Source organism: Alligator mississippiensis, chromosome 2 (genome assembly GCF_030867095.1).
Source record: "Alligator mississippiensis isolate rAllMis1 chromosome 2, rAllMis1, whole genome shotgun sequence".
NCBI lineage: Eukaryota > Metazoa > Chordata > Crocodylia > Alligatoridae > Alligator > Alligator mississippiensis.
The window spans coordinates 137,169,040-138,322,472 of record NC_081825.1 but is presented as its reverse complement, the minus strand read 5'-3'; the positions used below and the strand labels follow the sequence as shown (position 1 = coordinate 138,322,472).

At 43.0% G+C, this 1,153,433-nt stretch overlaps 1 protein-coding gene, 1 long non-coding RNA gene and 2 other non-coding genes across 15 annotated transcripts; all 4 read left to right on the top strand.

Moving 5' to 3' along the window:
* The first annotated feature begins 74,857 nt into the window (after window positions 1–74,857).
* LOC109285858 (uncharacterized) lies at window positions 74,858–114,464 on the top strand. Its single transcript, XR_002093754.2, has 6 exons — window positions 74,858–75,211; window positions 77,109–77,191; window positions 79,154–79,430; window positions 92,782–92,888; window positions 93,421–93,467; window positions 104,569–114,464. It is a non-coding gene; the product is annotated as an uncharacterized LOC109285858 (long non-coding RNA).
* Window positions 114,465–245,930: 131,466 nt separating this feature from the next.
* Window positions 245,931–1,150,107, top strand: ADGRL3 (adhesion G protein-coupled receptor L3). Of its 12 annotated transcripts, none has more exons than XM_059722202.1 (24): window positions 245,934–247,078; window positions 421,768–421,832; window positions 498,905–498,983; window positions 580,213–580,469; window positions 653,999–654,212; window positions 756,550–756,659; window positions 819,083–819,883; window positions 885,850–885,930; window positions 956,988–957,293; window positions 960,022–960,125; window positions 969,999–970,184; window positions 975,550–975,588; window positions 1,005,191–1,005,374; window positions 1,006,978–1,007,100; window positions 1,014,562–1,014,770; window positions 1,015,488–1,015,664; window positions 1,035,297–1,035,506; window positions 1,037,824–1,038,044; window positions 1,051,981–1,052,047; window positions 1,053,835–1,053,926; window positions 1,075,798–1,075,966; window positions 1,082,055–1,082,180; window positions 1,086,266–1,086,362; window positions 1,119,226–1,121,545. In XM_059722202.1, the coding sequence occupies exons 4-24, from the start codon at window positions 580,415–580,417 to the stop codon at window positions 1,120,023–1,120,025; spliced, it is 4,371 nt and encodes a 1,456-aa protein (XP_059578185.1). In that variant the 5' UTR covers window positions 245,934–247,078; window positions 421,768–421,832; window positions 498,905–498,983; window positions 580,213–580,414; the 3' UTR covers window positions 1,120,026–1,121,545. The 12 variants fall into 12 exon arrangements, with proteins under 12 accessions (XP_059578191.1, XP_059578192.1, XP_059578187.1 ...); XM_059722198.1 differs by lacking the exon at window positions 498,905–498,983 and adding an exon at window positions 303,100–303,225; XM_059722208.1 differs by lacking the exons at window positions 498,905–498,983; window positions 1,119,226–1,121,545 and adding an exon at window positions 1,144,089–1,150,107 and having other exon boundaries at window positions 245,931–247,078.
* On the top strand, window positions 262,319–262,428 carry LOC132248920 (U6 spliceosomal RNA). Its single transcript, XR_009460393.1, has one exon. It is a non-coding gene; the product is annotated as a U6 spliceosomal RNA (small nuclear RNA).
* On the top strand, window positions 338,415–338,517 carry LOC132248917 (U6 spliceosomal RNA). Its single transcript, XR_009460390.1, has one exon. It is a non-coding gene; the product is annotated as a U6 spliceosomal RNA (small nuclear RNA).
* Window positions 1,150,108–1,153,433: the final 3,326 nt, after the last annotated feature.

The window sequence follows — 1,153,433 nt, the reverse complement described above, 5'->3', positions numbered from 1 at the left end:
CAGTGGCTGGCAGGCATGCTCTAGCACCCCTCCCCACCCCCCACCCCATGCCGGCTTTCTGGCTTGAGCCACTGCAGGCATATGGCTGCATATCCTGAACCAAAAGTGAATGTCTGTTCATTTGCTTATCAGTTCAGTCTCTGTAGCTTAGACTAACCTGCAAAGACTGAATAAATTCAGCCTCGGGCTTTTTAGCTGTCTGTACTTAGGCCTGGTGTCAGTTCTCATTAGTTATGTTTTAACCCAACTGCATCAAGTTCTGGGCACCGCACTTCAGGAGGGATGTGGATAGCATCGAGAGGGTCCAGAGGAGGGTCACTCGCATAATCAGGGGGCAACAGGGTAGGCCCTATGAGGATAGGCTACAGGACCTGAACCTGTTCAGCTTACACAAAATAAGGATGAGAGGGGATCTGGTGGCCACCTACAAACTTGCCAAGGGGGACCAGCAGGCAATGGGAGAGTCCCTGTACCCTCAAACACTACCAGGAGTTACAAGGAATAACGGCCATAAGCTGACTGAGAGTAGATTCAGGCTAGACATCAGGAAGCACTACTTCACAGTCAGGTTGGCTAGGAGCTGGAACCAACTTCCAAGGGAAGTGGTGCTCCCTTCTACCCTGGGGATCTTCAAAAGGAGGCTAGACAATCACCTAGCTGGGGTTGTTTGACCCCAGCATCCTTTCCTGCTCATGGGGTCGGGCTTGATGATCTGTTTAGGTCCCTTCCAACCCTACTAACTATGAAACTATGAAACCCATTCATATGAGTAGTGGATGTTCCATTGTGACTAGGTCAGCCCAGGTATTTGCCTCAATGATGACATCAAATCTCAGAGGGATTTTAAGGAAGGTATATCCCCACCAGGATCTGGGTCACCTCTCTCTGCCCCAGATACCACTCCCACCCTCTCACCAATTATAATTAGATGCATCAGATTGCTGTTGCTTTCAGAATACTGTTGCTTTCAAATTCTCCTAATTTGTGGACAGTCAAAGCCCTTGATCCTTTCAGAAAATCTTCCATTCTTCCAACTGGGCTCCTGTTGTTTCTCTACCCCACATTCTAGTGTTTTTCCTCATACTTTCCTTCTCAGATGTGTCATAGATCAGAGTACTGTTCACACACCTGGAAAACAAAACAGTGAAGAATATTTTATATAGTAGTGCACAATGTCCTGGAAAGGGGATTTCATACTGTACAGCATTGGTTCCCAACCTCAAGGCGCAACCCAAATCAGGGTTGCAGGGGGTCCTCAGTAGGGTCATGAAGGGCCTGCATACACATGCACATGCACACTCACCTGCGTGGCCTGGGAGCAGCAAGCAGGAAGGCAGGCAGAGAGGGGCCACCACGCACAAAGGGGCAATTTTGGCTCCCACGCCCCTGCCACCACTGCCATCACACTCCACTCCCAGCAGCCCCCAGAGTGCCTGTTCATGACCAGGCTCACAACAAAAAAAGGTTGGGAACCATTGCTGTACAGTGTAATCGGCGGTACAGGCCCTCATGGCAAAAATTTGGAGTAGTCTTTTTCTCTCCCCAGGATTCAAATTCTCATTGGGGAAAACACTCAAGATCAGAACTGACTGCTTTTAAGAAAAAGAAAAATGAAATCAGCTACTGACAATCCCCCCCATACTAAACATGTACCAGGACACCAGCATTTGGAAATCCCCAGGGCCAAGTCATATCACAATGGAGCTGGAGTACTGCGTCCAGTTTTGGGCTCCACAATTCAAAAAGGATGTGGAGAAGCTTGAGAGAGTCCAGAGAAGAGCCACGCGCATGATCAGAGGTCAGGGAAGCAGACCCTACGATGACAGGCTGAGAGCCCTGGGGCTCTTTAGCCTGGAAAAGCGCAGGCTCAGGGGTGATCTGATGGCCACCTACAAGTTTAGCAGGGGTGACCACCAGTATCTGGGGGAACGTTTGTTCACCAGAGTGCCCCAAGGGATGACGAGGTCAAAAGGTCACAAACTACTACAATATCGTTTCAGGCTGGACATAAGGAAGAATTTCTTTACTGTTCGAGCCCCCAAGGTCTAGAACAGCCTGCCACCGGAGATCGTTCAAGCGCCTTCATTGAACACCTTCAAGATGAAACTGGATGCTTATCTTGCTGGGATCCTATGACCCCAGCTGACTTCCTGCCCTTTGGGCGGGGGGCTGGACTCGATGGTCTTCCGAGGTCCCTTCCAGCCCTAATGTCTATGAAATCTATGAATATCACCCTAACAGTAGCACTGATGTAATAAATAATCTTCACAAATGTCTGGCCAGTGCAGAAGCCCCAGGAGGCTGTGCCTCCTAGCAGTGCAAGGAGGCCTGGAGTGCAAGGAGGCCTGGAAAGTGCAAGGAGGCCTAGAGCCCCGCACCCCCACCAAACACTGCACTTATGTCACATTTAAGAGCATTGTAGCTTTATAGAGCTATAAAAAGTGCTCTAAGGTGCAGACAGAAGTCCAGCTCCCAGCTGTAACTCAGAATGATTTTTGCAAAGCATTCTGAGTTACAACGTTACCCCGACCAAACAGAAGTTCACTGTTGGTTCTAAGGGGGAGGGAAATCTAGCTATGACTGACAGCCTGGAGACAGGTTTCCATAGAATGGCCAGGAGTCTCTGCCAGTACTCTCTGTTTTCTGAATGGGAGGGGAGGAAAGGCAGCAGAGCGAGCCCGTCTCCCCCCCCCCCCCCCCAACACACCTCAGGGGGGCTCCAGTACACCTGCCCTACCCTCCAGGGTGGCTGAAAAACCCCCAAGCTGAACTCCCTCTGCTCCCTTTCCCCCCTCCCATTCTGAAAACAGCCACAGGCTGGGAGCTCTGCAGATGCAAGTTACAAAAGATGCTACATTTTGAAAAATCTTTATCTGATACCTCATACAATGAGGGTTCAGATTTTCACTTGATTGGCCATTCTTGAAGCTCTTTGCAGTGTTTGGTCACAGTTATAAATTGCCTTCTGTAGCCAGATCAGGCAAAAATTGTCATTTCTGTCTTCACCCTTGCACAGTGTTGTAAAATGTTCATGGATCACTTCTGTACTTAACCCCATTGTGTTTCCTAGAAGTCTGTGATGTCTTCTGAGCTGTTGTAATTGTTGGAGTGATGATGTAGCTGTGATGGTGCAGGAAACATCCAAGGGGAAAGGATATTTTCAAGGGTGATGTTGGATCAACTGCATGGTTGGGAGAGATTTTAGACAAGCTTTTGAGCACAAAGTACTCTTCTTCAGGTCTGAGAAAGAAACAAGATGTGCTTGTGCTAAGCAAGAAATACAGCAATAGCCTGTGAAAAACTCCACATATAAATATGAACCATATGCCTAAATGAATAGAGCAGGTCTGTAAAAAGAGAAAAGAGACATTATTAGGATTAGCAGAAAGATAAATGCAGGAGGAAAGATAATGTAGTAAGTGAAATAGCAAGGCCATTGAAGAAAAGAGGAGTACAGAAAGATTAGCAACTATATTATAATGAGCCATAAACCCAATGTCTGTGTTAAATCCTTGGTTTTGGTGTTCAGTAAAGTTATGAATTTTTGTTCCCTAGCCTGTCTTTGGAAGGCGTTTTGTAAATTTCCTTTGAGTGCAAGGATTCTAAGGTCAGCAAGTGAGGGCCTGTTTTGCAAAAATGTCCTGCTATCCACATTTGTGGGTCTCTGTCCTTTATCTTTTTCTCCAGTGTTCATTAATTCTGTAGCATAGTTTTTGTCTAGTTTTACCCACATACTTTCTATGAAGGCATCTGGGGCACTGAATGACATATACCACATTCTGGGATAGACATTTGTAGGATCCATGGACTCTGATGGTTTTCTTGCAGGGCGGTATTATTGTGGTACCGGTAGAAATTATTTGAGAGGTTTGCATTTTTTTTTGTTAAGGCATGGTTGTGTCCCTTAAGGTATCTGTTGATCAGTGGTGAGTTTGCCACCACAGATGATTTGGGCTAGATTAGGGGATTGTCTGAAAGCCAGGAGCAGGGTGAAGGAGGGGGTCTCATGTTCTGATACTTTGGGACATTTCTAACTAGGAAAATCCAAAATGACACACCCCCCCCCCCCAACGCCCCTGCCCCCCGATTGGAAAAGTAGCAAGAGAAGGATGGTTGTAGAGCCAAAATTATTTTAAAGAGCTCTTACTACAGGACAAAAAGAGAAGTTTTATTTTTGAAATTAAGATTGGCTTATCAAGATAGTTTTCTATGCAAAAATAGATAATTGTTGTTTGATTGTTCAGGTCTTTGTCCTGAACAACAGAAGCAGAGAGTCAGTTTAGGAGTTGCATAAGGCAGCTGGCAGAAATCACTCCAAATGAGCAGGAGACCTTGAACTAGTATGTTCACTAGTATGCAATACTATGGTACTCTTAGTGGAACCCACTCACTTTTCATTTAATTTAATCTGCCATTGTGCAACCTTGTCCAGTTTCACAGAACAAACACCTCAGCATAATTCAGACTGCCAGCAAAACAAGAGATGACAAAAAATGGGTACAGGCTCTAAGCATAAATCCCTGACAGCACCTTTCTTTTGTTTTTATCCTCAGAACCTCTTTAGCTTTAGTATTAAGACTTGCCACAGTTCCACCACTGCCTGTAACACTTTGCTTTTTCTAGGTAGAGCTCCATTACATTCCACAAGTTCCTTTGTTTTAAACAGAAACACTATTACAAATGGTACAAACATTCTTGGAAAAGAAATGCAAGTATGTTTCATTATTTTAACCTTTCCTAACTCTAAAGAAATGATGATTCAGGATAGCATTGAAGCACATTAGACCTTCAGTGTATGCTTAAAGTCAGGCAGATGATTATATGTTTGTCTAAAAAAAGCCACTCTCCAGACTCAGGGCCTACCTAATTTCAATTATTTTCTTTATTGGTAAGTCAAAATCATAATCATCTAGAACACCACGACTTTTGAATTCTATAGAAGAAAGGAAAGTTGAAAAGTAACGTTACTGAACTACCACCCTGTATCTGTCCCTACTTTTGTGCCTTAGCATGAAACTCTGCCCACACCCAGAAATTGTTGACTTTTCTATATAAACCATAAAATAGGATTGAAGAGGAGAAAGAAGGAAAGAAACAAAGTGTTTGCAATTCTCTAAAAAATAAAAAACTATTTCAATATGAGTAAATTTTAATTAAGCCCATGGTTAAGATCCTCATCCCTGCTCAAGCTTCTTAGCATGAAATAGAAGTATACAAAATGTCCAAAGGAGCCCTACAACAGTGATGCCAGGTGGATGACAATGCTCCAGGACCATCCAGTAAGATGGACCATCTGAGATCAATCATTACAGCTCCTGCAGAAGAATATGCCAGGAAAGAAGGTGGGTATATTAGGGCTGTAACCCAAGCATTACAGAGATAGGGGGAAGCGTAATGCTCCCAAGGGCTTCACCAGGAACCTGCCATAAGTTACACAAGCCCTTTGGTCTATCCAGGTTCTGATGTTGGTCATTCCTCCCCTCAAATCCAGCCTGGTATTGGGATGCTAATTTCCTGTTCACTAATCCAGACCACAACTGTCAGTCACCCTCTTGACCTTTCCCAGTCCTGAATTAGGTTCATATGTCATCCACCAGACTCAAAACATCCTTCACCACACAAGTGCATTCCTGTTGGCTGCCTGATCTAGCCTTTTTTACTCTACTCTTCAGCCCCTCAACCCTCCACCACACTCTACAACCCTGTAGCCCTCTGATCCAGCATCTCCCACACCTTTTGCTAGAAGTTGTCCTTTGCAAGAAGCCTCAGTCCCCTTTCCTCCCATCTTGAAAACCCCAACCTCTTCAGGGGCTAGATCAAAAGCACCTCTCACTTCCCTACTTTCCTTGGTAGTAGGGAAGGCTGTGCGAAACAGCAACATTGTGTTTCAACTTCTGTTTCTCCATTTCAAAGGGACAGTGTTTCATTTTGCTGTTTCAAAGCACTGTTTTGTTTCATTTCATTGAAACTGTTTCACTGTTTCCACACTGTTTCAATGGGTTTCAATGTTTCACCCATAGGCTATAATGGGGAATCACAAAAATGCCTATAACTTTGTAATTTCTTGCCTGATGTGGATGAAAAATGCAAAGATGATAGCCCCTTCTTAGGGCATGAAGTCTTCCAAGTTTCAGGGAGATAGGTGCAGGGGTTTTTCTGAAGCTGCACCTCAAACTGTTCAAATCAAAACTACTATCACTTGCAGGCAGCAGCAGCCTGCTGTCATCCCGCACACAGATCTGGGGGCCCGCACCCCCCGGGAGGAGTCTGGCACTGCCCCACAACCCTCCCAAGGGGCATGGGCCCCTGGATCTATGTGTGGGATGACAGCAGACTGCCGCTGCTAGCTGGGGCCAGTGCCAACACTGGGTTCTTCCAGGGGCTCGGCATGGGTTGCACTGGGTGCACTTGGGTGCTGACACTGGCCCCAGCCAGCAGTGGCAGCATGCTGTCATCCACATGCTCCTCAGCTGGTTTGCAGAGCTTTAAAGAAAAAAAAAGAAGCCCCATGGTCACTGGCTCTGGCAGCAGCAATTCAGGCCTCTGGGCACTTGTGGTAGAGCCCGCCCCCCCTGCACAGGGCAGCAGAGATTGCACCCCCGCCTGGCACCCATGCAGCAGCTGTACCATTACATGGGTGCAGTACAGCTCAGCAGGGCACTGCATGCTGCCTGGGAGCTGGGGTGGCTTCACCCGGCAGCTGGAGCTCCCAGTCCAATTCCCCAGCTCAGTGATCATTTCCCCAGCTCTTTCCTGGGGGGCGCCCCCCAGATACATGCACAGGGTTTCAGCAGGCTGATGCTGCTAGCTAGGGAAACAGCCCAGAGGCACTGCCATCTCCTCGTCCCTGGCTCAATTTCCCAGCCCCCAATTCAATTCCCCAGCCCCTAGTTTGATTCCCTATCCCCCAGTTGGATTTCCCAGGTCTCTGATAAAGCTATTCCTGGGGGGCATGGGCCCCCAGATCTGAGTGCTGGGCTTCAGCAGGCTGCTGCTGCAGGCTGCACCTAGCAGCAGCACTGCAGTCTTCCCGATGATTGGTGCGGGCTGTACCTAGCAGCTGCTGCTGGCCCAGGCCTGTAGCAGCAGCCTGCTGAAGCCCTATGTACAAACTGGGGGGCCTGAGGCCTGCAGGAAGAGCTAGGAAAATGATCAGAGAGCTGGGGAATTGAACTGGGAGCTAGATTTCAATATCAGAGCAATCCTTCCCCACTCTTCCATTCCTTAGTTTCTGTTTAGCTGCAAGCAAGCCCGGCTTCAAAACTCAAAATGTTCCAAAACTTTTGAAACATTTTGAGTGCCCTCATTTAATTTCGAAGCTATTTCGAAGCCTTTAATTTCATTTTGATTTCTCTGTTTCGAGCTCAGAACGCATCAAAATGAAACAGCCATCAAAATTTCGCACAGCCCTAATATATAGCCCTAAGGGGCAGCGTTGAAATTAAGAGAGGCCTAGAGGACCACCCATCCTGTGTTACTTCAGCAAGCCTCTGCTCCATCAGATTTGAAGCAGTAAGTGGAGTCTGATTTTCTCACATCTGCAGTGAATGTCCAAACCATCAAGCTATTTATTCACTGTTCTGGGTCAGGTCTCCAATGACTGTGAAAGATGCTGAAAAGTCTGGTCATTATTCCCCAAAGAATGAAAACAAATATTGAAACCACTTTTTTTTCATATGTCTGGCCAGCTCTAAATGGGAGGTTATTTTTCAATTGTGTGTGCTCCACCTTTAATTATGAGAAGACCTTTTCCTGGATCCTTTTCCTCAGGACTAAAACTCAGTGCCATAGAAAATCTTTCTGTTCCAGTGATCCTGAAAACTATGCCAGCAAGAGCTTTATCTCTTAAGGTGGACCTGAGCCAGACATATCTAAGGAGAGAGGAAAAGCAGATCACTACCCCTCACCCAGATTTAGGACTAAGCCATAAATCAACAGCCTAACCTTACTACAAAATTAAGTGGTCATTTAGTGGATAGTATGATAAGACAGGGGAGGTAGAAGCTTGTCTGTGTCCTTATCTGATACTACATGAAAGGTCCATGATTAGATTTTCCTTGACCCCTAAAATGCTACCAGATTGAGATGAACCTCTCTCCTGGACCATTTATATTTGTTTCCTGATTTATTCTTTTTCCTTAATATTAAAGTAACCCAGATGGAAATTCCATCTTGGAACATGATACAGCATAACACTGACTCAACAAAATCTCATTCCTTGAGATATTAAAAAATGGTTCCAGTCAGTTTTGCAGATTCACAAAATCTGGGTGACAGGTAGAGATGAACATGGAGAAGAGAAATGTTAGTGTGCATCATCCAGGGAGTGTGGATGAGCATTTTTCAGCTGGAGCAGGATGACCATACTTCTTGAATCTCAAAAGAGACAGGTCCCTCCCACGCAACTCCCACCTCCCCACTCCTGCAGTTTCACCTGTTTCTGACTCTGATCTCAGCACAGTAAACCTGTGAGGAGGGATGGGAGTAGTGAGACACTTCGTTATCACAGACGTCTCATGAATTTCTCAAAATGACTGCTTTTGTGCCCTCCTCCTCTAGCAGGGAAGTTTCTGAAAATGGGACAAAAGCTTTCATTTGAAAAAACCAACAGGACACCCAGGACAGGAGTTTAGGACTCTCCCAGCCAAAGCTGGAACCACAGAACTTATTTCAATTTCAAATGCAGGTAGTTGAACAGGTGACTTGCCCAGAAAGCTGGCTTATATATGTTATAATTGGGTTTGTTTTTTATAAGATGAATGGTCTTTGGTGCGGGTTAGGAATTCTTTTCTCCTATTTCATTTGTTGTCCATAGTTCAAATGTAATATGCTTGTACAGATTTTAAAGTGCATTAGACAGGTTAATAGTAACCACCTTTAGATCTCAGAGCAGAAAATCTCTGTGAATTAATACATGCCAAATTGCTTGCATGATGTTGCTTTTCTTGATCCATAATCATAAGCCTTTATTTGATTTCAAAAAATGAAAGAGAGGGAAAATAGATGTGTGGGTGGAAACATGCTACTCTTATATTGAAATTGGTCCTAAATTGTTAAAAAGGCACAAAATTGTCATATCCTGTCACACTATTTATAACATATTGGATAAATGGCTTGCTTTAATGCAATTCTATTCAGGGCTATATTGTTTGTTTTTTTGCAAAACAACTGTCATGATTTAAATAAAATCTAAGTATTGTGTACTGCATCACATTAAAGCTACTACAGGTATAATGAACTGACACATAATGATATAATATTATACCAGTCACATTATGCTGATTTAATGGGACAATTTCAGTGAAAAAGTGTATAAAATATAAATGTCCTAAAACTACCCCTTTTTACCAAATCTTAGCATATTGAAATATAACTTGTTCATTGAATCCATGTAAATTAGGAACCCAGGAGTCTTCTGAAGGTCCCATTAGGCACATCTTTAGGTGAATAAATACCTTTAAAATCTGGTCTTGGAGCCCAGATTTTAAAAAAAGGTATATTTAGGTGCCTAAATACCTAGGAAAATCAACATAATTAAATATTTAAATATATTTTGAAGCTCAGGACATAAGTTTTGAGACTTAAGGGTAAACATTTCAAAAATACTGAAGTGACTTAGGAAACCAGCTCCCAATGGCATGTTGGAAAATTGTACATTTAAAAGTGTATGTTCACACGGGGGGAAAAAAAGATAATTGTTCAAGGAAAGATGACCTAAATTGGATTCACTAAAGAATAATTATTTTTAGTACTTGAACTATTAACATCTCTTTCAAGATCTTCAGTTGATATTGTCCAACTTTGTATAAATAATTAATTATTCACTGGACCAGAGGGATAGCTAGACTCAACTAGTCAAGCCATTCATTTAGGACTTGGTGGACTCATTCAAATTCTTGGTCCAAACTAGACAGAGAAGAGATTTGAACTTAGGTTGTAGATATTCTACAGGAAATGTCCTAACTATTAGCCTATGGGCTACACATAAACTTACTCCTTTCAGGCGGGGGCTTGATTTCTTCTGGATCCAAACCACTTTCCTACAAATATGCTTTGTTAAAGACCTGTTTTTCTATTAAAATATTCAGTTTTAATGGTCAGACATTAAAGATGGTGCAAGAGATGGAATTCCTTATGGAATACAATCCTACTTTATGTGAGTATAAACTCCGACACATATATTTACCATAAGTCACAACCTATACCACCTCAGTTTTGCAGCTGTCTCCCATCTTATATTTGTTTCTCATTTTCTTTTAATACTTCGGTGGGAACATAATTTGTTTCTCATTTTCTTTTAATACTTCGGTGGGAACATACTCTCCACACTAGCATTAACCGTAAAAAAAAATCTTGAGAAAGGGATTTATGAAAATTCACTAGAGATATATCAGCAGGACCCCAACCCCTCTATTTTCTACAGCATGACGCTGTCTCAGACACTTCTCTTGCCTCCCTTTGTGGGGGTAGGGAACAGTAGGAACAACACCAGAAGGAGGGGAACAGCATGGCAAGTGAGTGTAAAGGACCCAGCATGTAGCCATCCCCTCCTGCATCAGAGCCAGAAAGCCCACTGTCTAAATCACCTCCCTGAAGGAAAAGTGTGTCCACAGAGCTCACACAACTGGTCTTTCCTGTGTTGTCACACACTGAACAGGATGTCAAGGACAGAGCCTATCCCACAGACAGAGAAACATAGGAAATTAGACACAAGTTCATAGATTCGTAGATTCATAGATTCATAGATGTTAGGGTCGGAAGGGACCTCAATAGATCACTGAGTCCGACCCCCTGCATAGGCAGGAAAAAGTGCTGGGTTTAGATGACCCCAGCTAGATGCCCATCTAACCTCCTCTTGAAGACCCCCAGGGTAGGGGAGAGCACCACCTCCCTTGGGAGCCCGTTCCAGACCTTGGCCACTCTAACTGTGAAGAAGTTCTTCCTAATGTCCAGTGTAAATCTGCTCTCTGCTAGCTTGTGGCCGTTATTTCTTGTCACCCACAGGGGCGCCTTGGTGAGTAAAGCCTCACCAATTCCCTTCTGTGCCCCCATGATGAACTTATAGGCAGCCACAAGGTCACCTCTCAACCTTCTCTTAAGGAGGCTGAAGAGGTCCAGGTGCCCTAGTCTCTCCTCATAAGGATTGGCCTGCAAGCCCTTAACCATACGAGTGGCCCTTCTCTGGACCCTCTCCAGGTTATCCACATCCCTCTTGAAGTGCGGCGCCCAAAATTGCATGCAGTATTCCAACTGCAGTCTGACCAGCGCCCGATAGAGGGGAAGTATCACCTCCTTGGACCTATTCGTCATGCATCTGCTGATACATGATAAAGTGCCATTGGCTTTTCTGATGACTTCGTCACACTGACGACTCATGTTCATCTTGGATTCCGCTAGGACTCCAAGATCCCTTTCCGCTTCCATGCCTCCAAGCAGTTATTTGGAGTTAATAACTCCAAGGAGTTATTTTAAGGTCCAACTTTTTTAGCTGGCAAAAGAAAGCTACCCTGAATTCAGAAATATGGAATAACACGTAATATGTCTATGACAAATTTATTATTTAGCTTATGCGTTTTTGGCATACTGTTTCAGCCGTCTTAAGGTTGTCATCACCAGTTTGGATAGCTTGAAGGCCAACAGTTAGCAGAGTAAATGGACATGAGTCAACAATGTGGAACATTTTTTAACTTGTCCACAAGGGCATTAGTTGTCATTGTGAAGGCCCCATTCGTATAAGTTTGAGGCACAGTGACCCTGTCAAGTTCGAAAATGGTTGAGAAGTGCCCAGTAATGGCATGACCAGTTAAATCCTGGTTGACTGACTGTAGGGTCAGAGATGATGTGGGGATTGATTGGTGCTTGTGATGACCATTCTTAATGCTATTGAGTAAGAAAGGAAAAGTCAAACGGTTTTGAAAGGGTAGACCATATTGGATGTCTGGAGTGTAGCCTAGCTATTGATGGGTGGAATATGTCCTGACACACTGGCAGCATAGGATTATCATGGAGTCTGGCTAGTAAGTTTACTTCAGTATTTGTGCTGTGGAGATAAGGGGGGGAGCAATGTTACTGAGGACTAGTAACCATAGGAGTGGAGTGGGGTGGCAAAAAAACAGAAGTAAATTTTATTAAACTAAATTCCTAGTGGTTATGTAGGTATTAAGTCCTAGATGTTGGAGATGACCCATAGTCGAAATATTATGTTATTTTTTTCATATGGCCAGAGAAATATTTATGGGATTTTACAAAGTGAAGGAAAAGTTCTTGTCCATGGAAATGCAGAGATTTCTGGAACTGCTGCCTTATTTAATGGACACCATGAAATCATTCAGGCTGAAGGTGCGTTTTCTTATGTTGAAGATAAAATATTTTGTATTGATCAAAGTCTTATTCTCCTTCGGCACTTCCAGACAAGCACAGACATATGGTTCCCCAGAGACAAGTAGCAGCAGCACAAAGTGTGCTGCTGCTATTTGTCCCTGGGGAATGCCCCAACTGTGCTGGCCCCAGCAGTCTTGTCTGGGGTCCTGGGGGGCCTCCTGGGGCTGCACCCACAGCAGGAAGCCTGGCCAGCAGCTGGAGTGTGGCTCCAGCTGGCCAGGTTCCAGTTTTGGGCAGTGCTTACTGCCTCCACATGCGCTGCCCTTTTTTTTTGCTGTGGGTTTTTTCGACCCCAGGATCTCCCTGGGTCAAAAAAACCCCTCATGCTGCAAGATAGGAGTGTCGGGAACACCTGCATGTGCAGCGTGTGGTACTGCAGATGGGCCTGCGGTGCCACATACTGTATGTTTGTGATCGTTTGGATATGGTCCTTGTGTCCTATCACAATGTTCATATTTGAGTTCAGAAATGGGCACATACTATTGCTTGATTTGTGGCTTTAGTGAGGTCTTTGTTGGTGCATAGTGCCCTTATATGTGGGCAGATCAGTAGTTGTTCTGTAGTTTGAAAGTTTCTTCCACATTTGCACATGGTGTTTGCTTTGCTGAAGTATCTCCACAGTTGCATGTTAACTTTAGTCTTAAAGTTTGAAGGCAGTTTAAGCTTCTCCAGGTTGACCAATCAAGTTCTGCACCTGCAGGAAGATGTTTGGCAGTTTTAATATTCACCTTAACTCCCACCTGGGCCATCTCTAATCATGATTGCCATGGTCTTATTCTCTTGTCTTCCATCTTCTGGCTGCCTTCTACTTAGCTTGTAAGTGCTCTCCTGATGTCTGGTGGAGCAAATCCAGCGAGTAGATGGAGAATGTTGACATAGGTTGGTTTAAGGCATCCAGTATGGCACCTGCAACTTTCATTCAGCACAGTGTCAAGCTTCTTTGCATATACCAGTCTTTCCCAAACCAGGCATGTATTTCAAAGATATTTCATAGATATTAGGGCTGGAAGGGACCTCGGAAGATCATCGAGTCCAGCCCCCTGCCCAAAGGGCAGGAAGTCAGTCGGGGTCATAGGATCCCAGCAAGATAAGCATCCAGTTTCTTCTTGAAGGTGTTCAATGAAGGCGCTTGAACCACCTCCAGTGGCAGGCTGTTCCAGACCTTGGGGGCTCGGACAGTAAAGAAATTCTTCCTTATGTCCAGCCTGAAACGATCTTGTAGTAGTTTGTGACCATTTGACCTAGTCATCATCCCTTGGGGTGCTGTGGTGAACAAACGTTCCCCCAGATACTGGTGGTCACCCCTGATAAACTTGTAGATGGCCATCAGATCACCCCTGAGCCTGCGCTTTTCCAGGCTAAAGAGCCCCAGGGCTCTCAGCCTGTCATCGTAGGGTCTGCTTCCCTGACCTCTGATCATGCGCGTGGCTCTTCTCTGGACTCTCTCAAGCTTCTCCACATCCTTTTTGAATTGTGGAACCCAAAACTGGATGCAGTACCCCAGCTGCGGCCTCACTAAAGCTGAGTACAAGGGGAGAATGACATCCCAGGATTTGCTTGAGAAGCATCTATGGATGCAAGCCAGTGTTTTGGTCGCTTTACTAGCCGCCGCATCGCATTGCAGGCTCATGTTCATCTTGTGGTCAATGATGACCCCCAAGTCTCTTTCTTCCATAGTGCTAGCCAACATAGCACTGCCGAGCCTATAAGGATGCTGCAGGTTTTTTTTCCCAAGGTGGAGAACCTTGCATTTATCGGCGTTGAACACCATCAGATTCTCGTCCGCCCACTTGCTGAGCCTGTCCAGGTCAGCCTGGATCACCCGCCTGTCTTCTGGTGTGGATGCTTTGCCCCAAAGTTTGGTGTCATCGGCGAACTTGGCCAGTCCACTTCTGACTCCAGTGTCCACATCATTAATGAAGATGTTGAACAGTATGGGTCCAAGGACAGAGCCCTGGGGGACCCCACTGGTCACAGGACACCACGATGAGTGACTTCCATCAATTACTACCCTCTGGGTCCAACCCTGGAGCCAATTTTCCAGCCAGTGGATTGTGGAGGACCCAAGGTGACAATTGGCCAGTTTCTCCAAGAGGCGATCATGGGAAACCAGATCAAAGGCTTTTTTGAAGTCAAGATATATGATATCAATCTCTTCTCCCTTGTCCAGGTGATAGGTCACCTGGTCATAGAAGGAAATGAGATTGGTCAAGCAGACCTACCCACAACAAACCCATGCTGGCTATCCCTTAAGATGTTGACGTTGGCCAGTCCATTAAGGATGGCCTCTATAATAAACTTTTCTAAGATCTTCCCCGGGATAGAAGTCAGGCTGATGGGCCTATAGTTAGCCGGATCCACTTTCCTCCCTTTCTTGAAGATAGGCACCACATTGGCCTTCTTCCAGTCTTCAGGCACTACACCAGAGCGCCAAGAGTTTTCAAAGATCCGTGCTAGAGGCTGGGCTATGATGCTCGCCAGCTCCTTGAGTACCCTGTGGTGAAGATTTCAGGGCCGGCTGACTTGAAGGTATCCAGCTTCTCAAGATGTTCCTTCACAAAGTCAGCATTAATGGAGGGCAGGGGATCACCCTCACCCGGAATTCCTGGCCCTGTAGCGGGCATGGGCGTCCCATGGGGCTGATGAAAGACTGATGCAAAGTACCTATTTAATAGGTTGGCTTTTTCCTGGGCGTCAGTTGTCAGTTGCCCCATCTGGTTCAGCAGGGGTCCAATGTTGCCCCTGCTTTTCCTCCGGCTCCCCACATATCTGAAAAAGGACTTTTTATTGTCCTTGATGCTCAAAGCTAGTTGGAGTTCAGTTCCAGCCTTGGCTTTCCTGGTCTGCTCCCTACAGGACCGGACCAGTGCAGAATAATCCTCCTTGGAGGTGACTCCCATACTCCATCCTTTGTAGGCCTTTCTTTTTAGCCTCAGGAGGTCTGCTAGGTCCCTGGAGAGCCAGGGGGGCTGCTGTGCCCTCTTGCTGCCTTTCCTCCGAGATGGAATAGACTTAGTTTGTGCATTGAGGATCACTCCCTTGAGGAGCAACCACTCTTCTTGAACTCCCCTCTCCCTGTGGTCACGCTCCCTTAGGGCCTCACTGACAAGCCTCCTGAGCTTGTCAAAGTCGGCTTTCCTGAAGTCAAGGACTTGCTTGTTGCTGACTGACTTGCCAGCTTTTCGGCGGATGGTGAAGGTGATCAGCTCGTGGTCGCTGTCACCCAGCTTCCCATCAATCACTAGGTCGCCGACTAGGTCATCCCCAGTAGCCAGTACCAGGTCAAGCAGCGCTTTGCCTCTCGGCCCATAGACTTCTTGAGTCAGGTAGAGGTCATCCACACACAAGAAGAAGCTCTGCAACCACTCAGATTTTGCTGAGCAATCCTCCCACGAGATGTCCGGGTAATTGAAGTCACCCATGACAACCATGGTCCTGGAGCAAGCTGCCTCAGCCAGTTCCTGGGCAAACTCCTGGTCAAGCTCAGGACTTTGAGTGGGAGGTCTGTAATAGACTCCCATCATTGTGTCCCCTGTGCCGTATTCCCCATGGATTTTAACCCAGAGGGTCTCCAGCTGTCCACCCTGGTCGCCAATATTGGCTTGCAGGGACGTGTAGCTTTCCTTAACATAGAGAGCTACACCTCCGCCCCTTTTCTCTACACGATCCCTCCTGTACAGGGTATAGCCATCTATCCCCGTGGTCCAGTCATGGGTGGAATCCCACCAGGTCTCCGTTATCCCTATGACATCGTAATTGTTTGTACTGAGCAGGAGGATGAGCTCCTCCTGCTTATTCCCCAAGCTCCTGGCATTAGTGTACAGGCAGGCAAGTGCCCCCTGGGGGGCTCCTTTCTTGCCCACAGATTTTACCAGGGCTGGGGCAGGGGTGGGCTCCCTTAAGTGCCGTGATCCGCTGGCTTTGCAAGGATTGTTCAGCGGGCCAGCAGTGGCGGTAGTCCCCCCGTCCCCCAGCAGGCTTAGTTTAAAGCCCGGTGGAGCAGGTCATGAGAAGAGCCTCCTCCCTAGGGGAGAGAGGTGGAGGCCATCTCTTCCCAGCAGCTCGCTGCCTCTCTCGCCAAAGAGCGGGCTGTGGTCATGAAAGCCAAAGCCTTCCCGATGACACCAGCGCTGCAGTCTTTGGTTGACCACATAGATCCTCCTCTCCCTCCTCAGCCCATATCTGAGACTGGGAGGATCGACGAGAACACCACCTGTGCCCCCAGACCCTTTAGCCCCGCTCCCAAATCCCTGTAGCGCCTCATGACCTGGCTGGGAGTGCTCCGAGCAGTGTCATTGGTGCAATTGGTATATTCAGCTGATAAAAAACAAAGTGCAGTGCAGTAGTTCATCGGGTTGCTGAGTTGGCCCTCTATTTGAAGTTGATGAGCTTCTTTAATATGCTGTTCCAGGAACTAACTTTGCAATCTTCTTTTCAACATGTGCTTGATATGGAAGTGTGCCATCTAGTGTCACTCTTAAGTAGACTGGATTCAGGTAGTGGAAAAGGGTTATTCAACTGAAGTTTAGGATGAGTTGCTTAATAGCATCTCAGTTCCAAAGGTAGAAGAGAATGCTTTAGGAATATGAAATCAGGGTATTCCAGTCCTCTATCTAGCAATTACCAATCTAGATGATGCCACCACTGAAGATGGAGAGACCATTATCTGTTCTATTTGGTACTACAGAAACTTTAAAATGAATGTGAGGAGAATGCAAAATTTGGAGATACAAATGGCAAAAACAGAGAATGGACAAAATCTAGGGGACCAATAGACACAGAGATTACAAATTCCTGAATAAGGAAGTAAAGCAAACTAGGAAATATAACTAAATAATACAAAATGATGAAGACATACGTAGATTCCTTTCAATTGCATGTTTATTCCAGATGTCAATCTGCCTCTGCAACATACCAAGAACATTTTAACTCATTGAATATCTTGAATGAACAAAAGGGAAAAATTGTTTTATTCCTTTTTTTTGCACCTTACAATTTTATTCTAAACCAACATTGTTTTTGGACTTGCACAGAGGTATTATTGCAATCATGTAATTTTTCATACCTGAAATTTATTTGTATGCATGAGGTAAAATTATTACTTTAAACCAGTGAATCTAAACCAGGGTGCCAGGGTACCCTGGGATGCCATGAGATCTTTTCAAGGGTGTTGCAGGGTTCTGCATAATATTAGCACAGTTAGGTGTGCAAATGCCCATTCTTGGTTCACAAGATAAACCTAGAGATTCTGAACTGTCATGGCCTTTCTGAGTTCTTTGCAGCAGAATAATTGCTCTATTATTTTTCCATGTTTAAAAATAATAATAAAAGCTGGCAGTCTGCAAGAGTTACCTTGAGTATAAAAAGATTGAGAACACTGACACCACCCCCCGTTGCCAAATTTGTGGACCCTTGAGGAGAGCCATGGGCCAGATCCAACAGTTCCACAGGTCCAATCCAGCCTGTAGTTTGGCTTTTTTTTGGGGGGGGGAGCGGGGGGGGGGTGTCCAGTGCACACAGAGCAGGGTGCATTTTCTTGGTGGTGCTCCTCAGAACCAGTTGACATGATGTAGGCAAGTCCTCAGACTTCACCATGCAAAGTGTCCATCACAACAGGAAGACCTCACTCTCACAGTGGAGGATGGCAGCACTTTAATGTAGTATACTACTGAATGTTCACTTAGCAAAGCTAAGCCACACCATTTCCTGTTTGCACAATCACTCCATCCTTCCCCTCTGTTCACCATCTCAACTGACACCATTCTTGTACCTTCCTACCTCCCTTCTAACCTCTTCTACAAACTTTCTTCGCTTCATTCAACCCTTTACCTGACCCTCCTGTCACTACATGCTGATCAACACCCTTGCCCCACCCTAATACACACACACACCTCCACTTCCTTGCTTTTGGAGACAACCCTAACCTAGCCTCTCTGCTCCTAACTTACCTTCTCTCTCTCCCTTACTTCCTAATCTTTCACCCTTGTGCTTCCAAACTTTGTCCTGCTGCTCCTGCTGCCTCACTCCCTCTTAGTGAACTGCAGAGTGTTCCCCTGAATCAAATCCTCACCTGCTACATCAGTTGTAATCTTTCCTGTGATCTTCACTCTACCCTTGTTCTCCATTTACCCTTACATTCTCTGTTCCCACCTGTGCTCTGATGCCGTGAATGCACTGAAATGTTAAATCCCCAGGCAAGAAAGTACCTCTCTTCTGCATTTTGCCCAGCATGCTTTAAGTTGACATATCAATAAATAGATAAATAACTACAATGATGCCTTGGCCAAGCCTATAAAATATATAGCATATTCTGTGAAATGCTGAATATTTTTCACTCCATTGAAATCAGCAGGAATTGAAGGTACCAAAAACTTTATTAGGTCACATCCTAAAAATGTCCATCCCTGCCTCTTCCCCTGTTAGATACCCATTGCTTTTGAAGCATGTTTTCAGAACATGCTTGGACCCGATAGTATACGTATTGTATTTAGATATCATTATTGTGCAGTGCCCTCAGCACATGGGATGGAGGCACTCCAGAAATATTAATCAAACTTTAATACAGAGCTGTTGTTGTGCCTATGACATGGACTTCTTGCTCAGGGCTATCCTGCTATTGATACTGTGTATACCAATTGTGCTGTACTCTTCTGGTACAGAATTACAGGTGTTGAGGGAACCATAACTATGAATTTCCTGACTTTTCTACATGGAAAATCTCCAGCATAACATTTTCTTAATGTTTCCAGTGGGGGTGGCTTATCATGGTCTAAGCTACACACCAGAATGTCTACCCTCTCTGAAACCACCACAGCATCAATTCAGCCCTTTATCCTTCAAAAGCAGATAAATAGTGTTTGGGGATCTGCCAGATGAGACCTTAGAAACTGACATCCTATCTTCTTTGTGCAGATATTAAACTTCCCGAGGGATGTTAGATCAGAGCAGGGATTTGTCCTGATGTCCTTGCTCAAAATTTTGCTTCCCCCAGCTGCTGCAGCATGTGCCCCAGTTGTCTACCCATCTGCTACCCTCCACCTCAAGTCTGCATTTCAGCAATGTATTCAGTGAACAGCAGTCCATATCAGTTCTGTGTGCACATACCCTAATTTACAATTCTGGGCTGAAGGACACTAGATAAATATAAAACTTTACAATGACAGTAGTGTTTTGCCTTTAAAGTTCCTGTTCTGTTTTTTTTACTGTCAAAGGAGACTGATTGGTTATACATTTTCATAAGTGGACGATAAGGCTGGGATTTTTAAAAGCACTCATTGCTGGCTTATATCCCTCTAAACTCCAGAGGGAGTTTTGCCATTGACGTCAGTGGCAGCAGAGTCAGGCCAATGGTAATTAGTTTTAAACTGCCCACCCTAAACAATGTGGATTGGCTATGTAAAATTAAAACATGAAGCCTAGCACAGACTATTAAAAGTTTTCACTACCTCAGTTAAGAACTGATTTACTGAAGAACTCTCTTTTGACTACCTACATGAATTAGTTATCATCATAATCAATAATAAAAAATATGATAATAATGATAATGATAACATGTGTGCTGTTGTGCATCCTAGAGTTTTCAAATCAGTTCAGGGATCATTGTACACATACACACTGTTATCACTGAAAACAAACCAAATCTCCCATTAATTTCAGTGGTGGAGGATCAAACCCATATTTAAAAAATCCATAATCTGAAGAGTTTACAATCTAAATAGAAAAGACAAAACCTGGATGAAAGTAGAGTCAGAACAATTCAGCACTGAGTACCTTTTATTAATCACACCTAGTGAATGTGCCCATGTGATTTTCTTGCCTGTATTTATGAATATTCAAATACATATTAATGTATTTATAGGAATGCCTGATCGTGTAACACATGCACATACATTTATTTTAGTGTGCAGATGTTCAGATATACAGCATGCCCATATATGTGGCTATTTGACTAACACTCAGTACACATTTTAAATATGTTTCTATTCCCCACATGTAATTTTCATCCACTCACACTGGAATGTCTTTGTTTCTCATTTATTTTTTTTCAAATTTGGAAAAGCAAATATTTTGCATCATAGGCTATATATAGAATATGCCAGGTTTGAATTTGCAAATGAAACCATTTTTGGTGAGTTAAGCAGAAAATATGCAGCTCAAGAAGAAAACAATGTTGCATTTTCCCAATGTTCAAATCATTTCAAAATGGTTAAATAGATTTTCTTCAAATTCCACCCCGCCCAGCAAAAATGGTGACTTGATCTGTGGAGAAAGGAACTAAAAATATCTCAGTGTGAACTGAAAGGATAATTTTCCTTTTAACTCATCAGGGTGCCTGATAACAGAGATTTATCTTCAAAATTAAGTAGAAAGATACCAGTACTATATACAAGGTAATATTCTCTATTCAAAACACAAGACATTTTCATGTTGTCCATTGGGCTCTGTTCTAACTGCCCTGCTACTGAACTGGGATACAGCATATAAGCATTTTGTTTGAAATCACCTTGAAACAAGAAATATATCTATATCTACATCTATATCTATATTCTTCCTTTCATTCAGTAGCATCATGAGTGGAACTGGAGAAAGAGGATCTGTTTGCAGGAGAGACATTAATCAAGAGGTTTAGGACAGGGATCAGCAATTTATGGCCCAGGGGGCAGGTGTGATTCACAAACAGGTCCAATCTGGCCCATGAAAGTACAATCCAGCAGGTAGAATCAGTGGTGCGGAACTGCACTGCTCTGCTCATTTCCTCTGAAGCCCTCCTCTCCACTGGAGAGCCTGCTGCTCGACTGCTTCTGAGCTTACCGTCCCTGCAGAGGGGCTGGGGATTAGTAGCAAAGGTAAGTGCAGGCATCTGGTTACTGGAGGAACAAGTTGCAAAAAACAGACAATTCCAATAAAAGGTGCCAGCCCCTGATTTATGGAATATAAACCATATGGAGGCTTAACCTGGATAGGAGCTGTCAGGTTTAAGCAAGCTAAACTGACCTCTTCACCTGTGTAATAAAAATGTAGGTCTACATGCTAGGTCCAAAAAGTAACTTGGGTGTTGTCAAATGGAGCATGCAACGTTGAACACTTAGGTGCTAGGATGCTGCAGGATACTCCATAGCCCTGAGTTAGCTACCTGGGCTCCCTGCAGAGTTCTGAAGGAGAGTTAGATGCCTCAGGATGGGATGCAGAACAGTCACTATGCTGAATGGGGAACTGTTATAAAGCCACTAGGGAAATGCTAAAGACAAGGTTGGATCTGAAATCAACCTCTTCTCCAAAGTTCTGGGTCCTCCCTCCATTTGTGATCCATAGCCCTGAGCCTTCTCCTGAATGTCAATCCTTACACCTTTTCTTTAAGAAACAGAGCATGGGTCATAAATTCTTTTAAACACATGGCTGGAAGAGGATCTTGGGGTGGTGATATTGCTAGCAGTGCACCCTTCTAAATAAGACCCTGGCAGTAAGAGCATTCACCCAGGACATGGGATACATGGATCAGATTCCCTCATCTGCCTGATAGACTTCAAACCTAAATCTCCAGCCACCCAGGATCATGGCCTAACTGCCAGCACAGTAAGGGACACTATTAAGTCATGCTTACTGGATTGGTCTCCTCAGGGGAGAAGGGTAAGAAAAGCACAGATCATGCACAGATGTGGAAGTTTAGGAGTCTGGGAAAGTAAACTGGTGAAACCCTAGGCCTCTGCCACATGTTACATATATTTGTTATTAACTGGTTAATCACACAATACTTTTAAAAAGTGGACACTCATGCAAAGGAATTAGCATGCCATATAAATGTCCATCCCGCTATAAACAGTGCCAACCAGCTACAAAGAAAGTGCTTGAAAATGTTAACAACTTTATAGCTGGTTTCAGTCCAGCTTTAATTTAAATGTAATTTGACAGGGTCCTTAGGGTCCAGCTTTGATTTAAATGTAATTTGACAGGGTTTCCAGGGTCCTTAGGGTCCTTAGGGGTCAGGTGATCATTGAACAGAGGTTTTCAGGAGTACAATATTGTCCCTAAAGTCCTTTTAAGACTTTTCTTGTGTGGGCACGACTCTAGTTCCTACGTTTTGGGCTCTGCCCACATGATGCTTCCCATGTTACTGCTGAAACATGGTCCAAGTGATATAGTCATGTTTGAAAAGAAACTATACGACTGGATATTTGTCAGTACCAACATCACACTGTCCATTCTGTTCAGAGTTGCCTTGTAGTTGCCATATTTTACCTGATCATATCAAGTGCTCCTTTGAGAGTAAGAAGATACTTCTCAATTAATTAGGTAATGATATCCACACACACACACAAGTTCTGAAGTCCTAAATAACTCCCCCAGTGCCTCCCCCATAAACTGAATAATAACCATCTGGAGGAGCAATTTTTTTAAAAGTTTGCATTAGCCAGGATTTACTTGGCAAAGATTTTTTTTCCCCCTGAATGGGAGGAGGCAATCCTACAGAAACCTTCACTAAGCATGCAGCCCTGAATCATCTCCTCAGCTCCATCCATCCTGTGTGCTAGACAAAGCAGGTGCCCTATGGGAATTACTATACATAATAATTTATGGTAATTAAAATCTCTATCTAAAGGCAGACATGTAAGGCGGTCAGATTAAAGTTTACAGGCAACCTTACTTTTGGCATTTCCTAATCATTGAGCACTTGATTTGTCAAACTTCATATGCTTTTAACATTGTGTGTGTGTGTGTGTGTGTGTGTGTGTGTAGTTAAAATAATCATCAGAACATCCTTCCCCCTTTTTCACACTGAATTTGTACAAATTCTCATCATGGACTTTGCTCTGTTCCTCTTTTTCCACTTTCTTTGGTCTTGTTGTTGTGCACAGGAATTTCATAACTTGGCCCAAGAGTTTTGTTTGTATGTGGATACTTTCTATAATATGGAATACTTCTTGAAGGCCTCACCCAATTACCACTTAAACACTGTGGACAGAAAGCCATTGACTGCAGGCAGCTTTCGATCAAGCCCAGCTAGCTGAAAAAAGGAAAGATAAATATTTTAAAAGAGATGATTGCTATATTAGAGCCCTCATCAGCAAAATGATTTGTGAGGTGCTAAAGCATGGAATATTGTAACTCCTTCCTCCAGGTTAGAACTCTTTTGGGGAGGGATATGGAGCTGTTATTGCAAAAAGGCAGATATATATATCTATATATAGATGTATATAGATATAGAGGTACACACACACACACACACACATATATATATATATATATATATATATATATACACACACACACACACACACACATATGTACATGTATATGTATATGCATATGCATATATGTATGTGGCAGACTCGCCAACAGAGCCCAGTGTGTTGGGCTTGAGAAATCTCTAATGTGATTGGTGGAGCATTTCCACCTATCTGATGACAGATTGAAAGCTCGCAATGCTATTGGTGGCGAATTTCCATCAATTGGGAACAGATGGGGAGGAGCCTGCCTGAGAGTCTGGACCTGATTGTGAACTGCACTTTTCAGATCTGACAGACTTCGGGGGTAGAGCTCCCAGAGAGAATAAAAGGAGCAGCGTGCCCAGCATGTGGCAGATGCATTGAGGGACAAAGAAGCAAGCAGGACTAAGAAGAGCTGGGGAGAGCTACCCAGCAGGTGTTTTCAGTTGCCCTAAAGAAGCCCCAAAGACTCCCTTCGCCAGAGAGACTCAACGATCGGAACTGGCTCCAGACAGTGCACAGGCTGGTACACAGAGCCTCTGGGAGCTGCTTGAGGCAGCTTGGGTCTGCAACCCCTGGGAAGTGGCCAGGAGAGTGGCGCATGGGCCAGCGCATGGAGTCCAGGCCCTGGGAGCTGCATGAAGCAGCTCAGGCCTCCAGCCCCTGGCATGCAGCCAGGGCCAGTGCAGGCAGCACTGCACGACAGGTCCCAAGTGGGACCAAGACCCTGGGAGACATTCGAGATGGCTCAGGCCCATTACTGCTGGCATGTGGCCATGATCTCAAACGAATGGTGCACAACTAGTCCCCATGTAGGGGACTGAGTCCCAGTGTCGCATAACTCGTTCTGAGCCTCTGACCCTGGACAAAAGGCCGAGCCCTTGATGCACAGGGCCACAGGTGGGCAAGGGCCCAGGAGGCTCCTGCCAGATAGAAGCAACATGCCTGTGGGCAAAGACCCCTGACCTGGGACCCTTGGAATCAAGAGTTGCCCGGGGAAAGGGATTCCCACAGGGGAGGGGGTTAGTCAGGCAGTAAGGCTGAAGGGGAAGCCCAGACAAGGGAAGGCTTCCTTAGGTCAAGGAGTGCTCCATGGGGACATCCCTAGAGATCTTGTTGGGGCCTGGGGAAGAACTGAAGGGTTATGGGTATCTGATATTGCTGTGCCTCATATTTTGTATATTATTATATTTGTAAATTTATAGTTATAAGATCTTTGCTGGGCCTCTGCTGGACCCTGTACCAGCTATTTGCATTCAGTGATTGTTCCCCTACACTTACCTGCACATACCTGTACTTATTTGTTGTCCTCCTGTATTCCCCTATGTTAGTCAGTTTTAGGCCAGCTGTTTACCTGTGCAGGGCCTGATGCCCTTTTGAAGTAGCATAGATCCTTGGAATATAGCATCACATAAGAATGATGCTCTTCTTTTAAAGAGATGTAAATATGTATTAGTTTGATATTTTATTAGATTGTGTAATATTGTGCCTTATATTTTGTGTACCTCTATATTTGTGTATTAGTAGTTTAGTAGAGTCTACAACCCTGCTTGGGGAATCTGCTGGGACCCCTTGCTGTCACTTACCTATGTTTACCTGTCACTTACCTGAAACCCCAGTGGTGATGACCCATTGTAGAGAATAAGGTTTAGTTTTATATATATATCTATAGATATAGATACACACACACACGCACACACTGTTATACATATGTATCTATACCTATGTTTATATTCATGTCTATTTTTATCCATTTATGTAAATATTAAAAAATATGTATATAGTTTACAATTGTCCTGGCTTGGCACTATAGCACTATAGGAAGTGGGGAGACTGAGCTTAACTTGCACTTCTGTCCCACACCCGCTCTGTCTGCTGCCAATCTCCTTCCATCAGAAAGCGGAGTACCTACCCTAGGTACACCCGGGCTACATTAGAAATAGCATTCTGTGCAGGCTGTGAAGGGCAGTATTTGATAGCGATTACTCTCCAAGGAATTCCTTGTAAAGTCTATGTGTGTGTACACACATGCACACACTTTACACACACACGCACGTACTTTACACACACACACACACACAACTTTACAAGGAATTGCTTGGAGAGAAATCGCTATCAAATAATGCCTCACAGCCTGCACAGAATGCTAGTCCTAATTCTCCAGAGCCAAGCTCCACTTCAATGCTTCTATAACCCGCTGGGGGGATTTTTTCAAAGCTAATCCACTGCCCAGCTAGAGTGGAGATGACATGTCTCCTTAATAGAATGCGCTTTCTTCTCCCACAATAACTTTTCAGTCCTCTCAGGTTCCAACCTCAGAATAGATTATTTTCCAAGCCAAAGCTAAGATGCCTGTAAAGGTGCAAGGGTCTGCTAACATGGGGAAGTAAGTGACTAAAAAAAATGCTATATTATGAGCTCATCTTTTTCTCCTGCATTTGGAACTTATACCTGAGATGCTGGATGATAGAAATGGAAACAGGAAGCCACAGGTGTTATTCAACAAACAATCAGCCACATTCCCCAAATACAAATGCTAGAGAAGATGCTTTGCGAGGTTGAAAGATCACGCCATTGGATCCATTTAAGAATATCTTGATGAGCCATTTGCCAGAGTTTGCATTTCCAGTATTCTTATTTCTTTCCGAGACAATGGAAAGAATGCTTCATGTTTAAGGCAGCATCTCTCCTTCCTGCCCACAATGGAACATTGATTCGAATACTGTGTGTCAGAACTAATCAATCTGGTTTTATTTGGAGGTTACACAAGGAATTTCATTATGTCTGAGTAGAGAATTAAGGACGCAGAGCAGAAATAGGGGTCCATTGTAAGCAGAAAATACTTTGGCGCCAGTGGCTGATAATGAACCCTTAGGTGCTTGAGAAGGGCTGCTGGGAACATGCCTGGAGCAGCCATAATGTGGCTTTGCCATGTGTAAGCAGCAGCAGATTGTTGGGATGTGGTTGAGATTGTCCCTGCCAGGGTACACTGAGAATCTGATGTAGCATACCCTGTCACCATACAGCAGTAACATTTCTCCCAGGTAGAAATGTTTTTGTATATGTTTTAACACATATTTTTGTAACACACTGTCATATGACCCTTAAGATTGAATCACAAAATTCCTTGCTGCATCCCCCTAATGAATTTGTAGGCAGCCACAAGATCAACTCTCAGGCTTCTCTTGCATAGAGGGGAAGTATCACCTCCTTGGATCTATTTGTCATGCATCGGCTGATGCATGATAAAGTGCGGTTAGCTTTGCTGATGATTTTGTCACAATGATGGCTCATATTCACCTTGGAGTCCACAATGACTCCAAGATCTCTTTCCGCTTCTGTGCTGCTGAGAGGGTCACTTCCCAGCCAGTAGGTGTGCTGGATATTTTTGCGCCCTAGGAGCAGCACTCTGCACTTGTCCTTGTTGTACTGCATCCTATTGTGTACTGCCCACTTTTCTAACCTGTCCAGGTCTGCCTGCAATCGTTCCCTACCCTCCAGAGTGTGCACTTCATCCCACAATTTAGTATCATCCGCAAACTTGAACAGAGTACACTTCACACCCACATCCAAGTCACTGATGAAGACATTGAAGAGTACAGGTCCAAGGACCAAAAACTGCGGGACCCCACTACCCACATCCTTCCAAGTCGATATCGACCCATCTACTACCACTCTCTGGATGTGACAGCTAAGCCAACTTGCCACCCACCGGACTGTGTAATAATCTGTCACAGCCTCTTAATTTATTTATAAGAATAGGATGAGATACCATATCAAAGGCCTTGCTAAAGTCCAAGAGAACAACATGCACCTCTACTCCTGCATCTAAGCATTTTGTGACCCTGTCATAAAATGAAACCAGATTGGTCAGACATGATCTACCTGCTACAAATCCATTCGGGTTTTCCTGCTGTGTTATTTTTCCCACCGGACTCCCACAAATATGATCCTTCATAATCTTTTCAAAGACCTTTCCAAGGATGAAGGTGAGACTGACTGGGCTATAATTACTTGGATCCTCCTTCCTCCCCTTCTTGAAAATAAGGACCACAATGGCCCTTTTTCAGTCCACTGGGACCTGACCCAAGCACCGTGCCAGTGGTTCTGCTGTCATACCAGCCAATTCCTTCAGTTCCATTGGATGCAGCTCATCCAAGCCTGCTGACTTGAACACATCTAGTCTGTCCAAGCGACTCTGCACCACATCAGCATCAACAGTTGGTAGGCTGGTGTCCCTCTGATGCCCATCTATGAACCCATTAGGAGACTTATCTTGAGCCCTGTTCAGGAACACCGAGGCAAAAAAATCATTGAATAGCTCTGCCTTTTCACCCCTGTTGGTCACTAATTGCTCCAGCTTGTTCAGTATGGGTCCTATGCTGCCCTGTGCCTTCCTTTCACTCCCTACATACCTAAAAAATACTTTTTGCTGTCTTTAATTCCTGTTGCCAGCCTCAGCTCTGTAGTTGCTTTGGCCTTTCTAACTACCTCCCTGCAAGTGCAGGCCAAGTAGGTATACTCCTCCTTGGTAGCTCCCCTCTGCTTCTACCACCTATATGCCTTCTTTTTTGCCCTTAGTCTCCCCTGGATTTCCCTGTTTAGCCACATGATCAGGACAACCATGATTCTCCCAATGAAACCAAAACAGTCTGCCTGTTTGTATCCACTTTCTATCCATGACAGAGCTATACACCTTCACACAGGTGCTTAGTTTAATATGTGAAGCAGAATTAGACTTATAATACTTTACTTGACGCAAGTGCTACTAAAAGACCTTTAATCCTTGCCAATTTAGAAGCTCAAAATTACTACTAGACATGGGTTTTAAGCTGTTCATTTTTGCATCCATGTACTCTTTCAGTAAGAGATAAAGGTAAAACTGTGACAAGAAGCCTCAAGCAATTAAAGTAAAAAAAAAGCTGGGGGGGAGCTCATTAAAAAAAGAAATGCTTTTTCAAGCAAGCCCATAGGCCGTTTAATATCTTTAATAATTAGGATTCAAAACAGTTCTGGATCAAATTGTCAGCAAGAGTAAATTGATACATTGATGGATGTCCATGTTCATCTGCTCCAGCTGGCCCTTTGTTTTGTTTTGTTTTTTCAAACTGCTTCAAAAGTATTCGATTGACCTGTGTCCTAGTTGGGTGTTTTCTCATGTTTTAATGGGCAGTTCAGAAACTTTCAATGCACGGAGCATTGTAAGCTGTTTATTTAAAAATCCAGACAGAATGGGAGTCACTCCTTTTTGCACAGCATGCAAAGGCTTCAGGACCATAGATCTTTTCAGTCATGCTTATAGGTTACTCCATGGACCTAAAATGATTTGGAGGATCTCACAGAAGATGTAAGAACCAGGTATATGTCTTGATCAGGGTGGGCAAAATATGGCCTGTGGACTGGATCTAGCCCACCAAGTGATTTTTTTCCTGCCTGTGATGAGTCTCTTGGCCCCGCCCAGCTCAGGTGCAGGGGTAGCCCAGGCTGTGGTGCGCGTGGCTGGTCCTGCTATCCCTGGGCACATAGAGGGGCTGGAGCAGCGCCATGGCTGCACTCCCTTCCCAGCAGCCTCTGTGATGGTGTCTCCTTCTGACTGCCACAGCTGCCAGCCCCAGCCCCACTGCCTGGGCACCCCAACCCGTCTACCTGTTGCCCTGCACCCACGGCCAAGGGTGAGACCTGTGCAGGCAGGTTGCATTGCCAGGAGGATGGGATGAGGCTGCAGGTGAGCAGGGAGTGGCATTTGGGAGTGGGATAGGCAGGCAAGATAAGGATCATGAAGCAGGATCATGGGACAGTGACAGTACTGGACTGGGGCCTGGAGCAGAGCTGTGATCCACTGTTGGCACATCCCTGAGATGGGCACCAGTTCTGCAGGCAGAGATTTACAGTGAGTGGATCACAGCTGTGTCCTGGGCTCTGGCCCCATGCTGTCACTGCCCCAAGATCCTGGCCCTGGCCCTGGATGCCTGTATTACTCCCAGATGCTGCTCCCCACCCACCTACAGCCCTATCCCATCCACCCAGCTGAGCGGGGAGCAGAGCCATTTAAAGAGTTGGGGGAGGGGGGGGGGGTTGCTGACCTGACCCAAGCCAGCTCACCAAAATTCCCTATGTGGTGTTTGGGTCCAAATAATTGCCTATCCCTGGTCTTGATACTGCCCTTCCTCGAAGACTCTGCCATAACTTTCAGCGCAGATCCAATGAAGGTCAAAACATTGCCAGACAATTGTGTTACCTTCAATGATTTTAAAAACCTCCATAAATAATTATTGAATAGTCAAAGAAAAGCAAGTATTAGTATATACTGCAAACACAGTTATGCACTGCAAAGGTCATTACTTAAATGCATAAGGTCTCATTGGTTTGTGGGATACACTAATCAAAAATGTACTTGTTCACTGCAGCAAGAATCAGGGCATGAACTGAAACCATAAAAGTTTTATGGAGCCTCTCCACAGATACTGTGCATCTTTGCCTTTGCTGTTCACAATGTACTTGACAGAACAAGCTCTGAGCACTATGCTGGCATTTCCAAAGGATGGTTTCAAATTTAAATTATTCCAGTAGGAGGCTGAACCAATGACTTCCTTTGACAGCTTTACTGGTTCTTGCTTTAGTGGGAGGAATGGCAGTGCTCCGTGTAGTGTGCCAGGGGATGACGTATAAATCAGATTTCATAAATATGCACATGTAGCGTACTTAATTGACTGTAAAATAATTATGCTCTTCTGTGTAATTGTTATACTGTGGAAGAAAGCAAAGCTTCTAAACATTTAAAAGAAAATGATTACGGGACCAGAATTAAGACATTATTTTCTCCTATCATGTACTGTAAACCAACAAAAGTTATTTGTTACTACATTGGGTTTTCTCTGTAGGTTGAAGGATTCTTTCAGAAGATGTTTTTGTTTTCCAGCCCTCAAGCCATGCCTCCCTCTCTTCCACTTCACTGTTTCAGAGGCAAGCTTGCTTCATATCAAGTTTAAGCACAAAGTTATGAAATTCTTGTGTCTACTGGGGTCTATGGGAATTTGCCATTGACTTCAGGGAAGCCAGGATCTCACCCAATGAGTCCATACTCTTATCTTTCCCCTAGTGGAGAAATGTGGAGGCTTTTTGTTATTTTTTCACCAAGTTTCAAATGCTGATTTGTTTAAACTGAAGCTTTTCACAGGAATGTACCAGGGTCAAATAAATTTTCATCAGCAAGAATTTCTCAGCTCCAGAAAGGAGTTTCTGGTTAAAATAGGAGTGGACCCACACCAGACAACCCCTCTTGGTTAAGGCACTCATATGGGAAGACCTAGATTCCAAACTGTGCTCCATCTGGTTTTCAGCAGGTAAGTGTTCTAGCCCCAAGACTGGTAGGTCTGTGGGGATAGGGCTCACCTCACCTGTCCTGTTGGAGCTGTTTGACTTTGTATACATAGCTAAACATTAACTGGGCAAAAGGAGTAAAAGACAGAGACTCACAGAAGATCCCTGTGATAAAGCCCCTCACCTAAGATACAGGAGTCTGAGATTCAAGTTCCTGTTCCAATGAATATTTAGTTATTTATACAGGTGGAGTAGGTCCAACCAGACAGACTTAAAGAAGTGGGTCCCTGAGTGGCCAGACAGTAATTCATACACTTAGGATGAGAGAAGGGCAGAGCAGGGATATGACTCTGGGGTCCAGATTCTATTTCACTTATTGGGCATGTAAGTGAACGTAGGTACTGAAATGGGTTTTTATTCCTAAAAATCCATTAATACATCTACTTTTGTAACACATCATCATCTGACCCTTAGGACTGAGTCACAAGAAAGCAGGGAAGTGAAGGACCGACCCATCTTTTTCATTAATAATTTTTTAAGAGCTCAAGCGGAATAAAACAGAATTGCACTAAATCTACTTAAATGCCTAAAAGGTGGACTAGACCCTGGCCCTGGGTCCCACATGACAGATGAGTGCCTTGACTACAAATATATTAACTGTTCTGGGATCAAGGTATTCTGGACAGTTCCTGCCTAGTTCTGTTCCCTTGTGGATCTGTACTGATTCCTCTGAATTCATGTGTAGCTGGGAAAGCACATAAACTTCACCAGTCTTGGCTTTTAATTTTTCTTTTTATTATCTGCTACTGCTGTCTTAAAGCATGTCCAGATATGCAGGCATCTGCGGTTTGTGGCACCACAAACCTCTTTGTGGTGCCACAAACTGCACATGTTATATATTAGACTATGCATGACACAGCTAAATTGCAGCATGGGGGCAAAATTTGCTACTGGAATTTCCCGGTAGCAAAAAAAATACCCCAGAAAAAAAGCAGCCCAATGCATGCAAAAATAGCAGGTGCTGGGGCAAATGTGGAGACAGGGTAGAGGGCAGCCCAAGGCTACCTCCTCCTCCATCTCCATGTGCCGTTTCCCAGCTGACTGGGGTGCAGGGTGCTCAGTGTGGGGGGCTTCCTGCTGGCTAGCCCCAGGTTGAGGCACCCTGTGCCTCAGGCATCCCCCCTGGCATGGCATGGAGTCCAGCTTGGAGCTGGGAAGTGCTGGGCACAGCCCACAACAAAGGACACGTACAGGGGCATGTGGTATGGCACAAAGTAGTGGCACAATTTTGTGTCACTAGTATTTGTGCCATTGTAAGCACATGCTCCTGTTTGTCTGGATACAGCCTTAGAGGACAATCAGCTTTGGTCACAAACAGAATCACTAACCAAGTAAGCCCTTGCCATGGTAGTTAGGTATGAATTTGAGTTGGAGTATCCAGCAAGGGATTAATGTTCATTTCCATATCTATTTTCCTATTTCCTTTGGTTTGAAGTAACTAGCCTAACGTGTTCCAAGGCATTACTAGCCTGAATTTAATCAGATTATTTTTAGTTGGCCAAAAGGGAGCAAAGGAAACATATCTGGAGTCAGAAAACAAGCCTATGATGTCAACAGGGTTTGTTTTTTTAATGGTTTTTTAATTCCACCATCCTTCTCCCTCCCCCACCCTCCACTAGGGAAATCAGCAAAGGCTTGAAAAGGTTCAAAACAGCACTCAGCATACCTGCCCTTGCATCTATGAAACAGAAGAGGTTCTTCATTTTGAAGGGTTAGTTACACAATTATATTTTGCAATAAAAGCCATGGATCAATGTGATTTGGTTTTCTACCCTCTTCCATGCTATGAATCCTATTGAGGTGAAAAAGCAAGTGTGAGTAAAGCTGTGCAAATAATTGCTTCTGTTTGGAGACTGGCCATCCCACTCCCAAATAAAAAGAGAAAAAAGGTGGTTTGGCCAATCTGAAATGGAAATATATCTCAGTGGGTTCATCTAGACTTGCAAATGCTGCAGAGTGGATTTACTCTAAAGTAAACCCACCCCAGGCAGGCTTCTACATGTGCAGGGATGCAGAAGCAGATTTGCTGCTCCTGGCAGCTGTCTGCTCCTGTCCCCTCCAGCCCTGCACTGGCCCCTGGCAGCAGCCAAGGGAGCTCTAGGCTCACCCTGGGTGCTAGCCCAGGGGCTGACAGGGAGCACTGGGCCAAAAGACAGCTGTCATCTGGTGGGGGCTGTCTCCTGGTAAGAGCTGCCTGCTGCCAGGGCAGGCTCCACCACTGGAACCCAGGCGGGGACAGTGTCCCCCTGCCTCAGCAGCACGGAGCTCCCGGCCCCAGTTCCCCAGTCAGGAGCAGGAGACTTGGAAAGAGCTGCAGGGGAAGGGCAAGCCCCTGCCCCAATCCATCACTGTGTGGGGAAGACTGCACGTGCAGCCTGAAGCTGGCTGGGGACTTGCCAGTGGTTACTGTTCAAGGGAAGGAGGACCTTACTCAAACTATTGAAAGCAGATTGTTCTTCATTGGACCTCCTTCCATTCCCCTAAATCATCTCCAGTTTAGAACCTGCATTGCAAAACATGAAGCAAACCCCTTGTAACGCTTCCATGTGCAAAGGATTCGTATGCTGGACAATGGTAGAGCCAGAACCCACAATTTTTCATCTTCCTGTAGAAACCCCTGCTGGGGTGATTTGCATGAAGGTGATAGGGAAGAAGAATTTAAAAATGGAGCAATAAAGCCATTGGTGATCTAGGTTCCTTCTGTGCTACCCCACAGAGAATAAGAACATAAGAACATCAGAACTGCCACTTACGGAGTCAGACCATAGGCCCATCTTACTCAGTATCCTGTGTCACACAGTGGCAGAGAGTGGACGCTAGAAGGGAGAATGAATTGGGTATGACCTGGAGTTTTGTGTTTTTTTTCTACTGTTCCTCTCTCACTTGCAGCCTCCAGCATTTAAGGTGTAAGAAGTTCTGATTCAGAAGCTGTATCCCTTACTCCCATGCTCAATAGCTGCTGTTGCCACTGTCCTCCAAGAATTTGTTCAATGCCTTTTTGAATCTGGCTAAACTGTCCCCTTCCACAACATCTGCTGGCAATGAGCTCAACATTTTATTTACACACAGTGTGAAAAAAAACTTCCTTTTGTTACTTTTAAATTTACTACTTACTATTTTCATTTTGTGACCCCTAGTTCTTGTATTGTGAGAGGTAATAAATTTACTTTCCTAGTTTACTAATAAATACTCCCTATTTACTTTCTCTTCACCATTTAGTATTTTGTAAATCCTTATTTCCCACCCCCACCCCAAGTGTCTCTTTTCTAAACCAAATAGGCCTAGCCTCTTTAGTCTCTCCTGACATGGAAGTCCCTTCATACTGCTAATCATGCTTGTTGCCATTCTCTGTGTCTTCTCTAGTTCTCTAGTAGACACATCATGGACGTATAATGGGCATAAGGATACTTTCCGTTTTGTTTACAATTCCCTTCTTAATCCCTAACATGTTGTTTGCCTTTTTGATGACTGTTGAGCACTGAGCTGATGTTTTTAGTAAACTGTCCACAATGACTCCCAGATCTCTTTCCTGTGTAGTAACAGCTAATGTAGAGCCCATCATAGTGCAGGTAAAGTTTGATAGAAAATTATAAAAATGATTGCAATCTGAAGATGTATTATCTTCTTTTGTTTCCCTTCCCCCTGAAGGGGTCTGGAGTGTCTGGGAGGTTCTCCAGGAGCTGAGTGTAATGGAAACTGCTGTGCTGAGGAAGCAGGATGTGGTTGGTGCCTTTCCATGAGTTAGCACAGCTCTACACAGACCTTCAGAGTTGTACTGAGCTGTCTGTAAAGTTAGTCTTTTCATTGACAGCTCTCCCAGCCACCCTACCATCCTTTGAGCATTTGGTGAAGCCATGACATACTTATGTTTGTAGGCCTGACATCCATCAATTCAGCACTTAAGAAGAACTCCTGACATCAGAACCTGTGGGATTTACTGGGGAGGATGCAGTACAGCACCCACTGAGGCCAACAGAAAAAAAAAGATCATTGGATGTGAGATTGGATTTTCAGTCTCTGTTCTTCCATTTGTTAATTTTCACATCCTGCCAATTTCTAGGTAGTGATCAGTCATCAGTGAACACCTATTTTGTATAAAATTCAGTAATCACCTCCTTTCCTTCACTAGGATCTCTCAGGGATTTCCTGAACCCATTTTGTTTTTTTGTTTGCTCTTTTCTAAAAAACTCACAGTGAAGTATAACATGTCTGCCCATGCATATAATATCCCAAAATGGACAAAATGCAGCAGTCCTGAGCTTGTGCCAATATATGAGGCCAAAACAGAGAGTGCAATGGTATATACTCAGTGCCATTCTAAGACAGTTCTCCTGCACCTGTTTGTAAGTGTAGCATGCATAAAAACCACACACGTGCATCAAAATGGCATTCTGTAGCATGATAATTTAGTCATTATCCAAGTGCCTCACTTTGAATGGACTCTGGGTTTTTTTAGACCATCTTGCATAACTATGTATGTATCTACACAAGACACTTCAAGTGCAGTAGGCTAATTCTACTGCATATTAGCGCAGCGGGCAAAATCCATGCTAACACGCTAATGTGCAGCAGAATTAGTTTACTGTGCATTAGCATCACAAAAAAGCATGCACTGGCACTAATGCACAGTAGCGCCAATTACAGCACTTTAAGTTTAGTACCAGCAATTGCAGGAACTAAACTTAATACACTGTAATTACGGCACATTAATGAACATGTAAATGCATCCTGTGCATTGCAGTATAAATAGAACTGGGTTTCAAAACTCAATTCTCCTTATTCTGAGGTAGTGAAAGGTAAATGCCTCACTACATGGATTTCAAATTCATCACTGTCACTTGCAAGAATTAGTGATCTGTTATCACCCTACAAAGTGAAATTGGATGAAAAGGTGTTGACAGTGAGGACAGAATTGCTGAGGGTGTTAAAATTCCAAGAGTTCAAAAGCTGGGCAAAACTAAGGGGCAACAGTAAATAATTTTCATGGGGTTATTTTTTCCATGGGATTATTTTTCATGGGGTTATTTTTTCCCTTCCAAATTTCAGCATATCAGAATTGGAATTTCTTGTTTTCCATGTTTGAAAAGTTTTCATTGGACCTAAGTGCATCTGCTAACATTAGTTCCTTATTGAATTTCATTGCAGCAAGGAAATCATCTCCTAGTACATTCAGCATCATGCATTTAATTTCCCCAGTAATGCTGAAGACAATTTGAACAACATTTAAAACACAACCTTTCATTAAATTATGCTGCAATGTTTTTAGATCCTGAGTGCCTCCTGAGCTGCACTGAGCACCCACTGTTCCCTTACACTCTCAATGTAAATTGAAGATGATCAGTACCTTGGAAGAGTACGTCCTTTGAGATCAGTCTCTCTCTCTCTCTTTCATACCTATAATTTCTGGAACCAAAAGCATTGAAACAAAGTTGTCAACACTTTCTTTGAAATGTAGACATAGTTCCCTTCTGTTTGGTTTAGACATCTCAATGCAGGTGCAACAAGCTTCATTTGCTACGTAAAATAAGTCTCTCTCCTTCCAAAGACGATTCTGTTGACAACATAACTTTGGCTTCGGCTAGGTCTAGACTACAATTAAAACAGTGCCAGTAACACGATGTCATTTAGGACTTTGATTTTTTCCCCTTATTTATTTATTTTCAAAACATCTTTAACACACTAACGAGAGCCTTAGTGTGGATACAAGTATATCAGCAACAGCAAGGACGTACCTTATTTTATTCCTTGAACTGGCAGAAGCTATACTGGCACAAGCACCAGTTGGCTGCCATAAGTTACATATATATTAAGTGGGCTTGCCAAAATAATTAGACTAGCGTTTTTTACAGTGTGGAGCCTGGCATCCTCATAATTTCAGATTGGTAGGCAAGAGACTAGAGTGTAACTGCTTAAATGCTTATCTCCCAAATACAAAGTAAAGCTATTTTCCTGCATTTCTCTTAGGGATTGATTTGGAATGGATTTTTGTCCCTGTGGATCTCTGTGGATCTGTTTTGTACTTCAAGGAGGGTGTACAAGATCCATTTTTATTTTACCTATTTTAACAATCAAGCCAACTTCGCTGAATTTGTGCTCAATGCAGACTTTAAATATGTCATTAGAAATGTGATGTTTGGTATAAAACAGGTGTATCTTTTCTGTTGTCTACTAAGCTTGCCCAAAGGCCCAAGTTAGGAAAACACATAAGTATATGCTTTACATTAAATAAGAGCTTTCCATCCCAAAGCACAAGGTAAGCCTGTTCTTCAATTCTTTCCTTAATCAAGACCCATGGGCTTGCCTACATTTAAAAGGGTTTGCTGGTAGAGCAGTACTGGCAGAGGTAAAACAGCAACTGCTTCAATGAACTTCATCGTATAAACAGCAAAAGAATACTTGAGTCAGTATAGTATAGTCCTGTTCCTCCAACAGTCTATACACACCCAGGCATAAAGACTTCTTAGAAATACATACACGTTTGTACATGGGTTTATCCTGCCAGAGCTCTGTTGGCCAAGGGTGTAATTTTTTTTTTTCTTTTCACACACCTATCCCCTATAGCTGTGATGGTAAAATTTTTCAGTATACATTAGGTCCAAGTCTTTATTAGCCGTTCACCTTTCACTCCCAAGCCAAGATGAAAACACCATCCCTTTATATCTTTAGCACCTTGAAATGCCTCAGAAATCATAGGCAGACATGGTTCTTTGGGTAAATCTGATATATTTTATTAGACCAACTAAATTAGTTGGTATCTTTTATTAGACCAGGACATAAAATGTTCTATTAGACCAACCAATTAGTTGGTCTAACAAAAGATATCAGATTTACCCAAAGAACCTTGTCTCCCTATGTCCTTAGACCAACACGGCTACAATCAATACCCCTCAAAAAAATCATGAAATTCCTCCCTGGTATACCTCAGGAGTAAAAACATTTGAAGTTCTACTAGGAAGAGGGAATGAAAGATGTGGAATAATGGTAGACCTATTAATAGGCGTAGATTGTCATAAAGGAAAAGTGATTTATTCTTTTGATTAATAATAAATCATGTTGGCCTTTCAGGAGACATCTTTTATGCTTCATATTTGTCACATATTTTAGATGATAGAAAACTCAAAATATAAGCCATTAGCTTTGAGTACCGGAGGACATTAGGAGAGCAGTCTTTTGTATATGAACAAAAAAAAATGGCAGACAGACTTGATAAATTATTGGTCAAGGGGAATTTGAACAGCCCATCTTTCCATCCTTCAAATGCAATATTTTTTTTTAAGATCAGGGTGTATGTCAAACAGAGTTCATAAAATGGAAAATGACACTATTTACTTTCATCAAATAAAATGCCGTCAAAATTTATGGCTCTGTACCTTGGAAATCTGTCTGAATGTTACCGCCGTTTTCTGTAACACTTTAACAGTTCATACTAAGGGGGCTATAAAATAAGTTATGCCAACAAAGTTTTAAAAAAATACTTAGTTCATAATTCAATAAGTAATATTTCATGGCTATGACTGCTGTGCAAAAAAAAAAAACCCAGCCAAACAATACTACTTTCTTCATAATTAGTGAAAGGAGTTGGATTCCTTTGGAAACACTTGGGAATACCAAGCCACATTGTTAGAGGATGACACCACTGAAAGCGTTGTATAATTAAATTACAGACATAAACATATGATTTTTTCTGCCAGGAGGTTTCTTGCCTGTGGTGTATTTTTCTGTTGCCACATGTCCCAAAACCATAAAGCTAAAGGTCCTCTTTAGAAAAAGTTTGAGTAACCGGAATAAAATAAAATATGACAACCATAATTCTCAAATGGCCCATGCAATTTGGTTTCTTTCCTCCAAAGGCAGCCTAAGGGCCTTATTGCACATTTATTTTAGTCAGCTTTTGGAGCTCTTAACTTCTGAATTGTCCACACATCAACACCTGAAATTAGTTTTAAGCACACATTAAACAGCTTAAAAGTTACACCACTCCAAGACAGGTTTATCTCTGATCCATATTACCCACCTCATGTTCCATTAATGTGTGGCCATTCCCCATAGATGAGCGACCTAAATTACAGTCTTCCAGCCTCCCAGGACCTCCCCTACCCTCCTATTCCGTGTGCACAAAGTTTCCACCCCTTGAACTCAACTGCCCAAAGGGTAATTCTGGTAACAACCAAACTCCCTTTTCCAGCCCCAAGGGGTTGACCTTCCAACCGCCAGGGGTGCAACTCTGCAAACAAGCCTGCAGAGCACATGCCAGCTAGCAGGTTGCAGGGTATGAGTGGGTTCAGGATTGGGTTCTAGCAGGTAAGCAGAGAAGAAGGTAGGGGGCTATATTGGGTCCCCACGAGTTGGGACTTCCTTCCTGGGTCAGGGACAGTAGTTCCCCCAAAAGTGCCTTCCCTAAACACTCCCACCTCCCAACCACCCCAGAAGCAAAACCAGCAACCTCCATACCCCAATCCGAGTTTCTTAAGACATGAGACCTTTAATTTACTTCCTTTTAATTTCTTGTTACATTTTTTTACTTCTTTTTTATTTTATCCTTCAGTGTCTGACTTCCTTCATTTCACCAGCCTTCCCCCACCCCCATTTCCTTTCCACCCCCCATTTCATTACCCATCCCCATCCCATTCACTCTCCACCTCATAGGTGGTTCATGTTCCCAACCCCCTCCCCCAACTCATCTCTCACACCCCCAACCTAGAATAGACATAGAAACCTGTCCTGGCTCACCAGCCCTGTAGCAGCACCTCACAGCTGTAGCTCCTAGTGAGGCCCCTGCTAACCAGCCCTCTAGTGGAAAGTCACAGCTGTGCCAATGGGGGACAGTCAGAGAAGGTTTTTTAGCCTTAAGGTGTAACTCTTCCAAACTTGACCTAGCACTAACAGCTCAAACTGCTAAGCATAACAATTCCCTAGAACTAAGATTTCCTACCTGATCTGGAAAAATTATTATCTAATGTCTAGAACCATAGGGTGTGTCTATTTTAATTATCTTAGCTTACACCATGCAGGTATTTTTAATTGTTATATTTTTGTCATACTTCAGTTCAGCCACCATACTATGAAGCTTCAATGCATCTGCTAGTTTTTTAGCATTAATTCACTGAGAAGCCACTAAAAATAATGCAATATCTTTTGCTCTCCCCTTCCCTCGGGAACTGGAAAGAAGATGCATCAAGAGGGGGCAGAATGAAAAACATCTAGTCAACTGACAGGCCTGACCCCTCCATGAAATGACTGCAGTGGCAGTAACCGCATCATAAATCAACCACATAGCTTTGGACTCCTCTCTTGTGCATCTCCTATGTAAAAAAAAAACACTTGACCTAGGGCATAGTCAGGGGCTGTGTAACCTTTGCCTCTAACTCCACGGTGTCTCATTCGGCATGTGTGAAGATCTCCTTGTCTGTGTGTCCACATCCTGTGACAGCTGAAAAGTTATGTCTGTGTGATAAAGGTGCTAACTGAAGGCCCTATGAAGATTAGACCAAGTGTTTTTTTCTGTATTTGTTGAGATATTAAGCTATATGTTGTTGTTAAAAGCCTAATTAAAGTCTAAGATGTAGTGAGGCCTTTTATAAAGTAAGGCCTAGTAAATTTAGCAAAGCCTTGAAGTAGTAAGGCCCTGTGGCATAGTTAAAATTACCTTATCAAAGGAATGCAAGGCTTGTACTGCTATTGGTCAGTCTAAGGACAGTTGAAGTAAAAGATATCTGAGTGTTTATACATTATCAGAACCATTCAGAAGCTTTAAATTGGCTGGAATATCTGGAAACCATTCAGAAGGAAGATACAGCTCTGTGAAAAGGATTAGTTAGCTGTTGCCTGGATCAGTGAGCCTTTGGTCCTTGAGGAGCCCAAGAACTGCATTCCAGGGTCCTTCCTGGTACCCTTCAGACAGCGCTGTTAAGGGATGCCTGACTTCGCTGAACTTTGTGGAAAGAGAATCTTGCTGTGCATCAGGCATCAGAGGGGACTGCTGATAAGTTGCCAGTGTGAATTGCCTTTGTCTGTCATTGTTTGTCTTGTTACTACGCGTAGTCATGTTTTTGTTAAGCCAATAAATCTTTCTCACCTTTCTACCCCCGACCATACTCTCAATCCCGAACCCTCCGCAGGCAGCTGGGACAACATCCTATGGAGCTTTCTTCCTGATCCCTGTTCTAAAATCCAGACTGTTTCTGATTGTTACAGTCAGAGTTTGAGGCAAGGAAACTGGAGGCAAAGGAGCGGGGGGAAGTGGGACAAGGAGGCAAAATATGACAAAAATCTTCAAATACAGTATGTTATAATGAGAATCTCAAATAAAAAAAAATCTGTGATCACAGGGGGAAGTACAAGACCTAATGGCCTGAAATGGCAACAGGGAAACTTTAGGTTGGATATGGGAGGAGGGGAGGGGAAGGCTGACTATGGTGATAATTAAACATGGCGCCACATTAACTACGAAGGTTGTGGAGTCTCCATCATAGTAAATTCTTAGAGTGCAGGGTAAACAGACATTTGTCTAGGATGGTGCAGACAGGGATTTTCCTGTCTTCTGCCAGGAGCTGGATGAGGTGACCTCCTGAGGTCCCTTCTAGCCCTATTGTTCTGTGATTCTGAAATGTTTGTGTTGTTAGTGATGGTAGTGGTGGTGGTAGTTTTGCCTATAGAGTTCTATCAGTAAATTAGGGCAGGCATTTTTCTCTTCCTGGAATATGCTACAGGAAATGTAGGGTTAAACATAAGAGGAGGGTATTCAAAAGAACTGACATTGTCCTAACTCTGCTCCTGTTCATGTCGATGGTAAAAACCATAAGGCAGAAACCTGAGGCCAGTGCTGAGAACTTGTGAATATCCCTCTGAAACAGGACCTGGCCTCAGGGGTACCTGTTATATCCCTTAGTGATCAAGCAGCTCCTGCCCTGCTCCAGCTCCAGCTCCTCAGTACCTTCCCTTTTCTCCCACTTGCCACTCTTTGATGTAGATATTGGTTCAAGGAAAGGGAGGCTGCTCCAGGTCCCAAAAACAAGCCCTTGTCCACTATCAGACAGTGGGTTCCTCCGAAACCCCACCAATCCCCTCCCCCCACCTTCAAACACTATGTATGGCCCTCCAGGGCTGCTTGCACTATACACTTGTTGCCTTAAGAGTTAATTTCATACAATTCCAACTTCCCCTACAGCCATGTCCATGCCTCACAAGTGTTACTAGTCATCACTTAGGTGAGGCACTTTGCCCCAAGGCAATGGTAGGCCACCACAGGCCTCTACACACTTGCTGGAGCCTTGGCCTTCCCAGCCACCACATGATGCAGGTAGAAAATGTATGCTCAATTAATTACTGCTCAGTAACACATGTGTAGATGCATTACTGCACAGTAATTTAGGAGATACCCACCTGGGTGTGTCCAGCCACTAAGAGGCCAGCCAGAGGCCAGCCTTAGGGCTCCTGCATGGCCCCCTCTCCTGCTGCTGGGCTGGGATGCTCTCTGGCAGCCCCTAGCTGCAGGGTATAAAGCCTGAAGTCATTTTGTGCTTTGGGGCACACATTCCAGGGAGCCTGCAGGAGCTGCTTGTAGCTGCAGCACCCCAACAAGTCCCATGTGCCCCACTGGAAAGCCTGCAGGCTGTTTGCCTGGGCTGTCTGCCTCCTGAGCTGCTGCCTGGCCACAGGTGAGTGCTGCAAAGGGCTGCAATTTGCTGCAAAGGGCTTCAAAGGGCTGAACAGCCCTGTGATCCCACCAGGGCCAGCACATGCTCCCCACTGCTGCACACCCCCCACGTCTCTCACTTTGCAGGACCATGCTGAAGTGCCTCAGACATGTGGCTGCAACTCCCTGGCTGTGCCTCTTCTGGGGGTGCTGCTCCCAGCCCTCCAGGGCTGGCATCACAGGGCCAGCCATACAGGGTCCCAGTCAGTCGGTGCAGGGCACAACATCCTCCTCCTCTCCCATGTCCAGCCCCAGCCACATCTGCGTGAGCCCACCTGTCTGGAGCCTCAGGGACCAAAACTGGACCTAGAAGGAGGTGCACACCCTTGTGGCACTTTGGGGTAAGAAGGACATCCTGAGGCAGTTTGCATGCCACATGTATCAGGTCTTGGCAGCTGGGATGCATGTGCTGGGCCACTCCCCATCAGTGTGGCAGTGCCACATTATGGTCAAGAACCTCCAGACCCAGTGGGTGGCAATGATCGGCCACAATCGCCAGTCCAGTGGGGCCCCCAGGCCCATGACCTTCATGCAGGAACTGACCCACATCCTGGCACCCTGGGAACCTGTGCCCATGCCCCACCCTGACATCTCCAGTGACACATCACCACAGGAGGACCTCAGGCCTTCAGTGCCCTGCCCTGCACTCCTCCCCAGCTGTTGAACACACTGGCAGCCCAGGGAGTCCTGGTCAGTGGTTGCCTCATCCTTGGCCTCACCCCAGAGCCACCCATGAGCAGCCATTGGCCATGCCACCATCAGCCACAAACATCCCTGGCCTTTGCGACAGCCCCCAGACCTACAAGGGAACTCTCTGTGGCCAGAGTGCTGGCTACCTGCTGCTAGTCTTTCCGCCCTGGACAGCCCCACCCCCTCAGCCCCTTGCAGATGGACTCAGGGATGAGGTCAGACACGTGAAGTGTGTTTCAAGTTTGGGGAGTGGGGTTTTTATTGTTGGTGGGTGAGGAGGGTGGTAAAGGGGCACTGTGTGTGGAGAGGAGGGAGCTGTGTTCATTGAGGGGGGAGAAGGAATGGGGAGGTAGTTGTATTAATAAAGTTTGTACTGTTTGACCTATGTGTGTTTCCTGGAGTGGTGCTGGGGACACGTGGGGGGTAGGGGTGTGTGGGCAGTGAGGCAGGTGGGCTGAAGCAGGGAGTGCAGGAGGACGGGGTCAGCTAGAGCCTCCCATAGCCAGTGCCATGTGCCCAGCTGGCAAGTGCGTGGCTCTCCTGAGGTCTGGGCAGGGGGGGCCCCATGGGGCCTGCAGGGCCAGCATCATGGCCAGCAGCAGCACAGGGCACTGCTCATTGCTGCCAGGGGCTGAGCTGGAGCAGCAGGACTCTGGGTGCAGGTGGCAGAGGCAGCAGTAGGGGCAGCCATGGCATGGGGAGGCAGGGTGGTCAGGGAAGAGCTGCTGCGCTGCTCCTGAACTAGGCACACAGTTCCTGGGAAGGGGAGGGGCTCGGCAGAGATCAGAGGGCAGGGGTGTGCTTTTTAGATGGCCACCAAGTGCTGGCAGCTACCTCTGGCCTCAGCATGGCTGTCAAGTGCTGGCAACCATGTAACCACAGGATGGAGCTCCCCCTGTTGGCCACAGGGGCACATGACATGCTGTTCTAACTTGGGACTAAATCTAGTCCCAGGTCAACTGCTCACATAGATGTCAGCCCTATTCCTGCTTACTGAGCAGTAAATTACTGCACAGTAACTTTAATGTGCAGTAAATGCACATGTAGATACACCCACTTACTACTTTCATAGATACAATCAATTGGCATCCAGACACAAAAGAAAGAATCCATTGGCACAACATGACCTACTCTTTCCACCACCGCTACAATACAGGGAAAACTTTCAGTGCCTTGTCAGGCTTTTGATATGCTTTTAGAAAAAAGTGACATGGTTTCCAGAGAACTCATGGGATCCCCACTTTATTGGTTCCTCACATCTTTTCTCAGTATTTAAGTCAAAGGACATGAATCAGTGAGCAATTTCAACACATCTGGATAATGATACTGTTGAGCTGCACAACCCTGCCAAGCCCATCCCCCAATCCTTCACCCCACCTCCCTGTTTTCCAGATAATTTCCCAAGTTGTCAGACAAAAGTTTGTTCTGTGCAGTGTTCTGCAAACTAGTGAAAGCCTTCTGGCACAGAGAGAGATTTTCTTGACATCATATGGTATTTTCCTTCTAGTCCTTTGACTTCTACTCCATTTATCCATCATGATTCCATTTATTAATAAGGTCAGTCAAGGGAAAAATTGCTGCACTTTCATCCAGCATGTTCCAGTCTAAGCAAGAAAGGATCTAAGCTCCAGATACTCATCTACAATAGTGTCATCCATCCCAGAAATTGGTTTAAGAGCCTGGGAATGCATTGAAGGCGAAGTGCCTTCTTCACAAACTGTGGGAAGAGCAGTGATTGCAGCATGTTGGATAGAATCTGTTATTAGAAGTGCTATGTAACTCGATTTAGCTCTCTCAACCAGAACACCTGAAATAGGCATTAACCTATCAACCTAGGGATGATATTAATCTTAAGTCAGGTGATTTTCCACAAGAAGGTGAGAACTGGAGGACAATAATAGAGAAACCTGTTGCCAATGTACTGATGCTCCTACTGCATCTGTATATAGGATCATAGGGAAGTAGAGCTAGAAGGGATCTCAAAAGGGCATCTAGCCCAGCCCCCTGCTCAAGGCTGTCTACATCATGTCACAGTCTTAGTAAATGCACACTAGAGCAGGCATTAATGTAAGTAATGACAGAATGTGGGAAGTCTTTTTGGAGTTTGGCTATTGTGTGCCTGGGTAGAAAAGGCCATTGATACGATGAGAGAAGGAAGAGTTGTTGGGGTGGGGGTGACAAGGCAGCAAGCCGGCCCTGTCATGGAGCTCCAAGGGAGCAAAGGAAGAAGAGGGACTTACCAGGGCAATGAGCCCAACAGGGTAGAGAAGATGCGGCGGACCCAGAGCATGAAGGAGACATGCAGAAAGCCCGGATGGGGTGAAGAGAAAGCAGCTGTGGGAGAGGAGATTGCAGTAAAGAGTGCAATGGATTACCAGGAAGAATTAAAAGGGGGCCAGATGAGTAGTCACCTCTCAGATGGGAAACGGAAACAACCTGAGGAAGACCCATGGGAGCACAGAAGGGCAACGACACACAGCTGAGAGAGGGGACCTGAGAAAGAGTCCCAGAGAGAGACTTACTTGCGAAACCAGAGAGACAGAGCAGCAGAGACAGCCAGGCTGGTGAGTCTGAATCTGGTGGGCACAGGGTCCCATCGCAGAGATCTGGAAGAAGAAAGAGATAGAACTGAGTGGGGACATGAGTTAGGAGAGGCAGCCCCATATACCCCTATACTGAAAGATAATTGTAGGGATGAATTGTGTGATGGTTTACTTGGGACCCATGTAGGGAAGAAAAGGGCAGGCGACTGAGAGAAAGGAAGTTCCGGGCAAGAGACAAAACACAGTACTTTGAGAACTGTAGTTCCCCCTTGCGAGACTTAACAAAAATGAAGCTGTAACATCTGGTGTGGTAAGGGCGGGGTATGGGGATGATGGGGCCCTGCAAAGAGGAGTCAGCCTTCTGAACTGCAGATCTAACACCAACACTTATTTTGCAGGACTGTGTTCAGTTTTTGGTACCTTCTTTTTCCATCAAAGTCATGGCAAGCGAGAAATAAAGATTACCCAGTTTATAAAAAGCAAGAGATTGCAATTTTATTTTGTGGGCATGGCTAGCCTTTCACAGTGGGAAAGACACTGGGTTCCAATTCAGAAATGCAAAAGAACCCAAACACCAGGCTAAAATTGGCTGTGGTAGGAGCTCTAATGTCAGTTGTTACACACAAGTCTAAACTTAGAAACTTAGGGCAATTCTCAGTTAAGAAATCAGTAATACTTTCTTATCAAACAAGGATACTGGCTGTGTCTACTTAAAACGCTTTACTGAGCAGTAGACTAATCTACTGCACAGTAAAGTATCAGTCTACACATGTAGGTGCTTACTAAATTTTAATTTAGTAAATTAATTTACTGCACAGTAAAGCCAAATAGCATTAATTGCAGGTCTAGATGCACCCACTGTAAGGGTAAATTAATTTCTACATGCCAGGAGCTTATATACTACAGTGAAAGTGTCTTATGAGAGAAAATAATATAATGACTCAGTGGAGTAGTAATAGGTCTGCAGAGGGCAGTGCTCCGATTTCTAGACATTTTGACCTATTTCAGGTATTTTAGGGCTTCTTTAGCACCTTTTTCCAAATGTAAGTATTCAAGTATTTCCAGGGTTTTTCTGGTGATAAGAATATTTTTAAAAATATTTAGGTTTTATTACTCCTAAATTGCCATGCTGATTTTTCCCTTGTAAATCCAGTATGGCTCTATGGATGAGCTTCTTGTGGATCCACCCACAGTGTAAGCAGCAAAGGATGTGTGTGCCTGGCACGTTTCTTGACTGAGTAGCGACAATATGTAGAAAGAACAAGCCACACAAACTGTATCATCCTAAACATTGTGAAAAACGCAGAGTTTACAGCTGCAATGACTTTCTTAATACTAATGCAAGCACTCAAGCCAAGTTAGAAATACCATTTTTTCCTTCTCTTAAAATAGTTTGGATTGGAGCCCATCATTATTAACTGCATCTCACTATTCCAGCTAATAGATCTGTATTTAGTATGCTTGCTAATGGAAATATACTACCTGCATTTCCTATTGACGAAGAGATTGGGCAAAGATGAGCCACCAGCACTGCCCACACATGCACAAATTCATCACAAACTCCCTGTTTAATTTGACTGGTAATCAGCGTGGGTAGTTAGAGCCTGATAATTACATGGCATTGAGATGTTGTTAGCCAGATTTCTCCCATTTCAAGACACTTTATAGTCTTGTATGATGACAGGAGAGAGATTACAGCCAATCACAGGCCAGAAAGTGTATAATATTATCCTCTAAAATGAGAGTGAAACTTATCACTGATACAACATGGCCCAGATTTTCAAGTAGATATGCAAATTAGGTTGGGTCCAGGAAAGATGAGCCTACGTGTTCAAACATCATATACCTTTCACCCAACAGGATGCTGCTATGAATATGTATATACTTTAAAACTTAACTCTTCCACATTGCCCCTGGGGGCCAGAAGTATATTAAGAAGCATGTAGCATTGTTTACATAGCCTCACGAGAGAAGTAAATCATTTTGTTTTAAATCATCTTTTACATTAAATAATAGTATTTAATATTTGTTTACTACCTAACCTCAGAAAAGGGCATTCTAAATTTAAGCTTCACAGGCAAGGGCTCTCCACACACCAGTGAGGCGCACCACACTTAGATGACCTCTTCAAGATGCAGAGCAACACTAAGAGCAAGAATAGGGGAAAAAGGGAAGAATTAACGTGTCCAGATGAAACTCTAGGTTGAATTTAGGGAGGCAGAATCTAGTCTAACAGACTCATCAGGTTCATTTGTCAGCCATTAAATTGCCCACTGCGCACACACAAGAGTTCTCTAATCCTGCAAGCCCTAAGACTGACTGTTTTTCCTTTTCCCAGACATGACCATTGCTGCAGCCATTACATAGACTCTGCTGCACATCTGAGTCACAGGGGTAAGTGACTTGATGAATCAATTACACCTGCTGGCATTCTGAATACCAAAGTAACAAGCCTTAAAAAGGTGCAAACAGCTACCTAGGCACATACTGAGTGTACCTCATTAAGCAAAATCACAAGCATGAACAGCTGAGACCTGCTGCTCCAGAAAAAAATAGCTAGCACTTAATTCACCTTAAGTGGTGCCATTAGTACAGAAGAAACTAGGATTCAGCGAACCATCATTTGTACAATTTAAATGTCTGCTCATGTAACTTTAAATGGCTTGCACTACATCATTCACTCCAGTTGGAATTTGACACCATGTTTAACATCCCTACTCTCATGAAAAATGCCATAGGAGTTTTAATGACCACACATGCCCTTTTATGTCCCATCAGAAAAGGTAGCACACAGATCAGCCTGGTGCCAACACTACCATATATAGAACATACATTCAAAAATGTAACAGAAGAACACTACAATGCCATAGGTAGCATTACTTCCTACACTCATTTATAATATGATCCACAGCTCATTGATATCAGTGGGATCCTTTGATGTCAACAGGATTTGGATCAGGCCAGTCTGTAATTTCTGATGGGCATATAGCAAGTGTGGTTTCAGATTGTATTTTTTCATGACATTAGTGTACCTGCAAGAAATTACTTTTGCAATTATCAAATGCTTCAGATTCACTCTGACATTTAATCAGCCACAAACGCAGTTTATTGCTTGATGTACCCAAGTGCTGCGAATATTATCCCTTAAATAGCACCTAACGTCTTGTCTTATGGCTTAATTAGTTACTGTTAAGAGGCATTATTTTATTGTGCTCATGCTTGTCTAGATTTTCTATACTCTGTAATTAAGAACTAAAATGAAGGGACACAGCATTAACAAAAATCAAAAAAGTATACGTGACTTCATCCACCGTGTCAATTTTAGGATAAAGATATTCTTATGGAAAAATGAAAAAATAAACATAGGTTCTCAAGTAATCAAGAGTTTCTAATGTTACCTTAAATTATACAAATGAAGCTCAAGCAAAAAGTATTGATGGAAGAAAAACATGACCCTTTTGTAAAAGAGTGAGTCATGTATCAGTTTCTACTATTTTTTTAAGTCCAATTTATTTAAATAGTATAGTAAGATGACATTTTGGCTTGACATATTATAATACTGGGGTTTTAAAACTGCCCAATGCTGGCCTAATTCTTCTCCTGTTGATTTCAATGACACCAGAGTCAGGCAAATGATGATGGTTTTTGAAAACCGCTCCCATAAAGAATTGCTAGCAATATTCTTCGTGACATAGCAACAGTCTATACCTTGGAAGAGTCTGAGAACGCTAACTGTGCATATTAAAGCTGGGACATGAACACTCATTGAAAGTGAATGTTGAACTTGCATTATTTGCCCTGTAGGTATTACATATAGGAAGGGATACAAAATGAGGCTCCAGTCCAGCAAAGCCCACAAGCTAGAGCTGATATTTAATCTTACAAGTAGCCCCATTGAAATAAAGTATGAACTTTATGCTTTTTGCAAAATATCTAACTCAATGGGCCCCTGGTGTAGTTTGAAACCCCAAGGTGCTACCATGATAATGAAGTTCATTGCTGGATCAGAGTATAACAGTATAAAACTCCCAAAACTCCCTTCCAGAGCTGTAACACACTAGTGTTTAAGGTCTCCAATCAGCAAAGCAATTTAACCTGGGCTTAAGTTGGAATTTGTAAGCTTTCTTGCTGTCTAGCTCTGCTTGAATCTTCAAAATTCTTTTTGCAAATATCAAGTTTGCAAAAAATGCCATTTCAAGGAAAACCAGAATAATTTGTAAATTTAGGAAGAATCTGATATATAGTTTTGTCTGAAAAAAAGGCTGAATGGTTTTTAAATGTTTAAATACTTTTCTTTTTGACTTTTTGGAAATAAGGGAACAGTGGTTTCATTTTCAAATTTAGAATTTGAAAAAAAAAAAAAGATTTAAGTTGCATGAAGACAAAACAAGATGTTTTGTTTCAGGCTGAGTGAAATGTTTTGAGTTGATCCAAAATGACCTGAAATGTTTGGGTGGCTCCAGTGGAGGGGATTGTATTTTGTTGTTGTTCTCAATACAAAAAACAAGTATTTTGTTGTGATCTGATCTGAACAGAAAAATCCACTATTGACACAGATCTGGTCTGAGAAAAGAACAGCACTTAAAGCAGCAGCTTCCTATCTGCAATCCATGCTCTAGTCAGCCATATCTCCTGAAGACCTGTGAAGCAACCCTCTGCTATCACAAGGGCTCTGGGAAGAAAGTCCATTCTTTTACACGTTCCTCTGCTCCTCCTCTATGCTTAGTGTTGGTCAGTCTTTCCAGTGATTTGATTCTTCCTTCTAGTTTGTCAACTGTCAGTGTCCACCCTGGAGCTTACGCAACACCCTTACAGTGGAGATGCTTGATTAACTAAACTTAAAAGGGACTGTGAACATTTGTTCATCTGATTTTCTCCACTACTGTTCTTCCCCCAAATTCAGTTTGTGGTTGGATAGTCCTCACATTCTTCTAACTAATCACAGATACTATTTTTTTTTCTCTCTCTTGCCTCTTTAGTTACAGATCATGTATTAATGGTTAGCATCTGGGAAGATGTGATATGTCTTAGGACTCTGTAGCAAGAATTCACTGTGGGATACTGTATAGACTTAGACCTTTAAGGACATATCTGTGTGGAGGAAACTCTGAAGTTCATCTTTCTATGGATTCCCTGGATTCAGACAGCCACAGCATTCAGGACAGTGTTTGCCTTTAATAGTCCTAGATTATTTTTCTAATGTCAAATTTTCTGCACAATATTTGTTTTGTTATTTGCTGGCATGTAGTATAACCCAGCCCCTGAATTCCTGGTGCAGAAAGTAATTCTTTGTTCTTCCTTGCAAAAAGGAGAAATCAAACAGGTTTTATTTTGAGAGGCTGATGAAGGAAAATAAGGCAGATATTTTATTTTAATAAAGAGACTATTTTAAAGTTAGAACTTCACTTAGCTTTTCAAAAAAAAACCAAATGCAGAATGCATAAAGAGGCAATGTTAATTTCAAGCAGATGAATCCTCTAGGGATTGGCAATCCATACTGTATCATAATTAGTCAATTCATTATCCACATTACAAATATCAAGAATCAAGAGGTGAAGAGCATTCATCTCTTCTGCAATCTCTTCTGCATTCCAATTAATATTCATTTCTATTGTCTTGATTTTAGAATATAAATGTACTTAGTTTATCAAACCATAGCTAAACTACACATGGATAAAAATGGAGACATGCTGGACTAAAAATCTTCCAGTCAATCCTTCTGAAAACATTAATTTCTACACCAGCGTTACTTCCCTGATGCAACAAACCATTATTCTAATTTGTATTCTTCTAGTTCAAAATCAAACAAAAAACCGATTGAGCATCATTAAGTCCCATTTCACAGGGATGGCACAAAAAGGGGGTTTTATATCTTGAATGCAAATACATGTCAACCCCCTATAGACTGTGTGCAGACTATTTGCCATGCTGATTGCTTTGATGATTTGCTATTAATCCCATGCGATTTGTCACTGAAAATCACAAATTATCATATCTGCTGCCTTACTGGCTGACTTACCGAAGGGATAGGATATTCAAAATCACCTATGGTGGTTAGGCACCCACCTCCTTTCAGAAGTTAACAGGGATTTGTAAGTATACATCTTGACAGACTTGAAAATTGCCCTCAACCAACAACAGCTTCCCAGATGATCCCACAACATTTTTTCTTGTAAATTCTCAGGCAGATATTTGGGTGCATAGTCCTGCTGGGTTCTCATTTTGCCATAATCTATACAGGTGAAAATTGCTCTGTACAGATTATCATGGAATTCAAATAGCAGTGGCAGGAAGCAAATAGTTGAAGGGAACAAAACACTTTCACTCACAGAACTGATTGCAAATACCTGTCTACTCTCTTATCCCCAAACTGCTGTGGACTTCCCATTCATGCCACTGAACAGTGGCCTCATGTGTTTCTATGCCAGTCCCTCATCACTTACATTCTGAGAAAAACAGCAGTTCTCAAATTATTATACCTGATAATAACTATAAAAAATAAAAACTTTTCAAATTTGATGCTGTTTACATAATCTCACAAGATCCGTATCCAGCCAATTACATTTAACTAGTTTGTCACTTACCTCAGACATTAAATTTAACAATCGACAAAGGTCTTGGATAAAATGCTTCATACATGCCTAGCTTAGCATTATAATCATCAGCCACATCTGTACCTTTAAACCTAATTTAAGAAGGGCCTCAGTGAACTTTAGTCACATAAGACAAATCACCAAGCAACAGGTTGATCTAAAGATTACTTAAATAATCCAAAATGCAAACATTAATGTTACACTTACATACACACACAGACACACAGACACATTATGTTTATATACATGTGTGCTTGTATATTTCGCTCTGACTTAGAGAAAGTTGGGTAATGTGCTGAGAGTATCCAATTTCCATGCAATACACTACAGTTATTATTTCAGTCTCTGCTGCTTGGAATTAAAATAATTAGACTGGACAGCCAAACCAAGGTATATACCAAAAAATGATTTACTAGGGACCCATACATAGTCACAGGTATGAGTTAAATCATACTTGTCAGCTTTAGCATTGCAAATTAAAGAGTACTGTATCCTTGTTATGACTCCTATCAATCAGCCTCAGTCTCCTTTGAGTTTCTAGGGGAATATTTCACTTTAGGGATAGATCTGGGAATTGAAATTTGCTCATATGTACAGGAATTCAGGAGCTTAAAGCTATTTAAGGGGCTCAGGGAAAACTTCAGTTCCCATAATTCTCTTATTTTAGTGTTTTGCAGGTAAGACATTCCTTGGGGGACAGAGCTGATCATCTAAGCTATCTGACCAAATAGGGAACACATGAAATACCAGGTCTCAGTTCCAGATCTTACTCTGCCTGTGAGACATCTAAGCCTACTAGGCTGTTTGGTGTAAAAATGTGTGTCTTTGCTCAGAAAAGCAATCCTATTTTGCCTGTGGAAGTGTACAATTCTCCTATTCCCTCAGTGGAAAGTCCAGCACACCCCAGAGCACATAAGGACAAAGATGCCTACAGGCATCCACTAGGAAGTATGAGACAGCTTTGAGGGAGGGAGGAACTCTTACCCTAGAAGGACCTGCTTCAGACTGCACATTGCAAGGCTCCATCACCTGGGGGTCCTATTCTGTCCTGGAGAGACACTTATAAGGAAGAGAAGGACCTACACCCCTGTAACCCAGTGCATAGTTCTGCTCCTTGCTCCCAGGACAGTATGTGCTTGTTATCCAAGGACTATTTAATGCAAAATGCAAAACAAGCATGGGGATCATGGCCAGAACCCACCCTCCCCCCAGAGGAATGCCTACCTCAATGAGTTATAGAGTCAGCCTCTACCTTACATGCTTTCCTTCTGGCCCTATACCTCTTGCACTTATTTCTGTCCAATGGCCCAGGAAGGCTGGACAAGGCCTTCGGCTTCACCCAACTTAGAGCCAGGTGGTTAGCACACTTTCCTGGCATGTGCACATGGAACTTTAATAATAAAGCTAAATGACACCTGATATCCAGCTCTCCCACTTCCTGGGCAAGTGCCCTTGTAGAACAGTGGTGGAAGTCCACACATGAGCCATATGACTAGAGGTGAGATGTTTCTAGAGGGTTTAAACTCTCAAACTCGATGAAGTCATGGCCTACTTTTAAGGTCTGGGCATGTGCAGTATATAATGGTAATGCAACTGTTTATCAATGTCGATATGTTAATTAATAAGGCAGTTCTTGTATTGAGTTGAAATAGTTTGAATTGATTGGTCCTTTTAAGTATTACCCAGGTTTGAATTTGATTCAGTATTGTGGAAAGGGCGATGATTGGGCCATTGGGTGAGTGACAGGTGGTATGATTAGAAGGCTCTAAATCCTGTCCAGAGCAGCCAGCCCGGGGCTCAGGCTCGCTCTCTCTGGACCGTCCTGACTCCAGGCTCTAGGGGTGCAGGAAGTTCATCGATTGCAAGTTCCTTGCTGTGACCTGGTCATTGGGAAACTGCAGTTGGGTAAAGTATCACCCTTTCCCTGTTTGAGGTGCTGAGTACCTAAGCAGGAAAAAGCTAGAAATTTTCAGGGACTCTCAAAGGTTTTCTCCTGCTGATTAGGCCCAGGGTGTTCTTGCTGCCATCTGTGGTGTCTGGGTTGTCTGTGAAGTTGCAAAGCAGTTAACTGTGTAGTGACCGAAGCTCATTGCAATGTGTAGTTGACTGGTTGTGTGACCAGGGACATTGGTTTTGGGATGTGAGTCGGGTTACTGTCCTGTCAGGTGTATTTTATTGTGTTGTGGCTCAGGTGTTATGGGAATATTGCATCCGGTAGTTGTAACAGACAAGGTTCCTTGGGTAGTCGTTGCACAGGTTTTGTTGTATAATTATTCTAATGTTATAAAAGCCTAAGTCTGTCTGTTCGTAATGCTTTATTCACACTCTGATTGGCTGACAAACAGCCAATCAGAGTGCAAAGAAGCATTCTGACACAAAGCAGCCTGCCGCTACGAAGGTGGGGACACAGTGGATGGAACGAGGGAAGGGGGTCGAGGACAGCTGCACTGGCCTTGCCCTCTCCCCACCCTCCCGGCTCCCTGGAGGTGGCAGCAACAGAGTGGACAGAAGCACCCCCCCACACCCTCCCCCATCCTGCTCCCTGCAGGTAACATGGGGGAGGGGGAGTGGGCCCAGGCCCAACGCAGGGGGGGGGTGAGGAGGGAGCAGAAAGGGGAGCAGAAGGGGGAAACAGTGGGCTAGGGCCTCCCTGCCTCAGGCCCAGGCCCACTCCTCCCCCACCCCACTCCCCCATGGTGGAGCCAGGGGAGGACTGGGCCCAGGCCTGACATGGTGAGGGGGAATGAGCCTGAGCTGAGGGAAAAGCCAACCTACCATAGCAGTGGGGGAGGACAGCGGGCCTGGCCCAACCCAGTCCAACCCAGCCCAGCTCAACATGGGAGCTGCGGGGGCAAGGGAGGAGCAAGCCTCCTCCCCCTGTCAGGCCCAAGCCCATGCCTCTTGCCCCCCTGCGTTGTCCCTGAGCCTGTTCCTCCCATCCCCCCACCACTGCCAGGTCAGCCAGGGCCCGCTGCTCCTCCCGCCCAATGGTGGCAGCCCAGCTTCTCCCCACCCTTGAGCCCAGTCCTCCCCTGCACCAGGTCCGGGCCCACCTCTCCCTTCCCCCCGCCACTGCAGTGGGGAGCTGGGGAGCAGGCCCGGACCCCAAGCTGCAGGAGGGAAGTGGGAGTAGGCCCGGATGGGGGGGGCGGGGCTCTGCCCCTGCCTGCTCCCCTCCCCATCCTTCTTGATGGGCAATTGGCTAGTTCTAGTATTATAAACGTGTAAGTCTGTCTATCTGTCTGTCTGTTTGTCTGTCCATAATTCTTTAGTCACACTCTGATTGGCTGATGGAAACAGCCAATTGGCATGCTACAAGCATGGGGGAGCACTGCCATGATTCTGAAGCTGCACTGAGGACCTATCAGAGGGTGGGGGAGCCGAGTCTGGCAGCTCTCCCACCCCACTCCCACCCCACTCCCTGCAAGAAGCAGAAGAGTGGCAGCATGGGGCATCAGGTGGCGGCACTCCATCTCCGCCCCCTCCCTCCCCCCTCCCCCGTCATTCTTGATGGGAAATTGGCTAGTACAGCTTATATTGCTCAACCTACCTGTGCTTTAGTGTGTAGCTTCCCTTTCTAAATCTGAATGGGGTCAGGCAGTAGATCAACGCTCAGGGAAATGAACTTACTTTAATGGCCTGAACCTGACTACCTGTGGGTCATAGAAGATTAACAACCCTCTGGATTAATTAGTTAATTGGCATCCCCATGGGTGGTCCTTCACCCAGATCACAGAACTATTAGGTAAAAAGTAAGTCCTCCACTGCGAATCCTTGTATGACTAGGGTACTTCAATCTAAACTAAAGATCGTGGTTTTCTAGGGACTTCATCATGGTAGTATAAGATTGCACTTAGATACTTTGGGCCAGCTCCTATTCCACCTAGCAGGCATTGAAGTGCTACTTAGATTTAAAAGGCCCGGACCTCTTCTGTGTCACAGACACACAGGCAGTAGTAAGTGCCACCTACACAGATTTTAGAGTCGAATGTGCCCTGTATATAGGTAGGATGCTGGAATGTGTGTGTTTGAGGGAGGTGGGGGAATTTGGCATCTTGCTTTAAATAGTTATAAGATAAAATACAGTATATAAACATAGTTGGACAACCCCTCTCAGGGAAGTACCCACTTCACTGGGATACAGAATCAGGGTGCCCAGTGGGCCAACTTCAGCAGGTGGGGTAGAGGTTGCTGGTGGTTGTATTCCTGTTCAGGGAAGTAGGCAATGTAGGTTCAACATCCTTTGCCTGAGGAGCATCTCAAGGTCTCCCACTTCCTGAGCAAGTGCCTTAATGACTGAGCTATTGGGCAAAACATGAGCACCAGTACCTTGCAAGTTGCTCGTTGTGGTTCTTCACCAACTAAAGGTTTGGGGACCTGTGCATGGAATTTATGCACACATATGGAATGTATGCGCCCTCCCAGGTGAACTGGGATCACAATGGAGAGTGAGTGGACTTAAGGCTTTAAGGACTTAAGGCATCTAGGTGGCTGCATTGTATATCTTCTGGGCAGATCTAATTGCACAAGGTGGATCAGGAACTAAAAATTACATGAGTAGCCACATCTGCATCAGGGAGATAGACTTGGGTCTGTGTCATAGTTGTCCACTTAGACCTGTAATAGGTAGAATATGCTCCTGTTCTTCAGTACCTAATAGATGGCAAAAGATCTGGGTTGTAGTTTGCTGAAGGAAAAAGCATCCCAAATGCCTACCAACTGAAACATTTCTGTGTCATTTTCTTCTAGATAAACATGGGAGGAAAAAGTAATGGTTAAATGGGAAAGGGATTTGGAAATGGGACATACCAATTAGATGTTATCCAGTGTGTAAGGACCAGCGAAGATAGGTTCTATGAACAGCAGACACAAAATAGAGCAAGATTACATTTTAAAATCAATGTCAGAGGACTGATAGGCTTGCAGAGTTCAGCAGCCCACCTCTCAGTGCACTGACATTGATTTTAAAATGTAATTCTGTTCTATTTTGTGTCTGCTGTTTATAGAACCTATCTTTGCAGGCAGGAAATGCCAAAATGAAGTCTGCCATTTATAGAACTAAAACGAAGCATATGCTGTTTATAGAACCCATCTTTGCAGGTGGGAATATCAACATGAATACTACCCATAACTCTGTGTCCTTACATAGGTGTATTACAAGGCAATCCTTAATTATGTTATTGCATCCCACTTGTCATATTACATGGAAAACTATACCTAGTCAGAACATGCATGGACTGGGATCTTGAACTATTTTTCCCTTTGGAACTTGTATTGATATCCTGATTTCATCCCTATTCTGTACAGAGTAAATCTTTGGTTTCAGGTGGTCAGATCTCCCTAATTATTTTGGGTGATGTTGTGCCATTAGTCACTGCCTTGTGCAGCAGCACATATCTGTGTAGTTCAGTCTGGCAGGGAGAGATCCACAGTCAGTCCTTACCACGCACATATCACATTTCCCAGTGTAGCCCGCTTCTGCTATTATGAGACATGCCTGCCCAATGTAACATTCTAGCCCCTTGCAGGAATGGTGGGGCCGTATAGACAGCTTGAAGAACTTAGTGTGGGAGCCGAGGGTGGTCTAAGGCTATGGCCAGTAGCCCGGACCATCAGGTGGGGTTTTTCCACGACGGAGTAGAGTTAGGCATGGAAGCGTATTGGTTGTATAAAGAAAGTTTTACTTACACTGCCGATGGTCACAGTGCAGGAAGGAAACTTGCTTGAGTTACAGTTGCACACAAACAAACAAAAGTGAGATCTCTTCTTGCACCGAACCGAGATGAGTTGTTGATGTACGACTCCGCACACTCAACACGGGGGATACATCAAATTTTCCACTATGACGGGGAGTGGCTAGAAGCTGATCAGGCCTCTATGTCCTGCTCCAAGACACATGCAGAGTTTGCTAGGCTCCACAGCGCGCTTAGAGTTCCCCACGAGATGGTTGTGGAGTCCTCCAACTTGGGCGGAAACTGCTCTAACCTTTTATACGGCTAGCGAGCCAATTGCTAGCCACCGCATAGGAATAATTTAGAATTGACCAATAGTGGGACACTAATTTGCATACGTGTGGCGGGAACTCTTTGCACCGGGGTTTTCTCTCTGCAGCTGAGAAATCCAAGTGCAAAGAAAGCTCCATGTGGCGGGAAAATTCCAATGTGCCGAGGCACTAAAAATCATTGGATTATGACATGCCCCCTTGCCGATGGCACAGCTGAAATTTAAACCACATGCGCGTCGTTTGGGTCGTTTACGAGCTCTCTCAGCTGGTTCATAAGTTAAACGATTAAACACAAATTCAGACAACAAAGTAAGTTCGTCCTCTAAGGATCGAATCAGATAATAGCTGGTACTAACACACAGACACATAATTATATTCATAACAAGAAATTCAATTATCAGGACTTCAGTAGGCATCATGGCGAAGTCACAAGTCAAGCCCTTGTTTCTTCAATGATGTTCTCTTTCTCTCTCTTGGGACTTCCCTCCACCACGCACTTTGAGTCCTGAACCTGTGAAAGGAAAAATCCTCAAAACGATAAATTAACCTATATTAAAATATTTACATGGAACTGCGCGTGATAGGGCAGTCAGCGAGATTTGTCGCCGCTTCCTGCTTTTTCACAGCACACAATACAGGTGCTCGGGCACGGCTCCGCTTTGGATGATTTTTCTCTCGCACGCTCATGGATACAACCGACACAGAAGTAGATGGCAAACACCGCGGGGTTTTATCCACGTTCAGCAAGATGAAAACGTCGATGACAACGTCGAGGAGTCATCATCTGGCTTGTCTGGATACTTAAAACCTAGTTCATAAGCCAGTTGCCATTGGCCTGCGTCTCCCAGGATTCGAAGTTGTCGTTTAGTGAGCCCAGAATGGTTTAGGAGGAATCCAAACATGATTCGCTCTTCGGGTGTTCTCTGCGGCAACGGTGGATAATCAGATTCGCTATGGCTTGCGCCCTGAGCTTCGATCGGGTATACAGTAGATCGATGCTCCCAGTCGCTAGGTGTTCTTGACTTCATAAGGATGCACAATTGTGAAAGCTGACGCAAAAGGTTGCTTGCAGGTTGACCAATCATGGGGTTGAGGAAAATCCAGAGGACGACGGTGTTTTTTCCTCCATAGACCTCAACACAGGCTCTTACGCTGTCCAGCTTTATTGGAACCATTCCAGGAATTTGCAGGTAGCGGTGAGGCCATGGCCCTCTCTGTTGGGATGGTGTTAGTCCCAGTACACATGCTCTGGGGTTCCAGGAGCAGTATGAGATCCTGACCGTGGCCAGCAAAAGCTGCTCCGCGCTGGCTTTCTCTGGCCATCCGTCATGCCATGCGTGAGATTCCTGTCCGACTTGTCCTAGGGCAAGCACCGGAAGCAGAATGGGCCAATGAACATTGAACGTCACTGTGTTGATGTCGATGGCATGCCCTCTACTCCACGAGGCCCGCCGGATCAGGAAACTTGCTTCTTCTAAGTCCAACAAATCAGACCCAAATTCCACAACTAGGCATCCCAACCACACGGCTAGGGTCTCTTCAGGTTTGATCTTTGACTCCTCGTACAGTTCCTGCAACTCAGTTCGAGTACAAGCACAATAGGTGGTAGTACAAGCTGCACTCGATGGATCAGTTGCCTGGCAGGTGGGTGTCACAGGGCGAACTGCTGCTAGAGCCATTACTGATTCTGGTAGGAGGGGCGGATGCTCTCCTCCGCTCGATGCTCCCTCCCCGTGGCAAGAAGGCGGGGCCGCCAGAGGCAACATCACTTCAGTGGGCGGGACCGCTGGATGGATTCTCGCTTATTCTTTTGAAGCTCCGCCCGTCTTTTCCGGCTTCTCCGCGTGGCTCCCTTCTTGCTCGGCGCCACCTTGAAATGGCGTTTCAGGATCCTCTCTCACAGCCACATCTTTAGTCGCCTGAACGGCTGCGAGCAGCTGGGCTTTTAAACTTGCATTTTCCCGCATTAGAGTTGTCATAGCATGGACCATTGCACTTAACATTTTCCCCCTGTCGCACTTCAGGGCTGCCCCTTCAGCTGCGGCACGTCCCTCTGTCTCCAAACTCTCACGGAGATCGGACGGGAGCTCGCGGCTCCTCAATCTAGACAACACTGCTTGGGGAGTGAACTGATCTTCCGTCTCCTGCACATATCGCAGGCAGTGGGTATACTTTGGGTCGAGGGTAGGGTCTACTGTGCCCACCGGTTTCACTCGGATGGAGGATACGGTGCCCCCTTCCTCTTGGGATGTAAATAGGACCCGCTCTCTACCCATCACACACCCGAAAGCTCCGGGGTGAAGATGTGCTTCCTTCTCTTCTCCCTTCAGCAAAAAGTAACCGTTGATGAGCCTTTCACCCGTTCCGCCTGCCTGATGATAAGCAATATGCGCCTCTAGTTCTTAGGCATCTGTTACATGCCGTTTTCCACGGCACCAAAGGCAGTTTTTCACTAACTCTAACTCCATCGTGGTCTAAGGCTAAGGCCAGTAGCCAGGACCGTCAGGTGGGGTTTTTCCATGACGGAGTAGAGTTAGGCACAGAAGCGTATTGGTTGTACAAAGAAAGCTTTACTTACACTGCCGATGGTCACAGTGCAGGAAGGAAACTTGCTTGAGTTACAGTTGCACACAAACAAACAGAAGTGAGATCTCTTCTCGCACCGAACCAAGATGAGTCGTCGATGTATGACTCCGCACGCTCAACACGGGGGATACGTCAAATTTTCCACTATGACGGGGAGTGGCTAGAAGCTGATCAGGCCTCTATGTCTTCCTCCAAGACACACGCGGAGTTTGCTAGGCTCCACAGCGCGCTTAGAGTTCCCCACAAGATGGTTGTGGAGTCCTCCAACTTGGGCGGAAACTGCTCTAACCTTTTATACGGTTAGCGAGCCAATTGCTAGCTGCCACATAGGAATAATTTAGAATTGACCAATAGTGGGACACTAATTTGCATACGTGTGGCGGGAACTCTTTGCACTGGGGTTTTCTCTCTGCAGCTGAGAAATCCACCGTGCAAAGAAAGCTCCATGTGGCGGGAAAATTCCAATGTGCCAAGGCACTAAAAATCATTGGGTTATGACACTTAGCATTGACCATTTGATGTCTAGCTGGCAGCAAACTTGGGATCTCTAGATCTGAACATGTGAACTTTGACTACCAGAGTTAAGACACTGTGGTGTGCTGCTGAATGCCAATAACCTCTCTGTGTGGCTCTGCCACCACTAGAACTGTAACTTGTTACTACTGCACAGTAGCATCACCGGGCACTAACTGTGATATGACACTACTGTGCAGTAGTAACAAGCTACTGCACAGTAAGTATCACTAGGCAACCATGTTGGTACGCTACTGCACAGTAACACCAGTTATGCAAGTTATAACACCGGTTATGTAATGTGGCACTTGGTTATGAAGTACTAAATGGCACTTGGTATCAAAGTACTAAATGACTGCACAGTAACAACTGTGCAGGCTGCTTCTCATGTAGATGTGGCCACTGAGTGAATGTAGGTTACACCCAGGCATTAAAAGTAGGACACAAATTGCCACAGCGTAGATCTGAGTTACCCTCACTGGCACATTATACTCCACTTCTGCCTTACCCCATCCCTGACAGCTTACTTGCATGGACTGTGCTTTCCCCTCACCATTAAAGCTGGAATCCACCAAGATCTTGTCCTCCCACACTCCCCACAACCATTGTGCAATATCAGTTCTGAGGAGACAGCCAGCCGTTTGTGAAAGTAGCTCTTCACCTTCCCCTCCCCTAATTCCTACTGGGTCCTAGAATCAACACAATATCATTGGCATCAACCAAACTGTGTGGCACTCACAGTGATCCAGTGAGTTGGCTCACACTTGATCCCAGCACCTCCCCCTCCCCCCCATATACATAAACTTACATGTATTATACAATTCCATGTTCCTTCCTGCAATCACAGGAAGAACATTTCCCAAATTCATAGATTCATAGATGTTAGGAGCTGGAAGGGACCTCATGAGATCATAAGGTCCAGCCCCCCTGCACTTAGGCAGGAGAGACTATCTCCTCATTTGCATCAGCTACAGGTTTACTTGTATGTTTTTGTCCTTGAAAGTCATATTCAAATGGCACCCTTCTGAAAATACCCTAAAAGTTCTCCATTGCCAGAAGATAGATGGCTCAATCAAAGAAATAGATATGGATCTGCTTTGGTTCTGGATAAGAACTAGTGAAACACACATTAAAAATGTTACAACATATGATTCAACTGGTGCTGCTCAAGGAAGGGACAAGCATGTGAAAAGCTTTGTAGCTTCTAGTTCCCATACAGAGGTTAAAACAGTTACAATTGTCTTGACACAGAAGAACACAACATTGGTATCTTTCTCAGAAGCCTTTTGCAACTCAAACACACACACAAGTAATGAATGTCCATTGTGAGAGCTCAGATAGTTTTTAGTTTATACTCTGTCTTGCAGAAATCTGCCAGTCGTTTAATCCAGATTGGGAACCTCCTTCCTAATGTATAACTGCTACCTACCCGCACTGTGCTAGGGACCCAAAACCAGCTTATTCCCCATTCATAACTCTCATGATTTGAGCACAAATGTGATTGGGGCCAGATTCTATTTCACTTATTAAGCACAAAAATGGATTTAAGTGCCAAGGTGTAATTCTATTGCCCTCTGCTCAAGACCCTGAATCACTGGTTATCCAACAAGTAGGCATGGCCTTCTCCTCCTCCCTCCTTTTTTTTATGATCTAATCTAAAGAACCAGATGATGATGTGTTACAGAAATAGATGCACTAATGGTTTTCTGAGATCTCAGGTAGGGTGGAAAAGAATAACGCTAGTGGAACAGGATCTGGCTCTTAGTGTCTGTCTCACACTTCCATTTCCTGGAATCAAATGATTTATTAATAATCTCAGCTTTTGTTTCAGATAAAGAAAGTCTCAATTTCTTGCAAGGTGGGTCTATTTCATTTCCATGCCACAAGCAGGACCATCTGCAGGAAGCTGGCCTTGTACACTCAGTCCTCCTCTGCACGCACCAAATTCCAGGTGAGAGGCAATGTGGCTACCTGAGAGCAGCCTTGAGCACATGCCTAAGCACTGCTTTCAGGTTCTCCCTCTCAGGTAAGTTTCTTGGCACATGCTCAGAGGCATTCTAAGTCAGTGACACTGCCTCCTTTCTAGAATTCAGCATGTATGGAGCATGAGGGAAGGGGCAAAGTGTTTCAGAGTGGCACTCCCACAGACAGTACTAACATGGTGAGACAGGCCTCGAGGACAGAGGATATCTTGAAATCATGTATCCTAAAGACCCAGATATGAGGAGGCAAAAAGAATTTCATGTTTGTTTTAAATCTCATGATATTTAAGCCAATCTTGTCATTTGGGGAGCTGAAGGAGCTGAGTTATGACTCTTGAGTATTTGGAGCTGGCAATACTTCTTATGATCCTGACTGCAACTACCACTTAGAAGTCCTTCCATGACTTATTTAAAAAGGGATTCTTGTGTCTACTCACCCTTGTATAATTTTGGAAAGTAAAACATTAAGATTGCCAAGGTCACTGTGCTCTAGCAGACAGAAACACATTCCTGTTTATTGCCAATTGGTCCTCCCTACCTTGCTTTCAAATCAATTGCCTTACAGTAATCTAAAATACAAAAGAGTTTTTGCAAAACTGTCATTGGGCACTCTCAGCCCACAATGTATTTGGGAGGCATTATTCGTTTACAGGGACAGGATGGGTAAAGCACTAACCCATCCCTCCTTCCCCAGCCCAAGGGCTTAGCACCAAGAGGTACACAAAGCGGCATTCTGTCTCAGGAAGAAAGACTTCCTCCCAGATCTCCTTGGCATGAATAGGTAAAGTGCCATTTATCTCCTTTCTGGGCTGTTATATACTTCCTTATGTACTGTCCCTGATCAGCAGAGCCACAGAGGAATGGTGGGGCCATTTGGCATGCTGTCACCCTCATAGAGAAAATCAGATGCAATTGTCCTTACTCTCCTAGAAGCAGAAAAGGAAGTGGCAATAGTTCCTGGCCTTTATACAGGTTCATTGTGCTCCCCTAGGACTTCATGTATAGGTAAGAATCAGATTCAGTTTGACCCACTATGGCTGGTGTCTTGGCCTATAATTGATAGACAAAATTCAGTATATTTGGATTTTTCTTAGAAACCATGAATGGCCAAATACATTTCAAATTGCTAATCATAGCCTTGTACTATATTGAAAGGGGGAGGGTTACAAAGCCTAGGTAACACTAATGAGCTAATCTGCATCTGATGTACTCAACTGGGCACTCATAGTGTACCAGGGTATAACAGGAGTGCTGGTACATACCAATAATGCAGGGGATTGTGGAAGTACCTCTGAGAACTGTTAATGAATGCTGACAAGTGCTAAATAGTTCAACATATTTTGGCCAACTGTGTTGGAAAGGGACATTGTACAGTTTGTAGTCTCCCAAGAATTAGGCTTCCTGTTTTTATTAAAACAATCCTGCATGGCATGTTACAGACAGTATCCTCTCCATCACTTTCAAAAGAACAAGAAGAGATTATTTCATTTAATTTTCACATGCAGAATGGTAATGTTTCCAAAGAAATGCACTTAACATGCAATTCTACATGGTGATGTGCTATGGACAGAGCTCATTTAGATGTACATTTATCTAACTGAATATTTTCTACTGACAGCTGAACTAAGGTTGTATCATTTGGCCAACATCCAGGTATGAACTTGTGAAGTAATATAAGTGTCATGTTTGGTACACTCATGAGTCCTGCAATAAATCTACAAAACTGTGTATTGCAAGACTGACACAGGCTGAGGAGAAGGGCTCTGATTGAACATTAATGATCTGCATTTTCATTGCCTTTCTTTGCATTCCCAAGGCCTCATTTATGTGATGCCAGTCAAAGATGTTTCTCACTATTGTAATTTTTTTTTTTTTTTTTTTTTTGGTATTGGTAGTGGGAAATAAGAACAATAAAACATTTAATTCTCTCCCCCCCACACCTTTGAATCCAATTTCCTGACACCAATTTAATATAATTATTAATATGTACCATCTCTACAGAGGAATTTAAAGACAACTTTTGACAAAATACATGTAGAAACAAAGCATTTTTTTAATTAAGAATTTGTGAATATCACCTCTTAAGTGGTAATTTGATGAGTATTGCTAAGCCTGAAATTCATACAGCCAGAACTAAGGCATAATTCAAAATCTGACTCTTGGTAAATCAAGGATCTGTACTTCTATTTTGTTTCCCAGCTAAAGTCTCCCACATCTCTTCTGGTGCCAGGACCACAGCTTTCCATAAGAAAACACTAGACCAATTTTTCTTCCCTGTCACCAGGCATCGAATGCTCATTCTTCATATTAAACCTTCCCTATCCTCCTCTGCTCCACACAGGTCAATCAGAAAGTTGGTTGTGCAGGGAATCCTGAAGAAGAGGAATAAGGAAATATGCAAAAAAGAAGAGTGAAGTAGGTGGGAAGTTTAATGCACACTAGCAAAGAGCTTTTAGGGGAGCAATGGTTTCTAATGTTTCCAAAGAGCCAGGGACACAAAGTGATCAAAGGAAGATGCAGTTGTAATGTGTTGGAGTGGTTCAGCATGACCTCTGTCCTCTGTCTGGTCTGACTCAACTCAGCCATGTTCCTGCATGAATAATGCTGGAAGAAAGACTGAAGGAAGGAGGGAGGAAGTCTGAGATAGAGAAGCCCCACAATGTTTTGCTGACTCTTCCCTGTGGGCATGTCTACACATGCACTTACTGAACAGTAAGCAGCTTTTACACCAGTATCTACATGTGCAGGCATTACAGCATAGTAACTGTGTGTGGATTGACTTGGGACTAAAGTTAGTCCCAAATAAGCCCACACACACAGGGTTACTGTGCAGTAAGGTGTCTTCACGCGCCTTACTGCACAGTACCTACTTGGGTGTAAATTTGCTACCTGCATTATCCACAGACTGCTATCTTCCCCTGGGCAACTAAATGTCCTACTTATGAAACTTTCTTCAGTAAACAATGCTTACACTAAGTGCCACCCCTGCTCCACCAAAGTGTTCCCACAAGAGCTCCAGGCTAGAATCCAAGCCACTCCACAAAAAGGATGTGGAGAAGCTTGAGAGAGTGCAGAGGAGAGCCATGCACATGATCAGAGATCAGGACAACAGACCTTATGAAGAGAGGCTGAGAGCCATGGGAATTTTCAGCCTGGAAAAGCGTAGGTTCAGGGGCGACCTGATGGCCACCTATAAGTTTATCAGGGGTGTTCACCAGGACCTAGGGGAACGTTTGTTCACCAGAACACCCCAAGGGATTACAAAGTTGAACAGTTATAAACTCCTGCAAGGCCATTTCAGGCTGGGCATAAGGAAGAACTTCTTTACTGTTCGAGCCCCCAAGGCCTGGAATGGCCTGCCGCTGGAGGTGGTTCAAGCACCTACTTTGAATGGCTTCAAGAGAAACCTGGATGTTTTTCTTGCTGGGATCCTATGACCCCAGCTGACTTCCTGCCCCTGAGGTAGGGGGCTGGACTCGATGATCTTCCAAGGTCTCTTCCAGCCCTAATGTTTATGAAATCTATGAAAACCTTCTTGGTCACTCCAGGTTTCTCAAAATGGTCCTCACCCAGCTGCCCCCGCTGAGAACCACAAGGGAGTGGAAGCTGCTGGAACCTGAACCCTTTCTGAAAATGTGAAAACATCTCTCAGGTGCCAAACTAGAAGCTGAGCTCTTATAGGAAAACCTGTAGCTCTGTGTTTGGGTAGGAAATGGTCCCAGCTGTCAAGGAAATAAAGAGCTTCAGATGTCAGCTGAAACTGCAGTTTCTTTCATGAGTGGGAGTCTGAGCACTGTCCTTTACCCCTTCCCTTGTGCATCATCTCATCCTCCCTGATTCTTCCACATGGATCCCTCTGCTGGCTGAATGTGGCACTGTCTCCTCTCTTTCAGCTGGTGAACAGCATTTGTCCAGGTAGTGCTAGTCGCATGGGACAGCTGCAGCTAAGGGCCTTACTACACATTGGACTTCGTGCTGCTCAAATGTTGATATATGTTAGTGCTAGCTCGAGTTTGGAGCAGTTGCACCTTAAAGCTAAAAAATCTTCTCTGATTGTGCCCCACCGGCACAGCTGTGACTTGCCACAAGAGTGTCTGGTGAGCCAGGACAGGCTTCTATGTCTGCTCTAAGTGGGCGTGTGAGAGGTGGGATTGAGGGAGGTGGGAAGGGAGGGAAGCGGGAAGTACATGAAGCTGGGACACAGAGTGGTAATGGGGCAGGTAATGAAATGCGAAGTAGAAAGGAAATAGGGAGGGGAAGGGTGGTGAACTGAAGGAAGTTAGTCACTGAAAGATAAAATAAAAAGAAGTAAAAGGAAGACAGTGGGATGCTGGAGGACTGCATCTTGGGTTTCTCATCTGTGTGGAATGGCCAAACATTAATGGAACAGGAGCTGGGTAAAATGGATGAGAGATAAACCTGCCCCAGTGTAACTTTAAGCCATCTAAAGTTCACTTAAAACTATTTTCATCTGTTAATATGGGGACAAACCAGAAGTTAAGAGCTCCAGGAGCCACCTAAAATTAATGTGTACCAAGAACCTAAGTGTGCAGCTGTGGGGACACAATACAGTACTTGGGGGACTGTTACTTGCTTCCCCTGCCCTTTCAGTTCCTTAGGGACTGTAACTCCCTTCCCCTTCCCTCTCTTCCATCGTAGACTCAAAGAAGAGACACAGTTCTTCCCCCACGGGAAAGCTGCAGTCCACCCCGTGTTCCCAGATTATACACTTCTGACCAACACAGCTGTGGAGCGGAAGGCAGCAGTTTTTAAAACAGTACCCAGTGGAGCAAGAAGAATAAAGACAATTGTATTCAACTGAAGCTACAGAGGGATTTTAAGCAGACTGAAGCAGTGTGTAACTTCCAGCAGAATTTGACCAGGGGACCAAGTCAAATGGACCATGCTTTCTAGCATCCACCAGAAGTCCTAACATCACAGTGTTGGGACTCACAATACTAAAACCAGCATCCAAGTGTGCTGTTGGAGTAATAATTCAGTACTGAGTCAGAGTTGAAGAGCAACACCTCAGGTATTAAATCACTAGCATCCCTTCTTGCAAAGCAATTCATTTCCTTGTCAGGCATCTGTGATGAAGCTCTTCCTAATGCTGTCAGCTGGATGTACACAACTGGAGAAGTCTTTTAATTGGAGAATAACAGCTTGATCTTATGCCCTCTGAAGTCAACAATAAAGGTCCCACTGACTTCACTAAACTAATTTTAAGTTTTTGCAGTACCCCTCCTGTATTATATATAGAGCGAGATAGCTAATCCCAAATATTTTCTATGAATATTCATTTGAATTTTCAAAAGGAATTTGCTTTAACTCTTCATATACCCGTCATATTCATTCTCTGTGAAGACTGTAGTCAGCAACTTCACAGAATCAGAAATTTTTAAGAAATGTTAAAAAGAAAAATCTTGAAAGCAATTCTGGGATTTGAAGAAATTAATGTTCCCACTGGAAGCCCAGCTAGGAAGTACACACTACTTTCTTTCAGGCAGCAAGAATATAGGATGTGCCTTGAAAGTCTAGTCAAAATACTGATCTGAAAAATTGTTGGGGGAAAACCCACAAAATTTTAATATAATGAAAGGCTTAGTCTGTGTGTCTGTGTGTGTGTCCATAATGCTTCTGGCCAACTGTGCATGCACCGCCAAAAGGGTGAGTGGTGATTGGCTGGGTGACCCGGGCTGTGTGGCCCGAGGGGGAGAGTGGGGTTGGACCCGAAGCAGCAGGGTGGCGGGGGAGCAGGGTTAGACCCAAAGCAGCAGGGGGAAAGGAGGACCGGGACCAGACTCATCATGGTGGGGTGGTGGAGGGTTGGACCTGAAGCAGGGGGGAAGGCAGAGCAGGGTCAGACCTGAAGCACCGGGAGGAGGATGGGGGTAGAGCGAGGCCAGGTGAAGAGTGGCAGGAGGGGGGCACGGGGCCAGGCACAGGGCTCCATCCCCACCGCCCTTCCCCACCACCTCCCCCGACATTCTTGATGGGCAATTGCCTAGTATCTAATAAAATTTAGATGAACTAACACTTAACAATCTAGGAGGAGTAAGAGAGTCACAAACTGACTTGTGACCACGAGTAGTAAAGATATAGATAAGTTTATCATCACTTGGATCTTAAAATTTGAAGATACTGTTTAGTCTATACAGTAAAATCTAAAGCTTGCTTTACTTTTCTCAACCTACACAACCAAACCCTTTCAATTTGGCTTTTCAATAGGTTCACCAGAAGAGCCTGAAACTTTCTTCTGCTTTTGGCAAAACATGCTTTCTGACTGTGCTGCAGCGCCTTTATATTTTCCACAAGAGATTTTTCTCCAATTGACACCCAGTGTTTCCTTGGTAACAGAATGATGCCAGGATATTGTTCCATGGCACTTACTCATATCACTTTGGTCTCTCAGTAAAATATTTACCATGCAATAAAACTTATTTCAATGTAACTTTTGATATATGAGAAAATTCAAAAAAAACCCCAAACCCTCTAATTTCTTTGCCTGAAACATACAAACTACAGAAGAGATTTTTAAATGTTATCTTTCTGTTTGTATTGTGCAGTTTTTTGGACTTAGATTTCCTCTCAAATATGCGCAGGCAATTCTGCATGGAAACAATAGTAGTGAACACCTGGCTCCATTGAAGTCTGTAGAGAAAAAATGGCATTGGCTTCAGGGGGCCAAGATTTGACCTTCCGTGATTTGCGGCTTGCACATAAGTAGGAGCAAAAACTCAGCTTCATGTCCCTAAAATGGTAGAAGGAAATCAAAAGTTTATCAAAGGAAGAAAGAAAAAAAGCAACATTGATGGCTCTTGTCGGTACAGCGTTTGATGTGTCCTTCTCCCCAAAACTGATCATTATTTTAATGTCTGCTGGACAGCTAAATACCTCAGTCCTCCCAAACTAGGGATGCCATCATCTTAAACATTTCTGTTGCTAAGCAACTCGCTAACACCAAAGCCAGGATACTGCATTCATTGGGCTCCTGGGCTCATTCATGTGTGTTTTGTGCCATCTCTCCAATCTCAGCATGCCTTCTGTGTTCTTGTGAATTGGCTGGGGGTTGAAGCTGACAAGACATATCTACACTGTGAAGTGACTGGCAAACAGGAGACTTAGCCATTTCAGTTCTTTGCCAGCTCCCAGGAAGAGAGCTGGCAGGGAAAGTGGAGTAAGGCTTTTGCTTCCCACAAAGGGAATGTTTTTACATAGAAAATTGTCAAGGATTGTCAAATATTACGCCTGTTACTACAGTGATAACTTTTTCCTAATGAAAAATCCCACCAAATTTAACAGGTTGACCCCAATAACATTTTCTACAAATTGAAAAGCTTTCTGTAAAAATAACCTCTACAAGCTAATGTCATTTAATGGAGAAGGATATCATTTATATATGTGTTTTTTTTAACCACATGATAAATAACTTCAACAGTAAATAAATTCCAAAGAATGGATTCTGTACAGGGATTGAGGCCTTTCTATTAAAGAAGGACCTTCCCATAAAGAGCTGATTACTGGGACATGGTGCAGCAGATCCAAAGGTTAATTTATAGATGCTTTGGGAGTTGGGATTTTCCAAAGAATAACCAGGATTCAAGGTTTAGGATTTGAAAGAGCAGGGGAATAACTGTATAGCACAAGAAAGGCAGGATGGTTCTACTGTCTGCCGTGCATCTGTGACCTCAAACAAGGCTTTTACCTTCTCTGCCTTTAAGATGGGCAATAATAATTACTTTAAGGACACAGTTGTGAAGATTAATTACTTCTACCAATGTTCTTAACCCAGGTGGATCCACAGTGGAGCTTTCCCAGCAATCAGTGGTGTTTAGGATCAAAGTTTCAATTTGGGTTTGTTTCCCTTATAATACCAGCTACTGTTTTTGTAGAAAACTGGTCCTTCATGCATTTTGAATTGTACCATTGTCTTCACATATGGCTTTCTTTTCTGTAAGCACAGAAAGTCAGTAATCATCACTAGGGCACCTCATTGATTCCCTTTTGAATGTTAACAAATAAAAAGAAATTATGTTTAATAAAATCAAAAATATGAAAATCAACCTGTCGTCTGGTTGATGAATTTAGCTCCTGATTTCTAAAATCAAATCCCTCTGTGAAAGCAATGGCTGTTCACAGGTATTTATCTGTGGTGCTGGAATAAATAAAAAATGAATTGCCCCTTCTAACTGAAAAAAAAAACATTCTGGTTGCTAAGTATAGTTGTTTCCACAAGAATTACTGTACAGCTCTCTTATAGCCAGGGCAATGGATTGGCAACACCAGCTTTAAATACACACTGAGCAGCTGTCGCACAGGTATAGGTGGATACTTTACAAACTGAATGAAATAAACTGCAGAGGCACTCAGCTTCACCTTCCCAATTCTTTCCATAGGAGATTCCTTTGCAACTAATTCTGCTTGCAAGAAGAATGCAGGATAAGAATTATTCTGAATGGGTGGTCAAGAATGGTCAGCTGCCCTCAGTGAGGTAATTTTCAATAAGATTAATCAGTAGCATGGTCAGAATTGCAGTCTAGAGTGAAAAAATGCAGCTTGGCCTGTACGTCAGAAGTCCAGGGCAGAGAGGTGAAGAGACCTAACAAGGAGAGTCTGCTGAGGTACATCTGACCATTATAGAGTAACTGCAGGATCTGAAGATCTCTTTGATAGTGGTTTCTATGGCTGGACTTCTTTTTTTTTTTTTTTCCAGGAAAGAAGAGGAAATTGGGGGAAAATAACCTGTGTTAATTTAACTGGACAAGAATTCAGTGGAAAAGGCCAATATGCAGTTAGCCATTTGTCAGGCTCTGAACCAATCACAGGCATTAAGGACTGCTTGCCACATCCAGTGCCATACTGCCCTTTGAGCGAGGAGTCTAAGGGCTCAATCCAATAAGGGACTTAGCATCTGACCTTTAAGACCCTAACCTCCAGCATACAATCCCTAATGCAGGCTTCTTGAGCACTGTATGACAAGAGTTAGGTACCTCAGAATGGCTTAAAAAAACCTTGTACTGCACAGGTTGTTGCCTAGAACTAGCAAGTACAAATTATTCCTTAGTGACTGTTCATGTGATTATTCCCAAGTACTGTTCATGCATTTTATCCAATGGCTCTTTAAGGTAAAATGACTCTACAAGCAGGAAACTAGAACCCAGGACTGGTCTTCTACAGGAGAATTGGAGAATGCTCCTAGTCAGACTAACCCATTGTTTGGTAAGAGGTGTGAGCTAGAAACTCATCAGGATAAGACTGGAAACGTATCTCCTCCTTCCTAAGCACGGGATCTAATGAAGAGATTATTAGATACAAAGTGGGCTCCTCCTCTGTTTGGTTTTTCATGCAAAGTGGCCAGAAGTGCATTTTGTATGGAACCCAACCCCATTAGTCTGTGCTTGTTGTGTTTTGAGAACACCTACTAGTTTGGGAAGTGTTTCTTTTGACTAAGATCAAGTGCTGCACCTTTAGCTCCCCTATCCCCTCCCCTTCCAACCCAACCTAACCCACCCTCAAGCTAAGTAGGCTACATTCTTGCCATATAACTTAGTTGTTCCCTTCCTCCACTCACCCTCTTTAAGATACGAAGACCTGGACAAGGGTGGCTATTTCCTTCCATCCCTTCAATTCTGTACCTTCCTTTTAATATACACTAATAAAGTAAATCTGTATTCCAATCAAGGGAAGGGTGAGTCCTGAACTGTTCAGACCAGGTCAGTTCTAAGCATGCCCAGAGGCAGAATACAGGTGTCTACAGACTTTAAAGTTAAACAGGGAGGCAATAAGTTTAGATACCTCCAGGCTTAGGTAGCAGATAGGAAGGAGAGGGAGAGAGGTGGCTAACTGAGTTGCAATTTGGTGATAAGTGATATAGGTCTGCTGGGTGCCTGGTTTAGGTACCCAAAGGCCAGATCCAAAAAGGATTTAGGTATCTAAAATAGGACTTGGAAGTACTTCAGATGCTTAGGTTCAAAACTGCAATCTAAAACAATAACTCTCAGGTGAGGGCTCTCAGTCCCTGTTCTCAGGATTACTTCTATCCTCTATTCAATGGCAGTTTAATGTAAAATGCAAAAACAGTCAAGGGAGCAGGGTCCAGGATTGAGTACTGTAATCACTAGGCTATTTTTTGCAAAATTACTATAATCTTTGACCAGTCAAAAAATATACAGTCAATTGACAATATTTAACCGGTCAATTGATCGGTTTGCCAACCCTATTTCAATCATTACCAAAGTTTGTTCTGGGATATCTGTATAAACCATTGAATACCTCTCTATCTGTAGGGGAAGCTGGTCCTTCTGGTTTACATCAGGCATAAACACATATGGAGAACACTCACTTAACTTAGTTGAGGTTCTGTGTGTTCCTCTGAAGATGGAACTTGCCAATTACTGGGATGTGAAGTGTCCCCAAAAGCCCATTTTTAAATTCAGCTAAGCACATTTTAGAGGAAGTTCAGACTACTAGAAAGGTCAGTGGTCAAGCCAGGTAGAAAGAAAAGAAAGAAGGCAGAACACTGAGGTAGGTTTCTGGGAACTCGGTGCATGAGTAACATTAAGAAATAAACTTTTACTAGCAGTAGTAAACAACCACCATGAATGACTAGGGAAATGCAGGGAATGATAAAGGAAAAGAGAAGAGTATCTGAGCCACTAACCCTGTAGATGAGACACTAACCTTGTGTTGATTACAGAATACAAGAAATAGCTCTGGAAAACCACTAGTGAAAAATGAAACTAGGATTGCACACGCTGTGAAGAAAAATAAAAGATTTTACAGCAGCATAAAGGAGTAATCTTGCTGAGGAAGGCTGTAGGGTTTTGAAAAACAGGGTAGGCATACAGAACCAGCAATCTCAATGGCTCTTTTTCTTCTGCATTCACCAGGGAGATGGGAGGAAATAGGAATGAATCAGCTGCATGTGTAAAGGAAAAAGAAAAATAACTGAAAACAGAGGAAGACACAAAAAGAGTCAGAAAGGAGTTAGATTATCCAGACACTTAAGATGGTTCCAGGAGCTGACAATAAAATATCTCAGAAGGAATTAGAAACAAACTATTGTAGATGTTTGCAACTTTTCACTGACACCAGTCAGTGTCTGGAGAGCAGAGAGAAACTAATTTGACACCCTGTATTTGAGATGGGATCAAGGGAGTAACGGGGAAAATACAGCCCTATACAAATAGGTTAACAGATGTTTTTGAATGAAGTAATTAGCTGATTTTGCTATCTGCCTACTGGGAAACTGGCAGTGTGTTTGATTAATTACACGCTGATTTAATTCTTTTTTTTTTTCTTTTTAGACAGACTTCCCCACCAGAACAAACCTAGAAAGCAAGAGAGAATTGACACCTGAATAAAATTTTGTTTGGCCAGGTTTTGGGAGGTTTTTTGAGATCCATCTGCTGTTATTGAAGTCCTTAATAAGTGTTCTCACAGCCCAACTTTGCTTTTTGTTGGAGCCTGCAGTGAAGTCAGAACCCTGCGATGATGACATCAGATTGTTGCTATGGAAATGACAAACCCAGTCACAAAGTCAACACTGCTGTCTCACCACAGCTTCAAAGAGCAGCAAGGCTGGGAGGGAGCAAGTTCTTGTTGACACTGAGGACAAATATATGAAACAATATCTGAAAGGTAGTACAATTTCAATTAATTGGAGAGATTTTAGTAGTTTTAAATCCTTATCCCCTCTTTAACATGAATTAAAGATTTGTGAAAGGTGTCAGAAGAACAACACCAGGAAAGGCAATAGCCTACTTCATAAGGAACCAGCATATATATATATAATATATATATATATATATAAGTTATATATATATATATAACATATTTGAAAATAAGGCAGATAGCATGTTTTTCATATTATATTTAAGCAAGATGATATATTGGATCAGATACAAGTTTGCCAACTTTTGCACTTGTCTTACAATCTTTGAGGTTCTATGTAAATATTTGACCCCTGGCAACTGGTGATTTTAGATTAGACTTGCTTTGGCCTAAAATAAATTTGTAGAGGAAAACTTGGAAGTATGAACTGAGCATACCCTGAAAGCTCTCAAAGGGGAAGGAAAATAAAAAGAACAGCACAAATATTTCATTTTTAAATCTTAATATTTTTAAGCTAATCTTATAATTTTTTGGAAAACCAAGTCCTGTTTTTTTTTAAGAGTTGGTGTTGGCAAAGCTGTCTATATAAACTAATATGAAAGCAACCGGAGAATTGCAGACACTGTAGCTGTTCTGTTTATTTTTAGTCACCAAGGGCAAAAATCTACATTTATTAATAGCAAATCTCCCATGGTCACCTACTATGCACATTGCTTTTATTTCGACATATAACTGTGCAACTTGGTTCTGTCCTACTGTGTTAACCCTTCTGTTTCAACCTTCATTAAATTTACAACAAATGTAAGGGTGGAGGAAGTGCGTGGTGTATTGTGGTATGCTCAGCTGGTTAAAAAGCATTCTGGAGAAAGAGTATATGTTACGCTACTCAGAGGGGCCACACAGAACTTCCATGGGCAGCAAAAGCCATGGCTGGCTTTCAGCCAACTTTAAATCTTCCCAATCTTTGAGCAGCTGAGGAGTGATGAGATCCTCAGCTTCACCTAGTCCTAGAAGCCTGCCTAAGTAACAGCCATGAAGTGGTCTATAGGACATCATTTAAAAATTGCTATTCCTACTCCCTAACACCAACCAAGCTTGTCCTTTGTTAAATAGGAGGAAATGTGCCCCTTACCTAGTAGTCTAGTAGTCACCCCTTAGATCTTCCATGTATATCTACCTTCCCAAAGATTTTGAGCCTTCCTATAATCCAGGGCTGTACAACTGGTGGTCTGTGTGATAACATGCAGCTTGTGGGCCCATTTGCTGCCTCTCCCACTAGCACACAGGGTAGGTCTGTATGCCCTCTGCACAGTCAATGTGGCAGAGAGCAGGGGTCTGCACACTGCCAGCACTACATGGAGGGATGCATGCTGCTGCAATGGTGGTGGGGTGATGGGATCCCAGGGTACAGCACACCTTCCACATAGTGTGCAATTGGGGGAGTGCATGCTGGCCCCATGTGCAGCCCTTGGCCCCAGTAAAGTTGGACAACCCCTGTTATAATCCATGAGTACTAATACATGTCTATTACAATATACGGCTATTCTTGTCGGCAGCCTTTGAGCATTTTTTATTAGTATTTAATATCATAGTCTAATTGCAAAGACCGAATGAAATGTGTGATCCCTTTAAAGCAGTTACATGAGCAGGATGTTATTATTCCATTGGTTACGTAATTAAAATCTAAAGTAAACCTGAAGGGATTGGGTTTTGTTAATGATTTTTTTTTTTTAGCTTTTCTTTCCCATTGGCTGAATATGGGTGACTTCATTCTTCATCTTTCTTAAGGACTTACCAGGAGATAAAGTGTAGTACCCCACCATTCTGCAGCACATACTCCAGCTATCTAATGGAATGATGTTCCCCCAGAAATCAGTGCTTTCTTCCTCTTTTTGTATCTCACAACCTTTTGCTCTTTCTTCAGTGTGACTCCATCCTAAACAGCCAGGACCTCCATCGTAGACTCCATAGTGCTACCTCAAGCTGACTGGACCATCCCAGAGCCAGGTTTTTGTACTTTCATTGATAGGATCCCTGTTTTTAATTTGTTATTGCCAGCAGTAGTCCTACTGTTACACGGCCACTGCCAGCTATTGCTGGCCAATTGTGTTTGAACCTCCTCCTGTCAATAGGTGGTCTAATTATGATGACAGGTGGTATAGCACTGCCCCAGCATACTCTGGTGCATCCATGACAATATACTTTTTGAACAGAATCCACCATACAGTGCACAAATGGATTCTAATCAAAGCAATGGGTGACTTACTATAAGAAGACATTATAAAATGTTAGTCTAATCACATTGATGCAGGACAATATGTGCTAAATATATTAGCATGTGCCATCTTGCTTACCAGCCTGAGCATGAAAAAAGTGAAATCTGACTGATGACAACTTCTGTGATGGCCCATGGATGTTTCAGTTCTGCCAACCATCCTGTTGGTTAATGTGCCAGAGAAATTCATGGTGTCAGTCCTTCAATATTCTGTATTTTTAATTAGAACATTCTCTACACTAGGGAATGGCTGGGAAAGTTTTATCCTACATGCTGCAAGCATAAATTAGATAATGTGGGTCTCTGATTTCTCTTCAAGTTTATTAAACAAATAATTGTCCTCCTCTTCCCCTGCAGTGATTCTCAACCAAGGTGCCATGGCACCCTTTGGTGTCTTGATATCCTTTTAAAGGTGCCATGGGGTGTTGCACAATACTAGGTGTACAACCACCTATATATGATTCACAAGAGAAACACTGAGATTTCAAACAGAAATCCATAATGTCAAAACTATTCTGACCTGTCGTGGGCTTTCTGAGTTCTTTGCAGCACAAGAATTTTTCTATTATTTTTCTGTAGTCAAGAAATGAGTGAAAGCTGGCATTTCCAGAGGGGCATCTGAAGTCTAACAAAGGGTTCCTCAGGTATAATGTGGGGTACCTTCAGTCTAAAGCCACTGCTATAAAGTATGTTTGTACCACACATAGCACAATGATGCCCTGATCTCTTCAAAGGATTCAGAACACTATTGCAACACAAATCATTATTGTTATTATAATTGTTAGGGTAGATTATCTCCCCTATTTATTATTGCATAGATCAGCCTAATCAAATACAACCTATGGTTATCATGGTCAAACTGCAGTATACCAGAAAGGTACTAAACTTACAGTGTCATCAGCAACATATAAGACAACATTTACAATGGAAGACTCAGGCTTGCCTTTCACAAGATCATTTGAAAAGCAAGATTATGAATCAACATAGGAAAGGATGTAAAGAAGCATCTTGCTGTTGTGTTAGCAGATTTGGTCTATCCATCCATAAATAACATACTGATCAGACTGGGAGTTTGAGAGTATGCACTCCCTTTTGCCCCAGGAAGAAAATAGCATATGGGGAACACCTGGATTTGGGAAACTTAGGGACAGGACAAGTGACAAAGATATAGAGAGACTGGGATAGAATATAATGCTCAGACATGGGAAGATGCCAAAACTATTAAATAAAAGGCACGTGCAATTTTTCATTGCAACGTAAGCTGTAAAAGGGAGTGCTCAGCTGAACTCATTTCTTTCAAGGCTTAGTGCTTAAGAGGATGCATTTTACTTAAGTAAGATTTTCCAATGCCAATAGCAAAAAGTGACATCATTTCCAGATGTAGCTTTCAGCAGATCATGTCTTGAGTAATTAAGGGCTGTCAGATCTGAGAGGCCTAGTACCTGAAGCTGTAAAGAATACAATTTCTTGCCAAACAGTACCAAACAGTAAAGATAAAATAGAAATAACATTCTTTCACCACAAGCTTTCTATTATGGGAGTGAGCGCTGATGCACAGATTAAAAATATTCATTTTCCCTTAAAATGGAAAAGTTAAAAGAGGACAAGTTCCCAGGACAAATTCCCAGGAACATCTTTTATGGGTTTTGAATTATTTGGCTCCTTCTGTTTTTATGTTTTGCCATCATTTCCAGTTGGGAAACACACAAGCACACAAACACGCATAATGCACCGCTTCTAACCTCGTCTACTTAGCCAGAGGAGACAGACAGCTTGACTCCATACCTGAACATCAGCTGCTTGGATCCAGTTCTGCCCTGCTCAAAATAGTTTATAGTAAAGCATAAACTGAACCATCAAAAATAGAATCTCAATCCTTCGAAATGTCAGGAGATCAAGTTCACTGCGCAGCAAGAGCTGAGTGTTCAGTCCAAGAGGCTGCATCATTGTCAAAGGCTCAAGATTATTTAGGTGAGTTGATTTACTAACATGGCAACTAACAAGATTTGTGCCCTAAGTTTGATTTATACTTTGGTTTCATCTTGTCAGACCAACTGTAAACAATATCTGCTTAGAACAACATTTTAAAAGGGCTGTTTTCAGTTTGCTCTGATTGTTCAAAAATCCCCAGCTGCACTAGCTCAGCAGGAGAAAGAGAGTCTTATACATTTGGGCTAAATTCTATTTTTTTACTGGGCTGGTAAGAACAAAGATGGAGGTAGTGATGGACAAGAACTTGACTTGGCCTTGTCCATAAAGGCTGTTGAACTCCACAGCCCGCACAGGTCATGATCAGTGAGACAGAGATGCTGTCTGTTCCCCCGCCCCCTTCCGGTGCTGACATTTAGGAGCATATACTAAGAGTGAAATGCTGGCCTCATTGAAATCAGGGGCAAGATTTCCATGGACTTGTAGGAGCATTATTTTTCCCAAGGGGGAGTGTGTGCTGCTTAATTCTATAGACACACCAGGACCTGCTTCTAAGTAGCCTGCTTTCCAAAGCTCCATCTCACAAAACAGGGTAGCTCATGAAATTTCTGCTTCACTCCATTACTCCAAAACAAGTTCAATGGTCCAGAAGAGGCAAAATATGGTTCCTAAATCATGCCTCTGTCTACTTGAATACAACCATATTTACAACCAACACAAGGAAACAAAATCTTCAGTGTTACAAAACTGTTGTTTCTCACTTTCACGCCTTCATTTTTCTTGCTGCTGACCCCATCTGTAGCCCAGTGACAAATAATCATAGAATTCAATGAAAGAATATTTTTCCTGTCACATTATCTTCTTAAGTGATGTCTCTCAAGTTAATGAATAAATAAAGCAGAAACTCATTTTATAGTGAAATCAATGGATTTCCAGTAAATTTTGTAAGTGACAGTTAAGTTATAGGCAATGAACTTCAGGCAATGATCTACACGGAGCTTGCTAGTGGAACATCAGCCCTGTCTACAAACACAAAGCCAGTGTAACGTGCTGTGATGTTGAATGCCATGTTCTATAATGTTGTAACATGAACTTCAACTCCCAGAAGCCTCCACGGAACTGGAAAAAGGAACTGCAACATGCATTACAACTCCCAGAAAAAAATCAGGGGTCAAGAGAAAGTGGAATGAGCAGTGTCACATGGCAGAGAGAGAGACACACACATGGCCAGGAAGGAGCAGCGGAGCTAAGACTGCAGGCTGTAGCAGTGGGGCTCAGAAACAGAGTCCAGGCAGATGTCACTTAAATGTTTTATGGGACCAGAGACTAGTTTGGAGTCCTCCAGAGTTGTGGGAGGGCTCAAGGTTCTCAATAGGGGTCTACTGAAATTGAGGCAGGTTCCAGCAGATTTTGCAGACAGATGACAGGCTAGGCAGCCATTTTCGTGCGTGAGCATGGTGGGCCCCCCTCATCTCTGATTGGCCAAGGGACTCCAGAAGTCCCACCCCTCCCCACAAATTTCCAAATGGCCACAAACCACCGCTTCCTAATAACGCGTCAATTAATGACTTCCACAAGCTTAATCGCCCAATTAAGCCCCATGGAAGCCATTAACTGACACATTGTTAAGAATTCTAAGCCCTTCATTAAGGTCTAAAATGAAATATCTTAATAAAATAAAGCAATGCACGCCATTAATTGCAAATGATACTAACTACATACACTTTATTAACTAATGCGAACTTCATATACTTTATTAAATACCAAATTTATACATTTTATTAACTAATACCATCTAGGCACTTAATTATACTCTAAAGTGAAATATCTTATGAAAATAAAGGTATGCACAGCATGAATTGTAACTAATAGCAATGATGTACACTTTAAAGGACAATATAAAAAGGAGTTTACCAAAACTGAATGCTAACCTTGAGACAGGCAGTTCATGCTGTGTATTAAATGCAAGTATAGTGTACCCAACCACAATCACCGCAGACATCCTTTGTCTCTGTGGGGTGAACACTTGTCCATACACTGAGATGGCACACTCGCATCCACCAAGTTCATTGGAATGGTGAGACAGTGTCTTGCCAAGGCTTAAAGATGTGGAAACTCATCACAGAAAGAGTCCCAGAATACAGGCACAGGCCCAGGCATCAGGCAGTCTTTGACAAAGTTCATGTAAACAGCATATTCATTATGATGCTCTTTCCCTCATCCCAGGATTGCTTTCAGTAGCTGGGGGTCAAAACTCAGCAAATACACCTAGTTGGGGTCCAAAATGCAAACAACGCTAAGGAAAGGGGCAGATGGTTGTCTGAACCATGGTGGCTATAATGGGTCGTACCTGTAGTACTGGTTCCACTTCACTGTTATTGTCTAGAACAGGTCCCTTCTGCACTGGTTTTCACAAGGACAGCTTGACAGTTCTCAAGCATGGTCACTTGTTTCTTGCTCTGACCTTCATCCTCTGCAGCAACCTTCCTCTTCATGTGTGCCTCAGACTCCAAGTGCTGATCTATCCTGGTTTTCCTGTATCCATCCAGAGTTACACTGCAGGAGGTACAGGAAAGTACCATCTATGTGCAGGATACAGTCTTGTAGAGGTGTGCAAAATGGGCCATACTCGATTCAGATTTTGATTCGGCCTGAATTGGGGGACAGTGATTTGATTCGCTGATTTGGATCACTGTCCCAATTTGATTCAGCTGAATCTGAAGTTTCGATGTTGATTTGGAGAATCAGTGATTCAGCCATAAACAGAGCTTTATATGTTTTTTCTATGTACCTCGATGTACCAAGCACTGTTCATGAACGCTGAGATGGTGGGGCAGATAGAGCATCTCACAGAAGTGCAGGGGGGCCCTGCATATGCTCAGCAGAGGATCTGGAAGTGGACCTGAAGTACTTCCGGTCCACTTCTGGGTCCACCGCCAAGTGCATGGGGGACCCCGCTTCCGCGCCTCCCCAGCTCAGTGATCCATCCAACCCCCTGGCTCTATCCACCCCACCATCTTAGCATTCATAAGCTGCCTGGTACCTTGACGTATGTAGAAAAGACATCTAAAGCTGTGTCTATGTCCAAATCATCGAATCTCTCCAAATCTCTTTGATTTGATTCAGAGAGATTGAAGGGTCTCCTGATTCGATTTGGATTTGGAGATTCAGCCACCAAATTGGGCTGAATCTCCACCGAATCAAATCAGCAACCAAAGCTTCACACAGCCCTACTGTCATGCACAGTCCAGCGCTGAACCATATGTGGCCATCTTAGAGGATTTGTTCCCAGCGGGCATGCTGAAGAAGAATCCTCCTCAGGTGGCAGCATGCTGCAGCGGCATGCCTGTGGGCACTTTAAAAGCTGGCATCAAAACCCTTCCATTTCCATGGCTGGCCCCTGACTGGCTTCTGGACTGAGCATATGTCAGTGGCTCAGCCTCCCATTTGCTCCCTCTTCATCCCTCTGCATCCCCTCTCTCCTCGTCCCTCCCCCCATGCTTCAGGATGCAAGGACTTCCCATCACTTTCTCTGTTTGCAGCTGTCCTTTTGGGATTTTTTGTGCTTCACAATTTCATGTTTTTTCATGGTGCCTGCACTTTTTCAGAGACACCACCTGAAATCATGGTTTCCGTGAAAATTGCAAAATCACAATTTTGGTAGGTCCCTAGTTCTCAAGTGTATCGCAGTGTCAGTGTTTTTTTTTTACCAATTACCTGTTCTTGGGTGATTTCACCACAGTGTCACTGTTTACTTTGTTACCCAGATCCTACGTGTATGTATCTTAATGTTTATTTACCTGTGTCTGTCCCCCTTTCCTTAGCTCATTGTCTTGTGACCCTAATCCCCAGCATCCCCTATAGAAAAGTGGGAACTTTCCTTGCCAGCTACCTGTGCCAGTTCCTAGGGTTGTAGGATTTAGTACACCAGTATGAAATGTGAAGGGAAGCTCTTTCTATCCCCAAATTAAGACAGGAACTTTTGTTTTTAGATTTACAGATATAGTTATTAATCTACACTTTGGTTGGTTATATGATAATAGAATGGGTTGGTCATGAAGACCCCCTCCCCCACAGCTAAGTGAAGAATTTTTATAAGGTATTTCATCCAGATGTCCAGAGGTGATAGGATTATCAAGTTTTGTATCCACATTCATTGTTTAGTAGTGGTTTGTAATAGGCTGCATGTTTCAAGGGGTGTGTAGCAGCTTTCACGGGCTGCAGCCAGCTGCTTGCAGGCTTGCTAGGAGGACTAGCCCAGGTACAGACAGCAAAACCTGATTACAGGCTGCCTAGGGAATGGGACCAACTGAGGCAGATAACTAGCTGGCATCCAGGCAGCAAAAAGGCTCCCAGGGAACAGATGCAGGGGTAGTCAGGGCAAAACAGAATTGTGGGCTAGAAGCTGAGAGCTGCAAGCTGCAAGTCAGAGGGCTGCAAATGAGGATGGAGTGTTGGGTGGGAGAGAGCCGGTGGGTCAACTCACAGAGGAGCCTGGATGCTATGTCAAGAATGCCTCTCTCCCAGAGGACCACAAGTATAGCAAAGAGACTCTAAGTGAGCCCTTCCTGTGGCTGAAAGCAACAGAGAGACAAGGGAGAAAGCAGACATGTGGCAGCAGAACAATGCCTGAGGACTCTCTTCAGGCTGGAAGAAGACCCCATGTGCTACAATCCATTTGATTTACAGATTGGATTATTTATGTTGACTTCTGCTGGGAGGAAGTTTGTCCCAGAGGAATAAAGGCAGTGGCAAAAGACTGTGATCAAGCCTGAAAGACTGTGCTGAGTGAGCAAAACCCCGAACCTACTACACCAGAGCTTGTCAACTGGGGGTACACGTACCCCCAGGGGTACTTGGAAAGGTGCTAGGGGGTACACGTGGGCAGGTGGGGACAGAGCACCACCACCCACCAACCCATGCCATCACCTCCCAGGAGTAGAGCTAGGGGGGTAGGGCAAGGGCAGCGGCTCCCCTCTGCAGGCCAAACAGGTGCTGCCTGGCCAGCCAGACAACAGGGAGTGGGGGAGAGCTCACATGCAGCCACCTCTGCCACCATCCAGCACCCCGCACTGCCACCGTGTGCAAGCTCCACACCACTCCACATCTAGCCACCGCCACCAGAAGGGGTACACTTCTTAAAAAAGGTGGTTAGGTCAAGGGATGTTATTGTCATGGGTAGCCTAAACTACCCAGACATTTGCTGGGAGGAGCAGACAGCTAGGTCTGACTGCTCGCGTAGGTTCCTGCTGGTATTACAGTACCTTCACCTTGTCCAGGAAGTGCACAGCCCCACTAGGGGTAACACCTTGCTGGACCTGGTCCTGGCCACAGGGGATGACCTGGTGAGGGGACTGCAGGTCCTTGACCACCTGGGCAATAGCAATCATCACCTGATGGATTTCATTATCCAATGCAGGGCGTCTAGGGCTCACACCAAGGCTAAAGCCCTTGACTTCAGAAGGACCAACTTCAATGAGCTTAAGAGACTAGTGGGGGAGGCACTAAGGGCCCAGAAGGTAGAGGAGATGGGAGTCCATGAGGGATGGTCGTACCTTAAGGGGGCGATCCTCCAGGCCCAAAGTGTAACAGTCCCTGAGAGAAGCAAGGGGGGTAAGAGTGCTCAGAAAACCCCTTGGCTCAGCAAGGGCATTCAGCAATGCCTGAGGACTAAAAGGGGGGTGTACAACCAGTGGAAGGGAGGAGCTATCACCAAGGAGGAGTACTCTTCCTCAGCCCGGGAGTGTAGGAGGGCTATCATGAAGGCCAAGGCAGAGATGGAACTCAGGCTAGCGTCCAGGAAAAAGTCCTTTTTCAAGTAAATTGGGACCAAGAAGAGGGCACCAGGCAATGTAGGGCTGCTACAAGACACAAACGGTAATCTTGTGGCCATGCCAGACAAGAAAACTGTTATTTTTAACAGTTTCTTTGCCTCTGTTTTCCTGAACAGGGACCAGGATATCCAACCTACCAGAGGTAGGAACAATCTTGGGGATAGCTCTATCAAGCCTTCAGTCAGCACAGATGTAGTTATGGATCTTCTAGAAAGGCTAGACATTTTTAAATCTGCAGGGCCAGATGCCCTCCACCCAAGTGTATTGAGGGAGCTGGCAGGGGTCATCACAGAGCCCTTGGCCCGGCTGTATGAGCATTCATGGTCAATTGGCCAGGTGCCAGGGGATTGGAAACTGGCTAATGTAGTCCCTATTTTCAAGAAGGGGAGGAAGGAGGACCCAAGTAATTATAGGCCTGTAAGCCTCACCTCGGTGCTCGGGAAGATTTTGGAGAGAATCATCAAGAAGCACATCTGTGGGGGCCTGCAGGGGAGATCATGCTTAGGGGCAATCAGCATGGGTTCACCAAAGGCAGGTCCTGCCAGACCAACCTGATTGCCTTTTATGACCAAGTAACTAAATCCTTGGATGATGGTGTCACTGTGGACATAGTCCTTCTAGACTTTAAGAAGGCCTTTGACACTGTTTCTTACCCCATCCTCATCAATAAATTAAGCGACTGCAGCACTGATGCCTGCACAGTTGGTTGGGTAAAAAATTGGCTGGTGGGGTGCACCCAGAGAGTAGTGGTGGACGGGTTGTACTCAACCTGGCAAGATGTGAACAGTGGGGTACCCCAGGGCTTGGTCCTCGGGCCCACACTGTTTAACATCTTCATCAGCAACTTGGATGAGGGGGTGGAAAGCACGCTGTCCAAGTTTGCTGATGCCAATAAGATGTGGGGCGAGATGGACACACTTGAAGGGAGAGAGAGGCTGCAACTAGATTTAGACAGACTACAAAAGTAGGCAGATGAGAATAGGATGGGGTTCAAGGTAGACAAATGCAAGGTGCTGCACCTTGGGAAAAGGAATCCACAGCATACATACAGGCTGGGGAGTTCCCTTCTTGAAAGCACAGAGGCAGACAGGGATCTCGGAGTCATTATTGACTCCAAGATGAACATGAGCCACCAATCCTAGACCGCAGGCAGCAAGGCCAGCCATAGCTTGTCATGCATCCAAAGGTGCATCTCAAGCCAGTCCAGAGAAGTGATACTCCTCCTCTGTGTGACTTTGGTCCGGCCGCAGTTGGAGTACTGCATTCAGTACTGGGCGCCGCATTTCATAAGGGATGTGGCCAGCCTGGAGAGGATTTAGAGGAGGGCCACCCACTTGGTGAGAGGGCAGCAGGACAGGCCCTATGAGGAGAGACTGAAGGACCTGAACCTGTTCAGCCTCAGCAAGAGGAGGCTGAGGGGAGACCTGGTGGCTGCCTACAAGCTCATCAGGGGAGATCAACAGCAAATAGGCAGAGCCCTTTTCTCCCCAGCACCACCTGGGGTGACAAGGAACAATGGTAATAAGCTGATGGAGAATAGGTTTAGGTTAGAGATCAGAAGGCAATATTTTACAGTTAGGATGGCCAAAATATGGAACCAACTTCCCAGGGAAGTGGTCCTCACCCCTACCTTGGGCAAATTCAAGAGGAGGTTGGATGATCACCTGTCTGAGGTCTTGTGAACCCAGCATTCATTCCTGCCTGTGGCAGGGGGTCAGGCTAGATAATCTGTTCAGGTCCCTCCTGACCCTAGCTACTATGAAACTATGAAACTATGAAAACCCCTGAACTACACTCTCAACTAGGATCCTCTTCAGAGATTATCAGTTAGCTTTCATCTCAACACTGGGTGACGTTCCTTATGGTACATGTTTTCAATTACTTTGTTTTGATGGTTAATAATGAGTCCTTGTTTTTCAGCCCCTCAAAAAGGAATTTGGCCTTCCAGATCTTCCTTTAGACAAGGTGAACTTAGAATTTTTATTATTTGAGTTATGTATGTACAACAACAACATGCAATTCCATTCTTTTTTCAGTGGAGGAGTTCTAATTTCATGGTCATTTTGTCGTGGCCCCCACTCTTGGTGTTGATTGGCAGAGAGGCCCCACCTCTCAGTGCTGATTGGTGGAGAGGCCCTTCTGGGGAGGAGAGACAAGGGGGCAGCCACCATCTTGCTGATTGCCCTTCATGTGGCCCTGTCCCTCAGTGCTGAGTAGTGGAGAGGTTTTGACAGCTGGTGCCTTCCCCACCCAGCAGCAAGGTTTGCTGGTTCCCACTGGGGAGCCAGCATTTTATTTTAAAGTTTCTTTTTTGTGTTGATTTTGCAGATTTCATGGACGATCCCAGATGTCATGGTTTCTGTGAAATATGTGAAACCACAAATGAAATAGGTCCCTACTTATGCCAATATCTCTAATGAGGTCCTTACACTATGCATTTATCCATAGATTCATAGATTTATAGATGTTAGGGCCGGAAGGGACCTCAATAGATCATCGAGTCCGACCCTCTGCATAGGCAGGAAAGAGTGCTGGGTCTAGATGACCCCAGCTAGATGGTTATCTAACCTGCTCTTGAAGACCCCCAGGGTAAGGGAGAGCACCACCTCCCTTGGGAGCCCGTTCCAGACCTTGGCCACTCGAACTGTGAAGAAGTTCTTCCTAATGTCCAATCTAAATCTGCTCTCTGCTAGCTTGTGGCCATTATTTCTTGTAACCCCCAGGGGCGCCTTGGTGAATAAATACTCATCAATTCACTTCTGTGCCCCCGTGATGAACTTATAGGCAGCCACAAGTTCGCCTCTCAACCTTCTCTTAAGGAGGCTGAAAAGGTCCAGTTTCTCTAGTCTCTCCTCGTAGGGCTTGGACTGCAGGCCCTTAACCATACGAGTGGCCCTTCTCTGGACCCTTTCCAGGTTATCCACATCCCTCTTGAATTGCAGCGCCCAGAATTGCACGCAGTACTCCAACTGCGGTCTGACCAGCACCCGATAGAGGGGAAGTATCACCTCCTTGGACCTATTCGTCATGCATCTGCTAATGCACGATAAAGTGCCATTGGCTTTTCTGATGGCTTCGTCACACTGCCGACTCATGTTCATCTTGGAGTCCGCTAGGACTCCAAGATCCCTTTCCACTTCCGTGCCACCCAGCAGGTCATTCCCTAGGCTGTAGATGTGCTGGACATTTTTCCTCCCTAGGTGCAGCACTTTGCATTTCTCCTTGTTGAACTGCATTCTGTTGTTTTCTGCCCACTTGTCCAACCTGTCCAGGTCTGCTTACAGCTGTTCCCTGCCCTCCATCATGTCCACTTCTCCCCATAGCTTTGTGTCATCTGCAAACTTGGACAGAGTACATTTCGCTCCCTCGTCCAAGTCGCTGATGAAGACATTAAAGAGTATCGATCCAAGGACCGAGCCCTGCAGGACCCCACTGCCCACACCCTTCCAGGTCGAAGCCAACCCATCCACCACGACTCTCTAGGTGCGACCCTCCAGCCAATTCGCCACCCACCGGACTGTGTAGTCATCCACGTCACAGCCTCTTAACTTGTTCACCAGAATGGGGTGGGATACCGTATCGAAGGCCTTCCTGAAGTCTAAGTATACGACATCCACCCCTCCTCCTGTGTCCAGGCCTTTCGTAACCTGGTCATAAAAAGAGACTAGATTGGTCAGGCACAATCTGCCTGCCACGAACCCATGCTGGTTTCCCCTCAGCATAATTTGTCCTGCCAGGCTCTCGCATATGTGAGCCTTGATAATTTTTTCAAAGACTTTGCCTAGGATGGAGGTGAGACTGACTGGCCAATAGTTGCCCAGGTCCTCTTTCCTCCCCTTCTTGAAAATGGGGACCACATTGGCCCTTTTCCAGTCCTCCAGGACTTGGCCCATGCACCACGAGCGTTCAAATATTCCCGCCAGTGGCTCTGCAATGATGTCGGCCAGTGCCTTCAGCACCCTCGGATGGAGCTCATCCGGGCCTGCCGACTTAAAGGCATCCAGTTTTTCCAAGTGACTCTGCACCATCTCAGGGTCTACGCATGGTAGTCTGGCGCCTTGCTGATGCCTCTCTACAACCCCAGTGAGAGACTTGTCGCGCCCCTCTCTTAGGAACACTGAGGCAAAGAACTCGTTGAGGAGTTCAGCCTTGTCCCCCCTGTACGTCACCAATTGTTTCTGCCCATTTAGCAGGGGTCCTATTCCTCCCTGGGCCTTCCTTTTACTCCCTATATATCTAAAAAACAATTTGTTGTTGTCCTTTACTTGGGATGCCATCCTCAGCTCCATGGTAGCTTTGGCCCGTCTAACTGCCTCCCTACAAGCACGAGCAGAGGAGGTATATTCATCTTTGGTGACCTCTCCCTTTTTCCACTTTTTATATGCTCCCCTTTTGGCCCTTAGGCTGCCCTGGATTTCTGCGGTCAGCCAGGGAAGCCTCCTGGCCCCTTTCCCTCTTTTACCCCACATGGGGATCATCTCGCTTTGTGCCTGAAGGATCATTTCCTTAAGGCACAGCCACCCTTCTTGGGCTCACATCATTTCAAAACTCCTACTCTGCAGTGTGCCCTTGACTAATCGCCTGAGTTCACTTAAATCAGCTTTCCTAAAGTCTAGTACTTTCAGCCTACTAGTTACCTTACCCACTCGACGTCTTATGGTGAATTCTATTATTAGGTGATCACTGTCCCCCAGATGGCTACCGATCTGTAGGTCCCCTACCATGTCATCCCCTGTTGCCAATACCAGATCCAGTATGGCATTCCCCCTAGTGAGACCATGTACCTCCTGTGTCAGGTGGAGGTCTTGTACACAGGTTAGAAACCTGCGTGAGCAGTGGGACTGTGCTGTCTGTGTCTCCCAGCAGATGTCTGGGTAGTTTAGGTCCCCCATGACTACCGCCTCTTTAGCTTTTATGGTCTCCATGAGCTGCCTCAGGAGCCCCGCATCTATTTCTTCCCCTTGAAGTGGGGGTCTGTAGCAGACCCCTACCACCAAATCCCTTTCTCCTTGCCCCCCATGTAGCCTAATCCACAATCCTTCTACTTCCTCATCCTTGGATTCCGTCTTGATGAGGGTTGACGTATATTGCTCATTAACATAGAGTGCAACCCCTCCCCATTTTTTCCCCACCCTGTCCTTTCTGTACAATCTATAACCCTCAATATGTACTGCCCAGTCGTGGGACGAATCCCACCAGGTTTCCGTTAGCCCTACTAAGTCGTAGGTGTTTTGTGCAAGCAGGAGTGCTTGTTTCCCATGCTCCTAGCATTAGTATATAGGCACTTGAGCCCTGCGACAGGTGCCTTTGCTGCCCCCCCACTCCAAGTCCCAAGGGGCCCCTTATTATTTACCTTCTCGTCTCTTACCTGTGCCATACTGCTGGCCGCCCCATGTCTTGCAGGTTCCCAATGTTCTCTTTCTTCAGGCTGGGCTGTCCTTGTGGGTACCACATGGTTTGGTGGTCCACAGCTTCCCCCACCCTCATCTTCCCCTCCCCCCGGCGAGCCTAGTTTAAAGCCCGCCGGAGGAGATCCGCCAACCTAGAAGAAAACACACGCTTACCTTTGGGGGACAGGTGAAGCCCATCCCAACTGAGCATGTCCCTCATCGTGATGTGCAGGTCGTTGTCCAGGAAGCCAAAGCCTGCCTCGAGACACCATTGCCGAAGCCACCAGTTGGTCTCTCGGATGCAGTTCTCGTGCCGTCTTCCGCGTCCGTTCACTGGTAGGATGGAAGAGAATACCACCTGTGCACCGAACTCCCTCAGCACGCTGCCCAGAGCAGTGTAGTCCACCATCAGGTGATCGGGGGTTCTCCTGGCCGCATCATTAGTACCCACATGGACTAGGACCATGGGGTAGTAGTCGGTGGGCTTGATCCTGGCCTGGATTACCTCCTTCACATCCCGAATCTTTGCTCTGGGCAGGCAGTATACCTCTCGTGTTGAGGGGTCCTGGTGACAGATTGGCCCCTCCGTACCTCTCAGGATGGAGTCGCCTATGACGAGCACTCGTCGCCTCCTCCTCTGGGTCTGCTTGGATCTCTTGACCTGTTCGGAGCATGAAGAATGTGGTGTTTCTTCCTGCCCAAGGGTTTCCTCCTCCCCTTCCATCTCCTGCAGGGTCGCCAGGGCCTTGTACCTGTTCTCCAGTTGGACCGGAGGAACTGGTACCTGTTCGCTGCGAGCAGCTCCGGTCCTGGATGTGACCATCTGCCACTGTGCTGTGGAGGGCACTCCCCAGGATGCTTCTTCCTTAGGTGCCTGGTCCTGCAGGGAAAGGAAATAACTGTCAATTTCATCCTCTGCCTCCCTGATCCCCCTCAGCCTGCTAACCTCCTCCCGGAGCTCCCTCACCTGCGCCTCCAGAGCCCTAAGACGGGCACCTGCCGGACAGGTGTGGGGGCCCCCAATCTCTGCCTCCCCGGCCCTGCTGGGGATCCCCCACAGGCCAGAAGGTAGGGGGACATCAGCTCCCCCATGGGCTCAGTCTGGGTGAAGACCTCAGACCAGCCCCGGTCAGCCTTGTCCCCCTGGGCAGAGGCCCTAGCAGCACTCCTCGTAGACACCATTCCGAGCTGCTGTTTGTAGATCTGTGTGGTGTCTACGCCCTACCCCTACAGGAGTCTCTCTCCTGCCCCTTCCTGCCCGCCCGCCGACGCGAACGCCTGCGCAAACGCCGGCATGCTCTTATAGAGCGCGCCTGTTTGCACGCTCTGTTCGCGCTGCGCAGCTCGGGAGCGTGGCTCCCTACCGGCTCAGCTATATGGGACCTGGGGGGCTTCCCCTCCGGATCCGGCTCAGCTGTGCCGGGTCCCTCCACCCCACTTACCTTCGGGGGATCAGCTGTTGCTGCCCCCGCTGCTGTTTCCTCTGCTGCTGCTGCTGCTTCCTCCTCCACCTCAGGTCAGTAAGTTAGTTAGTTGAGGGGACACACGTGCGTGCGGGACACAAGTGTGCCTGGATCCTCTCCTTCCCGCTGCTAGTTCCCGAGTGCGGGATCCAGTTTCATCATGTTTTAATATGTACCTGTTTAATGGGGACAGATACAGAAAATAGAGCAGAAACAGAGCTCATCAAGTTGTTTGAAGGACCAATATTACAGAATCATGCAACACAATTCATGATAGGTCTGCTGTATTGGACTAAGCAGACTGATCTCGTTTCCAGTCTTTGCAAAGCTGTGGCCAAAATAAATGGCACTTTAGCAAAGAAAGAGTCTTTGTGAGATCTTCAGAAATATTACGGGGAAAATGCTCAGTTAGTGTAAATTGTTTTTATTCCAGTAACTTCAGTGAAGCTAGCACAGATTCTACAAGCTGATATCTGCCTCCAAATTTTCACTTGCCATTTTCTTCTCTCTTTCTGTGCTGACAAGTGGTGGGCTAGCAAGAAATATATATCCCTTATATGATTGGAATATTATGGATATTTATAATTAGTAAATACTGTTCAGGTGATAGCTATTCTGCTTACATTCATCTGTGTCATCAAGTACCATATTTTCTCTCATATGTCATGCTCTGGAATAAAATATGCACTTTGCTTTTGAAAGGCAGAATGAAGAAAAAAAATCTTCTCTTGAATAGCAGCAGTCAGTGACCTGAGCCTGCTCATTGTGTTCCCCCTTTGGATCATGTGCAGACTTGACTTCAACGTTTGCTCAGTAAGTGGCAGAAACTGCTCCTACCGTGTTTCCTCACATATAATGCATGCTCCAATTTCCAGCAGCGGTTCTCTTTTCCTTTTTAGAAAAAAATGTACAAACTGCATGCAAGAAAATGAGGTATATTGAAAAGATTTGGCCAATGAATGATTTAGATAATAGGCAGAATTTTTGGTCCTTGACAGTTTTTTTAAGCTACACTTTTTTTTAGAAAACAGTGAGCTTTGGGTAACTAAGATTCGTCAGGTAACTTAGGTTGCCTTGCAGTATGTTGATAAAATCCTTTGAGATGTGTTTCCTTTATTTATCATATGAGGTCTCAAACTTGTACCCATGCCACTGGTAGTCACTAAAAAGGCTATGATGCTTTTTTGCATGAGCTGGTGTGTCAGTTCTAGAGTCCCAGCCAGATTCCTAGTGTGGAGTTTACACCTAAATTCCCCAGCAATTCCAGTAGCATATGGTTTTTTTTTTACTTCTTGTCCAAATCATTGTGAAGTGATTTATACAGCTGCCATGTTTCATCATATAGGTAACTTCATTTCAGTGGTAGACTCAGATGACTCCTGTATGAAGTTGGTAAGTGTTTGGAGTCCTTTGGGGGAAGAGCAGTTCTATAATTGAGGTTACTGTTAGTATTATTTTAGTATTAAATATATCTACATTATTAGCTCTGTAACTAAGGTGACAATTATTTTAGTATTTATTGTATGTGTGGTCTCTATTCTGTTAACTAGAAAATGGAAGTAGTCTCTAAAGATACTGTGGGTTTGATTTATGAATCCCAGACTGCTTTGTGTTGCCTATGTATTACAGATGAGTGCAACCCTCACAGCCTTTTGCACAATTTGCACTCCAAGAGAGGAGTTGTCCAGATAGCTTTTGCAGTATTTTTCCATTAGCCTTTTTGCTTTGTGAAAAGTGAATATTCACAGAATGTTTGCAAATTTGTGAAGGCTGACAAAACAGTGCCAAAATTACACCCCAGACCTCCACCTTAAGTGCTAGGGAAGATAATGACTATAGACACTTTAGCCCACGATGGCTCAGCGGGCAGGCTAACTTACTACGTCAGCAGGGAATGTTTATCCTTTGCATGTAGGATCAGCTTTACCTCAAGCAGTTTGGCACAGAAGAGCTGATAAATTCACAGTGTGCATTCAAACACTGCTCTCAGCAAAATACTTCCACTTTTATGCTGGAGATGTTCAGATGTGGCTAGCAGGAGTAGTGAAACTCTTCACAAAATAGAAAAGGGAAATGGGATTGGCATTAAAGAAAAATTATAGCCAAATGGGGGGAGGGAGAGGTGGGGATGTTCTCTCATGCATGTTCTCTCAGCCATGTCATTTCCTCAGCCATACTCTTTTCACAACCAAAGAATCATCCTGTGCATAGACAACATGAATACTGTTATAAGGACAAAGTCCATACAATGATGATGAATGATAAGAGGCCAGTAGAGGCCAAATAAGTAAGTTAGTATAATTCAGCTTAGTGCAACTTCAAAATATGTGAAGAAGGGCAAAATTATACAGATCCACGAAGTATAAGGATAATAAAAACGCTATTTCATAGTGCCAAACTGAGAAAATTATCCAAAAAATTGAATGTCTGGCTCTAATCGATGCAATTGAGTGAGACAGTGAAGATAAAGGAAGTGCATAATGACTGTGGCTGGAGCACCACAATGTAATTGCAATGTCTTTTCTTTGCTGCAGCGTATCATTACACCACCTCTGCTTCTCTTATACAAATACATTCATTGAAGTGAAAGCACAAAATAAAGAAAACGAAAAGAAAAGAATACTTTTCCCTTTCCTGCAAAGTTGACATGCCAATTTATGCTATCGTGTTACAGAGCTGCATTCCTGAATCCACCATTTTAGCTGCGGCATGAGGTCCATTATTAGCATAATTTTAATATTTCCATCCCATGTCCCACCTTCCTAAAATACTCTTTTGATTGGCCAGAACCCATCTTTGCCATCCTCCTTAATCTACTCTAGCTCAATGGCTGGATTAGTGCTCCAAGACCCTAACATGACCCAGTTGATGGCAAGGGACCTGCCAGCCAGAGTCCTAGCCCCTTGTGTCCCTTTGACTACTGTACACTATTACAAAGGATGGCCCCTGAGTGCAAGTACCACACTTTGCACAGATATGCTAAGGCCCCACCCCAGTTCCAGCTTCACTCTGCATAAGAAAGCTGTGCTGAGTGCAGTGCCTGAAGTGACTCTTTGCTGTGCAGAGGGAGGCATTTTTTTCTCCAAACTCATGTAACTTCTTTATGCATGAATTTCATCAGCCACGTGCATCATTTTCCTTCTCCCAAGAACATTGTTATACTCAGCTCGTTGAAGTGCGTTGAGATTCCCCAGATGGAAGATGCTATAGAAATGCATTATCTCTTGGTTCATAACATGTGCTGGTGTTTTAACAGAATGTTGTAGGCCAGAAAAGGTCAAGCCAGACTACTTCCTTACAGAAAAAGAATCTTTCAGGTAATCCTGGTATTCCATAGGAAAGCTTCTTTTTGGGTGAATGGATGTTTTATTCCACTCCCAGCAGCCTAAAGCCCTTCACAATTCAGATTGATATAACCCTGTTCAAAGAAAACACTGCTAGTATTAAACTCATCATCATCATCATCATCATCATCCCTGCCACCTTTCTTCGTACTATTATTCTACTCAGAGGGAATATCATTTACAAGGATAAGAAAAAAAACAAAAATCAGAACTTTGTTTCACAGCAAAAGTAATAACCTTTTCTCTGACTTTCCCTACTTTATGTATTAGTTTACTAGCCAGTATTACTGGTTGGGAAATATGTCCTATTTCCTTCTTTTTTTCAAATGAAACTATTTTATTTTTATCTTATTGGAATTTTCACAAAATATTTCTGAATTGTCTTTGAAAAATTAAAAATCAGACAGTCAAAAATTTTCCAGTTTTGGAAAACTGGAAAATGTTCCTTTAAAAAAAAAATAAAGACAAAAAAAGTCTGAAAAAAATTGATGAAAAACCTATTTTTTAAGAAAAGACATTTTCTCTTGAAAATGTATTTATTAAAAAAAAGGCTTAGAGTAAAAAAGTTTTGACCCATCTTACTGGTCAGTTATATGCTAGAATGGTGTGTCTATAACACAGCAAATATGCTGTACACACATTGAAAATCCATTCTGTAATATGTGGATTTTTACTCTTCCAAGTATAAAATTAAGACAAAAATAAGTCCAGGAAGCTTCAAGTGGTAGAATTCTGCTTTTGTCCACAGGATCAGCTGTGTCAGCTCAGTCTGTTGAAATGGCATTTTGCTTTGGATAGTCTACCGGGGAAAATTACAGTAGCCAAAATGAAGAGTATCATAGAAAATTTAGCCCAGTGTAAGTGATTTGGCAAAATACATGATTTCTATCCTGAAACATTCATAAAGTTAACTATTGCATGTCCTCAAGGATATCATGTGATGGTTTGAATGGGGATTAACCATTAACATCGATAGTAAATGGTAAATGTCAACCAACAGCATTTTGGGTGATCATTCAGGTTTTACCAGAATGGGATGCACTATTGTAAAACAAAGCTTTCCACTAAAATATAGCATGAATAAACAAATCATTTATCTCCACGGAAACAACTCACCGAAACCTGAAATCAAGGAAGCACTTAGTATACACTCTGTAAATCAATTTAAAGTTTAACTTGATTTGAAGTTTATGGGAATCAAGGACATGCTTGCAGTCCTACATTTACTCCTGCAAGGATGTAGATGCAAATTATTGCGTGAGCAGCACAGAGCCTCCTGTATTGCTGCTCATTGTGGTACTTCCTTACTTTTTGCCTAACCAGTTGAAGTCAGCAGAAGTCAGAAAGTTCTGCTGGATGGCATGCCATCAGAGCTGCTGAACCCAGCCCAAGTCATGAGACACTGAGCATCTGACTGTTCAGAAATACTGGTTTCACAGAAACCTTCACATGCAGTTCTGTCAGGGGCTGACCCACATAGCAGCTACCTGTTCTCTTCATTTTTTTCTGTATCTTCAACACACAAAAGTGCATAGCTATTCCAGGGGCAGATCCTTACATGCTAGAAATTGACACAATAGCACCGAACTGTTGGTGATGCTAAGTGGTATTTGGAAGTAAAAGTCAAGCTCCCACCCAGAAACCAGAGAATGTGTAATCACAACCCAGGGACTTGGTTATCAGTGGGAAAATTCTGCTTATTGTGAGAACCCATTTATGGCAAGGAACTCAAGCTGTTATGATTTGACTTTGATAGAAGAGATGCCTAGAAATGGAACCTGGCCCTTATTACTGCCAAACAATGAGAGGAGGTAAGCCTGTGGCCTGGAGCCATCAGTGTTTAAAACCATCTCCCTCAGTTTGGTCCTAAAGGTAGGAACACAGGGACATTTTGGAACATTTCTAAGACCATTGTGCATGCCTTGCCCTTCCCACCTTTTCTGCATGATGTCCTATGTGAGGTTGAATGGTCTCCCCAGCACTGGGGAGGGTGGCAGGTCTGCAAGTAGCTGCATGGAAACAGTCATCATGAATTGACTGTGACCACTCCTCCTGGCCAAGACAATGAAGGTGCCAATAAGCAGAGATTAATTTATAACAACTGGCAGCCAGGATCAGGGGTCACACAGACCTGCTGGAGAGACATAGTTCTTAAAAGAAAGGGCAGGAAAAGAGAACGGATAGAGACTTCATCCAGGACTATCTTCCTACTGTGTTCAGCATCCAGTTGGGGACCAGTATACCACTAGTCCCCCTCTCTAGTTGGGAAAATGAAGAAAACTGACTCCATTCTCTTACCACTGAAAAAGACTCAACTAGAGTCCTCTACATGCCTGATCCTCCTCCACAGGAACTGGAATACCACAACAACTGCTCTAAGGAAACATGGAAAAGCTGTGATGCAGCAGAGTGGCTATAGCACTGGCTGGGAGCAGCTGAGTGGTGGCATTCAGGAGTGCCTGATTTAAAACCAGCAAGTAGAGCAGCAGCCCACATGCCAAAAGCTGGTGAGAGTCTCCCTTCCTAGACGCAGAGCAGTGGTTACTTCATCTGAGAGAGGTGGTAGAGCCCCAGAAATGGCATGCCCCTTCAGTGTGAGGCATCTACCTGTCTGAAATATGCATATTGCTCAGCTAGGACAATGATCTGGGAACCTATTATCACAAGGAGAGACTGTTTGTGACAGCTACCTAATGAGGGAAGTTGAGTCGGGGCTATTGTCAAAGGACCCTGGGGTTGCCTCATCTACTGTTAAGTATTGTTTGGGTTTTCCTAAGTTGTTATCTGTTGTGTCTTAACCTTCCCCCACCAAAGGCTATCTTGATTAAACCCCAGTACCCATGGCATGTCTGGTGAAATTTTGTGCATCTTGAGTGTTCAAGTGGTACAATTCTGTTTTTCCAGTTGTGGGCTTGGGCTTGGGCTAGCACTAACTGTGTTTTAGTTGAGCCCCTAGAAATTTAATCTGGCCCTTTTTACTTCCAGATAGCACCCAGTAGAATAATTACAGAAGCCAAATCCTGCCAAGCCAGGAAAAGTGAGCATAAATCCCACATGTGACATTTAGGATTTGGCTTAGAACAACTGTACCAGTGCCCTCAGTCTTCCTTAGCCATACACTATGCCATGTCCTCCCTGATTCATCAGTGTTCCTTATAGTGGCAGTGGCAGTGCTGAGAGCCAGATTGCATCAGTTTGCCCAGTTCCTAACTACATGGCACATTCTCCTACCCTGGACGGAAGCCTTTCTCCACAGCTGCTGAACAAATGCTGATGGCTGAGACCCTGGTACTTTGACCCTTCAAGCTCCCCTCAGCTCCCCTCTGGAACCTGCATGATTGAACTCCTGTTATGCCATCATTATTTTAAAAAGCAGTTGCATCTTGCCATATGTTGTAATACAGCCTCATCACATACTCGCCACTGATGTAAAATCTGAATCCCCCGAAATCTGTATCCACAAACTGGTACAGCACACATTTTGTTATGTAGAAGTGAGTAGTAGAATGTGGCATACCATATTGTTGCTTTATCATAATGCAACCCTTAGGTGCCTTGAGTTCAAATGCATGTCCTGCTACACTTTGACCATGTAGAGGGCTAGAAGGGTATGCAGATTCCTCTTCCGTCCTAGGTTGGGCTCTCTGCATTGGTGGAATCTGAGTGATGGGGAGAAAGCCTGCCATTTTGGGTCAGACTGGGCATATCCTTAGCTCTGGTCAGTGCACTGAGGCTAATTTGTATAGAGCATAATCTCTGGCAATCCCTCAAAGTCAAGGATAATTGTCTTCCGTGATTGTTTTATCTATGTATCTGAAGATGGCAAACTAGGCCAATCCAGGATTGATAGACTCCATTGCAACTAGGGCATGTGTTTCCATGCAGGGTGGGTGGCTCTGGATTCTTGATTCAATCCACAACATGATGTTTCTGCTGCTCCCACTTTTCCATCTCTTATTGTCATCATAAATTTTCAAAGTACTGAGATCCTTACAGAATATTCTTGCTCCATTTCCAGTGGTCCTGGGCAATAGTCTCCCACAAGTTGATGTCAATGTTGCATTTTTTCAAGTTGGCCTTGAGGACATCCTTGAAGTGCTTTCTCTGCCCTCTTCTTGAACATATGTCTTGACTGAGTGGGGGCGAATAAGATTTGTTTCAGGAGTCTGGAGTTGGACATCTAGTTGAGTTGACCAGTGAAGTTGATGTCAGATGATCATCATCTCAATGCTCACGGTGTTTGTTTGTGAGAGGATGTAAACGTGTTGTGTATATCTTCCCACTGGATTCAAAGTATCTTCTGAAGGCAGGATTGATTGTACTCCTCCAGTGACTTGAGGTGTTTCCTGTATGTTGTCCATGTTTCAACTCCATACAGTAAGGATCACCTTACCTTGATAAACCATGAGCTTGTTTTCAGATCTGATGTCATGATCTTAGAACACCTATTTTCTCAGGTGTCTGAAGGCTCCACTCTTACTAGAAGCTTGTTGGTAGTCAGATGTAGCATTACGGTAAGGAATATCGAGCAGAGTGCTGGAGAAATGATGCAGCCTTGCTTAACTCCAGTCTTAATCTCAAAGGGATCTGTGATAGATCTGTTACTGAGAACCACCACTCACATACCAGGATGGAGTAGGCAAAAGTGGTGATGGATTTCATTGGGCATACAAACATCAGAAGGATGTCCACGATGCTTCTTGGCTGACAGAAGCTCCACGATGCTTCTTGGCTGACAGCTTTGAAGGCTATCATGAGGTCAAAGAAGGCCATGTAAAGAGGTATATATTGTTACCAGCATTTTCGTGTAGCTGTAAAAATCATTCCATGTGTGCCTCTTGATGCCCTAAACCCACACTGAGATTCCAGGAAGAGCTCTTCAGCGAGTGGAGGGAGATGGTTCAGGAGTGTAATTTCTACAGACTAGTCTCCTTTCTTGAAGACTGTCACAATCATGGCATCCCTGAGGTCATCTGGGATTTTCTCATCATTCCAAATCCTTAAGACGAGGGCATGGAGCTATGATGTGAGTTCCTCTCCCACCTGCCTGAAGATTTCAGTGGGGATTCCATAAGCACCTGATGCCTTGTCATTCTGCGTCTGCTTGATGGCTTTCCACATCTTGTCAAGGGTTGGAGGGATTCTGAAATCATCTCTGACTGGGTGCTGAAGGATGGAGTCAAGAACACTCTCGTCAACCACAGAGTCTCAATTGAGAAGGTCTTCAAAATGTTCCTTCCAATGGGTGTTGATGGCTTCCCTTTCCTTGATCAGGTCTCTTTCATCCTTAGGTCTCAAGGGGGTTGGCCCCTGAGTGTGTAGACCATAGATGGCACTAAAGAAACCATGCATATTGTGGATGTCAGTGAGATGTTGAATCTCCTTCACCTTGTCTTCCCACCATTTGTTCTTCATATAAGGACAAGGTCTCCTTTTGACCTCTGCTGTGGCTTGTTGGAGATTCAGTTTCTTTTGCTTGGAGTTGATGTTTTTTCTGCCAAGCACAAAAGGCCTTGGATCTCCAAGTCATTCTTATCAAACCAGTCTTGATGTTTCCTGGTAAAGAATCCAAGTGTCTCTTTGCAGGCACTAATGACAGTGGACTTGAAGGCACACCAAGCACTTCCCATATTCTCCCACTGTTGTTGATTGGTATTCACCAGTTTTTTGTTGAGGCACTGGTAGAAGACATCTTGCTTGCTTGGACCCTTGAATCCTTCAGCATTGATCTTCCATTGGCATTACTTCTGCTGCAGTCATCATTTGGGAGCCAGTCTGATTAACATAACTGAGCAGATAAGCTGAAGACTGACCAGTCCAGCAATTGTTAGCTCCTACCATAGCTTGGGTGATGCAGACATCTTTGTGACCCTGGGCATGAACAATGCCATAGTCAATCAGGTGCCACTCCCTAGATCACAGGTGTTGCCATGATGTCTTGTACCTGTTTTTCTGGTGGACCAGGATGCTGGTGATGGTAAGTCCATGTTCCATGCATTTGGTCAAGAGGTGAATGCCGTTGGAGTTGACCTTTCCTATTCCTTCCTTGCTGATGGTTCCCTTCCAGAAATTTGAGCCCCTTCCGATTCTAGCATTGAAATCACTGAGAAGAATAAGTCAGTCTCTCTCTAGAACATCAGAAAGGACTTGGTCAAGGTTGGCATAGATTTCCTCCTTGGTTTTATCAGTAACATCAAAAGCTGGGGCATACGTCCTGATGACAGTGGTGTATTGGCTCCCTGCCAGTTTAAGACGAGAGTCATGAGGTGCCCATTAATTCCAATAGTGAACTCATTGAGTTGGTTTATGAGTTCATTCTTGATGGCAAAACCAACTCCATGAAGCCAGCATTTTCCTTCCTGTTTACCCTTCCAGAAGAAGGTGTAGCCACCTCCATGTTCTTTGAGCTACCCATCTCCCGCTCACCAGGTCTCACTCAGTGCAGCAACATAAAAGTTGTTTCACCTGAGTTCTTAAGCCACAACTGTGGTACAATGCTCTGGACATTCACTATTAGGGTGGTCCATGAAGGTCCTGATGCTCCAGGTCCCAAAACTGTGTGTCTTCATTGATTTTTACCACAGTAAAGATGATTCCACCAGATGTGGTTATCCAGTTAGGAAAAAGGTAGACAGACTAAGTTAGGGCAGAGTGAAAAAGGCTGCTCAGTCACTGTTACAGCTACCAAACCACACTGCTCTCCTTGTCCAAGTGCTAGATGAAGCTGTTCTTGTAACTGCCACCTTTGTTCCAGTTCATGACTAGGGGCCCCCAGATCTCACAATCCTGCTCTTGTCATCACTATCTGGTCACCAAAGGGGTTGAAAAATGTTTTGGAAAAGCCATTTTCATGGAAGATGCCTGTGCACGATTTCTTTTATTATGCAGAAGCTGCTGCACATCAGTTTCCACACATTTCTTAACAGAACAGAACCTTAATCCAGTGGGAAGGAGACCAAGATAAGTGGAGATCTTATTCCACTATAGCCTGGTGGCAGATCTGTACTGCTACGCAGCGTGTCCACAGGTGGAGTGACCTTCTGAGAAGCTTAGCTGTGAAATAAGCAGCGGTAACTTTGATGAATAAGCAGTCATGGACCAAGCAGTGGCAGCACCACCAGGATGTGGTGGGAAAGGAGACAATAAGGCCTTGCCTCCTGAAAAAACCACATAAATCCTTTGACGGTGTTGTGACATGGTGAGCACAGGTCACCAGTATAATAATCCTGTCTAGCCCTCAGTCATGGGTCTACAAGTCCTCAATAGGAGCAGGTAGAGCAGGTGGAAGATGTCAGAAGCTCAAAAAGCTGCCAAGTCAGGTGAAGCCTGCAACAGAACAAGATGAGGAGTAATATGCTCTAGCTTGGGGGTTTTCAACCTTTTTTTATAAGTGTACTCCTGATGGCCGGATGCAGAGTGGGGGAACGGGGGGAGGGGGGGTACAGTGGAGCAGTGGCAGCGTGGAGTGGTGGATGGCAGTGGTGACTGCCACGTGAGCTTCCCTCCCCACCCCCACCCCCCCACATTCGGCCAGCTGGGCAGTGCCTGTGTGGCCCACAGAGGGGTGCCTCTGCCCTCGCCCCACCCCAGCCCTGGTCCTGGAAGGCAGCAGTGTGGGATGGGGGGATGGCAGTGCTCCATCCCCACTTGCCTGTGCATACCCCCTAGGGCCTTCCCTGTGGGTACACATACCCCTGGTTGACAACCCCTGCCCTAGCTAGAGGGCTGCTACAACTTCCTTGCTTCTTGCTCCATAAGGAATCAGACAGGAGCCAGGTTAGAGTTACAGCCTGGCTCCTACACTCTGCTTCAGGCCATGCAGGTATGTACAGTCAAGGAGGTAGACCTGCTGCCTGGAGTATTTAGAAGTCAGCACAACTCAATCACCTGTTTAGCATTAATGATTGTATAAGATGGAAGGGGAAAGCACAGCTACATCTACTGCAGTTGAAATGCTAGAGCCATCAAAGATTAAGGTGACTGGAGAATTTCCATTACCACTCCTCCCAGCCTCCCCCACCATTCATTACTTCCCCACAATGTCATCAAGCTCCTCTTGGTCTGAAAATGAGCTTTTCTGGCAAGTGTAAGCAGGCCCAGTTCTGACAGTTTGCCATGTGTAAAATGTGTGTTTTGGTTGAGGAGAAGGGACTGTACTTTTTCCCATTCTCAAGGAATTTTGAGTTTTCAACAGGCTTTTTAAAGACTGCAGAAGCCAGATCCTTCCTTTGTTCACCATTGCACACTTAAAGAAGCAGGGGCTATAATGCTGCTCCATTTAGGCCCCTAAAGTGCCTGAAAAAATAGCTGAAAAGAGCAGGAAGGTTTAACATGCTCATGTAGGATTAGGCAGCAATACAGCACTGGGACTGTCAATGGCACTTCTGTGTTCCACTAATGCATACCCTCCCCATGATCCCTGTTCACAATATGCCTGCCTGAACATTGTCCTGGGCCACTGGGAGCTAGGAGGTGAGACTCATCCCCTTCATTTGCAGCAAATATCAAAGATACTTAAAAGTTGGCTTTGAGATCATGAGTAGCAGGAATCAGACAGCTGCTAAAGTCAGCAGGAGAGCTTTGCTGCTGCCCAGTTGCAGATTTGGGGAGCATAAATATGACTTAATCTTTGTGAGATTAATTCTGGACTGCTAGGCCCCTGATTACATAATTCAACAAATGTACTACCTAAAGAAAAAGTCATGCAATACAGATTGGTTCAGAATCCGAATGTTACAATACATGTTAGTTGTGCATCAATTGAAAATAACAGAAATTCATGCTTAATGCTGTTGCTTCTCTTCTGGACAGTCTGGTTGGTGCCTTTGTAACTAGGACTATTTTAGAGGCAAGTCTGTGGAAGATATCTGTGTGGTGGAATTTTGAAGACAAGCTGTGGGTCTGCTTTGTACAATAATGAAGGGGTGGAGAGGCATTTCTGAAGATGTCTGGTTGGCTGAATTCTTGTTCACAGGATTACCTAATGCTGCTCAGATTTTATTGTGTTACTAATGAGGTTAGGGTGCCTGGAGTCTTGGCTAGACATCTTTCTAATGTTTTAATCCCATATTTACTTACATGGGGTTTCACAGAGTTTAAGGCCGGAGAGAACCATTATATCAGCTTGTCTGGCTTCTTCCATATCACAGGAAAAAGCTGGAGATGCCAAGAACTGAAGAAAGGGTTCAGTCCTGAAGGTCCCTGAGTGTAGCAGAGAAAAATGCAGAATCAAAGTGCTGGTGTTTCACAGGTCACCACAAATGAAACCACCTCACCATCCCAGCTTCTCTTCCATACATTTTACAGGTTTGGAAGGATCAAGGACTCATCTTCCCTGCTTCTCCAAAGTTTTACTACTCATCTTTATCAAGCAGGCTTCAGATGTTAATATAACAACGGGGATTTTATTGTGTTACTAATGAGGTTAGGGTGCCTGGAGTCTTGGCTAGACATCTTTCTATTGTTTTATCATTATATTACTTGTTATATTAATAATATAGTCATTATATTAATAATAATTAGCTCTTTTATTCTGCCTCTAATAGATTTCTGAGAATGTTATGAAGCTAAATAAGCACTATTTTCATTATAGAGAGAGTGACTCAGAATCATGGAGTGATTAGGTGGCTTTCCCAAAGCATTAACATCACTATGATCATTATAATTATTATTCTTGATTTTTAAGGGTGTTATACTGTATTACTTGGTGAAAAACAAGGTTTGCTGGCGAGTCACTTCACAAATGGAGAGCAAAAAAGAAGGTTTGTACACCAGGTAGCTTACAATCTGAGGCCATATACACGCACGTTCAAATGATCTGGCATAATTCCCTCGGGTTTGTTTTTCTGATAGAAAAACTTACCCAGAGATGCCTGAACAGATATTTGAATGCTGAGCCCCTGAAGAGCAGATGGCCTGCAGTGCTGACTCTGCACACCCAGAGGACATCTGTGCACACATTTCAACATGTTCTGCAGGCTCTCCCAGTCTGCCTAGAGACACAATGCCAGTAGTATACAGGAAGGAGAAGTGAAAGCACAGCACTCTGGGATGCTGGAGGACTCTGCTTTGGCTGCTCTCAGAAGAGAACATTCACTCTCCTGGGAAGTGATTTAATCCTGGTTGTTCCCAGGTTATTTTTCTCCTGAAGCAGCCTTTTTCACTTTAGACAAAAAATCCTGAATGTCTATACTCTCATGGTTTCTCCTGGGAGAGAAGTGGCTCTTCCAGGAGAAACTGAATATCTATTTGTGGCCTAAGTAGCAATATGTTTGAACAACACCAGTATATAGAAAAACCATCTATCATTTTGGTCAACCTGAAATCTGTACCGTCTTCCATAGGGAATACCTGACTGTACTCATTCCTAATTTAGGGTGTTCCAGAACACACAGCTGCAATGAGCTCTGCTTAAGGCTAGCCACAAAGAACAGTTGTACACATGGTGAAAATTGGCTGTTTTTGCAGTTTAATTGCATCATGCTGTATGCACACAGGGTATTTTTATTATTTAAATGATTTTACTACATTGCAAACTAAACTTCATCCACATGTAGTTTAGTTTGCAATGAAGCTATTTGTAACATTGCAGCCTTTGACAGCTCATCCTCCTTCCCCCCCCCCCAACTCTTCCCCAAACTCGTGGCACACTCATGGCACATGGGCCAGGTCACGGAGGACTGGAAAAGGGCCAATGTGGTCCCTATTTTCAAGAAGGGGAGGAAGGAGGATCCAGGCAACTACAGGCCAGTCAGTCTCCCCTCCATCCTTGGTAAAGTCTTTGAAAAGATTATTAAGGCTCACATTTGTGAGAGCCCAGAAGGAAAAATTATGCTGAGGGGAAACCAGCACGGGTTTGTAACAGGTAGATCATGTCTGACTAATCTAGTCTCTTTTTATGACCAGGTTACAAGCACCTGGATGCAGGAGTAGGGGTAGATATCATTTACTTAGACTTCAGGAAAGCTTTTAATACGGTATCCCACCCCATACTGGTGAACAAGTTAAGAGGCTGTGACTTGGATGATTACACAGTCCAGTGGGTGGCAAATTGGCTAGAGGGTCATACCCAGAGAGTGGTGGTGGACGGGTCGGTATCGACCTGGAAGGACGTGGGCAGTGGGGTCCTGCAGGGCTCAGTCCTTGGACCGATACTCTTCAATGTCTTCATCAGTGACTTGGACAAGGGAGTGAAGTGTATTCTGTCCAAGTTTGCGGATGATACAAAACTGTGGGGAGAAGTGGACACACCAGAGGGCAGGGAACAACTATAGGCAGACCTGGATAGGTTGGACAAATGGGCAGAAAACAATAGAATGTGATTTAACAAGGAGAAATGCAAAGTGCTGCACCTAGGGAGGAAAAATATCCAACACACCTACTGCCTAGGAAATGACCTGCTCAGCAGCACAGAAGCGGAAAGGGATCTTGAAGTGCTAGTGGACTCCAAGATGAACATGAGTCGTTGGTGTGATGAAGTCATCAGCAAAGCTAACTGTGCTTTATCGTGCATCAGCAGATGCGTGACAAACAGAACCAAGGAGATGATAATTCCCCTCTATCAGGCGCTGTTCAGACCACAGTTGGAATACTACATGCAATTTTGGGCGCCGCACTTCAAGAGGGATATGGATAACCTGGAGAGGGTCCAGAGAAGGGCCACTCGTATGGTTAAGGGCTTGCAGGCCAAGCCCTATGAGGAAAGACTAGGGCACCTGGACCTCTTCAGCCTCCGCAAGAGAAGGTTGAGAGGCGACCTTGTGGCTGCCTATAAGTTCATCACGGGGGCACAGAAGGGAATTGGTGAGGCTTTACTCACCAAGGCGCCCCTGGGGGTTACAAGAAATAATGGCCACAAGCTAGCAGAGAGCAGATTTAGACTAGACATTAGGAAGTATTTCTTCCCAGTTAGAGAGGCCAAAGTCTGAAATGGGATCCCAAGGGAGGTGGTGCTCTCCCCTACCCTGGGGGTCTTCAAGAGTAGGTTAGATAGGCATCTGGCTGGGGTCATCTGAACCCAGCACTCTTTCCTGCCTATGCAGGGAGTCAGACTCGATGCTCTATTGACGTCCTTTCCGACTCTAATGTCTATGAATCTATGAATCTATGAACCTGTGTGGGGAACAGCACCCAGAGGGCTTCCAGAGTGTGGGCTTAAGAAAAGGTTGTATCTGGCGGGTGCTGCCTGCAATCTGGGGCAGCACCCACTCAGCTAGCACCCCGTCCAGGCAGCCCAGGGGGTTTGCCACCACCATGGAGGGAAGGACTGGGCCTCCCCCTAGAGCTTAGGGACTGTGTGGGCTGGTGGCAACTCATGCAGGCAGACTCCACTGAGGAAAAAAAAGGTGGTGAGGAGCTTGATCCTTTTTTTTTCCCCACGGAGCCTGCCCACCTTCCCCACTGCTGGGGACCAAGCTGCTGACGAGCCCTGAGCTGCAGGGGGCCCTGGACCTTCCCTCCACGGTGGCAGTGCCCCCCGGGCAGAACCCACCTACTTGAAGCGCACCCAGGCAGCCCCAGTGGGCAATGCTACCTCAGAGGAAAGAACCGGAGACCTCCGCAGCTAAGGGGCCATTCAGCCCACCAGCAGCTCACCCACTGGCTGTGGGAGAGGTGGGCAGGCTCCACAGGGAAAAAAAAAAAAAAGGATCAGGCCCCTCGCCATAATGGTGATGGAAGTCCCTAAATTGAAATGGTGGGCTTTTAATTGTCACTATTAAAAACCCACCATTTCAATTTAGGGGACTAAACCCCTATCACCTGTACAAGTGCCTAAAGGTATAACACAAACTGAAACTGGTCCAATGTTGGAGAAGGATTATGGGGAGAGTGAAACAGACGAAGCACACTGTTTAGATATGTTTCATTCTCTCCTGACTCCCTGTTCACTACTGGATCCACTTCAGAGAGTTGGTCCAGATCTCATAGCCCTCAACTAGCTGGAACTGAGCTGTTTTATTACCCATCTTGCCAATTATTATGCAGGAGGTTACAGCTGATATAAACTAAAGTGACAACATCTGCCCAAACTGGAAATACTATTCAACAGTTTTTAAAGCAGTTAACAGAAGATTTTCAATAACTTGGTAAACAGATAAACTAAAACAGCAGTATCTTGGCATATACTTACTTTAATGCCAAAAAAACTAAATGGAAAAAAACCCTGGTATCCTGGAACTTCTAATTCTTTAATTGCTGCATGAAATCATGTCTAAAGATTACAAATTCTGATCTGGACCACAGAGATAAAAAATATGTGATAGCCTTGCTTTATGTGAGCTCATGTGTCTGACGCACACACAATAGTCACCAAACAAAATGCTGGTTTCATGCAAAAGGCTTTCAGTCATTTAGTTCCTGTGACTGATCCAAGTTCAATCCCTACTCTGGAAGAGAAAACATTGACAGATCCCAAAGCAAACCAATTGTTTCAATGTAGTAAATTGAATCCAAACAGAAAAATGAGATCGAATGCCTGTTTTCCAGCATTATAGGAAGCCTAATTAGACCCCACAGCTGCAAACTCCAGAGAGCTTAATAAATGAGATTTGGAGGAAAGAAAAACCTTACAGGAGAAAGTAGAATAATCTGCAGAAGAACATAATGCTTTAATTTGCTCCAAAGAGAAAGATAAAAAGCATAAAACTATGGCCAAACAATCTGAACTACTAAAGGAGCAAGAAACTTGGTCAGAAAAGTTCATTGGCAAATACTCTCAACATATGAAATGTTGTTTCTTAGTGCTATAAAGTCACAGGACTAAAAATATTATTAGAATTTCAAATGTCTAAACCTGTTTGGCTGAAAATTTGACTACCAATACTCATAAGAAACTTACCATATTTGCCCAAATCCAAGACAACTCCAAATTAAAGACAAATTAAGACAAGCACCAATTATTAGATTTTAGACAGGGAAAAGTATAAATTTGGTACAATTACCCATGTCTAGAATCTAGTTATTGGAGGGTCGTGTTAAATTTGTTCCCCCACCATTACCACAAGGAAAGTAGTGGCAGGGAAAGCAGTGGCTGGGGAGCAGGCAGCCTTGTCCCGTTGTCCCTCCCTTGCCACATGCCTCCCATGCCTCTCCCCCTGCTGTCTGCCTGTCCCTCCCATCCCCATGCATTCAGTGCCTTCTCCCTGGTGCAACTTGTCCCCCTCTGATACCTGTCCCCCTCTGCCCCCCATGCTCCCAGTCGCTTACCCTTGCAGCAGCTCTGGCTCTGGCTCTACTGGGGGCACAGAGCACCTGGCCAGGCCAGGCGGTAGCAGCAGCCAGCTTCAGCCTCCAGCCTGGGTTGGGATTGAGGCCAGAGTCACAGCTGTTCCACACACCTCTTCCGCATGCTCTGCATGCTCCCTTTATTCTGCATAGCCCTTCCTCCATGCTCCCCCTGCCACCCTTCCCCCCTCCTCCCCACCCCATGCGCCACTTCCCCATACTCCCCTCAGCACAGTGCACCCTTTCCCTTGTGTATCGTCCATGCCCCTTCCCTGCACTCCCCTTGCTCCATATATCCCTTCCCCTGCATTCCCTCTGTTGTTCTTTCCCCCATGCTTCCCCTGCACCATGTGCTCCTTCCCATGCTCCCTCCACCACCAAGAACCCCTTCCTCCATGCTCTCTCCTTCACTACACATCTCCTCCTGTGCTTCCTTGCTCCATGCATCTGCTACCTCCTATATGAGCTGTCTGTAGCCATAGCAGCTGCATGCTTGACCCATACTCAAATCTAAGATGGGGGGTGGGGGGTGCCCATGCTGAACTAGGAAAAACCCTGTCGTAGATTTGAGTAAATATGGTATTTTAAACTGGGAAATTATAGCTGCAGTGCAACTAGTCCATCAACAGGTGCTTTTTAGTTGTTAATGGACATTACATTTAACAGTTGCTTAAAAAGAATAATGTAAATTATTCAGTAGCTGTTCAAAGGGTCATTATATACATTTCACTTCAAGGTACACAACCCATGATATCCTCAGCATGAGAATAATCATATCCAAAACAAGTTTGCAAGTATCTGCAGCTCTGGTGAGTTACTTGAATACATGGGATTTTGTTCCAGGAGCTTCCCTTTTCCCCACTGGGCATCATTGTAATGGGGAGAAGATCTGCCAGAGCTGCTTAATCAATGTAAACATTTCTATGCCTCTTAGCACTGGATGGAGGATACCATCCACTTTGCAAATGGGAATGTGCGATCTTGGAGCTGTCCCTGAGAATTAGGCATTGATACCGGCAGTTTGCATTTGAGGAAGCGGACTCGCAGAAAACTCAAAAGCAGAATTATCCAAAGAACAGGAAGGCATTCAGTGTTTCATTCTCACTGTAAGTCAGGGCAAGTCAAGAGTGCACAAGTGAGTTAAAATGAGTTTGAAAAGCCATGACCTGCTCACTGGAATACAAGTCAAATGTCCTAATTCCCACATGCTATTTAGTAAGCTGTTGCACACATATGTGAAGACAGATTTGTTTGAGCACTTCTGGGAGGAGAGGCAAGACCCAAGGCTCTCTCTTCCCTAAGGGAATGTCCACATCACTAGCCGACAGTCACACTCCTTCATGCGGGCTCTTTTCTTGGCCCCATTGACTCTTGTATTCCTTTCTACCCAGTGGTCCAGCATAAACAGAATGTGTGGGGGTACCACCCAAACTTTTCTACACCTGGAGGTTCACACATTTTCAGGGAAGGTTCAAACCTTGCCTCACCAGGTTTGGAAAGGCCTAGAGCCCAGGCCTCCCACTTCTAAGGCGAGTGCTCTAAGCACCTTCCCAAACTATTATGCAAAAGATGGGCATTAGCAACACCACCAGCACCAACACTTTTAAATAGGAGTGGCCAGTCATGCTGCGCCTTTGTAATAAGCTCAGTACTGTCATTGTGTATTAGACACGGTGTGTACATGCCTAAGAAAAGGAACTTCTCCAGGGACTTATATAGAGTTTAAGGGTCTCCCTAGCTCTTCTATGGTCTGCAGTGCAACCTAAGTGAGACCTATGGGCATTTATAGATGTGCTCTGGGAACGGGGGCTTGGGGGCACAGTAAAGTGCCCAAAGCATCATGTGTGTCAGTGTCCCTCTGCAGAAGAAATGATGATGGGGGCACTTTAACTAAAGCTCATTAACCAAGCTTTAGTTAAAGTGACCTCACTGGCATTATTCACTGCAGGGACACTGGGTACACGTGACACTGGAATCTGCTGAAGTGTGGTATTACCATGCTCCAGCAGAATTGAGTCTGTTCCGATATGCTGTAATTACATCGTGTTGGAGCAGCCTCCCTGCATGTGTATAGGTGCCCTACGTGCCTAACTGCTTGAACTAGGTGTGCCTGAAACTATTTAGAAGCCTAAACTAGGGTCCTAGACAATTTTATAGGCCCAAATGAGGGAAGCAAATTAATTTAGGTACCCACAGGATTTTGCAGCCACTGGAGCAGAATTGAACTGGATATTTCCTTGTGAGCTGGATGCCTAAAATTCTCCTAAATCCTGTTTAGGTGCCAAACTGACTAATTTTGATCTGGCTTTAAATAACTCGCCCAAGGCAATGCAGGAAGTCTATGTCAGAGCTGGGAATTACATCCACAGTACTCCAGTCTTGGTGCCCCAATCACAAGTCCAAACTTTATCTTCAAAGTCACCATTCCTCTCCCCAGTGAGCAGCTTAATTAATGTGTTTATTAATCTCGAAAACTTCACAGGGCTACTAAAGGCCAGGTGTGCCAGCTGGCTGCCTTGGAGTTTACTCCATTTTCTCATCCCCCAATGCCAGGCATTTAGTAAAGGGGGGAAAAACACTTAAAAACATGGTAATTTAAATATGATGCAAGGCTGAGAGAACAAAGCACAGGAAGAGCTAACTCAAAACCAACCTGACTGAAAAGAAGAAAATATTAAAAAGCAGATGAGCTATAGTCTGCATCTCCTGACAAATATATGGAACTCCAATTGGCCATGATAGTGCCACACAATAATTACGGTGACAGATCTTTGCAACAAATGGAAGTGTACATTAGACAGGTGGAACTTTAATTCATTTTAAAAATGAAATTAAAGTTGACCTGAAAAGAAAAAAATACAAGGTGAATAGAGCTGAAATCTGAGAAAGAGAGGTTGGCACTACTCTAGAGTCATACAGTTTAAGGCCAGAAAGGACCATTTTGCTCATCCAGCCTGACCTCCTGCCTCAGAGCTATGAAGAGGACAAGATTTTGAGTGGGTTTCTTTGTCTGATTTTGTTTTTAATTCAACTTCGTAAAAGGAATGAAATTGGGGCCAGTCAAAACATTTTATGTTAACGTAACCAAAATCGTTTACTTAAGTTCACCTTCCTATTTTATAAAATAATATGTAATAGCATAAAAAATAAAATGCTGAAATCAAATATCATTTAAAAATTAAATAGATTCTTTTTGTACTGCAAATATTGGAACATTTTGACATTGTTGGAACTCTTAGACACAATTCAAGTGAAATCAGTGTGATTCTGCAAAATGTTGTGGCTTTGATGCAATTACATTCTCCAAGAGAATACGGTTCCACTGAAGTTTTTCTGCCCAGTCCTACCCTGTATAATACAGAAAATTCCACCAAGTCATTCTGATAGTGACCCCACAACTTCTGGCTGAGCACAAGCAGATTCATTAGCAAGACATCCAGTCTTGCTATAAAGGCTTCAGATGATGGAGGAATGACTATTTCCTTTGGTACAATAGAACCCAGTTTATAACAGATTTAATTTGCAGCTGGGTTCAAAATTAAGAACATGATGCTTAATTATGGTACTTCAAAAGTTACTGTTTCTCCACTCAGGTAGAGTACATCAGTGGTCCTATCCAGCATATCGAACAAGCAGCACCCTTTGAAATAAAAATGGCAGCAAACAGCTGGAGCAGGGGGAGCATGGGGCCATCTGGCAAGTACCTCAATACTTTGAGTGCTACAAAAAGTACAGCACTATGGGGATATACATATTCAGAGCTCCATGGCTGAAGTGCTAGCAAGTTGCCACAAAAACATACTCTCCAGCAGGAGGGCAATAGAAGGTCCATCCTTTGTTCCTCCTGCCCTCAGAGGAGCCTGTCAGTCACCTTAATCACTGACAGCCTGCTTTCTCCCCTGCTGGGGAAGGGGGACTGGGCAGTCTGTCAACCTCCCATGGAGGGCAGTATGCAGCTGCCCTGGTACCCCATCAGCAACAGTGGCAAGCTACCTAGATGTTCCTGTTGCCTCCAAGGCAACAGCAGCCACCTCTTCTGCTACCAGCACTGGGAAAGCTGCCCCAGTCCTTGCCATTTCAGGGGCAGCTCATCACAGCAAGCAAAGCTTCAGCCCCAGGTCCTGGCTAGGGTAGAGTTCTGTTATCTGCAAGCTGTCAGAGAGCCAGCTGCTCTCCCTCCATCCCTTTTTGGAGGAGTAGCAGGGGAGAAGAGGGCAGAGCAGTGTGGGATACTAAAGGACCAAGAGATCCCTTGTATTGTTACAGGAATCTATCCACATGTTACATGTGGCACTATAACATGTAGTATTACAGAGAAGTTCCTGTTTGAAATGAATACTGTTGTGGTGCATCTGCCACTTTTGTAGCACTGCAAGTAGTACAAATGTATGCAAGCTTGCTTTTCGTACCATTAAAAGGGCAACGGCAGCACTACAAATGCAACGCATGTCCAACGCCTCAGAGATCCCACACATCTGTTGCTTTGGCTGTATACACCCCACCTACTTCCCAAATCCTGATCTTCATGGGCTAGGAACCTCAGCCTGTAAAATATTTAAGTTCTATTGTAGTGTATGAAGAGATTGGAAAATGAACCCCATAAAAATGCTACCCCAGAACCTTTCCTTTGGTATTAAATGCTTTACTAGAATAGCCAGATCAAGAAAAGGGGAAATTCAGATATATCATTTGCAACTCTAAATAATCTAGATGAGAGAGGGATCCTCTGGCATGTCTGTGTATTAAACCCATTGTTTAATAATCTGTGATTGTAAATATATTTCAGAATAATTTCTTTCAGAGTATAAACCATTTAATTATGTTTTCCCTAAGGAAGTGGTTGTGTTTCCTTTTAAAAAATCACAGCTAGAAAGCTGTCTGTTAGCCTCTGCACTATGTTCTGGACTTGCTAAGTGTCAAAATATTCCTTTTGCTTTGATAGTGCATCACCACTCTGAAAAATGACACCAGAAAACAAGTGAATTAAACTCTCAACATTGACTATTGACTTAGGACACCCTAATAGGAGACACCTTAAAAGGGCCTGATCCTGAGATGTTGTTTAGTAAATGCTTGCTGAAAAATAACACTCCTTTAAGTGGTCCTCAAGTTGCACACCCAGAAAATGAAGCACCCAAACCCATGAGTCATTTCTGTCAGTTATGGTGACACCATTTTACTCAATTCATTTGTTGTACAGCTTGAGAAAAGCAGTGTCTTCTTTAGCTCAAGCTGGGGCACCAGGTCCTGGTATAACCATCACCCATATTTCCTTTCCATCAGCAGCAATGGGGGCTGAAATGAAGTCTTGCCACTTACTCAGTTTAACACCACCAAGTTTTTGCCATAACACCTCAGCTTGCATCTACAGTACTTGGCATTCTAAAGGAGTCTCCCGTGCAGCTACAAGCTAAGCCCAAAGCTGCTTGGCTTCCATACTCAGCTACTACAGGTGAGTTAAGTCCAACAGCATCACATTCATAATATTACTAAATTCTAGATAATTAGATCTGTGAAAATCTACTGAAGGGGACAGATTTACTGAGGTTTCATTGTGAACCCAATGAAACTTGCAGGAATGCTATTACTCATGGTTATGCAAGAAACAGAAAGAACTCATCATTTCCAGAGAACAAACTTTTTGTAGGGCTAGCAGTTATGGAAACATTTATCAGAGAGATATCATACATATGGCATATCATAAATATGGGAACACAGGATAAGATCTTGACCAAGACAATTTTCAGAATAAAACTGCACATTAACTGACATAGCTGTGCAAATGCTGTATGAAATAACATTATGGTTAAATTAAAATAGAAGCTACTTCTTGCAGTTTTTTAAGCAATATTTTTATTGATTAGGAAATATAGTTTTAAATGTGAAATTCTTGAAAATTCCAAGAATTCAGATACAGAAAAGTGGGTAAAGATATTAAAGAGAAATGGTCTCTAGTACTCTTTACAGTATTTTATCGAGATTATTGGGGAAAATATAAATAATCATTTTAACTGAATGACACACAGTACCCATTTTCTTTTATTTTATATTCTCTAAATATAGAAAAGTTAATTAAATTCCTGTCATCTGTACCCCTATAACACCTGGTGTGTATATTTTAACTGATGTATCCACAGAATCTCATCCTACTATCTCAATACTTTCCTCATTTTAATTGAGAAAGTATGAAATTATATTTCTTCACATCTTGTCCTGTAAATTCATATGCTTAATTTATTTTAATTAATTATATTTATCTTAAAACAATGAAAGCAACAAGTGTGGAATACATCAGCCTAATTGATGCCTCAAACATCCACAGGTTAATCAGAGCCACAGAGATACAGTGAGGATACTACCACATAGGTTCACTGGATGAACTGCTCTCTCTTTCTCTTCTCAGTCTCCTTGGGAGGCTAGCTGTGAATTAATGAAGATATGCCTATCCAAACGCCTTTGTGTGACACAGTATGCAGCAAGCTTAAAAGGATATGGATTTATTGAGTGGAATGTCAGACCCATGTAACAAATTTCTTCCAATCTATAAAGAACAGAAGGCCCACTCCCCAATCTGAGAAAGAGGTCCAGGGACCAAGAAGTTCACTGATAAGAGGGGACAGATAATGAGAAAACAAAAAGAGAGAAAGATGGTCAGAACAAGAGACCCAGGGGAAGACACAAAGTAGTGAATTCCAGACAGCATCCAACAGCATCACATTCATAATATTACTAAATTCTAGATAAAAAGCCCAAAGGGTCAGTAGACATCTCCCAGGGGACTTCTTTCCAGCTACGTGCACAGGTAAGGGACAGGGCATTTGCAGAGAGCCTTCTAATTGAGCTTCCCCTCCTCAATTGATGGACTGCCATCTTGGCTAGTGACAGAAAAAAGCTGGTGAGGTGTTCCTGCAGTGTGGTGCCACAGATAGGAAAATGTGCATAGGACCAAGTATAATGGAAAGTGCAACCAGAAGTTCAGCAGGAAGTTTTGGAGGAGATAGATGTGGGAGAACAACAAGGCAAAGTGTTGGTAGTCATGAACCAGGGTCTCCCTCTAGCTCTAGGAGTGACAGGTGACTGGATTTTCTGTGAACTTTGCCATCCATACTCTAAAGCTGACAGAAACTAGGGCTGTGCAAAGCTTTGGTCCCTGATTTAATTCGGTTCCATTCAATAGTCAAATCTCCGAATCCGAATTGAAACAGAGGACCCTTTAATCTCTCTGAATTGAATCGGAAACTTCTGAATCAATTCGGAGAAATTCAGAAAGATTTATCGATTCAGACATAGACACAGCTTTAAATATTTTTACACGTACCTCTAGGTACCAGGCGGCTTGTGAATGCTGTGATGCTCGGGTGCATGGAGTGTCCCACAGGAGTGCAGGGAACTCCCCAGTGTGCTTGGCAGCAGACCCGGAACTGGACCAAAAGCACTTCCAGTCCACTTCTGGGTTTGCCAGGGAGCATGCAGGCCCCCTACGCCCTCTTGGCATGGTGACTGGTGCCTCCTGGGTCTGGGGGGCACCCAGGGTTCCTCTGTGGCTGTTTGCTGAGCCAGGGGGACACAGGGGGGTGCCCTGGCGTGCTCCCCAGTGGATCCAGAAGTGGACCGGATGTACTTCCAGGCCACTTCCAGGTTTGCTGCCAAGCACGCGGGGGCCACCCTCACGCTCCCCAGCATTGCAGGGTTCACAAGCTGCACCTGGTACCTCGAAGTATGTAGAAAAAACATTTAAAGCTGTGTCTATGGCTGAATCGCTGATTCTCCAAATCAGCATCAAATCTTCAGATTTGGATTCCGCTGAATCGAATTGAGGGCAGTGATCTGAATCAACTAATCAAATCACTGTCCCCGATTCAGGCCGAATCCAAATCGAATAAGGCCCACTTTGCACACCCCTAACAGAAACCCTCTTTTACTGACAGCACAAACAGTGGTACTGTAGATCCCATGAGTAGTCCTGAAAAATAGCTTCTGATTCATTCTGTTGGGACTACTTTGGGGTCAAAAGAGAGTTCTGACCCCTTCTGTCCTCATGTCAGCCTACCCTACCAGTTAAGCTGCCAGTTGGCACTGCATTTGGAGATGGTTTGGTGAGGTGCCTGGACAGTTAGACACTGGATAATGTTGTTAAGAAATAGTCATTTTCCCCTGATTTTTGTGAGCATCCCTGCTGCTATACATACTGCACTCCTGTCCATCCATCACCTGATTGCCATTTCTAGATTCAAAATAAATATTACACTTCAGACTGCAGAGTGCTGGGTAGGCTGAGCCTGGAGTAAAAGATAGTGGGCATAGATCTCTGTAGGAAACTTCTTGACGATAAGCTGCTTTATTAGGTGCAGCCAGATCTGTCTGGTATACCAATCTTGCTCCAGGTTCTGGTATGGTGAAGACAAGAGCTGGGACTTTAACCGTGCATTTGCCCCTGCTGAAATTAGGAGACAAAAGTCTTTGTGCTTTCTTGAATACAGGGGCTGCACTGGTTCCTGACAGGAGCCATATAAGTGTGAGGGAATGCTCTTTGCCTCCAGCAATGTAAAGGCCAGATGGAGTCTGGCCCCTGGTGCTTTATTACATTTTTGATGAAGGGACATGCTGTGGGAGCCCTCCAGTTGTGGAAATCCCATAGAAGTCAAAGGAAGTCTCGCTTGGTATACCCTTGTTACAGGATAGCTCCAGACGCACTAACACGCCGTCCGGCTGTGCTGGCTGATAAATTCCTGATGGGCGAGCTGACTTTATCAGGAAGCTATAACTGGAAAATACATAAAACAAGCTCAGCCCACACAGGAAGGAAAAACACTCTTGAGCTTTCTAGATCCTAATCTGTTCTTACTCCAAATCCTTAACTCTCTAATCCACACACTGTGTGGTTAGTTCTCTGCCTCAGGAACCCGTCTAGGGCATAGCACAATACATGGCCTGTTTATTTTTTTCCAAACTCAGTCTCTGTGCCTATAGCATATAGTTTATACTGATTGTTCCCTCCAACACAAGTTTTATAGGCTTTCTGTACAGTTTCTTATGAAATGAATAAGATACATTTTAAACAAATAAGTTAATGAGATAGACCTAGACATACATTTTTGGAAATAATGGTTTTATGTTGAATCAAACTTCACTTTCCCTCCCTCCTCTTTGTCCCCAAACTTGTATGAAACGACTGACAAATTTCATCCAATGCAGAACATTTAAGTGAATGGAACACTTAAGTGAATGCTGAGTTCCCTTGGCAGGCTGAAAACCTGGGTTAAGTAAGCACCCGAAATCTCAGATGATTCCATTAAGCATATTCAAAGCTCACATTGTGTGTGAACATTTGAGCTCTACAAGATTTATTGAAAACATTAATAGCAACAGTATCTACAATATCCTGCAAAAAAATGTATTAAATCTTGGAGGAAAGGGGCATCAGTAGCTCCTGAGCATGGGGGTTAGGAGTACAACCTCTGAATTAGAACTTTCTATACCTTTAATGTTGGAGGCTGCAAGTGAGAGAGGAACAGTGGAAAAAAGCCTGATCATACCTAGTTCACTCCCTTTCAGTATCCACTCTCTACCACTGTGGGCATATGTACATGGGATGCTTTACTGCAGAGTAGCATAGTTTACTGCGCAGCAAGCATGCACATCTACATGTGTATATGCATACTATGCAGTAAACCTCACTAATCACAAGTAAATTTGCTACTTGCAATTGGAATTAGCAATTGCAAGTAGCAAATTTACTTTCAATTAGTAACAGTGCAGTAGCACTTGTATAGACACCTGACCAGGAGCAAATATGCTCCTGGCCAGCTGGCCACCAGGGGGCAGGAGATTGCTCCTTGCCCCCCGGAGCTGCCTGATGCCAGGGTTGGCTGCCCCGGCAGCAGGGATTTCCAAGCCCCCCAGTCCAAGATCACAATCAGGGAGTGAGAGGCAGGGAGATCTTTGTGTCTCAGCCTGAGCCCTATGACTCCAGAGCTCAGGCTAGGAGATAAAGATGGCTGTTCCCAGCCTGTTTCCTACCCAGCTATATGATCATGGGGCTGAACAGGGAACAAGCTCCCCATCCTCCTCCCCACAATCATGGAGCAGAGTCCAAAAACTGTCCTGGTCAGGGGTAGGTCTCAACCCCATGCCCTGATCAGGTGATCAAGGCATAGGACTTGGAAAGAGCTGTAAGGGTTGAGTAGGTCCCACCCCTGCCCCGATCTGTCAGTGGGGCAGCTATCAGTAAGCTAGTTGCTAGCTGCCCCACTGGCAGTTTGGGGTAGGGGGCTGGGACCTGCCCCTCCCCAGCAGCTCTTTCCAAGTCCCCTGCTCCTGATTGTGGACCTGGGGCCAGGAGCTCCCTGCTGCTGGGACAGGGGGGACATTGTCCTTGAGGCAGCCCCAGGAAGCGGAGGTGTTTTGCTGCCATTAGACACAAATCTACTCCTGCTTCCCTGTATGTGTAAATGCCTGCCCGGGAGCATTTACTTGTGAGTAGTTTACTCATGAGTAAACTGATGCCCATTTAAATGCATCTGACACAGGATATAGAGCAAGATGGACCTGTGGTCTGACCCAGTAAGTGGCAGTTCTTATGTTCTTAATAGGGTAGGGCAGGACTGACTCCATTGTGCCAGGCACTGTACAAAAATATAACATTGTCCCTGGTCCAAAGACCTTTTAGTTTAAATTTTTAATAGCCTATGTATGTTTATTAGAATAGGAATTCCTCTTTCAGGAAAAAAATGCAAAAATATCTTATCTTTTTAATTTAGATAACAGCCACGTGTTTAGTTTGAATTCATTCCATGTCCCTCATAACAATGTAATTTTAAAATGAAAAGAATTAGAGATTATAAGTAATTTTAAAGAATCTGTAATGGATGTGGTTCCTGCATGGGTACCACAGAGAACTGAGTGGCATGCTTAAGATCACACCAGATGACAGTAGCAGTAAGAAACTGAATCTGGGTTTTCCAGGATCCAAACCAAAAATTTCACCACTGATCCATCCTTCCTCCCTGTTCTGTCTTGATAATGTCAAACTGTTATAATTTAATTTTAAATGGCAAACATAATACAATATAAAATATTGCAAATAAAAATAATATTGCAAATAACAATGTAGCATTATGCCAACGTTTAAATAAAAAGAAATGGTAAAGTAGAAGCATTATTTTTATTGTTGAAATTAATACTTATTATTTTATAACAAAAGGAAAACAAAAAGCTGAATTTCAGTTTTATCCCTCCTAAAGTTTAGTTGAAACTGACACTTTCTCATTCAATGTTCTGTATCTTCTGGTGGAAAAACATTCTATCAAAAATTGTTTTGACCAGCTCTCGTTGCCAGATACACTCAATATAGTATTAATCACAGTGTCTCTAAAATGGGGCTTGCTACAGAGAGATATGACTTTTACTGACCTGTTGTATTCAGATTGGAAAATATTGTTCAAGGTTTTTGCAGCCTTCTTGTGGGAGTTGATTCTTAAAATAAAACATCTGGACCAGGCAAGGCATCCACCACACAGGTTAATAGCAAATCATGCAAGGCAGTATCTGAACATAATGCAATAGCAAGTGAAAATGACTGAAGGTGAAAACATGTTAGCTAATAAAAGAGCATTTGATACTAGTGAGCAAAACACATTAGCAGCAGCTCTACAAAACCTTGGATTTGAAGGTACTATACACTTTAGACAAAGGACCAAGGACGTGATTCAAGGTCCATTGAAGTCAATTGGAGCCTCTTCATTAATTTCAACAGGCTTTGGCTTTCAAGTCCTAATACTCCTGCTAATCGAAAATAAAACTCTTTCAAAGTAGTTTTCTATGCAACATACTATTGTTGACAAGGTTTTTCATAGTGTTTTTCATTGCTGTAATGCCCTGAGAGTGGTCAGATTGTACCTAGTGACACCTTTTACAGAACAGACAGCACCAAACTATGGGGTATAGTAGCCACACTAGAGGGTAGGGAGTGAATTCAGGTGGATTTGGATAGACTGGGGAAGTGGGCAGATCAGAATAGGATGCAATTTAACAAAGATAAATGCAAAGCGCTGCACCTGGGGAGAAGGAATCACCAATACACGTATAGACTGGGAAGTACCATTCTAAGTAGCACAGCAGTGGAAAGGGATCTCGGAGTCATGGTCAATGCAAAAATGAACATGCGTTGTCAATGTGATGAGGTAAGGCTAACTGCACTCTTTCTTGCATTAGTAGGTGCATCACGAGCAGGTCTAGGGAGGCGATACTTCCTCTCTATATGGCATTGGTGAGGCCGTAGCTGGAGTACTGTGTCCAGTTTTGGGCGCTGCACTTCAACAGGGATGTGGATAACCTGGAAAGGGTTCAGAGGAGGGATACTCATATGGTTGAGGGCCTGCAGTTAAGATCCTATGAAGACAGATTGAGGGACCTGAATCTCTTCAGCCTCTGCAAGAGAAGGCTGAGAAGTGATCTTGTGGCTGTTTACAAATTCATCAGGAGGGGTCAGCAGGGAATAGGGGATACTCTGTTTACCGGGGAACCCCTTGGGGTTACTAGAAACAACAGCCATAAACTAAAGGAGAGTAGATTTAGATTGGACATCAGGAAGAAATTCTTTATGGTGAGGGTTGCCAAAATCTGGAATGGGCTTCCAAGGGAGGTGGTGTTTTCCCCTACCTTGGAGGTGTTCAAAAGGAGATTAGACAAGCACCTGACTGGGGTTACTTGACCCCAATGCTCTTTCCTGCCCAGAGCAGGGGGTTAGACTAGATGATCTAATAGGTCCCTTCTGACCCTAGAAATCTATGAAATCTATGAAACAGGATAAAGGCAGAGTAGTTTGATCTTCTCTCTTGGGAGCTTTTGTTTGTACGCTGTAAGGGGCAGGAAAGGTGAAAAATAAAGGAACATGTTACATTAGTGAAGGTGTGCCTTGTGTTGCTGCAAAGAGCAACACATCATCTGTGCCATTTGCACCACCCCTGGAATCATTACTCTCAGGTCCTCAGAGAGGAGAAGGCCTCTCTGTTCTGTATATGCAGTCATAAAACAGCACAGGTCCTGTTCCGTGGAAGAAGCCCCTAGGCACTATTTCAGTGTGAATAATAACTAGAGAAGGATGGGAAAATTAAGGGAATTTCAATGTGGCAGGTACTAGGTAAGGTGATGTTGCAAAATGATGGTTGCTGATTCTGCTTTGCAAAGCCACCAGTAGTAATTCTTGATTTCCAGTCTATTAGGGAAACAATAGGTAGGTACCTCAATTGAATGGTTGGCAAACAGGTAAAAATTCTCCCCCCCCCCCCGCCCCCCCAGCTTAACTTGCTCCCCAGATTCTTTAGCCAATAACAATAAAACTGTCACAAAAATTAAATATCTAGGAATGTATTTAATAAAAACTTCTTATATTCTCCAAAAATCGATTCATTTCATAACACTTAATAATGCCCTTCAAAAACTGTAAAGATGAGTGGGCTTTCCTACCACACTGAGGGGGTGTAAATATCTAATTAGAAGAGTATGATTGTCAAGGTTTAATTATATTCTGTGAAGTATACTGATAAGAATACCCAAGGATTTTTTTTTCAAAACAACTTGATTCTATCATGAATTCTATTATCCAAACTAAAATAAACAGCAAAGCATACATACATACATACGTACACTCTCGCTATATATATACACAGAGAGAGAGTGTACGTATGTATATATGCTTTGCTGTTTATATTAGTTATATATATGTTTATATATATGTTATATATATATATATATATATATATATATACACACACACACATACATACATATATACACATACACACACACACACACACACATAATATGTATGTATGTATGCATGTGTGTATGTATATATAGGGCTGGAAACCTCCTCAGATCATGTCTTACAATATGAGGGAAATGCTGCTAGGGGGAAAAATAGGCAATACTCAGACTGTAGTTTTCCATTTTGCCATAATAGAAGTTTCCCCCTTTTTCAGCTAAAATGTATTTTGCTTTGCTTTTTTTAAACATCAGAGACTTACACTTGACTAGTATCTTCATTTGGCAAGCAGCCAGCTGAGATAATTACCTACTATGCAAATCATGCTTGTTTTATCATTACATTGTCTTTCTCATGCACCTATAGTGATCCTAAAATGGGATTAGGTAGTGAGCTTGTTGGTGAAGAGGACTATCTTCTTGTATCTTTGTACGGTGCCTGGCACAGCAAGGGTTTGTTCCATGATTGGGACTTCGAGGAAGTATCCTAGGATGAAGAGTTTCTGTGGTACTGTTCATCCTGAAGGATGAAATTCCTCTTATTCTGTTGTTTGAACTCTGGGTCACTGTATGCATTTTTATAAAACCTACCAAGGGAACATGGTGTGGTTCACCTTTAAAAAAAAATGAAATGTTTCTTTGACCTTTAAGCACTAATGAAGGCAGATGACAATGTGCTCCAAGTGTGTGTCTTAATTGTTCTGGGTTATGTGGCTTCAGTGTGAAACATCTTCTAGAAGCTTAATTACTCCCAGAGCTGCAAAGGGAAGGCATTGGGTGAGACAGGAAAGGGAGTTCAGTGGTTTTGTTCTTATTTTCTGAAATCAGGTGATCAAACACTCCTGCCCATTTATTAATACAAATCATTTCCTTCCATTTCTCATGATTCAAGTGAGTTATCACTTGCATGCTGATGTGGTAGGGCAATGGGGGCTGTGTTCATAGCCACCCAATAATGGATGAGAACCTTAGCTCTGAGGCAAAAGAGTCCTCTGGAGGCCCCAAAATTTGCCAGAATATATTACATTTTTCCAGGTTTATTGCATAGCAGATGATTAATGCTGCATACTAAGATGGCCTTTTCAAAGACTGATGGGTAGGGATAGAGGGGTACCTCAGAAAACTAATTTTTTATCAGCACCTTGTGATGAAATGCATAATTGCAAGCAGTATCTTGAAAGATACAAAATCAAAGAGATATCAGAGTCCTGTGTGGAGGTGAAGGGATAGAACCTACATGGAGGTATTTCAGCATAGCCCCTGCTGAAGTTGATGATGATACACCAAATTAGATACAGGTGAGGATCTGGTCCACAAAATACATGAGTTATCTGAGAAATATGGTATACAGTAGGCATGGAGAGCTGAAAGGAACTACCCACAAAATAAAGAGGTACTGTTATAACACTGTCATAGATCAAGGACTGGTCTTATCTACTGAAACTCAGCTGCCTACAGACAGTGAAGCACCACTGACTTATTTAAGAGTCAGCTAGGTCTCTGAAGGCCCTAACTCATGGGGTAGGCCCTTAGCCTTAACAAATAAATTGTTTAATAGAAACAAGGATTTTCAATTTTTTGTTTGCAATCAGATGTGTTGAATTCATTCCCCTGTTGTTTGTGGAGTGATAGTATTTGCTGTTGGTGAATATTTCAATGATAGTTGCTTTATTTTTAAAATGTCTGTATGTCCCATTTCAGCACAGGGGACTGTTTCTCTAAAATTCTGTATCTGGAGAGCAATATTTATTATTTGATGCTTGGCCTTAGAATATTTGATATTCAGCTGTTTAAAAACTATGAGTTGGCTCATCTGAGAAAAGGGAAAAAAACTATATGAGTTAGGAAGAAGCCAGTGACAGACTATGAATAACAGAGAGCAAGTAGTAAAAATGATCATTTAGTAAAAGAAGCACAAAGGCTAGAACTCAGAACCTCATTACAGTACACTACTTCACACACTTGCAGCTGAGCAAAGTTGTCTGCTTTCTGACGTGCTCTAAAATCCACATGCACAAGCTGACTGCTTTGAAAGTGCTGTGCTGCATCATGGGCAGGTTGGATGTAGTTTAGGCTAATTTGTTTAATATCAATTAGAAATGTGCATATTAACACCTTCATAGAAATTGGGATCGGTCTTTGAACAAAAAGAAAGGGTTACATTATGGATTACTGATTTGCAGAAAATAACCCTACCTGTTATACATTTCACTTTTAGATTTGGCCTTTTTTTCCCAAATCCATTAGTTCCTACTAAAGTGATCTGCTAGAGCAGAGGAGGGCAAAATACAGCCCACAGGCAAAGGACGGCCCACCAGGCTTTCTCGTCTGGTCCATGGGTGAGCACCCTCCAATGAATTGTATCCAACCCAGCCTGCAGCTGCCCCTGCTGCACTCACATGGGGCCTGAGCCACCCCCACTCCTGCCGGAGCAGCATGCTGCTCTCCCACCCTGATGTGGGGGACAGTCCTGGCTCTGGCCAGCACACAGCTTCTAGGCAGGGCTGCTGCTGCCACAGCCAGGGCAACTGCTCAGCTCCCCCAGCTCTCCTTGTGTCCCTGCTGCAGTGCTCTGGGCAGCGGGTAGAGAAGTGCCAGAGGGCAGGGAGAAGCTGCAGCTGGCTAGGAGCATGGAATTTGGGCCCCACACACAGCAAGGCAGCAGGAGTGTGGAGCCTGAGTCAGCTCAGTTTCATCTCACTGGGCTCCCTGTGGCTCACGTGCAGCTCCCAGGACTTGTGTGCCACCAGGGGGAAGCCCCATGAGATGGAACCAATGGCCTCTGCCACTCCCTGCTGCAATGTGCAGCTTCTAGGACACTGCCAGAAGTGGCAGGGAGCCTCATGTGGTGGAGTCTGACCAGCTTAGCCCCACTCTCTGCTTCCCTGTGAAGTCCCAGGAGCTGCACGTGGCAGCAGACAGTGGGGCCAGGCCACTGGCTCCATCACAGAGGGCTCTCCCCTCAGAGTGCATGGCTCTGATCGAGTCCTGGGAGCTGCACGTGTGGCACAGAGAGCCGCATGCAATGGAAGCAGGCCAGCTTGACCCACTCCTTGCCACCACGTGCAGCTCCTGGAAGTGGCTGGAACCACTGGTGCAGGCAATGAGTTGCCCTGAGAGCCTGCCACTTGCAGCTGCTCCTGCCCCTGGTAGTAGTGGTTGTGCACCATGGGGGGCATGTATGGGGGGCAAACCCCCACACACCATCCCCCACATCTTCCCACACACAAACTGAAATCCCCCACACCCTTCCTCACACACCCCCACACACAGCCACAACCCACTGCAAATCTCACACCCACAAACCCACACAACCCCATACCCTCCATAAATGCCACACCCACCCACACACACACATACAAACACACACTACCACACACACTCCCAACCACACCCCACACACAATCTACAAGAGTAAGACTTTATTTTTGAGCTAATATGCAAGCATCTCTATATACACTATGCAAACACATGTAAATGAGGGCATACATATCTTCTGAAATAAATTAAACTATGTTACAGTACATGTTTGATTTTTAGCATATATTGGTGGGGGGGAGGGCTTCTGGTTCCAAGTTGGCAACCTCCCCTGCCCCCCTCACAAAAGGAGTACTTCTGGTGGCAAGGGGAGGGACTGCTGGTAGCAAAGATCAGGGGTTAGGGGTGGAACTTCTGGTCCCCAGATGGCAACCAAGGAGTTTACTGGTGGAGCCCCACCAGTAAAGGGGTGGGGCTACCCTTGCAGCCCCTGGCAGCCCAAAAAACATCATTAAGCAGCCTTCCAGCCGAAGTAATTCCCCACCCCTGTGCTACAGCATAGCTGAATACATATAATTTAAACACACAAACTTTGAGTTGCCATGTGAAACTTACAAAAGCATTCTTTTTTTATTATTGTTCTTCTCCCATTGTAGAAAGTAGTCTGGCCCTATTAACTAATGATTTAATTCTGCTTCTAGCTTAGCTGTAGCTATTTGAGTATCTCATTTTTTTTTTCCTTTTCTTAATTTTTTTTATATTATCTAGAGTGTGATTTAAACTCACAAATTATTCAAGGAAATTTCAAAATAGAGAATAAGATAAGGACATGACAAGAATTCCATAGTGGGCCTGTCATATGCAAATCAATAAACAAGCTGCATTAATGTCAGATCACTAGTAGCATATGCACAAGGGACTTGCATATGCAAGTTCTCTTCTAGTTGACATTAGCAAACAGTTTGTGAACAGTACACATTCCTTTGTACAGTATTTACATAGCTTAATGGAGTTTTAAAAGGTCAAAATCCAAGCAGTAGACATTTTGGAACTGTGAATTACATATAACTGTACTGCTGAATTCTTAATTATATCCTTAAAGGTTTTACACAGGAGGACTTTCACAGTGAAGCCTAGATTCACTTCTCAGGCTTCTTGTGTGTTGTGATGGGGTGAATGGACCAGCAAAGTATCTTCTATTGAGGGTGAGATGAAAGTTCCTTCCTAACTGCAGAAACAGATGGGTTAGAAGGTGCTCACTACAACAGTGTTAATGACTTCATTAACATCACCCACCTAATTCAATATCATATGTTTATAGAGAGGGTGTAGAGAGGCTGGAATAAAGCTGAAAACTAGGTCCACAAAAGCTGAAACCAGTCCAGTTCAATATGGGTTACTTCAGGGGTTGGTTGCAGCAAGTCTTCACCTTGTTTTAGCCCAGAACTCTGAAGTTTTTTATCTTTACTCCTATAAAGAAGCAGGATTCTCTGCTATGATACTCTATTTTAACATATATGGTGTTTTCCTGCTGTAGCATCTCACATGTGAACTACACTGGGCATGTTTACACTAGATGCTTTAGTACGCATTAGACTAATCTAATGTGCAATAAAGTGTCAGCTTCTTACATGTGCCGGACTTACTGTGGAATAAATTAGGGTAACGCGCCATTTGCTAGTACCAACAAATATAGGTGCTAGATTAATAGTGCATTAACTTCTGCACAGTAGCACATGTGTAGACACTGACAAGGAGCAGTTTGCTCCCAGTCAGCCTAGGCAGCAGGGGGGAGGAGCTGTCCATGGCTCGGGATCACAGCCATGGGATCACAGCTCGGGATCACAGCCCAGCTTGGAGGCTCTGGCCTGGGGTAATGCCCCATGGCCAAGCAGCAACAGTGCCCTCAGCTCTCCCCTGGCTTTGTTTGCTGAGGGGACAGGAAAGCTCTCTGTCCCCTCAGTGCCAGTCCATGGACAGAGAACTTCCCTGTCCCCTCAGCCCTGCCACTGCCCACAGAGCACATACCCCAGTTGGCTTCTGTACCCTGCCTGTTCCTGTGGGGAGATAAGCAGCACTGGGACTGGGGACAGAGAGCTCCCCTGTCCCCACAGCAAGGAAAGTGAGGGGAGAGCTCAGGGTGTTGCTGTCTCTTGACCATGGGGCATTGCCCCAAGCCAGGATCCCCAAGCCAGACTGCAATCCCAAGCTCCACATGGCTGGGAGCTGTCCCCCACTCTGGGACAACACTTTCCTGCTCCCCAGAGTCCAGGGCAGACCCCCATGTTCCCTGTCAGTCCAGGGCTGGTACCAGGGGATCCTGGAGCTCCCCTTGGCTGCAGGGGGCAGAGCAGAGCAGGAGGGGGCAGGAACAGCCCTGGACTCAACTGCTCCTAGTGGGAGCAAATTTGCTCCTGACATGGGTGCATGTGTTGACATGTTCTTGGGTGCAGTTTACTGGTCCTTTTGTTAAGGTGCATTAATTGCACATGTAAACACTCCCACTGTGTAGTATGTGGGTACCGAATGAGATCTATGTAAATGGAGCCCATGCTTCTCATCACTGTTTACAGTTGAGACCTTCAGTAATGAAAATAAAGGCTTCTACCAGTATATCAAAAGAAGATGCTTTCACCTTATGAAAGAAATGGGTTCCATATTCACAAGGGACAGTCACTAGAAGGCAGCGAATTGCATAAAAAAGATGCAGGAGTGGGGAGCTTGATGTATCATCTACAACTAATCTGCGGCATGCTATTCACAATGCAGGTTGCCTTTCATACCACTTCCAAGAGAAGGGGTTGCTCCCAATATAAGAGGCAGTTTTAGCTTCAGTAAAGAAGTCGTGTTGCACCTGGCCATTGTGTAACACTGTGCAACCATCTGTGAAACACTGCTTCCAAACTCAAGTGTGCAGAGAAACAAAGTGGAATATGAATTGTAAAATAGAGCAGATTAGATCCCCTGCTGGTGTAAATCAGCATAATTGAATTGACTCCAAGGCTAGAGACAGATATTCAAAAAGCCTGAATCTGAATTGATTCAATCTTTGCAGATTAGTCTAACCTGCAAAGCTTGAACTGATTTGGAGGTGGATAAACATTCCCTTTTCATTCTATAAATGCATGCACATGCCTGCCGTGGCTCAGGCTAGAAGTCAGGGGGTGCTACAGCAGTCCTCTCTTCCCTTCAAACTGCTGAGCTGGGGGAAGGGGTGGGGAACTGTGTGGCCAGGCCCCAACAAGATGTTCTGATTAGCCCAGCAGGAAATTGATAACAGTGTTTATCACCCCAAACTCAGTGTTTATCACCCCATTAAGAAAACAACAGAGGAACATTACCAGCGACCTGTTGATTCTGCCTTTGTCACAGCAGGGACCAGAGCAAGCATGTGGTCTGCTAGCTAATACACAGATGTCCTTCCACAAGGCAGAGGGGAGGAGGGAATTCCTGCTTAGCAGGGGGTGGTGAGGGGATGGGCGGGAGCAGCCTGCAAGTCTCTGACGGAGCTATACCCAAGGGGCAGGGGGGCGAGGCCAGCTATGCTATAGAGCAGAAAGCCCACCCAGCCCAGCCCAGAGAGCATGGCGAGATTCTGGGGGGTGTCTCATTTATCTTAAACCAGCAAGAGGCCTGGGACAGACATTGCATAAACTGGTTTGAGCCAATCAGTTAGTCTAATGCTACATTCAACAAGGTTTATCTCAAACTCTTTTCAGCCATTTTCAAACTGGTTTGTGCGCACTGAACATCTGTTCTGTTACAGGTTTAAACCAGTTTCTGATCACTTAAACCAGTTTTATGTGTAATGTCTGTCCCTAGCCCAAGCGAGTAACTTCATTTTATACCAGTTGAGGGTCCAGCTCACTAAGCTCAGATCATTCCCAAATGGCCTAAGCCAGAAGGAAACAGTAACTTATACCAGGTGCAATTTAGCCCCGTCCATCCTTTTGAGCCCCCTTTAACCCTCTTGTTCATGTGTTTTACAAAGTGAATCCTATAAAGACCTTACTGTGCAAAGACTCTAGCACTAGTACACAGAACTCAGCTGTGAAATTCCAGCTGTCCACAAGCAAGCAGACTTTGGTCTTGTCTCAGATGGCCAATCAATCAGTCCCAACACTGGCAGGACAATGATCTTAAGAGAACATGATGGATATGAGACCCTCTAGGAGAATTTGGAACCTGTCAATGTGAACATGTGAACCAAAGTGTTGGGAAATGTATTGAGGGAATATTTGTTGTGTAGCTTATTTCAGTTTCTGCTGGTTGTGGTAATGAAACAAAAACACTCCTTTAAAGCTGCTCTACATGGAAAAACTGATGTAGAGTAAGCTCTTTTTTTACAGAGTAAGCTCTTCTGCAATAGTTCCCCATATAGACACTCTGTTCCAGAAATAAAGTCATTTTATTCCAGAATACATATTCTGCTTTGAGCAAACACTAATTATTCCAGAGTAGAGTGTCTTTTATTACTGAACAGAGAGTACACATGGGAGCTATTCTTGGATAAATTTTCTGTATAATTTCTCAATGTAAGCAAGCCCTTAGGGTTTTAGGTGTATAATTCCCACAGGAATTCAATGGGAGCTGGGTATCTAAATTAAATCCATCAGAACAAAATTCCCAGTTTGGGAATATTCTACAATCATCTCAACAATTTACAGCAGTTCTGTGACAATCTAATCTGCTATTCTGTGCTTTTCTGCTTTATTTGCTAAGCAAACATAAACTACATATTTAGGCTCCCCCCTCTGCTCCCCAGAGAAATACTGGCTAGACCATTTACCCGAGGTTACTTAACAATCCAGGTGTTATTACACCATATCAAAGTCAGTTAAATATGCCTCCTTGATTTGTTTCCTCATGCTTCATTACAGGAAAAACTGAGCTAGCAAAAATGTGGAATACAACCATCTATATATGTTTTTAAAATGATAATGTTTAAGGTACAAATTAAATGAGAGAGTTCATGGAGAGTGGCATGCACAGAGTGCAACATTCAAGAACATCAATCATCTCACCTAATCTAGCAGCAAGTCTAGGGCAAGCTATTTGACATTGGTATAATCCTGCTTCTTTTGAAACTGAGGAAGAGATTAACACTGACTTCAATGGGAGCTGAGTTAGGCCTGCACTGAGTGTTTTTGTTCTTCCAGCTTCTAGTGCATTGGGAAGAGTAGAAAGGGTGCTTCTTTAAATATAATTTACCATGACACAAAACTTCAAATCCAATGTACATGTGCTCATGGTTTTTATTTTTCAAAAATATTATGTCCCTACAGTCATCTTGCAGTGAAATCTTATATGCTGTGTCATATCAGAGTTAGAAGATGGTGTTTTTCATCATTATTGTATTTAATCCAGTTATGGAAGCTTTGTTCTTCTAACTATTTGATGATGCTGTCTGTACACAGTGCCCCGTAACAGACTTTGATTTTTATAGATATTTATTTTTTTGGCTACATGCCCCTATTTATGAAACCTAAAACTCCTCCACCATTATGTATTGCAATATGTATATCATTATATGATCCTTCCTGATATATTTGCAGCCCATCTCCTCTGGACTGAAAGCTGTGGGCTTTAGTCATCCCTGAGTTATTCCAATTTTATGCTGAAATCAATGGAGTTGTGCTGGTTAAAACTGGAGTAACACAGTGGTGAATCATCTTTGCAGAAATTCAGTGTCTCGTGGGGTTATAGTACCTACCTTCAAAGTAAATTGTGCAGTGCTTGAGGGTATGCATTGCTGAAGTAGATGTGGGTGCCTAGCCTGTTTAAATTATTTTTCAGAAGTATCATAAAGAAGAATTCCCTCTCTACACTCTTCTTGGGATAGCAGAGAAAGTGTAAAAGTAAAGGTACAGCAATGTCCTTATTTATTTTTAATCTTTTCCTGTGATTTATTATCTGGGACACTGGCTTTCCCCTGGAGAGAAGGGATACTGTGCCATATGTATTCAAGTCTGCCATTTGTTCGTTTAGGCCCAGAGATCTGAGCTTACAATATCTGATGTTATAGCAAAGTTCTTGCAGGCTCAGGGAATTTGTTAAATGGAAATTCCACTTTCATTCAAAGAATTCTGCTTTCTGTGGGAAAACGTCAGTAACATCTTAATGGCTTTGTGTTTTCTAAGCACCCAATTTTTTTATCAACACATGCTGAAAATGATGTAATGACTTCATACTCTGAATATTGGTTTTGGTTCGTAGAGGTTGAAGGGGAGAAATCAGGAGTTATCACAATGCCAAAGGGTATTAACAATATAAAGGGTGATGAGAAGGGCTTAGTGTGACTACCAGCTGAGAATAAACATGAATAATGTGCAGCTTAACAGTTTTGATGCTATTTCTATTAGTCTTATCTATGAAAGCTAAAGCAAGTGCTGCTTTGCCAGTTAGCTGTCAGACATGTCCCTCATCTCTTCAATTTAGTCCTATTTGTCCTCCAGCCTCATTCAGGCTTCAGCCTAAATTACCCTTCCCCTGAGCCTGGCCCTCCTCCCATAAAAAAACATATAGCAGAAAAGTATCAGTTCTTCAGCACAAGAGCTCACTGTGCAAAAGAAAGTAAAGGAGCAAAAGAGCAGTGGATCTTTTGGACAAGGTCAAAGGATTTAAGAAAGTTCCTACTAGGCACATCTACATGAGACACTTAACTGTGCAGTAGCGTAGTTTACTGCACAGTAAGTGCATGTGTATACATGTGTGCATGCTTACTACACAGAAAAAAAACCCTAATCATGAGTAAATATGCCTACAAATGCAGGTATCAAATTTACTCGTGATTAGTTACTGCACAGTAACACACATGTAAACGTGACCCAGGAGCAAATTTGCTCCCAGGTTAGCCCTGCTACTAGGGTGCCAGCCTCAGGCCAACACCAGGGCTCTAGGCTGGGAGCCTCTCCTGCCCCAGGGTTGGGCTGCTTCTATGCCAGCCCCTAGCTCAGGCCTTTAAAAGCCTACAGGCTTTCTGAGCCCTAAGGCACACTAGCAAGGAGCCTGAGGGCACTCCAGGGCCCTATGTCCCCCTGGGCAGGCCGCAAGCCAGCTGCCCCAGCCTGCCTGCACCCCGGCACCACTGCCTGGTACTGCAGTGCCACACACCTGCCAAGCCTGTGCTGTACAGGCCTGCAAGCTGCTGCAAGCTGCTGCAGGCTCCAGCCAGACCTGCCATCCCCCAGGTCCAGCTGCAGGCAGCTTCTGATTGCCAGGCCCAGCTCTACCTGCCCACAGCTTTACCCCTAGCAGCCTGCCCTGAGTCTGCATGTGCTGCAGGGCGTTGCCTCTGCAGTGCAGTGGCCAGTCCTACGCTGGGCCCCTGTGCTGGGTGATACAGGCTGCTGCCTAGGCCTGGCAAAACATGAAATACAGCCACACAGAGGCCCAGAGAGCTGATACAGGATTCCTGATGGTGTCCTCTTTGCCAACGCCCATGCCCATGCCCATGCCCTCCACCCGGGGCCTCAACTGGTTGCAGGAGGAGACTGGTGACTTTGTGTCACTGTGGGGAGAGGCAGAGGTACAGTCCCAGTTCAAGCAGGGTGGGCACTCCAATGCCCATGTCTATGAGGGGCTGTCATCTCGGATATGGGAGTGCAGGCACAACTGATCTACATGGCAGTACTGGATAAATGTCAAGGCCTTGCGGGCACAGTGGGTGGACATTACCAACCACAATCTTTGCTCAGGGAGTGCCCATAAGTCCATGCCCTTTATGCAGCAACTGACATACATCCTTGCACCATGGGACCCAGGCTGCAGTCATATTGTCTACAGCAGCATGGGTGGCCTGCTCAGGACCCTGCCCCAGGCTGGCAACTGTGGTGACATGTCACTGGGGGAGGGCCCCTCAGGCATCCAGCAGCCTGTCTCACCAAACTCCCCAGCTGCACCCTCCAGCAGCTCAGGGAGCCCAGGCTAGCGCTTACCATGTCAGCTCTGCAGCCACAGCCCCCGCCATGAGGCGTTGATGGCCATGACACCACTGGCCACCAGCAATGCCAGCTCCTCCCTGGGAGGCGGGGGCCAAGCCAGGCACCCAGCTGCCATGCCCCACCCTCCAAGGACACCACCCGGAGCCACACGCAGCCAGGACCAAGCAGAGCCGCCAGCTTTGACATTCTCTTCATGTGGCTTCTTATGTTATGCAGATGTAAAATCTAATATGAATAAAGATGATAAAGCTATACTGCTCTTGGTTGCAAAGGACAGCTTGAAAATGTGTACCATGTGCTGCCAACAAGTTAAAAAAGTAGAACAAAAAAAAAAAGAAATGAAAATGCATTTTTATTTTAAATCCTATGATTTTTAAATCTTTCTTGTGAATTTGGAGGGCCTCAAGATTTTGTCAGTCTCAGGATCTTGCTGAAGTAGATGACATGATTTTTATACAGCAGGGCTTGGTAATCCTGCAGACGATTTAAGAAAAGGGAAGTGACTAAGAACAAAAGCAGAACAGATTGGACCATTTCCACTGTTCTAGCCAAGTAAGAAATTAGCAAAAATTAGCCAAACTCTTACAACAGTATAGATTCTTAAAATTCTTTTATTTTAAATAATTATTAGCAACACATATAAAAGGGTTTGGAGGTTTGTTTTATCTTTTAGTATATGATTTTTTAAACTTGGGACAGTTCCTCTGAGAAGTTTTCAGTTTCAAGTTGGCCGTCTTCATGTCTGAGTCAGGGATAGAAACATGATGGCAAAAACAGACATTGAAAAACCTCCCTGTTTTGGTTTTTAGCCCTACTATACACTAGAGGTCCTAAGTATGTGTGTAGATGCTCCCCATTTCAACAATGTTAAAGAGAAATAGACAACTCTATAGCATTTCTTGCGGGGAGAGGGGATTTATTGTAAACAGACTATTTTTGTAAATTGATCTCTATTCACTGGGCATGTCTACAAGAGATGCTATTGCACAGTAGTGTTGCTGGGCACTAACTATGACATGACACTACTGCACAGTAGTAATAAGCTATTGTGCAGTAGCTCATTGCTACTGCACAGCAGCATCAGAAAAAATGTGCAGGGACAGTACTGCACACTAATGTAAGTGATACTGTGCAGTACATAAGCAAATACTAAATGACTGTGCAGTAACAACCGCATAGTCTGCCGCTCGTGTAGATGTAAACAGACATCATACCCAACTGCAAAGATAATTCGGTGAAATATACCCCTATGTGGAAATAAGCTTCTGACAACATTTTTGCAAGAAAATTGTGAACTATTTTATTTTGAATTTCTCCTTTCATTTTGATCAAGTCAGATCAATAAAGTAAAAAAGTTTCAATCTGTCTTGATGGAGTAATTATGCTTCTAGTTTTATACTGACATTTTAATTTTAATCTTCTATAAATATATATTTGGCTATATACTGTTATAATATAAAAATTGAAACTAATTATCCATCAAAATGCTTTCACAATATTGAAACAAACCTTATCCAAAAAAAAAATGTTTTCACAATATTGAAAGAAAGCAACTCAACATCATTAAAATAAGATATTTTTCAGGGAATTTTCTTTTCTGGGAATTTTCACTTTGATGTTTTTTGCTCTTCTTCGGACTTTTTATATAAATATATCATCATCAAAATTCCAATTTCTGACTGACTATCCAGAGGTCCATGTTTGGCTGCAGAATATTTTTAATTATTTACTAAAGTAATATGCTATGTCCCCGACACTTCCTGTAAAATGTTTTTCAGTAATCACCTAAGCAGTACATTTTACAGCAGTGCTCACAGCTTTGGGTCCTCTGCTGCAGTAGTATTTATCACAACACACAAGATCAACATTTCTTTTACTCCATCCTTTTAGCTTGGCTTCTTACAAACAAACAATGAGACTCATATGCAGAAATTGTCCTATTGGCTTCCAACAAGCCCACCCCATTTCCCTTCAGATTCCTCCAGCTCATGCATTCTTGTTTCCCAGCCTTCATTTGTACAGCATCTCTCAGCTGGAATCTCCCTGCCCCTCCATGCTCTCACCCTTTGCATCTCTCCTTAAACAGTCTTTCTTCAACAGCTCCAGGAGTTCTAATCTTCCCCTTCAGGGAACTGTGTCTCTATGTAACTCTTAAAAAGTCTGCATCACTACCACTACCTTATCCTGCTACTTCCACCTCCACAGTGTTTTGTGAGTAAATAAAATGAATGTCTCAGCAGTGCTTTTTGTAAGTAGGATTTTTGCCTATGGGTCTGTGGGTTAAGAGCAATGTTTGAATGTCTCAATAAGCTAAACCACCCTTAATAATGGATAGGCTCAGCAGGAATAATACTGCTTTGGAAATGACTGAATTATAAAATATTTACACTGGGCAGGGGAAGCTTATGAAAGATAGGCTACCATTATTTTGAACACTATGGGACAAGCTGGCTAGAATAACGGAACATGTATCCTGGGAGAAAAACACTAGTCTTACAGACTTTGATTGTTAAAGAGGACACAGGCTAACACTGCAGTTTGCAAGGGCTCTATTTAAAAAGCCAGCCGATTAGAATATCTAGTAATATATCACCTGCTCAAAATTCACAGGTCTGCTAAATCTTCAGGTTCTAATGCTGAAAACTATTCAATGTAAAAACACAGGAAGGAACTTTGGAACTTTGTTCTGTGAAAGCCACACCCTCGTCAAAATGAAAGCATGAGGACTGCTATTTGAATGCATTATGTACTGTAGGTCCTCTTGAACTGTAAAGTCTACCTTGTGTTATTTTTCAGGTAACAAGGGAAACATATTTCAAGGCATTTCTCAGTCGTTAGATACAGGAATTTCAGCATACCACAACAGAAAAGCCACATTGCACTGGAACTACTGTCCATTCCATCCAGTGTCTTCTTTCTATAAGTGACCAGTACCAAATTCTTCAGGAGAAGGCACAAAAATGTCATAGTAAGTTGCTGTGGGCAGCAGCAGTGCTGAGGTAATGCAAACCATGTAACTGCATGGTGCCCTGAACTAGACAGGGCATTCCAGCTAGTAAAGATAGGGGTCCAAAACTGAACCTTTCACAGAGCCACAAAAGGTAAACTCCACTGATAACTATGAAATGACCTGCCCCCCTTCCCCTCCTGGTCTGTTGTATGCAGCTCATGCCCTACTCACTATCACTAGCAACACAGACCTCCAGCCCCACATCTCAGACCACTTGGTCTAAAAGGGAACAAGAAAATTCTTTCATGCAGAGGAGAAAAATCAACTGTATTTTCCTGCAAAATTGTTCAGAGACAGTAGGCATCAAGGCTGCTCAACAGAGTAGCAGAATATATGAAAAATGCCTGGAGGGTAGTGGAAGTGAGAGGAGTAGGACCAGTCATTTACATATTGACCCTGTGTGGCCATAGGGCTAGGTATCCATGAGGGGATGAAAGCCACCCCTGTGCTAAGGGACTGTACAAGACCAATGCTCCTAATCTTGACCCTCTTTTGGGGAGGGAAGGGATTTTTGCTGTGGGTTTCAATAGCATCAGTGTTAGAAAAGCACTGAGGGCTTTTGAAAGCACGGCTTTTTGTGTTTGCATCTCATCACAAATTTGCACAAAGGGTGTTACTTAAGTATATTGAACACTAGCTTATCTATACTCGTGTATTAAAATACATTTAGCCTGCCCATACCCTGTTGCTTTGGGGCATTTCCTCAGCTTGAGATCTTCAGGCAGAGAAAAAAAGGACTTGGGGCAGCAATGGAAGGAGAGCTGTGTGAAATGGTTTTGGATCCCTGACTGAGGCCAGGTCCCAGGCCAGCAGCATAATGCTGCAGCCAGATACCCAGGGTAGGTGCCACACACAGGCACAATTGAGCGGCTACAGTGGCAGCTGTTTTTTTCTGGTCCCTGGGTTGGCTGCCACTGTCTCAGGCAATGGGTGAAAAGGACTGGTTGTAGCTGTTTTAGACAATTAACAGTAATGACAGTGGTATTTTTAAAGAGGCAAACTTTATTCAAAATTTATATTTCTGGATAGAATGGAATTTATATCAAGGAATACACATTTTTGAATGTGTGGGACTTGATTTTAAAAATAGCATTGCAAGTTTCTAATGCTAATGTCTGCACTAAGTAACAGAAACCTTGGCTGAGTTGTGGTTTTTCTAGCAGTTAACAAAGTGGCTAATGCTATAGAGACTTTCTGCTGGATAAAGACCTTTGCAGCTCGCAGAAATCTTTATTGAAAAATAATTGAAAACTTCATATACAGAAAAGAGCTGGGTGTTTGTTGGGTGTTCACTGCTCTCTTTCCAGTTGCAGTGAGAGGAAATATCCAGCAGTTCCTCTCTCTCAAGGGAGTCCCAAGCAGTAAGCACAGTCTTGGTTGAGGCATCCAGGGAGAGGCTTGCATTTTTTTTGTCTGTTTTTGTTGATTTTTTTACCCTGAAATTATCATTTGCACATTAGCAAAGTAGTGAAGGGAACTGAAAGAGTCAAGAGGCAGATTAAAAACATGACTGATTTTTCTAAGGGATTTTTAAAATATCATGATCTCAAGAGCAAACCTCTCCATTTGGGGTGGGTGGGTCTGGGTCACAATTTTTGTTCTCTTGTAGCTGGCACTACTGCATAGAATACCAGCACATCAGAATTCTTCAGTTACATTCATGTGTAAGCAGGCACGCTACACTACTATATTTCTTCAGTCGGTAATGTGGCATATGTTGTTATATCTGTCCTGACTTGTTTTCTATGGCCTGTTCCTCTGTGGCCCATAAGTTCCCTCACATAGAGCAGACTGCCAAGCAGTTTTGATCTATTCAGTACAGCTGTCGGGGCCATGTCACAGGTTCACTGGCAACAGTTCCAAATCATTGGAATGTAGTGACCTATTAGGCTAGGGACAGAAGTTACACATCAACCAGTTTAAATGATCAGAAACTGGTTTAAAGCAGTAACAACAGAAGCTCAGTGCACATAAACAAGTTTCAAAATGGCTGAAACTGGTTTAAGACAAACCTGATTGAATGCAATATCAGACTTAACTGATTTGGGTCAAACCAGTTTATGAAACTTCTGTCTCAGATCTTAAAGTTAGTATGTGTTAAGAGATAACCTTTGCCTGAAAGGGAACAACTTTGCAATGCCACAAGGGCACACATTGGCAACTGGTGCCTCCAGAGTCAGGGAGGGCGCACTTGCCCCCCCCCTCCAATGGCCAGTCAGCGACCGGGCGGAGGAGGGGGTTCCCCATGGCCAATCCCACTAACCTGCAAGTAGCAGCGCTGCGCCACTGACACTTACAAGTGAGTGCGATTGGCCGCAGGGTCGTTTCTCCTGGCGCCCCCACTCCCAGGCCGGTGCTCTCAGGGGGGCACCAGTACTCTCACCTACCCCCCTTAACCAGGAATGCTGGCTGTCAGGGGGTGCACCAGCACTCTCAGGGGGTGCACGTGCACCCCCTATGCATCGCCACTGAGGGCACATACACTAAACTGTTTGAACATGTGTCTGCTTGCATTTTAACTGCACTCAATGTTACGTTGAACATGTGACACCACCCTCAGACAAAGTTAGGATGACTTCACTCTTGGAGACTTTTACCTGTTTTGTTTTGTTTTGTTGTCCTCTGACCACCTCCCCCCCCCACACACACACACACTCCCCCCATGGCACAGCAGCGGGCAGGGGTGTTCAGGGTGCATTACACTCAGCAAGGTGCAGCTCCACACACTGCTGCATGTCGCAGCGAGGGGCACAGCCTCCGCTGGGCTGCCTGTATCGCTGGTGCTCCCTGCCATTCACATGCAGCCTCTGTACTCGTGCAGCAGGGAGGGAAGCCCCACATGCTGGAGCCAGGTGCCTTCCCTGTGCTGGAGAGAAGCTTCAGGTGCTGGAGCTGGCTACCTTCCCCACAGGGGCTCTGCTGCCTGGGAGGGAAGCCCCAGATGCCATCCCCTGTGGGGTGGGGAAGGCAGCCAGTTACAGTGCCTAAAGCTTCCCTCCTGTGCTGCACAGCCCATGGGGCTCCAGCACATGGGGCTTCCCTCCCTGCTGTGCAAGTGCAGGGGCTGTGTGTGAGTGTCAGGGAGTGCAGGTGATACCGACGGCCTGGTGGAGGCTGCACCCCTTGCCATGAAGTGCAGAGCTGACCAGAACTGCACCCCACTGGGTGCCTGCACCCTGAGCACCCCATCTACTGCTGCTGCCACTGTCTGCCAGGGCTGCACACCATGAGGGGAAGAGTTGTGGGTGGATCCCCACACCCCACCACTCACACCCACATGCTGCCCACCCCAGGTCTGTGCTGCTGCCACCCCCTGCCCCCCTGGGTGCAGTCTCTGTGATGCCACCAACCTCAGCCCTACCCTCGGTGCTCCCTCCTAGGTGCAGCCCCACCCCTGCTGCTTACCTACTTGCTGCCCAGAGCAAGCAGGAGACTGGGGAAGTAGAGCAGATCCCTGGGGGCTGCAGAAGTGGTGCATCAGCCCTGCAGAGAAGCTACACGCTGGCTGACCGGGCCCTTCCACCCATGAGAGTGGGAGCCATGCAATAGGGTACATTTTGGGGGGCTGCATGTACACATGGGTGCTTTGCTCCCACCCTCATGGGCTGAAGAGCTGGGCAGGGCACAATTGGTTGGGGGGCCCTGTGGGCCAGATGAAAGTCCTTGAAGGGCTGGATCCAGCCTACGGGCCATATTTTGCCCACACCTTTCCTAGATAAAACTTCTTCTTTAGCACCCCAACCTACAATCTCATGCAAGTATATCTTTCTGTTAAGAAACCCTGCTCCCCAGACAGCTGAATGAATGGATCTTAAATGTGCATTGTTTTCGTAAAAATGTTTTTGCAGTAAGGGTTAGTAAGATGGAGATCAAACCTGTTGGTTCCATGGTAATTTGCAATAACTGTGGAGAGGATGAACTGTTCTGTTCTACAAAGCAGAGCCTACAGAAAGAACACTTTTAGTTGAGCTAGCAAGGTACTCAAAATTAAAGTGTGTATGTTTGCCTAATGGTGGCTAACCTCTAATGGATAGAAAAGTGTGTAAATCTGACAAATCCAATAAAATAAAGGTAATTATACCTTCTGTATCAGGCATTTTAGAATATGAACAATGTGTGTTCAGGATGAATAATGTTTCATTGAAATCATGGAGGAAATAATAGCAACTAATATTCATAGGGCTGTAACAAAATATTGTTTACAGATCTCCACCGGTTGTGAAATTATCTATATTGAAGAAGCTGGATGTACTCTAAACCAAAGACTGAAGGAGCATAAAACATGTAATATTGCAGTTACAAGGCACATAAAATCTTATTGGATCTGTGATAAATATTTGTGCTTGAACAATTTTACTATTTTACAAACTACTTTCCTTGGGGGATGGTTAAGGAATACAAGGATGCCTTATTTATCAGTTTTAAAGTATGGCAACTCCCAAGAATAATGACGAGGAGGGTGTACCTGCTTTCAAAAATGCAATTAATGGTATATTTTGTATTCAAAAAGCTCCTTTTTTTCTTGATCAAAGCTTTTATCAGTAGATAGATGGATCCTCCCATGGGCTGCATAAATCAAGGCAGGGAAGGTCCCTAAAGGGATGCTGGTGAGATTGAAATCATGCATTAAAGAAAGCTACCCTTGAAGAGTGGTGACTGGGGAGTCAACAGCACTGTCTGATAGAAAAGCATTAGACTGCAGTAATTTCCCTCCTCCCTTCCAAAATTCTTTGTGGGACTGGGGTAGTGGGGCAGGGGGGGAATACTTTTTTCCAAAAGTATCTATTACATGTCTACAAATATGTAAGACAGGTGCCTCTTGAGATGTTCAGAAGGCGTAAGCAGTAGGTCTGTGTGAAGCTTCGGTCCCTGATTTGATTCAGCAGAGATTCAGTCCAATTTGGTGGCTGAATCTCTGAATCCAAATTGAATCGGAATTGAATCATTAATCTCTCCAAACCAAATCAGAACCCTCCAAATCGATTCAGAGAGGTTTGGAAAGATTCGGACATAGACACAGCTTTAAATGTTTTTTCTACATAACTCAAAGTACCAGGTGGCTCATGACTGCTGAGATGCTGGGGCAGATGGAGCATCCCACAGGAGTGCTGGGGGCTCCCCAGCGCACTTAGCAGCAGACCCAGAAATGGACCAGAAGCATTTCTGGTCCACTTCCAGGTCTGCTGGGAAGTGCAGGGGGCCCCCCCTTATCCCCCTGGCTTAGTGACTGGCGCCCCCTGGTTCTGGGTGGGCACCCAATGTCTCCCCATGGCCAACTGCAGGGGGCCCCCACGCTCTCCTCAGCAAACCCGGAAGTGGGCCAGAAGTATTTCCAGTCCACTTCCTGATTCACTGCCAAGCATGCTGGGGGGGGGGGGAGCGGGGCGCTCCTATGGAATGCTCCATCCACCCCAGCATTGCAGTGTTCACAAGCCATGCCTGGTACCTCAAGGTATGTAGAAAAACATTTAAAGTTGTGTCTGTGGCCGAATCACTGATTCTCCACATCAGCATCGAAACTTCAGATTCGGATTCAACCAAATCGAATCAGGAACAGTGATCCAAATCAATGAATTGAATCACTGTCCCTGATTCAGCCTGAATCTGAATCCAGATCAAATATTCGAATATGGCCTGTTTCGCACACCTCTACTACGCAGGAGCAAGACACCTTTTAATAAGAGTTGGACATCTCAACTGCCTAAAGCCACTGAAAAATTGCACAGAGCAACAAAATACCTTTGGAAACCTGAACTCATGTTCATACCCATGGCATCCTGGGCCCTGCCTGGTGTTCATCTTCCCATCCTCACCCATTTCTCCAGAGCTGTGAATCCTTTTACCACAGAAGTTCTTCCATGAAAGCCTAAGAGAGGACCAGATGCCAGAGAAATCAATGTGCCATCCAGCTATTCAACCAAGGTCAGTGTTAGGCATGGAAGGAAGTGGAAATATTGGTTAGCAGATGCCCATTGGCGGGTGCTACCAGTCAAAGAACAGCTATTAGCCCATAATTACCTTGACTGTTTCAAAGTATGTATCTGTACCTAGAAGGCTTGATTCATAACACATTTTTAATGGGGACAGTGTAACCAATTCTGCAAGTGGTGGCCCCTATGTTGTTGTTAATTTATACTGCTGTGCTGCCTAAAAGCCTGGTTGACAACAGGGCACCATGATGCTGGGCCCAGTATGAACAGACCTTTCCCTAAAGAGCTATTTATCAAACCAGACACACAAATCAGAGGTAAACAGAGGCACAAAGAGCAGAAATGACTACCCGGGGTCATTCAATAAGCCACTAGCAGAGTTGGGATTAAAATCTATGGGCATTTTTACACGTGCTCTGGGAGGCATGGGGGAGTGCTTTAATTAGCAAGCCACACTAATTAAAAGCATCTGAGTGTTGTGTGTATCAGCATCCCCCACACTGAAAAATGGCAGCAGGGCACTTTGAATTAAAGCTCATGAATTATCCTGGCACATGTCCAGGAAGGGCCAGCAGGGGAGGTTATGCTCAGGGGCAACCAGCATGGGTTCATTAGGGGCAGGTCTTGTCAAACCAACCTGGTCGCCTTCTACAAGCAGGTCACCAAGTCCTTGGATGCAGGTGTCGCTGTGGATATATGTCACGGCGGGGTCCTCACGGAGGGCCGTGATCTCCTTGAGGCCCTCTCACCGCGCTACTCTGGCCCGAGGGCACCCTCCATTCTCGCCTGCCACGTCTTGATCGAATATGTAATAGGGAGGCTGCCTTATGTTTCCTCGGGCCTGTCAGCTCCTGGACCCCTCGTGGGTCTCCCCGTACAATGGGCGCTACCCAAGCGCCCTAGCCTTATGGGCTATGCGTGGCTCCTACCAGCCCCCGATACCATGCCCCAAGCCTCACAGATGTAATGGACGTTGTTTGGTCTATACGCCTGCTTCCCGGGCCTCCTCTCTCATGTGGCCCACTCTGGGCTCCCTCTCTCGTGCCCAGCCTCTTGCTGGGACTCTCGCCTGGCCCACTCTGGGCCTCCCCTGCCGGTGTGGTTCCGCTTCGGGACTCTCTAGCGGGCCTCCGGTCCTATGGGCCAACCGCACGGATACCCTCCCTGACTCTGGCTCCCCGCGCTGCTACTCCCTGTCTTCTCAGGGGCAACCGCAGTGCCCTGCCTTGGTCTGAGGGGGATTGCCGCACTCGCCTGCAGCCGGGCTCGCTATGCCCGTGCGCCCACACTGGGCTACTCAACAAAGCACAATGGCGTTCCCCCTTTCTGGGGCTCGCCGCGCCCACACTGGGCTACTCAATAACGTACAAGGGCGTTCCCCCTCTCTGGGGGCTCGCTGCGCCCACACTGGGCTACTCAATAAAACACAATGGCATTCCCCCTCTCTAGGGACTCGCCACGCCCACGCTGGGCTACTCAATAAAACACAATGGCGTTCCCCCTCTCTGGGGCTCGCCGCGCCCACACTGGGCTACTCAATAACGTACAAGGGCGTTCCCCCTCTCTGGGGGCTCGCCGCGCCCACACTGGGCTACTCGGTATGGCCCCGCTCTCTAGGGCTGCTCAGTATGGCGCTCCCCCCTTCTCTGGGGCTCGCCGCGCCCACACTGGGCTACTCAATAACGTACAAGGGCGTTCCCCCTCTCTGGGGGCTCGCCACGCCCACACTGGGCTCCTTAGTAATACCGCCCCTTTCCTGGGGCCGGGGGGCTATGTTCCCCCACATGCAATCCGGGGTCTAGATCCCCGTCTGCAAGCTACGGGTTGCGCCCGCAACCCACTGGCCGCGCCCCTCGCCGCCAGCTGCTTACGCACTGGCGTGCGAGTAATTGAGGCCTCCTCCAACCCCTACAGCCTCGCCCAAGCCTCCGGGTATAATAACACAAACACAAAGCAAAACCACAAGCCCCTAGGCTGTAACACAAATGCAAGCCGCCTGGCCATAACTCATCATCATAGCTCAAGCCTCCAGGGCTATCATGAGCTGTACCTGCCACATCCTCACTCTCAGAGCTCCTGCCTCCCAGGCTGGTGGCAGAGAACTGCCAGCCTGGCTTCGGCCCTGGGCTTTATAAGGGCCAGGCCCTGCCCCCTACAGGCAGCTGGCTCCGCTTGGTTGCTCCGGCAACCCACAGCTGTGCTCACTTGGTTCTGCCAGGGCTCTCTCCCTGGCAGTTTCTCCTCTCTTAGGAGCAGGGGTACCGAGATGCCCTGCGACAATATAGTCTTTCTGGACTTCAGGAAGGCCTTCAACACAGTTTCTCACCCTATTCTCAGTAAGAAACTAGGAGACAGTGGTGTTGATGCCTACACAGTCAGATGGGTCACTAACTGGCTGGAGGGCCGCACCCAGAGGGTGTTTGTGGACGGGTCTTATTCTACCTGGAGGGATGTGGGCAGTGGGGTTCCCCAGGGCTTGGTCCTCAGGCCTACACTATTCAATATCTTCATCAGTGACTTGGGCGAGGGGGTAGAAAGCACCCTGTTCAAGTTCACAGATGACACTAATATGTGGGGGGAAGTGGGTACGCTAGTAGGAAGGAACAGGCTGCAAGTGGATCTAGACAGGTTACAGGGGTGGACCAAAGAGAACAGGATGGGGTTCAACACTGACAAGTGCAAGGTACTGCACCTGTGGGAGAAGAACCAGCAGCATACCTACAGGCTGGGGAACTCCCTTCTTGCCAGTGTTGAGACAGAAAAGGATCGTGGAGTCATCATTGATGCCACGATGAACATGGGCCGACAGTGTGGGGACGCGGTCAGGAAGACCAACCATACCTTGTTGTGCATCCACAGATGCATCTCAAGCAGGTCCAAGGAAGTGATCCTCCCCCTCTATGCGACACTGGTCAGGCCGCAGCTGGAGTACTGCGTCCAGTTCTGGGCACCGCACTTCAAGAGGGATGTGGCCAATATGGAGAGGGTCCAAAGGAGGGCCACCCGCATGATCAGGGGTCAGCAGGGCAGGCCCTACGAGGAGAGGCTGAGGGACCTGAACCTGTTCAGCCTCCAAAAGAGAAGGCTGAGAGGGAATCTAGTGGCAGTCTACAAACTAGTCAAGGGGGACCAGCAGGCATTGGGAGAGTCCCTGTTCGCCCAAGCAATCCCGGGAGTTACAAGAAACAACAGACACAAGCTGGCAGAGTGTAGTTTCAGACTAGAGATTAGGAAGCGCTGTTTCACTATCAGGGTGGCTAGGACCTAGAACCAACTTCCAAGAGAAGTGGTGCTGGCTCCTACCCTGGGGGTCTTTAAAAGGAATCTGGATGAACATCTGGCCAGAGTCGTTTGACCCCAGTACTGTTTCCTGCCACAGCAAGGAGTCAGACTAGATGATCTCCTCAGGTCCCTTCCAACCCTACCAACTATGGAACTATGAAACTATCATTGAACATGCTTTAGTTCAAAGTACCCCACTGCCATTTTTCAGCCTGGGGACACTGATACACGTGACATTAGAGTCCACTGGAGTGTGTTAATTTCCACACTCCAGCAGACTTAATTAATTGAGTCTCCTGCGACGTGCTGAAATTCCAGTGCATTGGAGCCAGCTCCCTGCACGTAAATAGGAGCCCAATGTCTCTTAGATCCCATTCCTGTACTTCAGCCACTGACTCCGTGCTGGCTACAGTGCCCTTTACTAGAAAGCATGTTATGGACAGAGTTGGACAAACTAATGATTTGTTTATTGAATAAAGTTCTAATTGGAAATTTTTTGTTTCATTTTGGGCAATTTTCCAGCCCAATTTTACACGGAGATCTACAGCAGCAGCAGCTGGACCAAAAACCAGGCTAGGTTTATTTAAGAAAGTGCCTGTTTATTTGGAACACAGAATGAGTGGTGTAAGCAGTCCCAGCAGACAGTGAAGCCTCGGTTGGTTCTACACAGGGCTCTCCAATGAACTCAGAGAACTACCTATTCTTCAAAGCTGTGAACAGCTGCAGAAGCAATGGCATGCCATGAAAATGTAATACCAACTAAGGAACTGAAGCAGAGGCAGAAGCAGCAGCAGAGATGGTCTGAAACCTCCCTGTTTGGTTCTGAACTGGGGTCATTTCCCACTGTTGTAAATATGTAGTCAAACCATTACCTTCTTTTCACCCTCAAGTATTTATGGCCTTGTCTCTGTATTTATGGTCTATGAGGCTCATAGATGACCACATTGCCAACCATCCTTGCCATTCCAGAGTTACATATGAGAATAAAGCAACAAAGCAGGCTTAGGTTAGCAAATGTATACATCAGAGAAGTTAGCAAAAGTATACTTCAGAGTGACAGACTTGCACACAAAGGGATACTGAAACCTCCTCTGCCTGGTGACCCAAATCCAAGCAACCTGACTCCAAGTCTCTTTCCAGTGGTCACTGCCTGCAGATCTCCAACAAGTTTCCTGTGAAATATAAATGTGTTTCTGCCACATCAGGAACCCTGAGCAGGGCCATCTGCACTAAGATTCCTTCCCCATGACCTGACTATCAAACCTACATGTAGATCACATCCTGATTGCTCCAGGTTCTATGAATTAAAACCTATCATATATGCATCTATGGTTAGTATAAAAGTATCCAGTGGGGTACACACTATGGATAAGTAATACAGGATGCATTTGTAGGAGGCACCAAGACTGATGGAGTGATGTACTGTCAGAGTTTAGGGAGATGATCAACAATGTGTGGCTTTCTTGCATATGTACCGGCCTGTGGCTGCTTTACCACTCCATCCAGGAAGAGCACAGACCATCTGTAGACACTTCCTCAGCCTGCCAGAGGGTGTTTGTGCCTGAAAGCTTGCTAAGAAAATTTTTTCCAACAATTTGGGTTGCTCTAATAAAAGATACCAAATTTACCCAAATAACTTTGTCTGAGTTGAATTAATGTATTCTTCAGAAATTCTGCTGGAGCAGCAACTTCAGAAAGGTAGCAGTTCTGCCCATCTCTTAGGTAGTCACAATAGTTCTGTAGTTTAAATTAGAGAAGGCAGTTCTAATTCACTGCAGAAGCCACTACCAGATTCAACAGAGTGCAAAGGTGAGTTATAAGCCACGTAGAGGAAGTGTCTCTTGACATCTGTGCAAACCTGCTGCAGCCTGGGATCTGGCTGTGTATGGTTACCTTCAAGGGGGAATGGGGAGACAGGCTAAAAAAAGGCTTGGGGAAAGCACAACACTGGCTTTCCCTATATCAGCCTCCTAATTCAGAAATCTTCTCTGCCTGAAGTGGCAGTCACTTGGGTGGGTTAGCCCTTGTAGGAAAACACTTCAAGAGGCAATTTCAGTAATGAAATTGGTCTTCTAGTGAGGGTATTTCTTTCCTTTTGGAAGTTTTAATAACTGTCACAGATTTGAAAACCTTTTGATATGAATATTAGCAAAAGTGGAATTAATATTAGAATCTGGCATGCTGCCCAGATCTGGGTATAACTGGGAGTTAAGAGCACACAGCACTTCGAAGGATTGGGTTGGGCTCTTAGAACTGAGCTATAGTTACAGATTGTCCAGTCTAGATGGAGAGAGATTCTACAGCTATCAATATAGCATATTACAGTATTAACATTAAAATCAACCTTTTCAAAAGACTTGAAAACCAAAAACTCATCTCCAAAATTGTGCAAGGCACTGAGGACACTGGGTACCATTTACTTTCTTTGAAACTTTGGTGACCTGGTCACTTCTCAAAATTGATTAGGTGCTTTGAAAAAATTATATAAAAGCTTGGTGAATACTGCAACATATTTTCCCAGCATATTCACTTTTCAAACAAATTCACTTATAGGTGTACCATGTACATGAGAGTGGTAAGATGTTTCGGGAAAGCAAATTTCAAGTGTAGTAGCATGAAGAGCATTCATTTCTCCCCATTTTCTCTCCCAAGTAGACCCAAAAACATATCATGTGATCTATGGTGGAATCAAAGCAGCACATATTTTCAATAGCCCATGCTCACAATAAATTACTTGCTAGCCAAGTGCTTACCAAAAAAAATTTTTGAAGACACCATTGACTGAATAAATTATGAAGATTTTACATATAAAGAAGTTATGAGTTTTGTGACAAGTAAACAAGTACTGGAACAATGGAACAATGTCTGGTTTCTAAAGGGAACCATGTGATGTTAGTGGTTTGGCAAGGCTTTTTACCTACAGACATGCTTAACTATTGGAATCGTCTCTACTTTAGCTCTGCATCACACTGCATTGTTGACCCGTTCATATGTACGCGGATCCACAGACCCATCTGTGGTGCCACTCTGCACACGCCACACATGCAGGAGTTAGCTACGCTGCTAATTTGCAACACGTGGAGGTGGGGTTCACACTGGGAGATCCCAGTGTTAAACAAACCTGCATTTGAAAAAAGTGGTGGATGTCCGGAACCCCAGGAGGCCACCAGGACCCCAAATAAGGCTGCTGGGGCCAGTCCAGGTGCTAACTAACCCCAGCCACCCCAACCCCACCTGGAGCAACTTGCCATGCACCAGAGCACACACGGACAGACATTTCCCAGAGACAAGTAGCAACAGCACAACTATGTGCCACTGCTATTTGTCCCTAGGGAAACGCATGTACACACTTGTCTAGACATGCCCTTTGTGCTAACAGCAGACTGGAATAGACTCACACTTAGGAACTTAAATCCATCTATGTGCCTAATTGATTAAATAGATTCTGCCCCTTTGTGGGTGGGTGTGTGTGCATGTGTGTGTGTGTGTGTGTGTGTGTGTGTGTATATGCAGACTTGCCTGTATTTCACTTCTCTTGGATTGATTTAAAGTTGTAGTAGAATATATTAAATTGCAGTAAGTATCATCACATGCCTGTGCCACGTCTCTGATTTTTTTAACAAGCTAGTATGTAAATGGATTACAGTTTGCCAATCCAGATCTTTTGAAATACAAGTTCTTTTGAATATATGGATCTTCAGAATCTTCAAGGCATATGACCTTACTAAAAGGGAGCTCAACACTTCTCACTACAGCTGATAATCTAAGCACAGTATGTAAGAGTTAAATGCAAAGGAAAGAAACTAAATGCCAGGTTGCTGTAAATAACCTCAAAGAATCCTATCTGCTTAAAGTAAAAGATCTTTAACTGGCTAATCACTTTCTATTAGTTATCTGTTTAGTGCTGAGATTAAATTACACTCTTGCAGCCTGTCTAGAGGTCTTTTGCAACAGACAGGAGCACACAGACAATTTGGCCTCTGGGCTAAAGAATATCAAGATTTTCTATAGGCTGGGGCTGCGTTACATGAGATGCTACTATGCAGTTGTTACTGAGCACTTATTTAGCACTTGTATAAACAAGTACTAAATGAATGCACAATAACCCAAGTTACCACACAGTAGTTCCCATGAATGCCTTTTTTGTGATGCTACTGCACAGTAGCCTAATACTACTGTGCAGTAGCATTGTGTCATGGTTTTTGCCACATGGTGCTACTGCACAGTAGTATTGGGGTACTGTGCAGTCAGCATCTCATGGAGATGTGGCCTGGTAGGCAGAGGTAGAGAGTAACCTTCTTACCCATTGCATTTCAGGAATAGTGACTTATGGCAAATTGACAAACAAGGAAATTCACCACCAAACCTGAACATCTGAATCAGCTATTCTGGCCAGCTGCAGACTTTACTGATTGCTTGCTTCTATTTTTGTGATGCATGATGACGAGTTAAAGCTGAGCATTTATTTACTATATATTTATGTCAATTTTTACAACCAAAAAAAAGCACTTATCCTTGCCTCTGGGTGGTTTTGACAGATATTTAAATACAATTATTTTTAATAATGAACCTAGTGAGTTTGCTTCAAACTTCACAGCCAGAAATAATAAACCAAGAAAGATAAAGAAGACACTACTTTTGTGTGTACAACAACAGCCTTCACTATTCTTGCCCCACATATAGATCCCTCATGGCCGGAAAGCGTGGTGGAATAGATTGTGCTTCACATTGGGTCCTGAAATTCAACAGGCTCTGGCTATAATAGATTAAGCTTGGATGCAAGTTCCAAAGTTGAAGGCCTTTGTGGAAATCTCCCTACATTAAAATCAAAAGGGGGCAAGCTTAGGCACTTCTGAAGACTGCAGTCTATCAAGAGAAGAGGTGGTATCTCAAGTAAACAATCCCTAAGCCACTGAAGAACTTCCAAGTGAAAAACAAAACCTGTATCTCTATCCAAAGGCAAGAGGCAGTCAGTGTACTTCAGGGATTGCTTGCATTTTACATGCAAGGCACCTTCTGCACTGCCTTACCTTTTAGAAAGGCTTGAGCCAAAGACCCAATTAGAGGACTTTGCAGAAACCTTACCACTTTTGAGGTGGCAAAAGCATGAATTATGGTAGCAAAGTCCTTGTCCTGAAAGGAATGGCCACTTCACCTGGACAGACACAGATGGAAGTAACTGTGTTAAAATAAGCACTGTTAGAATCCAATCAGAAATAGGACCACATTGTGCTAGGGTCTATACACATCAACAGAAAGACCCTGCCCCAAAGAATGGTAATGCCTCTACTGTGCAAATATACTATCATTCCTGCTGTTGCTCATCCTGAATCAGGGTCTGGATATTTGGATAACTGAGGTAAACATCTATACTATTACTGTGCTTAGGCCTTAACATGGCTCCTATACCAGGGAGACTCAGTTTTGCACCTTTAATTCAAGGACCTCCAAACATTTTTGAGTATCAATGAATTACAACTTAAAATAGGTGGGGATGCATGGAGGATGAGTACCCCAGTTGTACAAACAAGACAGCAGAGGCACAGATAAATTAAACTATTTGTCCAAGGACACACACGAAATCTGTGACAGATGCACAAACAGAATACAGATCTCATTACTCCCAGTTCATCTCTTTAACAACAAGTATTCTTCCCCTTAGCTGACCTCCAGTTATAGGTGTATGTGTCCACATTTGAAATCATCCTATACATCCCACTATGCATTGCTGAAATAACAAAAGCTGCACTCCCCCATGGCAGCACTGATTAACTCAATTCGGTTGTTTTCTTTATAGCATAATTTAGTATGGTTAAATGCAACAAATATTTAAAAAAATAACTAGCTGGGGAAATACTCTTTTCATTGAATTGCCTGCTTTGAATAAAAATCAGAGTCAAGATGCTAGATCAACAATTTTCCCACATGAAATATAGGATGCCAAGATAGCTGCTGTCTTAATACAATGGTGGAATTTTCTAAGCATTTTCCTTAGAAGGACAGGCTTGGCTTTCACCAAGGTGAGGAAAGTCTTTGCTTCATGAGTGGCTTCACATTTGAAATGGACTGATAGGCATTTAGTGCTGTGTTCTGCAGCTACCACTAAGCATTCGGGCTCTCTCTAAAGATTAGCATCCTACACAGAGAGATTTACATCCTTGTAGGCAATCCTGCTCCCACTGAAATCAATGGCCATTTTATCACTGGCTTCAGCAGAAGCTATCTCAGCCCCTGCGTAGATACATGCTGATTTGCTTGGCCCTACAATCCCTTCATAAAAGTCCACTGTTTATTGCAGAAGTAAATTCAGGAACAAACACAGCCTGAAGCAGGCAAGGATCTTTGTGACCCCTGCACTTTTAATTACTGGGAAAGAAGAACTAAATTACTTTCCAGTTAATAGTCTGAAGCTAGTGGTAATAGGAAATGCAGGGGGTGGGGCAGATAGTCTGCCAGTATAGAATAGTATCACTTCACTAAAGTCAATGAAGTTATGCTGGCTTCTACCAGCTAAGGACGTGGCCATAGAGGGATGAATGCTTTAAGATGTTTAGAGGTCAAGTGCCATGTTAAGACCCAAGCACCATGCTAGGAGGTGGTGCTGAACCTTATTCTTCACAGGATGTTTCTGGAGGTGCAGTATCACTGGAAGACACCAGGGGTGAGGTCCTGACTCCCTTGAAGTCTCAGGAAGTTTTGTCATTGATCTGAATGGAGCTAGGAGTTCACCCAGCAGTATTATGGCATCCTTTTATAGTACACATTTATCCAGCAGGCAGGGCAAACTCAGTTCTCCTCTTTCAGGCCCCTTTAAAAATCTGGAGCCATGGCAGATGCTGGACAGACATTCTATACACACTGGAGAAGGCCGTGTATCTTCTCCCTTTTGCCCACAGGCCTAGGGCTGATAGCTAGCTTGTAAGCAATGGCAGAAACAAAGGCTTGATTAGGTGTCCATTCAGCCCAATCCTGCTGTTTCCTCCAAGCCAACAGCCTCTCCGCCTCCTAACACTTCAGCCTGTTTCTAAGTCACATGGTCTCATCAAAGTTATATCACTCCCCTGCATGCTAGTCCCACTAAACTTTTATTGCTTCCTAGACCCATACTCTATCTTAAAGCTCTCTGAAGAGATGAGCAAATTAGAAAAAATTAATGTACAGTAAATAATTTAATTGTGACTCTTGCTATCACCAACCCATATGTAGGTCATCTTTTTGTTTTGTTAGCACTTTTCAGTTAAACTGCTTCATTGACTTAAGTTAGATAAGCCCACAAAGAGAGCAGGAACTCTTATTGCTCTGAGCCACTCAATAAGAACCACTGCCAGCACAATATACAAGAAAGAGAGCAGCTTTTATTTACCAACCTACTTGCATGCACCAGCTCCAATGCTCAAGGCTCATGAAACCAGTGCCCTATACTTACAATGGAGGAGCATGCTATACCTCCTAGTTACTTCTGACACATTTCTTACCTACAATAAGGCCACTACAAGAAAAGAGAATAGGATTCTTCCACAGTATTTGTGAAAAGTAATGATTTCTTAGCAGCTTGTCAACCCAGGCCATGAATATAACATGGAAAGGGGGAGATTGTATATGATCCTTATTGCTAAAGTGCCTAGATTTGGTCATCCAAGTACCAACAATGCCATTTAACACACAGGTTGAATTTTTATTTCTGGCTTTGTAGCCCTGCACCAGTGGGTGACTACATATGCACCCAGTCTCGACATACGCTCTGGCAACAGTGTGTGAGTGAGTCTTCCTTTCTTTTCTCTTAAGTAGCTCATTGTCTAGAGTATACAGGGGAGAAGCTAGCAATCCTAGGCTCTCATCCCCCCTCACCCAGGGCGTTTCAACGTGGATCTTTCTCACTTCCCAGCACAGTACTCTAACCACTACACCACAAGTCATCTACTACCCAATCACTTCTCTGGCACTCCTTTTGAAGCTGGTTCCTGGGTCAGCCATGAGAGGGAGATCTATGGGAGATATGTGGGGCCAGGAGGAAGAAAGGAAGCTAAATGGTGTGTGGCTCAGGAAGATAGCTGCTTGCCTGGACAGAAGGGGATCCTTGCTGTCAGTGAGGTAGAAGTTTCTCTTCTGCACTGTCCTCCATCCATTTTTTCTAATAACTATGTAGTGGCTCAGCTTCAAAAGTAGCACCAGAGAAGCACTTGAGTGACAGCTGACTTATGGTGCAGTGGTTAGCATACTGTGGTAGATTAGAGGCATCGAAGTCCAAGCTCACTCTGGGTGAGGCTGGCTTAGAACCAGGTCCTCTCAACACCCAGATAAATGCCCAAGTCACTGAACTATGGGTATTTAAGGGACACATACCCCTTTTTTCTGTTTCTGAGTCCAAGATCAGTTGTCATGGGTTATGAACAACTTAAATTCTGGGCAGCTAAAGAAATGATGTGTCCACAAGGGGCATGCATATAGGCCCTGTCTATTAGTATGCATGCTCAGTCTGCATGACTATATAGTCACCTATAGTCATGCGCACGTCCAGGAATAGAATGCCAACCATAGATGATCAGGAAGGGAACAGAATGATACCCATAGTGTTTCCTTTGTTAAAGTTAGAAAAGAGTCATTTTATGCCATTTAAAGACTCTTTGGAAATCCTGTTCTCAGCACTAGCAGAAATCAGAGGTTGTAGAGGAGACAAGATTGGCATGGGTAGGAGACCAGGAAAAGCATACCATAGAATTAGCTCAGTAGAAACTATAAATGGGATGTTGTGTTCAGAATGCTCTTCTCTCTTGGATGGGATAAAAGCTCTCATAGGAACGTAGCAGGACTACATGCACAGAATCTAGTTGAACAAGGGATGGAGACTGGCTCACCATCCATGCCTCAAGGCATCTTCTTTTCAGTAAACACCTAGCAGAATACACTTGAATCATCACATGTTGCATGGCTGTCTGTTTCCTTAACTTCTTACATAACACAGGAGATGAAAAGAGGGGATTTTCATCCCCTTTACCATAGCAAGTGCAGAAAGAGATGTTTGGATCCACCAGTTTTTCAGAGTGGACCCAGAACAAATGGAGTGGAGAGACAGAAAAGCTGCCACAGAGTCTCTTGTAAAAGAGACAGGCCACACTTAATCAAAGCTGACACAAAATCAAGACTTTTCAAGGCAATACCTGCAGTAAAGGATAAGTATTCAGACACTGTCAGTCTCTGCAAATATCTCCTGGTGCCACCAGGTAGAAAAAAAAATCCCCATCAGCAATATGTGATTTTTATTCTGCTGTGCATGCTGCCAAACAAGTCTTTCTTTAAGTTCTGCTGCTGAAGCTTCTGAGGGAGAGTGCATTATCTAGTGCCTAGGCTCCAAAACACCACTGAGGAGGAAAAAGCCACAAGGGGCTTAATGGCCAGGAGAAATCAGATTGGAGCGGGGACAAGGGAAGATTGAGAAACAAAGCAGAATCAAAAAAACCAGGCAGGGTCAAACTCTTCTCTCTCTCAGACAGACATTCACCCTGATTGATTTCAGCATGGTTGCATGCATTGTAACCAAGAACAGATTTTGCCCCACAGACTTGAATCATTTGATGAGAAAGTCAGCATTGTGTGTGCAAGAAGTGAATAGGTGATCCTCACAAAGAGTCCACATGAGAGAGGTAAATATGGTACACCACTTGAACATAGATGAAACGGCTGCTGGAAACACTTCTCTATCTAGTTACTGCTCTCCCAAACATATTTAATTAACTGGTGCTCACTGATTCCTGGGAAAGTTTGAAATTAACATGTGATTGTCAAAATCTGAGTTTTGAAGTAAACATTATGCCACCATTTTTTTTTTAATGCACATTTTCCCCAGAGCAACTATTCAGTTAATATTCATATTTTTAGAATTACTACATGCTGGGTAACAGCATGAAAGGATTGCATATTTCTAAAACAAAACTAGCTTTTCATTAAAAGAGTTATTTACAGTGTTGCTACAAATGCAGCAGCATCTTTTCAGCCACGTTTTCAAGTGGACTTCTGACTGCATTTTCCAAATTCTTCCTATATTCAACCTGTGTTCCCTGTTTCAAATTCCACGAAGAATTCTGTGTCTTTCCTCTTAACAATGTTTGTCACTGTTCTTTCTTTTACTCTAGCATTTGTGATGACTTGCAGGGCCAGAAACTTCTCATATGTAGCACATCCTGGGAATGTAGCCTTTATTGCTAATCCATTTGGAATCACTTTCCACCTGATTCTGAGCCCATTTCCCATCTCTTGTTTGCATTGGTGGTGGGAGTGTTTTCACCCTGGATGCATCTACACATGCACTTTACTGCAGAGTTAACTAATTTGCTGTGCAGTAAAGTGCTACTGTCTACATGTGCTTCACTATAGGCCTCAGCAAACTAATTAACTCTACTATAAGATAATACTGCCCATGAATGCTACATGCCCCTGGAGGCTGGGGGGGAACAGCAAGCTCCCGTTGGAGGTGGTGCTGTCAGCAACGGGAGCATGGTGGCAGCAAGCAGGGAGCTCCCGCAGGCAGCCACAGTGCTGTCGAGCACCAACGGTTGACAACCACCCACAGATGCTGCCAGCAGCGTTGATGGCAGCCAGCAGTGATCATGGACCACCCACAGATGCCGCCAGTGGTGTCAGCAGGGGGAGGGGGGCAGGGGGTGAGTAGTGACCACCTGCAGGCACCGCCAGCAGTGTTGGTGGCACCTTTTCACAAGGGGTGCACCACCTGCTTGCACCCTCTATGTGTCACCAATGGTACTGCCCAACACAAGTACTACCCTACAGCAGAGTTTAGTGTACTGCAATGCACATGTAGATGGTGAACAGGGTTGGCTGGGCCATGAGAGCTGCCTGCAAGCTAACCCACACTGTAGCACCCTCATGCCCCAGCCAGCCCCTCCACAGCACAGTGAGCTGGGTCAGAGCAGCTCCAGGCTGCTCTGGCCCAGCTCTCCATGCTGTTGTCCTGGGCGCCTATGCAAACGCTGTGCCCAGGAGCAATAAACTCCAGTGCAAACTGCACCAAATTTATTCAACCATGCCAATTGCATGTGTAGATGTGCCCCTGTTAATACATTTGTTCTGGTCATCAGCATCCTGTTTTATGAATATAACTTGTCTCTTTTGCCTCTCTGGCACCTGCCATGTGTTACATATATTACATGATTAACTGGTTAATCACACAGTAAATTTAGACCTGCCACACACAAAAAAGTAAGACTGGGCACATATGCAAAGTAATTATCATGCCATAAAAAAGTCCAGCCAGCTATAAAAAGACAAACCAGCTATAAAGTTAGTGCTTGAAAATGTGTAATAACTTTATAGCTGGTTTCTCTAGCTTTAATTTAAATGTGTGGCAGGGCCCTCCTACAATAGACTAGCATTCTAAGTCCTCTTGATTCTGGCCCCAGTCACATCTGTCTGGATGTGCTGGTTCTTCGCTGCCATTCCACAGCTGTCTTCAGTTTCATCTTCACTTATCTGCCCCATGTTCTATGTGACCCACTGCTGGTCGGGCTTTCACTTTCTGACACTGCTTTGAGCTAGACCAGCTTACCTGTGCAGAGTGCTCTTGAGTCCTGGGATCTTTTGCTGTGACATAGCTCCCATACCTGCTCTGTCACTTGTGTGCTGGAATGCTTTTGGCTATGCCTCATGGGAAGCAGAGTCTAGGTTTTCTAGTCTCTGTGCTGGGTTACTTTCTTCTCTTTGGGGAGGATGGTGACTGCTACCTTTGCATCAGCTCTAAGGCCTCCTTTTGAGGCCTTTCCATGGCAGCTTTAGCTTTTCTTCAGGGATGTAGTACTTTAAGATTGATGCCTTATAATGATTTTCTTATTTTCAAATGCCTGCTCTTAGGTCTCTGACTATTCCCAGGTGGCGTTGTGGTATGTCTAAAGGGTCCACATTTGATTGGTGCAGGAAGAATCTGTAAAGACAGCTGACCAACCCTGTAAATCAATGGGCTGCTGTCACATCCTCTGCTCCAGGCATTTCTTTAATGGATCCTTGTTTCTCAGGTTCTGGTCAGAGTCTCCCAACATGAAGAAATATCCTCCATCCCCATCAGCATCAGCTTGTTTGCATTTAGCCAAATATTCCACTTTCAACAGCCATTTAGGAGTTTGCCCAGGCTGACAGCATGATCTAGGGTTACATTTCCCTTGACATCCCATTCTTCTTCAATGTGAATATAATTAGCTATAAGCTTGATGTTTAGGAAATCTACTCTTGTCTGGTTCATTTTTCAAAGAAACAGTTGCAGGGCTATGCCAGGCCAGCTGGGACTATACCTAGTGGTGCCTGCTAAGATGTGTGGCAAAGGTTGTCATGTAGTTGAAAGGTTCCTTTAAAAAATGTCAGAAACCCACTTTTAACATCTCCAGGTGCATCTACACATGCTATTAGTGTGTAGCAATAAACTCCAGCACATATCACACCAGAGTTCAGTGCTCCCAGGCACCACTTTTGAATGTGTATCCAGGACCACAGCATGTTAAGCCTGGTCGGAACATGCCTGGCTGGCAGGTGGCCCAGAGGGTGAGCCTGCCCGCCCAGGATGACCCAGGTCTGACCCATCTCAATGTGCTGTGGAGGGGCTGGCTGGGGTACAAGGGTGCTTCAGTATGGCGCTAGCTGGCAGGCAACCCCCATATTGAAGCACCCTCATGCCCCAGCCAGCTGGGTCAGCATACACATGCGTTGCTGCACACTAAAAAACTCCACAGCAAGATAAACTTGTATTTATAAGTACTACCCTGCTGTGGAGTTTCAAGATAAACTTGTATTTATAAGTACTACCCTGCTGTGGAGTTTATTAGTTTCCTGCAGCCTAATAGGGGTGCACCTGCAGACACTGAGATGTTTACTGTGAAGCTAATTAGGCAGCTCCACAGTAAACATCTCGTTTAGATGCACCCAGGTCTGTGCGTTTGTGAGATCTTCAGTTTACCTGGAGGCATTCTCAACTCTGCTAGGCTAGATGTACTGTGTGCTCATTTCAGTGGGCAGACTTTCAGTGGGCAGGCTTTTTCAATTCCTTCTTCAGAAGTTCTGCCACAGCAAAAGGAACTCCATTTTAGTAACCTTCTGGGTGGTACGTGGTGATCTGTTTCTAACTTCAGCTGGCCTTTTAGGTGTCCATCTCCTTAAAATGTATCATTGTAGTCTATTAATATCCTGGGCAGGGTTCATAGTGACTGGTGGCATTCCTGGTTCTTGGTGAGTCTGTGCTGGTGTTATACTGAGCTCAAAGTAGGGGTTTGCACTGCCCTGCTGACCAACAGTGGGGTGGTACTTCAGTGTGTCAACTACAATAAATGCCAAGTGAGACGGTTTCTCATTTTGTAGGCTTGTTCTTGACAATTTTGCATTTGCCAGCTAGTGTCAGAATATTTTTATTGTATATCACCATCACTTGGCCACATTTCTTCATCCTAATATTGCTGTTTTCCATGTTGCCAGGATTACACTGCAGCTAGCTTTGATCTTATAGCAAAGGCACATGTTTAAAATTAAGCACAGGCTCAACTGCTTTCCTAATTTGGGAACTAATGATGTTCCTTCACAAATTTTGTGCCTGCAAGCTATAAGCTATTCTTCCCTCAAACGTGTAAAGAAATGAGTAGACAGACCTCCAAGCTATTGCTGAATTCTGCCTTCAGTTTCAAAAGCACATCCAATGTAACTGAGGAGCTCAGAATTGGATTCTATCTAATTCTGGGGTTTGTTTTTGTTTCTGTTTTTGAAAAAAAAAGAATGATGATCAATTTTACTGTAAATATCTGTATTCTCCCTAGGCAACTACACATAACAAGCTTCTAGAACTATATCAAATTACAATATAATCATTTGGTATAGCCTCTGCTGGGCCTAATCAATGGAAATCAATGGAAGGTCTCAAGGGTCAGATTCTATTCCATCTTTTAGCAGTATAAGTGAAGATAGGTGTCTAAGTGCAATTCTGTGTTGTCCCACTCAAGTCCCTGATAATGCAAAAGGTGGGTGTGTCCTCCTTCTCCTCCTGACTGCTTTTTTCTAATTCAGTCTTAAGAACAGATGAAGGTACGTTATGAAAGACGATGCATTAATGAATTTTCAGGGACTCAAGCAGGGTGGAATAGAATTGCACTTAGGTGCCTATGTCCACTTAGATGCCTACTAGTTGGACTAGAAGCTGACCCAAAGTGACTTGAATAATGCCATATTTCCTTGCATACAGCAAACACCCTTTTCTCCAAAACTAGCTGCTGGAAATTGGTGTGTGCATTATATGAAAGAAGTGCAGTAAGAGCAGATTCTGCTGCTTAGTGGGTGAAACTGCAGTAAAATCTGCAGGGATCCACAGGCAGCAGAACAAAAAGCAGGCTCCCTAGCTGCTTTTACTCAATTGATTTATACAAGGAAAGACTTTTTTCCCTCATTCTGCCTTTCAAAAACAAGGTGTATGTCATATTCTGGGGTATGTTGTATGTCTTTCATCCTTAGGGGTGAGATTCTGCCACCTTTGCCCACCAACTTTGCCATTGCCTCTCAGTGAGCAGCCATATTATAATCATTGTAATCCCATTGAAATCTACAGGGTTCTTTGCAGATTTGATCCTATTCTGAACATGCCAGAATCTGGCTGTGTATAACCAGGGTCTGAAATCCTTGTTTTGATTATTGGTCACATATCAGCACTACCCTAATCTCACAAGCATTGGGTACTTAAAACTCCCATTAATTTTACTGGATGAAAGTAAACAGTACAGTTGAACAGAGAATAGGGAACACAAAACTAAAGAGAAATTTTTATGGCAAATGAAGCTGAACTAAGAGATTCTGATTTCAAAGTATTCAGTGGTTGCTGTTTAAATTGATGCTGGAAGTGGCTTGTGTGAAGCACCTGATGCTGTTCCTGCTCCAGCTTCCTCTCCCTGAGAAGCAGCATTCTCCTTTCAGAATATAATGTTTGTTTCTCAAAACAAGATTAAAGATTGTAGAACATGTAATTCATGTGATTCATAAACATTTGCATTTTCTAATTATTCCTACAAAAGGCTGAGATGCTGGATTCATACACTTGATGGGAAGTAGTCAGCAGACTTTAAATTAGCTTCATTTCTGACACTCAGATGTTATTTTTTTCTGAATTGTCTCCTGTTTGAATGGGAAGAAGGTGTTTGCAGAGCTCTGACAATCCTTTGAGAAAACGAGTCTTTTTCTGACTCATGAATTTGGAACTTAAAAGCTGCACCACAAAATCACCTAAATATTTTGGAAGGGGTTCAGCCTTGTACATCTTCTCTTGTGTTTATAAAAATATCATCTTAAAGCAACATTTATTTTCCTTCTGTCTTTCCTGATGTTTGTGCCCATAAATAATTCCCAAATGCACTTGCATCCTTTAAATGATGCTCTCAACTCATTTAGTATCATGTACAAAAGATCAGTTATGAAGTACTGTGTCAGATTCTCAGCTACACCATCCTCCTTCCAGAGAGCTCTCTGCGTCCCTGATTCTCATATCTGGCCTCTATCTAACCTTGCACCATTAATGTAATAATTAGAAAAACAAATTTATAAGAAAAACAGAAAAAAATAGCAAAGCCACTATTTTAAATCCTATAATTAAATTATTATTTACAGACTAAATGTTTAATAACAATCATTAATTTATCTATAGATGTTTCTTCTCAGGAAGGCTATTGGTCTAGAAGAGCTACACAAATAGGATAAGATTTCTAGAGCCAGATGCATGCAGTGGTTGCTGGCTTGGCATTCCCTATGCTTTGCCCAGCTCTTTGAATATATCTCCCTTAGATAAGTGTGCCCAGTACCTCAGAGCCCAGAACAACTGAACCTGGTCCATACTGTTCTGGCATTTGGTGTTCATCCCTCCAACATATGCATTCTTGATTATAACTGAGTATAACTTGATTGGTATCAAGCTTTGGCATTTGGCCTGTTGTTCTCTTCATTAAAGGAATGAGAGTTTATATATGACAGTGACACCATTTCTATGCAGGCCCTACAAAACACAGAAACAGACCCCCACTGTCAGCTGTAGCCTGCCACCATCCGATCTGCCTGCAGCCCAAAGCTCCACCTTCCATAGCTAAGAATGACCTTTGGTGTCTGTAGTCACACCCACATCTTTACACAACACAGACAGCTGCTCTATACCATACAAGATGAAAAGAAAACATTGTCATTATTGTGTGGAAGGATAGGAGACATCACGCAGTGTGTCTGAATTTTGCATACTACCTATTTTTCTGTCTCTGACTAAAATTCTTGGCATGGAAATTCTTAATATTTCCAAAACATGATACTTTGCTAATCTTGAATGTGACTTCACGTTCACTGGTGAAAGGACTTGATGTTTTACTTTATGAATCAAAGCACGTATCACAAAAATGTTATCATTCTCATAATCTCTTTAAATAATCGTGTGCGAGTTTCTCTTTGCAAACATTGGCATTGACATACTATAGACATGTAACAATGTAACGATTTATCAAATGCAATGATTTCATGGCTTGAGTATGCTGCTTGTTACTTTTGTTATTGCAGTGTGCCTTTCAAAGGCAAGAATGAACTATGATCCATGTTATGTCCCTTAACTTGCTTCTAGATGTTTTTTTCCCTAGCAGAGAGCTTGTTAAAGCCATGAACTGTCAGACTCAATTATTCGCAATGCATCTTAATAGGCTTTGTAGTTATTCTTAAAAACAAAAAAATTGCCACCAGGGTCAATTGTCCTTTCTTGAAAATTGGTTTCATGGAATTCATCTCTCCCCAAGAGATTTGTGGCAGTCCTGGAATTGCTGTATAATAGACAAATGTTTTCTCTTGGGACTACGCTAATGTGAAATCAAATAATGCTGTAATCCCTATGTGAAAACAAACTTCACTCATCACTTTTGATCTCTGGGGCTTGTGCATGTCACTTTAAGAACTCCTGTGAGCCAGAGATTTTCTCCTTTCATAATGTAGCAGCATTAAGTACAGCCTGTGATCGCTCCAGAACTCCTGGGTTATGCAAGGAGAGGCTGCCAAAAACAGTTGCTGCAAGGCCGCCAAAAAAGACCCAAGTGTTATAACAGTGGTGCCAGTCGTTCAGTATCTTGTACTTTTCTCCTTGAAATGCCCTGGTACCAGAAGTTCAGCATAGTGATAGACCCCATACTGCTGAGAAAAGAGGTGTCTTTTGGATTTCATGTATTACCAAGATCCTGGTCATTTACGTCCATGAAAGATTTTAGAGCATTTTTTGCAACAGATAACTTTTTTTTTTTTTTGTATTTTAAAATACTTTTTCCAATAAAAAATGGCTTTTACATCAACAGATTTTCCCCCCCTCATTTCTGTTTCTGTTTTCTCACCAAAGAAACCTCCCAGGAAACAATTTTTTGACTTTGGTTAAATTCTTTTGTTTTCAGTTTTGTTTTTCCATTGAAAAACCAAAACAGGCCATTTAAAAAGAGAGAACTAGAAACCCCCGTAAAGAATAATTGACATTGTTCAACCATCTCTAGTGGGAGAATCCCACAGGCCCCCATTCTGTAACAGGATGCACTGAGCCTAAGAGAGCTGTAGTGAAGTCAGTGGGGCTGCACATGTGTTTAGGGATCTATGCCAGCAGGAGGGCTTATAGGATCAAGGATTAAGCAGGCTAAAAGATAGCACAAGCCTGTGATGATGTTTGGGAGCTGAAGCCCTGCTTTCTTAAGTAGCACAGATTAACTGTTGAGCAATTAATCCACATACTTTTGTAAAAGGGCAGGGCACTAAATACTTGTTACAATGAATTTAATAGGCATTGAAAAGAAAACACTTCTTTTATCAACACAAAAATGTCATAGTCTGAAAACATTGCATTCTTTAAATAAGCATATACATCCAAGTTTCATGTTCAAGTTGTTGTGCGGGGAAGAGAACAGTTTTTTTCACCTATACCAGCACATTATAAATGCTAAATTATGATAGTAGTGGTGGGGACTCCTTCAGCATTCCTTCTTCAGGTGTAGCTTCCAATGAGGTAAAAAGTAGCTTATGTCAGTATTGGAACTATGGGACATCTTAGAACATTTTGTGTGAATATTTTCTACATCATTCACCAATTTGGTAGGACTGCAGTTGTGCCTTTTTGTGCCACTATTCTATAAACAGTTGATTTTTGTAATAGTATTCTTTCTGATTGTTAAATGCTACACATATGCAACAGAAAGACATGGCATGAATGTTTGCAGAAAGCAAATGTCACAAATGCATGTTCAAGCACACATCTGTGTGTGTGTGTGTGTGTGTGTGTGTGTAAATTAGCATATACCAGAAATGCTTTTGGTTTGTTAGAAATATCCCCAGATGATTCATGGAACCAATCACAGTTGACCAAGTAGACAAGTAGATAAGCCCACACAGCAATTAGAATAGCAAATATCTAGTGCTCATGAGGACAATCTGATCAATCCATAGAATTACCAGGAAAGTCATCAGAAATTCATCAGATGCTTGCTAATGGTGAATACATATGAGGAAATCAAGATTTGCTCATAGATATTCCATGAATGTAAGAAGACTGAATAAACCAGATAGATTATTTGTTGGGAATGATTTGCTTTGTTCTAACCATTATTTCCATTATATACTGTAATCATTTTTTCTTTCCCCAAATCTTTCTTTTATTGTAATTTTTCCTTAGTTTTCTCTCCCATTTGTTTGTCCATCTTATTGTATTATGTTCATGAAAATTCAATAAAAATCATGAGACACTTGAATACCTCATTAAAATCTGCTTGTAATTTTCTCTATCTAGGCAAATAATATCAATCTGTTCAACAGCTCATAAAAATAAAGTTATTTTAATCTTCTATATACTTCTAAATCATTTCTCTGAGCTATTTCCAGTTTCTCCTGTGCCTTAAGTTTAGCTGAGAACATGGTATTCTAAGTGGGTTGCACTGTGACTTTAAATGTCTTAACAAGTTCTGCATTCTCAATCATTTTCTGAGGTATGAAACACAGTCTGTTTAACCACTGCCATGTACAGGGCAGAGAGATTCATTGAGCTATCGGAAGGAGAGAGCAATCCTTTTGAAGGCAGCATTTTCATGCTTATAAATTTTATTTGTGTCATCTTGCTCATGAGATATATGCAGGTTTCCTAGAATATTTGTGACATCCATATCCTTCATTATAATCACATTGTGCCACAACCTTCACAATGATAAAAGGATTTTTTTTTCTGTGTCTGAAGAGATTAGAGCTGCTCAGCTTAATGGGAGAAGGGTGATGAATGAGTACAGATACCTATCAGGGCAAGGTTCATGGAGGAGGTCTTTAATGGAGTCAGGGCCTGTTCCACGAAGGGCTTTCAAAGGCACAAAGTGGGACTTATCACCCAGCCCCATGACTTTCACGCACTGCTTGAGGGGCTGTTTTGCCTTTGAAAACCTCCTTCTTAAAATGAACCTGCCAGTCAATAGGCAGGTACTGCAAAAAGCACATAGTAGACCCAATACAATCACAGCTGCACAGCCCAGGTATCCTCAAGAAAGTAATGAGGTACGAAGTGGTCTATGGTCTTATGACAGCCATGACCACTCTTTCTTTTTCCTGAGTATCTGAGCCCTTCACCAAAGAAGATCACACAATGACTCAGTCCTGCTGTACGCATTTTGGTAGCTCTTGCTCTGAATTTTTAATTGTTCCATTTATTCTAAAGGTCTGTAAGCTTTTCTTGATAACATCAACCTCATCACAGCTCCTTTTTCTGAAGAACATAAGTGCCATACTAGGTCAGACCACAAATCCATCTAGCCTAATGTCCTGTCTTTCATTGTGGTGAAGAGTGGGTACAAAGGGGAAGACTGTTTAAGTAGGGCCTATCTAGACTGATCCATCTCTTGCTCCTTTCCTCTTACATCTCCCAAAATCCAGAGGCATTGGAGGTTCTGAGATTGCACCTCTGCAAATACACCTTGGCCTTACCTAGTGCTGATTATAGCCAATTAACTCCACAGTGGCCTCATTTAGTGTCATCATTACAGCTGTGCTCCACAGGCTACTGAGATCCCACTGGCAGGTCATAAATTGATAAGAGTCTGCACTTCTCTCCCTCCTGGCACCTATCTGAGCCCCAACCCCACTCCTTTAGGCAGTGTTTTAAACACTGCTCTTTGAGGTATGTCTCCCCTGTCCTATTCCTATTGCCATTTGCACCCAGTCCTCTTGTTTCTTGCCATGAGCCCCCCTCAGCCTGCTTCTTTTATTTTAAGAAGGTAGTTTTAATTAAAATATCTTCTTCTGGTTTGGGAAGGCTCCATTGGTAGTCTGGTAGAGAACACAAGACATTGAGATAGCTGCCAAACATAATAAAAAGAGTAATATCAAACATTCATACAGTTCTGCACAGTGAGTCAGGTGGAGGCAAAGTGATGCCCCAGCTGGGCTAGAAAGGGGCACCTGGGAGTTCATCAGGTCTATGTAAAAGGGCTGGAAGGAGAGCTCTCACTTCTCACACAAGGATTTCCACTCCCGCCCACTGTCGCTGCTCTCCAGCCCATAGCAAATACTGAGATACCAACTCCCTTTTCTAACTTAGATATTAACTTCTATCCCCTTTTATCAGAGCTGTCCAATGTATCTTGGGCACACCTCCTTCTCTGCCATACCTTGGCACCTAATATGAAGCAGAAACACACCCATGTTTATTACCCAGGGGATTCTCGTTGCCTACAAATGAACTCTCCAGACTTTTAAAAGACAGCAGTTACTATCCTCCTTTTAGCTAGTGTGCCACCTCAGCTGGAGAACTTGTTGGGGTAAGCTATAATGGGCTAAGGACCAGCTGGGGCAGACTGAGCCCCAGGCACCAGCTGGAGGTATTCAGGAAGTCAGGTTGAGTCATCCCTCAGGAACATGCCCTGCTTACACTGGCTGTACAAGATCAGACCAGACAGCAATGAGCTGAGTGCGTATTAGCCTGCCTTGCTGTGCCCCTAGCCTGCTTGAAACTCCTAAACCTGACTCCATGCCCTGAATCTCTGGCTTGCAGTTCTGTGCCTTGAACCTCTGCCTTGGATTTTCCTACACGTTCCTACTTGCTTGTCTTCTGGATTGCTCCTGTTCCTGCCTTGGACCTCCTGGTCTGAGTTAACTGTTTGACCCAACAATGTCTTGACCCTTGACTTGCTATCGTGGACTAGGACTTATAGCTAGCTTTGACCTTGGCTTCTACTCCAATAAACCCCAATGCACGCTGACCACCTATGACTTAGTCAACCTTTACATGAGCTTTGGCATGCTCATGATCAGCCACTAAAACCTGTTTTCAGTTTAATCTTTGTTTTACTACTAAAAGCCAACATCTGAATGTAAGGCTAAAGTAGTAGTTATAGCATGAATTAAGCTGCCAAGGAGAAATTTAGAGTCAGGGTTGTCATTCTGTCCTCCATCCATCCTATTGTTCTTAGACATGGATGGGTCTCACATCAGTGTGTGATGAATGGAACAGATGAGCTGCAGTGTCCTAGCAGGAAGGCAGGTTAAGGACAGCGCAGACATCTTGACTCTGAATTGATACCCATGGTGTTCCTTTAATGTTATTCTTTGGATATCTAATTTTAAGAGGGCTGTGAATCTTTGTAAGATAACACCACAGCCTAGAGGACAATATTAAAGGACAGACACTTCTTTACAGCACAATATTATATTGTTATAGCCCTTCCAAAAACTCTTTCAGGCTGGAAGGAAAAAATACCAGAATCAGACACTGAAGTATTTACCACAGAGTCAAACAACTTAAACTTCAGCACCTGAAAGGTCAGTTCACTGGTCAGTTGAGGACTTGGAAGACCTGGGTCCAAGTCCCTGCTTTGATACAAACTTTGATGCAAACTGGTGCTGAACTCCCATTGAAGTGGTATCTTTGAGGGCCAGGGCCTTAGTTTCTATGTTCTTCATGCTCCCATCTATACAATGAGGACAAAACACATTCCAGCCTCACAGGGAGAGCTGTGAATATAAATGTTTTCAAGACTGTGGGGCTCACTTGGGGCAATAATAGAGGCCAGAAAAAACGCATGGAATAAATTATCACCTGACTCATGAAATATGGTACTTTTCTTTGCAATGTGTAATTACATTTTGCCCCCAGGAGCCCCAGATATGTTCCAAGACCCTGCAGTGCTAGGAGCTGCACCAACACAAAGATATTCTCTGCCCCACAAAGCTTCCAATCTAACCCAGGGTTGTCCAACTTCTAAGTGGTTGGGGGCCATACACCCCATAGGCCTCGCTAGCAGGGGCTATACTTGTGGGGGCCATGGGCCTCTTGGGGCCATGCGCTGCATTTCCCCTCACTGCACCATATGCCTGGCATCATCCCACTGCACTGTGTCCCTATGCTGTACTGTGCTCCCCAGTGCCCCCCCACCCTGCACTGCACACCCAAGTACTGTACAACTCCACTGCACCATACACCTAGGCTCACCCCACACTTCACTGTGTGGCCAGCCCCCCCCCACTACTGCATCATGCACCCAAGTGCTTCCTCTCCCTGCAGCACCATGCCCCCTCTGCTGCACTGAGCACCCAGGTGCCACACCTCACCCTAAGCTTCCCAGGTTTCAGGCTCCCCCAGCATATGGGTTGCTCTATAGTGCACAACTCCACCCGTGGGGCAGGGAGGGTTAGGCTAGAGCACTCTCCAGAAACCCAGGGATGGGAAAAGTAGTGACTCCACAAGAGCCTGGGGGCTGCGATTTAACCTTGTGTGGGCTGCATGTAGCCCATGGACTGTTAGCCAGGCAGCCCTGATCAAAGCAAAGGACAAGGGCAGCAGATGGGTACATATGGGCAAGGAAGCATTTGATAGTTTCTCAACTGACTCAATATGGAAATCATTCATCCCACCATTTCTGCCTTGTATTAGGCCATGTCAGTTGTGAAGCAATTTGATTGAACTCAGTAGATGTCACCACTGTCTTAAAATCACTTTTTTTTCAAAAGCAAAAAATGTAATTCACAGAAGTCTAGGGCTGGAAGGGACCTTGTGAGATCATTAGGTCCAGCCCCCCTGCTTTGGGCAGGAAAGACTGCTGGGGTCAAATAACCCCACCAATGTGTGCATCCAAACTCCTTTTGAAGATCTCCAGGGTAGGTGCCTGCACCACCTCTGCTGGGAGTCTATTCCAGAGTCTGGTCACACAAACAGTGAAGAAGTTTTTCCTTATATCCAGTCTGAAACCTTCTTCTAGGAGTTTATGGCCATTGCTCCTGGTTTTCCCTCGGAGAGCTTTAGTAAATAGTTGTATGCCTAGCCCCTGTTGCTCTCCCCTGATATATTTGTAAACTGTCACCAAATCCTCTCAACATCTTCTCTTTTCTATGCTGAACAGTCCCATATCTGTCAGCCTTTCCTCATATGGCTTGCTCTTCAGGCCTATAATCATATGAGTGGCTCTTCTCTGGACTCTTTCAAGTTTTTCCTCATCCTTCTTGAAATGTGGTACCCAGAACTGGATGCAGTACTCCAGCTGTGGCCTCACCAATGCCAAGTAGAGCAGGAAAATAACATCCTTAGTTTTGTTTGAGATGCATCGGTTGATGCATGCCAGCGTATTGTTGTTTGCTTTGCTAACTGTAGCAACATATTCATTTTATGGTCAATTATGACCCCCAGGTCCCTTTTGGATGTGGTGCTAGCTAGCATAGCCTGTAAGTTTGTTGCAAAATTTTCCTCCCCAGATGGAGCACTTTACACTTTTCAATGCTGAACTGCATCTGCTTCTGGTCCACCCATCTAACTAATCTGTCTAGGTCCGACTAGATCGCCAGCCTATCCTGATGCATGGCTGCACTTTCCCAGAGCTTAGTGTCATTGGTGAACTTTTCCAGTGTGCTTTCATAAATAAAAAGCACAGCAACATAGCATCTCTAGTAGACATGCCCCCCGGATACTAGCCCAGGGGCTGGCAGGGAACACCAGGCCAGGGGACAGCTGTTTCTTGGCCAGTGCTGAAACATTGGTTTCTGCCCCCAGGGTCTCCCTGCTGCTGGGGCAGGGACAATGTCCCCCTGCCCCAAAGACAGGGAGCTCCCAGCCCTGGCTCCTTGATCAGGACAGAGGACTTGGAAAGAGGTGCAGGGAAGGGGCAGGTAGGTCCCAGCCTCCTGTGCTGATCTGCCTGTGGAGCAGCTAGCAGCAAGTTCCCAGCCGGTAGATCAGGGCCACACACTGGGACCTGCCCCACACCTGCAGCTCTTTCCAAGCCCCACACCTCCATCACCTGATCAGGGCACAGAACTGGGACCTGCCCCTGACTGGGACAGTTCCCAGCCCCCACTTCGCAATCATGGGGTGAGGGCTGGAGAGCCTGCTCCCTGCTCAGCTTCCACGATCATGGAGCTGGATGGAGAACAGGCTGGGGAGCTTGTTTCCTGCTCAGCTCCATGGGTGCAGAGCTAGGGGGGGGACAGGCTTGAGGGCACTCATGGAGCAGAGAAGAAGCTCCACAGCCTGTTCCCCACTCAGCTCCACACTCTTGGCGTTGAGCAGGGAATAGGCTCCCCAGCTCTCACCAGCAGGGAGCTCCCAGCGCCAGCTCTGTGACCGTGGAGCTGATCTCCCAGTGGCAGCTCTTCAGTTGCAGAGCCAGTGCTTGGAGATAAGGATCTTCCAACATTGGTCCAGCAACTGCAGAGCTGCTGCTGGGGGATAAGGATCTCCCAGCCTCCTGCTCTCCAATCTCAGAGCAGGGGACTGGGAGCTCCCTGCTGCCAAGGCAGGGGGACATAGTCCCCACCTGGGCTCCACTGGCAATCCCACCCCAGCAGCAGGGAGCTCCTGGGGACAAGGAGCAATCTCCCACCCCTAGTAGCCAGCTGATCAGGAGTAGATTTGCTCCAGGTCATTCATCTACACAAGCGCTGTTGCACAGTTAGTAATCGCAAGTAAATTTGCTACTTGCATTTGCAGGTAGCAAATTTACTCAAGATTAATGAGGTTTACTGTGCAGTAAGTATGTGCATGTATAGATGCACATGCTTACTGCATAGTAAATTATGCTACTTTGCAATAAAGTATCTCGTATAAACACACCCGCTGTGAGGCAAGGGCCTGTAGCAGGGGTGTCAAATATACAGTCCAGGAGCCAGATCTAGCCCACTGACCTTGGTCATCCAGCCTGCAGACTCTTTCCCCCAGCTCTGGCTATAGTGGTGGGGCTTTCTGTGGTAGCAGCTAGCTCCCTGGAGAAGCACCAAACTGCTCCACCAGCAGATGCTTTGCCACTGTGGCCACAGCTGGAATAAAAGACTTGGCTTAGCAGGCTCTGGTTGCAATGGTGAAGCTTCTGTCCACTTTGGTACTAGAGCTGCCTGCCTCTTGCCAAAAACCAGGGCATTGATTGCTGTAGCAGGAAGCCCCACCAGTACAGACAGAGTTGACATTCTGGCCTCTGTGACAGAGTTTGTCCATGAAGCTGCTGGGGCTGCCAGGGGCTGGCTCTCACAGGAATACAGGCTACAGCTATAGAAAGTCCCACTACCATGGCAATCCACATTTCTGGTGGAGCTGCTGGTGCCCCAGGAAAAGCAGTTTGTTCTCACTGTACTGCTCAGGTTGAAGTCCTTCCACAGTCACCACCTCTCCCGTGCTCTCGGTGCCTTCTGAGACTGGGGTGATCCTGGTCTGCAGAAAGCAAGGGAAGTAGTGCCTGCTCCACACCTCCCAATCCCAGAGGGAGGAGAGAGGAACTACAGATCAAAGCCACCCCCCTCCCCCACACACACAGAGCAGTGGCTGCTCCCCTCTGCTACTGGTTTCAGGGAGTAGAGGGAAGGGATCAGCAGAACTCCTGCCTGCTTCTCACTCCTGGCACTGCAGTGTGAGAAGCAGGCAAGGGCTTCGGCTTCACACCACTGCTCCCTCTGCTTGGCTCTGAATGCCAGAGAGCCAAGGTGATGGGACTGTGAGGCAAAGCCCCTGCCTGCTCCACACACTTAGGACTCCCATGTGAGGACCAGACATGAGCTTTGTCCCACTACCCTAGGAAAAGCCTCCCTGAACCAAGTTCCCCTCTGACTGGCTTCTGCTTGCCCCTCCACCCCCAACCTCTTCACTGCTTAGCCAAGTGGGGGGGGGGGGGGGGAGTGCAAATGGAAGCTGGTAGGGAACAGAGGATTAGGGTCAAAAGAGACAACAACAAAGATGGCATCATGGTGGATCTCTGCTATAGACCACAGGACCAGGAGGATGAGGTTGATAAGGTTTTCTTCAAACAGCTAGTGGAAGTTTTCCAGTTGCAGGCCCTGGTTCTTATGGGGGACTTCAATCACCCTGACATCTGCTGGGAGGGCATTACAGCAGTGCACAGACAATCAAGGAAGTTTTTGGAGAGCGCTGGAGACAGCTTCCTGGTGCAAGTTTGGAGAAACTAACCAGGGGCCATGCTCTTCTTGAACTACTGCTCAAAAACAGGAAAGAATTGATGGAGGATGTTGAAGTGGATGGCAAGTTGGGCGGCAGCAACCACAAGTTGATTGAATTCAGGATCCTGAGGAAAGGAAGGAAGGAGAGCAGCAGAGTAAGGACCCTGGCCTTCAGAAAATCAGATTTTGACTCACTCAGGGAACAGATGGGCAGGATCCCCTGGGATGCCAATCTGAGGGGGAAAGGAGTCCTGGAGTGCTCGTTGTACTCTAAATAAACCTTACTGAAGGCACAGGAATGAACCATCTCAATGAAGAGAAAGACTAGCAAGTATGGCAGAAGATTCATTTGGCTTAGCAGGGAACTCTTCAGTGAGCTAAAACACAAAAAGAAAGTTTGCAAGAAGTAGAAACTTTCACAAACAACTAGGGAGGAATATAAGAGTTTTGTTTGGGCATACAGGGATGAAGTCATTAAGGCCAAAGTGCAACTGGAGTTACAGCTAGCAAGGGACACGAAGAGTAACTAGAAGGGTTTCAACAAGTATGTCAGCAACAGGAGGAAAATCAGGGGAAGTGTGTGTCCCTTACTAAATGGGGGAGGCAATCTAGTGACATATGATACAGAAAATGCTGAAGTACCCAATGTCTTTTTTACCTCAGTTCTCACAGGCAAATTCAGCTCCCAGACTACTGCACCTGGAAGCACAGTTTGGGGAGGAGGTGGGCAACCAACAGTGGTGAAAGAGCAAGTTAGGGACTATTTAGAAAAGTTGGATACATGCAAGCCCATTGGGGGGGATGCCACTGAGGGTGGTGGGGTAGTTGACTGATGTGATTGAGAAGCCACTGGCCATTATCTTTGAAAACTCATGGCAATTGGGAGATGTCCTGGATGACTGGAAAAGGGCGTATATAGTGTCCATCTTTAAGAGCATGAAGAAGGAGGATCTGGGAACTACAGACTGGTCAGCTTCACCTCGGTCCCCAGAAAAATCATGGAGCAGGTCCTCAAGGAATCAATTTCTAAGCACTTGGAGGAGAAGAAAGTGATCAGGAACAGTCAGCATGGATTAATGAAGGGCAAGTCATGCCTGACCAACCTGATTGCCTTCTATGATGAGATGACTGGCTCTGTGGATGCAGGGTGAGCAGCGGATGTGACTTTAGCAAGGCTTTTAATATGGTTTCTCACAACATGCTTGAAAGCAAGCTAAGGAAGCACAGGTTGGATGAATGGATTGTAAGATGGATAGAAAACTGGCTGGATCATCAGGCTCAAAGAGTAGTAATCAATGTCTCAATGTCTAGTTGGCAGCTGGTATCAAGTGGAGTGCCCCAGAGGTCGTTCCTGGGGGTAGTTTTATTCAATACCGTCATCAATGATCTGACAGATGGGATAGAGTGTACACTCAACAAGTTTACAAGTGACACCAAGCTGGGTGAAGTACTAGATACCTTGGGCTAGGATTCAGAGAGACCACAACAAATTGGAGGACTGGACCAAAAGAAATCTCATAAAGTTCAAGAAGAAGAAGTACAAAGACCTGCACTTAGGATGCAACAATCCTATGCATTGGTACAGGCTGGGGACTGACTGGCTAAGCAGCAGCTCTGCAGAAAAGGACCTGGGGGTTACAGTGGACAATAAGCTGAATATAAGCCAACAGTGTGCCCTTGTTGCAAAGAAGGCTAACAGCATGTTCGTTTATATTAGTAGGAGTATTGCCAGCCGATCAAGGGAAGTAATTCTTCCCCTCTATTTGGCGCTCGTAAGACCACATCTGGAGTACTATGTCCAGTTTTGCATCTTCCAATACAGAAAGGATGGGGACAAACTGGAGATAGTCCAGCAGAGGGTAACAAAAATAGTTAGAGGGATGAAGCACATGACTCATGAGGGGAGGATGAGGGAACTGGACTTATTTAGTCTGGAGAAGACTGAGTGAGGATTTAATAGCAACCTTCAGCTATCTGAAGGATGGTTCCAAAGAGAATAGAGCTAGATCAGGGGCAGGCAAAGTCTGGCCCATGGGCCAGATCAGGCCTACAATGGACTCCATTTCCCAGCAACTGCTGCTCAATTGCTGTGGCCAGATTCCACAGAGACCCCAGCAGCAGCAGAACCATGACAGTGCAGGGCAGGGTTTCCTTGGAGGTTGGCCCCAGCAGTGCTGGCAGAGCATGCAGCTGGGTGGGGAGCTGCTCTGGGGCCCAGAACCCTTGCACAGTGACAGCGTGATCCAGTGTCAGGGCAGAATTGTAATCTGCTGCCCGCACACCACAGGCAGGGCCATGCAAGCAGCGTATCGTGGCTCTGCCCTGGCTCCAGACCATCCTGACACAAGATCCCAGCCCTGGAGCAACTCTGTGCCCAGCAGCACACCCTGCCAGAGCTGATGGGGTCGGTCTCCGTGGAAACCCCGGACCCGCACTGTCATGGCCCCACAGCTTCTGGGATCTCCATGGAAACCAGCCACAGCAATATGGGCAGGGGCTGCTGGGAAATGGAGTCTAGCTGCCAGCTGGATCTACCATTTTGTCCACCCCTGAGCTAGTCTGTTCTCAGTGGTGGCAGATTACAGAACAAGGTGCAACGGTCTCAAGTTCCAGCAAGGGAAGTTTAGGTTAGCTATTAGGAAAAACTGTCTCATTAGGAGGGTGGTGAAGCACTGGAACAGGTTACCCAGAGAGGTGGTGGAATCTCAATCCTTGGAGGTTTTTAAGATCTGGCTAGACAAGGCCTTGGCTGGGATGATCTAGTTGGGGCTCGTCCTGCTTTGAGCAGGGGGTTGGACTAGATGATCTCCTGAGGTCCCTCCCAAATCCAAATTCTATGGTTCTGTGACAGCACTGTTCCCTGCACCCAGCTCCTAGTGCCTGAAGGCAGCTGAACAGAGAAAGTAGTGTTGCAAAAGCTTCTTACATTGGGACCTCTAATATAAGAAGCAGGCAGGGAGCAGCTGGTAGTCTATGAGAAAGCCAGGATCAGGGCCCCTCCTGGCCCATGCCTTCTCCAGTGTGGGGAAGCTTTTCATCCACTCAAAAAACAGACTATGCTCCTGCAGAATCTCTCTCAAACACACGCTGAGTCTCTACAAGGTCTAACACCCACCCACCCATATGGTGTGACAGAACTTCTATCTCTGGTACTGCTACGGTTGCCAACATGAGAGCCAGGGTGCGGCCCAGGGGCACCTGAAAACAAGGGAATGTGGCCCTTAGCTGATCTGAACTTGACACCCTGCCCAGCAGTAATTGGGAACTCCTGCTGCAGTTTTCTAAACCTGAATTTCCAGTCCTAGTTCTCATACCAAATCCTACAGCTACAGTCAAGGTACTGAGGACCAAAGAGTGCCTGGCCTGATATGGATCCACAAGTAGATGAAGGTAGAGCACTAAAAGTCTCCATAGGAGTCAGCCACAGCATGCTCAGGGCTCCTGTTATGCTAGCCATGAAGCTAGGATCCTGACCAGTGAAACTGCACCCTGCAAAGACAAGTGAATATTGCTGCTACTCCACGGTAGACTCCCACAAACTGGCCCCTTCCCCCTTCTGTACCCCGCAAGCCCCAAAGTAACCTATAAAGCCTTTGTCTCTCTGCCTCAGTTTCCCCAGCTGCTTGCCTCACAGGGATGCTGCAAAAATAATTAGGTGTTTTTCAGATCACCTAAGAATATTAAGTATTATTTAGTGCTAAGTAATATCATTAGACAACTACAATGCCTTTAAGAAGCATTAAAGTGGCAACCTATCATTCCACTGTTCTGTTCAGTTTTAAAGCTCTCAAAATTCACCAGCATCTCCTGTGTTATAAGGCAGTTGATAATGAGGTTTTCAAAGTAAGTTTACACAGATTCTCTTCTAACCACAGGAGAGGGGAAGAAGACAGAGTAAAAAAAAAGTATTCTTCTCTACTTCCCCTGCCCAGGTTTCCCCCTTCCAGGTTTCCACAAAGAAAATATTTGGTTCATAAATTCCATTGTGTCCTCTCTGCATGAAGAATTGACTGCAATTTGCAGCACTGAAAAGATTATTTTCTGTCAAGAACAATATCATAGGCTTTTCCCTGTGTTACCTCCCTCTTCTGTAGAAAGGAACTGAGAAGACAGTGCCCAGTTAAACACAGTAACTCATATCCTTGAGCTCCCTGAATCTGTGTTTGCATTTTGCAAGCCTGGGGAATTAAGTTTCACATGCAGATTTGTTTCTAGCTAAAGATCTTTTCTTTGCCTAAATGAAAATGATCAAGAAACTTCATTAACAATCCTTTAAACATAAAGGAACCAGCATAAACACTAAGGGCCAAACTGGGCCTCCAAGCAACACCTCTGCAAAGTCCTCGAAGCCAGTGTTGTTATAAAAGTATTACCAAGGGCCCATTCTGACCCACTTGCTCTGTTATTTCCCGTTGTTCAAATGTATTTGCCAGTAGAGGGCGTATATGGAGCACTCTCCTCTGCTCAGTGTTTCCTGAAGCACATAAAAAAGGCCCCACCAGTCCAAACCTGAACTAAAAATGTTTCTCCCTGGTCACATGAACAGGTTAATGTTCTAGCGAACTATACAGGCTGAGTGAGCAAAGGCGAAGGATTCTTTGTCTGACCATGGCTAGTGCAGAAGCAGCTAATGTATTTAAACAGTTAGAGCTCCAGCCGTGCAGCAGAGCAGTGATCTGGTACTGAATGCTTGAAAATCATCCCTTGGTTAATGGTGGTGTTGTTTTAAAAAAAATCTTTTGACAATTTGTGGCTTGTTCAAATATACTACTTCTCTTCTGCACTAAAAAGAGGACCAGGTATGCTGGGGAATTTTGGTCCTATGAAAGATTTAAATGCTTATTTACCTGTGTGTATTGGCCACATTCCTTGCGCACATAGAGACACAAGTGTGGGTGGTAAAGGCATGCCTGCTGAAGGGCTGGATTCTCTCTCTGTCAAGGTGGTGTCAGCACCTATTATCTTACACTGCTCATGCTGGAGCAGAAAGCAAAAGGTCAAAGTGGAACACAAAAGTAAATGGAGCAATGTCAGCATTCCAAGGAAATGCGTTACTTTCTGATTAAAATTAGTGCACTCTTGCCTTCCAACAGCTTAGTCATGGTTGTGTAAGCCAATCTAGGAGTTGTGCTGTAATTAGTTTGCTCAAAAGTTATAAAAGCCATTAAATATATATTCAGTATGCTAGTTCATGCATTTAGAAAATAGGAAAAACTACAGATTATGTTGTCCTTTCCTGCAAAACCAGGAAACCTGGCCACACAAACATAAATCCACTTGAGTGAATCGCTCCTGTTACAATAATACCAAAATCTTTACTGTTACTGTAATCAGGTAAATATTGAACTTTAATATGAGATTTAGAATTCCCTTCTGATTTGCCTGAGCAAAGTCCAATCTCTGTTTACAGAAGGGTATGTTACAGAGCAGTTTGAAAACATGTGATATACAGCATGCAAAAATGTTGGATAAATTAAATAATTTGGTTTAACATTTTTCATTGAATTTTTCAGTTTTTTGATTAAATGAAAAATAGAGGGAAAATCATATTTTATTAGAAAACCAGAAAGTGTCAACCATAACAAAAAGGATGTCATAGCCATGAGAGGATCTTCTGTTATCAAAGATGTAAAATACAAATACTTAGGAGTGGAAGGTGGGGGGGAGAGGGGGGGGCTGTAGTTCTGGAAGTTTGCTTAGATGTCCACAGCTGCAAAGCAAAATACAAACATTTGTACTCCCACTTTCTTCAGTGGATGTTGGCTCAGGCCCTTAATACAATAAGAACAGATTCTCATGGCTACAATGACCAACACCTGTTCCTGGCACAGCTGGGAAACCCTAACAACTGCATGAAGAAAAAAACAACCCAACCCAAGCCCCAGGCTCTTTCAGTGTTCACATAACAGCTTCATACCACCCTAATCATTGCTAAGCACAGACATAGATGACCAAGTGACCCGGATAATACAAACAGAAATAAAAGCTACCATCATGGATGCATTTAATGATGCTAACAGGCTCACAGAGCCCAGGTTCCCAGCACTGGAAATAAAATGAAAATTCAAAGTTATAAAGCTTAAAACAGAAAGAAGTCAAGCAAGCCAAGCACTACCTCCATCCCTAGCCCTCCACCTCTCAGTTTCAGGCCCAGCAGTAGAATTGCCTTCAATGGGAAAGATAAGATGAATAAGAGTTCAGCCACCTGGTGCCAACCTCCAGAAGGGGCAGGGATTAACCCATGAGAAACTGAGTCCCTCCACCTTTTTCCTAACCTCAACCTGAAGTGGGTTTGTCTTCTCCTGGTATGGGTTGGGCTAGTGACAAAGCTCCCTTAATGGTGACACCCTGCTTCACCGTGTTGCTCACAAGGGTTAGGGAGTTCAGGAAAATGATGGGCATTGCATTAACCCAGAAGGCATACCTGATGTTTTTGTAGCCCACCAACTTCCCAACAGAGTCAAGAACAAGTCAAAGGCCATGGACTCTTGGGAGATTTGAAGATCCCTTGGCAGACCAAAGCTGCCTGTTAAAACTAGCTGTTCTGCCAGGGAAAGGGTTAACACAAAAAAGCCTCCAGCAGCCATAATGGAGGAAGGTCTCCACTGTGAGGGTGAGAGGGGGGTAATTTAAAAATAACAAATTTAAAAGGCAGGAAGAGGAGCAAAACAAGATAAGAATGACAGAAAAATTCTAACTTAAAGGGAGCAATTTAGGACAGGGAGGAGTCTGCCAAAGCTTTAAGTTTGACTTGGCAGGGCAGGAGGTGCAGGAGAGAGCACGCTGAAACATAAAAGAGTGAAAAACACATAAAGGGAAGAAAATAAACAGATAAAAAGAATATAATCTAACTCAAGCAGGGTTCAGGTGGCCAGAAATTGCAAAGGGGTACAGGAGGAGAGGGAATTAAGAGCATTATCTTAACAAAGCTGGGAGAAAAGCAAAGCTCCTGACACATCCAGACAAACAGGCAGAGAGATGGTACAAGAAAAATGTACAACACAGGAGGAAAAGCAATACAGTCTGTAAACAGATTCCAGTTTTGCTTGGCATCCCCTTGAATTCCACACACCAAGCTGTTATCAGTTCTGCAGCACCTGCTCCTAAAAAAATGAATTGAGATGGGGACAAGGAAACAGGATTTAAAACATGAGCTTTGCCTGCCTCTCCTTGCACCCAAAGCTGTATTTACTTTCCCCCTCTTTGTGACACTCCCCCTAGTGCTGGAGCCCAGGGAAAGCAGTAACCCAATCACATCAGTAGTACTACAAGGGAATTGAATGAAGTGGGTGATGGGATGCAAAGCTACAGGACAGGTCCAGAACTCTTATATGAAGTCTAAAAGCAGAGCCCCAGCCCCAGCCACTAGGCCCACCAGGGCCTCGGCTGCCAACAGACTAGTCAGAGACAAACTTTCATGGGTACGTCCTCTCTGTGCAGACCACATGGCCCTTTCTGGCAAAGCGCAAAAACTTCTTAGAGCCGTGATTTTAAGTTTCACAAAGACCCTCTGTGAAGGTTAGGAAGCTCATCATTAAAATAGTTCCCTTTCTCCTGCTCATCTAGTTATAAATATGTTTTAACTTCACTGCAAGATTAGATATCAACACATAGGTTTGTGATGCATTGTGTCACAGACATAATGAATCCCTCATTTTCCTCTTTCCCACTTCAGCCAAGCTCCATAAAATGCCCTCGAACCATTATTTTAACAGTGTGATGACAGTTTAATTAGATCAAGACTTCAGTGAAAGGAAGAGTATTGGAACCAAAGACAGTTATGGATTAGAGTTTGAGTGTTTGCTACCTAACCCTCTTCCAGCCCACCTACATGAAGGGCTACTTCAGGAATGCCAGGAGATAAAGGCATTTTTCTTTTCCCCACAGATGCTGTATCCTGTTTGAGAGTTATCAGTTAATCTAAATGACAGGGGTTACAGTGTCAGCCAGACTTTCTTTCTTTTTATTTCTGATATCTATAATACTAGTGTTTGCATTCCAGAAAGGCATTTTCTCAATGAGCAGCCAAAAATGATAACTCAGACATATGTCTGTTAAAATCCCAACTGCACTGAAGTCAGTGGCAAAACTCTCACTGATTTCAGAGGGACCAGGATTTCACCCCCCTGGGCTTTTCAGAAAGAGCACAGGAAGGCCTTAAAACAAAAGGCTCTGACTTCAAGAATAATTATTCCTAGTATGCACCCAGTGCCTTTCATTTGCAGACTAACTGGCTTGACAGTGGGTGCATCCACGCAAGACAATGCGCAGTACACTAATTCTACTGCTCATTAGTGCATCACGGCTAAAGCTGTGCTAATGCACAGTAGAATTAGTCTACTGCACATTAAGCATCACAAAAAAACCATGAGCCTTTGCTACTGTGCAATAGTGCTGTCTAATGTGCATTTATGTAGTACCTCATATTTGATAAGTCACTTAAACCTAATGCACAGTAACGGAGGTGCATTGATGCATATGTAGACACACCCAGTCATTAGTTCATTGAGACTCTCATCACTGCCTGTGAAGGAGGAATCCTTGTATCCATTTCACAGTCATGTAAAGTGAGGCAGAGTGCGAGAGAATCTAATGTAAAAAACTAAAGCTCAGGTGTATTGATTTGCAGTCATGCACAGATCTTTCATTTTAAAACTGCTGTCAAACAGACAATGAAAAAAACAATACAAATGTAATTTCAGTACTAAGTTATGTATGGAGGCACATTTACTGTGTTCAGTATGTGAAGTCAAGAATCCCAGAGTCAGTACATTTGGCAGATCTTGTGCCAATACCCTATTGATAAAAGCTGTTCCACAATTGGATAATTATTTGTCTGCCTTTTTAAATAAAAGGCATATTTTATACAGCAGCGCTCACTCCTATCAGATACTATTTGCTGCTGTTTATTTAATGCATTATTTTTGTAGTGTTCCCAGATCCTTCTTATTGCACTTCTGCCAATTCACAAAAAATCATTTTGGAATAGTTTTATGGGTTTGAATGCAGGGTTGTCAGATGAAAGGTGCTTTCTTGTTCTAATGCTACCATTTGCTACCCAGTTTCTCAGAGAAATGGCAAACTAATCTTTACTGGTACTCTTTTTACTTCCTTGTAACTGTTAGAAAACATCCTGCCCGGTTCTTTGCTGACGCATTAGAAAGTAGAAGGGTATAAAGAAACTCTTTCACTCCTCCCCTCCTCCCGCCCCATACCTTCCATGCAGTATTCTGAACTTCTCTCTGGAGTTTATTTGGTGCCTGTTACCAGCATCCCTGGCTGCTTCATGACCTTTAATGTGCCGATCCCCACAATACCCCACTGAGGTAGTAACATGATATTTTCCTATCTCCATTTTATACCTGGGGAACTAATGTGCATAAAAAGACAATAACTTGCCTAGATGACAAAGGAAGGTCTGTTGATGAGCAAGGACTTTAGCCAAGGTCTCCCAAGTGCCATCTGACTATGCAAGTCAGACCATCTTTCCCCCTACTGAGTGACACTAGGTGCATCTACATGTTCATTAATATACCATAGTTACTACACATTAAGTATGGTACTTGGATAACCAAGTGCTAAATCAATGCGCAGGAACTGCTGCACTGTAACATCGATGCACAGGTTTTTACAGACACTAACTGCGCAGTCGCCTAATACTACTATGCAGTAGCATATTAGCACAGGTTTTGCCTGGCACGCTACTGCACAGTATTATTAGGCTACTGCACAGTTAGCATCTCATGTAGATGCACCCACTGTAAATAGCCCAGCTACAGGACTGCCTTCCTGTGGTCCTGCTCCATCTCTTATTCTGTACTCAGTGGCAGGTGTTCAATGAAGGGTATAGGCTGCTGCTGTTTGGAATACCAGGGAAAAAGGATGGACCTCCATTCCCTGCTTAGAGTCAGCCCGATTGGTGTGTGGCTGAATAGCACCACTCCAGCCCCTGGCATGATTTAAGTCAGCAAAAACAGTTCTATGCCTTTACAAGTTTGACCCATCACCCACTGAAATCAATGTGAACCTCTCCATTGATTTCTGCGAGGCAAGGATTTCACCTACTGAGCATATAGGTGATGCAAAAGACAACCAGACATGTCCTTTTCCCCATTCACTAATTAAACCTAAATTACAACTGCAGGATCAGAAGCTGCTGTCTTTAGGACTGATTCCCTATGTACCTTCACAGCTGTAAAAGATAAGTGACTTCACTAGTGTTTGCAGAGTTACATCAGGCAAAAGTGATTCAGTGGGTGCATCTATATGTGCAAATGCTGCAGGGTGGGTTTACTGTAGAGTAAATTAAAGTAAACTCACCATGGGCAGGCATCTATGTAGTCTGGGTACACTCAGGCGGTATGCCCTATCCTCCGATAACAGTGCTGGTGGTCAGGCAGGGTGCTGAGGAAGGGGTCAGCTATTAGAGCGACTTCCTCCCCTCTCTATAGAGCTAGGCCAAAACCAAGTACTTAACTATGTACAATTTATTACAAGAATAAATACAGACACTTAATATAAAACATAAAATATTTACAAGGCTTAACTTTACTATATATAATACTATAAATAATACCAAATATGAACCAAATAACTTACAACCCATACAACACAATTAACACATAGGGATATTAACCTATATAACCCAAGTAAATTAACAATAATATTTCTTTAAACCTTCACAAATACCAATACCAATATACACATTGAGACATTAAAACACATAAACCATATAAACCCCCTTAAAGAACACCTCTAGCCATGTAGCCCTTAACATGAAAACCTCAAAACAGGGAGTGCACTCAGCACCTCCCTGAGGAGTTTCCCTGAAGCCCCTCCCCTTTAGGGCCCAGGGATATGGACACGCCCCTCCCTCAATGAAGGGTGGAGGTGGCAGACCCTCCTCACCCACATCAGCCTCCCCTGCGGGACCCACTTCCCCAGCAACTCATACTTCCTCTCTGGAGAAGTCAAGGCTCATCCCCTGGTGATGAGTTCTGTAAGAGCCTCTCCCCAGCAGTGCCTTGGCTCTCCTTGATGGCCTGGCATCCTGCATTGGGCACCCAGGGCTCACTGTCTCTCATGGGAGCCAAGCCCTTGCAGGCTCCGATTCACCGGTCTCACACCGGGGGCTCTCCACTTTCCTGGGCCCTGCTCTGGGCACCGGGGCTTTTTTTGTTAAAAGTGGAGCCGCGCTGCAGGGCTCCAGTCACTTGGCCTAGGGCCAGAGCTAACATGAGCAGCTATGAGCTGCTTCCAAGGTGGTTCTCCATCCGCCAACCTGCAGACCGGGCGAGGCCCAAGCAGCCGTGAACTGCTCCCAGGGTCAGCTCTCTGTGTGTCAATCTGCATACCGTGTGGGGCCCAAGCAGCCTTGAGCTGCTCCCAGGGCCAGCTCTCCATGTGCCAATCTGCACATTGACTGCTGGGTTCACAGGCTTAAGCCACCTGGAGTGGCTCCTAGAGCCTGATCCCCATGCACCGATTCGTGCACCACTGAAGCTCAACCAGGGTCCCAAGGACAGCCATCTCCAGAACTACTCTCTCCTTGCCAACCCTTATCATTTCCCTCCAGCCTGCTGAGCACGCTCCCCTTTTATACTCTTCAGGCGCTCCACCCCCAAAGTTCTCCGGACCTGGCTGGTGCAGTTCCAATTCAGGTCCAGCTGGTCCTTGCCCCCTCCCTTTGGAAAAGGGTGGGGCATTGCTTCCCTTGTGCTGCCTCCAGATTGGTGGGTGAGCTCCACCAGTCAAACAGCAGACCCTCGATCCTGGGATTCAACCCAAGCTCCAAAAAGGTAAGCCTGCTACATCTACAAATGAGGGGATCCAGGAGCAGATTTGCTGCTTCTGGCAGCAGTCCTGGGAGATGGGTCCCTGCCTCTGGGTCCTGCCTGCTGTCAGTGGTGAAGCCCGAGTGGGGATGATGTCCCCCTGTCCTGGCAGTAGGCAGCTCCCAGCCCTGGCTCCCTGATCAGGGACAGAGGGCTGGAGCTGCAGGGGAGGGGCAGGTCCAAGTGCCCTACCCCAATCTGACGGTGGGTCAGCTAGCAGTGACCCCACAGCTGTGTGTGGATTCCCTGCCTAGCCAGGGGCTTGCTGCTAACTGTCCCACCAACAGATTGGGGAATGAGACTGGGACCTGAACCTCCACCACAACTCTTTCCAAGCCCCGTGCCTCAATCGCCTGATTGGGCTAGGAAAAATCTGCAGGGCTGGGATCTTCCCCTTACCAGGACAGTTTCTAGCCAGCCCCAGGCTGTATGGGGAAGTCTGAATGTGCACACTACCCCACATAGCCGAGAGCCGGCCAGGAACTGTCCCAGGCAGGGGCAGGTCCCAGCCAGCTCCAGTCTGGGAACAGAACTCTCTCTGGGCAGGAAGCTCCCAGGCCCTGCTCAACAGTCACAAGCTGGGGCTGGGAACAGTCCCCCAGCCCCACTCTGCAATTGCAGAATTGGGGCTAGGAGCTCCCTGCTGCTGGGGTACAGAGACATTGTCCCCACCTGGGCTCTGATAGCAAAGCCCACCCCAGAAGTAAGCAGCTCCCAGGGACAGGGAGCAATCTCCCATTGCCTGCTGCTCAGCTGACTGGGAGCAAATATGCTCCTGGTCAGATGTCTATATATGCCATACTGCACAGTAATTACTCGGCAGTTAATTTGCTATTTGCATTTGCAGGTAGCAAATAAACTGCTGAATAGAGCAAATTACTGAGCAGTAAGGGTCAGCATGTGTAGACAGTGATGCCTACTATGTAGTACAGTAAAACCTCTGTTATCTGGCATCCCCTGGGAATGGGGGATGCCAATTAATCAAATATTCCCGTTAATCAAATGTGCATCGCCTGGTTCACTCCCCAGCATCAGTGTGCCGGGGGGCAGGGAGGGGGGCCCCGCGCAGGCTATTTTGCCCCGCGCAGGCTGCTTTCTCCTGGGCTGCGGACCAAAGAAGTGGCAAGAACTTTGTTCATGGCGGCAGTGAAACCCAGAAGCGGGTTTCGCTTTTGCTGTGTCATTCAGATGCCGATTAATAGAGTTTTCCAGCTAATAGAGTGCTGGTTAACACAGCTTTTGCTGTAATCAGCTCTATTGCACAGTAAAGCATCTCATGTAGATGCATCCCATAAGAGGAAGAAAGACACTTCTGTAGAGTCCCCATCTAGAAAAAACCCCCATTGGAGACAAGGGAGCTTTGCCCAAGATCATTCTAGTACTTCTTGTACTTTTACCAAGAATGTTTTATAAGCAATTAAAAATCAGTTACTTGAAGAAAAATGGGTAATTTGTAATGCAGGTTGAACATTATCAACGGGATCAGTTAAGATGGATTGTTGTTTAATTATCTACCCATCCTGCCTTGGAGAGAGCCATCAGGATTACATGATAGGTGTGTTAACTGTAACCAGGCAAAACTATGTTCTTATCTAAACAAAAGCCTGGAGTGACTCCATGGGCTCCTGTGCATCACATTTGCACCAATGGAATTAAAAGCAGAATTTGGCTTTACATGTGACTGTGCTTATAGAAAGCTTGATGTTTCCTGCTTGCATGAAACTTGCATTTTCAGTCAAAGCACCTACAAGAAACTCACGCCATCTCCTCTCTGAGAGCTTCTATTTTTAAATTCTAATGAGCATGACACAAGAGAAAGAAATAAAATGCCACTTATTTAAATGAACTTTTTTGGGGTGCTTTACAGAAAGATTTTGTATAGCCTTAGTGGGACTGCAAGTCATCCAAACAAGCTTTTCAATACATGGAGCTCATCATGTAATGCACAACTTTGAAAAAAGGGCTTTTTATCTTTTGTCTTCTGCTCAGCTTTTCTTTTGAATGTATGGCATATTAATGGGAATCTGCTATTGAACTAGCATGAAGAACACAAAAGATCTTTGCTTAAATTATCTTTTAAATAACTATTGAAAAAGCCTAAAGGATCTCACCACCCAGGCTATCGGGTCATCAGTAATGTGTTGCTTTTCTCAAGTATTTGTTCATTCTCCCATTTAACATATACATTGCTTGCTACCTCAAAAGAATACATTCACAAATACTCATCCCATTCCTCCTTCCATCTTCAAAGTATAAATGCTTTCTATGCAAGACTGGCATTTTGATATAAACTCAAGAATGTTGCTGGAGTCCAGACTTTTACAGCCTCCTAGCCACCAGGACTATATATGGAAACATGCTGGAAATTACTTTCTTAGAAATACCGAGGTTCAGTGGAACAAATGAAAGAAAAAAAATAGTTTAAAAAATGTAAGGATAGATAAACCAGACTAGATTAATGGTCAGAGTCCAGTATTTTGTCTCCAGCACTGATTAGAAACAGGGATGCAAGAAACTCAGGGAAGGTTTCTCCCCAGTCCCAGTATTAGACTTTGGCTGATGCTCTGAAGCATGAGAATATACATCCCTATGAAAACTCTTGCATTTATTTTTTTATTGCATGCAGTACTTAATATGCAGGAGGTCTTCTTAACCACAGAAATATCTAGTTATCTTTGAATCTATGGGACTGAATGACATCAAATGGCAATACGTTCCATGGAGTACATGAGCCCTATGAACAAATATATCTTTGTATCAGTTTTGCATTTTATGCTTTCTGTTTCATGTCCCCTGGTTCTTGTGTTAGAAGAGGTAAACACAGGTGCTTCTCTGTATTATTTCCTGCTTCTTCTATATTATATTTACCACCTTGGTGGGCTGCTCCTTCACAGTTTGAAACAGAATATAACTATTCCTCCCCACTTATGCAGGATACAATGCTCAGAGGAAAATCCTACTTGGGTATATGAAAGTGGGAGAGTTTGCCGGAGTATGGTCCCTTGCTGAGGCTGCGGGACCGTGTGCTAAAATCCCACTGGGCATTAATGTTGAATGAAGTAGTGTTAAACCCTTGGGCTGCCTTCCACAATTCAAGCTCTGATGCCTGAAACAATAGAGGGCTGGAAGAGCAGCACACCAGTAGCCATCTCCCAAGGAAGGACTACCCTGACTTCTTCAAGTCTACAGGTGCACTTGGTCAGAAGGCCCTGATCCCTCCCCACTGCATGGCCCTCCTAAGAAAATATCTCAGTGAGACTTCCACGAGATGGGAATGCTGCTGGGTGTTCTCAGCCAATTTGTTTTCTCCTGTAAGTTCTTTCACGAGTGGAATGACCAAGCCCAGTAACCATGCATGTTTTGATTGAAAGTGTGTGTGTTTGAGTGCAGTAGAATGCCACCCTTATTAGCACCATAAATAGAAAGCTGCATGCAAATAGTTTGGGCACATAATTACAATGATAGAAACTTCTGAGAAGAATTATGCACCTGAGTAGGTAACTCACAACAAAGTCTGTACCCAACACATTTGAAATGCCCTGAATTTCCAAGGGCAAAAACACAGTTGTTTCAAAGACAGGAATTGTTTCATAGTCTGCTCTCTTTTGTTGTTCATAATCTTCTTAGGATCATAGGCAAGTAGGGCTGGAAGGGACCTCACAAGGTTATTTAATGCAACCCTCTGCTCAAGGCAGAATCATCCCCACCTAAATTATCCTGGGCAACTGTCTGGCCAACCTCTTGAAAATTTTCAGGGATGAAGTTTTGATGACTTCTCTGGGTAACTTCTTCCAATGCTTGACCACCCTCATAATCAGAAAGTTGCTCCAAATCTCCAATCTAAATTTCTCCCGCTGCAGTTTGTGTCCATTTCTTTTAGTCTTGTTCCCTATAGCCACAGAGAAAAGCCCATCTCCGTCCCCTCTATAATCACACTTTAGGTATTTGAAGGCTATCAAATCCCCCCACCACTTCTTCTCTTCTCCATACTAAATAACCCTAGTTCTTTCAGCCCTTTCTCATAAGTCATACCTCTCAGGCCTCTAATTATTTTTGTTGTTCTGAACTGGACTCTTTTCCAATCTGTCCACATGCTTCTTGAAGCATGAGGCCCAAAAATAGACACAGGACTCCAAGTGAAGTCTCCTCAGTGCTAAATAAAGCAGAAGAATCACTTCCCTTTATTTGCAAGTGACACCCTTGTTAATACAACTATTATACTTTTGGCCTTTCCTGCAACAAGAGTGCAGTGTTGGCTGAAATTCAGCTTATCATCTAGTGTAACCTGCAGGACATTTTCTGCAGAACTGCAGCTTAGCCAGTCACTCCCCAGTCTGTATTTGTGAATGCAAGTATTTTGTCCCAAGTACAGGACTTTGGACTAGTCCTTGCTGAATTTCACCTGGTTAACTGCAGATCATTTTTCCAGTTTAGTCAGGTCATTCTGGATCCTAGCCCTACTCTCCAGAGCATCTGCAATTCCACCCAACTTGGCACCATCTGCAAATTTGCAAAGCACGTACTCAGTCCATTCTCCAAATCATTAATGAAGATGTTGAATAATAACAGACCCAGGACAGACCCCTGGGGGATCCCATTTGATACCTTGTCCCAGCTACACATTGAGCCACTGGTGACAATTTGTTGAGCGCAGTGTTGAGTGCAACCAGTTCTTTAATAACCTTTATGTTCTGAGCCCAAACACTTCTTGAGATGCATAAAGTATTTGCTAGTTAATCTGTGGTCAGCTGTCATACAGCACAGCATCTGTTGTCCACTTCAATGGGTTGAAAGTACTCTATTTGCATAGGCACACGGTAATGTACAATTCAGTGTATACAAATATGTGCGTATGTCAGTTTGCAAACATTTTTGCCAGTGAAGCCCAGTCTCCTGCATGTTAATTAAAAGCAAACGTGAAGTGTCTAGAGCCATTGCCAGAGCAAATTTATTTTAAAATGTGGGTGAATATTTGAGGAAAAAAAGCCTGGAATGCTTATTCAGCTTTCTTTGATATTTTGGAAGCTCTCTTTGCAACCTTCTGATTCTGGTCTGCTCCAGGGGCTGGTGAGGCCCCCAAAAAAACTTTTACAGCTTTGGGATTTTGCTTAAGTTCTACCAATCTATGTGGCCTGTGTTTTGGGCTCCTCCACCGCCCTGACTCTTCACAGCAGTGCGCACTCACCTCTCCATTTCTCAGTCCTGCTTATGGCATGTACCCTGTTGCAGTGCTTTTGAGGGGTGTTGTTGGAGGGCAGTGTTCTGACTGTCTACTACAATTTCTCCAAATATGTTGTTTTACAGGTTCATACAGATCTTCTGGGGTCACTTGATACCACTACAGACATTTAACGTGGCAAAAAAAGGTCGAGGTGTTTTTTTCAGAATTTCTTCCTATATATGTACACATGCCCTCTAAAGAATGGAGAGAGATCCAGTTGCCCTCTAGTGGTTGCAAACTCAAAAACATCAGTTGCTCTGTAAAGCTTGTATTAAATTCAGCCTTATTATAACTACAATGATGTCAGTTGACTTACATTTGAGATGAATCCATTCCCTTGGTGAACTCAAATATTCTTATGTATATGAACAATTTAAGTTTCATAGCCCACCTTCAAATTGAATAAACACTGTAATTTCCTCGATAATGGGGAGAAGCATGAAGGACAAGACCACCTTGGGAAAAGATGATGCTGAACAAATGGGATTGTCATCAAATGTAAAAATTCTGGAATTTTTTAATGGGTGTTTAAAATAAATTCCAGCCCCTTATGCTCTTTTCTGGGTCTGAGGGTCAGGCTGGATTCTCTCCTGCCAAGGCTCCCTCCCCAGGGTAAAGGTTTCACAAGGTGAATTCTGCCTTCATTTACAACTGTGTAACTCCTTGGTCTCCACTGGGGTTGCATAGGTATAAATAAGAGGATAATTAGGTGCACTGTTTCTAATCAATCCTACATAGAAGCTTAAATCCTAACAGACTATCATGCAATACCTCAATGAAATCTAAGTCATCCTGCTTGGTATTAGAGCCTGTTAAAATTTTGTTATTTTTTTCCTCCATAAGGCTGCCAAAAATTTTAAAAGGTGTACAAAAAATCAAAATACCTTTGTTTTCATTTATTTGGGGGAATTTTTTTTTGACCAACTGTATTGAGTGTTTGCCTAGGTCAAGTTGTGGTACAGCAGTGCCCAGAGGTCAGAAAAGGCCATGTGTTTCCAAGGAAGCTAAATTCTTTATGGGTAATAAGGTCCTAAAATGACAGACCTAAGATAGCACTGCCTCTGACTGCACTGAAAGCCTTGATATTAGTTCCTCGATGGCCTTCCAGGCTGGTTTCTACAAAAAGCCACAATCTGGTTTCTTTGATGCTCTATGGATCCTACTGCAGCCGATGCATCAAAATGCTTAGATAGCCTAAAATTACTCAGCGGAGTTCGGAGAAATCTAGTTCTCACTCTGAAATCTCTTGCTCTCCTCCTGAGTTGCCTGGTGTCTAAGCAGGAAGGACAATATAATCCTGTAACATTTTCATTAAGGAATGGGGAAAGACAAGCCTGGAAGTGGAAGAAAATGAGCCCCATTCAAACATCAGTTCAGGGGACATAAAATGCCAAGCCTGCTATGCTCATCATCTCCTTAACCATCTAATGCCCTCATTGGTGGCCTGGTGGTCTGCTTCACTCCTGCACTTCCTAGAACCTTCTCCCCTGGTCTTTGGGGCACCTCTATGTCTCTCTTTCAATTAATTTTTGTGCAAGTCCAGTCTGGGCACTGCTGGTCCAGTTACTAAGCTCTTCAGAGGTGTAGGCAAATGACTACCAACAAGAGCTGTGAGAGCTGAGGAGTACTCTTGCCCTATACAGCCATCTCACTAACTAAGGAAAGGGCAGAGATAGCCCCTAGCCCTTGTTGCTGTTGCTAGGAAACCCACTGAGGCCTCTAGAAACCATGAATTAGAAGGGATTGTTAGGCATCTCCTCCCCAGCATATGGTTGCTTGGGAACCAGAGGCAGCTCCCTAGTTACATACTGAGGATTGTGAGATATCTCTGTCCCTGTGTCATAGAGCAGCAATAGGAGCCAATGTAGGAGGGCACAGAGAGGTTTCTGTCTCCCTTGGAAGAGCTGTATGTGTTGTAAAGGGCCATGGCAAGCCTTCCTCTCTTCAAGACTCTACATGAAGAGGAACATCATTGGATTTGTCTGTGTTTATACATCAAAACACCTGACCTTTAGTTTATATGAAAATGACACACCCCTAACTCCATTTCATAAAGCATTGCCAATTCCAAACCACACATCTCCCTCAGGCCCTGGCAAGCCCTTTTCCAATGCATTACACCCTCCTCTGCCAAATCCACCATTTGCACAAGAGCAGTGGAAACCAAGAACATCCACTCTCTGTGCCCATGCCCCATGCCCTGAGAATCCCTCAGGGCTGGAAGTTACCAAGCAGGCTCCACTCTTTCCAAAAGCAGGTTAACTAGGATTATCAGCATTTTGTCCCTCAGAGAAGAAGGAGGAACAACATTGCAAAATGTAAGCATTCCTCAGCATATGTTCCTCAGTCATGACCACCTGGAATAACCATCCAGGGGCTTCTTTGGAGCTCAGAGAAGTGAGACAATTCCACAGATTGCTGGGGAATTTTTTTTTCCATGGGGTCCTGTCTTGGATTCAAGTTCCCTCCACTTATCAAACTGAAAAGATTAATCCATCCATTTGTCGATAGTCCACATAAGTAGTGCTGTGGCAGGGCACTGTTGATGCCTGCCACTTTAAGAGCAAAGCCAAACAGCCAGCAGGTGCTTGATTGCGGTGGCCATTTTAGATCTCAGGCTGCCTTTATAAATTGAGCAGTTCACTGCTGACAGGCCAGGTAGTAATATTGCTTGGTTACAAGGCTCCATGCAACATCTTGGAGGTAAGGGCAGGCAATGTAGGGGATGGCTAGGAGGCTCCTGGTCCTGGGCATGACCTAAAATGCATCCTGCTGGGAGTGGGTGGCTTGGTGGGGCTCTCAGTGGTGCAGGAGCCCCCAGGAAATGCCAGGCCAGTTACCACCCCGATGAAAGGTGAGTAGGGGTGTCTTAACCCCATTTGTTTTCTCACCTTTGGGTAGGTTATGTAACATTGGAGGTAGCTGGGGCCAGTCATGGCTGTGGACACTGGAGTCCACTGGGGAGGAAAGCCCCAGTGAGGGGGTGGAGATGTGGAGCCCCAGTGAGGGGAAGCCAAAGTATGTCTTTGGATGCCTGAAGCTGCAGTTTGGCCCTAAGGCCTAGTAAGCAGGCTCTGTCCAAGAGATGGGGGTGAGTCCTGACCCTGGTAAGTCCTCCACTGCTAGGAGGCTGAATGTGGGTTGAAAGTAAGACCTATAGTTGAGCACAATGACCTACTGCTCTGGGGGGGGGGAAGACTCCCTGTGAGACTCTGGAGCACCAGTCATGGTGTGGGTTAAGAACAACCCAGTGAGGGGTGGCCCTAGAAAGGGTGCAGAGAGGAGGGACCGGGGGAGGGGGGGGAAACAGAGGGCTGGGAGCCCAGTATGTTTGAGTATATAGAGTTGCCCCAGAAGGAGCCAGGGCAAGCTTAAACCTGGTTGGGTAATTGGCTGGCCACTACTCCAGTGAGGGTCACAGGAGAGACCCAAATGATGGTACATCTGCCACCCAAGATATGAGCTAGCTAAAGCCTATGGCCTAAGGGGCTCGCTCTAAGAGGCAGCAAGGCAGTATAAGTTCTTGATACTTGAAAGAGACCTTGTGAGAGAGGGTGGAGTGTGTGAGGCTCTAGTGAGAGGAGGGCGGTATGAATGTGTGTGTGACCTGAGGCCTGACAACAAGGCCTAAGCTTGGTCTGGCTGTAAGCCAGGAGCATTGTCATCTGGATGCCATCTGTGAGGCTTGGGCTGCGGTGTAGGTGAGGAACGGAGCCGCAGATAGTGCCCCCTGGCATCAGGGCAAGAATAGGCAGCCTCCCGCCTTAATCAACAACTTAATTAATTAACAACAGGGAATGGCAGATGAGCCAGGTGGGTGGCGTGCCCAAAGACAAGTGGGAAACTAGCACTGTGGCTAGTTGGGGAGCCCCATGTTGCCACAGGTGCCTAAACTTTTAGCCCCATAGACCAGACACTGCTCTTCTGGACCATCTGTGGGCTAAATCTGGCCAGTGGTCTCAATCTGGCACATGGGGCAGGTATGATAGGGGTCTGATCCAAGCACAGGTGGTGTTGCAGCCTGGCCCTAATTTGGATGCAAGGAAGGACAGGGAGCAGGCTGGCCCAGCTCCAGTCCAACTCACAGGGGTTTGGGAGTGGGGTGGAGCTATTGCTATTTGGGAATACTATTGCTCCATGGACCAGATTTGGCTTGTAGCTGGAGGTTGAGCACCCTTGTTCCACATCAAAGTTAACTTGGACACACAGTGTTATATCAGGTACTTGGTTTATGTAATTAACTACACACTTTAGTTTGTACTACCTGAGCAGGTGGGCTGATTTAACATTGATGTGGGAACTTTGGCTTTCAATTTTCATGAATTCTGGATGGCATTTTATTCTCTCCTGGTTGTCTAAGTGGCCATTTTGATACCGATGTATCCAGGAGTGTTCTGTTCCTTGCACATGTGGACAACTACACAGGCTTACAAACTGAGAATAAACAGAAGATGCTACAGTGTATACGTGCACTCCTTGTGAACACAGCAAACTTAGATCCCTGAAAATGGAGTCATCTAGAACCTGTAACTACTGCATTTAGTCCCAGAAGCAGAAAAAGGGCTTTATATGCTTTATTTTCTTCTCATAGCTCAGTGGTAAGGGCACCTACCTGGGTTTTGGGTTCCAGGACACCTAAACATGGGTTTGAACCAGGATCTCTCTTACTTCCCAGGGAAGAGCTAACCAGTAGATCACAAATCAAGTCTTGCTAGTTGCTGTCCACAATACTTCTTTTGAAACTGTGCCACCAGTGTGGTCTTTGGGAGGTGGGGTGGGACTGGATTTAGGGGAAGCTCACTAGGAATAAGGACCTCACTTTGAATACAGTGCTTTCCTACCTAGTTCAGCAGCCACCTCACTGAGCCACACACACTCTGGCTTCTTTTCTCCTAGCTCCCACAAACCTCTCTTGTGGCTGCCTGGGTGGGGGGCAGTTTCAAAGAAGCACCAGAGAGGCAGGTAGAAAATGGCTGATGTGCTGTAAGGCAGTTCAAGTGCTGGACTAGAAAGTCAGTAAGACCCAGGCTCGGGACCACCCTGTGTGACATAAGCCCAAAACTTGCAGTTTTTCCAAAGGTATGTCCTAGTCCTAGATATTTGAGGGAAAAGATAGGAGATGTTTCTCATTAACATTCTGCATGTTTCCAATTTGGACACACAAGTAGCCATCCATGTGTATGTAACCCTGGACACAACATTACCCATGCCCTCACCTGAACAGTGGGATCCTGGGGTACCCAGTAACCAGTGGCCCCATCCTGCTCTCTGGGTAGCTGCTGAAGGATCCCGAGGCGGAGAGCCTCCCCTTAAAATCAAACAACCTGGCAGACCATTATAAAACTATTTACAGGATTTAATTATTTACAAGGTAACATATAACCAATGCAGTAGAACAAAGGTTACACTGCATGACCTGGTGATGGTGTCTTAAGGGCTAATGCTTCTTGGATACACATTACACTAGGGGAAGGTATACAAATTACCCACAATAAAAAAGGAACCAATGAATAAAAACATTGATACTCCAACTAGTAAACCATCAATAATTTATTTACACTGTGTACTGAGGACCTGGCTGGGTGTCTTGGGGAGCAGGACTGCATCTCTGTCCCTGGCACAGAAGCCATGAGGGGGTGCCTGGTGCTGGCGTCCCTTGCACAAGCTCCAGGGGTCTCCATGCACCAGGCAGTGGCTCCTCCCCTGCAGTCCCTACAAGAGAGCTGATTCCTGCCCAGACCTATATCCCTGGCTCAGCATGGAGCAGTGTCTGTGCTGTAGGTTGTAACAGTTTCCCCTGCCCAACACAGCCTCACAGTACCCAGCAAACACAGCCCCTCTCTGGGCCCTTCCTGCCCTGGGGCGTCTAGTGGCTGGAGCAGTCCCTGCCCCTCTAGCCCAGGGCTTCCCCCAGCTCCACCCCTCCCCTGTGCTCACCCAGCCATATGGGCTTGCAGAAGGGTCTTCCCAGGCTCAGAAGACCCTCACAGGCAGCTCCTCTCTTGTGCCTGCCCTGCAGGTCTCTGAGAAGGGAGAGAGAACAGGCAGACTTCAGCACTCTGGATGCAGCCTCTCTCTGCTACTTCTCCAGGGCTCTGCTAGGGGCTCTTGGAGGGGCAGCCATGGGGAGATCCTTTTCCATGGTCTCTAGTCCATCTCTTGCTCCCTCTTTCTCTCCTTTGTTATCCTCCCCAGGAAAACTGCTCCCCTCTTTTAACCAAGCTTTTCAGCCAATCCAGGGCCAGGACTCTTCCCGGGCTTTTACTAACGTCTCTCATTCAAGCCCTGATCGGGTTATATCACTCCTCCCACTTCCAAGAGGGCTACTTCCAAAACAGCTTTACTCGCCCTCAGGGCAAACAGTGTTCCTACTGGGACAAACTCTGTCTCTTCGCACTCTGTACTTCTGTAGGGCAGCCCTTCCTATTCCTTCAGGTGGGCCCATTTTAATGCTGCTATATATATAGGGCCATGGTTTTCAACAGTGGTCCACCGACCCCTGGGGATCCACAAACTATGTCTAAGGCATTTGTGAAAGATGACTGTGGTCAATCAGAGGTATGTGAATACTCACACTTACAATTCAAAGAGGTCCACACCTCCATTTGAAATTGCCAAAGGAGTCTGCACCTCCATTCAGCATATTTAGGGGTCCACAAATGAAAAAAAGGTTAAAAACACTGGTATAGGTTTTTGCATCCAGGAATAAAATACCCTTTGACGAATTAGTATCAAGAATGTGCTGTAGACATCCAAACAATGGCCAGGAAAGACAGAATGCCACTCTATGCATATTTAAATTCCGAATCTTAACAGTGCACTAATGTCATTGTTTGCTTTTAATGATACAATGAACAGGCTGAATAGGCCTGCCGTTTTTTGTACTCTTAAAAGTTACAATCGTATCAAAACCTCTTGCTGGTAATGAAGAACAGTTGATCACTTTGCTGCCTTTAAAACAGTAGGTTTAAACCTTGAAAAGAGTAGTAAAAGACCTGAATGAAAAATATTCATTTTTTTTAAGCATTGTGACATGGCTTTATGTTCATTTTCTTCATATATTCTTCTTTTTTGACTAGAGCCTAATTAAAATTAAAAATAAAATATTTAAAATTCTTAGTGAAACACAACTATAACAGCAATTTCAATAAATGGAATAATTAAAGATATGTCAGGAGCATGTTACTTATCCAAAATTCTCTTGGTGATTAAAAATATAATTTAATGACATTTTTTTTTTAAATCAAAGAAAACACTGTTAGAAACTGAAACATTATTACTATGACAACTACTATGAAGTAGTGCATATTAACCTAGACTCAGAGGGACAGCTCCTGATGCCCTTACTTATGCTGAATGAGCCCAGACTTTACAAGCTGTCCTCTTGACTTCAGCAAGTCTATTCACATGCTTCAAGTGTGTCTTAAACTCTTTGCTGGTTGGGGCCAGAATTCTTAGCAGCTAGCAGGATGAAGCCAATAGTGCTAAATTATGCAACACTTAACTATATTCTTAACTATCTACTCATATGGATAGTTTCATGTCCAGATCCTCAAGGTATTTAGATGCTCAACTCCCATTGATTTCAGTGGAATATCTCTGAGGATCAGGACCTAAAGGCTCACTTGTATCAGTTATGACATTGCACAATCAAGCCTATAAATAGAGGATAACAGGCATTATTTCTACAAAAAGCTTTTGCTGTGAAATGGTCTTTTGTTTAAACATTAATTTTTCATGATTTTCCAATGAAATTATTTTGTATTAAAAAGATATTCTAATGTTATTTTTTTCAAAAGTTTTCAAAGTAGTTATGGATTAAACACAGGTTTGGCTGAAAAAAATATCCAGTAACCATTTCAATAACATTTTCAATAACATTTTTGACAAAAAATGATTTTTAGTTGAAAAAAAATTTAAGTGTCCTTTACAACTGGAAACTTCAGAATTTTGGGGAAATTCATATTTCATTTTTTTAACCATTTCATGTCTGTTGTCTATATTTTAATTTTTATTAGATTTATTATGGAGACAAATATTAACATTTTGGGCTTAAAAATAGTTTGGGAGGAGAAAAATATTTGACAATGTCTTTAAAAATTTTTATTTAAAAAATTTCAGTTTTCTTTCAAAAATGTTTAGATTATACAAAAATCAGCCCAGGTTGATACAAAGACATCTTCAACATTTAAAGAAGTTTTATGAAATTGTTGTTTAATTCTTTGACCAGTTCCTATAATCATGTATTACCACCAAAGATTAGACACTTGTAATATCCAAACCTTTGTCAACAAAGATACAACAGTATAAAATGGAAAAAGAAGAAAGTACAACTCACAAAGGATCTTCAGACCTTATGGCTTGAGGGTTAAGTATAGACATTAGAAAGAATCCAATTAAAACTGAAGACGGATGTACTAAAATGCCCAACTGTAAAATGATCATTATGTATAGATAAAGAAAACACGATCCATAATAAATACATGGGCTGCCTAAACTCAATTAATTAAAAGAGATTGTTTCATTTAGAGTTGAAGAGATGTGTTCTCAGTTGAGTAGTGAGTTTGACTGTGATGAGATAGCTGATGAAGTGGGAGGACTGCAGCGAGCAGTAGTCAATAACTACTTTATAAAAAATGTAAATATCTAAAAATAAAGAAGTAAGAGTGTGAGTCAAAAAGACTCCTCATTCTAAAACTCCAAAGACCAGATGTTGTGTGTGCCCATGGGCGGATCTAGAATTTTGAAGAGGGAGGTGCAGATGGTTTGGTGTATCATCATATATAGCATGACACATTTTTCTCTAGTTAAAGAGAAACTAGAAGCTTTACTAATATGCTAGAGGCCTGCTCTTATATTATTCACTTTAAGACCCAAGCAAAAACAAATTTAATTTTATTGGAATGTTCACTAATTTTCTAGAGTACACTTCATCTTAGTCAAAAGTTTAAAAAAAACATAAGAAACACAGAAAACTAGGCAAAAAGTGTTTTAAAAAGTCAAAATATAGTGTTTCATTACTCCTGTAGTCAGTCATTATAGTTAAATATACATCTCTTATTCAAATCTGTAAAACAATATCTAGTCTTCCTGAGAGTCTTGACAGTGCCTCCTGCCACCATCAGTCATTTCTACACCTGAGTTAATAATATTACTACACCTGAGTTAAGGTTTTTAGCTAGAGCTAAAACAAATCTGCAGAACAGTGAAATAGAAAAAAGACATTATGAAGAATGGCTAACAGGAAAATTGCAGAAGAAAGGATGGTTTGAACAGTGGAACATCAAAACCATTAAAAGGGAGAGGGGGTCATTAACATTTATGGAATTGAGTGATATTAGCAGGCATCAAGTAGATTATAATGAGGCATGAAATCAATTGGCAACTTCAGTGCTACATGAATTTAAATGCTGCTGTGCCTCCCAGGTAGTTGGTTTTAAACTTTGGATGGAACAAAGGAGGGTGAGACTGCACCACTGAACCCCTCCTAGAAGCACTTCGAGGAGGAGAAGAAGGTGATTAGGAACAGTCAGCACAGATTCACCAAGGGCAAGTCATGCCTGATCAACCATGCCATGATAAGATAACTGGCTCTGTGGATGCAGTGGACATAATGTACCTTGACTTTAGCAAGGCTTTTGATACCATCTCTCACACTATTTTTGCAAGCAAGCTGAGGAAGTATGGATTGGATGAATGGACTGTAAGGTGGAGAGAAAGCTGGCTTGATTGTTGGGCTCAATGGGCAATAATCAATGGCTCAATGTCTAGCTAGAAGCCAGTATCAAGTGGAGTACCCCAGGGGTTGGTCCTGGGGGCAGTTTTGTTTAATATCTTCATTAGCAAACTGGAATATGGGATGGATTGCACCCTCAGCAAATTCACCAAATTGAGGGGTTGTAGTAGATGCACAGAAGGGTAGGGCTAGGATTCAGAGAGACCTAGACAACTTGAAGGATTGGGCCAAAAGAAATCTCATGAGGTTCAACAAGGACAAGTGCAAAGTCCTGTGCTAAGGACAAAAGAACCCCATGCACCGGTACAGGCTGGGGGCTAACTGGCTAAGCAGCAGCTCTGCAGAAACAGACCTGGAGGTTACTGTGGACAATAAGCTCATTATGAGACAACAGTGTGCCCTTGTTGCCAAGAAGGCTAACAGCATACTGGGCTGCATTACCAGCAGATCAAGGGAAGTAATTCCACTCCATTCTGCACTGGTAAGGCCACATCTGGAGTACTGTCCAGTTTAACACCCCCCACTATAGAAAGGATGTCAACAAGTTGGAGAGAGTCCACTGGAGAGCAACAAAAATGGTTCAGGGGCTGGGGCACATGACTTATGAGGAGAGGCTGAAGGAACTGGGTTTATTTAGTCTTCAGAAAGAGAAGACCAAGAGGGGATTTGATACCAGCCTTTACCTGAAGCGGGGTTCCAAAGAGAATGGAGCTAAACTGTTCTCATATTGGTGACAGATGACAGAATATGGAGCAATGGTCTCAAGTTGCAGCAAGGGAGGTTTTAAGTTGGATATTAGGAAAACACTTACTCACTAGGAGGGTTGTGAAGCATTGGGATAAGTTACTTAGAGCAGTGGTGGAATCTTCATCCATGGAAGTTTTAAGACCCAGCTTGACAAAGCCCTGGCTGGAATGACCTAGTTGGGGATGGTCCTGCCTTGAGCAGGGGGTTGGACTAGATGATCTCCTGAGGTCCCTTTTAACCCTCATTTTCTATGATTCTAAGATTCCAAACCCTTGGGAAGAGATGTCAAAATATGTAGGGTAGAAAACCTCTCGTCACAAAATCACTTTGCCCTATAAGCAGGAGTTCCCTGTTAGGTACAATGCATCAACACACATTAAGCACTAACTTAAACTTAAGTACAAGAACAGGCAATGTAACTATTCATAAAGTATTGATGAACTATTTTCATGATTGATTGTACCCTTTCAGGAAAAAATCCTGCTTTCAGGTCAGTATTTTTTTCAACACTTAGAAGAAAGCAAGATGGTTAGAGTGTTATTGTAGCTGTGATGGTCCAGGACACACATGAGAAGGGAGGATTTTCTGTGATATCTCTTATTGGACCAACTGTGTAGTTGGTAGAGCTGTTGAACAACCTTTCCAGCATTGAGTGCCTTTTTCAGGTCATTAAGTGTCCTGCAGAAAGCAGACACTCTTTTATCTTTGCAGGACCTGTGCCTTCTGAGCTCATGGTATCTTGTTATCAATAAAGGGGCCACTGTTTGCAAGATAAAAGGTTGAATTGTAGTGCCTTGACCAGATCCCAGCTTGTGTAATTGTCTTTTGTTAATTTCTCCTTTTAGTTTTAAATGAATATTTTATTCTATTCTCTTCCTGTCCTGTTTTATTGTGTTCCTGTGCCATACTCTAATTCAAGCACTGTACCTTAGAGGTAAATGAAATAAGTCTTTTGCAAGCTCTTTAAAGCTTTTGGCTATCCTTAAGCATAAAAATTAATCTAAAAGTTTAGTTTATTGTTATGATTGCTGTAACTCCTTGAAAAGCAAAGTAGTATTTTTGCAAATATCATGTTTACTCTCTTCATTGAAATAAATCTGACAAAAATTTGAACATCTATTTTGGCCACCTGTGATTATTATTAAACCTCATTCCACATAAATATCAATATGGAGATCTGTCCTAAGGCCTTAAAAAAACTGATCTGGCTCACTGTAGTCTATCTACACTGAGAGATTATATTCATTACTTAGAATACCATCTCTTCCTTGTGTGTAGTAAAAACCCAATACATATTTAATTGTTTATCAAGCAGATTGCTTCCACATCTCTGGAAGCAGAGATGTGTGAGGCCACCCAATTCAATTAAGGTTGGGGTTGGGGAGAGGAACATTTTTTGATTGATTGCATTCTCTGGTGTTTTATATGTTTTATTGTTCTGCAGCTGATGCACAAATGGATCTGTTGCCCAATGTTCTCCTCCTGTTCTACTGGTGTAGGGGAGCAATACTTAGGAGCATGGTTAGGTATAACCCCTGACCCATAGATTGGACATAGGGTACTGCATAGCCATAACAATAAAAGCCAAATGGTAGAAGAGATTCCAAAAGAGTTTAGTCCAATGGGATGCATGAGCCTTCCAGAGGAAGAGGGAGTGTAGGAGGCTGTCAACATTTGCTATCCACCCAAATCAGGAGAGCAAAACAAAATATTGAAACATTCTACAGATTTGCACAATGCACAGGGATGCTCAGCAACAACTGTGCATGTGGGAGAAGTAGCCCTACTGGATATCAGGAGCCCATAAGAAACAACAAAGATACAAGAGATGTGAAACTACAACAGCCATAAAATATCACAACTATTCAGGAAGATGCAGAGACTAAAGCTGACCCAAAACTAAACATTTCATTTTAATTTTCCAGTTAGAAAATCTGCCCAAGCTGATCTTTTCCTGAGGAGCATCTCAAGTTCAACAGGACTATTTCTCTCTTCCAAGAGGAAAATGTCGGCTGACAATTTTCAGCCAACCCTATTTGCTAACCACCTGCCTTAGAGGAAGTTGTCACTACAACTACCATGAGTTCATAGATAGCATTATATGAAGGCAGGACTGGAAGGGACCTTGTGAGGTCATCTTCTCTAGTCCTCTGCTCAAGGCAGGATCATCCCCAACAAAACCACCCCAGGCAAGTGCCTGTCTAACCATCACTTGAAAATGTTCAGGGATATAGGTTCCACAACCTCTGTAAGTAGCCTATTCTAATGCTTGACCACCCTCATAGTCATGAAGGTATTTCTAATCTCAAACCTAAACTTATTCTGTTGCAGCCTGAGTCCATTGCTCCTAGTCCTGTCCCCTACAGCCCCAGAGAAAAGACTATCTTAAAATCACTGGGCAAATCTACACATGACGCTTTACTGCCCAGTAATGCAGTACACATGCACATGTTTACTGTGCAGTGCACATGCTTATGGCACAGTAAACCTCACTAATCACAAGTAATTTTACTACCTGTAAATGCAAGTAGCTTGCGAGTAGTTACTGCTCAGTAATGCACATGTAGATGCCTGACCGGGAGCTAATCTACTATCTACCCCACTGGCAGATAAGGGCAGGGGGCCCTGCCCCTCCCTTGCAGCTCCTTCCAAGTCCCCTGCCCCTCCCTGATCAGGGAGCTGGGGCTGGGAGCTTACTGCTTGCAAGGCAGAGGGACATTATTCCCACCCTGGCAGCAGGCAGCCCCCCCCCCCCCCCCCCCAGGGGGCAAGGAGCAATGTCCCAGACCAGACCTGGCCAGGATACAGCTGTCTCATAGCCTGGTGCTCCCTACCAGCCCCTAGGCCAGCACCCAGGGTAGGGCCTAGAGCTCCCCCTGGTGGCGGCAGCATCTCATTGCAGGGCCACAGGAAGTGGGAGCAGATTTGCTGCAAGGAGCAGCAAATCTGCTCCCACATGTCTGCATATGTAGATGCCTGCCCAGGAGCATTTACTCACAAGTAAATTGAACTCGGAGTAAATGCATGTGTAGACATGCCCACTCTTCAGTTATTTGAAGACTGTTATTAAATCCCCCTCAGTCTTATTTTTCTCAAGACTAAATAACCTTAATTATTCTAGCATTTCCTCATAAGTCATGCTTCCCATGCTGCACACAGTTGACATAGAGGACTCCTTCCCTCCAGGGTTTCTTCTTTGGAGGCTTTTAATAGCTAAAATTACAGATGAAATTATACACTATTAATAAAAAAAATCTTCTCCCAAATACAAGGATGGACATTACACAGATGGTCATAAAAATGATCTCCTGCCTCTTGTGTAGTATCAGTACCACCACCACAGAAAAATAAAGTCCTTCAAGTAATTGTGAAAGGGTACAAAGAGAAAATGAGAAACAAGAGAAATTAATTCCAAATTGAACAGAACACCCCAGGAAACCTTCTAATATGACCTGTTCAATTATGCAGGCCATAGAATCCCACCCAGTGTTTCTTGTATCAGTCCCAGTAGTGTGGGTTTTACAGGTCAGCTGAAATTGTAAAATATCTTTGTTACCCTGCATCGGTAAGGTGAGTATAGACTAGGTAAGGTGAGTGCAGCCAACACTTTCAAACTCTTTGCTACCCAACATCCCAGAAGCTTTGACATGAGCAAAAATCCTAGATTAGCACATAGATTCATAGATTGTTAGGGGCTGGAAGGGACCTCGCAGATCATTGGGTCCAGCCCCGCACCTCTAGGCAGGAAGACAACTGGGGTTAAGTGACCCCAGCAAGGTGCTGCTCAGTCTCCTCTTGAAAACCACCAGGATAGGTGACTGCACTGCTTCTGGAGGGAGTTTATTCCACAGTCTGGACACCCAGACTGTGAAGAAGTTTTTCCTGATATTAAGACTGAAGCGGCCTTCCAGGAGTTTGTATCCATTGGTCATAGTCTTCCCCAGGAGTGTGCTAGTGAACAGTTTTTCATCAAGCCCCTGATGCACACCTCTGATATAGCAGTAAGCCACTATCAAGTCCCCTTTCAACCTCTCTTCTTTAGGCTAAAGAGGGCCAGGTCCCTCAGCCTGTCCTTGTATGGCTTGCTTTGCAAGTCCCTGATCATATGAGTGGCTCTTTTCTGGACCCTCTCAAGTTTTTCCACATCCTTATTGAAGTGTGGTGCCCAGAACTAGATGCAGTACTCCAACTGCAGTCTCACTAGTGCTGAGTACAGCGGGAGCATCACTTCCTTAGTTTTGTAAGAGATGCATCAGTTGATGCATGCCAGCATGTTATTTGCCCTGCTGGCCACCACATCGCACTGACAGCTCATATTCATGCAATGCTCAATCACTACCCCGAGGTCCCTTTTGGCCATGGTGCAAGTCAAGCTGTCATCACTGAGTTCAACATACATATAGGCTCAGTGGTGACTTATAAATGTCCAGTTTTTCTAGTTGGTATTGTACCCACTCAGCATCCACGGTGGGGAGCCTGCCATTCCTAGCACGCCCCCTATGAGCCTTATCTCGCTTGTCTTTCCTCTTGGTCTGGTGAAATACCAAAGCAAAGTGGGCATTCAGGAGTTGAGTTTTGGCCTGAATTTTGGTTACCAGCTGTCCCAAGGTGTTAAGCAGGCATACCACACTTCCATTTCTTTTCCTTATACTGCCTAAATACCTAAAGAAGGACTTCTTATTGTCCTTGACTCCCATGGCTAACCTAAATTCAGTCGCCACCTTGGCTTCCCTGATCATCTCCCTGCAAGTGCTGGCCACTAATAGTCCTCCTTGAGGACCATCCCTAGCTTCACCTGTGCATACACTTCTTTTTTCTTTTTTAATAGGACTGCAGTGTCCCTATTAAGCCAGGAGGGCTTGCCAGCCCTTCTGCTACCTTTCCTCTTTGCAGGAACGGTTTTCTTTTGTGCTTCGAGAACTGTATCTTTGAACAATGACCATCCCTCATGCACCCCATTTCCTTTCCCTTCCTGGTCCCACATCACTTCCCCTACTAATGCTCTGAGCCTAGGGTGGACAAGGTTCCTTGGGTGAATCTGATATCTTTTATTAGACCAACCCAAATAGTTGGAGAATAGTTATTAAGCAAACTTTTGGGTTCAAAAACCCTTTGTCAGGCTAAGGAAATTTCAGCACTTGGTGTGTGCTCTTACTTGAGCCTAAGTCAGCATTTTTAAGTCCAGGACTTCAATCCTGCTGGTTAATTTGTCAATCTTGTGGTGGACAGTGAACCTGATAATTTCAAGGTCACTGTCACCCAGGTTACCCACAATTTTCAAGCCACACACTAGATCATCTCCCTTGGCCAAAACCAAGTCTAGGAGAGTGGTACTTCTGGTTGGCCCTTGCACTTCTTGGGTCAGGAAGAGCTCCTCAATCACAGTCAGGAAACTGCGTGAATGATCTGACCTAGCCAAGTGTTTCTCCCAATCTATGTCTGGGTAATTGAAGTCACCTATGACAAACAAGTCCCTTGCACATGCAGCCTTTGTCAGTTCTTGAGAGAACTCCAGATCCAGCTCCTCCCCTTGGTTCAGTGCCCTGTAGTAAATGCCTACAATTAGGTTTCTCTCACCTTCCCACCCCTCCCCCTAGTAGCTTGACCCAGAGGGTTTCAAGCTGCTTATGTTTGGAGCCACTGTCAGCCTCCAGAGAGGTGTACTGCTCCCTCACATAGAGAGCTGCCCCTCCACCTTTCCTCCCTGCTTGGTCCTTTCTGTGCAGTGTGTAGCCTTCTGTGGCTATGCTCTAATCATGCAAGAAGTCCCACCAGGTCTTCGTGATCCCTACCAGATCATATTGCCCACTAAAGAGCAGGAGGACTAGCTTCTCCTGCTTGTTCCCCATGCTCCTGGCATTGGTGTACAGGCAGCTAAAGCCCCCAACTGACACCCTCGATTTCCTGAGACGCTGTGGGAGAATTGTTTGGTTAGCATTGTCAAAAACAGTTGTGTTAGTGTCCTCTGCAAGGGAGTGTTCCTTTGTGCCAGTCCATGGGCATGCTCCACTTGGAGTTTCCTCATCCCCCAGCAAAGTCAGTTTAAAGCCCTGTCCTTAAAAACATGTAAAAGGCTGTTCTTAAAAAAATATTTTCCCAATAGCCAGAAATTCTTCTAGTACCTTGTAAGAATCTGTCAGAGTTGGCTGCTCTTACAAAACCTTGATTTTGTTGGTGCCTCAAATACATACTTGGTTCTCATTTTAAATAGAGCTAATCCACAAGAAGACATCATTTATACCATGCATGAAATTGCTGGCATTAATGTAAATCGATATTTTTAAAACACAGGACAAAAAGGCTTTCTCTGAATGATCGAGGAATGAAAACCCATTAGCATGATTGCCAAGTTTCCTTTCCTCTTTCCGATTTTAGGAGTTGTTTCTTTTCAAGGATGGAAGGAATATGATTATAATTGAATAGGCCACTAGGCCAGTCGGACTTATTCCCAGAAATATAAAGGTACACAAAAAGAGAAGTTGATAAAGTTAAATGAAAGGTCCTCAGAGAGACAATATGTCTACCAGGAGAGAGATTTACCTACTGCCCATTCACAAAGAGGACTCAGCTTGCTCACAATAATGTAAACATGTCGGTGTGCTGGCAATGCTAGAGAGGTGTTATGGATTCCAGTTGGGATTGTGCAAAGGAAGTGATGCATCAGGGCCTTGTGCATCTCCCTTTTGGGGAAATATTAGGTTGACTTCATTTTTAGAACAGTATTTCTCAGCTGCTGGGTCAGTTCCCAAGGGGAGTCTCAAAAAGGCAATTTGGTGACTGAAAGAGGATGAAAAATGTAGCAAAAAATAAAATAAAGAAAATGGCATGTCCTACCCCTGTAGACCTTTGAGATTACATATTTCCAGTTAATCCTCTTTAAAGATGCCAAATAAATTATACAGGTTTATCACTACAATCATGGAAACATGTTTTTATTCTTACTTTTACAGTAAATGTAAGAAAGGGGCCAAGAATGCTATTTCCTTCTAATAAAAGGACATCAACCTGAAAAGACAGAGGAACAGTGACCTACAAGAAAGGAGACTTTGTTAAAGGAGTGTCTGTTAGATGATGAATAATATCTTTGGCCATTGCAGTCACTGAAGAAAAAACTCAAAGAGAATATCGAGAATAGAAGAAATTATGTAAGCCTACGCCCTCAGCTCTGAAGGAATGATCCTTCATATTCCACCATTACAGTAGAGTAGACGAGTCGGAGCAAATGAGAACCAGGACACATATGTAAATTTATGTGTCAGCAAACTATAAGCCAGAAAAAACTGATCCCAGATTGCCTGGGTGTGTTGACCTTCAGGATGTGTAGACAAGCCCATACGTTCAAGAAAGAACTTGTACAGGAAGATGGTACATCTTAGCTTAATGAGATGGTTCTCTTTTTCTTGGCTATGTTTCATACTTCTAGTTAGCACTTTTTATACTTTTTGGAGGTGCAACTCATTTCTGCACTTTATACCGCTCGTGCTCACAGTTTTGGCCCCTCAGACAAGAAGAATAGTGTAGGGCTGGTCCATGGGGTGGGCTGGGCCCTGGTGCCACCGCCATGCACCAGGATTGTGTCCCAGGTCCTTACACCACCCCTCCCTGACTGAGATCACCTGCCTCCACCTGGCTGTAACTGAGCCCCAGGGTCATGCACCACCTTTGCCTGCCCAGGATTGGGTCCTGGGGACCTGTGCCACCCCTGCCTGGCCCTCACACACAGGAATCGGATCCTGCATGGCAATTCAGGCACCATCCAGTATACAGAGCCGCAACCCATGGGACCCCACCACAGGTCCATGGGAAGCTGTACAGGCCAGATGACATTGTGCCAGGGGCTGAAATTGGCCCTTGAGCCAGGAGTTCAGCATTCCTGGTTTATACTGATTATGTATAGGATATTTCAAAGTGCTTAGTCTCAGGCTAATTCTACTACCATTGAATCCAAAAGGAGATTGAGCTTTGACTTGTGGAAACAGAGTTAAGCCAATATCTGAGTGCATTTGAAAATTCTGCCCTCTATTTTTGGCAGCCTGTAGTTCTTAAAAATATAAAGGAATGCAATTACCACTACTGTTATTGCTACTGCTACTCTTATCTCTATGCCATGGTATATTCTATTTCCTTTTATATGTTCCATTATTTATTTGTTTTCTGATATTCATTAAGTAAATCATCTGATTCCTGCTTTTGAACAAAAGAGACCAAATAAAACTTAATGGAATGATAACAAAGTCAGAATTTCTTCAGGCATTTTCTTTTTATACTGCTTCTTAGGCACTGCCTCATTCGTCAAAATATAACTAATAATATAGGACTGAACCTCTCACTGACCTTGGCTCTGTGTGACCTTTATTTTATTATAAACTCTTGAAAAGTATCTGAAAGTCTTTACCACTGGTGATCCAACTCAAACAAGTTGGTCTTTCTCCAGTTCTTACAGAACAAGTGTCTATATTGCAGAAAATACACCCATCTTTATTAGCATTAATTGGTGGCCTGGATAGCACCCTCATTAGAAAGCCCATGGACTAAATGAACCAGAAACTGATCCTCCCTGTCAGTGAGAGCTGGTGCTTCCTATTAAGTGCTGAAATGAGTGGTTGGACCACATAGAGGCAAGGAAAGATCGTAGTGCTGTTTAAGCTAAGTCTAATGTGAGGCTAAAGAGAGAATTTTAACCTTTCCTGTACATTTTTTTCCACACTCAAGAAGTTCACTTGCTTTTAGAAAGAATAAAATATATTGCAGTAATCAAAACAAAATGGAGCACAGGCAGCTAAATGAAAGGTTTCCTATTCACTTTCCCTGATACACTGAAATGATAATGTACATTTCTCCAGTTCAAAGGCTTCCACTGATGGTGTTTCCTCCCAGACTGTGATGTGGTTTTGTGTGGTGGTGTTCCTTTGGGGTTGTCTATAAATCTCCAGACTTAGTTTTTGTTTTAATCTAATCTGTATTTTAAATGCCAATCTACATTGGTGGAATACTCCATCATAAAACTGTGAAAGCTTAAGACACTAGATCAGAAATTCATTTGATAAAACTTGTCATAGATCCTTTAGCAACAGAGTTAGGGCAAGAGAAAGTAGCTGAGAATCTAAGAAAAGAATAAACAGTTTTTACAAGAAAATGTATGAGAGATTGGAAGATTGTAATTTTTTTCATATATCCCCAGCATACTTTTTACTCTACTACTGTAAAAGAAATGGTTTCTCTCACCCAAAAAGATTGTTTGCTGAATATTTTCTTCATGATCACAAGCCTGTAGCAATGAGAAAAAAATCACAAGAAAATTATGCTCTGGTGCTGGAGCCTTTATTCAGTATTTAATCAGGCAAAATTCTCACTGTCTTCTATGGGAATTGTCATGAGTGAGGACTACTCAGAGCACACTCCTAACTCATGAGGATGAATAAACATTGCATATAAGGCATAATACATTATAAAAAGTGATTAATTACAAAATAACTGCAATAACAAGCAGGCATTATCATAGATTTCCACAAGGGATCACATTTCTTTAAATTAGTCATGCTCTTCATGTACAGAAAATGATACTGTCTCCAAATTCACTAATTCACTCAGGCTCATATATTAGTTTATAATAATCTGCACCTCGGGTGACTTCTATTTTGATTAATTAATCTTTTGCTGTTAGATTCTCTCTTAGCATATATCCTCCTTGCAATTTATTTGTACTAGTTCCTTTTGTTAAATGCCGACATTAGGTGGTGTTAATTTTTTTCATCAGCAAGTAGTAATGGAAAATGCTGTTTCAGGTGGCCTGATGCTATTCATGAAAATCAAATTCTGGTGAATTTCTTCATCCAAATAAAAAAAAATTGAGGGGCTTAAGTGTTGTGCAGAGAACAAGTAGAAGGTTATGGTGTGATGCCTTCCTCTGGCACATTAGCACATGTGCCAGCTATAAGAGACCCTACCCTACTGAATGTCTCAGTACTTACATGAAACGGAACTACTTCAGCAGGGCAGGTGAAGAGACACTTGCCCCAGAATAATTTATAGCCCAGAGATAAGGGCAGTCTCTTGGGAGATGCTGGGTCAGATTTCTACTTTGAATCAGGCTAACTGAAGATCTGAACTTAAGCCTCTCTCAACCCAGGGGCATTTCCTAACTACTGGGCTAGAGAAGGTAGGAAAGCACTACTGCTTCCTCTTCCTAATTGGTTTTGTTGAATGAATGCTGATTTTTTTTCCTATTTGTCAAACATTAAAACAAGTCAGGGGACTGAAACCTCAGAAGATGAGAAAAGAAATCTGACCTCCCCTCCAAGTTTGTTGACTTTGTGCCTCATACACACTGGTGCCACAGTAGAAGCTAGTGGATGCTGAACTTTTTTGTAAATCTGCCCCCATTACTGGAGATGAGCTCTTTTGAAAACATATCCCTTCAAATAAAGTTAGTTTCAGATCCATGTCCTTAGTCTGTTTCACTGCCTGGTCCCCTGCCTTAGCAAGCCGGCATAATAGCTTGGGCATGCTTTTGCCAACAAGCTGTGGGAGGTCTTTTTTGCAAGCATTAGTGCAAGCTACTTATACTTTAGCTGCCCCTTTGCCCATTTCCCCCCCAGGCTTGGAAAAAATGGTTGAAGAAGTGCAGAAGTAGTAGAGGAGACTGGAGACAGAACTGATATGGGGGCTGGTAAGTGGGTGGAGGCAGAACTTAAAATGGGAAAAGGGGGATGTTGGAGGACAGAATAAATAAGGGAGTGGAGCAGAACTGGCATGGGGATGCAACTGGGGGCAAGGGATGATGCCTGCAGGGGGTGAGGGATGGTGCAGGGGAGGGTTGATTTGAAGCCTGAGGGCAAAGTAAACACCTGTGTGTGAGCTAGGTAGATGGGTGGGGTGTGGTGTTCCCCGTTGGCCATGTGCTGCTGGCCACCTCTACCTCCGTCCTCCCTGGGGCTGTATAGCCTGTGAGCCAGGGAGGGGAAGCCAGTCTGAACTGTGAAACTGGCAGTGTAAGAGCCCCGCAGCAAGCTAGCGCAGAGCTGGACAGCTCTTGTTGAGGAGAGTTTTCCCAGATGCCAGAGGTGCTTCTGCAGGAAAAGGGGATGAGACCCCTGGAAGGAGTGACAGACTATTGACACTGAAGGTAGGAGGGCACAGAGAATTTGGGGCTGGGGTTGAATAAAGCCTGTTAGGCTAATTGATTCAGTTACCTGAGGCCTTGGACCAAGACTTGGTGGAGGAGGATGAGCCCAAATCCACCTACTTCACTCCCCTGGATGAAAGAGGGGTCAAAGAGGCCTCCACAGAGAATCTACTGGTTTCAGCACAACTGTACCACCAAACTATGTGAAGTTTGCAAGACATGATTACCCATGCATAGGACAGCAAACAGCCTCATGTGCCATAATGAAGAGATAATGTGACCTGCTGGTTACATGGACCAAGAAACAGTTTTACAATTATAAGGTCAGCCTTGTGGCATTTGGTCCACTCTGGCTGGCTGTACACTGTAAACAAGCATGCGGGCCTGGCTACCTATATGCATGGCAGTTGTGTTGGGTTCTGATGGCTCTTGAAAAAGCAGACATGGAAGCCTGCTTAAGGAAGTGTTGGCAAATTTCCAAATATTACAAAGAGAAGGTCTTGTTGGACCCCTCTAATGAGAAGCAGCTATTAGAGATGGTGAATATAGGAACTGTGGGGCCTGTTTCGGAGGAACAGCCATTCAAGCTCCTGAGGAAACACATTTCAGCACTAAGAGGAACTCACACAGTAATATCCCTTCCGGTGTTTGGAGAGAGTCTACAGGGATGCAAGAGGGGGTAATTCTTATCATCCTCCTAGCAGAACATTCCAAAATGCTTTGTACAAAGCTCTTTCTTTTCTTTTCTATTTTTTCCTTCAGTCTAACTGCCCCAGCTCTTCCCCCTGAATGCAAGGAAATTGCTAATGATTACAAAATACAGAGATTATTAATTAAAGCTACCTTGCAGCCAGACTCCAGGGCCTGGCCAGCCTGCTATTCTTTAATGCAACTGATGTGCTGCACACACTGAAATGGCTCCCCTGTTACTTGTCTATATATTTAAGTAAGTTAAGTTATCACAATAAAAATAGTGATGTCTGGGAATTTTTTAAAGCAGAACAGAAGGGCAGTAAGGCCTTGTGCTTTTCTACATTTGTTACTAGAAATTCTACTAAGCCTGCAGTTGGCTTCTAATTTCCTCAAGTACATGAACATGTGCCAAGGAGGCCACTTCAGCATACATTATTTGCAATAAGAAACTAGGCAAATTCTGGAACCTGGTGAAAGGCCTCAAATCTGGTGAAGCTAAGCCTTCATAAACAGAGCTTTGGGGTCACTCCTGGGTATTTCTTCCTTTTATTAACTGTGCTCAGATTCTCATGCTCAGAAGAGATGCTTACTCTAGGTATAATCGTACTGAACTCAGTGGGGTAATTCGTGGAATCAGGAGAGGGTACAAAGTGAAGAAGGGCATATGAATCTGGACTTACTAATTTGAATGGTCCCACGCAGCCTTATTTAACAGGTTGTGCATGGCTTCACTGCCCCAGCAGCCTCTCTAGAAAGCAATTGCGTCCAAAAGATACCTGGTTGGGTGTTGGTTGGTTCTGCTCCCCCCCAGTCACAGATATGTTGGGAAAAACCCTAATATTCATAGATTCATAGATGCTGGGGTTGGAACGGACCTCAACAGATCATCGACCCCCTGCCTAGGCAGGAAAGAGTGCTGGGATCAGATGACCCCAGCCAGATGCGTATCCAGACTTCTCTTAAAGACCCCCAAGGTAGGGGAGAGCACCACCTCCCTTGGAAGCCCATTCCAAATTCTGGCCACCCCTACCATGAAGAAGTTCTTCCTGATGTCCAGCCTAAAACTGCTTTCTGTCAGTTTGTGACCATTGTTCCTTGTTACCCCATGAGGCGCCCTGGTGAACAAAGCATCTCCGGTTCTTTACTGCCACCCCCCGCCCCCCAATGAATTTGTAGGCAGCCACAAGATCACCTCTCAGGCTTCTCTTGCAGAGGCTGAAGAGATCCAGGTCCCTTATTCTCTCCTTATAGAGCTTGGCCTGCAAACCCTTAACCATTAGAGTGGCTCTGCAAACTCTTAATCATATGAGTGGCCCTCCTCAGGACACTGTTGAGGTTATCCACATCGTTTTTAAAGTACGGAGTTTTATTTTATTTTATTTTATTTCAAAAACTATTCCTTCATTAAATATAGACAGAGTTAAACCAGTATAGCTCTACCTACACCTATATCATTTATGCCAACTTTAGGCATGCTTATACCAATACAACTGCACCCACATTAGAGGGTTCAGATGGTTTAATAATACAGATTGAACACTACTACCAAAACTCTTCTACTGTAGACAAGGGTTAAAGCACATCCCTCTGGAGACTCTTCTATCCCAACACTTTCTTCTGCACCCAGAACTCACTGTTGCCAGCTCCTATGCAGTTGCGTGAAAGGGGATAAAGGGGGCTTTAATCATCCTTAGGGCCAAGTGAGGATCCAGGCACCATTTTTCTTCAGTGAGAAAGTATTGTTAAAGGTTTGCCTGCAATCCAGACCTCAAATTGAGTCCCAGCATGGTCTAGCTGTAGAACTTCATTGAACCACTTCCCACATCCTCACAAACATTTTCCTTCAACAACAGCCCTGCAGGCCACCAGGTTCTATTTGCATTACTGTACAAATACTTTCTGTTGTGAACAATGTAAGAAATCATTGCCCATTGTGCTTGAGCTCCCAGACCGCCTACTTAAAATAGAAGTAGTGAAACATCGTGATGGAAGCTTGGGTTTATTTCCCCTTTTTTCCCCCCCTTCCTTCAGTGATCTGGTGACAAAGTAATGGCGGCCTATTGCACAAATATGATTGCTTCTGAGGAGTCCAAAATGGAATTTTCTTGCTTTAGTAGGATACAGGTTTTTCTGAAATATGATGAAGTGGAAATTGGTGGAGATCTTCTTCAGCAGTCAGTAGTTCCAGTAGCAGACAATGAGAACACAACCACTTATAAGCTGAAATATCAGCAGGCGCACACTTTGCTCACACAGTTCCCGAACGCCATGCTTCTCAAATTGCCTGGCTCCCACCCACTGTGAAAATACCCAACATTTATGTAGCATCTCAAAGGACCCCACAGCGCTTCACAAATGTTACTGTGTGCCAGTCTGTCTTCTTGCCCATGGTAATCATTACCCCAGGCCCAGCTACTGACATGCAGCTGCTTCCAAGGTAAAAGACAGTTGCTGTTGGACAGTGCACCAGCAGCACAGTGATGTAACCCCTTTATATTTTTAAAATATATTTATACATTTTCACAATCTGTCCATCTTGGGAAGGTCAGGAAACCCTCTTGAGTATGCTCAGTGGGACTATGGTGGTGACTGGCAGCTATGCTGGGAGTAAAAACTATTCTGGCAATTAGGTTGGAGTGTGCATGGCAGTGGTGGCCGACAGGGCAGGGTTCTGAGAGAACTCTCTGTGAACACGGGCAGGGTCTAGCTGACTGAATTGGATGGTCCTGTTTAAAACACTGACTGATCAGTGCTGGATGAGCTTTGCCTCTTGCTGGCAGAGGAGTAAAAAAGAATCTGTTCAGTGTCCCAGAAACTGAAGGAGGTCGAGGGGAAATTTGAAAAACTTGTCTCTCAACCAGAGGTGTGCATTCTGCTCTGAGCACCTGCTGGGAAGAAGACATATAACACAAGCATGTTGGACCCATCCAGAGGCTCCAGACAAGGTAGATTTAATCTGCTGCTAACCAGATTCAGAGTATGAGTAATATAAGGGTTGGTGAAGCTGGTTAGCAACTTATTCACTACCAAGCAGCCATATAATGTGTGAGTATGTATAACACACACACACATACACATACACACACACACACAGTGGTTTTTAATAGTTTTTCTTTGTAAGCTCTTCTTTTGTTGTTCATTAGGTACCATATTTGTTATTACAGTAAAAAGACACATATGGATATTTTCTTTATTCATCATTATTCCCTGAGGAAAATTTGATAGCAAACATCCTACACTAGGTGCTGCTGGTTGTATATATATGTATATACCATATACATGTGTATATATGTATATACAGGGGTGTAAGTTGTAGCCATGTTGGTCTGAGGGCATAGGCAGACAAGGTTCTTTGGGTGAATCTGATATCTTTTATTAGACCAACTTAAATAGCTGGAAAAAAAATTTTAGCAAGCTTTTGGGTATACTACATATATGTGGTATATACATATATGTATATATGTATATACCACATATATGTACATATGCACATAAATATACCAAATGTACAACCCCTCTGGGTCCATATATATATATATATATTTAGATTCCCCTCTACTTTCTCAGTTTGATTTGTTATTTTGTTTCATTGTAAGAGGTCTGCCATACCAAATGAACGACCCCTCTGGGTCCACTTATCTATCTATCTATCTATCTATCTATCTATCTATCTATCTATCTAAAATATATTTATTTATAAATAAATAATAAATAAATAATAAATAATAAATAATAAAATAAAATAAATTTATTTTATAAAGATAGATAGATAGATAGATAGATAGATAGATAGATAGATAGATAGATAGATAAGTGGACCCAGAGGGGTCTTTCATTTGGTATGGCAGACCTCTTACAATGAAACAAAATAACAAATCAAACTGAGAAAGTAGAGGGGAATCTATTGGACAGGATATAGGAATATCTTCTTCCTGGTCAACACCCAGTTTTTGTGTCAGAATAACACTGTTAGAAGTGTGTTTTTTTGTACTGGTATAGTTTTACTGGCATACTGCTTAGTCCAGGAGCAGTTATACCAGTACAAAAGTTTATTAGACTTGTGTAGGTCAGTTTTCTTCTGATGCAGAAATAAAATTTACTGATATAAACACTCATATATAAGATATAGTTCCATCTACCCTAGGGAGGCTGTACTGCTTTAAGTAGACTAGTACAGTTGTACAGCTTTTTCATATACAGAAGGTGGAATCTGCTTTTATGATGGCAATGATTATTTATATCCCTCTATTAATTCAGTTCCTAAAATATGTTTGGTGCTCTAGAGAACCCAAAGCAAAGCAAGTCCCTGCCTCCAGGAGCCCTAAGCAGAAGGCTGGAATTTTCACAGGAGCCTAAGGGAATGAGGGGCCCAATCCTGTGGGGTGTCAAACTCCCTTCTGCTCATCTGAAAATCATTTCATTACCAGCAGATAAGGCACAAAAATAAGCAGGGGAAGAATGCAATATTTTTTTCAGCCCTGCTCACTTGCCCTGATTACAGTTCTTCTCAGCCCTTTGTGCTCTTGCCTTTTCTTTAACCAGCTGTTACACACATTCTTTCCTTTCTTACCTCATCCTAGCCCCCACCATTTATCTAGTGTTTTAGTTCCTAGTGTTTTAGGGCTGGCTTTTCACCTCTTTTGCCACTCTCCCTTACTTGTTTCCACAGACAATGGTGCTGGCCTCTCTCTCAACTGCTCAGACCAGTAGAACTGGTTTTAGTATGCCAGATCAGCTGATGGCAATCTTAGGACATGAAGAATTCTGGTGTATAGTTGCTCTTTGTTGCTGGCATGTTCCACACCTTCAGCTCTGGGTTTGAAGGGCCTTATTAAGGCCATCCTTTTAGGCAGGAGCTAGCATTTTCTCCTCGATTTCATTTCAGGCATATGATCAGACTCCAAATCCTGCAAAACATTCTGTGAGACCTGTAATAATCTTAATGCTCTGGATCTCCAATGACACTTGGCAGAAATACCCTGAACCTGGGATCACCTCAGGGAAAAGATGTGCCTATTCCTATTAGCAGACAAGAACTTATGAAGATAGAGAAGAAATGGAAGCTTGGAACCGAAGAGTTTCCTGCAGGAGTCCACAAAATGCAACTCTCCAGGGGAATGAGATTTCAGGAAGAAGACTTGGAAATGTAAGCTATCTAGTTTGGAAAAAGTTCATCTATACAAACCAGTTGATCCAGGTGACATGCATATCATGTTACTAAGGGGAATATGTTTTTTTAAAAAGTGTTAAACCTGGTTAGAAAACTCTCTCTTTTCAGCTTTATTTTTTATTATTATTATTATTTTAAAAACCCTGCAGAACAATATATGTTTTGGTTTCTGGCAACCAAAATCAGTCTTTCAGCAAACAATCCCATTTCTTTTTAAATGTGTATAATCACAATCTTAATGGGAAATTTTCCACCAGCCCTATTTGCTATACCACTGACAATTACTTCTGAAAACTGACAAGAAGATACCTGGGGACGTACCAACAATCTACAGAGAAACAAATATAGTATTGATTTCCACAAAAAGAAAAAAAAATAGATGTTTGCTATCCCTGCAGTCATCCTGTCTACTAAAATAAATCCCTATTCAGATAACGGGCCAAATATTCTTTAAAAAAATTACTGAAGAGATTATATAAATGTGAACTGCATGTAGCATGGTTTGCCAAAATAAATACATAAATCAATGTATCAATGAATTAATAAATCTTAAAGATTAACTACATTCCTTTCTAGACAGAATTATAAAATTAGTTGATAAAGGAAAGTTTGTAGGTGTAAAGATTTAATATATTTATTTAGCTTTTTAGCACAGCATTAGATATTATTTCTCACAAAACTGTGTTTGAAAATAAAGTGCAGACTGACTCAGAGAGAGCCACTCAAAAGGAGCCTGGTGTGTTTGTTTGAAAAAATAAACCTGAAATCATTTGTAAAAATAAAAAATGATGATGTCACGTCAACAGTAGTCTTAAGCTTTTTTAATTTGTTTCCTGCAAACATTTTTTGTGAATGATTCTTTATTTGCAAAATTGAGCTTGGGAAGCAAAAAAAACCTTACTGCCTTAATTCAATTTTGAAAAATTTCAGTCATTTTACTAGGCTGCAGAAATAATACCATGCAAGTCAAGTGCCCAATTATATCCAGAAAAAAAACATATAGTGAATAAAGTTATAACAATCAAAGCAAACAATATGACAACTGACCACAGAGCAAAATGTGAGCGTGAGCTGTTCCTTGAAAAATTTCAAACAACCCCAATTGTTAAAAATCAAAGTCTGCATATAATTCATGAAAAAGAAAAATAAAGGTGACTAATCCATTGATAAATTATTCCCCAGCTCTCAAGTGGATTGAAAGCAGACAGAAATTCCTAGAAAAGGGAAATAATGAACAATAATGCATAAAATAGGGAAGTGCTTTTAGGCAGCATGACAGAGAACAGTGCTAGGTACATACTAGTTAAAAATCTTACTAATGATCTGGAGGCAGGATTAGAGAGAGAGGGGTAATGAAATCTGCAGATAGTACTAGGCTGGGAGGAATTGTGAAACCCAGTCAAAAAGAACCCCTTGGCAAGGTTGTTTGAGCACTCATGGCACTCAGGATGGGTCTCAGAGGACTGGAAAAGGGCCAGTGTGGCCCATATTTTCAAGAAGAGGAGAAAGGATGATCCTGGTAACTATAGGCTGGTTAGCCTCACCTCTATCCTTGGGAAAACCTTTGAAAAAAATTATTAAGGATCACATTTGTGGGAGTCCAGCAGGAAAAATAATGCTGAAGGGCAACCAGCATGGCTTCACAGCAGGTAGATCCTGCCTGACTAATCTTGTTTATTTTTATGACCAGGTCACAAAATGCTTAGATGCAGGAGTTGAGGTAGATGTCATCTACTTGGATTTTTAAAAGGCCTTTGATACAGCATTGCATCCTATTCTTATAAACACATTAGGCGATTGTGGCATAGATTACTACCCAGTCAGGTGGGTGGACAACTGGCTTATGGAGTGCACATGGAGGGTGGCGGTGGATGGGTCGTTTTTGACCTGGAAAAATGTGGGCAGTGGAGTTCCCCAGGGTTCAGTCCTTGGACCAGTGCTGTTCAATATCTTCATGACACCTACAGACTGAGAGGTAACTTTCTAAGTAGCACAGCAGCAGAAAGGGATCTTGGAGTCATAGCTGACTCCAAAATTAATATGAGTCATCAATGTGATGAAGTGGTAAGTAAAGCCAACCGTACTCTTTCATGCATTAGAAAGTGCATCACAAGCAGGTCTAAGGAGGTGATACTTCACCTCTATGTGGCATTGGTAAGACCACAGCTGGAGTACTGTGTCCAGTTCTGGAGACTGCACTTCAAGAGGGATGTGGATAACCTTGAGAGGGTTCACAGGAGGGCTACTCATGTGGTTATGGGCCTATAGGTAAGATCCTACGAGGAGAAACTGAAGGACCTGAATCTCTTCAGCCTCTGCAAAATAAGGCTGAGGGAATCTTGTAGTAATCTACAAACTCAACAGGGGGTGGGGAGGAGGGAGGCAGCAAGGAATAGGGGATACTCTGTTTACCAGGGTGCCCCTTGGGGTTACTAGGGACAATGGCCATAAACTGACAGAGAGAAGATTTAGATTAGAGATTTGGAAAAAATTCTTTACGGTGAGGGTTGCCAAAATCTGGAATGGGCTTCCAAGGGAGCTGGTGCTTTTCCCTACCTTGGAGGTCTTTAAGAGAAAACTAGACAAGCACCTGGCTGGGGTCATCTGACCCCAGTGCTCTTTCCTGCCCAAGGCAGGGGGTTGGACTCGATGATCTAACGAGTTCCCTTCTGACCCTAAAAATCTATGAAATCTATGAAATTATACAAAGGAACCAGGAACTTGAGCAAAAAATTTGCAAAACAGTTTGCATCTACATGTGCAAATGCTACTGGATGAGTTTACTCCAGGACAGGTGCGGCTGGTGAACTCTGAGACAAGTGGGGCAGGTAGAACATCACACTGTATCATCCAGTTTCAAATGTATTTTATTTCATTTTATTTATTCAATTTTTGTTTGTTTACAAAAGCTGCAAACTGCCCCGCCCCCAGCTGGAGTGCCTGGCTGGGTGCAACCCCCCCCCATTAGGAGCCAAACTAATACAGTACCAAAAGATAGTTGCATTCACCCACAGTTTTCAAATGATACATTAGAAGTCTATAAGTCGAAGCATGTTTTTCTGAACTTGACCTACCTGACTGCATGTCTCACATCTAATCTTGAGACAAACTCGGTGGATAAGAGTTGTGATTCACCTTTGTCAACAGCTTGCAGGCCACAGTACTCAAATCTCTTTGGCATTATCAAGATGGGTTCAATTAATGCCCTTAGTCGTCTCTGGTTTCTAGCATAAAACTTAACCCATTCACTAGGTTGTTCTACCATTTCAGTATGTCCCTGATTTTCCAACTTTGCTTTTTATGAAAACAGTTAGAAAAGCACGAGATTCTTTTTCCTTGGTGGACAGATAATAAAAGTTACTGATTTGCCCAAGATGATGCAGCATTCTCCTCACAGACACTGGGAAACATGAGAACTCTTCCAGTGAACTGGATCTCTATGCATTTGATCATGTGGCCTTCAAAACAAACATATTTTAATTGACCTTAAGTCTAGGCATATTTTAATCATAATACGAGCAATATATTACCATTTACTATATACAAAGATCCTGATTAGGGAAAGCATTCCCATTGAGAAAAGGACCTGAGTATATGCTTAACTTTGAGCACCTGTTCAAGTCCTATTAATCCAGTGATAGGTATTGTTTTTGCCTATCTTAAGCATGCCATTTAGCATTACCCTAAATAGAAAAGCTTTAAGCACCCATTTAAGCATTTTCAGGGCTGAGGCCAAAGGGAGTGTACTTTTAATAAGTTATTTGCCTTTGTACTGTATATCAAACAAGCTTTGCTGTAGAATTCTGAAGCCTTTCCCTGGAATATTTTGATGGAGTAACATTAGAACTCCAATATCCAATTCAAAGGACACAGCATTTTCATTAACCTTACTTGGCAATTATTATTATTTTATTAGTTGTATTAAAGTAGCAGCTTGGGGTCCAGAGATGGGGTCAAGACTTTTTTGTACAAGGTATTGTACACACACATATCAAGGAGATAATCCTGTCCTGAGAAGCTGATAGCAGGGAAATCCAGGGGAGCCTAAGGGCAAAAAAGAAGGCATATATGCAGTGGAAGCAGGGGGAAGCTACCAAGGAGGAGTGTACCTACTTGGCCCGCACTTGCAGGGAGGTAGTTAAAAAGGCCAAAGCAACTACAGAGCTGTGGCTGGCAACAGGAATTAAAGACAACAAAAAGTCTTTTTTTAGGTATGCAGGGAGTAAAAGGAAGGCACAGGGCAGCATAGGGCCCCTACTGAGCAAGAAGGACCAATTAATGACAGACAGGGGGGAGAAGGCTGAGCTATTCAATTAGTTTTTTTGCCTCAGTGTTTCTGAACAGGACTCAAGATAAGCCTCCTAATGGGTTCGTAGATGGGCATCAGAAGGACACCAGCCCACCAACTGTCGACGCTGATGTGGTACAGAGTCACTTGGATGGACTGGATGTGTTCAAGTCAGCAGGCTTGGATGAGCTGCATCCAAGGGTACTGAAGGAATTGGCCAGTGTCATAGCAGAACCAGTGGCATGGCTGCTTGAGTGCTCGTGGCACTCAGGTGTAGTCCCAGAGGACTGGAAAAGGGCCAATGTGGTTCCTATTTTCAAGAAGGGGAGGAAGGAGGATCCAAGTAATTATAGGCCAGTCAGTCTCACATCCATCCTTGGAAATGTCTTTGAAATGATTATGAAGGATCATATTTGTGGGATTCCGGTGGGAAAAATAATGCAGCAGGGAAACCAGCATGGATTCGTAGCAGGTAGATCTTGCCTGACCAATCTGGTTTCATTTTATGACAGGGTCACAAAATGCTTAGACACAGGAGTAGAGGTGGATGTCATTTTCTTGGACTTTAGTAAGGCCTTCAATACGGTATCTCATCCTATTCTCATACATAAATTAACAGGCTGTGACAGATATTTACCCGGTCTGGTGGGTGGCAAATTGGCTTAGCAGTCACACCCAGAGTGTGGTAGCACTCGATACTCGATACCGACCTGGAAGATTGTGGGCGGTGGGGTCCCGCAGGGTTCGGTCCTTGGAATGTCTTTTTGGTCTCTTCAATGTCTTCATCAGTGACTTGGATGTGGGTGTGAAGTGTAGTCTGTCCAAGTTTGCAGATGATACTAAATTGTGGGGTGACGTGAACACTCTGGAGGGTAGGGAATGATTGCAGTTACACCTGGATACATTATAAAAGTGGGCAGGACACAATAGGATGCAGCACAACAAGGACAAGTGCAGAGTGCTGCACCTAGGGCACAAAAATATCCAACACACCTACTGCCTGGGAACTGACCCTCTCAGCAGCACAGAAGCGGAAAGGGATCTTGGAGTCATCATGGACTCCAAGATGAACATGAGTCATCAGTGTGATGAATTCATCAACAAAACTAACCACACTTTATCATGCATCAGCAGATGCATGACAAATAGATCCAAGGAGGTGATACTTCCCCTCTATGCGGCATTGGTCAGACCACAGGTGGAGTACTGAGTCCAGTTTTGGGCACTGTACTTCAAGAAGGATGTTGATAGACTCAAGAGGGTCCAGACGAGGGCCACTCATATGGTTAGGGGCTTACAGGACAAGCTCTATGAGGAGAGACTGAGGGACCTGAACCTCTTCAGCCTCTGCAAGAGAAGTCTGAGAGGTGATCTTATGGCTGCCTACAAATTAATTAGGATAACACAGCAAGGAATCAGACATGCTATCTTTATCAGGGCACCTCTTGGGGTAACAAGAAACAATGGTCACAAACTGAAAGAGAACAGATTTAGGCTAGATATCAGGAAAAACTTCATGGTAAGGGTGGCCAAAATTTGGAATGGGCTTCCAAGGGTGGTGGCGCTTTCTCCTACCTTGTGGGTCTTTAAGAGAAGTCTAGATAGGCACCTGGCTGGGGTCATCTGACACCAGCACTCTTTCCTGCCTAGGCACAGGGTTGACCTCTATGATGTGTTGAGGTCCCTTCCAACCCTAGCATCTATGAATCTATAGCAGTTTAGCTGCTGCATGTAGAAGGAGATCTGTATCACTGCCTGGCGACATGTACCAAGTACTCAGCCCAGAAGTCAGCAAGTCAGCTGAAATATCCCCCATCCATAAAGCCATCTATGAGCATCATGGGCTCTCTCAGGCTGGATTACTCACTGTATTATAAGACGGAGCCTCAACCATGCCATCTTTTTCAACCTTGCTCTCTTAATAGCATGTAGCTCAGACCAGTGAGAGAACAGACAACAGGAACTGAGGTCCCTTTAAAGACTATACATTCTGCATAGGTGCTGAGTGCCTACCTTGCCTTTATTCCTTAAAATTAGGATAAAGCTTTCAAGTTTGAGGGTGTTTTCTTGGTTGTGATAGTTATAATGACTCTTATCTGAACGTGGTAGTCAGAAGTGGTGGAGAGCCCAGAACCAATAACAAAACGATCCAATAACAAGGAAGGATATAGTGAAGGTCCTTAGCTATTTTACCTGGTGATGGAATGGACTTGTTGGAAGACAACTTTCTGCTGATTCAGAAACCTTCAGGAACATATTCACAAAAAGAAAAATCACAGCCCAGGATGAACAGATGGAGGAGTAAAAAGAACAGAAGATCTTCAAATACCAACTTCTAAGAATGGAATTAGAGAGGACATGGGGAAGAAGGTCTAGATCAGTACTTAGTGTCACAGGTAACCTGGGGAAGATGCCCCCTTGAAGTCAGAGACATGGACATTTCTATTGGCACCCAGAACCTTCAAAATGCTGTTATTCTGAAGACTTCTTTCATGCTGAAACATTTTAATCCTTTAAGCATCTGGGCTCATCCTAAACTCAAGATGAAAGATTGCCAACTCCTAAACAGTCTGTGAGCTTATGATATGAATGATTATCTACAGTTGTGCTGTTGTTAATACATATTGATATAGTTAAGGGGGGGGTGTGAAAGATTTCACTTGTTTTATGCTGGAGCTTGATAAGTTTATGAAAGTGATTGATTCTATAATGTAGTTTCCTCTAATTGCTGGGGACTGACCTTCATGAACCAGCAAGTCCCTTCCTGCCCTATGGTCCTTTATACATTACAGGTCTCTGTAAACATCAACTAAATAACTTTCAGGCCCACCATGGCCAGCAGCAATGTGAGCATCTGTCTTACTCTCTCCTGCTCCTGCTTCTCCATTTTCTATCAGCAGCATCTTGGTAGGCTCACGTCAACATTGAAGGTAACTTAGACTCCATATCCATGTAACCCATGAGTCCATTTAATCATGATCGTGAGTTCTTTTAAAAAACTTCTAGCCAAGATGGCATATGTGATAGCAACATTAAGCAGACCCCTGTCTCCCACAAGTTAGAATGGCCTGCATGCACTGCCATTCCTTTCCATTCCAGGTGTAGGAACTTTGCTTTAGGACCTAACATTTTCCCTTGGGTTAGTTAGTCATGATTGCTCTATTCCACAACAAGAAAAGTCAGCAAGCTGCAGGTGTTTTATCCATTGGTCCCACTTGCAAGAACTGCCATTTGTGCAAGTCAGTAGAAAAGCAGTGAATACCAGGGAACCCTAAAGCCTCTTAGCAAGAAAAACATCTACTCAAAAAAAAAAGCAAAAAAAAAAAAGCCTTGGGTGGTAAGAAAATAGAAGGCAGCATAGATTTTCACCTTTTAGACTACCAAAGTGTGTATACACACACACCCTAAATTTTTGTGTGCTGCAGCTTACTTCATCAGTTGTAGTGAAATGAGAGGAGCAGTCAGCCAGGTCGGACCATTCCAGGAGGTTCCTGGCTGAGATACAGGACCTCCACTTAACCCAGGAGGTGCACAGTCCCACCAGAGGAAATGCCTTGTTGGACCTGGTCCTGGCCACAGGTGATGATCTCGTAAGGGGGCTCCAGATCCTTGACCACCTGGGTGATAGCGATCAACGCTTGCTGGAATTCATCATCCAGCGCAGGGTGTCAAGGGCCTGCAGCAAGGCGGTAGCCCTAGACTTCAAGAGGGCCAACTTCAACGAGTTGAGGAGATTGGTGGGAGAGGCGTTGGGGTTCTCGAGGGCAGGGGAACTCGGTGCCCAAGATGAGTGGTCGTCCCTTAAGGAGACAATACTCAGTGCCCAAGGGGTGACGATCCCAACAAGAAGCAAGGGGGGCAAGAGTGCCCGAAAGCCTCCCTGGCTCACCAAGGAAGTCCGGGAATGCCTGGTTGCCAAAAAGGCGGCATACATCTGGTGGAAGTGGAGGGCTATCCCCAAAGAAGAGTATACCTCCACTGCTTGGGCCTGTAGGGGGGCTGTTAGGAAAGGTAAGGCAGACACAGAGCTAGGACTAGTGTCCAAGATCAAAGATAATAAAAAGTCCTTTTTCAAATATAGAGGGAGGATGAAGAAGGCACCAGGAAATGTGGGGCCCCTGCAAGATGCACTGGACAATCTGGTGGTTGTGCCAGAGGAGAAGGCAGGCATCTTTAACAAATTCTTCACCTCCGTTTTCTTGTGCTGGGACCGGGACTCCCCCACCCTGTTTCAAAACGGACTTGAGGGGAACGCCTCAAGACCTAAGGTTGAGGAGGACTGGGTTAGAGTGCTGCTGGAGGGGCTGGACGTGTTCAAGTCAGCAGGTCCAGATGCTCTCCACCCCAGGGTGTTGAGGGAGCTAGCAGGGGTTATTGCTGGGCCCTTGGCATGGCTTTACGAGCGCTCGTGGTGCTCGGGCCAGGTGTCAGATGATTGAAAGATAGCCAATGTGGTCCCCATCTTTAAGAAAGGGAGGAGGGAGGACCCGGGCAACTATAGGCCCATCAGTCTTACCTCAATCCTGGGGAAACTCTTTGAGAAGATCATCAAGGAGCACATCTGTGATGGGCCGGCATCGGGGATGATGCTCAGGGGCAACCAGCACGGTTTCATTAGGGGCAGGTCATGTCAAACCAGCCTGATTGCCTTTTACAATCAGGTCACAAAAGCATTGGATGCAGGTGTCACCGTGGGTGTAGTCTTTCTGGACTTCAGCAAGGCCTTTGACACAGTCTCCCACCCCATCCTCATTAAAAAAACTAGGCAACTGTGGCATCAATGCCTACATGGTCAGATGGATTGCTAATTGGCTGAAGAGTCATACTCAGAGGGTGGTGGTGGACGGGTCATATTCGACCTTGGGGGAAGCGGGCAGCGGAGTCCCCCAGGGCTTGGTCCTTGGGCCCGCACTGTTCAATTTCTTTATCAGAGATTTGGACGACGGGGTGAAAAGCAACCTGTTCAAATCTGCTGATGATACCAAAATTTGGGGTGAGGTGGGCACGCTAGTAGGGTGGGAAAGACTGCAGAAAGACCTGGATAGGTTGCAAGGGTGGGCTAACAAAAACAGGATGCGTTTCAATACGGACAAGTGCAGGGTGCTGCACTTGGGCAGTAGTAACCAGCAGCACACTTATAAGATGGGAAACTCCCTTCTCAAGAGCACGGAGGCAGAAAGGGATCTTGGAGTCATCGACTCCAAGATGAACATGGGCCGACAATGCGAGGTCATGGTCGGCAGGGCTAACTATACCGTATCATGCATCCACAGGTACATCTCAAGTAGGGCCAAGGAGGTGATCCTCCCCCTCTACGCGACACTGGTCAGGCCACAGCTGGAGTACTGTGTCCAGTTCTGGGCATCCCACTTCAAGAGGGATGTGGACAACATTGAGAGGGTCCAGAGGAGGGCCACCTGCGTGATCCAGGGACAGCGGGGCAGACCCTACAATGAGAGGCTACGGGACCTGAACCTGTTCAGCCTTAACAAGAGAAGGCTGAGGGGGGATCTTGTGACCGTCTGTAAACTCACTAGGGGGGACCAGAAGGGTTTGGGGGAGACCTTGTTTCTCCTAGCGCCCCCCGGGATAACAAGGAATAATGGCCACAAGTTGTTGGAGAGTAGGTTTAGATTAGACATCCATAGGAACTACTTCAAAGTCAGGGCAGCTAGGATCTGGAACCAACTTCCAAGGAAAGTGGTGCTGGTTCCTACCCTGGGGGTCTTTAAGAAGCAGCTCGATGCCTACCTGGCTGGGGTCACTTGAGCACAGTTTCCCTCCTGCCCAGACAGGGGGTGGGACTTGAAGATCTACAAGGTCCCTTCCGACCCTACTTCTATGATTCTATGAGAACGGAGCTGTTAGGGGGCCACTAGTTCTAGACACTTAGTAGTATTGAAATAGCTCAACACAAGCCTCTTCTAGTATAAAAACACACTCATGGGAAAGACTGGTAAACCACAGAGCTCACAACACAGGAAGAGGGAGACACAAAAAGGACACATTGCCTGGCCATATTTACACCACAGTAGAAATGTTTCAGCTTGGTGGAATAATGTTGGCATCTAGGGCTACATCCACATGTGGTGTGGACATTTGGTTCCCTGGGGAAAACTAGCAGTGGTGCATCTTGCGCCACCATTAGTTTTCCCAGGGGACTACCCATGCCATGTGCATTCTGCCATGCGGCAATTTACCTTGGTTGGGGTAGGGGAGGCTGGAGCCAGCACTGTGCTGGCCCCAGCAGCCTTACCTGGGGTCCTGGGGGCCTTCTGGGACTGTAGCAGCAGCAATTTTGCCATGCAGAGCCTGGCCAGCAGCCACAACCCAGCTCCAGGCAGCCCAGCTCTGCTTTTGAGCAGCGCATGCTGCCTGTGCATGCACTGCTCCACCTTTTTCTCCATGGTTTGACCCCTGGATATCCAGGAGTAAAAAAAACAACCCCCCACACTACGCCCTTGCAGCATGAAGAACAACTGAGTGTGTGGTACATGGCGCTATAGACATGTCTGCATAGCCACGTACTGCATGGCCGTGCTTGTCTGGACATGGCCTAGAAGTGCAACTCCCCACTGGAACCATTGGTTCCAGGGGGGAGGGAGGGAGGGAAATCTAGCTGTTGGCTGCTAGCCTGCAGCCAGTTTCCCAGAGCAATGGCCCCCTCCTCTCTCACAGCCTGCCCCTGTTTCAGAATGGAAGGGGGGAAAGGGAGCAGAGGGAGCTCATTCTAGGGGTTCCCCAGCTGGCTTTGGAGGGTGGGGTGGGTGAATTGGAGCCCAACCCCCACCTTGGGGGAGCTCCAATACACCTTCCCCACCCTCCAGCATGGGCTCAAAACCCCCCATACCTAACTCCCTCTGTTCACTTTTCCCACTCCCATTCTGAAAATAGCTTGAGACTGGCAGGGAGTGTAGACAAGTTACAAAAGATGCTCCATTTTGAAGCAGAAGTGACAATTTTCTCCTGATCTGGACATAGAAAGCAGGTCATAGCTGTAACCAAACACAAGTTCATGAGTGCAGACAGCTTAAAAAATGGCTGATTAGGTGAAAATCTAACCCCCCGCCCCATGAGGTATCAGATAAAGATGTTTCAAAATGTAGCATCTTCTGTAAATTGTGTCTGCAGAGCTCCCAGCTTGACACTGTTTTTAGAATCAGGGGGGCGGGGGGAGGAAATAGTGGAAGGAGTTCAGTCTGGGGGGTTTTCAGTCCCCATCCCACCCCCCCGAGTGTGGGACAGGTGTTTTGGAGCCCCTCCCCCAGGTGAGGAGGCTCCAATTCACCCACCCCACCCTTCAGCACCAGCTGGGGAGCCCCAAGAATGAGCTCCCTCCACTGCTTTTCCCCCCTCCCATTCTGAAAACAGGGAGCACTGCCAGAGACCCCAGGCTGTTGCTTTGGAAACCTGGCTGCAGGCTCCCAGCCCCAGCTAGACTTCCCTCCCCCCTGGAACGAACAGTGAACTTCTGTTTGGTATGGGGTAATGTTGTAACTCAGAATACTTTGCAAAAATCATTCTGAGTTACAGCTGGGAGCTGCACTTCTGTCTGCAACCTACATGACCCCTTGAGAGATTAGATTTTCACCCAATGAGCAATTTTTTAAGCTGTCTGTAGCTGTGCACCTATGTTTGGTCACAGCTATAAACTACTTTCTGTGGCCAGATTGGCTGAAAATTGTCACTTCTGTCTGTGCTGATCTCGAGTTAAGCTGAATCCGCGTGCCTCTCTCAGGTAGATAGATTCCTACCATCTACATGCACATGTAAACAGACACTTTCTTTTCTACAGTCTCTCTCAAGGAAGACTCAACTGCATCTTTATGAAACTATCTGCAGAAAAGTAGCGTATGAACTGGAGGAAGCTGATGATGGGCATCCAAGATGCTTGGATGAGTGATAAAAGGGTAGATCTTTTGCCAATTATAGCATATTTGATGATGTTTGCCTGCCAGCTCTGTGCTATGCAGCCCCTTTAAAATGTCATTAGCAAACATGTGGCACTGTATAGTAAACATTATGAAAAAATGGCCATACTGCCATTCTCTTGCTGTACAGGTCCCCGTAGCAATTTGGAATTACAGGGCTGTTAACTAGGCTGGAGGAAAACATTATATTTAAAAACCTAAATGGTTGGATCCTAAAAAAGGTATAAATAAGTATATCCCAGCTGAAGTCAATGGTTCTATGTCAATTTATACTAGGTGAGGATTTGGCCCATTGTTGTATTTATTTTTGGAAGAAATATTCTCTGTGTGGCTGTTCTGAGGTCCTAGAACCGATGGCATTTTTTAAAGGATAGGTTGTGCTGACAAGTTCTTGATTCATATATCAAGGACAGAATGGACACTATTTTCTCCTCTAAACCTAAATGGTTGGAATTACAAGTTCTAAATGCAAAGCTTTCCCCTTCTGTTTGCTCCTTCACCCAAGTTCGCAAGTAGGATGCCACTCAGCCTGATATGGAATTCTGAAGAATGAATAGATGAATGAAATCGTAACATTCTTGGGCCGTGCATTTGGGGAATTAGACTTAAAGCTTCTATTCACAGCAATAGGAGTTATCGGTCTTGGCTGAGATTTAAGCGCCTTTAAATGACTTAAAGGAGCCTGCTTTTTCAAAAAGGTGCTGAGCTCCCATCCTCCAAATAGTAAGCCCTTTGAAGGTCTCTTTGATTAGTCCCCAAAAACATGAGAGTGCCATTTCAAATACTTTGGAAAATCTCGTTCCTAATTGTCCACTTATAGGCCAATCTGTTGGCATTCTGATTTGCATAAATCACCATTTCTTGTCTTCTTGATTTTTCTTATCTGTCTGTATATGCACAAACATGCTAGGGGTACCTTTTATGCAACAGGAGATCTGACAATCTAAAAACTTCCTGGAATACAGCTGAGATGTTTATCTCATAACTCAGAATGGGGATGGATTTAAAAAAATAAACGTTACTACAGGTGCATTTCCACCCAAACCAAGCTACTGGTTAGCTGATAAGAGATGAGACACCAGCAATACACATATTTGCATGTATTATTTTGAGTGTATCTACAGTGCAGGCTTCATATGCCTTGGAGCTTTCAATATTGTTTGGAGTAAGGGCAGAATTTTCAGAAGTGCCTATGGAGTTTAGGAACACAATTCCAACAACTTTCAATGGTTTTTATGCTCCTGTAATCCTGTAGGTGCTTTTGAAAATCTCCCCCAAGATATAGATCAATGTCAGATGCTCATTTGTCCAGCAGTCTGGTATATGCAGGTGTTTTAAAAGGTTCATGTCTCTTTCTTTGTGCTGGTTGGTAACACCTTACATTTTAGCCTCTTATCCTGGATATAAATGTTAGTTACATCCTGCTTCCTTTCCTTTACCTCTCAGAATTGTATTATTTTTATGTTTTGGAGAGATATTGTCCTAAATCCCCTTTCTTTCTATGGAATGCAAAGCCTATTGGGTTTACCAGTGGCATAGCTATACTTACAAACATCTGAGGCTACCCAGTGTTTGGGCTGCCCTCTTTGCATGTCTGTTACTTTGTCCATGTCCTGGTAATACAGCACTCAGCATTTTGCACTGTCCTTCATGTGCAGCTTTGCCAGCCTTTTGTATATTTCAGTAATCTTCCTCGATTTGTTCTGTGCCCTTGTTGATACATCTGAGTGTTTTGTTTGCTTTCCTTATTGCTGCCAAACACTATACTGATGATTTTAAGATTAGATCTCCCCTCTGTCTCAGATCATTTTCCTGTGACCCTTTCAGAGGGGGCTTATAAAATGAATGAGAGACCAGGCTATGCTGGTAGGTTTTATGGGAAGGGGTAAAATAGTATTCTGATGAAAAATGGTGTAATGTGAGTTGACATTACAAAAAAAAAAAAATGTGAAGCCAAAAAGAAAAAAAAAAAATCCTGCAGAGTATTGGAAAGATGGATTGCATGTCGGTACACAATGCCTGTTTAAAGTGCTAAATTTTGGCTTAATCCCCTTGGCTGTGTTTTGACCCGTTCTTATTTGATTTATATTTTTTCACATTAAATTGTATACACCACTTATCTGGCTAAGATCTCATTTTATATGCATTTCTTTGAATGGGATTTCCTTATTTGGTATAGATAAGCCTATTCAGTTTTATTATTTACAACCCTGTATGCCTTTCTACATACTCTTTATTTCTGCTTTGTCTGCACTACAAAATTTCAAACACCAACTGAGTGCCACACCACTCAGCATTATTTGTTTCTTTCTTGTATCCATCTATCCTAATTCACCCATAATCATAGCATGTAGGCCTCAAAATGATCAGAATTACTTTTCCCTCCACAGTGTGACCTTAGTGAAAAAGTTAATTTCCTATTCAGCTTAGAATTTCACTATTAATACCAAGCATACTAAATTCATATCATCATGGTTGAAGTCTTTGGGGAGTATAGTTTATAATGTTGACTTCTTAGCTGTACTAATTTACCACTCTGGTTTCACAAATGGCTTAAAACTGTCTAATTGTGTCAGTATAAGAATACCACTTTCCCTTCTTTTCTTCTCTTACTCTTGTTTTCAAGGAGATAGGTGAGGTAAGTGATTACAGCTGATGCTAGTACTGTAGAATCTGTTAGTAGGAGGGTATAGCAAAAGCAATGTGCCCAGTATTCCCTAAAGGGCAATGTAATATTTCCTCTATGAGCTCAATATTCACTCAAGCCCAGTGAGCAATCTGAACTGGAACCTTATTCTTCCGGATGTCAGCATAATGCATACTTTATGTTAATACAGCAACACACGCTAGGCTGGATTTCCTCCCTTTCTTCAGCTGATATTTCAGAGTTTATCATAACATCCACAGACCACTAGAAGTGGGCATTCTTAAGCAGGATGGCTGGCTGCTTAATACAATGATATTACACATACTGTTCCTGCTTCCCTGAAGACCAAGGATTGATTTTCTGAGTGTTCAGAGTCTGGAGCAACCTCTCATATATAAGTTCAGTATTTCTTTTATGAAGTCCCTTTTATATCAAAGACTGGATACAAAGTCCTTGCTCCCTGAACATGGTAGAAGCAAACACCAGCAGGCAGTTTCCTTGCCCACAAATCCCCAGCCTGATTCTCTAGCTGGTCCTCAGCCACTAGCAGCATTATCTCACTGCTCCCTGGGCCATGGTCAGAACTGCTACCTTCATAAGTCATTTAACAAGCTGGAGGGAATTCAGAAAGGAGCCCAGAAAATTAGCAGTGGTTTGGAGAGGTAGCTGGCTTTTCCAAAACTTTCCAATTTTTACACATACAGCTGTAACTAATCAACCCCATTACCTTTGCATTTGGGATTATTCCGGGGGGGGGGGGGGGGGGGGGGGGGACCCACCAAACCACATAGCTTAATTCTGCTCAGGCTTTGCTCTGGATATTGCTGTGGCTCTTATTTCAGCATTTGAGCTATCCCTGCATAAAAAAGCATTTAGTTATTCCTTCCATTGAGCCTGAATGAAGTATGCTTTGAACACCCATCTGCTTTAACTAGGTTTGTACTTGCCTTATACATCAAAGGCCCCTTGATAGTAGCCATTTGAATCTCTCAGAGTAACTGAGTCTGCATGCACATGAACACACATGCACACTGGATTCAGCTTTTTTATTTTGTAAAAAAATACAGCCTATCCTTTCCAAATTTATACTTTCTGATCATACAATGAGTTTTCTGAGAATTTACAAATAAAACTGTTATTGTATTAATTAAGATTAACTACCTTGGTGTAAGTACCAGGTCATGGCCTGTCTGGCCTAATGGTTAGGCTACTGGAGGAGGGCCAGAAACAGGGCAGAGAACAAAACACACACCAAACCACAGTTCAGAAGTCAGGTACCATATCCAAGGGGAAATCTAGGGGCAGTGTCCAAGTCAAAAGCTGAATTAAATCTCAGGAGTCAAAGATCCAATTACCAGATCCAAAGGCGAATCCAAAAGCCAGAGCCCAGGAAGAAAGAGAGTAGGGTCAATAACTCAGAAGCCCTGAGAGCACAGGATTGGAGAGGCTTACCAGAGCTGACCTGCAGACTGTTGCCACAGGTGGGACTAAACAGAGAAGTTGCTCTCCCCAGTAGCAAATCAGGAAGCCTTAGCAGCGGCTAAAAGGAATCATTAGCTGGCAGTGCCATAGCAAGGGGGTGGGGAGAGATTGGGGCAACTACCTTGGGTGCCAAAGTGAAGGGGCGCCAACAGGTGCTGACCAGCCAGGGCGGGGCATGAGATGGAGCCATGACCAGCTCTTTTAGGCGGGGCACGGGGATGGGGGAAGGGTGGCTCCCGCTGCTGCATGCACACCCCGGCAAGCTTGGCGGGGGGGGGGGAGGTGTCCCCTGCCAGATCTGTGTGCAGGGCAAGGGCAGGCTGCTGCTGTGGGCTTTGCCCTGGGTGCCAAACTTTGTTTCTACAGCACTGTTAGCTGGGGTGCAGCTGCCAGTCAGAACCCCAGGCTAGTGTAGCCAACTAGGCCTGTTAGGGCCCCTGATTCTGGGTCCTTTAAGACATTCAGTATCCAAGCTTAGGTAGCAGAAGTGGGGGCCAAATGTGAAGCAACAGCAGGGTCAGAAGGCAGCCCGGCCGCAGGCTTCCGGCGGCTGCAGTGGGGGTGGGAAGGGCCATGTACACAGCAGTGAGAGAAAGAGTGGGGCTGTGGCTGGGGCAGGCACTGCACAGTCGGGGTGGGGTGGGGTGGGATGCAGGACTAAACTGTGAGCAGTTTGTCTAGGGGGCAAGGCTCCAGCTACTACAAGCACCCCAGGAAGCATGGGGGGGCATGTGCCTCCGGATCTGCACAGGACAAGGGTAGGCTGCTGCTGTGGGCTGGAGCCAGTGGCCACATTGCACTTTTCCTGGCAGGCAGGGGCTGGGCCAGGCTGCACTCAGGGTGGGCTGGCTGTGCTCAGCCAGGCCAGGCAGTGGTCAGCTGTGGGAGTGGGGTATGGGGAGGGTGCAGCCATGCCAAAATTCGCCATAGCCCCTCCAACCCCTGCCTCCCAGCGCTGCCGCCACCCACCCTGAGTGCAGTGCAGCTCAGCCCCCCCGCTGGGAAGCGCCCAGCACAGTCCTGTCCACAGCCCACAGTGGCAGCCTGCCCTTGCCCTGCTCAGATATGAGGGCACATGCCCCGCATGCCTGCCAATGTGTGTGCAGTGATGGGAGCTGCCCCCACCCCCATCCCCGGGCCAGGAACCCCCTGGACAAGCCGCTCACTGCTCTGTCCCACACCCCGCCCCAGCTGTTCAGGGCCTGCCCCAGCCCCACTCCCTTCCCCCCTCCCCCCACAACCCTTTCTTCTCCCTTGCCCCTTCCTTCACAGACTTACCTGCTGGGGGTGGGGGGTGCACGCGTGCATGCCCAGACCTCCCCAAATCATTTCCCCCACCCTCCACCTATGTATCCAAGTCAATCTTTATCTCTGCCCCAAATGATTTTAATAATGGAATATCAAAGACACTTCACATTTCCTTATGGTTAAAAATAATTGGAATCTAGTGGATAGGTGACATTTGAAGAAATTAGATTGTAATTAAGATAAATAATTAATGTTGCTGTATCTAATTGCTATAATTATGTAGATTACAGACAGACTTGGGTCAACAATTCGGGTAATTCTTAAGGGGGTCCATTGTGAGATCAGTGGCAATTCAACCAATCCGTGACTTTCCTCCAGATCTAATTTATATCCAACCATTTAACTGTTTATAGGATCATAGGAAAGTAGAGCTGAGAGAGACCTAATGAGACCATCTAGTCCAGCCTGCTGCTCAAGGAAAGATTGTCTCTGATTAAAGCATCCCAGCCAATGTCTCCCCAACCTGCTTTTGAAAATTTCCAAGGATGGAGTTTCCACAATTATTCTAGGTAGCCTGTTCCAATGCCCAACGATCCTCCAGTGCTTGAGTCACCTTTGTACTGGCTCAGTGGAAAGATAGTCTGGGCACCTGTATCAAGGGTTCTAAATGGTAGCTTGCTTGGTCTAGCTCTCATTATTATTTAAAACTGCAGGTTAGCTTGGTGTTAGTATCTGATATGTTTCCCCTGGCACTACTGCCTAAATTGCATTATGCTTTGAAGAACAGGTAAAATGCCATAAGCACAGAAATACTGGGGCAGGAAGACTGGGCTCTCACTATCCCTTACTTCAAACAATACCAGGGTCACTAACACCCTTTCAAACAACAAGTCAGCTGCACATTAAAGACCAAAGTCACCAGGATGCTTTGTGTGTTTTCAGTCACTCTAAGCCACTATAGGCCCATCTTAACTAGCTGGTGTGCTCTGGCTGAATCTTCCTCCTTTTTTTAAAGACTAAAGGTTGATACTATGTTTTCAAATCCTTAGAAACATTGCATTGTATCTTATTATATGGGTTCTTATTAAATGTGTATATTATGTTTAATTTTAATAAATCAGAGTAGTTCAAAATGAATATTAAGCAAACTGTGTTCAAATAATACTGTGTATCAGAGATGTGTATCAGTAATCACAGTGTATTTTCTGGGAGTGGGGGTTTAAGATGTAGTAGTTATCCCCAGAATAAGTACTACCAATCCAGGAATGTCTAAAATAAAGTTATATCTGAAATAAATCAGAATGCATTAATATAAAAATGCACAGTTAAGTTACAGAAACACTCGTAATGATGGCCAAATTTTGAATCATTAGAGATGTGATCCCAAACCCATGAAAATTAAGGAGGTTCTCCATTGACTTCAGTGAAGTTGAGTTCAGACTCTTGTATACAGGGGTGTGCAGAGGAGATGAGACAGTAGGCCTAAATTGAGTTGGCCTGGATCTGGAAGTATATAGTTGTTATATTATATAATATAAAGTATATTTTTCAAAAAATAAATATAGAAAAAAGAGCACTGAACAATTATGAAAATTGTGAAACAGCTATTAACTAAAAAACATATGAAGTCATACTTACAAACAAAAATATATACCAATCTGGCTCTCATAGTTCAGGTGTCATCCCACAGCATTCAGAGAGTTTCATAGATTTCATAGACATTAGGGCTGGAAGGGACCTCGGAAGATCATCGAGTCCAGCCCTCTGCCCAAAGGGCAGGAAGTCAGCTGGAGTCATAGGATCCCAGCAAGATAAGCATCCAGTTTGCTCTTGAAGGTGTTCAGTGTAGGTGCTTGAACCACCTCTGGTGGCAGGCTGTTCCAGACCTTGGGGGCTCGGACAGTAAAGAAATTCTTCCTTATGTCCAGCCTGAAACGGTCTTGTAGTAGTTTATGACCATTCAACTTAGTTGTCATCCCTTGGGGTGCTCTGGTGAACAAACGTTCCCCCAGATACTGGTGGTCACCCCTGATAAACTTATAGGTGGCCATCAGATCACCCCTGAGCCTGCGCTTTTCCAGGCTAAAGAGCCCCAGGGCTCTCAGCCTGTCATCGTAGGGTCTGCTTCCCTGACCTCTGATCATGCTCGTGGCTCTTCTCTGGACTCTCTCAAGCTTCTCCACATCCTTTTTGAATTGTGGAGCCCAAAACTGGACACAGTACTCCAGCTGTGGCCTCACTAAGGCCGAGTACAAGGGGAGAATGATGTCCCGGGATTTGCTTGAGAAGCATCTATGGATGCAAGCCAGCGTTTTGGTCGCTTTACTAGCCACAGCATCGCACTGCAGGCTCATGTTCATCTTGTGGTCAGTGATGACCCCCAAGTCTCTTTCTTGCATAGTGCTAGCCAACATAGCACTGCCGAGCCTAAAGGATGCTGCGAGTTTTTCTTCCCAAGGTGGAGAACCTTGCATTTATCGGCGTTGAACACCATCAGATTCTCATCCGCCCACTTGCTGAGCCTGTCCAGGTCAGCCTGGATCACCCGCCTGTCTTCTGGTGTGGATGCTTTGCCCCAAAGTTTGGTGTCATTGGCGAACTTGGCCAGTCTGCTTCTAACTCCAGTGTCCACATCATTAATGAAGATGTTGAACAGTATGGGTCCAAGGACAGAGCCTTGGGGGACCCCACTGGTCACAGGACACTGCGATGAGTGACTTCCATCAATTACTACCCTCTGGGTCCGACCCCGGAGCCAATTTTCCAGCCAGTGGATCGTGGAGGACCCAAGGCGACAATTGGCCAGTTTCTCCAAGAGACGATCATGGGAAACCAGATCGAAGGCTTTTTTGAAGTCAAGATATATGACATCAATCTCTTCTCCCTTGTCCAGGTGATAGGTCACCTGGTCATAGAAGGAAATGAGATTGGTCAAGCAAGACCTACCTGCAACAAACCCGTGTTAAATTACTAAACTTATGATCTTTCAGAAATCATTTTCACTGGACTAGCAGTAGTCTTGGGAGGTACCAGAGAATGTCAGAAAATAAAAGAAGCATTACCCAGGCAGTTACAATCCCCTATATCTAATTTAAATCCATAGTAAAATAATGGAACAATTATTAAAGATCTGCATCTATTCTCGGGGATAATGGAAGCATAAGCAATAAGCAGCAGGTGCCTAGAGAAGTCAGGCAGACAGACAGAGAGCAAACAGTGCCAGACAACCTTGATTGTTTTAGTTTGACAGAACTGCAAAATTAGCAGATGAATGTATCCTGACAGACTTACTATACCTGGATTTTAGCAAAGCAAGTGATATAGCCTCTTCTGAAATGAGATCTGACTTTTACAAATAATTCAAATTGGCTTGGATATGAAAATTGTCATATTGATAGGGATCTGGTTGGAGGAGAATTTTTTCCCTCCATTTGAAAGTGTTCATACCTAATGATAGCTTCTAGTGGGATACTCATTACTACTATAACTTGCATAGTATCTTTATTCATGGTCTTGAAGGAATGTTAAGGAAATATGGAGAAGATAGGTGCTGCATCTGCAAGACAAAAAAATACAAAAAAATTCCTACAAAACTAGAGATATGGGCAAGAAACAGCTAAACAAGATTCAAATAAAACATCTGAGGAACAATATCCGAAATGCTGCAAAGGAACTTGGAATAATAGGTTGACTAGTTTGTTCAATAAAACAACCTATTTTTAATCTACAGGTCCATGGTTCAAGTATCAATGTAGGTGAAAACATTAAGATTCTACTGTACCGTAGAAAACTTTGACTATTTGTCAAATTATGGATATGCTTAAAAATGTAACGGGCAGCAAAATGGGTCAATGGGCTGCGTATGTAGGTACGTCACATCATTTATCAGCAAAGCACAATTCCTCTTTGGGAAAATATGCCTGCAATACAGCAGTCTTTTGGGGGAACTTCAGCATCCATGCCAGAAGTCATTCAACAAGCTGGAGGGAACTCAGAAAGGAGCCCAGAAAATTAGCAGTGGTTTGGAGAGGATTGATATCTGAGGTAAAATTAAAACATCTTTAAGGATTTAAATGCCTAGTTTGCCTAAGGAATAATTATATAAGGGAAGGGAAACTGTTTAAAAAATATTCAAATGGAGGAATATTTAAAAATATTCAAATGGAGGCCCCAGTTCAGCACAGCACTTAAACACAGGCTTGATTTTAAACACATACTTCAGTCCATCGGTGCTCATCAAAATAAGGGAATGCACCATTTCAGTGGGGCTTAGGCACATTCCTGAAGTTAAGCTTGTGCTGAAGTACTTTGATGAATTAGCACGATAACTGCAAGTAATGGGATGAAATTAAGAAAAGGAAAATTTAAGCTGAATAGCAGGAAAATCTCCCTGACAGTGAGATATATTAGGTTGTGGAATAATTGCTCAAGGGAATTGGTCGAAGCTTCATCCCTTGGTAGCCTTCAAGTTTACTGGACAAAGCACTGGAAAAATATGCTGTAGGGAATAATCTTGCACTTGCCTCTGGGGAATAGATTGGGTGACTTCAGAGGACTTTTCCATTTCTAATTTTTATGACTGTGGTAAAGTTAACACTGACTGACCTGCAACAAGAACCAAGTCGTAACTTCAGGCTAGTGCCTTTTTGAAGTTTTTTTATCTTCCTGATTCATTCTTGTTTTTTTAATTCTTCATTATATGGAATGGTAAAAAAAACAAACCCAAAACACCTTTTTTTTCCCTACTGCTATTTGTTTTTTTTCCACTTACTGGCTAAACATTGATTTTCTTGTCCCCCCACCCTGCATTAAAAGGGAGCTCAAAGTAAGATGGTAAAAACAGTTTCAGCCTGAGACACTTTATCCCCAAAGCATCTGTGATGAAATATCATCACTGAAGTAATCATAACTCCAAGAATCATGTGCTAATGCTAGCAGAGGGAATGCGAAACACTGTTTCTGAGAGCCCCATAAAAAATGAAGGGAGGAATTTCTTGACAGTGGAGCATTGGAATGACAGTTTTGTTTTTGTTTTTTTTTTTCATTGAATCTGGAGGACTTTGCCATCAGTTTAGAATAATTTTGGTAAGCCAAATGAGAGGCCTAAAGCACGGTGGCCTTGTAATTGTTACAAAAGCTTTTCTTTGTGCAGCAAAAGTTTGTAGGTCCCTACGAACCATTAACTTGTACAGTTTTGGTGTCTATGCTGTCTTATGCAAGTGCCCAGGTGTTTCTTAATGTTGTTTGGCAGAGTTTTACTTGAAAAGGAACCTATCAAGATGGATCTGAATTTTTTAAATCTATTTTTGTTTCCCGATTTAAATTTTACTTGCAACCTAGCTCACACTCCTACTTCATTCTTGCAGGGACCTGGAATGTAATCACTGATGGTATTTCTGAGAAAGCAAAACTTTACATTTGTGTTTTCTTTTTCCCTGTCAAACATTAAAAATTACATGAAGAGCCTTATTCACCCAAGTCCTCTAATTAGAGTCAATGAAAGACCTCCAATTCAAGAAAGTATCTGTGGCCTCATAGACACAAGATGCTGGTTGCCCAGTCGTTACTGAGCAGTCATTTAATACTTGTATAAGCAAGTACTAAATGACTTCTCAGTAACTGGAGTTACTGAATAGTTGTTCCAACAAATGACTGTTTCATGGTGCTGACTGCGCAGTAGCCCATGACTGCTGTGCAGAAGCATCACATCATGCTTCCTGCCGCACAATGCTATTGTGCAATAGTCACGGGATACTGTGCAGTTGGCATTTCGTGTAGACATGGCCTGTATTCAAGTTAGACTTTAAGCCTACTCTCACCGTGTGGTAGGAAGTGTGATGTGACGCTACTGCGCAGTAGTCACGAGCACAGTCAGTTCAACAAAACAGCCATTCCTCAGTGTGACTGTGTAGTCACTCCAGTTACCGCACAATCATTTAGTACTTGTTTATACAAGTAGTAAATGACTGCACAGTAACGACTGTGCAATCAGTGTCTCATGTAGACACAGCCAGATACTTTCTTGAACTGGAGGTCTTCCATTGACTCTAATTAGAGTACTTGGGTGAATAAGGCTTTTTATGTAATTTTTAATGCTTGACAGGGAAAAAGAAAACACAAAGGTAATGTTTTACTTTCTCAGAAATATCGTCAGTGATTACATTCCAGGTCCCTGCACGAATGAAGTAGGAGTGTGAACTAGGGTGTAAGTAAAATTAATACACGTAGTTCATACAAGTACTAAATGACTGTGCAGTAACAACTGCACAGTCAGCGTCTCGTGTAGACATGACCAGTAAACTGTAGAATCAAGGTTACTGCTTTCTTACCCAGAAGTCCTTGCTTTCTAAATGAATGGTAGTATGACTCAACATACTTGCTTCTTCCTTTTTTGTTTTCTACATAGTACCTTTCAATTTTACATCATTCACTTCCCAAAACAGACCCCCTGAAAAGCCTTGAGAAAAACAGCAGCCATTGAAGCAAGCATCTTCCATCCCAGAAGCCCTTTACAAATGTGTAAAACACAATAAAGTAAAATAATTACAATAAGAATAGTTTATCTATTATTTTTTGCAGTCAAAGTATGATTTCCAGAAGGCTGCAAAGTATACCCACCAGTATTCTCCACTTTATGCTGTCATCCTGGAGAAGATTGGGCTGTGTTTTTGTCTTTTCCTTGGCTCTGTTGATGGGGAGGAAGCAGAGTATGGATTTAGATCAGCTCTAGGCTTCTTTCCGTAGAGGTTTTCAACAGTCACCACTCCCGTTCATCCATACCCCTCTCTCATCCTCACTAACCATCTATTGTTGTGTAGCTGCTTCTACCTTTGCAAGGGCTTAGGGGGATGCTGAGAGACAGGAAAAGAGAATAGGGAAGAAAGCCCGGGGGCGGGGGGGGGGGTATGGAAGGGAATTGAGGACCCAGAGACTGTGGGGGTGTAAAGAGGAGACAAAGGCTGCAGGATGAGGGATTCAGGAGGAATGAATAGGTAGAGGCTGGAAGGCACAGATGTGACAGCTGAAGGGAGTGCAGCAGGGGGAGAGAACCTGGCTACAAGATCAGTAGCTGGCTAAAGGTGGAAAGTTTGGGATCTGGGGTGAAGAAAGGGATGTGGTACAAAGCTATAGGCAGGCACCACGAGGAGGGAAGGAGCAGTAAGGGGAAGAGGCACAGCGCTAGGAGAGGTAGGGGGAGCTATGGGAGTTTTAATACTCGAGTTTAAACTGTAGGCCTGCAAGCTTTTGTAGGCAGTAGAAGAGAAAGAGCACTATTTTTTGGCTCATAAGAATACATAAGGTTGCTTGTAAGTTGTAGTATCAATAAACTTACTGTTGTTGTAGGCAGCTAATAGCTTCCAAGATTATGTCTCCTACAGTGGTGATGGGCAGTGGGAGCATTTTGAAAGCGGCTTGCTGCTAGGAGTCCTGACACCATCTGGCATTTTTGGGGAACTACCAACCTCTTAAACTCAAAAAATCATGGAGCCAGCTCTTCATCCCTTTGATTATGAGGTGAAACTGATATTGCATTTTCTTCTTTTTATTTTCTTAATGTCTAAACCACTCCATTACTGGTGGGTGAGTGGGGTGCAGGGGTGTCTAATCCAGAAGGACTAACTCACCCACATACAGAATTAAGATGGCTCTTGCTCAGCTGCAGGAGCACTTGCTGAAGAGACCCTGCTGAGATCCAGTGACCCAGATCTTTATAAAGTGCTGCCTGACAGTGCAGGGAGCTGACAGCTTCTCCCCATCCCCACACATTCCAATTAATTAATGCTGTTCTCCTCCAGCCAGGCAATCAATTACACATTGCCCAGACCCAACATTCATTTTCCCCCCAGCCACACACCTGCTCCTTCTGCATCTCCAGGGGCTTCTCATCCTCCTCCCAAGCCAGGTGATACAGCGGGTGGGGAAAGGAGCTGGGAGAAGCATGCAGACAGGGGGGAGGGAGAACAGAGGAAGGAGACTGTCTGCCCTGAGCAGCTGGGTTCTTTCTGCTCTATTTCCTCCTCTCCTTCCTGTGAGAATAGGAGCTGTTAACTCATCTCAACAGCAATTACAGAACCTTGAGAATAGGAGAAAAGGCCTTGGCTGCCTTATGCAAGAGCTCTGATTGGTTGCCTCTTTCCCAGGAGGTGGGCCATTAGGGAAGGCAGCCAATGAGAAGAAGTTGGGTGGGAAAGGCCTTGTGAAGTAGAGCTTCTCAGATGTCTCAACTCTTACTTCCTATGCTGGCCTTGTCCACAGGAGCGTGGACGATTGGTTCCCCTGGTACAACTAGCAACTGCACACCTTGTCCCTGGGGAATGCCTATGCCACGTGACCTGTGGTGCGCAGCAGGTTACCCCAGGTGGGGTAGGCCTGTTTGTCCACCTTTAAAAAACAGGTGGGCTCAGCCCACCAAGTCTCTCATTGGCCTCCATTAGAGGGAAGGCCACAGGAAAAGGGGATACTAGAGTTCATGGGACAAAGAATGAAAAAACACGGACAGGAGCGTAGGTCAGAGGTTCAAAACAAGTGTCGCCTGGGTGGTGTAGGGGAGCACTGGGCTGGCCCCAGCAGCCTTATCTGGGGGCCTCTTAGGGCTGCAGCAGCAGCTATCCTGCTGCTCAGAGCCTGACTGGCAAGTGGAGCATGTCTGTGACTGGCCAGGCTCGTTTTGGGCTGCGCTTGCTGTCCCCACGTGAGCCTCCCTGCTTTTTTTCCCCATGGTTTTGACCCCAGGATCTCCCAGGATCAACACCGCCCCCCTCCCCGTGCTGCTACCTTGCAGCACACAGAATACCCGTATGTGCAGTATGTGGTGCCACAGATGTGTCTGTGGTGCAACATACTGCATGGATGTGCTCATCTGGACACAGCCACTGGGAGCATCCTAGCAGGAGGAGCCAGAGAGGTCTAAGAGGTCATGTAAGGGAAGAGAGAGGGGAGAGTATTGGAGGGGCTAGGGTGGCGGTTAGTGGTGAGAGAAGGGAGATTCAGTGGGAGGGAAATTGTAATCAGCTAGGGAGGGCCAGGCAGGAAGGTATACATCAAAGGTGGAAGGGAGTTCTGAGATTTAGGGAGAAGTTGCAAGGGTGCAGCTAGGGAGGTTTGGGAGGGCCAGGTGGGAAGATCCACAGGGTAGGTGTAGGTGTAGGTCTGGGCACCAGCTAAGGTTTGTAGTGGCCAAGATTTAGAAGCAGGTAGACTTGGCAGACACTTGGTGCAGGTAGAGTTGTAGGAGAATGTGGCTAAAGGGAGGACTGCTGGGGAGGAGAGGAATAAGGGTAGGAGGGAACTGATGCTGATGTGGGGAGCCAGTGTCTTACTGAGAGTAGTGGGCATTGCCCACATTAACTAAAAAAAAACCCAGCCATACCCAGTTCCCTCTCTCTTTCAGCATTTGCTCCCTGCCCCTTCGTGACATGGGGCATCTTTACTGAAAGGTGAAAGATTTCTGTGATCTGAAGAGAAACCAATGTAGGACCAACTGGGAAAGATGCACCTACGGTCTGGTCTGACTCAAAGCATGGCAGCTCTTATGTACTTGACCAGCTGTGAGCACGGTTTGCCTGGTACCCTCAGCAGAGATCAGGGGCCTGGGGCTGCTGGGCTCTGCACAGCCCCCTGCCTCCAAAGGATGCTCTTGCTGGGCAGCCTCAGCGAACCCTGGCAAAGAGCCCCCTCCCTTCCCCTCCAAGGATCCATCCAGGCAGTGCCCCCTGGCACACACACACACCGCTCTCACTCTCTCTGTCTCTCATATACACACACATAGATCTCTGTCACACACACATGCACAGATGCCTTGTGCACACACACATGCACACATATCTCTCACACACACAGATGCAAACAGTGTCTTGCACACACATAGCTTTCTGCCTGACACAGATCTCTCATAACCAGAGATCTGTTGCACATACAATCTCTCACACATCTACACACACATCTACAGACACACACACAGAGCTCTCTCTCACACACATCTACAGACCCATACACCGAGCTGTTTCACACGTACAGAAATCTCTTGTACACACACAGATCTCACGCATGTCTAGACACACTCATAGAGCTGTCTCACACTCAACCTCTCACACTCATCTAGACACACACACAGCTCTCCCTCACACAGCTGTCTCACACACGTCTATACATACACAGAAGTCTTTCTGACGCACAGAAATCTCTTGTACACACGAATCTCTCACACGCAGAGCTCTCTCTGTCTCTCATGCGTCTTGCACACACACATGCATCCAGAACACACACACACACACACGGTGTGCTCACACACACATACACGAGGCTTGCTCATGCACACAGACACACACATACAGGGTGTGCTCACACACACCTGGCATGCTTGCACACAGACACACACACAAGGCTTGCTCACACACAGGGACACAAACACACAGACGGTGCCCTAACACACACGCACACACACACACACACACGCCCAGACCCCCCGCGCCGCTGCTAGGTGGAGCCCGCGTCCATGCAGCCGGCGCGGGGTCCAGATCCGGGTTTTCGCTGCTCCCTCCCCGAGCTGCGCGGCGCTCGCTTCTCCGGCTCATCGCGGCGCAGTCCAGGCATCTCGCCGGGCCGGCTCGGAGCTGCGGCCGCCGCCTGCCTCCCTCTCTCCCTCCTTCCCTCCCGCGGCAGGATCGCAGCCCGGGCGCCCCCTCCCTGCCCAGGGCCGGGGCATGCCGCTGGCGGCCGGGGCTCTGCGGACCGCCCTGGACCAGCTGCAGCACCAGCCGCCTGTGCAGCCCCCTCCAGCCACCACCATCGCTCTGCCTGCCTGCGCTCGGCATCGGCCGCCTCTCCTGCCTCGCCGGAGCTCGGAGCCCCTCAAGCAGCAGCGATGAAGCTGCCGCCACCAGCCTCCCGCTAGGCGCAGCCACCCGCTCCTCCGGCCGCCTCGCCTCGCCTCGCCTGCCCCACGCCCTCCCCTTCCAACTTGCTCCTGCCGAGGACGGAGTTGGCTGGAGCTGGGGGGCAGCAGGAGGAGGAGGACAAAAAAATCATCATCATCATCAACCTCTCCAGCCCCAGAAGAAGGAAGGTGGCAGGGGGGCAGCGCTTCCCGGGCGAGGAGGCAGAGCAGGGGGCAGCGTGGATCTGAGCATCAGCTGGTGGTGCTGGAGGAGGAAGAGAAGCGAGAGAGGAGGAGGAAGGCGGAGGAGGGGGAGATCTCTCTCTCTCGCTCCCTTTTTTTGCGGTCTCTTCAAGCAGCGGCTTTTCTCCTGGAGCAGCAGCAGCAGCAGCTCGGGCTGTGCGTGCCCGTGCCGCATCCGACCAGCATCCGCCGAGGCATCACCTTGCTCTGAAGTTGGGCAACTGGGGAGATACATCCGAGCGGGCTCCGTGCTGGGAAGGGGAAGGAGGAGGAAGCCACCGGCTCTTTCAATTTTTTTTTTTTTTTTTTTTACCCCTCCATTTCCTCCCCCCTCGGGAAACCGGCAGGAAAGGAAAGGAGACACTCCCCGCCCCCCATTTTTCTTCTCCCCTATTCTTTTTTATTATTTTTTTAAATTCCTCACCACCCCCCCCCTCCTCTTTGCTTTTTTTTTTTGGAGGGGGGGCTTGGCTCCAGCGGTCCTGCCGCCTGGTTTCCATGGCTGGATTGTGGCAGCTGCCCGTTGCAGGTTGTTGAGGAACTGATGGGGGGACCCGCAGCTCGGGAGCAGGCGGCGACTGAAGGTAACTCTCACCCCGATGCCTGGCACCCCGCTTCCTCCCTCCATGCCCCCCACAGAGGCATCTCCCCTCCCCCCCAGCCCTTGCACGCGGGGCAGCTCAAGCGTATTGTCTCCACAGCAGCACGGCGCGGGGGGGGGGGGGGGTCTCGTGGGGCTGGGGGGCGTGTGGAGATGCCTCTGTGCTCAGCTGGGAGACATGGTGGGGGGCTGTGGGGGAGAAGGAAGGAGAGGTGCTGGCTGGAGGCTCTCCCTTCCCCTTTCCCTTCCCCACAAGGCACCACAGGGTTGGTGGGGGGGGGGGGGGTTGTCTTCTCTCATGCCTCCAGTCCCCCCCTTTTTTCCAGTCCTGGAGGGAGGCTCGGAGGGAGCAGCCAGGAGGGTGTGTGTGTGTGTGTCCATGCCCAGGCGGCCCCACGGGGCTCCCAGGCTGCTGCGGGGTCTTGGGGGGGGGGGGGGCAGGTCTCCCGCCTGCTGTGGCGACAGGCAGGTCCCCCGCAATCCGAGGGGGGAGACAGCGAGGGACAGGCGGGCTTGGCAGCCTCCCCGCCCGCCTGCCTGTGGAGCAGCCGGCTCCCCTGCAGCCCTGCTACGGCGGGCTGGCATGCAGCGCAGCCGAGAGAGGAGGCTGGAGAAGGGAAATTGCAAACCTCCCCCCCCCCTTTTTTTTTTTAATTCCCCTTTTCATCGCTGGATGGATGTGCGGATCCTCCCCTGCAAGCAGCGCTTGCTGGATGGAAATGGCGTGGCTGAGGCAAGGCGGCTTGGCGTGGTACCTGCCGCCCGCTCCTCCAGTGCGCCGGGGATCCAGCTGCTGCCGGGCACGGCTGGCTGCTGGAGACGTAGGTGCAGCGCCCCGAGGACCCGGGGCTTACCTGACCCTGGGGAGGGGGGGGCTGCCATGAAGGACCATGTCGCCAATAGCAACAGCACAACCCCGGATCCTTTCCCCCTCCCCTGGAGACACGCGGATGTTTGGGGAGATGGGGAGCGGGCTCCGGGCAGCCCTGTGCCAGCCAGCCTGCTCGCCGGGCCTTCAGCCAGGGGGAAAGCACTGGGTTGGGGTGTGTGTGTGTGTGTGTGTATTTGTGCCTTCGTATGTGTGCCTGTGTATATCTGTCTGTGTGCCTGTGCCTCTGTGTTTGTGTCTCTGTATGCATCTGTGCCTATGCATATGCCTGTGTGTGTGTGTGTGTGTGTGTCCCTCCAAGCAAGTGCTTGGCCACAGCCACAACAACTGATGCCTGTTGTATTTACTTTCCCATTCAGATTGCTCATTAGGAAGTGTTAGCATTCTTGCACTCCCGGGTTTGGTTGCATGCAGCCAGCTGCTTAGGAAATGTGGAGATGGCTGGAGACAGGGAAGGAGGGGAAAATGCCTCCTGTGCCTTGCTACGAGGCGGCAGAGGCAGCCTGCTAGTCCCAATTCCTTTCAGCATTAAGATTTTTAAAGGGGGGGATATGGCTCTTCACAGAAGGTTTTCCCATTCTCATTTTGAAATGCTGTAAGGGAAGAGATTGTAGCCAGCACTAGCTGGTAGATACTGTGCGCTACGGTGTATTTTGGGCAGTTACTTGATTATCATTTTCTGGGGACTGGAGTACAAAAAGGTCAACTACTCAGTCTAATAAAATATATCATATCTACCCAAAGAACCTTGCCTGCACTGTGGATACGCTCTCTCATGAAGTTTTACAGACTCCACCCGGTGTTGTGGTTAAAGGACTGCTATCAAAAATCTTGTAGGACCCCCGTTTGAGAACGCAAAAACAAGGGGCGGGCTGGCGGGGTAGGGGAAAGAAGCAAATCTGCCGATCAACGCTAATGTTTGGTCTCAAAGTTAAGATTAGGGCTCCATTCTAGGGTGGTGTTGTCCTTCAGGTAAAACAACCCACCTCCAATTGCAGTAGTCACAATATTAAGAAGGGTTACAGTCCCCATGCAGTTCAGCCTGCTGTTTAGTTATGTGTTCTTTCCTTATTTAGTACTATGCTTTTAGTGTCGTAAAAGCGACTGTATTGGGTCACTTGTTCCAGAAAAAGGGAGATGTGAACGCAGATGTAGATCTTCTTACAGATACCTATTTCCAAAAGTTCGGAAGGAAAGTATTGAACCATTGATTAGCAGGTTGAGATTATTCATTATTGACTTAGCTGTCCTTTAGCTTTTGAGTGCATGAGAAGAGAATACACTGAAGTTGACTTAAACTGTGCTTAAATGCTGTGCAAAGGTTAAAAAAAAAAAAAGGCAAGATACCCTTTTTGAGAATGTAGGAACTTGAGACCATTAATCAAGTCTAAGGAGTTTGCATGTGACTGCCGTGCTCCATAATATAGTTGTTTTTTTCACTTTCTAGGCTTGTTGAGTGATTGCAGAATTATTCGTTTCTCGGTCTAGAAAATGCATCCCAAGGCTGTACATCAGAAGATTTGATTTCATCTATGTGCTTTGTTTCCTAGCAGCATGTGCTCCATAGTACTCATATATTCCACAGGTTGTGATGTCATCAGGGCTGTGTCCATCTGTCTGAGAGTGCTTAGCTGAAGGTGATGTGATAGGAAATGCTTGAGTTTTGTTTCCCGGCTGTTCTTATTAATTAAAGAACAGAGCATAAACCCCTTTGTTTGCACAAACTACACTTAGCTGTGCTTCCTGCAGGCAATAAGAGGAAGCATTCTTTTGTTAAATGCATGTAGAATTTAGCAAATGTACATGAAGATGCGGTGCTAATGCCAAGGTCACAGGCTTGATCCCCCTACGGGACACAAGACCTTTGCTGCCTCAGACAGGGGGTTGGACTAGATGACTTCTTGAGGTCCCTTCTAGACCTACTTCTCTGATTTGTTATGCAGAGTGTATGTTGAACCTTGTGACTGGAGAGTGCTATATCTGCATGCATTATGGCATTGTAAGTTGAAAGGCTTTGTTGGTTAAGATACTTTCTTTACCTTGTGAAGGAGACCAGAAGTTTCTTTCTAGATGGCACACATCTGAGGAGATCTAGGTTGTGATAAAGCCTGTTACATTAGTGTTTGGGGACATATTACCCCTTTTGTTTATGAAAACAAGTCCAGATGGTCCTCCTCAGAAAGTTGTAATTTTCTTAGGTAAAATTTCCAATGATCTGAGGAGGTTTAAGACTATTAACGTAGATTTATTTCTATTACTTTGCAAAGTGGAAGTTATGGAAGTGGGCAGCCTAGAAAGCAAAAGCAAAGAGTGAAGAATGGGTAAACTATCATTGCCTAGCAAGTGTATAGCACTGTAAGTATTCATGCATTTTCCCTTGGTCATTATGTCAGATCAGGAATATAAACCCTGCTGTGAGGACTTTTTTCTTTGGAAACATGAATGTGTGCAGTATAAATACAAGCAGCTATGATGTTCTGAGGGGAATGCGGTAACTGTCTCTGGAATGCTCCTTGGAACTGTTGAGTTTTCGGAAACTTGTAAAGTAAATGGAGCGGAGGCAGGTGTACGTTGATTAAAAGACTATTTCTAGACAGCGTAAAATCACATGCAAAGGTAGATGAAAGAGTTGGGACTGGGACAGCAGAAGGGGTTCTAGGAAGAGAAGGAATATGCTGGCTACCATTGAGATGTCTCTAAAATATCTCTGTTATTTGGCCCCAGCCTTTTCTTTTAAGATTCAGATGAGTTTTTGCTTCTTATTACTGCTGGAAAACATTTTTTTGCCCAATAGTTGTGGGAATATATTATATATAACTGGGTTCAAGTAAACTATCTGTTCTCTTGGTTCAAGGGAAGATCTAGAAATACCAATTGAACTTATTTTCAGTGATTATAGGAAAGTAGGGCTGGAAGGGACTGGATAAGGTCATCAAATCCAGCTCCCAGCTCAAGGCAGGATCACCCCTGTTTGTATCTTCCCAAATCAAGTGTGTCTTGAAAATTTCCAGGAATAGCAATTCCACAACTTCTCTGGGGGCTGTAAGACAGGTTGTCTTGCATGGTAGGCTCCATAACTTTAATGTGTGACTAGGCAATAACAGAGTATTAAGGTTGTTGAAAAGATACAGAAGTTGAGGAATGTTTTTCTCTACCACTGTTGCTATCAGCTGAGATGCTTGTCCAGTTGGGATCAACATGTACTGATTGCATTTATAAGCATCCACATTACTTCAGCTGAGTTTCAATGCTGATACGCTTTTCCTTCTGCCGCTGTCTTGTCAGAACAAGAATACTGAAAATGCTTCATGCAATACATCTGTATGTGTTTGCATGCAGATACCATATCCCTGTCTTAAACAGCTGCACTGTAACAAATTAGAAAAGGTTTTGCTTGTAACCATTTATTTCCCATTTTCTGTAACACCAGAAAAGGAAATTTGTTGCTTTTTAAATACAGCCATGTCACCCTCTCACACAATACCTACAGTTCCTGTTGGTCAGGATTCACAGAGGTGTATTTTACATTAGGTCCCTAAGTTCCCACTGAGCTGCTTGTGTAGGTATCCTCATTTTCAGAAGTGCTGAGAACCCAACAGCTTCCACAGATGGCACTCTGTTTTTCAAAAACAGCAAGAAGTGGTTGCTCAGTTCTGAACTTCTGAATATAAGAATACATAGAGACTTAGGTGCCTAAATCAGGTGAAGATACTAAGTTCTGCTAAAATCTTAGTCATGCTTGGCATCCAAAGACTTTCCTTCAAACTGCCTGTTATCAACCTCGCAAATTAAGATGCACTTGGTGTAATGACATTTTTCATAGCAGTTAGTGCAGACCATACTCATTCTAGAACATATGCATGTGCTGCATCCAGTCTAGGAATTTTTAAGATGACTTTGGGGCAACATGGATCTTCATGTGTGGCTGCCTCTACCTTCAGTGTCTTCATAAATTTCACTGGGTAGCAAATTCAGTCCCTGTTGCACTTTATATAAAAAACACATGTAGACAGTGTTCTTACTCTCATTCAAATCAGTGGAAAAACTTGCATCGATTTTTAATGGGAGTAGGATACAGACTGTTATATTAAACTTACTTTGCCATCTGGGGTGCGACTGGCTGAGTGGAGACAGAGGAGGGATTTGATAAATTTAGGGGCGTGTGGGTATATTAGAATTCCTTCTGTTTACTTCTTGTTTTGCAAGGAACCTGAAGCATGTAACCCACTTCCAATTTCAGTTTCAGGTCAGATGCACTGGTCAGTCAGTTCCTGAAAGGTGTTTAATTGTGGGGTAGAAGCTTGCTTTTCAGGCAATAAGAAGTTAAATTTTTGTTTTTGATCTCTTTGTTAATTGTCCTGAAGTACTGAATGGAAGGATTTTTCCTTATTTGATGCTTTGAAATCCCAACTCATTTCTCTGGGGAGAGGAGTTCAGTAACTTGGGTGATAGAGACAAATAATCATGTATGCATTCTCTTCTAGCTCCTTGTTTTTCTAAACACCTTTATTGCAAGTCACATTATGGTATACATTAATAAATAAAATATTGCAATCCTGCTGTTGCTTTGTCAGAAATTTCTTGTCATTTTTCTTTCCTCCTAATAATTGGTCTTTTCCAAGGGAGCAGTCACTACAGACATTCAGCTTCCATTAATGTCAATGGAATATGCCTGTTGACTTCCGTGTGAGCTGGATCAGTCCGGTGGGGTGGTGGGAATGGGTGCATGTGTGTGTGTGTGTGACAAACTGCACTCATGGGCAAACAAACTGCTTTACCAGATTATCTTGCTGAAAATGTGAGCTGTTAGAAAATACTGTGACTTCCACTGCAGCCTCCTGTAGTTTCATTTTATTACTGAAGAGCACAACATCTGACAGTATAGCCTATGGAATTGATTTATTTATTAGATTTGTATGCCATACTTGCCAGCAAAGGTCCAGGGTGGCCTATAGTAAGATAGAATAAATTAAGTGGAATATTAAAATGGAATATGAAGCAGAAACTTGCAGGAAATGTAACAGATCAAATCTTTAATTTCATTTTGTTTTTTAGCTTCTGTTTGGTACCATTTAGGAATGACTAGTCAGTATGGAGGAATGATTATTAACTCATGATAATTGGAAAGGACTGACACTCAAGAGACCAAGAAATAGTATTTCGTTGTATTTTCACCATGGCTGTTCTAGGAGCTGTTTTCTGATATTGTTTCAAGAAGTGGTATTTTAATTTTAAAGAATCAGTGTTCCTTAGTAGGAACTTGGAGTCTGCAGCCTGTTTGTTAAGCTCTGCTTGTTAAGATAGAGGAGGCAAACAAAAGTCAAGACCTTTTGCCATTTCATAGTCTTCATCTGTCAGTTTCAAGGGACACAAAGTAAATGATCTGAGGAAAGTAGAGCAGTATTTAGAAGCTGCTGCATTCTGATTTTAAGTTATGCATATAATTTAAATGACTCACTATGATTATGATTTATCATATAACATAGCACAATAATATCAGTTTCAGTTACACTGTTTTTTGGTACAATGTTCAGTCAACATTTCAGTAAACCCAGTAAGAGGTATTCTAGTATCTTAAACTGAATGATTCAGCCATTCTCCCCTTGCAGTCAATGGCAAGCAGAACACTGATTGATTGACTTCAGTGGATACTGGATAGGGCCCTTAGCTCTGTGCATCTGCGGAAGATCTAACGTGTTTGAATTCACCAGTGGAGCTGAGTGTTTCTAAAACTTGAACTGAAACATCATGATTAAGAAGCCTGCATTTTTTTCCCCAAAGGGAACTCTATGGTTGGATTCTTATTGCTGTGTAGAGTTAAACTGAGGTCAGTGGGACTGTTCAGGGGCATGAGGCTATCTATGCCTGTCGTATGTGCTATTCCAGGATTGCTGCCTTTTAAATGCGTACTTATAAGCTGCTTTATTGCAACAAGAACTCTCATGTAAAGAGTTTGAATATTTAACCACAGTATCCTGGAAATTGAGTTGTCCTGTTTTTAAAAGACTGATTCTCTCCAAAGGCATTTTATTTTAATAGTGAGGAGCTGAACCTCTGAACAATTATGCAAATCTACCACAAACAGCTAATTTTTAATGATCTTATACGGTGTTTTTAAACAGCTCTCCATCTACCCTCTGCTGTCCTTCTCACCTTCTGTCCCTAAGAACTGAGTAGCTAGCAACAGACACAAAAGCACAGTTCCGAATCAGATAGGAATTAGCTAATGCAATGACTCCTGTTACTTTAGTGCTTTGTATATATATGATACCATTGCCAAAATATTACACTGTTATTTTTAAGAGCAGACACTGAGTGTTGCTGCTTTTGAGTCTAACTTTGGGAAAGGGAGAACAAAGTGCTTTTAGTTGGGAAGTTGTAACTAAATCCAGTATTGTTTTCTGTCTTAATGGTGCTAATGCTCATTAGAAATCTTCGGAATACCACAGAGAAAATTTTGCTTCTTTTTTTACGTCCTAATTTTCGTTTTGTGTTCAAGTGTATAGACATGATGAGAACACAATCTTTGGTCAACATGTTCAGGTTTAGATATCTCAAGATAACTTCCTAAACTTGTATTTAGGCATCTACAGAAAAGTGACATGATCATCAGAGGTGCTGAGCACCAACCGATTTTATTGACCCCTGTTCATAGATTTATAGCAGCCCATTTGTCCTCTTGAGTAATTGGTCCCAATCCAGTCTCCACTGTGGTTGATGGCAATTTTTACATTAATTTCAGCTAGAACAGGAATGGTAGCTGTAACCTTTTTATGACAGTAAATTTCACAAATACTGATAATGACACTGAAGATTGACTTCAGGTGAGAGGTTACTGGTATGTATGTCTACATGGGATAAGGATGTTACTCTACCAGATAGTTCAAATGCTGCTAGGTAAGTCATAATGTGTGGCTACAATGTGGAGTTCAGTGCAGGCTAACTACCCAAGTATTTACTCAGTTTCTTGAGGTCGAGTTAGCAGCATGCCAGGTCCCATGCTGCTCTGGTTATGACACTAGCAATACCTGAGCTAGCATGGTTATGTCTGCACAAGCTGCAGTCGCACCTTGAATACAGTACTGGGTGAATGCAGTATAGATTGTAGTTAGACTTTAAAGCTTGGGAACAGTGCTATCCCAAACTCCTGGAAATCCCTGAAATCTTTAAATACATAACATTTTTAATAGCATGTTTATCTTCCCCTCCTTCCCACCCTCCACAGTTTTGGGGGGTCTTTTTCATAAGGTTATCAGCAGCTCTTTTAAAGACTTTGTTACTACAGTTAACCAGTTGTGGTGGGTGGGTGAGAAATACAATATTAACCATTCACTTAAGTGGATAGCTCTGAGTCCTTGAAAATTTTAATGTTTGCTTATAGCACTGCTGTAAAACAAGATGAGACCTTGAAACTCCAATGCCGAAGATGTGTTAAATTTGACTGGTACTAGGAAGGACTGTCAGGAATCCACACTTAAACTGAGGTAACTCTCAAGCCAGCAAGTGGTTTCATCATCTGGGTAGAAACTAACAGCTTTTTATTTTTAAGATGGGGATAAAACATTTAATTTAGAACAGGGACAACTGTAACTATGTCTTATAGGTTTACTTTCCACTGGCAGGAGGGGGGAGGGAGAAGCAGTAAGTTAGAGGAGACTAATGCAAGGAGCTTTGGACCAATTGACTTTTTTATTTAATGTACCGGATTTGTTGTGTTAGAGTATGCCACAAGAAAAGGGAAACATTTAGTAGAAACTACACCCCCATTCTATTTGATCGGCTTGTATTGCTGTTTACAAGTCCTGCAGAGGGAGTGTGCGTTACTATTCAGTACAGTCTCAGAAGCAGAGCATTAGCTTAAGCCTGTGAGAATAGGGGAGGGACTGAAGCCCAGTTTTTGATCTTCTGCATGGGTGGGTATCCTGAATACTAAAATGCATTCCATTGACAGCTGACCCTGTAAGGAGATTTTTTTTCAATGGCTCCCTGTTTTTTTTGGTTTTTTCCCCCTTCTTCCTTCCCTTAAAGCTATTCCAAAGGCTGCTGGGGAAAGGGAAAAAAAAAAGCCCCTCATGGCCATGTTTCTGAATAGATTTCGCTGCTGGGTATAATTGAAGAGGGTTTCAAAGATCATGTTAACTCCTTTTATTTCACCGTGCTTTTGCCTGCATTTGTGTGTCACTGAGTGACACTTTGTCATTTCAAACTATGCAAATTCCTGTCAATTGATTCAAAGGGGATGAACGTTTCTAAAATGAAACATAAATACTACACTTTTTGTATCAGAAACATCTCCCATGTAACTCTAACCTCTGTTTACTGCTTTTATTTATTTATTACATCTATATTTTTCAATAACAAATGGTTATCTGCTTTCTCTGGTATGGCTAGGTTGTCACATTTACTCATGTTGAGCAGTTTCTTGCTCTCCAAATTGGTATCATTGATGGCACAGTTCATGGCATAAGACATTCTGTGTTGCAGTATAAATTTTAGGATGCCACAATCCAGGCCTCTTCTTGTTTGAAAGAATACGGTGTAAACCTACCCCATCTCCTTTCAGAGGACTTCATTAGTGTGTTAATGACACAATGAAGTTTCATAGGGCAAATCTTAGGAGGAAGGTAATTTGTATTATTTGCAGTAGATGTGATTTTTGTTTTTTGAGGGAGATTTTAAAAGTTAAATGCTGTTTTGTTTTATGGGTTTAGATTTTTTTTTAAACCCTAGGTTCCAAAACAATGTATGTGTTTAAAATACTATCAGATTGAAATTTGCATATCACACTTGGACTGTTAAGAAATAATAATTTGTTATGTTTCCACAAGTAATCCACAGTTCTGACCTGCCATGTATTGAACAGATCTTTCTGAATGGTTTGACCAGGACGTACCCATACCAAGTCACATGTGAACACTATAGCCAGGTATAGATATTATGCTTTTACCAGTATAAGTAATTGGAAACGGTCTATACCTGTAATAGAACGGAAGTTTGGCGTGCACAGGCTGCATCTACACGAGACACTGACTGTACAGTTGTTACCGCACGGTCATTTAGTACTTGTATACACAAATACTAAATGACTATGCAGTAATCTGAGTTACTGTACAGTATCACCAACAAACCTCTTTTTCATGATGCTATTGCACAGTAGCTTAATACTACTGTGCAGTAGCGTCACGTCATGGTTGTGGCCAGGCAACTTTACTTTGGCTTTATCAGGCACACCTTTGCTATCTCCTTCAGCAGTTTACCTGCATCAGAGTTTGAGGATCTGAAAGTCTACTCCCATGTGGGGGGAAAAAAAGCTAGATTTCCAGTGGCTGCCAAAGAGTATGTGAGGGCCTCTGCTGTAGACAACAAGCTGCCTTGAGTATCCTTTTGAAAGAGAGGTGCTATTGCAGTTGAAGATGGCACAGAAAGGTTACGCAGCCTAGGCCTATATTACCCATCCATCCTGAGCTTTGGACAGGGTGGTGATGGGAAGATGGGGAGAAAACTGGACTTTCTTTACTCTTGTTTTATTCTTCCTATGATGCAGCACCTTCCTCTTGTGGATCTCAGCATCCATGAAGTATCCCTTCTGGCAGTTCAGAGGAAGTGTGTGTGTGTATATGACAGGAATGCTTTGTGGAAGAGTCTTGACTCTCTTGTATGGGAAGGTCAGCTGGAGGTGTGCAGAATCCATCAGATCTAGCAGGGGAATTTAGATTGCCCTTATAGAGCCAAAGCAGATTGTAGTTGTTATCTCTGTGTTGTCACTGGAAATGCAAAGAAATAGATCATAGACTTAAATATGTCTATGACCTTAATAGGTCATAGACTAGAATCTAGCCACTAGATGATCTCCCGAGGTCCCTTCCAACCCTAAATTTTTATGATTTTATGTCTGAATGATTTGCAAGTTATAAGTGAATATGCTATCTCCATCAGACAACGTAATGGAGATTTGGCCAGCCCTAATGGATTTTGTGCTCCAAACTTCTTGAGCTAATTATGTTCCTCTAAGGACCTAATTTTGGTGACTTCAGAGGTGTAGGGTGTGGCTTTGATTCCCTACTTGAACAAAACTGTAGTGTAGTACAGCAGGAGCTGTAACCAAATGATGAATGGACAATCCAGGAGTATTCTGTAAGAGACTTGCATCTGTTTCTATTCTACTTCTACAGCCATTTGGTGAAGATGGTTTCTCATAGTCTATTGAGGACATTCATTCTACTCTAAATCAATATATTGTGTATTGAAAGAGCAGCATTTGTGTTTTTCATCTGTCACTCTTGAAATGGTTGCACACAATCTTACCATTTAAAGTGAAGGGGTAGATATCTTAGTTGTGGGCAAAATTGTGGTTAAGTGGCATGAATAAGTAGGTCCAGGGAGTAGCCAGCATTTACCAGAAGCCCTAATTAGAAGAAATCCCATGTACAGTTGACCTTGACTATTGAGACAACACTCAAAGAAGAAAGAGCACTAAAAATTAGTATGCCATCAACACTGCACTTTTATTATTTGATGTTATTAAGCAAACTCGGTGTGTATTTCTTTTTTGAAGCGTTTGATTAAATGTGTGATCTTATCTTGGTGAAATAGCCCGCTGAGCTGCAGACAGTGGTGTTCAGAAATGAAATTTGTTTAGAGCCTCTGAACAGACATTTATTCAATGAGACCTTTCTTGAATAATAGATGACAATAAGATAGCTATGTGACTCTCTTTTTTTTTTCTTGTGTAAGGAGGGTTATGAGAGAGAGAGAGCAGGTAACACAAGCACGCAAGAGTGAGAATGGGACGTGTACACGAAGAAAATTAGTCTACCATACTGTGCAGCCAAGATGAGGAACTTTACAAAGGATTTTGTTTTCTTCTTTTGCCCTAATACTGTAATGAGTTGCATGCAGGCATTGCGTGTAGGTGTTCTGATGTAGGACTTTCTCAGTATTCAGACCCTAATGTTGGTATAGTATTAAGCTTATGCAATGCTGTGTGTGCCTGTTTGGTTATAGGTAATAAAGATGTTTGGCACAAACTATAAAAGGATTCGGGCACCTCACTACCATTCCTTTCAAGTGAAATTAGGCATTTAAGTGCCTTTAAATATCTGGTCCTTTGTTGTTTAATTGGCATTGACAACTTAAGGCTGGATTCATCCAACACTAATCACATCGAGCAGTTCTTTACTTTGGGATAGGTTCATCAAATCTGAGACACTATTTATGGAGAAAGATACTAAGCCAAGTGAGTAAAGTTGACAATCTGGCCCTTTATATGCCTGTGTTAGATCAGATATGATGGCATTTAGATGCTAAGGAAGTGTTTTCTTGTCAACTCTTCCATGTCTTTTATTTTTAATTCCAATAGCTGATGAGCGTACATTGCTTCCTTATTAAGTCACAATTACTGTGGCACCTTAAAAGTGATAAAAATGTTAAATGTAATTCCATTTATAAAGTGTCCCATGATATGCCATCTGATGCATGACATCTATACATATTTTTCCACCAATACATTCAACTTCATTGTAATTTTCCATAAAACTTCTGGGCTCATAGGGATAAGATTTCATTGCGTATGTGGATTGCGTGGGATTTTCAGCTGTTGACACATGATTATGTTCCTTGATTTTTCCCAGAGTGGGAGATAAAGAGTGAACACTGGTACTTGGAAGTGTTTTTTTTTTTCTGCAGTCAAATTATAAATATGCATTGTGTTGATCTCTGAAGGTGACGTGTGTGATTTTTGGAGCAACTTAGGCTTTCCCTGTAAAGGTGCTTTTCCCCCCTTTCAAATAGGAGGTTTATTGTGAATGAAGGAGCCCTGGAAAGCCTATGCTGTAAAACTGATCAATTCCAGTTTGCCCCCAGTGTTCCCCTGCATTGTGAAGCAGCTGTCTGGACTCGTTATTTTAGGTTAAAGTGGTGATTAAGCTGTTTCTTCTCCTAGAGATAAACCCAAAGCCATTTCTTAGATGAGTCAATGGAGGATGTGAGCTCAGTGCTTAGTGCCTTAATGATATGCCAAGGCATGGATGTTGGAGTTCACTAGTGTCTGGTACTCCAGCTGTTAACTATTTTGTGCTCCTTGATTAGTTTTGCTATTTTTCTTTAAGGCAAAATGGTCCTTACATTTTCTTTTACTTCTTGTCATGAGAAGTCTTTTCTGATACATAACTAGGGACCTACTCATAGATTTTGCAGATATCACAAAACCAGGTGATGCCGGTGACATTCATGGAAAAAAAACCTTATTAAAAATAACATGCTGGCTGCCCAGTAGGAGCCAGCAGTCCTCACGACCGCTGTGGCCCAGCCAGGCAGCCCACCCGGGGGAAGGGGAGCAGGCAAGATGGCTGCTGCCCCTGGTTCTTTCATAGTTTCATAGTGCTTAGGTTCAGAAGGAACCTAAACACATCATCAGGTCTGACCTTGGGCAGGAACAGGTGCCAGGGTCATATCACCCCAGCCAAATATCTGTCCAGCCTCCTCTTGAAGACCCTCAAGATAGGAGAGAGCACCACCTCACCTGGGAGCCCATTCCAGAGCCTGGCAGCCCTAACTGTAAAGTAATATCTCCTGATGTCCAGCCTGAACCATCTTGCTACTGATTGGCTGCCTGTTGTGTGACCCTGCCATTCTCCACCGGTCCATGTTGAGGTGTGGGGTCACATGATGGGCAGGCTTCTCTGCCAATTAGCGGTGAGGGGCAGGGCCATATGACAAACACCCTTTTAACCAATCAGCATGTAGGGAAGGGCCACCAGGGCCCCTCAGCCAATCAGTTGTGGGGGCGGGCTGCTGCGATAAGCCCAAAAAAATGGTGGCCGTCCCCAGGATCTGCCTGCAAAATAGGCTGCCTGCCTCTGTGATTTAGGTCGACCCTTGTACATAACTAATCAATATGAAACATGTTCTCATAGATTTCTTATTTTTGACATAAAATACAAGGATCATGTGTTCTTCTGGGATGTTAGATCCACCCCATTGGATTTTCTCTGCCCCTAACATGACTGGGACAGTGTGTTCTGTTCTTTTATGTAGTATAGTAAAATAACGTGCAAGTCCGTGGCTGAGAATTGATGTTCCTACCTGCACAGTGTAAATAATCCACAAGACCATGGTTTAGCGAGCATGCTTTCAAAGAGCTCTTGCATAAAATTAAAAAAAGACAGTAGAAGAGCAGTTCTGTTCTTCTGTAGAGAGAGTAGGTCAGGGTGGCACCTCATAGGTGAATTGGGTCAAAAAGGCATGCGCGTTCATAAGTAGTAATGTACTTCATCAGCGTCTGACAAAGTTGACTATGAAACTTCTTGCTTCTGAACCAGTTTAGTTTCTGAAGTGCCTCCATGCACCACTTTCTGCTTGTCAGACTAACATGGCTAACCATCTTTATAGAAATTATGAGAGAACTGGTCATGAGGAACCCCAGAATGAACTCTCATTTAAAATGGATTCCTGTTTTACCTTTTCATTGTGTTCGTGGCTAACTTAATTTATGCAATTTTATAGAATAACAAGGGCTATCAAAAGTAATGTCTCCAATTTCCCCAATCAAGCCTTTGTGCACAGTTTCTTGTTTGTAGCTATGCAGAACTGTACTACCTTGAGTGTGTTCACCCACCATTCCTTGCAAGAGCTTGCTCACTACTATTGCCCCTTTTATGCGTGAGGGTACTCTTTGCTCTCCCTGCGTCACTGGTATCCTGCTCTACAATTGTGGGAGAAAGGGAGATGGGGCCAGGTTCTGTCCTCCTGGCATTTCCCAATCCCTTTGGGGTATTATGATCAGGACCCAGTCCCTGGTGATGTTAACACAAAGTTTCTCATTGAACTCATTGCGGGCACTGAATGGGAGCAATCCATATGTGACTTAAAAAGTCAGGACGGCCCTCCTGCTTGGTTTTTGCATGAACTGAAGAAGGGAGACTTTCTTTCCTGCCTATTCACTTCCCATGCTCTTGGAAGGGGACAAGATACAATCTAGTCTTAGACAAAGACCTGGCATGCAAAGTGCATTTGTACATTACAGATACATTCTTAGGCTTACAAGAACTTATGGCCAAGTTCCATGTTGTACCATGTAAATTAGAAGGCAGTCAATAAAATGAAGTTGGAAACTTCACCTGATTAAAGTATACTTGCCACGTAATCTTCCCTAGAAGTACTTGGCCTAATTAGGTTTAGAGACAGTGGCCCTGTAGGAAAATTTCAAAGCTAAGATCCCTGTGATATTCCTGATGTGGCTGGTGAAATTTGAATGATTCACCAAAATGTTATTTTTTCCTTGTTCTGTAAACAACTCCAAAGCAGTAACATTTTAAAAATGTACTTTCTTTCTTTCTGCTCGCTTCGGCAGCACATATACTAAAAAAATTGGAACGATACAGAGAAGATTAGCATGGCCCCTGCGCAAGGATGACACGCAAATTCGTGAAGCGTCTTTCTTTCTTTCTTTCTTTCTTTCTTTCTTTCTTTCTTTCTTTCTTTCTTTCTTTCTTTCTTTCTACCTATTTTTTTTAACTACAAAACAGTTCTGCAGTTAAAAAAGGACCAGTCAAGACCAAATTCAAAGGTGACTGAAAGACAAAAGAAAAGCTAAATTTTATCTGCCTTCCTTTTGCTATTTAACAAAAAATATTTTTTTTAAATTAAATGACTGAAAGAGCTATGATCAGGTCATATCCCTTTAGTCTGTTTGCATGAGTGAGACCAGGCTAGCAACATGAGACCATTTACAGCACTGCTTCTCTTCCCTCTCCTCTCCCAACCCCCATATCCCACCAGTCCTCTCAAGTCCCATTGTAGGTGAACTAGTTTGTCAGGCTGCCAGTTCCTGTCACCTTTTACACTGCAGCTGAGGGGCAAATACCTGGGCTGCACATCTTATCTTTCTTGTGAATTTGGGGGAGAGGGTTGGTTGTACTTCCTTCTGGGCAGGGCTGCGTGAGCAGACAGAGGATCTGATCTGGTTATGGAGGGGATTAGGATGCCCTTTAGGCAAAGAAGCCTGTGACTTGAATTCTGCTCCATTCCTGGTGCTACTACAACGTTTATGAAATCAAAAAAAAAGGAGACATTAACCTTTAAGCTCCATTCTGGAGGCCATGCCCTTGCCAAACAACCCCTCTCCCAGCATGTCCCCATTGAGTTTGCTGCAGCTATTTACAGTTTACAGAGTAATGTGTGGTTCACATGAATAAAGCAATCATATTCTCAATCATTGCGAGTACTCTTGGTACAGAATGTTAAATAATGTAAGGCTACCTTCTGCCATCCTTAGGTTGAATAGCACATTACAAGGAGGTACCATCACAGAAATTGCTTGCAATGTGAGGCCTGATCCTGCATGAGTAGGGACAGCAGCCTCAAGCCCTAACGTGATGTGCATGTCTAGGGGGCCTTGTACACTTCCTTCTGTACTGCTATGGTCTAGTGATGGGGGTAAATGTAGACGGGCTGCTGAATTCAGGAGGTAAGCTTAGCCGGTAGGTATTAATGGTACCAGAATAGCATGCTTGGGTGGCCTTTGCTTTCACAAGTGTTGGCAAAAAAAAAAGCCAACACACGAATAATTTGAGTAATCAGTGAAAAACAGAGTCTGTTTTAGGAAAGACCTCTGTCCAGATCTTCATGTGGTATAAATAGGTGTATCTGCTCCAGTGAAATCAATGTACTGTAAGACTTCTCAGCAGGAAATTCCCTCTTCAATGCATGGCTACCCTGCTTCTGGTAACTAAGTTAGCTATTTTGGAAATTCCTGAGCTAGTTGTATGTGACCGTGTGTTGTTCCATGTAGGCATATCCTGACAGTAGCATGATATGATGCTTAAATGAAGGATTCTGAAGCAGGCTATGCCTCATAATATGATTTGTTTTATCATGCCACTCAGATGTCTGGGTCCCATTCAGCAGCAAAATCCAGGGCAGAATACAGTGGCATTCTTGATTTAATGTGGTAGACAATGACAACTTGGGCAGCAGCAACTATGAGATGATTGAGTTCAGGATCCTGAGGAAAGCAAGGGAGAGTATCAGAGTACAGACCCCAGACTTCAGCAGAGTTCAGAAAAGGAGGCTTCAACTCACTCAGGGAACCCATGGGCAGGAGTTCAGGGAAGTCAGTCTGAGGGGAAGAGGAGTCCAGGAGAGCTGGCTGTACTTGAAAGAAACCTTCCTTAGGGACCAAACCACCCTGATGCACAGAAAGACTAGCAAGTAGTGAAGAAGACCAGCTTGGCTTAGCAAGGAGCTCTTCAGTGAGCTAAAACACAAAAAAGAATCTTATAAGAAGTGGAAAATTGGAGAAACCACTAGGGAGGAGCATTGTTTGGGCATGCAGGGGTGAAACCAGGAAGGCCAAAGTGCAAATGGAGTTGCAGCTAGTAAAAGACATGAAGGGTAACAAGAAGGGTTTCTACAAGTATGTCACCAACAAGAGGAAGAACAGGAAAAGTGTACTTCCTCTTAGGTACAGAGGGTTGCCTTCCTCACTAAATGGGAGAGGCAACTTAGTGACAAATTAGGTGGAAAAAGCTGAAGTACTCAATGCCCTTTTCACCTCAGTCTTCACAGCCAAGTTCAGCTTCCAGATTACTGCACCTGGCAGCGCAGTTTGGGGAAGAGGTGAGCATCCAAGGGTGGTGAAAGAACAGGTTAGGGACTATTTAGAAAAGCTGGTTGTGTTCAAGTGCATGGGGCCAGATGGGATGCACCTGCGGGTGTTGAGGGAGTTGGATGATGTGAATACAGAGCCACTGGCCATCATCTTTGAAAACTCATGGTGATTGGGAGAGGTCCTGCATGATTGGAAAAGGGCAAATACAGTGCCCATCTTTAAGAAAGGGAACACTAAGGGTTCAGGGAACTACAGACCAGTCAGCCTCACCTCAGTCCATTGAAAAAAACATGGAGTATGTTCTCAAGGAAACCATTTTTAATCACTCACAGGAGAAAAATGTGATTAGGAACAGTCAGCATGGATTCACTGAGAGCAAGTCATGCCTGACCAACCTGATTGCCTTCTGTGATGAGATGAGTGGATCTGTGGATGCAGGGAAAGCAGTAGATGTGATATACCTTGAGTTTACCAAGGCTTTTGATAAGGTCTCCCACAATATCCTCACTAGCCAACTAAGGATGTATGGGTTGGATGAATGGACTGTGAGGTTGATAGAAAAATGGCTGGATCATCAGGATCAGAGGATAGTAGTCAATGGCTCAAGGTCTAGTTGGTAGCTGGTATCAAGTGGAGTGCCCCAGGGGTCAGTCTTGGGGCCAGTTTTGTTCAGTATTTTCACCAATGACCTGGAAGATTGGATGGAGTGCACCCTCAGCCAATTTGTGGATGACGCCAAGCTGGGGGGAGTAGTGGATATGCTAGATGGTAGGGCTAGGATTCAGAGTGAACTCAACAAATTGGAGGATTGGGCCAAAAGAAATCTCATGAGGTCCAACAAAGAGTAGTGCAAAGTCTTGCACTTAGGACAGAATGGTCCCATTCACCAGTATGGACTGAGGTCCAGTTGGCTAAACAGCAGCTCTGCAGAAAAGGATCTGGGGGGTTACAGCGGACAGTAAGCTGAAAATAAGCCAACAGTTGCCAAGAAGGTTAACAGTGTGCTGGGCTGAATTAATAGGAGTGTTGCCAGCAGGAGGAGGGAAGTGATTCTTCCCCTCTATTTGGCACTGGTAAAGCCACATCTGGAGCACTGTGTCCAGTTTTAGGCCACGTACTATGGAAGGGAGGTAGACAAATTGAAGAGAGTCCAGTGGAGGGCAGTGAAAATGGCTAGGGGGCTGGGACACATGATTTATGAGGACACACTGAGGGAGCTGGGCTGGTTTAGTCTGGAGGAGAGAAGAATTGGGGGAGATTTAATAGCAGCCTTCAAGTACCTGAAGGGTGTTTCCAAAGATTACAGATGTGCTAGACTGTTCTCAGTGGTGGGAGATGACAGAACAATGAGCAATGGTCTCAAGCTGCAGCAAGGGAAGTTTAGGTTAGGTATTAACTTTCTCACTAGGAGGGTCGTAAAGCACTGGAACAAGTTACCCAGAGAGGTTTTGTAATCTCCATCCTTGCAGGTTTTTAAGACCCAGCTAGACAGACTCTTGCCTGGGATGATCTACTTTATGATGGTCCTGCTGTGTGCAGGGAGCTGGACTAGATGACCTGAGATCCCTTTCAACCCTAATTTTCTATGATTTTATGATTCTATAAATACTGATGTTGGTTAAACAACCTTGTGGCAGCATTTTGTAAATTGCTAAGATATGTATATGTTTCCACATGGATAATAAATAGAGACCTACTTAATTTGATGCTTCGCAGATTGTCCGCAGAATCAACAACAACCAAAAAATCTTGATAAAAATAAAATGCTGGCTCTTCCTCCTTCCCTCATCTCTTTGTCAATCAGCACTGAAGGATGGGGCCACACAAAAGGGCAGCCAGCAATCAATATGGCTGCTGCACCCTTGTCCCTCCTTCCCCCTCCCTGCCACAGGGCCTCTCCACCAATCAGCACCACAGGACCAGGGCCTCTCCGCCAATCGGTATTGAGAGGCGGGGCCATTGCAAAATGTCTATGGAATTAGAATTTTATACTGCGATCAACCCACAAAAATTGGTGAGTCTGTGTGTGATATAGGTAGACCCCTAACAATAAGGTGTTGGAATAGGTCAGTACATCCTGAACTGGGCTAGGAGAGGTTCAGAACATATGAATCCTGCACAAAGAGTAAAGTTCAGAGTAGGGGGATGATTTTTTACTTTTGGTATTACAGTAGTGCTTGGAGGCTGGGACTCAACATTTTGTGTAGTAAGGTCACTTACTAAACTTTTGCAGCATGGCTCTTTGATTCTGTTTAGTGAGATTGCTGCTTCCTTTATGTTCATACAAATTGCACTCAAGTGTTTCTTGCATTGTTATTGCTCTCTCAAGTGGAAATTAGGCACCTCTATAATCAAATAGCATGTTCTCAATTGGGTTTGGTATTCTGTGTCAGGTTGAAAGCCTTATCTCTGCTTATTCTATTTCAAGGCCTGTATGTCATTAGTATCTAGGGACCCAATCCTGCAAACATGCATGTGGCTAACTTTTGGTATGTTAGTAGTATGACACTAATTACAGGTGTGCAGGTTTGTGGAAAAGGAGGGGTCTAAGGTGGAGATGCCAGTGGGTTAAGCATTTTAACTTTCTTGCTATTTTCTTGTTACTGGTCAAGGGGAAGTAGAAGGCCTGGCTGCATTTTTTTAAGAAGCTGGAGATAACCTTTTCTGGCCTTACCAGTGTTTTCACTTTCAGTAAAACCAGTTCTAATATCCAAAGTGCCCCTGTCTGTTCTCAAGCATACAATATCTGTTCTATTTTCTTAGTCCCTGTACTGCCATTGTCCTACTCATTGCATAAAGTGATTTTTGATATCTTGGACCTGAAACAATGATATATCAAGGCTTATACCTTCGAAATGTAGAGCAAATTATTTAAATTAAGGAAGTGAACATCATTCTTCAATAGAACCATATAAAATAATAATCAGTAGGAGTGCCACTTTATTTAATGTAGATGTGTGGTTCTGATACTCAGCTGTCATCAGCTGTAGAGGCACTTCATCACCTGATAGCATTGCTGGGAGCCACAAATTAATCACAACATGGTATCTTGATGTTTCATTGCAATATTTGCCTTGTGCCATTCTACAATATGTGATAATGTTGCATTGTAGCAATAAGACCTCAACATGGATTGATGTAGAAAGATTTAATGGTTATTTCCTATCTCCATTTTATCACTGCTGTGATGATCTAAAGAAACCAGGGATTCCCTCCTCTTATCTTTTCCCCTTGCTGTAGGTTTATGCCTTACTTATCTTCTGGGATAAAAGATGGTTTTGAAATGGACTCCATTTTCTTTCATATTGCTCAGGTGGTTCATGTTCCTGCCCAGTACACGTCATGGAGCGATAGTTCCTTCTCTTTGATTATGGTAAAATTTGCCTTCCGTTTATAGATCAGTTTTGGCCGCCTCTCTGAAATCCTCCAAAAGATTCCTTTCATGTCATCATTTGCATGGTTGGGTAAAAGACCCGCAGAGACGTTACCAAAATGTTGTAGCAATTCAGACAAATCTTTTCTGAGGGAGACTGCCCATATCAGAAAATCACTGTTAATCAAGCTTTGAAAATTCTGCTTCTGATTTCCACAGTATCTTATCTCCAAAATGGCTTTTCTCAGAACCTTCAAATGAAGTTTAACTTGGTCTTGGTAAGATGTCCTGGATTTAGTTTTTGGATGAATAAGTGTGCATTTGAGTGTGCATTTGACAAGGAATTCAGCAATGAGTTGGGAATATTCAAATAATACATGGAATGCTGGAATCCTGTCATTCCCTTTTTGGCTAGGGACAGACATTACACATAAACTGGTTTAAGCGATCAGAAACTGGTTTAAACCTGTAACAGACCAGATGTTTAGTGGTCCATACTTTTAGACATTTTCCTTGTGTAGATGGCTTTCATATGCCTGAGTATTTGTAATGAAAATGTTTGCACAAGGAAAAGAAACTACCTCCCATGACTTTCTGATCCATTAGCAGGCATTAAATACAAAGGAAAATTTGCATTTTCAGTTGCAGAATTAAAACAGATTTAGAAGATATTGTCAAAGCATTTTGAATTCAAGATCTGTTTTACTCACTGATTCACCATGGATGGTAGATGAGGCTAAAATATTCAGATGAATTACTGTATACACATTATTAATTCAACTAACCCTGCAGCTAATAGCAGCACCTAACACATGCACCTGCTCTTTGTTTTCTCTCTTTCCATTCCACCCTACCTTTGGGATCTGTGTCACAAGGAGGACCTAACTATATTCTTCTCCTAATATCTAAGTCAACATTCTCCCTGGAGACATGAAGTCCCACTGTTATTGGGCGCACAACTATCTTATTGCTATATAAATTGGTTCAATTCAGTTTCTAACCCCACTAGCTATTCTTCTTCTGGCGGGATGCATGCATGTAACCAGTTTTATACAAGTGTATTTCAACATTCAAAACTGTCCAAGGTGCACCCCAGACGGTAGTTTCTCCAAAATGTTGCTGCGCACAATTTGTCCATGGCTGCATCTTTCTGAAAGACTAGAAAATTTCTTTGATCCAAAAATAATACTGCTTACCCACTGGTTGTGAAAGAAACAAAGGAGGGGAATCTGGAGGCTGACGTTACCATGCAGGCAGAGTGAAGGTTATTTGGAAGCCTCAGCTCTGCATTTCCCTACTTATCAATGCCTGGCTTTTTTTGTATATATTTAACCTTCGCTCTGAATTTCCTGGCTTGTGATGGTTACTTTTTTGATGACTACAATGTTCTTGTAATTATTTTTTTTTTCTTCAAGTAACTAGAAAAGCCCTCCTGCAAGCAGTGCTCTGTGCCTGGTCTGCTATGCAGGCTAAGCGTGTTGGGTATGTTTAGATGCATGGGGGCCTAAAAGTGCCAGGGAAGGTGTTTGGGGAATCCCCTGGAACCAAGGGGCCATAGTATGAGGGTCTTTACTGCACACTGTTATTTTATAGAAGACTAAAATAGTTGATACACATTAAAAGGCTTTTGTTATAATGGTGGAATTTGCTGTATAGGAAAAGTTGATTCTTTTGACTTGTCCTTTTATGTAACATGTATTTACCTTCGTTGGTTCTAGTGTACTATTCTACATTCTGTCATAGACTTGCTTTTTTCAGTAGCAGGAAAAATATAAAAATCACTGTCAAGGGTCTTGCATTGCATTTCCAACTTGGATTTAGATCTGTGTGATAAACCTGTATCAAGTGCTGCATTATGAAACCAGCCACTCGGAGACCTTGAACCTTGTAAGTTTTGTTATTCAAAGGATTGGTGGCTTTTAAATTAATATGAGACATGCACTGTGGATGCTACCAAAATAAATAAAAACACAGTGGGGTTTGAATGACTGATCATTTTTCCTGTTTTGTTTTTAGTGAGTCTTTTAAAAAAAAACAAAAAAACCCAAAAAACTTTAACTGTGTTCTACTATCATGAACACATAGCTTTTGACACTGTCATGTGTGTTTTGCTACTCTAGCTCCCCTCCTCCTTTCTTTTTTAATGGAAATCTTCCTACTCTTGCACTTTATCAGGTAACATTTGAGCTAACTAATACTGGAAATGTAATGTGTGTATGTAAAAGTGAAAAAAATGGCTTTTTAAAGACAAAAAATTATATAAATACTTTTTAGGACACAGGCCTGCTTTCAAATAGGCATTGGTTTTCATGGAAGTTTTTTTTATTATTTATTATTTGTGTTACAAATGTATCTCAAAGTCCCTATGTCAATATTGTACAAAAAGTGAGAGAGATGGTGCCTGCCCCGAAAGCTTACAATCTAATTAGAAAAGGCGGACGTATGGTAGGAGTGGAAACTCAAGCACAGAGAGAGAAGGAGGCTTGGCCACGGTTGCTGAGTTGATGTGGAAGTAGAAGTCGGGTCTCCTGGGTTCTGGCCCAGTATCCTTTCCAGTGGTCCATGGGTCTCACCAGTAGTCAAATAGGTTTGTTGGGGATGCTTAGGGTTTTTCATGTCCATACCCTGCTTTCCCTTCCACCCCCATATTATATCAAAAGTCCATGTCATCAAGGCCTTGTAATCAAATTTTCTAAAAAAGTTGTAAGCTTGGGTGAAATTGTCTTACAGTTGCGGTGGGCAAGGAGAATAGAACAGAGGCAGCTTGAATAGCTGTTGTTCCTTAAGCCAGTGTGCCTGCACCAGAGGTGAAGGATGGAGCCTACAGAGGGTTCCATGGTTTTAGAGGGCTCTTAAGTACTACTTTCAAAAGGAGCAGAGTGTTCCCCTATACCAGAGATGGAAAAAATGATAGATTCAGCCTGGGGTGTGCGGGCAGCAGATTCCAGCTCTGCACATGCTCTGGACCGTGTTGTCACCACTGCAAAATCCCAGCCCAGCCATGGAGCAACTCTCTGCCCAGCTGCACACCATGGAAACCCTGGCCCTGCGCTATCACAGTGCTGCTGCTGCTAAAGTCTCCATGAAAACCAGCCACAGTGACACGGACAGGGGCTGCTGGGGAATGGAGTCCACTGTGGGCCCAATCCAGCCCGCAGGCTGGATTTTGCCCGCCCCTGCCTTATACCATACCTGCTGCACCTGACAGCATGTGTACCTTGGGTATAGAAAAGTGTAAAGAAAAGTTAGGTGCAGAAAAGTACATGTGTAGATGCACCCAATGAAGCTGGCCAGAGGCTTTGTTTTGATTTACTTTCCAAGACCTAACTCAGCTATCTAAAAGTGTTCTTATAAAAAGAGAACCAGGAGGGAAGAAACAAAGAGCAAAGGGCAGAGATACTCTAGGTGTGCTCAAATATTAGGTCAGTATTTGCCTTGATCTTTAATGAGATTGAAGGTGTAAATGAGGCAGTGATAGGGAACCAAAAGGTAATGTGCATATAAAAATGGAATGATCTCATTTAAGCTGAAGGCAAAGTTTACATTGCTTTCTATGACAGTTTTAAGCTGGGAAAGTGGAAGGAAATAACCTCAAAATATTGAAAGAACTACACACAAAGCAGCAGCTCTTGTAACATGGATCTTCAAGGAATTGGTCAGTTTAGAGGTTAGGAGTCTACATAGAAAGAGATTAACAAATGGACTGCCTATATTAAAAAAAGGAAGAAGTCGCAGGCAATTGCAGCACCTGTAGTTTGAGATCCATAATATGGCAAATCTTAGGTAAGACACTTGAAAGAGAGAAAACTCGAGGAGATAGTTAGAAAATGGAAAATGGGACCAAACACAACATAGCTTTGTCCAAGGAAGATAATTTCAAACTTTTGTCATAGGATAGCTGTCTGTTTAGATGAGAGCAATACAATGGACTTAGTCTATCTCTATTTAAGATCAATATGGGGGAAATCAATGTTAAAATCATTAAGTGTGTAAATAGATGGCTTAAAGGGAGAGTATAACAGATGATGTTAGAAGGGGAGTTACTAGATTGGAGACAAGTTGATATTGGTGTTCCTTGGAGATTGGTCTTGAGCCCCATCCTGTTACTTTTTTCTTTAGCGACCTTGGTTCAAGAACCAGATGGATGCTTAGGAAACAAGAAGATAACAGTGCTGGGAGGTATGGACCGTGTGCCAGAGGATCAGACTGTATGTGTGTGTTTGTATAGCATCATGCACTTAAGGACTAATAACAAGGACTTTTCCTTTATGAGGGGGCCTTCTAGAGATGGCAGAGGAGGACAGTGACCTGGATGGATTGATTGTAGAGTGACCAGGAGCCACCAATGTGATTTGATTGTGTAGAAAGTTAAGGTAATCTTAGGGTGCATTAGGTGGATTATTATCATTAGAAACCATATTAATAAGGCATTAGTTAGACCCCATGTAAAATGTTCACTACAGTTATGTATATTGTGAGTTTTTGTGAGGCTGAGCTCACTTCATCACATGCTATGTAAGGATATGCACAGAGCAGTAAAGTCTACCTTGCTTTCTGCTTTTATCTTTCAGACTAACATGGGTAAATACCTCTCTCTGATTCACCCATGACAGTTAGTCACCTATGTTCAAGAAAAAAGATGGATTTAAAGTGGAAAAGATTCAAAGTCCACTAGGATGGGCAGAAGAATGGAGGACTTAATGTGAGGAATTAAAAGACCTTGGCTTGTTTAGCTTAGCAAAATGAAGGCTGTGACGGGATATATGTTGAATAATGGGAAAGGAGAAAAGCTATTTAGTTTAAAGAACAATATTGTTTATTTCAGAGTGTTTTGGAGCTATAGTTTGCTCAAAGGACTAGACTGGTGGATACCCCCTTGAATCTTTTGGACAACTGGTACCCTGCAAACTGAGGGGACTGTTCTTCATGGCAGGAATCGCTTAACCAATCCTGAGCTCCTTTCTCTAGTATAGCCAGGTGAAGCAGGGCAGAATTTTGCCTTTACTGTGTACAAATGCATCTTACAGCTCATAGAGCTACAGAAGTCTGGGGAATGACCTGAAGGAAAACTGTGGTACCTTTATAAATATAGGCCATGCCTGAACCTATTGCAAATGAGTGGTGTTAAGTATACTTTCCAAATTTCTAATTAATTAATATAGGTTTACTCTGTTTATTTTTTAACTGAATCCTTGAACAGCCATTACTTTTTTAATTGTGCCAATTAGTGTACTTTCATGAAAAAAAATTCCCTCGGGCTGATCAGTTGCTTCAATGAAACATATGAATGAACTAATGCTTAGCATCCATTTCGCTTGTGAGAACTTGCATTTCAAAGGTGCTTATTTAATGCAATGTTAGTATTTGTGCCCTCTATGGTAAATGTTGCTTTCAGTTATGCTAGTCATTTCTGGACTTGTATACTATAATTAGAAGGCAGATAAAGTTATAAGCCAGCTACTGTTGTTGAAAAGCTACATTTTAGGCTTTGTCATAAAAAAAAAAGTAAAATGCTAATATATTTTGTATTCTGTTTTGTCTTAAAAAGAGATGATTTGCACAAACTAAATATAACAAAAATATATTAGTTGCTCTATACAGATAAAAAGAACCTAGAAGCATTTAAGTATAGACTTTTAGACAATTATGAAGGAATGTTTAAAACTCTTTCCTCTGAATAATTTGAAGTGGAAAAATTAAAGCAAACCAGATGTCTCTGAGATTTTACATAATTGTGGATTAAAAATTTGTGTTTTATTTTATGTACAGTCACAAATGTTATTAGATCACTGAATCGGATTGCAAGCAATGTAGGCATGAAGAAAAAAGGACTGTGTTAATTATCATTTTAGTTCCATTGTTGAAAATTAATAGTTATAGTACAGATGCTTTAAAACAGGGGTGGAAGAGGGTTGCTGGTCTAGTCTGCAGGTTCAGGCATTGTAGCCAGTCTGCATGGCCAGTCTGGCAATGCACTGCATGCAGTATGCACTATGTACTGGACCCCTGTGCTGTGCATGTGCCCAGTTAAGCTCCATGCACCACTTGCAGCATGTGCTGGCCCTGCTCTGGGGCTTGCTCTACATGCGATGTGTAAGTTGGACACAGTGCCATAGATGCTGCCCATGGATGCACCCCATGCCGGCTCCCTCTGTTGCATGTTGAGTGAGCCCTGGAGCTAGGGTGACTATCTTTTCAAAATGGAATTGTGAGGCACATGCCTGTCTCTCCTCCCCACAACCCACCAGCAATACAGCCAGAGCGGACCAGAGCTGAGCAGGGCAGAGTGGGAGCAGATGTGGATGGCCCAGTGCGGGCTCGGGGCTTTCCAACCTGCTGCCTCTTCCCATGGGAACCACATGCCCCCTGCCTCCCCAGCAGCATCAGGGGGCACAGCTGTATGCCGCCACCACCCTCACTACTGCCAGATAGGCAGGGGGTGCCTCGTCATGGTGGCACGGCCAGCACAGGGCTCCTGAAGAGAGGGCAGCAGGTCAGAGAGCCTTGAGGCCATAGAGGGTAGCCCACATCCACCCCTGCCCCATGTACAAATCTGGGGGGCATGTGATACCCCACGTTCCTCCCTGGGAGTTCACACAGCAATGGGGAGCATCCTCCCACTCTCAACCCCTGGGCAATCTACCCATGGCTCCATCCCGCTCCCCGCCCTGGCCCCAGGCTCCATGCACCACCCAGCCTGGGCAGTGCCTCAGCCCTTAACTCACTCCTGCCCTCACTGTGGGGGCTTCAATCTGCCTCCTTCCTCTCCCTGTGTCCCCGCCCCACATAGACTTACCTGCAGGGAGCTGCTCTCCACGCTGCCTGGCTGTCTTGCCAGCCAGGTGCATGTGTGCGAGCTCACACATGCACATGTCACCCCCTGTGTCCTGTTCTTTGCAGCCCCTTGAGGGCTGGAATGCTAGCAGCCTGTAAGGGGAAACCTGCTGTTTCCCAGTCCCTGTACAATGCTGTGAATACGGGACAAATGCTGTCCTGGAGTCATGCAGCCTGGGACCAGGACTTGAGGTTCCCATTCCAGGATTGTCCTGCCCAAGTAGGGATGCATATTCACCCTATCCGGAGCAGGGCTGGCATATGCTGCATGTGCAATGCGGGGCTTGACTGGCCATGTGAGCTGCATACAGGACAGAGCCCCGGACAGACTTCCTGTGCTGTGTGCTGTGCCTGTTCAGACATGTATGCAACATGAGGGTTTGGTCAGAGATTCATGGGCCGGATCATAGGGCTCCAAGGGCCAGATATTTGATATCCCTTAAAACATTTTCTTTATTCTTTAGTAGGCCCTTAGCATGGACAAGATTGTCAGATTTAAAAATAAAAATCCTTGAAACAGATAGTAAAATGTATATTGCTCCCATGCCCTTCATAATCTTATAAATCAATGTATATGTTCTGTTGTAATTATAGGTTGGATTCAGTGAGTGTCTGTTGCTTTTTCGTGTCCATGTGCTCCTCTTTTAACCCATGGTGATCTGAGGATATACACATTTACTTTTATTTATTTTTGTCTTATATTTTGTCTGCTGCTTACCACAGTTTCCATAAACTCCAACTTATAGTGGCCACATGAAATATTTTGTAGAGACCTGTCCATGTAGAATAAATTAAAAGAACTATGCGAAAAATGTGCATAACCATTTGAATAAAAATTACAGGTGTTTTCATATAATTGTACATCACAGAGGCTGTAATTAATCACTTAAGCATGAAAGGTGTGCATTCATTTCCATTAACAAAAGGTGGGGGGAAGGAGGATCTGGGGAATTAAAGACCAGTCAGCTTGCTCTTAATATATGGAAAGATGATAGAACAGGTCTTCAAGAAATCTACTGTAAAGAACCTAGAGGAGAACAAGGTGATCAGGAACAGCCAGAATTGAATTAACCAAGAGCAAGTCATGCCTGACCAACCTGGTCACCTTCTGTGATAAGGTGACAGATTCTGTGGATGGGACTGGGAGAGGGGAGCAGTGGATGTGAGATACTTTGGCAAGCTTTTGACACCATCTCCCACAACATACTCATTAACAAGCTAAGAAAATACAAACTAAATGAAAGTACTGCAAGGTGAATACAAAAATGTTTGGAACATTGTGTTCAATAAATAGTCACCAATGGCTCAATGTTTAGTTGGAAGGAGATATCAAGTGGGATTCCCCAGGGGTCTGTACTGGGTCTGGTATAGTTTAGCATAGTTACTAATGATTTGAACGATCGGATGTATGTTTAGCAAATTAGTGAACAGCATCCAATGCCAAGTTGGGTGGAGTTGCAGACACTCTGGAGGATAGGACTAGGATCCAGAAGGACCTGGACGGATTGGAAAAATGGTCCAAAATCAATCAGATGAAATACAAGGACAAGTGCAAAATCCTGCACAAGTTTACAGATTGAGGAATTATTGGCTAGGCTGAAGGACTGCAGAGAAGGCCACCAGTGTGTTCTTGTTGCAAAAAAGACCAGTTGCATACTGGACTGTATAACAGGGCGGGGTCATTTGCAAATCAAGGAAAGTGGTTCTTCCCCTCTATTTGGCACTGGTGAAGCTTTGCTTGGAGTACTGTGTCCAGTTTTGGGCCCCACGTTTGAAGAAAGCTGTGGACGTTGGGAAGTATCTAGCAGAGAGCAACAAAAACGAGTAGAGGTCTGAGAGGAAAGACTATGAAGACAAGTTGATAGAACTGGAGTTATTTCCCCTGGAGAAGAGAAAAACTGAGGCAGGAGGGAGGGGTTGATAACAGTCTTCAAATACCTGAAAGGTGATAGAGAGGTTGGTTTTTCTCTGTGGCTATATGGGACAGGACTAGCAGTAATGGCCTCAAGCTGCAGCAGAAGAAATTTAGGTTGGAGATTAGGAAGAACTTCTTGGCTATGAGGGTGGTCAAGCATTGGAACAGGCTATCTACATTTATTTCCAACCCTGGAAAGTTAACCTGACATTTTCAACAGCAGGTTATGGTAGTGTTGGGATGATATTGTAGCCATTATGGTTCAGGAATTATTTGAGAAGCAAACGTTGTGCATGATATCTTTTATTGGATCCACTCTATTTGAAAGCTTGTCTATCCCAACAATGCAGTAGGTCCAAAAAAAATCAACCACAACAATCCTTGCCTCTTGCAAGAGCAGATTACACAGATACTTGGCTAGGACTGTTTTGTCGAGAATAACCCTGCCATAAGGAGGGCCCTGGACTAGATGATCTCATGAGGTCCCCTCCATCCCTACTTTCATATGAAGTTAGTATCCATACCTGTTCAGGGCAGCGCTTGTCATATGTTCAAAACTTCCATTCAAAAGCTTGTCTAACTGTCCCAACTATGCAATTGCACTAAAACATATCATCCTAAGCAATCCTTGCCTTTCACATATAATTCCTGGACCATCATGGCTACAAAGTCACTCTAATTACTCAAAACTAAAAGTATTTAAACATATATCTTGATCGTGACATATTATTAATTAGTCTTACTTATATTTTAATTTTGACATGTTTTCCAAGTTTGCACATTTTGAATAAATAATAAAAGTATTTTAAATATAGATCAAACTTCTGGTTAGTTTCTATTTTATATTCAGGATTTGAGTGAATACAGCTTTGACCTCTTTATTCTGAGAAACAAATTGATTGAGTATGGATAGAGTTGAAGCACCATGTTAATGTCTAGGTTTTTTAAGGACACAGCTGAATGTTGGCTAAAAGCTGACTTTTTCTCAATGCCAGTCTTTATTTTTGCATATCTGCTACTCTTATTGTGAGAAACTTAAATATTAATTATTTTAATGTGGGCTTGTGTTCCCTCTGGTTTTGTAGCAGCTGTTAACGCAAACTGTTCCTAGAACTGTGCTGACTTCTGTGATGTTGATTTTTAAAGTATTTTTTAGAAAGTATGTTAATTTCAAGCTCTATTAGAAAAATTGGGGCATGGGGAATGCTTGACATACATATGTAAAAGGATAACAGTAGCAAAGAACAAACTTGTTTTCAAGCCTGTGAGCAATGAAAAGTTGAAAGGAATGCACTTCAATAATTCTTTTTTGCTTTTTTTTTTTAAGTCAGAATGCTTGTTCATGTATAGGTTGCTTTTGACTTATTAATGTTACTATGCTGCTGCTGAACTTTGTTGAGTGGTGTGTGAAAACAAGAGAGTCAAATGACAAAAGTAATTTTTAGCTGTATATGTAAAGGACATAGTCAATACTAAAAGTATATGTAGGACATTTGGAAGTCATTCCTAAGACAGAAGAACATTAGCATAGATCACCCCAAAGCTGTAGTAATTAACCAAGCTAATAAGTTATACTCATATATGGATTTTTGCCTTTTTTTAAACGGTATTGGTCAGTAAAATGTGTGCTAGTAGTTACTGGGTGGTATTTGCCTTATCAGTCGTTCTCATGATTGCCCCTTCTCATTGAAGAAAGACCTGTTCCTACAACAGGAGCAAAAAATCTTGAAGGATTACAGACGTTTGTTGGGAGCCTGGGGCACACTTGGTTACATTCCTTTCACTTTGCTCACAAGAGGCAGGCAGAACCTCTCTTTGTGGTATAAAAAGGTTGGCAATGTGGCTGGGGTATAGCCCCTTACTTTTGCAGTTCCAAGATGTCTTACATTTTCTATTTACTTGACATTTTTCACAGAGGACTTGTGGCAAGACCCATTAATCCATTTCAACAGTCATCTTTGTCACCATTCTTTATGACATCATCCCCCTGTCTTGGCACTTGCATGTTTCTATACTGCCAAAAAATCCTGTTGGGTATTGACCAACCAGGAGGCCTGTCCCCTTGTGGATAGACCCAGTAACTACATTTAAAGAGTACCAAGTGTGCGATAGAAAGTGTGCAGCATGGGAAGCAGAACATGTCTAACAGCTTCCTTTTCATCAAGGGTCTTTTCTTAAAATGTAGACCTTCCCCTTCTGTAGGTTGAAAAGATTGGCTTCCTGTAGAGCCACTATTTTCAACCTCTTTATTTCTTTTCCTTGGTGGAAAGAACTGGCTATTTTCTTGTGCATGGTGTTCTATGTAGCCATTTTTAGGTCTCTATTTTGGAGACAGTGTGCATCTCAAATAATACCCATAAAGGTAAAATTTGTCAGGCATTTATCTGCGCTTGATATTTTTTGTATATTACTCAGATCTCTTCATAAAATAATTTGTTGTTTTGGGGGGATTTTTTTCCTATTACCAGTAGAAATTTTTACGCATGAATGGTTTGGTACCTACAAGCAACATCTACACGAGAAGCTGGCTGCGCAGTAGCTTGTTACTAGTGCACAGTAGCATTACATGGCACGAAGCATGACATGACAATACTGCACAGTAGTAACGAGATACTGCGTGGTCAGCATCACCAGAAAGCCACTCAGTGATGCTACTGTGCAGTAACTTCGGTTACTGCACAGCCATTTAGTACTTGTGTAGGCAGGTACTAAATGACTGCACAGTAACAACTGCACGCTCAGCGTCTCATGTAGATATGGCCACAGTCTTGAGGATTTAAGTGGTTGACTACTGGAAAAAGAATAATTTAATGTTTTTGATCCAATTCTAGTTATATTGCTGCTTGCATGTTCTGCATGTATTTTATAATATTGAGAAATGACATTTGGTTGTAGTCTTTTTGCAGTCCTAGCTCTGCATATAGTCACTGTTTTGTGGTTTACGTTAGCTATGTTGAGAGAAGGGAATTGCAAATGCTGAGAACATCACTTTTTTTTTCATTGGTTATTAGATACTGTGTGATACTGGGTGATTAGATGAGAAACTAAGATAGGGGAGGTGTGCTTGGGCAGAGCCTTCATTCATTACAACGCAGAGGCACGTTTGCTGTGGGACTTAAATTCTCTCTTGAAGCTAAGAACAAGCCAATGTGCTTTGCTGAATCTTGGGTTGCAAAGAACCTGATCCTGCAGGAAACTTTTTCCTTTGAAGATGAAGAGGGCCCAGAATGTCATGGGAGGTGGATAGCAGCATAACAGTTGATGATGTCTCTCTGATTGCCCTCTGTTCTTAAAGCAATCAGAAAGCTTTGATTTGAAGTAAGCTTGCTTTTGAATTCATCCCATCCTATCAAACCCACACTCAAGCTAGATCTTTTCTCCTTTACTCTGTGTATTTTATATGAGCTTTTAAAACTGTTAAATAAGAAGGGACTAGTAGATTCTGTTACAAAATGGGATGTTAAATGATTTTGAACCCCTTGTAGTGCACTAATTGTTTGTTTGTTTATTGATACTTTCATCTTGCCAATGTTTAAGTACTCCTTATCAGTACTACATAGCATTTATACTGTGGTGAAACATTTGTTTCAAGAGAAACAGTAGATTGCGTACTGCCCTGTCATTGACTGCTTAGTTTTGTTTATCCTAATTTGCACTGGATGAGGTCTAAGATGGAACACAGGAATGCTCTAAAAGAGCATTGTCCAAGACCCAGAAGATATTAATTGTTGGCCTACATTAATCAGCTATGGAAAAAGTCATCCTATATGCATACCAGGAGGAGTTTAGTAGTCACAAAGTATCGTGTCATCAATATTTGATTTATTTATTCAATTTTTTTGCAACAGAAATGTCAGTAAGATTAATGTTTGACTGAATTTCATTACTTTCACTATTTTTACTGGAAAGGGTGAAGTTATTAAAACATTACCGATATAGCTTTGTGTGGTGTTTATTTCCAACGAAATAAGACCTGATCCCGGTTGATGTAGAGCGTAGGTTCCTTCAATTTAAACCTAGTGCCTACTTGTATTGTCTGCAGATTTGGTGTTGCTGAGTGAATGTTGTACCTTTTGGAAAGAGAGGATAAATTATGTGAATGCTTTACAGTCTAAAGTAATAAAAAATCTAAATTGTCACCATTTCTTCTTAATTGTAACACAAGACTGAATTCCAAGTAAAGTATGCACATAAACTTTTAGTCCACTGAAATATGCATATATAATTTAATTTGCATACATTAAATTCTTAGTTTCATTAATGATTTAAGATTCCTTTGCAGTTTGAAGGCTCTTTCACATTTTCCTGATTGAATTGCCTATTCTGTTTAAATCAGGCTTTGATAATATTGCTTGTGCATTACAGAATGATGCTGGTAACTTTGTTAGACCTTTTATCAACATGACTAATTTATAACTGGCTTCAGTGTATTATTAGCTGTAGATGTATTACGTAGTAGGACTTTTCCCAGAGTGAAAATTTAAAGTGAGGTGTGAAGACATTTGCATTAAGAGTGTCCAGAGACATAGCAGAATACAGAAAGATACAAAACAGGCATCATTCGTGAAAAGAACATTTTAATATTAACGTGGTGAAAAATGCAGTAAATCTGATTTGTGATTTTCTTAGAAATAAAAACATAAACCAGTATGCCCAAGGCAAAGTGATTTTTACTATAGTCTGTAGCAAAACATTTCACAAGAAATATTTTAAGTAAGTACCCTACTAAATGATTGAAATACCTTATTTTGTTACTGTTACAAATTTTAAATTTGCTATTTTTAGGTTTTCTTTCTTTTTTGGGGATGCAGTGGAGGGTGGGGGAAGTTACTCTGTTACAACAAGAAGACTGAACAAAGGTGTTTTGTGCCTGAAAACTTGTCAAACTTCTTTCTCAACTATAGATATCACAAAAAACCCTCTCATACATTTCCTGGACCATCAGGACTATAACAATATGAAAACGTATGCATCGCTGATTTACTTGGTCTTTAAGGCATGTATCTACCCTGTCTTCTGTCTGACTTCAAACTAACATGGCTAACTGCCTCTCTATAAAACTGGTTCTTAACCTTTTTGGACTCAAAGTATCCCTCCATAACTTTTGTGAAAAGTGGGACCCAATTAAAAATTATGGATTATATTGCTTAGTACCTAGCAGTGGGAATGATTGTCCAGGCAGAGACAAACTTGAGCCTGCCGTTATCTGTAGGGGTGCACTGATAGAAATTTTGGGGGCAGATACCGGTAGCCAATTTTTAAGGAGGCATATCAGCTGATACTGATCCAATTTCTGATACCAACCCAGCAGCTTGAAGAGCTATGTGCAGCTTGTAAGTCTGGTGTGGTGGAAGGGGAGGGGGGAGGGGAAAGGGAAGGGGCATGGGGTGGGGGACAGATCAAGGTCCCTGCAGTGAGGGAGGGTTGGGGCTGGGGCAGGGGAAGGGAAATGCTGCCCCGCTAGAGCAGGGCAGGCATGGGACAGAGCCACTGGATGAAGGTAATCTGTTCAATATGATTCCGTCTCCAACCTTCTTTTCTAAGCAAAATCATTGAGGAAGGAGTGGCAGCCAAACAGAAATCCACGAATATCCTGGACGGTTAGTGATTGACATCAGAACAGAGAAAAATACAGAGATAGCCCTAGTGGTATTTAGAGATGCATCATTGTAATACAGACCATGTTTCAGGACTCACTGTATTCATAATGATTGGTTTCAAAGTGCTGCTGACTTCTCTTCAGGTATTTCATACAGAGATGATACATCTGTGCAGTGATGCCAAACATGACTCTAAAAAATCCTACATGGCTCCTTTTCTCTTCAGAGCCAATAATGGCTTATTGGAGAACTATATATCATGGAAGACTTAGGAAGACTGGCCTTCCTAGTTTAGTAGCATGAGATCTGTAAAATGCCTTTGTTCACCACTCTCATGGATATAAGACCTAAGACACTCTCATGGACCCAGAGGAACAGACTTCCACCCTCAGCTTCCTCTGTGCAAAAATGAAGTTTATTTTCTGCCTATGGGGACTTTTTACCATCTTTAATTTTCCCTGAGCCTGAGGAAGGGCACATGTGCCCAAAAGCTTGCAGAAAAAGATAATTCTTTTTGCAATTTCTTAGTTGGTCTAATAAAAGGTATCAATTCTGAACAGAGAGTTCTAGAGTTATACATTTCTTTTTGTCTCAGACCAAAATGGCTACCAAATACACCCCTTCTTTCACCATGGCTTTTTGAGAAACTTGCCTCCTCGTGAAAGGTTTGATAGGCTTTGATCTCCCAGTACACAGGTACTTTTCCTTTGCTAAATGTATCTGCTACAACTGAGAATTTTTCTCATCACCTCCTGTATGCTGTGCTTAACCTGCTGTGCCTAGCTTTCTCTAATCAGATCTAAGGAAGAGTGTCTTGCATTTAAAAGCTTGTCTGTCTAATTTTATCTCAACTACATAGCTGGTCTAATAAAAGACATCACCTTAAGAAATCTGTGCCACTCACAAGATTTCTGGCTACAATACCATTGTCATGTTACCTATACTTTCCACATGTGTTTCAGGGGCGTTAAGTGGTTTGCGAATAGCAGGGAATAGTGGCTGCAAAGTAGGTGGTTTCTCCCTCTCTCATCTCTTTCTCTCATCTCTCTCCCTTGTGGTCAAACTTAAGTGAGTTTGAGAAGCCTTACCTCAGAGCTGCTGTGTGTCTAGTAGTTGCCACTGGTATTGAGATAAAGCATTTTTCTCTTCTCCATCTAATGTACCTGGTTAAATCCTCAGATTCTGGAATGGTGTTTACAGGAAGCAGTTAAGATATAACTAAGAACATGTCTTCATGACGCAAAGCAGTACAATGCTAGGCTCCCTGAGCTGGTACTAAACCAGAGGTAATGTAGCAAACTAGAGGCGTTTGTGTGGTGCTTGGCCTGGGCTTTTGTACCCTCTCTCTCAGCAGCCTATATATTATATTGCTTCTGACACTTGAGTTAGCATATGTAAACAGGATCTAAGGTATTTCTGTACAGTACTGCATTAAGCTGTGTAGATGCATCTTTAACTATAAGAGCCCTGATCCTACAAGGACTTGCACATGTCTTTAAAGTGCAGTAAATTGGGACCACATACAAATAAGTGACTGCAGGGTTTCATAGATTTCATAGACATTTGGGCTAGAAGGGACCAGGAGGATCATCGAGTCCAGCCCCCTGCCCCGGGGCAGGAAGTCAGCAGGGATCATAGGATCCCAGCAAGATAAGCATCCAAATGTGTCTTGAAGGTATTCAAAGTGGGTGCTTGAACCGCCTCCGGCGGCAATCTATTCCAATCTTTGGGGGCTTGGACAGTGAAGAAGTTTTTTCTTATGGCTAGCCTGAATCGGTCATGGCGGAGTTTGTGACTGTTCAATCTTGTCATCCCTTGGGGCACTCTGGTGAACAGACATTCCCCCAGATCCTGATGAGCACCCCTGACAAACTTATAGGTGGCCACCAGATCACCCCTGAGCCTGCGCTTTTCCAGACTGAAGAGTCCCATGGCTCTTAGCCTCTCATCATAAGGTCTGTTTTCCTGACCTCTGATCATGTGCGTGGCCCTCCTCTGCACCTTCTCAAGCTTCTCCACATTCTTTTTGAATTGTGGAGCCCAAAACTGGATGCAGTACTCCAGCTGTGGCCTCACCAAGGCTGAGTACAAGGGGAGAATGACGTCCCAGGATTTGCTTGAGAAGCATCTATGAATGCAAGCCAGCGCTTTGCTCACTTTACTAGCCGCAGCATCACATTGACGGCTCACGTTCATCTTGTGGTCAATCATGACCCCCAAGTCCCTTTTATCTGTGCTGCTAGCTAGCATAGCACTGCCGAGTCTATAAGCATGCTGCAGGCTTTTCCTCCCCAGGTGGAGAACCTTGCATTTTTTGGTGTTGAAAACCATCAGGTTCTCATCCGCCCATTTCATGAGCCTGTCAAGATCCACTTGGATCACCCTCCTGTCCTCAGGTGTGGATGCTTTACCCCAGAGTTTGGTGTTGTTGGCAAACTTGGCCAGTCCACTTCTGACACCAGTGTCCACATCATTGATGAAGATATTAAATAGTATAGGCCCTAGGACAGAGCCTTGAGGGACCCCCACTGGTGACCGCGCACCAAGACGATTGGCTCCCATCAACCACCACCCTCTGGGTCCTACTGCGGAGCCAATTCCCCAGCCAGTGGATTGTGGTGAGGTCTAGGCCACAGTTAGCCAGTTTAGCCAAGAGGTGATCTTGGGATACCAGATCAAAGGTTTTTTTAAAGTCAAGATATACAACGTCAAAATCTTCCCCCTTGTCCAGATGATAGGTCACCTGGTTGTAAAAGGAAATGAGATTGGTCAAGCAAGACCTACCCATAACAAACCCATGCTGGGTATCCCTCAGGATATTGCCTTCAGCTAGTCTGTTAAGGATGGCCTCTTCGATAATCTTTTCCAAGACCTTCCCCAGGATAGAGGTCAGGCTAATGGGCCTGTAGTTTGCTGGATCTGCTTTCCTCCCTTTCTTGAAGAGAGGCACGACAGTGGCCCTCTTCCAATCTTTGTGCACTTCACCAAAGCACCAAGAGCTCTCAAAGATCCGTTCCAGGGGCTGAGCTATGATGCTTGCCAGCTCCTTGATTACCCTTGGGTGTAACCCATCAGGGCTGGCTGACTTGAAGGTATCTAGCCTGTCGAGGTGTTCCTTCATGAGCTCAGCTTCGATAGAGGGCAAGGAATCTCCCTCACCCGGGCCTCCCTGACCCACAGTGGGCAGGGGCGTTCCATGGGACTGGTGAAAAACTGACACAAAGTACCCATTTAACAAGTTCTCTTTTTCCTGGGCATCGGTTGTCAGTTGCCCCACCTGGTTTAGCAGGGGTCCAATGTTGCCCTTTCTTTTCCTCCGGCTCCCCACATATCTAAAAAAGGACTTTTTATTATCCTTGATATTTGTAGCTAGCTGGAGTTCCATCACAGCCTTGGCTTTCCTGGTTTGCTCTCTGCAGGTCCGGACCTGAGCAGAGTATTCCTCCTTTGTGGTGGTTCCAGTCCTCCATCCTTTGTAGGTCTTCCTTTTAAGATGCAGGAGGTCCACCAGTTCCCTGCAGAGCCTAGGGGGCTGCTGTGCCCTTTTGCTGCCTTTCCTCTGAGACGGCATGGACTTTGCTTGCGTATCCAAGATTGCTCCCTTGAGGAGCAACCACTCGGCCTGGGTTGGCTGTATTGATACTCCCTATATTTGGATAGAGCCCTTCACACATGTAGATGATAACAGAGAGAGAAAGGGGTTAAACCAGAAACAGACAGGGTGAGAGAAAAAGTTAAGTTACTGAGAATGGACAAATCACATGCTGCTGAAAAATCTTCTCGATGACCAACAGGATCAGATATCTGAAAAAACAAAATATGGATTCTAACCCTTACTATCAAGCACTCTGTTTTGTACATGGGTTTTAATTGAACTAAGGGCTAAAATTCCTACTTTCAGTTGATTGATTTTTTTTTTTAATTTTTCAAACTGATTAATGTTTTCACTTGAATAGAGATGCTGACTCTGCAGAAGATGTGATCTTTTAATTAGCAGATGTCAGGATTAGCGTTAGTGTTGAGCTGTAATTAACATTTGTACGCATAACTAAAGACCCAAGCAAAGCTTGGCAGCAAGTAGAATGAAATTGGAGGTAGTATTCTAACTTGGTGCTTTACAGTGCATCTATAAGATTTTGTTTCCTTTTTGGAAAAAGAAAATCCATAAGTATCATGATCAACATGCTAATTCTAGCGGACTAATTTCTGATAGAAAAATTACATACAAATTATTATCCTTTGTGGATATTAACTAAGCACTTCCGTTAGCCTAGTGCAGTGTAATATAGTTAACTGTCATGCACTGCTCTTGAATTCAAGGCAGTGAAATGGTAACGATTTCTTGGCTGGATCTGCTGCAGCTTGTGTGTCTAATGTTTCCAAACATGGTACCTCATTAAACTCAGGTGGACCTTGATGCAGTTTGTAGTATTTCTAGGCTGTCCTATTTTCAATTCAGCTCTTCCCCCGCATCTAGTACATGATCACATGCTGTCATCTTTCAAATCAGTGGTGATCTTTGCAGAGATGCCTGCTTGTATGGATGCTATTTAGTCTGACTGTCCAAAACACTTCATCATACGCTGGCAGCTGGGTACCGCTTGATTGGTAGCAGGCTTTTATTTCCAATCACTGGAACAAACCTAGGTGTATCTTGGAGTGCAAATGCCTAATTTAGCAATGAATTGCCAACTGTGTGTAATGCCCAGAAGCAGCCTAAGCTCATGGATAATGCTTGGTAGATGATCACAGAGGCTTGCTAATTCTCCTTACCACCATGTTTTTTTAAAGTCAGTAGTCTCCTTCATTTATGTCTTCATTTCTCAGAATGAGAACAGGCAATCTAAATGCCTTCTTTTCTCCTTTGCTGGTTTTAAACAAACTAAATAAATACATCTAAGGAGCAAATCCATTGACAGGGAATCTGAAGTGGAAAACCCCAAGACTGCTCACTTGGCACTTCTCTGAGATGTTCTTGAGTGGTTTAAAGAGATTCTAATATGGAATGTAATAGAATTTGAATGAACGTAGAGCAGGCTTTTCTTCCTGTGGCAGTAATAACTCTTCTTTCAAAGTAGGTGGAAAGAAGAAATATATGGCTGGTGCTGGTCTTAAAAGCTGCTGTTAAGCTATGGGGAGCAATATATTAAATTACGTTTTATCCTCAAGTAAAGACAAAAAATAGGCCTTTCAATGCCATCCAGGTAATAGAAGCCAATGGTGATGTTTTGTGAACAGTGGGCAAACAAATTAAACCACTTCCATGCACTCAACTTAAAAAATCAGAGAGGAAAATCAACTTGACAAAAGGTAGTTTAAAACAGGAGTTTTGATCCTTTTGTGGGGGTGGGGGGGAGGGTGAAAGTGTGACATCCTTTGCAGGAAAAGGTTCTAACTTCAGCATTTTTCATGTGCCAAAGTGGCACCTGGGGGATCTGTGTTCCATTCAAGGCTCTGCTGCTCACTTTCTGGGTGACACTGGGCAAGTTGGTTTGCTTCACTATAGCTCAGTTCCTCCATGTGTATATTAAGGATATTGGCACTGACCTCTTTTGTAAAGGGCTTCACTTTCTACAGAGGACTATGTGCTATGTGTAGAGAGGTTTGTTTGTTTTTTATTTTTCCTGAAGTGGTTTCCTTTTTAACTTTAAACACTGAGAATAAGAGATAAAGGAGCACTCTGAGTTATGGACTAGGATGAGGCTTGTTGGACGAAACCCCTTTGCAGAAAGGAAGCTCAAGTGTTATGTACACAAAGCTTGGGTCTCTGTCTTGCTGCTTTAAAACGGGACCTAGCTGAGGGTATGACGAGATGAATCCATTATCAGGAGTTAAAATGAATAGGTTGGGGAGGAGATGAATTATGTCCCATTACTAGCTCAGTGGTAACAATTGTGTGTAGTCACTCCTAGCCTGTGGTGAATGGAAGCTGTTTTATTGAGGGGAAAACTCACCATAACATAGGAGGGGCTGCAAGAAACAGTTACAGTGGAAGATAGTAACCCCCTCTCCATGGCCCTCTTTTCCCTTCCTCTGCTCTTTTTATTTTATTAACTTGCTGTAACTTGTTTGTGTAGCTGTAGCCTCAAGAACAAGTTATACTCTCAATCTGTCTTTTTTCTTCTTCCTTTTTAAACCTGGATATTAAAGAACAGCAACAGTGTTTGTCATGGAACTGTAGAAAAGTAGGCTTGGAAGGGACCTCAGAAAGTCATCTAAGTTGGCCCCCTGTTCAGGGCAGGATCATCCCTATTTAAACCGTCATATACAAATACCCACCTAACAAAATGACATAGACAACACTTGTATGCAACTCCCAGGCACAATGCCCCAAAACTAAAAGAACATCCTAATGTGCCACAGGTGAAGCAAGGAAATGAGGAGGCTGTCCATGTCCTGCCATTGCAAGGACAAAAAGTAGTTTAAAAGAATATGCTTGAGAGATCCAAGCAAGATGAGCATGCTCCCCTCTTGTTAACCCTTCTGTTTCCATTCAAGAAAGGTGAACAAGATTTAAGATATCTTACATATACAAGTAATATTTATATTTGAAAAGAAAAAAGAATGCTAGTTCAGATCTCTGAGGCCATTACTAATACTGGTAACAGTAAGTATTTAGGCTGAATTTATAAACATCCCCTTGTATGTTGGTATGGTGGTTTATCTACAAGGCAGTTTTGTTCTAGATTCAAAGACAGTAAAAACTATGTCTTTTCAATGTGGTGTGAAGGATACAGTATTGCAGTGGGTCAATAAATCTGTGCCATTAGCTTTTCAAGATCTCTCATTTATTTGTTTCACATCTGCCTGCCTCAGTTTTCTCATCTGTAAAATAGGAATAGCAGTTGTTGCTAAGCACAAGCTTCGCTTTGTGTGTTTATAGCTCCATTTGCTTAAAGGGAAACATAAGCCTTGGTGCCTGGTTTTACTTACTGGAAGATTGTGAGGCTAATGCATGTATATTTACAAGGCACTCAGAAAGGCATCACATAACTATAATTATAAAGACAAAGAACTGTTTATAGTCTGATTCAGCAGAACAGTTTGCTTTTTTTTTTTTTTATTGCAGGGAGCAAATTTATGCAATGGTGCTTGCTGTAGAAGTCCAATATCTATTCCTCTTCCCTGCCTTTCTCCCTACCCCAACTGTGAACCCACTTTTCCTTTGCTTGCTTTAAAGCCCATGGATGTTAATGAAACTTTTCACTGACCTCAGTGTTCTTTGTATTTCGCCCATTAGGACACTTCCAAAAGTCTTGCGTTGCTTATTTCTTTCACTCAACTTTAATCTTTCCCAGTCTGTTACCCCCATTCCCCCTCCCCAGGAAAAAGTTGAGTTCAACAAATAGGATCAAAGGTTAATTGAAAATTGCCTTTCTAGGGCTATTGGGGTATCTGGGTAGGATTTTGGAGGCCTGGATCATATGAACTCTTTGTAGATCGGTGATTTTTATTTTAAGTGACATACATTTTTCATGAATAGCAGAGCCAGTAATGCAGAAAATGCATAGAAATTCCCAGTGCATAAGTTGTTGCCTGCAGGCTATGTTAGAATACAATTCCTCCAAAATTATTTCGGTGGATTTTTCTACCTGGGCTGTAAATACAGCAGTATGTGTGATTGTACATTATGTGGTTAACATTTGCCCTCTTTGCCTCTTACACATACATTCCTGAGATATCTAAAATGAAAGGTATCTCGGCTTTTACTCAGCTGGCATGATGAAGATGGATGAGTTTAAGATATGACAGGTTATGTGATGCAGAAAGAAAGTTAACCTCTTTTCTTAAGATTTGGTTTAATTTCTCTGACAGAAAGTATGCACTTACTATTACTTTTTAAATCCCAGTTTGGTCCTTCCTACAGTACTTTGCTGTTTCTGAAAGAATAAAAGAAATGGTATCAAAAGACAACGTCTTTCAAGTTGCTGACCTTTAAAAGAAAAGAGCAGGTTACATGTGCAGCAGTGTAAACCTTGAGAGATCATTCAATAAAATAACATTGAAAGCTATCATATGTCTGGTTTGTCAAATGAAGAACTAGCACATCTTGCCTTCCAGCTGAATAAATAAAACCCATAATATAGTTTAATATTGTGATCATAACATAATTGAAATGATATTATTTCAATGTGCAATTCAATAAAACTAACCACAGCAGTGGAGTTATCGATTTTAAATTCAGTTAAAGCAGTTTGCATATTCAGTTCAAAATATTCTGATGAATATCCACTCTGGTAATCTTATTTTCTTCATTCAGAAATGGAAAATAAATTTGCATCAGTCTGACTTATCTGGTGCCGTGTTGGGAAAGGGCTTGGTTTTCCTTGGTTGGCTTGTGTAACTTTTTGTAGTGTTCTTTCATATTGTGCACATTTCATATAAATGCTTTGTGTTTGCTTGTTAAAAAGTAAGCGCATGACCAAATTCCACAAACATGCTTTGCTTGAACCAGTGGCTTGTTGCAGGCGTATGAAATTTGTCATGTAAATATGAGCACAAGGCTGTAGTTTCTTCTGAATTAGAGGGAAGATTCAGTGGTAATTACTTGGGTACTTCCAAAGTGTAATTAGCCAGTAATCTGGAGTGACATCCAAGTAAAACATATGTAGTCATCTTGCAAGTAAATAAGGACTTGCATGCTGTTTTGTGGATTGTAAAATAGTGGTGTCCTTTACAAATGTTATTTGTGGTACCGAGGGCAGTCTTGCAAAGCACACTCACTGACTTTCAAGGCTATTCCTTGGCTAGTTCTAAAATGGCACTTGAAACTGTGGGAAGCTATGACCATTTTATATGAAAATATGTGGAATAAGCTTGGGGGTAGGGGGTGCATTTCAAAATCAATCCTGGGCCTTAGATGCCTCTTCTACAGTCTTCCTGCAGACAGTCAAAATAGGAAGACTTTTGTCAGAATAGCTTAGTTTTAGGACTAGATCAAGCCACATGTAGTCATCCCTGACTACTCTTTAACACATTATAGGGTTCCTTGCTGACTGATGTGGGAGAGGAGGGGAATGGGGGAGAGTTCCTATTAGTATTGTGCTGAAAGGTCAAGAAAATGGTGGGAGGGGCAGGGAAGGGTAGGGGTGCAGAGAAGGTCCAAGCAGGTTGGAAGAATGGACTTCCCAGGCACCTATACACATGCCAGATATCTGCTCTGACACATACTAATCATCACATGTCGGAGCAGACTCGGAGCAGAATTGATTAATCGAGTCTGCTGGAGCTTGTTAATTAGCATGCTCCAACAGCCTCCACGTCGTGTATTCAGCGTCCCCATGCTTCAAAATGATGGCGGGGTTGCTTTAACTAAAGCTTGTTGAACAAGCTTTAGTTAAAGCACCCCTGCTGCCATTTTAAAGTGTGGGATACTGAATACATGTGACACTACAGCTCTAGTAGCCGCTCTAATTAAAGTGCTCCCCTCTTCCCCCTCCCCCCCGGCAAGTACATGTAAAGATGCCCTTTGATTGCAATCTTGTTGCTGGGTATGAAGCCACCAGGCCACTGCTTTGTTCTTGTGGTTTGGGGTTGCCTCCATATGTCCTCCTCAGAGAAGGGAAAACAGCCTTGTGAAAACTTCCGATTTGAAATAGACCTCACTTTCCCAATGCACTTTTTCTGCTTAATTTTCTTGCTGCAATTTTAACTGAAAAATTATTTACTCTGGAAAATGTGCATAAGAGCAAGAATACTATTCCTTACTAAGCAATACATTTTTTTCAACATTTCAAGAAAAAATGCAAGAAAAACATGAAAAATTAAAACGTTTCTATACCTTTGACCAATTTATTTTGCCAAAATATTTATCAGAGAAGGAGTGTGGATGCTAGAGGAAGAAGTGTTTCAACAATCTTTTCATGAAAAAAGAAATTAGGCAGAATTTATTCCTTTTCTGGCAGTTCTGCCCTCCTTGATTTCACCTTTGCCAATCTCTTGGCCATCATCCATCCCAGATTTTCTCCTCTTGCTGCTGTGAGCCCTCCTCTAGTGACAACTCCATTGTTTCTGTACTTATTGCCCTCACCTTTGCCTTTCTGAGCATGCTACATTGCTGCTGCTTTCTAGGCCTTTCACCCCTGTAGCAAGGGTGTGCAGCTTCTGCCCTTCAAGTAACTTTTCCAATAGATGTGTAAATTTTTCCAAACAAAGTCATCTCTTTTGGGCTCCTAATGATTCAGGGAGATTCTTTCTCATTCACAGAATTGTTTGCAGCTGTGATCCTTTAAAATTAGATGGATGAAGTCACAATGCATATGTTGAAATTAGTACTTTCAGGGTGGGATTGTCAAAAATCTTCCATATTGGCTGCTCCCTCTGAAGTCATTGATGAGTTAGGTGACTCTGGGCATGTCTATATGAAATGCTTACTGTGCAGTAGCCTAGTAACACTGCACAGTAACGTGCCCATCAAAAACCAATCAAAAATAATACACTACTGAGCAGTCTTATTAGGCTACTGCACAGAAAGCGTTACAAAAAAACCCAAGTGCTGGCGCTACTGCACAGTAACTGTAGTTACTGTGTATTTAGTTAGTACTTCATTAAGCACGTACTAAAATACGCAATAACTACTGCACATTAATGAATGTGTAGACGTGCCCTCTGAGTGCTGATGAAAATCCCATTGTTGACTTTGGTAGCTTTTATCTGTGAGAGATTATTCTCTTGTTTTAGCATTCCATGGTCTGCCTATAGATCCTTCAGCTCTTCTATAACTTTACTATAGCAGGCATTTTGCTAAATCACTGTGCAAAGAACAAAAAGATGAATTAAGATTAGGGGTGTATGAAACGGGCCGTATTCCATTCAGATTTGGCTGGAATTGGGGACAGTGATTCGATTTGTTGATTCAGATCACTGTCCCAATTCAGTTCAGCCAAATCTGAAGATTTGATGCTGATTTGGAGTATCAATGATATGTTTTTTCTACATACCTCAAGGTACCAGGCACGGCTCGTGAATGCTGCGATACTGGGGCAGATGGAGCATCCCACAGGAGCGTGGGGGGGCCCCCCACGTGCACGGCAGTGAACCTGGAAGTGGACCACAAGTACTTTCGGTCCACTTCTGGGTCTGCCACCGAGCATGCAGGGGGTGCCCCCCCACTCGGCGATCGGCCACAGGGGGACCCTGGGTGCTCCCGTACACCCAGGAGGCACCAGTCACTGGGGAAAAGGTGGGGGTCCCCCGTGTGCTCCCCAGTGGACCCAGAAGTGGACCAGAAGTGCTTCTGGTCCACTTCTGGGTTCACTGATGAGCACATTGGGGACCCTCCCATGCTCCCATAGGATGCTCCATCCGCCCTAGCATCGCAGCATTCATGAGCCGCCTGGTACCTTGAGGTATGTAGAAAAAACATATAAAGCTGGGTCTATGTCCGAATCATCAAATCTCTGCAAATCAATTCAGAGGGTTCTGATTCAATTCGGAGAGATTAAAGGGTCTCCCAATTCAATTTGGATTTGGAGATTCAGCCATCGAATTGGGCCAAATGTCCGCTAAATTAAATCAGCGACTGAAGCTTCACACAGCCCTAATTAACATACAAGGTTAGCTTTGTATCTTTGTCCATATGTGTTGAATTTTACTTCTTCACAGTGAACACTTGCTCCAAGTTTGTTTCAGACCATGGCATGCCAGGTGGCAGTGATGAAATAGTTAATGTCCAAAAACACATGGATGAAATCTTAAATTAATTTAAAATTAGATTCCTTGCATTTGCCTTAAATCTCTTTTTATTCTTAGAGACACAAACCAATTTTTCTTTTAGCAGCATATCTAATCCATTTCAAACTGGGGGGCGGGGGGGAGAAAGCCAGAGCCATTGGTGAAAATTATTCCTCCTTGAAATGTTCTGAGTGCCGGAATTTATTTTACAGTTCCAGCTAAGGAAGGCTGCCTCCTGAAAAGCAGGGAATGAATAGTGTCTAAATCTGCTGTAGGAGAAAGCTTGTTTATCAGGCTACACCTCATTTTCCTTTATCTGTCACTGCGTAAATAATAGGTAGAGTTCCTTGCTTGGTTGTACTCTACGTGCACCGAATATAGCTTATAGTCAACCAGCTGTAGCCGTACTGATTCCATTGCTAGATATCTTTCTCATGGCAGATTTGTTTTTTATTTTATTTTATTTTTATTGCATGAGCTAGGCACAATTGTTTAGCTCATACGGCTGTAGGTTGCAGAAACTTGATTAAACCACAGACTGACACATGGCACCTTTTCAAAAGAACACTTTTTACCCCTGCAAATAGCTCCTGAACCCTACTGATGGTTAATGCACACCTGGAGCATTTCCACAAGCAGTCTGCCTGGTGGCTGCAGCACCAATTGCTTAAGTGCCCACTAGTATAAGAATGTTACAGTGTTATTCCTTATGATCCGCATGTGCATATAGTTTACACATGTGTAAGGTGGCACCCACACTTCACCTGTGATTATGAAAATTAGAAGTGTTTTAATTTTACCTGGCCCTGTATACAGCTTTGGCAAAGCAGGATTCTTTTAACTAGACCTGGCATTTTCAGAGAAGCATTTGGAAGTGGCTTCTGATCCCTTTGGAGCCAGTCAAAAGCAGAATCAACCATATATCTATGTTTGCTACACATGTTCATTTGCTGAAACTTACCTTCTTTCAGGATCTTGGTTGGAAATTGTGCCAAGCAGATAAAAACTGATATTCCTCTCCTCCCCCTCCCCCCCCCCGCCCCAGCCCTCCAATAAAGGAAAAGGCCCAAAAAATGGGTTGTATTGAAAACAAATCTCATTGGAGGATCCTGACATCATTCTTTTCACTAAGGGTTATGCCCACAGGAAACACGAGATTTCTCCTTCCATTTGATCTCACACTGGTGGAACTATGAAATAGTCTCTCTAAAGGGTATTTTATATAGTAAAGAAATTGGGTTCTTCCCTCCATCCCTCTTTAGCTCTTATTCCCAGCTGATTCAACTCTTTTTGATGATGTGTTCCAAAAGCTTGCCTTTGAGAGGAGACCCAATCTAAATATTTTTATTCTGAAAGTATCAAAAATAGGGTTAGAATGAAGTGGACTTATGTAGGCTATCATCCACAAGATGATAGAGCAACATTATAATTCTGAGTTTAGTTGTAAATTACACGTCTGATGTGGTCATGTTGAACTCCTGAATTTGCATGTTGATACTTGTAAATAAAAGGCTATTACAAGAACTCCATGTTTCGTGTAACTTGCTCCTCATAAATCCTTTTAAAGTTCAAAACTTTTAGATGAAGTTATGTTAGAATGTATCAAGGTCACATTCTTAGCTAGCATAAACTGGTGATGCTCCATGGAAGGCAGTGGAACCACATCATTTAATCTACTTCTGGATCAGGCCTGAAACATCAGCCTTTTAAAAATAAGAGACTACATGAATATTTGACTTAGTTTAGAGAGAGAAACACCCCCCAATTAACTAATGTACTTCAAAGGCTTTAAATCCAATCTTTTTAATATCAGGTGTAAGTGGGGAGGATATTTTTCTCTGAGGAGCAGCAGTTAAAATTTTATCCAGAAATCTTATAAAGTACAATGACATGACCAGGCACTTAATAGAGAATTAGTTGTGTGCTGGGGGAAGCTGTCTGTGGTTTCCTGAGGCCATTGGTTAGAACTCCAAAATCAAGAGGAAGACAAGATTTCCTTGCCTTTCCCAATGCTACTCAGCATTCCCAGAACTGAACTCACGAGCACAGAACAATACTTACGAACAATCAGCCAGATCTTTGGTAGGTGTCAAGTGGCACAGGTCTGAAGTCAGTGGGTCTGTGCTGATTTATAACAGTTGGTGCCTGGCTCATTGACTTCAATCAACTTATGACAGTTTGCATCTGCTGGTCACCAGACCCAGTATTTCTATAGTTGAGTGCTTCATATTGTATCCACTTGAAATTAATTCCTAGGAAAAGGACCATCTGATTTAATCCCTTCCCATTACAGGTTCTGAAGCACAATTTGTTTTGCATAAGATAAGTTAAACTTCTTGTTGTTCTGTCAATATGCTTGGTGTAGTGTTCCAGGAGTCTTGTGTAAAGCTTTACAGGGATCAGCCTTTTTGGGGTCGCTCTTATTTATTGGCTTGGTTCTGGTTTTCAAAAGCGAGTTTTGTTGAAACAGAAGCGTATAGGCTTCTTCCCAGATAGGTTCCTTCAATTCTCTGTTATGCAAGTGCACATCCCTCTTCTCCCCCTCAAGATACAGGATTGATTACAATCTAAGAAAGTACTTATTTGTAGGAGCCTTTTGTTAAGCATGTCACTGTATGGAGTCCTACTGTCTGCGCTTTAATGCAAGATGAAGTTAGAGATGATTAACGTTCATGCTTGTGGCTGTGCTCTGGGAGGTGAATTTTCTGGAGCATGAGTTATCTGCTGTCACATTGTCCAAAGTTTCATGAAGACTTGCGTTTTATTATTAGTTTAGATTTTTAAAAGAGCAGTGCTGTTGATTTGATCATCTCTGAACCTTGACTGACCATCGCACAAGTTGCAGGATAAGCAAGGTTGCAGGATAGCCTCTTTGAGACTTCCCTGTCAGCCCACCTCATGCTGTATTGCCATAGCATGGCCAGAATTGAAAATAAGTTTCATTACAAAGATGGAAGCCATTGTTTTTATAATCACTCTGATTTCACATTGTTTAACCACATTGACTTTAGTGGGAACAGAATTAGGCCCGTACATTTTATACTGCTGTAACTGTATGTGTACTGAAAAACTGGTTTGCCTCCGTCCAGTGATCTTCTGCCTGGCTTTTGGGATGGGAAAGGTGGAGGCTGGGGGTAGTGTGTCTGCTTGTGTCCCTGTAGTTTTCAAGAAATGCCAAGTAAAGCAGGAACTAAGTATATTTAGGGTGAAGTTACGTTACACTTAGACCATACAAAATCTGTGAAACATTAAGCAGTGTTGAAGTTAGAACATGCTGTGAGCAGTCACATGTTAAGGGTTAATAATACCATATCTTGCCCACACAACTTTGTCTTGCCACTAGAGGGCTACTGAGCAGGGATGTGGCTAGGAGCCAAGACACCCAGACTCTGTCCCTGCTCTGGGTGGGGGGGAAGAGGGGCTGGAAGCAGTACATTCTGAGATGCTGGAGGACTGAAAATTGCTCGTTTTATCTCCATGGAGCAGACTGAAGTTACCCTAACACAAGCTAAGTACCATGACCCAGAGTTAAGCCTTGTCTTAAGTGGCATAACTTTGAGCTGCTCAGAGAGCAGTTAACAAGCCTTAAGGTGCAGGTGCTCAAGTTTTAAGTGCCCTTAGTATAGTCTAAGTGTGACATGTAACTTTGTCCTAAAAGGAGAGGTGGGTGGATACTGGGGACAGAGATCAAAGGTGGAGAATGCTGTCTTGGAGGCTCAGGCAGGGAAAAGCAATAAGCTCTGCAATGGATGGTGGTGAGAGTGGAGAATGATTAATTTGGGCAGTGGAATTAATTTATTGGGGAGGATAGATGTGGGAGGGCTGGAATTGATTTTTATTGGTGGTGGTGGGGTGGGGAATGAAACTCTGCTAATGTAAATTAAAAGGCAAAGGGGTGGTGCTGCAACAGTTTTTGTCTAACAAAGATAACATTTGAGCAGGTGTCAGAAAAAAAAATTGCCAGCCCAGCATGTTGCCTGCATGTATAGATGCAAGCATGGACTTAAGTTAATTGAGGAAGCTAGGGGAGGTTCCTCCTTTTGAACACCTCAAACCAGTGTCTTAAGACTGGATTGTAGTCTATCCTGATCCTTTTTAGTTTGCAACATGCTATCCTTTAAACCAGAAACCACCTCGACAGACTGGCTCTCTCTCTGCCCTGGGACAGGAAGCCCTAACAGCTTTCATCTTGTTCCTTGCTCTCAGTAATACTGCCTGTCAGTTTGCTGCATGCATGAATTTTGAATGGCTCAGTGTGCTTTCCTGCGCAGCACCAAAATATTAATTATAATGCAGTAAAAGTTAATTAAAATGCAATGCAATCCCTGGCAAATCAGGTCACCAAAAATGTCTTAAAATAGAGCCCACAAGAAATAAGAGAGACTCTCTCAACAGAAAAGCTTGGCAAATTTCCTCTGCCAAGCCTCTGAGGTGCTTCCTTTTGCTATTAGTGCTCACTTGTCATTTGGATTCTCTCTGGAAACAAACACCCACCTTTCACAGAAAAGAAAAGTATCTTCCCTCTCACGCTTGTATCCGCCTACCCATTAGCGGTATTGTCTCCTTCCCTGACACTTGGGGTAGGAGTCGAAACAGTCTGTAGGGTAAGTTAGATTACCTGAGAATTGTTGTTTTCCAAGACATCTTACCTCTTCCACATGTGGCACCACCCATGGTTAGAGACAACACATAGCACCCCTAGCTGATTCAGTCTTGACAATTCCTGTATTTTTGTTATGGGTCTTACCCCAAGGCTATTTGCTCTAAGGTACTTTTGCTAGGAGCACAGTCTCCATAGTGAAATACAGATGAAAGTCCATTTCTCATATACAGCTGAAGAAAATTCTGTGAAAAGCATGGAGAAAGCAATGACCTCTAGAGCATGGTTCCCTTCTTCAAGCTCTCATCTGGTCTGCTCAGGCTTGATTTTATTTATTAATTTTCTCAAACCAGGCTTGGGGTTACCTTGCACTCCTCCAAGAAAATCTGCACATATTTCTTTGGGTGCGATGGGAAAGCTGGAAAAAGGTCAGATACCTCCAAATCTAAACCCCCCTCTAAAGGCACAGTACCTCTTGTACCACTGAAGGGTACTTGACTGCATCATCCCCAAATGCTGAAGCTGCAGTAAATGTGCATTTGAGAGTCTAATACGGACAAGAATTGAATTACTGGCTGGAATCAGACTCTGGGTCCCAATCGTGGCCAGGTCAAGGTGATGTGGGGCCCCAGGGCCTTACCCTAGTTGGATGGAAGTGGCACGGGGCCTGATCCACCCCATGGACCAACTCTGTACCATTCTTCTTGGCTGTGGGGCCAAAACACTGAATACTACTGCTGTATAGTAACATTAACACACAATATTTGGTTAACAATTAGCATCTAGCAAAATTGGTTCAAAACTGGTAGAAGGATAAAAGCACCAGTTTCACAGCAAGTTCAGCATAGCCTTACTCCATTTTTTTTTCTAGTTTTGGTAATAGTGACTTTATCTATGTGTTCTGTGGGTACTGGTCATTTTCATCTCTGCTTCCTGTGATCTTTTGAAGAAAGGGAAAGTGATTTGCGGTTAATATTATACCAAGGCCTTCTCTGGTTAACGTGTGGCTCACTTGAAATTTGCTTGTGCAAGTCTGTCACACTGGTTTAAACATAAATGAGTTTGTGAAGTACTGTATTTACTTGAATCTAAGATGACTTTGAATTTGGGACAACCTCCCAATAGTTAGATTCTACACTTGGGAAATTATAAATTTGTTATAATTTTACATTATAGAGTCTACTTGCTGGAGGGTTGTCTTTTAAATTCACGCTGCCTGACCACTGCTGTGGAAGGGAAAGCAGCAGCAAGAGACTAGGGGCCAGAGCCCTGACCTCCCTGCCAGTTGCTTCTTGAAGTGTCTGCCCTTCCACCATGTTCCCCTTGCCCCTCCTTGCCCTCCCCTGGTGCCTGGCCCCTCATTGCCTGTGCTTGACCTCCTGCTGCCTGTCCCTTCACCCGTTGGTCCCCTTACCTGTGCCTGCCCCCCCGCCACCTACTCTCCCCACTGCCTAACCCCCCCCACCATTTACCTTCTGTGATGCTCTGGGGTAGTCAGCAGTGTCCCAGCCTGGCCAAACAGTATCAGGTCCAGTCTGGGTCAGAGCTAGAGTTGAAAGTAAGGCAGGGGCATGGAGGCAGGCTGCACAGTCTCCCCTGTGCTCTTCCCACCATAGGGTTTCCCTGGCTGCAAGCACCTTCCCCTGCCAGCGGCCACACGAGCCACCCTGGCCTGGAGAAGGTTGTGGCTCAGCTTCGGCCTGGGCCCTGGGTCCAAATCCAGACCTTAGCTGCTGCTTGCACTGGACCAATACTCGAGTGTAAATGGGTCCATCCCCCCCCCCCATGGTGATTGGTGGGAAAAATCTCATCTGGGATTTGAGTAAATCTGGCAATTTATGGAAACCAGCAAATTTGTAAGTATTTATTTTGGTATACTTTTGATTTGTTTCAGGTTAGTTTAAAGCAGCTCCTAAATGATTTAAGCTACATCAAAATAAGCTGCCCTTAAACCAGAATAAGAATTTCTGCATTGGCATCTGATCTTTCTCACTTGAATTAGCTAAGTCACCTCATTAGCTTATCCGGTGAAAGTTTTTCCTCAAGGCAAAGTTCTAGAAACTTGGGTCTACATTTAAGTACCTTAAGCAGGATTTAGAGGATGAGCTGTAGGTAGGCAGGTTTGAAAACTGGGTCCAAAGGCAGCATGGCTGAGACAATGTGAGGGTAGAATGGCTTTCTCATTTTATACAGAGGCCCCTGAGTTTTAACACAGGGGTCAGCAACGTTTTTGGGAAGAGTGCGAAAAACACCTGCAACCTCCAGCTGTAAGATGTTGGCATCCCAGGAGCGGACTGGGGGGGATCTATGAGGGGCCTAATCCTTTTTGTGGCAGTGCAGCCTTGACCCCTTCCCCAAGGTGCATGCGCGAAGCAAAATGCCTTTGTGTGCCATGCTCTGGCACACGTGCCGGGGGTTGCCTACCCCTGATTTAGCATGTTGATCAGCCAGTGGTAATGCTTTAAAGGTTCAGTAGAAGTTGCAGTTATCTCCAGGGTATGGGGTGCTTATGCAAGTGGTTAACCCTTGACTGTAGGCTTGGTGTGGATAGGAACTCTCATAGTCCAAGTGTGAGTCTTTATTTATTTATATATTTACTTACTTATTTTTGGTGAGACCTGCCACACTTTTAAAAGGAAAACTGCTATTTATGAAGCTACAACTGCCTCCTGCAGATAGAACAGGAGCAAATGTGAATTGAACCAAGCTTCTGGGCACGTAGTGCAGCGACGTTTTTCAGGCTCTGGTTTCTATTTCAGCATTGTGAAGTCCTTTTCTCTGACTGAAGATAAATGGCCTTCTAAAATAGCAACTCCCAAATGGGGGTGGGGAGGGGGAGGAATGGAGCAGAGATGAACAAGATTGGAACAGTAGCAGAGTGGCCCTGTCACCTCTAAGCTGTGATTTGTCTGCTGGTTTGTTCCTGCCCTCCCCCACCTCCCCCGCCCCCTGTCCTGGCAAAGAAAAACTCGCAGAACCATTCCTCCCCTTGGTGACAAAAAGGGTGGCTTGGGAACATGTATATGCAAGGCAGTGACTCCTTTCATAGAGAATCAAAAGGATTCCTTTGGATACCAAAGCAGGGTGAAAAAATAACTCTTGGCTTTCATGGAAACCTCCGGTGCTACAGAGCTAAGAACGAATGGCTTACAACAAAGCATCAGTTGACAGGTGCTAATGCCATAGGGGAAACCTGTGGGGACAGTATAAACTTTTGGTTACCTAACCTCATGATAGCTCGAGGTGGATTTGCACGGCAGAACTCTGGCCCTACTAGCGAATTTAGAGGCCTCTACCTGTGCTATGTAGCCATTGCCTGAAGCTGCAAGTAGGCAATCCCAGGCCTTTGCTGGTTGCTTTGCCCACTGGTGCCTTCTCGGGGGGCATTTGTGCTCTGGTGATGCAGTTGCTGAGGGCAGGAAACAGGAGACCTTGCATCTGTCTAGTTTTCTGAGATTTTTTTTGTGCTGCTTTTGTGGGTAAAGGCCCAAACCTTTAGTGTAAGAGCTAGGAAATGGGCATAATAATTGCACTCCTGCCTTGGCCAGTCTGCCTGAAAACAGAGGAGGCCAGATTAAATGGCTGCACTGATACGCCACTGGAGCCCCAGGGCTGCTTTGGGGCTCTGAGTTTGTTTTTTTGGTGGAGTGAGGTTTGGTATAATAGAGGTTTCCCTTAGGAGACTGATGGATAACTGGACAGGCAAAGGTGCTGGAGCTAATAGCAGTAACTTATGTGAATGTTCTCTTGTGCTCTTTACCTTCTCCTCTTTGTCCATGAGTCTAGTACAATGCTGGTTTGGGTGGGGGCAGGTCAGAGGAAGCACAGATCCTTCCAAAGCTGTGCTGCCATGAAGGAAAAGGCTGTGATAGCAGAGTTGCCTCTCCATGCAGCTATACACATAGAAAAATCCTAGGCCTCTTGCGACACTTATGAGGTTAGGGAACCATGGGTGGAATTCTGTTTTTTTTTCTTGGTCATCTGAGAGCCTAGATTTCATCATCTACATGACATTTCTGGCATTTAAATGCCCAGAGCAATTCTATTCCTGGACATGTAGCCCTGCACGTGTGGGTCACTACAGAGGCATGCAGGCTAGACATGCACACTGACAAGCAAATGACACTTCCCGTCTTCCTTGCCCCTTTCCCTCTGCCACTTCCCCCAGCCCCCTGATGACTTGCTGAATGTCTAGCATACTCACCTGGGAAGCCAGAGGACCTGGCTTCTAGTCCCTCTCCTCCAGAGGTGATTTGAACCTGATCTTCGTGACCTTTCAATATAGCACTCTTTATTATCATATTATGTATCAGCTATTATCCAGTCCCTTCTCCAGCACTTTTTGGAGCTGGCTCCTTGGGCAGCCATGAAAGAGAGATATGGGGCAAGGAGGAAGGAAGCAAGCCAAAGGGTGTTTGGCTTAAGGAGCAAGGCCTGGGTTCTAGTTAGGGTCCTTGCTACTAGTGAGATCAAGTTTCTTCCCTATAATGCCGTCCTTTCATTTTTCTTAGTGACTATACTAGTGGCTCAGCTTCACTAGAAGATGGGACTGGATAATGGCTGGAAGGAAAAGAGGTCCTGATTCAAACACCAACTGAGTGAGGACAGCTTGGGACCTAGGTCCTCTGTCTTTCCAGGTGAGTGGCTTAACCCCTCTGCTATTGGAGGGAAAATATGTAGCTTCAACTTTCCCCTACCACTACTTGAGTCTAAATCTGGTAGTCATGGCTTTTGCTCAGTTCCACAGTTCTGGACATCTTTGGATACAAGGGGTGCATGTATGTGCCCTGGCCCCTTTTGCACCTGCTCTGTTTGAACAGCTATCTAGTCATCCATAGTATCCATGCATGCAAAGCCACATGTCCAGGAATAGAATCTCTCTGGGTGCGTAAGCACCAACAATGCCCTGTAGACCAAGAAATAACCACTTAAATGGCTAGGAAACAGTAGGCTGCCACCTCGTGTCCTCTGCCTACTGCTCAGGGGAAGGCAGGCTTTGCCCATTTGTCTCTGTTGGTAAGGTGTTTCCAGAGGTTTATCAGCAGGAACCAACAATTGGTTGGTTCCCAGCAATGCAGGATGAGGTTGTTCATGTGTAGTAATGAAAGGCTTACATATGTGCCTGTAGACTTAAGAGAAATGGAGTAAACTGCTAGCGCTGTGGTTCTCAGGCTTGGTGTTAAAACCCCAAATGGAGTCTCAGCCCCAGGAGTTGGAAATGCAGTTGCAGAAGTGGGGCTTGAAGCCAGAATTGGGGTTGCTGGCAGAATACCTCAGTAATTGTTGCTCGAGTAGTATATTTTTCTCTACTCGGGAGTGGCAAGAGCCTGAATTTTAAACTGTTTGAAAGGCATACATGTGTCAGGTGTCCTATGAACGCTTCAGTGGTAATGAATAATAAAAACCTGATCTCTTCTCACAAAAAGCTTGTTTTAAATATGAGGAGTAAATGTTTTGTATTCAATCTCTGGGCAGCAGCAAATCTGTTTCAGAGATAAGGGCACCAGAAAGAGCATGTGGTGTGCCACTGGTCATCTAATAAAAGTCATCAGGAAATGTAATGGGAGTACTACCTTAGGATACTGTGCTGCTTCCAGCTGCAGACATGCGAACAATGGCCATTCAGTGCCTAAAATAAAGGAGGTCAGGAAATGGGTGTGCTAGTGAATGGTAAGTAGCTGAATACCAAGGTGTTGCTTGGACTGAAGTGGCACATGTTAAATTATGAATGGACAGCATAGCTATTGTGCTTGCAAGCAGGCTGGTGTTTCTTTATTTATAACCAATTAGAGCACATTTGGTCCAGGTTAATTGCTTGGCTTTCATTGTACAACAACAACCCCATAAATGGTAGGTAAAAGGCTACAGAATTTTTTGGGGGAGGGAAAAAAAAAACAAATGATGAGAGGCAGGGAGTGAGGACGCGCATGAGTGTGCATAACAGCATGGAGTCAAACAGAAGACAGCAAACGTTGAAAGTTAGCTCTCTATAAACAGTTGTAGCTAGTTGCTAACTTTGCCTTTATTCTATCTAATGACAAGTACCTCTCTGTGGATAATTGACAGTTGCAAGTTCTAGTTTTATTCAGTTAAGCTGGTGGCCTTTTAAAGGTCTGCTTGAGACAAAGCCAGTAATTTTAGTTTAGTAAATGTTGGAGGCACTGCAATGGAATTGCCAGAAAACCTACCATTTTGGTTGTTTTAAATAACTTTTTATTTGTTTTCTTAAGCAGGGATCTGGTTCTCATTTGCCTCGCACCTGTGGAAAGGGAGCAGAGGGGGTTATCCGGAGCAGATTGGCAAGGTTGCCCTTATGCTGTGTAGGACATGGTGCTATGCTGCCCTGTGCACTTCTGTCACGTCATTTCAGGGTAGTGCAGAGTGAGGGGGAGTTAGAAGCTTTTGTAGAACTGGACTTTAACTTCTCTGTGACTCCATCTGTACATCTGGGGTACTATCCTGTCTGCATTTGAGAAGGGAGGTAGGAAGATGAATCCATTAAAGGCTGTGAGAGTTCTGAAAATGAGGCTGGAGACAATACAACTACCCAGAGTAGATGGAGCATAATTTAGCTGTGTTGTGCCTTTGTTTTGATTTTAGTTTTAATCCATTCATCTGGTATAACTTAAAAAAAGCATAGCTCACTCATATCTGAAACTTCCTATTGTTTTTGTGAATAAATAACTGTTTTAAAACTGTGTATAGTATAAATCATGAGCCCTTGTGATCCCTGAACATGTGCAAAGTCCAGCCGGAGGGTATGTTGCACCATGTATTGATTAGACTCATATGTTTTTTATGCAGGGTTCCAGGGCCTAAGTGATATGATGCTGTTGAACATCTAATGCCCTAACTGATCTCCTCCCTTGCAACCAGCTCCCTAAGCAGGCCAGAGAGCAGAATGGAGGGGAGCCAGAAGAAAGGTGGCAGAGGTTGGCTGGGGAACCATATATGATGTTATGTCCACAAAAAAAAATAAGTGGGTGGCCCTGCCTTACTGATATTCCTGTATGTTGCTGCTTTTCATACAGATGAGGTCTAGACTTAAGGCTGTTCCTACAGTGCTTATCACATTCCCTTCTCCTTCTGGCACATGCATTTTCATGCAGAGGCAATGGCATGCTGCACTGCAATAACCAGATTCTTTTGGTTATTGCATCAGTTTTTCCCTGATCAACCCATCCCACTCCTTTTTGCTAGAGGAGGGGACCAGTCAGCTCCCCTGGTATGTTTGGTAAATGTATAATTAGGTAGTTAAATATAGTTTGTTGAAAGCAGAAGTTGTGCAGTAATGCCTTCAAAGGTAAATGGTAAAATCTATCACTGGAGACTCTACTTTTCATGAATCATTCACCAGGGACTGTGCAAATTTCATGCATCCACATGGATCCCTCATATTTGCAGGTAAAACTCTATTGCTAAATTTATTGCACACATACTGTAAAACTATTAGTCTTACATAATGCAAACACCAGTTTCTTTTTCTTTTTTTTTTTTTGGCGGGGGCATATTTTGCTTTTACCATGTCAGTAATGTAAGTTCAGAGGGTCTGATTCACAATCTGCTGAACCTAATAGGAAAATTTCCCTCACCTTCCATAGCTTTGAATTGGCCCCAAAAGGCACATTACTATGAGACTGCAGATTTTTGGCTAATGACAACTGGCCAGATTTGACTGATAAAAGCGTTGTCTCCAGGCGGACTTCTTCTGGAGTTAGACTGGGGAGGGGGTGCCAAGAGAGAAACCTTGCCTACTTATGCCTGGTTTATGTGTAAGCACTCTTGCAGTTGAAGAACCTGAGCATGGTAATGGCATGCTCAGGGATTTGCAGGCATGTGCTTGAACCATTTTCTCTAGCTAATTTGTAGGCTTGGGTGTTCTTGGGCTCCCTCCAGAAGCTGTATTCACATAGCATGGGGACTGACTCTTATCTTGTGTTTTACATGCTCACGTATGAGAGTGGCCACATATAGTGATGTTGCCATTCCAAAGTGGTAGTACCTTATCCACGATTTGTACTGGTGCTTCAACTATGCATGGTACCAAGAGAACTGAGAATTGGGCTCCATTTGATCTAAGTTTCTATGAAAGTGGTAAAATGCTGTATATTGGGGCATATTTGTAGGTTGATCTATTCAAGATTTATACAAAATTCAACACAAATGCTTGTACAAAGCTCTAGGAGCCCATGTAGTAGCAATAACAATTAAAGAGGAGCTTCCCTCTTTTTCCACTGATAGTCAACACAGCACAGTTTTATGAAAGGCAATACTTGTCCTTAGAGAGAGTAGGATCATAAGAAAGTCAAGTTGAAAGGGACCAGATGAGGTCATTTAGTCCAGCCCTCTGCCCAAGGCAGGATCATTGCTTCCTACAGTCAAGTGTCTATCTAACCTGCTCTTGAAAATTTCCAAGGATGAAGATTTCACACTTTGTCTAATGCTCAGTGGTATTATTTACTTAAAATATTTCCATGTATGGATGTGCCATAAATACATCTTTTACTTGCATCAGTATTTTTGATGTTTTATATGCACTGAACAAGTTCTCAGAGAGCCCAATCCAGATCAGAGCCCCAGTGCTCAAGGCTCTGCACAGACACATGGTTAAAAAAAAAAAAAAAGGGTCCTCAAAGAAACAGTACATACTCTCTTTTAACCTATAGCTTTGTTCTTAATTCTGAGTAGCTCTGGGATAGAGTTTAAATGGAAGAGGGCATAAGTTGCAAAGCAAAGATGTCATCTTGTACTTCTTACCAAAGTGGAAGTCCCAATGTTACTAATTTTCCCATTTTACATTGTGAGTTTGCCATGTTTTGTTACTCTCCTAATGCCCCAACCTTCCTAGGATTACAAGGGAACCTCCACTGTCTTTGAAGGAATTTTCTAGCTCTCACACCTGTGGAAAAGAGCTTGCAAGTGACAACTGTATGGACCACACGGTTGCCTTCACAGCAGTGCTTCTTGGCAGGCTAACTTAGCTCATGCTGAACTTCAGACTGCTGCACCTAGGTGACGGGCAAGCTAGCTTGGGTACATCTACATGACACAGTATACCCTGAGACACCAAAACACAGCTGGAAATAACCCCAAAGTTTTAACTTTGAAAAGTCTTATGATTTTTTGTTGTTGTGTTTTTTTTGGGGGGGTGGGGTGGGGGGGAGGGGAATCTGACGTGATCTTTCAAGAGTTTTGCTTACCAGCTAAGCCTAGGGCTGTTTTGCATGTGCAAAGAATGCAATCCAGGCAGCCATGTGATTTTTGGATGGCACAACAAGTTTATGGTGTTGTCTTTCACCCTCTTTATTTTTTTCCCTAGGACCAAGCACAGTGGTGTGCAACAGAAGGGATATTATTGTAGTGGCTGTTTCACTTTTTCAAACACTTTCTTTGGAATTATATTTTGCTTCTTGAATGAAATGCAGCTTTACATTTAAAGCTATGGGTTGTGAACTGCTTAGGGGATATGATGATAAATTGCTAAATGTGTTGGAGGCAGTTAGCTTTTGAACAAGGGAGTAAGCTGTCACCGAGGTCAGTCAGCTTCCAATAAATGGAAGATACTGACAAAGAATAAAAATGTGGGAAGCTAATTCCAGCTGGAGACAAAGGGCAGGTTCAGGTGCATCTGGATGTTCTGTTACATGCAGATGGGCCAAGTATAGAGCACTGCAGGCTGCCTGACAGGATTTTTCTGTGACTTAGGTTATATCTGTGCTGCAGTCTATCAGTGCAAGTGAAATGCCTATAGACTTCACCCGAGTGAAATGCCTATAGACTTCACCCAAATGCCTATAGACTTCACCTAAATATGAAGTCACAGTGGCCTGGACTTGAGGGTAGGTTAACAACATGACTCTGTACCCAGGATCTTCAGTGGGTCTGTAAATCCCTTGATAAAGCTTACAGGTATTATTGCCCTGGCTAGCCAGGTTAGAATGATCCTGAGTATTCCCAGATCGTGCCTCCATCCTGCAGTGTGGTCATACCTTTAGATAGTTGGGCCATGCTCTTGTTGCTTTCATCAGGTGCAGATGAGTAAATTTTCTCAGTCCTTATTAATATTCTTTTCTCTAAATCCATGGATTAAGTGTGGGATGATGGCTGACATTTCAGATCTATCATCATATAATATTTTTTAATAAGGAGATAGTGCTCAACTTTAAATAAACACAGTTGAGTCAACCTAACTGGCTTCAGTAACTATTAATAAAGTATTGTGGTTCTCATTCTTTTCAGTATAATTAATTGCACAGTATATAAGTGACCTTTTGCTGGTATCTTTCCACAGTGTATTAACTCATAATTGTGAGTTCTTCTATAAATTGGTATGTAGAATATGGTAAATGGTACCTATGATCTGAAATGATAAACATGTTCACAACTAACAGGAATCTTTTATATTTTGCTGGTCAGACTTTGTATGAAATTCTTACCTCAGAAGGCAGTGGGAGCCTTACCATTCAATGTAGCCAACATTTCACCTTCTGTGATTATGTAGTTATTCTAGCCTTCTTAGGCAGAATAGAGCTTCAGAAGAAGGCTGATATTGTGTCAGTACACTAATTAAATTACTTATAGCTATCTGCCTTACCCCATTTGCTAAAACGAATTTGTAATCAACCTTTTAACAGGCCACAAAATGCACCGACCAACCCAGAAATGTATTTAGCTTCCCTTGTAAAATATTTTTCAACACAGTGACAAAAGAAATGTCCCACAGAGTTAATTACAAAAATGTAATGCAAACAAACATGCAAAATGGTATATAAATAATGTTCTTATAAAGGTAGTACTCTAAATTCCCCACCTATTAATAGTCTGTTTAGAAGGGATGGGTGCAAGGAGGAATGAAGATTATATATGCACCACCTACATAACCTATGGGTTAGACATTACATAGCACTGTATCATATTCATCCTACTGCTGACTGCAGAATTTCTCTGGTCTTAATTATATACCAGGAAATCTTCAGAGCATCAAGTGGTAAATAGTTTGCTAAACTGAGAAACTTGGCAATGGAACAAACTGTGATCAGGAAAGGTAATTATTAAAACTTAGGTAATAGTGAGTTGTTGCCTTGCTCACCTTCTGAGAAGTACATCAATCTTTTGTCTGATTCCCAAGATACCCTTTTTGAACGTGAAAATAGCTTTGGATCATCCAAGTGAAGAACAGACACACAATCTTCTTTTAAATCACTAAGTTTACCTAGATAAACTGCTCACATCCAGGGTAAGTAAATATTCAATTGCCCAGTTCTGTGCAATTGTGTGGAGCATAAACGTACTGGTGTGAGCATGGGCCTCTTCTCATCTATACATAAAGGACTGGGTTTTGTAATGAGATAGATGCGGTGCAGGATCAGATGCAGTCCATCAGAAATCAAGATTACAGAACCTGATAGAAACACCCAGTTGCTTGGGCATTTGGGGGCAATTTGTTGAAACAACAATGCAAACAAGAATGTAGATGCTCTTAGTGCAGAACACAATGCTGCTGTAGCTTTCTACAACCTTTGCCCCTCTCTGACAGCAAGACAACACTCCTTAATTGGAGCCTTTCACCTCTTATTGGCTCTTTTCTTGTGTAGTGACTTGCTTTCAATTCTCAAGTTGGTATGTTTGGCCAGTGGGACTGTGGTGAGTGTACAGTTCCCTTGGCCAATACAGTCTGCTGAGTACCTTCCCGGAAAACCTGACACTGCCTACCCAATGTGCCTTTGTTTTAGCCTGTACAGGGAAAAGACCTGAAGGATTTATGCTGTGAAGATCAAACCACCTTGCTTGCTAGAGCTGATGAGCAAAATGTCTGCTGCTACGATGTAGAGCAGTGGTTGTCAACTGGGGGTTTGCGTACCCCTAAGAGTACTTAAAAAGGCCCTAGGGGGTATGCAGACCTAATGTGGCTGATAAATGCCACGTGCATGTGCGCAGCTGCAGTGCAACATGCAGGTGCCAAGGAGAGCAGCCGGGTCCAGCTGGTAAGTGTGTTGGGGGGCGGGGGAGGGCGCAGATCGAGGCCCCAGTGGTGGGGGAAAGAGTGCGGCAGGGGCTGTGGCTGAGGCTGAGGCTGATGCTGAGGCTGTGGCTGTCCAGCCGGAGTGGTGTGCCAGACTGATCTGTATTGGGGGTGGCTCCTGCCACTGTGCACACCCTGAGAGGGCATGGTGTGGGCATGTGCTCCCAGATCTGCGTGGGGGAGAGCTGGATGCTGCTGTGGGCTGGGGGAGGGGAATTGGACCAGGCTGCACTTTGGGCTGGCAGTGTCGGTGCTTGGAGGGGGCTACAGGAGGGGCTTTAGCCACCCCAAAATTCACTGTAGTCCCCTGATAGCCCCTTCCCAATGGCACCGCTGCTTGCCCTGAGCTAAGCCCAGCCCCTGCTGGGAACAGCCAGTGCCTGCCCCAGTTCACAGCTGCAGCTTGCCCCACCCTGCCCCACACACAGATCTAGGGACACATACCCCCTGGCCTCCTGGGGGTGTGTGTGCAGAGGCAGAATCCAGGGTGGAGTACAGGATGGAGCTGCAGGTCTTCCTGCGGGCAGGGGCTGGCTGATCTTGGCATTGTGAACACCCCGGGAGGGCATTGGGGGGTGGGGGGGTGCACCCTGGATCTGCAAAGGGAAGGACGGGGTGCCACTAGAGCTGGGGCTGCACTGGGTTCTTCCTGGTCAGGGCTGGGCCAGATTGTGCTCAGGGCGGGTGGCAGCAGCGCTGGAAGGAGACTATGGCGGGGCTATAGCCACTCCAGAATTTGCTGTAGCACCACCATAGGCCCCTCCCAGCACCACTGCTGCCCACCCCAAGTGCAGCACGGCCCAGCCCCCAACTGGGAACAGTCTTGTGCTGGCTCCAGCCTGCCCTCCCCGTGCAGATCCAGGGGCACGCACTCCCGTGCCCCCCAGGGGTGTGTTTAGCTGTGGGAGCCACCCCACACAGCTCAGTCCTATGCCCCACCCTGGCTGGGTAACCCCTGCTCCAGCCCCATTCCCTTCCCTACCACTGGGCCAGCCCACCCTTGCCCTGCACGCCAATTCGGTGGCATACACCCCCATGCCCTCCCGGGGTGCATGCATCGGTGGGAGCCACCACTGCCTCCCCAGACAAGCCGCTTGCGGCTCTAGCCCGTGCTCTGCCCTGGCCCAGCCCCACTCTCTCCCTCACTGCTGGGGCCTCTATTTGCGCTCCCCCGCCTGAAAAACAAGAAAAAAATATAAAGGGGTATCCAAGAGAAGGGCCATGTACACTTGTTTAAAAAGAGTTCAAAACCCCTAATGTAGAGAAAGTAGGACTGGAAATTAATGTGAAGAACTGAGCTTTAACCAAATTATGTTTTGGATGTCAGAGTTGTGCTGCTTGTCTTATGTCCTTTTTTTTCCCTTATCTCATTTGATATAAAATAATAATCGCCAACTCTGAATGAAATAAAAGACACAATAATGAAACTATGCTTTCTTTCTTAGATCAAGCTTGGGATCAAGTGTACCTTACACTTACTTAGCTGTAGGCCTTCAGACCTGGTTTACCAAGAAGTGCAATACTGGCAGCAATACTCTGTTTTTTTCAACAGAAAATATTCATGGGAACTTCAAGAGCAACATCACCTTGGCTTTACTCCCATGAAGAATTGGAGCTGGAATGGTACATATTGTAATGCTGTGCCATGGTATCTATTGACTATGAGGTCAAATCTCAGCATGAGATAGCAATCAGTGCTTGGCCCAAAGGCAGGGATGATGCCATCTGAGCCATCCTACTACCTGTGTTGAACTGAGCTTGCAGGTACTTTCAGTTGATGTTCAACATTCAGCAAAATGTAGTGCTTTAAAACAACAAGTTGTATGTCCTGTGCATTAGGTTGGTACAAGACTCATTTAAACCTGACTCATATTCTGTGCCCTACGCCATTTCAGTCGTTTGATGATTCAGAGTGGAACTTATTCCGTGTAAACTAACTATTTGATTACAAACAATGAATCATGGTTGGTGATTGTGTGCTCATACCTATACAGCAGATCCATTTTATAGCCCCAGTAACTTACATCTGCGGTCATCTTTGCCCAAATTCTGGGGCTTGTCCTTGGGTTCTAGCTATTAGGGTTGCAAGTTCAGCCTCAGCTTCTGGCATGCGTGTAATTTATATAAACAATTTTTTTAAAAATCTGGATGGGACTGAAAAATTCTGATGCAATATTCTTCCATTGCAGATTATTTTGGTTGTGCAAAAATAGCAACTAATACCTACAACCTGAAATTTTTGCCTATTATGAACAGTGCATTTTCACATTGGGTCTTTTCTTTTCTTTTCTTTTCTTTTCTTTTCTTTTCTTTTTGGATATATTAACCCTGTAGCATGATGATGTACTATTTGTTCTGGGCAGGTGATATTCATTCCTTATAATTAGCCCCCCTTTTCTTCCTAACAAGTTCTGCTTTGATTTACAATGTGATCTGCATTTAATCTGATTTTTTTTTAAACAATTTCTTTAAATACAAAATTAAATATAATTATAACAAATCTGTGTTCCTCCCTCTTTCTCACTTTGGCTCTCCAGGGCTCTTCAGTCTTTTATTTTTTTTCATTTTATCCAGCAATAATAGCTTTTTCAGAATATGCCAACTGTTTGAATCTCTCCATGTCTAGAATCTTGGCTAGATTCCTCTTTCCTATAAGCAATGCATGTGCTACAGACCACCTTTTTCATCCCAGTCTTAAGCCAGAGTGGTTTGTAATAGGTTTTAAGATTATTTTAGTGTTAACATGAAAAACCTTCATCTGTTTGCATTGCCTCTGACAGATTATGCAGGTACTGTAGTTGTTATAACATCTTGTGCACTTCAGATATTAGCTGTCCTTTGATAATTTTACATAATTGTGTTTTGCCTAATTATTGGGTTCCTAATTCATTCAGGTTACATTTTGCTTCAAGATACTGCTCTGTATATGGCTTTATTTGACATGCCATAGGCTCTTCAGAAGGAATTTCAAGCAGTCTTGGTTTTTATAGGCTTGTTTGGGCTCGTGCACACTGCTTGTGCCAATAGCTCTCCATCGCACCAATTAAATAGGAGGTGGACAACTTCACTGTTGAAAACTTTGGGGCTCAGGAGGTTAATGCAAAAAAATGTGTTGGCATTTCACTGGGAAGCTAAGCTGCCCAGGTCCCATGATTTTGTGTCCTGCAGTATTGGGGGTTGGAATTAAGTGGGCGCGTCTATACAAGACGCTTAATGTGCAAAAGTCTAATTCTACTGCGCATTAGTGCGACAGGCAAAACCTGTGGTAATGTGCTATGTGCAGTAGATTTAGTCTAACGCGCGTTAACATTGCTATAAAAAAGCGTTCATCTGCACTAATGTGCAGTAGCACCTATTACAGTGCATTGAGTTGGTACCTGTCATTACCGATACTCAACTTAAAGCACTGTAATTACAGCGCATTAATGAGCGTGTAGACACACCCAGTGAGAAGCTTAGTTTCTACTTACAAACCAACCAACTACACAATGTAGTTTCTAACCTAAATGTTGTTTAAAAAGCTTTGAAAATTTGATATTAAATGCTCAAACCAGAAAGCATAAATGACCCCAAATTTGCCTCTTTTTTTGTTTGTTTGTTTTTTAAGCCTCTTGTGTTTTTTTTAAACTGGTTATTTGTTTTTTGGAAGGCCAGACTAGTGATTTAATGATGCTTAAACTTACCAAAGTAGCAGAAAGGTGGTCAGAGGATTCCCATCTGCTCTCTTCAGTCAAAAGACTGTGCTAGAAAAAGACTCAAGTACTTTTCCTTTTTTTCCAACCACATAAGGCAGCAGCCACCCCACATGCTAAAGAGCAATCTAGGAAATGCCTCCATTGTCTTTGAAAAGCCAACGGAGTGGAGCTGCAGCAGGAGATGGGTGAGGAAAGCTATCAAGGCCCTTCTTCCCAGTCTTTGTTCTTGGGGAAGAACTCTGCCATTAACTATCTGGAGCACTCTCCCTCAAACCTCTGCAAGATCTCAGTTCTCCTTATGAAACCAAAGGATGGCAGAAGTCCATTGTATGGCTGCAACTTTTAGCTCTGGATGATTTCATAGATTTCACAGACATTAGGGGCTGGAAAGGACCTCATGAGATCGAGTCCAGCCCCCCTGCCATAGGCAGCAAGTCTGCTGGGGTCAGATGATCCCAGGAAGATAAGCATGCAAATGTTTTTTTGAATAAGTCCAGAGTAGGTGCTTGCACCACCTCTGGGGGGAGTCTGTCCAGAACCTAGACACTCAGACTGTAAATGATTTTTTGCTTATGTTCAGTCTAAATCAGCCTTCCAGGAGTTTGTGGCCGTTAGACCTTGTTATCCCTTAGGGAGCTCTGGTGAACAACTGTTCTCCCAGATCCTCATGCACCCCACTTATATACTTATAGGCTGCCACCAAGTCCCTCCTGAGCCTTCTCTTCCCCAGGCTGAAGAATCCCATGTCCCTCAGTCTCTCCTCATAAGGCTTGCTCTCTTGGCCTTTGATCATGTGGGTGGCTCTCCTTTGGACTTTCTCAAGCTTATCAATGCCATGCCCCTTCTGAAGGGGGTGGGGGGGCAAAACTGGATGCTGTACTTCAGCTGCAGCCTCCCTAAAGCTTAGTAAAGTGGGAGGATGATGTTCCTGGTTTTGCTTGGAATCCATCAATAGATGCATACCAGAGTTTGGTTTGCTTTGCCAGCTATGGCATGACATTAGTGGCTCACGTTCATTTTGTGGTCAGTCAAGACCCCTAAGTCTCTTTTGGTCATGGTGCTACCAAACGTAGCACTGCTGAACCTATAAGTACGATGCTGGCTTTTCCTCTCAAGGTGGAGTACCCTGCACTTCTCTGCATTGAATGCCAACAGGTTTTGGTTCACTTATGATTAATTTAAATGGGATTTAATTTTGTTTTCAAGGTGGGGGGAGACTGGGAGGAAGGAATGGTTGGCTGTACCTTGTAGGGGATGGTAAAGGAAGCAGGGGGAAAAATAACTACCTAGGAAAAAGTGTGTTTTGATTGCTTTGAGTTTTTGGAAGTTACAAGACATGGCAAAAGTAAAAATTTGGAAGTATGAAAAGTGAGGGGTATATATGAAAAGCAAGAGAGAAATAGAAAAAATAAATAAAATAAATACAAATGATGTTGCACTAGAGAAAATAGGGAGATGGTTCTTAAAATAAAAATGAATAGAGGTTTGAATTAAAAATGGAAATAGACAAAAAAAAAGAAGAAAAAATGTTGTGGGGGAGTTACAAAACTTTATAGGGGTTTGCACCTCTGCTTGTGGCACTTCAATGGTGCTCATACCAGAGACTATTTGCCATCTTGGGGATCTCTCATGCTGTCCAGCCAAGGGGTTGGACCAAGGTGGCCAAAGGCCCACCACACCAAGGTCCCCGCCCCACGAACCCCTTGCAGCCCCAGTAGAGCCTGCTAAGCTGCCAGCTCCAGTAGACAACAAAGGCTCAATTATAGCTACTGCCCCCACTTTCCCTAAGAAAATGCAAAGTGTTTGTCATGGGAGACTGCATCCTGAGGGGGACTGAGGGGGCAATCTGCCACCCTGACCCCTTAGCCAGGGAAGTCTACTGCTTCCTGGGAGCCCATATCCGAGACATCGTGGAGAAGATCCCTGAACTCCTCCAGTCCACTGACCACTACCCTATGCTCCTTATCCATGTGGGCACAAATGACATGACTTGGAGAAATCCCAGCTGAGTCATGAAGCATTACAGGGATTTGGGAGCAGGGCTAAAGGGTTTGGGGGTGCAGGTGGTGTTTTTCTTCGATCCTCCCAGTCTCGGGCTATGGGCTGAGGAGAGAGAGGAGGATTGAGGTAGTAAACAGAAGACTGCAGCACTGGTGTCATCGGGAAGGCTTCAGCTTCCATGACCATAGCCTGCTCTTTGGTGAGAGAGGCAGCGAATTGCTGGGAAGGGACGGTCTCTACCTCTCTCCGCTGGGGTGGAGGCTCTTTTCAGCCAGACTGGCTGACCTGCTCCACTGGACTTTAAACTAAGCCCGCCAGGGGATGGGGGAACTACTGCCACTGCTGGCCTGCTGAGCAACCCTTGCAAAGCCAGAAGGTCAAGACACTTATGAGAGCCCACCCCTGCCCCAGCCCTGGAACAAGCTGTAGGCAAAGCAAGGGCCCCTAAAGGGATACTTGCCTGCTTGTACACGAACGCCAGGAGCTTGGGGAATAAACAGGAGGAACTTGTTCTCCTGCTTAACACAAATAATTAAGACATCATAAGGATAATGGAGACCTGGTGGGACTCCACCCATGACTGGACTACAGGTATAGACGGCTATTGAGTGGACAAAAGGGGCGGGGGTGTAGCTCTCTATGTCAAGGAAAGCTAAGTGTCCCTGCAAGGCAACATTAGCGCCCACGGTGGATGAATGGAGATCCTCTGGGTTAAAATCCATGGGGAACATGGCACAGGCGACACAATGGTGGGAGTTTATTACAGACCTCCTACCCAAGATCAAGAGCTTGACCAGGAATTCGCCAGGGAATTGACTGAAGCTGTGCGCTCCTGGTCCATGGTTCTCATGGGAGACTTCAACTACCCTGATATCTCATGGGAAGAGCGGTCAGCTAAATCGAAGCAGTCGCAAAGCTTTCTCTCGTGTGTGGATGAGCTCTACTGATGCAAGAAGTCAACGGGCTGATGAGAGGTAAAGCATTGCTTGACCTGATACTGGCTACGGGGGGGGGGGTGACCTAATCAATGACCTAATGATTGAAAGGAAACTGGGTGACAACGACCACGAGCTGATCACCTTCCCCACCCTCTGTAAAGCTGGCAAGTCAGTCAGCAATACAGAAGTCCTCGACTTCAGGAAAGCTGACTTCGACAAGCTCAGGAGGCTTATAGTTGAGGCCCTAAGGGACCATGACTCAAAAGCTAGGGGAGTTCAGGATGAGTGGTTGCTCCTTAAGGGAGCGATCCTGGATGCACAAGCTAAGTCTATTCCGTCTCAGAGGAAAGGCAGCAAAAGGGCACAGCAGCCCCCTTGACTCTGCAGGGAACTAGCAGACCTCCTGCATCTAAAAAGAAAGACCTACAAAGGATGGAGGACTGGATCCACCTCCAAGGAGGAATATTCTGCACTGGTCCAGACCTGCAGGGAGCAAACCAAGAAAGCCAAGGCTGCGACAGAACTCCAACTAGCTATAAGTATCAAGGACAAGAAAATTCCTTTTTTAGATATGTGGGGAGCTGGAGGAAAAGTAAGGGCAACATCCAACCCCTGCTAAACCAGATGGAACAACTGACAACTGATGCCCAGGAAAAAGCCAAGTTGGTACATGGGTACTTTGCATCAGTTTTTCACCAGTCCCAAGGGGCGCCCCTGTCGATTTACAGGACAGGAACACCTGGGTGAGGATGATTCCTTACCCTCCATCAATGCTGACCTTGTGAAGGAACACCTTGAGAGGCTGGACACCTTCAAGTCAGCTGACCCTGACAGCTTACACCCCAGGGTACTCAAGGAGCTGGCAAGCATCATAGCTCAGCCCCTGGCACGGATCTTTGAGAACTCCTGGTGCTCTGGTGAAGTGCCCAAAGACTGGAAGAAGGCCAATGTGGTGCTTATCTTCAAGAAAGGGAGGAAAGTGGATTCGGCAAACTACAGGCTCGTGATCCTGACCTCTATTCTGGGAACAGTCTTAGAAAAGATTATCAAAGAGACCATTCTTGACAAACTGGCCGATGGCAGCATCCTGAGGGATAGCCAGCATGGGTTTGTTGCGGGTACGCCTCGCTTGACCAATCTTATTTCCTTTTACAACCAGGTGACCTATCCCCTGGACAAGGAAGAGGAGATTATCGTATATCTTGACTTGAAAAAAGCCTTCGATCTGATATCCCACGATCACCTCTTGGCAAAACTGGCCAACTGCGGCCTTGGCTTCACCACGATCTGATGGCTGGGGAATTGGCTCCGTGGTAGGACCCAGAGGGTGGTGACTGACAGAAGTCAATTGTTGTGCCCTGTGACCAGTGGGGTCCTTCAAGGCTCTGTCCTTGGGCCAACACTATTTAACATCTTCATTAATGATGTGGACATTGGTATCAGAAGTGGACTGACCAAGTTCGCCGACGACGCCAAACTCTGGGGTAAAGTGTCAACACCTGAGGATAGGACGGTGATCCAGGCTGACCTCAACAGGCTCAGGAAATGGGCAGATGAGAACCTGATGGTGTTTAACACTGAAAAATGCAAGGTTCTCCACCTCAGGAAGAAAAACCCACAGCATGCTTATAGGGTTGGCAGTGCTACGCTGACTAGCACTACAGATGTAAAGGACTTGGGGATCATGATTGACCACAAGATGAACATGAGCCTCCAATGTGAAATTGAAGGGTAAATGCCCTTGTTGGACCTGGTCCTGGCCACAGGCGACAACCTGGTGAGGGGACTGCAGGTGCTTGAGCACCTGGGCGATAGCGATCATCGTCTACTGGAATTCACCATCCAGCACAGAGCATCAAAGGCCTGCAGCAAGGCAGCAGCCCTGGACTTCAGGAGTGCAGATTTCAATGAGGTAAGAAGACTAATCAGGGAGGCACTGAGGTCCTGGAGGGTAGGGGAGTTGGGAGTCCAAGAGAAGTGATCGTTCCTTAAGGAGACGATCCTCCAAGCCCAAAGTGTGACAATCCCCATGAGGATCAAAGGGGGCAAGAGCACTCAAAAGCCTCCATGGCTCACCAAAAGCATCCAGGACTGTCTCAAAGCCAAAAAGGAGGCGTACACCCAATGGAAGGGAGGGGCCATCACCAAGAAGGATTATGCCTCCATTGCTTGAGATTGTAGGGGGGCTGTTAGGAAGGTTAAGGCAGAGATGGAACTGGGACTAGCAACCTGGATCAAGGATAACAAGAAGTCCTTTTTTAAATACATAGGGAATAAAAAGAAGGTACCAAGTAACATGGGGCGTTTGCAGGACATGCTTGGTAATCTGGTGGTAGCACCAGGTGACGAAGCTAATCTCTTTAACAGTTTCTTTTCTTCCATGTTTCTGAGCAGGGACAGGGATAGGGACATCCCCCACACTGGGAATCTGGATGGACCCAGGGGAGGCGCAGCCAGACCCAGGGTCAGTGAGGACCTAGTCAGGGAACTTCTGGAGGGACTAGATGTGTTCAAATCAGCAGGTCCCGACGATATCCACCCCAGAGTGCTGAGGGAATTGGCAGAGGTCATTGCCGGCCCCCTGGCACAGCTTTACAAGCACTCATGGTGCTCTAGTGAGGTGCCGGAGGACTGGAAAAGGGCCAATGTGGTTCCCATTTTCAAAAAAGAGAGGAAGGAGGACCCAGGAAACTATAGGTCCATTAGTCTTACCTCGGTCCTGGGGAAGCTCTTTGAGAAAATTATCCAGAAGCACATCTGCAAGGGACCAGCAGGGGAGATTATGCTTAGAGGCAATCAACATGGGTTCATTAGGGGCAGGTCCTGTCAGACCAACTTGGTTGTCTTCTACAACCAGGTCACAAAAGCCTTGGATGCAGGTGTTGCGGTGGTCATAGTCTTTCTGGACTTTAGGCAGGCCTTCGACACTGTCTCTCACCTCATCCTCATTAAAAAAATAGGTGACTGGTGTTGACGCCTACACAGTCAGATGGATCACAAATTGTCTGGAGGGCCACACCCAGAGAGTGGTGGTGGATAGGTCATTTTCAACCTGGAGGGACGTGGGCAGTGGGGTTCCCCAGGGCTTTGTCCTCGGACCCCCACTGTTCAATATTTTCATTGGCGACTTGGACGTGGGGGTGAAAAGCTCCTTGTTTAAGTTTGCAGATGATGCTAAGATGTGGGGAGAAGTGAGCACGCTAGAAGAGAGGGACAGGCTACAACTGGATCTGGACAGGGTACAGAGGTGGGCAGATGGGAATAGGATGGGTTTCAATACAGACAAATGCAAGGTATTGCACCTGGGGAGGAAAAACCAACAGCATACCTACAGGCTGGGGAACTCCCTTCTTGTCAGCACAGAGGCAGAAAAGGATCTTGGAGTCAGTATTGATTCCAAGATGAACATGGGCCGCCAATGTGGGGATGCGGACAGGAAGGCTAACCACACCTTGTCATGCATCCATAGATGTATCACGAGCAGGTCCAAGGAGGTGATCCTCCCCCTCTATGCGACATTGGTCAGACCACAGTTGGAGTACTGCGTCCAGTTCTGGGCACCGCACTTCAGGAGGGATGTGGATAGAATCGAGATGGTCCAGAGGAGGGCCACTTATATGATCAGGGGGCAACAGGGTAGGCCCTATGAGGATAGGCTATGGGACCTGAACCTGTTTAGCCTACACAAAAGAAGGCTGAGAGGGGATCGGGTGCCCACTTACAAACTTGCCAAGGGGGACCAGCAGGCAATGAGAGAGTCCCTGTTCCCCTGAGCACTACCAGGAGTAGGTTTAGGCTAGACATCAGGAGCTACTAATTCACAGTCAGGGCGGCTAGGAGCTGGAACCAACTTCCAAGGGAATTGATGCTCGCCCCTACCCTGGGGGTCTTCAAAATGATGCTAGACAATCATGTAGCCAGGGTCGTTTGACCCCAGCATCCTTTCCTGCCCATGGCAGAGGGTCGGACTTGATGACCTGCTTAGGTCTCTACTGACCATACCAACTATGAAACTATGATGCTGTGGCTAGTAAAGTTAGCAAAATGCTGGCTTGCACCCATAGATGTTTCTCAAGCAAATCCCAGGACATCATTCTCCCATTGTATTTGGCCTTGGTGAGGTCGCAACTGGAGTACTGCGTCCAGTTTTGGGCTCCGCAATTCAAAAAGGATGTGGAGAAGCTTGAGAGAGTCCAGAGGAGAGCCACGTGCATGATCAGAGGTCAGGAAAACAGACCATATGATGAGAAGCTGAGAGCTATGGAACTCTTCAGCCTGGAAAAGCGCAGGCTCAGGGGTGATCTGATGGCCACCTATAAGTTTATTAGGGATGCTCACCAGGATCTGGGGGAACGTCTGTTCAGCAGAGCGCCCCAGAGGATGACAAGGTCAATGGTCACAAACTCGTTCAGGACTGTTTCAGGCTGGACATAAGGAAGAACTTCTTTACAGTCAAGCCCCCAAGGTCTGGAATAGACTGCCGCCGGAGGTGGTTCTAGCACCTACTTTAATTACCTTCAAGAGAAATTTGGATGTTTATCTTGCTAGCATCCTATGACCCCTGCTGACTTCCTGCCCCTGGGGCGGCAGGGGGCTGGACTTGATGATCTTCCAGCCCTAATGTCTATACAATTTATGAAATCTTCTGAATGCATTTATCTTCTTGCTACCCCGTTGATTATGCTAATTTTTCACCCTGAGAACTGGGACCAGCTAGCTTGCCCAGGGTGAGCTGGGAAGTTGTGTTGTGCAAGGGATAGAGATGTCATGATACACGAGTCGAATGGTTGAGAAGACAGGCCCAAAACCAAAGGCTTCTAGAATAAGCAGCCATGGTTGACCCAAGTAATGGCTTTTTCTTGATCCCAGGATGATGAGGCTGATTGTTCAGGTCAAAGGGTTCTATGGCTGCTAGCAGGTCATGTAGCAGGAGAAAAAAAGAGAGAGAAAGAGATCAAAGGACCAGATGAATTTAACCTTTTATTAGAAAACATAATGATAGACTTAAACAGGCAATAAATTGTTAGGCTACAGAGTACAGCAGATGAAGTCAGCTATTTTACCATGTTCTGTGGGGCCCAGGAAAGATACATGTCAGTCAGCTGTGGATCCTTTGGCCTGTTGGTTTTGATACCTTCCAGAACTGCTCTAAACTTCCCTTTTTCTGTATGCACATTTACCTCAGCTAGCTATGGCATTCATTTCCATCTTACCATACTCACCTATCAGAGAGAAGCTATTTGAATAGGATTCTAGCTTACTATATGTAATTTCGTTTTTCTTCTAAAAAGACAAAAAAATCATATTATTACGAGGTCTTCCAAAACACGGTTATCAGCACTTGGCCTAGATTGCCGGTGGCCTCAACTGTTTTTTTTTTTACCTCTTTCAGGTTGCAGGAAGTTTGCTTTTATGGAAAGTCTTATTGGTTATAGCCAAAACTGTAGCTTCAGACTCCTAATACACTCCATGGTCTTGCTACCATCACTTTGGTCTTCTTCCTTAGTCCATCTGAAATTCTGTTGCTGTATCATGCCTTCTAATGAAACTGCATGCTCTTTGGGACAGGGAATTGTTTCTTATGGCAGCTCTGATCCTGCACAATTTATGCATGTGCTTAACTCTTCTCTGTGTGTAATCCCACTCAAGGCAATTGGCCGATTTGCAAACCTGTACAGCATTAATCAATGTGGCTAGGTACAGACATTCAAAAAAACAGTGGCAGAATCACTCTAAGTTAATGTGTTTTTTTGTAAGTGGTGTAGTTTAGATTGGTACTGAACAGAACACACATTCACCCTTTGGAGTGGGGGCAAATCTTAGACCAGATGCTGCCATTTTTAAACCAGTCTAGGTGTGCTGAACTTCTGTTCTGTTATGGGCATAGATGGTTTCTGATCACATATACTAGTAAAAGCGTAATGCCTATGCCTGGCCTGTAAGACTGATTGCAGCCTACCTTGGTATTGTGCTTAGCTAAGTGGGGTTGTTGAGTAACTGCAGAAGTAATAACTGCTCATGCACTAGCCGGCTATTTTAGTGGTACTACACTGTTTTTGCAGAGTATTTTTCCAAGACAGTCCTACATGGGATCTATAAGTCCCTCTGTGTGCATTCGGGAGCAATTGCCCCTTTCCCTAATTTCTGTATGCAGTATTAAAATGGGTTTTCTGGTTACTGTGCTGTTTTCCAAGATGGAGGATAAGCAATCCAGACATCCCCACCTAGAATCTTTGTCAAAGTGTCTTTGTGAGCAGCAGCAGAGTCAGCTCTGAAAATCAATTCTTCCTTTCATTAGAATCAAAGCCTCACTCTCCTCATTTTATCTTTGCCCATGTCATCCCAAAGAGGGCCAGCTGCACGCCTTTGATGTCAAACAGTCAATTAAATATTACTGGAGTAGGATTGAAAGTTTCAGGAAATTAGATGTCTTATTCGTACTGTGTGGAAATCATAAACTGGGATCTAAAGCAACTATTTCCAGGTGAGGGAAGCCTACTGTTGATGGAACCCTGCAAGTTTTAACAAGTATTCTCAAGGAAGCAGCGTCAGACAAGACCCTTTGTGGCCTCTTGGGCAGATAGAAATCAGACTTCAGATTTGTGCAGAATGACTTTCTGGTGTTGCAAGGGGCTGTGACTGCTGCTGCTGCCCATTCCCTCATCCTACACACCTTATTTAATAACTTTGCTATGGTGATTTTTTTTCTTTTTTAATTTCTCTCCCATATGCTTGTTCTTTCCAGGATTATTTATTATTATTTGAATTATGGTATGAATGAGGAGCCACAGACATGGGTCTTGACCCTTTTGTGATAGGTGCTTGTACAGATGCCGCAAAAGACAATCATTTCCTCTCTGAGCATTTTGCATTCTAACAGCATGTGTCTGGCTTGATGTGTACTGGCACCTAAGACCATGTCAGCATTTCTGATATCATAAATGGGCATTCTCTGTATTATGGTATCCAACAAAGATAGATGTATGGGTCTTTTTTTTTCCATCTACTATATTTGTGAGATGCAGGTTTCTCCCCCCCCCCATGTTTTTACGTGAAGTTGTCAGTGAATTCAGGCTAGATGACACTGAAAACTTGTCAGCAAATAAAGCTTCTTTTCTGTCATCTGGTGGGTAGGTCTTGTTCCTGGAGTGTCTCTTGAATATCAAAGCTACTGTGTGTGCGTGTTGTTTTACAAGGAAGGAAAATTTATCCAGATTACTTATCAACCTTGTTATATGTGGTTGGTCTTGCAGTTTGTATCTTTTTAAAAGAGCAAAGTTACTCCAAATAACAGGATTAGTAGTAGTCAGAGTCCCTTGTAAAGTAATTTTGCAATCATTTTGCTGACTGAGATGGCTGTGCATTATATTTCTGTTCCTGCTGTCCCCTAAGACCTTCATGAAATGAGATCTTCTACCTCATGGGCCTGTCAAACTGACTGCATTTTAAAGTTAATATGAAGACATCAGTGAATATAATGTTCTTGGTGTTCAGTCCAGGCCTAATGGCTTTGACAGACTGCTCAGTTGATTTTGCTGTAGGTTTGCTTTGTAATCTGTCCTAAGGAAATGACTATGAGTTGATCAGATTTTTCTCTTTGGGGAAGGAAGACTTTAGTTGCGGATGCCTGTCTGCTCTTTTCACTAACCTGACGACAAGCAAGTTTTTGTGCTTCAGGCTCCATGCAATGTCTTTGGATTTAAATATGGGGCAACTGTGACAACAAAAAATCTTACCACAGTTTCAGGTTTCATCCCGGCAAACAGCCATGGCATCAGTTGCATGCATACTGTTCCTGGTGGTTCAGAAGCTCTCTCTGTATGTGGCTGAGACCTGAATATAAGTCAGGAAGCCCAGGATCCACGTTCGTTAAGGTTTTGCAGATACGCTGCAGAGTCCTAATCTAACAAGGGTCTGATGGAAGGCTAGAGAGTCATTGAAGTTATGCCATCCTCTGGAGCATAGCATCCAGCTCGTCATTTACCTCAAAGCATGCTATCTTTCTTGCATCTAAACACTATGTGTGACAACGTATTGTGTCAACCATCAAGCTGTTAGGTTGGTTGTACTCATCAGTTTGGTGCTTGCATGGTGCCTGACAAAAGGGCACCTATGCATTGCTTTTCCAAGCCAAGCTGAGCTCTGGTTAACGCAAAACAGATGAAACTAAGACAAGAGCTCCGAGAACATTTCCACTAGACAGTTCTGCATTTTGTTGTGCAAGCAGTCATCCATTGGTGAATGAATTTCTGACTGCATTGTCATTGATCAAATAAAATTATTTGTAGTGACTCGATATTTGAAAGCTTTTACTTCAAGAGAAAATACTACAGGTATCTCAGGCAGCTTCAATAAAAGGAAGAATGGCTATATCATGAATAAAATGGTGGGGATGTGATAATAGCTGACTAAACCCTAAAAGAAACTGAATGAAGCAGCAGTACAAGATTCAAAACAAAACTTAACGATCTTGGCTGAACTATGAACGACCATTTGAGATTTACTAAATTTCCATTTAGGAAATGGTTTAAAGCAGAAAAGATATTAGGAAAAGGTTGCCCTTTATATAGAAGCAATAAAAGTAAAAACAACAGCAATGAGGATAGAAGTAAAATGTGAGTGAAAGTAGAGAATGTTAATAAAGCAATGACATTTGATCTTGGGCAACAGTGCGTAAGTGGCAAATATTTGACAAGAGAATCTCTCTCTCTCTGCTTTTTCTGAATGAAATGTCCTCAGTTCTTGTATCCCTTCAGTCCCCCTCAAAACTGATCATCCTGTTTGACCACCACTCTTTCCATCCTGAACTTAAGAACTGTTTAATCACTCTCCATAGATACATTTAAAAGACACAACAGTTAGAATTTCCTGAGCAGTTAAGATACCCAATGGCTGTACGAAGTAATTGGATCTGTGATTAATATACTGCATTTTGTATTTTAAAATGAGTGTTTTTTTAACTTTGTCACAAATGTTATTCTAAAAAAGAATAATTATTCATCATTACAAGAAACAAAACAGAACAAAAGGTAATTGTCTCATCAGGATAACTGTTGGCTCTTTCCTTTCACCTCGGTGTGATTTTGGTAGATCCCTACTTACTGAAAATGAAAGCTTCTTTAAAACAGTTCTAAAGAAAATGGTACTTTTTGTACCATTTATCATAAAATTAACTTTTTATTAAAAAATTATTCAATTTAAAAAAAAATATATATAATCTATTTTTATTTCCAAAAATGTTTTCAGTGAGTAACACATTTTCAATACCATTTCAAATAATTTTCTTTTTAATGTCTTCAGTAAAACAATGACAAAAATAAAATTCTGTTGAAAAAGTATTTTGGGCACTTTATTTGGGCACATATTTGGGCACTTGACTATATTTGGGCACTTCAAAGTGAAACATTTTGCTGTGTCACTGTAATCTGCTTTTTCTTTTTCCTTTAATTTATTTATTATTTATTTATTTTTTAAAAGCTGTTCTTTGTAGCAACTACTGACTAACTCTAGGGAGCAGAGCATTTCTTTATTCAGATCGTTGATTTTCATATCTGAAATGTTTGTTGACAATGAAAAATAAGATAAGGACAAGTGATACTTCACCATGTGCTACAGCTAGATTATGGTTAGTGGAAAGAGAAGTATCATTAGAAGTGTTGTGAATGTGGGGAAGGAGCAAACGTTTATCCAGATATGCACATCACATTCAGAATTTTGATACAGGTGAAATATATTAGTTGCTAGCATTTATTACTGCAATTTTAAAGAGCACAAGGCAATTTTGAGTGGCATGCTAACCATTGAACTGGAGTTTCAGAAATAAAAAGGGTGTTTTGTTTAATTTGGCATATACGAAACTATTAATTACAGAATTCAGTGGGTGTTGGGTGCTGATTCCCAGAGTCCCCTCAAAAAGTCCAAACTCTAATGCATATATTGTATTGTACAGCTGACTTTTCAGGCACTACAAGCAAGGATGTTGTATTCTAAAATCTCAGTAATTATCTAGCCATCTTTTAATTTTTGTTAAAGCAAAGTACAATCTTAAAAGCTGAAGGTACCTTTTAACAAGTGAATAGGCACATTTTTTCATTAATGGGAATGAAGCACGATGTTTCAACAGGATTCTTTGTGTTGAAGTGTTCTCTCTTAATGAGATTGCTTGCTCTGAGTGAGAAGCAGACCAGAATGAGTATGTGAAAAATGTTACAGGAAGTAATAAAATCAGATGTTTTACGCAAAAATCATAATAAGTCGCCCCCCATGCACATTATTATGAATATTTATCTTTATTTTCTGTGACCATATTGTTTTCAGTGGTGTTATGAAAATCAATGACCCAAAAGGAAGTGTTTCTAGCAGCATAGAAGAAGGGTTTTGTTTTGTTTTGGTTTCCTTCTTTGTCATCTGAGGGAGAAGGATCAGTAATTGTAAAGAAGACTTTATCAAAAGTCCTCTAGGTGATTTACGCACCTAAATCTTCATTTTCAAAACTGTTTTAGGGAAGGCTTCTTAAAATATTTGTATGCCTAACCTGCTTTGATCTTATTGCTGAATAGGTGCCTAAATACCTGTGCAAATCTGGCCTTAAAGAGACTAGGGTTCATGGAACGTCTGTGGCAGATGTGTTCAACTTCAGCCCCATGGGCCAAATACAGCTCACAGACCCATCATATTTGGCCCACTGGTCTTCTCACAGGTCCAGAAATTTGGCAGCAGGGGAGTAGTGGCTATTATTATAGCCTCCTGCCAAATCCCCAAACTCCATTCCCTACCCAGCTGGTCAGAGTCAAGCTACAACCGGGCACAGGATCAGGAGCACCAGCTGGATATGGTCTGCGAATGGACCAAGTATTGCCAATCTGGCTTGCCAGGCAAAATGATTGGGCACCACTAATCTATGGGATAACATTTTATGGACAATCTTTAGGATCATAAGACCCTCCTTTCCCCCCTCTCCTCTTGAAAGTCATGGGGTCTGTAATCCTATGTCCATTAGGCATCTATGAACCTCCCTTTAAATGATTAACTGGAACCATATCAACCTCCCCTTGGCCAAGGGTCATTTTTCAGTATAGGTTTTAGTTCTGTTTCATTCAGAATGTAGAAGCTGTCCATGTGTTTTGCGTGTAAGCCTTAGACAGGAGACTATAAGCTAGTTTTCCCTATGGTAATGTAGGAACTTTAATTATGGAGATTTAGGAAAATAAAAAAAAACCATGACTGCTAATACAGAACATATTATCACTCCTTAGTCAACCAAGGAGATCAATTCTTATCTGATTTTTCAAATAAATTTACAGGCACACTGATCCAAGATTGAACTTCATTTGGGAAAATACTGCTTATGAGCTTGCTGTTGTCCAAACTAGGTATGTTGTAGTGGGTTTGCTGCACTTCCATAGTTCTTTCACAAATGACTTCCACAGAAGGTTAATGTAGAACTAGAGTCTGCTTTTTAAAATGCTCATTTGGTACTGATTTTGGGCCTGGGTCTGTGTAGATCCCCATACGTAGAAAATCTCTGATTATGGATGGGGTAAGAACTAAACATAGAGTGAGCTTTCTTTTGTTTTTACCGTGTTGACCTTTTGCAACTTGGCAGGTTCCCATGTGCTAGGCAGCAATGAATTAGGCAGGTGAAGGGGTATTGAATTTCTTGGGGAAGAGGGGATGGGGGCGGGGGGTGCACATGATATGATACTGCAGTATACTAGAATGGGCTGCCAATGCAGAAAAAAATTCAGGCCACTTTAAATGTTGCCCGCTGTGCCTGTTGGCACGGCAGGGTTGTTTTTTGTTTGTTTTGTTTTTTTTAAAGATCCTTACCTAATCTCCAGTCTGCCTTCCCCATGAGATCAGTTTTCTTATCCCAAGTGTCTGCACAAATAGCAGACATTTAGCTAGACCACAGTGTTGGCAGGGTGGAAGAAGAGAGTACAGCTGAAGATGCTTTATTGGTTAGGTGAAAGAAACGGGCAGAAGGAAGGCTAAGTAACTACAGACTACTTACTGGCAGAAAAGGTCCTTGTCTTGTCTGCCTATGTCCTTAGACCAATATGGCAACAACCAACACCCTGCAATACAGACTATTGGATGATTTAGAGAACATCCCTTGGCACTCTTAGAAGTAGAATCAAATCCTTCCAGTTTTGAGAACAGTTGCTAAACCCATGTGGGTGCTGAATGGGCAACATGATCAAATTCAACAGGAGCATCAAGAGATCGTGGAGAGCTAGTTTACCCCATTATCATCTGTGTAGATACAAAGCAATATGTGGACATTGCGAAGCATGAATGTCTCTAAAAACAAGTAAGGCTGGATTTTCAAAAACATTTAGTACTCTCAAGCTCCTCGCTGTCTAAATGGGAACTGAGCTTTTTAAAAAATCTGGGCTTGATTGCAGTGTAAGAACTACTGCGAGGGAGGGAAGGGTAGAGATCTAATTTTCTGTCTCCAATAGTCTTAGGTCCTAATTCAGCAAAGTACTAGAACCCAGGGTTGTACCTAAGCATTGGTATCAGTATCTTGCTGAACTGTGGCAATCTTCAAGAGGATTTTGACCATTTAAATACCAGTATACTACATTATTGCATTACTAGTTATCAGGGGCTCCACCAAGATGAGCCGGTAAGCTCTTTCTGTGCTTATAAATGTAAGGCTAGAACTCCCTGATAGTTTACATTGAAAAAAGAAGTTAATAACTTGTTGTGTAAGCTCTGAAAAAAATCAAATGTAATATTTGGCTCTGGAGATTCATTTTGCTGTTAAGGTAACTGGCACTTGTTACTGACTATGAACTCATGGCCAAAATGGTGCTTTTTGCATATTGCTGTCAGCTGACACATGGCCTGGGATCTTGTACAGAAGCTTAGTTATTTATCTATCTATCAAATTCAGCCCTCTATTTGTGAAGACATCTTACTTTAATCATCTCTTGCATATTTTTGAACAACTCTGAGGGCTATAGCTGCTCTTAACATAGGAGTGAGGATTACATAGAATAGATCATATAATTCCCATTTCCCTCTCACTGATCCAACTTACCTACATTCTTCAGGTTTCTATTGTACCTCTCTAAGGTTTTTCAAAAAGGCAATGTTGGAGAAATCAACAAATGCTTTCTTTAAAATATTTATCAAGACAGAATATTCTGGAACAAAGCCCAGCTTTTACAAGAACATGTCAGCCAGGTGCAGGAGTCTGGATGATTCCAGCAGAAAAGAAACCCAATAGACTAGAATAGTGTGATAGACCTATTGCTGTAAGAGCCTGTATTTAGTGCAGCAAAGAGAAGGTTCATGGGCAGCCCTTGTTGTTTTATTTTATATCATGATCCTAGTGCCTACCTCATAGGACAGTGTGAAAGTGGTCACACTGGGGAAGCTGGACATTGGGAGAGGGGCACTGAATGCATAATTCCTACCAAAGTAGCAACTGCTTTGCGGTGCACTGTTTTCTGCACAGAGGTTGGGTTTTTGCATCTCCTTGCTATCACTTTGTTGAATAAAGATGACATCATCCTCTCTCAACTAGTCTTATATTTTAAATAAATGTTCAATAAGCAGTTTTTATAGCACTTCTAATTTATCTTCCAAACTGTCCTGTTTCATCACTTTGATTGCTAAGAATTTTTGAGTGATATTATGAGTGTTATAAAGCAGCGAAATGCTGTTGACTTTCATATGAATACAAGCTGTATTATTAAAGACTAAATTACATCAAGAGTTTTGAAAGCAAGGCACATATTTACTGCAACACAAATTGATTCTCAGCTGTAATACATTCCCAAAGCTGGCTAGAGTTTTTGTTAAGCTAGGTGGCATTTTCATAGTTGATTTATCTCATCCTAGGAATCAAAGAAAATGCCTAGTTCATGTCATGTTTTGTTCAGATCGACAAGTGTCCAAAAAAAAAAGGACATTATACAATATGGTATCAGATGTTTGGCTTGCTGCAGTACAAAACTTTGAGTTAATGAGCTATAAATGTCTCATAAGCTCTTGTTCATTAGTGCAGCACACTACAATTAATGTTTTTTAGACCTTATGATATGAAGACATCCTCTTTCAGGCTGTATTCTCTCTGGATAGGAATTGACTGCTGCTTAAACATTAGACAGGAAAATATGACATTTTCTCTCTTGAGTTTATTCAGTTGAGTCTGGAATATTTGGAATGACTATTTGTTAAACACATGCAAATCACACCCACTTTTAAATATATTTTAAATAAATTAACATTTTGGGTGAAATTCTGGGTCTATTGAAATCAGTCTGAATAATTCACTCAAATGCAGTAGGGCCAAAGTTTTAACGCTTTAATATAAACACAATTTTTAGATGGAGAGAATGCTTCCATAGTTCTCCAAGACTGAACCTTGGTAATATGGCTGTATTACCCAGAAACCTATTTCTTACAGAATTGCACCACTGAATCAGGGCCTTGTTACACAGTAAGTTTGGGTGGTTCCTCTGGAGCTTTTAACAGCTGAATTGTCTGCACATTAACACCTGAGCAGGATTATCTCTGATTTGTGTTACCCAGTTTGTGTTACACTAAGGTATAGCCATTCTAGGCTATACCTCTGCGTAAACACCTCACCTGCCCTCCCTGCTAGCCTGGATTAGGCACACTGCCCCCTCTCCTCTCCCCACTCCGCCCACCCCCCGGTGCTTACTTGTGGTTGCCTGCACTGTCTGTCTTGGGAGAGGAGGAGGGGAAGGGTTGATCTGCCAGCCCAGCTGCTGCCCCTGCTCTCTGGACTGGGCTCAGCCCAGAGAAGAGCAGCATCCTGGCCAGCAGTAGCAGTGGGGGCTTGGCAGGTCAGATAACCCTTCCTTGCCTGCTCCTCCAGGACAGAGGGCATGGGCAGCCACAAGTAAGTGTGGGGGGGGGGGGTAGGGCAACCCCAGGGAGAACTGGGGGAGCCCTGCAGGGCAAGGAGACAGCCTCGAAAGGGATAGGGATCCTTACCTTTCAGTCTTCCAGGCCTCTGCTGGCCCAAACATGTGGCTGCTCCAAACTCGAACTAGTACAAACTAACTAATAGGGCTATGCGAAATTTCAACGGGTATTTCATTTTGAAGCTGTTTCAACACATTTTGAGCTTGAAACAGCAGAATCCAAATGAAACAAATGGCTTTGAGAAAGCTTTGAAATGAAACGAGGACTCTTGATATGTTTCAAAAGTTTTGAGTTTTGAAGCCAGGCTTGCTGCAGCATGGGCCCCTGGATCTGCATGTGAGATGACAGTATGCTGCTGCTGCAGGCAGGGGCCAGTGGCAGCAGCATTCTTCTTGGCACTTGGCATGGGCTGTGCCCAGCGGCAGTCCCAGCCAGCAGCAGCAGTCTGCTGTCATCCCGTGCGCAGGTCCAGGGGTTTGTGCCCCCTGGGAGGAGTCTGGCACAGCCCTACAGTACTCCTGGGGGGTGCAGGCCCCCAGATCTGCACGCAAGGTGACAACAAACTGCTGCTTCCGGCAAGTGATACGAGTTTTGCGTGTCAGCAGTTTGAGGTGCGGTTTCCCAGAAATTCCTGCATTTATATCCTTGAAACTTGGCAGACTTTATGCCCTCAGAAGGGGCTACCATCCCTGCAATTTTCATTTGAATCAGGCAAGAAATGACAAAGTTATAGGCATTTTCATGATTTCCCATTATAGCCTATGGGCAATATGTCAAAACAGCGAAACACTTTTGATGAAACAAAATGGAACAATGCTTCGAAACTAAATGAAACAATGAAATGAAATACTATCCCTTCAAAATGGCGAAATGGAAGTTGAAACAAAACAGTGCTGTTTTGCACAGCCCGACTAACTCAAGCTAGTACGGTTCACAAGGCAAGATGTAACAAAGCCCTTATTCTCATTTTATGCCAGTTACTTTTCCATTTCATATATGTATATGTGCAGCCACCATCTTCCATTTTTAATGCACTAAATGCATCCCAATGAGAGCTAAGTGACTGCATTCAGATGAAATCAGGAATGCCCCAATCTTTCTTACTGAAGTGATGCTAAATATTGTGGAAGTTCATGGGGTCTCATTGAACCCCTTCAGAGACCTCCAAAACTTTGTAAGAAGCTGTTCCAGTTGCCAGGCAGGCTGTTTTAGTGGTACAATGTTTAAAAGTTGGATTACAAGGGGCCAGCACAGCATACCTACAATGTTCCATCTCTGTCCTCTTAAGTCAGTTCTGCTTTTCCTGGGAAACCTAATTATTCCTGTGAAATCTCAATGAGCTATTGACTGTCTTATTGGTCATTGGCTGTTTGGAACAAATAGCTAAAGGAGATCAAAAATGGTCTTATTACAGAGGTATGTCATGTTTGGAGAGAGGCAAAATGGGACAGATACTGGACTGTAGCTGGTGCTGATGGTGCTTTGGCTATAGTTAGTTGTACTGTTTGCTTTCTTTTTGGAGCAATAAAAAATCCATTGTACACCGGCAGTCTTGCAAAAGTCTTTTGTTCTGACTGTTGTGTGGGGGAAGGTTGCAGGGGGAAGAAAAGAAGAAAATCATTTGCACCAGAAGGTATTTAATTAGGAACTCAGAACTTTTAAGAAGACTGACTCATTCACGGGCTGCGCTGCCCAAACGTCTTAAATGGCGTGTGTTTAGGGGACTGAGCCCTATTAGCTAAGAAAATTTTCGGGAGGCTAGGTAGGTCATTAACAGGTGTGGGGAAGAGGCAAGCCCTGTAAGTGTTGCTGTGATCCCTCTGGCCTCATAGACTGATGGGCCTTCTTTCCCTTTGATTTCCTTTCTACTACTGTAAGTCTTCAGGGGGATGTTTGGCAAGAACATTTTTCAGTAATCTGTGACGTTATATTTTAGCCTTAGTTATGCTAGCTGACCTTGTCCAGTGTTGGTGGCTGTTCCTGTCAGCTTCCACCTGCAGCAGGATCTCTCCCCTGTCAATTGGCCAAGCTGTAAGAATAGGTTGGAGATCTTTTAGCTGATGTGTTAGCTGTGAACAGCTCACCTGAGGAAATCATTCATGTACAGCAAAGCTGTTAGCAAAATTGCAAGACAAGCTATCATCAGCTCTCTTCCTTATTTGCTCCAGGGCCCTTAACTTCTGTTTCACTCTGGTAAGCTAACTATACTGTTGGTTGTATAGATCTTTATGATATAATTCTGTAATAATATTATTAATAATAATAGTAGTTTTCTGTTGGTGGTGGCTCATCATATAATTCTGTAAGTGCATGGTCTGCTGTTAGGGGCACAGCAGGTGCAAATACCTTGGCAGGAAACATAATGCAGCAAGAAAAGTACTAGCCTAGGACTTAGTTAGCTAATTCAGTTCTCTGCCCTGATGGACATCCAACTGTAAGGCACTTGAATGCCATCCTGTGCACCCCTGTTTCATTTCCCAGAAGGACTGTCGACTCATCAACTTTACCAGTGCATTTTCACTTTAGCCTTAAGTCTACATCACAAAAAACAGCAAGGAGAAAGAGAACTCGGTCACCTGTTGTGTTAATGGTGTTTTTAGGGACTCGAACAGGATGAAAGAGGATTGCACTTGGGTATCTTGAAGGTGAAATAGCATTTGTGCCTGAGACCTGCAAAATTTCAATAATAGCATTGTCCTGTCTCACAGGGGAGTTGAGAAGATAAATATGTTCAGGACTATCAAATGCTTTGATATGACAGCAAAAGGGGCCAGATAAGCATACAAGATGCGTAATGAGTAGTGCCGTGTATAATTAGGGTTGGATTTTAACTTTCATATTCCATTAATCTTCCCTCACCCTCTTTTTGTATTATTTGTAATAGACTTAAGCACATTTTCATCACATTTTTCTTGAAAGAGTTTAGCCCAGATGGGGATTTAAAAAGGCAAGTTGGGAAAAAAAATGTTGAGTAATAAACATTATAGAACTCCCTTTTATATATAATATTCATATTGGTGAAGACTTTAAAAGTTGACTAATGATTTTGACCTCCAGTTCTTGTGGAATCACCTTGAAATACTTTTACAAGATCCTGACATTTGAGCCCTCAGCTATGACATTCTGAAATATAGGTTCTTTGGAATATGTCAGTCTAGGCACCTAAAAATCACTTGCCCATCCGTTTTATAATCAAAACAGTTTGTTGTAGGAAACACAGCCAGCCAATATCCTAATCACTCTTAGCTGATGGTTGAATTCAGACCAGTGTGTTATAATATTTCTTAATGACAAATAATGATATAACCAAATGAATTATTTGACCATTGAGAAGGTTAGCCTCAATACAAAATATATGAAAACATTACGCTGTGTTGTATAGTTCAGATTAATAAGAAATGCTTACCTGCGCAGTAAGCAGTCTTTTATAGATTGCTCAAACACGAGCTCGATGATGCATTGTACACAAGTTTTAAAAAACTGTAGACCTAAGCAAAGATGTACTGTATCAGCATGTGAGTGAGGTGAGGTGAGCAGAGTGCTGCTGAAGTAGAATGTGCCAATTCTATCACTGTATCCATATGGAGAATGGTGTATCTTGTGATGTGACAGGGCCACTGTCTCCTCAGTCTATCAGAACAAGTTAAAGACAGCCAGGAAAATTATTGGAAAACTCAAGTGCCATTTCCCATGCTAGTCACCAAGGGCAGATATCTGCTTTTCAAAATGAAGAGCCAGACTGTGAATTTTTTCTGATTATAGAAAATCTCGAGTAGCAGCCAGAGGGTATAAACAGAAGTCACCATTGAAGCAGATCAGCTCTGCCAGAATGTCCCAGCACAGCTGATCCACTTCACTGGGCAAGACAGATGTTGCCTGTTGTCCCACAGGGTTGGCCCCTGCTGCACCTGGGAGCAGTCGAGGCCCAATACTGCGCGGAACACTAGGGGTGCATCTCTGTAATCAGGGGGGCACCTTTGGTTTCCTTGTTTGTGGAGACATGTTTCAAGTTGGATTCCCCAGGAGTGTCTCTCTGCAAATGGGGGAACCAGGCAGGCACTCCTGGGGCTTCAGGGTCACAATTCCTCATACCCAAGGCAGCTCTGGACTTCCTGTGTTCTCCTGTCATAAAGCAAAGAGATTTCTGTCAGAAAAAAAGCAGCACAAATTTTTACCACCTGTGGCAAAATTTTAGGCTTCTGTGGCATGACAAGGGGCATGGATGTATATTTGCTTGGCCTTTGTGCTGCATCAAAAATGTATATGTTGGCACAAAATCTGTATCTGTATCTAGCCAGAGGTGTTGTTAGGCAGGCTCCAGTTCCACAAAGCATTGGTGTTCATGCTTCGGTCCGTCTGTGTTCAGGGAGATGCTTAAACATAGGCTCAATTTAAGCTTAGGTGCCTTCCTGAAATGGGATTAACTGCTGCATTAGGAGAGAAAGCAACTCATGTCAGAAAATGCACCAAGTAAGCAATTAAAAAGCAAATTAAATGAGAAAGGTGTTACGAGTAGCAGGCCTTCTATATGTTGATGACAGTGCTTTCCAGGCATATATTGTCTTTTAGCTCAAGTAATCCTAAAACCCTTAGCAAGTACAGACATACAACCAGTGAAAGTAGCAACTATAGCACACAGCAAACCATACAATAGAAAGAGGGAGAGAACATTTTTGTGAAGAAAACCAGGGCAAGACTTCTGCTCTGATGTGCATTATCATTCTTAAACACCAACCCTTTGGCACTGTTTAGCTACAGCTATTGTTGTTATTAACAGCTAAATCTTTTTAAAGCTGCACAATGTTCCAAACTGTTAAAGCACTGAAAAGATCTGCATCTTTAAATGGAATACAAGTGTGTTTCCTAGCTCAAAAGACTTGAAAGTACTGAATTGCTGTTATTCAAGCCTGACTTGATTTTTATTTTTCCCTTTAAGATTTATGAAACAAGTCAAAGTTGAGAAATATTGGTTTGATAGTTTTAAGTTATGAACCTCTAAAATTCAGCAACCATATTGTTAGATGGAACATTATTAGCATATGAATCCTGAAAAGTGTGTTCCAGATACACTGGAATACCTAACAAAAATAGCCTAATGTAGAAGACTGGCCATTTTAAACACACCAAAGTCGTGAACTACAGAAATAATTTCCTTCAAGCTTGACAAGACTTTCAAGAGACTTGTTACCTCTACTAAACATAGTTTGAAGCTTCTAATTCTGCATTTTTCAAAACAGGAAAATGATGTCTTGAGCAGAATATATGCAAAAAAAATGTTTTTGTTCCTAGCTATATAACTCAAACTCATTGGAACTGATCACAAAAATTTAAAAAGTATTAAAATTAATTGAATAAGATAGTGCTTTCTTCCCTTTGCCTTGTTGTTATCTGGTTTCTTAGAGCACAAGCCTGTCATTCTGATTTGGTCATTTGTGGATGAGCTTGTTTTATCAGGTATGTCTGGCAATATATTCAAAAGGAAGTGAGTTTCAGCTCATCCTCATCTGCCATTCAAAGCTCTTCATATTGAATGCTGTTTTCTCTGCTATCAGTGAAACCTGGGCTCCCATAGGCGTGTTTGACTCTGGGGTAATCCTAGGAGAAAAAGGTGAGTTCTCAAGTGCTTTTAGACTCTACGCTATTCAAGATGGGACCTTCAGTTTGACTCTCACCCAGTGGACTTGTATATAGCTTCCAGTTTAGATGAATTCATTCTAGTCAGACCCCCTAAATTTAAAATGTCTCTCATGATTACAGTGATCTGTGTGTTGCCCTGAAAAGAGCATTCTCCTGTAAAGCAAGACATCCTTTTTAGTTTTAAAAATAATCTGACTGATGAATTCTAAAATTTCAGAAGGAATTTATTTCCTCTCCTTCCCCCACTTCCCCTGTAAGGGGGCTGGGGATTTATTTATTTATTTATTTATTTTTTAAAGGAGAGTTTGCTATTTTTTATAATTTGCTGTTCTTTCTTTCTTTCTTTGCCTCACGCGGGTCGAGCCCTGAGGCTCCCCATGGGTGTCCCCGCTTGCAGAAATGTAAATATGTAAATAGACCTTTGGCTCGCTATGGTTTTTAGTCTAGAGTGTACAGGCGGGCCTTGCAGGCCGTGAGCCCAGGACCATGTCTGTGAGGCCCAGGTGTTCGGGCCAACCTGTTCATACTCTTTACTGGCCCCGATTTGTCACCCTCCCTGGAATAAACGCCTCTTAAAAGTAAAAATAAATAAATAAATAAATAAATAAATAAAAGGTCTGTCTTTCTTTCTTTCTTAGCACATATACTAAAATTGGAACGATACAGAGAAGATTAGCATGGCCCCTGCGCAAGGATGACACGCAAATTCGTGAAGCGTTCTTTCTTTCTTTCTTTCTTTCTTTCTTTCTTTCTTTCTTTCTTTCTTTCTTTCACTGAAGTCGCTGCCCACTCACTGAATGCCAGTATCAAAAGCCAAATTAACTATTTCCTGAGTTTACTTTTCTTGAGCCATAATGTAAATAGTTCTTGAGAAATGGCTGTTCCAGATTGGCATGGATAAGCATTATGTAGCTTGCCATCACGTCACCTGGCCACTTACGGCAGAAGTTTTTAATAAGAGAAAAAGTTGTTATCATATTGCATCTTGTGGTTGTTGCCTCCTGGAGTATAAATACACTTAATGATGTTGTTTAATATGATGCATCCTGTTTCACCATATCAAAATCATTTTAATGCAGTATACCTGTCTGGTATGACTAACTTTAATGTGCACCACAACCATAAAAGTTATCAGCAGAAAAGAAAAACAGCCCAGTTTAAGAAATGATAGGTTGTTGAGTATAGTACTATTTCTGAGAAAGTTTTATTCATGAACAAATGCTGCTTTTTTTCAGAGCTTGTACAAACCTTGAAAAGCATCCTGTAACCAACTTAATCACATGGCCATAGAAAAGATGTTGCTCTACCCGGGGGGGGACGACATCATTCATTTTTATTAATTTAGGCTGTGACTGTTTTAAAGAAGACACAGACACAGGGAGCTGAGATTAAATTATGCTTTGGCCCATATCTCAGGACGTGAATTTAAATCGTTATTAAATGAGTTCTTAGCCTTCTAGGGATAATACTCCACCCCAGAATATTTTCTTGTTTTCATAGATTTCATAGACATTAGGGCTGGAAGGTACCTCCGAAAATCATTGAGTCCAGCCCCCCACCCCAGGGGCAGGAAGTCAGTTGGGGTCACAGGATCTCAGCAAGATAAACATCCAAATTTCTCTTAAAGAAGTCCAGAGTTGGTGTTTGCACCACCTATGGTGGCAGTCTGTTCCAGGCCTTGGGGGCTTGGACAGCAAATACGTTTTTCCTTATGTCCAGCCTGAAATGGTTTTGGAAGAGTTTGTGACTGTTTGACCTTGTCATGCCTTGGGGTGCTCTGGTGAACAGGCGTTCCCCCAGATCCTGATGTACACTGTACCCGCCTCCGTTCGATTAGGAGCTCGTGCGCCGCCTTAGCCCGGGCTCAGGATCTTGTGCCCCCGAGCTTCGTTGGTACGCCCCAGGGTTTACCCTGGCTGGTATTAAGGGGGACCCTAGAACTCGCCTGCCACGACTTTGATGACTCTCTCAGTGGGGGGGTCTTCCCTTGGGGTATCCCCTGGTCACGGCACGCCTCTTCGCAGGTACTCTCGGGGCTCCGTCCTCCCCTACACCCCGGCCATACGCCACCTCAGGTCTTCCTGTCCTGGCCTCTCACCTGTCCTCATCTCGTCCTCTCTCTCGGCTCGGGCACCCTAGCCCCTACAGGCTGTCTTCGGGCCGGGTATGCCTCACCCAGTTGGAGGGTGCTGCCCTGATCCCTCCTTCCTTGGGAGGCAGCCGTCCTCTCTGCCTCCCCCAATAGTCTCGGCCGCCGTTACCCACTCCGGCGGCTCCGCAATACCGGCTACAGCTGGCCCCGCTCTCAGGGTAGCTGCTACGCCTCCCGCTGCCTCGGGTGGTGAGTTCCCCGCTGGCTGCTGCCCCGCCTCTGGGGCTGACTTCTCCCCCTGTCTCTGCCCCTCTGGGCTCTCCGCTGCGCTGCTCGCAGCCTGCTCTGCCTCTATCCGGCGGCGTCCCGCACTCCGCGGGTGGCGGCTGATCCCCTGCTCGCTGGAGCTCCGTGCTCCTGCTCTCTCCCTCCAGCCGCCCCGCTGCTTCGGCGGGGCCGCCTTTTGTTCCTCCCGGCCAGCGTGCCCCGCCCCCGCTGCTCAGCCGCAGCCGGATAAATGCCTGGCTGATGGCCCGCGCCGGCAGCACCGGCGCATGGAGTTTCTTCGGGTCTTCCGGCCCTGCGGGAGGTAAGCAGACCCCTTGGCTGCCGCGGGGGTCTCCCGGTGCCCCCGCTCCCCTGGGACATACACCCTTTATATACTTGTAGGCAGCCACCAGGTCATCCCTGAGCCTGCGCTTTTCCAGGCTGAAGAGTCCCGTAGCTCTCAGTCTCTCATCATAAGGCCTGTTCTCCTACCCTCTGATCATGCGCGTGGTTCTCCTTTGGACTCTCTTAACCTTCTTCACATCCTATTAAAATTGTGGAACCTAGAATTGGATGCAGTACTCCAGCTGCGGCCTCACCAAGACTGAGTACAGTGGGAGGATTACATCCTGGGACTTGCTTGAGAAGCATCTATGAATGCAAGCCAGAGTTTTGCTCATTTTACCAGCTGTGACATTGCACTGGTGGCTCACTCATCTTGTGGTCAGTCATGACCCCCAAGTTCCTTTCGGCTGTGGTGCTAGCAAGCATTGCACTGCCAAGACTATAAGCATGCTGTGGGTTTTTTTCCCCCCAAGGTGGAGTACCTTGCATTTTTTGCTGATGAATGCCATCAGGTTTTCATCCGCCCATTTTTTGATCCTGACTAGGTCGGCCTGGATCACCATCCTATCCTCTGGTTTTAAGCAATGAGGTACCATTTAATGCACCGCAATGGCAAAGATGGTAGAATTTACCCTGTCAATATTGCTATCACTTCCAGTTGGTGCTTGAGAAGAGCACTGCTAAGATTAGAAATGTGTGCACCCCAGACTGCTTAGTGAGAAATGCTGGACCTTGTGTGCATGTTAAATTAATGTTTCAAAGTTCCTTGGACAAAGGTTTAGTATTCACGTTCTTAAATTAATAAGAAAGCAGAGTTGCAAAGAGGAAAGAAAAATGCTTGCAAGTTTGGTGTGCAGTACCCACTACTGTACTGGGGCACTAGACTGCTGTGATGCTCTGTGGCTGAGATGTCTTAAAGGCTCCTTTGGTGTGGACGCCCAGTTACCATTAATTTTTTTTTAAAGAGGTTTGGGCATCCAAGTCTCTTAGGGAGCTTTGACATCTTAGCCAAAATGTTCCCAGGTGGTCAGTTGTATGCAGGGTGTACAATGACACGCTGGCTAATGCTGAAGCCATTTCAGTCTTCAGGCTTTAATCTCTGGCAAGCTCCCAAAACACATTTGCGTGCATGGCTCAAAGTAAAGCATTACTGCCAGACGGGAGGAGAGGGTGTAAATACTCTAGGGACAAGAGCTTCATAGACACAATGGACTATTAGAGTCCTTCCCATCCTGGCTCCCAGAGGGCCCCTCAGTATAGCAATGCCAAGCTAACTATGTCCCCTGAGGCTCCCTTGGCCTAGTCGTTGGGATGTCCCTTCCTCTATCCACTCTTGTATTTGAGAAAAACTAAGTGTCAGCCTGGGGATTTTCTGGGGGCCCTCTCGCAGTTGTCCATGTAGTGTTTGCCCCACTGCTATGCTTGCAGGCTGCACCTGCAGTCTTTGAAAGTGGTCCTGCTCCAAGCCTTCTCTCTAGTCTTTAGCCCTGATCTCCACTACCAACTTCCCATCTGCAGGTGGGAATCTGCCTGCAGCCTTCTATTCTGGCATCTCTTTCTGTCCTGTTTTCAGTGGCTGTTTCCTGTGCCTTCCAGACATGGCTCCTGAATGTCACGGAGGTGCTGAATTTGGGTCATATGGCTTGCCTTGGGGTGGGAGCAAGTGATTGCTAATGAGCTGGTTGGTTCATTAAACCTCTTGCTTTCCTGTTTCATTAATTCCTCACAGTCTTGCTTCCTTCATAGGTCATGTCTTGTCAGGCTATGGTAACACAAAAAAGGCCTATTTACATACTTTTCAGTTCTAGATGCATTAAATTGTGCTACTTCTTGCAGCAAAGTACTGCAAGAAGATAAAAGCACAGACGCTGTGTACAGAATCCTTTTGATTTAAAACCTTTGGGTTCATCTGCTTGGAAGCAAGCACCTTGTTGGTCTCTGCTGCTGTGGTGATAGGGCATTTAGGACAGCTCACTACAGATCTAGAGTCTAGGGAACCAGAAGTGCTAAATTGTAAACTCCCTTCTGTGGTGTTAGCTACAAAAGCTGATGTACCTTAACCAGGTGAACCTGGTGTGCCTTTGGCTTTGGGTGGATCTTTTGACCTCAATGTACTTCTAGCCCCCTGCAGTGCATGTTTCCTTCTGAACTCTACTCCCCATTTTGCCCATGAGGAACCAAATTACAGTAAATAGCTTAGAATGGGTTATTTGAAATGTGGTTTTCCTAGCCTGAGGTTTGGTTTTCCCTTCTTCCCTGTCTCCTTGATGAATAAAGCTAGCATTTAGATTAACATGGCTCTGATACTGCCACCTCACCATGCCCTGTGCCCAGAAAACAGACTGGGGTTTTGCCTAAATAAGAAGGTAGTGCAGCTAGCTCATTTGTCCTTTTAGAGAGGGTAGGTGACAAAGTCTGAAAACCAAAGTTTAAAGAAATCCCTGTAAAATCACATCAGGCTCAGGGGACATCTGTTCAGCTTGCCCTCTAGTTGAATGGACCCTTGACCTCATTGTGATATCAGCTGAGCGACCTCTGACCCTTCTGTGACATCACTGTGCCCCCAGGCATCACTACTGGGGCATGGTGGGGGTGAGGGAGATCCACTCTCACCAGGGTAATGGAGCATGAGGCACAAATGAATGTGCTCCTCTCCCTCCATCTGGAGATGCACTTGCTGCTGATCCTGTCCTAATGGCCTCATAGGCCAAAGCTTTACCTGTCTCCCCTTCCTTCACTGTCACACCTAGAAGGAGGGAAGTGAGATACTGACATAATACTCCTTCAGGACCCACTTTCTTTTACCCTGACACATTTGTGTCCTGAAAATGGAGGCAGCATTGCGAAGAGGTAGGGAGACCAGCAGGTAATGCGAGAGTTGGAATGAGAAACTTGGGACAAGGAGAGATAAGAGAGAGAGAGTGTGAAGTTTGGGAAGAGGGATTCAAGCAGGTTCTATGCTTATGTCTAGTATGGGGGGGAGGAAGCTGTGCAATAGGAGGTATTTTGCAAGGACTGGGTAGTTTAGACAGCATACAGGTATTGTGGTTGCTGTCAACTAACTGTAAGATCCTAGAGGTGAAAGAAAAATTGTGATTTGTTTTTTCTTTTTTAGTCCTCTTGATAGCTCTGCAAAGAAGCCTCGCTTGCAATACAAAATTTAATAGACAGTGCATAAGGGAAAATTTCATCTCTGGGTGTTTTGAAAAAATGAACTCAAACTGCTAGCACGTTGCTTTGTGACAGGCATCTATATTTTTCCCCCATGCCTGTTCCCTGCGGGCACTATTTGTACAGTGTAGTATGCAGATTACCCAGAACCTTGATTTTTTTTTAAAAATATATACACACATGCATCTATGGAGCCGTGACAAAGTAAATTCATGATGCTTGTATATGAAAAAACCATGCTGCCGAGGAAGCAGCTATTGGGGCTTAATAAGTGTAAATAAGAATTGACATGGTAGGCAGGAACCGCTCTGAATCAGCCATTATGTTCCATTGTGTCCTTGTGCTGATTAAAGGTCATTTATAGGGCACTGCAGCGGGACAGAGTGGCTAGGCCTATTGTGTCAGCCTGCAAATTAATGACCAGTGAGATCAGAGACAGTGGAAAAATTGCAGGGCCAAATTCAGTTTTCATGTCTGCTTGGGCAAATGCAAAGTGACTCTTCTGAAACCCATGAAGTTACTCTGGGTAACTAGATAGGTGAGTTTGTTTCTGGATTTTTTTCCCTTTAAGATATTGCTGACTTGTGCTACTTTATTATTTCCTCGTGCTGCCCTGTCTGTACTCATCTCTTGTTTGTGGTCTTGCACTGAGACAGTGTGCCATTTGACTGGTCATATCTTTCAAGCCAGACATGAAGTGAGAGGTCAGGTAGGTAGGTCATTACTTCTCCCCTGATTTGGTACATGTCTGCTTGTGGCCAAATTTCTTAACACTGGGGGGACTGAAGGTAGACTGCAGTACTGGACTCTTTCTATCTTATAACTGGACTCTTTCTATGTTACATCTGAGGTTCCAGTACTCCATACGGGAAGGTTTGCAACATGAAGGAAATCAGGGAAGTTCTTTCTAGTTGAAAACTATTGCATTGGGTTTTGTCTCCCTAATATGGTGTTCTTGATCCTAGTAGTACAATAATTTTCCTGCTAGTTTATAACTCATTTCACTTCACGCCAGAAGAACTTGGTAAATAGGTAAATTGGCAGCTTTCCATTCTTGCAGAAAGAGTCAAAGTGAAGGGGAGAGGTCTGATCTTATAGTCCAAGTGTGAGACCAAGAGCTAGACATTCGACTATTCCAGTTTCAACTATGCCATTAATTTACCCTGTGGCCTTAGATGAATTACTTAATCTTACTAAGCACTTAGTGTACATAGCATTGCCTTTCTGAAAGTCCTTAGTTGCTCTATAAATGTCATGATGTGTAATTCATTAATGTTTATGTGAACTAGTACCATCCTTGGGTTTGGGTGATCTACATGAGGGGTTTTTAGGTTGTCATAGTTACCTTGGTGCAGTTATATTACTATAAAACTCTAGTGTAGATGTGCTACACCAGTCCACAGAGGAACTTGTAATGATGGGTTCATTTTAACACCCAGGCTAAGCTGTATGCCCACAAAGATCCATAATAAAAGCAGGTCCTGTGGCTGGGTGAAGTGAGCTGGAACAGAAGCCAGACTTCTTGGATTCAGCTTCTGTCCTGTACATGCATCATTGTTCTCTCCTGCTTATCTTCTCTTTGTTTTCGCTGTGTGAGAAATGTGTCTTTCTTTATGCATTTCATGGTTAGGTAGGGAAGATTCATTAGTAAACATTTCCAAAGTGCCTTGAAGATGGAGGACAAAATGCAAGTATAAATGCAAAGAGCCTGATCCTTTTTTATCATGTGCCAGTGGAAAACTGTTGTGAGGTCACTGATTTCAGTGCTGTTACATATATAACTCAGGTGAGAGGAGATTCAGAATGTCAGAGTTAGAAGTAGTTGCTGAACAACTTTTTTTTTCCAGCTCTAAAACAGCTGCTTATAATCATTCTCTCCCCCGTCCCTTCCCAGCTATAGACTCAAAGTATAATCAAGAATAAAAATAGATAGGTTTGGGTTTAACACAAGAATTTTACCTCCTTTAGTTTGTTCAGCTTTGGGAGGTAGAAGGGTGAGAGGGTTACATGCCTTGGCGTTGTGCTGGAGAGCACTGATGAAAAATCAGAACCAGATCACTACTGGTTGAGAGGCACAGGAAATGAAACAGAAGGTAGAATGACCCCTTTCTGAAGAACAGGTCTTTCAGGTTGATGGAATGTCAGGAGAGAGGAACAAAGGCAAATTCTTTACTTGTGCTCAGTAAATGTCTTGCAAATGTGAGCATGAGGGAGTCATTGCAACCTCCCTATGCCTTTCTGCAGATTCTGTACATTGGAAAAATGGAAATCAGCAGCTAGAGCACGGTCGCTGCCATGCTGTATATTTTGATACATAAATTACCATTGTTGTAGACAAAAGATAAAATGGGGTTGACAGTGGGGATAATAGGTCTTGGTCTAGAGAATTAAGAGTTTTCATTCAAACAGTAAACTCGGATTACTGCACATCAAAACACAATATACTGAGCAAATGTAAATAACAGAAAGCTTTCTTTTGGAGACCTTTAAAGTGGGTGAACCAGGACTGTGGTGTTTCCATAGTTTAATATCAGTGTCAGATATGATATTGTGTGATTATAGCTAAGGCTGAAAAGCAAGCTCATACAGACATGCCATAGAACAGAATTAGAAACAGGTGTTAAACCACATTTCAAAGACATCACAACTGGAAAATATAATGTCCAGACCTGTATTGCTTTGTAGGCCTTTTACTCCATGCTGTGTATAACAATTGTATACTCGGCTTCTGAATCTAGTACTTCTGGGTAAATTCTCAGTATCGCTCACAACTCTTGTGATTTGGGTCTTAGCATTTTTAAGTGTTTCTTTTGCTTTATGTTTTTCCCCCATAAAGCCCCCAGTTGTTTGAAGCACTATATTGCAGAAGAAATTTAGTTTTACTTAGAAATGGAAAAGGAGTTTTTTTAGACATCAGAGTTATAGGGGAAAGTTTGAAAACATGAACTGAGCATTCCCTAAAGGCTCAAAAACCAGAACAGATATAAAAAGAACCCACTGTTTATTATTATTTTTCAAATCTCATGATTTTGGAGAGGAGTCAGACTTATGACTTGAATGTCTTGGGGTTGGTTATACTGAATTCTGCATATATATACCCTCTGATATCTCTTACCGGAATCCACAGGAGTGATGTATGAATATTGGAAAATAGAATTTGACTCATTTGGATTTACCTTCTTCACATTAAGCAGGAAGCACAAAAAAAGGAAGGTGCATCCAAGGTGTAATGTGAACATTTTAACTAATTGCTCCTTTTCTCATGGTGCTATGACTACCAATGCCTACTTCACATGCATCTGCTTGCTTCCCTGGCAGATTTCAGAGCATGAGGAATACAGGTTGGGATTGGAAGTGGCTTTTTGCCTGTTGGAGGCTTTTCACCACCACTGTTGCACTTCTAAATTAACCAGAGGAAGATTCATTCTCTCTGTAATTGGTCCTCCTCCTTACTAGGGGGAATTTTATAACCATTGTATCTGATGTATTGACCACCTTTCGCTGGAGTTGACTAGGTTCTCACTAAAGTTAGAGGCATTGTTCCTGCTCATACTAGAGCTCAATTTTATTCTAAGGGTGAAATCCTGGACCCTTTGATGGGAATGGCAAGATTCCCATCAACTTCAGTGGGGCCAGTGGTTTTGCAGAAAGAAAATGTTCTGTTTAATGGCAATCATCAAAATGTAAATAAAAGGAAATATTGACCCCAGGTACTGCTAATTGCACCAGGGAGGACTTTGTTTAAAAGAGCTATTATGTAAATGCTCTGAAATATTTTAACTATGTTTGAGCTTGAACAGTGATTTCAATGGACTGTGCACTGTATAATGTTAATTGCTTTATTTTTATGTAAAATGTGCTTTTACAGGACAGGTGGGGATGTTGCAAAAAGCACCCCCTCGGTTTACCAGCAAACAAAACCTATGACCTCCCCCCCCCCCGTATACCGGCAAACAAAACCTATGAAGTATCATCTGTCCTGGGTTTTCAGACTAGTCTTTCATGCTGTGGAAAATGCTGTGACTTTATTGTTCCATCTAATAATCTCTTCACTTAAATTGGGGTAGAAAATTAAGTCATCATGGGCGACAATGCTCAGCCCTCACAACTGAGCTTGATTTTCAGCACAGTTTGCTCTGAAACAGTGGTCTCTGCTGTATGCTGAGCCCTTCTGAAAATTCGGTACATGGAAGTCTTCATTTAGGTCCCTAACTGGGCCAGGCTGGGAGCTGGATTCATGGAAAATCTGGCTCTTAATAATTGTTACCTTCCCATTTGTAGTTTCTCTCCTGTTTTAGGATGCCTAGTTCTGGTTTAGCATCAGACCTGTTCTAGCCTGAGGTACAATTTCTCATGCATGACAACCTTCAGGATAATACATATTTCCCATTCCTTGGTCTAACACATTTCTTTTCTATTTAAGTGTACATTTGTTTGGGTAGCAGCTGTCAGGATGGCGTGAATCTTCATCAGGTCATGTCTTTTACTGAGTTAACGTGTAGCTCTGCAATGTACTCTGGAACAAAAAGGCTTGTTTCATGGCATGGTGAAATGTATCTCTAACAGGGAATGTATCTCTAACAATGGAATTCTGGCCCAGGAAAAGGATTCTGAGGCACAACCACAGTACGGATAAGAAGTGTCAGTAAAAACAGAACATGTATTGACAGTCTTAATATTGCATTTGAAATAATTGATCAGGGGAAAAATAACTGCATTTTTGTTTTTTATGTACCAGAAGAAACTGGATGAGCCAGAGGCTCTCCGTACATGCAGGGATATGTTTAAGTATTTGGTTCTTTACTTTTTTCATCATGGGAAACCGGAGTCTTCCCTGCAGTAAACAGACACAGCTCCCCCAGAACTCATGGAGAACTGAGTCCCCTTTTCACCAAGGCTGAATTTGGTCTGAAAGGGCTCAGGGCCTTGAATTACTTACATAGGAAACACCATAACAGCACTGGAAATGAAATAAAAGAAACAAAATTGTAGTAATTCAGTTTACAATATGTTCACCAGAATACATTCACAATTCTTTCTACTTAGGGACACAATCTGCTTGCTGTATTATGCCAGTAGAGATAACCCTTAATTCCTCTCGTATCCTGTTTTTGAATCATTTTGTTAAACAAAGGCCTTTGAGTCTTCCTTTGTTGCTGAGAACAAATGATGAGATTTTTGGAACTGTAGCTACTTTTGTTATTCACAAATTCCAGAGCCTTTCAAAATTCATCATCATTCACATTCTCAGCTTCACCACACAATCAGTCATTATGTCAGCAGCTGCCTGGGGAGTCTCACTTCAGCTCATTCAGCCAAATAATAAGCATCAGGACTACTGTGTCCACATTAAAATAATAATAATAGTAAGAGTAGTAATGATAAGGTTCTAGTGAGCACAGAGCAATGTGGCTATACCTTCTTCTTTTTGATGCATCCTTGCCTAAAAGTCAGCCTATCTTTGTAGCTCATTGTTTTACATACAGGTTAAGGTAAATCTGCAAATAAACTCATTTTCATCTGTATGGTGCCTCAATAGTGCAAAAGTATCTACAGACTTCCCTTCCTGAACGAGTTACAGGGCTCATTCTGTGGTTCTGAGTCAGGCAACCCTCTTGCTGACTGCAATGGGAGTTTGATCTAACTTCTTCCCCATTTCTGGATGCATTTAGAAGAAGTTATTTGATACCGGCACAACTTCAAATATAAGCTCACAGAAGAATATGTAACAACTGTAGCACCTTTCCTAACAAAAAAGCATGCATTTGGGGATATGCTGTTCATTACATCCCATCAAGTGATGTACCAGTATGAGTGAAAACTCACTAGTTTGACTTTTTATGATTTGCCTTTTTAAATTAAGTATGTGTGTGAAAGGAAACACTCCAGTGCTGAAACGAGATGATATTGTTAGTGGGAGTCTTCTTTCTTCTTCTCCGTTATGGCTAGGAATGTAATTTACAAAGGAAAGCAGGATGATTCCTTCCAGCTTGGCTTGCAGTGGCTTCCTGTACAGATGTATGCAAATGTAAATGTGTATCAGAAGTTAGGAGTGTGAGATTTCATTGCTGTAATCTACACAGTTGTTGACTAATCCAGGCTGGCTCTCTCCAGATGTCTCGCTATGGTAAAATCTTCAACAATAACTAGAGATACATTGTGCCAGTGCCATTGGGTTGTTAATGTAAATAGAAATAAGATTTAAAAGCTGGTTTGGAGGAACAAGGTAAAGCTGCAGTTTGCTTTTCAGTCACATATAGATTGGGATGCACTGTCCAGGCAGTGCACAATGTTGCCACCTTCTGCTGAACTGTTTGCATTCTTAGTAAATTTCTGCTTTCTGCGTGGCTCTCATTCAAACCTGTGCGAATGAGAATCAGAAGAGAAACTTCTGCATACGATTCAAGATTGCTATGGCTTGTGTGGGATTGAATCTTTATGTTCAGAGGAAGCGATTTAAACATTTTTGGGGGGTGTACAGAAGAAAATTGTATAGGGGTTTTTTAGTATGTATGATGACAGTGCTGAAGCAAACAGATGTCCAGAAAGGCTCATGTTAGTCAACTGCTTGTTGTTGGCAGTTTATAAGAAAAAAAATAAAAGTGATAAGAATAATTTTAGGTCTTGGATGCTCCTCCATTTTTCACCATTGCTGGCTTTTTTACACATTTCTACCCTAGAAAACTTGATTACCATTTTTAACTCAATGTAATGTAGGAGTAATTTGTAAAAAGATGGATGAGACTCTTTAACTGTGAACTCATTTAGAGTTTTTCTAAATGACATCCTCCACTGGTTTCATTAAGGCTTTTAATAAACTTACGGGTGGACGGGGGAAGAAAATGCGACTGAATTCTGTTTGTGGATGTGGTCTTTTTTGTTTATTAGGGTAGAGGAAGCTTTTCTTTAACAATGGCATTGTTTTTATTTAGACATGACCAAGCCCAGCAATAAGAGACCTCTGGAAGCTGCAGCTAGCTACAGACTGTTCTGCCCCCTGCAGTCCAGAGCAATGCCTTTCAAAATAGAGGACAATCTGTGCTCTTTTTATCTGCTTCCACATGAGTCCACATAATCGCAGCCATTCCACAAAGTGGCTAGTTGACTTTTACTTTCAGACTCTGACCTTACCTTTTACTGCTTTGCTTTGGAGAGCAAGAGCATGCTTCTTTTAGGTCACATAGTGATTTGCTCTTAAATCTTCATGCCTGATAGCGGTGCATTAGATTGGAAACTCTTTCTGAAAGCAGCATTCCTTCCTACTTCGGCAACCACTAGTGCAAGTGGAGCCCTTGTTTTGGCTAGGGTTCCTACTGTCTTTCTTAGATCCTATATTTCTTTGTGATATAAGGCTTTGAGCTAGTCAGGCATTAAATCTACTCATATCTTTAAATGTGTATGATTGAATAAGACAGTAGTAGGCAACTGATAATTCTCTGGATCATGGGTGCGTGTGTAGGAGGTCTTGTCAGGTGCCTCATGAATCTGCTTGTACAGCGTCCTGTGACTATTGCACCAAGACCTTCAATGCATATGCCTAGGCAAAGGTATGGAGGAGTAGAGGCTGTCCAAGACCTACCATCCCCCCTGTAGACCACTGAGACAGAATCCAAAGGCCAGACCGAGTCTAGCCATTCAGTTTCATAGATTCATAGATGTTAGGGTCGGAAGGGACCTCAATAGATCATCGAGTCCGACCCCCTGCATAAGCAGGAAAGAGTGCTGGGTCTAGATGACCCCAGCTAGATGCTCATCTAACCTCCTCTTGAAGACCCCCAGGGTAGGGGAGAGCACCACCTCCCTTGGGAGCCCGTTCCAGACCCTGGCCACTCGAACTGTGAAGAAGTTCTTCCTAATGTCCAATCTAAATCTGCTCTCTGCTAGCTTGTGGCCATTATTTCTTGTAACCCCCGGGGGCGCCTTGGTGAATAAATCCTCACCAATTCCCTTCTGTGCCCCTGTGATGAACTTATAGGCAGCCACGAGGTCGCCTCTCAACCTTCTCTTAAGGAGGCTGAAAAGATCCAGTTTCTCTAGTCTCTCCTCGTAGGGCTTGGTCTGCAGGCCCTTAACCATACGAGTGGCCCTTCTCTGGACCCTCTCCAGGTTATCCGCATCCCTCTTGAATTGCGACGCCCAGAATTGCACGCAGTACTCCAACTGCGGTCTGACCAGCGCCCGATAGAGGGGAAGTATCACCTTCTTGGACCTATTCGTCATGCATCTGCTGATGCACGATAAAGTGCCATTGGCTTTTTTGATGGCTTCGTCACACTGCCGACTCATGTTCATCTTGGAGTCCACTAGGACTCCAAGATCCCTTTCCACTTCCGTGCTACTCAGCAGGTCATTCCCTAGGCTGTAGGTGTGCTGGACATTCTTCCTCCCTAGGTGCAGCACTTTGCATTTCTCCTTGTTGAACTGCATTCTCTTGTTTTCTGCCCACTTGTCCAACCTGTCCAGATCTGCTTGCAGCTGTTCCCTGCCCTCCGGCGTGTCCCCCTCTCCCCATAGCTTTTTGTCATCTGCAAACTTGGACAGACTACATTTCACTCCCTTGTCCAAGTCACTGATGAAGACATTAAAGAGTATCGGTCCAAGGACCAAGCCCTGTGGGACCCCACTGCCCACACCCTTCCAGGTCGAAACCGACCCATCCACTACGACTCTCTGGGTGCGACCCTCCAGCCAATTCACCACCCACCGGACTGTGTAGTCATCCACGTCACAGCCTCTTAACTTGTTCACCAGTATGGGGTGGGATACCGTATCGAAGGCCTTCCTGAAGTCTAAGTATACGACATCCACCCCTCCTCCTGTGTCCAGGCGTTTGGTAACCTGGTCATAAAAAGAGACAACAGTGCCTCAATGGTTGTAGCTTCTGCCAGAGATCAACAGATAAGAACTGCTGCTGACTGCCTAATACCTCAGTGAGAGTGTGTTTCTGTCAGGGTGAAGTCCCCTAGCCTTTCTCCAACCAAGAAGTACCTTGCAACATTATGGTATTTTACAGGAGCTACCCCGCCATGAGTATCCCCACCTCATTGCCACCAGGCCTTCCAGTTGGATGCAATTTACTGTCATGACCAGGATCAATAATTAATAGGTTAATAGAACAACAGGGCTGGAGTATACCAAATAGCTAGGACCTGAATATCAGACCCCAGTAATGGCAGTCTGCATCTGAGTAAGTAACATAGTGCAAATATTTATATCTTTATTTTCTGTATCAACTATACAACTGTTTATATTAATACATGCTTCCTTTTGTCTGAGATGTATGGAAGCCATTGGGAATATGTAAGAAAATGTATAGTACATGTTGAAAAACAGAACCAGAACAATAACTATGTAGACTGTACAGATTGTGCTCATTGGGCACTCGTATCTATGGCAGCATTGAAAGAGTAGGTGCCTGAGGGTGAAATTAATATTCTTGGTGAAAAATTGCTCTCACATAGAGGCACAAGCATAATTTTTTTCTTTACCAGGAGTCATATGTGCTATCTTGTTAGATAGGCTAAAAAGGTTTGAACCTTTTTATCTTGAATAATAGTATTTATCTAGGAGTGTATTTAGTGGACAACTCACTTCCTAGACTTTCTGAACTAAAAGGATGAAATGGCAAGTCTCTATAACTGTAGGAAGTTTAGCTTATTTTTCCCCTGGTAATGGAAAAGTACCTGGTTATCACTTAGCTGTAATTTTCCCATCTTCCTTTATCTCTTCAGGTCTCAATACATACCTGAGCATTTCTTACCTTTCCTTTGTTTCCACTTTTCATTTGCTGAGCTTGCAGGCATGAGACAAGGAACATTTGTCTCCTCAGGTATTTGAAACAGTGAGGATTGTAAGTATGGTTCATTGGAGCTGGGTGCCAATGATGAGTTCATGTTATGCTATAGTTACACAAAATGCAACAGAGTTATACAAAGTGTACCATACGAATGAATGATCTTTTTAAAAATATGCATAAATCTAAATAAACTTCTTCCTCAGGAATTCCCTCTCTCTCTCTCCTGCCTGCTCACATCAAAGGAAGGGACTAGGGTACACAGAAGAAAGCCCTAACTCCCAACATTGCAGTGCTGGAGCTGAAACTCTAAAAAACAAAAAAACAAAAAAAAACCCCAAAAAATGCCACATGTTTGAAATAAATGTGGGGAGGTGGCAAAGGGGAAGAATAATTTTTCATTAGCATTTTCCATGCTTTGATGAAAACAAAAATTGGGTGGGGAAAAAAATAATTTGTGTTTTGGCTTCAAGAAAATGAATCAAGGAGAGCAAAAAAAGAAAAAAAAAAAAGTCAACCAGCTCTACTTTAGGGCTGTCCCAGTGCTGGTTGGGAGTGCTCAGACAGCTTGAATCTGTGGCACCGCTAGTCAGAGGTCACTGACTAAACTGGTCACAATGCCTTTGGTGGCCAACCCCACCCTTCACACCTGCAAATGGTATCAATCTTTTAAAGAGGTCACTGTAGTAGCCCCCACCTTATAAATTGTGGGCTAAATATTCAAACTGAAATCTGGACAGAATGTTGAATGGGGTGGTCAAGGAAACTACAAGGGAGGCCAGAGGACTCGTCTCACACTCCCAGAGATCCCACTTTCATTTGGGGTAACCTGGTTCTCACTTTACTGAGGGTAAGAGTATGCACGGGGACAGTTATCATGGAGTAGCCAGTGCATTGTAAATTCACATCATCTGGGCTAAATAGAGACAGTCAAAAAGCTTGAGGCTGAATCGATTCAGTCTTCGCAGGTTAGTCTAAACTGCAGAGATTAAACTGAGAAACAACTGGACAGACATTCACGTTTGATTCAGGAAATGCAGCCCCATACCTGTAGTGGCTCAGGCTAGAAGCCAGAGGGCACTAGAGCAGTGGTTCTCAAACTTCTTTTTCTTTTCAAGGACCACTTGAAAATTGCTGAGGGTCTCAATGGACCACTTACATTTTTTTGTTGTTGTTCTAGAAATCAAAGCACACAACTCATATTTTAATATCAGTAGTCTTACCTTACAAGTACAGATTGTTCTGCAACCTTTCTGCAGACTACCTGAATGGAGTTCGTGGACCACAGTTTGAGAACTTCTGCACTAGAGCATGGCTGTCTGGCATGTAGCCAACATGGGCTGTGTGTTCACTTCCTCTTTCTGGTGCCCTAGAGATTTTTGGGATTTGTAGTCCAGAATCACAGCAACAGGGCTCTGCAGGATTGGACATTATTTCCTTTTCCTGCTTCCAGGTGCTTCTGGGATTTGTAGTCCACAGTTACAGCCAGCAGTAAGTTTTCAGCAGGGCAGGGCAGCTCTGTACTTGGGGAAAGGGAGGTTTAACCCCTCTGCCTGGCCTCAGACCCTATCTGGGGTTTGCTTGGTGGGGGGGGCAGTCCCTGCCTCTTTCCCTCCTCCCAACCCTTCTTTGCTAGAGGAGAAAGCCCAGCCCAGGGCTGGAAAGCATGCTGGCTGGGGGACTCTGATTTAGTTTGAACCAGGAAGGGGTCTGGGACAGAAGTTTCATAAATTGGGTTGACCCAAATCAGTTGAGTCTGATACTACATTCAACCAGGTTTACCTTAAATTAGTTTCAGCCATTTTGAAATTGGTTTATCTGCTCTGAACTTCTGTTCTGTTACAGATTTAAACCAGTTTAGGATGACTTAAACCAGTTTGTGTAACTTCTTTCCCTAGCTCTACTTGTAACTTGTTTTTGTAGCTCTACTCTGAAAAGGAGAGTTTCTCCTGATTTCTAAACCCGCTCCTGGTTAGTGTAGGGGTTGTATGTTCACGTCTCTCCCACCTGGCCACCTCAATGGTATGTGAAGGTGTGTCTGCACCTCTTTCTGTCTGGCAGCCTCTCGATTTTTTCCAGGGGGGATGGTCCTCTGCAGCTACTCAAAAGAAACAGCAGTGTAAAACTGTCATTGCTCTTGTTGGTTTCACTGGTGCTCATAACCTTCTGAATGTTACTTCTGTAACTTTTTGGCAACATTTTGTGTAGGCAGAGTGGTGTCTTCCTGCAGAATTGGTCAAAAATACTGTATCAGTTCACGTTCGCTTCATGTTTTCTGGGCTACATTTACATGGACTGGAGCTGAAATCAGGCAGCCTGGTTCCCTTCTCATTTTTGTCAGTTTCAGGCTCGTTACTTTGCAGGCTTTAAAGGGAATTATTCCAGACTTCCCCTGATGTAAGTAGGATCATGTCTTTTAAAAGACAGAAGCTTCAATTCCACAGAAGCTGGTTGAGTCAGGCCTGTCCACTTGCCAGGGAATGTTTACTACCTGTCACTAGAGAGTGGGTGAGAAGGCCTTTTTCAGCTGCTCCTTTGAGAACAGAGGGTTTTAAACTTTACATTGAAGCATAGATTTAAACCTAAAGTCACCCTGGGATCCTGCTGGGCTAATTTATTTCTCTTGGGGCACATGCTTTAAATACTGAATACTGTGACCATGGATCCAATCCTGTAGTCTTATCTCTGTCCTAAAATGGGATTTTTTTTCTATAGGGTTCATCTTGAACTGACACCTGGAGTGGGTTCCTTTACTTGGCCAGCTGTGTGGAATTGCTTCTTTGTTTTTCTATAAGAATCAAAGTCTCATTTTAGACCATTGTTTTGTTTTGTTTTTCCTCCGATGCTCCTGCTTGTTGATGTACTGTATTGATATAAAACAATGTCACCGTGGAACTGGGATTAGAGAATTTTCTGTGAAATAAATTAACATTATCACATGAAGTTTCCTCTGTTTCTGTCTGTGAGTTAGAACCTGTCACATGCTTTGAGAACATGTTTAGGGGACAGAAGTAGGAATAATGTCCTCAAGCTGCAGCTGAGGAAATGAACTTGGAGATGAGGAGGAACTTTTTGACTATGAGTGTGGTTAAGTGTTGGAACAGGCTGCCTAGAGCAGTTGTGGGATCTCCATCCTTTAAAATTTTCAAGAGCAGGTTGGACAGACACTTGGCTGGAAGAGTTTAGTCAGGGGCAATCCCACGTTGAGTAGGGGGCTGAACTAAATTACCTTGTGAGTTCTCTTCCAGCCCTACTTTCCTATGATTCTGTGATCCTATGCATTCCACTGCTAGGTGGACTTAAAAGCTATTATAGCAGATCGTGTGGAGCTCCATAGACATCAGATGTATTCATATCGGAAACACTGGAATAGGAAATGCTCAGTTGCTGTGCTTTTCCCAGGCAGTTAACTAGCTTTATGAAGAGCACTAAAGTTGTATATATTATATTATTAGAAAGCCTATCTGGTTCTTTTAAAATTAAATTTACTGTGAGAAAAGCAACAAGTAGCATATCTACTGTTATAGTTATTACAATGAGCAGGCTATGGGAATGTGTGAAATATAGTTTTAAAGGTATTTAAGTACTAAATTAGAATCTCTGTGTGCAAGGTTATAATGAAACACTATCAATTGACTGTATTATAGTAAATTGAAAACTGCTATGCATATGGCTGGATTTTGTGGAGGAGTTATTTGTAACGTTTGCCATGTTTTTCAAGGGTGAGAGCATCCTCTTTTTCTGATGAAGGTAGCAGCTGTGATTGCTGAGCACAGATGTGAAAGAAAACACTCCAGGTAAATGAGAGACTGCAGTGTTGTTTGAGGAGCAGCTGCTGTTAATTGCAGAATATTTGTGCACAACCCCTCCTACTTTGCTGTGCAGAAACCCTGATGGAGAAGGTTGTATGGTTCTTTTAAATAACCAGGTCAGTCCAAGTTTTCTGTAGTCCCCCCACCCACCTCTCCCCCCCCAAAAATCCTTCTGTACATATACACATCACTTCAATCAGGGGTGAAAATCCCTAGGGAATCCCACTAATGCCACAGACCATTCCTATGCATAGGTTTAAGCTTCTGCTTTTGGGTAACTGTGACTTCTTGTGCAGTGATTAACACCACACCCAATCTTCATGTTGTGCTTTAAGGAAAACAGGCTCCAAATTAATTACAGCTTGCTGTGTGAGCTAGTTCTTTGCCTTCTCACCTGAGATTTGGTGCCCTTAGTAGGAACAGTTACATACTTTGGGAAGGCATTGAATGCTTAGTGAATTTTGACTGTTTTCCTGTGTTGAAAATGAAATCCTTTTCAGAAGCAGTTAATTTTTGGCAGGAAGTTGGAGCGTGGGGAGGAGGTTGCTTTGACCAAGCTTTATAAAAGGAGTTTTGGCCCACTCTGTCTGAAATAAGAGCCCTTGCCTTGGTCTCCATGCCTTGCTCCTTTCCCCTTTCCAGATTTCTGACTCCCCAGCTCTAAGGAAAGTGGCCACTACTAACAAAGTAACACGTTATCAAAGCCAGAGGTATAGCTGACCTCAAACTTGAAGGTTTGAGGGTTTCTCATGCAGGCAAAGAAATCAAGGGGCCCCTGACAACCCAGTGGATGAATCAAGTCAGACAGTGAACAGCACGGACGCCTGTCTTTAGCTTCTCTGTCATTGGATACTGGTGCTTGTGGCCCAGTCGAAGAAAGCAGAGCCCCAGGCCACAGTCACAATTCATTAAAGTGGAAAGCTAGACTTAGGTATGCTTTCTTTTTACAGTATCAAAGGGACATTGTATTTCTTGTCAATCACAATTCTTGCTTTTACCCAAACTATTTTGGTGCATTTCCCTTGCAGTAGATTTGCTGCAGCAGGGCTAGGGGGACAAACCTTAACTAATGTTCTTATCCAGGTTGCTTGAACAGTAAACCTTTTCTTGTTGGCTCCAAAACCATCCTAAAAATGTAAGTTATTCCAACAACAAAGAGAGTTTATTCATTCTAAACCAGTCCAGCATAAAAGCACCTACTGTACCATAAAGGGGATTTACTATGGCTACCCTGATTTCTCTACTCAATACTACTTGCTTCTGTTATCACCCCTCTTATTTGTCAGGTCTCCTAAATTATGAATCCCAGTCCTACCAATCTCTCCTCATATAGCATCTTTTCTCTGTGCCTCTCATTATTCTTAATGTGAGTCTCAGGGCCTCTTTTGTTTTGCTTTTCCTTTTTCTTTCTTTTAGACATGCTGAATAGAACTGGACATAGCATTTCAGGTGAGCTTTTCTGCATGGGCCACATCCTCTTGAGTTTCTCCGTTCAACACCTTTCTGATCCAGCAAGGAGCCCCACCTAGGGTCTGTCTCTCACTCCCTGTTTCTGATCTATCCAACAAAATTTAGTGTTAGGATTTTTTTGTTATGTCTGGCTATTTGCTCTCCAGGTTCCATCTTATCCCTCCTAAATGTATCTCACATTTACCTACCACAGGTTTGTACTTTGGTGGGGCTGTCTTTTGAACTGGATTTCATTGGCCTACAACAGTAATTTTCAATCTTTGTAGACTCAAGGCAACCCTCTATAACTGTTTTGAATTTAATGGCACCATATATGAGAACCACTGTTGTACTGTCTCAGCCTACCTGCTTGATCTGGTAAACTTAATGTAGGCAGGAATGCCTGCTTCTGTGCCTGCTTTTACCACAACTACTTCCTAATCTGGCTCTGTGTGTGCTTCTTGGAAACAGGAGCATGCAGGACAGTTTCACTTGGCTCTGGCAGCGACAGTGCCAGCACCAGCACTGTGGCACCCTTGAAAGGGTCTCGTGGCACCTCAGTTGAGGACTACTGATCTAAAAAGATGCCTGTTTGACTTAACTTCTTGAACCTTGCTGTTTCACTATGCTGGTATTCCTCCCTCTCCCCTTCCTGCAACTTCCTGCCTCTATTTTCAGGTTAAAGGTAACTTGTATCTTCTGTGATTCACTTGTGGCTTGCTAAATGAGACTCTATGCTAGACCTAAGGACTTCGTCATTTTTTAGTTCTTCATCATTTCTGAATCCCCCTTTGTTAAAGTTGGGCAACTTAGTTTTTGGTGACTTTCTTCCCTTGAGGATATTGAACCTAATTATACTGTGATGTCTCTTAGTTTGTGTCTCGGTTGTACTTTAAGGACTAACTCCTGTGTCTTACTTTGGACTAAACTAAGAATAGGCTCTCCTCTTATATGTTCCAGAGCAAGCTTATTACAAGGAGTAATCCTTTAAGGTATCAAAAAAGTGCTTCAATAAACCCTCTCTGACGTTGGCCTTTGATCCATTTACACACAGGTATTTCAAGTCACGCGTTATTACTATTTTCATAGCCTGTAATAGACAGCACCATACCACTCATCTTTTTTCCTCTGATCATAAGGTTCTGTTTAGAGCTGGCAGAAATGCTTCAAATGAAGGTTTTTTTCACTGAAAAAAATGATCTCCCTTTGAAATCAAAAGTTTACATAAAGTATAGTCAGCATTATCGATATTTTCTATTATTCACAAACATGTTTCACAGTGTTTGAAGTTTAAAATGTTACCAAGTTTTCCTTTCTTATGACTTCAGAAAAACATCTTGTACTAAAAATCCAGGTTTTGGTAAGCAGAAACTGCTGATGTGACCATACATGCTGCAAAAATGTTGTGGGTCTATCTCAAATTCCCTAAAGGGTGTTTGTTTTATGAAATGAATGCTCCTTACACAGGCTCGTTTTACTCCCCAAATCTTCATTCAAATAATCACTTAGACAACAGCCATATTCTATGCCTGCTTTCACTTTGGCCAAAAGGAAAACCACCCCTTCTTGGTAACCTCTGCCTTTATCAAAAAGTTGTTCATCTTTCTGTTTACATGTGATCCCTGAAGTCTCTTCTTGCAGGTCTCCTGTGCAGAACCGGGTTAATGTAACAGAAAAAGGAATGGCATCCTTTCTTTTTATTTTTTTCCCCATAAAAAAACAAAACACAAAAACAACAAAACCCTGGAGGGACTGAGTATGCCCGGGGGGGGGGGGGGGGGTCAAAATGTAATGTTACTATGGCTAGGGACAGACATTACACATAAACCAGTTTAACTGATCAGAAACTGGTTTAAACCTGTAACAGAACAGATCTTCAGTGCACATAAAACAGTTTGAATATGGCTGAAACCAGTTTGAGATGAACCTGGCTGAATGCAGACTTAACTGATTTGGGTCAAACTGGTTTATGCAATATCTGTCCCAGACCCCTTCCTGCTTTAAGTTAAATTAAACTCCCCCAGCTTCCCGGGATGCTCTCTGAGCTGGGTAGGGCTTTCTGCTCCAGAGAGTTGGACTGGCCCCTCCCTTCTGCTCCCTGGCTGCAGCTCTGGCAGAGACTGCAGGTACAGTGGGGTCTGCCTGGCTTTTTCCTGCTCCCCTCCCCCCACCACTCCCTGCTCAAGCAGGGATCCCCCCTTCCTCTCTGCCTTACACAGACACCTCTCAGCATTAGCTAGTATACCACATGCTGGCTATGGTTTGTGCTGTGGGAGACAGGACAAAGGCAGACAGGACAGTGTTGACTTAGGGCTCTTTGGAGCTAATTAACACATAGCTGGTAATGTCCCTTCCTTGGAAAAAAAGTTGTTTAAGAAGAGCTTGAACTAATGAGAGAGGCTTTGTTTTGTTTGATAGGGTAATAAATGCTAACAGTTCTCTGTTAGTTCTCAGTTCTCTGTGTAAGTCAATGCTCTGTTACAATTCCCTGCTAGCTCCCTGGCTGGTCAGGAGGGGGGGAAACCCTTCCCTAATCAGAGCATCTTGTTGGAGCCTGGCTACACCTCCCTCAGCTCAGCCCTATGGAAGGGAAGGGAGGGCTCCTCTAGCACCCCCCAGCTTCTAGCCTGAACCACTGCAGGCATGTGCCTGCATTTCTGGAATGAAAAGGGAATGTCTATCCACTTCCAAATCAGTTCAAGCTTTGCAGGTTACACTAACCTACAAAGATTGAATCAATTCAGGCTCAAGCATTTTGAATCTCTGTCCCTACCCCATAGGGCGAATCCTGCTCTTTCAGTCCTGACTACTCGCTCTCTCTATGTAACCTTTATATTTGATTTAATACAGGTACTGATTAACATTACTGTATGGCAGCAATTACAAGGATGGGGCTAGAAAGAAGGAACCACATAGATATTATACAGGGCTGCTTTTCATACTGGGTTCTTGGCATTGACGCATAACTATGGGGTAGACTTGGCCCAGGGTATGGCCCCAGTTAAATCTGCTTTATAAAAATCAAAGGACGGGAGCAGTGAATTGCTTCCCTGGTGCCCTTTTGTGCACTCCCAAGATGCCCAGATCTGTCTTCCTGCTCCTGTTCCTCACCTGCCACACTTCTAAGCCACTCTGGGAATTCCCTCTCCTGATACTCTTAAGCTCTTGTTCTTCAGTGTGACTGAGCAGCAGCTGGGTGGATTCTGTGTTTTGATGGATGTGGAGTGGGACCAAGCTGTGAGTGGGCTTTTGCTTCTCAGTGGCTGCTCAGTCATGCTGGGATTATTCCTAGCTTGTGCTCTGGGGCTAACTGGATATTACCACAAACCATAACTGTTTTATTTCTTTCCATTCCATTATTTAAATTATAGGGCAACTTTTTTTCTTTCTCCTGAACATTCACTAGGGGCCTGAGTCTGTTCCTATGGAAAAGTAAGGGTGAAATCCCAGCCCCTTTTGAAGTCAGTGGCAAAACTCCCATCGACTTTGGTGGCACCAAGATGTCATCCATTGTTGGGAATGTTATTGACTACAGTGGGACCACTGTTAGACTAGTTACTTTGCAAATCACGGGCACATCCTTTAATTTCACATTAGCATAAGTTTTGCTGTGTTTAATAGTCAAGGTGTCCTTTTGTGTAGGAGACACGCTTTAGAAATAAGCACTAGGAGGTCGCAAATTATTTCCTTGGCTTGTTATTTTCAAAGTAGCTGACATAGCAGGGTGTAATGGAACTTTTAAATTTGCAACTGTGTATCAAACTGAAAAAGACCTTGTTTTCATTTGCACTGCTTGTCACATGAAGGAGGATGCACAGACTTAATTTCATGCAAGTGTCATAAAAACAGCTTTTAACTATTTGCTCACAGGACTAGAGAGCCAGGCATTAAAGACTGGGATTCTAATCATTCAAACAGGCTTTACATTTAGGAAAAGTTATTGACAGTATATTTGAAAGGGAATTGACTTTTGTCTAGAAAAACATTTAAAAATGTAACTATTCTTCCTAGATTAATATTTTTTTTTTACATCCTCTGACCTTATTTAGCATCGGAATTCCTTTGTGTGGCTGGCTCTTTTCTTGTGGTTGCAGTAGAATTGGCATCCTTTGGAGTCAAGTGACATGAAAATGTTTGCATATTCATAAATTCATCTTTTTAAGGTTTCCCTGTGGGACTCTTAACTCTGTTTAGTCTATTTATTCACTCAAATCCACTGCTACAGTGCTTTCAAACTTGAGATCATAACTGCATCTAAATTTCACAGTGAAATAAAATATCGTAAGTGAGGACACATGTTAGTAATCAAAACCGATTCTTTAAAATGGGCCCTTGTATTGCAGTAAAGGAAACCACTTTCAGAAAAAAATATTGACAGCCTTTAATCAGTAGAATCCTAGGGCAACATTTTCAAATGTGGGTACCTAACATTAGGCACCTAAAAACACATTTATGTGCTTAAATAATTTGGTCTGGTTTTCAGAGGTGTTCAGGTCTGAAAAGGAAGCCACATTTCTTAGTTTCTGAAATGCAATCTGGATACCTAGTTTGTCACTTGGGTTTGATCATTTTGACTTCAAAGGGTATAATGGCATGGCTACAAATGTACAACTCTCCAGGAGAACCCCCTGGAATTCTGGCTCCTGTAGTTACCTGAGGTGCATCTTACAACTCGGTCCTCAGCTGTGCACTGAATACTTTTGTTCTGACACCTCGTTACTCTGGCTGAGTTAGTCTCCCGTCCTGTCCCTTTCTGTTTGTTTCATTTCTGAAATTTGGGACACTGAACTATCCTCTGAGAAACTATGGGGCAATTTGGGAAAGTTAGGAAGCACAGCCAGAATTTTCAAAAATGATTAGCAATCCTGAGCACTTCAATTACTAGTTATTAGGAATTTGAGTAAAAAAAAAAACTTTAAAGAGGCTTAAGAGGCTTGTTTTTTTTTTTTCTTTCCCCAAAGGGTGGATGAAAATCAAGTGCTTTTATGGCTTCACATCAGTATCACTAGTAACTTTTGAAAACCTTTGGCTTGTGTTTATTTCCCTCTAGCTATGGGAAGTAAATGATGTAGTGTTAATTATTAGAAGTAATGGAATCATAAAAAAAGTAGGCCTGGAAGGGACCTTGGGAGGTCATGTAGTCCAACCATCTACTCATGGCAGGATCATCCCTGTCTAAACCATCCTCAGGGAAAACTTCTAAAGAATTCTAAACTAAAGTGCATGTTAATGCTTGGGGAAAATACTGGGATATATTGCTAGGGAACATAACATGGAGCTAGGAACAAAGGCAGAACATTCTTCAGAAATGGCTGGAATTTCTGCCTGTCACTGATAAGGAGAAGCAGTTCATCTTGACCGTTATATTGTCAAGGTAGAATTCCCAATTTATTCCTTGGTTTCTCAACAGGATCTTTGTGATCAGCAAACCCAGGAATGTGGCTACAAAGCACAATTAACCTGAGAAGCATAGTATGGAGTACTGGTCTAAGCACCCAAAGTAGCTTGGGTATCTCTCCATGCATTCTGGCTTTATAGACAAGACTTGACTTCCTCTGTGACTGTGTCCAAGTTGCTCCAAAAAGTTATTTGGGTACCTAAACTCTCATTGAAATCCAAGAGTTGGACCTGGTCCTCTGTTCTCTCTATTCCTCAGTTCTCCATCTGTATGATGAGTATAATAGCACTGACCTACTTCACAGAAATGCCTGGCAATTCACGGCATTAAAGAAGGGGGGTGCCCAGTCTGAAAATGGGGGTCATGCGACTGGAGAGGGGGCATGTAAACATCTTAGAGACAGGTATAGTCACTGAAGAAGTAAAGCCTACAGATTATCTCTGTGACTGTCTTAGCCACCAAACTCCTAGTTTCATGTGAAAACTACAATGGGAGGATCAGAAAGACTCCAAGGAGGTGCTGAGTGGGAGCTCTGTTGGTCTTTATTTCATTTGCTTTATAATGACAATGAAGCTAGTGATTTACAAATGAAAATGATTTGGATGTTGGCCAAAACAAAATACTCTGAACACTAGTGTCTGCCTCACTGTTTGGATGTGATGAATAGTAAACGCAAAATATATAAAGACCTTGGGAGCCACGCCATAGTTCTAGAGACAGTCCCTGGGCTTTGGGAGTTTGGGGACAGCTCATGGGCAAATGCTGGAATAGTGTCGCCCCTGGGTGGGATATTTGCTGTGTGGATTGAATCCAGGGTGTTAGCAGAAACTCATATCTGTCAATCCCAAACTGAGCTAAAATCCCTAAACTACTGGCCAAAGCTGAAGCCTATTTATCGGTCTCTTCATGTGGGTTCGTGTGGCCCAATTATTAGAAAGGAGCAGTGAGCATACTGGGTGAGTGCTGGTTTACCCTACAAAGAAAAAAAACATGAGAGCTTTCCACATATGCTGGATCTCTACCAATGCTAGAATCTCCTGTGCCACTGGAGACTGCTTAAGTCACTTGTGGCTCTGGGGCCTCACATAGAGGAGGGCTCAATATATGGGCCTAAAATATTCAGCTAACTCCTCTTAATTCTGTTGACTCGGTGGAACTGTGCTGATTTGTAGCCAGGGATCTGGACTTTATTACAAATAAAATATTACCCCATGTACATCAGACTGCTCTTAACCTATTTGTAGGTACAAAAATAGTGAGCCACTGAAGGATAGAGGGCTAACCAACCCCCTCCTTGTTTGCAAAATGTTCTTCATAGTGGATGGTTGATTATACCTACATTATTACTTTGGCACCAGGGCCACCCTCAACTCCAAACCCAAGGATTTACCAGCAGTGAAAAAACCTTGTAGTTTGATCTCCCCTCCTTATATGGCCATCCATCCCATCCCTGGGATATGATAGTACCTTAAGGTCAAAAGTCTTCTTTCCCTAGCTCCTTCCTGCATTGTATTTGGAACTCTCCTGAGCACTGCAGGTTGAATGCACAGAAAATCCAAGAGCACCAATCCCACAATTCCCTGAGTTTAAATTTGGGCCATAGTTCTGGTCTCTGCTGCCCATAATTAGAGCTATGTACAGAAGGAATCAAGTCATGAGCAGATTAATTCCTAGAAAGGCTCTGCTTGAGAAACAGGAAGTTTTTGCCTCATGTTCCTCAAGTCCAGTTCTTCTAGGTCTCAGTCTCCCCTGCTTGTCTTTCCTTGGCTCTGCGTGCAGCTGCCTCAAGTAGAGACATTGATGAGAAGAGGTGGATCACACGGGTCAGGCTAGTTCTGGGGTCAGTCCCCAACTAGTTTAGACCTAGCCTGTGGGTATTTCCTGCTGAGGTCTGCTAGCCCACCATGATGAGGCCTTTGATGTAGGGACCTGAGTAGAGAATCCAAGGGCTTTTTCCTTTTGAGCCTGCCATTAACTTGAGTGAGAGAAGAATGAGGCTGGTAATTTCCCCAGTTGTAAGGCATGCAATTCTACGCAGGAAACATGCATGTAATTCTATTCCGGAAACAGCCCAGATGTCATAACTGTATCATTCTAAATTGAACAAGAATGCACCTGGCATAATTTGAAAATAGTAGGCCTGCTCTGCCCCTTTTCTCCTACCATGGCTCATAACCATGACATCATGATCCTCTTCTCACTTAGTGCAGATCAAATAAATTGTCCAGTACCTATTTTGTGGCCTTGAACTCATTCACAATCTGGGAAATCTTCCAATTTCACACTGGGTCAGTGTGCCTATGCTCGTCTGGTCTCCATCAGCACAGGGTGGTGGGCTGATATTCCCTCATTCATGCTCTCCTATTTCCCAGCTGCTGCTTGGCTTCCACATCCATTCTCTCCAGAAGGTCAGTGGACCCACTGGCTGACGAGTACTGGAACCACACCAAAAAAGCTTGCCCCTCAGTGCTATTGTTACACGAAGAGTTAGGAATCCTGGAACAAGAAATCGCACTATACCACAAATGTGGTAATTTAGACAGAAGGGGTGAGCTGAGAATGAGAATAAATTCTACCGTATTTTCTTGCTTTTGGTCCATTCACTTTCTTTCACGGGGTAAATTTTTAGCACAGTATGTGCTGGGATTGAGCTGTGCAACTCTCATTGGAGCTAATAGGAATCTGTTGGCTAAGTCCCCACATGCTGTGCTGAAAATGTACCCCCTAATGCTTCCATAGTTTTTAGACTATCATAGACTCTAAACTAGCACTATTATAGTTTGCGGTATAAATACATAGTTAGATTTAAAAGGCATTTGCTCAGCAGACAGAGAAGAGAGCAGTTATGCAGGTCTTAGAATTAGTGCTCTGCAGTGGATAAATCTGTCGGGTGTGTGCTGACCTTACACAGTATGAGTGAGAGAAAGCTGATCTGTTTCCTTTTGCAGTTCTGCTTGGTTTGTGGCGCATGCAACAAGAGGCTCTGAAGATAGCATAGACTGGACCCTGCATATGTATTTAAAGAGCATGCAGCACATTTTAAGACTCCTTTGAGGTTTTTCCTCATTGAAGCAAAACTAAGCAGTATTCTGGGAGGTTTGTCCTCCTCTGAGCCCAGTTTCCAAACCTGAGCGCTAGATGTGGCATAAAGATTCTCAGTTCCCTTGAAGAGGTCAGACCCAAATAGAGGACACTGAAGAGGACAAGGAACATGTTTGTATGAGCATGTGGGTCCACACAGCTCCATTTGCACAACCCTGTTTCTCTTGATACAGCTCTTTCCCTCCTGGCAGCCACATCCTTCAACTGTGGAGGGGTAGAAATATATTCAGTCACATAGGGAAGCCGCAACTAGTTTGACTGATGTTGATTACTGTTTTGCTGTCTAGTTAGAATTGTACTAAATTGGATGGCAATGACCCGTGTGGAGAGGCTGGTCACCAGCAGGAATCTTTTCTATCAACCCAGAAATGTAGAACCCCATGGCAATCCATGGTGTGTAGGTGAACAGGGAGAAAGCTCTTGTTCTCTTCTCACCATGGTTTCCCTGTAGCATGATATTCTGCCCACCGCACATCTGAGACTCATGGACATGTGGTAATGAGTGACCTAAATGACATGGTCAGACCTGATATCTGGGTTCTGCATGTTGTCTTTCATTTGCCTAAGTGTTGTTTTAAGTTGATAGGAACCAGATTCTGATCCCACTGTAAGAAGTTAAAACCAGAGTAATGCTGCTAAAGTCAAGAAGGAGGAGCCAAGTGGGGAAACCAGCCCCAAGAGTCCTATTTTTATGCTTTTTTGCTTTGATATTTTAAGGACATATTTTATTCCATTATACTGAAGTTACTCCTTCCTAAGACTGAGGATGGTGAGAAGTAAACAGTAATCTGTAGTGGCAGGTGGCAGACCTACAAAGAGCGTGCCATCACTGCCCATTTTCCTTTGACAAAGGTAGCACCAGCATGCATTAGTATTGTGCTCTGAGCATCAGAAGATGTGAAATACATATATTTGGGTGGTTGGGGTAGGGAGAAGAAATCAGGTGCAGCAAAAACTACAGTATTTAGTTTAATTGGGAAATATTATTTCTAACAAGATGGAAGCAAAGGATCAGCAATTTGGGGATTGTTTTATGCAATGTACTTTCCATAAAGAAGTTGGAGGGGAGCAGTTGGAGGGGGACAACTTAATTTTGGTAGTGTTAATGATATAACAAGGCTTAATGATGTAATACAGTCTTTAGAATTAAGAGTTTGGCTTTTGTTTTTGTTTTTTATCATAGACTGTATGTTTAAAAACATGGTGGAGAGGGGAGGGGAGGGGAGGGAGGGTGGAGAGAGGGGAAAACTGTGGCCTCTATGCATGCTGGCTTTTATTTGACATGGTTGGGCAGACTATTGAATTCCTGCTCCTGCCTTAGCTTTGCTGTGTACTATTTGTGCTCCCCAGTACCTCAAGCTGAAAATTGATCTCTAGTCAATACTGTGCAATGATTCAACCCTCTCCATAATCAGCACCACTCTGTGAATGAAATTCATCGTGGGAGGCCTGATGATTGTCCATTAGGACTGACCTGATTGAAAGGGCTATCAGGTTGTCTGAAATTTGGACCCTTTGGATGTTTGCCATCAGGACTTATCTGCACTCACAGAAAGAGCTAAATTGAGCAGAGATGAAGTGCTGGTGTTCATTGATTTTTTTTTTCTTCCCCCCACCCTCCCTCTCTGCTCCTGATGAGGTAAACCTGGGGAAGATGCAACCCTCTCTTGCTCTAAGTAGTGTTGCTGGAGCATGCATAAAGCTCTCCCTGACCCTGGTTCCTGTTTTATTTCAGCACAGGCTGGAGGATTTCTTCCTTTTGTAGGGGAAAAAAAGATGCTTTTGCCACACAGAACTTTGCTTACAAATTTAGGGTTAGCTTGTGCCATTTCCTACAGATGGAAGTTGCACTGGTAAACTAAAATTAGTTGGAAAAATAATTAAATTAAAAAATGGTGTCAACCTTTGGAGAAAACCCCTATATTAGCTTTAAATTTGTTATACTGTTTTTGTTGTAACTCTGTAAATTATGAATGGAAGCTAAATTTATATATAGATCAACCTTCTATTGGTTCAAGTTGATCCAGGCAGAGGTTTGTTCCAGTCTTACTACCTCAGTTTAAAATCATACCTTGAGTTAAACTGGTGGAACCTTGTGGGTAGAGTAGACTTTACTCATGGTCTTGTTGTGGCACAGAAGTACATTGGGGCCCAACCCCTAGAAAGCATACTACTTCACAGTTTGCTGATGGACTAGAGAGGTGGGAGGCAATAGTTTACAACGTTCCTGTGTGGCATACTGCATTCTCACTCTTTTTCTCTTTTGGGGGTGCAGAGGGAAGAGGCAGAGCTGTGTCTTCAATTCCTTCCCGCTGCTTTTCAAAGCCTTTTATGAGACCTCTTCCCAACGAGGAAGAACTCCATAGTTGTTCCCAAGCCAGTATGAGCACAAGGGTTGTAATTCTCCACACTTTAATATGGGCTACAGATGGTGTCTAATATGGACTACAGCAGATGTATATGTGTGTATAGTTCTCTTCCAGGTCCATGCAGAACCAACTTAGATAGGGGAACCATCCAACCTTCCATTAATACTGGAGATGCTCATTGTATTAAATAAAAGTCATCCTCTTGGCAGGAGGAATGATTAGAAACAGTTCTCATGCTATAAACATTGCAAAATACAAGCCAAATTATCTCTCATCCCCAAACAGGGCATGTGATTTGTCATTTAAAGCAGATGCTCCTTCAAGACAACTTTATCCTGTACTAAACTGTTTTAAATGTTGTAGTCTAAAGGATATTTTGTGTCAGCACAGCAAAGGGCTTGTTAGTGTTTTTGCTGTGAAATGCTGCCACATGTTACTAATTTTTAAATAATTGATCTTTGCTTATGTGGCCATAAATTTGCCCTTTTCCCTCAACCCTTGCAAAGGGTTAGTAGAAGTTCAGGCAGCTTTTTCCCCCGTAGTGGTGTAATGATTTCAGCTATGCTGAAGATATATATTTTATTGACAAAGTCCAGTTTCTGCTAACATGAATACATGGCACTGACCTCGTTAAACTTTACTCTCTAAATTTCTTGAACGTATTCCAATTGCCCAATTAAAAAAAAAAAATCTAAAGTGACAGACTATGTTTATTTACTAGCAGTGCCAATATATTTTAAAAAGTCAGGATTGGAGCAAAGGAGTATCAGATTTTATTTATTGCTAGCTGGCTAATGTAAAGCTAATGTAATGTTAGGTTAACTGGCAATGTTGTACCACACAGCTTTGCCAAAAAGAAGAGTCAGATGGTTTATGGCTATATAGGCCAGTCCTATTTGCAGGGTAGGACTGCAGAAATTCGTCTTTGTAAACACCTGTACTGCCACCAGCTTGAGGGATTGGGATGAAATCCTTGCTCATTGTAATTGATGACAAGCTCCCAGTAACTGTTATGGAGCCAGTTTTTACTCCACTTCTGTTGGATTTAAGATCTCACAGTCTTGGCTTTAATATGTGCAGACCAAGGACTGACCTACAGTTTAAGGTTTTGGTGTCCAACTTTGTCATTGAACCCATTGGTGATACCGTGGTCCTTCTTATTCAGTGCAAATGTTAAAAGGGGTTCTTTTTTATCTTTGTGTATTCAGACTGTAAAATGGAGCCTCTTGTTCCTCTCCTCTGTGCCATTGTGGTAGGCTGAATACATATGTGTGTGTTATTGTGGAAAGTTTCTTGCTTGCAGAGTTGGCAAAAACCCAAACCAAGCAAAGCAACCCCCAAAAAACTAACACTTGTTTTAGGTTTGACTAGGACGGTGGTCAAAACTGGTTTCAACCAGCTGAAAATAGTTTTCACCAAGCTAATGGTCTCAGACATTCCAGAAACTTCTCTAACGTTCTAAACTGTGAGGTGAAGAGTTTTGTCCATGGCAGTGAAAATGGTATTATAAGAGTGGCAATCAAGTGGCCTGCAAGAACCAAGAAGAAACAGAAGAGTATGACTATATATAGATATTAGGGCTGTGTGAAGCTTTGGGTGCTGATTTGATTTGGTGGACAAATCTGTGAATCCAAATCAAATCAGGAAACCAATAAAAAGGTCTGAAAGGATTTAAAGCTCTCCAAATCGATTCAGAAAAAAAAATCAGAGAGCTTTGGCGATTATGGCAGTGCCCACTCACCACCACAGGGAGCTAGACCGGGACTTCATGCTGGTAAGTAGGAGCAGGGGAGGGGGGCTGAAGGTGGGTGGAGGAAACAATGGAGGGACCCCCGCCAGGCCCCATCCCCTGCCTGCCCCCCTAAACGCCCTCTGACTCCTGACCACTCTCCCAGCCACCCCATGACTTCCCTGCCTGCCCTAGCTCCCAGTTCTTTAAAAAACAAAACAAAAATAAAACACCCCATGCAGCATGGTGCAGCGGAGGGCAGCGGGGATCACCTCCCTGCCTGGCAGCAGCCACTAAGTACAGGCCTTTTTCTTTCTTTTTTTTTTTTAAGAGCCAGGAGGCTGGGCTCTGGACGGGTCAGCTATTGACGGGGCTGAGAGAGTGGGCAGGGGATGGGGCCTGTCTGATTCGGAGATTCGGCCAAATCACTGTCCCCTGAATCAGCTGAATCCGAAGTGAATACTAGCTGCTTTGTACAGGCCTAATAGTTATATCTGTCTATCTATATAGATCCATACCTATATCTTGATAGATGGATATCTAGAGAGAGAGAGAAATAATCTATATCTATCTATATAGATTCATAGATTCTTAGATGTTAGGGTCGGAAGGGACCTCAATAGATCATCGAGTCCGACCCCCTGCATAAGCAGGAAAGAGTGCTGGGTCTAGATGATCCCAGCTAGATGCTCATCTAACCTCCTCTTGGAGACCCCCAGGGTAGGGGAGAGCACCACCTCCCTTGGGAACCCGTTCCAGACCTTGGCCACTCGAACTGTGAAGAAGTTCTTCCTAATGTCTAATCTAAATCTGCTCTCTGCTAGCTTGTGGCCATTGTTTCTTGTAACCCCCGGGGGCGCCTTGGTGAATAAATACTCACCAATTCCCTTCTGTGCCCCTGTGATGAACTTAAAGGCAGCCACAAGGTCGCCTCTCAACCTTCTCTTGCGGAGGCTGAAAAGGTCCAGTTTCTCTAGTCTCTCCTCATAGGGCTTGGTCTGCAGGCCCTTGACCATATGAGTTGCCCTTCTCTGGACCCTCTCCAGGTTATCCGCATCCTTCTTGAAGTGTGGCGCCCAGAATTGCACGCAGTACTCCAACTGCGGTCTGACCAGCACCCGATAGAGGGGAAGTATCACCTCCCTGGACCTATTCGTCATGCATCTGCTGATGCACGATAAAGTGCCATTGACTTTTTTGATGGCTTCGTCACACTGCCGACTTATGTTCATCTTGGAGTCCACTAGGACTCCAAGATCCCTTTCCACTTCCGTGCTATTCAGCAGGTCATTCCCTAGGCTGTAGGTGTGCTGGATATTTTTCCTCCCTAGGTGCAGCACTTTGCATTTCTCCTTGTTGAACTGCATTCTCTTGTTTTCTGCCCACTTGTCCAACCTGTCCAGATCTGCTTGCAGCTGTTCCCTGCCCTCAAGCATGTCCACTTCTCCCCATAGCTTTGTGTCATCTGCAAACTTGGACAGAGTACATTTCACTCCCTCGTCCAAGTCACTGATGAAGACATTAAAGAGTATCGGTCCAAGGACTGAGCCCTGCGGGACCCCACTGCCCACACCCTTCCAGGTCGAGACCGACCCATCCACCACGACTCTTTGGGTGCGACCCTCTAGCCAATTCGCCACCCACCGGACTGTATAGTCATCCACATCACAGCCTCTTATCTTGTTCACCAGTATGGGGTGGGACACCATATCGAAGGCCTTCCTGAAGACTAAGTATACGACATCCACCCCTCCTCCTGTGTCCAGGCGTTTCATAACCTGGTCATAGAAGGAGACTAGATTGGTCAGGCACGATCTGCCTGCCACAAACCCGTGCTGGTTTCCCCTCAGCATAATTTGCCCTGCCGGGCTCTCACAAATGTGAGCCTTGATAATTTTTTCAAAGACTTTACCAAGGATGGAGGTGAGACTGACTGGCCTATAGTTGCCCGGGTCCTCCTTCCTCCCCTTCTTGAAAATGGGGACTATGTTAGCCCTTTTCCAATCCTCTGGGACTTGGCCCGTGCGCCACGAGCGTTCGAATATTCCCGCCAGTGGCTCTGCAATGAAGTCGGCCAGTGCCTTCAGCACCCTTGGATGGAGCTCATCCGGGCCTGCCGACTTAAAGGCATCCAGTTCTTCCAAGTGACTCTGCACCACCTCAGGATCTACGTATGGAAGTCTGGCACCTTGCTGCTGCCTCTCTACAACCCCAGTGAGAGACTTGTTGTGCCCCTCACTTAGGAACACTGAGGCAAAGAACTCGTTGAGGAGTTCAGCCTTGTCCCCCCTGTCCGTCACCAATTGTTTCTGCTCATTTAGCAGGGGTCCTATTCCTCCCTGGGCCTTCCTTTTACTCCCAATATATCTAAAAAACAATTTCTTGTTGTCTTTTACTTGGGTTGCCATCCTCAGCTCCATGGTAGCTTTGGCCCGCCTAACTGCCTCCCTACAAGCACGAGCAGAGGAGGTATATTCATCTTTAGTGATCTCACCCTGTTTCCACTTTTTATGTGCTCCCCTTTTGGCCCTTAGGCTGCCCTGGATTTCTCTGGTCAGCCATGGAAGCCTCCTGGCCCCTTTCCCTTTTTTGCCTCGCTCGGGGATCGTCTTGCTTTGTGCCCGAAGGATCGTTTCCTTAAGGCACAGCCACCCTTCTTGGGCTCCCATCCCTTCAAAACTCCTACTCTGCAGTGCGTCCTTGACTAATCGCCTCAGTTCATTGAGATCAGCTTTCCTAAAGTCTAGCACTTTCACCCTACTAGTTACCTTACCCACTCGACGTCTTATGTTGAATTCTATTATTAGGTGATCACTGTCTCCCAAATGGCTACCGATCTGGAGGTCCCCTATCATGTCATCCCCTGTTGCCAATACCAGATCCAGTATGGCATTCCCCCTAGTGGGACCATGCACCTCCTGTGTCAGGTGGAGGTCCTGTACACAGGTTAGAAACCTGCGTGAGCGATGGGACCTTGCTGTCTGCGTCTCCCAGCAGATGTCCAGGTAGTTTAGGTCCCCCATGACTATCACCTCTTTAGCTTTTATGGTCTCCGAGACTTGGCTCAGGAGCCCCGCATCTATTTCTTCCCCTTGGTGTGGGGGTCTGTAGCAGACCCCTGCCACCAAATCCCTTTCTCCTTGCCCCCCATGTAGCCTAACCCACAATCCTTCTACTTCCTCAACCTCGGATTCTGTCTTGATGAGGGTTGATGTATATTGCTCACTGACATAAAGTGCAACCCCCCCCCCCTTTCTTCCCCGACCTGTCCTTTCTGTACAATCTATAGCCCTCAATATGTACTGCCCAGTCATGGGATGAATCCCACCAGGTCTCTGTTAGCCCCACTAAGTTATAGGTGTTTAGTGCAAGCAGGAGCGCTAGTTCATCCTGCTTGTTCCCCATGCTCCTAGCATTAGTATATAGGCACTTGAGCCCTGCGACTGGTGCCTTTGCTGCCCCCCCCGCTCCGAGTCCCAAGGGGCCCATTGTTTCTTACCTTCTCGTTTCTTACCTGTGCTGTAGTGCTGGCCTCCCCATGGCTTTCAGGTTCCCAATGCTCTCTTTCTTCAGGCTGGGCTGTCCTTGTGGGTGCCACATGGTTTGGTGGTCCACAGCTTCCCCTGCCCTCGTACTCCCCTCCCCCCGACGAGCCTAGTTTAAAGCCCGCCGGAGGAGATCCGCCAACCTAGTAGAAAATACACGCTTACCTTTGGGGGACAGGTGAAGCCCATCCCAGCTGAGCATGTCCCTCGTCGTGATGTGCGGGTCATTGTCCAGGAAGCCGAAGCCTGCCTCGAGACATCACTGCCGAAGCCGCCAGTTGGTTTCTCGGATGCAGTTCTCCTGCCGTCTTCCTCGTCCGCTCACTGGTAGGATGGAAGAGAAAACCACCTGTGCACCGAACTCCTTCAGCACGCCACCCAGAGCACTGTAGTCCGCCATCAGGTGATCGGGGGTTCTCCTGGCCGCATCATTAGTACCCACATGGACTATATATGTATATAGATATAGATATATCTATACTTATATCTATATCTATATATGTGTGTATATATATAGAGAGAGATGTATAGATAGATTTTTTTCATGAACCTTCTGTGAAGCCTATTCTTAGTCAAATGATAGATGTTTAAAAATACTTCAGAAACCACCATGCTGCAAATGTCTACCTTAATAATAATAAGGAAATTGCCAGGACAAAAAAGGTAGAACAGTCCAGTGGCATGCCTTGTCCAGTGGCATGCCTTGTCTCTTTTCTGAAAAATCTTTTACATGAGTATTGTAGTTGAACATGAATGACGTCCAGGGCAACATAATCAAAATCATCAACAATATACAGCTGTACAAAGAGGCAAAGCACCTGTGTCAGCAGCTAAAACTAACAGCAGTTGCTTGTGACCGACTCCAGAGTGGACATGCCAGATGTGCCGATGTAACATATGAGTGCCTACGTGTAATACATAACAAAAATCTGAAACCATATGCAACGCTGATCGAGTCAGGATTTAATGACTGTGTGTGACCCCAGCTTACTTGCTACACACTTCATTGACGATACATGGGGATGAATTTAAATGCAGAACTAGAAGCTGCTCACCAGTGGATTTTGAAAGATATTAAACCTAACTTTTTGCCCCTAATAACTCAGTTCCAGGCATATGAAAGTCCCTACCCAAAGTGATTATGCTTGGAGGTTATGAGGATGAGTGTAAAACCAGCAATAAAGTGGTTTTCATTGAAAAAAGAATACTTAGCTCTAAAGTTTGTTACGTTTAATGATTCATCTGCAAGTATTTGTAGCAGTATCTAGTTCAGTAGAACTTTCCCAAATTATAGTTTCATTCAGAATATATTAAAAACAGGTTAGGAGGGGAGATAGTAAGCAAAGTTATAAGTTGTATAAAGTACTTAATGCTAAGCCTGATGGGGAAAAATGAGGTTCCGAATCAGATTATTGAAGAACAGAGTCAAGAATTAAAGGGCAGTGATTTTTTTCCCCCCCTGTATGTTAACCTATTAGAAGTAAAGTATTTTTTAAGACTATCACAAGAAGAATTTTTTTTCACTTTCAAGAATAAAACTGTATTAAACCCGCCAAGTAGTCAAAACTTGATTAAAATCAGAACTGTTTAAACTAATCGTTAAAACCATAGTTATTGAAATTGTCCAGTTCTGCTCACCTGAGGCCTGGATTGTTGGACTTTTTTTCAGGCTGCACAGAAGAGGTGCTTCTATGGTCATGATCCCTCCAACATTCAGACCTCACAGGATGTTGAGGGTATGGGATGAAGAGAAGGGCATACATATGTCATGTCTTCCCCACAGTTAAAGCTCCATGGGGTTTCCAGGAAGATGAGGCTATGCTAGCTTCGGAGTTGAACTCTCCATGCTGGAAACCACCCCTCCCACTGTGGGATAAGATAACCATACTGTCATAATGGCACTTAGGGTTGCCAACTCTGTTTGAATCTATTCCGGGAGGTTTATCACATGATGTAATGACATTAATGAGTCATTACCTCAGGAAAGCAAATGTACATTACTATTACATGTTAAAAACCCACTCGAATACCGTATACATCGGATTCAACGTTTAGTATCTATTTTAATGAATGCCCTATCACTTATCTCCTGGGTGACTTTCAGGTGTCTCCTGGAGATTTATATCTAATTCCTGGAGACTCTAGGGCAATCCTGGAGGGTTGACAACCCTAATGGTACTGTGCTGCAGCGGGAGTGGAAGATGCAAACAACCCCATGACTCCACTGGCCACTGATCGCTTGAGATCCATGCAGGGATTCTTAGTGGGAACAACATACTCACTCAATGAAACCCAAACTCCACCTCTGACAAAAAGATCTGGGGAATGTCCTCTTTGCCACTGTTCTCTCTACTGCCATGTTTGTTTGTTTGTTCGTTTTTTCTTTTGGGCATCTTTCTCTGTTCCATAGGCCCCAACTTGAATCAGACCAGGTCCTCAGCTGGTGACAACTGGCATAGTGCTATTGAAGTGAAGTGACCTGCTGCACTAATTTGCATCAACTTATGCTCTGGCCTAAAATTTTCTTTATTGTAAAGAAAATTCAGTATTCTTTGTATGGCCCCCCTCCATGCCTGCACCCTTTGTACCTGAATTTTAGGTTGCAAAGATAGGATTTTGATGGTCCAGGCAAAGGAAAAGGATTTTACAATATGTTATGCTGTCAAAGGTAAATAATTTATAACTTCATAAAGGATTTAATGAATGGGTGCTGGCATGTATACTCTGTAGAGTAAAAATCTGCATCCCATTAATGGATGAACTTTTCACCTATATGATAAACAGTGTGATTGACAAAGAAGTAAAGTGACAGGATTTATTCGCTCTGCTATGATCCTAGGAAACTAAGTGCATTTTTGCTGTCTTGGTTTTAAAAATCCATTCAGGAGAGGAATATATACTAAAATGTCACATAGCAAAATCAGTGTATTGCTATAAAAATGCCATTTGAATATCACATTTAAAGTGAATTATGCCCAGAACAACTGTTAAAGCTTAGCTTGGTTAAGTTTAGGAAGACCTTAAAATAAATGAAATACAGGAGCTAGGATTCTCCTAGTATCCTAGGAGAACCTGTTTAATGAAATTATTGATGTCAAATGGGAGGATACAGAAAGTGTATCCCTAAAAGTATGTCTGCCTCTGAAAAGAGAGACACCAGGGGAGCTATTGGGCCAAATTCTGTTCATCTTACTCATATTGGCTACCTTACTGAGTCCCATGATATGACTTGTACAGGGAAGCACTGAGACTACTTCCCTCCCAAGCTTGTGATTTCTTAGCATTGTCTACAAGAACCCTTCTGCAATTCCCTCTTTCACCTTGAACAGAGGTGCATGCCCACTCTCAAATATAGTGATATAGTTAATAGAATTATTTTGCCATGACATACTGTATTGTCTCATATACACAACACAAACCTGTCCCCCCAAAATCAGCCCCCCAGAATTGGAGTTTTAAATAGGGAAGCTGTTTTTTTTTGCTGAGAGAGGTAATCCTGGAGGCGCTGTGCATGCCATGTAGGTAGCAAGGCGGGGTGCAAAAATCGCAGAGTCCTGTGCAAATCCTCTCATAGCCATAGCTATTTGCCAAGCACTTTGCCTTATGCTGGAGGCAGCAAGTTAGCTGCTAGTAGTAGCTTGATGAAGCATGTGATGTGGAAAAAACCAATTTATTTACAGGAATTTATATAAAGAATTACTTACAGTAAAGAATTAGCAGTCTTGCTATTGCCCTTGCAAGGGTCTGGGGCCCAATTGTGCATTACAGTGTACGTTCTCCTGGAAACATGGGGATCTGGGACAGAAGATCAATAAACTGATTTAACCTAAACCAGCTAAGTCTTATACTACGTCCTTTTAAGTTTACCTTAAGCAAGTTTTGGCCATTTTGAAAGCAGTTTACATGCACTGAACTTCTGTTGTGTTTGTTACAGATTTGAACTGGTTTCTGATCACTTATACAGGTCTATCTGTAATTTCTGTCCATAGCCAGAATGTCCAGGACGTATAGCATCCCAGGCAAGAGTCTAGGTGAGGCAGTTTGTCAGCCATTACTTTCTATAAAAAACAAAGAAAGAAAGAACCCCCCCCCCCCGCCCCTTTCTAAAAAGTGCATGCTTTATTTGGGGGTTGTTTTATTTGACATAATGAAGTAGGGGTTTATTTAAAGAATAATGACATAAACATCGCTGACTATAGAACTGACTTTCACCTTAGTGAAAGGTATCTTAGTTAGGACATGGATGCTTTAACCACTTACTTTTAGCAGTGGAGACAGATTTTCAGTAAAACTAAAAAAGCAACAACTAAAATGTCACCTAAACAGCCATCTTGTCAGAAACCTATTTCAATCCGCATCCAGTGACCGCTCCTGCCATTCCATCACGTGTTTGTGTGTAAAATATGACTCCAGCCTGACATGGCCACACCTGGCACACCTAAAACTGAAAATCTTTTTCCCTTCTGCCTTGATACCAAACCTGTTTAGACTCTCCAGGGGAGAAGACCCATTGGTTGGCCTTGGTTTCTCCTATGAATACTCTTGTATGGACCGGGAAAACAGGTGCCATACTCATCTCCTTGAAACAAGGTTGAACTCATCTGCTCAACTCAGTGGCTGCCTGGACCATACACTAACCCCCTAGTCTGCATGCCCTAGCACATAGACAATTGCCAGACCTTAGACAAGTTGTCATCACTCTTAAGTTTGCCTGGCAAGCTTTCACAGATGACCCTAAGCTGTTACATCTCCACTAGATCAGTACTCCATTTTCAAAATGGGAAGATCACTGCACAAATGTCAGCATTCTCACATTAATAGAATAGATGCCAACATTAAGACCTGGGAGGAGCTGGCTGCTAACTAACTCCAGTGGAACCTCAGCCTCAACAAATTGTTTTGCCCTTAAAGCAGAGAAGTGAGAGTGGAAGAAGAGGAGAAATATCTTGGTCTGTGGCTTGCTCTCCCTGGCAGAAAGATCTGCAACTTCTGTGTATGGAACTGTGGCTCAAGGATTGGACTCTTAAATCACCTTAAGACCCATCAGTGTGCCAAAAGAGTGCCAGTGATGATAACTCCATTTTCTGGTGCAAAACAATGTCCACTGGTAACCTGAAAGTCGTAATATATTTAGGGGAGAAATCTTGTATAGAATGGCAAATAGCATCACTGATCCTTTGACATTGCTTTACAAAGCTGACTTGGACTGTACTGGACAAGAATGTTACTGGCCTTTTCTATTTACAGGTGATCAGCTTCATCTGAAAGCTACAATGTTCATCCTTGTGGAGTGGAAGTATTAGTGGGAAGGATAAGTAATTACAGGAATCCATCCCTGCACCTGCTTCCTTTTCCACTTGAACAAACAAGAAGGAACATGTTGACCTCTAGCTCCACTAGAATTGCCTTAATCGTGCACTAGCATGCCCTTATTTCTTCCTTGCATTGTGACTGTGGAACTGTGTTGCAGACTAACTCATGCAGTGGAACAGTGCCTATCTCCCCCTGGATATAAGGACCAGCTATTTGTTATAGCGCCTGAATACTGAACACTGTCTTCTACAGTTGAGAGTTTGCTACAGTTAGTCCTTGGGAGTTTTATGCAGGTTTTTAACACGTCTGAACAGGAGATTGCTGCATCTTTTTGTGATGTTGAATATCATTCACTTTGGTACAAGAGGATGCACCAAATCCATCTGGTATTTTCACCTTCAGCCATTTCCTAAAATCTTGAAGACAGCCCAGAGTACAGCTGTGTGTGAAACGCTCACCTTTTCTTTGCAATCAACACAGATTCTGCCTCTCAGATAAGGTAGATGAATGTTTCTTTCTAGAAGGAGATGTCACATGCCTTCACACCTGGGATCTACAAGTTTAACATTACTCATGTAGAATTCTGAGAGTGAGGGTGATCTGGGGACTAGATCCCAAAGCAGTTCTCATTTCCTGACTCTGCAATTATGACCTTGGGAAAGTGACATTATCTTTCTCTGGCCCAGTTCTCCATCCACAGAACAAAAATAACAGTACTTTCTTTTTCAGAGCCTTTGTTTGCTCTTTTCCTGAAGTATTTAGATTGGACTCTGCAGAGCGGAGAGGATCTTTTGCTGTGTGTATTCACAGTACTGATCTTGACCGGGGTTCCTAGACACCACCATAATACAAACAATATGAAATAATAACCCAGATCCTGCTCTCCTCATTCTTGATGTCATACAACCAGTATAATCATCTTTGTGCTACCTGAATAGTCACAAATATGTTTCCTGGAGTTCTTAGTCAATGCAACAATCAATAGGTGATGCAATGGATATGTTGTCCCAGATGAGCTAGATAAGGATAAACATTGTTTAACAGTGTTTTCTTTCATTGCCAGCTAGAGCTATGCTTATCTGGGAATAATATCCCAGTCTGTAATGCCTCATTTCATTTGGAAGGGCTTTTTTAAATATATATTTTTATCTCTTCAGTTTAATGGTTTTGGATATAGAGAATACACTTGACTTGCAGTAGTCCTTGAGATGCTCCAGGTACTATGCTAGAATTAGGAATTATTATTGAATTGTTTTACAAAGTTGCTCACATCACTGCTCAAATGCATTTATTGGCGCACACACTTGATCACTTATTCTAAAATCTATATTTAGCTTTGCTGGAGAGCAGTTTCATTTGTTGTCTTTATTTTGTTTTGTTCTTATAGATGTGGAATTAAGGAAATGAATGCATATTCAGGAGCTACACAGAGTTATGAAGCATGTTAGATGAGTGGGTTTAGAAACATTTTAAAAATAAAATCATCTGACTCTCAAGTGTTCATTTTGGAGGGAGTCATTATGGGCTAGGATGATCGGTTTGGATTAGTATTTATTAGAAGTTATTTGTGATCCATTAAAACAAATTTTCTTTTTTGATAGCCAAAATCTACATCCCTTTAAAAATAATTTGGCAAAATAAAGGATGTGTTACAGGATATCTATATCTTTCTATATAGCTATAGATGGATATAAATGATGTGAGTGTGCATGTGTGTGTGTGGAATGGAGAGAGACGCATATATTCAGGATATCTACATTCTGCAATATGTATCATTGTCTTTCCATCTTATATATAAATAACATACATTATATATAAAATGGAAAGACAATGATATATACTGCAGAATGTAGATATCCTGAATATATGTGTGTGTGTGTGTGTGTGTGTGTGTGTGTGTGTGTGTGTATCTTCATTCCACACACACACATGCACACTGACATCGTGTGTGTGTGTGTGTGTGTTCTGGATGTCCAGGGACATGTGACTGAGCATGTCAGTCCAATGTCTTTCCAGCAGCTGTTGAGCACTTACTTTGCAAGTTCCATGGAAAGCATTGAACACCGAGTGGCTTCTCTAGGAAAAACCATATTCAGCCTGGAAAATAGAATCTCTTCCACTCAAAATAATGGGAATAGTCTTATTCCATTTCTAATCAGCAGCTGAAAATTTGTGATGTCAGTGATCTTCTGTGCTTAATATTTTGTTGCAACTGATACAGATGAGTTTGGATACTGTAATTTAATTGAATGGTGATTTCCTTAATTTCAGGTTCAGCATGGTGTGCTTCATTCTTTCATAAACAGTAAAAGGATTAATTTTTATGGCTGTATTCAACATTAACTTGCAGTTCTTCTGGCTTACATTGCATCCATGTTAACTGCTTGTTTGTAGCTAAAATCAGTTGCACTGTGTTCATAAAGTTATAAATACATGAAGTGCTACAACACAAGCAAGTCTAGCATATGTGTTTTTTATTTTTCCCTTTGAATAGTATCTGATTTTTTTCTAACTTCTTAGAAATGAATTACCGACCCCATTTCATCAGAGGTTGATTTATTTGTGTTGCTTGAAGAAACAGTTTGAAAAGCCTGTTATATACTTATGAGGGATGAATATAACCATATGATCTGATAAGCTTACTTGACTCATGTCCTTTTAGGCACATGGACAAAACCTGAAAAACAGTGTGATAGTGCACAACAACCATTATTCATTTCATAGGCAGGTAGTCCCATTTGACTTTCTTTTGGAATTAGTCACATCTTTGTCACTACTGATTAGGATTGTTCCAGTAATGAAGAATCACAACATGAATTTTTAAATGGTTCTACTTTGTGTTTTCTTTTTTTCTGGGGTGATTATAAATGTATGAGAAAATGTATGGCTATTCAGGTCAAATTATCCTTCAGCAAAGATTTTTATGTTATAAAATTTACTCATATATGCATGTCAGACTGTTGAAGGAAGGGTTTACTTTTTTGGATCTAAACAGCATTTCCTTCCCTTGTAGGGAGCCGTTTCAACCTTAATGAACACACTGTTCGTAAGAAGTGAGACCAATAGCTGGAATGAAGGTGGCAACACACACACATCCCTGTGTCATACTTTAGTGACTGAGTTTAGTTTTCATATTTAGCACAGTGATTCTTTGGAAAGAGAACTGGTTTTCCTTCAGTACTTTCCTGATAGAATATTTCTAACTTGGAGAGGAAAATACCATTTTTTTAAATCTCCATGAGTCTGATGCAGTCCACCATCCTAGAGTTACAGACCTAGAGATCCTCTCAAATCCCCACCCTGAGCCCTAAACTCTGGCTAAGTAGAGGCAGTCAAAAATCTTTGTGGGTTTGTCTAGTCTTTGTAGATTGAACTGATAAGCCAGTGAGCAGACATTCGCTTTTGGTTCCGGAAATGCAGTCACATGCCTGCAGTGGCTCAGGCCAGAAGCTGAGGGGTGCTAGAGGATGCCTCCCTGCTTGACTGGAGCAGACAGCTCGGGTCAAGGTTAGCCCATCCACCCTGTGAGGGGGAGTTTGTGGGTGAGGTGCAAAGAATCCTGGGATGCCGGGGGACTGTGAGTTAACTTGAATCTGGAGGGGATCTGGGAAAGAAGTTCAATAAACGAATTTAACCAAAATCAGTTAAGGCTGATACTACATCCATCCAGGTTATTTTAAACTGGTTTTGGCCTTTTTGAAAGCAGTTTGGGTTCACTGAACTTTGTTGTGTTACAAATATGAACCAATTTCCAATCACTTATAACAGTTTATGTGTAATTCTTTCCATGGCCTCTCTTTTCCCAGGACCTTTGACATAAGTCATTCTGTGGATTGTATAATGAAGCATACAGAATTATTTCCATTACTACTTATAGTTGGATTTAGTTCTGGAATGAGCAGCCAAAGTAGTACCCATATTTCTTCTTCAATACCATCTTCCTAATAGGTGGGAATATAGAAGTGTCTTTTTATGTCCTGAAGCACAATGGTGTATATGTGGTACATGTGCCACAAGTGGCATGGCTAGCCTTTGTGTGTGGTGCAGATCAGTGGGGTGGATAGGCACCACAGTGGAAATAGGGCAAGGAGCAGAAAGCAGAGCGACAAATCAGGCAGGGGAAAAGGATCCGGGTGGCATTCAGGGAGGGTGCAGGGCTAATTTTTCGGCATGCCTACCAAAAAGTTTGCCCCCCACTGGTTTATACCCTTTTTAAATGTTATTCAACATCTTAATGTACTTGTGGCTGCTCAGGCTATCCATGTAGATGTCTACTCATTTCATGAAACCACTATGGTCTTCACCTATACACCATTTTGTTTTATCAAGTTTCACAAGATAATTTTACATTGTATTAAAAATAAAAATCCATTCTGTGTTTGCTGCCTTTCCACTTCATGGGTCATCCCCTTGTTCATATATTATAATAAAGGACAGATATAAATGTCAGCTTTACTTTCTGAATACTCTTTATTATGGCATATGCCTCTGTCTTGTTCTATTTTATTTCCATTTACTATATGCCAAGCAGAACCAGTCTTTTCAGTCTCTCTTATACTATTGAGGCCTCCAGCCGTTTTTCTTGCCTGCCTCTCTACCTTACCTCCTCTATATCCCAGCAATGTCCGGGTCTCTCTCTTGAGATGTTACAATAAATGGTCCTTCTCTCCTGCCTTTTTCTCTGATTCCTGGCTATGTCCCTAACCAGGCCACTGCCAGCTCTACCTTTCTGTCTCCTCCGTAGCATCTATGCCCTCAGTTGCTGCCCGTGTAAGACTTGACCATCTTGGACATGGGGAGTCATGTACCCTATGACACTTTCAAGGCTTATCTCTAGCAAGCTGCAGGGAATTCTCCTTAATGAGAACCTGCCACCTTGGCTCCTTTGGCTACTGTGGCTGCAGGTTTTTCATCTACTGGCTCTCTCCCACCATGCTGTAATCCATGTTATCAACATGGGACAGGAAGTAGATCCAGATACAACTGCCTGTGCTTTTAAGTTTGTGGACCCACTACTGGTGTTCCACAAAAGCACCTTGGTCTTCTCTGATCAACCAATGGACAGTGCTTCCTCTTCCTCCCATGTACAATGAAGAGTATCATCTAAAGCCTATTGAAGTCCGTGAGAGTCTTTCCATTGACTTCAGCTGGATTTGAATTGGACCTTGAGTCCACAAACATAGCTCAGGTTTAATACTCATTCAGCTCCAAATCTCCTGTTTTACTTTGACTTTACCATGAGAACACACGTCTGTAGGCAATTTTTGCCTATCTTTCCTTATTTGGAGACATGGATGTGTGTGTTTTCAATGTGTGGTTGTGCAGGTGTATATGGTGGGTAGGTTAGACAGTTCGACTATGTACATCATTCATTTCTACAGGAAGAAATTTATTCTGGTGGAAAAAAAAAGCCCAGGATATGGCCTGTAAAGATCTTCCTCTAGTCCCATGGCTGGAGAAATTAACAGCCAGAGGGTAGTAGAGGTCTTCTCTGCCCTTAGGGGAGTCCATTAATTGACAGCCTGCCCTCTCTCCTGCCTGGGAAGGGACAGGCTGTCAACTGGCACTGGGCAGATTCTGAAAAGCAGCAATTTCCACAGACTGTTAGGGAGGATTCCCATTGTGGGAGAATGGCCCTCCCATCTCATCATTTAGCTGATTGACAGGAGAGGGGCATTTTCTTGTAGTGAAAACCCTACACTCCAAAAGGCTGATTTGCCATGCCTTGTGCTGCCCTGGGATGACCCAGAGCATTGTGGGGCAAGGTGAGGGAGTTGCTACTATTTTCCTCTTGTCACTGTGGGCCTTGTCCTGCACTGCTGTGGTGTAGCTGTGTGGTGCATTTGGCAATGGGAAGCTGGAGGGTCTTGGAGTGGGGAGCCAGGTCAGGAAAATCCTCCACATGACTGGCTACCAGCCTCTCCAGCTTCCCTTTGTCTCCCTGCCCTGCAGCTGGGCTGGTGTGGTGGCAATTTCAAAGCTGGTGGCTGGAAATGGGGTTCCTGAGCTCCATTTCCAGTTATCAGCTCAGCCAGGTGGTAGGACAACAAGGTGGAGCTGGTAGGAGTCAGGAGCCAGGCCAGGGAGAATTTCTTGAAGACCTGCTCTTGGCTTCCAGCTTTTAAATCACTACTTGCTGCTCAACTGGGTGGTGGGGGCCACAAGGGGAAGCCAATAGGAGCCAGTGAAGCTTCCCACCTCTTCCAAAATCCAGGGACTGCCTGATTTGGGGAATTTGGCAGGGAGTGGTGTATGCTACTCCCTTCACTTGGAGCAGCTGTCCCCTGCACCTTTCCAAGACCGGGCTGACACTGGTCACAGGAAGGCAGGGAGCCTTTCCCCTGGCTCCATTCCTTCTTATCCACAGGAAGAGTTAAGCTGGGGGAAAGTATATATACATTCAGTCTCCCAGAAGAAAGTCAGATTATTTTTCTCCTGGAGCAGCAGTTTTTCCTCTGGAAGGAAAAGCCTGAATATTTGCACCCTTTTTTGTTTCTCCTGGGAGAATAGTGATTCTCCTGGTAGAAACTGAACATCTGTACCTGACCTTCATTTTAATGGAGCCTGTGTGTGGAACTGAGGAATCCATGAATGTTTAAGTGAGTTGAGGTTGATCTGGGTGTAAATGCATGCTGAATCTGTGATTTCCTAGATTTTTAAGGTTATTGATTTCATTCAGATAACAGTTGCATAAGTGAACAAGGGCTTTAGGATCCCAACTCCATGGACTTTCAAGAGGCATTTTTTTAAACTCTTCAACAAGCTTCACTCTGCTACACCCACATCAAGAGCATTTGGTCATAGTTAAAGACCCCAAAGCATTTTATGCAAGAGTAGGTAAATCAGTGGCAGTCCCCTAACCAGATTACTTTCTGCTTCAAATATCCATATAGTCTGACTCACTGTGGTATAGTCTAATTTGCTTCCCACGCATAATTACTGTATATTGTTGCTGTTCAGATTTTGAAGGGTCACCTATAAGCTTTAAGTCCTTTGATGCACCTTGATCCTAGGTTAGCTGCTTTTCTGTAATAGGGAAATGATCTTATTGGGCACCTATACATGAGCAGCAAGGCTGCTCCAATGTGCTGGAATTACACTGAGTCGGAGCAGACTCGATTAATCAAGTCTGCTGGAGCATGGTAATTACCACGCTCCAGCAGACTCCAGTGTCTCGTGTATCAGCATCTCTGTGCTTCAAAATGGTGGTGGGGGTGCTTTAAGTAAAGCTCATTAGGGGAAGCATTGCCTGAAAGTTGCAATATCATCAGCAGTCCCTGGCAGTTGAGGATGATTGTCTTTCATGATTGCCTTGTGTTATCTGTGGGTCAAGTTGCAATTTAAATGTTGGTTGTCATCATTATTTATTTTTGTTCCATTTTTCTCTGGGCCTTCCCTTTACAGTAGCATAAAATGGACCATGCTAATCTCAATTCTGATCTGACCTGTTCTTCATTAAGATCTAGATAGGGTAATCTGCCTTGTGAAATGGTTGGTTAGTTATAAGATACTATCTTGGAGTTTATTTTTTTCATAGCATACTAAGAATTTCCTTGCCTTTGGCAGTACAAGATATTGTCAGGCTATTGGTATAGTGGTTCCATACAGAGCTTTATTTTGTTCTGATCTTAAATGAAGTAAAATACAAACAAACCTGTGCATATTCTGTACCTTTATTGTAACCTTTACAAATAAAACAGAAAAATCTCATATTTGGGAGTAAATATTTGCATTCCTCATTACTATACTCCCACCAACACCTTCATCCATAGCTAAAACAATTTTTAGAAAGAACCTCTATGTACAATCAAGGGAACACCATCAATCTGCAAATTATATAGCTACTTGATTTATTTTTTTTAACCTACTGTTGTTGCAAGAAATATCGAAAATGACTGTGATTGAAAGAAAACGAAAAAAGGTTTTATTAGTGTTTTCTTTGTCTGTGCTTTGCAAACAATCCAGTTCACATTCCTCCTCTATATTCAGTTAGGCAGTTTGTTTCCTACATAAGAGTAAGGGAGAAAATAACATTTTTAGATATGGGAAAGTATGAGTGTAAAATGGTGTCTCTAGTGGGTTATGGAATAGAGAAAATCCCACACAATTTACTGATTCGTTTTGATGCACTGGCTGGGGGAGTAGTTAGCTGATTGCACTATTTCACAATGATTACACACTTAATTTATACAACACAATTTTATTTTAAAACTCTTTGCTACGTATATAACACTGCTTAGCTTTAAGAAACACCACAAACATTAAAAATACAATAATTACATATATCAGAAACAATGCTCCGAATGCACTTCCTTCCCAAACAATACTATAAGAATTAGTGTTACAAAAACAACTACAATTACAACTAAAAGTTAAATTTGAATCAATACTATTATTTTTCATATTATACTTACAATCCTAGAATTCCAAGAAGCCAAATACCAAAATATGGTTTAATTCCTCAGTAGTACGATTTAATGGGTTGGCCTCAGTAGTACGGTTCAATGGAATGGGCTCAGCAATACAATTCAATAGGCTGGCTTCAGCAGTGATAGGACTAAGTCCCCTTCCTTCAGCCCCTTTCAGGTGCTCCGCGGCTTCAGCGTGAACTAAGAGATTCGTGTTCACGGAGAGGGTGGTTCAGGTGATCAGTCTGGACCCGGGCTATACTTGCGATTTTTCCTTCGGTGTTCTACAAGTATAGTCACCTCCAAATTGGCACAGTAAGTTACAGTGTTGAGTGTTGAGTGAGCTGCCATCAGCGGGCTCCTCCTACTCAGTATGTCACTGCTCCCAAATTTGGGCTCGGATCTTACTCAACAGATTCTTTTACCTTTGTTGAGCATTTTAAATTACCTTTGGGAAACTTCCATATCACTGCAAATGCCCTTTTCTTACTAACCTGATCAAAAGACCCCAGGGTTTGATCTCTTGGAATTCAGGATATTTGCTCTTTTTGTAAAAGATTTCTAAAAGATGAAATTTAAATTAAGACTTTAAGCAAAGTCAGGACCTTTTGCACGTAGTCCCAAAACAATGAACTAGATAAGGAGATAAATCTTATCTTCTTCCTGAAACTGGCTAATGGGCAACCTTTACAAACATTCAAACTATTTCATTCAGTATGACAAATGGCAAACTGGGAGGTGTAATACTGGAAGATTCTGTAATACCTTTTCATCATCATCATCATCATTATTATTATTATTATTATTATTATTAAAATAGAATATATTCCAAGTTGATGTTATCCCTTTAAACATGAACTTCGTAGCCAAACTGAATTCCAGGTGTTCTGATGTCTAGGTACACAACCTCTACAAAATTTAAATAAACTATTTACAAGGTGTTTAACTTGGGATTACATCATGTAGCTGAGGTGTGCCGAACCCTTTTTGCTAATTTTTTTTCTTTTCTTGTAAAGAAGCCAGGTACCTCTATGGCAGTATTTGGTCTATGTAAAATGATCTGCCAACTTCATGATAGCTGCATTCTCTGGATTCATTTAGCTGCTGAAGTCATGCATTCATTAGTACAGTTCTTTACAATATACAGGCTACATAGGAATAAGAGAACATAATAGTACAACATAAACACTAAGGGTGTGTGTAGACAAAATGGGGGCCCTAAATTGAAGCGGTGGGTTTTTTAAAACACTGCTTCAATTTAGGGCCCTTTAAATCCCTGTGTCATGCACACACCTGAATTTACCTGCGCCTCCGGCAGCAGGGAGGGGAGGGCAAGTTGCCGGCCTGTGAAGCAGTCCCTGGGCTGCAGGGTGGGCTGGTGCTTCCCTCTGCAGCAGCGCCACCCACACCCTACAAGTGGCACCCACCCACAAGCACCTGGCTTGAGCAGTCCCAGGGGGCTCCGCAGCTGCAGAGGAAACCACTAGGCCTCCACATAGCTCAGGCAGGCAGGCTCCAGGGGGGGGGGAAAAAAGATCTTGGGTGGGGCCTGCCTTCCTGGGCTGCTGCCAGGCTGCCTGCACAGGCTTCTCCAGAGCCCCTGAGCTGCATGGAGACTGGTGCTTCACCTCACGGCTGTAGGGCAGCAAACTAAAACTCCTTGGAGTTTTAGTTTGCTGCACCCCAACTCATTTAAGGCACATTACACCACCGGATTTGCTACAGCTCCTGGAATTACTGCACAATACGCTGCCGATGTGTGCAAACACCAACACCATTAAAACAGTGCAAAAGCATTTAACTTGCTTTAAAGTGCAAGGCACATAGGCCCCTCATTTCATCTACATATGGCCTAAGGAATCATGATTTTAGGTCCCCCTCTTGAGGAGCACAATCCCCCTTTTCTTTATTTTGGTATGATATTTATGAAGCGGGATTCTAAAGAAGAAAGAGATGACATGGCCCTTTTTCTTAGTGCGTACCTGATTAGGTGTTGCTTTAGTAGGCTTATTGCCATAGGGGATGAACTTTTCCTCTATGCATACACGTTTAATTTAATTCCATAATCTGCACAGGATAAACAGGCTGCCAACTCTGAGTTCAGGTGCTTGGCACAGCCCACATCAGTCCAGTGCTTCAGTGGCATGGGAAGTTCTTCTCACATGGGGCACTGGAGCACACTCAGTCATAAGTGGACCCACAATTTTACAAAGGGGGTGCACAAGCATCAGCTGGTGTTGCAGGGGTGGCTGCACCCCTTGCTTCCAGCATCCTACTTCCTCCAAATCCAAGGTGGGTAGACAGCATCATAGGAGTAGAAGGTGGGGACTTTTTTAGGTCTCTAAAGCAGGTTAGTGTTCCCCTCCCTTCCACTCCAGCCAAACTGTTTTGGGGGCTGGGCCTAGCCTGGGACTGCAGTAGTGTTGGGCAGGTGGGTTCTGCCTTCTTGCACTTGTTCCTGGGCTGGCAATGAATGCCTGGTGGGACCAGGCAGAAAGGGGGAACCTTTTTATCCACTGTTACTGCTGCTGCTGTTGCAGGCTGAGTCCAGATCTTGCGCAGTGCAGGTGAATTACCACAGGAGCCCCATTTGCCCTTGGGATAGTGGGGACAGCAGCAGTAGCAGGTGGGGGATGGGAGGATGTGCCTGTGAACATGGAGGGGAAAAAAAGGGGGAGAATTTTTACTGTCTTTGGGGAATTAAAAAGTCCCTAGCTACTGCTCTTGCCATGTGGTCAGAACAGGGGGTGTGGCTACACCACTGCACCCACTCTGGATCTGTGCCTGTTCAGAGCTGATGAATTTTATAGGAAATTGGCCACTAAAATGAAAGAAACCTCTGATGAGCATGTGGTCACTGTGTGCTTTTTTTTTTTTTTTTTTTTTTTTTTTTTTTTTTTTAAGGCTAATAGTTTGGCCACACTGCCCACTGGCTCCAGGGCTATGCTGGTGTTAGCACACAGAGACCTTCTGGTGGGATGCTGCATGAGTGCAAACCCCATGCTAGCTGCCTGTGCTACGTGCAGTGCATGTGGACAATCCAGGGTGCATTGTTCCAGGGACGCTGCACAGTGGGTTGGGCCTGGGCCTGGGCCTGCACGCTGGGTCAGGCCCAGCAACCCTCATGCAGCCCATGGGGCCAAATGAGCTTGACACCCTTGTTGTAAAGTTTTTAGAGAAAGAAATATGCTGCCAGTCTTCATACACTTGTTTAGAGCCTTTGTTTTAGCAGAGAACAAAGTAGCACAATGGGTGAGCAGGACACTTACTCTGGTTGGCACCTCAGGGGAGGGACACCAGAAGGAGGTAGAGGGAGCTTCACTTTTCCATCTGAAAATTGCAGCAGTGTGGGCAGTGTGTGTCATACAGTGCAATGTGTTTTGGGAATCATGGTTTGTTAGAGCAGCAGTGGAGTTTACTGCTGCTGGAGAGAGAATAGACTCCTTTTATGGCTACAAAAATCAGCAATTATTTTTCTTTCCTGACATGGGCTTTGACAGGAAAAAAATGGGGTTAATGTTCCCCCCAGCAGGAGTCGACTTCACTGCCACTCCAGAAAACTACAGTTCCCAGAACACCTTGCACTCCATCACATAATGCCCGTGCTGCTGCTTGCTGCCGCTCCTCCTGCGTGCTGTCTCTTGGAGAAGGATGAGAGAGGGCTGCCCTGGATGCATTCTTTGCACATTATGATTTTGAGAGGACATGCCATTAGAAGACAAATATGCCTGACCTTATACACTAGACAAGTGTGGAGGGTGTGTATTTAGATAAAGGAGATTAGTAGAATCTGCCATAAAATGTACAGTGGAAAATAAACGCTTGAAGGGAAAAGTTTTATTAATCTCCAGTCTTGCTCCTTCTCCTGCACCAAATGACATGGAAATGCTTGTTGCTATCCAGGCTTTTGAACCTGAGGCCAAACATGCCATTTTAAACAGCTTCTGACACATTTTGTCTGCGTTATACTGCTTAGCACGACCAAGCAAGTGAAAGCCACCAAAACCCCCTATGGAGGGCTCACTTGGCCTGTGAGCAGTGCTCTGGGGAACAAAGAGCTGCCATAGTTGTTTCTTACTTCTTCCATACTGCAATAACTTAGGGCAGAAAATGTGCAGAGGGCACACAAGTGCACAGCAGAAGCCTGGGATGCGGATTGAAGAGTGAGATGTGTTCCAGCTCTACCACAGGTGTCATAGGCAGCCGGATCAAGTTAGAGCAACTAGAAGGGCTTAATGTGAGCTGAGGTACAGAATTAGGCTGCTCCTGGTTTCTCTGTTTTACCTTCATCATGAGGAACTGCTGGACCTGGTACCCTAGGACTTCACTCTAACTACACAGAAAAAAAATGGTAGTGATGGAAGGAAAGAAAGTGGATAGGGTGGCAGATAAATATCTTGTGATTCTTGTCTCACATAAACTAAAACTGGATTAATTTTTGGTAGCTACAATCAAGCTTCATTTCCCCTTGCAGAGGATGGAGATAGATCCAAAGAAAAGGAATGCTGTTTTCTCTCCGTTGGCACTGCAGTTATCTCAATGGATTGGATCCTTTGTTCTTGGTTTACTTAATACTGCTAGGAGAAGACTGGCACCTTTGGCAACTGATGTATAAAGTTAGGTGCCTAAACCTGGAAAATGTTGTCATTGCTGCTTTGTGTCTGTAAGCATTCTTATGCTGTCCCTCAGCAGTGTCAAGGAAGAGCCACACACTGCCTTTTTTCCAAGGCATAGCAGGGCTCCTTCAGTTCTGAACCTCTTTATTCTGCTGTGCTCAGTTCCTTGTTCTGTGGTCAAATGCCTTCCTGTGCTGTGATTATTCTCATGAAGTTCTCTTGACACTCCGTAGAATGGAAACATTTAGCAGACAGCTTTCATTACCTGTTTTATGCTGGGGTCAAAAATAACTTCCAATTTACCACATAAATTATCTTGCTCAGATAAGTAGAGCAGCCTTCATAATGGCTCTTGACTCTATAAGCATATAATCAACAGCTCCAGGCACTTCAGTACAGAAGATCTTATTTACCTGTGTAAGAATTTAACTAAGACTTTATGTTTTGGTATCTCCAAAACCTGAAACAACTTCTGGCAAACCTCCAACTATAGCAGAGAAAGGAAAGCCTGATTAAGCAATAGCTATTCACCCAGCCATGGAGCTTCACATGGAGAAATACATGTTTTGTTCCAGATGCAAAATTTGCCCTGCTGAGTTGCCTGGGGAGAGAGTTACGTGGGTTTGATTTCCCCACAGAATAGTGCAAGACAGCCATTTTCCTGTGCCAGTAACTGGCCTTTTCTTCTAGAAGGCAAAATTGTTTCTAGGATGAAAAGAAATGGGACATCTGACAGAAGTCTTTGTCTCAGGATCTCTACTGTCTCTTGCCGCTTATTTCTCCTTTATTGCATGAGAAATGCTCAAATGGATGGGAGAACTGTACCCCCAGGTACAGGAAGTTGGGCAGCAATTCTGAATCATCCAGTTCCCTTCCAGATTGTCTTTCATCAATACTAAGCATTAAATGGCTGTACAAAGGACTCCTCACTACACTTGGCTTGCAGTCTAGATGTTCCTCTGTTGTTGAACAAGAGATATGGACACTATGTTAAATCTAAATTTCCTTGTGTAAGTGGTTTGGAGACTGTTTGGAGTAGAGGCTTTCTAGATCCAACCAAACTTCTATAGTGAGAATGTGTAATGGACATTTCTTTCCCATTTTTTCTTGTTCTCACTAATTCTTCTTTCACTTGAGACATCATTGTATCATTTCAGTAATGCTGCTATTGCTGATATGGACAAGTGATGACTGCAAGAGACTGGTGAATGTTTTCTGAACATCAGTGAACAAGGAGAAGGAGCCATTAGTTCTTCAGAAACCAACAGACCTATCAGCTTGAGAATTGCTGTGTTCTACAGTAAAGGAAAAGGGCATTTACTCTAAGGCAGGAGGCCATGGTCAAGATAGTTTGCTGTAGTTGGCTTGAGAGATGCCTTGAAAATAGCATAGAGTAGTTGACTCCCCATGTCCAAGATTGCTATGTCTCACACAAGCAGCAATTAAGGAAACAGGTGTTATGAAAGAGACAGAGGTAGGGTGGGCAGAGCTGCAGTGCAGTGTGGTATGCCAAATTTTTGGGAGGGTTTTTATGCTGATTTGCAAATGGTCCTTCCCAATTTTAAGGGAGCAGAAAGATGACACTGTTTGCTACAAAGTAGGTTTTTAAATTGGTATGGCTGGCTTTTAAAGCACTGGGTGCACCTGAAATGTCTTTTTGGCTTAAGCCAGGGGTGTCAATAAAACAGCTCATAGGCTAGAATCAGCATGCAGAACCCTAGTATCTGGCCCTCTGTGCTGCTTGCGGCTCTGTGGGTCTTGGACTGGACCAGCCCTGCACATGGGGCCAGATCCGGTGCACACTGCTCATGATGTGTGAGGCTGGATCTAGATCATACTCCATCTAGTGCATGGGCTGGATCTGGCATGTACTGTATGCTGTGCAGGGCCCTATTTAACACATCCTGCACACATGGCATACAGGTTCCACACAGTGCATGGGTCTGGCAAGCACATGGCATATAGGGCTAGTCCACGGCATTCATGATGCCTGTGCTGGACCAGCCTTGCATGCTGGATCCAGTGCACAGGGCCAATCTCTGGGTCTGATCCACCCAGTAGTCTGGCCCCTTGTCACTCATGAAGCCCCCTGAGCCTGATGAGCTCAACACCCCTACCTTAACCCCCACATCATCTTTTAATTGAACAGAGGGGTTGCTGTCTAATTCTCATGGGATCTAGGGGTTGAGATCTTTGGTTTCCAAGATTTGTGTTGGTATATGCTTGTGCATATGTGCTTTCTTAAGCTTTTATGACATGGGGAAGGCTGACTGATAAATGTACACCCAGATCTTGTACCTGCTCCCTAGGACATCAGTATGGGCTTCTCTTGTTTATTTCTGTTGGATTTCAGATCTGTCTGGCTGACCCATAATGCCCATTTTATGATGGAGGTCAGAAGAAGAGGAGAAAGAACAGGAATTGTTGCATAATCTGCGAAAGGATTTGCTTATCTAAATACTATGTAATAATTCAGTAAAAAAATTATAATGCTTTATTGGCAGCTATTGCCTGTAAATCAATTTGGGATTTTTATATTTTCTTCCTTCTAAGGTCAGCTGGGTAGCTGGCATCAGCCCCCTGTCTTCTGGAAGATAGTTTTCAAATCTTGACATTTCTTTGGTTTGGGAAAACCAATGCAAATATATGAATGTCAACAATTTTGCAGTGTCAGGCTTTTAGAGTAGGAAATAACTGATTTGGCTCTAGCTTTGGGGTAATGAGAGCTTGCATTGCTCATAAGGTGGCAAATAGCTCAAGGTACATCAAAGAACCTATGAATAAGAGAACATTAGTAATGTATTGAAGCTCAGTTTTTATCAGCTAGAGGTAAGAAATGAGGAATTCCAACCTCACCAAAGGCTTTTTGTCCCCTTGCACTCCAGCTATAATACTGCTGTGCCCTACAGCCAGTTTGAGCATCTGGAAAGTTATTTTTGCTTGTGCTGGTAGGTGAAGATTGAATTTTGTACCTGCAGGGTGAAATTCTGGCCCCAGTGATATCAGTTGCAAAACACCCATTGACACGAATGGGGTGCTGCCCAAAATATTTCCTGCACACTGTCACATGAACCAAATGCTCATGAATGGGTGTTGCCCAGAAGTTTTGCAATACTTTCAAACTTTTGTTCTAACATTGGGATTTCCTTTAATGTCCAAAAGCTATTAGTCCTTTGTAATTCTGATTTCAATTCAGTACTTCATAGCAGGGTATTTTTCCAGTTAAATGGTTCTTAATTTGTCAGTTGTTCAGGAAAAGAGATGTATATCTTACCATTCCTTCCCTCCATGTGTTAAATGGATTCTTACTGGGACAACATGCAGGCTGCCATTTTCAGAAGTACACTTACTGAAATAATTCTTCAGATTTAAAGGGGGAAGGTGAATTCCCCAACCCCCACCTCCCCCCAAACCAAGCACTCTTCACTTTCTGTTCTGCATCATTTTCTGAAGGGAGAGTCCTGCTGATGAGAAATTGTAATAAAGCAGTCTACAGAATAAAATTGAACAAACATTGTAACATTTAAATCTTGCCCACAACTAAGCTTTAGCAAGTTTTGGGTTCAAGTCATAGAAAGTGTTGCTTGGCAAATTCATGTCAGCAAGTTCCAAGGCCTAAACAAAGCCCAGCAAAGTAGTGTTATGTTCTTCTGGGACAGAGCAGAAAGTGCTCTCTTTGAAGGAAAAAATATAAAAATCCCAAATTGATTTACAGGTCATAGCTGCCAAGCATTTTTCCCCCCAGAAGTATCAAATAGTATTTGGATAAGCAGATCCTTTAGCTGGGTTAGATAAAGTTTAGGGTGGTGGTCAAGGGTTTAATCTATTAGCAGAACTTCTTCACTAACTTTTCAGGGGAGCTCACAGCTTCATTGTAAGAGGAGATAAACCAGATGAGTCAGCAAGAGGAAGGGGTTCAGTGCATGATACTAAGCAACAGGACCTGAACAGGGTAGTCCTCCCTCACAGTTAAGCAGTATATAACTGATCTTATTGTGAGACAATTTAAAAGCTGAAAAATGAAGGGAGAGAGGTAGTTCAAAGCTCCCTAAAGGATTTCCTTTAGACTTGTATGGAGATTGGGCATGCAAACATGTAGCAGTTTAGAAATTCCCACCCAGGATAGGAATCCATCTGTTTAGGTCACACCTCTCTAGACACCATGTTTCCAGATATGTCATCATCAGGGATCCGGGTTTTCTGTTTCCCACAGAAAAATGGGAAAAAAACCCACAGATTTTCCCTTTTATCCAAGAAAAACATGGATTTTTTTTTTTCATTTTAACAGAGAAATGTGGATTTTGCTCTTTTGCAAAAATCTCTGTGCAGGCTGGCAGAGTTCCAGCCTGCAGGGGGCTCAGGGGAGCGAGAAGAGGGCTCCCTCAGATAAGTTGTGGAGGGGAAGGAGGAATTGAGGACCCCATAGGGAGTGAGGTTGTTGGGCAGGGCAGGGCTGGGGCTACTGCCCAGCTGGGCAGTGCATGGGGCTTGGGGCTGCAATGTGTAGCCACAGGGCCCTAGCAGGAAGTGGGATGGGGCCATTGGCTGTGTGCACTCCCAAAGGGGGGGGGGGCGTGCCCCTCAGATCTGGGCATGGGGTGGGTATGGGCTGCCCTCTGTGGGCTCAGGCTTCCCATCCTGCTGCCCTCCCCTTGGGGCCTCTACAGTCCAGCAGGTGGGACCCGACCACAGAAGGGCAGAGTGGGGACATGTAGGGAAGTTCCTTGCTGCTGTGAGCTTCATGCTGTCCTAGTAAGGTATCCCCTGCATGCCCAGCAGCAATAGGAACAGTGGCTTGGGGTTGTGGCCCTTGCTACTCCGAGGAGGGCATGGGGCACATCACCACTGTAGCGCGGGGCTCGCAGTGTTAAGGAGCTTTCCCGCCAAGCGCCGGTCTGCCCTGCCAAGCCAGGTCCTGCTTGCTGGGCTGCAGAGGCCCCAAGCAGAGGGCAGAAGGGCAGGTAGTCCGAGCCGGTAGTTGGCAGCTCACCCCCACCCCACGCACAGATAGGGGGGGCATGGCCCCCCTCCCCCCCTGCCCTTCAGGAGTGTGCACAGCAGTGGGGAGCCAGTCCTATCTCCTGCCTGAGCCCGCAGCAGGCAGCCTGTCCCCCGTCCCATCCCCCCCCCCCCCAACTCTATTCTGGCCATGCCACCTGCAGGGGGAGTGGGGAGCCGGGCTCCATGCTCTGCCACGTCAGTTGCTGCCTTCCATGGGTGGCAGCCAGGGCTTGGGTGCTGCTACAGGGGGCAGGGGGGCTGTGTCATGGGCCCTTTGCCCCATAGCCCTGGCAGCTGGGGGGCCCCCTCTGGCAGGGTGGGGGAGCAAGGGGCTGTGGGCGGAGTGTAAGGGGCACCAGCAGAGCTGGGAGGACTATGGGGGAGAGTGAGGGGCACCAGCAGGGCTGGGGGGGAGTTAGAAGTACTAGCAGGGCTGGAGAGCTGCGGCTTGGGTGTCAGGGGCATGGACCTGGCTCCTGGTTAGCTAAGGGGGCAGGGGAAGCTTGTATTTTCCATGATAAAAAACTCAAAATCAAATACCAAAAATTATAGGTACTTCAATTTTTTTTACTATAGAGATTGAGGCACTGGCAGGCTTCCAAATTACTTTAAAATGGTAAATATATCAATAAAACATTGTGTTCAGTTGATACCTATTTTTATAGTGGCATTTAATTTTAATTGCAAATTTGGGGGGGTTTATCAGAGAATTTGCAATTTTTTTATCAGGGAAAACCAGGATCCCTGATTATCATTTTATTTCAGACTTACCACAGTCTACTGTAATGTGGTGCCCCTTCACTTCTCGTATGCATACCCAAAATAAAAATTTGTGAAACAAGCTATAGATGAAGCTTATATATACTGAGGGAAGGAGCCCCAACCGTATTAGGTTTCTGCACCAAACACATTTTTTTTTTTTAAGTCCTCATTTGGGCTGGGACAGGCTGAGAAAGACAGGGTCATGTTACAAAAATTAGTAGAAAGACTTAAGGTTGCCTCAGCTTCCATCACCTACTTTAGGTTTGGGCAACACAGAGGTTTTGCCATCCGGTCTGTTTTAATGAGTGTTGGCTCTAGTTATGATTCTGTTTCTACACTCAGCATAAATTCACTTTTCCTGGACCTTCTAACTTTTAGGAAATGTGTTATATATGCAAGCAAGCTCCTCTCTGCTTTCTCCTATTCTGTCCCTCACCCCTTCAGAGGATCCTGTTAGTATCTACAAAGTGATCTCATGGTCCTCCTCCAGATCCTTCCTTAAAACTGTCTTTGTTGTGGACTGGCTAGGCAGCTTGTGAGCTGAGGCTGCTGTTTTTGGTGTTACCTAGTATGGTTTCATTGTTTCCTTATACTCCTTAGTCCATTGTATTTAGTGGTTGTTTCTGGTTTTATTCTTAGATTGTAAGACTTTCGGGGTGGGGGATGGGGATCGGGACCTGGTTTTGTTATATGTGTGAGGATAATGTGTAGCACAGTGGGGTCCTGGTTCATGCCTGTGATTCCTGTAGACTACTGCAGTAGCCTACAGGAATTCACAATAGTGATCGGGTGAATACAACAGAATGCCTTAAAAGTAGCAAATGTCTGATCCATCCTTGAACCATATAAAGCATTTCTTTGACATTATGTTCAGTAAGAGAACTTGTAGCAGCTTGTAACGGCTACTTCTAAGCAGGTTCTGTTAATTGTAGCCACTATATCTACTTTGCTTATTCTATATGACAAAGCCTGCAAAAGTTCCCTTCTTTTTTCTCATTTTACAGTTGGATATATGCCTGGTGATGTAGTTAAAGATGTGTAGAATAATTAAGCCTATTTACTCTCCTACTAATTACCACTTTAAAGATAGAGCAGAATTCTGAGTATCTTTGAGGATGAATATAAGAAGTTCTTTAATGTTTGACAAAATAGACACTGCTAAAATGGATCTAAGAGATCATATCCTTAAAGTCTTTTATTTATTTGTTTCTTTCCTCCTTTTGTTTAGTGTGTGAGAATATTATTTTATGAACACATCCTGGATGCCAAGTAATTCAGATTTGGAAATGGCCATGAGAATTAAGGGAGAAACTAAAGCAGACTTATTGCTGTCTGCATTCTGACACATAGGCTAAGTACAGACAGTCAAAAAGCCTGAGGCAGAATTGATTTAGTCTTTTCAGGTCAGTCTAACCTGCATAGATTAAATTGAAACAGAAGTGAACAGACATTTACCTTTGATTCAGGGAACGCAGCCACATGCCTGCAGTGGCTCAGACCAGAAGCTGGGAGGCACTAGAGCATGGTTCTCTGGCACAAAGCCAGCATGGGCTGTGTGTTCGCTTCCTCTTCCTGCTACCTCTGAGGTCTCTGGGATGTGCAGTCCAGAATCACAGCAGCAGGACTTTATAGGGTTGCTCATCACTTCCTCCCTCACTGCTCCAGCCTTGCCTTCTGGATGCTGAGAGGATGCTGGGGGACTGTGATTTAACTGGAACCAGGAAGGGGTCTGGGACAGAAGTTTCATAAACCGGTTTGACCCAAATCAACTAAGTCTGATACTACATTCAACCAGATTGACCTTAAACCAGTTTCAACCATTTTGACACTGGTTTATGTGCACTGAACTTCTGTTCTGTTACAGTTTTAAACTGGTTTCCAATCACTTAAACCAGTTTATGTTTAACTTCTGTCCCTAGCCATACAGAGCCATTGAGACCTTATGTGTTAGTTGAGGATGTAGCTTATGTCCTCATGTCACAAGTCAGACTACAGCATCAGGTCCAGAAAGAATTAAGTCTGCAAGAAAATTGCTTGCAGACATAGAAAACAAACCAAAAATGGCACTTTAAATTAAACTCGGCACCTTGTGCTAAGCCCAGCACATGCCCAGAAAAGGCAGTGTTAGCTGCATCTGGCTTTCCCAACGTTTGTATAGATCAGGTGCTTTAGTGGGGCCTTTTTGGTGCTTTAATCTAATAGCTGATTGAATCAGCTATTAGATAAAAGTGCCAAAAGGCCCCACTGAAGCTTCTGATTTATACAGATGCTGCGGAGCTTGGTCAAACAAATGTGCTGCTGCTTCCACTCAAACGCAACCCCCCCACCCCTGCCCCATGTCTGTCAGTGCCATGAGTGTCGTTCAGATACTTGGGAGTGAGGAAGCTACCGAATTTCTATCTAACACCGTAAGTTATTCATTTACTTGCATTTATGCATCACCTTAAAATTGAAAAACCCTGCATAAATGCAGTTATACATTACCATTTATTAGATCTGATTGATTTTTCTGAAAATCCTGGCCTAGACAAACAATTCTGAGGCCAAATCCAGATTGGTCAATGAAGTTCCTAACTTGGATGTTTTAGGTAGAGGTGAAGTGTATTAGTCCCTTAGAGTGACTGGAATAATCTTGTTCCAGTGGTCACAAAACTCAGTAGTGTCTACATTAACTCAGTTCCTACAGTTTGAACTACAGAGATCCCTGTGTGTTTCACCTTGGGCTTCTGGGCATGCTCAGTAGTGATCCAGTCTGGGCACCCAGCTCCTTTTTAAGATCCATTGAGTGCATGTACACATGCACTTTACTGCAAAGTTAACTAATTAGCTCCCCAGTAAAGTGTCACCATCTACACTTGTGCCCATATTAGGGCGCAGTAAATTAACTCCACTGTAAGATAGAACTGTGCTAAAGTTTATTGTGTCGGGATATTTGCACATGTAGAAGTACCCATTGTGATCCAGGGTTGAGGTGAGGAGATACCTAAGCTCTGTCTAAGTCCCTGGTGGGTTCCAAAACGTAAGGCATGCTCACAGCATGTCTAACACATTGATAGCCTTAAGAGCACAGTTCAGAAGCCACCATGGCCCACTGATGAGGATACTCTGCTGGATGAGGCAGAGTCCTGGGTTCAGGTATCCATTCCCAAGACTGTTTAGGCAGCTTACATTAGACAGTCTTTAGTTCAGAAACAAAGAGCCCTGAGAGAAGGTTCCCAGTTCATTGCTACCAAGACCCCCCTAGAGCATAGGCAAAACTCCCCCCATCCCCATGCCCCAGTCCTCCTGAGCAACTTGGCATCACAAAGGGGCATGCTGGGTGTACAGGAAGTAGGCACCAGCATTGGTCCCATGGCTCTGTAGACATTTTCGGCTGGGCTGCTGCTTATAGGATAGTTTGCTGGAGCTTTGGTAAGCCTTACACTGGGACCTTTTAGGCACCTGGGGTCAGGTGAATGCCAAGACAGCTGCAAATTTGAAGCTTCACCTCCTCTTCTCCCCACTTACTCCTCCCTCCCCACCTTCCAGCCAGTGCAGTGCAGACTGATCCCTTACCATTTTTCACCTTGTTTAATTCAAGACATATATTAATACAGAGAATATGAGTCATCTGGCATATTTAAGAGCAAACCTTGGAAGGAGGGCTCTTAAATTGCCTTTTACACTGGAAGCTGATATGCTTATTAAATATGCAAAAGAGAATGCATATATCAGACAAAGCCGATATATGACCAGGTAGAGTGGACCAGTCTGAAATATAAAATATGTGTAACAATGAATTTAAATACCTTACTAAATCATAACTGTGCCATTTTATTAGACATTGTTTCATAAACTATGAAAGCTTTAGCTATCATATAAATCTGTCCTTTAATAGGCAGTGGTTACATTTCTTTATAATTTATTTTTCTGACACTGCTCAGCAGAAATGCACCTTCAGTATTGCTTCATCTATACCTACATTTTGTTGATTACTGCATTTTATTTATTAATTTATGTATTGCCATTCCCTTTCTACTGGTGCCATATAGAGAATTGAGTCTTAATTGTCAGAGGAGAGGGGAAGAGTTATTTGGACTAATTTAACAGTACCCTGCTTTTTCTTGTTGGAGGCAGGTGAATGGGATGAACTTTTCAAGTTGGTACATGTGACATGTTGAGGTATTATAATTAGGATAGACTTGAACAGGTTTTTAGGGAATTCTGATTCCAGTTTAGGACAGGTAAAATCAGAAGTGTGGCTTATTTTCCTTTTAGCCTACATTTTAATGGTAAAAATAAAATGCCTTTGGTAGGGCTGAGCCAGTGTGATGAGAATAAAAAGAAAACCCCAATTGTGAAATAACAAGGTGGGTTTCATTTCAGTACAATCTAATTTAAAAATTAGCAATATAATTTTAACCCCCCATTTTACTGCCAAGACAGGGGATGGATCCAGCTATTTGGTTGTATCCCTGCACCTTTTTGCCTGGGTTGTACATGAGCTATGTGTGCGGGCTCTGGCTGCCTTGCATCTTTAGAGCCCAGGGGTGAGTACTGCTGCTTCCCCCCATCCCCTTTCCCCTGATCCTAATTTCTGTGGGAAGGGAGAAGGAGGGGAAGGGTGAAGAATAACAGTGTTTACCTCTGGAGCTCCAGAGTTATGTGAAAGTTCAGAAATCAGTGTGTTTGCACAGTCAAAATGGGGGTGACTGACTCGTCCTTTCCCCATTTATTGATCCGGTGCTGCCCCCAGAGTAATTAAAACCATGCCATGGACTATCTGTTCCTGTATGTTTGTACAGTATCTTGCTTAGAAAACTCTATTTTTGATAATTTCTGAGTAGTACTCCGAACATGAATAATGGTGGGCATTTATACATGTGCTCTTGGAGTTGGGGGAGGGGAGGCACTTTAATTAGAGCTGCTCTAATTAAAGCACCTGGAGCGTCTCATGTACCAACGTCCCTGGGCTTCAAAATGGCAGTTGGGGCATTTAACTAAAGTTTGTCAAATGAGCTTTAGATAAAGAGCCCCTGCCATCTTTTTGCAGTGCAGGGATATTGATACACATGTTGGAGGCTGCTGAAGCCCAGTAATTACCATACTCCAGCAGACTCGATTAATCAAGTCTGCTCTGATGCTCTGTAATTACAGTGGGTTGGGGCAGCCTCCCTGCTCACGTACAGGTACCTGGTGATACTGATCATCTGTGGATATAACCTCACTTGAGACTATGTATTGTCATAATTGAGCACTAATATAACTTCTGAATGCTTTACACAATCCATGTCATGAACATAGAAGTTGTTGTGGGTCTCTCTGAAAAACAGTTTTAAGAGACTTGGATTTACTAGACCCTAGTTAGTTGAAGTTCAGTGTTTTGTACAGTACCAATAAGAAAACTATTGGCCAACTTTGCATGCTGTCTGCCTTTAAAAGTGCTTTCTACTTCATATAGAATGGTCACTTTACAGCTGTTCACTTTGGAAAAGCTGCTGAGCATCATAGGGTTGGAAATTAAGTCTTAATCCTGTTCTCATTGAAGTTGATGTTTTACCATTGATTTCCACTAGGCTGGGATCATGCCAAGAGATTTTTTTTTTTTTTCCAGAAGGTACAAGCCATATCCCCTTTGACATTATTTCACTGTTTCATCTTTGAATGCCAAAATCCTAGGTAGAAGTAGCTATACCCAAGTTATGGAATTCAGTTCTGAAAACTTGAGAAGGAAGATGACCTACAATGGAGCCTGCTGCTTATGTACCTTATTTCTATTGATTTTGAACCTATGGTTAAACTGTATGTTCTAGGTGGTATGTGACATGCTCAGCAGTAATAATTATTATAGTCTGAGGTGTCCATACAAAATATACATGAAAACAGATTTTTTTTTTTTTCTGAGGGGGTGGATTTTATTGAGTGTAAATTTACATAAAGTCAGATAACAAGATTTCTTCAGAGTAAAATTTTGCTAATACCTTATGAGAACATATTGCCATCCAATAGTCTGTTAAATGACTACCAATGTCTTTTTCATGCTGTTTAAATGATCATGTTCTCCCTTTTCATTCAATAGATGTTTATTATAATACGTGTTCAGTATCAGTGGATAAGTACCAGCATGAATGGGTATAAGCAAAAATGTATCTGTGTAATACAACAAAATGTATCCATTTTGACTAAATGGTCTTTGTAATGATTCATGACAGAAGGCAGAAAAAGGTAGATGGGGAATTTCTTCGGCTCCAATTACTAGAGGGTTTTTTTTTTTCCTCATTTCATATCAGAATACCCATGAAAAATGTTTCTCAGCCTTTCAATAAACCAGTTTCTGCCAGCTGTAAACATGTTGGGTGGGGCTGATTCTTCTATGTATGGAAAGGCTTAATGAAAATGCTCATAATCTTAAAATAATAACAATTTTAAAAAAATGAAACTTGACTTACTCTTAGTGACATCTAAAAAGATAAGTCAAGTTTGCATAGAACATTGATGCTTTTGAAATTTGCTTGTGCAAAATTTGCTGTAGGCACATATAGGGAAAGTGATATATTTAAGCATTTTTTCAAAGAATATTACATTTTTAAAACATTTTGACTTCAGAATTGCCAAATCAGCTTTTTATCCTAAAAAAGAATGAAAAAGAAAAGAACATTGTGTTTGAGTGGTGGCCACACATGGAAAACATCAAGCCACAATGTATTTAGTAACAAATTTTATGCAAGAGACAGGGACAGTGGTTTTCAACCTGAGGTCTGCAGACCCCTGGGAATCCACAGACTCTGTCTAAGGGGTCCAGGAAAGATGACTATGATCAATCAAAAATATGTGAATAGCTACACTTGGTCTGCACTTCCATTTGCAATTTTGTAGAGGTCCACAAACGAAAAATCTCTAGTAATGGGAGCTGAATGTTTCAAAATGCTTGAAAACCACTGTCTTACGGTGATAATGTTTATTAAACTAACCATGTAACTGGGATAGAGTTAGACAAGCTTTCAAACGCAAGACAGTCTTCGTTGGGTCACTCTCATCAGGGACCTGACAAAGAATGTCTTGCCTTTGAAAGCTTGTTTAACTCTATCCCAACTACATAGTTGATCCACTAAAAGACATCACCCTAAGAAATCCTTGCCTCTTATATAATTTCTGTACTATCATGGCTACAACATCACTCTTACACTACAATTCCACTTTTTAGTCATACACATGGACTTAGCTGCCTGAGTGCTGCCTACCCCATACTGCCCAAATGGAAAAGGTGGGTAGATCCTCTTCCTCCTCCTTGCTGCTTTTTTTGTTACTAGTCTTAAACATAATGCAATGTCTGCATCAATACTTTAATTATAACTAACTTCAGGAGAGATTCTTCCCTGTAGTTTAATTCTGGTGTCTTTAACAACAGAGGTTGCCAGAGTGGGGAAAAAGTGGATTCACCGGATATTAAATGTAAAACTGAAACCAGTCCAGTCATTGTGAAAGAAACTATTTATATAATGTAAGTGAGTGTATTAGGCCTAGGTACACAAAGAGACTTATGCTTGGCAGTGCTAGTGTCACCACACTAAACTGTTGGGTGTCCAGCTCCTGGACTGAAATTCTTAACCCTGATTTAGGCACCCAAATTCTATATGCAGTGAATGTGGGGACTTAGTTACCCTTGACTAAGTATGCTGAGTTTTGAAAAAGTCAGCATACTGAGGCAGGTAACCTAAGCTAGCCAGGAGGGGTGGCACCAGCCCCTTCCCAGTGGTGGGGCTGGGCCAGGCTGGTAGTGCCATGCCTCTGCTGGCTGCATATGGGAGCAGGGCCAGCTCAGCTGCATGGGGCAGATGGGAGGCAGCAGCAGCTCTGGGAGGGCTAAGACAAATTTTGGGGTGGCTATTGCTACCACCCCAGTCCTCCCCTAGCACCACCCCTGTTAGCCAGTAGGAACCTGTAGAAGAGAAGGGTACAACTGAAATTGAGTCTTACTCATAGATATAGGCATTGTCGATCCAAGTTAGAGAGCTGTGTGAGACTGGGATGTTCATAGCCTGAAATCTTCCCCTGGCTTTAAGCAGTACAGTCAGCCCTTTGGGTATGGACTGCTGGATCAATCTTTTCTTTTAAGACCTAGCTCAAAAAAGTGGAAGTGCCCACTTTTTATATAATAGCCTCATGTTTAGAGCATTTGCTCAGAAAGTGAGACCTAGATTGCTCTCAGCCTGAGGTGGTTCAAACTCATCTCTTCAAACCAGACTAACAGGTAGGTTGGATGGTTGCACTTTCCTTGCCTCTTGTTGAAGCTGAGCCTCCAGGCAGGAAAGTATTTCAGATTAATAGGGCCAGAGAAAGAAAGCAGGACGGAACATGCTGAATTCAGTGCTGTCTTTGTGTTCTAGGCATAACCTGAGAAGGCCTTCCAGATCAAGACCCTCGGGGGGAGACCGTTATGAGGCTGCCTCTTTTCCGAATCCCAAATAGGCTTAGGTGGGAGTTAGGAACCCACAGGCTCAGTCCTTCTAGGACTCTGGGCATGTGCACTAGCAAAACCCTAGGGAACCCAGAGGCCTACTGGTGAAAATTGTGGTGCCTTTGGACTCTCAGGAGCCCACGTGACAAAGCAGGGGTTTTGTGGCTACCTCACTTAGACTTAGGTGCCTATATTCTGCCATAACATACTTTAAAAGCAGCTAATGTACTTACCTGAAATAAGTGCAGAAGAACATATATTTTAACTTGTATCTGCTTGTTATCTTAAAAATATGCAAAGCTACTAGTAATAGCACATAATGAAAAGAGTATCTGATTACAAGATTTATAACAAATGCAAATCAACTTGCTAAAGCTGGGCATGTTTGTGTATCTAATGTGCTCAGTCTTTTGTTGGAGAAATATATGTAGGCCCCAATCTAGTGAAGTGTTTAACTGCATGCTTAATTTTAAGCCTATCCTTACTCTTATAGAAGCCAATGGGCTACTCACAGGCTTAGAATTGAGTGCTTAAGTGCTTTCCTTTGGTGCTATATTTATATCCCTCATAAAGAATGGCATTGAAGCACATGCTTAGATCCTATTGAATTCAGCTGGGCTGAAGTGCACCTGCTTAAAGTTAAGCATGTGGGTAAGTGCTTTGCTGAACTGCCTAAACTGGGAGTGCATGGGTAAGTTAAATATGAGATGAGTGCTACCTGTGGGCATGAGGTAATGATCCATCGTATTTGAAATACAAAAAAGGCAAAAGAAAGCAGCATTTCAGCTATTTGGTCAGGTGTGTCAAATGGAAACTGTATCTTTGCTGCAGCAGAACACTTCTGTCACGGACATTTAAGCAAGTTATTATAACACTTATTCTTGTTCCTTCTATGAAAAATTATGGTAAATATTTGCAAGATACCTTGTTTATGCTAACTGCAAGCAAAACTTTATCACTGGCTTTTTAAAAATAAAAATTAGAATGAAACCAAGCAGAGAAGTGTAAAAGGCAGAAACGTAGGCTGTTTAAAAGCAGTGACTGTTGAATATGCAGAGAAAATGGATCTGTCTGTGTTTTAGTTCTGTGTACTAATAAAGGTGGTGGTTAAAGTATCCACTTCATTTTGCTGAAATGAGAAATGTAATTGATTTGCTTCTAGGTTGTTACTCCTATATCACAGCTCTCAAATTTTGTCATTTTTCTTTTCCAGAACAGGTGGCAGCTTTTCTTTGAAACCTGTTGGAATATTCAGATTGTTTAGCTTTCAGTTTCATGTATTAATAGCATGGCAGTAAAGGGTCTATTTTGTTAATGGCTTATTCTGGTCAAGGTAGACCCCTTAACATGGTATTTTACAGCATGATAAATGGTTTTAGTTTTCAAATTTGGATGTCTACATCCATATTTAAATGCTTAATTAAAAATGGCCTTATTTGCTTGGTGGTTGAGCATCTGTAGTTTCCACTTTTTAAGTGGAGTTATGAGTGAAAATTCACTAATTTTTATTCACATAGTTCATTAAGGATATAGAGGATTCAACATTACACATGCATGTTCAAAAATGTGGGCCTAAGTCCTATACTTCTTTTTCCTTTTTGGGTCAAGATCCATATGGCTCTTTGTAGAACTGCTAGAAGTGGAGGTGATTGTTTAAATAGCTTTCCCATAAATCAGACAGTTTGCAGTTTGGAGGTGTGGTATCTCATGAACTACAAGGGTGGCATACTGTAAAATTGTTATATGGAGACCAGGAAACTGTGGACTCTGTTTTTAATCTGGGTATATCTGAAAGCTGGCAGTTAAAGAGATTTCAGATCTTAAAAATATCATCAGTTTAGAGCTGGGGTTATCAAGTTTTGTTTTTAAACTCTGCTATCCTTTGATCCATTTTGGAGGGTAAAAAAGAAAGTATTTTTGTTGCAAGCCCCCCCCCTTTTATATATATTTTAAACTACAGCTTTTTGAAAGCTGCTCAGAGGTATAGTATATTAGAAAGAGCCTCTTCTGAAATGGATTAGGGAGCAGAGTTCAAGTGAGGAGGTCAAAAGTGAGAATTGAATGTAATTTATCTTAGGCCATTGCTGTTTATCGCATGATTGTAGAAATACCCTCAGCCACACACACATGCATTCACAAATGATAATTTGAGAGGAACTGAAAAAAGGCTTTGAAGACATTAAAAGGCTTCTGATGACATCATGTTATATGGGAGGGCAAACCAGGGTTGATTTAAATTAGTTTCAAAAGAGCTGTGTATATAGAGAGGTCTTTGTGTTTTTTCATGTTTTTTCTGTGATGTTTTGTATTTCACTGCTCAGAATGAAACTGTTGCATGCTAGCATGTTAATTAGTGAAGCCTTTTTGTTGTTTTCTATTGGTGGATTTTTTTTACAGCCGTACTTATTGTTTTGAACTCTCTTAGTAGCCATCTTGATTTCATTTACAGAATTCTTAAGCTTCTGTGGGTGGCCTGCCACCATAGAAAAGCTGATGGAGAGAGACCATGATGGTGGCGAAGAGAAAACTGTTAAATACCCTTAGTCTTCCATATGAGTCTCCTCTGACTTCTTCAAAAGGGATGGTTGTCATTTTCTGCCCAAGATGAAGCAAGAGAGCTAATCCCCAAGTTCCACAGGTCACCCAACAGCTGCATGGCGCCAGACCATCTGCAGAAAGAGGTTGTGTGTCTCCACATTGGTTTTGGAGTCCTTCCGCCCTTTCCAGTTCCTATTAGAACGTTTAATATCACCCCTTGTGTTACTGTGAGTTGGATTTAGAATTCCCATGTCACTGAGATATCAAGGACAGGGTGGGTACCATAGCTTCTCTATCAGGTTATTTGCCAGTGCAATACTACAGTAATGGTTCTTCATTGGCAGGGTATCTTCACAACAAAGGCTAGAAACTTAAGAAAACCCCCAAACAAACACCCCCCCCCTCCCCCAAAGCTCAAATTCTGCAAAATGCTGTGGAAATAGCTCAAACCATTAGACATTCTCAGGATTTTTTGATGTAAGGGAATTGCTGCCCAGAAAGTTCAGGTGTGACGTTTCAGCGCTCTGACTGCTCTACTCAACATCCTGTGCAATCGCCCGTAGTGCACAAGTGGAGGATAACTTCCTGTGCTTGGCTTACGCCACTGTTAGGGCATCCATACAGGGAATTAGTACACTGTAAATTTGTACCTTTGCTTACTGGGCAATAACTTCCCTGGATAGACAACTCCTTAATCTGTAGTGTGGAGCCTGTACTTCTATGAACCCCACTCTTCAACTTGTGTTGTGGTTGACCCTTCATCATACATTCAGGATTTTAATTAAATAATTTGCAAGGTGTGGCACAGCCCTGCTAAAAATAATTTGTTGTTAACATGATACACACTCTCAAAAATCTGGACATTCTAGTTGCTTCAGGTTGGGCTGCATTGTTCTAAGATGACGCTAGTTTTGAGTGAGCTTTCCTTTTTTGTTGGCTAATAGTGGCTTTTGGATGCTATGTTCATATACATGTAAGAATGTGGGCACAAGTGTGATTAAATCATTCTGTCCGTGGGAAGAGCCTTTCTGATCATCCTTATCATAGTTATGTGCCTTGTTTGCTAATGGCACAACAATGGAACAGGAGATGGCTGCTCACATAAAGGAAGGACTGTGACTGCTAAAGTGCGTGGAATAGAAGGTCAAGATAATTTTACATTTCAGTCACATTTGATGCTCATTTTAATGATAAACTACATTTTTGGAAGTCTCTTCAGGTGGCATAAATTTCAGTTAAGGATCTTGGTGTCACATTAATACTACTAATAATAATTTAAAAAGTGTGACAGACCTATCCAGAGAGATACCAACTGTGCAGAAAATCTTGAGCTATATATAAATTAGGAGACAAGCTTTAGAGAGAGTTCAGTCTTGTCAGCTGTGGAAAAGCATTGAATGAATGTAGTTACTCAGTTTCTGGCTTTTTTGTGCCATCTGTAGGCACCTTAAAGAAATGGGGCATCACAACATTGGTGTAGGGGAACAGCAGAGTATTAAAATCAATGGAAGAAAAACTCCTGCTAAAATCTTCAGACACTGAATGAGACCCTTGGTTCAGATGGTACTGTGTCTTTGGGCAACAATGGAGAAATGTGTTGCCCCTATACACCTGATGCATCTTTTTCATTGTAATGTCAATTTGATAGCTTTTGTGAGGAGCCCTGGCAATTTCAGTGACTTGTTTGTTTCAACAAGACATGATCTCTTCATTAAAAAAGAAAAGGAGTTTGCATGTTTGTAACTTCCTTACCCTGACATATCAATTGTCTAGGGAACAAGAGCATGTAATCTTCAGCCATGTTTTTCCAGCTTGCATATTTATGGCCAATTACCTTTACAATAGCAATGAATTTGGTGTATGTGAAAAGTAGCCAAACTGGTAGTGTAAATCTATGCATCTCCATGCATCACTCCCACAGTGCTTAGTTGTACTACATGGGAGAAACTACTGCAGAAGGAGGTAAGATTTTTAAGTCCCTGTCTGCACAGTCTTATGCTGAGACTTTTAACAAGAGCACCCATTAATATCAGGTGTATGAACATCTTTTGTGTATTGAACTCTTGTGTAGTTCAGATGGAACCAATGGGAATTAACCACCTCAGTCACATACTAATTTGGTAGTTGAGTGTCTGACTCCTTTGAAAATCTATGCTTTGGCAACTACACCAAGGTCACTCATGTAGTCTCATATATCAAGGCACAGGTGTCGGAAGACAGCTTCTGGTCAGTAGCAGTATAACGTAAACTAGACTCATCAACTAAAATGTGCAAAACTATCCTTTTACCAATTCTTGAGTTTGGTTAGTTCATCTTAGTTCATCATGCAGTAAGCCTAAAAGATGTCATGACTGAGTACAGATCTAGTGATTACGGATACCCATTTTGGAAATGGACAAAAATCTACAAATGAAAATTAAGTATGGCTTCAGATTGATTTACAAGTGAAATGCAAGGTTTGTGTAAGTTGTCTGCATAATTATGATAATCCTGAAACAAACCATGTTTTCCAGGGTTGAGTGAATGGTTCTTTCAGTTCAGGATTACAGGTACCCAATGAGTTTTTTGGTGTATGTTTACTAGCTTTTTGTGGGCATTTTAAGGGTTCTAGATTTGTGTAATGCTACACATTTTACAGCACATTTAAATGTCTATAATATAAATAGCTTTACCATCAGTAGGCATAAATGTCAGTCTATTGACACATTATAAAGACACAAATGGAATGTAGCCTGGCATGCTGGTGTTGGTGTTGAGATTTAATGGTACATCTGTATCATTTATCCTAGTGGGAAATAACACAGGATGTTGCCTTGTAATTTTTTACTACTGTATAATAAAATGTAACCATAATAAACAGTGTCTAAGCAAATAACATGGCAGATTCTGGATTACCTCCAATTTGTCTTTGCTATTTAATTTAGCTTAAGTTTTCCTTGAAGCAGGCATCTATTTCTGACTGGATACAAGTTGCATTTGGGTTTCTTTTTAATGTTGTGTATACATACCTAGATAGCAGGGGGAGAGAGAGGTTTGCATCTTAAATCATGTTCATCCCTTGTCCAACTTTGTTAATCACAGAAGCTGGTCGTCTGTAATTTCTTTTGCAAAATAAACCCAGGATCTGGGATGATCTGCATTATTCTGGCTCTAGAAGTTTACTCCTACATTTTAACAGTTTTTATACAATCTCTGCCCCTTCCACCCACACCCATACACACCCACATACCAGGTTATGAACTTCTCTGCAATATAAAGTTCTATGTGTTCCCCTGACAACAGGCAGAATAGACAGCACCATGTGAACAAATCGCAGGATTGGTTTTGGTCATGTTCTATGATTTACCAACTCCTTGGGCTTTGTCTTTCTGATCACAAAGCAATGCCTTGGCTTTGCTTATTTATCCCCCAGAGTGTTAGAATAGGGTATGTTTTCTGTATTCCATATAGATGTTGCTCAACATTTTAGAGCATGAGGGTAAAATGCTAGCGCCCGCTTGCTCTTTGTTACCTGCCCTGCCTCTAAGAGGTTTCAGTTTTTGGTAAGCATGGACGGGCTGGGTCACAGGTTAGGTATTGGTTCTGCATGCAGAAGCCACGCCTAGTTGATATAAGTATACATCTAGAAATGTCCATTTTTCCTCTGTCCTATACTGATCTGTAGACAAAGTTTGTCCTGAACCCCAGTCTGTTCCCTTTCTCTCTAATATTCCTGTTGGTGTTTTTGGGTACAAACCTCTGTGTGGCTGGAGAACAGCAAGACAGCAAGTTGCTACTCGGGTTGGGTTGCCTCATGGCTGTCCTTGCACACATGGGCATGAATGTATCTCAGAGTCATTGGTACAGGCATTCCTTTAAGATAGTCATCTCCAGCCATATGTGTTTTGAAACACTTCTTTGCACTTCACATGCAGGCAGCCAGCAGGATCTAGGAAATGTTCTTAGTATTTTTTTTTCTTTTTGGCATTTTCTACAGACTGGGAGAAACAGCATAAGATCTGTCTCTGCTTAATGCAAAGGTAGAGACCCCTTTAAAGGCACTGCACATATCTAAGGCCCATTGCTCCCAACAGCTATGTTGGAGATGATATGTTCCTCACCCTGTCCACTGCTATGGGCTTCAGCTTTGATCCACCAGTGAACTTGGGGTTCAGATGTTAAAAAGTCCTGAGAAGGACACTTGAAAATCAGGTCTTGTTTAAAAGCTGAAATAGGTGCTGAACACTTTCTAACATCTGGCCCTTTATGTTCCAAGTGGAGAAAAATATGAAAACATTTTTCGGTGTGTACTAGAGTATTGCACATTTGTAAAAAGACAATTAACATTGAAATGAGAGAGGTTTGGGATTCATCAAGTAGATTCAACAGACTGTGTCATTTCCTTGATTTTCATTTTAATTAGGAATAATCAGTTTTATCTCTTGGATTCTTTGCCAGGAATTCACATGAGGCAGAAGAGTTTGGTCACTGTTGTGCCAACAGAGTAGCCAGTCCTTGAAGAAGCAGTATATATTGTCGGTAAATTGCTTCCTAAGTGAGCAGGAGGTGTCACACACTTCCAAAATGGAGGTGAGATTCTGCTCTCAGATACTTATTTATGAGACTCATTGACTTCAGGCAGTGTTATTTGGGAGTGAAATACTGGGCTTGTGGCAGTCGGTAGAGCTGGTAAAAAAAAAAAAAAAAAAAAAAAAAAAAAATCATCAACATAATCTAAAAAATATTTCCAGAAACATGTTGATTTGGATGAAGCTTCATTAGGAATTTTTCTTAGGCTCCCGATAGTCTCTCCATCCCATCTCAGAAATTCTGAGAGAGAGGAGACCTCTCAATACGCAGCATCCTAGTAGGTAAGGGCACTCATTCACTTGGGTAGTAGGCAAGTGCTCTGCTTTCTGGTTTGGAATAGGGTTTTGAATCTGGGTCTCTTGCATTCTGTGGTCTAATCACCTGGCTATTCTGGCACGTCTGGGATGTCCACTCTCTCCTGTTTCTTTTTCCCCATGGGGACAAGAAAAAAATCATTGGAAGATGACACAATGTAAAACAAAAGCAAAATTTGAATTTTGTTAACGAACTGAAATCTTTTTTTTCTGACTAGCCCTAGTCAATTGGGATGGTACTGTATTTTTTTTTTCTGAATACCTAGGTGTACAGATTTGATTGACTACATGGCATTTGTTGGTTATGTAATTCCCCAAAAGCCCAATAAAGTACAGGTTACCAGCCCAGCAGCTACTTCCTTGGGATGCCCATGCTCTGGCATGTTCTCTTCCATGTCTTTCCTATAGAATTCACTTTCATGGCTGCCCAGGGGGGCAGCTTTAAAACAAGTACCAGAAAAAAGGTTGGAAAACAGCTGACCTGTATGTTGACATGTTTGGAACGCTCTGTTGGGAAGCCAAAGGGACCCAGACCCCAGGTCCTTGGTTTCCCAGGTGAGTGCCCTAGCCACTATTTGGGGGAGGGTGGGGAGATGGGAGCTTGCACACTTTCATGTATTGTCTTGCTCAGAGTGTATAACCAGACTGGATGTGTACGTAGTCATCCTGGTGTGTAGGGCTATGAATGTATAATAAAATGCCAGTCTGTGCTTAAACTGTTTTGTTTTCTTGGGGGCGGGGGGTTGGGGTGGAGCGGAGGGGTGAGACTTGTATAATCAAATCTGGATGTCTAATAAAATAACACCATTTGTGCTATATGTTTTCCAGCTGGGAAAATTTCACTTTGGGAGCTACTATGGGTGGCTTTCTGTGTTGTATATTCAACAGCAGGAGTCCCATTCTGTGAAGGAAAACCTTCATGTGGGCTGAAAGTGGAAATTCTACCCTGTGATTTGATCCTTTTAATAAATGCACACTTTTCATAAACAGTAGAACATATATTTTCTTGTTAACTAAAGTAGAACTACATTTGGTTTGTGATGTTCTCGATAGTGTCATGGATACGTTTTAAGCTCCGTATATGTTCACAGAGCAGATTTAAAGACTTCAGGCATGTGAGGAAGAAAGAGGTGGAGACAGAAATCCAAAATTGTTGAAGGGGAAATTGTACTGGAAGCCACCAAGTAATCATAGGGTTAGGGAATGGGCTGCTCTGTTCTTGTAGCACCAAAGTGTTAAAAAGAGGGCAGGCAACCCCTCTACCACAAATCATTAATCTACTGAGTTTGTGCTGTATTTCGATTGCCAGAATGAATCTTTTCCCAGATGCTGTGGGCCTGTGTCTGTCTTTTCCTGTGGATATTAATGGGAGTTTACCATTCACTTTCAGGATGACAGGACTGGACTTTCTCTCACTCTCTTTTGCTCTCTGTAAAGTAAAGAAAGTTCCTGCCTGTCGACTTTAAATATTGCATCTTTTTAAATTTTTTGCCGTGGAGTCTGTCTAATTTGCGTGACTGTAATATACCACGTTAGACATTTGTGGAGGATAATGTACATTGCTGTGATACACGACCATAATGGTAGACTTTAATGTCTTTAAAATGGTAAACCAGAGTAATCTATATTATGAGCTGTAGCCAGTTGCTTCCAATTCTTGCCAAAGATTAGTTTAGCATCACTTTTAATATTTTATGTGCTAGAATTGTTTGCGAAGGCTAAAAGCTTTATATTCTTTTTGCACACATTTACTTTTATCTTTCCTTTATTTGTAAAGTGCACAATGCTCTCCTCTTTACAAATTAATTATACAGAAGAAAATTTAATAATTTTCCAGCTTTACTTTCTTTGAAGGACTTTGCCAGTAATCTGTGAAAAGTAGATCATATTTATTAGCATATTAGATTTCAGGGGAAAAGTAGTTAGAAATGTAACCCTTTATAATATCACTATCTGTGTGTTAATATTTTAGGTATGTAAAACGCTTATGTCTGAGTGACTTAGGAGTTTTTGCCGTGCAAATGGAACTGTAGATTTTTACAGTGCAAAATCCTATTAAAATTTTAGAACATAAGATAAAAATGGCCCATTTACTTTGATATTTGTGCATACCTAATTTGTCCATTTCTTAAAAGTTGTAAACACAAGGTGGAGAAGATATTTTTTATTTATTTATTTATTTATTTTTGCAGTGGCTTTCATTATTGAAAGTAGCAACTAAAGAAGAAGCTAATGAAACGGACATCTGTAATGATTACAGAAATTCCTAATGCCTCCCTTTGGAAGGCAGGAGGGGGAGAGAAGGCTATGGTGCATGTGGTGAGAAGGCAATTTTTTTCCGTTACGCACGTTCATTAGTAAGAAGTCTGAAAGGGAGGCTTGCTGCAACCAGAGCAGTGCACTGTCATAGGTCTTAATCCATCTTGTATTGTCAGAAAACCCTGTATAGCCTTGGCTCAAATGGGAGATGAAAGCAGTCTTGTGAACACAGCCCCTTGTGTGGGAGCTGAGCACTCTTGAAAATCTGACCCCTTGAGGTTTTGTTCACCCACAGAACCTATTACTTTTCACTTTAAAATTTAGCCCAGTTTGAAAAGCTAATACAAAATAAACAGGAATGTTGCAGGAAGGAATTGCAACCAGTTTTCATCCATGTTGAGGTATTAAGAGAGCTGGTTATAGTGTTATGGAGACATAATTTGATTTCATCTTGGTTGTTGATAAAGCTTGTTAGAAGTTGATCAGTTTAATACAGAGTCTGAATGGCCTTGTGGACAGGGTACTGATGGGGGAACTGGGATTTATCTTTGGCTCTGCCATTGACTTCCTGTTTGACTCCAGGAAATTTATTTCACCTCTTTTTTCCTTCCCTGTCTTGCCTACATAGATGGTAAGCACTTCAGGGCAGGGGCCATCTCTCATCGTGTCCTGAGAAGAGTGAGGCTCTGGTTTCAGCTGCATTAAAAGTTAAAAATTATAATTTGTAATCACCAGCATCAAAAAGAGTTTCACAGTGGAGAATGGTAATTTGGGGTGCTTGGAAAGCATACACTGTGTATGTGCATTAGTTCTAGTTGGGAGAAGTTTTCTTGATGTCCACTGGGCCAGCACAGACAGGGCAGTGAGAGTGGGAACTTCCTTGTGCTGTGTCCTGATTGGTTTTCATCCTAGAGAAAGTATTTCAGTTTCCAGTGCCATTAAGTCCCCTCAACTTGTAACTGCAGAGGTTCTTGTGTTATGGGCTGGAGCAGTAATATAACAAGGGGTGGGTAACTGGGGCACCAGCCCTGGAATACCCAGTTAGAGTGGGTGCACGAATGATGCCCACTGCTGCCCAAGGTGCAAACCCTGATGATTACATCCCTGGGCTAAAGTCCATTATATACGAGACCAACCATAAGTGTTACAACATCTCCTGATTAAAAGTGAACTGCATCCCTCAGACATGGATAGACTACCTTGTTGTGTAACATCACTCTCATACTCTTCATCCTGCATGTTCACTTATTAATTTAAATGGGAGTAAAATTGTAAAAGAGATTTTTGACTGTCTAACTTGAGACACCGGGGGGGAGGGAGGGGATGTCTATACGTGTAATTAATTCGACTGAACAAACTCTGGCACAATTTGAGCCAGAGTAAACTAATCCAGATGTCACTGTCTACATGGGCATTTAAATGCAGTAATTTTTTTCTGGTGTTGAATAATAGGCGTGTCTGACAGGACTATCCAACTGCAGTAAATTAGTCTACACCAGCCTAATTGCCATGCACGTGTAGACAGCGATGCTTTTTTTTTTTTTTTTTTACTGTACAGCAAATTAGTCTGCACAGTAAAGTGCATATGTAGATGCCCTCTGGGAAGGGAAGGGTAGGATTTTCAGAGGTTGGGTGCTTGGCCCCTTTGGGAAAAGAGGCTAACCATTCCAGCACCTCAGGTAGGGCACATTAAAGTTATTAGTCACTTCTGAAACTTCAGGCTTCTGGGTCATTCATGGGAAGGGCTTCTGCACTTTGCTGTTTGGCATTCTTGGAACACATCATGTGCTTATGCCCTTATATCATGATGTGTTTTCTTTCCAGTTTTTGGAACCAAAGAATGGAGAGTGTCATTGCTCCATCTCCTAGCAGCTTCTAATTTAGCACGGAAGTGGAGTAGTTTTTAGTTTAAATTGCCTTCACCTTGGCATCTGGAGTTGCAGAATAGTTTGCCCTTGATTTGGTTAGCGAGATGCATTTGTCCCAGTAGTGGAGGATATGAAGACCGCCTTAGAACACCAGCAGTAGTGTTAGTAGAAGTTGACTGTTTTGAGGAAGCTATGCTATCCAGATAGAATTAATCTCTGCAGGAAGGGGAGGCTATTTAGGTTGTCTCCACAATGTAAGAGAGACGAGATGATTTCCTACTTCACTGAGCCTTGAGTGATGCTACTTGCTGAATGGCACTTTCAGTTCCAAAGTGAAACCCCGCATCTGTTTGGTCAGGCAGTCTGACTCGTAGTGCACTTTCTAAGGCATATTTTAGCAGGTGCAGGGAGTGGAGGATGGGGACCTGCGAGTGGCCAAGCTGAGGATATGGTATGAAAGGAAACAAGCAAACAAAATATAAATTTTGGTGTGTGCATAAGCATGCGGGAGGGAATGAACTGTAACTCCTTTATAGCATACTCCTAGCATAACTCCAATGCTAACGGAGTTTGGAGCTAAAACACCACCCACTTTTTTTAAATTACATCTTGGGTCGGACAGGACAGGGCAGTAATGCACATGTTTTGTAGTTGCAGGGCTTAGGTAACTCAAAATCCAGAGGATGGCTGTGCCTTTAATTGTTGCTACCTTTGTAGCTGTTGGAGTCTTTGCAGCCCAAGGATCTGTGGGTGGTTTCCTTAAGTGATTAAAATAATAACAGGGATCCCCAGACAGCATTTGAAATCTGCACGTGAATAGCGTATAGGGAAGATCAGCACAAGGTGATGCATTTGGAAGTTGGAGGGAGAATACTCATCAACCAATGCTTCTGCCTTGGCATAAAGAAGAATGTAGGGGGAAAAACATGCTCTGAATCCTAAACTGACACAGTAGAGCCATAAACCGCTGTATATTGTGCTATGTGTACAAATTTATATTTAAAAAGATGTGAAATCAGGGACATCATAAATGAAACTAAGAGCCTTTTGTTTGAATTTTATTTGAAAACTTGCAGCAAGGTAATCGGGTAAAAAAAACCTAATATTAACTTCTTGAGACTGTTATGGCAAGCCATTGTTTCTGCCATAAAATGCGCCAGTCAAATCAAAGTTTTTCTCCAATGGTTTCTTGAAAAAGAATGTAGTTGTTGCCATAATGTATAAGGAATGTAGTCCAACCAAATGGCACTTTTCCTAGAAATAAAGAATACTGGTTGCTGCTCTTGAAGTATTGCATAGCATACTCTGCAGTCTGCACCTGTAAAACTAAATTTCCTTCTCAAACAATCCATTGTTGATCAAAATCCAGGACTGTAAACAGCACAGTAAAACAGCAACCCGAGCCAAGCCAGAACAATCAGTGAATCTAAGTGTGTGATTTTTTTACACAACTTAAAATTCTCTTGTTGGCTATAATAGCAGTTTTGCCCAATTAAAAGCTGCAGGATCAGGCCCCTATTTCTTCTTATTCACATATACTTATACTTTTCTAGTCAACCATTCAAAACTGGTGACATGAAGACTAAGCTCTTGAGCCTGGATTTAGGCTTCAAATAACCTTCCCTGATTTCCCCCCCACCCCCGAACTGCTGAGTACCATCAGCTGCAATGGGCTGCTTTTTAGCATCTCTCTAAATATAAGGGGATTGAACCCAGCTTTTCTGAGGGCCTCTTCCACAAATTTGTCCAGGCTCTCATAATGATAGAAAAGCAGAGGTCTACTGAAAAATGTAAATATTTGGGGTGAACTCCTGCCCAGTGGCAAAAAATACAATGACTTCAGTGGGGATATGATTTTACCCTTGTGTAGTTTCATTAATGGACCAGCTAAATATTGCTAACATCAGTGCAACTGTTCATTTACTCAACAGGATCTTTGTGGACAGAGTTTACTACTCAGCACAAGGCATCTTAAATATAATTTCAAAAGAGAAGTGGTCTCTGCTGCCTGAACTGACTTTACCCTACAGGCAGAACCCTAACCCCATCAAGTCTGTGGGGTAGTTTTACTCGAGACTGAGCTTTCTAAAGCAATGGTCCAAGGAGCAGCTCTGGTCTCCAGCCTTTACCATATGCAGAATTAAATTTTCTGAGAAGCACGTACCAGAGAACTAGGAGGCTGAACAAGGAGGGGGCTCAAGAAGGAAGATGCAATATATTATAGCCCATGTCATAAAAGATTTAGAGAGTCCCTGCTCTAGATGTCTCTTTGGCAGTGACTGCATTTGATTAACAGTGGGTTCCATCTGACTGGGACTTAGCAGCTGTTAATTCTTATTTGTCATTTTAATATACTTCTAAACGAAGTAATTCATTGTGTTCTTCCTTCTACACTATAAAACTGAGCTAGACCTATAGTTACATTTGGAGACTAAATTAAGGCTTGGCCACTTGTTGCTGCTCCTGTTGAGTGGAATTCTTCAACAATCACTTAAATGGAAAATTGGACCCTTGGTTTATACATTGATCTGATATTCCAGGTACATTGTCCTTTCACTGCCAGTGGTCTGTCTCTTTCTTTATAATTGACATTGATGACTGCCACTATTTTCTTCAATCATTGAGGATTGTACATTTATTTTTTGCTTTCAGAACAAATGTGTTGTATTAAAATTAATATTATTGTCCTTTATAAACCAAATATACTCATCAAATAAATGGTACTTATTGTTGTATGTTATAAATGCATGTAAAAACACTTTTCATGACTGTAATAAATCTTCAGCTCAAATATAATAAAATTATCTTTTTCTTTTTTTCAGAAATGCTGAATTCAGAAATCTGCAAAAAATAGTGAATGGATTTTAGCAACTGAAGAACATAAAAGGTAATTTTTAGATAGTAGGCTCAAGCCTTGTTTGTTAGCTGTCGCACAATGTGTGTAGTGGGTGTTCAGATAACTGCCCAACCCTATCATACTGCATAGGCCTGTGACATTTTCAGTGCTTCAGGCAGTGCTTTCACACTTTCAGCTCAGAAGCCATCACAATTCTTTACAATAGTTCTTTCCCTAAAAGTAATACAGAAACAAAAGCAGCCAAATGAGATGTAGATGAAGAAAGGAGGTGCAGAGTGTCATACTGTGAAATTATTCAGTGTGCATAAAGGTTAAACAGGTGAAAGAGAAACAAATGCTAATGCATTCCAGTGAAAGGGCTGTGAAATCATCTAAATTTGCTCTGTTCTCTTAGGATACCTGTGTAGGTCATTGGACAAGTGGGATGCTGTGGGCTTTTAGCTCTTCAGGGCTTTGGTCCAATCCCTGTTGTCACAAAGAACTGCAGTCTGCAGTTTGCCCAGGGGCTATCCGCTACAGGGGGAAGATCTGACAGAAGGAGTGGAACCAATGCAAGTACTAGTATAGCCTCAGTCTCTAGTTTTTATGTAATGTTGGGATTGTGAGATTCCTTGCAGACTTGGCTGGCTTCCTCACCCTGCATCTCCTATATAAGTGGTATAGGGAGGGCACTGTTCACTTAGTCACAGCCTATATCCACTGATGCAGACTTCCATCTGCACAGGGATGGAGTGGAAGGGCTAGTAAGACTGGAGGACATTCTCACAGCATTAGTGTGATTCATTACTATGGCCTAGTGATCTGAAGGGATTTGGAGAGGGCTATGCTCAGGCTTTCACTTAGCAAATGTGCCTAAAAGTCACGGTGGGGGAAAAAAATCCCACAGAGGCCATAGCATTTAACATGAAAAGAAATTCATCAATTTAAGGTGGAGATACTTGGGCATAAACAAGTAGACTTTATAAGAATTACAAACCTTGGAAAGTATAATAAAATGTAGAGAACATAAGGAAAAAATGCATGAGTCAGGAAAGACGCTGCCTAAATAGTAAAGGTATTCTTATAAGAGGTATTTTTTATATTAAACAGGCATAGGGTTTAATAGGCTCACCTGACGTCTGTATAGATCAGAGGTGGGCAAAATGTGGCCTGCGGGCTGGATACGCCCTGCCAGGCCGTTCCATCCAGCCCGTGGAGCCCCTAAAAAATTTAGAAAATTTATATTTATCTGCCCTTGGCTGCCTGTCATGTGGGCCTCAATGGCTTACTAAAACTCAGTAAGCAGCCCTTCACCTGAAATAACTGCACACCCCTGGAATAGATTAAGCTCTTTAGTGGGGCTTTTTTGGCACTTTTATTTAATAGCTGATTGATCAGCTTTAGATAAGTGCCAAAAAGCCCCGGTGAAGTGCCTGATCTATACAGGTACTGCAGAGCTGGGTTAAAGTAATGCACTTCTTCTTCCAGTAAAGCGTGGTTTTTTGTTTTTTTTTTAACATCTGCAAGTAGCCTCTGAATCTACCTTGCTGCACAATTGCTAATTACATTTTGGATGGGATGAATAAACAAAGATGACAAAAACAAATAAGCTGCACTATTACATCAATATATACATATTCTAATGCGTTAGAAGTGTGTCTTCCTTCTCTTGAAGTTGAACTAGCCCTGAAATTGTCCAGGAAGAGTGCTGAAATGTACTCAAGGGTACGCTAAGGCTAGGTACAGACATTACATTTTTACTGGAATAAGTGATCAGAAACCAGTTGATACCAGTAACAGAACAGAAGTTCAGCACACAAAACCAGTCTATACCCAAAACAGAACAGAAGTTTGGCACACACAGACTGGTTTAAAAATGGTGGAACCCAGTCTAAGATTTGCCCCCTCTCCCAAAGGGCAAATGTGTGTTCTGGTCACTACTAATCTAAAATTGTCACTTACAAAAAAACCCGCATAATTTGGATTTTGCCTCAGGCTTTTTGGATGTCTGTACCTAGCCTACAGGAGAATTGTGCTTTATGGTCTTTAATTGGCTTTTAGTAGTGGACCATATATACAGTATCTGTTTAGTATAAAAAATATCACTAGCAAGAAAATGCTGGGGGAAAGCGTAAGGAAAAATGTACTTGGCCTCCAAAATGAGTCAAGTAATAAATGTGTTGGACATTCCACAGAAGTTAACCCTCTCTATTTCTGCTCCTGCAGGTTTCAGTTGTCTTTCTAATTATGGTGGTTGATATTCTGTAGCAGCTAATTGCTTTAGCGACTTTGATATTGTGTAAAGCTTGAGGATAACTTGTCAGTGTCTTTTTAGACGGTAACATTGTTTACTCTAGCATACTCTTTTCCCTACACCTGGAATGATGATTTTGTGATATGTTATCTATGAATGGTGATTTGGGATATCTGTAAGTTACGACTTGAACATTCATTGTTCTGAACATAAGATACATTGTGCATACAAAAAAAGGAGACTCAAAATCCAGTCCTCCTAAAAATCATTCAAGGCATTACATTTAAAAAGGAGTCAAATAGAAAGGTATTAATGGGCCCAGTAGGATTTTTTCCAGATACCCTGAAGGTTACAATGACAAACTATATGTTGGCAAAGAGATAGACTATGCATACACTGTTGTATATTACTTGATATGTAGATTGCTTGGTGCTCTTTTATGGGAAAGTGATATATTAGTTCCCGATTTTAGCTGAACAGTTTAAAATAATTTCAGTGAAACCATTAGTTTGTATTTATTTATGCTTTTGAAATACCTGTAGTTTGTGTAAAGCACATTTAAAAATATGTCTGTTTTTAAATAAAGTAGGAAGCTAAAAATACCACCAAAATACATCACGGTTAAATACTTTCCAAGGACATAGAAAGAAATCTTGTATACTTTAATGGGATGTGGTTCAAACTGCTCAATTATTCCCAGTAGGTTTCTTAAAAGCTATAAACACTATTGTTTTAAAGTTTAAGTATAGGTTGTATTGCAAGTCAATAAGGCCGTGCAAGGTGCAAAAAATGGTTATTGGTATTTTATATTCATATCTGTATATTTGATCACAGTATAACATTTCTCAGCCTCTCTCATTCTTGGTGTGCAGGAGAGGCAACAGGCAGTTCATTTCAGCTGTGAAATGGTTTCTGGAGAGTCATTTAGCTGGATAAACCATAGGGATAGGTCTGACTTAACAGCATTTCTTTCATTTTGAGCAGTATGGGACTAGGTTAGAGCAATGCAGGTTTCAGTGTGTTTTGTATATTTACATTGTTCTCTATCATGTTGAGTAAATCCCAGCTGCTGTGTGTGTGTGTGTGTGTGTGTGTGTGTGTGTGTTCTTGCAGGACAAGATTTTTTTTTCTCAACTGCCAAGAGAAAGAGTGCGGGTCTGATTCTCCCCCCATATTAAACAACTTAGGGCTTTCTAGAGGTGCGAAGGTTTTCACTTATCATAATGATCTATTCTATCTTTTCTTCTGCTGTTAGTATCAGAAGCTAGGATTACTCAAAAATACTGGATTCTAGAGACTGGGCTGTGCTTCAGCCTCCATGTGACCAGGTCAAAGTAAGAGATTCTCTAGGGCTCAAGGGCATTAATAGACATCACTACTCGTATCTTCTTTTGTATTCAGTATCTTTTTTTTTTAGCTGGCAGATTTCTAATTAATTTAGAAACCACAGGCAGTTGAAGAGTGAACAATGTAATAACTGGCCATGGGGCAGAATAAAAGTACATCAATTATTCAGGCAGTCATTGCTGCGTATTCCATTCCTGGAGATGTGCTTGCTGTCAATGTGTGTCAGCCGTACTGCTAATGCCCTTTAGAATTTACATGCATAAACAGTGGCCTTTAAAAATCTGCATGAAGGTAACTTCAGCATTTGGAATGAAAGCTGCTAGTACAATGAGGAAAGTGCGAGCTGTCTGGCTGCTGATTAGTTCCTTTAACAGGGCTTGGAGTCACAGTGTGGCTCTACAGACAACTATCTACCAGGAATCTTTGCAAAAAATGAATAAATCCTCTAAGAGATGAGCCACAGTCTAGTCACTGGAACAAAGGAACAGAACAGTGCCACACTAAGCAAGTACTAAATGACTGTTCAGTAACCAGCGTTACTATGCAGTACTGTCACTGCACTGTTTTTTCCCCAACACCACTGTGCAGTAGCAACAAGCTATGACACAGTAGCTCATTCCTGTTGTGCTGTAGCATCTCACCCTATGTTGTGTTTTCTATGAGCAACTGAAGACCAACATCTTTTATATAATATCATCCGCTGTTGTTTCCCTGAAATCCCTGAGGTGCATAGTACATGGATTTCACAGTCAATTCTTTGGGAAACTACTTTGAGAGGAACAAACCAAGCCAATGAATTCAAACAACCATTAGTAAGCCAAGCAGCTCTCAACCAAATGCAATCCTTTCTACTTCTTTGCATTTGTGCTCCACTTGATTGCATGTGATTCAGCTTGGAAGTATGAGAGTTTGAAAACTAAGAAGCACATTCATATTATGAATAAAAGCATGTGAAGGGACACTTTTGATCATCTCTCTTCACTTCCTGCATAAAACAAAAACAAGGAATTTCTATCCAGTGATTCCTGCATCAATCTCACTATCTTGGGGCTGAGGTAGGACTCATCTTTTGGAAGAACTAAATGATAGGTAAACCATCAGAATAATGGAGAAGAACGAAAAATTGGAGGCCTCGTCCTACTGAAGGTATTGGGAGCTTTGCCATTAACTGTCCTTGCAGCAAGAACACCTATTTGAATCCAGCCTGCTTTTGATGGCAGCCATCTTGCTTTTTAAAAGTGAAGTGATTCATGATAGTGGCAAGGTAGGGCTGGTGTTACTAGTTATACAACATACTGGCAAAGTGACCACTTCTTGCTGCAGCTTTGAAAATGACAGTTGCATTTAACAGTGGAAGCTTAATACTGTGATTCATGTGGCCATTAAGACTCCTTTCCCCACTAGATCCCTTCAGACCTGTCTCCCTGTGAGCCTGGGTAAAACAAAGAAACTGGATTTGCTTTAATTGGCTTGGCTGTAACTTAAACACTTGAAGCAGTATTAGACATCTTTCTCTGTTTAGCATTTCATGTTGATCCTGATGATATACACAGGATCAGTATTCATTAAAATGAAGAAACTAAACTCTGTAGACAAATGTGTTGGCTAAATGGTGCCTTCAGTGTACTGAGAACAAGAATGCAATTAGCTGAAATGTTTGTTTACAAAATTTAATTCCTGGGGAGTATCTTCTCAAATTGCCTCTTACACTTTCTTTGGCTGGTTTTGTTGCCAAGGATTGTAATTTGACAGATTCTGTAAAGCTTGGCTGTAACACGCACATAATAGATCAGTTAAACACTCCATTGTAAATCAGAATAAAACAAAAGAATATCATTTTTGCAGACAGAGAATTCAGCTAGATGCCCCCTCAGTGTTTCTAGAAGTAAATAAGAGCCTTCCAACTTGTAAAACTATTCTAACAAGAGGCTTTATAGATGCATTTTTCTGATTTTCTTTGAAACTGAGCACGTACTAGATCCAGAAAGCTATTTCTGAATGGCAGGTTTTATTCTCCTTGGGAGCTGTGGATCTGTGTTTTCTACCACCAGATCAGGATTACTACAGTACAAAGGAACATATGATTTGCTCTGATTGGAAATAGGTGATTTCATCAGATTAGGGACTAAACTTTGGGTGGCATTGTCCCAGTCAGCACTGTTATCCAAGGATAGAAACTACTCCAAGTTAAGTCGCACACTTTTCCAAATCTCACCTGTTGGCCTATGTTTGCAAAGGTGGCTGACAATTCCTGGTGCCCCTGTTTCTTTGGATGCTTGTGGCACCTTAAAGGGGCCTGATTTTAAAGAAGGTGATTTACCAAATATGGTTGCCCAGCATTTCCTGAACATCGGCCATCGTTCAGGTATCCCCATTGTGCAACCAAAGTGGAAGTATCAAGAACCACTAGCCATTTTAGAGAACATGGGTCTTGCCTTTCCATTCTTATGAATCAGCATTTTAAAGGCTACAGATTTAAAAGTTGCTTTTTAGGTCAGACAGGAGATGAGCAGCTGGTGCAGGGGTGAGCCAGGGAGACTGATTACTTCTCTGACTCCCAGGACTCATGCAGGGGTAGAAAAATGGCACAACAGAAGGTTCAGAAGGCGCTCTCCTCTTCCAGTGTCTGTCCAGTCTAGACCTGGGTCAGAGAGCCAAGGAGACGAAAAACTGCAGAATGAAGGAAAGGCTGTGTGGGGAATGTCTGGGTTATAAGCAACCCCTTCGATCAGGAAACCGGTGGATAGAGGCTACTTTATCTGGACTGGCCAGTGCGCATTGCTGCAGCTGCTCTTCCTCTGTACTACGCAGTTACCACACAAGCTCACTGGGGCAGCACACCTCTGTATGGCCTGCAGGGAAGAACCCCAACCTAGACGGGCATCATCTGAGCCAACGGGCTGATTCAGCGCTTAATCTTTCTATTCAGCTTCCCTTGTAAGGCTTTAAAGGAGCTAGGAGGTTAGTTAGGCAGGGGTGAACAAAAAACAACAGATGAGAAAATTAATATAGACTTTATGAGAGCCAATGAGGAAATTGATCTTAACAAGAATAAAGTGGTTTGTGATGCTTTTAATATTTGCCACTATTGAGTACTGGAGAGGTGGGAAGGATTGGTATGTGCTGTTTCTTTCTTCTTACAAATGGTGAAGTGCATTAAATAGATTATGATTTGCCACAGAGGTTGTGAGGTATAAAGGATAAGGAACACTGAGTGTATGTTGTTAACAACAAAATGGTACTTATTAATTTTAAGGCACTGAATAAAATGCAGTTTTGTGTGCTAAGGTATACAGTGTGTCATTATTTATTAGCTCATTTATTTCCTGCTGTATGCCATCGTTCAGCTTGTGTGGTTTTTTAATGGCTTCATTCAAATGATTAGAGTGTCTGGGTGTGCATATCACGAGACACTGGGCAACTAAACACTGTATAGGGCAAGCTTGCCTTGTATATCTAGTGGCCAACATTAGGCAGTTACCAAAATAATTTAATTTCTTCCCCACTTGCAGAGTACCGATTAAAAATGAAATAAACTACTGCCAAGCAGATTAACTATCAGCAAATTAATTGATGGGGAAACGGACTAATAAAGACCCTGGATATACATGGGGGAAAAAAGGGTTACAATTTGCAAGCCCCTCAGCAGTTCAGATAAAACATGGCTTTATTTGCCCAAGTCACATTATAGTAGCTATGAGGTTCCACAAAGATGTTGCAGTGAAGCATACAGTGCATTGAATGTTAAATGTAATATGGTTTTAAAAGACAGCAGTTTTCAGTATTCCTGTGTGATGTGCTGATTGATCCACAGTCTTCCCTTGGTGATACCACTGTTAACTTGAGGTTATGCCATTGAGTTTATTGGACTGGATGAGATAGAGAGGCCTAGTGGGTAGGACTGAGACTGTAGAGATGCAAGTTCTGTTCCACACTCGGCCACTAATGGGCTCTGACATTGGTGCAGACTCTTCACCTTTCTGGGTCTCGCTTTTCCCTTCCGCTCCTTGTCTATTTTGTCATCTAAAGCCGTATAGATCAGGGGGTATTTCTTATTGTGTGTTTCTACTGTGCACATCACAATGGTGTCTCAGGAGCAGATGAGGCATCTCAGGGCTACTGTACTACCAGCAGTGCTCAAGTATCACTTTCCAGCAATGTGACTGAGAAGGGGGCGTGTCACAGATTGTTTGTTTGGTAACTGGCCATGGCCAAATCCCACAGGCCTTACAAGGCCATGGGTCTTGGGATGCATGTCTCTGTGTGTGACTGGGATCCCCAGGTACAGTGCAGATCTCATGGTATACTCTGGATCTGTAGGCTTGGCCCCTGGCTTGTTCTGTGAGGTATGAAAGGAGAGGGGCAAATGCCAGTAACTCAACAGCATAGGGAAGAGGCAGCTCTTCAAGGGGGAACCCTTGAGTAATAGCACTTACTATTTCTTGTCTGCTATAGGTATATTAAGAAAAAGGAGTACAATCAGAATTTCCATTATCTCAAAGTCCTTACTCAGGCAAGCACTATGTGTAATTGTCAGGGGTTTGCCAAGCCAGGGTCTCTGTTTAAGCTCAATATGATGCTTAAAATTTGACAGAAAAAATAACATTCTTAAAATACCAGTGTTGTTATTCCAAATGCACATTAAAATGGAAAAACAATTGTCATTTTGAGTGAGTAAGGTATTCCTGAAATGTGTAGATATGTAGGCCTGAGAGCCTATTCTTCAGACAATACATGGGCATATATCTCATGAAGCTATTTGCATTATTGGGACGATTGTTGGCTAAATTAATAAGGTATATTTATTTGTGTTGTAAGAAGATTTCTGCTGAGGTGGCAGAAATCCTCTATTTTGTCAAATTTTCTTAAACTCTGACCCCTTCCCCCCCCCCCCCCCCGATGTCAAAACTGTTCTTGAAATCGAAAATATTTAATCAGATCAAGATACAAAAATGTAACTGAAGAAAGAAAGCATGTGAATGAACAGTAGTGGAGTTCTCCATGCAGATGGCTGGGGGGTTATGTTTTCATACAGAAGACAGCATTCATTAGGAAACAGCATGGTGGCTGGGTCACATAAGATAACTTGGTAAAACATCTGGACAACTAGAAATGTAACATTTTCCCTTAGTGCCATTCTCCTGTTCTCTAAGAGCTCAGCTACATCTTTGCCACGAGCCCTAGGTAAGACGCAATGTTTTGTTGTAAGGGGCAATACAGGGAGTGTATCATCCCTCATCCCAGAATAATTTTTTTTTCTGGCCCATCAGTTGATACTTTACTTTCATTCATGTGCCAGCTGACAAACTGTGGCTTTTGCCTAGATTTGGGGGGGGGGGGGTGCACTCACCCCTGCCCACTGCATACGATAGAAGGAAGGAGCAACCTCATGGAGGTGAATCTCTCCATGGACATAATAAACACATTTGCCATGATGCAGGTAGTCTGTACAAAGGCATAATGGCATCAGTGGAAGTAAAGGGTGGTGTGACTGGGGCAACTGCCCCAAGCACTGCTTTGAGGGGTGGCAGGAATAGAAGCCACTTCTGTTGACTGGCTGTTACCACTGGCAGCTGGGTAGTTGCCACTGCCCCATGTGTTGCCATTGCCTGTGGCACAGAACTGCCCTGTTCTGCCTCTGCATAATGGAGTGCTTTATATTCACTAATCCCATATGCAAGAGAATAAGGCTGCACAGAGCTGAGCCCTAAGGTATCAGAATAGGAAAGCTGTCTTTGAATAAAGTCTAAATCAGAAAACAAGTTTAAAAACAAACTGTGTTTCTTTCCATTAAAAAAAAAGAAAAGAAACGTAGGGTTTAAATGCATTCAGGTTGTCTCGGAGTCATTTCCCTGAAGTTTATTACTGTACTTTTATAGGTAGGCTGTGTACTCTGTTAAACAAATGATATTAACCCAGTGATTTGCTTTGCAAAAGTTATGTGGTTGAAGACTGAAGCTTGAAATACGGGTTTGCTTGAGCATTGAAACATTAGTGCCTTTGAACTGTGAGGCCTGCTCTAGCTACTGTCCAAGTTGATGGGTAGTAGACTAAGTTAGAAGGGGCAAACTTTCTGTTGTGTTGCAGTGGCCTTCAGCAAAGTAAATGACACACTGAGCATGCTTCTATCCTGCACAGCAAGGAGGATGGGTAGGGTGGTCATTGGTCCTGTTTTATACCAGAACGTTCTGCTTTTAAACCCTTTGTTTCTAAATACGAAATGGACAGCAAAAAGTCGTGTTTTTTTTCATTTCATTGCTGGAAATGCGTGTCAGTCATTTGTCCTTGTGACTCTATTGGCTGTGTGTAGAGGTAGGGCAGTGCACAGCCAGGAGGAGTAGGGTTCCAACCAGCCAGGGAGGGAGAGAAGGGAGGTGGTCTTTGTCATAGCCCTGCCCCTTGCTGTTGATTTGGCCAAGGGACCCGGTGGCCCCACCCCTTGCTGCTGATTGGGAGGGGGCCACTGCCTCCTTGGCCATCACCACTGATTGGCCAAGTGGGCTGATGGTTCTTCCTCCTCCCCCACCAAGGGGATGCCCTGTATTCAGGGGATGGGTCAGTGGCCACTCTAAGGAGGCGCTGAATTTTTTGCAAATCTGCCTGCAAATTTGGATGCCCAACTAAAACTAAGCCACAAGTAATCGAACCTTTGGAAAATTTAGGGTTAGCAGTCTCAATGTCTAGAGGCCTAAAAATAAGATCAAGAAAAAAAATCCAATTATAATACTATAAAGCTATTTTAAATATAATAGCTTTAGGTATGTATTTTTCAGTATAAATATACCCCAAAGGAATCATTCTATTTTTAAGAGGAGTTTGGTATTATGATAATATGAAAGAAGTATATAATTTATTATTCCAGTTGGTGGTGAAGAAATTTAACATGTCAGGTTCTCTATTCATTATTCCAGCAGTCAGGACTAACAGGCTGTTCTTTCACCTTTCCTGTCAGTCATTTAGATAGACCAATTATAGATTCATTTAAAAAAAAAAAGAACAACACCTTTTTTTTTTTTTTTTAAAGGGAAAATGCAGAAGAATGTAATGCAGATTTTTTTCCCTGTTAATATACTGAAAAGGGAACATTCATGCCCACATTTTATAAGCTTAGGGGTGAAATTCTAACATTTACAGTAAGAATCATCTTTGCTTTGCTATGGAGTGTCTAGAAGCTCCATGTAGATTAATTTTAGACATGATTTCCTCATGTATCAGTGTAGCTCACAAGCGTTGTTAATGTCAGTCAGCCAATCACTGTGGTCTTGTACCAGTTAGAAGTGTCTGTAATAAAAAACCTGTCCAGGATTTTCAAAAAGGATGGCTGAAAAGTTAGGTTTCCAAATCCATATTTAAACTCTGAGTATGTAAGAACTTACACACATGCCTAATTGCGAGGAGTCTGATTAACTTCAGGGACACAGCTATATAAACAGGAATCTTTGCAGGATCAGGACCATAGGTTCTGAAATAAAACTCTGAAGTCAGTGGGAATGTTGGCATTTATTTTAGTGAGGACACAGACAGGCCCAAAGTAACTTGATTATCAAACATGCCAAGCACACAACAGCTTTCTTTGACTTTCATAGGTACCCAGCACTTTTGGAAACAAGGGAATTTTTTCAGACTATAGAGATAGGGTAGGGGAAGAGTTTACTAAACTCATCTGAAAAAGAATAAATCTATGAGATTTATGAGCTCTATGAGAAATCTACAAGAATAAATTTAATATAAATACATATAATAACAAATGATACATACCCAAATGTATTATACTGAACATAATATGAACAGATCTGAAGAGGAAGTAGGTAGTATTAAGTGCTTTTGAAAGCCTCACCCAGGATTCCTGAGGATTTAGGCCAAAAATACAGAACTTCATCTGGTTATGCCTCCTCAGCGAGGAAGAAAGGATAATTCTCTAAGTAAAGACATTTCTGTGGCCACGTCTACATGAGATACTGACTGCGCACTTGTTACTGCACAGTCATTTTGTACTTGTATCCACAAGTACTAAATGACTACACAGTAACGGGAGTTACTGTGCAGTAGTATCATCAAATGGCTTTTAGGTGACACTGACTACCACTGTAGCTTGTTACTACGGGCACTCAACGTCTTGTTTAGATGCAGCCACTGATATGTAGAACAGAGAAAAAAGACAAGTCCTAAGAGCCATTTCCCCATTAACAAGTACCAAGCTTTGAGCAGTGTCCTGCGTTGAATGGTTGCATCCTGAGACTTAACAGGTTCAACTATACTTTCAGCTTTTTGGCACCACCTACCCCAGCTGTATATTTTCAGAAGAAGGTGGTAGCAATCCCCAGGCAGTCGCAATGCTGTCACATCTTACTTGTTGAGCAGTGATGTTGCACTTCAGGAGTCTAGGCCAGAGTCTTCAAGCTGGCAGCTTTTGCTTTCATCTTCTCCAAAATGAAGATAGACGGAAATCCAACGTCTCTGGGAATTTTAAAGTGACACTCCCTAAAATCTTTTAGAGTTGGAACTGGCTTCTGATTTTCCATTTAATACTTAAAATGTGCAGTATGGCTTCATGTAACTGAACATGTTGGACTTCGCCTCTCTCAAACATTTGTATAAATTAAGGGCTCCTTTTGCACCTTTGAGATCATATGCAAATGGTTTAGTTAAGCTTTTCAAGAAGGTAGCCCTTTCCATAGCCTTATTCCTGCAAACATATGCGCATGTGTAGCTTTTAAGTATCATCTCATACATATGAATGAGCTGGGATTGCACCCTGTTTAACTGTCTGGAACCCTTGATCACACAGAGAATCGTGACTCACCCCATTCCTAATGGCAAATTCTGTAGGAACTCTGATTAACTCCAGGCCAGAAACATTGATTTCAATGGGACTGCTGCTGAGTTAAGCACCTATGTGTGCTTTTACAGGCTATTTGTAATTTTATTTTTGTACTACAAACATGGCTTGTCATATTTGTCTACATGTACTGAAAGCTTCTGAGAGAGAAAATGAAGTGGAAGTTAAATGTCCCATCAGTTGAAAGTCTCTCAGGGCATGCATTATGATGATTTCTGCAGGCATCAACATACATTTCAATAAGGCAGTAGTTTTCTTCTTCTTCCATTTAATATAGGTCAGCCTGGATCCTTCTGTGAGTTTGTGGGTACTCTCTGTTGTTGAGATCAGATGTTTTTGAAGGCCTTGCCAAGTGGGTTATATGCGTTCACTGTGCTATATGCTATGCAGGAAAAGCAAAGTGGACACCACCCTTCCTATAAACATAATCATAACAGAAGCAGTACGTACGCACTAACAGAAGGCCTAAGATTTTGGACTACCTACCAATGATCAAAATGGTAACATTACCAGAGGATGTCTTTTATCTGCCTTCTCCAGCAAACACATTGCTCCATTAGCTTGGATGAGATAGTTGAGAGCTATGTCAGACCTAATCAGGAATCATCTAGCATAGTTCCATTGACCTTGATCAAATTTCATGTTAGAAAAGTGGGTGTTGGGTATACATGCCCCTGACTGTCCCATGGATACCTTCTGCCCTTCCAACCAAATCTTTGCATTCTTTTTCAGGGATCTTATTCGTGTATTCTTGGTATCATTAGATACAAACCTGTTGCTTCTCTTAGGAGGTAGAGAAGGGATTCTGCATGAGTACAGGGAAGAAGGCTCCTATTCCCAGTATTTCTTTATCCCAAAGGAAAATGGGATTTTTTATTATTTTTTGTCCAGTAGAGACTGAACAAATGCACAGGCCATCTCATTTCCAGGATGGTAATGCTGGCCTCCATCATTCCATTTTTCCTGGCTCCAGAACAGTCTGTGGCTCTTGACATTCTCCCAGCCACAGAACCACTGAAGAACCTTTTTGTCTTTTGAGAATTCCCCATAACAGACTTATTTGTTGCCAAGTACAGTGCATATTCAAGAGGAGACCTGAGTTGAGCATTGCTATCAAATGTCTTCCTCCTACAATGGAAGGAAGGCTTGTTGTATACCTCTCCACCAATTTCTGTGATACCCAGGATGATTTCCACACTCAAAAGAGAGAATGCCAGATTGTTCTGTTGGCTCTTTTCCAGCTAAGGTGGTTCTGGCTGATGGTTCTAATGTAGAGTCTCACTTTGAAATATTCACTCCAACCACAGGTTGTTACTGATGTCGTGGCTGTGGCTGTAGGACACCAGACAGTAGCTATTCCTGCTATAAAGCAGAAATACATCTACCGGGGAGAGAGATTCTGCAAAATGGAAGAAGTTCTTGATGCAGACACCCCAGAAAGATATTGACTTTGACAGTATGGGCCTTTGACTGGCTACTGCCACTCATGCATGTAGGTTATCTTTTTCTCTATTTGAGTTCACCTCATAGTGAATTCAGCTTGTCATCCACCAATGAAAATGGGTTTTGTCTTTTCTCAGCCCACAGGACTAAAGCTTCTTGAAAGGAGGGCTACTACACACTTGCTAATCAGTCATGGAACTCACTGTTATGGAGACCTCAGTGTTCTGCAGTCTGTGTAGTGTTTATCAGACTGCTCCTTCAGTCACCTCACCCTGGAGATGATCTTTATGATCACTGTTGCTTCTAGTGTCTATGAATGAACTCTTTCTCTGCAACATTCCACAGGGACGAAATGGTGCTGAGACCTTGCCAAAAATCATCCTCAGTTTCACCTGTGACAACCCATCTATCTGTCCTGAGGTCCCACTTAAGATGGGAAGAAGAGAAGTTATACAACCTAGATGTATCCAGGATTCCACTTTATAACACTAACAGCAGTAAACCAATTCAGAGTTGGGACCTGTTTGGGTGTAGCTAGGCATTAAAAGTTCAGTTCATCTAGTTGTGCAGGACACTGAAACTCTGCCAGCCTCACTGGTCATCCCACTAAACACTGATCTCTTACCCATGGGACCCACAGTGAAATCCACATAGGGAACATCTCAAAGAATCGCCCCATTGCTAGAGGCCTAGTCACCATTGTTTCAGATGTGGAAAAGGGCTCTTTTTGATCTCCAGCTTTCTTTACTCAGGTGTAACTCCTTTAACTTTGATGCAGTTATTCCCAAATTTACACTACTGTCATTACATATACATTACATTACTATCAGTGAGGCCAGAATTGGGCCTACTGTCTTAATCCTGGCCCTTGGGAAAAATAGTCCACCTATTGAAAAGGAATAAATGTGCTAGGAATGCCTGGTGGGCTGACTGCATAGGATGACAAGTGCATTTCCCTTTGCCATGCATATGTACAACACAGCCCCATGGTCTCTAATTTTCTTTCTCTTTGCATGCCAGGCTTATACAAGAAGAAAAAAAAAATCTAATTTGAAGACACCATGTGCTGTTGCTGAACCTGCCGTTAGCGTATGTTTAGAGGATGAAGATGCTTCTCCTGCAGTAAGCTAGGGCTTCCTACTGTGAGATGTATGCAAGCTGCTTGTGTCTCTTCTCTTTCCAGGAGCAGCTGTGTTGTTGTAAGCACCCTGAGGAAGGCAGGCCTGCCAGTCTCTATAATATTTAAAGAGTCACTTTGTTTCTTCTTATAACTACTGTAGTTCATTCAAGTGATAGACTGATTTGCTGATGAAACTTTCTTTTGAGCCACATGTTTGCAATTTTAACAGGTTTCTATTATGAAGAAAAAAATCCAACATGAGCAGTTAAAAAAAAATCTGTAAGCACACTCTATCTTCTACAAATGTGTGTAGCTATTTCACATATAACAGCACACATTGAACCTCTTTGGCTTACTACTTGTGCTCTAGAGTTTGATACACTCATGCACGCATCTCTCCCTCATATAGATCTCTAATTATAGGCAATTAACAAGTGTCTTCATAATATTTAACCTGGAACACAAACTTTAATAGCACATTTTAGAGTATTTGAACTGTAATATTCTACAGAATTTGCAAAAGACTAGGGTAATTTTTTTTTTTTTTTAAATGGGGTGGTGGGTGTTTGGATGCAGGTCACCACCGTACATATGTACATGCATACATACATACAACAGGGAGGCACTGCCCCAAAGAGTCTGCAGTCTAAGGATAAGATGAGAGACAACAGGTGAAGGCAGGAAACAGATGGCAGAGCTCAAAGTAACAAGGAGATGCTTATGATAAGTGTGACATGCAGCAGTCGCAGCACACCAGCTGCCTTGTCATTGTCAAGTGATTTGTAGACATCACAGCAGAGGTGAGTTTTAAGGAGATTTGAAGGAGAAGAGTGTCACAGCTGTGAAAATTTTTACAGGAAGAATTTTCCGTGTAGAAGAGGTGACAGAGGGGAAAGTATAAAGGTTATTACTTGCTTTTATTTATTTGCATACGGAATCTTGATAATAAGACAAGACGATAATATCAGGGCCAGGTCTTTAACTTTAAATGGAGTTCTGCCAGTTTAAACCAGCTGAGGTCCTGGCCCAAGGTTTAGCACTCACATAGTACATTTCATCTTCAAAGTGCTTTGCAGGCATCAATTAATCCTGCTGGGGAGCACACCAGCAAGTGTTGTTCTAATCACTTTGTAGATTGCAAAATGGATAGGGATGGCAAGGGCAGTATTTCCATGCTAGCAAGACCTCTGCTGAGGCATCTAAGCCAGAGATTTAGATCCCTCAGGTCAATAGAGTAACTCAAAGAGAGGAGCTGAGGGTATGCAAGCACTCCATGGCATCCTATCATCAGATGGGAAGGGGAGCTTTGCTTCCAAAGGAATGGGGCAGTGATGCCCAACTCCTTTTGCCCCATGGGCCAGATGAGTGACTCAGGTCTGGTCTGCAGGCTGGATATGATACATAGGATTGGTCCACAGGTTGGATCTGGTGCTCAGGGCTAGTCTGCAGGCCTGTGGAGAGCTCTGCGGGAAAGATGACTTAACTCTTTGGACTAGATCTTGCCTGCAGGCCATATCTTAGTCAGCCTTGAAATGGGGTCTGCCTTCATGCCAGTGCAGTAACTCCTTGTCCCTACAGTCTACCTTCTGCAGAACCAAGCTACTTGAATTTTCCCTAACTGAAGCTATCCCAGAGACCACCCTGGGTGATATGTCCACATAATGTTGAACTGGCCTCGTGTATTTGCATGTCAGGCATTCATGTGCATAAAGTAAACATTAAAAATTATATGGTGTGCAGTTTCACATATATCCCTTTCGAAATAAGGTCGCGTATTGTTTATAGTTGTCTGAAGAACTTTAGATTTGATGTAAATAGAGTACAACTCTGATCCCACAAACCACTATACCTTTGCATATATTTTGCTAATGTGAACAGTGATTAACTTGAATGTGATCAGTCGTGAGTAAAAATGTGTGTGACTCAGGGCTTGCAGGATCTGGTCTTAAAATAAAAGACTCTATGAATTTGTTATGAAACCTGATCATTAATAAAAGAACGAAAGTAGTTAGAGTTACTTTCATGCTCCAAGTCTGTGTTCCTCTACATTGGACAAAGAGCTAAACACAAGCTGTTGCGTGGTAACAATGAGGCCTTTAAGTATCATCTGAACGTTGCTTTTTGCTAAGAAACCTGTTACATTTGTGTAATATGCAATTTGCTGAACTAGTCATTATATCGTTAAAAAGAGCTTCTAAATAATGACATGTACCAGCACAAAATAATAATTAGTCAGCCCCAAAACCTTTATATAGTTTGCCTAACACAGTATCAATCAATTTGAGGCTGGAATAGACACTTCACTGACTGAGTTTCCCTGTCCTTTAGGCATGTTAGCAAGTGAAGCAGTTTTCTATTACATTCAGGATTACTGACTTTTGAAGACTATGGGGAGGCTGCTGTTGGGCCTGATTCTGCTCCTGCTGCAGTCCATGGAAGATTTGCTGTTGCCTTCAGTATCAGCCAGACTGGTCCCACTGGCTGCATCTACATGAGACGCTGACTGTGCAGTTGTGTCCCCAAACATCTTCTTGGTGATGCTGACTGCACAGTAGCTTGTTACTACTGCAGAATAGCATTGTGTCAGGCTTCATGCTGTGCGACTACTGCTCAGTCAGCATCTTGTGTAGATGCACTGAGTCAAATCCTGAGCTGTAGGTGAAGAGTGTTCAGTGCAAAAGTAGTAACGATTTGTCTTCTGCAAGTCCTGGACTGCTCTGCTCCAGCTTGTGGAGGCTGCTTGCCACATTCTGGCAATGGCCACAAGGGGCATTACTACAGCTAGGGATCTGCAGGAGATAAGGCAGCTTTGTCCAGGGCCAGGATTCACCAGATGGGCCCAGTCCCAGCGTCCATCCAGCTGTCTGGGTTTTCCTGGACATGTCCTGCTTTTTTGATCCCCTGTTGTCCATGCAGGTGGTTTTTTAAACTGCAGGGAAACATCCGGGTTTTTGCTCTGCCTCTGCTTTTCCCTGGTGCTTGCGGCTTGACTGCTTAGGGCTGGGAACAGTGGGAGCAGGGGTTTAGGACTGAGGGGCAGAGGCAGGGCACTGGTATATCACTGCCCCCCCCCACCCCCACCCCGCTTTCCCCTCCCCCAGTCATACCCCTTTCTCCTCTCCTGCCCCTCCTTCTTGTCTCCCCCTCCTCCCCTACAGGTACCCTTTTTTTTGGAAATATGGTAACCCTACATTCCGTACATTAGAGCTGGCACTGGTTAGCGCCACATGCTTCAGTGGGAGGAGCAAGAAGCCCTGCAGTAGTAGATTGCTTTGGGCTGATCAGTCTCGAGGTAGATTTCTTTCTATCCCTGTTAGTTCAAGGTTGGTGCGTGCCCTGAGAGTGGTGGGTCTTATAAGTAAACTTTTAAGGCTTACTGGTCTTGCCTCTTACTACAGCAGCTGGGAGGTGTGGGGTCACACAGGAATTGCTATGCAGAGATATATTCTATGCACTCAGGGGAGCAGGGGAGACATTATCTCTGCTGACAGTGTTCATTTTAGAGGTTGTTCACCCTGAGAAACATTTGTATGCTGTGAAGCTGGCAAGACTTCTCTGTTGTCTGGTGCATCTATCCTGGCACGAAGAAGAGAAAGCGGCTAGGGATGTTCTTTAAATATTGCTCTTCCCTCATACTTTACTTCTTGGTATTATAAATGTTGGGTTTGGAGAATGAAGGCGAGATAAAAAAAAATGGGGAAGCTTCCTTTCAGAGCATAGCAGGACTCTAATACTATTTCCCTAGTTGAAAATCATTGGCAAACTCGAGTCTTACTCTACACTTTGGCTTGACAATTCAAGCCAAGACACCTTTTCAAAATGGATTTTAATATATCACCTCCCACTCTGTACACCTGACAGACCTGACTGGAGACTGGCTCTGCTGAGGCAGATAAAACCAAGACATCCACAGTTTTATTCATGTAGCATGTTTCATGAAAATAGCAAGAACTTTTGGGTTGGCATGAGGACAGTGGCATGGCACAGAACCAGGCCTGTTGCATGTTAAATGGATTTTGGCCTGACTCTGCAAAACTTAGTCAAATGAGTACCTTGCCCTTGGAAGTTCCCTGCTACTAATGGGAATTAGTATTGCGTACTGTAATGTAAACACTTTTAACAATGTGTATAAATGCATTTAAAATAGTATATGGATGTATGTGTATGTGCAAGTGTGTGTGTTCACACACCCACCCACAAGCACATGCATGCATGCACACACATGTTCATGTGTGAAAATGAAGTGAAGGTACCTAAATGGAAGGATCCTGACTTCAGTATATTGTATGAAAATATATTTGTGTACAAATTTAGAATGATAATACATTCAATTTTAGGTATGAAGTGGACACTAACTAATTCCTGGGACAGAAGTTAGAAGAGAAAATGTAGGCATGAAACTTTTTTACATTTTTTGTGTGCCTATTCTGTGTAGATAAGATACCTAAAACCGTCAATGCTCTTCCCCCTCCCTTTTAATCTCCTGTCCTTTATAAAAAAATTAATGCATTTCTGAGTGACTGAATCTTTCTTTTTCAAGCTCATGACAGTGCCATCACCACGTTAGCAAAGAAGGTGATGGTAAGATCTCCTGAACCTTGCAGGCTGTAATCAGATATATTTATATTAAATTTTAGTGTTCCAACAGATCTTGCCATCTCAAGAGTGAAAAAATAAACTTAATGGACCTAGATCAAACACATTTGTGTTGGCATCCCAAAGAAGAGAAAGGGTTTGCTAGTCTCTATGATTTTGCTGCTTGTTTCTAATTTTATTGGCCTCTTGTTCAACATTTTCTTTAGAATAAGTAAGATTTGTATTAAATATTAAACAAATGGGATGATGATTCATAAAGAGGGTCAGGAGCTCCATATGTGAGTTAGAAATTTAATCTCTAGCTGGTCTCAGTATAATCCTTGGTCATATGTCCAGGATCAGAGAACTCCTGCTTCTTCAAATAATTAGCTGGTAATCAGAACTAGAGCTAGTTGAAAATGTTCTGTCATAGCAATTTTTTGTCAAATATTTTAATAACAAATATTGTTATTAATTTATATAAATATTGATGACATTTAATTTTTTTTAAGTTTAAAAAAAAAAATCAAAATATCCTGTCTCAGCATTCTTGGCATTCAAAGCCTTTCTTTTCCTCTCTTTCTTTTTCCTTCCTTTGTGTTCTCTTTCATTCTCTCTTCCTCTGCCGTGCACATGTGTGCAGCCACACACACGACTACATGCTTGCTTACAATATCCCAATTTGAGACAAAAAAATTCTAAATAGCCAAGGAGAACATAGGACAAGGTGCCACCTTAGAGACTAAGGTGGCTTAAGTATAAAACAAAGCATAGCATGAAAAGGATATAAGGTTAGCCTTTGGAGTCGTGGTCTAGTGCAGTGGTTTTCAGTCTTTTCATTTGCAACCCCCTAAAAATTTTCCAGTGGAGGTACAGACCCCTTTGAATTGTAAGTGTGGGTATTCACATATTTTGATTGATCATAGTCACCTTTTGTGGACCTCTTAGACATAGACTGTGAACCCCAGGGGTCTGCAGGCAACAGGTTGAAAACCACTGGCCTAGTGTTTAGCACAGTTGTCCAGGAAGTGGGACATATGGGTTACAGAGCTTGTAGGGTTTTAAACCCATGTCTCATGCTTCTGATACCATAAGCCAAGCCAGGCTAGGTCAGAAGCATCCTTCACCCCTCCTGCTGAAGCTAGTTCAATGGACACCCAGGCCTGAAAGCTTCCAAGGGCCAGAGGGAGAATAAGCTACATGGATTGCGGCTCTGTGGCCTAGTGAGTTGGTCACTATCCTGTGAGAGAGGTATGGAATCACATTTAGCGACTAGATAGTTAAAAGTACCCCCTCTTCGTATTACATTTATGCCATGATTAACACATTAATTGTACCCTAAATGGCAGGGTTGCTACACAGGTACCCAATCTAAGGTGCCATAAAATGGCATACCAGCCAAACAAATGTTCTACATCAGGGGTTAGGTAACCCATGGCATGGGTGCCATAGCATTACACATGAAGGTATTTTGTTTGGCATGTGCACCTTGGGGTGGAAGGCAAGGAAGAGGCCAGGGCTGCATTGCCACAACAAGGATCAGGCCCTTCATGGCTCCTCTGCCATCTGCTTCTGGCATGCCATCATCTTACAGGTTGAGGTTTTAGGTGTTTTTGGCACTCTGCCCAGAAACTTTGCTGACCCCTGGTCTACATATAATAACATAATGTTGAACACTTTTATGGCTGGTTTGTATGGTGTCTTAAATTTGAACATGTGGCAGAGCCAGCAAACAGCTGACTTTTAGCCTTGGTCACAAGACCACAACAAAATCTCAAATCAGGCCTGGTGTGGTCCCTAGGCTGGGCCAGCAATCAGTGCAGTCCCATGGACAAAGCTGAGGTTTCAAACCATGCACTGATGTGGCGCTGGGGCTGAAATTGATAATCAGGTTCTTGGTTTGGCCCTGGATCTGTGGGTACTGACCTTTTAACTGGATCATGGTTGTGATCCTGGGTTCCCCCTCCACTAGCAAGTAGAAAGGCTGTATGATTACTAGGATCCAAAATTATGCCTCCTGCAATGCACATGTAGATTAGTAGGATGCATGATTGTTGGGATTGGGTGTTGGATCCCACAGTGTCTTTAAATGAAGCTGTGCCAGGGGCCTTTGAAACAGAATAGGACTTGGGCCTGCATATTATTTTGTTGGCTCTCAAAATCTCTTTCCCTGGGCTCCTGAAAGGAATACGGTGTTTAGCCTAGGTTGCTAGCAAAGATTACAAAAAAATGTCCCCTCTAGCACTAGTCTGTTTTTTCCTTCACGTCTTTAGAAGAACTCAACTGGAGAGAGACAGAAAAGACTCCCCAAAATCAGATTCTGCTTTCCTGCTTTGTCTGACAGTCAAGTGTAGAGTGGGAAATCAGCCTGTGAATGCAAATGGATCAGTGTCAGGAATAACATTTCAAAGAAAAAAATTATCTTCTACATAAAATGCAACACCAGCAGATCAAATTCCCTATCTACCCCTACCCATGCCCTTTTGCTACTGGCAGTTTCTTATAATAACCCATTTTGCTCCTAGGAATCCACAGTTTTAATTTAGGAATAAAGTCCCATTACTGCACTACGTAGTATAGGAAACTGTTCGCTACGTATAGCGCCTCTTCAATATTTACTGAAGACTGCTGCACTTAAAAGCTTACAGAAATCCACCAGACTGTGGCAATAGAGAAGCTGCACCTCTGATTGCTGGCTAATGACAACTGGTTTCTATTATGTATTTGTTGTATATTCCCAGTAAATACTGATAGCTGTGCTGTCATTCCATTTGCAAGCTGGTTGCTGGTATATCTGAAAATCTTTCTACAGTTCTTTGTCACAGTAGTGATGCTACCTTGTATTATTATCTGTTTGTGTGTTGCTTCCAATTCAGTCACTGTGTGAAAACAGGATGCCTGCTGGCTATGCAAATTACTTTCAGAGCATTGTTTGTTTGTAATCTGCAGAAAACTTAACTTATTTGACAGTAAAACATTGTCTTGGCTAAACATGGAAATTCTGCTTCTGGCCTGTGAAAAGTCACTTTATTTAAATAAGTAAGACATTTGTGATATGTTCTTGAATATATTAGTGGAGAAATAGCCCCAGAGTCTACACTTGGGTTCTGTTTCATTGCAACTTTGAGCTGCAAAGTATTTTGGCCCCCTTTGTCTTGTGTCTGTTAGAGGTCTTATCTATATGAAACACAATCAAGGGCCAGATTTGTCATGAAGGCAGAAGGCTTGCATTTGGGGTGTTGTGGAGCTACAGTGAAACATAGACCTTGATAAAGCAAAGCACTTTCTTATCTATAGTATCAGTATATGAGTAATTATATTGAAATAAGTAGGGCTGCACACATCCTTATTAACATTTTATGCTTAAAGTTAAGCATGTGCTCCATGACTTTCTCTAGAGCTTGCAGTGGACAGTGGTGAGAGTAGTTATTGCACCATGTGCTCCCCTTTGTACTTGGTCAGTGCAGATAGTGTGCAGAGTGACGTGTTCTTCCTGGCATTCCCTTTTGGAGCACTTGAACGATAGAATCACCACAAGGATTCTAGCTGAATCTAGAAGGACAAAAGCAATGCCTGCTACTGCATGTACCATTCTCTATGTAGGGCAATAGGTAAAACAAACAAAAAAACCAACTTCCTGGTGTGCATCTCTGGCCTGGAACAAACTACAATCTGACTCAAGATAGGAGAGACCAGTTTAAACTCAGTCAAATAAATGGTCACTTGCAGTAAGGTCCATTTTTTACATTTTTCTTTGGGAAAGCTTAAAATAAGAAATACGTGCACAGGACTGATTAAGTAGGGGGAAAGAAAATCCAAGGTCTAATTTCAAGAATTATTTAATCTACTTAAGTGATAAAAACATGCAATTAGTGAAGTATGCAAATGATTACGCAAGCAGAAGTTTAGCATCTAATTGTAAATTATATAGACAGCTGCAGAATATCGGTAGACATATGGCAGAAATGTAAATAATTTGCTTGCACTTTAGTGACATCCTAGGAAGCTGCATTTAAACTTGCCTAAGTGAAGACAGAAAAGATGACTTACTGGGGGCAGAGAATTTTCAAGAGAAATAACATTTAATATAATAATCTGTATCTTGTAGTAGATGATAAAAAAAAAAAAAATCTTAGGTTTAACAACATTATTAAATGCAGCCTTTGATCAGAATGCATTTTCATTTAGTAGTTGGATACCATGCAACAACTGAAACATTTTTAGAATGTACTGATTATTGCCAAAACAGCTCAAGATCATAGCTAGCTACTTGTACATGGGATTTGTATGGCAACTTTAGTAGAATCTTGTGTCAGATGCTTTGTGTTTCTTATGATTTAAGAGAAAGTCTTGAGGGTGGTCTAATAGTGTGAGTAACTCAAGAATGTCAGATTCCCAAGTGTAAATTTATATACCATTGTTGAAATTCTACATTCCTTACGCTTGGAAATCTCCCATCAAAATGAATGGGAGATTTGACTGTGTACCAGCTGAAGAAATTGGTATAGCACAGATTAAAATGTAATTTTCAGAGGTATTCCTGTTTGGTACGTTGGTTTCTGTGTATGAAATATGTATGGAATATAACGGACTGCCTTGGCTTTTGTATTGCATTGCAGATCAACTGAACTATTAAAATATGAAATACTATTTTGTTAGTGGCTAGCCACAGTATGTTGTAATTCTTCTATAGCAATAATGAGTTTGGCAAAGAGCAGAGTAGATTTGTACCTTATAGACCAACAAAATCAGAGAGAGAAAGCATAAGTTTTCATAGGCAGAAAGCTTATTTCATCAGCTGTTGTGAAGAGTTTACCACTGTATGGTTAAACTATGCAACGTATGGTTACTAATCTATATATTTTGAGCTATTTTCAAAGACAATCCTGCAAGAGTAAACCTTACATCATAATAATGAGATCTGTGCCAATTTCTTTATATGCCTTTTGTAATTAGAATAATTTTTTTGCAAGGAAAACTGGATTCAGATAACACATTTTTTCTACCTCACTGGTAAAGTCAGATTGATTCTTTAAAAACTCAGGAGGAGCCAAATTCTGATTTAGTTGAGATTAATGATAAAACTCCAGTTTGAAGATGTTATTGGGATTCTATCTTTCAGGGCAAACTTTGATCACAACTATGGGTAATCCATACTCCAGTTAAACACCCTGGTCTATTTTGTGTCTGGTGGGTTAATATTTTTAAATAGGTATTTCCTACCCTACTGATCAGTTTGCTAATCAAGATCACTTTTGAAAGTTACAGAGATACTATTTATACAGGTAAAATGGAGAGAGAAAAGAAATCAAAGAAATCCAGACATGCTAATGTTTTAAAAGTACATGTCATTCAGGAACCTATCTTAAATATCTTTCAAAGATGACATGATGGAAATTTGGTTATTAATCAATGATGCTATCCCTCTATTGGTCTCAGAAACATTTTAAAAATGAATATTAACATTTGATTCTATCTACCAAGTATTTCAAGAATTGTAAAACTAAGTAACCATGAATTACTTAACAAAATGTGGGGAGGATTAATATATAAAAAAGAAAAAGACAATCACTGCTAGCGTTTTTCTTCCATTGGTGAGGTTATCACCTATAGTTGTCAAATTATGTCACTGGTATTTCCTTACATTAATAACTGCAAAACACATACCACAAATTATTCCTTAGAATCAGCAGACATAGAAATATGTTAGAGGGTTTCATATTACACCTGAGATTGAGAGCAGCGAAATTGATCTTTAACAGAAAAATGACTTTATTATGTTCCGAGTACCTGACATTGAATTGGTTCATTTGAAATGTTATGAGTCAAGCTGTTCTGTGATGTTATCAGCAGGTTACTATAATTTTACTTCTATTTATGAAGACCTAATTTATAGCATCAAAGTTTTGCCTAGTGCCTATAAATAAGAAATTGGAAACTTCTGAATATTTAACCAGATCCATGGTGCTTTGTGCTCGTGAAGTGGTCTCGTCCATGTTCGTTCCATTTTAGTCCATTCCCCACTCAGTCCCATATGCATGACTCTGCTACAGAGGTTTTAATTTTTTTTTCAAGATTTCAAGATACTGTTTTTATTTCCAGTGTGCACATCATCCCATGGTATGGAGAAGAGCCATCCTGGAAGAAAGCTCCCCCATTATCTGTTTGGGGGACAGATTTCTGGTTTTATCCATTTACAGAAACAGTGCTTCGCTGAGCACTATCTCCTCTTCTCTGACCCCAGATTTCCTCTCTGTCCTGTGTTTGCCAGGCCTTTCTGGAAGGAGAAAACACAGTACGCACGTGCCCGCTGGAAAAGAGAGAGAAAGAGAGAGAGATGTACCAAAGAGCAGTCCCTGGGTACAAAATGGCCCCTTCAGAAATGCAGCTGTTTTTCTTTCTGAAATGTAAAGAGCCAATCTTAGCAAGACATGTTAGGGAGGAAGGTGAACACCTCCAAAAGGACAAACTGTCTGGCCTAGTTTGTAGTGGCCAATATTGTGTTTCTAGGTCATAGCACTGATCAATTTTGATTTGGGGCAAGCTTATAGTTCTGGCAGCTAGTGGAGTGAGTGGACAGTTCTCTTGCAGGTAATTGAAGGAGTCTCTGAATAATTGCTTGTAGTAACCCAGACAGTCTTTAGTCTTCCAGATGAGCCCTGCCTCTCTTGGAACTTCTTTCAGGAGGAGAAACCAACCTCTCAAATGAAGGACACTGTGTGGTTTACATACCTATTGGGTTTGATTGTCTCTTCCTGCCCTCCGTGTATAACCCACTGCTCCATGTATGTAAAACACCCCATTTGTGAGACACACACACAGGGCTTGGCTTGTTAGAGCCAAATTACATGTTGTGGCTCTTCAGATGGAACTCCTGAAGTTTGGGAAGCGTGATGTCTGTCCCCAGGAGGTGGTCCCACATAGACTGCAAACTACTGTGGTGTCCTAACTGGCAGTCTAAGTGAGAACAAAATAGGCCTTGCTGCTCCGTTATTCTCAAAGTGGAGGAGGGAGTAGACCTGACCTGACTCACTTGGTCTGCACAGGCTGTGAGGCTTCATGGCTTCCTTCTCTGTGTGAAAAACAGAGAAGCCTTGATTGTTCCTCTTCTTTCTGAAAATCAATGCCCATTCTTTGGCAGCTGAGCTCCCTGTCTGCACCTCAGGGCTAAGTACAGGCTGTCAAAAAGCCCAAGGCTGAATTGATTCAGTCTTTGCAGGTTAGTCTAACTGTGTAGATAGAACTGATAAGCAAGCAAACAGACAATCACTTTTGATTCTGGAAATGCAGCCACATGCCTGCAGTAGTCCAGGGCAGAAGCTGGGAGGCACTAGAGCATGGCCCCCTGCTGTGTTACAGGTTTGAACCAGTTTTCAATTACTTATACTGGTTTATGTGTAATTTCTGTCCCTAGCCCAGAGGGGCAAGGGAAAACAGTTTGGAACTAGAGCAGCTACAGTAGGGACCTCCATGTTTGATGGCAGCAGTGAAGCCCTTCAGAGAGGTAGGGCCATATTTGCAATTACTGTTATGGGGGCATGGGTAAGTTCAATTACCTGGGGAGATGAAAGCAGAATGCCTTGAACTGGAACGGGGATGGAAACTAGGCCTGTACGAGTAGGCAGCTATTCGATCCGATTTCAGATCCGGCTGCATTGGATGCCAGGGATCCAATCCAGAGATCCAGACTGGGTTCCCACTTCTATCTGGCCGAAGTGGCTCCAAACTTTTGGAGCCGCCTTGGAGATCCAGCCATAGGGTATAATGGGGAATCAATGAAATATCTATAACTTTGTTGTTTTTTGTCTGATTTGGATGAATTGTGCAGAGGTGGCAGCCTCTGAAGAGAGCATGAAGCCTGCCAAGTTTCAAGAATATCAGTGCAGGGGTTCGGGGGAAACTGCACCCCAAATTCTTGAAAGCAAAACTCATGTCACATGTATGTGTTACACCACGGGGGTGAAAACTGCAGGGGTGGTAGCATCTGGTGAGGCCACAAAGCCTGCCAAGTTTCAAGGAGATAAGTGCAGGGGTTTGGGGGAAACTGCACCTCAAGCTGCGGACAAGCAAAACTCTTGACATGGGTGACACTGTGCGTATTAAGGCACAGGAGGGTGAAAGCTGTAGGGATGGTAGCCCCTGCTGCAGCCATGAAGCCTACCAGCTATGAAGGAGATTGGTGCAGGGGCTTCTGGGTTCTGGGGCCCTGCATCTCTAGCTGCTGACAAGCAAAACTCATGACATAGGTGCTTGTGCAACTGTGTCTGTCTTGGGGCACGAGGTAGGTGGCGGGAACTACTGCGGGCCTGGCTGCTAAGCTACTGTGTTACCAGTTACCAATTAATCATGATTCACTTGGGGACCAGCTCAATATACAGTATCTAGCTACTACGTAAAAACTTAACGAACAATGATTAACACCTACAAAACAACAGACTAAGTAGAGGAAATAATCAATATAGACAATCAATGGCCTAAGACAGAGACAGGCAGTTGCACAAGCACCCATGTCACGAGTTTTGCCTGTCAGCAGCTAGGGGTGCAGGGCCCCAAACCCCCCCTACACCAATCTCCTTGACAGCTGGCAGGCTTTGTGACCTCAGCAGGGGCCACCACCCCTTCAGTTTTTAGTCCACTGAGCCTTAACACACACAGGGTCATCTATGTCATGAGTGCTTCCTGTCAGCAGCTTGAAGTGCAGTTCCCCCCCAAACCCCTGCACCTATCAGCTTGAAACTTGGCAGGCTTTGTGGCCTCAGCAGGGGCTACTACCCCTGCGGTTTTGACCCCTCTGTGGTGTAACACATACACATGACATGAGTGTTGCTTTCAAGAATTTGGGGTGCAGTTTCCCCTGAACCCCTGCACCGATCTTCTTGAAACTTGGCAGACTTCATGGTCTCTGCAGAGGCTACCTCCCCTGCATGATTCATCCAAATCAGACAAAAAAGAATGAAGTTATAAATATTTCATTGATTTCCCCATTATACCCTATGGCTGGATCACCAAGGTGGCTCCGAAGCGGTTCAGAAGCTCCGAACTGCTTTGGAAAGCCTAAAAAAGCTGTGCTTCGATCTGGACACGCTGCTTCAGATGCTGAAGTGTCTGAAGCTTCTCTGGATCCAAAGCATAGTCTGAAGCCTCGCACAGCCCTAATGGAAACAGTCTGAGGTAATTTGCATTGGGGTCAGGAAGAAATCCAGTGCTCCCCGCCCCACACTCACACTCACTCCAGTCTCTAAATATTCTGGCATTTGTAATAGACATTTGTAACTCTCAGAGTTCCAAGTAGTGGCTTTGTGGCTTCCCTTTCTCCTCTAGCTCTTTTAGCTCTTTACTGCCCTGGCCCAGGAACTCAAATTCAGTGGACTGACACCCGTATCTGTAACTCTGTGCATATAATTTGTCCTCGATTAGATTTAAACCTTGCAATAACCTACAATTTCTTCCTCAGGTTGCGCCAGCACTTGCATTTTCTTTAAAAAGATGATAGTAGCAGTAGGAGTGTACCAATGGCATTATAATCTGAAGAAGCCAGTTGCCCATCAAGAATGATTGGGAGGGGGTGGGGCTGCGATGGAGTGCCACCACCTAACACCCCATGCTGCCGCTGTTCTGCCTCTTGCAGTGAGCGGGGTGGGGGAGCTGTATCCGGTTCTCGGCACGGCTTAAGAATCATGGCAGCGCTCCCCCACGCTTGGAGCACTCTGATTGGCTGTTTCCATCAGCCAATCAAAGTGCGGATAAAGTGTTACAGACAGACAGACAGACAGGTTTAGGCTTTTATAATATTAGAATCCTGCTTAGAATAGGTCAAAACGACATGGTGACAAAAATATCAGTGGCAACTTGTACTGGGTCTGTGGTTCCTGAAGTAGTAACAGTAATAATGTAAGGTGGGGAAAGTTGTAGAGCAGTAGATAAGACGCTGATGCCATCGCTTGCTGCTTGAATTTATTTTAATAGAATGCAATAACACACTACCTGCAGTTGAAACTAAGTATGCTTCACATGCTTCAGTCTCTTTGTCTTCTATTATTCTGTACAAAGCTATATGGAAGACATGTGGAGAAAAGGCTCCAGTCATCCTTAGGATCTCATGCTGATCCTTGCAGTTACAGCTTGTAGCCTTTGATGAGCAAGACAAGAGTTGGTCCTATCCCTCTTGCCAACATGGAAGACCTCGTCACCCAGAAATCCTTCAGCCTGGCACTCTGATTGCTTGGCCAAGGCATTTTTCTCTGTGAGGAAAAAATAAGATGTCACCTGTGTTTGAAAGTATTTAGTCTCAAAAATGCATCTGGCAGCATGGCACGATTTTCTAAAGACTCAAAATCCTGGCAAGCTGAAAAGCAGTTGTTGGAGCAGATGCTCTAGGAGCTGTGAGATAAGGTTGAGAATTAGTAGCAGTATTCTTATAGGAGCATCGATTAATATTTTTCTGATTAGGAAGATCTTGAAAATGTCTTGGGTGAAAGGTTTGTGACTGTAACGTGGGGCCTAGAATGGGAGAAGACTTTGGATCCTTATTGAAAAGAAAGTTTGCTTTGAAACCATCTTTAACCTATATAAAAGTAGAAGTGAAATAGACTGTGCTTTAGCTACCTCTGCTGCAAGAATTATCACTTACTATTTTAGACACTATAAGTAAGGTACTAAAATGTGGGGAAAAAAAAAGAAATTTAACGAACACAAACCTGTTACTTGTTCATTATCTTTGATTGCCAATGAAGTACAAAGAATACATCATATGCCAGAATATGTGAATGGCATTACAAGATGCTGCTAAATCAAGATGCAGTTTTCATTGTTTCCTAAGAAAGTTGTGATAAGCTTCAGACGCCCCTCAGCAGAAAATAAAAGGTCATGTTACTTCAATGTGAAGAGACCCCACATTTATTGCTTTTGTTCCTCAGATGTGAGTAGCTCATTTGTTAATCCTTCCGCCTAAGTCTATCGTCTCACTGGAAACAATGGTTCCTTTTTGTAGCATATGACAACAGCACTTTTTGCCTCAGGACTCAAAGCATCTTGCTGCTTTGCTCCTTGATTAGTCTGTTGTATCTTGTAACAGAAACATAAAGATGCATTTAGCCATATGTATTTTTAAAGTACACGTTGTATAAAACATGAGTGGTGCTTTTAGCAAGGAGCTAACTTTCTAGATGGAAGTGAATACCTTTGGCAAAGAATATATTGCAGTTCAAGGTAAAAGCGTGGCTGTGTAAAATCCCAAGTTCTTATGACAAGCTAGGCTTCTTGCTACTATATACTAAATGCTCTGTGCTATTTATTGTGCCAAGAAGCTCTGTTTAAACATAGAAAACCCCAAACTTTTTTATGTCTGCAGACAGATCATTTTAGTTGCAATAATGATCATTCTTCAGTCCCACTGGTATCTCTGTTTGCCTAAGCAATGCAACGGAAATGGTGTGCGGCCGGAAGTCCCAGTCGGACCAATACAATAAACTGCGTTCTTTTCAGGATACTTCAGAGACCTTGGCAGGAGTCAGACTTATGCCACACACATGACCTTATTCTGAAGATGCTGTAGAAATGAGTATATAAATATCCTTTAGAACAGTATTCAAGTGCTATTTGTGAGTTTGAGAGAGAGCAATCTAAAAGGTGGTCTGGGTAAAAGGAACCTGATGCTATCAAGCTTAGGGAATTTATGGTGAATGCCATTATTCTTCTGGTGAATGATCCAGCACTGAAGGAGTCTCACTGACTTCAGCAAGCTTTGGATCAGGCTCCATAAGAACACTTAAGAATGAATTCTTCTGCTGTTAAAGCATGCTTGTCAACTTCTCCAACAGCCAGTGAGGGTGATGTAATTTATGTGGTGTTGTCACTAGTTCAGCTGTCATCTCCCCTTTCTTTCCCACCCAAAGATTCAAGTCTGTTCTATATAGGTTCTTATACTGCCCTCATCGGCACAGTATCTGAGTGCCTTCCAACAGCATATTAAGTGACTCAACTAACATCTGTTGTTGAGATCTTTTTGGATTTTTTTTTTTATTTGGGAGTCATGAAAGGAGGGAAATGAATCTACCATGCAATCATAGATTAAAAGCATCCTGTGATGTATTTTAAAAATTAATAGATTCCTGCATACTCTTTTCTTTCCCTGCCTTTGTCATTTTTCTCTTGCTGTCGTTGATGGACACTCCTGTTTATTGCAGAACCTTCTCAGGATCTGTTCTCCCCTAAAGTTATGTCTGGTTTCAGTGTCTCTGTAGTAGGGACCCAGCCTGGCCCTACACTTACTGGGGCAGTGAATGTCAGGGTGCCCACCCCACAGTCTGTAGGACCCTGAACCATCCCGACAGCAGGTAGCGGACCTATGAGTAGACAGTGTCCCCCCCGCACACCTGCCTCTGGGCAGGGCTGGCAAGTGGCAGACAACATATTCCGTGCATGCCCACCCTCTGGGTAAGGCTGAGAGCTGGAAGTTGGGCTCCACTTTAGCAGGGATGAGAACAAATGGCAAGCATGCCCGGTGCTGCCTAGAACTCAGAGGATACAGATGCAAGCAACGATGAGCCCCACAGGGCTTCAGCATCTGTTGGCAGCTGCAGGGCATGTGGGGTCATTCAGGCGTCCAGGCTAGCTCCAACTTGGACCTTCCCTTATAGGGCAGTGACAGCCTCAGAGAGGAGGAGGTGTTGGCATAGGAACTGGGCCTCACTGTTTCCCTCCACTGGAGCCAAGGATGATGTCTTGTTGGAGACCAGCTTGATCCTGGCTTCCACCGCAGGAACCTGACTACCCTGCAGATGCTGGATGGCAGGTACCTGCAACGGCTTCATGGGGGTTCATAATACCTTTGTCCCCAAACTACCAACAGGGGTTAGCCCAATACAGGCCTGGTCTGTGAGTTAGGTTCATGACTTGGGGGCAAAACCCAAAGAGCCTTAGGCACCTGAGGAGAAAGTGGATTCTCGTTGCAAGGCCAAAGCTAGGCTCATAAGCAGACAACAGACATGACTATTTATGTTATATTGCTTTATTAATTTCTATGTGGTACAGACGTTGTTGGTAGTAGACCCTTACCGGTCACAAAGCTTGGCCAGCTCACATTGGTCCCAGACCACTTTGTTTTTCTTACGTCGGACCTTTCTTCCCATCACTTGAAGACAGGTGCCTGGGAAGGCTAGGTGCCTACCTTGATCATCATTGGAACACCTGGGTGGAAAAGGATGGGGTGTAGGGGTGGTGGAGCCCCACAGAAGACACCTGGATGCAGACCTGTGCCCATCTCAATGAACCCCATACAATCAGGTATCTCCTCCTGATATCCTTTACATTAACATCAAATTGTGGCAGGCAGGATATAGAGTTAAGGGGGCGAAACATGTGTTGAGTGCAGCACCTGGGCCCCACCCCGGTGTAACCCTTTGGCCTGGGTCCCACTACAGTCTTTTTCCCTTCCCTGGTTTCTTCCTGGTTATTTTTTCTTTCCCTTTGGACCTTACCACAATTTTCCCCATCCACTTCCCTTGGAAGAGTGCCCTTCTGGATTCTTCTCTTTGACAGAGGCTTTCATTTCTTTTCTCTCTTAGACATGTCTTCCCCTTCCTCTAGCTGGCTGCAGTATAATCTGGATTGCCCTGGTTCAGAATACACCATGACAGAGCAGTGTACAGATTCAGTACCAATTTACCTTCTCATCTACAGCAGTCTGTGCCATCGTGTAGAATAAACAGCTGGCTTGGAAAAGGGAGAGAAACTAGGAATGTCTATAAGACTGCCAAAAGACAGTATGGTTAAACTGTAATGCCTTATGGTTAAAACAAGATCAAAACAGGACTGGCAGATCACACATGGCATCCTTCCAAGCTGCATTGCTACTCCTTCATAACATTTCCCATCATACACCACAGCCATTTGACTCTGGTGATGTACTGCAGTGGTAAGTGGAGAGGAGACCGTAGTGCATAATAGGAGATGTGGCCCCAATAAAAGAACAAAGGAGCATTAGGTATCCAAATTGCAGCTCTCCTGCAGTAACCACAGCAGTTCGCTTCAAACAAATCGTGCCAGTGCATGGGATGTTATCTCTAACTCTGCCAAAATGTAATGTTCTGATTGGTTTCAGTGCAATGAAATATTCTGATGCAGGTCAAATCTATAAAAAATGAAAGACTTCATGTAGATTTTTCCTGATCTTTCTTTATTTTTAAAACCATTTTATTTCTTTATTTTGGATGCTTTTGGTGAAAAGTTGAACACTTTTTGGTAGGGAAAAGAATTTATTGATGATTTCTTCCTGCTTCCCCCGTTTTATTAGAAATTGGTTGTGGAAAACCCCATTTTTGCCTTTTCATCTTTTCTGTCCATGACTCTGTGAAAGGCACCCTGAGGAGACAAAGGGTAAGGGAAGTGATGCTGAGGGGACAGTACTGACCCCTTCTGCCTCTCCTGCCCTGGGAACCACTGACATTTCCTCCCCTTTTGTGAGCTGAGGGAATCATCTATACCTGAAAGATGAAGGGCCAGATTTTCAAAAGAGACAGCACCCAGCTGGGGACAAAGGACTGGAGGGAACCTCTCAGGGCACCAAGCACAGTCTTGTAAACTCTCTATCCCAAGTGTGGCATCAATGGAAGTTGCTGTGTCTAGAACATCTGCAAAACTCATGATGTTTTGGGGTGCTTAACACTTCTGAAAACATGGCTCTAAATTATTCCTAATTTTTTCAAATTGCATCATCATCCAATTTTACTAGAAAGGAAAAAAGATATTAATGAAATTTGGAAGATTTTTTTTAATGTGTCCCAATCTGTTTCTAATTTCTGCTTCTTAGTTGTCTTGATAACTTATCATCTGGATTTGTGTAGCTGAAATTTGCATATAAATTACATGTTTACTAATGCAAACTTTTCTTTTCCATTGTTTTGGACTGTCAAATATTTTGTTCTCTGGAATTTGTGTTATTTCCTATCCCTCAAACATCCCAAAGTTTGCTGAAAAGAGCTTTTCTATGCTTATTTCACATTTGAAAATGCAATTGTGTTTATATGTGGAAAAATTTGGCACCATGGTAGCCTGCAATGCAATGTGCAATTTGCACTTGTTCACTTTGTTGTGTCTGTATATAATTTGTATGTGAAACGTGAATTATGTTCAGATTTTAAGGAAGCTAAAATAAATCGGTTAGAGCTACATCCAATTATGTAATGAATTCTTCAGTGTAAAATTTACGGCAGGGGTATTTCAAAGTAGAATGTTGATAAAAGATTTCTAAAAGATTTGTTGCATTACTCTTTTATAAAAATAAACCTTTGTCCTTTTTTGGCATAAATAAGCATTTTGATTCAAACAATAAAATTTTTAAAAGCACACTGAACTATTTTTCCTTCTAGTTTAAATAGCAGTACATAGATCAAGGGAGTTAAAAAAAACAAACAACCCCCCCCTCCCACCCTTTAATCAGCTGAGCAAAAGCTCTCCTTCTTTACCTCATAAAGAAGCTATAACTTGCTTTTTTGAGAGCAGTGTCCTACTTCAATCTGATGGCCTTTATTTTGAGATGGCATTGTCTGACCTTAAGGCTTGACTTGTGTAAACTGTCTGGTGAACCCTGACTTACCTTATAAAATGTGGCTAGCCAACAAACTTTTATAACTAGGGGAAAATGGCCTCCGACACCACCTGAAACGCTCATAGTTTCAGCTATGTTTGTAGAATCGATTTATTTTAATAGATTTTTGTTTGCATTTCCTCCTCGGTGTTTCTTGTGGTTTTTTTGACCTGTTGCCGGTCGTTCATTTTTACATCAATAATCAGCTAGTCTGGGGATGGGAATGCAAAGACCATCATACTGTTGACTTTGTTGGCAGGAACATTGTGTATGCTGCAGTGGGAAGTTCTCTGTTAAAACCAGTGCCATAACACAGTCCAGGACATTTCAGGAGGTGAACTGGTGTAGGGGACAGGTTCAGGAGTACATTCCAGTACGTTATAGGAGTATGTGTAGATGTGCACCCATACTACTCAGTAATTTTGGTTACTGTGCAGTAAATGTGCATGTGTAGACACACCCAGTATTACCTTACTTTCCACAGCTTTCTAAACCCTTTTTTCTGGGTGTAATACTAAATTTGAATCCCTCCCTTTGTTTTCCACAGATATTGTAAAGTACACTGCCAGTAGATTAAAGGAGGAGAGCAGCTGATAGTTAAAAAATCTCAGAACAGTGACAGCTGGTTTGTATTGTGTACAACGATGGCTAGGTATCCTAGGGCTCCATTAAGGGTGTGCTTTTATTTCTTATCTTTCAGTGGCCTAAGAGGACTTTAATAGTTTCCTGTGCTATCAAGGTTGTGCCTACATAACACAATGCAGTTCCACATAGCAATAACCAAGCCAGGTCAGGTACTAGGAACAGCATGGCCACATTAGCATGCTCCACCTGGACTAATTTCATCTGCTTCTCAGCATGGTATATACAGTATTGCTTCCAGTACCTGTGCTAGAATTTGGCACTGAATTGTACAGCCTAGGCAAGTCCAAGGTGATGGTTTTTCTCTTTGTGTATTCAGATTTTTAGAACAGTGGATAGCTTGGTACTCTGCTGTCAGCCAGAACTCAGAGCCTGAACTAAGTCTATTCCATCTTGGAGGAAAGGCAGCAAGAGGGCACAGCACCCCCCCTGGCTCTCCAGGGACCTAGCAGACCTCCTGAGGCTAAAAAGAAATGCCTAAAAAGGATGGAGGATGGGAGTCACCTCCATGGAGGATTATTCTGCACTGGTCCGGTCCTGTAGGGAGCAGACCAGGAAAGCCAAGGCTGCAACTGAACTCCAACTAGCTTCGAGCATCAAGAACAATAAAAAGTCCTTTTTCAGATATGTGGGGAGCCGGAGGAAAAGCAGGGGCAACATTGGACCCCTGCTGAACCAGATGGGGCAACTGACAACTGACGCCCAGGAAAAAGCCAACCTATTAAATAGGTACTTTGCGTCAGTCTTTCATCAGTCCCATGGGATGCCCATGCCCGCTACAGGACGGGGAAGTCTGGGTGAGGGTGATCCCTTGCCCTCCATTAATGCTGACTTCGTGAAGGAACATCTGGAGAAGCTGGATACCTTCAAGTCAGCCGGCCCTGACAATCTTCACCCCAGGGTACTCAAAGAGCTGGCGAGCATCATAGCCCAGCCTCTAGCATGGATCTTTGAAAACTCTTGGCGCTCTGGTGTAGTGCCCGAAGACTGGAAGAAGGCCAATGTGGTGCATATCTTCAAGAAAGGGAGGAAAGTGGATCCAGCTAACTATAGGCCCATTAGCCTGACTTCTATCCTGGGGAACATCTTAGAAAAGTTTATTAAAGAGGCCATCCTTAATGGACTGGCCGACGCCAGCATCTTAAGGGATAGCCAGCACGGGTTTGTTGCGGGTAGGTCTTGCTTGACCAATCTCATTTCCTTCTACGACCAGGTAACCTATCACCTGGACAAGGGAGAAGAGATTGATGTCATATATCTTGACTTCAAAAAAGCCTTCGATCTGGTTTCCCATGATCACCTCTTGGAGAAACTGGCCAATTGTCACCTTGGGTCCTCCATGATCCACTGGCTGGAAAATTGGCTCCAGGGTCGGACCCAGAGGGTAGTAATTGATGGAAGTCACTCATCGTGGTGTCCTGTGACCAGTAGGGTCCCCCGGGGCTCTATCCTTGGACCCATACTGTTCAACATCTTCATTAATGATGTGGACACTGGAGTCAGAAGCGGACTGGCCAAGTTCGCCGACGACACCAAACTTTGGGGCAAAGCATCCACACCAGAAGACAGGCAGGTGATCCAGGCTGACCTGGACAGGCTCAGCAAGTGGGCGGACGAGAATCTGATGCTGTTCAATGCCGATAAATGCAAGGTTGTCCACCTTGGGAAGAAAAACCCGCAGCATCCTTATAGGCTCGGCAGTGCTATGCTGGCTAGCACTATGGAAGAAAGAGACCTGGGGGGTCATCATTGACCACAAGATGAACATGAGCCTGCAGTGCGATGCTGTGGCTAGTAAAGCGACCAAAACGCTGGCTTGCATCCATAGATGCTTCTCAAGCAAATCCCGGGACGTCGTTCTCCCCTTGTACTCGGCCTTGATGAGGCCGCAGCTGGAGTACTGCGTCCAGTTTTGGGCTCCACAATTCAAAAAGGATGTGGAGAAGCTTGAGAGAGTCCAGAGAAGAGCCACGCGCGTGATCAGAGGTCAGGAAAACAGACCCTACGATGACAGGCTGAGAGCCCTGGGGCTCTTTAGCCTGGAAAAGTGCAGGCTCAGGGGTGATCTGATGTCCACCTATAAGTTTATCAGGGGTGACCACCAGTATCTGGGGGAATGTTTGTTCACCAGAGCGCCCCAAGGGATGACGACTAGGTCGAATGGTCATAAACTACTACAAGACCGTTTCAGGCTGGACATAAGGAAGAATTTCTTTACTGTCCGAGCCCCCAAGGTCTGGAACAGCCTGTCACCAGAGGTGGTTCAAGCGCCTTCATTGAACACCTTCAAGAGCAAACTGGATGCTTATCTTACTGGGATCCTATGACCCCAGCTGACTTCCTGCCCTTTGGGCAGGGGGGTGGACTCGATGGTCTTCCGAGGTCCCTTCCAGCCCTAATGTTTATGAATCTATGAATCAGTGGCTCTAGTTCAGATACATTCCTGATGTTCCATGGTCAATAAAATAGAAGATTAGTCTTTTTAATACCAAACTGTTAATTCCATGGTCATAGATCAAGATTAAAAAAAATTAAAACAAAAACCAAAGCCTAACATTAGGTTTCTAAAAAAAATAAATAAAAGAAACAAGTCTATTTTTTTTAAAGTGCTGCCATGACTTCAGAAGGAAATGCAGCAATTTTAAGAAATCTGTCTCTTCACATGAGATTCCCAGAACCACTATGTGATATAGGGGCCTATGTCCCATTGGCTTTAAGTGAGATTTATATTCCCAAATTGGTTAGGTGTGTGTGTGTGTCCCAAACATATATCGGGGGGGGGGGAGAGCAGAAGGAAACTGCTATTTGTTTTAATGGGAATTTGCCATTGACTCAATTAGCCAAGGATTTTACTGTCTAGGATTAAAGGGGCCATGTGCTGTGATTCTTTTGACGGTCACAGAATGAAGGAAAGCTTAGTATTTACAGAAGCAGCCTGAAGAATCCAGACAAAAAAACTCCTACATGGTATAATGTCATCCCTCCTGACAGCATCAAAATGGTCTCACAGAAAAGAAACCGGAAAGATCCACAGAAAGCCCAGGCATGGGCTGGAGATGTATAGGATTATAACTGAAGCAACAAAGTCCAACAATTCTTCTGTGTGATACAGTCTTTTTCTAGGCTATTTTACTACTGGAAGTGCAGAGCAAGTTATTGCTGTTCTGGCCAGAAGTAACTTGCTCTTGGCAGAAATCCACACCTTGGATTGGGATGAAAGCATGTAGGGACATCTGTAAACCTAGGCTGTGCAGGGGCAGCACCTTCCACTGCCAAGGTCTTCAAGATATTATTGATTAGAAGCACTCAGAGCCTTTAATCTAAATGCTGTCTTATGTGTCACTGTGCTCCTATGGCAAGATGGATACCTGTAGTTTTAGGGGTTTCTAATGAGGAGGCTTATTGTAAATATTATTTATGTAACCTTATGTCAAGCTGTAAATCAGGGGTCTCGTTCTCTGAATGCTTACATACATGCATAGCAATTACTCATCTGAAGACTAACATACAGATATGTGATGTGTACATACTCTTCTCTGCAGGATGACAGCTATAGCTTCTGCAGTCCTATTTTAATAGATTACTTTTTTTGTCAAATTCAGTGATAGTGTTTTCCAGCAGATGATAGATAGTATATATATATATATATATATATATATATATATAATGAAGGGTTATACCCCCCAGAAAGGATGTGGCTGCCTGAAACAAGATGTAAGCAGACTTCCAGCTGAAAGTAGTAAGTCCAGGGTTTTGTCCCCTCCCCTAGGTACTGCTTATACCGGGGGTGGTCAATCCCTGGCCTGCAGGTCAGATCTAGCCTCCGGAGCTGTCATCCAGCCCTTAGGTTGAAACCTGATGGAGGGGAAGTGACTGTTGCTCCCTGCTAACAAACTTTTGGACCTCTGGGGAGCCCTGTGGGATGGATAATATAGTACTGTAGCTAAATTGGACATACAGGGCATCACAGAACCCAGTCCCAGGGGGCAGGGCCAGGCAGGGGCACAGGGACCTAACTCAGGTGTGCAGGAGCTGGCTGAGGCTGCATGGTGAATGATCGTGACATGTGAGGCCTGATCCAGCCTGTGTACCAGCCCTGTGCCACTCATATGGCCATGAAGCCAAAAGGTAGGGTTTATACTTTCTACATTAGACAGCCATTGAGGAAAACATATAAAAAAAAAAAAAATTGTCCTGGGAGTAGGACCAGATACTGGGACTACCCCCTATCAGTCAGGCAGTCTCCCTGATGATTGGCCTTCCTCTGAACCTATGAGACTATAATGCTTGACTGCCCAGAGGCCCAGCTTCTACAGCAGTGGTGGAGGGTGGTTCTCCCTCTGAGACATGGGTTTGAGGGCCTATGAAGCAAAAGACCTGGTTCTGGATGAGTGCTCTGTTTGGGCTTTCCAACTTGCTCTTGGGAGGCACATGACTTTTGCACTTACACTGTAAGATGTTTTTCAAGAGGTTGGTGGTTTTTTCTAATTGCAGAGTTGTTATTCAGTTTTTATTAATTTGTAAGAGACGTTCCTTCCTTAGTGGCTTGTTATATTTGGAAGAGAACTGCCGTAGCCCAGTCTAATCAGGTTAGGGTTGCACAAATGTTTCCTATTTTATAGAAAAAGTAGTTCTGAATTTTAGCAAAATTCCAGATTCAGGAAGTAATGAGATATAATTGGCCAGAGGATGTTGATTCCATGTATAGGGTTAAAAACAAAAATCAAAACCAGAATGGATATTTCGTAATAGAATCTATTAAACTGACTTTAATTAGTTCTTTTTGTGTATTTTTCCTTTTGCAGTGACACAGTCAAGCTTTATCATATATGATCAAAGTTATCTGGGACAAGGCTGTTATTCAATCTATATGCAATCTTACTCATATTAAATTTTATCCTGAATGATTTGCAACGTGATGTGTCAGAATGGAGGTGACAGCTGTTTGATATCCACATTATCAGCTCTGCTTTACCATGCAACTCGGTAAAAGGACCCCGGATAAATTAAATGCATCTTTGACATCAAAAGCAAAACAATTAAGCCACGTTGTATAGTTTTATGTAGGTTTACTGCTCCTCCCCCCACCCAACCCTTGACTTGGCAAAACTTGATTTTTATTTATTTTTTAAGCACAAATTCAAACTGAGGTAATAATTAGTGTATTGTTTGTTTTTCACCTGGAAGAAAGAAAGGTCAAGTGCCGTCTGAATGAGAACTATTTTGCCTTTTCCCCCCTTGAAGCGTTTAATTAGATTTTTTTATGTATGGGAAAAAGGATGGTGCTTTGAATAAGGAAGTCACAGATGATTTGAATAGCTTATCCATGAAAAATATTTTTTTTTCTGTCTCTTCAGCACGTTTGTTTTTTTTCTTAACAGGTTTACCTTTTATTTCCCCCACTTTTTTTGCTTCTTGCTTGTGAAGGTGAAGGGTTTGAGAACTGTTAATAATTCTTTGCACAGAAGTACGTAACTCTTGCTATTCTGAATCAACAAAGGTTATACAGTAAAATAAATGACTGTATGGTGTAGTAAGAGCCCTACAAGTTAAAGGACATACTCAAAACAGAAGTATGGGAGCTTCCACATCTTTTCTGCATGTATAGATTTGTATAAACAATTCTTTTGAATTCATCTTTGTTTTAGCACACCTGTAGCCAGGCTTCTTGGTGTTCAGTGCAGGATATGTGCAGAATGTGCCCCCCCCCCCCCCCTTGTGCTAAACCAGGGGTCAGCACTATTTTGGAGCAGAATGCCAAAAACGCCCACAACCTTGACTTGTAAGATGTTGGCATACCAAGGGTGGATGGCGGAGGAGTTGTGAGGAGCCTCCAGTCTTTGTTGTGGCAGCACAGCCCTGGCCTCTTCCCAGAGGCACACATGCCCAGCAAAATGCCTTGATGTGCCATGCTCCGGCACACATGCCAGGGGTTGCCTACCCCTGCACTAACATGTTACATTACTTCCAGTTGATTTAGCTCCCGTGATGTAAGGATGCCCAATGCCAGTGCACTACTGGCACTGCTTTTGCTACAATACTGTGCTAAGTAAAGGTTTCATAGTTGGTAGGGTTGGAAGGGACCTAGACAGATCATCTAGTCTGACCCCCTGCCATGGGAAGGAAAGGATGCTGGGGTCAAATGACCTCAGCTAGGTGGCTGACTAGCCTCCTTTTGAAGACCCCCAGGGTAGGAGCAAGCAGCACTTCCCTTGGAAGTTGGTTCCAGCTCCTAGCCACCCTGACAGTGAAGTTGTGCCTCCTGATATCTAGCCTGAATCTACTCTCGGTCAATTTATTGTCGTTGTTCCTTGTTACCCCCTGGTAGTGCTTGGGGAAACAGGGACTCTCCCATTGCCTGCTGGTCCCCCTTGGCAAGTTTATAGGTGGCCACCAGATCCCCTCTCAGCCTTCTTTTATGGAGGCTGAACAGGTTCAGGTCCCGTAGTCTCTCCTCGTAGGGCTTGCCCTGCTGCCCCCTAATCATGCAAGTGGTCCTCCTCTGGACCCTCTTGATGCTATCCACATCCCTCATGAATTGTGGTGCCCAGAACTGGATGCAGTACTCAAACTGCGGCCCGACCAATGTCGCATAGAGAGTGAGGATCACCTCCTTGGACCTGCTTGTGATGCATCTATGGATGCATGACAAGGTGCTGTTAGCCTTCTTGACTCTGTCCCCACATTGGCGGCCCATGTTCATCTTGGAATCAGTAGTGATTCCAAGATCCTTCTCTGCCTCTGTGCTGACAAGAAGCAAGTTCCCCAGCCTGTAGGTATGCTGCTGGTTTTTCCTCCCCAGGTGCAACACCTTGTACTTGTCCATATTGAAACCCATCCTATTCTCATGCACCCACCTCTGTAACCTGTCAAGATCTAGTTGTAGCCTGTTCCTCTCTTCTAGCGTGCTCACTTCTCCCCTCGTTTTAGTGTCATCTGCGAACTTGAACAAGGTGCTTTTCACCTCCTCGTCCAAATTGCCGTGAAGATATTGAACAGCGTGGGCCCAAGGACCAAGCCCCAGGGAACCCCACTGCCCACATCTCTCCAGGTCGAAAATGACCTGTCCATGACTACTCTCTGGGTGCAGCCCTCCAGCCAATTTGCAACCCATCTGACTGTGTAGGCGTCAACACCACAGACGCCTAATTTTTTAATGAGGATGGGGTGAGAGATAGTGTCGAAGGCCTTCCTAAAGTCCAGGAAGACTACGTCCACCGCAACACCTGCATCCAAGGCTTTTGTGACCTGGTCATAGAAGGCCACCAGGTTGATCTGACAGGACCTGCCTCTAATGAACCCATGTTGATTGTCCCTAAGCATAAACTCCCCTTCTGGCCCCTCGCAGATGTGCTCCTGGATAATTTTCTCAAAGAGCTTCCCCAAGACCAAGGTAAGACTAACAGGCCTATAATTTCCTGGGTCCTCTTTCCTCCCTTTTTTGAAAATGGGGACCACATTGGCCCTTTTCCAGTCATCAGGCACCTCACCAGAGCACCACGAGTGCTCGTAAAGCTGTGCCAAGGGTCCTGCAATGACCTCTGCCAGTTCCCTAAGCACTCTGTGGTGGAGATCATCAGGACCTGCTGATTTGAACACATCTAGTCCCTCCAGAAGTTCCCTGACTAGGTCCTCACTGACCCTGGGCCTGGCTGCACCTCCCCTGGGTCCATCTGGTATCCCGGGGGGGGGGGGGTGTCCCTGTCCCTGCTCAGAAAAATGCAAGCAAAAGTTTATGTTTGGGGTATCCACTTCAGATTTTATAAAAAGGTAAGACATAATTAAATCATTGGAGTTGTGTATGTAACCTGGGAAAGAGTTTCAGGCCTTACAAACTACATGTGTATCTTCATTATGTGAGTGTATATATGTGTACAGACACGCAAGCCAGTAAATGTATTTTGGTAGTTCTTCTGAAGACCTTTCCTTCAGTCTTTAGAGCTGATGACAGCAAAGCCACACCTTACCTCCCTGCCTACACCTGAATATGTCATCTGGTGTATAAAACTCTGTGATGCCCTTAATAGAAAATAAAGGTAAATTAACCGAGTATTTGAGAGACCTCTGCTCATCCCTTTCTCATCGTAGTATGTTGATGCAATTTGGATACTCATACCTGAGAGATTGCTTTAATTGCCTTCCACTGGTCTGTGCCCTAAGAACAGCTTCTCTTCAGAGTTACAAGGAACTTTCATGCTGGTGTTATAAATTTCTAGATGACTTGTAGGAATTAAGTATATAATATTATTTTTATGCAGCAAAATTCATCCTGTAAAACAAAACAGAAGAAAACAGCCACTCCTCCACAATTACCTTTGTAGGATACTTGGTAAATTAGGGACTGGCAGTACAGGATGTTTGTAGACTATTGAATAAAGTTAAAAAACATTGAGACCATCTAAGCCACTAACAGATAAAAATGAAAACAAGGTTTTGTTCATAGCATTCTATAACATACCTTAGAGTGTCATTGGGCCTGCTCATTTCACATGGATTTTTTTAAAGTGCTTCACGATTTAATTTACAAGGGCATTTCAGAAATTAACAGCAATTTCAAAATAAAACCATTTTGTGTGCAATGAGTGGGAAACCACACAGCAGCAGGAAACATTGATGGCAGCATTGTCAAAGCACCCATGACTATATAGAGAAGTGGTGTAGTCCAGTAAATGATCAGTGTACAGAAAATAGTTTTATTTTGAAATTGTCGTAGCTTTCTAGACATACACCCTTGTAAAATAAATAGGAATTTTTCTTTATGTTCAAGAGGCTGATAAACAAGGTTTTAAGTTATATTTGTTAGAAAAAAATAACTTTTATATTGTATATGCTCCTGCACGTGTGCATTTTTGGTTGCATACAGTATGGTTATCATAATCTAATGGCGTACTTTTAGATTATTGATTGATCATTAACAAAAGATTCTTTAAAAAAACATATGCACTGATTAGCTAAGTGGGCCCTAAATTATTTAGGACAAAATTCAGTCTTTTGCTGTGCAGGTTTGCTGGGGAGGGGGTGCAATTGGGACACAACAGCAGGTTCTGATGTTAAATCCCACGTCTATTAAACCAATGCCAAAGCTTCCATCAGCTTCAGTGGGTGTAGAACAGTATCTATAATTGCCCACTGATCATTAATCAGTAGATTTGCTGCTCCCTCAGCTGATATGCCATGTGCTACAGGCTGCCCACTCAACCTCCTGGTGCATATGATGCATTGGTGGCATTGGCTAGAAGGAAATAACAGTGATTCGTTTTTGAAGCAATAATAAGGTATGCTCCCTATTACATCGTTTTATACATATAGCTGACTAACCATCTTGTCATTACCTGACTGAAGTGGCTGGGTCACTTACCCCAGGCATATACCTATTAACAATAACTTAAAAGTTAAAATGTGGCAGCTCTGGAATTTACTTATGTATGCACTTAAAAAAGAGAACACCAAGAAAATATAAATTTAGATTTGCAATGTTACTGACTTCAGGTCATAATGAAAGCTATAATTTCACATGCATTTCTTCCCCGTGGCCTCTCCCCATAGTGTTTTGTTTTCTGAGTGAGTCAAAGTTTTCAAATGTTTTGAACTCAAGTTATTTTTAGCATCTTGGTAGTTTGTCATTAGTGCAAAGGCATCAGAGAGGATTAGCCTATTTAAAAATTTCGAAGTTTGACCATCAGAGTGAGTTTCGTGTTATGGTGAAGGGAACACAGCAAACATCATCTATGTTCTTTTTTGCATATAACTTGAAAAGTCTTGCAGAGATTTTGCTTATACTTTCTAGAAAAGTTCACCACTAGGGTATGACTAATTAAGGAAACTGTCAATTCACAAGGAGAATTTTCGGAAGGTTTTGAACATGTGAAAACAGGCTATTATAACGAAAGTTCCTGCGGAGCTTTAGGCAAAGCAGGTTCTACCAGTACCCTGTTATAATTAGTATAATTATCTGTTATTAGGCCTAGCTTTTATGTGGCCTGTCTCCTGTAGCAGGAGCCAGAGCACCAAGTTTCATGCTTAGGCCCCTTGTGAAATGCATGGGGAGAGTGAGATGCTTTAGACTGGGTTCCACAGGAGTCAGTAGGACAAGCTGGAAGCTGCTTGTGTTGACCTGACATGCATCAGATCAATGCTCAGGATCTCAATATCATGTTGTTAGGCAGGAGGGCATGACACAAAATGATACACACGCACACAAACTGCACATACGACACTATGGGTCCACACACATATACATATACACACATGCAAATGCGCTTCAGTGCCTGTGTGTGTAAACACTAGGGGGCACTTGGGGGTAATTGGGGTACTTAGTGACTAGGGAGCACTTGGGGCCCCGGGTAGAGGAGGCGGTGGAGACTGGTCCAGGAGAGCTGGCCGTGGGGCGAAGAGAGTGGAGGCAGCAGAGGTGGAGGTAGGAAGCTGGGGGGAAAGAACCAGCAGAGAAACTGGAGAGGCAGTGGGGAAAGCCAGCGTAGAGAGCCGGGAGGTGGAGGCACACAAGAGCCGGGGAAAGAAAGCTTAAAGCCGGGAGGTGGCAGTGGTGGAGCAGCAGTGAGCCAAGGGAGCAGGAAGCTGGGACTTGGAGAACTGGGATGGGGGTCAAAGGTGTCAGAGAGCCAGGACAGGGAGCAGGGGGATGGGAGTTAGACGTGAGGTTGGGCCAGAGGTGGGGGCAAACAGAGCGGCAATTAAGTGGGGAGCCTGCAGCAAGACAAATACCAGCTCGTGGTCCAAAAATATCAGTTTTATTAGACCAGCAACACAATATACAGACCATGAAGTTATTGGTTCCCATACACACACACACACACACACACACACACACACACACACACACACAAACTCCCACATGCACTCACACAATGGTAGCAGGACGAAAAAGGCTTAGGAGAGGAATTGGAGTCAAGGTGGATATAAATGGAACTCAGGTTTCTTGCTTGGGGGAAGAAGGTGGGTGATAGCTACCTCTCCCAGACTTAGAGTTGATCTTCGATGGCCAGTCGGGGTCTTCTTCAGCAAGGTGTTGTCCAGAGGAGGTCACTGGCAGGGCCTCTGGGTGGGTACGTGGCATGGCATAGTGCTGGTCCAGATGGAGAAGGTGTCCCAAGAAGGTGGGCTACCTGTTACTCCAATGGGGAGGATATGCCCAGGCAAGAGCCATTCCTGCTCAGATGAGGTTGTACAGTTCCAGGTGTCCTCACTGTCCAGTGGGATACAATGGTGGAGTTGCTGGTTTCTATTCTGTTCTTTGTTTCCATGCTGCTGCTTTCTTGGAGGGTCTTTATCTTTCAAATATTGGGTTTTGTCTCTGGTCCTGGGAGTAGGTTTGTGGTTTCAGAAAGAGTCAATGCAAGGTGGTGGTAGGGTTGTTAAGTTGATGGTCCAGTCATTATGATGATGGTCCGGTCATTCAGTAGGAGCTATTTTTAGGCCTGCTACCATTATGTCTCAAGCACTCTCACTCCCATTCATCCAGGAACCGATTTACATTGGAGGCATAGGTATGAGTCACAGTTGCAACATAATTACAATTGGGACACAACAATTGGGCATATTTTTTTTTAATGGGCAGGGGATACAAAATGGAGACTTGACATTACAAGATGGAGACTTGACATTACTTTGGCTAACTTACAGGAACAGGCCTAAATCCTACAATATCAATGTAAAACAGTAAAAATCAATACAAACATAATAGGAATACATTAGAAAACAGTAACAGTCAATAAAAAAATAACAGGACACTATTTACATAAAAAGGGGCTTGTTACAATGATGGCATATAAGAACTTAGCTTACCTATGACTACCTATAACTACTTATAAGGGGTAGAAATGGCAGAGAGAGAGCCAGAAATGGTTGGGGAAGGGAATGTATTTTTAAATAAAAAGGGAAAACCTTGGGGTTTTGCTATACTTGTGCTAGGAAATGCTGAGGACAGGGTGTGGGCATGTCTATATGAGACATTTACTGTGGAGCAGGCTAATTAAATCTGCAGTACACATCTCAGAGTCTACAGGTGCAGCCTATAAAAGTGCAGGAAACTAATAAACTCTTCATCTGCAGAGTTTTTTACATTGCAGCACCACACATGTAGATACTGATGTGGCTGGCTGGGGCACCAGGATGCTTCAGTGCAGGGGCTGCCTGCTGGCCAGCCCAACACTGGAGCACCCTCGTGCCCCAGCCAGCCCCTCTGCAGCACATTGAGCTGGGTCAGAGTAGCCCCAGGTTGGCAGGCTGGCACCCTGGCCCTCCTGCCAGCAGGGGTTCCTCTGATCTGGCTTAATGTGCTGTGGTTCTGGGCACATATATAAACGTGGCACCTGGGAGCAATAAACTCCAGTACGATGTGCACCACTGTGTATTGCTTTGCATTAATATACACGTGAAGACATGCCCGGTGTGTCTTTAATTCTGCCCTGCTCCTGGGTTTCAGCACCTGCTTTAGCATTGCGGGGAGCCATTGCCTTCCTACTGGGACTCTTAGCCTGCAAAAAGTAGTTTCTTTCAAGGAGGGAGCAGGGAGTTGACCCTTTTCTTTCACTAAGCATAACTAGAGAAGAGACATGGTGGTGCCGTCTTATTAGACAGCCAATGGGTGAAAGCTTGCACTACGAATAGGGAGTCCTGGGTTCAGTTCCTCCATCTGTATAAGGGAATTCGAGCCCAGATTGTGGCATTTTCCAAGATATTCATTAGAAAAAGTGACATACAAAATCCATATATTACAGCACATAAACCAAGCAAATGCCAGAAGTGGTGTGTGTGTAAAATGAAGAGAGGGATTCAAAGTTAGTATTGCAGCCAGAAAAAAAGAGATAGAAAGCTGTGGAAAGTAATGTAATCCTGGGTGTGTCTGCACATGCACATTTATTGCGCAATAACCTAAATAATTGCACAGTATGGGTGCACATTTACATTTGCATGCCCGTACTGCACAGTAAATATAGTGATCTATGCTGACTTGGATGTAAATTTGATACCTGCATGATACAGGTATCAAATTTACGCCTGATTCATTACTGTGCAGTAACACACGTGTAGACTCCTTACTGTGCAGTAACACTGTGTGGGTGGACTGGATTAGGACTAACTAGTACCAAGTCAGTCTACACAAAGCGTTAATGCGGTTTAATGCCTGTATGTGTAGACACCAATGTATTCCCACTTCCTTCACAGTAACTTACTAAGCAGTAAATTTAAGACAGCATAAAACCACATATAGACATGCCTGTTGAGTTGCTAATGACTTATCACTAGGGATCTGGGTTTTCAGTTTGCTGTGGAAAAAAATGGATTTTCTCCTTCAAAAGAGAAAAATGCGGGAAACTTCAGGTTTTCCCTTGCAAGCTGGCAGAATTCCAGCCTGCAAAGGGCTACTTGGGTCTGGGGGGAGTGGGACACAAGGGGTGCCACATGCATGAGTGTACATGCACACATATGCACGTGGCCAGCAATACAACCAGGCAGTGGTGGAGAGCAACTCCCCCACCTGCCTTGTAAGTAAGTCTATGGGGGGAGGAGGAATAGGAGTTGTGAGGGTGGGGGTGGGCAGATTGAGGTGGCGGGTGGCCATGGTGAGGGAGGGAATGGGGCTGGGTTGGTGGCTGGGACTGGGGGTGCTACCCAATTGGCATGGTGCCCAGGGCTGCAGTGGGAATATGCAGCCATGAGACCTGGCTGGTGGAGCAGGAGAGAGCCATGGGCAGCTCATCTGGTTGCGGGTTGGGGGGCTGGGTCCCCTCCACTGCACACACTCTTGCAGAGGCATTGGAAGACATGCCCTCACAGATTTGTGCACAGGGTAGGGGAGGATGCAGGTTGACTGCTGCCCTCCCCCTGGGGACTTCTGTAGGCCAATAGGCAGGATCCAGCACAGGAGGGCAGAGCAGGGCAGGGAGGCTTGGTGCTACTGCCACCACCACTGGGAGTCCTGTGCAGCAGTGGTGGGTGGGGAGGGAGGGTACAACTCCGTGCTGCTACCCCTGCTGCTGCTGGGGAGCATGGGACACCTTGCTGTGGCACCATAGCTGGCACAGGGCTCTCAGCACTGGTGGCAGCAGCACCGAGACTCCCCATCCCACTCTATGTTCTGCCTGCTGGGCTGTGGAGGTCCCCAAGGGGAGGGCAGCAGGGCAGGGAGCCCCTAGCCCCACAAAAGGCAGCCTGCATCCACCCCCACCCTTGGCTTCCATGGGTTGCACTCTGCTCTGACTGTGCTGCCCATGGTTGGTGCCACAGAATAGAAAGTGGGCAGGATGCAGTGACCAGGTCTTGCAGCCCTGGCAGCTGGGTGCCCCCTTCAGCAAGACTGGAGAGCAGCAGTGGCCTGCAGGTTGGGAGTGAGGTGCCCTGGCAGGGATAGGGGGACTGCAGGCCAGGAGTGAGGGGCATCAGGAGGACTGGGGGAGTGGGGAGCTCTGTGTTGGGAGTGAGAGGCATCTGCAAGGCCATGGGCCTGTGGGTCAGGAGTGAGGGGCACTGGAAGGGGGGGGGGGGGGCTGTAGGTTGGGAGTGAGAGGCAATGGCCAGGCCAGGGGGCTGTGGGTTGGGAGTGAGGGGAACCAGCAGGGCTGGGTGGTCTGTGGCTTGGGAGTGAGGGGCAACAGCATGGGCAGGAGCAGGGCACCAGTATATCAGGGCTGCTCAGAGCCACAAAGCAGTAGGAGGAGAGCTGCAGCTGGACCCACATCCTAGTGAACAAGAGGGGCAGGAGGGAGTTCTGATTTTCTTTGATAAAAAAGCCAAAATCAAACACTAAAATATATAGATTTTTAGAATTTATTTTATTATAATAATTGAGGCACTGGTAGGCTTCCAAATTGCTTTACAATTTTAAATATATCAATAAAACATTGTGTTCAACTGATACTTATAGATCGATCAATTGATCTGTCTATCTACATATAGAGCGGTGTTTCTGTTTAATTGTAGAAGAACTAGCATTTGGGGGTTTTAATCAGAGAATTTTGAATATCTTATCAGAGAATTTGGGATTTTTTAAACAGAGAAAACCAGGGTCTCCACTTATTACAGTCAAAAGAATTCCATGATGCCTTTTCAGTGACAGAAATATATCAAATTATTTCTGAATAACACATCAGTATTATATTCAGATGTCTTGTGTGTGGGATTTCAGTTATTTCACTTAAAAAAAGATTCCAACTGAGAGTCTACTAGGTTGTTGTTAGAGCTGAGGGAACAGTTTGTAATGAACAATTTAGGCCAGGACTACATAACACAGTCTTGGTGGTATAACAAGGGTGTGATGGGGATGAGCCCATCCTGAATGGATTTGTGCTGGTGAAACCCCTGCCATGGATGCAGCTTATATCAGTAAAACTGTTCTTTTGGCTGGTGGAAGTAGTTTAACTTAGTATATTTCAGGGGGTTGGAATAATGTATACTGGTAAAAGCTCATTTCTGCTGGTCTGAAGTGTATGCCCGTTGAACTAGGTACTTGCAGATAGCATAGTATGTAGTATAGCAACACTTTGTGCCAAGCATAGAGTTGGCAGGAGTCAACTCATTTAGCCCATTATTTTCTTCTTTGCTCTTTTTTTTTAACTTTATGAATAATTTGTCTCTGCAAGTATTCAATACCTAATCTGTGCTGTGATGGTTAAGTGTGATTATTTTAAGTGGGTATGTACACAGGTAAATCTGACATATGCAAGATACTGATTCCACAAATCTTTGGATGTGATAGTTTCATTTTCTACTCATGGTTGTGGAAGTAGAACTCAATCTGTGGTTTTATACAAAAAGCAGATGGAAAGCGGGCCTTGAAAGGTCAAAAGTGAATTAATTTAAGAATTCAAAGAACGATTCATGGGTAACAATTTTGCCTGATGATAGCTAGTATTGTATTTGACAGACACCTTGAGAAGGGCATATTACAGTATGGTTTCATGTTAATAACTTTTAATAATAAAAATCTCCCCAAATCTTTCAGAGAAGATACCATATAGTTACTACTAGTTGGATCTACTAGACATACGCTTGTTGGAATCATTGGTTAAAAATCATTGCCAACGTTTTGTCTAGGAAACTGAAGGGGACATTACAATGTGCAATAGGGCTTTGCACAACAGCACCATTTAGTTTTGACTTCCATTTTGACGGGACAGTGTTTTGTTTCCAGTTTTGTTTCATTTCAAAAGCACTGTTCTGTTTCATTTTGTTGAAACCATTTTGCTGTTTCACCGTTTTGCCCATAGGCTATAATAGGGAAGCATGGAACTGCCTATAACTTTGTCATTTTTTGGCAGATTTGGATGAAACCAGCAGGGATGGTAGCCCCTTCTGAGGGCATGAAGCCTGCCAAGCTTCAAGGAGATAGGCGCAGGGGTTTTGGGGAAATTGCATCTCAAGCTGCTGATAAGCAAAACTTGTGACGTGTGACTGTGTGTGTTAAGGTGTGCCCTCGCTGGCACTGGGGCCTCTACACAACACGGTAGTATGCCCCAATGAGGCCTCCTCCTCCCCTACAGCCTCAGTCCAGTCCACCACTTGAAATGACAACAGGTAATAACTTAATAAGCAGGACAGTAGCACCAGCAGCATCTCAGGCAGCCAAACAGTCACAGTCAATATCAAAGCTGTCCTTCCCCCCTCTTTACCCTCCTCTGCTTACTTTCTGTTTCCCTTCAGGCAAACCCAACTTCAGCCTTGAAACTCAAAACGTTTCAACTTCCCTCGTTTTATTTTGAGGCTGTTTTGAAGCCCTTCATTTCGTTTCAATTTTATTGTTTCGAGCTCAAAACTAGTCAAAACAGCCGGCGAAATTTTGCACAGTGCTAATGTGTAATGAATAGCCATCAGTTGGGTTAATGGAGAGCAAAAGTGGTCAAAACAAAACTGAAGAAAATATTTGCAGGGACTCAGCTGTGTTGTCTGTCTATCAACAGAAAAATATTTGTCTCCATCTTAAGATATCTTAACTCTCTCGCATTTTAAGTTGCTTTGAAAACCAATGTGCCATTGTTACAATTCATACTAAGTGTTATAGAAACTTGTCTTCATGTTCCTTGTGACTTACATTGGGAAACTGTAAGGTCTTTGGGGCTGGATGTAACTGTTTCATGTTTCCTCAGCACATAAAACAGAGGCTTTCTGGTCCATGACTGGAGCTCTTAGTCATTACCACTGCGCATGCATGCGTGCTCTCTCTCGCTCTCCCCCTTTCTCGCGCGCGCGCGCGCACGCGCACACACACACACACACACACACACTTTACAATATTTAGCATAATTATATTATAATATTATAATAATAAACGGACACTTTCTGCATCTCAATTAAAACTAACAGTTAACAAAAAGTCTTCCTTTGTTAAAGGAATATAAGAGGTGTTTTCTAGGTTGTATGGACTCATTTACTTGGTTGAGGAATACAGTGTGCGTGTTTGCCATAGCAGCCCTCCATTATCAGAAATATATAGCAACATATGATATGGCTCAAGAAAGCAATTTTTAATTAGTCTCTGATGATAGCTCCATTTCCTTTCTATGTTTTAAGCAGAGAGGTTTTCTTTTAAAGCAAAATTTAATTTTAAGGTGTGGTATGTGCATTTTCAGTTTCATAGCTAAAAGGAATAAAAGGGCTTGAAATAAATTACAGTAATTTTGCATTTCCATATTGTCATTTTGGTGTATTAATTTCAGTCAAAAATGTAGTATGCAGTCTATACCTAATGCAAAGGAGCATCCAAGTCTTCCTTTAGTTCATTTTCAGTGTTAGTTCCATTTAGCTAAAAATGTACCAATTAATAGCACAGACTGAGGGCAGGATTCAGACATGGTACATCATTAAAAGTGCAGCTGTAATTCATTTATGATATATTAAAAAATAAAAAGCCTCACTAGAGGCTGTCTTATGTAGTGTTGATTGCCTATTCCCTCCAGTATAAATGCCATCAGATGCATAAAGTTACAAATTGCTTTAATAACTTTCACAACTGATTGGTAATCACTCTGCAGTTAATGGAAGAAGGAAAACACCCCTTGCTAAATGCATTGTCTTCATTTCCTCCTGTATAATTTCTATTATGTATAGATCATATTCTACATTGACCAATAATAGCAGCACTACAAGAAAGGGCATCTGGTAAATTTCAATTATATTGTTGCTTATGTTTCTCTCTTTCAGTTAAAACATAAATACGCTAGTCAGTTCTCTGATGTCCTTTTGTCCGGTGCTGCTTTAGCATTAGCACTTTACTGCTGGTTAGTTTCCAATAAATCTGTGCAGCTAAATCCAAGTGATATTACATACAAGCTTGCCGGCGGCAGTCCTGCAAAGGAGTTGAGTTCTGTATGCTCAGTCAGATGGAGAATTACATTCTAAACTGTAGTAACATGTGACTCTTAATTGAATAGCTCTCCACCAATACTGCATTAACTGTGCAGTCAGAGAACCTTTATAGATGTAGTTCAGTTGGAGAATTTCAGCTCGTGATCTAATAAAGTCAAGTGTCTTTTTCCCCACATTCGAAAAGTTGAAAGAACAAGCCTCTGAAAGTCCCGTAGAAGAATATTGCCACTTAATAATAAAATTAGTGGCTGGTAGTTAATGACACAAGAATTAAATACCTGACAGTGAACTTGAGTGGAGTACTTTACCTTTATCTGTTGATAGATTTCATTGGCATTCCTATCCCTTAACAAACATTGGTAGGTAATTTGCAATGGTGGAGGAGTTTAGAGGAAAGTGTGTAGTGGTATTTTATAGTTAAGATCACCTATTTATTAGATATCTATGACAGAGCGTGTAATTATTTTTTTAAGAGTTTATACTAAAGGATACATAACTAGTAATACATATGGCTTGTTATAAATGTTTCAGATATACTGTGCTGGTGCAAAATTTAAGATAGTGACTTAAGGGGGAGAGGGTGTTTGTTATTCTTATTATTTCTTACGGAATAAATGGAGATAGAACAGAGCTTCAGATTCTGACAATTTAGGACCTGATTTTCAAAAGAGTTTAGCGTACATTTAGGCATCTAAATAAAGTGGCCAGGCTTAAACACCCAGGCCCTGGTTCAGCAGAATACATAATCATGAATTGGTGCTGCGGCACTTCTTTTAGTTGTCAGGCACATTTGCTGGATACTGAACTCTGAAAACCTGGCCATGCCATGTTGGTACTTAAGTGGGTGTTGAACTCTTCTGAAATTCTGGCTGTTAACTTTTATGTGATCCATACTTTTATATTCAGTGTATTGGAATAATAGATGCAATTCATACATGATCATGCACACAGCAACAGAGGGAGAATTTCTAATATAAAACCCAGTGTTATTTGTTATGTTCTGAAATGTTATTGTTGCATAGAATAATTCAAATATTTATAGCTAGTGTTTCAGCCAGCATTTTGCTTGCAGCACTTGCCATCTTTCAAGTCTCAGTTGAGTCATTTCTCCTTTTTTCCTTTACTTCGAGAATTTCTTTCTGTGCTCTGTGGCACCTTCTGCTGCCATGAAACTCAAGGAATTAATTGAGCACAGGGAAAGCAGTAGAAAATTTGGTCCCAGTCCCGAGCAAGTGTACATGGAGTTCTTTGGAACTGCTACTAGTTTGAAGGCCTTAAAGTTACACTTTTTGTGTGTGTTGGCTAGAGGAGGGTGGGAATTGCTCTCTTTCCTATGGGACCTTTATCAGACTTCTTAGGCCTGAGACAGTTTCTCCAATGACCAGCAAATAGGTTTTTAACCATTAGTGGTTTTGTCTTACACTAGATGCAGCATTTTACTAAAAAAAACATGTTGATGAGCATTAATTTCAAAACAGTTACTTTCTTCATCTGCATAGGTCTCAAGCTCTGGAGAATTTTTAAGCAACTTTGTGGCAAGTCCGCAGACATCCCTGCAGAAAAGATTTTTCTCTTAACTCCAGTCCTTGATGTAGACTTTCATTACAGACAGAATGCTTGAGCTGGATACTGAAACCTGAATTTGTCTTTTACACAGGATTTAGGCAGTGTATACGATCCCTTATGTTCATCCTTTATACTGCAGGCTGTTAACCCTCTCTCGACATTACACAAATGAGGTAGTTATATGTTTTACTTGCCCCTCTTTCATCCTGTATTTAAATTCCTTTCTTTTGAATGGAGAAATAAAGAAACAGTAAAGTTGTCAACATTGAGGAGTGTGCTATAATATTAAAAGGCTACAGTTTCCATTGAAAAGATGATGTCAAGAAGTTACTTTAATGGTTTTGTTGAGAACTGTGCTTTCAGAGTCTTTTAAATTATTGCAGACTTTACTTCTGGGATATATATGGGAAACAGCCATTTTAATTAGGAAGATACGCTTGGAAATGAAGTCATTTTTTAAAGGTAATTTCCTTCGTGAGTGTTTTACTGACCACTAGAATTTATTTACCATACAGACCTAGCAATAAAATAAGTATTTATGGGTTAGTTTTTAATTAGAAATAATGGCTTGTAGAGTTGGGGTGATTAATCATTTTATCCCTATAGGCTGCAATAAACCAAGTGAAAGATAGTCTATTGACAACTTCAAGAGTGGTCTAAGTAAATGTTGTGAAAGGACAACATTCGAGTCCAAACTTTTCTTTTTCTTTTATTTTTTTTATGTGAAGGTATGTTTCTATCACACTCAAGCAAATCTGAGGCATGGATAACCAAGGTTGTTTTAATGAGTCTGTGCTTAAAGATCAAAGTACATTTTTTGCTTTTTATGTGCCACTGATATCCATAAATAATGATAATTAAAAAAAATCAGGTGGTGGCTTTATATTTCTGGATGTAAATGGAATTTGGAGGGAGTCAACCAGTGATGATAGATTTATGATATAAGCATGCATGACACCAGACTGGCTGCTGGGTGGCTGGGCAGATTCAGAGTGAACATTATTTCAGAAGACAATGTGATTGACAATAAGATATATATTTTAAAGTGTAGTCGAGATGGATAGGGATTAAAATAATCTACATTACCAGCTTCAGTCATCTCATTAGCAATTGCTTAAGAGTTTTAGGAGTATATCCCTATTTCATAGCATGGAGATTTACACACAGAACTCCAATTAACATTATTAAGTCCTCTCTGAATTGCATATTCCCTTTGCCCCATCTGCCTCAAGATTTTTTTACCCCAATTAGTATTGTAAAATGCAGAGTAATCTACATTTTAACATTTAAGAGATGAGAGTTTGTATCTAGCATTTTCTGGAGAGTTGTAAAATGTCATAGGTTATGTACTAAATAAATGAATTTTCGACACACTTCTAAGAAATTGGTATAATGATAAGATACTTCTCTTTATTGAACTGTCTGGCTAGAAGTTCTTACACATAGTCAATATTCTAAAGCGGATGAACCTGATAGAGCAAGCACTGAGAGAGGAAGTGTGTGTATTAGTGCTGTTTGAAAAGCCAAATATTCCTTGGGTGCCTTTTGGACAGTAGTTGACTTGCTGTTCCCCGAGTGCAGCTGTCAGTACTAAACCATAGCCCTTTCTGCTACGTGGAGGAAAAAGAAAAGCAGAGGGGTAAAAATGAGTGAGAGAGGAATTGTCTGTCTTCTCTTACTTCCACTCAGGATTGGTTATGGTTATACCTGAGCCATTTCCCTCCCCTCTCGCCCCCTTACTCCCCCTCTGATCTTCACATTACCAATTTTTTTTTTGTTTCTGTGTGTGATGGGGTATAGTCAAGCAGGAGCCCAGTGCACTGATGTGATGTAACTGGGCCAAACCATTCCTTTTACGATACGTTGCCCTTGTGCAATCATGTGTCTCCTTCAGAGTCAGACTTGGTAGGTGTCAGCAGATTGTAGGAAATAGTTTCTTCAACACACCTCCTTCAGATCTTGTGTGACCACACTGGCTAGTTCATGTCTTTGGTTCCTGTCCAAATACTTGTCAAGCCTTTCCACCAGGGCCTGCCTGACTTTATCATCCTGCTTCTTTTCAGTCCCCTGACCCAAGCATAAGTCAGTGGTTCCAGACTTTACTGGTTTTTTGGAGTGTTTCTGGCTGATACTCCTAGGGAATATTTACATGTGTTATGGAACACGGCGCCGGGTGCTTTAATTAGCAAGCTGTGCTAATTAAAAGTGCCCATGCATAACGTGTACCAATGTTACCGTGCATGTCCATGCTGAAAAAATGGCAGTGGGGCACATGAACTAAAGTTTGTCAAACATGTTTTTGTTTCCAAAGTGCCCCACTGCTGTTTTTTTTCATCACGGGGACATGTGGCAACACTGCACATGACATGGAAGGCTGCTGGAGCACATCAATTTTCATGCTCCAACAGACTTGATTAATCAAGTCTGCTCCGGCACGCTGGATTTCCAGTGCATCGGAGTAGGCTCCACACCCATGTGTAGGAGCTCCGAGTTCTTAGTTCTGCTTTAACCATTGTTCTGGGCAGCACATGGCCTGGATATTGAAAGGTGGAAGATAGATCTGCACCCTCTACCAAAGCCAACTTGTCAACACCAGTCTACGGCAGCTGCTGGCAGTACATCACTGTTACTTGTCCTGGAGGTCCCTTGACCACTAGGACTAAAAAGAGTTCACTGGACATGATACATGAGGCTTAGCATCTTCAATGGGCCACAGAGGGCAGCAGAGAAAACATCCTCTCACGGACAAATGTAGATAGGCAAGTACCATGCTAGACTGCACTGGGGAGCACTGGCGTGAAAACAAAACCTACCCATTTAATTCCACTCTGCAACCTGAAGAAGGTGCAACGTTTCCAGGTTTTGGCATGTAAGTGGAGCATTCCCTGTGCCAGGCATGCTTGTTAAGGTAATGCTTAACACTGCTGTAACAGCAGCTGTGGTACATCTTTTCAGTATTTGATGTGTGTGGAGCTGGAATGAGAGATGGGAATGAACACTGCCCATTAGCCTGCACGTACACTCATGTGCTATGCTGCAATTAGTGGCACAGTGGGGTTTGTTTACACCAGGAGATCCCAGTGTCCAAAATCCACTGCTGAAAAAGTGGTACAGCACATGTGGCAGTAGTGTGCATCGCCAGAAACTGGAGCCTGACTGGCCAGAGCCATGCTCTGGCTGCCAGTCAGGTGCCGAGGGGCTTGCTCAGCACTGCTGTTGCCCCGGGAGGACCCCAGGTAAGGTTGCTGGGGCTAGCCCAGGTGCTGGCTGTAGCCTCCCCTACCCCTTTGCTGTGCACCAGAGTGCACATGCAGCAGTGTGCCTCAGGACAAATCACAGGGGGACAATATGTGCCACTGCAATTTGTCCCATAGGGAACATTCACGCCTACATGTATGCACTCATGGAAATGCATCCTGTATGGGTGGGAATGGAGCTCTACTGTCAGAATGAAAGCAGCAAGGCAGGAGAAAGATGGGCCAGAGAAATGCCCAAAGATGCCATCTAGAAAGAGGTCCGGTGAGATTTTTATTTGGAGGTGTGAGCACAAACATTTGCTGGATCCAAATAATGAGCTATTTGGTCCTCTCTAATAGCTTCTTTCTATCTATTTTTCACTTTAAAAAATATACTAATTATCCTTAAAGAATCTATAGAGGTTTTTTTTTTCCTTTTCAAAGTCCATAGGAGCCCAATAGGGATGAAAAAAGGCTGACATTCTGATTCTCTGCTTTTGTTTCTGTAATCAAGAGTAAAGATATAATGGACACACACAGAGCAGTTTCTTTCAATTTTCTCATCATTGCAAGCTTTATTATTACTCTGAATCCCACTGGCTTTTATTAAATTGTGCTTCTATTTGAGTTTGTAATATCAGTGCTTCAAGAAGAGCCCTCTGCAGCACAGTTTTTAAGTCTCCATTTTCCTGCTGGTTCATTGTTCACTGAGCCATCTTGAAAATGAACAAACTTTTCATTTCTCAGCAATATTGCTAAGTTGGCTAATAAGACTGATTTTGTGTGTGCATGTAGATCACACCGACTGAAGCCTGTTCTTACAGGAACAAGGTGTGCACTCAATAATTTCCTTAACAAAATAGATTTGCAAAAGCAGCATAAATTTTATTTGCATCTGTAAAATAAAAATGCTGTGCAGAATGGTCTGCTGGAATATTTCCTTGCCACTCAAATTCTTTCAGAAGTGTTAATCAAATATTTGGTTGCAGTGCACACATGGTTTCCAGCTTAGTTATATCACTTCTGTTTAGTTAGTGTATGAAAGTAAATTATTTTTGTTACTTGTACCTTGAGGAAATACAGTGACAGGACAACTGGAATATTAAACTGCTTTGAAATGGTGTTTATTGACTTGAGAACTATTTTAAATTTCGTTTTCTGTCCTCTAAAACTTGATGTGGCAATCCACAAATGTTAACAAGTGGGGCTGCCACATCCTGTTTGTGGATGGTTGTATGGATGGTATTGCTATTCCTTAGGAGGATTTGGATGCCATTAAAATTAGATGAGAATGAGGCCCAGAACCTGGAGATACCTGGGAAAACGTCTGCCTGGTTCACTTCTTCATTCTTCTTTTTTCATATCTATAATAAACATTTAGTGCCCACACCTGTAGGTTAAGCACACAGCCCAAAGTTGAAATTTTCTACTGGGGTGCTCCTCATGGAAGCAAAGGGAATATAGCGCATCTACACAGGACTTTTTACTTGAGATTAGAGAAAATTACTGCGCAGTAAGCATCACTGTCTACACGTTCAAACACTTACTGGACTGTAATTTGCTCTAATCGTGAGTCAATTTTGCTACCTGTAAATGCAAATAGCAAATTTACTAGCGATTAGCTACTGCACTGTATGGCACCTGTAAACGGCTGACTGGGAGCAAACTTGCTCCCTGCCCCTGAGAACTGCCTGCTGCCAGGATGCCAGAGTCCAGGAGGGGACAATGTCCCTGTGCCCCAGCAGCAGGGAGCTCCCAGCCCTTGCTCCCCAATTGCTATCGCAGAGCCGGCGCTGAGGAGATTGTTCCCAGTTGCAACTCTGAGATCACAGAGCAGGGGCTGGGAACACGCTCCCTAGCCCCTGCCCCATGATTGCAGAGAAGGGACTGGAAACTGTCCTGATCAGGAGCAAGTCGCAGCCCTATGCCCTGATGGGGTGATCAAGGCGCAGGGCTTGGAAAGAGCTGCAGGGATCCCAGCCCCTGCCCCAATCGCTGCTAGCTGCCCCACCGGTGGATCAGGGCAGGGGCCTGGGGCCTGCCTCTCCTCTGTAGCTCTTTCTAAGTCCTCTGCCCCCAATTAGGGAGCCGGGGCCAGGAGCTCTCTGCTGCTGGGACAGGGGGTCATTGTTCCCGCCTGGGCTCCAGTGGCAGAGCCCACCCCAGCAGGAGGCAGGCCCCCGGGGGCAGGGAGAAATCTCCCAACCCCATCCTGTTCCTGTGCTCCCTGCCGACCCTTGGGCTAGCACCCAGGGGGAGTCCAGAGCTCTGTCTGGGTGGTGCAAGGCTGGAGGGGGTGGGAGCAGACTGCTGCCAGAAGCAGCAGATCTGCTTCTGCATCCCTATAGGTGTAGACGCCTGCCTAGGATGGGTTTAGACTAGGATAATTTAGAGTAAACCCATCCCACAGCAATTGCACGTGTAGACATGCCCAGACACTCCTTTTTCAGATTCCTTTGACTAGTCCTTGGTGTTCAAAATCCACCCTTGGAAATGGGAAGATTCATGAGGCAATTGATCTGTTCTCCTTTACTCTTTTGCCCTTTGCTTAACCTCCCTTGGCCTTTTTCCCATCCTGTGCGTTACCTTGCCCTCAGTTCCTGGGCTGAGCTGATCTCCTGCCATGTATAACTTGCATAGCCCCTTGACACCTTGCAGACTTCCTCTTCCATACAAAGATCTGGAATTTCTGAGTTTGGTACTGGATATGCACTTAAGTGATTCAGGAGAAAAGCTTTCAGTGCTGTTCTTGTCTCATGAGTCGTATCTCATATGATTTGTGCTAATAAAAAACTTTTTTGTTTATATTCATATTTTTCTGTGGTTTCAAGTAAAATGAAAACCAACAGCTGTAGCAATGCTATAGTTAATTGTAAGAAGACTCACTTAACTTTTTATTTGTATATCCATTTAGATAACATTGTGCTGTGGTGATGACTTTAAATGTCATTTTCAGTTTTTACTCCCTGTTAGACCAGACTTTTGTTCTGTGCAACTAATACTACTCTATTGAATTCAGTCTGAGAACCACAAACACAATTTATACTAAAAAAGACTGCCATTTTATAGGATGAATATTCTTATACTTCATTTCAATCAAGGGATTTCTTTCTTGCTGTCTGTTATGAATGTATCCTGGGACAATTGGCCCCTGAAACTCATTTCCACAAGATGTTCCACTTTAATCAGCTTGACTTCTTATACTCTGTCACCATGGTTTCTGAGATCATTGAAACCAAGAGGTTAGCAAGGTTTGAAAAAAGACTGGCTAGTTATAGGGATACATGGACTTATTATAATAAAGAATTTTTTTTTTAAAGTGAACCTGGCCCCATGGAAAATGGTGACAAAATTCCCATTGACTTCAATCACAGCTAGGTTTCCACAGCAAGAGTTTTAGAAAGAATTCAGTCCATCATGCTTTCTATGAACTAACTTCTAAATATTGGGAGGACACTTTCCCTGGGGGAAGCTAATTCCAGATAGGTATGCAGGATTTCATTCCTCTTCCTATTTGCCTCTGCCAGATGCAGGATATAGAGCTTGGTGGACACATGATCAAGTCCAATCTAGACATTCTTGTGTCCTTGGCCTTCCAAACAAATTGACATATCTGCATCTGAATGAAAAACGTTTATCAGTTAAAAAGGTGCATCAGGATACAACCATACCAGCTTCTGTTTAAAATTACACAATTGACATGCATTCCTTTCCACAAATGGAAGAAAGGACCACTTGAGGGGTGGATTTCAGATTACTTATTGAACATTTGCAGTTTGACTGACTTGTGGGTTTTGGATTGGGCCCTAATATCTTTTCCATAACTTCTTACATACATCTTTAGGCGTGATATGCTCTATGCATGCAATTCTCATTGAAAAGCTATTTAGGGAAGCGGGGAGGTGGGGGTGTTGGTTTGTCTTCCCTTATTCATCAGACTGAAATCCTGTTTGGTTTTCTTACAACCAGTCTGCATATAGTAAATATAGTTTTCATTAACCAGCAGAAATGTATCTTATCCCATTGATCTCATCTGAGGAATTGGAAAATATTGGCAGTAAAGCCAATATTGTGATACATTTTTTCCCATTTAATATAAATCTCTTACTGTACTTTGTAAAGTGCTTGAAATTTTGTGTTGGGTTCATCAGAACTCAGCATGTTCTTTTTTCCCCCTGAATTATAGCCCTTATTAACTTTTCAACTTGTCAACTACATGGCGGTTTATACAGTTTTAAAGATAGTACTTGCTGTGTGGGGATGGCAGTGATATAGTAAATGTCTGAGTGCATCCTGAGATGAATAAATCATGAAGTTGTGGAAAGTTGCAATTAAAGAGGCAGGCCTTGGATGCTTGAAATATTGTGTTGGGGCTCATCTGGTTTAAAAAAAATAACCAAAGCTGGAAGTGGTCCATACTTGAATGGAGATAGCCAAAGGAAGGAAAAATCTGTGGAGTGCATTTTTCTTCTTGGGCATCAGACTTATATTTACAGATCCTAAAGAACACTATTGTTGACAGAAAAATCAGATTCTCCTTCAGTTCAGTGGATAAACATGTTGCTTTTGGATGTGGACTTCTGTGGTTCAACTTCTTGCTAGAATGGCTTGCTCATATGTAAAGATAAACTTTCATTTGATGTTTACTCAGTTAGTTACCTTCCTGTCTTCTGCAGAATCCATACAAGGTATCACAGGTTATATTTATTCTTGCTAGAAGAATTAGCTTTTTCTTTGTAATTGGGGGTTAGATTTGGGAATTTCATCACTAGCTCCTGTCTTCAAGTATTTATAATTTTCTGAAAAATGTAGTTTTGGGATTCAGTTCTGCATTCATCTTCCCTGCCCTTCCCCCACCGACATCCTTGGAAAAGTGTAAAGTAATTCCAACCAGTTGTTACTGAGGATTCAGCAAGCCAGGAAAAGGCCTCTCCTTTTCTCAGAGATAGTCAGCTTTGCCATTAGTATCAATAAACTCAGAATGAGATTGCAAAGCTTTAACTTTCTGTACCTGAATAATCCCATTGGCTTCAATAGGATTACTCAAGTGTTTAAAGTAAGAATATGTGTAAATGTTTGTAGGATTGGGGTTCCAAATAAGTATGTTGATTGACTACTCATTGAAATGAATTGTTATTATTATTTCAATTTCTCGTTTTCTAACCCTGAAAAATCAATAAAAAATAAATGCAAAACATGCAAAATTAAATATGAGATTTACCTATAAATGTAACAACTTTCTTCTTTGCAAATGTGCGGTATAAAAGTCTCATTATTCTCTAGCCCAACATGCATGCATTTATATAAAGGACAAAACATGGATGATTTAAATTGAAACTAAACATACAGAATTCAATTTGATTGGTCTGATCAGGTCAGATGTTCACAGCATCACTGGTTTTATGTGCGTTTGTTTGTGTCTGTGAGCATGACTGCTCTGTTATGTTGTCTAAAGCAAATTATAGCACACTTATCACTGTATTTTTGTAGTGTCTTCCAATAGCTCAGTAAGGGGTATAACAAAATTCTGTCTTGTTCTCTTATCCTCTCTTTAAGGGAAAAAGTGTGTGCAATGGGAAACTTTGTTTTCAGAAATGTACATGTATGCATTTTATACAGCTAATTATATAGCTAGTTGTAAGCCAACCTGAGTGCGTGTGTATGCATAAATATGAGCACATTGGTATATGTTTCTTTTAAGGAAGTCAAAGTCAGAGAACTGAAACATGCACTGATAGTAGAAGGTCTGTGTTGACCCTTAGTTGGGAGTTCATTGTGCAGTACCAGACTAGTGGCCTTGAAAGCTCAGTCTCCTGCACAGCCAAGCTTGAGCCTTATTTTGGAGTGTTTTGTTGTCCCTAATGGGCAGATTTGTCAACTGCAGTCTTCTCCCAGAGCTTTAGGTGGTCTTCTGGATATCCTAGGCTCCAACAATTGAAATTAAGGACTGAATTTATCATCTTGATTCTTGGGAAGCCAGTGCAGGCTGCATGAGGGAGGCCTGATGTGCTGGTGAGGAGTCATAGCATGACCAGGTTTGTATTTCTCATACTGTAGTTCCAAAGTGTCAGTCTAGACCCTGCTTCCCAGATCTACATGTGGAGAGAGACCTTTGGGATATAAAGCTCAAAACTCCCCCATGCTGCAGACCCGAGCATCATTCGTCTGTCTCTACCTTTCTGGAATGGAGGGCTGAGCAATAGGGCTGTGCGAACTTTCACTGGCAGTTTTGTTTCGATGCTGTTTCGACTTGTTTTGAGCTGCAGCGGAGAGTGGTAATGTCAGGTGTGTATCGTGCACATGGGGGAGCATGCTGAAGTCACAGTGTAGATTCCCTGTACTTTGCTTCTTCCCAGGGATTTTGCAGTGGCAGCAGTTCCCATTGTTGCCCTGTGGGGTCAGGCCAACTCTCAGGATCTCAACATTGCGCTGTTAGACAGGAGGGTGTGACACAATTGCATATATACAAACACACAAATCAGTTTGGTGCATACACACACACACACACACACACACACACACACACGCATGCACATACACTACCAACTCAGGCACATTCACATCCAAACCAGCCTAGGCACATGCATACCTATCACCAATTCAAGCACATACACACTACACACACCAAAAATTAGACAGCAATCAGCTGTCAATACCCACACACTCCATATACATACATGGATCACTAATTCGTATATCACTCACATGATGACAAATATATATTCACCAGTTCACACACATACCACCCACCCACACATACACAGAGGTGAGTTCCTAACTTGGATGGTATGGTATGTATGTGTGTGTTTGGGGTCCTTGGGATACCTGGGGAAAGGTTAAGGTGAGAGAGAAAGTGTAAGGAATGAAAGTTGCTGGAACCAGGATTAGAACTGGTAGACTAGAGAGAAGCTGGGCTGAGAAACTGAGGATTGGGGTTACTCAAGGTCACTGGTGTAAGGGAAAAAGCCTGGTGGCAAGGAGGAGACAGCCAGGAAAGAGAGAGGCACAAATCTGGGAACTTGGGGCTGGAAACTGAGGCAGACAGCTAGGAGTTTGGGGCTGGTAACTGAGGCAGACAGCTGGGAGATCAGTCAGCAGATAAGTGGTGGCAAGAAGGAAACAGACAAAAACCCAACTCAGGGTTTCAAAATAACAGGTTTATTAAATAGACAACACACTACACAGCCCCATGACGTTATTGGTATACACACACGCACACTCACAATGGCAGCAGGAGAGAGAGACTCAGTGGAAGGGTTGGAGTCCAGGTAGGGAAGAGAAACAGAGTCCAAGTCCTTGGTTGAAGAGAGGGTGGGGGTGATAGCTACCTATCCAGGCTGGAAAGGGGTCTTTGTCCAGTAGGTGTTGTCCAGAGGGGGGGGTTGCCGGCAGGGCCTCTGGGTGGATAGGTGGTGTGGCATGGTGCTGGTTCAGATGGAGAGGGCATCCCAAAGAGTCACTACCCCTTTTAGTGGGGCAGACTACCTCTGATCTTCAATGGGGAGGGCCTGTCCAGGCAATGTCAGTCCTATTCCAGAGGGCTCCAGGTGTTATTACTGAGCATGTGTAGCCTTGGCACAATGATGGGTTGCTTCATCTTTTGTTTCTTGAATGCCGAGTGTGGTTCCAAGGGCTGGGTCGTTGGTCCAGGTATTGATGTTGATGGTTCGGTCATTCAGAAGGAACTATTTTTAGACCTACTGCCATTGTCTCTCAAGCACCCTCATTCATCCCCATTCATTCAGGAACCAAGTTACATAGGAGGGGTAGGTATGAGTCATAGGTTACAACATACTTGCACAACAGGGCATGGGGACAAGATGGAGACTTGACAAACAAAATGGAAACTTGACATGACTTATGCTAACTTACATATGTAGGCCTAAATCATATAGTATCAGTATAACAGTAATATGGAACAGTAAAATCAATATAAACATAATAATTATACAGTATAAAGAAGGAGAAAAAACAAAACAAATACAACTTGCTACCAAAATAAAATGCTGAAGCTTATCCTATGTCTTAGCTCACTTATACTTATCTACAGGGAATGGAGAGGAAGAGAAAATGTCAGAAATGGTTGGGGAAGAGGAGGGAATGCATTTAAAAAAAAAAAAAAGAAGAAGAAGAAAAACTGGGGGGTTTTCTACACCATCAAGCCTGTAACATTTTATTATTTGCTATGTGGTATTTCATGCTGCTGTTGTGTTCTGGTGATAGAACTAAGCTACCTGCTACCTTCTCCTCCTTTCAGAATACATTGCTGAATGGTGAATGTTTTGTGGAGAACCTTAAGTGTGAATATTCTGAATTGTGTGCAGTTGAAACCTCTCCCTTGCTGTCCCATTAATGGTAGTGTTGCAGTGATGTTGCCGCAATGGTCCAGGAGATGCATGAGAGGCAAGAACTCAGAGGCCTGAGGAAGGGTACTTTGATACCCAAAAGCTTGTCTGTATGTATTTGGACCAACCACATAGTTGGTCCAAAAAAGATATCACCCACAAGAATTCTTGTCTGTTCCATTGTAATTTATTTGCCTTTGTGTGTGTCTGCATGTCCTTTGTTTGGGGCAGAGGGTTGGAAGGAGAAGTCTACAGAAGTAAAGGTGATTGAAACATCTCATTTTGTTCCCATGACAAATTTCAAACAAAACACTTCCAACAAAATATCACACTGAAATAAATTTCGTTTTAAAAGAAAGAAAATGAAACTGCATTTTTGTGTTTTTAAACCTAGCATTGTTTACATTTTTCATCTGAAAAAAGAAAAATCAATATCAGTCTTTTAAAAAAGCATTGCATTTTCATTTAATTGCATTTTTAAACAAAATAATTATATAACTAAAACGTAATTTAAAATCTGTTTCCAATTTGTTGCTGTTAAAAACAATGCTGTTGAAACTGATCTTGAAGGATTTGGGATACTAATGGCATACAGATATGTTTGCCTAAAATAAATCTTGGCTGAGAGAAGAAAAAAGGCCGGGGGGGGGGGGGGGGGGGGAGCGCGGTGAGTCTTTGGCTATTGTCAGTTCAGATCAAATTTGCATTGAAGCAACATGCAGTAATGGCAAGGATGTAATTCTTGTTAGGATTGTAGAAATAGTATCACAACCACAATCATTCCCAGTAAAAGCAGGAACTATTTGTCTGTTTTCACATCTGTTTTTTTCTGTAAAGTTTTCGAGCAGGTTAGTTCATTGAACATCAGTCAATCGTGTGCTTTAACCAGCTTCATGAGAGATTAATGTGGGGCTATGGTAATTGTTGGAGTTTAGAGAGAACTGATTTGGCAAAGATGTGAAAGAATTAAAAGTGATTGCTTTTCTATCTGTAGAAACAATGAAGCCTAGAAATTACTAGTGTTATTTTGCTTTTTGTTTAAAGTTTTCTTTTTTTTTTCCTTGTTAGGAAAACAAGCCATGTGACTTCAAAATTTGCTGGTCAAAAGAAATTCAGCTCACATGATATGTAAAATAGCAGAATTTATTTTGTCAAGAGCTCAGTAATAGATTCTTTTCACATACTACCTTTCCTCCATGGACCAGTGGTGTTCTACAAACTAGAGGGTGAGAACTGCTTTTATTTTAGATGTAGGCTTCAGCAGAGGATCAATTTAATGCTGAGCTATATATTTGCACTTGCTGCACAGTTTATCTTCAAGTGTTCTCTTTGCAGATGAGGTTAAGGACAGAAATTACACATAAACTGGTATAAATGATCAGAAACTGGTTCAAACCTGTAACAACAGAAGTTCAGTTGCTTTCAAAATGGCCAAAATGAGTTTAAGATAAACCTGGATGGATGTAGTATCAGACTTAGTTGATTTAAGTTAAATCAGTTTATTGAATTTCTGTCCCAGATTCAAGTTAACTCACAGTCCCTCAGCATCCCAGGATGCTTCGGACCTCCACCACCCTCCTGTTGGGCGGTGGATTGGGGGGAGGGAGGCTAGCCAAGCTGTTTGTTTCAGCAGAGTAGGGAGGCATGCTCTAGTACCTCCTGGCTTCTGGCCTGAGGCACTGCAGATATGTGGCTGCGTTTCCAAAATCAAAAGTGAATGTCTGTTCACTTGCTTATTGGTTCAATCTACATAGCTTAAACTAACCTGCCAAGATTGAATCAGTTCAGCCTTGGGCTATTTGACTGTTTGTTCTTAGTCTTGGAGCGCTACTGTTTACCACTGAACAAGTTAGTTGAAATGCAGAACATACATGTATAAAACTACTGTAAATGTGCTAAAACTTAAAAAAAAAAAAAAAAAAAAAAAAAAAAAAAAGGTCCTTCAGTGATTTTTTTTCAATGGGACTAAAGGGTCCTGGTCATGTAAACTACATTAAACATAACTTGCCTTAGCTTACAGAACTGAACAGTAGCTAGGAATTTCCCTGACTCTTTACCATGCCTGTGCCCCATGCAGAACACCATACCCCATGCTGCATTTCCGAACAGCAGGTCCCCGGTTCCCCACATAATCCCTGGCTCCAAGCACTCTCCAGCCCTTAATACCTGTAACCCTGTTGCCCTGCTCCATCAGCCAGCTGGTTACTGTTGAGCAGACTTGTTGAATGCTACCATGGCACTAACTCTCAGACTGGCAATCACATGATTTGTAGAGTGGATTTTAAGTGATGAGCAAATGTTTTGCTTGAGTTGTTTTTCTTCTTCTTTTTCTTTTCTGTTTTGTAAAAAATTACCATGTATACTGCCTTGTCATATAAATGATGCATTGTGCTGAAGTGTTAGTAACAGCTACCCTTGAAATCATCTTTGATGCATTTTCTTGGTGATGGATACATACAGCACAACTTCATTTACCACATTTTCTCACATTCTGTGGGCCCTGTAATAAGGTACGCACCTTGGTTTTGAAAGGCGTGATAAAAGAGAAAAAAGATCCTTCCTTGTAGTAAGGAACTATGTAGCAGCAGCTTTGGAGTCGAGCTTGCTTGTTGTTTTGCTCTCCGTGAATTGCATACAGATTTTACTGTTACTTCTGCCCAGTAAGAGGCAGAAACTGATCTTGCCATATTTCTTGCATGAAATGCGTACTCCAGTTTTCAGAAAATTAAAAAAAAAAAAGAAAAAAAAAAGATGCATGTTGTCTGTGAATAAATATGGTACTATCAAATTCCATAGAAAATCTCCCAATCCTTTTACCCATCTCCTACTTTCCTGCTATGAGATTATCAAATGTATGATAGACCCCATTTTTTACTTAGCTCCAGTTTTACATTTGTCCTTAGGCTTGAACATAAGTAATAAAAGTCTTTATAGGAAAGAACCTTAAATAAGCTATGATTTCATTTGGGGAGGGGGAAAGAAACCCAGCCACTACATGTACACAGAGACAAGCTCATTGTGAACTTTTCAGGGTGAGAATTAAGGTTCCTCACATGACCTTAACTCTAGTTGTCTGGCTCTCTTGCACTGTCACACTTCTCTCTTGTGTTTTTACTCTACTTCATGTGTGGGCAGATTGTTGAAAATGTGAACAATGAACTTAGAAATGGTTTTAGACATCTCTGCCACTGACTGTTTGATGTTTTGTCACCACTGTAAGCTCTGGATTTTCTGTGCAAGTGCCATAATGTCATCATCTCATCCTAAGAATTTGAAAACATATGCACACAAGCTGGATGTCTAAAGACACATGTCTAAATGGTGAAACCTCAGTGAATAGGAGGAAATTATTGCCTCCAGTATAGCCTTTAAAGAAGAATACATACAGCATATATTTCTTCCCCCTCCCTCTTCAGTCATTGTGGTCTGGGACAGACATTGCATAAACTGGTTTGAACCAAATCAGTTAATTCTGATGCTACATTCAGTCAGGTTTATCTCAAACCAGTTTCAGCCATTTTCAAACTGGCTTATGTGCACTGGATGTCTGTTCTCTTACAGGTTTGAACCAGTTTCTGATCACTTAAACCGGTTTATGTGTAGTGTCTGTCCCTAGCCTGTTTCTGTACAGAGAGAAAGCGTAAGGACTTTACATCCTCTTTCATTTTTGTTTTGTGGTCTTGCATTATTGGATCACATATATGTAGACCTTTATGGTAGATAATTGGGTTGCAGAGCATCTTGTTTTCTGGGTTCACAGTCTTGCCAAAGATAAGGTTGCTTGGTGACCTCACTTTTCGGCTTATTGTAGTTCACATTTTGGGTTTTTTTCACCATTATTTTTGTTTTTAAGAGAAACCTTAACTTGTAATTTCTTTGCTTTTATGAAGTGGGACATTCACTAGAACTTGGAGACTTATAAGGCAGCACCCAGTCTATAGGATTTGGGCACCTTATTTTCCTTTCAAAAATCCCACTTTAAAATGTGTGTGTGCATGTGCTTGCACATGCATGCATGCATACAGGCTTATGTACATTTTCTCTTTTTAAACTGCTTCTAAGGCTTTTTCTAAAAGGGTAGGTGGAATATCACTTGAGCGCTAACTCCCCGGTGATGCTTTCTCTTGTGTGGCTTCTGTATTTATATTTTCATAGAATTTAATACCAGGAGGACACTTATATTCAGCTGGTCTGACTTTTTGCATAGTATGAACCACTCTGTAGTCCCTGCATCATGCAATTTATGGCCTATACACCCACTTACAATAAATCAAATTATCTTCTTGACTAATGTCTCCCATTTCTAAATCCCCAGACATCCTTAGATACATTTTATGCTATCTAAAACTCAAATGAAACGTCTTGATAGGGATAGGCGGTGATAGAAAGGTGACAAATATGAAATACTGGGCATAATGAAGAGCTTTGTTGGTGGAAAATCTGTTTAAGGGCTAATTGTTTCTACAAATTTAAATTAATATGTTAATGTACTTCTGGGGTGCTCTGAGAAACTTCATTAGTAGGAATATGACAATGAGAAGTAATTTTACTTACACAGAATTAACACTTAACATTGATGGCCACTGAATAAAGAATATGTAGAGAAATGAGATGAGCAGCTCCTTTTTTATTAATTGCTTATGTAGTCTGAAACTTCTTCAGAATTAACCTTCTTGTTCCTATTTGTTTGCTTTTTGTGAACTTGTTGCATAGTATTACACCTCTATCCTGAATTCTTGTGCAAGTGTGGCTACAATGTGGCTAAGTGCAGCGGTGTACTGGTATGCTGAGTTATAGGTAAGCATTAATGGCTTGTGTTTATGCCAGTAATGACCAATTAATGACTACTGAGATAAAGCATCAAGAAGCCCTGACTTATTAGTCTAACTAGTTATTCCTGATCAGCAAGGAACTACAGACAAAGAGTCTATTATTTCAATGTTTTTATTTAATGGGTATTTCAGATCAGTATTGAGCTGATTGCACAACCCAGTGAATTGCAGTCACACTTTGCATATAGTCTGTGTTATCTTTGTAACAGCACCTAACAGTAACTGTAAGAAAATACCGTACAGTGATAGGAGATGAAGAGAGATCATTAAGCAACCATTCAAGCTGGCATGCAGTCATTCTAAGGCTAGTTGATAAGATTTTCAAATGTGCTTAGCATTGTTCTAACTTTTGCTCTGTTTGAACTCACTGGTAGCTGCTGGGTATTATGGAAGGGATCTAGGAAATATAACTTTCTGCTCCTGTTTTGGAGAATCTTGGCATATACATAATTTGAAGTGTTCTGGCATGTACCTGCATTCAAGTTCTAATACATGCGTCTACTGTATTTTGTACCTGGGTGAGTGCTGTATTCTTCTTTCTCATTATTGACAGTCAGTTGTAGCTACACTGATGTCAGTGGAGCTGCAGTTTTGTAAGAAGAAATACAGGCATGTTGTCCTCCTTTTATTATTACAGTATAATCTATTTAAATACAGAGCTTTGGGGCTTAACTGAAAAACAGATAAAGCATGTTAGCTCTAATGTAAGCGATAGGCAAAAAATTGGTACTGGCATTATGGTATGCTGTTAAATAATGTATATAGTTGATATGTATGTATGTATGTGGAGTTAACCGTAGTATTATAGTTGTACATAATGACAATAGGACAATAATATTATATCATAAAATATTACTACTACTAAGTTGCATGTTACCCTTAGATCATACTAAGGGCATTTAAAACATGTGCATCTGCAGGTTAAAGCTCATTAACTCATGCTAAATGCCTTCTTAACATTTCAATTACAGCACTTGAGGCACAGGTTAACTCTGGGCTCTGATACCTGCTCATGTTAGGGTAACTGTTGCCCTGTGGGATCAGGCCAACTCTCAGGATCTCAATATTGCACTGTTAGACAGGAGGGCGTGGTGTACAATTGCACATGCACACACTCAAAAATCAATTAGGTGTACACACTCACACACACACACGGTGCACGTACACACACTAGGTGCATGCACCCCCACCAGGCATGCACACACATACTACCAATCCAGGCACATAGACATCCAAAATTACCAGCCTAGGCAAATGCACACCTTTCACCAATTAAAGCACCTACACACACTATACAGACCAAAATAAATTAGACCAGAATCCATTATCAATCCCTGCACACCCAATACACATACACGGATCACTAATTCGTATACGCAGATGAGTTCCTAACTTGGGTGTTGTCATGTGTGTATGTATGTGCTTGGTGTATTTGGGACACCTGGGGAAAAGTTAAGGTAAGAAAGTGGAAGTGTAGAGAGTGAAAGTTACCGGGACTGGGATTAGAATCGGTAGACTAGAGAGAACTGGGCTGAAGAACTGAGGTTTGGGGATTACTTTAGGTTAATTGACCTTAATTGATTAAAGGGCAATGCCCAAAGCCTGCAGAACAGGGGAGTGATGCCAGAGAGAAGCTGGCACAGAGGTTGGGACCATAGCCGGAGCTACAGGGGAGCCAAAAGGTAAGCGGGGAGAGGGAAACTGGGACAGAGGGTGCAGGGGAACTAGAAAGGGTGCGGAGGAAACTGGGGGCTGGCTCTGGGAACCAGGGGAGGAGCTGCCGGTGCCGGGAGCTGGAGAAGGGCTCCGGCTGCTGGGAAACCTGCGGGGAAGTTGGTGGCAGGCCAGAGGACTGTGGGGGAGAAGGGGTGGCTAGAATGGGTGTGGGGGAAAGCTGGAGAACACAGATGAAAGGGGAAAGGGGCAGGAAAGGTTGGGAACAGAAGGAGGAGAGAGAGATGGGGAGAGACAGCAGAAGGCAGAAATGAGCGGGGCTGAGAGGCTAAAAGTGGCAGGAAGAGCTGTCTAAATACACAGGAAGGAGGCAGTGGACAGCAGAAACAGGGCCAGGAGGCTAGAAGCGGCAGAAATGGTGGGAAGAAGGCAGTGGATGGCAGAAATGGGACTGAGAGACGGCAGAAAGCAACAGGGCCAAGAGGCTGCAGCAGGGGAACAGAGAAGAGACAGAGAGGAGCTGAGAGGTGGCAGGAAAAGTGGCGGGGGGGGACAGAGACCGGAATTTAAGATGGGGAAGGGACCGGGGCTCAGTAACAAACAACCCAACTTGGGGTTACAAATGACAGTGGTTTTATTGAACAGGGGAGATGCGCACGCGCACACACACACACACACACACACACTGGCAGCAGGGGCTAAAGAGGCTTGGTGCAGGGGCTGAAGTCTGGGAGGAGAGAGAAAAAGAGTCCAAATTGGAGAAGGAAATGTGCGGGTGAAATCTACCTATCCCAGGCTGGAAGTTGGTCCTTGATGGCCAGTCAGGGTCTCCTTCAGCTCGGTGTTGTCCAGAGGGGGTCCATGGCAGGGCCTCTGGGGTGGATAGGTAGGATGATGTGGAGCTGGTCTGGTTCAGATAGAAATGGCATTCCCATTGGGTCTGTCTTCACTGCCCCTTTTTATAGGGGCAGACCTTGTGTGACCCTAGTGACAGGAGGCATGCCCAGGCAAGGGTCAGCCCCTGACGTACTAAGCATGTGTGCTCCATGCAGGGATGTGCAGTTTTGGGTGTCTGTAATGGTGGGGTACAATGGTAGATTTGCTGGTTCTGTAGGGTCTTTTGTCTTTTAAATGCTGGGTTTTTGTCTGTGTTCCTGGGTGAGGTCCATGGTTCCTGGATGAATCAATGTGAGGTGATGGCCTGGTCATTACAGGCCATTCAGAAGAGGCCTGCTACCATTGTATTTCAGTCATTCCCAATCACTCTCATTCATCCGGAAACCAATTTACATGGGAGGGGTACATGAATCATACGGTTGCAACACAGGGGATGCCCGGGCAGAGGACACAAGATAGAGGCTTGACATACAAAATGGAAACTTGACATGACTTGCACTAACTTACATATATAGGCCTAAAACAGTAATCACACAATATAGAAGCAGTACAAACATAATAATTATCACTTATAAAACAGTGGGTATTGATATCAAAATAGCAGGGAACTTATATGCAAAGAAGGGAGAGAAAAATAAAACTTACTACCTAAAATAAAATGTTAAATCTTATCTTACATCTTAGCTTACTTATACTTATCTATAGGGAATAGAGAGGGAGAGAAAAAGTCAGAAATGATTGGGGAAGGGGAGGGAATGCATTTTAAAATAAATAAAAAAAAAAGAAAAACTGGGTGTTTTGCTACAACTTCTGTCTGCCCCATGGAGATAAAGCAAACAATTTGCAGTCCTTCAGCATCCCAGGATGTACTGCTCTCAGCCCCACCTTTCCCCACTCAGAGCAGGGATAGAGCCTGGGTGTCTAGCTTCCAGTCACACTCCTGTTTGGCAGTCCTCTAGTGGCAAGTCATAGCTGCTCAGGCAAGAAACAGGATTACCTTGTAACATGTGACTGCTCACATCATGATATCACTTTAACACCGCTTAACATTCCACAGGTTTAGTATGGTCTAAGTGTAATGTGCATCTTCACCCTTATAGCAGTCTGCTGCTTGAGGAAGTGAGGAGACCAGTTCTTTGTCTGTAGGGAAAAGAATGGATCCCAGTCAATACCCAGCTACACTTTATGCAAGCCATTAGCTTCAGTTGGGTTGCTCCAGTTAAACTGAAGGCAGGCATTGTAACTGATCCTGCTTTCAGTTGCTGAGATCCAACTGCTGGTGAGTTTAATAGACACTGCCACATGCATTTTGAGAAATGCAAACAAGGCCACCAAGTGACCCAGGGTGATTCAGGAATTCCATGAAGGTTGGGGAAATAGCTCTGGCTTCTCACTAGCATGAATGAATGCAGAGTTTGGCCCACTCACTGTTTGTACAATGTGGCTTTTCCATAGCATTTCTGGCGTTTTCTTTAGGTTTCTGCAACGTTTGATGTTTGGAAGATGTCTCATGGTATCACTCGAATTCCAAGTGCATTCCACTTTTTGCTTAGTTTAGTTCTTTGTGGGCACATCTGCACGAGATGCTACATTGCTGTGTGGCTTTGTGTGGCTTTGCAGGACTGCATGTGTGGGTGGATTATTGAAAATGGGAACAATGAGTTTAGAAACCATTTTAGACATCTCTGCCTCTGACACACAACCTTAACTGTAGTTGTCTGGCTTTCTTAGATTGTCACACTTGTCTCTTGTGTTTTTACTCTAAAACCAGTACTAAGAGACAGTTGGGCACATGTGTAGACATGCCCTGTTACAACATTAGGCAAAGTTTCTGCCCACTTAGTGGTGCCATACTTCTCAAATCGTACCATTGATTTCAGTGGGCCCACTCATGGGGTAAGGTGCTAATGAATAAGAGTGACAGGATTTACACCTCCTGAGACTGAGATGGAAAGGATTGCATATATCCATGTAATATGATGTCCACTGAATATCATTGGACCAGAAATGGAGTGATCAACTCAGAAAAATCTCCCATCTGTTTCATTACTCTCCTTTTATAATAATAATTGACCTTGACTATGCTCTTTGACAGATTGAAGATAGGAGTAACCCACTGAAGTCAATATAATTGCACCTGTGTAAACTAATGCCAGTGAGAGCACAGTAATCTAGTCCAAAGTCTTCCGGCCTAAATTAGCTGCAGCTGGGCTGAGATTTCATTTACACTTAAACTATGTGGCCCTTGCCAATAGCAGAGCTATTGGTGTAAGACCAAGGCCACAATCACAGATGAATATAAATGAATACCCTGACAAATGACAATTTTTGTTTTTCTTATCCTGTTATTTTCCAACTTCGATATTGCTGAGAATTTAGGGACAATTCCTTTCAGCTTTAAGGGTGCACTTAATTTATGGTCAACTTTTCTACTTTTTCTTAGGATTATTTCTATTCTGTGATCTCTGGAAAAAGAAAAAGCATGGGAAAGTAAAGAACTATTTGGTGCTTACTGCACTCTTGTGAGTATAAAATAAAAATCTCAGGTATGGAAGGTTTTCAGATACTGCACTCCAGACTCAGAGAGACCTTGGATGGAAGGATTCCTGGCTTTCTTGGCATCAGTGGGAGCTTTGTTGCCAACTCCAGTAGGACCAGGAGTTCAGCCAGCTGTTGAGAGTTCTTTGCCACAGGTGACAGGGTCAAGAGGGCTTGTCTCAAGGCTAGATGCTTAATGGTTTCTGCTAACTAGAACTATTCTCCTGCTGGCAAGGCAGGAATCAAAAATTATTTGGTCACAGGATACTGCCTAAACAGTTACTGTTGCATGTTTGAAGGGTTGCATATTTCCAATATTTACATATTTGAAAGTTTCACATATTTTTAGAACATAGGAGTTTTGATTGAGTTAATGGGCGACTGTGGGGATACTCCAAATGATACAAACACCATGTGTGAATCTGGAAGGAACTTTCAGACTACAGAACACCTACTGGCCTGTCCATGTATAGGGGAACCAGGCACCAACAAGGACCACACTAAAGCTACAGATTGAGCAGTAATGCATGCTTGTTTCTGGACCCAAACTTAAACATGTTGACAGGAGATGAGAAGACTATGAATATTTTAGAAGTTCAGCTCACATACTTGTTTTTTCTTGATATGAGAGCACATTTCCTGGCTTTGACTTGAACAGGCATCTTTATCAGTTCACTGGTCTGGGCACTGTGTTGCCCTGTTATTGTTGAGATGACATCACCTCCATGAAGAGCTGTGCTTTGGCCTGTAATGAACATTATGGAAAGAGAGCCATAACTCCTGCCACTGAACATTTACAGGACGCAGGCTAATCAGTGCCTGGAGGACTAGTTCAGTAGCAATGGTATCTGAGAAGGACTTGGGACACCTGTGTTCTGTTCCCAGCTCTGACCTGCCCCTGTGCCTGTGAGTCAGTTGCTTTCCCTGTCTGCTACTGTGCGTCTCCTCCCATCCTTTGTCTGGCTGATTTATGTGTCTGTATAATGCTAGCACAGCGGGGCCTTAATCACCACTGTAAAACAAATAATCAATAATAATAAGTACTCAAACATCAGGAAGACAGCACGGGATCTTCAGCAACAAAAGCACAAGCTGGAGAAAAACCTATGGTGCACAGGCTCCAGCTGCTGAGTACGTACTCACTGTGTAGGGCTGCTGTGGCTTCGTTGCTGTAAACAGGCAAGCTAGCTAGCTTAAGGCAAGTTCTGGTGCATCTACAGATGCTACAGTCACACCTCTGATTGCAATGGAGAAACAGCCAGCACCTATGTTAACAGGAGTCATGTATGTGCAGAGATAGAATGAGCCCCTTGTTTTAAAAAGTCAGGCTCCATTTTATTACTTCCCACAATATAGTCTAGCTGCCATATACAATACAACTGTGTGATAATTCCTGGGTTTAGAATATGGGTTTCCTTGCCAGTGTGTTTTATAGTTTTTATTAATGAGCTCTTATATGTGGCTTGGACTATACAAAGAATTAGGAAACGTAGGTGTATGTTTTTTTGAATTGCCCAGACAGTAAATAGGAACACTTTGTAATAACAGACAGAGGCCCTTGTAAATGCACTTATAAAGGGCAGGAGAGGTGATCTGAAACATAAACGATTTATTTTTGTGGCTAGAGGAGAAGAAAACAATTAGTTATTTTAACACATGGCCCTAACAGTTGCTGCTATAATAGGATGTTGGGAATTTCTCTGTGTACCTCTTTGGATATAGGTTTTGTTCAGTGGTTTCTCTTTCATAGATTCATGGATGTTAAGGACAGGAAGGTACCTTAAGGAGAAGGAAAACGCTGAGAGGGAACATTGGTGTACCTAACTTTGGGGTTGCTGGGGAAAGATCCAGTATACAGTAATTGTCATTAATCAGTAAAAAGGGGGAATCGCTCTTCAGTGATATGTATGTGAAAACTTCCAGGTTTTTGCTTTGACAGAAATGTGTTAAATGCTAGCCTGTGATTTTTGTTACAAGCACTGAATTATGTAATAGAGCAGCTATTAGCTGTCCAGGTTCCATATTTTAAAATGGGTCCTGGTTAAAATCCTACTCCCCCATAGTAGCTCAGTTTTGCTGGCTTGCATGTAGAGGGCACAATCAAATCTCTCTTCCTTACTTGCCCATCTGCAGGGAAAAGAAAGTAGCAGCCTCAAGGGAGCTATTATCTCTGCTCCCTGCTACCTGTGATAGTCACCTGTGCAAGGGAGTAGAGTAGGTGGGTGTGTACCACAGAGCATGATTGTGCCCAGTTATGAGCTCTGTGTCTAAAATGAATGATTTTTGATGGCCTCAGCTGTGCCACTTTGCCTGGGGGTAGAACAAGAAACTAGAGATGAAGGTAGTGTGGTTTGCTGCTTAATATTATTGCTCTTTGATATGGTTTAGGCTCTTCTGGTTACCCAGGGAGTAGCCGTGGCAAGACGCAAATAGGCTGCAGATAGCTTCAAATCTCCAAACCCCTCTCTTCATTACTATGCAGTGCAAGTGCCTGTTGGCACAAGGACAAATTCCACTGTAAATTATGCGTGATTTACATGAGAAGCTCATTAATTCTCCAACGCTGGATTTAGATGGTTTCATTTGTAAAGGTTGTCATTTTAAACACTGCCCAAATATATTTGCCACTATCTGCTGACTCAGAGTGTGTGCTAAAACGTGATAAAACAATAAAGGGGGTATATTCTTTTTAAAAAAGGATGCATCCCTCTAAGTGTGGAGATTGTGCCTGTTAGACACAAATTGAGTCCCTTTGTATTAATTTTAACCATCTCAGCATGTGGATGCAGACCTGAGTCAGTGCTTCCAGAGTTTATATTCCCATTTATAAGCAGAAACCTTGTTTTCTTTCAAAACTCTCTCCTTAGGCTAAGCCAGGGTCCTAATATTTATTATATGTGGGTCTGAAATTTCTTGTTAGGACTTCCCATTTTCCCCTTCCTATCTTTAGTTGAGGTGGGTGATGAGTCTCCGGGTATTGCATGCTGGAAAACAAATGGTGATGCAGCAGCAAGATGCCAAGAGTGCCAATTAAGCTTTGAGCTGTGGCTGTGATACACATCTTGCCTGAACTCCAAGCAGCAGCGCTGCTGCATTTAAATGGCTGTGTGTACTGTATACGTTGGTTGCCTGCTGAAACAAACACATTGTCTCTTCGTGTAGTAACAGCACTCATCGATTTAGAATTGTTTTGTGGAAAGGCAGAATCCTTTAGTCAGATTGGTATTTGTTTCAGTTGTCATTATGGTATGTGGGGCAGATTCTGTTCTCAGTGACAACAGAGTAAATTCAAAACAATTTTACTGTGGTCACTAGAACCTGGTGTTATTTTAAAAGGATATAGATGGCCAGGGTGAGATCTTTAATAACAGTCGATCTTGACCTAAGTCTGTTAATTGTTAAACTCATGGACTTCTGTGGAATCAAAAGTAGGTTAATCCCGAGTGCCTGCAAAATCTTGCTCAGACAGCACAATGTGACGTAAGAGTATGAAACTCATATTTAAGCTTATTTCCATCCAGAATTATTTTCACATATAAAGCCATACAAATAGGCATCCAACAAGTATTCTATGCCCTCTGTCTTTCCTATCTAATAGCCTGCTCCTGTTGAACTCTGCAAAAAGTTGTTTTGCTCCTATGAGCAAAGATCTAGCTAGATCTTAAATTAAGCTGTGTATATACATTAAAATAATCTGGGACATTTCTCCCAGGTTAGTTCTGCTGGTAGAGAAAACTTCCCAGTCATGCATGCAGATATTTGAATGCTGAGGCCCTGAAATGTGGAAAGCTTGCAGTGCTGACACTGCACAGCTGGGTGGTGTGTGTGCTGTGTACACATTTCAGCATGCTTTTCAGGTTCCCTTTGGAGAAGGGAGCAGAATTGCATAGGGCAGCTTTGATTGGTTGACCTACACTGTCTCCTGCAGGCGGAGTGGGGATTCTGGAGGACTGTGTTCTCTTCTGAGAGATGCCACAGCCCAGAAACTCTCCAGGGAATGAGTTAATCTTGGTTGTTCCCAAATTACTTTTTTCCTGGAGCAGCCATTTTTACCATAGGAGAAAAAGCCTGAACATCTCAGGCTTTTTCTCCTTTTTCCAACTCATGGTTTATCCTGGGAGAGCAGCAGCTACCCCAGAAGAAACTGAATGAGTGTACAAAACCTTAGTATCACAGTATCCTGGGTCCCTGCACATCAATAAGTATGTTTTGTGGGGTGAGGGGTTGCAAATTAGAGAGAGAATGAAAATAAGTACATTAAGCTAGAACTTTTTTTGCAAAAAAATAGCTCTTCTGTGTGCTTCTTGGCTATCACATGGGGTATAAATTTGTCAAGAAAACTGTTGTTCATAGTGGTTAGGCAAATAAAAAATCCTATGTGGACCTGCTTTTGTTTTGGAATGTGTACCTGTAGCCCATAGGTGTTATTTTCCTAGGACAAATATAGTTATAGTCATGATCAAAGAAATCACTACTAAAAGTTTGCATTGAGTCAGTGCAGTTCTTAACTCTTATTTAATCATACCACTGCACTCAGCAACAGAAATCTTTCCCATTAGCTAAAAGGACTATGTGTTCATTTGCAACTTTTATTTATTGTTTTAATCCAGCATCTGGATTCAGTTGTTTCCTGATGGAGACCTGGAACTGAAAATCAGATGATGGCATAAGTGTTCTATTGCACGTTAGTATACAGTGCAGTTTTAAGTTGCAAATGATAATTATTTAAAATGGGGAGTTACAGTTAGAATTTTTTTAAGGATGATTCAAACAACAAGAACAGGACAAGCTGCCAAACTCACCTTTGAAGCCTCTGGCCTAAGGAAACTGTTTCTTGACATCTCATTATTTTTCTCCTGTTATTAGAAACAAATGTAGACTTCCTGCACATCTATTAAATATGGCATACATTTAACAAAGCCCAGCTAAACAGCAATTCAGAAAAAGAAAATATGCCACATTGTTTTGTAGCCTCATTTGTCAGGATATCATTCTGAGCTTTTTTATGATTTGTGAGATAGAGCAAGGGACATTTTTTTTTTTCTCTATGTAACTATAAATCCACTGTGATTCAAGTTCTGCAATCATGTATATGTTTAAATAGCTTCACGGAGGGGAAAAGTGCACACATGCTTTTTAGTCAGGCCAAGCATCCACCATGTAGGCCTCACAGGAGTATGGATTAATATAAAAATTGATTAGTGCATGTAGAAATCACACATAGGCCATGATAACAACATGAATCAAAATAGGTCCCAATGAATCTGAAACTGGGCGTACCATATATGGCTTGCACAGATGTGCTGGAAAAAAGTAGCTTGTTAGTTTTCGAGTTGCCTCCATGGCCAACAGATAGAGAATTAATTGAGAAGTCCATCATAGAACACCAAAAACAAGGATCAGAGTGACCTTGGCAAACAGGTGTCCCTCTCTGGTGGGAAGATTGCCCTAACTGCAGAGAAGTGGAATGTGGATGATGGTGGAGAAAGATATTTTTAATAATTAGTGAGGACTAGGATGTGTATGCTGTAAACGTGAAGTTGTTTTAAAAAGGAACCTGGGAACCTTTAATACTGTGCCTGTACCATACCTACAAATAACCCAGCTAGCACCATCGATCAGCTGGCCATGAATGCTAGTGTTTAGACTAGTTTGTAGACAGTATACCCAGCCAAGCTTTTTGTCACTAAGAACAGAAGTCTGCAGTCTCTTTCTTGTAACAATGAGCTTGTTAGAGGCACAACATCACAGACAGTATCCTAACAGTGCTTGTGCAGACCATCCAGACTGAGGGAACCTGGCATGACTGGTTCACCTAATCCCTGAGCAACACTAATAGTCAGATGGAGTGCCTATACACATGTTCCAATGAATTCTAATTAGAACACATTGGAGCAGACTCAGTTAACTGAGTTCTAATTAGAATGCTCAAGCCTGCTGCAATGTCATGTCCATTCAGCAGCCCACATTTCAAAAGGGTGGCAGGGGTGTTACACGAGCTCTAGCTAAAGTGCCCACACCATCATTTTGAAGCATGGGGTGCTAAATACCTGTGATGCTGTAGCGTCTTAATTAGAGTGACTGTCTGGGAACTGCTCTAATTAAACCCCCCTTCAATGCCAGAGCATGTGTATAGACATCCATAGAGTCTTCCCAGACAGCACTGATGACTCCCTGGAGTTCTACACATAGTTGCTGTTCTCATTACAGTGGAAGGGTGTTTTCTGCACCTTGAATGAAGCTAAGGAGCCCTTCGGAGATGGGGGAGTAAAAATCATCTCAACTTGTAGGCAGTATACAACTGACCTTCCATGACTTTTGTTTCCACCGTGAGACTAGCACAGATACTATGATGATGCTGTACCTCACATGGAGTTGATGGCTACTAACTTCATGTAATTACATATTATAGCTGGTTGGAATGCTTTTCTTACTGTGAGAATTCCTCCCCACTGCTGCAACAAAGTGTCTTTTCTACCAAAAGCTTAAAAAGAACCGTGTTCATTTTTTATTGACTACAAGATTGTTATAGGAAATTTAACTAAGAAAAAAAGAACCTCTCCAAAAGAGATCAGTTCTCTCTCAAATCCAGTAGCTATGCTTCATCCTCTGGTTCAGCTTCCGTAAGATCTTAAAGTGAGTGGCAATCAAATGGTGGGCTACATGGTATTGGAGTATGAATTGTTTGGAAAGCCAGCCTGGAGGGCATCACTGGCTTCCATGCAATAGCACTGTGGTGATTGTGCTGTAACTGGGGCCTTCCAGAACAAACGCATACTCCCTGAGTGACTTTCACTATATAGGTGGCCACTGTTCATAGACTCAGTGCATAGTTCATAGGCTCTGTTTGTTGCTTGTTTGAGAATAGCTGTTACTCCAGTCCCAGTTGTTACATTATTTTCTGAAACTTCTAAAAAACATCACAATTAAACCCAAGAAATGGGAGAGTGCCCTTTTTGCTGGCCTGATGCTCATTTGATTCATTGTCTATCTCATTTTTTAATAAAAATTACCTTATTATCCCAATTTGTTGAAGAAGCACAGGGCTACTGAGATTTTTGTATACTTCTGTAACAGAACAACAACTTATAAAGGCTAGGAACCGGATTAGGCCACTAAATAACAAAGGTGATGTTCTTTTCCCAGGTCCCATCCATCAGCAGGTACATCGGGGGCCAGATTAAATCTTTCCCCTTACTTGTTTTTTGTGGTCTCACATTCACCACCTATTTGACCATGACTCCTTGGCTTTTTGACTAGAGTACCAAGGATTGCCCTGTGGTCTCTCATCTAGGTAGCAACCAGACCCTGACCTGGTTAGTGTCTAAAGTGAGACGAAAGTGGGTGTTTTCTGTCCTGCATGGCAACAGACCAGTGCTATCTAATGCAGACATTATAAGTGGAAAACTGTCACTTAAAGCATCTGATCCGATAAGTACATCCAGATCAGAGGAAACCTGAAGCATCAAGAGATGAACAACTTTGACACTGTGGTAACAATGCCCACTATACATGTGGATTTAAAATATTCTCTGGTGTGTAGCTCCTGGCATTTGCCCCATACCTTATAGATAGTTATCTCAGTATGTCAAGCCATTACCACCTCCTCCTTGGAACCAACCATAACACTCCCATATCCCACAGTGCCAAAAGGAGTGAATTAATATTCTAAGTGAATAGTTTTTTCCATGATTGCTGTACTTTTTGGGGGGAGGAGAGAGGGTTCTGCTTAAATTGCGACTCATTTGTGTTTGTTTTTCATATCCCTGTCCAGCAAATACTCATGCATGACTTTCTGTATGTGAGTACTCCCATTGCAACAGGAGTAGATTGTACATTGTTGGGGGAGGAAGCATGCTCATTTCTAAAACCGCATAGTTGTTGTTTCATTGTCCTGTGAATAAAATGTAAAGATTGTGTCCCTGATAAATAGAAACTCTTTAATTCAAGGCAAGAAGGACCAAGAGTGAGGTATGGAAGAACTGTATAAAGATATGTAATGTTATTCAGCTACATGTGTGCTGTGTCCTCCAAGAACAGAATAACATTTTAAATCATTGCTTTTCCAAGGAGGTACCTGAGTTCAACACTGAGCAGGTGATGTCAATGTGGGGAGAACCAGAGTCATAGTTTGAGCCCAAAGCATGTGCAAAACCTCTTATAAAGACTCTAAGACTGATATCTTATGATTACGGATCTACCCTATTTGCAATTTCACATTTTTTGCAGAAACTGAGAAAAAAGCAGTTTCTATGAACACCACAAAAATGTTAATACCTGCAATTTTGGCATGGAATTGCCAGGAAAGAAACACCTCTAAAAATAAAAAGCTGGCTTCTCATTGGGAACCAGTGATTCTTAGGGCCTCTGTGCCCAGCATCGCAGGCTATAAGGAGGGGTGGGAGCCCCTGGCATGAAGGGGAACAGAAAAGATGATGGACATCCCGCCTCTGCCCATTGCTGCTGATTGGCCGTGAGGTCTGTCTGTCATGTAGCCCCCATCCTCCACCAATCAGTGATGAGGGACAGGGCTGCTGTGCCCCTTGACAAATCATTGGGGGGGAGGGGGAGGAATGCCACAAAAGGAGTGTGAAAATGCCGCGGGCCTTTTTCCCTTGCCTCAGCCAGAATTAGGTAGATCCCTACCTGTGATAGTTATAAAAAGCCTGTATCTTAGGAGCGCTTTGGTAAAATGACCCTAAATTTGGCCTGCTAATCCTTCCCCATATCTGTATGAAGAACATTAATTTTTAAGTGTCTCTGAGTCAGTATGTGGATTTTAGAGCACTTAAGAATATCAGCTGTTAAACAGCAAGCCAGCTTTAACCTTAACTATTATGTTGCTCCTGCCCTACTATAATCTCTCTAGCCTTCAATCCTTACCCTGGTTCCAAGGTCATACATTAAATGGGAGTTGAACATGTGCAGTGGAGAGCAGAAATTGGCCCAAAGTGCTTTAATCATGAAGTACAGACATGATAAATATTCATTCACCGCTGAGTAAACTGTCGACATCTTCTTGTCTCTCAGTGTTCACTGAGCTTATTAAAAAAGCCGGGATGGATTTTTTTCCCCCCGAGAGCAGTCTCTCCTTTGGTTCTTCTGAAGTGCTGGTTGGGAATCTGGCTGGGATAGCCCCTGTAACTGCATTGAGTGATTTTTTTTTTTTTTTTTTTTTTCCGAGGGAGATCTAAATGGATGTTTCCAATTCACTGTGGCAACATTTCCTTAGAGGACATGCAGGAAGTCAAGAGGGAGAAACTGTTCTAACCCTCATAATCTCTTGCAGAAATTAGGTGCTATGGACTGGCTGCCAAAGTAATGACCCACTGTGCCCACAGAACTATCTTTATAATCCTACAGACAGTTTTGTGTAAGATCCAGAGGCTTTGTTCTTGGTTTTGTTGGGGTTTTTTTTTCCCCTTTTAAAATCATTATGTTGAATTTGCTCGGTTGTTAGGGCTCAGACAGCAAAGGAATAATTTCACAAGTGGAGAGAAAAGAATTTCCTGTCAATTCCAATACCCTTACATCTAGTGTGCAGGAAACCAGGTGTCTGTAGCTCAGACAGTTTATGATAACTTATTTATGTTTTGAAAATGGCACGCACAGAGGGCAGTTACAAGTCTAAAATGGGGGATGTGTCCTTACTGGGCAAAAGGGTGTGTGTTTATTATGTTCTAGTCTAGGAGTCAGCAACGTATTTGGGCAGAGTGCCAAAAACACCCGCAACCTCGACTTGAAGATGTTGACGTGCCGGGGGCAAATGGTGGGGGAGCTGCAAGGGGCCTGATCCTTGTTGTGGCTGTGCAGACCTGGCCTATCCCCTGAGGTATGAGTGCCAAGCAAAATGCCTTTGTGTGCCATGCTCTGGCACATATACCAGAGGTTGCCTATCCCTGTTCTAGCCAGTAGGTACTAAAGCTGCAGAATAGATGGGGCCAGAGGCGTAACAACATTTCTAGGTACCTTAGGCAGCTGCCATACGCAGAGACAGAAGTGACTTCTGGTTGGCACTGGGTTGCTAGCATTTTTTTTTTCCTGTCACCTACCCACAATGTAGTGCCCAGGTCAGCTACCCTGATCAACTTCCATAGATGCACCATTAGAAGAGGCAAGATGTATTAGAATTCTCGGTAGTTGGTAGGGCTTGATCTAGGGGTTTATTGTCCTGACTGGCTTATGAATGTTAAAATATGAGTTGCTCTATCTTCACTAAGGTTTTTTATTTAACCCATGGTAAAAACACAACTTCTATCCAAGCAAGGAGAAACCCATGGTTTTGGAAGCATCATGAATTGTTGCAGACTCTGGGTCTGAATCTCTGTTGTGCCCTTGCGCCTTGCATCTTGCTGTCATTTGCATCCATGCACAAATATGTTGACCACACAAAGTGCAGAGCAGTGGGGACTTAGACTCTGTATGTGTGTAACTGTTTGTTTTTCTTTCATTTCTTTCCTCTGCTTTGGGAACTTGACTAAGCCTTTTCCTTCTATCTCAAGCCTTCCCCTCCGCCATATCTTTTTCAATAGTATGTAGCCCATGGAACAGTCAAGAAGAAGGAAACATGTCATGGAAGTAATCCTTCTTTCATTTCCACTCCCAAAATCAGATACAAAGCTGCATGTTCCACTCCATGCAAAGAAATGGAGCAGAGCATTAGGGCTGCATTGTAATTCTGGGGTGATGGGGGTTTTGCCTCTAGGATATTCTAAGTATGCCAATTATCAAACACCTTTTGAACTATATTCTTTCCGCAAACATGTAATCACTGGGAATTATGCACATGTCTCCGTTAATATATCCTTGAGTGGTCATACATAGCATTTTCCTTTCTGTTCATATTTTCCTGGTACTGCACTCAGGAGTGTACACATTCATACCCTACTGATAGGCACTAACCCAATAGTTTTCAGTATAAAAAGGTTAGTGCTGCTTTGTGGAGCATGCCAGGGTAGAAGAATTATCTTTAGCCCAGGGTTAGCTACAATATGCTGTTTTCAGACTAATTTGACACTGTTGTGCTTTAAATCTAGAAAGTATTGACTACTTTTTCATTAGATGCTACCCATTTCGAGTGTTCTGCTTGCGCTCCTTCTGATCAGACTGATGAACCAGTCAGAATTTATCAAATTTGGGAGCTTCTGCTCTCAACTGCTTTGTGCTTTGGGCATCCAGCTTTCTTTTCTGAAAGCAGGCAGGGAGAAACTGGGAAATGTCACCAAGTGCGCAGAAAATGCAAATTGGCTTCCTTCTCTTATTGGAGCAGTTCTTTTCCTCTGGTGGAAAATGTAAAATTTAGAAGGTGCTTCTAATGCTTGCATTAGCAATTTGAATCTCCCTGCAGAGGGTGAATAGCATCTCTTCAAGTGTCCTTTGCAAGGATGAATCTGAAAGTTCTGTATTGTTGTTGGATTTCTATTGCTATTGCAACTGCTTAAAAAAAATTACCAGAGCCAGGTTTGTTTGGTTTTTATTTTTGCAAGTCTACCTTTACCTTCAGAAGGTGATGAACTACTGCAAATAAGGGGAACTGAATTGCAAGTTGGCTTCTGTTGGTTAAACTCATTAGAAGAGGATTATTGCACCTTGGAAAATGGGGTACGGGCCCATCATGAGTCAGGTAGTGGTAAGTAATAAAAAATAATACCAGCCTATCTGTGATGAGCAAGTCTGTGCTTCAATGAGTTCTCAGGCTTGAAGCCTTGGTGCCAAAAGACAACTTCAAGGCAATGGTGAAATAACACTCTTTGAGACTGACTCCAGGTTAGAGGTTTGGGCAATAGTGTTTGCATACCTTACTCTTTAGTTTTATGATTAGCTTAATAATAAACTTGTTTCATCTTCCTTTGCCTTTGCTGCTTGTTACACTAAATAATTATGTTACCAGAGAGAGAGAGAGATTTTGCTATCACTGATATCATGAGTCATGAGTCAGGAGGATAAACTTTGGACCATTGTATAGTAAAAAGAAAAAAGTTAATTAGTCGGATGCCTTTTCAGTTTTTCTGTCTGTAGTAAAGCCAACAAAATTCCCTTAGTGCAGTAAGCTTTTGGATATCTGCAAAAATCACTTTATTTTCAGCCATTTTTCATTTAAAGATCAGGATCTGTCAGCAGTGAATAAAACAAGCTGAATTATGATCATCCCGGGGTTCTTATTTTTCTCAATCTTTCTCATATGAGACAAGATGAAAGGAGAGGTTTTACCAATTTAAGATCTACCTTTTTGAGAAATGAGTGCATCTTCATTGATTACACATAAGGATAAATTACATGTGGACCTTGACTTCTGATTGCTTTGATTCAGATGATGCTTACTCATCTTAGGGGAGAAGGATGTTCCCTGACTGAGACCTTTTTTAATGAATATGGGGAGATTTTTTAAATTGATGGCCTATGTACTTGCAAACCCCTCTGGGCATAGAACTAAATAGCTATACATTGTTAAAGATGGAAGAAACTTACAAGGTTATCCAAACACCCCATGTATGTTCTCCATGGTGTTTATATTTTAGTGTTTCTTACAATTGGATTTCAGTAAACTCACGTGATTCCACTCCTATCACCAATGTTAGGTGCCTATGACACTATCTAATTGAGTGATGGGAAATACCATAACATGCCTTTTACTTCTATCAGTTACACAAGTTTTAGACTCACTGAAGTTAATTGAATCTTTTACTTAACCTTTGTACATGAGGACACATAAAGTGTGTATATATCATTATGTGCAGTGTGTTTGATTGTACATGTGTGTATATAATAAAGTATGTGTCTGTGCATCACTTGAGGGCCGATAAATGCCTAAGGGAGGAAAAATCTACTGCTTTATTCTAAAAGAAGCAGGATATAAGGAACCCCTTTAAGAGCAGAAGTTAATATCTTTGAGAGAAAAAGAATTGGATTCTTTATGGTATTTCTAAATCCTTCTCATTGGAATAGAATTGGCATAATCAATATGCAGCATTTTGGATGCTAACTATTCAAATCTAACTGAAATCACATTAACTGCAATAGGTCATATTCCTGACTTTAGCTTAACTTTCTGGAAATGAACTGTTTGGGAGCTGCCAAATCTTAACAAAATTGCTGCGCCTGTAGCCATAATCAAACCAAATTAATGTAGTTTCTTTATCAGTACCACACTATGTAGGATGGTTAGAGACAGGCATCTGGGAGCCATGATTCCCAGATGCTGTTCCAGGTTCTGCCACTGATTGCCTCAGATGCTTGACCTCAGTCAACTTGCCTAGGCCTTGTTTATCTTAGGGAATTTGAAGAGGAAATTTCTATTAGCTTTCACTGGCCTGAAATTTTCTAATGCTGGGAAAAATTCATGGATTCTGTTTCTGGCCTCAATCCTTAGCAGAGCCCAAAAGGCTGCATTTACAAGGTGCTTAGTAGAAATGGCTGTGGGTGGCCTCAAGTGGAGCCAGGAGCATTCATAAGCACTGTAAAGAATATGTGATGTTTGTCAAACTGTACAGGCAGAAGTAGAGGCATTCTTGAATTAGTGAGCACTTTTGAAAATGAGGGCTTTACCACATTTGTTAGATGAGGATATTTTAACAGTTGACCAGCTCTGAAAAATAAGTGGAGATATTCAGTGTAAATGCTCTGTACATAAATGCTGAATATTTCGGGAATATGTCAGCAACCATCTTCTCTAAATTGCATGGCTAGGACATTAAGTAGTTGATCCCATAAATACTGTATGTGCTGTTATGTGCAGGAAGGCAGCTTCTTATTTTCATACACTATTGTGAAACTCATTAGTGGGTTAATTCACTACACAGTTGTTTACATGTCACCATTTCTACATGCCATCAGCTTTATTTCACTCATGGAGAAGTTAATCCTGACAGAAAAGAGACCTCTTGGCTAAGTACAGACAGTCAAAAAGCCTGATGCTGAATCAATTCAGTCTTCACAGGTTAGTCTAAGCTGTGTGGATTGAACCTATAAGCAAGTGAAAAAGACATTCACTTTGATTCCAGAAATCCAGCCACATGTCTGCGGTGGCTCAGGCCAGAAGCCAGGGGCCACTAGAGCATGCCTCCTTGCATGGCTAGAGCAGAAAACTTGCGTTAAGGCTAACTTGCCCACCCTGCAACGGCGGGGGGGGGGGGGGGAGTGTGTGGAGGAGGTTCAAAGCATCCTGGGATGCTGGGGGATTGTGAGTGAAATTAAAACTGGAGGGGATGTGAGACAGAAGTTGCACATAAACCAGTTTCAGTAATCAGAAACTGGTTTAAACCTGTAACAGAACATAAATTCGGTGCATATAAACCAGTTTCAAAATGGTTGAAACTGGTTTAAGATAAACCTGGTTGAATGTTGTATCAGACTTAACTGAGTTGGGTGAAATCAGTTTATGGAACTTTTGTCCCAGACCCCTTCCTGTAAAGACTGAATCAATTCAGGCTCAGGCTTTTTGAATGTCTGTCCCTAGCCCTGTTTTGTTACATATTTGAACCAGTTTCCAATCGCTTAAAGCAGTTTGTGCATAATTTCTGTCCCTAGCCCTTAGGTAACATTTAACATTTGCTTTGCATTGTATAACTAGGTCTGGCTCAATTATTTCATCTTCCCCAAGCTCTCCCACCAGAAATACTCTCTGAGTTAATTCTCCAATCAAAGTTTCAAACATTTCAGAAGCATACATTTTATGAAAAATCTAATTTTTTCTCCCTATTCCTTGGGAATGTCCCTGATTAGTTGCCAAGTTACTTTTTTCTTAAGACACTGAATATCCGTGGTAAATAGATCAGTGCTGCAGACTGTCTAAATAATTTTCCAACAGCTGGGGTGGAGAGTTTGCCTATGGGCAGATACTCTGATGCCATGACAGTGTATTATCATGGTCCAGTGCAGGCTCATGAAGATGCATTGCAAGCTGCCTATGTTACTCCAAAACATGATGTTAAGTGAATGGAGTCAGTCTTAATCTTTGCAATTCTCCACCCCACCCCCCAACTTCAAGCCTCATGACCAACTTCCACAATTAGCTTGCAAGTTGTGGAATACATCATGTTGATTATATAGAAAGGGGAAATGAGAACCAGCAAACCCAAGTGCATGATAAGAAATTCCAAGCTAAAGCCCTTGCCACGTGACTTTGTGGAAAAAAAGGAATTGCAGAAACATGTGTCAGTGACATTTTGCCAACTTTAGCATTTAATTCATAGCATTCTGTAGGTTTACAAGATTTTTTTTGACAAAGATATTTTTGGCATTTAATTTTCTTAACTTTTTATTTGAAGGAAAAAGATCAAGAAACAATTTTACATTATGGGAAGCATATAAATCCAACATCCAGTCTTTCAGCAGATAAAATATAACTTTCCATTAAAGACATTTTTTCCTTGCCTTTAAAAAATGTCCAAAAAATATTGCAAAGGAATGCATAATTAAATCCTTTCTTTATTTGCATTTCTATGACTCTGATAAATAACTCTTTCAGGGATCTCAAATCAATAAAATATACATTTTATGATAATGTGTATTATTTACGAAGACTGGAATAACTTTATCATTTCATGCTCCATTTTAAACCTATAATGATATATTTTGAACATTTCTGAGGAGCTTTATAGAAAACATTTTAAAACCAAGTGCCTAACTTGTTCCTAAAACCCTAGTTAGGCACTAAATAAATAGCTGTAATTTATAAATGTGCTGAGCACCTATATGCTGTCCAGTTCCCCTGCTACCCTGGTACATAGCTCAAAATATTCTTGAATTGAATGCTCCCAGTCTGCTTTTAACAGAGTTCCTTGATGATTGTCCAGGCAATGGACCATTTTCATTAATTCAAAAAACTGAATTTGTTAGATGTTAAATGGTGCATTCCATGAATATCTCTCTGAACATTGCAATTTCTATGGAAGGCCTTGAGGAAGATGTTAGAATTATGAGCATGCCTGGTTACCTGTAAGGTTCCTAGGAAAACTATCCAGAGATGACTGAAAATATTTCCATTTGAAATAAAATACAAAACTCTATCCTAACTCCTCAAAACAATTGTGGGGAAAAAAATGAAAGGGTCCCTTCCACCTGTAATTTGATGTTTGATTTTTCTAGAGGAGGAGATAGCCTAGGAAAAGGTTATATAGTATTTGGACACACAATTCTGGGCATAGACATTTTTTTAAAGAGGCGGGAGATCATTTGTTTTGTTTTGTTTTGTTTTGTTTTGTTTTCTCAGTTTTTTTTAGCAGTCTAGTGTTAATTGAGTGAGACATCCTACTTCAAGTAGGGCTTGGTCTGGAAACACTATATAGATTATTTTATTCCTTTTTTCTTCTATGAGTTGTAGTGAGCAGAACTGTTTAGAAGATTTGGGACAGATTATTGGAAGGGTTTGTTCTTCTTACATAGAGTAAATGGAGGGAAGCTCTTTTGAAAATCTAAGCTTGACAAAGGTGGCTGGTTGAGGTTTGTCTCTAATATTGTCATTATCTAAGGTTCTTAACAAGCCCTTAGTCAATACAGACCCATGGACTGTGCTGTCCCAACAGGTAGTTTTAAGGAGTTTGCAAGGTCTTCAGACATTGTGTAGGGAACTTACAAAGTTAATAAGCTTTTCCTGCTGATGTTATAAGGTCTGCAGGCTATAAACTCCATTGTGATTGCAGTAGGTTCCTTGTGGCACTTGCTAGGCAGGCATATAAGAGCTTGGGTTAGCCTAACTGTGTCAATGTACCTTGTAAACCGTGCAGGCAACACCTTCAGTGCAAATTAAAATACTCCATGAGCCCTTCATTTTGGGTTTTATTGGACTGACAAACTCCTCTGGTAAAATGATATGTTTTATAATCTCCATGAGTTAGTCATTCATTTCAGGGCTCATGAAATTTAAAAGCCCGTCAGGTCAGCTGGCAATACTTGTAAAGTATGTGAGTCTTGCATTTCAGGTCGAGAGATTTAAAAATCTCCAACTGAGAGCTGATGGCCATTATAATTTCCATGGACCCTTCATGAAAGGGTTTGCAGACTTCGCAAAATTATGTGGTAACTAGAAGATCTCATAATCTCACATGGCATCCAGTTTCTTTTGGTATTTCATTAGGGTTTATAATATCCCAGAACCCATCCTTTTAGAGCTTGTAGAGATTATAGATTCTAAGGGGAAATGCTGCAGTGTTAGTAACCTTACCCTGCTTTGCATTTCTGTGGATTTAGATTAGTGAATAGCCCCCAACTCCTTCATATCAGTTGATTTCCCCATGCAAACAGAAACATTTTAATTCATTGGTTACAAATGAAAAAAGAGACTTGCTTTTCTCCTCCATGGTAAATATATAAACCAGTCTGCATTTATTTGTTCAGATTGAATTAGACAAGGGTACATATATGCGCTCTTTCTGCAGATGGAAAGTTTTACCTTAAGGAAATATGAAAGGGATTGTTGGGGTGGTCAGTTTGTATAGTAGAGATGGAAGAAGGATGGGAATAATGTACAGGTCTGTTTTGAAGAATGGAAATATTTGTGGTTTTGTGATCACCTTGAAATTGAGATATGGGATTAGGATAAAGGAATACTTTGTATGTGTGTGTGTGCTTGCACATGTGTAACGTCAGCTCAAGTTCAGGGAAGCACTGTACACCATATGATTATTTCCATTACTTTTCAGAAAAGTGGTGAAGTCCTTTGCTAAATAGAGATGCTTTCTTGGATCTGGGTCATGAATGAGGTATAGTTTGTGAATATCTGAGTGTTCTTGTCCATAGGCAAATGCTGGTTGGGAGTCCTGGGGCAAAGTAAAGTAGGAATTTCCTCACTTTTAAAAGATTAGCTTGGAGACGGTGATATTCTGAATGAAATCCCTCATCTGCAGCTTTTATTAAGATAAATCAGTATATTCCTGTATTCTGACTGCTGAGGGTAAAGCACAGAGTCCCAATGTAGCTTGTATTCTTTCTCCATAAGAGGCGTGTTGACTTTTCTGACTCTTTCACATTTTAAAAATTCACATTGCAAATTACTACCAGCATTTTGACTTAAATATAAAATATTTCCTTTTAAGTATCTTTAGATTTCTTAATGAAACCCGGACAATTGCAGGCCTCATATGATATTAATGAAGCATTGAAGAATATTTTTACAGCTGGGATAGTGCGAATGAAAGTCTTCAGTGTTGGTAAAAGTTTTATATTGGAGTGGCGAGCCTGTGGAAGCATAGTGGTAGTTAATGCAGGCTCTGTTTGAAAGAAAAAGTGGCCCTGTGCTGGTGGGAAGCAGCTTCTTGTTCTTCCAGATGTTATCATATCATTGATAAAACATATAGTGTGCCCAGCCAAATGACTGGAGGCCTATAGAAAGGAAGTGCTAGGGGATTTGGAGAGGAATTGCAGCATGGCAAGCACCCTTCATTTTCCTACCAACCTGTTAGGGACTCAGCATCAAGTCCTTTCCCACCTTGTGTAGTTATTGGCAGCAGAACTGGTATACTTCCAGCCCAGGAGTAGGACAAGACTTGTCAAGAGCACCCAGGGATTCAGAGACCTTGCCTAATGCTGAGAGGTGTGCAGAGGCACTTTGCACGGCAGTGCATGAGTTGTGTTGCATAGCTGACCTGGAGATGGCAGAGTGAGGCTCATAACAATCCTTCCCTGATACCGTTCGTCTTGCTCACTATGCAGCCTGGTCACTCAGAGTTGATGCTGGGCTCAGGATTTACTCCTAAGGGCTAATTTCCTCTTAAAGACATAGGGCTAGATCGTCAGCAGAAGTACATCAGCATAACTCTGGACATGGAACTATGCCAGTTTATACCATCTGGGGATGTGCCCCATAATTTCCAAAGCTCCTGCTTGACTTCTTGCATGTTTTATTCTCCTTTAAATTCTCTTTTTAGAACATTGTTCAGATAACATACAGCATGGAATAAATATTTTTCAGTTTAAATTTACTTTGAGGGAGAGATTTATTTGGGGGTGAACAATGAAAATGTATGCAAATAGGATGTTATTGTTTGAAAGCTGTGATGTATTACTACAGGGTATTAGAGCATGGAGAGCTTGATTTATAACACTGAATAGTTAATGTGAATAAGTCATAAATTACAGCATTAGGCTTACTGTGGGTTTGATTTCCCCAGTACTTTGTGCAAGTCAGTGGAAAGAAAGAAGAACAAGTGGCCTATTTTTCTTTATTCACCTTCCAGATTTTTATACACCATTTTTATAGCATTATATCCATTCTCTAAGGCCAAAGAGAAACAATTTTATTTTAAAAAAATTTGGAAGTTAGAGGAAAAGCAGACATCTCTTTCTGTCTTTCTGTCTGTTTGTCTTTTTAATATTTGGTAGCAGCCCAAAAACCTGCATACATCAACTCAGAGTCATTATTCAATGACAGCCACAGAACAGATAAAAGGTTAGGAGGTAGCTGGAGTGACCAGCAGGATAAATTGCCTACAAACAAACTTGAACACAGAGCAGCAATTATGTTAAAGAACTTTTAGGAAAGGAGGATTGATTGGGTAACTGCATCAAACGTTGGGCTCCTTTGTCTCTTTGTAGGACTGCATTGACAGTGGTTTTCATAAGCTACATGTGAAGACATTGACTTACTTCACTCCTTAAAAATCTTCCCCCACTTATATAGTGCTTGAATTCCAACACCCTGAATGGGACAGCCAATATGTTCACAGTCCTGGTTTCAAATCTTTAAAATTGTTCCCTGTTCTCATTGGAACATGAGTGCTGAGCCCCAGTTACAGAACTAGAATGTAAGTGAAGCTTTTGCCCACAGAACAAAAGCACTGTTCTGCAGTTGATCCAGCCATCTGTCCATACAATGGCCAGTCTGGGGGGGGGGGGGGGGTCTTTAAAAAAAACTAATTTATGGAATGATTTTAAATGGAAAAAAGGAAATGGTAGGATTCCTCATGTGCCTGAAATTTAGCATGCATGTAAATCTCTGAAGGAACAGAGCCAAATTCATTTTGACATGAGGGGTTTTTTTCAGAAGCAGGATCAACATAGAAGCTTAAGGAGATCATAAAGTCAGGGGACTCTTTTTAAGTTGAGTTATTTGAAAGTTTTCAACAGGGGTTGTAGGGGGAGAGTGGATTTTGATTAAATCAAAGGGTTCTGTGGGAAGGTGTTGATTCTGTTGAAACATTGATGGATACTAGGTTGGCATGTTGGCTGGCCAGGTGGCTCTTACCTCCTTGGACAATGTTAGCTCATGCAGTCCCTGTATCTCCAGTTCCTCTGTAGCCCACATAGTTGGCTGCTAAGGAGTTGGGGCTCCATGGTCTATGTAGCTACCAGGCTCCACAGACAACCAGGTGGCCAGATCCCTGGCTATCTCACCTGCCTGACTTGCTGGAGAAAGATTGGGTGGGTGTACCTGGCTCCTGGATTTTGGAGGCATCTAGCTGCCTAGGGGTCAAACTGGGCAACCTGGCAGCAAGAGGTTCTGAGATGATTGCATTTTGGAAACTTCACAATGTATTGTCAATGAGAATATTTAGGTGTTTCTGAAATGCCCATTTGAGAATCTCCTTCCATGAGACAGGCAATTTACCTCAGGGTGTGGAGAAAAATAATCACATGTTTTGCAGATGAAAAATTAAGATACAGAACATAGTGATAACATCTTACAGCTGATGATAGGAAGGTTGTTCTAGTAAGTGTAAATAGGTAGAATATTTCTTTACCTCAAAGGAGTAGGAAGCAATAAAATCCTTTGATGATTGGGAGGCCCTTGGATGTTATAATGGTGAGAGCTATAAGTAGGCTGGTAGGGAAGCAGACAGTGAGACAAAGGGCTTCAGTTAACTAGCTGCAGGAAGGATAAATCAGTGTCCTCTATAATGAGATGTAAGGAAAGAAGTAGCCATTTGAATGGCAAAGTGTAGCTATTATGGATGAGAAGACATAGTCTGTTGCTTCAGATATCATGTTGACTCATTATGGGCATGTCTACATGTTCATTAATGTCCTTTTGCTAATGCACATTAATTTTAGAACCTCCATTGTGAGGTACTAGAAAAAGGTGCATCAGCCTATTTTCATGTGCATTAGCAAAAGCATACGGGTTTTTTGTGATGCTTTAATGCCCATTAAAATAGGCTAATGTGCATTAAAATGCCACCTTTGGTCAAATAATAACAAACACCTTCTGTCAACTTTTTTATTTTTCTGACAATAATTTACTGCTTCGCCTGTCTTTTCACCCTGTTGTCTCCAGTCTGGAAAATCAGGGTTAAGTGCTTCTGTGATACCAAGTTAACTGCTCAAAAATAAATGCTTAAGGACGGATCAAGTGTTGTTTAGTTAGGACTCTGCCCCACTGCTAGAATACAAAAGTGGGAGGAGGAGCAAAGAAACATCAGTAACACTTCCTTGCTTTTTTTATGTCCTTGCAACAACGTATTTAGTGGAATTGTCCAAATTGTTAGAATTTGATATGACTGTGCCATGAGTGCGTCTACTACGGCCTCAAACTTGTGATCTCTAGGCACTCAACTGTGTGCCTTAAGCACCTGTACCACCTCACTATAGCTAGACATTAAAATGACAATGCTTGTTTTGACATTGAAGAGCTAGATCCTTCAAGTTGTACAACAATTCCTGTAAAGTCATGTAAATTAAGTGGCCAGATTTTCAAGGGAGCTCAGAAAAATGAAAATTTGGCTCTTGCTTAGGGGTTGATATGGGAACTAAGCTTTACTGAAAATCCTGCCTTCTCTTGTAGGTGCCGGGTACCAATCTCACATCTTCTTATTCAGTTGGTTTGTTCCCTATGTTTATTCAGATGGATTTTGGCTTGCTTTATAGATTCATAGATTCATAGATGTTAGGGTCGGAAGGGACCTCAATAGATCATCGAGTCCGACCCCCTGCATAAGCAGGAAAGAGTGCTGGGTCTAGATGACCCCAGCTAGATGCTCATCTAACCTCCTCTTGAAGACCCCCAGGGTAGGGGAGAGCACCACCTCCCTTGGGAGCCCGTTCCAGACCTTGGCCACTCGAACTGTGAAGAAGTTCTTCCTAATGTCCAATCTAAATCTGCTCTCTGCTAGCTTGTGGCCATTGTTTCTTGTAAACCCTGGGGGCGCCTTGGTGAATAAGTACTCACCAATTCCCTTCTGTGCCCCCGTGATGAACTTAAAGGCAGCCACAAGGTCGCCTCTCAACCTTCTCTTGCGGAGGCTGAAAAGGTCCAGTTTCTCTAGTCTCTCCTCGTAGGGCTTGGTCTGCAGGCCCTTGACCATACGAGTTGCCCTTCTCTGGACCCTCTCCAGGTTATCCGCATCCTTCTTGAAGTGCGGCACCCAGAATTGCACGCAGTACTCCAACTGCGGTCTGACCAGCGCCCGATAGAGGGGAAGTATCACCTCCTTGGACCTATTCGTCATGCATCTGCTGATGCACGATAAAGTGCCATTGGCTTTTCTGATGGCTTCGTCACACTGCCGACTCATGTTCATCTTGAAGTCCACTAGGACTCCAAGATCCCTTTCCACTTCCGTGCCCCCCAGCAGGTCATTCCCTAGGCTGTAGGTGTGCTGGACATTTTTCCTCCCTAGGTGCAGCACTTTGCATTTCTCCTTGTTGAACTGCATCCTGTTGTTTTCTGCCCACTTGTCCAACCTGTCCAGGTCTGCCTGCAGCTGTTCCCTGCCCTCCAGCGTGTCCACTTCTCCCCATAGCTTTGTGTCATCTGCAAACTTGGACAGAGTACATTTGACTCCCTCGTCCAAGTCACTGAAGACATTAAAGAGTATCGGTCCAAGGACCGAGCCCTGCGGGGACCCCACTGCCCACACCCTTCCAGGTTGAGACCGACCCATCCACCACGACTCTCTGGGTGCGGCCCTCTAGCCAATTCGCCACCCACCGGACTGTGTAGTCATCCACATCACAGCCTCTCAACTTGTTCACCAGTATGGGGTGGGATACCGTATCGAAGGCCTTCCTGAAGTCTAAGTATACGACATCCACCCCTCCTCCTGTGTCCAGGCCTTTCGTAACCTGGTCATAGAAGGAGACTAGATTGGTCAGGCACGATCTGCCTGCCACAAACCCGTGCTGATTTCCCCTCAGCATAATTTGCCCTGCCGGGCTCTCACAAATGTGAGCCTTGATAATTTTTTCAAAGACTTTACCAAGGATGGAGGTGAGACTGACTGGCCTATGGTTGCCCGGGTCCTCCTTCCTCCCCTTTTTGAAAATGGGGACCACGTTAGCCCTTTTCCAGTCCTCCGGGACTTGGCCCGTGCCCCACTAGCGTTCGAATATTCCCGCCAGTGGCTCTGCAATGATGTCGGCCAGTGCCTTCAGCACCCTTGGATGGAGCTCATCTGGGCCTGCCGACTTAAAGGCATCCAGTTCTTCCAAGTGACTCTGCACCACCTCAGGATCTACGCATGGAAGTCTGGCGCCTTGCTGCTGCCTCTCTACAACCCCAGTGAGAGACTTGTCATGTCCCTCACTTAGGAACACTGAGGCAAAGAACTCGTTGAGGAGTTCAGCCTTGTCCCCCCTGTCTGTCACCAATTGTTTCTGCCCATTTAGCAGGGGTCCTATTCCTCCCTGGGCCTTCCTTTTACTCCCAATATATCTAAAAAAACAATTTCTTGTTGTCTTTTACTTGGGTTGCCATCCTCAGCTCCATGGTAGCTTTGGCCCGTCTAACTGCCTCCCTACAAGCACGAGCAGAGGAGGTATATTCATCTTTAGTGATCTCACCTTGTTTCCACTTTTTATGTGCTCCCCTTTTGGCCCTTAGGCTGCCCTGGATTTCTCTGGTCAGCCATGGAAGCCTCCTGGCCCCTTTCACTCTTTTGCCTTGCTCGGGGATCGTCTTGCTTTGTGCCCGAAGGATCGTTTCCTTAAGGCACAGCCACCCTTCTTGGGCTCCCATCCATTCAAAACTCCTACTCTGCAGTGCGTCCTTGACTAATCGCCTGAGTTCATTGAGATCAGCTTTCCTAAAGTCTAGCACTTTCACCCTACTAGTTACCTTACCCACTCGACGTCTTATGTTGAATTCTATTATTAGGTGATCACTGTCTCCCAAATGGCTACCGATCTGGAGGTCCCCTATCATGTCATCCCCTGTTGCCAATACCGATCCAGTATGGCATTCCCCCTAGTGGGACCATGTACCTCCTGTGTCAGGTGGAGGTCCTGTACACAGGTTAGAAACCTGCGTGAGCGGTTGGACTTTGCTGTCTGCGTCTCCCAGCAGATGTCTGGGTAGTTTAGGTCCCCCATGACTACCGCCTCTTTAGCTTTTATAGTCTCCGAGAGTTGCCTCAGGAGCCCCGCATCTATTTCTTCCCCTTGTTGTGGGGGTCTGTGGCAGACCCCTGCCACCAAATCCCTTTCTCCTTGCCCCCCATGTAGCCTAACCCACAATCCTTCTACTTCCTCAACCTTGGATTCTGTCTTGATGAGTGTTTTCAAGTGTCTTGAAAACACTTTACTGATGTAGTGCTTTTTTGCTCTTTTTTTTAGCCCTGTTAGCAAAGGAGAGCCGATCCACTGAGCTGAGTTTTATTCTGGTTCTTGCACCATCAGCAGATTTGCTATGTTTCATATGTAAAACCTTTATTAACTGTGATATCAGCACTTTAAAGAACTCACTTGACCTCTGCATTCCATTGGCAAGGCTGGTGGTCAGAAATACAATCTCTGAACTAGTAAATTTAGCAAATATGATATGAATGGGAAAATATGCACCTATTCAATCTTTCTTACATTGGAGAGCATGCGTGCAGTTCAAAAGCCATTTGTACTTTCCAGCCCTGTTCTCTAAACCATTAATATCTCTTTACCCTCCACCCCCCCCAGTAGTATAACTAAGATGGGGCAACCATAGCAACAGTCCTGGGCACCAACATAGAAGTGTAGCGGGGTGGACAATTAGTAGCTGATGCCTCAGTTGCCCAGCTGAAAGTCACGACTGCCCCTGTGTGTTACAGCTGCCCCAGGCACCCAACTACCTTGTTTTGCCTCTGACCAAAAAAATGTAATCCCCCTTTGATTTACTAGTTGGAATCCATAGAAAATGAAGATTGGAAGGGACCTCAGGAGGACATCTAATCCAACCCGTGCTCAAGGCAGGACCATCCCCACCTATATAGATAGTGGTGAAAGTAAATAGAAGAACGGTTTCAAATTATTTCATGAATAAGTGCACTCAGTCTAAATTTCATGATTCTAGTCGGAGACACAGTCCTTGACTTATGCCAGGCCTCAAGTCTCCTCCATCACAGATCCATGCACCAATAACATATCTTCTTCACCAAGCAATCTCAGGCTTGCAAGGGATAGCAGAGGTTCTGAAGAGCCAGGGACAGTTCCTTGTGCGTAAGAGTTGAACGCAGTGTATTTGGATCCACGGGCTCACCAGTATTTTGGGCGGTTGGCTTCTTTGTATGCCTTTGTCATTGTTCACATAATAACACACATTCAGTAACATCCCTTTAGAACAGTCAGTGCACTCACCATTTGTAATAAATGAGATAATTTGACTATTGTTGCTGGCAGCAAAAAAATTAGTTTTAGAGGTAGCCCAGTTGTTGTACCCTGTGAGGAGCAGCGATGATGAAAGAAACATTGCAGCCTTCTTGAGCACACATTTGATCCATCAATCATCCAGACAAAAGGTGCGCTCCTAAACCATTAAAGTGTGAAATCCTCTCCCTAACTAGGACCTTTGAGTTTACAGACTTTAAAGCAGAGCAGCAAGTCAATTAAGAACCAAACTAAAAGTACAGGGGAAAGAGAGAGAGAGAGAAAACAATTAAAACTACTAAGTTGACATACTGAGGTTTGTTTGATAAGCTAACAGACTATTAATACTTAATTTTACAAAACTGGCCTCTGTCCAACACAAACTTATGAATAACATAAGTCATATTAAAGCAAAGTTTCATTAGGCAGCAGCTTTCTTGTAATTAGTATCGGCAGAACGATATGATTTCAGAGAAATTACAGTGTTACTTTATTTTGGTAACGGAACTTTCTACTGAAGGTTATTTTCACAGGGTTACTCTAGAGAATTATTGGCAATTCATGGCAAGATAATGTGGGATATGTACATGTTGGGCAAAATCCAGCCCAGTAATCAATACTGTGTTTAGTTACAGCTCATGGGCTTGAATATCAGGATGGAATTTTGTCTGCTTGCAGCAAATGGGTGAGGCTCCTCGGAGAGTACCTGGGTCACGGTCCTTGGTGATGGAAATGCTGCTCTTAGTTACCTGCTGAATGATGGGTCAGAAAAAGGCTTCAAACAGTAAGCTAGCATTGGTCTGGAGTTCATTAGGGGTATGCAATTTATGTGCCAGGGCAGTGGAAAGGGGTGTATGAGAAGCAGACAAAAAGAAGGAAGTCATATGAGACAACCCTGCTGCTGTGTGTTATTCTCATTTGTACACCCTGTGAATGCCAGATAAGTCCAAAATTCACTAACCTACTGCTTACATGCCTCTTCTGACCCTTCTGCACTCAAATTTAGCAAATGATCTACATCCCCAAAGACTTAAATGTGCTTATTTTTCCTTTGTCTTCCCCCCGCCCCCAACCCCCATTTTTATACTCTTCGCTAAAGGTTGCAGCTGTTCAGGGGTGGTTGGGGATACAAAGGCTAAGATTAAAAAAAAAAAAAAGCCTAAGGATTGTAGATACACACATCCCATTGCAATTTGATAGGTGTTAGACATGTATGTTCTTCAAAGAGGAACCTAGATACAACTTTTAGGGTGCTATATTATATCTACTTTAATGAATTTTCCCATCACATCAAACATGGGACACATGAGACTAACCCTCTGTAGTGTTTCTGTGATAATGACAAGCATGACAGATTTTGTCGTTCTTTGGAATACGTTTCTTTTTGTTGTCTATTCCTTGGGATTCATAAAATCCATATCTAAGCAGCATGTATATTTCCTGGGCGAAATGAGCAAAGGGTGGGAAGGTAAAGGGGGTCAGTGAGTGGTGTTAGAAAGAAGTGTTTTAGATGCACCTCATCAAAAGCTCTCCATCTATTTCCAAGAGGCACAAGAGCTCACGTTCTTGACAGCTTTCCCTCCAAGGTCTTTAGTTCAACTCTTAATTGGCATGCTCATTAACACCCTCACTTGAAGGAAGCAGAGCCACATTTGTATTCTGTCAGCACTTCCTGTGAGGAGCAAACTAATCGAATAGCTTTTTCTCCCTTCATCCTTCTGATGGCTTGGGTTTGCAGGCCTGCTATAAACCCCAATAAATATAAGAGCCATTAATAACTGATTGACCAAAGGGATTTATGTAATCTCAGGATTACGGAAGCTAATTCCTTTCTCCAGTCATGGTTCTGTATTTATTGATTGGCGAACTGACTGTAAAACTGATTTAAACTAATGGCACCACAGGCAGGGGTGCATGTAACGTCACTTTGATGCCAAAATGCTGCTTGGGTTGAATGATGCTTAAGCCAGTTCTGAAATACTTACAGGGAGGGGGGAGAGGAAGTAGTTTGTGTCCTATAGACAATTCCTCCAAGAATTATACTTGTCCTTTTTAGTATGCTGCTGGTGACATAAAACCTTTCCATTTGAGCATCACTCCTTTTCTCCTGTCTATCCTTGCAGAAGAAAAGCACCCTATTGTAAATGTTTATTTTTCTTGAATATTTATATACCGCATCACAACCTTCCTCACAGGGCAGTTAGGCGTTTTGGGTTTGCTGGCCCAAGGCTGCCAGTTTAAAGAAGTTTGAATATATAGAAGCTACAGTGGAACCAAAGGATGCTTTTGTTTAGGAAGGGCTGGCGCTGAACATATAGGGAGGTCTTATTGATACTAACACAAGTCCCTAGAGTGTGTGGCACTCTGTAACAGTGGCTTATCCCTATAAGGGTCAAAGAGCTTGGGGCTGGCCAGGCCTGCTCAGTCAGCTGGTCAGGCTGGGAGGGGATTAGATGCTTGTGATATAAGGCTATGAGGGACACTATTAAGGGTGAAAGGAGGGAGTCAGGGTCTAGCAACCTGGCTCTGAAGCAGGAGGTACTGAAGGGCAGGAACCATTCAGGGCACTAGCCCACAGGGAGGCTATTGCATTGTATGGTGAGGAATAAAACTGTCCTGTAGGTGATTTAGGTGTGGCAGAGAGGGTTGCGGGGTGGGGGTTAGCTGCCTCTCAAACAGGCAGGTGCCAGTTTGCAGCTTCCCTGTGAGTCAGTAGAAAGGAAAGGCTCCAAAGCTGATTTGGGAGATCCATGAACAACAGCAAACATCCCGGTGAAAACCAGTTCACTGTCTCCTTCCCTGTCATCCTCTTCCCTGGCCAACTTTGAGGAGTGAAGCAAAGCATGAGGATAAGGAAATGCATTGGACAATTGGAGATGAGGGAAAAAAATTGCAGGGGGTCCCTCCCCTCCACCATCATATCTCACACAGGGGTGGTTGCATTGGGCTGCAGGTGCAGAACCCAGAAATCTTGTGCAAAAGCAGTAGCTTGCATCAGGAAGAGCGCACCCCCCGCCCCCACCTTGGCAAGAGCAGATCAGCAGTCCTGGCCATTCGTACTGTCTTGCATGTCCCTGAGGGCACTATGCCTGTCTTTTCTGTACACAGACATGATGCCTCCAGCCAGTACTGATTGGGTGCTGTCAGCCCCACAGGCCCCAGTGCTGCAAATGCATGCACATGTGTTTCACTTTAAGCCCAAGAGTACTCTCACTGAAGTCCATGACAATCCTCATGGGCTTACAGCGAAGCACATGTGTGTTTTCTGGATCAGGGCCTCAGAGACATGAGCAAGCCCAAAGGGGTGAAACTCAGAGTGGAACAAAATAGAGAGACAGGAATGTGCCGTAAGAACTATGGAATGGGGCTGTTATGCTGGCTGATTCCTGTCCACAAGGGCTGCCCCAGGTAGCCTGTTAAGCCAGCTTCCCATCTGCTTCCTGCTGCCAGAGTGCTGCAAAGAAGCTGATTGCAAAGGAGAGCGAGGCCAGATGTTTTCAGAGCTCTGACTGAAACCCTGAGGGTGAGATAGCATGGCCTGCTTATTTGCCAAAGAAGGAAGTTCAGAGTGTGTGGGCAACTTTGATCAGTGTGATGTACAATTCTTGTCTTTTTCTGCTGCTGTTTTTTTGTGGGAGGGAGGGGGGAGGATCTACCTAGAGAATTCAATATATATGGGGCCAGAAAAGCTCCATTCTTACTGATAGCCCTGTGGGTGCTGTGCACTATTAAAAAGCCCTAACCTATCACATCACAGCATTTGATCAACTTAAAAAGCAGAGGTGTCTGATATTTTCATTGCCCACACCTAAGTGAGCAAAAGTATATATAACTATAAGTGCTTTAAAACAAAAGGGGGAGATTTTTCAAATGTGCCTATGGGAGTTTGGAGTACAAAGTATATCAGACGTTGGTGGGACTTGAACTCATAAATCCCATAAGTTGTTTGGAAAATATTTCCTTAGAGGATCTTCTCATACTTAGTGCTGAGTTGCCCCGCTGGGCAGTGGTTCGCATTTAAGGTTCAACAGGCTGTAGATACTCTACTCTTTACACTTGAAAGACTTCATTTTTCAAAAGCTCAGTGGAATAAATCCTGATGCGGGCAAGTTTTGTTAGTTATATTGTGGATATTTCAGTATGAACAACTTTGAATTAATGAACATTACCCAAGTGCCACAAAGGGTGATTCATACTGTCTTGTATGTTGCTGCATACTATTTTGATTTGTCACTAGCTACTAAAGAACCACAACTCAAGTTACAGCTATGAGATATAGACTGATGAAAATGTATGTAGGCTGGTCTATGCTTAAAGCAGTCTGTGAGAAGCACGTCTACATCTTTTTTCCATTCTAAAGTAAACGAAATTAAGTTGAATAAATGTAGAATAGAAAACATGAGACATCAGTGATCTATAGTCAGTGTTTGCAATGAAAAATGTGCTCTTAATTCCCACAGCAGAGAATGCAGGTGGTAGTGTGCGGAATGCCTTTGAAAGAGCAACATGCCAGCTACATCTGAAAGATATCAAAACCAAATCTCCTCAACAACGATGAACACCCATCAGCTTTGTCAGACAAAATCCTCTGAAAGTGGCTGCTTGGAGAACAGCAGACAGGATGCAGAGCTGAAATGTGTTTTATCCTCATTTCAGAGCTAAATATTTCCCCAAAGCATTATTTTTGAGAACCAACATTTATGAAAATAGAGTGATCATGAAAATAAATTCATCTGGCTAGGCTCCCTTCTCTGTATAACAGCATGCAGAAAGGGACTCCATGAAAAGGTGCAGATATCTACATGCAACTGCTGCTTCTCCCTGCATTCTCCACACTGGATATACTACTGACAGAGAAGTAAAATTGGTTTGGGGGGTCAGGGGCAGTATGTGAGGTCCCCTGTTTGTGAGGAAGACTAAGGACTGTTCCACATGGATCTGTCTCTGCACTATAGTATGGCCACGTTCCTTTATTCTGCGCTGCTGCTGTGGCTGTCTGGCCCCCCTGCAGATCACACATGCAAGGTTCCAGCTGGAGGAGTACCGACCAACTGCAGATGCTTCTTCAGCCTGACGAAGGGTATTTGTACCCGAAAGCTTGCAAAGAAGAATTTTTTCCAACTGTTTGAGTTGGTCTAATAAAAGATCAGATTTATCCAAAGAACTTTGTCAGTGAGAGAAGAATATTCTGACAGTGTTGTAATTTCTCTGCTAGCCCTGAGAAAGAGAGGCTTCCTAGACAGGCTACTCCCATCTCTTATCCTTTCTTGGGATGGGATATACACTTTCCCCTCAGTGGGAGCTCTGCTCACATACAAGTATCAGTGGAGGGCTACAAATAGCTGTTGCCTTTCCCTGTGCAGGACTCCATCCCATTTCCTTAGAATTCTTTGACTTATGTCTTTCTGATGGTCTCCACTCCACTGAGTCTTAGAGAATAGAGGCCTTCAGCGCTGCGGAGTGCTACATTCAAACTTTATTAGCTAACTTACTTGCCTTTCTTACTAGCAGCCCTGAGCCGTCACAATATTATGACTCAGACCCATTAACTGAGCTCTTTCTTTCAGGGGATAACATGAATGGAGGGAGATCAGACAGGATTTATACATTGTTCTAACCTGCCTTTATTTGCAAACATATGGTGGCGGGCAGGTGGCTTGGAACACCAACCTCCATGCCAAGCATGCTCCTAGGAAAAGGAGGTGGTTTATTGCCAGTCTGTAATCCACTCTTCTGGTTGCTTGATTTATGGTTCCATGGCAGCTGGAAGACAGCCCTCCACTGAGAGCACAGTGGGACTGCATGTTTCTAGGAGCAGGCCTGTCTCCAAGTGCAGTTGGGGGTAAGAAAGAAGAATCATGCATATGAGGGAGTACAGAGAGTCTGAACTTATGTTTGAAGGAATCAGAACTCATGCTAGAGGTGATATCTTTTATTAGACCAAATAGATTTTTGCAAAAAAAAAAAAATCTTTGTTTGGTTTTTTCATGGGCTTGGTCCACGTAAGTACCTGTGAAAAGATGAAGGACAAGTAGCTCCACAGACGTCAAATGATATTTCAGTTTCTCTGCTTTTTATTGCTGTGTCCAAACTTAATTTTGATCCAAGATGTCAGTCCTCAGTGTCAGCAGCTCTCCCCAAGCTTACCCCAGAAAACTCACCGTTATGACTTAAAATCAGCCCATCATGGCATGGCTAGAGAAACCAAATTCAATATGATGGACTGGGTATAAGGATGGGCAATAATTGCACTTAAGGAAAAAGAGTGATTCTCAGAAGGTAATCATGAAAATGAAGGTGATCAAATTAATCTTTGCTGCCTGGCTCAGTCTCAAGGGCAACCAGTAGAAAAAATGAGAGAAACTTCTCATCTGGAGCGCTGTAGCAGCAGGAGAAACAAACCTCTCCTTGTAGATGTGAACACAGAAGAAAGCTGGAATTCTTGGAAGCCTTTGAGTTTGGCTAAACTCAGCCTCAGTGGGAATTTTTATGGCTGGCACCCTGATGGTTTTAGGCTCCTGCTGAGCACTGTGGACAATGCCACCTTAATAAAGCCACGTGGGTGAAATAGCAGAAAATAGCTTATGTAGTCAGAGTGCCTGGAGCAATATTTAATGGTACCTTCGATTGGTTTCATGGTCTTCTCCATTGTGACATTTCAAAGGTGCTTTTGGAGGCTAAGGTCATATGTACGGAGTAAACTTGGCACGCTCCAAGGAGGTGCCCTCCAATGCTCCATGCTGTTCCTGGAAAGCTGTCTGTTCCATTGGAAGCAGTATAGCCATCTCCATGCAGTGCTGTGGGTGGGCTACTTTGCATGGGGGCAGGCTTATTGCCACTATCACTCTGCAGCACTAATTAGCTTGCCTGAACTGCAGCATGGATGTCCCTATGCTGCTGGTGGTTTAGAAAGCTGTTTAGTCCGGAGCTGTTTACCCTGAGCAGTGCAGCCTGCTTGAAGCATAGTTGCTCTGGAGCATAGTTACTATGACAGTATGTTTCCTGTGCAGACACAGTCTCAAATTCCAGTTTCAGAAGTGACTTAGGTCTTTAGGAACCAAAGTCTCATAGAGTGTAAATGGCAGTCAGGCTCCTAAATCACTTGGGCACTTTTGAAAATGGGATTTAATCATGTCTCAATCAGTTGAATATTTTACTCTAAGGAGCAGGAGTCTCATTCAGAGTCAGTGGGTCAGTCTGTCTAGCTTGGGTATCAAAGCAGTGAAACTGAGGCCACAAAGACTTCAGTGCAGGCTTACCTGGAACTCCAGTTACTTACTTCAGATGTTAGCCTGTACTGAACTGAGAATATGACTCAAAATATTCCTGTAAAATATCTCTATGATGATCACTTTAAAAAATAAAAGATTTAGAAAATCCAAGGACTGTTTTTTCTTACGTTTGCTGAAAGGGAGGAAATGAAGGAGTGGAGAGAACTAAAGAGGATTTGTCATTGTGAATGGGACTCAGGCTTGGATTCAGCAAAACATTAAAGCATGCGCTTAACTTTAAGTCAATGGGACTTAAATACACCCATAAAATGAGGTAACTGCTGAGGTAACTCCATGGATATTACTATCCAAACTAACTCGGTTAAAACTGATGTGGGTATGTCTGCACATGCTGTGATTATCCCTCCGACTACTGTGCAAATGTAACCTTAGGCACCTAGGTTACTTTTGTGCATGTGAAAATTCTACTTATGATCCAGAAACTGGATTGAGGAATTAACCAGAATGAAGAGATGGCTGATACATTCTTTACAAGCTGAGAAATCTGAGTGCTGATTTAGCCTCTGGGCCCATTTCAACTGGCAGCAGATGCCAATGGGAGCAGGGTTGAACTTTGGTCGGTTAAGGGCACTGCTTTAGACTGACTCGAACAGGTCAGAGGTTTTAGCTTTAGAGGCCAGTAAAGTCTTATAGGCAAGTAGCCTGATCTCTTTTCATATTCATTTAAAAGTTCTTGTTCACCATACTGTCTACTCCGTAAGAACTGGTATTGTTTTTCTGATTATAAGCACTGTGCTTGAGCCTCGTCCTAAACCAGTATACCTTGCAGATGTCATCTGGTGCCTGCAGTTCCCAGCTACTTGCATTTTGCCTCCCTTTTCTTCTTCACAATCTCCTCGCTACTGAAAGTCTGGGTTAGCTTTCCTGTACTACTTCGCTTAAACAGTCTTTTCTTTTTTTGCCTGTACCTCTTAATTTTCCCTCTTGCTGCTTCTACTTAGTGTGTTCTGTAACATGCTGCTTCTGTAACTGTGTTACTTCTCTGTGCAGGCTGTTTTTGGATACACCTGGTATATGAGATGCTATACTTCACATAGTTGTTTTGGACTACATCCCTTTCCGCTGGCTGAGTGCTTAAACTCCACACACGTTCAGGTGCATCTTCGTTTATGTCAGTCAGGCTCACTGATTTGTGTTTAGAGTATGCCCCATGGTGATAGATGACTGTCAACCAATAATGTGCTGGGCACCCTCCAGTTAAATCTATTTTGACAACTCTGAATGGTCATCATAGGTATCCAAGACACGTCACACCATTTTGTTCAGTCCCAACTGCTTCCCCGCTCTGTCACTTTCTGAGCTGGCATGACTCTTTAGCTCAAAATTGCAGGCAGCTCTGACCACGTACAGAGTCATGTGTGCCTCTGTCTCTCTCCAGAAGAAGCATCACTCTATACTGTTAGGCAGGCTGCTTGTTTCAATCTGTTTACCATTAGCTTAGCTCAGGGCTGTCCAGCTTGTCAGCGACTAGAGGCCACATGCCTCATAGGCCACAATAACATGTGAGGGAGCTGCATACTGTGCAGATCACACAAATGCAAGTTGCTGACCTTGAACCACATGCTGCTCAGGTGCCCTCTAGCTGCACCATGGACAGCGGAGCCCCTGCCTCATTCTCAGGTCCCCATAGGCAGTTTCTCCAAGCCATGTGTACCCTCAGCCCCATGGGCTGCACTGTGTTTCAGCATGCCCCACCACCCCCTGTGGCAGGGGCAGGAAGTGGCAAGGAAAGGGAACCTAGAGACCAGAGTGGCTGCTGCAGGCAGTGTTGGGGGAAGCGCTGGTTGGGTAAAATCCTGGGGGCTAGAAATTAACCCCTCATGGGTTGCATGCAGCTATGGGCTGCCAATCAGACAGCCGTGGCTTAGCTTTTCTCAGTGCCTTGCCTCCTGCTTTTCTCCACTGCCTCTGTGTTGAACTCAGCCTCTAACCAGGGTGTTGCAGTCAGGCATTTTTTCCTAAGGAGGTTTTCGTTTTATGATAGATGAGGAGCACTGTGGAAATTGATGCAAGAGAGATAGAGCTACAAAGAAAAAGAAATGCAGTGTAGCTTAATTAATCTAAGAAAAGCACTGGTTTTGACATCCTTCAGATGTTCTGCCACCCGATGTTGCTAGGGCCAAGAGGTTCGACATTCACAGAGAGAACAAGCATGTTCACAGTTACCAGCATAAATATTTTTAAAGAGTTTCTGGAAAGGAGAGAAACCTTCTTGCTTCAGGGCGTAAGTCAACCTCTAACTAAAGCTTTCCTGGGGGCTGCTTTCCTCCAACTTCCTCTGAGCCACCTAATGCTCTACTAGGTAGATCTGTGCCTATGCCTCAGTGAAGCATAGAGATTGTCTCAGAAAACATTTCTCTTAGGGTCATCTCCTCATGCACAGGGGATGGATGAGACAAACCTGTATAGTATGCTGCCTCTGAGCCCCCTAAGCGTACAGGTAAGTTAACATCCATGTTCCTGGAAGAGAGCTAGATGGCCTTGCCAGCACTGGGGGCTGAGATGTGCTTCACAAAGTGCCTTTCAGGAGACTGTCGCTGGCAAGGCATCAAACAGGTTTGGGAGATGCATGGTCATCTCCTGGATGAGTGTATGAGACAGTAAGAGCAATGAGTATGCCTTTGACTTTCCCTGGTAGTACCAGCTGCGATAGTGTATCATGGACTTAGTTGACCTCTGAAGTTCCACAGGGTGGGCACAGATCTGGTGTCTGTACTGTTACCAAATTTGCCCATTACTTTGGGGTGTGCTCATTTATTAGGGATAGTTTCTAGGGTCTTAGTGATTCTGTCAATGTGCTGCTTGTGTTACTATACGGAGCTGTATTTCTCCCTTCTGCAAGCCCTCACCCCCAGTGGAGCTATCTTGCAGGACTCAATCTCAATGGGACTGGGTTCCTCCAGTCACCAAATCAGTCATACACACAAACACACACAAATTAACGTGACACGCCTGACCTGGCCGGGCTGATCAGCATGGACAGGCTGACACCCTCATATGCCAAGAATCAGTTCATAAGAGCAACAATAAAATGCAGTCAGACACAAGCACACAGGTAAACAGAATCCCTCTGAATCCGGCTGGGTGTCCAGCTGACACCCTCATGGGCCAGCATTCAGTTCATAAGGGCACGTCTGAGTCAAACTGGGTCAATCAGCCTGTACAAGCTGATCCCCTTATGTGTTTCAAACTCAGCACGTCCCAATCTTGGCCTCTTGATGAGCAGACCCCACAATAATTTAGGCTTCACAGGGATCTTTAGCATAGGTAAAAGAAGCGTTGCTGTAGAGCACAGGAGGAAAAAGAAGCAGAGAAGGAAAAATATACCCAATTACTACCAGTTTGACTATATAAGTTATTTATTGCTAAGCATATGAAATATATAATGGTACTAGTAGTAATAGACATGCAAAAGAAAAACAAACACAAACAATGACAATACTACCCTGGTTTCACTAAGTATTTGGGGAAACTTAGCTCAAGCTTAACTGATACAGTTCAGGTTCAGAAGTTTATGCCTAGAAAGAAGAGAAAACGCTGGGAATCTCACCGAGTCCACGGTACCCAGGCTGCAAAGCTGACAGGCACAGTCCGTAGCACAATCCTTGAAGAGAGAGACGATCTGTTCTTCCAGCGTCCCAAGAATGACAGGGGATGGTGTCAGCACAGGAGTTTTCTTCTTCTTCTTTCTTTCTCCTTCTTTTTCTTTCTCTTTCTTCTTTTTTAAGCACATACACTTACAGATTTTTATACCCTCAGTTCAGCTGCTTTGAAGCACCCTCAGTAGTGTAAATCATTGTCTTTTCTATTGACAAGGGGTTATCTGGTTTGGACCATCTCAGGAAACTGATTGATAATCAGGAAACACTTAAGATTAGGGAGTAACCCAAATACTTGGGAGCCAGCTTGAGATTCCTATGGATGGCAGATATCCTGATGGGATATCTCATGGTTTCTTTAGGAACAATAGATAGCTTGCAGCATCAGGATTTGGGATTTTTACTTGTTGTGCACAAGCCTCAGCTTAGCATGACTTTTCCAGATTTTACTATAGTCTTTTAACAGACTTAAAGCAATTATTGGGGTGCTCATAACCTTTTGTGGAGAGGACTCCCACCAGTCATCTCGGGAAAGATACGACAACACCTGGGATTAGGGCTCCAGCAGGCTGGATGCTGTGATGAACCCTTAACCATTGTTCAAATGTTGCCCGTACCCCCTCGGACTCGGTCTCTTGCCTCAGCATTCCCTAACCCGGCAACCGAGTTTTAGTCAATCAAGTTTAAATAGGCCTCCCATAGTGGGACCGGGGAATGTACGGCCCGAGATGCCTATTAAACTTAGAGCTGTGTGTGTGTGTCTGGGGGGGGAAAACTCCTTAGCAAATCCAGATTAGAACTGGTCTGATAAATGCTGAGCTGGGTGTGTGTGAACATGGGTTGATTAACATTGGAAGCACAGATTCCCCATCATGCAGTGCTCTCCTGCTTCTCTGGTCCCAGAATTCACTGCAGTCTCTGCTTCAGGCTTTCTGTTTTCCATCTCTCATGTAAATGAATGGTCATCTGGTTCCATCTCAGATGCAAATGAGACCGAGGGCAGTTGTTCACTCTTATCACCCTTATCTGGAGAGTTTTAGGTGCGTCTCTCACTGCATCTTAGTTTCGTTTAGGTAAAGGGGGGGGGGGGGAGTCCTTTGTGAGTCAGACAGACTGCATCCTGTGCCAGGGTTGCCCAAGAATACAGAGCTGAGGTGTAACAGTACCTATGGGACAGGGAGTAGCAGCAGGCAGTTTCCCGGCCTCATTCACATGTGCTTTCCTGTGACTAGCTCCTCAAGGCACAGATGATCCTCCTACTCTCATTTCAGAGTAAGTTACAGATCTCAACATTAACAACAGCACTAATGATAAAGCCCTGTGTAGGTGCTCTGGTTCTAGGTGTGAGAGATTAAATATAGCATGTCCTAATCATGACTCCTGTGAGGAGCACATAAAGAAGGGATAAATGGTTTTGTGGGCAGAACGCTGAAATTCCCCAGGAAATGCAGGCCATATTGTCCAGAGTATGTTTCTAAATATGTTCAAGAGGGTTCATGAAACCAGTCACCTTTACAGTTGCAAATCAGTATGTTAGACATTGGCTGTTATCAAAACGGGAGTAGAAATCTGGTCCAGCAGTTGCATGGAAAGACTCCCATATAGTCATGGAATATATTATAGGTGCAGACAAAAGGCCAACAGGTGACAGGATTCAAAGGGGCGTTACAACAGCAAGACATTCCAGACACATGTCCAGGAACAAACCAGATGACTAGCTACTCTTCAGTCCCCTTATCCAACAGCAAGAACAACCCAGGATCCGCTGTGTTGTAAGACACACAGTGGTATTTCAGCAAAGCTTGGCATATCAAAATCCAGCACAGATGTTGCTGGACATGAGCTTCAACATCAAGTGAGGAAATCCTGCCAGGTTGCTGGCTGGACAACAGATAGGATCAATAGAGGTCTCTAATTGACATCTTACTGCATCCAGTCCAAGCTCCAGCCCCGGTTCAGCAAAACACTTCAGAAGTTACTTCATTTTATGGATGTGTTTAAGTCCCATGGACTTAAAGTTAAGCACATGCTTTAATGTTTTACTGAATCCAAGCCTGAGTCCCATTCACAATGACAAATCCTCCTTAGTTCTCTCCACTCCTTTATTTTCTCCCTTTCAGCAAACATAAGAAAAAACAGTCCTTGGATTTTCTAAATCTTTTATTTTTTAAAGTGATCACCATAGAGATATTTTACAGGGATATTTTGAGTCATATTCTGCAAGCCTCACACTGGTTAAGTAACAATTATTCCTCTGAGCAGACCTAGGGATCCATCATATGGGTGCTATTTTATGATAAACTCTACTCAGAGGAGGGTGGGTGGAAGAATCTGGTTTCATTACCCTCTGTGCTTTATTAAAACTTTGTAATTAAAAGCAGGGAAAAAATAGCTTCAAAGCATTCTTTTTTTCATATCCCTATCTTGCTCAAGAAATGTATCTCTTTGAAAGGAACCTTCAGTGCTGAGTATATCTCCGTAGAAGGAAAAACAAATACTGGCTATGACATAAACTCCATTCTTTCTTGAGGCCTGTAAGATAGCAGTACAAAACATGACATTCAACATCAGCCTTTTTTAAAAAAAACTTTCCAATAATTATGAAAGATCCTTTTGTTCATAGCAGTCACTTTCAAAGCTCTTTTGCAAAATCTCTGAAGGGGAGGCTCAAGAGAAAGGAGCCTTCCCATCTGGTTTGGGAAATTATACAACTGGGTCAATTTAACATTATGCCTTACCTTGACACTGACAAGGTTCAGCTGGTGCCTGCTTTGGTTTGGAGGGGAATTGGTTTGCTGTGGTTCAGTGCTTTCTCTCACTTTCTTTCCTTGTTACTAACAAAATAAGTAGTTAATTGACAGGTAAGCCCAAACTCAGTCCATACATTGTAGGTCTCCCCATGTTATGTGTGTATGGACTTGAAATAGAGCAGTTTGAGAAGCAATCTCTTATGCCTGTTACTACCACCAAAAATGCTGGCTAAAATTCTCCTTCTGTGATGTTGTGCTCCTCCTGGTGATCCATCACATCCACCTTTGCTTCTTGTTTTATGGTGTTTTCTTGTTTTACACTAGAAACTCTTTGGAAGAGTCACTGTCTCTTTGGTGATTTAAACACCCAGAACAACATCCAAGATTGGGGCCAACAGAGGCTAGCAGAACAGGGGAGAACCCGTTGACTTTGCCATGTTGAAGTAAGAACTAAACCAGGGCGGGCAATTATTTTGGGCGAAGGTCTGCTTACTGAGTTTTGGCAAGCTATCGAGGGCCGCGTGACAAGCTGCCCAGGGCAGATAAATATTAATTTTCTAAATTTTTTAGGGTCCCTGCAGGCCGGATAGAATGGGCTGGTGGGCCGCATCTGGCCCCCTGGCCACATTTTGCCCACCCCTAATACTAAACAGTACCAAGAGGCATTGTCCAGAGTTCTGTAGATTGGGGCTCCCAAGGTGCTGTTTCATCCAATGCAAGCATGCAGTCACCTTAGGAGATTTTAAAGAAGACATTTTTGTATTCAAACAAAAAAAGTTTTAAGCCAAATATGTAGAAACTATTGTGGTTACTCTTTACAAGCACCTTGGGGTCTAACCAGGTCCCACTGTATTAGATAATGTGGCTATATGTGATGGCAGGCAGTCCCTGCTCCAAAGTGCTTATACTCTTGATAAGACAGGATGTCCAAAAGCTGGGCAGGAAAAGGAGCTTCTCCAAGCTCACACAGCAGCTCCATGGCAGAGCCATGACTAGAACCCAGGTGTCCTGTGTCCCAGACTTATTCCCTGGCTAGCCAATGTCTTACATAGTATCAGAAAGCATATTTAAGATAAGAATAGCACTGGCTTCCCAGGGACTTTGACAAGCAACAGGATTTAGTGTAAGCTATAACTTTTATAACAGAACAATGGGTTAGAGTTTGGATCCCAGTGCGTGATCAGAAGATTGTGTATTGGTTGCAAATCATGCATTCCTCCCATCCCCCCACAGGGTCACTTTGAATTCCTAGATTCAAACCTGAGAACTCAGTGAAATTCATGTCTCCAATTGACTGGAAACCACAAGCGTAGACTCAGAGTCACAAAACCCTCCCTGGGAATGGATGGGAATGAAGAGTTGTCCTTGTCAACAGCCCTTGCCCAAGAGGTGGGAGAACGTTGGTGAACCTTTCAAAGCACTCACAGTGGGTTGGAGATTTGTAGAGAAATGTGGAATCAGGTCTGTCTAGTGTAGTTTCAGCACTGGAACAAAAAATACACACAGCTCTTTTTATAAGTCTTTATTTGCACTCCAGCCTGTATTTGCCAGGCTTTCCCCAGGGTTGGAATAAACAGTGATCGTAACTCAACCCCCGAGAAATAACCCCCCAGCAATAATCCCAACAGGGTTACTCTCTCTCATAACTGGCCAGTCCAAATTAAATGATCCTGTTGACCTGTCTTTCTCTCTCTCTGGGGGACCTCATAATGTTCTAACAGATAGAGACTGCTTTTAACAACCCAGCCAACCCCAGTAGGAGGAAATAAGTGAGGGTTTATGTTGCTTCTTTTTCTTTTCTCTTGGAGAGCTTTAATGTAGTCATAGCTTCCCCATAGGTTTAGGCCCTGGCTCTGCCCATGGCTGTCTTGTTCTTATTTGGTAGCATTCCATTGAACTTCATATGGATTTTGGGCATAATGGGATGATTTGGGGTTTGGATTAACAGGTACTTAGGGAATCATGAGTTTTACTCTTATCACTGCTAATGGTTCCTTGTGCAAGCTTTGTAACTTTTTCTTGCTCCCATTTTTCTCTCTCTAAAGTAAACTAGGAATACTTATGTTCCTAATAGGCGAGTTTGTTTTAGCTGACTGTTGGATGAATGTGTGACTGAGCGTTGAAAGTTTCTACTTTTGGAACCCAAGTGGGCTGTTAGATCATCTAGTTTGACCTCCTGTAGAAGGCAGGGCAGGGAATTCCATGCAGCTCCTTCTACGTGGCACACAAGATATAAGAGCAGCAGATATAATTAATTATTGCCATTACCATTGCTAAGTTTCAATGGTGAGCTCAGGCCAGTTATTACTGTGAGCTTATCCTCATGTCTGGAAAGCATCTAGATCAGCAGTTCCTAGCCTCAAGTTGCAACCCAAATGAGGGTTATGGGGGCAATGCCGGCGAGCCGCACACAAAGGATGAGCCATGCCATGTGCTGGGAGCGCTCCCAGGCTGCCGCCACGCTCTGCTCCCAGCAGTGGATCTCAGTAAAAAAAGGTTAGGAACCAGTAATCTAGATGTTCCCACACAGGTAGTGGGTCCCCCATGGGGTTAAGTGTTGTACACAAACAAACACAAGCAATGACTCCCTGTGCCTGAAGAAGGGTGATTGCGCGCAAGCTTGCAAAGAACTTTTTTCCAACTACTCAGTTGGTTTAATAAAAGATCACCTCTACCCAAAGAACCTTGTGTGCCATACACAAAGCAGACAAATTGTCCCTGTCTTAGTTAAGGCACATGATATGGGACAGCAAGTGGATGCAGCCACCATACAGAGCAGTTTAAGGTAACAGAGACCATAGGGAGCAGTGGATAGTGCACCAAATGGGGTTTGGAGGACCTGAGTTCTGGTCTGTTCTGCCACTAACCAGGGCAAGTAGCTTCTCTGTGCTTTAGTTTCCCTCTCTATAAAATTAGTATAATGTTTCTCTTCCCCTCCCAGACCTACTGGTGAAAACAGCTTGGCATTGTTAAAGAAATTATATGTAGTGGTAGCCCACTGGCTTTCTTTAAAATATCTGCCCCTGACAACTACTTTTCTATGCACTCTGTGTAGCTTCTGGGCCTGCTATGAGGCTGGTTGCAGGACCTCAGTATGCAATGTGCTTGTGTAAGGATCCTTGCTGTGCCTGGTCTTTGCCTCTGCTAGCCGCTTCTCAAACTGGCTGTGTGCATTTGAGGAGGACCCTAGGAGCCCCAACAACCTGGCGTGGCTGGTGGGATGTAGTATGGGGAGAGGGTTATTCTCTTCTCCTAATGAGGCATCACTGGCCTCCCTTGTAAAGGAACAGGTTTTTGTGTAAATACTGTGGGGTGAGCTTGTTAGCAGCTAAATTAAAATTAGCTGCCCGCCCATTAAACTGAAAAGGAAAGTTATTCTCCACTAATTGAAACAATGTTGCTGCTACCAAAGCCTAATCTCAGGACCAGTTTTACAAGGTTATGTAGGTGCCTAACTTACATTTGATTGAGGGGAAGGGAGGTAATTAAATGCCTTCACAAGTCTGGTCTTTTGTGTAGGGACAGAATCTCTCTTTCTTTTGGACCAGGACTGTGGCATAATTCAAGAAGTGTTTGCTATGAAAAAAGCCAGCCCTGGGTTTCATCATGAGCTGTGTGCACTGTACAGAATTAGTTCCTGTTGCATTCATATAGCTTAGCTGAAGAGCTCCAGCCAGCCTAAAATGTACTGCCTTGAGGTGAAGAAAGCCTGTTAAATGGCAGGAGGGTTCACACTGCTATTCTAGTCATTTCCAACAAAACAAACTACTGCTCAGGAAAGGTAAGGATTTGAGCAGTACTAGTGCTGCATTAGCACTCACATAAAATCCTATTATAGGCCTTTGCCTTTGGTTTGTATTGGTACCTTGTTCGTCTTCAATTATGTGCTCTGCAGAGCAAAGCAGTGGATAAGAAGTAGGAAGGCAATTGTATTCTCAAATTAGAATGAAGTATGTACGTAACCCAGTGGTTGTCAACCCTTTTGAATTCAAGGCAGACCTTGGAAAATGCCAACTTTTAGTTTTCACTTTTTTTGTTGTTGTTGTTGTTTTTCTTTTTACTATGGAAAAATGTAGTAATTCTTCTGTTGCAAATAAAAGGATTATACAATATTAAGTTCACAACCCCTCTGGGTTGTGTATGTATATGTGTGTATGTATGTATTATGTATATGTATACACACACAAATATGTGTTTGTGTGTGTGTATAATATATAAATAAACCAGCAGCATGTAATGTGGTGTTCTTGGCACCAAATTTATCTCAGTGAATAATCATGATTAAAAAAAAGTCCAAATTTATCCTCTTACTACAATAACAAGTACAATGACAATAAATGAAAACCTTACTAAAAAATCCCATTAGAAATCACAAGATATATACATTATGTCTGAGAGCTGCTCTCAGGGCAGATTGAATCCACATCTTCTGGAGCCTTTGGATGGATCCAGTGCATTTGTGTTATATTTCTTCTTCCTAGCAGGTGCTCAGAACAGGGTGCATGTTTCTCTGACTGACAGAAGTAATTTGAATTTCCCTCAACCTCCTTCAGTTCCTGGGACAGTGGACAGGTTTGCCACCCCTCTGCCAGTAGGAGACTTTCCCAACCCTAATCAGTGAGCGTTTTCAATAGGACCATCCATTTCAGTCTGCCAGCCCCTGCCCCTGTTCACAGATTTCTTACAGAGCACTTTCTTCTGGGCCCCCTGGTTGCTAGGATAGAGTTTTACTCCCCTCAACCTCAGTGGTACACTGAACGTGGTCACTAGACACCATCATATCCCTACTGAGCATGCTGAATAGGGTCTCACTGATCTTCCTCAGATGGATAGCTTAGGAAAAATTTCCTCCTGCAGTACAAGGGGTTTCCACAAAGGTTTCAGAAAGACCACACCAAGTCAGAATTGTTTTTGATGCCATTTGCAATCTCGGGGTTTATCTTGTGAATTATGTGTAGGTGTTTGCACACTTAACAGTGCTAGTATTGGGTGGCACCCCATTGGGTGGATCCCTTAAAAGGATCTCATGGCTGAGAATTACTGATTTTAACTTAATTTTTCCATTTAAATGAAGGTTATCGTGGTTTTTTAAAGTGAAGAAAAAAGGAAAGCCATAGATTTATGACTATTTAGCAGTGTGTAACTATAAGATTTCAGAGGTTGGTTTTATTATTAACAGCAATAGAGTAATGCCTACCAGCCTCTGCTAATTTCACAGCCTCATTGTACTGGGTGTTGTACAAACGTAGTGATCAGCAGTTTCTGCCTGTGTTTCAAATTCACAAGACAGCAAATGGCTGGAGTCGCACACAACAGAAGTGACTTATAAAGGTCTTGCACAACTCTCTTCTGTGGATGAGCACAGTAGTTCTCAATTCAGAAGTGGGAAACATGCTTCCTCGTGAGTTCATGTTTCCTGTTAGATTGGGAAGATGCAGTGTGGATGCTGAATTTGTGGCTGTGATATTTTGACCACCAGAGTAGACATTTTAAAGTTAGCAATGGCCAGCAGGAAGTTTTTCCTTTTAACTCAATTTTCCTTTTAACTTCAGTAGGAGTGGAAGGGTCTCAGCCCATCTGAAAACAGAACTATTTATTGGAAAAATGTACAATTCTGATTAAAATTACAAGGCTCTTTGCCTTATTTGGTATGGAATTCATGTTTTCCATTTGCACTTTCTGTAATCGCCTCCATGTTTACTGATTATATATTAGTGTTCTATACTGTGATTAAAATAGCATCATTCCTTTATACATGTATAGAACAGCAGTTGGTAACTGAGCTGGTTACTTAAAGCTTAAATTTGTTCTTTGTATTCAATTAGGGCCAAGTATTGCTCATATCGAAATCATTGCAAGTTTTGCCTTTGCCTATGATAAAACTAGAAAGCAGATATTTCCCATTGACTTTGGTGAACTCTGGACTGGCTCTTCTTACAACAGTTTGAAATAAGAAAATTCCCATTCCACCATTACAGTTAGTCCTTAGCCCTTAGAGGATGATCTGCAGTACTCTGGCTGTGCAAGTAATTTTACTTGCCAGCATTGAAGTGTAGCAGTATGATTGTCCTGCCATGGGTGGGTGGGTGGGCAGCTGCCCACAGACCCTGGGGGAGAAGTGATCTGGCTAGATGTTAGAACAACTTCCCCACCCGTCCCTGGGGGTCTTTGAGCAGCTGCTGCAAATTACAGCTCAGTGAGCACATCTGCATGAGACACATACTTCAGAGCTGCCTAATTAGCTCTGCAGTAAAGTCTCTATGTCTACATGTGTGGCTCTATTAGCCCATAATAAACTAATAAATGCCATTGTAGGTTAGTACTTGTAAATAGAAGTACTATCCTACAGCAGCATTATTTACTGCATAGCAAGCAATGCACACGTAGACACTGACAAGGCTGGCTGGGGCACGAGGGTGCCTCAGTATGGGGGCTGCCTGCCAGCTAGCCCCACACTGAAGCATCTTTATGCTCCAGCCAGCCCCTCCGCAGCACATTGAGCCAGGCCGGAGCAGCCCCAGGGTGGCAGACCGACCCTCATGTATAAATGACACAATATACTCTGGAATTTATTGCTTCACATTAATTTAATGTGTAGACGTACCCAGTGTTGCCTACTCTTGTGCATTTCATTGTGAGTTTGATAATAACTGGTATTTTTTTCTCAAAGCCTCAGCTCCTGTGGTTAAGTGATTGCACAAGGCTCTCAGTGCTAGAGGGTTGTGAGGAAAAGCTTACAGAAAAGTAACTATTTAAGTCTTACAATTTTTAGGCCAGTTTCATGATTTGTTGAGCTCCTGAGGGCAAAAAGACTGCAAGTGGATTTCAAGCTCCTCTACAGTATAACAGAGAGTATGGTTCAGTGACCCTAACATTGGAGGGCAGTTGAGATGGCATTGAGTTGCCTTTGTACCACCATTTTCTGATTGGCACCAGATGCAAAGAAGTTGCTCCCTTGAACCTGGCCCTTAATTATTCTAAGATCATGGTGTTTCTTACCTGTGTGCATGTTCTATCTTCTTCTGATGCATAGAGCTGTACAAGCGAATAGCTTAGATGTCTTTCAGTATAGAACATCTTTTGAAAAAGAATCAAGGAAGCTAGTTATTAAATCCAGTCTTATATCCTGGATTCTCTTGTTTCCTTAAAGCAGGAGAGGACTAATTCAGTCCAGATATCAGCTTATTTCATGACTATCTTTACTGGGTTTCATTCAATATAATAATAACAGTAATAATAAAAAATAAAGTACCAAATAAAGAAAAATAGAATACATGCATACACTGTTTACTGTTGGTCAGTCACCCATGGGGTTACAAGTTTCATCATCATCTGAGGGCAGAGAATTTAAAACTAACAAATCTATTCCGCCTGGAGATAAGACCCATGTGAGCAGCTAATTATCAGTTCATCTATTGTTCTGTTAACATCAACTTACCTTCACAGAAGCAACTATTTTAAAACCTGCCCTGTATCAAGAACTTGTGGATTTATCCCCATGCTTGCTTACACGTTGATCAGACCCATGATACGAAGGTGTGTATATATTTAGAATTTGATCCGGTATGTCTGTGGGCATATTTCTCTAACTATTTATGAGGGTAAATTTCCATTCTAAATGAAGATTACTTCCTGCTGAAGAAATATTAGTTTTCATTGCACCTTTTCACCCATTAAAACATCATGTTGCTTTCTGGGAAAAAGAGAAAGGAACACTCACTTGCTATACCTCCCCTCTGTCTATATTCTTGGGTCTTGCATTCTGGTGGGAACACCTGAGAGCTTTTGGGCAGAAATAGAAGTTCCTTGTCTGCATTGCAGTGATGCTTAGTAGTTAGTCTGTGCATTCAGAGTCTGATGTGTTTGTTCAGTGCTGATATGGCATTGTGAATGAGGGACAGAGACTCTGCTGAGTTTTGGAAGAAAGCAACCTGACATTTTTTTTCCCAAACAGCAGAACAGTCCAATGGCAATGTTGAGTAATCATTGTTATGTTTTGAGAGCTACACAGCCCTTCATCCTCTTAACCATGTACACATTTTGCAGTACCCCTGTAACCTACATTTAGAAAGGATAAACTTGGATTAAGGACATTGCCTTCTTCTGCACTGTGCTCTGTTTTGAAAGCAGTCTTGGTGCTCAAGAAAAACTGTGAGATTCCTTCTTTATTCTTGCTTGGAGGTAGACTTTCTGTTGCAAAGATGACTCATGTTAGCACACCCTCCTCCTACAAGCCTGCCTGGACTGTACAGAGATCTCCAATCACTCAAAGAGGGAGACATAAGATGCTCAGCAGGTGTGTCCAGTCAAGGTAGGACAGTGATGGCTGGTGCTCCCATACTTCATTAAATATCATCAACTTGGTCTCCCACTGCCGAATTTCTCCTTTCCCTAGTTTTTTTTTGAACTCTTAGCTGCAGATGACATTGATATCTCCCCTCCAAACTTCGCCGAGAATCAGTACTGGATCTTGTGGAAAAAACTTCTGCCTTCTAGGCCTGTCCACACCTACAACAATAATTTTGTCTTTGTCTCATTCATCGAGTACTTCCTTCCCTCCAGGGACAGTAACACCTGGGTGGCCTCCTTTGCTTCTTGTCAACTGGAATAGATGACACCAGTCCCATTTCGTATATCTCATGCTTTTCTCTTGGGCTCCTTGCCCATCTAAAAGCTGCCCATTTGAACACCCTCTTTCCAGCCCGGGGCAAAGTTCTTAATCTGCAGAGCTGCATTTCTGGTGGCCACCTTGCCTTGGGGAAAAAAGATGGTTTTAAGACACAAATGCAAACAAACAAACAAAAAATGACACATGGATATACAGTACAGAAATTTCTCTCAAATGCATAATTCTTTCTCTCTTGTTTTTTTTTTTTTAATCTCTACGATCCACCTGACCATTTAACATTGTTACCCCAGACCCGCCTCCCTTTTATCCTCTTATTATAATTTTTCCCAGCCTAGAGAGCATAAGGCCAGTGGTCCATGAGATTTTCCATTGCCTTTTGTGCAATCTCAGGGAAACGGGTGTAATACCACTTTTCTGGGGAGATAGCTTTGTCCTTGTGCTCGTACTTAAAATCATTCGGAATCTATAAAAAGAACCCCCAGGCAAAAAGAGCAACCACATATGCTTACTGCAGAATTCTCCTCTTTTATTTTGCTTTTCTGCCATCTTATCTTCCTTTTTGCGTTATGTCTAATCTAAGATGCTCCAGGCAAAGGATCATGTCTTTCATCTGCCTGCAAAGCACTTAGCACGATTTGAGAGCAGTTTAATAATGAACTATTAGCCGTGATCCTTTCCACTCTAAAAGCTGCAAAGAAAGTGGAAATAAATGCTGAATGGAACAAAAGGTGATCCTATCTTGATGAACAAACCAACAAGCCATTAGAATAGTAACTATAATGTCTCCAGACATCTGTCCTTTCCCCTCTGCCAACTCTCCATATGGCATATAGTTTGCAGGCTGAGAGCAAAAGAGGAAATCCCCCATGAAATGTGTTGCTTTGTTTGATGGGGCCAGACTCTGCCTAACCACTGCCATGATAAAACTTTGAAATTGGCCTCCACATGCTTGGAGCAATAGAATACTTCATCATATCCAAAGCCGTCCAGGCTCGGAGCCCAGAAGGTATCTGATAGCACAGCAGGGTCCAAGTCTGTGCAGAAAGTGAAGCAGCCCATGAGCACAAGTTTGTTGTAGGGAAATTTTACCACCCATGGAAAAACCCAGATGGTTGGAATCATCTGGGTATACAGGTAGCAGCTGGAATGTAGACAAGATATCGCAAATATCCATCAATGTCTTTCTCCGGATGCCTGTGCTTTACAACCAGATAGTCCAAAGATTGATCTCTGATATGCTGCACCTCTAAACTGTCTCATCTGCAAAGTATGAACCTTTTAAAAGTAGTATTGCTTTAAGACTCGCATGTTATGCTTGCCTAGAATTAGCAACAGCAAGAAGAAAGACATGTAAAAACTAGCCCTGGGCAGAAAAAGAGAGATGGTTTCCGGGGGGAAACAATTCAATAAATGAGACCCTTTTTGCCTTCAGAGTGAGAAGAGTGAAAAAAAAATGTTGACCTGTTTGAATAAGGCCATTTGGCACAACAGCAGTAAGTGCCTGGTATTTAGTGGGGAACATGTAACTGGTGTGACATCACAACGCTTTGTTACATGTGTATAAAAGTCTTTCTTACTGTGGCCTTCACTGTTTTCTGTAATGTTCTGTTAGATCTCCAGGGGCACAGAAATTGCCAGGCTGTATCAATCCAGTATCAGCTAGCACCATGTCACTGCCTATTTAAAAGGAAAAATGCTACCAGAGGCAGTTACGGGATGACCTGCCCTCAGGGAAAGTTTCTTTCCAATTCCCAATAATTAGAGTTTGGTATATAAATATCTAATTCTTTTTAAAATCCTGACTGGTTCTTGTCCCTCTTAGTGACTTGTGGGAAGAAGTTCTATAGTCTAATTGTGTAAATGGGGTGGGCAAGCAGGGAAGGGGGAAGGAGAAAGATTTCCTTTGTGCATTTTTTTGAATTTTCAGTCTTTCAGTTTTGTTGTATGTTTCCTCGAACGAGCTTTACAGCGATGATACAAATAGCACTCCCAGTCTCCCTTCACTGTACCATTTGGTCTTCTTTGTACTCTATCAACACCCTCCTTCATGTTGTTGTTTCAAATGCAGTGTTGGTTCAATGAGTCTGGTATGAGTTATGTGCTATTGTGGTACATATGGCTCATGAGAAAAGACATCTGTAACTCACTCATGCTTTAGCAGTCATGAGTGAATGTGTCCCTTTTGTACCCATAGGATAAACAAATCTCACTATTGCCCTCTTATCTAGAAACACTGAAGATTGTCCTATAGATATATCATTCTCCCCCTTCCTCCTGTTATAACATGGCTTGTTAAATAAACATAAACTACTAAATAAATGTCCATTAAATCTTTACTAACTGGTCAGGCAATGTTTGTGGCTGTAAACAACGTATTTATTTTTACAACTCTTGCAATAAGAAAAGAAAATATTCACATTCTAAGAAGGAAATTAAAGCATGTGGAAAATAGAAGGAGAGAGAGAGGGGAAAAAAAAGCAAAGTAAACATCTTCTGGCTGTGCTATAATTGCAAATTCTGACCAGGCTTTCTGTACATGAAGGGATGGCTGGTGTTCCTTCTTATGTCATTGAGTAGGTCTACAGAATTTATTATGGGTCACAGTCCAAAAGATTGCTTTAATTCTGTTCATGCAAAAATTTATTTGAATCATGAGATTTTAAGCACAGCTCATTAGCGTAGAAAGGGGATAAAATAAATTGGGGGAGCCATTAACAACAATGATTAAAATTTATCACAGCAGTGCTATAATTGGTACCTCAACTGAGAGAAGAGTGAAGTACTCCAAGCTAGTTGTATTAAGTGTTCATTTCTAAGAGACTGACAAAGATTTATGGCTTCTTTGCTATAAGTCCCATTTAGTCTCTGTGGCACTACATCTTTCCTGATGCACATAAGAAACAGTTAGTGTTAATGGCAAGACAATTTCTGTAAAGGATATATTTAAAGTTTGAATTTTGGGGGAAAATGTTAGCAAGTCTTTAACTATTATATTTCTGAAATGATGAATTATGTCTGTAAACTGTGCTGTAGATGTCGATTGACATTCATTAAATGAAAAAATCCCATCACAACCTACGTTTTATTCATTTGGTGAATACCAGCCAAATTAGGAGCAAACTCTTCTGATTATTCTGGTTTCTTTGGCTCCTCCAGTAACGCCTTTGGAATTTAAATCTCAGACAAATTTGAGATGCTAACTCAATAATGAGACTTCTAAAAAACTACTCCTTCAGTCCTCCTGCACACAATCGAACATCCTGTACTAAAAGCCATATGGGGGTTTTATCATTTTGGTGTTGTATATAATACCTCCTGTAACTAGATATAAAAAAATACATAGGGGCTGTTTATCTTTTCGCTGACACTGGTTGGTGTAAAACAGTTTCGTCTCTTGTTTTCAATTATATTTACCCTGGTATAAAGCCTGTGTAATGAGAGGAAAACAGGCCTGCCAGCTTTCCATTTTCTGTAGCCTTTTTCACCTCTGCAGAGTGTTACAGTCAGTGAAAAACTGGGGCTCCTTTTCTTCGCTGAGGTGCATCAGGAAATCAGCCTTCAGAGCAGGTTCCTTTTTTTTAACCTCTGGGAACCCTTGCTTAATATTTGAGAAGTAACAAAACATTTCTCACCTTGGCCAACACATTTTGTGTACATGGTCATTGCAGAGATCTTTTTTTCTCTTTCTGTTCACTTTGGGAGTTGCATAGCTGGCATTTTTGCATTTGAGCAATGGGTATATTGCTATCGCTTAGCTCTTTTCTAATTGCAGCAAGGTTAGTTGTATGGCTTGTGACTGCCACAGCAGTGTGCAGAGGGCTAGCACACCACTGTTGGGTGGGGTGGAAAGACTGAGAAGTCTGCAGTTCATTAATAGGCTTTTGTGGGGTCAGGTAATGCTAGTTTAGTATCTCCTTATTTTAGATGCCAATTAGCCTGGTCCAAGGTATTTAGTAGTTCATAAAATCATAGCAAAATAGGGCTAGAAGGGACCTCTGGAGATCATCTAGTCCAGCCCTCTACTCAAGGCAGGATTATCCCTATGCAAATCATCTCATACAAGACCCTGCCTGACCTAGTCATAACACCGGAATCAACCCTGTCACACAATGGCAAAGTATATTGCCCAAAGACACCAAATTGCCATCAAGTAGTCATTCAGGGCTGTCCGACATCTGGGCAGCTGGCAGGGAGAGGGGTGGGGCAGGTGGGGGGTGCATGTTGTACACACCTCAGACCTGGGGGCCACATACAGCCCAGCCAAGCCAGCTCCCCCTGCTGCACACACAGACCACCCCACCCCACTCAGGTCCAGGCACACCATGTGGGGAGTTCACCCCTCTGTCTCCATGTGCAGCCTGGCTCCCTCCCTTGCCATGCACCCAGCATAGGCACCCTCCCCTGCCCCTCCCTTCCTGCTGTATGTGCCAGACGGGCACTCTGAGTCCTTTCACTGTGTGGCCCAGTCCCCAGGATTAAGGGCTGGAAGCAGTAGCCAGGGACCAAGGGTGACCCCAGAGACGCGAACTGCCATTAGCGCAGGAACAGTGAGGGAAATGGCAGCTAGATAGAAGTCTGCAGGCCTTGCAGTAACCCCAGGCAGCCAGCAGGCTGGCAGTTGGACAGCCCTGCAGTAATTCATGGTTTATGTGCAATTCTAGCTATGTAGTTTATCCCAACTGTATCCATGAGCACTGTAGGATTAAGATGAATCAGCTTTTGGGCATTTATAAATATGTTTGTCTGCTCCAACATGCCAGAAATCCAGTGCATCAGAGCAGATTCGATTAATTGAGTCTGCGGAGCACGCAAACTGATGCACTCAGTGCTGTGTCGCATGTATTTGTCTAAATGGCAAAATGCACATCAGCGCTAAGAAAATGGCGATGCACTTTGAAACTAAAACACCTTTGATATGTTTTAGTTCAAAAGCATACCACTGCCATTTCCTCAGTGCTGGCACGCATCTGTTTATACAAATGCATACGACACAGTGGTGGGTGCTTTTACAAACACCCAGCACTGCGTCGCATGCACGTGCCCATGGTACTCAAATTAATTGATGCTTTAAGGGAAGGAAAAAGAGAACCCCAAAACATGCTCTGAAATAAGCAATAAGCTAGACAGAAATTTTCTTTTGGGTGGATAAGCAAAAGGTGTACTAGTAAACAGGATAACAGTTGAGCAGAATTCAGTAAATCTGATTTTAATTCCTGTTTGAGGAATGCACTGATGCATTGATTTAAATGCAGTTTAATGCGTGTGTTTCTATTTTCTTCATACATGCTCCCTGTTCTCAACAAGAACAATTGTCTGCCAATCAAAGTCATAGCATATCACTGCACTATTCAACACTGCCTTGTTTAGTTATCTCAGATTGTCATAATTATGTTTTCATCCTCATAAAGATGTAGAAGAATCAATTAAAACCTGTTTTATTCTCAAAGTAGAGTATTTTGACACATTTGAAAAGCAGGATTGCCCCAGCAAAATTCCTGTGCAATTTTCTAAGTGATACATGATTTCAGTTTTATTAAAAGTATTAATTAGAGTTTGAGTCTCCAGTTCAGTTTTGGTTTTTAAGGGAATAAAATATTCCAGAAACTGGAGAGAATAAGCTATAACTTTAATACCAAGCAGAAAGAAGCAAGATGGAGCTGGAACCATTAAAGAATTCATAGGCTTACGCCACAGGTCTCTTGGTTTATCAATATTGTCCCTGAACAGTATTGATTTTTCTTTTTCTGTATCACTACAACATAGGTTTGCTGTATACCACAAAGATAGAATTCATGTGTCTCCAATTCAGGTGACTTTCAGATGGATTCCCTTTGGAATTGCCAAGGCCTAGTGACAGAATTGTTGGATTTGTAAGATGAGCTTTCACTATGCTGGTTATCCTTTAAAAAAAACTTTTCAATTTTTCCCCAGATAACTAGAAAACATGAATGTGATGTTTCTGGCATTTCTCTGTATGTGGTATGGGGGGAATACTGTGCTGACATTATTTACTTACAAAGAAAAGGAAGCATTTCTGAGGGTGGTCACTGTATTTTTTTTTCAGATTTGATCATTTTAAATCACACCTTTGAGCTGCAGAGTGGCAATAAGAAAGGCTAAAATTTAATGTCGTCTTCTAGCATGAACTGTGGTTATTTTATGAAACTATACATATGACCGTGGCTTTATGATATGGGGCAAACAGGTTGAATGACATTGAGACTGAAATTGGATAAAATCATGCAGCTCAGGGGCTGATATTCTAAAAGGAGTCAGAGGTTCTGGGGTTCCTTTGCTATAAAGGTAGTGTGATACTGTGGGGAGAAAGATAGTCAAACTGATTAAAAAAAAAAAATGCTGTGCTAACTATCTCCAGGATGCCTTTCTTATAAGCCATCCAGTGATACTGGCTTCAATACTAGTTTCTCTTGCTTTGAGTTTTGAGTCTCTAGTGCTTACGTGGACAGTTTGGTCATACATAGAGATATATTCTAGCAGTGTCTACCTGGCATTGACTGTTCTGAAATGAGAGTAGTAAGACTCAAATTGGGTTACAGAAAAATCAGCAAGGGGGGAAAAAGGCATTTAAGTCTCACATCTGCCCTCTGGCTATGTACAGACATTCAGGATGGTTAGATCGAGTTAAAAATGGCTATCTGATCCAAGGTAAGTTGGAATGGGGGGAGAGTTGGGGGATCAGGGGGCAAGCAGGTTCCACAGGAGGGATCAGGGGTATTGGAGGGACAGGCAGCATTCATGGGAGTATTGGGGGCAAGTGGGGCTGCAGGAGGGATCGAGGGATCAGGCAGTGTCTGCAGGAGGGATTGGGGTTGGGGGGGGGCAGGTGGGGTCAGTAGGGGGTTGGTGGGGTCCCAGGAGGGTTTTGCAGTATTGTGAGGCTTGTGGGGTCTGGAGCATGGGGGGAGTTCTCTTTTTAGCTATTTTTAGCCTCTCAAGCTTGTCCCTTTTCCCCCACCCCACTGATACTTCCTCAGCTCCTGGCATTTGCAAATGCATATAAAACTGGTACTAGAAGAGGCTTGTGGGTTTGGGAATTTACTGGGCTGGAGGTGGAGGAGAGGGCAGGGGCTGGCTGGTCCTTGGCAGGGGTGTGGGAGTTGTTTGTAGAAATAGCCCAGTGTCACGAGGGTGGGTAGGAAAGTGCAGCCCAGGGCTGGGGCCAGCAGCTGGGCTTTCCCAGTCTTAGGACTGTACTGGGAACTGTACAGAAGTTCAGGAATGTTAGATTGGTCTAAAAATCACTAATCTGATCTAAGTTAGACTGCCTCAGATGTAGGGTTAATTTAGATCAAGTCAGCCATTTTTAGACTGATCTATTTGTCCTAGCACTTCACACACAGATGGGCCTAACTAGGGATTTAAGTGGAAAGTCTGCATCTGAGCAAACTAAGTTAGATTGGGTGGCCATTTTTAACATGATCTAGTCTCCCTCTAACCTCCCTGAATGTCTGCACGAGCCCTTTGGAAGTTAAACATTTGTGAATGTTTCAGTGCAGGTGGCACTAAAATATATAGACAGGTAAAAGAGAGAGCCTCACAGGAGCTTGCTTCAAATGATCATGTGCTATTTGATGGTAACATTATTGTGACACCAATCTTCTTCCTTGCTTTCTTTTTTCTCTTTTGTTCCAGTAGCCCCAAAATAAGGGGCAGCATATTAAAAAGCCTGTTTTAGGTTGTCTGTAGCAAGGGGTTTTTCTGCTTCTGACCACACTAGCCGAGTAGGTGAGAGCTTGGTAGTCAGATAATGGTGAGAAACGGATGGCAAAATGGCCACTTGACTGAATTTTTAATGCTTTCACCGCTTTTCACTTATTAAAGGCGTACACTGTTTTTGTATGTACATATGTTTACCATATCCCGAGATACCATTCAGGGCTTCTCAGCCACCCTACAACTGTCTGATGTTTCTTTCTATGACCTTTGTTGCATGCAAGGAATTGGAGGCTTGGTCCCATGGCAAGAAGTAGAAATAGTGTGTTGGTGGAGTGCTGCTGTAAATTAGTTGCTAGATTTTGGAGTAGGGCTGGGTGGACAATGCTGCACAGAAGTTTTAACTGTGCTAATGGTAGAGGATGCATAAGGCAGGGGATGCTGCAGAAGGTGCTAAGCTGAGAGCGGGTGCGGTTGTGTAGGGGTTCTGTCATTGGGAATTGACTATCAAGGTTGAAATGAAAGGGAGGCTTGTTGCTACACACTCACCCCCCACTATGTCATGCGTTAGTCTCAGGGTTTTATGAGGAGGTAATAGAGAATTCCAGTCCAGTCCATACTCCAGAAAATGTGCGTGTGTGAGAGTAGTGGGAGCATTAGTGAAATATGATTATGTGAATTCCTTGCATTTTCCAGCTACAGAGGTGGGGTATCAGCTCTTGCTTCCAGCCTTGACACTCTGGTTTGCATGGTCTTAGATTGATGCAGATTTCTGAGGTTCTCCCTGAATGCAGAGTGGGCAAAACATGAAAAATAATAATAATAAATGTTTAAAAATGTTTGCCTTTTTAAAAAATCTTTAATACAATCAACCTGTTCTTGAAGGCATCAGTAGAACCCAAATGCAGTCTCTGGAAACCCTGAGACCACTACAGTCCTTAATGGGAAAGCTTTGGGAGAACCTTAATAAAATCCAGCTGCTCTGGAGGGAACGTGGGGTGATGTCCATGACTTGGATGAAATGAACACCTGCCAAACATTGTGACGTGCTCCTTAAGCTCATAAAAAAAACCACAAAAAAACAAAAAAAAAAAAAAAAACCAATTCTGAAGACTTGACATTTTTCATTTTAAAGTAAACCAGATTGCTCTAAAGGTGAACCATTTTCAGGTGAAACAATGAGAAGGAGCGAAATGTCCTAAAGGTTTCATAACCTGCTCCCTTTCAGAAGATACGTACTGCAGATTGTGATGTGTTATCGCTGTGATCAGGATGGTTCCTCATGGATGGAGAACAAATACTTGCATTTATATAAAAGTTTGTTGCTAAGTGCTTCCTTGGTTATACGAAAGTGTGCATATTCATAATATTCCCCATCTTTCACTCTGACGGCAAAATCTTGAGTGTGTTCATGCCTAAAGTCCCTTTGTGTCAAGCAGGGCTTTCTGCCCCCCTCTGTAGTTAATTCATGTCTGTGTAGTGAAGTAAGGTTTTTGCCCTTTCCTGGCAGCTGGCAGAGGATGCATACATAGGGTGACCATATTATTTTTAAGGAAATCCAGGACACAGTGTTCTCCCTTTCCCCCCCACAAGTCAATGACACTGCTGTGGGCAGGGGCAGGGGCGTGGGACGCAATTCAGCGGGGAGATGGAGTGGCAGGGTGCATGCCCAGCCTGACTCTTCCTGAGCAGCAGCTGGAGGTGGGGGGCGGTCTGGGCTGGACACTGCTCCAGTTCTCCTATCTTGCTCCCTCACAACAGCAGTGGTGCCTGCTCGCCCAAGTATCTGGAGCAACACACCACTCTTCCTCCCCACCAGATTGCGCCTGATGCCCCTGCCTCTGACTTTTCACCAACCAGCTGGGACCAGCCTACAAAATCTAGGACACTCCTAGCCAAACGCGGATGTATGGTCATCCTATGCATACAGGCACTCCTACACCTTCAGTAAGCTCCCGGGGTCCTTTCAGCAGCAAGTGTTTTCCAAGAATGCACTTTGCACTCTCTTATCTCAGCTCCTGTGGTAGAGCTGTTTGGAACCATCAGCTGTACACATATGTAGGACTCCTTGTTAATACTCTGGCTCCGTTGCTCTTGCCCTCTTCTGACCTGCCACAAGAGCCACCTTGGGTTTAAACCTACTGGGGTTTAAACCTACTGGGGTTTAATGCCTCAGTTTTACTAACCAAACTTCTTTAAGCCATTGTCAATGGACCTGTAGGGTGCTCATAATGCTCGACTATGCTTCTTAGATGCTGCTGTAGCTTTCTTATTTATGAGACAGGCTTTGGCTGGGTATTTGCTATTTCGACTTAGCTGCAGTATACTCGTGAACTAGAACAGGGATAGCTCCCCCACTTCCCTGGCATGGGTGCCAGAGCATGGCATGCAAAGGCATTTTACTTGGCACACATGCCTCAGGGTAGACAGTGGAGAAAGGGCCAAAGTTGCCCTGCCACAACAAGGATCAGGCCCCTCACAGATGCCCTGCTGTCCACCCCTTGCACGCCAACAATTCCAAGTGGGGGTTGCAGGTGTTTTTAGCACTCTGCCCAAAACGCTGCCAACCCCTGGACTAGAATAACTAAACTTGTATTAATTGTATCCTAAGGTCAGTTGGGAATTAGACAGGGAGGAGCTGGGGCAGTGAGACTAGAAGGCATTATGGAACACCTTCTGCATTGGTAAACAGATGGAAGCAAAACCAAGCAAACAAAACTTTGTGACCCCTTTCCCCATATCATTCTCCCCACAAACAAAACAAAACAAGATGAAAAAGCTCGAATGACTGGACTGCCTCTGTAATGAAAAGAGAGAATAGGGATAACCTGTCTGAAACCTGAATTGAAAAATGTTACTTTGCAGAAAATTAATTTCAGGAATCTCATTTTCTGTTTTTGTTGGTAAACTGAGATCAACTAAAGATCTTGATCTTCCTTTAATTGAAATAGATTTTTCTCTTGCAATTTAGATATTGCTTGTTTTGGGGTCTTTTCACTTATTGCCATTCTAGTGAGAGAGGCTGCTGTAAATGGAAGGTAAGCATTGGGTGAAAGGACCTTAATGTTTGATTTTTTTGCCATCAATTGGCTTTGTTACATCTAATAGATTTCCCAGCACAGTCGATCTGTGTTCTCTCTTGCTCAGTTCCTGTCTGGAGCCAAGTGCTAAACAATGACACTATATATCTTTCTGCACAATTTGCCAATTTTGGTTACTTTTGAAGACCACTGTTCCTGGTTTGTCCTTGTGAATATCTCTTACAAAGAGAAAAGCACAGACAAAGGACTGATTGCTTTAACAAAACATTAGCAGCTTTTCTTAGTATTTTATTCATAGCAAAATAAATCAAATAGAAAATATGATAAAAAAAAATAATCACCTCTGTTTGTCCTTTGTGGTTTTTCAAATTACTGACTAAAATATCACTTTTATTCTAGTTTCTTTTGCTGCTCTGATCATTAAATACAGTACTTTAGTTCCATGTTCCGCTCCCATGGAAATCAACAGAATTTTTACCATTGGCCTAGAAGGAGCCAAGTTAGACTAACATTGATCACTTGTGAAATTCTTATCCATGAGGTGTCTGAAATATGAACTTCTTGTCCATTTTTCCATGCATGTGAATGCCCCCTCCTTCACGTTTACTTCACATGACCATCATCTTATATATGGAACAAATTTTGGTCAGTAATGGCACTTGTTTGCAAAATTTCACAGCAGACTCCAATACATCAAGCTAATTAACTTGCTGTACAGTTGCCAAAGGTGTTTAATTACTTCTCTGGAATCAGACATGCTATCTCAAATTAACCATTTCACATTGACTGGTAAGTTATTTTACTTGTGCTAGATTAAAGCTCTGGATTTGAGACTAACCTCAGAAGCAACCCACATAACTTGTTTTCTTGCATATAGTGATTCTTGCATACATCATTCTGTGTTTCAAAAATAAGAAAAAAAGGTATTTTTCCTTGTAGTAAGTAACTGAGTAGTTCAGTTAGGGATATGAGCCTACCCATTGTTATTTTCCCTGAAAATCTAATGCAGATTACTTTTAGTTTTATCTGGTAAGTGGCAGAAGCTGCTCTTACCTTATTTATTGCATTTAATGCACATCTCAATTTCCAGCAGCCTCTTTTTTTTTCTGAGGTGGGGGGAGGGGGAGAGGAAAACGGATGTTTATGAAAGAAAATATGGTACTCTGGCACCTCTATAAATGCATTAGGGAATAAGATAAAAGTCCTATTAGGAAGTGTTGGAATGTCCGGATGGCTGTTCAGTGAGATATTGTATGTATATTCTTACATATATATATATATAATATGTACCTGCCTGGGGACAGAGCTCAGTGGCCCAGAAAGCCTTTTCCAGTTCCTAAGTATAATTCAGTGTCCATCTTGGAGTCCCAGTGATATGTCCCTTAGACTTCTAATAGTTTCTGATTGCAACAGACAGTAGTTATTGAATTGTGTCTTTGCTTTGCATTGTTGATTGTCTGCTATTTTGAAACTGTACATTTTAAATTATATTTATAAATAGGTAGTCACAGTTTTAAAATGACGACATCATTAAAATTTAAAATTTAGGTAAAATACCTCAAATTTTGCAAACTGTAAATGGGACTAATAATGAGGGTGTTGCATCTAATGGTTAACACTGCAAAGATTGGTTAAAATGTGAATTTCTGCAGGATTTAGGCAGGTAACTTCTATAGGCTCCTTTCTGAAAATCCCAGCTCGTGACATCCCTCTGACTTCTGTGGGACAGCTCACAATGTAAGCATAGAGTTATGAACATGCTTCAGTCTTTGCAAGACCCAACTCTATATTAAAAAAAAAAAAAAAAGGGTGGAGAGTGGCTCAGTTAAAATAAGTACAGTTTTCTAATAAGCACTGCATACCTCTTAATCTACAGGGTGGAAAAATCTGCATGGGAAAAGTATCAGAGTAAAAAAGTTCCACCTTTGCTATAAAAAATTAAAAAGAGGAAAAAAAGAAAAAAATATGTAGGAGCTGAACAAGAATACACTGTGTTTGAAAGCTTCTCTAAGTCTGCCCCCTCCATGTAGTTGGTCCAATAAAATATACGACTCACAAAAATCCTTGTTTTTCTCATGTTTCCTGGATTGTCACTGCCACATCTCTCCCAAACACTTCTAAGAATAATATATTTATTATGGGGCTCATGATATTAAACTATTCCAGTTGTACTCATGTATGAACTCAGTCACAAATATAAACGCAACTACAAATAGTGTGAAAGAAAAATGTAGTTACAACCTTTCTGTCCAATGTTAAAGCAGAAATCGTGTCATCTTCTGGAATCTTAGATACCTTCCCTTGGTAGGAACAGCCTTTGATTCCCCTTGGATCTTTTAGTGAATAATATGCTATAATGGGCTATTAAGGAAAGTGTTTAATTTGAGGCTTATCTGGGCAGTCACATCTTAGATTGCTGATTTCAAAACAGGTGTATATTCTCTTTTGGCCCATTGCTGCTGATCCTTTGGCTAGGAGGCATGACAAGCAGGGAGAGTATTTCACATTCCTTGTTCAGCTACCCATCACAGTTCACTTCTTAAAAATCACGTATGTCCGGATTGTCCTAGCAATTAATTTCTGTAAGAAAGCACTCAAGGAATTAATTAATTTTAGCCTTTCACCCACCCAAACGTTTTATTGTTTAGAAATTTTATAGTACCTTTTAAAAAGGACACCTGCTTACTAAGAGCAGTATTTTTAAAGAGTATTTTCTCTTTAAAAAAATCAAAATGTTAGACTGTTAATCTTTTAGCTATAATCCTGACCACATATGGTTGTTAAAAAATTCCATGCCATGTTTCAAGAACGGGGATTTTAACCTACAGTTTATGGCAAAATTCCAGCTTGGTTAATAAGATCTGTGTTTCTAAAACTCCCTCATAGTTTCAGTTGGAAAAGTTGGTCTTTATCTTTAAAAAAAAATGTGCATTCTTTCTGGTTCTTGTTATTGCAGCCAGAGGGCAGTTGGTTTTTAATGGTTAGTGTGGTGGTTCTTATGGTAGTCAAATGCTTTTTCAGCTTTCCAAATGAAAGGCAATTTTATTTATCAGTGATGCTGTATGAGTCTGTGGGCTAAAATCTGATTTTTGGGATCAATAGACTTGTTGTGGCCTTACCCCAGGACAACACAGTTCAGAATCTGGTTCAAAGCTTATCATGGGGAGGGAAGGTATGGGGGTGCGAGTATTAGTCAATGGGTAGTTGCTCATGGTTGGCCAAACATTTTGACTTCTTCCCTACTGATGGCGGGGGAAGGGTGGTGAGTCAGAATTGAGGAGTATAACCTGCTTTAGTGGCCACTAGGCCTGTGAGAAGTGGCTAGTATTTGCTTCGGATTTGGATTCAGCTGATTTGGGGGACAGTGATTCGATTCAGTGATTTGAACTGCTGTTCTGAATCAATTCGGCCAAATCTCCGAATCAGCCGGTCCAGGCCCATCCCCCACCTGCTCTCCTAGCCTGGCAATGGCTGCCCTGCCCGCCCCAGCTCCTGGCTCTTGTTTAAAAATAAGCCCCAACTAAGAGGGTGCTGCTGGGCAGGGGGCGATCCCTGCTGCCCCATGCTGCATGGGGGGCTCTGCATGATCCCCACCAACCCCCCTTGCTCCCTCAGCTCCCCCATGGGTGCCTCACCTGTGCCAGCTCCAGCCCTTTAAGAAAAAAACAAACAAAAAAAGCAGACTCACTGCTCCTACCAGTGGGGATGATCGCTGCTGTCCCCCATTTCCCCACACCACGTGGGGGGCTGTGCATGGGCCCCCAAAGCCCTGAGGCTGCTGCAGAAGCAGAGAGTCCTGGGGCTTTTCTTGGTTTTTTTTTCTTAAAGGACTGGAGCTGGCCCGGGCGGGGCAGCTCAGGGGGGAGCTGGGGGTTGGGGGGCTCATGGCAGAGACCCCCTATGCAGTGTGGTGCAGTGGGGGGCAGCAGGGATTGTCCCCCTGCCTGGCAGCACCTAGTGAGCACTGGGGCTTTGTTTTAAAGTATCGAGCTGGGGCAAAGGGGAGCAGCCATGGGGGGCTGGGGGAGCAGGTGAGGGGTCGGGGGGGGCTGGGAGAGTGGGAAGGTTGGGGGGGCTGGCAGGGGTCCTCCATGGTCCCCTCCCCCAACCCCCTCTCCCCTGCCTCTAGTACTTACCAGTTCCGAGTCAGCTGCAGCTCCCTGCTGCAGCCACCGGGAACGGCCCGAATCATCAAAGCTCTTCGAATCTTTTCCAAGTATTCGGAGAGCTTTGAATTGATTCAGACCTTTAAATTGGCCCCCTAATTAGATTTGAATTTGGAGATTTGGAAACCGAATTGGGCTGAATCTCCTCCAAATTGAATCACCACCTGAAGCTTCGCACAGTCCTACTGGCCACATCCACATGAACATGGACATTTGTTTCCCCAGGGACAAGAAGCAGCAGTGTACCTTGAGCCTCTGAGATTTGTCCCTGGGGAATGTCAGTGCCACGCGCCCTCTGGCACGCAGGAGGTTACCCTGGGTGGGGTAGGGGAGGCTGGGGCCAGCAACTATGCTGGCCCCAGCAGCCTTATTTAGGGACCTTGAGGAGCTGCAGCTGTGGCAATTCTGTCACTTGGAGCCTGGCCAGCAGCTAACGAATGGCTCCAGCCAGCCAGGCTCCAGTTTTGGGTGGTGCATGCTGCCCCGATGTGTGCTTCCCCACCTTCTTTTCTCATGGGTTTTTTTGACCCTGTGATCTCTCAGGATCAATCTCCCCGCAACCCCTCTCCCCCCCCCCCCCCCATCACAGAGGACACCTGAATATGTGGTGTGTGGTGTAGCAGACGTGTCTGTGGTGCCACATACTGCATGGCTGAGCTCATCTGGACATGGCCACTAGGAGTCAATATAAGGGAGTTTTGATATTGACTTCTGTGGGGACAAGGTTAAGCCCAGTTAGGTCTATGGAATTCTGCTTGACAGTAGTAACTGTGGAAGACTTGTGGGTGGTTGGTAGGCTGAAATTCAGTTATAGGCAGATTAGATTTCTGTTATTTGCATAGCCTTTTTTCCATCAAAATTATGCAAGCAAGTGGACTAATAAACAAACTATAAGAAATAAAAAAGAAACAAACAAAAAAACAGACTGGAAAAAGGTAGCATAATTTCTGATCGTAATGTGGCACTGCTGCAATCACTCCAGGCATTTCTCCACTGGGGCTTAAAGACTACTGACAAATAAATTGAAAGTTATGGCAATTGCTGTTCAGTCATATCTTGTGCATCACAGTGCCCTGATACTTGACCATGTGCATATGAACAATGAAAAGAAAATCCCACACATCACAAATCTGTTCTCTCCATAGGGGCACTGATATATCAGTGACATATTGGATCAGCACCAATAAAAGAAAAATTAGCATTATTGGCAGTCGGCTTTTTTTGTCCACAGTAACCAATAATGTCATTGATAAATGCCACATTCATGCACCCAGCTGCAGCATGCATGCAGCCAGGAATGCAGCCTAGCAGCTTGCAGAGTGGCATCCTGCCAGTAAGTCTGTGGAAGGGAGGGAAGGGGCATGCGGAGGGGCAGATCAAGGCCTCTGGAGTGAGTGAGGGAGTGGCTGTAGGGGCAGGCGCTGCCCAGCTGGGGTGGTGAATGAGACCCCAGGAGTAGGATGGAGCTGTCGGTGGCTCATCCAGGGGGTACAAATGGGGGGGGTGGCTCCCCACTACTATGCGCACCCCTAGGGAAGGCATGGGGGGCATATGCCCTCCAGGTTCGTTTGTGGGGTGGAGGTGGCCTGCCCGCTGTGTGCTTAGGGCCAGGGGCTGCACTGACCTCTTCCAGGCTGGGAGGCTGGGCTAGGGCTGCCCTTGGGGTGCGCAGGGGCAGAGCAGGTGGTGGAAGCACTGGGAGGGGTAGCTATGGGGAATATTGCGGTGGCTGTAACCCACCCCATAGGCACCCCTCCTTGTGCTGCCATTGCCTGCCCCATCCCCACCCACCCTGAGCTTAGCCCCCCTACCGGGAAGAGTCTGGTGCAGCCACTGGCCCCTTGTCCTGAGCCCACAGTGAGCAGCACACCCTTGCCTTGCGCACATGTCCAGGAGGGCACATACCCACTATGCCTCCCCTGGGGGAGGGGGTGTAGTGGCAGGGAGCTACCCACCACCCAGGCCTCCCAGATGAGCTACCCACAGCTCTGTCCTGCTCCTGGGGTCTCACTCACCACCCTGGCTGGGCAGAACCTACCCCACTCCACCCCCACCCCCATCCCTCCATCTGCCCTCCCAATGCCCCTTCCCTCCCACAGACTTACTGGCAGGAAGCTGCTCTTCAAGCTGCTGGGCTGCATTCCTGTAAATCACCTACCAGATCAGTATTGGCTGATATTGGTGGTTAATCATCAGCCATTGGTATCGGCCAAGAAAATCTTTATCGACGCACCCCTAGTTCTCTCTTTCTTTCAGACATGAATGAATGATTTGATGTGGCCAATATGATGGTTAGGACAGGAAACATTAAGTATGTGTCCAAAAATACAAAATATTCTTTGTAATTTAATATAACAAAACACCTCAAATAAACATTTATCAAATTAGAACAATATTTCATAATCTGAAATAGTATGACAAATCATGTGTTCTCAGCAGAAATCTCTTTCCACACACTGCTCAATCTTTGAATTGTTGGGTTAAACAAACCTTGACTTACTTTTTCTAGTTTTGGTTATGCAAAATGCAGTGAAGCAAAATATGCTAAAAGCCACAATTCAAATAGCAGGGGAAAATTGGATTGTGTAGGAAATGCTTTTGTTTTATGAGGAACTATGCAAAAAGCCAAAATATGTAAATAGCATTTTTTTCTTTTCCCTTTTCATGTCCTTGTGACAAGGTATTTACCAGAATTCTCTGATTGACTGGAATCTGACAGGCTGCACTATGAGTGCTTCTTCTATGGCCTCAAAATTGTGACCTCTGGTGTGCTGTCAATGGTGTGCTTTAGTGCCCATGCCACCCTTGCCCCTATGTGAATAGCCAGTATGTGATAAAGTGGAAAGTACTGTAACTTCTTTATCTCTTTAAATGTGACTGAGCCTTCATAAAATAATGAACATAACAGATAGGTTGAAGGGACAGAAAGGGTCATCCTTGGTTAAACTCTGCCCTGGGACTTGGAACTGGGTTGCATTTCTGTTCTGAGTGCAGCCTGTTTGTAGCAGAAGATCTCAGCCTTAGTGATTCCTCAGAGGTGAAGGTGTTTAGATGTTTACCCTCTTAAAATCAGTGTGAGTTGGGTGTCTGAATATCTTTGTGAAGCTGGAGCTAGAGATCAAAGCATTCCAAAAAATGCCAGAGCTAAGCTACTGTGCTCATATTCAGGCTCCAAGATACGTGGCCTTATTTCAGAAGTGCTTAACATGTTTATGCTGTCGCTAAAGCCAAATTAATATAAGCCCATTTATTTAGGTACCTAAGTTTGGATTCAGGCAACTAACTTTAAAGTTTGAAAACCACAGCTTTAATCTTTCCATATCTCCATTTCTCATTTGAAATATTTGGGCAGCCCTCCAACTGATTGGATCGAGCCTGCGGGTGGACACCTAACAATTAATTGCATCTGGTCCACAGATCCCATGGCACTCGACAAGGAGCCAAACCCATTCCCACCAGGGCAGTCTGTGCCGTACTTCTGCCCGTGCCTGCATATGGCCGCAGCTCCAGCCCTGGCCAGTGTGCACAGCTTCCCAGTATAGCTTGTCTCCCCCACCTCCAGCTGCTCTTCCTCCTGCCCCTGCTGCCATTCTGGGCAGCAGGTAATGCGGGAAAGTGGTGGTGGGTGTGGGGATGTGTGCTGGGCACTACACACCCAGACAGATACAGAGGAAGCTGCAGCCAGGTGGCTCCTGCTCCAGCATGCAGTGCTGCAGCTCCAGCACCCTGGTGCTTTCCACCCAATCCATCTACCCAGCACAATAAGCAGCCACCTGCGAGCGGGCAAGTGGGTGGAAAGCTGCTGGGAGCTGGAACCACAAACACTGGGGCAGGAGCTGGCTGGTTGCAGCTCCCCACCCTGGCTGGCTGGGCCTGTGGTGCCTGGCATGCTTCTCCATGGCCTCTGCTTTTCCCTCTGCTACCTGATGCCTGGAGTGGCACAGCAGGGACAAGTGGAGGAGGAGGAAGAGCTGAGTAGTACCAGGGAGCTGTGTGCACTGGCCAGAACCAGGGCCATTGGCAGGCACAGGCAATAGTGTGATATGTGGGCTGCCCTGGGCAGGAGTGGTCAGGGCTTGGTCCATGCAGAGTCCTGTGGGGGCAACTGCAGGATGGGGCAGGGCAGACTGCATCTGCAGCACACCTCCTGGGTGAGCTCTGCTACACATACCTCCTCCCCCAACCCGGGCCAGCTCCCAAGACCAAATGCATGGGCAGCCCCCATACACATGTGTGCTCCTTCCCCACCCCCATAATACAAGAGTAAGACTTTATTTTGAGCTATTATGCAATCACCTCTATCTACACTACTCAAAAATGCATAAATCAGGACAAAAATTATTTTTTGAAATAAAATTAAAATATAGTAGATGTTATGTTTGATTTTTAGTATATGACTTTTTTAATCTATATTTTATTAAAACGATATCTTCTGAAAGACTTTGTCTGCAGTCCTTAACAGATCACCAAGTGGGGGTGGGGGGCGGCAGTTGATTGTTGTGGCTCTGACTCTGACTCTGGCCCTGAGCCTATGTTGGGGCCAGTCAGACCCACAGCAGCCACCTGACCATCCTCCACTTGCCCTCTGCAGCTTCTGCCCGCTTCCCTCCATTTACTGTCAAAAACAGCTTGGATATGGCTCAGACTGCATTCCCCCCAGGCACAGAGCACATGGAAAACTACATCCACTGCCTGGCCAGTCAGTGGCATTGTTGCTGCTGCATGAAAGCCAGCAATGGCTGTGCTTCCATGTGCTGTGCTCTGGGAGGGAAAAGAGCCTGAGCAGCATCTCATAAGAGGGGAGTGTGGAAGAGGTAGAGACTATGGGGAGTGGGGGGAAAAAGGGGCAGAGACTGGGGAGTGGGGAGGTGCAGGTGACTGAGGGGAAGGTAGGCTGCAGTGGGGAGAAGTTGCAGGGGGCAGAGAGCAAAAGGGATTTCTGACACCCCCCACCACTGCTTTTCCTGTTGTAGCTATGTGTCAGGAGGGGTGGAGGTTGAATAATATAATCCTCCAATAATTAGTTTCTGTACCTGGAAAATTATAACACATTCATAATTTTTCCATACACAGAATTTTAATTACTGGAGGGTTGTCTTAAAGTCAGGGTCGTCTTCATTTTGAGTAAATATGGGAATAAGTAATATGCCTATGCAGAAAAATTGATGCAAGAGCTAAATCATTCTTGTTTCCAAAATCAAAGGAGCCATGCCTAATTTTAATTACAGCATGAAAGATCATTAGCCTGTTTAAATCCAGAAAATAGCATTTTTGGTTGGTAGTACACTGGTTTTTCCTTCAGGGAGCAGTAAATATTTGTAATTTGTAGCCAAATCTTGACCATTCTGTATTTCTTTTACAACTGCTTATTTAAATCAGTGGAAATACCACAGCTGATGCCTAGATTTAATAGCTATTGGAATACATATTTTCATATGCTGCTTTTTTTCCTGACCCAGAATTTTTTTCCAACATTACCTGTCTTTCTCATCTACAGTACTTTCTGCAGTGCTGACATTGGCTTACTCAGCTGCTCCTCCAAATTATGAGCATAAAAATGCTGTTTGTGTTTTTCTCCCATATGTGCTGGTGGGCTGGTCCATTGACTTTGGACATTTTATGTCAGAAATCGGAGATGAGTGATCTTTCCAATGTGGAATGCTGACACAACACTGGCACAAGACCAAATGGCTATGAACTGGTTATGAACACATTTAGTTTGGAAATTAGAGATATTTTTAATTGTCAGGGTGAAGTTCTGGAATGGATAGAGAGGGCACCTATACACATGACAAACCTCTGCTTCAACATGTGGTAATTAGCACACATCGGAGCAGACTCGATTAATCGAGTCTGCTGGAGCATGCTGTCACGGCAGGGTCTTACAGGAGGGCCGTGGTCTCCTTAAGGCCCTCTCTCCATGCCTAGTTGGCCCAAGGGCACCCTCTATTTCTCGCCCGCCACGTCTTTGATGTTCAGTAGGTTCGGGAGGCTGCCTTGCGTCTCCTTGGGCACGTAAACTCCTGGACCCCTCGTGGGTCTTATCCTGCACCCATGGGTACCTTGGGGCACCCTAGCCTTATGGGCTACGCATGGCTCCTACCACCCCTAATACCACGCCCCAAGCCTCGCAGATGTAATAGACGTTGGTGTGTCTGCACGCCCGCTTCCCGGGCCTTCTCTACAATACGCTAGTCCCCTCTGGAACGTTCCCTCGAGCCGCCAGTCTTTTAGGCCCACCACACCACTACCCTCTCTAGTACGGGCTCACTGCGCTGCTACTCCCCATCCTCTCGGGGGCCACTGCAGCACCTTGCCCTTCTCTGGGACGCTGTACTGCTAACCCTTTCTGTCTGGGTCCACCACAGCATGCTTCCCCTGTCCTGGGTTCTCCGTGGTGCTAGCCTGTTACCGGGCTCGCTCCTCCTGTCCTGGGTTTCTCAATATCGCCCCGCTCTAGGGCTCCTCAGTAATCGCCCCCCCCCGGGGCTGGGGTCCATGTACCCCACAAGTGACGCCCTTGCTGGCATCTGCTGCGCCTGTCCTGGGCTTCCTAATATGGCGCTCCCCCTCCTTGGGGCTCGCTGCGCCCCCCCTGGGCTTCTCAATAGTTCAATATGGTGCTCCCCCTCTTTGGGGATCGCCGTGCCCACCTTGGGCTTCTCAATAGACCAATATGGCGCTCCCCCTCTTTGGGGCTCGCCATGCCCACCTTGGGCTCCCTGATAAAAAAATCGCCCCTCTCCCTAGGGCTGGGGTCTACATACCACACACACAACCCGAGGTCTGTGTTCCCCGTCCGCAACCCTCTGGTTGCTCCCGCAACCCTCTGGTTGCTCTCCTCACCGCCAGTTGCTCCTGCACTGGCGCATAAGCTGCGCCTTCACTGGCGCTGTGAGAATGATGCACCCTCCTGGCGCTAGACTGTGCCCTCACTGGCACTGGGGCACCCCACACTCTCTGGGGTCCCTATGAGGATACTGCGCCCTCCTCGGGTGCTGGGGCCCCCACACTCCCATGGGGCCCTTTATGAGGTCTCCTCCAACCCCTACAGCCTCACCCAAACCTCCGGTTGTAATACACACACTAACCAAACAAAACACAAGCCTCCTGGCTGTAACTTAACTCAAGGCCGCCTGGCTGCAACAACATAGCTCCTGCACCACAGAGCCACCATCCTTCAGCCTGCTCGAGCAGTCCTGGCATCTTAGCCCCATGAGCTCCTGCCTCTCTGGGTGCTGGCAGGGAACTGCCAGCTTGGCCTCAGCCCTGGGCTTTATAAAGGCCAGGCCCTGCCCCCTTCTGGCCAGCTGATCCTTATCAGTTGCCCTGGCAACCTGCAGCTGTGCTCGTTATCTCCGCTGGGGCTCCTTATGTACTGTCAGAGTTTCTCCTCTGGCAGCTTTCCCCTCTCTAGGAGCAGGCACACCGAGGTGCCCTGCGACACATGCTAATTAGCGTGCTCCAGCAGCCTCTTCATCATACGCATTTAGCATCCCCACATTTCAAAATGGTGGTGGGGGTGCTTTAACTTAGAGGTTGTCTTGGGATGGCCCTGGGGGTACAGGTGGGCAGGCAGGGATGGAGTGCTGCCACCCACCACCCCATGACTCTGTCTCCCAAGAGCAAAACTGGGTGGAGGGGGGGGGGGGAAGGGCAGTGCCACCCTCCCTGCTCTGTGTCCAGCTGTGCACCCCCTCCCTGGCCATGTCTGGCTGTGCATCACCTCCCCCCTCCGCATCTGGCCACCAGGGGTACACTTACTAAAAAAGGTTGAAAACCCCGGCTTTAATTAAAGGTCATTGAATGACCTTTAAAGTGCACCCACCACCATTTTGAAGCATGGGATGCAAATACATGTGATGCTGCAGGTGCTTTAATTGGAGCAGCTCTCTGCTCTAATTAAAGCACCCCTCCCCCTCCGCTCCACCCTGGAGCATGTGTATAGACACCTGGAGTTCGTGGTTTAACTATTAGCATATATTCAAGTTATTTGCAATTCTGTGTTGAGGTATAGAAATAATTCTTTTTCAATGAGATAAGTGCTTGGTGATCCCTGGCTTTAGGGCTTTTTTCTAGCCATCTGCAGGGGCCATGAAGGAATTCTACCCCCACCCCTTGTGAATGCTATATTGGTTTCTGAGAGGTTTTCGCCTTCTGAATCGGACATTCACCACAACCAAGTCCAGGGATCCACTGGTGTGCTTTGATATTACCTAGAAAGTTCCTGGGTAGGTCCTCTGTCTCCCCCATGCAGAATGAAATCTTAGGAAGGGAGGAATTTATTCCTCAGATCACATGGTAAGGACTAAGGGTTTTCTATCTTCTCTGCAGTGTGGGAGATAATCCTCTTCTGGGACCCCCTGAGCATTTAGTAACCAATTATTTATCTTCCATGTCAGTGGCACAGTAATGATGGTTCTTCCTGTCTGCTGCTTTCACTTGTGGCATGTCATAGACTGGTTTTAGTGTTTCTAGTTTTGTGTCTTGTGGTGCATGAGAGTTTGAAGGGAACAATGTCTAGGTCCATTTGGATAAATGATTGCCTGCGAATGCAGGGGACTGGACTTGATATCCAAGGAGGCCCTATCCAGGCCTATACTCCTATATGTCAGGGTTGCTACTTGTATTGAGAGTTACCTCCAACTTGCTTGCTTGTCAATTCCTAGCTTTAGAGAATCTCTGCAAGATTCCTGTTTTAGATGAGATATCTTCAACTAGGCAAGGTCAGGCATTGTTCATGGGTCCTATTTCTACCAAGACTACTTCTTAATTTGTATCATTTGGTTGAGTAATATAACTCCCCTAATATTTTCCAAGCCACTTACACTTAAGTAATCACTTGTACTTATCTTCAGCTTAAACCTCACTGATTTTATTTCTCATTGAAAACATCAGTGGTGGCAAATATGGTCCTATTGCTTTGCAGTCTATTAGAAATAAAATTATATTAAATGTCTTGTGGGGTGTGAAGAGGTTAAGTCAAGGAGAGTCATCCAAGAAAATCAACCTGGTGTAAAACATAAATCTGTTTTATACTTAAACTACATGTCACCCTCTAGCCAAAAATAGCATTGATCATTAAAACCCAATTTGCTGCTAAACATTAATAGACATTTATTACATAACAGAGCTGAAAGACAATTAAACTTAACTTTTTCCTAGAGGAGTTTCTTCTAAAAAATTGTTACTCACCTGAATTATGTTGCTTCTCTTCTGTGCCAGTGAAATTTGTGTGTGAATTATAATTCACATGGAGAGACATGCATTTGTGTATGTATATATGTACAAAATGGCATTTTTATTTATTTGTGATTCTCTTGTCTTGCACTCTTCTGGGTATTGGCAAAAAAAAAAGAAAAAGCAGTTGAGCTATTTTTTAATTATAATGTAAAGCAACATAGAAAGAGAGAACTGCATTCTCTTAATGAAAAGCAAATGATATCCGAGTTATTTTCTATCCATTTGAGAAGGATAGGGAGCAAGAGTGAACTGAAAATGCAGTGATGTGACATGTATCTTACATGTATGCAAACTATCACAATCTCATGGCTGTTTTCCGTGCAGCTAGTCAGTAAAGTTCTGTAACTACTGAATGAAAAATAATAGTAAAGGAAAATAACAGCTGAGAGCCATGGGACTCTTCAGCCTAGAAAAGTGCAGACTCAGGGGTGATCTGGTGGCCACCTATAAGTTTATCAGGGGTGCTCACCAGGATCTGGGGGAATGTCTGTTCACCAGAGCACTCCAAGGGATGACAAAGTCAAATGGTCACAAACTCCGCTGTGGCCAATTCAGGCTGGACATAAGGAAGAACTTCTTTACTGTCTGAGCCCCCAAGATTTGGAATAGACTGCCATCGAAGGTGGTTCAAGCACCCACTTTGAACGCCTTCAAGACACATTTGGATGCTTATCTTGCTGGGATCCTATGATCCCTGTTGACTTCCTGCCCATGGGACATGGGGCTGGACTTGATGATCCTCCGGCGTCCTTTCCAGCCCGAATGTCTATGAAATCTATGAAAGCAGTTATTTAAAGTCTGAACCAAAGTTACAAAGATAAGGGAATCCAGGGTTGAAGATGAACCTCTGCTATCCATGACTCATACCACTTTGTCCCAAGTACTGCAGCTCATGTGTTTGTCAGAAAGCCAGGCCTGGTTGCAGCTGCCCTCCAGAACACCTGCAACCAGTGATCAGATGGACTAGAATGTCTAAGCCCACACTACAAGGCTCCACCATTGCCTGGCTGCCTTGGATATTAAGGGTTTTTTGGATTTGCAGTTTAACCGCTATGCTGACAAAGAGCTACAAACTGCACTGCACCTGGCCCTTGACCATGTGTGCTTAGTATATGAAGGTAATGTATGTAGAAGAGTCCTGCCTCCCATGACAGGCCTAATGCATGGAAAGGTTGATGATGGAAGTTGTTTATGTGATCCAGACCATTACTGGGGACAGATTGCTCTAAAATGGACACAGCATCTCTGCAGTGGCCTCTTTACTCTCTGCAGCCTGGTACATTAGGGCAGCTGTGGAGAGGTGTTACCTTTTGATTCGACTTGTGGTTAGGAGCTGGATAGATTAAGTGATCAATGAGACCATTCCAGTCACAACGCAAAAGCTTTATTAGGATATGCAATAGCAAAGACTTATTGGTACTAATAAAGACAATGCTTACGTAGCCTTGGATTCAGGAAGAACAGGTCTGCTGGCCAAGCATCTCTGTTTTCTTGGGGACTCTTGCCGAGTTGTTGTCTTTTTTCTCCTGAGCTCTGAGACAGGTCCAATTTGTTACTTGTTCCAGGCCCAATATTTATAGATGGTTGACTTGACGTGCTAATAATTGATCTCTGATTGCTTTTATTTAAATGTCTTTGTTTCACTGGAATTTTTGGAACTGGATGGAACCAGATTTTAGTGACCCTGGGAAAGCAGTAAAGGGATCAACTTAGCTAAGGTTTTTTTATTTATTTTGGGGTATCTGACCCCAGTCTGTTAATCATCTGGCAGTCTTTACTTTAATTAAGATCTTGTTAATTAAATTAAATTTATGTTTTTGAGATACCAGAAGGGCAGTTTTCTTATCTTTTTTATAGCTTGCCTTTTAGCCCGTGGTCAGTTATTTACTAACTGTGGCCTGTGGCCTGACAAGGCTGCTTTGTTCTTTTCATCTTCAAGGCTGCCTTTGTGCCTATAATCATTTCAACATATTAGCAAAACTAGTTATTATAGAAAAATAACTATTAATACATTTGGTTACCTTAGTGAATGTTTTAGGATGCAATTGTAATACAGGGTATCTGTGATACAGGCCTTTGGCTGTTCAGTCATATTTCTGCAGCTTTGACTTAAGTTCCCTGAAAATGGCCAAGTTTGACATCCAAACTTTCCCTGCAATTTGTTTATGCCTTGGATAGCATATATTTATCCAAGTTATAGTGTTGTTTGTCACCCATAGCTCATGCTGCACAGGCCTATGCATAGCTACAGAGGAGACCACCCTACATTATTCTTAGGAGCGGAACAGGATATGTGCAGGCACCCCTTGTTCCTCCCTGCCACCTCCTCTGCCCACCTCCAAAGCACCTGTGCACAATGAACAGTCTACCTGGTGCTCTGCAGCTGGTATTGTGGCTGCTTGCTGCACCTTTCAGGAACTGTATCCGAAGGACACAGACAGTCCCTACTTCTTTACCAAGTGATCTCTGTTTATGTTGCTGCAGAAACCAAGCTAAGGATCGTCAAGGGTAGTGAGCTCCCCTCCCCCTGGTCCCCTTATTAGATCTTCAGCCTTTGGGGACATTTTCCTCAGCATTAAGGAATTTCTTGGTAATCTGGGAGGAAGAGGAAAAAAATAGAATAATGGTCAGGATCAGGGAGATAGGCTAGAAAAGAAGCACAAGAAGGGAAACACGACAAAAGTGAGGAAATTATGTTAGAACAAGATGTTTTAATAGTTTATAAAACATTTTCCTAGTCATGCCTGAAGGCTCTTAACAAATGATATTTTTTTCTAAATTAGACTTCAAGATGCAGCCACTTAATCATAATGTGCTTCCCATAATTTTCCTTCATATGCTTGTTCCTCAGAACCCAAATTTTCCTTTCTGAATTAAAAGTGTGACAGTATTCAGAACTTATGACTTCATAGTTAGAGCATTGACCAGGCAATTGAACTCAGGGGCTGGGGACAGACATTACACCTAAACCAGTTTAAGTGATCAGAAACTGGTTTTAACCTGTAACAGAACCAGTGTTCAGAGCAAATAAACCAGTTTGAAAATGGCTGAAACTGGTTTGAGATAAACCTGGTTGAATGTAGACCTAACTGATTTGGGTCAAACTGTTTTATGCAATGTCTGTCCCAGACCCCTTGCTGGTTTAAGTTAAACCAGACTCCCCCAGCATCCTGCCATGCTCTGGGATGGGTTGGGCACTCTGCTCCACAGCAGGGATGGCCCCTCCCTCCCCTCTGCCTTACACAGACTGCAAGCCTCTGCCTGGCTTCCTTTTCCCCCCTCCCCCCACTCTGCTAAGCAGGGATTCCCCCACCCCTCTGCCTTACACAGACACCTCTCAGCATTAGCTAGCATACCACACGCTAGCTATAGTCTGTGCTGTGGCAGATGGGACAAAGCAGCTTACTGTGGGCTTCCACTACACTGATCACATAAGAGTGAATTTACCTTGCATATAATAAATTTTTGGTATTAAAAGGGTCACTGGATAATGAATTCACAAGTACAGAACCCGCATAAAGCCAAGGAAACCTGTATTTAAAAATGGTGCATACGGTGGTCTTGAACCCAAGTGACCTGGCACAGCTGCCCATCCTAGTCAGCTACCTCCCCAACAGAGCACTAGAGTGGACACAGGTGGCAAGAACCCTGCATCTGGGCACAGCCACATACCCATTCCCTAACTGAAGAGGTAGTGTCTTGGCAATCTTGTTCTTACAGGTTTTAGGCTGGGGCTTGGAGTGGTCTAAACCCTGTTATGGGTACACGCACAATTAAAGGGTGAAGCAGGCAGTTGTTGTGCATGTAGACCCATCAGAAAGGTCAGAGGGAACAGAAGTGGGAGCTCCAGTAGGAAAGGGAGCCTTTCATAGGTAGTTCCAGCATTTTGCAAGGGGGTGCAGATGGTGGGGTGCATCATCACATATGGAGCAGCACATATGAGCACATTTTTCTCCAGTTAAAAATAAACTAGAAGCTTTATTAATATATTGGGGGCCTAGAGCTCTATTATTCAGTTAAAGATTTTAACAAAAACAAATATAACTTCATTGGAATGAGTTAAGAAAAATCTGCAGGGCTGTGAAATAGGAATTTCATTACCAAGAGCAGCTAACAAACAACAAAATTGAAGAACAAAGGACAGCTTGCTTGGTGGAAAGTCAGGGCCATTAAAAAGGAGAGGGTCATTAGCACCTGTGGAATGAAGAGCCTAGAAGGGATCAGGGAGATGATAATGAGCCATGAAGCCAATGGATCCTCTCAGCACTGCCTGACTAGAAATGCTGCTGCCACTGCCAAGCAGTTGGTTTTTAATTTTGGGTGGAGCAGGAATCAAAGGGGGAATGCAAGTGCCCTGGTACATCCCCCCTGGATCTGCCCCTGGAGCCTTTGGGTTGGGTCAGGTGGGGCATTTCAGCCTCTGAAATTCTTCAATTGAAAAACAATCAACACTGAAATCTATGAAGACAGTGAGTTTCTTTTTGTTTGTGGTTTGGAATAAAATATGTAGCATTACAGTGTTAGGTCAGTTTCAGCTGCAGATTTACTGGTAAGTTTTCAGAAAACCTAAAATATGTGTCTGTGATTCCTTATTTAACACTGCCATTGGAAAACCTTTTATATGAATAAATGTGTCCCTGCAGTGTTTGCAACCTAAACATTACATCGATGTACAGTGCTGAATGAGAAACTGAAAACTAAAATGACTTGAAACTAGCTAAGGGGAAAAGAAGAAAAAAAGTCTTGCTTTGTTGCTGAAGTTGAAAGAAGTTTATTAAAGTGTAGCAACTGATCAGAGACAAGGAATTCCATTATTTAACAGTTCTTTCTTTTTTAACAATTTAAATTTTTTAAGCCAGTTGTTATTTTTTTTTTTTTGCTTGAGAACATCCTCTTTACATTATATTACCTTAAAATTATAGGTCATTGTTTACTGTTTTTGAAGCAGTACATTTTCCCTTTTCCTTGTTCCCTTTTTGCTTCCTAGAGTGAAATCATGAAAACATATTTGGGGAGCAGAATCCTGTTAAACAGATGTTGAGAACAGAGCACTGCATTTATGGCACTGCAGTTTCTCTGCAATCACCAGCATCAAAGGGTTAATTACTTGCAGGCATTTTTCTTTTGCAAACAGCAACTTTAATCAATATCTGCTTAAAGCATTGAACTTATTTTCTCCTAAGTAAGCAAGTTTTACAAAAGAAAGAGATAAGAAGTCCAGGGCTATATATATATATATTTATTTTTATTAAAGAATACAGATCTGTACTGTAAGAGGTAATTTAGTTGATTGAAACTATTAAACAAGTAATTCTGCCTAGCTAGAGGACTTGCTGGAGTGCAAGTGGAGAACCTAACAGGTCAAGTTCCCAGTGAAATGTTGGTGAAACACTGCCTGGGCAGAATTTGGGGCGGGGGTGAAATGCTACCAGGGCAAAATGGTGATGTTTTCCTTCCATGTTGCTCAACTGTAAGTGGTTGCATGAGATTCCAGGTAGCCGAGAGCTCAGAGACTATGTGCGTTTTGAACAAGTTCTACTTGTGCTACTTAGGTCAACTTTGAATTCAGCACATCTAGGCATTGACTAGTTCTCAGATTTCTTCCCCTTCCTTCCCTCCTCCTTTAGACTGTCATTAAAGTAACACAAGAGATCTTTCAGATGTTGGTTGACATCCAGTATTGAGGAATGGACTTTGCTAGGCATTATATTCATCAGTATATCCATAAGTCTTTTTAAGAATGATCATCTTGACAGGTGTCACACAGCACATTTCTAGTCTCCAATGCCAGAGTATCCTTTGGCTTTCTCCTTTTCCATCAGTCCATTTTTGATGAGTTGTGCTTTAGGAGCTACTAGTGTGTAAATCACTTAGCTCGATGTTTGACAGCAAATCAGGATATGTGGCTCTTGATGACAGCACTGCAGTCAGAAAGGTCAGTGTTCAGCAGAACCTTCTTGTAAATTAATACAGCTTGCATTTACTTGATGGTTCAAGTGGAGACCCCTGCGGGTCAAATGCAACTTCTAAATTGTTCACACTGAAGGAATGTCCTCTTCTTGCAACCAGTAAATACAGTATTTATTATTTAAAAGCTCATCAGTGGTCCCTCTGGTTTGGCTGCATTTTATGTCCAGAGCATCCAGAATATGCAATTAATTTTATTTTGTAGGGTTTTTTTTGCTTTTTCTAATGCTTTTCTTGAGACTGTGTTTTTCCCCACCACCTATAAGAGTTGACCATAATGATTTCATTTTTCCTTTACAAATGTTTTTTATCAGAGTGACAAAGTAAGTGCTTGGCCACATAAACAGATTAGTAAAGCTGTGAGATCAACCCAGACCTTGTAGTTTCCTACTCTTCTTTCCATTGGGTTAAGACAGTGGGTCCCATTTCTTTTGAAGAACTATAGTAATTTCTCAAAATAATGTCCTAATCCTTATAAGAATGGGTTTGTCTATATCAGCCAGTGCATGCTGCATCAGATCCAACAGTGCGTGTTCATTGAGCATTTGGGTTGATGCATGCTGTACTGGAGTCTAAAGGGTATTCTGCTTATGGAATTAGGCAAGTGTAACAGAGGGGTCTATCATCATTACAGGAGAGATTGTGCCTGTTTTGTTCAGTTGAGAGGGAAGCTTGGAGAGGCATGATGCCACAACTCCACTGCCCTTTTGATCTCTTCAAGAGGAAGACTAGAAACAGTCCTGGAAGTATGGTGAAGGTGCAGTATCTCATGGATTATCAGTGCGAGTGATATTGAGTCATATTCAGAAATGGTGTAAACAGTAAATTGATTTGAATCCCTTATCTTGGAATCTGGTCCAAGAGCTTAAGGACATTAGATAATTGGGCATTACATTTTTTTAAAATAATGGGATGAAGCATTTATTTCTAGTCCTGGCAGATAGAAGATGCTAGGAACCACATTCTGTTTTACGTATTAGATGCCAAAGTGTGATCCTATTTTGCCTGGCTTGGTTCCATGGCAAACACATTAATGCCTCCACTTTTGCAGCAAACTATCCCCCTTGTCCTAGGATTAAGTGAAAAAAAAACAGCAAGGAGGAGGAGGCTCATCCACTCTATGTTAAATTTGGGGAGGGGGAACATGAGCAGAGTGGAGTAGGATTGCAGTTATGTGCCCAAAAGATGAAATAGGATCTGTCCCTATATCTTAAAATCCTAACTTTATGATTTTATAGAAAATGTATTTTGTACCTTATACCATTAATAATATTTGAATCAGTGGTCTTTCTTTGTCCATGGCATATACATTTGCATCCTCTGGTACTGAAACAATATAGATCTGTGGATCAGGGAATGAGAAAATATATGCTAACAAAGATCTGTGATGATGTGGTTTAGCCAATACATGTCATTACTACTTCTTCCTTATTTGGAATGTGGAGTATAATTTGTTTGTGTATATAATATATACACAAATACATTTATATTATACATTTATTTGTATATCATTTCCAAAATTTGTCCCAAATGTTTTTACTGCACCATAACACTTTCTTTCCATAATATGACAATTTATAAAATTTATCTGAGTCTCTTGTTCAAGGCCTTGCTAGCTCTCCCCTGTATTCATTTGTAGTTATTTTATTTTGTGCAATTTTATTTTAAATACCTATAGCACAGAAGCTTCAGACTTTTAAAACTCTCATGATTGAGGCCTCTTGTGATTGAGACCAGTGACCTGGTCTTAAAAATACAGACATAAGTAATGGTCAGTTAATGTTAGTTTGAGATGTATTGATTACTGTCTGAAGTATAAATAGAATGCGTATTAATTCTTCCTAAAAACATAAGAACTACCATTTACTGGGTCAGACCATAGGTCCATCTTGCTCAATATTGTGTGTTACACAGTGGCAGAGAGTGAGTACTGAAAGGGAGAGTGAACAGAGTTTGAATAGGGGTTTCCCCCTATTTCTCTCACTTGCAGCCTCCAGCATTTAAGGTAGAGGAAGTTCTGCTTAATTCTGGTTAAGACCTATATGTTAAAATATTCAAGAACCTTGGTTCTGTTTGAAAAATAAGTGTAAAGTGTCACGAATGACCCTTATGGCTAGTGGCGGGTCAGAAAAACACCATGGGAGCCATCAAGAAGGCGAGTCCATAATTTGAGCAGTATGTCCACATGTAACTCACTTGACCGTCTACTGACCTTGAGCTTTTAGTCATCTCAGCTATGGAGCTGAATAAAAGCTTTGGAAAACAAATGCTACAGTTGAGTGAATTACAGAGGGTGGGAGCTAGGGGAGAATACCAGCTTGGACTAAAGTATACTAGAAGCAAACACATTTTATTGGAAGAAATGATACATTCTTACAGAGAGCTTGGGTCTAAACAATGCAGGGTTTGATTTAGTTGATGAGCAAGGATAGTAGTGCTGAACAAAGGAAAGATTGTCTTGCCTAAGGTTCAAAAATATGCCCACATTTCAATGGCATGCAACAAGTTTTTTGTATAGTTTTTGGCTTCTACTGGGTCTTGGGTAAGAACAAAAATTGGCAAAAACAGAGAGCACTGCTCAGAAAAGCATAACCTATTGTGATTAGGGACTTTGGAGGGAATTGTAATTAAATGAGGTTTGTGAAAGCCACAAAGTCTTATAGATCTGTAAAAGACTACAATTCCTTACATGTTAACAGTTTTAAGTGGAACTTGCCATTGATATTCAGGACAACAAGCTGGTGATGTGATTTAACTTTCTAGAGGTGTTTTAAATTTTTTTCCTGCCACTTTTGGCTTACTTGATCCGCCCATCCTCTAACATGAGTATAATATGGTAGCTAGCTGGAAATATTATTGAGGAAAGTCCTCACACATATGTTCTCATTTTGCTACACTGTCTTAAAAGGGTATAGCATGAGTACTTGTGGGACTGAGCTAAAGTTGAATCAGCAAGGCATTAGGTGGCATTATGGCAGGGGGTTAAAAATAAGATATATGGTCGTTTGTGATTTGATTGCTGGTTCAGAATTTCACTTGGTTTGGAATCAGTGACTCCAAGCTTAGACAAGTTTGATGCCTGCATAAATGAATTAGAAGCTTTTAGGCCACTTCTCTGCAGAAGGTCCGCACCAGGTGTAGGCACTGATTTAAACCCAGGTTAGCCCTATTCTGAAAGAAGAAATGGAACATAAGTGCTAACTTCCTGCACAGGGATACCATATTATCCTTACTGAACAGTGAATAATCATTAATTATGAGAACTCAGATTGGTCCTTATCCTTGCAGTCATGGTGTAACTTCTTGATATGAACAAAACATCTTTTTAATTTGTTACTGACCTTTCTTTTTTTCTCTCATTTTGTAGGTCTCAGACTCTGGATATTTACTGTGCTTTTTTATTTTATTTTATTTTTATTTTTGGCTGGCTTTTTTCCTTCCCCTTTCCTTTGGATGTGAATTGAAGACCTGCTGAAGGACTGCTGAAAGAGGGAACAGGAGGACACTTATTTTTGTTTTACTGGGAAGCACTCATTGCCAGGTTATCTTTACTTTCTCCCTCCACAGTCATGTGGTCATCACAGTTGCTGTTCTTCACAATACTCTTAGCACCAATAGCCCATGGTAAGTGAAGTATAGAAAGAGTTTGATGTGGGTTTGCCAATTATTATTGTTACTATTATTATAAGTACAGTAAAAGCCCTGTTATCTGGCATTTTATTAACCAGCATTTCTATTAACCGGGATTTCACTGAATAGGGGGTGGGGGGAAAGGTCTGACCCCCCCTCCCTCTCTCCTCCCATCCCCCTCTCCTTCCCCCCTGCTCCACGTCTGGCCAGAGAACTCCTGTGCCTCAGGTAACTGGCATTTTTAGACTACCAGCACCCTCCATTCCTGACTCATGCTGAAAAATAGGGCTTTTACTGTGTTATTATTTGTTTCTGTTGTTGTTATTGCTATTATTGTATATCCTGTCTAAGATGTTTGTTTAGATTCAGAGAAGCTGGATTTTGATGGCATTTTTCAAGGGGGTCTGCAGCAGTAAGGAACCCAAATCCCACTGAAATCCAGTAGATTTGTGCACCTAATTCTTTTTATTCTTTGGAAAATCCCAGCCTATGTTAAAGCAAAGTAGGCCTGAAATAACAAAAAAAAAATTTGGCCTCGGTGAAAAAGTCTTTTTATGAAGCAATCCACTTCATCCACAGACAGCCCCTCTAGAACTCTACGTTAGACAGTGTTCTGTGTGTGTTCGAGCTGAGCTGCTTCCCTGTTTTCAGCACCAAAACATAGTCAGTGTACTATTAATATCCTCTCTTGGACTGGTCCTTTACATGGGGGTGAATTTCCTCTTACCTCATTAAAGATCAGTGGATCATAGAAATTATAGAGAAGTAGGTCTGGAAGGGACCTCAAGAAGTCATCTAGTCCTACCCCCTGCCTGAGCCAGGAAAGGTCTTATGTCCCATAGTGGGATCGAGCCTGTGACCTTGGCATTAGCACCACATCTTCACTTATGTTTGCTCAATTCTACATGCATTTAACAAAAGAATGCTTCCTCTTATTGTCTGCAGGAACCACAGCTAAGTGTAGTTTGTGCAAACAAAGGGGTTCATGCTCTGTTCTTTAATTAATAAGAACAGCCAGGAAACAAAACTCAAGCATTTCCTATCACATCACCTTCAGCTAAGCACTCTCAGACAGATGGACACAGCCCTGATGACATCACAACCTGAGGAATATATGAGTACTATGGAGCACATGCTGCTAGGAAACAAAGCACATAGATGAAATCAAATCTTCTGATGTACAGGCTTGGGATGCATTTCCTCGACTGAGAAACTAATCATTCTGCAATCACTCAACAAGCCTAGAAAATGAAAAATACAACTCGTATATTATGGAGCAAGGCAGTCGCATGCAAACTCCTTAGACGTGCTCAATGGTCTCGAGTTCTTACATTCTCAAAAAGGGTATCTCGCTTTTTTTTTTGTTTTACCTTTGCACTGCATTTAAGCCCATTTTAAGTCAACCTCAATGTATTCTCACCTCATGCACTCAAAAGCAAAGGGAAAGCTATATCAATAATGAATAATCTTAACCAGCAAATCAATGGTTCAATACTTTCTTTCAGAATTTTCGGAAATAGGTATCTGTAAGAAGATCTGCATATGTGTTCACCTTCTCCTTTTTCTGGAACAAGGGACCCAATACAGTCACTTTTACAATGCTAAAACCATCCTCCTTTAGTTAGAGTGGCCTCTAGACACAAGATCAAGGCCTGCTGTAGACTTGTGCAAAAGGCTGCCCCCAGCTGACACAGCAAGCAGTGGTACTGGTACCTGGTTTTTTGGCCTGGGAAGTCAAAGATAGCTGAATGTGAGGCTAGCCACATAATCCTTTTGTGTGCCATTGGCTAATTGCACCAGTCTGATAGGATCCTTGATTGGACAGAGGATGGGATCTCACTAGCTTACTATCACTAATGCTCTTGAGACACATTTTAGAGGTCACAGAGTTCACCATATTGTATATTAATTCCAAAAGTAGAATATATTATTCAACTCAGCAGATATAAAGTCAAATCAGATGTATCCTGCTATATGGACAGAACTTGAAAGTTGGTATTGTTAAAAAGAGAGACCAGACTTTTAACATGTTGACCTCCTTGCAGATCCTCTTGGTCTCAACAGTTTCCGCTGGTTCCTCAGCACTTTTTGTAATCTGGCCTCTTCTCCTAAGCACCTGATTAGGAGCTAAGCTGTTTTGAAAGACTGGCTGTAATTTCAGGTGTCTATGCGTGGTCTTCAGCTTCTTATTTTTTTAAATCTTAACAAGTTTTTCTACTTTGCATCCACTCTGTGTGGAGGAAATTTGCAGCACAAACTTTATAAAAAAAGTGGGGAAGGAACAGAAATAAGAAGTGTATATCATTGGCTGAATATACATAGTCACACAGTGCATCATGCCTATTAGTATGAGTTTTAACATTGTGGAAATTTATACACATATTTATCGGCTCTGATGCACCAGAAACTAGGTGCATCGGAGCAGATGTGGTGCTGCGTCACATAATTTGTATAAATGGCGCAATGCATGTCACCGCTGAGAAAATGGCAGCGATGCGCTTTTGAACTAAAACACCTTTGATGTGTTTTAGTTCAAAACCACGCCACCTCCATTTTCTCAGCACTGATGTGCATTTCACCATTTATACAAATAGATGCACCATAGTACAAGCATGTGTAAAAATGCCCTGTAATGTTGTAGGGCTCTTTTTATGAGTTTTAAGCCACCCTTACCCTACCCTGCCACTGATTTCAAATTATAATTAATAATTAAACAGTCCAACAAATTGGGGTTGGAAAAAATAAGCTAGTATGGAAGGAGCCTTCTGTTTTTTCTCAGAGAAAGTTAAAAGGCAAATATTTTGCAAGAATTTATAATGAAACAATATTAATAGTTAAAGAAATCAACAATTTAAATGTGCCTCTTGCAATTTTGCTGCTATGCAGAATGACAATGAAGACAAAGAAAGCTTGCGTGATGGTTTTGCTGAATGAAAATGCCGGAATACTAGTAGCTAACTTAAAAGCACAAATGAACAGATTGTGAAGTTGCAAAATCTAATATTTCTGATATCATTGTTATGAACTGGTGGCACTTATTTATCCAGGTAATTGCAGGCACGCACATTAGCTACTTGTTTCTGCTGCTTGTTTTCAGGCTGGCTCTGTTCACCCCTTGTTCCACCTCTGAGTTCTGAAATACAATCTGCTCTTGTATGTTGGGGTCCAGGTGATGGAAAGATCACTGCTTTTTTAAATCTGGGCATGGCCAGTGATCCCATAAATTTACTTATGGGGTTATTTTTTCCCCCCTATTTCTGTTTAATGTATAAGGTTAAAAGCAACTTTGTTGCTTAATAAGACTTGTCAGGCATTTTATTTGTGAGAGCATACTGCATGTCTTGTGTTGTGATGTCAGGTGTGGGGTCGAAGGGTGCGTGACTGGAATGATTCACAAGATGAAATAATCCCCTAGAAACACTGCCTGAGTGGAATGCCTTTGTGCTGCTCTTTGTCAGAAATAAATAATAAAGGGGTAAAAACTTGAATCTCTGCACTTTCCTGGTAGCGATATTATGACTGCTACATCCTGAACACCCACACAGAGATTTCTAGTTTTCTCTAGCTCTCTTCCAACCCTTGCATAAAGGAGAAACTTGCCTGTGGGCATAGGTTTATGGCCTGCTTAAGACCATAGGAGGCTGTATGTAAGACTGTGCAAGGCTGAGTTTATCTGCACAAGGCACTTGGTAGGCACATCTACACATGTATTAAGGCACCTTTCCTAATGCATATTAAATTTAGTACCTCCAATGTGAGGTACTAAACAAATGTGCATTAGTTTACCTTAATGTGCACTAATGAATGCTCATGGATTTTAATGATTTTAGTATAATCATCCTTTTTTTATGTGATGCTTTAATGCACAGTAAAATAGGCTACTGTGCATTAAAGCACACACGTAGATGTGCCCACTGTGGAGTTGACTAATTAGCTCCACAGTAAAGAGTCACCATCTACATGTGCAACATTATTAGGCCAGAGTAAACTAATTTACTCCACCATAAGATAGTACTGCTAGACACAAGTACCATTCTACAGTGGACTAAATAACACTGCCACAACGCATGTGTAGATGGGGACCAGGCTGACTGGGACATGAGGATACTACAGTGATGGGACTGCCTGCATCCTTGTGCCCCAGCCAGCCCCCTCCACAGGATGTTGAACCAGGTTAGAGCAGCCCCAGGCTGGCAGGCTGACCTCTGTGGTCCCCTTCCAGCTAAGGCTGTGCTCAACGTGCTGTAGTCCCAGGCGCACATGAAGACACTGCACGCAGGAGCAATAAACTCTGGTGCTAAGTGCACCAAAGTTTATTCGGTTAAGTTATTTCAGATGTAGATGTGCCCACTGTAACCCATTCAGTTATCTAGGGCAAAACTTTCCCAAATTAGCTTAAGTTTCAGTGACACCCAAAATCCATGGGTTCACTGCTTCATTGGGTGAAACTAAACAAAGTTATAGAATTAGCTGAAATGGAAAGCAGCATTGCTAAGAAAAGCTATACTATACTTAGAAGGCTGTGAAATACCACTTTCCCCCCCAGGGATCTATGCTAAATGCACATTTGGGGCCAAATTGCAGCTCTAAGCAATGACTCTGGGTGCTGGGGGGGTGAATCAAGAAGGGGCTTGTCCAGTTCTTCTTAGGGGCTCTGCACTCTCTATTTCCAGGCTGGCCCCCCTTTAAAAGGAAGCCAGTGTTGTGGAGGGGTTGGTGGGGTGAAGCACTAAACAATCCTAAGCACGATTTTATTCTGCACTGCTCGAGTCCTTGAAAAAACTGTGAATGCATCTATTTTTGTAACGTACTTGAAGACTAAAACACCGAAAAGCAGGGAGTAGATCTACCCACCTATTATGCTAAGAGTTTTTCAGGGTCTCAAGCAAGATCTCACCTAGGCACCTAAGTCCACTTAGATGTCTATTAGGTGGAATAGAACCTGGCCCACAGTGACATTCACAGGAACAATTTTGCCTGTTTTTTTTCTTCCAACCCAACCCTAAACAATTCTCTCTAGGACAGTGGGAGAACAGAGACACCATGAATACCAGCATTGCCAGTCTAATGTAGAAGGCCCTCAGACAGAAACTAAACATACAGGTAAAAACCCCGAGATAGAGAAACAACACTTCTCTGACAACTGTGCTTATCACTCTTACAACTAAAAGACTGCATTTTTTTTTCTGGGCTTCAGCATAAAAATAAGGTTCAAATTTGCATGCTTCCATCCAGGAGAGCAAGGACAAGATACCACACTGGTCTGCATGGTCTAAGATTTATATTGGACTCCCACCAATTAATGGCCATCTTGTTTTAACATGTTAACAGTTCTGGAATACTACAAGCCTCTTCTGCCCTGAGATGCTTATAAATGTAAATTTTTATCAGGTACTTTTATTGCTGTTGCCATTGTTGCGTTTTTTGGATTTCTGGAAAGCAAGATGCCCAAGAGGATTTATTTATGTGACAGTCAGATCTTGCAACACAGATTTAAAGTGACCTTTGTATACTTGGGACATGTGCTGCCTTGTCTCTCTTGTTAAGAGAATTAGTCCAAGCTAGGGCTGAACTAGCTTGGTGTTTTTTTCAAAGTAGAAAAATCTGCAGTCCTCTCAGGTCCTTTCTTGCAGTCATCAGAGGGAGAGAGCCTCATCTGCTATTCTGCCTTAGCAATTCCTGAGGTATTATACGGTTTAACCACCATCTTTTGATGGACTGCTATGGTGAAGTGAGCTCTTTCTTTGCAAGAGGACAGCACACCCAGCCCAAACTGATTTCTCAATGCATTAGCAGGTCAGGATGCAGGGCCAGTTTCTGTGGTGTTTCTGTGGGAACCCTGGAAATATTTATTACTGAACAGAACTGTTAGTTGCCTGGTGACAATGATTCTGTTAAAGCAAGCTGCATTATCTTCCTTGGGGGAATATATGATGCTAGCAGGCTGGTCCTTAGTGATAGAGTGCTGTTTAATATGAGCTGAACATTTGCCTGACTACTTTTTTAATACAGTGGAAGTACTGTCACTATTTAAAATACATACTGTGTTTCTTTTATACTTGTACAAGTGTTATGTTAGCTAGTGAATGGTGGGTAATTGCCTTTTACTACAATACTCTTTATAGAGTCAAAATGAAATACAAGAGACATGTTTTATTAGTTTTGAAATAGCCAAGTTAACTTCCAGGCTTCTGCCTAACTTCATTGTTTTAAAAGATTAATCATCCTTGAAATATTTATAATATTTGCTAGGCTAGGCAGTTTGTAGTACCTGCAGCTGTGCCACCATTTTTACAGTAAAAGAGGTGATGAAGGGAAAGCTTTTCCTGGTAAAAGGGGAGGCCACTGATGTATGTACCACAGTGTTTTCATTACAAGCCCAGTACTAAATTCAGGAGTATTAAATTCTCCATCTGATGACTGTCTGATCTATAAGCTGATAGAGGGTGAAATTCAATCCTGCAAAGGTCCTCTGTACCACTTGATTCTCACTTAAGCCATTAAAGGGAAGTCTGCAGGCCCACTCTATACAGGGCTGAATTTCCCAGGGAAGAAACAAGGGGATTTCTATTTTCTTTTATTGGCTTTCTTCAGTGTTCTGCAGTTTGAAGTGGAACCCCATCCACACACATTGCGGAGGCTAAGAGCAAGAAAAGCTTATTAGCACTTTCGCATGCACTCCACAATGTTGGTTATGTGCACGCCCATCTTCCTCATGAAATGCCCACACCAGAGATGTCAGGAAGACAGTAGAGTAACCCATGAATTGAAAGAGCTTCCTTGGTATCAGCATGCAAATAAATATCAAGCAACTGCCAACTCCTTTTTAAAAAATGTATATTAAAAAAATTTGGAATGTGGGTTTTTTATGCTGGAACACAGCCTTGTGCAACTTATGTTTTGAAAGTCTGCTGTCTCTCTGTTGCGGAAGGAAAGGGATGATTGCCAGGTTAACCGGCTTGCTTCAACACATGGGCTATGGACAGAAATTACACATAAACCGATATAAGTGATTGGAAACGGGTTCAAATGTATAATGGAACAGAAGTTCGGTGCACATAAACCGCTTTTAAAATGGCCGAAACTGTTTAAAAATAAACAAACACAGATGTAGTTTCAGACTTAATCAATTTACTGAACTTCTGTCCCAGATCCCCTCCAGATTCAAGTTAACTTACAGTCCCCCAACATCCCAGGATGTTTTGCACCTGCCCCACAACCCCCTCACCCCCAAGGGTGGGTGGGCTAGCCTTGAGCCAAGCTGTCTGCTCCAGCCAAGCAGGGAGGCATGCTCTAGTGTCCCTTGGCTTCTGGCATGAGCCACTATAGGCATGTGGCTGCATTTCTAGCATTAAAATTAAATGCCTGTCTGCTTGCTTATCAGTTCAATCTACACTGCTTAGACTAACCTGCAAAGATTGAATCAATTCAGCCTCAGGCTTTTTGACTGTCTGTACTTAGCCATGATGGATGCACATCTTGCTTCTGGTTATTCATGGCAGAGGTGGTTTCTGAGACCTGGCAATCAACTGTGTGAGGGTTCTGAGTTTCATAGCATTAATTAAGACATAAGACATAACAGCATACGAGTTACAATGCAGTAATTCATGTCCAACCCATTTCAGCACAAGAATGAAGGCCAAATGGCCTTTGAGCAACCAAATGTGAATTATTGCACTATAATTTACTTCCTGTCACATTTCACTGTGATTATGCAATGTTTTGTTTTCATTTTATCTAAAAATAATGATATAAAATACAGAATTGAGAAGTATAAGATACATTTCCATGAAGAGAAGTATCCTTAGCCAATAAATGGGTTTTGTGAAGTAGACATCTACTTTCTAGACATTGTATGGAAAATAGTTTTTCATTTCAAAAATGTGAATTTACTGCTGCTTTTTGTCACAGTAGCTTGATTTCAGCGTTTCTCTACTTTTTTGTGCCAGGAACCACTTGTAAACATAGATGGCCAGTCTTGACCCAGTGTCCCTCACTTCTAACCTGCTGCCCCCAACCCCAGCCCCTGAGTGTGTGGGGCAGGGGTAGGGGAGTGGGGCATGGAGGGCCCCCAGCAGCCCCTCACAGGCTGGAACTCTGCCAGCCTGCAAGGGAAAAGTCACAGTTTCCCACATTGTTCTCCTTTAAAGGAGAATCCATTTTTTAAGTTTGTGCATGGCCCTTTCATATATTCTTGTGGCCCACTTTTGGGTCATGACCCACAGGTTGAGAAACACTGGCTTAAATGAAGCTTGAACCATTGGACTTTGAGGGCAGGACATTGCAAAGAATGGTTGTCTCCCAGAATCCTCAGGCCCTGCCTCCCTCAGATATGTAAAGCAGGTGTCCACTGAAGTATACTAAGGAAGGAAGAGATCACTGGGTGATAGGACAGAGGTCCAGAAAAATCATATACTCTTATTTATTCTTGTGCTGCTGTCTCAGTCCCTACCAGCCTCTTCCCTTGAGGTCTAGGCTCACCAGCTTCCCTATGTGTCCTATAAACATTTAACCCCAACTGAATAACAAGCAGAAACAATTTATTGCAATGCAGCCAACCTCATCAGGAATCTTTAATATCCCTTTTATCACCTCTGCAGATATGTTAAATGTTTCCCACAACAAGTTGATTGTAGTTGCATCTTAGCACATTTCCTGCTCATAAGTTGTTTGTTTGTTTCAATAGACATGTTATCTCAAACCGATTAACTCATGTCATGGTGTAGTTGTGCTACATTGCAAAGGACATTCTGTACTGTTCAGTGGACAACTCATCTTGGAAGAAAACAGATAATAAGAACATTGGAGGGTTCAGAAACCTTTTCTCACTCTGAAATTCCCCTGGATCCCCATGACCTAGTTGACTATTGGGTTGTGCCCAGAATTTGCATAGGGGTGCCCAAAAGAGCCATTGCTTCTGTTTACTGAATTCACTCCAAGCTGGGAGTTGGGATACACGTTCTGAGCCAAAGAGATGCTTATCTCTTAGTCTGTCTGCCGTATGGCCTGGGTAGCTATGTTTGGTGGGTGTTCAGATACAGCATGGTATTGGATGCATGCCTTTCATTCAGGGCAGAGATTTTCGGAAAAGTTGATTATAGCATTTCCTGCCTTCAGAAGCATTCTTAATGCTTTCTGGCATTTGACCATTTTGTAGATTTCATCCTTAAATCACTGCAATTTGAAAATGTTTGAACCTAGAAAATTGTGTTGTTGAGCCAGCTGACTCTTGCGTGTGCCCCTAAGGGGTGCAGGGTGGAATTCACAACCCAGGGATGGTGGCTGGAGGGACACCTGTGATAGTATGGGCCCTCTGGGTCTGTGAGAGTGATGGTAACCTCTCTAGGCTTTCCTGTGGGCTGCTGCCTGGAATTTGAACACATCATGAGCTACATCATGTCCTTGACATGGTCTGTGCAATGGAGCTTGCATTAGAAGAACCCTTGGAGGGCAGCCTTATGGCTATCTTCCACAGAGGAATCTTTCCTAGAGAGACAGAGATTTTAGGGTTGCTGTTCCTCTGGGTTTGGAGAACATTACTGCTCCTTTCCCAACAGTCTTTTGAGAGTCCAAAGTGGCACTCACTGCTTGAAACCCCTGCATCCACATCATGCCCAGCCTCTATGCACCTAAGGTAGATGGCTTGCACTTTCTCAGAAATCCTTTGGAGGTTTGGAGTTCAGTGCATCATATAGGAGAAAAAAGAAACTTGGTGCAGGTTGTGTGGGTGAGGACAGTTGGTTGTCAGCTCTAAAAAGCATCCTGCATCCCAGGTCACTGCTCACCTTCACACTGTTTGTAGGAATAATTAGCAGTCATAGGCCCTGCTTGAATTAGATCTGGATTACTCTTCTCTGCAATTTCTGTTGCACATTACTGTGGGTGAAAGTACATGCTGTTTTTAATATTGTAAAACTGGAGACTGCATGGGATATAATTTAAACCAGGATTCAAAATGGGCACCTAAATAAGACATAGGTAGAGATTAGCTGCCTGAGCTCCAAAGTGTGATTCAAAATGGTTCCATGCCGCCAACCACAAAACTCAATTAGGGATCTGGATTCATTAGCCATCTCCATACTGTATTTCAGGGTTCCCTAGACTGGTGCACTAGGGCTTCTGCATATGCTCAGAGAAAATTCAGGTGAGGTACCTAGGTATACACCGGTCCCAAATTCCTGCTAAAGCTCCACTGCAATTGGTGGGTGGGAGGCACCTTGCTGCTCCCCACCCAAACCCCCAGGGAGAAATCTAGTGACAGGCACACAAAAGCCAGGCCAGTCTTGTAGCAACAGCATTGAATTCAGCTTAAAGATGATAGTGGTGGTGATACTGTCCAGCTCTTGCTCACTACTGACATGATACCTCAGTAGCCTTGAAGTTGTGACTCTTGCCTTGGAGTGAGCTGTACTGGATTCCAGGTCCTGTTGCCTAGTATGCTTCTGCATTCTCATCAATGACTCTCTAATGTAACATTTAGTGCTAGGAGGAAGCAGGAAGAAGCCCATTGGTTATAGAACTCTCTCAAAGATACAAGTCCTGGGCCATGGGTTCCATTTCCTCCTGCTAGGGCTGTTTATGAATTTTACTTTAAATGTTAATTGGTTACAAAAGCAGAAATAACTCGGCCACTGCCTCCCCCACCCTCCTTCCCTCATTGACTTTATTGGGATCCAAGACACTTCACCCAATTGCACTGAATAGGCTTCCAGAGCAAGAAACCCAAGACATAGGTGTTACAACACCTATGTGTAGGCATCTAAGGAACCACACTGAATCCTGGCCTTAGCGATAAGGAGGTGGATCATGGGCAAACTGACACAAACATATTAGGCAGCACTTTTCTGCCTGGTTGGTTTATAAGCAAGGCCTTTAGTTTGCCTGCATTAGCTCAGGACAGTTGGAATGGCCCCCAAGAGTGCAGCTGCCTTCTAAGTTACAGGCACCTATGAACCTCGCTGCATGACTCTCTCTGCAGGTGGATAAAACCAGCATGTGGTTAGAAAAAGTAGGTGGCTAATAATAATCATACAGGATGTATACTATGCTCATCACATAATGCCTCATTTCTATTCCTCTTAACATGTCTGCTCTGCTGTTGGGAAGGAGCATTCAGGCATTAATGCCTGACAAAATCTCATGTGAAAAGAAATCCCCTGGTTTCCCTGGCTGAAGCCTTGCAAGACAGAAGTCAGACATTAAAATAACAACATACATTTATGGTCAAATCCTGTTTATTACTAAACCAAAGTTTTGCCAACATACTTGCCCAAGCAATAAAAATCTAAACTTACGCATAGGCAATCTGTCTCAAATTTGAATAATGTAAGGATTTTTATTAATGCTTCTGCTTTGTTGAATGAATTCAGATCTGGCCTGTCATTGGAGCTGGTAATCTTGTAGACATGTTTAATTAAAAATCTTAGTATTAGATATCACTCAGAGGGAATTCTGGGGACTAAAAAATCTAATAATATTTGGTTGTTTTACTTAATTTGATTGAAACATATAAATTGGCCTGTTGGTCAGAAGCCAAGTACATAATGAATTTGTATCGTCGGCAGAGACCTTAGCCTGTGTAAGCCATGCTGACAGAAGTGTTTGGAAATCATATATTATATCAGACAACCATAAAAAAAATAAACTTTTGTTGCTTATCTCTGTACATAGGCATGCCTAAGCAGGCGTGGGTACTGCCTTTGTGGGCTGATAAACATCACATTGCAAGTGAATATTTAAGAATGATTTTAGTCCTTCATTTTTTTCTGCTGATGCCATATGAATGGGGATCTCTGTAAATTGTGCTGGAAGTGTCCCCCACAATGGCTTCTTTAACATTTTACATTTTGCCACTTGTCCCCCCCGCCCCTCCCCTCCCACCTGATTTTCAGTTCCTCCAGGGATCAGTGACAAACAGCTTGGCTGGTGGGACCCTTCCACCAAATGTTAGAGGAGCTGCTGTGGGGGGCATTTCCAGAGCGATTTACAGAGATCCCTACTTATGAGGCATGATCACCATTATGTACTCCTGGCACTTCTTTGTATTAGGGTTGAGATATTCAGAGCAGATAAAGGAAGTTAGGAACCTGTTTTACTTTTGGACGTGTAATTCCCTTTGTCTCTTTTGAAAACTTCAGCCCAAAATATTGTGGAATTCAGTTGACCACGGTCTTATTACCAATCCACTTCTCTTGACAGGATTTTCCATTGACATCTATCAAAATAATGAAATGGAGGACTCCTGCCAATTTCTTTGTCCCATTCAGAGTCAGATAAAATCACTGGCCGGCACCATGCAGAAGATGTACATTGAATGCAGGTTATGCCCTTTTCCATGGACCACTGCAGAGGAAAAGGGCATAACCTGTGCATGTACTTATCCTCACAACAGTGCTGTGAGGTACAGAAGTGGCCACTATGCCAGTATACAGATGGGAAAGAGAGGCATGGGGAAATCGGAGAGACTTGGCCAGGCTCACAGAGGATTTCCGGCTGAGGTGAGAGTTGAATCAAGTTCTCTTTCCTGATTTACATGCCCAGCCCCTCCAACAGCTACAGTCCTCATATCCTTAATTGTCTCTGAATTGACAGCACCACAGATTAATGGAAAAGGGTGGTGACCTTCCTTGAAGAGAAGGAATGGATGATGGAGATATGGGTTCAATAGATGAGATGGGAAAGTGTGGTGAATGGGTGCACCATATTTTGTGTTTGGGGAGTTGGATTAGAAAAACTATTTAGAAAAACTCAAATTATTTTGATTAGTCCTGTGCATGTCATGTATTACTGCCTCAGAAGTAAGAAGAAGTTCCTAATAGAGTGCAAGGACTGAAAAAAAGCTCATTATTCCTGAATCAAAATATATCAAATATCTAACAAATAGTATATGAGTGCACATATATGTGCATTTAGTGGGGTAGAGGAGAGGACAAGCAAGAGAAAGCAAGACTGAGCAGAAGAAAAATGGTGGATGGCAAAGAGCTGGGATTTTCCATTATGCATTTTGCTAACATAAAACAGTATTGCTAAATATTAGTAGATTAGAGTAAGTATTTGCAAAGAAAAGTTCATAGGGTGAGTCTACACATTGCTGTACATCAACAATACTGTGGCGCCGTGCTTTAGTGCTTCCTTTTGGAGTATGCCTCTACCATGATGTAGCAGATGATCATGTGTAGACCCATGTGGTCTCTGTCACCATAGTGCACCATATGGCAACATAATACATCACTATGTCACCGTAAAGCAACATGTAGATGCACCCATCATGCAGTTAACTAACTTGGAAAGTGTTTTTGTAAATGTCCCCTTTTTTCCCCCTTCGGTTACTGCAGACTCACTCAGGTGTATGTTTTGATGGCCTGCTCCCTATTTTCTCTTTTTCATCTGCCTGGAACCTTATGTTGAAGAAAATAAGTCTGTTGTTTAAATGAGCACACAGCAATAATGAAGTAAAATATTAGTATTTGCAAGCCAAGTTCCAAATGTGCATGTGGAAAATAAACAACTGAGTAACAAAACAAACCAACCAACCAAGAAAACAAAAAAACCATCAGCACCGAAGACAAATAACATGCAAGTGCAAATAGCGTAACAGTATGGAATTCATTATTTTCCTTCATGACCTCATTTCTGTGCTGTGGTGTATATAATCTGTCTGTCTATCTATCTATCCTTTTCTGTTTTTTAATCACTAAGACTTTAAAATCTCTAGTGTCCATATCATGGGGTCATTTGTTACTGGGTATGCTAGATGTCAGAGGCTTAGTACTGCTGGAGTAAGGGTATCATCCTTTGTATTCATGCAGTCACTTTCTTATGCATACTAAACATACAATACACATAAAACACTTGATCTCTTTTGGAGGTGCTGACAGGTTGAACTTTAATGTCCCTTGTTGGCCAGCTGGCTTCATGGAGTCAAATATAACATTTTGAGCAGGCCCTGTGTATCTAGTATCACTCTGGAATGCTGCTGTGGTGAGGAGCTTAAAGGAGGATAAACTCAGGGATAAATGAACAAATACCATCATATGGGAATGGACAGCAGTTGTCAAAATGTGGTGCATTTAAAAAATAGCAATATTGTTTGGCATATTGAAGTGAATGGGAAGTAAAAGGTGGGCACACCTCTAAAAATTAGTATCCTCAGTCACAATAGTCACAATATAGAATAAAGCGCCCAAATAGTTTTGACTCATTTTTCTGCCCCTCACTCGTACACACAGACACATCCAGCACTGAATAGAAATTGCACAATTTACATTCCAGTAAAGCTGCCTATCTCTGTGCTGTGGAGGTACTGACAATTCATCTGCTTTTATCAATAGAGTACAGGTATATGTGCACTGATGTATGCATAGTAACAGTGCCTGTACCAACAAAACATTATGCATACAATATAATATCAGTTGAATGTAATAGCATCCAAATAGGTAATCTGAAGACACAAATAGCCCTAGTTAGAGCCATGTAAAAGTTTGTAGAGCTAGCATACAAACTGTATGTTTTGTGCAGAAAAAAAAATTAATTGCCTTTCCCAAACCCCCCACCACCCCCATCCCCCCAAAAAAAAGAAAAGAAAAGAAAAAAAGAAAATGCCTAGAAATATTTTTTAGGTAGACATAGAAATATATGGATTTGGCAAGACTGCTGTGGTGCTTTGGGGGAGTTGCAGTTTCTTGGCCTCCCATGTGCATCTTCCTCTGTCAGCTGAGCCCCTCATCCAGAGGACATTTTTAATGCTGTATCCCAGTAAGGGCTCCCTCTGATGGTACCATGCCACCATTCTCAGCCAGAGATTAGCTGCTTCCTGGGAGATGTAGTTCACGCAGCAAGCCTGGCCTACAGAAGAGAATGGGGACGCAAGGTGCCAGAACGACAGCTCTCATAACGCACTATGGCAGCATTTCTGAATCAAAATGTTTTGGTTTTTTGTTGAGACATATATTCAAATTTTTGCCTCTGAAATTGAAATAGGCTGTGGAAACAAATGTCATTATATTTCCTAGCTTCATCAGTAGTTTGACAGTGGTAACATCATGTTTGTGAGAGCCTAAATGGTTTGAGTAATTTTAGTAATTTATTTTCATGGTTTTAGCCATGAATGTCACATATTTTGTTATTTGCCTAGATATTTTTGATCAAGGAGGTATGGCTTCCTTTTGTGTTTGGCTTTGTCCAAGTCTAACATTCAAAGTTGAATTTAGAGGAACCGCCAAGAAGAGCTAAATGGAATAAGCTCACATATGCCACTGTTGAATACATGCATCCAGTATTATTAAGATTAATTTCCTGAAATTGCAAAGTAGAAAGGAAGGAAAGGGTAAATTATATCTTATAAAAAGGCCATTAAAAAGAAAAAAGACAAGAAAAGAAAGAAACCTTAACTGCTGTTGGCTGATGAGAAGTCTGATGTTCCTGGGGAATGATGTCATTAAATGGACTATTTGTTCAGTGTAACTTTGTTTGAGATCTCCTCAGGGACACTACTCTTTAGATTCTGCCATTTGAGATGAAGGCACTGCATTCTGATGTCAAGTCACTGTGTTACATAGGCCTTTAACTTCTTTCCATGCTGGCTTCAAGTCTCCACAAGGCTGGATTGCTCCAACAAAGTTGGAACTCTCCCCTGCTGAATTGGGTAATGACATCCTGATGTCACATTAGCAAACAGAACTGCTGATACATAAAAGCAAAGAGGATGAAAGAAGCAGTTTAAGCTTTTGGTGCATTTCTGTTGAACAATAATACACTCTTATAAAGAAAGCGACCCCTGTATACACAGGCAAGTAGTTTAAAGATGCTGTAAAGTATTTTTACTGAGGCGGGGGAGGGTGTGAAACAAATATTAGAGTGCCAATAAAGATACTTGAAACTGCCATTGAAACGAAATCCTATAGGGTGCAATTAGAGACAGGGCTTCATTTTCACAAAGTTTCTGGACTTGACACCAGTTTCCTTAATTTGACACCTCTTTGTTCATACAGAATATCAAAATGGCACTTAAATTACCCTTTGAGCAGAGAACTTAATAATAACCATGCATTATAATGTGTTTAAATCAAAGCACCGTGTTGTTTCAGTCTGGGGTTTCAGATTTAACTTTCAAATTCTTTTCATCTGTGTATTGCAAATTTGACAGATACTTTTTTTTATTGGTTTTAGCTTGCAAGGCTATTTTCATTCACCTGACCTAAAGGAAACACTGTTTATTTGCATTAGGCAGGAGTTTGTGGCACAGTGAATTAGCAGGAAAGTGATACTTAAGTTTCTGTGTGCACAGAAATTAATTCCTCTTGAGTTTTGATTGTCCGCTTTTTTCCTCTACCGTAATGTGCTTATACAACATATTTTTCAGAGCAGGGAATCCCTTCATATGCTCAGGAGCTTGTCTTGACTAATAGGGAAATTCAATAAAACCAGATGAAATAGAAATATAACAACATTTTGTGAGACTACTTTTGTGCACCATGCAGATCATTTTTAGTTCCTTAAATTGTCCATAAATTAATTAAATTGCACATTAAATTGATTCATAGTATAAATGGTAGGTATGCCTCATACAACATGTCTATACTACATATTAGGTATTCTCTGTTTTTACAATGTGCTTTTTTTTTTTTTTTTTTTTTTTAATTCCACTGTTAGCCTGCGGAGTTGGTAATAAAAAGTCAGAACATGCAAAACTCTAGGTACCAAAGAATGGCTAAAATGGCTTTGTTGCATCCCCTAGCTAATGTGTAATATAATGGAAATCTCTCCTCATCATACTTAAACTATAAGCTCCTTGGGGCACGAGCTGTCTGTTACGTTTGTACTGTACCTAGCATAATGGGTCCCTGGACTCTAGGCCTAACTGTAATAGATTTCATTTAATTTCAACCTTCAGGCATCAGCATTGGCGCACAAGGTAAAAACTAGTCCCTTCTCTTTGTTTCTGTCCTGTGCTGCTTTTTCCATTCCATCTGGTCTGCGGTGCTGCTCTGCTCTGCTCTGCCCTTCCCTCTCTCCTAATGGCTTTTCTTAGAGTTTCTTGTGGGCCTTCTCATTTCCTCCATTCAACCCCTGCCCTATGAGAGCAGTAGAAGTGAGTGTCAGTTGAGAAAGGGGAGCTCTAGCACTAACTGAACGGAAAGTGGCTTCTATCACCAAAGGCAAAAAATGGCCTCTCTCCCCCCTGACACGCGCCTATGGGAGCACTCCCTGGAGCAGTGCATTAGCATGTGTTCTATCGGTATATTCTAGATTCCCACTTCCTACTGAATAATTGTAAATATTTAATTTCCTCTGCTTGGGCTTTTGCTTTCACATCCCTCTCTTTCCCTTTGATTACTCAGATTTTCCTTCCCTTCTAGTGCATGTCTGCCTTTTCACCTTTTGTAATTCCCCCTCCTTCCTTTACCTGTACTGTACTTTCTCTCCCCCCTGCCCCTTCTTTTTCATGCCCTTTCAATTATTACCTATACATTTCAGCTTCTCCTGGCTGTTTTCTTCGTTTCCCCATGCCTTCATTTCCACTGTGCAACACAAGATGGCTTTAGGAAAAAAAACAAAAACGGAAACAAACCTTTCTTTTTTTGGTATATGGTGACCTTGAGTTTATTTTATTGTAGCATTTATCTATTTTTGGATTGGCTGTGTTGATAGCAGTCTGGGGCAGCACATCTTCCTTAGATGCAGTACATGCCCTGGTATTTATTATGCAACTCCTACCCTTACTGAGATGCAAATTCTTGTGCCTTTAACATCAAGAGCTTCACCTAGTGGAAATGCTGGAAACATACATAGTGGGTTCACCTACATGTACCTATTAATCATAGAAAATGAGGGCTGGAAGGGACCTCAGATGGTCCTCTAGTCCAACCCCCTAAGGCAGGACCATCCCCAACTAGATCATTACAGCCAGGACTTTGCTGAGCTGAAAAACTTTCAAGGATGGAGATTCCACCACCTCTGTAGGCAACCCATTTTGCACTGGAGTTTATTACTCCTAAGCGCTGTGTTTACATGTGTTCTTGGGACTGCAGCATGTTGAGCTGGGTTGGAGCAGCCTCTGTTGGCAGAGGGTTGGGGGTCAGCCTGCCAGCCTGGAGCTTCTCCCCGCAGCTCACCATGCTCCAGAGGGGCTGGCTGGGGCACAAGGGTGCTCCAGTGCAGGGTTAGCTGGCAGGCAGCCCCCAGACTGAAGCACCTGTGTGCCTCAGTCAGACAGGTCAGCATCTACATGTAAGTTGTTGTGCATGAAAAAACCCCGCAGCAGGATAATACTTGTATTTACACGTACTAACTTGCTGCGGAGTTTATTAGTTTCCTGCGGCCTAATAGGGCCACACATATAGATGCTGAGATGTTTACGGAGGTGCTAATTAGGCAACGCTACAGTAAATGTCTTGCATAGACATGACGAGTGAGAATTATTTACTTCGCTCATGAATTTTAGAAAATAATATTTCTGACTTCTAGTTTAGATGTTTTTTCTGACTGCATTAGAGTAATGCTTGTACTGATAGTGCCAGATATTCATAGTACTTATAACTTCTGGAAATCTAATAAGCATTAAAAAAAAACTCAGTTCAAATGATTTGTCTTTCTCACTGAAATGCTTCCCATGTTCCTTCCCCTCCCCAATTTTTTTGGGGGTCAAACCAAGGTTTTCATAAAACTACATATTGTTTTTCAGCGTTATTCTTCTTAAAGTTATTTTTCTTTCTCTTATATTTTTCTGAAACTTAAATATATTTGGTTTTGAAATGCTGTTTCAAAACAAATTCACAAAGTTTTAGTCATTCCAAAACTGCATTTGTCAATGAATAAGAAATTCTTCATCTGAAAAATGTCACCCTGTTCTAGGTAAGAAGGGCTTATCTGCTATATAGAGGACTTATCTGCTACGTAGTGTTGATACCATTTATATTATTTTATTGCAAATTCCTGAAATTTCAGGTTTTTTTGTACAAGATGCCTTATGTACACTGGTTTTTAACCAAGATTATTAGTATTTTTTCCTTAAAGACTCAGGTCTTGGAGTCAAGTGACTAAATGAGGATTTCAACTTTAATTTAAAAATATAACAGGTTTCTATTCCTCATACTTGTGAATAATCCTTGAAAATGTGATGGCATTGACACCAGAAGGCAATCAAAAAACACCTTGATATATGCATGCATATGCTTATGAATACGCATGCATAAATATTACTTCTGTGCTGAGTAGCAGTTATAAGTGCAATCATTATCATAGAATAGTAGGGCTGGAAGGGATCTCAGGAAGTCATCTAATCCAGCCTCCTACTCAAGCTTGGTTCATCCCTGAATAAACCTTCCTAGGCAAGTGTTTGTCTAACCTGTTCTTAAAACTTTAAGGCTGGATATTCCATGTTTTAAAGTAGCATGTTCCAATGCTTAACCACTTCCATAGTGAGAAAATTCCTCCTAATATCCAACCTAAATTGCAATCCTCTGCTGCAACAAGACCATTGTTCTTTGAAACCGATGGCCACAGAAAAGTCTTATCTCCCTCCTCCATGTAACCACCTTTCAGATATTTGAACCCTCTCAGTCTTCTCTGGACTAAATAATCCAGTTCTTTCAGCCTTTCCTCATAAGTCATGTTTCCCAGATTGCTAGTCATTTGTGTTTCTTCTCTCTTTTGGACTCATTCTAATCTATCCCTGTCTTTCTTGAAGCATGGGGCCCAAAATATTCTGCCCCTAACAGCAAACATGCAGTTCATTACATACTGGAGAAGGCAGTGGTGGGACCCACCTTCTGCCTAATGGGTTACTGGTTGGAGCAGTTTCTAGGGAAGACTAAGGCCTAGGTTCTATGTCTTCTTAGCCTAAGCCAGGGGTGGGCAAAATATGGCCCGTGGGCCAGATCTGGCCTGCCAGGCCATTCTATCTGGCCCATGGGGCCCATAAAATATTTAGAAAATTAATATTTATCTGCTCCAGCTGTCTGTCAAAGATGACAGGAGACAGGGGCAGTAGGACCCAGGGGAAGCCCCAGAAGGCTCCTGCAATAGCAGGGCCCACCTGGCCCCTCCCCACAGCCAGAAGCCTCTGGATAGCAAGGGCTTCTGGCCTGGGACCATGGAGCGGTTCATGCCTCCCTGCCCCAAGTGGGAAATTCAGGTAAGATGGGGGTTGGGGGTGGTCAGGAAGGTGGGGAAAGTGGTGGTGGGGGTGGGGGAGTGGAAGTGAGTGGACATGCAGGAGTGTGGGACCCACACTGTTGTCACTGGGCTTGCACTGGCGGGGCCCAGAGTGGGACAGCAGGAGCATGGGGCGTGGGCTGGCAGGGGTCTCTGGAGACAGGTTGCACTGCACCAGCAGGGATAGAGGGGAGCTGGCTCTGCTCCATAGAGCCCCACCCAGCTGGGTCCCTGTGCTCCTGCCGCCTGCTCTGGGCCCTGCTGGTGCTGGCACCAAAACAGGTTCCGCACTCCCACTTGGCTGCCATGTGCCTGCTCGCTCCTAGCCCCGCCTGTCCCAGCCCCACAGCACAGGTGGGGACAACCACGAGCAGCCCACACTTGCCCATCCAGGCTGATAAGCCATGGTGGCAGGGAGGAAGCTGCTGGTCAGTGCAGTGGAAAAGCGGCCCCTCCCCCTCCCACTGCTGGCGCTCCCTGCAGCAGCTGACCAGAGCCCACGCAGGGCTGCCTCTCCGCCACATCCTCACAGTGGGGAGCAGGCACAGACAGCCTGCATGGGCTTCAAGCAGCTGCCGCAGGGAGCACCAGCAGTGGGAGGGTGAGCGGCTACTTTTCTCCCTCCCCAGCAGCTGTTTTTGCCCTGCTGCCACTCAGCCCATTGGGTGACCCCAAAGCTGCCGTAGTGCCTAGGCTGCCAGTGGCAGTGACGAACAAACTGAAGCTGAGTGTGGGGGAAAAGCACCCCACCCCCTCCCGCCACTGCTGGGCAGTCTGCCAGAGTCTGCTGCACGCGCTAGGCTATGCTGTGGCTCCTTTGCTGCCAGCTCTGTGCTACCCAGCGTGGCAGCAGTGGCCGTGTGGAGCAGCCACACTGGGCAGCAAAGAACTGGCGGCAAAAGAGCCTCAGTGGAGCCTAGCATGGTGTGGGCTCCCCCAGCAAACACTGCCCAGCATCATCGAGGAAGGGGGACACTGTCATCTGCCCCAGCAGCAGTTCATGCCCAGCTGCTGCTCAGCCTGATGGATGAGCCCAGAGTTGGTGCAGGGCCAAGGCTGGCATCGGTGGCAAAGAACAAACTGCAGTTGAGCGCGGGGGGTAAGTGGCTCCTCCCCCTCCTGCTGCCGGCAGTCCCTGCGGCATCTGCTTGGAGCCCACAAGGGGATGGCTGTGCCCACTCTCTGTTGTCCCCACTGCCCCACGGGTGGTGGGGATGTGGTGGATAAGCAGGACAGCTCTGTGTGGGCTCTGGGTGGCTGCTGCCACAGGAAGCCCCAGTGGTGAGATGGGGAGTGGCAGCTTTTCCCCTGCATTGAGCAGTAGCTTGCCCCCCGCTGCCACCACTGCTCAGCCCGGATGGGCAAGTGTGGGGTGCATGGGGTCGGGGCTGCTCATGGTCATCCCTGTCTGTGCTGTGGGGCTGGAGCAGGCAGGGCTGGGAGCAAGTGGGTGCGCAGCAGCCGTATGGGAGTCGTAGCTTCTGCCATCAGTAGTTACGTGCAGGCGGTGGGGCAGCCCCAAGAGGGATGCAGCTGTTGTGTACCCTGTTCCACTCCTGCCACCATGGCTGACCCCGGTGAAGTGCTGCCCGTGCCAGGCCGGGCAGGACCTTCCACCCCCACCTGTGGCTGGAAGCCGGGGGATGTGGGCAGGGAAATGCTCAGGGCAGAGGATGGGGAGGCGATTCTGCTGCTTGCTCCTAGGAAAGGCAACAGAGCCCCTTCTTCCTGGGCAGCCCCAACTGGGTCCCCCTGAGCCACTGCCTGTGCAGCCCCCTCCCTTGTGTCCCCACCCCATCGAATCCTCTCAGTGCCACCCCCCCATAAAAATTTAATTTAAATCTGTAAATTACAGTTTGCAGGTCCACAGTATAAAATGGTTGGGAACCCCTGCCATCCCACACCCCATGCTCCTACCACCCCACTCTGGGCCCCACAGGTCCCACACTCCTGCACGCCTGCTCACTTCCACTTCCCACTCCCCTGCCGCCGCTTTCCCCACTTTCCTGCCCACCCGCCAGCCACTCTGCACCCCATGGCTCCCATACCCACAGTACAGTACCATACCCATACACACACATCCCTACAAACCCCCATACCCATCCCATACCCCCTGGCACCCATGCACACCCTACACAATATACAAGTAAGACTGCAATTTGAGCTTCTCTGCAATCACTCCTACATATACAACACAAACACGCACAAATCAGATCAAAATATATATATTTTTTAATTAAATTAAAATATATTATTATGGGTGTTTGATTTTTAGTATATAATTTGTTTTATTTTCCCCCTTAAGATGCCAAACCCTCTTCCCCAAAGGAGTACTTCCAGGGACAAAGGGAGGGACTTCCAGGGACAAAAGGGGTGGGTCTTCCAGTCCCAAGATGGTGGGGGCATCTGGTCCCAAGATGATGGGGGCGGGTCACCTGTCAAGGGGCAGGGCTAGCCATGCAGCCCTCGACACCTTGCCAAAACTTGGTAAGCAGCCCTCTGCCTGAAATAATTGCCCACCTCTGGCCTAAGCCCTAAGAGAACTGTTAACTTATCTATCCCACCTTTCAGGAGAGTGCCCTAACTGCTGGTCTATAGAATAGGCTCACTGGGTGCATCCAAACAAGTACTCACACAGCACATGCTGCATGTACAGGCATTCCCCATGCTGCTAATTTGCAGTGTTGAGGGGAGGGGCGGGGGGAGTTGACATGGGAGATCCTGTTGTAAAAAAAAACAAAAACACACTCACCTAGAGCAGCACCCATGGTGGCAGTGTGCACTGCCTGAAACCTGAGTCTGGCTGGCTGGAGCCATGCTCTGGCTTCCAGTCAGGCTCCCTGCTGCTGGATCACCATGTCTGCAGCCACCAAAGGCCTCAAGGACCCCAGGTAAGGCTGCTGGCCCCAGCCTCACCAACGCCACCCAAGGCAACTTGCCACACACCAGAAAGCATGTGCACACACGTTCCCCAGGGACAAGTAGCAGTGGCACAACTGTTTATTTGTCCTTGGGGAAACGAGGACCCACTGAAGGCATCCTTTGGTCCCCCTCTTGAAGCTGGGCTTCTGAATAGCCAAGAATGCAAACTTAATTGGGGCAGAAGAACAAGCAACAGGGAGCCTAATTGAAGAGGGCACAGCCCTGGGAGTGGGGAGCCATGGGCTTTCAATTTTGCTATCAGAATTGTGTAGATTTGAATGTCATTCGTTAAAAAAAGTGAAATAACCCTTGTTTTCTTACATGATGCTATTATTTGGACTGAAATATTTCCGGGAGACTTGACTCAAGGATCAGGGTCGCATTGTTTCAGCTGCTGTATACTCATTGGAGAAGGATAGCTGGAGGAGGAACAATGAAACTCCACTGACATGCTTCACCTCCTTCACAGTGGCTCCAGGGAACATACTCACAGAATGTAAACACAAGTATGTGCCTGTCTTTGTAGGTCCAGAGCCTGAGATGAAGGCTTACAAGGAAAAGTAAAGTAGACTCAAGCCAGGTACAGGCATTACACTTTTACCAGTATAAGTGATTGGAAACCAGTCTATACCTGTAACAGAACAGAAATTCAGCACACATAGACTGGTTTTAAAATGGTAGAAGCCAGTCTAATGTTTGTGCCACACCCTCCCCCCCCCCCCCCCCCCAGCCTCCTCACCAAAGGCAAATCCAGGTGCATCTATCTGTGTGCTTTACTGCAGAGTAGATTAATTAGCTCCATAGTAAAGCGTCACAGTCTACACATGCATTCGGGGCCATTCCTGGTGGCGGGGGGGGGGCAAATTGGGGTGACTGCCCCAAGCCCTGCGCTTTGGGAGGCGCTGTAGAGCCGGGCGGAGCAGCCGTGGCTAGTCCTGTGGGGCCAGCCTAGTGCTGGTGATTGTGTGCTGCCACTGCTGGTGGCAGCTTTGCATTCAGTCACTTGCCTCCCCCCTCCACCACCACCACCACCACCTTCTTCATGTCTGGACCCCACACCCTGCTAGGGTCATCTCTGCATGCACCAGTATTAGGGTGCTGCACATTATTTAACTCTGCCATAAAATACTACTGTCTCTGATGACAGTCATTAAGTGTGATTAAACACATGTGTAGATGGTGATCGCCAGGCACAAATTCGTCCCAGTCAGTCCACCCACCCTCCACTGGCCTTTGCTGCTACCTGGAGCCCAGGGCTGACCCCCAATAACCCCTGCCAGCTGAGGGCTTCTCTACCCTGGCTCAAATTGCTGCAGTCCTGGATATGCATGTACACGCTGCACCCAGGAGAAGCTGACTCCAGCTCGAACTGCTCCAGAGTTTATTTCATCCAGTTAAGTTTATGTGTAGGTGCACTGTGTGTTCTTTTTGCTACCAATCTAAACTATACCGCTTACAGAAAGCCATGTAACTTAGATCAGTTCCTCCGCCAGGTTTTTTGAATGTCCATATCTCGCCTCAGTGTTAGGCTCAGGAAGGGGAAAGAGTATGTTTGGGAGGGGTAGATAAAGAGCAAAAGAGCTGAGTTCTTAAAAAGCACATTTATCTATCTGATTTCTCAAGGGACTGAAGAAGAAGCTGACATGAGGCCCATCAGCAAAATCACTAACAGAAGTTATGAAGGGTATATTAAAAAAAAACAACTCTGAGTGGGATGACAATGTTTTAAAATAAATGAGACTGAAATGAAATGACCTGACTTTGCATACACCTTTAATTCTTTAAAATTCAAGCCCATGTTTCATGCTGTTGGTGACACAGGCAATGATTCTGAAGAATGCATTTCATTCATTTGACATTGCAGGGTAGTTGTGCTATGTGACACTGCCATTTAATAGTTTGCATTGCAATTTGTTCCTGTTAGTGTACAGCCGTTCTCTGAAAGCCAAAGAAAAGACATGCCACAGCAGTGTGAATCTAAAGAGTTCAGGTTATAGCAGCAAAGCATAAAGAATAGCAAACAGTGCACAGAAGGCAGCTTTCTTTCATCAGTGCAGTGAATGAGGCAGATGAGAACATAATAGACAGGTTACCTTGGTAGCATCTGGAACTGCAGAAAGTCTTAGTAACAAAAGCAACGTGTTGTTTGGTTTTTTTTGTTTGTTTTTTTTTTTTAAATCTTTCCTTGCAATTTTAATAGCTTGTGTTAATAGAAGAAGGGATCTGATGACACTTCCATTCTTGGGCCCAAGGCAAGTATGTGCCATATGAAGATCCCCATATTGTTTTCCTGTTGATCCCATCTAGCCATGGTTAGAGTAAGCTGGCCTGTGTTAGAGGACATCTGCCTCTTCTTAAGGCTTTGGGAACTAAGTGTTTGTAGCATGACAGTCGTATTTGATTAAGGGATGGGAACACCATGATGCCTGATCTTTGTGTGCTTCATAGTTTAGGAGAAGATTTGTAGTCCTTCTGGTAATCCTGTCCCGCTCTATTGTAAGCCAAGATTTTGTATAGTGGCATTGTGGTCTGAACCAACAAGAAGAGTGAAGCTGCAGATTTCTTTAGGAGTAGCAGTGTTAGTATCCTGGGTATACAGATACCTACAATTTTTCATTGCAAGAGTTACCTAGGTCTAATGTGAACTGTTTCACAGCTGATTGCTTGTGAGCAAAAAATAGCAGGAAGACCCTAAAGATTCACATCTTCTTTCATTTCACCTCAAATTTCTTTAACAAAAAGGCATCAAAATTGCATGACAGGCCACCTTTTCTATGAACTGGTGGCTAGGAATGCTTCATATACTGACCACAACTGTTGTCAGAACTGACTAGTCAAGTCTTACTTGAAATGTCAGTACCCTGCTATCAAATCTGTTCCCATGCAACATGGTACTGGGAACAATCAGCAGATTAAATATAAAATACAAGATCCAAGTGCCATCCTAATTGAAAGGAAAAGGTTATATATGTACCTTTCTGGGGCATCAGTAATGAACAAAGGTGCCAGGAAGATAAACAGAAAAGTTATAGATGTATATTTGTCAACATAGCTGTCTCCAGAAGCCTATTATTAATTAGAAAAAGCTTCCACTACAAATTATGAAAATTAGCAGGAGACTGATTTCAGTTACTCTCATTTGCTCTCATTAACACTTTAGCATAACGCACACTTCAGTCAAATAAAAAATGGAACTTTTTTGTGTCTTTTGAGAGTGCCTCAAAAAAAGGCCTTGATTTATACTCTACTTTTTAGCCTAATTAAAACTGATGATTAAAACATGCAAGTCCCTTAAGATGACTTGCTGAAGTGATTTTTTTTTTAATAAGCTGAATAAAGCTTAATATTCAGAGTAAAATAGTCTAAAAATGGAGTGACAGCATCTCGGTATGTGTGGTATTTAAACTTCAGCAATTAGCCCTGACACCTCAGCTGACTGTGACTATTTCTTCATTGTGGAATGTTGTACAAATTTACCAAAACACATACTAATGGTTAAAAAGTCACAGTCACATGCCTTCATCCTGCTGTGTTAAAATTAAAAAAAAAATATTGGCTTGAGTTTTCTCAGCTGTCTCCTGTGATGCTCAGTAAGCGAACCAAACTGATGTGATGTGTCCACACTGCAGCCAGAGATGTCACTGCAGCTTGTATAGCTCTGCCTTAGCTATATTTCATCTAGCTGGTTTGAGCCCTGGTAGTGGGGAAACATCCTGGTCACTTGGTGGCTGAACCATGTGCTACTGCAGTTTTCCTATTGTCAGTACCCCAGCTAGCCAAATAAACCACCTTTGGGTGTATTCCCATAAGCACGCACCTGCAGTTTGCAGCACTTCAAAGCTGTTTGAGGCACCGCAAACTGTATATAGTGCATGTGCACCAGTGTATCGCACTGCTAATTAGTGTGGCAGGTTTTTTGACACTGGGAGATCCTGGTGTAAAAAAAAAAAAAGAAAGCCAGCAAAAAATAATTAAAAAAAAGGCAGTAGGCTTCATGTGTCAGCAACATGTACCAGCAGAAACTGGAGCCTGACCAGCCAGAGCCACATAATCTCTGCCAACCAGGCTCTGAGCAGCCAGCTTGGTGCTGCTGCTGCCCCAGATGGCCCCCAGGACCCAGGCAAGGCTGCTGGGGCCAACACAGGTGCTGGCCCCAGCCACCCTTGCTCTACCTGGGGTGAAACACACAGGGAACATGCACCCCTACACATGCACAATCTTGGGGATGCGGCTTCTGGTTGCAGTATAGACCCATCCTTTATGCCATTTCTTCTACATCTCCAGTGTTTTTAATCCTGCTACTTTTCACACTGTGCTGGGTATTGGAGTGGTTCTGGCACTAGGTGTACAGTTGGTAGTCCAGAGGTTGCAAGTTAAAGGCCATAGCAGAAGCGCTAATGGTGCAGCCCTGGTGTCATATTCCAACAAAGGTTGATGGGGCATCAAACACCTGCAAAAGTTGTGACAGGTAATGTTGTTGCTACAGAGGAAGGGCTGTGTAACTGCATGCTCACAAAAGCTTTGCCCTGAATGCCTGCTTGTAGCAGCCTGGGAGATCTGTTCATGGAAGGAGCTGGCCACCTGCAGATCAGATTCTTCTAAAGGGCGAGAGTCCCGCAGCTTTGATGTTCACTTCCTGGAGCTAGGCAGCTATAGGGACAAATGGGCAGGTCAGAACAGGTGGGATGTGCCTCCCTCCCAGCTGGTTCCAGGGAGTTTTTTGCTTAAAATGGGCTGAGCACACAGAGCCAATAGCCAGGCATGCGGTCTTCATTCAGATTATTGTTGCAGCCTAGGGATTTCCAGAGGTTAACAAGTGGTTGGGCTCTGCTTTGCCATAATGGCTCAAGAGGAGAGTCCATGAAGGGATGCAGTATGCATAAATTTCTTACTCCGTACCATGATAAGACCTTCACCTGCATACCTTGCAGGCTGAGCTCTCAACCGTGTGAATGCAGCCAGTCTTGTGCCACTGTAACACAGCATGCCCTTTAAAATGTTGCACTAGCTCTCCTGGTTTTATGTGGCACTATAGTATAATTTGAGATTAAGGGCTGTGTTCAGATGTCACATTTATGGTGCATAAATTTGATTTAATTTTTTTTTTTTTTTTTGGTGAGCAATTTAGAAAAGCCACATAACTTGGTTTATATTCAAGATACACAAACACAGGCTTAATTCTGTGAGGTGCTGTAAAAATCCCTTTGCCAGGAGCCAAGTAACCTCAATGAGTGGTTTATATGGGCACTGAGGATGCACCTTTAGGATTATACTGCCTCACTGAAATTGCTTTGCACATTTTTGGGGTTGTGTTACATATGCACATGATGAGGAAGTAGAGCTTGTTCTTTTGAAAACCAATGACAAAAATTAAGCTAAAAAAGGCTGTGAATGTTATATACTAGTCACTGCAAATTATTTCTGATATCAAAGCTGAAAAACAGTAACAAAATAGAGCAAATTCCAAAATGTGTGAGGTGATATGTTAGAAAGCTTGGGATTCAAACTGCTTCTACTGATATAGCAGAGTCAGTCTAGGCTGGTGAGTAGAAATGGTGTTTTAGTGTTATCACACTAAATTTAGAACTCACAATAGGAATTAAACTTCAGCCTTTCTCTGTGTTTTGAATTGTTGTTGCTAAGGGATTTTAAATAATGATGCCTGCTAAAAAGTCTTCAGTGTCATAAATGAAGTGTGCAGTATAGCAGATGGGTGCTGAGAATGGTGTTAAATCTTGCTTGTCTGCCCTTTTGTTTGGGAAATGTCAGATCACCCTACATTTGTGGGAATATTCCTGAGGTCCTTTTGCACCAGGACTTACTCTAATGCCATAGTGGTCAGACCATCTTCTTTGGAGAAAACCATGGGGAATTTCCCAAAGAAATTAACTATTCTGTTTTATTCTACTCGGGTTCTTACATCACTTCTGTCCTGATAATATGTGAACATCTTAGAGTAATATATTGAGTGATAGGACCATCATATGTGGTTCCTTTTTTCTTTCATCTTCTTCACAAGGAGAGAATTGTGCATTCAGCATAGTATTTCCTTTTCTTGTTGTAAATTTATTATATTTCCATGCTGCTGTGTGTTCATATTAGCAAAAGGAAGGTCAAAGAAAGTGCCTTGCACATGGAGGAAAAGGTTTCTCCAAAGAAGGAAACCTGGGTAGTTTTTGAAGAGATCAAACTGTTTGATGTAGTGAGCTTGGGAATACTGTCAGGCCTCCCAAAAACTAGTGGTTCAAACTCTTCCCTGAAGAACAGCTTCATCCTCAGCTCAACAGATATGCAGAGTCAGCTGCTATCTGGAAGGGCTAGTTGTATCCCTCTACTGTGCTGGCAATAGGAGACATACTGACAATTTCTGCTTCGCCCTACAGCTGCTCAGTGCCAGCCATCAAGGGGACTCAGTGATGGTTGATGGGGCATCAAACTGAGCCCTTAATAAAACAGCACTGGACCTATGGCAGACCTTTGTGGACCACTTGAGACCTCTTAGCAGTCTGATATTGACCCATTAATCTTAACTCTACTAAATATAGCTGTGTCACATTTTTTCCAGTTTATTTATGAGGATGGCATGTGGGCCTGTTTCAAAGCCTTACTAATGCCCAGGCCTGTTATGTGACCTGCACTTGTATATAAAAATTAGTATATGTGTGTACACATCATATAATCATGTGTACATATTTATAGTACATCTAAAAAGGCAGTAGAAAATAAAATGCACAGAGGAGGAGAGAAATAGAAGTGGGATGCATAATACCCTCCTTTTCCCCTTCAGCATTAGTTGGAACATACATCAGTGGGAATTTCTTTACAGAGGGGTGGAGGTGAGAGAGAAGGTCCCTGGAAGCCACAGCCCATCCTAAATAAGGGTTCAGCCAAGTCTTTCCCAAAGGAGGATTTTCCTTTTTCCTCCTCCTTGTTAAGTCTTGCCTAGATTTTTTTTTTTTAAAGTGATTTCAAAATCTAAAGTTCATTTCCCCAACCCTACTCTGCTGTAAGTACAGTGGGCTGGAGGGTGTGCTTCAGTACCCCTATAAATACAAGCACTCAGGAGACCTGTCAGCTCCAAGACCCCTGTCATCTCTTCCCTATGTCAGTGTGTGTTCTCTTGCTCAGCATTTGCCTGGGGTGGGGTGGGGTGGCGGGAAGATGGGCCCCTCATTCCTTCCTTTTCCTGCTGGGAAAGGTTAGAAAATATTGAACATTTGAGGCCTTGTGTGCTATTATGTGCTGATGGTAGTTGATGGTTTCAGTCCAAAGGATAGAGAGAACCTTTCCTGGTTATACCTCTGAACAGCTCTTTTCCTTCCATTGTCAGCTCCCTCCCACTGTCTCAATGAGCGTGTGCCTATGTAGATAGATTTATTTGCTAATGGGTTGCTTTAAAACTTTTAATTTCACTGTTAAATATCAAGTACCATCATTTGATGGAACTGTGTAAAATTATTACACAGGATATAAAATAAAGAGAAGTGAAATACTAATGGTAAAATATTTTTTATGGGCATAAACTGCATTTTTTCACACTTCTGTACCCTGAAATATAGAGGGCTTAAAAAAAAAAATCTTATTAGCTTTTAAAGTTGAAAGACTCTATAGAAATGAATATCAACATAAATCAAATCTTTAAGTCTGCTGAACTGAAATCAGTGTCCTTGAAATAAATTAAGTATACATTCTCTTCCACATCTGACAGAAAACCATAGCCCCTTATATATGTCTCCTTTCGTCTCATTTATTAGCAATTTCTTTAGAGAAAATCTTATCGATTCTGCTTAGATTTCTGCTATTAGTTGTAGCCTTACAATCCTTTGTGCACAGTGTCAGATTGGCTCATAGCTCTCCACTGAATTGTTTTGTAAATTCAGGGATAATGAGGCTCATATTGAATAGGTGTAAACAGTGACTTCCCTGAGGTGCTAGCCCATCATTGAAAGCTCTAGATAAATAGAAAAGAAAATACTCTAAACTATACAATTTCTCTGAGTCCCACAATAATGAAGAATAAATTATCCATATTGTTCTGATGCTTTGCTATGTGTGTAGGATAGGCATTGCTAGCCAATACTTATGAACCAATAAAAGCAAGGTTGTGAGACTGAGAAAAAATAAAAAATAAAAAATGGTTTGCACATGTCTCTGGCATCACCAGGTCTCCATCTCTTCTTGTATTTCCATCTATCCAAAGGTTTCAGCATCAGGTCAGACCCTCAGCTCATGGAAATCTGTTGGGGAGATTACTCTGAGCATTTACCAGATTACTCCAGTTGCAGAATTGGTCTAAGAATTGGGCACACATCCATGCCATTGTCTAGACACTGCGACACACATGTTTCATGTTTAATCTCTTTGTTCAATTACATATTTTATTTTTCTAAAATACAGAGGTGACCTAACCACCAGGTGATAGACTCTTCTGCACTCTCCACTCCTCTAGGAGATGCTGTGCCATACCACAGGGAAAAATTCAAGGTTCGTTAGACCACAAAGACAGAACAGGAAGGAGCATGACTCTGTAGCCTAGTAGTAGGGGCAGTCACCTGGGACTGGGGAGGCCTGAGTCTGTGTCCCTGCTCCAAAGGTTGTTTACCAGTAAAGAGTTATTGGATAAAATTGTTAAGCAGCCATTGGAACAAGGGCCAAAACCCACATCACTCTGCTCATAGGTGGTCTCCCTTGCCATGAGGCTACAGAGTCATGTTCACATTTGCATCCTGTCTCTGGCCCAGTGAATCTGAAGTTCTTTCCTGAAGAGAAGAATAGTTTCAACAAGGGCTCCTGGAAAGCATCATCTGTTGTTCTCCTGCCCCCTTGGCCAGTCCGCTTCTGATTCCAATGTCCACATCATTAATGAAGAAGTTGAACAATTTGGGTCCAAGGACAGAGCCTTGAGGGACCCCACTGGTCACAGGGCACCATGACGATTGATTTCCATCAGTTACCACCCTCTGGGTCTGACCACGGAGCCAATTTCCCAGCTAGCGGATCATGGTGGACCCAAGGCCATAATTGGCCAGTTTTGCCAAGAGGTGATCGTGGGATACCAGATCGGAGGCTTTTTTGAAGTCAAGATATAAAACATTCATCTCTTCTCCCTTGTCCAGGTAATAGCTCAACTGGTCATAAAAGGAAATGAGATTGGTCAAGCAAGACCTACCTGCAACAAACCCATGCTGGCTATCCCTCAAGATGTTGGCGTAGGCCAGTCCATTAAGGATGGCCTCTTTAATAAACTTTTCTAAGATCTTTCCCAGGACAGTCTCTAGAGAGATGGGTGAGTTTTGATTCTTTCAGGCAAATGAGGGAATTGAAGCCAGCTCTTCCATGTTCTGATCAAGTGCTCTATCCATTAGGCAATTGGACACATTTTTTGCTGAGCCTAATCCTGAAGATGTGGTTAAGATGTATCTACCAGACCAAGTACCATAGGCAAAGCAACGTCTAGTTTCTGAATCTCAGTTGGGCGTAGGCACTCACTAGGCTCCAAACTGTCAAGATTGAATTCTTTCCAGGCACATGTAGAAGTAGATCTGTAGGCACCTGGGAAACTTGAAATTCAAAAAGTGAGATAAGCTCCTCCAACATTAGCTGGTTGCTGAACAGGGGTTTTCAGGTTCGTCATTTAGGACTTAGTCTCCTGAATTCCAGTTAAGTCCCAATTTAGCATCTAAATCCTAGTTTTTCAGAACTATCCATTTGTTTTTCTATGCCTCAGTTTTCCAGAGGTAGAATGGGGATAATAGCACTTTCCTTTCTCCCAAGAGGCTATACTAAAAATTGGGAGGTTCTCAGATATTGTTAACATGCAGGGAATGGGACATTTACAGTAGATGGTGTTAATTAATGAAATCGTGTAAAAGATAATTTACTCCCATAATAATTTTGATTAATGTTTTGGCTGTGCTAGTACAACATTTGTATTTAAAGAAGCAACTATCAGATGAGAGATCACTATTTTTTTTTTCTTTTGAAGAAGGCTAATGATTTAACTTTTCTTTCACTATTGCTACTCATGGAAGGTAGATAATTTGTTTTGCTTCCTTATTGGAGGAAGTCTCCAGTTGAAAGAAACCTGAGGTCTGTTTTTACATCTCATTCCATAATAAAAGCAACATGAAATGAGTTCCACTGAGTTAATGAAAAATAGATCTATTATAACAGCTACTAAAAGGTGAATTTTTGAATTTATTTTTTAATGAAGTTGTGGAAGGCATTGGCAGTATTAACTGTGCACTTATATCTCCTTTTAAAAAATAAAAATAAATCTGCTGGTGTCATTTATGTTAATGCATTTAGTAAATAATGTGGAAAAGAAAGAGCTCCATGAAGGAACATGAAATTAATAATCAGATAGACAAAATAATGGGGTGAAGTTGCCTGGTTCCAACGAATGATGATAATTTGTCTTTTAAATGTGGAAAGCTTAAGGACCTTATATCAAGGGTTTAATCTGCTCAGACCTCATAACTTTGTTGGGCCTGCAGTCAAGAATTAAAGAAAGCTTCAAAACTGGCTTCTTATCTTGGTAAAGAAATGGTTGTGGGGGGGAGTCAGAGTTCGGCATTAACTGTGAGCCAGCTCTGCAGGTTTGAACTCAGGGATCTGCTCTACTATCATTTACATTAAGGGAAGCAAAATTTGTTTTTTCTTTTGTATCATCTGCTGCCAAAACCTGTGTCCATGCCTTGGTCTCCTCTCACCTCCATTATTTTAGTCTTTGCTTCTCTGCCCGACTTCCAGCTGGCTCCTCATCTTCCCCTAGTCCTTCTGTAATGCTAGTACCAGTGCCACTGTTGTCTTCTGCCACACTGGTCACAGCACTTGCTACCTTTCATGAATGCCATATCCAGCTTCCTGTCTTGCAAGATACAGACAGATGTCACAATTGTATCAGCACTAAATCATACTGATGTAGGCTACTGTTGATCTTACCTGTCACATGTGCATGATTCAGTAGTGACACAGGGGTGGTAAAACCACTGCAACCTTAGCCTTGTTTCAGTTAGGGCTAAAGATACAGTGATTTACCTAACTTGTATTACCACAGGAACATGCAGACATAGCAGTTACATCACAACACCTGATGCAGGCTCCTGAGCAGCAGCTCCCCCTCTCCTTCCAAAGTGAATGGAAGGCATGTTTGCCTGTCACCTGTTATTACATCAGCCTTTAACTCCCTGAAGGGTGGCTCCAAAGAGGATGGAGCTAGACTGTTCTCAGTGGTGGCAGATGACAGAACAAGAAGAAATGGTTTCAAGTTTTCAAGTTGCAGCAATGGAATTTTAGGTAGGATATTAGGCAAAATTTACTCCCTAGTAAGTGGTGAAGCACTGGAACAAGCTACCCAGAGAGGTTGTGGAATCTCCATCCTTGGACGTTTTCAAGACCTGGGTAAACAAAGCCTTGGCTGGGATGATCTAGTTGGGGATGGTCATGTTCTGAGCACAGGGTTGGACTAGATGACCTCTTGATGTCCAGTCCAACCTTAATTTTTTTATGATTCTAGGTACAAGCCTGGGCAACTTCTGTTGTTTCCTCCTCCATTCCACCTCAATCAGACCTTTCTTCTGACTTTTTCTGATGTCTTCTCGCAAACCCTCCCCCCTCCCCCCCAACCTTTTTATGGCTTCAGCTCTTTCTCCATTCTGCTTTCTATGCTTAAGGGAATCTCTTTTAAAGCACTTTTCTTCCACAGGTTTTCACATCCTTCCTCTTGTTTTCATCGTGACCCCACAGCCTCTCATGCCGAAGCTATTGTCATGCATCCCGGTCTGTGTCAGATACTAACATCTCCAGGGCACAGGCCATGTCATTTTTTTTGCTTGATAAGATGCTGTATAAATTTATGATATTACACGTGCAATTATAAGAATGGGGAAAGCAGAATAGCAGAGTAGCTCTGAGAGGAGGGTTTCCTTCCTGCATTCCTTCCTTCCTTCCCTCCTTCCTTCCTTGGATTTATAATCTAACTGTTCCTTATGAAAGTTCTGGGTTTGTTTGTTTTTTTTATGATTTTAATAAAACTGTATCATCCTGGAAGAAGAGATTTGAGGTCATTACACAATTCACAAAATACTTTCCCTCATATCCCTGCCTAACATGCTTAGCATGATCTGGTCCTGTTGGCACCATGTCACCAGCAGGATGCTGTAGTGCCATACTAATGTCAAAGGCATTGGGATAAATGACAACTGCAGTAATTGAGTAGACATTTGGGCCAGATTTGTGATTCTAACATTTTCATAGGTATGCTAAGGGGCAGTAAGCAGCAATGTGTTGAAATGCTTTTTGTGTTTGATATTAACTTCTAAGTGCTTTAATGGAAACACAGGTGTTGTATCTGTAAGGCATTGGACCTGAGAGATAGTGTTTTAGGGTGCTGCACTCTGGAAGGGTGCACAGCTGTTGTACACATACATTTCTTTAGCTTCTGTGCTGGGACATAGGATAAATCAGGAGTCAGCAATGTTTTTTGGGCCAAGTGCCAAAAAACCCTGCAACCTGGACTTCGAAGATGTTGGCATACCAGGGGCAGATGGTGGGGGAGCTGTGAGGGGCCCAATCCTCATTGTGACAGCACAGCACTGGCTCCTTCCCCATCCTGCTCCTCAAGGTACGCATGAATCTGCTGCCAGCAATGAGCTGAGTCATAGCTCCAGACCGTGGTGCAGCCACTTGCAGCTGCCTGCTACAAACAGTCCAGGCTCTGGGCCAGGGCTCTGGATGCTATTGCACCACTTGCAGCCTCCCAGCTGCCTTCCACATCCAGCCCAGGTACTGGACAGCTGCTGCCTGCCACACAGCCCAGGCTGCTCACAGCAGGGCTTGCAGCCTCTCTGCCACCTGCTGCGAGCAGTCTGGGCTCCATGGTCAGTGGCTGCTGCCCAGAGACCAGGCTGGCTGTGGCATGCGAAGCAAAATGGCCTGATGTGCCATGCTTTGGCATGTGTGCCAAGGGTTGCCGACCCCTGAGATAAACCATTTACAAGGTGTTACAAGCAAAGCTGCCCCAGAACAGGGAAACTTTGATAAGAACAGAGTGCCTTTGGCTTTTCAGCTTAGTGTGTACTGAATGGGACATGGCTCCCCTTTCAGCTAGGATTTTCAAAGAAGCGTAAGGGAGTCAGGCACCAGGAATAGACTCCTTTGAAAATTTCAGGCTCAAACAATAACTGAGTGAGTAGCTCCTCAAGGATGTAGCCATGGCATAATGTGAGGTTGTTGGGCGAATTGGAATTCAGACCATTGCTTCAACATCAGGAGTTTCTGCTGCTGCAGGTAGTACTGTCAGGATCTTGAAGATGTGAAGGGAAAAAAGAGTGTGTTGTATGGATCCTGGGTCTATGGTGGTTGGTTCATCAGGATGCAGTGCAGAGAGTCCTTTTAACGTCAAAAAGGTGTCTGCTTAGACAAAGTCACTTTAAAACACTAGCACCTTCTTACTTGAATATGCACATCCATGCCAGTGAATACCAGCAACAAAATATGTTATTCCTGCATTTGATACTTTTGTTCACAGTGCATAAATAACAACTGTTATAAACTAGATTCTTTGCCTTCTTACACATCACAAAGAGCATTGCTTCCTAAATTCCTCTTACATGGCTAATTAGTTACACTTTTGCAACCTCAGTAAAGGCAACTGATTTGCACAGGTGATAGTCAAGGCTTGATTTGCTGCAAGGAGTTATATTACTCATGACAACGTATAAAAAGAGAAAGTTCCAGCCTGATTTTTCTCATCCCAGGTTGAGTTTGAAGGGTGGGAGCTGAGTTCATTTTTTTAGAAACGCAATCTTTGGACTTTTTAAATTGAGCAGAATTCATAATGGAAATTACTGAGAGATAATGGAATTGGAACTGCAGTGGCATTTTAACTAAGATATTTGTCAGAGGAAATAACACGTTCAGTCCCTTTACTGGGGTGGGGTTAAAAGTAGAAAAGAACTGAATGTTGGATCCAGAAACTCATAGCATTTTCAGAGGCTGATGATATTAAGGGGCCTTATGACAGATCTGATCTTACCCAAGTGGTATCTATATTGTACCCACTGGCTAGGGATAGAAGTTACACAAAAACTGGTTTAAGTCATCAGAAACTAGTTTAAACTGGTAACTGAACAGAAGTTCAGTGCACATAAACCAGTTTCAAAATGGCTTTGGTTTCAAAATGGCTTTGGTTTTAAAATGGTTTAAGATGAATGTAGTATCAGACTGAACTGATTTGGATCAAACTAGTTTATGAAACTTCTGTCCCAGACCCCTTCCTGGTTTAAATTAAATAAGAGTCCCCAGCATCTCGGCATGCTTTCCAGCCCTGGGTTGGGCTGGGCTGGGCTGTCTGCTCCAGCAGAGAAGGGTTGGGGGACAGGGGGCAGGGACTGCCCACCCCAGGCAAACCCTAGATGGTGTCTGGGACCAGGGAGGGGGGTTAAACATTCCTTCCTGGGCTCAAACTTCCCTCTGGCTGTGGCTGTGGACTACAAATCTGAGAGGCACCTGGGAGCAGGAAAAGGCAGTGATGAGCAATCCTGAAGAATCCTGCTGTTGTGATTGTGGACTGCAAATCACAGAGTCCTCGGAGGAAGCAAGAAGAAGCAGTGAATAGACAGCCCATAATGGCTGTGCGCCAGAGAGCCGTTCTTTAGCACCCCCAGCTTCTGCCTGAACCACTGCACGCATGTGGCTGCATTTCCTGAATCAAAAGTAAATATATGTTCACTTCTGTTTCAATATAATCTCTGCTGCTTAGACTAACCTGCAAAAACTGAATCATTTCAGCCTTGGGCTTTTTGACTGTCTGTACTTAGCCTCTGAGTGCAAACCAATGTGGGCATTTCCAACTCATGAGTCAAGCTTAACGTAATGGATGACTTCACTTTTCTGAGTAGATTGCTGTTTTGTCTTTTCTGCCTATACTAAATGGGAGAATCTCTAGTATAGAGGAATCAGCAAGCCAGAACTGAACACTTGGCACAGCTGGTGGACTCTTTTCATACCAGCATCTCAGAGCTAGAGGGTACTCCTCCTCCCTGCTCATGTGGAGGTCACCATCAGAGATACTAAGCTATGCACCTATTAAAAAAACAACTTAGAAAAGGTGCTTATAGTGTGAGCAACACTTTTTATTGTATCTTTAAGGATACAGTAAAAGAGATATCTGTGAGGGGAGAAAAGTTTATCAGCAGGATCATTATAACCTGGGGCTCAGGTTTTCAAGTTACAATTAGCTGCTCAACAGCTGTGACCTTCAGGAGTTGCTCATTATTGTTGATCTCAGAATTTCACTCCCACACCATACTTCTCTTCCGAAATAGTGCCTCTGACATCATTGACCCAAGGGTCACAGCCAGAAATTAGTCTTCAGATACTCATTGTGAGTCCTGCTTATGCAATGTAGCACCTTCTTGTATTAAGAACACAGTACATTGTTAATGCAGAGCCATTGCACATTCCAGCTGTTCAGCCAGATTCCAATTAATATGTTGATTTAGACTTCTGGCTACTTGTGGGAGCAGTTTATAGCTGACCAAGCTCCTAAGAGTTGCAAACTTTTTATTAACTATGGGCTATATTCTACCCTCTGTTCGTGGCTATGCACAATTGAGGTGTACATGTCAGGAGTTAGCAACTGAGAAAAGTGGATGATCATGTTTTACTCAGGTGAAAACATTTACCTTCCGGGGGGGGGGGGGGGAAGGGGGGGAGAGAGGGAGAGGAACCACAGAAATTCACCAGAAGTAGAAGTTCCTTCCCTTTACACACAATGGTGTTCCTCATCCACTTCCAAGTATTTCAGGAGAATCAGAGCTCCATGATAGCTGCAGGGGACCCTAAACATTTTTCAGTTGTTTAAATTTCTGCAATGTGGAAGGTGAGGTGAAGGTAGTTGTTCAAAGGGGCTTAATGTTTCTATTGTTTTGGGGTCTGCTAGTCCTGCTGTCCCTCATAGATCTAGCTTCGGGCTGACTGGACATTTTTTAAAGGCTTAGAAACTCTACCTTCCTACATAGCCAGTGTTAAAGACTGAAGATTACTATGGCTGGTTGAGTTTTCTTTTGTTTGGGTTTTCTTAGAGTTTTTTTTTCCTCCCATGATATTCCACTTAGTTATAAATTCAGTGTCCGATAAACGTCATCATCTTTGACATTGTGTCATGTCTTCAAATGTCAGCAGGTAGAGGTGTCAAACATTCAGCCCTGAGGACTGGATCAGTGGTGTGGGCCTGTCTGTGTGCCACACCTCACTCACAGAGTGGGTGCTGCATGCGACCCGGTCCTGCTTTGGCTACTCCAAGGCTGCACTTCATGGCCCTGGAGCTGCTACCATGTGCAGCATGAGCCTAAAGTGCTTCAGGATGGAGCAGGTGCTGTGTGTGATGTATGAGCCCATGTGGCATGTCTCACCTGCTGCTTGCCGGTCACTCTGAGACCCACAGACAGCACCAGGAGCCATATGATACAGCTTCATGGGCCAGATCTTTAATACCCCTGCTATATGTTATGCATCATGAAATATTCTTATGCACTGCAGGTTGGTTAAAGGTAGCTCTGATACTGAATGGACCCAACGAGGGGGTGTGTAACAATCTGCCTGTCAGGCTATAACAAAACAAGAAAACTACCTGAACAATGGACCAGGAAAAGCCGCTCTCATCCTGTGATAATTTTTTGAAATTTTGAAAAAAACCCGACCTGTCCCAAGTCAGGATGTAAAGTCAAAATCTCCTAAATTCTCAGCAGGGAGTAATCCTCACAAAAATATGCTGGATCACGTCAGTCGAAAATGCTTTATTTTCATAAATTCAGAATTTTGTATTTTGATTTCAATCTGTTTTCCTTTTGGCTTTAGTAAAAATTAACAAGAAACTAAAATGAAAACTCCTCTTTTGAGGTAGTGAAAAAATATATATATATTTTTAATCTGAAACTATTAAATTGAGATTCCTTGCCTGTTTCTAAACTGATTTTGAAATGTTTTTTGAAATGGGAGATTCATTAAAATTGACCCTTTCTACAGAAACATTTTGATTTTTCACAGGCTGTTGTTTTCTGACCAAAATAAATTGGCAGGAAAATTCCAAACAGATCTCTTCAGGGATATAAATATTATGCAGCATCAACATAATACACCTCTGCTTAAAAATACTCTGTCAGGCAGAGTTTAAAGAGTGCAGTTTTTGGTAGCATGTTTGTAACTGGTTCATATTTTTGTGTACCTCTGTAAATGATATGTTGACTATGTGAGGACTTACAAAATATTCTTAAAGCCAGTGACAAAAAAGATTTAAAAACTGTACATTTACTTCACCTGAAAGCCATCTGAACCAAGTTTCTTTGGGTAGCAGAAAAATAGCCTCTAAGGCTAAATGCAGACAGTGAAAAAGCCCGAGGCTGAATCAATTCAGTCTTTGCAGATTAGTATAAACTATAGAGATTAAACTGGGAAATAATTGGACACATTCACTTTTGATTCAGAAAATGCAGCCACATGCCTGCAATGGCTCAGGCCAGAAGCTAGAAGCCACTAGAGCATGGCTCTCTGGCACATAGCCAGCATGAGCTATGTGTTTGCTTCTTCTTCCTGCTGCCTCCAAGATCTCTAGGATTTGCAGTCCAGAATTACAGCAGCAGGACTCTGCAGGGTTGCTCATCTCATCTTCCTGCTTCCAGGTGCCTCTGGGATTTGTAGTCCACAGTTGCAGCCAGCAATACATTTTTAGCAGGGCAGAGCAGCTCTGTACTTAGGGGAAGGGAAGTTTAACCCCCCTTCCTGGGCCCCAGACCCCAGTCTTTCTCCCCACCACACCTTTCTCCACTGGAGTAGACAGCACAACACAGCCCAGGGCTGAAAATTGCTGTGGGACTGTGACTTAACTTGAACCAGGAAGGGGTCTGGGACGGAAGTTCCATAAACTGGTTTGACCCAAATCAGTTCAATCTGATACTTCATTCATCCAAGTTTATTTTAAACTCATTACGGCCATTTTGAAACTGGTTTATGTGCACTGAACTTCTGTTCTGTTTCAGGTTTAAGTCAGATTCTGATTACTTAAACCACTTTGTATGTAACTTCTGTCCTAAGCCTAAGTCTTTTTTTGTGGTATGGTTATGTTTCACAACAGCCTGTATTCTTTTACTCTGCAAAAATGACTATTGTACTAGTCAGGGTCCCTATGTGTGTCAAGTTCTATAAAGAAAGCATGCAGTTGTGCTTGCTTTTTTTTTTTAAACTGTTGTTCTCTTTGAAACTGACCCACTAATGCTTTCTGAACCCAACTATAAAGGTGATAACACAGCAGTGGTGGATTTATTGGGGCCCTGGGCAAACACAAAATTGGAGGCCCCCCACACCCCATCATAAACATGAATGTATCATACCACTCCTCCTCCACAGCTGGGCCCCAGATGCCTGGACTCCAGGGTGGGAGGGGCTGCTTCCCCTCCTGGTGCTGCTGCTGCCAAGGCTAGGGCAGGCCTCTTCCCTGTGAAGGAGGCTGAATGGACCCGGCTTGGCTGGGGGTGGGGTGGCACATGCCCACTTTTCTTCCTTGCTCCCCTTCCCCCCAGCCCATAGCCAGAGCATAGCTGAGTGGGGCAAGGACGGATGCAGGCTGCTTGCTGCCCCAACTACTGCAGAACAGGTGGGGGGAGGTGGGGGCTGGCCAGCGCAGGGCTCCCAGGGCAAAGGCAGCAGAGCAGAGAGACCTGACCCCACATTGAGCAGCCTGCATCGGTCCCATGCACAAATATGGGGGGGGGGCACATGCCCCTCCAGGGGGGTGCATAGAGTGGTGGGGAGCTGCTCCCCCACAGCCCCTGGTTGAGCCATCCATGGCTGTCCTGCTCCCTGCTCCAGGTTCCATGTGTCCCCAGCCCCTCCCTCAGTCCCTTTGTCACTGTGGGGGCCTTGATCTGTCCACCCACACCCCTTCCCTTGCCCACACCCATTCCCCCCCATAGACTTACCTGCAAGGATCTACTCTCCACACTACCCAGCTGTACTCCTGGCCACGTGCATGCATGAGGCTGTGTACGTGCACACAGCTCCCCCTGTGCTTCGCTCCCAGCAGCCCCAAGCAGGACCCCTTGCAAGCTATAATACTGCCCACCTGTGAGGGGAAACCTGCCATTTCCTGACTGGCAGGGGTCCCTAGGTCCTGGCCCTGCAGGCCCATCTGTTAATCTACCTCTATTACACAGTGCAGATAATCTTGTGTGACTGAAAACCAAAATTTGAATTGCTGGCATACATACCCAGCTGTACATTTAGCTGAAGTGAATAAGATCCTAATTCTTTATAATAAATTTCTTGTGCGATGTTTTCAATTAATAGATCTAACAGATCTATGCAAAGAAGGTAGGCATTGTTATCTTCATTTTACAGCTGAGGAAACTGAAACACCAGGAAGCAGAATGACTTCCCTGCAGTTGCTCTACAGATTAGTAGCTCTGATGGCACCAGAACTGGGGCTTCCCGAGTCTCACTTGATTGTTCCACATCTCTCCTTCCAGCTGGAGAAGCAAGAGAAAATGGATTCATTTAGCAAGGCACCAGTTTTTTAGGTTCTTGGGCTCTAGGACTAAGCATTTTCTCCCTTTTCCTGTATGTGTTGCCTTTACTGCAAAGCCATCCTTGCCATAAGATGAAGGCTATCCTGGGGGTAAAGGTGAAGGTGTCATTAGTATACGCGATTTGGAAAAAAGGGCATGACTCCCTCCCCTGACATAGGTTTCCTGTATGGCCGTGGACAAGTTGTGATAGGATCTGCCTTCAGAGGACAGCCATGGCAACCCCTAGAGGACACTGTGATCCCTGTCCTGCCCCGCTGATCTTTCAGGCCACTGCCTTGTATTTTCCTGCCATGTCTTGATGTCTAGATAAGATACGGGAGGCTGCCCTCAGAGACCAGAGTAAGATCTTGGTACTTTACTCAGTCTTACTCAGCTCTGGCCAGTCTCCTTATGGCCCGATCCCTGCTTCAACAAGATGTTATGCTTGGGGCCTCTCTCTCACCTATAGGATCCCTGGCCCTGCCTCACATCCCTTATTGTCTCTGCACTTCCCAGCCTTTCCTCTGGGTCACATGTCCCAGGTCCTCTGATCCACCTGCTGTTCCTGGTAAGTGCCCCTGGGCTCTAACAGTGCCAAATGGCTGTGTAGGCCCTAGAAGTGGCCCTCTAGGCTTTGACTGCTCTGTGTTGTCCAGGCCCATGGTCCTCGCAGAGCTCAACCTCTGTCCCTGCAGTCCCTCTAGGCCCTAAACCCTTGCTGGGCATGTTCCCCCTTGGCTTCAGGTTCCCTGGCCCACTGGGTCCTTGCCCCTGGCCAGACCACTCTCTCCCTTTAATGCTGCACCCTTGGCCCTGCCTCTTTGCCTCACTCATCTGCTCAGCTTTAGTCCTACACAGCTGCCAGGGTCCTTGACTCTGGCAGGACTCTTTCCCTGGGCTTTAGCCTCCCCCACACTCTGCTCAGCTTTGGCCCCACAGAGCCACCTGGGTCCCAAACCCTGGGAAGGCTCTTTCCCTGGGCCTTAGCCTCTCCTACCACAGCATGTGCCTTGTCTGTGGCTTCTTAACCATCCCAAATTGCCTGCCAGGCTATAATGAGCTGAGCAATACTTGATATCAAGGAGACATCCCAAAGTTCCTTCCTTCTTCAGAGTTGGGGCCAGCCTGAGCCACTGGCTCTGGGCTAGGCTTATATAGCCCTTCCTCCTGCTGCTTCCTGTCACTTAATTACTGGACTTCAGGGACAGGCTCAGGAGTTTCCTCTTATAGTGTATTTAACAGGCTTATTGCTCTGGCCTGCCATGTTACCTCCCCTCACCTGCTGTCTCTCCCCTGGCAACTGAGTGGTTGCCCTGCAGCTGGCCTCTGTGTGGCACTGCACTCTCTCATTTCTAGTACAGGGGTAGGGGGCCCTGCTACATAAGTCACTTGGTTTCTCTAGGTCTCTATTCCCCATCTGTGCAGTAAGGATAGTGGCACTGCTGTGCCTAACAGCAGTGGGAGGCAGGGGGGCAACCTTTTTCGTAGGCATGCCACAAATTAGCCCCATACCCTCTCTGAATTCCACTCCAGTCCCTTTCCCCTACCCCATCTGTTCCTCTGCTTTTTGCTGCTTGTTCTGTGCTCTCTGCCTCATCTGTTGATCTGCTTTCTGCTCCCTGCTCTTTGCTGTCTCTGTTCTCCAATCTGCCGTGCGCCACACACTCAGGCTACATATGCCATTTGTGGTACACATGCCACAGGTTGGCCACCCCTGTCTTGCAGGATGGTACTTGAGCTGCCTAAGTGTTAAGGAACAAAGGGCATAAGGGGCATTTGTACACATGTTTGTGCCACAGTGCCAGGTGCTTGCATTTGTATAAACAGCAAAATGTGCATAAACTCTGAGAAAATAGCAGCGGCACGCTTTTCAACTAAAACATATCGAAGATGTTTTAGTTCAAAAGCACATCACTGCCATTTTCTCAGCACTGACGCACTTTGCCATTTATACAAATGCATGCGACGCAGGGCCAGGCGCATCAGCTCGCATACAGAGCAGACTCTATTAATTGAGTTTGCTCCTATGTGCTGGATCTCCAGCACATCAGAGCAGACACATGTATATGTATAAGTGCCCAATGTGCATAGTTGGAAGGTGTCCTGCAGAGGGAGATGCTTGTGATAAATCGGTAGTTTGTTAAATGCAAAAGAATTGCTGAGGCTTCAGAAAACAGTACTGTTGGACACTTGGTATGAATCTTCTTTACCTTCAAAGCCCAGCTAGGGTGTTAGTTATCCCATCTAGAGTAGTTTTCAGATACAAAGTTACTGTCTTTGTTCAGTTGGAAATGCTAGTGGTCATTTAAACTAAGGACTTCTTATGGATTCTACACAGGTGTCTCTCTAGAAGACCCAGTAGGGTACTTGTTGAGCTCTGCTATGAGCATAGAGGGACCCATTTTGTTCAAGCTTACTTGTTCCTGGAACAGCCACTTTTGCAAGCTACTTTATCTTTAACCTTATAAAAAGGGATGAGTAAGAAACAAAAGTGAAAATAGTTCCAGAAAACTGCTGATGAAAGTTAATTCTCTACCTTTCAGTCCCTTTGTGCTTTCTTCATCGGTACTAACCAGGCACAGACCAGCTTGACTGTTTTCCAGTCACTTATCCTGGTGCTTACTGAGTTATAATGACAAGGGCAGCACATACACTGCTGACAAGAACACTCCTCTACTTACTACTAGCATGGATAGTGCTGTTTTTAAGTGTCTGTCTGCTTCTTACAATTAATTAATTGTGTTGTAAAATAGCAGAGTTGAAACCTGCTGGAGGAAGTAACCTTTATTTTTTTACCTAATTATTAGAAATAAATATGCCTTATCTTAATCTGGGTATATAGTACCCCATTGTGAGAATTAAACTGACTCCATGTGGTTTGTTACACAATATCCTGCATGCGCTGCCACTTTTATTAATCTGTGGATCAACTGTCTGGGCAGCCCTAGTTTGCAACAGCCTTGGGATGTTTCCTTAATCTTCTGGCTGCAAGCCTGGCAATGACAGAACTGCCATTGACTTCAGTGAGTCTAGGATTTCACACTCTGGGTCAGATCTCACCATCTGTGCACACACCCTGCTAAACTCCATACTGTGAATGATCCCCAGGACATAACTTCAGGAGCAAGTTGTTACTCAACGGCATCTACACGTAATAGCATCTACACATGCTATTAGCATGGGGCAGTAAACTGTGGCACATATTGTGCTGGAATTTATTTCTCCCAGGTGTGCCGTTTGAATGTGTGCCCAGGACCGCAGCATGTTGAGTCGGGTCAGAGCAGCCCCTTTTGGCAGGAGGCCCAAGAGGTCAGCCTGCCGGCTTGAGCCTGCTCTGATCTGTCTCAGTGTGCTGTAGAAGGGCTGGCTGGGGCATGAGGGTGCTTCAGCACAGGGCTAGTTGGCAACCAGCCCCCTTACTGAAGCACCCCCATGCCCCAGCCAGTCCCCTCAGCATCCACACGTGTTGCTGCGGAGTAAAGAACTCTGCAGTAGGATAGTACTTGTATTTACAAGTACTCTTCTGCAGCAGAGTTAATTAGTTTACGGTGGAGCCAATTGAGCAACTCTGCAGTAAATGTCTTGTGTAGATGTGACCAGTATATGTGTGAGGGGGAGCTGTCTGGTTACGTGGCTGGCTATGAGGCCTGATGAGACCGACGTTCGCAGGGAGTTGAGGCCTCTGACCATAAACCAGCAAATTCCTTAAGCACGTGCCTAACTTCTGCAGGTGAGAAGTCCCACAGAATTCAGTAACATTGCTTATGTGTTTACAGTCAGGAAAAGGAATAAGTGTTTGATGAATCAGGGTATCTGTTGCGTTAGGGCTTGTGAACAGCCGTAACAAAGCAGTGGAATACATGGCTAACCTGTGTTAGGCTATGAAATAATGTGAGCATGTTGGATTCATGCGAATACATTTCTGTTTTTTCTTTGGAATAATGTTGTATATATTTTGAGGGTGGTTAGTGGTTTGCTTGTTTGTATATAATGATTTAGAAACCTCTCTACAGCCATCTGAAACAGTAACAACTCTGTGTAATTAGAGCACTAATTAAAAATGGGAGGTGGAGAAGGGAGAGAGAAGTAATTCATGGGCCGGTTATTTATTAAACTGTAAATCCAGCCTTTTAGCTGATGAGCTACTGATTCTGAACCAGGGTGCTGTGGTACCCTGGGGTGTTACACGATGTTGGCATGGTAAAGTGTGCAAATACTTGATTCACAAGGAAAACCCAGAAAGATTTCAAAAAGGAGTCCAAAGTGTTAAAAGCCTTCTGACTTGTTCTGGTTTTTCTGAGTTCTTTGCTCCAATAATTTTCTGTAGTCAAAAAACAAGTGAAAACTAAGAGCTGGCACTTTCTGAGGGGGGCCTTGAGTATAACTAGGGAGTGCCTCAACTCTGGAAAAGCTTGAGAATCACTGTGGTGAGTAATTTAAATCTTGTAAAGTCTGCAACTACTGCTAAACAGAAGTATTACCCTGAAGTCTATTTGGCCATGTTTGCTGTCTGCAGCAAAGCCTCTTTACCCCCACAGCTTAGCATTTCCAGGAACTTGCTGCCTATACTTGATGGTTCATGATTGATTATAATAATTGAGGACCTCTGTAGTTCTTTTCTGAAATGACGCTCTGGCTGTATTTATGCAGTCTGTGATTATATTCACATTACAACACTTGGATAACAAATGCTGTATGCAGTTCCATGTACCACAATCAGGCTTTTTTTTTGTCATCACTGATCCTTTTATTGTCAAGTACTGTACATGGCGATCTCATCATATACAGTTTAGAAAACATGCATATTCAATTAAGGATGGCAGGAAAGGAAGTACCTTTATACACCTTGGGTAAGAGAAGCCTACCTGAATTATTGCATAGATCCTGTGTTAACCTTTGTGGGGGAAGCAGTGAAAGTCAAGTGACATGTATTAATAGAACCTGTGCTAGAGATCATGGTAAAGAATTATATTATCATCCAAAAGTACAGTATTTCACTTTTTTATGGTGTTTTAAAATTGGAAGAACAAAATGAAGCCTTGAAATTAATTTGACTGTTTAAAATGTAATTTTGCCTTGAGCTTAGTATGAGGCCAGTAGTGCACAATTAATTCTTTCTGCACATAGATATAACTGCTTGACAGCTGCACCTTCCTGTCAAGTATGGGATGCAGCATATGTGTTCAATATTTATTGTACAGTTAACCCTTAGGATGCTGGCCCAGCTCCAGGAAGATGATAGCTAGACACTCGTTGCTTTCTACGCTGGAGTCTTGTATTCTTGTGTCTAATACAAGACTCTGATCTATGGGCTAGGGAAGGAGTCCAGCAATGGGAAGTGCTTTGTGTTCAGAATGAAGTCTCCCCTCCTGTAGCTACTCAGTGGTTACTCATAATCCTTCCCTGACTTCTGGGGTTGGAGGAAGAAGCAGAGAAAGCCTACACTGATCACTGAGAGCAGTCTCAGCCCCCCTGACCACTAAAGGTATTTTGACCTTTTCTGTGAATTAGTATACCCACTTTGTATAACGAACACTGCATGTGTGGCAGCAAAGTTTTATGGATGCTATCTAAAATGAAATGGTCGTCTGGTGGGATGTCAACAGAAGCAAATGGATATGGGACAATGAGGAAAACAGGAGAAAGGTAGAAATTCATTCTTTTCTCCTTTATCACTCATTCTAGAGGCCCCTAGAAAAAAGGCAGGCTGTTAAACATTTAGGTCAAGTCTACACTAAAGAAATATTTTTATATTTTATATTCTCCTTTGACAGGGTGGTGACAAATGCAGTTGGGCTGTGTTCACGTAGAAGCTTTTGCTTATTTTTTTACACGCACTGCCATAAGTCACTCTTGTTAGTTTATCTGCATCCACATAACTGCATAACTGTCTGTCCTGGTACCTTCTGGGAAAATCCGGATGCATGTAATGTAGTTTGTCTCTCTGCTTTCATTCTTTGCTGTCTGTGTTTATGTGGAGGTAGAGCATAGCAGTCCCCTTGTGAAACATTGGCTTTTTGGAGAAGCTTAACTTGGATAAAAGCAGCACCAGATGTGCATTTCGAGGGATGAACTTTGTGCTGTACAGGAAGATAACTGTCAGTGGATTTGCAGTTTTCATATTGCTCAGTTGATGCTGGTTTTTCTCCCCCTCACACTCTTGCCTGTGAGTAAGGATTTAAAACAAAGCTAAGCAAAAAACAAACAAACAAAAAAACCCCACAACACAAAAAATCCAACCCCCTCTCTCTCACACACACACGACCCTGGATAATTGGCCAACTGAAGGCAGTGGTTGGAGTGGAAAGCCACCTGTGGTTGCAGCACCCCTGTAAATATTCCTCTTAATAACAAGCCAGTTCAGATTTAGGAGCATGGGATCCCCTCATGTTATTACCCAGCATATGGTACATGAAACAAGATTTTCCATGGTCTGTGGTACACCTGAATAACTGGGAGTATGATATGATAAATATTTTTTCACAAACTGGGGATGACCTTGTAACCCAACTGCAATGGACCAAAACAATGCCAGAAGGGGCTATCACTATGAAAGGGAATAATTTGCAGAGCTCTGCATATGTGATGGCATTCTATTAATAGGCTTCATTCAGAATAGGTTTATATTTAGCCTTATTCATTATTCAGCACTGACTGATGGAGAGGAAAGCAGACAAGACTACTTGTGATCTCTCTCTCGCAGGTGTGGCTTGGGTCACGTTTAAACCATAAACGTTGGTTGGTGGACACGTACCAGTTATTTGAGAAGTCAGGGCCACCTTTCTGAAGATGTTTAGGCATCTGGCTCCCACTATTTAAAATGTTCCCTTTGTTTAAATTGAATTTGTTCTTTTAGTCTAACCCAATTCTTTTGGCAGGCAAAGGGTTATAAGCAACTGACAACGTTTGCTTTGCGTTAATATATGCATGGACGGTGTTGTAATTATGGTTACTTCCTCATTTACCTCTGTCCAAAAGGGAGTGCAAAAAACTCCTATTCAAGAGTTTTGCACCAATTTACCCTCAGGTAGATCACTGAAAAGGCTGCACACCAAGGCAGAGCCACTCCTGCCATCCCTGGTCCTGGAACTTGCATTGTAAGGGCCAGACTCTAATCTTTCTTACTCTGCTATAAATCCAGAGAATCTGCCCATTACTTTGGCTTTCCCCTAGAGTAGCTGGCTTTTAACAGTGCCTCAGGGGAATCTCATTCAGCAACTCTAAGGTGTGTGATGTCTATGTTACCCCATCTCAGATCATTTCTGCATTCAGTTTTTTGGCAAAATGCCTGCCTCGCCCCAGGCACGACGGTATCCCAACAAGACACCCACATGCTATTGTGCCTTTATTGCCTAAATCTGTACGTTAACCATATATAGTATTATTTGTCCAAAGTAAGTGTAACTGTGCACTTTGATTGCATAGCTTATCGGCAATGTTAAATAAATATTTTAGAGTTTATTTGTCTAACAACGTTATTATGATCCACCCATCTTGTAACACATTTTCTCTTCGCCTAAAGCCTTACTTGCTGAACTGCAGCAATGCGCTCTGTGTTCTCCAGAGTCTGTTTGTATCAGCAGCACAGGGATCAGATTGGCACGTCATCTTTTCCCTGTCTAGTGCTATTAGTATTCGCATCAAAGCAAACTGTTTGGTTCTCTTTCTCAGGGGCAGCTTGCGGGAGTCAATCACTGCTCCCTGATGTGCATAGTAACAAAGGCTATGAAAACCTGTTCATTGATTCAAAGCAAAAGAGCCAAAGTGTGTACTTTGATTTCAGAGAAACCACACCCTCTGAGAGATCCACAAGGTTAGTCTTTGAGTGCTCTTATTAATTGTGACTCTTGGGACCTGAAGCACTTTGGCATTAAAGAAGAGTGAAAGAGAAGCAGTCAGGCCTGGTGGATAATTTTACATTAATAATAACTTATAAATGCCTCTGCAAGGCAACTCTATCCACTAGAATGGTCAGACCATCATTAAAATGTCTAACTCTATAGAGGGCCCACCCTGGTAATAAATGGGTTATCAACTTTTACTGCCTATTTTGACTAAAGCTACATGCTGGATCTTAGGACTCCAGCAAATCCTGGTGCCTGAGGTAATAATGTATTCTGGAAATCAATAACATATTAGTAATAAAAATGAGCAAACTATGCATCCATTAAGTATTCATAATAGAAATTTGCTTTATGTTACATGCCGTGTATACAGATTGCTGCTATTTAAAGATGAAGTATGTCTTTCAAACAGTGAGTGTCTGGGTATCTGCATTGCCTGTATTTTAAATGTGAAGGCATATTTAAATTGTATTGAAAATATAGATGTGTAAATGAAAACATCAATTTTATATTCCAAAATATTAGCAGAATATAAGTATACTGAAAAGCTACAGCCATATGCCCTGGGAAGGTGAAATCTATCTTTGGGACTAATCATGGTAATAAGCAATACATATGGCAGTAAGTGCTGGCAGCATCAGGCCCCTAGTTAGGTAAGCTCTCACTTGGCTTCATGTTTTAATCCACAGGCATTTTGCTGTGCTCACTTTGCATTTACAATCTAAATGAAAAGATGAGACAGAAAACTGAAGGCAGGGTATGCGATTGCTAGAGAAACAGGAGATCTAGTGGTCTATTAAAAAAATAATGTGTCCTTTGATTTTTATATCACAGTGGTAACATCAAAGATTATATAACTTAACTGCATTTAGAGAAAAAGCTAATCAATTTACATAATTTTAGCTGATTAAGATAACCACATTAAAAAGCTGATTTAAAATGAAACAGAGCAAACCTTCTGATAACGTACTGCATAAACTTTGCCTTTCTTCAACCCAGTTAAACTCCATATTGTTGCCAGACATTCAGACTCGAACACACCTTCAATAATGAAGAAATTCTGTGTGTCAGGGCTGTCCAATTTCAGTGTGGCCAAGGGCCGCATGTGTTCCTGGCATGGGTCCCTGGTATTTCCCCCCCAATTACTGTGCAGACAGTGCTGACAATGCGTGACCCGTGTAAGTGGGAGATATGGCTGTAGAGGCCCACGGGCCACCAATTGGCTGGCCCTGCCATTCATGATAAACAAGGGGTGACAGAACAATTCACATCCTGAAGCTTTTTTCAACATTGTACAGTAAACAAATTAAGAACCTTTGGAATTATGCAGAGTCCTGCTCTTTAGTAAAGCAGTCCCTTCCCTTGCCCCTAGAAATACTCCTTTTGGGAGGGAGGGTGGCCATCTTAGAACCAAAAAAATAAATAAATCATACACTAAAACGTACTATAATGTATTTTAATTTTATTACAAAAAAGTATTTTTGTTGTTATTTGTGTTTGCATAATGTATAAAGAGGTGATTGCATAATAACGCTGCAATAAATTCTTAATCTTGTATATTGTGTGTATGGTGAGGTGTGTGTGTATTGCAGGGTGTGGGTGGGTGTGTGTGTATACTAGGGTGTGGCTGGGCATAGGTTATGTTGGGGAGTTGTGTATATGTGGGAAATTTTGGGGGCAGGATGTGGGTATGTAGGGTTTGGTGTGTAAGAGGGTAGGTGGATTGTGGGGACTACCCTGCAACCCCCCATGGTGCAGCAGCAGGTGAGGGCACTCAGGGCTCTTGTGTCCAGTGGGGCATGGCTCTGGCGACTGCTGCACATTGCAGTGAAGGTCTCAGCCTCTGCCTGGTAGTTTGTATCGGCTGCAATCCCTATGCATGTGTACATCTCTTGCACTCGCTGGGCACAGGAGGGAAATCCCATACACTGGAGACAGCTGCCTTCTCTGCCAGGGAAAGGCACCCGGGGCTTTCTTCCCGTGCAGTGCAGCCCTGGTGAGGAAAGCAGCCAGCTCCAGCACACAAAGCTTCCTTCTTGTGTCTGGTGAGTGTGAGAGCTGCACATGCATTCAGGGAGTGCTGGTGATACAGATTGCTAGGCAGAAGCTGTGCCCCTCACCTGCACCAGGCATGAGCACCCTGAGTGCCCTCACCTGCTGCTGCCACCACCTGCCAGGGCTGTGCACCATGGGGGAGAGTGTGGGGGTCCCCACACCCCCCACCCTCCCTCACACCCATACCCACATGCTGTAAACTCAAGCTCCATGCTGCTGCCACCCCCCTGGGCACGGGCTCAGTGCTGCTGCCAGCCCCAGCCCTATGCTCCATGCTCCCGCCCAGCTGCAGCCCCATCCCTGCCACTTCCCTACCTGCTGCCCGGAGCCAGCAGGAGATTGGGAAAGTGAAACAGGTCCCCGAGAGCAGCAGCAGTGGCAGCAGCAGTCCCTCCTGGAAGCTATGTGCTGGTCAGGCAAGGCCTTTCCACCCATGAGGGTGGGAGCGAGGCCAAAAGGGTATGTTTGAGGGAGGTGTACACATGCACACCTCGCTCCCACCCCCGTGGGTGGAAGAGCTGAGCAGGGCACAATTTGTTGGTGGGTGCTGCAGGCCGGATGAAAGTGTTTGCTGTATTTTGTCCATCCCTGCTATAGCATGTGCGTTAGAAAGACACAAAGTCATGATTTAAAGACTGGAAGTAATGAAGAATACATTGCAGCCTTGGGTAAATTTTTCCAATGGTTGATTACCCTCACTGTTAGAAATGTGTGCCTTATTTTTAGTCTGAATTTGTCTGGCTTTGGCTTCCAGCTATCAGATTTCATTATGTCTTTTTCTTTTAGATTAAAGAAGCATTTATTATCAGATATCTCTCTTCCATGCTACTTCTTACAGGCAGTGATCAAGTTATCTTTTAACTTATTCTTAAATACGCTTGGATAAGCTACCCTTCTTTGGTCTCTCAGTTTTGCACACCCCAAATCATTCTTATTACTCTTTTCTGAACTCTTTCAGTTTTTTCAATGTTTTTTGAAGTGTGGACACTAGAATGGATACTAGATTCCATTGGTCTCACTACTACTGTTATATGGAAGGTAGTATTACTTCCCTGTTCCTGTGTGATATTCCCTTCCTACTCCATTCAGTTGTCACCATAGCTACAGCATCATGTTCAGTTATTTAACTATCATGACCCAAAGTCCTTTTCAAAGTTACTGTTTTCCAAAATATGGCCCCCCATCTTGTAAGTCTGATCTACATTTCTATTCCTAGATGTGAGATCTTGGATTTGGCTCTGTTAAAATGCATTCATAGAATCACAGGGTTGGAAAAGACTTCAAGGGTCACCTGGTCCAACCCCTGCATGAATACAGGAATGCTAATTCTAAATTATCTCTGTTAAATGCTTATCCAGGCCACCTTAGCAAGAGATCCATATCCATCTATATAACTAACCTGTCCTCATCATTTAGTTTAATTTCCAGCTGACTTTAAATTTTCTTCCAGATGATGGGTTAAGATATTGCATAGCATTAGACTGAAAACAGATCCCTGTGGGATCTAAATGCACTAAATACACCTCCATACATAGTTTATTTCTCATATATTTTTATATTTTGGAATTGTCATTTAGTCAGTTTTCAGTTCATTTTAAGTAGCCACCTTATTTTTCCATAGCTCTAATTTGTAAACATAGCTATAAATATTGGGATAAGATGAGATTTGTTTTCTCAAGCCCTATTTTTTTAGAACTTTTGAAAATCAATTTAAGTGATTGAGAGAATTATTTTGTTTCTTTGAATATTCCTGGGTGCAAGTTATCTGGTCCCACTGATCACTTATTGTTTAACATAATTTTTAACTACTGATGGAATAAAATCATTTTATTATCAGTATAATATATGAATACATACATTCTGCTTCTTTCCAAGTGTAGAAACAAAATATTTATTAAATATTTCAGCTTTTTTTGTAGCATGCTTGATAAATTTATTACCTTTGGTTCATACTTGACCTGTAAGGTGGCTAGGATTTAGTTTGTTCATGATTTCTTTTTTTTTTTTTTTTTTACTTTCTCTCTTACAGGCCGTAGATTTCATTGATAACTTTAGCTTCCCTCACCCTTATCTGCAGTTCTTTAATTTAATTTGGGTTTTTTGGAGATAGCTAGCTCTTTTCATTTCCCTGTATAAAGTAGGATAATTTTTAAGTAAAAAAAAAAAAAAAAAGGGGGGGGGGGGGGGGCTTTTCATGAGTGTGGGGTTTTTGGGCCAGCTAATAGAGCATGCCTAAATATTTCCTGTTATCATCAGATTTTTATATTCAAATATTTTATTTAATTGAATTTGGCTCATAATTATTATTTTTTAGGCTAAGGAAACTGTCCATGTTAAGCTCCAAAGGCAAGCATTAATAGTCATAATGATATTCTGCTTGTACAAACCAAGTTAAATTAGGTTATGATTACTTACATCTAAGTAGCCATAATTTTTAGTTTGGTGCGACTGATTAATCTTCAGCTACCAGAATTAGGCCCAATATGGTATTTCTCTTAGTTGGTTTCATTCTAGGATTACCCAGACTTTTTTTGTGCTAGAATGTTGTAATAATATCTAGTAACTCAAAGGATGCTTTATTAATGCCAATGCATAGCTAAAAAAAGATATTGGATTTCTCCTGGGACAAAGTCTTTTATTCTGGGAACCTACAATGGAGCACTTCCACCAGGGTGACCACCCATCCTAATTGGGCGGGACAGTCCCAGAATGGGATCATCAAGTCCCTGTCCCGCAGCATTGTGCAGGGATCTGGGTTTCATGCAGGTGGGCAGCATCCTAGCCTGCAAAGGGCTGCTTGGGGCTGCTGGGAGCAGGATGCAGGGGATACCATGTGCACATGTGCATGTGACCAGTAACACAGCTGGGCAGCATGGAAGCATGGAGAACAGCTACCTGCAGGTAAGTCTGGGGTGGGGGGTGCAGATCAAGGCCCCCACAGTGAGGGAGGGAGTGGGACAGGGCCTGGAGGTATGCTGTCCAGCCAATGTGGTGAATGGAGCTGGGGTGTGGAGTGGGACAGAGCCAATGGCAGCTCATTCAGGGGTCATGGGGGGAGGCAGCTCCCTGATGCTGTGCATGCTCCTAGAAGGAGTCCCTGCCCAGATTTGTGTGTGGGGTGGATATGGGCTGCCTGCTGAGGGCTCAGAGATCTCTTCCCTGCTGCCTTTCCCCTGTGCTGTAATGGTGATGTGCCCCCTGCCCTCCCAGCAGCCCCAGGATCAGTAGTGGCATGGAGTTGTGCTGCTTGCTGCTGCCAGGTGGACAGGGCATGTGCAGCCAGCATGGAGCTCCCAAGGGAAGGGCAGCAGGGTGGGGAGCCCTGACCCTGCAGCAGGCATCCTGCATGTGCCCCTGCCCCACTCAGCTCTGCTGCAGCTGTGCAGCTGATGAGGGACTGAGGGTAGGTAGGCATATATCCCACCTTTTCATTCTAAAAACGTGGTGACACTAACTCCCACTGTCCCACTTCTAAGTACCCAGAAAGTATCTAAGTCTAAAAACAGGCTTCAATTTATCATGAATCTTCTTGAAGCAGACAGAAGTGACAATTTTCACCTGATCTGGCCACAGGAAGCAGTTCATAGCTGACCAAACAAGTGCACAGCTGCAGACATATTCAAAAATGGACAACTGAGTGAAAATCTGACCCCTCACTGTATGAGGTATCAAGTAAAGGCATTTCAAAATGTAGCGTGTTTTATAACTTGTGTGTGCAGAACTCCCAGCCTGTTGTTGTTTTCAGAATGGGAGGAGGGAAAAGGAGTAGAGTGAGTTCAGTCTGGAGGGTTTTCAGCCCCTCCCCCTCAAGGGTGGGACAGGTATTTAGGAGCCCCCCTGAGGTGGAGGGGAGCTCCAATTCACTCACCCACCCTTCAGCACCAGCTGGGGAGCCCCAAGAATGAGTTCCCTCCACTGCCTTTTCTCTGATCCCATTCTAAAAACAGGCAGCACTGGCAGGGAGCCCTGGCCCTGGCTATGGGAACCTGGTTGTAGGAGCTCAGCCAGCAGCTAGGTTCCCCTCTTCCTGGAACCAGCAGTGAACTTCTGTTTGGTTCAGGGAATCGTTGGAACTCAGAATGTTTCCTGCAAAGTGTTCTCAGTTACAGCGCAGAGCTGCACTTCTGTCTGCACCTCTTGTCCTGGGCTTTGACTCCCCTTTAAAACAGGATGGGGCAGTTGTTTACACATGATGCTTTAATGACAATTAACTCAAATTAGTAACCCCCCCCCCCCATGGTCCCAGGCAAAAAGTGTAATTTCAGTACTTGACAGGTACTTAAAGGGAACAATGGGTTTGTACATCTGTAGGACCCCAGTATAAAAGGCTTTGTCCCACCTGTTTTTAGCCCATAATGCTTTTTCCCTGGGACAATTGTGTTTTATTGGATTTAATTGCTATTCAAACTCCATATGGAAACGATTGTCCTGGCACCTGTTTTGATGTGAATCAAAGCCTGGGGCAGTCAGACCCAAAATTAATTCAACATCTGTTTTTACCCTACGTTTCCCAGAGAGAAATACCCAACACTACTGGAGATATGTGTAGGGAGCTATTCCTCCTACTGCTTATCTGATTTAGGTGTTCTGTAAGAGCCCACACCAGTATCACATGCTGAGATGCATTAGTTAGTATGCTGATTCAGAAGGCAGGAACAAAGGATGGTCCTTTTGTGAGAGGCACTAGGGCCATATCCAGACATGCAGGGGCATGTGGTTCATGGTGCTACAAACCTCCTTGTGGCACCACAGAGCACATGCGGTGAATGTTAAAATTTGCCCTGCACTGCAAATTTGCAGCACAGGGTGAGAATTTGCTACTTGTGTTTCCTAGTAGCAAAAAAAGAAAAAGGTGCAAAAAGCATTGCAATGCACATACAACAAGCATGTGCTAGTACACATGGAAGCTGGGCTGTCCAGAGCAATGCTCTGGCTGCTGGCTAGGCCTCTGTGCTGCCCAACCTGTACTCCTGCTGCTCCAGGCCACCAGGTAAGACTGCTGGGGCTAGCACCAGTGCTGGCCCCAGCCTCCAGCTCTCCCTGGCTGAAGAGCCAGGATGACCTGGGCAAGGGCAGTTTGCCCAGTGCGGGATGGTTTGTCCCGCAGCAAAGCACACGTGCAGGGGTGTGCCTTGTGGCAATTTTTGCTGCTGTAAGCACACACTCCTACAAGCCTGGATGTGGCCTAAGACTTTGGAGACCCTGCACATCTTACATGACCTTAAGTAAGTCAGTTAGCCTGTGTCCCATTCTCTCATATATAAAATGGCAGTCATCACACTGGTTCCTGGAGTGATGGGTATCAGGATGTGGGTTTTTAAAAATATATATATTTTTTAAGTTTGTGAGATGCTTGGATACTGTGATAACAGAGACCATGTAATACCATACATGGGCAGGTCCCTGTTCCATTCCTATACACTGTTCAGGCCTAAGGGACATTTCTGGGCTGTCCTCTAAGGCATTATTATTATGGGCCACAGAAAACAGAGATTGAAAGTAGCAAGGTTCCCCCCAATTATGTGTTTACTTGAGACCCCAGTCTTGTTTGCTCTTTCTGTCTTTACAGTGTAAATTCCCTAATAAAGGCAATATCTATATTGCTCTTGAAGGAAATATGCAGCGTACATACAGGAGAAGTTCTTGGTGTATCTGTTCAATTAGGGGAAAACCTACTGTTATTGCTTATCCAAATGTTTGCAGGAGCAGATGTATCCAGGTACTTCTAGATGTAGAATACCATCCATGTGTTGCTGTGATGACTCTCTGTGCCCAACCCTTCTGATAGTACAACACCTACTCTGTTTCATCTATGTCTCATTCACCAGATTGCTTTATATTTAGATTGTTACTCTTTGGGGAAGGTGCCATCTTTTTGCTCTGGGTTATACAGCATGGAGTCTTGGGAGATGATTGGCACTACTAGATTCTCCCACAACACAATAAAAATGATATTAATAATTATAGGGGTTTTCATAAACCATTCTGATTGTCCTTAATTGGTACTAGTTCATCCCATATGGAGCAGAGCGTTTCTCTGATTTTTATTCACATAGGGCTCTTTGTGGTTATTCCCATTTTTATATGCTTTCAAACCCTTGCAGAAGGTGCTCAACACTTGTCTAGTCCAAAATGAATTAGGATTTTGTGTATCATGACTTTTTTCTGCTTGGTTTAAACTGATATTATGAAATCAGGGGAGAGAGAGGCAGGAAGGGGCTGGTTCTGCCTGGATAAAACCCTGCTTTTGCCCTTTTTTGACCTGACAACCAGCCTTAATGTTGATGCATTGTCACATGTTGCACTTCCTCTGTACACGGTGTTGTCTGGAGATGGAAAGTGGCTGGTGAGAACTGATGGGCTAAACTCCTGCAAGGTGGGGTTTTATGAGGCTGTGTGATGTCATAATGCAGATGCATCATGATGCCATGCGACCAGCCAGCTGTGTTCCAGTCCATCAGAGCTGAAACAGTGATGATAATAGGTATTAGCTGGGCCAATGTGAACACATGCAGTTCAGAAAAAAACAACACTCACATCTTTTATGGAGCTGTTCACCAAACTCTATTGGGAATACTCGTCTGTACAGAGTCTATTTTTTTCCCCTGAAGTCTACAGGTGAGAATGATCTAAGGTTTTGTCTGTTGTTAGTTCCCATGCCTCCTCTAATGATTGGTTTGACTTTGTACCTACCAGTCTAGGTTGCTGTACTTCGAAAAGGGAGAAAGTTTTAATCATGGCTAGAGGTGTGGTGGGGGGGTGGGGAGTAAGGAAGGGTGAAAAGGGGAGGGGGGGAAGATAATCCCCCTCAGTGGTTTCCAGACAAGTGAAACAACTTGAAACTTCACATAAAACATTTAACTGGTTTCAGCTAGCGTAAGATGATGGCTGCATACAAAAGAAAACTCCCATTTCTCTGAAAGTATTTCTGCCTCTTCCCATCCCCTCCCCCCCCCCCCCCCACACACGGGGGGCAAATATGTATGACAATTCACAGTTTTTATTTTCCATGCTGTGCTGTAAAAAAACTTGTTACCAGCTCAAATAGCACTGCTTGCATAGAGCAGAAAGCTAGGGGCCTGCTGATAAGTAGCCTCATCTTCTAAAGATCAATTGCCTTTAAGGTGCATCAGACCAGGCCCCCAGTGTCACTGGACATTGTTGGAAATTTGGGCCTTTGAGGTTTGCCAGTTTTGTGACTAAGCCAATGATCTGTTTCTCCCTGCCCGAAACTCCAGGCTTCCCAAGAGCTTCTGCCTTCACCTAGTAATAACAATTCAAATATCCTGCCATAATCACTACAGCAGCAATAGTGTAAGCTGTACATTTAAGAACAGTGCTGTAGAATGATGCAGCAATAATAATAAATGCAGCATTTCTCAGCAATCACTGTAATAATGCTATTGTCAGCTTGTATTGTTTAAGACTGTTGCTATAGAATAACAAAGTATTTTCACACAGGTTTCAGTGGAACCTTTAGCCCGGCAAATCTCAACCAGTTTCATCTTTCTTTATGAAAGTTTCAAAGAACAAATTCTCAATAGTTATTTATGGCAAAAGCTCAGAGAGAGTGCAATGTGGAGAGCACCAGGAAAAATCCATTTAATTTATTTTAATGATTTCCAGCTCCGGCATATTACTTACCAAAGAAGGCTAGCCTTCAACCTCTGGAGAATTTTCTGTTAAATTAACAATGAAAGACTTAAACCCTGGTCTCCTGACACCTGAGAGTGATGATGTTAGTTTTAGACAATCAAATTTTGGGCTCCCTAATTTTTTATTAGTGTTTTTATGAGCTACTGTAAGGTTCTAATATTTATGGATAGATTCTTTTCCTTCTCTGTCTCTGGACAATTTTTTAGGTTTCATTCAACTCTTCTTGCCAGGCAATACTGACTTAAAAATAGATTTAATGCAGTAGTAAACAAGTCCATAAACAGCACAAAGCAATCCTCACCTCACCGTTCATCATTTCTTTAATAACAGAGATATTTTTACAAAAGCTGTAATGTTCCTCTTCAGGGAGTACTTAAGGCACTGCAAATCGAGATTAAACTTTAACTTCGAGGAGGTTTTATTCAATAGGAATATATTATGTTGGATTATTCTGTGCTTCAGTAAAATCCCAAAATGGATCCAGCATCTGATTCCTTTCACACAGGAATTTTCTTTATTTGGATGGCTCTGAGTTTGGTGGGGCAGCTTCTGATTTTCACCTCAGTGACAGTAGAATCAGACTCCATTTTTGTTGTGTGGTATCATTTTTATCACATGGTGATTCTAGCTTCAGATGGTTAATGGTCCGATTCTCCTCTTGCTTATGGGATTTCCACACTTGTAAATCTCCATTGATTTGAAGTGAGCTGCTCTCAATTCCCACTAACACAAGTGGGAGGAAAATAAGTTCTTGAGCATTGCAGTTTTCCAGATGGGGCCTTTGAGTTTGGTGTGACTACATCCAAATGTTGAGGCAAATTCTGGACTCAGTATCTGAATGTAAATCTAGAAAACTCCATCTCTTCTGGCATTAGTGCAATTAATCCAGTTTTATACCAGGTTAACCAGGATCAGTTTGGCCTATTTTAAGTGGAATTAATCAAAAAGAGAAGTCTGTCTAGTGATTTTTTTAGGATTCCATATAAAATATAATCATGACCAACAAGTTTACAGTTCTTGCTTTTAAAGAAAAAACAGTTCTGCTCAGCATAATGGGTTTAGTCTAGTTGCATGTTGTGATGATCTATCAAAAGTATTTCCTCAAAGGGGGAGAAATACAGATGACTGCAATAAGCAGATACAGTAGAGTTATTACAGTCATAAGGACAATTGGTTATTGTTCCAATTCTACTCGCTTTCCCATGTCAATTGGCATCTCTTAAATTTGAGTTTTCTAGGTTCTATAGCTGTATCAAAGCCAAACGCTTCTTACCCTTCAAAGAGTCAGTTTTAGCTCACTATAGATCCTTTGGAGTTAGGCCCAAGTAACCTTGACCTGAAAGTTAAATGATCGTATAATTGCAAATAGGACCTATACACCACAACCAAAGCTGATGATTTAAATGGGGAGATACTACATGCATGCATAAAGAGATTCCTTGGTGCAAAAAGCTTATGATGTATAGAAACGAGGGGGTGTTCATGATGGGTAGGGAAATGAGACTGAGCATTTGAAATATCTTTGTTTTAAGTTGTATAGTGAATCTTTGGTAAAGTGTCCTGCATGTTGACCAATGCCTTAACAACAAGGTCCCTCTTATTAGTAAGGGCTTATCTACACTTGAGGGTCAGTTAGGATCAATGTGGAATGTGAGTGTGAAGGTGTAGGAGCTTTCACTGGTTACCTCTCTCCAGGCCTGGGTATAGGGACATTGATTCAGAAATAGGAATGTCTACATACAGGGTTACCTGGTGTGAATGGGGTTACTTGGTGACTTCCTGTGTAGACAAACCCACCTTTCAAGAGTGCTTACTTCACCTATAGCATTTCTCCAGGGAAAAGTTAAGTTGTCTCCCTTCATTTCCTTCCTTCTGTTGCCCACTTAAGAGAGGGTTTGGTCAAACAAGTAATGCATTGCTCTCTTTTGACTCTATGAAAGGCTATCGTGCAAGTTACAATGTGGTGCCCTTTGGGATGTCGTGATTTTTGTATGAACCCTCAAGCACCACATTAAATTGGACCATTGTCCTGAATGGCTTCATTGTACTTCCTTCTGCGCTCTAACTCAGGACATTTCTTTTAGCTTCTTGGTTGCTTATACGAGCAGGAAACAATCTTGCTCCCTGCAGTATGTGGCATCTTCCCTGAAGAGCCACTAGGACAGCATTGCAAAAGCCCTCATGAAAATATGTTGGCTCGGTTACAAATACTCTCCTTTCCTTTGTGGTGATGTCTGCCAGGAAGGAAAAGGGGGCTCACTTGCCTATTGCAAAATTAATTTGTCCTCAATGGAGTTTACAAGGAGAGTAGTGCTGTGGGCCTGGATTGTTGGCAGAAGCCTCCTCTCATTTACCACAGAGATAAGCAGCTAATGAGTTAGAGTTGAACACTAAGCTGGCTTTGGGGATAACTTGACCATAAGGCTAAGGACAGAAGTTACATATAAGCTGGCATAAGTGATTGGCAACTGCTTCAGATCTGTAACACAACAGAAGTTCAGTGCACATAAAACACTTTCAAAATGGCTAAAACCGGTTTTAAGATAAACCTGGATGGATGTAGTATCAAACTTACCTGATTTAGTTTAAATCTATTTATTGAACTTCTGTCCCAGATCTCTTCCAGGTTCAAGTTAACACACTGTTCCCCAGCATCCCAGGATACTTTGCACCCCCTCCACAGACCTCCTTCACAGGGTCCAAGGTTGTCTGCTCCAGCCAAGCATGGAGGTGTGCTCTTGTGCCCCCCTGGCTTCTGGCCTGAGGCACTGCAGGCATGTGGCTGCATTTCCAGAATCAAAATGAATGTCTGTCCACTTGCTTATCAGTTCAATCTATGCAGCTTAGACTAACCTGTGAAGATTGAATAGATTCAGCCTTAGGGTTTTTGACTGTCTGTACTTGGCCTAAGAGTATTTACCTTCACATTCGCCTCCAGACTCAAGGTATTTCTTGAGAATCCTGCCCTCTCTACACAGACCTTGCTCTATTCCTTTTTGTTCAATCTCTCCAGACCTGACTCCTGCCTTTCTTGCTGATATTGCATTTGCACTTTATCCTCATTCTCTCACTGCTGAGATTTTGTTCCGAGTTGCTGTAGCTTTGGTGCTGTCTCTCCTTCATTTCGGCTTGCTCCGTCTCCTCCCTTCCATCTCCTCAGCTTCAGGGTATACTCTTTGGGGGCCCTGGGCAAAGGTTCAGCTTCAGGCTCCCAGCTCTGCTGGGCAGCCAGATTGAAACTTAACTGTAAAACCATGGGAGTCCCCAAGCAGTGCAGTGGACCTGTGCTACTGCAGGGATTGCATCGGCTGTCCCAGCTCCCTCTGCAGATCCTCATTTCCAAGTCCCACCTCCCCCCTCTACAGGATTTCTGGTGCCCTCATAAATGTTACGGTCCTTATGATGTTCAAGTTCTATCCACCCACAAGACTGCTCCCATAGAATCAAGACCCTCCAGGCCCTTGCTTTTTGGCTATCTTGTATTCCTGTGCCATCCCCTCCTTAGCTGATGCCTATTCTTCTCTTCTTTGCCCCTTTCCTTATTGCACCTAATGCTTCAATCTGATCTAATGATTTACATTATCTTACCATGGGAGATCAAGCTCATGAAAATTTATGCATCTCTGGTTTAAGTTAGACTGTGAGGTGTATCTCTGCCCTGCCTGGCTTCAGTTTAACACAGCTAACTGCCTCTCTTAGTCTGAAAAGACATTTGGTACAACCAGTGCTGGGAAAGTGGGGGAAAGGAGACCTTGGAGCCACTGAGATGAGGGAGACAGATCAACAGTAACTTGTAGGAGTGGGAAAGGGGAGGGGTGAATCATGGCAGCAGGCACACACCAAACAGCAATAATGTGACTTGACTGGGATGATCTAGTTGGGGATGACCCTGCTTTGAGCAGGGGGTTGGACTAGATGACCTCCTCAGGTCCTTTCCAACCCTAATTTTCTATGCTTCTATGACTTTTCAGTCTTTGATGTGTGTGCAGAGTGGGAGTGAAAGGGAAGGGCATGTCTTCTTGGTTGTTCTCCCTAGCATAGGGTGGGAATGCCTTAGGTGACCTGGATCTGGGTGATGTAAAACAAAGAAGGTTCTCATAGAACGACTGGCAGAGGAGAAGAGTGATATTGCCAGGGCTTGAAGGCCTGGGGACAGAGGCTTTCTGCTCAGTCAGCAGTCCATTCTTTGACTACTCAGCTTTAGCCGGAGCCCTTTTGCGGTGGAGCCTATGCTGAGCATCACCCAACTGTGTCACTCCTTGAGAACCAGAATGAATCATTGGGTTGGAAGGGATCTCAAGTGTCATCTGCTACAACTCCTTGCACTGATGTAAGGTTTGCTGTTCTGACACTTCTCCAGCTCCTACTTGAACATTTCCACTGAAGGAGATTCTGTGCCTTTCCTGGACAGCCTGTTCCATTGTCCTACTGCTCTTAGAGTTAGGAATTTTTATTTTCTTGAGATTTAATCTGTACCTGCTGTGCTACAATTTAAACCCATTGCCTCCTGCCCTGCCCTCTCTAGCAAGGGAAAACAAATTTTTCTGACTCATTTTATGGTATCCTTTCAAAGAGTTGAAAGCTTCTGTCCTGTGTACCCCCACTTCTTCCAATTTTCTTTTTCCCAAACTAAGTATTCCTTATTCCTTCCAATTTTCCTCGTACAACTTGCATTCTGGTCTATTTAGCATCTTTATTGCTCACTTCTAGTCCCATTTATTTACCTGCTTCTCATAATGTAGTGCTCACAATACTGGATAGAGTTCTCTAAAGCATGACCAGTACAGAGTAGAGTGGCATTATTGTCTCCTGTTCCTTGCTTATGTTAATGTATCTTCAGATTACATTTTTTGTTTCTGGCAGCAGCGTTGCATTGTGGGCTTTTGTGTTTGTGATATACCGTGACCCCCCCCCAGCTCCTTCTCAGCAGCACTATTGTCAGGTCAGTACATGCACCCATGAACCCCAACAAAGAACACCCTGTTCTGTTTACTGCTTTCTACTGCTGTGTCTCTATCATCACATACAAGCTTACAATGCAAGCACTTAGCTGCAGCCATCGAGTGTGACTGTGGAGCCTTGCAGTTAGGATACTTACTTAAGATGTAGGTAAATCAAGGTCCTGATTTGGAGCAGGCTGTATGATCACAGTGAGTACCCTGACCCTCAAGCTGTTGGCTCTCTGAAAAGGGTCTCTCTCTTTCTCTGCTTCCTGTTTTGACTAGAAATTCCATCTTGGCCCTGAGCATCTCTTCTCAATTAAAGTTTGGATGAAGCTGGTGAATTGCTGGGAGAGTTCTGCTTTCAGCTAAAAAGTATTTTTCATATTAAAAACAGTTTTGTCAAGCAGTTCCTGACTGGTTCTAGTCATATATCTGTTTTGGGCACTGACTCTATGTATAACCTTGGCCTCCTGCCCTGCCTCCTTTTTGAGCAAATTTCCCTCTTTTTACAGCATGGGTGACAGCTCAATCCCTAGTTCACATGACTGTGGTGTGCTTTAGTCAATGCTTGCACAGTACTTTGATGTAAAACATTCTCTAAATGCCATTAGTTAGGAATTAAGGTTACTGTGACTGGCTTGTCTCCTGAAAGACAGAAGTGCTGCTGCTACCAGGGTCACCTCCTATAGCAATAAGCCTGGAAGGGCTGTGCTTTAGTAAACGATTGACACATGCTTTAACCATATGAGAAGAGCACAGGTGGCCTTCTAAGTTGCTTGTCATCATCTTCAAAGAATTCTGCCTCATCCTGCTATTTGAGCTTCTTTTTGCCTCTCCCTCTTTCCCTCCCTCCCTCCCCCCAGCTTCTAGCCTTGACTGCCTGCTCTCACAAGGACCACATGCTCTCTCCTCTAGGCTTTCTTCCATGCAGTGTCTGTTAGGGCTGTGCAAAGCTTTGTTTGCTCATTCAATTCGGAGGAGATTTAGCACGATTCAGCAGCTGAATCTCCAAATCCTAATTGAATTGGGGGAACCAATAAAAAGGTCTGAATCAGCCAAATCCAAATCCAAAGCGTATACTAGCCGATTCACACAGACCTAGTATCTGTGTGTGTTATGGTTCCCTGGAGCTGACAGTTAGAGGCTCATCCTCCCTGTATTTGTCCACTTAAGCCATTTGCCTATGGTGAATCAAGCTGATTCATATGAAAGTGGCACATTGCACTTTCCTTTCCCTTCTCTGTACACGTTTGTCCTCACACTGGGAGGTGTCTGGGGCAGAGACCATCTTCTGTAAGTGTTTGGAAAGTGCTTAGCACATAGTGGGTAATATTGCTAATAAAGGTTGGGTACAGATATTCGGGGAGGCTAGATCAAGTTTAAAAATAAGGTAAGTAAGGATAAGGGGGATAGTGGCAGGGATTGAGGAGATCAGGGGAGCAAGAAGGCTTGGTGGGGATCAGGGAGCATGTGAGGTCTGCAAGGGAATTGGGGGCCATGCAGGATCTGTGGGAGGGATCAGGGCGGCAGGTGATGGGGAAATTAGGTGGGGCTGGGGGAGCAGGCAGGGTCCAGGGGGGTTGGTGGGTCCCCTCCCTCCACTGGGACTTACTTCTTCCATTCCTGGCATCCATGAACTTTGATAAAACTGGTATCAGAAGTGGTCTAAAAATGGCTTACCTGATTTAAGGCAGTGTAACTTAGATCAGGTTGGCTGTTTCTAGACTGATCTAACTTTCCTAACTTGTGTACAGTTCACAGCCCAGCTACTGACCCCAGCCCTGTGGTCCATCTAAATATGAACTGTACAGAAGTTTGGGAAAGTTAGATCAGTCTAAAAGTGGCCAACCTGATCTAAGTTAGACTGCCTATGAGGTAAGGTTAACTTGGATCAGGTCAGCCATTTTTAGACTAATCTATCCTTCCTGGAACCTCTGTACAGTTTGCATTTAGATGGACCTAACTAGGGAACTAAATGTAAGGTCTGCACCTGGGCAAACTGAATTGGATCAGGTGGCCATTTTTGACACTATCTAACCTCCCTGAAATTGCTCCTTCCCTTCCCCTGAATGCCTGTATGCACCCAAGAACAACAATAATGGATATGGAGGTGTCATCCAAAGTTGCCATCAGCCTATGACTGTTAATTTTAAACATCAGTGGGAGGGGAGGGGAGCCCTGTGTAGATCTCCAGCATAGGGTGTCAAATTAGTGTAGACCCATTGAAGTCAGTGGATAATATAGGTATTGGTGTCATCTAAGGATCTGGACACAGAGTTTTGAAGCTCCGTAGGGGTTGGGATGTATGTGGTACATCCTGTTTCCTAAATAAATAAGCTGGAAAGGACCATAAACACTTCTCTTCACCCTTTGGGAACATATTTATTCCTTGGACTTTTCCTAACCCTTTCTCTCTCTCTCTCTTTCTGTGTTCCTCTTCCCCCTCCCCTCCCCCCATGAATCTGTGTCTTCCTTTTCCTCGGTAAAGTCTAGCAGCTGACCTTTTTGAATAGATAGAGGAATGTACTGCACAGTTCCCACATTAGTTCAATACTAGACTGCATAAGAAATAACTGGAATTTCCAACAGATGTATATCCCACCCCCTCTTTCTAATAATAATAAATGCTTCTGTGGATATGGCCTTCAGTATTTAAGTGCCTAACTGCCCCTGCGAGTTAGATGCCAAAATGCCTCTGAGGATATGGAAACAAGTGTGTTTTTCATCAGTGGTTTACAAGTGGAGCTCAATATTGTTATTTGCTTTGTATATAGAGGGTCAGCTGAGGCACAGAGGAGAAAAATGAGTTGCCCAACATCACCCAGAAGGGAAGTGGCAGAACTGGGGGTAGGACCCAGCTGTCCTGTCCAGTCCAGTGCTCCACCAACTAAGTAGCATTCCCTTTATTCTTCTTCCACTCCTGCTCCATAACTGCTTTGCTTTACAAATCCTGTTGCCACATCTACCCACTCTCCTCATCCATTTAACATAAGGAGTTTTTGCACAACATCATAATGAGGTCCCAGCTGCTTGCTACTGGGGACTGATGTATGGCTCTTGCATGATCACTAAGGTTCAGCTGGGCAGTCAGAATGCAGCTTTGGGCAGCCTGTGTCCTCAGCGCTCTCTCAGACCCTGCCAACACTCCAGTAACACAGCAGGAGCTTTTGCTCCTCTGTTAAAGATGCAGCAATGCCCACATATCGCCTCAACTGCTATAGATAAATTACAGAGAGCAGAACATATTTGTCATTGGCAGGGGAGCAGACAGAATCCATTTTATCTGGGCACAGAAAAAACAGGCTAAGGTTTACATGGTCCATTCCGATAACAGACGGGAGTAAAAACTGTGGTGGTTTGAAGTCCAGGAATCATTACTGACATTCCCAGGCCACCGCAAAAAAAGCCAAAGAGCGCCACAACACCTGATGTGACTAAACACATTTTGGACCTTTTTCCTACCGTTGTTAATGCAAGGGCCATGCTTCAAGGCACTGGCTGAAATCAGAGCCCCTGCGTTAGTTATTGTACCTGTGTGTAGCAAGAGCAATGCCAGTGCTCTCAGCACCGTGAGTCTCAGGCTCGAATTCAGAGTGCATGTAAGCACATTTACCTTTAAGCCCAGGCTTTAAATCTATAATAAAACCTAATGAATTTTCTTTTTGAAAGCCAGCCTTGTGGTTGTGGGAGCCTGACTAGATAATTTTTAAACTGTGGATGCTGGTAGTGGGTGGGTATTGTTTCCCTGTGATTTGCTGCATGCGTTTCCAGCTGTAACGGTTCACAAGGCGCCATTTGGCATGTCCTCTTGTTACTGCTTCACACTTCAATCTCTGCATACTTTTAACGCCTGGTCTCCTGAAGTACTAGCGTTAGAGATGAATTTTCTGTTACTGCAGTTTTATGCTGAAATAGCTCCGTCAATGAAATCATGCCAGTGTAAAATTGGAGTAATGCAGTCGTGAGCCCTTCCTTTTGTATGTGTATATTACGCTGAAATGCCAGTCTTCAAAGAAAGCTGATACTGATATTGCTGGTATATGTTGCAGTGTGAGGTTGGCACAAGCTCCTCTTTCTGTCTTTATTTTTCTTGTTCCGGAACCAAAGGTGGTGGTGGTGGAGAGGGGGGTTACCTCATCACAGTATAATATATAAAAAGCCTATGTGATTCCAGTTGTCTTTATCATCATCCTACATGGGGAAGGTCAGGGGAAGGGTGGGAAATTTCTATCTATCCTTTTATTACAGTCATGTGTATGTTATTTCAGTATTGAAGAACTATTATTTCAGAGGCATGGGCTTGGCAAGTCCAAATTACTATTTGTGAACAATTAAAGGGGTTTAGAGGAGGAGGAAACATTTTAAATTGAACAAACATTAGTTGTTCTTATCCTTAAAGTAATCACTTCAACACTTGCCACTGAATTGTTAAGAACAACAGCTTGGTTGAGTTTGGACTACAGGAAGGGAAAGGAAGCCCTCAGAATTATGTTTGCACATTGCAAATGAGGATGCTGATACTCTTTAGTAGAAAGAGGGAAGTATTCTAATTGGGAAGCTGATTTTGGAAAGCACTTGAGCTCATATTTAACTTGGGGAAGGTGTGAATTTGTAGTTCTGAATTTTGTAGTGGGGGGGAATGATGCATTACATTTTTGTTTGAGAGAAGTAACCCAGATACTTAAGTGTGAAATCTGAATGCTGTATTTTCAGTAGTAGAGGGCCTGTGAAAATAATCTTTATGTGTATGTACAGCTTTCTGCATCATTGCTCCTAAATGTACACTTAAACTTCACTTTGAAAATCTAGTCCAGAAGCTTGTGCTGGGAAAATTACACATGGAACCTAATTAAGAGCATCAGCCCACACTTTCTTTAAAAGTACATCTGCTGCCATCGTGCTTGTAACTCTAACGAAGCTCAACAAGTCTGTAGCAACCAAGAATACACATAATTTAAAGGCTATTTTAGCATTTGATTAAGCACATAGTGATAACGACAAGCCAATGCCCTGCAGGCAAGACAAGAGGTAATTATGTTCTGAGGTCAAAAGTGAGAAGGAAAAAAAAAAAAAGAGCACAAGAATTTGATGACTTAGTTAATTTTCCAACTCCTAAAATTAACAAAGAAAAAGAAGTTCTAAATTGCCTCGCTAAAACCTGTCATTACCTGTTACTGTCTCACACTCAAATGTTGCTTTGCTTGGTGTAATTTTAGGGGCATGGAGTGCCATTGCATACAGGTAGTTACATGACTACAATTGTCATCCCATCTCATTACAATGGTGTCAGCAAACTGAAATGAAACAAGGGGTGGATAATAAGATACAACATTCATCCTCTAAGAGGTAGTAGGCTCTTATTGCTGAATTCTCTTCTTCAAGTGTTTAAGACCAAGTTTTCAAAAATAAAGTTAAGCTCTGACATTTTCATTTAAGCTCCTAATAAGGTACCTAACTTTCAGAAGCCTTGAAGACTCACTGGTATTAAAATGACAATCAGGTTGTTTAGTTCGGAGACAAAATAAAGATCTGTGTGAGGGGGGTGGAGACTACAAAGATGGGTGGTTTGCTTATGAAAGAGGGTAACCTGTGGCTCAATGGTGGTAGGTTATATGGAGGTAACCTCGGGCATAATGCTGTATCCCAAGTGCCACAATGTGGTATCTAGAAACTAACATGGTCTTTGTGAGCGTGAGCCCTGAAATCCTTAAGAAATCATTGCTTGAATAGCTGATATCCAAAAACTTTCAAACCCATCAAAAATCATGTTAGGAAATACTTGAGCCTGGTCTAGAACATAATAGGTTGGCGTTATATTGTCCATTAATGGGAGGTAAAATGGAAATGCCTCCTTGAAGGCACTGTATTGAGGATTAACTTTATGGAGCTGCAGGAGATCAATGCCATAAAGTCTTCAGCTTCCTTGTGTATGTTGCATTATATGTAAGAAACTGAAATTTACTCTATTACTTATTTCAAAAACTAGCATTGCTGCTTTCTATTTATCATCTGAACATTCCTATTAACTTTAAAAACAAATCCTCCAACATGAGCCTCAAATGTTGCATTGTTACTGCCTACAGAGTTAACATAGGGTTAGGACAACATTGTCAGTCTTCATAACCATAGATGAACCTCTGATAAACCATAGATAAACTGATTTAACAAAAGTGTATGATGAGTAATAACTCACAACAGCTGTTATACATGTTGGGTTCAACAGTATACGCTCTTCGGCAAATGTGCCATGTTTGCATAACCAGTGCTTGATCAGGTAATTTCCATTTGCTTAAACTTGGTATTCCCTTGTGATTATATTTTTAATACCAATTTTTGTTTTGACAACATGGGTTTGTGGCCCAAAACCCCTTCAAGATGAGCATAGAAGTCAAAAGCTAAAACACTGTTTGCAAAATATGCAGTGTAAAACTCTTTGCTGGGGTGTTTGCAAAGGAATGGATTATGCCTTTTAAACTGCTAAAGTCCATGGGTATGCCAAGGCCCCCCTCTGAAATGGGGCAGAGACATCCCTTGCCTTTTCAAGCTTCCTCATTTGTTTTGCGTAAAACACAGATGGCTACTATCTACCCCAGGAGAAGAATACAGATTGCCCAGGGAGCTGGCCAAGAAACACAGCTCCAAAGCCCGGCCATAAATAGCTTTATGTTGATTGGAGCTTCATCTTGCCGCTATCTCTGGCATCGGAGAAGCATTCTCTGAGCACATGGTGAAAGGAGGGGGTGAACTGGATCCCCAGTCCATGCCAAAAACTGCCAGAAGGCTTCCGTCTGCAGTTCAGCCAGTCTGCTCAAGCAGTCAGTAATAGGTATTAAAAACTGTGGGGACTTACCACAACTCTTTCCAGAACATGCAGTTCTGCTACAGAACCTCTCTGGCCACCTGTGGAAATGGGAACGCTGAAGAAAATAGATGCAGACATGAAAGCTTCCTCTCTTGCTTTCAGCACATTATTATAGAAAGCAGGGTGTTCTTTCAGATGTAATGCTACTGTCACCCAAGCTATGCAACATTCCTTGTGTCAAACTGGTGGGTGCTACTTATTGTGTGCGCTGAACTCCAAAAAAGAATAGGAAGTGGGGAAATTGCAGAAGGAACAGGCAGGCCTCTTCCAGCAGCTCATGATGATTTGACCTCTTCTCTGATGCAGCAGTTGAACTCTGATCCTGGAGTAATCCCTACAAACTAATAACCAGTGGGATATATTTACTTGCGCCAAAGTACAAATTGATAACAAGACAGTTTACAATAACAGAAGGATTTACAAAATTAATATAATATACTTGGCTTCTGCTTGCTAGTCAGTCAATTGCAGTGGTTAGTGTTTGCGGGTGGGTAGAGGAATACAGTTTCCTATATGGATGAGAGAGCTAGTCTCTCATTGAGAAGGAAAAAAGCTGCTGCTCCCTGAACTGCTGAGATTCCTATTCATATGGAAGAAACCTAATCAGAACAAGAATGCGAGGGAAATACAAAGGGACTTTACAATGTAAAGCATATCATGTGATATAATCCAGTTACCCACAGACAGGAAGGTCACACAGGATATGTTCCACAAACAACAACCTGACACACATCCCAATTCTCCAAGCACAGCCAAAAGCACCCAGATTCCTATGGTCATTCATATCCTGAAATATGCAGTGCCAGGGCTAAGTGCTGTGGGGCAGGGGTTTTCAAAATCGTGCAGTGTTTGCTGTACTCAGATTCCACTTAACCTGACATTAAAACCCCCACTGACTTCAACACAGGGCAGATTTTGTTTCTGATGTTGAATCCTACCAGCAGGTGACAGGGGCATTGACTGTGAAGTAATACTAAGCAATGGAGCAACCCCTCAAAGTACGTTTAAATGTTTTTCAAACTGTGGCCAAGGTTTCCAAATGGTTACGCCCAAATGTGAACTTATAAGTCTACATTTAGACATAGAATCAGAGTAAGTTAGGGTTGGAAGGGCCCTTAGGAGGTCATCCAGTCCAACCCCCTGCTCCGATGGTTGATCTGATTTCCAGAAACATTAACACTGTAAGCAGCTCCCAGTATAAAGAGTATTGGCCTATACTTAGGCACCCATTTTTGTAAGCCTTGGCTGTGTGTACATAGAATATCCCAGCAATGAAGGTAACTCTGGGGTGGATGGCAGTACTTATCTGAGTCATGGCACAGTGCTTAAAACTGTAGAAGCTTGTTAGAAAAATATTGTCCAAGGACCCTGAGGCAATGTCCACCATGCTTCAAGGGCAGCTTTAAAACGGGTCTTGATATTCAGTACATCCATTCCCCCCACCCTCCAAGAGTAATTCTGCTTTTATTTTTGTATTCTTTTCTCTGTGTTGAAGAAATATTTATTGTTTTATCCTCTCCAGCTTTCAGTCGTGCCCCAGTCCCCATGGCTGTGGTTCGAAGAGAACTATCCTGTGAGAGCTATCCAATAGAACTTCGCTGCCCAGGAACAGATGTCATCATGATTGAAAGTGCCAACTATGGTAGGACTGATGATAAAATCTGTGACTCTGATCCTGCTCAGATGGAGAATATCCGCTGTTATCTACCAGATGCCTATAAGATTATGACTCAGAGGTATGGTATTTAATGTGCTTTGTTTGCTGATTTTTTTTTTTTCTAATCCATTACATACATATCCGTTTTTGCTGTGTGTTTGCATGAGATTATACAGGTACTTGAAGTTGAGAAGGAAAAGATTCTCATACAGTGTGATGTCCATAGTTTCTAAAATGACCATTTGCCGAAGTGTATTACGATCTAGACCCACACAATATAACAAGTATTTGTAGCGGGTACTGTTAATAGGTCATCCTGATAGTATTTCTTGCTGTCACATGTGTGGGCCGGGCCCCGCTCCCGCCGCCGCACGCGGGTCGGGAGGGGCGATCCGCGGCCCGTCTTCCGCGCACGCGGGCTGTGGCCGGCAGCCCGGGCATGTGGGGTTGGAGAGAGCCGGCGGCGAGCTAGAGTTAGTCACAAACGCGTAGTGGTTGATTGAAAAGATTGTTTACTTACACCCAAAGATGGTATTGGTGTAGGCTGGACAGGTTTCCAGGCACAGCTCCCGCTTAGATCCTCGCTAGAGGACCACGACAAATTTGATTGCTCCCACGGAGTTGTTTAGGCTCCGCGGGTCCGGTTCGGTTGGGCTCGAAAAGCTCCCCGGAGTTGAGACTCCGCGGGTTCGAAGTTACAGGAAAGGGATACGTCTGGGATTGCGATTGGCGACGGGGAGAGGCTAGAAGCGAAAGCTCCGTAGGTTCAGTTCTTAAGCCTCTATTGCCTGCTTAGAGGAGGCGCGTCGGGTCCGCAGTGCTTGGAGATCTTCGCACAGAGTCTCTCTCTTCCTCCCTCCTCCTCGGGCGGAAGCTACCCAAGCCTTTTGTACGGCTAGCAAGCCAATAGCTAGCTGCCACGTGTGCCTACATTTGGAGTTGGCCAATAATGTGGCGCAAATCCGAATACAAATGGCGGGAACTCCTTTGCAGCGTGTATCACTAGTATGCAAAAGAAATGCACCCTGCAAAGAAGCTGTAATTTGGCGGGAAATCCTCCATTGCACCAGAGTTCTCTCTGGCAGCGGAGAACTCTACCGTGCAAAGAAAGCTACAATCGGCGGGAAAATAATTTAGCGGTGCCGAAGCACACACACAAACAAAAATCACAACTTTGGGTTGTGACATCACAATTTTATCTGAAATCCTTGAATATTTAGGCAGTTAATTAACATATAACAAGAATCCGCTTTTCTTGTGCTCCTTTTCTTTCTTTCATGTTGTGTTATAAAGGCAGTAAAATTGATGTAATCAATCAATATTTTCACCAATAGAAATAACATTTTATTTTTCTTAAGTAATAAATGGAAGATCTCAGTTATTCACTGTTTGTGATGCTCGTTAATTTTATGGAGAAACTAGAAAGAAGCTACGATCCCATTCAAGGAGAGTTGATTTATCCTATTTTGGAAAAGTTGTTAAGATAACATTCATAATACCAGCTAACCTTGATGTGCTGCTTCTGCTTTTGCATGACTTCATTGAGGCTTTGTAGAGGTCCATTTCTCAAAGATTATTGCTAGGTCAGGGCCTAAATGTTTAATCCAATTGATGTTTAGCCTGGTTGCAAAAATAATTTATTAACAAAATGTGAGGAGGATTAATATGTTGTGGTTCCTGATCAGTTAATCACATTTTATGTAGTTCTTAACAACAAATACCCAATCATTAAATATTTTTATATTAATTAAGTAGTAATAGAATCAGCATTCAATGTTGTATTCACAATATTAACATAGGCAAAGTATGGCTAATTGAAGTCATGACTACAGGGTTTATATATCACTTAACAATTACAGTAACATGATATTTTAATGGAGCATCTTGGTTCTTGCTCACTGTAATGCACTTCTGTCTTTCTTTTCTCTTAAATGAAATAGTATGAGAAGCACCATTTAAAATGGAATTTTAATTTGTCTTTGTTACTTAAACATAGCATATTTTTTAGCTTTATTTAGAGATGTTGTGTTTTGAGGATTTAACATTGAAATTACCACCTGAGTGGTCTCTTAACAACCTCTGTCATTGCCACATGTGGACTAAAGGCTCTTTCACAAAATGTAAGACAAAAGTGTCAGTGTAGCTTTTTGTTGAGATATTTGTAAGATTTGGTTGGTTCCATTCCTAAAATAAATAGCAACAGTTGCACCATTACATCAGCTGGTCCCTTGGACTTGGCCTGGTTTTAGGGGAATTATCATAATTCTCCTGTTGAGATCATTAATAGCTTCAAATAAAAGCCCTTAATCCCCTGCATATTGGCAGAATAAAACCACACTGTCCGCTTTAAGGACTATCGCAGATTAGTGAGTCTTGTTGTTTTTATTTGTCTGTGGTAGTTTCTGCCAGAGTTTGTGCTGCCTTTTCCTCATGCTTGTGTGCAGACGGCCTGCTTTGTTCTCCATGGGGCAAGTCCTGAATGAAATACTACTTTTGTGAGCCAGTACCCAGTGCAAGTGGTAGTCATGTGCCCACAGTGCTTTGGTGAAGCCACAGTTTGTTTGCTGCCTCTAGTTCTTATTTGCTGTTACAAACTCCAGTTTAGCAACCTTCTTAAAATGCTGGAGACTGCAAGTGAGAGAGGAATGCTGTGGGGGGAAAAATCCTGGTCATACCCAGGTCATTTTCCCTTTCAACATTTTCACTTACTGTCCCTGTAAGAGACAGACTCGTTTGTTATGCCATTGGGCATGGGCCTAGGCCCACCAAATAATACTATAAGCCTCCCTTAAGAGGGAGGCCACTAAAGACATAACAACTGATTCCTTGAGGAAACTGCAAACATACCAGGGACGGGAGTGGAGGTCAGAGGTTTAGAACGAGTGCACTGAGTGGGTACACCAAGCAGAGCCCATTGGAAAGTGCCCGCTAGCCCTCAGACAAGTCCAGTGAAACTCTGCCTGGAAACATGAGCAAATGAGGGGCAGGAAAGTGACACTGCAGTCCTTGGGAGTCCTCCCAGCCAGGGTCTTCTTCCTGGTGACCGCATGACACAGGATACTGGACAAGATGGACTATTGATCTGACTCAGTAAACGTCAATTCTCATGTTCTTATGTAGCCTCCTTTGACTGGCGGAGCAGTTGTACTGATGGACATTTAGAGCAAAGCATCCTGGTCTTCTTACTAGGATCAGGGGGAAGTGTGGTCTTTGTAGTCATGTGGTGCTGGTAGGGTGGGGAAAATAAAATGGGAAACTTCTCACAGGGAGCACAGAGGCCCTTCCTCAATAAATGTGAATGCCTTTAGAACTTGGCCAGAGATCATTAAAATCATAAAGAAGACTCAGTAAGTTGTAGCCCCTTCTTCCATTTACAATTGTAATGGACTTTTCATCAACAAGGGTAAAAATCACTTTTTTAACTTGCTGCTGTTAAATTCCAGGAAAATAAAACCTTTTTTTCAGCGAGGACCTGAGCTGGTAGGCTGGGGAATAAGGGTTGTGGGGAATGGAAAGGAGAGAGGAGCTTGACATTTTTGTATGATTCTCTTTTTTTTCCCTTCCTTCTTTTAATCGCTATTAATTCAAACAGCTGAAACCATTTAAAAAGAAAACCATTAGAACTAAATACATTCTCTGACTGCATTCCAGTCTGCCTGTTGTCAGCTCTGAATACAGTTTGCATCTGAACCTCTGAAAAGATGGGAAACCTGACAAGTAGGGTGGCTGCAGCATCACTAACATGGCCATTTTTCTCCTAAAAGCATTTTGGTGATGATACGATACATAAGTGTTTTTACCAATTCCCTAGGTGCAAAATTAATCGATTCAGCAATATTTGTGCTGTATTCACAGAAGAATGCAGGTTTTAATATAATGACTTTGGTTTTGCTAATAATCAAATCTTTACTGGAAACCAGAATCCAAGTGACAGTGAATCCCATGCTGTAATCCAAGCAGTATGCACATAAAAAGATAAAGAATGATCACGACACAAACTTCTCAGTCACTCATCAATTAGGCATTACATGCATAAACACAGAATCCCCATTGCAAGTTTTGTAGCAAATTGCCAGACTTTAAGCACTTTGTCACCAACAACTCTGTGCACTCACATTATATGCATTATGGTATATTTAGGGATAGCATGTGGTACGAAAGAGAAGAGGATGTGTGTGTATGTGTGTGTTTGTATGTGTGTGTGATAAAAGTGTTAGTGTGTGAGTAGGAGTTGTGAGGGAGCAGATTTATGGTAGATATTAGAGATTACTCAAAAAACCATCCATGCAAGTCTGTTCCTTTCTTCTATATGTTTATTTAAATTAATTTTGCAGCTGGGAACATGGGGTTATTTTGGAAGGGAAAAGCATAAATCTGGTGTGTTCGCAGAGCCCTCTGGGCAGTAAAAACGCAGGCAGTTTTTACTGTAAGTATTGCACTGAAAATCTCAAAAACCTTCAGAGTATTGCTTTAACTAACGAAAGTTTAAACAGCTTGTGGGGAACTATTTTATAGGAAATTGAATCTCTCTGGCCTCTCTTGTTTCTTAACTGGCCAGCTCCTCTTTCCAGTATTAAAGCAACAGATGCCCATAAAAGCTGGGAAAGTAGGCATTACAGTCAGAAGTTTGTCTGATATAATTAGAGAAAAATGTATTTTATAGAATGTTTGCTTTGGAGAAATGTCTTTTGTCAGGGCTATCACAAATGATTGACTTCTAGCTGTCCCCATCAGAAACGGAATGCACTGTGATCACCAAAGGAGATTTTACTGTGCCACAAAATTAACACATCACCCATCTGAAGAATGATTAAGACCAATTGGAAAGCAGCATTTAATTTTTTCATGTAAATTGGCTTTGCCTTTACAGCATGTATTGCAAATTATTTTATTAACCCCTCTTCCACCACCGAAATAGAAAAAATCCTTTGAGTCCTTTTTCTTGATTTTTCTAGGTGCTTTTTGCTAGAAAAGCCCTCATCTGGCTAAGCAACTTAAGCACATTCCTCACCCCAAACATAGGAGCAAGTCCCTTCGATGCCAGTGTGTCTTTTCATATGTTAAAAGTAGGCTTGGCATAACTAGGTTTTTATTTTTTAATATTTTTGACAGATAATTTTGATGTTTATTTTTAAGCATTTGTTTTAATTTTTATCCACTTAAATTTTCAGGATTGCACAAAATTAGGGAAATGGGGGGTGTAGGACTGCCACCTACACTGAGCAGAAGAGCTGCCATCATTCCCAGATCTACTTACTCATAGCTCCTGCATTTGCTTTGTCACTTCTTCTTCCTTTGTTCCCAGTCCCTTGGGGTTTCTGGAGGTTGCAGTCCAAATTACAGACAGCACGTGCTGCTCCCACTGTTGTCACACACTCCCTCAGCCATCCCCTTTCTATAAATGTCAGTTATTAACAATAGAAATATTTTTCGTCAGTCTGTGAGTGTGAGATGAAATTGATATTTATTAATGTTTCCAATAAAAGTTTAATCCTGCCAAGCCTAATTAAAACATGCACATACTTATGACCTGAATTCAGGCAAGCACTTAACTTCATGCTTATATCCAGACTTATTTAGGAAAGCTCATAAGTGAATGCTTAATGATAATCACATACTGAAGTGCTTTGCTGTATATGGACAGTCTGGTCCATCAGAGACTACCTAAGCATGCTGCTGGATCAAAGAGAGTGGAAGCAAGGGAGTTCCAAGTTCACAATTTCACGTGTATTGCAAATATTTGTAGGATTTAATATTGTGCTTCCCTCCCCCATTTTTTTTTTTAATTTTTAATTTGAAACAAACCCATTTTGTAACAGTGTTTGGCCTGTCTTCTGGCCTGTAAGCTTGTGTACTGTAGTACGAGCTCAGGTAAGCATTAACTTAAGAAATTATACAGAAGTACTGATTCCTTCCTTATCCTTTTCCTTTTCCTTCCTTCTCTCCCTCTTGCTTCAAATGAAGGTGAGATCAATACTTCCCTGTTTGGACTCCTGGGATTCTTCTGCATTTTAGGCACCATGTGCCGCTCTCAAGCAGGGGGTTATAATGAGATGGAACCAGTAGGTCTAACAGGGGACCAAAGGAAGGGTTTGCAGGCTTTTAACAGCCGATTTTAAAAATCAAAGCAGAACTCCCTGCCTTTTCAACATTCTCTTCCTGCCTGGCCTGTCCAAAGGACCTGCTAGCAAAGGGGAAAATTTATCCAGGGTCCTTTCACAGGATCTCCTCATTTAATTGTAGGATTAAACTGCAGTATTTTACATGGATTCAGAATGCCTGGCATTCTTGGGGTTACTGACAATAAATAATATTGAATGGTTTGGCACTGGGATTGGACAGAGCTGTTCCCACCCCAGGGACAGCACTGGAGATACAGGCACAGGCACTGCCTGCAGGGATGCTTAGCAGCTCTCCCTCTTGGAGAAGTGGAGTATATTCTGCACAATGTTTGACTATCTGTCCTCTGTCTTGCTCTGTATGCCCTCCTGGGGGCCATTTGCACTTCTGCAGTCCTCTGGGATAGGGTAAGGTGCCGTAAGTGGGGGCTTTGCAGTTCAACCTGATCCCTACAAGGGCTGTGCACAGACAGACTGGTGAGTTCTCAGGCTTCTTTCTAAAAGCCACCACCTGCAAGTGATGGTGAGTTGTCCAGCAAATCATCTGCTAATTGGGCTGGTTATTTTGGGGTATATGACTAATTGGTTAGGGTGGGGTTGTCATTCTTTTTACTAGTAATGATGACTGCTCAGGCCTAGAACTAGTCAGCCTGAATGGGAGGGGTAAGAATTTTGTCCACTGAAAGATTCCCAGACTGATCTGTGGCTGTGGCACGGAGCCTGCTTCTGGGAGATGAGGGGCACCTTCAAGAGGAAGCGTTTGAGGGTACTCACCAGCATGCAGGAGAGAATGGTCATACAGAACCTGTTTGCCATAGCCTGTGTTGCATAGCAGAGATTTGCCCTCTTCTGACAGCTTGGCAGCCGGGGGAGGGGGAAGGGGGTGCTGAGGGGAGAGGGGTCTATTTTATTGCTATCCTTGATTGGTTTTGAAAGGATAGCACAGCCCCAAATTCGTGTGTTGTTGCTCATCATAGTAACAGTGATGACTTGTATCTTATAACAAATCTTTTTCACCTGCAGCTTTCAAAACATTTTTCAGCATCCCTTGTGTAATAGAAGAGTATTGTTCTTGTTTTACAGCTGGGATAACTGCAGGGCAGCAAGTTTCAAGTTCATGAAGGTGGCTACTGATTTGCAGTGCTTCAGTATTGGGTGTTTAGCTGGAGGCATCTTTACGTCAAGTGGCTGGTCTTAGTTCATACACGAATTGTGTGGCAAGGCCAGGATTAGGCCCCAGATCTGCAGACTCTTTTTTGTACCTTGATGACAACCACATCTTCGCTGAGGTTGAATTAGCAGACTTTAGCTAACGTGTAGCACAGTTGTGTCATGCTCTACAAAATTAATGACATATTTCTCAGAAAACAGCACCCTTCTTAGATAGTCATCACCTCTGACTCAGACACTGAATGCCCCATTTGATGAAAACACCCCCATTCATATATCCTGAGTGCATTTGCTCATTTTCTAGAGACTGCCAAGGCTCTGCTCATTTTTCTAAATTTCTTATGTTCTCGCACAGATGAAGTGGGAAATGAATTTTTGGAGGACTTGGATTTTGCAATTAAAGCAAAACCTCTCTCTCATCGGGATATGATGCATCTTAATGCACTGGTTCTTTTAAATCACTTTGAGATCTTTAGATGGATGGCTCTATAGGTATGACAATTATTATGATTGCTAATTGCAAGCCTTCCTGTAATCGGTAGAATGTTCATATTTTACCCAAGAAATAATAGAGGGTATTGAGGCCCATGTTACCCTGATTCTAGTCTTTAACCATCAAACAAAACACTGCCAGAAATATTCAGTGACTAAACTGAATATTTCTGTTTTTCAGAAAAAAGCACATGAAAATCAGGCAAATCACTTTATATGATTAGCCTCTACCCCAAGTGTGAAGTGCTTTTATACTGTATTAACAAAAACAATCTATAGAAATCTTTAACGAAACAGTGTTGTGATACACACAGATAAGATTAAGTCATTCTGCCTTGTCACTGGAAAAATAACAGACCAATGAAGAGAGTAAATTCTAGCTATGAGATTCCCCTGCAAGTACCTTGATACCCCAATAAAACAGGTTTGTCACCCTAAACACTTCGGCTGACTAAGGCTATCATGACAACAAATGAGGGGGTGCTCTTTTATTAGGGTGATCAGGTCCCAAGCCAAGTAAGGCCTTATGGTTCAAAAATAATCTTTGCGACTCCACCCCCTGTTCTTCAGGTACCAATTGGTAGACTGGGCAGGTTACAAAATAGATGACTTAATAAGCAGGCAGTTGTGTTTTTTAATGTGTACCACCTTTTAATGTGTACCACCTCTTAATGTGTAAATCTGATGTCAGGATGATGTAATCTGATGTCTACATGACAAAGGCGTGGGCAACAGGTGGAGTCAGCATCTAAAAGAAAAAATCATGGCCATCTTGTCAAGCACCAATCAAGAAAAGCTCTTTTGGGCACTGCTGTTGCCACACCATTTAGGAATAGGCAGACATCCAAAGTGACACACAGGTTGTTACCCTGAGTAAAGAATGGCTGGCCTGCTCTACCTTCTGAGAAGGCTGATGTCAACTCGGTTAACTTGTCTCCTTGCTTTCCGTAAGTTTGCAATTTTTGATCTTCTTTATGTCAGGTGTCAGCTAGATAGCTCTTGCCCAAGGTCCTGATCTATCCCAGCCCACAAAGCAGACTGAAAAAGTGTAAGGAATCCAGGTAATTATGGAAAAGCTTCAAATCAACATCCTCACTGGTCATCCTCCCTAGAAAAGAGTTCTGAATAAAGTATTTTTGGCAGGGTGACCGACATCCAAAGACAGTTTGGGTAGCAGGGACTCAAGATGGTTTCTTTATAAGAAGCTGTTACTAATATTCACGGTTTCTTCCAGTATGAGCTAAGCTCTTTTTTTCTCTGGGAAAGGCCAGTAGAAAATCAAAAAAGAAAGAAAAAAGACAAGGAACCATCTCGTTTGTAGGTGAGGCCCTGAACCTACCTCAGAACTACAAATGCACAAACGGTTAAAAATTAAGCAACACAAATTCAGCTTTATTATTTCGTTCTTGTCCATGCTGTCTTAGGAGTAGACAGCTTTGTCTCTTGGAGGACAGGAACTAGATAACTCCTCACAGGAAACAGCATGTGTATTTGTGACCACAGAGAGAAGACCTCAATGAGTGCAATGCTCACCTCCTGGACTCACTTTGATGGCAAACACACAGCAGTCCACTCGAGTGGAAGTGAAAAATCAAAGTCATAGTTGAAGAAAAGGTGGTTGGGGGAAGAAGTAAATGTGTTTTGGATAGACAAAAAAGAAGGAATAGTGTGTCACAACTTGGAGTGAAGCTTCTCTTTTGAATCTGGAATACCTGCCCTGCACTCCAGGGGAGGCAGGTGGGGGAGGATCAATTTGCTTTGTGAAATGTGGACTTTATGAAGGAGAAAAAGAGAGGGAGGGGAAGAATAGGAAAAGAAGCTCCTGTCATTGCTTTTTGCTGAACAGCTTGAGGCTTGTTGGGAACAGTAGCTACTAATTCATACCTGTGGAGGAACAGTTCAGCTGAGATGGAGACATTGCTGACATCATAGCATGCCCTTGGAAGAGTGTGCGCTGCATGTATTATGGTGTGGCAATGCATGATTGCAGGAACACAGAGCAGGCATTCCTTCATGTGCAAATGAAGGTTGAAAAAGGTGTAAAGAACTGGGAACTCCTTGAATGAGTAATTCCAATGGGGGCGGGGGAAAGGAAACTTAACATGCACAATAGCATTTTCAGACCATTGCTTCCAGCAAGGAGCACACAAGTACTATCCATCTTGCTCATAGGGGCAAGTAAGGGTTTGGCTTATTCATGCTCCCCAGCTAATGCCATTAAATTCAGAAGCTAAGACTAGCCCCACAAATACCATTCTCCATGATTTCCAATATGCATTAATTACTATTTAAAGCATCAGCTAAGATCTCCAAACACAAGAGTTTAGTTAGGCATTTCCCATTCTATTGAGATGATGAAGTGGTAGCCCTAAATGTCCCATAGAGTATTTTACTCGGATCCCTGGTGACCAAGCAGTGAAGGTAGAATTTGTGCTCATCAGGGATATGTTGATTTAAAACCTTGTGCACTTGTGCACAGGCCCACCTGCGTCATGTTGATTTATATTGTCTAAAAATAACAAAGAAATCATTTTGGTCTGACGGGGGAAATGTATATATTCTCCCTCTATTTCATGACCTGTCTGGAAATAATTGCTAAAGTGCTGTGAGGTAAGATGACTTACAGTATTACATCTATATCAATTCTTTTTCTTTTGTACATAAGAGCTCAGTTAGTTTATGCCTGAGGTCATAAATGGGGTTTTTACACAGGGGATAGTCTATTCTCCAGGATATTTCAAAGCTTTCATTTAGTGGATTTTTATGACATCATCATTTGTGGAGTCTTTGGAGCTTTAAATATATATTTGATTATAAAAGCTGCAAAACCAGTACTGGGTATACCTGTAAAAGTGTGTACAGATTCGTATGTGTATATGAGAGAGTTACCTATATATCTACAGCACATAAAACCAGAAATCCATTTATAGCTACCACACATCTATCACATGCTTGCCATTTGAAGATAATTTCTGGCTTTTTGTTTCTGCAATCATCCTGTTAGTTTTAAATGATTTTATTTTTTCCACTTCAGCATATTTTCCAAGTTTTCTAAAAGCTGTATGATGACAAAAGCCAAGGGGCCAGAACAGGTTTCAACTGCATGCCATTCACTTCCAATGTCAAAGATATGAAATGACATCTACAGTATTACTTTATCGTCAGTCCAACATGGTTTTGAAATGAAAGCATGATCTTTGTCAGCAATGTAAATTATAGTTTATTTCAATCTCAAAGTGGAGGAGGGAGGGAAGGGGAGAAATAAACATTATCTTGAAGTAATGACACATAAAGCTTTATGCTTACTCTGATTCAAAAAGGTTTGTATATATTGGTAAGTGGAGAGTATATGAGAGTTCTGAACCTGTGATGTGAAAAGCTGCAGGTCATGGGATATATGATCAGAGCCATCATCTGTGCGTTATACGTAGAATAATAAATTGATGCTAGTTATATACAGTAAACGGTTTAATTCATTTGAGGAGTCCAGCTTACATCATAAGCTGGGAGACAGCAAGAAGTTTATGAGCAGCAGTACAACCTTAGGACTGAATTATGGTCTTGATATTCAGTCTGTTAGTGAGTACTTCAGTTTGTCATAGACAGTATGTTATAGACTTTTGCTCAGTGTAGACCACTGACAGACGAAGAAAACCTTTATTGCACAGAGGTGCAAATAGAAAGAAGAAAAGTGTATTTTCCTGAAATGCAATTGTAAGGCGAAGAAGGGGAGTATATTTGACTTGGAACAAAAATGTTGGAATGGAAAACTGTATGTGGTCCTCCAGTAGTCCACCTAGTCTGGTGCTAGTACCTGGCATTGCCTAGAATCAGTACTTATGAGGAGGGCAGCGGACCTCCACAGTAGACAGATGTGAGATAACCTGCCCTCCTCGGGTCTGAACTCTAAGGCTAAGTACAGACATTCAGGGGATGGGTGTGGCTAGAAGGGGCATTGTGGGGATGGGAGGCAAGCAGGATTGGGGTGGGGGAATTGGGGGTCCATGCAGGGGTTGGGGGCAGGCAGTGTCTGTGGGAGTGATTGGTGGGATCAGGGTGCAGGTGCTGTCTATGGGGGAATAGATGGGGCAGGCAGCATACATGGGGATTTGCTAGAGTCTGGTAGGGTTTGGCAGGATTGGGGGCTCGGGTTCGTGGTAGGGATAGGGGAAACCAGGGGCTATTCTTTAGCTCCCCAACCCTCCCTGGTGAATGTACACCCCCATCTCTTGCACCTTCCCCACACCAGAACTTACTTGCTTGGCTCCCAATAGCAAAGAATGCTGATAAAACCAGTGGCATGTGGAGTGGCGTGCAGGGTTGAAGCTTAGGAGGGCTAGTTAGTCTGCTGTGGGGAGGGGAAGAAGAGGATGAGGAGCCAGGGGGATAAAAATAGCCCAGTTCCAGATGGGGCGTGCCGGGGGGGAGGGGGGGGAGTGGAGCCCTGGGACTAGGGCAAGTGGCTGGGCTTTCTCAGCCCTAGGGAAAAGTTTCATGCCCTGGTCTAACCTAGATCAAATAAGTTTTGATACTACATTGATCCAAGTCTATCTTAGACTGGGTTTCACAATTTTTAGACCAGTCTGTGGGTGTGGCACTTCTGTACAGTTACAGGTTTAGATTGAATTCTGATCACTGAAACCAGGTCTGAGTGTAAAGTCTGTGCATGTAAGTTATGTAGGGTGGCCATTTTGAACCCAATTTAACCTCTCGCTCCGCCTCCCCCGCAAATGTCTGCACTTAGCCTAACAGCTGGAGAAAAACTTAAACCCTGATACACAGGATTTAATATCCCTTCCAGGATTTTGGTGTCTTTAATTATGATAATGGGATATTTTATATATCCATGTGGATGTCCAATTCCTTTTTGAATCTCATTAAATTTTTCTTCAACAGCTTCCAGTAGCAGCAACTCTTGCAGTATACTAATTCATTTAATGAAAGTACTGCCTTCTGTTAAGTTTTATTTTCCCATCATTTCATGTCCCTCACCTTTTATTCCTTGAATGAGTGGGTAACTCAAGTTACCTTCCCTATTCCTGCCATTATTTAAATGCCCTTATCATGTCTTCCCTTTGTTTTTCCAGGGAAAAGAAAACCCTGCCCCACTTTTTTTTCACACCATCTTGATGTGGACGTTTTTTTTCACACCTTTCTTAATCTCTGTTTCTTGTCTCGGATACCTTTCTAGTTCTTCAACATCCTACTTGAGAAGAGGGGACCAAAACATCCCATACTATCCCATTGCAGGATGCAGAATTTATGTAGCTGAAGGCAATATGCTCTTCTTCATCCTATTCACAATCCTATTCTTCAGATGTCCTAGTGAAGGTTATGAAAACAGTATGAAAATATCTGGGGGGTGACGTGTGGGGGGACTGGTTCAGATCAAACTGAATTTGAGATTTTTGAATGAAATGAAATGAATCAAATGATTTTGAATGAAATATTCCGCTGAATCTAAACCAAAATGTTTTCTTTTCAGGCATTTTTTTTTTTTATTTAAGGCAAGAGAAATGCAGGGCTAGAGCCACTAAATGTCTCCATGAGGAGGTACTACTGACCATGTAATCCTGTTTGCCTGGGAATATGTGTGCACTGGTTTTTATGTGAGCTCACCTACACTACTTCAGGTTTTGGAGACAGCCTGCCTACAGGAATGCATCATGTTTGAGGGGATTGCCACCATTCATAGAAAATTAACTTAAGTGACCTAAATCACTGACTCCTTAACGGTCATTAGGGCTTTTTAATATTTTACTCCTGACCTAATTTGTATCATACACACACCAGTTAGAATAGCCTGACATCAGCACTCATCCTCTGAGGTATTTTTCTTTTTTGTTCCCCCCAGATATCTTAATAAAATTAATTTGCTACAGTTTTGAACCAGCCTTCACCTAAAGCTAGTTTATGCAACCATTCAAAAGGAGGAAGCAACATCAAGAGTGGAAGAGAGAGGTCGTGCCAAAAATTTTACCGAGCATTGTCTGGGCTGTCTGTCAGTTTTCAGTGGGAGGAAAATCCTATATCTCTGCCACATTTGTGCACTAAGCCTGAAGAGGTATAATTAAGAGATTAAAAAACAAACATCCCACTTATTTATCTGTGATTTATTTAGATTCTGCTCTATATATGTCTACATGTACACACATATGCATGTGTGTGTGTGTGTGTGTGTACACACACACATACACATGTACAAACTAAAGGCTCTGTGTACACATATCCATAATATTTTATAAATGGATCACTGTTGTTTAATTTTTAAGGCTGTGAATAAATGCATGCACACACCCATATACAAGCAGGATTTGACTACTTTTCACATGCCTGCTAGAATTATTAGGAATAATTTACAATGTGAAGCATGGACTCTAAAATGAGGGAATAAATAAGTGAGCTAATGGAAAATTCCTGCTAAATCTGTTTTGGGGCTCTTCTGCATAAAATAATTAATTCACATTTTTAATCATGTTAATTCTTTCAAGCTTCTGTTTGCACTTCAGCAGCAGAACATCTTTTCTATGAATTTCATTTTCTCAGTGTTGGTATGGGAAATCCTGATTATGTAACCTATTTGACCCAAGGTTACATCTTAATCCATCCTCCCAAAGGTATACCCTCAAATTTGGCAAGTGCTGTGAGATTTTTCCAGTGTGTATCACATTGATAATGTGTATATGGAATTAGACTCCTTGAGGATCTTAATTTGAATGCCAGCCATGTAGAATATTTTTATTCTTCCACACAGGAAGAAACTTTTCTTCCAAGTGTCTGTGCATTACTTTTCATTCCTGTATTTCAGCAAGAATTGGATAGCCAATCCAGAGAAATGTGGCCCAAGACCTGTTGCTCGTCTGTGCTTACAATTCGTTTTTATAAGGAAGAAAGTTCAGGTCAGCTATCAGAATAGTAGAGTCATGCTCCAGTATCATCAGTTATTTTCCCCACTAAAATAAGTGAATAACAGCTTAAATCCACATTTTGTATGGTATTAAGGGGAACGGCTTTTAACTATTGTTGGAGTGTGTCTTATTGCTGGAGATGAAAGTCATTGGTGTGAATACAGTTCTGTCATCTAAAACCCTGTCTTAGGATGGTGGTCATTGCTTGGTCGTGAAAATGGTCTAAATAAACTGCACAAAATAGTGCAGACAGAACAAAAAAATGTTCAGCCCCTTTAAGGAACATGATTGAGACTGTGGGGCAAGTCTCAAGAAAGCTGTAGTGAGCATCAGAAATGCATCTGTTTTATCTACATCAGTGGCTGCATATTTTTACACAAGTGGTTCATGTGACTTCAACTATTGTGGCCAGGAGACTGATTTCATTATATGGACTGTGCTTCATTTTCTTCCTGGCTGAATATTTGAGTCTGACATAGTAATAATTTCTGTGGAGTGTTTAATGATCAACAAATATAAACTTTTCTTTCTGTTCAACCTTTCTGGCTCCATGAGCTGGTGCAATTTAGAATGGAGGGCCATGTCATCCACAGGGTTCTCCATGGCTATGGAAACTTGGCAGCAGGGGAGCAGCAACCACTGCTATCACTCCCTTGACACCAAATGTTCAAACCACTGGGGAGACTCATGGGCCAGCTGACACGGCTTTGTGGGCCAGAAGTTGAACACCTCTGGTTTATTTTCATTAAGAATTTGTGTCTTCTGTTTAGAAGACATGTTCCTCTACTTTGTGTTGCATAAAAAATCTATAGGCAATATATTCTTTAAATACCGCATTTACTCAAATCCAAGACAAGTTCCTGTTCCCCATTCAACATGGAGGAAAAAGGCCTTTGCCTTAGATTTGAGTGATTTGAGTACAGATGTGTGGGGGGAAGGCAGTGGCTGTGACCCCACTCTGGGCTCAGGGTTGGAGTCAGAGCTGCAGCCACTGGCCCCCACAGCCTCTGCTCCCCACCACCACTTCTCCCACCACTTCTCCCACCACTTATCTTCCTATTACAATTCCAGCTGGGGCCCCACTCCAGCCTCGGGCATGGAGTATGTGCTTCCTCCTGGGGCTGGGTACAGAGCTAACACTGCTGCAACTTTCACTGCGTGGCCAGGTGGGAGCTGAAGGTAGTATGTGCTCTGTGCCCCAGGCCACAGTTGAGCCCTAGGCAGAGCTGGAGTTGCAATAGTAAACTAAGTGGCTGCAGTTGGGCAGGGGGGAGGTGTGGGGGAAGCTTACAGGGAGCAGGAAAGGTGAAGTGGGAGGAGGCAATTGGAAGGGCAGGTGCCAGGGGGTGCAAGCATCAGGGAGCACAGGCACAAGGGGGCCCAGCAGGAGGAGGGACAAGGGGGTGCAGGCGTGGGGGCGCAGATGAGATGGATGGCCAGTAGTGGAGAAGCAAGTGGCAGAAAGCAAGATGTAGAGGATGCACAGTCACTGTAGCAGGGTAAGGCAACCGGGGGTGCAGGTGCCAGAGACTGCAGGTACCGTTGGGAGTGGGGGCGGACAGGCGACAGGGGTGGAAAATGTGGGAAGGGGTAGCTGGAAAGGGGCATGAGTCAGACCACTTGACTCTCCTGTTATCTGCTCCCCTGCTGCTGCTCACCATGCTGCAGTAGGGGAGGGGATGAATTTAAGATGACCCTCCAAAAATTAGCTTCTACACATGGAAAATTATAACAAATTTATAATTTTTCCATGTCTAGAATATCATTGAGAGGTCATTTAAAGTTCAAAGTTATCTTGGATTTGGGTGATTATGGTAAAGGCAAAATACACAGCACCATATGTACATTTAGTATATACACTGTAATTATCCTGTATTGGGCGTACACATATATGCACACACTCACTTAAGAGGATAACAGTATGCATATAACCTACTAGCTATGCCTTGAAAACATTAAAGGTATTCTGGTGTATTAACAAACTTGATTTTATTCTATATATAGTTTAGCATAGATTTCTATTTTTCTTTCTGAACATTTTACTTATATTCTTTTCCCCCAAAAAAGACAGACAACTACATTGTCTCTGATTTCCTTCTTCAGAACTTCATTTGAAGAATCATTTGCCAACTGTTGCTTTTCTTTGGCACTGAAATGTTATAAACTTTTGACCTTCGCACCTCCAGACCTTTTTGACTTTTAATTGTCTTCTGACACCCATGACCACACATCCCCATGTTGCACACAGTGTGAAAGCATTTTTGAAGAGTCAAGTTAATTGGTATTGACAACGTCTATTTGAGAAGACAGAGTAAATTTGAACTTTTTAGACCAAATAAAGTAGGTATCTCGATATAGACCTACCACAAGCTTTTGTGGGATGAAGCTCACTTTATCAGGTACAGATCTATCCTGCCTTCTATTTAACTTCAGACTAAGACAGCTAACTACATATCAATGTCTCTTTGGCTAAAGAAACCCCAAGCGTTGTCCTACAGTATCCTATAAAAAAAATTTAGCCATTGGCTTGTTTCTGTTGAGATAGTCTTGGCATGCCTCTTGTGCCACTGTACTAATTTTATTGTCCACTTGCTTTTAAATAATGGTGAATATGATGGGTTTTGTTTCAGCATTTTCTGTTTCCTCTTGAGTTTGGGTGTTCTACTCTGCTTTGCAGAGAACTTGCATGTATAACAGTTCTAGGCAACCCCTATATCTCACTTTGAACCGTGAAACCAATTCAGTTGTCTGTGTAATTGTAATTAGCTCAGACATCCCTATAATCTGTTGCTGGGTGGCACTGTTTTAGCAATCCACATGAAAACGGGGGCCCGAATCCTCAACTGTCATGAATCAGTCTAGCTCCATTGACTTCAATAGACCTGCACTGATTTACAAGAGTGGAAGATCTAGCCTGTCTGCTTCCAGATATATCTCGGGAACAGTGCCACAATTTGGTATAATAAATACAGATTCTCATTTCAGTTAACTCTTGTGATCAGTTACTTAGGTAATAAGGGATGCATGATGACTGTGGATGTATCTACTCACCTTTTCACATCTCATGAGAAATTGTGCACTTGCATCTGAATGCAGAGATTGGCACCTGTGGTTGGAGAGGAATATCCCAGGATGCTTCCTGGGATTGTACCAAAGCTTTTCCGCTTTCTCTAGGTCCAGCTCTCTTCTTTGGCCATTAGGTCCTACCTTCCACTTTGCATGTTTTCCACTTAGGGGTTAGCTGGGTGACTTAGCTACCTTTCTTTAGTAGATTTCCTATACAGAGGTTTTTTCTGCTCAGTGCAGGTATTGCCCTTTCCTCTTTTCCAGTCAGTCAGGTCTCTGGTCCTGTGGGATCCACTCCCTCATGTTCCCCTTGCACCTGCTAATGTGACAACTTTCCTGCAAGGCAGGGACTGTCTCCTACTGTGTGTTTGTTTAGTGTCTTACCCAATTGTGCTGTAGTCTGAGCAATGAGGCACTGGGTACTCCCATAAAACAAATAATATTATTTAAATAATTCTACCCATGGGATCCTTCCCTTCCTTTCAACTAAAATTTAAATGAAACTTTCTGTTTCACTGACTTCAGAGATGCTGAGACTAGCATGCAGAGCAGATTGAAGTCTGTTGCAGGTGTGAAAGTGTGTCATTGCACATACAGGCTAAAGGCAATGTGCAGTTCTTAGCCCAGCAATGCTTTTGCAGTTGCTTGTTTTAATTATTCTTTGGAACACAAAGAACACTGAGTCTGAGCCTACAAAGGTTTAGTCATGCAAACAGCTTTCTTGCGTGAATGAGTGTTGAAACCAAGAGGACTACTCATGTGAGGATAGCTACTCTTGTCAGTTTACAGCAGGGGCAGGCAATTATTTTGGGCAGAGGGCCACTTACCAAGTTTTGGCAAGTTGCCAAGGGCCACATAGGTAACCCTGCCCATTGACAGGTGCCCCGTCCCCTGGTTGCCGTCTTGGGACTGGAAGTCCCACCTCCTAACCTTCTACCTTTGCCATCAGAAGTCCCTGACCTTGCCCCCGGAAATACTCATTTCAGCAAGGGGTTTTGCCATCTCAGAACCAGAAAAATACCAAATTATATTCTAAAAAATCAAACATCTGCAACATTCATTAATTTGATTTAAAAATATATTTTTGTCTTGATTTACATGCGTTTGTGTAGTGTATACAGAGGTGATTGGACAATAGCTTAAAATGAAATATTACTCTTATATACTGTGGGGGTTGGAGGGCATGGGGGTGGGTATAAGTTTGTGGGGGGAGCTGTTGGTGTGTGGGTATGTGGGGTGTGCAACAAGTGTGGGTGTGGGGGCGTGGGTGTGGGGTGAGGGATCATGTGGGGGTGTAAGTGGATAAGTGGGGTGTGGGCGGGTATGGGGTTTGGGGGGCTGTGGGTACAGGGAGGATGGCTAGACTGTGTGAGGGGGCATGGGTGTGGGGGTCTACGTGTATGGCAGTGTGAGGGGGGGTGTGGGTGCATGTGTATGATGAGGTGTGCATGTGGAACTCATCCTATGAACACATACACCATGCCTCCCTCACTACACACACACGCATTGTGCCTCCCTCACCTAGGGCTGGTCCAAGGGTAATTGGCACCCTAGGTGAACTGTATACCTCGGCGCCCCCACCACTGTGTCCCTTGGCATCCAAAACGTAGGAGTCATGATTCTAGTGATGTTTCCTCTGAGATCTTTTCAGAGGTCTTTCTCCCCTTACCAAACCAAAGGTGTTAGACCAAAGTGGAGCCGTAGCTTGCCAGGGCTGTTATTTACAATGATGTTCCTATTATTTTGTTCTGCATATAATTTTGGTGCCCCCACAAATTTTGGTACCTTAGGTGAAAGCCTAGTTCACCTAATGGTTGGACCAACCCTGCCCTCACCCCTTGCCCCCGCCACACACACTGTGTTTGCCTCACTACACATGCACACAGCCTCTCTCCCTCTACTGGCTCTGGAGTACTGGCATGGCCCCATGCCCCTGCAGTCCGGCAATACAGCCCAGGGCCACATGGTGCTGGAGCAGGTGGGCAGGGAAGAAATGAAAGCTGGGGAAGGCAGAGACTTCCCGTTGTGGGGGGGTGGTGAGGGGACTAGGGGAGGTGGGGTGGGGCCAGCCTTGCTCCTGAGTTTGCCAGTTTCAGGTCCTGTCATTTTTGACAGGCAGCCAGGAACAGATAAATATTAAATTTTCTAAACTTTTTAAGTGCCCTGTGGGCCAGACAGGATGGTCTGGTGGGCCAGATCCAGTCCGTGGGCCATATTTTGCCCACCCCTGGTTTACAGGATCTGTTCCATTGATTTTTAGAGTTTCATGTTACTGATCTCATGAGTCCACAAAGTAGAGAAAGAGAAGTTAACAGTGCAGGGGAATTGTAAGAAAGAGGAACGTTTAAAAGCGAATCCTTAATCTGGAAAATGGACTTTTTCCATCAGGAGGCTAATTCATTAGTCATGCACAGTGACGATGGAAGGTGTTTTATGACTGAATCTATATTGAATTGATGAATGTAGCTTCTTGAAATATAGAGGCCAAAATTAAGGCCAATTGAGGCATTAATAGATTAGACTACTTAAAATAAAGCAGTTATTTATTTGGTACATATGGGATAGGATATTTCCAGAGTTGTGTACATTAATTCAGACATATTTGTGTATACATGACAGGAGTTGCGAGTCCAGTTCTAACCTGTCTGTTGTATACATGACGTGGGTCAATGAATAATAAGAATATGTGGAAGAGGTTTAATGGGCATCATCTTAACTGTAATTAAACTGAGGGATGGATCAACAATTCAGTCTGGGCTTGAAAAAGAACTAAGGGCATGTGTAGATGAAACAGGGGCCCTAAATTAAAGCGGTGGGTTTTAAAAAACATTGTTTCCATTTAGGGCCAATTAAACCCCCATGTTGTGCACACACCCCGCTGACTTACCTGCCTCTCCAGTGGGGAGCAGAGGGCAAGCTGCCAGTGGGTGGAGCTGCTTTCTTGGGCTGCTGTCAGGCTGTCTGCAGGGCTTCCTGAAGAGCTATGGAGCTGCATGGAGCCCGGTGCTTCACTCCATAGCTGTACGGAGTGCATTACGCTGCCAGATTTACTATAGTGGCTGGAATTAATACGCAATAGGCCGCCGAAGCTTGCGAACACTGACACCATTGAAGTGGTGCAAAAGCATTGAGCACCTTCCGTTTTGTCTACATACTGCCTAATATTCCTAGTTGGTTTTATATCAGCCTTTCTTTGTCACTGGCTGTTAAAACAATGAATAAAGAAGAAAGTTGTTTAATAACGGCATGTGACTGGGTTAAAGGTATTGTTAACCATGTATATTATTTTAGTAATCATTTATATTGCAGAAGTACCCATATCAACCTAGAACCCATAGTGCTGGACACTACACAAATACAATTCCTACCCTGGAGAGCTTATTGTATCAATATATTTTTAATAATCTTTCTTATCATCTAGTCTAGGCGTTGTTTTCTTAAGGGAGAGTGATTTTGTTGTATGCATTATGTCCTATCTAGCAACAGAAAGAAAAATAAAGACAATTTTAATTATTTAACCCACAATTAATGGGCATACAAAGTATTACCATTAGATAAAATGAGGGGTGGAGCTTTGTGGTCTGTCAGCTGCTCCACAGTAACTGCCTCTGTGTGTGCACTTCCTGGCTGTAAACTGTGATACGTTATCTCTCAATGAAAGAGGGGCGAGTCATCATGGGTTAGCCTCCACATGAGAGACCCTGCATATGGACAATTACTATGAAGCAACTGATGCATGGTAAAGCCTCTGCTTCCTTTTACCTCGAGGTATATTGTTTTTCTGTCACATAGGGTACAGCACAAGTGTTAACATCATCATTTGGTTAAATAGAATGTGTTTCTGTTATTTTTACATGGTTATTCTATTTTAATTTTATTGTTTATGTCAATTTATTTAAGACGAAGCCAAAAAGAAATGAGGAGTCTGTGGTGCGAGGAAGAATTTTGCTACCTTTGTATCTGGTGTTTTAAGATGTCTCTTCTTTATATTTTAGATAAAGAACTGCACTCAGACACCCAGCTGTGCCTATTCAGCTACCTGTGCACACGTGTGCATGTGCGTGTGCATACATACTCAAGTACACACGCATTTAATTCCAGAATCCCACACTGAGCTGAATCCCACCCACATTTAATTCCAGAATCCCACATAATTGAGCTGATATCGGAAATGGACACGTGTAAGCTTTAGGTGACAAACTTCTCACCTAATACCTTTACTCTAACAAATAGATAATCTCAACTGCTCAAATCTCAGGCTATATTAATTATATGCACCTTTGAGGATACGAAACTGAATGAATGTATGGGAAAATGTTCTACTTCAAGCTATGGACAGTTTTTCAGTAGTATAATCAAGGTGTTTACTATATGACTTGAATGTTCCTTTATAAAGAAACAAAGTGCCCTTTCCCAATAAAAAGGCCACAGATTATTGTCTGAGGCAGGATCAAGCTTTTTTATGAATATCTATGCAGTATGTTGTGAGTGACAACACATCATGGAGTTACAAGTGTCTGGAGATTGTGTTGTGACAAAATATGGGGAGAGAAACCACCTTTTAGCTGTCTTCCACTCTGAGTCCTGCCAGAATTAATTTACTATATTCGCTGTTACTCTTGTGCTCCCCAAACATGCAAAGTGACAGTATGTACCACAACTGTTAAGAATTGAAAAGTAACTGGCAAGATTTTCTAGTGCTGAGTATGCAGACTCTCCCATTGACTCCAATGTAACAGAAACAGAGTTTTCTGTACTGGGCCCAGTCATTGCTTAATGTAGCACAGAGTTCTGTCTATGGCAGTAACCAATATCACTTACTTTAGAGGATGCCACAAGACACCCTAAAATGGGCAGTTATGGAATAATGTGCCTCCAAGAATTGGTTTTCTGTAACCCTCCTCAACTTGGGGTGCTTACACAAGTAACACTTTTTGCCTGGTCAGGCCCCTGAAAGTGCTCTACAGCCATGACATAACACACGTGTACAGCTGCAGAACACTTTTAAAATGGCCAACTGTATGAAAAATTAACCCTGGTCAAATGAGGTATTACATTAAGGTGCTCTAAAGCAGAGCGCCTTAGGGAACTTGTGTTCCCTCCATGGTTAATTTTTTGCATAGGGTCAGAGCTGGGCTGGTGCTACTAACCAGCTAATTGCCAGAGCTGAGCGAGGGGTGGGGGGTAGGGTGGATCAGAGCCCCCTTACCCCATGGACCCTTCACAGCTAACCCAGCTGGTGTACCGAATGGAACTGGGCTGGGCCCATGAGGTGAGAGGGCTCTGGTCAACCCTTCCCCCAACCCCCTCAACTCTGGTCATTTAAAGGAACTGGCAGCTCCCTCCTCTACCCCCTCTCACCCCTTCTGATGCCCTGTAGCTGCAGGGCAGTGGGTAGAACTGGGGAGAGGAACAGTTTGGCAGCCTCCTCAGAGGCTCATGGAGGACCCCTGCCTATTGGCCAGGGCTAGTGCAGGCTGGGTCCAGCCCTCTTCAACCCCCCCCAATCCAACATAGCAAATGTCTGTTGGGGGTGGGGGGGTGGGGTCTCTAACTCATAGTGCTTTATATAAAGTATCATGAGTTGGAATGAGTCCCTAATGTTTTCCAGGCACCCTTAGACATTATAATTACTAGTTTCCAAATAACCACTATAGGTTTCCGTTTATACAGTACTTTTCATTCAAGGATCTCAAAGCACTGTAGAAATATGTATGATTACGCCTTGCAATCCACCATTTACAACATATTTGGGTTTGCTTAAGCTGTTTTAGCTAGCAAATGCACCAGCCCAGATCTCTTTATTTTTCCTGTGTGCATAGCTGCTCTCTTTGGAAAGGTTTATATTCTGATTTGACAAAAGGGGCATTATCTATTTTATATCTGATCGTGTACTTGGTTCTGCATAATTTGTTTATAATGATTTAAGGTCAGAAAACCTTGTACTTTTGCTGATTCTGGATCATGTAGATTCATAGATTGTAAGGCTGGAAGGAACCTCGGAAGATCTCAGGTCCAGCCCCCTGCACCAAGCAGGAAAGATACTATATTAGATACTTTTTGTTTATCGGGTCCATCTGTGTTGGAGAATAGGTTTAATCTGTATTGCTAGGTGGTTGCTTGTTTTGTTTTGTTTTTTTTTTCCTTTTACAACTGGATTAGTAGTACAGTTATTAAGTCTTTATGTTAGTCCTAAGAAAGAATATACTGTGTGTGATTTGAAGTTCCTAGCAATTTCATTTTCCCTTATTTTGCAGTAATGTGCAGCTTACACTTATAGATTTTACAAGTGACTCCACTCATACCACTTCTACATAGTCCCAGGAAAAGTGATGTTGTTAGTTTGCAGTCTTGTTTGCAGACAGGCATGAAGTCAAAAATGCTAAAAAAGCTATTGCAGAATTCGGAAGCAATCATACTGCTGATGAGTCAAACTAAGAGGAGCTTATGTGAACTTCTCAAACTCCCTGCTCTTGAATCTGAGCCAATCAGGTAGTTCATCCCCAGGAGCCACAGAGAGAGGAGCTCCTGGCAGCAGGCCTGCAGCATGGCTTCTGCCTGAATATCTGAGCTGGGGGTAAGCTCTGGTGGTTTGGAAAGGGTTTAAGGGGAGGAGGAGTTCCTGGGGACTTCATTGGGCGTCCAGAACACAAGAGGGCCCACAAGCCCAGAGAGGAGCTGAGAGTGGGACCTGGAGATCTGACAGCACAGAGAATGGAGCTGAGAGGACCAGAGGGTCCACAAACCTAGAAAGGGGCTGTGTGGGTGACCAAGGGGTCTGAGAGCCTAGGGAGGGGCTGAGTTTGTGGAGTGAGGAGTGAACATCAATGAGTGACAACGCCTGCAAGGCTTGGGGCATGATGTAATGGTGGACATAACCTTGCATTTGGCCCTTAAGGCTACAGTTGCCCTGGAGGGATATAGGCTGAGAGAGTCCAGTCAGCTTGAGTCCTGAGTGGAGACTAGAGAAGTCTGGGGGGACCAATTGGCAACTCATTCTAAGGCCCATGGGCAGCCTCCCTTCCCTCATCTTTCTTAAGAGCAAGGCATGGCAGGAGAGTAATCAAAGGAGGGCTGTCTTAAAGCTCGAGCTGGGCAGGAGCCGTGTGGCCAGGCACAGCCACCTCTGGTATACTGACACTCATAATTCCACCAAGAGAAAGAAAAATGTAATGTAACAGCCGTTAGGTTTTCTACATGTAATATCCCTCTTGTTCGTAATAAAAATATAGCTGCAGCTGATGCTTCATGGTCATGTGCCAAATTACTATCACTGCCTGTGTTTGTAACAACTTTATAGTGATGATAGCTGAAAAATACACTTGTAGCCTCAGGAGCTATCAGCATTCCTTATTGTGTTCTTGCCTTCTGTGTGTCTACCTTGGAAACTACTTCAAGAAACTGGGTTTACTCACAATGAGGCAGTCTTCAGTCAGGATCTCTCTAAACTGAACAGTAGATGTACTCTGAAACTGAGTTAACATATGAAACAATGTCATGAAGTGTTGGTTCCATATTGGTTGTGATGGGATACTTGATGCGTATTATATACATCACATACCTGATATGTGTTGCATATGTATATCAGTATGTGTACACGCACGCATGCACACCTAATATAGGTATATATAGATATCTCTACATATCAGATGTGCATGTGTATATATAATGTGTGTGCATATATCCAGTATCCTATCACATATATGTATAGGTCTCATGCCTACACACATATCATCTGTCTCCTTACAAGTGTCTGTGTGTGTCCATGTGTGTGTGTATGCTTGTTTGATAAAGAGAGACAGACAGAGATTATATAATGTAAAATGTGAATACAGCACAGGAAGTTTTCTTTTAGTAATTTTAACAGAGACTGCTAGCACAAGCTTGTCATTAGGTGAAGAATGATTTTTCATCATCAACATAGCTTGTGGGGAGTCAAAAGATAAGCCTGTTTATAAGGGCATCACACTGTGAACTTTTATTTAGAGGGGTTGAGTGAGGAAGTGTGAAATTCTACAGGATAGACAGTATAATTAACAGTGATTGTGGCTTCTTGCTTCATCATGGTAGAAGGTGGAAGGGCAGGCTTGGATTCACTTTTTCTATACCAGCAAATGCCAGTTAGGCTCAGAAGCGGCGAGAGACGCGTGGGTGAAAGCTCGCTGTGCCCCCACTCCCCCGAAGCCCCCCAGAAACCCTCCAGCAGCCGCAGAGCCCCCCGCCGACCCCCAGCACAGCTGGGGTGAGCGGGGCCCATGGAGAGAGGGGGCAAACCCTTAGTGAGTGATAGGAGGCAGCTGAGTGGAGCTGGGCCGGGTCAAGCCCCGCCCAGGCCCCTACTTGGCCCAGCCCCCAAGGGAGCCACGCGAACAGGCTGCGCAAACAGGCGCGCTTCTCTGCCGGCGTGTGAGTTAGCGCAGAGTTCACGCGGGAGGGCACACGGGAGGGCCCAGGACCCTGCCTGAGCACCCCCCAGGGTAGACAGCCCCAGCCATAGCCAGCCTACCAGAGGCATGACACGGATGGGCACGCGCCGCACCCCGAGGGTCCCCTTGGGCTCCGCGGGCCCCCCCTCTGGCACCTCAGAGACGGCCACCCAGACGGAGCCCGTGGTTCCGGGCTCCACGCAGACGGAGCCCCTGGCTCTCGGCTGTGGGGGCTGCCTGTCCCTTTTTCAGGCTCTGGGGCCCTGGAGCATGGCGACCTCCCCTTGTGGGGTCTGCTCCCTTTTGGGGTCTCTGGCGCGCCAGCTGGAGGAGCTCCAGGCCACAGTCCAGAGACTGCGTGCCATCAGGGACTGCGAGCAGGAGATAGACTCCTACTGCAAGGCCCTTCTCCCCCGGGAGGCAGAGGGTAGATCACAGTCTCCCTCCACGCCAAAGGAGGACTCTGGGACCTCCTGCTGTGTCCAGCCAGAGGCATGGACCAAGGTGGTCAAGGGCCCTAAGTCCTGCCGCACCAAGGCCCCTCCCCCACCAGAACTGAGAAACAGGTACGCACCTCTTGCTGCCCCAGCAGAGCCTGCTGAGTTGCCAGCCCCCACAGGCAACATGGGTCCAACTGCAGCTGCCGCCCCTGCTCTCCCCAAGACAAAACGTAAGGTCTTTGTTGTGGGAGACTCCCTCCTGAGGGGGACTGAGGGGGCAATCTGCCACCCCGACCCCTTAGCCCGGCAAGTCTGCTGCTTCCCAGGGGCCTGCATCCGGGACATTACGGAGAGGATCCCAAAGCTCCTTAAACCCACAGACCACTATCCCATGCTCCTTATTCATGTGGGCACCAATGACACTGCTCAGAGCACTCCCAGCCAGGTCATGAGGTGCTACAGGGATTTGGGAGTGGGGCTTAAGGGTCTGGGGGCACAGGTGGTGTTCTTGTCGATCCTCCCAGTCTCAGGCTATGGGCTGAGAAGGGACAGGAGGATCTATGTGGTCAACCAAAGACTGCAGAGCTGGTGTCGTCAGGAAGGCTTTGGCTTTCATGACCACAGCCCGCTCTTTGGCGAGAGAGGCAGCGAGCTGCTGGAAAGAGATGGCCTCCACCTCTCTCCCCTAGGGAGGAGGCTCTTCTCAGCCAGACTGGCTTTCCTGCTCCACCGGGCTTTAAACTAAGCCCGTTGGGAGACGGGGGGACTACCGCCACTGCTGGCCCGCTGAGCAATCCTTGCAAAGCCAGTGGATCATGGCGCTTCAGGGAGCCCACCCCTGCCCCAGCCCTGGTAAAACCTGTGGGCAAGGAAGGAGCCCCCCAGGGGGCACTTGCCTGCCTGTACACTAATGCCAGGAGCTTGGGGAATAAGCAGGAGGAACTCATCCTCCTGCTCAGTGCAAACAATTACGATGTCATAGGGATAACGGAGATCTGGTGGGACTCCACCCATGACTGGACCATGGGGATAGATGGCTATACCCTGTACAGGAGGGATCATGTAGAGAAAAGGGGCGGGGGTGTAGCTCTCTGTGTTAAGGAAAGCTACACGTCCCTGCAAGCCGATATTGGCGACCAGGGTGGACGGCTGGAGACCCTCTGGGTTAAAATCCGTGGGGAACAAGGCACAGGGGACACAATGGTGGGAGTCTATTACAGACCTCCCACTCAAAGTCCTGAGCTTGACCAGGAGTTTGCCCAGGAACTGGCTGAGGCAGCTTGCTTCAGGACTGTGGTTGTCATGGGTGACTTCAATTACCCGGACATCTCGTGGGAGGATCCCTCAGCAAAATCTGAGCAGTCGCAGAGCTTCCTCTCATGCGTGGATGACCTCTACCTGACTCAAGAAGTCTATGAGCCAACAAGAAGCAAAGCGCTGCTCGACCTGGTGCTGGCTACTGGGGATGACCTAGTCGGCGACCTAGTGATTGATGGGAAGCTGGGTGACAGCGACCACGAGCTGATCACCTTCACCATCCGCCGAAAAGCTGGCAAGTCAGTCAGCAACACGCAAGTCCTTGACTTCAGGAAAGCCAACTTTGACAAGCTCAGGAGGCTTGTCAGTGAGGCCCTAAGGGAGCGTGACCACAGGGAGAGGGGAGTTCAAGAAGAGTGGTTGCTCCTCAAGGGAGCGATCCTTAATGCACAAACTAAGTCTATTCCATCTCGGAGGAAAGGCAGCAAGAGGGCACAGCAGCCCCCCTGGCTCTCCAGGGACCTGGCAGACCTCCTGAGGCTAAAAAGAAAGGCCTACAAAGGATGGAGGATGGGAGTCACCTCCAAGGAGGATTATTCTGCAGTGGTCCGGTCCTGTAGGGAGCAGACCAGGAAAGCCAAGGCTGCAACTGAAGTCCAACTAGCTTTGAGCATCAAGGACAATAAAAAGTCCTTTTTCAGATATGTGGGGAGCCGGAGGAAAAGCAGGGGCAACGTTGGACCCCTGCTGAACCAGATGGGGCAACTGACAACTGACGCCCAGGAAAAAGCCAACCTATTAAATGGGTACTTTGCGTCAGTCTTTCATCAGCCCCACGGGACGCCCATGCCCGCTACAGGGCCAGGAAGTCCGGGTGAGGGTGATCCCCTGCCCTCCATTAATGCTGACTTTCTGAAGGAACGTCTTGAGAAGCTGGATATCTTCAAGTCAGCCGGCCCTGACAATCTTCACCCCAGGGTACTCAAGGAGCTGGCAAGCATCATAGCCCAGCCTCTAGCATGGATCTTTGAAAACTCTTGGCGCTCTGGTGTAGTGCCCGAAGACTGGAAGAAGGCCAATGTGGTGCCTATCTTCAAGAAAGGGAGGAAGGTGGATCCGGCTAACTATAGGCCCATCAGCCTGACTTATATCCCGGGGAAGATCTTAGAAAAGTTTATTAAAGAGGCCATTCTTAATGGACTGGCCGACGTCAACATCTTAAGGGATAGTCAGCACGGGTTTGTTGCGGGTAGGTCTTGCTTGACCAATCTCATTTCCTTCTATGACCAGGTGACCTGTCACCTGGACAAGGGAGAAGAGATTGATGTCATATATCTTGACTTCAAAAAAGCCTTCGATCTGGTGTCCCATGATCGTCTCTTGGAGAAACTGGCCAATTGTCACCTTGGGTCTTCCACGATCTACTGGCTGAAAAGTTGGCTCTGGGGTCGGACCCAAAGGGTAGTAATTGATGGAAGTCACTCATCATGGTGTCTGGTGACCAGTGGGGTCCCCCAAGGCTCTGTCCTTGGACCCATACTGTTCAACATCTTCATTAATGATGTGGACACTGGAGTCAGAAGCGGACTGGCCAAGTTCGCCGATGACACCAAACTTTGGGGCAAAGCATCCACAGCAGAAGACAGGCGGGTGATCCAGGCTGACCTGGACAGGCTCAGCAAGTGGGCAGACGAGAATCTGATGGTGTTCAACGCCGATAAATGCAAGGTTCTCCACCTTGGGGAAAAAAAACCCGCAGCATCCTTATAGGCTTGGCAGTGCTATGTTGGCTAGCACTATAGAAGAAAGAGACTTGGGGGTCATGATTGACCACAAGATGAACATGAGCCTGCAATGCGATGCGGCGGCTAGTAAAGCGACCAAAACGCTCTCTTGCATCCATAGATGCTTCTCAAGCAAATCCCGGGACGTCATTTCCCCCCTGTACTCGGCCTTAGTGAGGCCGCAGCTGGAGTACTGTGTCCAGTTTTGGGCTCCACAATTCAAAAAGGATGTGGAGAAGCTTGAGAGAGTCCAGAGAAGAGCCATGCGCATGATCAGAGGTCAGGGAAGCAGACCCTATGATGACAGGCTGAGAGCCCTGGGGCTCTTTAGCCTGGAAAAGCGCAGGCTCAGGGGTGATCTGATGGCCACCTACAAGTTTATCAGGGGTGACCACCAGTATCTGGGGGAACGTTTGTTCACCAGAGCGCCCTAAGGGATGACGAGGTCGAATGGTCACAAACTACTTCAAGATCGTTTCAGGCTGGACATAAGGAAGAAATTCTTTACTGTCCGAGCCCCCAAGGTCTGGAACAGCCTGCCACCAGAGGTGGTTCAAGCGCCTCATTGAACACCTTCAAGATGAAACTAGATGCTTATCTTGCTGGGATCCTATGACCCCAGCTGACTTCCTGCCCTTTGGGCAGGGGGCTGGACTCGATGATCTTCCGAGGTCCCTTCCAGCCCTAATGTCTATGAAATCTATGAAATGCATGTTGAATGAACTGTAGTTTTAGGAAGAACAAGGCCTCTTCTCTTCTCTTTTTATAGATGACAAAGAGAGTGAGGAAGGCATTGCACCAATTTCTCACAGAAGGGAAAGCAGCAGCGCTAACCGTTGTAGCCTATCTTGAATTAGATGGTGCATATGAGGCCTCTGTCAGATCCTCATTCCAATCATTTTTGTGATTATCACATTGTGGGAAGGGAAAGAATTTTCTTGTTTGGATAGAAACCTTCTGTCCAGTTCATAAAGATATAGTATGCATTTAGTCAATAGACTTAGCTCCAAGGTCAAACAGCAGGGCAGCATTCAAACCAGATTAGGGATGGAAGCTCATCTGCAAGTTGTGTGACGGACTGAATCAAGAATTTAGAGCCACCCATCCCACATGGAAACACATGCCCAAGTTGCAGCAGAGCCTGTCAATCTCGGATCAGCCTTGTCAGCCATTTTTGGATCCACAGATAAAGGAATCATGGAGGACTGTCATCCTTGACTGTGAGGGTTTGCACATGGATGAAAGTTCATCCTGAAAAGAATCTCCTCAAAACATGTGTGAGTTTGGATGGCTGATGCTAATGCCCTATTTACTTGTTCTCCTTTTTCTATAACATACGGACATACTGGAAAGTGGGAGCTATTGATCATGCCAACAAACAGTGTAGCAGGGAAGTGATTCCTTCTCTGTGTGGTAATGAAATGTGTGCTTTGAATCACTGGAAAAAATGAAATGTTTGTCACTCAAAACTGGAAAGAAACCATGGGGAGATTTATCCCATACCTAGATCCCATACCTAGATCTTGGGAATATGCTTGACTTTTGACTCCTAAAAGCAAGGTTGTTGCTAATAAGTCATTTTCCACTTATTAATAAACTTGCACTAGCAGTCCCCATTTGGATTGCTAAGGAAAACTCCCTGTGTTTCTTTCACATTCTGAGAAGAAGGCGAACTCACCTTGATTGGTCATGGAAACTGCCACTGCTATTTGTATTCCATTTTCAGTTCAGTTTCCTGCTTAGTGACTGTTTGAAATAAGTATTGTAGTTGCTATATGCATTTTAAAATGTATTTGTCTGGGAGAGATTACTTGGGAACAATAAGTACAGTACTGTGACCAAGGAAACCAATGAAAATGTGGTAGAAAATTACATGTATTCAGTATCCTCTCCTCTCTTTCTTGCATGGACACACATTAAACTATACCAAAAGATGCAAAAAAACCCCAACCCAATTACCATGTGATTTGTGTAGCTTGTAAAAGTAACATGCTATTATGGAAGAAACGCTTGTCTTTCTGTTGTCAGCTTCTACTTGTAAGATCAATTTTGAGTCTATATTGTTCAAAAAAGGGGCTTTTGGTCTGGAAATTCTGTAAGAAAGGACTTTGTCCAGGGTAAAATATTTTGTTCAAACCTTTTGAAGCAGAGCTAATAAGCTTCCTTGAAATATAACTAAAAAATGGAAGTGAATTCCCTTTCTGAAATTAACTTTGGATACTGTTTTCTTTTGTCACTTTACCCCTGTCTACATTATGGCTTGTATCACTACTACTGGCTGCTGAACTGCTGCTGCAGTGAATTACAGGTCCTGGTTTTCCAATGTAGATATATCTTGTGTAGTCTTTGTGCTTACAAAGTGCAATGTAATTGAGATCTCAAAGCACTTTGCAAACCATTATTTCTTGCAGAACCCCTTCAAGGTAGGGAATTATATTTATCTCCATTTTGCAAATGGGAAACCGAGACTCAAGGAAGTGAAAATGAAATGGCTTCCACAGGACAGCAAACTAATTTAGTGGGAGAGCTGAGATTACAATCCAGGTACACCCTGAATTTGTATCTTGTACTTTTAACCGCTGTTCCTGTCCAGTGAGTTACTTTACTACTATCTATTTTTGTTTCACTTTTTAGAAAATAGGGAGATAAGAAATCTAAGATCTGAGGAAGAGCATTTGATGCCCAAAGGCTTGTCTTGTCCAACAGCTTTCCTAACGATAAATTTGGTCCAGTAAAAGGTATTACAAGAAATCCTTGCCTCTTGTACATTTTCTGGATTATCACAGCTACAAAAGCACTCCAACCCCGCTATAAGATAGTAGAATTCAATCCAGCCCCGGTGGAGGCGTTCTTTGAGCATTTTCAGATCCCAAAATTAAATTGTGCCTATAAGGCAAGATGGAATTTCATTATCCCTGAGAACTTCAGTGCAGGCATGTCCTAGAGCTGCCTTACAAACAGTCCTATGACTTCACTATGCATTTATTATTCTTCCTGTTCCCTTGTCACTCCTGCCATTTTCCCATTGATAAGAGCCTTCTACCTTTCCATTTGGCCGATTAGATGCTGTAAATTTAGAGACAAGGAGCAGCATTAAATTTCTAGGATGTACCTATATGTCTTATCATGGAGCTGCTTCCATGTTGTTAACAGTATTTGATTCATCCTGAAGGAAAATTGATGAGCTGAATCCTCCTTATATAACAGCTTCATTGTTAACATCTCTTGTTCTCACTCACCCCCTTTTTCTCTCCCATTCAATTTGTCAAGCACACTTTAGGCAATCAAAGGCCAGAAAATCACTTTCATTCTAGAGGAAGATATTCTATCTCATTTTATCTAGATGCAGAACTACTAATTCTCTGAAGAAAAGCTAATAGAAAGGGAGACTTACTGCAGAAGCTGGGGCTTTGCAGCCTCTCACAAGGCATGTTAATATAGTATTGCGACAATGATGACAAAACACTATTTTAAACCTCACAGAAACCCCCTGCATATGCAAGAAGCCATGGGTAAAATTACCTTTTCATTTGCATTGGTATAAAAATACTCAAATGTATAGAGTCAGTTCTGGCACATAGGAAACGGGAAAGGGCAGCTTTGAAGGCATGTAGTTTATAGACTGTGGAACACAACTTTGTGAATTAAAAAAAAACAACAAATTTATTACGGTGTCAGAGTTCTGCTGTTAATATCATGGACAGGCCAGAAGATGCTTTGAGACAGAGTTTTACCTGAAGTAAATGGTTGTCATTCTGCCAAATTAATAGTGGGACCAGCTGAGATAGTTTGACTATTTTGTTTGGATAATTTCATCTGCCCATTTTTCAGCAGGTGTGACCTGTCGCAGTTGCACTCCCATCAAATAATCACCTAACATAAGAACTTTTCAATTAATAATAAAGGCATCTTTTCATGTGCTCCAGGTGTGTGTGTGTGTGTGTGTGTGGTGGGGAGGGGGGTACTTTAATTAGAGCGGCTCCCAGAGCCACTTTAATTAAAGCACCCACTAGGGCTGTGCAAGGCTTTGGACTGTGCTTCAGATCCGGAGAAGCTTCGGATGCTTCGGCATCCAAAGCAGCATGTCCGGATCAAAGCGCTGGTTTCGTTAGGCTTTCTGAAGCAGTTCAGAGCTTCTGAACTGCTTCAGAAAAGCTTCGGAGCTGCCTCAGCGATCCAGCCATAGGGTACAATGGGGAACCAATGAAATATCTATAACTTTGTCGTTTTTTGTCTGATTTGGATTAAACTTGCAGGGGTGGTAGCTTCTGCTGAGAATTTCAAGAAGAAAGGTGCAGGGGTTTGGGGGGGACTGCACCCCAAATTCTTGAAAGCAAAACTCCTGTCACTCATGTAACACACACAGGGTAACCCATGTCACGAGTTTTGCTTGTCAGCAGCTTGAAGTGCAGTTTCCCCCAAACCCCTGTGCTGATCTTCTCGAAACTTGGCAGGCTTTGTGGCCTCACCAGAGGCCACCACCCCTGCAGTTTTGACCTCACTGTGGTATAACACATACACGAGACATGAGTTTTGCTTTCAAGAATTTGGGTTCAGTTTCCCCCAAACCCCTGAACCAATCCCCTTTAAACTTGGCAGGCTTCATGCTTTCAGCAGAGGCTACCACCCCTGCAAGTTTCATCCAAATCTGACAAAAACCAACAAAGTTACAGATATTTCATTGATACCCCATTATACCCTATGGCTGGATTTCCAAGGCGGCTCTGAATCTTCACAGCTGTTTCAGCCGGATCAAAGTAGGAACCCGGTCCAGAGCTCCAGACCGGATCCCTGGCATCCAAAGTGGCTGGATCCGAAGCTGGATCAAATAGCTGCCTACTCGCACAGGCCTAGCACCCACCACTTCAAAATGGAGGTGGGGACGCTTTAATGCTTATTTGACAAGCTTAGTTAAAGTGCCCCGCCACCATTTTGAAACATTAGGATGCACGATACATAAGATGTGGAGGCTGCTGGAGCACACTAATTACCATGCTCCAGCAGACTCAACAAATCGAGCCTGCTCAGACGTGCTGTAATTGCTGCGCACTGGAGCAAGCATCCCCGCATGTCTACAGGCACCCCAATAGCCCTCTGTGACACCCTCTGTCCATCTCTTGGATTCTGTAGTAGAGACATGTTTGTATCAAGTCTTCTACTAGGATTTTCCCTTATCCTAGCCTCTCCCTACCACCACCACCCTGCTGATAGGTTTAATAGCTTGAATGGACTTTGGCAATAAGGGCACAGTGAAATGATTACAAATTAGGTTCTCTTGCATGCTGGATGTAATCTTGTAGTAGTGGTGGGGGAGGCGAGTGGGCATTTGAAACAATTGGGGGAAATTCTCTTTTTATTCATGTGATTTATTTATTTTTTTTATTTATAAAAACAGTAATGAAATTGTTCAGAGACACAAATTCTATTCAAGTGAAAAATAAAAAAGATAAGAACATCAAAGAGACTGAATTGTCTTTCAGATGCGCTTGATAAGACTCTTGTTTTATTCTGAAGACTTATAGATTGCATCATGTTTTAAATTCCATTACTGTAATTTCAATTTGGACTTCTGGGGTTTAGTGTTAATATTTTGACTCTTTCTCTATGCAAGGGAGGTAGCATTTGTTTTGTCCATTTTTTCTCTATATTTTCCAGTCTTCTTTATGTGGCTATAGACTTCTCTGCAGAATATTCCTGGCTCCAGTCACTGATCCAGCCCTAATGGTGCTCCTTTCCTTTAATCCCTTCACACAGCTAATTTATCTTTAGCTTACTGTCTTCAGAATACCAAAACGAATTACACTGACTACAATTCCTTTTTTCTTATTGGTGTGAACTAGCAAATATTTAGTATTGAAGTGAGACAATCCCTCCCCACTTTCTAGTTTTGTTTGCAGTGCCACAGATACCACGCGTCTGTTACTTTGAAGTACACTTCTAGATTTGTGTTTTATGTTAGAGGAAAGATATTTCCTTTGTATATCTCCATATGTTACATAAATGTGGCCTTTTCTTTGATGTGAGTCATCTGACTGCACTGCCAGGTATGTTCTCTTATAAAAGAGCCATCTTCTGTACTGATGAGTTGTGGTTGTTGAATTCCTTTTCATTCTCTTTTGGCTTTCAGTGTTTCCTGAAAGTTTACAGAAATGATGGTTCAGGCATGTGGCCAACACAGAGAAGATTTCTGTTTGTGTTTCTTTATTTCAGTGCCAAAGTCAGATTAGCTTGTGCTGAAAGGGGGAGAGAGTTGAGTTAGAAATGGTTGACCTGGTCTTTACCAGCCATTTGCTCTTTATTTTCTTTCAAGCATTCCATACGTCTTTCTTTTTACTCCTGTGGACATGAATAGGTTAAAACCTGTGAAGACCTGCCAAAGACATACAAATCTCTTTGCCTGCCTTATTAAACCAAGCCAAAACAAGAACAAAAAATCAATGCCACTTTTTCAATGGGATGTTTTAGTCCATGCATGTGAATAAATGCTTTTTATAGACAGGGTATTTTAAAAGACACACAACTATAGTTCATTAGCCTGTTTTTCTCAAGTAATTTTTACAATACCTCCTGACTCTGCAAGGAGTTAAAAAAGCTCTCCTTTTTTACTAGTGCCTTTGTTTGGGTGCATGCAGTAAATTTTCTGTAACATATCTTGTAATTTCGGTATCAGCAGGGGAGAAAATAAAAAAAACACTTTAGATACAGGATGTGTTAAATTAGTTGGAATGTAAATTGACAGGGATTTGGCAACAAATATACAGTATAAAATCACCAAGCCTTAGAATGAAGTATGGGTATTTTCCAGTCTTGGAAACTAATTTGCCCTAAAGCTTTTGTCTAAGAAAACTGGCTAGTATTCCAAGCAAAAGCATAACATTTGCACTCTAAATCCAAAGATTCCTGGTATAGCAATGCATTAAAATATGAATAATAAAAACAAAATTAAGGTAGCTAATACAACTTGCAAGAAGTACTTCATGTTATTATTTTGAATTCATGATATTTAATCTGCATTTCCCATTAACAGTCTATTAGCCTGTTTATGTGCCAAAAACTATTCGTGCCTTTCTCTGTGCAAATCAGTTTGGTTTGTTTGTTAATTCCTTCCCTGGATTGCTTAGTGAAGAGTGGTACTAAAGTGCATTTAACAACCAAAGTATTGCAAGGTTTAAGTTCATGGTATGGGTGAACATGGTTAGCTATTTTAATCTTTGCACTACTTCTGATTTATAAACAGCAGCTGCACTGTCATGGCAAAAACCACAAAGTGGTTCACTGTATTAATGGTTAGTAAACTGGGAACTTCCTTGGCACTGTAGGTCATACTTCAAAGGACTGCACATGCTGCTGAAGGGTTAGAGAACATAATTTAAAAGTCAATAAATACATTTCTCTAGCCAGTGTACACTATAATAGCTTCTTAAAATCTGTTTGACAAAGGAACCATTAAAGTGTTTGAGGTGACCTCCCACAACACTTTTGTAGCTGTGCTCCAGAATAGGAACCTCAAGCACACTGTGCTGCTCTTAAACCAGAAGTATAACAGCCACATCTGTGTGTGATGGAAGTGACTGATTGCCACTGCAGACTGGTAGTGCCAGTTAACTGGCCCTCATACTACTAAGCTCATCCCTGACACTGTGTAGTCGTGGCTTCAGTTTTCAGCATAAGATGCAGCCAACCCAGCCTGTTTAAGGACACTACTTAAGACCGTACTAAGTTTACAACGCATACACAGCCTACAGGGGATTTGCAGTCAAAGTTTTCTGGCAAAAGTCTGTTCACAAAGTAGGCATAATGCATGTCCTAAAATAGTTTTGTCAGAAGATGATTTTAATGGGAAAAAAAGACAACAGCTTTTCTGGAAGACTAAAGCAGCTGTTGTATATTAGGATGGACTATGATAAAGAAATGCATAATGAAGTGATACAGTCTAAGGGTAGGCCCAAAGAGAAAGGTTTGCACAAATAGGAGCCCAATTTTAAGATCCTCGGGTAGGATATATAGAAACATCCAGCATTCCACTGACGACCAACCTACTGACTTCAGTAGCAGCAGAGTTAAGGTGATGTTGACCAGTTTGGAAAACTGTACTGCTAACTAGGGATGTGCAAAGCTTTGGTAGCTGATTCGATTCGGGGGGGGGGGGGGGGGAAGATTTGGCTCAATTCAGGGACCAAATCTCCAAATGAAATCGGGAGACCAAGTAGAAGCTCTGAATCGATTCAGAAAAGATTTGGCCGATTTGAAGATTTGGCCATAGACTAAACAGGCACCTGACAGCTGCCTCCAGCTGGTAAGTCTGTTGGGGTTGGGGGAGGGAAGGGACGTGGGGGAAGGAGGGATTGGGACTGGGGCTGGGCCAAGCTGCCCAGCAGGGGTAGGGTGCCCCGTTACTCGGGGAGGGGGTGGAGGGTTGGAATATGGGCATGGCAGCGCTGGGAGCGGGGGCTCTGCCCTGCTGCTGCTTGCCCAGCCAGGGTGGGTGTGGGACAGGATGCAGGTGCAGCTCGCTCCAGACACAAGGGGGGAAGTGGCAGCAGAGCATAGCCTCCACAGAGCCCCCAACCAGAACAGAGGCAGTCACAGCCAGAGGAGCCACAGGACAAGCCCCCATGGCTGCTCTGCCCGGTTCCAGCCCCTGCCCAGCCCAGCCTCATGGCACTTTAAAAGAAAAAAAGCCCTGCATTCACCGGCTGTGGCAGCGGTGATCGGGGGCCTCTGAGGGCTCGTGGCAGAGCTGCCCCCCTCCCCCCCATGCAGCGCAGGGCAGCAGGGATCGCCCTCCCCCTTCTTGGCATCTGCGTGGCAGCTGCCCCATTGTGCGAGCACAGTGCAGCTTGGCAGGGTGCCACGTGCTGTCTAGGAGCTGGGGTGGCTCCAGCAGTCAGCCAGAGCCTGGCAGAACTCAGCCCCAGGGGCCCCAGCCCCCAGGTAGCACTCAGTGTCCTGCCGAGCTGCACTGCGCCTGCGCCATGGAGCAGCTGCCACATGGGTGCCAAGCAGGGGTGGGGAGCAATCTCCGCTGCCCCGTGCTGCATGGGTTTTCTCTGTCAAGAGTGCCCAGAGGCCCCAGTTGCCACTTCTGAAGCTGGTAAGTGTGCAGCATTTTTTTTTTTTTTAAGTGCCAGGACTAGGTTGCAGCTGGGTGGGGGATAGGGCCGGGCAGGGCAGCCATGGGGGCTTCTCCCACAGCTCCCTCCACCTGGGGAGAGGCAGACACAGCTGGAGGAGCTGCCCGGCTGTGCCTGCCTCTCCTCAGCTGGTCCAAATCACCAAATCTGTCCAAATCAGCACCAAATCTTACGACGCTTATGCGGCTGAATCAATTCAGGACAGCGATCTAAATCGAATCACTGTCCTCTGAATCCCAATAGAATACTTCCCTATTTGCATAGGTCTACTGCTAACCCCTTGAGATACCTGAGTTTCATAGTTTCATAGTAGCTAGGGTCAGGAGGGACCTGAACAGATCATCTAGCCTGACCCCCTGACACAGGCAGGAATGAATGCTCGGTTCACAAGACCTCGTCTTGAATATGCCCAAGGTAGGGACGAGGGCCACCTCCCTGGGAAGTGGGTTCCAGATTTTGGCCACCCTAACTGTAAAATATTGCCTTCTGATCTCCAACCTAAACCTATTCTCCATCAGCTTATGACCATTGTTCCTTGTCACCCCAGGTGGTGCTGGGGAGAAAAGAGCTCTGCCAATTTGCTGTTGATCCCCCCTGATGAGCTTGTAGGCAGCCACCAGGTCCCCCCTCAGCCTCCTCTTGCTGAGGCTGAACAGGTTCAGGTCCTTCAGTCTCTCTTCATAGAGCCTAGCCTGCTGCCCTCTCACCAAGCGGGTGGCCCTCCTCTGAACCAGGCTGGCCACATCCCTTCTGAAGTGCGGCGCCCAGTACTGGACGCAGTACTCCAACTGTGGCCTGACCAAAATCGTATAGATGGGGAGTATCACCTCTCTGGACCGCCTTGAGATGCACCTTTGGATGCATGACAAGGTACGACTGGCCTTGCTGGCTGCGGTCTGGCATTGGTGGCTCATGTTCATCTTGGAGTCAATAATGACTCCCTTTCCGCCTCTGTGCTTTCAAGAAAGGATCTCCCCAGCCTGTATGTATGCTGTGGATTCCTTCTCCCAAGGTTCAGCACCCTGCATTTGTCTACCTTGAACCCCATCCTATTCTCATCTGCCCACTTTTGTAGTCTGTCTGAATCTAGCTGCAGTCTCTCTCTCCCCACAAGTGTGTCCACCTCACCCCACATCTTAGCGTCATCAGCAAACTTGGACAGCGTGCTTTCCACCCCCTCGTCCAAGTCGCTGATGAAGATGTTAAACAGTGCAGGCCCGAGGACCGAGTCCTGGGGGACCCCACTGCTCACATCTTGCCAGGTTGAGTACAACCCTTCCACCACTGCTTTCTGGGTGTGCCCCATCAGCCAATTTTTTACCCATCCAACTGTGCAGACATCAATGCCGCAGTAATTTAATTTATTGATGAGGATGGAGTGAGAGACAGTGTCAAAGGCCTTCTTAAAGTCTAGAAAGACTATATCCACCGCGACACCATCATCCAAGGATTTAGTTACTTGGTCTTAAAAGGCAATGAGGTTGGTCTGGCAGGACCTGGCTTTGATGAACCCATACTGATTGCCTCTGAGCATGATCTTCCCTGCAGGCCCCACACAGATATGCTCCTTGATGATCCTCTCCAAGAGCTTCCCGAGCACTGAGGTGAGGCTTACAGGCCTATAATTACTTGGGTCCTCCTTCCTCCCCTTCTTAAAAATATGGACCACATTAGCCAGTTTCCAATCCCCCGGCACCTGGCCAGATGATCACGAATGCTCATACAGCCGGGCCAAAGGCTCCGCGATGACCCCTGCCAGCTCCCTCAACACCCTTGGGTGGAGGGCATCTGGACCTGCAGATTTAAAAATGTCTAGTCCTTCCAGAAGATCCCTAACTACATCTGCACTGACTGAAGGCTTGATAGAGCTATCCCCAAGATTGTCCCTACCTCTGGTAGGTGGGATATCCCGGTCCCTGTTCAGGAAAACAGAGGCAAAGAAACGGTTAAAAATATCAGCTTGCTTGTCTGGCGTGGCCACCAAATTACTGTTTGTGTCTTGGAGGGGCCGTACATTGCCTGGTGCCCTCTTCTTGGTCCCAATGTACTTGAAAAAGGACTTTTTGTTGTTCTTAATCCTGGACGCTAGCCTGAGTTCCATCTCTGCCTTGGCCTTCCTGATAGCCCTCCTACACTCCCAGGCCAAGGAGGAGTACTCCTCCTTGGTGATAGTTCCTCCCTTCCACCGGTTGTACACCTCCCTTTTAGTCCTCAGGCATTCCTGAATGCCCTTGATGAGCCAAGAGGGTTTCTGAGCACTCTTACCCCCCTTGCTTCTTTCAGGGACTGTTATCCTTTGGGCCTGGAGGATCGCCCCCTTAAGGTATGACCATCCCTCGTGGGCTCCCATCTCCTCCACCTTCTGGGCCCTTAGTGCCTCCCCCACTAGTCACCTAAGCTCATTGAAGTTGGCCCTTCTGAAGTCAAGGGCTTTAGCCTTGGTGTGAGCCCTAGACACACTGCGTTGGATAGAGAAATCCATCAGGTGATGATCGCTATTGCCCAGGTGGTCAAGGACCTGCAGTCCCCTCACCAAGTCATCCCCCGTGGCCAGGACCAGGTCCAACAAGGCGTTACCCCTAGTGGGGCTGTGCACTTCCTGGATAAGGTGAAGGTCCTGTAATATAGCCAGGAACCTATGCGAGCGGTCACACCTGGCTGTCTGCTCCTCCCAGCAAATGTCTAGGTAGTTTAGGTCACCCATGACAATAACATCCCTTGACCTAACCGCCTCCATAAGATGACTGGAGAAATCCTTGTCCAGCTCTTCCCCCTGGTTGGGTGGTCTGTAGTAGACACCCACCATAAGGTCCCTTTTGCCACGCTCCCCTTGTAGTTTGACCCATAGTGTCTCTGCCCAACCCTACTCTAAACCGAAGCTAATCCTCGATGATGTGAGGTGCTCTTTGACATAGAGTGCAACCCCCCCCCACCTTTCCTCTCTGTCCTGTCTCTTCTATATAGGGTGTACCCCCGAATGCCCACCACCCAGTCATAGGTAGGGTCCCACCAGGTTTCTGAGAGCCCTATTAAGTCTGGGTTCTTACTTGCAATCTGGAGGCATAGTTCCTCCTGCATACACCCCATACTACGAGCATTAGTGTAGAGGCATCTGAGGCCTCCTGAGGGTGCTCGTGCCTTCCTCCCACTTCCAAGACAGTTGAGGCCCCTTGCTCCTCGGACATTGATACTTACCTGTGCTTCCCTTCCTCTTGTCACCCTGCGTGCTGGTGAAGCATCTTCTCCACTCGAAGCGGCCCCTTCCCCAGCGTAGCTAGTTTAAAGCCCGCCATTCAAGATCAGCCAACCTAGAGGAAAAGATACGTCTGCCATTAGGGGAGAGGTGAAGCCCATGCCACCCCAGCATACTCTCCTTACAAAAACATGGGTCGTTGTCAAAAATCCAAAACCTGCCTCGTGGCACCAGCTCTGAAGCCACCGGTTAACCACGTCAATGCAAGCCTTATGACGCCTACCCCGTCCACTTACCTGGAGAATGGAGGAAAACCTGAGCGCCCGTCTTCTTCAGTTGGTGTCCCAAGGCTTTATAGTCCTTCATGATGGAGTAAATGACATGACTTAATAATAATAATAATAATAAAATCTTCACCCTTAGCAGCTCCTGCAACTCCCCACATGTTTTAGGAGGGTTACGAGTGTCCCTGTTATGGTAGAGGGCTACCAAATTATCAAGTTAATGGTGTTGGATTTATTTTCAGTCTGTCAGGAATTCTCATTGGTTGGTGTAAGATGGTGGTGGCATCATTTCCTTAACCAAGGAACATAATCCCAATGTCAGCACTTCCATAGGGTCATGGAAGATGGACTATACTACAAAAGTGGCATTTCCCTGCATCCTGTACCCCTGCCTACCTCTTATATACATAACCATGCCTCTGGAGCTGCAGAGATTTGGTCTGTTTTGCTTGTGGATGTGAAGAAGGGTGTTTATGTAGGTGTGGAAGCATGGACCTTGCCTGTGTGATCTGACCCCAGTCATTACATATTTACATTTTTTCCAAGGATTTCTCTACTTGTTCCATACTCCTACATTAACAGATAATATGATTTAGAACCCAAGCATCTGTATAATTTAAATCTGTGATCATTTACAGTGATAATTATTATAACTGCTAATGATAAATTACAGGCTCAGCATGCAAAGCCTAAGAAGATCTAGCATGGATGCCTATCTCCCCATGGCTTGTCTTAGGTCTGGGCACATACTAGTTGATATGATGCAGTTGGCTTTGGGTGAAGTTGTGCATTAGACTTAGACCATACTCAGTCTGTGAAATGTTAAGTGATGTTAAAGTTAGAACATCCTTTGAGTAGTTGCATGTTAAGGGTAAATACTTTTTCAAGCTCTAACTTGCCACTAGAGGACTGGTGAGCAGGGACGCGACTAGGAGCTAGGACACCTGAGCTCTATTCCTACTTGGGGACGGGGAGGGGAGGGGCATAACTTTGAGATGCTTAGAGGGCACTTAGACAATTTAATGAGCTTTAATGTGTGGACGTTCATGTTATAAGTGCCCTTAGTATGGTCTAGGTAATAACTTCTCTAAAAGAGAAGCACTGTTACTCCAGTTTACCCATCCTGATTCTGCAACTGATTGCAAGTTACTTATAAGCCAAGTCTTCGCTGGATCATGGCCATAGTTTGCCTGGTGAAATTTGCAAGATGAAACTCCATCCTCATCAAGATCAGAGTGGATTTTGCCTTTACTTGGATAGAACCAGTACTTTATTTCTGAGACAATGTTGATAGCTCTCACAATTTGGTTATGAGCCTTATATTTGACATTTTCCTTAAAGCACAGCTACTGCAGTGGCATGATTATGCAAGACTCTATTTTAAAATAAGTGACTTTCTAGCCTTCCAGACTGTAGAGGAAAGCTACAGAAAACAAAACCCAACCCCCCCCCCCAAAAAAAAACCCCAAAAAAACAAACCAAAACAAAACACCCCGATTTTATTTTTCTTAAAACGTTATGGGGTGTTTTTGGCCATTGTCACAACAATTTTAGGAAGAAACAACACCAGTTGTCACTATAAAAACAAATGCCAGCTGAATCTAATTCTCTGCATCAGCCCTGGAGCTATTTGTTAGATAGCTTTTAAACTTGGAAATGTTTTAATGATTAACTATGGACTGTAAAATTTAAAATAAAAAATATAGAAGTATATTTAGGAAATGTATCTGTCCACAACAGAGCACTTAAAAAAAAAAAAAAAAGGCTTTTCATGATGAAATAGGTTTTATAACAAATGCATCTTTATCCAGTTAAGAATATCACATAAGTCTGGTGCTTTTCTATTCTGACATTTCCAATGAAAATTGTTCAGAATTCAAGAATAGTAAATATAATCTCATTTTTAATAAAACTCTCTTCCATATAAAGCATGCATTTGAATATTTACGTTTTACATTCAAGACATTATTTTGAGGTATGGGTAGGCCAAATACGTATTAAAAATTTCCATTGGTCACTAATCCTTCTAATTACTAAAACTATTTTTTTTCTAGAGACAATGTAGGGGTAATTTCAGTAAACATCCATGTTTGTATAGTTGAGAACTGTAGTAATATAACTGAAGTCTTTTGGCTTCTTTACCTGTTTATCTTTCCACTATATCCATTCTGATCAAACCACTTATGCTTCATTGATGTTACATAAGCCATGATATAAGGATCCAATTTTATTTTATTTTTTAAATTATGTAAGTCACAGTGAGGTAGAATTCTTTAAATGTTACATGTCTATTGTTTTCTTCAGGCATTTATTTAAGGGAAAGAATTGTCTTCTCATTGATCTCTGGAGACTTATCCCTTGATAGATATAGTTTACCTTGAGGGGAGCTTGGAGGAATTAAACCTTCTTTCTACCCTGGGAATTTTACAAATAAAACAACACAATAGAACCCATTCAATTTAGTATGTACAGTTTGATTGCATCAGTATGTGTGGTAAATTTATGTGTCATATTGAGTGGTCTAAACAACTAGAGTATAAGAGTTCATTATGAAGGTCTTGGTATATAAAAGTGTAGCTTAAAAATATCCTTCCTTCCTACTCAAAGCCTAATAATGATTGGTAGTAGTAACAATTCATGATTTTTGCAAGTCTGTTGGATTCCACAACTGCAGTCAAGTTAACTTTAAGGTTCTTGCCTAGCTAGTAACCAAAGTGGGGTTGGTGATTCAGAACCCATTGCCTTCTGATGGGATGAGTCAGTTCCTTAGCATGATGCTACAGGTCATGGAAGGGACATAAAACACAGGTTGTGACCACGAAGGGGCTGTTAACCTTCTTTAGTACTTTCTGGAAATTAGGTTAATTGACTGTGGTGCCTTGGCTAAGTACCCGCTGGGCTGATTGAAATTTCTCTCCTTAAATTTACCCAGTGTTTTCAGTGGGACGGAGTGTGTTTCAACTTCTTCTGCTATGTCTTGTTACTCTGTATAGTGAAAAACAGCTGCCTCATTTCTCCTTAAATCAGATGCACACAATTGATAATATCTATAGGTGTCATAATTTGGGGTTTGTTCCAGTTTAAAAGTTCTGTAGAAAATCATGTCATTATTATTAATTATTCCTTGGAGTCTCAGAACAGTAGAGACTTCCTGTGCCTGAAGATGGGTGATTGCACTGGAAAGCTTGCAAATAACCTTTTTCCCCCAACTACTCAGTTGGTCTAATAAAAGATATCACATCTACCCAAAGAACCTGGTCTACCTATGTCATTATTACTAACACCTTCTTGCTTTTCGTTTGGTGCTATGAAGAGAACGGAAATCTAGGCTACATTCTTGACTGGAGAACACCCTATTTGTTCATTGGAACACTGATGTACCTTAACATTGGTGAGAGGGGTGTCACCTTTCCTCTATGCCTGTAGTGTTAAGCAATATACTCTTTTTGTTTTCTGTTACGGGGCCTTGCACCTCTTTTAATAGTTCATACAATAAATATATGTTTTGTACTTTTGGCTGCAGTGGGTTTGGTCACATCCAAACAAACATGATACCAGCTGCCAGAGTTTGGAACACTTTCACTGGACATGTGTCCTAATTGCATCAGTGTGTTGGCATGATACTCTGTGGAGACTAATTTCAGTCCATGCTGTCTAAACATGCTAGATTTCCCATCAATTACTATGCTAAAATTTTGACAGACTTGCTGCCAGTCTTTGAGTAAATGGCTCTCATTTCTTCCATTTTCACAGTCAAATGGAGAAGAGTATAAAACAGGGACTGTATAACTTCCCAAGATGTCTGGACTGTGGAGTGTGGGTAATTTCATAACCCATCTGTGTTTGAGGTCATTGACCTTTGTTGGTTTATACCAACTTTTGCAGAACTGTGCAATATAATAGCTCCTTGATTGTGACAACCTCTTCAGATGGATCCTAGTCAGTCCAGGAGGGATTGATTTCCTATCCCACTAGCTAAGTTGCAGTTTGCCTAATAAATTCAGACATGAGTATTACAACAAGGCACTTCAATATCACTATGGTCCCTTCCAACTCTACAATCTGTGAATCTATGAGTATGGTTTCTTCTCTCTTTTTTCCTTTCTTTCTTTTTTTTTTTTTTTTTAAATGAAAAATACATTTTATTATAAAATGAAGGGTACAAAACCCCAAAAGTTTTGAAATCTTGGCTTTACTTACACTCATTTACATCCTTAATCAACTCCAAAATTGAAGTGATGTTTGATGAGGCCTAGCTGTAGTATGAAAAAAATCAGTCGTAACTAGTCTTTTATTTCATTTGCTCTATCTGCTTGATGCTGGTGTTGAATATAATTGTTTTAGTAAGATATTATGTGTAAGTAAAGGTTTGTACAGAAGTGCTCCATGCACATTTTACTGAGCTGTAATACAGAACACTTTTTTATAGCACTGTAAAGTTACAGTGTTCTTAAACATGACAGAAGTGCAGTGTTTGGTGGGGGAAGGGAGAGGAGTTTTGGGGGGGGGGGGGGGGACTGCAATCTCTGAGCCTCCCTAACTTTCCAGGCTGGGAGGCAGGGGGTACTCTGCAGCCTCCTGGGGCTTCTCTGCTACTTAGAAATTTGACCAGTGTACAGGAGTTATTTTAAGTGCTGTAGGTTGCTAAAGTGCTGTGAAATACAGCACAACACTTCACATTTAATACCTCATTTAACAAGGGTAAATTTAAAGCTCTGTACCCATTTTAAAGTGCTGTAAAGCCATGCACTAGTGTTAAGTCATGGACATAAAGCACTTTAACTGGCAAAAAAGCAACTTCTGTGCACACTTCAAAAGTTCTTACATTCTAAGAACTTGATGTTTTTTTGGGGGGGGGGAGTGAAAAATTAAAGGGCCTGGTCATACACCGTTCTGTACCAATGTAACTATTTTAGTGTTTTAGTTATACTGACTTAAACTGATATAAAGCTGTTTATCAGCACGTCCCAAGTTAGCATATGAAGATTGTGTATAAAATCTTGGCCTTGCTTAAATCAGTTTTGCCTCCAACATCATTGAGGCCAAGATTTTATCCTGTATTTTTGAACCTGAATGCATGTTAAAAAAAAAAACCCTGCCTCTGATGGATAGGACCATTCTCTGTTAATAGCCATGGACTAGCTCCATAAATGAAGCAGGGAAATTAATTAAATGGAAAAAATCCAGATTTATTTTTTCAAGTTACATATTTTCAGTCCTTTAAAGCAAGCTTTCACTGATTTTAATTTCAGAGTTATGCAAGTATACAGAGGAGTCAGAACTGATTTAACAGAATTAGTTCATAATGACTATCAGTGACTCTTGTTTTTTTTGCTTTTATGTGGATATAGTAGTTTAACAATACCTGGATGATTGTGACTAGAATTGTTTCTCAACAGTTTATAGTAGGATGAAAGATACATTTTCTTTTCTGGATTAGTCTGAAAGTTCGGGTTTTCCATTAGTATGAAAAAACTAGGCTTACATAATTTATAGCAAATTGAAATATTGCTTAGTAATTTTGGGGATTGTGAAAGCACCCTGGATCATTCAGCTGTTGATGATTTAATAAACCCCACAAAAACGTTATCTTCCTAGATACCATAGAAGTGCATTGGTGAATTTTTAATATAAGATATATATGTTTTAAACTCATTTAAGTGGGTCTCTTTGAGGCTAAATATAGACAGTCAAAAAGCCCAGCACTGAATTTACTCCATCTTTGTAGGTTAGTCTGAGCTGTGTAAATTGAACTGATAAGCAAGTGAATAGACCTACAAAGACTGAGTCACTTTTGATTCCGGAAATGCAGCCACATGCCTGCAGTGGCTCAGGCCAGAAGGCGGGGGGCGCTAGAGCACAATTCCTGGTTTGGCTGGAGTGGACAGCTTGGGCCAAGGCTATCCTGTCCACCCTGTGATGTAGGGTTTGTGGAGGAGGTGCAAAGCTTCCTGGGATGCTGGGGGACTGTGAGTTAACTTGGATCTGGAGGGGATCTGAGACAGAAATTCAATAAACTGATTTAACCTAAAGCAATTAAGTCTGATACCACATCCACCCAGATTTATCTTGAACTAGCTTTGGCCATTTTGAAAGCAGTTTATTTGTACTTAAAACTTCTGTTCTATTACAGATTTGAACCAGTTTCTGAGCACTTATACCAGTTTACGTGCAACTTCTGTCCCTAGCATGAGGAGTTTGCATTAGTTTAACTAGATCCATTTTTTAAAAATCAGTTAAAATAGCTCGCTTTACTAGTGAGTTTGACATCATGCTTTCACAAGATCCAGAGTGAATTAGCAGTGTAATTATTAAGACTTTTTTTTAGCAGAATTTAAGTTTCTCAGTACAAACAGAAGATTTAGCCCAAGGTTTCAAATAGGTAGAATTCTCTTTTGTCAATAACAGGTTTATTGTTTTCAGTTAATTGTGTTATGTTTTCAGTAATCTTTTCTTTGTGTGTGTATGTGTGAACAATGAAAACCTCCTCCTGCCTTCTCCCTCCCTTAAAATACTACAGTCCCAATTGTATGCAACAGGCGCATATAAATAAATAATTTCTTCATAATTCCTAAAACATCCTTGAACAGCAAAGGAGCTTGTTCTTTCATGTTTATGCAGGGGAATAACATGAATCATAAAAGGGTATATTGTTCAGAAATGACAGAGAAAAAGCTGCTGTTTGTATCACTTCTTCCACCTTTCTTTACTCCAAAATGACCAGTTTAGAAAGAACTTCCATTCACGTTTCACTGTGCAATCTTCTACTGTGCCTTCTCTGTGAAGGGGGAAAAAAAGAAAGGGAGAAACATTGTTTAACAGGTCGATTTGAGGGCTGGTTTGTTGTGGCAGACAAAGGGGTTAATTAATGAACCACTCGCACAGAGAAACAGGGACCACAATGGGATTTTCCATTCTTGACTGTGCACATTCTCTTTATTTTAATTGCACAAAGGGTAAAATTTCTCACTTATTTCCTGTGAGTTTTAATCATGCTCTTATTGCAGCTATCAAAGGTACGTGTGAAGCAGCCAAAGTAAGTAATTTAGCAACACAAACAAGTGCTTCTAACATTATTGAGTGGTAACACAAACAAGACTTGTAATAATAAAGGGTTAGAAGATAAACATGAAAGTGCTAGCTGTTTGGAAATCTGAGGCTCAGAGGTGGGCAAAATAGCCTGCGGGTCAGATCCAGCCCGCCAGGTGATTTCATCCAGCCCACAAACAGATGCCTACCAATTCACTGTATCTGACCCAGCCCCAGGCTGCCCCGTTATGCTTGCATGGGTCCAAGCCCCACTCAGGCCCACAGGGTCAGCACATGGTGTGCTCCCATCCTCACCCATGGGATAGCCCTGACTGGCCCCGCAGGTAGGAAAGCTCTGGTGGATGTGGGAAGGGTGGCAGCAGCAGGTGGAGGAAGTGATGGTGACTGGGGGAAGTGGCAGCAGCAGTAGGCAGGTGCGGGGGAAGTGGCAGTGGGTGGGCAGGAAGGTAGAGAAGCAGCAAGAGACAGGCAGCAGTGGGGGCAGAGGAAGTGGTGGTAGTGGTGGGGACTAGCAGTGGCGGTGGGCAAAAAAGTGGCAGCAGGGTGGGAGTGCAGGGCCTATACCAGTGCCCTGGGGCTGGGGCTGGCAGGGACCCAGGGTGGGCTGGCAGGAGTATAAGCCCAGACTGGTAGGGACACATGGTTCCCCAGCTACATTGCACAGGGTTTGCATGCAGTTCCCAGTTTCTCTGTCGAAGCTGCACGCCTTTGGGCAGGGCCCTGCAAAATGGAGCCAGCAGCCAGGCTTCACTCATTGCTGTGCGCAAGTCAAGGGGAACAGGAGGGAACTTTGTGCTGTGGAGTCAGGCCAGCTCTGCCCCTCTCCCTGGCACCCTGGTGAAGCCCCACAACCTTTACTGCCAGCTTCATTTTGCAGGTCTCCCCCAGGAGGTACAGCGCTTGGGTGTGTGAGCACTGCATGATGGAGCCAATGGCCCAGTCACATTCAGTCCTGGGGCTCACTGGGACCATGCACCACCAGGGGTGGAGGGGGCTCTGCCTGCTGCTGCTGCAGCTGCAGGGCCTGTATGCAGTGGTGGAGGTTGTGGGGGGTGAGGGGGGGCACACACACCCCACCAGACAGACATGCATCCAGCCACCCTCCCCCTCCACATATCCTAAGCCCCCCCCAGAACCCCCACAAACCCCATACACACCCACAAATCCCCACAACCCCTCCACAAACTCCCCATACCCACCCACCTACACTCCCATACCCCCCACACAGAAACCACATGCACACACACAGAGTTCCCCACAAACCCCATACCCACCCACCTGTGTACACCCCCCCACAAACACATCCACACACACACCCATACCCGCACCCTCCCCCACACCCCACATGTGCACATACCCACACACATACACCCACTTCACATTTTACAGTTTATGGTTTTAATACCAATCATAGTAAAAATGTTTGTCTATCAGTAAGAAGTCTGTAGATTTGTCAATAAAATAAAAAAAAATTCTTAAGTTGGCAACCCTGCTTGACTGCAGTGGTGGTTTTATGTTGTGCTGCATCTCCAGGCATCCCCTATTTATCCCTACCTCCGATACCTCAGACTACAGTGTGCTGCCTTTCTCCATGTGCCCTGCCCCCAGCCTTATTCCTGCTAGCCCTGTTCTGACATGGACTCCAAGGATGAACTATTGTCTGCCTAACTGTGAGATAAGCAGTGCTACAAAATGACATGGCACAGCAGCAGCAGCACATAGCCTAGAGGGAAGGGGAGCAGGAGGGAACTATGGAGACTCCTGTGAGCCACGAAGTCCTGACAAAAACTCCCTTCAGGGTGCTATGCTCTCACTCATACACCAGGTGGCATTGCTCTGCTTTGTGTATTTTTTAGCACTGCCTCTAACTTCTTTCTGACTACAGAGCTTCAATCAGGCTCTGGTTCTTAATGTATTTTTTATGGAAGGCCTTATTTTTAATGAGTTTTACTGACAGGTGTTTTTAGTCTGTTTTTTTTGTTTGTTTGTTTGTTTTTTTTAAAGGAAATTCCATAGTTCTATGGGAAGTTGGCAACCCTGATCCTGGCACAGCAGTGTGAAAGTACCTAAAGATTGCTAAGTGCCTACTGATTCATCCTGGAAGTCAACTGGAAGTCAGGCTTTGCTGTACCTAAGTTCAAGGAGCCTAAATCTAGCCCTGAGCTCAGTTTAACACATCCACTTTAAACCCACACCTCCACTGAATTAGCATTAATTTCCCTGAGTGTCCCTGTTTAATGTTCTCAGATCTTCAGAAGAGCATCCAGCACCATATTGGCAATATCAGGGAATTAGTTCTCCTGCCACATGTACCTGGTAAGGTAGTAAAGGATTAAATGGATATTAAAATCTATCTGGAAAGGATTTTTACCATCTAGTATGAATTTATGACATTAAAGAATTTTTATTAATTTAATTAATAAAATATTTTCTTGTTCCCCATTTGGAAATGATTAGATGTGGTGACTGGAAGGCAAGGTGGTAGTGGAGACCTTAAAATGTATCATGCAATTCTTCAGTAGTTGTGGATCATTCTTTACTGGAACTAGCCATTTACTGCCATCCTTTTTATATTTAATTGCTCGAAGCATATCTAATGTTCTTTTCTGGTCCTATTTTGATGATTTAAGTACACTTATTCTGCAGTTCCTGTTAGGACAATATGTGCCTGCAGGAAGGGGAATGGCAGCTGGGTGGGAGCTCAAGGGTCACAAATTAACCCCTTGTCCACCAGTTAGATAGCCTTGCTTTAGGGTACATCTGTACCACACTGGAAATATGTCTTAGCTGGGATCTCCCCAGAACACCTTGCCCACACTCGAGGTTTGGAGGCAGTGGGTGGGAGATGCTTTGCAGACATCCCTTTCAAATTCTCCTTATCTCTAATTTGATTATGCTGCTAAAATGGGTACTGGAGTTGGTCAGAAAAAAAAAAATGCATTTTGTTTCCTGGGAAAATGTATGTTATCTATAAAAAAAATTGTATTTTTGTGAAAAATTGTCTATTTGGTCAAAAGACAGAAAAATTGTGTCAAGAGAAAAATAAAAAAAATCTCAGTCAGCTCTATCAGATACTAATCTCCTTGCCCTCCAAAGGCTTGGGACCTGCCTTGTTTTAGAGAACGAAGATATGTCAAGCACTTGAATCTCCTTTCTTAGGCCATATCACAGTAAACCTCTGCTCTAAGCTTACTTGCATGTGAGTTTTGATTGTTGTAGTCATTCCTAAAGTAGGGGGTCACAGCCTTAGTGGGGTCGTGACTATTATAACTGAGATTGGGAGTCTGAAAGAAATTCATTTGGGTGAAGTAGGGCTGGCAGCAAAGGGTAGAGTCATGAAGTTGAAAGTGGGGTCATTGGCTAAAGGATTTGGGAAAGGATGGACAATTGCACAATCAGCTGAAATCCAAATTCTTTAAATATTAATGCTGCAGTCAGGCTACTACTCTCTCACTACAGGCAGTGGGGTCATATTGCTCTGTATGAAGATAGCTGCAACTCTAGTGTAATTTACTGTGCCTTGATTTGAGTAACAGATATAGTATGTTTATGTTGGATTAGTGTTAGTACAAGTGATAATTAGGGAAGGAAGTGTTGCCTCTTGAGTAGGACACCTGGACTGTCAATAGAAGAAGTGGTTTCAATTTCCACCTTTGTTTTGGGCAGTTCACTTCCACACTCTCTGCCTCAGTTTCTCCATCTGTAGAAACTGACTTAAAGATGATGAACTGCTTTATAAAGTGTTTTAGGATACATGAATGAGAATTTCTACCTAAAAGTTATATAGTGTTATTAATTACATGTTTATCACTCAGTTCTTTCTTGGTGACTGAATATGATGTTTCACTATCAATTTCAAGACCAGAATTAGGAGGAGGAGGAGAAAGGGTTAAGCTATAGGATCATTGAAAATTTGAAGTCCTTTTAATTCTATTGCATTATTTCTAATGCTGTTTAAGATGAACTGCAAGTCCCTAATTTCATGTCAGAGCTAAGATACTCTTTTGATGTTTTAACCATGTATAGCCATAATCAAATGGTCTTCAGTTACATTTCACTTGTTTGGGGCCCACAGTCTGCTCTGTCAATAAGAACAGGACTGAAACTTAAATGTCCCAGTGTTTATACCCAGAGCTATTCTGGGGACCAAGAGAGGTTCAAAGAGCCCCTGCCACCACAAATCAAATTCTTACAAATATAATAGTAATTAAATGTTAATAGCAAATTTATTACTGAAATACAATGAAAATAAAAATGAGTAAACAGTACAGGTAAGGCGTATGATTCAAATTTATCAAATGTGAATTAATCCAAAGAAATATCAACTTTATTAATACTTAAGAAAAAAATAAATTTAGATTGTTAATTCTGAAGTCATTGAAAAAGCATTTAACAGGTGGCCAACCTGTCAGGAAACAAGGACTTCTTGCCTGGGTTTCAAACCCAAGTTTTAAAAGTGCTAACTGGCTGCACCTGCAGGTAAGCTGTTCATTAAGAACTGTAGTTCAAGACTGAAGAGTGAAAATCCTGAGGTGGACCAAATTTTATACTCTGTCTGGCAAAATCACAAAAGTTTTTATTAAATATGAATAAAAATAGGGAAAAAATGTTTCTAATAGGTTCTACTCTAATTAATTTTCATATACCTGTCTTTATTTGCTATCCAGGTATAACTGGCATAAAACCGCTAACTATAAGCAATCTTTACCTTATTTCTTGTGTCCTGTTGTTCTGGAACTTCCTAAAATTATTCTCACTTCTGATATTCTGTTACCTGCTTTGTTCCTTTGACCCTTCTTACCTACATGTTGGTCAGGCAAGTGCAAGCAAATGCCAAACTATGCTGCTGTTAAGCAACTTGGTCTATATGTGCAGGATTGCTCACAGCTAATTAGAAATGCACTCTTCTGATGAAACTTTCTTTTAAGAATGTTAATTAATAATCAAGACCTGCATTATTTGGAGAAATAAAACTATGCTAGCAAACTAAGGAAGATCCAGCTTCTTTGCAGACTCTGTTACAGGCTTAATAGCTTTCTTGTTGCAAGCATACTGGTCTCCTGCAAGAAAGTTCACATTTGTAAGGAATTGAGCAAGCTATTTGATGGACTGGAAGAAATACTGCCTAATCTCCCCCCATCCCCCTCCATCCCCGTCCCATCTCCATCTTATTCCTGATCTGATTGTGTTCAGTTCATTTTTTCTGTATGTAAAACTGTGTATGCCATTAAGCAAATAGATTTTCTGGAGTGAGCACAAGACAGGGTGACAGATAGCCTAGGGTTCAAATCCTGTGCTACTAAATCACTCTGGGGTCTAGACCATGTTGCCTCATTTCTTTTTTTATTTTTCCAGCTCTCAAAAGAGGGTAACTATTGATCCACCTACTTCCTACTGTTGTGAAGTTTGACCAGCCACTGTCTGTGTAGTGCTTTGAACATGTAAAACAGTGATTCTCAACCAGGGTGATGTGGGTTTAGAAGCACTGTTAGGTTTACAAACACAATTCATAAAATAACCCAGAGATTTCAAATAGAAATCCATAGTTATGGTATTTCTAGGTTCTTTGCAACAGAAAAAAACTGCTCGATTATGTTTCTGTAAGCAAAAAAAAAGAGTGAAAATTAAAAGCTGGCACTTTCCAAAGGGTGCCTCAGGTCTATCCAAGGATGCTTCGATTCTCTCCAGGGATGCCTTGAGTCTACAAAGGTTGAGAACTAATGTTGAAGTGATGTTAAGGGGTTTGGGGAGGAGACTTGTCTCAGTGAGTTTGGTTTTCTAGACTGAGTGGAAGTTTTAGCTAAGGGCAATTTTATCTTGTGTTCACTCTCTAATCTTCTCTTTGATATTTTTAAGTAAAATCTTGCCCCAGATTTGTATTGTGCATGTGCAGGTGGGTAATAAAAGCTTCTGGCTGTACACATGGGAACCTTTGAAAAAATAAAATGTAAATATGAGGAACTTTACTCCTAAACTCCCTTTATTGGAGGATTTAACAATATTTATTTTGCTTTGAAGTCATTGGTGTAGGTGAAGTTGGGCTGGTATCATCCTCCTTCCCTCCTCCTCTTCCGCCCCAAACCCTCAAGCAAGTTGTCTTTTAGTGCTGTTTGGGCAGCATTTATCTCTTTACTACTTGGTAGCTGGAAGACTCCTCCTTCTTTCCCTACAGACATTCTCTTGTTGTGGATGAGCTAGCTACTGTGTCTCATGGGGTAGAGACTGACATTTTCCACCCCCTCTGGGAATTTGCTTCTTAATGATGAACAAACTAGTTTCTTTTAGAATCATAAATGTTTAACAATGACAGTCTTCTGTTCCAGATTTATTTAAATTACAAGGTCCAAAATAAAATCCTTCTACAAAGCCTCCTGTTTTCATTTCCATTTCTTGTAAAAAGCTAATAGCAAAGATGCATTTCTTTGTTGATTCATAGTTTAAGGCCATTAGATCAGGGACCATTAGGTCATATGGTCTAACTTCTGGTATAGCATCATCTGTTACATTTCATGCACAGACTCCTCATAGAAGGGCACAAGGACTTAAATGTGACAGAAACACAAGCTGGGTTTGGCTACATTTTACTGGGATTGCTAAATCCTGTTCTGCCCATTGCTGCCATATTTAAGCCACTAGGTCCATTCCTTCTCTTCCTCCATTAACACCTATAGCTCAGGAGAACTTCTGATGCCCAAATTCATATTCATTATGGAGGTAATTCTGTTTCCTGACTTTATCTATAATCCCTATTTTGCCCTCACTTTCTTAAAAATACTCTGCTAACTGGCCTGTGCTCCTTCTGTTAGAATTTAGCCCTACTCCTGGCCTAGACTGATTTTATCCCCCTTTTTTGTGGCTTTCCTAACCTTATCTTCCTTTAGGGATCTCTCTCTCTCTCTCTCCTGCAAGTTTTTACTTGTCTGTCCTAGATACAAGTAGCAAAGCCAAACCTGACTCAGCTGGAGGGAGGCTGCCTCCATTCAAGTTTGTCTTAAGGCATATGCTTTAGTAATGTATTCTGACTCATTCATATATACACACACGCTGCTCTAGCTCAGCTTCCCTGCCTCACGCCATGTACTTTTGGCTCTAGGTGGGTTACTATTCTTTCACTCAGGAAAAATCATAGTGTTTGAATGCAGGTTGGATACACTTGGCTGAGTTGGTTTAGACGTCAGTATTTCTTCCTTGAACAGGGGGTTGGACTTGATGACCTCTTGAGGGCATGTCCAGGCTTATTTTCCGATGATTCACAGATATTATACCTCTGCAAAGTCAGCTTTGCCACTGTAGCTGTGGCCACACTGGGAGCACTTTGGCAGTCTAATATATCAGGATTTTTAGGTCAGTAATTGCTCCTAAATAGAGACATCACCAGGATCACTTTCCTTCATTTAAATTTAACCGTGCCTTAAAGCTTTGTTTTCTTCTTTACCTATGGCTGACCCTTTAAAAAACATCTTGCAGTAAGATTTATGTGTATGTGCTAGACAGAATTTAATCTTTTCTGCTTCACATCTAGCATGTTAATAATTAAGCTGGAGTCAAAGGATTAGAAAGAATCCTGAAGGAAAGGGGGCATGGTACAGACATGTGTGTTCAAGTGTGCATGCACACATAATGCACACACAGACCTAAAATAGTTAAAAGCTCTTATGCTGCTTATAAAAATTCTCTGTTAAAGTAAAAAAAAACAAAACATCAAAGTGAATTAATTTCTATTGAAATAATCTTTCTTACTGTATGTAGTTTAGGACCAGCTGAATCCTCTGAAAAGCCAAAGCAGGGGGTGAGAGGACACACACACACACACACACACACACACACACACACACACACACACACACACACACACACACACACACACACACACACATGAAGTCTGTCCCTCTGTTTGACTTTCTGCAGCCAGAAACAGAAAGAAAGGCTTCCATAGTGTGTCCAAGTTTCTGGTGAATAGTGTCTCTGGGTGCGGAAGTGAGATCCACAGTTCCTTTCAGATGAATAGAACACTAAATGAGTGTTTCTCTGTTCTGCACTGCTGGAATGAGACACATCCCTCTTTCTAGGTCACTAAGTTAATCAAGTCAAGGATTTCTGCCCATTGTCCTTCTTATCAGTCACAGCTGCATTTGCATTAGGAAGCTTTCTGTTTCTTTAAGCCTTATTCATGTACTGATTAAATCCTCCTTCAAGTCTGCAGAAGTAAATGCCTCATACACTATATAGCCATCTCCCAGCTTAAATGAAAACAACGCACAGTCAAATATGTTTTCAACTAAATGAAAGAGAAAAAAAATCATGTCTCAATTTATCTGATGCTGAAGATTTTCGGTGCCTGGATGTTGGAAGAACATAAATTGATGCTTGTGTGTTGCATTTTTTTTTAACCTGATTGCATTGTTGTTATGATGCACTAAGATTGATGCCATTCAGTATACAAAGTGGGATGCAAACTTGCTGTCCTTGGATCTCTTTGAAAAAAAATGAAGAAACCGGGATGGTTTACCTAGTAATAAAGCACAGCTGTTGCAACAAGATTCCATTTTTGTGGGTTGATTAAAGGATCAAATGAGAGGGGGAGAAGACTACCATTGTTGCAAAAGAGCTTCAGTAAAGGATTTCTTTTGGCAGGGGGTTTGAATTCAAAACTGATCAGTGGGCATGCTTCGTCTAAAGTTCTTTCTGGGTCTCATTTCTAAGACAATTACATGTCACTGTTAGGACATGGGTGTGCCTTGTTTTCTAGTGAAAGACTCTCCACTCCCAAAAATCACCCTGTCCAGATTCTATTCCCCTCTCCACTTTGGGCTACTTCTTTTCTTATGTTTTCCACCTTTTTGCCAGTACTTCAGAAACCTCCCCTCTATCAGCCATCTGATTTGTCTCCTTGGTTCCAGCACCACTTATGCATCTACCTCAACCAGGATTCATTACCATGCCTCTTCGTAGGTTCATTTTGGGACAGCTTTCACTCATTCCTGCCCTCTCTGCTACAGCTTGGACTTTTGCATGATCCCTGCACCTGCACATCATCTTCAGACTCTACTCTCTCCTACACAGGGTAAAACAGAATAATCTCCTTTATATTGCAGCCCTCTTTTCCAGCATGCACCCTGTGAAGTCTACAGCTGCCATCAGCTAGTCTCCACATTCTCCCTTAAAGAGCTGTTAGAGAGGGTTCCTAGCAATCCCTAGGATCCCCACACTTTGTTTTAAAGGAGATACAGTAATAAGCAGAGCCTTTTAAACAAGTTTCCCCACCCACCCCCCACCCTCCTGTCTCTAAGACTGTGCATCCTTCAGATGCGCATCAGTCACAATGCAGAGCAGACATTTTGTGTATCATATTTAAGTTTCTGCTCTGGTATTATAACCACCACTGATATTTTTATTCAGCATTAAAACCATGTTTAGATGTATTGTGTATGACACTAGTTTATTTCAGAATGCAAAGTTGCTTTAGAACAAAAAGGTTAATTGCTTTGTTTTGAGGTTTTAATGAAGTGTTGTCAAAACCAGAAGCTTATCTAGAAATATTTGGATTTCCACAAATTGCCATTTTCTAATGGGGTGGGGATGGCATTATCAAAAAATTAGGACTAATTCTAGTAAGTAGATTGATTAAATTAAAAAGCTGTCTTGATAGCAAAGAACTAGGCATGTAACTACTTTTCAGCTCCCACAGAAGAAAGACTTCTGTCATATGACTTGTATGTAGGCTGGGCCTAAGAAGTAGTGTGCCAAATCATTAGCTAGTGTCAAGTTGTAGGTTCACCAGAGCTTCATAGATTTTATACTAACAGAGAATCTGGCCTAGGAAAACATAGAAGATAAAACTGTCTCTGTTTTCTTCTGTAGACATAAAAAGAGAAGACAGCCAAACCACTGATAATTGCATGGTTCCATGATTCTTGCCATTTGCTTATGTGGGCATGTGGTTTTCAGAGCTGTGCTTTGACTAAACTTGTCTGATTAAAAATATGTGGTGACACAAGTTGCTTTTCCTATTTAGTTTTGTCTCTTGCTGCTTCTCCCACCCAAAGCTAGTTAGTTGCTGTGGATAATTAAGATGACTCAGTGCTGGTCTAAGTGTCTTTGATAGCTATATTTTTCCCATTAAAAATGTATCAGGTATAATTGAAGGAAAGAAGTGGAATATGCAGCTTCCTAGTAGCTATAAAAGGTCAATGATAAGTTTTAACTGAAGAAACACGGATGGGTATTTCATTGAATCATTCTTTACAGCATTTAACACCAATAGCAACAGAAGTCAAACAGGGGACTAGGCTGTACAAGTAGCACATGTATTTCAGGTCTGAATGGCTGCTTCCTGCTAGTTTGAATAAGAGCTTCCCGACTTCAGAGAGGCCACATTTCAATCAACACAGTTCTGTTTGCATTTTTATGAGCAGGCTTTGACTGCAATGGAGGAAACATAAAAGAAGTACAGCTATATACCCCTGTGCAACTGCATTGTTTTCAGGGGGAGTTGCACTGGTTTATCTGGAGTAGTATAGCAGTGAATCACTGCCTTAAAGCCAGATTTGTAAAGGTATTTAGGCACCTAGACTTAGCCGGGTCAGCACCAGAAAGTTTTGCCAGCATAGTTAAGTGGTTAACAATGTTGTTTTGTTTTGTTTTGTTTTGTTTAAATACTTTCTGTGCCAGTCCAAGCCCTGGTGTAGACAGAGCTATACTGGCCAAAAAAGTCTCTAGTTGGTACAGCACATTCAGTTCAGGGAACTGCTCCAAGTGGTTTCAGCAACAGAACTGTTTTCTGATAAGAGTGGTGGCTCCATACATGTTATGACTTTGCTATATAAGTTACGGGGATCATAAGAAACCCTTCTAAGTGCATGAACATATGCATCCCTTGCCAGCTAAAGGCTTGTACAGATCTGTCCCTTAGTCTCTATTCCTTAGGCTCAAAAGGGACTCTGTGAATGTGATGAATTGTCATCCTGATGTGCAAGGTTTTGCACCTACAAATCTGCCTCTCGAGATCCTTTAATAGAGCACTGCTGAGGTAGACTCATTGAAAATGACCAGTGTGGCAGCTTCACTTTAAGTTGATTTTTCAGTAATAAGTTTGACTTAATTGTTCTGATGCAGTGACTAGGGAGGGACTACTGATCTTATTAATATCTGTCATTACCTATCCCTAAAACCCACTACGTAGCCAGTCCACTCAACCTATTCAGTCTGTACATAGCTAGTTTGTGCAATTCAGAATTACCTTCAATGTTCCTTGCATTGTCTTGCCCTCCTGCCATTTGCATAATAACTCACTAGTTGTGGATTCAGTACAGGTGTGGGGATCATGGCAAAACCAGAGCCCCAAGACTAAACTTTTCAAGTTAGGGGCTGTCTTGTGCTCTGCGTTTGTACAACTCCTAACCCAGTGGAGCTCTGAAGTGTTGTGGTGTCTCAGTGGCAAGCGTAGTAAAAATAACCATCCTTGTCCTCATCGGAAATGGTTAGGTAATGAGAAATCTGCTAAGATGTGGTAAGTGTGCAACTATAATAAAATAAAATAGTGATGTCAGACCACCAGGACTGCTGAACAAATGTACCATATGGCCCACTATTTATTTTTGCCTCTAAAATTTATAGGTGAAGGTTCACCAAACAGGAGCAGAAAGCTTTCGTTTTCCTATGAGCTCTCGTCTGCTGTTTCGCTTGGCATAACAAGTTCCAGGTGGACAGTCAAAATCACTTTCACTCCTTCAGGTTTTAAAATACAAGCAGGTTCTAACACTTACATCATCTTGTGAAAGGGCTGACCATTTATCACAGACAGGAGTGACCCTTTCTACAAAAACACCTTGGAACCAGTTTTTTGAACCGGTGCTATCATAATACTTCCCAGTGCGAGTGTAATAATGAGATGTGGGTGGAGAACAGCGGGCCTAATTCTCCAGTGTATTATTGCAGATCCTAGGCAAGGGTAATTCCCTTGAAGTCAATTCTATTACACTGTGCAAAACTGGAACAATCCCATGCCAAGTTTCCTTTCCTAGAAAAAAAACAAACCAAAAAACTGAATGTTAGCTTTTGAAGGCCTTGCTCACATAACTACTTAGTAGCCCATTGATTTTAATGGGATTATTCATTTGAGTAACTGTTCACTGTTGGAAGTAATGGAGTCCTCACTCCAGGCCTGAAGAAGTTTAGTCTTGAGGTTTAACTCTATGAGAAAATTACATTAATCTAATGCTCCTTTTTCCCCTAGCTGAAACTGCCTTGTGTCTGTCAAAAATCATTTAGCATATATTTTGGTTGGTATTTACACCACAGTTATGAAATTGCTGTTGAATCTGCTTTGTGCTTTTGCAGGCTTTGCAAATAACAAATTCATTCTTCAGTGTTTTCAGGTTGTTACTTTGCATGAATGATTGTATTTTATTTCCCACTTTGGAAATAAGAGGCCAGAGGAGCCTTGGCCCCACCCACCTGTCCCACTCTCACATGCAGCTCCCCACCCACCCATAGCCCACGGCCCCATCCCATCAGCCTGGACAAACCAGCAGGGGGGTGCAAAGCCACTTAGGGAGTTTTGGTGAGCTGTTCTGGGCAGGGGTGGATAGGGGGTGGGGGATGCTAACCTGGCCCATGATAGCTCACCAAAACTCCCTAAGTGGTCCTCTGGCCCAAATAATTTCCCACCCCTGGGTTAGAAGGACATGGAGTTGCCAAAAACAGCTTTGTGAACAAGCCTGTAGAAGGCAAGAGGCCAAACAGACAGGGAAACTCCCATCTCTTGAGTCCCTACTAAATTGAGGAATGATGTTGGAGTAGCAGTGGGCGGCTTATGTCTTTGCTACCACTTGCAGTCTCCTTTCTTCTAATGAACAGGAACTCTCTCTTTTTAAGTTATATGAATGGGAATTAGTTGTATCCTGTGACAGAGTAATAAGATCTCAGGGTTGTCATTTCAAAGTCTTTTATTATCACTAAATTCTGTTTTCAAATAGAGACAAGGTAATGCTGAATGTGTCTCGATGGTTCAGTACAAAAATCAGAATAAAATTCTTGATCCCTGATTCCTCTTCATACCCACTCTCCTCCTCACCGTCCCCCAGAATTAAAAATAGCTCCCACTGATATCAGTGCAGGAGTAACCAAGCTTCTGTTTAGAGACCTTAGCCTTTAATTTCCTGGGCCATTATGCATTTCAGGTGCCTAGAAATAATGTGTCTCAGGTGAAGAACTGTGCTCCATCTGACTAAAGAATGGGAGGTATAGGCTCTGAGTGGGGGGTGGGGGGAGGCCATCTTGCTCTTTTCACAAAAGACTTTGGGCCAAAGGGCTTTGTGATCAGGTGGCTGAAGCTTGCCAGCTGTCATATGACTTTAGAGGTTTCCTGGGATGGGGATGAAAGGAAAAGGCTAGTGTTTTTTCAGGCTCCAAAGAGTTGTATTGGGTTAATTTAAGGTGTGTTTTTAAGCCTGTTTAAAGCAATGCAATCCCACATGTTGATATTCTTTTTTTTTATTTATTTCAGTTTGCAGGTGGCTTATTTTGTTTTAGCTGAAATTGCTTTGGAACCAATATATGCTCCTCATTGGTAGCTAAACCAGCATAAGCCCCTCCCAACCCTGTGAAACGGTGCCAGTATACTTTAGCAACAGCATAACTAGACCGTATGCACTAGTATGAAGAAGACAAGGCCTTAGATATGTCCTTTGTTGAGCATGCATTTTCCAGGAAGGGCCCATGGCATGTGTGGCCTTATGGGCAGGTGGGTGTATGCGTGTGTGAATGTGTGCATGCAAGTGAGCACCATTTCAGCTACCCACCTACATATATCTATTGAGGTATTTTTAAGCTGTCAGTCACCTTGGTATCCTCCACTAATGCACAGATGTAAATCCTCCCACAAGTTCAGCTCATTGCTTTGGCATCTCTGCTGACAGGCCAGTAAACAATTTCTCTGCGTGCAGTGTGATTTTTCTAGTTTAGGAATAGAGACATTTAGATTAGAACTCAGTGCTTTAGTGAGAAACGTCTAAAACGTTTACATAACCTATTTACATATGAATACAAACATTACAGCCTTTATATTAACAGCCCTTGTTGTTGCTCAATACTATGCGTAGAAAAAAGACATCAGCATTTCTAGTAGCATCTACAAAATTATAAATATGTGATAGAGTAATTACTGATTTGGAAATCCAAATTATATTAAAATGATTGTAGCATCTGTGTCTCCCAAAACCTCTCCATTTGTCAATTCTAATCTCTTATTGCTCAGGCAATAAACATGATGCTGATGTCTGTTTACATAGCGGTGTATGATTTTTATTTTTTTTTAAAGACTTGATGCCCAGGTATTTAAAATTCATCCCCCTTCTCCCGCTCCCCCCCCCTCCCCCCAATCTCCACACCTACATAAGAAAGAAAAAAGGATTAGCAATAGTCTCGATGGAAATATCATTATGGAGTACTGCTTTGTGTCAGTTGGGGAAGATGGGACTGCAGTACTTGTTCAGCAGTGCTAGCAGTCATGAATATAAATATAAAATATTATGGCACTGATTTTCCCCTCCCTTAGAACACAGGCACCTGAGGAAAATGGGTTTCAAACCCCTGTAAGGTCAGGGAGTACTCGGCCTGTCCTACGCAGTGCATGAATACAACTCAGATCTTACTAAGGCACATGTAGGCAAAGTAAATAAAAGTATCCTGATATGATAGCATCTTGCTCGCAGAGTAGTGCCAGTGGAGTCAGCATAGCTATATGTAGAGGCAGGTGCTGCTCAGTATGAGCAAGCATAGTAGAATTAGGCTGTCAGAAAATAACAACAGTAACTCTCAGCTCTGTAGGGCACAGTTCATCAGTAGTTCTCAAAGTGCTTTGCAAAAGGGGCGAGTGTCATGATCCCAGATGTGGAAATTTAAGCACGGAACAGTGAAGTGTCTTGCCCAAGGGCATCCTGCAGGCTAGCGGTAAAGACAGCAATAGAGGTCAGATATTCCTCTGAGTGCAGGATGTACCAACCCTACAACAAATAAGAATTTTTCCTTGCCTGCTCAAATTCTTCCATTATGTCCCAGTTTAAGGCAGCATCCGTTTCAATATTGGCTTAGTGGAGCAAAGTCCAAACGCCTGGTAAAGTCACTGGGACATGTCTAACTCCATGGTCTTGTTCCAGGTCACAAGTTGGGCCTTATTTTGATGCTATCCCTTTCCTGCTGCTTTTTCTGAGGGCTGCCACCTGGGTCTTCCCCAATCTTGATGCAAGAAACTTTGCATTTCAGTAACAAATGTCAAGAACGTCTTGGCTTCATTTTTATCCCATAACTATTCAGATCCTGCTTGGAAATCTGCCTCCTCCCCCCCCCCCCCCCCCCCGGCCTTTTAAATCCTTTTACCACTCCTACAAGAGCTACTTTACATAACCCCTTGATGGCATTATCTGTTAGCTACTGTGTATTGTATAGTTCTTATATTAATCTGTAATTCTTCATTTCCTGAAAACTTCCAGAAAACAGCTCTGGGATGCCTGAATGTGAAGGACCTCATATGCAAAAATATATAACAAATATGTGTGTATGGATGTATATATATGATATGTACATGTGGAGATATTATATTATATATTATTATATTATATATATATTTATATTATATTATTATGCATATAATATGTATAATTATAATATGCAATTATTATTAAACAAACCACTCACATTCCAAACTTTCTGCAGTTGTAATAGATGCTTGTACAGACATCATAACTGGAGATTAAGCAGCGAGTCTGCTGCTTGTAGATATTCTATCCCTGAATTGGCCAGCCACAGTTGATGTGGGGATTACCAAACTAATGGCAAGGTGGCAGTGGCAAATACCTTGTCAGGGGCCAGGAATTAGAATACGTCTACATTCCTTCCTCCTCCCTGCCCCAAGTGGATAGGCAACCCAGGTTAGTCCGAGGCAAGATGGCACACGTTCACGTTTTTTACGAAGGTGGTTGTGTGCATTCCTAGAGCCTCAGATGGATTTCTGAGTCATCCAGGACTCCTGCATGGCCTCCCACTGCCGCCCAGTGCCTCATTTTCATCTCTTTTCACACTTCATGCTCACACCAAATAGTGACTTAGAGCCCTTTATTTGCTTGGTAACGTTTCCGCAAGACAAAATGATGCCATGTAAATAAAGCATTCATCACACCTGCAGAGAGGTTTGAATAACATTCAGAATAGTATTTACTGCATGAGCAATGAAAGATCATAATTGACAAATGGGTTGACAAATGGCGCACAGCAGATAAATAGTGTTATTTATTTACTCGGTAATGTTGGAGTAAGTGAAATGAGGCTCACTGGCTTTTGAGAGAGATGTCAGAATATTTGTAAAGGCTGGGGATATGATGGACAGATTGTAGCCATAGCTTTGCAGATCCAAATATCCTGCAACTGCCTGAGCCCTTGGCAATGGTGGGTAGGTAACCTTTAGTTAGAAAGCAGAATGAACACTTTCCCAGGCCGGGGAGTTCCAGGGAGCTAGAGCTATGCAGTGTCACTGGTGCAGAAGGGATTCTTTAATTGGTCAGTATTTTACCTTTTGTCAATCTGTTTACACTAAACTTGTTTCTCAGCAATATCCATATGTGCATACTGGCCAATTCAACATAATGAAAGGCATTGACTTTATCCATAGCAGCTTAAAATGTATAGAGAGGGACCAGGGCATTTCTGATGTAAAAATCAGTTTAATCTTCGCAACAGCTGAAATAAAATTGAGCTTCCATAGAAATGCTGAAAAATGGAAGGGAATTAATTGGATGCCATATGCGTATAAAGTCACTTCTGACTTATTTTCCCAGTATTGTTTGGGCTAAAGGAGGGAATTAAAATGCTGTCACCAGTTTTTGTTGGGGCGGGGGGGGGGGGAGGTTGTTTGTTTTGCTTTTGTTTTGTTCTTCTGCCTTTTGGGTTATAGAGTCACTAGCTCTTGCCTACTACCAGCCACTGGGTGCAGTGCATTGAATATCTCTAGCCCACTGAGTGGCATATAATGTTTAGCACATTTATGGTCACCATAGGGGGAAGCGTGATTCAGTTTGTTTTTCTTATCCTAATTTCTTTTGTCAATATCAATATGCAGTATTTGAAATTGGCCAAACCTTGGTGGCATTATGCAAAGCTGGATGAATAACCTTTCCAGCTGCTGCTATTCACTTTGCATAAAAGGCTTAAATCTTGACTGAGCCTGGCAGTGAGCAGGGCGCTCTCACCCGGTGGTTAGAATGCTTATCAGGAAAGCTGGACACCTGCGTTCCAGTCCTTGCTTCAGGGACTATTTCATTATTCATGTGGAGTGGACCAACATGAATGAGAGAGACTGAGAAGCCCGCCTGAGAGAACGCTCTGTCACCTGATGATGAAAGCACCCGGTAGGCAAGGGGAAGTGTGGGTTCAACCTGCCTCTGACTGAACAGAGAGTTGAACCTGGGTCTCCTACAGAGAGAGAGCTCTCTCTCACTATTCTGTTGGATACGATAGAACAGCCACTCCTCTGTCAAGCTTAGGAATCTTGTCCTTCAATTTTCTTACAAGCACCGGAAACTGAAATGCTCCTTTTCATTTGAAGTGGAATCTAGGGATTATTGTTTTGGCAAGGAAAATAAAAACCAACAAAAAGAACAACACTAATGATATATTTTATTTTGATCCAAAATTGAACCTGCCCTTCTAACAGTGCTTTGAATTAGCTATCAAAATGAAGGTCTACAATGCCGTGTGTGTGTGTGTGTATGTGTGTGTAGGGCAGGCGGTGGGTAGTGGAGACCAGACAATCTTAGTAGTCCCTTCTAACCAGAATCAAAATCAGTGGTCACCTTTGTTAATTCTGGTCCCAATTACTCTGTTCCTTGGTTCACCATTTGAACAATGGGGATAATCTCCCCTGGTTGATGGGTGTTTTAGGTTTCAAGGCTCAATTGCTAGTTAGGCGTTCATCATCGTGATTCTGATCCGGGACAGTAGTTTATCATGTGCTTAATTTTCAGCATAGAAATAGAAAAATTGGTTTGGAAGGCATCTCAGACAGCCATCTAGTATGCCCTCTGCTCAGGATAGAAACACCCCTGTTTACACAAATACTTAGATGAGAAAGTTTAACCTGTTCGTAAAAACTTCCAAGGATGGAGATTCCACAACTTGTTTAGGTAACCTGTTCTAATGCCCACCCCCCTTCACAGTGAAAAAGTTCCTTCTTCCTATCCAACCTAAATTTCTCTTCTTGCAATTTAAGACCATCCTCTTCATCATCACCCTTCAGGCACTTCAAGACTGTTATCAACTCTTTTCTCGGTTGTCTTTTCTTCAGCTTATGTAATCCCAGTTCTTCCAAACTTTCACTGTAAGAAATGTTTTATAGACCTCTTACTGTATGTTGCTTTTTGCTGGATTCTTTCTAATTCACTTTCATATTTCTAAGTGTGGTGCACAAAATGGATAGTCTTCTGTACAAGGCCCCACCATTGTTGAATAGAGAGCATTACATAAAGCACCATGAGTTAGAGTGCAACCCGCCACAGTAAACAGTTGTTCACCACCCTTCTCTTCTGCCCTGCCTGCCCCTGGGGCTCTCAGCAGGGAGGGAAGGGGGCATAAGGGTGGGGGAAGTGAGCAGCAGTATGCTGCCAGCTGGGCTTTGCCTGCCTGGAGCTGGAGGGGATGTGAACTGAAGCCAATCCACCCGCTCTCCTCACACCTGTTCAGCTCAGGCTGGACAAAACCCAGCTGGCAGCGTGCTGCTGCTCACTTCCCCTGTATCAGCACAGCCCTGAACACACAAAAATTAACCCTAGGGAACACAAGTTCCCTAAGGTACTCTAAAGTAGAGCATCTTCATTTAATACCTCATTTGAAGAGAGTTGGGGTTTTTTTTTGTGCTATTGACTACTTTAAAAGTGTTCTGTAGCTCTGAACATGTCACAGCATGACTGTAGAGCAGTTTCAAGGGCCCAGTTGTGCAAAAAATGCAACTTCTGCCTGCACCCAAAAGCACACTGTTGATAGTATTCAGTTTGTAGTCCAGCAGGAACTCCAAGACCCTCACTGTTGCTGCAGCTAAGCAGGGGCAAGGGACAGAGCAAGGGGCAGTGGCAGCCAGGTAAGAGCCTCGGGGCTACACGTTAATCCTTTGCAGGCCACATATGTCATGCAGGTTGAGTGTTGGACAGCTGTGCTCCAAATAATTAACTAAGGTACTGAATATTACCATATCCAAAATTTACCCTTGGAGAACCTCACTTGACACTCCCCACCATTTAGTCGTTAAGCCATTGATGACTACTCTTTGAGCACGTCAATCCAGTTATGTATCCATTTCATAGCATGTAAGTAGTTCCAGTCAAGTTATTTGTTAAAGTACCTGGGCTTTTGTTGGAACAAACACCATAAACAAGCCCATGATGGAGGAACGCAACTAAGGTCTGACCCGTTACTATTAGATGAGTCCATTCTGATTTCAAATATTTGTGTTCAGCCTATAATGTAAAAAGAAATTGGACATATCAAATTCATCAGCTGAATTGACATCAAGTAAACCTGCTCTACTTTGAAACCAGTTGAAGCTTCATCATTGCAAGTCCAATTTAACATGGATGCAGTGAGTCTGTTTACAGTGCAAATGTTCTATCAGTGTAGCTACAAAGGTGTAGAAACCCCATACCCAACCCAACATAGACACGTGCTTGGTAAAAAACAAGAGCCAGTGTGCCTGTGAGGCTTTCCATAATCTTCCTGGACTTCATTTTTCTCCTCTTTGCTTATGCTTCACCAGCCTATTTTTAATTGTTGCTGCCATTCACCTCTGCCTGAGCTGCCTAGAGAGTGGTTTCCGTCATGCTGACGCAAGCACCCCTCTATAATTAGACATCAGGGAATGCTACAGAAGGAAACAATCAACTTCTTCTTGGCCTCCAGAGACTGTCTGTCACCTCTGTACCACAGTCTTCACCTGCCTGAGAGAATAAGGGACTTATATATCTATAAATGTGAACATGCATACACGGAGTTGGATAAGCTGAAAAGTCCAGTGACAGCTTTGTAAATGCTGTGATGTCATCTGAGGGCTACCTGGTGTTTTTCTGGAGCAAAATACAGCCCTCAAAGTCATCTCCCAGCTGGAAAACTTGGCCTTCTAGATATTAAGGAACCATTCCTGTTGAGGCTACTAAGGGTCTGTTGAAAAATGGATCCTCCTACATATTGTATGACCGTCTTGGTTTTTCTTCTCTCTTGAGGAGAAAACCCCACAGAACTCACTGCAGCATTTAATACGTGTGCGTATGCGCTTTGTACAAATAACCTAATTGCCCTGTAATTCCAAGCTGCTGCTTGTAAATGAGTCTCTGCAGTTGCTTTTAATACCTTGGTTAAATTGTTGGTTTTATTATTTACAAGAGGCTCTGGACCCTGTTTTCTTTCCCAAACTACTTCCTTTGTGCCATACAAGGGAAACAGAATTGAGAGAGAAGAAAGAGCAATGAGGGGAGGAGAACACCAGGGATTTTATAAGCCTTTTAGCCAAAGGGATGCTCTAAATGTGAGGCATTTTACCTGCATGCGACAGAGTTCATAACTGAAGATTTCAGGCTTGCATATGAGGTTGGTATGGAGAAATGGCGGCATGGTATATGGCAATGCATAAGGGAGGAAGATGATACATAGGGCTGGTGCAAACTGTTTGGCCTACTCTCCAGAGGGGATAGGCCTTAAATGTACATTGCTTGTTCTAGATACCCACATCATATCCACTTTATGGGCCTGATGGCTTCTGCTGAAAACAAAGGTTGTCTTTTTCCTTATCTGAGTGAAATTTGGACTGGGCTGTTTGTGCTGTTACCGTTAAATTCAATCCTTTTGGCGTTTAGGGACGAGATGAATACCTGTCCATTAAAGCGGATAATTTATTAACTGAGCAAGAATAGAATACAGATATCCAAAATTACAGTTATCTAAAAGATTATCCTGACTGACTCTTTCAGTTGGGTGGCCCATCTGTCCTCAGGTGATATACACAGGGCTCATTTGTTAACCCCCTGCATCCCCTCCTTCAGGGTTGGGCACAGGCATGGGCGAACTGGGCAGTCACCTGGGGCCCAAACAGAAAGGGGGCCTAAAAATGGTGACAATTATTATTATTATTATTATCATCATCATCTCTGGCAAAGTATAGTCTGATACTAAAAATTTGCCTGGGGCTGTCAGGAGTCTAGGTATGGTGCTGCCCTCCTCATACACACATTGACTAAGAGCCCTGCTGAAATGAATGGTGAGTGACTTCTCACCCACAGGACTGAAGTGCACACTATGTAGCCCACATGGTGGCACTGATAATAAGAAAGTTATTGTCCAGAATGAGTAGGCATCTTGTACTCAGTCTAATGCATCTTGAAGGAATCTGCTGAGAGAGAGCGTGCACATTTTTATTATGAGAGCAGACTGCAAGACTTAAAGAACAGCGTGGTTCCATCTCATAAAACGGAGACTTTTATTTTATTTTAATTTTATTTTAATTTTATTTGCTTTTATTAAGTATCAGAAGCTTAATTAAGTTCCCTCTGTACATAATAAAGCAATATGGCCCAATGTAGGTCAGTCTCAAGTAATGTAATAGTATCATTGCTTTAGCAGCTGTTTAGCTGGTGCTCAAGTGTTAAAGAAGAATGTTGGATTTAAAAAAAAATATAAGCTACATGGTCTTGTTCTCAGGAGACTGGGGTTAACATTGCCACTTCGAACCTAATTAATCACCAGAAAGGCTCTGAGTGCTGGGTGTCGACTGCATTTTAATTGCTCACTTGCGGAGTCATTTGTTTTGTTTAACCTGCTATGGATTAAAATACTTCAGTAATAAAGGTCTCTGCTTTTGTTGTTGAACAACTCCATAGATACAATAATGCCTTATGCTTTCCCTCCTCTCACTTTCCACACTTTTTTTGGGGAAAAAAAAAAAGGGACCCTGTTAAATTGTTGCAAGAGCTGACTGGGCCAAGCTGTTTTTTCACAGTCCATTTTCTTCCCCCCTCTGCCCCCCCAATGATTTATGCTGAAGTTTGATATCAGTAAGTTTACAGGGCTGCACGCTTGACAGAAAGAATATCATTATCTGTTAATATAACACAAGAATTCTCCAGATATCTTGCTCTCACTCTCTTTCATTAAATGTGAAAGTTAAGAGACAGAAACTTTAATGATTTTCTGTATAATACTGTATATTCCACTGGGACTGCTTCTAGCATTCCAGATTTCAGAACAGCTGTCAAACACCCGCCATTATGTTCAAAACCGCCAGTCTCAAAAAATGTTTCCTTCTTACTTCTAAGTATAGAAATTCACTCCAAAATGATTGGGTCTGTGAGGGGTGATGACAAGATTCAGTTCCTCTTTAGTGATTCAGGGTACATACAGAAGTCACAATTAGATTGACTTAACTAGGGTTAGGCCTATCTAAATGCCCAACCGTACAGGCATTCAGGAAAGTTAAACTGGGCAAAAAATGGCAGGCCAAACCTAAATTAGCTCACCTGAGGAGGGGAACTAACTTAGATCAGGAATGGGTTACCGCAATCTATTAAACGTCTGTACATATTTGTAGCACAGCCTCAGGGCTGGGAAAGCCCAGCTGCTCACCCCAGCCCGACTATGTTCTTCTTACCCTACTGACCCTGACTGGGCTATTTTAGCCCCCTGACCCTCCACCTTGAAACCCACCAAATCCTGCCATGGACCCGCCTTCCCCTCTTCCCCCAAAATTTGTGAGCCAAATGTTTTAATTTCTCTCTCTCTCTTTTTTGTAATCAGTGTGTCAAGGCATGCAACAGCTTCAACTATGAAAAAAGTAGCATGCACATGAAGAAATGTGGTCTTTTGCAGAGTCATGTGATAGATCTGTCATGCAACTGTGCCCACTCATCTCTCTCCTCATGCTTAAGCTAGTTCAGCTCAGTGCTATCAGGTAGTCAGTGGAAAAAAGGCCATGGGTGCTGCCTTTTTTTTTTGCTGGTGGGTACTTGGAGACATTAAAAAAAAACAAACCAAAAACCCAACCTCCGCCCCCCCAATTGCGTAAAACAGTGCTGAGCCCCATGCATGCCCAGAAGAAGCAGCACGTTAGTTCAACTGAGGGATCTGGAACTCCTTAGCCTAAAAAAGAGAAGGCTGAGAGGGGACCTGGTAGCAGCTTACTGCTACATCAGAGGCGTACATCAAGGGCTCAGCGAGCAACTGTTCACTGGGGCACCCTTGGGGAAAACTAAGAGTAATGGTCACAAACTCCTAGGAGACCATTTTAGGCTCAACATTAGGAAAAGCAACTTCACAACTAGGAGGTCCAGACTGCGGAATAAGCTCCCACTAGAGGTGGTGCGATCACCTACCTTGAAAATCTTCAAGAGGAGACTGGATGGTCACCTTGCTGGGGTCACCTGACCCCACCTGTCTTTCCTGCCTGGTGCAGCGGGCTGGACTCAATGATCTTCTGAGGTCCCTTCCAGCCTTACAGTCAATGAATCTATGAACCCAGCTCTGCAGCATCTGTAAAGCATCTGGGGCTTTAGTGGCACTTTTATTTAATAGCTGATTGAATCAGCTTTAGCTAAAAGCACCAAAAAGCTCCACTGAAGCTCCCAATCTACACAGATGCTGCAGAACCAGGTTGAAGTAATGCTCTGCTGCTTCCGGTAAAGCATGTTTTGTTTTGTTTTGTTTTGTTTTGTTTTGTTTTGTTTTGTTTTAACATCCTCAAGTGGCTCTGTGGGTGCTGAGCACCCACTAATTTTTTTTGGTGGGTGGGTGAGCCCCAGAGCACCCACAGAGTCCGCACCTATGAAAACGTCAATTTGCCAGAGAAATGTTTTGTTCCCTCATCTGTGGGATTCCCAGTTTCTGCCCTAGTCATGCTTGTCCCAGGCTCAGGAGGGGCATAATGTGGTACTGGGCCAGTGTCAGCTTTTCTTCCATATATTGGATTGGATTACCAAAAGAGTGTCCATTTATGCAGTGAAATGAACTAACCTGCTTCCCAAAGTGTTCTTGGAGCCAAGCAGATTCCATTGCTCTTAATGAGGTTCTGTGTGTTGAGCCATTTTTAAACAAGCTTGGCCCCTTTCTTTAAGTGCCTAAGTAGGAGTTGAGCTCTGTAGAAAATCTGGTTTCAGTTGTGGGAAATGAAACTTGTTTGGAAACCTGCCCTTTGCATTTCATTTTCCCTAAGGGATGTTTAATTATGTATATGCTGTGTTATGCATATAGTATATAGAACATTTGTAAACCTCAGCAAACTTAAAGCATTCCTGAGGTTTCACAAAACCCCCAGTGCTACAAGATTTATTGTTCCTAATGGGTGTTATCTCAAAAAAAGGTTCAGTTCAAAGTCCACTTAGCTAATAGTGTGTTCTCAGTCCAGGGCATGTTTCACAGAAGGAACCTATTTTAATTGTATGCATGGAAGGTATATAGCATATATAACGGGAAAAAAGCTGCCCTTTCAAGGGGGTGTGAACAGAAAACGGGCCATACAGATATAGTCTGAAAGGTGTGCTGAGGCACAGGAAATGGTAAATCAGGGAAGAATGGGGTAGATGTTGTGTGTGTTCTCAGTGGGCCATGTATGTTCGGCTCCTGGCTCGTCTCAAAAAACTATTGAGTGTCACATAGTCTATCTTCTACTGCTGGTGGCTGCATACTGTAGAGAATGAGGTTCCTAGCACTTTATTCCTTCTACAAAATTTGGCCCTATAAGTACTAAAGATGATGATAATTCTTTAGAATGATAATAATTGTAAGTGACTTTCTTAAGGTCAAAGATTATTTCTTATTTGTTTATTGAGATGTTTTGGCTTGCCAAAAGTGGGATGGAAAGCTCCTGAAGACATGCACATATGATCATACTTCCTGATTCCATATGGGTTAGAACTGAAGTGTTGAGTGGCCTTCATTCATTTTTCTGGCCAAAAGTCAAAGGAGCTGAATAGAGCACAGTCAGGATGAGCATTTCCCATTGTTTTTTGTTGCTTTTTTTTTTTTTTTTTGAATCTCAAAAATGTTCATTCTTTTTTTGACGATTTGGATTGATTTGTAATGCAGTAGTGCCTGGAAGCTCCAGTTGACCTATCTGTGCCAGGATCTGTACACGTACAGAGTAAAATGACAGTCCCAAATGTGGGGAGTTTCCAAACCAGGTTTTTTTTATCCAAACCAGTATGTCCACCTTAATTTTAATGCTTTCAGTTGTCCAGGAACATAGTGATGCCAAGCCCCAACTGACTTTTTAAATTCTGTGTGTCAGCTATCACTACTAATAGGCTGAGATGATCATCCCCTTGGTTGTCAGCTACAATTTTGTGCACCTTTCCTTTAAAACTATGGCCAGTCTCATTCTGTCAGCTGTTGTAGTGTTAATAATATAGGCTGTGTCTTATTTAGAAAACAGTAATAGCACCTCATACTTAGATGTCTTCACTTTACTCATGAGTTCTTTAGGGATTTACCTAGCTATAACCTTCTGGACTTCTTGGACACGTTGATTTTAATTTCATCCAGTCATTCAGTTACTGTGTCAAGATTGAGCTAGTATTCAATACAGATGATTTTAGCCCAGAGCATGCTTTAACCCTAGTCCCTAGAGCTGGAAGGTTAATACATTAAGTCCAATAGCCCATGAATACAGATAGCATCCAAATAGAATAAAGCAATACTTTTAGCCAGAAGTGCCTTTAATCTCCCTCTATTCTTTTACAAGAGTCAGTTGTACTGACTGGAAGGGGAACACATGGCTGGTAATCAAGTGCAATTTGATAAATATGGCATCGTAGTGGTATGCCATTAACTGTGGGTGCTTTATTATGGTTAAATGTAAAGACAATGTGACATGTATCTACACAGAGCTGTGGAAATAGTACTAGTCCTTCTCTCCTATTTCAACACTGTAACACTAAAAATATCTCCTTTTTATTAATATTAGTTTAAAATTATCATGTTCAAAGTTGCTTTTAATTAAATTGAAGTATAATTAACTTCTCCTGATGAAGGCAGAGGAAAAAAAATCAGCAGTTTTCCCTTGAGAGTGTCATCAAAAGAAAATTAAGCCTCTTAGCGCTTGCTATATACAGTATACAGCGCCTACTGTAAACCATTGTCTCTATCCATCCTTACCCATGTCTAAGATATCGATGGAAATTCTGGAATGAAAAAGCACAAAAGACTTCAGTTGCCATGAAACATAGCCATTGAAAGAGGATATCCAAGATGAACATTCATGTTTGACACCCCTGCTAGTAGCAAACCCCGTGCTGGGGGCTTGGCAGTGGCAAGGGCCTGTAGGGCAGGGTGAGAGTTTGGGTGACGGGTATGGTGGAGGAGCCAAGATTGCTGCCAACAGCTAAGGTTAGCAGGGCCATAAGGCCCCACATTCAATGGTAGGCCACACCCTCCAACTTCTTATGGTCCTCTGGTAGCCCAGAGGGCCAGACAAAGAAGCTTGGTGGGACAGATTTGGCCCACAGGCCATATATTTGACACCTCTGCTAGGAGCAGTGCACTGAGGTTTTCCAAAGATGTTGAAGAGCAACATGTGTAGTGGAGAGGAACAATTCATACTTTGTGGGGAACAGTTAGGGAGACATGCTAAAGTAACATAGGGTAACCCAAGGCAATGACTTCTTTCCTTCCCATATTAGTCAATCCTAACCCTGGCAATGTTTGCCATCATTTCCAGGTAGGGGGCTAGGAAAACGCAGCAGCCTGTAGGTTACATGTTTCTAGCAAATTGGATGAGGGAGGAGGAGGAATGAGAGTAGATCAGGGCACTTGCATTGTCTGGGGTACTGACTGGCTATTAGGAATGAGATTTGCTCATCTTCCCCTTAGTTACAAGGCATGGCCATGTCTCTGGCCTGGTGGCCCCACCAGAGATCTTTATCAGACAGCTGTGCTTCAGAGCCCTCATCCAGTGATGTTCCTTTGGGTAATTAGACCCCATCTCTGCCTTTCATTGAAATGTGGCAGTAGATATGGACTTTAGTACACAGCTGCTACAATGGTATATTTGCATAGAATCCTGCTTGCGTAGGATTCACAGGTAGAGGACCAGCAGCTGGACCACTTTGACTTCAAACTCACTTATCCTTTGTGATGCCTCCCACCTGAAGGCAAATAGGATGGAAAAATGAACCTATCTTTGGGAGGGTCCTGAATAATAAGGCTGTTGGGTACAGGGTGGGGAACATGCATGTGCGTATGAATGGATTTAGGACATGGGAAATTTGTGTGTGCATGTGAATGGATCCTGGGTGGAGGTTTGGGGTCTGAGGTTTGAGGGTGACTGCATTTGCCTGTCGCTGGTTTGATAGTGAGGGGGGAAGGTTGTACTGCCTGCAAAAATTTATGGGGTCAGGCATGAGGCACATGTGAGTGTGTAGGTAGGTGTGGTGGCAAGACTGTGCTGCTACCCAGTGCATTCACAGGTGGCAGATAGTGGAATGACCTTCAGAGAAGGTTAGCTGTGAAATAAACAGAGGTAACTGATGTATAAGCAGTTGCGGACCAAGCAGCAGCAGCCCTACTAGGATGTGGTGGGACAGCAGATGGCAGTGCTCTCCCTCCTGAATAGCTACATACATCTTCTGATGGTGTTTTGCCATGGTGAGTACAGGTTGCCACTATAATAAGCTTGCCCAGTCCCCAGCCATGGGTCTACAAGTCCTCAGTGATAGAGCAGGTAGAAGTAGATGTTAGACTCTCAGTGGTGTTGAAGGTGGACGAAAACTGTAGTGGAATGTCATCTCCAATTGTCTTGGCCTCCGTGCTGTTGGATCCAGGGGTGGTTCTATCAAGAACCATGTGGAAGCTGATATACAGCACCCTCTCCATGATAAAAGAAATCATACACAGACATCTTCCATGAAAACAGCTTGAGCACATTTTCAAGCCCTTCAGTGACCAGCTAGTGACAGTGGGAGCAGGTTTGTGAGGCCTAGAAGCTCCTAGTCATGAAGTGGTGTGAAGATGGCAGTTACAAGAAGGTCTTCTAGCACTCAGATGAGACAAGAGTGTGATTCAACAGATGTAACAGCAACTGAGCAGCCCTCTTTAGGATCTGCTTTGCTCACCCCACATGGGTAAGGGACTAGAAAAGGTGCCTTAAATAAACATTGTCTGCCTACCTTTTTTCCTGACTGGATAACCATGTCCAGTGGGATCACCTGTACTGTGGTTGAAATGAGTGAAGCTAGACAACCAATTTGGGGACCTGGAACATCAGGACCTTCATAGACAATCCTAGTAGTGAACACCCAGAGCACTGCACTGCAATCATGGCTTATGAATTCAGGTGACACAACATAGACATCGCTGCACTGAGTGAGACATGGCTAGTGGGAGATGGGCAGCTCAGAGAACAAGGGGTGGATATATTTTCTTCTGGAAGGGTAAACAGGAAGGAGAACACCAACTTCAGAGAATTGGCTTCGCCATCAAGAATAAACTCATAAATCAACTCAATGAGTTTATGACCAGAATTAATGAATGCCTCCTGACTCTCCATCTTGAATTGGCAGGAAGCCAAAACACCACTACTGTCAGTGCATTTGCCCCGACTCTTGATGCTGCTGAGGAAACCAAGGAGGAGTTCTGTGCCAACCTTGACCAAGTCCTCTCTTGCATTCCTGAGGGAGACAAGTTTATTCTGCTTGGTGATTTAAGTGACACTGAAGGGACTGAAACCTCTGAAACAGAACCATTGGCAAGGAAGGAACAGGAAAGGTCAGCTCTCATGGCATCCTCCTTTTGACTTAATGCATGGAACATGGACTCACCATCACCAACACCCTTTTCTGCCAGGAAAATAGGCACAAGACATCATGGCACCACCCACGCTCTAACCATTGGCACTTGATTAACTACGTAATTGTTCAAGCCCAGGATCACAAAGATGTCCACATTACTTGAGCTATGCTAGGACCTGACAATTGCTGGACACCACTCACTGACTCATCCACTTGGTAATGTCACTCAAAATGGGTCTCAAATGATAGCTGCAGCATAAGCAATGTGGAAGGACTCAAGGACGTTATCAAATGAGATTTCTTCCACCAGCACCTCAATGAAAAACTGGCAACTTCCAATCAATAACAATGGGAGAATGTTTGATGCACTTGGGTTGCCTTCAAGTCCTCTATTATCAGTGCCCATGAAGAGGCACTTGGATTCCCTACCAGGAAACACTAAAAGCGGTTTGATGAGAATGACCAGGAGATTGAAGAGCTTATTGATTACAAGCACAAGGCCTTTTCTGCTTGGCAGAACCAAATCCAAGCAAAAGAAATTGAATCACCAAGCCAAAAGAGGACCCACAATATGAAGAACAGATGGTGGGAAGACAAGGAGAAGGAGATACAACATCTCACTGACATCCACAATATGTGCAGTTTCTTTAGTGCCTCCAAAGCCATCTATGATCCAAGCACTCAGGGACCAACCCTCTTGAGACCTAAGAATGCAGGACACCTGATCAAGGAAAGGGAAGCCATCAATGCCCATTGGAAGGAGCATTTTGAAGACCTCCTCAATTGAGACTCTGTTGTTGACAAAAGTGTTCTCAACTCCATCCCGCAACACCCAGTCAGAGATAATCTCAGAATCCCTCCAACCCTTGATGAGGTGAGGAAAGCCATCAAGTACCTTGTACAGGAGAGATCGAGTAGATAAAAGAGGTGGGAGTGTAGCTCTCTATGTTAAGGAAAGCTACATGTCCCTGCAAGCTGATATTGGTGACCAGGGTGGATGACTGGAGACCCTCTGGGTTAAAATCTGTGGGGAACATGGCACAGGGGACACAACGGTGGAGTCTACTACAGACCTCCCACCCAAAGTCAAGAGCTTGACCAGGAGTTTGCCCGGGAACTGGCTGAGGCCGCATGCTCCAGGACCATGGTTGTCATGGGTGACTTCAACTACCCAGACATCTCATGGGAGGATCACTCAGCAAAATCCGAGCGGTCGCAAAACTTTCTCTCCTTCATGGATGAAGCTCCTACCTGACCCAAGAAGTCTACAGGGCGACGAGAGGTAAAGTGCTGCTTGACCTGGTACTGGCAACCGGGGATGACCTAATCGGCGACCTACTAATCGTTAGGAAGCTGGGTGACAGCGACCATGAGCTGATCACCTTCACCATCCGCTGTAAAGCTGGCAAGTCAGTCAGCAATACTGAAGTCCTTGACTTCAGGAAAGCTGATTTTGACAAGCTCAGGAGGCATGTCAGTGAGGCCCTAAGGAACCATGACCCCAGGGGGAGGGGAGTTCAGGAAGAGTGGTTGCTCCTCAAGGGAGCGATCCTCAATGCACAAGCTACTTTGATTCCATCTCAGAGGAAAGGCAGCAAGAGTGCACAGCAGCCCCCCTGGCTCTCCAGGGATCTAGCAGACCTCATGAGGTTAAAAAGAAAGGCCTGCAAAGGATGGAGGATGGGATTCACCTCCAAGGAGGAATATGCTGCACTGGTCTGGTCCTGCAGGGAGCAAACCAGGAAAGCCAAGGCTGCAATTGAACTCCAACTAGCTTTGAGTAGCAAGGACAATAAAAAGTCCTTTTTCAGATGTGGGGAGCCGAAGGAAAAGCAAGGACAACATAGGACCCCTGCTAAATCAGATGAGACATCTGACACCTGACTCCCAGGAAAAAGCCAACCTATTAGATGGATACTTTGCGTCGGTTTTTTATCAGTCCCATGGGACTCCCATGCCCACTATGGCACAGGGAGGTCTAGGTGAGGGTGATCCCCTGCCTTCCACCATTGCTGACCTTGTGAAGGAACACCGTGAGAGGCTGGATACCTTCAAGTCAGCCGGCCCTGACAATCTACACCCCAGGGTACTCAAGCAGCTGGCGAGCATCGTAGCCCAGGCTCTGGCATGGATCTTTGAGAACACCTGGCTCTCTGGTGTAGTGCCCAAAGACTGGAAGAAGGCCAATGTAGTGCCTATCTTCAAGAAAAGGAGGAAAGTGGATCCGGCAAACTACAGGCCCATCAGCCTGACCTCTATCCCAGTGAAGGTCTTAGAAAAGTTGATTAAAGAGGCAAACCTTAATGGACTGGCCAATGCCAACATCCTAAGGGACAGCTAGCACGGGTTTGTTGCGGGTAGGTCTTGATTGACCAATCTCATTTCCTTTATGACCAGGTGACCTATCACCTGGACAAGGGAGAAGAGATTGATGTCATATATCTTGACTTCAAAAAAGCCTTCGATCTGGTATCCCATAATCACCTCTTGGCAAAACTAGCCAATTGTAGCCTTGGGTCCACCACGATCTACTGGCTAGCAAATTGGCTCCATGGTGGGACCCAGAGGGTGGTGGTTTATGGAAGTCAATTGTCATGGTGCCCTGTGACCAGTGGGGTCCCCCAAGGCTCTGTCCTTGGACCCATATTGTTCAACATCTTAATTAATGATGTGGACATTGGAGTCAGAAGCAGACTGGCCAAGTTTGCCAATGACACCAAACTTTGGGGCAAAGCATCCACACCTGAAGACAGGAGGTTGATTCAGGCTGACCTGGACAGGCTCAGCAAGTGGGCAGATGAGAACCTGATGTTGTTTAACACTGAAAAATGCAAGGTTCTCCACATTGGGAGGAAAAACCTGCAGCGTCCTTATAGGCTTGGCAGTGCTACGCTGGCTAGCACTATGGAAGAAAGAGACTTGGGGGTCATCATTGACCACAAGATGAACATGAGCCTTCAATGCAATGCTGCGGCTAGTAAAGCAACCAAAATGTTGGCTTGCATCCATAGATGCTTCTCAAGCAAATCCCAGGACATCATTCTCCCCTTGTACTCAGTCTTGGTGAGGCTGCATCTGGAGTACTGCGTCTAGTTTTGGGCCCCACAATTCAAAAAGGATGTGAAGAAGCTTGAGAGAGTCCAGAGAAAAGCCACATGCATGATCAGAGGTCAGGAAAACAGACCTTATGATGACAGGCTGAGATCTATGAGGCTCTTCAGCCTGGAAAAGTGCAAGCTCAGGGGTGATCTGATGGCCACCTATAAGCTTATTAGAGGTGACTACCAGTATCTGGGGGAACGTTTGTTCACCAGAGCACCCCAAGGGATGACGAGGTCAAACGGTTATAAACTACTGCAAGACCTTTTCATGCTGGACTTAAGGAAGAATTTCTTTACTGTCTGAGCCCTCAAGGTCTGGAATAGCCTGCCATCGGAGGTGGTTCAAGCACCTACATTGAACACCTTCAAGATAAATTTGGATGCTTATCTTGCTGGGATCCTATGACCCCAGCTGACTTCCTGCCCCTTGAGCAGGGGGCTGGACTCGATGATCTTCCAAGGTCCCTTCCAGCCCTAATGTCTACGAAATCTATGAAGCAGATGAAGAAAGGCAAGGCATCTGGAGCTGATGGAATCCCTTCCAAAATCTCGAAGCAGGGGGGAGAGGAGCTCATATCACAGCTCCATGTCATTATTTCAAGGATCTGGATAGATGAGGAAATTTCAGATGACCTCAGGGATGTCACGATCATTACAGTCTTTAAGAAAGGAGGTAGTTCCAACTGTAAAAATTACAGAGGGATTGCCTTGCTGTCCACTACAGGAAAGATCATTGCCAGCACCCTCCTAAACCATCTACTGGAATCTCAATGTGATTTTAGGGCATCAAGAGACACAAATGACATGATTTTTCACAGTTCGCTAGATGAAGTAAAAATGCCAGGAACAACATAAGGCCCTATATGGCCTTCTTTGCCTCATGAAAGCCTTCAGCTGTCAAACGAGAAGCGCTGTAAAGGAAGCTTCTGAGGTACGGATGCCCACTGAAATTCATCATCATTCTTTTCCTGTTTCATGACCTTATGTGAGCAGTGCTTCTTAGTAACTGATCTATCATAGATCCCTTTGAGGTTAAGGTGGGAGTTAAGCAAGGCTGCATCATTGCTCCAACACTCTTCTCAATATTCCTTACCAGGATTCTACATCTGATCACCAACAAGTTTCCAGTCAGAGTAAAGTTAAACTACCAATTGAATGGTAAACTGTTTAATCTGAGGCAACTCCAAACCAAAACCACTCTGACATGAATCACTTAGCTCCAATATGCTGATGATACCATAGTGTGTCCTCACTTGGCAGCAGACCTTCAGACTATTGTTGATGTCTTTACCAGGCATACAAGAAAATGGGACTGACACTTATTGTTCAGAAGACTAAGGTCCTCTGTCAACAAGCTCATAATGAGTAGTCCCCAGCTCTGGCGATTCAGACTCATGGTGAGACTCTAGAGAATGTTGAGTATTTCCTGTACCTCAGAAACCGTCTCTTGCAGAAGGCTGACATTGATGAAGAAATCCAACATCACCTCAGATATGCAAGTGCAGCCTTTGGATGCCTGAGGAAATGGATGTTTGAAGATCACAACAACAGATCTGAAACCAAGCACATGGTTTATCAAGCAGTCATGATCCCTACCTTACTGAACGGAGTTGCATTGTGTACAATATGGAAGAGATACCTCAAGTCACTGGAGAAGCACCATCAACTCTGCCTGTGGAAGATCCTTCAAATCCAGTGGGAAGAGAGATGCATCAACATTAGTGTCCTCTAGTAAGAAAACACCACAAGCATCAAGGCAATGATCATCTGACATCAACCTCGCTGTGTCAGCTGCATCATCCAGATGTCTGACTCCAGACTTCTGAAGTAAGTCTTATTGTCCCAGCTCAGTCAAAGTGTATGCTCAAGAGGAGGGCAGAGAAACTGGTTCAAAGATGTCCTCAAGGCCGATTTGAAAAAATGCAGTATCAGCATCAAGTCATGGAAGCCTCTTGCCCAGGACTGCCCCAAAAGGGGGAAGAGTCTGCTCTAAGGATCTCAGTACTTTGAAACCTCACAACGACAACAGGAGACAGAAAAGCGAGAGTGAGAGAAACAGCATGTTGTGGACCAAAACAAAAATCCAGAGCCACCTACCCTTCATAGAAATGTGTGCCCAAGTTGCAGTGGAACCTGTTGATCCAGGATTGGCCTTGTCAGCCATCTTCAGACCCACAGATAAGGCAATCATGGATGACAATTATTCTTGACTACAAGGGATTGCCAATGAGGTAGAAAGGAAGTGTGGGAGTTCTTGCCGTGGAAGACAGGGAAGGATATAAGAGGGTATAAAGGTGGAGAGACTCCCAGAAGCTTACAATTATGTTCTGTAGGAGAGAGGAAAGGAGTGATAGAGGGGTGTGCATGAAAACTTGGGGGAAGGGGGAAGAGAATGCAACAGAGGAAAAGAATGGCAGGGAAGAGAAGAAAAGTGAAAATAATATTATACAGCAGCAAATCTACAGTGGTGGAAAATTGGCTGTGAATGGCAAAAAAAGAGGTTTGTAGGGGACGAAAGGGTGTGGGGAGGGGAACTACAGTGAAGTGTAAAGGGAGATGCTAAATGCTGTGGCACCTCATGAAATCTAGGCTTGTTTATTTTTTTTTAAAAGGTAGAGATAAAATGTGCTGTAGAATCAAACTTTACCCAGGGCTAGCCCTATCTGGCTGTGCTGCCTCTTGCCTGTTATTTGCCCTTTTTCAGTTCAAAAAGATCTTCCCACCTTTTCCATCTCACAGCTTTCCTTTTAGGAATGCAGAAAAGAGAGGGACCTCCCAGGCTATGGAGCCCAGTCCCCTAAATTTTCTGTCAGCCATTTTTCCTAAGTGTCCTAGACATTGCTCACTCTGCACACAAAACCTGAAGCACCCTATAATGGAGCAAGAGGTCGGGGGGGATAAAAACAAAACAAAAGAAAATGGTGGACACAAGGGCACTGCCAATGTCTTTCCACTGCAAAGGCAGAAACCTTATTGGTTAATATACCCAGATGATCCTAAGAAGTGGTTGCTTTTGTGGTTACATCTCTATCCCTGAGTGCCGAACAATACCACTGATGGATTGTTGTTGGTGAGAATTCAACCATGTACCTCTGGTATCTAAAAGGATGAGCCCTATTGAAAGACCTAAGCTTCCAGAGCTTGAGGACCGCAGCAAATACCTAAGCCTCCACCAGAAAGCAATGAAGGGCCATGCTGTTTTACATTGGGAAGGGTGGCGACTAGCCCACTGGGACCTGTCCTTATACATTCAAGGTATAACCAAGGGCAGCTTCTAACCATTTTAAAAGGGGAGGGTGACCTGCTACTCATGAGCTTATTAGCAGTTACAGAGTAACTGTTATATATGCATGCTTCTGTAGCCATACAAAAAAACTAAATCTGGGGTGCTCAACCTGTGGCTGCATGCCAGATCTGGCCCACAGAGCCTTGTCATTTGGCCTGTGGGGCTCCTCATGGGTCCAGAAATTTGTTGGCAGGGGAGCAGTGCCATCACTCCTCTGCTGCAACATTTCTGGACCTAAAGGAAGCCCCATGCCCTATTCACTGGATCATGCACTGGATCCCAGTGTGCAGGGCCAGGTGGGGGCAGCTCCAGGCCTGGGCCCAATCCCAGTGTGGGGGCTGGGAAGAGGCAGCACCAGGCTTCCCGGTACTGGAGCACAGGGGCAGGAGAGAATGATGCTGGGCCCCAGGGCCTGATATTGGCATGTATGGCTCCATCTGGCCCATGGATTAACCCAGTACCACTCTTCTGGCCCATGGGATCAAAAGATTGAGCACCACTGAACTAAATCACCTTAACTTTGGCTGTAGATAAAATTTAGTGGTTTTGCTGTACTTGTCTCACTGCAGAATCATCCAATCTTGACAGCTTGTCTTGGTATCCTTTAATACCAATGCAGTCGTTCCATCTGCGCATGCCCTCGCTTATGCTATGGAATTGTGTAATCCGTGACCCTCATGCCTAGAGCCAGGATTTCTCTCTCTTCCTCTCTCTCTTCTCCTTAATATAAAATAATAGTAAAATGGGGCTGGAGGTAGACAGAGGGAATTTTTTTTCAAGTAAAATCTGACAAGATTTAGCTTTAATTAATACATATTTGTGTTCCCCTGTGATAAACCTGAAACTTATCATTTTGGCACATTTTAACAGAGATCTTTGACTAAGCTGCAGCAAAAGAGCGTTGCATGTCTATATTTATTTTAGTTTGATTGCACAAGAAGATGCCTATCCAAAAGCTCTGGGCACCTGGATAGATATTTAAAACCTGTCAATAAAACAACAAAATGCAGAGTGTAGTGGGACCCATCTGTGCAAGCATTACACATCATAGATAATTATATCACAGGAAAGGTTAGAAAGTCAGCTTCTCCGAGCTTAGAAAGATCAATAAAAAAGCCCATTCATAATGAAGAAAATGTTACAGAACCTGGATTTTCATCTGCCTGTCATTAGATCCTTTGCTTTCATCCTTTAGAACAAAAAATGCATATTTCTGCTAAAGGATTCTTTGTTTCTGAAAGCTAAAAACAAAAAGGGATTTGAGTTTGCTTTTGTGCAGTCCATTATTGAAAGCAAATGTGGGAAACCAAAGGCTTTTCTCATAGTTTGTGGTCTCCCCCTCCCCTTTTGCAGACCATCATCATGTTTAGACTCCTATTATGAGTGAAATTTTTCTTTGCTTCCTGTTTACTTTCTCCAGGGTATTACTTTTTGTTTCTTCCTAAAGGGTTGATTTGGAAATATCACGTATTGACAGGGAAGAGCATTCTCCTAGCTGACTTATTCACTATGACAGCCTCTTTCTTTAAGCAGTGATCCAGAGAGGAGATTTTTGTGTTTCAGAAAGGGAAAAAGGATGTCTTGCAGCATTGCTGTGAAGGATAATGAATTAAGTCTGTCTCTTACTGTAAAACCATTACAAATGTATAATAGACCTTGAGAAACAGGCTTGGATATTGATGTCTCTGCTATATTAGTGTGTCTAGTCATGAGGACACAGCCCTGTCTTCACAAAAAAATAAGGTCTATGAAAAACAATGTTAGGGTTTTTTTCTCTCTCCCTGGCTTGCAATTAGATTGGGGGGGCCGCAGAGAGGCGAGGCGAGGCGAGGGAATACCTCTATCTTCTGTGATTTGCAATAATGCATACAGTTTTCTGTGATTTGCAATAATGCATATAGACAAGCACCCTTGTTAAGCACACACAGAAGTTAAGGGATGTCTTGTTATGAAGCTTTAAATGGAAAATCACCCAAATTACTAGCAGGGCCTGATAGTGTCACCACAGTTCAGGTTTCCTAATACTTTCCATTATAAACCTCTGAGTTCAATCACATATAACTTTGTCAGAGTTTAACCATTCTGGCTGAAATTTTCTCTACTGGGGTCTGTGTCTATATTTATTTATTTATTTATTTATTTATTGTAAAGATTCAACTAAAATAGTTTATGAATATGAAATGAAGGGAAAAACAAGTTATTGTGCATATATATACATATGTGTGCGTATATATGTATACATATATATATGTATGTATATGTGTATATATATGTATGTATGTGAATATATATATATAAAGAAAATAACTTGTGTATATATATATAAATTATCTAACCATTTCCTTGAGGACTCCTGCCAGAATGGGACTAGGAAGCTGAAAATTGATAGGAGGATCACAAAGGATCACAACAGTTCCTTCTGTTATCCCTGTGAAAATTCAACCCATTTGGCTTCACTTAAATGATTGTGCAGTCACCAGGGACAGCAGAGTTTGATAGAGGTCTACACCCAAATCTTCAAGGGCATTAAGGTGCATAAACCCTGGTCCTCAGAGGGATTTGAGGGACTAACTTAAACTGATTTTAATGGAGTTAGGCACCTAAATAGCTTTAACCATCTGGGCTTTTCAGCTAAAACCACTGACTGAATGTTCTGTGGGCACAAGGATACAGGTTTTAGCTGTGCTGGTCAATGGGCAAAAGTAGTCAGAACCCTTGGTAGAGGCAATATCTTTTATTAGACCCACTAAATGGTTGCAAAAAAAGTTCTTTATTTATGAGCTTTCAGGCTCACACACCCTTCCTCAGGGAAAGGAGAATGCACAGATTGTAACATTTCTCCCAGATAGAAATGAAACTTCATATTGCACAGGAGAACGTAAAGATGTTATAGTTTCCCCTGGGTGGAAAAGTTAATTTTATGCAAATTAGGCTCAAAAAAGGTTGGAGCAGTCTGTTTACCTCAAAGGTGTCTGATGACAAGCAGGTTGTTGAATTTTGCTTCTTTCTTGGTAAGATGTTTTCTATTGCACGGGAGAGAGTGTCGATGGAAAGTTTCTCCTGGCTGAGGCAGTTCTGTAGTGTAGAGGTTGGTCGGCATTGCTAGTGTAGAGGTTGGTTACAGGTATGCAAACTCAGCTCAAACAAAAGGCTGGAGCAGGGGTGGTATTCTCCAGGTCTCAGGGTATTGAATTTTTGCTTCTTATTTGTAAAAATGATGAAGTTTGGCTAATTACAATCTCTTGCATACTACCCCTGCTCCAGCCTTTTGTTTGAGCTGAATTTACATACCTGCTAACCAACCTCTACACTACAGAACTGCCTCAGCCAGGAGAAACATTCCATTGACCCTCTCTCCTGCGCAATAGAAAACATCTTACCAAGAAAGAAGCTGGCAGCTGGTATCAAGTAAAGTGCCCCAGGGGTTGGTCCTGGGGCCGGTTTTGTTCAATATCTTCATCAACGATCTGGAAGATGGCATAGAGTGCACCCTCAGAAAGTTTACAGATGACACCAAGCTGTGGGGAGTACTAGATATGCTGAAGGGTAGGCATAGGCAGAGGGAGAAAAAGAAATTGGGAGGGGCTGAGCATGTGCCCCCTCTCAGGTGGGAAAGTCTGCAGAGGAAGGCGCAGGGGGAGGGGAAAGGGCTGGGTGGGGTGGAGAGAGTGGGGCTGGGGCTGGGCAGGGGTTTGGAGGGAGCGGAGCTGAGCTGGGCCCAGGATTGTGGCCAGGGCCCTCTGCACCCATGCGGCTTCCCCTTCCCTCACACCCAGGGTTGTTGCCTGGTGCCAGCATCCTCTGCACCAACAAATCTGCTGCTCCCCAGCCCTGCACTGCCCTTAGCTGCCTCCCTGCACCAGCCCAGCCCCACACTGCCCAGGGGGGCCTGGCATTGGGGGCAGAGTGGGGCCAGTCTCAGCTGCACTGCTGGGCCAGAGGGAACGGAGCCCCCGGGACCCTTGCGTCCACCCCACCCCGCTCCAAGTCATTCCTGAAAAGAGCCCAGCACAACCCTGGCCATAGCCCTAGCCCAGCGGCAGCCTGCCCTTCCCCATGTAGATCTGGGGGCATACACCCTCCATGCCTTAGGTGCACATAGCAGCAGGAGCTGCACCCCCTGGACGAGCCACTCATGGCTTAGTCCTTTGCCCCACTAGCTGTGTAGCTCCTGACCCTCCCCTAGCCCCAGCCCCACTCCCTCACCACCTGTGCTGCAGTTGCTGGAAGCCCTCAGCCAGGCTGCCTTGCGGCCCCACTGCTTTCCTGCATTTGAGGGGGCTCAGCCCCATTAGCCCCCCACGTCCACTGCCTATGAGGGTAGGGCTAGGATTCAGTGACCTAGATAAATTGGAGGATTGGGCCAAAAAGAATCTTGTGAGGTTCAACATGGACAAGTGCAAAGTCCTGCACTCAGGACAGAACAATTCTATGCATTGGTACAGGCTGGGGACTGACTGGCTAAGCAGCAGCTCTGCAGAAAAGGACCTGGGGGTTACAGTGGGCAATAAACTGAATATGAGCCAACAGTGTGCCCTTGTTGCCAAGAAGGCTAATGGCATACTGGGCTCAATTGGAAAGTGTGATGCCAGTAGGTTAGGGAAGTGATTATTCTCCTCTGTTCAGCATTGGTGAGGCCACATCTGGAGTAGTGTGTTCAGTTTTGGGACCCCCACTACAGAAAGGATGTGAACAAATTAGAGAGTCCAGTGGAGGGCAACAAAAATAGTGAGGGGGCTGGGGGACATGACTTATGAGGAAAGACTGAGGGAACTGGGTTTATTTAGTCTAGAGAAGAGGAGACTGAGAGGGGAGTTAATAGCAGCTTTCAACTATCTGAAGGGGGGTTCGAAAGAGGATGGAGCTAGACTATTCTTAGTGCTGGCAGATGACAGGAACAATGGTTTCAAGCTGCAGCAAGGGAAGTTTAGGTTAGATATTAGGAGGAATTTTCTCACTAGAAGGGTAGTAAAACACTGAAACAGGTTACCCAGAGAGGTGATGGAACCTCATTCCTTGGAGGTTTTCAAAACCTGGATACACAAAGCTTTGGATAGGATGATTTAGTTGGGGATGGTCCTGCTTTGAACAGGGGGTTGGACTAGTTGACCTCCTGAGGTCCCTTCCAACCCTAACTTCCTATGATTCTATAAGTTCATTTCAACCTGGGAGAAATGTTACGATCTGTGCATTCTCCTTCACCTAAGGAAGGGTGTTTGAGCCCGAAAGCTTGCAAATAAAGATTTTTTTTGCAACTATTTCATTGGTATAATAAAAGATATTGTCTCTACCAAGAGTTCTGACTACTATGGGCACAAGAACAGGCTGCATCCCTGACATCTGCTTTCAGTTGCAGGAACCTTATGCTAGACTGCTGTCTATAGGAGTTGATGTAGTTCAGCACTGCTGTCTGGCCACTGAGGCTCCAGTCCCCAAGTTCTGGGAGGAGTTGGGGCAAGTAAGACCAAATCATTCAGATCAGTATAAGTTAAAATCTTTTGTTCTACTTGGCTTGGTAAAGGATTCAGTTTTGTTACCTCCCAAAATTAAATAACTTCCCAACACCAAATGTGAACCACACCCCTGTCAGAGAAATGACTTGAACTCACTTTTAGGGTATATTCTTGCCTGAATACCTGTGCTTTGCTCCACATATCTAGGCATAGGTTTCTGGTCTTGTTTCTTGTAGTCGCTATGCCACAGCAAATCACTATAACATGCATGACACTTAGAACATTTTAAACCTGGTTTAAGTGAACAGAAATACAAGCTCTCTGAGTGGATTAAATCTGTGTGGAATAGTTCAAAAGTGTACGTGGAAAATAAAGTCCTATTTTGAATTGGTTCACTGTGAACCTGGTTTAGTGTGATATGTGTAGACACACACATACATGAGCATGCACACACACACACATGCACACACATATACACACACACAAAACCCTAGCTCATTTACAAACACAAGTTGTGTAGCCCAGAGGAGCAAGCACTCTTGGTTTTGGAGAACAAAGGGCTCAGCCCTCTGAGACCAGAAGAGAAGAAATCTCTGATCAGTAGCTGCAAGGGAGGGAAAAAGAGCCACAAATAAAAGTAAGTAGTCCTGGGAGGGTAGCAGGTAAAGTAGCAGGGCTACCAGGCCCTTTAGGAAACAAGATGCCTAGCAATAGGCTTCACAGATGCTAAACTCCAGGCCACAAGTAAGATAAGGACTGCAAGCTGGTACAGAGGCTGCTTAAGGTAGGACAACTGACCAAGAAATGTAGACCCAGCTCTTGTGGAGCAGGGTGAAAGTAAATGAGGCTATAGATTGGATCAGGGGAAACCCCTGTGCTGGGGCTGAGAAGCAGGGATCACTAACTGGTAGAGGGAGAGCTGGCCAGTATATATAGGTTTGCCTTTATGGCAAAATGGGGTGTTCTGGTCCTGCATGTTAGAGAAGAAGTCTCCTGAAGTATGCAGTGTCCACAAGGAGCACAGGAGATGTTATTAGGGGCAGGGGGAGCCTCTCCATATACGTGAGTGTGCCTGGAGGCCACATGAAAAGAGAATGAGTAAAATTGTGAGGCATAGGCACGGTTATGGGGGAGACTGGTGGCCATGAATAGGGCCAGAGAGAGAGTGAGAGAGCACAGGGGAAGCACCAGGGGGCTGAGACTGGTCTGAGGATAGCACCACCAGACTCCTTTTAAAACTGTAGGGCAGCCTTCCCAGATACTAAATCACATCAAGGCAGAGCAGGTGAGCGTAAGATGATAAGGTCATAAGAGGACTGGAGCGCACAGGATTAGCCTGTAGTCGGGGCATTGAGATCACCTTTCTGGTGAGTCTCGTCAGTACACTCACGCAACACACATGCTCTCACACAGTGGCTTCCTGACCACAGCCCATCATCATGCCCCCCCAAGACCCTGGGAACCAAAAACATTGGTGCAAGCACTCCCTCCCCCACACCAGCCCAATGTCAGGTGAGATGCTGCAAACTTTGGTTGTTTGCAGGCTACTGAAGTTTAGTGAACTCATGCTTAAGAAACAAGGGAAAGCAGAAAAGTGACAGTTGACAGTTCCCCCAACCCTAGGTCACTCACCCCCCTGGCACTTTTAAAGTGTATGTGCAAGCACTTCCTCCCACATGCCTATTGGGAGGCAGGCTGAGCTGGGTGCTCACTCCCAACCCCTGGCATTGGAGCCACAGCACTTCCTACAATTGTGAAACGGTTATGAATCAGTGATGTTTTGGGACAATTTAGTTGTTATGTCTGTCTGTAACCTTAGCTGACAAAGGAATGCTGTGCCACCTGCCTGTCTCCCTCCATTGCTGCCTAATTTTTAGGGCCAGCAGCCTCCATCCATGTCTCTTTTTTTTTGCAGTGACTGGTAGTTCAGCTGAGCTGGATGTGGAGTTGATTCATGTCTGAGATGATTAATTCTGAAAGTCTTTGGTGTAGAATTGATCTCTAATTTTATGCTATCTTTGCATTTCTGTCCTGATAAATATATTGCTTCAGACTTGATGATCCCCACAAGTGTACTGTGCTAAAGCTTCATGTTCCTGCAAAGACTTGAAACATATATTACTTTCCAAAATAAATCTCTACCTTTTTTAATATGTCAATATTGGATAATGTTCAATGTCAGAGGGGGAGTAAGCAGCATAAAGTGTCTTAAAGTGTTTCTCCTCCACCCTCATTGCAAAAAACGTTGTCACTTAAAAATCACAAAAATGTTAACAGAGAGAATAGACACAAGTGCAGTGAAGTGAGGCGATGAATGTTTAAGCTTGAATCAGGGGATGCAAGTGAGGTTGAGCCCTGCAGCTGGTTCTGAAGTTGACTGAACTAGAACACTTCTGGCAGTTCCACTGCTGAAAAACACAAGCAAACAAATGTAGTTCCCCCACCCCCCATATGAATAAGGCATTTTTCAGGTGGAATGAGTGGCTGTTCTACTTAAAAGCACTCTAGAGGGGTGCCACCTCCTTAAGACTGCATATGCCACTGGATTGGGAAATTCTCATAGTATGCCTATGTTTGAGGGATGCTAACGGATACTTTGAAAGACGAGGGGGAAATTTAACTTGAGCAAAGTGACAGTGAAGAACATGTTTTTTTCAGAAGTGAGGCAGGAGCTCGTTTTTTATGTTACCAAAATATCCATTAATTCTGGGTACTTCATTTTGAAGGAAGGAGGTGTCTACATATTTGTGAAGACCTGTGCCCCATTGCCCTATTTTCAGAAAAGTTTTCAATGTGGTATTGCCATGTTCTGGTCAGGCCACAGCTGGAGTACCGTGTTCAGTTCTGGGCACCACATGTCAGGAGGGACGTGGACAGCATTGAGAGTGTCCAGAGGAGGGCCACCTGCATGATCCAGGGACAGCAGGGCAGACCCTACGAGCGGAGGCTACAGGACCTTTAACGTGTTCAGCCTTTACAAGAGAAGGCTGAGAGGAGACCTCGTGACCGTCTGTAAACTCACCAGGGGGGACCAGCGGGGTTTGAGAGAGACCCTGTTCCCCCTAGTACTCCCCCCGGGGTAACAAGGAATAATGGCCACAAATTGTTAGAGAGTAGGTTTAGATTAGACATCCGAAGGCACTACTTCACAGACAGGGCGGCTAGGATCTGGAAGCAGCTTCCAAGGGAAGTGGTGATGCCTCCTACCCTGGGTGTCTTTAAGAGGAGGCTTGATGTCTACCTGGCTGGGGTCATTTGAGCCTGGTTTTCTCTCCTGTCCAGGGCAGGGGGTCACTTGATGATCTACAAGGTCCCTTCTGACCCTACATCTATGAACCTATGTTGAAAATCAGGCTCCAAAGGATCTCAAGTGAGGTTGTTGCTTTTAAAAATGAAACCTTTGTGTTTTACTTTTCACTTCCCCACCTCTCTGTTGGAAAGGAGGAAGTAATTAGAAGAAACTTAATTCTAGAATATGAATACTAGCTTCTGATTGCATACTGCTCCACCCCTTGTGTAGACATTTATATCTCAGGAAAGTGGGTGTAAAGTGCTAGCATTCAGATCTAGTATAATTTTATACCAGAGTAAGACTGTTCACACAGACCGCATCTACACGTGATGCTGATTCCACAGTAGCATCTCATGGCAGCAACCATGATGCGGTGTTACTGCACAGTAGTCTCGAGCTACTGTGCAGTCAGCGTCACAAAAAAGCCATTCATTGGCGCTACTGCGCAGTAACTTGGGTTACCGTGCAGTCATTTAATACTTGTTTATACAGTCAGTGTCTTGTGTAGACACAGTCACAAGGAATGAATCCAGAATAGCTTCCTGTACCTACCATAGCAGTGAGCACAGTTTTCATGAGCACTTGCAGTGAAGACAGGAATCCGTCTTCTGAGTTTTCACTTTTTTTTTCATGTTTTCACTTTTTTTTCATCTTTAAGAGTTAGAGTGGAATAAAAATGACTGCAGGTAGAAATATGAACAAAAAAACTCTTAGTCAGATTTCATAACACACGGAAATAAAGGAAAAGGAAAAGCACCGTAGGTGCTCTTTTAATGCTCACATGTCTTCAAAGTCTTTTTTTTTTTTTTTTTTTTAATGCTGTGATTTAGTGATTAAGCAAATGGATTTTGTTCATCCATGGTAGTAAAATTGTCTGTGCAGTTCCAAAATTCTCTGCAGCTACTTTTACCCATTTTCTGCTTGCTTAGTGTAGAACAATTGGAAAAGGAAAAAATTCAAAGAACCCAAACTGCAAACATTTTGGTAGAGGAGGCAGAAAACTGTTCATCAGCCTGAGAGAGTCTTTGTGTTCTGCAGTGGATTCTGATGACTCTTTCCCTTTAGAGGCCTGGTCAGAAGAATAGTGGCTTTGGAGGTGAAGATTAAGGATTAAGAGTGGATAGTTTATAAACTGCACTAGTCCTGTTGGCCAGTTCTCCTCATTGGAAGGGGCCCTATGCTATCTGTCCTCTAGGGATAGGTTGACAAACCAGCAGATACCTCTCAGGCAACTCTATGATTTATTTTAGTAAGAGACAGCTGAAGCCATGGAGGAGTTCACATGATCAGATGTATGATACGGCCAAGGAGAGGTTCTCAGACATTTCCATCAGATGGCTGGTGCAGGTGTCTCTCCACAAAGGGTGAATAAACAACAGTAAAGTCTAGGAAGGAGAAGATACCAGGTAGGAATCTGGCTGAGAAAAATGGTTTGTGAGCAGAAGAGGTTAAGTAAGCCACAGGGCAGAAAGGAGCAGTTTGATCAGTCAGATAATTTTCCAGGATATTTTTTCAAGTTAGGTTTCTGGGCAGGTGGGGAGAGCAGGGGGGACACAGACTATGAGGTACTGGAAACTGGACATTTTTTTGTGTGTGTGTGATTTTTTGATGAGGTGTAGGCAATCATTTCTTTTCTCTCACCGCCTAAGCAGATATCCCAGATTTCTCTCAAATGCCAGTGTGCCACTCCTCTGGGGACCCAGCAGCCCTAAGGGCATGTTCATTAGAGGGACTGTGCTTGGTGAGGCATTTTACAGCTGCCCTGGAGCTGGAGAACAAATGTGAAAACTTTGAGAGGCGGAGAAAAGTAGGAAAGAACTAGTGTGAGGCAGAATGTCCTTCCGTGTAAAGCAGTGGTTCTTCACCTTTTTGGACCCTTCCATAACTTTTGTGGATTTAATGACCCAATTAAAAACACAATTTATATATTGCAGTACTTACTTCCTTGAAGAGGGGCTGGGCAATGGGGATGGGGGATCCTCCCTGAAGGGATGTCTGAGCCTGCACATATCTGCTTAACTTACCTGCTTATCTCCACGTACCTCATTGCACCCTTGAAAGGATCTGGTGGCATCTTAGAGTGCCGTAGCACCCTGGCTGAGAATCACTGCTTCTCTAAGACATGACTTGAATACCTTGCTGTGTTGCAAGCTGCCTGCATCACTTTCCTACTTTGTCTCTCTGTGCCTTAGATTGCCATACCTGCACACTTCTGCTTCACTAGGGTGTTGTGAGGATACATATACTAAAGAGGGCAAGGTTTTCAGGGACTGTAGTGATAGGGCCATGTAAGTACTGGAGTGGATGGGAAAATGAATTAGAGCTGAGATGCAAATGCCATAGGAAAAAAGGATATGAGGAGGAAGTCGATGGAAAATTGGTGATCAGTAGCTACTTGGGGCAGAACAGGCCCATGGTGTGGTAAAATGGAGCTTCCAACTAAACTGCTCAGGATCCACCAGGATGTGGAACATCAATTTGTATAAATGTTAAAGAGTTCAAATGGCATTTCAGCATGGCCTCTTCCCATTGTGTAAGCAAGCATGTCTGCACTTTAACGGATATATTGCTAATTCTAGCTCCAAGTAGCAGCTCCAACAGCTAGCAAAATTCTTCCCTGAAGGAATGGTAAAAGCCTTCTTGGTGTGTTGACTGGGAAATGTCAAGAACCAACACTGAACTTCATGATTCCTGGGAGTTCAGAGCTGGTATTATTCACTCTGGACAAGACATCACAACAATCTGTATGATCCCTGTTCTCCCCATATGGAGATGAAGCTCTTGATCAGAGCTAATCCTTATTATAGAAACACTCCTGCACTGTGTATTGCCTGCTGGCGGGAGATACACAGAATGATGGTTCTGCAGTGTGTGTGTGTGTAATACCTGGCATATATATATAAAGAATCGGCTACACTTTAACGTATGAATGTTTGTGGGTATAATGAGAGGTGGTACATTTCTTCCCAGAGCATTCAACATGGGAGGATGACTGTGCCCTCCCCTGAACTTTTTGGAGGAAGTGTGGAGCTTCCTGCCCTCTGGTTCCCTAGGTGGTCAGAGAACGTTGGTTTGGCTCTGTAGAAAAGTGATCCTCAACTGGGATGCCATAGTACTCTAGGTGCTGCAAGAGCCGTTCACAGCACATAGATGCTGCCTCAGCTGCAAGTCGGTGGAACAGTCCTATGTACCTCATGTGGCAACAGATCAGTAAGGGCTGTACGAGGAGCATGTACTTCTGCCTACATTAGAATTGTCTGATAAACCTAAAGCAGGAGTATCCAAGATCCAGGCTGCAGAGCCCCATCAGCTGGCCCCTGGTGCTACCCCTGGGTCTTGGATTGACCTAAGGGCAAAACAGGGTGTATGCTGGACTGGTCCTTGGCTCTGGGCCTTGGACACGCACTGCACATAGCTCCCACTCCAGGACCATGCTGTTCATAGCACCCACACAGAGCCAGTCCAGGACCTGCCCCCACCTCTCAGATCCAGTGCCCACTCTGGCTACTCTCGGATGCAAGCTGTGCACAGTCCAGGTCCCAGAGCGAGCATTGTGTGTGGCACAGTCCTGGATCAGGCAGATCGGGCACTGGATTCAGTGTGTGTGGGGGTGGTAAGGTTAGGGTGAGGAGGGAGAGTTGTCCCTCCATGCCAGATACAGTGCCTGCTTCAGCCAGTCTAGGACCTGCACTGCACATGGCACCAGCCCCAGACCATCTGGAGCAGATGTCATATGCAGTCGCACGCCATCCTATTCTGACCCTTCATCCTCCTCGCAGAAACAGAGGTAGGTGGAACTATCCCACATGCCTCTGGATCTGGGAGGAGCATGCAGGATTGGACTGGGAAGGGTTGCAGCTTATAGAAGAAAAGGTGCTTCTGACTGCTTTAGGTTTATCAGCTAACCATAATGCAGGCAAGAAGGCACACTCCTTCTGCAGCCCTTCCCAGTCTTGCTCCCTCAAGGCAATAGCAGGTAGTTCTACCTGGCTGTGGCAGCAGTGGCACAACAGTGATTCTCAACCAGTGTGCCACTAAATTAAAAAAAAAAAAAAAAACTTGTGGAGGGAAGATTTAGGACTGCTGTTGTAGGTGGTAGCCACCTGTGATTGCAGCCTCTTGCTTCTAGGGGACACCATGTCCCACTCTTTTTGGAAGCTACAGCTTGTTTATAAGCTGCTTCTTCAGGCCCTTCCCTTGCTGGATTTGTAGAGAATAGGAGGGACCAGGCCATGAAGGGAGGCACAGGAGCATGTCATCCTAAACCCCTTCAAGAATAGACATGGGGAGGCTGGCACAACAGTGGAGGAAAGACTGGAGTCCTTGAGGTCATCTTCCAGATTCATCTCTGGTTCCCAAGTGTAAGTTCTCTGCTATTGTTTGTTCGTCTTTTCAAACCTGGTTTCTGTCCCAAACCAGCCAGTATGAGCAAGTGCATAGCAGAGTTCAAAACAATGATAAACCCTCCTGCTATAATGCCAAGTGTGTCTTTTTCTATACTCCGTGAAAGGGGAGTGTGTCTTTCTGACCCTGCCTAGTAGGTTAGGAAGTGAGACCGGAGGAGTGAAATACTTAAGAATGTTGATCCCTTTATAGCTGGTTTCACTAGATTTTGGTTTTTTACAACCTCAATTGCATTAGCCAAAGGATTTGCCTATAAAATAGTCTGCCTAAAGGAGCTACACATTTTTTTATGCCTTATGTTGAAGAAGTCCAATCCATTCTCTGTCAGCTGAATTTGATTGGCATTATTCCCTTGCTTTGGGATTGGCAGAGAGTATATTATAGCCTGTCTTGGTTTGAGTCAGACTGTTTGCATCAAATTTAGAGAAAAATCAGTCTGGTTTACTGTGCTTTAACCACAAGCACAAACATCCTTTATGCCATTTGTTTGTTTTGTTTTTTTAATAAGGGTGTACATCTGTTAGGTACTGGACTCCAAAGAGTTCTTTGATGTTCAGTAAGTCACCAAGCAGCCCTCTGATAGTGAAAACTTTTTGTTCTGGCTTGGGCTGAATATGAATATAGACGTGCACATATCTATTACCAATCCCCTGAGTTATCCATCTCCTGGTCGTCATTTGCCTTACTGCATCTCAACAAACGACGGGAGTCTTGCTTTGCAATTAATGCCAAGCAATCAAAGACTTTGGCACATAATCCTGTGATAACCAAGGAAAGCTCAATCACTCAGCAATGGCTGTTTGTGAGCTGGGTTGCTAGAGCTGGAATAAGCAATGATTACATGTTTTTTTCCCCTCTTCTAAAGCCTACCCACACATCTCTTCTTCTGTGTCACTTCCTATGTGTCAGCCTTTTGTCAGTAGGGCCTTTAATCTGCCTGGAATGAAACATGACAGAACTGAAGGGTGGTGAGAGTGGTGAAAGAAGGAAAAGTAGGAGCACAACTCTTGCATACCAGTGACAATAAGCATTTATTTTGTTTTTCCCCTTAAAATTCTTATAGTCTGCCAGTAACAGCTGGCTCAACAGATATTGGGTTTTTTGTTCCCCCCTTCCCCCTTTAATTGACTTTCTCTGCAAGTTTGTTAGGATGAACAGCTGAACATTTTATGTTGCTACAGTAAAAGGAAAGCTAAAATGTCAAGTGCAGGACAAGTTTTTGCTACAAATAGGATCTGTTCTGAAATCCGTATGTAGAAGAGGCAGTGTCATTTGTACTATCAGTGTTGCAACCTTGGGTGATTTATTCATAGTACTTGGAGGGTTTTTTTTTACCCCCTTAAATCCTCAGCTTCTGGGAACTAGTAATTCATGGGAATTTCAATGTGCTTTCTTTTCTAAGTTTGTAGATTTCCTGGTTGTAGAGAGATGCTTTGGAATGTGACACCTAGAAATGTGAAAAACAGAAGGCACAGAAACCCTTATGCCCCAAAATGTATTATTTTTTAATGCTGTGATTTTTAAGTGAGTCTCATGACTGATTGGGATCTGCCTTCTAACTTACAACCACTTTGGGTTTGCAATACTATACTGATTTATAGAAGTTTACCTTACCTGGGCCTGTGGGAAGAACCTTTATTCTTTCTGTTTGTGCGTGTGGGAAATATATGGAATGGAACATATCACTGCCAAGATGCTTAGGCTGTCTCCCTAAGCAACCTTCACTTCCTCCAAAGATGTGCAATGAGAACAGATTCCAGGGCCAGCAGTGCTGGGCATTAGCAACCTCATGCTGTTCAGGGACAGGGTTGGTGTGGCATCCCTCTTCCTATCCCTCTTCCTTTGGAGATGCCTTTCCATACCTGGCTCCATCCATGGCAGGGATAGGAGTTACTTCTAGTGGTCTGGTCTTCCCAAATACAGGAAGATGCAGAGTGCATATGGCTCTGGCTTCCCAAATTTCCTAGGGGATTTGTGTGGTTCCTGGATGGGCAGGCTAAGATATAGGGCAGACCTTGCCCTCTTCCCCTGCAGGTCCTGTGAATGTATATGGGAGAAACAATATACGAGTAGCCTTCCTTCAAATTGGGGGTATTACTGTGGAGATGGAACTGTCCTGCCTTTTGCCATCAGCTGCATCCTCAGTAGTGTCCTCCTTTGAGGTCAAGTAGAGTTGTACATAAATGCCTGAGCAAAGATTGTGATCCTAACTGTGATAACTCTGAGATTCCTGTATTAAATACACAATACTGTAACCCACAATGACTTTCAGTCCTTTAAAAATAGCAGCTTAAGAAGCCTGTACATGATTTACTTTCATCAGTTTGGAAACTTACAATTGAGTCATCCCTACCATCTATGCTACATCACCCGAGTGTAATTTATTTTGCTTTCATATATCAATATAAATTACATTGGAATCCAAAGCAAGCAATCTAGGGTAACTGTTTGCAGTAGGTGCTTTTACAGTACTCTGCCATTTAGTAGTGGGTGAGAAGGTAATAATCTGTTTGCCTACAGGAATTTACCACCCTATGATAGCTGTGAACACATGATGACTATACTCATTGAAGTTATACCAGTGTCATTTTACCCCTGCATTTAATCAGGATAATGATGCACAGGATTCAAGTTAAGTTACACCAATGTAGGACTACTTGCTCCATGTCTGTTCCTTGTTTACACTGGTAAAAAGGCTGATTCCACCAGGGCAAATATGCCCTATGTCTAAGCCCCAAGAGACCGATCAAAAAATCCAATGGGTGGAAAGTGCTCCAGTGTTCTCAACCCCCTCTGTCATTCAGAAGCCACCAGTGATAACTACAAGTTAGTTGACAAAGTACATTCAGGTACTTTCACTCTGTTTGGTGATTTCTCTGAGCTCAAAATGTTGTGGTAGGGTCAGGCTTGCATTCAGACCCTACTCTCCAAATGTATGTATAGAGAGTTGATGGACCAGTGAAGCCAACCCTTGGGATTTCATTGTAAACCCTGAGACATGGGGCAGGTTTTCTGTTTGAAAGCATCGGCTCCCAGGTTCACTTGCTTATATAAGAACCTGAAATTCAACATATAAAACAAAGAAACAAGCAGATGATTTTTAAGCTGATTGATCCCAAGCCGATTTTTTAGGCCTTACTTCTACCTGTCTGCCATACCATTAAGACACGTTACTTTTGTTCTTTGTAACATGGCTAGAACTGTCCCCAAAACCACCGAGGGGACTGCTGCATCTTGAGGCACATTGAGCTCAGTAAAGAATTTTTGGTGAAAGTGAAATTTTGGATTAGGTTCAAAGCCTCTGTTTGGAAGGCAGCTCACTTGCACTGTCCAAGCTACCTGTTATACCCTTGCCAAATCACCTGTCTCATGGTAGCAAGGGTGAGGACAACACAATTAGCCCTCTAGCTAATACATTTATTCCTTCATTTATATGATAAAACTAGTCACTTGCTTTTGATAGTCATCGTTTGGTTTAAATCTCAACAGGAAAAAAATGAGCACAGTCCAGCTCACTGGATTATCTGCTATCCCGCAAAATTGCCTGATCAGTGGGATATCAGGTCTTATTAATCTTTCTGTAACATTAAAGAAATTATCGAGCTTACGGCACTCACTAATGAATCAATTTTAATTTATGGGCTAAAATGAAATCCTCATTAAAGATGACAAACTGTAGCCTCAGGTAAACATGAAGCATTTCCACTCCAGAGCTAAATGAGAGTTCTTCTCTGGCTGCCGTTGCTTCTGTCAGAAGAACAGTAGGGTCAGAGGTCCCATGTCACATCAGAGGAAGCTGCATCTTCAAGAAAGGATCTGCAGTGATCTAGCCCTGAGGAGTTCTTTTTCTGATGTGGAAAAGGATGAAATCAAGGACTAATTACATTGTCCTCTTTTTTCTCTCTCTCTCTCTCTCTCTTTTTTTTTTTTTTTAACAAACACCAAGGAATTTTCTATTTGGCAGTAGTGCTTACTAAATAAATCTGTATCTGAAATCCATTAAAAATATCAGTGATCTGTTTTACAAAGGTATGTAGGGCAAATGTATATTATGAAGCCTGGATGCACATGCAAATCATTCAGGGCCAAGAATCAGGCATATGCATTAAATGGAGGACACATCTCAGGACTCAGTCCTGCAGCCATTTATGCATGTAAATGACTTCACCTCCATAATTAGCCCTGCTGATTTCAAAGAAGCTACTTGTATGCCTAGGGTTGCTTATGCCTCCGTGTCATTGCAGAATAAGCTCTTCCATGAGAGAAAGCTCATCACTTGCGTTTTGGAAATTCATCGTATCTCAAGAGTCGCATCTGTTTTGGGAACACAGACAGTCCTGTAATAATAACTTGGCCTAATCCCTTCCCAGCAAACATGAGTGCACTGTTATGTTTAGGTATAAAAAAGTGGTTTTGTTCTTTAGACAGCTTCTTTGATGATAATTGTTATGATTGCCAGTTATCTCTTTGAATTTGTTTGATATAGCTCTATTTAAAAGCATAGTGTTGATATAAAAATGTGTATTTACATTTATTTGTGGTGGTGGTGGTATAATTAAATCAGACTTTTTTTTTAAATGCATATTTCATGTGTGGTTGCTTTAATCTTTTGGTTTTGCAGAACTACAGGGGAATGTTAACAAAATTCAATACTATGTTTCATTTCTAAGGGTGGAGAGGAGAAACCATATTTGAGAAAGTTAGCCATGCAGTGCTCTCTGTATTTTGACGCTCTACATCTTTGCCTTTCAGATGCAGCAATCGCACCCAGTGTGCTGTGGTAGCAGGCCCTGATGTGTTCCCAGACCCCTGCCCAGGAACATACAAGTACCTGGAAGTGCAGTACGAATGCGTCCCTTATAGTAAGTATATTGATATATTTTCACTTCTTTAGGATAGAGATCTCATTTTGCTTGAAGATTAGGTCAGCCTTGAATCAACTGAGTTGCCCCCTTGGGGAAAATAAACCACAAGTGACAAATTTGGGTAAAACTGGGTGCACAGTACAAGACCTGATTGGTCAGTTTTGAAAAATGTCATTCTATATGAGTCATGCTCACGTTTAAAAAACACCACAAGGAGAATGAGACAGCATGGCTAAGTGGATAGAGCACTGGCTTAGCACTCATGTCATCTGAGTTCTACTTCCGGTTTATCCCTTGGGCATGGGTAGACAAGTCTATAATCTCCTCATACCTTGCTTTCCAATGCATGGGGATGGTGGTTGTGACCTTCTCTTGTAAGGCACTTCGAATCTACAGATGAGAAGCGCTATATCAGGATGACGCTGTGTTATTAATTAGCATTTAATTGCTCATTATGGGGTTTTCTGCTTGTAATTTTATAACAAAGTCTTTCAGAGTGATCTATGTGGTTTTAATTAGTGACATCTGTACTGCATCTCCTTACTTTTACAAGTAAATAGGAAGGTAATTTATTGAGAAATATAATGTAGATGGTAGGGATGACTAAACTGTAAATTTCCAAGCTAATGAAAGCAAATCACTTACAGGTCTCTTACGTCCCTCTCTTTTTTTTTTTCTTTTCTTTTTTTTAAGGGTGGAAAGTCATTAGGGGTTATAGTATTATGTATTTAATAGAGGAATATCAGAGTTACTAAAAAGAAAAGCACACTTTAGAATTTGCTTTTCACCTCAGCAGGGTGTATAGCACACAGTTACAGTCCTGCTGTCCAAAATTGTATATTTTAGACAGAAATAATAAAAAGAATATGTTTCTGTTAGAAGTAAGAAATAATCAAGCCAGGTAGAACTGAACCATTGTTGGGTTTTTTTATGCTAAACAAGAACCATGTAGGAAATTTCCATTCTTCTCCGCCATAACACCAAAGTCATCTGCCAGAAAGCAGAGAGTTGGATTGATAAATAGATCCTGAACCTGTGCTTTGAGCCCAAGCCACATAAAAATGAATGTGATTTGGAAGTGGCAGACATGATCCCCAGAGGAAAAGTTTCAAGGCACCTTACTTATGTTTACAGTCCTCAAACGGGATGCATCTCTCATCAGCAAGGTGGCTGCTTGCTTGCTATGGTGACATGAAGAGTTGTAATGTGTTATGGTTGTCGAGTGATGGTTGGAGAGACAAAGGATGCAATTAAAACAAAGAATTCCTAGTCCCCATCCCTGAATAAAAGTGGCTTTCTATCAAGGGACCCTATGTCTGCCTCTGCCTCCTGGGGAACATAGAAGTCAATATTGCAGCCATCCTTGCTTGATTATTAAAAACAAATGCAAGAAAAATAACCCAGGAAGCTGCTAGATGCAAAAACTGATGACTTCTGTCATGGGGGACCTGCTGAGGTCAATGGAAAAAGAGACTTCAGTAGGAGCTGGATTAAATGTATAGAAACTTATCCAAAATTACTAGGCTGCCTATTTGCAGTGCAGCGTTTCATTTAATTAAAAAAAAAACCCAAAAAAGTGTGTGGGGGTATGCGTGCGTGCACGCATGCATGTGTGCATGTGCATGTGTGTTCTAGGGGTTGGTTTTCTACTTATCATACCGGGTCATATTTCTTCAGATTGCGAATTGCGTGAGGCATATTTTCCTCCTGAGATCATTCTGGGAAAGAACTAGTCATTCCCAGCACCTCTCAATAGCCTTTGTTGCATATATAACAGAGAAGAATAGTGGTACATTGTTAGAAAGGTATTATGTGAATATTATGCCCTGAGGTGTTAATCGGTCTTATATGCATGATGTAAAATAACTCTTGTGGTGGGTTGTTCAGTTCCAAATGTACAGTAGGGATTGAATGTTTTTAATGATCCAAATGTGAAAAATGTTGCCTTTAAAATCAGGTAAGGGTGTTGTATAGCTGTTTGTTTTATTTATTTATTAATACCTGCTGCAGTAATTTTTATTTTCTCACTGCGGGGAGGAGGGAAGATTTTTTTGTGAACTCTTTGACAAAATATCCTGGATATCATTCTGCAAAATCACAATGCTTTTGATCAGCGTTTTGGGCCAGACTCTCAGCCATGTCAATCAGTGTAGTTTCATTCACTGAAGGCAGAGGAACTACATCACTTTGCATGCACACGTGCGTGTGAGTGTGGGTGTGGGCACATGCAGGCATAGGGCAGGAAGACCATAACTTTTCTGTTCTGTCTCTGCTCCTGCCTGGCTGCATTCATGTTGTCCACTTCTGCAGTAGTTTATAGACATGATTTCCCTTTGCCTTCTCCTGCTGCTTGAAGTAGGTAAAACTCATTCAGTAAATAGTAAAAGCTGAGGCCCTGAGAGGGGATGTGGCTTATGCAACAAGCATATGTCAGAACCATGCTTGTAATCTGGGGTGAGATTCATCACAAATGTTAATAGACCTGGGCTTTCATCTCAGCTTTCTTGACCCCCAGTCTTCTGCTTAATCCCCTTAGCATGCTGCCCTGAGGAAAGTTGGTGTATTTTTTTCCTCTGGCCCAGATTCCTCATCTCTGGAACAGGGATGGCAGCACTTTATTTACCTGATTATCCTGAGCATCCGCCACAGATTCTTCTTAATTTGAACCCGTCACACCGGGCTCATCGCTGGCTTAGAGAGGTGTCAGAGAAACACATATCTTCTCTCGGCAGACAAGCAGGCCAGCTGTTAGACCAGTGACACTGTTCGTGTGCGTGCTGCCACTACACCAGCTTGAAAGGGAGAATTTGGGGAAGGCGATGCAAGGTCACTATTGTAGCAGTCTCCAGCAAGCGAGACCGCTGTGCGTGTGCAGTTCTTAGAAATCACCCGTGAAAGCAAGTGATGAGCAAATGGCCAAGCAGCTCCTCTGCCTTCCTCACATCCATGATTTCAGACAGTGTTAGTGACAGCCTGATGTGTCCAGGGCAGTAAAATACAGAAGAGGGCTTTGCCTCGGATTCTTCCATCAGGTCACATCTGGTTTTGGCTTCGCTATTTTGGGTTTACATAGTTTTAACCCTTTACAAGTTCAAACAGGCTTGCACAGCATAGCTGTGTAGACCCCAGTTCCTTGCCTGGCTATTTGTCTAGGTAAAAAGGCTGGAGTTGGTAAGCAATTCACTGGCATGGCTGTGTTCAAGATCTTCTTTTATTCAGATTTTCATTACTGCTGGACATCTAGGGCAATGGGACCTCTCTGAATGTAAGCTTTGCCATATGACGTTTTGCTAAAGGAATGAAGCAGTTATGTAATTAAGGCATTAATGTTTCATCAGCCCATTCCATTAGAATGTAATCTCAGCCTGCTATATCTAATTTGTTGGTTTACTCCATAAGGTTTCAAATCACTGGCTGCTGTTAACACAAATATTTGCTGAATAGCAGAAGAAAACTGAGCCTATATTCTAACAGGGCCGCCTTTGGGAGTTACCTTGAGCATGATGCTCTAGCTGACCTTGGTCATGGATGCTTAATACAATGCTATTGCCCCTGTTGTAATGGAATATTTTCAACTTTGTCGTTCTTCTTTGCTCATTTTAAAATGACTGGTGCATCATCCTTCCCGACCACTGTGTCTTCCTCCAGTCCTTTTGCTTTTGGGGGATTCTGCACTTAGCAGAGGTGTAACAAAGGTGGCTCCACTGCAGTCTTCAAACGGGAAGGGCAGGATATGTGCCACAGAGGAGGCAGAGACCATCTGCCCACACAGCCTTGGCATCTGCTGCTCCTCCAGGCTTCCCATGTGCTCTGGAGGATGAGAAGCTCAGCTCTCCCCAACAAATAGTTACAAAGAAAGCAGTTTGGATGCAGCTCTCCCAAGAAAAGAGGGTTCTTTCAGGGAGTTAGTGAAGTGAAGTTACTTATATCATGTCTGTACAAGGGGGCTATCCCAGCAGAGCATCTGTGACAGCAACGGTCCAATCCAGCATGTTGATTTTATGTTCATGTCTGTCTTTTAAACGGCATTACCCTGCTGAAGAACTGCCAGGCCTTCCTCCAAATTGTCCTATTTTTTTATTTTTTTATTTCAAGGCAAGGATACAGATGCTAGCAGCTGTTTTTAAAGAACTGTGGCACGTGTAGTGTCACTGACCTACTCTAAGCTAGTACGATAGCTGCGGGCTTGTGACGCACTTGCTGCAAGTACCTCCAAGAAATCTTGAATGTAATGCAGGGTGTTCTGAGTCAATCTAATGAGCCAAACTTTGCTAAGGGCCTTGTTACCTGTTACACTGTGAGCTGCTTAAATGTTGATAGGTGTTGGTGCTAGCTGGAGTTTGCAGCAGTCACATGTTCAGGCCTGCAGAGCCCTGAAGGACTGAAAGGTAAGAATCTCCCCCTTCCCCCAAGTCCTATCCCCTTCCCTCCTACCTGTACTGTCTGTCCAGACGGAGCAGGTGGGGAAGAGTTAACCTGCCTGCCTGCCCTCCACCACTGCCACTGCTGAGCTGCTGCTGTTCTCCAGGCTGAGCATGGCCCACAGAGTAGCAGTGACCAAGCATGCAGATTAACCCTTCCCTGCCTGCTCTCCCAGGTCAGACAGTGAGCGCAGCCACAAGTAAGCAGGGGTGTGGGGAGCTGGCAGAGGATAGTGAGTGGGGATCTGGGGTGCTAGGGGGAGGAGGGGGGAAGAGTAGACCTGATCCAAGCCAGTGGGGAGTGGGGAGGGTGTTCACACTAATGTGTAGCCTAGAGTGCCCCCAGATTAGTGGAACATGAGCTGGGTAACATGGATCACAGATAAATATGCCCCGGAGGGCATAACTTTAAGGTGTCTAAAGAGTGCTTAAAACTAGGTTCACATGTTAACGTGTGGACACTCCAGGGGTTAGGAGCTCCAGGAGCTGCCCAATAGTAACATATAACAAGGAATTAAGCTACTTTTGACCCAACATGCAGATTTTTTTTCCTGTCTGCTTTTCTGTATAAGGATTTAAATGGTAAAGGAAATAATATTATTGAATAGGTTATTAAGTTTGGGCTTGATACTACCACCCTTGCCAACAGAGTAGCCTGCATGCCTAAAGGGCCAGCAGAAGTCAGTGTTGCTGTAAAGGTGATGTGCTCCTCTCGGAGATGGAGTTGTCCACGGCATTAACACAGCTCCTATAGGGGCCAGACATACCCGGGTGGAAAGACAAGCTAAGAGTAGGGGATGCCCATGAACCTGCGGGGTCGAAAGTCATTTTCCCTGTCAAGAATCAGATTCCCCAAGGCTGAAAGACCAACCTTCCTTCCATCTCAAGGCTAGAAATCCCCAATGGGGTTTCAACAGAGGAGAGTTATGCTGTGAGACTTGTCTGTTATAAAATAAGCAGGGGGAATGGTTATAGTTTCTGAGGTGGAATAAACTGCCCTTGCTTTTCTCTCTTCTGGCTAAACAGGGCTGGCAAATATTACCAGGGAACCTTATTCTTCTGATACATAGACAAATTTTAATTTTTAAATGCAGACCTTGGGGGAAGGAGGAGGGAAGGGAGAAGGAAAGCAACACTTAAGTACTGTTTATCTTTTCTTTAAAGACTGTTTTGGTTTTTTTTTTTTAAAGATGCTCAATTCACATTTCCCAGTTGCCGTATTGATGAAAGAAAAGGTCATTTCTTTGCTAGAAATACTCTTTTTATTGCTGACAGAAGAGTGGATGGGCGTACATATCAATAAAAGTGAAGGATGTTAAGTGTGATGTGGGAACAGAATTTAATAAAGTTTTATTGCATCACAAGTGGACAGAAGTGCATTTAAAAACATTAAATGAAGGCTCACAATATCTGCTCCACTGGACCTTAGGGCCAGTGAATAGGCAGATAATTGAATAATGACAGTTTTAAGAGAATCCAAGTGCTAGAAAGCAAGCTGATACGTTCATTGCTTTAAGATTGCTGATGGGGGGAGAGGATGAGAGAAAATTGCAACCTGAAAACAATTTAATGAGGCCACTTTTTCCAAGAATGCTGTTCTTAATTATTTTGAGTTACCTTAAGATCGTTCTAAGCCCTGCATTTTCCTCTCTTTCTCTCCTTATTCTGATTTGGGTTTCCTTGCCACAGTACTTCACTATCATGGTTGAGAAGCCATGTTTACCAGCTCTCAAAGCAATGACAATCATTTATTAAACAAATGGGCTTGTGGTTTCTCCACATACTTTTCCTCTGGGTTATTCCTTTCTCGGGGAGTGGTCCTGGTCCACTGGGCCCTGACCAGAGCAAAGGACAAACGTTCCCAAGAGGTTAAATGCAGCTATTGGCACTTTGGTTTGGTAATGAATGAATCCCTGGCTACAGCAAGGCTTCCTTTGTTTTACTTAGTTAAATAAATGATTTGTGTGCGTGGGCTGTGGACAATAAAAAAAACTAACCACCCATTACAATTATTTCTGAGCAAAAGAATCTTTACTTTGTATCCTGCTGAAAAATTGCCTTTCTTCCAAGGCATACAATTTCATGGGCAATGCAGCCAAAAAAAGAGTTTTCTATTCAATGGAATTCCCAGCTTCCCTTGTTAGTCCTTTGTCTTCTACAGAGTTGGAAACAAAGGACATGTTACTTACCCGATCAGTCTCCTTTCACCATGTTATTTGTGAGAAGAGTGCACACATATGACAGCCAACAGAAATGCGTCCTTAATTGAAATAATCTAATATTATAGGGCTTCTGCAAACCTGCAGTCTGTTAGCCTGCAGGTTTAGATAACTGCAAAGGTACATGTTTGGTTTTCAAGAATGAAGGAAAAACTAATGCTAAGGGTGAATATTTTAGATGAATTGGAGAACTCATTGGGCTGAAATTTAAAATGAAATGCTGTAAGATAGTCTGTGAACTTGCCTAAAATATAAGGAAGGGCTGGGTTTGAATGTGCAGGTTTAATTTAAAGACACTCAACGGTTTCATCAGGTATTAGTGTAATTTAATCTTATATCTTTCAAAAGCCTGCTGAAAACAGTGGAGTTTTTAAACTGTCTCAGAGAAAAAAAAGAAAAGCAGTTGCAAGTGATAATGGATAAATTTAAGGCACTCTAATTATAAGTATCACTAGCAATTATTAGTATCACTAGCAGCTCTACCTGTAATTTTCAGCATGCTCCTGTCAAGGTTTCCAAGGACTCCCGTGAACTCAAACTTCTGCTCACCTCATATCTAGGCTAAGTCTTTCTGCATAATGCCCCTAAGATCTAGTGTCTCCTATATACCACATAGTTAAACATTCTCATCCTCTTGCATCTCCATTACAGCCTATTTTCAGGTCATGAGAATTGAAGTCTTTCTCTTCTAAGGCCTATCCTGAATGATGCTGCACATCCCATTTTCCTAGTCCACATCTCCCCTTTCCTTGCATCTCTCTGTGGGCTCCTCTTTCACTATTCAATCAATCAAAGGCTTCTGGTTTTCTGTTTAAAAGCCTGTTCTTATCCTTTTAATTATGTCTCTATCACTCACATCTTAAATGTTCATGCAAGTTTGTTGGTGCTTTATTCTGAGCTGCCGCTCAGCCTTAAAAGGAGCTTCCAGTGAACATCAGCAAAGCTACCTCAGTGTGCCCCTTCACATCCTGCCTTTCCCATGAGACCTGCAAGAAACCTGACCATTGAAAGGCTGCATGTAAGCTTTGGCTCCTGTCTATCTCACTGACCAATATGGCCTTATCCTTTCTGTATGCCTTCATATCTGTCATAGCTTGCAAGTTCCTTTGGGCCATGACCATCTCTTTGTATTCTGTTTATTTGCAAGGCACCAAGAGAAAGAAGCACTGATCCTCCAAGGTTTTTACACACTGAAGTTCTCTTGAAATAACGTTATTGAAATCTCAAATGAAGTAAGGAGGCTTCACTGAAATTGATTTGACTTAGTCATCTACATTTCTGTAAGAATCTGGTTTTGGTCATTTGTCCATGTCATACAGGCAGTCCTTGTGGCAAAGCAGGGCGTTGAATGCCCATCCTTCAGCTCCAAGACAAATGCCGTAGTCACTGGGCCAGCCATACTTAACATGTGTTGCTTTTTAATACCAAATTTACTCAAATATAAGATGACCCTGACTATAAGATGACCCCCCAATAATTACATTCTATATATGGAAAAATTAATTTTAATTTTCCAGGTATAGAATCTACTTATTGGAGGTTTGCTTTGAATTTGTCCTCCTCCCATTGTTATGGTAGGGAAAATAAATTTGGGGGGTCAGATATCCACCTTACCCTCTGCCCCACCCCGCCTTCTTCCTCTTGCAAACCTCCCTGCCCCTTACTGACAGACCCTGGTCTTCCTGAGCACATGGAATTGGGGAGCAAATTTGTAAACATTGACTTTGAAATAAACATTCCTGTACTAATTTGCATACAGTCAAGTTACTACAGGTACCCATATACTTGGTTAATCCAGAATTGATGGAATTTACTTTTTTTTTTTTTTTTTGAAGCTGCTGCAAATTTTAGCACAAGTACTCCATAAACACACTTTTAAGCAGCATTTTTGTACCTACTTACATATAATAAAAGCTATGCATGCTATTAATCCAAAGCCAAAAGGAATCATTGGAAATGGGAAAGAAAGGTGCGGCTCTGCTGTGAGAGTGAAGAGGAAGTTGAAATGTATTTAGTGCATTGGCTCACCATGACTACAAAAAGAGTCAGGATTGAGGGGGACTGCATGCAATGGGCATTACCATGTATCTTATTTAGGTGATCTATACCAACCATCAGTAGATTCCCATCAGTATGTTTGTCCAATATGGACCAAGTGTTTTATAGCTATGCTCCATGTTGGCTGCATTTGGTCAGCTTCATAGTTGGTTTCCATTAGTGAGCATGTGCTGCTTTTACCAGCAATTTAATGTTAGACAGTGTATTTAATGAGGTTTCCTTGTATGTGACAATAAGATGAGGGGCTTTCTTTCCTATGCTGAGGGGGGGGTGTGTGTGTGGGGGGGCACCTTATCTTGTATTTGGGTAAATATGGTTTCCATGTTGGTCAGCTGCAGGGATGGTGTTACTCTTTCGACTGATGTACACATACTTCAATCTTGTCATTTTGGGCACAGTTGCTCTTGGGGACTGTCTGTTTAGGAAATATGCCATGTATAGTTGACTTTGGCTTTGCTTTGCAAAAGTAGCAGGGGAAACAGCATATCTTACTAGGACTCTCTCTCTCTCTCAATGTGCTTTTCCTTAAATGAAAATTTATCAAGAATTACTAAACACTGGAGTTGTTCCATATTTCACATTTTTGCTACCATATACTTGCAAAGTGGTTAGGTAAAAACAATTCCTCGTCATGCAACAGAATCTGATGATTGCTGTCCTCTGGGTCATATATGCTTATTTTTTTGGTAAAAATGAACCCAAACATTTTTGCTCCTGTGTCAGCATATCAGAGATAAAATAGTTATGGTGAAGAGAGGTCAACTGCGTTGTGGCTTGGCATCTATGAAACTGTCAGCTGGGGTTTGGTTATAGAACCTTAATTACATGGTGATGAAGTGGGACCATTATTACACAGTGATGATGTGAGGGACAGTTAGAAAGTAACTTGATGGTTATATATTAATAGCACTAAAATAACCTTGAGTTGGGAATGCAAATAGATTGTTATGAAAGAGTCATTACAAGAAGTAAGGCAGAACCAGCCCTGTAATTTTTTTAGTTATTTATTTAATGACGACCACATCTTTGAACTGAACCCCCTGATTCACAGTAGAAATAAAACAAAAATAGCTAGATCTGGAGTTTGATCTGGACTTACGCAAATTTCCAAATTAAAACAAGAAGAAATGGCTCCTTATGGCATTCAGAATCTTACTGTCATATTTTACATATCCTGGCACTATTACTGTAAGCTTAAAGCTTGTGATAATCATAGATAAGATAGAAAAGGGTTAAGTGAAATAACAAGAATCTTCCCAAAGTGAAGTTATAGGAGCCTTGATATCGAAAGGTGGGAGGGGGAACAATCTTTCAGATTTCTCACTGTAGATCGAGAAAAAAAAATATTTGCTCCCCTTCTCCACACAGTGCTTCAAAATTACTGTGCTAGAACCAAGGCTGCAATATGCTGTGTTCATATAAAATTATGAACTAAATGGCAAATTGAGATTGTGCTTTGCTGATGAGTCATTGAATGACCAAGCATGTTGGGCTTTGTCAGTAAATATGAAATAGCTGAGGGCTGAACACCAGGTCTCACAGCAAGAAATATATTGCTTTTTTTCTTTACAAAAACCAAAAGGTTTCCATAAGAAAACATTGATGTTTTATAGATGAGCCTCATTTCTCATAATATGCAATAGAGGAAGCAGAACCACGTTTCTAGCCACAGATAGTCACATGAACAACTTTGTATTGTGGACATTTGATGTTTAAAAGATTCAGGCTACCCGTTTTTGTTTTTTTTTTGTAATATTTACCTTTCCTCCATCGAGAGCCCTACTAATTCTCCTTGAAGCATACAGAATTACCATCTTTTACAAAGGTAGCTGTGGATATAGCAGGATGGTTAGGGTTAATTACATCATTTTGAGTTGTTATGGATATTTGAAGATAAACTAATTCCTGGTATAACTCTATTGGCTTCTTGGTACTTAAGTAAGGCCTAATGGTCATAATTTCTAGGATTGTCTTTAAAGCCATGTATGCTATTTACTGTCCTCCATACAGCAGCTTATTTTCATGAGAGATTTCATATTTTTGCCAATAGAGCAACCATTTAAATTATTAATTTCCTTTAGACCTATTTTCTCAATACCACTTGGTCCTGAAACCTGTCAAAGACAATTGCATCAAAGGGAACTTTCCAGTTTACATCAGGCTGATTTTATTTTTGACGCCCACTTCTTGTGGAATAGCTAACTGGTAACCTTTTTGAACTGGAAATGGACATTGCAAATGTGTTGCACTAAAACAGTATTGAAAGCTAGGTAAGGCTAATTGACTTACTGGCATGTTTTCTCCTCACCCAGAATGGTTTATAACTCCATATAAAAGCAGTGGAAGATCTTTCTCCTGTCTTATATGCTTCTGTGTTTGTTTAACACAGATTATAGAGAGGCCGTGGAAGACTGGGTATTCCAGACAGCTTTACTTTCTTTACCAACAATTTGTAGGAGGAGAGTGCTGGTCCTTTCAGATTGATCAATAGTCTTCTTTCATTTATGAATTCCTCTACATTTCTGACAAGGTTCAGGTCTAAATATTTACCACCAGCCTACTCTCACACAACTGTGTGTCTTACAATAGTCTCTGAACAATTCTGTGATTGTAAAAAAGGAATAGATTTCTTCCAGTCTTCCATAACCTATTGTCTAAATTGCTCCATTATACCAAGCACCCTCAGGAGACAGGGCTATGGATTTCATAAATTTAATAATAGAACTTCATGGAGATAATATTTATGTTTCCAGATTTTATTCCATTATCCCTTCATCTCTCTTAATAGCCATTGCTAGTGTTTCTGTCAATGGTGCAAGCAGTATAAGGGGATTAAAAACAACCTTGTCAGGTGCTCCTACAAATCTGCAGAAGAAATGAAATATCTTTATTGGTTTTGATTCTAGCCAATGGGGAGGCACAGAGCATTTTCATCCAGTTGGTAAATTTAGGACTGAAGTCAATTTTTTCCAAGACAAGGGGGAAAAAAATCTCGGTGTATGAAGTCAAATCCCCTTAGTGTGCTAAGCACCAATAACGGCTCTTTCCAGATCTAAAAATTAAACTTCACTCAGTTTTCACATTTGAAAAGGGGCTCTCAGGAAGAACGCCAAGTGGATCCTAATATATTCACTTTTGAATCATTTCCTCAGCTTTTCTTGCTAACAAAAGCCACCCCCACCCTGCCCGCCTTTATTAACAGAATAGGCCAATGTATAACCTGAGTGGCCTTATCTATCTCTTACTGAGGCTAAAGAGCCAGAGACTGATGGGATAACCCTTGATTCTTCTTCATTTCTGTGTGGATTTAAAAAATGAATTGAACTGGAGCATCTGTGACAGGTAAAAGCGCACAAAAGAGAATTGCCCATTGCCTTCTTGAGAAAGGATGCCAACTTCTCTCTACCAAAGGTAGCAAGATCTTCTCATGTTCTTTTCAGGGTATCCCAAACAAGTTCAGTCAAACAGAAAATGCATTTCTTGCCTTTTTTCAGAGAGACCATCAACCCTTCTCACTCCTTCCAAGTTCTCTTGTTCATCTGGGAGAGGACTGGAGTTATACAGCCCCTGGCCCAACTAGTCATGCCTCATGCCAGAACAAGTGGCTCTTGGGGAATCCCATTTCCCAGCATTTACTCGCATTGACAGCAGTGCTGCCCTTCTTCCTGCAAGAGCTCCAGTTTTTCTTTCTCATATCACAGGATACCATCCTTTGCTCTCTTTCTCACCTTCAGCATCTGTCACATATATCTATCTTTATTAATCAGTCAATCAATCAGATGCACATTGGGTTAGCTTCTAAGAGTTCTTTGCCAAATTTAAAGTGAGACTTTTATTTATTCATTCTTTTCCCCCCCCATATGAACTGAAGTGAAAATGAAAGACGTGTTCTTATTGATTTGTTGGGTTTATCTTGTGCCATGCCAACTCTGTCTCCTCCTCCCAAATTTCTTTTCTTCATGGATAATTTAGATATGCCTAATATAATAAAATAATCATTAATCTCATTTTATCTTTAATATCCAAGCTTCTTTCTACAGATCCACCCCAAAAGATTTGAACATAACATTCTCTCTTCCAGTGTCAAAAAAACAAATTATCTTCCAGGCTTCTGTTTGTAGCAGTAATCCTCAAATATCTATCTAGATCACCTAGATGTCATCTGCAAGGTAAAAGTATAATATTTAATAGAGAAGTTATAATATATAATATGTTGTATTATAAATTTACCTTGCAGATGACATCTAGCTGGTCATCTCTTTGCATGTATATCATTATATGGAACTGCCTTATTAACTCTTCAGACTCTTCTGTGTTTAGGATGCTGAGGCCTAGCATAGAAATCATTGTATTTTTTCTTTATGAGGAACAGAAGCAGGAGTTTATATTGCTGTGTTTCATCTTTGCATCCTGTGAGTGGTATACATCCCAACTGAACCCTTTTCCAACCTGTTTTTATGTGTAAGCGGATACTATTACTGCCAACATTTATCATTAGGATGAAGCAGCAGGCATGGAGTAGCAATGTATTTGCTCTGCAGTCTGGAGGAATAAATTCTTGTTCTGTAACCACATGGAGCTTCACGGCATGTCTTTACATATTGACTTTAAAAATAAACTTTCAAGAATTCTGTAATGTAAGTCCCTCACCAAGACCTCTGCATGCCCGCACATATGCTTCAGATCTCCTGAGATGGTAAAATCTTCACAAGCACTGGTTTCTATTGAAAACAATGGAGATTATGTGTATTAAAGGCCATGTTTCACATTACGCTTATCGTGTGTTAAATGCACTTAAACCGCAAGTGACCGCATGGTCAAGTAGTAAAATATATGCTTAGTGTGCTTGAATTGTAGCAAAGTTATGACTTGTTGTATGAGGACTGTCTCCACATCACATTAAGTAACAGTGTAGAATCTGTGACTGGATCTCTGGAAATGCCTAATCCATTTGGTGTTTTCTTAATATGCCAACCTCATATTGATGTACCAGAGTTCGGCACAATGTACAGTTGTGATAGCCACTATTGCTTGAAAACATGGCTGGAGGAGAAGGAGATGCACCCCACTGCATAAAAATAATATTTTGTCCAGTAACTGGGAGACTCTAGGTATAGAGCCTCCCAAGCTCCTAGGAGAGTGTCTAGCCCTTGGGCTAAGCTGATCTGGGGCACCTTTCCCATCTCTCCTATTGAAGAAGCCGGACCACTGGGAAGGCAAAGATGCAGGTCACGAGGCCAGGAGAACAAGCAAGAGGGAGGACTAAGACCTTCACTTGGGATGGTTGAGACTGCTGGCATCTGGTCTTTGTTCACAGTGTTTTTCCTGGTTTGTTTGCTTTTTTTGTTTTTTTTTAATCTAATGGTATAACTTGTGTAAACAGTTCTGGGACTATGAAATGCAGGGCTTTGTATTCTAGGTAAAGGAGGTAACTAAATACTTTCAGGTCCCTGAATTATTAAATTTGTTTTTGTTTGTTTGTTTTGGTAACGGCTATAAAGCACTTAAGCTGTACTTTTGCTTTCCTATTTAAAATTACTTGCACATTGTTTCCAATGGAATCAATTAACATGCATTCAGGCTTATTTCATAATTATCATGTTTGATTTAAATTAATGTCTCAAGCCTGAAAGGACATCTAGCTTAGAGAAGATAAGCTTCCACATGAGCTCACACTCCTCTTCTGACTAAAGGACTGCTCCAAAGCCCATTGAAGTAAGTTGGAGAGTTTTTTTCTTTCCCCAATTGACTTCAAAGGATTTTGGATCAAGCCTTTTAGCTTTTAGTTATTGGATGAAGTCTGAGCCCTATTGAAATTGTTGTACATCTTGCCATTGACTCAAGTGAGTACAGGATTTCTCTCTCGGTGTATAAGTTGAAGAAATTGTGTTTCAATGGTGAAAAAAGGGAAAGCAAAATCCCTGTTAATAGAGTACATACATTTTTCTTCATGTGGTCTGGTCTCTTCACCCTTCCCCCAGAGAAATGCAATTAACAGTGGATATACTATCAGTGTGTCAAAAGCCATTATAGAAAACACCAGCCAACATTTCAATTTGTTGCTTTACTGACAAAAGAGAAGGGAATCTTGGTCTCTTGAAGGGTTTCTTCACTTGAGCACCTCTATTGACATTCAGTCAGCCACGCAGCACCCTCCCACGAACGTCTAGCAGGGTACACTTGTTTATTAACTGTCTGATGGAAATGGTGCCAAACTATGACACTAGCTTTGCAGGGGAAAGATGCTGATCACAGTTAAACATGCTGTCTTGAAAGGCTCAGCCAAACAGGCTTCTAGAACAGTATATGCATGCCAGAAAACAGGATATAATGTATAGGAGGAAAAGCTCCAAGGAACTGCTTACAATAGTTCTTCATACACACACTGACACTCATGTTAAAATGGGTTTTCACAGTCAAACTCAGCCCAAATGTCATCGATTATGAATGGCTGCATTACAACAGATGGTATGTATTACTGTTTTTAAGAATGAATGATAAGTTTCAAATGAGAAACATATGCTGCTTGACAGCTTTAGCTACTACGTATAGGAAGAGAACCAACTTCTCGTGTGTTGGACAGCCTCCTATTTTAATAACCTTAAAATGGGGGACAGGAAGCGTGCCATGACTTGAAATGCCGGACAGTTGTCAGTTCCAGTGCAAAAAGCCGAAGCTTTTTCTGAGCTCAGTAGAAATCATACTTGTTTGCGCTAGGGCTGAAATTAGCTTTTGTAATTACAGCTATTGATCAGGTCCACAGTTTTACTAACAGGCCTTTACAAAGAGGGAATGTTATAGAATCCTTTTAAATGGAGAGTACAGGAGCTTAAGCAATGTAAGCTGGTGAGGGATTAATAGGTTGGTGGGCATGGAGAGGTGGGGGTTGGACTCCAGATTCCTCCAGTCCAGCATATTTCATGGTTGCATTGATGAGTGCTTTGGCAAGTGGTTTAGTCCCAGAATGTAATCTTCAAAAACAAGGCTAGCCACCTCTGACAGTTTGATATGCAAACATTTAAGTATGTGCTTTAATATATTACTGAGTTAAAACTCCATGTGCATGTCCTATTTGGTAGTAAAGTAAGTAGGTTAGTTTTTCCAGAATCTCAGCCTAATGCTGTAAAAGAATACAGTAATTATAAAGTCTTCATGACTTTTACAGAATGTATTGCTAATTTACTACTGTAAAATATTGTGAAATATTATCTAAGTAAGCCACATACTGTCAAAATAAATGAGACTGTATTTTGTGGTAGTAGCCTTTGAAAAATAAAGCCGCATCTTTTTGTTTGTTGGATAACATATAAATAAATATAAGTTAAATTAGTTATGTTGCTACAACATGTTATTTTGTCATATGCCGAAACAGAGAAACACTGACTTCATTTTGCTTTAATTCCTGTTTAATATTCATAACACAACAAAATATTAATTTTGCTTCTTTCAAGTCAATTATATTAGCTATTCCCTTGCTGAATTTAGTACTCATTCAAATGCACTCACTACTCTCCTTGAAAAAAAGTTCTGGCTCAGTTTCTTCCTAGAATGGAGCCCTTCCTTGGTGCCCAGATAACAGTGTTATCTTATTCTGTAATGCTTCACCATACAAAGTAATCTAAAGCCTAGGAAGAATGCCAAAAGACACTGGGCAAAAAGCCCTTTACAAAAGTTTGAACTTTTTTTTCCCTTAACATTGCAGAGTTTAAGCCGCCTTCTCTTAAGACTGAGAAAATAAATAATTCAAAACAAAGCTCTGAAGTTAAGCAGGCCATTTTGGAAAAAAAAATCCATTAGATTTGGAGATTATTTGCATGTGTAAAAGTACATACACATTTCAGTGTTATCATAAAAAGTGGGCTGCAATACACTGTACTGGCAGTCAGGAGAATCTATTGTACCTTATGTTTGGTCCCAACTGAGGAGGTAATGGGCTTTAAAGGAAAGAGCTTACTGAGGCCATCTGCATTACTGGAGCGGAATAACTGATCTAAGGCTTCCCTTCTCTCCCAACACTGGATTAATGCAGTGGTGCAAGGGCTTTGGGTATATGGGGCTAAAGGAGTTTTCCTCCCTGGATTTCAGTGACAGCATTTGGTTGCTTTGTCACAACTGAGATTTCTGAAGCTGATACAATTCCCTACCACATGGTGCACTCCCACTGATCCTGTTTCTCCCCTTACCCACTCTTATCCTTCCCCAAATTTACTTTCACAAGAGCACACAGGAGGTACATATTTTCTTCACAGGTTCCTCTGCATAGACATTCCTCCCTCTACTTTACTTTATCTCTGGGACCTGCACTATCAACGAAAGGGCAGTAAGGTTTTCTCAAGAAGCAAGTGTAGCAGATAGACAAGTACTGACCTCTCACAAGTCTCTAATGTATGGTGTGACAAAATAGAAGGTGACAGGTGCCCTCTCCCTTATGACTCTCAGTTAACAACCTTCCACTTGAAGGTTGTCACTGTCAGGTCCAACTCTTCTGCCTCCTGCCAGCCTCACTGTAGGGCCTCTGGGGAGATAGATTCTCTCTTTTTCCAGCATTTTGGGAATGCTGACTGCCCCCTCTCTTCTGCCAGGCCTTTGCCACATGTCTGCATGGTGGTCATGGCAGGTGATGCTAGCTGTTGCCTGCTGGGGCCAAAAAAATCAGATGAACGTTTGGAGGAAAACATCTTTTTCAGAAAACCAAAGTAACGAGCTTCCATTGTCAGAGCCTGAAGTCTGTTCTGGAGGCAAATGCCTTAAAGCTCCCATTTCCTCAGGGAGTCGTAGTCAGAAAGTCCTCCCACTCACTGAGTGGTCAGAGAGCCTCTTGACTCGCCCTTCCATTCCACAGGGGAGCTACTGTCTGTCTGACTTTGTCACCAAAATAGTGACGCCAACTCCCTTGAGGCATGCAGTTTTCACTGCATGATGGAGAGAGCTCCCCTTTATATCCTTTGCTTTTTTGATCCTTCTTGACAGCACAGGTTGAAACCCTCAAACAGGTTCTATGAAACAGTCTGAGCTATGTCCCTGCCTGCAGGATGGACCAGTAACTCCTTGGCCAGGCCTGGAATGGATTGATCTGAGCAGTATATCACACCCCTCCTGCCCTTCACTCCTACCAGAGGAATGTTTCTGCAGACTTCTTGTATCTTACATAAGAAAGACCCACTGACTTTAGCTGTAGTTTCATTTAATATCAAGTCAATGTATTTTCCCTTAAACCTGCAATCTGTGCAAATCAAATCCTATTGCCAGAAATGCTCTAAAATTGGATGTGTGGGAAGGCGCCCCAGTTATCCAAGATTACTTGTCTGTCTACCAAGTCTTTACGAGACTTGATATATATGTCCTCTGGTTAATCTATAAGGTACAAATCCACCCTGCCTTCTACATGACTTCAGACTAATACAGCTAATTACATCTCTCTACCAAGACTTTGGCATACTTACCAATATGGTATATGGGTACTATATAACACTGACATGATCCATGTGACTACACAGAGACTAGATATTTCCACTTCCTTCGCTCTATCCAGATGCAAGAAGAAATCATTAAACTTCTTAACTTTCTTCTTGCTCTTCTGTTCTTCTCCCTTGTTCTTCTATTTTTGCCCCATCTTGCCAAAGGGAAACAAAACAAAACAATAAAGCCTGCCAGCTTAAAAGGTTTAAAAAGTCTAACTCCCAATGCTGTTCTTTAAATCTGCCTCCCTTGTCAATAGCAAAGTCTCTCATGGAAGACTGAGTTCTGGAAACATATCAGCCTTTCAGCTTGTAGAGTGGTGGATTCGCCATTAATCAGTCAACATAGAATTTTTACAAGCTTTTCTTATCACTTGCCCTTGCAAATGCTCCTGAAAATGTATGCAGTCTCAGAAATGCAGAGTTAACCCAATTTAATGCCTGTGTGACTCTTGTGGTATTGGTATTTTGTTTTACTTTGGTCAGTCAATAAGGTCAAAAGATTAAAGTTTATTAGGCTTATATTGGTGTTTGCCCAAAGTCAGATAGGTATCGAATTAAATTTGCCAATAGTGAATAAGAATGGAGTGGTAGCATCAGCTCTACTACAAATGGATATTAAATTGCATCACATAAATGTGACTGAAGACATTGCGCAGCAGTAATATGACCTAGTTATGTATTTCTCACATTTACAAGACAGTTGGAAGATCCAGTTTCTTTGCCAGTTTCAGGATAACTAATAATTAGCAAGAAAGCCTCAAAATGAGAATAACTCATGTTCTCAATGCATAGCTCAAATATGATATTTTGAATATGCACAATCCAAAATATGCACACATCATGTTCCCACAGGAAGGAGAAATGCTTAATGTTTAACCAGTATTGCTTAACCTTTCAAGCCACACAAGCCAGATGAATGGGGTGTTGCCAGTCTGCAGGCAGGACCTGGCATATGGAGTTGGTGCGCAGGGCCAGCTCTGACCCCATTTACTGAGTCTGGGGCTGAGTCCAGGGCTATGCTCTGGGTCTGAAGCATGCACCAGATCCTACCCTGTGCATGGTGTCTGTCTGGGTGCAGACTGATCCCATGTAGCCAGTCCACTCCAGCATGTGAGGTCATGTTATCCAGCCTATGTGGCTCACCATGGGTCCAAAAATTTGGCAGCAGTGGCAAGATTAAATGTCACGGCTTGTGGAGCTGCAAGCAGTTACCACTGCCGCTGCTTTCCCGTTATCAAATATCCTAACACATGGGGAACCCCATGGGCCAGATGACTGCTCTGCAGGACAGATCTGACCCATAGGCTGTTCCTTGAGCACTATTGTGTTAAGCTAACAATGCACTGGATTGATGTAAAGCAATTCCAATCTCATAATGAAAAATCATGCACAAAAAAACATGGACTTGGTTTTAACGCTGTATAAATCCTCTGACTTCAGTCATGTCTGTCTGGAATTACACTGGTGCAAGTAAGTAGAAAATAAGTCCAAATGTAATTATGAAACCTGTGAAGTTGTATGAAGAACCTGAGATTAGTACTTTCTCTTCAAGCTAATACTTTTACTGAAATCATTGTTTTTAAAAAGAAGCAGGCTCCTTAGAGAAGTGGCCAGTTTGGCTTTGCTATTCTGAAAATTTATTTTCAGAAACAGTTGTGCATGTGATAAACAGCAGGGTGAAAATTCAATTTACTGTATAAAGTATTTGATGATACATTATTCCATAAAGCAGAATAAGACAATTAGATTTTTCTCGCATTGCCTGCAGGAGGGCTTCTTTCAAATGAAATAGTACTGATTGTTTTCAATAAATAGAAAAGTAGGTGTTGAAGTTCCAAAGAACATAATATAACAGAAAATGTAAATTGGAAGCATTAATATAAGAATTAATATTTTATAACAAAACTTTCTTTGATTCCAGGTTCCATAGTGGAATGGCCTAACAGGTTAGCCTCGTTTAACAAGGAAAAAAAACAAACAAAAAAACCACCCCAAAACCAGGGTCTCTGGACTGAAGCACCTAAGTGTGATTACATTCCACTCTGAGACCCTGAAAATCCACTAATGCCTCTAGGTTTGCAGCAAGCTGTCATCTTAGCCTTCTGACTAAGTCACAAAAAGCAGCAAAGAAGACAAGGACTCACCCACCTTTTTTTATGAACTTTTTTTCAGGGACTCAGGCAAGCTAAAATAAGGTTATACTTGGACACCTAATACTCCACACCTTTAAAACAGGTTTTGTTTGAGGCTACTTAAATTTTTTCACATGTTAATTACTTACAGTCTAAGAGTATCCCCGTCTCTCTCCATCTACTACTGGAACAAAGACACCCATGGGGTGACATGTATCAGCTCTATGAGAGTTCAGAACAGTAAACAAAGAAAACTGCCTCCCATCCTAAAGCTCCTGTTTTTAGTTATGAAATATTGATCTTAAATCTGCACTGTGTGTTACCCATCCTCGGTCTCCAGCCAGTGTAATATTGGAAGCCAGAGAAATCACCTTTGAACATGAAAAGGCATATTTTCCTGGCACATTGCTTTAAAAGAATGATACATCCCCACAACTACGGAGAAAGTTGAAATGTTAGAAATAGTCCCAAGAGGTACATGGTGTGGTATTTGCACGTGAAAGAGAGAAATGGCCTCTTCTGGTGCTGAAATGCATTAAGTTGAGGGAAAATAAGCTGGTAGACAGCTGTACAATGCCTCGTGCTCAGGGCATTAGGCAAGTAACAAATAATACACAGAGGAGATTCTGCAAAGCTGGGATAACATACTATTTTGTCTCTAAGGCTAAGTACAGAGGTTCAAAAAGCCTGAGGTGGAATCGGTTCAATCTTCGCAGGTTTTTCTAAGCTGAGTAGCTTGAACCAATAAACTGAACTGACATTCAGTGTTTGGGTGGCCAAGACAGGCAGAAGCCTGCATTGGTCCAGGCTAGGAGCCTGGGAGTATTCATGCATACCACCTCTCATGGCCAGTTGCCTAAGGCTGCTGAACCCAGGCCAGTGGCAGCCCAGGCCTAATTGGCTGCTGGGCACATGCAGCGCCCCCTTCCCCCCCCCCCCCCATTGTCAGCCACAGGGAGGGGAGAGTCATCAGAAAATCTCTCCCCAGCCCCAGCCTCTGAGAGGGTGGGGAAGGGGAATGCACCACCTGGCCCTGGTACAGGAAAAGCCCCCATCGGTGGGGTTTCACCCCCTGCAGCCTGGCTAGTAGGGCTCTAATTGGCTCAACCCTGCCCCCTCCCTAGCCCCATGCCTGTGAGAGGGGGTGAGGGGACCACACCCCCCCTGCTCAGCACCATGCCCTCCCCCCCCCAGCAGGGATCTGCCAGGAGTGGGGGGAAGATCCCACCGGGGTTTTTCAGTCCCCTTCAGCCCAATGTACCAGGCTGGGATCAACTCAGCCCTGCCCCCTCCCCAGCCACCGTCTGTGAGAGGCAGGGGCCAAGAAGCTACCTAGGCCAGTTGGGCGCTACCCCCTCCCCCCCAGCTGGGGCCCTCCCAGCATGGAGCGGGGGAAGACCCCACCAGGGGCTCTTCACTCCTTTGCAGCCTGACTTACTAGGTTGGGATAAGCTCAACCCTGCCCCTCCCCAGGCCCCCACCTCCGAGAAGGGAGGTGGGGTAGGGGGTGGGAACAAACCAGCCCAGCCTGGCATTGCTCCCCCTAGCCAGGATTTTCCCAGCATAGGGTGGTGAAAACTTCCACCAGGGTCTTTTCATAACCCCACAGCCCAGCAAGCCAGGTAAGGATCAGCTCCACCCCCTCCTGGGGTGAAGAGGTGGGGCTGCGCTGATGCCAACCCCACTCTCCTGGCATGCCACTGCTGGGGCTTTCCTTCCCCTTGTCCTGTGCAGAAGGGAGAGCTGGTTGGGGTGGGGAGGGTGGTCTGTGAGTCTGTTCCCTTACCGCCCCCCCCCCCTTACTGGGGTGACAGGTGCTGGCTGGGAGCAGAAGCATTTGTGTCTTAGGTCTATGATAACTGGGGGGGGGGGGGGGGCCCTGATCCACTGGAGCAGACAGCACAGCCCGGGGCTGCAAAGCATTCTGGGAAGTTGGGGAACTGTAAATTAACTTGAATTGGGATGGATCTGGGACAGAAGTTCCATAAACCAGTTTAACCTAATTCAGTTAAGTCTGATACTACATCCAACCAGATTTAACTTGAACCAGTTTCAGTCATTTTGAAAGTGGTTTATGTGTACTGAACTTCTGTTCTGTTACAGGTTTAAACAGGTTTCAGATCACTAAAACTGGTTTACTATAACTTCTGTCCCTAGCCTAAGAGAACTCACAGCCACAGGTTATAGAGAAACTAAGCTAGCTTTAAGCCTCCCAATCTTGGCTTGTTCCCAGGGCTATAGAGATCCCCCTGCATAATATTGTCTTCAATCTTTAAGTTGCAGCCTCCTGGGGCTGTCCAAAACATTGTGCGCTGAGGCCTAATTCTCAAATGGCTTCTGTGCCCCATCCCTCCTGTCCTAATAGCATGCTATCTACCAGGAATTACAAGAGAGCCTTTGGCAGGCAGCATGACAGGTATTTCCTGCAGAACCACCTGCTCTATACCAGGTGATCAGTAGCATAACTTGGAGTGGTTGAGTTGGGCACCAGCCCTGGGTGCCCATTTAGAGGAGGTGCCAGAGTGTGTTACTGCTGCAGCATCCAGGTGTAGGGACTCCATGCCACTGCTGCTGCAGTTACAGCTGGGGCTGAGCAGATTGCTCTCCGCTAGCATCAGCCAGGGACTCTGAGTCTCTAGGACAGGTAACATGGTCCCCTATTCCTCCCTGCATACTCTCCCTTCTGCCACCCACCCAAACCAGTTTTATCTCGGGTCTCACCTCTCCTTTCTCCTCCCCATGGGATTCTGCCCAGGGCAAAGACCTGCTAGTTACACTTCTGCAGGGGACTATCGCCCTGCCAGTACAGGGACTTCCAAGGCTTTTTTTTTTTCTTCTCCTGCCTCTCTGGCCCTTTAACCTTGTATAAAAAGGGCCAGAGCAAGGGAAAAGTCCAAGCCTTTCCATTCATACAAAATTAATTCAAAGACTTTCCCTTGGTAATGAGCTTAATAATGTTTGGATAGGTCATTTGGTTCATGACAGAGGAAGAAGTTTCTTCTTTGTCCGGATCTATTTTGACTGTACAAAAGTCCTGATCCCAAACCCACATACTCACCAATGGAAAAACTTTCATGAACTAAAGTGAGGTTTGTATTCAGGCCCAGTATCTGTTAATCAAAACCCACAGTTCCCACAGCTATCCCAGAAATTAGCTTCATAGAGCCATATGTTTATTTCTGGGAAATTAAAAGCAAGGCTTTCTTAAAATACTGACTCTTGCTCTCTCTTTCTCGCTCTTTTACGCAAGGCTGAATTTTTTTCTGGAAGTAGCCATAGACAAGTCACTGCCCTCTTGACAAACCCTCATCCTATAATTGAGTTAAAAGTTTCGAACGTTTTGGGACAGGCTTGGGTGACATTCTTCTGGACTGATCATGTCTCTGTCAGGTTGAACCTGCAAGAAATGATTAATGCACCCCTTGTGTGATGGTTCTCCTGCTAAAGGTGCTTTGCAGTGGACATCTCATATTGCTTGTGCTATTCCTGGCTGCATAGGCAGCTGGCTAATTATAAAAGGATAAGTGAGAAGAATAGTGAGTTTGACAGGTGAACACTGCAGGTGAAATAATAGATAAAATAATCTTCCATTTAGTAGAAAGTCATCATTATTTAGATTTCTTGGGCTCCCTGTCTCCTTTGCCAGAAGCACTAATCCTTGACAATTGCATTGCTAGAAAAGTGGCATTTACAGATCCCATTTCTATTTACTTGGGATGGAATTTTACCAAGAGTATTGATGTTAGGATTTCATTGTCTTTAAGCAAATTGACCAAATAATATAATAAAAAACCTATTGATTGCAGGTTCTTGCATCTTTTATAGTAAGCACATAAATTTATAGGCAGATTCCCACTTCTCTCTGCAAATTGCTTTTCAAGAACTGGAGGAGGGCTAATTAAAGCCATGGGAATGGGTAAACCACACAGATCTTATTACCAGTTTGCCATGTTCTGTTGTTCCCTCACCCCCGCACCAAGGGTTTTATTTTTCTTTGCGTGTTTTGCAAAAGCTGGTAGTCACCAAAACTGATATGAAGAATTTGGCAGTATCTGCACCTTTCACTGTAATTATTTGGATGTGCCCATTACTTTATGGCAGGAATGTTACTGTAAAGCCACTGTGTTTGGTTCATTCCAGCTTCTCTTTGCCCAAAGATGAGAAAAATCCATCTGAAGTAATGCATGGAGGAACAAACATCCTTCTCTGTCTTGAGACAGAGCGAGCTGGCTGGGAGGGGCTGGGGCGTAGGTCACATGAGGGATGTTGTCATTGGGACACTGCTTGGGAGAACTCCTGTTCGTGTGTTTCCCACAGTCAGGATTCAGAGCTAATCTCCCCTGGAGAGGGAGAGCAAGCAGTGGGAGTGAATATTTCCTCAAGTAAGATGTGAGACTTGAGACTGTGGAGTTGAATCCAAGCCTGTTAGCACCAGTGGCATTTATACCCCAAATATATCAAAGTTCCCATTTTGTCAAAGGGGTATCAAATGGGAAGGAGTGTGTTTGAGCAGGTCATTTGTTTGTCCACAGTGGTCCTGCCCAAAGGTCCTGAAAGATGTAAAATAGGGGTGAGCAATGTTTTTGGGCAGAGTACCAAAAACATCCGCAACCTCAACTTGTAAGATGTTGGCGTGCCAGGGTCAGATAGTGGGGAAGCCACAAGGGGCCTGATTCTTGTTGTGGTAGTGCAGCCCTAGCCCCTTCCCTGCCTTCTGCCCCAAAGCACGTGTGCTAACCAGAATGCCTTTGAATGCCACACTCTGGCACCTGTGCTAGGGGTTGCCTACCCCTGATGTAAGGTTTCTTCCAAATGGTGTGCAAGATTAGTGGATACCAGTTTGTAGGGGTATTGGGCTTTACCTCTATATTGGGGGCTACAAGAAGGGTTTCATTTCTTCTTTCTCACTACTACTCTTGAGCATTCCTCTCTGCAGGGAGGATTCTCAGGGGGTGGCCTTCATTGGCTGTCCAGTCTTCCTGTGCGCACAGATTGGAGACCAAGATCTGGTCCATACAGTGGCATCTTAGTGCTCCATGTTTATATCACAGTCACAAACAACTTCCCTGCTACCTAATCCCTTCTTGGCATAATCTTTTTAGAAAGGTTGATGGAATACTCCTAATTCTTCCACTGCTAGACTTCAAAATACCTTTGAATTTCTCTTTTTTCCCCTCTAAAGATATCCACAAATAAGTAAAAAATGCAGCTACATCATCTACAGAATGTTGTGTATGTGTTTGCTTATTTTTATAGTCTATAACATTGTTCTTGGAGAAGTTGAAAGTGGATTATCTCTGTGTCTGTACCTTTTCTTGAAATCATATAGATGTGCCCATTACTCTATTGCCGAAATAGAAGTATGTACAGCTAATAGAAGATGTCCATTGGAAAGCACCTTTAGGATAACTATCAAACAAGGGCTACGTCAATAATTTCTTGCATGTGTTAGTGTTCGTTCCAATATCAGTTTACAGTATATGATGGTATGGCAGATTACGTGGCTGAGGTTTACAGATTCCCTGTTTGTGCGCTTTTTTTTAGTTAGGTTATGGTAAGTGAAAGCATGTGTACACCTTTTTAAATGCCTAGCTGTTAAAGATACCCAATTAGGTTTTGAGCACCTCCCTACCTTAGTCCAGAGTTGTTTATTTTTTGGAATTCTGACAGCAGTTGGCTGTCCTGCAAAACGTGCATCGGAAAGCGCTGAATGGCAGTTTGTGTACTCTTGGTCTAGAAACTATGCTGCACAGAAGACATGATGTGTAACAGCGTTGAAAATCTAATCAGGAATGCTTCGTGGAGCTGCAAAATCATTTCTGGCTAAAACATTTTAACAGGAAAGTGAAGCTGTAATTGCCAAAGAAGGTCATGATTACAAATGCTGTGTGACTATGTGACTTGGTCGAATCCAGAAAGACCAAAAGGAATCTTAGCTGTTTCCTAGCCTCTCGGCTAACATTTTCATTCCGCTTCTCCCTCTTCTAACATTGTCATTACATAGCTAAAGGTTAGAAGACAAAGCAGAAATACTGATTACCATCAATAAGATCAGTCTCCTGCACAGTCAAATCCCTTGTGGGATAATACTGCATGAAGCAACGGCATTTTTCTGAAGTGATTACATGAGCAGGAGCCTTTTCCAAACCTGCTCTATGAATGCAGCCCACATTATGTTTATAACCCAGTCTCAGCTTCTTGCCTTGCAGCTTCATTCATACAGAAAGCAACAATAAGGTAACAGACAGGTCATCTCCTGGGGCTCCTCCCTACCAACTGAGGCCTCCCCATGTTCCTTAAATTTAGGTGGAAAAACAAATCCCATGCTTTGGTGAGTCAACAGAATCCACTTAACCCCTTCCTAAGAGCAGAGAGAGGCTGTTAGCCATGCTAGTCTGAAGTCAAGCAGAAGGCAGGGTAGAAATACATCTTATAGACCTGCAAGAAATGATTAGCACCCCTTGTTTGATGGTTCTCCTGCTAAAAGTGTTTTGCCGTGGACGTCTCGTACCTTGTAGACCAGTGGGTCTCAACCCTTTTTAGAAACATGCCCACTGTATCCATCACATGTTTCTAGTTACATATACAGTAGCTGTGATAAGATCTGGCCTTTGAGAGTATTTCAGTTTAATTCTGATTTTAAATATTGTTTTAGGTCAGTGGTTCTGAACCTTTTTAGATTCAAGGCACCCCTGGATAAACTCAAGGCACATCTTGGAAAATGTCAGCTCTTAATTTTCACTCTTTTTTTGCCTACAGAAAAATACTATAGCAATTTTTCTGTTGCAAAGAACTCAGAAAGACTACAGCTATGGATTTCTATTTGGAATCTCTATGTTTATCTTGTGAATCATGTTTGTACACCTAACAGCGCTACCTTTGTATGGCACCCCACAAAACCCTTCAAAGGATCTCAAGGCACCCCACTTTGAGAATCACTGTTATCAGAGATGCATAAGCTTTCATGAACAGATCACTTTATCAGATTCTAGCAGCCCACATTATATGAATGTTAGCTTCTCTATCCTGCCTTCTGCCTTTCCCAATAGGAATGCTCTGCTAATCAGATTTTCACGGAAGGGAGGGGGGGGGGTCCTTACCTTCAGTCTTGCTTTTAATAGAATGCATATGCCAAATTATTCCTATATATCATTTAGCAGGTCCCGTTCTGAGTTCCTTGCTCAAGTTTAATTCAGCCTTGTGCAAGCAAAACTCTTCCTAAGTTAATGGAAGGCAGTATGAGTAGGGAGTGAGTAAAATTTGGCACAAACACATGAAACGCTGACTGTGCAGTACCTAAAAAATGGTGCACAGTAGTGTGTCACTCCATGGACACTGTTAATACACTACTGCATAGTATTATTAAACTACTGCACAGTAGCGTCACCTAAAAGATGTTTGCCAGCACTACTAGTAGGCAGTAACTCTGAGTACTGCTCATTTATTTAGTACTTGCTAATACAGGTACTAAATAAATGCACAGTAAGCACTGTGCATTATCCTTGTGTAGTGTGCTCACTGAGTCAGGATTTGCTCTGCTGTTGGATATCTGAGATGCATAATCTTATGTATGGAAATTATGGCAAAGACAGGAGAGGTAAATACTTAAACTTAGTTTCACAGAGTGTGGTGTGAGATACAGCAAAAGGCTTACTTTGAGAAAATATCTTCCCTTCAGATATGAATAGCCTGTTTTATGTACAGGAACCGCTGGGAGGACAGTCATGTGCTACAGTATAAATAGCTTGGCAGAATTCAATTTTTATTTTTAAGAATTTGGATGGATAAGATCAATGTATATTTTTAAACATTTATTTAAATTTTTATTGATTAAAATTTTCAGGATTGTACAGTTTAACCACCCGCCACAACAAATGTAACTACCAGACAGCTGCCGCCAGCTGAGTGGCAGAGCTGCCATCAGTGCCGCTCACTTGTAGGTCCCTTGTCCACTTTGTCACTTCCTCTTCCTTTGTTCCCAGTCTGCTGGGATTTCTGGAAGTTGCAGGACAAACTACAGTCAGCTCGGTTCTGTATGAATGCTCCCCTGCCCTGTCATATCAGCCATCATTTTTCTTATGCCCCCTTTTTATAAATTTTGATTATTAATAATGGAAATATTTTTTCATCAGTCTGTAAATGTAAGGTGAACTCAATGTTTATTGACCTGCACAGATAAGAATTGAATCCTGCCAAGCCTAGATGTAAAGTGCATAGCAGGACAGAACTGAGAGTATTGTGGAGGGCTTAACTCTTCTCAGGTCCTGCTGGCATTAATCAGTTTTTCTTGAGTTGCTTCATGCTTCTCTTCTCCTACTAACAGCGGAACTCAGTTTTTTTCCCTCATATTGTCTTCCTGAACTTCCCTTTATTCCTTTTTTTGTTCTTTTTAGCCTTGTCAGGGTTTTAGTTTCACGCCCTTCTTAAGTAAGGTTCAACAACCTACAGCCTGTGGGCTACATACAGCCTGAGTAGAACTGTTGGATCCTGCCCATGGACATGGGGGTGTGGTGGTGGGAGGCTTTGGCTGTAGGTACTCTGCCCATGCTGCTGCAAAGACAAGTGTTGGCTGGCACTGGCCAGGTCCTAGCATTCACCTACCTGTTACCTGGGGTAGGTCATTCCAGCCCATAGCGAGGAAAGGTGCCTAGCCCTGTTCTGTGGTACTGTCATAAGGGTACCTAGCTCTACTTTTCCCATTGTTATTAAGGTAAATATTATGGGCCTGATCCTCAGCTAGTGCTAATGGCTGTATGTCCATTTGTACCAATGAAGCAAAGTCAGCATATACCAATAGAGGATATAACTCTTTCCAGAGTGGATGGCATAGGCTATGTATCCTTCCACAGGTATTTATTAGCACCTGTAAACAGGAGCAGACTGGCAAGGTAAGGCAAAAACCTCGCTGCCCAGAAGGTTTTGGTTAGCCTAGCCACAGATAAGTTTTTTCCTGAAAAAACGAGGTGGGGGGGGTGGAGGGGGCAGTCATGACCAACTCTCTGCAGGGCAGAGTGCATAAATACATACAACATCATACTGAAACTGGCAATAAGGAGAGGGAAAAGGCAGCAGGGAGTGCTGCCTGCAGCCTGTCCCGTGGTCATCTCTTCCAAACACATATTGCCTCCCATTACTCATTGCTAAGTGGGCAGTATTCCTTTTCCATCTCTCCAGCTGGCTTAGACCTTTCTAATCCATCCCTATAAGTGGATATGCTCAAGTTATTATGGATACAAAGCCCTGGGTGCAAAGGGCCCACCAGAGCTGTTCTATCCCCATGCTTGGGACCAGGATTGCCAAAGATGTCCCTGCAAACACAGCTGTCATGATCATGGGGAAGAGTGGACAGACTTGCTTCCAAGCTGTTACAAACATTAGGTGGCTTGAACTGTGTCCAGAAGTGAAATGGCAGCTGGTAAAGAGCAGGGAATGGCAAGTCCTTCCTGCCATTGATCAACCCACTCAAAATGGTGAGCAGCTGTATTTTGCATTGGCTCAAACCCCTTGGTGGCCTTCCAAATTGCAGCCCATTCTAGCATCCTTGCCTTAAAGTGATAAAAGCATCACCAGGAAAAGCAAAGCCCAGCTCTGAGAAGAAAGGACACAGTCTCTTGACAAGTTGAAAAGGGAAGGGGGCATTTCTGACCATGGTTGTTCTGAGTATCCATCAGCAGAGATGTGTTCAAACAGTCTCTGAGTGGCAAAGCCCCTCAGCACCTGGCAAGGGAACATCCCAGGGGGGAGAGACTAAAATTGATAGCTTGATTCAGTTCCTCCAGATGCCTCCCCCTGCCAAGAGGCATCACCTCTTGCTGATCCAGACAAGGCCTACACTAGCAAGCTGTCATCTGGCTGGACACTGGGGTGCAGGAAGACAGCTTTGCGCAAAGGCATCAGTGAACTGAGTGACAACACCTTATGCTCCCAGTAGCTAAACATATGCGTGGCCTGACATAATTGACAAAGCTTAGCCCTGTGGGACTACACCAGAGGAGAGGGATTGTCCATTTTATGTCCCTGGCATCTCTCTGAAGGGAAATCGCCATAAAGTGACCCCATCCCATTTGGAAGGGCCAGCAGGGGAGTCAGCAGCACCCATATTCAATGTTACCAAAAGCTGTTGATTGTGTCTCCCTCTGGCATGCATTTCTTCCCCTCTTGTCTGGAGGAGAGTGCACATGTCCATTCCCTCAACTTACATTTTGTTCTAGTGTTATCATGGGCTTCTGTTAATAATTGTGACAGTGATTTAGACCCTTGGCAAAAATGTCATGAAAAAGTATTTAATGCACATGTTCAGTAAAATGGCTTTAAATAGTAACAATTTCTGCATTTCAAATCAAACATAAACAGCAAATCAGGTACTTCCATATAAGAATAAATGCCTCTTTGTTGCAATGCTTAAATATTTTAGGAAGTTATTTTTTTCTAGAGTTTTTATATTTAGGTAATTTCTGGCTTAAGTGAAAAGCAAAACAAAAACCCCATTAAATACAGTGATTATCTGCAAATAAAACTTAAAAGAGTATATCCATCCTTTCTTACTCTCCTTCTCTATCTCTTTCTCTGGCTAGGGACAGAAATTACAAATAAACCGGTATGCGCGATCAGAAACCAGTTCAAATCTGTAGCACAACAGAAGTGCAGTGCCTTTTCTTGCCAATCTGCTCCTGTTTACAGGTGCTAATACAGCCCTTGTGGAAGTATGCATAGCCTATGCCATCCATGCTGGAGGAACTAAATTGGTAATGCCTGCTCTATGTACGGAGTGTGTATAAGACTAAATCATATTGGTACAAAAAAAAAATCCCATTGAAGTGCATAATGCCAACTTCTCACGAGCTTGGCAAAAAAGAATGGAAAGCCAGCAAAGCACTCAGTCTCCAGTTTTTAGCTCTCACACATTGGTCCCAAGAAGAGTGACACAACAGCCTGTCCATAAGTTTCCCAATGACTTAAAACCAGAAGCATCTGCTGGGGTTATGAACTGCTTAGTGTCTCAGCTCCACAGCAGGGGATCCTGTAAATTGATCAGATCCGTCTTTACCTATAGATTTCACAGCTGTCATAGGGAATGCTGTATTTCCTGCACAACTGTGTGGGGGGAAGAGGTTTAGATACGGTTGGAGGGTGGGGGGAAGTGAGATTCTGATTGTATTGCATGAACAGAAGATAAGTGAGAGGACTCAAGAGTTCTGAGTGTGTGGGTTTTCTTTCCTTTTTTTTCCTTTTTTCTAATTCTCATCATCCAGTCAGAGGATAAATTAGATTTTGGAGATACAGTGACACAAGAAGGGTTTGGTAGTGTGTATTTCTGATTCCCTTCAATTTCATATAGAAGTGGCTGTGCAGACATAGTCAAGCTGTTTGTGTGCTCCCATTTGCATTCCTTTTAACTAGCATGTTGTCAGAGCAAATGCTCTCACAGTTATATGCATGTGTTTGGTTTCAAACTAAATTTCTGCAGTGTATATTTTCACTTTTCTCCGTCCCCTACCCCAAAAACAAAAGTTATTCTATCCTTTTCCAGCATCCTGAATCATCATGTGTGTTTTTGATACAATTCATGTTCCCATTTCTTCCCATCCATCTGCACAAAGTTGAAATATTTGCAGAAACATAAGATCAGGCCCTTGTGTCCAGTCCCCTGTGTTCGCAGACAGCTATTCATCTAACAGTCCATAAGTTTTTCCACTCTGCCCCCTCTTGGTCATTGCAGCCACAAACCACCCTATGAAGGAAAGACCTAGAAAGTGTCACTGGAGACAAGAGTCCTGCCAGTGCTTTGCCACAGTGGAAAATTCACTAGATTAAAGTCTGGTCAGATGATCCTAGACTAATCACTAAGGACCTACTTAATTCACCATTTCATGGATTTTGCAGAAACTGTGAAATCCAGGATTGTCCACAAAATTAGCAATAACAATAAAAAAAAACTTAATAAAAATAAAATGCTGACTCTTCAGTGGGAGTCAGCAGTCCTCGCTGCTCAGGGGGGAAGGTGGGGCAGCAAGAAGGGCAGCAGACAAGATACTAATCTTCAATCCTTAATGTTGCTAAGGTTTAGATATAGCCACGGAATTGGCTGTCACTTTTGCGTGCCAATCCCCTGCTTGCTGTCAAGGCATCCTTTCTACATTTGCCTTTCTTGCTGGCTGTTCTTGGCTAGGGACAGACATTATACATAAAGTGGTTTATGTGATCAGAAACTGGTTTAAACCAGTAACAGAACACATGTTCAGTGCACATAAACCAGTTTGAAAATAGCTAAAACTGGGTTGAGATACACCTGGTTAAACGTAGTATCAGACTTAACTGATTTGGGTCAAACCAGTTTATGTAATGTCTGTCCCAGACCCCTTGCTGGGTTAAGTTAAATCAGACTCCCCCAGCATCCCAGCATGCTCTCTGGGCTGGGCGGGGCTCTTTGCTCCACAGCAGAGCTGGCCCCACCCCTCTGCTCCCTGGCTGCAACTCCAACAGAGACTTGAAGGCTCAGCAACATCTGCCTGGCTTCCTCCTGTTCTTCTTCTCCCCTCACCACTCCCTGCTAAGCAGGGATCCTGGGTCCCCTCTGCCTTACACTGACACCTCAGCATTAGTTAGCAGACCGCATGCTTGCTACGGTCTGTGATGTGGCAGACAGCAGTGTCAGCTCATGTCTTTTTCGAGCTAATCAACAGCTGAGCTGGTCATGTCCCTCAGTTCCTTCTTTGTTTAAGAAGAGCTGGAACTAATGAGAGAGGCTGTTTGTTTTCTGATGGGGTGATAAATAATGATAGCAGAGCTAATGAATGCTCTGTTATCAAGGGTGGGGGGAACCCTACCCTAATCCTGCTGGGGCCGGCCACACCCCTTCAGCTTAGCCCCCTAGAAGGGAAGGAAGGGCTGTTCTAGCACCCCCTGGCCTCTAGCCTGAGCCACTGCATGTGGATTCAGGACCCTAATTTCCTCCAAGCATTAAATAGTGGGGGAAACATCAGGCACAAAGCCAAGCTCTACCTGGACAAGAGCACAGAGCAGCAGGAGCTGTGCGCTGTAGTCAGTGAACCTCTGCCACTGACTTGCCTACACCTGCACTCCCAGCCATATCAACAATCATCCAAAGCCTCAGTTTGGGTGTGTGGCATCATACTGTGGGACTGAAATGAAAAGATCTCTGACTGCAGTGCTCTCCCCCCACCCTTCCAGCCATGTCAGCTGTATTTCTCAGCTGCTTGCCAGCAAAGTGCAGGAGCTGAACTTTTTCTTTTTCTCTACTCCATTTTCTCCATTTGTTTGACATGAGAACAGGCAGCCCCAGCTGCAAGGAGCACTCCCCCCACCATTTATCTCGTTGTCAGAGAATGTGATATCTCAGGCTTTCTAAGCAATATGCAAATGTGGATGCTTTTTCTCATCTTCCTTTTCCTTAAAACATGAGCTCAACATTGCATTGCTAGGGAGCATGTTCAAACTGCAACCCTGAACAGTGCAGTTTTGTCAGATGCCATAAGAGAAGGGTTGGACCTGATTCTCTGCAATACCATCCTGGTACAAGTCCAGTATAAGGGAGTTATGTCATTGTAGACTCAGGGTAACTAATCGGAGATACTGCTGAGTTTGCTGTAACAGAATGCTCTCACTTTAACAGTAAATGCAAATTATAGCTACTCCACAGAAATTAGTAACTGTGAGAATACTGTACTTTTGCTTCTCTCCCTCCCTCTAGCCTTGTATTTTAAAGGATGCATTTTATAATGTGACATAGGGTATACAGGCATGTGTCATAGCTCAGGTGATCTATTGTTTCTGCTGTATGTTGAACATAGGTCACATGGTCAATAATGACTAATGATTTATGATGGGATTTTTTTAGATGTCTAACTTGAAGCAACTTAAAGGGCTCTTTTTTTTTTTTTTTTTTGCCAGGAAGCCCTGGCTTCATGACAGGCATCACCATTTGAATTTCAAGGTTGTATTATGGGAATCTTTGACTTGATCCATTTCTGGCCAGGAACATTGCTTATTTCTGCATATAGGCCTTTTATTTCATGTGTTTAAGAGCTTGCAGGATCCCAGCCTTTGCTATGAGATGCTAAAGTAATGTGGAATCATGCAGAAATATATATTTCCCCCATTTTTTAATTTGTTCTTTTGTTATCCTGCAAAAATCATTTATGGCACAGAGAGGATTGCTGGGGCAGGCGGAGAAGATTTGATTAGCCATGAACCACCTGACAATCCAGGTTGAGAGCAATGCCATGTGAATTTTGTAAATCATGCCTGCCTTTGGGTTGGAGAAAAATATACCTTTCCCTTTATCTGCATAGTGTGCCTTCCCTTCAGCCATTTGCACCAGCAGCACAGTGTTGTCCCCTAGTTTGTGCTGCATTTTCGCTTTGCTGCAGTCAAAATCCCAACTTTCTCTTGCCATAAGGATGGGTGGGTTTTGTTGGGAGCAGGATCTTTAAGCTCTTGCCCGAGCCAGTTGGAACGGGCAGTTTTGTTGTACAGAGGCTCTTCCTATGGTCAGAACTTAGACACTGAATGCTCTGGACTCCACAGATCTGAGTGAGTTTTGAGCAGCAGCACAAATGTTATGTATTGGAGACTTCCAGGCACCCTTTGTTTCTCAAACGGTATGTAGAAAAACAGGCAAATTAAACACAACAACAAAAAGTAAATAAATAAAAGAGAAAAAAAACAACCCCAAACCAAGAGTAGAGAAATGATCTCTGACTTATTTACTACAGAAGCAGGTGCATGACAATATAATGATACAACTGAGGAAAACAAAAATACCTCCCGCCCACTCCCCTTTCCTAGCTTCAGTTGCCCCAGAAACGCATATATTTTCAGTGATCTGCTGACCTTGGTCAAAATGTCATTACGTTCAGACCATACCTGCTGGATCGTACTAGCTGGTATAAATCAGTGCATGTATTGAAGTTAATAGGCTAGATCATCTGCATCATCATTTTGAATTCAGTAGATGTCCATGTCTAAATATGTGGTATGATGGGGCCCCACTGGCTTTCCCTTAGTAAAGAAGGGGTTAAAGAGCGCCTCTGGGCCAGACAGCTCCACTGTGCTCACCTGCAACCAATATCAGGCCTAAAGGAAAGAGAATAAAATGAGGCAGAAAAGTGGAGACTGACAGATGAGACACAGTTGTGTTTTGCTGCAGTCCTGTCTGGGGGGAAGATGAAGACCCCAGGCGACATGAAGCAACCAGCAAGCAAGCACCAGGAGCTGCCTATAAGGTGCTTCCCCATAGTGGTGGAAGCAGCCTGCAGATTCTGAGCTTCTCTTTCTTCTTGTCGGTGATTCACAGAGCTGTAAACTCACTTGAAAACTGAGCAACAGCCTTCATTTTCTTCCCCGTTTGGAGTTAGCAAGATAAATATGTACTGTTTTTGATAAAAGTCAGCATCACTAAACTGGACAGATTTATTGAATTACCTCGCAGCAGAATGAGTTTGCTCTATTTTCACATGCACTTTTGTTTTTTTTCTAGTGGGAAACATTTTACTCCATTGATGCCATGGAGAAAATGCTACATTAGCTATAAAATAGAGCGACGGCACCATTCACTGACAGGTCCAATAATATGCAGAATGCAGTAAATACTTTGCAAGAGCATAATGACCCTAATTTCAAATACATAATATATGAAAGGTTAAGCTGTTGCAGAGAATAAACAAAAATCTTCACTGAACCTTCATAAATCTGTGCATTTTAAATTAGAAATAAAATTAGGAGCTTCCCCCCCGCGTCATTAATGGTGAAAAGGATTGGTCTTTGTGCACTTTAGCATTAAATTCATTGTAAATAATACCAAATTGCTACGTACTAACCCCACAAAGCCTCATGTTGTAATTTGTGCCTCTCCTAGCCAGAATAACACTTTTACTTCACTGCTTATTCTGATGCAAGTTAGAGGTCCTAGGTGTGCTTCTTTAAAGTGACAGTGCCCAGGTCACTCCAGATGGATGGTTACCTTACCTTCAAAAGCTACAGGTACACAACCAGAGGTATGAGGTGCAGTATACTAGCTGTACTGTCTCAAGGACACAGACACATTTGGAAGTGATTTCTGGAAACCCCTGTAACTATATGCAGGCATGGCAGCTACTATACCCTTTGTGGGAACACAGCCTGGGCTTCCTCCAGCTCAAGTCTGTGCAGACAAGCAGTATTGCTCTCCAAGAGCATTCTGACTGCCACTCCTTAGTCAGGTACGCAAATGTAGGAACACTCCTGACAATATTGTAACACAGTGGGGTGAGTGGGGCATCAGCCCTGGGCAGGGAGAAGGGTGACTCAGGAAAGCAGACACCAGTGTTGCCCATGGCCCAGCCACTGCAATTGCCCCTACATGATGAAAAACTACTTTTCTGTGCATTTAACTCTTGCTCTCCCTTGCACATGTTATAGTGGCAGAAGTTATAATTTACAAAAAGCTCCATAACAGGAGACTGAAGGAGTTGGGGATTGGGAGATGGTCCTTCAGTTAAGTGGTAGCAGTTAGTTAGAGAGAGACCAAGGGTCTTCAGAGGTTGCTACTGCTCCACAATAAAGTTAATTGTTTAGTTCTTCTCATTCAGATATGCCTGTATTTATTGAACCAGGTGATTACTACACATGTCCCCAGTCCACTTCTAGAGAGGAAGCTGGAAAATAGCTCTTTGGTATTACAGAAGCTACTATGGGGTCTTTCCTTTAACTGTCTCCTACAGTTCACATTATTCTATTAAACATCTGTCTTTCCTCTGAGACTTCAAAAAGGCACAGCTAGTTCATAAGCAAAGCAAGATGAGGTGATGTGTTTTAAACAGCTTCCTGCAGCGATTACCTTGGCAGCTGGTTAATCAGATGCAAACATTACAGCACTGCAGCCTTCAGAGTTATGGAGAGTGCACCCAAGGAAGAAATGCAGCCGGTGCCATTACCTTTATGCTGTGCAGGGCTCAAATCCCTCACTTTCTGGTTAATTATCTTAATTAAAAAAGTGGAAAGTCACACCTTTGCTTTGGTGGCAACTGTACCCATACCAGACGCTTTTTATGGTCTTCCCCAGATGGCTTTTAGAAAATAACATGTATTGTTAAAATTTGTTAAGCAGATTGTTAAGTCTGGTCCCAAAGGACCAATTCCTTAAAGAGTAATGTGTCCAATTACCCAACTCCCTACACTTTACTTAATCTCCAGAATGACTCATGTGACCAGAAATCCCTCCCACACAACTGCTCAATAGGTATTGGAGCAGTTCTCCAAATAAGAAGGGGGAGAAGTATGCTACATTGTCTTGTGGGCTCCTTCTGTTTCATTTCATGGGAACATCATTCCTTTCATAAGTCAGTTCTTCATTATGGCATCCTGGTGTGGATAGTAAGTGTAAATACAGTCCAGAAGGGTGAACTTCTAATATCTCTTTTAATAGGTAAAGATGTATTTTACCTACCTATAAAAAGGAAAGTTAGCTACACAGCTGATGTCAGCAACATGCCATTTGATAGAACAAGAAATATGGTAGATACTTTAACTCTCAAAGACCCAAACTACCTGCCAAGTCTTGTTGCAAAGCTGAGTGATTTAAAATAAAAAATTTCTTCTGAAGAGAATCAGATTTCACTCTCACTTCTGACAGCATGGACATGCCTTGGCAATCATTATTAGACTCATTTGGATCCATGGAATCTGCTACAATATAGTTAGTTTTATAGCTGGCAGCACAACAAACAGTTTATTCTTCTTTTTGAGAGAATCCTTACCAAGGCCCACTTTCCCAGTGCAACAACATAGTCTGTGATTCTTCAGGTATCCCTCCCCTCCCCCCCCCCCCCCGCCCCAGTTGTTTAAGGAAAAGTACATCATTTTTGTCTCAAGAGCTATGTAAGTCTCTTGAAATGCTCAAATCTATCCTGTCAATGGATGAGGACAGACCTTAGTGGCCTTCCAGATTCTGTCATATTTTATTATAAACAAAAAGTAACATAATTTAATCTGGCAAGGAAGATACAAACTGATGTAATATATATATTCCTAATTAGATGCTGACTTTGTGATCCTGGCAGACTGGCCATTAATGCCTTTGATTTGGGGTATTACCAGAGTGGGAGCAAGTGACACAGGGCCAGTAAACAGGAGAATTTGAATGTGATCCCGACCTGGGAGAGGAGGTGGAAGAAGTGGTTGTTTGCAGAGAGGCTTTGTGAATGTTGGTGAGTAGAAAGGCCTGCCTGGTTCAGGCTTGATGTAGCTTCAGTCTGAGAGCCATCTTGCAGAGTTGTTTGGAGGAGTGAGCAGAGTGAGGCTCTTAGCTGCTGAGACTAACACTTTGATTGCAGCTGATTTCACTATGAACAAAGAGGTGGGGCTTGCTTAAGCAGAAAGGCCTAGCCTGCCAGAACACAGTGACACAAGGAACCTGAGAACAGGCCAGCAAACAGGCAGGTTGAGTGGGAACTGGCTGGGACGTTTACCCTGAAACTTCCTTTCTTACCTTTCCTTCACTATAAGCTTGCTGAATAGAAACTAGTAAAGGAGGAAGAAGGATTTTTTTTACGAGCAGAAAAGGAAGAAAACTATCAGGTGAACCAGTAGATCGGCTGGAAAATGTCACGGTGCCAAAGCCCCTTCCACTGCCAGTTCTTTTTCTGTCTATACCTATGCAGACTGTGTCCAGGCATGGCCTCTGACCACTGAGGCTTCTACCCAGGTTCTGGTTTGGCTTTGTAGGAACTGCAGCCTGCATGTTTTTGTCAGGGACAGCCAGCCAGGTGGGAAAGTGCTTGTGGTATGAGGCATGCTCCTGGTGGATTTTCTCAGGAATTAGGAGGTTGCAGGAGGAGGTGGACTGGCTCAGAAGGATTGTAAGCATGAAACCTTCATCAACTCAACTACAGCATCATGGAAGAGAGACACCTAGAGAGAAGGCATTGGAAGACATAGATGCTCTGGACAAGGGAAGCTGGCAGCTTGTCGCCTCTAGTAACATATGACACTCTTTCTGAACCTGCAGCTGTTCATTTGGAGAACAGATATGAAACCCTGGTATTTGATGAGAAGGAGCTTACTCCAGTGGCAGGAGAGCCATAGGGGTGGGAGGATCAAGGTTTGAGACTACTCCTGCCAAGAGGACGTGATGGACGGTGGTGTTTGCCAAGGCACCACCCATCTGCCAGCCTGACCTGTTGGCTCAGGAGGTCTGTTGCTTGCCAGGAGGCGGCATCCAAGACATCACAGAAAGGTTGTCGAGATTCATCTGGCCCCCTCATACTATCCAATTCTGCACATCCATCTGGACACTAATGATATTGCCAGGGGTGACCTTAAGCAAATCACTAGTGATTTGAAGGCTTTGGGTGCAAGTGGTGAAGTGAACAGGGGCCTAGGTGGTATTATTACCAATCTCTCCAGTCAAGGGTAAAGGTACAACTAGAAGCAGATGCATCATGGAGATCAAAACATGGCTTCCTAGATGGTGTTAGTTATAGTGTGGTGTTCCAAAAAGATGGACTTGAGGGAAAATGTGGGATCCACCTGACAAAGAGAGCAAAGAATGTGTTCATATACAAGCTTGCTAACCTAGTGAGGAGGCTTTTTAACTAGGTTCACTGTGGGATGGAGACAAAAGCCCAGATGTAAGTAAAGAGCCAGAAGATCTGGATAACAATTTATTAAGGGAAAGCAATAGTACAAACCTTAACAGTGTTCTCAGAGAGAGGACAGGACAAACAGATACTGGAAATGTTTATAAACTAATGCACGAAGCATGGGGAACAAACCAGAAGAATTAAAGGTCATGGTACAGTAACAGAATTATGATGTCATTGGGACTACAGAGACATGGTGGAATAGTTCACAAGATTAGAGTGTGGTCATTGATAGGCATAGTTTGTTCAGGAAGGATAGGCAGGGGAAAAAAGTTGGAGGTCTTGCCCTACATATAAAGGTGATGTCCATTATTTCTGAGGTGCAGTACGAAGTGGAAGGTAGGCCTGTTAAAAGCCTCTGGGTAAAGGTCAGACAGGAGAGCATCAGGGAAATTGTCATGGTAGGCATCTGCTCAAGGCCATGATACCAGAAGGAGGAGATGGAAGAGTCCTTTAAACTGGCCAAATGCTTCCAAATGGCAAGGCTTGGTTCTCATGGGGGACTTGAATTATTGGGACATTTGCTGGGAGGGAAGCACAGTAGTGCACAAGGGTCACAGACAGAAGTGAAAATTTTCCTCAGCTCTGGCCACAGAAAGCAGTCTATAGCTATGACCAAACACAAGTGCAAGCAGCTGCACACTGCTTCAAAAATGGCTGACTGAATGAAAATCTGAAACCTCATTGTAGTGAGAATCAGATTTTCACCCGATTGACCATTTGCATGTGGGTTCAGATTGCGTGAGAGTTCAGATGAAGATGTTTCAAAACAAAAGGTCTTCTGCTTATGTTTGCGTTGCCTTTCAGTCTGTTTTGCTGTTTTCAGACTGGAAGGGGAGAAAGGGAGTGGTGGAAGTTCAGTTTGGGGGGGGTTTCAGCCCCCAGTGGAGGGTGGGACAGGTGTATTTGAGCATACCCTGAGAGGAGTGAACTTGTGTTTGGTCTGGGGGAATCATTGTAACTTAAAACGTTTCCTGCAAAGCATTGTGAGTTACAATGGAGAGCTGCACTTCTGTTTTTGCCCAAGCTTTTCAGCAAATTCTTGGAGTGTGTTGGGAATAAGTTTTTGATACAGGTGATAGACAGGCCACTTAGGAGAAAGCTCTTCTTGATGAGCTACTCACAAACAGGTAGAAATTAGTTGAGAATGGAAGGTGCAAGGAAACTTAGGTGACAGTGATCATGAAATGATAGAGTTCAAGGTCTTAAAGGATAGGAGGAAGGAAAGCAGAAGAACAAAGACATGCCTACCTTCCATAGATTCAGAGATGTAGGGTCAAAAGGGACCTAAGTAGATCTTCAAGTCCGACCCCCTGTCCTGGGTAGGAGAGAATACTGGGCTCATATGACACCAGCTAGGTAATTATCAAGTCTCCTCTTAAACACCCCCAAGGTAGGAGCCAGCACCATTTCCCTTGGAAGTTGGTTCCAGATCCTGGCCGCCCTGACTGTGAAGTAGTGCCTTCTAACGTCCAGCCTGAACCTACTCTCCAGCAACTTATGGCCCTTATTCCTTTTTACTCTGGGAGGTGCTCGCAGAAACAAGGTCTCTCCCATTCCCTGCTGGTCCCCCCTGGTAAGTTTATAGATGGCCACCAGGTCCCCTCTTAGCCTTCTCTTGTGAAAGCTGAAAAGGTTCAGGTCCTGTAGCCTCTCCTCATAAAGTCTGCCCTGCTGTCCCCGGATCATGTGAGTGGTCCTTCTCTGGACCCTCTCGATGCTGGCCACATCCCTCCTAAAGTGCGGCGCCCAGAACTGGATGCAGTACTCCAACTGTGGCCTGTCCAGTGTTGCATAGAGGGGGAGGATCACCTCCTTGGCCCTTCTTGTGATGCATCTATGGATGCATGACAAGGTGCAGTTAGCCTTATTAACTGCGTCCTCACATTGGCGACCTGTGTTCATTTCGGAATCGATAATGACTCCAAGATCTCTTTCTGCCACTATGCCTTCAAGAAGGGAGTTCCCCAGCCTATAGCTATGCTGCTGGTTCTTACTGCCCAAGTGCAGTACCCTGCATTGTCAGTATTGAATCCCATCCTAGTCTTACTCGCCCACCCCTGTAATCTGTCCAGGTCCAGCTGTATCCTTTCCCTCCCTTTTAGCGTGCCCACCTCGCCCCCAATCTTGGTGTCATCAGTGAATTTGAACAGGGTGCATTTCACCCCTTCGTCCAAGTCGCTAATAAAGAAATTGAACAGTGCGGGCCCGAGGACCGAGCCCTGAGGGACTCCACTGCCTGCATACCCCTAGGTCGAATATGATCTGTCCACCACCACTCTCTGGGTGTGGCTCCTTAGCCAATTTGCAACCCATCTGACTGTGTAGGCATCAATGCCACAGTCACATAACTTTTTAATGAGAATGGGGTGGGAGACAGTGTCAAAGGCCTTTCTGAAGTCCAGAAAGACTACATCCACCGTGACACCTGCGTCCAATGATTTTGTGACCTGATCATAGAAGGCAACCAGGTTGGTCTGACAGGACCTGTCCCTAATGAACCCATGCTGGTTGCCCCTGAGTGTCGTCCCCCCTGCTGGTCCTTCCCAGATGTGCTCCTGGATAATCTTCTCAAAAAGCTTCCCCAGGATCGAAGTAAGACTAATGGCCCTATAGTTGCCTGAGTCCTCCCTCTTCCCTTTTTTGAAAATGGGGACCACATTGGCCTTCTTCCAGTCATCTGGCACCTGGCCAGAGCACCATGAGTGCTCATAAAGCCATGCCAGGGGCCCCTTGATAACCCCTGCCAATTCCCTCAACACCCTGGGGTGGAGAGCATCTGGATTTGAATCACCTGCTGATTAGCACCTGCTGATTTGAACACATCCAGCCCCTCCAGAAGTTCCCTAACTTGGTCCTCCCTGACCCTAGGCCTGGCGGAGTCTCTCCTGAGTCCATCCGGAATCCCAGTGGGGGAGTCCCGGTTCCTGCACAAAAAAATGGAGGCCAAGAAATTGTTAAAAAGGTCTGCCTTTTCCTCTGGTGCAACCACCAGATTGCCAAGCGTATCCTGCAGGGGCCCCATGTTACCCGGTCCCTTCTTCATAGTCCCTATATATTTAAAAAAGGACTTTTTGTTGTCCTTGATGCTAGCCCTAGTTTCAGATCTGCCTCAGCTTTCCTAACAGCCCCCTAGAGACCCGAGCGAGGGAGGTATACTCCTTTTTGGTGATAGCCCCTCCCTTCTACTGGGTGTACGTCTCCTTTTTGGCTTTCAGGTATTCCTGAATGCCTTTGGTGAGCCAGGGGGGCTTTTGAGCACTCTTCGTACTTTGTGCTGCACCTCACTTCGTACTGCAACTCAAAAATAATATACATCACTTTTATTTGTAGGGCAGTGCCTCCAACTTTTTGGGAATTTCAGGGAACTGTTGGGCAGTATCCTCTGGGAAGCAAGTAAGAGAGGAAATGGAGTAGGGAAGAGCTACCTATACCTCAAAGGGACCTCTTAAACACTTAGGAGCAAGCTATTCTGATGTGACAGAAGAATGGGAAGTGTAAATGGAGACTAGTCTGGCTGACAGCTATCTCTTCAATGACTTTAAATTTAAAAAGTAATCCTACAAAAAATGGAAAGTTGATCAAAGTACTAAGGTAGAATTTCAAAGTATTACATAGTCACGCATGGGAAATTAGGAAGGCCAAGGAACAATTTGAGGTGCACCTGGCAAGGCAAATAAAAGGCAATAGAAAGGAATTCTACAAGTATGTCAAAAGTAAGAGGAAGACCAAAAACATCATAGGTCCCTTACTGACTGCAGAAGGCAATCTGAATCAGAAGCCTGAAGAACTGAATGTCTTTTTTTACTTCTTCACAAATAGGGGCAACTACTAGATGACACGTGCAGTTGGCAGCAAAGATAGGGGAAGAAACAAACAGCTTAGAGTAGTAGAACAGGTTAGGAATTACTTAGAGAAGCTAGATGCTTTCAAGTCAGCAAGGCCAGATGGGTTATGCCCTGGAGTACTGAAGAAATTGGCTGAGGTAATAATTTCAGAGCCATTAGCTATCCTCTTTGAGAACTCATGCTGGTCAGGTAAGGTCCTGGATGATTGGAAAAGGACAAGTATAATGTCTGTCTTTATGCAAGAGAAGAAGGAGGGTCTGGGGAACTACAGAACAGTCAGCCTGACATCAGTATCTGGAAAGACCATGAAGGAGGTCCTCCAGGTAACTGTTGTGAAGCATCTAGAGGAGAACAAGGTAATCAGGAACAGCCAGCGTGGATTCACCAAAAGTAAACCATGTCTGACCAACCTGATTGTCCTCTATGATGACCTGACAGGTTCTGTGGATGTGGGGAGAGAAGTAGATGCGATGTATCTTGAATTCATCAAGACCTTTGGACACTGTCTTCCATGACATTCTCATTAACAAACTAAGGAAATTCATACTGGATGAAAGTATCGTAAAGTGGATACACAACAGATCAGATCATTGTGGTGAATGAGTAGTCATCAATGCTTCAATGTGTGCTTGGGAGACTATCCCACTATCAAGTGGAGTTTCCCAGGAGTCTGTCCTGGGTCCCTTATTGTTTAGCATCTTCTTTAATAATTTGGATGATGAGACCGAGTGCATGCTTAGCAAATCTGTAGACAGCAGCAAGTTGTTTAGAGTTGCAGACACTTTGAAGGGTAGGGCTACGATCCAGAATGATCTGGATAGACTGGAAAAATAGTCCAAAAATCAATCAGATAACATTCAACAAGGTCAAGTGCAAAGTCCTGCACTTGGATCAGAATACTTGCATGTACAAATACAGACTGGGGAATGACTGGCTAGGCTGCAGTACTGCACAGAAGGGCCTGGCTTACAGTGGACCATAATCTGAATATGAGCCAACACTGTGCTGTTGTTATAAGAAAAAAAAACAATAGCATAATGGGTTGTATTAACTGAAGTGTCTCTTGCAAGTCAAGAGAAGTGATTCTTCCATGCTATTCTGCACTGATACGGCCTCACCTGGAATACCTTCTAACAAGGGGGTTGAGGAATGCTCTCCAGACCTGGAAGTTGAGAGTTTAATTTCCTCTGAACAGAAGAGACCCACGAACCTTGGTCTCCCATGTACTGACTGTGTATTCATGCCAGTGAGCTACTATATAAAATGGCTTTTCCTCCATTCATGTCTTAAAATAAAAGTTTCTATTTTTAATACACACACACACACACACACACATGTGCATGTACATAGATGTGTAATTGCCCCCCTTAAATGAAGGGCATAGGCATCTGCCTCCAAGAGAGAGGGTGCTGGGCAATGAATCCTGCTTTTTATGGTAGCACTGAGCAAGGCATCTGGGCCCCAGATAGGGGTTGGATTTTAGAAATAACATGTATGCTCAGCATTTCCCTGTTTGCTAGTTCTTGGCAGTTCCCCCTCAATGTGTCATTTTTTTGTGGAACTTATGCTACCCTGAGGCACCTCAACCAGGGTTATGGATTTTACTGCAAGAACCAAGCTCTTAAAAGTTAGGTGTAGCTGCAGTCAGCATTTTGGTACTTAAGTCCCATTTTGGATCTGGACCTAGCTTACTTTTCTTTTATGTATTATGGAGGAATTGTGTCCAGGTGGTTGATCCTAATTTAATTTAATGATACCTAACTCTTCTGCTGTTGTCCTGGAAACATTAAGAGTCCAGTTGCCAATAAAGTTTGACAGAATGAATTCAAGCTATAATTGAATTTCTCACAGCATTGTACGGCCCTCTTCACTTCTGTGCTAACTCATCCTGCTGCTTGTTGTTATCCAAAAAAGAAAAATACTGGCTCATGAGTGGTTGAACTCAATCCAAGGATGTAAGAAGTTAACTGCTGTTTACCTTATTGCAGTTTAATAATAGAGTGGCCTGATACTATTTTACTAAGTAGACTTTCTTGTGTAAATGATGCAATTGTATTTGTTAAACATGATTCATCTCTGATGAGCTAGTCAGACACCATATGCAATTATGTACTTCCTAAACGACTTATCAGGAATCAGTATGTTTTTATACATCATCTCTGTGCAGAATGTTTTTTCAAAATGGTGGAGAAGGTACTACTTCAGTTCAGAGAGTCAGTATTTCCAGTGGTAATGTAGTAAGTATATAACAGCAGTTGTATTTTTTTCCAGCGAGGCTGATGTCAAGACTCACTCAACTTTGTATGAAATACCTTGACTGGGACAAGAAACATTTGTCTGTTGAATACATTTAGTTGTACAGCTCAATAGAATTCAATATCTGCTCAATGGAACATTCTTCAGGAAAGTCACTCTGTGACTAGGATGAGAAGTATGATGATAAATAAATAATAATAAAAAATATATATATGCCACTGCAAGACTAGTTTGGGGAGGTTTGAAGTTAGCTTCCAATCTTGCAAAGTCTCTGAGTACCATTTGAATGAGCAGGCATGCTCCTTTGAATTTGATAGAAGATATTCAGCATTTACAAGATTGGGCCTGTTAATTGCTTTTGTTTTCCTTTTTTTATGCATAAGACTTTGAGAAGCCATAAGCTTTACTTGGTATTCTAAGGAATGCCCTCCTCCTTAATATTTTCAAAAAAATGAAAAATAAAGGCTTGATTTCAGACTTTTGGATACCTACATTTTGCTGCTTAAGTCATAAGGTTCAGGCATCTAAAAATTCAGCCTTAGGGGAATAATATAATGCCATGTAAAAGTATGTATTACTTAGTTGTGGGAACACTGAGAGGTGCCAATTAGGCATTAGGGTGCCATTGTGCTAGGCATTTTGCAAGTTCTTAATAAAAAAAAAAAAAAAAAATCTTCCTTCCCTGATCAAGCTAGAAGACGAGACAAAGTAACTTGCAGGGAAAAAAAAAACATTTATAATCACTCGGATGCTTTCATGGGCAGCAGTTAGTGCTCACCAGTGAGCATCCAAAATCCTGATTACCTAAATGTTAGTGGGTATCCTGATTACCTAAATGTTATATTCACTTTAAATTTAACATTAATAACCTTAAAATTGTTTTGACAGGTAACTGTTGCATTGAGCATTATGTTCTAAAGAGCAGGCTGGGAACAATGCTTTTATAAGAACGACCAAATTAATGGTTTGGGAAGTTTTATAAATCCATCAGCTGAAAAATCTAATAGAAAACAAGTATGAAAAAAGACAGCTTAGGTTTCTACAACATCTATAGATACCACACTTAAGTGTTTTATTTAGAATGTGGTTGGTGAAAGCCTTTATGAATTATTGACATTTTCAATCTACACACTTCACAGTGAAATTCATTAGGAGCTGATAATTCTGGAAGCGTATTTTATGAAGCCATTGTAATACAGAGTACTTGTGCAGCATTTTCATTTGCTGGTGCATGGATATTATTTGAAAAACATAATTTAAAAGCTGAGCTAGTGAGATTACTCCTGCCTCTTATTAAATGAAGAATTAGCACTTTGTTTGCTGAAAGCAAAAGCATTTTTACCGTACAGTAAATCAAGATTTTAATGAGCACCTTATCAGGGGTGGATATAATACATATACCCCTATGGTAAATGTCCACATACACACACTTATATATGTATAATTTTATGTGTTTGTCATATAATATAATATATATAATATAATATATTGTGTGTGTATATATGTATACACTCCAACTCTATATTATATGATAAAATGTTACCCTGTGGGGTCCGGCCAACTCTCAGGATCTCAATATTGCACTGTTAGACAGGAGGGTGTGACACAATTGCACATGTACAAACACACAAATCAATTAGGTGCATACACACGCACACTTCCAGCTCAGGCACATACACATCCAAACTAGCCTAGGCACATGCATACCTATCACCAGTTCAAGCACATACACTCTACACACACCAAATTTAGACAGAATCATTTACCAACACCTGCACATCCAGTACACATACATGGATTACTAATTCATATACTACACACACACAATGATATCTATATATGTATATATATGTGTATTCACTAATTCACATGCATACCACCCACCTACACATACACACAGGTGAGGTCCTAAGTTGGGTGTTGTGATGTGTATGTATATATGTATGTGTGTGCTTGGTGTACTTGGGATACCTGGGGAAAAGTTAAGGTAAGAAAGTAGAAGTGTAGGGAGTGAAAATTTCTGGGAGTGAAAGTCACTGGGACCGGGATTACAATCCATAGACTAGAGGGGCCTAGGCTGAAGAACTGAGGCTTGGGGGTAACTTTAGGTTAATTGATCTTAATTGATTAAAAGACAATGCCCAAAGCCTGTTGGACGGGGGAGCGATGCCAGCACAGAGACTGGGACTGGAGCCAGAGCTATGGGGGAGCTGAAAAGGTATGTGGGGAGAGGGAAAATGGGACTAAGAGAAAGTGTGGGTGTTAAAGAGGGACTCTGGGTGTGGGGAGCCAGAGGATGGCTCTGGGGCAGCTAGAGAAGTTGCAGGGAGTGGCAGTAGGTGCTGGGAGCTGGAGAAAGGCTCCAGCTGCTGAAGAAAACTGCAGGACAGCCACAAGGAGCTGGGAACCTACAGGGGTGGGGCGGAGGACTACAGAAGGTGTGGGGGAAGCCTGAAAATAGAGAGACGGACAGCAGAAAATCACAGGAAAAGCAGCAGGAGAGACTGAAAGGTGGCAGGGGCAGCAGAAAAGCTGAGAAAGGCAGCAGAAAGTCACAGGAAAAAGGCAGTAGGAACTGAGACGAGATTGGGAAAAAAGTGGAGGGGGTGGGGGCTGGATCTGAGAGAGAGAGAGAAAAAACAAGGCTGGAATTTAAGATAAGGAAGGGACTGGGATTCAGTAAAACATGACCCAACTCAGGGTTGCATATGACAGTGGTTTTATTGAACAGGGGAGATGATGACACAATGTCTTATTGGTTCCCTTGCACCCACACCCACACAATGGCAGCAGAGGTAGAGAGGCTTGGTGCAGGGGCTGAAGTCCACTGAAGTCCAGAAGGAGAGAGAGAGAGAGAGTGAGAGAGTCCAAATTGTAAGAGGAGGTGTGCAGGTAATATCTACCTATCCAGGCTGGAAAGGGGTCCTTGTCCAGTAGGTGTTGTCCAGAGGGTAGTCGCCGGCAGGGCCTCTGGGTGGATAGGTGGTGTGGCATGGCGCTGGGGTGCTGGTCAAGATGGAGAGGGTGTCACACTGGGTCTGTCTTCACTGCCCCTTTTTATAGGGGCAGACCTTATGTGACCCTAGTGACAGGAGGCATTCCCAGGCAAGGGTCAGCCCCTGGCAAACTGAGCATGTGTGCTCCATGCAGGGATGTGCAGTTTTGGGTGTCTGTAATGGTGGGGTACAATGGTAGAGTTTCTGGTTCTGCAGGGTCTTTTTTCTTTCAAATGCTGGGTTCTTGTCTGTGTTCCTGGGTGAGGTCCATGGTTCCTGGATGAATCAATGCAAGGTGATGGCCCAGTCGTTACAGGCGATGCAGTAGAGGCCTGCTACCATTGTATTTCAATCATTCCCAATCATTCTCATTCATCCAGGAACCAATTTACGTGGGAGGGGTACGTGACTCATACAGTTGCAACATGAGTTGCCTGGGCAGAGGGCAGAAGATGGAGGCTTGACATATAAAACAGAAACTTGACATGACTTTGGTTCACTTACAAACACAGGCCTAAACCATACAATAGCCATTTGAAACAATAAAAATCAATACAAAAATGATAATACTACAATATACAACAGTAAAAATCAATATAAACCTAATAATTATACAATATAAAACAATGGATATGCAAAACCAAAAATTTGCTACCAAAATAAAAATGTTAAAGCTTATCTTAAGTCTGAGCTCACTTATACTTATCTACAGGGAATAGAGAGGGAGAGAAAAGATCAGAAATGGTTGGGGAAGGGGAGGGAATGCATTTTAAAATAAATAAATAAAAGAAAAACTGGGGGTTTTGCTACAGTATTATAGGACTATTGTAGCAATGATGGTTCAGGGAATGCACACAAGTCAAAGATATATATGTGAGCCTGTGTGTAGACACACACACCTAAAACTTGTGTTTTCTTGGCAATATGTTCATCGTGTCAGGCTAAATGTGCCCTAGCATTTCTGACACCTAAATCTAAACTAGGCCTGGAAATTGTACTGCATGATGATGTTGGACTGGAAGAAAGTTAGACCAAATGACTGAATAAGTTTTTTGCAGCTCAGAGTTCCATGGTTCTTGATAATGAAAATGACAGTCTCAGCAAGTTAATTTGTAACAACACTGTATTATTGATAAGATTTATCCATTTATTTTTTGGTCTGAGAATTCCAAGCTATCAGCTGTTTTGCTTCAACAAGTATAAGTGCTTGTATGCTCTACATTAATGTTTCAAGGCACTCTTCTAGAGCTTGGCCAGTCAATGTTAATGGGGTCTTGTCTCTGCCTTGTACACGCATCTTCCATTGGAACAAAAAAGGTCCCGCACACAAAATGGGAAGACCACTAACTGTGATGTCTGCTCCAATCCCTCCCTCTCCTCCCCCCTGCCCCTCTCCCCTCACCTGTTCCCAAGGAAGGAAACTGATTTGTTCACCCTTTGAAAAGGAGGGGAGAAAGATGATTTTTAGAAAACCTTAGCATCAAGAAAAATCACTGTAAAATTAGATTAAGTGAATGAAGGCAGCATGTATTGTATTTACAAAGTAATTATTAGAAAACCTAATTCTCCCATTCTCTCTGATTGCCTTAAAGCCTGCACACAAGGGAGCTCGCCCTGTTGCATCTGTTTAAGGAACCAAGCATACTAAGAGATCATAAAATTGATGCTTTGTTAGACCAGGCTGGAAAGATACGTGGCTGGGATGGTTTAGTCAGAGACAGTCCTGCATAGGGCTGGACTAGATGACCTTGTGAGGTCCCTTCTAGCCTTACTTTTCTATGATCCTATGATTATGATCCAATGACCAGTTGAAACTAGGAGCTAAATGTTGACCTGACATGGAGACAACTAACACCTGAAGGATAAAGAGGAGTACTGAGCGTTGTGTCTGTTACAAGAGACTTTCTACTAGGCTAGAAGGGGAGGTGAGCAAGGGCACATATTGCATTACTTTTGCTACTCTTCTGACCAGAAGCACAGTTATCTGTTCCTGACTCAAGCTTGCTGCTGATAACAGAGATGTAGAGAGTACATTGAGCATCTAGGGCGGGGGTATACCTACCACTGCAGACAAAAGGTGCTGGGAATAGGGCTGAGGGGAAGAGAAGGCTTACCTTCCTGGGCTACTGCTGCTGCCACTGCCAGCAACATCAGCTGTACTCATGTGGCAGCAGCTCCATGGCTGGGATTCCTTAGACTCAACTCTGGTGCTCTGTTTGCTCCAACCCCTCCACCCTTGGTTCATACTTATTGGACTCAGGGCTGCATCTGCTATGACAAAAGTTGCCCAAGGGTGATGGGAACACCGTTCTGCTCACTCCACTTGCCCTTCACTCCCAGATATGCTTCTTGGTGCAGCGCTGCCCTGCCCAGCTTCTGTAGCCTGGGTTGCCTTTGCAAAGACTCCTGGGGACAGAGGAGGAATGATTCTGGTGCTCCCTCATAGTCTGCTTCTGGGGCTGGTACCCCACATGCCCCGTGCTAATTATTCTACTGGTTGCTGGCAGAAAAACTGTGCTAGCAGGCTATAGGGTTGTGCATCCTGGTATTCCAGCTGCAAAGATATTGTGACTGTATTGAACCTGTACTTGGTTCGACTGTTAGAGCACAAAATGATATCCAATGATTTTGCATATGAGTAGAAGTTTGGGGGAAAGATGGGCAGGAAGAGATTCTTTGTGCTCCCATTCCCTCAGCTCTTTTGCATCTATGCTGTGCTGGCAGGCTCTAACCTTGGCTGTCTCTTTTGTTTTGTTTTGTTTTTTAATCTCCCTCTTGCTTTAACTTTAATTTTAATTATGCATCAGAAAAAAACAAAAACAAAGCAGGGGCTCAAACACATTAAAGGTTTTGCAGCACTACACGCATTCGTTTGCCAAAACATTTTTAAGTGCTGTATATAGGCTGGGCTGGTCTTTCTCTGTGGGATTTTTATAAACTCTGTTTCTTTGCCATTGTCTTTTTAAAATTTATTTGAGATGCAGTCAAAAAGGGATATATTTTGTTCTTTGTTAGTGCTTACATATATATATGTATTTCATATCTACTGCTGTGGAGGTCTAGGCATCTCTCTCCCTCACCCCCCACAATTGTTCTTTGTATCCCTGTGAAACCTCCATGTTTCCTGCTGACTAGAACATTGGAGCCTTGGGAAGAATCCTAGTGTTGGTGGTAATATTCAGCACTTCTCCTGGAGTGGTGTGGGGCAGTGAGCAGGAATTGCTAGGAAGGTCATAGAGCTCCTGGGTGGTGTCTTTGCTCTATTACCTCATCCCTGTTTCTTCTCTGGCTTGTACCAGCTCTTGCTGCTGGGCATTTGCCACCCGTTAGCATTGTATCAGAAAGTTCTCACTTGTCTTAACATCTTTTGACCTGAGCTCTGCAAAGAAACCTTAGAGCCTTGTTACATGTTACCCTGTGAGCTGCACAAATGTTAATGGGTGTTAGTGCTAGCCTGAGTTTGGAGCAGTCACATTTCAGGCTATCAGGGGCCTGGAGGACTGAATGGTAAGAATCCCCCTATACCCCCACTTCCATTCTGGGCTTCCCCTTTACCCCCTGGGAACTTGACCCAGACAGCAGCAGTGGCAATTCCAGTCGGGCAAAGCAGATTAACCCTTCTTTGCCTGCTCACCCAGGGCAGGCAGCATGGGCAGCCACAAGTAAGTTGGGGGAAACGGGGGTGGGGTGCAGTCAGTGGAGATCTGGAGTGCTGGGGTGGATGGGGGCGGGGGTAGTGGGCCCACTATGGGCCATTGGGGAAGGGGGACCAGGGAAGGGAACTACTGTCTACACTGAGGAATCCCAGCCATGGAGCTGCTGCCACATGAGTACAGCTGATGTTGCTACTGTCTACACTGAGGGATAGCCTAGAGTGTAAGGCTTCACTTTAGTGTAACATGAGCTGGGTAGCATGGATCAGAGATAATTTTGCCCTGGAGTGGCATAATTTTGAGCTGCCTAATGAGTGTGTAAAACTTGTTTCAGGTGTTTATATGCGGACAATCCAGGTGTTAAGACCTCCAGTAGCTGCCCAAAATTACCGTGTAACGAGGCCCTTTGTGTGAACAAGAATCAGATGTTTCCCAGGAGAGGGTTGCCTTAGAGAGTACTTCATGTTCCTCACATAAGAGATGAGGTATCGGGTTGAGTGAGCCATGACAGTTTTTATGCTCCCCGCTGATTTGACTCTTGCTGGCTGTGCTAATGTCTTGGAGCAGGTCATATATGGGAGTGCGCTTCAGTCCCTTGAATTTAAACGGATGGATTATTTATTTTAACCTGCTCTGGACTCTGTCCGGGGGGGGGGGCTTACACTTAAGCGTGCTTTTATTTAGAGTGTAGAGTTGGAAGCTGTGGGAAAGACATATCTGGGTAACTTGTCCATGTACAAACAGCCAGAATCCAGGAACTACTATTGTTACCCAGAAAGAATAACAGTACTAGCCTCAGGCACTTTCAGCACCATCATATGTTGACGAGGCCTGAGGGTAAATATGGGTTACTGGGCTAGAGGGCCATAGGTTCATATTCAGGGCCCTGGATCTAAAGTTGAGGTCAGGGGTTGGTGAGCAAAATCCAAGAACAGGCCAGGTCAGGAGACAACCGATTTACAGGAGCACAGTCAAGAGCTGTCTCACACTGTTCTTCTCCCTGCCCTTAAATAGGAGAAGTCGCTAGCCAGCTTAGTTCAAGGGAGGGGGACAGAGCCTCATGTGCTTAGACATGCCCTGTCCAGTTGCCAGAAGCTGCAGTGGAAGTAGTAGACCTGATTAAGTTGCTGCTCCTGTGAAGACTAAAGGTCCTATGTTCAAGGCTGCACACCTGACAGGTGCCTCTTGGTATTCTCATTTGTATGCAATGCTAATTCTATACTTGCTCACAGACTTTCCTTCATAAGTGAAGACTTGTAGAATGGGTTTGAGGGGGCTTCCAAAAATCTACCATGGTGTTCCGGTGAGAATCACCACTGGTAAAGCCGTTTGAGGGGTAGTTGTAATTCTTAGCTGTGGTGAATCTCAGATCATCACTGGACAGTTGCCATGACTTCATTCTCTCCCCCCCCTCCTCCCCCCCCCCCCAATCCAGAAACCCCTCTAAAGCACTTTTAGGATGAGCTGATGCAGTGATGTTGGATGGACAAGGATTTTCCCCATGATACACTACTCCCAGGTCCATAGTTCTATTCAGTACATAATGCTCATTTCTTACCAGCCCAGACTATTGTACACTCTCCATTCAAGTCTCACTTTCTCCAGCCTAGAGCCATTCAGCTCCACAAGTTCAGAGTACACAGGAAGCTGGGGAAATGGAATCATTCATTTTGTTTAAAAAATCATACAAACAGAAATCCTCATGTTCTCTATAACAACATAGAAGTGTTTTGCTTCTGCAGGACACTGAGTTAGCTCATGTTTTCTCTCCTATGTATGTTCAATGATTTCTAAGCTGTATGGTGGCACCTAATTGAATACAGTGACTGATATAACCTATGATTTTCAGTCACAAATTCCTTTTTTTTGGGGGGGGGGGGGTGACAGATGCAATCAGCATTTTCTGGTTTATTACTGCCTGATTGAGAAAACAGCAGCAATATGTATCTAACACTGCAATCAACATGTGCATGTAATAGTTTTATATAATATGTGGCACAAGTCAGACACTTGCATTATAATTTCTGTTGGGTGAAGGTCTTGTTGATGTGCCACCCTCTCAAACATTCAGCTTGGTTTATTAGTTTTTTTTTTGTTCTTGGGGAGGAACGGGGGGGGGGGGGGGGCAGAGGTTGTGTATATAAATATATTTTTTAAAAAAACAAACCCATAAACATCCATCTTGTGTTGATGGATGCCCATTCCATTGATTAGGATAAATGATACCAAATGCAGTGCAAAAAACTGTTTATGTATAAATCAATGGCCCTCAAACTCCTTCTGGCCTCATCCCACTCCATCTCTGACACTCCAGGCAGTTGTTTCACAATGTCGCTGAGTGGTTAATGAATACAAACTTTGGAAAACTAAAGGGTTGAGCCAGTTCCATCCAAAGCTCAAGACAACTCCAAGGGAATGAGTACTGTAGGCCAGTGCCTCTTGTTTATATCTGTGGAGCGTTGGTTTACACATCACTTGACATCTCTATATTAGCAGTAGTATGCCATGGGAAAGAGGAGAGATTTCAGCCAACAGCCACTAGAACACCAGGAACACTTCTTCACTCACTTTACTCTTTTTCACGATAGACAAAAACAAGCTAGAGGCTCTACTTTGTCATGAAATAAACCCATAACTTAAATTAAACAATGTGTTTTTAACTCTAGTTAAACAATTTATTAAAAATAGTTTTTAACTCTTTAAGAGAGGAAAAGAAAAATGAAACAGCAATCTCTTAATTATGGTATGAGATATATTAAACCCTTTCCTTTTTTTTAGTTCCCTTTTCTTTTTGAACCAATTGGTTTTTAAATATGTCACTTAAACGTATAATCTGTGCCTTGAGTGGTTTGCTTCTGCTTTGTGTTTGAAGTGTAGCAAAACCATGAGCTGCAGTCAGGACTTGGCCTGTGACACTTCACTGGCTGTGCCTTAGAAATGGTAAAGTAAGAAAGCAGTGGTAAGAAAGAAAGCATTTCATGTTGTTTTCTGTTCAAGTGTTAATGGTGCTGGCAGCTATTAAAAGTCAGCTTCCAGAGAGGCAACCAGCAGTGCTATCAGAATTTTTTGGTTAATAGGGAGCCCAAATGTAACCGTAGAATCTGTATATTCATTTGATTCTGGCAGCTGTGGAAGCTATTTCTGGCATATGGATTTTCAGGTATTTTTCTTGTGAGGAGTAAATATGGGCTACTTCACTTTTAAAAGAACACTAGAAGGAAAGCAGGGTAAAAAATGCATTGTTTTTGTAACTTACCCTGCTAATGGTGGTTATGTCGCAAACAGCCTAGAAAATGAAGATAATACGCTTGGTCCATGCTAATGAACATATCAGTCCAAACAGTAACTGCAGGACTTGCTCCAGCAGAAATAAATGTGCCTTTCGTGAAATGTGACTTCTTTTAAGCTGTGAGACTGTTTTAGAAGGAGCTGAGAGACGCATGCAATATTCACATTCTGCGAACTGGAAATGGTACGGTTCTAGTACTGTGCTAATTCCGATATTGCACAGCTGATGCAAACTTGTCTGTAATTACTGCTTTCTGATGGAATTGTTGAGCACTGACTGTTTTATGAGATCATTTCATACACTATGAAGGAATAAGCGAGGCAGTGAAAACTGATTAATCCCTTTCTTTTCACTGTCTCTTATTATGAGATTCAAGGGACACTCAGTAAGTTAATTTCTTTGTGCCTTCAATTTACCCAGTAAACCCCTTTCAAAGTACAATGGTGTAACTCTGGAGAAACTGAGAGCAGGATTTGGCCCACTGAAATTTAAGAACATCACATCCAGAAACAACAGAAATAATATGTATTTATGAGCCTATGGAAATAATTACACTGGAGATGATCAAAATGTTACTGTGACTGGAATTTTAAAATGGTCCGATCTGGTTATGACCACTAATAACATGTGTAGCTAAGCAAGATAAGGATAATCAACACTTCAAACTGCTCAGCTAGGCATGAATAAATTATCTTCCCTAGCCCTTCTTCTCCCTGCTACGGCTTTGCACAGTTTTTTCAGTGCAGGATGAAAGGCTTTCACCATCCTCTGAAATATAAATTACTATCTTCTCCCCTGTCAGAGGGACTGTAGGTCACCAGGATAGATAGATATCAGTGCTCTTATCCAGTATGACTGTTCCTGCAGGACTGCAAGCTTTGGGGGCACTGCTGATGCCTTTTTTCCCCATGAGATTTACTTTTTGCTCCCTCCCGCTTCTTCTCCCTTGCTCTGCCTTATTCTCAAGAAAGTGAATTCTGGTTACAACCACATGTGAGATTTGCAGGTGCTGAGCATGTTTCTCTGTAATTCCTGTGTTTAGTATATTTTCCTCTTCATTTGGTATCATTGGTGTCCCAGTACTAATGTTGGCTGTTTCCTCTTGCATAATCAAGCAGTTGAACAGAAATTTACCTATCACCATTACGGCCCTGAACACAACCAAATGTTTCAAGTAGGAAGTGAGCCTGAGACAAAGGCCTGTATCCAGAGGTCACTTAAACCTGAAGAAATTAGTGTTCATTTTGTAGCCAGTTTTGAACACGCTCCTTTCTATGTGTTGAACTGTAGGTTGATCTGTCAAGCTCATGAGCCTGATCCTGAAATTCTTCTGCTCATTGAACTTCCACTTTGCCAGCTTTGAAGGGTCTGAATTCAGAGGGCCTGCAATGTCAGCCATACAGAGAATAATGTTCTGCAGTCTAGAAGTGAATTCTATTCAAGTTAAAGCCAAGCATGTGCACCTTGCTCTGCAGTCTTGTCCTTTGCCCTCAGACCTCATGGTGTTACTAACAAATGCTCATTTTTCACAAACACAAGAGAAACCCTGCAGCGGTATTCCACCAGCTCCTCATTCCATCCACCCCCAAGGGAAGAGCTATTAAGATCCTAGCATGGGAAAGAATATCAGCCCTTTATAGGCTCTGTCTTCACATAGATACCCTCTTATTTTAGTTTTTTCTTTCCACTGAAACCCACTGAAACGCCTATGAAAATCATTATGGATGTCAACAGAAAGGGTGCAGACACATAATATGATTCTTATGGAGCAGTTTACCTGGGGTTTTACTCTGTAGTCAGGAGCAAACACATGACCATGTCTCTCAACCTGGATGGTGCTATTATAGTGCCTGACCATTCGGTGGTATGCAGCCAGTTTGCATTGAGCAAATGGCTGCCTCAGTATGAAACTAGGTAAGGTAGGTGGACACTTGACCAGTACTCCACTGTAAGTGTAACTGGAATATAGTTACTTCTTCCTTAAATTTTGATATATGCCTTTACTCCAGTGTGGAGTGACATAGTACTTGTCAGGATGTTCTTGTCGTGTCCAGTCTGCTTTTACCAAAGAATGCAATTGGCTTTCCCAGCAGAAAAAAGGCATGTGTCCACACCTAACAGGTGATATTTGGATGTGTCCCCCTACCTCTGATCATGAAAGTGGGTATCCAAGAATAAGACTAGTGCCTGTAGAAAACATGTTCTACTTTAGTACCATCTGAGTCATCATTTTCCACCTATACCCATAGAGTTCCCTCTCCAAATCTCAGGTGCAGAGAAGAATGGAATTTTGAATGCCAGTGAGACTTCTAATGAAGCTCTTTAAAATGTTAATCTTCTAATAGCTCCCTTTGCCATCTTGCCTGCTGACTAGACTAAGCCATCTTCCCCACACAATTTATGAGGCCTTGTATTCAGAGCAGGCACATGACAGGCCCAACTTCTGTCATGCTGTTTCAACATGCATTGTCTACTTTCTTGTGATGTGCTCAGTGAGTCATAGCTGAGGCCCTGGGCAAATGTTCAATTAAAGTCGTGATGGGATCTGATCTATGATCCCAACAATTGCTTTTCCTGCCATTCCACACATGCATGGCTGGAGATGTGACTATGGGATTGGGGATTAGATCCCAATTGCATCCTCTTGCTGTTGCAGGGGGAGCTCAGGTTCATGATCCCCCTGTACCAGCAGGTAGCAAGCCAAGGGGGCCAGTGTTCCCATGGCTCAGAGCACCAGTTAGTTGATCTGTACTCCCAGCCTTGGGGGCAAATTGAAGCCTTGAAGGGATCCTGTGTGTTCCAGAGGCTGGGAGCAACCACATATTCAATTTAAGGTACAATGAAAACCAGCCACAGAGTTATTACACATTTTTTGTAATAACTTGGTGGCTTTTTCTCTGTTTTATTACATCATTAATTGCTTGAATATGTGGCCAGATTACTGCTTAAGACACGATTAACTGGCTCAAGCAAAATGGAGTACTGCTTTGGTGCGAAAGGAAGAGGGAAGGCTTCTTTCATTTTTGAAGTCTTTGTACAAGACCCAGTGGTGAAAAAGATTTGTGAACTCTGCAAGGGGTTGGCCTACAGCAGACCAAAATTGATTGCAGTCTTTCCATTCTCTCTGTTGTCTTTGGATGAGGCCCCATATGTTCCTTGGAACAAGCTGTCAGGTTGTGGAACCTAGTACCTAAGGGTACTTTTACACATGCTCCAAGGGGGCAGGGGGAAGCGCTTTAATTAGACTGGCTCTTGGAGTGGTTCTAATTAAAGTGCTGTAGCACCTCATGTATCAGCATCCCCATGCCTAAAAATCATGGCAGGGGCATAAAGCTTGTTTGACGAGCTTTAGTTCAAGCACCCCCACTGCCATTTTGAAGCATGGGGACACTGATACAGGAAATGCAGGAGGCTGCTGGAGCATGGTAATTACTACGCTCCAGCAGACTCAATTAATCGAGTCTGCTCTGACATGCTGCAATTACAGCATGTCAGAGCAGCCTCCCCACTCACATACAGGCACCCTATACCTTTATTAGTTGCATTACTGAATGGATGTATTCCAGTTTTGAGGGAAATGATCCTTGTCAAAGAGATCCAACCCTGGAGAGAGCACTATTGTGCCTGGTGAATGATCTGGAGAAAAGTATGTCACTGGTTATGGGGGGTAGTGCATTACTATTTTTAATATGTTAATCTAATCTTCATAAATAAGTACTTTTTTTTAATTGCAAATACTAGTATTTGAGTATTTAAACCTTTCCCATTTTAGTTGTTAAAACTGAGTCTTGGGTCATACAAAAACATTTATGAATGGGCTTGGTTTTATTCCTGCGAGTAAGCCCATGAATCTAATTGGGAATACTGTTTTAAAGAAAGTTAGATGTATATTTATGATTTTCTGGGTTTTGGGATGTGGACATCAGCACACTCCTTACTTGGAAGAGTTTATGTTATCTGGAAATCTGGGTCAATCCTGTTTGAGTTAATTGCTGTCTTAATTGACACTGTAGGCCTGATCCAGAGGCCATTGAAACCAATGGTAAGACTTTGATTGAGTTCAGTAAGTTTGGGTGATATTCTGAGTGTTTTTTAAGGTTCTAATAAAGCTAAGATAGACTATATTGTATCTAGTGTGCATTAGAGGCAGGACTTTTATATAAATATAATGTTCACATAATATAGCAATACTTAAAATAATAATGACAGTAAGTATACTTCCTTTCATGTGAAAGAGGTAAAGAAAAGTACCTGGCCAATACAGTACCATTAATCTATTCTCTTTTCTCCTTTCTCTCTTTACTTCTCTCTCTACAATAGAAGTGGAACAAAAAGGTAATTAAATACCTTTCAAATTATATATATTACTTATTTATAGGATAAGTTATTTAACAGTTTAACGTTTTAGTTGAAATATCTGTCATTAATTCTCACTTATTTTTTGTTAAAGTTTATTTAGTATCTCTGCTGCTCAACTTCTCTAGATAACATACTCTTCCTAAAAAGATTTACCAGTGTCAGTTGCCTTGGTTAAACTTCTATTTTAAGGTTGTAAAATAATTTCTATCTCTCCTGCCCCTCACAAAGAGGCCTTCCAGACACTATTCCCTATTCCCCAGCTACAATAGGTAGCTGTTCTGACTCCAATAAAGCTAAGCTTCTTTATACCAGCTGCAAATCTAGCCCACAGTTTCCTGTATCTTCTGAATTTATGATTATCTCATGCTAGTTTCTCTTTTCTGAGGACTTCACCCATTATGAATTGTTTAACAGAAGTGATATCCTTCTAAGCAATGAATGTGCATTCAGCTATCCCATCTGCCAGCACTGTGCTAACAAATATTTCTCATAGGATGCTTCTGCTGGGCCATAATCATGCCATTATTATTCACACAAGATCATTGGCTTAATTTTAAAGTGATAAGGCCCATCCAACTCCCACTCAAGTCAGTGGTAGAGCTCCCATTGACTTCATGTGTTAAATCAGACCCTCAATGTTGTTTGCAGAGCACAACCAGCAATAGGCTGGTCTTCCAGTTGTATCTGCACAAGCTCAGATATCCACCCAGTACCCTCTTGCTTTGAATCAATAATTTAGAAAAAAGGTTTTATTTGTTTGTTTTTTTTTACCTCAGTTTGTTTTAATAAATAAGATTCACAACACTCCTGATACAGCAGTCTCCCTGTAGTTGCAGTATTTTCTTCCCTACATGGATATGCTTAACTCTGGTATATGAGAGTTATTTTTTATGTATTATGGGGGAATAGAAACTGTACTGCACAGTGGCTCACTGTGGCATTCTGTAGCCATTTTACCTTTCACCTGGCTGTGCTCTGGCCGTTCTTCTATGCACTATGTCATAATGCCCAGTAATCTCTTACCTTATTAGTCACAGGAAAGATGAGTGTTCTTTCAGTTCCTACAGCCACAAAGCATAGAGCAAGTCTTTTCCCTGCCTCTATGCACGCAGCATATCACACTCGAACTCAAGTGAGCCGTCTGAACCCTTTCCCTCTCTGATTCTGAAGTCTGAGCAGCAAAGCGCCACAGCTAGTCAAATGTTCCTATATGCTCTTCTCATTTAACAATAGAAGGTACATGTTTTTAAGTGTAAATACTACTATGTTTAACAGGACATTTTAACTGATTAAAATCTAGACCTTGGGTTCCTCTCCAGTGAACTTATTTCTTTTCCTTCCTCTTTCCTTTCTTCCTTCCTTACCTTCTGCTTTTTCCTTACAGTATTCACCCATCATTCATTTTTAATTGTGTGGACTGCATGTTCTGTGTGTTGTGTAGACCTCTGAAAGCTTTATTGCTAGTTATGCTACTGGCCTGTAGTAAGGTATCCCCCCCCCCCCCCCCCTTTGCTTTAAATGTTCTTTTGAGTTGCTGAGGGATTTGCCTCTGCTTTGCTATAGTACCTTTTAAATATTTAAATTCACCTGGGCTGTAAGGGTGGGATTTTTTTTTTATTATACTTTATTTTATTATTTCCATTTCTAGGGCATACTTCAGCAGGCTATTCAAAGTAAATATGTGGAACAGTTTCCCAGGAATATACTCCATTCACCTACTAGGTATAGATCTACAGTACAGTATAAACTGAAAATATAAACCCATGAACCCTTTGGGAATACATATTCATTTCAGAGTTTACAAAGATGAATGGTCCAAGTAAGTACACCAGTAAAAATAGATTCCAAAAGCTATAAGAAAATGAACTGATGCTCATAGAGAAGATAGCAAAAATCAATATGAAGGAGCATGCCCTGTTCTAGACAGGATAATCTACAATTACAGAAAATGTATTGTGGGGTTCCTTTTGATCTTGATCATACTCCACTGTAGAACTGTGAACTATTACAAGTTCATTCCAGACCAGTAGGACTATCATTAACTTTCTCTTCTTTTGTTTTGTTTTTAACTCTTTTTCCCTCCAACAGTTTTTCTTTGTCCTGGACTACTAAAAGGAGTATACCAGAGTGAACATTTATTTGAGTCAGACCACCAGTCTGGGGCGTGGTGTAAGGATCCTCTTCAGGCTTCTGACAAGATCTACTACATGCCTTGGACCCCATACAGAACTGACACCCTGACAGAATACTCTTCCAAGGATGATTTCATTGCTGGGAGACCCACTACGACATATAAGCTCCCTCACCGGGTGGACGGCACAGGATTTGTGGTATATGATGGGGCTTTGTTCTTCAACAAGGAGCGAACCAGGAACATAGTCAAATTTGACTTACGGACAAGGATAAAGAGTGGAGAAGCTATCATAGCAAATGCTAATTACCATGACACTTCCCCCTATCGATGGGGGGGCAAGTCTGATATAGACCTGGCTGTGGATGAGAATGGCCTGTGGGTAATCTATGCAACAGAACAAAACAATGGCAAAATTGTCATTAGCCAGTTAAACCCTTACACATTAAGGATTGAAGGGACATGGGATACGGCGTATGACAAACGGTCAGCTTCCAATGCTTTCATGATTTGTGGGATTCTATATGTGGTGAAGTCTGTGTATGAGGACGATGACAACGAAGCTACAGGGAATAAAATAGATTACATTTACAACACTGACCAAAGCAAGGATAGTATGGTGGATGTTCCCTTTCCAAACTCATATCAGTACATTGCTGCTGTGGATTATAATCCCAGGGACAACCTCCTTTATGTATGGAACAACTATCATGTGGTGAAGTATTCTTTGGATTTTGGACCCCTGGACAGCAGAGCAGGTAAGGGTCTCTGGTAAGCCTTGCTTGTGGCATCCCTGAAGCTATTTTTCATTCTGTTGTCCCCAAGCATTTTGTGCTATTTACAGATCTTTGTATATGATTCATCAAATGTGGGTGGCTGTGTGACTAAAGACCCATTTGTGAGACCCTCCATACTTAACTGCTCAGTATTAAAAGGGGAAGTTTTATGCTGTGCAGAACATTTTCTTTATAGCTTACTCTGAAAATAAATGGAAATAGGAATGAATTTTCAGTGATAAACCTGAGCCACTGTCTACACATCCAAGTCCTTGCTCATATCATCAGATCTACCAACAATATTGTTTGTTTAATTATATTTTTTCCATCCACTTTATTTTTCTTTGATTTTGTGAGCATTCCCATAAATCACAGCTCAGAAGAAGCTGTTTTTGCAACTATCGTGTAGTAGATCCTCAGCTGTCTTAAATTAGCACAGTTCTGTAAGAGTAAGTGGAACTTTCCCCCTTTACACATACACTCACACACACTCGTGTCAACACATGCACAATTTGTTTGGCATCTGATGTGTTAATGGCTGATTTCATTGTAGTTAAAACGGACAAAATAATCTGTGTTGTTTTTTTTTTCCTCTGTGTGTATGTATATGGATGATTTGTTGGGGGATGCAGGAGACATGTGCTGCTGTTCCATTTAAAACAGCTTGGACAGGTTATATTGCTTAAATTTTGACAGAAGGAAATTTTACTCCATCTCTCCAAGACTGCAGACTGGGCTTCAGAAACCATAGCAGTGATGTTTTTGGTAAAATTGTTCGTTAACTAAGACCAAATTCTTCCTTGTTATATAAACAGAAATCCACATTTGCTTCTATGTCAGCAAAGTGCCATATGACAATTTGTTTTGAACTCACCAAATAGTGCTGGGTCCTCAAAATTATTTTCCTTTACATTTGAAATGGGTTACTCCTACATACAAACTTTATGTAATAAAGGTTGGCATTCATTTTCTCTCTGTCAGATTCTATCTTTCCAAAATACTGAAGAGGTAACAAGAAAGGCAGAATTAATATAATTTAGAAGATAACACATTTAATTAGCAACATATTTTTTTTCTTTCGAAGTGTTACATTTCTATTAAATATCATGATAAAAAAGACTAAAGTAGTAACTGAATAGAGCCAGGTCTTTAGCTTGCAAGAGAGGAGTGATACAGTGCTTTGATCCCTTTGTGTCTTTTTTCTTTCCATATGTGACTGTCATCACTATAAAAAAAGAAAGTAGATAAAGAGATTTTAAAAGAAATTGTGACTCTGGAAAACTTTCAGGAAGCAGAAATCAAATTAATTTCTGACTGCATAGCAAAATGCAAGGAAAAGGAGGGAAAGAGAGTGAAGGTACATGAGGCAAAAGATCAGAACTATGAGAAGGAAGAAAATTGGAAGGTATTGATCTCTGAAGGATTTCAGATGGGGAAAGGGTGAAGTAATACTTTTCATTCTCACAAGTTAATGATGAGCACATACTTTTTGAGCGGTGGAGTGAAGCAGAGTAATATGTGAGTTATTGGTCATCCCAAAAGAGTGAAAATCAATTGCCCTCCTTTTTTTATTCTAGTGTGTTTCTATCCTTTCTGAGGAATCTTTTCCATATACTTTAAGAACTTCTCTGCTGCCCCCTTCTCATGGCCTCTCTGTTGCCAGTTACTGAATCTGTTAAAAAAAAATTAATCCTACAACCAGTGAAAGAAGATGAGGTTTTGTGAACAAATGCAGTCTCAGGTGTTTTTGTTTTTGTTTTTGGTTTAATTATTTTTACCAGATCTTGAGCTGAAAACACCAAATTTAGAGCTGAAGTTATATTGAACACTGTGCCGTTTTTGGAGCAATTTAGATAACACACTTCGATTTACCTTATTGTAGAGGTAAAAGCTGGCCATGCTTTTTGGATGTGGACTTGAAGATCCCCTAAGAGTAGAAATATTTAGGTGAATTAAAAAATAAGGCAAGATATACAGTTGAAAGTAGGAATAGTTCTTTTGCAGTGAATGGGCAGGACTAAATATTTATTTTGGAGAATGGTAACAATTAAGAACAGTAGAACATGAGAGCTATCATACTTAGACCACAGTGTCTCTCACAGTGGCAAAGACTGGATGGTAACGGGAAGAGTGGTGAAGCAGGGCCTATGCAGCTACCAGCAGTCAGAGGCATAGGAAGTCCCAAATTTGAAGTTGCATCTCTAACTATTATATTTATATGTATTGATGGATCTGGCCTCCATGAGTTTCTCTAATTTCCTTCTAATCCTGGTTGAATTAGCAGCCTCCCCAATATCCTGTGAGGATTATTTGAGAATCACATCAGGGCATTTTTTCAGTAATTTAGTGGTTTTGGCAAGGGAATGTAGCCCGTTTTCCTGTTCTGTGAAGTTCTCTGGCAATCAGTGTATGACAACATCCCAGACACATTGTCTTCCAATGATATCAGAGAAATGTGGCTTGACTGGGATATCTGGGATGACGGATCTTGCAAAATGATGCCTTCTTGAATAGAGAGCTGGGACTGGGGAAGGCTCTTCTCAGGGAAGGAAAGTAAAACTAACAAGAACTGAAGGAATTTAGTTTGCTGCTCACTTCCCAACATAGCCTGACTTGTGGGAACATTGTTCAGATTGTTAGTCAAGGAGCATCGCTTCTTCCACTGGGTGAGTGGGCAAGTAGGATTTTGCTGGATCAGTGCATTTGTATGTGTGCTCATGGATGGAGACAGTGAACTCTCATTTCCACTAGCTGTGTCTATGTATCTTTCCTTCCCTCATGAGTTCAGAGCCTGGTTCAATGCACATTGAAGTTGAGGGGTGTTTTTACATTGACATGAACCCACAGTGGAGCAGGCTCCAAAGCGTCACGTTTCCAAGGAACAGACAAGAGTTCAGAGAGTTGACAGCATTCACAGCTGTAGAAGTCTGGTGTGACCGAAGATTTCTTTTAAAGAAAAAAATAGTCTGGCCATTGTCATCTGTTTCTCCCCTGTATAAAAGTGCTTGGGTAGTGCAGTGTCCTTAGAATACATCAGCATAAAGGGATGGAAGAGTTCCTTAGCCCTATTCTGTTATAATTTAATACTAGCAAAACGTGTAAACAGGGTATGTTTAATTAAAAATATAAGGAAAAAAAAAGTAAAATCAATGGGCAGAACAAACGGGTTGTTAAACACCAATTAGCAGTTTAGAAATGAGGCTTTGAAAAAACACAAAAATTGCCCACAACCAGGAGAGTGAGATATTGCATCACCTACGTAGCAAGTAGCATATTTGAGATCCATAGATACAAAGCCCAGGTGGTGAGGTCTTGGCTTTCCTGCAGACAAGCCTCGTTTCAACTTTCTCACAAAGCCAGCAGGAGAAAGAAATCTTAATTGTAGCACCTTTCATTTTTCTCCAGACTTCTAATTGAAAGGTGCATCTCTAAATATAGCTTTTGTACACAGTTCAAAGTGGTATTAAAATAATCTTTAATTACAACCAGTCACTGAAATAATGGATCTGTCCTCTTTGAGGTGGATCAGTTGCAAAGGATCATGGGAATTTAAAATTTGGTCTCTGTGGTAGTTAAAAGTAATTGGAGAACATGTTGAAACCATAGCTCTGTAATAAAGTCAAGTGAAATTCAATTGAACTGGAGACAGCTAGTTCAGTGCTGTTCACAGAATAAAACCAAATATTGATTTTTCTAAAAAATACTTGTAATTAAGGGTTGCATTTTAAGGAATTACCTTTCTTTGTTATGTTTGTCCAGGACTGGGTTCAATTACTGTAAATAACTCTTTAAAAGCAACATCTCTTTAGGGCTCACAAAACCGATTGTTAACCCTGCTCTTCAGGATGTGAGAGATGTGAGAAAGTCTCCTCGTGCTCATTCGTCTCTACATATTCAATTCATTCATTTTATGTATATGCCGCCCTGTCCAACAAAGGCTCAAGGTGGCTTAAAATAAAAGTTCCGAATAACTTAAAAGAGGAGCATGACAAGAAAACAATGCAATGTAAAGGGGACTAGAATATCCAGATAAAATAGAGACCACTAAACAATACCTCAGCCTAGCTTTGTTTGTTGAATGCCTGTCCAAATAATACAACCGTTCCAAAAGATGTCTAGGCTCAGGCTCTGGCAGGCCTTTCTGTGTATGCACATGTCCCCTTGATCATTTCTTCTGCTTGAAAACAGTTGATGGTTTTTGTTTGGGGGGGGGGGGGGGTTGGTCTGCCCAGTTGAGAAGAAGTGATACTGAAAAGAACTCTGTGGCTCAATGAATATTCTTCTTAACAGATTGTCCAAAAAATTCCACAGTATGCATTTTTGGTTTAGTTTGGTTGCACCATTATGCCCCAGTCTTTTAGTGAGAAGAGAACCATATGTTACATGAAGTGAGGGGGATTGTTGGTTGTAGCCGTGTTGGCCTAAGGACATAGGCAGACAAGGTTCCTTGGGAACATGTGAAACCTTTTATTAGACCAACTAAAACATTGTTCTTTGCAAGCTTTTGGACCCACACCCCCTTCTTCAGGCCTGAAGAAGGGTGTTTGTGCCCAAAAGCTTGCAAATATTTTTTTTCCAACTCTTTAGTTGATATAATAAAAGATATCACATCTACCCAAAGAAACTTGTCTATCTATACATGAAGTGAAAATCTTTTCTACATTGTCTTGGTTAACATTAATTTTTATCAACACCTTGTGGTAACTTAACCCACATAAACAATATGGGGGAAGGAAGCAAATTCTGACCTTCCCTCTTCTTGCATTACTGGCATAGCATCATATGTGGTGTTTGGACAGTGTCTGAGTGATCATTTTCTAATTTTTTTAATCCTTTTATACCAGACAATCAGGCATTGCCGCTGTCCTGGGCAGCAAAGAGACAAGAGCTCTGTGCAGCAAGTTTTTTTTGTTAGTATTTTAAGGGCTGGAGATTCTGTAGCCCTGACTCATACAAGATGGCCTCAGTTATGCCATATAAGGGTCAGTCAGAAAGTACTTTCTCCTTTTTTTCTCAGTTATATATTATGTAAAAAATGTAATGTAAGTTGGGTATATTATCACTGAACACACAGGTTTTTTTTCAACATAGTCTTCCTCTCTGTCAGTGATCTTTTTTCCACTGGTGAACAAAAGCATGTATTCCAACAACATAAAAGTCCTTGTCTTTATTGTGCAATCATTTTGCACAGCCTCCATCTCTTTGCTATCATTCCAAAAATCTTGACCTTGTAGTCTGTCCTTGAAGGCATGATGAAGATGGTAACTGAAGGGTGCAGGGTCCAGGCTGTACAAAGGATGGGGTAGCACAGTTCATCTAAACGATGAGATTGCCTGAATGCTCAAGCTGCTGCATGCATAAGCTTTATTGTGCAAGAAGCAGCACCTTGGGATGGGCCCTTTGCATGAAATATTTCAGTTTCTTTAAGGTTTTGATGTATGTCTTTGAATTGACTGTGGATTCCTTGGGCAAGAAGTCAACAAGAACACTTTGCATGTCCCAGAACATAAATATTAAGAGGCATTACTTTCTGAGTGGCCTTCACATTTTCAGACCAGTGTTAAAGGCAGGGCAGAGTTCATCTTCCGATCAACTCCTCTCTGAGCGAATTTCAGGAGGAGGAATAAGTTTCTCTTACATTAACTAATGCAGTGCAACCTACTGTCCCCAGCAGGAGTCCAGTTCTGTTATGTCTCTCCCTCCTCTCTGGAGTTGCTGTCCCTGAGAATGGGGGCTGCCATTGAACATGGTTACATGTTGGGTAAATATATGGGGCTTCTGTCCTGCTTATGCTGTGTCACCTTCTAGCAGGACTCAGCCCCCAGGGGCAGCCATGGTGCCCCCTGGTAGCCACGTGATACCTGCCCCTACTCTGACTCCTCAGAGTACCCTCCCTTTTGACCTCACCTGCCATGCCTTGATGTAACTTGTAGTATTTTGGGAGGACGCTCCCAGGGTCCCAGAGTGAGCCCAGGCCACCTTGGCTTTGCCCCTCGGACACTAAGTTGCGGCCCTCCTGGGCCCTATTAGTGTCTCAGGGCAGCAGTTGCTTATGGGTTATATTTATTATATCCCTTCTCCCCTGCAGCCATGCCTGTGCATCATAGATGTTACTCTACTGACATTTGCCTTCCTGTATAGGGCTCAGCCCTCTTGGCTTTAACCCACTGCTATTCTGGCTAAAGGCCTCCAGCCCTGGCCTGCTTGTTTTGACACCGCTCTCTCAGCCTCAGCCCTTTGCCATCTGTCCCAATTAGCTCTAGACTCTCAGCCTGCCTATGTCTTGTCCTTCAGGCCCCTGGCCCTGTTCCATGTGTTGTCCCAGCCCCATGGGATCTCTGGTCTAGGCAAAGCTGCTTGCAGTCAGTTCAGCCCCCGCTGGCACCTGTGACCCAGGGCAAGGCTGCTCACTCTCTCCTACTGCCCTGGGGTCCCCGAGCCCTATAGGACTCTATAATGGGTGCCCCTCAGGCACCCTGGTGGCCTCCTTAGCACCCATTATCAGCCAAATTTGGTCCTTCAATTTCAAGCTTAATCCCAACATAAATACAAGGAACCTGCCAGCCTGTCCTCCTCTGTTGCAGCTTAACTCAGGGTTTTGCAGCCTTTACGTCAGGGCTGCCTGTCCCTTGGCTGCTTAATGCAGTGCAGCTAGCTCCCCTAAAGTAACAGGAGTCTCTGGCTCCCTGTCATACACCCATAGGGACAGGCACATTTCACACTGAATAATATGTGGAGCTACAGGGATAGGTAAATGCTACTCAGCTTGACTAAGAGCTGCAAAATCAGTTCTTTGAAATCTCAGCCCTTCCCATAACAACATGATGTGATTAAAAATAACTGATGCTCCTTGTCAGGATCTATCTCGGGAGGCTACGTGTATTGTCAGTGTAATTCAAATAGTTCTGTGTGTGTGTGTGTGTGTGTGTGTGTGTGTGTATATATATATATATATATATATATATAAAAGCTCAGGGGGATAGTCTAAAACAGTTCTTTTTGACCCATATATGCTTCTACACTGGTGAAAGAGAGGAAAGCATGTGTACTCTTGCAGTACGGGATGTCTAGCATTGTATTGCTGCAGGGAGTTCCATGTAGCTATGTGTGGGACACGGAGTCCACTTACAAAAGCTACAATCAAATCAAGGAGGTTTAAAATCAATTTATCAAGCTGCAGGTACAGTTTGCATTTTCGTGGCAGGTGAAACAATAATACAAAGTAAATCTGGACCCAGCACTCATCATTAACTCAGGGGTATATCAGTGATATCAAAGGTCACTTCAGTGCCTCCTAGAATGGACACAGCTTTTTGAACAAAAACACAGAAGTTTTTTTTTTTCCCCCTGTGTTACTTCCAGACAGAAGGACTGAGATGTACATTTTGCTCTCCCAGTGTTTGGAGGAGATGGGGACATGGTTGAAAACTAGCTGACTTACACTGTGTTTTTGTGGCACAGTTATCCATGTTTGGCAGGGAGGGCAACTTTTTTTGTAGGCATGCCATAAATTAACCCTGCATCCTCCCAAGTGCTGCTCTAAACCCCCTCAAGCCCTGTTTGATTTGCTTCTTTGCTTTTTCCTCCCTGTCCTGTGCTCCCTGACTGATATATTTCTCTGCTTTCTGCTCCCTCCTCTGGGCTCCCTGCCAGGCCTGCTGCTCTGCCATCTGCTCCCAAACCTTTCTGGTGCTGTGCTGCTTGTCCCTTCCCCAATCTGTCATGTGCCACACACACAGGCTGCTCGTGCCACTTTTCGGCCATCGCTGTCCTAGCTCATGAGACAGTAGTCCAGAAGGAAACATTCACTGCTGTCACGTTGTGCTAATTCAGGGAGTCTGTAACTTAGGCCTTCTGCTGGGCCAGGGGACTCAAGTTTAAACCATTGTCACACTTGAGTTAGACATTTGTGTGTGAGGAGGTAGGACTTCGATGGGCCAAAGCTAAGTTAAGCCAAGCCAGTTTCTGTAGCCTGCAGTGCACAAGGGAGTGATGTGGGTAGCATCATGTGCAGCTGCTTTTGACTTAGCCCCAGTGAGCAGGTAACAGCTGCATCTTCTTTTGGCAGAAGTAGGAGTGAAGCTTGGATTCATGTCTCTGAGCTACAGTGAGGTGAGCTTTGCTGCCAGTCCAGATCTAGCTGAGGTGATATGAGTGGAGGAAGGAAAGGGTTTATAAAGCTGGCATTTAGAGTTTGCTCCCACTGGAAATCAGAGACAACCTAAGTGGACTATTTATAGAACATGATGAAGCATAGACCTTTTCATGTAGTCTTTTTAGTAACTATGAGTGTTGAAATCTCCGTGGCAGTTAATTTCCTGGCTGAATTAGACATGTATGCTGCCTATTTTTGAGAAATGTTGTATGCTCTTGATCTAAGTCATATCCCAGAACTCAGTCATTACAGTTCTGGGTGTCTGTTCATTATGTGAAGTTTCAAAATAATTGTGCCCTATAAATAAAAATAGTGATATGATGTAGCACATATGTATGGTTTATGTATTAGCAAGTTTCTATGTCATGTATGCCATACATGAGGATTACCAGGCAGATAATGTGATATTAAATAACTGTCCCTATCTATGGTATTTTAAAAGCCTCAGAGGGTTCATGTCAAACTTTTATCCTCCACATCTGTGTTAAATATTACAGGATGCTCTCATGACATGTGATTGTAACCATTTAATTCTGTAAGTTTTTTTTTTTTTAAAGCAGTTTTACAATGCTGATAAGGTGAACCCTCTGTCCTTATAATATGCTAATTAAGTGCATTTGTGTCTTGGGTAAAAGATGTGGCAGTGTAGTGATGAATAAGAACTTTAAACACATATGACACCTCGTTAAAATGTAATTTTCACATCATAAATCTGAGGCCTTTACTTTGACAGCTGAGTAATGTGGATGGTGGGCAGAGAATCTTGAACATTTCAAAGCTGTCACGTGCTAATAGGTAGCTAAAACCTGCTTCCTATACTGTTCAGCTTTAATACTGTACATCCTTGCCTGGGAAATATATCAAGAGAGCTGTAGAATCTTAAATCACGCTTGTGTACAGGATATGAATTGCTACCATTTCCAGATCCCATTGTGATAAGACACATCTAGTATCTTTGAAGTTTAATTCAGGCAGCATTTCAAAAGTGACACTGAACCTTTGAGCTGTACATCTTTTCATGGTGGACATGTGACATTCTCAGGTGGCTGCTGGCTGCTAATTGCAGACTGTGCCGCATTTTTATTCTCCAGTTGCTCTCCTCATCGGTCTGAGCAGCCCTCGCTCCGTCTCCAGCTCGTCTTCATTGCCGACAGTGACAGCTGTCGGCTGTACATTGTGGTTGGAAGCCTTGCAGGGAAACCGGCCACTGCCTGCAGCAGCCATTATGCTAATGTTTTTACCAACCAAAGTGTTTGTTTATATTTTTTAATATTTCTCTCTGCATGTCGGTGTCTAGTTAGCTGAGGATGGTCACTCTATAGATAGTCCTTTTGCGCAATTTAGGGAAAAGGACATGTCTGACCAGGGAGGTAAAGAATCCATCTTGGTACATATACAGACACCTTCACCTTAATTTCTTGATTTAGTTACTGACTTGAAAAGCATATGCAAGAGGCATAATTCCCTTTTCTGAAGGACAGTGGATTCTGTAAGGACACCTAACAGATCTGTTTAGCATTATGATGTCACCCCACTTTTCTCTCTCTTTTTTTCCTCCTTAAAGGATAGGGTTTGTTAAAAAATGATAACCTAGTATTGTGCTTTTTGGTAAAATTAGGAACTTCCTGCCTTTTGTCTGTGGAAGCTGGAATTGGAACTTTATTCTCTTCTTTCTTCTCATGAGAACCCTCAAATTCCTAAAGTGCAAGATTCCCAAAATTCAAAACGCAGCCTTTGTGGAGCTTCTCATACATATTCATAGAGGTTGCCCAGCACAAAGTGAGCATCTTCCTGGCCTCTCCAATAAAAATAAATGTGTGGTTTCTCCTTCCCGCTAAATAAAAAAAACATACTTCAATCAATAGGATTGTGGAATGGGAAGTAGCCTTGCCAAGGGGAGATAGAGGGTTCACAGTATTCCTTGAATCACTGCTCTTCTTATTGTGCACCCATTCAAATCATCCTAAGAAAACATTACAGCAGCCCAGCCAGCTAGAGAACTAAACATATTCTGCTGCTTTCAAGGCTGAGCTGTACCTCTCTGGGATTTAAATATCCCCAATGCAAAACAAATGTTAAATTCATTATGTCAAAAAATAGTGAAATGTTTTTCTTTCACCAGTTACTCAGGAAGGTTTACAATGCCATTGTGGATTTCCACTTCCTGCATCTCCCCAGTTTCATATGACGAGCAAGGATCCTGGTTTTCTCTGTTTAAAAATCACCAATTCTCTATTTTTTTTTAAACAACAAACCACCCACCCCCGCAAATTCTGGTTAAACCCCCCCCCAAATCCATGTTTTTCCGTGATTAAAATGAAACACCACTATGTAAATAGATTTCAGTTGAACACAAAGTTTTATTGATATATTTACAATGTTAAAGCAATTTGGAAGCCTACCAGAGCCTCAATCCCTATAATAAAATAAATTCTAAAGACCAATAAATTTTGGTGTTTGATTTGGGGTTTTTTTTAATCATGGAAAGTCAGACCTCCCCCCCTGCCCCCTTTGCTTATCAGGACGTGAGTCCTGCTGCTCTGGCTGCTCCCCCTCACTGCTTTGTGGCACTGAGCAGCCCTGACATGCCAGTGTCCTGTCCATGCCATTGCCCCTGACTCCCGACCCACAGTCCTCCAGCACTGCTGGTGCCCTTCACTCCTCCCCACAGCCCTCCGGGCCCTGCTGGTGCCCCTCACTCCCCACTCCCTGCCCCCCCCACCCCAGCCCTGCTGGAGGGGGCCCCCACCTGCCAGGGCTGTGGGGCCAGGGATCTGCGTCCATAGCCCTCTGCCCTCCCACAGCAGCACCTGAGCCCTGGCTGCTGCATGTGGGAGACGGTGGCTGCTACAGCAGAGTGGAGCATGGAGCCTGGATCCCCCTTCCCCATGGGTAGCATGCCCAGTGGGCAGGACCTGGTGTAGAAGAGCCACCATGGCAAGGTGCCTCCTGCCTGTCCAGCAACAGCAGGGTTAGCAGTGCGGAGTTGTGGGGTGGGGATGAGCAGGGGGCACTTCAGCATGGCGGTGCAGGGCTTGCAGCAGTGGCACTAAGCTTCCCCACCCCACTCTGCCCTGCCACTCTGGGTCTTACCCACTGGGCCACAGAGGCCCCAGGGGGAGAGCAGCAGGGTGGGGAAACTCAAAACCCGCAGCCTGCCCCAGGAGAGCACGCAGCTGTGGGGAGCCAGCCCTCCTCCCCTCCCACGACGAGCAACCTGTGACCCTGTCCTGCTCCCCACCTAGTGCCTGCGGCCATGTATTTTGGCCCCATGTCCCAAGCCCCAGATACTGCATGGGCTGGGCATCAGCCCCAACCCCAGCCCTGACCTGCTCAACTCCCTCCCTCCCTCATTATGGGGACCTCAATCCCCTCCCAACCCCCCCGTGACCCCACCCCACCCCCATCAGACATACCTGTAGGAGCTGCTGTCCAGGGTGCCTAGCAGCTGCCATGTGCATGTGTATGTGTGCACTTGCACATGGTGCCCTCTGCTTCCCAGCCTGCAAGGGGAAACCCACTGTCCCATGTTTATCTCCTTAAAATAAGAAAATTCCTGATGACGAGGGATGAAGTTTGAGTGTCTTCCTTTTTGCCCCTTCCTTTTTCAGGTCATCTCAAAAGTCAGAGGAGCTAAAGTCCTAAAGAGCTTACTTACAAAGGAAAGTTAGCAAGCAGTAAGCTCAGCTGTGACCTTACAGCACTCTAACTACTCTACAACCTCCATGTCAGCACCCAGTAAGAGTGCTTTTATGTGAGGTAGCACATTCCCTTGTGGAGGTGAAGATTTACAGTATGGATCCTTTTTGGTATTTGGAAACATAGAATGGTCTTAGGTCTGTCATTGAATTGAATTGCACCACAGCACTGAAGACATTAATAACTTTTGTCTGTCTAAAAAAATAGCCATTTTTTAATGGAAATGATGATCAAAAATGTTTAAGAAATGGAGTTTCTTAGATTTCATAGATTCATAGACATTAGGGCTGTAAGGGACCTCGGAAGATCATCGAGTCCAGCCCCCTGCCCAAAGGGCAGGAAGTCAGCTGGGGTCATAGGATGCCAGCAAGATAAGCATCCAGTTTGCTCTTGAAGGTGTTCAGTGTAGGCGCTTGAACCACCTCCAGTGGCAGGCTGTTCCAGACCTTGGGGGTTTCTTTGTCAATTAGTCAGGAGTCATTCTCCATGAAATAAGTGAGGTGGGGCAGGGAGGAGGAAGAACAGGGAAATAATATTTTAATTTTTGTTCACTATCTCTTTGTCTACATTCCTATACAACATCTGTCATCTAAACACAAAGGACATCTATACATATGCTCCAGGGGTGGATTGGGGGGAGGGGGCACTTTAATTAGAGTGGCTTCAAGATCTGCTCTAATTAAAGCACCTGGAGTTTCTTGTGTATCCGCACCCCCATGCTTCAAAATGGTGGCAGGGCGCTTTATCTAAAGCTTGTTTGACAAAGAAAGAAAAGAAAGAAAGTGAGAGAAAATCTTGGTAGATTTATTTATTTTCATTATTTTCTAATTAAAAGTTGGTTTTACAGTGGGGTGGCTAGGCCAAAAACAGTGCTTGGTCATTCAGCTAATTCCCCTTTTGAGGTGTGAAAGCAATTTAGGGCCATGAGATGAAATCCCAGCCCTGTTGAAATCAATGGAGAATTCCAATTGATCTTAGGGGAACAAGGATTTTACTCATAATAGTGTTGTTCCCCCCCACCCCAGATTCCACCCCAAATGCCTGGTTAGCTCAAAAAGGAAGCACAGATATCTATTTACAAGATGGGTAATTGGGTTATAGAGTTTAAGTGACTTTGCAGATGTGTCATGGAAGACTGTAATAGAGCTGGGAATTCACCTCTGGTCTCCAAGGTGGTGGATTTGTACACAGTGCTTCTCCTGAAAAGCTCTTCAAAAGTCTGTCCTTCATGAGACCTGCTGTTAATCACCAAAAATGTTTATTCACGATGTCCTAGTTTTCTGTCATCCCTACTATTAAATTATGTACATGTGGAATTGTATTTAGTTATTCATTCACTCATTTTGGGGCCTGGCAAGAGGAATTGCAGTCAACTTTATGATGGGCAAGTCCTAACTTCAGCTTTAGCTGTGGAGAGGGCAGCCACTCCTCTCATAATGAAGCTCATTCTTGGAAACCCAGAGCTATGAAAGCTAGCTTCTCTGGATCCAAAGCTCTGAAACCACTTGAGTTAAAGACACATGCCTCCTATCTGTAAAAAGAAAATTGTGCTTTGTTTTGCTTTTCTTGCAATCTGTGAGAAACCAATGGAAAGCAATTTGTTTATGCATATATACAGGCCAAGACTCAGGAATGCTGTTAGTCATGTAAGTGCCTTGCTGAATCAAAGGCATGATATGCAGATCAACTTATGGTTAAATCATCAAAACTGTGGTGGGTATCAATGGGAGCAGGCTGGAGCTTCAAACTGTCCGCTACTAAATTTGTGAAGAATTTTGCTTGATTTAGAACTGACTCCTCCTCACCCCCAGCCCACAAATATCAGTAACTCACCAGCTATTAAGGAGATCTGTGCTGGGATTTTTCAGAGAGGTATAACAGGACATCGGATCAGGGACTATAAAGAATCACCCAAGTTAAATCCACTCTCCAAAATCATTGGGACTGAGGCCCCAACTCCCTGAGGCTCTTGCACAAATTCCAGCTGTACCTATGTAAAAAGTATTTTAAAATGGTAACACTAAGGTTGTTTTGAGTGAAGCGTAAACCAAATCTGTTTGACAACAAAGGACCCACTTTTCATTTGCACAAAAGCTCCATTAGGCAACACCACTGTATTAAATAGACTTTAAAAGAGAGCCTGGATTTCTGTTTGCTGTACACATTAGCAGAGAGGGGAAAGGGGGCTAGAGCACAGAAGAGGATAAGGCTTTGGATAGTTCCATAGCACTGAAGACAACAGAGTTGCTTCCAGATACAATCCCTTCGAAGGTTAATTGTTTGTCTTTGTGGAAAGGAATGAGAATAAAGGCCCACACTCCATTCCACCTGCTGGGGATCTAAGTGAATTTAGGCAGACAAAATGCTTGGGGTAGAGGCGATCTTTTATTAGACAAGCTAGATAGTTGCAAAAAATATATATTTATTTGCAAGTTTTTGGGTCCAAACGCCCTTCGTCAGGCAAAGGAGAATTCAAGGATTGAAAAATTTGTCCCAGGTAGAAACAAAATGTTATATTGCACAGGAGAACTAAAAGATGGTATAGTTCTCCTGGGTAGGAAAATTCATTTAAGTGAATTTAGGCACCTAATTGCTATTCCATCCCACTCAGTTCCAGTCCTGAAAAGCCATTAATGCATCTACTTTTGTAACATACCATCATAGAATCACAGCATCATAAGAACATTAAGGCTGAATTCCACTGAATTCCTGGTCCCCCCCCCCCGCCCCTTTTTTTTTTTTTTTTTGCATTCATTGTTTTTCAGCAGGGTGGAATAGAATCTCACTTGGATCCCCAAGTCCACTTACTAAGTGCCTAGTAGGTGGAATAGAATTTGATTCAACGTGCCACGAAATGTGTTATGTTAGAGAGGAAAATGTATAATTTTGCATCATAGTACAAGCCTGTGTACATACAATTTTGTTGCATCTAATCGTTTGTCTCATGCTGAAGAAAATGTCAAACTTTTCTACCAGGAAATGCATCAGTTTGCATAGATGCTAGAACCCTAAAGCAGTGCGACTACCATACAGACTTTGATGGGCACGCCCCAATGTCCTTTTTTTATTTTCTTTGGATTTATCTCCTCAGTCTGCCTTGCTTTATCAACGTCAGTCATAGGAATTTAAAATAAAAAGAAAGAAACCTGCTACAATTCAAACCTATTATCAATGAAGGCAGAAAATCTTAGAACTGTTAAATGATACTGCCTATCACTCCAGTGATAGAAGTGTCCAGGAGGGAGCTATATATAAAGATTGCAGAGGTAGGCAAAGGAGTCTTGCTCATTATAAAGCAGATATCCTAAAAAGTAGAGCATTCTTATCAACATAGATGCATCTGTCTAATTCCCAGCTAATCAATTCCCTTGCCTATACACAGAAATTTCCCCTTTAGATTAGCAAGCATCTAATGTCTCTTTAAAAATAATTTAGGTACACCAGTGGTTTATACAGAAGGTAACTCTCAAGCCCATATTCATTCCTATTTTTTTCCTGAAAGCTATCAGACTTCTATAGTTATGGTGTTCTGAAAGACACTGGTGATGGTGACATCTCCTCTGAAGGATAGAAAATACTGTCCTTGGAAAACTATTATTTATTTATATAGATTCAAAAAGCTAAAAATTCTATGTTAAGAAAATGCTAATGATTCAAGGTTAAGCTTGATAAAGGCAGGGGATGTCAAAGTTAAGGTTCAGCCCCTGACCTTAGCTTTGCCCAGGTAATTGTTATTTATATGATCAAAAGCAACTTTTCCAATTATACCATATAGGCTAGGGACAGAAATTACTTATAAACCAGTATAAGTGATCAGAAACCAGTTCAAATCTGTAACAGAACAGAAGTTCAGTGCACATAAACCACTTTCTAAATGGTCAAAACTGGTATAAGATAAACTTGGATGGATGTAGTATCAGACTTAACTGATTTAGGTGAAATAGGTTTATTGAATTTCTGTCCCAGATCCCTTTCAGATTTAAGTTAACTCATAGTCCCCCAGCATCCCAGGATTCTGTGCACCTCCCCATAAACTCCCCGCCCCAGCAAGATATGAAGGCTACCCTTGGCTCAAGCTGTCTGCTCCAGCTGAGCAGGAAGGCATGCTGTAGTTTCCACCTGGCTTCTGGTCTGGGTCACTGCAGGCATGTTGCTGCATTTCCAGAATAAAAAGTGAATGTCTGTTTACTAACATCCAAAGATTGAATTGATTCAGCCTCAGGCTTTTTGACTGTCTGTACTTAGCCATAATGTAACATCTTTCAACAGCTTTACATACATAAGGAAAATAGTGGAAATTAAAAGCCTCTTTTATTTAGTGGGGAAAAGATATTTAAAATGGTAGGAAATTATAGTCTCATAAATTCAAATAAAAATATGGCCTTTTTTTTTAAGGGTGAGGAAAGGACCTGGTGGATTGTCTTTATATTGAAGTATTTGTGTAAGACTAAATATTGGAAGGCAGATGACAAGCACAGGTGGCTGCAAGGATGGGGAAGGAAAAAAAACACTCTAGAGTAATGGAAGAACAGTTTTGAGATTCCCTGGAAAAGCTGGATGTTTTCAAATCAGCAGGGCCAGATGAAATGCATCCTAGAGTACTCAAGGAATTGCCTGAGATAATTTCAGAGCCACTCTGATGAGATGGTCTAATGGTTCCTTATGACTTTAAGTCAATTAATCTTATGTGCAGTGTCATTTAGCTCTCTGTCCTATTCTATGTCAAACTCAGTTCAAGTCCTCCAAAGATATAGAACAGTTGCGGGACAGGACTTACTCTGGCAGGGGAGTGAATATATGCCAAAGCAAATTAAACAGATATTTATGCCCCAGTACATGGTTTAAGGGATTAAGGTTCAGTAATTTTACACTTGGTGTAAGTGGCTTATTTATTGACCGAGGAAGTGTTTGAGGCACAGTTCTGTCCCTGGAACAGGCAGTTGTAGAGGTGAGCTGCCAGCAAAATTGCCCAAGGCCACAGTAGTTAAGTTTGTGGAAGTCACTCCATGCCACCATGAGTCTAACCCCAGCTTCACCCTAGAATGGCTCCTATGGCTTTGAGTCCAGAACAAAATGCCAGGACCTGCTCAGCCCCTGCTTTGTGACTTCACTTCTTCCAAGAATTGTCCTTATGCATATAGTTGCAGTCAAGTCAGGGAGGTCATGTAAGTCACCATCAATCATGAAACCGGCAAACACTTGGCATTATCCTTTGGGGAAAGAGAGAGGCTAAGACAAGGCCAACACTGTTCTTTTTTCTTCCCCCATAGTCATTAGCAAGGACACCTCCTGAGCATATGCATGCTCCAACCAGCCGGATACATTTTATTACCTTTCCCCCAAGATCTCTCTTACTTTTTCCTCCATGCTGCTTTTGTCACTACATACCTCCTTCTGCCTCTCCTTTATGGAATCCTTCTGCTCTGCATTCACACAAAGCTACCACTGATTTGTTGGATTCGGAAGTACTGCAGCCTGACACAGAAAGAGCATGTCACTTGCTTTTGGGCTGATTGGCCCTGGCAAACTAGAGCACCATTCATGCATGCCTTGAATAGCTAGAATAAATTAACAGTGCAGTCAGAAGGGCAGTTGGATTCTGGTCAGCTGTACAGGGCTCCACAGCAGTCCCTCATCCCTCGGTGTTTTGGATGGATGCTGGGAATCAACTCAGAAAAGATTTTTATAACTTCCTAGAGAGTGCAAATCCCAGGGAGGATTTGCCCTTCCATTGGCACATGTTCAGCCTTTGCTTGATTTAGCTATTCTCATTTTTACATTATGGAAGATCTTACTCAAAGGGAAGAGCCAATTCTCATATCCCAAGGTTTAGCAAGGGGAGGGAAAATGATGCTTGAAAGGTTCATTGTGTACTTTTTGCTAAGTGTACTGTAGCTTCTCAGTCTGCAGCAAATGATAAAATCCTTCCTTGGTCCATTCGCAGCGTCTCTCCTAAACATCAACAGATGAAAAGCTGTTGTTTAGCACTGTATAGCTGCCTAAAGCCCAATTGCTCCACTGACTGTGTTAATTTATTCCAGCTATTCAAGGCAAGCATGAATGGCACCCTAGTTTGCCAGTTCTGATTGGCATGAATGCAGGTGACTTGCACATCTTGTGTCAAGGCTGCTATATAACTTCTGTAGTTTTCAGCTCTACTGCCTCTTTCCCTTTTTTTCTCCTTTGAGCCACGAACAGCTGGTAGCTTTGTGAGGGCACAGAAACAAGTGGCTCCATAAAATGAAATACCCAGTTTGCTTATACAGTGCAAGTCTGTTTAAATTGAATCCAATGTTATAGTGAAATTTGTCTTAAGTCCCGTTTCCTTTCAGTGCATTTTAATCAAGTAAAAATCCTGTTATAGTGAAGAAATCCTGTTATAATGAACAATCACTGGGTTGTTTTAATGGACACATCCCTTTGAACTAACCCTTCCTCATTCGTTTTGCCCTTTAATCACAAATGTACTCTAAAAGACCCCTCATTTTCAACATAAAAAAGTGGGACAGATATTGCAAGTGACTTAAATTTACATGGTTTCTGCTATTTGTTCCAATATGTGGCATCATGCTGCCTGTTTCTGCTGCTTTAGGCACAAAACAAAGCATAGGTGATTGGTAGAGGTTGCATGGGGGTGCATGTGCCCCCCCGTGACAAGGCCGGTACCCCCCTCATGGTCGACACCTGGTGATGTCAGTATGGCTGGTGCCCCCCCTAACAGGGTTAACGGCTTCTGTGGGTGGCCCCCAAGATTCAGGAGGCACCAGTCACTCATGCAACACAGGCAGGGACTGCTTTCTCTGATAAAATGAAGTTATTTTCATGGAAAACAGAAACTCGCCATGGACCTAAACCTGGAAACTCCTTGGTCAAAACTCCAGGTGACTTCAGTGGATTTTCCCTGAGGAAGGACAAAATAGAATTTCCACAGACTTCAGGATTTGGAGAGTCATTTAAATATAAGTACTAGACCCTTTTGGAAAGGAAGGACAAGGTTCCCCTGTCAAGCTGTGTATGACATGGGTTGACAACCTATGGCCCACTGGCCAGATCTGGCCTACAAATGGATTAGATTCAGCCCATGAAGGTCTGACTTGCTCTGCATTTCACTCAGGGCCTCTGTAGATGTTCAGTTAAAGGTGTGATAGGATTTGATGCCCGATCCACACAATTGCGCCTTCTGCCGTGCCACACATGCAATCTGATTGCTGAATCCTCACTTTTCATTAACAGGTATGAGTGCTGCTAACTGACCCAGCTTAAAACGCTCAGTCATCTGCTGAGCTCTATAAACAACACCTTGCTGCATAAGATATTTATATTCATGACTTTGTTTATTAGTTAAAAAGAGAAAAAGGAAGAAAAGCTTGTATGTCAGTGGTGCACAATGCTGGTTGTACTGCAGAAGTTAATTAACAGTGTTGAACAAGACTTCAGGAGATGAGTTGTAATAAACAGTGCTAAAAATATTACAGTATTCATCACCAGAACAAACACAATCAGCACCAGGCAAAGGACAGGAATCATCACGGCCTGCAAGCCACCGCATTGGAAATGTTTAATTTAGGAGTTATTTAAGAAGCATAGAAAAGCCCATTTCATATATATGAGGATTGGTATAAAAGTATAATACTAAATGAATCTCACCTATATCACACCTAATCGTTCTCCCTTGCCAGTCTAGTCATCTCAGGCATTGGCAACACGTTGTTCTTTCTGGGTGCCTATGCACATGACAATGTTCGCCATTCAAAGCATTCTAAAGCCATCATTTTTTTTAAATGATGGAGGTCACCTTAATTAAGCCTCTTTGTAGGTGTTTTAAATGTAAGGTGAACTGTGGTAGTGTGTCTCAGCCTACATCGTTCACCTTTATTGCACTTGTATTTAACTGGGGATTTTCAAAGTGGAAATTACTCAATCAAGCGCCCCCTGCCTCCTACACTACAGCCCTGTTTCTCAACCAGTGGGATGCGTCCCACTGGTGGGACTCAAAAGTGTATAGGTGGGACTTCAACTCATTGCCTGATTGAAAAAAATCAAAGTTGTTTGCACAATTATCCCAGTAAAGAAAAAATACTCTTCTTGGAAAAAATGGCATTTTATTTTTAACATGGTGGGACCAGGGTTTTTTGCAAAATGGTTGGTGGGACTTAAGGTGCAAAAGGTTGAGAACCACTGCTCTACAGAACTACAGCAAGGCACAAAACTCACAAGTTGTGGAACGTCTATTAAATTTTAAGGTGCTGTACCTAAAGCACTTTAAGCAAAGTGCAAACGTTACAGCACCTTTGGAAATACCTTCCCTGCACATGTATAGACACTCTCCAGCTCTCTGCCTGATTAGTCTCCTGAGAACTACAGTGCTTTGGCCTAATATCTTTGGGTCGATATAAAGTATCTGGATGACACTATGTCACCTGTGGTATGTCAAAAGTTAGACTAGATGACCTGATGATGGTTTGTGATCTTGAACTGTATGACACTATGATAATCACAACTACAAACTTGTTTCTAAGGCCATCTATAAACAAGAGACACTCTCTAGTATTCATATGGAGATAGATAGTCTTCTATCTTACTCACAGGATTACCCTTATCCTTTATTTCCCTTGTTTATTGATATTGCTTGGATGCATTTCTGCACAAGTGATCGCTGTAGAGCCTGGGATTTCTCTTGTTGTTACTTCTGGTAATCTGTTTTTGCATAGGTATTTAGGACATTAGGGAGGATCGGTGCTGTTCCTCAAGGATAAAAAGGAAAAGCAGCATTGTATGACTTCAGTGTGTTGGATACACAGTGGTGTCATACTTCCCCTTTTTATCAGCCTCAGGAATACTGGGGTAACATATAATATATTTATACATGGCTTTTATACATGGCTCTGCATACAGGCATACCTTTCTATGTATTGCCTACAGCTGGGCTGTCCTACTGGCAGCGTGCAGGATACATATGGCCCCTGAGGAGTTAACAGGCAGCCCTCATGCTCCCAGTACAAGCACGATTTGCCCCACCAGTCTGACAGCTGCTTCTTGCAGAGTCTCCAGTCTCCCCATCCATTCTCTGGCTTCTGCTTCCTTAATCCACCTATGGGGATGGGGTGGAGGAAGTCTACATCCGGGTGGCTCTGGGGGACCCAGGGGCCCCAGTGGAGCGCTGGCACAGTACAACAGGGCTTCCGCTGTGCAACACGGTGGGAAAGGCCTAGGTGGTGCAGCATGTCAGGTTGGAAGAGTTCTAGGACGAGACAGAGAGGGTGGTGCATGTTTCCGTAGTTTAGAGGGCATGCATGCAGCAAAGCATGGCGTGGAGCCCAGGAGGTGTTCAGTCTATGTGGTGTGTGACTGGGAACCCCAGCCACTCAAAAGTTGGACAGCTCTGACCTACAGACACAGAAATTACACCACCAAGTGGCAAGAAAAAGTAGATCGTCTGTCTTTGCTATCCTTTCTCCAGTGGAAAAATGGTTTTACAAAAGAAAATAAATTGTTTATTGCATTCCTTTGATGGACTTTATATTAGATGAAGGGGGAAATAACATTTTAATAAAAACTTGTACCACGTGCAGCAGTCATTTAGAGGCTACTGAATCATCAAGTATGTTATACATAGTAGCTGCTTTGTGACTTACTGAAGGAAAGTCACCATCTCTTATCAGAACATTTGAATAAATTATCACTTTATGTATGAATGTCTACATGGGGGTGTTCCTTAGACATTTTGTATGAGGTAACTGATACTTAACCTCATCTCTTCAGTCTCAAGATATTCTTTGTTCCTTACTGAATTGAGTGCATATTTTTCCCTACTGTGTGATGGCCATCCACCATTCATATACAAGAAACTGATCACTGATTTTTACAATAGAATATTTAATAATAAAAAAGAGTGATGTTCCATTCCCAGCTCAGTCTCATGGGAATGCAACTGTTCCTTATTATAAAGAAAAAAAAGTTTGATTTAATTATTTTCCCTTTTACCCAAAAATCTTTACAGGGGGCAAATTAAATTATTTAACCATGACACACAGTTCTGTCAATTAGTTTCTGAAAAGGGAAATTGGAATATATAAAAAAAAAAGCCTGTAGAAGTCAAAGTCAAAATGAAAACATGAATGGAACTCAAAGTAGTTGTGATATATATCTGTAAGCTACTAAGCATTTCACAGCTCTCCTTGTGGTATTCTAAAGGATCCTTTTCCCTTCTGACGTAATACTTAAAGATTAATTGGAGTTTAAGAATTCAGTATTTCTAGTAGCCCTTATGTTGAAATTTAAGATGGGTAATTTAGCTTTGAATTGATTTTTCTCTAATTTGAGCTTTTAGCACGTAAGAATTATTATTTCAGCTGTACTTGCATTTTCTGAATTACAGATAAAATTACAAAGAAATAATCATTAGACAAACGCTTGTTTAGTAACAAGTTCAAGATTGGAAGAGCTTTATTGGCATGACTGCATGAAAAATTGAAACAGTTTTTATAAAACATGGTAGACATGCTTCCAAAACATTCAGGGGGAAATTTATTTAATCTTAACCCACTAATCTGTCTCTTTGTTCATGAGGGTTTCAGTGGCTACTGAAACCTTCTGGACTCTTTTAGTGAGCATTGCATCAGAACCTGTCATCCAGGCCTAATAAAAACACTGAAGTGTGCGCTTAGCTTTCAGTGTAAGAGAAGTGCAGTTGTGGTCAGTGTCCCTAATACAGTTAAAAGTGTCTCTGCTCGAGAAGATCCCGTTTGAGTTTGAGAGGAAAGCTCCAAAACATTTCAAATCTTTGTCTAAAAAATGTTTTTGCTGTGCTAATTTCCTTCTTCAAAAAAAAAAATCTTATAAATAAAAATCATGTTATTGTAAAAATATTCCTGTGTACACAGATTATAAAACCAGAGGGTCACTTCATATGACCTCCTGCAAGATATAGGCTATAAGGACTTCCCTGAATTAATTCCTGTGTGAACTAGAGCATGTCCCTTAAGAAAAACACATTCTTCATTTTAATATTTCAAGTTGCAGAGAATCTACTGCATCTTCTGGGAAGCTGCTCTAGTAGTTAATTACCCTCAGGGTTAAAAAAATTAGCATCTCTTTTCCAGCCTGAATTTGTCTAGATTCAGTCTGAAGCCACTGGATCTTGTTATGTCTTTGTCTGCTATGCTGGCAAGCCCTCTATTATTACATTTCGCTTGCTGGGCAAGTGCTTACAGACTGTGATCAAGTCACCCCTTCACCTCTTTTTGACCGTCTTCTGGAAGAGCACGGAAGAGGATTGCTGTCTAGGAAAAGGGGCATAGCTGCATCTCTGAAAGATTTAACAGCAATATTCATAATTCATCTTTTAGCAGGTCAAATCCAACACTGAGCGCAGAATACTTTGCAGTTAATAAAACTGGAAGAACTGTCATCAACAAACAAGGGGTGTGAATTTAATATGCAGATATATATTTGGAAAAGTAGACTTTGCAAGTAAGATCAGCTCCCAGGGTGGTCCAGCTGAATTTACTAAACTGTAGATTAGGATACAATTGGCAGCATTACAGAAATAGTAATCTTTTTTTTTTTTCTTGGATGGAAGATTCCTGAACAATGCATCTATTATATTAGACAAAACCCTAAGACATTCTTGTTGTTTCCCACCTCCCCCACATTTATATTTAGACAGTCCTAAAGTTACTTATTTGTTTTCCAGTATTCTTCCATCCATGCTATGAGACACAAATGAACAGCACCTTCTTCTGCACCTTTTGTAGTGTGTAGTAGGATCTCTCTACAATATGACTGTGCTCTTGAACTACATCATGCACGTAAAAGGAGTTGGATCTGTTGAACGGTGTCATTTCTTGGGTTATAAAGGCATAAAACAAGTCCTTTCAACCCTTCCAAGAGCAAATATAAAACATCAGTAACAAAGCATGTTGAGAGAAAGCAGCAGCTAGACCATTGGATTGAAAGTAATGAGACTGAAGCCCCTTTACATAATTCTTAAAGAACAAACATGCTGCTGATGCACTAGAGGTGGTCAAAAAATAATAATAAAAAAAACCCAACCCACATAAATTTCACGAGAAAAGTGTATTTTCTGCCTAAGGGGACTTTTACCATCTTTAATTTTCCCTAAGCCTGAAGAAGGGTGTGTGCGCCTGAAAGCTTGCAAAGAAAGATTTTTTTTTTTTGCGATTTCTTAGTTGGTCTATTAAAAGGTATCCTCTCTGAACCAAGAGTTTTAGAGTGTTGCATTTCTACAGAAAACTGCTCTTTTGCTGATATCAAATCAAAACATTTTGTTGGAATGTGTCAATTTCAGCAGGAAAGTGTCAAAGCTAATTATGTTGATGTTCTTGTTTTGTTTTGATAATGTCAGTGTTTTGTTTCAACATCATTTAGTTTATTTTCAATGATATCATAATTTCCAATAGATTATATGTTTCAGCGTTGTTGGACAAAAATCATTCTGTTGTTTACAAAATGAAATATTTCATTAGTGCTGAACCATTTGGGTTGGGTTTTTTTGTTTTTGTTTTGTTTTGTTTTGTTTGTTTTTTGGGGGGGAAGAGGGGAGCAAGAAGGATTTCTGTGCTGCATGTGATTTCAAAATTTTAGCTTTTCTGATTCATACCTAAAGCACATTTTGAAATGTGAGAATTTCATATGAAATTGACAGTCCAGTTTCCAACCACTTATTTTAATCTGGATTCATTCTGCTAGAGTAGCATGAAACACCTTTACCAGAAATAAGCCTCAAGTCCCATATCTTGAAATTATTGCAAGCTATGAGGCAGAGATCCAGAGAGATACTGTGTGTTGCAGTTGCCTACCAACAGTGGGGAGGGAAGCATTCCTGTCTCCCTATCAGGATATGGATCCATTTTGTACCTGTTTCATAAACAAGCCATTCACTCTGCAGGGAACAGTGGTTGCTGGATCCATCTAGCACAGGGGCGGGCAATTATTTTGGGCAGAGAGCCGCTTACTGAGTTTTGGCAAGCCATCAAGGGCTGCATGACAGGCAGCCCAGGACAGATATTAATTTTCTAATTTTTTTAGGGGCCCCACGGGCTGGATAGAATGGTCTGGCAGGCTGCATCAGGCCCCCGGGCCACATTTTGCCCACCCCTGATGTAGCAGCATGACATCTCTGAACCTCAAATCACCTCCCATCCAACTGTACTGCATGGCATCTACCAGGAGTATTCTCAGGTTGTGGAGGGTTGTACAACCTGGGGAGACCTGCTCACACCTTTCCTTTGCATAGGAAATGGAGTTATGACTGAGTCCAGGGACTGGAATGCCAGTGTGCAGTGCTATAAAATCACAGTTACTGTGGGCTAGATTCTCCCACCTTTACACATGCTGGTTTTATGCACTAGTTTCATTGGAACCCAAAGATAACAGGGAATGGCCTTATGCAGTTTGCTTGCCTAACTGGTCATGGAGAGGCTACATTTGTTGATGGTTACGTCATAATGCAAGTTCCATCACTTTTCTCTGACTTGCTTTGGGCACGGAGAAACAAGCACGTGGAGCAAATTAGCCATTTTCCCCCCTGATTCTGGGAGGGTTGGCAGAAAACGATCACTGTCTTTATAAATCATATATTAAGAGGAATACTGAACTTGTGCCCAGAGATGACAAATCAGGCACATTTTTCAACATAAAAATAAGCAGAATTACTACTCTGTCATAGTAAAATACCTTTCAGTTTCTCTCTGATCATATTTGAAACATAGAGTAACTGGTATTGACCAGACTTTAATTACATCCTCTTATGAAGCGGTGCATTTCATTTGTATCGCTAGATGGGAGGCAGGAGGTTCAGCTTCATGCTCATATGGAGAGATTGGCATTTAACAGCTGATGCATCATGTGCCAGATTTTGTGATGGTTGGGTGCATCACACTAGCAATTAACCAGCAAGGGGAGCTGACACACACATAATCAGGAAAGCTGTGGCTGAATATGTCAAATGCTGGGAGAGGAGGCATGAGATATAGGTGTCCAGCAGAGCTTAAATATAAATCATAACTCATACACTAAGCTGTGGTTGGCCTGGTCAGTGCTTGGATTGGAGACTTGCAGTGAACACCCAAACTGTTACAGGAAGCCAGTTCATTGAGCTGCTAGCCATCACATGCTGAGCTGGAGCAGGCACACAGAAGAGGAATCACTTGTGGTACTTGCTGGAAGGTAAGCAGTTCACAGTATTGAGTTTTCTCAGGTCGCAGGGTAAAGGTGGAGCTAGACTTCTCAGCAGTGGCAGATGACAGAACAAGGAGCAATGGTCTCAAGTTGCAGCAAGGGAAGTTTAGGTTAGATAGTAGGAAAAAAAACTGTCTCACTAAGAGTGTAGTAAATCACTGGAATAGATTACCCAGAGCGTTTGTGCAATCTCTACCCTGGGAGGTTTCTAAGACCTGGCTAGACAAAGCCTTGGCTGGAATTATCTAGTTGAGGATGGTTCTGTTTTGAGCAGGGGGTTGGACTAGATGACCTCCTGAGGTCCCTTCCAGCCCTAATTTTCTATGATGCCCACTGAAATATGATTTTCCTCTCAAAAAGCACCTGCAGAAACAGCTCTTTCCAACAGGCTGCTGTTGCTTCTCCTGTGCCCTCAGCTTTCTCTCATCTGGCTACAGAGATAAACACAAGAATATTAGTATTTACTTTCTACTCCCTTTATCTGACAGGCAAAATTGGGCAATTCTACTTAGTGCATCTTCAGCGAACTTGCACCCAGTCACAGCTTTGTGAAGCTGGCAACGGCAATGCTGTTACACAGTGGTCACTGCCATTATATGGATCTCAGTGCCAGAGTAGGACAACCTTCATAACTAGCATGGATGTGTAAGAGGGCAAGAGTCCCAGTTGTTATTAGAATATGCTTTATACAAGAACGAGGGGGAGACATAAATCTATGGAGCTCTGGGCTACTTTTTTCACCAAAATGTTTTTCAGAGGAGAACCACATGCAAAAGGTTTCAGCCACAAATCTGTCCGCTGCAGTGTCAGGATCAGGGTGTCTTCGGAAGCAGACTGACACACAGGTGCTGTTTTGCAGGACATGAACCCCTTTATGTTTAGAAGAACTCCATTACAGGTGATGGATATGCAAGACTGTAATAGAAGCAGATCAGAACTCCCCCATTTTGCTAGCTGTTGTGTATGGACAGGAAGAAGATACAGACCTTCCTAGTTTGGAAATACCCCCTTTCCCCACTTTAAGTGCCTCTCTGTCTCTTAGGAGTAAGTCTAGAAACTCCCTTTCCAGGTCTCAGCTCCTGCTGTTCCCTCTCAAGACCCCTTCCTTGCCTAGGGAGTCTTCACTTTTCCTGTCAGAAGGGATATGGCACTTGGAAAGAGCACTAGTGCCAGGGGATAGAAAAGGACTGGGAGCTCTTCTTAGGCCTTTATTGGAGGGAGGAGGAGGAGCTGTCATCCTTTTTTGTTGTCACCCCCATCTGCTACTGAAAGCCACAGTAAGAGCAGTTGCAAGCCTTACTTTCAGGGCTCTCTTCCCTCCGTTTGCTCAGCTTATGTTCACTGACCTACAGGCTACAGTGATCGGCAGTGGTAGTGTCTGCTGCACACTGACTGCATAAAATGACCACCCTCTCTTTGCAAGAATGGTCAGACCCTGGCTCTGTCCCCTTCATATCCGTCTTGCACAAAGAAGAGAGCTAGCCTGACAGGACTGCCAAGGATTTCTCCCTTGACATAAAGGGATTTCCCAGTAACACACATCTCGCTCCATTTGGCATAGCTTTTAGATCAGCCCTTAACCTGCTCCGAGTTTACAACGCTAGCTGGTTTGTTTCAAGGCCAGACTAAGAATGAAGGGAAAAGAAAGGCAGCCTACAATTACTTTTCTTCACTTCTCTTTCTCTCCTTCACTGAGCCTAATTTTCTATACTTGAGGACTGAACCACAGAGTCCAGTAACGTTAAAGCACTTGCAACGGTACTGTTAAAAAACAAATAAACAAAAGCAAGAGAAGCAGGACATCATATGCCAGATTTTGTGACGGTTGGGTACAGAGAGCTAAAAGAACTGGAGCTATGGCCCTTAGACTTCAGGATGGCAAGACTGCCAACTCCACTGAAGGCTGTGCAGAGTCAGGGGAACTGGATTGAAAAACTGAGGAATGGTAATTTTCAGGAAGGTATAAAATGAAATATCTTTGCCATTACATCCTCTTTAACAAAAACCCAAGGCATGTTAGCTACCCCAGTATCACATGCCCCTTTAGGTTCTTTTTTATGTCTAGACAAATTTCAGGCCATACACAAAGGACTGATTTTAACCCATTAAGATAGTTAACTACTACCATCAGGTACATAAAAATGTGGCATATTTTCTGTCACTCTTCTTCAAGACTGGATATTTCTTGAAAAGATACACCATTATCCAAACAGCAGGTAAAGGCTTGAGATGAAACAGGTCAATGAAGTCCAATAGCCATGTCAGGGAGTGCTAATCTTTCTTTCATGAAAACGAAGAGTTGTTTTGATGTCAGAAGGCCAGGTCTTGTTTAGACTCTTTTTCAGGAAAATTGAACCATTTGTGCTGAATTTTGGAGGGTGGGGGAATGGGGGGAAAGCAACTTAAAGCAGAGACTTTGCATGGAAAATTTCTGCCCAAGGGGTCAAAGATTTTTAAGACCTACAAACTATTGAAGAAGAAGTGGTTCTTATGAGGACAGGTATCAAGCATCACTGTTTCCTATCATAAACACTGCTAATAACTAGAAACCTATTGAAATTGCAGTGGAAGGGCTCTGTGCAGCAGCTCCTTTAATCTTGCTCATTTTGCCATGTTCCCCCCCCCCTCCTTATTGGCAGAAGGGCCCCAGTGATCCCACTGCTTGCTGCTGATCAGCCAGGAGGAAAAACCCGTGGTTTTAAATATGCCACGTTTTTTGCCTCCTGTCCATTTAGCAGCAAGCAGTAGGGCTGCCAGGACCCCTCTGCTAATCAGACAGGGGGAGCGTGCACAGCAAAATGAGCAAGATTAAAGAGCTGCTGCACAGCATATTTCTGCTGCTGTTTTGGTATAGGTCCCTACCTATAACAGAATGAAGATGCAATCAGAGTACAGTCCAAGGAAATTGCTATACAAGCAGACTTTTTGCTCTGCAGATATGCTCACAGAAAATAAACACCGGAGTGAGGGACAGAATATGTCTCTTAGTTAGGATCAGAGCCTTAGATGCTCCAGTGTTGCTGGATCCTGTAGTAGTAAGGGTTAACTCTCTTCTTGAGGGCTGACATGATGACATTAACAATAAGTTGTTAGCTATCTTTGTGTGTGTTAGCAGTTGCAATAAAGCCCTTTTGAGAGCAAGAAGTCTCCCTGTCTATTCCTGAGCTTTGGGATAGCACAAATGCTCTCTCTTGTAACTGCAGCATCACTTTAATGTTCTGATATGACCAGCTTGAATTATCGTTCAACCCAAGAATTCCTACTTTGCATCCATGTATGGACCAGCACTATACCTAGACTCCTAGTGGCCCCAGGTGAACTTTTAGTATTGGGCCCCCCTTCACCAGAGATCATGATAATAATAATCAGACAATGAGAAAAAAATTACCATTTTCATGCCCCCTTTCTGTCCAGGCCCTGGGTAACTGCCTGGTTCACCCATGCCTGTGTCTGGCCCTGCTATGGACAATGCTTTTTTCTCATTTCACTGCAGCTTGTACTAAGCTTAGCGCCCAATGCTTCCTCACTGTGTTACTACTGCATTATTTGTCTTGTAAATTAAATTCTAGACTCCTGGTCTGTAATTGGGTTACGTGGACCAGATCAAAAGGTATTTTCTGACATCAAAGAGTGCCTGTACAATAAGTATTTGACAGCAACCTACCCTTTGGTTGTAGATGCCTATTGACTCTGATTTTTCAAATGTAATCACTTGTCTACAACAATTTTCATGGCTAAAATTTGAGAAGTAGAACTGCTGACCTCAGATGACTTTAATTTCTTAGTGTCAGAGACCTCATACTCAGTAAGAGCTCATCATAGAAGAGATTTGTGTAATTTTTTATAAATGATTAGGCTTGTTAACTTCTAGCAATTGTGATAGAACTGTCAAATATCTCTCCCCCCCCTTCTCTAATTGCAGATGCATAACGAATGATTTTGCTATTAAAAAAAAAATAGGTCAGAACAGCATAAAAATGGGTCAGATCTTATAAACAAGGCTGTGAGGACTTTTGCCAACTTGTCACATTTCTCCCATGTCCCTCACCCTGTTCAGTTGATATGACGTAATAAATGTGTGCACCAACTTTCAAGGAGCTACATCCTCAGAGATGTAGAAATGAATTATCACAGTCAGCCAGTAGGTCTGTTGCAAGTGTCTTATTTGTCTTAAAAGCTACTGCAAAATGCCAGTGTGTACCTTCCCCATACAGTGGCACCTTCCTAGCTGAATATAGTCCACTACCATTTATACAGCTCTTCTTGTCCCAGGTTAGAGTGACAGGGCCTGGCCTTCAGCTAATGCAAATGGGTATAGATCAGCTAAAGTCTGCAAAGTTAATTTTTTGTACCCATGGAGAATTAGGCCCCTTGTTTTCCAGAGCAGGTTATCATCTTTCCAACCTGAAGGCATCTTGCTCTTTACTCCCTTATAGGCAATAGGCATCTGTCTGTCTCACTAGGTAACAGAATTGCACTAAGTGAGGCATCAGCTTGTTGAACTCCTGTGAGTATGTCTGTAGAGCCCGATGCTTGAATGACAGTCCCTTCTGTACTTATCACGTGTTAAGTTTGTATCTAACAGTCCTGCATGTGGTGAGTGGTTCTTCCTCAAGTTTCTTCTTTTCTCTACAATGTTGGGCTCTGCTTTCCTCAAAAGCCTTCATTCCACACTTAATAGACTGATTCCACACACTTTGATCCTCAGCAGTTTTCTCCCAGGCATTTAGCTCAGTGTTCATTGCCTTCATATCTCTTTTACAAACATCTCTGAAATGGTGATAAGGGCACCTCTAATTGTCATTTTAATCAATGAATTGCATTCTCATACAATTTGTCGTGATACTAAGTAACTCAGACTTCAGAACTTTTATATACTATTAATAAATACTGCAGAATATGTAGTGCCAACTCCTGATTGACATCATTCCATGATATCCCATACAGCTAATACAGTGCCAAAAGCATTTCAGTTGACTACTTTTTGACCTCACATTAAAAAGTCCACATTCCTTTTGCCTGTGCATGTGTGTATGGAGGGTAGGTGGGCAGTGCAGGCTCTGAACTATCATTTGGCCTCTCTTTGGGGATTTTAGTTGGAAAGTTGGAGTGACTGCAAGGTTAGCATTTTCCTTCCCCTGCTGTCTGTTCCTATGGGTTTATCTGCTTGCTTGCTGTGCCCCAGAACAGCTGTCCTTCTGGTCTCTAGAAAATGAGCTGCATGATATGCTTAGGCAGTCAGTCACACTGTTCTGGTTTATCTAAACACATAACAAGGGAGCTGCACCTGTATGAGAGTCAGAGTCTGCAATGTCCCTTAACTTGCTTGTGTTTGAGCTTGCTTAGCACCTTTAAAAGTCAAGCCCTTAAAAACTCAAATCTAGATTTATGCCCTTCAGAAGCTCCTGTTTAAATACTTGACTTGGTCTGTACCCTCTTTGAGTCACTGCTTAAGTGTTTGACTCGCAGATGAAGCTCAGTATGATGACACCTGATTTCTTCACCATGAGACCCAGAATATATCAGGTGTGAGGTTTCCTTTACAAGGAACCATCAGAAGCACTAAACCCACAGCTGACTATGAACCCAATGTTTGAGATTACAAGGGATGACTTCATCCCCAAACACTCATCCTGAGTCGCCATCTGGTTGGGTTTTCTCAAGTGACATTTTGCACTGACATGAGCAGGTGTCAGGATGAAATGTCTTACAGAATGCTTTGCTTTCTTCAGTTGCTAACTCCCACCAAGAAATATCAATGTCCTTGAGAAACCTATGAAAACATCCCTGCATTCTGGACTTTTGAAGTAAAACCTTTGGACCTCCAATCTATGATATTTATCATGGATTTCATGATATTTGGTGGTTTGCTTGAAACCCCAACTCCTGGAATCATCTGATTATGCAAGCACCTCAACTTTTTTACCAGAAAAAAAGAAAAAATGGCCTTTATAGAAACATTGAATTATAGAACATAAAGCTTGAAGGGACCTCAAAAAATAAAATCTAGCTTCCATTCCCTTATCTCAATGCAGGATGAACGATACCTAAACCACTTCTGCTGGAAATGTGTCTAATCTACTCTGTACATATTCCAGTGTACATATGTACATAATCCAGTGATGGATATTTCAGTCTCTCTAAGTGATCTAATCTGCTGTTTAACTGTCCTTACAGTTTAGGGTGACCATATGTCCCGTTCTAGCCAAGACAGTCCCAGCTGTTAGAAGTTTTAATGGGTGTCCTGGAAATGCAGGGCTGCAGGATGAAGCCTGACAGAGACAGAGAGCTGTGGAGCACCTTGTAGGCAGGGAAGCAGGCACTGCAGCTTTCTTGGCAGGTAGCCCCACCCTTGCTGACTTGTGAGAGCAAGTGGGGCAGCAGGGGTGGGAAGCTGGGAAGGGGGCAGTGTCCCAGATTTCCCAGATGATGTTCCTGATTCCTGGGATTTCCATATTGTCAGCCTATTACAGCCAGAACACTTGCTCAAAACACAGTCAGCAAATTAAAATAACTCAACATTCATTATTTTAAGTGGAATTATTTTTAAGCCAGTGTCATTTTCTTGGGGTCTCACTCAAGATTTTTAAATACTTGTGGTTAGCAGTATTAAAGTGTGTCCTGTGGGCCGCCTTTCAAAAGTTCATTTCAAGGATCCAACAAATCCACACATTTAAACCTGGCATTTGTGGTTCATTATGTGAGATCCAAATCTACTTCAATAACATGAATGAAGTGGTTGGGGAAAACCCATTTCCCCATTCATCAAGCTCATAAATCAGGAGACTTAAGACTGTGTGCCATTTATTCACAGCAAAAGTGTTATGTTGCCTTCCACCCTTCCCCTCTCTGGAACCTCCTTTCCTTTCCTTTCCTTTCCTTTCCTTTCCTTTCCTTTCCTTTCCTTTCCTTTCCTTGTTTCTAACAGTTATCAAGTCTTACAGAATTATATTAAAACAGGTCTGAGAGGGACCTTGAGAAGTCCTCCAGTTTAACCCTAGCTTTAACCTCTGGTTGCCTTGAGGAGAAAGCTCTATCTATTTTAAATTATATGTACTGATTACCAGTTTAGTCTCCGGTATTGAGAAGACTAAGAAGATGTTTTAGCTGAGGTCTCAGAAAAGGACAGTCTCTTTTTTTTAGCCCCAAATCCCCCCCCAAAATGAAAGACAAGTCTCAGAATATGAGAAGATGTGTATGGTGGTACCTTGTGGGTCATAAAGTACAGTCCTCTGCTTTTGAACTGACCATGTCATATCATCTGGTTCATAAACTTGTTAAGCTCTGTCTTAAACTGATTGGGTTTTTTTTTAATTCCCCAATATATTTTTTTCTTGTTTGTATTTGATTCACCTGACAGTAATAATATGATTCCTCCAATACAGCCATTTAAATGGCAAAACCCATATCTAATTGAGATAATTCTTAAGGGAAGTACAATGAAGTTTGGCCCACACATGCCCACATCCCCCATGAAGAGGAGCTTAAACTCACTTGGAAATGATTGACTGCTTCAAAGAATAGAATAACCTTCTTCCTACATGGCACTTCTCGCATCTCTGGTACTTGTGTGTAAATGAGGTTGACTTTTGGCCTGCGGCTCATTCTGTTTTATCTTGTTTGCTCAATAATTAATGACCATTTTTAGGAAGCTCTGGCACTCAGCATTAAAGAATGCGACAGTGGGTGCATCTACACGAGACGCTTAATGTGCAGTAGACTAATTCTACCGCGCATTAGTATGTCATGGCACAAGTCATGCTAATGTGCAGCAAAATTAGTCTACTATGCATTAAATATCACAAAAAGACAGTGCACCTTTGTATTGTGCAGTAGTTCTGGCTACCGTGCAGTTATATAGTACCTCATATTAGAGGTACTAAACTTAATGCACAGTAGTAACAGCATATTAATGCATGTGTAGATGCACTCAGTGTGTTTCTAACTAATTACCTCCCCATAAACAACTTTTCCTCTTACCTCCTTTTTTTAACGCATCCTGTACACCTCAAAGAATCTCTTTACAACAAGTGCATTTTTACATTAATAACTTTTTTTATAAAAAGGTTCCCGAGTACAGAATAGCATCTTCTTCAGGGCCCACTCTGCATGCAGATCCTCCTTTGCAGTGACAGCTACCATAAATGATTTCATCTAATTAAAATCATGCTCCCTTGACAAAAACTGAGCAAAGGTATTGTTGTCATGGCAAGGTCTGAGAGTTTCCCATCTTTGTGCCTCCTCTCTGCCCTCTAGCACCTACCTCCACTGCAGTGTTTTAGGACTTAGGAGATCAGCTTCCAGCTCTGTAATCCCTCTCAGCAGCAGAGCTTAGAGTCATCACCCATTTGTATGTAGCCTGTTCCCCATGGAGCCTTCAGTCAAGCTCACATAGGAAAGTAGCTGCTCTTGTTCAAATGATGCGAGTTGAAATCATTGAATGGCAATTTTTTCTCTCTGAAGTTTTGCACCATGCTTGCATTTGTCACACTATTTAAAACTAAACACTGTTGTATCTCAGCCCTGCTGACAGTCTGCCTTTCCCTCTAGTTTTGTTCCTGCTTGTGAAACCCAAGACAATAGGTTTCTGCCCCATTTACTTGCTGAGAACTTTGCATCACTGTAGGTGAAGTTTTAAGAGGTTTTGGGAACTTGGTTTGCTTCACTTGTGTGACTGGCTTACTTTCTCTCACAAAAAATCTTCTTACCTCATTGGCAAGTCTTGTGCATGTCTTGTGCAAGGAAGGGGAGCTAGAAGACTCTTCTTCACCCAGGGGCAAGATTCAATATGAAGCATTGCATTAGCTGAGTGCTAATAGGACTGTGGTGCTATTGTGGCTGGTAGGCTGTCACTAGATAGGCAAAGCAAAGGGAGCAGTCCCTTCGCTCTGCCCAGTGGAGCAAGCCAACAGTAGAGGGAGTCAGATGCTGCTTCTTCAAGTGATGCATTGACCATGACTTCCCTACACTCCTGGAAGTTCCAGAAGACACTTATAACTGCTTCAGGCACAGTATCTGCCATACTTCCCACTGGGTTGCTATGCCTCTGCCCCCTCCCCCCAGACCCTCAGTAAAGCACTATATTTTCAAGGCCCAAAAGAGCTTTCTGTCTCCTGTGTTGCACTTTCCTATCAGTATTAAAGCTCATTTGAAATTTGCCTTTTGTGTGGCAAAGGATTAATTAGCAGGCATCATTTTTTTTGGCAGGTGTGCCACAAGTTAAGTCCTGCCCCCTTCCCCAGCACTGCTGTGATGCCCTTTCCCTGTGAGGCCAGTCTTTGTCCCTGTTCTCTTCTCCTTGCCTGATTCGTTGCTTTCCTCTCTCCTGACTGTCCTATCTGCTGCTGTTCTCCCTGATCCCTGCAGAATCTACCACATGCCACAGAAAGTGGCTGTACATGCCACTTGTGGCATATGTACTGCAGGTTGGCCACCCCTAGATTAAATAGTTATATCAAATGCTTTACAATTACCTAAAGGTTACTTTCCTCTATTTCTTCATGTTAGTTTTCTGTAGCTGCCAGCAGGGTGAAATCTTCCAAGAACAACTTGCTGGAAAGAAAGGAAGCATGGAAACTCTTGGGTGTGATGTTGATGTCAATAGTCATATATCACTAACAGTAGAGGACCAGCTGTTCCTGTTAACTACCTAAAGGAGGTTTGGTAGGGTGGTGCTGATTGCACTGTGAACCAACAAGCACATCCCTCCCCCTGGCATTACATTCCTCCAATAAGAAATTAGCAAATGGGATAGGCAAAAAAGAAAGAAATGTAACTGGGGAAGTCATCAAATTTGGATACTGCAGTCTGAGTGGCATCCCACTGTGCACTGCCTTTTCTTTATGCTAGGTGGAAGAGGGCAAATCTCAGTGTTTTCTTCCGCATTGGCTTTTCCTGCTGTTGAACACTGCCCTGTTGGCCTCCTTCACCACGGAAATCAGTTCTAGGTTTGGCTATCTGTTTCTCAGGAACCCAAAATAATTGTTGGCATTTCTTTAGTTCTAAGATGCTGTTTTCTAGCTTTAAATGCAATCCCATTTTAGCTCCAGCAACTAGTCAGCATGCTTTTCTGTGCCCACTTCACAGGAGTGTGATACATAGGTTTCTTCCATTTTCCTGTCTTTAACAGATGTGCATTTGCACAAAGGCTTTAAACTTGAGGATACTTACTCTTTGATTAAAAGGGTAATTAAGAAGCCTGAATTCAAGAATTCAAGGTCAAAGGTTAGCTATTAGAGAAAATGGCTTAGGATAGAAACCATGGTTGGAATACAAATGTGTAAATACATACATTCATTAAAACTACCAAAGAGTTTTCACTGTGTAAAAAAAAAAAAAAAAAAAAGATTCCCTTTTACCTTGCTCAGAGTTATTGGTTGATTCTATTTCAGAGGTCATGTAATATGTAACTTAGGGTAATTTGAATATTAATTCAACTACAAAGGGAAATATTCAGAACTAAAGAGCTCTCTGTATTAATTTTGTAGTGACATGTTTCTATGTAAGAACCAGCTGCCTGAGGCAAAGTGAGCTGAAAGATTTATAAATTGGGCTGAAATGTACCTTCTTTTGGAGCATATGTTGTAGACCTGATGGCCTTAGTTTCATTCATCCTATGCATTTACTGTCACCCGTCTCTGAATCAGGCAGATGCATCAGTAGCTGTACAATGTCATGTGTCTCATCAGCCTGGATGTATCCTTCTAGATCAGCAGGGTCAGCAATAATGGCAATACCTCAGCATCTTTGCCAAAGAACAGTGTTGCAGAAGCACGTGACTGCTGCCCAGGCAAACTGCGGCCCACCTTCATAACTGATGTAATGCAAAGAAGCTCAGTATCAGTACTGTTTAGTTATTATTTCTATGATGATAGCCCTGACATGTCAGGGCTATCATCATAGAGTGGTACTGCACAACTGTATAATGAAAAACCTTACAGGAATATCCCGAGGAAAAGTATATAATATCAGGGGCACAACTGGAGAGTAGTGTACCCTGGGCAGTACTACACCTTTTCTGCTGCACCTTCCCTGCTCCAGCTCTGCTCTGGCAGTGGGGAGGGCAGTGAAGCAATTGTGGCATGTGATACTGGAGCTGCCAGAGATTTGCTGTTGCTGGGAGAGATCATGTCACCTCCTTTCATTGCTGCGGATGTGTGCTGTGGGCCAAAAAAGGTTCCTCCAGATGCTTCTACACTGTGCACTGCCACTGCTTCTCTATCCTCCCTGCAGCCAGAGCATGGAATGTGCAGGGTGTGGGGGCAGGGAGTGGGAGCAAAACAAGGGATGGGAAGGTGAGGTGTCACCTCTCCCCCATAGGTAGTGCCCAGGTTTCAAGCCCTGCTTGCTCATGCATCATTAAACTGCTAATACATAGACACACAAAAACACAGGTGCAAAGACAGAGCTCTCAATAGATGTGGGTCCCAAATCCTTCTTAATATCCCAAGTTCTGTCTATCAAATGAGGCTTAATATGCATGACTAAATTCTGTTCTTGGTTACAGGAGTGTAAGCTCATTGTATTCATTGAGTATGAATAGCCCATAGCAAACCTGCCAGTCTTGGGGCAGGTAGAAATGAACATGTACAGGATTGAAGTATTGTTTGTCAGTTAAAGTAATGAAAACAGATGTTAGGTTGTCTTGAAATTGCACAACTTTACCAGGAACTCAGTAATAACACTTGGGGTATTCACATTTTTTAAGACTGTCACGGTTGCAGCCAAGTCACACTGAGGCTTGTCTTTACAACTTCTGGTTATATTGAAAGATCAAGCGTGGGCTCCCCCTGCTGGCACTGGAGTAGTTAACTTGGGGCTGAGGGGGGAGATGCACTCTAGAGCTTTGTCCCTAGGGCACCTATTATACACATGCTCCAGGGTTGGGGGCAGGGGCATTTATTTAGAGTGGCTTTTGGGAGCCTTTCTAATAAAAATGCCCGCAAGTGTCTCATGGACAGAAGTGATATCTTTTATTAGACTGTGGAGCCTGCGCCTCGCTCCGTCTGGCCTATCGGGGTGTGGCCCCTCCCCTCAACTCGCCTGCCACGACTTGGATGTACTCAATTACCTTCGGAGGGGTCTCCAGTGGAGCTCTTTATCCCGGGTGGGGTCTCCCGATAGGCAGTGGTACTCACTGTTATCGGACGCGGTGATCCACGGGGCTCCGCCTCCCCTACACCCCGTCCACACGCCAGCCGCTGGGCGATGTCTTCCAGATGTTGCCAGGCCCAGTATGATGGCCTCTGACCGGTTCCCCGGTTCTCGGTTGTCCTCCCTCCTGCAGAGAGGGGTTTCTCCTTTCTCCTCCCTTATAGATAATACTCCTCCGGACCAGGGGGAGCTGGTGGGTGCTTCCCCTGGTTCCAGCCCCCTCCTGGGGCCTCCGCTGTCTCCCCTTTCCTCCCGTCCGCAGGGCGCTCCCCTGCTTCCTGTGCGTCTGCCGCTTCAGGACGCAACAGAGAGAGTGCCTCGGCGTGCACTCTCTGACTGCCTCTCACCTGGCTGCTGGCGAAAGGCTTCCCGCTCCTGCCTACACTGCCTGCTTGAGACCCGCAGGCGGGGTCCTCAACGCTCCGTGCGAGAGCCTGCAGCACGGGCCGCACACCCGTACTCTCTCCCCCTGGCTCTCCCTCTTTCCCTGTCCTGCCGGCGTTTTTAAATCCTACCGCAGCGGCCGCTCCGGCCGCTGGGATTGGCTCAGCTGTTCACCGCGTGGGGAACAGCTGTTGCCAGAGCCGGCGTAATGGCGGCTCGCGCGGCTGCGGCTGTGGCTCTTCCTCCCGCTGCCCCTCTGCCGGTACGTATGCCCTTCTGGGGGCTTGCTCTCGGGGTCTAGGGTCTGTGGGTCCCCTCTTCTCCCCCTCACTCGCCTGTGGGGGCGCTTCGCCGCCACATAGACCAACAAGATTTTTGCAAAAAAAAAAATAAATCTTTAACTGCAAGCTTTCAGGCACAAACACCCTTCATCAGGCATCAGAAACCAATACAGCTACAAGCTGGATACCTGATGCAGTGTCTCATATATTCAGCATCCCACATTTCAAAATGGCACCAGAGGTACTTTAAGCTCATTTGGCTAGCATTAGCTAAAGTGTCCCCACTGCCATTTTGAAATGTGGGAGTGCTGTGTACACGAGACACTGAAGCACGCTGGAGTATTTTGATTAGAAGATCCCAGCAGACTACATTAATCAGAACATGTCAGAGCACATGTAAAAGTGCCCTAAGGTTTTATAGATTTATAGATTGTAATGCCAGAAGGGACCTCGGAAGATCATTGGGTCCAGCCCCCTGCACCAAGTAGGAAAGACAACTGGGGGTCAGGTGACCCCAGTAAGGTGACTGTCTAGTCTCCTCTTGAAGATTTTTAGGATAGGTGATTCCACCACCTCTGGAGGGAGCTTATTTCACAGTCTAGACACTCAGACTGTGAAGAAGTTTTTCCTAATGTTGAGCCTGAATCGATTTTCTGGGAGTTTGTGATTATTACTCCTGGTTTTCCCCTCAGGTGGCCTGGTGAACAGTTGCTCACCAAGTTCTTGATATACGCCCCTAGTGTAGTGGTGAGCTGATAACAAGTCCCCTCTCAGCCTCCTTTTCCTCAGGCTGAAGAGTCCCAGATCCCTCAGCCTTTCCTCGTATGGCTTGCCTTTTAAGACTCTGATCATACAGGTGGCTCTTCTTTGGACTCTCTCAAGCTTGTCCACGTCCTTGTTAAAGTGTGGTGCCCAGAAATGGATGAAGTACTCCAGCTGTGGTCTCACCAGTGCTGAGTAGAGCGGAAGAATCACCTCCTTGGTTTTCCTGCAGATGCATCAATTGATGCATGCCACAGTATTATTTTCCCTACTGGCTACAGCATCACATTGCCAGCTTATATTCATACTATGTTCTGTTAGTACCCCCAGGTTTCTTTCATTCGTAGTATTAGTCAGTTTGGTGCCACCAAGCCTATAGGTGTGTTGGGGGTTGCTCGTCCCAAGGTGGAGCACTTTACTTTTCTTGATATTGAACTTCATCAGATTCTGGTCTGCCCAACTTGCTAGCTTGTCTAGGTCTGCCTGTAACTAGCTTATCTTCAAGTATGACCACACTTCCAGATAACTTGGTGTTGTCCACGAACTTGGCCAGTGAGCTCTTCACCCCCACATCCAAACCGTTAATAAAGATGTTGAAAAGTACTGGACTGAGCACCGACCCCTGTGGGACACCAGTGCCCACTTCTTACCAGAATGACACAGATCCATTCACTACGACTCTCTGGGTCCTATCCTGAAGCTAGTTTCTCACCCACCTGACTGTCTTGGAGTTAAACCCACAATCCTCCAATTTTCTTACGAGGACATTGTGGGATACTAAGTCAAAGTTGCCTTTTGGAACTCAAGATATACAGTGTCAACCTGCTCTCTTGTGTCCAGGTTGTGAGTTACCTTATCATAGAAGGAGATGAGGTTGGTACGGCAAGACCTGCAGGCAACGAAGCCATGCTGGCTGTCATTCAGACTCTTACCTTCTGCAAGCTTATTGCAGATAGCCTCCTTGATGAACTTTCCTAGGATTTTCCCTAGGATAAAAGTTAAGCTGATTGGCCTCTAGTTACCTGGGTCCTCCCTCCTGCTCTTTTTGTGGATGGGCACAACATTGGCCCTCTTCCATTCCTCAGTGACTTCTCCAGAGTGCCACGAGTTATGGAAGTTTCTCCAGGGGCTCTGCAGTTACTTTGGCCAGCTCCTTCAGCACTCTCAGATGAAGATGATCTGGTCCCACTGACTTGTATAGATCTAATTTTTTTAATTGGCCATACACCAACTCTACGGCAATAGTAGGAAGGCGATTATTCCTGCTGTGCTTATCCTCTACTCTAGCTGGCGTGGTTTTCCCCTTGGTCCAGTGAAAGACCAAGGTGAAGTAGTCATTCAGTTCAGCTTTCTCCTGGGTACTGGTAACCAGCTCTCCTGAGTCGTTGAGCAATGGCCCTACGTTCTCATTTGTTTTCCTCCTGTTCCCTATGTACCTAAGAAGGACTTCTTGTTGTTCTTGATTCTTGTTGCTAACCTAAGTTTGGTCACCACTTTATCCTGTCTTATCTGTTCTCTGCAAATACGAGCTGTCGTGGAATAGTCCTCCTTGGGGCCCACCCTGAGTTTCCATTGTTTATAAGCCTCTTTCTTCTTTCTTAAGAGGACCATGATTCCCCTGTTTAGCCAAGAGGCCTTCCCAGCCCTTCTGTTAACTTTTCTCCACATGGGAATGGACACCTTTGTGCTTCTAATGGTTGTGAAGTGATGGAAATGAACTGGAAATAAACAAGTTCCTTTCTCATTGGAAAAGCTTTGGAGAGATGGACAGCATTTTTCGAATGGCAAAGGACAACATGGTAGTGCGGCTTTAGTGGCATTTTGTAATTTTCAGATGAAAGTAAGCACAAAAAGAGGGTAGCAACAATGGGGCATCTTGAGAGTTGCTGTGAGCCTGTCTACACTGCTTCCCCAGAATGATGCTGAAGAGTTTGCCCTGTCCACCTGTGCACCCAACCTGGACATGATGCAGTAAAGCTGCTCCAAGTTTCCCCTGCTGCTGCTCTTCAGATCTGTTTGGCTTGTTTCTGGCAGCAGCAAGGAGCAGGAGGTGGAGGCATGCCATCAGGACAGCTGCACTGACTTATTGGTGCAAATGGAGAGAGAGTGTGTGGAGTGGTATGTCCCCTCAGCATCACTCAGGAGTGTCATTAGAGCTATTTGGTATTGGTGCACCTCACTGGAGAGGGGAAGTGGGAAGTGCTGTTGACTGTTGGGCACACAAAGAGGTGCTCACCCAAGAGTCATGACATGGACTTAGCCTTTGCAGTAAACCATTATGATACTGTCAACAATACACCATAAAAAATAATTGATGTTACAGCTTTGCTATTGATGCCTAAGGAGTTGGGTGGAGGGGAGGTTTCAGAATGGAGCTTAGAGGGGTGTGGGCATGTATTTATAACCGTCACAACTAGGAACAGCTCTGGTCAGTATTTTGATTTCACTTTGTCTGGGACAAAAGGGATGGGGGAATAATTGGGGGTTTATTTTGGCTTCCAGCCAAGTTAATTACTGCTGTTATTGGCATCTGAAAAATAAAGGAAAAAACTAAGAAATAGCTTTCCCTCATGTTTTATCATTCCCTCCCCAAAACACTGAAGCTCCTCTCTGATGTGTGCCCCCAGTGTAAATTGGCCCTGGGTTGGTTAAAGGAACCATTTTGTTCAATTCTTCACTCTGTTGATCAGGAAATAGCCTTTGATCTTTAAGACCTTGCTCTCTGACTTGAAAAAATGTCCACGTAGATAAGGTGATGATGAACAGCATCTCAGAGCTGAGAGGGTAAGTGATATTTTTTCCCTCTGCAACAGAACCTAAAGTCTGACTCTTTAGAAGGCTTTTGATTGAGAGAGAAAATATGAAAGTGGTGTGGAAGTCTGTCAGAGTTTGATCAATTTGCTCAAACAGCTCAGTTTTTCAGCTGACAGCATTTTAGCGCTCAGAGGGGAGTTGTCAGAATTTCTCTACAGGCAGCCATGTCCTTCATGCTAGGGCATAGTTTAAGTTATCTCAAAAAAAAAAAAAAAAAAAAAGATGGCTTAGATCACCATTCTTCTAGTTCATGGCAAGCCGCCTCCCCTTAACTACCCCCTGTTTGATTTCTGTGCCATGTAAGTGTTGTGCTAATGTCTTCTATCTCTTGATGGCTTCCTTTAAGCTGAAGTGCATCCCTTTATGCTATAGCTGGGAAACTCACATCAGGTTCAGCCAAGTAGGTGAAAATATTGTCAGGAATTCTGCATCCCAGCCCCCTCTCGAGATTCTGTAGCAGATCAAAAGAATTGATTAAAATAAGTGAGGGTGCTTTGACCCAATTAGAAAAGAAATTACATATTTCTTCTTGTGTTTTCTTAATGAGAGTAGTAGATAAAAATACCCATGATTAAAAAGTCTCCTTTGACTCCTTATTATCTGGCAGTCCCGTTTGTATTGCATCATCCCAACAATAATCTTGATGAGAGCAGTGTCATGGAAAGCGTATCCAAAACACATCCTCAGCCTCTGCTTAAATATGTGCTGCAAAGTCATTTGCCTTGCTTTGTTCAAATGAACATTTAAAAGCATTTTGGTGGCAAGACATTAAAAAATGAGAGAGCTTCTAAGCTGTCCTGGGTTAGAAGGCAGTGGTTCATTAAGTGCATCCGTTTTGCCCCTTCAAACTCTCTTACAGTTAATGTGCTATAGCACATGTATACAAATGCAGGGAGCTGGGGAAATAGGAGCAAAACACTGGATGTGTTTCTTGAAATACTGTACTTCTATTCATGACATAACTGTTGTAAATGGAATGTTAATGAACATAGGTCCAGTCCATGCAGGGGCAGAAGTCAGGGGGAAGAAGAGGTAGGGGTAGAGAGGGTTACGATGTATCAGATGTATATGCAATGTTCATTAGGTACACTTTGATTTGTTGTGTGAGCATGTGTGTGTGCAGAGAGGCATAACTTGCCAGTCCTGTGCCCTGGGTGGCAGCAGAAGTGCACAGTGAAGGAGCAACAGCTGGAGATTTGCTACTGGGGGGTGGGGGATGGGGGACAGCCATTTTTTTGCTGCCAACAAATGTGTCAAGTAACCAGAGAATCCACTGGTTTGCAGTGGCAAAAAAAGATGATGGCACCCCCCCCCCCCCCCCGCAGTAATGAATTACCGGTCCCTGTTCCTTTATTGTGCCTGTAGTGTGCACTGCCTTGCTCACTGCTGGAAGTGGAGCTGGAGCTGCTGCAGAGACGGTGCTCCCACCCTACTGGAGCTCCCACCCTACTCCTTAGGCATCACCCATCATTATGTTTCTGTGCTTGTGTATGTGTAAATAGGGGGTGAGGGGGAGGTGAACTTAGAATAGACATCTGCTGCTGGCTGTCAAGGCTGGAGGAGAATGAGAATGACAAATTCCTGCAGCAAATATCACAGTATTTCAAACCATGAGACACTTTAGTTACTCTCTCCAGGCCAGTGATACACAAATCTACCTGTCCATTCCAAGTTGTCTCTAACTGTAATCCAGCATCTCATCTTGTCTCTCTGATGGCTCCTTCTGGATGTTTCAACATTGAACTTTAACCTTGTTGTGGATGGAAATGACCTGATTTCTTCCCCCCAAACCCCTACCAACTGACTCCCTCTATATTTATAAAGGTATCCTAAATATAATGTAATATAATATAATAAGACAGGGATGAGTAGCAGCTGTATGTAGGATTGAGCTCTTTGTGCTGTGATGAGAAACTGTATAGTGTATTATACTTGGCTTTTAGTAGAGTATTTAGTCTTAAATTATTGAATTTTGCTCTTTATTTCAAAGCAGCTTGGAGAACAACAGTGGCTGATTTAGGACTATAAAGAAAGGGTCTGGAGGGGGATATGTACTAAGGCTGTCCAGGGACTTCTGTTGAAATAGTGGGGGAAGGTGCCTAGTGGGGCACAGCAGGGACCTTCATTGGCTCTGATCTCATTTAACACCTTCATTGCTAATGGAGAAGAGCTTGTGGATGAAATTCACAGCTGATGCTGCATGGAGAAGAAGTGTGAACACCGAAGAGGGGAGAGAAACAATGCAAAACCCAAGAGAAGTGAGACACACATGCAGAAAATACCCAACAACATGAGATTTCTTTTTGAAAATTGTGACCAAACTCTAGAGCCAAATAATCTAAAATGCAGGTATTCAGTGGTCAGGAGAAACCTGGAAAACAGCAACTCTAGGAGAAACCCAACACACCAGACATGATTGTGCAGTTCTTCATGGCAGCACAAAGTATGAAACAGTTTGAAGGGAATAAGATCCACATGGAGACATATGGATGTAATCCCTGTCTGTCTGCCTGAAAATGACATTCCTCTTGAAGAAATGTACTTTTGCAAATGAGGTTGGGTATGATAGTTTAGCCCAGGGGTTTTCAATCTTTTTAAAGGTGTGTGTCCGTTCTGGGTACGCTTTTGGCGGAGCGGGATGGGGAGTGGGGTGGCAGCCTCAGGACACGGAGCGGGGGAGGTTTACACATGGTGGCAGCCCCCATGTGCAAGCTTCCCCACCATGTCCGGCCGGCTGGACAGCACCTGTGTGGCCTGCAGAGGGGGATCGCTGCCCTCATCCCCCCACCCTTCAGCCCTGCTCCTGGGAGGTGGCAGTGCAGAGTGGTGGCAGCACTCCATCCCCACCCACCCACACATACCCCCAACCCCTCTCCAAGTACCCCTGAGAATATGTGTACCCCCATTTGACAACCTCTGGTCTAGCCTAGTGAATGTGACATTGTCTCTGGCAGTGGGGTAGGTATCTGACAGTCCCTTGCTTTAGGGATTCTGCAGGTTGCCCTAGGGGCCAATAACAGATTTTAATTTCTCCTTATGAATGCTACTGGCTTATTGGGAGACTTTTCACCTTCCTCTGAAGCACTGGGCTGTTGGCCACAGCTAAGGCTGGGGGGTTTTGACTGGGGTTTACTGATGGTCCTTTCAGTATTGGAAAACCCAGAAATCCTTGGCTAGAGTTAATGCACTCCTGGACAGGAAAAGAAAAGAAATTCCTGCCCAGGAGAGCATTCCATTTTTCTACTCACCTGAGAAATCTGAAAAATCATAACCAGGAGGAAACATAATTCTACATCCTGCTTGCCACCAGACAGCTTTGAGGTAAAAAGACTATTCCAACGTTCACCTAAGCCTAATTTGCACAAAATGAACATTTCCAACCAGGAGATCCTACACCTTCAGCTCTCCTGTGAAATATGAATTTTCATTTCCACCTAGGAGAAATTTTACAATCTTTGCATTCTCCTATGACTGAAGAATAGTGTGTGCACCAAAAAGCTTGCAAATATATATTTTTTGCAAATATCTAGTTGGTCTCATAAAAGATATCATCTCTGCCACGAGTTCTGATTGCTTTGCCTGTAGACCAATATGGTTACAACCTGTATACCTGTATCAACACTAACACCCTCAGTTCAGGCAGCAAGTGTCAACTCAATTGAGGCACATCAGTGACGAGCAACAGAAATGGTAAGGGGACCTTGGGAGACTGGTTTGAAAGGAGGGATTAAAGTGTTGCCTGAGTCAAAGCAGGAATTAGCCACAATTACTGTAGGCACATAACTGTAAACAAATATTACTAAGGGCTAAATACCAGACAGGGAGAGGAGCTATTTAGGCTGATATGAGGAGGTGGAAGTTGGAGAAACAGGATCTTACTAAGAAATGGAAAATGTAGGCAGATTATAAGGGAAATCTTCCTCACAATGAGCTCTGTTAAGTGGCATCCCAGGAGAACTTGTGGAATATTTGTCCCTTGGGACATTTAAACCTAATTTGAATTAAACATTAATAAATGTACCATAGGGACCAATCTTTCATTGACAGGAGACAGACTAGATGCCGTGGATTGTTTCCACCCTCATCTTTAACTTGTAAGCGCCAAAATGTGCAGTCTTATCTGAAACCAAATTCACTGGGCTTGATGCTCATTTTAGGTAACACAAGACTGCTCCCTGGATTTTTTTTTTGGTCTGAATACTGTTGCCTTGAAAATGAACTGAGAAAGAATTGCATGATTTGGTTCTTTGATTTGGAGATGAAGTTCAATTTCTGAGATTTAGCTGAGAAAATATCTCAGGATGGGATGGGCTTAATTAAGTTAACAGCAGTTAAACTGGTTCTACACTGTACCCATTCTCAGGTACTCCTTGTCTCCTTCAAGTTTCAGATAATGTCTTTTGGTCTCCAGATCCTTCTGCGCCTTCATCTCCTCTGCATATATGCCTTTTTTTCTTTTGTACCAGGAAAAGTGACTGGGGAGTGATATTTCCTAGCATAGCAAGCACATCTGGGAGTGGAAGAATAATTGAACGTGTTGTGTTTCTTTTAGCATGCTGGGAAAGCTTTGGAAGCAGAGCTTAGAAAACATGAAGCCCTGCAGGTCAGCTCTCTGGCTCAGTCCTCTGGGGAGAGAGAGCAATGTGAAGAGAATGTGTTGTTTCGCAGGCTGCAGCATGCTCCTCATTTCTAGGGGTCAGGTCAGGAGGACAAGACTGTCACTGCCTGAAACTTTCCAGCTCTGCAAGAGCCAGAGGGATAATTTTCACTTGAGATTCAATTACTAAAGAAGCACTGGGCTGGGGGAGAAGAGTTTTCTAATAGGAGGTGTTTAACATAATTTAATTATAGTGGCAAGCACAAAATCTTTCCAGACATTTTGCTAAGCTGGTCCCTGCTGCTCTGGGTTGAATTTATTGGGAGCTGTGGGAGCGCAAAATTCCTGGATCCTTAGTAGAGAGATGGAGGAAATAAAGCAAATTATTTGAGTCTCAACACAGGCTTGAGGCTCACCTAGACAAGAAAAAAATATCATGAAAAAAATGAATGACATATTTAAAAGAATATTATCTAAAGAACTTGAGGATATTAGGAGCACAGGTCTCACCTGACATCCATTTGGATTAGACTCTTAAATTAAACCTTTGCACATTTACAGGTGCCACTAAAGTCACTGGGAGCTGCAGCTGCACAGTGAGTTAAATAGTCAGTGGTAATGCTGGAGTGATGTTGCTGTGATGGTTCAGGAAAAAAGTGAAGGGCAAGGATTTTTGTGGCTGATACTTTTTATTGGTTTTCTCCAAACTGTACTGCTGGTCCAATAAAAGGTATCACACATAAAAAAAAAAAAAAAAATCCTTGCTTCTTAAATAATCAGGCTACTCTCTTTTTCAGATGTTATTGGCTCCCCTCCTGCTCTCTGATCTGATTGTGGGACCCATTGCTACCAGACAGACCTCCTTTGAAATTCATGGTATTCTGTGTGGGTCTGCACAGGCACATTTCATTACATTATCATGTCCTGATGCTGAAACAGAAGTTTTGGGTATGATAAGTTTGTTGTAAAGATGTACTTTTCAGTTTTCCATTGCATGTATGGCACGCAGTGTACACAGAATTGTTTATGGCATTGTTTGTGTCAATATTTAAAATGATAGATGAAAGTAGTGCACGCACTATCATCATGAAGCGTATGCAGTAGAGTTTAACATCTCCAGTTGCATTTCCCTATTCTGTATTTCAAGATGGAAGCTGCTGGCAGCATATGTATAAAAAGTAAATATTGTGGGGGAGGAAGGTTGGTGGTTTGAGGGACAGAACTATATCAGAAATACTCCTTGGCTGTGAAAGAATTGTGCTAATTTACACCTTGACAAATTGGCCTTGAATATATAGGCAGTTCCAATTTGAAATTTGAAGCTCTGTTAGTGGATCAACTGACCTATGGCCTTTGGTGCAATGGCTGTCAATTAAAAGACAATTTGTATGTTAGGAAAGGCCATTTTGCATTTATTTCTGTCAGTGTTAAGGTATGTTGTTTGTTATGACAGATTCAAAGTGGAAATCATACTTTCTGAGGGAAGTTTAGCCTGTGTTATTGTTTTTTCTGCTCATACAGCAGTGCTGCCAGACATTAGTTATGCATTTGCACGTAACTCAGTTGTATAAGAAGCTTGTACTGTTGAGACATCACTGAATATCTCACCTCTCCTCTTATAGATTCATAGATTCATAGATGCTAGGGTCGGAAGGGACCTCAATAGATCATCGAGTCCGACCCCCTGCATAAGCAGGAAAGAGTGCTGGGTCTAGATGACCCCAGCTAGATGCTCATCTAACCTCCTCTTGAAGACCCCCAGGGTAGGGGAGAGCACCACCTCCCTTGGGAGCCCGTTCCAGACCTTGGCCACTCGAACTGTGAAGAAGTTCTTCCTAATGTCCAATCTAAATCTGCTCTCTGCTAGCTTGTGGCCATTATTTCTTGTAACCCCTGGGGGCGCCTTGATGAATAAATACTCACCTATTCCCTTCTGTGCCCCCGTGATGAACTTATAGGCAGCCACAAGGTCGCCTCTCCACCTTCTCTTGCGGAGGCTGAAAAGGTCCAGTTTCTCTAGTCTCTCCTCGTAGGGCTTGGTCTTCAGGCCCTTAACCATATGAGTGGCCCTTCTCTGGACCCTCTCCAGGTTATCCGCATCCTTCTTGAAGTGTGGTGCCCAGAATTGCACGCAGTACTCCAACTGCGGTCTGACCAGTGCCCGATAGAGGGGAAGTATCAAATCCTTGGACCTATTTGTCATGCATCTGCTGATGCACGATAAAGTGCCATTGACTTTTCTGATGGTTTCGTCACACTGCCGACTCATGTTTATCTTGGAGTCCACTAGGACTCCAAGATCCCTTTCCACTTCCGTGCCACCCAGCAGGTCATTTCCTAGGCTGTAGGTGTGCTGGACATTTTTTCTCCCTGTCACAACCAAATTAAGTAGTGCCTATGTCACAAACAAGTAAAACCATTCAAAACAGTTTTTTTTTCTGCACTAGGTTAACTAAGGGTTAACAATAATGATAATAACCGCTTTTTTTTTGCTGCGCATGTCAAAAAGAAATGTATTACTGCACCACTAACAGAGATAAAACTTAGCCTTCTGTGCTGTACATAAATCATTATAACTGGCCAGAAAAAACAGGGAGTGTCCCTATGATAACACCCTAGCAAAGACTGCTAGGTAATTGGCGATTCTAATTAAATTTACGACGTGGCGAAAAGCAATTGGCTATTACACAAATAAAACCTGTCTTCACTTCCGTGAAGAACGGGAGACCTCCGCGCACACACCTAAAAAACCTCTGAAAGTTTGCGTGAGAATAACTGACAAATGGATCACTTGTCAGTCTCCCCCGTCTCGACCTTATCAGACGTAAATCACCAACTTTTTTCTCCGTTTATCTGCCCGACCAAAGAACTCTTATGCAGACCGACCTATGACCTACGAACCTTAAGCTGTAACTAACCAAATATCTCTGACCTCCGCTATTCACCACCTTGACGGCGTGAATAAATAATCTTGCTTTACAACCGATAAGCGTCCGCCTAATTAATTCCACTCCAAGCGTCACAAGTACCTGCCTAACGGCCTTCTAAGGCCCCGGACCTTTATCTGCCCGGGTGGGAGTCAGGGAGAGCTGCTGGCCGGCTGCCCTAAGTCCTGACACTCCCTAGGTGCAGCACTTTGCATTTCTCCTTGTTGAACTGCATTCTGTTGTTTTCTGCCCATTTGTCCAACCTGTCCAGGTCTGCCTTCAGCTGTTCCCTGCCCTCCGGCGTGTCCACTTCTCCCCATAGCTTTGTGTCATCTGCAAACTTGGACAGAGTACATTTCACTTCCTCGTCCAAGTCACTGATGAAGACATTAAAGAGTATCGGTCCAAGGACCGAGCCCTGCGGGACCCCACTGCCCACACCCTTCCAGGTTGAAACCGACCCATCTACCACGACTCTCTGGGTGCGACCCTCCAGCCAATTCGCCACTCACCGGACTGTGTAGTCATCCAAGTCACAGCCTTTTAACTTGTTCACCAGTATGGGGTGGGATACCGTATCAAAGGCCTTCCTGAAGTCTAAGTATACGACATCCACCCCTCCTCCTGCGTCCAGGCGTTTTGTAACCTGGTCATAAAAAGAGACTAGATTGGTCAGGCATGATCTGCCTGCTATGAACCCGTGCTGGTTTCCCTTCAGCATAATCTGCCCTGCCAGGCTCTCACAAATGTGAGCCTTGATAATTTTTTCAAAGACTTTGCCAAGGATGGATGTGAGACTGACTAGCCTATAGTTGCCCAGGTCCTCCTTCCTCCCCTTCTTGAAAATGGGGACCACATTGGCCCTTTTCCAGTCCTCCGGGACTTGGCCCGTGCGCCACGAGCGTTCAAATATTCCCGCCAGTGGCTCTGCAATGATGTCGGCCGGTGCCTTCAGCACCCTCGGATGGAGCTCATCCGGGCCTGCCGACTTAAAGGCATCCAGTTCTTCCAAGTGACTCTGCACCATCTCAGGGTCTATGCATGGAAGTCTGGCGTCTTGCTGCTGCCTCTCTACAACCCCAGTGAGAGACTTGTCGTGCCCCTCGCTTAGGAACACTGAGGCAAAGAACTCGTTGAGGAGTTCAGCCTTGTCCCCCCTGTCTGTCACCAATTGTTTCTGCCCATTTAGCAGGGGTCCTGTTCCTCCCTGGGCCTTCCTTTTACTCCCTATATATCTAAAAAACAATTTCTTGTTGTCTTTTACTTGGGTTGCCATCCTCAGCTCCATGGTAGCTTTGGCCCGTCTAACTGCCTCCCTACAAGCACGAGCAGAGGAGGTATATTCGTCTTTGGTGATCTCTCCGTTTCCACTATTTATGTGCTCCCCTTTTGGCCCTTAGGCTGCCCTGGATTTTCTCTGGTCAGCCAGGGAAGCCTCCTGGCCCCTTTCCCTCTTTTACCTTGCACGGGGATCGTCTTGCTTTGTGCCCGAAGGATCGTTTCCTTAAGGCACAGCCACCCTTCTTTCCTTTGAAGCACTTTCTCTATTCTAATCCCAGCTCTGGCTTGACGTCCAACAGGCATCCTGACTCAGTTGGCAGCTTTCTCTAGTAATTGATAGATATTGTTCCAACTCTAATGCTGTTTGGGAAGCTGAGGTATGGTTGACTGGACTCATTAGTCCAGGAGGCCCGTTCTAGTTCTATGATTTTCTTCTTTAGATCACCTAACGACCTTTGCTGAGAAATGAGGAAATGGTCTCTGGCTCCCTATACACAATACTATTACATTCACATCTCTGAATAACAGTACACATGCATAGAGCCCTTACATTTCCAGTGGATTCCAGTATGCTCATTTTACAACAGCACTGAAAGTAATAGCCAAAAAACATATTGAGTACAGATCTGCAGGGTAGCTGTTTGCAGTAAGTGCTATGACAGTGCTTTTACACAAGGTGGCAGGAGATCAGGTAATAGCAGTGGTTCTCAATAGGGCTTGCAAAATTTTGATGGGTGTTTCATTTCGAAGCTGTTTCGATGCGTTTCGAGCTTGAAACAGCGAAATTGAAATGGAATGAAATGAAATGCTTCGAAACAGCTTCGAAATGAAATGAGGGCACTTGAAACATTTTGAAAGTTTCAAAGCATTTCAAGTTTCGAAACCGGGCTTGCTTGCAGCTAAACCGAAACTGAGGAGGAGGAAGAAGAGGGAAGGTCTGCTCTGATGTTGACTGTGTAGCTGGCCAGTGACAATGATCTGTCCCTGAGGTCCCTTCCGATCCCAGTGCTCTGGGGGAGGGATGGAAAAACAGCATAAAAAGCATTGTTTGAGCTGAGCTTTCTCTGTGTCTTCACACTTACAAGTGACATGAGTTTTGCTCTGTACAGTTTGAGGTGCAGTTTCACAGAAACCCCTGCACCTATCTCCTTGAAACCTGGCAGGCTTCATGGCCTCAGAAGAGGCTACCATCCCTGCAAGTTTTCACCCCACTGCACCTTAACACACATACACAAGGTCACACACGTCACAAGTTTTTTGCTTCTCAGCAACTTGAGGTGCAGTTTCCCAGAAACCCCTGCATCTATCTCCTTGAAACTTGGTAGGCTTTGTGGCCCCAGCACAGGCTACCATCTCTGCTGTTTTCATTCGAATCAGGAAAGAAATGACAAAGTTATAGGCATTTTTGTGATGCCACTTTGTAGCCTATGGGTGAAACCTCGAAACAGTTTTGACGAAACGAAACGGAACAGTGTTTTCAAAACAGCAAAATGAGACACTGTCCCTTTGAAATGGCAAAATGGAAGTTGAAATGAAATGGTGCTGTTTCGCACAGCCCAACCGTTTCAGACTCAAGGGACCCCTCAGCAAATGCCACCTCTTCATTGTCACTCAGTTTTTGGCTACAGAAAAATAATAGGGAAATTCTTCTCTTGCAAAGAACACAGACAGACCAGAATAGGTCACAATGTTTTTAACACTGTGGATTCCTATTTGAAATCTCTGGATTTACCTTGTGAATCATGTTTACACACCTAACAGTGCTAATATTTTGTGGCATCCAAAGCACCCTTAAAAGGATATCAAGGCACCCCAGGGCACCCTGGTTGACAATCACCAAAGTAATAGTTTGCATTCAGCAAATGGCTACTTCAGGTAATGCTGTGGGCAGAGGATATGTACACAATATAATTCACACTGGTATAGTTCTACCCCTACTTGAGCACTGGATTTAAATATTTTATGCTGGTGTGTGTCTGTTCCTTCTTTACACCTAAAAAGACTGGTTATGCAGGTGTAAGTGCATCATCCATCCAGGCCAAATGACTAGCTTAATTTGAGAAAAACGATAAAATCTGGATTGGTAAATTCTCAGCACACTTGTTCATTTGAGACTATTGCTTTTTGCAATCTCTATCCATGCAAAGCCAGCATTACCAAGTGCCTTACAGGACATCTGCGTGAGAGAGGTAGTAATGCATGCAAACCTTCCAAGGCTGTCAGTGTTAATCAAAGATCAGGCCACAGAATCTATGGGAATGGTGCAGTGGACCATATTCTCCTGCTTTCACATCTACCTCTATCAGCTGAATTATGCACATGAGCTCTGTAGCCTCAAGGTGGGTTTAGTTTCTAATATTGTTCCTTTCCAGTTCCAGCTGTGCACATTTTAAACTTGCCATCACTCCTGTCACAAAACGTAAGAGGTTAAATAGCAAAAGAACAGAATTAACATGCGCTGAGTCCGCGTCCAGATGAGCAATGGTGTGCAGTTTGTGGCACCACAAACCTCTTTGTGGTGCCACAAGCTGCATGCAATAAACATTAAAACGTGCACCATGGATTTCCTCCTAGGAACCCCCTGTCCCCTTCCCCCCACAAAACAAAAGTGGCTCAGGGTACATAAAACAAGCAGGCGCTGACACAAACGGAGGCTGGGCCATCCAGAGCAGTGGTCTGGCTGCTGGCCAGGCCTCTGTGCTGCCCCTGTTGCTTCAGCATGCCACCAGGTAAGACTTCTGGGAGAGCCAAGAGGAGCTGGGCAAGGGCAGTTTGCTCGTTGTGGGACAATTTGTCCTGCAACAAAGTGCATGTGCAGAGGGGTATGTGCTGATGCAATTTGTGCCACTGCAAACGTGTCCCTGCTCGTTTGGACATAGCCTTAGATTCATTTTTTGAAACAGTTGTTTTCTTATATCCCTGTACTGTTTAATGTATCCGTAAATGATTTGGAAAGGGAAATGTATAATGAGGTGTCCAAGTTGTAGATGACTCCAAATTCTTTAGTAGGTGAAAAGCAAAGCTGACTGTGAAGAACTGCAGAAAGTTCTCTCAAAATTGAGTGAATGGGCAGCAAGACAGCTGATGAAGTTTAATATTGTTAAATGCAAAGCAATGCACATGTGCAGTAATGGGCGCTACAGGAGCTTTTACTGCTTGGGAAAGACATCTTAGAATTATTGTGGATAGTTGTCTGATAATATCAGCTCAGTATTCAGCAGTGGTCAGAAAAGAAAATAGAATGTTAGGAATTATTATGAATGGGATTGAAAAACACAAGAGAAAATGTCATTATGCCAATGTATAAATCCACATTGTACCCAGTACCCACACCTTAGATACTGTGCGAGTTTTGGTCTCACTCCCCTCCCATCTTCAGAAGGGTAATAAAGGTAGACAAGGTGCATAGAAGGGAAAAAAGAATGATCAGCAGGGATCCTGGTTTTCTCTGATTTAAAAAAATCCACAATTTTCAGATTAAATAAAGTAATCCAAAATCCACGTTTTCCCATGATTAAAATGAAATGTCAATAATATGTATATACAGGCAACCCCTACTTAACACTGTTTCACTTAGCACTATTTTGCTATAACGCTCATTTGAAATTGATACCTGATTTCACTTAGCGCTCAGCAAGTTCTGTTATAATGCTTGTGGTCGCCATCTTGGGTCATTAGAAATAATTCTGGTCACCAACTTGGGTCGTCAAATACTTTTGGTTTCTCTTAAGGCTCGATTTTCAGGAACCAATTAAGAGCGCTAAGCGAGGGTTGCCTATCTATATATAGTGATGCTTCATTTTAATCATGGAAAAATGTGGATTTGGGGTTATTTTTTAATCCAAAAATTGGGGATTTTTTCAAATCAGAGAAAACCAGGATCCCTGATAATCAGGAACATAAAAATACTTCCATATGAGGACTAATAAAATAAGTTAGGACTTTCCAGGTCAGAGAAAGGATGTCCAGGTGGCAGGGGAGGATATACAATCAAAATCTACAAAATTATGAATGGTTTGGAGAAAGGGATTTACTATGTATCATCTCTCTTAATACTAAAACTAGGGGAGACAATGAAATTATTAGGAAGAAGGTTTAAAAGAAACAAAAGGAAGTTATTTTTTCCCACACAGTGGGTGCATCTCCAGGTGCACTGTAATGCTCATTAGCTTATTGTAATGCACATTAAAGCGGCACAAAAAACATGCACTTCTGCTAATATGCATTAAAATAGGCTAATGGGCCTTTTTTCTGGTACCTTACAATGGAGGTACTAAATTTAATGCACATTAGCAAAAGTGCATTAATGAACACACATGTAGACGTGCCCAGTGTGTACTTGTGAAACTCATTGATCAAGGTGTTACAGAGGCTGAAAACTTTACCGGATTCCAAAGAAATTTGAATAGATTAATGCAAAATAGGTACATGAGTGCACATTAAATATGATAGTAAGGCTATAGCTTCCTACTGATGGCTTCCTGGGTCTTTGAATGCTGCAAGCTATAGGGAAAGAGGGGCAGGAGACAGAACAGCCCGGATATACCCTGTGCAAATACTCTTTCCCTTGGCATCCATCTGCTCTCTGCCACTGTGAACTACAAGATACTGGTATAGATGGACCTATGCTCTAACCCACTATGGTATCTCTTATATTGTTAGATGGGAGCCATGTAGGGCTTCCAGCAGGGGAAAAAATGGCAGGGGGAGGAAATAAGCTGAAGGAGATCAGACTAATCAGAAGAATTAAAGGGGAAAGGAAGACCTTATTTATAAGTGAAAAAGATATAGAAGGTACAGGCTGCATTAATAAATGAGGAGGTGGATGGAATCAGTGCAAACTCTAATATAACTGACATATCTTTAAAAAAGAGAGCCTTAAAACAGAGAGATGTAGGCAATGGAGGAATAAAAGAGCAGTTGTAAAAATAGCCTTTGAAAAGGCAGGTAGGGAGTTATTTGGAAAAAAACAAAATGAATATATGCAAATCAAGAGATCTGGATGAATTCCAATGAAGCACATGGGGAATTTGCTAACAAGCTTACCAGCCCATCAGAAAAGAAAATGTTGAACACTAAGGAATTTACAAAGGGCGAGTAAAGAAAGAAAATACATTGCTCTACAAAGATCCAGAGAATAATGAGGCAGGCAATTCTGCAAAATGAAATTTACTCCCCAGTTAGATCAAATAATGAAAAATCCTGTTAACATTTAGAGGATTACAGAATCGCAGTTAAACAGCAACACTGGTTTATAAAGAAAACAAACCTGCACTCAAACTGGATTGCTTATTAAAATACAATTATTAAAATAGAAGATGAAGGGAATCCAGGAAATATAATGTCATATAGTTATATTTTAGTTAAACATTTGCTACAGTGACTCAGGGAAATGTTTTTATGATATTTGTTCAAATTGGCTTGCCTGTGAATATGTTGATGCATCAAAACCATTGAAGGTCTGCAAATAATGATGCAAGAATCACTGTTAAATTCCCTGGCACTTAACTTTATTAATGATCTAGGAGAGATTAAGAAAGCATCATTTGTGATGATTAAATTCACAGATGATGTTAAATTCATATGTGCTGAAAACAACCAAGAGGAAAGAAAAAAATACAAAGAAGCTGATAAATTATAAGAAATTTAAGCATGAAATTAAATGAAATTCTATTTTGAGAAACACGAGATAGCATATTTGAGAGATGTGTCTAGAACAGTGGACGGGTGAACAGCAGTGCCAGAAGACATTAGAATACTGAATTGTAAACTGGATAAGAGTTTGTGATCTGACACTATAGCAAATGGTAAATGCAAAGGCAGCAAGGAAATATTAGGAGCTGATATCCTGGATAGGGTTTGTACTCAAGAGAGCTCTCTTCAATCTTTGGCTCTTCCACAGGCAGAGTCAGTCTCTAACCTTGGGCAAGCCACTTACTCTACTGTATGACATCTGGATTTAGGGGTAATACTCACCTACCTCCAACAACTGCTGTGAGGATAAAACACTTTGCTAACCAGAAGGCACTCAGATACTACTGTAAGGATGGCCATGAAAGTGCTTTTGTAAGGAAAATATATCCAACATAGATTAATTTTGAATATCTCTTTACTAGGACCTGGAGTGAGTTCAGAGAAGAATAAGTGATAGGAAAATATTTCCAATTATAAAAACTGATAGTTTGGGGAAATGTCTACCCATGGAATTCCCATCCTTTGAGATGTATAAAAGGATACTACCAGCTTGAAATTCAGTTACTTTTATTAAAGTTAAAATAGTTTCTAATAACTACACCTGCTTCTAATTCCATTTATATTTGCCTTGTTCTTTTTCAATCACATTTTCTATTATTTTGAAAAATTATACTTCTCCCTTCTGCTGCTCTGTGCAAGAGCCACAAAAACAGGACACAGGATGCATCTACCTGAAATGCTTAATGTGCAGTAGACCAAGTCTGCACATTTGCACATCATGGCAAAAACTGTGCGAATGCACTAATGTGCAGTAGAAATAGTCTACTGCACATTCGTGTCACAAAAAGACTGTGATGTTGTTACTGTGCATTAGCACTGGCTACTACACATTTATGTAGTACCTCATATTAGTGGTACTAAACTTAATGTACAGTAGCAACGGCAGATTAATACACATGTAGACGTGCCCAGAATTGGTAACAATGAAACTAATAACAGGACAGTGAACATACCTGGAATGATGCAATATGTACTGAGTAAAGAAGATGAAAAAGTATTTTGTGGCTCTGTTCTCTTTCCGTCATCCCTACATTACTGCCATCTCCAACCATTCAATAGTCAGAAGTTGTCTCTCAAAAATCATGAGAATATTTTTGTTCAAAATCTAGTGATTTTAAAGTTTTTTTTTTAATTTGTCTTCTGCATTTTAGAACTTTTAGGTGCATGTTCTTCAGCTTTTCTCCGCAACCATCCTGACTAAAATACTATTTAGAATGAAAGAGCTGTTTCTTATATAATTGCATGATGCCAGGAGCTGAAGCTTTAAGAAACACACTGAATATTGTACGTCTTGTAATGCAATCCTAAGACATGTCAGCACAATTCAGGATCTCCTCTAGCAGCAGTTGATAGAATATTTTCAACCAGTTGTATTTTTTTTTTAGGTTGACTATAATAGATCAGGTAAATTACCACAATATTATATCTCTTGTTGCTGTGATTGATGTATAAAGTTGCCAACACTCATACTATTCTGTAAATGAAAGTCGATGGAGCAGAGTCAGAATGGCTAAATCACTTGGGGCGAGTTTTATAAAAGTGTCCAGGCACCATTTTCCATCGTTAGTCATTGAGGCGACTTGGCACTTCACAAAAGAAGTGTATTTGATATGCCTTATGATAGCTGTGTCTGTTGTTGTCTCTAAGATAGCTGTTCCTGAATTAGGATTTGCAGGCTGGATGGAATTATGACACTTAATGAATGGTGTTGTGAGCCTCACAGAAATTCACTTCTAGTGATCAGGTTCAGCCTAAGAGTGGGATTGGGAGCCCATAAGTGGGGTCACTACAGATAAGGTTCTTTCCTCTAAGATACTATGGATAATTACCTAGTTTATTCCTCTGCTATCAGACCTAAAAATAAAAGAAGAGATGTTTATGCTAACCTGACAATCCTTTCCCCATGTCATGCCTGAGCTCCTGCAGTTCATCAGCCCTCTAAAGTCTACCTCTGAGCCCATGTCTGCATGAAAAACTCCTGTGTCCCAGCTTTTTGTTGGCTAGCAATGGCTGATATTGCTGTGTTTATGAGGATGTTTTCAAAGAGACTGTGGGTGTGTCTACACATGTGCTTTAATGTGCAGCAGCCTAGTCTACTGAGCATTTAAGTGGCACATCAAAAACCATGCTAATATGCTAATGCACAGTAGAATAGCCTACTGAGCATTAAGCATCACCTAAAAAGTGCTACTGTGCAGTAGTGCAGCCTAATGTGCATTTATTTAGTGTCTCATACTGGAGGCACTAAATTTAATACACATTAGTAAAAGTGCATTAATGGACATGTAGATGTACCTGCAGGCAGAAAACAAGAGTTGCTGCCATAACCATACAGTCTGTAAGTCACAGCTGCCCCTATCTATGGCAGCAGCTCCAGGTACCCATCCAGGTTATTACACCTTTGCAATTTGCTGGCATCTCTGACTCATGTTCAGAGAGGTGGTTTTATTCAGACAATGGGAAAGCTAAGCTTTGCCAACATATCAAATTTGTTTCTGGGTGCATGACAGACTCGTGACCAAGGCAACTTCTGTTGATAGCTGGCACGTCCACATGTTCATTAATGTGCCTTAGATACTACACATTTAGTTTAGTACTTGTTTAATAAAGCACTAACTAAATGCACAGTAACTAGAGTTACTGTACAGTAGTGCCAGTGCATGGTTATTTTGTGACACTTAATGTGCATTAACGTAATAACACTGCACAGTAGGCTGTTAGCACAGGTTTTAACTGTCACACTACTGTATAGGGTTATTAGGCTAATGCACAGTATGCGTCTTGTGCCCACTGTAGTGTAGTGCACTGTAGTGTAGACCAGACCAGGTCTTACCCACTCATAGTACTTATCCACACGCCAAAGTCATGATTAGGAAGACAGGCTTCCTTTTATTTGCAGCCTCCCATTCTACTTCCATCAACAATTGTAAATTTTTAGCAGTGCATTTAAATAAACGGAGGTCTGTTTGTTTGCTTCCACTGTTTTAACCCCCTCCCGCACCTTTTCCTGTTGCCATCGATGGGGAGAGGACCATGAGTGACCTTTGGTCTACAATCACTGACTTCATTTCCTGAGCAAGCCAAGCATGCAGCCACAGTGATACTCCCTCAGACACTGCTAACTTGGCTGAAGAGAATAATGACAGATGAGATAAAGGGGAAAAAAGAAACCCGAATGAAGAGATTAGAGATGAAATTGGCAACTTTATCACTCGTTACTTTGATGATTACGTTTGATTGCTGTTTACATTTTTACCTGAGAGTCAGGCTCAGAAACACCAGATGGTTATAGTCAGAATGGGATTTGAAGAAGGCAATGCAAGCTGTTATAATGCTAAGCATGCCCAACTTTCCATCAGCAAAAGAGACATCTTGACCTGTGGTATTTTGTCAGTGGTGGGTACCTTTTTTTTTTTTTTTTTGAAATGAAGCCATTCATTTAAAAAAGGTTCAGCTATTTTTAGAGCACTCCAAATACTTTGAGAGTATCTTACTTACAACTCAAGCACTGTTTTGCCTCACACAGCCATGGTTTCCCACTCATTAACCCATTACTAGTTAATGTGCAGAGCACTTAGAGCTCTGAGCCCTCACTTAAATAGTCCCATCCACTTCAGTAGAACTACTTGTGCGGATAAGTGCTCAACACCAGAATGATAGCTGTGAAATCTAGCCTTATATTAGCAAGTCATGATTATGCCCCTATCAAGTTTCAGAGTCTATAGGGCCAAATTAAAAATAGGTTGTCTCTCAAAACAATGTAAGCCTGGCTTCAAAATTGTCATGTTGCAGCAGCGAGGGTGTGGAAGCAAAAGGTTGATTTCCTTTTATTTGCCTTTTGGTTTCTAAGCCTTTAATGTTCAAATTTCTTTACATCAACGATGATTAAGATAATTTTATGTATTTATTTAATGAAGAGAGAGATCCTCACGTCATTGTTCAACTCTATGAGCTGGGGCTTGAAGTAAATGACAAATACTGCACAACTCCTAAGAAAATCAGAAGAGAGGGGGATGTTGCAAGAGCGCTGATCAAAAAAATAAAGATAAAGGGAGAAAAATGGCAGGTTTTTTGATAGAGCGCGTGCTATTTGAGAATTGAAGATAAACAAGAATTTGCCATGTGTGCGTATTTGTGTGTGTGTACACATGCATGTTCCTTTTTTGATGATTAAACAATGTATTACTCTTCTACTAAAATGTGGGGTAGATATTTGGCTAGCGTCAATCAGCATAGTGCTTTTCAAGTCCATGTGATACTGAAACATCAGCTGTGCATTCAGTGCCAGATTTAAAAAAGCATTTTGGCATCACAGTGTTGTGCATTGTCTCATCTAGAGTTTAGGCATGTATACCTGTAAGTGGGATTCCAAAGGAAGAGTTATTTATTCTGAGTCTCTCTACCTTGATTGGAGACATCCAACTGCCTGTTGCTTGGGATTTATGATTATCATCATACTATGCAGAGAGATGCATAGGTGGGCAACAGGAAGAAGGGTTTGTGTGTGGGACCCTACCCTTCTCTTTGAATTAGGCAGCATTTTTAAAGTTCTCTGCAGCTTTGGTTTGTGTGATGGGTTAGAATTCAGTGAACACCTACAGAAGCATGGGCTAATAAACTCATTCCTGGTTGATCAGGACATATATTTAGGTACCCTGATTAAGCTTGGCTCTGGTCTGAATGCTTCTGTTAATGGCAGCAATGCAGTACCTCATTTCCAGCATTTCTCTATTTGCTGACAAAAGCACCCTCCCTCACTCTTGTCCTCACGATTACATTTTCTCATGTTACCTTTCCTGCAAGATTCTCATGCCCTTTCTCATTCTTTGTCTTCCCATTCTTCCCCCACTTTGGAAGAAAGAAAGCGGCTTCATGACACTTCTGTCTTACAAAAGTTGATTTCATGTCTGTATAACAATACAAATGAATATGTTGCAGAAGTTATAAACCATCTCTTGGTGTGAGGTATGCCTGTCTCGTCATTCATGATGGGTGTTTTTTTGGCCTTTCTCCTTACAAATGCCATTTCTAATGCTTCTAAAATGTTTTCTGCCTTTGTTGTATCCTTGAAGACGTGAACTTCAGATACTTCCCACACACAGTTAACTTTCAGGAACAATTGCTACCCTAATGTACTACTCCAAGAGAATGTCCATGCTAGAAATGCAAGGACACGTGTACTGGCTTATACATAATGTTTATCCTTTATCAATGCAATTGCAGAAAGTTGTGACTAGACAGAAAAATAAGTCCCCTATAGGTGGCCAAACCAAGCTTGTATTCAGTGGAAAACAGTCTGTTTCTTTTGGAATTGCTGCCCAAACTAATCATTGGGAAGATCACAATGAAGGTTATAAGTGCCCCACATACTATGAGAGCATTCACATCAATGTTTATGTTAGAGTTTTGTGCTAAGAAGCCAGTCTGATTGATGGAAACACGGACTTCCTAATAGCCACAACATGGTGCTGTCAGGTGAGTTTCTTTAGGGATGTCTAGTTAACTGGACCAGTTGGGTGCCTTATGAGTGTCTGTGCCTTTTTACAGAAGTCCAATCAGCCGTATGCTCGCTTTAAGAATATGCGTAAATGTATGCTGATGCACATGGTCCTTCATGTGCCCATAACCATTTGGGCAGCACATAAGAGGAAAGGTGTAGTAAATTCAGAGTAAGAGGCTATGAGAATGCATTAACCCCATTTTGAATCTGGCCTCTGGTCCTTTATCTAAGTGTTGGAGGGGTAAAGATTAAAAAATGTTAGTATTCTGAGTGAAATCCTGACCCTATGACAGTGATAGGGGGTTTTGTCACTGAATTTGACTGTGCTGGGATTCCACCTTCAGATTCTAACCCTTTTTCATAGAGTTCATTCCTAGTTCTTAATGAAGTCAATGGAAAAGGCCAAGTGTCTTTAGGAAGGCCAGCAGGGACCACTGTGGTCATTTAATCTGACATCCTGAAATAAAAGTTCCTATCACTTTTACTCCCAGGGTTTTCCTAGGATTTTGGCCTGCAACTTCTGATGTTGCATGTGAAAGCCATCCCTCTTGACTCCTAGGGTCCTGCCCCTGCACTCACGCTAAACTGGAAGAAGAGTTTATTAATACTTCCAGTAGAATTAGTCTTAATTTACACCAGTGTGACTGCAAACATAATTTTTTCTATACAGTTACAGCACAAGAATTTGTGTACATCATCACTTCGATATCTTCTTGGAGACCATTTTTCCCCCTAAGCAGGGTCATTGTCAAGTAATAGCAAACCATAAATTTAAATTGTATGTTTAAATATGAAGGCATCAGGGTGGGGGAGGGAGTTACAACATTTCAAATATTATTAGATGACTTGGATGTGGGTGTGAAGTGTACTCTGTCCAAGTTTGTGGACGATACTAAATTGTGGGGTGAAGTGCACAATCCGTAGAGTAGGGAACGATTGCAGGCAGACCTGGCCAGGTTAGAAAAGTGTACAGTACACAATAGGATGCAGTACAACAAGGACAAGTGCAGAGTGCTGCACCTAGGGCGCAAAAATATCCAGCACACCTACTGGCTGGGAAGTGACCCTGTCAGCAGCACAGTAGTGGAAAGGGATCTCAGAGTCATAGTGGACTCCAAGATGAACATGAGTCATCAGTGTGAGGAAATCCTCAGCAAAGCTAACTGCACTTTATCATACATCAGCAGATGCATGACAAATAGATCCAAGGAGGTGATACTTCCCCTCTATGCGGCATTGGTCAGACCACACGTGGAGTACTGAGTCCAGTTTTGGGCACTGTACTTCAAGAAGGATGTTGATAGACTTGAGAGGGTCCATAGGAGGGTCACTCATATGGTTAGGGGCTTACAGGACAAGCCCTATGAGGAGAGACTGATGGACCTGTACCTCTTCAGCCTCTGCAAGAGAAGGCTGAGAGTTGATCTTGTGGTCGCCTACAAATTCATTACGGGTACACAGCAAGGGATCGGAGATGCTCTGTTCACCAGGGCGCCTCTTGTGGTAACAAGGAACAATGGTCACAAACTGACAGAGAGCAGATTTAAGCTAGATATCAGGAAAAGCTTCTTCATGGTAAAGGTGGCCAAAATTTGGAATGGGCTTCCAAGGGAGGTGGTGCTCTCCCTTACCTTGGGGGTCTTTAAAAGAAGGCTGGATAGGCATCTGGCTGGGGTCATCTGACCCCTGCACTCTTTCCTGCCTAGGCAGGGGGTCGGACTTGATGATCTGTTGAGGTCCCTTCCAACCCTAGCATCTATGAAGAGCAACTAGTTTGTCTCTGCTGCATGACTGAGCAGTTGTCAAAATGATGACTTCTGTTAACTATTGGCATCAGCTGGGATTTAAACATGTAGATGAGAATGGAAAGGCACCTTCACGTATTATCTGTCACAGGCTTGCCTGAAGCAAATTTCCGATCTTAAAACACTTAAAAAGCAAATATAACATTTATGGCATACCAATAGATTTTAAACCCAAATAATGTTCAGTTATTGTAGTGACTAGTAATGCAAATTGCTTGAGTCAGGCTAAGTGCTAAGCAGTAAATATATCCTGTCCATGCAGACAGTATCCTTTAGCATTTAATGTTTTATACCCCTGAAGAGATGTTTTCAGTATATTTCTTGTACCAGCATAGTACACTCTTCTTGGATATCATTACAAAGAACTCTAAAGAAAGCACCAATTCTCTACTCTCTATGACACTAGCTGGAAAACTGCTTGGAGCAACAACAGCAAATGTCAACAGGGAGCCATATTAATTATTTGGAATGTGCCTCATAAGAGGAATCAACTGCTTTTATTACAGCACGAATATTACTTGAAAAGGGAAGGTTACTCTAGCTGTTATCGTAATCTATGTATCATTAACTTTCCTTGTTTAGAAAAAGAGATTAACAGCCTTGTAAATTGTTACAGTAAATAGATGAATTATAACAACATGTTTTTATTATAAATAAAAGTTTCTCAGTATAAATGCTTACTTTTTGATCTGCTGGAGAACAACATCCTTAGCAACTAAGAAATGGCATTGAAATGTTGAGAATTAAACAGCTTCCTTTCTGAGGAGCATGATTGTAAACTGTACAGGCAAAAAATTGTGTCTCCTGTAGACCAACTGACAAGTCACTGTTTGTCATTGTAAATGACTCCATATAGTTTGAAGGGTTCTCAAAAGAATGACACTATGCATTTCCCTTTTGGAGTCAAGCTAGCCTGTTGGATGGCCTTTCAGGACTGAAATGCTAAGCATATGTCATGGAAACTCCTTGTAAGAGGACATGACACTGCAAGTAGCCTTTTTCTCAAGCAATTCAGACAGGATCCAAGGAGAAACACAGTGATGAGAAAGGAAGTCGAGTTGTTGTTTGCTAAAAGGTGGGTGCGTCTACATGTGCACTTTGCTGCTCAGAATACTAATTTACTGCATACTAAAATGTCATCATCTACATGTGTGTGGCAATTGCGCTGATGTAGATTAATTTACAGTGCAGTCAGATATTCCTGTCAGACATGGGTACTTTCCAACGGCGGAGTAAATTACTGCACTTAAACGCACATGTAGGTGGTGATGTTGGGTTTAATTTACTCTGGTTCAAGTTGCACCAGAGTTTATTCAGTCACATTAATTGCATGTGTAGACATCGCTGGTGTGGAGGAAATATAAGCGCTAATGCTAAAATTTCAACAAATGTCTATGTGGAAGAAACAAAACATCCCCAGATGTAGTGGATTTCTGAGAGGTCGGAGGCATTCTTAAAGCTGAAGTTAATTTTAATCATGAATTTCTATGGGCAAGAAAAAATACATAATCAAGTAATATGTTTCCAAACCTATTAATACTGTAATGTTTTAAGACTGTGGCCTGGTTAAATAAAATCCTCCTCCTTCTCTGAACAGGACGTAGTAGAAACTAAAACCCTTGATTTGTCCACAGGGCAGGCTCATCATGGGCAAGTTTCCTATATTGCTCCGCCAATTCATCTTGATTCAGATCTGGAGAGGCCGCCTTCTAAGGGTGAGTCAGTAACACAGTCTCTGTGTACATGCACAATTATATAGCCATAGGTGTGAGTGAATTTCATCTCTGTATGCATCAGAGCCACCACAAAGAGAGTTACACCCTGTCATTCAAGGCCACTCATCAGAGCAGATTAGTTCCATTGACATAAAAGAATTCCACCATGAATGGATGTGTCTCATGTTCTCCGTTCCTCAGACAGATGTGAAAATACTGTGCTCGTCCTGAAATATTTAGCGCTGCCACAGTATGCTGTGCATTTCTGCAAGAGAATTGCTATTTTTAAACTTGTCTTGACCTTTCCTCCCTCCCTCCTGGTGGTGCTGCATTATGGATCCCAATAGTGACTGCTTCTGCACGGTGCTCTGGGGCACACAGGAAAATTTCCAGTCATGGAATAGGTGGAACTGGATTGACTGGCAGTTACTTTGTGATTGATGAAGCTGAACTTATGGAGGAACTTGGTCTTGTGGCCTGTATGAGAGGAACACCTCTCTGCCATGCCAGATCTTGCAGAATCAACCACATTTTCAGCCTTGGCTCAAGGATCAGGGCTTGTCCCTGAAAAAAAATTCACATTTCTTGCAGAGTTCATAGTTTTTCACTTTACTCCTTTTGCTTAGCCATCGGCAATCCCTTGAGGTGTAAGAGTCCGCATCAGCTTTGTTTGGGTCTAGGTTAGTTATGTCTGTAAATTAGAATCAAATCTAAGTATAGATTATATTTATTGTTTTGGTCAGCACTAGCTTGTGCTTGAAGATTTGTGTCAGATAGATAGATAGATAGATAGATAGATAGATAGATAGATAGATAGATAGATAGATAGATAGATAGATAGATGTTATTTGGGGGGAAGGATCTCTAAAATTTGTGATCAGGGAGAGTGAGAGAGCAAGGGTTATGGTATATTGTTTCAGATTTGCGACTTTGTTTAAAGGCAGTGTAATGCAGAACAGTGTCTTGCTCAGGAATTAGCAATGCAGAATGTTGGAGACAGAATGCGGGGGGGTTTCATGGACCACTAGGCTCATCTGATCGGGTAACTCCTACCATCCTGTAGAATAATCACATATCCTGTGGAATCCTATGTAAAAGTACCTTTCCCCAGGCATGCTGTGTTGAAAATGCTGATGCAGGGTTCAGCGCAATAACAAGTGGACACAACTTCTTTCTAAATAGCAGTGGCTAGTACCAAATCTTAGCTCAGTACTGCAGATGGTTATGTTACACATTCTAGTAGAATTCAAGACAGTCACTGGCTGTGACTCTGTACTCCCAAAACTGATGGGTTACAGTCATTTGGATTTCCTTCTTCTTAAAACATATTATTTTTATAGCCAGGGACAGAAATTACACAGAAAGTAGTATAAGTGGTTGAAAACTGGTTCAAATCTGTAACACAACAGAAGTTCAGTGTGCATACACTGCTTTCAAAATTGCTGAAACCGATTTTAGAAAAACCTGGATGAGTGTAGTACCAGACTTTACTGATTTAGGTTAAATTGATGTATTGAACTTCCATCCCAGATCCCTTCCAGATTCAAGTTAACTCATAGTCCCCCAGGACCCAAGGTTGCTTCGCACCTCCCCTGCAACCCCCACCCTCTCCAGGCTAAGTGGACTAGCCTTGGCTCAAGCTGTCTGCTTCAGTGTCGTGTGTCCGTCCCTGTCCCCCCCCCCCCCCCCACCTAAGCTTCTGGCCTGAGCCACTGCAGACATGTAGCTGCATTTGTGGAATCAAAAGTGAATGTCTGTTCAATCTGTACAACTTAGATTAACCTATGAAGACTGAATCGATTCAGCCTCGGGCTTTTGGACCATCTGTACTTAGCTTATTTGTTTAGCATCCATAATGTTTTTTGATGTCTTATACAACATGCAGGGAAATCAGTCCCTGCCCCTACAACTTACTCTGCATTAAGGGACCATGTGATACCTATGATCTTCAGTGTCTGTAGGAGCTTAGTAAAGTCAATGTCTGAGTTCTAACACTTTTGCTTTGGTTAGCTTGTACCTTACTTGTTGAGTAGGCCTCTTAATACTGTCTGCGACAGGTAAGGATAGTAGAATCTGCTGTGAAAAGGTTCCTTGTTCTACCCTCTTACTTCTCTGTCCATCTCAAGTGCAGAAAGTTTCTGCCACTGTAAATTGAAACTGAGAATATAGCCTCTCTCTCCAAAGTGACTTCAGAATTTTGCTGGCCAAATTAAACTGTGGTCTGGCTACAGTCCTGAGCCCAGTGAAGTCAATGAGTTTCGCTGTTAACTTCAGGGAGGCCAAGATTTAAACTTCCAAGCGGTTTCTGCTGGGTTTGGGGGTTTTTTGTTTTTTGTTTTTTTTGTTTTTTGTTAGCAGTTTTGAACATGCGTGTCTGCTGAGAAAATGCAGAAATAAGGTCTATAACATGGAGTCTAGTACATCTTACATTCTGGATTGTCATCTGCTTCTTAATAGCTCAAAACTTTTTAAGATCTCTAGATCACATGGCATGTTGTAACAGAGGACTCTGGCAAGGCAAAAGTGGTCCGCAACCCTGGCACCCAAATAATTCTAGGGTTCTCTGATGCTGGCTGGGGCCATTCAAAACTTAAATAGACTAGCTGTACTTAATGTATCACCACACTTTCCTATAGACAGTCAGGAGAGCTAGCTAGATTAGCATGAGCCAGAGATGACAGTATCACTAGGCAGTATCACTATGTTATACTGTTGATCTCAGTTTGTTCCAAGCCAACACAGGCTTTCAATAACTAGCCTACCCAATGCCAGTTCCCCTCCTTCTCCTGCCCTCCCACCCTGCTCCACTCCACAGACATCCTAAGGCTGAACCCCAGCTGATTTTCTGTCTTCATAGGATCAGTATGTGAAAGGTCCTTTCTACATACAGGGTATGAGCTGGCCATCATATTGATTTGCTTATTGGTGTCACAGATGTTGGGCTAGGCTCTTTGCAGGTTTGAAGACAAAGTCCTAGCCCTGTTGAATTTGAAGGGAACAATTCTATTGTGCAGCAGACAGCACTCACTTTGCTGACGTACATTTTCAATGCATAACACATTCAGCTACACACAGGCCGCGTCTATACAACCGGCAGACTATGCAGTTGTTGCTGCACAGTCATTTAATACTTGCATAACCAAGTACTAAATAACTGCATAGTAACTGGCATTACTGCATAGTAAAATCCCCGCATAGTTTTTTTTTTTCTGAAGCTACTGTGCAGTAGCAATGAGCTATTGTGCAGTAGCTTGTTACTACTGTGCGGTAGCATCATGTCGTGGTTAGTGTCCCCCAGTGCAGTAGCATCTCATCTAGATGTGGCCACAGTGAGTCATACTCCTCCTTGTCCTACCCTTGCTAATGTAAAACCAGTAAACACTGAGGAGATATTTTGCCTGGTGATTGTTAGTAGGAGTTGCAGACATAGTCACTATGTCACCAGTCAGGAGACTACATGAGTAACACTAGTCAGTATTTATTTCTTGCAGATGTCTTTTTTATATAGCATATAATAAATAATATTTGGTATTCTTTACCATGTGTTAGACCATATGACCTCATGAAGAAAGCACAGGGCTAGGATTGGGGCATTATGGCTAAATACAGACGTTCAAAAAGCCTGAGGCAGAATCGATCGAAGTTACATGGTTTTCTGTAAGCAGTGTAGTTTAGATTGGTAGTGTTGGCTACAAATGTCCAACTCGGGATCCTTAAAATTCTAGTTTATTAGGCGGATTGAAACACTGTAATGAGTTAAATCATAAACCTTGGGGCTGGTCCCCACACACACACACATGCACACACATACACACACACACTAACAGGCTACAGAGTCAGGTATACCTATCCTACAAGCGCTGGAGTCTGTCATTGAGGCTTCTTTCAGCATGGTGTTATCTTCGAGAAGGGGGTTGCCAGCTGGGCCTTCTGGCTGGACAGGTCTGGTCGAGTTGGAGATCAAGAGGGCGCCACTGAGGGTCACTTTTCACTGCCTTTTATCTGTCCCTGGCAGACTTTGGTGACTCCCCAGTTTTCAGGTTTGCCCAATCCTGGGGTCATTGACCCTCGTGGGACTTCTCCCTTGGTGGCTACTGGATGGCATCTGTCAGCCTCAGGGGTCGTCCGCATGTACGTGTAGCTTTGGGAGTCCGTTGATGAATTTACAACAGGGCTCTGGGAGTGGTCGATCTGGAGATATTCAGCCCAAAAGTTGTTCCCGGCGTTGATTAACTCAGGCCAGGGCTTCTAGCCCTTGATCAGTGATGTTTAGAGATTTCCCGGTTGTTACATTGTCTTCTATTGAGTTCTTCCATTGGTTGATCTGCAGCTTCCAGGTGATAATTGCTGGCTGCTACTATGTTACACATGCAATCACGTTACACATTCAATCACTGATTCACTCGCTCTTTCAGGGGCCAGCCTGATACAGGGAAGGGCAGTTTGATTCCTGCCCTTGTTAACATTGTTACAATGTATAACTTACTTATGAAACTAAATACATTCAGTTGAAAGGTGAGGAGTATAAAATATAAGCTACAAATGCCATGGCACACAAATAGATAATAATACCAAACTACAAGGGGAGATACAAAATGCAAACATACAAATTTTAAAACACAATTCCTTATCTTAAAGTGAAAGAGAGAGGAAGGAAGAAAAGGTAGAAAAAGAGAAACATATCCAAAGAGGGGAGAGCAAATGCAGGCAAGAGGAAAAGGGGGCTTTCTGCTACAGTAGCAAACAGAACACACATTCACCCTTTGTTGGGGAAGAGGCACAAATCTTAGACTGGGTTCTGCCATTTTTACACCAGTCTGTGTGCGCTAAACTTGTGTTCTGTTATGGGTATAGACTGCTTTCCAATCACATATATCAGTAAAAGTATAATATCTGTACCTGACCTATGTTCCTATTCTTGGCTTTGCTGCTGGGTGACTGCAGCACTTCTTCAAGCAGAGCAGCCATCAGATTGTCTCAGAAATCATGAGATTCTTTATTTTATTTTTTTAAAATAAGTTTGAAGTTGTTTTTATTTCCCTGAGGTTTCTGAGTTGTTAGGTAGCTTATACCCAGGTCACGTGTGCAATTCTTTCCCAAATCTTTGAGGGATACACACTTGCTTTAAAAAGAGAGAGAGAGAGAGAGCTGGGATTCTCACATATTTACAGGATTCAAGCAAGTGAGAGTGTAAGAAAAACTCCAGATCCAGTGAGACTCATGATACAAGGGCTGGAGTGAGCAATCCTGGGAACAAGTTGCTCCCAACATGTTTGCCTTGGTTCCCTCATCTATAAAATGGGAGATACTGATTATTATAAAGCAAGGATGAAAAGCTCAGTAAACCATTAAGTCTCGTCATCATCATCTGTTTCTTCTTTCTCTTCCTTCTGTCTTACCTTCCAACCCCACCATGTGGTCTTTCATACAGCTTTTCCTTAGGGCCTTGGCTGCCTCTGTCTCCTTTTATTGCTTTGACTATTTAGTTTCCTCACCATATTCCCCCAGCATTGAATTAATCACTGGGTAAAAGTTGCTGTTGCATTTAACTGCAGCAAAAGGAATGTTGTAGCCACACTGCAGTATTGACATTAATTTCAATAAAACTGAAGGGAGCTGGGCTATGAATATAAAGGTATCCTGGTTTTGCATATTTTAAGAAAATTAATTATACAATTTGAATGCTGCCACTGCTGTGGGATATACAACTGCAACTTTCAGCTGGCAGATTTATTTGTAGCTGTCTTTTTTTTATTATTTTTAATTTTATCACTGGTGACATTTACCTACATTATTTATGTCTGCAATGCATTTTTCCTACCTTTCAGTGTACTGATGCTAGTACTGAAGAGAGTATAAACTCTAGTAGTTTACTAGCACATTAGTGTCACCATACATTACAAGGTAATTACTTTGAGCCACTACTCTATATAGAAACATAGTAATGACACTGTAAATCACTTAATAAAAATAAGGTCCTGAATCAGCACTCACTATTAAAGTTATTTCTCTTTGCCCACCCTTCCATTAATTAGAAAACATTTTTAAATTAGTTTCATATATGAAGCACCATTAACCATTATTTTTACACCTACTTTTAATAGAACAAACAGGACTATGTTGCAGTTATTTTTATGTGGTTGTTTACATATATTCATATGCAGATTAATTCCAGAGGTGGGTAAGATCTTTTTTTCAACAGCTGAAACCTATGGCTGTTACAAATAAATTTTCATAGGGTTTCAGATGCAGTGCTCCAGAAATCCTGAACCACAACTGCTGATTCCTAATGCATGGTCCTGAACATGTTAACTGTCTAGGCTGGAGGCTGGATTTTCAGTCTTATGCATAAAGATAAGGGGAAATCTATTTACCTTTCTGAGTTTTAGCCCCTGTCTTTAATAGATAGTGATTAGCTTTCAGCATTTAAGAAGCCTCTTTCTTTCGCTCACACGGTTACTTCTTACTGAGCATAAGATGCTAATCTCTAGTTCATGACGTCAAACCTTTTCTTGTACCCACAGGTTGTGATCTCATAAACTAAGGATTATAACCTGCATTTTGGAAATGGTTTACTTGTTACTGATAATGGCAAAGAAGGTCTGAGATAAGAATGACTCTAATGCTTTGGCTTAGGAGGGAGTTTTATGGAATTATCATATAGAGTAATAACTGAAATTTAGTGTTTGGACTAAAATTCTGCCAGGTGCTAAAATACAGCAAATGGACTGAAGTAAACTCACTGAATCCACATACTAAAACTATTTATAAAGGTTTATAGAAACAGATTTTACTGTATGTGTGGAATGATATTAAACATAAAATATATCCATGGCTTTAAAGTTAAGCAGTCAGAGGCAATAATCGACATTGTTGAGCTAGTGTTCTGCAAAGTTTTCCTTCAAATAGAAGCCTGAGGGAATTGGGTAGCTCAGGGGATTATTCAAGTTGAAGTAAAATGGTTTCAAAGCATATAAATACAGAGGAAAACTTATTTAAGATCACCAGCTTTACAAATGAAAAACAGATAAAATAAATTTAGGGGAAAGCCTGTTGGTTCTTATTTTTTTAAGGCAAATCTCTCCAGCCAGAGTTCCTTTCCATGAACTTTTTCTTATGGGCAACGTATCACCTAAACTGGGGGTTTGCTGTACTCTCCATCCTTTCTTCATTTACTTTCTTCATCCAGAAAAACCTTCCTTAGTGCTTTTCTTGGATTTTTGCCCATGGTGGCCTCTTCTTCCTACATTAAGCAAGAATCATTCTCTTCCCTTGCTTTTTATCCCCCATCACCAAATCTGAGACATACATACACCTTATAGCTCTGCACCAGTCCATCCTGTTGGCAGAGAACAGCACGCTAGAAACATGAATTCTGGTGTCGTCTTTCAAAGTATCATAAACAGGTTTTATAAACCTCTCCACACAAGTTGGAAGAGGAGGTTAGTATCTTTGAAGACCACTAAGTGGAATGCTTCTAACAACCTATTAAAATTAGGGTCTAGAACATCAGAGCTCTTGCTGCCTCGTGGACCAAGAAAATAAGACGCCTCTGAAAAACGTATGCAAAGCCATTACATGGCTCTTCCTATATAAATGCAAGTTAAGAGACAGAGACATGAATCTTTTAGTATAGAGAAATTCATTCACCCAGTGCTATCCCATCTGGTCTTTGTATCACTCCACGGTTTCATTCACGGTTTCGTTGATCTCTGCAGGGTTTGACTTTTCAGAATCCCACTGCCTGCATCCGTGACAGCTAGATCATAGTTGCTTTTCCCACCTTTTTGTTTTCTCTATTACAACTTGCAGCAGTAGGTTGTTGCCCCACACTGGAAGGTACTCTGTTTTTTTATGACATCCCTTTGTTGTCTTGGGGAGAGGGGAGGGTTTTATTCTTCTTCCATTTAATTAGTAATGGCCATAGATTGACTCCTTTGGCCATGTTATTTGCCTGACATTCTTCAGGGATGAAGATCTATGTGAGGGGCCAAATGTTTTCTTTTAAGGTCTTTAAGCAATAATTCAGCAAGCAAGCTGGGAGCCGAGGGCACACATGATTCCTGAATGACCTTTCGGTTGACACAACTGATCCTGTGCCAGTCTGTCACTACTGTCATGCTGTCTCTGCTCTCTGTCTCCATCTCCAAGAATCCTGCAGTTTTTCCCTCTTGGCCTCTTTGCTGCTTCCTGGGTTCTTCTTCCAGACATGGTCATCCCCCTCCCTAGGACCTCTCTGTGCCTCTAAAGAGTTTTTCCTTACATTTGTGCAGGGCAATAGGCAACCTATGCCCTGATCTGGTAAGCCACACTTAACATTTTGCAGCAGGATTATTCCCTGTGGTTTTCAAGCCAGCCCCATTATATCAGATCTATAATAACAAACAGAGCTATGTAGCAAACAGATCTTGCACATGTTAAATGCCAGGTGGTTATTCACAACAATTTACTACAGATTGATTAATGTTGTATTATTGGTACTGCATGTATAACCCAATTCATTTCAGTGGAAGATTTGAACAATTGCTAAGGGATAGAATTTTTTAACTGTCTCTTCCCCTGATTCGGAAGGATGCACAGCCAGTTTTTCAGTGACTTTTCTGGCTTGGATGACACTTTCAGGTTATATAGTTAGGGTTACCATCCATCTGGGTTTTCCCAGACATGTCCTCTTCTTTGGTCCTCTGTCCTCTATCTGTTTTTGAAATGCAAGCAAATGTCCTGGATTTTGCTCTGCCTCTGCTTTTTCCCAACATTTCTGGCTTGGCTGCTTTGGGCTGGGAGTAGCAGGGGAAGATGATTGGAGGCTGGGGGATCACGTGCTCTACACATGGGCCCCACAGCTGGAGGCAGCTGAGAGAGAGAGCGGCGTGGACAGCAGGGCTGGGGGAGGCAGGGGGCTGCAGGTCAGGAGTGAGAGGCACTGACAGGGCTGGGTGGGACAGGGGGCTGTGGGTTGTGAGTGAGGGCTATCAGACGCAACAGGGGGGCGCTATAGTGAGGAGCATCAGCATGATCTGCGGGGTGTGGTACAGTGGGTCAGGAGTGAGAGGCAGCAGCAGGGCTGGGGGGAGAGGGGGGCTGTGCCTTAGGGGTGAGGGGCAGAGGCAGGTCATGGGCATATCACTGCCCCCCACAATCATATATCCCTTCCCCTTCTCCTCCGCCTCCTCCCTTATCTTCCACAGGTGTCCACTTTTTTGAAACTGGAAATATGGTAATCCTAATGTTCTTTTCTAAAATTGAACTGAGCTTTTAGTCACTGTGACCCGAATCTTAAAGAACTCAGTCACCACACTGAGAGACCAATCTTCAAATGGATCAGTGCGTGGGGAACTGAGTTCTTTTGAAAATGTGGTTCTAAGTGTCCTGAAAAGAGCTGTTGGGTGCTGAACGCTTTCAGTGCTTAAATGCAAAGTGAGCTGTTCTGAAAAATCAAGCTCTAATTGTGGGTTGTGAGCACTTCTGAATCTGACCCTGAAAATCTGGATTCTGAGCTGCTTTATCCAAAGTCAATGAGGTGATGAAGCAGGTGGCAACTGGATTTAATATTAGGGTTGTATGAAGCTTCGGTAGCTGATTCTATTTGAAGGAGATTTGGCCTGATTTGGGGACTGAATCTCTGAATCTGAATTGGATAGGGAGACCAATGAAAAGCTCCAAATCAATTTGAAGCATCTGAATCAGTTTGGAAAAGCTTCAGGAAAGATTCGGTTGCTTTGGATATTCAGCCATAGAGTAAACAGGCAGCTAACACAGCCGCCTCTCCCTGGTAAGGCTCTAGTGTGGGGCGGAGGGGAGAGGTAAGGGGCATGAGGGATGGAGGGATTGGGGCTGGGGCAGAGCCCCTCTCCCAGCACTGCTGTGCCTGCATCCTGTGCCCCCTGTGATGGCTGGCAAGTGGCAGCAGGGCAGAGCCCCCGCTCCCAGCACTGATGCAAGTGTGGCAGCACTGGGAGCAGGGGCTATGCCCTGCTGCCACCCAGAGCAAGCCACGCCTGCATCGTGCCCCTCCTCCTCCATGACAGCTGGGCAAGCGGCAGCAGGGCATAGGTCCCACAGCTCCCCCTGCTGGGGCAAAGGCAGGTGCAGCTGGAGGAGACATGGGAGAAGCCCCCGTGGCTGCCATGGCTGCCCTGCCTGACCCCATCCGCTGCCCGGCCCAGCCTCCCAGCTTCTCCCATGACTCCCCCAACCCGAGGAGAGGCAGGCACAGCTGGAGGAGCCATGGAAGAACCTGCAGCCACCCAGCTGTGCCTGCCTCTCCCCGGCCGATCGATCACCGAATCTCTCTGAATCAATGCGGAGTCTTCCGAAGCAGATTGGCTGAATCATTTTGGGACAGTGATCTGAATCTCCAAATCGAATCACTGTCCTCCAAATCAGCCGGATCTGAATCAAATACATCCCTATTCACACAGGCATACTGAATATGGTCCATACCATCTCCCCTGTCCCCCCCAAATAAGCATAGCAAGTGACATTTTTTGGCTTCAGCTTATATTAACAAATTTCCTGGAAGTCTTTGAGAAATCCTGCAATATTTCTCTTTGTTTCTTTTAATGTGTTTAATCCAGTCCACACTCTGTAACTAACAAGTTGCAAACTGTTAGTTTGTCACCCTTGTTGCTGCTGTGCTGTTGAACTGTTGCACTTACTTCTTGCAAAGGTGTGTTTCCATTTCAGAGGGACAACAGAGGGTACTGCTGTTTATTTATAAAGTAACAGCTTCCTCCGCAGCAGAAAGCAAAAGCTAATTGAGCCTCTGTACTAGGAATGCTAAATCCTGCATGCAGATGGAAAGTATTTTAACCTGTTTACACTTCGAAATGTTGAAGAAAATTTGTTTAAAAAATATCCTAAAAAACAACAACAACAAATCCCTCAAAGTAAAGTGATATTTATGTTGATCTCCTTTTTAAGATAGTATCTTTCCCTATTGTTTCTACTATTTACAAAAAGAGGGACTTAATATTTTATATCAGGTATCCTTCTCACTGTCAGGGAGTTTTCCTTTGCAAATCTTCATGTACTTTGATTTAAAGCTGTCTTGCAATTGTATTTTATAAGTTGCCTTAAGTTAAAATATTGTCTGATAAGCTTAAATGGACATAGATTCCTATCCTGGAGAGTCTTTGCAATAGGAATGCTTCATTTTACACTTTATTGAGCTGTGCATCACTGGTGGTACTTTTCATTCTCCTTCCTGACACAGGCAACAGCTGAAGGTTGGAACCATCTAGGGTGACATACACTCAAGCAGCACTAATCAGAAGTGAATGTCCTATTAAAAGCTCAAGAAAAAAATCTGTTGAACTAATCCAATGTGGAAGAAGAATGTCACTTTGTATACAACACTAGACCCCACTCAAACTTTTTTTTCTTCCCCTCCACTAATTTTTGGCCACACATTTCCTTCTGAAATATAGAGCAAATAACTGTTTTAAATGAGCAGATGGGGGAGGCATAAGACAAGCTGTTAAATTAATAAACATGTGTGGTACTTTGTCAGGAAGGGAGCCCATTTTGGCATTTCTTCTGGATGATTTGTATGGCCTATCACCATCACACCTGGTGCAGGGACAATAAATGGGCACTTAATAGCCAAACAATGTGCAAACTCCTTCTATTATAACTTCATTATGTCAGATATAATCATCTATAACTAGATGTCAAATACATAATTTATGTCCGGCTCCCCTGTGGAATAGTGGCCACATCAATGAATGGGCCCATTAATGTGAAGGAGCTTTTACGGTAACTTTCTTCCTCCTGGTACATGGTCCATTTTGTCATCTGGTATTAATTCTGAACTGTTTCAATGCTGCAGAAAAGGCCTGTTATATTTATATTTGTGTAATCAGAGAAGATGGGACATAAATCATACAAGAGATCAAATTTCAGGTCCAGTGACTTCTAAGGTGCACATCTGTTTAAAAAGGAACAGTACAAGTCTATAGTAATGTTATGGAGAGGCATAAAAGGGCTTTCATTTTACCCCTTTTGAGACGTTAAAATGGTTTTTGGCTTTGAATCCAGGAGAACACTTCCTGTGGGAGCCTTCTGACATGATCAAAGAACTGCTTAGCTACTGGAAATGCTTCATCTGTCACTGCAGCCATTTTAATCATGAGCGACATTTTGCTTCTCTGCTTTTTGTTATGTTAAGTGACTCCTATGGTAGAGGTGCCCAGTGACATGCGTGATGAAGTGTATTGTTATCACTTGAAAAATTAAGGGCTTTGGAGGGGGTTGGCTTAGTTCATTTGAAAGTTGTAATCAGGATCCCAGTGGTAGCGATTTAAGATCTTAATTTTGTAACCTTTGTGCATCAGAAGTATTAGTCACTGATCGACATAGCTGCTATAGGTTCCACTTGAGTGTTGCTATAGTAGACAGGGCTGTCTTCCTGTGATGCTGGATATTATAAACTGTATTAGGAGACAAGTCTCAGTGTCCCATAGAGCTTATTTAGGGTCTTTAGTAGGAGCTGTAGGGGGCTAAATTCTTCTGGTTATGTCTTCACTAAAATATTAATGTAAGCATCAGTTTGCCAGTGTCTGTAGGGACTATGTAAGTTGGAATGACGTAGCCTTTGTAAGAGGCTTTATTAAGTATCTTGATTATTTTTAGAACCCCCCACACAAGAAAGTCTAGAGTAAGTGTTTGTACTCCACAATCACAACCACCTTTTTTGCTGTGTTGAATCAGAATCACTTGGAAGAGAGAGCTATTCAAAGGAAGATGTGATACTTTAAAAAAAATGCCAGGGCAGCCATAAGTACAAAAATGCCAGGACAACCATAGGAAAACCATAGCTTTTCATTAGCTTAAAACAGAATATAAAAGAGGAGAAAAAGAAGATAGAGGAAAGAGCAGATCTATTGCAGCTTGATATTAAATCCTTCCTTACCTCTGAAGGCTTCCCAAATTGGTTAGGAGTAAGCATATTTTCTATAGCAAAGGTCAGCAACATATGGCCCACAGACCAGATCTGACCCACCAAACTAGGAGAGGAGGTTACGCATGCTGAGGCTGGGGCGGGAGGCTTTGCACACACTGTGGCTGAGTGGCTGCAGGGCTTTGCCTGTGCTGTGCTGTGCTGTACTGTATTGTGGCTGGGTGACTGGGGGGATTTTGCTTGGGCTGCAGCCAAGAAGCTGGGAGACTTTGCTCGCACCTTGCTTTGGTGGCAGGGGAAAGCAGCAGTGGTAGCAGCAGCCAGGGACAGTAGACCAACCAGGTTGATACAGCCCACTGCTCCAAAAAACTTACCTACCCCTGCTGTGTACTGCTCTTACTAGCTGTGCTGAGTAGCCAGATGAAATACTGAAATTTCTCAGGTTGCTTATGCCACTGGTCCATTAGTGTGTTTAATCCACAGTAAACTGAAGTCTCCTATTTCCCAGTGAGACATGGGGAAATGACTAAGAAGAGGCTCTGCCAAGTAGTAGACAGTTAGCAACCATGATAAGAGAAACTTTAAAGTTGAAGGAAACTCTTAGGTCCCTCCCACACATTACATGTATTATACAATTGCATGGTTAATCATCCAGTTAATTTAGACCCACCCATGTAAAATAATTATCATGCCATATAAAAAATATCCATATACATGTGTATAAAAAGAGCCAACCAGCTACAGAGTTAGTGCTTGAAAATGTGTAACAACTTTATAGCTAGTTTCTACCCAGCTTTAATTTGAATGTCTGGCAGGGTCCTGGGGGCTTTCTCTTTCTGTCTTCACTGAGGACTTAGTCTTGTGAAATTCTTTTTTAAGTCAATGTCTGGATGAGCCTGGAGTAAGGTGTAGGATTTGGGCCTTTGGAGACTCTAAAATACAAACAAAAGAAAAGACATGGAAGGTTTGGTTTCCCTCTCCTTCTTCTACCCTTCACCTTTTCATTTTCTTATCTTCTAAATCCTTTTTCTTTCTGAAAGTTTCTTCCTCCTTCCAGAACTGAACTGTGAAATGTAACGGAGACATCCCTCTCACCCTGTCTTACCTCATTCAGAGATTTGTTGTTAGTTCTTATGGTGCCTTTAGAGCCTCTACAGTTGTCCGGAACCAGATAACATTGTCCTGTATTTAGATAATTAACATACTTACCTGAATCTAACATGACTTTGAATTTAAGATGACCCCCCCCCCCGAATAATTAGATTCTATACATAGAATTCATGCATAGAATCTAATTATTGGAGGATCATCTTAATTCCTTCCCCCCTTGCCTCCTTTCTCCTCTTCCCAACTACAGCAGGGGGCAGGTAATGGGGGAGAAAGATGCTAGAGAGGTTGGCAGCCTGCCCCCTGCTACTTACCACTCCCACATGCCTACTTTTCCTGCTGCCTGCTGTTACCAAATTTGCCCATTACTTTGGGGTGTGCTCATTTATTAAAGGATAGTTTCTAGGGTCTTGGTGATTCTGTCAATGTGCTGCTTGTGTTACTATATGGAGCTGTATTTCTCCCTTCTGCAAGCCCTCACCCCCAGTGGAGCTATCTTGCAGGACTCAATCTCAATGGGACTGGGTTCCTCCAGTCACCAAATCAGTCATACACACAAACACACACAAATTAACGTGACATGCCTGACCTGGCCGGGCTGATCACCATGGACAGGCTGACACCCTCATATGCCAAGAATCAGTTCATAAGAGCAACAATAAAATGCAGTCAGACACAAGCGCACAGGTGAACAGAATCCCTCTGAATCCGGCTGGGTGTCCAGCTGACACCCTCATGGGCCAGCATTCAGTTCATAAGGGCACGTCTGAGTCAAACCGGGTCTATCAGCCTGTACAAGCTGATCCCCTTATGTGTTTCAAACTCAGCACGTCCCAATCTTTGGCCTCTTGATGAGCAGACCCCACAATAATTTGGGCTTCACAGGGATCTTTAGCATAGGTAAAAGAAGCGTTGCTGCAGAGCACGGGAGGAAAAAGAAGCAGAGAAGGAAAAATATACCCAATTACTACCAGTTTGACTATAAAAGTTATTTATTGCTAAGCATATGAAATATATAATGGTACTAGTAGTAATAGACATGCAAAAGAAAAACAAACACAAACAATGACAATACTACCCTGGTTTCACTAAGTATTTGGGGAAACTTAGCTCAAGTTTAACTGATACAGTTCAGGTTCAGAAGTTTATGCCTAGAAAGAAGAGAGAACGCTGGGGTCTCACCTAGTCCACGGTACTCAGGCTGCAAAGCTGACAGGCACAGTCCGTAGCACAATCCTTGAAGAGAGAGACGATCTGTTCTTCCAGCGTCCCAAGAACGACAGGGGATGCTGTCAGCACAGGAGTTTTCTTCTTCTTTCCTTTTCCTCTCCTTCTCCTTTCCTCCTCCTCCTCCTTTTTTTTCTCTCTTCTTTTGCAGCACACACACTTACAGATTTTTATACCCTCGGTTCAACTGCTTCGAAGCACCCTCAGTAGTGTAAATCATTGTCTTTTCTATTGACAAGGGGTTATCTGGTTTGGACCATCTCAGGAAACTGATTGATAATCAGGAAACACTTAAGATTAGGGAGTAACCCAAATACTTGGGAGCCAGCTTGAGATTCCTATGGATGGCAGATATACTGATGGGATATCTCATGGTTTCTTCAGGAACAATAGATAGCTTGCAGCATCAGGATTTGGGATTTTTACTTGTTGTGCACAAGCCTCATCTTAGCGTGACTTTTCCAGATCTTACTATAGTCTTTTAACAGACTTAAAGCAATTATTGGGGTGCTCATAACCTTTTGTGGAGAGGACTTCCACCAGTCGTCTCGGGAAAGATATGACAACACATGGGATTAGGGCTCCAGCAGGCTGGATGCTGTGATGAACCCTTAACCACTGTTCAAATGTTGCCCATACCCCCTCTGACTCGGTCTCTTGCCTCAGCATTCCCTAACCTGGCAACCGAGTTTTAGTCAATCAAGTTTAAATAGGCCTCCCATAGTGGGACCGGGGAATGTACGGCCCGAGATGCCTATTAAACTTAGAGCTGTGTGTGTGTTCTGGGGGGCGGGGAAAGTCCTTAGCAAATCCAGATTAGAACTGGTCTAATAAATGCTGAGCTGGGTGTGTGTGAATATGGGTTGATTAACATTGGAAGCACAGATTCCCCATCATGCAGCGCTCTCCTGCTTCTCTGGTCCCAGAATGCACTGCAGTCTTTGCTTCAGGCTTTCTGTTTTCCATCTCTCATGTAAATGAATGGTCATCTGGTTCCATCTCGGATGCAAATGAGACCTAGAGCAGTTGTTTCACTCTTATCACCCTTATCTGGTGAGGGTCTTAGGTGCATCTCTCACTGCATCTTAATCAGTTTCATTTAGGTGGGGGGGGTGGTGAGTCCTTTGTGAGTCAGACAGACTGCATCCTGTGCCAGGGTTGCCCAAGAACACAGAGCTGAGGCGTAACACTGCCCACCCTGACACTTCCACCTGCCCCTCTGCCCTGATGCCTATCCCCCTGGCCACTTGTGCCACCTGCTACCTGTACCCTTGCAGCTGCGTGCTGCGCTGTCTGGTTGCTCCTGCATGTCCATGTGTATTTGTATCAAGTCCCTGGCCTCCCTATACCTTGCTAAGTGGATTCCTGCCACCACTTCTGACTGCAGGTATTTGATACTTGATTCTAAGATGAGGCTTTGTTTTTCTGATGTCTAATGGGGAAAAAAAAACCTCTTGTCTTGGAATTGAGTAAATGTGGTAGGTACAGCTGTTCTGAAAAGTTAATTTACAAAAGACAGTACATTAAAAAGTTAACTTTTTAGTGTATAGCCCTTCTTTGCGTTTGAACTCCAGTGCACAGTGAATCTATAGTGTAGGATTGTTCTAATTAATTACCTGAAATTATTCACAACCGTACACTTACTCTTATGTGACATATGTATCTTTCCCGTTGGTGAACATGGGCTATGTTTCTTCCTTTACAGTTATTATTTGAGTCCTTTATTCTAGGGTTTTTTTGTAATTTGAGGGATGAAAACATTAGAGTGAACAAAGCTTGTAATGTCATCTGATATTTCGAGAGTTGCTTGTTGGGGCTTCTCATTCTCTTTGTGAAAGTGTTTTAGGGTTACATAGTGATTGATATGTCGGTATTAACTAATGAGATATTTCTGCCACCCTGACCTGTGATTCAACAGTCAGTTTCACATCAGAACGATATACAGATTATGTGCTAAAATACTGGCACTGGAGAAATACCATACTACCCGAAGTTTTCTTGGTTTTGTTTTAGAAATGTTTTGTGTTTTCCTTTTCTTGGATCTAACATTCTGTATGTATTCTTTTATCAAAGCAGACCTCTTCCTAGCAAAAACTGCTTCCTCTAATAAAAGTTTTAAGTGGCCAAATCCATCCTTAGTCTGATTGTATTAAATTCTGTGGTATGGAGTTAAATCAGAGATAAATGTATCAGAGAGAAACTTTTAATAAACTGATCTCTATTTCATAAAACAGTAACAAAAATTAGTGAAAAGGTGATTTATAATTACTGCAAACCTGGATTATGCCAGCTTGGGTTTGATGAGTATCTTGCACGAAGCCACAAAGGTATTTATAATGCCCAGTGGCACTTGTTACCATAGTCCACCTGTCTTTTTGTCCTCTGTAACCTGGACATATCTTAATGGCCAATGAGCAATTTGATATGGTATCAGTGGAGCTCATCAGCGTGAGCAAGACACTCTAAAAATAGATAAATAACTACTCATGTGCCCTTGCAGGGGGGATGTGGAAGTGCAAGTTTCTTGTTAGTACTGTCACCAGGATAGTGCTACATCAAGACAGAAATTGCGCTTCTTAGTTGGCCCCTCAAGCAGCCATCCCATGAGATCTAACTTTTCATCTGTGAGTAAGCAGAGCTGTAAAACCTGACAGTTGTTATCCGTCTTGAATCGAATCAGAAATTATTTGAGAAGAGAAGGACAGATATTCACTTGAGAATTGGCAGTAGTGCTCCTGTTGCCTTTGAAATGCTCATTCTTGCAACATGTTCTGGATGTTGAGCTTGCATTGTTATAGTCATCTCTCATTGCTCAGAGCAAAATGCCCTTTTTTTTTTTTCAATAATTGTTTAAGGGGAGATTTCCCTCTGGGAAAATGGATAACTAATATCCTTTTTTTTTTTTTTTTTTTTTTGGAAAACCCAATCCTTAAGTAAAGTATTAAGTAAAGATAAACTAAGTGATAGGTCCTATGGAACCTGGATTTAGGGCTCCATAGGTAAGATTGTTACCTGTTCCATCATAATACCTTTTTAAATTTTGGCGGGGTAAGTTGGTTTACATTGGGTAAGCATAAAACAAACACAGTTGTGTCCCTCTACCTCAAAAATGTCTTGTGACCACGTTCAACTTAGCCACGTAATTCTTCAAAACTCTTGTACGTGCTGTATTTGGAGAAACCAGGTTATTGCTGGGCAAATGTATTACCAATTGTTGCATGTAAGTGTGATAGCTGTGAGGCACACATATATGTTAGGTTGTAACAGACATTGTAGGTTTAGGTGGAAGGGAGCTCTGAAGAACGAATGGAGCAGACAGGAATAATGCAACTAAAGAGGCCTGCAGAGAACTGAGAGCAATACTAAGAGCTAGATTATTTGGGCCATGTTTCTAAACCTGCAGAATAAGCCAAACCAAAGGAAGTGGAATGAGGTTTGAACAAAACACTGCTGATTGTTTGTTGGGGGCCAGGGAATGAAGGTGGGGATACCACCTGCTTGTAGTGGTCAGGATGCCATCTGGTGGCCAGTTACCCAGATCATGAGAGTGGGGTTTTTTTTCAAGTTGGTAGATAACTGAGAGCTTCCTTGTTCACTAGGGGCAGAGGGGCACAAACAAGAGCTTATTTTCAGAGACACAAGTACAGATAAATTTACACTGTAAATGAACCGCATTAACTTTCCTACAGGTTGGAAAAGAAAAGAGAGTGAGACATTGTTACTTACTTTAAAAAAAAATGCTTTTGAAGGATTTGTATGTTAAGATGATGGGAGTCCTGTAAACATATAATCCCAGATTTACTCTGGGATGTGTTCATGATAGCAAAAGATCCTTTGCTGAATGGAGAGAAATGGAGAAAAATGCACAAACTATGTTCATTAAAAAATCCCCTAATTATGGATAATATCAGTGGCAGTTTTGGATCCAGAGTTTGCAATCAGAGTTCCATTGTCAGTCCTGTTTTCATCTTTATTTCATTATAAGCAGTATTTTGCACAGGACACAGTAATTCAGTGAGAGACATGAAGCAAAACAGTAGTGTCACTGAGTAAACAATTATTTATCATTTTTGGAATAAAAGAGAAACCATGTCAGGTCATTTTAAAATTCTTATATTTTTATTTGAGAATAAAATGAATATATGGTTCCTAAGTTCATGAGGGCTCACTGCAATGAAATCCTACATGCCACTGAAGTGTAACAAGCTTATTTATATTTTATTGTGCTTCTAGATCAAGCTGTATTATTATGGGTTGCATTCCCCAGACACCATAACTGTTGCTAAGGAAAAGGCACATTATGCTAATATTTTGTAATAATAACTGTGCAAGCTGGCTTCTGTCACACAGGAGAAGTTCAGGAAAAAAAGGGATGAAGTTAATGCAGCATTTTGATGGGAGACTTTATAGTCTGTAGCTTACCTTTTAAGGCAGAAAGTAAGTTTGAAATTGAGAGGTCATACAGAAAATGAGAGTGAGAAAAAAGAACTATTTTAAGAATTTATTTACAGCACTTTAAAAGTACTTAACAGTAGGGACCTGGAAAAGGTTACACAATGAAGAAATTTGGCAGAAGCAAACAGAAAGCTTTTTACCACACATCTTAGGTAAAGAATTTGTTGTTATTCTCTTGAATAAATGTGTGTTGATCATGTAAACAAAACCATGGTCTTTATTACCACTGTTTCCTGACCACTTCTGATGCTGGTGCCTATTATGCAAAGTAGGCATCCTCTGAAGCATTTAATGTTAGTGTGGGTTCCCTCACAGGTTGCTATAAAAGAGTGTGCTAACACAATAAAGTAAATAAAATACTAGTACATTGGTGTAACTGCAGTCAATCAAGGAACAGGCCAGCGAGATAAACATTTTCATGGTAAGTATTGTAAAAAACAAAACAAAAGAACAACAAAAAAACCCTTTATTACTGTTTAAAAATAAATAAGGAGGGGTTTGGCAGTCTTCCTGAAAAAACGTTCCAAAATACCATATTTTCCCACATACAACTCTGAGGTGCATGTGTTAAGTGGGAAAGCTGATTTTCTGACATGAGGTAGAAGCACCCTGCTTTGCTTCCTGCTCCACAGTGCAGTAGCTGTTGCATTAGTATTCAGGGAGCCAAGGGAGTCAGTTGACTTAATGCCTCACTGTTCTTCACACTAGAGATCTTAATGATTGTTTCTCGTTTTTAGTGGTCTTGATATTCCACTAATCAGGATGACCTTTCTTAGGGCAATTTTACTGTCTTGTTCTCTCTCCTATTTCACAGCCTTGGAGACTCTTTAGGTTTTTTTTGAAAATCATCGTCCACCCATGAAGATCAGTCTTCAGTAGCACCTAGTATTTCAACTGTAGTTAAGCAGGAAATGGAGGGAGAAGCTAAACATTAGGCTGTGTCCTTGCTCGGTAGAGCCATAACTCTGGGGGAAAAAAATCTCTTTTTTTCATTCTGCCTTTCAAGCACATTTCAAGGCATGCTGTATGTTACAGAATATGGTATGTCTACAGTTGCAGCATTGTATTTGTATGAATAATGCCTACAAGTCAATAATAAGGATAGACAGAAGGGTTCAGATTAAACTGATTTGAACTTTCACTGACCTTACAGGGTGTTGCTTTAGTGCATTGGGCGTGTGCTGTGTAACTCACTGGGCCAGGATGGTACCAACAATATCATTGGCAAATGAGCAGAAATTACAAAAGAGAGGGCAATTGAGTTATCCTAGGCTTATCAGCATTGGGAACGCTGGCAAGAGCAGAGAGAAGAGCCCAGAGGAGTCAGAAATTCCTTGTTTTATGCATCTGTCATCAGAAGTTTTTAACAAAGTTTCCCCCATGAAACATAATTAAGGGCCCGAGGGTACAGGGGTCTGAAGCCAAGGTCAGCATCTGAAGCAGCCCAGATTAGAAACAACCAGCACCATCTTGTTCTTTATTGTCCCCTTATTTGGGGTGCTGGAGCTTAGTTCACCCAACTCAGATAGCATCTGTTTTTTCTGTGTAGAAAAGAGCCTGGGAATACTGTGAGGTATGTTACAGTTAAACTTAAGTAAACAATTGTTGTTTAACATTGGCTTTAGCTCATGCTCTGTCCCATCATTTTTACAGTTATCATCTCCTGATCTCTTAGATTTAAGATCTCTAAGACATGGAGACTAGAGACAGACATTGCACATAAACTGGTTTAAGTGATGAGACGGTTTAAACCTGTAACAGAACAGATGTTCAGTGCACATACACCAGTTTGAAAATAGCTGAAACTGGTTTGAGAGAAAATGGCTGAAACTGGTTTGAGAGAAATGTGGTTGAACATAGCATCAGACTTAACTGATTTGGGTTAGTTAAGTCTGATGCTGTGTGTCCCCGTTTCCCCCCCACCCCCTCCCTGCTCCCTGGCTGGAGCTCCAGTGGAAACTTGCAGGCACAGCAGCATCTGCCTGGTATCCCCCTGTCTACCCCCAACACCACTTCTTGCTCAAGCAGGGATTTCCTCCCTTCCTCTCCCACAGCACGGACCGTAGCCAGCATGTGATATGCTAGCTAATGCTGAGAGGTGTCTGTATAAGGCAGACGGGATAAAGGCAGACAGGACAGTGTCCACTTAGGGCTTTTTGGACCTAATCGACAGGTCAGCTCGTAGTGTCCCTCCGTTCCTTCCTTGGATAAAATTGTTTAAGAAGAGCTTGAACTAATGAGAGAGGGTTTTGTTTTGCTGATGGGGTGCTAAATGCTGTCTTACTCCCTGTGTAACTAAATGCTGTGTAACCCTGTGCTGGCTCCCTTGCTGGTCAGGAGCAGTGGGGGGGGGGGGGGGGGAGGAGGGAGGCTCACTAATCAGAGGTCCTGCCAGGGCCTGGCCATGCCCCTGCAGCTCAGCTCTGTGGAAGGGAAGGAACGGTTGCTCTAGCGCCCCCCCAGCTTGTAGCCTGAGCCACTGCAGACATGTGCCTGCATTTCTTCAGTCGAGAGGGGATGTCTTTTCAGTTACAAACCAGCTCAGCCTAGCCAAATTAGACTAACCTGGAAAGATTGAATCAACTCAGGCTTTTTGAGTGTCTGTCCCTAGCCATATTTTTCATGATGGAAGTGGTGGTAAGTGCTCTGTAATAGAGCTTTAGAGCCATCAATATTAATGCTTATTAGTAAAAACTTGATCTCACACACCTGACTATGTGTTCAAAGGACAAGGCTCCTGGCCCTAACCTTTCACTCTAGCTCAGACAGATACAATACTGTATGAGAAAATATCTGCTGGAAAGGAAAAGAAGCAGTTTCCAATGGCATGGAGGTCAGAACTGAAAGGCTAAGTGAACGGATGTGGTGTGAAGGAAGAACTGTGAAAAGACAAGGGAAATTGCTTGATTTACAAAGATAAGATTGAGTGAGGGGAAAGGTAAGAAGATATATAGTCATGGGTTGGAGGTGTAAGTATCTCTGCAGGTAGGAAAGAGAAACTTGATCTTCATGAAGTAAAGAAAGGAAGCCACTAAAGAAATCTGAGTAATGCTTGATACGCTGAAAGCAGCAGAAAAGGAACGACACGGGGAGGAGGAGGAGACTGTTACACTATTTGAGGTAACATTATCAGGATGTGGATCTGAAGCTTAATGGTTGGGGAGGAGAGAGATTCTAGAGATACAGATTGTAAAAAAACCCCAAAATCTTAACAAGGTTTAGTAGAAAGTTGCAAGAGGGTTGTTGCAAGGTTACATTTGTCCTGGATGACAAAGCCAGACTGTTTAGACAGACAATGCAAGACAGGGGAAAGAGAAAAGGCGAAGGTATATCCTTGTAAATAGCAATGTTTCATAATGCATGTGGAGATAAACATGTTTTATTTCATCTACTCTGGGCAACTAAAGATTTCAACCCAGACTAGTGTTCAGTTGCATAAGTAGCGTTGGGCACTTGAGGCGTGAGCCCTAGGTGCGCCGACTAGGGGAGGAGGGAGGTGCCAGATGGAAGCAGGGGTGTACTGGAGCGCTGGCAGGGAACTGTGCTCATCATGGGCCCGTTCAGGGACTGTTAGCTCCAGTGCACAGACTGGAGGCAGAAGACCCCTTCTCATCCTCACTTCCCCACCCTCTGTGGTGTAGCTAACTGCTACCATGTTAACCCTCTCTCAGCTGCCTCCAAATTAAGACTTTTACAGGCACATTCTACATACAGGTCAGCAGCAAGTGTGAAAGCATTAAATAGGCAGGTGTTACAGCAGCAGCTACAGCAGGGGAGTGAGACTAATGAGGGAAGCCTGCCCTGGTCTAAGCAGTAGGAGCCTCCAGCCCCTGCATGAGAATGTGCCATGGAAGGGAAGACTCTGCCTTACCACTTTCTCAGGCTCTCAGCACAACCTTTTTCCTCTTTTCCCATCACCTGCTCTGCCCGGAGTTACAAATAGCCAGCGATGCCTCTGCTTCAACACAGGACCCCAAAAGTATAAGCAGACAAGCACATTACAAAATGTATACATCCCTAACTTCACGTTTCAGACACACGCCTCATATCATTCTCTTTCTTCTTCAATCTTTTGGTCCTGTAAGGAGTCCCTGGCACTTGCGAAAAATCTGAATCTGTTATAAGCATGGCTAACAAATGCTGTCCTGATATTGGGGATGACGGGCAAGATGGATACCAAAGACTCAGATTTGAACAAATTACACTTTTTCTATGAGCCAAGTTCAGTGAAGTAAAATTGGCAGATTTAGCCATAAGGTCTTTATCTGTCTTCCTTATCAAGGTGGACCATGACAGTTGTACCTGGTAACTGGCAGGACCAGGATTAGACAACAGTGTTCCCTATCCAAGTTCATTTGGGGGCACTCCTACCCTCACTAATCTACCAGCAGTTTTAAAAATGATGTGCCTACTTATAGCCCAAGTTCATTTTCCAAACACATTGGCAGTACACGTTGCATTTGCTTATTTGGTTGTAGCCATGTTGGTCTAAGGACATAGACGGGCAAGGTTCTTTGGGTAGATGTGATATCTTCTATTATCTAATTGGTCTAATAAAATATATCACATCTGCTCAAAGAACCTTGCTTGCATTTGGCTAGATAGCCAAAGCTAGGTGTATGTAGATGTTGCATGTAAAAACTTAGAGGGCTGATGCCGTGGGTATTTTATGAGTATTTGTTTAATTAGCTGAAGATCTTGGGAGAGAGGATCATGAAATGACATATTCCCAAAGTTTAATTTTAAATCCATTTCCTTTTATAGGATGGTGGGCTCATAGTACAAACAGTTTAAAAAGGAGCAAGTGACAAAGACAAAACAAAAACATATAACAAAATTCTTTCCTAAAATCCAAAAATAGCCACCTTTTTTGACTTGGCAGTCTCAAAGTTTTAACTCAACCCAAATATATGTAAACAAATTACACAGGAGAAAATAATCTACAGGTGGGACATTTAGAGACAAATCTTTGCAGGTGTTGTGGAAATTAATTTGGTTTTTATTTCCCTTTTACTTTTTTACTTTTCCTTTTACTCTGCCAAGGGCACAACATTTCCCTGTTACACCTCTGGTTTAAAGCACCATGTTGGTGCAGGGCTTTATATTGTGGTTCTGACCTTGGGCTGTTCCTCTACTTTTTTAGACATGCAGCAAGATATTTAAGTGCCTGAAGGGGAGTTATTTCTCCTGCATAAACAAAGATTTTGCTTAGGGACATATCTTCTCAGGTGCGACTGTCTGGCTAGCTTCCTGACAAAAGAGATCCAGGTGTCCCATATCAATTTCTTGCTTTGTGTTGAAGGGATTGTTTGGATACTCAGGGCTCTGTAACCCTCTCTATAATAGTGAAATTTGCTATGGAGGAAATAGATGTACCAAGTGTCTGGGTATACAGCTACGCAGCATTTTGGCAATACCGTTGTGATAAAAAACTTTGGGGCAGATTCTCATATGGTGTCCTGAGGCTTTATATCACTTGAGTTTTAAGTCTTGGAATGTGCTGCCGTTTGGGATGCCTGCTTTCTCACCGCATTAATGACATGCTGTCTTCCTATTCTCTTACTCATGTTGAGTAGCTTCTCTGTCGTATCAGATCAGACCCTTGGAGACTGAAGTGATTGGCTGAGTCAGTCTGAATCCAGTGCAGGTCAGTATGAAGAGTGACTGCAAGGCCTGAAGGCTTTCCATATGAGAAATCAGTCAGCTACAGACCAGATAATGGCCTGCCAGCATTTACATCATAAAAGCTGCCATTGCAGTTGTCCCTATTGGTGGCCATGTTGGCAGCCTCATGAGAGAGCTGAAAGTCTAAATGGGCTGTAGAGTTTGAAATACTCCTTCTTCCCTTACCTCTCTCTGACTGTGACAGAGCTGAAATGTAGTGACGTAACTGGGAATCTGGTAAATTCTTCCATTCATAGTGCACCTCTGCCAGGACCCAAACCAGCAAAGCACCTTTTAGTGCCTTTCAAAAATACTTAATTATTAAGATTATAAAAATGTAAGTAAAACACCAGGCCTATTGGGTAGACAAAAAAATGCCAAACTTTCCTCAACTGAATTGGTCAACCACTGAGTTTGAAAGCATTTGCAATAGCAGTAATACATTATAATGATCATTTGTCTTGTCAGTTCCTATGCAAACCAGTCAGTTGGTGACCATGAAGGGGGTGTTTCTGTTTTTGACCCATCTGTCTGTGAGGTTGTGTTTTGCCCTTACTGGCAGATAAGAGTGACTACAGTAGCAAGATTTAAAACTGCATTTAGGGAGATAAAGCCTGTAGGACAGCCAAAAGCATGATGGAAAGGCGAAGCAATTAAAATTACCATTTGACATTTTTAGTCTTGTTTTGATGGGATGTCAGTCCAGGTTTCTAGGCACAGCTCCACCTCCAAAGCCATTTACTTTGTGTTATTAATAAAAGGTCACTCCTTTAAAACAAAAAGAAAAGTCAGACACTAACTAAAAGCCATTCCTTGTCACTCAGAGACCTGCTTTTATTATTTTATTTTGTTGCTCTGAGTATATGATTAGTGATTTCAGGCTGTCATGAAGACACTTTGAGTCTTTGGTAAGTGATTTGCAGTTATGAGACCCTATAACCTTGTGGATATTTATTTGGTATACTTATCCCAGGTGACGGGAAATGGCTTTTTTTGGAACTTGATAAGCATTAGTAGAGGCAAAATTTAAAAATGAAAGAGAGAGGGAGAGAGAATTATCTGGGGATAACCAGTTGTTGCTGACAAAGTAAAATGAATATAATAAGCAACATTGTCTAAAATGGACAGGCCATTTATAGAAAAAGCATGCTCCATCTTGTGCGCACAATAGTGAAATGGAGCATGCAAATACTTTCATTTGTTGAATTAGTTTGACACTACTGTAATTTATCTACATGCATGAATAAGAAATTTTTGCAGTTCTCATTAGCATGTATTTTCAGAAAAACAGGTATAGAAGAATAGCATAAAGAACTTGCAAGCATTTTCTTTTGCAATCAATATCTAGAGAAATTACCATATTCCATCTGTTTATTTGTACAGCCATTTATAAATTAGTCTTTGCTCATATAGTTTTAGAGAAGATTGACACAGGAAGGGAAAAAAGAGAGCATGTTAATATAAAGCATTCTGTTCACAGTTGTAACCTGCACTGCTAACTCAGAGCTAGAATCATTACAGAAATTCAATAAAATAGTAAAGAATAATTCAGGAGGAAAGGCAGAATACCAGAAAATAAGGAGCTGCGTGAACAACTGAAAATAAGGAGTTGTGTGAACAACTGATGACTATATATTCTTTTCAGTTGCAATAGAAATCTGGGAAGACCTTGACCATATTATACAAATAGCAGGGACACAGCTATGGATTTGCATCATGAAAATGGTTCGTTCCTCCATCCCCAAAATTATCTTCTTAACATTTCCTACCATAAAATCTGTTTCCCTGCAATGACTGTTCTGGCCGGAGCTGCTGTGTGAGGAGGACTGAACGATTCATAGGTGTGTCACAACATGTTTCACCTCTAGCTTTCTGGCCTTGTGTGGTACAGAAAAAAACAACGCTGCCCAATGGCTGGTCAGTGGTCCCCATTGAAGGAGTTTTGGTGGGGTTAGTTGGAGTGGCATAGACAAGCTTGCATATCGCCATTGACATTACTGTAGGCAGGCTTAACTGGAGAAGGCTGGCCTATCCAAGATTCCTCCAAGTAGTGTTGGACTGAAGCTATGCCATTATCTGTGTGCCAGCTGGTGGGGTGTCTGGAGGCCAAATAGCTTAGGGGATGTGACAGGGTTGTGGTTCAATTGGGAGTGCTGTGTCAGCACTCCCTGTGCAGGCTCTTGTGCTAGAATTTAGCATGCTTCTGCATTATGCTTTATGGCCTGCAACGAGAGATACTGCAGGGCAGCCTGTTAAATTCACACGTGGGAGGCAGGCAGTGGCAGGAGGACAGCATATATCACCGAACAAGAAGCAAAGGTGTAGGGCCAGTGGGAGAATCAGAGCATTAGGAGATTTCAATAGTTGGAGAGAGCCACTTTCCCCTTGCTATCATCAATGGGAAAGTGGCTCTCTCCAACTATTGAAATCAACCAGCATTAGTGAGCAATATACAGCATGAGCTACTATGACAGTCTTCATCTTATGTGGCACAATTAAAATGGAGACCTTTGGGCTGTAACCTGAGATCAAGAGCTTGGCTAGATTCATCACCTCAGCACTGGAGGAGATGGATATGTAACAGTGACACACCCCATTGCTTCCTCTTTTCCTTGTTGGCTTTCGTTTCTCCTATTTTCAGCTTTCCAGACCATGGTAGAAGGGCAGTGGCATTGGGTATGTTGCAGCCAGTCTCCAAATCTATCAACGTGGCATTTTTCCTGGCCTTGGGATAATCGCTCAAAAGTGGGAAAGGCAAGGAGAGGGCAAGCTCAGCAGGCAGAATTATACCAGCTAATGATGTGGAAAGATCACACCCCATAGCTGATGTAGCTCTACTAATATGAAGCACTGGTGTGGACACAGACCTGCCAGTAAATGCCTTCTCTTGGTAGTAGAGGTTTTGTTGTTTGGGTGACTCAGAGTAGTTATAGCAGCAGAAAACTTTTGTCTGCACCAAGGGGCCCATCCTTCATACTACTGCTTCTATAGTTAAAGCAGCTGCAGTCCCTGTACTATGTAGCCTGTGTCATGCAAGGCACCCTTCAAGCTGGGGCAGATCTGTGGATAGCTCCGCTTGCTGTTGGTATTACTACCTCGGGGCCCCAACCTGCAATCTGAGCCCAGCATTCTAGGTGCTACTCAAACCCATTGTGAAAGGATGGTCTTATCCCTCAGGAGCTTTCAGTTGAAATCCTGACCATCAGCTTCTTCAGGCTCTCATACTGATTCGTAATGCAAAAAATACATTTAAAAAAAGAAGGAAATGACAAGCAGCTTTTAATATTTGTAAACACGTTTGAATTAATTCAATGCCAGCATGTACTGTGCTTCCTGTGGTGTAACCTCATGCTTACTGTTTTTAGGTTATTACTTCTGATACCTACTTTGCCTTGCCATTGCACAAGGTAAGCTTAGGCAGTCATTGCTCTTTTTGTGTAACTAAAAAGAGTTGGTGAATAAACTAAGGAGGCTTTCCATGCCTTGCACCATCTGGGACTGCAAATCATTGAGCTACCTGCAACTCTTTGATCCTCTCTTTGTTCTCTGATTTTCTCAGTCTTACCAATTAAGAAAAAAAAACAAAACAACTTACAAATATGTGCAGCAATTTGCAAACAGGTTTGAGATACAGTTGCCTGCATTTCATGTACCCACAGGGTTGTAGAAGAGCTATAGTTTCTCCTTGCCCTGCTGGCCAACAGTAATGAGGAGCAGGCAGCTGTTTCTAAGTTGTAATTTTAATTTTCTGCTCAGTATGTTTAATGTTTAACCTACAGTCCTGCATTTAAGTTGAAGAGATCGCTGCACGGTGTATTTTTTAAGCGCCATGTCTTACATTTCACTTAGCATGTGTTAAATGCACTTAAAATGTGAGCAACCACATGTTCAAGCAATAAAACACATGCTAAGTGCACTCCTATTGTAGGAAAGTTATGACTTTTTGCACAAGGACTATCTCCAGATTGTATTAACGTGTGTTCAGTTATCACTGGGCTCCTTCATAGAGATAATACTAGAGATTTGCTAGCCATGACATCAGCCAGGGACCCCTGTGCTGTACCAAGGCTCCAGGGCCAGGTACAGACATTACACTTTTACCAGTGCAAGTGATTAGAAACCAGTCTGTACCCATAACAGAACAGAAGTTTGGCACACATAGACTGGTTTAAAAATGGCAGAACCCAGTCTAAGATTTGCCTTCCACCACCAAAAGGTGAATGTGTGTTTTGTTCACTACCAATCTAAACTATGCCATTTACACAAAACTGTACCACTTAGATCAATTCCTCCTTGGGCTTTTTGAATGACTGTACCTAGCCTAGGTGGGCTGAGGAAAGATCCTGGATCTTTCTCTTGTTAGGTTCCTCCAGGATCAAGTTGAAAGCTGGATGCCTGCAGCCCCAGGGGGTCCCAGGGTTGGGTTCAACAATCAGCAGGGACTGCCAGATCACATCACCACACTGGAGCTGGTTCAAAACTCTGGTGTGGTGTGGGGGCTGGGACCACACCAGAGCTGGTTCAAGTCTTTGGTGTGGTGCTACGGTGGCTTCAACAGTCAGCAAACTGTACGTGTTACAGATCATAGTAAGCATTACTGTGTGACTTGTCAGAACATGTTCTAACTTTTAATACTGCACAGATTGAACAGGTACTAATTGTCCCATTTGTCAGGCCATGGCCCCAAACATGGGGCCTTGGCTTGGTCAATGTGACTGCTCCTCTTGGCCTGCAGCTGGTTGCCCAGACTGATCCAAACTGGTCTGTAGCCTCCAGCGGGGCCTAACCTTCTGCGCACACTGTCACTGGAGTGGCCATCTGGGGTCAACTGACCCTCCACTTCCCTATATAAGCCCCTGTGCAGGAACAGGAAGTATCTGTGTAACAGGGCTCAACCTGACCCAAGCCATTTCAGTGTTCCCTCTTGCTTGCTCCTCAGCCCCCGCTTTCTGCTTGACCTCCCAGTTGCTTGACTTGGCTTGCTCCTGGACTTCTTCTCTCTCTGTTTGATTTCCCAATTCCCTGACTTGGCTCACTCCTAGACCCTGCTCTCAGATAGACCTCCTGGCTTCCTGACCTGGCTTGTCCCTGGATTCTGCTTGCCCTTCTGACCCTGATTGGTACCTTCTAGTGGCTCCAGATCTGGTTGCCTATGACCTGGTGTGACACCTTGTGGCAAGGCCCTACGACTATGAATGGGCATGCCAGTGGCAGCATCCTGTTACATGAGAGAATCTCAGGGACTTGGAGCTTGGGACTAGAGGTCAGAAGTAGACCAGCAAGCACTAGAAAAAAAACATTTCAGACTGCTTTCTAGTGACCCCAGGGGGCACAGTAGGAGTTTGGTTGACAGTTGGCCAGAAACCTTTTAAAGAACAACATGAGAAAAGGAATGAATGTGGAGGTCTCTCAAGGACTCTCTCCTGGTGGGATGGACATGAAAAAGAGTGTTTGATCACTCCATTTAAAGCCAACTAAAATGTGTCACTGATATTTAGGGAAGCTAATGCTACTGACTGGATAGCTGAGAACATCCTATACAACATGTGATCTCTAGTAGCTGTCCAGGGTGGAAATGTGGTTTGTTTGGTTCCAGCAGTAATCTGAGACAACGGGAACCAAAAGCTTTTCCGGTAATGGCATTGAGCAAGACAAGGCTTGCCCTGTGTCTGCTGTCATGCTGACACTTATTCTTATGCTGCTGTTCCTGTTATCAGAGTATTCCCAAAGTCCATGTGCTGCTATTCTAAAAAGCTGGAAGATAGGTCATTAGAGGGAAAAAGTAATCTAGGAGTAGGATTTAAATGCTGCAGAAGAAGCAGGATTTAAGCATGCAAGTCACTTAAAATGATGAGTGCAGCTGAAAGTGGGACTTCTGTGTGTTACAGAGTGAAGCTTATAACACTTGCTGCAGTGCTTTTTTCATTAGCAGGGAGACAAAAGATCTGTGGAAAATGTATAGACCACCACTGGAAAATCACTTTAGGCCATTGGTTTTTGCATTTGGCTTTTTATTCTACTTGACCTTAGTGTAAATAATGTCAGAGGGGACTTTTTTGCTTTTGTTTGTTTTTCTTTTTTGTTTTAATATTTTCCATGGTGAGCTGTATATATTTTGGAAATATTGGCTGATATTCAAACAAGGGAAGGGGATCCTCCTTTCAAGTTATGCCTCTGACCTGAAGTCTTGTTTTTACACACTTGACTGAGAAGTAACAGGAAGTGGTGAAAATAGCAAGGTGGAAGTGGCTTTTAGTGGTTGTGATGCCCATGCTCTCTGTAAATGGGAGCTGTAAATAAGTCCCTCCTTTTGGTCACGAGGAAGTCAGTGACATGCTGCTTCCTTGGCTCTAATGGTGTGATGTTTTCTGCTTTAAATAAATAAAATAAGAGAAAAACGTCCATTTCACATTATAAAACAAGAAGCTCAGTCAACACACAGAACAAGCTCCATCATGGGTGAAAACGTGTGCACTTGGGTAGAAGTAACAGGTTCCAGCTGGTACAGCCAAGGTCATTGGTTGGACACAGTTGACTGAAAAGACTGGCAAATGTTGCATAGCATGTTTCAAAAATCCTGCCTCGATCATTTGCAAAATCGCTAGGAAAAATCAGTATTATTATTCATTGGTTGCCATGGCATTTACGGAACCATCACCATGGTATTCACTGCGTACCATGCCCATAGTATAGAAATTAGTTCATTTTGCCTAGAGAAAATCTAATTTAATTGACTTTTAATAAAAAAAAAAAAAAGAGAAAGGTGAGAATTTTGCCTGTTTGTACTGTATAGGTTTTCTTTTTCTCATGCAAAACCACATTGAATAAGATAATTACTTGGTAAAATAAACTGTAGTAATCTGGTTAATGGCCTCAACATGTAGGTGTTTAAAGCAGCTATGATGACATCTCAAAGTTAACACTATATATATGTATGTATGTATGTATGTATGTATGTATGTATAAAATAAACAGTAGATATTCCTTCTTCTCTGAATGCCAAAGCTCAGCAGGCAGGTTACAAAAGTCAACAGTGACATTATTAGCACTATCTGAAGCAATACAGATGCTAGCGATTGGGTTCACTACAGGTGTAACAGGGTGAAGTTGTATGGTCAGTGTTGTACAGGGGTCGGTGTAAGTGATCTGTTGGGCTCTTCTAGTTTTATAACCTCTGAACCTACAGAAGCAAAAGGGCAGGTGCACCTTCCTGAAGGAGCAGCAGCACAGTTGAATTAGAGTGCTGTAATGACATTATACCAGACTGCATTAGCCCCACAAATTCAGTTGGATATGGCACTATCCCTTTCTTTCTTATACTCTTGGCTTTGGTTTCTCTGCATTATTAAAACTGTTGCCAAATACTACATCAGAAGTGGCTGCAGTTCACTGATTTGTGTCCTTCAGTGCTTTCTGCGCAGAATACCATGGACCTGGTTTCCTGTTGTGCCAAGTTTGTCTTCCCTTCGGGAAGAGTCTGTTTTATGCTCACATAGCAACATCTGTAGTCATTGATACCAGAGTAAAGTGGTTGTGAACATACTAACCATTCTGAATTGATGGCTGTTATATCAACAGTGAACTTCCTTTGCACTGGCGTAAGTAAGAGGTGCAGAGAATTAGGCCTGTATGCTTCAAATTCATGTGCTTTCTACATCCCCTGATTTTTCCTTTTGTCCCTTTACATTAAGGGTAAGTGAACTGGATGAATTAGGGTTCAATTCCAGGTAGCTGTTCCTCCAAGTAGTACAGCTGCGTATGCTGTGAGTATTTAGGAGGCTTAAAGAGAATTACCAAGATCCAACTTTTCACTCTGTTTCCCATAAAATCCTCTAAATCAAGTGAATGCCATGCTACATCTTGCCCTTCACTGAAAGTCTATGCCTATCACAACACTAGGTTTTACACTGAAAATGTGCCTTCGAAAGAAGCCCATTTCAAGGTAAAGCATTTTGCCCTCGCAGCAGAGAAGAGAGAGTGGAGGACAAAAAAGGAGAGGAATCCCAGCCTGCAGCTTACTCTCCCCTGCAGAAAGACTTGCAACTTCTGTGGTTAGATCTATGGCTCACGGATTAGACTCTTAAGTCACCTCAAGACCTGTGATATGAGCTGTGGTAGAGATCATCCTCAAATTGAGGGATTGCCCATGACAACACCTATCATCACATCACTAGGTTTTATGCTGAAAATGTGGCTTGCCTAGGTTTAATATCTCTTTGATTCCTAACATTCCCAAGTCTTCAGACCACGAACCCTAAATGATGCTTTTTTTAGGGTGTGTTTTCAGTAAACAATAGCTCCAGAGTCTCCAGCATCAGATTGGTATATCAATCTCATAATGTATGCTGGAAAAAATAAAATAAAATTCATTGCTTGGAAATGGAAGGTCTTTGAACTTGGAAGAACAATAGAAAAAGGTTGAGCCTAATTTGAAGGCTAGTTTAGCGTGTGATTCATTACATCTGTCATTCATCACTACAAAAGAATGGCTTTAGTTTATAAGCGGTTTTCTCTCTCATTTTACATATTTCCTTGTGCGGGGGTGGGGAAGGGATACTGTGAATTAGGGAGAGATTCATATGGAATTGGCATGATTATAGATGAAGAATTATATGTTAATTCATAATCAGGAGTGCAGAGGCTTTAGGGGGGAACAGGGAGGTGGGGGAGAGTAGCCTGTTCCAGTGCCGCAGAGGTGGCTGGTGGAAGATGCAAAATACAAAACAAAAGCAAACTAAAGAGGTAAGAATTGTATAAGACCACAACATGGGTAAACCTGTGTAGGGTTTAAAGTATGCATAGAAGGATGCTGATGTATTTACTAGCACTCTGCAGCTGTTATTGAAATATTATAAATAGATATTGGCCACATCTACACATGCGGCAGGCTGCACAGTTGTTACTGCACAGTCATTTCATTTTTTTCTGCATAAGCAAGTACTAAATGACTGCACAGTAACTGGTGTTACTGCACAATACTGTCACTGCACGTTTTTTCCCTGGCGCTACTACACTGTAGCCACGAGCTCATTGCTACTGTGCTGTAGCATCTTGTATAGATGTGCCCAGTGGGGTGGGGAATCCTCCCATTGAAGTCAATAGGACTTCTGTCACCTCTGAGGAAACAGGATTTGGCTGCTGCCTTATCTGTGAGTTGAGAGCATGGCAGAGCTCTCTCATACCTAGGGTGTCTTTTGCTAAGGGCAGCCCTTTCTCCAAGAGTTCCTCAGAGCTTGGAAGAAGCTTGCCTGCTGCCATGATCTAGGATCCTGGCAAGGGTGTGTGGCCACACCATTCAGAGAGCTCATTATGCATGCATCTGTCATGAAAAAGACTAAATGGTCAGAATTCAAGCCTTCAGTTCTGGTAGGGAACATGTTGTGGGGCTCAGGAGTGTTAGCATGTGTTGGTGTAAATAGTTGCTGTAAATAACTTCAAAAATAGACATGTTGGCCAAGTCTACATGAGACACTGTCTGCACAGGAGCACCGTGTGGCACAAAGCATGACGCAACGCTACTACGCAGTAGTAATGCGCTACTGCTTAGTCAGAATCACCAAAAAACTGTGCAGGGATTAGTACCAAATGTATTAAAAGTACACAAGTACTAAATGACTGTGCAGTAATAACTGTGCGGTAACTGTCTCATGTAGACCTGGCCGTAGATCCCTTTTGCACTCCAGGGGACAGTATATTTAATTCTATTGTGTGACTTAGTCCCTGTGCTAATACTATAGTTTTGTAACAGTTTTGTTGTGAGCGTTGTCTGTGACTCAGGAGAGTGAAGCTCAGAGAGAAAAGGGGAGAGAAGAGAGTAATCCCAGGAGGAAGGAATAGAGAGAAAGGGAGGCAGAAAGGGAATGACTGCACCCCCCGCCGCAATCTTGGATGCTGGAGCTCCGCACATGCTATGAGTTCTGAGTTCACCAGATGTTTGGTGCAGGATCTGGCTGAGCCCCTGCTTGCAGCTGGGGAGCCCAGGGTGTGAGCATCACTGCTGTTTGCCCTCCCTCTCCCACCCTTTCTCTCTCACCTCCCTCCCAAACTCAGCCTCAGCAAAAAAAAAGGGAATTGCTCTGGTTTGGGGAGCTCTGTGGCAATTAATGGTGCCACTGCTTTCCCACTAATTTTTTTGGACTTGTGGGGAGCCCCACAGGCTGAATGACACTGCCTCACATAGTGGATCAGGCTGATGTGCAGGACCAATCCACAGGTGAACCCTGCACATAGGGTTGGATCCAGTGTGTGGCTCTGTGCCAAGCACATGGGATTGAACCTGGCACGTCACCCCAGATTCAGCATACAATGTCAGTTCACAGTCTGCGGCCAGACCCGGCACACAGGATTGATTTGCAGGCTGGATCAGACGCAGGCAATCAGTCTGAGGGCCTGGTTTCATGTACCAGGAAAGGTTGAGTGCCACTGCTGTAAGGCCTTCTTACTGGCAGAAACATATAAATAAATCTCTGTGTAAATGAAAATCAGGCTCTCATATCCATATGGAAAAAACAGAACTGAGCAATCAAAAACACAAGCAGTATGCTGAAGAGGAAGACTACATACATAGCTTAGTAAGTAATATGGTGGGCGGCTTTTATGGCAATGTTACTTTTTAAGCTGCTGCTTTTCTTCCTTTCTGCAGCTTGATGCTGTTGATTACTAAGAGGAAGGGAGTTATTATATATTAGCTATTTAGGAACAAAAGATAACTCACAATGCCTAAAAGTAATCTTAGCTCCGATTAAATTTTAATTGCTCCCAAGCTCCCATTAGTTACTTGCATTAAGTTTCACACCATCGGAACATACTCATCAGCTGACGTTGAATTTAACAGGAATTTGGCAGATGTTCATGAATTGCTGGAGGTAATCCAAGCCAGGAGGGTTTCAACATATAAAAAGTTCAGATATTTTTTAGGAGGGTGAAAGAAAATTTGAAAACTTAGCAGTAAAAGGACACAGGCCTCTTCTAGCTGAGACGTTCCAGTACTGAGAAATTGCTTTCAGCACCCAGAAAAGAACCTAAGAAAGACCAAATAGTCTGTGGCTTTTTGGTGGTGATAAAACAGGATGGGCTGTATTATTAGTTTTCACAGTATTTTGTTTAGGAACACTGATACTTTCCTGGAAATCTTGAAAAAGAGTTATCTTTGGAGGACATATTCCACTCATTCTAGATTTTCATCATTTTTTTTTTTTGCTTATGAATATTTATTTAAAAACAAGGAAATGACTAACTCCTGATGCTTTTTTTACGTAGTGTTATTGTTGTATCTGTTACATTATAATCCTTGTTATAGCAACTAGTCCAGAGGGCTAGGGACAGACATTACACATAAACTGGTTTAAGTGATGAGAAATTGGTTTAAACCTGTAACAGAACAGATGTTCAGTGTGCATAAACCAATTTGAAAATGGCTGAAACTGGTTTGAGATAAACCTGGTTGAATGTAGTATCAGACTTAACTGATGTGGGTCAAACTGGTTTATGCAATGTCTGTCCCAGACCCCTTGCTGGTTTAAGATAAACCAGCCTCCCCCAGCAATCTGGCATGCTCTCTGGGCTGGGCAGGGCTCTCTGCTCCACAGCAGGGCTGGACTCTCCCCTCTGCTCCCTGGCTGGAGCACCAGCAGAGACTGCAGGTACAGCAGGGTCTGTCTGGCTTCCCCCTGCCCTATTCCCTCCTCCCCCTGCTGCTTGCTGGACAAGCAGGGATCTCCCCCTCCCTCCCTCGTATCTCCCACAGCATGGACCCTAGCCCCACGGACCCTAGGCATGTGGTATGCTAGCCAATGCTGAAAGGTATGTGTGTGTGCTTGCCCCCAATTTTACTGGAACAGGCAGATAGAACAGTGACCGGTTAGGGCTTTTTGGAGCTAATCATCAGGGCAGCTGTTAAGCCGTTTAAAAAGAGTTTGAACTAATGGAGAAAGGCTATTGTTTTGCTGATGAGTGATAAACACTGTTATCAGCCTCCTGCTGGCTTGCTCGCCTGTCAGTTTGCTGCAGGCAGTATAAAGACGCAGGGAGAGGAAGATTGAGAAGCTCCTCCATATCATCAACAGATGCATGCACTTCACTCCCCTCCCCGAGCTGTGCCACAGAGTGCTAGCCCGGGGCTGGGGGCTGGCAATGCTCCCACCCCTTGAGCAGTCAGCAGGGAAAAGCCTGGTATGGTGCAGGCATACCTCCCTAATCAGAGCTCCTGCTGAAGCTTGGCTGTACCTCCCTCAGCTCAGCCCTGTGGAAGGGAAGGGAGGGCTGCTCTAGCACCCCCGCAGCTTCTAGCTTGAGCCACTGCAGGCATGTGCCTGAATTTCTTCAGTCCAGAGGGAATGTTTGTCCAGTTACAAACCTGTTAAGCTTAGCCAGGTTAGACTAACCTGCAAAGATTGAATCAATTCAGGCTAAGGCTTTTTGAACATCTGTTCCTAGCTGAGAGGCTTGTAGTTACAAGTGGGGAATAAACAGCAGAAGAGGACAAAGGTCTTAGGTAGGAACAATCCAATTTCCTGATGAAGGTCCCTAGGGTAATGCAAACTGAAGATGAAAGAGAACCATAAACAATGGTATATCAGTCGAATCATTGGCAAATAAGATGTATTTCAGAGTTTTCCACAAGGTGTCAAAAGTGTCTCTTAGAGACTTCTTTGAACTCCCACGATAGCATTTTCTGTCATGTATATTTGTAGACTAGTCTACAGAGTGCAGGGCAAATATACCTCTGTCTGAAGCTACATAAATGATAAGGAAAAAATACTGTTCCTCTAATATTTTATTTTTTAAAATCACGATGTTGTTGGTCAAATATTTATCTGATTTGAGTATGTCTACCACTAAGGAAAAATATGTTTTGTTTTCAGGGTCAAGACTTTTTTCACTCCACATTTTTCTTCTGTGACTGAAATAGTTTTATCTGTTGAAAAAAGAATGCAAAAACTTGCCATTAAATATGCATTGCTGCAACCTGTCAAAATGCAGCTTAGCCTTGAAGACAGTCATTGTATTATAATAGTAATAATAACAAAAACAACAACTTTTATATAGCACTTTTCATCACTAGCTTTCAAAGCACTTTGCAAAGGAAGTCTGTATCCTTCTCCCCTTTTTGCACATGTGGAAATGGAAAAATAGGGAGGGGAAGTGTCTTATCCTTAGGCATCCAACAGGCCAGTGGCAGAAGTAGGAATTGAATTTAAGACACCTTTGCCCCTGTCTAGTGTTTCATCTGCTTTGGGTACTTGTGTCTTGTGTTTGTTATGGAAAGTCACACAGGACCAGCTTATGCCAACCTTGTTCACACCAGCTAAAGTCCCATTGAGGTCCATGTGGTTATTTGGAGGTTAAAGGGCTACAAAATGTAAACAAGGGTACTAAAATCTTCTCTACAGTCCTAAATGCAAGAATGGTAATTTTTCCCTATGTCCTTACATTTCTATCTTCCATTTTAACTACTGCTTCAGCTGGATTTGTTTCTCAACCAAAAATTTTTAACATGGGCATAAGCTCATGATTTAGCATCTGCCATGCTTTAACACATGTAAATGTCTTGAAAGTAGTTGTAAGAAGCACATAAAAAATCTAATGTTAAGTTTGTTTTCTTTTTCTATTAAAAGATTGTTTGGAAGAGTCTATGTGAAAGATTAAGTCTGATTGCCATTGCAGACTTAAGTTGGCAGAGCTGACAGAGTGGAATTTCTCTGAAGTTATTTCAGCATTTGATCCTTGATATACCAGTTCATTTGTCTGATAGACTGTAAAACACACTCTGTATTCTCTCTTGCTACCAGGCTATCTATATGGGAGGCTAGCTTGAAAATCCAGCCAGGATTCAATAGGATTTCTGCTAGTAGAAGCTGTGTTGGAGAAGTGGTGGATCAGTGTGCTAATCTTGCCTGATTTTTTGGTGCTGAGCTAGCTTTCTCAATTGTCTGTGGACTATCTCTGCGAATACTGGTTTGCAAGTTTGGGCTCAAAGGTCAGGTACCTGAGTTGGTAAAATGCTTAAGGAAGATGGTGTTACATTTTTTTATAGATGTATTTGCTTGCTCAAATAGGCATGGATTTAAGTCTGGGCTTAAGCATTTTTGCTAAAGTCTGCACAATGCAATGAAGTTGCGTTGTGAAAATAATAGCAGGACTGTGTAAGTCTAGTACTTCTAGTTGTGTTAACTGCTATTACCAATAATAATAATTGATAGAGCCTCCTAAAAATAAGAAAAACAAATCTAATCACTTGAAAAGGTGCTTGAAATCATACAAAGTCTGAGATCCCTTTCAATTCTTACATAAAAACTATTGCTGTCCACTTTACGTGGCACATTCTACTAATTACTGCGATCAGTTTTACACTTCATCTAAGCCATACACAGAAAAATAAACAATAATCTCCAGTAGCACCTTTTTTTAAAAAAATGGTGATGGCAGACATTTTACAAACAGTGGGGACAACAGGTAAATCCCCTAGCAGTTAGGGTACCCCCTCAGCTTTTCCAGAACAAAACTTAAGCACTGCAGTACCAGGCTACAGAAAGTTTAGCTTACCATAACAAGTCTTGGGTGTGCTGATAATTTTATCCAATGAGCAGGAAGAAAATGTTACTAACATGTACTAGCTTAAAACACAACAAAACAAAAAAGTAGTGCTGCACAGAAAATAATTGTATCTGGGTAGCAAAATGGCAGAGAGAGAAAGGGTTAATACACTAAACTTTGATTCCCCGTGGATGCATAAAATTCATTGTGATTTGCCAGTAATTTCCAGTACTTCGTGGCTGGTCTGATTTCTAAAAGCAGCATTCTGTAAATTAGAGGTGTGATTCTCCAAAAAGTCTAAGGGGGTCATAATGACATGACAGCAACCATTGTAAGCAACAGCTCAGAATGGATCCCTTCACTATTAAAAATGGAATTAAGTAAGGATGTGTGATTGCACCAACAATCTTTTCCATCTATATCACAGCTGTTGTACTTCCATTTGGAGTCAGCATCTAATATTGCATAAATAGGAATCTCTGGTTCAAAATCCAAGATAACCAACACAGCATAAATAACACCTTCATTACTAATCTTCAATACTCTAATGACTGTATTGTGTGTGCCCACTCAATTGAAGAGCTCCAGGTCACTCTTGATTGCTTCTGTGAAGCATCTGAAATGCTTGGATTCACTGACCATGTCCAGATGAGTGTGCACATGCCTGTTGCAGCGTCTGAAAGCAGTTTGAGACATTGCAGGAGGAAATCCTGGTGTCAGACAATAAGACGGTGGACAAAAGTGGTGCAAAGCGGGCTTCTGGAGTATGCCCCAAAGCAATTGGAGGCTTGGTCCTCCAAACAGACACTCTAGCACCTGGGCAGAAAATCCCTATGCCTGCTGGGTTCCTCTTGCTGCTCCAGCATGCTGCCTCAGTGTGCTGGAGCAAATAGAAGTGGGGCAAGGCTGGCAGCAGTGTCTTGGAGCTGCCTGGGACCCAGGCTCTGTCCCTGGTAAACAGAGATGTGGGGGTGGAGGGACTGTGGGAGGCTAGTGAGGACTGTGTGGGTGGGGTGGGTCCCCCCTGCCTACCCCCACGGGACACAAACCCTGCCACTCTACAGCAGCACCAGCCAGCATGCCATTGGGGCACTCATGGCCTGCTGTAGGCAGAGACCCCCTGCAGTGCACAGTGCCTTCTAAGACCTGGGGGCTCCGTATGGCTCTCAAAGCTGGCCTGGCCTGCTGGCATGCATGCCTTTGACCAAGACCGGGCCAACTCCTGCCACTACTCGGGGCTCCCAGCACTGCACACAGAAACCACGTGCCAGTGGTCCAGGCCAGCTCCATGGAAGCAGGAGCCAACCCAGGCTAATGGTACATGGCTCCTGCCTGTGATGCTGGGAGCCCTGGGTGGCAACAGGAGCTGATCTGGTCTTGTTTGAAGGCACGCACCAGCAGGCCAGGCCTGCTTCATGTGCCATATGGAGCCTCCAGGTCTCAGGTGGCGCCGTGTACTGCCCGGGGTCTCTGCCTGCAGCAGGCCATGACCACCGCAATGGCCTGCTGCTGGCTGTTGTGGGGGGAGGCTGGCCTGGAAATGAAGGGGCTTGCCCAGCCCAGTCCCTGAGCCCCAGTCAAGGGCTTCCCAGGAACGACATAGGGATTTATGGAGCCTAGGCTCAGGGAGCAGAACAGTAAGGGATGGCTCTGCTCAGAGCCACAAAGCAGTACATGGGACAGCTGCAGCTGGACTCATGTCGTGGTGCTGGGATCGAGCTGCTGCCAGGAAAGAGCTAGTCAGGGGAGGCAGGGGCAGCAGGCTAGGAGTGAGGGGCAAGGGCATGGCCAGGAGAAGGGCACTGACATCCCAGTGCTGCTCAGTGCCCCACATCGTGGTGAGTGGAGGGGGCGGGGCAGCTCTGAGTTTTCTATGATAAAAAACCAAAAGCAAATGCCAAAGTGTATAGATATTTAGAATTTGTTTATTATGATGATAGAGACACTGGTAGGCTTCCAAAGCATTGCCCAGCAGGTCTCTCTCTATATATAGTGGTGTTTCATTTTAATCGTGGAAGAATGCAGATTGTGGGTATTTTAATGAGATAATTTGGCAGGGCGGGGGGATTATCAGAGATTTTGCAATTTTTAAATGGAACACCAGGATCCCTGCTGGTGAGGCAAGTTGCAAGACCTGGGCAGAGGAGCCTGTCCAGGGCTAGCACTGGGGAACCAGCTGAAGGGCAGATTAGGTGGCTGATCTCCTAGCTGTACGGGGCCAGGAGGACACGTTTCAACAGTTCAAAGCAGGCCACAACAACAAGCACATCTTCTAGATAATAGCTGCCCAGATGGCAGAGCAGGGGCACCAGAAGACATGACAGCAGTGCTGCCCGAAGGCCACCTGTGCAGCCACGGCCCACTGGCAGGTGACCCAGAAGTTCAGGAGGCTCTGCTACAGTGCCCGTACCACAGGCCAAGTGGCCGTGCGGTCCCCGTCTGGGTCTGGCAGATGTACAGCCATGGGACTGTAGGTCCAAGGGGGTGGATGCTGTCACAGGTGGCAGCAGGTCACAGCCAGGCAGCAGCCCCCACTGCCAGACTGCTGCAGTGGGTAGAGGGTGCAGGGGCCACTCCAGGTTAGGGTTGTTTCACACTTCTGGGCTAGTGTACCCAGATACCAGCTAGCCAGGCTTCAGAATCTCCTGAGGGAAAGTAGCTCTTAGCTGTTCAACAGGGCCGCTTTTTTTACTGCTGGGCCACAGCCTCTAGCTGTCCCAGGCCGAAGATCTGGGAGGAGCTGGGCAGGGTCTGTTTGCCCAAGGTGGCACATGCCACACACCAAAGTGCATGTTCAGGCATGTGTGCTGAGGCACACATCTCTGGCACAAATTTCTGCTGCTGCTATTTTTGCTGCTGCAAGCACAAATGCCTGCATGTGTACACACACCCATTAGGTGCATCTACATGAGATGCTAACTGCATAGTAGCTTAATAACACTGTACATTAGCATGCTGGGCAAAACCCATGCTAATACACTACTGTGTAGTAGTGTTAGACTACTGCATAGTTAGTGTCACTAAAAAGCCATGTGCCAGTGCTACTGCGCAGTAGCATGAGTTACTGTGCATTGATTTAGTACTTGGTTATGCAAGTACTAAACTTAATGCATAGTAGCTACAGCACATTAATGAATGTGTAGACATGCAAAAATGAAATAGTTTACCTCATTAAGTAGTCTATCCCACATTAACCAGCTGCACCTCCATATATTACAATTGGATGGCAGTTCTTTGGAGAATGTTGAGCATTTTCCTTACCTGGGTATCTACCTTTTCTAAAAAGTAAACATAGACAACGATGTTCAACACTGGATAAAATCTGCCAGTACTGCTTTTGGACATCTCCAAAATCATGTCTTTAGTGATCATGACATCAGGACCCAAACCAAATTTCCCATCAACCAGGCTGTTGTCTTCCCTACCCTGTTGTCTGAGTGTGAAGCTTGGATGAAAAATCAGAAACACCGGAAAGCTGTGGAACATTACCGTCTGGGGCATCTTCAGAAAATCTGCCATTTTGATTGGAAGGCAAGAAGAATGAATGCCAGAATGCTGGATGAAGCTAACACCGCCAGCATTGGAGCCATGTTTATATGGGAAAGAGCTGTGACCCAACATCAACAGGATCTACTCCTTCCTTCTGGAACTATTTGTTGTGTTTGCAGTTGAAAATGCAGATCCCAGATCAGCCTTCTCAGTCATCTGCAGACTTACTGATGACTTCCCTATTTAATGAAAGACTGTTATCCTTGCATCAAGGGACTACTGCTGCTGTGGATGATAAAGACAAATAAGGTTTAAATGCCTGGCCTCCTGTAGGCAGTCCATACACACACCTCCTTGGGTCTCAGGACTCGACTGTCACTCATTTTTTAGGGTGGAACTATGTGGCTCTTCCTCCCTCAGGTGGGGCCTTGAGCTGTAGTCTCCTACCTTCTTTGCCCATGATTTACCCCAGCAGGTCTGAGTTTTATAGTCCCATTTCTCCTGAGGTAATGATGATGGTAATCAGTGAGCAAGTAGCCTCCTTAAAACAAAGTATTATTGCTTTAGAGCAAAAGCATTTAAAAGAAAACTGTAGGCTCTTCTGCTGTGTGTCTCTCAGCTGATCTCCATGGGCAGCTATACATGAGCTCCAGGGTGAAGGGGGGGGGGGGCACTTTAATTAGAGCGGCTCTCAAAGCACAGGACACTCTAATGTTGAAGTACTCTAATTTTGAAGCTCAGGATGCTGAATACACATGATACTGCAGGCGCTTTAACTAGAGTACCTCTTAGAGCTTCTCTAATTAAAGTGCCTGCAGTGTCATGTATATTGAGCATCATGCACTTCAAAATGGTAGTGGGGGCACTTTAATGAAAGCCTGTTTAACGAGCTTTAGTTAAAGCACCCCGGCTGCCATTTTGAAATGCCGGGACACTGAATACACATGACACAGAGACTGCTGAAGCATGCTAAATAAAGCACACTAGCAGACCTGCAGCAGACTCAATAAATTGAGTTTGCTCTAACACATGCTAATTAGTACGCATCAGAGTAGAAGTCCATCACATGTATAGATGCCCCATAAGACTGCTCAGCGAGACTCCCTTTAACAATTGTTGGTGACTTTGAAGGGACCAAGACACTTTTTAACTGGTTTGGACCCTATGGATCTCCAGCCTCTTGACTTGACAAAACAGTTATGCTTCTTGGCTTGGGGCCCCAAAAATATTGTTGCCTTTCAAGTGTGTGTTTTTGGTGTTCTTAACTGAGATGCCATTGTGCTGTACAGGCCTGTACAGCAGTTGAGTTGTCAGATGTCTGTAGTACATGTACCAACAGACAAACACATTCCCATAGAAAAGTCTTAAACTTCATCATATGTCATCCTTCTGTCATTGACCAAGTCACATGCTATGCTCCTAACATCGTTAGGTAGAAGAATTCATAGTGTTACTGCATATCAGTTCCACATCTGTCATAGACAGCAATTATTATTCTGGAGGAATACACTGTGGATAACCTTGGTTGTGGAGAAGGACAACATGAAATGAATTTGTATCATAGACAGAGATGAGGGTAGCTATGCCACAGGTAGGGTTTATACTATACCTAATTTCACTTAAGTAAAATTATACCTCTTCCTGCATGGTAATGTAATAGAAAAATATCGGTAACATTGGAAGATTGTCCTGTGACATCCATTAATAGTTCATATTATTAATTAATTGAAAACACTCATTTATAAAATGTATTCTAGTTTACGAAAAATGTTCTTGGTTTTAAGATCAGTCATTAACAGATTTGAGAATCTTGTAATTTAATTTTATTAACACTTATAGTTGGCCTAGATAGGCACACAACTAGAGTTACAGCACACAGTGTACATTTTAAAGAGGTTGGAACCACATAAGTATTGCTTTATAAATATCAATTTCATTCTAGCTTATCCTTACAAAAGATTCACTTTTAAAGGATACTAATTATATTGAAACAGGTGTTCCAAGTGCAAATCTTCTGTTGCACCATTTTTCATGTGCGATTTGATCAGGTGCAATTAACTCTAATCACATTCCATTTTGTGGCGGATGCAGGAAAGAAGATATACACAGCCGTTAATTCTAACAATGTGCTGTATGTGAACACTGTCTCCACCTTGAAATCTGAGCTGAGCACCGCCCTCACAGTTTGATCTCTGCAAAGGGTAGATGAGGGGTACCACAGCAAATATTATCATTAGGATGTAACAAAAGCAACCAGGAAGAAATCTTTTTTTTTTCCTATTGTGCAAGAAGCCTCACTGGGGGATTCCTCAGAAAGAAATAAGGTGACAAATGTTAGTAAATGCATGGGATGTTATTGGCTTTATCCACCCTCAAAACCAGGATGCCTCGTGTGGTGAGTTCTCTTTAGTCCATTAGACCCCTGTGCTGAGGATATAACAAGGGAGCTCTGGAAACCTCCAAGCAGGCACTCGGGATCATTGGCAAGAGAGTGCAAGGAACAAAAGCCTGCATGTTCACCTCCTGCACAGAAGCATATGGAAGGGAACAAAGCAGTTAAAAAAAACAAAAAACACCATGGTGCTAGCTGCAGAGCAGAGCTTGTGCATTTCCCCTGAGTTCAAAGGATAATCAGATATGTGAACTGACCTGAGTTGAGAAAATAAAGTAGAACGCCAGAAGCAACAGCTCCTGGGGCTTTAAAATCATGGACCCAATGAGCTTCTCTATTCATACTTTCCTGCTCTCCCTTCCCCATGCAACATGGCATAATGAATTGCTGAGCTATCAGTGGCTGTTTGCCCATCTCATCTGAGATCACCTTGAGGGGAACTGCAAGGATACAATGGTTGTTGTATCATAGATCTACCTGCATGTCCCCCCATCACCAGAGCATCTGGAAGCTGTTTGTCCAAAGAGAATTACATTCCATCATTCTTCAGGGGATTTTCTGTAGTCTTTGAAATGTGAGTCTTCGCTACCCTTTATCAAATTTGTGGGTGTTGAGCACCACAAGGGAATAGTAATTTAGGAAAGTAAAGTTGGAGGAATAATGGACTCCATGAGAGTACATCATATGGGGTTGAATAAGGATGCAATTCAGTAAGGGCCGGTGCAAAGTACTGCACTTATATGGGGATAACCAATTCCAAAAATACAAAATAAGAAATGACTGGCCAGGCAGCAACAATTCTTCCACTCAGCAGGACTGATAAGGCCTCAACTGGCATACTGTGTTATGCTTTTCACTGGACTTCAAGGAAGATGTGGATAAAATGGAAAGACTGCAGAGGAAGGCTACAAAAGTGATCAGCAGTCTAGAAAACATGATCCATGAGGAAATATTTGGGGAAAAACACAGGGTTGTTTAGTTTAGAGAAAAGAAAACTGAGGGGAGACATAAAAGTTCTCAAATTTGTAAAAAGTATTTGAGAGAGGAAGGTGATGAATTGTTCTTTCTTTCCACTGGGGATAGGACAAAAATAATGGATTTCAATCCCAGCAAGGGAGATTTATTTTAAATATTAGGAAAAAAAAAACTTCCTAACTAAGGAAAGTTATGTACTGGAATACAGTAGCCTGAGTAATTTGCCTGAAGTATCATTTGCCATGGTGGTTTAATTTGTCATTGTTCTCATTCTTTGCCAGTCCCCAGCACCTCCCTCCCCCCTGTTATCAATTTCTGCTAATTAGTCATAAGTAAATAATTCACCATTATTTCCATTCTGCTTACACTGGCAAACTAATCTGATTACTAAGAGAAGTTGTGGAATGACTTAGGTCTAATTGATCCTGCACTAGGGGTAGGGGATGGACTAGAGGACCTGCCAATGTCCTTTCTAGACCTACTTTCTATGATACTTTGATTTCAATGGTGACTCGATCAAGGCAAGAACAAACTCAGGAATGATATGGGAGAGTGATACACAGTATTCTTTTTTAATCTCCGTAATAAAACAATAATAAATAATAGTGTCTCCAATTTTTGTATTTCCTTTCATCCTCAAATGATCTCTATGCCAATTGGCAAATTACATGTAAAGAGTTACAGAAATGTACCTACCTTTGCGCTATAAGATGGCAGCTGTTTGACATTTTTTGTTCAGGGCCAAAAATGCATCACAGATTCCTTCCTTTGAAAGCCAAGTTGATTTGGGCTTCAAGAAATACAAGACAGGCGAGGCAAAAGTATAGGACCAAGGAGGAAAAACTTCAGAGCATTTTTGCGTGGAGGTGATAATCTAAGTGGAGTTGGGAAGAAAGACAAATAGAGGGCAAGGGAAAGAAACTGAAATGGAAGCATCAGCTTGTTACTCAAGGGAGATGTAGAAGCAATTTCCAAGCAATACCATGCAGTGCAGGCAGTGATAGGTCTCAGAACTGACACAGAAAGAGGAAGAAAGCTAATGATAATGGCTTCAGGTACAGTGTGAACACAAGGTGAATGAAGATTCAAAACAACAAGAAAGAGAAACACCTGCACAGGGAAAAAATGTCAGATACCAAGAAGAACCTACAGTTACTTTTGGAACCACAACAGAGAAATGTTATTACAAAGGGGTTGTTGTGTGGGGAAGATAAATGCCAGCCTTATAAACACCAAGATGCAGGGGTAGGGTGTGGACACAGGCAGGAAAACCCTTTCACTCAGTGAGGGTTGAGTTCCTCTGTTAGCTGTTGAAGGCAGCACACTGTACATGATCCATTTGTGGCTGGTAGGGAAAGGCATTTTGCTGGAGATCCAAAGAAAATGTGCTCCTATGGCTGGATGAAGCAAGACACAAGGCATGTTGTGTTACTTCTGCATAGGCAGCCCACATTTTAACATATTAAAATACTTATGGCTGCCTATACACGTGCTTTGAGGTGGGGAGGGGAAGAGGGTGTTTTAATTAGAGTGGTTACCAGGCAGCCACTCTAATTAAAAAAGCCTCACCGTCATATGTGTTAAGCCACCGTGCCTTTAAAAACAGCCATGGGACGCTCTATCTAAACCTCCTTTGACAAGGTTTAGTTAAAGTGCCCCACAGCCATTGGAAAATGTGCAGAGGCCTAATACATGTGGCACTGCAGCAATGCTGTAGTTCTAATGAGAATGCCAACGAGCACGTACATAGCAGCCTATGTAACTTAGGCCAGAGGAGAAAGCAATCCAGAGTTTGTATTTATTAGGTGAATAAAGGAAGAAAATGCTGTTAAGCTAATTTACAGCCTACACACTGCTTTGTTCTCCTTTTACAGATCCTGCTCCCTCATTTCTATTCCTGGCTCTCCTAGTACTGCCACATCTCATTCACCACTCTCCCGTGCCCAGTGAGCCCAGTTCCTCCCACATTTAAGCAAATGACATGTCTGCACTTCACCTTGGCTTGATAGAAGTGGACACATAACGCTTTGTTACTTTGTTATCTGAGTCTTGCATGCTTCAACTGGCAAACAGATTGTCAAACACCCTTGGACAATATTTGTTCAAAGTGCAATAGAGAGAATAAATCTAATATCTGTTTTTACTTGTCTTGCCACTCCTTGCATAATTTATACAGTGAACAGTTGTTTTCTATTAGAGCAGGCTCAACCAAAGTTTCTCAGTCTGAATTGTTCACCAATGAGCTGTCACATACTTAAATGTCTGCTGGGATTGACCACAGTTGTCTTTTATAGATGGACCTCTTCTTGTTCCCCCATATGTAGGTCTGGCCAGCCATCATGACAGTGTGCTGTTTGAAGGGCAGGGCATGCAATAGCTTAAAATCGAAATAATCTCTAGTTTTGTTTGGTTTTGTTTTTTCAAAATATATTTTCTAATATGTGTAGCAATAATTCTTTTGGTTCCAGGTTCTGTGGGATACAGATGAGGCCTTTATGCTCATCAGAATCAGGGCATTGAAAAGACAATGCTGCACAAGCATTGAATGTTCTCAAGCTGGGAGAGAATGAAAGAGAGCAGAGTCTTGTTTGGAGAACAGACTCTTCTTCAGCTCATGGGAAGAAAGGTTCCTTTTCCCCTGAGATTTTCCTTTCCTGTTTATCTGTAGCCCTGCTTGTTCACCACCACTTCCCGCTTTGCTGAGAAAATATCCAGGACCGTCGCCAAAGTACAAGGAATCAGATATCATGCAGTCAGGCTAGTATGTTGGATCTCTCATCTCCATGTCTAGTAATCAAGATTCTCTCTCCGTGGTGGGACAAGCATCACTGTCACCCAGAGGAAAGACAGGGCCTCTCTGCTGCAAGCTATTTTGAGGAACCATGTCTGGACGCTGTGCTCTGATAGGTGCTCTCAACTTTAACTCGGGTGCCAGCCTCTGCTCTCAATTACCCATGGAAAATTGTATACAGTACAGTATGTACAGTATACATGCCATAGTATACTGAGTATATAGGGATGTAACTGAAGGCAAAATATAGTCCTGGAAGCTTAATTTACATTGTAGCTCATTATCTTCCATTGCAGCTGCCAGTTGTGTGTTACTTAAACAATATTGTCTCTCAGTTAGCTATGGTATATTGGTCTACTCGAGTGTGTTTGACCAGGCATCTCAGTGTCTGAGATTTTTGTGTAGTGCCCTGAAAATGAGTCAGAGACTCTGTTGGTTTAACTGAATCAACGTCCCTGTTTTAGCTCAAATAATCAGAGATTTAATAAAGGGAATAACAGCTTAATTTGGAATAGTATCTTGTAGGCCAGAGGGCTTGCCCTTGTACAAGTGACTGCTGGCAAGAGGATTAAGCAGTCCTGTACTGTATTGAGAAAATGGATGTACAGAAACAGTGACATAGGAATTACCCTCATAGATCAGAGCAGTGGGCCATCAAGTCCAGTATTTCATCTCTGACAGTGGTCAGGGCTAAATGCTATAGAAGAAGGCGTTAGGCAACTCTTCCTTATCAGTTATGGGATAATGGGCCTGAGAGCATGGTTCTTCTGTTCATTTGTGAGGGGAATTTCGTACATCTAAAAACAGGATGACATAGACATTCCTTCCAAAAGTTATGGTTGATTTATATCGATACCTACTATTGTGTTCTGTTTTTTCTTATACCACCCTCACTGCCGTAGTATCCGAACACCTTCTAGCTGTGCCACAATCAATGTGACTTACTTCTCTCCCTCATTGCTTGTTCTTACATTCCCTCCCCAGCAAAAGTGTGTGCAATGAAATCCTTTTGGTAGTAGGGTTTTTTCCAGTTGTGGTTGGTTGTGGTGGTAGGTAGCAGTGATTTGAGTATGAAGTTTTGTTTGTTTTTTTCTTGTTTTAACTGTACTTATTACATTACAATTCTAGCTTTTCTGATTATCGCTATAAATTTCTAAACTTTGTCCAGATCTTGCTTAGCTGTTGGCTTTGACAACATCCTGTGGCAGTGAGTTCCACAGGTTAATTGTATTTTTTTTTTTAATATTTTCATTGGCTTTGCATTCATCACATTTCTTTTTCCGTGAATGCTTCTGTGTGGTTGTGTGATGATAATAGAGTGACTTATGTCTGTGCACATTTTTTTATTTATTTCTGGTATTCCTTATACTGATTTTCAGTCAGCACAGAGGTTGCAAAAAGTGTGCTTTTTTTAAAAGAACGGTGAATGTTTTGTTAAGACTTCCCCAGTTTCTTCTTCCTGAACAGTGGTTTCTATGAAAGTTGTCATATTTACCAAGAGATAAGGAAGCTATCACTGACCTAGGCTGCCTTTCAGCTTCACTGTTTTCCTGCTTAGATTATCACAGGGAAATTTGGTTGGAAATCCTTGGACTGGTCCTCTGAAACACAGTCTGTCCTCTGCTCAGGCTCTGATGCTCCTGCTCCATTGCAGACTTCCTTCAGTTGGAAGCTCTGCTGGAGGAACATCTGCCAGGCCTAGAGTATTCTGCCTTTTCCCAGCCTTCCCACTGGCTCACATTTATTTCCTATTCTAACAATAAAAGAATAGTTCAGCTTTCCAAGCATCTGGAAGTACAATTTGTCGGCAAAAGCTGGAATTCTTATGACTATTTTCATCATGTGGCTAATTACTGATGTTTCCCAATTTCACAACGAACCAACACAAGCTCTTTCTGTCTAAAAGCTTATTCATTTTTTTGCTTTATTGAAACATTTTTATGGTAGATGTAAAGAATGGGAGAGCAGCAGGAAGGCAAGACTGCCAGCACCATGGTGCTTATTTTTAAGCTACATTTATCAGGACAACTCAAGGTTGTTAGGCCAATAAACCTGGCCTGCTTTGATAAATGGTCAGCAAGGTTTAGCATCTGAAGTCATTCCTTAACAATAACAACAAAAACCCTTTAACTGAAGTGTGTGTGGAAGATGGTGTGTTTGTGGGTTTGTTTGCCAGTCATGTAATAATAGGACTGTACAACTTATTGTTCACTTCCCATTGCTCTGAATTTTTTTACTGGTATGCTTTCAAGATTTTGGTGTGTGGGGTAGAGTTGTTAGTTGATTTGTTTCAGTTTCCATGACCTGATAGAACTTCCTCTCTTTATAAATTATTCTTTCTGCCTCAGTTGGGTGCTTTTTCCTCACTTAGATTTAAGTAATGGAAGGAGTATCTCTTAAAGTAAGCAGATTCTTGCTTGTGTTGTCATTGTTATATACCATCAGTTTTGTACAAGTAATATAGACAGGTTGGAAGTGGGCAGGTAGGGAGGGAGGAGCTATCAGTTTAGGCCAGGCTTTTCATAGGAACTGTTCTTTCCCTAATATACATAGGATTTTGAGAGACTGTCTCATGTCCGTCAATTGATCAAGGCCACATTTTTTAACATACACACTGAATGTGAAAGGCCTGAGGCTAGTAGCATTACAAGCCCCAGCAGATAGAGTGATTGTTTTGATGAGAAATATTTACCAAACAAATGAATTTCAGTGTTTTGACACTGAAGAGAAAAAAGCAATCAACATGTAGATTGCTTTCTTTTATTTGATTTTAATCATAAGTGCTGTATAATAAGTCCTGGGTTGTATGTTAGAAACATAGAGTACCTCTTTAGCAGTGTATTGAACCAGTAATTTTATCCTACACTTATGCTAATATCTGAACAAAGAGTCTCTGATGTACTTTTTGAAGCTGATCCAGATTCCATGCCCCCCCTTCCCTCCCACAACTTTTTATTGTGTATTCATATTTTGTGATGTTAATATAAATGTGTGCCAGTTTAGCCAGGTAAAGGAATTTTTAAAAGAAAAATTGGAGTTTTGTATATTTATGTGATGTGCCTTTTTTTTTACTAAAATGGCATTTTAATTCTAATCAGGTGCCAGGAACTATTTATTCTTATTAGCACATACTGTAGAGTTACAATGATAGAAAGAGATGAAACAGTTCAGTGAAATCTAAAGAAATGCATTTAACATTTAAATTATTTCCACATCTCAGTTTTTGCACTATTTTATTGATGTTCACTTTCCCATGGCAAATATTGATGTCTTTCCTTCCTATGGACTTGATATAAAGCCCTGTGAATTCAAGGGCCTACTTGTCTCGACTGCAAGAAAGAACTTTGTGTATTAAGCTGCATTTGCAGTGTAAGGTGTTATAATGAACTGGAGTTCCCAAACTTTTTTAAAGAAGCATGTTAAGTGCTGGATTTTAAAGTTAGAAATCAGCATATTTTTGCCCATCTTCTTCTTTTTAATCAAAAATTGAAGTCAAATTTTCAGTTGACTAAAAGAGCCTAAATCTTATTGAAAGTAAATGGGATTTAAGATGCATCCTCTCCCAGCAAAATGGGGTCGGAGGAGGGACAAGCTGAAGTGCTCTGGGTCAAGATACAAGGGGGTTATGGGGAGAGGGATTTAACAGTGAGGGTCTACTACAGACCCCCCAACCAAGGGGAGGAACTGGACCAGGAATTTTCGGGCCAGCTTGCAGAGGCACTTAAGGCAAGGGATGTAGTTGTCATGGGTGGTCTAAATTACCCGGACATCTGGGAGGAGCAGTCAGTCAGGTCAGACCGTTCCAGGAGGTTCCTGGCTGAGATACAGGACCTCCACTTAACCCAGGAGGTGCACAGTCCCACCAGAGGAAATGCCCTGTTGGACCTGGTCCTGGCCACAGGCGATGATCTCATAAGGGGGCTCCAGGTCCTTGACACTTGGGTGATAGTGAGCATCGCTTGCTGGAATTCATTATCCAGCGCAGGGTGAGAAGGGCCTGCAGCAAGGCGGTAGTCCTAGACTTCAAGAGGGCCACCTTCAACGAGTTGAGGAGACTGGTGGGAGAGGCGGTGGGGTTCTCGAGGGCAGGGGAACTCAGTGCCCAAGATGAGTGGTTGTTCCTTAAGGAGACGATACTCAGGGACCAAGGGGTGACGATCCCAACAAGAAGCAAGGGGGGCAAGAGTGCCCAAAAGCCCCCCTCGCTCACCAAGGACATCCGGGAATGCCAAGTTGCCAAAAAGGCGGCGTACACCCGGTGGAAGGGGGAGCTATCTCCAAAGAGGAGTATACCTCCACTGCTCGGGCCTGTAGGGGGGCTGGTGGAAAGCTAAGGCGGACATAGAGCTAGGACTAGTGTCCAAGATCAAAGATAATAAAAAGTCCTTTTTCAAATACATAGGGAGGATAAAGAAGGCACCGGGAAACATGGGGCCCCTGCAAGATATGCTGGGCAATCTGGTGGTTGCACCAGAGGAGAAAGCAGACCTCTTTAACAAATTCTTCACTTCCATTTTCTTGTGCAGGGACTGGGACCCCCGCACTGTGATTCAAGACAGACTCGAGGGGAACGCCTCCAGACCTAAGGTTGAGGAGGACCGGGTTAGAGTGCTTCTGGAGGGACTGGACGTGTTCAAATCAGCAGGTCCAGATGCTCTCCACCCCAGGGTGTTGAGGGAGCTAGCAGGGGTTATTGCAGGGCCCTTGGCACGGCTTTACGAGCACTCGTGGTGCTTGGGCCAGGTGCCAGATGATTGGAATATAGGCAGTGTGGTCCCCATCTTTAAAAAAGGGAGGAGGGAGGACCCGGGCAACTATAGGCCCGTCAGTCTTACCTCAATCCTGGGGAAACTCTTTGAGAAGATCATCAAGGAGCACATCTGTGATGGGTCGGCATCGGGGATGATGCTCAAGGGCAACCAGCACAGTTTCATTAGGGGCAGGTCATGTCAGACCAACCTGATTGCCTTTTACGATCAGGTCACAAAAGCATTGGATGCAGGTGTTGCCATGGATGTAGTCTTTCTGGATTTCAGCAAGACCTTAGACACTGTCGACCACCCCATCCTCATTAAAAAAACTAGGTGACTGTGACATTGATGCCTACACAGTCAGATGGATTGCAAATTGGCTGAAGGGCCGTACGCAGAGGGTGGTGGTGGATGGGTCATATTCGACCTGGGGGGAAGCGGGCAGCAGAGTCCCCCAGGGCTCGGTCCTTGGGCCTGCATTGTTCAATTTCTTTATCAGTGATTTGGATGACAGGGTGAAAAGCAACCTGTTTAAATTTGCTGATGATACCAAAATTTGGGGTGAGGTGGGCATGCTAGTAGGGAGGGAAAGACTGCAGAAAGACCTGGATAGGTTGCAGGGGTGGGCTAACAAAAACAGGATGCATTTCAATACTGACAAGTGCAGGGTGCTGCACTTGGGCAGTAGTAACCAGCAGCACACTCATAAGATGCGAAACTTCCTTCTTGAGAGCACGGAGGCAGAAAGGGATCTTGGAGTCATTATTGACTCCAGGATGAACATGGGCTGACAATGCGAGATCATGGTCGGCAGTGCTAACCAGACCTTATCGTGCATCCACAGGTGCATCTCAAGTAGGGCCAAGGAGGTGATCCTCCCCCTCTACGCGACACTGGTCAGGCCACAGCTGGAGTACTGTGTCCAGTTCTGGGCACCCCACTTCAAGAGGGATGTGAACAACATTGAGAGGGTCCAGAGGAGGGCCACCCACATGATCCAGGGACAGCAGGGCAGACCCTACAATGAGAGGCTATGGGACCTGAACCTGTTCAGCCTTCACAAGAGAAGGCTGAGGGGGGACCTGGTGATCATCTATAAACTCACTAGGGGGGACCAGAAGGGTTTGGGGGAGACCTTGTTTCCCCTAGCGGCCCCCGGGATAACAAGGAATAATGGTCACAAGTTGTTGGAGAGTAGGTTTAGATTAGACATCCGTAAGAACTACTTCACAGTCAGGGCGGCTAGGATCTGAAACCAACTTCCAAGGGAAGCGGTGCTGGCTCTCCCCTGGGGGTCTTTAAGAAGAGGTTTGATGCCTACCTGGCTGGGGTCACTTGAGCCATTTTTCCTCCTGCCCAGGCAGGGAGTCGGACTTGAAAATCTACAAGGTCCCTTCCGACCCTACTTCTGTGATTCTATGATTCACCAAAGGGCCTCTCTACACATGCAGGTAAAGGCCCAATGGGATGTAATGCACAATCCACATAGTCATTCCTCATACCACATGCATGGTAGGAGGCATGGTTGTAAGATCACGCGTTAGATCTCACTGTGCGTTATTGCTGGTTGGTGTAGGGGGAGCCCAATGCCAGGCTCTCCCTGCACTGGCAAGAAGCAAATCCATGGCTGAGAAGCCATAGGTGTGTATGAAGCCCCTGCTGCTGGGAAGTCACAGCTACTGCTGGGTGCTGGCACCAGGAGGCTCACTGCCAGGACCCAGCATCTGTAACTACTGGGATTGAGAGTCCCCTCAATTGTGGGACTCCCAGCCCCAGCTGGGCATGTTGTACCCCCGTGGCTGGGAGCCCTATCAGCTGATAGGACTCCCAGTCACAGGGGAAATTCTGCTACACCATCAAGCTGAAGTTCAGTAGCAACCACCTATAAAGTTAGTACACATTTTCAAGGTCTAACCTAATAGCTGTTTGGAGCTTTTTATGGTATGGTAGCTACTTTGCACATGTAGCTGGTCTCAAGTTAATTGTGTGATACCTGCCATGTAGAAGGGGCCTAAATATCATTTGAAAATGGGATTTATGCTCCTAAATCACTCAGGCACTTCATAATAGTTCCCTCTGGCTTTTTTTATTTTCATTTTTAATGGTAACTGTAGTTGTGATTATGCAGTGTCCTTTCTGCAGTATCAAATATCCATAACACCAGGTTAAGTCCTCCTCCTCTAATTAGTTCCTTGCAAATAGATTCCTGACCCCACATAAATTCAGCTACAGGAACAGAGCTTTGAATAATATTGAAGTATGTATCTATAGCAGTAAAACAGAAAGGAAAGGGTCTGAACAACACTGTGCAGTCTGTCAGGGAAAATCTTCATTTTAAAATCCTTGGAATAAAGCTATATTTACAACAGGTTCTTGTCAGGTTTTTTGGTAATTCTCTCTCATGAAAGATTTGTTCTGTTCAATACAAACATTGCCTGCCTTCCTCCTCGCCACTCCCAAAGGAGGAAGTTAAGCCACGAGCCAATTTGGTAAAATGAATTCAAAGGGCCTAATATAATACAAGCAATGACATTCGGAATCGGAGATGAATTTGAGTCTGTAATTGTTCCTACTCTTTGCACAGTGCCACTGAGTTATAGCAGAAGTCTCAAAAAAAAAAAAAAAAAAGACAGCAATCCATCCACGCCAAGACATAAGAAAGGGGGCTTCAGGGGTGAGGAAAGACTGCACTTTTTCCACTTTTCTCTGCTTCTGCATGTTTAAGTCATCACCTCTTTTTGCAGTTTATGTACAGTGCACGCAGGAACACACAATACAAAATAAATGAATAAAAGGCAGGGTTGGCAGACACCAAACAGATCACAGTGCCCCCTACGGAAAAGCACAGAGTAACATTCAATGGAGAATTTTTATCTCTGTTGGAACACCAATGGCTCTGTAGCTCTGGGGGAAATGCATGATTCTGGTGAGGAGCAAATAGCAAACTTCTGTTTTGGGGGTTATCATTCCTATAGCTGTTGGACAAGGTAAAGTCATTATTAGGGAATAATAAGGGAACAGTATCCATTTAACAACTAATATGTAAACAACAAATCCTGCTTTCAATGCTTTGTTTAATGCACTGGAGTGTGGTCTGATTTTCATGTTAATAACATGAATCCAGACTTGGTTTAAAAGTGGAGAGTGTGAGCAGCTGCTATGTGATGGTTTTACCTTTAAAACAATTTTTTTTTGCCTGTTTCTCTGTAGCCCCCTCCTTAATTCCAATTTGCTAACATATCTGCAACGCATGTTTGCATTTTCAGCTACACAACACTGAAGGTGATGTGCAAACATGGTACGAAGCTGCAAAGTGAAGAGAGAGCTCAAATTCCCTACCTAAAAGCAACTGGGAATAGAGACAGTCTGAAAATATTGTGGTGGCAGATTTGTAGTAAACAAGTGGCATGAGAAAAGCGTTCTTTGCAATTTTAAACTGCTAAATCAGAAGGCATGAAGCAGAAAGCAGCCACAGACAGCTTCCCTCCCTCATTCCCACCCACCTTTCCACCCACATACACCACATGCACGTACTACAAGGGTTTGGAGCTCCATCCTGGTACACCTGATTTTTTTTGTTTTTGTTTTTTGTTTTGTTTTGCTTTGCTTTGTTTTGCTTTGTTGTACATGTACTCCTTCTCAAGTATAATAGCATAACACAATCCATTTTTAAATATTAATATGAGAATCATAGGAGTATATCTTGGAAGCACTGAATCAATGAGAATTGAAAAGCATAATCTGTACTTTTGAAAGCCATCCAATTCCTTTTTTTATTTACAGCCTTTGAGCCATTTCACAAATTGGAAAGTAACCATTGATCCATTTCATGTTTAGATTATATTTAAGAGATCCCGTGATATTTATCTGTATGCAGTAGGGTATCTCACTGACTAACTCCAGATCACAGATTTTACAGATAAAGATAAATAGAGAAGTTCCAAAAATAATCATTTTTTTTATTAAAGCTGTTTTTGCAGCCTGAATGGAAAGAGCAAACAGTTGTTAGTAGTGCAAGTGGTTGCTCTGTAGGCTCATGGAATGGCTTGTTGCAAGCTTCAGCTGTGTTGATTAGGTCAGTTATTGTCATCATCTAAAACCTCCTGGTCATAAGCAGTCAATTTTATGGTTTTCAGGCTTGTTTCCATTTGCTGAAATGTGGCAAATACAGACATGGACTATTGCTGTACAGTGACTTGAAGAAATGGATTCTATGGCATTGACTAAATGTAAAACGAGTGGAAAAGAATAGAAAGAAAAGATGAAAAATGGGTAAAATAAAACCAATGGACACATTACTCAATGTAATTATATCTATTTTCAAAAGTTGCAAGAAAAGTATTTTTCATTTAGCAATTATTATTAGTTTTTTTTTATTTAAAAGGCATCTTTCAACTTGTTATAGACTGTTATAAAAAATAATCTGAAACTTCTGACCTTCAGTAAAACAACTGAAGCTTTAGCATAGTGCACAGGGCTGTGTTCTGAGGGCTCTGGACAGACATGCATTTGTAGCACTACCAGTGCCACAGCATTTTAAAGTGCTACAAAACCGTAGTGGTACTAGGTGAGGACAGATGTGCAGAGCCCCCCAGCAAGAGCACTACAAAGCCATTTCAAAGGCATTCTGCAGTGTGTTTTCCAGCCAGGGGCCCATGAGGGATTGCTCTGCTCTGTGGCTCTGCTCCCCCCACCCCACTTAGGGAAAGGAGACAGTCAGCGAGCCTACTTACTTGAAAGCCTGCCACTGCCTGCGGGGCACAGAAGTAGTTTCAGCCCAGTCAGAACCAGGCTGCCAGTAAGCATGATGAGCAGATCTGGCTGGGGGAGCAGGCAGGTAGGGGATCTGGCGAACTGTGCTCAGTGACTCTCCACCCTACTCTTTTCCCTTCCCCCCATGGTGAACTGGGCATTACACATAATTCCTCCTTCATCCAGGAACACATCTGCAGTGCCTACATCAGTTTTGTAACACTAAAGGGAACATGCATATCTGTCTCCGTTGCTCTGTAGTGCTATGACGGTGTATATAGTGCTACATATGCAATGTCTGTCCACAGCCTAAGATGGCTCAAATGAGGAATTGACAGCATCAGTTATTGAAATCATACATAATTTCTATAGCAGTGCAGTATTTGGGGATTCCTGTTGGTTTAATGGAGTTTGAAATATGCAAGTAGGAAGACAATGTGTGAAGCCTCCATCAAAAGCACTGATGGATGTGCTTCATACTAGGGAGCTAAGATTGTTTAGGAGGATAGCAGTTCACTATCCTCATTCAGTAATAACAGGCAGCTGTTGTACCCACGAAAAAGGAGTTTTATACTTTAAGGTATAAGTCATGGCTTAAAAATAATAGATTTGATATTTAAAATATATTAATTCAGAATAATGCAGAAACATATGACAGTATTTGCTGAGAACTGGAACAATTTAAAGTTAGATTGCCTAAAAATAGCTCTTGAACTAAACTCAGATCTATTAGATTAGTCCATTTATAATAAATCCTGATGCACTGTCTATTAGATCAGCCCCTCTGTAATTTTTTCCTGTTTACCAGGGCTCCTATGGGCAAAGTTAATCTGCATTACTAAAAGCATTACAGCATGATATTGAAGAAACAGTGCATTTCTCTTCCGTATAAATGATGGGCCAGTTTTAATATCTGTCCAAATGTTCAGAATAAATTGCAAAATGTGAGAGCAATAGCAGGGGATTTTAGTGTTTTGGTTTGATGGGTCTTGAAGGACAGGGGAGGCTCATGTAGGTAACTGGAGTATGGAGAGGAAAACTGTACAAAAAGTGCACTTGAGATTTGGGGCAAGAGTTTTTTTCTAGCTACCAACCACTAGAAGCTGTCAACAGCAATAACAGCTGGCATCACAGAAATTAGACAGCGATTTGTTAGGTTGCCTAACACCAAGGTTTTGAATACTCATGACATTTCCCTTTCTTAAACATTGAAGGGTGGGAACTGGTCATTTGTGTGCAGAAGTAGCACTGTACCTAGGACAGAACACACACACACACACACACACACACACACACACACACTTTCCAATAGCTTTACAGGGTTGCATTTTAGAATGAGGTCTCAGATACTCTGCAAAAAATCAAAGTTTTCAGTAGGTTGGTATGAACATGAGTGTCTTTTGCTCAACTGAAAATGGAGAAACCAAGCAATAAGTGCTGGTGGGTATGGAATGAAATTGCTTATGCTTTCCTTTTACCACTGAGGATTTTTATTTTTCAGTGAAAAAAGTACAAAACAAATGTTCTCAGTCAAAAATCAAGAGGCTTTAGGATTTGGCCAGAAGGTTTTTCTAAAATACACCCCCCCCCCCCCCCCGCCTTGAGTTTTCAAAAAAAAAAGTAGACAGTGCTCTTGAAAATAAATGTCAAATACCTAAATTGTTCTATCGATAAAAAAGATTTTGACCAGCTTCAGTGCTAAGCTGTTTTGACACCTTGGTGAAATATGATTACAGCTATGAATGATCACTGAATCACAGAGGCACTGTGGTTTAGGGGCAGAGCAAAAGGCTGGCAACCTGGACTAGAGTACATCCTGTTTCAGTTTCACAGCCTTCAGTGTTAGGCTCCTCATTTTTAATCAATATGAAAATATCAGAGTGAAATTCAGATTAGGCCATGGTGTTTTGAAAGGTCCTGGATTAATGACAGGTAGAACTACTGAGTTAGGACCAGCTCTTGGGCCATGGCAGTAGATCTCTCCACAGTATTCAGGTATAGTACTCAACTACCATTTGGTCTGAGTCCATTTGAATCTCTCCAGGTTCATCTTTCCCTTGGCCAGTATCTCAGTTTGTATATAAGAGAAGGAAATGTGTTTTCACACATGGCCCCCAGTTCCAAGTAACTCCCTCAGAGAAGATCTTGGGCAGAATGTTGAGTCCTGCTGGGCCTTTGTCTTTGTAGTCTCATTTCTTAGGTACTCTTCCATAAATCCCCTCATCAGCCTCTCCTAGTAAAAATTTCAAGAGAACTGTATTCTCTTATGCTCATGACTTTTTTACTTCAGTTCAGATTTGTCTATGACAAGCAAATAATTATCTAATGAAAAGTGATTGGTGTGAGGGATGTTAGCCAACATCTTTAGTAGGGGTGTGCAAAATGGACCATATTTGATTTGGATTTAGATATAGCCTGAATTGGGGTCAGTGATTCGATTTGTTGATTCGGATCACTGTCCTGATTAGATTTGGCCGAATCCAAATCTGAAAATTTGATATTGATTCAGAGAATCAGCAACTTAGCTATAGACACAGCTTTAAATGTTTTTTCTACATATCTTGAGCTACCAGGCATGTCTCGTGAATGCTGCAATGGTGGGGTGGATGGAGTGTCCCACAGGAGCGCCCCCCATGTGCTCAGTGGCGAACCGAGAAGTGGGCTGGAAGCACTTCCAGTCCACTTTCTCAACTGCTGCCGAGCACATGGGGAATCCCTTAGTGCCCTCCCCCCCAGGTCAGCGATCAGCCATGGGGGGGACCCTGGGTGTCCCGCCACCCTAACCCAGGAGACACCAGTCGCTGAGCCAGGGCACAGGGAGAGGGGTCCCCCGTATACTCCCTGGCGGACCTGGAAGTGGACCGGAAGTGCTTCTGGTCCACTTCCAGGTCCAGTGTCGAATGTGCTGGGGACCCCCTGATACTCCCATGGGACACTCCATCCACCCCAGCATCTCAGCATTCATGAGCCGCCTGGTACCTTTAGGTTTGTACAGAAAACATTTAAAGCTGTGTCTGTCTGAATCATCAATTTTTTCTGAATCTCTCCGAATTGATTTGGAGTGTTCCGATTCGATTCGGAGAAATTAAAGGGTCTCCTGATTTGATTCAGATTTGGAGAGTCAGCCGCCGAATCAGGCCGAGTGTCCGGCAAATTGAATCAGTGACCGAAGCGTCATGCAGCCCTAACTTTAGTAACATTACATTCCCTTAAAATAAATAGAATTAACTAGACAGTAAATAGAAAACAATCGAGTTTTTTTTGCTTCCCTCTGCTGTAGCTTCCACGTGGCATCAGAATGCAGGAGATGGTTATGACACTAAGATGTGGGGCAAGGTAGACACAAATGAAGGGAGAGAGAGGCTGCAACTAGATTTAGACAGACTATAAAAGTGGGCAGACGAGAATAGGAAGGGGTTCAACGTAGACAAATGCAGGGTGCGGCACCTTGGGAGAAGGAATCCACAGCATACTTACAGGCTAGGGAGTTCCCCTCTTGAAAGCACAGAGGTGGAAAGGGATCTTGGAGTCATTATTGACTCCAAGATGAACATGAGCTGCCAATGCCAGACCGCAGCCAGCAAGGCCAGCCATACCTTGCCATGCATCCAAAGGTGCATCTCAAGCCAGTCCAGAGAGGTGATACTCCCCCTCTATGCGACTTTGGTCAGGCTGCAGTTGGAGTACTGCATCCAGTACTGGGCACCGCACTTCAAAAGGGATGTGGCCAGCCTGGAGAGGGTTCAGAGGAGGGCCACCCGCTTGGTGAGAGGGCAGCAGGACAGGCCCTACGAGGAGAGACTGAAGGACCTGAACCTGTTCAGCCTCAGCAAGAGGAGGCTGAGGGGGGACCTGGTGGCTGCCTACAAGCTCATCAGGGGATATCAACAGCAAACAGGCAGAGCCCTTTTCTCCCCAGCACCACCTGGGGTGACAAGGAACAATGGTAATAAGCTGATGGAGAATAGGTTTAGGTTAGAGATCAGAAGGCAATATTTTACAGTTAGGGTGGCCAAAATCTGGAACCAACTTCCCAGGGAAGTGGTCCTTGCCCCTACCTTGGGCAAATTCAAGAGGAGGTTGGATGATCACCTGTCTGGAGTCTTGTGAACCCAGCATTCATTCCTGCCTGTGGCAGGGGGCCAGGCTAGATGATCTGTTCAGGTCCCTCCTGACCCTAGCTACTATGAAACTATGAAACACTGCTGCTGTTCTTGTTTCCAGTTGGAGCAGGCAGGAGTGGCTCTGGAGCCCCCTGCATCAGTCAAGGGCAGTGGGATCAGTGGGGGCAGTGGCAGGGCACCTGTGCTGCTGACAGTGGCAGGGAAGGGAGGAGGAAGTGTTGAAAGTGGGGAAATGGAGACAGGGGCTTTACTTGATTTGGGGGTCTTAAAAAATCCCTGCTGCTCCCCTCAGCACAGTTGAAAAGGTGAGTGTGTCTGTGTTACTGCACCCCCTCTGGATCATATGTTGTTTGGGAATGACACTGGAAGGAACTATTTTCCAAATATAACATTCTTCTCCAGTGGCTGATCACCAAGTCTTATTCTCAGATATATTGCAAACCTGTTGTGTGAATGATTTGACTTAAAATTCACTGAATTCCATGAGTCTATCCATGGAGTTCAGTAGAGATTGGGTAAGGCCACAGAAAAAAGAAAAAGAAACAAGTATTTGTCATTGAGGTTCTCCTGCTCAGGCTTTAAAAAAAACATTCAATAGCAAGTGTTGGACAATGCCCATAGAAAAGTAATTCACTTGAGATGTGTTTACATGACAGTGGAAGAGAGAAAGCCAGCTGTGACATTTCAGAAATAAAAACCTTCTAAAGCAGATTGTTTAGTTTTGTTTGTCTTTCAAGAGGTGTCTAAGCCTTCCTATTAACATGTAAATACAACTTGTCCCGTTGTTTGAGATGAGAAGAAAGGAAAGGAAAAGAGTGCATCAAGCAGAGTATTTACCAAATATAACAAGGGCAAATTATCAGGGAAAGACCTTTCAGTTTTGAGCTTTTTACATTCTTTCCTAAATAGGTGATGCTGTGTTTCCCTAACATGGCAATAGTATGTGCAAAAAGTTGTGAACACAGACAGGAAAGGTGCATATGGAAGGTGATTTTTATTGTTCTCAATTTCAGTGGAATCGGAACTGTTCCATTTCATTCACTTCTGTTGTTTCAGTGTTTCCAGTTGGGAAATCTGCTTACAGTGTTTGAACTTCAGGAATATATATGGTCTCTTGGCCACCAACAGCTTAAGCACATCCTTTAAAATGCCATAGACAAGAACTCAGAGCTTGCTGGAACCGCTTGGTGTTAACTGGACGGGCCGAATAAACCTACAGGCACTTCCTTTTCCTGCAGCTATATCAGGAAACATTAGCACCCTATGAACTAAACCCTTCTGATTCACAGATTTATAAGTTTTAAGGTCTGAAGGGACCTTTATGATTATCAAATCTGATCTTTTGTGTAGCACAAACCATAGGATTTCACCCAGCAATTTTGCAGTTAAGATGAGAACTTTTGTTTGAGGTATAGCATACAGTTCTACTTCATCTATCATGACTGTGGAAATCTCTCTCATTTACCTTACTGGTGTGGAATTAAACTCTCTATATTTGTATTTATATTTGAACCTGATTTTTAGCAGGGAGACAGATTTTATCATTTCTCTAAGTCCCTTCCATCACTATTTTATATATATATATATATATATATATATATATATATATGCTAATATAATATATATAACATACACACTTATTTTTCTTTGAGGATGTATGTGTATATATGTATGATATGACAGGAAGAATTAAAGTAATGTTTTTCCTGTTGGAGGGAATAGATTGATGTGTAAGCTGATTCTCAGAGTTTCATAGGAGCCCTGTGAGGTAGAAGTAACACAAGAACTGTGCTCAGCAGAGTCCAAATATGCAAAGACTCACAAAGGTTCTGCATCTAAAGCCAGTTATAGAAATTTAAATTTCCTTTAAATCTAACTTTAAACTCTTAATATGACAAAACATAGTAAAACAGGCAGTAAAAATACAATAACTCTAAATATGCATTTCTGCTTGTAATAAAATTAATGATTTTAAAAGGTTACTGCTTCTCTATGAGAAAACATTTATTATGAAGTATTGTCTTAAGCGGTCCTTCTGTTAAAATGGCCTCATGCAACACTGATTTTTCTCTGAGTTTAAAATTTACAATTTATTGGCAGTACATATTAATCTAGAAATCTCATCTGTATTCCATGCAGTAGAACTTAAAGTAATTTTGCACAGGTTGCAGTCTATTCATGGTTTTGCTTGGATTTAAGAATCATTTATATGTAAATGATTCTGATCGCTTGTTCTTTCCCAGCTAACCAATTAAGTTGGTTTTAAAGCACATAAGCTGTGTGAGTGAAATCTACAATTGGCACCTTCTGTGCTCTGTAAAACTCTGTGTTGTTAGTATGGTGATCATGTTCACTGGAACTCATTATCAAATTGACTTGTTGAATCATCAGACCTTTGAACTTAATTCACTAGTATCCCATCCATTTCATTCTGTTAGGTTACTTTAAGCTAGTTGTTTTATCCTTTCTTATCATTTGTCCTCTGTAAGTAGTGAAGCTATTTATTTTTAAAATAATCAGGAAGGCATGCTACAAAGCAAAAATAAACTAAAAAGTAGACTTTCAAAGAGATTTTTTTTCACCAGTGTCAAAGGCAGATACAGTAATTCCCACTTTATGACTCAGGGAACATATTTGTACCCTCCTTATGCATAGCTAATAGAGTAAATCTTGCAGCACTACTCTGAAAGCCACATAGTCCAAGATTTTCAATGACTGGCTTAAATGTAGACTCAAAATTACAAACACCCAGAAATTCACATTTAAGGTAATAGAAGAAGTTGAATGTTCAACTCTTTTGAGAATCAGGTCATTTATTGAATACATAACGCTAGGTCCTAAGGCACATATTTCAGCACCTGTTATTGAAAATTTAGGCCATATGTGTTGTTCTCTGTACCAGCTTCTTGAAAAACATTTTCCTTTTCTATGTATAATAAGTAATTGTAAGGCCTAAATGATCACTCTTAACTGCTTGTCATTTTCCTGGCACACTTTACACACAATGTATATTGTTGCATTTGCTTTGGTAGTGCTTGATGTAGGTAATTCAGCAATTGAAAAGTTCTGCATAGTTACCTAAAACAATACAGAAATTCTAAGGGAAACCTTATCTATCTGTCTAGTTCATCATCATCATTACCACCACGCTGCCTTAATAGAATATCTTCCCAGGTTTAGTAGTATGTAAACTATGAAAAGGTAAAATAAAAATGGGTGAAATTTGACTGGGCCACACTTAGATGGCAGCTGCATCAAGTATGTCAGAGGCAGACTTGGGGATGGGGCAGGGAGATAATGTTGTTATGTAGTATTAATTAAATATGTATAACGTGGGAGCTTTCAGCCAAAGCTACTTTCTCACAGAACAGGATGCTTCTTTGGGTAGCAGACTATTTTTTTGTGTTGCATTTATACCTGTTGGGTAGAATATGGTGTGCATTTGGCTGTCACTAGGAAGCTGATTGATTTCCAGGGTTTGGGGGCAGAGCTGCCCCAAATTAAATGCCATTTTCTAGCTGCTGGGAGATAAAGAGGGCTTGGGGAAGGACTTGTTGAATGTTTTAATTAATTTCTAGGTCAGGAAAGACCCGGTGTAGAGTTACCGAGTATACCAGGAAAGCATTCTAGCATGCATTTTTGTCCCACTGTGGTGACTGGGACTTAAACAGTTGCTCAAATGGCTCTCTGAACAGGTTTTGTGGGGACATGTAGTGGTTCAGTACTTGGCAAGTGAGAGGCACAAGGACTAAGGAGATTAAGGCTTTGTTCTATTTGGGAGAGAAGGACAAAGCAAACATAATAGAATCAAGTATTTCTGCTGAGAGGTGGATGAAGTATTCTAGACTTGGTGTCAGTAATATGGTCAGTGTGCCTCAGTTTCTCAATCTATAAAAATAAAAATAGTGATTTACATCCTTCTCTCAGGGGATTTATATTGGTTAAGCTGGAAGTTTTCCAGAGGCTGCTTGTACATGTCATGGGGGTTTAGTCCTGTAAATTGAAAGGGTGGGTTTTAATTGTGATGATTAATCCAACTGTTCCCTGAGCCCGAGCTGGGGCAGCACCTGCCTGCTAGCAGCCCACCTGGGCAGCCCCAGGGGGCACCGCTGCTGCAGAAGGAAGGACTGGGGCCCTCCACAGCTCAGAGGCTGCTCGGTCCACTGGCACCTCGCCTCCAGCCACAGGAGAGACAGGCAGGGTCTGTGGAAAAAAGGATTGGGTCCCTCGCCGCTTCTGCTTTCAGGCCACCTCTCCCGTGGTAGGGCAGCGAGCTGTCAAAGGCTACAACATTACAGATAGCTATGTTGAAAATTAAACTACATGCAAATGTGGTTTAGTTTGCAATGTAGTAAGCTCATTTAAATTATAGCCCCCCGATGTGTACAGCATGACACAATTAAACTGCAAAAAAAGCCCATTTTTGTCATGTGTACAAGTGCCCTGTAATTGCTAAATAAAGTGTTTGTCCTTCCTACTTCAGAAGAGGCATATTTATTGTTTTAAAGAGCAATTCCCCAGAGTATCCCTCCATGGTGATAATTAACATTACGTACTGAAGTGATGCTCCTTTTATTAAACCCGGCTTGCACTCCTCTTTACTCACCCAAACTGTCCACTTCAGCAGATTCAAGGGACAGAAGTTATCAGCTCTAGTGATGTCACACACAGAAGACAGCCAAAAATCCCAAATCAGAGCAGAAATATGTGATCTGTGGAAATGGGAGTGAAGCATGAAAATCTCTCCTCAGTGAATAAAAAGTTGTGGAACAGACAGTGAACTTGTCTTCAGAAGGAGCAGACTACCCACCCCAAAAAGTTGTGATAATTACTCTTGTACTCATTCTGACATGTGCAAAATGGTAGAAGTTTATGTTGGTGTCTTTGCACAATTGTCTGAATGAATACACAAGATAAGTTGGGGCTTACAGCCTCATCTGATATTTCAGGACACATTTGAAAGAAGAATTTCATTTAAGCTCTCCATTCAGTGGGCTCTTTGGAAATCCTGATCTGGGAAAACACATTGGTGTAAATAGCGGACAAAATAAAGTAATTATAAGGTGACTGTCTTTCGATATTTGCCACACATAATACTTAGAAGAGCTATTACAGGATGTAGGGCAAGTTAATGCATTTTTAAATGTTAACCTCTCATTGCTGCCCCATTGCTCTCCTCAGAAATGGTTTTAAATGGAATATCAGGAATTAAACAAGTAAAGATATGGCTACTATGATGTATCCCTTTATGGCAGCCTTCCCAGTTACAGTGTGAAGGCCTGTGCTCTGTGTGTAGGATCAGGCAGCAGTAGACAGGATGCTACAGAATCTGAATCACTTAGACCGAGGAAATACGTTTGGGATTATACCTCTGTCTGTGTGTGTCGGTGTCTGAATTAACTCTCTGTAAGAAAGTGTTTTTTTCAGAAGTAATGAAAAGTACTGTGGCCCTTGACTTGGGGATCTTACTTTTCTACTCAGTGTCATACCAATTGCCAAATTTGGGGTAAGACAGGAACTTTTCTCTAGGTCAGATTGGTACAGACTCTAGGGGAAGGGTTTTTTTTCTGTTTTTAACATGGGCCATGGTCCACTTCATAGGAAAATACTTTAGTGAACATATTTACTGTCATGGTGGTAGCAGTCCTCTGGCAATGCCTCATCTCTACTGTTTTTATCCATAGTATCCTATAAGATGTTCTTTGTATTTTGGCTGTTGCACCTTGTAAGTTTGTATGAGGGTGACAGTGGGGAGGGTGGAGGGAATCCTTGAGTAAATGGTTGCCTACAAACACACGAACACAGGGGATTGAGCTCTGTAGCCCAGGAGGTCCCATCCAGTCCTATGCTCCCATGTAGATGAAGGCTGTGATTAGCTGAGTGGGTGATAAGCAAACTGCCCAGAAGCGATTGGTGCTTGTGGAACCAAGGTGCTAGTCAAAGCATGGGAGCAAGTTAGGATTTTGCCCTTTACAGTGAGTATGGCAGTAACAACTGGAGGAATTACTCAAAAGGAAGCCCCATGCCCCACTTATGTTAAGCTTGTAGAAACACACTGGAAGAAAGGATTGGAGTTTCAGAAGTGCCTAATGAAGCTATGAACCCAGCATCTATTGGACGCTTGCCTCCCTCAGCCACTTTTGAAAGTCCTGCCCACAGTTCCTGTCCCAGAGGTATAGGGAGCATTCCCTGCCACAGTCAGGTCTGTCTCTTCTGATGTCCTTCTGTGCCAGGGGTTTTCAACCCTTTTCAGGTGGTGTACCCTGGCAGTCAGTCCGAAAGCAGGGAATCCCCAGGCTGGTCAGTGAGTGGGGGGTGGGGTATTTCCCCGGTGGCAGATCAATGAGCGCGGGGTGGGGGGTCCCCTGATGGCAGATCAATGAGCTGGGGGGGGGGGGGGGTTTCCCATGGTGAAACTGGAAGTGTCCCTGCCCCCTGCTTCTCTGCGTCGCTGCTGCGTACCCCCAGGGGTATGCGTATCCCCAGTTAACCCTTCTTCATGGTAAGGGTGGCCAAAATTTGGAATCGGCTTCCAAGGGAGGTGGTGCTCTCCCCTACCTTGGGGGTCTTCAAGAGAAGGCTGGATAGGCTGGGGTCATTTGACCCCAGCACTTTTTCCTGCCTAGGCAGGGGGTCGAGCTTGATGATCTGTTGAGGTCCCTTCTGATCCCAGCATCTATGAATCTGTGAAACCCCTGTTCATTTAAATAGCACAGTCCCCCATGGTGGGAACCAGTAGGAGGATTACTGTATTTATGTGAATCCAAGATGACTTTGAATTTAAGATGACCCCCAATAATTAGGCTCTAGAAATGGAAAATGTATAAATTTGTTATAATTTTCCATGTATAGAATCTAATTATTGGAGGTTCATTTTAAATTCATACCCCACATTGCTGCAGTGGGGAAAGCAGTGGCAGGAGAGGCAGGCGGCAGGGAAGTCAACTGGCCTGATGCCCATTCCTTGCCCTTCTACACCTTGGCCCTTGCTATCTGTCCTCCCTACCATTTGCCCTGCTTCTGCCTCCCTGTGGTGCTTCTACCCCCTGGCATCTGGCCCCTGACTTGGTCCCCCCTGCTGCCCCCCCTACCCCCACCACCAGTTATCTTCGGTACTGGCCTTGATCTGAGCTGAAGTGCTGAGAATGATGGTTCTGGTCCCAACCCAGCCACACAGCAGTGGCTATGCCAGCAGCAGTTCTGGTCCTGGCCCTGGCTCCAGCTCTGACCCACGCTGGGGCTGGATCTGCTGGCGACTGATACAACTGCTGCTGCGAAGCTAGACTTAAGTGGGGCCAGAGCTGGAGCCAGGATGGAGGCTAAACAACAGTGGGGGAGGGGGCAGGTGGAAGAGGTGGGGGGCAGGGTATCACAGAGGCAAGCAGACAGGTAATGGTTTCAGCTCCAGTTCTGACCCGGAGCTTGGGTCAGGGCCAGAGCTGCAGAGTTGCCTGCTCCCCACCTTGTACACAAATCCACGACAGGCTTTTTTTTTTACCATGTTGAATGGGAAAAGTAACCTCATCTTGGATTTGAGTAAAGCTGGTAATAAGAAATGGTATTTTCTTATTATTTTTTTCTTTTCAATAATGTTTGATGTGATTAAGCTGAACACCAGCTATTTGTTCTTATAATGCAGTTGTCACCTGCAGGGATACTACCACTGCTGTGCTGTGTGAGGAGAAGTTCAGTGAGACCCTATGTATAATATAGGCATAATTAATATGTCTTTCAGTGCTCACACAAGGCCTTGATGAATATGCAAACTTTTCCAAATTTCCAAAAAAAACCCTGTGCCAGGACATATGGATAGTCTTCTCCCCTAGGACCTCACAAGGCCACAGAGGTCAGTGGTCTCTTTTTAAAAAAAATAAATGTTTTCACTTTGTCCTAGAAGTATCGCCATCAGGAGCGCTGGCCACTGGAAGTACCACAAGCAGCACCACACCGCGGGTCACCACCAGCAGCACTGGGCGCACCACCACCACGTCAGCCACAGGCAGGCGGAACCGCAGCACCAGCACCCCATCCCCGGCTGTAGACATCCCTGAAGAGATGACCACGCATCTCCCGCCTGCTTCCTCCCAGCTCCCTGCTGTAGGGGCAGAGAGCTGCGAGGCTGTGGAAGCCCGCGAGATCATGTGGTCTAAGACCCGACAAGGACAGGTGGCAAAGCAACCATGCCCTATGGGGACAGTAGGTGAGCCCAGTGGGAGTGGACTGAGGAAACTTTCTCCATTTGTCTGGTTCTTTAAGTGACTTGGCATGAGGTTTGCTTTATAATAGCATGTATAATGCATGTGCTGTCTCTTAGCAAGCAAACCCATGTAGCATGTCACTACTGAATGAAGCTGATGTTCTTTGTCAGATATATTCATCTTATGAAGTGCGGCAGGTGATTGAGTAGCACATAGCTGCCAGATGAGTGGTGAGGGATCAGTCCCCAGACCCCCCGGGTTGGATTGGGCCCACAGACCCCTTTCCCCCCTTCCCCATGTTCTGGATCCAGCCCCCACAATGCTTGCTCTGGCTGGTTTGGGATTGGACCATACACAACACCCATTCCATGACCTATGTTGCACATGACACCCTGTACCAACTGGGGTGGGTGCCATGTGCAGCTCCCGTACTGTACTGACCAGAGCAGGCACCACATGGAGCTCAGTCCCAGACCGGCCAGAGTAGGCACTACAAGTGCTGGATCTAGCATGTGGGGGATGTCCTCAACTGTCCCTATGTGGGGTCAGAACCAGGAGCCAAATGATGTGGCAGGGGCTAAATCCAGCCCACAGGCTATATCTTTGACACCCCTGCTGTACACCATTATACAATACACCATTATACAATGTCATTGTTCTGCGTATGATTCGATGATTCTGGGGTGATTGACAGGGGGCTAATGGCTGAGGACAACATTTTCAAACATGTGTATAAGTGAAGTCTCTTACATAAAAAATGGGTGCCTATACATAAATGGGCAGTTTTTCGAAACCACAGATTATAGCTAGCACTCATTGTGACCCCCAGGGAAAATCAAGGGAAAAGTCAGTTGAATACCCTAGTGAAATAGTATAGTAGAGCTGGTCAAAAAATGGCATTTTTGTGTGGTTTGTTCTTTTTTTGTTTTGTTTTGTTGTGTTTTGTTTTGTTTTTTGGGGGGGTTGCCTGAAATGTGCCTGGGGTAGTGGGTAATTATGTTTTGTCAGAAAAAGTTCAAATTAAAAAAATATTCAACCCTGTTAGAGCTTAAATATGTTTCTTTTTTCCTCCCCCAGAAAAAAAAAACAACATTAAAAAAAAGGTGGTTTATATGTTAGCAAAATATCTCAAAGAGCTATTTCATTTAGCCAGTGCTAGTGTACAGTTTTGATGACTTGCATGCCAGTTTTGAGGATCTACATGCCATTAAGAGAACCAGAAGGTTCAGGGAATTTGCTGATGAACAGCAAATATTAGTAAAGGACTGGAGGATTAGAGAGATTATGGAGACAACTTCCTCACTAATTCTCCCCTAATTCTTATAGTTATTCACATTGTCTCAAACCAGTCAGAATCATTGGAGTTTCCAGGGTGGATACTTTTATGTGGGAGGAGAGAAGAGAGACTAATAGCTCATGAAGACCAGGTGTAAAAGATTTCTTTTAATAGTCCTTCTAGGTCACTTAAATTGTAGGTACCAGAGTATCCTGCCTAGAGTTTACTGTATGTTGAGCAAGAGAAGAAAGTTATGGTCATTTATGATGACAGGGCATAGGATGGTGGAATGGACCAAATTAAAATCCAGGTGGAATGTCAGGAGCCATTTTCTAGCAAGCAGGTCTGCGAGATTACAGCATGGTCTCCATAGGGAATCTGGTCTTCCTTCTGCACGAGTTTTAAAAAACTAGACTGGATAAACTATTTTGGAATAGGCTTTAGAAAAAAAACAAAACCCTTGTTGACAAGGAATGGTCCAGAGCAGCCAGTAGGTCCTTTCCATCTCTAATTTCTGTGATTCATTACAACTGCACTGTATCGTCAGTGGGCCTCTTGCTGCTCCCTTTGAAGAGGAGTATCAGGCACAATATATAATTTACTTCCCTATTGATATATTTGGCTCTGCAGTGCAGAGCACTCATGGGATGCAGGCTCATCCATCCAGTTTCCTTGCATTTAAAGGTTTCTAATGGAACCATTTAGGATGTATTTCTCTCCATCTGCAAGGTCTTACATGGCTTTGCTGTCTTTCCCAGGAGGGAATTTAGGAAGTCTTTATGCAACAGCTTTTCTCCGAAAGTCTCTTTTGTCAGTAAGGGGTGAAGGGGGAAGCATTGCACCACATCTTATTATTTATAGATTCTAAACTTTGAGTATTTCCATCTCTCTGGTTTAACAATTATATCAAGTGGAGAAACCTCCACTAAGCACCAGGAGAGGAGGATGCACAAGCTCAAGGACTGATCCTTGAGCCATCAGTGAGGCAATGCAGACAGGAAGGATGTCCCAGTCACTGGGGAGCTAATTTAGCACACAGGAAACCCAGGTCAGTTCCTTTCCCCACCCCAGACTTCCTTTGTGACTTGAGGCATGTCACTTAGGGCTAGATACAAATTATTTTCATAGATGCCTGCATTTAAGCATTCCAATTATCCTCTTTAGGCTAGGTTTTGAAAATTCCTTATCTTTGAAATGGAGATAATGGTACTTATCCAACTCACTGATCTGCCCTGACATCGAAGATGGTGAGGGGCTATGGTAATGAGGGAATTAGATATCTAGAGAGCCAGACACCCTGCTAACTGAGTTCTTAAAACATTGTTTAAGTGGGTGGTAAGTGCTGAATAGAATTCAGCTCATTATGAAATGAATAAAGTCTGTGGGACTGGGCCCAAACTGATTAAGGCATTTGATAGCTGGTAACAGCGAATCTTTCCTGCATTTCATTTTAGGTGTTTCAACTTTCTTGTGTCTTGCTCCTGACGGGATCTGGGACCCCCAAGGGCCGGACCTCAGCAACTGCTCTTCTCCCTGGATCAACCACATAACTCAAAAGGTATAGTCCTGCATCCTTTAAGCCTGTGGACTGCCTTTTATTCAAACTTTTACATGATATCTGCATAGGGCCTCAAATACAAAAACCATGGCTGATGGTTACAAAAGAAACAGTACTTAAACAACTTATATTACAGCAGTGAGCAGCACTGACAGCCACATCAATGGCTTGGGCTACACAACTTTAGAGAGTAAAAATATTAAAGCCTTGGTGACAGATAGCAGCACTTGGAAGAAGTGGGGGTGAGGGAATAAGATTTAAAATAAGAACATTAAATAGAAAAGGGAAGGGAAAGAAGAAGATCGCATGGTAAGAAGCCAGGAAAAGGACAACAAGCACTGAAAACACAGAATTATCAAGTGAAGAAGCTGTTTTCTTCTATGTCACAGAGATTTTCCTTGTTCTTTGTATCCACAGGATTATCCCATTATAGCAAAATTGTTACCAGTGTGTAAGGATTGCTCCATACTCAGTATTTCCCTTCTGTTTTTAACTTTAAGTTGCAGAAGGGCTAACGGAAATAAAAACAACTCTACAACTATACATTATCTTGTGATTTTTAAGTCTCTTGATGAATGTTTGGTGGCACTTCATCATCTATCAGTGTTAAAAGTACATTAATATGTGACAATAAAAGCTCTCAGACTCGGAATGAACAGGGCTTATTGGGAGCAATATGCTGAACATTTTTGTTATTAATGCACAGTGGTGCTTTCAGCTGATCTCATTACAAAGAGAGACCAGATGTGTGTTTACGCCACAGAGTCTGTGGGCTGAATCCTTATTACAGCAATTTATGTGAATTTATTCACTCTTTATGACTAAGTAAGAAAGTCCTGATATGACAAGTTGACTGCACTGCTGGATGTTAGAAAGATTGCTCTTCTGAGTAGATTTTGCAAATGAATTGTATAGGGGAACCCTTTAGAAAACAGCATTCCTTCTCTCTCTCTCTCTCTCTCCCCTCCTTCCCTGCCCCTTTGCCCCCCTCTATTCCCATTTCTTACTTTCTTTACTGTTTCTCTTGACTATCTTGATGTTCAGTTACCTGCAAAATCATTATAGTTATCATTACATACTTGGGGGATGGTCCTGCTTTGAGCAGGGGGTCGGACTAGATGACCTCCTGAGCTCCCTAATTTGCTATGATTCTATGATTAATGTAGACACCCCTACTGAAAAAATATAATAGACAAGCTGCATTTATATGTATCTCCTTTCCAAAACATGGGAAAATAAGGATTAATTTCAGAGTGCTCTGACATACCACAGATGCTAGAAAGCTTGAGCTCCTTGAACTTACTAGATTTTAGGCCAAGCAAAAAGATTGGTAACTCTTTTATGATACCACCAGACTAGCTGATTAATAGGAATCCTGGTTTTCCCTGATAAAAAAATCACAAATTATCTGATAACCCCCCAAAATACATGATTAAAATGAAAGGCCATTATACATATATGTATCAGTTGAACACAATGTTTTATTGATATATTTACAATTTTAAAGCAATTTGGAAGCTTATCAGTGCCTCAATCACTATAATAAAATACATTCTAAATACCTATACATTTTGATATTTGATTTCAGGTTTTTTATCATGAAAAATGAGAGCTCCCCCTGCCCCCTAGGCTCAAAGAATACAAGTCCAGGCCCCTCCCTGCCCTCAGCCCTCCTGATGCCCCTCACCCCCTCCACAAACCCCTGGCCCTGCTGGTGCCCCTTGTCTCCCATCCACAACTGTTCCCTGCCCCTCCCAGCCCTGCCAGAGGGGCCCCCAGCTGCCAGGGCTATGGGGCCAGGGACCTGGCTTGGCAGCGTCCTGCAGCAGTGCTTGAGCCAGTCCAGCAGCATACAGCATGTTGTATGCACCCTGTGCCAGCTCCATACATGGTACCAGGTGCAGCTGGCGCAATGTAGAGGTGGTACGCAGGCTAGATTCACCAAGTCTGCTGCATGTGGCTTGCAGGGGTGGGGAGGGTTGCAAAGGGCATGTGTTGCATACAGAGCCCTGCTGAACAGGCCCTGCATGCTGGCACCAGCACAGTGCAATCTTCACCAGTCCCCAAACCAGCACACTGGGCCAGTCTAAACAGCACCGCATAGAGTGCACACACTGTGCCGGTCTCCTGGACCCCATGCGGCACCCCCGGCAATAGGTCTCACCCATACACCAGACCCACAGGCCAGATCATACTGCTACATGGGCTGTATTCAGCCCAAGGGCCCTATGTTTGACACTCCTGCCCTTAGCAGCTGGTCAGTGGTATCTGTCCATCTCTCAGTCTCTCTGGGCATCTCTATCCTATTACAGACCATGCTAAGGGACACTGCTCATGTGCTGAACACTGAAAGAATACGATGTAGTCACCTTTTGGAGTCTTCTCAGGACACACTTAGGACCAGTTTTACAACATCTACATGACATGCATTTGGCATGTGTCATAACTGGGCAGTGTGCGCTTTTATAGTATGGCCCATTGCTATACAGCAGGGCAGGCAATTATTTTGGGTGGAGGGGCGCTTACTGAGTTTTGGCAAGCCACCGAGGGGCACATGACAGGCAGCCCAGGGCAAATAAATATTTATTTTCTAAAATTTTTAGGGGCCCCACAGGCTGGATAGAATGGCCTGCAGGCCACATTTTGCCCACCCCTGCTTTACAGATATACCCTTTAAATTATTTGTTTGGACTAAATGAAGTGTAAACCTGAGGAGAATTCCAGTAATGGTCATGAGGTGATCATCTAGAAGGATTTCTCATCTGTTCAGTGCACTTTATGCACCTTAGATACAGCACTTAGCTTCAGGCTGTATCTAAGGACAGGCCCTGCTTTGATTGATGTGAAGCAATAAGGAGATAACCTAGCTGTTGAATGCAAGTGTAAACAGTGGTGGAGTCTTGGAAACTCTTTAAATATAAGTTTTTGTTCTATATGAGAGGAATATGGCTGTACTGTTAACTGAGAGAGACCCTGGGCATTTGTTACTGTTTTCAGTTCCTTCTTATGGGCAGTGCCAATTATGATAGACTCTTAGCCCAGCTAGAAAAATGTTCTGTATTTCTGAAGAAGAAAAGTGACAAAAGACTTCTGCTTGAGAAAGAAAATAAAGAAACTGAGAACCACACTATGGACTTGAAGCTCAGGAGCCACTGGTGCAATGGTAGTCTCCTTGGCATATCCTGCTCTCCAAATGTGGGAGGTGAGCTCTAGGGAAACGGGGTTTGCTCAGCTAACTCTGAAAACAGCCACGTCAATCTACAAAGTGATGGAGCAAGTAAAACCGCAGCTGCAAGCTTCACAAAGAAGACATCGTTTATGAGGATATCACACAGCAGGCCTAAAAGGCTGTCTACAAGTAGAAAATGCAGGGTGAAGGGAATCCAAAAGAGTTATGGCACAAAGCCTGCAGGTAGCTGTTTCAGAACTGTAGTAGTGAATGTGCACAGACACACTGTCCAGCACCCAGCCAGAGTACAGACATTTGTGGTAACAGCAATTAATTTGCTAGCCAGTGCAAACAAAAATAGGCAAGCTTTGAAAGAACCGGCTCATAGCTCCAGAAATGAAACATCATGCAGCAGTTGTATACAGCAGCTGCCATTGGCAAAAACTAATCTAAATTACTCTCCATATCTGTTTCATGGAAATTGCAGACAAAGTGGATATGGGTTTTGCCATCGATATATATTACCTTATGGTTCTATGGCACATTTAGACCAGCACGCTCCTCCTCCCCCCCCCCCGCCTCCAACTCACACAAAGCAAACAAACAACCTTAAAAAACACATTGTCCTGTTCCTTCACTGTGAAGATGCCATCTCCTTTTGACATATAATAAACAGAAATAACAGCAACAGTATAGTTGTTACAAGGGACAGAACCGATTTCTTCAGCTTGTGGTCAAGCCAGTAATTGGAAGCAAAATGAGTTGTTTACAGCAGAATCTCACTTAGAACAGCGGTTTTCCACCTTTGTAGACTGAAGGCAGCCCTTGTTAGACTGAAGGCAGCCCTTGCAAAATGTTAGTTCTTAATTTTCATTCATTTTCTGACTACAGAAAAATAATACACCAATTCTGCTGGTGCAAAGAACTCAGAAAGACCACAACAGGTCAGAATGGTTTTAATCCTATGAATTCCCATTTGAAATTCTCTGGGTTTAGCTTGTGAATCATGTTTGCACACTTAAAAGTGCTAACACTGCATGGCACCCTGCACCACCCTTGAAAGGGTCTCAAGGCACCCCAGAGTCCTATAGCACACTCGTTGAAAATCACTGACTTGGAACCACAAAACTTCAGTGGAAAAATTGTTAACAGAGTTTAGAGAACTTACCTGCTGTTGGCACTGGATTTATGACCCAGATACCCTCAGATCGAACAGGACATCTTCCATTTGATAATAGACAAATGTTATAGATAAACAGTGATAGCAGATATGAATAACACAGGTAAGGCAAACAAAATAACCCCTCCCACCTGATTCTATATCTACCAGTGCTAGGGTTCACAGAGGGATGGTACGTCTGGCCAGTATGTGGGCTTCACCCTGAGGTTCCTCCTTGAATGTCAGATGTCAGCAGTTTGGAGGTTGATGGCTGAGGCTCACCCCATGCCAGTGGGGTGGGTAAGACAGGCTGGTGGCGTGCCCTCTATCCATGATGGCCTTAGGTTCCACACTTGGGGACCCTTTGCTGGTCTGAAATCCCTCCTTTTGTATTCTTTCTCTTCTCTGATGACTCTTCATCTCCAGGCATCATTAATTGGTTTCCCTGGGGTCATCATACTGTCCAAGTTCTGTTCTGTCAGCATATTCCTTTGTTTCTCCAACCCATCACATGCACACATCTTAATTTGGTCATTTACTGGTGTCTTAATTTGGGCATGCCCTGGCCTTCTAATTTGATCCACCCACCAAAGATGGGAATCCCAAAGGCTCTGCAGCTGGTCACTGTGCCTTAATGCCACCTTATCTCATGTTATGGAATTGTGTGGTATATGTCTTTAATTGCCCAGTCTGTTTATACCCACTTGTCCCTTGGCCTCAGACACTGTGTCTGCCTTGAAGGAGACTTTGTCACAAACAGGCTTTTAGATGCCATTCCCCTGGACCATTGTTCTAATGCATATCTACTTTATCTACAAGCCAATTCCTAAAAGCAAATTTCTAAATATAATTTTCTAGCCATCACCTGCCACATATCAGATATCCTTAAGTCAGATCACCTTTCTTCTCAGACTTGCAGCCAGAACTACTCCTGCACTTTGATGAGCAAATGACAGGAAGAACCTCAACCCTTCGTCTCAAGGAGCGTTGTAGGGAGAATGAAGGAATGTTTAGAATTTCTTGTGTTTACTGATGATGGCTGGAGAAAAGCTTTAGAAATTAATACCAGCCTGAGGAGAATGACTGCTGCCAAGTTTTTCAACACTCTGGAAAAATGGGTGTTGGCAAATTGTCCTTCCTCATGGGAGTTAACAACTTTGCCTTTTTAATACATTTTTAAACAGGTGCTATTTCAGATGACTATCTTTTGGCATGTATTCAACCATGCAGAATTCATTAGGATGCTGAAACAGTTCATGAACTGGCATCAGAGGTGTAGACAGGCAGTTTTTATCTCCTGCGGCACTATAGAACAACCACCTGGTTGAAGGCCTGTATATGTTTTGCAGGTGGGTTGCAACTGAAAAAAATACTTTTTTACAATTTCTATGAAGAACACTCCTGTATTTGATGGACATGCCTTTATGGCAGCCTGGAAACTTGCTGTGAGCACTCTAGCCTGCACAACACTGGCACAACCTTATAATAAACAGAAGGATGTAAATGTGCAGCACATAAAGCCCTTGAGCTCACTCAGTAACAATGGCTCCAACAAGCTAATGTACCACTGAGAAACAGTTTGTATTTCTGGTACCTTCTACTAACACAACTCCCCAAAACACCCATGGAAGGGCAGGCTAATTTTATAAGCTTCAGTGAAAATTTTAAGAATATTTGTTCTATAAAAAGAAAGGCTGTATGGAATAGCTGTTATCTTTTGCTAGGCTCTGTGTGGTGGCGGGTGAGGTCATAAAATCAAATTTCATATTGGGATTCAAGCCTTTTTGAATTCTCAGCAGGGCAGAGGCTGATGGAGCTGTTTAGAAGAAGATATGGTCTCAGTGGAATTAGATGCATGTACAGCCAAGCTAAAATAATTTAATTCTTGAATATAAGTTATTATTGGTCTAATGGGAAGAACAACATATTATCTCTGTCATTTATCTTATCTATATCATCATATGCTTTAATTCTCTGAAGATGAGTATATGAATATCTTCACTTTGGTTTCATTAAATCAGCTGGTTATTGCTTTTGAACTGATGGCAGTAGGTTATTCATTTATAAACCAGCTAATTGATTTACTTGAAGATAGAAACTCTGCCTGCTATTTCTGTTTGCATGCAACCTGGCATTTTAAATAGTCACCAAAAACTGAGGGAGCAAGAGAAATACCCAATTTTAGGTACTGGATGGTAAAGTCAATAGGAAATTGCATATACATAACAGAACAACATTGGTTCTTTCACCCACTAGTGAATTTATAGCATTATTTATAGCTGATTCTCTATTTTCCCCTTAACCCTTTGTATTTATCATGCCTTGGGACATTCCCCTTTGATATACAACACCAGCCCCAGCAAACTGGAATGCTGAATACCTCTTTTAGTGCCATGATCACTGAAAACCTTTGGGTGGATCAGGGAAGGGAGTAGCTCTCTCTGCTTGTTGGATTTATGGAGCTAGCTAGCCCCTCACCCTAAAGACACGAGAAGGAAAAGAGGCACAGAGTAAGCAAGGAAGAACATCACAGGATAAGGAAAGAAATCAAAGGAGGAAATAGAAGATCCAAATTAAAGTTGAGTTAATCTTCTAGTTCAGGCTTGGTGTAGGTCAGAGCTGTTCCCTAAGCAGCCTAGGGCCAAACACCCTCGGGACTACTCGAATGGGGGCATCACTAGTGGAAACTGTACAAAGGCGAGCCACGGGCTCCTTGAATTGCACTGTGTGCTGGCACCATCCCACAACTACCACTGAACCATATGCCTGTATAGCCCCAGCCTCACCCCCTGCTTCTTGTGCTGAGCTCACCTCCTAGGGTGGGGAGAGCAAGCATAAGCTGCAGGACAGAGTATGTGCTTGGAGACTCTAGCTGCTATTGCATCTAGAGCGATGAGGAAAGTGGCCCGCAGGCAGGAGCTGAGGCACAACCATTTGACCCCGCATGGGCTGCATGTGGCTTGAGGACCACCAGTTGTACAGCCCTAGTTTAGGTGATGGTTAGATCCATTAGTCTATGAATCATCGTGATATTAAGATATTATGAATCATCCCAGGTCTCTTTTCTGCCAGCACAGGATAATTTACTCCTGTGTTTCAGGTTCACCCCATTTCCCTGTTGATTTAATGCCTCTTCATGCTGATAGTGAGAAGACATATTAAGCTGTTAAATCCATGCTTTAAAAAAAAAAAAAAAAAAGAAGCAATTGAGATAAAGCTCTCCCACTGTGGAATATGGCTCCCAATTACAGTAACAGTGGCCAGTGTGCTAAATGGTACATCATTTCAGAATTGCTTTGGCCTGCTAAATCAGCTTTTAGTTATTAAATCTATGTTATGGAAATAGCTTTTTCCCCCTCTTGCTAATTTAGGTTACATTATTTAGTCTTGTTCCTTTTTTAAGGATTCACTAGTTGCTGCAGGGACTAGTGAGTGAAATGTAACTTCTTCTTTCGTCTAGTAATCTTCATCTAGTAATCTTGCTGGTTTCAGGAGCTGCTGTTATTTTGACAGCAGACCTAGGCATATTTACACATTTTTTGTGCTAAGCTAGATATCGAGATGTTACCATATGGCTGACAAATCCCACCCCCACCCACAGGAATTCCAGTTTGTAGTTCTGTTTGAGGCAGCTGCATCTACTTTCTCACCTCTGTGTCTTTATATCCACTGGAATAATAGCTGGCAGTTTACAATACAAAGGAATACATGCCTACAGATTCCAGCCTTGTGCAGTAATAGTACCTGATTCTGATCTCAGTTCTAATGGCGATGATCAGGAATAGCTGGACTAAACTTAGTGTCTTCACATGGGTAGGCAGACAAGGTTCTTTGGGTGAATCTGATATTTTTTATTAGACCAACTTAAGTAGTTGAAAAAACAATTATTAAGCAAGCTTTTGGGTTCAAAAACCCTTCATCAGGCTAAGGAAGTTTCAGCAGTTGGTGTGTGCTCTTCCTGGATGGAATGAAAAGTAAAGAACCCAGAGGCTGGTCTGGTATGCATACAAGACAGGTAGTCAGTGAAAATGTAGATTGAGGAGTCAATGGGTGAGAGACAAGCTGGGGAAGGGGGGGGGGGGGGGAAGAGAGAGAACCACCCATCCTAGCCTTCAAACAAGCACCGAACCTCAATAACCTCATCACCAGAAGCAAAATTCCTCAAGCCCAGAACACACCAAAAGGATCCAGACCATGCCATGACAAGAAATGCAAAACCTGACAACACATCTCCACAACAAATCACCCCACAACAGAGCCATCAGCATTCCTGGATCTTACAGCTGCACCTCCAGAAATGTAATATATCTCATCCAATGCACCAAATGCCCTGATGGAAAATACGTAGGAGAGACCAAACAACAACTGCGCACCAGAATGAACGCACGCCGGAAATCTATCGAAGATGGGAATACCCAATTAGCGGTGGGGGCACATTTCTCACAAGAAAACCACTCTCTCTCCAATCTCTCAGTCCTGATCCTCAAAGGAAACTTACAAAACACTTCCCAGATACGAGCCAATGAACTCCACTTCATCAACCTCCTGGATACTAAAAATCATGGACTAAATATAGACATTGGATTTATGACACATTATAACCTGCCTGACATCTGACTCCCCAGGTATCTCTCCACTTTCATCCCCCTTCTCGCTCTTCCCTTCCCCCTCCCCAGCCTCTCTCTCACCCAATGACTCCTCAATCTACATTTTCACTGACTGCCTATCTTGTATGCATACCAGCGCAGCCACTGCCACCTTTACTTTTCATTCCATCCAGGAAGAGCACACACCAACTGCTGAAACTTCCTTAGCCTGATGAAGGGTTTTTGAACCTGAAAGCTTGCTTAATAATTGTTTTTCCAACTATTTAAGTTGGTCTAATGAAAGATATCAGATTCACCCAAATAACCTTTTCTGCCTATGTCCTTAGACCAACATGGCTACAACCTACACCCCTTCACATGGATAGGTGTGTTTAATCAGCTTCAAGCCCACAGAGTATAAGTCAGCAGACCTCTTCTAGTGTTCTCCTTATTTGAACCCATGTTTTAGGAAACAGTTCGCTGTATTAGCATTATGGGCCTGGGGTGAGGCTTTGTAATTGTTGTAATAATAATAATAACAACATCAAGTACAGCAACAACAACAACAACAACAATAATAATAATAGCACCTCTTCATTATAGCAGGAAAAAATCACTGAATAATTAACATTTCACAATCCCTCTTTATTCTCCTGCTTTCCTCAGTGCAGATACTGGTGTCACTTGTGCAAAATAGAGGACAAGCAGCTGTCTCTCAGAAGAAAAGAGATAACATGTATGAGCATACTTGCAAACCTAGCCAGAAATGAAACATCTGGATAATTGACAACATTTACATTCACACAAAAATTGAAGCTGCCTATCTGAGATGTGTATGGTGCTTGTCCAAACATCTCAGCATTGATAACAGGGCCCTTTTCCTGTTTCTTTCCATGCTTTTTACCAATTAGCTAGGGACAGTACAATATTTTTTTGATTTTCTCCTTTTTATATCCTAGCTGAAGTCAGGGGAAACAGCTGCCAACATTGCCAGAGAGCTTGCAGAGCAAACGAAAAACCATTTGAATGCTGGTGACATCACGTATTCAGTGCGCGCCATGGACCAGCTGGTGGGCTTACTTGATGTGCAGCTCCGAAACCTGACACCAGGCGGGAAAGATAGTGCTGCACGTAGCTTAAACAAGGTAAGAAACAAGTGCCTTTGGAAGGAAGAATAGACTAAGCAAAGGCTTTTTTTCTTGGTAATGGTTAAGAGGCCTCACTCTAAAGTATTCAAGAGTGCTTCTGGTATTGGGAAATGTATACACGTAAATATTTAGCTAATTGAACATCATGAACCTGATCCCATTTTCAGTTACTACCCATGAGTGCAGCTCCATAATAACTCTGCTAAAGCTGCCAGAATTACTTAGGATTTATACTCCTGCAACTGAGAGCAGAATTTTGCCCGGTGATTTTATTGCTGGATCCATTTATGAAGTGATGGTTCTTTATAAGTGAGGGAATTGACATTTTCAGTTGAGAGAGTCTTAGCAGTTGGGACTTTGGTTCAGCATCTCATAGAGATTTGTGGGATGTACTTATAAAAGTATAAAATACCCCTTGGATCCAGACACTTTCAAGTTCTGAGATATTAATGATCCAAAATCTTAACCTCTCAATTGTGTTCAACAAACATGGGAAAATAAAGAAGTGACTAATAAATTCATACCAAAGATATGCAAGGTGGTTCAACATCTGAGAGTTCTTGTTCTTCTTCTTCTTCATGTTCTTCTTCCTCCTTCTTCCTTTCTTCTTCTTCTTCCTATTGCTATTACTATCTATGACTCATTCCAAGAATACTTCTTGCTTTGTTAAATTATTATATGTTTCCTATGATGCCCAGATAGGAGAGATTTCTCATTATTATCAACATCCTGAAAACTGGGTGTAGCCAGCAGTTGGCATGTTATAAAAGCTGAAAGTTGGCAATAATGGTCTGAAACCTCATCTGTGAAAATCATACAGTAAATTTGCTCTGTTACAGTGAAATTCTCTGAGCTGGGAATCAGCCCAATCCCCTGTGCATCACCTACAGTAGTGACCTCAAAATTGAACCTCTGTGAGATTCAAATAGTGGGTCCTATAAGCCTGCACCAGCTCTAAACAAACCACTAGTAGATGCACAATTCTGTAGGCTGTACTGTTTAAATAAGGTACCAAATTCTGTTCTCAGTTACACTTCTGGCTTTAATGGCACCAGCATCTCTGTAACTGAGAGCAGAACTTGGTCCCAAGGTGGTTTTAAGGTTACATGAGTGGGGAAAAAACCCCAGCTAACACTAGTAATTCATTGTGTTTAATGTCACTTAGGATGGCAAAATAAATAATTCTCTGGAAGTAAAGTTATCTTCTTGATGTACAGTATTATTGCCGACTGACTATTTTTTAAACATAAAGGATCTTTTGCATTGTATTACAAAAAAAATTAAGAAATGGGAGTGGGAGCCCTGCGTATACTATGTTTTGCATGTGCCATGAACTGGGTAATCTTGATGCTATTAATGAATATTGCTTCAAGCTATTTTATAACCATGCAGGTAGAAATTGTATTAACTGTTGCATTGACATAACATTATTTAATACAGCCCCACTGCAAATCTTTATATAAAATAATGTTGATATCTGACAACATCGGGTAAAGCTGGCAATTAATGTCACGTACTAACTGGACACATGAATCTAGTCTGCTTGCTATTCTGAGTATTTCATGGTGACACACAACATTTATATTTAATCCTTTTATATTTCACCTTCTGACATTTATCTGTTTCTCTGAAATTTGGTAGCATCATTGGGGCACTTGGAGGCAATGGAGAAAAAAAAATTAGTTAGACAGTATGTTGTTTACTCTGTTCTCACTTTCTGTAGCCCCCTCTAGCTACCCCCCCCCCCCCACACCGCAGGTTTGCACAGTCAACTAGTACAAATCAATTGTGCTTCACATTAAAATTCTGGAGTGTGTGGAGTCCTGCAAAACAGCGATGCGAATCACTGATCCAAATGACAGGCTCAGTAATTTACTTGCTCTCATTCCCCACTTAATTCCTTAGAGGAGCAACTGCTCTGTGCTCATTTAAGAATGCATGCATTAAAACTGGAAGTAGCGTTGGGCAAATAAAAGGCAGCAGCCTCCTCGTTCCCCCTTCCCCTTCGCTGATCAAGAGCACGTCAGAAAAAAAATGTAATTTGTAAAGAGTTTTGTTTTTATTTAGTCAGAAAGAAAAAAAAAATGCATGCACCAACCATCACATATTTTTCTGAGCGTTAGAGGAAACATGTGAGGGACACAGAAGGGACTTGGCTCAGCCCTTGACCTCTGTGTTCTTATTTTTTCTGCAAGTTGGTATAAAATGAATTGAAATAAATTGGAGCAATAATGGAAAAGCCATCCTTTCATCAGCAACCTTTCTTTCACTAGAAGCTTGAGGTTTACATCAGGATCAGGCCTAGTTACTGTAATAATTGTTCAAGTAGCATTGCAAATTAGCAGAGCCTCCCACATGGATAATATTGAAATTAGTAGCATGGCTTTCTTTGATCTATCCTTGTTTCTGTAAAGTCTAGTTTGGCCTGGTCTACACTAGGGAAGATTGTTTCTGTTAAAATATTGCTGTGAAACATAGGGCATCTTCACATGTGCTCGGGGTGGGCGGGAGCTGCTCTAATTAAAGCGCCCACACTGTCTCATGTATTCAGCATCCTTTGCGTCAAAATAGCGGCACAAGCGCTTTAACTAAAGCTTGTCCCACAAGCTTTAGTTAAAACACTCTCACCGCCCTTTTGAAACATGGGGACACTGAATACAAGTAACATTGAGGCTGCTGGAGTGAGCTAATGAGCATGCTCCAACAGACTTGATTAATCGAGTCTTCTCCGATGCATTCTAATTAGAACACATCGGGGCAGGCATTGGACGTGTGCCCATTAGAATTAAGCTATACATTAGACTTGAGTCTGATTTATTTATTTTTTAGTTCTGCAAAACCTCAGGGGCTATATTTTGCTCTCAGTTGCCCTAGTGCCATAAGAAATGTGAGTTGATCTGAGAGTCAATCTATGCAAGGTCTCTTAATGCAAAATTCATACTGACATACATCAGCAGGGATGACACCTGCAGCAGCATGATTTGAGAGGCCTGAATTTACATCATACGCTTAAGGTGTGTCTATACTGCACTTACAGCCATCATTACAGCTCAAGTAGAAAAACCTGAATTACCATATTTACTTAAATCCCAGATGAGGCCCAATTTAACATGGGGGGAAAAAGCCCCTGGTCTTGGATTTGAGTACAAGGTGGCTGGGAGGCTGCTATAGTTTTGGCCTCGACCCCAGCCCCAGGCCTGGCCCTGGGTTGGGGTCAGAATCACAGCTATCACCCATCCCAGTGTGAACCTGCCCCCCACACACTGCTGCCACCTACCCTCCAGCTCTGGTGGGGCTCGTCCTTGCTCCAGCTTGGGGCAGGGAGCATGTAGTTGCTCCAGCTCCAGCCTTACTTCATAGCAACAGTGGCAGCAGTTCGCATCTGGGCTCTGGTAGTGGGGCTCAGCTGAAGTTATCACAACCACTTCAGCAGCTGTTGCATAACATGGCTGGGTTTGGAGCAACTACACACTCTGTGCCCCAGGCTGTCTCAGGGATGGAGCCAAGTTGCAGCTAGAGGGTAAGTGGCGCAGGGAGGGGCAGGGGACAGAGACAGTGGTGGGGTGGGGGGGGGACAGGGTGTCATAACCAGGTTGGAGGCAAGTAGCAGGGAGGTGTCAGGGAACAGGCACTGTGGGAGGACAGGTGCTGAGGCATGCAGGCAGCAGGAGGACAAGTGGTGAAGGACACAGGTGGTAGGGGTCAAAGTGTAAAGGGGGCAAGGTGTAGGGATAAGGCTACTTGACTCCTCTACCATTGTTTGCCCCCCTATTGCCTGCACGCCTACCACCTCCCCCCTACAACTGCTTTCCTCACTGCAACTTAAGATGACCCTCCAATAATTAGATTGTATACATGGAAAATTATAACAGACATAGCCATTTCCATGTCTAGAACCTCATTATGTGGGGAGCGGAGGGGTATCTTAAATTCAGAGTCACGTTGGATTCAGGTAAATACAGTGGTGTCAAAATTGAGCACTGGTAGGAGTAGCACTCTGATCAGGGTAAGTTACAGGGTAGTAACTCAGCTTCACAGGGAGGTTTCCCAGCCCAGGCTAAACTGCTGCACTGCTAACAGTATTTGAGCTAGTGCATTTAAAGTTATCATAAGTATATCAGTGCAAGGTGCACTTAAGTACAATGTAGGCCAACCCTTTGCTGCATTGAGCAAATCCTGTTCTGGGTCCCAATACAAGACAATTTTTCAGTATATATTTAAGACCCAGTTTATAAGCACATACTGAAATGTAACCTGCTAGAAGTGTGTGCACACCAGCGTGCTTACCTGAATTAGGATCCTAATAATCAGTAGGTTCTCTCTATGTAAATGCCACTCAGAATGTGTAAGGCATGTGCTTATGCATGTAGCCCCATTGGTTACAGTGGGAGTCTTGAGCCAGCATGAGAAAGGGGTGCATAATCAGACCTTACAGAAGCAGTTTAATTAAAGGAATGTAAAGTGTCCTCAGTGGGACGTAATGAGCATATCTACAATGTCAGTGGAGCATGCCAAAGCATGTCCACTTTGCACCCCAAAAAAGATACTCTGTAGCTGTCTTAGAGCAGAGATGGGTACATGACAATAAACAGGATTAAACCAATCAGCTACACATGGGGAGGTTGTGTGTAGGGAGCTTTCTTGTAGTCACTGTAGCACCCCCTGGCATGGTTGGCAGTAGTGCAGATATGGTTTCATAATATGTCTGCATCACAGTCAGTGGGATGATTGCAGCACCAGTAGGCAGTAGATTTACTCTAATTAGGTCAGGTACCAATAGCAAGCAAAGTCCAGCAATTCAGGGTTATGTATGGGTGAACCATCTGTGTGTGGATCACAGCTGTGGGCAGGCTTGTACAGTTTGTCCAAGGGATCGTGCTGCTGTGGCTTCTTTGCTCTTGGTGCAGGAGCTGATCAGATAAAAGTTCCCTTGGCTTTTCCTCTGGGTACTGTAATCATGTTCTGGTCACTGTATCTCCCCACCCTTGTTCTACATGAGGATCAGCTCCATCTTCTCTGGCATGGTTTGATGAGGAATGCAACGCACAATACAAATTTGCAAGGTAAATTTAATCTACTAAAGAGTTACAGTTCATCTCAGTATCTCCTGCCATAACTAACAGCTGCTGTAGCATAGTTTCCAGTCTTTGCTTTTCTGAAAAGAACTAACCGGCTGTTTCTCAAGCCAGTCCTTACAGCACTCCATGGCTGCTTAGCTTGCATGTTTTTTCCCCCTAGAAGCTGATCAAAAGAGAAATGAGGTTTTTGTACAGGGTATTTTCTTTAATGTGTTTCTAGTTTTCTTCTGTCACTAACTTGTTTTTTCTATTCCGTCTTTAATCCGCTGTCTTTCTGGATTCAGCTTCAGAAAAGGGAGCGCTCTTGCAGGGCCTATGTCCAGGTACTTCTAGTGTTTTTAATAAATGTGTCAAGTTATTTGACTGAATGTCTGCCATGCTGTTCTTATATCTGTGAATCTGATTGCTCTAGCTACTGTGGCAGCAAATTCCTAAGTCAAGGTTACAGGATAACTTTATCATTCCCTGGTTTCCAGGATAATTTGAAGCAGAAACTCCCAATTTAAAGATGGAAAAAAAAAATGCTCAAAAATGGGAGAAGATCCATTCAGACATTTTTTTGAGTTACTCAAGGCAGGGTCTATGTACACAGGAGAAAAGAATCCACACACACACATCCACACACATAGGTTAATCAAAACCAAATGCATTTTACATATGGCTCATATTCGCTCAGGAAGAGTCACTGTGTGGGTTTAGATTTTTTTTTTTTTTCTCCCTGTTACTTACAAACTTAGGAGAAATATAAAAAAATGCAACCTTTGGCAACAGGGCAGAGGTAGACATATACCAAACTGCAGAGCATCCTTATGGAAGGGAATAGCAAGAGGCACACCTTAGGCCTAGCGTATGGAATTAAGAGTTTAATTTTAGGTGTCAGGCTGGGAAACGTGGGCTCAGATGACAAATATCAGGGGGTTTCTTTCAGTTTTTGTTTGTTTTGTTTTTCCATGGCTCACTAGTGCCACAGGCAGTTTGAGAGACAAACCCCATAGACAAATGTGCCTGTAGTTTTGTAAAATCACAAACTACTCCTTAACTGCAAATGACTTTTTACAAGGACATCAAGGGTTTTCCAGATGTGCTGCTTGAGATCTTGGGGCCCAATCCCTCAGGGTGCTCGTAGACATGCTGTGGAGCTGCTCCGATTAATCGAGTCTGCTGCAGTGTGGTAATTACTGTACTCCAACCAGCTTCTGCAGCTCATGTATTAGCAACCCCATGCTTCAGTATGGCAGTGGGAGCACTTGAACCAAAGCTTGTTGAATGAGTTTTGGTTCAAGTGCCTCCACCACTCTTTTGAAGCACGGGAATGCTAATATGTGAGATGCTGCTGTGCTTTAATTACAGCAGCTCTCAGAGTCACTCTAATTAAAGCCCCTCCCCACCCTAAGACCTCTTAGGGAACCTAAAAGTGACCTAAGACCTCTTAGGTCTAAACCTTGTCTGCCTATGTCCTTTGGCCAACATGGCTACAACCTACATGCCTAAGACCTCTTATGGAACTTCCTTTGCCCTTAGTAGGAGTTGTCAGATAGACCATGCTAAGTTGTGCTTTGGGCATTCAGCTAACCTTGAGCTATCCATATACCAACACAAACAAACAATATACCTGGAGCATTTTTTATTTTTTTTTACTTCTCATATCACTCGGAAATGTGAGAAAAAGGTTTTGTTTTGTTTTTTAATTTCTATCAAATATCCATCTTTTGGCTGAAAACAAACATAGGAAATTCAGCTGCGAGAAAGCGTTTTTGTCATAAAATTCTGGTTTGTATTCTGTGATCCAGTCCTATACACACTTATATTGCACTGTATAAGCATGCCCAGTTATTTAGATTTACTCTCAGTCTTTGCAAGGCCAGGACCTAGGGTTATAATAAAATGTATCCTTCAACCTTGATTACAGTATTTGCTCCATTTACATGTATAAAGTAGTATGTGTGGTGTGGATAAGTTAATGTTGCAATAAGAAACATAATCTTTTTTATTCCCTAATTTTTGTGTATTTAGCTCTGAAAAATTAATGTTGCAGTAATGTAGGATTTGTTATTTGATATATATACATATATATATATATATATATGTGTGTGTGTGTGTGTATGTGTGTGTGTGTGTGTGTGTGTATATATATATATATATATATATATATAATGCATAGAGAGACATGAGAACCAATCACACTTGTAAGACTAGTAACAGACATTGCATTTGTCCTGGGGCCAGTTTATCCCAGGAGAAGTCCCGGGATTCAATACACATTCTCCTTCCAATCATGGGTTAGTGAGTGGATGAATGCACTTTCACTTTTCTGGTCTAGATTCAATGATTCGATCCTGGGATAACTGTCCAGACACACTTCATGTTGTCCCAGGACACACTGTTAACACTTCCTTTCCTGTTAACCTTTCTAGGCTTTGTCCCGAGACCACAAGCTTAGACATCTGAGTAATCACACTTTGTCTCAGGAGAAAATGGTTTCCCCTGAGACAAATGCAATGTCTGTTTGTAGCCTAAATTCAGATCTGAAACATTTGCATAGCTCAAATATCTCCCCAGATTAAGTATGATGTATTATATTATCTGGTTTTTTGCATGCTGTAGCACACATAGTTAGATTGTTTGGGTTACTGTGACAATAAAACATATATTAAACTGCACTCCTCTTCATTATTAGCTCATCTTCTTTGCTTTGGGTTTGGGGTTCCTGAGGTGCAAGAGAGATGCTAAATGTATCAGTATATGGACCTACTCTTGTCTTTCCAGATACATTAATCGTACCCATTATTCAGTCCGATTTCTCTTGAGATTTCATAGGTGGTAGTCAAAACAACTTGGATGTTTTTGTTCCTGTTTCTCTTTTTAGCTCTTTTAGACTATGTTTGCACTGCAGTCAGAGGTGTGATTGCAGCCCATTCAGGCACACTCATATTAGTTTGATTGAGGTAGTAGGGTCAGTAGCCCTGAAGATGTAGTGGCACAGACTTAAGTGTGGGCTTCACAGTTAGATACAGACATTTAAAAGACTGAGGCAGAATCAATCTAAGTTATGCAGTTTTCTGTAAGTGGTGTAGTGTAGATCAGTAATGAACAGAACACACATTCACCCTTTGGTGCGGGAGGCAAATCTTAGACCATTCCATCATTTTTAAACCAGTTTGTGTGTGCTGAACTTGTGTCCTGTTATGGGTATAAACTGCTTTTGTGTGCCAAACTTCGGCTTCGTTCTGGGTATAGACTGGTTTCCAATCCATTATAGCTGTAAAAGTGTAATGTCTGTACCTGGCCCAGGAAACGTCTGTAACAGGGACACCTTACTTTGTTACTGGGAAGGCTGGGGAACAAGCAGGGCGTGTGAGGGCCCTTTAAGAGTAGAGTCTCTGTGTCCTGAAGGGATGGGAATATAGACTAAAACAGTACAGGAGGTGGAAACAGGGTTTCTGCAGTCATCAAAATCATTGCTGTGAGTTCACTGAAACCAAGCAGAGCTGAATTGACCAATGAGAGAACACTGGGCTCGCACTGCATGATAGGTTGGACTGGCTGGAAGGGGAGGGACATACCAGTATAAGAGACTTGCCTTCAGGCCAGGAAGTTCACTCTAGCCCTGGGTGGGAAAGGATGAGGACCCTGTGGTAAGTGGGGAAGTGGGTGACCTGGAAGAAGCACAAGCAGGAGGGGGCAACAGGAAGGCCTTCTCATTCTTGCTGAGAAAATAGGGGAATCGGTAGTTACTTCAGGTGTTTGTACACGAATGCATGGAGCCTGGGAAACAAGCAGGAAGAACTGGAAGTCCTTGCACAGCCACAGAGCTATGATGTGATTGGAATAACAGAGACTTGGTGGGAGCTCGCACGACTGGAGCACTGGAATGGATGGGTACAATGACCATCCATCACATTTTTCTTGGGCCCCTCCCAGATTTTGGAGGTCGGTCCTGGGATACGATTAAAATGAATGTCCTGGTTGCAGGGCACAGTCCAGTGGGGAAGAGAAAGTGGGCACCTCTGACTGCAGTTAGTCCCAGGAAGGTGACTCGGCAGGCTACCTGTCACAGCATGCTTCTCTGCCTCTCCCTGTAGCAGGCCACTGACTTGGGAGCAGGGAGGGGAGAATAGAAGCCATGTCTGGGATGTCCCATATTTCCAAATGGGATGAATGGTAACCCTATGGTTGGGTATAAACTGTTCAGGAATTACAGGCAGGGAAGAAGAGAAAGAGGAGTTTTGTTCTTTGTGTAAAAAAGCTGTATGATTGCTCAAGGCTCCAGTAAGAAAATGGAGACAAGCCTCTTGAAAGTCTCTGGGTTAGGATCAGAAGGGAGAGCAACAAGGATGATATCATGGTGGGTGCTTGCTATAGTAAGGATATAGACACATTGGAGAGAGTCCAGTGGAGGGCAACAAGAATGGTTAGGAGATTGGACCACATGACCTATGAGGAGAGGCTGAGGGAACTGGGCTCATTTAGTTTGGAGAAGAGAAGAGTGGGAAGTGTGTTTGCAAAGAGGATGGGGCTCAACTGTTTTCAGTGGCAGCAGATAACAGAACAAGGAGCAATGGTTTCAAGTTGCAGCAAGGGAAGTTTAAGTTAGATATTAGGAAAAACTTTCTCAGAGAGGTTGTAGAATCTCTACCCTTGGAGATTTTAAAGACCTGGGTAGACAAAGCCTTTGCTGGGATGATCTAGTTGGAGCTAGAGCAGGGGGTTGGATTAGATGACCTCCTGAGATTCTTTCCAACCATAACTTTCTATGATTCTGTGACCTCCCAGGCAAGCTGCTGTGGAGTCTGGAGTGGGATAGTGGGAGCCCTGGCATGCAGGCAAAGAAGCCTCCTTTTTGTTCCAAATTTGCACAGGGTGGGGATAGTTTGAGTTCATCTTCTTGTTTGCTTTTTGTGTACCTGGACAGGCTGTCTCTTTTGTTTTGCTGTGGTAAAGATAGTAAATACCAGAAGACCAGATGGTGGTTGTAGGAGTGGTAAAAAGGCCATACAGATTGCCCGAGAGGCACTCTGGGTTTTGATCCATTCCTGAGGCAGTGGCACTAGAGAGAGAGACAAGAGGGAGACTGGGGTAGAGTCTAAGCCCCGAGTGCCCAGAGGCTGAGCCCTGAGAAAGAGAGAGGCTGAGGCCAAGAACCTAGGCCAGAGCAAGCGGGCCCAGGTTAGACGCCCACTGCCAGAGTAACATGTGGGCAGAGGCCAAGGGGGCTGAAGCCTGTACAGGAGAATGAAGGACCAGCAAGTGACATCTGCAAAGCATGGGCATAACTATCGGGGAGGCTGGGGCCACAATTGGAGCTCTTAAGAGTTGATTAGAGCCACTAGAGTCACAAGTTGTGACCACTGAGTTCAAGTTATGCCAACAGGGTACGAGGAGTTCTGACTGGGTACACGAGCCCCCCTCAGAAAACAGGCAAGGTTCTGTTAGCAGACAGGCCTGAGAGAGCAGAGCCTGAGTGAGCCTGCAAGGCAATAAGGAGATCATTCCAGAGTCAGGGACAGCCTCCAGTCAACATAAAAGAACATTAAGGCATGCAGGAAAGATTGAAAGGGGATTATATCAAGGACCTGGAGTAGGGGCAGGACCAGCATAGCCCACAGGGGTATGTCATGGCAGCCCTCAGGGCCCATCCTGCCATGCCACCTGAGACCCTGCATGCTTACTCAGGCAGTTATTATGCATTGAAATCCATTTGGCTGTGTCTTTATTGCTGCAGTTATCCAAGCTATCTAAGTTAAATCTACTGCAAGCACGCCTGCAGTCAAATCTTTGTTTTCTAGATGGACACACCCTTTGAGATTTTGCTGTGTAAAGTGGGAGAAAAATCCTTTTTTTTTTTTGTAACTTTTCCTTCATTTATTAACATCAATTATATTTAATATATTTGAAAAGAAAGTTGGAGGTTATGAAATAAAGCCCCAGTCCTGCAAAGACTTTAGGGATTTGTTTAACTTTAAGTATGTCCCTTTGACTCAATAAGGCTAGTCCAACATTTAAAGATAATCGTAGACATCAGTTTTTACCACATCAGAGTTGAAGCAAGTTTATTGCCTCTGCTATTGAGTACAAGATTGGGCAAAGCTCTAGTAACCACACTTGAGCGGACAGTCCTTCAGTGACCCTTTAAGAATGTATTAGGGATTAAATTACTTCATTGTTCTTTTCCATCCTGATTTGGACTGTATTTGAGCTACATGAAGGTAAAACAATGCACCTTAACCCATCTTTTGGTACTGTGATTTAGGGATCTAGGGGTCAATTCAGCCTGCAAAGCAATACATTTTCCCTTTGATGATCATGCAGTTGAAATCACCAAAAAGTGTTGCTGCCATGCATGGGCAGATCCTATCTTTAGTAAGAATTAAAAGGGCTGTGGAAAACTCCCTGTGCAGGCCAGTTAGCCTTTTGCAGCACACTGACAACTAGGGCAGTTTAGCAGAATTTTGTCAGGTTCTGAGTAAATCTTTAAATTAAGGTTGAGATTTTGGCTGTTTTGAAGTAATTGACAATGGCCAGGCATTTGTTTCTAAGAGAAACTTCATGAATGCCTGTATGGTTCCAGTTTCTAGTGGTAGGATGGTATTTCTTCCACCAAAAATGTAACACCTGTCCATACCCATTGCGGGTTTTGCTCTTGACTTTAGCGGAATCAGGATTTCAGTTCAGTGACATCATTTTCTTGCACAGAACACACGATCATGAATTGGCAGCTTGTAACTGAATTCTATACACAAGTTTGAAAACTAACTGTTCAGTATTGAGCACTGAAAACAAGGGGCAAATGTGCTACAAAGTTGATATGAAGGATGATCTATTAAAAAAAAAAAAGATATGAAAAATAAGTGATATCCTAGGAGGATTCATTTGCAATCAGAGATGCATAGAACAACAAGGTTAGAAATGGCCTTAGGAGGTTATGTAGTCCATACCCTTGCTTACGGTAGTATCATCCTTGTCTGAACCATCCCAAACAAGTGTTTGAGCATACATAAGTAATAAATGAACATACATAAATAACCTTTGTAAATATTTGTGCTGGGGAGCAGCCCCTTTTTGAAGTTGAAGGCACTCTTTAACCAAGTTGGATAAATGATAAATAAAATGTGTCACATATTGAATAAAAACTATTGTGAAGTTCTTCAGATAAGTATATCTGCAAATGCATTTGTCAGATTATCAGCCTGTTCTGTTAGGTAGCTGCATGATTCAACCTAATATTGATCTAATTTGTTGGGAAAATGTCATGACATTTGTTGAATTAGAAACTCAGGGATCTTGTTTACTGTAGATAGAGGTCACTTATCCTTCCCCTTCAGATACTAATGTGATAACTAGTCTTTCTTTCTTTTTTCAAAAGAACAAGGTCCACCAGTCAATCAGATGGTAAATGCACATTAGCATAAATGAACAGACAGCTGCCTGAGGATTTGGAAGTCAAAACTAATATAAGAGAAAATGCTATATAGAGTTCTGTTCCATACCAATAAGACACAACCAGACAGGCCTTCTCTGCCAAAGGAGTTACTAGAGCGGAGATTTTCATGTAGAAAATAAGCACAGACTGCTTAGAAATGAAGAGATAAGAACTCTAAATGCCGAATAAGGCCACATTCTTTTTACTCATATGTGTAAGGTGGTCTAGGATGCTCTACTTAACACAGGAGATTGGCAGTAAGTGGTACCTACTCATCAGATGGTATTGAACTAAATATCCACATCCATACATTATTTGTATGTCTTTATTATTATTATTGAGTTTGAGTTATGGTAACACCCAGGGATCCCCAAAATGTTGAAGGATGCCAATTCTCCTAGATGCTGTACAACCATACGTGAAAGGTAGAAGATGCGTCAGGTATCCAAGGTTGTAGCTGTATTGGTCTAGAGGCAAAAGGAATCAGAACTCATGATAAAGGTGATATCTTTTATTAAACCAACTTAATTTTTGCAAAAAATAAAAAATAAAATCTTTAATTGCAGGCTTTTGGGCACAAACACCCTTCTTCAGGCATTGGAGAAAAGATTGTAAAAGTTCTCATGGGTAGAAATGAAAGTTCAGGTGAAAGATACACTGATATGGTGATGGGGATTTATTATAGGCCACCAAATCAGCAAGAAGAGATAGATGAAGCAGTCTTCAAGGAAGTGACAATTCTATCCAAATGCTATGGGATAGTACTGATAAAAGACTTCAGCTTTTTGGCCAACTGCTGGAAGAACAATACAGCCAAACATAAAATATCAAGCCAGGTCCTAACTTGTGTGTACAATAACTTTCCCATTCTAAAATATTCAGGATACAACTAAGGAATCCTCTATCTTGGATCTTGTCCTGACCAAAAGGGAAGAACTGGTGGAGGATGTGAAGGTGATGGGAAACTTGAGAGGAAACTATCACAGTATGATAGAATTCCAGATCTTGAGATGCGGAAAGCAAAACTAGGACTTGCACATTTTAAAAAATGGGATTTCATTTGACTCAAAAAGTTAGTAGGCACGGTGCCATGGGAAGACAGATTGAAGAATAAAAGCACCCAAAAGGGTTGGGACTTTCAAAAGGGCACAGTATTGGAAGTCCAACAGGAAACTATTCCAACACAGTGGAAGCACATGAAGAATAGCAAGAGACCAATATGGTTGCACAAGGAGCTTCTAGGAAGCCTTAAATGCAAAAGGAACACATACAGGCAAAGGAAAAAAATGTAGGTCACCAAGGGAATTTACCAGAAAATAGCAAGAACCTGCAAGGACAAATTCAGGAAGGCAAAGCTGGTGAGGGAAGTTAAAGACAACAAGAAGAGGTTCTATAACTATACTGGACAGAAAAGAAAGACCAAGGAAGCTATGGGTCCACTGTTAACAAGCCAGCGGAACTCTTAACAGAAGACACAAAGAACCTGGAGCTATTCAATAGCCACTTTGCCTCAGTCCTCACAGAAAAATTTAGTTGCAGCCAGACACCAAGGATTATGTAGATAAGGAAGGGACAAGCTGAGGGGTAAAATGACAAAAGATATGGATACTTTTTGATGGATCTGAATGAATTCAAGTCAGCAGAGCCTGATGAACTTCACCCCAGGCTGCTGAAGGAACTGGTAGGGGAGATCTTGGAGCCCTTGGCAGTGATATTCATGGGAGATGGTCAAGGTACCAGAGGACTAGAAAAGAGCCAACATAGTGCCTCTCTTTAAAAAAGAAAACAAATAGAGGGTCCAGGAATTACAGCCTATTTAGCTGAATATCTAGGAAGTTATTGGAGCATATGATAAGGAAGGCCATTTACAAGCATCTGGAGGAGGAAACGCTAATCACAAGCAGTCAGCAGTCTGCAGTGTGGTGAAGTTGCACAAAGGGCAAATGCTGTTTTGGGATGCATCAATAGAAGCATTAGGTGCAAGAGGTGGGAAGTGATAGTGCCTCTGTACTCAGCACTGGTTAGGCCTCATCTGGAGTTCTAGGCTCCACATTTGTACAAGGATGTGGAAAAGTTATAGAGAGGGTCCAGAGACAAATGATCAAAGATGATAAAGGGCTTAGAAGGTAAGGTCATACAAGGAGAGACTGAAGAAGCTAGGCATGTTCAGCTTGTGGAAAAGGTGCTTAAGTGGGGTTATGATATCAGTTTTCAAATATTAAAGGGATGCCATAAAGAGGGAGAACACTTTTCCTCTCTCAGTGCAGAGAGCAGTACACAGACCAGTTGCTTGAAGTTGCAGCAAAGTAAGTTTATCTTAAATACCCAGAAAAAGTTATTCACTGTTAGAACAGTGAAGCAGTGAAATAGCCTGCCTAGGTAAGTTGTGGATGCTGTATTACTAGAGGTGTTCAAGAAAGATTGGACAACCGCTGGTTGTGGATGATCTAGGTATACTTATACTTGAGTTCTACTGTGCATATGCCCCATGCTTCAGGACATTGGCATTCATGGTCCCCCTGCTTTAGGTGTGGCAGGATAGAGTGTTATGTCTTCTGTTGTGTTAGGGTTGACTGTGTAGTTTTGCTAAGAGGTTATCCTATGTATTTCTATAGAATAGTTTGGATAGGGGTGATCCTGCCTCAGATAGGGGGTTGGATGACAGCCCTACTTCTCTATGATTTTGTGATAGAACAAAAATATGATTCCTGCACCAAAGCTTGAAATCAAAGTAGATGTCCCTTTGTTTCTCAAACACAACCCTATAAATACACTGCTCTCTAGCCAACCTATTTAAGGCATGCAGTGGAAGGAATCACCATGACAGAGACTTGAACTGAGGGAATGATTCATAATCAATGATGCAAATGCATGTGATTCATTTTTAGCCTCTTCCTGTCTCTCAGACATTCTGCAAAGCAAATAGAAAATTTTCCATAATTGGTTCAAAATTCATATTTTATGGAAGTTGCTTCCCTTCCCCCACCCTCCTCTGGCCTGATTGGGGCAGTTTACTTTGAGTATTTGACACTCAGTGATTAACAGTTGTGTAGAGGTTATTATTTGTGATTGATCATCTTACCCTGACAGCATTCTTTCCAGTATCTATCTGGCTGGATGAGTGCAACTCTTATAATCAGGAGAGTAGGCTGGGAGATGTCAGTGGGGCTATAAATCTGTTAGACAGATGTAACAAGGAGAGGAGGCTAGAGGATTTTTTTAAATGGTAGATCTCTGCCTTTGTGGTCCATACAACATGAGGCAACTAGACTGTAAACAGACATCTCATCTGACCCAGGATTAATTATTAGGATCAAAACAGGAGCGGCACATTCACTTTTGCCCTCCCAAGTTGCACTATTGCTTTTTCACCAGAAAGTAGCCAGTGAGAGCACACACCCTGATTGGCCAGCCCCTAGAATAGACTGCAATAATTGTAGAGATGGAGAACAGGATCCCCCTAGAAAAAGAGTTAGTGCTTTTTATCCAGCACACTTCAGAGGGATTTGAAGTAGGATAGGGGATGTGTACATCTGTTTGATCTGGGGACAAAAGGTTTTCTCTTGGGGCAAAAGCAACATCTGTTTGTACCCTTAAAGTGTCAGCCTAGGGCTTAAGAGACATGAATTCAAGTTCTTTTAAAAGCACAGACATCTTGTGTGACTCCCATTGCCCACCTGTGAAATTGGGATAATAGTATTTCCTTTCTTCACAGGGGTGTTGTGAGAATAGTTTATTCTGAAGTACACCATTTTTACAGTATTAAGGCCCACATACTTACTTAAAAAGGTGTGTGTGGGGGGGGGAGGAAGGAATTAGTCTCTTGCAAGATTTATTGATGAGGATGGAGTTTAATGTTTGAGCTGTCTTGTGACCTTGCAGCAAAACTCAAGGCAGGGTCCAGGTATCTGTATTGTCTCCCAGGAGCACATCAGGAATTTGCAGGGTCTGAACTCAGGGCATTTGTGATTGTGTGGCTTGCAGAAGTACAAGCTGGTCTTTAATGTCTTCCCCCTTTGCTGCAGAGGGAAAGAAAGCTGACTCAGCCTTATACCTAGTGCCAGGAACTTTTCATGTTGTGTTAGCCATTGCTTCACCAATTTCCTCCTTGAGGTGGAATAATTGTATGCACAAATAAAGACTGGGGAATGACTGGCTTGGCTGCAGTACTGCCAAGAAGGACCTGAGGGTTACAGTAAACCATATACTGAATATGAGCCAAGAGTGTGTTCCTGTTGTAGAAAAAGCTAACAGCAAACCTGGGTTGTATTAACAGAAGTGTCACTCAAATCAAGGGAAGTGATTCTTCCACTGTATTCATCACTGTTAAGATTTCACCTGGAATACCATGTCCAGTTTTGGGCCCTACACTTTATGAAGGATGTTGACAGATTGTAAAGAGTCTAGTGGAGAGCGACAAAAATGTTCAGAGCCCTGGAAAGCATGTCTTCTGAGGAAAGGCTGAAAGTTCTTTGGGTTATTTAGTCTGGTGAAGAGAAGACTGAGGGCATGGATTTGATATCAGTTTTCAAATACCTGAAGGGTGATTTTAGAAAAGATGGAGATGGGCTTTTCTTTGTTGCTCTTGGTGGACAGAGTCTCAGACTTCATCAGAGGAAACTGACATTGGAAATTATGTAGAACTTTCTGACTATGAAGCTGGTTGGTCATTGAAACAGGCTACCTAAAGAAACTGTAGAATCTCCATCCTTGGAAATTTTCAAGAGCAGGTTGGACAGATACTTGCCTTTGATGGTTTAGTCAGGGATACTCCTGCCTCAAGCAGGGGGCTGGACTAGATGATCCTGTGAGGTTCTTTCCAGCCCTACTTTTCTATGATTGTATGGCCCCTACCCAGCAATGAAGGAAATGAAGCTTTGGCCCTTGTGGGGTAGTTGTTGCCTACCACATGTTTTTATTGGCAATATATGGACCTACAGTGGAGTAAGGAGGAGCTACAATGACGTGTATATGTGCTGTTCATTCAGAAGGCACGGTAGATTTGCAACTTTCTGGACTAACTAAACCAGAGATGTATGGAATAAACTTTTGTAAATAGAGAGCTTGCTTCATCAGATGCTGTGAAGGGAGTGCAGGAAGTAGAGCTGCTAAGTAGAAGACAGTGATCAGAATACAAAGTTGGGGGAGGTAGAAGGGGACACTGTTATGAGAGGCAAGGTGGGTAGGAGAAAAAAATGAAGCAGTTAGCATATCGAGGGACATAAGGTTTATGAAAGCTAATCCAGGCAAGGGTATAAGAATCTATAATCTTGGTTCAGGCCATACTTAACATGATGCAGTCTATGAATGATTTCTTGTTGCACAATTTCCTGTTCAAGTTCATTTTTAAAGTTTTGTGCCAGGGCTAGGTGAGACGCCTATCCCATTATTATCTGTTCACACAACAAACCATTTGGAATGCAAATGCTCAGAGAGAACTCCCCGGTAACCTCTAGCAGGCACTTCTGAAAGTGAATCTTATTGTTTTACAATTTGTCCTAAATGAACACAATGGCCAAAACAAATTACTGTTTACAGTGGGCTGAGGGAAAAAGCTTACGCATTTACCCTCACCATGTCTGTCTAGCTCTAGTGGAGGCATTTTCATATCTCTAATTAGCTGAGCATGGCAAGCATTCCTTCTTTTACTTAGGGTATGTCTACCGAGCAAAAGGAAGGTGTATGTGTGTAGCACACTGGCAAAAATATCTGAGTAGCTTTAACCCAGCCCAGTGGAGATGGGCTATAGGATTTCAACATAACCTAACGGCCAGAGTAAAACCCTCCAGGGTCCCTGAATACCTACTCTGGTTACTAGCACATATTAAAGCTGGCACAGACTATCTTCCCTTCCTTGCTCTTATCTGTGCTACCTGACATGGGTATGCCTCAGCATACTACAGTGGCACCTATAAGTTATTGTAAAAACCTACTCCTAGTGTGCCTGAAGCCCAGTTGATTCTTCTAGGTGTTAGCCATACTATAGCTGCTTCCTGAAACCTCTGGAAAGTAGACCACTTTTCACCCCCACAAGTGGCACTTTTTTTCCTTTATGCAAATGTTTTACCTCAGTCCTACTGGAGATGGTGATGGAAGTGTTATGAAGACACCACCCTTTTAATAAGGAGCACAGGGCATGCCATGAGCAAAGTTCCATCCTGGGTGCTCTCCGTTTATTTAGGGAGATTACTGTCATTTTGATGAAATGCCTCTGTTTTTGGTTCTGTTCACCAGTTATCACCTCTCTGTGTGCCTCACAGCAAACATTTGTAAACTATGCACCTTAGTATCACATGAGCAGCCTGAACAATTATTCTAAGCAAACAAGGTTGGCTTTTTTCAAAGGATTTGAAGTATTAAGTTTGTAACTTGTAAGACCCCCTCTGTTCTGTTTTGTTTGGGTTTTTTTGCAAACCTGGTATCCCTCAGCAGATGAGAGAGATAGCTGGGACTTAATCTATAATACTCAATGTGGCCTAATTCTTCTCTGTCCCATTTCTTCTGTGTAATACTAACATCAACTTGCATGTGAACCAAAGAAGAAACTTACACCTTCATGACAGAGTGCAAATTGAATTATGCCACTTTTACTTGTGTACTTGTAGTGCATATGACAAGAGAGAGCCCAACCTCCATTTATAGCGTAAGGAGCAACTTAATGAGGATTCTCGAGTTCCTTGTTTGGTCACTTAATTGGCTGTGTGACAAAGAGCTCTGTGGTGCGTGTCAAACAACTTTCAGAGTCCTCTAATGATTTGTGCTTTGCTTGACTCCTGATGCTATTCTGTGCGGCCTGTCAGGTTGGATATCCTTGTTAAAGTGGCTGGAATAAATTGGCTAGCAGTGTGCATACAATGTAGTATATTAACTACAGCAACAGGGAGTACTTTTAGCAGCTTTCTCAAAGATCTAGATGTTTGCCCATAAGCATCAAAGCGGCCCTAACTTTCATTTAATATAATTAAAAGGACATCTGAAAGTAGTTTGATTCGCAGCAGGATTTTGCAGTTTGGTAACCCTTTGTTAAAACTCTGTGAACTTAATATATTTCACAGCTTGAGAAACCTGCACTTGATTTGTGTCAGTAAGAGAAAAAATATAAATCCACACCCTGCGTGTTTCTGCTGCAGTGAGCCTATTGTTAGGAGAATCAGATCAAAGCAACAGACTTTAGTTTATCATTGGATTCTAACAGCCTTTATATAAATATTAAAAAGGAACATAAGTGTACATTTTTATAACTATAACTAAACTATATCTATGGAAATATGCCCACAAGTAACCTTGCGAAGTTAAATATTCATCGAGCTTTTCTGTCTTATTATCTGGCTTTTGTAACTTGAGTCAGCCCTGAAAATTGGATGGCATTGGGAAAAGTCTCAAAACAAAGAGCTACAGATGCCATTGGGAGATGTCACTTTGACTTGGGCTGTTGGAAGACTGGATCTTTCATATTCTGTGGGAATTCCCTAGAAGGATATGGAAATTCTGTTGAAGAAACAGACATTTATTGTTGGAAAGCCATTTCCCCCTCTTTCCACAGCTTTGTTCACTTCCCCTGAGTAATTACACTAGTAGTTGCTTATATATTCGCAATTCCCCAATAGTAGAATAGCAAATACAGATGATTCATAAATGCAGTTTTCACAAAGCTTTTCTGCAGGGAAGATCTTATTAGATGAAATAGATCATATGTTATTTCCTTCTTCCCAATCAATTCCTTTCATTTGAGTCCCATTGATACTTGCCAAACTTAGAATAGTCTTCCTTGCTTGTGAAATTCAAAGCAAAAACTCCAATCTGCAGTTGGCAGCTACCCTTTTTTCACAGCTCTCCTATGTCAGGGTGATTGCCTTCATTTATATTTCAAGGCCATGATTAAGAAATACAAGTATCTCACATTCGCCCCTAAATACGAATTTAGACACCTCATAAATGGCTTGAATTTAATACAAGGAAACATCATTGCATTTCCATTGGCTGAAGGCATGGCAGAGCTTCTCAGCACCCCAAAGAATCAGGCACTCGATGCAGTGCCCAGGCACAAAATGAAAAATGGTTGTCGTAATATGTAGGGGATGGAGATGTTTGAAAGCACTTAAGAGATGGGGGTGTATGAAACCTATTGGCTTTCTTTAGGATTTGTACTCTTAATATCATCCTATACTGTTGAGAATTCCACCATCAAATGAGGGTATGTCCTCCATTTGTTTCTCCCTTGACAAAAAAATCACAAAAAAATTAGTGTTTGAAGAGACCTCAGGAGGTCATCTAGTCCAGCCCCCTGCTCAGAGAAGGGCCATCCCCAACTTCATCCGAGAGTGCTGATGGAGCTGGCTGAGGTCATCGCAGAACCCCTGGAAAAACTCTTTCAGAATTTGTGGTGCACACGGAAAATCCCTGAGACTTGGAATAGGGCCAACATTGTGCCCATCTTCAAGAAGGGGAAGAGGGAGGACCCGGGCAACTTTAGGCCAGTCAGCCTAACCTCTATCCCAGGGAAAATCCTGGAAAAGCTTATTAAATAATCTATATGTGATACACTAATGGAAGGTAAGATTCTGAGCGACAGTCAGCATGGCTTTCTTGTGGGTATGTCTTGTCTTAACAATCTCATCTCCTTCTACTATCAGGTCTCTGCCACCTGGACATGGGAAATGAGGTAGACGTTATATATCTAGACTTCCAAAAGGCTTTTGATCTAGTACCCCGTGATATCATTGTGGGAAAGCTGGAAGATTGTCGGCTCAGCTGCTCAACGGTTCAGTGGGTGGGAAACTGGCTACAGGGTAGAGAGAGTTCTCATGAATGGATCTGTGTCATCCTGGCATGAAGTAGCCAGTGGTGTCCCTCAGGGGTCCATGCTTGGACCGCTGCTTTTCAACATCTTTTTCAATTGTTTGGATGGGGGAGTGAAAAGCTCACTGGCCAAGTTCACGGACAACACCAAGTTATGGAGCAGTGTGGTCGTGCCAGATGATAGGTTGCAGATACAGGCAGACCTGGACAGACTTGAGAGTTGAGCAGCCCGGAACCAGATGAAGTTTGACACTTCCAAGTGTAAGGTTCTCCATCTGGGGGCAAACGACCCTCAACATACATACAGGCTCGGTGGTGACAGCTTGACTTGCACCACGGCCGAAAGGGAACTAGGGGTAATGATTGACCATCGCAAGAATATAAGCCGTCATTGTGAGGCGGTGGTCAGCAGGGCAAATAACATGCAGACATGTATCAACCGATGCATCTTGTGTAAAACTAAGGAAATGATACTTCTGCTATACTCAGCACTAGTGAGACCGTAGTTAGAGTACTGCATCCAATTCTGGGCATTGCACTTAAATAAGGACATGGAAGAACTGGGACTTGATAGTGGCTTACCGCTATATCAGAGGAGTGCATCAGGAGCTCAGTGAACAACTTTTCACTAGGTCACCCCTGGGGAAGCCCTGGACCAATGGATACAAACTCCTGAAAGGCCGCTTCAGGCTTAATACTAGGAAAAACTCCTTCACAGTCAGGGTGTCCAGACTGTGGGATAAACTCCCTCCAGAAGTGGTGCAGTCACCTACCCTGGAGGTTTTCAAGAGGAGACTGGACAGTCACCTTGCTGGGGTCACCTAACCCCACTTTTCTTCCTGCCTAGAACTGGGGAGCTGGACCCAATGACCTGCAAGTTCCCTTCCAGCACCTAACAATCTATGCATCTGTGAACCTATGAACTATATCATCCAAGCACAGGCTTTGTCTAGCTGGGTCTTAAAAACCTCTAAGGATGGAGGTTCCACAGCCTATCTGGGTAGCCTGTTCCAGGGCTTCACTACCCTCTATGTTAGAAAGTTTTTCCTACTATCTAACTTAAACTTCCCTTGCTGCAACTTGAGATCCTTGTTCCTTGTTCTATCATCTGCCACCACTGAGAACAGTCTAGCTCCATCCTCTTTCAAACCCAACTTCTGGTAGGTGAAGATTGTTATTAAATCCCCTCTGTGTCCTCTTCTTTAGATTTAATAAGCCCATTTCCCTCAGTCTTTCCTCATAAGTCATGCCCCACAGTCCCCTCACCATTTTTGTTGCTCTCCGCTGGACTCTCCAATTTGTCTGCATCCCTTCTCTAGTGAACACAGTACTCCAGACTGAATAAGCCCAGTTCCTTCAGCCTCTTATCATAAGTTTTGTGCCCCATTCCCCTAACCATTTTTGTTGCCCTCCACTTGACTTTCCAATTTCTTCACATCCTTTCTGTAGCGAGGGGCCAAAAACTGGGCACAGTATTCCAGATGTGTCCTCTCAAGTGCTGAATAGAGGGGAATAATCATTTCCCTCAATCTGCTGGCAAAGCTTCTACTAATGCAGCCCATTATGCCGTTAACCTTCTTGGCAACAAGGGTATATTGTTCAATGGGTGTGTTCTGCAGAGCTGCTGCTTAGTCAGTGAGTCTCTAGTCTGTACCAGTGCATGGGATCGTTCTTGTCCTAAGAGCAGGACTTTGCACTTCTCCTTATTGAATCTCATGAGATCTATTTTGGTCTAGTCCTCCAATTTGTCTAGGTCTCTCTGAATTCTAGCCCTATCCTCCAGCATATCTACTACTCCCCCCAGCTTGATGTCATCTGCAAACTTGCTGAAGATACACTAAGGTACATTTCCAGATCATTAATTAAGATATTGAACAAAATTGGCCCCAGGACTGACCCCTAGGACACTCCATTTGATACTGGCTGCCAACTAGACATGGAACCGTTGATTACTACGATTTAAATCTGATAATTCAGCCAGTTTTGTATACACCCTACAGTCCATTCATCCAACCCATACTTCCCTATCTTGCTTGCAAGACTATTGTGGGAGACCATATCAAAAGCCCTTGTAAAATCAAGGTCTGTCACATCCACTGCTCTCCTCACTTTCACAGTGCAATCATCTCATCATAGAAAGAAATCAGGTTGGTCAGGCATGACTTGCCCTGGATTAATCCATACCGACTGCTCCTAATCACCTTCTTCTGCTCTGAGTACTTAAAAAGGATTCCTTGAGTACCTGCTCCATGATTTTTCTAGGGACTGAGGTGAGGCTGATCAGTCTTTAGTTCCCTGGATCCTCCTTCTTCCCTTTCTTAAAGATGAGCGCTATATATGTCATTTTCCAGTCATCCAGGACCTCTCCCAATTGCCACAAGTTTTCAGATATGATAGTCAATGGCTCTGCAATCACATTAGCCAACTCCCTCAGCACCCTTGGGTACATCACATCCAGCCCCATGGGCCTGTAAAGATCCAGCTTTTCTAAATAGTCCCTAACCTGCTCTTTCACCACTGTTGGCAGCTCTCCTCTTCCCCAAACTATGGTGCCAGGTGCACTAGTCTGGGAGCTTTCATTTGGCTCAGCTTGCAAGTCAAAGTTGAGGCCCTCACATTCTGTAGTAGTAAATCAAAACAAGCTCTCCATTGCTGGTATTATTCTATTTTCAGATAGCTTTAGCAGGCCAAATGGAGAGCCTAGATTCTATATTTAAGAGTTTTCTTTCTTTTTTAATTTTTAAAGCAACTCATTGCACTTCAGACAAACTCAGGCTAAGTGCATGTTGTAGTGTTTTAATGAATATTACAGTTGCTTCATCCCTTCTGGAGAGAAATTCATTGACAGGCCTTGGAGATGAGGCTGGCCTCCTTTTATTAAATTATCTATCATGCACTACCTGAGCTTTGGCTAAAGAAAATCTTTAATCTGAATTTAAAAGAGCAATTTACAGGAAAAAGGAGCAACGTGATGGTGAAGAGCTTCGTCAGAGAGATTTGAAGCCAGCTCCCAGCAGAGGAACAGAATTTAATGACATCATTTAACTAAAATGACATTTTTCTTGTTTAACAATAGCTAAAAGAATAATATGCTCATCTATTTTTGATCCAATGTCCTAGCATCGGCTGATGACTGTTCCAGTTTGACTTGTGACCCTTTTATACAGATGACAATGTTCTATTCATTTGGTATTCTAAAGAGGCCAGTCATTTCTTGAGCTGCTCTGTTTCAGTGCATTAACCTTTCCAGTACCGTGTCTCCTTATATGCCCAGATCCATGCTATCAGTCTGCTCCTCTTATCTATGATGTCCATTCAAGCTACTCAGTAATGGTGTGCTCCTTTTCTAATGGCATTTATTTATGTCCAGGAACACCTGTTGCACCAATTCCTGCAAAACCTTCTGTCTATGGAATTGATCAGGCCTTCAATTCATTTTGTTTTGGGGTTTTACAGATACTAACAGGGGTTTCACAGATATTTACAGAGGTTTTTTTATGTATGAATTTTTGTTTTATCAGCATTTTTTTTCCTTATATCAAACAACAGAAATGAGGCACTAGAGAGGAAATTTGTGAACAAGAAAGAATGCTTGCAGGTGGCTTTTCTACAAATTACACAAGACTTTACCTGTACTAGAAAATGGTACAGTTGTACCTATACCATCATAATTAAAAAGGTACAACCTTCCCTTGCATTGTAGTGCTATAGAGGTAAATATATAAAGAAGAACTATACCAGTATATGCCACCTTTATACTGATAAAACCATGTTCTCACTAGACCTTTTATAGGCATGTTGGTTGCAAAAATCACATGCTTTGACTTGGGTGCCAAATCATTTTTAGGCACTTTAGCATTAGTTAATAAATGCAGCAGGAGTGTAATATTTTGATATTGACTCCAAGATCACTGTTTTTGCCCATAAAACTTACCTATATTCCAAGAGTGTAGGTTGTAGCCATGTTGGTCTGAGGACATAGGCAGACAAGGTTCTTAGGGTGAATCTGATATCTTTCATTAGACCAACTTAAATAGTTGGAAAAAATGTTAAACAAGCTTTCGGGTTTAAAAACCCTTCGTCAGGCTAAGGAAGTTTCTGTAGTTGTTGTGTGGTCTTCCTGGATGGAATGAAACATTTTTAAACCCTAAAGCTTGCTTAAAATTTTTTTCCAACTGTTTAAGTTGGTCTAATAAAAGATATCAGATTCACCCAAAGAACTTTGTCTACCTATATTCCAAGACATTTACTCTGCTTTGAGGTGTTATCTTTGAGTAGGTGAGTTTTCCCATTGTTCCTTCCTGGGTTTTTGCTGTAGAATAGTGAACTACAGCTAAACCATGAGTTAATAACATTTCTAGCCTGCTTCCAGTAATAGCAATAATGATCACTGCTGCTGCTGCCACACCAATTTGCCTTACAATACCACCCAAAGGCCCCAGTCATAACCAGAGTCCCATAGTGTAGGCTCTGTACAAGCCTATAGTGAAGCTATGTCTACAGGACAGACTTTGCCAACACAACTGTATTACTCAAGAGGTGTACTGAGGTGTGATCCCTGACCAACATAGATGTGCTGACACAGGCTCTTGGAATAAATGTGGTTATACTAGCAAAAGTGCATTGCTACAGCTTCTTTCAGTTACGAGGGGCCAGCTTTTATTCTTCCAGGGTGTAACACAATTCTGCTACTCTAGAATATACTGGTAAAGTATTTCCAGCATAGACATGCTTTGAGGTGTGGCTCTGGAGAGCTCATTATTTAAGAGAAGGCAACAAAGAGTGGGAGGGAGAAGAGAAGGGAAATGATTTAGCTAAGATCATTCAGCAGCTCCGTGACAGAACTAGAAACAAAACCCTGGTCGGCCTAAGTCACAGTTCTGTGCTTTACGCACTGGACTCTTATGCATTTTGCAGCATGGAGAGACCTATGTCACTGTCTTCTCTACTACCTGTGACCCTTAGATGAAAAGAGATCTGGTGTTTGTGGTTAGTGCTGTATATACCCAGTGCTTTGTGTATCCTCTAAATTCACTAAAATATGTAAATAGGTGGGCAAGCTCTTTTTTTCAAACACTACTAACCAGACTCTGAATACCTTTAAATATTCAGTCCAAACTCCCTGTGGCCAGACTTGTTGATTAGCAGGTTTTCTTGAACCATTTTTTGTTTTGCAATGAGTTTACAAAACATAGAAAAAAAATTGACAGTAATAAGCTAAAATTATTTTTGATGTGTCTGACACAGGAGGGGCTCAATTAACTTGTAACAGTTGTTAACTTACAGATATCTATGATAAATATTACACATAAGGCCAGATTGTCTAGTCCTTATGAAGTGTGTGATTTTAAACATAATCTTAACTGTTTTGCTGATGTCAGCATTCATCCTTGCTGGGTTCTGATCTTGTTGCAACTGAACCCTGGCATTGAACTGAAAAGAGCTCTCCAGGTAATTAAACTTATTGTCTTTTCTTTTGTTGGAATGAGATTTGGACCTAGTCTTTATACTGGAGCCCTAGTGAAACCACTTTACATTGAAGTCATTACAAGAATGGACTATTTAAGGCTCAATTCCACTGCTTCACTTGAGTACAACTCCTACAGAAGTTAGGATCTCAGTGCAAGTCCTGTGGGAAGCTGTCTGTAAAACATTGTCAGGCCTATCTTAAACAGATGCTCCCATACAAAAGAGGATGTTTTGCAGCATCCTCTGGAAAGTTCCAAAGAGACATTCAAACAGTGGACCCAAGAAGTCCTTTCTGAGCCCTCATAGTGGTGGTCTGAACCTAGATTTTATCATTCACAGTTGAAAAGAAGTGAAAGTTGCATCCTGTAGTAGGTTCATTGGCTTTTTCAGCTCTTCAGTTGACAGCCTGCTCAAGATAATATTGAACAACAGAAGTTTTAAGATTTTAGAACTGTAGGAAAGTAACCCATTTCTCAAGGTCATGGTATTATAGATTCAGAGATTCAGAGATTGTAAGGCTGGAAGGGACCCCAGAAGATCATCAGGTCCAGTCCCCTGCACCAGGCAGGAAAGACACCTGGGGTTAGGTGACCCCAGCAAGGTGACCGTGCAGTCTCCTGTTGAAGATTTCCAGGGTAGATGATTGTACCACCTCTGAAAGGAGCTTATTCCACAGTCTGGTCATCCTAGTTGTGAAGTAGTTTTTTTTCCTAATGTTGAGCCTGAAATGGTCTTCCAGGAGTTTGTGACATTACTCCTAGTTTTCCCCAATGGTGTCCTGGTGAACAGTTGTCCACCGAGCCCTTGATGTACACCTCTGATGTAGTGGTAAGCTGCTACCAAGTCCCCTATCACACTTCTCTTTTTCAGGCTGAAGAGTTCCAGATCCCTCAGCCCTTCCTTGTATGACTTGCCGCACAAGTCTGATCATACGGGTTGCCCTTCTCTGGACTCTCTCGAGCTTTTCCACATCCTTGTTGAAGTGCAGCGCCCAGAACTGGACGCAGTACTCCAGCTGTGGTCTCACCAATGTCAAGTAGAGTAGGAAAATCACTTCTTTGGTTTTGCTGGAGATGCATCGATTGATCCATGTCAGAGTACTGTTAGCCCTGCTGGCTACAATGTTGCACTGCTGCCTGGTGTTCATACTGTGGTCTACTATTACCCCCAGGTCCCTTTCATTCATAGTGCTGGTCAGGTTGGCATTGCCAAGCCTGTAGGTGTGCAGGGGATTGTTTGTCCCCAGGTGGAGCACTTTACATCTCTTGACGTTGAACTTCATCTGTTCCAGCCTGCCCAATTTGCAAGCCTGTCTAGGTCCACCTGTATCTGTAGCCTATCTTCAAGTGTGATCATGCTTCCCCATAATTTGGTGTCGTCCGCAAACTTGGCCAGTGAGCTCTTCACCCCCACATCCAAATCATTGATGAACATGCTGACTAGCAGTGGACCAAGCACTGACCCCTGCCGGACACCATGGGCCACTTCCCACTAAGATGACACAGATCCATTCATTACAGCTCTCTGGGGTGTGCCCCGTAGCCAGTTTCCTACCCACCTGCTAGTTTCACAGTTAAGCCCACAGTCTTCCAATTTTCTCACGAGAACATCATGGGATACCAGATCGAAAGCTTTTTGGAGGTCAAGGTATACAGTGTCAACCTCCTGTCTCTGATCCAGGTGGCAAGTCATCTGATTGTAAAAGGAGATGAGGTTGGTAAGACAAGACCTGCCCGTGACAAAGCCATGCTGGCTGTCATTCAGAATCCTATCTTCTGCAAGCCTATCACACATAGACTCCTTAATTAATTTTTTCAGAATTTTCCCTGGGATAGAAGTTAAGCTAATTGGCCTATAGTTACCTGGGTCCTCCCTCCTCCCCTTCTTGAAGATGGGCACAACGCTGGCCCTCTTCCAGTCCTCAGGGACCTCCCTGGAGTGCCACAAGTTTTGGAAGAACTTCACCAGGGGTTCCGCGATGACTTCAGCCAGCTCCTTCAGCACTCTCAGATGAAGTTCATCTGGTACTGCTGACTTATATACATCCAGTTTCTTTAACTGATCACACATCAGTTTTATGGCAATAGTAGGAAGGCGGTCATCTGAACCCTGCTCATTCTGTACCCTACCTGGCATGATTCTCCACTTGGTCTGGTGAAAGACCAAAGCAAAGTAGTCATTCAGGAGTTTAGTTTTCTCCTGTGTGCCAGTGACTAGCTGTCCTGAGTTGTTAAGCAATGGCTTTACACTCCCATTTGTTTTCCTCTCATTCCCTACTTAGCTAAAGAAGGACTTCTTGTTGTCCTTGATTCCTGTTGCTAATTTCAGTTCAGTCACTGCCTTAGCTTTTCTAATGTGATCCCTACAAGTGTGGGTTGAAGTATATAAATAGTGGAAGGCAACAAAATTGTTCCTAGACTATGTAACAAGGACACAGGGATGATCAGGTCTTTCAGCTGCCAGCATTCACTACAGGCTATTCCGAGTAACAAATGAGGGCTTTGAACATAGAAAATAAATTTGATATCAAAGTGCAAGGTTTCAAGGTTCAGTGGTATGATTCTGTTTACCACTGGTGCCACACGTGTTCCTAGATTTAAAACCCAGTTTCCTCACTAGAATTCTCTGCGGGGGGAGAAGATACAAGTAAACAAACAAGCAAAGTGCAATTTTAAAGACCAAAGCAGCTGTCACAAAGGAAATCAATGGGATATGTACAATCAGCCTTTTAGTAATGTATGATTACTGGAACACTCCTAATTAGTTGCCCATCAACAATGTGAATTTTAATATCCATTTGTAAATTTCTGCAATGAAACTTTTACATTGGTGCTATATTTATTTATTTATTGTGTAATCCCAGGACAAAGTCAGGATACAATGAGTTTACCCTTATTATAACAAGATCTCTCCTCTGCTCTTACTTTTAAGTATCTGCATTGTACTGTTGCCCAGGCACTCCAAGCATGAACTGGGACCTGAAAGACCAATGCAGCAGTTCCTGCCCCTAAGAATGTATAATCTAAGTCATAAATCAGGACTTTCAGAGATACCCATATCTCCTAGATTTTCAATGGGTCTTGGGTGTCTGTTGCTCTCAGGCACTTTTTCAATCCCAGAATATGGTAGCAGGGTTAAACCTTCATGACTGGAATCAGTAGGACCCTTTGGCTTCTATAGGAGCAAAAATGGGCCCTAGTTTATTGCATTTGGCCTAAAGTATAAACCAGTTACCAGAGAGCTTCAGGTAAGACATCTCCTCTGGTACTCCACTGGGAGAGCTCCCCAGCATAATCTTTCTCTCTGTCTATGACCCGAGGCTACAAGCTAGTAAGCCTCTGCTTGCTGGCTTGCAAAAGAGAGATTTCCTAGCACTGTAGCCCTTCTTTCTATTTGTGGTATTCTAATCATCATTTTTATACCCCAGCAACCTTGGAGTTTCCTCAGGGCAGTTAAATATGCATGCAAAGATGGAGTAGGAGGTTGGTTTCTGTTTTGGAAAGAACAGGCTGGAGCCCCATACATCTTACTTTGCATGAAGTCTCACAAAAGCTATTTGGCCTGCCCGTTTGAAATCTCTGCCTTCAGATGAGCTGTACTCAGTTAATGTTTAAGCTGAGAACAGGGGAGGGAAGAAAAAAAACAGCAATGGAAGACATCTAACTCACTGAATCAAAGTATGAACCAGCAGGGTTTCTGATTTGCTTATTCATTTGAAGGAGCTTAAGGGAGTCAGGTACCCAAGTCCTTTTACAAGGAGTTGTTCACACCAGGCATTTTAGGTCCTTTTTCAAATCCCAGCTTTTATCAGGGTCTTGGGTAGTCTCATGCTGACTATGCATATGTCATAGCTATTGTTCACTGTTAAGGTCCCATGGCATGACCTGACCTCCACTCTTCTAGTGCTCTGTGTGGAGTTTTCCAATGCCATTCTCTGCATGTTATAATGGCATTCAAGACAGTCACTCCCTTCACTCTCTCCAGTTGACAGAGCAATCTGCTACTGCTCCTTAAAAAAGGGATGCAGGTGTCAAACAGCTACCTTGTGGGAAGAGACCAGAGATTGGCAGCTGAGCCAGAGGTCCAGCTCCTAAGACCAGTGCCTTAACTAGGACTAACCATTGTACTTTCTTTACTGTAGGCTTACCCCCCACCCCTGATCTCCTTCCTCTTGCAACGTGTAATCTCAGCCTTAGAAGCTGTTGCTGTAACAGCTGTTTTGTTTCATTTAAACACCTACCTCAGCCTCTGTCCCAAACCCAAACATTATATTAACACCTAATCTCCTTGGCTTTGCCTGCAGCACTCAGCTGTGATGAAGTGCTTTTCTTAAAATGTAACACTTGGAACACTAGATTAGTGCACTAGACTAGGTGAGATGAGCTGACCTTTGGGAAAAGCATTCGGCCAAATTCACGCCTGATGCAAAGCCAGTGAAGGGTGTTTTAGGGATACTTGCAAATCAAGCATAAGGACTTCATCTGCCAGTGTCCACCAAAGCCTTCAATAGGCTTCAGATCATATCGTTCACCAGTGGTATGGCTTTGCTGGTTTCAGTCTAGTCACACAGATACTTTCCAAGTCTGGCATCCTGCTGAAGGTCAGGACTCCCAACTCAGCAGGAGAGCTTTTTAATGCCTGACTAAGTCTGCATTGTGCAAGCACAGAAAACTCCAACAAAAATTAAAATACACATCTGAAAAAAATAGTTTTCCACGGGACGAATCTCTGCAGCAGATGTTGCACTGTAATGCAAACATTCGAGCATCTGTTTCAAGTTTAGTCAAATATGCATTACCTTTCCATCCAAACCCAGGAGCTAGATCTGCACTAAAAACTAATTCTTTCTACCATTCAAATATTTTAAAAGAATAAAATCCAACATGTTGTTTTACCAAAGATTTAAAGAGCCCATTAGCAGCTGAGCTAGATGAAAGTAATGCAAATTGTGTTCTGCATAATAACATTGAAGGGGGAGAAAAATCATCATTTTTCTGATGAGAATGCATAATTTGCTTTCCCTGAATATGGGATCTTTGCAAGAAAAACACATTGCATAGACATGCACAGCAAAATAGGCAAGACTTTGATCACTAGAAAATAATGACACTTCCCTTTGGTCTTTAGAGAGATAAGTTACCATAGTGAGTTACTGAATTGCATTAAGTGTTATTCAGATTGGACTTCAAGATTTTAAAATGCTGGAAAACATGCCTAAATACCGTAGATTTATGATGCTTCTTTTTGACAGCTAAATGTATCTCTCTCTCTGTCTCTCTCTTTTTTTGTTGTTGTTGTTTTAGATGAAATTAAAAAACTTACCAAGATCTCTTTAAAAAAAAAACTTTAAAAAAGCAAATAGGGTGCCTATACACGAGCTGGGAGGCTGCTCCAACATGCTGTAATTACAGTGCATCACAGCAGACTCAATTAATCAAGTCTGTTGAAGCATGATAATCACTGTGCTCTGTATCTTATGTATCAGTATCCCCACACTTCAAAATGGCTGTGCAGGCGCTTTATTTAAAGCTCACTCAGTGAGCTTTAGATAAAGCACCTCTGCCATCATTTTGAAATACAGGAATGCTGGTACATGAGACAGTCTGGGCACTCTAATTAGAGTGATTCTCAGAGCCACTCTAATTAAGGGCCCCTCACCTGTGGAGCATCTGTATAGATGCCCATAGTTTTAAAATCTAGCAGCTAGTGTGATGATGATAAAGTTTGTGACCATCAATATGCTAAAAAACAGGTTCCAGGTCTAGTATGTGAATGTTTTACACATGTGTGCGTGTCACTGACACACATGCACACACACACATTTTGCTTTATATGAATAAGAACAGCTGAGGCACCAACACTTGTTGGGACAAGTACCTCACCTTATGTTTGCAAGAGTGGCATAGAACAAGCTCTTGAAGTTTTATGACTTGATTTTCCCAAAGTTTCAATATGCTTTAGTAAGCATGTTGGGTGCTTAATGGGTTAAAAAAATGAGGTGGTTAGTCTCAAGAGAAAAGAAGGTAGGTACATTTCCAAATTATGCTTTCTATATGTCAGTGGAGTACAATAGAGATTCCACAAAGGGTACATTCTGCAGTGTCTGCTCACTGCTGATGGACACGACTAGTGACATCAAAATGCACTTTGTACCTCACAAAGATGTTAATGCAATTGGTATAGTATCCATGATGCCACCCTGCCCTGTCTTCTACATCAGTAAGAGTGTCATTAGGGATTAAAAATGTCTGCCTCATCAGCATTAGGGGTGCCTATACATGTGTGGGGAAGCTACTCTAATGCGCTGTAATTACAGCACGTCAGAGCAGACTCGAGTCTGCTGGATCGTGCTAATTGGCATGGTCCAGCCAGCCTCCACGTCTCATGTATCAGAATCCTCACACTTCAAATGCCAGTGGGGGTACTTTAACTAAAGCTCATTCGACAAGCTTTAGTTAAAGTGCTCCCACCACCATTTTGAAACACAGGGACGCTAATACACAAGACACTGTGGGTGCTTTAATTAGAATGGCTCTTGGAGCCATTCTAATTAAAGCACCCTGCCCCCTATGCCTGGAACACATGTAAAAACCCTGGAAGTCTGGAGATCCCTGCATTTCCATAGGCTTTAGCCCAATTTATTATAAATATCATGTAAGTGATCTAATGGTTGAGCAATTTGAAATTCTACCACTCTGACTTAGCACTATCCCACCCTCTCCCTGCCATGACTTCACATGCTTGCCAGGCAGCAGTGGGTCAGACCTTCCCCCAATCCTGGTACCATATCCTTGGGTCATATACTTTTAGGGCCATGGCTCTCAGTCTTCCTAGAAAACAGGTCATGCCCTGTCCTGTTAATAAATGATCTTGTAAACTCAGGATTTGTAGCATGGTGGAGGTGGGGCAGGAGGGAGGAAGAATTCCCAGCTGTTCCTCTGAATAATCTGTGCCACAGTTTTGGGGTCTGTAAATTGCTGAAGTCATGCAGGGCTCTCCTTGCAGCACAGAAAAGTGGAGTAGCTTTGATGCCAGACCTTTCAGCACATGAAATGATGTCAAGAAAGGCAACTTTATCTCAAAGGGCAAATTAGTTTCTGAGGCTGGTATTAATTGGCAGCGGAGGTGTTTCATTATGAAGCAGGAATTTTTTAACAGCCAGTAACTAGTTATTATGAAAACACTAACCAGCAGAAGAGAACATTAGCTGGGCATGTTTTTCTTTTAAACATGTGCAGTCAATTTTGCTCACCGGCTCTGTTGTTCCCTATTTATAATCTTGCTAGCTACATACAAGCTGGGCCAGCAGTGGTTAGTAAGTGAGCGGGTGTTTTTAGTGAAGAAAAATCTTCAGGATCAGTCGGATCTGACAGCTGTAATTTACAAACTGTGAAGCTTGCTCAATGTCGTTTGCAGCCTAACGTGCAGCCAGATTAATGCTGGGGAAGTTCACAATGGGAGTGCTCCTTTTACTTAGCAACCTAGGGTGCATTGTACACTGTGGAAAGGATCCAAGTTGTTAGCACAGGGAAGACTCTTCGCTGAATGGAATGATTTGAAATGTGATACCTTATCTAAATCTCTAAGGGCACCCGCTGATCCTCTGGATGAAGGAACTCCTGAGGATCACAGGTAGCAGAGCCTCTCTGTTTATTACCTTGATAATAAGATAGCAGCACAGATGTTGAAGGGTTTACGTGGAAAGAGTATCCCTTGAGTGTACATTTTACATTGGCCGGGCAATGTTAGTGCAGTTAATTCTTTGTTAACCTGGAATAGCTGTAGCTGACATCCTGGCTCTGTTTCTTAAGTTCAGAACAGACTGTGGCTGTCAGCTCACTGCTTTGCAGAGATGCATGTTTTCAAATACACTTCCTATGTTTTCTTTAGAGACAAGCCCCCTCTGCCCCCTCCCCCCAACTTCCCAGAGCCTCCCTCCCCATCCTTTAACCAGCAAAGAGCACGGGAATAGAAATGATTTTTTTGGTCATTATGTTGTTCAGCTTGTAGAATGAAAGTTAGGCTTTCTTCCCTTGCTTGGTCAAGAGGAAAATTGATGAACAACTCCACTGCAGATTGCCATGAAGAGCGAGGGGGAATGGGACTGGGCAAGGGAGAATGGGGCTATTTTGTGTCTACATACAGTGATCTGCTCTGCTGACTGGGTAGAATGTATTTGTAGACTTCTTAACAGTTTGCTCAGACTCACAGAAGGCCTTTTTCACCCTCCTTTGCAGGCCATGGTTGAGACGGTTAACAATCTCCTACAGCCACAGGCTCTGAACGCCTGGAGGGACTTGACTGCAAGCGACCAGCTGCGTGCGGCAACCATGTTACTTGACACAGTGGAGGAAAGTGCCTTTGTGCTGGCTGATAACCTACTGAAGACAGACATCGTCAGGGAGAACACTGACAATATCCGTAAGTGAGCAGAGCCATTTGAAACGCTAGCAATTGCCAGTGCTTGCCAGGGAAAGAGATGCAGGAACAGGCTTGAGATGCAAGGTGCGAGATGTGAGATGCAAGGTGGCCCTATTGAAATTAATGGTACAAGCTCCATGGTCTTCAGTGGGAACTAGAATTTCACTCTCTGTCTCCAATCTAGTATAATTCACTTCATCTGAGTAAAATTCAGCAATACTTTCTCCCTTCATTTTAATGGAGGGAGAAAGTTCCTCTCATGGAGTACCATTGATTTTCACCAAGAATTGTGGAGTAAAGTGTTGTGTGTGGTTGACCAGTGATGTCTGCTTATACCTGTGTGAGATTTAAAAAAATTTTCACTTGAATAATGTAACTCTTTCCAAATAGTTCTTGGCTAACAGCAAGATCTAGTAATTGTAGGTGCAGATCAACTTTTACGGTTTGGCCCTAAAAGCGAGATCTATCCTTGAATAAATTAATTGCTTTTCTTTGAGTGATAAAAATAGGCATATCCCCCATAGGGTTCCCAGTGTCACATAAAGGTGTTGGTAAGAAACCTGAAGTCATTTCTCAAAGAGAACTCCCTTTATTATTCTGATTTATCACTTTCCAAGACCCATAGTGATGAGTGCCTGAGAATAAAGACAGTCTCAGTTTTTGGGATCTTGGGAGTTTCATCTGACTAAGAACTGAGTAAGACCTGCAGGATTTGTCTTGTAGTGATGCTATTCTACAGAAGTAAAATATTATAGAAGCCTTCATTGAGTCTACATATGTCATGTCTATATGTAGACACATGACTTCTTCTGTTTGTTGTTGCTTTTGTTATTACTACTATTATACCTAAAAGCCCAGGTGCCCTTTTGTTCAGCACAGCCAAAATACATAGCAAAGAGGAGGCACCTGCCTAGAAGACCTCAGCCTCAGTTTTTTTTCAAAAGACTCTAAACAAATTAAATGTTCAACTTGAAATGTGATGGGATTGAACACCTCATTCTGTTTTACTGCTTTGAAAATCCCAGACAATGCCTAATACACCTATGATAGCAGTGAGAACAGTTCACAAGAACTTTGTTCCTCATCATGCTTAATACTGTTTTGCTCAATTGAATATAAATATGTGGCTTTATTTAGCTGAGTGTTGATTTTAATTTAAAAAAAATCAAGCATGCTGGAAAACACCAGCCCTGTCACCATCTGCATATTAAATGATAATAGCTCTATTTTAACTTCTGTGACAACAGATACTGAGTATTGATAAAATCTACAGAATGTACCAAGAGCCAGTGGCAAAATACCAACACTTTCAGATTTTCACTTTTACCATTGTCCTGAGTATCCTTGGGCGCTTATTTCCACAAACTAGGAGTAGATTTTATTTACATTAAAAAAAAAATCTAAGCCTTTCTGCAGGGTAAAGACATGGAAAATAAGTGAAAGTTAAATGCAGAATCTAACACGCAACACTCCATACTGTTTCCTATGTTTACATTTTATTGCGAAAATGGTGTTGGGGCCATGATGTCTGTATACTGTGACTATTTTAGCGGTGGTTATTCTCCATGTTGTAACCCAGTGATCACTTGTCTCTTGCAAACAGAATTGGAAGTTGCAAGACTAAGCACAGATGGAAATTTGGAAGATTTGAAATTTCCACAGAACATGGGTCATGGGAGCTCGATCCAGCTATCAGCAAATACATTGAAACAAAATGGTCGAAATGGTAAGTGCAACGTTGTGTTGCTTTATGTATCTTTTGAGTTAGTTAATGCTTTGTATTACAGTTACATTGAGAAACAGTTTGTTAAGAGCTAATAAACGATTCCTAGATATTTTAAGCATGTTATAGATGTGAGAAGAATGTGTTGTAGATGGTTACAAAACATCAGAAGAAGGTGTAACCTTCTAGACATTTATTTATGTGCTTAATTTCCTGATTATTTGTGTTGTAATAGCACTGCACAGTCCCAGATGTGGCCCAGGATTCCAATATGCCAGGAGTTCTACAAACACCAAATAGCAAGATAGTCCCTGCACCAAAGCTCCCTCAATACAAGTACCATATTTACTCAAATGCAAGACAAGACAAGGTCCCTCCCCCCACCGCTGCCCCAGTCAGCATAGAGGAAAAAGCCTCTTGACTTATATTCACATACAAGAAAACCTCATTAAATAGATTTTCTATCATTAAACTGCTGCCAAAAGCAGCATGTGCTCAGTAATGGAAACCTGCTATGAATTTGATCAAATGCAGCCAACACTGAGCAGGACTATAAAACATATAGCCCATATTAGGCAAACATACTGATAAAAACATAACACAAGGATAGGTTAGGGTAGCCCAGCTGAGTAAGGTATATGGTAGTGTTCATTGCATGCAGTCCCCCTCAGCACCAACTCTTTTTCAGGTCAAGCTACACTGAATACATTTCAATGTCCTCTTCTCTCCCACAACTGGTTTGCACCTTTCTTTCCTATTTCAATGATTCCTTTTTTTTCACCAGCTGTAAATGTCTGGCAAATATCACCAAATAGGGCCCCAAATGGTTCACCCAGAACTGCTCTGTTATCCCATCCCTCAGTCCGTCACATCTGATTAGTGTGGCCTCATCCTTCATGAGGTGGAGCTGGACCAGGTTTCCCTGTGCCTCATTTACATATACATTTTTGGAGGATCCCAGGACTTGTGACAAGAACACCTGGTCCCAGTCATGAGTGGGGCACTACTTAGCACCTGGATCCTTTGTGGGGAGTATCTGGAGCAATTCTGAGGTGTGGGGTTACCATGGCTTGAAATGCGGTTGACTTTGCTTGGGCCCAGCCCAGTGAACTACATGGTAGATCACTAAGCCTTTTTGTTTTGGATTAATATCATTTATATGTTGTACTATATATAAGTAGGTAATCATGGGAGGGGAACAAATTAAAGGCAAACCTCCAATAATAATAATACCTGGAAAATGTTAACAAATTTATACATTTTTCATATACAGAATCTAAGTATTTGGGTGTCATCTTATATTCAGGGTTGTCATACATTTGAGTAAATATGGTAGATATGGAAAAATCAGAAGCAACTTTTGAATTGTTGGATGCCATAACAATTGATTACCTATTTAGTAAACTAGTTTTTTATAACATTATAATGAATGCACCTTCATATATAGTATCACTTTGATTTGCTCAGCTGAGAAATACATTTTTGTCCTTTTCTCTCTTTGCTCTTGCTTCATAACATCTGAGGAAGTAAAAAAAAAAAAAACCTATAAGGCCTTACCCAGTTCCTTTTATTTGCTACCCAGACATTGCAAATTCACCAGAAGCTGAAGTCTGTATTCATGTGGTCAATGTGCAGCTCTCAGATTTGTTTCTTCTGCTTAGAAGTGCAAATAAACTCTGTGCTACAGCAAAACAGAAGTGTCTTATACACAAAACTTATCATGCCAAACCCCGTAATAGCTGATAATCAGGCATGTTGGGGGGAACGAGTTGATGTGGGTGCATATGAATTAATTTTATAATGGTACCAAAGTCATGTTCATGACTCTCTGATGTTCCAACCCCTTACAAATCTTTTCTGCTCCTTTGCTTAGATATCTTGAATTATTTTTTTTTGTTTTCACTTTTGAGCACCTATAGCGTTTATGATGCAGGAAGCATGTTGAATATTAATTGTCCCATGCCCTTGACTTCATGCTAAATTGGCTGATTGGAAATCTGTTTTATTGCCAAGTGACTGTCAATCTTTGGGAGTGCCAAGGGTCTGTCAGTGTGCCCTGGTTTCTTAAACATTGTTGCCAGTGTGGGATAGTACTGAGCATAGATGGTTAGTTAGCATCTGTTGTCTGCAGTGGGAAATTTTACATAGGATAAAAGGCTTGCTTGAAAAACTGTTTCAAAGTGCTGCACAGTGCAAACATTGAAGGAAAGCAGGGGGAAACAACAGCAAACAATGATAACACAAAAAGCCAACACACCAGAAAGAGGTGATTAAAAGTTATGAATTCAAGTCGTCAATGCTTTTCTCTCTAAAGCTTACGAGCCTCTTGATATAATATGAATTAAAGATGATGTTATATGTGAACTGTCTTTAAGCTGCCAAGCCATTTATTTCTAGTTCAGTAATTTGAGCAGAAACATGGGTTGATCTATCTCTATAGATCCACTGTAGACCAAACCAGGGACTGCCAGGCTCTGTTTGTACTAATGGGCCTGACAAATTCCTATTTATGAGATCCATTAAAGTAAATACTCCACTCATTTACTTTATTGTTCTGTAATGAGTGTATGTTCTATGGGGGTTGCTTTTAAACATTAGCCTATATGTAGGGGAAAGTGGTATAATACATACTTTGATAGCTGTAAAGTAGGCAAAATATACAGTAATAGGACAATTTTGAAGCTGGGCAATAGAGGTAAAACTGTTAAGAATCCTAAAGACAATGGTTTTCAATAAATCTTGAACTTGCAGCAAAATAATGGTATTTTGTCACCCACTGTACTGGCAACAGGATTTCACCACTAAAATGTACAATGGAAAAGGAATGTTTATTCTAGAGACAAGGAGTAAATTCTTGTCTCCCTTCAAGTCAGTGGCAAAGCTCCAGTAGACTTCAGGGGTATGGCATTTCACCATACACACATGGCCTTTAGGACTCTGTCAAGATCAAGAAACTTTTAACAGAAGAAATTTTTAAAGAAAGCTTTAGATGCAAGGAAGGAAAAATCCATGTTCCTGAGGGTGGTCAAGGCATTCTGACCAGTGTAGAATATGGACTCACCAGCACTGTTGTGATGTGAAAACCTATGTCTAGGATAAAATTCAGAACTCTGTATTTTTTCACTATTCCCAGATTTTCTTGCTGCAAACTACTTGGCAGTATTTTTTTTTTCCTTGCAGCTGACTTGATTAGCTTCTTAAAGTCTGATTGTCACTGTGCTTTCCTAATGTGAGAACAGCCATCACTATAGAGAAGGATAGTAGATAGCAAGATAGCAGCTGTGTCCCAAGTCAACCCCCCCGCAAACATTTCAGAGATTTGTCTGCCCTTGTTAGCTGCTCTTTGAAAGCAGTAGCACATAGGTTCATCAAAGGGCCAGATCTTTAGCTGGTGTAAATCATCTATGGTCTATTAAAATCAATAGACATACATGGCTTTAATTTGTATATATTTGGAAGCAGTAGTAATAACCTTATGCATTCATGAACTGCCTTCCCTCCCAAAGCATGAGACATTGAAAAAAATCACTAGGAAATTGATATTAAAGGGCACATGAAATTAATGCGAATGACTAAACTCCAGTGCATACCATGCTAGAGGTTATTGCTTCCAGTTGCAGCATTTTGACGTGTGCCCAGGACAACAGCAGTTTGAGCTGGGGTAGGGCAGCTGCAGCTGGCAGGGGACCAGTGGGGTTAGCCTGCCAACCTGGGGCTGCTCTGACCCAGCTCAACATGCTTCAGGGGACTGGCTAGGGCAAAAGGGTGCTCTAGTGTGGGGCTAGCCAGCAGACAGCCCCTACACTGAAGCACCCTCATGCCTCAGCCAGCCCTGTCAGCATCTACATGTGCATTGCTGCACATTGAAGAACTCCGCTGCAGAATAATACTTGTATGTACGGGTACTAACCTACAGCTGAGTTCATTAGCATCCTGCAGCCTAATAGGGTTGCACGGGTAGATTTGAGACTTTACTGCGGTGCTAACTAGGCAGCTCCTCAGTAAATGTCTCATGTAGATACACCTAGAAAGAAGTTTCTGTTTTGCTGTGGTTATTTTAACTGAAAAATTGCAAGCTTCAAATAAGATCTTGTTACTGTTTGCAGTTCAAGGGACTTAAGGACACAGCTGGTTACCACTAAATTGACCTCACTGTGGTTGTAGCTGTTTAGCCTGGAGGACAGTCTATTGGACTGGGACTCAGGAGACCTGGTTTCTAGATGTGGTTCTGCTACGGTCTTGCTGGGTGAAACTGGGCAGCTCATTTCCCTTTATGCCTCAGTTTCCCCATACATAAGCAATAGCTAATAGAACCACAGGACAGGAAGCAGCTTCCTGGATTTTCATGCTCAACCGAAAGGTTATGGTAGGCAACCCCATAGTTCAACATTAATCTTATCAAGCTCCACCTTAGGAGAAGAGGGAGCAAAAGGCTAAGTATTTCTGTTGCAGGGATGTTCTAGAACCTTTAATGGTTGCAAGCCTTTCTCTGGTTTCCAGCTTAAATTTATGCATGGCTAATTTATCCCCACTTGTTCTCATGCCAGCTTTGTCTTCAGGTTAAATAGCTCTTCTCCCTCTCTCATGTTTGCCCCTTTGAAATATTTACAGACACCAGCCATCTCCTTTCACAGCCTTTTGCTGTGTTACACAAGCATGTCTCTTAGTCTCCTCTCATAAAATAGGCTCTGCATTTCCTTTCCCCCTTCATAATGATACTGACCTCTTTTTCATAAAATGCATTGAGACCAACTGATGAAAAATACTGTATAAGAGCAAGGTATTGTTATTATCCCAGCAGTGAATTTCTTCAGTCTGACTCCCTCATTTAAATCACGTGTTGTGTAACATATAATTGATTCTGTATCTTCCTTAGCATTGGACATGATTAAAAAAAAAACAATAATTATAAAAGAAAACGAATCTCACTCCATTTCCTATTTTATAGTCTTTGCAGTAATGTGCAAAAAAGCGGTAAAGTGGATTGCTTCTGTTAAGAACCAATTTGCTGGTAGTGTGGGTTTTATGAAACATCCCTAGCAATGGGATTATATGGAAAGGGAGAAAATCTGGTTGAAAAATAAAATGGATTCTTTTGTGGGGTTTTTTAGGAAAAAAAATATACATGAGATGGGGCTGGGTGGTAGTGGCAGATTGCTCAAAAATTATAGTTTCATAGTTGGTAGGGTCAGAAGGGACCTAAGGAGATCATCCAGTCCGACCCCCTGCCATGGGCAGGAAAGGATGCTGGGGTCAAATGACCCCAGCTAGGTGGCTGTCTAGCCTCCTTTTGAAGACCCCCAGGGTAGAAGGGAGCACCACTTCCCTTGGGAGTTGGTTCCAGCTCCTAGCTGACCTGACTGTGAAGTAGTGCCTTCTGATATCTAGCCTGAATCTACTCTCAGTCAACTTATGGCTGTTGTTCCTTGTTACTCCCGGTAGTGCTCGGGGGAACAGGGACTCTCCCATTGCCTGCTGGTCCCCCTTGGCAAGTTTATAGGCGGCCACCAGATCCTCTCTCAGCCTTCTTTTGTGTAGGTTGAACAGGCTCAGGTCCCTTAGCTTCTCCTCGTAGGGCCTGCCCTGCTGCCCCCTAATCAAGCGCGTGGCCCTTCTCTGGACCCTCTCAATGCTGTCCACATCCCTCCTGAAGTGCAGCGCCCAGAACTGGATGCAGTACTCCAACTGTGGCCTGACCAGTGTTGCATAGAGGGGGAGGATCACCTTCTTGGACCTGCTCGTGATGCATCTATGGATGCATGACAAGGTGCGGTTAGCCTTCCTGACCACGTCCCCACATTGGCAGCCCATGTTCATCTTGCAATCAATAGTGATTCCAAGATCTTTCTCTGCCTCTGTGCTGATGAGAAGGGAGTTCCCCAGCCTGTAGGTATGCTGCTGATTCTTCCTCCCCAGGTGCAACACCTTGCCCTTGTCCATATTGAAACCCATCCTATTCTCATCCACCCACCTCTGTAACCTGTCGAGAACTAGTTGTATCCTGTCCCTCTCTTCTAGCGTGCTCACTTCTCCCCACATCTTAGTGTCATCTGCAAACTAGAACAAGGTGCTTTTCACCCCCTCATCCAAATTGCCAATGACAAAATTGAACAGTGCGGGCCCGAGGACCGAGCCCTGGGGAATCCCACTGCCCACATCTCTCTAGGTTGAAAATAACCTGTCCATGACCACTCTCTGGGTACGACCCTCCAGCCAATTTGCAACCCATCTGACTGTGTAGGCGTTGACACCACAAACGCCTAATTTTTTAATGTGGATGGGGTGAGAGACAGTGGCAAAGGCCTTCCTAAGGTCCAGGAAGACTACGTCCACTATGACACCTGCATCCAAGGCTTTTGTGACCTGGTCATAGAAAGCCACCAGGTTGGTCTGACAGGATCTGCCTCTAATGAACCCGTGTTGGTTGCCCCTAAGCATAAACTCCCCTGCTGGCCCCTCGCAGATGTGCTCCTGGATAATTTTCTCAAAGAGCTTCCCCAGGACCAAGGTAAGACTAACGGGCCTATAGTTTCCTGGGTCCTCTTTCCTCCCTTTTTTGAAAATGGGGACCACATTGGCCCTTTTCCAGTCATCAGGCACCTCACCAGAGCACCACAAGTGCTCGTAAAGCTTTAGTCTTGATGGAAATTTTAAAATCTTTTCACCTTCCCCCGTTCCTTGCTCCACCCCACTCTTCTTTTGGAAATAGGTAATAGCCTTTATTTTCTCATTATGTTTTTCATGTTGGGCTAGACTGTCATGATCCATTGTGTCCTACAGATGTGCAGGTGTCTAACAGAGAAGGGTATGCAGTTCTTAGTACCACATCTTTTGCCATGAGGGGAAGAGACTTCCTTACCTTTTTTTCCCATGGAGCAGAATACTCACACTGGTATCTTAAGCCAGGACTTCGTCCATTTGCTCATCCCAGCGCTCTCTACCTTTTTCTCACCAATTCTAATACAATGCTACTCAGGACTACTACAGAGGGTAGTATTAAGTAATCAAGGTATGCTCTCCCCACCCATGGGCAATCTAGTTGGCTAAATGGAGCTCTGGTATTTGAAGTGGGAGTGGAAACTGATTTATATGTGCAAGACATCAATACTTTTATTTACTGAAAATATCCTTGTATATGCAGGGAGCTGTGCTAGTCTGAAGTCAGTCAAAAGGCAAGGTAGAGATGCACCTTACACACTAACTAAGTAAGAGAGAAATAAGCTTTCATGAGCTTGAGCTCCATTCATGAGATGCGGCAAATGCAGTCATACATAGCCTGATAGGATACTTCTTTAGAAACTAGGGTCGTAAGCCCCAAAACACAGCTTTGGTTTCAACAGCACAGGTAGGGAGGAGGAAGTTGTAACAGAAAGAGCATTTTTCTTATAAGAAAGAACTATTATCTTGAACACAACCCTTTGAGCTGGATTGGTATGATTTCTAACTTATCTCTGTACTTTGTAGGTGAAATCAGGGTGGCTTTTGTGCTGTATAACAACCTGGGTCCATATCTCTCCACGGAGAATGCCAGCATGAAGTTAGGAACAGAGGCCATGTCAACCAATCACTCTGTCATAGTTAACTCCCCTGTCATTACGGCAGCAATAAACAAAGAGTTCAGCACTAAAGTTTATCTAGCAGATCCTGTGGTGTTTGCTGTCAAGCACATCAAGGTAAGGGGGCATGGCGGGTCTGTGAAACTTCATATTTAAATGGTTTTTCATTTTATTTCTAAAACAACTGCAGCAGAAGTCCTCAAGCTGGGCAGCCTACAGTGCCCAAGCAGTCCTAGATCAAACTTTGAGTTATGTATTTGTTACTGCCTTTGTGCTTAATGTTTTTATATGGATAATGCCTCTTTTACATTATACTAATCAGGCTAGGGAAAGGGACACTGTGTAGAAGTCTCATCATTCAATTGCTAACACAAGTCATTCCGTGATTAAAAACTACCAATATATTAAAATAGCCCATAATATTATTTTATCCTGGTGGCAGGGGATATTAGAGGAAATGGAATTACCCTGGATGAGGACAGCTAGCCCTCCAGTAGCCAAGCAGAGTCAGTGCAAAAGTTGATTGCTTAAAGCAATTAATTTCTCTGCTCTGCAATGCAATGCAAATGAAGCAATCTTGTTCTGAGGGGTTGACTTACATCTGTGGATGAAATTAATCAAGAACAAAGAACTAAGTTTGCATTAACAAAGACAGCAGCAACAATCTAACTTTCTCTGGCATATACAACTAATACTTGACATATAAACTGTGGCTAATTGTTTATGTGAAATTAAAGGGTGATAGTTACAAAGTGGTTCTGGGAAAAGAGAGTGCATCTAGAAATCTTTGAAGCCTTACAATTTTTACTGCATTTATTCATTTCTTCCCCGCAGCAGTCAGAAGAAAATTTCAACCCTAACTGTTCATTCTGGAGCTATTCAAAGCGCACAATGACAGGTTATTGGTCGACGCAAGGATGTCGGCTCCTGACAACAAATAAGACACACACTACATGTTCCTGTAATCATCTAACCAACTTTGCTGTCCTGATGGCACATGTGGAAGTTAAGGTAGGCACTGCAAAGATATGGGCTACAGATACATTAGGAGGGAGGAAGGGCTAATGCCATTCAGTTTTGTCTCAGTGAAGAGATAAAGCTTAACAAACTTGTTATCCAAAGGCCATTCTAGTTATAGAACCTGCCTGGCATAATTCTGCCATTGGTAATTCATGTGCTGCTCCCATTGACTTTATCTGGAGCTGTGTGTGATTTGTTCAAGGGCTGTTTGGCTCAAAGTATGTCTAGCTGCTAAATGAGATGAAGAAGTAAGAGCTGTCTACCTAAGCAGGCCAACTGTGGAGATTACATCTCTTCTTCAGTGTTTTGCAGACCTGGCTTAGATCTCAATGCTACAGTCCTTGCATGTGTGTACCTGACTGTGCCATCAAGGCATAGTCTGGGCTTGTGGGCCACAGGGATAGGAAGCATTAGGAGAAGTCTGCTTTGCTTGGGTATAGATCACAGCAGTGTATGGGCTGAAAACCTTCTGCCACATTTCTTTGTGTTGTGTGACTTCCTGCCCCCTGAAGAACCTGCCCAGCTCCCTTGGTTTCTCCTTCTTTGCTTTGTCACTGTGCCCAGCCTTGCTGCTGTCTGTGTGAAGAAGGGAAGGATCTTCACATCTTCCCCCTGTGTTGTATTCTCACTGCAAAGACAGGCAGAATCTGGCCTGTGATTAGCCCTATTGACCTGCACAGAGGCATTTGCTTTGGGCCAGAGTATGTGACCTCTACTCACGCAAGTGGGACTCAGCTTATGTTAGCAGTTCTTTTGAATCTGAGGTAGTTTACTGTATAAGTGCTTCTCAGTGGGGTTCTGTGTTTTAGGATGGAGCCCTCAGTTGAGGTTTTATCCTAGAACAGGTAAAAGGCGGAGCTCGTTCAATGTTGTCTGAGCACATCTGGCCATCTGTAAGGAAGAACAGGTTTCTGATGAGTTTCAGGCAACTCTGGAGAAGAGCAAGGGCTCAGATACACCAAGAGACTTTGGCCCTGCTTGGCACATAGTGTCTTCTGTACTAACTATGCAAAGTTAAAGACGTAGAACAGTTCAGCACTGCTACCAGGACTACTGAGATGTCACCACAGACACTTTTATGGTATCATAGGACCTTATGAATGTTTTTTTCAATGTCACTCCTTTGTTTACTTTTGTTTTTATTGATATTCCTAAAGAGAATTTGAAACACAGCATTAAAATATATATTACGACTTTGTCAGGCATGACAGAAACCATGCAAGATAGAAATGCAAGACTGGCAGCTCTTTTAACATCAACATATTACACTTGCTGCAGCAGCTGGGCACAGCTGGTTAGAGTGAGGACAAAGGCAGAAAATCACTTGTCAATTGGCTGGGTAAAATTCCCTGTAACTTACTTGAGAACTGTTCCTGCACAATGGTAGCTGGCTTAAAATAACTGCAGTCATACTCCGGGATAGGTCAGCTGAAGATAACCTTGTGGTTCACCCTTGTCTGAGGTATGGGTGCATTCAGTACAAGTGTTTTACAGAGAAACAGTATTGCCAAGGGAGTGTATTTTTTCTAGATGTATTTAAACTGTAGTCATTTTTTAAAGTGTGTGTGTGTGTGTGTGTGTGTGTGTGTGTGTTTCTCCTGTTGATACCTACCTACAGTTGATGAATGTGCCAGGTCATTGAGGTTGCAGATCACTTCAAAGAAATGTGAGTCACAGAGCTGCTCTGCACCCAAATGAAAAAATGAAGAGATTTGAAGGAAACAAGTGCTTAACACCTCTACTGCCTCTAAGCTGTCATTAAGGATAAGGACACTCATACATTTGGAGCCATTTCAAAAGGGCAGAAGCTTTTACATTCTAACTGTTGTGTGTGGACAAGCTGGGAATGATGCAAATGGAGTAAGACAACTCTAGCTTTTCCACTGGATGAAGCAGGGTTATAACGTTGGAACAGTTTTGCCCATTTGTATTGCTCCTGGCCTAGCAATTAGACCTTGACATCTGCTCTCTTTCTGAAACAATCCCCTTTTGAAACACTGTAAATGCACATGTGTTGGTGCCCAGCTCTTGTTCCTCAGAAAGATATGCCTCCATGGGTTGATTATTGTATGGTATGTAATTCCCAAATCTATCTGTTAACAGTAGGACACACTCTGGAACCCTATTCCTTGTTATATAGCCTTCACTCAGGAAGCTGTACAAGTAAAGTGACAATGAGGCTTCCATACAAACAGAGTAAATCCTTCAGGTTCCACCATATAGCCAGACATAAGAACAAAATGCAGTCTTGTAACATGTAGGAAGAATGATGGCATAGTGGCTGAGGCACTAGTGTGGGACCTTTGAGAAGAAGGTTCACGTCCCTGCTCTGTCACAGATTTCCTCTGTGACCTTGTCCAAGTCACATCCCCACTCTGTGCCTCAGTTCCCCATGTGAAAAATGGTCATTTCTATCTCATAGACTGTTGTGAAGCTAAAGGTTGGGAAGTGCCCAAATGTTGTAGTAATGGGAACTTCATACATACCTTCCTGCAATACAGAGCTTTACATCGCTAGGTTCCCCAGTGATTTACACAGGAGCTCAGTGTCTTCATTAACATTTTAAAGATGGGGAAACTGAGGCGCAGAATGGGGATGTGACTTGCATAAGGTCAGGGGCAGGTCCAGAGAATACTTGTGCAGTGCTTGGTCCATGTGGCCATGCTGTTCATAGGGTTTTGTGTAATGAACTATTTTCTGTGAGACACTGTTTTCATAGCTTTCAAACCATTTGACTATAGCCAAAAGGGTGCTGTTACTTATGCCATGTTATCTCTGCCTTCTTGACTCTGCTCTAGCAGGACTGCCTGCTGGCTTCTCTGGGTTACATGGAGCTTTACAGTCTCAGTTTAGTGTACAGACTCAAGGGCAATTGGTTGATTTCCTCATGTGATACAGGGAATTAAATCTGTTCTGTTAGCTCTGGTGCAGGACAGACTGTGAGGGAGCATTTGATAAAGACGAACACAGTTTGGTGGGACAAAAGTAACCTTTCCACTCCCGTTCCCCCAGGCCAGAGGATAAAGCAGGTGGGTGCTGTAGAACAGCAGAGCCAACCTTTTTGGCAGATGTGCTGCAAATTATCCCTGCACTCTCTCCAAGTTTTACTCTGTCCTCTTTTCCTTACCAGATCTGCTGCTCATCTTTCTGCTCCCTTCCCTGTGCTCCTTGACCAAGCTACAGTTTTGTTTTCTTCTTCTTGCCTTGTGCTGTGTCCCTGATTGAATGCTCTGCTTTCTGTTCCCTGTTCTATGATACTGTGCTGTCTGTCCCTGCCACAGTGCCATGTGCCACACACAGAGGCTGCCCATACCAGTTGTGGCACCCATTCCACAGGTTGGCTATTCACGATGTAGAAAGTGGTGAAGGCTTCTATTTTCAGCACAGCACTGGGACTATGGATAACAAGGTTTCTGCACACCAGCATCATGTGATCAGGACAAATCACTAGCTTTCTACTGGCCATTTCCTGCCTGAAAGGCAAAGCCTCTAGTAACTCCAGGAAGTAACTGTGGAGCTGTACTGCCTCGGCAGGGGGAAGGGAATGGTGTGCTTAGTCCCCAAACTGTGCCACTGTATGAACCAGTAGCTTTGCCTTCCCCCGATCTCCTGCAAGTGTAGAGTTCACCCCTGCCCCACCAGGCTTCTACAGGAAAATTATAATGAGAAGGTTCCTTATGCTTTTTTAGTACTGGAAACCCAGGGAGGCACCAGTCCCAAACTGGTCTTTTGCCTGTACTTTGGGGGATGGGGAGGTGGATGCAATTAGCTCCAAGTGTTTGGATAAGTGGAGCTTTAATAACAAACACCTTACTGTTATTGCTGTTTATTAACATGTGTTCCCCTGTGCATCTCCCTTGATACATGTGTCTCTTATTAATGGGCTGTGTCTTAAAAATTAGCATTGGGGGGCATACAAGTTCATTCAGCAGATGACTGATAGACATCTGGTTTCCTAGTCAGTAACATCTGTTTGTCTTTGTCTTAAAAAAGAAAAACATCAATGGCTGGCTATCAGAATAATATATTTTTTTGCCATTTTAAGACAGGGTGTTGATGGGATCAATTCTAGGCTTAAGAGAAGTCCACTCATTTAAGAAAGAAAGCCTTTTTTGAAAGGATGTTGTCTGCCTATTAGAGGTTGGGTGAGCCTGAGCTGACTGAAGTCACCAGAATCAATGGGCTCTTGTTGCATTTACAAGACTCTAAGTTCCTGCAAATCTAAAGACATAGTAGACTTTCCCTAGGTATAGTCTCATTCGAAAAGGCATTAAGTTGGTTGATCTTTCTTCCATCCTTAATAACCCTATGCTAGGTCATCTTCTCCAGGCCTCCAGAACATAATGCATGAAGCATCTGTGGTCATACAAACTGACTTCATTTCCAGCTGGAGATCTTTTGATGGAAATGTCAGACAGTAACCCATGGCAATTGCACTGACAAGTCTTGATGCAAATGGAAATTCAAAAGCTATTCCAGAGAAGCATGCTTTATTATGCAATCTAGGACTACTAATAGCTCAAAGAATATCCCTGTCTTATAAGTGATGGAAATATTGTGGCACTTCTACACACAGATCTACAAGTTAAAAATGTGTTTGTTAGGACATCTTTTATTGTAGTCCAGCCTAGAGAACAAAGCCCGGTTGTGCAAAGCTCTGTACAAACACATGGTAACAGAGGGTTTGGCCAGAACATAGGTAGCTGGATCTATGGCTTGGTCCTGAAAGAGCAACTAGGAAGTCAGTTAGGTGCGGGTACAGGTTACTGGGGTATCAGGCTGGGGACTGTAACAGTAGAGCAGGCACCACGGGACCAGGTCCAGGAAAGTTGAGAGGGAGAGCTAGGAGACATAGTCCAGGATGCAAGCCTAGGTCAGGAGCCAGGAGAATCATAGAACCAGGTGCTGAGTTCCAGGGAAGATCCAAGAGCAAAGTCAGGGAAAGCTGAAGCTGAGTCAGGAGCCAGGAGAATCAGAGAGAACTGTGAATGTGAGGCTTGCCAGAGGAGATTGAGGCTGTTGTCAAGGTGTGCCTATAGTCTGAGGCTGCAAGCACACTTAAAAGGGCTAAGTGGCACTCTCATATATTTCATAGACATTCGGGCTGGAAGGGACCTCGGAAGATCATCAAGTCCAGCTCCTTGTCCCAGGGGCAGGAAGTCAGCTAAGGTCAAAGGATCCCAGCAAGATAAGCGTCCAAACATTTCTTAAAAGTGTCCTGAGTAGGTGCTTGCATCATCTCGGGAGGGAATCTATTCCAGGCCTTGGGGGCTTGGACAGTAAATAAGTCAGTCAATCCAGTTACAGAGAACTGGAGTGGTGGCATTAGCCTGGGATCAAGGCCAGGTGTGGAAGCTCAAGAGCTTGGCCCATCTAGACCTTACTGACCAAAGGCCCTGACCGTTTCTGCTCCAAAGGAGTAAAGTTTAACTAGGGTGACCATACATCCTGGTTTGGCTGGATTTCGTAGGCAGGTCCCAACTGGTTGGTCAAAATTGAAACAGAAGTCCTGGAATGGCAGGGGCTCAGGGCGCAGTCTGGCAGGGAGGCAGAGTGACTTAGTGCACCAGGTAGCTATGCCTCCTCACCAGACTGTGCCTGCTCCCCTGCACACCAGCCTCTGCTGCTGCCTGCAGCAGTGCTGCTGACTTATTGGGGGCAGGGGGGCAGGGTCAGAGATGTCCTGGATTTCATTATGGTCACCCTAAATTTAACTAAACAGAACACAAATGCTTGGATAGAAGAACAAACACCATCATGTTTACACTGGATGTTAATGCTGGACTTGGGACTACCACGGTACCTGTAGACTAGTTCAGCTGCTACCCACTGCACCATGATGCCTCTCATAGCATGTAATTCTTCCATTCATTCATAATGTCTTTGGTCAGGTATAAAAATGAAATGTGCCATCAATGGTTATCTGATCTCTCTGCTGATATGCTCCAGTATGCAATCTACCCTGTAGTTCCAGAATATTCCCTGGCCTTTCAGAAAATTTACCAATGAAAATTAAGACCTTTTTTTTTTCTTTTCGTAGTTCAGATGTTTTAAAACTTTGAAATAAATCACCCTTTTCATCAGATTAGAACTATAAATTTGGACCTTTTTATACAAAAAAATATTACAAGCTAATAGATATTTTGTTAAATGTATGCATCTATAAAATGTTTATTACTACCTTTAGCTGCATTAAACTTGCAGTAGTTTTTTATACCTTGGGATAAAGCCTATAGTTAAAGGAAATAAGCCAGTGTACCTATGTAATTGCTACAGGATTATACTACAAAATTTGCAAGCTGATTTTCATAAAAGCTAGCACTTTGCATCATAATAATCATAACAGATGCATCTTAAACGTACCATGGGAAAAATATGCAACCAGAAAACAAGTTCAGTGCTGGTGGGAAAATGCCATTAGGAACAAAAAAAACAAAACAGCTTGAGCAACGTGAGCAAGATTAGTTTAAGGTAGACAAGTGCTGCTTATCAATATATAGGACATGTTAGAATTTGCTGTTATTTCATAAGATGGTTTAAGTGCAGCAATTAATCTGAAGCTTTAAAATGCCATTTAGTGCCACATGCACACAATTATTTGGGGAATGGAGGGGTGAGGGAAGTTGAAGAAAAAACGGATTAAAAACTTGTAAAGTCTAAAGATGATTGCCTAATGCAATATGGGTACTTCATATTTAAAGAACAAGCTAACCTTATCCCCTATGTTATCCACATATTAACTACCACAGACTTGAATGATCCTGAAAAAATTAAAATACAGAGTTAAATTACTGTTGCTATTGTTTTATACATTTTGTAGGGCATAAGGATTTGGCATATGTGAAAGGGTTAAGTCTGCAGAAGAGGCTTATTACACTTGGCAAAATCTGACTTATTTCAAAACATGTTAAATAAGGCCTCTTCTAATTAAAGAGACAAGTTATTAAATCAGCTTCCCTTCACTGCATTTTTTTTAATGGAAAATAAAAAGTGTTTAAGCACACATCAAGAACAGGAACCTGGAACCTTAATGGAATCAGAAAATTAAGAGAAGTAAAAGATCTATTCCACCATCCATTACATCCCTGCACCAGTGCAGATCTTTTACCTACAAAACACTGTGCAGTGATTTATCTGGCCTCCTTTGGAAAACTACCCAAACCTAATTGTTAAGAAAATACATCCTGCTCTCTAGCCTGAGATGTCATGAATCACAGAAATTACAGGCAAAAAAGCCTATTAGGTCATGTAATCTGTGCTCAAGGGGGGGTCAATTCATAATTGTACATGATAGCATATTCTTTAATTCTTTGTCCAGGTGAACAGTAAATCACATTAGAGAGAGTCCTTACAGGAGTTCTCTTCGGTGTCTGAACCTTGCACTGACAGATAGTATTGTTTGGAATATTTCCAGATATTCAGTTATGATTTTTTTCCCTTTATTTCTATATTATTCCCAGTTCTATCTCCTTGGACATCTCTAAATATCTTCTCAGAGTATCTTTCTTCTGCCTGGTGTTGACCCTTTCAGAAACCATACTACTGCCCCAGATTTGCAAACATTGCCATTTTTTGGTGCATTTATACACATACCTTTTTGTCCCATGATGTGCGGGAGATCCACTCCTTTGGAGTAGACTCAGTTAATCTAGTCTGCTCCACATGCAAGCTGATCTGAACTGCACTGCGCCCTGTGGAGTTGTATAAGCAGTGAAATGCATGTCCATGCGCAGAAAATGTCAGTGGTGTGCTTTTGAACTAAAACACCTCCAATGTATTTTAGTTTAAGGCGTGCCACCACCATTTTCTCAGTGCTGACACATATTGCACCACTTATACAACTGCAAGTGACATAGTGCCGGGTGCTTTTCAAAGCGTCTGGTACTGCAGCACTTACATGTGTGAAAATGAGTTCAGAAGTACTGAATCAGAATCCTTCCCAAGCATTCAGATATCATGTAGACCATGAACAAGGCTCTGCCACCTCTGTCTCCCTGGGACATTTTTTCTCCAGGTCCTTTGTATTGTAAAGGCCCATAAATTTCCCTTGCTAAGTACTGCATCACGGTGGGATTCTTTTGGACAATCCATTTTGGTGGTTCTTCCAGGTGTCTAGTGGCATGCTTGTCATGGCAGATGCTTTTAACGACATATCTCAAATAGTTCTATCTTCCTTCCTTGCTTTGAGTTTTGAGATAAGAGGCTTTTTAACTCTACGGCAAATGTTGCCATTTGTTATAATTCAATTCCATTAATTCCTAGTATTTACTTTCAAAGACATTTAGGCACTGTAGGTATTTTAGGGATAGCTTATTCTTGCAGGGAGTTGGATTTGGTGACTCCTGTGGTCCTTTCCAATTCCATGATTCCAAATGCCTGTGTGTAACTTTGGTGGATTTCCAGTTTTCAGATCCATACATCAAGGTGAAAGTAACGTTCAGATTAATGGTTCTTCATTTGGCCTTTAAGGATGCTGACACATGTGCAGCTCCCCACTGTAACTCATGACACTTTGCAGGAAGCACCATGAGTTACAGCATTCCCCCCCAACCCAACGGACATTCGCTGTTGGATCCAGCGGGGTTGGGGAATCGAGCTCCAGTATGGAACGGCTGTGTCTGCAGCCGCTTTCCTCTAAACACCCCTCTATCTACTCCCAGCTCCAGTGTAGTCTTCAGAATGGGAAGAGAAAGAGAGGGGAGGGAACCCCACCCCCATTCCTTTAGAAAACACTGGAGGCAGGGCTGGGCTGCATCAACCCAACACTGCTCTTAGCACATGCTGACAGAAGTTAATGAAGGCACTCTGCTTTGGAGCACCTTCATCTAAAACAGGGGCAGGCAGTTATTTTGGGCAGAGGGCTGCTTACCCAGTTTTGGCAAGCTTTCGAGGGCTGCATGGGTAGCCCTGCCCCTTGACAGGTACCCCACTCCCTGGTCATCATCTTGGGACCAATGCCAACACCAGTGGGGCCCAGAGCAGAGCGCAGGCTGTCAGGGGTCTGTGGAGTTGAGCTGGGCTGCACCAGCAGGGAGAGGGGGGAGCTGGCCTGGCTCCATAGAGTCCCTGCCAGCCAGGACCCTGTACCCCCGCCACCCTGCTTTGGGTCCTGCTGGCACTGGCCCTGGGACACTGGTGCTGGCCCTGTGCTCCCGTGCCCACTCACTCCCAGGGCCCGCCCAGTCCTGCGGTACAGGCAGAGGGGGGGGTGGGGGGGGGCAGCACACAGCCCTGACCCCCTGCTCACTGGCAGAGAATGAGCTGATGTAGAGCATGGGGAAAAGCGGTTCCTTGCCTGCCCCGTGGATGGCACTCTCTGCTGCAGCCGCTTGCAGCCCGCATGGGATTGTCCTGAGCAGGAATAGGCAGCCCCATGTGGGCTACGAGTGGTTGCAGCACGGGGCGGGCAAGGGGCTACTTTTCTCCTGCACTCAGCACCAGCTTGTAACCTGCCCCTGCTGCCAGTCTGGGCTCTGCACCGGCTCCAGGATTGCCAGTCAGGGTTGTGTGGTGGTGGCAACAGCAGCAGCCCCCCTGACTTGCAGTGCCAGGCAGTGTTTGGTGCTGCTGCCCACCTGGAGCTTGTGTGCTGGGCAGCCCAAAGGTGGCAGTGGCAGCCTCACCACAGCCTACCATGGCGTGAGTTCCGGGCAGGCAGCAGCAGCAAATGCTGCCTGGCATGGCAAGTGGGGGGGCCGCTGCTGCTGCCACCACCACACAACCCCGATGGGCAAACCTGGAGCCAGTGCAGGGCCCAGACTGGCAGTGGGGGCCCCATGTGGGGCTGCCTGTGCCTGCTCAGGACAGCCCCAGGCAGGCTGCGAGTGGCTGCAGCAGGGAGCGCGCTGGCCACAGGGCGGGGAAGGGGCCACTTTTGCCCAGTTTGTTAGGTCACAACATTATTTCTTTCTGGATATCCCTGCCTCCCAGCTGCTTCTTTATCCATGTGAAGTGATATTTAAATTGACTCACTTTCCATTCTAAAGAAATGCTCAAGTTGTGAGTTGTTTCAGGTCTCATTAGATTTGTTTGTTCTTAACACATTACTAGCTCCATCTTTTGTTTGTAGCACTGGGAAGTCTTTTGGTCTTTATTTGCATGTTAGTTAAGCAGTTACTTAGGACAGCTACACTGTCAGCAGAACCTAAATCTCCACATGCCCTGCTGTTGGGTGACTTGGCACTTACATTTTATATATCTGTACCTTTTTCACAGTGAAATTAATGTCAATGCCATTAACAACAGAGGTGGGAGACAGCATCCTTGTTTGACGTCAGTTGAACCATTCACTCAAGCCTGTTTACTGTGTATCTGTATGTTATGTCTCTGCATAAAGTCTTGATGATATTACATATTTTTGTTGGCATATACCATTATAATTTGAGCTATTTCAGAGTGAATTGTGATGAGACTGAGTTTCCACAATGCAGGCTGACAGAAAGAGGGACTTTCAAAGGTCCATTTTAGAAAATAGTGGACCCTCTATTTATTTATTTTTTTAATCTTTCCACCTCAGTCAGGCTCTTCAGCATCACTTATGCTGCCTTTCTCTGGACTCTTCCTTGTTTGAGCTGTTTTGAATACTGATGTGCCCCAAGTTGCTTCATGCACTAATGTAGCTGCATTCTCACCTGAGCTCTGTAAATAGTGGTTGTTGCCATGAATAAATGTAGGGGGATTTTTTTTTGTCATCATTTTCACTGCAGTAGTATTCAAGAGCCCCAAGCAGGGACCAGACCCCATTTTACTAGAGCAATAGAAACACAAGTGAAAACAAGTCTTCCCCCCGCCCATACACACCCATCCCCAGCCTGTGATGTGGTGCCTGTCTGAATGCTGTCTAATATTGCAATGGCTTTCCATGCCATTTATATATCACATTGCGAGCTCATAACTAGTGATTTACTGTTCAATTTCAGCCTTGTGTCTTTTTCAACCATGTTCCTTTCCAAGTCTCCCTCTCTCACCCTGAATCATTCTGCTTTCATGTATTTTCTCCAGATGTCTTAGTTTGTATTTTTTCCATGTGTTATATTTCCTTTCCATATTTCTAATTCTCTCCATCCCCTCTTATTATTTATGTGACCTCTCTGGTATTGGAAGCATTGTTCCTTAGGACCTTTATCAAAGCCTGGATAAAGATGTTAAATAAAACTACCCTTACAGCAGCTCATTAGCAGCTGCTGGCCTCACCCCAAACCTGATAGTTTTTTCTCATTGCTCTTTGTCTGCAACCAGTTCAAAGACCTTGTGGAGAGATTTAAAGCAGGAGAACATTACACTTAGGAGTTCTCTGAACCTCTTCCTTAATAGTTGTAATTCAAGTAGTTCCTCTTTGCAAGCTTGGAGCTTTTCTCTGTTTATTACCTTCTCTTTCCCAATCAATTCTTGTCTTACAGAAGAAAGTGAGGTTCAGGGTGATTTCCTCATTGATGAGACTGTACTTTCTGGAACACAAAGTTCTTATGTGCATAAGCAGGAATCTGTTTGATCTGTGTTCCTATGTCCAGTTTCATCCCATTCTGTCTGCTGAATTAAGTCATTAAACAAAGGAAATTGTTGTCCCTGGATGCATCTACACATGCTATTAGCACAGAACATTTAACTCTAGTGCATATTGCACTGGAGTTTATTGCTCCTGGGAGCTGTGTTTACATGTATTCCTGGGACTGCAGCACATTGAACCAAGTCAGAGCAGCCCCTGGTGGCAGGGAGTGCCAGGGGGTTAGCCTGCCAACCAAGGGTTGCTCTGACCCAGCTCAATGTGCTGCGGAGGGGCTGGCTGGGGCATGACAGTACTCCAGTGTGAGGCTAGCTAGCAGTCACTGAAGCACCCTCATGCCCCAGCCAGACCCATTAGTGTCTACATGTGTGTTGCGCACGAAAGAACTACCCTGCTGTGGAGTTTATACTGTCGTCTAATTGGGCCGCATGTGTAAACATGGAGACTTTACTGTGGAGCTAATTTAGGCAGTTCTGCAGTAAACGTTGCATGCAGATGTGTCCTGAGTAGAATTTAGTCAGGATTGCTCAGGGCAGCTCTAGGATATCTACTATAAATAGCATTAAAGGAGTTGGAACGGTGCTTGGAATAAAAAAGCATGGAGTAAAGTTTGTGCCGGTGGCCTGGGATTGGTATATACAGTGGGAGAGAGGGGAAGGCAACGAAGAACATAGCATTCAGGAGCTAGTCATGAAAGTGGTGTTGCTTGAACACAAGGTTTATGGGAAAGTCTGTATTGCAGTCAGTACTCTGACTGCAGTATAGTGTAGACCCACCCAAGATGGTTCTGTTCGGCACTAGCCAGCTGGGGTACTGGAAAAAATATAACTGTAGCAGCACAGAGCTCCATAAAGATGGAAAATCCCTCTCACGCATTAGGTTTAGTCCTGCCGAGCTCCATGCTGCCATTGCTGGATTGCTATAAATGCCTGAGCTTGCTAGTTTAGAAGTAGTTCAGGCTTGCCTACACTACACTTTGTTCACTGCTGTGTAGATGTACCTTAAGTAAGACTAGCTCAGCAGCTGTCACTTATGTCTCCAAATAAACCAATGGTGTGATACTAGCTGAAAGATGTCTGTTGTGAGTAAGCAGAGCTGCTCCACTGATCTGACATAGCCAGCCTGCTGGGGCCAGAGGGATGCAGTGCTGAGGCCTGACTTCTCTTTCACTCAGCCCCGTATTACCCGAGTGAACCTCATCTGACAGCAGTGAAGGAAATGCAGCATTACTGAGCCTGGACTGGAACGTTGTATCTACCACATACTGCAACTGTTTTAATCTGCAGTTTAGCTTTTCCATTTTTAATGCATGACCCCCCCTTCTCCCCCCCAACCAACTCTGTATTTTCTTTACAATTCAGAATTTCTGTTTTAAGTGCCATGGGGGGAGTAGGGCGGAGGCTGATTATATGGCAACTTCTCCAATCAGTCATTCAGTGCCAGGAAATCCTCACCTTGTCTCTTCCATCAAGATTGGCTTCCCTCACCTAGTGCACTGAAGAGCTCCCTTCACACTGCATCCTTAGGAGAGGCTTAGCCCTGAGAGATGCTGAAAGCCCTTCACTCTCTTTGATTTCTTTGAAAATGAAGGATGAGCAGCAATTCGCCCGAATGGATCGTGTCTGATATCATAAGCCACTGACTCCTCTCCCAGCCCCATCATCAAGCTAAGGGAGATTTGGTTAAAAATCCTACCGGCCCTGTGACATGGAATTTTTAGCACTCTGATTCCACAGGTTTTTGGGAACTGCATTTCTAAAGTTATTTATGCACCTAACTCATTTTTTTCGAAAGGGGGGGGGTAGTGTCTCCTAAATACCTTTCAAAACCATCCCTGAAGATTCGTCTAGCTTTAAGCACATTAGTAACCCTCAACTAAAAGCAATCTTTCTGAACCAGGACACAAGCAGGTATCCTTAGTGTTTTGCTCTTCCTGTCATGCTAAAGGTGACCAGAGGCACTGGGGCTTTACAGTCACAGACAGCAGTGGTTTCCTTAGGGATTACAAACACTGGGAGGGCAGGCTCTTAATTCTGGTTTTCAGGGGAAAAACAAACTTCCCTTGGAACAGCTTGTGCATGAGACCTGGTGGGAATTGTTGCGTTGGAATTATATGGTGAGATAGAGCATGGTGGGAGACCCTTTCTGGGAGGAGAAGCAAGATTTTAACTGTATTTCCTACAAGGAAACTGAACCAACTAGGAGCAAATGTCCCAGGAAAGTAAAGGCTGGATGAATCAGCTTCCCTTCAGGCACATTCTGTGTGGAGCTAGAGTGATTTTGAGTTGTTTGAAATGAGGATGAGGCTATGAGCAGAAGTCAGTGGTATTTAATGCCAGCTGTAGATAAGAATCAGGCCTCTATTTCCTTAACTAGAGAGTAACTGGGCCTGCTAAGTGTGGTCCATTATAATGTGCAATGATGAGCTGCTGCTTGGATGTCTGGAGAGGATATCCCCTGCCACTCATTATTGCACCCTTGGTGGAGTGCTGCTTCCTACTTCCTCTCTCTGATTTCTTACTTCCCTCCCCTTCCTTAGCCTAATGCATCACCAAGGGAGAAGGGACCCCTATGCTCCACCTGTATACATGGACACATCTAAGAGCAACAAGTTGATGAGACCTTTTTTATTTACCATTTACTATGTGTTACTCCTCCATACGCAAGCACGTTGCTCTCCCTTCCTAGGGGGACAGATTAGCCAAGAGAAGGTGCTCTCCCTAGCCAGCACCTCTACCAATACTTTTAATAAGAGGAGAAAGGACGGCTCATCTAAAGGGCAGGTCAGTCTGTTATCATCTGGCACTCACTGGCGTTTATTAAATCTGCTCTGGTCTGCAGGCGTTGCCTCCCCTTGAACAAGTCACGTATCTTGAATGCAGTTCATAGCCCAAATAGTACTGTAATTCACCCAGAGCACATTTCAAAGTAATGCTGTGATTCAACTAGTCTGGTTTCCACCTAAGCAACTTAGGGCCTTTGTACATGCCACAAAATTGGCCTTTAAAGCAGCTTAAATGTCTTTTTGCACCACTTTAATGGCATTGCTATTTGCATGCTCAGCAGTGTATTCTGCTTTAAATGACTTTGGTACGTAGCAAGATAAACCACCTCTGAGGTGTTTTAGTTTGCTACTTAACAAAATGTAATGGTGCACAGGGCACTGGAAGCTGCTGTGCTTAGGGCTTGGTGGGCCCCATCCTGCTTAGGGGCTGTGGGACCTGGCAGCAGCCATGCAGGCAGGCTCTACTGAAGAAAAAAAAAAAAATAAAGCTGCAAGCCTTATCTTTTTTTTCCCCCCTCCCCAAAGCCTGCCTTAGCTGTGTGGGGGCCCAGGGCTTCCCTCTTCAGCTGCCGGGGGGGGGTGGGGGGTGGCGTAGGCAATGCTTTCCCTTGCAGCTGAGGTGCCCCCTGGGACCGCTTAGGCCAAGTGTCAACTGGCGGGTGCCATGTGGAGGCCCCGTAGCAGCTCAGGGAACTCTTGGCCCCGCTGGCAGCTCGCCCCCGTCCCCCGGTGCTGAAGAGGCAGGCAAGGATTGGGCCCCCACCCTTGTGTGCACACCACAGGGGGTTGACTCGGTTTAATTCTCCCTAAATTGAAGTGGTGTTTTTAAAAACTCACCATTTCAATTTAGGGAGAACTAAACTGAATAAAACCCCCATCGCGTGTACAAGCGGCCTTAGCGACTGATCCAAAACATACCAGAGCCCAAGGGAGTATTTCCACTGTGGATCAGGGTCAAACACAAGTCTTTATTAGTCTTTAGGTATGCCCTTATTTATCATATGGTGACTTGGCTGCCTACCCTTGTGACCTTGAAGATTGATTTTTGTAATTTCCTTTTCTCTGGGTGATTAGCAAGGCTGATCCACTGTTTACAACTTGTTCAGAATGCGGTAGCATCATTGGCTATGTGGTTGGCTACTCATTTATTTCAGTCAGCCTTATTGATCTGTAAAGCTCTGAATGCTACTGGCCCAGGTTATGCAGGTGATTTCCATTTGTTGGATGTTTGTATTCGTGTGTCACTTGGTGTTTAGGGGTTTTGTCATCATGCCTGAAGTCAGTAGGTGCTTGCACTTCTGATCTAGTGAGCCACATGGTGTAGAACTCAGCCTTAAGTGGTATGTCTCACCTCTCTTCTACATTTGCAAAATACCTAAAAGCCTACATTTTTTCCTAGAAGTGTTTTTAAATTATTAGATTTTTGTTCATTCGTAACCATCTTTTTGTAATCTTGTTGTGATAGTGGAGTGTCTCCTATTGCTGAGAAGCTGCTTTCGAGTGGTTGTGTGGCATCTGAGTGATTTCTAATGCAGAAGCTAAGTAAAACTGTTACTCTTATAACAGTCTTGGCAAGTGAAATGCAGGTGTATCAGTAGGACAAGCTCCCACAGTCAGTCCCACACCAAAATGTCCAGTGATGGGGAAGGAAAAGGTTGGAATAAGATACTTTCTCTTAATAAGTAACAGCCTCAGGTAAGAGTCTACAAGTTGCTTGATACATCCAACTTCTTCCCTTTCTTCTGGACCTGACACTTTAGGGCAAGGTATGATGACATATTTCCTATGACATATACCCCAGACAACCCACCATCCTCTCAGTTCATTCACTGCATGACCCAGAAGTCAGGATAGCCATCCCTTTTGTCTCTGCAGGGACCAGCAAACTAACTCACTCCCCCAATGCGCACAGTCCTGGTGAAAGCCCTTCTGGTTCCTCCTCTCTCACTTTTTGATCCTAAGAGAAGGGGAAGCTGGCAGGTCCTTTCTGCCTCCTCCTCCCTACAGTGCAGCGGTGCGGAATCTGCTGTATGATGCTGTTCAGCAGCATTTAGCACCCTCTCCTAGTCTGTGTTCAGAGGAGTAAATAAGTGGAAACAGCTGAGGAGTGACGATGGAGCTCTGCGGTTTTTGTTCATTCTAAACCTGGTATATGTAGAGCTGGGCATGTAAATGGGATAAACCTTGTATTGTGTGCATTCCAGATGAAGCCAGTAGACCACATTATCAGACTAGGAAGAACCTCTGAAAGTTGGTTATGTACAAGGCTGACTTAGTCATGAAACTTGGTGAATTTGTGCTGTTAATCTTGGGCACAAGCTTTCCCAAGTTCATCTGTCTGTTCCCTTTATCTGCCTGTGCCAGCTGTAGAGTTACATTTCTACATCGTGGGGCTCTGACACTCTGCCTAGCAGTGCCATGTAATCAGGTGAACCAGCGCACCATTTGTGGCTGGGTCATTTCGGAGATCTTATCTGCTTCTTTCTGTCAACCTCATGTGGAACATAAAAAAAAAACCAAACAAGGATTGGGATTTGTATTCAATTTTTTGCAGTTGCATTAAGAGTAAAGTGATGAATATGAAACTGTAAGCAGCTCAAAGAACAAAGATGCCATCAGGAAAAAGAGCATGCAGCGTTTTTCCCCTGGGGTTTCCACATGTGATTGCAGGAGGTGGATAGCATGGCCATTTTTGTCACTGTTACAATGGGTGTGTGTCAGTTCCTGGATCCTGTGCCACACACACACACTTTCCATATTCCAGGGAAAATTGTCAAGATTATTTTGGCAATAAACCCACCATTTTTTCTGTCTGCTCCCAGAGCTTGCCCTTTATAGACAGCTCCTGGGGTGTGGAGGCGGGGGAAGCCACTCACTAGCTTTCATTATCATTTGATGCCTATCAATCGTGCTGATAAAGCCAATGTGCTGAAAGGGTTCGAGCTGTTTTTGATGGGTGCTGACAAACCAGAAGTATATCAGTAAGTGCTTGACACTGATGTGGTTTTATCATTGTCAGGCAGGCAACAAAATGGATAAATTAATCACCTTTCCCCTAAGTCTGCCACAGGCATTTCCTCATAAGGAGAATGCTTCTATCTACTGGATTTTTGAAGTCTGCTGCTGCTGTGCCTGGAGTCCCACAGCTGCATAGATTAGGGCACTGAGGTTCATGGTCCTGCTGCCCTTTAAACTATATCCCCTGTGTTTATGAGGGAAAACAGCAAGAACATGATGGTAGCACCACTGTCACAGCACTTTCCTTTCAAGCTGGCATAGAATTCAAGCCTTTTTCCAACTAAATGTGGCTTCCATTAATGATTAAAGGAAAAAATTGCCAAAGAAGCAAATGGGAGGCCTCTTCTTTTGTTTTCTATAATCTGGCCTTCAGTTGTCTTGCCTGTCCTCTTTTCATCTTGCCCAAAATGCCCCTGCAGAAGTCATTGTCCTGTCCTTTAGTCTCAGCCACGTCACACCACCCCTTTTCATCCTTCTCTAGTTTTCCTGTCATCTACTGCACCCTCTCTCTTACCTACGAAGCAATCTGTAATGCCGGACCCACCTCCCTCTGTCCCAACTCCTCACTCTAACTGTTCAAAACCGGTTTTCCTCGCTTCTTCCTTTGGGCCACTTAGGCATGTTTGCATGGCCTCCCTCTTCACCCTGGACTGCCACTAACAAAATAAGTCCCCACCTAGTCTGCCGAGTTGCCAGTCTATGGTGAAGCCACTTTTGCTGGGTTCACCATAGACTGGCAACTCAGCAGACTAGGTATCTTGGGGGCAGCACAGAGGGAATGTACCTTGACAGGGATGCTCCCCAGCCATTTGCTCTGCTTAATGATGAGAACTTGGTGCACCTGAGAGGATGGTATTGGCTGACACTTTATTGTCAGCAGTCCCAGGATCAAGAGTGGGGGTTGAGTACCTCTTCCCCTGAAGCCAATAAAATTTTGTTGGGTCTGCCCTAGATATCCTTATCTTCAGCTTCCTCTTTGTACCTCCCATCCCCATGAATGGAGCACTGCCTCTGCTCTCTTCTCCAAATGACCTTTCTCCCTTCCAAGCCCCTCTCTCCTCCTCTTGACTCATTGCCATCAACCTACTTAGATCTAACTAGTTGGCCTGTGACTTGCCATGTGTTATTGCATGTTTAGATATTAGCCCTGTGGGGGAAGAAAGCACATCTGACCATGCCTACCACATGTAGCGTAAATCTGTGTGGCAATATGGATGTGTTTCACAGTTGTAATAATCTTGCCACTGGATGCTGTGTATTTTTCTTCCAAGATGAGAGTTCCAAGTGCCTATAGCTAGATTTCAGGAGTGAATCCAGGCAAACATTGAGAAACATGCTGAGTTCGGCATCCTGATTTAGTTCCTCAGGGTTCCTACCCCAATCTCTGAACTAATCATTGGGTCCCGAGAGCACATGACTGCCTAGAGGGACAGTATCCAAGCTGTGACCAAGACAGCATTGCTTTGGCATAGGTGGGATCTAGATTGCTTTAACATGGCTTATAAAGGGGAATGTACATCTTATAAACTCTGTTAAAATCTTCCTTATGCATCAGTTTTAAAGCAAAATCATAAATAAAAGATCACTAGTTATCCTGGATATTGTTCTGCTATCCAGTCTGAGTTTCCAGATTTCTTTTAAATACATAAATACAGCTTCAGGGTTTGAAAAGTCAATGTTATTATTTTCCTTTATTTGTGAACAAACGGGGGAGACATTGAAACAGTCTTTTTATATCTGAAAACACAAAAATTATTTCTTTCTGCACATGTTAAAAAGATGCACCATTTTAATTTTGTTAGTGATAATTATGATTACTTTTATTATCATGAAAGACAATCCAGCTTAGAGCTATTGTACCTAGGTGCAATTAAATGGGGCTTCTTTGCTTTTTAGACCCTTCTGGCACAAAGATGCAAGAAGGATGCAGTTCTTGTTTTTGCCCCATGCTGGACATAAGACTAAATCCATCATCCTAAATCTACCAGTGACTCTGGCCTGCAATGTGAATCTGTTAAGGGCACTTGTGCCCTCACAGTCATGATCTGCCGAACCACTGTCCTACTGCTGTATTTGCAAACAAAACAGAAAGGGAGAGGGAAGAATGCAACTTTGAGGTTGCAGACATTAATCTGGAAATGGTGTTCTTGACTATTTTAGTCCTGCATTAGGTACCTGTCCCTTGTGCTACAGTGTGGTGAGGGGATACAGAAGTCTATCAATGGGACACAGATACCTTGTTTTGTTTTTTTCCCCCTCCAGTATGGATTATCTGACACTTGGCCTGTGACTGATTATTTTTCTGTTATGTCTCCAGCACAGTGATGCAGTCCATGACCTTCTCCTGGACGTGATCACGTGGGTTGGCATTCTGCTGTCACTCGTCTGCCTCCTGATTTGCATCTTTACTTTCTGCTTTTTCCGTGGACTCCAGAGCGACAGGAACACTATTCACAAGAACTTGTGCATCAGCCTCTTTGTGGCAGAGCTACTTTTCCTCATTGGTATCAACCGGACAGATCAGCCAGTAAGAAACTCAGCATAAACATCTTTACCCTCCTGTTTTGTCAGAGAATGTCTATGGCATAGTCCTGCAGTGAGATATGTATCTTTGCTCTTCTGTGCCTTTGTACATCTCAGCAGGATCAGGGCTCTGGTTCATAATCATGATGCAATCTTGATTCCAGTGAAGTCAAGGGCAAAACTCCCAGCCATGTCAATTAAGCTAGATTTGCACCTTGGATATTTGTGTGAAGTTTGCATGCAAAAAGTGGTGTGTAGTTTCATGTTTTTCCTGCATTGTATTGCACTAACAGTAGTAGAGTAATTCTTCAGATTTTTTCTGTTATAGGTCCTTCTTTGAGGACATCAGCCAAAGTCCACTGTAATCCTTACACTGGCTTCAGACAGTTCGAGGCTTCTATAACTTTCTGAATAATTGCCCATTAAGGGCTGAAATTGTGTGCCCTTTGACCTCAGTCCAGAGAAATATATTTCTGGATATTGAATTAATTTGCATCTGGAAGTTTTCAGGGAAAGCTCAACTTGAACAAAACAATAACAAAGAAAAAGTTGTTTTTCCTAAAACATTTAAGCCCAATTTTGCATTTGCATGTGGTATATACAGTTCTTTTGAGGGGTTGGTGTTTTAGGGTTTGTGTTTTTTAAAGAAAAAGCCTTCAGACTCATCAAGGATTGAGTTCTCAGTGAGAAGTAGTGGCTTTGATATATATAAAGGAATTTGGTTAATGAAGAATAGGGTTTCTACATTTTGAAATGAACAGACTTGGCATGGTCACTGTGCTGCATCCTACTGGATTTCCTCAGGCCATGCACCATGTGGGCCATACGGGATCCCCACCCCCATTGCATACTGCACATGGGTAGTGGGACAGGTGGCTGCAGAGGTCCATGAGCTAAAAGTTAACCCACTCAGTTGCAAGCTGCCTGTGACCTAAAGACTACATACCACAGGTCGCCAATTGGACAACTCTGGGCTAGGGATTGCTCGGAGCATCCTCCTCTTGAAGCTGTCCACTGGACAAGTGAGAGGTAAAAAGTTATGAGGGACCAAGGAAACTGTGGCTTAACTTAATGAATGCTACTCTGGTGTGGGGATGGAGCTCTGGCTTTCGGTTTTTGCCCTGGCCCTGTCTCCGATGGGGCAGAAGCTATCTCACTGCCGTTTACCCGTGTTAGCCAAAAAATACCAAATGCAAGGTGCAGAAAAGCTACTTGGGACAGGAGAAGATACCAGAGCCACTTGCAAACCAGGACTCACTTACAGACAAAGCATTTCAAATTCTAATGCTCTGGTGGTCATGTGGATAATGGAAAACAGACTTTCACATCACTTCTCCCAAACCATCCATTAAGATATAAAAAGGCATTGATCTTGCACTTACGATAAGCTGGAGCAAAATACCCAGTGACCTCAAAGCCTTTAGGCTACAATTTATCAAATGTGTAATGGAATAAGGTGTACACCATTCCCATTGAATTTCACTGTCTATAATCTTAAGGCTCCTTGGAAAACTTGGACTATAAGTCATATGCCTAGGCCTCTAGTGAAGGAGTTTGCTTTTGCTCATCCTGTCTCTATTTAGAGAAGGAAAAGCCACACATCCTTGGTAATTTCAAATTTATTTTTTAAATTTGGTGATTGTTCTTAGAGGTATCCCAGTCTGGTGCATGTGTGTGTAGAATTACCCCTCATCAAACTTGCATTCATCATTTTCCTCAAGAAGCTACAGCATGTGCTCCATGTTGCAAAGACAAAAGGATTTTCTTTCACCTATGGGAACTCCTTCATAACATCCAGTTATGGCTAACATGTTCTCCTTGTTACAGACACTTTTAACCAGCTCCTTTCTCTCTGGAAACACAACTACTTGTCTTTCATGCACATTTTTGGGCATACTGTGGCAATGCAGGAATCTGGGCTACATCTAGCACATGACCTGCCAAAATGTTACAGGAATCCTTTGCTAGAACCCTTGAGCATCAAGTCCTCATGGAAGCTGAAGATTGCAAAAACCACTGTGGGGGATGTCTTTTCACTTGTCCATGCACACCAAGACCCTGCACTGTATTTTCTCAGGGCTGGTTTGATTTCAGATGTCCTTGAAATAAAGGTTGTGCACTGGAATTCTGTGTTCTCGCATCCCTTTTCCTATTCTATGGCTCCTATTCTGTGGTTTTTATAAACTGATTTCCACTCAAGACACACAGAAAGTGGTTCTAAAATGAACATCATGATTGCAATAAGTGTGGTGGGTTTTTTTAACTGTTGTTTATTTTTGGCTTGGAATCAACCCCTTCCTTTGCTATATTGAATCTCCCAGATTGCCTGTGCTGTGTTTGCTGCCCTCCTGCACTTCTTCTTCCTGGCGGCGTTCACCTGGATGTTCTTGGAGGGTGTGCAGCTGTACATCATGCTGGTAGAGGTGTTTGAGAGTGAACATTCACGGAGAAAGTATTTCTACCTGGTTGGCTACGGGATGCCTGCATTGATAGTGGCAGTGTCAGCAGCGGTTGACTACAGGAGCTACGGCACAGATAAAGTGTAAGTTGAGCTCTGACAAGGGTTGTGATTGAGCCTCATGCGTCTCTAGAAGTCTTCTCTGACTGTCCTTGCAAAGCTGTGTCTTGCCACTAGAGGCCTGGTGAGCAGGGTCAGGACTAGGAGCTGTAGCTATGAGTTTCCACTAGAGAGCTGGGGGTGTGAGCAGTCCTGTGATACTGGAGGACTTCAACTTGAGTGGCACATCTGTGAGGAGTGGCTCCACCTTAATGGAACAGGAGCTGGGTAGTGCAGATCAGAAATAATCCTGCCTGGAGTGGTGTAATTTTGAGCTGCTTAAAGGGTTTTTAAAACCACTTTAAAGCGTTAATCTGGAGACAATCCAGGGATTAATAGCTCCAAGAGCTACCCAGAATTACGGTGTAACAAGGCCCTAAATGAAACAACTACAAGGCCAGGCTTGTAAATTAAAGACCATTTAAGTAATGCAAATACCCACATTGACTTCAGTCGTCTTTAGGTCAGGCCCAGCGTGACCACCGTTTTCCCATTTTATGCATACTCCCTGACTAAATAGCTATAGAGGGTACTGTGAGCCAGAAGGAGCTGTGCAGCAGATCCTGTATGGCCACTTCAGAAAAATTCCTGCATCCAGAAGTTCTTCATAGATTCATAGATTCATAGATGTTAGGGTCAGAAAGGACCTCAATAGATCATCGAGTCCGGCCCCCTGCATAGGCAGGAAAGAGTGCTGGGTCTAGATGACCCCAGCTAGATGCTTATCTAACCTCCCCTCGAAGACCCCCAGGGTAGGGGAGAGCACCACCTCCCTTGGGAGCCCGTTCCAGACCTTGGCCACTCGAACTGTGAAGAAGTTCTTCCTAATGTCCAATCTAAATCTGCTCTCTGCTAGCTTGTGGCCATTATTTCTTGTAACCCCCGGGGGCACCTTGGTGAATAAAAACTCACCAATTCCCTTCTGTGCCCCCATGATGAACTTATAGGCAGCCACAAGGTCGCCTCTCAACCTTCTCTTGCGGAGGCTGAAAAGGTCCAGTTTCTCTAGTCTCTCCTCGTAGGGCTTGGTCTGCAGGCCCTTAACCATACGAGTGGCCCTTCTCTGGACCCTCTCCAGGTTATCCGCATCCCTCTTGAAGTGTGGCACCCAGAATTGCATGCAGTACTCCAACTGCGGTCTGACCAGCGCCCGATAGAGGGGAAGTATCACCTCCTTGGACCTATTTGTCATGCATCTGCTGATGCACAATAAAATGTCATTGGCTTTTCTGATGGCTTCGTCACACTGCCGACTCATGTTCATCTTGGAGTCCACTAGGACTCCAAGATCCCTTTCCACTTCCGTGCCACCCAGCAGGTCATTCCCTAGGCTGTAGGTGTGCTGGACATTTCTCCTCCCTAGGTGCAGCACTTTGCATTTCTCCTTGTTGAACTGCATTCTGTTGTTTTCTGCCCACTTGTCCAACCTGTCCAGGTCTGCTTGCAGCTGTTCCCTGCCCTCCGGCATGTCCACATCTCCCCATAGCTTTGTGTCATCTGCAAACTTGGACAGAGTACATATCACTCCCTCGTCCAAGTCGCTGATGAAGACATTAAAGAGTATCTGTCCAAGGACCGAGTCCTGCAGTACCTCACTGCCCACACCCTTCCAGGTCAAAACTGACCCGTCCACCACGACTCTCTGGGTGCGACCCTCTAGCCAATTCGCCACCGACCGGACTGTGTAGTCATCCAAGTCTCACAGCCTCTTAACTTGTTCACCAGTATGGGGTGGGATACCGTATCGAAGGCCTTCCTGAAGTCTAAGTGTACGACATCCACCCCTACTCCTGCGTCCAGGTGTTTTGTAACCTGGTCATAAAAAGAGACTAGATTAGTAAGGCACGATCTACCTGCTACAAACCCATGCTGGTTTCCCCTCAGCATAAATTGTCCTGCCAGGCTCTCGCAAATGTGAGCCTTGATAATTTTTTCAAAGATTTTGCCAAGGATGGAGGTGAGACTGACTGGCCTATAGTTGCCCGGGTCCTCCTTCCTCCCCTTCTTGAAGATGGGGACCACATTGGCCCTTTTCCAGTCCTCCGGGACTTTGCCCGTGTGCCACGAGCATTCAAATATTCCCACCAGTGGCTCTGCAATGATGTCGGCCAGTGCCTTCAGCGCCCTCGGATGGAGCTCATCCGGGCCTGCCGACTTAAAGGCATCCAGTTCTTCCAAGTGAGACTGCACCATCTCAGGGTCTACGCATGGTAGTCTGGCGCCTTGCTGCTGCCTCTCTACAGCCCCAGTGAGAGACTTGTCGTGCCCCTCACTTAGGAACACTGAGGCAAAGAACTCGTTGAGGAGTTCAGCCTTGTCCCCCCTGTCCGTCACCAATTGTTCCTGCCCATTTAGCAGGGGTCCTATTCCTCCCTGGGCCTTCCTTTTACTTCCTATAAAACTAAAAAACAATTTCTTGTTGTCCTTTACTTGGGATGCCATCCTCAGCTCCATGGTAGCTTTGGCCCGTGTAACTGCCTCCCTACAAGCACGAGCAGAGGAGGTATATTCATCTTTGGTGATCTCTCCCTGTTTCCACTTTTTATGTGCTCCCCTTTTGGCTCTTAGGCTGCCCTGGATTTCTCTGGTCAGCCAAGGAAGCCTCCTGGCCCCTTTCCCTCTTTTTCCTCGCATCGGGATCGTCTCGCTTTGTGCCTGAAGGATCGTTTCCTTAAGGCAGAGCCACCCTTCCTGGGCTCCCATCTCTTCAAAACTCCTACTCTGCAGTGCGTCCTTGACTAATCGCCTGAGTTCATTGAGATCAGCTTTCCTAAAGTCTAGCACTTTCACCCTACTAGTTACCTTACCCACTCGATGTCTTACAGTGAATTCTATTATTAGGTGATCACTGTCCCCCAGATGGCTACAGATCTGTAGGTCCCCTACCATGTCATCCCCCGTTGCCAATACCAGATCCAGTATGGCATTCCCCCTAGTGGGACCGTGTACCTCCTGTGTCAGGTGGAGGTCCTGTACACAGGTTAGAAACCTGCGTGAACGGTGGGACTTTGCCGTCTGCGTCTCCCAGCAGATGTCCGGGTAGTTTAGGTCCCCCATGACTACCGCCTCTTTAGCTTTTATGGTCTCTGAGAGCTGCCTCAGGAGCCCTGAATCTATTTCTTCCCCTTGGTGTGGGGGTCTGTAGCAGACCCCTACCATCAAATCCCTTTCTCCTTGCCCCCCATGTAGCCTAACCCACAATCCTTCTACTTCCTCATCCTTGGATTCTGTCTTGATGAGGGTTGATGTATATTGCTCATTGACATAGAGCGCAACCCCTCCCCCTTTTTTCCCCACCCTGTCCTTTCTGTACAATCTATAGCCCTCAATATGTACCACCCAGTCGTGGGATGAATCCCACCAGGTTTCCGTTAGCCCTACTAAGTCGTAGGTGTTTTGTGCAAGCAGGAGCGCTAGTTCATCCTGCTTGTTCCCCATGCTCCTAGCATTAGTATATAGGCACTTGAGCCTTGCGACTGGTGCCTTTGCTGCCCCCCCCACTCCGAGTCCCAAGGGGCCCCTTATTTCTTACCTTCTCATAGCTTACCTGTGCTGTAGTGCTGGCCACCCCATGGCTTGCAGGTTCCCAATGTTCTCCTTCTTCAGGCTGGGCTGTGAGCATAGGTTGAAAGGACTAACAGGACCACAGGCAAGGTAAGGGCAAGTGAAACACCCTCTGAGCCACCATATAACTCCTGGGGTCATTGTACTTCAGGTCTGATAAAGGGTCTCAGTCAGACATGCTGCAGGACTGTTTCTGTGCCATCATCTCGTGCTTTCACGTTGTGGTCCTTGGCAGGCCGCAGTGATGCTTAGTTCGTCTCAGTTATTCCAGGAAACCCCATAACCACCTGGACTCTCACTGCACAGTGTAATCAAAGTTAATTGGAGGACTCAGAAGAGCAAACATTGTATCAGCTCAGAACTTAAAAGCCATTGATCTGGTTGGTCTTTCCCAGTGTCTACAGAGGAAACAAGTTGGAAAAAAGCCTGAGGCAGTTTAACACTTGTTAAACAGTAAATACTTTCTAGGGGTGTGTGAAGTGGGCCGTGTTCGATTCTGATTCAGCCCAATTCAGGGGAGAGTGATTCAATTCACTGATTCGGATCACTGTCCCGATTTGATTCAGCTGAATCTGAAGATTTGATTCTGATTTGGAGAATCAGCAGTTCGGCCACAGACACAGATTTATATATTTTTTCTACATACCTCGAGGTATCAGGCACAGCTCGTGAACACTGAGATGGTGGGGCGGATGGAGCATCCCGCAGCAGCATGCTGCAGGATGCTCCAGCAGACTTGACTAATTTTAATCTCGGTTAAGCAGATTTCTAGCACATGGATAGGTGCCCTAGGATGTGGAATGTGTAGAGCAAAAGGAAGAAGGTGGGGCATCCATCACAGCATGGCAAGAAGGTAGTGAAGCCAGGTCCTGGAACATGACATGTTTAGTAGTGGGGCAATTCCACAGGATCCCAGCTAGCTCCTCCCTCTCCTTCCCCAGCCACCTTTAGCACAGAGGAGATTGAAGCTCTTGTACAGGGGCAGAAGAGGGGAGAGCAGTACAATGCAAGTTCCATGGTGCTCATACATGCCTCCCTGTGCAGACAAAGAAAATGAGGGAGCCCACATTGCCATTGTATTTATGACATTGTTGAAAATGAGGGAGCCCACATTGCCGTATGATGTTGCCATTGTATTTTAGGGACACAGAACCTCATTGCATTTAAAGATAATGGAGGGTAAATCGACAGAACCTGATCGTATGTGGTTATTTTTGCAAGGTCAGCAGATGGAGGTCTCAACAAAGGTTTCACTGCTCACTATCCAGTCACATAATGAGCAGTGGTCCTTTCTCCAAAGGACTTGCCAGATGAATAGGATAAGACAGACTCAGGATGGAAAACAGGACTGACTGTTATCGCAATTTTGCAGACCAGCAGTAGAGGCACAATGATTTTTCCGGAGTGTGAGTTCAGTATTATCATCACAAATTTGCCCTTCTTTTGGAAGGTTGTTTTCCCCTTGTTTAAATGAGGAAACACTGCCTTTTCTAAGAAACGTGTTCCATAAATTAGCAGAGCCTTCAAGCAAAACAGGCAGGGACTGAAGAGCACATTAAACTCTCTGCAAGTTGGGAGAGCTCCATCATCTGTAATTATGAATATTTTTAAATGTTTTCATCATTACTGACACCGGTATCAAAGCACAGTTTAGATTACTCTACAACGCTGACTAATGACAAACAAAAGGAAATTTCTGCCTTTGATTTTCTTTGGCAGCTTCCTTACAATGACAGTAATAATGCACAATTATTATTATTTTTATTCTTCACTTCATTGGGATTGTATTTTTTTAACAATGTAAAGGTAGGCAAAGCAACAAGCCAATGGAGTTCCACCCCTCCCCATGGGAAACATGGAGGCCACAGCCACTGTGATGTCTGGTTTTGGGTCATTTGCAGAACATTCCCCTGCAGACAACATGAGCATGTTCACTGCTCATTCTCTACAGGAGCAACTCTGTATTCTAGTGCAGCTGTTTGTGACACTTTTAAGTGAGTCTGAAAATGGACTTAGATTCTAGCTATGTGCCCTTTCAGTGGGTGGGAGATCAGTTTTGAGGTGCTGTTCTTGTTTGAAATCTTAGTTAAGACCACTTACAATGTACACTTTCAAGTGGAGGGACATCCTTAGCAGGAAGCATCACATTGCTAGGAGAAAACTGGTCCACACCATCAGGCTCACATGCAGATCAACAAGCTATCACACAGCAACACAGTTTGTGTTTCAAACCGTTTTCTATGTTGATTTTCATGTCAAATGAAGGAATGAGTGGTTTAGTAGAAATTATGACAGGTCTTGGGGTTGTCTTGGTGGGCTGCATACATGCCACAGGCCATGTGCTAATGAATTGTAAAAAAAATGTAGTTGCCATTTTCATTTCTTTCAAAGGCCTTGACAGTTAGACCCTATACTGAGGGAGTCTCTCCTTAGAGTTGGGATGTTTTGAAAAACTGCCAAAGTCACAATTTTTAAAATGTTCTGTGGCTAACGTTGGTTGAAAATTTTCCACCAGTTTTTGATGGAGCATTGCAAAACAATTTTTGTGTTCAGCCTGCAGTCAGGCACAGATGAATCTGCTTTCAAGAGAAAACGTAAACTGAATGCATAAAAACTGAACTGTTTTGTTTTGAATAGGTAGCTGCAGGATCTCATGAGAGTTACAGTTTTGTTGACTAATTTCCCCATTGTTTCCTGCACACAGTAGTCCCCATCTTGACTACATCTGTCATGATGCACTATGGTAGGGGCTCCTATGATGCATCTGAGGGATGTAGTCTGATCCAGCCATGCAGCAAAAGTGAAGCACAAGTTATCCAAACTACAGCTCTTTTTGGCTATTAAGACAGGATTTCATCATTTAAATATTTCTATTTGCAAGAAAATATTTTGATAGACAAATTTTCAGCAGATAAATAAAATATTTCCATGTAAATAAATTATTTTTTTTCTAACAAACTTTACCTATTTTATTTTTTCTATGATATATGAGGCCCATATAGAAAGACTTATGGAGATTCATTTGAGGTGAACAATATAACTTTGTCACCAGGAAGTAAAGCAACCAATGCATAATTCACACCAATAAAATCACTTTCCTTCACCACATTATCACGTATTCTCTTTATTTATTATACATGAGTTGAAAAGATTTTCCAAATAAATATTTACAGATATTTATAAAGCCTAAAGTACTTGTTTATAATCTGTAATTCCACAATGTTCAATTTTATCACGTTCTAACAGTGGAAAATAAAAACATACAGTATGTTTTGTATAACGATCGTGCTCCAGCTGGTTGATGGATGATGATGTATTTTTTTGCATAATGTTATTAGAAGGGTAGAACTGATTAGAATTTGTAGTGAACTATACACCAGGCATACATAATTTAATTGTGAGAAGTTGCTTGGTTAGGCCATTATTTGTAAGGCATTCCGTGGAATATATTTTTTGCATGCCTCTGTTACTGTTCATATTTGTTGTAGTAGAGCTACTAGCATTATTTAGAATTTTTTTTTCTGCCTAGCACTTTGTGACAGTAATCATGCATCTCCCAATCCTCAGTTTAGATATCTAACGAAAGGGATATCTTTTTTTAATCCACTACAAATGTAATACACATCCAGGCGATGCAACCAGCAATGGTCATTTGTCCTTCTTTTAGTCCTGTATTTATCATATTGTTTACAGTGACTCATGATCTGATATTCATATCGACAGCCTGCAGTGGCTGTTCAATAGTGATACTATCTTAAGTTTAATTACACCAGGGGCTGACATTGATTTTTTTTAGGAGCAGTTCAGACTGGTCAGATTAAGAGATTTGAGGCTAATTACTTTGGTTTATTCTCTGCAACTAGATCAGGGGTAGGCAATGTTTTTGAGCAGAGTGCCAAAAACTCCCGCAACCTCAACTCGTAAAATATTGATGTGTTGGGGTAAATAGTGTAGGAACCACGAGGGATCTGATCCTTGTTGTGGCAGCACAGACCTGGCCCCTTCTCCACCATCTTCCCAGAGTCATGCATGCCAAGCAAAATGCCTTTGCGCACCACTCTGGCACCCAGGCTGGGGGTTGCTTATCTCTGAACTAGATAGTTTCATGATGACTCCCTTAAAAAGTGCCCCCCTGTTTGGGGCCAAATGAGATGGCTCATCTGACTGGGATGAGCGGGTTTCAACCCTTGTTGCCTCTCTGCCTGAATGCGGGAAATCTGACAGTTCATGAAATTCACAAAAAATGTCTGCACATCTCGGCTGGCTCCAATATTCAACTCAATAGTAAAAGTAAAACGAATGAAACCCTGCTGAGGACAGCATGGCCTGGGAATCAGAAGTGGCTCTGGGGATGTTTACAATAGGTTACAAATAGGCTTGTTGGGTCAGGAACATTTATTATGGGCCAAGCCTCCTTTTTAACACCGTGAGAAAATTCAAGCTCCTAAAAATAATTGAAAGCAAATGTCATGAACTAATGACCATAACAAATCATCTGCATGGTCTTAAATGGGCGTGCCTACAGTTTGCTGCAAAAGTAAGTCCCAGGGGTTGCAGTTTTAAGATTCAGCATCACTTGTTCTGTCCTACCTACTAACCGGATCCATCCTCCTCATGCCCTGTCCTGGGAAGATCTGAAAAAAAAAAACAGAGGGGAAAGTGTACATTTTTTTTTCTTTAATTAGTATAAGCAAAGCAGACAATGGTGGGTGGTATGATACAAATGTCTTGGCTTTTGGTTTGGATGATGGCCTCGAGCCAGTAAAATGTGTAAGCATGTATTCACCCTCCAGCATGTGAGTGGGCCTGTTGGATTTCACAGAACTTCTTACAGGCTTCATTTTAAGTATGAACTTAAATTGTCTTTGTTTGTTTGTCTGTTTTTGCTGGACCAGAGACTGGACTGGCTCTTCATTTGCCTGGCCTGTGTAACTCATTTAAGCAACATGTCTAGCCACACTCCAAAGCCACATATCATCCTGCTGCCCCATCTCTTTACCATCAAATTTTATTATAGATCTCAGAAAAGAGGAGCAGTGCATTAAATAGCTCAGTAGATTTTATACAGCATATTTATAGATAGCTTCACCCTCCAATGATCAAATTCCTTTTTAAATTATGCCAAAAATATTTCTTTATTTTCTTTTTGTCTTTAGTATGTACTAAAGCTGGGTGTACATGGTAAGTGATACAACTGTCATAAAGTAAAATGAATGCCCAGTGTATATACACAGCTTTGAACTCCATCATCCAGCAGTCTGCATTTTGTATATCTTAATATTATTGTAAAATACTTGTTCTGCCTATACGATGTGTCTTGGATGGGACTGTGGACTTATTTTATTTTATATTAATTTCTTACATTCACTGCTCTCTGGTGGAGAAGTAAGCAATGTGGACACTCAGATGTAGTAAAGCAGAACATCATTCCACCCTTCAGTGACAGGTACTGTATATAGAGATCCTGTGGCTGTTGCCTTCCAGAGACAAGGAGGCTGCGTAGGCTTGTGAAGCAAACTACCCAACTCCCATGAAGAGTATGATATGTTAGGGCTCTGCAAATTTTACGCTCCAATGGCAGCTAATGATTGTTTATTGGTTACATTTAATATACACCAGGGATAGTTTAGTATTTGATTTCTCTTCATGCAGAAAATAGAGCTAACTCTTTGTAGCTTTTATTACTTGGAAAAAAATCTTTGGTTGAATATAGCTACTTGTCACTGTGGGAGGGAGGAAATTAAAAAGAAAAGGAAAGCAATGCCACATAGCACCCTGATAGCACCAAACTGAATATATGCGTACATCTCCTTGAAGAAGTAGTGAAAGTTTTTGTTGTTGCTTGCAAAATGTACAGTATATACAGCATCCATGGAGTGTCAGATAATCTGATATGCATTGTGCTAAGCACAGAAACATCTCATTTATTTAATGGATGCTGGCAGAAAAACTTGCCGTAAAACAAGTTGGTGCTCATACTGCAGCTGTGTACAAGGGTCAGGAGTTGCTCAGCAGCTTGAGATTAGAAACTTTTAGAGTTCAGTCTCCTGATTGCTTCCTTGTTTCAAGGAGCTCATTTATTCAGCTCATTGTGTTTGTGGTTTTGTTTTTAAGGAAAGAAAAGCTCAATACGGTACTTGTCTGATTAGCAATTTACATCTCTGTAACAGAGCTGGCAGCATGCCCACGTTTTGATGTTTTGTTCTTAATTTGCATTTTTAATGAGGTCTGATTTAAATGGGTTCAAAGTTACACCACCCCATGGTGACCACCAAAAATGGGCTTTTTGTCCCCTGATGGATGAGATACATATCCATGAGTTCCTTTTTTGTCACTCAAGAGTGGGGCGCACAGTTTCACAGTAGCCTACCTTTCTATTGGAACAAATGAGGGATTGCAACACCATCTTTCAAGTTTGCAATGCAAAGCAAACCTTTTCTCACCTTGATATTCTTCGCTCTTGTCTTGTCTATCTGGATTGCAAGCCCTTCATGGCAGAAACCAACTCTTCCACTGCATTTGTATGGCACCTTGCACAGAAGGGACCATTTTTGGCAAGGGACCTAATGCAGTCAGTTAAAAAAAGTAAGGTGCTTATTCCTTGGGCAGTCCACAACCCTAGAATTTGGCACAAACTGTGCTCTGGAGCATGGTAGCTACATTTTTCAGAAGAGCTCAGCACCCAGCATTTCCTGTTGAGGCTCTGAAAGATCTGAACTGCTTGGCTGCTCACAGAAGAATCCAGTTACTTTGTTCTTCCTTTGAGTTCTCCGTAAAGCTTCTCTTCCTTTTTTCTCCATTGTATCCTTCCCTAAAATGTAATGACAGATTAGTTGGACAGACTGGTGAGGACGAACAAACGAAGCTTCTAGCAGAGAAGGAGGACTCCGCACACTGAGAGGCTTTTGCAGATCATATAACACTCAAAAGCCCATCCAGGTTTTCACTATGTGAAGGCAGAGCTGATAACTAGAGCTAAGGAAATACTGCAAAGTGGTGCTCACAAGCATTTCTGATTCCAAATAGCTTGTTAAATCTGCTGTCTTCATGGCTTTTATTGATGATAAGTCAGCTAGGCTGTTGGTAAAGTACCCCAGCATAGAATTTAGCTCTGGGACCACATCAGAATGTTACAGGTGAGGCATAGACACCTTGAATTATGCAGCCAGGATGCAAGATTTCTGTTTCTGCCAGAAATGGGAAGGGAGCAATGCTAGCTTTTAGGAAGAGGGCATAAGTCAGAGACCAGTGATGCAGAATTTGTGTCCAGAGACAGGAGCAGCTGTGCCTATATGGCTGTCAAGCTAAAACCAAGGGATTGTTGCCGTCCCACTCTTCAGGAGCTCATAGACTTCTGAGTGCTCTAAGAGAAACTATTTGCTTTCTAGATTTAAATGTGCCATGCTCCTCTTGCTCCACAGGGTTTTCAGAGACCAATTTTGCCTGTTGACAGATTTTTTTCCAAGTTCAATTTTTTTAAGTTCAATTAGTTTTAAACACTTTGTCATACTAAAAGGGTAAGAAAAAGTCTTCTTCTTGACTGAAAATAGCGTTATGGCATGGCACATCTGTGATAGGTCTGTGGGTAATTCTGTCCATTTCTCAGCGAATTTCAGATCACAACATATTCTCCTTTTCTCCAAATAATTATCAGCTGATTAAAATTAATGTGCAATTGCCATATTTTCACAGAGATGAGACATGCTGCCCCTGAAAATAGAAAATTAAGATGTACCATATATATGTGTGTGTGTGTGTGTGTGTGTGCGCGTGCATATACACAGATATATACAGATACGATATACTTTATACACTAAGGCTGTGTAACAAAACATAACTGAACAAAGTATAACAAATCATCAATTGATTTTTTATTAAAAATGTATTCCCTCAATTTTATACTTTTTTAATTTTTTTTTAATTTTTTGTTTTTTGGTGTTAGTGTCTTGACACTAGTGTGTCTCATACCACAGAATACGTAGTAAGGAAAATGAACAAATGTCCATATTGCAGCTGGTGTATTGATGTATCTGTTTTGACTTTTGTGGAGGGGCACTGGCATACCCCAGTTGGCCCAGAAGAGTCAAGATCCCACAGCAGGACATGTTCAGTTGGCCTCTTTCCTTGTAAGCTGCAAACACAATTGAGTGTAGCAGGAGGAGGGCCTGTTCTCACAGTCTGTAGAGCAGAACACACTACAGCTTTGCAAGGCACTGCTTGACACAATGAGGATTTGTGTATGTAAGGGCCAAACTTGACCAAGACCTTCATCAGCAACTGCTGCTTGATAATGGACTTCCTTGTCCACACCACGTACTCTCAGACGTACTTTGAGAGAAACTGTTCTCTGAAGGGAAATGATTCGCAAGACCTAAGTTTAGTCTCCAGCTCTGCCACGTGCCTGCTATCAGTTTGCCATTTATAGCCTTGTTTCTCCATCTATCAAATGTGAATAAAAATACTTCCTTTTTCCGTGTCATTGGTGTAGACTAGAAGGTGTTCAGGGCAGGCACTCTTTTTCTATGCCCATGACATAGCAATGGTGGGGGGAGGTAAATGGGGTGTCCATCCCAGGTACCAAAGTGAAGGGGTGCCAACAGGTGCTGCCCAGCCAGGGCAGGGTGCGGGACGGAGCCGTAAGCAGCTCATCTGGTGGGGCACGGGGACGGAGGAAGGGCAACTCCTGCTGATGCATGCACTCCCAGGCAAGCATGGGGAGGCACGTGCACCCTGGATCTGTGTGTGGGGCGAGGGCAGGCTGTTGCTGCGGGCTTTGTCCCGGGCGCCAAATTTCATTGCTACGGCACTGTACAGCACCTAGCACAACGGAGCTCAGATCTCTGTTGGGTTTCACAGTGCTACTGTCATATATGCCCATAAAAATATATTTAAAAATAGTTGAAAACCACTCATTAAGTTTGTCTGTCACCAACTGTACGTAAAGCAGTTTGAACTTCAGTTAATGCAGAAGAAACACAGGGCTTCTGTTTTAACATTAAGAAAGCCTTTTGGGTTTACCTCTCAGATTAAAATTCTGATGGATACCTTTAGTGACAATTTAGGTGTTCTTAGCATAGTAATGACTGTTTTTTTGAAATCTGTGTTGCCTTCCTATAAATATCACTATGCTTGTGTGGTATATTTTTAATCAGTTTATATTTTTATGGCTATTTGTGCATACTTTTATAAGGAAAATACTTTCCCTCTATTTTGCAGTTTGAAATATTAATTTTTATGAATCCTAAAATTATCAGGTATAGAAAGAGGAATTCTTAATTTGGTAGAATTTAAATTCTAGAAGTTAAAGCCTTCCCTGGATCTGCTAACACACTCCACAGCTCATGTGTATTTCCACTGAAACGAATAAGACTCAGCTCAGACCCCAGGCACAGCAGTATTAGAACTGCTGAACTACACTCTGTCACATCAGGATAAATTAACATGTACAAGCTTAGTCACTTCATTTAATTAGGAAATCCATTTAATTTCTAGGATAAAAGTATTTTTACACTTTATTAGTTGCCCTTATGTAAACACAACTTTAATGGGCAACATTGCAAACAGGACAAGATGTTATTATTTTAAGCATCACATGTAACTTTCTTAGGATTTACATTCATCTGTCTAGGAACTAGTCACTTCCATTTTATCTTCCTGTCGCCTCAAATGAACTAGGAATGGAAATGTAATTTCCCAGGGGCCTTAAAAATTTGGGGCGTATTAAATGTGGCTGAAATTAAGTGATTAATAATTTAGTTTTAGGCCATGAATCAACTTTATGTGATACTGGAGATCGTTTGCAACCCTAGAAACGTTAGTAGGAACAATACAGTCCACAGGTTCCGAGGATTAAAAAAAAAAAACCCTGGAAGGTGAGGTTGCCAAATCTGATTAAGCTTCAGTCTTCTGGTACCAGGATTTATTTCAATTTTGCAGTGAGTTTGCTCAGAACATCTTGACAGGAAAATGTCACCTTGCTTGACAGTTGACAGACAGGTTATGTTGCACCATAATTGGAGAGAAAAGAATTGCTTAAAGCTAAGGGAGTTAATGGCTGCTCATAGAGCCCCTCCCTTTTTTATGAGGTTTTCTGTAACAGACGCAAAAGGCCTTAGCTACTAGGCCACATGCCATTTTTTTTCCTCAGTTTCCTCCCCAGGTAATTATCTTGCTCAATCAATAGCACTGTCAGAAATTGGGCACATAATTCAGCATTTAAATGAACAAGCAATGTAATATTTCCTGTCTCCCAGTGGAATGTTTTGCAGCTCACATTCTTCTCTGTCACTCTCTCACTCTTGATATATGTTCCGGGCGCAGTCCTTGAATGCCTTCTGTCCCCTGTGTTTCATTACAGATGTTGGCTCCGACTTGACACCTACTTCATTTGGAGCTTTATAGGACCGGCGACCTTGATAATTATGGTAAGAACTCCAAATTAACTATTCCGTCTCTCAGGTCAAGGAATAAAACTTTCACTGTCTCTTTACTCTTTATCTTTAATTTACATAGATTAATTTGGGAAAGGCATGTACTTCTTTGACCCCACCTAACGCAAGCAATTAGACACTCGTTAGAACACTGCATTCAGAAATACTTGATCAGATCCTATTGGGGGGGAAAGGCATGCTGCAGAGTGAATTGGTACTATGGACACTTGCTCAGAAAGGTCACTTGGCAAGTTTTGTTTGATGTTACCAGCCATTTAGAAGCTCTGGTCTCTATTTTAATACCACTATGCGCTAGTCTCCCATCCCTTTGAATTCCAAAATGAAGCATTGCATTGCTTATGCACAAAGGGAAATCTGAAAAGAGGAACAAAGTCACACATGGAAAAGAATCCCTCTCTTTTTCCCCCTTCCCTCCCCACCGTAGAAGTTAAAATAAATGTGACTTCACAGTTAACGCATTTGGCCAGCATATCAGATAACATAGCAACAAGGTAAAGAATCATGCTGCAGAAGCAGCTGGAGTTGTTTCATACTGAAATCGCTACAGTATGGCTCATATAAATCACCCTTTGTTTTAAATATAAAATAGTTCTACTCATGCAACAAGCCCAACACACTCATTTTAGCACAGATATCATAACTAGTTTTCATATAATTCCAGAGCCCTTCACCCTTTCTAGATCAGGGTGAAGTTAGCACCACCAGTTAAACCTATAGTGACTGCATTGTCATACACAAAAGCAGCCAGATTATGTGCAAGACAGAGGCACATGTGGTTTGAAGAAAGCATATTTCACACTTGTCTTTGCAGAGCCATCTTTGTCTGCGTATTAAGAAATAAAGAAATACAAGGCATCTTCCCCCAGTGGAAATGTCTGCATGATAAAATTACTGTACCTGGCAGCAGCACCTTCAATCATGATGTGCTCCTTCAGGTGGGCTGCTTTCTGAACCAGAAGCAGAGTAGTTGCAGCCATGTAACAGGGCCAGGTAGCCCAGCACTCTGCTAATTAGCCCACCCTTGGCACCATGCTGACATGGCTTAGGAGGGAATCCATCCCCAGCAGCACAATGTATTTGAGACTGCCACTGCCAGGCATCATAAGTTTACCTTGTAGGCATGGCCTGTCTCTCACTTGGCCTGGGTCTTCAGGACCTCATTTGCAGTAACTGAGAGCCTCACTAGCAAAAGAGCTATCGAGCCACAATCTGTCCTTTACAGAGCAGGCCAAGATGTTCTTTTCTAATCATTATTACCGTGCACCTCTAACAATAATGACTTTCCTACACATCTGCCATGTTACCAGGAATTGGGAAAAGTGCACAGTGACACACATTGAAGGCAGGTTTGTTCACTTTAACAGGGCCAGCTGAACAACAAGCCTAGACTGATTTTTTTTTTTTTTTCATTAGCACACACCCCACAGACACAGAAGAACAGTCAAAAGTGACTAGTTTTAATTTTCCCCAACATCATTTGGAATGCTGCTGCTGATGTTGAGACCAGCTCTGTATTTGTTACAGCCCCGACGCCACTGCTTTGTGTGGCTCGGTGGTATTACCATTCCCATGTTCTATGAGCTGGCTTGCCTTTATAAAGTAGTAGGGAATCTTCTGTGATTCAGGCTCTATAATACTGTAGTGTAGTGAGAGCTAATTTCCCAGAGCAACTCATCTGTTACAAAGAATGAAGTTACTTTTTTACCTTCAGATTCTGCCGTATCACGCAACCCCCACCCTCCCTTTTTTTTTCTTTGCAGCTTAATGTAATCTTCCTTGGGATTGCTCTCTATAAAATGTTTCATCATACTGCCATACTGAAACCTGAATCCGGCTGTCTTGACAATATCAAGTAAGTGATTTTTTTTCTCTCTCTCTTTCTTTCTTTTGTTGTTTTCACCTTGGCTACTCTTAGAACAGTATCTGTTATAACAAACCCCTATGACAACAATGACAAGGGGCATTGCATTGGCTTAATCAAGAGTAACCCAGGTTTTGACTATTGAAATGGTTTATTGTAGCGTGAACAAGCAAATGTTGATGAGGGCCTGCCTGTTTCCAAATGGCCCTCCTTCCATTAGATTATATTAAAGTTCAGGGGTAGTGTTTTCTATTCAGTTTTGTGTAAATGAAGCAAAAGTCTAATAATATCCAGATTCCTTAAACAAAGGTTCAGCTGCACCTAATTGTCATGTGGCAATTATTTCAGTTCTCTACAGAAAAACTGTAAATTGTTATTATTTCTCTATGCTTACTTGTTTCTACCCATTGTAGATACAGTGACCCAAATTCTTCCCTCAGGGGAAACCTAAAGCAGTCTGATTGGCTTGAGTGGAGTTAATCTGAATAGAGCGTGACTCAGATCAGAACACTGTGTTCTCTATTCAGTTTATATTTTGCCCTTTGGCCTGGTAAGCATTTGAGGCCAGACATCACACAGCTATTGACTAAACCATTAAATTCAATAGAATATTAGTGTCCATCAGTGTCTGTTTGTGCCAGTACCTATGGCTTTAATTGCCTGCTTCACAAATGCTAGGGGGATTTCAAGTGCAGCATGTGATAGGATGTTGAGTCTATTAATTAATAAAACCATGTAATGAACTTTAGGAGGTGGAAAGCATTGGCGTCAGCACTTTACTGCATACCTAGGAAAGCAGAACAATATCTTCCTCCACTAGAAGTGGATGCTAGCATCACCTCTTTGACAGGTGGGGGAGGGAGAAGAGAGGAAGAAAGCTCATTATGTAATGACTGAATAGCACAATTACAAGACATCTCTCCAAGAGGTTATTATTGTTGCTGCTGTAACTGCTTGCACAGATGTTGCTTTAATTTAAATTGGTCCATCCTCATAGAAAAACTCTCAAGCTGGGCAGGGTTTGTAACATCAAGGCTATGTGTAAAGCATGTCACACCAAGCACATCTTTTCATTACTAGAGACCCATTGTTTATACAGGGATGAGAATAGGGTAAGAAAGCACAGGAGTCTTTCAGAAAATGCAGAAAGGGAGCGGATGCTATGCAGTATGTCCTTCACCATTCCCTCCAATGGTCCCCAAGGGCAACCACGGAGATTTTTCAGGTCATGCAATTTGGCAGCCAAACTAGGTGGTGCAGTTCCTTGGGAAAACATTAACTTCTTATCTGTGGCTTGTGAAAGAAAGGGATGATGTAGTCTTCTGCTGTAAGCCATGCCAACAGAGTTAGAGAATAGCCTGTTAGTGAGACAAGGAAGGTCAGAGGAAGCATGTGAAGAAATAAGTGTGTCATGAGGTCACTGGTATGGGGCTGAGTCCAGTATTAGCCACAGACTGAGTGGTTCTGTGTAGTTAACCAGCCCTCACACCCACACTTTTCTATTCTTGCACTAACTCCCTTCCACAAGGGAATAATTAGTTGGGCTTTGTGCCTTGTCATCTTCATGCTTTTTTTTGTAGCTTGTCTCCTTCAGTTGTTTTTACCATGATGCCTCAGATCACTAGGAAATCCCCTTTCAGTGCTGACCTTTGAGTTTGGCTTTGCTGGGTGTGTTCTGTTTTCTTCTAATACAGTAGATATTCCTTAGAAAACACTAAAAATTGCCATTTTATCTTTGATCCAAGCTTTCCCCTTTCCCCTGCATTTACCATGTCTCTTACCCTGCTCCTCTGGAAAGTATTTGAATTCAGATAAAGGTTTATTTTAGAGGGTACTTTCTTTGGGGCTATACAAAGTGATCCTTCTAGGCATGAAACTGCCAAAGTCATCCAGTGGAATGGGGTAGTTCATTCCACATCTGTTAGGATGTGTCCACACTGAACTATCGTCATATGCATGAATATTTGAGCTGACTTTAATCCAGCTACCCCAGGTATTAATTGTGGTATATGCATGACAAAATGTGGGTTATACACACCTGTATGGGCTGCTATGCATGACTCCATTTCTGCTACCAACAGGATTTCAGTTCCTCAGCTGTATTAAGAGCAGCTAGTCTATTTTAGTGACTTGCATGATCCGAAGGTCAAGTTAGTGGGAATCTTCTATTCATTTAATTCCACTCTAGATCAGGCCTTTAATGGATAATAAGCTTAATACCACTTGGGGCTAACACTTTTACTGTAAAACTAAATCAGTCACAGAGGGTTCCTGACTGAGAAGGATGTTTTCAAGGTCACCCATACAAAACCTGTCCAAAAAGTTCTGCGCTGTGATTTATAAAAAAAAAATAAATATCATAATTAGAGCAAAGATGATAATTACCTACTGAGTAATCTGTGCTCCTACTAATTTCTAATACCTTTGTTAAAATGCCAGGCATTTATACAACAGGTTATGTCAATTAGAGTGTCACTGTAAAATATTTTATAGGCTCTTTGGCAGATGAGTGTCTGTTCCTGATTTGACTTAATTAAAATGCCTTGAAAATGCAAGCAATGGAAATGTTTCTAAACATTTTGTTGATGCCTTTCCAAGCCTGTTGCTTCATTACAAATACTCTTTTTTTTGTACAAAAAAGTGGGAAAGACTTAAGATCTAGTTATTTAGTGTAGATAGAAGATTAGGAGGGGCCTTGATCATGATTTATAAATACCTACAGGGAAAGATTTCTGAGTAGAGGGTCCTTTATTGATAAATTCACCAGATAAATTCAGGCTAGAAATAGGTGTAGATGTTTAATAGTGTGGTCATTTACAATTGAAAGAACCTCATACACAATTCTTTGTTATCTTTAAATCAACCTCTGGGGGTTTTTTTCTAAGAGAGATGTTTTTTCTCAGTAACAAAAGATGGGCTTGATGCAGTAATCCCAGAAGGAAATGCTATGGCCTGTGTAATTTAGGAAGGGTGGCATTCTGCTCCTTTCTGGTTGTCTAGGCATCCAGATTTGATCACCTGTATGCATTTTTGATTTTATAAGTCCCAGAGAAAATCATTATGCACAAGTTGGCATTCTGTCCCCATGCAGGTAGCCCTATGCACATGAACAACTATATGTGACTATGTAGGGATAGAGGGCATCCTCTAGTTTATAGAGGATGCTACCAAAATTGTAGAGAACCTACTACCTCACTGGGGCAAGGACCCAGTCTAGAACCTAAGGGTCCCTCCCTTTCAGGTGAGCAACTGCCTCATTGAGCCAGATAACACCTTCTGGCTTGCTATGCCTTTGCCTATTTTCTTCCTCGCCCCATGTATCTATCATATACTTTCTTCTCATGGTTGTCCAGGGGACCAGCTTCAGAAGGAACACCAGATGGTTAGAGTGGTGTTCTGGAAAGTCAAAGAGACTGAGCTATATGGGGACAGATGGGCTGTCTCTCCCACACCAGTGCACATGTCCAGTCTGGGTGTGCCCATAGTTATTGCCCAGAACCCTAGGTGAATATGTAGCCTTTGATGTACCTTCCATGCATGCAGTAATAAAATGCCTACCTGTCCTTAAGGGGCATCTTGGGGATTTTAGGTGATTGTGTAGATGGCCAAATCTAGTTGTCTGGGCATCCAGGAAAGAATAGAGTGCCATCTGAGATGACCACAATGGCCCTTTCTGTCTTTAAATCTATAAATTTATAGGGAAGAGGGGCTCTAAGTTCCAAAGACTTGCTTTGATTTCAGTGGACCATAGTTTCATAGCAGTAGGGGACCTGATTGGGGGTTTGTTAAATTCTTGCAACCAATTCAGCAGTGGCAAAATATTCAGTTCCCTGTGGCACTATATAAATAATGCCCATAAAATATTTTAATAGGGTGCTAATAAGCACTTCTGCAATCTGGTGCTTGCCTATGTCACTATAAAGGTTAGAAATATAAGGTATAGAAAATGTACAGCGAAATTACTCCACTTAAATTAATGAACCTGATAAGGGATTGGGGGGTCACCTGGGATATCTTTAATTACTGTAGCAACAGAGGAGTCATTCAAAGGACAGTATCTGAGCCAGATGCTGCATGGCTAAAGGGTTTGTAGGCACTCTGCACAGTTGTAAAAATAAACTTCCTCAGATCTTCAGGAATACTCTCTCGATTACTGAGTGAGGATGGAAGAATCTGACATTCCATCAGTGGAACACTTGACATCCAGCTGTTACCCTGAAAAAAAAAAGGAAGTGCTTTGTTTAGAGGCCTGGATGGATAAAAAGTGGTCTTTTTCTCACCTTTGTTACTGTTAACAATTCACCAGGCTGTTTTCAGACAGCTATATCTGTGTCTTTTTATATTGTGGTGATAGACATGTGCAAACTCTTGCTTTAACTCTGTCTATTTCCTTATCCTTAGATGGGGAGTTCCTCAGAGCTGGGACCATCCTCTGTTAAGTGTCAGGATGGTGTCTAGTTTATATAAACTTATAGTTTATTACAGAGAGGTAGGAGCCACTCAATAATCAAGGTTAGACTTCATCTATGTTATAATTCCAAAGAGAAAGTTCCCATTATGTTGGGGGAAACTATACCTCATGCAAAAGCAGCAAGTTCTTTGACTAAGACAGTGTCTGTATGTATGCATGAAACCCTGATCAAAGTCCACAGTCAAACTCCAGCTGATTTGAATTGGGAAAAGTCTTGACCCTCGTATTTGTACCACAATGCAGTGCAGAGCTAATTAGAATGTCTGGGCACCACCATGAGGTAAGCGTTAAATATTTTTAGTTAATAAACAGGCTTGTAGCTTAGGGGGTTGTTCAATAAACCTTGTTTTAACCCCACCCTCTTTATTTACTTTTAACACTAACCTTTTCATGGTTCCAAATGCTTAGGGTTCAAGCTCAGTGAAAATTAGGATTTCTTCTGAGGTTTTATTTTTTTTTAATGGAGCAAAGATTATGAAATTAAAATAAATACATAAGATGCCTGTTTTGGAAATGCTGTAAAGGTTCTAGCATTTCTTTGTGTCCCTCCCAAAATTTTACCTGTGAGTGGATGTTGCTGACAATCTCTCCCAGCTGCAGCAGTCACCCTGTACAAAGTGCTTCCTACCTTTTGATCAGTAAATTACTTTGGAGATTGGGAGGCTGGGTCCTAGGCTTTATGCCAATAAAATTATTGTGGTTGAGAAGTAGGCATGGTTCTCAGTTTGATGGTTGAGAACACATCACCTGATTATTTCAGGGTCAAATCAAACCCTGCCTAAGTACACAGTTGGTCGTTCATGTCACAGAAAGCCTATCTTGAGGGTTTAAGTGGAAAGTGAGCACTGCATCAGCCTTGTGCACTAGAGTGAATATATGGGCCCTCAATGACCAATGTGAAAATAAAAGGGGATTGTATAGTCCAACAGATGACTGTACTGTCTGGGCCCCTTACAAATTCACTGCAAGTTTATTCCAAGCCAGGGATTCAGATGGATTCAGATGGTGAAAAGGCAAAGTATTTGTCTCTTAAACTTTCTCTCTTTCAGTGGAGAATAGAGGGGCACAGCTAGAGCAACAACACACTCTGGAGATCCCCAGCTGTCAGGAGGCTTCTTATAGTGAAATATTATCAGATGAAATACTTTAGAGACACTCTGAGGCTGCTCTAAAGTATGTCAAACAAATGTAGAGCCAGCCATAGATAGCTCTTTTGCAGCTGCATTACTATGCCCACTGGATTTTGCAATGCGGATGAGAATGTCAGCTGGTGTGCATCTGTATCTTTTAACACATACATTGATCGAGATTGCCATATACACCCACCAATAACATGTCATTTTGCAGTTAGGCCCAGTCCAGTGAAGAATTTCAGTCTGTGCACATGGATAACCCCACTGACTACAACCTGACTACTCTTCCAGTTAGATTTAAGTACATGATTACTGAATTGGGGGTCTGCATCATTTTTTTTTCTCTTTGCTCTTGCCAAACAGTGCATCCGCAAAGCTTATTCTTATTTTCAGATATCTTCCCAGTTATGTAAACTCTTGTTTTTTTCTGGAAAAAGTGTCATTGCTTAACCCCCCCCGAAAGCTATATCATAACTGTATTGTGTAGATCAGGGTAGGCACACGAGCCAGAGTGTAGCACACAAAGGCATTTTGCTTGGCATGCATGCCTTGGGTTGGACAGTGGGGAAGGGGCTGGGACGTCACTGCCAAAGCAAGTATCAGGACCCTCATGGCTCCCCCTCTGTCTACCCTTAGCACACCAGTATCTTCCAAGTTGAGGATGTGGGTGTCTTTGGCAGTCTGCAAAAAACGTTTGTGACCTCAGGTATAGATAATAGCCAAACTCATTAATTAACATTATTTAAATTGTCCTTATTCTGACCACAGTACTTTTGGCATTGAGGGTGTACTTGCATCCTTCTCATAGGACTGCTTTCCCCTGGCCGACAAACATTTGAATTACTCTGTTTGCTGTCTAGTGTCATTAGGAATTATGCATGACATCATTATGGGGTTCATTACAGTAACCAAAACTGATCCTCTTATGAAAGAATTGCCTCCAGGGGTGTAAGGATCATTTGATTAATACAAGGCACGTTCTGTAATCAGTTTAAAAGAATTCCTCTATGGGGCTGGACACCTGCCATACCTAAAGTTATGCTGGAATCTTAATGTGCTTCTGAGTGGCTGGCAGGGAGAGAGTGAAGCATGTCCCATCATACCAGAATACCAGAGGCTATAAGTCATCCTTTCTGTTTCTTAATGATGGCCACCTTTTCTTTGAAGACTGTATGTGTGCATTTCCCCTGCTTTTAATGCTTCCCTATTCTCTCTATCTCTCTCTGTGGTTAAGTTTGTTAGTATTTCGCATAGCCAAATTGTATTCACTGACATTTTTCCGTGGTGCAGTATGTGGCTATGAGGTTTTATTTTATTTGCTTTGGAAGGCTGAAATACATGCCTTTGTAGCCAACTGCAATTACAAACCCATGAAAAATAAAGCAGCGGATTGGGATTTTTCAGTTTCTTTTAACTCTCCTTCCGCTTTTCCACACATTTTGTTGCACTGTTATTTTAGCCATAGCTTGTCTGAAAGTTTACTTTAAAGTCAGTTGGATGCCCTTTACAAACACAATTAGTGCAGGCTTTCACAAAGAATAATAAATAGGGTTGGAAAGTTGTGTTCAGTGAAAATACCCATCAAAGTGAATCTAGACACACACACAAAAAGAGTCCTCCCAGGAATTTATTTTTTACTGCCTTAGTTGTTGGTACCCAAACTTTCAGCTTGGTGCTTAGGTCAGTTTTTAAAGAGAATACTTTGGGATAGTTTTGTTCCTCAGTTAATCCCAAGATGGCATCTTACTTCTGTTATAGCTTCCTTTGCTCGGTGTAAACTTCCTAGCATCTTTATTAGCAACATAATAAATACTGAGGTGGTAAAACAGTTTTACCACGTAAAAAGTAAAAAAAAAAATCTTTTGTTTTGAAGCACTGACACAGAAAAACAGATGGCTATGTCCTATTGAAATCCATGCTTAAATTTGTTCCTTAATTGAGGCCTATGGATCTTATCTCCCATAGGGCATTTATACACATGCTTGGGGAGTGGGGATGCTTTAACTAGAGCAGCTTTGAGAGCCGCTCAAATTAAAGTACCCAGAGCGTCTCATATATCAGTGTCCCTATGCTTAAAATAAAGCTCTCAGAGTGTCTCGTGTAGCAGCATCCCAGTGCTTAAAATTGTGGTGGGAGTGCTTTAACTAAAGCTTGTTGAATGAACTTTAGTTAAAGTGCCCCCACCACCATTTTTAAGCACAGGGATGCTACTACATGAGATACTGGAGTCTGCTGGAGCACGGTAATTACCAGCAGACTTGATTAATTGAGTCTGCTCCGACACACTGTAATTACAGCATGTTGGAGCAGCCTCACTGCTCGTGTGTAGGCACCCATAGTGCCCATTGTTAGTTTCCTCTGACTTCCATGGACATTGAGGGTGATCAGGACCTCACTAGATGGAATACTGATATTTTGCATGCAAAAAAAGGGAAAAGAAAAGAAATCCTCTGTGCAATATTTAATTGAGGGGCAACAGGTTTTTCTCGCTCAATTTAAATCATTATATTCTCACTGGTGAGTTACTTAGCCCTCAATGGAGAGTTATATTTCTTATTTTGCATTTGTCATCTAAAGAGGCACACCCAGCAGCACAATGGGCTAATACATTCTGTTACATAAAGCAAGGCACAAAATGAGGTGGTCAGTCGAGGTCATTTGTCTGTGTTCAAATGAATGAGAAGAGCAGTGTTTAGCTTCATCAGACATTTCAGATAATGATGGTTATCACTCGAGAAGGAAACTGTCCCATTCTTGAAAAAAAAACCCCACCCCCTAGTTTTGGATTGGCACCCAACTATGGAAAACTCAGGGCCTTGTTAAACGTTAATGTTAGGTGGCTCCTAATCCCTCTAGGAGCTCTTAACCCCTGGGTTGTCCACACATTAACACCTGAAAATAGTTTTAAGCACTCTGTAAGTGGCTTCAAGTTACACCACTCCAGGGCAGGATTATCCCTGATCCATGTTACCCAACTCATGTTACATTAAGGTGTAGCCACTTTAGGCTACACCTTAGTGTAATCACCCCACCCATGCACCCCCTCGCTGGCCCAGATCAGGCCCAATGGCTCCCCACTCTCCCCAGCATGCAAGATCCCCCTAACTGCCTCCCCACCCCATGCTCCTTTCCCCCTGCTTACTTGTAGCTGCCCATGCTGTCTGTCCTAGGGGAGGAAGCAGGGAAGGGTTAAACCTTCCTTCTCTGCTCCCCCAGGACAGAGCATGGATAGCTACAAGTAAGCATTGGGGGTAGCAGGGGCAAGGGGGAGCCCCAGGGGAGAAGGGGGCAGGGGGCAAATCTGGAATAGGCAGGGGCAGGGGTTCTTACCTGTCCATCCTCCAGGCCCCTGCTGGCCTGAACATGTGACTGCTCCACAATTGAGCTGGCACTACTACCCATCAACATACGAGCAGCTCACAGGGTAACAGGTAACAAGGCCCTCAGGCTTGAGTTTTATGGAGTGTGGAGGACTTACAAGTCTGAGAGAAATAAATGGCAGCTGATGGTACCACCTCATTCCACTGTTGCCAGTGCTTGTAGTTTCATTGTAAGTCTCATTGGTAAAGTCTCAGCAGCTGGAATAATAGGATTGTGTGAGATTCACAAGTTCCACTTGCATGGACACCCTAATGACTCAAAAATTGGTAAATAAATAGAATCATTGTTTATTATCATTGAGAATCCCACTTTTTTTTAATCCAAATTGGTGGCATTTGAGAAGTCTGTCCCCTGGTTCTCTAACTTCAGGGTTTGTTGATACTACAGTTCTGAAAGTTAAGTTTGGGTGCATGAAGTTGGGCATCCAAACATAAAGTTACTAATAATGAAGATCCACTTTTAAAAATGTGTCCCATCTAACTTTTCTACCCCCTTTCAAGTCCTGCTCTGCATGGAAAGTTAAGCCACATTCTGTCTACAATCAATTCACAAGTTGTGAATGACCCCAAAGCAATAGGAAATAAGTTATTTTGAAAGTTTATGGTACTACAAAAATATAGTGACCTCAACCATGGGATAGCCTGAGCACCAATAACTGCCATTGAAAGCAATGTATTTTACACATTATCTATTGTATAAATGTAATTTATTAAATGCTTATTTTCATATTTTCATATGGGATATCCATAGCTCATGAAATGGCATTTAGGAGTAATTTACCCTCTGAAAAGTAACACTTTTTAAATTGCAAATAAACAGTTACTGACGAAAATAAAATTTGAAAGGAAAGTTTAAACACAATTTGAAAAAAAAAACATCTGCAGAAATGCTTTGCAGAGCTTGGATCTGGCCAGCTAGGCTCTGTTTCTGGCACTGCAAATAGCTTCTTCATGCATCATGCTGCTTTAAGCGGCAGGTTTTTTGATACTGTTCTGCAAATTAGCAGCATGGTGAATCGGTGCACATGCACTACGTGCAGTTTGTGGCACCTCAAACAGCTTTGAGGCACTGCACATTGCATGTGTGCGCTTGTCTGGATATGCCCACTGAATCCTATTGAACATTACACAAGCAGGTCTGATGCTATTGGACAAGAAATGGCCAAAGTATGGGTACTTAAATAGAAGCCAATATTTATTCATAGAAGTAGCAATTAAAATTCCATTCTAACAACACTCCAAGCCCCTAATGATGGATTAGCAATAATTTGTAATTATTAAATATTAGATATCTGTCAGGAGTGACTTAGATAAGGGTGATCCTGCCTTGGAGTAGGGGAGAATCATTTAGGTGACTTCTCCTGGTCCCTTCTAGTCCTGTAGTTTATGATTCTATGAAGAACATAGATTAGAAAACAAGGAGAAGAGAAGGCTGAGGTGGGGTGTGATAACAGTCTTCAAATACCTGAAGGGCTATTATACAAAGGATAGAGATGAACTTTTCTCTATGGCCGCAGGGGACAGGACTAGGAGCAATGGACTTAAGCTGCAGCAGAAGAAATTTAGGTTGGAGATTAGGGCAAATTTACTGACTATGAAGGTGGTCAAGTCAACTGGAACAGGTGACCTAGAGAAGTTGTGGAATCTCCATCGTTGAAGGTTTTCAAGAGCAGGCTGGACAGACACTTATCCGGGATAGCTTAGTCAGGGATGCTCTGGAAGGGACCTCACAAGATCATTGAGTCCACCACCCTGCACTAGGCAGGAAAGACAACTGGGGTCAATTGACCCCAGCGAGATGACCGTCCAGTCTCCTCTTGAAGATTTCAAGGGTAGGTGATTGCACTACCTCTGGAGAGAGTTTATTCCATAACCTGGACACCCTAACTGTAAATAAGTTTTTCCTAGTGTTAAGCCTGAAACAATCTTCTGGGAGTTTGTGGCCTTAGGCAGGGAGCTGGATTAGATGACCTTGTGAGAACCTATTTTCCTATGACCCTGTGATCCAATGGAGATAAGTAAGACATTTTTTTTTGGTTTTTCATGTATTTCCACTAACTAGGAGGATGGGCTGCTTGAATGGGCTCCTCAAAAAAGCTATAAGAAGGGAGTAAGAGTATTGACAACCCATTGACAGAGCCAAAGTGCTAATGAAACTCTGTCCCTCCCAGCCAATTTCTCAGTGTATAGCAGTCTCAGTGGCAATTCTGAATTCTGTAGACTTCTTGAAATGACCATGCAAATTATGGCTGGATCAGAGCTTTCTTCCAGAGAAGTGACTTCGTTCCTTTTGAAAATGAGACTTTGATTCGTGTATCACCTAGGTGCTTTGGGGTATATCTATATGAGATGCCTTAATGTACAGTGGACTGTTCTACTGTGCATTAGTGCATCATGGCAAAAACCATGCTAATGCGCTAATGTGTAGTAGAATTAGTGCACTGCACATTAAGCATCACAAAAAAGTTTGCCTTTGCTACTGTGCATTAGCACAGCTACTGTGTCTTTACCTGGTACCTCATATTAGAGGTACTATACTTAATGTGCAGTAGCAAAGGCACATTATTGAACGTGTAGACATTCCCTTGGAGAATTTTACTTCACTTAAAGATTGGGTGTTATATTATTATACCACAGATTATTGTACTAGATGCAGAAGTTACTGGGTGAAATGCTATTATTGTCTCTGTTATGCAGGAAACCAGGCTAAATGATTTACTGGTCCTTTATGGCCTTAAAGTCTCTCATACATGTTAATATATGATCCTTCAAAATCTAGCGGTCAGCTAAGCATGTCTAATTAAAACTTATGACAGAAAACACCATGCTCCATAGTCCACTCGCTAGTACAGTGCTGTTTTACGCGACCCTTCATCTGCATCTCTAGATGATTATATTTCTAATATGCAGCATAAAGCAAAATCAGAAGACACACCCTGATCCGCTGCACATACACAAAATTAAAGACTTACAAAATTCCATCAAGAAAATGTATACGTATATTTACTTTTTTACAGTGTGCAGGGTTTATAAGAGCCTTAGAGAAAAAATTGCTAATATCTTATTTTGTCACTGAAATGAAAAATCATCCGGGATTGCATTTATTTTTTGTGTGCTTTTTCATCCAAATAGTTGCATCAATAGCTGCATCAGATTGTGTTCATTTCTGTTTGACACTTCTTATTTTTTTGTGGAATGGATTGGTTAATAATAATAATAATAATAATATATTATCAATTTTTTTTGCTTGTTTAGCTATCATTTTTCTGATGGCTGCATTAGTGTTGAATGGCAATGGTAAGCGCTAATCTTTCCACTGACAGGTGTCTTCCTTCCAAAATAAAAATTAGTCAATAATTATTGATTGAGAAAGTATCCTGGAAGATATTAAATACTCAAGGCCTTGCTATGAAACCATTCATCATGATTATTGTTTTAAAAGGTCATAGATTTAGTATTTTGTCTGAAAGCCCAGCTTGCACTATTTGTAAAATACAGATGTGCCCAAAGGCTTTATTGAATCTGTATCCCACAAAAACAATCAGATATGTGGTTACACTTTACTGTGTTTTGAAATAATTATGGCATGTCTTTGCAAAGTTAGAAGGAAGGAAATGTGCATGGTAAGCAATTTTGAGGGTAGTTAATTACTTACTGAAAATTAGATGAGCTTAACAAAATTGCTCTTTTCAATTACAATAATTAGAAACAAATCTCAGAAAACAGACCAAAACTTTCCAAGTAATCTCCTGTTGAAACAAATGGGGGATAACAGGTATGAATTAGTAAGATATAATCAGACAGGTGATGCAGTAGTACCCAGCCATGTCTCTGGATAACATGCAGGGCCAAAAGAACGTGGTCTACTTTGGCATGAATGACATTTTTAAAACTGCCTAAGGGAGTAAAGACCCTACTCCTGCTGAAAACCAGTGGAAAGTCAATGTGTAAATCCTGTGTTACTTATTACTAGGATCCCAACTTGGAGTAACTTGATGCTATTTGGGACTCCTAAGCACACTCACTCTGTGTTTGACTTAGATACAGGCAAACCTAATACAGTTCTTTTCAGCATCATGAATATGATTCATAGTTTCCCTACCTCTTGTGTTCTCCCTGATACCAGCATAGCCTGTACAACCATAAAGATTTTGTCATCTTGCAGCTGCTGAGCACTCAGCGGGCATGTCTACATGAGATGCTAGGTCGCTGTAGCAACGAGCTATGACAATGTAGCTCATTGCTATGGTGATGTAGCATCAGTAGGCACAAACCAGGATGCCAGCGCTACATCACCATAGTGATGAGCTACATCACCATAGCTCATCGCTATGGTAATGCAGCATCTAAAAATAACCATGTGCCCCTGGAACTGTGCAGTACCAAATGCGCAATCAGGGGCACATGTAGATGTGCACAATCTTTATGGGTATAATGCTTGTGCAAGGTGTGCCTCAGTATGATTGTTTCTGTATAATTATTCATCTTTTACCTACATCTAAGCACCTTTAGCTCCTTGTTTTGGAGAACTCTGTCTTCCCTACCACAAAGTCTTAAACCTCCTTTTCCCCAACCCTTTTTACCTCAAGTAAATCTTTCAGCACAAAAAGCTCTCTCTGCTTTGTACCTACTGAAGCATCTTAAGTAGGTGTCTTCAGCAAGGTAGCCCGTTCACTGATGTAGCCATACAGAGAAGATGGTTAGCCTATTATGTCTTCCAAGAATAAGGAGCCATAGTTAGCCATGTTAGTCTGAAGCAAAGTAGAAGACAGGGTAGATTTTAACATTATAGACTAACCAAAGTTGAGATAGATAGATAGATAGATAGATAGATAGATAGATAGATAGATAGATAGATAGAGCATGTGATGAAGTGAGCTACAGCTCACGCAAGCTTATGAGATATATATATCACAAACTTTTGTGAGATTATACACACACACATAATATAATCTACTTTGGTTAGTCTATAAGGTAAAAATCTACCCTGCCTTCCAAGAAGAAGCCTTAGTTTACTACCACACATCACAAGCATCTTCCAGGAAGCAGGCAATCTGTTGTCTTTCTCTCTTTTGTGTGCAGTAGGATTTTGCACGCTCTCCTAGGCATGCTGGCTGATTCTCGCCTTGTTGATACGTTAAAAGCAGCTCTGCAGCTTTACATGCAGAGGGGGGAGGATGTTGGGGGGGGGGTTGCCTGTCTCTTTACAGAATGCTGTCCTTGCATGAGGTGCCAAGGAGAGTTATTTTAGTCATCAAAATGGAGGATGCCAAGGGAGTATTGTGGGGCTAGGAGAAAGCAGGGTGAAAGAGCAAAATCTTGTCACAGAAGATTGGGATAGTATGCTAACCAAAAAATGAGATTCAGGAAAATGTTTCATGAAAATTCGGATGAGACACATTAGTGACCTAAGAAATGTGATTAGAAGGCGTCTTGGCTCCCTGCCATTTGTACCATATCTTTGTCACAAAATGTGAAGACAAATTATTTAAATAGTCTTTTCATGCTCATTATTGATTTTTTTTTTCAAAATGAAGATGCTCCTTCACTAATCAGTTATGAACACATTAGTTTTATGTAAGGAGTGTCTCTAGACTTTTAGCCTGTTATTGTATATTTCCCAAAGCATCCTACCTTTGAGGAGCTTCCCTCCCCTTGGCCTTTTTATTCAAAGTCAATCACCTGTAAAAGCTACTGATGGGTTCTACTCACATTGGGCTCATTTCTGCCATCTCTGCTCAGCAAAGGGCTGGTGTTAATAGAAGCAAATAAGCAAATGATTTGTAGTTACCACCTTCAATCCATATAATTATGAAACTTGGACCTTTCACTGGCCTTGGAGATAAAGAAAACCATTAGGAAATGCCATATTTTTTTAAATAAACTTATCTATGATTAAACCATCAAAAGTTTAGCAAAAGTACCTGAAGTCAGTCATTTCTTTATTTCCATCTCTAATGGGAGGCTCTCAAATTGGCTCAAAAGAGCCAAGACCCATATCTGTATATTTCGGCACCTAAATATGTTTTAAAAAACTGAACACTAGCCCTTGTGTTTCCACATGGAAGGTTTTCAAGTCACATTTAAAATAGGACTTAGTTTCATAAACAAATTATATATATTTGAAAAAAAAATCCTTCAAGCTAAAAAGCAAACCCAGCATTGCTGATTTGACAGTGTGCATGTGCTAAGACAAAACCAGCCATTCAGAAACTCTGGAGAAAGGCCATTGCAACTCACTGGGTGCATCTACACATGCACCGTTACTGCGCAGTAACCTAGGTTACTGTGGAATAACTGAAAATTACTATGCAGTATGGGCATGAGTCTACATGTGTGTGCCCATACTACATAGTAACTATGGTGACTTACGCCATCTAGAGTTGCATCATGCAGGTAGCAAATTTACTCCTGAGTAGTTACTGTTCTGTAAGGCATGTGTTACTGCACAGTAACCCTGTTTGTGTGGACTGCTTGGGAGTAACTTTACTGTCAAGTTGGTATACACACAGTGCTGTAATGCCTAGATGTATAGACGCCAGTCTAAAAACGGCTTACTGCGCAGTAAATGCATGTGTAGACATGCCCGCTGAAAAGCTTAGAAAATGTTATGGCCATAGAAATTAAAGACACTAAATAGTATCTATAATTTATTTTTGTAAGCTATTATAGAAGACTCTTTAACAGATTCTTTCCCATAAAAAGGGAATGCTTGACAGCATTTTTATTGAAGTAGCATATCCTGCTACTCTCTACTTTGTTGGATTTAAACTCCAAAGAAAAGAGTGGAACACTCTGGATTCCCTTGTCTATTTCTGTTATTTATCTCTAAAAAGGGACACATCTAAAGGTCTTGTTGTGTAACAAATGGCACAGAGGCCTCATGAGAGAGGTTCCTTGCCTTGTATTGCAAAGAATCAAAAAGGGACATGGATAAAGAAAGTTGAAGTGATTTAGCAAGGCACGTCAGTGATTCAGCGGGCCATCAAGAGAATTAGGGCTCTCCCATGTCACAGTCTACTGTGATAGTCACTAACTATGCTGCTACTCATTGTACACAGTCACTTACAGTTCTTCCACTGATTCATAATTTTGTTGATCCTACAGAAAAAAAAATACATTATAATGCTTACCTGACCATTAAAATCTCCATCTCTATAAAACACACAGTGGGTCAATAACTTTACTGGGAATAGAACCAATAGTTTTTGAACCTGTTGTTTGGAAGCACTTTCTTAGAGGTATTCTAATAGCAAAAATGGAACAAAATTTATCCACTCTTATCCTCTTTTACATATCTTATAACTCAGAGGTTTCAAGCACAACAGTCTGTAGGCCAGATTCAGCCCACTGACTTGGGTCATCTGGCCTTCAGGGAATGCGGTCCTACAACTGATTTGAGTTTGTTGCCCCTGTTCTAACTATATGGAATAGTTTGCAATAATGATGTTACCCAAGTATGCCTGGGTTTACATGACATACCAGAAAAGGTCTAAAGAGCAAGGAAATATAAGTATCAAAAGCTTGGGAAAGGTCTTTGAATGTCTGATGTAGTGCCCACACAAGTCATTGGGCAATCTCCATGGAAACTGATGAACAGCTAGTGAGGTGGTGTTGCTGAGTTGGATGTGCTGTCATTAGGCAGGAGATCCTTCCACTAGGAATTGGTAAGTCAGATTGGCTTTACACCAAGATGGAAAGCTACCTGTGAGGCTCCAGAAGCATCAGAGGTCGGCTTGAAGTGATACAGCCATTTGTACAACTCACACCTTTTTCTGTGTGCTATCAGGTAGTAGAGACCCCAGGCAGGAAAACAGGTGGTATTTGCAGAAGTGTACACATGGATCCCCTCACCTGTACTGGTGTAGAGGCCAGTGGGGTAGTGACAGGAGAGAGATGAAGTGAAGAGAAGTAAGGGGGAGTTTACTAAAGCTGGTGGGTCTGTGAGGCCAGCAATACTGGTGATGATGCAGAGGTGGTTGTGGATGCTGGGAAGGGGTGAAGTGCAGTGCAGCCAGTGAAACTGTGAGTAGATGAGAGATGCTGGAGTGGCCAGCAGCCTGGCAAGGAGGGCTGTTGTCCAGCATTTGGGAGCAGCTTTATTGTTGGCCATTGAGGTGGTAGAGGTATACACAACTCATTATGAGGCTGATTTTGGTCTCAAAACCATATACCCTCATAATCTTCAATGGAGAAGTATCTCACACAAAATGCAGTTACCTACCCACACTAAGGACCAACTTCTGCTCCTATTTATGCCCAGGCAACCCCACTGATGGATTCAGCAGTTTATTAAAGAAGCCAGAAATTAGCCCTAAAAGCCTGTATGAGTTTGGCTACTGTGAGGAGGAAAAGGAAGGTCCCTGGATTTCAGTTGTGTTTCTGCTTCTTTCTGAGACCAGGCCTGTGGCAGATTTCTGTAAGAGAATGGTTAACCTGACAACTCACTGGTGTTTTGCCTGAGGGATGACTTACAAGATGAACTGACACTTGTCCCGTTGTCACTGGTACAGAGATGAACACATTGAACTGATGTTCCTCTCATGTACTAGTGACAGCTGCTGCTAGAGGTCTAAGTGTCAAAAGTAAAAGGCTTCAGGGTGGGGACAAGGGGAAAAGAAAGAAATGTGGGTTAAGTCCCACTCTTAGCTTGTTTCAGAGAAATCAAACTAATACACACTGGGATAACTAACATAAGAATTGGTCTTAACAGGTTACATTGTCTGCATTAGAAAAAAAAACCAGCTGGAAGTAATCTTGTGTTTCCACAGCTGAAGAAGTGTATTTTAAATGGATTGTCTTGGATTATTCTTAAGTGCTTGTGGGTACCTTGGTTGTCTATTCTGTTTGGTGACAATTTTTCCCCCTCTCTTAAAAAGGGAAGCAAATAGGTCAACACTTCCTGTCTCCCAGCAATCAGCAGAAAGGGCTTTAGAAGATTTTAATGCTGTTATCTTTAAAAGAGGATAACATTGCTGTCTGAGTCATAAGCAGGAAACCTGGGAGTTTCAATTATAGTTAAAAAACAAAACAAACAAAAAACCCAACAAAGCCCTAATAATAAAAGATAAGTCTCCTATGCCACATCCTGATATATTGGATGAATGCATGAGGTGCAGTGAAGTTTTACCATCTAAATATATCAAAGCTTTCCAGGATGACAACATTAGATTTCCTAGATTAATGTTCTCCAAAGACAGTAATGATGTTTTTTTTAAATAGATTTCTAAGTCAATTGACATTTTATATAAGCATGATACGCAACAGAACAAGACTAAAGAAGAGTAGCTACAGAACTCGGTTAACAATGGCTCCTTCTAGGAGGCATGCCACCATCCCTGTTATAATTTCCTTAAGAAGTGAACCAGTGTGGTCAGTGTTTATTGGACCCAGATGTTGTTTTGTTTTGGGGGGAGTGAGGGGAACTAGGGACAAACTGTGGTTATTCTCACACAATATTCTTTATGTCATGATATTCTAATGTTGGTGTTCTTGTCTTTATGTCTATGCATTCTTTAGCTATGAGGATAACAGACCCTTCATCAAGTAAGAATGACCTGAATGGCTGATAAATTCCATTTATCAGTGTGGTCCCATGAACCAGCTATCAAATCAATATTGAAAAATCATTAAAGCTTCTGTCATTCACATTTGAGGCAGAAGAGCAAACTGTGCAGGAAAATGGCCAGGCATACAGCTAAGATGCAGAGTAAATGTGCTGCATATGTATTGCCAAACAATTGTCACTTTGTCTGCTTCACATTTCTTGATTGGACATCACGTGATTTGAAGGCAAATGCTAAAAGCAATCTGGTGTCGTACAGACTTGTTATATCAATAGCAGCTCTCTGTTTCACTGTGCTTTCTCCCTCCATGCATTTGAGTGTGTTTTGTTGATAATAATGGTTTTGGCTCTGGATCATTAATGCAATTTAGAGGTAAATTTTCAATGATGCATGGGTATTAAGCCACATGACTCCCATCAAAGCTAATGGAGGTGGCACAATTAAACTCCTGTGCAGTGCCTTGGAAAATGTCTTCCTAAAGACTAGAATATCCAGTTGTAACAAATTGTAAATTGAAAGCTTTCAATCATGCTGACATTTGATGTTCTGTTTCTTTATTTCATAAAATTAAATTATTAAGAAAAAAGAGTGTAAAAAACCTGCAGCAGAAATACAAGTCTGTACAAAGAGTGCAAAATGTAAAGGAAGCAAGAAGCACATACAAATTATGCACCGCTTATCTTAAATCTTTTGTCCTGCAACCAAAAAATAAACCATAAGTAGCACAATGGAAGCATATCAACTTTGCAATAGACTTTCAGTTTGTTCTTCTGGTGAAGAGTCCTTTGTGTTCATTTTTCCAGTATCATTATCATATTCTCTGTCATTCTTCAGTTCTTTTGTTCCAAGGATAGGGGATGGAGCATTTTTATGCATTCTCCACCCTCTCTTTACTCCAGGTCTGTTTTCTGCAACATAACATTGTAATATTGTACAATTTGTGCTGTGTGATGCTTTAACCCAAAGATTACTTTCAAATACTAAGGCAGCATAGTTCTGCTTCTCTTCTGTTAACTGATTCACTCTTTTCTGCAGACCTCTGTAATCAGAGGTTTTTAACTCGGACTCAAGAATGCCATAGATTTGGCATGAGAACGTTTTCCAGTAACTGTTAAAAAAGCAAAATGTACAATGGCAGTGGAAAAAAATAAACCATTTAATTTTGTAAATAAAAAAAAATGGCTTGCTAATAAGATCTTAATGTGGTTTCATTGATGATAGAGTTTTGGAGGGAAAATATATAAAGCAGTTGAAGTATTTAACTTTATGAAGTGACTATCTTTCAAAAGGATTTTGAGAGTGCATTTTCAATTTGCATAGCACTAAATATTTATTTGCAGAATTGACTGGAAATGCTTCAAAGGAGCTGTTCTAGTCTACTAGATACAAAATAGCTATTTATAAAGCTGCCTAAGTATGCGGTTAGCTCAGGGAGCTGTTCTGGTCTCATGGATAAATACTACTTTTATGAACTCCAGTGGAAGCTATAAATACTGCATGTCCTTTCTAATATTTAAAGACAAAAAGAATCACTAATAGGTCAAGAGTGTGCTCCTGTTTGTGATTGACCTGGATGAAAACAAAGGGATCCAAAGTAAAGGCTCAGTTGTTGTCCCAGTGTCATGATAGAAGATTGGCTTGTCTGGCTGCAAACAGCCCAGCTTTGTCAGAAGACTTTTTCACCAGCTCCTTCCTACCCTTCCAGCTCAACACTCTCTTGAGCAGAGCACAAACTCAGCAACGTCTATATTCAGGACAGGGTTTTGACATCCCTAGCGACAGCTTAGTTTGAAACTTAGGTGGGTCCTCTGTGGACCTGCACCCTGCAAGTCCCTCTCCCCAGCATGTGTTCAGAGGAGTTTATATCTGTTGTCCTCTGGGCTGGTGCAAGTAGCAGACCTAGGCAGGAGAACAAATCAGATGATGGCCAGGTTAGCTAAGGTAGCTCGCTGTCCCTCCAGAGATGTGAACTTAAGTCCCATTGCTCTGAGTCCTGCTATGAATCGGTCCCTGGCCATTTGCATAGTGGAAGAAAGCCCATAGCCCCTTTCAAGGACAAAAAGTTAAAAAGTGTAGGGAGGTAAGAGGAAAATGAGAGTTTCCAAAGGGGATATGTTCTCAAGTCCCCTTAAACCTCCATCCTTTTGACACTGGAATAATTCTGTTCACTTCAGCAGAGTCCTCCACATTTACATCACTGTGTTAGAAGGAAACTAGGTCCATGAGCTTAAAGATGATCTTTACCATGCAAATGAAGCTATTAGCTTGACCCCCGCCCTAAACAGTAACACTCTATTTCATACCTGATCCAGCCCTTGACAAAGGCAATGTGAATGAAACCCTAAGGCAGGATGTAGTGCCCATCAACTCCTTGTTCTATTCATTGTACTTTAGGACACCCCCACGGCCTGTTCTAAAGAAGCAACCCCTCAGTATTAGTTAGCATTTCAAGTTTCAGTGCATTAGGGAATAGCTTTTCATTCCTCAAGAAAAAATGTAACCTATTGGCCCACCTGTGTCTTCAAAATCTGCTTGCCCTAGGTAGTTTTCACATCTCAAAAAAGAGGCTGAGAACCAATGCGTAGAGTCCCTTCTTGCCCTTACAGCCTATCCTGTTAATCCAACTGCAAATGATCTGGAGTGGTGTGGGGAGCAATCACACATTACAGTATGTTTCTTTCCATCACAGTAAATTCTGGAGTAGAAGCACAGAGAGCTTTCCCTACACAAGGTGAATCACGTGGGCCAAATCCCAGGACTTGCCCAGGTGTTTTTAGTTATTTTATGTTGTTTCAATTGGAAATGGCAAGATTGCAGAGAAAATGGGACCTAGGCAAAGTGCTGGAATAAATTTGCCTCAGTGTTAAACAGGGAGCTTTTAAATAAGCTAATCCAACTGTCACTGTTGCACCAGTGAAACCAATAGAGGCTAACAAAACAACTCCTTAATGTTAGTCCTTAGTGTTGCTTTTTCTTTCTTTTGCCATCCATTTGCAGAAACAGCATCTACATATCATTTACATGCACACTGCTACTACATAAAAAAGTTTATGGTACAAATCTGCTTTGGATCAGATAAATTTCTGTGCTCATAACATTTTCATTTATGTATCTTTCCTCGAGCTTGAAGGCTAGTAAACTGCATCCAATTCACAGTGTTGTCAAAAAAAAATAGTCAGATAACTTTATCAGATATATATTTTTTCTGCTGCTAGAGCGATAACAGAAAGTAATCACTGCTAGGAGATGTGTGAATTCCTGTATGGATCAAAGACCAATTCTGTTCTGTATTTGTTTTGTTTCTCTCAACAGGTCATGGGTTATAGGTGCAATAGCTCTGCTCTGCCTATTAGGACTGACCTGGGCCTTTGGACTTATGTATATTAATGAAAGCACAGTCATCATGGCGTATCTCTTCACTATTTTCAATTCTCTGCAGGGAATGTTTATATTCATTTTCCATTGTGTCCTCCAGAAGAAGGTAAGACAAATTATTCCATGCTGAGGAGTCAAGGTACAGGGTATTTTGTTGCCTAACAACCACAGAATAACATTACCTTTGTGCCTTGCATTTTTATTGAACAGACTTGTTTCTGAGCACCTAATAAGGGCTTTATTTAGATTAGAAATCAAAGAGATGCATGGGAATGAGATGATGAATCAGATGCATGGCACTTACATACCAACAATCATGATGCTCAAGATCAGAATACTGAATACAATGCAATGACACTATAACATCATTGGTGTTTCTTCAGATTGGTTTGGTCATAAGTTAGAAATGAGTGGGGCTTTTTATCTTCATTTTGATTCAATGAACCATGTGCTCTTAAATTCCATTGATACTTTGGGGGGAATCTCCTGCTTAGTAATCACAACAAGTACTTGTTGATTGAAATGAATATATAAACATCTTTCTTTTCCAGTAACTGGAAGCTAAACTAAGTAACCTGTAGTGAAGATTTATATCTACCAAATTTATATACATTATCATTCCAATGATGTGTCAAGGTCAAAGAGCCTTCTAGGCCTAATGACCCATATGGCCAGTGTGGTTAAAATGCACCAGTTTCTGTAGCCAGCAACACACAAGGGAGTAATGTGGTTAGGCTCATGTCCAGCCACCTTTGATTCCCTGCTCTGAATGACTAGATACCATTGCAGCTGGTTAGACTAGAGGTGGCATTTAGTTCTAGCATGTGGTTTGAACTCATGTCTTTCAGTGGTTTTATCCACTCTGCTCCATCCCACAATGTTTGAGTCATAGAAAAATAGTGGTGCTACACATTACACTTAGGATATGTTAACTACAATTAAAATGTGAGCATCGGTACCTTCAAGCAAGAAAAAATGTGCAAAGTGCTATCATATGGTTGAGGGATATTGGTTTTAGCTATGTTGGTTTAAAAGCATAGGCAGACAACTCCTCTATCCCAAGAGTTTTGTCATCATATGGTTGTAAAATTAGGGCTTTTTGGGCAAGGAGTAGCCCCAAATTATATTAAATAATGTGCCACGCTATCATAGGATTGCCCCATGGAGATACAAGCAATCCTCGAAGTTGATTCAAGACTCTGGTGTGGTGTGGGAGCTGGAATCAACAGGCAGCTCTTTCTTGGTGTGGAGGCTGGAACTGACAAACAGCTGGTTGTCAGTCCCAGCTCCCACACCTCACTGAAGTCTTGCATCAGCTTTGGTGCAGGCAGGGCTGGGACCAACAATCAGCTGTTTGTAGACTGCACAGCCATCTTTAGCCCTGTCCACAGGACTTAGATCTTAGTAAGTATTACTGTATGACTGTTCAGAAAACCTAACTCGTAGTTATGCTTTACTGCAAACTAAATAAAAAACACATGCTACGTGTCCTATGTGATAAGGTCCTAATTGTGGACTTCAGTTTTGCATTGTAACCCATGTGGTTGACTTCTTGCCACAGGGTTCACAATAGAGGATTAGGATCTTGTTGGAGTTTGAATCTCTTCTCCAACAAGTTGTCCAGAAGTTTGATTCTGTGCCATACAAGTCAATGGGAAATTACCCATGCACTTGAATGGGGGTAGGAATGGAAGGAAGCTAGTGGAATACGAATAGAAAATAGTGCAAAAGACTGTTTCAAAGCCATGCCTTGATCAGTAAGCTCTATGGAAGAATCTTGAGAACAGACTATCCTAAATTGTTAATCTTTAGAATTGAAGATAGAATTCTGAATTAAAATTTTTGTTCCATGTCATGCCATGTCATGTCAGCTCAAGCTCATTTATTATAACAGGCCTATGAGCATTACTTAAATCCAAATTCTCTGATAATGATACTACAACTTCTCAATTTTCAGCAAGACGATAACAAAAACAATAGGAAGATCTTATTTACTTTAAAGAACTGGATCTTTACAACATAGCACATTCTATAAGGGGCATCTTTAGACATGTGTGATACTTCACCTGAGATGTCATAAGTATTCTAGGGTTTCCCATCTAACTGTATGTACCTGCTTTTGTAAGTTGCAGCCTAAAATCACATTGTCACTGGTTAGAATCTCAGGTAGTGTATCACACCTCCACCCTCTTTAAGATATAGATTGTTTTCAAGCATTTCTTTAAGATAAGAAATTGAACAAATGTAAGCATATGCATTTACTAATATATCAAACCTTTGTTACTATGTTTATATGAAGCACATGATGCATTCTACTATTTTGATGATAATGACCAATTCAGCAAGACATTTAAGCTCATAACCTATTTTAAGTAGGTAAGTGGAGCTATTGAAATAAAGACTATTCATATGCTTAAAGCAAATAATATATCACAGGGCTTGTCTGCACGAGGAAGTTAATGCACAGTGAGGTCTGCCATGATTTGTGGCAAATATGGACACACTTAGCGCACGTGCTCTTTCACAGCATAGTCACTGTACTCAAAGCCAGTCTCAGTGCATACCACCATGAATATTCACACAGGGAATTAGTACTGCGAAGTTAGTGCAACATAAACACATCCTTTAGGTTACTGGATACTAGCACCCCTGAAAGGACATGATTACACCATGCACAGCTGTGCTGGAGAGTAAGCCAAGGTAATTTTGGCACTTTGCGTATGCAGCACAGGTGAGAGTGGGCAAGGTAGGCTGTCACGGTGGTGCTCTTTAGCATGGTCCAGGACAGCATAGATAGGCCCTATAGCTGTATCCACACATGCAGGCACATGCAGCTTGTGGCACCATAAACCTCTTTGTGACACCACAAACTACATGCTTTGCATATTAAACTGTGCACAGCACTGCTAATTTGCAGCATGGGTGGAAAATTTGCTACGGGGATTTCCTGGTAGCAAAAAAAAAACATAGAAAAAAAAGCAGGGCAAAGTACGCCAAAATAGTATGCGCAAGGACAAACACGAAGATGGGGGAGCAGCCATCTGTGACTGGCTGGGGCTCAGTGTGCCTCAGCACCGGGGCTCCACAATGCATGGAGACAGGAGAGCAGGCAACACACAGATGCCTGCTCCCTCATCTCTGTATTTGTCTCGGCGCATGCTATTTTTGTGTGCTTTGTCCTGCTATTTTTTCCAGGGTTTGTTTTTTTTTGCTACCGGGAAATGCCACTACTCCTCTCAGCTCGTAGCTGGACTCCATGTGTAGCTCTCTGACTGGCTGGGGCACAGGGTGCCTCAGTGCAGGCGCTGCCTGTTGGCTGGCCCTGCACTGAAGCACCTGGTGCCCCAGCCATCCCCATCCCCTGCAGCACATGGAGTCTGGCCAGGAGCTGGACATGGCCCGCAACAAAGAGTACTTGCAGGGACATGCGTTGCAGAACAAAGTAGTGGCACAAATTTGTGCCACTGCAAGCGCACACTCCTGCTTATGTGGATGCAGCCTATGAGTCAGTAGGGTCAATAGGGGCATGCTAGTACTAGTCGCGCTTTTGAATAGCCACACTGCTGGAAGCAAATTATATATAAAAATACCCAACAACTGATCACCAATTCATTTAGGCCTTGGAGGAGAAAAGACAATTCTATTTGAGTTTTCAAATAGCAGGAGAATGGAACTCAACTGATCCCATTTTTATTTAAATGTGGAAAAAATATAGAACTCTTAGCCTTAAGGAGAGCTGACCATCTTCTGGAAATACTCATTTGGCCTTTTTTTTTATATATATATAAATTAATCTTTAAGAGCCAGGTTTTGATCCCTTTACTCACATTAAATAGTACAGAAACATTACAGATGTTCCCTGTTAGGTACTCTCAGCATTTCTTTTGAAAAGGGGTCTTCACTTTCTGTCTCTGTTTTTTTATGTAGCAAGCTCTGTATATCAGCTAACGATGTCATAGAGTGTAGTTTTATAATATATACCTTATTACATCAAGGGGCCAGAGACTTTTCATCCCTCACCACTAGTCAAATGAGAGCATTAGCACCAATGCAGACCTCTCTGTGTATTATTCCTTCTCTTTATTTCTCCTAAGTCTCTGAGCATTTACTGACTGCAGATAGGGAAAGAGGGAAGGGTTATTGGCCAGTCACATTTCTCTTTTCCTAGCCCTCTATTTTCAAAAGCATTTAAGTACATGCTAAGGTCCAGGGGATAGTGTTAAGTGCTAATATATAGGTCTGCTTTCCTACATTAGGGCTCTTTTTCAGAGTTCAGCAAGACCTTGTTCCCACTGATATCACTGGATCTATCTGCTATGCAGCGGGAAAGCATCAGAATCTGTCCTGTTAGGTACTGAAATGAGTAGCGGCTGTCCTTTACAGGCATTGTTTTTGCTCTTTTGGCATCTCTATGTATTAGGGGAGACAGATGCTGCTCCTTCCACATCTTTAAGACTCCTACAGCTCCCATTGTTCTGCATCTGCTCTTCACTGACTCACTGATGCTTCTAATCAGACATGCAGGTGTTTTCTTTTATCAGGAGATAACATTTCCACACTATTCTCTCTGGACCACAATTCCCATACACCCTATTTCTCTAACTCTCAGTCCTTGCAAATGTTTGTTTCCCAGCACAGCACCATATAGCAACACAACAACATTGTGACTATCATGGCACTTATTCATACCCCAGGGCTGGAATCCCTTCTGTCTCAGGGCAGTTCTGTGCCAGTAAAGCATCGGTGATTTCAGTGGAGTCGCTTTTGAGTGGTGCCACTGTAGAATGAAGGAGACTCCTGAGATGTACCTGGATGTCAGGGCTCTGTTGGTTTGAACCAAGAGGTTGGGGAAGGGCTTATTTAGCAAAATACTTTTTTTTGCTTTCCATCCACCATGGACTAAAAGATCAGCACAAAGCTGCAGTGGGAAGCAGTAGGTGGCTAATTAAAGCAATTGAATTATTTTCTCTCAGCAAAGAATTGATTAGGCACTCGAGAGCGCATTGAGCACACATGGCATTGTGTTTGTCTCAGGCTCTTAAAGAAGGACCAATATAAAAAGCTATAATTTGCTGTTTAAACAGTTGTTTCATAAATAGATTTCTGAAATGTTCATAGAAAGACTAGAGAGATTTAACCAGATAACTGTAAGTGCAGCACACTCACAGGTTAACCTCTGCTGCTAATTTCCTTTTCTATGTATTATTTTCCAATGGATAAGTAAACTGTCCTTTCCTCACGTTCGTTTCACAAGCTGATCTCTGCATTTTCAGTTTCACCTCTTGTTGATCTCTGTGCATTTATAGGCAAAATCACACATGTGCATAGACCTCAGTTTTGCAAAAACCTGAATTCTCAATTGGCTAGAAGCAATAGGGTTCCACTGAAGCCACTGGAGGGATACCAGTTTACACCTATTGAGAATGTGGCCCATTGTCTCTACTAGAGAAATTAGCCTGTAAACATTGTCTAAATTCTGACTGGTCTCTCTGGGGTAGTTAGCACCATGCCTGCCTTCTCAGCATACTAAGGACTTCATCTCCAAGGGAGAGCCAGTGTTAGACTGCTGGGGGCCTCGGGCAGAGGTTACAGTGTGGGCCCCACTCTTTCTCCACATACATATAGGATAGCTCACCTCCTGGAGCTCCGCAAAGCCTGACATCCTGGGCAATTGCTCTGGCTGCTTACCCTTAAAAGCAGCTTTGTTTTTGGTTGTCACAGCTTTGTGGAGTTTGTATTTCACTGTAGGAAAAGGAATATAAAATCAATGCCTCCTGTATGTTTCAGTTTTGCAATTTTCATCCTAGCACACTGCCAGAAGCAATAACTTTTAGTACCTAGATGAGCCAACATGCCAGTTTAGATCAAATCTATGAGGGTATTAATTTTCAATCATAAATAGTATATCTTTAGTTTCTCTCATGCTGTCCTGATGTGCCTTGGAGGTAGCTAAATTCTACTGATGTCAGGGAACAGCTTTTCTACATAAAAGTGGTCCCTTGTGATATCATAAGCATAGAGCTAACCTGTTATGGGAATGCTATTGTGAAGTGTAATAGAATCTTTTTAAATGTACAAAAGCAACTTTAATGTTAATACATCACTGAAGAAAGAAAATAGCACTGTGAAAAGTCTTAAGGCTCTGGCTGGAAGAGGAGCTGCCTGCTAATGGAAGGTCCTGTTTTGTTGGATAGGTACGTAAAGAGTATGGAAAATGCCTGCGCACACATTGCTGTAGCGGGAAAAGCACAGAGAGTTCCATAGGCTCAGGAAAAACCTCTGGGTCACGGACACCTGGACGATATTCCACAGGCTCACAGGTAAAAAGTGCTCATTAGTTGGAATGCAATGCCTCTCGCCTTCCTGCTATATACTCTCTTACACAGGCAGTGTCCTTGGGATCAGAAGGTCAAGGATTCATTCTTGAAATGGCATCCTCTTATATGGGAGCATTGCATTGTGCCACAATGATCCAGCCATCAAAGAGATGTTGTGTGGTTTAAAATGGATTGGGAAGTAGTTGATTATAGAAATGATTTGAAGAATTGACTATCCAGACTTTACTTGGTGTGTGAGTATATGTGTGTATATGTGTGTGTGTGTAGACTGAGATGTTTTGTTGTGTACACACACACACACGCACGTGTGTGTGTGTGTGTGTGTGTGTGTGTGTGTGTGTGTGTGTGGCGGTATATATTTCCCCTTTTGGACATTATGGGTTAACTTATCCTCCCTAAAACAGTATGTATGCCATCAGAAATCAAAGGAGCTTCTTCAGAGCTATACCAGTACAATGAACAACTAAGTTTGTCTCCCATCTTTCAAATCTGACATCTCATAATCAAATACAGTTTAGTTACTGAAATTGTAATTGTCATTAGTTTCCCCTAACACTCTGAAAATGAATTGAGAGGAAAGCAAACACTCCAGAATGGTCTATTTTCCCCACCTGAGTAATATATGTACTACATGATAAGATTACTGTAGTATTCCTACCCTTTTTTCTGAGAGAAGACAACAAAACATCTCCATACAGCATGGATGATGAAACAGATCATTTACTGGTGTTAACTGTTTTAATCAATTCTGTGGGTTACTGATTTTCTTGGTTTCAAATTCCCTTCAACAAATCCACCAGGTTTCAAAACTACTTTTTATTTTCTAAACTGGTTATGCCTTGGTCATCTAAAAATTCAATTTCTATTTAGTTGGTGCATTTAGTATTTTACTTGCTACCTTGTATACAGATACAGATTTATGAAGAACAGTTCATATAAAATGAGGCAGCTTAACTTCTTAATCAATAGAAACCAAACACAAATTTATTCTGTATTACTAATGGATCTAATTATACTTGACAGTTCACCTATTAAATTATGAAAGGAACACACAGCAAATAGCAGTTTATAACCTCCCTGGAAAACATCATTTGTGATTTATATTTTAGATGCAAATTGTTATTTATTTTTTTAAGTTTTCCAAGATGCCATCCAAGAGCTCTTGTTTGGTGTTTGCAAGGAACTGGGCCAACTCAGGGCAAATGGCAGTAGAATTGTAGAGTCTTTTGCCTCATTCAGTTCCACACCTGTCAGTCATGACCAAAAATTGTTACATCTGACCATTGTTTGGTAGCCATTGAAATGTGTTGATCCAATAGGATTTATGACTAGGGCCGTACTTAAATCCTGGTTTTGCAATTTTTGTGGGAAACGCAAAAAATGGTGATCTCCACAAAAAATGGGATTAGCTGTGCTTTCTCAGGAAATCAACCAACAAAAAAATGTTGGCTCCCTAATGGGAGCCAGTGGTCCTTGCTGCTGTTGCAGCCCAGCCTTATAGTCCACTTGGGAGGGGAAGGTGCTGGCTGGCAGGGTGGCATGAAGGGAAGAAGCTAAGATGGCAGTTGCCCCCTCATGCCACTCCACTAATCAGCACTGAGAGGCAGGGCTGCATGAAGGGCAGCCAGCAAGCAAGATGGCATCCACTTCCTAGTCCCTTCTCCCCCTGGGGCTGCCAGTCAATGCTAAGGGGTGGGGCTACTGCAAAATGACTGTGAAATTGGCTCTTTAGGCCATGACCAAGCTGTGAAAATTGATTTCTCTTCTTGTGAGTTGGGTAGGTCCCTATTTATGACTAGGTAGGTGCCCATATCACAGAAATGATCATTACAGTTAACTCCGATAGGCATTTCTTTTGACTGCTGTAACACTGAAGCTGAAGGATGATTGTGCCTTGGAGAGAAAAGAGGCCATCCCTCTAGGTAAAAATTGAGGTACTTTGGCCATTGCAGTGCTTGTTGGTTCTTCATAGCAGCAGAGGATTCCCATCTCTGGGCCTGGCCATCAGCATCTTTCCTGAACATTAAAATATACCCATACAAAATGACAGCAAAAAATGGATGATGATCCCACTGTGTTATGGAGAGCATCTAATGCCATTTGTTGGTCACCTAAGGCCAGTAAACTTGGAGAATTTTTAGAGAAATGATATGGGTCTGCTTGAAAGCACTCAAGCTTTTTTTTTCCTTTTAGCAAAATACACATTGAAAGGTGGGGCAGGAGGAGGGGAAATAAAAAATCTTGGGATTTCCCCCACCCCATCTTAAAGACACTCCAAAGCATTAGAAGTAATACCCAGACTTGGTCCCCCAGTAATAATTAAATATCATTTAAAAAATGGGACACTAGGATTTCCTCTTTTGGAAAGTCTGTAAAGGTTAATACATGATTAATAGATGTTTTAATGTAGGGCCCATCAGTTATTATGAGGTGCAACAGGTTGGACTCATGACCACCTGTAACTCCTCCTGCTTGTATGGATTGAATGACCTGTGACATGCTGTTCATGGCTGACATACTGTTCATAGCTATGACCCACTTCTAACTTATTAACTTAGTATAAATCACAAATAAATGAAACAGTAATGTAAAATATAACCAGTATGGGTTCTCACAGTATTTTCAGTCAGATGTTAAGGAATGTAACAGTGCCAGACACCTTCTTAACTCCCTTACACTTCTTAGTATATCCCAGCCTTCACCATGCCATAAGGAGTAACTGAACTTTCTCTCCTTTGTGCCATCTCATGGACATCACAGGTGAGAGCAAGACCAATATCTCTTTTCTGCTCTCCCCTCCCTTGTGTCACTGAGGTTGGACAAATGTTTCTCAATACTTGGTAGATCTGTTGACACACAGTGTCAAGGCAGCATACTTACACAGTCTGAGACTGGGCACACCCTCTTGTATCTCCATGACTGCAAAGCCCTGGGCTCTCCATCACTCCTCCCTCCTAATATTAAACTCTTTCTGTTCCAGTGGAAAAAGAGAAAAACTTTTTTATTGTGTGCAGCTTTGTTAAAAAATCTCCACTCCTAAGGTCAAGAGATGCAGCTCAGGAATGTGCCTCTCCTGATCTAGGGGAGAATAACCCATAATATGGGGTCAGACTTCTGAAAGTGTTCAACACACAACAACTCCTCTTTAGGTACCTAAATAATCAACAACAGTTCAAAAACACAAATCAACCTCCCCCCCCCCCCCCTCCCCCCCTTTTAGGCACCTGAAAGAAATGGAGAGATTTTCAGAGAACAACGAGAGCTGTAGGTCATAGCAATCTTCTGAAAATCTGGACTTAGCGTTAGCTGTTTAATTTTTTGGAAACCTGGCCATAGATTTTAAGTGAAGGACTGGGAGGAGGGAGATTGTGGCATGAAGTAGTGTATATAAATATTCCACAACCCATCTGAGAATTGAAACAAAAGCACACAATTCAGGACAGTAGGATAAGATCACTTTCCTGTGTTCATGTTGTACCCAAGAATGCTGCACTGTCAGTATCCAAACCATCAGATATTTTTTTTTATTATGAAAATATAAGGCCTTTTATTTTGTAGTTATTTCTAATGTTTGCCGTGATGAATAATCGAGTTGTGAAAAAAACCTCAGTACATCCAGAGATGCCTAGACATATAACAGCTATTCCATTATACTTTACAAAAACATACAAATCAATATACACCAAGGTAATTTCAGACCCATATGCGCTAGTATTTGCTAGTTTCAGTTATTCAATGCTCCATTGTTGGAACAGTATCCCACATGGATTTGGAGGGGTTTCTTTTTCATGGCCTGTATTGTTTTTTTATTAAGATTTAGAAAATATATGGTATCCTGTGATGCACTTCTTATTTGAGATATAAATTCATGTTATGAAGCCTGGGAATGATGTGTCTGGTATGCAATAGGTAGGTTACAACCAATCAGAAACTGCTTACTTACAGCTGGATAGAAACAAGTCTTATCCTGAGCTAGAGATGCCAATAGCCGTCTTTAGTGAGGCAGAAAGAAACCTATCTGCAGCTGCTAAAAATTCATTACCTGCTGTGGTTCAATCCCTCTTCAGAGCCGTATTCGTCGGATGTGGAATGACACAGTTCGAAAGCAGTCCGAGTCTTCCTTTATTACTGGAGATATAAACAGTTCAGCTTCACTCAACAGAGGTAATTATAAATTATTTTTCATATGTATAACTTTTGTGATTACTTTAAGGATGCCAAACGTATTGTCCTTTTTTCCCCCTCACACTACCTCCCATTGTACCGACGTTATTCTAGAAAAATGTTCAAGACAGAAAAAATTTTTAGGACTGTGGTATGTTCCATTATTCATTAGTTTGGGAAGATGTTTTATTATTGTTGCTGTTTCCCTTTTAATTTTTTTTTTTACATATGCATTTTCAAGGATTTAATTTCTGAAAGTAAGTTAGGGAACTAAATGAAATCTTCTTTCTGCAATCAACTGGTAGCACCATAAGACAGTAAGCTGTCAGGCCTCATTGCTAGTAGTGAAAATGGGCAGTTATGGGACCATAGAGTCTATTAAGCATCATCGAACACTACCATTGTCTCAGGTATAAAGCAATTCCCTAGGCTTTTGTGGAAGCAAAAATGTACTGCTGAACACATTCTTAAAGAAAACTTGTACTTGGAACAAAATCATCTTCAGTGATCTTAATATCCAAAATGAATGCCTGACTAATATGAGCAATCTGGAGAACTGGAGAGGAAAGTCTTTCCGAAATGTATGGCAATAGAGTAATATTAGACAAAGTACAGTACCTGGAGCAGTGTGAAATCTTAACAGCTTTTTTAAAAGGTTTTTCATGAGCGGTCCACAGTAAAATGATTGTATGGAAATAGTGGGATTGCTGAGCCTCAAAAACTGCTGTTTCACTTCTGGTTAAGTTACTTTGATAGTTCACTGTAAGTAATTATGAGCAAAGTCCTCAGTGTCATACCTTGGCTTCAGTGCTGTAAGTCCAGCAGCTAAATGCTGGTGTGAAAAGAAGGCAGTATTTGGCCCACATCTGATTCTCTTCTCACTTACACTGGTGCAAATCAGAAATAATTCCACTTAGGTCTATAGGAGTGCTTCATTGTAGGAAAAAATGATGTGAGAGGAGACTCATTCATCCTCTTTTACGTTTATTCAGGCAAAACTCCCATTGATTTCATTTATAATTTTGCCTGTATATAAAAGAGATTGTGGGGCCTTCTGTATTTGGGCTCTGCAGTTACTAACAATGACTACTCCACTCTAGGACACCAAGGACATTGAGCTCAGTTCCCTAAATGCTTATACGCATTGCCCACACCCATTTGAAGGCAAAAGCAGGTGGATGTATACTGATATCTCATTATTCATGCTTCCTTTTTAATTTTATTCTTTGTTGAAGGTTCACTGAAGTAGAAGGAAGTGGCCACTTTGTTGGCCATCGTGTAACAAAGGCAACCATGTGAAGTGCGCTTTCATCACAGTAGGTTTGGAGTGTTTTTGTAGTCCTGGTGGTCGAGGAAACAAACAAGAAGTATTGTGATGTTTTTTATTGGACTAACTGCTGGTCCAAAACAATCAAAAAAGAAAAAAAAAGAAAACAAAACATAATTTTGCCTTCTATCACAGATACCTCCATTTAACTTGATTTGTCCCAGCTGATTGCCGTTCATGATTCTCACCTTTCCCCTGTCACACAGAGAGATGAAACAGACAACCTGGCTTTTCTGGTGCTGCTTTGCAGGTTCTACTTTGCAGCATAAGGCCACTCTGAAGTCAGACCTGGTTTCCCACATCTTCCTCACAATCTGAGCTGCAAACAGCAGTCCATTCTCTGTCCAAAGCATGAAATGTAAATTGTATCCAATAATGCAAGCACTGACTTACTTTGAAATACAGCTGGGGGTATAAAGAGGAAAGCCTTTGAAGCAAAATCTCTTGGGTTTATCAGTAAAGGAAAGGTGTCCTTCCTCGATCTGGTTAAGTAATTTGTTCAATGTTGAAGGTGTCTCCCTAAAATGGGAATCATGGCAAAGCTCCAGGGTGGTTGCCTTCTATTTCTTCTTACCCAGTCTTGAAGGGGAACATAAATAGATTTTCACAAAAGTAAGATTAATAAGGCCCAAGTTAGGCAACGTTCACTGCCATCAGTTAGTACTTACCTGTGAAAGTCATGCCATATAAAACAATAGAACCACATGTCTGAGGATATGCTCATCAACAGGGGGAATAAATAGCTGCAGAATGGAGAAGAGGGGCTGCAGCATTAGTTTTAAAGGAAGCAGACACCGTATTACACATTCTCATTGTTAGTGGATAAAGACAGCTGTACATACAGAAGCTACAAAAGGTCCTGGCACCAAAATGAGTACGTGATCACCCATTATAGAAGCTACTGAGCTAGGAAACAAAGCCTGAAGTTTATCCTGTATATTTCAATTGGAAGAACATAGTAACAGCCTTAGGGCTTTTGTAACCTTATGCATAAATTACTTCTCCAATCCCTCGCAGAAGAAGAGAGTGAGAGTCCTATTGGACTGATCTTGTAATACAATTTTCAGAGTTCTTTTATTCTTCTTAATATTTTAATATATATATATCAAGTATTAAAGAAGCAGCATCATTAATGTTTTATTTGCAAGTACAAAATAAAAGCTCAAAGGAGTAATGTACAAGCCTTGAATGTACATTTTGCATCTTTTCCTGCCAGTGGTTCACACAATAGACCCACATCCCTTTTCATAAGTTTCTACAGTCCTCATATTTGTCTGAAAGTTCATTATTTGTCTGCTCATTTATAAAAGAAATTAATTGATTGAAATGTCATTCCAGTGGATCTGGGACTAACTTGCATTCAGGCACACTTTGAACAGTGTTAGCAACTTTTTATTAGGGTGGCTTTGTGTAACTCATTTCAATTTGTAATCAAGCACACTCAGTCAATCGGTGCCCTCCACAGTGCTCACCATTCTGAAACAATTCATCTTTCCTCCCACTTTCTCCCCCCAAAGAGCAATAGTCTTGTCTAAACTTTTCAGATTTCCTGGAAAAAAACCTTCTTTTCTTTGAGTGATGTCAGCCAAAACAGCCTCTTTCCTGATCTTCCTTGCTTCTCTGGCTAAGTGGTCACCTGTGTCCTGTGTGTCTGGTACCTAAGCTCTCTCTGATCTCAGTTCTGTTGTCACTCATCCTACCCACATTCTTCACCATCTCCCTGCAGCTTGCAGGAGTCCAAGGGGCCTGGCTAATCTAAAGGATAGCATGGAAAAAGTCATTTATCTCTATGGTTATTTGCTTATGATGATTAACAGTGAGGCTTCCACCTGACTTGTCCACTCTATACTGTTGTTAGTTTCCTCCTTTTCTCCTTCTTCTCTTTCTCTGGATACCTTGTCTTTGAAACTCTAACATGTCCTTTGAAGACAGAAAATTCATTCTTTATTTTCTGTCTTTTCAGACTCTAATTCTCTTAATACCCCTTTTCAGCTTTATGTAATCCCAATTCATCTTCTACTCACAGGGGAAAGAAAAGTCCTGTCACCTGGAAAGCTACCCCTTCACCTCTTCCTGAATTCTGTTCTCATTTATCCTGTGAAAAACCCAAGACATGGCCTCAAACTCCCTCTCTGGCATGGACATGTTCTGGAGTTTGTAACCAAAAGTCTTCTGACTCCTGTCTCCAAAACATTATCAGTAGTAGGCTCCTTTCTGCCCACTTGTTGGAAGTAGCTCTAAATTATAGATTTGTCCAAAATATATCCAGATTGTTTCTTCTTTTTTCTCACACTTTCTTTATTCTGTGAGGGTTTCTATAACTTGGGCAGAGGTGAGTGGAGAATCAGGTCAGTTGTATTCTCCTCTTTTGAAAAGCAGGACCCTGGAACTCTCACCATGAGCAATCTCCTGGGATTCCATCTTTGTTTCAAAATCTAAGTTGACATCTTCCTCCTGATAGTCAAGGACCACATTATTTTTCCTTCTTTTCCTGCCACAAATTGACCTCTGCCCTTTCTGTCACTCATTCCTCTTATGCCATCCCACAATTCTCTTTCCATCATCCTACTGACTTGCCCTTTTTTAGGTGAGAAATTCAAAACTCATACAGCTTACCTGCAATTCCATCCCTTTGTTTTGAAAAGTGGTGCACCATATACATTGTATCACTTTTTATGTCTAACATGGAATTGGTGCTGTTGTAGTATTGTTGTCTTTGCTTACAGCTGGTTTCAGTCTCCTAACTCTAAGGCTGTGTCTCCCCTGCAGAGATAAGTCAAGTTCTCTCTGCTGGAGTTGACTCCTCTTGAATTAGCCTAACTCAAGTAAGAGCGGGCGTGTTATGAAATAACACTGGCTCTGTCTAGGGAGACTGAGTCTGCAGCCCAGAGTAGTCATGTTATCATCTAATAAGTTGTTCTGACTTGAGCTACAGTTTATACCAATAATAGAACAGCCAAAAGCATCACCACAATCTACTTAATGTTTTTTTTATGTAGGTAGAACTCAAGATGCTTGCAACTCTTGAGTTTTAACTTGAGCAAGGTCTAAAAGATGACAAGTTCTGAGAGATTTGAGTTGAACTGAATGAATTTCCTTAGCAACATCATGACCTGAGAGACAAGTGTCTCAGCATCACCATGAAGCTCATGGGGCTCTGAGGTTGTAAAGCTCTTCCAAAGTGCTAAGCTGATAAGCATCTTTTTCTGAGAGAGCTGTAATAAAGGCCTATAAATAAAAGGTAGTAGTGGTTGCATCTACATGAGATGCTGACTGCACGGTTGTTACTGCACAGTCATTTAGTACTTATATAAACAAGTACTAAATAACTGTGCAGTACACTGAGTTACTGCACAGTAGCATGGATGAACACCTTTTTTGTGATGCTGCTGTGCAATAGCCTAATACTACTGTGCAGTAGCATTGCATCATGGTTTTTGCCACGCGACAGTACTGCACAATACTATTGGGCTACTGCACAGTCAGTGTCTCATGTAGACCTGGCCAGTGTGCACTCTAGTGGCAGGTTGTTTTAGGTTGTCTCTGAAACCTACTAACTGGCTTACGTTCTTTTTGCCATGTCTTCCCTTTTGACTCAGCAGTCTCCTGAATCAGCCACCCCTTGTTTACATGGTTACCTTTAGGGAATAGACATTACTTTACAAGACAGTAAATGAGCTGCACTGAACTTTCATAATAGGAGTCAATAGGGATGGACTTTCAGCTGAGAGCCTTGCTTCTTGAGACTGAACAGTGTAAAGTACACAAAGGCTGCAACAGGAACAGCACTTCATGGTTGCAGTTTTATGGAAATGGGTCCCAGAAGCAGTAACCATTTAGAAGGTATTGTCTTGTAAAAGCATATCTTATGATACTGTGTTTTTGGTTGTAGCTATGTTGATCTAAGGATATAGGCAGGCAAGGTTCTTTGAGTGGATGTGATATCTTTTATTAGATCAACAGAGCAGTTGGAAAAATGTTCTTGGCAAGCTTTCGGTACAGTCACCCTTCTCCAGGCATGGGGAGTCTTTGCTGTTCTGAGACTCCAAGAAATGAGAGAAGCTAAAAGTGTGGCTGGATGTCAGTGAAAATGTAAATAGGGAGAAATTAGACAAAAGGTAAAGCAGAGGGGGGAGGGTTAAGGGGAAGAGAGCAGGGGAAAAGAAAAAACTTGTTTCCAACTACTCAGTTGGTTTAATAAAAGATATCACATTTACTCAAAGAACCTTTCCTGCATATTTTATGATACACACTTAAAGAAACTTCTATTTCTCTTAATTATCAATTGTATTGCAGTAGCACTTTGGGGCCGTACTGAAAAATGGCGATGGGGCACATTAAAGCTCATTCGATGAGTTTTAGTTCAAAGCGCCCCACCGACATTTTTCAGCACGGGGACATTGATACATGTGTCACTCTGAGCTCATTCATTATCACAGCTCTCAGAGCTGTGCTAATTAAAGTGCCCCCTTCCCTTTGACTTCTGGAGCATATCTATAAATGCCCCATGACTCTAGCCTAATCATGAAGTGATTAACTACTGAATATTGGGGCAAAGCCTGAAATTCAGGTCTCCCCTTTGCCAGGTGTGTGTCTTTACCAGTAGAGTATAGAGCCATGTGGTATCTTCCTCTCTCTGGTCCAGTGAACTTTTAATTACGCCATATAAAGTGGAAGAGATTCGTCAGAAGCAGTTGAGAGGACCCAGCCTCAAAAAATGCCATGCAAAATGTCCATGAAGAGGCAGCAGACAGTTCCAGATCTTCTCGGGTAAAGCTGGGGAGCAAAATATGGTCTCCCACACTGTAAGCATGTTCTCTAATCACTACACTGTTTTAGGGGGGATACTGTTGCCACCGACACATCTTCCAGCCAAATTGTGTATGTAACCGCAACTGACAGGCATCCTCTGAGAATGCTACCAGTTTGGGCAGAACACCTCCTCAGTGAGGAGCTACTCAGGCCTGGCAGGGCTTAGACGGTTCTGGACATGCTCAAAAATAGATCTTTTAGGCACATATGAAATTTTGATACCTGTTAGGAGAGTTAGACAAGACTGACAAGACTGAGTTAGACAAGACTGAGGTGCTTAAGTTCTTCTGTAGGTCTGGCCCTGGGGCTTTATTGAGGTGAGAGGGAGCAGTACAACCATCTGATTTGTCTTACTGCATAACACAAGGCACAGAATGTCACTCTCTGATTCCTGATCATAACTTCTAATTGAAAAAGAACATATTGTTTAGAAAGCTATCATGAAACTTTTACTATCCCAAGTTGGTCTTGTGCAGAATTTGACCCCAGAACCCATCACAATCTAAATAGAATTTTACTGCTAGGCCAACAGACCACCACATTGACCCAATTACAATATTATGAATTTGAAGGACTATGGGGAAGAGGGACCAGAAAAATGAGCTTCTAGAGGCATGGCAGAAAGATGAAGAGGATGATTGACAGGGCTGCTAGATGGGCGTGAGTTGATGCCAGAGTTGCCACATAATAAACTATAAACACTTTGAAGTTCAAAAACCCTGTAACATCAGTGCATTGAAGACCATAATGGAAAATTAGAGAGATCCCATAGAGCTTCCTAGTCAGAACATTTTCTTCTGAGAATCACAGTTAGTGCGTGCTTTCAGAAAATGTGAACCTACTGATGTGTGGTTTTCACCAATATAATGAGGGCAGCATCTTTATCAGGCTATTGTTCCCCATAATGGATAAATATAATAGCATGTCCCATCTAAATAACCCATCCATAACATTGAAATGCATGTTTTATTTCCCTTTGCCTTATTATTTCTCCTCTGCATCTTTTTTGTCAGCCACACAGACATAATCTGAAATGTACACAGGAAAAGGGGAAATTATTGCTACTGTTTTCCGAAATAATCAGTTTAATGTCAAATTCATGCAGATTCATTCATAATGAACAGAACAAATTGAGCTCAAATTCAAACAGTGGGAATCTGAGTCAGAGAGGAAAATTAAAATGAGTAACATTAATATCCTGATTTCTAACCCAACTGAGACCTGATTGTTTTCAGAATGAAATCTCCTATCAAATCCTTCCCACCCACCCGAAGATGTAATTAAGCTGTGATTTTCATGGTGAAACAGTATCTGCACTGTTAACTCAGCGGGGACTTCTTTGTACATTGGGGTGGATGGGTGGGTGGCCATATTATGCTGGGTTTTTAGGTAGCAGGCTTTCAGAAAAATGCTTTAAAATGTAAAGGTCTCCATGCAGCAGAAGCCTACCGCTGCAGTTTGCCCTGTAAGGCTGTACTGTACCCATGGCTGATATGGCAGCAAGGTGGCACAGTTAAGCAGTCGGTGCTCCAAATGCTGTTGCATCCAGCTTGTTCTTGCTAGAACCATAATTTCCACATACGCATGGAAAATATACTGTGCTTCCTCAGGGCCCCACTGACCCCACTGGGACTAGTGTCAAGTACTGGCTATACTCAGATTTTGTTCAAAGATTCAAGCCAGTCTCGGGTTTTATCTGAGCACATGCACTCACAAACTTAGAGGCTGATGCTCTGATGTATTATGGTTACAAAATGTTGCATTGTTTATTCTACACCACAGTCAAAGTTGTCTTTACAGCTCATGGAGACATGCTTAAGCTAGCTTTAAACCAGTTAATTTGGGCAGGCTAATAGTTGTGTAGTTGCAGAAACGTGCAACTCAGTAGTCATACAGTTTTTCAAGCGGCTTCTGCAATCCACTCTGAGCTCCATGCTCCCATGGTAGGGACTTACAGAGCACTGCAAGCAGTTCCCAAACTATCGGTAGCTAGCCAGACCAACCTACTTGGGCTGCAGTGACTATAGTGTTGATGTAGCAACTAGAACACTTCATAATTCTGTAACTATAGCACCTAGAGTCATGAGGCCAAGATCCTTGGTGCTACCATAATAATGTGCTCACAGATAGTAACAAGTCATCAGATTGAGCCTCCCAGCCATGTTACCGTGCCTTACTTAGGTATGCAGACAGACCAATGGTCACAGTGTGAAGAAACAAAGGACATGTCTGCACTTGGAAGGCAACGTGTCCTACCTTTGATGCTACCCCTAAGCACACCCACTCTAATGGCTTAAACCCAGAAATATGGCTGTGATATCACTCAGGTGTGTCTCTCCAGTCACTACTGAGAGTGCAGTCTCTGACATGGTTGAAAATAGCTGCTGTATTGACTCCATAGTAGCCTCACTTGTGTGTTTTCTGTGTTTGGAGGATGTGTGCAGGCATGGGTGGGCAAAGCAGGCTTGAGGGTATCTTGGTTGGTACACACCATCACAGTGGTGTATGCATGCTAAAAGAAGGCTTTAGAAAACATACAACTTAGTAACTGTGGCATTGCAAGTGAAGGGAAAGGGACAATATGGTAAAAGAAAAGGAGTGCTATTAAAAAGACATTAAGACTGCTTATTAACATGGGGAAAAAAGCAAAACGGTGCTTTACTTTAAGCTCAGTGGACCCCTGCACTGAGCACAGCACATGCCCAGAAGGGGCATCATATTTGTTGGACCTGGCTTGCCCAATGTCTGTGTAGATCAGGCATTTTAGTGGGTCTTTTGGCACTTTTATCTAATAGCCAATTGAATCAGCTGTTAGATAAAAGTGCCAAAAAACCCCACTGAAGTGCCCAATCTATACAGATGCTGTGGAGCCGGATTGAACTAATGCACTGCCTTTCCAGTAAAGCGCTGGGTTGTTGGGTTTTTTTCATTTTTTCATGTCTGTCAGTGCCATAAGTGCATAAGCCCAGTGCCTGGAGTATCCTGGTTTGGGATACCTGGTTTGGGTCATTCTCCTTTGTCTCCCTTTCCCTCATGGTGACAGGTTGTGCAGACCTCGGTCACAATCCTTGAAAGTGTCTCCCACAATCAGCCAACAAACCCCTGTATTATGCTCCGAAGTGTGATCTTCCCTGGCACGCATCTTTACCAAATCAGAATTTCTCCAGGGCCAGCCATCTAAAAACTGTCCTGAGAACCTAATATGACTTTAGATGTAACACTGATGCTTGCTATTTAACATCCTTTAATCAAATAAACACATTGCCTGTAGTGGATGCCAAGAGGTATACAGACCCGCCTTTTCGACCATTGGTAATGAACAAACAGCCTTTTAGCCATCATATCTCCTAAACAATAAGCATCTTGCTTCAAGATCAGTGTTCCAGGTCAACAGGGTGAAGTGCCTAAAATAAAGACGGCCTATGTGCTGGGCAAGGAGATGTGTAGAGATACAGTGAATATAGGGTGTGTCTGAACTCCCACCTCTCCTCAAAACATAGGTGACAGACATGATCTCAAGTTACAAGCCTCCATCATTGGTCACAACTCCTGGAAGACCATTTCAGGCTGGATATAAGGAAAAACTTTACCGTCCGAGTCCGCAGGTCCCGGAATAGACTCCCCCCAGAGGTGGTGCAAGCACTTGGATGCCTTTCTTGCTGGGATCTTTTGACCCCAGCTGACTTCCTGCCCCTTGGGCAGGGGGTGGACCCAATGATCTTGTGAGGTCCCTTCCAGCCCTTATGTCTATGAAATCTTCTTGGCATCCAGAAAGGAGATTCCCATCTTCTACAGTTACACAGTCACCTCAAGCCTAGAGCACCTGCCCAGGAAGTAGGAGACCTGGTTTTCGGCCCTCCTCGACCTGAGAACACTGAAGCCAGCATCTTTCAATTTCCAGAAGAAGGTCCCAAACACCAAGTGGTGGGTTAGACTTCATGGTGTCCCCTTCATGGTGTCCCTTCTACTGAAGGGCACAAGGCAGCCAGGCTGGCTAGATGCATGAGTGGAGAAAGAGAACAAACTTAGTAATGCAGACAAACACTTGGGAAAGAGGAGTTCTGGGCACTTGTCCTGCTACTAGGGTTATTTCTGTTTTTAGATGTCTAATGTAAAATGTACAAACTTTCCTGGAGCTTGGACCAGAACCCAGGATGACTTCTTCCTAAGGAAAATGAAAGGCAGAAGATGAAGAGATGAAAAGAAAACTATTTGAATAATCAGGCTTTAAAGTTGGTATTCATCAAGTCTCATGCCCTCACAAATCTGTACCTGACACAGACATATAGAATCAGATTTTTTCAAAATTTCTCAGCCCCTACCCCCACCACACAGACACATACCTTTTCTAGTTCTTAGCTCTTGGGTACAGAGCCTTTTTGAAAATTCAGTAGCTTCTTTTAGGTGCCTGGAAGGCCCTGAGCTCAGCTGAATATCTAACCCTAAAAGTTTTACTGGAGTAGCATGTCCAGTCCCAAATCCTTGGGCTGTCTGTATTCTGTAGCATAACTGGGGGGGGGGGGGGAGGAGGGAGTGGGGAGAGTTAGGGGCACCAGGACAGCAGCCCTTGTCACTGACTTTGTTGTGGGGGTGCAAAAGCAGCCATTGGTAGAACAGCAGCTTATTGTACTGCTTCAATCAGGATGGCAGGAGCTACCTTTGCCTCAGGCACCATACAGGTGCCCCAGGCACAGAGCTGCACTGATATGCCTCTCTCTGTATATCACACTTGGCATATTTATCTGGCCACCATAACAGTCTCAGAGATCCTGCTGAATTCCTATTGTATTTTTCAAAAACCCTAACACACAAAACAGCTCTGAGAGGTGAGAGCTCCTTTACTCAGCTGGGTGTCAGGAAGGCACCATCAACTTGAATCTCACACATCTGCCATAACATTTTTTATCTACTACTGCACAAGTAATCCTTAAGGGCATTATTGTTGTTGAAACATGCTAGAGAAGAAAATATTTGTTCTGTTTTATTTTTCCTCAATTTATTTTCTGTTTGCAGCTGAGAACAGGCAATTTCACTGTTTCCCTGCAACAAGCTGTTAGTTATTCAGTTTCCTCTGTCATTTGTCTCTCACAGAGCAAACAACACAGGAGAGGGCCTTCTTTAAAAACAAGAAACTGCAATTGTAAAAAATCACAAAAGTTGGTAGGCAGGATTCGTGGCAGTGGTAGTACTTACATTTATTTTTAAGATCTATTTTAAAATTGACCAGATGTTAAGTTGATGCTGTAACTTAATGGTGGTCCTTTATAGGCACTCATTTCTAAATTAGTTTTCAAGATCATACATGCCACATGGGCCTGGTTGCATATAAAATTTATGTCCACAATTGCATGTATAAATGTCCAAAGAGAAGTAGCAGGCACACTAGTGGGCGTGTGTGGATGAAACAGGTGCCCTAAATTGAAGAGGTGGGTTTTTAAAAACACCACTTCAACTTAGGGTCCTTTAAACCCCCATGTTGTGCACATACTCCGCTGACTTACCTACCTCTCTGGTGGCAGGGAAGGGAGGGTGAGCTGCTGCGGGTGTGGGGATGACGGGGACTGCTGCTTCCCTCCATGGCAGTGGCAGTCCCCTCCAGGCGGCAATCTTTTCGGGTGGTCCTGGGGGGCATCACAGCCATGGAGGGAAGCACCGGGCCCCTGTACAGCTCAGACAGGCAAGCAGGCTTGGGGTGCAGGGGAGATCAGGCTCACCGCTTTTCTTGGGCGGAGGCTGCCGTCCTAGGCTGCTGCCAGGCTGCCTGCAGGGCTTCCTGCAGAGCCCCTGAGCTGCACAGAGCCTGGTTCTTCACTCCGTGGCTGTAGGGGCAGCAAACTAAAGCTCAGAGGAGGAGTTTTAGTTTGCTGCGCCCCAAGTCATTTAAGGCGCATTACACTACCGAATTTGCTAGAACGGCTGGAATTAATGTGCAATACGCCGCTGACGCATGCAAACACCAACACCATTAAAGGAGTGCAAAAGCATTTAGCTTGTGTTAAAGTGTCATGCACACATGCCCCTCCTTTCATTTACATACAGTGATACTAAAATGTTTTACAGTGGATGCATCCACACATGCTTTTAAGGTGAAGCAATAAACTCTGGCCCATATCATTCCAGAATTTATTGCTTCTGTGTGCCGTGTCTTCATGTGCACCCTAGATGGCAGCATGTTGAGTTGTGTTGCAGCAGCCCTGGCTGGCAGGAGACCCGGGGGCTCAGCTTGCTATCCTGGGGCTGCTCCATCCCAGCTCAATGTGCTGCAGAGGGTTTGGTTGGGGCACAAGGATGCTCCAGTGTGGGGCTAGCTGGCAGGCAGCCCCGCCACTGAAGCACCCTCATGCCCCACCCAGCCCCATCAGCATCTACACATGCATTGCTGCAGATTAAAGAACTCCACCACAGGCTAGTACTTGTATGTACAAGTACTATCCTCCAGCACAGTTGATTAGTTTACTCCTTCTTAATAGCACTGCATGCGTAGACAGTGATGTCTTTCTGTGGGATTAATTAGTCCATTCTGCAGTAATATCTAGTGTAGATGTGCCTAGCATTTGTTTTCTGACTACTGAGGAACACAGAAATAATTAACAACAGAGTCCTGCAACCAGTTCACTCATGTGAGCAAGCCCATTGAAAGATCAGGGGAGGGCCTTCCACCCAAAATATCTGGATTAGTCATCCATGTTCATGCTCCTAACTTGAGACCCCATGGGAGTTAAGAGTTAGAAAATGACACTGGACAATTGTATGCATCTTTAAGCACCAAACTACTCTTTGTGCCCAGATTTCAGAGCTTCTAAGGGGAGTTCCAGGTATTCAGCCCCACACCTTTTGCAACTGCTGCTTTTTAGGGACTCAAGCAGGAAGGCATGGGAGTGACTGAGGCACCAAAGTCCACTTATGCGCCTAGTAGGAGGGATAGAATCTGTCTCTAGTTAGGCACACAGGGTTAATTAATATACTGCAAATGTGAACCTATGTACCTGTCTGAGGGTCTCAACTCAAGCCCCAGTCTGTGTAATAATGCTGGCAGTGATGAGCCTCCTTTGGATTAAGGGTCATGAGTTGTATCTGTTTGCTAGCTGTAGCATTCTCTTGCTGAGCCCTCTTGAGAGCCATCTTCTACAAAGAAAGCAGCAGCCCCTGGACTGAGGAGCTGATGTTCTAAAAAGACTTGTTTCATGGCTTTAAAACTATCTAGTATTGTAAATAATGGAAATGAAATGCTCATACGGGATACAGGTTAGTCCTGGAGACAGAAACCCTCTGTTTATTCACAGAACAGGTTTAGGGTGGGCATCTGTACTCCCCCAAAGTGCTAAGTGGGACCTCTGACTCATTTGAGGGAAATATGAATGGTAGAGATGGGAAGGCTTAATAACGTGTCTCCCTCATCCCCCTTGGCTTTCTCTCTGCTAACACATGATCCAGCCCTGTGGTGTATTTTCTTGTGTCTCGTTCAGCATAGACTTCAACATTGTACGTGTTGGGTCTTCCACCCCCTCCCTTGGTAGGCCATTTGTCAGTGTTGTTCATTGCACTTCAGCAGAGTTTTCCTGATGAAGCAATCTACAATGTCAGTTCCTCAGTTTACTCCTTGGCCCCCTGCTTCATGTGTAGGTCTGTCATACACCTGTAGGATTAACATAAAACCTTTTCAAGTCACCCTTCTTTACTACTTAGCCGTTATCCATATCCAGTGTTCCCTCCTGTCTAAATCCATTCACTTCCTTGTTGAGTTTAGATACTCTTCTCTGCACTCATGCAGTTTCCCTCTACATCTCTCTGATAACCAGAGCTGTGTGAAATACTGCATGCAGTAGTGTGACTTGGATACCTATGAGGAGATGATCATCTCCTGGCCCCAGGAAATGAAGCGCTGTCTATGCCACCTATGTAAGCACGAGCAGTCAACAGGTAAAATCCACTATCATCCTGCACAGAATTTCGGCATCCGACTTAGAAAACAAGAGCTGTGTAACCCTGCAGGAGCCACATGCTTGCAAACAAAGAATTCCAGATGTGTGGGATTAGATGATGGCCACCTACCTATTTTCATGTGCAAGAGAAACTCTGTAACACTTGGTGCTCCTTGAACTAGATGTTGCCTCTGCCCTTTTTTTTTTTTACCAGCCCCTGTATTGTGCCAAGAATGTTATGATTTCCAGCATTGAGGAGAAAGACTCAAGGATTTTACAATTACACGCTTTTTTAGTGCTGTTCAAAATGCATCCCACTGCCAATTGTCTTTCAGTGTATTTGCCCTTTCCTCTGCTGCATGGCCTGAGTTAGCTGAGATTTGTTGCAGTGATTTCAGTAAATGACGTGGCATCCTTCCTTTGGGAGATATTATGAGCTGGCTTTGATTTTAGGATTGACAGCCATATAATGGGAAGTTCGGTCATTAGGCGGATCAGATTTAAAGAAGAAAACTAAAGGCTATGCAGTTTCCGAAATCAGAGCAGGCTTTGCGGAGTATTAGATCCAGCACTGTATTGCTGCAGAACAGTCTTAATATAGTGAATGCAAAGGAGGAATGAACAAAGCAGGGCTGCAATATTGAATCATAAAGCGGCAAACGCTTGGCCCCAGTCACAGCCTGAGTGAATTGGCTGTGTACTAAAAAGGTCAGCATGTGGCTGGGTCTCTTCACAGCTGCTCCCTGATGACTATTGTAGTACAAGGGGAGTAGTGAAGCTCATGACTGATGCAGCTTGCCCCAAGCAGTGGCGTCTGACTCGCCTCCAACATGCCTGAAAATGTACAGAAGGTGCAGACACTTTTTGCAGACTTCCATGTCCCTTACCCAACCACTGCCCCTGTAAATGGCAGGACAACACCATATCCACTGAAGAATGGGGTCCTCTGCACCTGTGGAATAATTAAGTAGAATAAGAGGGAATTAAGAGATGGTACAAATGTGCACAATACAGAATAAATCACCTGAAGGGACAGCACTAGGGCATTGCTGTGTCCTAAGCAGAACTTTGCAAGGACCAGTGAGATGAGTACCTCTAGTGAACCTTTCCCAGATTTGAGGGACCATTGCATTGTAGGCAGAAGTTTGGGATCACCATGTAACACTGCACTCACACAGCACTGGCTTTCTGGGGAAGGTTAATTAAAACAGCTCAGGGCACTATTCTCCAAGGTTTACCACCTAGCAGCACAAGCTCCCTAGATGCTACTTACAACTAGATTTTCTATGTGAGCCTTCTCCAACATACTAAGCTACTTTTAAAATCTCACCAATTATTTCGGGGGCCAGGATCTTGGAAGTCTTGTTTCAGATGTGGGTTCTGAACAGTTTTAGAAAGCCTGATTATGTGTCTTACTATTAAGTTGCAGTGCTTTAATTAAAGGTAATCCCAGGAACTGGGTATTAATAAGGAGAATATGGACAACTTTAGGCAATAAAAGTTGAGACTGACAATCATGGGGAGCCCAGTTTTCAGTGGTAGAAGCACCACTATTTGACAATTAAAGTAAAATGAATAAATGATTGGAACATGGAGTTCTGGTTTGAGTCTTGCATGGGACTTTGGTCTGAAATTATCAAATGCAAAAAGAAAAAAAGAAAAGAAAAATTCATTCCTGTCCTCCCATTAAAGCATGGAATGTTTCATTTCGAGGAAGATGGCCCAGAGCTTAAGAACCTCATTTGCTGAAACTCCATTTCAGTGCAGTCAGTATTAATAGCTTCGCAATGAATAGATTAGATGCTGCAAGTGACAACAAACCTATTTGAGACAAATTTAATAGGCAGGCTTATTGAAGTTTATTAGCTGAATCTTGTTGGCTATTAAAAGTACACAGCTTGATAAATCTAAATGTCGGAGCGTGTGTTTGCAGGTACCAGCAAAATACTGAAATATCTGCCACCACCCCCAGCAAATGTGTTTCATTTCACTCTTCATAATTGCATTAATTGTTTGAGTAAATTGGACAAGAACATTTGGAATAACAGTGTTCTTTAAATACTTGCCAATTCTGTCTTTAACATTGTAAAGGGCATTACTGAACACTGATCAGGAAGGCAAAATGAGAACATTAGGTTTGACTAATACAAGTTTCCTTTTCTGCCTTCTATGTATTTTTCTCCTTTTTTCTTCTTTTTTTCTTTTTTTAGAGAATGAAAAGTAATAAGTTAATTCATACTGAGCTTAATAAAAACTGGCTATAACTTGCAAACTTAAATCAGTGTAGCAAGGCTGTTTGAGCAATAGCAGAATTGGGAAATGGAATTCTTTCCCACAGTTTAGCCTCAGGGGTTTGGATAAGAAATTGTTTTATGTCAGCTGTTTGCACTGTGAAAATTATGTTTCTCATCTCATTCACTGGTCTCAGTAAATTAACCATAATTTCCAACCCCAGTTGTGGCCAATACACAATCTTTCAATACAAGAAATGTGCCAGTAGTCTGTCTGGTTTAGGTTCTGTGGATGCTGGCTCAGAAGAAGGATGGTTCTGTGGTGAGGGTGGTAGCCAGGGTCTCAGAAGACACAGCTAGAATTCACTTTTCTTCCATGGATTTTAGTGCGACCTCAAGGAAGTCATATAGACCCAGATCCTCAAACCTACCTGGCTTCCATTAATGAAATAAAAAAATAAAAAAACAAAACTAAAAAAATCTTGTTTGAGGATCTCTGTGCCTTATATGGTACTTCCCAATCTGATAAGTGGCTAAATACATTTATGGTTTATATGGTTAAATACATTTAAGACACTGAGGCATGTGGGTACTGCAGTGATGTAGGCCACAGAAAGATGCATATGCTATATGCAGTAGGAACAAGGGACTGCAGGGGGTGTACAGACTTCGTTGTACAGTAATGTATAGCAGTGATTAGGGCAGGAGTTAGTAACAGATGGCCTGTGGGCCAAATTCAGCTGGTTGAGGAGGGGAGCTTTGCTTATTCCACTGACATAGGTGGGGAGAAGGGGGCTCTGCACATGATGCACTGAAGCCTAATCTGGGTTGAAGCTCTGGATTCACTGCACCACAGCTGGGAGGCAAGGAGGAGCATTGGGCTGGATCAAGAGAACTAGCCCACCTGGAGCCTAAGTCAGGTTGACCCTAAAACCTTGCCAACTGCTGTTGTAGGGTGTTTCAGGTTAGAGCAGTGCAAATAATGGATTTTTTTGCTTTGTGGCTGAAAAGAAAAAAAAAATCAAACATTATTAGCATTGACCCAAAATGAATAATTATCAGGAGTTGTTTTTGGCAGAACAAAAGGCTGAGAAATGCAATTTGGGCCAGCCCCCCTCAAAATAGAATGTTTTATTTCAGGTTAAATTAAAGGCTTTTCTCTTTTTTATTTTGTAGAACTCTGCTTTCCCTTTTTTAATTTAGAAACATGGGTCAGTTTTAATACAAAAATACTGTTTTCAGACAAAAAATCTAAATGGTTTCTTTCAGACGATGACAGTTTCATCTGACATTTTCAGTTCAGGCTTTTTTTTCCCTTTAGTTGAAACTATTCACTGAATTTGAATTAAACTCACAAACAGTTTGGTACCCCCTGGAAACTGCATTTTTCTAGTAAATATGCTGTTCGCTGAAAAAAATAAATGTACCCAGCTCTAGTTGATGTTTCTTCCTTTTGAAGTGAGTGCTGGCTACTGCAATCAGAATTTCAGACTGGAACAGAACAGAAAATAACTGAAGCCAGGAACACAGACTGTGTCCATTTCCTTCAAACCAGATCTTTGAAGATGTTCTTAATTGTACAGGCGAAAGGAGCATCTCTCAAGTGGCTTTGTTCAGTTAGAGTCATTTTGAATGGTAATACTTTTTCACCACCACTCAAAGGCCTTTCCTTTCTGGTGCCCACTGGATAGATCAGGCAGATGATTCAAGTTAATTTAAAGGCCTTCAGCACTGCTTTGTCAGCCAGCTGTCAGCTAGAAGTTATTTGAATTGTGTTCCTGAATGATATAGTCTAGGCTCGACTGACATCCACCTGTCATCTTCCCTTTCATTCTTTGCTTTCATTTAGTGTGTTTAAAAGTATACCTGTACTTAATGGATTTGCAGTCCTCTGTTAAATGCATCACATTGAACTCTTCCAAAATTATTTCTTCATTCAATGTCCTTCTACATCAAGGACCAATTGCTGTCTAACAAAGGGGAAAAAAGGTACAATTTATGTTTCATATAGCAGCTAAAATGATATCATCTTTCATATGCACGTAAAGTAGATAAACTTAGCGATCTAAATCCTTTATGCATGGTTGTAATTAGAAGAATGACTATTTAAAAAGTGGCATCTTGGGATTTGATATTTTTTTTCTCCTGTGATGGCTTCTGTATCAGATCTGCTGAGTTTTACAAGTCAAAAAGTTGAACTTCCAGTCCTGCTGCCTATGATGTGAAAATCAAGCTGTGTGTTCTCCTTGCCTCTTAAATCTTCACCATTAATAGGGACATTCGGAACATAAGCTCACAGTTTCACTGATAATGTAAAAAACCTTCCTCACTGCTTTGTGGATATGTTGGATCTGCATTGCTAACTGTGGTCCAGCTTGTTTTCTTCTGTGAAATAAGCAGGTATGACTTTCAGTCCAGGAAGTACATATGTTGAGTGGAGCCAAGTTGAGTACTGTGAGAAAAAGGACTATGACTATTTTGGTGATAGCAGGAATTCATTTGGAATTTGTTGGCTCTTCTTTCTATAAGTTTATTTTTAGCGTATTTTCTAGCAGGTGATTTTGCAAATGGCCCTTTTAGCCACACCACCAAATATAAACAGAATATTTGTGAAAAGTGAGTTTCAAGTCATATTTTTTTTAAGATTCTTTCTGGAAACCTGATTCTAATGAACATTCAGGGTCAAAAGTCGCCTGAGCCTCAACAGTTCACCATGCTAGCATGGGCCATAGAAGAATGATGATGGCAGGCCCGCATCTGTCCACTTTTGATTCCCAAGCTCAAATGACTAGATTTACAGCAGACCATGGTCAATTGTTGGTGTGAATGTGGAGTGAAACTTGAAGTCATGGCTCTGAACACATAATACTGGATTGTAAGTATTTTGCCGCCCCACCCAATATTTCTGGCATTACTTGTGAAATAATACTCCATCATTGAAGTGATGCTATAAAAAACTAATGGGACTATTCCCACTGCCAGGGACTGGTCACCATGATTATATCTAAGGGTATCTATGGCCAGGTCTACACAAGTTTTCCTGAGACAAGGTGCCGCAAAGCAAGGGCCTGGAGGCTTGGGGCAAATGTACACAAAACAAGAATTGTCCAAGAAGAAAATACTTTGTCCAGGAGGACCTCACTCTGAATTGAAACCAGGGTGGCTGGGTCAGGTGACTCAAACTTTAATTTTTCTCTACAGGTACATGGGTTTTCCCAGGATATCCCATTTGTGTCTGTCATCTTAATGAGGCCTTACATGTTACACTTGTTGAATACATTATTCATGATAAATTACTCACCTGACTGTAGTCTTTAGAAAAGGATTGCTGTGTTCACAGGGTACTTCCCTGCCCATAATGACAGGGAATATCCACCTGGAGCTAGGTCCACATCAGAAATCTGGAACTGAAAAATCCTGAACTTCAGACTTGAAATCTAAACCTAAATCTAGATTCATATTGGACTGAACATAATTCCACTTATGAATGGTTTATTGAAATGTAAATCAGAGTGTTGCGGTTAACAGCGTTTGCCTGTTTGCAAAGGCAGATCCAGGATTTTGTGAAGGAGGGTACAGGAGCAGTGGTTGTCCTTACTGGCAGATCTCTTCCCCTCCCCTTTCTTCCCCCTCCCTCATGTCCCCTCCTGCTTTAACCCCCTGCTCATCACTGTCCTGGTCCCCACTGTCCCCAGTTGATGCATGGGAAGTGGGGGAAGGATTTAAAGCTGTTCTTGCCCCCCACTGAAGCTGGGCTGCACATGGAGCTAGGCTTGGTCAGAAACAGCAGCAGCAACAGTGGCAACAGGGGTGGGTTCTCTTCCCCTTTCCCTGCTCCCAGGCTAGCAGGGAACAGCCAGGGGGACAAGGTAGGGAGGAGGAACCTGCCTGCTGCTGCCGTTGTTCCCAGATGAGCCTGCTCCTCCTGTAGCCCAGATAGAGTGAGCAGGAGTGGCTCTGGAGACTGCCCCTGCCCTTGCCCCTGGGGCAGCTAGGGATAGGGGCACAGTGGTGGGTGGTTGGGGGAGGGAGAGGGGAGGTGATGCTGAGCATGAAGAGGAACAGGGTGGGGGTCTTACCCAATTCAGGGACTTCAAAAAAGTCAGCTTTTCCTGTGGCAGCATTAACTGAGAGGAGGATGTATCTGTACCACTCCATCCCTTCTGGATGCACCTCTGTCTGTACATTATTTTCTTCAGAATTACCATATTTTCTGTGTATAGGATTTACCCCCTAAAAGGGTAAAATGGCAAGGAACTGGGTTTTTTTAAATAAATGTGATGGAATTTTGATCTTCTTTTATTACAGTCATTCCAATTATTTTTTGTTACACATCTTTTGGGGGTAATTTAGACTGCCTTTTGGGGACAGGTTGAGAGGAGGGACATGTTTTGTATGCTAGAAAATGTGATAGTTTTTGCATGTTGTATGTGATAATAGTATTATTCTTTAGCTACTGGACCTGTTTTTTGTTAGGTTCAACTGGCTAGAGGAGGACACTTCAGAGGATGTCAGCAAGGCTCCCTTGATTTTTGGGGGACATTTATGTGCCACTCAGAGTGCAGACAACATGTTGAATAGGCAACTTGAATTCATGTAGAGTTTCTTTTTAACTAATATTACAGTCAAAGAGGTGGTGGTCAGGCACCATAACTAAGGAAACAAAAACTAAGTTTGCTGAATAGAAGGATAGTCCAGGAAGCTGACAAGGGAGAGCCGTTTGATCTTAAAGACTATCCCTAAACTCTAGTTAAGTACAAAAGAGGCAAGGCCATATCTTCAGCTAGTGTCAGGCTGCAGTCCCCTGGTGAAGCTAAGAAGCAGGCCATAATTGGATAAAAGAAGAACAAATGACCAACACATGCTTCTCTCTGTACATATCAGGCAGCCTGCCAAAGACAAGTCAGACAGATACAAATGCACGTACTGATGGAAGCCCCTCACACACAGAGTCAGTCCAGAGCAGTCTACTTGTGCACAAGGCTTATCTCCTTCTGCTCTTAAACTTGGCTGATACATAGGGTGACCGAATGTCCTGCTTAACCAGGACAGTCCTGGATTTCAGAGGCTGGTCTTGGCCAGCTGTTGGGAATTATAATGGGCATCCCAGAAATGCAGGGGCATGGGGTGCAGTCCAGCCGCTCCACCAACCTGTAAGAGCATGGGGGGCTGGGTAGAGGGAAACGGCAGTATCCCGGATTTCCCAGATGATGTCATGGATTTCTGGGATTTCCATTTGGTCAATCTACTGATGCACCTTGCTGCTCACCAGCAACTTTCAGACCTACACTTCCCAAACCTTATTGCTTCCATCGGTTCCTCCACACTTTGATGTCATATCACATTCTGCTCTCTGTTGCCATAATGTCTCTCATACCCTGTTGCTAACCAATCTGGTTTGTCACATTGTTTCAATGGAGGCCAGTAATACTGTTTTTACTAGCTACCCATCTACTTAATCTTTTTTCTTTTTTTTCTTTTCTTTTTTTTTTTTTTCCTCATAGCCAGTTGTTACCAAGGAGTTGGAGTCTTACAGAAACTCTTGATATTTTTAGCAACCATGCCATTTAGATCACATTTCCTATATTTGGCTTTGCTCATTACTTATTACCAAGGACATTTTCATGTAGGCAGGATTGTTGTTTGCTAGCTCACCTGCTCTTGCTGCTCACTCTTCCTCTGAAGTCCTAATCCTCTGTTTCTAATAGCCCTGTTGGTTGCTATGGTGATGATATCATGTCACAAAGAAAGCAGGATGATAATTTGAAAATATGCCAGGTGTCAGGGTTGGTTTTTTTTTTTTCCCCCACTGACCCTCACTTCAAAAAAGAGAGCACGATCTTGGACTTTATTTATTTATTTTTTTAATTAAAGCTTTAAATATAGGCAGTTCAGAACCTGACTGCCGTTCTCCCCTCTCAGGTATCTCTCCAGGGCCGTGAAAACTATGCCTGTTTTGTTGATTAAGAGGTAAGCTCTGGCAGGCAAAGTTATGGGCTGTGTCGAAGCTACTTAATAATACTATTGTGAGTTATGCTCTTTTCATGTTAATTTTTCTATTTGCTGTGACCCTTGTTTTTGCGTTTTTTTTAAACGAAGGAAGGTCTTTGATCGCAGCCAATGTTTAAAGCAGCAAAAAGCAGGTGCAAAATCTAAGGAGCATCTAGATCCCAAATCTGAATTTGTTACACTGTAAATCCAGAAGAAGCCTCCTAACTTTAGGGGAGCTATTATGGTTTTACATCACTCTGCCCAACCCTGGGATTTAGCTTTTGATCCTGAAACAATCTAAGTTTAATAGATATGTCCTTAGTAATGAAGACTGAAAGAAGAGAAAGGTAGAAAATAAGATGCTCTGTTTTTTCTTAGTACATATATACACGTGATGTACAGAGCCAGTTTCTACCATTTCAGGATTGAGTAATCCTTTTACTGCAACAAAACTATTCACAAAGTAAGTTGTTATTCACTGATAGTAAGGCTTGAAGGTCTGACCCATGTATATATGAAATATATCCATCCCTCTCCAATTCCCATGATTTACATCACAGTTCAGGTGTTTATTTAAATTAAAAGCTGTCAGTGGATCCATAATGCATACAGCCCATTAGAACCTGGCTTGTTATGAATTGCTTGCTTTACATTGCACCATGCTTTTTTTTTTTTCCCTGGAATATCAATAATGCAATAAATTTCAGAGATTGGTACCATTTGCTAGGTAGCCTAATGTTTTATGATTAAGAGGCAGAGCCCAGGACCCATTGGGCAAACACCATTACCGACATATCACCTTTACAATCCATGCCAGTGTTGGCATGCATGCAGCTGGTCTTGGCAGAGGGCCCAGTTTGCTGAGGCTGACTATGTTTCGTCATTGCCAGGGAGGTTCATTCTGAGGTTGGAGAGCTATATCAGTGGAAAAGTCTGTGGATAACCTGTACTGCATTTGGAAATGCTCTGCTGCAGAAGTTCTGGAGAAAGAGAGGGAGGGAGAGGGAAGGAAAGATAAGATTGTTCAATTAGACAGAAAGACAGATTTCAGTCTTTAGGTTTCTCAATCCAGCCCCTTTCACAGGCATTAAATCTGCTATAAGGAAATGCAACCTATGACCCCCCAAAATCTGTCTATTGGAATAAGACATTTCTAATTTATCTTTTCTTGAGGTCTAATTGGACAAGAGTAGCCCAAATGCATGCAGGAAGTCACTTTAAAAGTTTTGGTTATGATTAGCTCTGGCTGTTCTTGTTATCCGTATGAACACCCACTTCCTTTTTACATGTTCCTAACTGATTATGCCCTGACTCATTCAAAACTTAAGTAAAATCAGGAGCAGCTTCACTGACATCAATAGATCACATTAGTATAAAACTTGTGTGAAAATAGAAGCAGGCCTCAAATCTCTCCTACTAGATGCACATCAGATGGATAGATCCAGACACTACTTGCAATACAGCATTGACTCATTGGTCTGTTACTTATGCTTTATTTCTCCTAGTTAAGCAATCATGCAGTCATTTCTTACAGGAGACAAAACTGTTTCCTTATTCCCAACCCCAGCTCATCTTCTTTTACATCAATGTAGCCAAAAATATCAGGTGAAGGAATATTTATTTTTTTTCAAGCTCTGTGGGTGTCTAGGAACAGATCTGAAATGCAGTCCTATTACCATAGCACCACTTTGATTTTTTCTATGGACAATGGACAATTTTTTTTCAAAGGACAGTGTTATCTACTAATGCCATGTGCCTTTATGGGAGAAGCTTGCTGAAAGAGGCTAGGAGCCAGATTCTTCTCAACCTTGCCACTATGCAAATGTGAAATAACTCCACTGTAAGCCATTAGGAGTCATAACAGTGTATGAATGATGTAGGAATGCGTTGTGTAGGTTGGAGACAGCTTTGTAGGGCTTCCATTACTGCTTTTCAGTGGTTATTTATCAAGTGTTCAGCCAACAGGGTATTTTTACAGTGCTTTCTCCTATAGGGACTTTATGTGGAGTGGTTATGCTTGACTTATATGTGCTTATTAATGAGGAAAGTAATCAGAGTGTTAAACATAGGGGTGGGGTGCCTGATTTTCCCTAGGATATGCAAGGAATGATACACCGTACATCTCAAGAATTGCCTCATACATGCAAGACAAGCCAAAAGTAGCAATGTAGAGCAGAGCCTTGGCTTTCCACTGTCCCCATCCTGACCAGTAAAGAGGTCATGCTACACTCTAGATAGTGCTTCCTGTTGAGTGGTACCATTCTGCGTGCCAAGTGCAGTTTGAAAAGAGCATGGGGCCATGAAAGAGCCTGTGCTAAATTGGAGGCATCAGTTTGGAGAAATATTTCGGCTCTTTGGAACACACTACAAAATCAGCTCCATCCAAAAGCGACTTCAAGATTTGTGGTCACCCATCAGGGGCACAGCAGCAACACCAGGGTAACACAGAGCTCCCTACCTTACTTTAGCCATGCCCAAGCTCTTACTTGCCCCTGTTTTCATCTGGATAACTATTTTACATATGTATGTTATTCGTGCCCCTTTTCTTCTGCATGTTTTCTTATTTTATTTCCTTTTGCTGTTAATTGGGTTTTGACTTCCCGTCCTCCCTGCCCCATCACTCCTCTCACCAGGTGAATTCATGTCACTGTAATTGGAGGTATCCCTTGGTAACTCCTATGCATGATTTGAGCCCTGCAGGAACTGAGGCTGCTTCCTGTGTTGGGCATCACCATGGAAGTAGATAGGGGAGAAGAATGGCATGGGAGCAGCCAACTAATGAAGCCTTTGCAGCGTGTTTGCAAAGAGTGGCTGCAGAATAGGGATCATTGCATTTCCCTCCTCTTTCCACCCTCTTGCATCCTCCTCCTGGCTTCATCTACCCCCCAGCCCCTGAGGGGCTTTTGGCCTGGTGGGGAAGTGTCCCCTAACACTTGAATCCACCACTTATTTTATCCCTCTGACAGCCACAGAGAAAATTGCTTCCCACTCCTGCCCCTAGCTTGAGGACTGATCCTAGGTAACTATGGTAGGATCTTCATTGGATATTGACTGTGTCTTCATTATTAATTTGTGGTCTTCTCCCTTTTACCACTACCTTCTCAGGGTCTTGCCAATCTGCTGTCTCCACCCACACACACACATGCATGGTACCAACCACTTCCATAGTTCCAAACCTACCTTGAGAAGTGGCATTTAATGCTTCTGACCTGCTGCAAATCAGCTAGGGGTGGAGGGAGTAATGTATTGCTTACAAGGGCTGGCTGTCACCCCACACAAAACAAGGTAGGTCTTTCCCGATATGGGCTGAGCTGCTCTGGTCCTGCAGAACAAGAGGCCAGAAGCTCAGCATCACAGAGAATTGCATTGTATACAGATCTGAATACTGGCCACTCAGCTGTGGCTTGTATGATCCTGAAAGATAGGAAAGAAAGATGTTGTGTGTGAAAAATTGTGTGGGCTGAGGAAAGGGAGAACCACCAAGTGTGACTGTCCAAATGGTCTGCACTTGTTCAGTCTGTACAAACTGGCAAGAGCTGTGATGCCCTCACTTTCTGTGGCAGATCCAAGTCAGCTTTGCTGCACATTGTGATGTTAATAAGTAGTTGCAAAACGCAGTGCATAAAACTGCATCCCCTCACCCCGCATTGTTAATCCCTGAATCAGAGTTCTCAAAAAAAAGAGCCCTGAATCTTCAGAGGGCTTTCATTTTCCATCTTTCCCTTATGTTTATACATGTTCCAAGAGACCAATAAATAATCCTGAGTCCATACTGAGAGCTGAATGTATTGTTTCATGTTAGTCATTATTATTTCATTCATTTGGCACTTTCTGGAGAGTTTTTCCCATTGTGTAGACTGTCACTTCCTTTTATTTATTTGTAGCAAGCATGTGAGCGTATCCTTGCTTACCCACTGAGCGACTGGGGAACCACCATAAATAGAGCTTATCAGCTTCCCAATCCATTTTCTTTCACATCGACTTGGATTTGTGCATTGTCAGTAACATCTGTGCTGCTTTAGTGGCCTATAAGTTTTCAAGTCTAATTAGCTGGCTGCTTGTAATCAGGACTATTTTGACTGTTGTCATTCTGAATGTTCTTTTTTCCTTTTTTTTATGCCACATTTGCCTGATTGACCTTTTTTTCTCTGTCTTTCTATCGGGCTGCTCCAGGAGCCATGGCTAATCATCTTATAACCAATGCTCTGCTTCGTCCTCATGGCACTAACAACCCTTATAATACATTGCTCGGGGAATCGGCGGTCTATAACAACCCTTCTGTCAGCATGTACAACACACAAGGTGTGCTGGAGTTTCTCTCTAATTTTTCTAGTGAGAATTCCATTTTATGTGGCTTCTTTAGGCCCATTTCTTTCTTTTTTTTCTTCATTTTTCCTCCCTTTGTTTTTTGAAACTGGGCACAAAAAAAAAAAAAAAAAATCCTCCCTTCCTTTCATCTTAGTACCTTTTTCCATTCTCCATAGGCTTTCTCCACAAATGACCCAAATCACTTGGATAGAGACTCATCAGATCCATCAAGACATACGTGGTGGTTTCAATTTTGTTTGGTTTTGTACTGTTTTAGTCTTCAGTATGTATATTGTTGGCATATCCATCACTGTTGTCAGTGCATTTCTTTGTTATGTCATTCATATTAGAAACAGAAGCACCTTCAAGGTAAGTGAGGCCAAAATGGCCTTTGACACCAAAGATGCTATTGCTATTGGAATAGCATATGGAAAAATAAATTGTCAATAGCTCATCAATGTGTCTGTCTACAGCTACATAGGGGGAAGAAGGACTTTTGGATTTAGACCAAGAAATCTAAGTTAGTTCCAAAGATTTTTATATTTTTAGAGGGCCGTGATAAATGTATAGACACTAAAGTCAATGCATTCTACAACTGACCTTAAAGACCAGAAAAATGCACAGAACTGGAGACTCTCTCTGTTACCCTTAAATATGGAAGTAAATACAGTCAGTTGTACAAAGAGTCCACTACAAAAATTGTTCCTTTACAACTAATATGTATGTCTTCTTTGTTTACTTTGGTTGAATTAATGGACCATGTCTGTAAATTAATGTCATGATACTTTTGTTATAAACAAACAGTTCTAGATACAAATGACATTGGGAATAAATCTGGAATTTGAATCTTGACCCTTTGTCTCTGTTCAGTTTGGTGATTCTTTTTTTTTTTTCCAAGTGCAACTGAATCATTATAGGGTAACTGCTTTCAAACCCAACCATTTTCTAAAATGTCCACTTTTGTTATTTGTACCACTTCCAATTAGGATAACCTACTGCAGTAAGAGTTCTCCAAGGAAGGTTTATAAATAATGATGATAATTCAAGCAGTATAATCATGCTGTAATATACAGCAGTGCATTATTTACAATAGAAATAGATACTGAATTGTATCACTAGGGTATTTTAATTCATACCAAAAAAGGAAATCATCCAGACTTGACCTTTTATGTTCATAAATCTCTTAAACTATGCTAACTTTTTGCAATAAATTAGATTTCACTAATTCTTTTTAAAAGGACCAGTGCTAAGCAGAAATTGTTCTGAATTTTAAGAGGTTCAGTATATCGCAAATGTTGAAACAAGACTTGATCATCTGTACAGTTTTTGGCATATAAATACCTATGTTTTCTTGCTGCAGAAGTAATAAACTATTCAGATTGTCACTGTTTAAAAAGGTACCTTATGCTTTAAGATTAACATAATTTTGTGTGTGTTTTTGAAACTGGGAAGGAAGTTTAAAATTGGATGATAGAAGGTAATGTTGAGTTAGCATTTCGATTAAGTTAAACCGTGGTTTTCAGGGTTGCATGTTCCTGTACAAATGTGCTCTGGTGGAAATGTCAGAAAATTTTTTTTTTTTAGAAAGTGCCTTACATTTTTTAATGTGTTTTTCTAATTTCCCATAAGAAGCTCCTTTGTATCTTTACTACCCAGTGGAGGTGGGGTGGGGGGTAGAGTCAGGGACCCAAATGTTTGTAAATATGCCAAGTACAGAGCTGGTTAGGCTTCATTTGTGCTGACTAAAGGAGAATGGGACCAGTACTGTTCCATTTAAACCATTGGAGTTTTGCCATTGACTTCAGAAGGAGCAGAATCAGACATACTGCTTGAAGAGTTCATTAATATCCATAAAAATATCACAGAAAATAAGGTATTGTAGCCATCGCTTTCCAAAGTACATATTGTGAATGGGGATTAACTACTTCATAGTTTGATATACTGTATGTCCCTATGAACATTCAAGAGCCCCTGTAAGAAGCTAACCTCAGCAGACATGGATTTACACCAAAGGACTTATTAAATCCTTGATTTATAAGCATACAGACCCAACAGCAATTGAATGAGTTATTTTAATTGGGTTGATAACTCATTAGAAATAACTGCTTGGTATCACTGAAGCATGGCATTTTTTCAATGCCTGTATCACAGGCAGTGGGCTTTCCTATATGTTATCTATTGCCATGTCTTGGGGTTTGTCTTGACTAGGATCTAACAGCACGTGATCCAAACACATTAGCTAAAATAGTCTCACACGACACACACACATTCTGCAAGTCTAACATAGATAAGGGAATGGTTCCTTGCACTTTGTTCTGAAGCTTCTGGCTGGTCAAAGGCAGGATCCTGGATAAAATGGACCTTAGGTTTGATCCACTCTGGATATTCCTGTGTTCTCGTGCTTGGATTTAACTAGTGATACAGGTAACATGGTGGCTACCTTGTCTGCACTCGACTTTTATGATGTATTAGTTTGTACATTCTAGAAAAATGTTTTTAAAACCCTAGTCAAGACAAGCCTTTTGGATTTGGTATTTCCAGGGAAGAGAATCCCTGCTGTTGCTTTCACTTGCAAAAGCAGAGCTGAGCACTAAGGGCAAGAATCTGCTTTTTCAAGTATTTGACTATAGTACAAGTTGGGTGTGAATTACTCGTGACTGCACACCCTAGAGCTCCCATGCTGTACTCTGTACAGAGCCACAGCTTTGGGTGAATTTAGGAGCCTGCTACTAGATTCTGAAGTCCCTTGGAAACAAGGGAAATACCCTTTGGATCAGGACTTAAAAATTAAAACCCAGTCAGGCCCATTGTGACAAAGGAAAAAGTTCATGACTCCTTCCATGGAACAGGAGTTTGGCCAAGAAAGATTAAACAAGATGCTAGTTGAGAAATCCAAGGGCTCACTGAGCCCAACAGGTATTCAAGGAGTTGCCAAACTGCTGACATTTGGAACGGACAGATCTGTGTTCACTGGGTAGAATGAAGGATTGATTCCAGTCTTGGCCGCTTGGATAAGTGATGGATTTTTTTACAATTGCTTTCATTGAAGGTAATTTTAAGAGAAGATGGAAATAACATAACCAGCTATGTTTAAGTGACACTGTGCCACAAACCAATACAAACTGGGAAATTGAAAGTGAACAATGACACATTATCCACATCTTTGGCTGTTTCTTTTATTTCCTGTCTCCCAGAGTAGCTTCAATGAGAAATGCCATAATTGGATCTACTACCTTTTCTTATAATTGTTTGAAAAGTACATGTAATTGTCATGTGTTTGGTTAAAAAAAAAAAGGAAAAACAAATGCCGCCTTACAAAATTTATAAATTGCCAGCAGCCCCATGATGATCAAAATCACTAAAAAAGCAGTGTGGCAAAAGACGGAGGACAAAACATTGTAGCAAGGAAACGGATTTCAATTGCAACTGCCAGGGTTATTATAACTAACAGTAAGTAAAGACATTCATTTTAAAACTATAGAAATAACATTGCTGAGGTCTGTCTCTTTAAACATAGCACTTACCAACTTAAAGATTTCTGGACATTTTTTCTTGGTTTGTGTAGCACCCTGAACATTTATAACAATATTGGGAAAAAGTTTCAAAAGTGATTTATTAAAAAAAAAATAGTGTATTTACTGTTGTGCTTAATTTTTTCTGTCTAAAATGTCAATATTTTTTATCTCAAATAAACCATGTAACAGATTCATGTATTCTGGGCAGTGAAAATTATTTCCGTTAACTCTTTTTTCTGCATATCATCAATTTGCTTTTTACTCATGTTCCTCCTACTGTCGCTGTAAGCTTACTTGTTGTTTTTTCTTTCCTTTTCTTCATGCTGTCGTTTAGAGCCCTACAGAGAGACAAGTATGGGAGTAAAGCTAAACATTGCATATCAAATGTAATTTTTTTTAGTTCACTTTTATTGCATCACATATAGATGATGTAGTTTATAAAAAAAAAAGAAGTTCATTTCTCACAACTTTAAAATCAAAAGAGTAAAACTCATGGATTTATATGTATATGTATATGTGTTTGTGTGTGTATATATATAAATCCCTGTGTGTGTGTGTGTGTGTGTGTATACATAAACACACATGCACACATACACAGAATAGATGCTTTTATTGTCTATTTCTTTTTTTGTGTGTCTTTTACCCAACATAATTCCTAAGTCTCATATAACTGTGTGTGCGAGTTAAATTGTTTCTAATTTAAACATTTTTATTTGCAAAGTTGTAACCTTTTTTTTGTTTTATATGGCATATTTCATTGTGGAACCAACTCTATTTCCAATGCGATGCATCCACTTTATTTTCCTACAGAATCTTCCAGCCTCCAATTCTGTGCATTGGCAGCAGAAATAACCATCAGTGTCTCAATGCATAAGTTTCCCAGCCATGACCATCAAACAGACACTATAGTAACAATCACTCATGACATAGTCCCTTTAAAATATTTGCTTTTTATTTTTCCTTAAACATTGTGGATTGTTTACCCAGACCTTCCAACATGAAAATAAATGGCTTTTGGTCTATGTCTGTGATGGCTAGTTTATTTTATGCATAGCTTTCTGTTTTGTTTGGAAATCGACAGTATGCATCAGAAATCCAAAAGAGGGGTGACATATTCAGGACATTTCAGTCAAAGAAAGAACAAAGTCAGCAGTAGCTCTTTCCAAGCTTCAGCAGCCTTGCTACAAATATTGCATCACAGATATAGACGAATCCATATTTTCAGCAGGTACACTAGCAGTGTACTAAGGTTTTTTTTTTTCTCTTGTTGATGTGAATGACCATTAATCTTTTTTGTCAATAAACAGCTGCTCTAACGCACCGCTGCTTGTTCAGGGTTGTCTACTGTGTGGGACAACATCTGAATACTTTGAGAAATTAAATGGAAAAATTTCATGCATTCTCATGTTTGTGCTCATTCATTGGGTTTCAGAGGCCAATAAGAAAACCATGGCACTTTAACATCCCAGGAACCAGTCTCTCCTCTCATCTACCCTGGTTTTACTCCATTGGTTTCAAAGCAGCTATCCCCCATCTTCACTAGTGTAAGCAAATAAGGAATCAAAGCCAGGTTTTTATTTATGGTGTTAACACACTTATGGAAATTTATATAATTAATTAGTGCAATCATTTCAACATGACCAGTTTATCCCCAACAGTCATGTGCCTTGTTTCTATGGTATATTCCTTTTGCAATTCAGAAAGAGAGAGATATTTTTAAAAAAGACAGGCAAAGTGTTAACCAAGTGATCATGCTAATGGGAGGTATCCCATGCCCCCACTTACGAAAATCCACTCCTTATAGTCTACAGTACTGTAACAGGCACAGTATGTACTGTAGTTTGAACACAGCTACGTGGTTTAGAAAAGGACGCAGAAAACATTTTTGAAAGAATCAGGAATATCCACACATCTATGTCCCAATAATCTCCAGGACATGACTGTATTATAACATTTGGTAATACCCATCCATGCTGGATGGCATTGTGCAAAGCATTTGGTCATGCCTATGTGACAGAAGATATACAGCATCTAATTTCTTTGGAAATATAATTTAAAAGTAGAAAGTGATTTTTCTTTTTAAATCACAGCCATTCAAGCTGGAACAAATTCTGCCTTTAAACTGTGTACATGCAATCTCATTGCTTCTAGTAGCATCTGTAGGTGAAAGGGAGGACATTTTTTCCCGTGTATCACCTTAATTTACTAAATGGCTTCCTGTGCTTTGGGAATGATATTGATATTTTGTAAATACAAATCCTCAGTTGGTCTGCATTTTCATAGTTGCATTGACGTCCATTATACCAGCCAAGGATCTGCCCTGTAGATTTTTTTGATTTTTTTTTAGTTCTAAGACAACATGTAAAACAAGCCAATATGTCCTTGGGGAGCAGCTTTGTGTAACACCAGTAGAAGGTGTTTGCAAGAGAGGAGGGGGCATTCTTTCTGACACCCTGCTTCCAAAATAAGTACAATGCACAATGCTCGATATCTTTTTCAGTGGAGAAAAGCTTAATTTTATTAGCTAGTGCTCTTGTTCCCTATTGAAGTATTTTAGGTCCCTTTATTTATCCCACAGTGATACTCCTGCTATCAAACCCCAATTTTTATGTGTTTGGTTATTTATTTTTACATGGCTACTGGGTAGCATAGCAACACAATAAAGTGTTACCGTGTAGAAAAAGTGTTTTGGCTGTGCAAGTCCTGCGTGAGTGTCCTGTTTGTACAAGTCACCCTCTCTTGTGTAATGTTTTTCAGAGGGGCTTCTGAACAATGCCAGGGATACAAGTGTCATGGATACTCTACCACTGAATGGTAACCACGGCAACAGCTACAGCATTGCCAGCGGCGAGTACCTGAGCAACTGTGTGCAACTCATTGACCGTGGATATAACCACAACGAGACTGCCCTAGAGAAAAAGATCCTGAAGGAACTCACTTCCAACTACATCCCTTCCTACCTGAACAACCATGAGCGCTCCAGTGAACAGAACAGGAACCTGATGAACAAACTCGTCAACAACATTGGCAGTGGGAGCGAGGATGACGCCATCGTCCTCGATGATGCCACCTCCTTCAACCATGAGGAGAGCCTGGGCCTGGAACTCATCCACGAGGAGTCGGACGCCCCCTTGCTGCCGCCAAGAGTTTATTCTGCAGAGAACCACCAGCCTCACCACTATACCAGGAGACGGATCCCCCAAGACAACAGTGAGAGCTTTTTCCCATTGCTAACAAACGAGCACACAGAAGACCTCCAGTCACCCAACAGGGATTCTCTTTACACCAGTATGCCTGCACTGGCTGGCATGCCTGCCACAGAGAGCGTTACCACCAGCACCCAGACCGATCCCCCCCCAGCCAAAAGTGGTGATGCCGACGATGTTTACTACAAAAGCATGCCAAATCTAGGCTCCAGAAACCACGTCCATCAGCTGCACACTTACTATCAGCTAGGTCGAGGCAGCAGTGATGGTTTTATAGTCCCACCAAACAAAGACGGGACTCCTCCGGAAGGAAGTTCTAAAGGACCCACTCACTTGGTCACTAGTCTATAGAAGATTAAGGAAAAATTAAACAAACGCCCCTCCGTAACACCTGGTTTACTGTTCTGAGTTAATACAAGCAGTGGTAATATTGTGTGTACTCCTAAATCTTCATGCTGTTCTAAAAAGCAAACAAACTCAGACTTTTTTTACTGGAATTTTTAGGCCAGCCCAGAGAGAGAACAAGAACCGCTGAAGTTCCCACCCACTCTTCTCTTCTTCCTCAGACAGACTTCATTATGTTAATGAAAGAGATATGACAGATAACGGCACACTTTGTGGCCTTCTCAAGTTATGATGTGTTTGTTTAAACATCCTTGATGCTAAGTTGCTATTATTACCGTGGACCTGATTTTAAAAGAAAGAAAGGCCAAATCATGCATTTGCAACTAGTAGCGATGATGCATCTAGGTGGGAGTGCTGCACAAAACAAAAAGCAAACAACAAAATAGCAAAACTGTTTATTATGAGTCTGTATCACATCATGGTTTTCGGTCACTCACAACTCGGTTTAACTGCAGCGCACTTAGCTGTGGGAGCAAACAAAAGATCTAATGAAATGGAAGGGAATTCTAGAATTGTATGCTAAAGGCATATTTTATGTTTTGCTGTATTAACTGATGATAAAAACTAATGGCAGAAAAAAATGGAACAATTTCTATGTAATGTACAGATACTAGCATTGCACATATAGTCTGCTTTCTGTTCCTCCAGAACTGGCGTCCCTGTTCATGTAGTGGAAAAAAAAAAAAAGATTTTTTTCTGTTGTGCTGGTCTTGCAAGTTTGTCTACCAGTAGGAGCAAGGTTTTTCATAAGTCCTTTTTTTGCCATTATTTTTTTCCTTTAAAAAAAGAAATCACTGGGCAAAAACAAAGGTCACTTTCTAAGGATCATTTTTAGTAATGCGATCGCAAGTTCTTTTGAACCAATGGATTTTTTTTCTCTCACTGTATATCTTTCTTCGATTGGTGTATTGCCAACAGAACTCTCTCTGATTAGAGCAGGACAAACTTTATGTTTACAGTGCACAACTGAATAATAATAATAATAATAAAATAATAATACTATGAAACATTTGGCAAGCAGTCCCTCAGCCAGGCAGTAGGTATGGTTCTAGAAGCCAGGAGATCTTTTATAGGCATAGTGGGGCTTCTGCACGTGAAAGGATATACCCCTGTAGGAGTTAAGAGTCTTCACAGCTCAGTCTGGTCCCCAATCTAGGCATTTGTACTGCAGTGGTTAAAAGGAGAATTGACTCATAGCAAGAATTTAAAAACAAACTATTTTGAAGTGATAAAAAACAAAAGAAAATTTTCTGTTCCATTATTTTCCTAACAGGAAATTTATTTATTTGACAGGATTTTAAGTAATGTAGGCTTTCCAGAAGTAAATTAGCAGCACAGATTATAATTTTTTTTTTAATTTATGATCCATTTTGTATGGTCTCAAAGTTGAATGACCTCATTACTAATATTTGTTGTAAAAGTGAAACTTGTTTGCCAACCAATAAACAACTGATTAAGATTTAGAAGACACAGTCTGTGTGTACCGTACAACTGAGCTTTCTCTTCATTTCTCTCTCCCTTGCTATCCTCAATATAAAAATTGTTATTACTTTAGGGTACAAGTGAGCAATGGTAACAAAAAGAACCCCTAGCCAAATAATTTAAGCACGAGCATTGTGACTGACTCAGGATCTAGGAAATGAGGTTAGTTGTATTGGTTTTGAGGCAGGGATGAAGTGGATCTCCTTTTAGCAGGTTACTGTAGGCTCCTATAGGTCTGTATAGACCTCCTGCATCTACTACTAGCCTGTGACATGAAAAGGATCTAAGGAAGGTGGTCCATGTGTTGTACTTGCTTGTCATTGTAATGACTATTCTGTATTTTGGGTACTTTGGTTCTTCTGAGATTAAAAGCAGCTGGCTCATGGCAAGGAGTAAAGCAAGCCCACTATAGGCCTCCCCTGTCATTGCTTGTAGTCTTTTCAGTTTAATGTTCTGAACCAATGTGAAATGAGTTATCTGAAAAGGAACTGTTAGCCTTTTCTGGGTCTTCTCTGGTCATGCTCATCTTCAGCCATTTTCCAAGAGACCCCCAGTTTCCATAAGAAGCCCAATAAACCCTCCATGCATTTTGCTTAAAAGATATTTCTTGATTACCGTCCTCCTTTTCCCCTCCCAGTTTGGGATGTCTCCTTTATTTGTATAGTTTGCAGGTGTGTTTTTAAACCAAACTCTCCTCCTACTCATCTTGTGGTTAATTTCTGGATAGAGAAAAATTATAGAACTTTCCCAAAGGATTAATGGACAGACTAGAAAAAACAACAACATAGAACAGAAAGCCTGTCAGCAAAAATAACTGCACTCAGGACATACTCTGTACTGAATATAAAGCATCTCAGATGCTAACTCTTACATCTGTCTCTTGAGGTCTGATACTGCTTCTGTACAAGTCAGTGGCAAAACTCCCATTAACTTCAGTAAGAGCCAAATGTCCTCAAATGGGCTGGTGATGCTTACAGTAAAAGATGACTACCTTATGTTGGAGAATAAATGCGTTAGCTACATGGTTCTTGACACTGGACCACATTTTGATATTTTTACACTGAATAATACTGGATATTCCTTGAGTAGTGCTACTGAAGGCAACAAGGCTTGTTGTAGAATTAAGTACTACCTAACAGGAGGATTTAATGGTGTTAGAAACCCAAAACTATACAACAGTGTACAGTTTACCTGGGGGGGAAGGGGGAGAGAGGGAGGGCACAGCACTTCTTCAGATCTGAACTGTGTTCTGAAAGGAACCTCATTTTCTGTGTGCACAAAGTAACTGCATAAAGCTGAATGCAGTTTTACATTTTAGACAAGAACAAAGAAAGATTCTATTCAATAACCAGGGGGTTGAGAACAAATTGTCTTTGTAGCCCAATGAGAGAAAACTAAAACTCACTGTTTGTACTCCTTGTCTTGAGGCTGCCATTCACATGCCCTAAAACATGTTGTCTCCACACCTTCAATGTTTTATTAATCTTTTCAGTGTCACTGTGATGGACATCACCAGCACCATGTTGATTTATGCATGCAAAGAGAAAGGTAACTTCAAAGCCTCCATTGGCATAGCTAGCGCAGGAAGTTAAATGGACACTGCCAATAATCTGTAATATGTGAATACATTTTTGGAAAGGACAAAAATCTCCCACTGCATCAGGCTCAAAAAATACTTTTAGAGGGAGGTGGCAGACTTAAACTCGTTCAGTGGGTAAGATCCATCACAGTAAATGTTTTCTTAATAAGGGTCCAGTGGTTGATAACGACAGTATCTACCAGGGTGCCTAATATTGTACAAGAGAGTATATATGGTTGATACATTGGTGAATAAATGTATCCTAGTGAAATATTATATCCTTGCGATGCTGGCAAGGTCTTTTTCTCCCATCTTTATTCATTCAACTTCCCATGTATGCTTTTAATGCATTGATTGGTCAACCTTGTTCCCTTCTGCCCTCTAGCTGTTTTTTAGCTCTTCTGTTTGTTAACTCACAGTGTCCCCTCTATCTTTTCTTGGGTGGTTGTAAAAGACGGTCTTCATTTTAAAACCGTTAATCTCGATCTGATGTGATCCTGGCATTCCAGTACTTCATTGGTAATAGTACCACTTATAGATACTGGAAAGATGGAATGACAAAAGTAAGGAGAGTTGCATTATATTAATACTAATTGCAGTCATTCAATACTTTTTAAAGTCTCTGCCATGTCATTTTGTTTTCTTCCCTTTATTTAAGGTCCCATAGTCCACTGAAAATATGGGCACTAGCAAGCAGAAATTACTGAATTGTAAGCGATAGCCACAGTACAAATGTAGCCTTGTGTCAATAGATGTTCATTTTATGTGAAATACAGTAAGTTGATGTCTTTCAAGTACCCCACAATATGTGAAATTCAATTTTGAGCAAGTTCATGAATTGTGTCCTTGAGGCTAACTCTTTCTGTGAATTACAGGGAGAAATACAGAGCTTTCAAGCTATTTCCCAGTGTGCCAACCAGAATATTTCTAATACTAAAAGCATATTCTGAAAGAATGGCAGATACAAGGGACTGCAGCTTGCATTGAAGGGAGCATGCATGAGACAGGAGGGAGTAGCCAAGAGCTGGCAGTGCTGTCATTATGGTTTGAATTAGTTTCCATTTTAAGAGGTACATCATTTTTCTGAATCAGAAAAGGTCCGGGGTTGCTGTTTGGCCTTTACGAGAAAGATTTTTTTTCCCCATGTGTTCTTGAAAAATCATTTGCTTTTTGGATTTGTGGGTGAAAAGGAGTGGGGGGAGAGGCATACATCTTTCCTATCTAAAACTATGCTAGTTGCACTTAAAAAAAAAATCAGAGCCATAACCAAAATAACTTAATGCTCACAATTAGTAAATGAAGATATGCTACTTTTTTTTGGAAACTGTAGTCTAATTACCAACATTTTGAGGGTTATTGGCTGCTCTGCAGCTTTTCAAAATGAGGCTACTTAAGTGCTTAATTTGGGCATTCTTTTTTTGAAAACTGGTTCTTGACCCTCTCCCACTTTCTTTGCTGGGAATGGGAGAAGAAAGAAAAGCAATATCTTATGAGCTTAGCTGTACCTTTGAGCAAAAGGTGACATGCTACATGTCATTAGGAGTGGCCTTGGGAGAAGAGTGTTTTGTCTCAAAGATCCTGTTTTCCTCTTGCTTCTTATAATTTGCTACTGGTTTGAGTCTACTGGCCTATACCTTAGGGAACAAACCACAACTCCACACATCTCCCATCCTTCTTTTGTGATGGGCAAGAAGCTGACAGGCAGCATTTACTCATTCTTACTCATGCCCTAAACAACTACTGCAATAGTTCAGTAGGCATTTACCAAAAGCCCAGAGGTTTAATGAAGCCTCAATTCCTATAGGGAATCTTTTCTGTTCATTTTTTTCTTTTCAGCCTGATAAGCATAAAGGCCACTGCAGCTGCATGTCACTTTAGGATGTTTTTGAAAGTTTCCCTGAAACGCACACAAAGCAAAATGCTTCCAAAGAAAAGTGCACTCTGATGCACAGTGGTGGCAGGGCAGGGGGAAAGCAGCTCAAGTAGCTGTAGTTGCAGTCTAAACCACCCCATGTGTTCTGGACTCATAAAATCTCTTTCATCATTGCAAGGAAACAGCTGTCATCTTATATGCTGGTATGCTTCTACTGTCCTGTCAACCCAGTCAAGCCCTGGTGTATGCCATTATGGATGAGACAGAAAACACCATGAGTTACAAAGTGCATGAAGTTCTTACTCTTCTCCCAATGGAACAGAATTTCCCAAATAGTGCAGTGGGCAGGAGATACCATCAGCACTGAGATCAGAGTATGGACTCCTCAGTGTAAAGGTGGGGAATGGCGGGGAGATGCATACAATGACCCATCCTCCAGAGCAAGTAGGCATAAGGCCTATCTTCAGGGATCATCCTATCATGAGCAGCCTACCTGTTTTAACTGAAGGCTTCTTGTTTCAAATTCATGCTGACTGAGTTGATTTTCACCTCCTTAGCAAGTGCCATTTAACTCAACACTGACATTTTCTTTAATAGAACTCGAATGACTGCAGCACTGATGCTGCACCGACCAATACAGATCCAGAGGCAGGTTAATGTAGCCATGGGGCACTTATGTTGCTGTGTTATACACATGACTGGTTAGATATAACTATGTCTTGTTTCCTACTAACAAGTCAGCACTCCTCTCTTTGCAGTCTGGGCTGGAGGGTGGCAGTAATGCCAGTTCACTCCTTTTCACAGCATTAGAAGATCTTTGAGCTGTCTCCCGAGTGAGATCCAATTGCTTTGGCTTCCAGGTAGCTGTCAGAGGTCAGCGGTAAGCAGCAGTACTGTAGTAACAACTCCCTTCCACCCCTTGCCTACTGTTGAGTCACAACAAGACCATGCCCCTTAGAAGAAGCTAGTTGAGGGTTGGTATATAAGCATGATTCTGCTTAGTCTACGCCACCAAGGGAATCTCTAAAAAGAATTCCTAAAGTGCTTTCTGGTGATCCAAAGCAGGAGGTCTACAGCAGAGGAGAGTGTAATATACCTCTAAATTTAATATGTAGGGAGTCTATCTATGTAAAAAGCATACATCATCAAGCATATTAAATATGTAGCTTTGGCCCATTCAACATGGTTACTGGAACTCAGTTGGCATGTCTTGGCCTTGTGAAAACCAAGTTAGAAAAACCTTTCTGACCATGAAAACTTAATTTAGCAATCAAATGATATCTGCAGAAGGAATGGGCAGGGCTGTATCATTCTCTCTCTCACACAAAGAGAGAGAGAGAACAGAGTACACAGAACACAAGCCCTGCAGATTTCACAGGCATCAAAAATAAAGAGGTACAATAGCTCCCTAGAGGTCTGATTATTGAGATCATAAGCTTGGAGTACAGTTGCTTCCTGTGTCCTTTCTCCACAAAAAAAAAAAAAAAAAAAAAAGAAAAAGAAAGAAAAGAAAAGAAAACCAGAAAGGGGAAAGGTTCAGGTTTATTTTTAGCTGTCCCCAGCATTTAGCCTGCCTTTATGTTAATTTTGTTTAATGAATATTTTTAAATTTAAATATTCAGTGCTCATGAACATTATATAAATGTCCTGCAGTCCCAGTTTCTCTTTTAATAAAATTCAGAACACCCTGCAGCACAACACTGAAACCAGATAAAAATCTTTGATTAACTAAACAAGAGAAGCCTATTTCATCTGTATTATTGGTTGACACTTTGATGTGGATATTAGCAGAGACACTTTGGCTGATAGTTTTGTGTTTGAGGAACATTCTGACTAATCACTGTATGTCACACCAAAGCTTGGACATGGTGCAGCAGATTCAGTAAAAGCAGGTGTTTGTGGGTCAAAATAAGTAGGTTTGCATAGTTTGGGAACAGTCAATGGCCCAGATCATTAAGAGGCCTAACAAGCAGTGAAATGAATGGTGCCTGATTAGTCTGTAGACTTGTGGGTATTAACTGCTGCACTGCTAGGAACTGGGTAAAACCAAAAGCCTTCACAGCATATTATATACACCTACTGCTATTGTGAGTGCTACGTGTGTGGGATGCCTTGTAAGCATCCTTACAGGATTGGGAGCAGGGCAGTTACTTTCAAATGGCTCTGTGTAACTGTGTCATACAGAAAGGGCAAAAATCAGTGGAAGCAATTTAGTGCTATGGTCAGCAAAGGCGTTCTCTATCAGGCACAAGCATTGCTCAGTGGATATATATTTTTTTATTTGCAGGACAATGAAAAATTGGAATTATACACAGAATGTTAACAGTTCACTGTCAGGTGCTTTCACAAAGATTAGACAGACCTCCCCCTGCCTACCCAATACCAGCTGAGATCCTATCTTTTCTTTTTTCATGTCCTTGTGATAAGGTAGTGAACACAATTCACAGATTTGTTGAAATCTGACAGGCTAGGCCATGAACACTTGTGCTATGGCCTCAAACTTGGAACCTCTGGACTGTCCATTGTGCGCTTTAGCACCCATGCTACTCCAGCCTCTTACAGCTTAGGTGCTAAGAGACAAAGGGCATTTATACATGTGCTCCGGAGTAGGGTGTGGGGGGCTTTAATTAGAGTGGCTCTGAGAGAGATTGAAAAAGCTTTAGTTAAAGTGCCCTGCCACCATTTTTCAGCATGGGGACTCTCATACACTTGATGCTGGAGTCTGTTGGAGCATGGTAATTACCACACTCCAGTTGACTCAATTAATCAAGTCTGATCCAATGTGCTGTAATTACAGCACTTCAGAGCAGCCTCACTGCATGTGTATAGGTGCTCAAATTTTGTTTTTCTGATTTTTTTTTTTTTTTTGGTCAGTATTCATTAGACAAATGTTGGTTGCGTAGTTGTTTCAGATACAGTGGGACAGATTATCCTGAATCATTTCTGTTCCTCTCTTTGTTGTGTGTCCATGTAATTCACATCTGCCATTATCAGGGCCACTAGTTGATGTCTCTTGTGCTTTAAAAATTGTGCACACTTCCAGAGTCATGTCTTTTTTTAAGCAGGAATTCAGGATTATCCAATAGGATTCATTATGATGGGTTGTAGAGCTCTGTAGACCCTATGTAAAAATGAAAATACTTTGAATGATTAGCTGCTGAGGCCAGTTGTTATTAAATACTCATATTGCAAAACAAACAGGAGCCCTTCCCACAGAGCAGTACCTTTTGGTACTAGGCACTGTGGGTTTTAGTTGCTTGAAAGAGTCTCTCTTAAAATCCTGTCTTCCTAGTGTGTTGTATTTATTTGTGGCTGACTAGCTCAATATTCATCCATAAAGACAGTATAGATGCAGGGGAATCACCTCAGAAGAGGCATTTACTCAGGAAACAGAGATTCACCATAGCATCTTCCATGCAATCCTTGTATCAGCAGCCAGTGCCAGGTACCAGGTCTGAGGAGAGAAAGGGCATAATTCCAGTTGCTGTAATTTGGGCAGCCAGCAATAATGAGGTTATAATGCAGGGACAGGCAGGGCACAAATTGGCTATGGAAGGAGAGAAAGTAAACAGTGGGCTGGTACCTTTGGTGAGCACCTCTCAGCTACAGTTCAGGTTATGGCCTTACTGACTTTTTAAAGAATTTACTGGATTTAATTTGAACTGTCATGACATGTGCATGCATTCTTCTGAATACACAAGACAGCAACAAGGAATAATGCAACAGGCATTAAGAAACTTGTTCTGCTTTGTGTGTCACAGCCAATGTGCCAATAAATCTGAATAAAGCACATTGAGATCAAAGGAAAGTCTGGAATCAATAGCAGGGCAATAGCACATGCAGTCTAAAGCCAGGAAGGCTGTGTTATCTTTTCAAACCAGAATCCCAGGGTCTTTTTGAGGGTGGTGGCATACATTCAACGTAGTGCTTACTAAGTGCAGTTAGAATGCTAGCTGACACACAGTCAATCAGTTCAGCACTTGTTAAGCACCCTCCTGATGTTATAAAGCTGTTCCTTTCAAGCAACTGTTATCTCCTGACACTGCTAACTTTAATAGGTCAGTATATTCCAACAAGTTGTAACTGTTGCAAGTGAATGTGTGACAAGGCCCTGGCAAGTCCTTTGCTTCCTGTTTACTCTGCAGGAAAGCCTAGGAAACTCTGGACATACTAAGAAGTAGCCAAATGAGGAGAAAGGGCCAGACACCTCAGCCAAAAGGATTCATCTTCTTTAAAACGTAGAGTGGGGAAGGATCTGAAGTCACCTGCACCTTCTCTAAGTCTTTCCTGCTATCTCTGAAAGGAAAAAAAGGGTTTGCTGCCTGTCTTATATACAGGCATGCAGCATGCCACAAAGATGACAAACCCAGGTGAGAAAGAGATGGATATTGGGAAGAATGCATGCAATGCATTCTTCCCAATGCATGTCCCTGCCTCAGGGAATGCATGTCCCTGTCTCAGAAGATGTTGGACAAAATGTATGGGCAGGACCAATGCGACAATAAACAGACCTTAGGCCAGGTCAAACAAATCTGGAACCTCTTTCAAAGACATGCAGTTGCTTCTGGCAGCAATACCCAAGAATCAGGGAAGTGCTGCTTTCTCCTCTCTCCTTTGTCAGCCCAGCTGTGAAGACAAGAGAGGATACAGGAGAGGAAACTAGCAACGTTTGCATTAACTGTGTTTGTTGGATAGTTAGAGGCATAGTGGAAGGAAAAAGATGAATGGGGCCCATGACTGGTCCCAACTATAGCTATCATAAAGGAGAGTCTATGTGATCCCAGAGGGCTTTGAGTTATAACTCCCAGGGTTCTCAGGCAGTCCATGTAGATTGTACAACCTCTGATGCATCCTAGCAACATCAGCTATAGCCATTACACCAGCCACCCCACCATGGGTGGATCCAGGATTTCCTAATCTTTTGGGGTGGGGACAGGGTGTGGTGCATTGCCTTTCAGTCCTTGGGGGCATAGGGGCAAGATCTGTCCCTGCACTCAACCTAGGAACATAGGGCTGGAAGGGACCTTATGAAGCCATCTAGTCCAGCCCTCTGTTCAAGGCAGGAGCATCCCTAACAGCTGTCTCAGCCAAGTGTCTGCCCAACCTGCTCTTGAAAATTTCCAGGGATGGAGTTTCCTCAGCTTCTCTAGGCAGCTTTTTCCCATGCTTGACCACCCTCATGGTCAGAATGTTCTTCCTTATCTCCATCCTAAATTTCCTCTGCTGCAATTTGAAGCTATTGTTCCTAGTCCTGTCCCTTTCAGCTACAGAGAAAAGGCCATCTCTATCCTCTTTATAATCACCCTTCAGGTATTTGATGACTGTTATGAAATCCCTCCTTAGTCTTCTCTTCTCCAGGCTAAATAGCCCTAGTTCGTTCAGCCTTTCCTCATAAGTCTTGCTTCCCAGGCCTCTAATAATTTTTGTTGCCCTCTGCTGGACTCTTTCCAATCCATCCACATCTTTCCTGAAACTAGACATAGTGTTACAAGTGAGGCCTCACCAGTGCCGAAAAGAGTAGAAGAATCACTTCCCATGATTTGCAAGCAACACTCCTGCTAATGCAACTCAATATGCTGTTTGTTGTCTTGTCTTCCAAAAAGAGGACACTCTTGACTCATATGAAGCTTGTGGTCCACTATAACCCCCAGGTATTTCTCTGTAGTACTGCAGCTTTGTCATGTATTTGTGCATGGACTTATTCCACCCCAGTGAAGAACTTTGCACTTGTCCTTGTTGAATTTGATTGACTGATTGACTGATGTGGACCATTTCTCCAATTCATCCAGGTCATTTTCGATCCTACCCTACCCTCTACAGTATCTGAAAGCCCATCCAATTTGGTGTCACCTTTGCTAAGCATGCACTCAATCCCATTTTCCAAATCATTATTAAAAATGTTAAACAATGCTGGATCCAGGACAGACCCCTGGACAGCTCCACTTGACACCTCTTCCCACCTAGACATTGAGTCAGTGATGACTACCTGTGCAGCTGTATAGTTGACAGCAGCATCTGATCAAGGCTTGGTGTCAGACACTGACTTCTATTGAAGCAAAACATAGGATTTCCCCTATGTGGAGGACAGTAAATCTTGATGTTTAACAAGAGATTAAATCAGCATTTGCATTGTTACATACATTCAGAGGGTAGTTGTCAGAATTTCTGTGGTTGGGCAGCTCTGCACAATAGCCCTGGCTTAATCAGTTGTAACCACTTTTCTTTCAAACACACACTGAACAGAAAAAGGATGATAAAGGTTCAGAAAAGAACAGAACCATTAAGTCGCCTCTGAGGATGAGCCAATCAGAAAGAAATGTGCTTTCTCCATCTAGCTGGCATAGATAATTCTTTTTACTATTCAAAAGGAGCTTGTCAATGAAGAATAATTATTTACACATGCATTCAGATCGACTGACTTCCTGGTCAGACAAACCCCCTGGAATTAACAAACTTGACAAGCAAATGTTTTTAACCACTCAGGAGCCTGAAATTCCTTCCTGTATGTAATAAAATATACCCTGAGATTCACTGTGGGCTTCTACATAACTGGAGACTGCCAAAAAAACAAGGGGAAAACGGTATTCATGAAAGGTTCCAGCCTACATAGCAAACTTTAGGAGCACATGGATCATAAAAAGAACAATATGTATTCACATCCTAAGAGATATATTCTACTTAACACTGAGATATTATAGACTAGCGAAGGTAGTTGTAATTTGGGAACTTTTCATTTCAAAATTGGAATAGCCATCAGGTGCCTGCTATTTACCATATTGTCTAACAGAATTCAGCTGGTGATCCTCTTAGCCAGGAAAGCAACAAACCTTTTCTTAACTATTTGGTTTCCTTTTCCTCCATGCATATTCTTTTCTTATTCTGTTCTCTTCCTTAAATGCTCTGTACAATCACATGTAAGAACCCAAGTGAAAACCTCAATAAAAATATTAGTAAATATGAAGCAGTGAAACAGTGAAGTTTTTATGTAAAGGAAACAATATTGGTTGATATTTTGACAGAGCTTTCAATAAAGCAATCTGCCTAAAAATCACAGGGCAGCCATCACATTCAGTGGGAATCCAGTTTTAATCCTTAGCCAGTTTAAATTAGAATGGCCACTGGTTTACATGTGCTGAGGGTAACATATTTAACAAAAGCCAAGTCGCAATATTAAGGGAATGTTATGGCCAAGTAGAAGATATGCCTACTTTTGTTTGGTGAGCCACTTCTTTTTCTGACAAGAAATCCCTTACACATAATCTTATCCTGGAAAACAACATAAAAATGTGTAGATTAGGATTTTTTCCTCCTCTAACGGCAGGCAGTATTCATTTCTCCTTCATGATTCTACATATGATGCCATTTTAGCATCAACCTTCCCCACATCCATGTCCAGGCAGTGAAATCTTATGTGCAGTTCTAAGGATGCAGTAAAGGAACACTAGGGTGGTAACATTATTCTGAACTTTTCATGTACAGATGACCCAATATCTTAGCATGCCAGTTATAATCGACTACATGTTATGTTACAGCTCTGAAAAGGTTATTACCAGCAGCAGGATACTTCATGGATAAATTATAGCTGTAATAAAACTGTTTTCAACCTGTCTCCCTCCACCTACCTCTGAGGCATCAAGTTCAGAATTTAATTTGGGTCCCAGCAGCAGAAAATTTAAACATCTGCCTCAAAACATAGTAGAATGCTAATATACTCTGAAGATTTTATGTACCAGTGACAACAAAAGGTCTCGCCTACTTCGGTGGCTGTAAAATTTTATTATGGCCACTGGAGAAAGCACTTTGGGAGACTGCTGAAAGAAAAGAAATCAAACTATTAATCAACCAGATTGGAATTTTTAACAAATCATCTAAGGAGCAATAAAAAATAATTTAAAAATCCCAGCCTGTCTGTTAAAAGCTGCACATAGCCAGCCATTTGAGATTGGAAAGGAAAATCCTTTGACTCTAGCTGTTTCTGACCGTGCTCATTTTTTCTCTGGTCATCCATCTCAATCAAGATTTGCACACACAAACCCAATTGCACCAATGTAGAATCATATTGGGAAAAATCAGTGGTAAAACTGCCTGTTTAAGTGTTGTGCATCCAGAGGTATCCCTGCATAGGTATTTGCTTTAGGTCCATGATTCTCAACCAGGGTGTCATGGGGTGCTATGAGATCCTTTGACAGGTGCCTCGGTGTGAGAAGACTTGTGTGAGCTGATAAGCAGATAAGCACCAACTCAGGCTCGTCTCGGCCGAGCCAATCCCCTATCCGTATTGCCTGGCCCCTCTGCAAGGAAGTCAGCACTGTTATCTATCAATTAGTTTTTGAAAATGGGTATGACTCAATTCATAGAAGTTATAGATGGGTGCTTTGAATCCAATGAGGCGTACCTCAAATCCAATGAGGGGTGCCTTAAGTCCAAAAATGTTGAGAAATACTGCTTCAGGCAAACAGGCTATTACTTGCTCCTGAGGTTTTACAATGGTATGTACAACCTGAAGCAGTTACAATGGACTAGCTAGTCATCTGTTTTCTCTGGATCATGGTGTAACCTACATTGGGATATGAAACCAATGTCACTTATACTGGTATAAATGAACTGCCTCTCCCTTTGCTGCAAGAGAGCACTGGTCCTTTTGTTTCTGCTGGATTTCATACATGTGATTTCTCAAGGGGAAACCATTTGTTTAATGGTTTGAGTTACCATAAAGATAAGGACCATGAAGTCCTGAGATAAGCCTGAATATGTGAAGGAGTTCCCCCTAAAAATAGGAAGATCTATGGCAGCAAGGAGGGCAGGTCCCCAAAACAGGTAGGCATACAAGTGTAAAGGAGTTAAACAACTGAGAAAGCAAGCTGTTGTAAATGTTTCTCCTCCAGTTTCCCTGGCCTATTGTGAATTTATCACAGCACAGACATTAAACACAGCCTTTGCCAGCTGTTCCCACATAGGGGAGGAAGCTCACAGCATTCCCCTCTATGTTGGACTAAGAAATAATTGTAAGGTGACAGCTAGTCTCAAATACTGGATCATTAAGAGAGACTGTTAAAGTGTCGATCCAAAATATATAAATTAAATGATGTAGTTACCATAGTGCATTCCCCAAAGAATTAACTTCTTTACTGAATTAATTTCTTTACTGATTAAAAAATTATTATAATAATGCACACCTTCCAGCCAATGTACTTCAAGCACATTGTTGTATGTTCATAATTCAGTTTGACAGCACACCTCAGGAAATGCAGATATTGAGAAGTGACCAGCCCCAGCTCTTAGAAAGACAGCAGCAAAGCCTGCAAGTCCTGTATACTAAGCATTAGGTCAATGGGCCTTCCTTGTTTGCTTAACTGAAAAGCAAAGCAGATTTTCAGAGCTGAAAAAAAGGTACTCTTTTCCCTGCCTTCTCAAAGGTCTGTGACGGTGCTTCTTAACGAGGGTGTCACAAGACGCCATTGGGGTGCCACAGTGCCTGGGCCCTGTGCAAGGTGGCAGGAACACTGCTGACTCCTCCCCCTGCATGCCCCTGAGTCCCATGGACAAAGGGCATCTGTAGTTGTCCCCTTCCACCCTCCAGCTGCCTCTGCGCTGAATGCTCTAAGCTGCATGCTCTGCCATGGATCGATGTATGGACACACAGGCTCAAGGCTGCACTTTTCATCCCACCTCACCCCAGTTCCTTGTATACTCCCCAGGCTTGTGGGGAGGACAGTGGGAATAGGTGGATCTGGACCCTAGCATGGGACTCCCTAAAGAAGCAGCAGTGGCAGCAGAGACCACATTTGCCCCCTCAGGAACAGACTGGGACAGGGAGAGGGTCCTCCTCCTCCTGCCCCTCTCCCTTCCTAAACCTCATGTGTTCTGTTGCCTCGACTTCCCTGCCTCTCCAACCTTGTCGGCACTCCCCCATGTGTCTCGTGTGCACCTGGCACCTTGTCTCTGCCAGCCCCTGGGCTCTGTCTGCTTTGGCCCAGGGGGTGGAGATCAGGGGGGAATGCTCTGCAATAATCAAGGCCAGAAATTAGCCCACTGGTTCTCTGACCCAGCAGTGACCTGGACCCATGTGCAAGGAGTTCAGGTGCCGCTCTGAGAACAAACATGTATGGGGCCAGGCAGAGCCAGTCGGAGCAGCCTGAAGGGGTAACTGTTATAATAATACAATTAATTAATAACATATTAATCAATAATACGGTGGTTCAGTTATAAGAGACATATCATAGTCTTCTTTTTTTTTAATGGGGTGCCACTAAATTCTACAAATGTGTGAGTGGGGTACCTTGAGTCTAAGATGGCTGAGAACCACTGGACTTCCATGTATTGTACTTACTCTCTTCATAAAGGACTATACATGAGTCCTTTTCAGTGACGTGATGGACTGTTGAGGAGCAGAATCTTGGAAAATCCTTCCTTCCTGTAGTCGGTGTATGCCAAGATCTCCTTCACTGTATGTCTTCACAGGTCATGTTCTTTTCTAAACTATTAATCTGTTTTCTTGTTAAGCAGCCTGTTTCTTTTAGCTGATGTCTGCTGCTGAACCCAAAGGAGACCTAGTCAGTGCTTAGTAGAATCTGAGATATTGTCACTCTGTTAACATACTCTGTTTGAAACCTCCTGCCTCTGCAGACCTTACTTTGGGGTTCTGCGTTCTAACCCATATTCCTCATTCTCTTTTTGTGCAGTGCAGTCCATAACCTTTTTCCTTGCATGGTTCTCTTTTTATACATTAAAGACTGTTCCTCAGCTGAGCAAGTCTATGGTATGTTCTCTTGGAGACTTGCAATAATACGAAGTATTAAGTTAATTGCCTGCAGAAATAGTCTGAAACTTATCAAATGAGATTCATGCAAGGACAAAGGTAAAGCGGTTCCAGATAAGTGAATTAGTGATGTCTATACACTGAAAAGCTTTGGACTCAGGCACTGACTATCTAATCTCTGATTTAAAAAAAAAATCTTTATTACAAGTTCTATCTAATCTGTGTTCCTCTGGTTTGCCCTAAGAGAAAGCCACGAAGAACTCAATCAAATGCCATCTAAGTGGATATATTATTCCCACAGCATTTCCTTTATCCATTAAGCTTGTTATAAGGGAAAAGAAAAGTGAGTTAATTCATCATGATTAATTATTGCAAACCCATTTCACCTACTGTGGAATCTTATTTTTCCTTTTTGTATTTATCATGGGACTCCTGTATTAAAAGGCTAGCCCTGTTGGCATTCATGTGTGTTGCATTAGGCTCCAATTGAACCAGAAGGGCACTGGGTATTGACACTAAATATAACTGACTTCAGTTCACTGCTTGGGTGAATTCTCTCTTAAAAAAGAAGGTTCTCTGTTTTCTCTTTTCCCTTTATGGGAACCCGTGATTCCCACACTCCTTTTGCTGGTTCCTTCTGCACTCTAGGATGAACATCATTGGCTACCTGATGACTTGAATATTTTCCAGCCATTCGTCTTTAACCTATTTACTGCCTTGTAACCTCTCCATTTCCTCATTATTACATTAGGATGCCTATTACGCTTATGCTTTTTAAGTGAAGTCTGAAACAAAGTAGTTATGAACCACTTCATCTGTCTCTCTGGCATCTGTCATTTGCGCTCTCTCCTTGCTAAATCATTAATTACATTTTTTGTTTAGTCATCCTCACAGCCTCTTGGGGACTCATAGAGTTCCCTTTAACTGCCTTTCCCCTCTGGGTCTTTAATATTGCCTTCTCTACCTTGCCCAAATTATCACCAACTTACCAACGGCACTTTGTCTATAGGACTCAACCTTTAAACCTTAAGGTACTTGGAATAAATAGCCATCTCTGTGAACTGAATGAGTTTTACTGCTTTACCTTTCCTTTCCTGAGCCAGCAAAGTGCCCAGACTTATCTCCTCTGGATTTCTGGCTTCCAGGGCTATGTACTACAACAGTATTCATCATTTAGATTCCCAGATAGGTTAGTCTATTACCAGATATCTCTGGGAATTCACCTTTGTAGATCTAAAATGTTCCTTTGGGTTTTGGACCATTCTGTAAAATAGTGACTGTCCTTTTTAGTAGAAATACCCTTTGTGAGATCTGAAGCTCAATCTGCAGAATCTTTTTTGGGCCAGTAACCCCATGGAAGCAAAGACAAACTGATATAAGCAAGGACTACTTGGGTCATGGTTTGAAAGATCGCTCTTAATATTTATGGACAAGCTAAACTGCTGGACCATCATACTTCTAATCACCTTTCCCATCTGCTTTAAGATGGAACCTGTGTTCTTTGTCATTTGAAAGACATGCATTTGTTTTTAATGGTCCCCCATCCAAAGTGATGTATTACAGGTGTCTCCATCTTCTTTTCTTCATAGTTTCATAGTAGTTTCATAGTAGCTAGGGTCAGGAGGGACCTGAACAGATCATCTAGTCTGACCCCCTGCCACAGGCAGGAATGAATGCTGGGTTCACAAGACCCCAGACAGGTGATCATCCAACCTCCTCTTGAATTTGCCCAAGGTAGGGGCAAGGACCACTTCCCTGGGAAGTTGGTTCCAGATTTTGGCCACCCTAACTGTAAAATATTGCCTTCTGATCTCCAACCTAAACCTATTCTCCATCAGCTTATGACCATTGTTCCTCATCACCCCAGGTGGTGCTGGGGAGAAAAGAGCTCTGCCAATTTGCTGTTGATCCCCCCTGATGAGCTTGTAGGCAGCCACCAGGTCCCCCCTCAGCCTCCTCTTGCTGAGGCTGAACAGGTTCAGGTCCTTCAGTCTTTCCTCGTAGGGCCTGTCCTGCTGCCCTCTCACCAAGTGGGTGGCCCTCCTCCGAACCCTCTCCAGGCTGGCCACATCCCTTTTGAAGTGCAGTGCCCAGTACTGGACACAGTACTCCAACCGCAGCCTAACCAAAGTCGCATAGAGGGGGAGTATCACCTCTCTGGACTGGCTTGAGATGCACCTTTGGATGCATGACAAGGTATGACTGGCCTTGCTGGCTGCGGTCTGGCATTGGTGGCTCATGTTCATCTTGGAGTCAATAATGGCTCTTAAGAGAGCCAAGAATCAGGGAATGGTAACTGATGGTAATTGCTTCTGCCCCTTCTTCCTCTGGATCTACTAGTAGATCTAGTTCATTGACAACTTCTGCCAGGTGGCACGCTACATTTACTGTATTTGTTTTTCCCAGCCCTTCAGGTAGGCACAGTCTGAGGGCAAAAGGCACTGCTTCCCAGTGGGAAGATATTCTGAGGTATGTGACTGCACTAGGTACCAACATAAGCAACTGAAATGCTGGCCATGGAGACTACTTAAATGTGAATCATGTCATATGTCTTCTGCCCTAGGCCAAGCTATATAGAGCAAAAGTCTGATTTCAGCTACATTATTTTAAATCCAGAGTAATTCCATGTAAATCAGTTGATTTAATCTAGATTTACATGCAAAGCAAAATTAGGGTCAATACAGTGAATTTGTTGCTATTCAGAGACAGAAGATTTCCGAATTAAGTGCCTAATAATAAGCTAAATCAACCTTTGGGCATAAAAGATGTCTGATTTTTGGGAGTTGCTGTATACACATGAAGAAACACACATGTGCATCTGTGCATGCATGCATGTACACATACATGTGCATACATACATGCACACACATACACCAGGCCACTTTTTTAGCTCTTGAAGCCTAATTTTATTAATTGTGGGTTCTTGAGATTTTTCTTTTCTGCTACTTGGTCCAAAACCAATTGTTTCATTTTATACTCTGTACAACTTTTAGCATAAGCAGTTCAAGTTTTCACATGTTGTTATAATGATTTGTCTAAATTTCAGGTGGTTTATGAAAGTCAGAGTTCATATCTCAAAACACTGGCCTATTTTGAACTGACTTTTTTGTTGCTGTTGCCATATTATCACTAGCTGCAGCTTCATACCAATTACTGCTTCACTGGAAAGACCTTAAAACATTAAAAAAAAAACTTATGGGATGGTCCAGTTTTTTCACTGAGATTTACCCCCTTCAAGAGAAATCAAGAGAAAAGTGCAACCTTGATGCTTCGGCATTAAAACAATATCTCTTCTGGCCTATAATTATAAGAAGGTATTTAGCAAGAGATTTCCTGTAGCACTTAACCATTTAGCTCCAGTAATCATGTAGCTCAGTGAAGGGACTGAGTCACCACCAAGAGTTCTACAGGGCTGAACCTGGCCTTGTTTTTCTTGTCCATAGTTCAGACAGCAGAAAGTGAGCTACTGTCTTGGCTTTCCGGAATACTAAATCATTACAACGCTCTTTAAGTATTTAGCATTTCAAATTGTAAAGCAATGTATGTCTCAAAAGGCTGCGAAAGATAGTGCAAAACTAATTAAAGCCAGAGGGGCCAGAAATGGTCTTGAGCAAAACTATTTTCCCTGGAAGATCAAAGGTAGTGATTGTATTGTTGTTTTAGCATGATTAGCAATGGCCAAGCAGGGATGCTGGCAGCAAACAAAGCTGCAAGGTTGGCCCAAGAGAAACATACCACTACGATTCATGCATATACATAAAAGGGCTGTTACAGAAGTGGCTGTTCATATCAGCTGGAGACAGTTCTTCATATTCAACAGCAGGGACTTTTTGCCATGGTACACCGTGCACCCCAGCATTATAGCTGATAACTGTTCACATGGCTGCACTTAGCCTTGACAAGCATCACATCATAAAGGGAAACAGTACAACCTGCAGCGCTAGTGAAGGAGGAAACTCAGTAAACAAAATGCATCCCACAGTTACATATAAAAAGAAAAAAACAAAAAAGAAATCCCAAGCATCCAAATGCCATACAACTAGATGGGGAAAGCACAAGGCTGCAGGGAATCAACATATTACATGTATCTTCCTATACCTTGATTAAATTCCCTGTTGTACATGTAATTCTCCTCGATTCCACATTTGCCAACAGAAAAGGACACAGTGTTGAGGCAGGGAGGAGAGGGAGGAAAGAAGTCTAGCAATGATGTGGTGAGTGCAGTGAGGTGTGTGTGTAAATGTGTGAGTTTGCAATATGTATAGTGTGGATAGCTTGCACAGTTCTTTCGCCAGGCTCAGGCAGAAGTGAGACAAATAAGCTGAGGTTTCCTGCTTGAGAGCAATCTGAGGTTACTTCAAGGAAAAAAGTTGTTCTGTCAGGATCATGGGAAATGAAGATTGGCCTATTCCTCAAGCCTTGGAGACTCTCTAGGTTTTGTGGGGAGAGTGAGTTTTTGGGGGACTGGTCAGTTCCAGCGGTAGGTATGTGCAGGGGCTTATGCCTCCCACCTGGCCAGCATATCAGCATATACCTTGGTGTGCAGTGATTTGGTAAAGGAACAGGCACTCTTTTTCAAGGTGTTGGAAGCTGAGAAGTATCCCTCAAAGCCCCCATCCACAGCTCCTCCCTGTTTTGCCTTCCTTCCCCGATCTCTCCAGGCCCAAGCTCCCATCATCTTCTCTATCCAAAGCCTTCACTCCAGAAACAACTCTCATTCTTTCTCAAGCAACCTGCTCTCCACCCCTTCCTCTGCCTCTTCTTCTTCGCCAAGTACATTCTCTTCCTGCCTCCCATGACATCAGTACAATTATTCTGCCCTTAATTCTCCACCTCTTCTCTTTCCTTAGCTACCTCTATGCTCCATGTGTCCCTGCAAGGTGCCCCTGACTCCTTGCTTCCTCCCGTTACTCTGAACTCATCAGCTTCTTGAAATGTGTCCTCTCAAGTCTCATCCTTCTCTCAGGCTCTTTATATGTGTGAGTGAATAATGGTTCTCTTGTGCAAAGATAACCATGTAAATAAGAGTTTCCAGGACTGGAGGTGGAAGGGGCCTCAAGAGGTTTGCAGCATGTGAAAAGCTCATGAGTAAACAGAGCATTTCTCATTCTAAATAGAGTTGGGCCCAGCAATTCAGAGTCATTTTGCAAATTGCCAATAGCATTGACATCAGTGAGACTGCTGTGTATGGGTACTGCCGTGGTATTTTTTAGGGTTGGGCAGAGTCACAACATATAGAAGCCACTGCCCTCAAAGCCTAGTGAGTTGGGCAGTACAGGAGGAAATGTCCTGGCCTGGTTGTTCAATGCAGGCCATTAAAAAGATACATCTCAGACAGGCCTAAGATTTTCACTTGTGTCCATCACTACTTATTCCACAGCAGCATCCATCACTAATTATTTCAGAATAGCAATTAAATGGCATGCAGAGGATAGCAGAAGCTGAAACTCTACAGAGCTCAGATGCTGCTATGATGATATACATGAGGTTTCCTCTCTATAAACTAGCTTGAGTGGGTGAAAATCTTTATACAGAAACAGCAAATACAAGCTAAGAAATCATCTTAATCATTGCCCCAGGTGCCTTAGCACTCAGGGCTAGGATTGTTGGAACTGACTAGTCCATTGGCTGATTGAACTCAGCATTGTATGAACATATTATGACATCAGAGACCAAAGAGTTTTAACTATTTGCAACACCTGCTATTTGATGCTCCCTTCATGTGAGAGAGGGTTTTACTTTCATGGCAGGTTCTTTCAGATGAAGGTTGTTTGCTTCTACTTTGATTAATGCTAAATTCTGCCATTTTGCTGCCACTAAATAGCACCTTATTTTGCAATTAATCCTACTGTAATCAATAAAATAACTCAAGAGTAGGTTGCTAGTCAACATGAGCAAGGATGTGCCTTGCTCCTCTCCTCTCTAACTTATTTCTGTGCTCAGTGGTAATTACATGTTTATTTACCATCTATGAAATCCTTATTAGTTTCCTCTGGGTCTTTTCAGCCTGTTTAAGACAGAACAACCCTAGTGCTATGGAGGTCTGTCTCTTCCTTATGAAAGTATAAAATCTCCTCCAGTCAGAACTGCAGCCTCCCTTCACTCTGTACTTCCCAAACTGCAAGTATTTGCTACAAGAAATAGAATGAGTATGGGCATGGCTGACTCCTTCCACCTGGCTTCTTCATTTTGGCCAGATGGGCAGTAGTATGCAACTAGCTTTCCTTGTGCTACTTTTTACCCTGGGATAGAAAGCAAGAGAGATGTGCTGGACCAAAGTGTGTGGAGAATTACTTGATTTGAAACTTTGAAAGGGGTTTGGGGGAGTTCTAATTCTCCCTGAATGAGTTCAACCTGTCCTAATCTCTCTCTGCATGCTATTTATCAAGAAAACTGCCTGGATGATTTTTGTCCCTAATACAAGATGACTCCCTATTTTCCATCCAAATCTATTAAAAAGAGGCTCTCCTTTCAACCTTTCAAGGTTGCAATTATTATAGCAACAGCTGTAAAATACAGCACTCAGAGGAAAAATCTGTGAAGAACCCTTCAGTTAATATCTGATATCAAAACAAATCTGTTTACTTGGCAATGATTTATACAAATTCTCTATTTATGATAAAACCTGCTTAAATAAACACCAGATTAGATCGGAATTATAAATAGCATGCACTGGTCAGACTGAGAAGAGTGTTGTAGTAAAATAAATACACATGGGGCATGACTACGCGTGAAATTATTGCAAAGCTATAAACTCTGGCTCATATAGCACCAGAGTTTATTACTCTCGTGCACCATGTTTACACCGCAGCACATTGAGCTGTGTTGGAGCAGCCCCATTGGCATGGAGTCCAGGGGCTCAGCCTGCCGTCCCCAGGCTGCTGTGACCCAGCTCAATGTGCTGCGGAGGAGCTGGCTGGGGCACAAGGGTGCTTCAGCATGGTGATAACTGGCAGGTAGCCCCTGCACTGAAGCACCTTCATGCCCCAGCCAGCTCTGTCAGCATCTACATATGTGCTGCTGCTGCACAGTAAATAACACTGACACAGGTCAGTACTTGTATCTACAAGTACTAACCTATGGCAGCATGTATTAGTTTACTGTGGCCTAATAGGGCCACACGTGTAGACACTGAGACTTTACTGTGGAGCTAATTAGTCTACTCTGCAGTAACTGTCTGATGTAGCTGTGCCCATGGTGTATTTCATGTTCATCTAGGTAAGCACTAGGGATGGTACTGCAGGGGAGAAATAAAATTGCAGGTCAAGTGGCAGGTGGAGAATTTGGCTAAAGCTAAAAGGGATTATTATGTGTACTGAATCAGCTTCTGGATGTCCTCCTGACTTCTGAGGGAAGGAACACTGTTGTGTATGCACAATGTGCATTTCACCACCCCTGAGGTAATAGCTATCTCAGTACAGAGGCCTATGTTCCACTTAAACCCTCTAAATAGGACCTACTAGTGCACAAAGGTGAATTTCACCCTGGCTGGTCTCTACTGCAGTTATCTTCAATGCTGCCCCAAACTTGAGTTCTGTTCCACACAAAAGTCCCTGAACTCAAATGTAGTAGCACTGTTAACTCATATTGACAGATCCATCAGGGTAATGCTCAAGTGAAGACAACTCATTAGCTGTGCAAACATGACTGCTGCGTATTATGGATCCACACTTGTTCTACCCACATTGCTAAACCTTCCCACAATTTCCCCCATGTGCCCAGAAAAGGAAGACATATTCTCTGATAGTTCACTGGACATAATTTTTACAGATGCAGTGGGGATATGCCCCCCCAAAGTCCAAGTGTCACGCACAAAGGAGGACAACACCCATGTGAACATAGCAACTCAAATGTTATTTTGCAATATAGCTGATCTTACCCAAAAAGGAACGACATGAGAGCAGATAACTCATGTAAACTTTGCAAATAAAACTCACTCTTAGAGCAGTAGTCCTCTGGAAGGCATAGAGGCTAGCTCACCCACTTTTCAAAATATGGAACGACAGTATGGCAAACAAGGCTACTGGCTGAACCCACACTAACAAGATAGGCTCATGGGAGGAGATGGGTGGTGGGTTTGCCCTTCGGATGTGAATTACCAAGAACTTTCAACTGTGCCCAACTAGTCTCTATTTTGCTGTCCAAGATAGACTCAATCCCTTGTTTAAATTGAAGTAGATTTTAAAAATAGTTCTTGGTTGTCAGGATTAGGCAAGCCTTGCTGAGTTTTAACATTGGATGATTTTATAAATGTATGACAAGTGGTGTTATTTCATTTGAGTTTACTTTACCTTTATCTTATCTTTCTTTTCACAGAAAGTGTAAGAGCACCAAAGCAGGAGCCAGTCTTTAGAAGAGTCCCAATGGAAGACAGTGTCATCTAATGACTGGTGGAAGGACTCCCAGTACTTCTGAGAGGTTCTGTATTTGGTTTACCCATGGATCTGCTCTGCGCTGACCTTTTTGCCTATATTCTAGTCCACCTCTAAGATGCCTAGGTCCTTGCTACCGTTTGTCCCTAAAAGCATGCGTCTTCCCTCAGGAGTGTGATCCTGTTCCACCCAGGGAGAGTTCTTCTGCTCTGGGGATGTTAAAACTTAGGCAACTCCAAAATGCATAAGCAGGAATGGGAGCAGAACTCAGGGCTGCCTTCATCAAGGAAGAGACATCTTTTTCACTGGGCTACACAATCAGACTCCCATGTGACTGTTCTACTGCTGACCCCATGACTCCTGCATCCCTATCCATCCAGCCGGCCAGCTTCAACAGTAGTGATCGAAGATACTTTCAGCCTGACCCAGCTTGTGGCCTAGGCACTAGTGCATTTTCTTTGGACATGTAAGGTGTGGGTTCCAGTCCCATCCAGTTGAGTGGGACTAAGAACCTGAGTTTTCCATTCCCTAGACAAGTGCTCTATTCACAAGGCTACTGGGAAAAGGTGGATGAGCTCTCCTGCTCCATCAGCATGAAACAGGCATTTTTCTCCTCATAAGGAGTTAGGGACTTTGGAGGTCTGTGTGTACTTTCCAGACAGATTTGAATTGCAACAGTGCTTAAGTGGAGATAGATACTGTGGTAGCTGTTCTGGACTGCTGATGAACATGCGAAGTAGGCCAGGTCTAATCACCCAGAAGTCTTTCCCCAAATGGTGGTGAATAAGGAACCTAAATATCATAATGATTTTGTAGCTGCTGCATGGGACAAGATAGTACCTTAGCTACCCAAACCAGTATAAGCACCACTTAGACATCTGAGAGGTAGAACAGGGCTTGGGCTTTTGTGCCTCAATTTGCCCACCTCTAAATGAGACAGTAATCCTTCACTCACAGGGCATGTGATGCAGACCAATAAACCTGCAAAGCATTTTGTGGCCCACAAGTCTGCAAAGTGCAAGCAGTTTTGCTGAGAGCTATGTTTAAGGAGGGTTTGTTGTCCAGGCTACCACACAGCAGAGCCATGAAATACCATGGATCTCTGAGAAGCTGTTTTGTTTTCTTAGAGGAGACCAATGGCCTCCATGTTCAAGAATGACTAGTAATTTTGGATGCTAGGAATTTGGGGTTCTCAACCCAAAGCACCTGGAAATGGCTTAATTTGCAGAAAGTGTTTGAAAACTGCCTCTAAAAATCAGGACCTTTTAAGGGTACCTCAAGTTGGTCTGCAAAACAGAGGCATCCCAAATCACTGGCCACTATTGTAGCTATAGTCCAGTGTATAAACAGAGATAATACAAGGGGAAGATATATCCCTAATTTCAGGGCAAGATACACTTGTTACCAGGGTACTTTAGAGGGCAATTGTGAGGTGTAAATAGAAAATGGCACACATTTAATAGCGTCTTGTCTGACAGCTTTGGTAAACAGAGAATTTCTGAATCAATGCCAATCAGATTTCCTTGTAATATGTAAATACAGGGTGCAGGGGAGTTGTTTGTTTTTGGGGTTTGTTTTTTTTTATTAAGAACTGAGCCTTATTATCTTAAGTGTAATGATTTCTTTTTGCCAATTCAGTGTTGGGAAATGAACCCAGGCACCCAACAAGCATTTCTGCATCTCCAGTGAGTTTCATATAGGAACGTAGGTATTTTCAGAGTCCAAATCCACCTAAGCCTCATAGGGATTAGCTTTGACACTCTAAAGTTATACGAACCCACAAAAGATCATAGCATGAATTGTGAAAGAGGCTGAACAGACAGGGCTATTTGCAGATAATTTTGTTGATATTTATCCTTCATTACTTCTAACAGAATTGAATTTTGGGGCCTAGACTTGCAGATGGCATAAAGCAATGAAACTACCAGCTGGACTCCATTCCATCACCCTGATACAGGAATGTCAGAATTATTTGAGAAAGGGGAAAGAATACCCATTAGTTTGGGCCCCCAAAATAAAATATGAAGCATTAATTCCAAAAAGAACCCCTCAAGGCAGAGCCATTGCTTTTGGCCAACTAATTTGGCTGGGTAGACAGAGAGAGAGAGAGAGAGAGAGTGTGTGTGTGTGTGTGAGAGAGAGAGAGAGAAAGGGGGAGAGAGAGAACAAGTCTATATATTATACTTACCTTTGTATGTATGGCCACACATAATAGAAGCAATAGAAGTCAGACTTCAGGCACATGACTTGGGACTGATGGTCATAGTACTTGAGAAGGACAGCCACACGAGAGATGTACAAGCCGGCAAACAGACAGATACGAAGCAAATCTTTGCTCTATGTTGTATCATCATGTATTTTTCATCTGCTATGTATGTAACAATAAGAGCAACAAATGACGTAGGCCCAAATCCAGTGTTAGCTGCTAGAATACTATAGCTTAGGCTTGTTACTCCAGGACAGTGATCTTATTTGACCAGGCATATTCACCCAGGATCACGTACAGTGTGGAGATGTAGGGCTGATATATACCATGGTAGTGATGAGTTGCAGCCTTTTCAAGGCCCTTTCAACCCATGCTACAAACCTGGAGCAGTAAGGCTGCTCTCAGTTCACCCACACAGGCCACTCCCATGCACTCTGAAGGCCAACAGCTTGAGAGAAGGCACAGAGAAAGAGGTTCCCAGTAACCTCAGTGATGTGTCTATCAGTGTGAGTGAACAGAGCCTGCTCAGGTTCCTGAATCTTGCCCTTAAGTGCCTCTGAAAAGCAATCCAGAAAGTACTGAAGCGCTTACAGATAACCAATAGGAAACGCTAAGCACAAGGTTATGTCTGAACTCACACCCCTGCCAGGGGTTAGATATGCGACTAATATTTGCCATCAGGTATTTCTGTTCACATGTGCTCCCACTTTCATAGGCAGGAATCTCACTGACTGGTGGTTGTACCCAGCTCCATTTGCCCAAGAAGTTTGTGGTGTAGGGCCTTCGGAGTTTCAAATCCACATCTCCTGTCTTCCTGGAGCATGCTTTCACCGTCAGGTTTTCCATCTGGATGACAAAACTCCTACTCATGGAGGAAATCTTGAAAATGCAATTTGCTTTTGTGCCTACCACAGTTTGATTTATTACTTTTTAAAATTTTGATTGTGTTGGGTTCTGACACGTGACTTTTGAAAGGTGAGTTTGGCAACATTAAACCTCATATATAGGTAGTCTTCAGCCAGGGACAGTTTTATGATCTAGGAAAAATTAGGTATATAGATTGAAACTCTATGATACTAGAGAGCAGAAATTCACATAATTTTTCTCTACAGCTCTCAAAATTGGTGTCTACGCCTGGAAGTTCCCATTGTACTGAACCTTAGACCTCTAACACTGTCTAAAGGATTTTTTCTTTGCAGCACATGCAATCTGTTCACTATAACGCTCTCCTTTTGGCCCTGCAGAGCTAAGTGCATGGTAACCACGGGCTCTCAACTCTCCAAGTAATGCCCTGCCCTACTCTCCTCCTCTAGCCCCTCCCCACCCCTTTCACTTTCATGAAGCAAGCTGGAAAAGCAGCAGTGAAGCTACTCCAGGGACTTCCTCAATGGCCAGTCTCAAGCATGCCAGAGACAGATGCCTGGAAAAAGTGACCCCAGAGGGATGCCCTGCCACTCATCCAGCCCAGCAGCGCAGGATGGCATAGACATACCCAAAGGGGCCTGGCTATAAAGATGATCAAAAACAAACTAATAGGAATGAAAAAGATAAATCCTGCCCTCGGCCTTTCCTTTGAGTGTATTTTCAGTGTTGAATACATAGCACATGCAGATTACATGATGAGATTGGTGCATTCCATCATTGCTGATTTCAGTAAACCTCTGTAAGTCATATGTAGGATCAGCATTTGTCAGTACTGCAGCCATCTCAGAAGCACCCACAAATGCTTTCATATCCCAAGTCAGTGATTCTCAACCAGAGTCATGCCAAATCCTTTGAAGGGTGGTCAAGGTGTGAGGAGATAAGCAGATAAGCTAAGTAGGTAAATGCAGGCTCAGGCTTGTCCCTGCCTGAATGATCCCCCACCTCTACTTCCCAGTCCTTCTGCAAGGAAGTAAGCATTGTAATATATACATTAGTTTTTGAAACTGGGTGACATTCAATTCACAAAATTTATAGATGGGTACCTCAAGTCCAAAAAAGTTGAAAACTACTGCCCTATGCCATGGGCAGGTAAATGCAGATGCATGTGAGTGCTAGCTAATAATCACTGGGAACTAGGAAGCAGGTGATCAGAAGAGCTCAGCGCACAGCAGACCCCTTGAAGAACAGTGGAAGTTGGATGCTGAGCAAGTATGAGAACATGGTTAGAAATGACCAATGGGATGAGAGGCCTGTTGGACCCATTTCCCTAGTCCTACTCTTGCATCTTCATTGACACAAAGTTCATAGAATCATAGAAAATTAGGGTTGGAAGGGACCTCAGGAGGGCATCTAGTCCAACCCCATGCCCAAACAGGACCACCTCCAAATAGATCATCCCAGCTAAGGCTTTGTCGAGCTGAACCTTAAAAATCTCCAAGGATGGAGATTCCACCACCTCTCCAAGTAACCTTTTCCAGGGTTTTACCACACTCCTAGTGAGAGAGGTTTTCCTAATATCCAATCTAAACCTCCCTTGCTGCAACTTGAAACCTTGCTCCTTGTTCTGTTATCTGCCCCTACTGAGAACAGTCTAGTGCCAACCTCTTTAGAACAACTCTTCAGGTAGTTGAAGTCTGCTATCAAACCCCCTCTCAGTCTTTTCTTCTCCAAACTAAATAAACCCACTCACCCATGCATGTGAGGTTCTACTCACATGCATTCAACTGCAGGGGCAGGACCAAAGTCTACAGTTCAAACCTATTCTCACTCAGTCTGTGCGTTACCCCTCTTGTGGCACTGTCTGGTGTACCCACTGCAATGATGGTTTACTTCATGTAGATGATAGTATCCACAAAGGAATTGCCAGATGGATGCTACTAGCTCATGTCCTCTAAGCCTCAGAGCAGCCCTCAAACAGTAAAGACAACCAGCCACTTCGGAACTGATCTAAGATTTTAATTGGGGAAAGGCTCTGAATCCAATTTCAAAATCCCTTATCCATTCAGTCCCTCAAGGCAGAATTTTTATTTAATCCAGCTCTAAATCAATAGTGATTTACGTTTAATTTACTTTAAACATCTTAGCTGAACTTCCGCTGTCTTCAGGCATCGAATAAATCCTAACGCTTTGTAATTACTGTACACCTATGAAAGAAATGGTATGAAAAACTATCATTGAGAGCATTAATAAAATTATTTTAAAAATCTTGGTATTGTCTGAAATTAATAATCCACTAGATTTTTTTCATTTGCTCCTGCTTATTACAGACCTGCCTTTGAATCTTCTATTAAAATGACTTATTCAAACTATTTGTATAGTTGTGTTTAGTGGGAAGTTATGTACTGTCGGATGTACTGCATGAGGATTTATTAATTTGTTCTGTCTTTCAGGCATTGATTTTAGTGGCATTTATATAACATTGGTATGACTAAAATGAACAGATTGATTCACGCATATGGATTAGTTTGCTTAAGACTTTGAGGTTAAGTTAGGTTTATCTTGCACTGTAATGACAGAATTCATCACTGTATTATTTACAAGAGACTGAACTGGCTGCTTCTCAATAACTGAAGAGATCTTCACTGTTTTATTTATGTATAAATGTTTACTTAATCAGATACCAATTTTGTTTAGGAGAGTTTGTTAGTGAAAAGAAATTGTAAATAGCAATATGTCTTCTTTTTTAAAGTTTATAGATTTTCATCTGTAGCAAAATTCAAGATTTCCAAAGTGTCTTTGTCTCCTGGCAATCAGAAACTCTCTCATGTATGCTTTCTGGTAATTGCAATTACCTACTGTGATACCTCACATAAAATACAGTCCTAATACAGAAGATCTGAGTAGTAGTGTGTATAAGTCAACACATATATGGTACAACTTGGAAGCCATGCTATAGATACAAAACTATCAGACTTAATGAGTACAATAACTAAAAGCAACATCATGTATACAGAAGTATACATTGTGAAGAGACAAACAAAATGTGATATGGAAAAAAGCCTGGATTCTGTAGAAGAAAATTTCAACTTATGTTTATTTGTGTTAATGGGGAGAGGTAAAGGGGAAGAGCTAGGAGTTCCAGTCACAGGGTAGTACCTCCATTGTGCAAAGATGTGTACAAACACAAAAGATAGGCCTTTCCCAGAGAGCTTAGCTTAAAGCAAGAGACTGCACACAGATGTAGATACACAGACAGACAGGAAAGCATGAAGGCTTTTGGGCGTAACTCAACAAAATGTTGGACAAAGAAGAAGTAGAAGATGCAGTTTTATTCAGACCTTCACTTAGCTCAGAAATGTACCTTTGGAAGAGGTTTCTTAAGAGAGTAAAAATCAGATTCTATTCCACCATTTGGGGATGTAAGTGGCTGTAGGCACCTATCTACAAATCTGTTTCACCTTGTTCAAGTCCCTGAAAAATTATTAATACAAAAGGTGGGTGGGTCATCTTCTTCCTCATGCCTTTTTTGTGATTTAAACATTAAGGGTCAAATGATGGTGTGCGTGGGTGTGTGTGTGTAGACAACCATCGATCCTCTGGTGCATAAAAGGTCTAGTCAGGTGCCTGATGAAACCACTTGTACCAAGGCCTGCAACCATCACACCAAGACCTTCAATGAGAAGGTATAGAGGAGCAGAGCCTACCCAAGACTTACTATCCCCTCTTTAAACCAGTGAGACAGACTCCAAAGTCCAGACTGAGCACACATGTGCAGTGCCTCATTACTTTAGCTTCTCCCAGAGAGCAACAGATAAGAGCTGCTGCTTCCTGCCTAATGCCTGAGAAAGGGCATGGTTCCATCAGAGTGATGTTTTTCCAACCAAGGAGTACCCACAAAGCAGTGGTGGCTAGGGTTTTGAGGCACCCTATAGTTGCCTTACTCTGGAGGTTACAACATTGTGGTATTTTAGAAAAACTATCCCAACACAAGTAGCTCCACCACATTGCCACCAGGCCCTCCAGTCAGATGCAGTAGATAGATAGACAGACAGACATGCAGTATTGGACTTTTAGGGACTTGAGAAAAGTGAAATATAACTAAACTTAGGCATCTAAGCTCACTTAGATACCCAAAGGTTGGACTAGAAACTGGCCTTAAGTTGCCACAAAGTAAGAGGTGACCTTTTATTTGTGGTCTAGAAACTGATTGAGCCATAACTGTAGTAATAATTATAGTTAAAATAATTATATTTAAAATGCTGGATCAAATTTCAATATGCCACAGACAGTTTGTGACCTAAATGAGCCATATAGAAACTAGTGTTTAATTATCTGGGAAAGAAGGTGTGTGAGAGTTAACAATATGTGAAGGGTAGAAAATTATTTAGGTTAGTCAGGACTACAAAAGACTGGAATGCTGGAAGATTTAAAAAAGATGAACAACACCAGGGCAGATACAATTCAGTGTAGACAAGTACAAAATAAGATGAATATTGGTCGTGTTTTCACATGATGTAAAAAATATGAGGAAACCAAAAAGCGAAAATGGGCTTCAAATAACCGTCTGCCAGCTATGGACAAACATACAAGGCCTGACTACATATGGACAATGCAGCTCTGTTGGGTTCTGGCAACTTCTCCAATAGGAGACAGGGCAAGGTACAGTTGTAGACTCTTAAACTCTTTAAAGTACACCAACCGATTCTAGACAAAATTCAGTGAAAACACATACGAAGTCATGCACACTGGAAAGAGCCATTTGACCTGTACAAAGCTATATGGATTGTCTGGTCTAAATTAGCTGCCATGACTCAAGAAAGACTTGGTCATCATTATGAAGAGGTCAGTTAAACCATCTGCTCATTGCGCAGCACAGGCTGAAAAGCAAATAGGATGTTTAGGCTGTTTCAACAGCAAAGCCCTCAAAAATGTTATAGTGTTATCACAATATAAATTGATGGTACACATTGACATGGAATAATATCTTAAGTACTAGTCAATCTGTCCCCAAAATGGTTGAAGAATGGGAAAGGTAGTGGAACTTGTTAAGTGAATGAAACATGTTTACAAGTATTTTTAGGATGCTGACTAGTAAGAAGTGACATAATAAAGGAATATGACAATAGTATTGATCTAATTAATATAATTACCATAATTATTATCTAATCTAGTAAATGGCATAGAGAAGGTGAATTGTGTGTTCTATATTGACATTCATGGACAGTCCCCAAAACAAAGATACTAAGTGAAGTGAAATTTTATTGTGTTTAAAGGCAATTAAAGGAAATGTTTTTATACCCAGGAAAGGAATAACCTGTGGAATTCACTGCCAAAGGATGCCATTGGGACAGAGTTTATGATGACTCACTAAATGATTATATGGAAAGTGAGAATATCTGTAGATACATTAACAAAGATAACAAGTTATCTGGGACACAAGCCCTTAATGTTGCAAGACTCATGGCAACCCTGATGGGCTTAGGAAGAAACACCTGCTATTGATCTGTTAGTGCAGTACTGTAAGGGTTATTTTTGTGCCTTCCTTTCACATATCTCGAAGCTAAGGATGGAGGCAATAGTGGGCCAGTTGAACCACAGGTCTTATCCCATGTAGCAATTGGTATGTTCCTATTATTATGAGTTCTCAAGCTTTTAAATTTCTGAGCTAAAGTGTTCTTTTCTGTGTTTAAATTTTAAACTTTTATTCTTAGTTTTTATGTGTATGGATGTGTGTGTGTTCACACACACATTTCACCCACCTAAGTTACAACAGCATTAGATCTGCTTGAGAAAACACTAAAACGTCAGGAAATGGTCAGTGTTGCACAACCTTTGCTCTGCCTTCTTGTAAATTTCCATCATGAGGTTTATCCCCTGAAGCCATGCTTCACTTATTGTATGACTCAAACTAAAACAAGTGTTCACCTGACACAGAAGCTTTGTGTTATTCACTGCAGATTTAGTTTAAGCTTGTTAAAAATATCCGCATCAATAATGTTGGTCTTGTAAGTGGCAAAATAGGAGGACCTCTCCTTTACTATGAGCATACCCAGTAAGCATGATTTTAGCTAATGGCTACATTTGGCTAAATGTATTCCTGTTGAGTGCTAGATAACTGCATGAATTACTGCCAATGACACAATACACAGAAAGGTACCTTTTCACCCCCATGCATGGCCTGTACACTGATGCACAAGAGGAGCAGACATTGATGTACAT

Bases quoted from the DNA above. Each gene is read 5' to 3' on its own strand.
- ADGRL3 (XM_059722197.1), top strand. From the start codon at position 580,415: ATGTGGTCATCACAGTTGCTGTTCTTCACAATACTCTTAGCACCAATA. The intron at 580,470-653,998 runs GTAAGTGAAGTA...TATCCTCTCCAG, and splicing joins CTTAGCACCAATAGCCCATG to CTTTCAGTCGTGCCCCAGTC. The intron at 756,660-819,082 runs GTAAGTATATTG...TCCCTCCAACAG, and splicing joins GTACGAATGCGTCCCTTATA to TTTTTCTTTGTCCTGGACTA.